Source organism: Pongo abelii, chromosome 3 (assembly GCF_028885655.2).
Source record: "Pongo abelii isolate AG06213 chromosome 3, NHGRI_mPonAbe1-v2.0_pri, whole genome shotgun sequence".
NCBI classification, from domain to species: Eukaryota; Metazoa; Chordata; class Mammalia; order Primates; family Hominidae; genus Pongo; species Pongo abelii.
In genome coordinates this window covers 101,428,752-102,582,184 of record NC_071988.2, presented here as the reverse complement: position 1 = coordinate 102,582,184, position 1,153,433 = coordinate 101,428,752, and the positions used below count along the sequence as shown (strand labels likewise).

The 1,153,433-nt window shown below is 36.6% G+C and overlaps 4 protein-coding genes, 2 long non-coding RNA genes and 2 pseudogenes across 17 annotated transcripts; 3 read left to right on the top strand and 5 right to left on the bottom strand.

Moving 5' to 3' along the window:
• Positions 1–123,204: 123,204 nt before the first annotated feature.
• PRKG2 (protein kinase cGMP-dependent 2) lies at positions 123,205–243,998 on the top strand. Of its 9 annotated transcripts, none has more exons than XM_009240143.4 (19): positions 123,205–123,265; positions 133,977–134,450; positions 162,893–163,059; positions 165,995–166,108; positions 168,039–168,144; positions 170,591–170,654; positions 177,671–177,748; positions 179,338–179,432; positions 182,447–182,515; positions 187,064–187,162; positions 188,454–188,607; positions 190,782–190,918; positions 193,985–194,074; positions 196,166–196,307; positions 220,766–220,929; positions 225,466–225,588; positions 226,984–227,046; positions 238,939–239,005; positions 241,570–243,998. In XM_009240143.4, the coding sequence occupies exons 2-19, from the start codon at positions 133,990–133,992 to the stop codon at positions 241,663–241,665; spliced, it is 2,289 nt and encodes a 762-aa protein (XP_009238418.2). In that variant the 5' UTR covers positions 123,205–123,265; positions 133,977–133,989; the 3' UTR covers positions 241,666–243,998. The 9 variants fall into 9 exon arrangements, with proteins under 9 accessions (XP_009238418.2, XP_063579557.1, XP_009238416.2 ...); XM_063723487.1 differs by lacking the exon at positions 123,205–123,265 and adding an exon at positions 123,269–123,359 and having other exon boundaries at positions 188,454–188,520; XM_009240141.3 differs by lacking the exon at positions 123,205–123,265 and adding an exon at positions 123,269–123,359.
• Positions 243,999–273,295: 29,297 nt separating this feature from the next.
• On the bottom strand, positions 273,296–300,439 carry BMP3 (bone morphogenetic protein 3). The gene is made up of 3 exons (XM_002814919.2): positions 299,472–300,439; positions 284,409–285,319; positions 273,296–277,706 (listed from the first exon to the last, which is right to left on the bottom strand). The coding sequence occupies exons 1-3, from the start codon at positions 299,785–299,787 to the stop codon at positions 277,515–277,517; spliced, it is 1,419 nt and encodes a 472-aa protein (XP_002814965.2). The 5' UTR covers positions 299,788–300,439; the 3' UTR covers positions 273,296–277,514.
• A 70,478-nt stretch (positions 300,440–370,917) lies between these two features.
• On the bottom strand, positions 370,918–1,028,775 carry CFAP299 (cilia and flagella associated protein 299). Its single transcript, XM_003776468.5, has 6 exons — positions 1,028,511–1,028,775; positions 1,001,850–1,001,980; positions 766,016–766,106; positions 461,859–462,001; positions 389,588–389,717; positions 370,918–371,155 (listed from the first exon to the last, which is right to left on the bottom strand). Exons 1-6 carry the CDS (start codon positions 1,028,619–1,028,621, stop codon positions 371,060–371,062), a joined length of 702 nt encoding a protein of 233 aa, XP_003776516.2. The 5' UTR covers positions 1,028,622–1,028,775; the 3' UTR covers positions 370,918–371,059.
• Positions 702,257–708,567, bottom strand: LOC134761290 (uncharacterized). Its single transcript, XR_010139737.1, has 2 exons — positions 706,658–708,567; positions 702,257–705,260 (listed from the first exon to the last, which is right to left on the bottom strand). It is a non-coding gene; the product is annotated as an uncharacterized LOC134761290 (long non-coding RNA).
• Positions 972,860–978,914, top strand: LOC103890454 (zinc finger protein 341-like; annotated as a pseudogene).
• On the top strand, positions 1,028,721–1,033,535 carry LOC129059018 (uncharacterized). Its single transcript, XR_008524596.2, has 3 exons — positions 1,028,721–1,028,903; positions 1,030,441–1,030,504; positions 1,031,190–1,033,535. It is a non-coding gene; the product is annotated as an uncharacterized LOC129059018 (long non-coding RNA).
• Positions 1,033,536–1,042,109: 8,574 nt separating this feature from the next.
• LOC100435376 (small ribosomal subunit protein mS25-like) lies at positions 1,042,110–1,046,486 on the bottom strand (annotated as a pseudogene).
• FGF5 (fibroblast growth factor 5) lies at positions 1,042,110–1,098,223 on the bottom strand. Of its 4 annotated transcripts, none has more exons than XM_002814918.6 (7): positions 1,097,092–1,098,223; positions 1,089,295–1,089,398; positions 1,068,684–1,078,003; positions 1,065,751–1,065,836; positions 1,063,051–1,063,097; positions 1,060,180–1,060,343; positions 1,042,110–1,042,971 (listed from the first exon to the last, which is right to left on the bottom strand). In XM_002814918.6, exons 1-3 carry the CDS (start codon positions 1,097,444–1,097,446, stop codon positions 1,077,656–1,077,658), a joined length of 807 nt encoding a protein of 268 aa, XP_002814964.3. In that variant the 5' UTR covers positions 1,097,447–1,098,223; the 3' UTR covers positions 1,042,110–1,042,971; positions 1,060,180–1,060,343; positions 1,063,051–1,063,097; positions 1,065,751–1,065,836; positions 1,068,684–1,077,655. The 4 variants fall into 4 exon arrangements, with proteins under 4 accessions (XP_002814964.3, XP_063579555.1, XP_063579554.1 ...); XM_063723485.1 differs by lacking the exon at positions 1,065,751–1,065,836 and adding an exon at positions 1,058,271–1,058,378; XM_063723484.1 differs by having other exon boundaries at positions 1,065,751–1,078,003.
• Positions 1,098,224–1,153,433: the final 55,210 nt, after the last annotated feature.

Here is a 1,153,433-nt window from a genome sequence, read left to right as displayed (position 1 = left end):
AGGCACCCACCACCATGTCCAGCCAATTTTTGTATTTTTAGTAGAGATGAGGTTTCACCATGTTGGTCAGGCTGGTCTCGAATGCCTGACCTCAGGTGATCCACCTGCCTCGGCGTCCCAAAGTACTGGGATTACAGGCGTGAGCCACCATGCCTGGCCATCCCTGTTTATTTTCAATTTTTCTATTTCAACTAATTCCAGCCTTTTTTTCTATGCACACTTTTTTACTAGAAAGTTCTTCTGTGGCTGATGCTGCTTGTCTAACATGAAATCCAAATCTTCCTAGGTTTTGGGCCAGTTTCCCAGAATGTGGGATATTTTTGTAACAAAGTGACTAGAAGTTTTTTTCCCTCTTACATCTAATTGATTTGTTTTTCCAAAATTTAACTCTTTCAGTTGCCAGAAACACACACAAACACACACACACACACACACACACACAGACGATTTGAGCTCTTATTTCTTCTGTTTAGTTTAGTTTCTTCCATTTCTTGTTTTTCAGCCATTTCATTTTGCTTCCGAAAAGCAAGAGCAAATGCTCATAACGCACAGGTGCTCATGCTCTCAAAAGAATCCTGTAGGCAAAGCAGGTGGCCTGAGGCAAGCAAGCCAGAGCTCTTTTAACTGAACTCTGCTTTGCTTACTTGCTCCAGTTTTTCAAAAAAAATAACCCATACAAATGTCCCTTGGATGTTGGACCATTACTGCCCTTGTGCCACTTTCTAGTTCACTCCCTCACTTTTGCCACCATTGAAGCATATACTCCCCAATAGTCTGCTGTTTGGAAACTTAGCCTGTTCATGCCAGTTGAACTCGTTATTAGAACTATGTAATTTAATAGAATACTGGGGAAACCAAAGAAGAAATGATTACACAAGAAAAGGGTATTGTTTTTATGAAAATAAAATTAAATGTTTTGGAAAGAGTTCAAATTTTGCTTAAAATTAGTATGGAAAATGAACTGATAAGCTTAGGGAAAAGACAACAAAAGTAGAGTTATTTAACTAAGTCTGAATTTAAAAATGGCCTAGTTGCATTTACTCATAAATGTGTATTATCTTATCCTACAAACATTTACTGAGCATTTACTATGTGTACTAAATAGCTGAGTAGGTAGGAATATAAAAACAAGTAAATCACAGATGTTAAGATAATAAAGTCTAGTGGGGAAAGAAGTTGTGTGAACATGCATATTGCAAGAAAATGTCATGGCTATATTAAAGGAGTGTTTTTTAAAGCCTGGAAATGTTTAAATAAACGTGTTATTCATTCCCAAGGGACATTTAAAAATAATGATTTGTCTCCTTTGATAATATGCAATGTTTTATAAATATAAAACATTTGAAAAACAGAAAAATGTAAAGAAGAAAATAAAAACCATCTCCAATTCGACTACCCAGATAATTACTATAATTTTTTTGGTGGATTTTCTCTCAATCTTCTTTTTCTCTTTCTTTAAACATTAGATATATGTGTGTGTGTGTGTGTGTGCGTGTGTGTAACATGCTATATAAATTATATCATTTTTATTGTATTATTTAACACTAAAATTATATAATAATATAATTATTTATAAGTACTCATACATAAAGCATTTTCTTTTTACAATATTGGGATAATTTTGCCTCCCTTTAACAGGTTTTAAAACATATTAATGACAACATAGTATTTAAACACAATTTTTAAAATTATTAAATATTTATATTGAGAACAATTACATAAATAAACAATATTAGACTTAAAGGTGTCAGCCCAGGATAAATTTCTTTTTAATTTTAATTTTAATTTTGAGTTCCAGGTACATGTACAGGATGTGCAGCTTTGTTACATATGTAAACATGTGCCATGGTGGTTTGCTGCACCTATCAACCCATTGCCTAAGCCCAGCATGCATTAGCTATCTTTCCTAATGCTCTTCCTCCCCCTACCCCACCCCCTGACAGGCCCCAGTGTGTATTGTTCCCCTTCCTGTGTCCATATGTTCTCATAGTTCAGCTTCCACTTGTAAGTGAGAATATGTGGGGTTTGGTTTTCTGTTCCTGCATGAGTTTGCTGAGGATAATGGCTTCCAGCACCCATCCACGTCCCTGCAAAAAATATGATCTTGTTCCTTTTTATGGCTGCATAGTATTCCATGGTGTATATGTATCACATTTTCTTCATTCAGTCTATCACTGATGGGCATTTGGGTTGATTCCATGTCTTTGCTATTGTGGACAGTGCTGCAATGAGCACACGTGTTTATGTATCTTTGTAATAGAATGATTTATATTCCTTTGGGTATATACTCAGTAATAGAATTGCTGACTCAAATGGTATTTCTGGTTCTAGATCTTTCAGGAATCACTACACTGTTTTCCACAATGGTTAAACTAGTTTACATTCCCACCAACAGTGTAAAAGCATTCCTATTTCTCCAGAACTTTGCCAGCATCTGTCATTTCTTGACTTTTTAATAAATGCCATTCTGAATGATGTGAGATGGTATCACATTGTGGTTTAGATTTGCATTTCTCTAATGATCAGTGATGTTGAGCTTTTTTTCAAATGTTTGTTGTCCACATGAATGTCTTCTTTTGAGAAGTGTCTATTCATGTCCTTTGCCCACTTTTTAATGGGGCCATTTGTTTTTTTCTTGTAAATTTGTTTAAGTTCCTTGTAGATTCTGGATGTTAGACCTTTGTCAGATGGATAGATTGCAAAAATTTTCTTGCTCTCTGTAGGTTACCTGTTTGCTCTGATGGTAGTTTCTTTTACTGTGCAGAAGCTCTTTAGTTTAATTAGATCCTAATTGTTAATTTTTGCTTTTGTTGCAATTGCTTTTGGCCATTTCATCATGAAATCTTTGCCAGTATCTATGTCCTGAATGGTATTGTCTATATTTTCTTCTAGAGTTTTTGTTTTTATCATTTTGGGTTTTAAATTTAAGTCTTAATCGATTTTGAGCTAATTTTTGTGTAAGGTGTAAGGAAGGGGTCCAGTTTTAATTTTCTGCATATGGCTAGCCGGTTTTCCCAGCACCATTTATTAAATAGGGAATCGTTTCCCCATTGCTTGTTTTTGTCAAGTTTGTCGAAGATCAGATGGTTGTAGATGTGTGGTCTTATTTATGAGTTCTCTATTCTGTTCCATTGGTCTGTGTGTCTGTATTTGTAACAGCACCATGCTGTTTTGGTTACTGTAGCCTTGTAGCATAGTTTGAAGTCCAGTAGCATGATGCCTCCAGCTTTGTTCTTTATGCTTATGTTCTTTATGCTTAGGATGGTCTTGGCAATACAAGTTCTTTATTGGTTCCATATGAATTTTAAATAGTTTCTTCTAATTCTGTGAAGAATGTCAATGGTAGTTTAATGGGAATATCATTGGATCTATAAATTACTTTGGGCAGTATGGCCATTTCCATGATATTGATTCTTCCTATCCATGAGCATGGAATGTATTTCCATTTGTTTGTGTCCTCTCTGATTTATTTGAGCAATGGTTTTCAGTTTTCCTTGAAGAGGTACTTTACTTCCCTTGTTAGCTGTATCCTAGGTATTTTATTCTATTTGTAGCAATTGTGAATGGGAGTTTATTCATGATTTGGCTCTCTGCTTGCCTGTTGTTGGTGTATAGGAATGCTTGTGACTTTTGCACATTGATTTTGTATCCTGAGACTTTGCTGAAGTTGCTTATCAGCTTAAGAAGCTTTTGGGCTGAGATGATGGGGTTTTCTAGATATAGGATCATGTCATCTGCAAACAAAGATAATTTGACTTCCTCTCTTCCTATTCAAATACCTTTATTTCTTTCTCTTGCCTGATTGCCCTGGCCAGAACTTACAATACTGTGTTGAATTGGAGTGGTGAGAGAGGGCATCCTTGTCATTTACTGGTTTTCAGTGGGAATGCTTTCAGCTTTTGCCCATTCAGTATAATATTGGCTGTGAGTTTGTCATAAATGGCTCTTATTATTTTGAGGTATGTACCTTCAATGCCTAGTTTATTGAGAGTTTTTAACTGAAGGGTTGTTGAATTTTATTGAAGACCTTTTTTTTTGCATCTATTGAGATAATCATGTGGTTTTTGTCTTTAGATTTGTTTATGTGATGGATTATGTTTATTGATTTGCATATGTTGAACCAGCCTTGCATCCCAGGGATGAAGCCAACTTGATTGTGGCGGATAAGCTTTTTGATGTGCCACTGTATTCAGTTTGCCAGTATTTTGTGGAGAATTTTTGCACTGATGTTGATCAGGGATATTGGCTTGAAGTTTTCTTTTTTTGTTGTAGCTCTGCCAGGTTTTGGTATCAGGATGATGCTGGCTTCATATAATGAGTTAGGGAAGAGTCCCTTCTTTTCAATTGTTTAGAGTAGTTTCAGAAGAAAGGATATCAGCTCCTCTTTGTACTTCTGGTAGAATTCAGCTATAAATTCATCTGGTCCTGGGCTTTTATTGGTTGGTAGGCTATTTGTTACTGCCTCAATTTTAGAACTTGCTATTGGTCTCTTCAGGGATTCAGCTTCTTCAAGGTTGTGTCTTGGGAGGGTGTATGTGTCCAGGAATTGATCAATTTCTTCAAGACTTTCTACTTTATTTGCATAGAGCTGTTTATAATATTCTCTGCTGGTTGTCTGTATTTCTGTGGGGTCAGTGGTGATATCCTTTTTATCATTTTTATTGTATCTATTTGATTCCTTTTTCTTTTCCTTTTTATTAGTCTAGCTCATAGTCTATTTTAATTTTTTCAAAAACCCTGCTCCTGGATTCATTGATTTTTTTGGAAGGGTTTTTCATGTCTCTGTCTCCTTCAGTTCTCCTCTGAGCTTGGTTATTTCTTATCTTCTGCTAGGTTTAGGGTTTGTTTGCTCTTGGTTCTCTAGTTCTTTTAGTTGAGTTGTTAGGTCGTTAGCTTGAGATTTTTCTAGCTTTTTGATGTGGGCATTTAGTGCTATAGATTTCCCTCTTAACACTGCTATAGCTGTGTCCCAGAGATGCTGGTACATGGTCTCTTTGCTCTCATTGGTTTCAAAGAACTTGATTTCTGCCAACATTTTTTTATTTACCCATGAGTCATTCAGGAGCAGATTGTTCAATTTTCATGTACTTGTGTGGTTTAGAGTGAGTTTCTTAACGTTGAGTTCTAATTTGTGCTGTGGTCTGAGAGATTGTTTGTTATGATTTCAGTTCTTTTGCATTTGGCGAGGAGTGATTTGCTTCCAATTAAGTGATCAATTATAGGGCAAGTACCATGTGGCCTTGAAAATAATGTATATTCTGTTGTTTTTGGGTGGAGAGTTCAGTGATGGTGGCCACCCCTCCCCCCGAACTCGGTCTTCTTAGGCAGTCTCCAGCCTGCTGCGCTGGCCAGAGGGGATTCCAAGCCAGTGGGTTTAGCTTTTGGGGTTCTTTGGGAGTGGGGCCCGCTCAGTGAGGCAACTTGGCTCCCTGGCTTCAGCCCCCTTCCCACAGGAGTGGACGGATCTCCTGCATCACCGGAGTTCCCAGAGCCTGAGTATGCAAAAACTCCTGTCTCAGTGCCTACTGAGCTGCTGCCCACCCAAGCAGCTGCTGTGAGTCTGCATAGCTCTGTGCTTGGGACCCAAGGCCCTGGTGGCGTGGACTCATGAGGGGACATCCTAATCTGTCGGCTGCTAGGATCCATGGGAGAGCATGGTTTTCAGGGAGAGGTAGCACAATCCCTCACCGCCTCCCTTGGCTGGGGGAGGGAGCTCCCTTTGCCCCATGCAGCTACTGGGTGGGCCCTTGCTCCATCCTTGCTTTTCCTCGCTCTCTGTGAATCATGCCATCTGCCTAATCAGTCCCAATGAGAGAAACTTCATACCACAATTGAAGATGCAGAATTCACTTGCCCTTTTCATCCTTCTTGGTGGGAGCCACAGAGTGGAGCTGTTTCTGTTTGGCCATTTTGGCTGCTCCCTAGGAGAAATTAAAAAAAAAAAAAAAAGAAAGGAGTTACAGGCCAGGTGCAGTGGCTCATGTCTGTAATCCCAGCACTTTGGGAGGCTGAGGCGGGTGAATAACTTGAGGTCAGGAGTTCGAGACCAGCCTGGCCAATGTGGTGAAACCCTGTCTCTACAAAAAATACAAAAAATTAGCCAGGTGTGGTGGTGCACACCTGTAATCCCAGCTACTCAGGAGGCTAAGGTGAGAGAATTGCTTGAAAATCCAGAAGGTGGAGGTTGCAGTGAGCTTAGATCGCACCACTGCACTCCAGCCTGGGTGACAGGGTAAGACTATCTTAAAAAAAAAAAAAAATTGTTATAAGTGACAAGTATTTGGATTACATTGTAGAGAGGCCACTGATTTTTTTTTTTCACATCAGTTGGCCATTTTGAAATAATCTTAGCCACAGTGACATGGCAGGACATTGCAGATCAAAACAACTCACATACAGCATTTTAGTATTTAGGCAGGCATTTTCACTTCTATGAAATAGCTGACATCTACTTTTGAGAGAAGGGTCTCACTAATCTTGCAGATTAATGTCCATCCCCACCCTTGCACTTTCTCTTCCTGGCTAAGAAATAGCATCAAGGAGAGGAAAACCAAGCTGTGGTGAAGCTGAAGGTCAGTGGTAAGACAACTGCCAGGTGCCTACAGGGCAGAGTGGGGCCCAGAGCTGATTCAAGGCTCAAGGAGGTTGTGGCAGCCAATGGCCAGTCTTCTCACATTTTGTCTCTCAGAAAGAGGGCTCTGATGCGCTCATCTACCAGATGTGTTTTCACTGAAACTCAGCCTTGTGATTCTATGGGCACAGATATTATGTCCATGAAACAATGGATGCAGACTTGCTTTGAAAGTCTGAAGTTCAATGCATTATGATCTGCTGACTATTCTTAAGGAGTTGGTACATCTGGGACCTTTCTTTCTGTACTGCTTCATCAGTCTTTCACCACTGAACATTGTCTTCTCCCACAAGAAAATTTGCTGGGGCTTTGATGAAGGACCCTGATCAGAGACCCTGTGCTCACAGGGAAATAGAGGCAGGGCTCCTGGGCCAGGTCTAGAGGAAGGCTGCCCCTCACTCTGTGCACTGGTAGCTTGCAGAGATTTGTGCAGGTGCCTCACCCAGGCACTCTGCACACTGGTGTAGATAACATCACAAGTTAGTGGCTTATGAACTAGCCAGTGTCATCAGGTCTTTTTCTGGGAATCCTTCAGCCTCTTCTTGAATCACTTACTTTTATTGTTGTAGCTCTGGACTTTGTTCTTAGTCTCCACTCCTGCCTGGAAACAGAACCCTAATTCTTCACTTGATTTCCTGTCACACATTCTCCTGGATTTGTTTAATGATTAGAGATGATTCTCTCTAACTATGGGTACAGTTCAGAGGCATGTGACCTGTCCGGAGCTTGGCTTAATGCTCTCCTGTCGCTGCCTTAAAATTCCTAATAATTTTTGAACAAGGATCCTGAATTTTCATTTTGCAAATGACTCCACAAATTATGTAGCCTGTCCTGTCTGTGACACCTAGCCACAACAAGCCACTCAGCCCATTGCCATGGCTACTCCCACATACCAGCCTGGCTAAGGCCCTGGGCAGAGGGGAGTCAGACTGATGAGGCTGAGGTCCCTACTCTTTCTCTCCTTTCCAAAATGGGTACAACAGTACCCATAGCTAGAAGGAATCAGTGATGCCTGCTGAGGCTGCCATGGGGAAGTCAGGAGTTGAGAGCTAATTTAATAACATTTGAATTGAGATGTTGGGAGCTAATGCTGGCTCAATCTTTCCTTCTTGCTGTCAGGCTTTAATGAAGAACAAAGAAAGGAAATAAAGCAGCAGCCAGCGGCCATTCTCCACCTCCACAGCTTGGAAACCTGAAGGAGACCTGAGCTGGTGTGAGGGAGATTTAAACGGAATAAGTTTAGACTTACGTGATTTTGGGATAACATTAGGTTTTTACTTATTTATTAGTGCCTTATTACTTAATAGTAATCATGTGAACTATGAGTTCTGTCCAATATTCACTCAGAGGTAGAGAAAGAACAAGTTGAGAGTGTAGGTTCGAAGAGACAGTGGCAAGAGGAAAAAAGTTGTTTTTTTGCTTGCACCCTATTGAATCCAGCTTATTTAATAAACTAGATTCAAGAGCCTTACTTCCTGAAGGCCAGTGGGAGGATGAGCAAGCGGATCATGAGGGCGTAACTCAAATTAGACCGCAAAGCCTACTCTTGTTATTCATGAGGCTAGCCCCAAAATAATGCAAGGATTTATCTAGTTCCTACTAAAATAACAACTACCATTTTAAGGTGTTTACTATGTTTTATGAATTATGTAATTGCCACCTCACAATGAGATATTTTAATAAATTGTGTGTGAGAAAGACTAAAGTCACTAAATCATAGAGTAGGTAAGTATAGAAGCCAGCACTGAAATCCAGGCTTGTCAAACTCTGGAGCTTATACCCTCAACCATTACCTTATTCTGTCTTTACGGGAGCTAGAAAACTGATTTCTTCAGATTTTTCAGCATGCCTTTTTCGGCAGTCTTTTTTGCAATACTCATATATAATAACCAGTAAAATAGCATCATTTTCAACCAAACAAAAGCAATGAAATATCTTTCTTACTTCCCTTCCCCTATTCTCTTGCTCTTTCATATTTATACATAAAAACCATAAAACAAACAACAAACAACTCACTCAAACTGATTACACTAAAGTTAAAATTTGAGCATATGTATAGTTTTTGAAAATCCCATTCAGCTGGAAAAACAAAAGAAAGAAAAAATGTTTTAACCTAGTCTGTTGTTTATATCAAGTTTCAGATGGTGAAGGAAACCATGAAGAGAATTACTGTTCTAGAGAAAATTTGATCAGCAAGGAAGAAGTTCTTGGTAAAGTAGGACAGGACTGTATTGTCCCTTGTCAGATGTAACCCCAGAGTTCTGGGAAATAGCATAAAGCTAAGAGAATAGAATTAGGATCTCAGAACTGCAAATGACCATGAGAATAAGAGGACTGTATCTGAGAAACAGATGTAGCTACCCAGAGCTCTCTCCATCGATCTTGGTTTACATAAGAACAGGCACATTACGTGAAAGAATAAATACTTGAACCAGGAATTACATGGACCTGGACGAATGGTATGAAATAGGCTGATATTTAGAATAAACACAGGTTTATACAGTCTCTCCCTAATCCCAGCTCAAGCACCTTACACACTCAACATTTTCAAAAATGAGGACACTCTTCTCAACCCTGGATGAAGCTTGGAGAAAGGCTATTGATTTTTGGGAATGGAAGAGGCCAGGCTCACATTCCCAGTCTCATGGATGATAGGAACAGTAGAAAGACCAGCTGACTCAATAACTGTCCCCTACTCAGGGAACCTTGATTTGGTTCTTTGGTGATTCTCCTACAAATTTTAGGTTGTCTGAACCAGAGAAAGGAAGCACATTCAGAACACAGAATAGGATTTTAATAATAATTCTTAATAGAGAAGAAGCCCATTTCCCTCCACCTCACTCCTATCCTTTATGATATGTGGTGGAAAAGAGTTGTAATGATCAAAATTATTTTCTTGCAGAAGAATGTGATTTTAAGGGGAAATCTTTAGCCCATTTGGAGAAGGTGAGACCCTAAGTAAGGAAGCTGCACGGTGAGAACCTCAGACATACCTACCTCAGAAGGCCATTGTGGGCGTGAAATGCTAAGATCTGTAAAGCACAGGGAACAATGCCTGGCATGCAGTAGACTATCACAATTTTCTATTGTTGTCTTCTATAGGATCTTGCTCAGAATGAATCTCAAGATAAGAAGTCTTTTGTCTGCTATAACTATATTCTCTCCTTTTTGAAAATGAAAACAACATTTGCCCATCTGTAGACTTTTCATATGTGTCCTCTTTGTCTATCTCTAAAAACCAGAAAACAAAAACCCAGCTCTCCTGTGGGTACTCCATGCTCTTTGCAAGCAGGAGAATATAATTCATGAGGACCAGGAGAGTTGCATAAAATTTACAATTCCCCTCTCTATTTTTGAACTTCAGTTGTTTTCCTCTCAAATTTGGACTTTGCACCATCAATATCACTTTCATTGATAGATAAACTTGAGTGGAATGGACATTTGGTAGTTTATTCTTTATATTATCCATTCCCCAAAACTAAGTATATGCTTTTCATGCTCTTGTTCCTTCTTCAGAGTTTAAATGACATTTTAATAGCTCTTAACATCTTATATAAAGGTGTCTAGGGATGCACTGCTCTGCCTGCCATGCCATTCCAACCTCTCACTCCTAGGGGGAGTGAGGACTTCTGAGAGGTGGCGTGGAGGGTGAGTTTGGGTAATAATAGCTCTTCATACTCATCCTGAAAGGCAGCACCATTTGCTAAAACAAGGAGGTGGAGAGAGAACACAGGAAGAGTTGAAGGAAGATCTTCCTCAGCTCAGATCCTAATGCCAGCCAGTTCCTTCCTCACACACCCCTCTGCCTCTTTAGAACCTGAGTCTTCTCCTCTAGTAGAAGGTTAGAGACATCATATGATGGCTTAAATCAGTCCAATCATGGATGAAACACTGAAATCCACCAAGGAAAGGCAATTTGTGAAAATCATATAGAATCTGTAAAAGTACAAGTTATATGAATGTTGAACACATAAAGTCAAAGCTTACTTGAATATGTGTGGAGAAAATTCCCCGAGAACATATCCTGTGATAGCACAAATCCAACTAACACAGAGTTGGCAACTGGTACTTGTTCTGGGCTAACATTTCTCATGTGCTGTCACAACTCGTTGCTGGGAGAATTGAGCCCATCCTATGTGGCTCCTCTGGAAGAAGACTCTTGAAAGCCTGCTCCTCGTTTCCTCCAGACTTTGCCACTTGAATCTTTTTCCCGGGTTGATTATGCTTAGTATCTTCTACCTGTAATAAGTCATGACTACGAGGATCACTATAGGTTGAGTCCTATGAGTCCTCATAGGGAATCATCAAACCTGAGGGTGATCTTGGGAACCCCCAACTCAGTATCCTTGAAATGTTTCCTATTCCCTGTGTCATTTCAGGGGCTAGTTCACTACAGAAATATTTCTAGTAGGGACAGAGAACTGTTTCCACACTATGTATCAATTTCTGGCCCTGCCTAGACTAAATGAGAGGGGTGGCCATGTTAATTCACCCAAGGTGTAAAATTAATGATTTTTTATCCAAGTCTTCTCCTGAACATAAATATTACAGAAGAATGACTTTTGAACTTAATTATTCAGCTATGGGCTCCTTTATGTGTAGAAAAACCTTATGGGAAGGCCAATGCATGAAATATTTCAAAGTAAGGCTGCTCTGGTTGGGGAGGCCCTCAGAACCTTACCTGTTCATGTTCCTTCCCCCTTTCTGACATCAAGCTGGAAAATTCAACTTGGAGCTCGCTTTAAAAAAAACTGTATACCATAAATGAGAGCATTATGCAAGTTTATGTCCTCACAGAGGGAAGTAGATGGTAAAGTAATTGCATTATTTACTAGTTAACTTATAAATGGAATACCAAAATTAGGTTATGACAACATCGTGTTCATTTCTTTAATCAGAAAGGAAACTCTGAACAACAGAAAGTCATAGATGGCATAGCTAAGGGCATAACTGAAGTCCCACTTCTATATCTGACTGTTTTCCCTTACCACATAAAAGAAGAAAGTAGAGAACTAATTGTTTTTAAAGTATCTATTATGAGCACACTATGTATTATTTCTTATAATGTTTAGATAGCCATGAGAGGTACTTTCTCTCCATTTTAATGACCAGGAGGCAAATCCTCACATTGTTGCAGAGTTGGGATTTGAATCTAGCTCTGACTCATTGCCACAACATACTGAACCTCTCAGTGTCAGTCTGTCGGATCATTCACTGTTTGACCCAACTATCTGGCTTACTAACCTCATGTGCTATCTTTCTGTCTCTTCTAGCTGCTGAAGCCTTCTTATCTGCATAAAGAATGGCTGGAAGGCCCTACTTCTGTATGCCCTGCAAAACAGATAGATTAGGGGAAAGACATCTGATCATCCCTCTTCAAATAGAAGGCATTGAAATCTGGATGAGCATGTAGCCAAAAATATCCTCAATGGTTCGGCAGTCCTTGCTAAACTGAGCACACAGGAAATGTGCTTTAATTACCACTGGCCACGTCTATCTGAAAGATATTTTGCTGTTTGTGACTGTTTCTTAGTTAGCCTGATGCTTTTGTTTAAAAAGTTGATTCCTGATAGCTGCTTGTCAGCCTGAGTTTCCTAATTGGCTCCAGTTTTTCTGTGTTTCTTGAAGTTGTGCTTCAGTGAATCCTGAAAGCATTTCCTCTTTCCTCCCAGCTCATGATTATCTCACTTCAGCTAGTCACACAACAGCTGTCTGGGATCCAGCTGTCACCCTCCAATGCACGTGAGCAGTCCAGCAGAACGACATTACTGTGTACCCTGGCTTCACTCCAAGACTGAGGGGGTGACATTACTCCCCTCGGATGATGGAGGATTGACAAATGAAGGAAGTTAGGACAAAGTTCATAGCTGTAAACACCCCATCCATCAGCAAGGTGTAGTTCCAACAGGTGACAGATATTTGAACAGCAGAGATAACATGTACTTTTATTTTTATTTATTCACTCCCTCAAGGCTTAAAGACAACAGTGAGATAGTATATACTTCTCAACATGGGCTATGAAACATGCTGGGAATAAGGAGATTCAACTCTAGACAGAAAAAAGGTGGGGCACCAGGAAACCAGCCAGTGTGGCATAAAGGTCAGAGTAGTCAACAGAAGGAAGTGCACCACTCATTAGCAAAGACCAAGACTAAGAGGAGAAGGAAAATAGATTCAGTTTGGGTCCACACTGGACTCAGGAGGTTTTTTTTTTTTTTTTTGTGAGATGGAGTTTCGCTCTCGTTGCCCGGGCTGGAGTGCAATGGCATGATCTCAGCTCACCGTAACCTCCACCTCCAGGTTCAAGCAATTCTCCTGCCTCAGCCTCCCGAGTAGCTAGGATTACAGGCATGCACCACCATGCCTGGATAATTTTTGTATTTTTAGTAGAGATGGTGTTTTTCCATGTTGGCCAGGCTGGTCTTGAACTCCCGACCTCAGGTGATCTGGCTGCCTCAGCCTCTGAAAGTGCTGGGATTATAGGCATGAGCCACCGCACCTGGCCAAGAGGTTATTTTAAAGGATTATTAAAAAGGTTATCAATTTAGCTAGTATTGTACATTTTAATCCTTGCAACCTAAGAAGTATGTATCATTAATTGTGTTTTATTCGTGAGAAAATCATGGCTCAGAATTTAAGAATTTTGCCCATGGTAATGTCATTAGTAAGTGGTAGAGCCAGGATATGAACCTGGTTCAGCTTAACTGAAAGCAAGTGCCAATCAACTATGCCACACTGTGATCAAAACCAAGGCAGCAGTATCAAGGTTTAATTATAAAACGGAACTCTTTATGGTCTCCCAGAAATGAGTCTTGCTTTGTTCTTTCTTTATCTTAGTTACTGGCACCAGGATTCATGCATGCCAAGTCTGAAAGCTGGGACGCATCTTGATGCCTGCTTCTCTCTCACTCTTCAAGATTCATCTCATACATTGCCTCCTTTACAAGTCTTCCTTTACCTCCAGGTTAAATACTTTCTCCGTTATAAGCCCATACAATCTATAGCATCCTGTTAACATATTATGTGCATATTTTCCTTTTCCACTTTAACTGGGCATCTCTAGAGGTTAGAGATGCATTCCACACATCTTTGTATCTCCATCACATAGCAAATGACTCTCGCATAGTTCATACTTTAAACGAATAATTGAAATAATAGAAAGGACGGATGAATGAATGAATGAGTGGATACCAGAATATAAAGAAAAGTGTGTTTCCTTTCCATTTTTTTTTCTTTTTAGCATTAACTAGAAGATAATTTTTCACCCAAGAATGTTGAATATTATAGTGGACTTTGTCTTTGGTGGCAGTTTTACAAGATGTGTGGGAGGGAAATAACAAGTACACAATATGTTTACAGTTTTAATAATCACTAATTAAGCACTTTGGATGGGCATAGGCCACCAGATATTTTTAAGGAAAACAATGGCTTCTCCAGGATACTTAATAAACATTCAATTACGGAAAGCTACTTTGGGCATTAAGGATGCCAAAATTTATATTGAAGATTCTTCAAGGGCTGCATTTTTTTTTTCCTGGCATAGACATTGGATACATGTGCTTTCTGGATCCTCTCCCTTCAATTGTACAAAGCTTATCAGAAGTCACTTGGCAAGTTTAGGACTAACTGTGGCTGATCACCTGCGCCTATTTGTCTCAATGTGATGCCTGAGCCCTGTGGAGTTGTTTCTACTTGCTTCATACACCTGGGGAATAACTATGGTTGCACTTCTTGCATTTTTCCAAATAATTGTTCGAGAGGACCACTTTTCTTATTAACAGAAAGTCCAGAATCACTCTCTTAATTCCTTTTCCACAACCCCAATTTTCCACAACCTTGAGGGTTTGATTAATTTGGGAAGAGGGGCTGGGGTTAGCACTGCTTCCAAATGCCAAGTACAAAGCAAACCAGAATAGTGGTTGAGTCCACCGCTGCCCTTGCTTCTTGCTGCTGCAGTCAGTTGTCAGATGGTTGGTGAATGGCCCACTCTCTGTCCAGGGCTCACTGGTGCCCTCTTAGAATCCTAGGCTGAAACTCTTCATTTCACACCCATGTGGCCAGAGGCTTTTCTAAAAGGACAGCCACTGAGGTAAGATACATGGTGATTCTGGCTTCAGTTACCCCCTGTGCTGGAACCAGCCCTCCCACCAATTCTTAAGACCTTGTATAGAATGAAAGTCATCAAAACTGACTCCCCTTGAACAATGTGGAGTTTTTGATGACCTTTCCTGCCAGTGAAGTCTTGTCAAAGCCACTTGGCCCACTGGATTCTCTATCTTACAGTCTCAGAGAAGTAGAGGTTAAGTCTGCCTTCTTGCCTCCAAATCCTTAGGTTCCTATACAAATAAGTCCTCTTTTCCTCAGAAATCACTGCTTTTCAGAATATTTTGAGGAAGAACTTGCCTCTCTCCCTTCATCTGGAGCAGGGAGTATTATACAATGAGAAGGTCCACTCCAGTGCTCTATGTTCCTCTCTGTCTTTGTCTTCATATCGCTATGTTTATCTGTATCTCTGTCTCACTCTATCTATCTCTTTCTATAGAGGTAACAACTGTTCATTACCCACAGGGAGAATCATCAGATTTTCATTAACACTTCTTTTTGTCACAGATTTTATCACCAGTATCATTGGCCACAAAATGAATGGTGATAGAGCCTAAGGGTAGACTAACTCATGCTCTTGTAATTACTAGAGAAGCCTATAAATGGATTGAACTGCAGATTGTCTTATGATGAGCTGAACGTCCATGAGAAGACTATCTCTCAAATATTTATATTTACTAAAAACTGTACTTTTTCTTTTTTTTATAAATTTATTTTTATTTTGGACCATAATATAATAGATTATGTAATCAATTTATAACTTGAAACAGGAAAGTGGCAGTTATTTTCAAAATGTCATGTAATACATACTTCAGCTCTCTGGGACATTACTTTAATATCACCTATATATTATTGTCAGAGTAAACTATTTCAACACCAAGACCAAACTCATCTTTCTTTTCAAATACAGCTTCCATAATTCTGTTAGGCATATTCTCTCCTGCAGTGTAACTTATATGTATAATAATATAATATATTTTAATATGATGATTAAAATCTAAATTGATTATATGTGTATATATATGTATAGGTGTATACATATATATGTGTATATGTATCCCTTTGCCTATAATTGCTTTCTATATGGCAAGAAAAAGATTATGTTGCATGACTGATGCATTGCACAAGTTCCTCAGGAAAGGACTCTTTTCTTTCAGTTGCTGTTATTTAATTATGATGATGATGATGATGATGATGATGATGATGATGATGATTATGATGACTGTTATTGCTGAGTGTCATATTTTTTATCCCTGGTCATAATGCAGTAGTATCTATTCTCTAAGCACTCATTGTGATTAGGTGAGTATATATATATACATATATACACACACACATATTGTATGAATTGTAAGGAGAAGCTTTTCAAACATTTGATGAAGATTAAAAAGTAAAGGAATTAATATGCACTAAGCACATTAAATGCAGGCCGGGTGCAGTGGCTCACACCTGTAATCCCAGCACTTTGGGAGGCTGAAGCGGGCGGATCACAAGATCAGGAGTTCAAGACCACCCTGGCCAACATGGTGAAACCCCGTCTCTACTAAAAAATACAAAAAATTAGCCAGACATGGTGGCACTCGCCTGTAATCCCAACTACTGGGGAGGCTGAGGCAGAAAAATGGCTTGAACCCAGGAGGCGGAGGTTGCAGTGAGCCAAGACTGTGCCACCGCACTCCAGCCTAGGTGACAGAGCGAGACTCTGTCTCAAAAAAAAAAAAAAGAAAAAAAAAAGTATGTTAAATGCAATAAAAATGATTATTCCAATGCTATATTTACATTTTTCATAAATTTCATTGTATTAATTGTATAAAAATATAAAAAATTTAGAAATTTGTTGGCAGTATTCTTGTAATATTTTGATGTCTTCCAGATTTCTGACATTACCTTGAGGTGAGTATAGATATGAGTCTATTAATGTGAAGAAATTAGAGTGTGAATTATTATTTTTATCTATTTAAAAAGTTATTTTATCAATAATCGGGTAGTTCAATATTAGTATTGTTAAGGGAAATTTTTTTTTTTTTTTTTTTTTATTTCTTTTTTTTTTTTTATTTCTTTTTTTTTTTCTTTTATTGTAATTATTATTATTATTATTATTATTATACTTTAGGTTTTATGGTACATGTGCCCAATGTGCAGTAAGTTACATATGTATACATGTGCCATGCTGGTGCACTGCACCCACCAACTCGTCATCTAGCATTAGGTATATCTCCCAATGTTATCCCTCCCCCCTCCCCCCAACCCACAACAGTCCCTGAAGTGTGATGTTCCCCTTCCTGTGTCCATGTGTTCTCATTGTTCAATTCCCACCTATGAGTGAGAATATGCGGTGTTTGGTTTTTTGTTCTTGCGATAGTTTACTGAGAATGATGATTTCCAATTTCATCCATGTCCCTACAAAGGACATGAACTCATCATTTCTTATGGCTGCATAGTATTCCATGGTGTAGATGTGCCACATTTTCTTAATCCAGTCTATCATTGTTGGACATTTGGGTTGGTTCCAAGTCTTTGCTATTGTGAATAATGCCGCAATAAACATACGTGTGCATGTGTCTTTATAGCAGCATGATTTATAGTCCTTTGGGTATATACCCAGTAATGGGATGGCTGGGTCGAATGGAATTTCTAGTTCTAGATCCCTGAGGAATCGCCACACTGACTTCCACAAGGGTTGAACTAGTTTACAGTCCCACCAACAGTGTAAAAGTGTTCCTATTTCTCCACATCCTCTCCAGCACCTGTTGTTTCCCGACTTTTTAATGATCGCCATTCTAACTGGTGTGAGATGGTATCTCATTGTGGTTTTGATTTGCATTTCTCTGATGGCCAGTGATGGTGAGCATTTTTTCATGTGTCTTTTGGCTGCATAAATGTCTTCTTTTGAGAAGTGTCTGTTCATGTCCTTCGCCCACTTTTTGATGGGGTTGTTTGTTTTTTTCTTGTAAATTTGTTGGAGTTCATTGTAGATTCTGGATATTAGCCCTTTGTCAGATGAGTAGGTTGCGAAAATTTTCTCCCATTTTGTAGGTTGCCTGTTCACTCTGATGGTAGTTTCCTTTGCTGTGCAGAAGCTCTTTAGTTTAATTAGATCCCATTTGTCAATTTTGGCTTTTGTTGCCATTGCTTTTGGTGTTTTAGACATGAAGTCCTTGCCCATGCCTATGTCCTGAATGGTATTGCCTAGGTTTTCTTCTAGGGTTTTTATGGTTTTAGGTCTAACATTTAAGTCTTTAATCCATCTTGAATTGATTTTTGTATAAGGTGTAAGGAAGGGATCCAGTTTCAGCTTTCTACATATGGCTAGCCAGTTTTCCCAGCACCATTTATTAAATAGGGAATCCTTTCCCCATTTCTTGTTTTTCTCAGGTTTGTCAAAGATCAGATGGTTGTAGATATGTGGCATTATTTCTGACGGCTCTGTTCTGTTCCATTGATCTATATCTCTGTTTTGGTACCAGTACCATGCTGTTTTGGTTACTGTAGCCTTGTAGTATAGTTTGAAGTCAGGTAGCGTGATGCCTCCAGCTTTGTTCTTTTGGCTTAGGATTGACTTGGCGATGCGGGCTCTTTTTTGGTTCCATATGAACTTTAAAGTAGTTTTTTCCAATTCTGTGAAGAAAGTCATTGGTAGCTTGATGGGGATGGCATTGAATCTGTAAATTACCTTGGGAAGGATGGCCATTTTCATGATATTGATTCTTCCTACCCATGAGCATGGAATGTTCTTCCATTTGTTTGTATCCTCTTTTATTTCCTTGAGCAGTGGTTTGTAGTTCTCCTTGAAGAGGTCTTTGACATCCCTTGTAAGTTGGATTCCTAGGTGTTAAGGGAAATTTTAATGTCACTAATATTGTGGCAGTATCATTTGAAAATCAAACATTTCAATTACTGGCTTTCTAAATACACTTGTTAGAATACTGCATAAATGTTAGCATATATAGAGACCCTATATTGAAAGTAGAATACAATAAATGGTCTCTAGTGATTTCCAATCTGGTTTCTATGCATCCTACTACAAGCAGTGCATATCAGCATAGATCATTAAAGTTATGCGTATCTGAAAACTAATATGTAGTTTAAAACACAAGCTTTACCTCCACATTCAAATTATAATATCATAAACCTAAGGCAATGGAAGAGAATGATTAAAGACAGCTAATTGGTCCAATCATTTATTTATTCTCTGACCAAAAATATCAATCATTATAGAAAGAAAACAAAATGTTATGAATCAGACAATGAGGAACATTAGAGTGGGTTTCATTGAGGCTACCCAAAATTGAAATTCAATTTCAATTAGAAATTTCAATTAGAAATTTGAATTCAATTTCAATTAGAAATTTCAATTAGAAATTGAAATGATTTCAAACTTTTGAAAATTTCACATACTGTTAATTCAGGTTTCCTAGAGTTTCACATGTAAATTTTCTTTTTTTATATTTTATTATTATTATACTTTAAGTTTTAGGGTACATGTGCACAATGTGCAGGTTAGTTACTTATGTATACATGTGCCATGCTGGTGTGCTGCAACCATTAACTCATCATTTAGCATTAGGTATATCCCCTAATGCTATCCCTCCCCCCTCCCCCCACCCCACAACAGTCCCCAGAGTGTGATGTTCCCCTTCCTGTGTCCATGTGTTCTCATTGTTCAATTCCCACCTATGAGTGAGAACATGCAGTGTTTGGTTTTTTGTCCTTGCGATAGTTTACTGAGAATGATGATTTCCAATTTCATCCATGTCCCTACAAAGGACATGAACTCATCATTTTTTGTGGCTGCATAGTATTCCATGGTGTATATGTGCCACATTTTCTTAATCCAGTCTATCATTGTTGGACATTTGGGTTGGTTCCAAGTCTTTGCTATTGTGAATAGTGCTGCAATAAACATACGTGTGCATGTGTCTTTATAGCAGCATGATTTATAATCCTTTGGGTATATACCCAGTAATGGGATGGCTGGGTCAAATGGTATTTCTAGTTCTAGATCCCTAAGGAATCGCCACACTGACTTCCTCAAGGGTTGAACTAGTTTACAGTCCCACCAACAGTGTAAAAGTGTTCCTATTTCTCCACATCCTCTCCAGCACCTGTTGTTTCCTGACTTTTTAATGATTGCCATTCTAACTGGTGTGAGATGGTATCTCATTGTGGTTTTGATTTGCATTTCTCTGATGGCCAGTGATGGTGAGCATTTTTTCATGTGTTTTTTGGCAGCATAAATATCTTCTTTTGAGAAGTGTCTGTTCATGTCCTTTGCCCACTTTTTGATGGGGTTGTTTGTTTTTTTCTTGTAAATTTGTTTGAGTTCATTGTAGATTCTGGATATTAGCCCTTTGTCAGATGAGTAGTTTGCGAAAATTTTCTCCCATTTTGTAGGTTGCCTGTTCACTCTGATGGTAGTTTCTTTTGCTGTGCAGAAGCTCTTTAGTTTAATTAGATCCCATTTGTCAATTTTGGCTTTTGTTGCCATTGCTTTTGGTGTTTTAGACATGAAGTCCTTGCCCATGCCTATGTCCTGAATGGTAATACCTAGGTTTTCTTCTAGGGTTTTTATGGTTTTGGGTCTAACATGTAAGTCTTTAATCCATCTTGAATTAATTTTTTTATAAGGTGTAAAGAAGGGATCCAGTTTCAGCTTTCTACATATGGCTAGCCAGAAAAACTGTACTTTTTCTTACCTGGGTATTGTTTATCTTAAAAACACTGTGAATGTAACATTTGATTGATTTCTTCTTGGCTAAAAAATTCAGAATTAAATGAACAGAACCTCACAGTAAGCATGTATTTATTCTAATATTTACCCTGATTTATCAAAAATTGTTTTTTAATTTTATTGAGTGGATACATTTTCTTAATATATCTTTAAGATGTTAAATTTTAAATATTTTTGGATAAAAATTATGTCACAAAAACCAGGAGGGGGGTTCTAGTATCTTCTTTGTATAAAAGCAACAATTTTTTTCTTTCCAACTTTTATTTTAGGTTCAAGGGGTACATGTGCAGGTTTGTTACATGGGTAAATTGCATGTCATGGGGGTTTGCTGTACAAATAATTTCATCACCCATCAGCATAATATCCAATATGTAGTTTTTCAATCTTACCTCCTTCACCCTCAAAAAAGCTCCATTGTCTATCATTCCCTTCTTTGTGTCCATGTGTACTCAATGCGTAGCTTAAAGGTAAAAACATGTTGTATTATGTTTTCTGTTCCTGAATTATTTTGCTTAGGCTAATGGCCTCCAGCTCCATCCATGTTTCTGCAAAGGAGATGATTTTATTCTTTTTTTATAGCTGCGTAGTATTCCATGGTGTATATGTACCACACATTCTTTATTCAGTCCATCATTGATGAGCATCTAGGTTGATTCCGTGTTTTGTGGTTGTTAATAGTGCTGCAGTGAACATATGTGTGCATGTGTCTTTATGACAGAAGGATTTATATCCCTTTTAGTATATACCCAGTAATGGGATTGCTAGGTTGAATGGTAGTTCTATTTTAGGTTTTTTGAGAAATCTCCAGACTGCTTTCTGCAATGGCTGAGCTAACATACATTGCCACCAGTAGTGTAAAAGCATTCCCTTTTCTCTGCAATCTAACTAGCATCTGTTATTTTTTGACTTTTTAATAATAGCCATTCTGACTGGTGTGAGATGGTATCTCATTGTAGTTTTCATTTTCATTTCCCTAATAATTAGTCATATTGAACATTTTTTTCATATGCTTGTTGGCTGCATGTATGACTTCTTTTGAGAAGTGTCTGTTCTTGTCCTTTGCCCATTTTTTAATGGGTTCATTTGTTTTTTGCTTGTTGATTTGTATAAATTCCTTATAGAGTCTGGATATTAGACCTTTGTCAGATGCCTAGTTTGCAAATATTTTATCTCATTCTGTAGATTGTCTGTTTACTCTGTTGGTAGTTTCTTTTGCTGTGCAAGAGCTCTTTAATTTAATTAGGTCTCACTTTTAATTTTTATTTTCATTATAATTGCTTTTGGAGTTTTCATCATGAAGTCTTTGCCAGGACTGATATCCAGAATGGTATTTCCTAGGTTTTCTTCCAGACTTTCTATAGTTATGGATTTTATATTAAAGTCTTTAATTCATCTTGAGTTGATTTTTGTATATGGCATAAAGAAGGGGTCCAGTTTCAATCTTCTGCATATGGCTAGCCAGCTATTCCAGCACCATGTATTTAATAGGGAATCCTTTCCCCATTGCTTATTATTGTCAACGTTGTCAAAGAACAGATGGTTGTAGGTGTGCGGCTTTTTTTCCAAGTTCTGTAACTTATTCTATTGGTCTATGTGTCTGTTTTTGTACTAGTTCAATGCTGCTTTAATTACTGTGGCCTTGTAGTATAGTTTCAAGTCGGGTAGTGTGATGCCTCCAATTTTGTTCTTTTTGCTTAGGATTGCTTTGACTATTCAAGCTTTTTATTTTATTTTTTTGTTCCAAACGGAGTTTAGAATAGTTATTTCTAGTTCTGTGAAAAATGTCATTGATATTTTGATAGGAATAACATTTAATCTGTAAACTGCTTTGGGCAATATGGAAGGAACAGTTGTTAGCATTATCTAGAGTAGGTGCATTTCAGAAAAAAAATCAGTGTGATTTACAGCCTATGCTGCTTTTAATTATATATGGTGTAATAATATACCTTTATAGGAAAAATTTCATTAATAAGACAAACTTTACATGTTTGAGGGAAGCAGATATTGTCAATGGATTTTAATATAAAAACTCTTTTGCACTCACTAAATAATGTATTTTTAGGATATTTAAAATGTATTAATGCATTCATCAGAAATGATACCTAGTATATAATGAAGTTATTTGCCGAAGCATTTTCTTGAAGTCGTCGTGAAGTCATCTTTATGGACAGTCAAAATTAAGAACAATTTTTCTTCTAGATGACATCTCTTACATGCTGTATTTGGATCCTGTCTTGTATCACTAAAGGAATGTTCACTAACTAGTGAAAGGGATGAAAGGGCCCTTGATATTCTCTCTGCTACTATTAAGTTAAGCAATGTTAAATAAAGAATCAAGAAATTTCCCCAATAATTCAATACAAATTTTCCTCCCAATCCAAATATTAAATTCTGGTTAGCTGATTTGGTTAGAATACGTTTCATTTAATATTAAAAATCAGGTTCATTCACTTCAATGGTCAGATAACCATCTGGAAAGAAATGTTTAGTGCCACAGCCACAGACTACATCCTGAAAGCCAACAAGCAATCTCATAAATAACTTCCCAGGATATGAAACAGATAACATGTGAGAAAGATAGGCTCCAAGCTCTTTGGCACAGGCCTGTGTTAACCAGATCATATTTGAAGGACAGAATGTTCCCTATGTTCATTGTTTAAGTGCACACCCAAGAATCAGGGTCTGCTTGTATCATGTCTAAACTTCACCTTGCTTTTGGGAGGAGCTCATCTTATCATCCCAAGTGGTCTTCTGTTCTTCTTTTGGTTGTGTTATTTTTCACTCCCAACTTTGTGCCATCCAAAAATGCGATAAGCAAATGTCTTTCATCTTCTCTTATGTCAGATGGCTAAGCAGCCTAGGGCCAAGTAGAAAGACATATGCCTGGCACTAGGGACCTCCATCTGGATTGACTGAGACCCTTTTTATCACAGATTCCTGGCACCTTTTCCCCTTAGTAATAAATCCTCCTTAATGTACTCTCCTTATGTTCACGTCTCTTCATCTGCTTCACAGACACATCTTGCCTGGAAAGAACCTATGAGGCCTTCTCACATTCCACATTGCCCCTATCCCAGCCTAAACTGCTAACATACATTACATTTGTGCTTTACTATAGTATTTGCCACTTTATTTTCATTTCATTTTTATTATATGATTTTGTGGTGTACAACATGATATTTTGATACACATATTCATAGTAAAATGATTACCATAATCAAGCAAATAAACATGTTCATCTCCTCACATAGTTGCCTTCATTTTGTAGTAAGAACACCTGAAATCTACTCTCTAAGCAAATTTTCAGAATGCAATACAATATTATTAACTGTAGTCACGTTGTACATTAGCTCTCTGGACTCGCTTTTTCTTCTTTCTTTCTTCTTCTTCTTCTTCTTCTTCTTCTTCTTCTTCTTCTCCTTCTCCTTCTCCTTCTCCTTCTCCTTCTCCTTCTCCTTCTCCTTCTCCTTCTCCTTCTCCTTCTCCTTCTCCTTCTCCTTCTCCTTCTCCTTCTCCTTCTCCTTCTCCTTCTCCTTCTTCTTCTTCTTCTTTCTTCTTCTTCTTCTTTCTTCTTCTTTCTTCTTCTTCCTCCTCTTCTTTCTTCGACAGGGTCTCACTCTCGACCAAGCTGCAGTGCAGTGGCACAATCTCAGCTCACTGCAGCCTCGAATTCCTGGGCTCAAGCAACCCTCCCACCTCAGCCTCCTGAGTAGCTGGGACTATAAATGCGCACCATCATACCTGGCTAATATTTTTGTATTTTTTGTAGAGACAGAGTTTCACCATGTTATCCAAGCAGGCTGGTCTCAAATTCCTGGGCTCAAGCGATCCTCCTGTCTCGGCCTTCCAAAGTGCTGGGATTATAGGTGTGAGCCGCCACTGTGCCTGGCCAGAACTCTAGACTTGTTCATCCTACATATCTGCTACTTTATACCCTTTAACCAACATCTCCCCATTTCTCCCTATCTGCACCCTTGTCAACACTCATTTCACTCTCTGTTTCCATGTATTTGGCTTTTTAAGATTTCACATATTAGGGACATTATGCATTATTTTTATTTCTGTGTCTGGCTTATTTGTGTAGCATAATATCCCTGAGATTCATCCATGTGTTTGCAAATGGCTGGATCCCCTTCTTTTTAAAGGATTAATAATATTCCATCATGTGTAGTATACATATACCACATCTTCTTTATCCTTTCAGCTGTCAGTGGACACTTAGATTGTTTCCATGTCTTAGCTATTGTGAATAGTGCTACAATAAACATGGGCATGCAGATATCTCTTTGCTATAATGATTTCATTTCCATTGTGTGTATTCCCAGCAGTGGGATTGCTGGGTTGTATGGTAGTTCTATTTTTAATGTTTTAAGAAACCTACATATTGTTTTCCATAATGGTTTGTACCAATTTATATTTTCTCCAGCATTGTACAAGTGTTCCCTTTCCTCCACATCCTTGCCAACACATGTTATCATTCATCTTCTTAATCATGGCTATCCTAACAAGTGTGAGAGCACATGTCATTGTGGCTTTGATTTGCATTACCCTTATGGTTTGTGATGTTGAGCACTTTTTCATGTACCCGTTGGCCATTTTTATGTCTTCTTTGGAAGAATATCTATTCGAGTCCTTTATCCATTTAAAAATCAGGTTATCACATGTTCTCACTCATAAGTGGGAACTGAACAATAAGAACACATGGTCACAGGGAGGGGAACATCACACACCAGGGCCTGTCGGGGGTTGGGGGCTAGGGGAGGGAGAACATCAGGACAAATACCTAATGTAGATGATGGGTTGATGGGTGCAGCAAACCACAATGGCATGCGTATATCTATGTAACAAACCTGCATGTTCTGCACATGTATCCCAGAACTTAAAGTATAATAAAAAAGACAAAAATAAAAGTCAGGTTATTTGTCTTATTGAGATTCAGTTGTATGAATTCCTTACATATTTTGACTATTAATCGCTTATTAAATATATAGTTTGCAAATATTTTCTCCCAACTCATAGGCTGACTTTTAAAAAATTATCTTCTTTGCTGTGCAGAAGCTTTTTAGTTTGATGTAGTCCCACTTGTTTATTTCTGCTTTGTTGCCTGAGTTTTTGGTGTGATATCCAAAAACATCATTTCCAAGACCAATGTCAAGCAGCTTTTCCCCTGTTTTCTTCTAGGAGTTTTAGTTTCAGGTCTTACTTAGTTTAAGCCTTTAATTCATTCTGAGTTGATTTTTTGGGTATGGTTTAAACTAAGGGTCCAATTTTATTCCTTTGCTTGTTGATATCCAGTTTTCTCAGAATGATTTCGACTTTATTTTCAACTATGTTTCTTGACAAGAAAATTCTGTGGAACAGTGTGTGTCTAGGAGGGGGCATCTTTATGGGGATCAGAGTCCCATTGCAAGACCAGGATCCAGTCTAAACATAGTTACGGACATTAAAAAAAGGAGGGCATCAGAAAATCAGGGTATATATCGTTCCACATTAATTGCATCTTCAGGCTTCCTTTATCTCACAGGGAATCTTCTGGGAGGACATCTATTCGCCTGAGGAAAGAGAGCTGATCAGGAGGACTGTTGTTTTCCAACCTCAGCCCAACAAAGGCCAAGGACCAGGTCCCAAAGATATTTCTGTTTATTAAAACTGTAATCATAATGACTGTTGAGTATCATCTTATGTGCCAAGCACTGTACTAGGAGCTTTAGGTACATTATCTTATTTATTCATGAACTCAGTGGAGAACTAGGAAAGAGACTTGAGGTCAGGATGATACAATGTAAACTACAGGAACCTTTGTAACTTCCTCATGTGCTTGTTTAATTCTTTTTACCTCTGTAATAGCTTCAATCTCCTTAAAATGATATAATCATCATTTTAAGAGTCACAAGGAAATGTAGGAAGCCCTCCTTTTACTCCAAATCCTGCTTTTAGGGAAAACAGAGTCACAGGCTGGAGAAGATTAGTGCCAGCAACAAGAAGAGTGAAACGCAGGAGAGTCCTTGAGTGATGTACTGGTAAATGCTTAAAAAATGGTCCTGGGGTGGGGGAAAGCTCTGATTTGTAGTGTTGCTGGTTTACTTAGTGTAAATATTCACACCACTGCCAGTTTCAGTATACCAACATAATGTCACTGAACACGGAATTGGGAAGAGATGACACAAGTGGCTTTTGTGAGCTGGTTGAAGGCCAGCTCCAGGACACCCCTTCGAAGAAAATTGACAGGATTTCCCTTGGGCCTAGAGACTGAAGCCAGCTGGGGTTTATTTAATGTCCCTGACTCAGCTTTGAGCTGTGTAAACCTAGAATTGTTTCTATCCATCTTGACATCCACAACTTCTAGCACAGGTTGCAATACAGAACATGCTTACAAATGGTTTGAGAGAAAAGAGCCCAGATTTCAAGTTTGCTCTTCATTACCATGTGACAGTTTCACCTTGAAGATGTCACTTAACCTCTCTGAGCCTCATGTTTTTCATTAGAATTACTGGAGTTTGAAGTAGTTCTTCTCCTATGTCATTTGTCTCTGAGATGCCATAAAAAGTGTATTATTTGGCCGGGCACGGTGGCTCACGTCTGTAAACCCAGCACTTTGGGAGGCAGAGGTGGGTGGATCACAAGATCAGGAGTTCAAGACCAGCCTGGCCAGGATGGTGAAACCCTGTTTCTACTAAAAATACAAAAATTAGCCAGGTGTGGTGGCAGGTGCCTGTAATCCTAGCTACTTGGGAAGCTGAGGCAGCAGAATCGCTTGAACCTGGGAGGCGGATGTTGCAATGAGCGGAGATTGTGCCACTGCACTTCAGCCTGGGTGATACAGTAAGACTCCATCTCAAAAAAAAAAAAAAAAATCATTATTTTTCTTCAGTCAAGATGCATGTTTATAGTTTTTCTTTGATTTCTCAGATTAAAAAAAAAGCATGAGAGGTTAGTTAATGAGTACAAAGTAACATACAGTTGGATAGAATAAGTAAGTTCTAATCTTAGATAGAAGAGTAAGATGGCTGTAGTTAACAATGATTGATACTTTTAAAATAGCTAGAAGAGAGGACTTGAAATGTACCCAACACAGAGAAATGATAAATACTCAGATGATAGATACCCTAAATACCCTTACTTGATCATTATTCTATGCACGTAACAAAATTTCACATGTACCCCATAAATATGTACAAATATAAGTACCCGAAAAAGCAGTGGTTAGTTTAGTGAGCCTTATTGTTTGCAAGCCCATGTGGGCTGTTAGTGACAAATGCCTCCTTTACTTAGTGCTTAAAAGACGGTGTTATATTGATCAGGTATGAATTTTATAGGCTACAAGCTTAGTTGTGCCAAAATAGGGCTTTTTTTTTAAACTAAGCTTCACTTTATTCTTGAACCTTCATTCTGCTCCCTAGTGGACAGTGTAATCTTCCAAAATCAAAGAAAACCATTGCATTCTGCTGTTTCTCAGGCAATTCAGGCCATTTGTACTCATGTTGGAACACTAACATTTGTGCCTTGCAATTTTCACCTCTGCATATGGCAGATCATTGCAAATTCATAGGAGCAGCATAAATCTGCTCTGAGGGCTGTTTACAAACACAAACTGAACTGAAGCAGGTTGTCTTGAAGCAATTGAGCTTGCAACTGATGTGGCCTCTTGGAAAAGAGCCTTTGGTTCACTTCAGGCTGAAGTTGATTTCCAAGACACCAGTGGCAGCCAACTCACTCCATGTAGACCCACGAGGCTGCTATTGGAGGGGGCTGTGTCCATTGTCCCCTAGAGGACCTTCTGTGGATGTGGAGCAAGAGGCTCACACAGGATATAGGCAGAAAGAGCAAACTCAAAATGAAATCAGCTCCCTCTGTACCAGGAGGAGAGACAATGTGGGCATTTCTTATAATATATGCCCCTCCTCTAGAGCTTAGAATCAACCTCATGGAGGAAAGGGAGAGGAAAAAACCCTCAGAGAGGGTTTTAACCCCTTTCTGAATTATAAACTTGAATAATTGAGACAATGATGGAGTTTAATAGAATTTAGATTTTTTTTTGTCAGATAAAATTGGGGCTGGGAGACAGAAATCAGATTTGACTATAATGAGTTGTTGATTGTGGAATTCCTAACTGAGAAAATCATAATATATTTTAACATTTTGTTAGAAATTGACTCCAAGATTTTTGGTCTTGTGTTTTTCAAATACATTTCTCTCCTCTTCTTTGGAATGGGCAACTATTCCATTTTGATATTCTCAACATCTCCTCTGTTTTCTGTAATTATGCAAAAGTTATGAAAGTGAGCAATGTTCACATTTGCAGATTCTTTCAGTACTTTGAGAGGGAAATCATCTCTGTCTGGAGATTTTAGTTTATTTAAAGTAACGAAGAGTTTTTTTCTCCCCAACTGCTTTCCACTTAATCCTGGGTTTCCGTTCCCTTGCCATCATGCTCATTCAAACCTTTCCAGCTTGAAGATTGCTCCTCTTTGTTTATTATGATGTACTTTTTATACTGAATAGAAAGATAAGGCTTATTTACCGGTAACATCAGTGATGGTTGATAAATAAGGGTTTGTGCTATAATTAAATGCAGCTTTTAAATTACATAATCCAAGTGAAGTGGAGAACTAATATAAACATGCAAATGAAGTTAGTCAAGAACATTTTTAATTGATCTAAATGAAGTGGTTTTGCATCTTAAATTATTTGGAAGCTCTAGGTGCCTCATTTTGCCCCTTTACAGCCCAGCAGTTTTCCTAGTATTTCTCTGGCAAATAAAAGACACTGTGGGAAAACCCTTAGACAATTAGAATTTGACTCTCGTTGGCTAATTAAAGAAAGTCAAAGTCAAAAAAGCAATGGAAGCTTTTGAGCTCCTAATAAATTTTAGATCTTTCTGCAAGACTCTTCTCTATCACTCTTTTACAGGAAGACAGAGATGGTTCCTGTGACACCAATGAAGCTTAAACTTCAAGGTCCCTCCCTGGGACAAGCCCCTTCCAGTGCCCTGGAGCATGGGTCAAGCAATGTTTTCCTATGGACATGGGTTTTTGTAAAATTTGCAACACTACAGTATCTAGCTGCAACCTCTTTGGGCCCTAGTTTTGTTACTCTTTGACTTCCTCTCAGTCATATTTACTCTCCAGTCAGGTGGCCTTTGAGGGGCTGTGAACATTTTTGGGAATCTTTTTCCCAAATAATTTATGTATTTATGGTTTATAGTCAGTTAAATTGTTGCCAATATTTTCTTTGTGAGAGTGGTTTTCAGGTGGCGGTGTGCCACAGAAGGTACAGGGCCAGTGGTGGCTGGTGATACACCAGTGCCCAGTACTGGAAGCATGTGGGTAGTGGAGGAGAAACAAGGCTTGAAGTGCAGAGACTCAAAAGCCAATTGGAGAAAAACTATTCCAGTTGTTGGATGCATACAATTGTAAGCACTGTAGAGGACTTGGTCCTTCTTGATTCCTAGTCAAAACGGACATTCTCTCATGTCGGGAATATAATCAACAATGCAACATATACAATTATCAACTCCCCATACACTGGACAGGAACTGGCAAAATAGAACATATCTGAGTTCCTGTGTTTGTAGGACATAAACTTGTAGCAACTGACAAACAGCAAGGTCTAAGTGTGAGGTCATGGGCTTAAGTCTTCACAACCGCCAATAATAAAAGACAAACTTTAATCATATTAGAAGAAAGAATGAATTCACTTTTTGATCTCTTTTCATAATATATTAAAAATCACTGTCATAGGAAGAGGTCATATGGGAGTATGCAACCAAAAATGTAGGGAAAAGCTATGGCCAAACCATGTTAGCAGTTATTTCATAAAACTCCTTTTGCTATTTTCAAGACTTATGCAGTATTAGAGATATTTTCAGCTTTTAAAAATTTGTAATTTATGATGACTCATTTTCTCAATCTGAACACATTTTGTAATTGTAATTTTGTATTCTTTTCCATAAACGGCCCACCAAAAAACCAAAATGTGTTTTTTCATGAGGTACCATATTTTTGATACATTCTTTGTCTTTCTCACAGATGAACACATTTCAAGTCTTATTTATTGAGAAGCTGTGATATACAAACGTGTTTCATACCTATGGTTTTCCTTGGGGAAATTTGCTCAGCCTCACAGAGCTGATAAGTCTTTATCTATAAAATAGAAAGAACAGGCTGGCTCACAGGGATACTTTCGGGGTTCAAAGAGGATAAAGGATGCATGTGGAAGTATGTTTTGAATTATTGGGTGCTATTTAGATAGTCACCTTGGCATATAGGCATTGAAAATAGGCTACCTCTGTTTTATTCCTGTTCTACCTTATGAGTAATATATCTCTGGGCCTATTCATTTCCTCACCTTTAAAAAGGGGAAAGATAACCAACTCATAATATTGCTGAAAGCATTAAATGGGTGATGTCTCTTATTATTACTGAATTATGACTGTTAGTAATTACTAAGACTGGTGTCAAATAATACCATTGAAGAACTACAGGGAGTTATGGGGACTTTTTAAAAATTAACTTATTGGCTGGGCACGGTGGCTCATGACTGTAATCCTAGCACTTTGGGAGTCTGAGGTGGGTGGATCACCTGGGGCCAGGAGTTCAAGAGCAGCCTGGCCAACATGGTGAATCCCTGTCTCTACTAAAATACAAAAATTAGCTGGGCATGATGGCAGGTGCCTGTAATCCCAGCTACTCAGGAGATGGGAGAATCGCTTGAACCCGGGAGACAGTGGTTGCAGTGAGCCAAGATCACTCCACTGCATCCCAGCCTGGGTGGCTGAGTGAGACTCCGTTTCCAAAAAAAAATTATTGCTTTTTATTAAAATATATTATTATTTTTGTACATTCATTTGTGTGAGATTCACTTATTTCACAGCCATGAAAATTATACTGTGTTTTAGTTTTGTAATTGATGGTATTTTGACATTTTAGCTTGAGGATTATGAAAAAGAAATACCTCATATAGCTAAGTCTTTATGATTTTGTCACATTTACAGGGTGAAGGCACATCAGGTCAAAGAAGCAATAGCAGGCACTAATAAATGTCCAGTACCTTGTAGACATCATAAAATTTTGAGCATCATTTGGTAAGATGAATTAATAAAGTATCTTTCTTTTCTACCAGGTTTTAAAAAAAGTCTATAGTATTTCTTATTATTTAATACCTTATTATTTATTCCCAAAGAACAGGGACAGATAATAACCTTTAGAAAAAGTCTTTCCCAAACTCGTCTCTTTTATTTTCCCATACTTCTTCCAGCAACCCTACAGTCTTAGAATAATACTAAACTTCATTGTATGTTTAGTAAATATTGTTTATTAGACATTCCACTGTGTACTTGCTATATAGAGACTGTCAGGAACCTAATTTATTTAATTTCCTCCAGTACATGGTGTTGTTAGATATTATAAAAATATTTACTGAATGAATCAATGGCAGGATTAGCTCATCCAGACAATAGCTTTAAAAAATAACTTATTGTTCCAAATTAATTTCTATTTGTGCAGTAGATGGTGGAAACACATTAGAAAACCCTTCCTCTTAGGCTGTAACATTATGATCTAGGAGAAAGGTAGTTGTAAGCACTTCTTTAGTTATATTTGTTTGAAAGGAGATGCTATTCTCACTTGCCACTGTACTGTTATTTTTCTCTGGGAATATTTCTCCAATTTATAATAGATGTCAGTGGGGGAAAATAGTATTTCCTTCATAGAAATTTATTTTATGATCAAAATCAATAGAGCCCATCTGTTCAATAAAAACAAGTTGCCTACAAAAAGACAATAACAAAAATATCTATTACACAATTTTCATTCTTCTTATTACATTTCTTTTAAACAAGAGATGGTTAAATAACACAGCTTAATTTAGTCCTATTTTGCTTTTTTTTTTCAGGCTCCCTTTAATTAGCCTGATGAAGTGAGTTTGAGATCATAAGTCTCATAGGAGTCTGAGCCAAGTTCCCAGCTCATCAATGTCTCAGTCTTTCCAAATTTCTCATAATGTTCTTTAAATGTAATACAGGTCTGTATGTCAAGCTTTTTAAAAAGAAGAGATCTAAGACAGTTCAGGTTTAGAATTTAGTGGCTCCAAAATAATGTGCTATGTAGAGTTTATTAAGGCTTTTTATGTGAAAGTGATTAGCACTTGTAACTAGGCAGATACTTGGCAAAGTTCTACACAATTATCTCCAGGATTGATCTAGAGAATTATTTCACTTGTCTATCTCTTATTTTCTTCTTTCACATCTCCTTCCTTCATGTTTAAATGAGAAGTGACAAATTAACCCCTAACTCAGTCGTTGACAAAGTTTCCATCACTTTTCCTGGTTTTCCTGAGACTGGGTGTAGTTTGACTGAATAATATGGCAAGATAGGGAAGTTGGAAAGGAGGTTAGAATAAGGTGAATGGGTTGTATGTATGCTGGTCCTCAGAAGAATCATCGATAGCCTGTGCCACGCCTGGCCTACTGTTTATTATGGATTTAAATGGACATTATCGTCTTGGGATTGCCATCTGGTTCTAACACTAGACTATAAGGGCTTTGAGAAGATCACATTGCCAATCACCCTGTCTGCTTTCCTTTCTTCCCTGCAAACATCACTGTGTACCAGACACCATTCTCGTGAACAAAACAGATAGGAGGATCCTGACAGAGACAACATACACATTAGATAATTTATATGTCTAATATCTTAGAAAGTAATAGGTACTGTGAAGGAAAGTAAAGCTGAGAAGGGCATAGAGAATCCTGGAAACAGGGAGTGAGACCACAGGTTTTATCCAAACCTACTGAATCGGAACATCCAAGGATGTGAGGAGCGGGTATCTAAATTACAAACGAGCTCCCCAAGGGATTATGATACCTTCCAAAGTTTGAGAATTACTGATCTAAATAAAATTCCTTGTGCTGCACTGCACCTCAGAAGTAAGAGCATCCTTCTCCAAAAGTTTCATACTTTTTTTTTTTGTTCACTGAGGCTGTTTTTTTCTATCTGAGTTTCCTTTGAAAATATATTGAAGGCTTCTCAGAATCCACATGCTCATTTCCATGGCTCCCATGCTGATAGCTAAAGGGTGCTTTTCAGAGGAGATGGGGAAGTCAAGAATACCAGAAATCTCAGTCTGTAGGAAAGACACACTGGTTGGTTTCAGTAAAATAAATCATAGAAGATACTTAAACAATGAGTTATAACAAAATAATTAACTGTCATATTACTTTATTGAATTACACAGGAGTGCTTTCGTTTGACATGAGGATGCAATTCAATTTCCTTTTGCTAAAAGACATACAGAGTTATAAATTTTTATTATCTTTATCTGTGGAAACAGACTACTCTGCATGCCTCTAACATCATACAACCAGTTGACTAAACTTTTGGACATGGCAATAAATCTTGATGAATTTTGTCCAGTGGTCTTACTAGTGAAAGATAAAAAACTAACATATAAAGCAAATGACTTAATAAGTAACCCCTGCTCTTCAGAGGCAGAATGACTGGGGCTTTAGGAAATAGCAATGGAAGCACAAATTTTTCCTTTTAGCTTCTCTTAGCAACCTTGGGTTTCTGTCTTAGTGGATTCTGTAGTCCTCCTACGAGCTAGATGTTTGTGTGGGGACATAAGAAAATGCTTTTTCTGCTGAACTCTATGTGAGCCATGGGAAACAGGATTGAAATGAAGGCAGGAAATAAATAAGACATTTACCTTTAGTTTTTATATAAGAGTAGGTTATTAATTTACTCTTTTAAAAAATTACTATAGTCCAACACTGTTTTTATATTTTAAGCATATGAGTTGAACACACTCCAATTTAACTTTGGCTCCAAGCAAAAGGGCATCCTGGGTTTTAAACTGATGAAGCAAATACATTCTCTTTTTGCTCTAGAGAGCCTGGTCCTTTTTGAATGATCTCTTAACTTTGAAATTGCTGGTATTTTGTTATAGATGTTGAGGAGCTAAATAAATAAGTGAGAAACATCTTGACATTACGAAAAAAAGTTCTTAAGTTGGGTTCCTGAGTTTGAATTATTAATTACTTGTATAGTCTTTTGGGATCTCCATTTTTCATCAGCAAAAACTGGAGTAATACATAAGTCCAAGGACTGTTGGAAGAATGAAATAAAACAACATGCAAAATCCTCTGGCACAGTATCTAGCACATATAGCATACTCAAGGGATGCTAGTTCATATAATATGGCATGACATGGTGTTATGCTTCATCCAAGGATCAGTGTACATTATTCCAGTTGGTGAAGAGTTCTACGCCTGTAGCAGGAGTTTCATATGAGAGAATTTATTATCAATGATTTTGGTAGAAATTTTACACTTACTGGGAACTTTGGATACTCTACTTGCTGCATATAATTATACCAACAAAATCCCAAGACCCCTGGAGCAATATACCTCAAGAGAGTATCAACACATTTTAATAATTTTCTTCAGAAAGTGAAGATCTGCTTTAAAAGATTACATCAAGACTGTATTTTTCATTCTGTTAGTTCCTAAGATAAAAGAAAATACTGATCAGTGTGTATGGGTAGGTAGCAGAAGAGGCTGATGTGTGTGTGTGGGAAGGGATGGAACATTTCTCAGGATTCTAGTTTTAAAGGTTTACTGACAATGTGAAGAACCAAAGTATAACAAATTTATACTTTGTAAGTATAAACTTACAAAGATCACAAGGCTGACTGTGAGAATACAATTGTTCTATTTGAACTTACTTTTTTAAGCCTGAGAGGCTGTTAGCAACTTGGGATCTGTCCTGGACAGCAGCAGGTTTACTGTTATGAGATCCTGTTGGTCTCTGGCTGCCAGAGTCTGTGTGATAGCAGACTGAAATTGATCTCCATCCTTGCAGACAAATAAGAGCCTTATTGGCTCGAGCCAGGACCTCTCAAGAACATGGGACGGGCCAGGCAAGGTGGCTCATGCCTGTAATCCTAGCACTTTGGGAGGCCAAGGCGGGCAGATTGCCTGAGCTCAGGAGTTTGAGACCAGCCTGGGCAACAACAGTGAAACCCTGTCTCTACTAAAATACAAAAAATTAGCCAGGCATGGTGGCGTGCGCCTGTAGTCCCAGCTACTCAGGAGGCTGAGGCAGGAGAATCACTTGAACCCAGGAGGCAGAGGTTGCAGTGTGCCGAGATCATGCCACTGCACTCCAGCCTGGACAACAGAGTGAGACTCCGTCTCAAAAAAAAAAAAAAAAAAAAAAAAAAGAACTTGGGATGGGACGGACATACTCTCTTGCTCCTTCTCATAATTGAGGAAATATACGTGTCCCTGGGGCAGAACATTGGCTTAATTGTGGGACAAGAATATGAAACATTCGCCTTCCAAACCAGCAGAACCTTCGTGTGATTGTGACTATCCAGCTACAACACTTGCCTTTCCATGCTACAAATCACTAAGCTTGGCACCCACATGTCAGACTAAGAAGACAAAGAGTTTATAATGTGAGGATAATTTACAAATTGTTCCTTTGACAAAAAGGTCTCAGAGGGTATTTCATAAAATATTGTATTATTCCCTTTTCTTACATGCTCTTTTTATATAGAATTCAGCCAGCAAAGCTCTTTTAAAATTAATCTTTATTTATTAAACATTTCATTAACCCTTTTTCACACTAAATGATTAGAAGTGGGAAATGAATTAGCACAATTCTAAAACAATACATTATTCCTGAATCTGCTAATTTCACAAGTGTCACTACTGTACTTACCACAGTCCATTAATAAGACAGTATTGTCCATTCAGATTTGGTTTTTAATCACTCCTTAGGAGAAATGTTTATTACTACAGTTGGGATCTTTGTTTTGAAAAACTTGCCTGTGGGGCTAAAATATAAACTTACAAAGAGTCACAGAACCAATTTGTCTTAAGGCATTTTTTTTCCTATAAAGGATGATAGTCCTATTCAGTAAAGCAATTTACTCAAAATGTATACAAGGTAGAGCACTATGGGAGGGGTGAAGGGAAGGAGAAGGAAAACCAGCAACATAAGCTGAGGTCTGACTTCACACTTAACAGGCCCTCAGACTCCCTGAGGAGGGTCACGCATGAATAGAACATAATTACATGATAAAGCAAGGCAGCGTTAGAGGATTTCCTTCCAGACAAATCGTGGAGGCAGAGAGAGTTCTAGGAATGGATGTCAGCCAGCTAGATCAGTCTCTTGGTGTTAGTGGGGTTAAAAATACCTCTTCTTGAGGCCTTTGGGCATGGCTGAAAACTAAAGGTGAATGGACTCAAACAGGTAGAAAATGATGTGAGTTTTACGGACTTGAACATGGCATAGCAACACTTCTAAGGACTTGTAGATCCTAAGTGCCACAGTAGAGGTTTTCCTCAAGCTGTGCTTAACAATGTTGAGTCTCTTAGGAGACTGACACAGTCCCTTCATATACCTAAGTGGGAATCTATTTCTCTGTAACTAAAGCCAAGTTTGTATCAATGATGAACTGAATAGTACAGTGACTTTGTTTCTCTGCTGTATACTACTAATAGGGTACAGTGAATAACTCTGAGTCTAACTCATGAAAGCAAGCATTCTGGGAGATACCAGAGTGAGATAACAGGACTGATTCTCATTTTCTTTCATCCTATGCCTAATGGCAAATGTGCAAATCCCTACATGGCAATAAAATGTGTGCTCTTTAAAAATAACCTGAATTACTCTGAAAGTCAAATTGAAACCTCACTGACTTCACCTCTTATTAAAAGAAGTTCCTAGACCAAATCTGGAAGAAATGCTTCATTTTCCTTGACTCTGGAGTCAGTAAAAGGAGACCTTTTCAGAGATTGTTAGAAGTTAAAAAAATCTATAGAGCACAATAATATCTCAATAAATTCAAGATTTGGTGGTTCTAACACCTGTGGGTCTTAGAAGATTGCTACTGAGCATACCCTTTAACAAGGCAAGACACAAAAACTTATTTTTTAAGTTATGGAAAGTTCATTCCTCTTGGCATGCCTGTCTATATCTCAGAGCTCAGTGATAAAAACCAATGAACAAAAACATATTTTCAGCTGGAGTCATATGTAGGGCTCCCTGACACCATGTGAGTCTATGTGTCTATTTATAACTAAAACTATGTGTCCTTCTTGTGTGACTTAGCAATGTCATGTAGAGGTTGATGTCATTTCAAGACACTATGGAAGCATGTCACACAGCCCAGCCTGAATGATGTAGAGAGGTACCATCAATGCCTTCTTGGCTCTTCCTTGTCACTAGCTCTCCGTGCAGAGCCTGGTGTTCCATTAGAGAGCTAGGCCACCTTGCCTGATGTTTTTGATTACAGTGTTTATTTATTATTTATATCCCATCACTTGAAAAAATTTTGAGATGGTTTTGAGACTCTTTAGGTCCTTATAAAGATGGGTTTTGCTTAAAGGAGGAGGCGGTAACCCTTTTCCTTTCAAACTTTGACACTGACTCTGAAAAAAGGCCAGAGATTTTTGTTAATATAAGGGAACATGCAGCAACATCATTCTGAAATAACAAAATAAGGTGATAATGCTCATAGTCATTAGCAACTAAAACTAACAGAGAATCCTTTCAGTAAGGTACCCCTTACATTAACATAAAACTTTTAACAGAGAATTTATTAATATACGCTTTGTTATTGTTTGGAATTTGGAAGTTTCTTTTAAGCTTTTTTTCTTAGACATGATTTCTACTATTAAGAAAATAGCCCTCTCCAATTTGCATTCATGTAGTACTTTCTACAGCATATAGTAAAAAATGTAGAACTTACCTGTATTTAAATAAAAATTTCTTCATTTCTCTAAATGAAGAAAACTAAAGGGAATTCACTGTTTTCTTATTGAAATGAAAATATATATTGAAGTTTAGAAAAAGTTTATCCTCAAGTAAATTTCATTGCAAAGTTCTAGACATTTTATTTTGCTCACAAAATTTTGTGTCACCATAAGAGGTTTAAAAAACATAAAAGCAAAGTAAAGAGGAGAGAGAGAAAATATATGCCAGTAAATTACTGAAGGAAAAATCCACATTTCACATCTGGTTATGTGAAGAAACACCTATTCTCCCCTGTGGACCATTGAAACAAATTGTTGAGAACAGAACCTTGTCTTGGTAAGACGAAAATATATATTCTACACTTTAGGTACAAGTTGAAAGTGTAAAACAATGTAACTGGAGAAGAAGTGGGAGAAATTGTGTTGCTTCCATATGAAGGAACTGCACGTCCATGCCATACAGATTGGGGGGCCTTGGGGGAGGCACAGAAGGAAAGAAATTCATCTAGTGTCAGAGGCATGACAGCACCCAGGGTCAGAGCCAAGGTCTTCCTCTAAAGACACACATGATGATAAATATGTTGACTTTATCAACTCTGCTTTTTGGGGAGCATGACAAATGTATTCAACCCTCAGTTTCTGGAAATTTTACTTCCAGAGATTAATGATCCATCACATAATTTATCAGGCCAATGGATTTATTTTTGAAAGACTTGCTAGATGATCCTGATTTAAGTCATCCACTTAAAAGTCCAATTCACAGCCTCAGTTTGATCATTAAGCTATAACCACTGCATCCCCAAATGGGTTTGCTGGTCATCTCCGTATTGAAGGCCAGTGAGATTCTTTCCCTTTTATTGCTTTCATGTCTAGCAATACCTATCCCCGTCCCAACCATGCCTACAAGAAGCCTACCTCTGGCAGTGATGCTCAGTCAACAAACTCAAAGGGATGTGTGTCTTCCATGGAACTCTGTGACACTTCAAATGCTTACCTGTCTATATTAGATTAGTACTATATTAGAAGATTAGATTTATAAGTAATTTTTAGTATATTAGGATTATTAGTAGTACATTAATTATTTTCATAGTATATTAGATTATTAATTCAGCAATATTTGAATACTTACTATTTGCCAGACATTCTTTTATCCTATGAACAATACCATTAACAAAACAGACACAAATCTTTGTGATTGTAGAAGGTTATATTCTACTGGGGGAAAACAAAATAAACCATAACCATAATAAATAAGTAAGTTAACTAGGTGCTAAGTGCTATGAGCAGAAAAAGGAGAACGGGACAAGTAAATCAGTAGTGTTGGAGAGGGTGGTGATAGGAGGTAGGTGACAGTTTAAAATAAGATAATTGACCAGGCGTGGTGGCTCATGCCTGTAATCCTAGCACTTTTGGGAGGCTGAGGCGGGTGGATCACGAAGTCAGGAGACCGAGACCATCCTGGCTAACATGGTGAAACCCCGTTTCTACTAAAAATACAAAAAAATGAGCCAGGTGTGGTGGCACGCACCTGTAGTCCCAGCTACTTGGGAGGCCTAGGCAGGAGAATCACTTGAACCCAGGAGGCTGAGGTTGCAGTTAGCCAAGATCACGCCACTGCACTCCAGCCTGAGTGACACAGCGAGACTCCATTTCAAAATAAATAAATAATATAAGGTAATCATCATTGAGAAGTTGAGTTTTGAGCAAAAGCTTGAAGAAGATAAGGGAGTCACCTGGGGGATGAAAGATCCAAGCAGAGGGAACAACCCGTACAAGGATATTAAGGCAAAGAGCTATTTGGCACGTTCAACAAACAGCCAGGATGCTCTGCGGCTGGAGCAGAGGGAGCTGGGGGAGACTGATGAAAGATAAGGTCAGCAACTAGAAGAGGCGCAAGATGCAGGGAGCTGATCATGAGTGCCTGGTAGGACATAGTAAGGATAGGGGCTCTTACTGTAAGTGAAATTGGGAGCTATGGTCGGGTTTTAATCAGGAGAATGACATGATTTGTGTTGTCATCTAAATGTGTGCCTCCAAAATTCATGTTGTAATTGAATCCCTATTTTGGTGGTATTAAGATGTGGAGTCTTTTAAGACGGGCTCCAGCCTTATGAGTAGAATTAGTATCCTTATAAAAGAAATTGAAGGGGGCTGCCTTCTCCTTCTGCCGTGTGAGGACACAGAGAAGGTGCCATTGGTGAGGAATAAGCCCTCACCAGACACCCAATCTGTTGGATCCTTAATCTTAGACTTCTCAGGCTTCAAAATTTCTATTGTTTTGATTATTTATAAATGCACCCAGTTTAAGATTTTTTTTTTAATAGCAGCCTGAACAGACTGAGGCAATCTCACAGTTTAAAAGAATCACTCTACCTATGTAAGAATAGAGCACAAAGTGGGAAGGGGAGAGGCTGAAAATAGTCAAGAGATGACTTCAGTAACCCAGCTACCAGATGATGTACCCTGGACCTGGCAGTAACAGTGGTGGTAGCAAGAGCTAGTCTAAAGTTTCTGCCCAAAGGATTTCCTAATGGATTTGATTACATAGACACTGCAGGGCTCCAAGCCACACCCTTTGGGCAGTAATGCTCTAATACTTTTTGCCTTTGGTTATGTCTGTTTGTAGTTCAGATTATATAAGCCTACAGTCCCATTCCTTCACTTTTTTGTTCATTTATTTCTAATTATGTATTTGTTGTACATTTTATTTCTTGTTAATGATCTTCTTATTTTGACACTTAGAGAAAAAAGAATGAAAAATACTATTTGTTACAATTATACAAACCAGTTCCTGTGCTGGGTATTTAAATGCATATAATGGATTAACTAATATTTATTAAATACTTACTACATGTCAGGTTCTGTGTTAAATACTTTTATACAAATCATCTTCTTTAATCTTCTCAACAATCATGTGAAGCTACTATTACCTCTTCTTACAGATGAAGATACTGAGGCTTAATAAAAGGTAAATCAGCTGCCTAAGATGATCTCATAAGCAGAAAAGCAGGGAATCAAACTCAAGTTTATCTGGAGCCCTTAAGTATTTTGCTTTTCATTTAATCTTCATTCCTGATGACCCAAAATGCTGTGAGGTTAAGAATTATTGTCTTCATGTAAGTTAAACAACTTTCTAGTAAATTATTGTTATTTTCTCTTGCAAATCATCTACTTGTATGTGTGTGCAGACTCTCTCCAATTGGATTATTGTCTCCTGAATCTAGAAAAATTGAATATACACCATAGCACCAAGTATGATGCTTTGAGCATAGTTAGGGTTGAGTAAATATGAGTTGATTGATTTTGTGCTGCGTTTTTTCATGGGATCACCTTACACCATATGCAGGGGTCAGATTCTACCTCTTTGAGTTCCCCAGAGTACACATTGCATAGGTTGTGTTCCAGAAATGTTATTCACAGCATACGTTTGTTACTTAATCTATCTCTGTTATTCTACAATGACTCTTTCAGCTCTCACCCAGCTATTTTGTCTGCTATGTCTCTTATGAAAAGAAACAAACACTATTTTTTAATAGAACATTTTTATTGTACTCCCACTTGGGAAGATAAAAATGAATCTGACATCAGACCTCAAACAACAGCAGTGTTCACATGGACTTACTTTTGCTATCTTTGCCAATCTCATGAGATTTGTAAATTTATAGTATTCTTAACCCCTTCAACAGGTTCCTTCAGGGGAGTCAGTGAGAACTAGATAGTAATTCTAGCCAGGTCAAGAAAACATGGACAGGTGTCATGGCTGATAGAAGAGGCATAAGCCTATCTGCTAAATCGGCAGTTGGAGGCTCAGGTTTGGTTCCTGAAGAGCATAGAAAGAACTTGTAAAGAATTATATGGCATTTACACACTAGCTTCTTGCCATTTTTTTTTGAATATTTTCTTTATTCATGGACCATAGTGGAAATCTCCACTTCTGCAAAACAAAGAAACAAGCAAATAATAACTGCAAGAAGACACTAAAAGGTACACTCATCTTTTACTTAATGGATTATTCTTCTTCCCTTTTCCTATCTTAATATTGATTTCCTTTGTATTGATTTCCATTTGTATTAGCCCACATGGCTGCCAAAACAAAATACCACAGGCTGTATGCTTTAAAGAACAAAATGTATTTCTTACAGTTCCAGAGGCTGAAGTCCAAGATCAAGGGGCCGGCCAATTCAGTTGCAGGTGAGGGCTCTCTTCCTGGCTTGCAGATAGCTGTCTTCTCGCTGTGTTCTCATGTGGTCATTCCTTGTTCTGTTGGAGTGGAGAGAGAAGGAGAAAGCTCTGGTCTCACTTTCTCTTCTTACAAGGACACAAAGCCTGTCTGATCAGGGCTTCACCCTATGACCTCATTTACCTCTAATTACTTCAGTAATTGTCCTCGGTCCAAATGAAGTCACACTGGAAGTCAGGGCTTCAATCTATGAATTTTGTGGTGGTGAGGGGTTAGGGAGAACAGGCAGAATTTAGTCTATGGCAGGGTCTATTTTTGTGGTTTATCTTGAAACTGGGATATGTCTATTTATTGAATTATTGAATATAAATTTTCTTTATCTGTAATATAATGCTCTGACTAGTAATTATTTAGGAGTGATAGATCTGTTTCTGGAAGAGCTGAGTGCTGTATTACTCCCATTTTAAGATGAAATAAACAATAACTTTAATGATGAAAGCAGATGTTTAAAATTAGCCTTGGGGGACTGACTGCTTCTGTTCAGGGTGTCATCAGCAAATCTTATTAACAGTTTAGGAGGTGCTTAAAATAATAAGTTAAATCTGTTCTATTATTAGCTCTAGAATAGAGACAATTGTTTTCAAGTATACTAATTTCCTTTATTGAACACATATTATATAATACTAATATTCCAAACTAGCTTATAATAACAATTTAATCAAATTGTCATATTCCTTGCTTTATAATGTAGTCAAAATAAAGTCATGTTACTAAGCCAGCAATGTTAGGAGGAAAAAGAGTATTGTTGATCCCTATTTAGACATTAACTTACTAAAACCATCTTCACCTCATCTAATCTATGTCTATATGACTTTCTAAACAACAGATTGGTTTTAGTCAATTTAAGGAAGTAGCTGGCTAGTACAATAAGAGGGAAAATAAGAGTAAATAGTTTTTTGACTAAATACATGTGGTAATGACTGTACAATTTGTTATTCTACTTGAGTCAGACACATAAATTGTAATTTTCAAGGCACATTTGGAATTTGAGCTGCCAAAATCAGAGGCTTTTGATAGAATCCTGGAAAAGGAAGGAACTATAGAATCTTCAGGCTCAACCCTTTCTTGGTGATTATGGCCATTACTCCAGAGGGACAGTAGGAATGTAGGAGCTCATGCCTGGCAGAATCTGGACTAGAATCTGAGTCTAGGTCTTTTCAAGTTATATCAAGCTTCTCACCTATATCACCACACTGTAGATTTGGATTATATCCAAAATATACTGCAATGTTCTCTACCTAATGAAACATTGCTAAACAAGGGTTACCTGAGATATTTCTTGACTAAAAGCGTCTAAATATGCATGGAAATATTCTTCAAAGAATGTGAGAACTAGCCGTCCTTTGTTGTCCTGAGAATTGTGTAGGCGCAATGCCTAAAAATTGCTATATTAATTTTTTTAGAAAATTATAATTACAAAAAGTTATAATTTTTAAGTGTAAAGAATTTTCTGGAAAGAGTATCTTATGTTTTATTTACTAGGTCAATTCCTACATCTTAACTATTTTGCTTTACATTTCCTTCTTGAATTTGTGAAATTTCCCTTCCTTCTCTCACTAGCCATAAAGTGTTTACTCTTGCTAACCAGGTACCATGATTAGTGCAGGTAAGAAAGCCATGTGTGCCTTTGCACATGTCTTCAGCAAGGAATTGGTGAATTGCCACCATTTTCTTTTGAAGTCTATGGAAATACTACAAGAATATACCTGCGTATTATATTTTTAAAATCATACTGCGACCATTTTCTACTTGTATGTAGCACGTGACGTGAAACAGCTGAAGTGTTTCAAAAATGGGTCAGATATATTAGAAAACACATGCACGTGAAATGCTTAAATTTTGTATTGAGTTTGATAAATAGCATGAGACCTTGGGAAAGTCAGAATGTTTCCTAACCTGTGGTACGTCAAGAGTGCTGTCGTATTTATGTGGTTGCACTGTCAAATTTGAGCAGGAGAAATGGCTTGGTTTTCTCATACAGAGTGGTAGAGTCAAAACATTGTGTTATTGAAGAATTAGAATTAAGACATGGTATATACTAAGTGTATGTGTATATACTAAATGTATGTTTATATACACACATATACATATATACATGCACACAACTGTACATATACATATAAACAAATCCACATACGCATATAAATATATATAACCTATTATGCGTAAACAAGAATACTAAATTCTGTGAGAGCTACAAAAAAGAATAAGGCTGTCCTGGGGAACGTAGGATGTAAATATTTAAATAACATTGGTTAGAAAATATTCAGGTCTTGGTCAAGTTTGTCGAAGATCAGATGGATGTAGATGTGTGGTGTTATTTCTGAGGCCAAAACAAGCAATGGGGAAAGGATTCCCTATTTAATAAATGGTGTTGGGAAAACTGGTTAGGCATATGCAGAAAACTGAAACTGAATCCCTTCCTTACACTTCCTACAAAAATTAACTCAAGATGGATTAAAGACTTAAATGTAAAAAGTAAAATCATAAAAATCCTAGAAGAAAACCTAGCCAATAACATTCAGGACATAGGCGTGGGCAAAGACTTCGTGACTAAAACACCAAAAGCAATTGCAACAAAAGCCAAAACTGACAAATGGAATCTAATTAAACCAAAGAGCTTCTGCACAGCAAAAGAAACTATCATCAGAGTGAACTGGCAACCTACAGAATGGAAGAAAATTTTTGCAATCTATCCATCTGACAAAGATTTAATATCCAGAATCTACAAGGAGCTTAAACAAATTTACAAGAAAAAAAAACCATCAAAAACTGGGCAAAGGATATGAATAGATACTTCTCAAAAGAAGACATTTACATGGCCAAACAAACATTTGAAAAAAAGCTCATCATCACTGGTCATTATAGAAATGCAAATCAAAACCACAATGAAATACCATCTCACACCAGTTAGAATGGTGATCGTTAAACAGTCAGGAAACAACAGATGCTGGAAAGGATGTGGAAAAATAGGAATGCTTTTACACTCTTGGTGGGAGTGTAAATTAATTCAACTATTATGGAAGACAGTGTGGCGGTTCCTCAAGGATTTACAACCAGAAATACCATTTGACCCAGCAATCTCGTTACTGGGTATATACCCAAAGGATTGTAAATCATTCTACTATAAAGACACGTGCACATGTATGTTTATTGCAGCACTATTCACAATAGCAAAGACTTGGAACCAACCCAAATGCCCATCAATGATAGACTGGAAAAAGAAAATGTGGCACATATACACCATGGAATACTATGCAGCCATAGAAAAGAATGAGTTCATGTCCTTTGCAGGGACATGGATGAAGATGGAAACCATCATTCTCGACAAACTAACACAGGAACAGAAAACCAAACACCGCATGTTCTCACTCATATGTGGGAGGTGAACAATGAGAACACATGGACACAGGGAGGGGAATATCACACACTGGGGCCTGTCAGGGGGTGGGGGGCAAAGGGAGGGAGAGCATTAGGACAAGTATCTAATGCATGTGGGGCTTAAAACCTAGATGTTGAGTGGGTGGGTGCAGCAGACCACCATGACACATGTATACCTATGTAATAAACCTACATGTTCTGCACATGTATCCCAGAACTTTAAGTAAAATTAAAAAAAAAAAAAAAAAAAGAAAATGTTCAGGCCTGTGATAAGAGGCCAGGAGACTTTAGATGATGGTAAGGAAGTTCTGGAAAGGGTAAGGAGACATAAAGATCAATGTTGTCAAACAACAAACAAATCCTTCAAACAAAACAAAGCAAACCCAAATCCACTGCGCCTCCTGGACAATTCCTAGGAGTCCTGATCACAAACTATAGAACAGGGCTGCCTGAAATCAAATTCCTGCTCTACTCTTACTACCTATGAGACCAGAAAAAAGTCCTTCACTTCACTCTGCTGGTTTCTTTATTTATACAATGAAGTTGATGGCAGTGCATACTTAACAGGATAGTCATGTGGACTAAGTGGATAAATATACGTAAAATACTCCAAAGCATGTAAGTGACACAACTCAGAAGTTCAGCCTAGACCTTAATACAGGGAAGGGGATAATTTGGTGTAAGCAGAGGGAAAGGAAGTGCTTTCTCTTGCTATCCCTAAGGACAGTATATTTTTCAGCTTTAAAGTTTGTAAAAAATAAAGTGAGAAATACTAAATTGGTTAAACATCAAGCTTGCAACTTCAAAATTTGAAAGTCCTAGGAAATTTGAGCTCAATGAATCTCGTAATAGTTGTTTCACAGAGGGTCCCTGTGTGCTTTATTGGAGTTAATAATAACAATTTAATCATTTTTCGAAATCAAATTATGAGGAATGGATGAGTTAACATTGTTTTGTGGACTTTTTCACTTCCCGATATTTGGGTCAGAAAAAAGAAAACACCCTGCCTTTATGTTGTGTTACTCGCCCCCCAATTGATCCCAGCCCCCGTCTGAGGACAGCAATGTTCCTTCTTAAGTTACTTGCAATCTCTGAGTGTACAAACTGTTTCCTGGGCTGCTGGGTACTTTCAGAAGCAGCATTTAGGTTATTATAGCAAAACACAATGAATTTTTTTTTTTAACTGATGTACTTTGTAAGTAACTGTCATAAGAATTATATAAAAATTCTATTCTTTTAAGTTGTAAATTAGACATCTGAGAGTGCTTTCCTTTCAAGATTTATCTACAGAGTGCTTTGAAAAAATTTAACAAAAACAACAACAAAATCCTTTCAATGATTTCCAGATAAATACTACCAGTAATGTTTGTGTTTAGGTCTTTGAGGCTGCGTCACTAAACTGGAAATTCTTTTCTCCTTCAAAGATGCTAGAGTTGTTTGTTGTTCGTTCGTGTTTTTTGTTTTTAATCCCTCTCTCTCCTTAACTTGTCAGACTGAAACAATAGATAGTTATGCCTTTATGATATTAAAAAAGACATAAATCATTTCTTTCCCCGGTGGACATATCTTGTTTTCATTGATTGATATTTCCCTGGGAAGTCCAATGGGAGTAGGAAAGGACTGTAGAGGGACTGGCCAGGCCTAAGGAATAGTGCAGGTAAGTTTACCTGAAAGATCCATTTGACTAATGAGCCTCACATAGGAATTAGGAGATGGGCCTTTGCATTTTTGAAAGAGTGAGTCACCTGAAAAGACAGAAATCAACTTTTGTAGTAAAGAAGTTACTCTCTTTCTTTTCTTTCTTCTTTTGAAACGGAGTCTCACTTTGTTGCCCAGGCTGGAATGCAATAGTGTGATCTCGGCTCACTGCAACCTCTGCCTCCCGGGTTCAAGCAATTCTCCTGCCTCAGCCTGCAGAGTAGCTGGGATTACAGGTGCCCAACACCATTCCTGGTTAATTTTTGTATTTTTAGTAGAGACAGGGTTTCACCATGCTGGCCAGGCTGGTCTTGAACTCCTGACCTCAGGTGATCCACACACCTCAGACTCCCAAAGTGCTGGGATTACGGGCGTGAGCCACTGAGCCCAGCCAACAAGTTACCGTTTCTATGCACCTAGGTCGACTGCAAACTTTTAGCACCTTTTTTTTTTTTTTTTTTTTTTTTTGTCTGAAGTATTTTTGACTGCTAGGGAAGCTGGAAGTAAAGGGAAATTACTACTCTCCAGAAAAGGAAAATTATTTTCCTCAAACAGTCACTGATGTGGATTGGTGAAAACATGCCCACCTAACTCAACTCTTGAGTAGTAACTCTGAGGTGAGTGGTCTACACCAATTCCTGGAGCTCCAATTGCCTATGGTGGAAACTGGCATGATCATGCCCTCTTAATTGGCTTCCTTCTCTTCCTTGCCTCTCTTCTCTACATCCCTACCAGGGTTTTCCTGTATCACCTCCCAAGTAAACTATTTGCACATGAATCTTGTCTCAGGGCTGGTTTCTGGAGGAACCCAGGTGAAGGCAGCTCGATCCACCAACATAGTTGGAGAAAAAGAAAGCATTTTATGTCAGAAGATAGAAAATGACAATGTTCCCAGGCTTCCTTCTTTCTCTCCAAAAAGACCACCAATGGGTACGGATGGAAGAAAATTGATAGCATAAAATTCTTCTATTTCTTTCCAGTGTTATTGAAGAATAATTGAAAAATTAAAATTGTATACATTTATGGTATACAATGTGATAATTTAATATACATGTGCATTGTGAAATCATCATCACAAGCTAATTCACATATCCATTAACTCATACAGTTGCCCCCCTTTTCGTGTTGATAACACTTAAGATCTACTTTCTTAGCAAATTTCAATTATACATTACTATTGACTATAGTCACCATGCTGTACATTAGATCTCTAGAACTTATTCATCTTATAACTAAAAGTTTGTACCCTTAGACCAACATTTCTCCATTTCCCACACTCCTAGTTTCTGATAACCATCATTCTAACCAGATGTAAGTGAGATCATGAAGTATATGTCTTTCTGCATCTGGCTGTTTCACTTAGCATAATGCCCTTCAGATTCATCCATGTTGTCTCAGCTGGCAAGATCTCCTTCTTTTTAAGGTGGAATAATATTCCATTTTATATATGTATATTTATATGTGTCTATATATGTGTATATATATGTGTGTGTGTGTGTGTATATATATATATGTATATATACACCACCCATTCATCTGTCAACAGACACTTAGGTTGATTCCATATCTTGATTATTGTGTATAATGCTGCAATGAACATGGGAGTACAGACATTTCTTCAACACACTGATTTCACTTCCTTTGGGCGTATACCCAATAGTGGAATGGCTGGATCCTATGATATTTCTATTTTTAGTTTTCTGAGAAACCTCCATACTGTTTTCTGCAATGGCTACACCAATTTACATTGCCACCGACAGTGTGGAAGTTTCCTTTTTCTCCATATCCTTCCCAACACTTGTCTTTTGACTTTTTGATAATAGCCAACTTAAAAGGTGTGAGGTAATATCTCATTGTGGTTTTGACTTGCATTTCTCTGATGATTAGTGATGTTAATCATTGTTTCATACGCCTTTTTGCCATTAGTATGTCTTCTTTGGGAATACGTCTATTCAGGTCCTTTGCCCACTTTTGAACTGGGTTGTTTTATTGGTATAGAGTTGCATGAATTCCTCATATATTTTGGATGTTAATTACTTATCAGATATATGATGTGCAAATATTTCTCTCATTCCATATGTCTTTTCATTTTGTTGGTTGTTTTCTTTGCTGTGCAGAAACTTTTTGGTTGGATGCAGTCCCACTTATTTTTGCTTTTGTTGCCTGTGATTTTGGTGTCATATCCAAAAAAGTCATTGCTGAGACAAATGTCAAGAGTTTTTCTCATGTTTTCTTCAAGGAGTTTTATGGTTTCAGGTCTTACACTTTTCTTTAATCCATTTTGAATTGGTTTTTATGTATGGTGTAGCATAAAGATCTAATTTCATTTCTTTGCATATGGATATCCAGTTGTCCCACCATTTATTGAAAAAACTATCCTTGCCCTATTGGATATTCTTGGTACCTTTGTCAAAAATTTGCTACTATAGGTGGGATTATTTCTGGGCTGTCTGTTTTGTTGTATTGGTCTATGTTTATGCTACTGCCACACTGTTTTGATTACTATAGCTTTGTAATATAATTTGAAATCAGGAAGTGTGATGCCTCCAGTTTTGTTCTTGATTTTCAATATTGTTTTAGCTATACAGGGTCTTTTGTGGTTTCATATGAATTTTAGAAATTTTAAAAAAATTTCAGTGAAAAATGCAATTAGAACTCTGATAGGGATTACATTGACTCTGTAGATCACTTTGGGTAGTAGGAACATTTTAATAATATTAATTCTTCCAATCCATGAACAGAGTATATCTTTCTTTTTTTTGTATCTCAGAATTTTTTTTACTGTTTAAAGCAAACCATTTATTGTTTTTGTTTTTGTTTGCTTATATTCAGGGCATACAGGTGCAGGTTTGTTACATAAATATATTGCATAATGTTGAGGTTTGGGCTTAGTATCCTGTCACACAAATAGTGAATATAGTACCCAATAGGTAGTTTTTCAACCCTTGATCCCCCGCCCTTAACCTTTTTGGAGTCCCAATTGTCTATTGTTTTCATGTTTAACTCCCATTTATAAGCGAGAACATGTGGTATTTGGTTTTCTGTTTCTGCATTAATTCACATAGGATAATGCCCTCCAACTTCACCCACATTGCTGTAAAGGTCATGATTTTGTCATGAACACAGTATATCTTTCCACTTGTCTTCTTCAATTTTTAAAAATTAATATTTTATAGTTTTCAGTGTACAGTCCTTTTAGTTACTTGGTTAAATATATTCACAATTGTAAATGGGATTTATTTTGAGCCGTAACCCTTCTAATTTTCTCCCTTTGGAAGAAAAGGCCTGATAGAGTCATTCAACTTTTTCCTCCTGTGTCTAGTTGGTTGAGGTGTGCTTTAGGCTGCCTGCCCTGCCATCATCTAGGAAACTCATTTTGTGGTCTCTGTCTGTCCCTGCTACTGTGTCTATTGCCTTGAATGACAGCTTGGCATTAGCATACCCTCAAGTGTTTGTGTGGCCGGGAGAACAGGTTGCTGCGTACGTCCACTTTAGGCAGATTATTGTGTGCTGTCACATGTGCATGAGGTTATGTGGCTCCCATTCTCTGTAGCCAGGCTCACCACTGCTCAGTAAATTGTTGCCGATGCTGTGGAAACTAGAGATGTCTTCCTCTGCTCCCAAGTCAAATAGTCAAGGGTCTCACAATCCTCTCCTTCTCTCACAAATCTGAGAAACCTGGTATATGTCAGGCAGAGTATCACCTGGGTGTTTTTAGGTTGAGGTTGGCTGTAGTATCATCACAGGCCTGTAAAAATTTCACTCATTCTCTCTCTCCCTGAGGTTCCTGCTCTTTGGCCTTAAGCATAGCATAAAAACATTGTTTGAAAGGCACTGATGGCTTCATGTGATGGTGGTTGGTCATATGGCTTCGCTAGTTATTGATACTGTTACAGCACAGAAAGAATTGTGACATTTCACTGTTATATACTTGATGTCATTTACTCTGACAATTTTGTCTTCTTTCAAGTAGATAGAGAAAAAAATATATCTTTCCTTTGGAACTATGGGTGGGTGGGAATCAGGAGGTGTATGCTCTTCTCTCCCCATTATAGTTAAGTTACAGCCACTCCTTGTTGTACTCTTTTACCTCACATCCCCCGGGAAACTTTATAGACTGCTCCACATCCATACAGACTTCCCCTTTTGGAGTTCTAGGCAAGGAAGCAATCTCCTAGCCCTGCCTAATACTCAGGATTTTGAGTGTTAGCAGGAGATGAGCAGATAGCCAAGGGCATGACGAAGCCACAGGGTTGTTTTAGGGTCCTATAGGGGATTGGAGGGTGGAGTAAAGTAGGCAGACCGAGCCCCTGCAGGGGCTGGGGAGATAAGGATATGGGTGCAGTAGGGCACCAAGTAAGGCAGGGCCCCAAGCTGGAAGACTCTTCAGGAATGAAAGGAAAGTTATTTTGAAGTATTGAGACTACAAGTCACCCTAGCCAATAGCAGCTCTATTTCCTGTCCGGGTCCTAAACAAGTTGAAAAATAGAACAAAGGAGAAAGGCCAACAATATCACTTTTGTTTCTGATAGAATTAGATGGCCACCTCCCCTGCCATATTAGAAGTCTGGCTACCCTGAAGACTCCATGCTGGAAAGCCCATATAGAGAGACCACACACGGATAGAGAGAGAGGCTGCAGGTGCCCCATTCAGACATGTGAGTGAGTGAGACTGCAGATGATTTCAGTCCTGGACACTATTTGACTGCATCCAGAACCACCTAGCCAAACTGTTTTCATAATTTTAACCTGCAGAGATTATATCATGTTAAATAATTGTTTTAAGCTATTGAATTTTGTTACACAGAAATGGGTAACTGAAATCCTATTTTCTCATTTTGAAAAAAATTGGTTATCATTTGTTGGACAAAACCTTATGCAATTACCATTAGGAAGCTCTATTTTTGTGTGTGTGTGCCTGTGTGTAGGCGTGTCTTTAAATATTTTTCAGTTTAATGCATCTTTATGAATTATTATTATTATATGTTTTATAGGCCAGCTAATAAATAACATTTACAAAAGGCTTGAAATCCTGCATTTCTAACAAGCTGCCAGGAGATGCTGATGCTGCCAGACCAGGGACGACACTTTGAGCAGTAGGACACTAAACTGTATTGTTTTGAATACCAGCTGGTAGGCTGGATGTCTCCTAGTAGATTGTAGGTTGTGGTACTTTTGGGATAATGAACTCTTGCTGCCTCACTATAATGCATCACAAGATTTAAAATTGGATCAGAACTTGCTGTAACAAAATGCCAGCCCAAATGCACTAGTGGGCTTTTCAGGCCCTTCTTCCTCCAGGTGTATCTGTTTTATTGTTGTCAACCCTTGTGCAAGGCCTTATTATAAAGAATGTCTTTCCAATGTAACATGACTTTGCATTGTGACCAATATGCTCTCCTGTTCTTGTAGGTGGGATAGATTTAAAATAAGTAGAAGGGTTCATGTTTATTGGAGTTTATTTTAAGGCCTTGTAGTAATTAATAGAAATTTCCACAGGATAAAAGATTTTAAGAAACTATAATTAAGTTTTCCATAATGCTTATTACTTGGGGAAGCAGTATGTTACCAATATTCAAGTAGTTAATAAGCACAATGTTAGGTTTACGTCCATTTTATTCCTGTTTTGATTTTTATTCCTGTTTGGATTTTGATTTTTTCTTTTTTTGAGATGGAATCTCACTGTATTGCCCAGGCTGGAGTGCCGTGGCTTGATCTCAGCCCACTGCAGCCTCCATCTCCTGAGTTCAAGCAATTCTCATGCCTCAGCCCCTCAACTAGCTGGGATTACAGGTGTGTGCCACCATGCCTGGCTAATTTTTGTATTTTTAGTAGAGATGGGGTTTCACCATGTTGCCTAGGCTGGTCTTGAGCTCCAGACCTCAGATGATCCACCCACCTTGGCCTGTAAAAGTGCTGGGATTACAGGCGTGAGCTACCTTGCCCGGCCTTTTTGTTTGTTTTCTTAAAGCTAACATCTAAATAGTCATGCATCCTGGATTTAGGTGTCAGCTGGATAGTAGAGAGAAGCTAGGCAAGGGTTAAAAAATATGGTAGCGTGGCAGACCAGGTCTCACTAATGCAGGCCTCCGTAACAACTGTTTCAGTACTGACTGAATTGTTAAGCTAAATATTGAAAGCTGAAAGAGCCAGGGTCCTTATACAAAGTCTGGAATGTTAACAAAAGCGCACCAAGAGTTTTGCCCAAGCATGAAAATATAACGAAGGAATTCTTAGCAGGGCCCATTTAGGATTAAACAAGTTTTACTGGGGGTCTGAAGAAACTCCCCAGGCCTCCACAGACAAGTTTACTGGGGGTCTGAAGGAACTCCCTAAACCTCCATGATTTAGCAGCAGACAAAATAAGGGTAATCACCCCAGCACCTGGACCCATTTAGATTAAGTAAATTTACTGAGGCTCCAGAGGAAGCTCTTCAACACTCAGACCTTAGTTATAGATTAAAATAAGTTAATCACTTATGTCTTTAGATGAATGCACCGTTACACATAAACATATAGTGTAGAAGGTATATAAGCTCTGGAAAACTTTGTAAATTTGAGTTAGTCTGGTGATAATTTCCAGGCCTTCTCCCTGTAACTGGTTATAAAAATAAAAACTCTCTTCCTCCCCAGTTCATCTGCATCTTGTTATTGGGCCATGAGAAATAGCAGCCCGACCCTCAGTTTCGTCTGGGAAAAGTAGCAATTTAATGCTTGAAAAATGACTCTCCTATACACTCATGTTTGGAAATGGATTATAATAAGAAAGCAGGCAGGGCAAACTTCTAAGACCCTAGGCTAGGCAGGGCTGTAGCTAATAACTTAAATTTACGAAAGAACCAATACTCTGTTAGTCCAACACAGATGATGTTGCAAACCTCACAATTTTAGCAGCTTTATTAATTGAAATTCTTGAAGTTTCCCATACTATGAGAATAGTTATTATTCAATAATGAATAAAAATTAAAAAGGAAATAAAAGGTAATTGACTAGGCCACTGAAGTGCACGCAGTTATTACTGATGCTGAATGCAGCTAAAGAAGTCTGGAAACAGAATCACCAATCAGCACACTAAAATCCAAATGTAGGTGAAAGTCATTCCCTATGAAAGCCACTTTAGAAAGTTTGGAAGAGGTGATTGTCTCACCAGATGCATAGACATCAATGCAGGGATATAAGAAATATGAAAAAGCAAGAGAATATGATGCCACCAAAGGAACATAATAACTCTTTAGTAACAGATCCCAAATGAAAAGAAAATCAATGCATTTCCAGAAAAGAAAAGCAAAATAATGATCTTAAGGAAACTCAATGAAATGGACGAAAATATTGACAACTCAACAAAATCAGGGAAACAAGTTATGAGCAAGAAATTTAACAAAGAGATAGAAATCAAAAGAAAGGAATCAAAAGGAAATCCTGCAGCTGAATAATTCAATGAATGAAATAAAAAATACAATGGAGAGTTTCAGTAGCAGCCTTGATTAAGCAGATGAAATGATCTTTGAACTTGAAGATAGGTCATTTGAAATTACCCAATAAGAGAAAAAAAAAAAAAAGAAATAAGAATGAAAAAGAGTAAAGAAATCCTGTAAAACTTATGGGACACAATTAAGCAAATAAATATTTGGGTATGGGAATTCCAGAAGAAGAAGAGAAGGGGAAAAGCATGGAAAAACCTATTACAAGAAATAATAACTGAAAACTTTCCAAGTCTGGAGAGAGATATGGACATCAAGATTCACAGAGCTCAAAGATTTCCAAATAGTTTCAACCCAAAATGTCCTTCATAAGGCACATTATAGTCAAATTGCCAAAAATAAAAGACAAAAAGAATTTTTAAAACAGCAGGGAAAAAGTGTCAAGTTACATATAAGGGAATTCCCATCAAATTAATAGCAGATTTCTCCACAGAAATCTTACAGGCCAGGAGAGAATGGGATGACATATTCAAAGTGCTGAAAGAAATTAATATGCAGCCAAGAATACAATACCCAGCAAAGCTATCCTCCACAAATGAGGGAGAAATAATTTTTTTTTCCAGATAAACAAAAACTGAGGGAATTTATCACCACTTAGACTGGCCTTACAAGACATGTTCAAGTAAGTCCTACATCTGGAAGTGAAAAGACAGAAATCACTATCATGGAAACATGCCAAAATATGAAACTCAGTGGTAGAGAAGACACACAAAGGAGAAAGAGAAAATATCAAGGCTTATTACTACAGAAAACCACCAAGTCTCAATGATAAACAGTAATAGAGGAAGAAAAGAACAAAGTATACACAAAAACTAAGAAAACAATTAACAAAATGGCAGAAGTCCTCACCTTTCAATAATAACCTTGAACGTGAACAGATTAAATTACTGACTTAAAAGATAAAGACTGGGGGAGGAGCCAAGATGGCCGAATAGGAACAGCTCCGGTCTACAGCTCCCAGTGCGAGCGACGCAGAAGACGGGTGATTTCTGCATTTCCATCTGAGGTACCGTGTTCATCTCACTAGGGAGTGCCAGACAGTGGGCGCAGGTCAGTGTGTGAGCGCACCGTGCGCCAGCCGAAGCAGGGGCGAGGCATTGCCTCACTCGGGAAGCGCAAGGGGTCAGGGAGTTCCCTTTCCAGGGGTGACAGACGGCACCTGGAAAATCGGGCCACTCCCACCCGAATACTGTGCTTTTCCGACGGGCTTAGGAAGCGGTGCCCCAGGAGAGTATAGCCCGCACCTGGCTCAGAGGGTCCTACGCCCACGGAGTCTCACTGATTGCTAGCACAGCAGTCTGAGATCAAACAGCAAGTCCGCAGCGAGGCTGGGGGAGGGGCGCCCGCCATTGCCCAGGCTCGCTTACGTAAACAAAGCAGCCTGGAAGCTTCAACTGGGTGGAGCCCACCACAGCTCAAGGAGACCTGCCTGCCTCTGTAGGCTCCACCTCTGGGGGCAGGGCACAGACAAACAAAAAGACAGCAGTAACCTCTGCAGACTTAAATGTCCCTGTCTGACAGCTGTGAGGAGAGCAGTGGTTCTCCCAGCACGCAGCTGGGGATCTGAGAACGGGCAGACTGCCTCTTCAAGTGGGTCCCTGACCCCTGACCCCCGAGCAGCCTAACTAGGAGGCACCCCCCAGCAGGGGCAGACTGACACCTCACACGGCCGGCCAGGTACTCCAACAGACCTGCAGCTAAGGGTTCTGTCTGTTAGAAGGAAAACTAACAGAAAGGACATCCACACCAAAAACCCATCTGTACATCACCATCATCAAAGACCAAAAGTAGATAAAACCACAAAGATGGGGAAAAAACAGAGCAGAAAAACTGGAAACTCTAAAAACCAGAGTACCTCTCCACCTCCAAAGGAACGCAGTTCCTCACCAGCAACGGAACAAAGCTGGATGGAGAATGACTTTGACGAGCTGAGAGAAGAAGGCTTCAGACGATCAAATTACTCCGAGCTACGGGAGGATATTCAAACCAAAGGCAAAGAAGTTGAAAACTTTGAAAAAAATTTAGAAGAATGTTTAACTAGAATAACCAATACAGAGAAGTGCTTAAAGGAGCTGATGGAGCTGAAAACCAAGGCTCGAGAACTACATGAAGAATGCAGAAGCCTCAGGAGCCGATGTGATCAAATGGAAGAAAGGGTATCAGCCCTGGAAGATGAAATGAATGAAATGAAGCGAGAAGGGAAGTTTAGAGAAAAAAGAATAAAAAGAAACGAGCAAAGCCTCCAAGAAATGTGGGACTATGTGAAAAGACCAAATCTACGTCTGATTGGTGTACCTGAAAGTGACGGGGAGAATGGAAACAAGTTGGAAAACACTCTGCAGGATATTATCCAGGAGAACTTCCCCAATCTAGCAAGGCAGGCCAACATTCAGATTCAGGAAATACAGAGAACGCCACAAAGATACTCCTTGAGAAGAGCAACTCCAAGACACATAATTGTCAGATTCACCAAAGTTGAAATGAAGGAAAAAATGTTAAGGGCAGCCAGAGAGAAAGGTCGGGTTACCATCAAAGGGAAGCCCATCAGACTAACAGCGGATCTCTCGGCAGAAACCCTACAAGCCAGAAGAGAGTGGGGGCCAATATTCAACATTCTTAAAGAAAAGAATTTTCAACCCAGAATTTCATATCCTGCCAAACTAAGCTTCATAAGTGAAGGAGAAATAAAATACTTTACAGACAAGCAAATGCTGAGAGATTTTGTCACCACCAGGCCTGCCCTAAAAGAGCTCCTGAAGGAAGTGCTAAACATGGAAAGGCACAACCGGTACCAGCCACTGCAAAATCATACCGAAATGTAAAGACCATCGAGACTAGGAAGAGACTGCATCAACTAACGAGCAAAATATCCAACTAACATCATAATGACAGGATCAAATTCACACATAACAATATTAACTTTAAATGTAAATGGACTAAATGCTCCAATTAAAAGACACAGACTGGCAAATTGGATAAAGACTCAAGACCCATCAGTGTGCTGTATTCAGGAAACCCATCTCACGTGCAGAGACACACATAGGCTCAAAATAAAAGGATGGAGGAAGATCTACCAAGCAAATGGAAAACAAAAAAAGGCAGGGGTTGCAATCCTAGTCTCTGATAAAACCGACTTTAAACCAACAAAGATCAAAAGAGACAAAGAAGGCCATTACATAATGGTAAAGGGATTAATTCAACAAGAAGAGCTAACTATCCTAAATATATATGCACCCAATACAGGAGCACCCAGATTCATAAAGCAAGTCCTGAGTGACCTACAAGGAGACTTAGACTCCCACACATTAATAATGGGAGACTTTAACACCCCACTGTCAACATTAGACAGATCAACGAGACAGAAAGTCAACAAGGATACCCAGGAATTGAACTCAGCTCTGCACCAAGCGGACCTAATAGACATCTACAGAACTCTCCACCCCAAATCAACAGAATATACATTTTTTTCGGCACCACACCACACCTATTCCAAAATTGACCACATACTTGGAAGTAAAGCTCTCCTCAATAAATGTAAAAGAACAGAAATTGTAACAAACTGTCTCTCAGATTACAGTGCAATCAAGCTAGAACTCAGGATTAAGAATCTCACTCAAAACCGCTCAACTACGTGGAAACTGAACAACCTGCTCCTGAATGACTACTGGGTACATAACGAAATGAAGGCAGAAATAAAGATGTTCTTTGAAACCAACGAGAACCAAGACACAACATACCAGAATCTCTGGGATGCATTCAAAGCAGTGTGTAGAGGGAAATTTATAGCACTAAATGCCCACAAGAGAAAGCAGGAAAGATCCAAAATTGACACCCTAACATCACAATTAAAAGAACTAGAAAAGCAAGAGCAAACACATTCAAAAGCTAGCAGAAGGCAAGAAATAACTAAAATCAGAGCAGAACTGAAGGAAATAGAGACACAAAAAACCCTTCAAAAAATCAATGAATCCAGGAGCTGGTTTTTTGAAAGGATCAACAAAATTGATAGACCGCTAGCAAGATTAATAAAGAAAAAAAGAGAGAAGAATCAAATAGATGCAATAAAAAATGATAAAGGGGATATCACCACCAATCCCACAGAAATACAAACTACCATCAGAGAATATTACAAACACCTCTATGCAAATAAACAAGAAAATCTAGAAGAAATGGATAAATTCCTCAACACATACACCCTCCCAAGACTAAACCAGGAAGAAGTTGAATCTCTGAATAGACCAATAACAGGAGCTGAAATTGTGGCAATAATCAATAGCTTACCAACCAAAAAAAGTCCAGGACCAGATGGGTTCACAGCCGAATTCTACCAGAGGTACAAGGATGAGCTGGTACCCTTCCTTCTGAAACTATTCCAATCAATAGAAAAAGACGGAATCCTCCCTAACTCATTTTATGAGGCCAGCATCATCCTGATACCAAAGCCTGGCAGAGACACAACAAAAAAAGAGAATTTTAGACCAATATCCTTGATGAACATTGATGCAAAAATCCTCAATAAAATACTGGCAAACAGAATCCAGCAGCACATCAAAAAGCTTATCCACCATGATCAAGTGGGCTTCATCCCTGGGATGCAAGGCTGGTTCAATATACGCAAATCAATAAATGTAATCCAGCATATAAACAGAACCAAAGACAAAAACCACATGATTATCTCAATAGATGCAGAAAAGGCCTTTGACAAAATTCAACAACCCTTCATGCTAAAAACTCTCAATAAATTAGGAATTGATGGGACGTATCTCAAAATAATAAGAGCTATTTATGACAAACCCACAGCCAATATCATACTGAATGGGCAAAAACTGCAAGCATTCCCTTTGAAAACTGGCACAAGACAGGGATGCCCTCTCTCACCACTTCTATTCAACATAGTGTTGGAAGTTCTGGCCAGGGCAATTAGGCAGAAGAAGGAAATCAAGGGTATTCAATTAGGAAAAGAGGAAGTCAAATTGTCCCTGTTTGCAGATGACATGATAGTATATCTAGAAAACCCCATTGTCTCAGCCCAAAATCTCCTTAAGCTGATAAGCAACTTCAGCAAAGTCTCAGGATACAAAATCAATGTGCAAAAATCACAAGCATTCTTATACATCAATAACAGACAGACAGAGAGCCAAATCATGAGTGAACTCCCATTCACAATTGCTTCAAAGAGAATAAAATACCTAGGAATCCAACTTACAAGGGATGTGAAAGACCTCTTCAAGGAGAACTACACACCACTGCTCAAGGAAATAAAAGAGGATACAAACAAATGGAAGAACATTCCATGCTCATGGGTAGGAAGAATCAATATCATGAAAATGGCCATCCTTCCCAAGGTAATTTACAGATTCAATGCCATCCCCATCAAGCTACCAATGACTTTCTTCACAGAATTGGAAAAAACTACTTTAAAGTTCATATGGAACCAAAAAAGAGCCCGCATCGCCAAGTCAATCCTAAGCCAAAAGAACAAAGCTGGAGGCATCACACTACCTGACTTCAAACTATACTACAAGGCTACAGTAACCAAAACAGCATGGTACTGGTACCAAAACAGAGATATAGATCAATGGAACAGAACAGAGCCGTCAGAAATAACGCCACATATCTACAAGTATCTGATCTTTGACAAACCTGACAAAAACAAGAAATGGGGAAAGGATTCCCTATTTAATAAATGGTGCTGGGAAAACTGGCTAGCCATATGTAGAAAGCTGAAACTGGATCCCTTCCTTACACCTTATACAAAAATCAATTCAAGATGGATTAAAGACTTAAATGTTAGACCTGAAACCATAAAAACCCTAGAAGAAAACCTAGGCATTACCATTCAGGACATAGGCATGGGCAAGGACTTCATGTCTAAAACACCAAAAGCAATGGCAACAAAAGCCAAAATTGACAAATGGGATCTAATTAAACTAAAGAGCTTCTGCACAGCAAAAGAAACTACCATCAGAGTGAACAGGCAACCTACAAAATGGGAGAAAATTTTCGCAACCTACTCATCTGACAAAGGGCTAATATCCAGAATCTACAATGAACTCCAACAAATTTACAAGAAAAAAACAAACAACCCCATCAAAAAGTGGGCGAAGGACATGAACAGACACTTCTCAAAAGAAGACATTTATGCAGCCAAAAAACACATGAAAAAATGCTCACCATCACTGGCCATCAGAGAAATGCAAATCAAAACCACAATGAGATACCATCTCACACCAGTTAGAATGGCAATCATTAAAAAGTCAGGAAACAACAGGTGCTGGAGAGGATGTGGAGAAATAGGAACACTTTTACACTGTTGGTGGGATTGTAAACTAGTTCAACCCTTGTGGAAGTCAGTGTGGCGATTCCTCAGGGATCTAGAACTAGAAATTCCATTCGACCCAGCCATCCCATTACTGGGTATATACCCAAAGGACTATAAATCATGCTGCTATAAAGACACATGCACACGTATGTTTATTGCGGCATTATTCACAATAGCAAAGACTTGGAACCAACCCAAATGTCCAACAATGATAGACTGGATTAAGAAAATGTGGCACATATACACCATGGAATACTATGCAGCCATAAAAAAGGATGAGTTCATGTCCTTTGTAGGGACATGGATGAAATTGGAAATCATCATTCTCAGTAAACTATCGCAAGAACAAAAAACCAAACACCGCATATTCTCACTCATAGGTGGGAATTGAACAATGAGAACACATGGACACAGGAAGGGGAACATCACACTTCGGGGACTGTTGTGGGGTGGGGGGAGGGGGGAGGGATAGCATTGAGAGATATACCTAATGCTAGATGACGAGTTGGTGGGTGCAGCGCACTAGCATGGCACATGTATACATATGTAACTTACCTGCACATTGCGCACATGTACCATAAAACCTAAAGTATAATAATAATAATAATAATAATAAAAAGATTAAAAAAAAAAAAAAAAGAAGTAAAAAAAAAAAAAAAAAAAAAAAAGAAAAAAAAAAAAAAGATAAAGACTGACTGAATGGATTAAAAAAATGACATATCTTGCCTACAAAAACTCACTTTATCTGTACAGACACATATAGACTGAAAGTGAAGGTATGGAAAAAGATATTCCATGCAAATGACTATCAAAAGTATGCAGGAGTAGCTAGACTTATATCAGATAAAATTGACTTTAAGTTGAAAATTTTAAAAAAAGAAGAAAAAGAAGGTCATTATATAATGAAAAAGGGATCAATTCAGAAAGCAGAAAAATAATTGTAAATATATATCCACTCAATACCAGAACATTCAGATCAACAAAGCAAATATTTTTAGATCTGAAAGGAGAGGTGGATCCAATACAATAATAGTTCAGCACCCCACACTCAACATTGAATAGCTCATCTGGGCAGAAAATCAACAAATAAACATAGGACTTAAACTGTACTTCAGATAAAATAAACCTAACAAATGTTTAGAGAACATTTTATACAATGCCTTCAGAAAACATTCTTTTCATCAGCTCATTGGAAATTCTCTAAGGTAGATCACATACTAGACCACAAAACAAGTCTTAACAAATTTAAAAGAATTGAAATCAAATCAACTATCTTATAGGATCACAATAAAATAAAACTAGAAGGGAGTAACAAGAAGAATTTTTGAAACTGTGTAAATACATAGAAATTTAAAAACATGCTCCTGAATGACTGCATCAGTGAAGAAATTGAGAAGAAAAAAATATAAAATTTCTTAAATTAAAATAGAACCACAACATAACAAAACCTATGAGATACAGCAAGAGCAGTACTAAAATGGACGATTATAGCAATAAACACCTATATCAAAAAAAGTAGAAAGATTTCAGATAAAAAACCTTATGATGCATCTCAAGGAACTACCAATGCAGGAACAAACCAAATGCAAAATTAGTAGAATAAAAGAAATAATAGTTTACCTATGTAACTACCTGCACATCCTGCACATATATCCCAGAACTTAAATTAATTTTTTAAAAAAGATCAAAGCAGAAGTAAAGGACATTGAGACTAAAAAAAGAGGGAAGATCAACAAACAAGTTGGATTTTTGAAAACATAAAAGATTGACAAACTTTTAAGTAGGCTGAGAAGAAAACAGAGAAAACCCAAATAAGTAAAATCAGAAATGAAAAAAGAGTCCTAACAATTGAGACAACAGAAATAGAATCGTTAGAGACTATTATGAAAAGCTATATACCAAGAAATTAGAAAACCTAGAAGAAATGAATAAATTCCTGGACACATAAAACCTACTAAAATGGAACCATGAAGAAACAGAAAATCTCAACAAACCAATAATGAGAAATGAGATCAACACCACAGTAAAAAGTATCCCATCATAGAAAGGTCCAGGACCTGATGGCTTCAATGCTGAATTCTACCAAATATTTAAAGAACTAATACTAATTCTGCTCAAACTCTTACAAAAAATTGAAGAAAAGGAAATTCTTCCAAACAGATTCTATGAGGCCAGCATTACCCTGATGCCAAAACCAGATAAGGACACAACAACAACAATAAAACTATAGACCAGTATCCCTGATGAACATAAAATGCAGAAATCCTCAACAAAATACTAGCCAACTGATTCTAGCAGCATATTAAAAGGTCATTTACCATAAACAAGTTGGGTTTATCCCAGGAATACAAGGATGTTTCCACATATGAAAACCAATAAACATTACATATCACATCAGCAGAAAGAAGGATTAAAAACATATTATCACCTTAATATACACATGTAAAAAATTGATATTTTAAACAATTCTTCATGAGAAAAACTCTCAACAAGTTAGGTGTAGAAGGAACGTACCTCAACATGATAAAGACTATATATGACGAACTCAAAATCAACATCATACTAAACAGGGAAAAGTTGAAAGCTTTTCTTCTAAGATCTTGAACAAGACAAAATGTCTACTTTCACCACTTTTATTTTACATAGTACTGAAAGTCCTAGCTAGAGCAATTGGCAAGAGAAAGAAGTAAAGAGCATCCAATCCAAATTAGAAAGAAGGAAGTCAAATCGGCTCTGCTTGCACACAACATAATCTTATTTATAGAAAACCCTAAAAGCCCTGCCAAAACCTCTTAGAACTGACAAACAAATTCAGTAAAGTTTCATGATACAAAATTAGCATACAAAAGAGTAATCAAGAAAGCAGTTTCATCTACAATATCTATTAAAAAAAACCTAGGAATAAATTTATTATTATTATTATTATTATTATTATTATTATTATACTTTAGGCTCTATGGTACATGTGCGCAATGTGCAGGTAAGTTACATATGTATACATGTGCCATGCTGGTGCGCTGCACCCACCAACTCGTCATCTAGCATTAGGTATATCTCCCAATGCTATCCCTCCCCACTCCCCCCACCCCACAACAGTCCCCGAAGTGTGATGTTCCCCTTCCTGTGTCCATGTGTTCTCATTGTTCAGTTCCCACCTATGAGTGAGAATATGCGGTGTCTGGTTTTTTGTTCTTGCGATAGTTTACTGAGAATGATGATTTCCAATTTCATCCATGTCCCTACAAAGGACATGAGCTCATCATTTTTTATGGCTGCATAGTATTCCATGGTGTATATGTGCCACATTTTCTTAATCCAGTCTATCATTGTTGGACATTTGGGTTGGTTCCAAGTCTTTGCTATTGTGAGTAATGCCGCAATAAACATACGTGTGCATGTGTCTTTATAGCAGCATGATTTATAGTCCTTTGGGTATATACCCAGTAATGGGATGGCTGGGTCGAATGGAATTTCTAGTTTTAGATCCCTGAGGAATCGCCACACTGACTTCCACAAGGGTTGAACTAGTTTACAGTCCCACCAACAGTGTAAAAGTGTTCCTATTTCTCCACATCCTCTCCAGCACCTGTTGTTTCCTGACTTTTTAATGATTGCCATTCTAACTGGTGTGAGATGGTATCTCATTGTGGTTTTGATTTGCATTTCTCTGATGGCCAGTGATGGTGAGCATTTTTTCATGTGTCTTTTGGCTGCATAAATGTCTTCTTTTGAGAAGTGTCTGTTCATGTCCTTCGCCCACTTTTTGATGGGGTTGTTTGTTTTTTTCTTGTAAATTTGTTGGAGTTCATTGTAGATTCTGAATATTAGCCCTTTGTCAGATGAGTAGGTTGTGAAAATTTTCTCCCATTTTGTAGGTTGCCTGTTCACTCTGATGGTAGTTTCTTTTGCTGTGCAGAAGCTCTTTAGTTTAATTAGATCCCATTTGTCAATTTTCGATTTTGTTGCCATTGCTTTTGGTGTTTTAGACATGAAGTCCTTGCCCATGCCTATGTCCTGAATGGTAATGCCTAGGTTTTCTTTTAGGGTTTTTATGGTTTTAGGTCTAACATTTAAGTCTTTAATCCATCTTGAATTGATTTTTGTATAAGGTGTAAGGAAGGGATCCAGTTTCAGCTTTCTACATATGGCTAGCCAGTTTTCCCAGCACCATTTATTAAATAGGGAATCCTTTCCCCATTTCTTGTTTTTGTCAGGTTCGTCAAAGATCAGATACTTGTAGACATGTGGCATTATTTCTGATGGCTCTGTTCTGTTCCATTGATCTATATCTCTGTTTTGGTACCAGTACCATGCTGTTTTGGTTACTGTAGCCTTGTAGTATAGTTTGAAGTCAGGTAGTGTGATGCCTCCAGCTTTGTTCTTTTGGCTTAGGATTGACTTGGCAATGCGGGCTCTTTTTTGGTTCCATATGAACTTTAAAGTAGTTTTTTCCAATTCTGTGAAGAAAGTCATTGGTAGCTTGATGGGGATGGCATTGAATCTGTAAATTACCTTGGGAAGGATGGCCATTTTCATGATATTGATTCTTCCTACCCATGAGCATGGAATGTTCTTCCATTTGTTTGTATCCTCTTTTATTTCCTTGAGCAGTGGTTTGTAGTTCTCCTTGAAGAGGTCTTTCACATCCCTTGTAAGTTGGATTCCTAGGTATTTTATTCTCTTTGAAGCAATTGTGAATGGGAGTTCACTCATGATATGGCTCTCTGTTTGTCTGTTATTGATGTATAAGAATGCTTGTGATTTTTGTACATTGATTTTGTATCCTGAGACTTTGCTGAAGTTGCTTATCAGCTTAAGGAGATTTTGGGCTGAGACAATGGGGTTTTCTAGATATACTATCATGTCATCTGCAAACAGGGACAATTTGACTTCCTCTTTTCCTAATTGAATACCCTTGATTTCCTTCTCCTGCCTAATTGCCCTGGCCAGAACTTCCAACACTATGTTGAATAGAAGTGGTGAGAGAGGGCATCCCTGTCTTGTGCCAGTTTTCAAAGAGAATGCTTCTAGTTTTTGCCCATTCAGTATGATATTGGCTGTGGGTTTGTCATAAATAGCTCTTATTATTTTGAGATACGTCCCATCAATTCCTAATTTATTGAGAGTTTTTAGCATGAAGGGTTGTTGAATTTTGTCAAAGGCCTTTTCTGCATCTATTGACATAATCATGTGGTTTTTGTCTTTGGTTCTGTTTATATGCTGGATTACATTTATTGATTTGCGTATATTGAACCAGCCTTGCATCCCAGGGATGAAGCCCACTTGATCATGGTGGATAAGCTTTTTGATGTGCTGCTGGATTCTGTTTGCCAGTATTTTATTGAGGATTTTTGCATCAATGTTCATCAAGGATATTGGTCTAAAATTCTCTTTTTTTGTTGTGTCTCTGCCAGGCTTTGGTATCAGTATGATGCTGGCCTCATAAAATGAGTTAGGGAGGATTCCCTCTTTTTCTATTGATTGGAATAGTTTCAGAAGGAATGGTACCAGCTCCTCCTTGTACCTCTGGTAGAATTCGGCTGTGAACCCATCTGGTCCTGGACTTTTTTTGGTTGGTAAGCTATTGATTATTGCCACAATTTCAGCTCCTGTTATTGGTCTATTCAGAGATTCAACTTCTTCCTGGTTTAGTCTTGGGAGGGTGTATGTGTTGAGGAATTTATCCATTTCTTCTAGATTTTCTAGTTTATTTGCATAGAGGTGTTTGTAATATTCTCTGATGGTAGTTTGTATTTCTGTGGGATTGGTGGTGATATCCCCTTTATCATTTTTTATTGCATCTATTTGATTCTTCTCTCTTTTTTTCTTTATTAATCTTGCTAGCAGTCTATCAATTTTGTTGATCCTTTCAAAAAACCAGCTCCTGGATTCATTTATTTTTTGAAGGGTTTTTTGTGTCTCTATTTCCTTCAGTTCTGCTCTGATTTTAGTTATTTCTTGCCTTCCGCTAGCTTTTGAATGTGTTTGCTCTTGCTTTTCTAGTTCTTTTAATTGTGATGTTAGGGTGTCAATTTTGGATCTTTCCTGCTTTCTCTTGTGGGCATTTAGTGCTATAAATTTCCCTCTACACACTGCTTTGAATGCATCCCAGAGATTCTGGTATGTTGTGTCTTGGTTCTCGTTGGTTTCAAAGAACATCTTTATTTCTGCCTTCATTTCGTTATGTACCCAGTAGTCATTCAGGAGCAGGTTGTTCAGTTTCCATGTAGTTGAGTGGTTTTGAGTGAGATTCTTAATCCTGAGTTCTAGCTTGATTGCACTGTGATCTGAGAGACAGTTTGTTACAATTTCTGTTCTTTTACATTTATTGAGGAGAGCTTTACTTCCAAGTATATGGTCAATTTTGGAATAGGTGTGGTGTGGTGCTGAAAAAAATGTATATTCTGTTGATTTGGGGTGGAGAGTTCTGTAGATGTCTATTAGGTCCGCTTGGTGCAGAGCTGAGTTCAATTCCTGGGTATCCTTGTTGACTTTCTGTCTCGTTGATCTGTCTAATGTTGACAGTGGGGTGTTAAAGTCTCCCATTATTAATGTGTGGGAGTCTAAGTCTCTTTGTAGGTCACTCAGGACTTGCTTTATGAATCTGGGTGCTCCTGTATTGGGTGCATATATATTTAGGATAGTTAGCTCTTCTTGTTGAATTAATCCCTTTACCATTATGTAATGGCCTTCTTTGTCTCTTTTGATCTTTGTTGGTTTAAAGTCGGTTTTATCAGAGACTAGGATTGAACCCCTGCCTTTTTTTGTTTTCCATTTGCTTGGTAGATCTTCCTCCATCCTTTTATTTTGAGCCTATGTGTGTCTCTGCACGTGAGATGGGTTTCCTGAATACAGCACACTGATGGGTCTTGAGTCTTTATCCAATTTGCCAGTCTGTGTCTTTTAATTGGAGCATTTAGTCCATTTACATTTAAAGTTAATATTGTTATGTGTGCATTTGATCCTGTCATTATGATGTTAGCTGGATATTTTGCTCGTTAGTTGATGCAGTCTCTTCCTAGCCTCGATGGTCTTTACAATTCGGTATGATTTTGCAGTGGCTGGTACCGGTTGTGCCTTTCCATGTTTAGCGCTTCCTTCAGGAGCTCTTTTAGGGCAGGCCTGGTGGTGACAAAATCTCTCAGCATTTGCTTGTCTGTAAAGGATTTTATTTCTCCTTCACTTATGAAGCTTAGTTTGGCAGGATATGAAATTCTGGGTTGAAAATTCTTTTCTTTAAGAATGTTGAATATTGGCCCCCACTCTCTTCTGGCTTGTAGGGTTTCTGCCGAGAGATCCGCTGTTAGTCTGATGGGCTTCCCTTTGATGGTAACCCGACCTTTCTCTCTGGCTGCCCTTAACATTTTTTCCTTCATTTCAACTTTGGTGAATCTGACAATTATGTGTCTTGGAGTTGCTCTTCTCGAGGAGTATCTTTGTGGCGTTCTCTGTATTTCCTGAATCTGAATGTTGGCCTGCCTTGCTAGATTGGGGAAGTTCTCCTGGATAATATCCTGCAGAGTGTTTTCCAACTTGTTTCCATTCTCCCCGTCACTTTCAGGTACACCAATCAGACGTAGATTTGGTCTTTTCACATAGTCCCACATTTCTTGGAGGCTTTGCTCGTTTCTTTTTATTCTTTTTTCTCTAAACTTCCCTTCTCGCTTCATTTCATTCATTTCATCTTCTAGGGCTGATACCCTTTCTTCCATTTGATCACATCGGCTCCTGAGGCTTCTGCATTCTTCACGTAGTTCTCGAGCCTTGGTTTTCAGCTCCATCAGCTCCTTTAAGCACTTCTCTGTATTGGTTATTCTAGTTATACATTCTTCTAAATTTTTTTCAAAGTTTTCAACTTCTTTGCCTTTGGTTTGAATATCCTCCCGTAGCTCAGAGTAATTTGATCGTCTGAAGCCTTCTTCTCTCAGCTCGTCAAAGTCATTCTCCATCCAGCTTTGTTCCGTTGCTGGTGAGGAACTGCGTTCCTTTGGAGGAGGAGAGGTACTCTGGTTTTTAGAGTTTCCAGTTTTTCTGCTCTGTTTTTTCCCCATCTTTGTGGTTTTATCTACTTTTGGTCTTTGATGATGGTGATGTACAGATGGGTTTTTGGTGTGGATGTCCTTTCTGTTAGTTTTCCTTCTAACAGACAGAACCCTCAGCTGCAGGTCTGTTGGAGTACCTGGCCGGCCGTGTGAGGTGTCAGTCTGCCCCTGCTGGGGGGTGCCTCCCAGTTAGGCTGCTCGGGGGTCAGGGTTCAGGGACCCACTTGAGGAGGCAGTCAGTCCGTTCTCAGGTCTCCAGCTGTGTGCTGGGAGAACCACTGCTCTCCTCACAGCTGTCAGACAGGGACATTTAAATCTGCAGAGGTTACTGCTGTCTTTTTGTTTGTCTGTGCCCTGCCCCCAGAGGTGGAGCCTACAGAGGCAGGCAGGCCTCCTTGAGCTGTGGTGGGCTCCACCCAGTTCAAGCTTCCAGGCTGCTTTGTTTACCTAAGCGAGCCTGGGCAATGGCGTGCGCCCTTCCCCCAGCCTCGCTGCCGACTTGCTGTTTGATCTCAGACTGCTGTGCTAGCGATCAGCGAGACTCCGTGGGCGTAGGACCCTCTGAGCCAGGTGCGGGCTATACTCTCCTGGGGCACTGTTTCCTAAGCCCGTCGGAAAAGCACAGTATTCGGGTGGGAGTGGCCCGATTTTCCAGGTGCCGTCTGTCACCCCTGGAAGGGGAACTCCCTGACCCCTTGTGCTTCCCGAGTGAGGCAATGCCTCGCCCCTGCTTCGGCTGGCGCACGGTGCGCTCACCCACTGACCTGCGCCCACTGTCTGGCACTCCCTAGTGAGATGAACACGGTACCTCAGATGGAAATGCAGAAATCACCCGTCTTCTGCGTCGCTCGCGCTGGGAGCTGTAGACTGGAGCTGTTCCTATTCAGCCATCTTGGCTCCTCCCTAGGAATAAATTTAACAAAGGAGGTGAAAGGTTTTTCAAGGACAACTTTAAAACATTAATAAAAAAAATTGAAGAGGGCACACAAAAAATGAAAAGACATCCCATGTCCATGGATTGGAAGAAGTAACATTGTGAAAATAACCACACTATCAGAAGTGATCTACAGATTCAATACAATTCTTATCAAAATACCAAGGACATTCTTCATAGAAATAGAAAGAAAATCCTAAAATTTGTGTGGAACCACAAATGACCCAGAATAGTTAAAGAAATTCTCAGCAAAAAGAATAAAGGTGAAGGCATCAAACTACCTTACCTCAAAATATATTACAAAGTGATATTAACCAAAGCAGCATGGCACTAGGATAAGAAGAGACACATATGACCAATGGAACAGAATAGAGAATCTATAAATAAATCCATGAATTTACAGTCCACTGATTTTCAGCAAAGATTCCAAGAACACTAATTGGGGAAGGGACAGTCTCTTTAATAAATAGTATTGGGAAAATTGAATATTCATACACAGAAAAATGAAACTAGATCTCTATCTTTCACCATACAAAAGCCACCTCAAAGTGGATTGAAGACTTAAGTGTAAGACCTGAAACTATGAAACTGCTAGAAGAAAACATATGAGAAACCCTTACGGACATTGGTCTGGGCAAAGATTTTATGAAGAAAATCTGAAAAGTGTAGGCAAAATATAGAGTGCAATTAACATCTTCACAATGTAAAAATAGACAAGTAGGATTATACCAAACTAAAAAGCTTCTGCACAGCAGGAGAAATAATCAACAGAATAAAGAGACAACCTGAAGAATGGGGGAAAATCTTTGCAAACTGCTCATTTGACAAGGGATTAATGTCCAGAATATACAAAGTACTCAAACAAGTCAACAACAAAGAAACAAGTAATGGGATCAAAAGACGGGCCAATGAGCTAAATAGACATTTCTAAAATAAGACATAAAAATGGCCAGCTGGTATAAAAAAAATTCTCAACATCACTAATCATCAGGGAAAAGCAAATTAAAACTACAAAGAGATATAATCTCATGCCATTTAAAATGGCTGTTATCAAGAAGACAAAAAAGAAATGCTGGTGAGGATGTGGAAAAAAAGGAAACTTTACATGCTGTTTGTGGGACTGTAAATTAGTACAACTGTTATGGAAAACAATATGAAGTTTCCTCAAAAAACTAAAAGTACAACTACCATATGATCCAGCAATCCCACTACTGGGTATACAGTCAAAGGAAAGGAAATCAGTGTATCAAAGAGATACCCGCATTCCCATGTTTAATGCAGCACTATTCATAATGGGCCAGACGTGGTATCAACCTAAGTGTACATCAACAGATGAATGGATAAAGAAAATGTGGTATACATACACAATAGAATACTATTTAGCCATAAAAGAACTAAATTCTGTCATTTGCAGCAACATGGATAATCTTGAAGAACATTGTGAAATAAGTCAAGCACAGAAAGATAAATACTGCAAGTTCCTACTCATATGTAGAAGCTAAACAATTTATTCATAGAAGTAGAGAGTAGAATAATGGTACTAGAGGCAAGAAAAGGTAGGGGGAGGGGGACTAGCCAAAGGCTAGTTAACACCTAGAAAAGTAGAGTTAGATAGGAGGGGGAAGTTCTAGTGTTTTACAGCACTATAGGGTGAATATAATTAACAATAAATTTTCTGTGTATTTTCAAAAGCTAGAAGAATGAGTTTCGAATGTTCTCAACACAAAGAAATGATACATGTTTGAGCTGATTTGATCATTACACATATATACATTTATCAGAATTTCACACTGTACCCCATAAATATATATAGTTATTATGTGTCAACTAAAAATAAAAATAAAGAGTGCAATTAGGCCGGGCGCGGTGGCTGACACCTGTAATCCCAGCACTTTTGCAAGCCGAGGTGGGAGGATCACGAGGTCAGGAGATCAAGACCATCCTCGCTAACACAGTGAAACCCCGTCTCTACTAAAAATACAAAACAATTAGCCGGGAGTGGTGGCTGGAGCCTCTAGTCCCAGCTACTCGGGAGGCTGAGGCAGGAGAATGGCGTGAACCTGGGAGGTGGAGCTTGCAATGAGCCGAGATCGCGCCACTGCACTCCAGCCTGAGCGACTGAGCGGAAAAAAAAAAAAAAAAAAAAAAAAAAGAGTGCAATTAAAGATCTTCCAAATGCAATAGTTTTAGACATATTATTTCCTTAACACATGTTTTTAGAGGTGAAATTGCTTTACACTGCCATCATGAATGAAATGCTATCTCCTCTGAAAGGCCTTCCCTAACATGTCCAAAATAGACTCCTCTTCTGTCACTGTTTATCCAATTACCTTATTTTACTTTTTGTAGGATTATCACTGTCTGAACTTAGTTTAATAATTTATTTATAACTATAGAATGTAAGGTCCACGAAGACAAAGATTTTGCTTGATTTAATCTTTACTATATTTCTAGCATCTGGAATAGTGCCTGGCATATGGTATATGCTCAATAAATATTAAATAAATAAATGTATATGAATCTCTGTTTTCCTACCATCTCCCTAGCACTGGCTATTATCATTTAAAAAGTCTTCAAATAGGTAAAAATTGATATCTTGTTAATGGTGTAATTTTATGTCTGTTCAATATTTAGATTGAACTTCCTTTTCATATATTTACTGACTACTGTAGATTTACTTTAAGAAAGCTATAACAGTTCTTTATATATTGACTCATTGCCTGCTATGTATATTACTGACAAATTATTCCAAATGAATTTCTCTATCTAGACCACATCACTTGCATGTAGACTTTTCAATCCCAAGAAGACAGTGACAGAAACGGATAGTTTGAATAAGCATGGCAGAAAGACTTCATTCTGTTCTTGGAAGTGTGGTTGCAGCTGCTATTTGCAGAATTGGAGCCTTTTGCTTGCTCTGAGTTTCCTGAGTCAGCCTAAGGTCTTTAAAAGCATAGCCTCATCATGCCAATGTGACAAAGCTGGGCCTCATCATTTGAAGTTGTGCTTCAGGGAATCCTTAAAATAGTCCTTCTGTCCCATCCTGCTTGTGGCTGCCCTACTTAGCTCACAATTATGAAAGTTCCTTGAGTGTTTGGTGGTCAACTGTTTTCCAAATGCGGCCACTTCTTTAAAGCCGTGCTAAGATGAATGTCACTTTACTGCTGGAGTCCCTGGCTGGCCATTTCCTGTTCAATAGGTTCATTGAGAATGCTGTTGGAAATGCTCAAGCAAGAAGTGACTTCTGAGGTAGGTATCACTCTCACCATGTTCAGATGGGCTTTAAGCTCTGAAATCATATTCTGCCTGCTGTCATCTCAAAGATGTTAGCCTTCTTGGTTAGGTGTTCTTCTTTGTCCATCTGTGCAATATTGGTTTGACAATTTTCTGACACATTGCAGGGATTGCTTCTCCCTCTGCATGACTGAAGAAACTCTTTACATATGGGAAGATTCCCCTGAAGCAGTATAGCACACTTTCATCTCTTTCTCTCTTTCTCTCTCTCTCTTTCTTTATTCTCTCTCTCTTTCTGTCATGAGAAAAAAGAGAAGGAATTATGACAAGTGAAAAATATGAGTACATATGGTACTGTAACTTTGGCCTATCCATTTGGTGATGAGGATCTATATTACATATACCTAGAATTGGTTTGAAATAAAACCATTATACCAACCTCCTCCTCTATTTAATATATTAGAGAAATAGAAAGACCTCTAAATTTCAGCTTTATATTAAGATTTTAGTTATTATAAAATTAGATGATTGGAGCTGGACAGGAATGGACCTGGGAGTGAAAGGTCTTCCTGCTGCCATTTAATTGGGTTGATTTCATGCTGCTCACCGAGCTTTATAAAGGCATAATTGGAGTGTGTAAATGTGGCACATCAAAATCAAAGTGAACCTTCTGTAATAGTTCTGTGTGATAATTCAGAAACTCTTTGCTATGCTTTTTTTTTTTTTTTTTTATGAACCTGGCCTTAGTTCAACATGTAATTGAATTGGGCCAGTGATAGAATCTTCTACTCACAGATGATTGCAAAATTGCTCTTCTTGAATTGTTAACGCGGATGTGAAATTGAGGCCATGCTGTTAAGTATTTTTTGTTTTTGTTTGAAAACAGTATAACTTTTTGGTGTTTTCCTCTAAGAAAGGGCAGTGCTAGTAGTCATAATCTTTTTATTTCATTTTCTGAGGGTGCACCTTAATGATCATTTTTATCTCCACTTGGCTACAGCTGAGGATCTGAATGTATGCAGAATAACTTCAGATGCCTGGGTGGAAGCCTTATTTCAGCAACTACCAGCTGTAAACAATCTCTAGGCTTCTTTGGCATGCCACTGGTATACCCTTTCATCGGGTTAGGACACCTTCTTCTTTAGAAAAAAAACCTCTACCAACTTTTTTACTCTGGTCTTCTCTCCTTTGCAGAGGTGTAAAGAATTGTGCTTCCTTGTGTGGCTGATAAGCTTACTTCCCATACAAAGGAAGAGCAAGTTCCATGAATACCCCATACTCTCTAGGTACTTTATAAGCCACAGTCAGCAAACCCACTCAAAAGCCCTATGCTTTAAGATATGCTACAGTAGGGGTCAATATGGCATGAATCTAAAACTGGGGGACTATTGTTTTGTCTTATTAAAAACATGATTTTTATCTACCAGGTTGTGAACAATTAGCTACTTCATCTATCAAGACCTCTCTGAAAAATGACATTTTTCATTTTATCTATTTTCTTTTGCTTCTTCTTGTTTATATTTGGTTTCCATATTTGTTCTTTCAGTGCCATTTGGAATTGTTTGAGGAAGGGCATATAGCACAAAATAAACAGTAATAGTTCAACAATGGTTTTACGTGAAGTGATGGTGAAGATGGAGTGGATCTTACGATTACACTTCAGGTCACTGGTGTGCTAGAGACGGTTTGCCCTGACTCTTGAGAGCGGATGTGCTCACCTCTTCCTAACTTCACATTTAGTGGGGTTACAGTGGTAGCTTGAAGTTAGCTGTGGTGGGAGTAATTTTACCACAGAAACTGGCAATTTTTACACATCTGGTGTGTTTTTTCTCACAAAAGACCCCGTTATTAAACGTTTCTCAACGTGTCACTGCCTGCGGTCAATGAACGGAGAGTAGGAGGGCAAAAGTTAATCAAGAGAATTCACCTTTGAAGCATTCCTGGTTGGCGAGAATGGCAGAGCTACTTCAGTTGTGTAACAATACATGTAAACTGAGACTATAAAGCACGGAGAAAAATTATTTTTAACAAATGCAAGAAAGTAGGTACATCTAAATGGATTTTCTTTCAAAATTACCACAATGAAAAATGATGCACCCATTCCACTTAGTTGTCTTTACTCAAATCCATTTTGAAGACTCTTCTTGAAAATAGTTTCAGAGAAATATTCATGAAGCACATAGATGTTTTACGACTTCAGTCTGATATGTAGTGATACATAAAAGCTAAAATATCTTCATTCTTACCACATTCTAATATGTAGCTGATGGCATTACCTAGTATTTCTCTAAGAAGTTATCTTTGCCGCCATGTTGCTGTGGTTCCCGGCAAGACTGCTTACCCTGTGCACCCTCTGCAGCTCCCACCTCTGGGATCTATCCCCTATGACATCTCAGGGGCAAGGCTCTGGTGGATGAGGACAGATACTAGGACTGGCTCCCTCCATTAGGCCTCCCCACCACACCACCTTCCCCAGTGTCTCATGTCTGGATTTGAGTAGCGTTGGGCAGACAAATTAGCCCAGGTCCTCCGCAGAACTGTAACCAGGGAATGAAACATCAGTCTCCACTTCCTGCCGTCACCCTAAATCCTACCAGAAATCTTGTGGGGCTACCCACAAGATTGAGGGAGGAAAAAATCCCCTTTTTCCAGTAGGGGGAGCTGCAGGGAGGAAATAGTTTCTTTTTATTTAAAAACCCACTGTACTCTCCTAAAAGCGAACTCTATCTGGCTCCCATTTCTCCTCTCATAGTGTTGCCGGATGGGAGGAGAGAAGTAGAAATGCCTTCTACTAACACCACAAGCCCTGGAAAGGTGTCTGGACTCCACTTCTCACGGTTCTTTCAGGAACTTAGCACTCTTTTCCCCCTTGGCTATCGCCATAGTTGTTTTACAAGACAGAGCCTGATCCGGCACCTAATATCAGAAATTCTATTGCAAAAATAGATTTTTTTAAAAAGCTTTTATGCTTAGGAATTCAGTGTGTGAAAAATGGAGGCAATGCAACACATGAGACTTTTAAATGCTGTGTGAGAAGAGTAAATGGTAAATTTGTGGGTGGGTTTGTGCGTGAAGAAGCTTGTACATAGGTAAATCACGACTCTTCTCTTTTTTCAGCAGCGCCCAGAGGTCTCTTCAGCGCTGCTTCATCACTATTCATTTTTATCTTTACTCCCGAATCTTTTGAGGAATACTCTATCATATTTTGAAACCTTATCTTTTAGTACTCCTCTTGCTACTTGGAAAGAAAATGTAGAAGGTCAGGAAGAGAAGAAAAGCTTTGAAAAATTGTGTGATAGGTAACATCTACTCATTTTTATCCTGTTGGAAAAGGAATCACATTCACTTAATACATGACACTGATTCAAAACAGGTGGACATAGTTTCAGAAAAGTGGTAGGAGTGTTTGAAATTTGATTCCTATCGTAATTTCTTCCTCTCTGTGAGGTCAGTACTGGTATCTGAGGGGACAGATGCATTTTACTTAGAGCTGGCTTAACACTGGGGCTGGGGTTCAAGCTTTACTGTAGAAAGATCGGAAAGAAAAGAATAGGAAAGCAGGGAGGTAGGACTGAAGTGTTTCTGAGGATGGCTGTGGTAAAAGGAAGGGCAGAGGAGATGGCATTTGAGAGTCACCTGGATTAAAAGGCAGGTTGAGTGGGAGAGAGGACATTGCTGAAAGGAAGGTACTGAATTAAGCTGAATTCTGCTGTAGCAAGTCCCTGAGAAGTGCTGACATAGACTGAAGGATGATTGGCTCTGGGACACAAACCACTGTATAAATTATATGAAATGAATAACACATGGGAAAGGTCTTAGACACATATGTAACATATAATGGAAATTCAATCAGTGTTGGTTTTTCTTCCCTTCCTGCTCTTGATGGTGCTACCAGGTGGCACATAAAAACAGATTGTGTGAGTTTGGGTCAAAGTGTCACTGTAACAATATTGTCTCAGTAGCACTTTCAATGCAGGTAAAAGTTCAATTCAATGTGTGAAATGGCTGAGTGAGAAAAATAGCAAAGTCACAGATCAGGATAGAAATAAAGCTATACCCTTACCTGGCATTGAGAATGAAATAATAGGGGTCTAGCTTCTCTTGGGAAAGTAGGAGTAAATGGAAGCCCAAACCTAGCATCTCCAGCGGCTAATCCCTGAGCTAGTGACCATGACTATGAGAGGAAAACTAAGCCCAGGGAAGTATGTTGGGAAGTCATAAAAAAAAGTCATATGATGTGGAAGTCCATGGATAATGAACCTTGACATTTGGAACACGTTCAGGTGTTAAATCCAATTTCTATCCAAGGAGGTCAGAATGCATAGGGCAATTAAAAGTGTAGCGATAGGCAGCTGCCTGCTTCTGTGTGTCCTCTGGGCATGGGCTCTCGGAATCTCTGGCTAGCTAACCTGAATCTACAGTGTCTTGACTGTTTACAATGCCTTTTTATGGTTCCTTCCTACTATGAAATGTACAACTACTAGTGAGAGAAATGCTCAAAATGAAACTTTCCTTTTTACTAATTAATCCACTCTTCAATCTTTATTTAGATACTCAACACACATGTGCGTGAGCATGTGTGCACACACACATACAGACACAGAGTGCCAATTAAGACATTAATTTTCCACTACCTAGAAAGACCTTCATATTTCTTTGATCCTTAAGACTGAGATCAGATGTCTCTTTCTGAAGCATTCCCCGACTCCTTCCCTTAGGGTAGTTAAGCTTTCATAATGTATTGTAATATTTCAGGACTTCAGAAAACTTTGCTTTGTGTAATGGGCCTACAAGACACCCTGAAAATGATGTTGATTAATTATCTTTGTATTTATTTACAGGATGGTTGGTTGTTATTTTCTGCCACTCACAATCAATTTTCCCTTTTTTTTTTTTTTCCCCTTTTTTTTTTTGATAAGAGCATCTTATTTTCTTCTGGGAAATTATCCCTCTTCTATTGTGTGTACTTGGTGGGGTTGCCAATCTTGGTGGGGCTGCCAATCAGCCCCACCAAGGGGTAGGCATATGAGCCATGATGGCCAATTGGACTAAAATGGAACTATTTACCTGCTTAAGCAGAAGGGGATTTATTACGGAGAATGGAGTATCCAGTAATTATTTGCAGAAAAAAATAATTGTTATATAACAAGTAACAGTCTGCAAAGAGAACTGTTAACATCAGGAAGCCAAGGAAGTGGGAACCACGAAGTCAGCTTCTGATTGTCGTTGTAATCATTGGTACCAGAAATATGCACGTTAGCTGTGACTGATAGATAAGAAACCATGGCCACAATTGTTGGCACCAGAGCCATGATATGCCTGCTGGGACTGCACCAACAAAATGGATGACCCACGCCATCCTCTCAATATCTAATAAATGGCTAGCTACTGGGATTTCAGCTAAAGCTGTTGCAGAAAAATCAACCACCTTGCCATCTATGTTCTGCACCAGAAATTGCAGAAGCAGCACAAATGCGGCCTCCACCTCACTTCTGCCTTTCTGATCTCACATGAACACATGGGACTAGATGAATATTATTTAGTACCTTCTGGAACACTGTCTGCAAACTAGACTATGGAATATAGTGTTTAGCTTTCTGGCCTTAACAATGACTGAAGGGACTCTAGATGAGGGCAGAATGGATATTGAATATCAATCCACCATATAAACAATGGACTTTCCCCCCAGGCTCTTGAGCCCAGTGGTTAAAGAGCAGAAGAAAAATGGTTGGAGCCAGTGGATCCTCTTGCAATATCCTGAAGACTAGCTACCTAGATCCTCCAAATGCCCTGATTCCTGTCCTTTTAGGTTTCTGCTTTTGTAGATTTCCCTTTGGGTCTGGGAACCCCCACCAGGACCTTATAATTATTTCCCTTTTACCTGTAGTTAGTCAGATTTGAGTTTTGACATTTGTAATCAAACCACCTCAATGGATACATTTAGGGACTTAATTGTCAGTGTTGGCATCCTCAATTCTTGCAGAATGAATTTGGTTGGCCTTAACTCTGCATCTAGAGAGCTGGCTGCTACTGATGTGAATAGCACCCTTGGAATTCTAGTTTCTAGAATCAAAAGTCAAAGAAGTCCTTGGATGTCATCCAATCCAAACTCTACTTTTTTTTTTTTTTTTTTTGGTTATCAGACACATTCCTTTATTATTAACATAGAAATTCTTAAGATAGTTCATGTAGATAAAAAGTACAATTATTTTAACAGCATAGAAATACCTTTAAAAGAAGAAAAGGTATATAAACAACTCTTGAAAAGAAATGGTAAAATAACATAGGTTTTAAATCGTTGCCGTTATTACCTAAGAGTTTTATTGTAGAATTCATAGCCAGACTTGTCAAAATATGTAAATATCTTATAGAAAGTTCTGTGACAAGGAAATTCATACTCAGTGGAAATGCTTTGGGGATTTTTAATGCAGTGATTGATCTCTTCTTAATTTTTCAAATTACAACAGGCTTATCTATCAAAGCTTAATGAAATACAAACTTTGCCAATGATCCAGCCACAATCTTACATGCTATGCAGATTTCCAAATGCATTCCATGTCCCTCCACAAAAACACTTCCTGATGAATAATGTTTAACTTGGTCTTTTATAGTAGTGGTCCGAAGACTTTGAAAAACATTCTTAAGAAGCTACCAAAGGAACTTCCAATTTAATGAATTTTAACAGCTGTTTCTGCCACTAGGCCTATAAGTGAAACTTGATTTCCCTTGAGTGAATTCCATTAATTTGTTTTTATTATTTTAGGATAGTGAATATGCTTCAGCTGGCTGCGTTCAGAAACTAGAATTGGTGGCACAGCAACTCTGGTTTCAATCAGTCTTCCTCTGAGGGCTTCCCCTGAAGACCACCCAGATGGATGGATGGTGCAAGAGCAAGCAGGGCCGCAGTTTGAGTGGGGGGCACATGGCTCCATTCTGCACTCAGGGGTGGGGCATTTCTGCTAAACACTTGGGAGAATTTCTCAGGAGATCAGGGCACTCAGCAGTTTTCCTAAGTGGTAGAGCAATATTATTTCCTCTCAGCTTGCAAAGTGCACAGACCATCCCTCGGGTGTTTAAGCCCACACCTGCTGGAATGCACTTGGAATACAAGGTCAAAAGGACAGTGCTCAAAATGCAGCTAGGCTTCAAGGGGATGGAACGTGGCTTCAGATTCTATCTTAGTAAATTAGGGATAATAATATCTGCCTTACCAATTTCTCAGGGCTATTATATGTATAATATATGGATATAAAGACAAATATATTTTAAAAATAAATATTGCTAAGCATTTCAAATAATTTTAGACAGAGGCTAATATTAAGCTTACCTAAAAATGTTGTGCCTTATAGACCATCCCTCTCTCCCTATGGTGAGGTTGAGGTGAGGTTTATTTTTTCTAATTATTTTATTGCCAAAGGTGAATTTCTAAAGGAGAAAAGTTAGGATATTTCCTTGAGAAATCTGAGCAATTGAGTCAGCACAGATTCTCCGAATTATTTATTTCTGATCATCAGTGCCTTTTGTCATCAGGTCATGGGCTTTATGAGAGTGCTAAGGAAAGAATCAAGTTGTACAATCATCTTGGCTCCACATGGTTTGTATTTGGTTACATCTTTATCATAACAGCTTAGTGCTTGGGTTTGCCTGACTCATAAGCTCAAGCTTTCAGAAGCTGATTACTCTGTAATGGATTGAATTGTAAATGGCATCTCAATGAGTAAAATAACTGTTATTTTCATTTTTATTTCCCCGTATCCAAACCTAATTTTTTTGTTTGATTACTGTTGCTGATTTTTGGTGTAGGCAGAGCTGGAAAATGTGGATGTGGCTAGAGGATTAAAAATATTGTTTTTTCGTGGTTTCAAATATTGTATATATTTACTGTAGAAAACATGGAAAAAGCTAACAAATTATGATGAAGTTAATAGAAACATCCAAAAATCTCACCACTCAGTCATTCATTTGTAAGATTCTTGTTTAATTTTTTTCTTTTATTTACTATATAACTATATACTTCTTTTTTATTTAAAAAAAGTACTATTCTGTGACCTGTTTTATTGCTTGTCTTTAAGCATATTTGTTCATCTGATAAGTATTTATTGAGTTCTTTCAACTATACATTTCTAAGACACTACAAGATATTCAACATGGTCCATGTTTTACTAACTTGTGATCAACAAAGGATGGGAGGGATATAGGTTTTTTGTTTCTTTTGTATGTGTGTCACTGATTCAGCTCAATAATACATCTGAGTTATCCCTAATTGGGTTTCTAAAGACTCTTAAATTTGAAGAACTCATAAAAATCAGCAGGTATGATCATTGTTTTTGTCAGTGAGTATGTGAGTCACTTTTATATTATTTTTTTTCAACTTAAAGAATGGCTAGCCATCACTACTGAGTATGTAAAGAATCTGTAGTATAATAGATAAATACCTCATAGCAACAAACTCTCTTTTCTACAACTTTAATACTTTTAAATCATACAATATTTTTATAAAAATTATCAGAAAAACCATTATGTCCACTTTTTCCTTTATAGTCAATACATTCAACAAATATTTTAAAGAACCTTTAACATACAAGACACTGAGCAGGAGAATACATGATACTTAATCATTGAGAGTTTACATTCTAGTTGGGGACTGCATTAGTCTGCCCAGGCTGCCATAACAGAACACCACAGACTGAGAGGCTTAAAGAACAGAACTTCATTTCTCACAATTCTAGAGGCTAGAAGTCCCAGATCAAGGTGTTGGCGGATTCAGTTTCTGGTGAGGCCTCTCTTTCTGGCTTGTAGATGGCCTCCTTCTTGCTGTGTCCTTATATGACCTTTTCTCTGGGTACACAGGGACAGGAAGGGAGAGGGAGGTGGGAGAGAGAGAGAGAGAGAGAGATCTCTGGTGTCTCTTCTTCTTTTAAGAACACTAGTCATATCAGATTAAGGCCCCATGCTTATGACCTCATTTAATCTTAAGTACTTCCCTAAAAGTCTTATATCCAAATACAATCATTGGGGGTTAGGACAACATATGAATTTTAGGGGGACACAGTTCACAGGGAACCAGTCATGAATGTAATTATCTAACTTTTAAATGGTGCCATATGAAGATATAAATGAAGTGCTATATTTAATTTTGACTGGGGACTGAGGTTCCCAATCAAAGCTTCACAGATGAATTAGCATTTTAGTTTGTCTTAGACACAGACCCTGATATGAAGATTCATGTGCAAGCAAAGAACTGCTCCCAGAAGAAACTAGTAAGGAAAAGGGTGAAGCAGAACAAGGGATGGAAAGAAGCCAAGCATAAGGGTGAGATTTCAGGCAAAGTCCTGGAGAGGCAGTTTTAGCCTGGTATTCCAGGAGGACCCTAGAGTTTGAGTTTTAACTTAGGGTTGGCCTGAGTCAAAGGGAAATGAGCTTGATTTTCATACTCCTGTACCAGTCAGTCAGGGGCTAAGGGCTGCCCAGGGTGAGGTTGGGGAGAGGGGGCAGGACATAAACTCCCAGGCCCTCTGAGCTCTGCTTCTATGAGCACAATGACTCCAGCAGTTTCAGGGCAGTCCTGTGAAGTGAGTTATAGGTACAAGCTATTAGAAGCACAAGCTGAGAGGCCAGGAGAAACACAAACAGCAGTGGTAAAAGAGATCTGAGAGGCTATGGATGAAACATTGACTGCGTTCTCTACAGTGATGGGCATTGAAAGGAAACAGTAGAATTTCAACAGATTTGAAAATAGGAAAGAAGATTCTAGACCTGTGCTGTCCAATATATTAGTCTCTAGTCATATATGACTAGTGGCTTCTGTACTGGACCATGTAGATATAGAACATGTCCATCAACAGAAAATGTTCTATTAGACAACACTCTATCTAGACTAAGGATAGTATGAATAAAATTACAGAAAGGTGAAAGAGAAAGTAGTTTACTAGGAATATATGACCAAGATAGGTGACCAAAATATATACTGTGATCAAATTACAAAAAACTTTAGAAGCATTGATCCATTAATTGTAGCATTTAAAAAATAGACATTGTTCAGTGGGAACTTACTATTCTAAGGACTCACCCTAAAATATATGTAAAAGTTGGAGTACCTTGTTTGCAATCCTGTATGGCCTCCATACCTGAGCTTATACTAGGTTTCTTTGTACCTTTAGTTGAAGACATTGTCTCTTATTTGGTCTTCTGACCACTCTTTTCCTTTACCTGGCCTCTTCTTCAGCCATTACTCCATCACTCGTTCCATTGCCTCCTCTCTTAGATCTAGGCTTGAATCCTTAATCCTGATTCCACAGAGTTTAGATTTCCTACCTAGCGTTTTGAATTTCCTACTCTTTCTTATCAACTTTCTCCCACTTAGTCCCAATTGCATATAAATCCCCAGTTGTATGTATAAAGGACTAGAAAATGTTAGGAGGTAGAATGAGGCAAAATCAGGTTAATGGATTCTGGAGTCCTGAGCATGTAGATAGACCAAGGGCAAACAGTCAGAGGAGATAGAGAAATGAATGAAACAAAATAGAGGGGAGATAATAAATGGAATGGAATAAGAAAATGTTAGAGAACAAGCTTTTCTGTATTCTTGAAAATAATCTCTGCCTTAATTTCTAGGGGAAATATTGTATTCCCCATCTACACTGTCTGCATTAAAAGGGAAACCAAGGCTACTGGATTATTACATCCTTGTTCCCATGCTTCTTGTAGAGCAAAATCTCAATAAACTTCATCCCTTTATCAATCTACATTTTTTTCTGTACAGAAATTTATGAGAAGGAAGTGACAGACTTGCAAGCTTAAATCATGGGGTTTTTAAATTAAAAAATAATATTACTTGAACAATCCTAAAATTTATATGGAACCAAAAATGAACCCAAGTAGCCAAAGCAATCCTAAGCAAAAAGAACAAAGCTGGAGGCATCACGTTACCTGACTTCAAATTATACTACAAGGCTATAGTAACAAAAACAGCATGGTATAAAAATACACACATAGTTCAATGGAAGAGAATAGAGAACTGAGAAATAAAGCCACATATCTATAGCCAATTGATCTTTGATAAAGTCAACAAGAGTATACACTGGAGAAAGGACACACTTTTCAATAAATGGTGCTGGGAAAAGTGGGTTGCTCTATGCAGCAGGATGAAACATGACCCGTATCTCTCACTATACATAAAAATCAAGGAGCTCAAACAACTAAATTGGACAAAAATCTGATATTCCAATTTAAAAATGGGCAAAAGACTTGAATAGATATTTCTAAAAAGAAGATATACAAATGGCAGAGTTATGTGAAAAGATGTTCAATATCATTGATCACCAAAGACATGCAAATCAAAACTATAATGAGATATAATCTCATCCCAGTTTAAATCACTTTCATTCAAAAGACAGGCAATAATGAATGCTGGTGAGGATGTGGAAAAAAGGGAAAGCTTGTACACTGTTTGTGGGAGTGTAAATTAGTACAATCATTATGGAGAACGTATGGAGGTTCCTCCCAAACTAAAAATAGAACTACCATATGATCCAGCAATTCCACAGCTAGGTATATATCCAAAAGAAATGAAATCAGTATATCAAAGAGATATCCACACTCCAATATATATGGCAGCACTACTCCCAACAGCCAAGATTTGGAAGCGACTTTAGTGTCCATCGACAGCCAAATGGATAAAGAAGATGTGGCACATATACACAATGTAGTACTATTCAGTCTTAAAAAACAATGAGATCCTGTCATTTGCAACAATGTGGGTGGAACTGAAGGACATTATGTTAAGTGAAATAAGCCAGGCCCAGAAACACAAACTTTGCATGTTTTAACTCATTTGTGGGAGCTAAAAATGAAAAAAAAAAATTGAACTGTTGGAGATAGAGAGTAGAATGGTGGTCACCAGAGGCTGGAAAGGATAGGGGGTTTGGGGGGAGAAGTGGTTAATAACTATAAAAAATAATTAGAAATAATAAATAAAATAATAAAATCTAGTATGTGATAGCACAAGGTGACTACAGCCAACAATAATTTATTGTACATTTAAAAATAACTAAAAGAATATAATTGGAATGTTTGTAACACAAAGAAATAATAAATGCTTGAGGTGATGGATACCCCATTTACCCTAATGGGATTATTACACATTGTATGCCTATATCAAAATATCTCAGCTATCCCATAAATATATACACCCATGTATCCATAAAAGTAAAAACATATTTAAAAATCAACTCAAGATGAATTAAAGCCTTACAATTAAGAGTTGAAACTATAAAAATACTAGAAGAAAACCTAGAAAAAACTCTTATAGACATCGGTGTAGGCAATGAATTCATGACTAAGAACTCAAAAGCACAAGCAATAAAAATGAAAATAGACAAATGGGACTTAATTAAACTAAAAATCTTCAGCACAGTCAAAGAAATAATCAGCAGACTGAACAGACCACCTGCAGAATGGGAGAAACTGTTTACAAACTATGCAAGGACTAATATCCAGAACATACAAGGAACTCAGCCCGACTACAACAATGACAAAAACACAAATAACCCCATTAAAAAGTGGGCAGGGTACATGAATAGATATTTTTGAAAAGAAGACATACAAATGGCCATTTAGTACATGCAAAAATGTTCAACCTCACTAATCATCAGGTAAATGCAAATTAAACCACAATGAGATATCATCTTACACCAATCAGAATGGCTATTATAAAAAAGATAAAAAATAACAGATGTTGGCAAGGATGTGGAGAAAAGCGAACTCTTATACACTGTTGGTGGGAATGTAAATTAGTACAGACTCTATGGAAAACAGTATAGAGAGTTTTGAAGAACTAAAAATAGATCTACCATTTGATCCAGCAATCCTACTACTGTATATCTATGCAAAGGAAAAGAAATTATCATATTTAAAAGATACCTGCACTTGCATGTTTATCGCAGCGCTGTTCACAATTGCAAAGATATGGAATCAATCTAAGTGTCTATGAACAGATGATTGGATAAAGAAAATGTAGCATATATACATAATGGAATACTATTCAGCCATTAAAAGAAAGAAATCATGTCTTTTGCAGCAAGATGGATGGAAATGGAAGCCATCATTGTAAGTGAAACAACTCAGAAACAGAAAGTCAAATAACACATGTTTTACCATAAGTGAGAGTGAAATTTTGTATACACATGGACATAGAGTATGGAATAATACGCATTGAAGACTTGGGAAAGTGGAGGGGTGGTGAAACGGGAAGATAATGAGAAATTTCTTAATGGGTATAATATAAATTATTCAGCTGATGAATATACTAAAAGCCCAGACTTTGCCACTGCTCAATATATCCATGTAACAAAATTACACTTGTACTCTTTAAATTTACACAAATTAAAAAAATTAATCATAGTAAAATATATATAACATCAAAACATCTTGACCATTTTTAGGTGTACATAAACTTTAGTGTTAAGAATGTTTACACTGTTGCACAACCAATCTCTGGAACCTTTTCATCTTGAAAAACTGAAACTCTATACCCATTAAACAATTTCGTATGCCCCCCAGCCCCTGGCAACCATTGGTCTATTTTCTCTTTCTATGAATTCAATTACTCTAAGTACCTCATATTTAGAATCATACAGTATTTCTTTTTTTGTGACTGGCTTATTTCACTTAACATAATCTCCTCATGATTCATCCATGTTGTAGTATAGGTCATAATTTCCTTCATTTTAAAGGCTGAATAATATTTCCTCATGTATATATACACATTTTGCTTATCCATTCGTTAATCAATGGACACCTGGGTTGGTTCCATCTTTTAGCTATTGTGAATAATGCTGCTATGAATACAAATCATGTAATTTTTACAGATAATCTTTGAGAATAGATCTTTAGTTGGTAAATTAACATGTTTTTTAACATCACTTAGGTTTAATAATCATAATGGCAACCTGAAAGCACACCAAGATATTTTAAGCCATTGAAAATATTTGTTTGAAGGCAGAATTTCTTGTTAAGATATTTCATTATTTGTGTTCTTTGTCCTGGGCCATAGAGTCATAGTGATCACAGTTCTGAAGACTATTTTTTTTTAATGTCACAAACCTGCACATTGTGCACATGTACCCTAGAACTTAAAGCATAATAATAAAAAAAACCAGAAGACTATTTTAAAGATATTTATTATCTTTCTGTGCTGTCAGGTTACCATTATTTAAGAAGTATTAAATTACATTCTGTGTACTATACTTTCTAAAGCAGAAAACTAGTCTAACACATAATAGCATGACTTTCAATAAACATTGAAAGAAAAATTGATTATGAATAACATTGAATCTAGCCAGAAAATTCTCTTCATCAGAACATAATAAGCCTTCCAATGCTTATTGACCATATTAAAACTATAAAGTATTGTGCTTCAAAGGATGCAAACCCTTGATTTAATCACATGTTGAAAGGCTAAAAATGGCATTTGCGTGTAGTTAATTTGGGGTAGTTTGTCCTCAACCAGATGCAAGAACAACATGATTTCAAATACGTCCTTTCAGAGCTGAACTTAACCCCAATACATGAAGCAAATCTTTTTAGAAAGATGATTTTCTCAGCCAATTCAGCCAACTTTCACCAACCATAATTTTTACTGTCATGAATGCCTTCTCTTAAGATTTTTGTTCCTTTTTTTGGAATCTGCTAAATTGCATGGTGAGGTCTTTTTTCACCACATACTCACTTGTGGTCCCAAGCCCACTGAAGACCTTGCAGCGTGTCTGTGCAGCTGATAAACAAGCTCACAACACAGTTACAGTGAACAACAAAAATCCCTGATTTTCTAAGTTCAGTGGTCTCTTCAGTGTGGGAGAAGGAATGTGTGATACTGGGCGAAATAGCAAATATTCAGGCTTTTAAATGCATCATTCTGGGAAAAAATGTTTAAAAAAAATACAGTCAAACCTGTTCGTTTTATTAACTCAAAGTGGATCTCAGTATAGCTTGATTCACAACTTTATTTCTTCAGTCCTTTTAGCCTTGTCAAGGTATTTATATTTGACCTGTAACTACTCCCCTTCAAGGAGTGATTATTAGAATATCCTGACCTTCTGCTTGTTTAAACTTCTCAATGTGAAAATCAGCAGGGCTAGCTTCCTGGATAAAAGTCCTTGCTTTTATATTTTCTATATCTCAGCAGCCTTGAAAAGGGACTGTGACAGATACAAGAGACTAAGATGCAAATATCTGAGCCTGCAGGCAGAGCTTGTGTCATGGCCATGGTTTCCTACATTAAATCCCATGCATGAGTGGGTAATATCTGTTCTCTCTCATTCCAGTTCCTTTCAGAGGGATATAATTTTGTCACATGGGCACTGTCCACTAAACCAGCCAGAACAGACAGTGAGTTGTATGATTGTGTACATGGGCAAGGGACTTGGGAGGAATTTGAGGCTGTGGTACACAGTGACCCCAAATGGGGAGAGATTTCCTGGAAACTGAACTTCAGCCGAAACCCAGAAGTTTAAAAAAGGTAAGAAAGTAAATGTCAGTTTATACCACTGGAATAAGTTATTGACAGTGGATTAGGGCAAAAAAAATTATAGTAATTATCTCCATATCCCTATCAACTATGTTTTTTTAATAACTTAATAATATCACTATTAGGTTTTAGAATAGTTTATCAATGTTTATATTTGAGAGTGCATGGAAATAGAGTATTTTAAAAAGTGAAAACATAAAATATAAACCATTTGGTTGTCTGCCTAGTTAGTTTATTGTCCTGCCTACCTTTTTTGGGTTCACTAATGTCAGTGGGAACTCTGTAAACTTGTCACATGACTTGAGAACTGCAAATGAAAAATATTTGCAGAAGATGAGGCTTATCATCTTGTTTCTTTTCTCTTTTTATCTACTTTAAAACTGGGTACTTGCTTTTTTTTTGCTTCACCTTGGCCACTGTAACATATGATAGGTGCATGTATGATTCCTTTCCTACATATCCTCAAGTATTTCTTTCTCCTGAGAACATTCAGAAGGTAGGAAAACATGAAAAACGATTATAGAAGTCTTAATTCAGAAGATCTGGATTAAGTTCTAACTCTATTACTTATCAACTTTGTGATTTTTGATAAATTTCTCCACCTTTCTCTGCAACCTAAGAGTAATGATACCTGTCTCAAAAATTACTTTATGGATTAAATGATATGATGGATGTGAAACACTGGGGAAGTTGTAACAAACCACACAAGTCTAAGACATTATCAAGGTTGGGCGTGGTGGCTCACATCTACAATCCCAGCACTTTGGGAGGCTGAAGCTAGAAGATGGCTTGAAGTCAGGAGTTCGAAACCAGCCTGGGTGACAAAGTGAGACCCCATGTCAAAAAAATAAATAAATAAAGTTGATACTATCAATATAAGATTTAGGGTTGGTAAACTCAAAAGACACTAAACAAATAATTTCCTATTCTGGGATTAAAATAATTAAAATTAAATAATTAATTTCCTATTCTGGGATTAAAATAATATGATAGGATTAAAATAATAATGATATGATGAATATATTAATAAATAATTGATCAAGAGTCTCTAGATACTCTTCAAGGCATCATTTTATTAATCTTAACTATAATTCTGTGAGTTAGTTACTATTCTTCTATTTTACAAATATGGAAAACACTAAGCAGGGCAACCCTGTTTATATTTCTAGTAGGAACAAATGGCTTGATGGTCTGCAGTTTTAACCACTATTCTATACTGGTTCTCTGCTACTAACAGATTATTATATATATAATACAGATTATGCGCCCAAGAACTCTGTGATATATCTTTGGAACTTCAAAGACAATATAATGATACTACCATTGGTTCTGATGGCTAATGTTTGTGACAGAGATTTATAATATTTTTGATATTTAGCACATAAGATAATGAGAGGAAGCATGTTTTAAGTGCTTACTGTAAGCCAGACAGACACTACTCTAAATAACATTTACATATTGCACATTGATTCCTTTTAGACCAGCAAGGTAAGCTATTCTTTAAAACCACACTCATTCAAAAGATGAGGAAACTATTGCACAAAGAGGCTAAGTAACTTGCTCAGAGTTATGCAGTCGATAAGAGGAAGAACAGGGACTTGACATGTCCAGCCTGGCTCTAGAGGCCCATGTTCTTTTTGTTACCTTTTATTTTTACTTGTCACATAATAATTGTACATATTTATGAGAGACAGAGTAATATTTCAATACATGTATACAATGTGTGATGATCAAATCAGGGTAATCAGTGTACCTGTTATCTCAAACATTAATCCTTCTTTGTGTTGGGAACATTCAAAATCCTCTCTTCTAGCTTTTTGAAAATATACAAGAAATTGTTGTTGTCTGTATTCCCTGAACAGTGGTACAGAACTCTAGAATTTATTGCTGCTCTCTAGCTGTAATTTTGTATCCATTAATCAAGCTCTCCCTATCCTGCCCTCCTCCTCTCCACCTCCAAAAGCCCATGTTTTAAACCATTACACTAAATCCCTGATCATCTGTGAATATGAAGACATATATCCATAGAGTACCTGATTCATTTTATTTGATCCTAAATAACAGACTTCAATGTTGATGTCAGTCTTTTCAGTCATCAGTTACATATGCAGAAAACATACATATTCATTATCTCCACATTCATGAGATGCTGTCTCACACAACATTTACATTATTTCCCTAAGCTTCTTGTATATGGGGAACATAAATCATTTAGAAAATGTGACTAAGATGAATAAATCCTATCACCTTGCCTTTTCTTTTTAATTCTACTTCTTAGGAAGCCATATGATTAGAGGGCAATAAGCTTAGTCTTTATAATCCTGGCTCTAGCCTACTAGCCAGAGAGGAGTGTGACCTCACACAGGATACTTAATATCTCCAAGTCTTAGTATCTTTTGTTCATAAAATAGAGATACAGTACTTAAAAGACTCTTGTGAAGAATATAGAGACCATTATGTCAAGTGTCTCCTTACAGTATAAACCTAATAAATATTGATTCCTACCTTTTTTTTGCTTCTACCGAAATTCACTTGTTGTCTAAGCACTTTAACATTCTGCTTTTAAGACTCCTAAAACCACCAATTCATCTGAATTTCTCAGAATATCTGATATCTAGAAAAGTTTTTAAGGACATTCAAAACATTAGTGATTTTCACATATCTAGCAATACAGAGTCGCAGGGGGTATCTGATGCCCTAAAGGGTGTCCTCATGATAAAATCTATCTGCAGAATATTCTAGCCATCTCAATGGCTGATTACTTTAGCTGATACGAATTACATTTATCATGAAAACCATCAAAATAATTTGTTTGGAATAATGTTATATGTCTTGGCCCTTACAGTCATGGTGATCACAAGTTCAGAGGCTATTTTTCAAATAGAGAAGCAGGGAATGTTAAGGAAAAATTCTGGCTGCTGTAACTGGCTGTATATTTAATTTGGTTTTGTTTGTTAGGAACTGATATTCCTGAACAGAGAAAGATTATCAAAAATTTGTTGAATAAGGAAGAGTACTTCCCAAACAGGAGAGGCTCCTGGAAACCTGAAGAAAGGGGATTCTAACGGTTATTTTCACAATAATATAGACATCAATGTGTCTTCAATTTTAAAAGGTTTTTGGGGAAAATTTTCTAATATGGTCTGACACACAGACTTTCTGCTCAAGAGAGACTGTAACAAAAAGTACTTCCTTGTTGGATCTGGCAAAATCAGAGAAATTAGATTATGGAAGGGACCCCTGAGGGAGCTAGAGCATCTCCAGAGAGAAGAGAAAAACAAAGAAAAATTGGAGAATGCTTTTCGACATTCGAAGATTAAAAAACAATTTAAAAAGAAAGAAAACTACAGCGATCTTATTGCATTACCAGAGAGGAAAGAAAGAAAAAGACCCCCAGCTAAGGAAGTGATGATTATATGCCAAACCAAATTTGTCCAGCTACAGACTACTAAAATAAAAGGTCAAAGCACAAAAGGCTTTCTGGACAACCTCATATGGAGGTTAAGGCTGTTATCTGAAAGGGACAATTTGCAAACATAGAAGAAGTTATCTACGAATCAATCTATTTCTATAAACAAGATAAACTTTACATATTAACAAACTGACTTAGAGCCAAGCCAAACCATCAGGCTTCCTGAAAGCATAGGAAATGGCAGAAACCCAGTTAAAGCCAATGCACAAAGGAAAGCAGTGTGAAAATCAAGCAGTGGAAAGCCCTGTCCAATCTCCAGACAACCACAAGGGAAAAATGTTGACACTTGGAAGCAAGACAGTAATAGGCCCTTAGTACAGTGAGAAACTGTGGTGGTGGTGGTGGTAGTGGATGGTATGGGTACAGTAACATTTTTGAGAGTAGAATTGTCCATGATTTTTGGTCGATTATTCCCAATAAACTAAATTTTTACAAAAATGTCTTTAAAAGAAAAATATAACTACATAAACCATTGACTTAACGTCTAAATATTGCTCTAAGGTATGAGTAGTCATCCTTTAAAAGCAAAAAATGTCTTAATTCACAGCATTTTAAATAGTTACTAAATTATTGATGAAGTTGGGTAATGCCATAGTTTGAAAATTTGTCCCCTCCAGATATCATGTTACAATGTGGTCCCCAGTGTTGAAGGTGGGCCTAGTGAGAGGTGTTTGGGTCATAGGGGATGGATCCCTCGTAAATGGGTTGGTGCTATCCTTGTGGTTATGAGTTCTTGCTCTATTAGTTTACACAATAGCTGGCTGTTTAAAAGAGTGTTACGCTTCCTCCCCTCTCTCTTGCTCCCTCTCTTGCCATGTGACATGCCTGCTCCCTCTTTGCCTTCCATCATGATTGAAAGCTTCCTGAGGTCTCACCAGAAGCAAATGCTGGTGCCATGCTTTCTGTATTATCTGAAGAACAATGAGCCAAATACACCTCTTTTCTTTACAAATTACCCAATCTCAGGTTTTCCTTTAGAGCAATACATAATGGACTAACATAGGTAATAAGATGTGTAATATGCAGGATAGGATTTTGAATGAGACTAATCCATTGTGAATGGATTGTGAATTATCAGTTTCCCAATAAGGGAACCGTAAGTCCACTTAACCAGGTAGGACTTTGCAATGCATCTGTTGGTCGCAAGCCTAACTGTGTTTAAGTATATAGGAAAAATTGAAAAGGGAAAATATAGGAATTGAAGTAAAGGTGAATTAACTAGAAAAACTTCCTGCCAGGTGAAGAAATTGCCCATCAAAGCAATGGTTGGCTGGGAGATTCATGAGAGCTTTGAGATTGCCAAAAATATTTGGATACTCTTTGGAATACTAAGTTAAATTTGATGACCAAACACATTGAACACTTTCTGTCAAAAAGTAGAACTGCTCCTCTCAATATTTACTCAGTTGAAATACTTCTGACATGCATGAAATTTAACTTCACAAGACTAAGTTTATTTTGGTGAAAATATTGGTATTTAGAGATGCAGCATTATACATAAAAATAAATAAACCGTGGTTTCTATCTGAGTGAGGGTGCTGTGAGGTGCACTTGATTTGATTTTTTTTAGAAAATAGGTCATGTTAAACTTGGACAAGAACACACTTTGACGAACATATTTTTGGCAGAGGTATTGAGTGAAATATATTAACTTTAAGTTTAAGGTGATAGTGTGATCAGTGCTATTGAACTTCCCAAGGGACAACCTGAAAGAAAAAATGAAATATTTATGTGAAATTATAGCTGGCTCATCCTTGGAGTGCTGGAGAGACTATACTGTCAGGGAATGTTGAGCTCAGCATTTCCCATGTAACCAGCACAGCTCTGGCAACTCATTTAGTAATATCCAGAAAGTCTTACAGTTTTAAAACCAAATAATAAATATACCAAAATTCAATAAATATGGCTGTAATCAGTTAACCTTTGCTGTGTAACAAACTACCTTAAAACTTAGCAACTTAAAATAACAGTCATTTACCGGGCTTTCTTCATGGGCGGCTATTTTGGGCTAGGCTCAGCTGGGCAGTTCTCGTCTTGCTGGTCTTTGCTAGTGTTATGGGCTGAATTACATCTCTTCCTTTTCAAAAATATATATATGCTGGAGTCCTAATCCCCAGTACCTCAGATTGATACAGTATTTGAGATAGGATCTCTACAGAAGAAATTAAGTGAAAATAAAGTCATTAGGGTGAACACTAATCCAATATGACTGATGTTCTAAAAAGAGGAAATTAGAGCACAGACTTGTACAGAGGAAGATAATATGAACAAATTGGGAAAATGCCATTTGAACCTGAAGACAGGTGTCTACAAGCCCAGGAGAGAGAACTGGAACAGATTCTTCTTTCATAGCCCTCAAAAAACAAACAAAAAAAAACCCAAAAAGACACACAAAACACAATACTGCCTAATCTTGATTTCAGACTTCTAACTTCCAGAACTGTGAGAAAGTAAGTTTACGTTGGTTGAGCTCCCCTGTGTGTGGTGTTACAGGCTTCGTTACAGCAGCCCTCTCAAACAAATACAGTGGGACTCTCTCATGCATCTGCAGGCGCGGGTGGGTTGGTCAGCCTGGCTGATTGTGATGGCATCAGCTGGGATATCTGAAAGAATTGGGGCCTCTCTCCATGTGGTCTCTAATCCTTCAGCAGGCTAGCCAAGCTCATTCATATAGCATTTTCAAATTTCTTTTTTTTTTATTTTATTATACTTTAAGTTCTGGGTTACATGTGGAGAACGTGCAGGTTTGTTACATAGGTATACATGTGCCATGGTGGTTTGCTGCACCCATCAACCCATCACCTACATTAGGTGTTTCTCCTAATGTTAGCCCTTCCCTAGCCCCCCCATCCCCCATAGGCCCCAGTGTATGATGTTCGCCTCCCTGTGTCCATGCATTCTCGTTGTTCAGCTCCCACTTATGAGTGAGAACATGTGGTGTTTGGTTTTCTGTTCTTGTGATAGTTTGCTGAGAATGATGGTTTCCAGCTTCATCCATGTCCCTGCAAAGGAGATGAATTCATCCTTTTTTATGTCCATGGTGTATATGTGCTACATTTTCTTAATCCAGTGTATCATTGATGGACATTTGTGTTGGTTCCAAGTTTTTGCTATTGCGAATAGTGCTTCAATAAACATACGTGTGCATGTGTCTTTATAGTAGAATGATTTATAATCCTTTGGGTATAGGCCCAGGAATGGGATTGCTGGGTCAAATGGTATTTCTGATTCCAGATCCTTGAGGAATTGCCATACTGTCTTCCACAATGGTTGAACCAATTTACACTCCCACCAACAGTGTAAAAGCGTTCATATTTTTCCACAACCTCCCCAGCATCTGTTGTTTCCTGACTTTTTAATGATCGCCATTCTAACTGGCATGAGATGGTATCTCATTGTGGTTTTGATTTGCATTTCTGTAATGTCCAGTGATGATGAGCATTTTTTCATATATCTGTTGGGTGTGTAAATGTCTTCTTTAGAGAAGTGTCTTTTCATATTCTTTGCCCACTTTTTGATGGGGTTGTTTGCTTTTTTCTTGTAAATTTGTTTAAGTTCTTTGTAGATTCTGGATATTAGCCCTTTGTCAGATGGATGGATTGCAAAAATTTTCTCCCATTCTGTAGGTTGCCTGTTCACTCTGATGATAGTTTCTTTTGCTGTGAAGAAGCTCTTTAGTTTAATTAGATCACATTTGTCAATTTTGGCTTTTGTTGCCATTGATTTTGGTGTTTTAGACATGAAGTCTTTGCCCATGCCTATGTCCTGAATGGTATTGCCTAGGTTTTCTTCTAGGATTTTTATGGTCCTAGGTCTTATATTTAAGTCTTTGATCCATCTTGAGCTGATTTTTGTATAAGGTGTATGGAAGGGGTCCAGTTTCAGTTTTCTGCATATGGCTAGCCTGTTTTCCCAACACCATTTATTAAATAGGGAATCTTTTCCCCATTGTGTGTGTCAAGTTTGTCAAAGATCAGATGGTGGTAGATGTGTGGTGTTATTTCTGAGGGCTCTGTTCTGTTCCATTGGTCTATATATCTGTTTGGTACCAGTACCATGCTGTTTTGGTTACTGTAGCCTTGTAGTAAAGTTTGAAGTCAGCTAGCGTGATGCTTCCAGCTTTGTTCTTCTTATCCGGGATTGTGTTGGCTATGCGGGCTCTTTTTTGGTTCCACATGAAGTTTAAAGTACTTTTTTCCAATTCTGTAAAGAAAGTCAGTGGTAGCTTGATGGGGATAGCATTGAATCTATAAATTACTTTGGGCAGTAAGGCCATTTTCATGATATTGATCCTTCCTATCCATGAGCGTGGAATGTTTTTCCATTTGTTTGTGTCCTCTCTTATTTCCTTGAACAGTAGTTTGTAGTTCTTCTTGAAGAGATCCTTCACATCCCTTGTAAGTTGTATTCCTAGGTATTTTATTCTTTTAGTAGCAATTGTGAATGGGAGTTCACTCATGATTTGGCTCTCTGTTTGTCTGTTATTCGTGTATAGGAATGCTTGTGATTTTTGCACATTGATTTTGTATCCTGAGACTTTGCTGAAGTTGCTTATCAGCTTAAGGAGATTTTGGACTGAGATGATGGGGTTTTCTAAATATACAATCATGTCATCTGCAAACAGAGAATTTGACTTCCTCTCTTCCCATTTGAATACCCTTTATTGCTTTCTCCTGCCTGATTGCCCTGGCCAGAACTTCCAGTGCTATGTTGAATAGGAGTGGTGAGAGAGGGCATCCTTGTCTTGTGCCTGTTTTCAAAGGGAATGCTTTCAGATTTTGCCCCTTCAGTATGATATTCACTGTGGGTTTGTCATAAATAACTCTTATTTTGAGATACGCTCCATGGATACCTAGTTTATTGAGAGTTTTTAGCATGAAATGTTGTTGAATTTTGTTGAAGGCCTTTTCTGCATCTATTGAGATAATCATGCATTTTTTGTCGTTGGTTCTGTTTATGTGATGGATTATGTTTATTGATTTGCATATGTTGAACCAGCCTTGCATCCCAGGGAAGAAGCCGACTTGATTGTGGTGGATAAGCTTTTTTATGTGCTGCTGGATTTGGTTTGGCATTTCCAAGTATCTGAGAAAGCAAGAGCAAAAGGTGTAGGGCCTCTTAAGTCTTACAACTGGCACAACATCACTCTTACCATAATTCATTGATCAAAGCAAGTCCCAGGGCACGTACAGCAATGGCTGGGAAAATAGACTCCACCTCTTGTTGGAAGACACAAGGTGTTGTGGAGATTTTTGCCAGTTACCATAATGCCCATTTAACATTATAGCACTGAACCTTTTCCAGAGATCAGAAATATGGGACTACATTATGCTCCAATATCAATTCTGGAAATCTCTTAAAGGGAACTTTCTGTCAAAATTATACTGAGGCTAAGCTGGGCATGGGGATGCATTCCTGTAGTTCCAGCTATTCTGGAGGCTGAGGAGGGAGGAGGCTCCCTCAAGCCCAAGAGTTTCAGGCCAGCTCAGACCACATAGTGAGACACCCCTTCTATAAAAAAAAAATAATTATACTGAAGCCAATATCTAAGTAACACAGACTGGGTTGTGGAACATCATAGGTGATTTTAAGTGTATTCCATTACCATAAACAGCTAGTATTTCAAGCATATACTAACATAAAAGGACTGAATCACTGTATTAAGAAAAGGCAAAATCTCTACTTGACAGGCTTATTAGATACAAGTTTTATGGACAGAATTAAGGGCATAGTAAATTATAATAATTATTTACTTAGTGGTAAGTAATTATTTACTATAATTATTATTATAATTTATTATGCCTTTAATTGTTTAATTCTGTCCATAAATTATTTATATTATTTATTCTGTCCATTAATTTATTTATAAATTAAACAAAGGCATAGTAAATTTATTATTATAAAAATAGTAAATTATTACTTGTTGAAACTGCCTTTCCCAAGTTCAGATCATTAAAAGTAGAGTTCAGCTACTTTGCTTGAACACAAAAGACTGTCTAGAATCACCAATATTACCTTTTAAAGTGTCTCCCTTTGATTGATAATTATTTAATTCACTTATTGGATAAATATTATGGTGAGGGACTTATTACTTGCAAGGTCCTAGTAACATGGTGAATAAAATGGACCTGATCCCTACTCTCATAGAACTTTAGCAAAGAAAATATTAAGTCAATAAGAGCACACATAAAAATATAATTAAAATTGTAAAAAGTTGTGACTATTACATAAAGTATGCAATGAAATCTCATTCATTCAATAAGCATATATTGAAGAGCTTATTACGAGGTAGTTAATGTGCTAGGCACTGGGAATGCCGAGGTGAATGAGTCAGACCCATCCCTTTATTTTAGAATGAGAGACAGATGAAAAACCAATTAGTTAACTAATTAAAAATAAACAAACACTTATCATTGTTATAACTTGTGGTAAGTGCTATGAGAAAACAAACAAGAAAAGGAAAAGTGGGGCTGTCTTTAGAGGCTGTGATCTGATGAGAACTGGCAGAGAAGGTGATATCTAAGCTGAAATCTACAGATGAAGAGCAGGCAATTCTTTCCTACAGGCAGAAGAAACAGGAAATGCAAAGCCCAGAGAGGTGAATGATTTTGATATGATGCAGCAGGAATCTTAACTGAAGACCAGTGATCACCGCGGTTGGAGGGTAGTGAGCCAGGTGGGGCAGGAGCCAGATCACATTTGGATTTTATTCAAATGAAGTGAGAAGGAACTGAAGGAATTTTGTTTTGTTTTGTTTTTGTGACGGAGTCTTTCTCTGTCGCCAGGCTGGAGTACAGTGGCAATCTCGGCTCACTGCAACCTCCGCCTCCCGGGTTCAAGTGATTCTCCTGCCTCAGACTCCCAAGTAGCAGGGACTACAGGCACGTGCCACCACGCCCAGCTAATTTTTGTATTTTTAGTAGAGACGGGCTTTCACCACATTGGCCAGGATGGTCTCGATCTCCTGACCTCGTGATCTGTCCGCCTCGGCCTCTCAAAGTGCTGAGATTACAGGCGTGAGCCACTGCGCAAGGCCAACTGAAGGATTTTAAGCAGAAAGTGACATGACCCATTGTAAGAACAATCTGCTGCTGTGTGGTTACTAGATTGAGAAAATTAGGAATAGCAGTAGTGAGACCACTTTTAAAGTTGCTGCAATAGTTGAAGTGAAGAAGGACGGTGGCCTAGCCTAGGGCCATGGGATGGAGGAATAGACAGACAAGTGCGGGCTTATAATGAGAAGGCATGATGTGGAGTAGAAAGGTAAGGGAAGGCCTCTCTAAATACATTTTATTTAAGGAGAGAACCGTCAGTGGAGGGATAAGAGAGAAGCCTTCATTCACATTGTAACAGCAGGACTGAATTAAGACAGAAAGAAGCCTTAAGTTCTGAAAAGATATTGCTCTTCCTTTTCCCCAGAAACATACACATCCTTAGGTAATTCAAAATTAAAACTGTGCTAAACCACAAAGTAGGTGTAAGCAGGTTCCACAAGATTCAGATTTTTCCCACCACAACCATGTTCATGCTTTCACTTTTAAAATGTCACATATCAAATTATCTCAAGATAGTGTTGTTATGAAATCCTCAGCATCTGCTGAGTCTGTTTGTTTAAATGTGGTGTTTTACAAAGTCCCTGAAAAGGGAAAGTGTTTGAAGTGTTTGAAGCTGAAAGCAATATAGGAGTGCTGGGAAGGGAAGAGTGTGGTCCCTTTATTATTATTATTATTTTCTTTTTATTATTATTAATATTATTATTATTATTATTATTATACTTTAGGCTCTATGGTACATGTGCGCAACGTGCAGGTAAGTTACATATGTATACATGAGCCATGCTGGTGCGCTGCACCCACCAACTCGTCATCCAGCATTAGGTATATCTCCCAATGCTATCCGTCCCCCCTACCCCCACCCCACAACAGTCCCCAAAGTGTGATGTTCCCCTTCCTGTGTCCATGTGTTCTCATTGTTCAGTTCCCACCTATGAGTGAGAATATGCGATGTTTGGTTTTTTGTCCTTGCGATAGTTTACTGAGAATGATGATTTCCAATTTCATCCATGTCCCTACAAAGGACGTGAACTCATCATTTTTTATGGCTGCATAGTATTCCATGGTGTATATGTGCCACATTTTCTTAATCCAGTCTATCATTGTTGGACATTTGGGTTGGTTCCAAGTCTTTGCTATTGTGCATAATGCCGCAATAAACATACGTGTGCATGTGTCTTTATAGCAGCATGATTTATAGTCCTTTGGGTACATACCCAGTAATGGGATGGCTGGGTCAAATGGAATTTCTAGTTCTAGATCCCTGAGGAATCGCCACACTGACTTCCACAAGGGTTGAACTAGTTTACAGTCCCACCAACAGTGTAAAAGTGTTCCTATTTCTCCACATCCTCTCCAGCACCTGTTGTTTCCTGACTTTTTAATGATTGCCATTCTAACTGGTGTGAGATGGTATCTCATTGTGGTTTTGATTTGCATTTCTCTGATGGCCAGTGATGGTGAGCATTTTTTCATGTGTTTTTTGGCTGCATAAATGTCTTCTTTTGAGAAGTGTCTGTTCATGTCCTTCGCCCACTTTTTGATGGGGTTGTTTGTTTTTTTCTTGTAAATTTGTTGGAGTTCATTGTAGATTCTGGATATTAGCCCTTTATCAGATGAGTAGGTTGTGAAAATTTTCTCCCATTTTGTAGGTTGCCTGTTCACTCTGATGGTAGCCCTTCATGCTAAAAACTCTCAATAAATTAGGTATTGATGGGTCGTATCTCAAAATAATAAGAGCTATTTATGACAAACCCACAGCCAATATCATACTGAATGGGCAAAAACTGGAAGCATTCCCTTTGAAAACTGGCACAAGACAGGGATGCCCTCTCTCACCACTTCTATTCAACATAGTGTTGGAAGTTCTGGCCAGGGCAATCAGGCAAGAGAAGGAAATCAAGGGTATTCAATTAGGAAAAGAGGAAGTCAAATTGTCCCTGTTTGCAGATGACATGATAGTATATGTAGAAAACCCCATTGTCTCAGCCCAAAATCTCCTTAAGCTGATAAGCAACTTCAGCAAAGTCTCGGGATACAAAATCAATGTACGAAAATCACAAGTATTCTTATACATCAATAACAGACAAACAGAGAGCCAAATCATGAGTGAACTCCCATTCACAATTGCTTCAAAGAGAATAAAATACCTAGGAATCCAACTTACAAGGGATGTGAAGAACCTCTTCAAGGAGAACTACAAACCACTGCTCAAGGAAATAAAAGAGGATACAAACAAATGGAAGAACATTCCATGCTCATGGGTAGGAAGAATCAATATCATGAAAATGGCTATCCTTCCCAAGGTAATTTACAGATTCAATGCCATCCCCATCAAGTTACCAATGACTTTCTTCACAGAATTGGAAAAAACTACTTTAAAGTTCATATGGAACCAAAAAAGAGCCTGCATCGCCAAGTCAATCCTAAGCCAAAAGAACAAAGCTGGAGGCATCACACTACCTGACTTCAAACTATCCTACAAGGCTACAGTAACCAAAACAGCATGGTACTGGTACCAAAACAGAGATATAGATCAATGGAACAGAACAGAGCTGTCAGAAATAATGCCACATATCTACAACTATCTGATCTTTGACGAACCTGACAAAAGCAAGAAATGGGGAAAGGATTCCCTATTTAATAAATGGTGCTGGGAAAACTGGCTAGCCGTATGTAGAAAGCTGAAACTGGATCCCTTCCTTACACCTTATACAAAAATCAATTCAAGATGGATTAAAGACTTAAATGTTAGACCTAAAACCATAAAAACCCTAGAAGAAAACCTAGGCAATACCATTCAGGACATAGGCATGGGCAAGGACTTCATGTCTAAAACACCAAAAGCAATGGCAACAAAAGCCAAAATTGACAAATGGGATCTCATTAAACTAAAGAGCTTCTGCACAGCAAAGGAAACTACCATCAGAGTGTGGTCTCTTTAAATGATATGGGAGTGTGGACGGGGAAGTGCTGGCTAGAGAAAGGCGCGTGGTCCCAGGCTAGGGCTCTACCCACACAGACCTAGGTGAGGACAGGCACTTCTGCCTTCGCTCGCAAATGTTGCATTTTCCAAGACCACCCTGGCCCACCACGCCCCCAGTTCTGGGCCTATAAAAACCCGAGACCCTAGCAAGGCAGAGACAGAAGCTGCTGGACAGCGAGAGGAATACATCCGTGGAAGAAGACAAGCGGCTGGACATCTAGCAGGTGTGGAGGGGAGCTCGTCGGCGAAACAGGAGCATACCAACAGATGCCAGCATGCTGGTAGGCCATTGACCCGCAGAACAAGGCGGAGTTTGGCCAGGGTAGTCTGAGGAGAGCCGGGCCATTGAGCCGTCTGACTCCAGGGGAAAGCCATCTCCCTTCTGGCTCCCCCATCTGCTGAGAGCTACTTCTACTCAATAAAACCTAGCACACGATCTCCATGCCCATGTGTGATCCAGTTCTTCTGGTACACTAAGGCAAGAAAGCCTGGGATACAGAAAGCCCTCTGTCCTTGTGATAAGGAAGGCGATCTAATTGAGCGAACACAAGCCTCCCACAGACGGCTAAACCAAAAGATTACACTGTAATACATGCCCATGGGTTCTTCAGGAGCTGTAAAGATTCACCCCTAGACACTGCCGTGGGGCCCGAGCCCCACAGCCTGCCCGTCTGTGTGCTCCCCTAGACGTTTGAGCAGCGGGGAACTGAAGGAGCAAGACACACCCCCCATCACACGCCCTGTGAGGGGGCAAGGGAACTTTTTCCATTTCAAAAGTAGGCTGCATCCCATACACAGGCATGGGCAGAATATGCAGGGATCTGCAAATTAAATAGGGGACTGGACCTTTAGAACAATGAAGGAGATATGATAGGATGTTCAAAAGCAAGAGAGATTAGGGAGGTTCAGGGAGGACATAACTGCAGTAACTCAGGTGGGAAAATGGTGTGGTTTCTAACACAGGTGTTGGTGGCCGTGGAGGAAAGTTTCCCTCAGAAGCCAGGTCAGATGTTTCTGGAGGTCAGTTCTCAGCAGAAAATGAAGAGCTTACCTACTCTGGTTTTTAGAAAATATATTTATTTTTATACCATGTCTACATTTTGAATGGAGAAAAGCAGAGTCGAGAGTTACTTCAATTGGTACAAAGAAAACGTCAAAGGCAATGTATTGGTCTACTGATTTCTTCCTTGAAAAAACTAAAAAACGTCATTTTATATTTGGAAATGAACTCTCACTTTGTTCTGTTTTGCTCGTATGGTTTGCTTTAAAGAATATACTGTAGCTACTCTGGTTTGTATGTCTTACAGTGGCTTTTAATATTCTGACCTTACCTATTATTCAGTTTTGACTGTACCAATGTATTTTTTTCTTTTAATGTTTTCATTTTCCTTGACTTTCCTATTAGGCTAAATTCATTTCTGATATTTGAATTATCTAATTTTTTAGTCAACAGGTTATATAAACTTGAGACAAGTAACACACTCATCTTCATATCTTGAGCAAAAACATAGTGCATGAAACAAAATAGCTGCTCAGTTTGCTGCAGAATGGAATTTAGACAATCCCTGCCCTCAAGGAGCTTGCAGATGACTTAGGGAGTCAGCTGTATTAAAAATGACACACAGTGTTATAAGTGTAACAGGGGAAGTATGTCAATACAGAATTAAAAGAGAAAATTAGAGGGTTAATTGTGCACAGCAGCATCAGGGAGAGCATTAAAGCAGAGGTCATTCCAGTGGAGCAGGTACGAAAGGACAACTCAGGTGGAGGAAACACCATGCAAAGAAGAAGCAAGGACCACAATCCTTAAATATGCTGGAGTGTACTGGGAAAGTAGTACTATAGAAGCAGACTAAGCTTAGAAACAAGCAGATGCAAAAACATATAGGGTTTGCAGGCCAGGTTATGCAGTTTGAACTTTTTTTGACAGGCAGCCAGGCAGGGGACAGTGAAAGGTTTTGGCGTGGAAGCAATATGATTAGACTTGCCTTCTGCAAAGAGCACTTTGGCTGCAATGTTGAAATGAGGGCAAGTGCAGTGGCAGATTGACTTGTTAAGGTGCTATGGCAATAGAGCAGGGAAGAGAAGACTATGACCTTAAATAAAGCAGGGGCAATGGAAACAGAGAGATAGGGTAGATTTAAGAGATTCATAAGATGAAATGGACAAGACTTAATGACTAGATATGAGGGTTTAATAATAGGGAAGCACTGAAGAAGTTTCCAGTTTTATAGCTTTAGAGATAAGTAAATGGTGGTGCTACCCACCAGGGTAGAAAATACAGGACTGGTTGTAGGGGAGTGGAGAAAGTTGACAGCAAAAAGGGAAAAGGAGCCCTTCGGAACATTTTGAGTATGGAGTGACTGCAGGCCTTTTTATTAGAGAACACTGCAGTGCAGTGTCCTTGTATGACTTCCCCAGGCAAAGGTAGTTTTTCATAAAACTCATGCCTTTGTGATCCCTGTTTAACATCTTGTGTATTATTATTCTCTCTATCCCATAGAAAATCTGCATTTTCTCCTGTGCTTTCTGTCCCAGTTAATGGTGACACGTCCCTTCCACTTACCCAAGCCCATCAATTCAGAGTCAATATCAATTCCTCTGCCTTTCTTAAAAGTCACATCTGATAGGTCACTCAGAATGTTCTCTAACCTTTCCCCTCCCCTTCTCTTTATGGTCACCGTTTGAACCAACATACCTGCCCACTGCTATATACACACATATCTCAGCCCTCCCCCACTAATTTATCTCTCCAAGACCTTGTAGAGGTTTCCTAATTGCTATTTCTGCCTCTACTCTTTTCCCTGAACTATGTGTTATTCACACTATTGCTGGAATAATTTTTCTATAACATGCTTGATCACATCGTTTTGGTACTTAGAAACATCAATAGCTCCTCAATGCCTAAATGATCATGAACTAAAACCTTGGTTTTTCGTCATGTGTACAAAACCTATTTTTTTGACACAGCAAATTACTCCTCACTTCATTAATGATAACTCAATTGACTTTAAATATTCAAAGGCACTCTGATAGGTTAGTTTTGTGACTCTCTATCATTTCAGGTAGGTTTTGGACAGGTGAAAAGAGCCATCTGTCTCACTCCCACCACCACCACCACCACATACTGTTAGATTCAGTTCCACAATTAATTAAGGATTGCTAAGGATTGATTTGTTTTCCCCTAAAAGGTGTGTTGGAGTCCTGATTGTCAGTGCTTGTGAATGTGACCTTATTTGGAAATGGATCTTTGCAGATGTAATCAAGGTGAGTCCATTAGGGTGGGCCCTAATCTAACATGGTTGGTGACCTTATGAAAAGCGGAAATTTGGACATTGTCACATATAGAATGCCATGTAATGACAATGGCAGAGATTGAGGTGCTATAGCTACAAGCAAAGGAATGCCAAGGATTGACAGCCACCACCAGAAGCTAGGAATAGGCAAAAGGATTCTTCCCTACAGGTTTTACAGGGAGCAGGGGACTGCTGACATCTTGATTTCAGACTTCTAGCTTCCAGAACTGTGAGACAGTATATTTCTGTTTTTTAAAGCAAAAGTACTGTGTTATAGCAGCCCTAGGAAACTAATACAGATACCATATTCCATGGGATGCAAAATAACCACATAGCCTATCTTCTCTCAGCCTCCAACCTTTCTAGCGGGGGGCAGCTGCTTGCAGCACTGTCACTACCTGGCAATGATGCTTCAAATTTAGAAAAAGTGCCATCATTGTACTTCTATGTGGAGCTTACATCACCATTCCCGAAGAATGTATAATCTGTGGGATTCTGTTCAACAGAATGTATACAAATGCACTTTTCTGATTCTTGATTCAAATTCAATGTTGGCAAAACCAAGCATGGAGAGAAACTACAGTGAGTGCTCAGGTGTCTCCAAATCATATCTGTCCCTCTAGCTCACTGGAAAGCCCATTTCCATGCAGATTCACTTTTGGATAAAAGCAGTACAGTGTTACCTAGAGTAATAGTCCATATTCACAATGCTATAATGATACTACCTGAGACTGGGTAATTTATAAAGGAAAGAGGTTTAATTGACTCACAGTTCACATGGCTGGGGGTACGGGGCACTCAGGAACTTACAATCATGGAGGAAGATGAAGAAGCCAGCACCTTCTTTACAAGGCGGCAGGAGAGAGAACGAACACAGGGGAAACTGCCACTTTTAAAAACATCAGATCTCATGAGAATACCCTCACTATCAGGAGAACACCCCCATGATCCAGTCACTTCCCACCAGGTCCCTCCCTCAACATTTGGGGATTACAATTCCAGATGAGATTTGGATGGGTACACAGAGCCAAACCATATCATTCTGCCCCAGGCTCCTCCTAAATCTCATGTCCTTTATACATATCAAAACCAATCACGCCTTCCCAACCATCCCCCAAAGTCTTAACTCATTTCAGCATTAACCCATGAGTCCAAGTCCAAAGTCTCATCTGAAGCAAGTAAGTCCCTTCCACCTATGAGCCTGTTAAATCAAAAGCAACTTACTTACTTCCACGATACAATGGGGTACAGGCATTGGGTAAATGTTCCTGTTCCAAATGGGAGAAATTGGCAAAAACAAAGTGGCCCTATCCAAGTCTTAAACCCAACTGGGCAGTCATTAAACCTTAATGCTCCAAAATCTCCTTTGACTCCATTTCTCACATCTAGGGTATGCTGATGCAAGGGGTGGGCTCCGATGACCTTAGGCAGCTCCACCCTTGTGGGTCTGTGGGGTACAGCTCCTGTGACTGCTTTTACAAGCTGGCATTGGGTGCCTGCAGCTTCTTCAGGTGCATGGCACAAGCTGTCAGTGGATCTACCTTTCTGAGGCCTGGAGGATGGTGGCCGTCTTCTTACAGCTCCACTAGGCAGTGCCCCAATGGGGACTTTTTGTGGGGTTCCAACCCCACATTTCCCTTCCACACCACCCTAGCAGAGGTTCTCTATGAGGGCTCTGCCCCTGAAGCAGACTTCTGCCTGGACATCCAGGCATTTCCATATGTGCTCTGAAATCTAGGTGGAGGTTCCTAAATCTCACGTCTTCTCTTCTGTGCACCCTTAGGGCTAACATCATGTGGATGCTGCCAAGGCTTGGGGCTTGCATTCTCCGAAGCAATGGCCCAACCTGTACCTCAGCCCCTTTTAGCCATTGCTGGAGCTTGCATGGGGGGGACACAAAGCACCAAGTCCTGAAGCTGCACAGAGCAGTGCAGCCCTGGGCCCAGCTCAAGAAGCCATTTTTCTCTCCTAGGCCTCTGGGCCTGTGATGGGAGGGGCTACCGTGAAGGTCTCTGACATGCACTGGAGACATTTTCCCAATTGTCTTGGCTATTAACATTCAGCTCCTTATTACTTATGCAAATTTCTGCAGCCAGCTTGAATTCCTCCTCAGAAAATGGGTTTTTCTTTTCTACCATATGGTCAGGCTGCAAAATTTCCAAACCTTCATGCTCTGCTTCCCTTTTAAACATAGCTTCCAATTTCAAACCATCTCTTTGTGAACGCATATAACTGAACACTTTCAGAATAAGACACGTCACATCTTGAATGCTTTACTGCTTAGAAATTTCTTCTACCCAATACCCTAAATCATCTCTCTCAAGTTCAAAGTTCCACAGATCTCTAGGGCAGGGACAAAATGCCACTAGTCTCTTTGCTAAAGCATAGCATGAGTGACCTTTACTCTAGTTCCCAATAAGTTCCTCATCTCCATCTGAGACCGCCTCAGCCTGGACTTCATTGTCCATATCACTATCAGAATTTTGGTTAAAATGATTCAACAAGTCTCTAGGAGGTTCCAAACTTTCCCACATCTTCCTTTCTTCTTCTGAGCTCTCCAAACTGTTCCAACCTCTGCCGGTTACCCAGTTCTAAAGTCATATGCACATTTTCAGGTTATCATTACAGCAGTGCCCCACCCCCAGTACAAATTATCTTTATTAGTCCATTTTCACACTGCTACAAAGATACTACCTGAGACTGGGTAATTTATAAAGGAAAGAGGTTTAATTGATTCACAGTCCCTCATGGCTGGGTAGGCCCCAGGAGACTTACAATCATGGCCAGAGGTGAAGGAGAAGCCAGCACCTTCTCCACAAGGCAGCGGGAGAGAGAGTACAGGGAAACTGCCACTTTTAAAACCATCAGATCTCATGAGAACTCCCTCATTATCAGGAGAACAGCATGGGGGAACGGCCCCCACGATCCAGTCACCTCCTACCAGGTCCCTCCCTCAACTCACGGGGATTACAATTCGAGATGAGATGTGGGTGGGGACACAGAGCCAAACCATATCACCTAGTTTTAAATGCAGAAACTCAGTCCTCTTTGTCTTTTTCCCCCAGCATTGTGATACACCCTATTAAAGGCTTTCTATCTTGGTTACTTTTTTCTCTGTAGGTGTTTCAGAGTGTGACATTTAAACAAAAGAAATGAAATTCTGATTTTACCTCAATAAGGATTTTGTGGTATTTTACTGTATATACTTTATCAAGTTTACTTTATTTCATTTGTTTCCTGGATATGCTATGCTCTTTCAAGTCTCTACTAGGTTAAGTTACACATGAAATGTTTCTTTTTTTGCATTTGCTTTAGTAACGGCACATAGTAGGTGCCTAATAAATATGTGTTGAAAGGATTAGTGTATGCTGAATAAATGCATGCATGGATTATAGAATGAAAATAGCATTTTATATTACATTGTGAACTTTTGGGAGACCTTGCCTTTTTCAATTTCTACTCCACAGTGTTGAATAAAAGTCTGCTGGTTGAATGAATAATTTGGTTAGTGAATGAATACTTAAATGAAGGATTACAGCAGACTAGAAGCCCTGCATGTGGCAGTTTTCCTTTTGTCTTTTACAAGGGTTGGGAGCAAGTGATAAAAACTCATACAAGGGCCCAAAAGTTTGTCTCATCTCTGTTAACTGAAGATTGAATGGAGCTAATCTAATTATAAGATCAAGGAAATGAAAATATTAAAATCTAGGAACAATTTTATTGTATCATTTATTTATTCATTCATTCACTTGCTCACTTACACTTATGAATTGAGAAAGCATCTGACAGCTGAGTAATGACTCCACTTTTTTTATTTTTTTAATTATTGGAGTCTGAAGTCTGATCTCGGGGAAGCTAATTGGGCCATTGGCTGAATCTCAGAGACAGCCAGTATAGTAATTGCCTTTGGGACCATCCATGACATAGGAAGTACTATGTGACTCATAAATTAGAGACGTGGTTCACAAAATGTGGTCCAGGGACACATAGAAGTCCCCAAAACCTTTTCAGAGAGTCTCAGTTCAGAATAATTATGATGACAGTTCCAAGACCTCATTCGCCTTTTTGGGTTTCATTAAGTAGAGTTTCCCAGACACTATGGATGTAACAACAGATTGAATGCAGACATCAGTATGCAAATCCAGCTATCGTCTATTAATCCAAATATTAAAGAAATTTGGAAAAAATATAAAACAATGCTTCTCTTCACTATTTTTTTTGGGAAACAGTTATTTTTATAAAATGATGTCATTTGTGCTAATATGTAATGGTTTTATAATAGCTATTTTAGAATGAATAAATGTTTATAAAAATTTCTCAGTTTTAATTTAGAAAATGATAAATATTGATAGATATAACCCACATAAACAAAAGTATGTTTAGGTCCTCAATAATTTTATGACTATAAAACTCTTCTGAGACCAAAAATGTGAGAACCACTAAATTAGACAAATATGGACTCATGAGAAGTTTCAAAACACACTGTCCTTTCAGAAAGTATCGCCTAGAGAATGTTTCGTTCTTGCTGGTGTGTAGGTTGGGCATAAAGGGAGAAGATGAATCATTTACATAGTTTAGGATGTCCACCTTTTTCTCTGCTTTATTGCTCTTAACCTACTCCCTGTATAAGAGTAACTGTAGTGTTTTCCCAGGAATCTGCAACTAGAATTGAATGTATACTTACTTATTTATTTTCGAGACAGGGGAGACCTGTCACTCTGTCACCCCGGCTGGAGTGCAGTGGCATGATCACGGCTCACTGCAGTCTCGACCTTCTGGGCTCAAGTGATCCTCCCACCTCAGCCTCCTGAGTAGCCAGGACTACAGGTGTGTGCCACCATGCCTGGCTAATTTTAAATTTTTTTGTAGGGACAGGTTCTTGCTATGTTGCTTAGGCTGGCCTCAAACTCCCGGGCTCAAGCAATCCTCCCATCTAAGCTTCCCAAAGTGCTGGGATTATAGGTGTGAGCCACTACGCCCAGCCTAGAATTGAATATTTAATCTATGGCCTGAGGCCAAACTCTAGGGTCCATTCTTCCTAATGCAAATCCCTCAAAGTGTTTTTCTCCCAGCACCATGAGGCCTCAGCTCCTTCACAAAATAGTTCAAGGGCAAGTCATTATAATCAGCTATTGGAAGGTGTGCTAATTATGTAGTTTCTGAAATGTTCTCTCAATAAAGTAGCCATTCAGTAATGGGGAAAAATAAAATAACTCAATCACAGCAACAGAGTTTTTAATAAGAATCCGTAATTTAAAAAATTGATCTACAAACATTTTCACTTTTATTAAATTGCCAAAAAAATTAAGATGTTTACCTCTGGTCTTATAGCTAAGTAGACTAGCACATGCCTACCTCCATTTAAGAAATGTTTATTGACCACCCACGATGTGTTAGGTACACTGAGAATACACGTAAATACCCAGCCTAGGAGCTGGTGTGTAGCCTGTGACTGGCCTCTGATAAATAGTCATTGAACCTTGCCTTTCATAAAATGAAATAATTAAAGACCCGGACAAACTATGCATACAATTTTTATTATACTTGATTAACACGGGAGCCTGTTTTAAATAACCACACTGGACAACTAAATTGGTAGTTTATCCCCATTTAGGGCCTCTTAAAGGAAGTGAGATGTGTAAATTGAGAAGTCAGTAACAAATAAAATAGAGGAGAGCCTCATGTAGCTCAGGCTAATCTGTAGTTATTCCCATTGGCAAGATCATAAAATGGAAATAAATAGTGGCATGTGACAATGTGCTAAGATAGAAGACTGTGTAGTTGTGTCAGAGGCCTCCTCATGCAACATGCTGGCTAAATACAGGTCCAGAGATGATTTATTATTTTCTGTCTTTGAGCAGTTGGTTCTGCTTGGTGTTATGGTATCAAATGATCTCACTTAGTGGTACACTGTTTATGCAAACCAAACAAAATCCGAAAAACAATTTGACCCAATGAAGAACTGAAACGAAACAGTATTCTCAATTACCTTTATTTCAGGGAAATATTATTGCTAACTGATTAAATGAAACCTTTGGTGTCTGGAGGACTTTCTGTGAGAAAGGATCAGCTATAGACAATCTGGGTTTGGGAAATTCGACTGTATCTCCAGTGAGGTCCTAATAGATTTAGCTCCTCTTGAGTGGTTATGTGAAAAGATAAATATAACATAGTTCAAGCCAGGTTTCTGCTATTTAAATGCCATGATGGGCAGATAATAGCCCATATCTTCATGGTATAATACTTGAATCTAAAAAAAGCCTAGTGAAAAAAGTAACACCTAAGTTATTTTCATTTATCTTCCATTACTTTGAAGGTAAAGGTGTCACTGTTGCTAATATAAACTGATATATAATAACAATGTGAACAACAAATAACACAAACCAAGGAGCGAAAATTAGCCACTAGTAAAGAAGCAGTTTATGCTACCCTAGTTGTTGCTAGCTAGGCATGGGTTTTTTAAAAAAGGGCTGCCATTTATAGACCTCTTGCTATGTGCTATTTCTATTTGTTGGGACACATGGCATCTGCATGCCAAAATGGCTAAACCATCTCTGGTTACTCGATGTGAGGTGGTGCTGTCAGATGGAATTATTTCCCAGCATTCCAGAGCTATATTGCATTCTGTCTGGAAGTTATACTTGAGTAGGCTTTTAACATCATTCTTTTACTCATTGATCTTCACTAAGTGATTACCATGAAGAAGACATTGTCTTGGCTGCACTGGAGATTACAGTTTAATTCTAAAATGGCACATGAACAAATAATTATAAAACTGCTTGATAAAAATGGTGATACCACCAAAGTCACCACCAGGTTCTGGCATTGGAGAAATAGTGTGTACACACACACACACACACACACACACATATAATCACACACACAGCGGAATTGCTAGTTGGCATAATACTGTTCTGTAGATAATTAAACATTTTATAATTTCAATTTTGTAATGTTCTTTTTTGTAGCATGGAAGCCCCATGCAATCCTACAGGTTCTCAATAACCTATTGCCCTAAGCACTGTGGCTATGTCTGCTAGATTAAGAGACTTGCAGCGGGAGAGTAACAAAGGCAGCTTTCAGTTCTAAAAAGATCACTTTGACAGCAGTGTTGGAGTGGGCATAGGAGTGGCTACAGGAAGATGGTGAAGAGACTTCTTCGGCATCCCAGCAAGAAATGCTGCTGATGTTGATATTGAAGAGATACCTAGAAATATTACAGATATATTTGGGGCAGAATTGCCCGGACTTTGTGATGGATTCTTTATGGAGGGTGAGGAAGAGAAGGAGACAAAGATAACTTTTCTAAATTTAAAAATAAAAAATCTAATTGGAGGATGGCTTATTTGTATAAGACACCAAAGGAAGAACTAGTTCTTAGGGAAAAGATGTTCCTTTACTTTTGGACTTGTTGACATGTTGAGGAGGTAAGCATTTTACTTCTAGAGTGGAAATATTGAAAAGGCAGCCAAATAATCTGTTCTTGATCACAGAAGTCAGAAATGGAAATACAGATTTGGGAATCATGAATATATAGATGATAATTAAAACAAGGATGTTTCTAGGCTTCTCTTTCTTTACAGCAACTGAAAAAGGGTACTACTTTGAAAAGGATGGCCACCCACAGAGAGGAAAGACAACCTTGCTCAACACTGCACGGATTTTTAATGTTTATGGCTCGAGGCAAAGTCATTTGCAAGGGAGCCCGAGAAGGAGCAGCCAGTGAAGAAAGAGAAAGTGGAGATTATGCAGTCACTGCAACTACTCCTATGAGAAGAAGTGAGGTAACTGCACTCAATGCTGCTGAGTGGCCAAGTAAGACAGCTATTTCTCATGAAACTAGAAAGATGGAGGACATTAGTCACCTTAGGAAAAGTGTTTTTGGTAGGATGGTGGGAAGCCAAATCATTGAGTCTAGTAGACAAAATAATAGCTCCCCTAAGATGCCCAGGTCCTAATCCTCAGAACCTATGAAGATATGACCTTACATGGCAGAGAACTCTGCAAATGTGATTAAGGATCTTGAAATGGGGAGATCATACTGGATTATCTGGGTGTGTCAAATGTAATCACACATACTGGATTATCTGGGTGTGTCAAGTGTAATCGCAGCAGTCCTTAGGTGTGAAAGAGGGAGGCAAGAGAGACAGAGTCAAAGAGCTTCCAAGATGCTAAGCTGTTGGCTTTGAAGATGGAGGAAGGGGAGGGGCCACAACCTAAGGAATGTGGATGGCATCTAGAAGTTGGAAAAAGCAAGGCAATGGATTCTTCTCTAGAGTCCCCAGAAGGAAAGCAGCCCTGACACAATTTTTTTTTTTTTTTTTTTGAGATAGTCTCACTCTGTCACCTAGGCTGGAGTGCAGTGGTGCGATTTGGGCTCACTGTAACCTCCGCCTCCTGGGTTCAAGCGATTCTCTCATCTCAGCCTCTGAATAGCTGGGATTACAGGTGCGCACCACCATGCCTGGCTCAGTTTTGTATTTTTAGTAGAGACGGGGTTTTAACATGTTGACCAGGCTGGTCTCAAACTCCTGACCTCAAGTGATCCACCCACCTCAGCGACCCAAAGTGCTGGGATTACAGGTGTGAGCCACCATGCCTGGTCTGTAATACCATGTTGATTTTAGCTCAGTGAGACCCATTTCAGAGTTCTGACTTTATGAACTGTAAGAAAATAAATTTGTGTTGCTTTAAGATACCAGATTTGTGATAATTTGTTATAGCAGCATTAGGAAACTGATATACCATAGGTCAAAGGAATGACAGAGGAAATGAAGACAGTGAGTGTGGATGTTGGGAAATTTGCAAAGGAGCAGTTATTACAAGATATAATGGAAGAAGCTCCTGCTTAATGTGGGAGAAACTTAAGGAACCAAAGTTCTTTAAGGACAGGCAGGTAATCAAGAGCACAGGTAGAAGGACTGAAGTTAGAAAGAATAATGGACGCATCATCCTAAGGGGAAATGAGGGAGAAAAGGGTATATCTTGTGCAGACAGGCTTCTAGATTTTATGTAGGGACACTGAGGTAGTTATTATTGATGAGTTGTACTTAATCTCCCTGTGCCTCAGTTTCCTTATTTAATAAATGGCTATAATAATAGTATCTCATAGGGTCTTCCTGAGGATTAACTGCATTAATGCATGTCAAGTGCAGTGCTCATATGCATTGTAAGGGCTCAGCACAAATTATTGTTATTGTATGAGTTTGCTAGGGCTGCTGTAACAAAGTTTCATAGACCAAGTGTTTTAATGACAAATTTTATTGTCTCACAGTTCTAGAGGCTAGATGTCCACAATCAAAGTGTTGACAGCATTGGTTCCTTCTAAGGACTGTGAGGAAAGAATTTGTTCCAAACCTTTCTCCTCAACTTGTAGGTGGTTGTCTTGACATTATCCTTCCCATACGACTGTCTGTCTCTGTGTCCAAATTTCTCCTTTTTAATAAAAACACCAATCATATCAGATTAATGTCCTCCCTAATGTCCTCACCTTAATTAATTAAATCTGTAATAATCCTATATCCAAATAAGATCACATTCTGAGGTTCAGGGAGTTGTGATTTTGACATATGAATTTTAGGAGGGACACAATTCAATCCATAACAATTATTTGCTGTGAAGAGTCAGTGAGACCAATGACCATGAGTAAGAATGGTTAGATGAAGGTTTGAAGAAAGAGGAAAAGGTTTACCACATTTATTGTGGTAGAGAGAAATATAGCTGACCAGGTAAATTCAGCAAGATTACCAGGGAGCATTCAGTGCCCAGAGGAGATTGATATCAAGAATTAAGAGTGGTGTAAAACCCAAACTCCTTACCATTGCCTACAGGGCCCTATGTAATCTGGCCTCACTGTACCCTCTCTGAACTACATGGTATCACATTCCTCCATGTTCTTATGTTCCAGCCCTGAAACTCACCAAGTTCTTTTGGCCTTGATATAGTTTGGCTGTGTCCCCACCCAAATCTCATCGTGAATTATAATCCCGGTAATCCCCACATGTCTAGGGAGAGACCTGGTTGGAGGTGATTGGATCATGAGGGCGTTTCCTCCATTCTATTCTCATGACAGTGAGTGAGTTCTCACGAGATCTGATGATTTTATGAGGGGCTCTTCCCACTTTGCTCCTCCCAATCTGTCTCCTGCCACCATGTGAAAATGTCCAAGTTTGCTTCCCCTTCACCTTCTGAAATGATTATAAGTTTCCTGAGGCCTCCCTAGCCATATGGAACTGTGAGTCAATTAAAACTCTTATTTATAAATTACCCAGTCTCAAGGAAGTTCCTTATAGCAGTGTGAGAACCAACTAATATAGGCCTGTTGGCCATTGCACATGCTTTTCCTTCTGCCTGGCATGTTCCTTCCTAGATCATCTTGTGGTAGGCTTTGTTTCATCATTTGGGCTTCACTCAAATGCTCCCTCTTAAGAGAGGTCTTCTGAAGACCACTTCTCGGAAGTAGCTCTCCATTTCCTTTTCTAGTTTTTCCTTTTCTCTTCTGTTATTTCTTTTATTAAAATACTCTACTCCCTAACATTCTAATGTTTTTTTGTATCTTTTTATTTTCTGTGTTTATGCAAAATGAATAATGTATTTTGTGCATATTATCTTTAATTTATGCAAAGAATATTGTGTTTTATATCTATATATATCTCATTGTACTTCTATTTTCTACTAGATACTCTTATTTTTAAGGTATATCATTTTGCTTTGTGAACATCTAACTTGTTCTAACTTGTTTCTAAGTATTGTTTAATATTCTATGGCATATAGCCATAGGAACTTACCTATTTACCCTCCCAGAGATGCATACCCAGGTGCCCTCTAGCCTCTAATCATAACAATAAAAAGGAAGTTGCAATAAACATCCTAGTACATGTTCCCTTATGGACTCATATGGGAATTCCTCTAGGATATATGATATACTCAGAAGTGGAATTGCCAATGGGCTGTATGTATACTTAATTTGAGTAAATCATGCCAGATGGTTCTCTAAAATGGCTTTACCGGTCGAATCTCCTACTATTGACCCAGAATTTAAGTTTATAAGAACAGGACCTATATCTACCTCGTTTCACTAGTTTTTATTGTTTAAGTACAAGAAGAAGAAGTGGAATTCCTTCCTAATGGGGGCTTCTCCTGGCTATTGTAAGACATAAGACTGGGGCAAGGTACCAGTAGCATGAGATAATGCATTCCATACCCAACTGTGTAAGGAGCATAGTAAAGACAGTGAGGAAGTAAATAGAGGATCAAGGAACTAGAGGTCACTATAGGGCCAGAAACACATGAAGAGAATGTAATTGAGCAATTAAGCTTGAAGGATGGAAAGTTGTTGTCATAGCGTATAATGTCTTATTTTAGTTTGGTTTCTCTAGAAAATAGAACCTAAGGTAAAGCTCACATGTGATACTCTATTTAGAATATTATCCTAGGGAAGCAAGAATGAGCAGAAAAACAGAAATGAAACAGAGAAGGAGAAAGAGCAGATTCAAAGTTGTGCATTACCGATTTGTCTACAGCTTCTCTAGAAAACAAAGCTGGTTGCTGAGTCATGCCAGAGTAGCCAGAAATACAGAACCATTGCATCTTTGAACAGCTCCTGGGTGGGCAGGAATGGTGAACAATTTATTTGTTGTCTGCATCCTGGCTCCTGTCTCTCAGTGGTCAAAGTCGGCTCCACAGGGCATTAATTCCACTATATTTCTGGGTTGTGTTTTGGGCCCCTCCAGGCAGCAGTGAGGGAAGCCAGAGCTTTTGTGGGTTCAGTCATGTCAGCCCAGGGGCCTGGAGCTGCTGATGCTCCCTCTACAGTGGGTGTTATGAAGGTCATGCTGGTCTGGCCCTGGATCCAAGGGAGGCCGAGGTCAGTGACAGCATTAGCCTGGGCTTTACAACCATGGGGACAACACCAGCCATTGCTTGGGTCATTCTGGCTGAGAAGCAAGGCAAAGGGCTGAAGCCCTGGAGGCAGGCAGGACTGTGCAGATCTGGGGTGCATATGCACTCACAGAATTGGTGATTTTAGAGGGATTTCCATGTGTGACTATGGGAGTGATGGCTGAAGCTGAGATGGAGCTATTAGATATGGGAAGACTAAGGAGTTGAGAGAGGTTAAGTGTTGGATGGGCAGTCCAGGTTGACTCTGAAATAGCACAGGATGGTGGGATGCTAAATACTGTGAACCTAGTGCATAGTTAGTGTACACTGGCTATATTATTTGATGACTACATATACCTAGAAAAAAAAAATCACTATTTAGGAAAGTCAGTGTACCCTGGGCTGAAACTTATTATGTATAGATAAAACCAGAAAACCAAATTTATTTATATTTTGTACTTTTAAAGTAAAATTTACTATTACCTGATTGTCAATTGGACAGACTATTAATTTCTAATTCATATCATTATTCTAAACAATTGTCTATTCCAGAAGGAAAATCAAGAACATTTTCCAAGTTCTTTCTACAGAACTTCAGAAACATAAGCAAAATTCTTCTGGATAACAAATCATGGCTTTCTATCAACTCCAGGATTAGACCTGCTGTGTGTGGTACTGGGAGAGATACAGCAAAGATAATCAAATGTGAACCATGCCCTCCAAGTGTTTACAGTTCTGTAGGAGAGATAAATGTAGTTAGGCACCAATAATACAAAGTAGAAAGTGATAAATACCACAAGAAGGGCTGAGACAAAGTACAGTGCTGGCAAGTTCTGGAAAAGGGGTGGGCACCTAGAAATAATCAGTGAAGTTATGAGATGAGAGAGAGAGAGAGAGAGAAAGAGAGAGAAAAGAAAGGGCTAAAGCCAGAATCCTGGGAAAATTTGGACTGGGTGAGAGTGGGAACAGATGAGGGGGGACATTCAGAGAGAGCATGGGCAAGAGACTGTTCAATTCTATACTGGGATCACATGAAGGCTTGGCTGCTGCTTGGAGGAGCTTGGAAATAGCCCAGATGTACCAGGAGTTAATGCCCATAACACTCTCATCCCCAACCGGGATCACTGGGAAGGCATTGGTAAATGACAGGCTAATGTCCCTTTGGAAAGAGGAGTAGAAAGAAGACTGATGCTTCCAATGCTAGGCCTGGAAGATTGTATGACATTATTGATGAGCTTCCACAGAGGAAGTAGAGGCACCACATATGGGGTTCACTTTCAAGTCTCTAGTATCTTAATAGACAGTTTTTTTTTAAAGAAGACAGTAGATTAAAGAGTGAAATTTTTAAATTATTTTTTAAATAATGAAGAGACTTGAGCTGAGTATGTTCTGGAGATATAAGCATTGATACAACAAAGTCCCTGCTCTGAAGTCTAATAAGGGAGATTGGCAAGTTAACAAGGATTTGTAACTTGGAGCACCTTGTTGCTGTGGGGTCATGGGAGAGAAGCACTATCCTTCATGGTCAGCAAGACTTCATGGAAGAGATAAATGGTATTGAGGTAAATAAAGGGATTGTGGGCTGCACGGAGCTTAGATAACATGAAAATTTGGGTGGATCCAATTGGCCCAGTTTTATAACCATATTGAGTGATGCTGGAACCTGGACAGCAAAAGCATCAAAGGCAAATGGGATTTTCTCTTGGTTAGGGTTTGGCAAAACCAATCAGAAAGAAGGGCACTATGACTTGAGGTTCTAGCCTTAGCAACTGAAATGGCTGCTCATGGAGTTAGTGTGGTAGGATAAGGAAGCCTGAAGATAAATGAAAGAATAAAAGAGGGAAGGAAACAAAACCAAAGACATGGTGAGAAAATGGAGTGTGAATCACCAGCATATGTCCCCAGGAGATTTTCTGCTGATACATAGAAGGGACCTCAGTTGGGCCTTGGAGGGCTCCAAGCTGGAATTAAAGATTATGAGCACAAGGCTGATCTGATGGGGTGCCCTGACAGGAGTCTGTGTGCAAAGGTAACTATAGAGCCTCCTGTGTGGAAATTTATCCCAAGAAAATAAGATTGGCATGGGATGATCCTGAACTCAAATTGAGTCATCCAGGGGCTTGGGAGTCTGAATTAAGTATGGAAACATTACTGGATCTCTTCCTAGCTCAGTCTCTTGGATGCAGGTCCCTGCAAGAAACAGAAAGTGGGCAAAACTGGGAGGTTTCTGTGAAACACTTGGGCTGCTTGGGGACTTTTCTGTGTATAAAACAAGGGAAGACAGGCCTTTTATCATCCCCGTCTCCATAGGCTACCTCTGAACTTTGACAGTGTGAGAACTCTAGTGCTCTGGTGACAGTGCTTAGCAGAGACCAGGAGACCTAGTGGAGCAGAGGCTTACCTCGTGGGAGGAGGATTAGTCATGAGCATGTCCCACATTGCCCATGTGCTTAGATTAACATTGCAGACGGGCCTCTGAAGGGGCTGTGTTCCTCAGTCAATGGCAGAGAAAGGCCAGTGGATTTTGATTTCTCGTTGTCTTTGTAGAGGTAGAAGAAGTCAAGATTTTAGGGTCTGGAATTATATAGATTGGCTCTGCAACTTATTAGCCCTGTGAATTTGATCAAAGTTACTTAACTCTCTGAGTTTCCTTCTGCAGGTGTGCTTACCTCCTCAGGTCAAAGGAGTAAATGAGAAATTACATGGAAGCCTTTAACTCATGACACAAAGTCCAACATCACAGGCCAGATTCCTTCAGCCTGAAGGTGCTTCCTCCTCACTCCCTGTCTCACTCTTACTCACCTTAAGTTTAAATGCCCTCCACATTTTTTTTTTTTTTTTTTCCGAGAGACATTATTCCTAAGCCCCTGTAGCAGACTCTAGATTGCCTACCCAGCATCCACTGCCATCCTCTCCTTTTTATTCCGGTATGCGCTTCTCAAAGAATGCAATCGGGAAGAGTTAGGAACCAGTCCTGCAGAGCCTAAGAGCCTGGGAATGGTGATTCCCCCCTCCACCTCCAGCATTTAGGTGTGAGCACATGCTCAGTTTGGATTAATGGCAGGTGAGAAGTCTCCTGGAAGCTTCCAAGAACGATTTCCCGACTCTGGAAAAGAGACTCTCTGCGACCTTTGGGCACTGTTGGGACTGCCCATAATAAACGGAGTTGTTCCAGTCATCCTGGGGCCATGGGTGGAGCAGCCCCAGGGACGAAGCTGCCGTACTGGGAATGGCAGGGGGAATAACGGGAACAGGTCAGGGCCTTCCCAGACACAACTGTGTTCCTGAATTCACCAAATAGAGCCTCCTGACCTTGGAACTTCTTGACTTGTGAAACAGTAAGTTTCCTTATAATTTAAGCCATTCTAAATTGGGTTAATTATTAATTGCAGCCTCCCACATCTAAATTATAACCCCACATTTTTTTCTTTCATTTTCCTTCACAGTATTTCTCCCATATATGCTTACTTTTGTGTTTACTTATTTAATGTCTGTTTCTCTCACTGGATTGTACACTCTAAGTTGGCAGAGATCACAAGTTAATTTTGTTCACCATTGAATTCTAAGTGTTTAGCACTGGGCCTGAGACGCAGGAGCTGCTGAAAGCACATTTGTTGAAAGACTAAATAAAAAGCTCAAAAAATGGTCACTTTCCTTCTCTTCCTCCGTTTCCTTGTTCAGCATGGTAGAGTTGTAGATTTGACAGAGCACAGGATTGCTGGGAGGGAACTTAGGTTCCCCCTCAAACTCTTCCTAGCTGGGTGACCCTGGGCAACAGCCTGCACTGCATCCACAGCTTTCAAGCTTTTACTTCAATGAACGGTAAGAAAGTACATACGACCCAGTTGACCCAGTGTGCGTGCATACTCTGCTATTTTTTATTCCATTTGGTATCATTTTAGAAATGCTGGCTTTGACCCAATACATCAATTTTATAATCCATTAATTAGCAACTCACTGTTTAAAAAAGCCCAGGACTCAATGAAATGTAAGGACTTTGCAGCACTATTCACAATAGCAAAGTCATGGAGTCAACCTACGTGTCCATTAAGGGGTGATTGGATTTACAAATGTGGTTTTATATTATATATATACACATATATATAAAATATATACACACACTATGGTGGTATACACATACACACATTGTGTACCTATAACCTGAAAAATTGGGAAAAATTTTTTTGATTCAAGGGTACTACACACACACACACACACACACACACACACACACACAATGGAATACTACCCAGCCACAAAAACAATGAAATCATATCTTTTGCAGCAACATGGATGGAACTAGAGGCCATTATCCTAAGTGAAATGACTCAGAAACAAAGTCAAAAACTGCATAATCTCTTATAAGTGGGAGCTAAACAATGGGCAGGCATGAACATCCAGAATGGAATAACAGACACTGGGGACTCCAATAGGTGGGAGGGTGGGAGGTGGGTGAGGTAGGAAATACAACTTATTGGGTACAGTGCACATTATTAGGGTAATAGGTGCGCTAAAAGCCCAGACCTCACCACTATGTGTTATGTCCGTGTAATGCGACTGCACTTGTACCCCTGAATCTAAAATTTTTTTTTAAAGTGAAGACTTTGAAAATCTGTTTTTCTCCTTTTTGTCATTAAATCGCTTATAAAAATTCAGCCCATCAACTTAAAAGTCCATTATTACAGTGACATACAATTACTTATTTTCTCTTTTCCTGTGGAATTCTTCCTCACTCCTTTCTCCTCTAATTTTTTTTGAGGTCTTTATAAAATGTACAGACTCTGGGATAGCTTCATGAAAAAGCACTTTGTGTACTTTCGCGATTTTCCTCCAGTTAGCACAAAAACAAACAGGACTATGTTCCTCCTCCTCTGAAACTTAATGGTCTCATTCAACATATTTTATATGGGCCTCATTTTTTATATAAGTTTATGTATGTAACAGTGTATACAAATGTTACATGAGCCCCACTGCCACCATGTGGTTTAAAAACCCAAGAGAGTTGGTTGTAACATTCTCTAGATGCACAGTGAGGAATAGACCCTCACTATGCTTTCCATCTCTCAACACAGAAACTGCCCTTGTACTCCGTGAATTTGCTGGTGAAATTCCTCTGGGGGCAGAAGGAAAGGGAAAAAGCCACATGGAGATCTCACAACTCCAGAGCACAGCAAATAATGCGGTGGGGTGTACATATATATTTAGAAAACCATATTGCACCCTTCAGGAAAAAAAAAATGTACTCAAAAGGCGATGAGAGACCATTATCTGCTTGGGTGATCAAGAAAGCTCCCTGCCCAAAGACCTGCAGATTCGGAAGGTATAATCTCTGTCCCTCGAAACTGGATTCAACCCCTGCCCCCAGCATCACGTGAACTGGCAAACTAGATGTAAGTTTTGGCCCCAGAGTCCGGGAGGGGCGCGTCGACAAGCTGCTTCGGGGTCACATGTCTTCGTAGAAAGGCATTGGTGTGACAGAGGAGGGCATGTCCAGGGTACGTGCGCCTGTTTGAGCTCTGGGAGGGAAGGCGAAGTGGAGAGAGCCTGCAGTGAAAACAGACTGGAAGGATGGAGGAAAGGGAGGGGAAGGTAAAAATGAACACCTCCCTGAACTTTCCTCTCCCCTCGTCCCACACACTTGAAATAGAAATAATAACATGAACAAAAATGCTTACAACCACGATGTTATCGCCCTACTTAAGTTGCCTCACTCTGGAGGGTATGGGGTATAAAGTGCAGACTGCGGCTGTGTCGGGAGTAAAGGTTCTGGCTAGTGTGGGTGCGGGCGCGGGTGACCCCACCTTTAGGGAAGCCGGCGCCCTACTCTCCAGGCAGTAGCCCCGGCTGACCCCCTCCCTCCTTCCCTCCTCTCTTCCCTCCCTCCCTGCGTGTCTCCTCTGCACCGGCCCCCGCCGCGGAGCCAGGCGGCAGCACCGACGCCGCCGCAGCTCCTGCCCGCATCGCGCTAACCCGCGCCCCCGGCTCACACGTAGCCGGAGCGACTGAGCCGGCAGCCCCGGGCCCACGTTGCGCACCGTGTGCACGGCGGGGCTGGCTGAGCTGACCTGCGCTGAGCTCCGGCGCCGCAGGCGGCTGGGGAGGGCGGCGTGGGAGAGGACGCTGAGACGCAGGGGCGGCCGCGCCGAGGTGACAAGCTGCGCACCTGGAAAGTTACCCGGCTGTCTGGTGAGGTTCGTGGGCCGGGGATCTTGGGCGCCGGGGTGCGAGGGCGCGAGGGGAGGGACGGGGTCGGGGTGCGCGCGTGTGCATGCTGTGAATGCGTTGCGCGATGTGCGCATCTATTCCACACCCAGCCGGTCTCTTGCTTGTGCTGTTCGAGTGTGGACGTGTGCACGCGTTGCATTCGCTCGGTGTGGCAGCGTTTCGTGAGCTCCTGGAGGCAGGGAAAGGCTACTTGTGTTTAGAGGTTCTGTTGAGGGCGGGAGGGGCTCAGCCCCAGTGGGGAGTCCTCAGGGTTCTCTACGTTTAGCGAGGAGCAGCGGTGGAGGCTGTTGCTCCGAGCTAGGGGCTTGGCGGTGCTGTCAGGGCTTGCGCTCCCGGCTTTGCTTCGTCGAGCTCTGGGTAGTTGCTAGGGGACAGTCCTCAGGCGAGGACTTTCAGGAGTCCTGGTAAACTTGTGTGGGTGTCCTTTTGTCACTCTTGGCACCGTGAGGCGCTTTCATATTTCTGTATTTCTCGGTGATGAAGAAACAAGAGCAAACAAAGCCCAGAAACCAGCCACTTTGGGGATGAGAGAAGAAATAGGTTCAGTTTTGAGAAGAACTACGGTGCAACTACAAAGCAGCTGAGGCCAGAGCTGACAATAAAAACGATGCATGCAAAATTAGTAGGTAGGAAGGGTGACGCTGGGACAAATGCCTTGATTTCCTTATCTTCATCTTGTTCCCCAAGTTCCCAGGGGCTTTTTCTTTCTTCTTCTTCTTTTTTTTTTTTAAGGAAGAGAGCAACATACACCTACCCCCCACCCCACCACACCCCCATACTTAGAGTTTCTTAGAAATTGTCTCTTTTCTTTGCAAGTTTCTATTTAACTCATGAAGAAGGCGATCATCCCACATAACACACACTAGCTGTTTTCAGTACTCCTGTTTAGTTTTGCACAGGAGGGTATGAGCTAATATGGTAGAGAATTCTCTATGGAGAATTAGAGCGCATCCTCTCCATTGGAACGCTGTGTGACTAAGAATAAACGACCTGAAAAGATGATGCCCAGCGATCTTTCTCTTTTACATGAAATCCTTAACTCCAGTTCTATGAAGTCATTACAAGTGAGGCTAATGAGAATTCACCTCACAGTGAGGGCATATGTTGCCTGGCTGTTGCCCAAGTCCTGTGATCCCTTATTGTCTTGCTTCTTCCAGGCTATTTTGCCTATGGATTATCTCTTCTTCTCCCATGTTTTCGTTTTTCCTGTCTCCGGTGCTTCATTATCCTGGAGCTACAGACATTTTCAAGTTTTCATTATTTTAAAAATCCCTCACAGGAACCGTGATATTGTCTTGCAGGCTCTACTCTTAGTGTCAGCTCTTTCCACGGTCCTTTGTAGTTGAGTGTCTATCCCCACTCTTCTTTGACAAATCAGATTCAGCACTTTTCTCTCTGATCTCATTTGCTGTGACAGGCCTGTGGGATGTGAGGTACAGCCTGCTCACCTCTTAAGGATCTTATCTGCATGGCCTTTCTGATGCTTCTCCTAAATCTCTTATTGGTACACGTGTTCCTTCTCCTTTGTGGTTTGCTTCTCCTCCTCTTCTCCCACAAATAATATCCACAGATATTACCTATATGTTCATAGGTAACAATAGAGACATTCCTTTCTTACCTCCGTTAGTGATCTCATCTACAAATGATACTTCAAGTCTTCTATGGAGCAATCTCTTCCCTTGACTTTTCTTTTTTGCTTCTACCTGCTAGACATTTGCATCATGATGACCCACAAGCATTTCAAACTCAATATATGTAAATCCAGACTCATTACTGTCTTTTCAAAGCATGCTAATTCTCCTGACTTCTGTCAGTGCTACAGTGTCTAGCCCATACACGGTGCCCTATGTGTTCTTTTTGAATGACTGAATGAATGAAGAGTAGATAGTACTACTTTCCTTCAAGCCTCCTAAGATCAAAACATTGAAATCATTTTGATTGCCCTCCCATGCACATCCATTTAATTACTACATTAGAGATGCTATCCTGCAGTGTTCCTCCTACTCATCCTCTTCTTTTAATATTAATCTCTTCACATCCTCTCTCACTTAAACCAAAGCAGTACCTTCTTACCATATCTTAAACAGTTTTCTTTCCAACCTCATATAGACCTAGACACTCTTCCTCTCCTCATCGCTAATATCCTGGGCACTTGCATCCAATTCATCAACTTCAGCCTCTATTTATGTATCAATAACTGCTTAATATTTTCAGCTTTCCTCTTTCTTTAGCTTTTCTTGTCCCTCATTTCTTACTGCTCACTAAACTTCTCTACCTTAAAGTTTCCACTGGTGCTTCAAACTGAGTATATCCAAAATTAAATTCACTGTCCTATCCCTCAAATCTGCTCCTCATTTTGGTCAATGACATTACCTTTTACCCAGTTGCCACAATATAAACTTTCAAATCCTCATCGTCTTTCTTCTTGCCACCACTCAAAAATTCTGTCAGCTATGATCTTGTGACCTAGACTTACAGACCTACATTTCTGTGTGTTTGCTTGTTTATCTGTTAATGTAGCCCCCAAAATAGCTGAATTTGGCAGTCAAATATAGGATATGTGGCATTCATAAAATTCACCGCGAACATTCTGCTGGGGGGGTGGGAGGGAGGCACTTTAAAGAGATAAGTAACCTCCAGAGTAGCTGCAACTTTGGTACAATAAGGTCATATGATTTCCTGAAAAGAGAAAGTTTTTCTCCAGCCAGGATGCCGTGGACAGAGAAAACAAGCAGTAGATTCCAAACTGAGCCCCGGGTCAACAGTCACAAAGTCGGATGGACAGATGCTTTTAATTGTGGCATTGATGTGAAAGTGAGCTGTTTCTCACAAGAACAACTCTGTGTGGTTTGCTTCAGGGAGAAGAATCAGGGATTTATATATTCAATTATTTTCTAAAGGAACTTTAGAGAGACAAGCTAATGGTAACACAAATGTATCGGTTTCCTATCCACCTAGAATATTATCTGTAGAAGACTGTATAATTCACTCTTCTGATTTCCAGCTCAACTGCCCATTATCATTAAAAAATCAATTCTGGTTTCCATGATTTATTGAAGGGAAGGACATTGCAGTATTACATATAGCTGTAACTTTTATTGAATCTCATATGGCAATGTTTTTCTCTCTGGCTACCACGGAGATGGTCAGTTTTTTTCTTGAGTTCAAGAAGTTCAAGTCATTAAATAGTGTTGGGACTCTGAGCTTTAATCCTGAAACTATCACCTCCTATTTGGATTGGTGCAATAGTGTCTTCCCTTGTCTTACTTCCTCTAAGCTCTTTTTACCCCATTCCTTATTTATGAGAATATTATTTTCCTAAAGGACAAATCTGACCACATAACTAGAAAATTTAGTGTATCTTAAGATTCAGATACCATAATGTGGCATAGGAAATTTTTCAGTATCTTACTTTTTCAGTTTCATTATTCATTACTCTCCTTCCATCCATCACACATTTCAGCCTGTCCCTTGGCTGTGCTATCAGCTTTCTTGCATTCATTTCTTAATACATAATTCTTTTCTTAAACTAATAGACTTTCTATTTTATAGAAATTGTACATTTATAGAAAAATTGAGTAAAAAGCACAGAGTTCCTATATACCCACCTCTCAGCACTTTCCCCTGCTCTTAACATCTTTCATCAGTATGGTACATGTGTTACAAGTGATGGAACAAATATTGATGCATTATTATTAAAGTCCATAGTTTACATTGGGGTTCATTCCTTTTGTATATTCCACGGGTTTTGACAAATATATAATGAAATGTGTATATCATTACAGTATCATATTGAATAGTTTTACTGCCCTATAAATGTTCTTTCCCACGTATTCCTTTCTGTCTTTCCCCAAGCTCCTGGCAACCACTGATCTTTTTATGGTCTCCAAGTTTTGTCATTTCCAGAATGCTATACAGTTGAAATCATACAATGTATAGGCTTTTCAGATTGGCTTCTTTCACCCAGCAATATGCATTTAAAGTTCCTTCATGTCTTCTCATTGGCTGATATTGCTTTTATTATTGAATAATATTCTATTATATGGATATGCCACAGTTTGTTTATCCATCTACCTACTGAAGGACTTCTTGGTTGCTTCCAGGTTTTGGGAATTATAAACAAAGCTGCCATAAACATTCATGTGCAGGTTTTAGTGAAAACATATGTTTCGTATCAGTTGGGTAGATACCAAGGAGCATGATTACTGGCTTGTAGAGTAAGAGTATATTTAGCTTTGTCAGAAGCTGCCAAATTGTCCCCTAATGTAACTATATCATTTTGTATTCCCACTAGCAATGAATGAGCATTCCCGTTGCTCCATATTCACACCAGCATTTGGTGTTGTCAGTGTCTTGGATTGTAGTCATTCTAATAGGTGTGTAGTGGTATCTCATTATTGTTTAAATTTGAGATTCCCTAATGACCTGTGATGTTGAGTATCTTTTTATATGCTTATTTACCAACTGTGTGCCTTGTTTGGTGAGGTGTCTGCTCAGATCTTTTGCCCATTTTTCAGTTGGGTTGTTTGTTTTCCTATTATTGAGTGTTCAGAATTAGACATATGTTTTAGAAGTACGTTCTCTCAGTCTATGGCTTGTTTTTTCATTCTCTTCTCTTTTTTTTCAGAGCAGAAGTTTTAAATTTTAGTCAAGTCAAAATTATCATTTTTTTTCTGTCTATGAATCAGGGTTTTTGGTCTTTTATCTAAAAAGTCATCACAAAACCCAAGGTCACCTAGAATTTCTCCTATGTTGTCTTTTGGGGGTTTTGTAATTTTGTTTCTTACATCTAGGTCTGTGATCCATTTTAAGCTAATTTTTGTGAAAGTTATAAGATCGGTATCTAGATTCTATTTTTTAAAAAATTAATGCCTAGTTGTTCCAGTACAATTTGTTAAAAAGACTATCCTTTCTCCATTGATTTGTCTTTGCTCTCTTTTGTATTCTATGATCTTTGGATCAGTTGACTGTACTGTTTAGGTCTACCTCTGGGATCTCTGTTCTGTTCCATTGATCTACTTGTCTATTTTTTCACCAATACAACACTATATTGATTACCATTACTTTATTAGTAAGCCTTAAAGTTGGATAGTATCAGTTCTCCTTCAATATTGTGTTGGTTTAGTACATGTTTTCTGTTCAATAAATTTTTCTTCTAAGATAAGTTGTCTTGTTGGGTAAATAATATTAACTATAATAATAATAGTAATATTTAATATTTCTTAAACAAATATGATATGCTAATACCTGTGCTAAATTTTCATCATGATTTATCTCATTTAATCCTCTAAAAGCTGTAAATGACAGGCAGCATTATTTTGTCTATCTCTCTATATTTCTATCTTTTTCTTCCATTATTGACACTCAAGTATCTTGCCTGAGGGCATATAGACCACTAAATGAAAGTGCTTCCACTGGGACTCTGGATCCATGACCTTAGCCAGCACCATACCATCTCCCATATTGACAGATATACATGTAGCTATACACACACATCTATATATGTGTGTGTGTGTTTGTCTGTGTATATTTATAACAGACTCCAGATGGGTAGAGAGAGAAATAGATATTATCTAGACCAGAGCCAAGATTCTGGTTTCAAACTGCTATAGGACTGGAGGAAAAACAGAAAACAAAGCTTAATTCCTCCCACATTGACTGCCAGGTGTTAATCCGCCTGCAAGCGCCTTCACAGTCACTTTTTCTTTTCTTTTCTTTTTTTTTTTTTAATTGAAAACTAGTTTATTGAACTCTTATTATGTGCCTGACACTGTTTTAAGTTCTTTGTGTACATCATCACCTTTGCTTTTCTTATGTCTCTTCTAATTACCTCTTGGTGGGCAGCAATTTCTAAATGGCGATTACATTAATATAATAATTTGTAGTCTTGTATAGTTTCCTCTCTTCTAGTGAAATGCCACTACTCATTCAATTGCTGTCTCCTATACCTAACTGCAGAAGAGTATTGCCTCCAGAGTGAACTACGGTTTTTGGTTGCCTTCAAACATAATTAGGTGGGCCTCTGTGTTTTAAGCATTTCATTGCAATGTGTGAAAATAAATAGGGGCTACATGAGGGAATTACAGAGCTTCAATTATTGAGTCCTTGTAGTTATGAACTGGCTCTGTGTCATTCGTAATTCTTTTTTTGTCTCCATCTTTTGGTGGGGAACTTGTTTTCCAGGCTGTTTGTTTCCAAATGACTTCTTTTCTCAATGGAAGATAGAATCCAGGCAAAGTAAGAGTCCCTTACTCCCGGCCACCCCCTCCCAAGCAATAATGTGCATCTTTAAAGAGTTTTGTCATTTGAGAGGCTGAGGCAGAAGGATGGTTTGAGCCCAGGATTTCGAGACCAGTTTGAGCAACATAGTGCGAGACCCCAACTCAACAAGAAAATAAAATCAGTCAAGCATGGTGGTGTGCCTCTGTAGTCCTAGCTACTCTGAAGGCTGAGGCAAGAGGGTCACTTGAGCCCAGGAGTTTCAGGTTATAGTGACTGCACCACTGGCCACTGCATCTCATGGCTGCAGAATGAGACCCTGTCACAAACAAACAAACAAAAACCCACAAAAGACTCTTGTTGGAAGACATTCAGTTTACTAGACTTCTGTCCTACCCAGAAATGATCCCCTCTGGGTTTTCTTCACACCAAGATATTAATTGCCTATTTGTAGTTACATACTATAATAAGAGCTGCTTACCTACTTCATGTCTGATACCTGCCAGGCATTGTATGGAGTACTTTACAAACGTAATAATCATAGTAACCCTATGAGATGGATATAAATATATTCCCTTTTGTAGATGAGAAAGTAAGACTCAAAGATTTTTAGGAATATATAGAAGATTGAGAAAGAGCAGATTGTTTTATAACCCTAATTGGCCTGACTCTATTGCTCATGTTAAATTCTGATCTTTATCTCCAGACTCATTTCTTATTGCATCATGTGCTGCCCTCTGACTGTAAGAATGATTTTAATAACCTGCATTGCCAGATTGATGGAGCAACATCCTATGGCTCATTTCTCCTTGTGGCTAGCAATACATATTTGAGAAATAGCTTATCTTAGTGACTGATACAGGAAACAGAGTGAATCTAATTAGCTTTTATGAAGCCAGAGACTTGAAACCTTGGCTTCAGGGACAGCAATATTTAAATGGATGAACTAAGTAAGAAATCAGACTAGTATTGAGCCATTTAGTAACTTACTTATGTATCTTTTTTTTTTATGTTTCTTTTTTTTTCTTTTATTATTATTATTATTATTATTACATTAGTGACTTGAAAGATGAGTTAGTTACTCTCATTTTACCCCTCTTTGAAATTCTAAATAGCTTGAAAGATTTACACAGCTTCCAACTAAACCAGAGGATAATTGGTGTTTTGGGAGAATTTAACATCCTCTACCTAACTGTGCTTCAAGTTTGTAAAATTTTTGGATTGGAACAGAATTTTTTGAATACCATCCATAGAGCAAAAATGATTCTAAGCCTTTTCATATTTGTAATGCTAAAACTGTTTTCTGTGTCAAATTTGACTGCAAATCCATGATGGGATATGCCCCTAATATGGTATATGATACTTTGGTCTTAGTAACAATTTTTCCATGAACAAAAATGAGTTAGTTGTTAGTTTAATATTAGATTGGAAAGTGTTTGTGCATGCTCTTTTATTTATAAGGCAAATCCTTTTCCTCCTACCATCACATCTCCCTTCTTTCTCTACTGACCTAAGAATACTTCTCCATGAACCAAGAAGGCTGTCTAGAAAATGGCTCACTGATGCATGTTAAAAACGTGTGTACACGTTAATTTCAGATTTTTTGGAGCACCTTTCTTATGCTTGTAATTCATAATCTCATTCAGGTTCATTCTCAGATTTCAATATAACATATTCTGAATTGCTTATTCAGGATACAAGTATGTCCAGGGCTACTTCTTTGAATTCTAGTCTCTTCATCCTTCTTATACGTTCATAATACATAAGATCAGTAAATGCTGCCAAGTCAACAGAAACTTAAAGGTTGAACCTGCCACATCTCTGCAACATATTAAGGCAATTCTCCAAAAGCTAATGTTTATTAATGACCACTTTGAACCTGAATTCTATGAGAAATATCTAGGTGTTTCAAGATTGCTTTTATAAATGCATTTGTTTTTTGCACCATCCGTTGTAGGCAGTCTGCATTGACTGTTTGGTCACATCTGTTTGAAATCTAGATGCTGTGTTACATCTTTGCATCTGTGCCTTTGCTGTTGTAGAGGTCACAATTATTCTGGTAGAACTAGTGAAAAAACTCTAAGTATTTCACTTCTATTTAAGTTTGAAGTTTGGAGGGAGAGAGGGGCAGATGTGTGGGTTATAAAACTGTGAAGTTTCATTTCTTCTGATTTGAGATAATCAGAAGTAATTCAAGCTTAGTTTACAAGTGTTATAATGCTTTTTGGGTTATGGCTGTTGTATTAGTCTGTTCTCATGTTGCTATTATAATAAAGACATACCCGAGACTGGGTAATTTATAAAGGAAAGAAGTTTAATGGACTCACAGTTCCACATGGCTGGGGAAGCTTCATAATCATGGCGGAAGGCGAAGGAAGAGCAAAGGCAAACTCCCCTTTATAAAACCATCAGATCACATGAGACCTATTCACTATCACGAGAACAGCATGGGAAAGACCCGCCCCCATGATTCAATTAGCTCCCATTGGGTCCCTCCCACGACATGGGGATTTATGGGAGCTACAATTCAAGATGAGATTTGGGTGGGGACACGGCCAAACGATATCAGCTGTCAAAAACTGTATGTGCAAAAATATGAAGTTTAAATAGTTAGTCTAAAAAGCCTTTAAACATTATAATAATTAATCAGAGCAGTATTTCCCAAAGTTCACACATTCAAGTCTACTTTTGTGATTCTGCCCATATGTGCTTATTATCTGCAGATGATTTGTTTTTATTTTCATTGAATTGACTCAGTAAACCTAAATACCTAGTTTAGTCTTCACTGAAGCAATAATAACAATGAGATCACAACTTTGTGGTGATAGTTATTTCTATTTCAAATACATATTGAAATAAATACATAGCTATTAGACTAAAACAAGTTCTGAATAAACTAAATCATCCCTCATAACCCCTGATCTGCATACCACATCTGGAGACTCACTAGATTCATGATTACTTTGGGGCCTGAACCGAAGATATTCATTTTTTTAATTTTTGAAATTTTCATAACTTCCCACACTACACCAGCGTAGGAGGACATTCTAAATAGGAAAAGAACAGAGCCTTGCAGCATGGGTCATGCATTTTGGAGATCCTCCACTTTGGACATAAAGTAGAGGATGCAGAACAATTTTAAAACTCTTCTTCTTGTTGGTGACCACAATTCAGAAGTGTTTTAGCAGTGAGTGTTATCAGAAATGCAAAACTTAATAGATACATACAGCAGGAGGAAAGTGCTAATCAACCATCACCAACTCTGCTTCCGTCTTCCGAGAAATGCAGATGTGTAATTTTCTAAATCTGGGGAAGGTTTCTTACTGTTGCCGCATGGGGAGCTGTGAAAGTTGTGACATTTCGATGCCTCTGTTGTTGTAGCTGCTCATTTGCATTTTATCTCTGCCATGCTGACATCCAAATCACAGTTTTGTTGTGATGCTTTTGGCAGCTGTTCAGAGAGACTGTCCAGAGAAAACAGCAGGTAACTCAGACCATTTGTGCAAAATGTTAGGTGTGATACTTATGCGTTCAAAGGGACAGGTAAGAATGAACCCAAATGCCAACTCCTCTTCATGGAGGGAAAAAAGAAATCAATAGATAGCTTTTTTTTTTTCTGGAAACATGGGGAAATTTATTGCTTTTCAAACAATGATGATTGCTGTGTTCCTATTTATGAAACAAGATAGGAATGAGAGGAATGGTGGGAACCGTTGGGAAGTGAAACTCCACTTGATACTTCCCAATTCTGTGCCCTCTCAGGTCCCTGAGCAAAATGGGAAATGGTTCAGTGAAACCTAAACATTCCAAGCACCCAGATGGACACTCTGGGAACCTCACCACTGATGCTCTGCGGAACAAGGTGACAGAGCTGGAGAGAGAGTTGAGGAGGAAGGATGCTGAGATCCAGGAACGGGAGTACCATTTGAAGGAGCTGCGGGAGCAGCTGTCGAAGCAGACTGTGGCCATTGCTGAACTCACAGAGGAGCTCCAGAACAAGTGCATCCAGCTGAACAAGCTGCAGGATGTGGTGCATATGCAGGGAGGAAGCCCGCTTCAGGCTTCTCCAGATAAAGTGCCTCTTGAGGTCCACCGGAAGACCTCTGGATTGGTCTCTCTCCATAGCAGGAGGGGAGCAAAGGCTGGTGTGTCTGCTGAGCCAACAACCCGGACCTATGACCTGAACAAACCCCCTGAATTTTCCTTTGAGAAAGCAAGAGTCAGAAAAGACTCCAGGTAAGAAATTTCCGCACCCTTTAAACTCAGATGGCCTTAGTATTGTGAAATATGAGAGTGATATTTATAAGCCTCCTTAATGATAAAGAACATATTAACCCTTTCAGATTTTGGGGTAGAGGGGTTTTTGAAATGATTTTGTTTTGCAAAAAAATCTCCCATTGGGCAGAAGTTTAAAGCAGAAATTGTACTATATATATCTCTCTGTGAGGAGCTCAGTTTACTGACAGTTATTTCTATTATCTTGAAAACCCTAGGGGTGTGAAATAGTATTAGAAAGTGTACACTTCTCTTTCCAGAGGAGTGAACTTAAAAATGTACACACATCACAGTGAATTGTGACTATGTTAGCCAAAAAAAAAAAAAAAAAAAGAAAGTCACATTTTAGTAGTCTTCAAGTGTCATGAAAAAGGAACATGCTGGAGCCTCAAAGAAAGATGAATTCATTCATTCATTCCAGTTTATGTTGGTCTCTACTCTCTGCCAGCCACTGTGTTAGATGCTAGGTATGCCTCAGTGAATAGAAACAGAGCCTTTCTAGCAGGGGCGGTAAACAGTATACACAGAAACAAGTCAGCGATGTGTAATTATTAATTGGAATCAATAATATGATAAAAGCCAATACTATAGCAGGTGGTATCTGGAATGAAGGGAAAGGAGGTCAGGGAGACAACAGGAGCAGGCTTGTCATGAAGGCCTGGCTGAGGAAGTGACCTTTAACAGACTTCAAGGAGCATGAACCAGGCAGGAAGAGGATTTCAGGCAGAGGCAACAATTAAAAGCTAGAATTACTTTTAAAAATTTAAGTTTTTAAAAGAGCATATAAATATTTGCCACTGCATTCATGTATAGGGATGTGTGTGTGTGTGTGTGTGCACGCACATGTGTGTGTATACATTTCTTTATGGGCAAAAGTTTGATTTTCTGGGTCAGGAAAGACTCATTAGAAACATCAAGAGTTAGGGTTCCCTTCCTTTACTATTTTTAACTGAGTATTTATTAATTGAAATTAAATCTTTTGCCTTGATAAGGCTTTGGTCGAGCCTGAATCTCTATTGCAAAATGCAAGATTTGTGAAATTAAAACAAATTTTAACTTATTCACGAATGTAAGTATTATAAATTAAGATACAACATCTGACCCAGACAAACAAATGATCAATTTTAACAACAGAATTATAAAGGGAGGTTTAATTAATCAGTTTGTTGACAGTACTGGAAGCACAGTGAATGATCAATAAATATTTGTGAAGGAAGTTAGTGATGCCAGATTATTAATTATAATATCCTGTGACTGAAAGAAATTTGATTAATATTGGATTTCAGCAGTTTTATTAAGTCAAAATTTTTATTAGTCTAAAAATTTCTCATCTATTTCCTTTCAAAAGTAATAATTATTTTTAATGGTATGAATTCTGAAATTATAGATGGCACAAACTTATATTTGTTTTAAAAAACTGAACATCATCCAGTGTTCTCTTCTGTTATATCAGAGATATATGAACTCTACATAGTATATGTATATATATACATATATAATAATATTACAGAATGTGCATTACATTACTATATATGTACACATAAGTATAATCTATTATTTACTCACAAAAATGTTACAAATAGCAATGTACTTTTTTATGCAGAATGACATGTAAGAAAATTTAGTAGCAATTCATCTTCTTTGAACTTCTTCCTATATATGATACCAGATGTATTCTCTTGAACCAAGATTATGTTCAATTACTTTGTTCAAAGACTTATGCTCATCTTGAGGCAAAACACCACTCTCCTGGTGCTGAAAAATCTGAGATAAGCATATTTCCTTGCTTTTATTTAAGGATAAATTATTAGCTCTGCTATAACCAGGCAAAAAAAAATCAGTAGTTATATACAATTTCTGTGCCAAACCAGACTTCTTTCTGTCTGTCTATAGTGAATGGGATGCAGGAAGGATATTGTTTCTCCTGAATAAGGATTATTGATTATTCTCCTCACCATAAAGGCAAGCCAAGTGGATACAAGTCTGTGTTGTGGTCAGGATAAAGAAATGGGCTAATTGATTTCTTAATGATTAAGTCCTAAAGAGACAAAAACTGTATCATTCATGCCCTAACAATCCTCATCTGCTTTCACAGAGACTTGTGGTTCTAAATTGAATAAATAAAAAATGGAAACATTCTTTTTTAGTTGACTGGTTTGTACCTCAGTTTCCCTTGCAAAAAGTACAGATGCCTCATTAAGTCTGAAATAGCTAGCTAAACACCAATAGTTAACTTTATCAATTGAGAAATTTAAAATTTTTCAATTTTTCAAAAATGCTCAATATTAAAATTCATTTTCCATTTCCAAATCGTTTCAGTATTGGCTAAAAGCCAAAAGTAAACTTTGAATATTTTTATATCCGTTTTATATTATACAGCCTATCAAAAATTTGTAAGAAACAATTTTCCAGAAGTTAGAGCATTAAAAGGATAGACGTGTCCCTCACTGATGAAAGGATGATGTACAGTATACATTAATTTGTCTACTTTTCTAAGCAGTTCCTGCTAGATATCAGAGATTTTAAGATCATCAGTCATAATGGCTCCTCTGTTTATTTTTTGGTTCTCCTAATTTATCTGTTGGACTTTTATAAAGTATCCTGCCTGAATTTATGGCTAAATCTGTTTCTATTAATATACATGTCAACTACATTTTGGATGAAGTTCACCCTTCCATACTGGATCAGAAAGCCACTGAATGGCTTTTCAGTTTTTTTGTCTAAGAGAGTATCTCTGATGAACACTTAACAGTGAGCAGGAAACTGAGGGGAGAGTCCTAGCTCTCCTTCAATCAACAATATTAGGGAGATATGAAGCACCCATAGAATCCAGAGAATAAAATTTGATGGAATGATAGATTCTGAATTTGTATATTCAGTTTCTATAATTCATGACACAGTATTCTATGATTTTGCTAAGGTACCTATGCTTAGTAATATCATAAGTGGTGAGTGAGCCTCTTCAATTGCTAGGCAGCTCCAGCTCATGCCAGCTTTATTGTCCTGTTTCCATCAAATATACTTTTATGGTCTGAAGATGTAACTTAAATTGTCTAATTGTACCTCCCTACTTTATATGGAGGAACTCATAATGACACTCTACTGACAATAGGAAATTCTGGAAATTTGTTTCTTTCTAATTTCAAGGATCTGCATTTTAATATGAGGTTCTAGATTAAGTGCTGTCCAGCAGAACTTTCTTCAGTGATGGAAATATTCTATAATCCATGCTTTACGATATGGTAGCCAATAGCCAAATATGGCTATTGAGCACTTGAAATGCAGCTAGTGCCACTAAGAAACTGGATTTTTAATTTATTTTCTTACAAAGAAGCTTGAATCTGATGATTTTTAATTTTAATTAATTTAAAAATTGAGTAGGCACATGTCTATTGCCTACTCTACTGAATACTGCAGTTCTAATGGTTTTGACTGTAACTGCTATTGCCTAAGATGGGAATTATGACTTAGTTTCGGAACCCTTTATAGACAAAGTGGGACCTATGTTCAGTTTTAGGACAATGCCACAGAAAATGAGTCTATGCCTGTGAGATTGAGGTGGGCACAATGTGGAATCACTGGTCAGCTGCACCCAACCTGCAGTATATCATAGCTCTTTGTAGGGACCTGGCTTTGTGCCTACTGACCATTTTAGATCCTCAAAAGCATGCAGCATGCAGTGGGCATGTATCCTGTTTCTATAACAGGCACTCAGCTTCATTGAAGTAGTATAAATTTCATGATGAATCAGGGTACTACAGTGTGTCAGATACTCTGATCTCTGATTTAAATTTAATATGTTGAACATCAGAAGACCTTAGAGCCATAGGAAGCATACAGATTGTTTGATGCTACCCCCCTTGCTAGAGAAGTAAGGACACAGGTACTGGGGAGTTACGGAATATACCATGGTTGGTGGCAGAGCTAAGATTAGAATCCAAGACTCTTGAAATCAGGATCAGTTCTTTTCCTCTTCAGTCCTACTCTAGTGTTCTAAGAACTACCCACATATGTGAAAGGCCTTGATTAGACCAGCCTGGGCACCAGTCTGCCTTATTATAATATGCCCCATTGATTGATATTAAGAGTGGTGGTGCTTCCGGGAGCTGTCTAGCTTCATCCATGTGGAGTTGAGCAGAGGTGGCCCATTGCATCGATGCCTACTAAGTTCTGGATCCTTAGAGCTGAGGTCTGTGAGAAAAGGACATTGAGAATGGGTTTGATCCACCTGATGGCAGCAACTGTGGCATATATGGAGGGTCACATATGGGTTCCTGAATAAGTACAGTGCTTCTCAAGGCTGAGAACTGAATATCGCCGGCAGAGAGGGCAGAGAAGAGCTCACATAGCGTTTCTGCCCGTGTCTGGTCTGCCTTGAGCACCAAGACAACCATGAATTCAGATGTCAGACCTTTTACTGAGATTAAGTTTTTCTTTTCTGTTTATGTAGATATTGTTTAGAAAACTTCATCAGAGCAAAATTAGGAGCTCATGCTGAATGTCTGGTGGAACACAGGCAAATTAATCAGAGACATCTGGCAAGTTGCTGGTATGACTGCATTTTGCTAGGGATGCTTAAACTATCATTTGAAACTATTCTTTCATGAAAAGGAAAGATAAAACAAAGACTTGCCATCTGACTTCAGATTTGACTCCAGTTTTAGGAAGGACAATTCGTTTTATCTGTCACTCCCACCGCAGGAGCAGAATAAGTAAAAGAAGAAAATGCTAGTGAGTCATACGTTTAAATAAGATGTGGAAAAGGACTGTGGAAGAATATGTTTGTTTTTATTTGCTTCCTTTCCAAAGCAGTACTGAGCATTTGAGGATGTGCACTACAGAACATGTTTTCTTTATTGAAGAGGAATGTTTCCATGGGAAAAAATATTTATATACCACTAATTATGTGCCAGTCACCACTCTGAATGCCTCGCAAATACTGAATCATTTAATCCTCACAATAAACCTATAAGATAGATATTATTCATCACTCCCATTTTATATATGAGAAAACTGAGGCATATAGAATTATATAACCTGCCAAAGGTTACGTAGAGTTTAATACAGGAAACAGAATTCAAAATCAGAAAACCCGCTGTCCAGATTCTGCTCTAATCATTCCTATAGATGATTTTTTCAAGATAACAATCAGAGGTGGACTCTTGCCCTTTTTATTGGAAAGCCTTATTTAAAAATTAAATATATAATCAGAAATAATTTTTTTTTAAATGCAATGATTAGAAAAATCTCCCTGCTATTGTTATTTTTCCGTGAAAATGATTCTTCCAGAAAGTGCTACTCTATTAGCAGTTTGCAGGAGTGGGAACTTTTGCTGGGGAGGAAACACCCCTTTTTTCCCTTCCATGAAATAGTGATTCACATGTTGCCATATGAGAGGCTCTATATCTAGATTTTACATAGATAATTAAAGATTTTTAAGAGTGTATATACAGGCTTTTACCAGTTGGGCAGTTACAAAATTGGTATATATTCTCATAAATACTATTGTCTTAACCCGGGTCTTCAGAAAAGCAAAAATTGAAGCTGTCTGTATAGGATAAGGCGTGGAAGAAGAAAAATAATCCAGTTTTGTGGTGATCTGATACCAAGAATCTATGGTGAAGGTAACTGGGTGATGTATCTGGTGAAAGTTGTCAGTATGCTTGAAAACAAAAGGTTATATTTCATAGTGATAGACAATGTGCATGTAGACACTCAGATCAAAACTAGCTACTCAGCGATGGGATAAAAAATCTAAGTTATTGGTTGGTTATTACATATCTGTCATTCTCCGTAATTAACTCGTGGAGACCTTAGACTTGCCTAATGAGGCATCAGTTTTTTGTTTTACTGAAGGTGAAATTAAAGCTCGGGGTCATTCGACTTGCTCCAGGTTGTAATGTTTGTATATTTTTGGAAACAGTTTTCCAATTGAGTCTGCCTGATGTCAAATGTGTATTCTCTACCGCAATGTGCACAACATTTATAGCCTGTGCAGCCTACAGTGTGAGTGGCTTCCCTTGGGGTTTTATAACCAGGCTGGGGGCTTTTTTGTGGGGGTGAGGTAGGGTGGGTGGTACCGTTAAGCTCCAAAAAAAGGAAGAGGTAAAAAAGCATGGAGGAATTTAGGAGCCTGACTGGAATTAAGTGGCAGCTGCCTTGACATCTAGATGAAGTTAAATAAGCTTTGGCAGCCGGTTTGAGTCCTGGCACCCAGCCAGTCTCCCTTTGTGCCTCTGTCTTTTCTTTTTTCTAGGAGCCAATGAGCTTTGGGCTCCGCTCACTCTGCTTCCCCACCTCAGCCCTCTCAGCCTCTCAAATGGTCTTCTGCTTAGTTGATATCTGCCCTTTAGTCCTTCTCACTTTATCCTTAAAACTTCTAGTCTTAGTTGCTAGGCATTAGGAAAAATATTTAATGAAGCCTTGGAAAACACTGAGGATTTGAAGGCTAATTGTTTTGAGTAGTCAAAGGTCTAAGAGCTCACTATTAGCACTGTGCTGATTCTGAAGAGCCTACCCGCGCCTTGTGGGCTACATTCCTAAGGGGATGCGCAATGCTATTTTTACACTACACAAAAACCATGGCACTTTTGGACCCAGTACCTAGCCTTGGCTTAGCAGCTTTAATGTCCAAGGTTCCCTTTACTCCTTCAGATTAATACATCCAATGCAACAAATATTTATTGAATACTGAATCAACGAATCCAATTCTTTAATATCTTCTTCCACATTTGCTTCCCTTTTCCTTATTTCTTCTTGTCTTCCCTCCTTCATTTTTTTTTTTCACTAATTCTTTAATTTGGTTTCTTCCTAATCTTCTCTCATTCTCAATATCTGACTAGTCAATGGCCAATACTACCAATTTTGAGTATCTATTATTTGGTACACTCTGCTATGACCTATCTATAGTTATCTCACTTATTTTCACAGTTAACCTATCGGTAAGTATTATTATATGAGGCTTATTAAGAGTAAGTAACTAGCCCATGGTTATCACTAGTGGTGGCTAAGGCTTCTATAAACTCACCTAGATGTTAAAACATCTGCCTCTTAATCACAACAACTCTGAAATCTATTCTCATTTTATTTCGCTTGCTATCGTTTTAATTTATGTAGGATATTTATAGCAGTTTCTGGATCTTCTTGGTTCCAAATAGGTTATTCCAGGTGTTTGAGCAGTGCTGGCTTTTAACAAGGGCCCTGGCTGCCTGGGCAGGAGCCTCCACCTCTTCTTTCTTACATTTTCTAAATATCCTCTGAAATGGATGGCTCTTTTTGACCCTTTTTTTTTTTTCCTTTCCTCAAAAACATTGTGGACACTGCCCATTACTTGCTAGATACCTAGGAAGGAATGTAGTAGAAATAGCATCATTGAGAAGACAGTGGTCTTTCTTTTCCTTGCTTGCTGGATAAGAGAGAAACATCACCACTGGCCTTTGCCTCCTAATGAGCAGCATTCAGTTTCCACAGAACCTCCCTTTTCTTTCCATAAGCCTGAGCAGCTCAGCTCCTGTTGCCTCTTTCTAGAGTTTAAATTGCAATACAATTCTCAAAAAGGGGAACAGATCTGAAGACAAGGATGAAACATTTCGATTTTCAGACTCTTTGGAAGTCCCTTCTTTGTGAAAGATACATTTCTTATATCTATCCTTTAACTAAACTGTTTATTTTCATTAAATTCTCACTTTAAAATGATTTGTCTTCTCTTTCTGCTGACTCTCCTTAGAGGTATTTGTTAGTTGTAGATTTTTCAGTGCAGTTATGTGTGACAGGTTTCTTTCTTTCTTTTTTTTTTTTTTTTTTTGGAGATCTATAGCCAGGAGCGGCCAGAGAATATTTTATATTTTATATATATTTTATAATAAGGTGTGAGTCATCAGGGTCCCCCAACATCTGTTTAATCCTTCTTGGGTTATTTGTGATGCCAAATCAATTTTATTTGGTAAATTTCAAGCAGGTGTTTAAATGGTCTTTTTGGGGCTTACATATGAAGCTCTGGGAAATGTGAGAGAAAGAAAGACCTAGAGCTTCCAGTTCCCTCTTTCCAGGTGAGATGAGGAAAGAGGAAGTACAAGTGAGAAGAACAAGATGCAACTTGAAATTTCTTGGCAACAGAAACTCAGGAAATGCAAGCATATTGATTTTCTATTGCTGTGTAATAAATTACCACAAACTTAGTAGCTTAAACAACACATGTTTGCTATCTCAGTTTGCAGTGGGCCAGGAGTCCAGGCGTGACTTATTTAAGTCATCTTCTCTGACGTCAGCCACAAGGCTGCAGTCAAAGGGTTAACTGGCCGTGTTCATTTCTAGAGCTTTCTACAGGAAGAGGTCCTCTTCCAAGCTTACGTGATTGTTGGCCAAATTCAATTCGTTGTGGTTGTAGGGCTGAGGTCCCCATTTTCTTGCTGGCTGTCAGCTGGGGCTGCTCTCAGCTCCTAGAGGCTGCCTAGAGTTCCTGCCTTGCGTCCCTCTCACAGCATGGCAGCTTACTTCTTCAGACTCAGCTGGATAAGCCCTTTACAGTTGACTAAGATGAAGTCTTATATAACCTACCCAGGAATGGCCTTCCGTCATCATTCCTGTATTTTGTTGATGAGGAGCAAGTTACAGGTCCTCCCTCCTCACTCACCAAGCCCTTTTGCTTCTCTGGTGTGAGATTCCTGTTTAGGAATATTGGCTGTGCCGGGTAGGTAAAGCCATGCGTAAAAAATCTTGTACAGCCATGCTTATAGCAGTGTTATTCATAGTAGCCAAAAAGTAGAAACAACCCCGTGTCCGTCAACAGATGAATGGAGAAACAAAATGTAGTATATACATGCAATGGGATATTATTCAGCCTTACAGAGTATGGAAGAGGACACATACTACAGCAGGAATGAAGCTTTCAGACATTAGCCAGACTTAAAAAGACAAATGCTGCAGGATTCCATTTATACGAGGTACCTCGAATCGTCAAATTCATCGAGACAGAAAGTAGAATGGAGACTGCCAGGAGCAGGAGGGGTGAGGAGACCCAGGGAATATACAATAGGTACAGAGTTCCAGTTTGGGAAGATTCTGGAAATAGATGGTGGTGATGGTTGTAAAACAATGGGAATGTACTTATTGTTACTAAACTGTACACTTATAAATGGTTAAAATGATACATTTTGTTATGTATATTTTACTAAAATTAAAAAAAGAGTTCACACACTGAGGCTAACTTGGCAGTATGTTTCTAGGTGCCAGGCCACGTTTCAGGTTCCAGACAGAATGCTGGGAGGAGGGAGAGGAGAGTAGGGATTTTCTCACTTGTGTATTATATTGCAGAAAAAGAACAAGCTGTGTCAAAGTCTTGTAACAAACACTAATTGATCATCGTTAATCAATACTTGTTAATTACCTAATTGATTGATTACTTGATGAGCCTTCAGTAGAGCATGTTCCCAGTGCTGTGGAAATACAGAGGGAAGGGACAACTTCAACTCCCTTCCATGTTCTTGTTTACAGCTGTAATCCTTAATCTTAAGTTTACATTGTAATCACCTGTAATAGGAAGTACTGATTCCTGGGTCTAACCCCCAGCTATTCTAACTAAATTGATTTGAGGCAAGAGCCCTGGGCATATGGATTATATATATATATATATATATATATATCTCCCCTGCTGATTCTCATATGAAGCCAGCATTGAGAAGCATTGTGTTATAGGAGCAGGTTTCCCTGCCGCTGACTCCTCAAATACTTGGTTTGAAGATTTAAGAGCAGTACTAATTAGAGACATTTAAAGGAACTGTTTGCCTTTTATACCTAATTACCATGCAACACAATGATGATTATGCCTGTCATTAAGTGTGTCAGATAAACTTCTTTGTAAGTTTTGATTGTTTTCAACATTTCATTGTTAAACCCTGTTCTTTGACGCTCATGGGAATAGAATCATCTACACAAACTTAAGGAAGAGAGAGAGAGAAATGTTTTGTTGTGAGCATGAAATAACAGCAAACAGAATTAAATTACAACTGTATTTAATTATATGGGCAATAAGTAAAAGAATTGAGAGAAGAAAGTCATGCTTATTTTATGACATCCGTGGGATGACCTCATTTTTGTCACGCTAGTTTCTCAAATTATAAACTTGTGCAATTGTTAGGTTTTTTTTTTTTTTTTTGGTTCATCACTCAAAAACAATTATCTGGGGATGGGGAAGAAAATAGAGATGCATATCCTGTTTATTAAATGTGCCTTGTTTATTAGGGTGACTGACGTTTTCCAATTCTGCTCTTGTCCCTGTACCCATAATTTTTAAATTGGGAGAAAGAATTTTAATGTCTTTTGGGTTTCTTAATTTTGTCAAGTTTCTAATATGTGCAAAATACAGTTCTAGGTATTAAGTAATAAGAAAAGCATAGTCATACCCTTGAAGATCAGTGTCTGTTTGGGGAAATTATAATTTATGGGATTAATATTCTAAGAGATAGGCATGCAAAGGAAGGCGGGCACATTCTTTACTTGGTAGGGTAGAAGAGAAAATCTCTAGCTGGGTTTTTAAGGAGGAATAGATTATAGGAGACAAAGAGGCCTGGCACTGTGTGGTTTGGTGGGTCTGGGGTACCCTAAGTATGGGGAACCTAGACAGGAGCATTACCATTTTGAAGTGGCCTCCTTCAATAAGTAAAGATAGGTCTTAAATATAGAGTTTTTGTTTGTTTGTTAATTTATTTTTGAGATGGAGTTTTGCTCTGTCTGTTGCCCAGGCTGGAGTGCAGTAGCGTGATCTCAGCTCACTGCAACCTCTGCCTTCTGGGCTCAAGCGATTCTCCCGCCTCTGCCTCCTGAGTAACTGGGATTACGGGTGCCCACCGCCACACCCTGCTAATTTTTGTATTTTTAGTAGAGACAGGTTTCACCATGTTAGCCAGGCTGGTCTAGAACTCCTGACCTCAGGTGATCTGCCCACCTTGGCCTCCCGAAGTGCTGGGATTACAGGCGTGAGCCACCGCACCCGGCCAGCATAGAGTTTTTAGATCTGTTCTAACTCAGCGTTTAAGGTGTTGGTAACTTGCCTACTTATTGTGGTGATAGCTAACCCTTATGCAGTATATTTTATGTACGAGGCACAGTTCTTAGTGCTTTATTTTGTTAACTAATTTAATTCTCATAGAAATCCTGTGACCTGTAGACTGTGTTTATTATTGTTTTACAGCTGAGGAAACTTAGAGGTTCAGTGACTTGCCTAAGGTTCCGCAGTTAGTAAGTGGCAGAAGTTGGAATCAAATCCTGGCATTCCAGCTCTACTAGATTTTGTGACCTTCACAAATATGCCTTACCATATGTTTTCTAATTGCATGTAGATATGATTAAGCTATGAAATGAAATACAAGTAAAGTTGCTGCCTCTTATGCTCACAAAAAATCCTTGATAGATAAGGATGAAGGAAGGTGAAGGCCACTGGCCCCAGCTTTGCACTGAGCCTTATTCAAAGAAGGTTGCAAGATACATGCTTTGACCTGGAAAAAAAAAAAAAAAAAAAAACAGTGAGAACACAGACCTCTAATATATGAGCCCAGAGAAGAAAGATCGAGAGCCTAATACAACTGTAGGTGAACGTTGCCAAGTTAAACTTCCTGAAGCAACTTAAAGGATGAAAATTTATTGCTTCAAGAAATGTTGACTGTGTAAGTTGGGGGTATAAAATGATTACAAAAGGATTGCTGCTGCCACCTCAAATGGGCATGAATTCAGCATCCGTCCCTATTGGAGGAACTTTGAAGTGAGCAGAGGGTCTTATCAGTGCCTCCTTGTTCTATGGTTTTCATAACTTTTCTCATTCCACTCTTTCCCCCAGAAAGACTTCTACCAGTTTCAGCTACTACGACTACCATTTATTAAGTTACTGGCACGTTATTTAAGTTAATGTGCATAATATTCCTATGAAGTAGGCATAATTACTATGCCTATTCATAGATGAGAGATCTGAGATTCAGAAAGGCTAAGTTACTTGTCCAAGATAAGGAAGCGAGGAAGGTGCTAGCAGCACGTATGCTAAAATTGAAGCTAGGAAGTGCCAGAGCTGATATTTCAACCTAAGATTTTCTGATTCCAAAGTCATACACATTTTTAAAAATGAATTTTTAATTGAAGTACACAAAAAGTAAAGTGAACATACCCACGTGACCACCAAAATGATCAGAAAATAAACATTACTAGTACTTTGGAAGCCCCTCATGCCCTCTTTCAATTTCTACCCATTATCTTCCCTTTTAAAGGGAGCTACTGTTTGCACTACTTTTATCAGAGATAATACTTTTTACCTGTTGTTGAAATTTATTTAAAGGAAGTATGGAGTGTGTACTCTAAAGACTCTGGCTTCTTTTGTTCCTACAGTGAGATTCATTTATGTTATTCTATGTAACAGAGGTTCACTAATTGTCATTGCTATATAGTATTTACTGTATGACTATATACAATTTAATCATCCTATGATTTATAGGCATTTGGTTAATTCTGGTATTTAGCAGTTATGAATAATGCTGCCATGAACATTTTTGTACATGTCTTGTAATGTATATGAATTATGATGGGTATAAACCTAGGAGTGAAGTTACTGGGTAATACATTATATCCAAGTTTAATATAGATGGCCAAATAATTTTCCAAAGTGATTAAACAAATATATACTCCCACCAACACATATATGTATTAAATGACTTCATATGTTCAACAGCATTCAGTCAGTCTTTTTCATTTTGGCCATTCTACTGGATATTTTCTGGTATCTCAGTGTCCTTTCGGTTTTCTTTTCCTTGATAATTAACAGTGGAGAGCACTTTTCGATGTGTATATTTTCTGTTGAGGTCTGTTTATCTCCCATAGCTCTGTAGTACAACTGTGGTCATAAATCAGGAATCTATGAATATGTAGGTCAATTTTTGAATTTTCTTTTCTGTCCTAGAAGTCTTTTTTTATTTTTATTATTAATATTATCCTTTAAGTTCTGGGATACACGTGCAGAAGGTGCAGGTTTGTTACATAAGTATACACGTGCCATACTGGTTTTGCTGCACCCATCAACCCATCATCTACATTAGGTATTTCTCCTAATGCTATCCCTTCCCCAGCCCCCGACCCCCTGACAGGCCCCAGTGTATGATGTTCCCCCTGCCGTGTCCATGTGTTCTCATTGTTCATCTCCCACTTATGAATGAGAACATGTGGTGTTTTGTTTTCTGTTCCTGTGTTAGTTTGCTGAGACTGATGGTTTCCAGCTTCATCCATGTCCCTCCAAGGGACATGAACTCATCCTTTTTTATGGCTGCATAGTATTCCATGGTATATATGTGCCATATTTTCTTTATCCAATTTATCACTGATGGGCATTTGGATTGGTTCCAAGTCTTTGCTATTGCTAACAGTGCTGCAATAAACATACGTGTGCATGTGTCTTTATAGTAGAACGATTTATAATCCTTTGGGTATATACCAAGTAATGGGATGGCAGGGTCAAATGGTATTTCTGGTTCTAGATCCTTGAGGAATTGCCACACTGTCTTCCACAATGGTTGAATTAATTCACACTCCCACCAACAGTGTAAAAGTTTTCCTATTTCTCCACATCCTCTCCAGCATCTGTTGTTTCCTGACTTTTTAATGATCGCCATTGTACCTGGCATGAGATGGCATCTCATTGTGGTTTTGATTTGCGTTTTTCTAATGACCAGTGATAATGAGCTTTTTTTCATGTCTGTTGGCTGCATAAATGTCTTCTTTTGAGAAGTGTCTATTCATATCCTTCACCCACTTTTTGATGGAGTAATTTTTTTTCTTGTAGATTTGTTTCAGTTATTTGGGGATTCTGGATATTAGCCCTTTGTCAAATAGAAAGATTGCAAACTTTTTCTCCCATTCTGTAGGTTGCCTGTTCATTCTGATGATATTTTCTTTTGCTGTGCAGAAGTTGTTTAGTTTAATTAGATCCCATTTGTCAATTTTGGCTTTTGTTACCATTGCTTTTGGCATTTTAGTCATGAAGTCTTTGCCCATGCCTATGTCCTGAATGGGGTATTGCCTAGGTTTTCTTCTAGGGTTTTTATGGTTTTAGGTCTTACATGTAAGTCTTTAATCCATCTTGAGTTAATTTTTGTATAAGTTGTAAGGAAGGGGTCCAGTTTTAGTTTTCTGCATATGGCTAGCCAGTTTTCCCAACACCATTTATTAAATAGGGAATCCTTTCTTGATTGCTTGTTTGTGTCAGGTTTGTCAAAAATCAGATGGTTGTAGATGTGTGGCATTATTTCTGAGGCCTCTGTTCTGTTCCATTGGTCTACGTATCTGTTTTGGTACCAGTACCATGCTGTTTTGGTTACTATAGCCGTGTAGAATAGTTTGAAGTCAGGTAGCATGAGGCCTCCAGTTTTGTTCTTTTTGCTTAGGATTGTCTTGCCTATACTGGCTCTTTTTTGGTTTCATATGAAATTTAAAGTAGGTTTTTCTAATTCTGTGATGGAAGTCAATGGTAGCTTGATGGGGATAGCATTGAATCTATAAATTACTTTGGGCAGTATGGCCATTTTCACAATACTGATTCTTCCTATCCATAAGCATGGAATGTTTTTCCATTTGTTTGTGTTCTCTCTTATTTCCTTGCAGAGTGGTTTGTAGTTCTCCATGAAGAGGTCCTTCACATCCCTTGTAAGTTGTATTCCTTGGCATTTTATTCTCTTTGTAGCAATTGTGAATGGGAGTTCACTCATGATTTGGCTCTCTGTTTGTCTGTTATTGGTGTATAGGAATGTTTGTGATTTTTGAACATTGATTTTGTATCCTGAGATTTGATGAAGTTGCTTTCAGCTTAAGGTGATTTTGGGCCGAGACAATAGGGTTTGCCAAATATACAATCATGTCATCTGCAAAGAGAGACAATTTGCCTTCCTCTTTTCCTATTTGAATACCCTTTATTTTTTTTCTCTTGCCTGATCGCCCTGGCCAGAACTTCCAATACTATGTTGAATAGGAGTGGTGAGAGGACAGCCTTGACTTGTGCCAGAGTTTAAAGGGAATGCTTCCAGATTTTGCCCATTCAGTATGATATAGGCTGTGGGTTTGTCATAAATAGCTCTTATTATTTTGAGATACGTTCAGTTTATTGAGAGTTTTTAGCACGTAGGGGTGTTGAATTTTGTTGAAGTCCTTTTCTGCATCTATTGAGATAATCATGTGGTTTTTGCCATTGGTTCTGTTTATGTGTTGGATTACGTTTTTTGATTTGCATATGTTGAACCAGCCTTGCATCCCAGGGATGAAGCCGACTTGATCCTAGTGGATAAGCTTCTTGATGTGCTGCTGGATTTGGTTTCCCAGTATTTTATTGAGGATTTTTGCATCGATGTTCATTAGGGATATTGGCCTGAAATTTTCTTTTTTGGTTGTGTCTCTGCCAGGTTTTGGTATCAGGATGATGCTGGCCTCATAAAATGAGTTAGGGAGGAGTCCCTCTTTTTCTATTGTTTGGAGTAGTTTCGGAAGGAATGGTATCAGCTCCTCTTTGTATATCTGGTAGAATTTGGCTGTGAATCTGTCTGGTTTTGGGCTTCTTTTGGTTGGTAGGCTATTAATTACTGCCTCAATTTCTGAACTTGTTATTGGTCTGTTCAGGCATTTGACTTGTTCCTGGTCTAATCTTGGGAGGGTTTATGTGTCCAGGTATTTATCCATTTCTTCTAGATTTTCTAGTTTATTTGAGTAGAGGTGTTTATAGTATTCTCTGATGGTAGTTTGTATTTATGTGGGATCAGTGGTGATATCCCCTTTTTCATTTTTTATTGTGTCTATTGGATTCTTCTCTCCTTTCTTCTTTATTAGTCTAGCTAGGGGTCTATTTTGTTAATCTTTTCCAAAAACCAGCTTCTGGATTCATTGATTTTTTTGAAGGGGTTTTCATGTCTCTATCTCCTTCAGTTCTGTTCTGATCTTAGTTATTTCTTGTCTTCTGCTAGCTTTTGAGTTTATTTGCTCTTGCTTCTCTTGATCTTTTAATTGTGATGTTAGGGTGTCAATTTTAGATCTTTCCCACTTTCTCCTGTGGGCATTTAGTGCTATAAATTTCCCTCTAAACACTGCTTTAGCTGTGTCCCAGAAATTCTGGTTGTGTCTTTGTTCTCATTGATTTCAAAGAACTTATTTATTTCTGCCTTAATTTCATTATTTACCCAGTAGTCATTCAGGAGCAGGTTGTTCAGTTTCCATATAGTCGTGCAGTTTTGAGTGAGTTTCTTAATCCTGAGTTCTAATTTTATTGCACTGTGGTCTGAGAGTTTGTTTTTTATGATTTCTGTTCTTTTGCATTTGCTGAGGAGTGTTTTATTTCCAATTATGTGGTCGATTTTAGAATAAGTGTGATGTGGTGCTGTTGATTTGGGATGGAGAGTTCTGTAGAGGTCTATTAGGACTGCTTGGTCCAGAGCTGAATCAAGTCCTGAATATCCTTGTTATTTTTCTGTCTCGTTGATCTGTCTAATATTGACAGTGGGGTGTTGAAGTCTCCCACTATTATTGTGTGGGAGGCTAAGTCTCTTTGTAGGTCTCTAATAACTTGCCTTATGGATCTGCGTGCTCCTGTATTGGGTGCATATGTATTTAGGATAATTAGCTCTTCTTGTTGGATTGATCCCTCTACCATTATGTAATGCCCTTCTTTGTCTTTTTTGATCTTTGTAGGTTTAAAGTCTGTTTTATCAGAGACTATGATTACAACTTTTGCTTTTTGTTGCTTTCCATTTGCTTGGTAAATATTCCACCATCCCTTTTTTTGAGCCTGTGTTTGTGTTTGCATGTGAGACGGGTCTCCTGAACACAGCACCAGGACGGGTCTTGACTCTTTATCCAGTTCGCCAGTGTGTGTCTTTTAAGTGGGGCATTTAGCCCATTTACATTTAAGGTTAATATTATTATGTATAAATTTGATCCTGTCATGATGCTAGCTGGTTATTTTGCCCATTAGTTGATGTGGTTTCTTCATAGTGTTGATGGTCTTTACAATTTGGTATGTTTTGGCAGTGGCTGGTACTGGTTTCTCCTTTCCATTTTTAGTGCTTCCTTCAGGAGCTCTCGTAGGGCAGGCCTGATGGTGACAAAATCTCTCGGCATTTGCTTGTTTGTAAAGGATTTTATTTCTCCTTTGCTTATAAAGCTTACTTTGGCTGGATATGAAAGTCTGGGTTGAAAATTCTTTTCTTTAAGAATGTTGAATATTAGCCCCCACTCTCTTCTGGCTTGTACGGTTTCTACACGGAGATGCACTGTTAGTCTGATGGGCTTCTCTTTGTGGGTAACCCGACTTTTATCTCTGGCTGCCCTTAACATTTTTTCTTCATTTCAACCTTGGTGAATCTGAAGATTATGTTTCTTGGGGTTGCTCTTCTTGAGGATTATCTTTGTGGTATTCTCTGTATTTCCTGAATTTGATTGTTGCCCTGTCTTGCTAGGTTGGGGAAGTTCTCCTGGATAATATCCGGGAGAGTGTTTTCCAACTTGGTTCCATTCTGCCCATCACTTTCAGGTATACTGCTCAAACGTAGGTTTGGTCTTTTCACATATTAGGCTGTGTTTGTTCCTTTTCATTCTTTTTTCTCTTATCTTGTCTTCACTCTTTATTTCATTAAGTTGATCTTCAATCTCTGATATCCTTTCTTCCGCTTGATTGATTCGACTATCGATACTTGTGTATGCTTCTCGAAGTTCTCTTGCTGTGTTTTTAAGCTCCATCAGGTCATTTATGTTCTTCTCTAAACTGGTTATTCTAGTTAGCAGTTCCTCTAACCTTTTTTCAACATTCCTAGTTTCCTTGCATTGGGTTAGAACATGCTCCTTTATCTCAGAGGATTTTGTTATTACTCTCCTTCTGAAGCCTACTTCGGTCAATTCATCAAACTCATTCTCTGTCAAGTTTTGTTCCCTTGCTGGCAAGGAGTTGTGATCCTTTGGAGAGGAGGCATTCTGGTTTTTGGAATTTTCAGCCTTTTTGTACTGGTTTTTCCTCATCTTCATGGATTTATCTGCTTTGGTCTTTGATGTTGGTGACCTTCAGATGGGGTTTCTGTGTGGACATCCTTTTTGTTGATGTTGATGCTATTTTCCTTTCTGTTTGTTAGTTTTCCTTCTAATAGTCAGGCCCCTCTGCTGCAGGTCTGCTAGAGTTTGCTGGAGGTCCACTCCAGACCCTGTTTGCATGGGTATCACCAGCAGAGGCTACAGAACAGCAAAGATTGCTGCCTGTTCTTCTTCTGGAAGCTTCATCCCAGAGGGGTACCTGCCAGATGCTAGCTGGAGCTCTCCTGTATGAGATGTCTGTCAACCCCTGCTGGGAGGTATCTCCCAGTCAGTACACATGGGAGTTCAGGGACCCACTTGAGGAGGCAGTCTATCCCTTAGCAGAGCTCGAGCTCTGTGCTGGGAGATATGCTGCTCTCTTCAGAGCCAGCAGGCAGGTCATTTAAGTCTGTTGAAGCTGCACTTACTGCTGCCCTTTCCCCCAGGTGCTCTGTTCCAGGGAGATGGGAGTTTTATCTATTAACCCCTTCCTGGGGCTGCTGCCTTTCTCTCAGAGATGCCCTGCTCAGAGAGGGGGAATCTAGAGAGGCAGTCGGGCCACAGCAACTTTGCAGAGCTATTGTGGGCTCCACCCAGTTTGAACTTCCCTGCCGCTTTTTTTTCTACTATGCGGGGTAAACCGCCTACTGAAACCTCAATAATGGCAGACACTCCTTCTCCCACTAAGCTCGAGTGTTCCAGGTTGACTTCAGACTGCTGTGCTGGCAGTGAGAATTTCAAGCTAGTGGATCTTAGCTTGCTGGGCTCCATGGGGATGGGATCCGCTGAGCTAGACTGCTTGGCTCCCTGGCTTCAGCCCCCTTTTCAGGGGAGTGAACAATTCTGTCTCTCTGGCATTCCAGGCACCATGGGGGTATGAAAAAAAAAAAAAACTCCTGCAGCTAGCTCAGTGTCTGTCCAAATGGCCACCCAGTTTTGTGCTTGAAACCCAGGGTCCTGGTGTCATAGGCACACAAGGGAATCTCCTGGTCTGCAGGTTGTGAAGACCGTGGGAAAAGCGTAGTATCTGGGCCTGAGTGCACCATTCCTCATGGTGCAGTCCCTCCTGGCTTCCCTTGGCTAGGGGAGGGAGTTCCTCAACCCCTTGTCCTTCCTGGGTGAGGCAAAGCCTCACCCTGCTCAGCTTGCCCTCCATGGGCTGTACCCACTCTCTAACCAGTCCCAGTGAGATGAGCTGGGTACCTCAGTTGGAAATGCAGAAATCACTCACCTTCCGCATTGATCTCACTGGAAACTGCAGATTGGAGCTGTTCCTATTTGGCCATCTTGCCAGCCACTCCCCAAAAGTCTTTTTATCCATTGTTGTGGCAGTAGTATATATTCTCTTAATTATTTTCATTCATAATAATTTTTGATATCCATTACTTTAAGTGTTGTAATTTTGTTATTCTTCAATGTTGTGAAGCTAGTCTTGGACCTTTTTATGACTATAAGAATTTTAGTATCAGCTTCTCAATTTTCATAAATTTTTAAATTTAGAGCATTGATTGGGATTTCATTGAACCTGATCAACCTGAATATAATTAACATAATTAAAAATATAGTCTTCTAATCTACAACCAGGTATATTCCTCCATTTAGTTAGATTTTCTCTCACTCTTCTAATAATATTTTGTATTCTTCTGTGTAGACATCTTACTTATCTTTGTTAGATATAATCTTTCATAGTAGGTACTATTTTAAATTATTTAAAATTTTTAATGTTAATTGTTTAATACTGGAATATAGAAATACAATTAAATTTGTATATTGACTTTGTATCAAGTGAGATTGTTGAAATCACCTATTGATGTTGGTGGTTTACCTGTACTTTCTTTTTGAATTTTTCACATACACAATCATATCTTTTGGAAAGAATACAGTTTAATTTTTTCTTTTCCTATGTTTACATATTTTATTTTCTTATTTTATTTTTCTTCTTTTTGTTTCTTTTCTTTCTCCCTTTATTAAATTTGCTCAGACTTCTGATTCAGGATTGAAGTGTCCCATTTCTGTTGTCTGTAGGAAAGCTTTCAATGTTTCATGACATAATATGATGTGTTTTTGTTTTTGTTTGTTTTATAGATGTATTTTATCAGGTTAAGGAGATTTTCCTGTATACTTAATTTGCCAAAAGTATTTCTTAATTCAAAAATTATTGCAGGTGTTTAATTTTACCAAATACTCTTTCTGCATCCCATTATATTTGCTACATTTTTCTCCCTTATTCTTTTCATGTTGATAATTATGTTAATTAATGTTCAATCTAATCTAGAATATTTATTTTTTATACTTTGCTTGTTTGTTTTGTTTTTTACTTTTGTCCCTCTATCCATTAGGCATATTAGACTTTATTTTTCTTTTTTGTAGTATAACTCCTTATCAGACTATTCTGGCACTATAAAATGAATTGGGAAAAATTCATCTTTCCTGTTTTCTGGAAAATATTATATAAATTTCATATTATTTTTCTTTAAATATCGATAAGGCTTAATAATAAGGTCATCTGGGTTTAGACTTTTTTGGGTGGGATAGTTTTTATATTTGATTTAGTTTCTTTATTGCTAATCAGATTTTCTATTTCTTCTTGTCTCAGGTTTGGTAGTTTATTTTTCTAGAATTTTTTTTCGTTTCATCACAATTTTCCATACTTGATGTTTTTGAAACTATTTTAAATGATGTCATTTAAAAAATTTTATTTTTAATTGTTTGATGCTGGACTACATAGTATGAACAACTATTTTGGCAAGAATGCAGTTTAGTTTTTAACTATAAAGTTGTTCATACTACTCATTTCTTTTTTTATATCTGTAACATCCATAGTGATGTCTTCTTCTTATTTCTAGTAATAGTAATTATACCTCCTCCCTCTCTTACTCCCCAAGTCCTGTCTTGTTGTGAATTATCATTTTATTATTTTTTTCAAAGAAATTATTTTGGGCTGTGTTGATTCTCTTCATTATACTTCTTTTTTCCTGTTTTATTATTTTCTGCTGTCATTGTGTTATTTTCTTCCTTCCTTTTTTGAGTTCAACTTACTTTTCTTTTTCTAGTCTTTTGAGATGGATGCTTAGGACGCTCATTTATAATATTTATTCTATGATATAATTTGACATCATAAATTTTCTATGCGTCATTTTAACTGCATCTTACAAGTTTTATGTCATATTTTATTATTTATTTCAAAATATGATTTGGCTTTTCTTATAACTTAATTTTTGACCAATGGATTGTTTAGAAATGTATTGCTCAATTCTCAAACATTTGAGGATTTTGTGATTTTTATGTTATTAATTTCTAGCTTTATTCTATTAATACTATATTTAAAGAATATACTTTGTATTACTTCAGTCTTATGAAATGTGTTGAAATGATTTGTGGTTTGCCATGTGGTCAGTTTTTATGATTGTTTAATGTGCACTAGAAATGAATGTGTATTCTGAATGTATTGAATAGAGACATTTAAAATATCAGTGAGGTCAAGAGATGAAATAAAGTTCAAAATCAAATATTCAGATCTATTTACTAACTAATTTTTGTTGGCTTATTCTATTAATTAGAGAGATGTGTTAAAATCTCCCAGAATCAATGTGGGACACTTGTCTATTTTTTCTTTTAATTTTGCCAATTTTGCTCCATATATTTTGATACTATCATATTAAGTAGATACATATTTAGAATATTTAGATATTCTTGATGATATAAATATGAAATATTCCTCTGTATTTCTAGAAATATGTTTTTTATTAAGGTCTACTTTCCTGTATCAGAGAAAAATTTATTTTAAATTGATGTTTACATAGTATATCTTTTTTCACTTTTTTATTTTCAGCCTTTCCATACATTATCTTTAAGGCATGTATCTTATTAGCAATATACACTTGGTATTTCCTTTTAAATTTTATTTTATTTGTCTGACAAGCTTGTCTTTTAATTGGGGTATTTGGTATATTTACCTCCAATGTAAATAAAAAATATTTGGGTTTAAATCTAATATCTAATATTATTCAATTTCTCTTTTTGTTTGCCATGTTTTGAGGATTAGTTAAGTATATATTTTAATTCTATTTTATCCTTGTTAGCTTTCATTTATTTATTTGTTTATTTAATTTTATTTTTTTGAGACGGAGTTTCACTCTTGTTGCCCAGGCTGGAGTGCAATGGCGCGATCTCAGCTCACTGCAACCTCCGACTCCCGGGTTCAAGCAATTCTCCTGCCTCAGCCTCCCGAGTAGCTGGGATTACAGGTGGCTGCTACCATGCCTGGCTAATTTTTGTGTTTTTAGTAGAGACGGGGTTGGCCAAGCTGGTCTCAAACTCCTGACTTCAGGTGATCCATCTGCCTTCGGCCTCCTAAAGTGCTGGGATTACAAGCATGAGGCACTGCGCCCGGCCTATCCTTGCTAGCTTTCTAGTTAAACATTCTTTGACTAATCTTGTAGGCCTCACTATAAATTATGGCATGCATCCTTAACTTACTAAACTTTTAACATAGATTAGTGCTTTTATCAATTGCTGGACCTTAAATTGTGTTAACTCCATTTATTGTTCCCTCCCCTGCAGTTTTGGCTGTTTTCGACATTTATTTATTATATATTTTACACTGCACATGGTATTATTATTGCTGTTTAATAAATACAAGCTTTCTTTAATCACCCATAGATTTATATTTTCCATTGCTCTTTCTTCCTTCTAACATCTGCCAGTTTCCATCTGAGATCATATTTCTTCTGTCTGGAGCTCTTCACTCTTGGAAGTCTGTTGCCAATGGAAAAACATTTTGAAAATATCTTCTTTTTGCCTTCATTTTTGAAGGTGATTTTCACTTCATTTTGAAAGTGATTTCAAGATATTGAAATAGGGTCTTTGAAGTGCTTTTAAGATATGCTACTGTGTTCTGGCTTCTGTTATTTCTGTTGAAGAGTACGTTAGTCATTTGAAAGTAATGCCTTTTTTTTCTAGCTGCTTTTTAGAGTTTTCTCATTGTATTTGGTTTTTCAGCAATTTGACTATGGTAGGCCTAGATATGGTTTTCTTTGTATTTATTTTATGCAGAGTTTATAATGCGTCTTGTCTGTGCTTGACATCTTTTAATTGTTTTAAGCTAACTCTTTTTTTTTTTCTTTTTTTTTTGAGACAGAGTCTCACTCTGTTGCCAGGCTGGAGTGCAAGTGGCACAATCTCGGCTCACTGCAACCTCTGCCTCCCGGGTTCAAGCAATTCTCCTGCCTCAGCCTCCAGAGTAGCTGGGACTACAGGCGCCCGCCACCACGCCCAGCTAATTTTTGTATTTTTAGTAGAGACAGGGTTTCACCATATTGGCCAGGATGGTCTCGATCTCTTGACCTCGTAATCTGCCCACTTCAACCTCCCAGAGTACTGAGATTACAGGCGTGAGCCACTGCATCCTGCCTGATTTAAGCTAACTCTTAAATATGATTCCTTCATATATTGTTTCAGCTCAATTATTTCTCTTTCTTCAGGGTCCCAGATTATACATATGTTCAACTTCTCTATTATGTCTCATATATCTCTTATGTTTTGATTTTTAGTTGTTTGTTTTGCATCCTAGATTCTCTCCAATCTTCTATAAATATATTCTAGCTGCCTATAATTAGTTTCTGATTATTTTCAGCTGCATTTTATCAGATTGCAAACTGATCTTTTGAGTGTCAAGCTTCAGATATTGTGTTTTTCAGTTTTAGGATTTCCATTTGATTTCTTTAAGTATTCACGTTTTCTACTGACATCTCCATTTGTCCTGAAAGCATATTGCTTATACTTAAAGTTGCACCTGATAGCTGCAATATATTGATCTACTATGGTTCTGTTTCTATTGTCTTTTTTTCTCTCTGTCCTTAGTCATCTGGGCTTTTCTCTTAGTATGCCTGGTAACTTCTGATGTCATGACAAACATTTCCTATTTAAAAAACTGTGGAGAAAATTTGAGTGTCTAGATTTTATGAACTGCCTATGGTGAATATTTACTTTTACTTCTGGCAGGCAGTTAAGCTAGTGGCTGATAGTTGTAACCAAAGTAGGGTTTTGTTTGTTTGGTAGCTGGTTTTCAGTGTTTTTGAGAGCTAGCCTATTTTGCTTTGTTCTTACTCCTAGGCTGCAGCCCTTCAGATGTCCCATCTGAAATCCTGGGTGTTTACCAGAACCCCAGGTAGACACCCAGGATTTCAGATGGGACATCTGAAGGGCTGCAGCCTAGGAGTAAGAACTAAGCATCCTATCATCCCACTTCATGGTGTGCTTTAAACACGAACTTTTGTCTTTGAGATAGCCAAGACTGTGTTCAGTAGCTGCCTGAAAAGCAGCAAATGCCTTGTAGGAAATGCAGAGGAGACTGTCAGCCTCATGTTCTCTTGCAGATCATGACTCTAAGTTGTTGCTATGTTGATAGATCTTCAATAGTTCCAATAGATTATCTATCTATCTAATCAGCTTTTATAGTTGTTTTGTGGGAGCAGGAAGAGTTATGCTGATAATAGCTGGTCTGTCATAGTTGTAGAAGGAGTTGCAAAGTTGATATTCTTTTTTTTTTTTTTTGAGATGGAATCTTGCTCTGTCACTCAGGCTGGAGTGCAGTGGTGCGAGCTCGGCTCACTACAACCTCCACCTCCTGGGTTCACGTCATTCTCCTGCCTCAGCCTCCACAGCTGGGACTACAGGCGCCCACCACCATGCCCGGCTAATTTTTTTGTATTTTTAGTAGAGACTGGGTTTTACTGTGTTAGCCAGGATGGTCTCGATCTCCTGACCTCGTGATCTGCCCGCCTCAGCCTCCCAAAGTGCTGGGATTACAGGCGTGAGCCACCGTGCCCGGCCAAAACTTACCAGATTTTTAAAATAAGTTGTTTTAAATTTATAATCTACTTTTGAGAAAAATTCAGAGATAATTTTACTAATTAGAGACTATTACAATATGTTTATACAATATGTTTATACACTAAGTTATAAAAGTTTGGAAACTTTTTGAGGCCATGGGTCATGTTTAATTAATTTTTATGTCCTAAGTAAGTGCTTAATGACATTTTAAAAGCAGAATAGATATGAATATAAGTACTCTAGGAATTCACAGGAGAAAGAAAGGATAGTGTAAACTACAGCATCCATTTAAAATCATCCAACTTAAAATCATGAGGGGTTTCTTGGTGGATGTATAAGGTTTGGAAAGGTTGAGGGGTAAAAAGTAAGTTAAGTCACAAAAGAAAACATGTTCCATCTCTTAAGGCAAAGATATAGGGGATGATAAGGATACCAGCTTATCTATGATAAAACATTTGATTTAGGGAGTAAGTACTAGATGGATAGATTGGAGCCATGTTGTAGAAAATGGTAAATACTGGGTTGTAGGATATTGATTTTTTTTTTATGGGCAAAAGAGTCTTTTTGAGTACTTCCATGGAATGTTGGATGTTGAATGAATGAAGTTAAACCAAAAAAGAAAGAAATAAAGAGGACATTGACGCTCCAGAAATACTGGTTTAAAGAGATTTGTTTACAGCAAGACTTCTTTGAATCTTTAAAGTGTGCATTGTAAATTTCCAAAGTTGCTTAAACTTAGCACACTTTTGCTTATAAATAAACAGTGTTCTTGGAACATACTTTGGAAAATTGGTATATGTGGGCATTGAGGAAACACTGACTGGAATATTATACTAACATATAAAGTCTGTGAAAGCTGGAGCTTCTTGATATTGTTCACAGTTCTACCAGTTGTACTAAGAGAATTACCTAGCAAAGATATGTTCTCAATATATATTAAGTGAGTTGGCTTTAGTGGATAAAAATGAATTGGATGAGCATGAAATCCATTTTTTAATTTTTTTTTAGCAAGAATAATCTGATGATATAATACAGATGAATTTTAGGGAAAATCGGCTAGAAGCTTAAGTCCAAGAAAATAAACTTTTAAAGTTGTCCAGACCTAAGATTTGTTCTTGGACTGTGGTGCCATCCTTGAAAATGGGAAATAAAATGGATAACAGTGATACTTTTTAAAACAAATTGATAAGATTTGGTAATAGATTAGATGGAACTTCTCAAGGCACTCAAAGAATTTGAATAGCTTTGAGTCACTGTAGGGAAGAAGAAATTTCTTTGTACAAGACTTCATTCTGTTTTCTTCATGTAGCCTAAAGATCTGATGGATAGAGTCATGAAAGAATTATTTAATTTCATGAAGTCTTACCTTTTGTTTGAAAACTTTTTGTGTAGAAAAAGATCACCAGTTTCCAAGCAGTAATTGGGAGAGAGTTTGAATGAAAGATAGAGGAAAAAGTATTTAAAAAATCATGCTGAGTTTTATGATTGAGAGTAAATATATTGTGCAGACCTGACTTAGCCCATAGAGCATCTTTTCCTTCAGCACAATAATTTTATGATATCTACATATGAATAATTTTCATTAAAACATTTTAAATTTATATTAATGAAGATTGGGTAACTATCTTGAGCTACATCTTTTCCAAAATAAAGCAGAGCATTATAGGATTATCAGCAAGTAGAACTTGGATTTGAGGAATGAATGGACTGTGAGACTGGAAATGTCAGTTCTGTCTAGTCCACACATATCTAGAGTAAAACCTAGTCAAACCTACGCTATCACTGTCACCACCTATGTCTGATCAAACTTACCAAGCCCCAAGGGCTTTCTCCCTTAGAAGCTTTCTCCCTCAGAAGAGACAATGGGATGGAATGGAAGCAGCCCAGACTTCAGATTCACCTATTTAGTTTTAAATCCCATGAAAAATTAGTTGCTTCTTACCTCTTAGTCTACTTCTTCCTAAAATAGTAATAGTAATTATCTCATAATATGATAATGAGGATTAAATAAAATATAAAATAACTACAACTGTAGGCACTATGCATACATGAATACATCAGTGAGTGAAGACTGTATTGTAATCCCTTAAATACAACTCCTTTATAGCCATGAGATTTGCTTTCCATCTAAAAAATCATGTGTCCATTAGTAGTGCATCTATGGATCTTGAGAAATGCTACATTTGTGGTGATGGCAATTAGGAACGATAGTATTGGTGTCATGATGACTATCAGAATAATATTCAAAAATACTTTCTTTTTTTATTTTATTATTATTATACTTTAAGTTTTAGGGTACATGTGCACAATGTGCAGGTTAGTTACATATGTATACATGTGCCGTGCTGGTGTGCTGCACCCATTAACTTGTCATTTAGCATTAGGTATATCTCCTAAAGCTATCCCTCCCCCCTCCCCCCACCCCACAGCAGGCCCCAGAGTGTGATGTTCCCTTTCCTGTGTCCAAGTGTTCTCATTGTTCAGTTCCCACCTATGAGTGAGAATATGCGGTGTTTGGTTTTTTGTCCTTGCGATAGTTTACTGAGAATGATGATTTCCAATTTCATCCATGTCCCTACAAAAGACATGAACTCATCCTTTTTTATGGCTGCATAGTATTCCGTGGTGTATATGTGCCACATTTTCTTAATCCAGTCTATCATTGTTGGACATTTGGGTTGGTTACAAGTCTTTGCTATTGTGCATAGTGCCACAATAAACATACGTGTGCATGTGTCTTTATAGCAGCATGATTTATAGTCCTTTGGGTATATACCCAGTAATGGGATGGCTGGGTCAAATGATATTTCTAGTTCTAGATCCCTGAGGAATCGCCACACTGACTTCCACAAGGGTTGAACTAGTTTACAGTCCCACCAACAGTGTAAAAGTGTTCCTATTTCTCCACATCCTCTCCAGCACCTGTTGTTTCCTGACTTTTTAATGATTGCCATTCTAACTGGTGTGAGATGGTATCTCATTGTGGTTTTGATTTGCATTTCTCTGATAGCCAGTGATGGTGAGCATTTTTTCATGTGTTTTTTGGCTGCATAAATGTCTTCTTTTGAGAAGCGTCTGTTCATGTCCTTCGCCCACTTTTTGATGGGGTTGTTTGTTTTTTTCTTGTAAATTTGTTGGAGTTCATTATAGATTCTGGATATTAGCCCTTTGTCAGATGAGTAGGTTGCAAAAATTTTCTCCCATTTTGTAGGTTGCCTGTTCACTCTGATGGTAGTTTCTTTTGCTGTGCAGAAGCTCTTGAGTTTAATTAGATCCCATTTAATTGAATGGGATCTAATCAAAAATATTTTCTTAGGTTTTTCATGTAAGCTATGGTAGTTATAAGGGTGAAATGTTTGGTGGGGTTAAAAAAAGATTGTTCTTGTTAGAAAGTTATAAGTTTGTAGGTAATATTAATTGAGAATCAGAATAAAGTGAATCTAAATAGTAAAACATGATTTTCATTAATTGTAACTAACATCTCTTTTCCATTATACCAGTGAGAAGAAGCTCATTACAGATGCCCTTAATAAAAATCAGTTTCTGAAAAGACTGGATCCTCAGCAGATCAAAGACATGGTGGAATGCATGTATGGGAGAAACTATCAGCAAGGGAGTTACATTATTAAGCAAGGAGAACCAGGAAACCATATCTTTGTGCTGGCAGGTGGGTTTCACAGATTTTTCCAGTTATTATATAATAAATATTTTACCTGTTATGATTTTCTGCAAACATTTGTAAAAACATAAAACTGGTTGCTCTATTTGTAGAAAACATAACATATTGAATCATGAAATAGCAAAGTTGTTGATCTAATCATGATGATGGTAATGTTTAATTGACGGTAATATTTAATATGTGCTGAATGATTTCTATATATCAGGCATCCTATTGAGCAGTTGATAGATCACATTTTATCTTCTCACCAACCCTGTAAGGCAAGTTCTATTTTCTCCATGTTACTAACATGGACTATGTCTCAGAGAGGGTAACGCCACACAGATCATAAGCGGTGGAGGTAAAATGCACACTTAGGCAATTTGACTTAAGAATCTGCACTTCTAATCACAATACCACGCGCTCAAAAAGGGTTTTTATTCAAATACTGCTGCTGAAGTTAACATTTTAAGAAATACACCAGGAAAAAAGAAAACAATTATTATTGTGGTTCTGGAAAATGTTTTGGTTTTATACCAATGATTTAAAAAGATAATTTAGGTACTTTCGACCAACACACAAATCAAATGACATGTCTTACAATTAAAACTGGTGTTTTTAGAATTATTTAATGGTTTCCTTCATCTGTGGTAATTTGAACATGCTTACAATTTGGGAAGATTATAATGGTTAGATAGGCAAATGATTTATTTTTGTAAGGTATGGATCTTATAATGACTATGACTCAATTTCTTTTTTGTATATAGAAGCAAAAAATTATCTAAACAGGGATTAAAGTTATAGAACATTTTATCACATTCTGGCACAACTTTTTGAGTTTTAGGGAAAAAAGTTAAAACTGGCTTACCCAGAAGGAGTGATGAATGGAGGAATGCTTTCTATTTGGCATTGTAGTTCCTGATAATCTAAGTAATGCTTTTATTCTTGTTCCTTTGGGGCCTTAAGTGTGATGCAGAAATTGTCTATCTAAACAAATTAATAAACATGTATTATTCTATTTATAGTATATAAAAGATTGTTTTATATACTTTGATTATTTGAACATGCCAATTTTATGATTATTATTTGCCGTATATATCTTTGTAGGCACCTTTAAAATTATACAGTCATTCCCAAGGAATCATTCTACTTAATTAATGAGTTATAGTCTTAATTTAGCCAGCCTTCAATTTTTTAGGGACAACTTTTCCCTCTTGCAACTGTTCTCTTAGCCATTTTAACTTCTGCTTTAGCAACACTAGAGTATTGCAGCAAGAGAAGATAGGTCATTAAGTCAACAAATATTTATGAAACCTCTTAGGAGAGGATGAGAAACTGATGTAAGCCTATCTCGTTCCTTCCCAAGTAGTTCTGATGAAAGGCTCAGGGAGAGAAGAGGTTGAACAGAAGTCAGTATCAAAACAGCTATTGAGATCAGAGTTATGGCACACATGGAAATGAAAATTGAATGGTTTCTTATTTGAATTAATTGCAGTGTCACCCAAGGACTGAATTGCCTGGTTTAATTATCTGGTTGAGCAAATTAATTTGATAATTAAAAATATTCCCTTTATGAAACATAGCATGAATAGCAAATAGTAAAAGCATATTTAGCTTTAACTTTTGATATTCCATATAATTCTTCAGCATTGCTCAGGTACAATGAGCCATAAGCAATTTCAAGATAAAAACTTGAAATGCATTAAGATTCATGATATCAACTGGACACTACCACTAAGTGGCTTTGATAGAATAGAATTTAGCTAATGAGAAATTTTAAATTGCATGTCTAACCTGTAGGATTTGGAGCCAAAACTGAGTGTTTTTTTTCTTGCTAATATAAATTCTATCAGACTAAGTATATTTTCTCTTTTGTTCCCTCTATGACTCTGGCACTTGGAACAGTTCCCAGCACAACATAGGTACTCAGATCAGTTTTGCTGAATGAAGGGGTGGACAGAGATGATACAGAGCTACTTAGCAGTGAATTAGGAAAAGGAAAGACTAATTCTTTAAGGAAAGGAGACATTGCCCCATCATTTTCTTTTCCTCTAAGAACTTAGATCTTTTTTGCTTATGCTTTTAGTTGGTTAAGGTTTTGTTTGTATTTGTTCAAAGCAAAAGAAGAGTAAAGCTGCTAAGGCAAAAAAAAAAAAAAAAATAGTGAAGGGGATGCAAAGTTCTGCCTCTCCCTTCCTCCAGTCTTTGCCCAGGTAATAAGTGCCAAACACTCTTCTTAGTGATTTTCACTTGTAACTAATATGTATTACATTTAAATAAATTAGAGGTTAGATAACAATTGAGGCACCATGAAGTAACTTGCCCAAGGTCACATAGGCAAAAATGAGTTGAATCAGGACATGGCCAGGCAGTCTGATTCCAGGGCTGATCTACTTACTGGTTATGACGGGTTGTCATTCCATCATTGTGAACAATTTCTCTGTGTTTGTAAGACATACAGTGATTGTTGAGCTCCTCATAAAAGAGAAATAGTTTCATGTATTACATTTCTCATAGGTTATAATGAATTTTAAACAAAACACTTGCCATCCACTGCTTCAGGAAAATAACATTGTAACAATAATAATATTAATAATAGCGAACACACAGCATTTACTATGCACTGGCCATTGTTCTAAATTCCTTACCTAGATTAACTTATTTCATTCTCGCCACTGTAAAATAATAGTAATAATTATGATTATCGTCATTGTTGATGAGGAACTTCAGACAGATAGAGTAAGTTTCTCAAGGCAACCCAGTTAATAGTAAGTGGCAGAGGTGATTTCAGTCTGCACTTTTAACCGGTATATTATAATGAGAATCATAAAATATCTTACCTGTATACTTTGTGTGCTTTATGATTGTTTTATTTTTCTAATTTATATTATCTACACGGATTTTGATTATTTGTGTGTGTGTTTTTTAAAATTCTACTTGATAGAGGGTCGACTAGAGGTGTTCCAAGGGGAGAAATTGCTGTCCTCCATCCCTATGTGGACCACATTTGGGGAGCTTGCCATTTTATACAACTGTACAAGGACTGCCTCTGTGAAAGGTAATAAAAGAGGAAATGCTCCATCTTTGAATTGTTGTGGCATGTTAGAGATAATCTAGTCCAGTCACATTTGCACCCTGATCCAAAGTCTTTTGTTTCCCATTTTACCTTATATGTTTTTATAATAGAAATGCTATGCCTATTAAGGGATTTATACTGAAGCACTTACCTATATAATTTAAGCTAAAAAGAACTTTTCTGGATACAAGTGTATAAAATGTAAAATGGCTTTTAACTATTCACAATGGTAAAGACATGGAATCAATCCAAATGACCATCAGTGATACACTGGGTAAAGAAAATGTGGTATGTATACATTATGGGATGCTACACAGCCATAAAAAGGAACAAGATTATGTCCTTTGCAGGGACATAGATGGAGCTGGAAGCCATTATCCTCAGCAAACTAACACAGGAACAGAAAACCAAACACTGCATGTTCTCACTTATAAGTGGGTGTTGGAGAATGAGAACACATGGACACAGGGAGGGGAACAACACACACTGGAGCCCGATGGGGAGAGTTTGGGGAGGGAGAGCATCAGGATAAATACCTAATGTATGCGGGGCTAAATACCTAGGTGTTAGGGTGACAGTTGCAGCAAAGCACCACGGTGCACGTTTATCTATGAAACAAACCTGCATGTCCTGCACATGTATCCTGGAAATTAAAATTAAATTAAATTAAAAATAAAAATAAAAATAAAAATAAAAAGGTTTGTTCTGCCAAAAACAATGGCTTTAAGCTGACTGATTCCAATATTTGCTTTAATTGCCACTTTACTTTTTACTACATAGACACATGCCTTTGGCTCATCCAGAATGTTTGCTTTCTAGCTAGTCTCAACGAGATTCTGACCATATTATAAGCCAGAGAAATTAATTAAACCAACGAAAATGTATCCATATCAAAAGGAATATGAATTAGAGTAATTGGAGTTTTCATGAATAACTCTTGGGATTACTTTATTTGCTTTTCTTTAGATTTATGTTTTATTGACTTTATGGCAATCTTGGGTTTCCTTCTGAATTACATAGATATGATGTTTTTCCGTGTTTGGGACTGGGTTATATGTGTTAGCCTTGCTGAGGTATTTGATTAAAATGCAGATTCTGGGTCTCTACTCCCAACCTGAATCAGAGTCTCTGGCAATGGAGCCCAGGGATCTTGTATTTCTAACGAGAATATGAAGATGATTCCAATGTAAAGTTTGGTAATCCAGAGCTTTGGGTTTTGATCAATTTTAGAGGCTTTGTTACTCTTTTTTAAAAAATTGTACAAGCACAATTCCATCTAGATTTTTTAGAGCCACCACTTCTGGCCCACTTTCTTTTTAAATTTTATACTTGCCCTTAAGTCTTTACTGTAAAAAATTATCTCAAAAACTTTCTTTCATAGTCTCTTTCAAATAATTTGTAGGCATTTTACACAAAAGTAACTGTAGAGATTCTTAAATAATATGTAGCTTCTTTAGCAACAGTGTCAGAACAACATAAAAAGACACAAAAAAAACACACATACACACAGATATCTCTAACTTTCAATTATCTGTTTGTGACTTCACTCTCCAGATTAGCTACAAATTGACTGCCTTTCTCTTGTATCACAGCAGAAATCTAGAGCACATCCTGATGACCTAGTGCATAATTGGGAATTGCAAACTAATTTGAATATCATCCTAACTATAACCTAATTAGAAAGGAAATTTTTTGCTAGTCATTTCCAAATAATAGTGTGTTTCAAAGCCAAAATGATTTATAAAATTGCTCACTATTTATTTTGCTGTCTCCTTCATTTGTATGTTTAAATAATGCATTTTCCAAGAAGTACCATTTCATAAGAACATATAACAAATCCATCGATTTATATTTTGGAATGTTTTCACAATGTTGTACTAAATGTTTTATTGTTTTCTTGATTTTTCTAAAGCTATTACCAATGTTAAAACGTGGGCACTAGATCGAGAGGTATTCCAGAATATAATGAGGAGAACAGCCCAAGCTAGAGATGAACAATACAGAAACTTCCTCAGAAGGTAAGAATAATACATTGGGAGACAGTGAAGACAGTGGAGTCTCCATATTGTGAATATATTGGTTTTATCAGAATAATTATTCAACTATAGCTACTCCCATTTAAGCATTTTCCATGTGACTAAACCAAAGGAACATAGCTTGCAGTAAATGCCAGTGCATACCAAAAACTATGTTTAATTTCTATTATCCCTGTATGCTCATTTACTTCTCCTGCTAGTTTTTGCCCTTGTATTGATGGAGTGATAGTGTACAGCATAGAAAAATGTGCAAAAAACCTAAACTATTAATTGGGTTGCTCAGTTGGCTTTGAAAGGCATTTGAAATTTGAAAGTGGTTAGCCAAAAGACAAGCTTTCTAAAAGTACTTAGCTTAGAATGGTATTAAAATTAATTAAATTTACTATGCTTATTTGCTTTACCTGAGACTTTCTTATTTGCATAGTCACAGCATCTTCCAAATTACTATTATTTGTAGCAAACTGACTTGCTAAAAATGTTACTATACTTGTCATGATGACAGGGACTTGGAACACACTCATTTTGTGAACTATTCTGTACCTCAACACCTGGGGTGAATCAATTTATAAGGAAATAAATGTCTGTGTAAGTGAAAAAAAACTAGTCCCACATTAAAACTTTATTTGGAAGTATAAGTTATTTATTTAAACAATTTCTGTGTCTTTAGTGGGAGTTTTGCAAGTTTCTGAAGCTGCAATACATTCTATAATGAAATGTTTTCTATGATATGTAATAATAATAATAATAATAATAATAATGTATCACATTATTTCCAAAAATAAATTATACATTCTTATGGTAATTTTTTCTAGCATGAGAATCCTTCAAAGCTAATGATTTTAGGGCCATATAGTGCTTAGCTTATAGTGTAGGCTCAGTAAACATTGAATAAGATTTCTCATCTAGAATCTTACTGATTTGTCCTCCCAGAGACAATAATGTCTCCTGGCAGAGAGCTGCAATAATGACAAGCAGGTTCTCTACCTATTTGCCAGCCAATGCATTAGCTATCATATTGTGGGGCCCACTTGAATCTAGGTGATCTCAATATCCACCAACTGAGCAACACAGGTTAGCATTTAAAGCTGATAAGCCACACTTAACGTAAGGGCCAAAAAGAGGTACCTAAAGAAACCATTGTGCCTGGGTTGTGTTTGAATGTCTGAGATAAAACGTGAACTAGGCATAGCAGTTAATTACCTTGGAGTCTAGTATGTTCTTAGTGGAAAAAGCTCAGATAATCTACTAGTGAATATTCATTCTTTCCTTCCCTCCTTTTGTTATTTCCTTCATTCAACTAATACTTATTAGCAGGCACTAAATATTGTTGATTTAGTGGTTAACAAGATAAACCTGATTCTTGCCTTCATAGCGGGGAGACAGAGAAAATATTTTTTCTCGTGTCTCTTTTGCCACCAACCTCCAAAGGTGCTAGGTTTATAACAGTTAATTTTCACTAATGTTATAGGTCCCTGTTTGGACCAGAAGTAAAACTTTCATGATAGCCTATGTTAATAACAAGTTCTGATGACTCTTTTACCATTTCATCTATAGTGAGATATATTAGGGGAATACATTTCTCTTTGTTTCATAATATACAGTATGTTTTTTATTTACATTTTTTATTATAAAGTATGTGATATTCTATGTGATATATAGTACATATGTAAGTTATAAGACATCATAACAAAATGAACACCCGTGAAGCTACTGCCCAACCTAAGGAAGAGAAAGCAGTTGTTGAAGTTCTTATGTACTTCCCCATGTTATTTCCAGCCTCTTCCTCCTCTTCTGCATGAGGGTATCTGCGTTCTGAAGTTTAGTGATCATTCCCTTGGTGTTGTTTATAATTTTGCCTGTAGCTTGATTTAGTTATTTTTGAAGTTCATCCGTGCCTCTGGCTATCATTAATTTTAAAAGACAGTACAGTATGACTAATAATCAGAGATCATTTCAATGTCAATTCCCATGTTCCCTCCCAACCCCGGATTCAGTCCTTACTTAATTATAAGGATTTAGACAAAAATCTGATTCTCCACTGGAAGCAGAGCTCCTTGCACAAACTAATAAAACAGATATTGAGAAGTGGAGAGGAACAAACTTCCAAATGCGATTCACTGTGAAAACCAAGAACAAATGTAAATTTATTTTTACCAAATAGACAAAATGTGATTTTTTTCCCGCTGTCTGGTATCTTACTATTTTCATTTATTTGCCTGTGGCACATGTCTGTGATTATATATCTATAATTTCCAGTGTATATGAAATTCAGTTATTGATGTGTTTTCAGTTATTTGGACATTTACTTTGGAAGAATCAAAGTGCATTATATTTTTTAAAATGTATGTAAAGATTTTAGAATCTGCATATGTGTATATTTATAGTCTAATTCAGGAAGGTAATTAAAGGTTTCTTTTTAATTTTGAAGTGTATCCTTGCTGAAGAATTTACCTGAAGATAAATTAACCAAGATCATTGACTGCTTGGAAGTGGTAAGATATTTTGAAGTAAAAAATAAATTTCATTAGAAGATATTAGAATGTACTTATATTATTAACACCATAAATAAATAAGAAAAAGATGTCAGAGCACCAGTCTACAGAGACCAAGAGCCTTTTTCTATGGTGAAAAATCTTAAGCCAACTCATGCTGCGTTAAGGGGTGGAGAAAGGTTTAAAGTCTTTAGATGTATAAAAGGAAATTGAATTTGCATGTGTAAAGGGAAATTTGATTTACATATTTTAATCTTTTTAGTATATCTTATAAAATAAACCTGCCTTACTCAAGAAGCATTTGATTTTCTACAATTAACATGACAATCCCTTACAGAGTTTTCATAGTATAAAGGAGTCACTGATGCATAATTAAGAAATGGAGCAGAGAAAGGGTATGTTGGTCCTTTTGGTGGCAAGCCTCTGAGTCAGGCTGTGAAACACTTTCTACTTGAACACTCTAGGCCACAAAAACACATTTTAAAAACTGTACTTAAGAAGCACTTTATCTATTTTAACATCTAGGGGGAAACGGCATATTGGAATGTGTTCAAAAACTCATTTTAGGCATCACCCAGATGGTTGGTTCTAGTCCAAGACGAGTCAAGTCTTTTCATGAATAATGCTTTTACGACATGTACCTTGGATTCTAACGATATTCATTTTGTGAAAACGTCTTCAGATTTCAGAGATTAAAATTCAAAGCAAATACGTTCTTTAACTTTTTGGGGGGTCAATTTCATTGAAACCCAGATGGCTTTTATGGAATTTAAAGGAGGTAAGGAATAGTAAAGGAGTCACATATAGAATTTAAGCTTTTATAAAGCTGTTCTCAGTGGGAGGAAAAAAACCCCCAAAAACCCTGCAAGGCTGATTGTTGACAGATTCATGCCTCTGTCAATCACAATATACAATGTAACTAATATCTGTCAAGCAGGGAGTAGGGACCATTTTATCCTTAAGTGTAAGTGACACCAGCAGTGTTTCCATTTACAATTTGTGGAACCCATCCAGCAGTTTATCAAGGACAGACCATGATGACACAGTGCCTGGCCTTGTGGCCCCAGAGGGTTCAGATATGAAGTCATTTTCAAGAAGATTGCTTAGCCTGCATCTCTGGAGAGTCTCCCATTGTAACATAACCCAGTCACAGATGGTACAAATTAATAATTCATCCTAATTTCTAAGGGTGTTTTTTTTTTTTATTTAAAGCTGGAGAGGCCCTAGTTTTTTTTGTTAACCAAGGAAATCTGTTTTTAATATAATACTAATAGAGTAGATTCACCAGAGGGGATTTCTATGTTGACAGCAAATATGAAAATTTAGTATCATTAAAAATAAATGGTAAATTAGACATGTTTATAGCAGCCACAGGCAATTGCTACAGAATATTTAGATGGGGGCTCAAATCCAGTAATAATTAACACACAATTCAAATTTGAAAAACTCATCTTTTCAAACACCCTGGAAAGGATTTGCTGTATCTCAGCATTTGCAGACAGCAGCACAGTTTATAAAGGGCTCTTTATTCATACCTGGCAAACAAATGTGTCTCTGTGATGTGTGAAAATTCTCAAACGTGACAGTGATTAACAAGGGAGTAATGGGATCTATTTAGCGCTAAGAAATGCATGTGATTTACCGGCGTAGCTTGGACTAATGACCCATCAACTTGGTCCTGAGAACAGCCAATCACTACTGCATCAGTTTCGACAGTGTCCAGAGTTCTAGGACCAGTTGTCCCACAAACTGTCCCCATAATCTTTGAAAAAAACAAGCTAAATCTGTCATGCAGTTTAGGAGTTGATTTGGAAGTTTTGCATGTAGCAGGGGGTAGGGAAGGGAGAATCAGAATTTCCCATAACCAAGTAGTTGATCTGATGTATTTGTTGAAACTTAGACGGTTGAACTCCTAGAACAAATGGCCCTGATTGTGCAATGTTCCAGTGGCATTTCTTGCTTTAGCTTAAATCAGTCAGAACATTTATAGAGGCAGCCAATGCCTTTAAGCCTCTTCTTGTGTTCTGATAAGAAAACGAGGGTGGGAATAACACCAACATACTAGAGTTCATTAAGAGTTAACTAATGAGAACTGTAAAGCATGATATAGATTCAGAACGGAGTGTACAGATTAACGACAATGAAAATAATAATGTGACTTATGCACCTGGCAATTATGCAGTATGGAAGATAAGAGTGGAAGTAGTTTCTGCCCCCACACATGGTGATGAATCCACTAAGCATGAGATTTGACTGTGACATCCTCCTGAACTACAAACATTGTGATTCATCATAAAGTCACCTGTTAGTCACAGTGCTTTGGTATTTGATCCAGTGGCCTTTTGCACTGTGACTCTAACCTGCCATCTTTCACAAAGCTGAGGTGTATGAGGCTGGGATGAGGGTGTAGCGTGGAGCACCTTTGCCCTTAGTCAGATTGCCTGTCGTGCTGACGAGAAGGCATATTCCCAGGCACCACCCCACACTTACTGAAACAGAAACTCAAGTTGAGGCCCCCAAATCCACACCTAACACTCTAATGGTGGGATTTTTGTGCTTATTAATGTCTAAGAGGCACTGGTTTAATTATGAATGTTTAGAGTTTGCAACCGTCTGCCTCTATCTTTGGGAATTTTCCATTTTAATCACTTAAAGTCTAGTCTTTCTTGTAGTCCTTACCAACACTTACATAAACCAGGATTTTTTTTTCCTGTCATCTTAATGGTTAAATCCAGAGCCATAAGAAAGTTGAAATAATTGTAGATTTTGCTACAGTTTATGAACCATTGAGCTAAAGGTGGGGCAGCCAGGTGTTGTAGAAAGTTCACTAGTCCAAAGTCTGGAGATTAGGGCTTGTGGTTCTTCCTCTGTCACTCTACCAGCTGTCAATGAATTGTGGTAGGCTTTAGCATATCAGCTCTTCATCTACAAAATAATGGAGTGGTGGGCCATATCTCTATGAGCTCTTTCAACATTTAAGTCATAGAATTCTATATGATTGGCTCACCCAAGTAGGAATAACTTCTGTTGTTTTTCATTTTGCAGTATCTGGTTCTTTGAAAATAACCAATCAGGTGCTACATGCCCGAATGGCTGACTGGGCCCACCTGATCCAGGTGTGCTTGCCTTAAAATTTCTGAGGTGTTCTAAACTCTTGTACTTGGAAAACAAAGATTAACTAGTAACAACATAAATAACTAACTGTAAACAATTTTTTAACCAACACACTTGAGTACATAGTCACATAATGCACAGAGGTGTGTGTATGTGTGTGTGTACTATACATCTGGTTGTATATCATCAGTACTTCCAATACTTTTTTTAATGAAGATTTCATTTGCTTTTTGCAAGATACTTGTAAATAAGATTTCTAGCTGCAAATTAAAGGCTCTAAGGAAGTCATTGCCTTCCTTCTTTGTCTTTGTCCTCTGTCACTTTGGAATTTCCTTCTGGTTTTATATATTGTATTTCAGGTACTCAGGCTCTAGCATTTTGCTAGATTATCACAGAATGAACATTTTGTTTACAGTAAAAATGGGTTACAACTCATTACCAGGTTATGAAACCAATTTAGAGGAACATTTAAAAAATCAGAATAGTAAGTATAAGTATTATTTTGAAAAATGTTTCAATTTTGTATAAATATGTGTACCTGTTCTTGTGTGTGTATTGGGAGTACATGCAGAATGTATTTCTTACTGTTGGTCAGAGTTAAAACATGCTTGAAAACCATTGCTCTGCAGGATAGGGTCTATGGCTTCTTGGTCTTCTAAGGGACACCTTTGCAATGTAACCACAAGGACAATAACCACACTATTTGCATTTCTCTTTTTGGTCTCAGTGACCACCCTGGCTTGACTGGTTGCACTCCCCAGTTGACAAACACTGGGCAGTCTAGCATCACAGTCAGTACTTACCACTATATATTTTTGGTCTGACCTATTTCCACAGCCTTTTCTGATCTATGAAGTTACTGTCAACACACTGGGAGGTATTATTTATCTTCCTCCCATGGTTTTGGGTGACAAAGAATCATCCGTGGAGAAAAATACCACTAGGAAGGTTGTCCCTTAAAAAATGACAAAGGTCTTCCTCAGTGTCCCCTTTCAAGCTTTTCCCCCTTTGAAGTTATTCGGTTGTCAGGAATTAAAGCCACACCTCTGCACACATCAAAGGCTTTATAATAACTGAAGAATAGCCTAATAGCACTTCAGAAATTCTCCGTGTTTCTTCTGCTCCATGTGGGTAATGAGGACTAAAATTGTGATGGGAACAGGAGAGCTTGAAGAGCAGACTGTCTGAAATAGGAACTTCGAACACAATCCCAGCAGCTATAGCAAAGAACATTGAATGTTAGCTACATGGTGAAGACAGCTGGACTGTGTGAGGGATCAGGATCATCCTATAAGGGTCATAGTCATCTCCAGTGCAAAATCACACTGCATATAGTCAAGGTTTGTGATAAAGCTAAAATTGGGAAGGGATGAAGGCTTTGAGTAAGCAAACTTTGAGGCAAAGAAACGCCAAATATCATTGCTTAAATAAAACAGAAGTTTGTCACTCATTAACGTAACTGTCCAGGGAAGATAGTCCCAATTGGCTCCACACAGTCATTCGGGAATCCAAGCTGATGTCTACTCTGCCATTTTCAACATGTGGTTTTCCAGATTTGTGTGGGCCATGCCATTATAATTGGGGAAAAAGTATAAAGACACATGCATGAAAGCATGAATGGGCTTGGTGTGGAATTGTCACAGATCACTTCCACTCAGATTCTTTTAGATAAAAGTTCATCACATGGCCATAGCTAACAGCAGGAAGGCTGGCAAGTGTAACTTACCTGGACAGTTGTATATTCCTCTGGAAGACTTTCGTGACCAGCTCACAGCCTCTTTCACAAGATTAACAGTCACCAGGTACCTGGTGTGCACTAAACATTCCATCAGGTACTTTAGATACACTGTCTTAATTAGTCCTCAAACAACATTAGGTGTAGTAGTAAATATAATCTTAATTTTACAGAAAAGGAAACAGAGGTCCAGAAGATGTAGGAAACAGCTGAGCAAGTCATTATCATCCTCCTTCTTAGCATGGCAACAATTAATTGTGCATTTACTATATTTTAGATGCTCCTACTATTTCAGGCAACATTGCCTTTCATTGGCTTATTGTGGTAGGCAGAATGGTCCCCTGCCCCACCCCCCTTCCAGATATCCAGATTCTAATCCCTGGAATGCATGAATATGTTATATTACATGGAAAAAGGGACTTTAGTGGTATGCTTAAAGTTTGGGACTTTAAAATAGATTATCATGAATTGGCTAGGTGAATGAACTATTGAATATAGTTGCATGAGCATAGAATTATTTCTGGTTGGGGTCAGAGAGATGCAGCAGAAGTGGAATCCAGAGAGACTCTGAGGGTAAGAAATGAACATGCCATCACTGGTTCTGAGATGGAGGGGGCTCTCTGCAGGGATGGGAGAGACCTTATGGGCGGTTCTAACTGTCAGTAAGGAAATAGGATCTTATCCTGCAGATGAATCCTTCCAGTAACCTGAATGACCTTGAAAATGAATTTTCCCCTGAGCTTTCAGAATGACATAAGCCCTATTGATAACCTTGAGCTCCGTCCTGAGAGACCCTAACTGAGAAACCTAATTGAGCAACACTGTGCCTAGGCTTTATGACTCACAGAAACTGTAAATAATAAAAGGATGTGGCTCTAAGCCACCAAGTTTGTGGTTGTTACAGCAGCAATAGAAAACTAATGTGCTTTCCTAAATCTTTGAAGATAAGGGTTGTTACTTTAATTTTATGGGTTGAGGAAAGTAAATTTATTGTAAACTGGGATTTGAATATAGACCTGTTTGGCTTCAAAGTACTTTTTAACTCCAGAAATATTATACTTCCTTCCATGAGATATTGACATATCTTATAAAATGTATATAGTGTTACGAAAATAAAAGGCATGTTTATTAGTATTAGGAGTAACATTTATTCCAGGAATGTTAAATAGGTTTTAAGAATAAATGATCAAGAAAGTATTGAAAAACAACAGATACAAAAGTAGTTTAGTTTGGAATTTATTTTCAAGTCTAAAAGAAAAACAAGAGAGAGCAATTATGTGGTTAGTTATGCCTTTTTAAAAATTAAAGAAGCCACTTTTGTTTGTATAAATAATTAAGAAATCCATCTTAGTTCTGTGACTTTAAGACAAGATCAAATTAAAGCAAAGTAGAGGTGGACAGTTTAATCTATCCTTTGTTTTCTGAGATATTTAGTCGCTCTTTTGGTCTGACAGGTGGATAGATTACTTTTCCCTCCTCAAGAATTTTCTAATCACATAAACATTTACAAGAGAAACAGATGTTAATAAATAAAAAGAAATATGCAATAATTTGAGATTTCATGAGGATAAATCTAAATTAAATAATAGAATTTACACGTGAAAATTTCCGATGTCAATGTTTTATGATGACAAATCTTTGGATATAGCATTATGACAGCACTACCTACTGTGAATGTAGAACCTTCCAAGAGGTTGCTTTTCAAGAAATTAGAAATTAAGGGTAATTTTCCTAGTATCTATTGGGGATATTATATAATCACTTGTTCTTTTTCTAGAGCCCAGACTCAATTTTTAGAATGTTGCTGATCACCAAACAGTTTATATTTAGATTATGCAGGTGAAAGCTGGTGATTGTTGCCTGGCTCTCATTTTTCTTTATATCTTTGGACCCTAGGCCTGAAATTCAGTATTCCAGGTGAATTTACTCTGTGAAAGAAGAAAAGATAAGTGCAGATAATAAAGCAAACGTCTCCTTACTTTTCTACAGTTTATGACTGCAATGTAAGAAAAGCTTACAGTTTCAATAGGCAAAAACAACAACCAAACAAACCCTAAAACAGGTGTGGAATACCCATTTCAAAGAAAAAAGGAGTTCTGCTTCCTTTATGTCTTCAATTATGAGTCTCCACTTGATCTTACATTTTCTTTCTCTCTCATCCCAACAGGAATACTATGACAAAGGAGATTACATCATTAGAGAGGGCGAGGAAGGAAGTACCTTTTTCATTTTGGCAAAAGGAAAGGTAACTACTAATTAAAGCTTTCTAAATAAAAAAGATTATTTTAAATCAGTTTGCCATAAACTCAACTATGCTTTGCATTGCGACATAGGTCCTCCACTTTGGACAGATAAAGGAGCTTCTGCCAGTAAAGTCCCATGCAATTCTGTTTCAACACTGGGTTTGGAGTGGAGGCCACAGGACCCCCTAAGAAATAATAACTTCTTAGTGATGTTACGTAGGTCACTTGATTTTTTGCGGGGAGACCTAGCTTAATTGTATATGAGATGGCTGGATTATTTATAAGGTCCCTTCTGGCTATGAATATGTGATTCTCAATAATCCCCAGATTCCCAGATCAGTACTAGAATATTTTCTCATCCAACAGATATGACAAGTAGCAGGTAGAGAATGAATTCAGCAATTGAAGACAGTGATGATTAGGTATCAAGCTTAGAGAACCAATATGGCACAGAATTACAATTGAGACAAAACAGCTCAAGTGAATTTAGATGCTGATGCAAAATTTACACGAACATGTACAATAAGTCTTTTTCTTTACCTAGATATTGAATGGATAACATGTTGCCAGTTGTTCCAATGTTGACTCAACAGTATTACTCAGAGATGAAAAGCATTTGTGAGATATTGAAGGGAAGGGTCAATTCTTGAGCACCTATGTGTGTAAACTGTCAGATTTTTACATATGTTGTATGGAAGAGTTTACCATCAGGGAGTCAGGCACTGCCGTTTGTAAACTGGATTGTGGTTGAACTTTGAATTTGGCCCCAAGTGAAGGAAAAACATGAACAAAATAGTTTCAAACCTCTGAAACTCTTCAATACTCAGAACTGCTTCTTGTCATTTTTTCCCAACCTAGACCCCATACTTTGAAGTAATTCTTGCTGATAAAAAATTGCATTTTTTATTTTTAAAATTTTAATTCATCGTGACATACATAAATGCCAAACAGAATTTCTATTCAGCCTGAAGCAGCACTTGTCACCATGTTGAATTGGAATAACTCTAGCCCCAAACAGGGCTTTTGCTGTTTGGCCCTGCTGGGTGGGGAGTTCTTAAGCCTTTCTGGGCAACAGATTGCTTTGAGATGCCCATGAAAGTTGTAGACCCTTCTTCAATCAACATTTTGCATTCAGTTTTAGGAGGTGCACAGGATTTGGCCAGTCAATCTATTGATACCAGACTCAGAACTACTGATACTCAACCTTATTTTTGATTAATTTGTCAACTCTATTAGGCTTTTTAAAATAGAAAAAGTTCCCACAAGACTATTATTATTTGCTTTGTGGATCTCTCAGAAGAAATCACTGGATTCACATTTGAAATTTAACTTTAGGAGGTGGAGTTTAGATGGTGAATTTTCCTCTTACAGTGGGTAGTTATTTGGTAATATTAGACCATAGGATTTCCCACATCCATCAAAATGGGCTGAATGTAGGTAATTGTCCTAATTACTGTAAAATTAAAACAAAGTATTGTCTTTTTCCTTGTCCAAGTTTATATAGGTCTGGAGGGTTCGGTTGAATGAATGTGTGTTCAGATTCTCCTTTTTCTTCAGTCTCTTTCTCTTTGTATTGTTTAACATTGTTTAGGTAAAAGTAACACAGAGCACAGAAGGCCATGATCAACCACAGCTGATAAAAACACTGCAGAAAGGAGAATACTTTGGAGAAAAAGCTCTTATCAGGTGAATTCATGAATTATATGCCATACTTTGGATAAATGCTTCGACTATTTTTTATATAAAATCATTTAGAGTTGTTAAATTGAGCTACCAAGTTAATGGCAACAAATATCCTAATATTAAATATTTTGAAGTGATTTCTTAAAAAATTTTTATGCGAGAAATGAGTATGCTAATTTGCAGAGGAAATAATTGGAAAATCTTAAGTTTGCTAGTGAAAATGAAATTGATGTTCTATTAAACTTTTTAGTTTCAAAAAAGGGTCTGAGAAAAGATTAAAAATGGAAAAATTACCTTTGTATACAGATTTTTATATTTCCAAGATTTGAAATATTGCCTACTTTAGAGTTTTCACCTTTTTAAAAATTACGAAATAATTTTATATATTTTGTGTGCTTTTAAATCATCAGGTCAAAAGTAGTATTTTTCTTAAGAATTTTTATCAGCTCGTTTTGCAAGTTTTAAAAACAACTCAAAATAGTATATTTGCAATTTTTACCACAACCTTCAGTCTTGAGGTATGAGTTTATTTATTGTTGATCTAATTTATGGAAGAAATATTTTTAAAAGTTAATTAAATGGCTCGAGGGACACTTTGCATTTCCTGGAACTCATAAAACCTCAAGTCTGATCAAATGCATTTTCCTAAATATAAATAACGTTATAAAATATTAAGTTAAAGTTAGAGCAACACACTTTATTGGAATTATCTATGTTTTCAAATTAATACTTGGAATTACTTAAGAAATCAGTTAAAATTTACATATGACTAAATGCATTTGTTTCAACTGTATGCTTTTGGAAAAGGAATAGTATTCCTGTTCATTTATCTTCTTAACCTTTGCCTCCGAAACCCCAATTCTGCTGATTTGTAGATCAGGTTTACATAAGTACAGAGCAAAGAAAAACTGTTCAGATATTATCTGAAGACAAATTTGAGTCTTTAAAAATCACAAATCTCTTAGTTTTTAAAGAAAACCAAGTACTAAAAATAAAGTTTTAGCTATTATGTAAGCAATTTAAAAGTGGGATTTAAAGATAAGCTGAATTCTTCTTTATCACTTTGTAGCTGGTAATGAACTTCTTTCAATATTAGGAAAATTCTTCTTCTTTTTGTTTATTTGTAACAGAATATAAATACATTCATGCAATATAATAATGTAATATCATTATCCAGGGCTTCAGTGTGTTTGTTCTTAACACTTACAGGTTTTCTCATACTTTCAAATAAAACAACTGAAGCTTGAAATTGCACAGAACTTTATAAATGCAGTATAGAGTCAAAATAGCTCTTGAAAGAAAATATGTTATTCAGTTTTGCTGGGCCTGAAATAATTTATGCTATATGTTGTGGCTAGCCAATTATAATGTTTTCCCATAAAAAAAGCATGGGAATTTATGTTTAAGATAGACACTCAACTCCTAAAGGTGTTTGAAAGCATTAAGCTAAAATCAGTGAGAAGGAAAGTTGGAGACAAATATTTTTATATTTTTGTGCCTTTTAATGCTATCACATTTTAGGGCCACTGACCGTGATTCAGTAATCCTTATATTCTGTATATTTCCATGACTTGACATTAAATAGTCCCTGGAGTTCTTTCAGAATTTTATGTGCAAAAATAAATCTATGGCACTTACACAGTTACTATGAAAGAAACATAAGTGTATTTACATACATCTAATACTTGTAAAATGTTTGCAGAGAATATTCTCAGTCAGAATCATGATACTGACATGCAAAAGGAATACCATATGCCTTTCCTTTCTCTAAGCTCACAGATCAAATGGTTGGCCCATAGTCAAGATCATGTCTGTGTCTATGTCTATGTCTATGTTTATGTCTATTTCTAGATCTGTCTGGCTCTACATCCACCATCTCTATCTCTATCTCTACCTTTACATATACAAGTACAAATTTTCCTGCTGCTGTCTCAAAGGTCCATGAAACTGAAGTGTTTTCACTGATATCTTCTAACAAGGACCCTGTAAATGTGGGAGGGATAGTGAGTTATGTCAGAAGGTCTCAGAATGTGAGCTAGGTAGATAGGGGTCTTTGAAATAGTAGAGATGGGCTGCCAGTGTTTTTCCTGTCCCATTAGTAAGAGAAGGCAAAGGAAATACACTTTGTGTGATAACATTTTTGATGAAGTTACCTAGAAGAGTCCCAAAGCATACTCCAGGGTATGCTTGGTACTCCCAAGTCACCTTAAATGAATCTCAGAGCACTGGGTGCCTTGTGGATGTACCTTTTTTGTGTGTGTCTTTTAGTTTATAATAGAGAGAGGAAGCTAATATAAGTAAAGGTCTCTAAAGAAGTGCTTTACCTGATACCCACTGGCATTCATTAGGTAATTAAATTTGCTACCATTAGATTATATACAATTGCAAGATGTCAATTATAAGATGCACCGCTATATTGTATACACCTAAAAAAAAGAAAATGCTGCAATTACACTACAATTTATCAATTGTAAGACATGCTCTAATTTCAGAGATTTTAATGGAAAAATATATACTTACACTTTGAAATGGAAGTATTTTAGTATTTAATTAATTGGGTGATATGGCACTGAAACTATTTTAATTTTATTAATGATTGATTTAACTTATGCTAATTACTTGACTGTTTTTCCAGTACATTTCTCTGATAAGTTAATTTCAGTTTTGCCTTCTTGTTAGTGAATAGTTTTCCTTTGATCAGAGGAGAGCTATTTTATTTTGACTTTCACAAAGCTCAGAATGAGATTTCATAAACATTTGTAGTCACTTATTCTTCTCTGTTCCCAGTGCAATTATCTTCTTCTCCTCTGAATTCCTTGTGTACATAACTTCTACTGGGGCACGTTTCAAATCTTTTTTTGGGGGGATATAAATTATGATGTTTATTTAAAAGAAGCAGTTTGTGGGAGGTTTAAGTGATGGTTGTGTTTTCATATAAAGTTAGTACATTCCCTAATAAAAGTGGATGTTTAATTTCTAATTATAGTGAAAATTGACTTTCCTATTTTTGTTTGCAGTGATGATGTGAGGTCAGCTAACATTATTGCTGAAGAAAATGATGTTGCATGCCTGGTTATAGATCGAGAGTGAGTATACTGATGTTGGAGGAGGCAGGCCACTGCCACCTTTGAAGACTTGGCCTTCTGTTACTTCAAGGCCGATCTGTTTTCTCATTCATCACCAGTTGGAAATACTGGCCGATCTCAGCTGCAAGTACATTCTATTAAAATTCATGGGAAGGAACAGGGCCTTCTGATCTGAATCGGTCTGGGGCAGGGGCAGATGCTGGAAGGCTAAATATTTTGTGTGCAGAGTTTGTATATAAATATCAGCAATAGACTGATTTAAATTCTGCATCTTCTAGGGAAGTAAGTTGATTAGTTCATTTACGGATTTCTTCCATGTAATATAGTGAACAATTACATAATTTATTTCTAAAATGCCTTTAGTAGTGAAAAAATTTTTGAACAAAACCTCCCTCAAAGCATAAAATATATATTAGCTACATATTTTTCCAGAGTGGATTTAATTGAACATTTGTTGTAATTTATAAGTGATGTGTGTCAATATTAATCTCTAAATGTCTTAGGTTATTCTTCAAAATAAGTCTCATTTTATATCCATCACTCATTTTAAATCATGTTTGAATCTGCCCCCCTGGGTTTCTCATTAATCAATTCAATATTTTTGGTTATCTACTTGACAAAATGAAGGAAATTCAGTGATACCGAAGGCAGGCCATTGTCAGAAAAGTCATAGTGTAGTCAAAGAAATAGAGCATACGCATATGAAATATTAACAAAAATTATAAAATGACAACAGATATCACAAGGTAGTATATAGTTGACTGTTAAATACAACATTAATTGAAAATAGAGTCTAGAGATATAGAGCTGGAAAAAAACTTTAGAGCATTTAAAAATATATTTTTATTATGGAAAATTTTAAACATATCAAAAAATAGAATGGTATCATGAACCCATAATGCAAGTTAAACAATGATCAATTTATGCCTTATTTATACCCCTTTACCACTTCCTGCTATCTCCACACTATTTTTAAGCAAATTCCCAACATAAAATTATTTTATCTATACATTTTAGTTGCATTTCTAAAAGCTAAGTATTACATGTAATGCATGACCACAATAAGGCTAACATGCCTGAAATGTTAACAATAATTCTTAATATCACTTAGAGTTATTTTAATTCTCTCCTCTACAGATACAAAATGAGTCCCAGGTAGGTTACATAATTTTCCCAGCAGTGCTCCCTGTGTTGGAGCTGTCCCTGTCCAGGCTTTCTAACTCCTTTCCCCATGCTTCCCACCATGCCAGTTGGTTCCCAAGCATATGTTCAAAAAGAGGAGCAATCACTATGCAGTAAAGTGGTCAAGGTTTTATTTTAATTTTTAGGTGTGGAAAAGGGATTTAAAGTATTAACAGGACTTTTCTAGGCAAAGAGGAAATGTCGAAGTCACCCTAGGTGAAATAAAACCCTCAAGCAAAAGCATAGGACTAGAAAAGTGTGAAGTGTGTTCAGATAAAGGTACTCTTTGGATGCCAACTCTCAAATGGAAAATATATTGGTACAGTATTGTATCAATAATGCATTGTTTTGTATATATGTTCCTTAAAATATGTGCAAGCACTGAGTGGCATTAGCTGTGTGGTAAAATATTATAAATGGATGCAAAATGCTAGGACTAAAAATAGGACAGAAAGGAGGAACTCATTTCCTTTTTCTTCACTGTAATCACATACACCACATATTTATACAATATCTCATGTATTCATAATCCATAAAGAGGATGCAATAATTTTGTATGGCTTACAAGTTACTTGCCAGTTTATAATTTTAAAATGTTTAGTTCACATGTGTATAATTTAGAGTCTGCAATATACAAAGTATTGCATTAGACACAATGAGACATAAAAATTACGTGAATATTTTCTGTGGATAAGACAAACTGATTATCAGACATACCTAGGTTTACTTACATCTTGAATTTACTGAGACAGTTCAGATTACACCAGCATATTTAATATTGACACATCATTTCACTCAGAAATATATTCCAGCTTGGATGATAAATTATATGATCATCCTAGCTATGACTTATAGACTAGAATAAGATCCCACAATAATGCTCTCATAGCAGCCTTTATACCCTTGTCATATTATTATAACACCTTGATTGCTTTATTTAACATCTGTCTCTCCATGCTTCTGTAAGCTTCATAAATACAGAAACATGTAACTTGTTCACTGCGGTTGCAGTGCCAGCCTTTGACATAGTCCTTGGCATATGGGAAGTGCTCTCCAGATGGTGGCTGAATACAGGGCACCATCCTTGCAATGAAATATAGTGACTGAAAGCCAATGACTTTTTATTTCTTCTTTCTTAATTCATGATTTTAACAAAGGCTTAGATTGCTTACAGTGCAAGAAGGAGAGTTTGAGTTATATTTCCTATTTTTAAATGTGATAAAATATGAAATAACCCTTTTGTATGGTGAGAGCTCCAAACAAATGGGAAATGCTATTTGTCACATCTCTATCATTGACTGTTGGGACAAATTTCAAAAAAAAAGTTCATTAGTTGTTGCTAAGGCTATATAGCATCTGAATTAATGTAGGCTATTTGAATATCACAGCAACAATTTTGTAGCTGTTTAAACTTGACTTTAGGATTAGTTAGTGGAGAACTTCTAGAGACCTATAGCACCCGTCTCACCTCTATTTAGAAAATAAGATTTGTTTACAGTAATACTGCAGTTAGTTTAATAGCCAGCAAAATAACGGTGAAGTATAGAATAAATAAAAGTAAAACAAAGTAAGAGTGTTTCCTTTTTAACAGAAAATTTCAACTATTGGAGATTAGAAAATTCATAGCCATCCTGTTTTATGTCCCAGTACTCTTCAGTCGACAAAGGTCAGTCCATAGAACAGGCTAGAAAAGAGTAGAGAATAGATCTGGAGGGGAAAGGAAAAATACCCTGCACAGTACGTAATATGTGCTTAATAAAGTAAATATAGATTGGTTGTCAAGTAAATGGGTAGAGGCAGTAAGTTGAGACAGCACAATATTGAGGTGGCCCTGGCTTATTAATTTTAGGTATTTTGAGGTAAACTCACTCTTTTCATTCTACTATGTACTAGGTACTTAAAATGTTACAAAGATGATTAAAGCATGGTCTTTACTTTTAAGAAGGATACTATTTTGTAGTAGGGAAAAGAAGTACCCTAATAATTACAAGTCAGGATAGATTGTTGGAGTTAGAAGCAGGGAAGCATTGGAAGTAATCAAGAAAGTTGGCCTTTCACTGGTGAAGAAAAGGATTATTTTTTCTCAAGGGCATAGGATTATGTTAGAATTCCCAATGATCATGAACAGGAGACAGAGTGATTAGATCAGGCCTATGAGAAACCTGTGATCCAGGAAGGGTGAGAAAGGTAATGAGATGTTGGCTGATCCTCAGAGAACTACTAAAGTAAGGTAAAATGTTTTGGATTTAATTATGAAGGAATGTGAAACAGAGAGAGTTATCTTGAGACAAGAGATAAATTTTATTCTTGATTTAAAATATATATAGCTTAACTTAATTAAGCAAAGTTAAAAGAATCTGTAACCCCTGTAACCTGTTGATTCAGCAAACACATCATGTAAGGCTGTTCCCTTCCCACTATCTTCTTAAAAAAATTGTTGTTAGACCTTGTGGAGAAATAGGAACACTTCTACACTGTTGGTGGGACTGTAAACTAGTTCAGCCATTGTGGAAGACAGTGTGGCGATTCCTCAGGGATCTAGAACTAGAAATTCCATTTGACCCAGCCATCCCATTACTGGGTATATACCCAAAGGAATATAAATCATGCTGCTATAAAGACACATTCACATGTATGTTTATTGCGGCACTACTCACAATAGCAAAGACTTGGAACCAACCCAGATGTCCAACAATGATAGACTGGATTAAGAAAATGTGGCACATATACACCATGGAATACTATGCAGCCATAAAAAATGATGAGTTCACGTCCTTTGTAGGGACATGGATGAAGCTAGAAACCATCATTCTCAGCAAACTATCACAAGGACAAAAAACCAAACACCGCATGTTCTCACTCATAGGTGGGAATTGAACAATGAGAACACTTGGACACAGGAAGGGGAACATCACACACCAGGGCCTGTCATGGAGTGAGGGGAGTGGGGAGGGATAGCATTAGGAGATATACTTAATGTAAATGACAAGTTAATGGGTGCAGCACACCAACATGCACATGTATACATATGTAACAAACCTGCACGTTGTGCACATGTACCCTAGAACTTAAAGTACAATAAAAAATATATATATATAAAAAACCTTAAATACAAGGCAGAAAACTATAAAAAAGTTTTCTGTTCTCCTTAATAGCCCCTTTGCTTTTATAAACCCAAAGGATCAATTATATATAGCTTTTAATAACCATTGTACATATTACATCAACTTCAATATTTCATAAATTATTTAAAAAATGATTTATAAAGTCATGAATAACCAGCTAGTGTTTTATGAACTTAAAAGAATGTCAAGTTGCCTTGGTAACTATCAGCACGGAGCATTTTATTTTATTCTATCTATTTAGAACATTCAACCAAACTGTTGGTACATTTGAAGAGCTGCAAAAATACCTTGAAGGATATGTGGCAAACCTGAACCGTGATGATGAAAAAAGACATGCAAAGTAAGTGGAGGAATGTTTTCCTGAGCTGGAGCTGACTTCTGGCAGCCAATAAATAAAGAAGGGGACAGAGGGTGTGACTTGCTGTGTGGTAACTTTTAATGTGCCTTCACTAGAAAATTCTGAAGAGTTCTTTTGAATTGTTCTTCCACAAAGACAACACCACTTCCACTAGAATGGATATTATCTAAGTCTATTATAAATAGTCTGCTCCTTTGTTTTGGGTGATGAGTAGGAATGTTAGGGAGAAATGTTCTAATCCAGGGCCTTACAAAAGGGATATTTTATGTTGCCTGGTGACTTAGCTCAAAAAGACATTAATATTTGATTAGAGGTAAAGAGCAGGGTTATAGTTAGAATTTTTTCAAAATGTAAGGAATCTATTGCCCAGGGGTATGTGGAGGAGGGGTTTGAGTAGGTCTCTAAATGTAGCAATAGTGATTAATTTCTTCTGTGTACTAGAAAACTCTACTTTTGTTAAATGAAAATTATTTGAAAATTGTTTGCTGAAACATTTTTTTAGAGTGAATGCTTAAGCATATGTTCACTAAATAGTGCTATCAAAGCCATATAGTCAAAATTCTTAGAAAACTTAAATTTGAATTAAATTAGAATATTCCATCAGTACTTCGTATGTTTTTGCAATTTTTACGCTGAAGGCCTTTTGTGGTAATAATTTATGAATATGTAACCCAGAGCAGTAAACCTTAATTAAAAGAGAAAAAAAATGGGTATTACTTAGACATAAAGTAAGAAATGTACTTTTCATATTTCACAAAGCAGTTATTTTGGTTCAGCCATGCAAAGCTTCAAGATCTGATAAAACTAGCAAAACGTGGGAAAGATTGTAAGTGTGGCATTCTCCTGTACATGCAGCAAAGGAAGTGGCTCCCTTGTTTCATTCCCATTCATTGACTGCTTTTCATGGTTGTTTTTTAACAGCTTTTTTGAGGTATATATATTTTTAGTTAAAAAAAATTTCCACACTGAGAAGAAACCTAAGAGGTACATTTTAAATACCACAAACTATACCCATTTTACCTCTCATTGATTCAATTTGGCATTCGTCTGTTTCCTGGTATATGCATATGTGTGAGTTTTATGTTTGTATATTCTATTGTTTTCTCGCTGCGTGGGACTGAATCTGATCCATAAAAGTTGAGATAGCTTTTGTGGCAAGTATAAATCATTGTTACAGCAGAAATTAGACTGTCGTAGGAGTGAAATTTATGTATGGCATGACACCTTCTTGATTATGGGTGTGTGTGTGTAAAGTTTCACTTCTCTTGTACAGGCGATCCATGTCTAACTGGAAGCTGTCCAAAGCACTCTCTCTGGAAATGATTCAGCTGAAGGAGAAGGTGGCCAGATTTTCCTCATCATCCCCATTCCAGAACCTTGAGATTATTGCAACACTGGGCGTTGGTGGGTTCGGAAGAGTTGAGCTTGTAAGGGGTTTACGTTTCAAGCATCTGAGAGAAGCCTTTTGACTTTTTTTTGTTTTATATTCCAGCATATCTTGGAGGAATATATGAATTGTTACTGCTATCTTAAATGTTGCTTTGAACTGAAATTGAGGAAGTAAACTTTTCACTCTGTATGTTGTATAGTAGCAGGTCTGTGCTAGTAAGTAACTTGTAATAATCAACTGCTAGTTCAAGCTTACATCACGTCTTTTGTGAATTTTCTTCTCGATAATTATCAATATACCAAGTAAGCACTTCCAAAAGGAAACATAAAATAATGTATTTTCTAACAGCAAATGTGTGTCTGTATACATTCATGACACATTTAGTCTCTATACACTAAAGAAAAGAAGAATGTGTCAAGTGAAAATGCCATAGAGATGAAATATTGAATGTTATAGTTGTGTTCTTTAAACAAGTGCAGTACCGTGTCTGTATTTCACCTTCATTATTTTATTTTTGGGTTGCTCAAAATTTCATATTGTGAGAAAAGAAAAGAAGATGAAAGGGAATATTTCATATTGTGAGAAAAGAAAAGAAGATGAGTGAAAGAGAAGCCTTCTGTAGTGTTGATCAGGATATCTGGGAACTTACAGCCTGATTTCAGTTGTGCTTTCCACATCACCCTCTCTCTGAGCTATCAGCTTCCAAGGAGTAGCAAAAGTGGTACTGTCAGAACAAGTTTTCTAAGGAAAATGTGGAATAGAGATCTGTGACCTTACTGGGTACAGATGGCTCTGAGGCCTTGGCAATTACCAAGTCCTTCTTAGCCCATCAGATTTTTAAGGATTCACCATACCTTATCTTCTGGGAACTCTGCTGACCTGTTGGTCTGCTGGCTGGCTTTGGGCATGAGCAGATTTGAAATGCTGTCAGGAGAGTCTGGACAGTACACTTCAGACCCAGTCCTTACTTCATCTCTGATGGGGGCAGGGACAAATGGTTCCTTAGGATAAATAATGTGTGTAATGTCTCTTATACCTTATGGAGAGATAAAGATAATATCCGTCTGCAGTGGTATTTTTCGTCAAAGTTTGTGGCAAAAGGATTCAATTAACAAAGCTGAGATCTGTTTTCCAATAATAATTGAAGCAGTAAATCCACCATTGATTTAAAAGTCATGGGCAGCACTAATGGCAAACATGAGCAAAATACGGAGTGCAGCCATTTCTGCACAATGTAGTTACTTATCTAGCATAGTCTGCTTACGGAGTTTTAAATCTATCAAAAAATTATTTTAAAATGTTTATTTCCTTTTAAGGAAATTACTTGATCGTACATCTAGAGTAGTACTGTTTAATAGAACTGTGCTGAGGGAAATGTCCTATATCTGTGCTATTCAATAGGGTAGCCACTAACTAGATGTGACTGTTGAGCTTTTGAAATGTGGCTAGTATAACTCAGGAACTGAATTTTTAACTTTATTTAATTTAAATTTACATAACCTCATGTGATTTGCAGTCATCATATTGGATGGTACAGATATAGAGCTTGATTTCATATATGTTGCTTTAGGCTGGGCGCAGTGGCTCATGCTTATAATCCCAGCACTTTGGGAAGCCTAGGTGGGAGGATTGCTTGGGCTCAGGAGTTTGAGATTAGCCTGAGCAACATAGTGAGGCCCCACCTTTATAAAAAATACAAAAATTAGCTGGGTGTGGTGGTTTACACCTGTAGTCCCAGCTACTCAGGAGGCTGAGATGGGAGGATAGCTTGAGCCCAGGAGGTCAAGGCTGCAATGAGCCCTGATTGCACCACTGCATTCTGGGCGACAGAGTGAGACCCTGTCTTAAAATGATAATAATAATAATATATCTTGCTTTGAAAGCAAAGTGAATAATAAGAAAAAAATGGCAATTCTAGTCAAAGTTTTTTATGTCACCCAATTAAAAACAGAATAGCTATCTAAATATTAAGTCTAACAGAATTTTATTTTGCTTTAATACAAAAATTTTAGAGCCACATCCCAGATAGATGAACTATTCTAGAAATAGTGATGAAAGGGAAGTGTGTACACTTGAATGAAAGTTCTCAAAGGGATAAGTGGCTAAGGGCTTTCATACTAATTAAACATGAAATTGTTTTAACTCTCATCGATTAGCATGTTTTATATAGATATAAGTTAATTTTGAGGTATCTTTCCATTTCTTACATAGGTTAAAGTAAAAAATGAGAATGTCGCTTTTGCTATGAAGTGCATAAGGAAGAAGCACATAGTTGACACCAAGCAGCAGGAGCATGTCTACTCAGAGAAGAGGATCCTAGAGGAGCTGTGCTCTCCATTCATTGTGAAGTAAGTGAGCACTTGGCTTCCAAGGACTTAGGATTTTCAGTCTCTTTATTTATGTATTTACTTAAATTATTTTTATTTTTATTTTTAATTTTTGTGGGTACATAGTAGGCATATGTATTTATGGGGTACATGAAATGTTTTGATACAGGCATGCAATGCATAATTACAGCATGGAAAATGGGGTCTCCATCTCCTTGAGCATTTATCCTTTGTGTTACAAACAATCCACTTATACTATTTTAGTTATTTTACAATGTCCAATTAAATTGTTACTATGATCCCCCTGTTGTGCTATCAATTGCTAGATCTTATTCTTTCTTTCTATTTTATTTTGTACCCATTAACCATCTCCCCTTCCTGCATGTCTCCCCACTACCTTTCCCAGGCTCTGGTAGACACTTCTCTATTCTCTATCTCCATGAATTCAATTGCTTTGATTTCTACAAAATCACTTATTTGTGATCCCACAAATAAGTGAGAACATGTGATGTTTGTCTTTCTATGTCTGGCTTATTTCACTTAACATAATGACCTCCAGTTCCATCCATGTTGTTACAAATGACAGAATCTCATTTTTTTTGTATGGTTGAGTAGTACTCGGCTCTTGTTTTAAACTTTCCATGCAAGAGGACAGAAAGAAGAGGTGGAGGAAGCCCCACTCTGGATTCTCCAACCCAGTCACAGCAACAGTACTAAAAATGTTAGAAGTTTGAGATCTGGGGTCAGATGTTTTCCAGTTGTTTTGATTCTTTTTTTTTTTTTTCTTTTGAGACGGAATCTAGCTGTGTCGCCCAGGCTTCAGTGCAGTGGCGCGATCTTGGCTCACTGCAAGCTCTGCCTCCAGGGTTCATGCCATTCTCCTGCCTCAGCCTCCAGAGTAGCTGGGATTACAGGCACCCACCACCATGCCTGGCTAATTTTTTTTTTTTTTTTGTATTTTTAGTAGAAACGGGCTTTCACCGTGTTAGCCAGGACGGTCTCAATCTCCTGACCTCGTGATCTGCCCACCTTGGCCTCCCAAAGTGCTGGGATTACAGGCGTGAGCCACTGTGCCCCAGCCTGTTTTTATTCTTGAGTAAACATCACAAAAATGTGTGTGTGTATATATATGTGTTTGAGTATGTGTATATATATATATATATATATATGACTATAAAGTTATTGAGAAACAGTTTGAACTAGTTATTTTATTCAGACTTAATGCAGAATTGGGGACTAGGGAAGCAAGGATTTGTGTGAAACTCCTCAGAGAGCATCCTGATCTTGAATTTCTGCAGAAGGCAGCGTTTGGGCCCATGTGGGAAGCCAAGGGGGAATGTACCCTGGTTCTAGTAGTAGCTGGGTACCAAAACATCCATCTTCAAAACATCCATTCTTTCTGTAGCTGTCACAAGAGTTTGCAGAAGAAATATTAATTATTATAGACCACAGCTCTCTATCCTTGTGAATTCATGGGTAGTGGTGTAAACCAGTTTATGCTTTCATATATGTCGTAATGCCCCAGAGTGTAGTTTTAGTGATTTCTGGGTAATGTAAAGTGTCCCTGCAATGACTAGAATTTATGCTTTTTGATCAAATGCTTTAAAAGACTCTTTCTCCCTATCCGTCTTTCCAGACCCACTTTTTTCCCCAAGATCAACAAAGAAGTTTGAACCCAGGCAGTGCTGGCAATAGAGAGTCATCCAATTATCTTTATTTTATTTTCCTAGAATGGATGCCCTTTTAAAATTAATATTTTATTAACAAGCTATGATGAGCAGCTTCAGGGCATGGATTAGATTGCATTCATTGTCTTATTTTCAACTCTTTCCAAGGTGCCTGGCATGTAGTCAGGCAATAATATGAAGAATAAATATTAATGACAACATTTATTGAGAAATTAACATACACCAGGTGCTGTTCTAAGCTATATCTATATGTATAGATAATCAACACATTTATCTCACTGGTCAATTAGAATAAAATGGATATATATATTTTTCAATGAATATATATCAATAATATACATAATAATATGTAATCCGTATAGAGTAAAATGAATATATATGTTCGTTGGGAAACAATGAGAAAACAGAGGTTGCATAGCTAATAAATGTCTGATCTGGATTCAAGTCTTGGCAGCTTGATTCAGAGCCCACCCTTTGAACCACTTTACCTGATTGCTTCTTCTATCTGCATGTGATATGGCTGTTCTACTGTCTGCTTTGGTCTGGGTGTGGTGCTAGGGAGAAAAGGGGGTCTCTTGATTAAGGCCCCAAAACTGCTTTTACACAAGGTTGAAATATGATGCCCTGCCTAGGTCCCACTTCGGAACTGAGGCCCCCATTCCCCCAGCTTCAAGGAGTGTGTTTGTCAGCTGAGGACTCTATCTCAGTTCCTCTCTGGGCATTGGTTTTTGTTTTTATTTGGTGAAGAGAACCACCTTGCTCAAGATCATACTCTCTCTTCGGGGACATGCATCCAACAACTGCAGAGCCTCTTGAAGCTGAGGCTTTTGTCGAAACTAAAACATAGCCCAATTCTACTTCCTCCCTCCCCCACAGGTGTTGTTTCCAATTGCACTCCCTACTAATCTGACTGCTTGCAAATCTCAGTCTCAGAGTCTATTTCCAGGGGATCCAACATCAATTAACCAACTAGGGGATATAAGACATTGACATGAATAACTACTATGCAAGGCAAATCTTAAAGGTGACATATTCAGAGGTCTCTGAGGTTTTGGAAAAAGGAGAGGACATATTTGGTAGGTGGGATAATGAGATGTTTTGTTAAAAAGATGGCCTTGGAGGTTGGCCCTGAAGAATGGGTAACATTTACGGTAAAACTGAGATTAAGAAGTTCAGTCTGTGGTTAGAGAAAGGCCAATCTAAGTGAGATCCACAGGAGCAGAAGCAAGGCAGTAGGGACATCAAAGAGGATTTGGCGAGAAGCCCAGTGTAGTTGTGGGGTATTTATATGGAGATGAGGATCATTGTTCATAATGTTATGATGATAGTTCTAAGCAACTTTAAAAAGGTTTTTAAACTAGATTTCTAATAATAACCATGTTTTTATCTGTCTTCACAGATTATATCGTACTTTCAAGGACAATAAGTATGTATACATGCTTCTGGAGGCCTGCTTAGGTGGGGAGCTATGGAGTATATTAAGGGACAGGTAATGAAAAAGTTTATGTACTCACATCTGGTTTAAGGGATGCTATATTTATAATCATTAAAAGGCATAGAGGAAATCATTAGGAAATTATTATAACAAAATATCCCTTGATAAAATAAAGTAGTAATCGTGATATTTTCTTAGCTAACGCTACAATAGTGCCGTAACACCACACAAGGTAGTTGTTGTCATCTCTGTTTTAGGAAGTAAAGAATCCCAGACTAGAGAGGAGGTGAACTATCCCAGGTTACATGACTAGTATAAAGCAGAGTCAGGGTAAAAGTCCAGATGTTTCTGATTCCAAATCTCCTAGCAAAAGCAGTGTGATAAACAAAGGTGGGGGTGGGGAGTGGGTAAGCCCTCACTGAAAAGCAGAGCAAGATGCCTGCAAAGATTCAGTTTTACACAAGGGGGTAATTTTCACACAATTAAAATCATAGATATATACTAAGCACCACCTATGTAAAAGGCTTCATAGTGCACAGTGGGGGTCAGGAGGAGATGCTCTAGACAGTGTGGACTTTTCTAATCAAAAGAGTAAAAAGTAGAAACTTTACCTCTAACGAGTTTAGAGTTTCCTTGGGAGATTACCTATACAGTTTTAAAACATTTCATTGTTTAGTGAGAAAACTAAGTGATGACAAAGAAGTTGGAAATTTGTAGTTAAATGCCAAATAGTGTTGTAGATGGTGAGCTCCGAGGAGGGGAGAGAGAATATGATGATAGAGGAAGGATTCAAATTAAACTCTAAACATGACCCAAATTTGGAAAGGCAGAGAGGCAGGGAAACTGCTTTAAGACAAAGCAGGGAAGTTGAGGTAGTATCATGTCTCTTTGTGGATGGTGAACAGAAGAATTTGGGTAGAAGTTAAGGGCAACAGAAGACATGAGAACGTAGGTTGGCATTAGATTGTGGGGGTTGATGCAAGGCCACATATTTACAGTCAGACCTGTGCCAGTGTTTTTCAAAGTTGGCCACACATTGCATTCATGTGGAAAGCTTTTACAAAGTAAAAATGCTGGGGCTCTAATGCCAGAGGTTATGATTCATTTAATCTGGGATGGGGTCCAGTAAATGATTTTTTAAATGCTTCTCAGGCAATTTTAATGTGCATTTATGATTGAGAATCACTGACTTAGGCAAGGAAAGAACATTGAGCATCTGAGTAGAAGATGAATGTGTTGTATCAGGAACATTCCATTGGACAGATTTGAATGGGGAGAACCTGGAATGGTGAGGAGACTTTCATGATACCAGCAAATGCATTAGCCTCTTCTATCTTTGCTTCAATAGGCAAATTTGTTGAGAAAATCTAAATCATTTTAGAAAAGGGAGTTACTGCTACCTGTTAGGCGCTGTGCTTAATCCTGAAAATGTTTTTAAGTAAGTATCAAACCTTTTTTACTGATATGGATTCTGAGCCTCAGAACAGTTAAACAACTTTCTCAAAGATATAGTGAGTGAAAAAAACGGAAGTCAAACCCAGTTTCTGTCACTCCAAAGCCATGTTCCTCTGTGAGATCGTGTGGCAAATCACCACTGCATTAAAAAAAAATTCAGTCTGTAAAACTACACACAATGCTGACAGAGGGGACTCTAATAAAAGATCAAGGGGCCCCAAACAGAAAAGACTTATGATTCCATTTCTACCGGGGTTACTCTGATGTGCTATGCAAACAGGAAATGAAAATAATCACTTGAGTCATTTTTAAGTCAAGCAATAAATTGCAAAAGTCTGGTTCAAGCTCTCCACTATAGTTGCATTTTCTCCAGAGTTTGTGATGGGTGGCTGAAGAAAGTCTTTGTTTTTGGATTTTTCTCTTTTACATGTTCATGTGTGATTACCAACAACAGTTGTTGATATTTTAATTTTAGTGAAATAGTTCTTGTTTGTATCACATATCTCCCTGAATTGCCTTATGATCTGCAAACAGCTTAATTCATGAGTAGTATAAAATACATTTTATTGTTGATACCCTGCAAAATATTTATATTGCATAAACTTACCAATCCAATAATTGATTTGACACCTAGAACAGCACCAAAGACGTGTATCCAGAGTATTAAGAGGGAAAATGATTTCGTTGCAGAGGCAGCTTTGATGAACCCACCTCCAAATTCTGCGTTGCTTGTGTGACAGAAGCATTTGATTACCTGCATCGACTAGGTATTATCTACAGAGACTTGAAACCAGAAAACTTAATTCTAGATGCTGAGGGTTACCTTAAATTGGTAAGACAAGTTTACTCACTTACAGTCTCATATGAGATATTTCCCCTGGCAAAAGTCGTGTTATAGTTGCAATTTTCTTTTTAATTTTGGTGCAGCTGTTATTCTCTCTTTGGGGGTATGGCCTTTGACATTTCCAGACAATACAGGGAGCAATGTTATGAGTACATTATTTTTGACCTAAGGATTTAATGTTTAACCATATTTGTGACTCCTACTGAAGGGTCACATAATAGAATGCCTTTAAAATTGGATTTTATCAGTATTTTTGTTTAATTTTTAATAATTTTAACTATTTTTAAATTGGTTCTTGCTATACATAGGGAGTGGCTATAAGGAATAATAAAAGAAGATAATATGATTTCTACCCCAAGATATCCACTGTGTACATATAAAGAGAAGATAAACATAGAGATGTTAGTAGTTTTCTTGAAATCTTTTGAGGTGATTTTAATGGGGACCCAGGGTTTAACATCACAACCCTGGAGTACAGGCTTCTTGAGGACGCAGACTTTCCTAGCTGTCCATCTTTGTAATCTGCTGGTCCCTAATATGAACTCCTTTGCATGTTACACTAAGGAAAAAATTACTACTAGTCACATAAACTGCTTTCAGTGAGAAGCTATAATAGACTGGACAGTCATAACTGAGGAGAAAGCAAGGCACTTTGGACCTCGGGAAGGAACCCCATTAGAATGGGGAACCCAAGCTTTTACCTGAGTCCATTTTTACTTCAAGGACGTTAAACCATTTCTGAACAAAGATATTAAAAGTTTCTCACTTCAGAACTTTTATAAAAGGAAATAAAAATAGCTTGCATTTAATGGGCAGTTACTATTTTTAAAGCTACTATGCTAAATCTTTTACAATTAACCTATTTAACAATCTATAAGATAGGTTAGATATGTTTCATCACCCGCATGTTATAGTTGTACAATTCAGCCACATGAATTAAATTTATTATGTGTAAATGCTAAGATATTTTTCTCCGTGGTAAAAGAGTAAAATAAAAGCCCTTTCATGTGAAATCTGGTTAACTTCCAAGAAACACTTTTAATCATTCAAGCTTTATTTTATCCATGAAAGATAGCTTTGAGAACTGGTGAGGTACTAACACAAGACCCCAATCGCTTCTGTTCTTCACAATTCCTTCATTGGTTATGCCTCCTACATCTCTTTACAGAAACTCCAGTTTGGAGTATTGTGAAAGTAAAACCAACGTGAGGGATGCAGACAATTCAGTAGCTCCATCTCTTTTTTCTCATAACTGATTTTTCTTAAAAAGCTGTTTTTTTTAAAAAAACATATTTCACATGTATAGGCATAGAGGTCAATAAATAACTGCTGTTATCCATTCTGCTAATTCATTTACCAATCAGCTAAACAAGAAGTAAGAACTATAACCTTCAGTGATTAAAAAGTGAATATTAAATATTTCAATTTGTAGGTATGAATTAAACTATATACCTTGAAATCCTCTTACTACAAAATGTCTACTGGATGAAACATGAAAAGCAGTATTAGATATATGGCTGAGTTTATAAGACAACATGAGAATTCCTCTGGGGTTTGAAATCAAACTTGAGCAGCAGTATCTGGTGGAAATCACACATCGAAGCTGCCATCTTACGTGCACATAGCAATCCTAGGTGGTCTAGAGGTTTGATTTTAGTAGCTGTGCCTTCTGGGAACAGGAGACCAAGCGTTGGACCTGTGTAGTGTGGGTAGGTGAATCAGAGAACATTGCATGAAACCAGGAATCACATAGATTAAACTCTCGGGGAAATAGGAAACAAGAAAAAAATATCAAATTTGTAATGACAGATTATATGCAAAGAAACATGCTTTTCTCATTATTGGCTCTTGGTAGAGGAATAGAAACCTATCCCTAAGAATTCTTGGCTATAGGTTGATCTTAGTGGAGGTTGGGTGCCCAGTCTTCAAGGATGGAAAAATCTAAGCAAGAATTTAAATGAAATGAGTCTATGTTGGTGGCATGCCCAAGTTCCCAAGAATCAATGTATATTCTTTCTGGAAGAATATACTCTCAACTCAGGACACAAAGAACTACTGGATCTAAAGTTCTAGGGAACATAAGCCAACATTAAAAAACATAAATGTATGAGGAAAAAAGCTACTATAGGCTTTCATTTCCAGAAACAAAAAGAGCAGAAGCAGACACATAAGTGCCTCATTTATTGGAGTAATCAGATATAGACTATAAAATAAATATATCTAATATGTTTTAAAACTAAGAGAGGGATAAAAAATGAGCAAGGATCAGAAACTCAAAAAAGATCTAAAAGATATGGAAGGAAACTAACAAAGCATCTAATAAGAAATTAAGAGTATAATGATTGAAATTATATATGCAATGAAAGCTTTCATTAATGGTGGAGTAGCTTGCATTGGACTACCCTTTTGATAAGATTAATCATAATTGAAGGCATTGAAAAGAAATAAAGAGTAGATATTCAAGCTTTGTAAAAAGGAAATCATGCTGGGTGAGATCCACATTAAAACAGCTGTTATACAGCTGTTCACTTCAGGACAATCTTCAGTGTATAAGGAAAGGGGAATAAACCTCTAGTTAAAATTGTACCTCATAGTAAGGTAGTGAGCATTTTTTATCAGGTTGTGAACAGGATAAAAATATCTCTTCTTATCACTTGTATTTAACATTGTAATAGAGGTCTTAGCAAATTAAACTAAGAAAGATAAATGAAACCCCCAAAGATTATAAAGGAAGAAGTTACCTGTTTTTATTTGTAATGTGAATTTTTATTTAGAAAAGTCTGAAGACTCTACCAAAGAGGTACTTGAAACAAGAGGTAAGTTAAGTATGATTACGGGTACAAAGTAATATACAAATATAAATTCTGCATTTACTTACTAGCAATAAAAATTTGTAAGTGAAATAAAATAACCTTCATAACACTAAAAATTATAAAATAATTTTCAGTAAATTTAATATGTAAAAAGTATGAGACTTCTACATTAAAACCCACAAAATATCACTGAAAAGAAACCTAAATGGCAAGATATACTATATTCATGGATTAGATAATTCAATATTTGATAAGCTATTCTCCTCAAATTGATCTAAGATTCAATATTACTGCATTAAAAATTTGAGCAGCCATTTTTTTTAGAAATGGAGATGTTTATTCTAAAATTTACCTAGAGATGCAAAATGATTAGAAGGGTCAATAAACACTTTGAAAAAGAACAAAATTAAAGAATATATACTATTAATATCAAGACTATAAAGCTACAGTAATCAAGGCAGTATGATATGGGTATAGGAAAAGACAAATAACTCAGTCTAATAGAATAAAGTCCAGAAATAAACACGCACAGTCAGCAAAAGAATCTTTTCAAAAAACATTGCTGAAACAACTGGATATCCATATGTGGAAAAAAATTAACCTAAAGCCCACCACAAACCATATACAAAAATTAATTCTAGATGAATCCTAGACCTGTAAATCACCTAGACATAAACATAAGGTAATATTTTCACAATTTGAGGTAGGCCAGTATTTCTTAGAATACAAATATTTGCAATATATATTTACATTACAAAAGGCTTGTATCTAGAATATATTTAAAAACTCCTACAAATCACTAATAAAAAGACAAATCAATTTTTTAAAATGGTCAGCATCTTAAAAAACCACTTCATGGTGGCTGGCAAGATGGCCGAATAGGAACAGCTCTGGTCTGCATCTCACAGAGAGATCAATGCAGAAGGCAGGTGATTTCTGCATTTCTAACTGAGATACCCGGCTCCTCTCATTAGGACTGGTTAGACAGTGGGTGAGCTGAAGCAGGGTGGAACGTCACCTCACCTGGGAACCACAAGGGATTGGGGAACTCCCTCACCTAGCCACGGGAATCCATGAGGGACTGTGCTGTGAGGAATGGTAAATTCCAGCCCCAGATACTAAGCTTTTCCCATGGTCTTTGCAACCCGCAGACCAGGAGATTCCCTCGGGTGCCTACATCATCAGGGCCCTGGGTTTCAAGCACAAAACTGGGTGGCCATTTGGGCAGACACTGAGCTAGCTGCAGGAGTTTTATTCTCATACCCCAGTGGCACTTGGAATGCAAGTGAGACAGAACCATTCATTCCCCTGGAAAGGGGGCTGAAGCCAGGGAGCCAAGTGGTCTAGCTCAGCAGATCCCACCCCCATGGGGACAAGCAAGCTAAGATTCACTGGTTTGAAATTCTCCCTGCCAGCACAGCAGTCTGAAGTCGACCTGGGATGCTCGAGCTTGGTGGAGGGAGGGGCATCCACCATTACTGAGGCTTGAGTAGGCAGTCTTACCCTTACAGTATAAACAAAGCCACCGGGAAGTTGGTGGAGCCCGCTGCAGCTCAGCAAAACCACTGTAGCCAGACTGCCTCTCTAGATTCCTCCATTTTGGGCAGGACATCTGTGAAAGAAAGGCAGCAGTCCCAGTCAGGGGCTCATAGATAAAACTACTCTGTCCCTGGGACAGAGCACCTGGGGGAAGGCGTGGCTGTGGGTGCAGCTTCAGCAGACTTAAACATTCCTGCCTGCTGGCTCTGAAGAGAGGAGGGGATCTCCCAGAACAGAGCTCGAGCTCTGCTAAGGGACAGACTGCCTCCTCAAGTGGGTCCCTGACCCTTGTTCCTCCTGACGGGGAGACACCTCCCAGCAGGTGTCAACAGATACCTCATACAGGAGAGCTCCAGCTGGCATCTGGCAGGTGCTCCTCTGGGATGAAGCTTCCAGAGGAAGGAAAAGGCAGCAATCTTTGCTGTTCTGCAGCCTCACCTGGTAATACAAAGGCAAACAGGGTCTGGAGTGAACCTCCAGCAGACCTGCAACAGAGGGGCCTGACTGTTAGAAGGAAAACTAACAAACAGAAAGGAATAGTGTCAACATCAACAAAAAGGACTTCCACCCAAAAACCCCATCTGAAGGTCACCAACATCTAATACCAAAGGTAGATAAATCCATGTAAGTGAGGAAAAAACAGCACAAAAAGGCTGAAAATTCCAAAAACCAGGAAAAATAAAATCCTTTACAGAGAAGCAAATGCTGAAAGGTTTTGTCACTACGAGGCCTGCCTTACAAGAGCTTCTGAAGGAAGCACTAAATATGGGAAGGAAAAACTGGTACCAGCCACTGCAAAAACATTCCAAATTGTAAAGAACATCGACACTATGAAGAAATGGCATCAACTAATGGGCAAAATAAGCAGCTATCATCATAATGACAGGATCAAATTCACACATAACTATATTAACCTTAAATGTAAACAGGCTAAATGCCCCAATTAAAAGACACAGACTGGCAAATTGGATAGAGTCAAGATGCATCAGTGTGCTGTTTTCAGGAGAACCATCTCACATGCAAAGACACACATAGGCTCAAAATACAGGGATGGAGGAATGTTTACCAAGCAAATGGAAAGCAAAAGAATGCAGGGGTTGCAATCCTAGTCTCTGGTAAAACAGACTTTAAATCAACAAAGATTTAAAAAGACAAAGAAGGGCATTACATAGTGGTAAAGGGATCAATGCAACCAGAAGAGCTAACTATCCTAAATATATATGCACCCAATACAGGAGAACCCAGATTCATAAAGCAAGTTCTTACAGACCTACAAAAAGACTTAGATAATAATAGTGGGAGACTTTAACACTCCACTGTCAACATTAGACAGATCAATGAGACAGAAAATTAACAGGAATTTTAAATATTCCTGGAATATTTAATATTCAGGAATTGATGTCAGCTCTGGACCAAGCAGACCTAGTAGATGTCTACAGAACTCTCCACTGCAAATCAACAGAATATATATTCTTCTCAGCACCACATCACACTTATTCTAAAATTGACCACATAATTGGAAATAAAACACTCCTCAGCAAATGCAAAAGAATGGAAATCCTAAGTCTCTCAGACAACAGTGCAATCAAATTAGAACTCAGGATTAAGAAACTCACTCAAAACTGCACAACTACATGGAAACTGAACAACCTGCTCCTGAATGACTACTGGGTAAATAACAAAATTAAGGCAGAAATAAATAAGCTATTTGAAACCAATGAGAACAAATACACAACATACCAGAATTTCTGGGACACAGCTAAAGCAGTGTTTAGAGGGAAATTTATAGCACTAAATGCCCACAGGAGAAAGTGGGAAAGATCTAAAATCAACACCCTAACATCACAATTAAAAGAACTTGAGAAGCAAGAGCAAACAAATTCAAAAGCTAGCAGAAAACAAGAAATAACTAAGATCAGAGCAGAACTGAAGAAGATAGAGACATGAAAAACCCTTCAAAAAATCAATGAATCTAGGAGCTGGTTTCTTGAAAAGATTTACAAAATAGACCACTAGTCAGACTAATAAAGAAGAAAAGAGAGAAGAATCCAATAGACACAATAAAAAATGATAAAGGGGATATCACCACTGATCCCACAGAAATACAAACTACCATCAGAGAATAGTATAAATACTTCTATGCAAATAAACTAGAAAATCTAGCAGTGGATAAATTCTTGGACACATACACCCTCCCAAGGCTAAACCGGGAAGAAGTCGAATCCCTGAATAGACGAATAACAAGTTCTGAAATTGAGGCAGTAATTAATAGCCTACCAACAAAAAAAAAAGCCCAAGACCAGATGGATTCACAGCCGAATTCTAACAGAGGTACAAAGAGGGGCTGGTACCACTCCTGAAACTATTCCAAACAATAGAAAAAGAGGAACTCCTCCCTAACTCATTTTATGAGGCCTGCATCATCCTGATACCAAAATCTGGCAGAAACACAACAAAAAAAGAAAATTTCAGGCTAATATCCCTGATGAACATCAATGTGAAAATCTTCAATAAGGTACTGGCAAACCGAATCCAGCAGCACATACAAAACTTTGTCCACCACAATCAAGTCAGCTTCATCCCTGGGTGGGTTGCAAGGCTGGCTCAACATATGCAAATAAATAAATGTAATTCATTAGATAAAGAGGATGAATGACAAAAACCACATGATTATCTCAATAGATGCAGAAAAGGCTTTCGATAAAATTCAACACCACTTTATGCTAAAAACTCTCAATAAACGTATCTCAAAATAATAACAGCTATTTATGACAAACCCACAGCCTATATCATACTGAATGGACAAAAGCTGGAAGCATTCCCTTTGAAAATCAGCAGAAGACAAGGATACCCTCTCTCACCACTCCTATTCAACATAGTATTGGAAGTTCTGGCCAGGGCAATCAGGCAAGAGAAAGAAATAAAGCATATTCAAATAGGAAGAGAGGAAGTCAAATTGTCTCTGTATGCAGATGACATGATTGTATATTTAGAAAACCCCATCATCTCAGCCCAAAATCTCCTAAAGCTGATAAGCAAATTCAGCAAAGTCTCAGGATACAAAATCTATGTGTCAAAATTAGAAGCATTCTTATACACCAATAATACACAGAGAGCCGAATCATGAGTGAACTCCTTTTCACAATTGCTGCAAAGAGAATAAAATACCTAGGAATACAACTTACAAGGGATGTGAAGGACCTCTTCAAGGAGAACTACAAACCACTGCTCAAGGAAATAAGAGAGGACACAAACGAATAGAAAAATATTCCATGCTCATGGATAGGAAGAATCATTTATAGATTCAATGCTATCCCCATCAAGCTACCACTGACTTTCTTCACAGAATTGGAAAAAACTACTTTAAATTTCATATGCAACCAAAAAAGACCTGTATAGCCAAGACAATTCTAATCAAAAAGAACAAAGCTGGAGGCATCATGCTGCCTGACTTCAAACTATGCTACAAGATTACAGTAACCAAAACAGCATGGTACTAGTCCCAAAACAGATATGTAGACCAATGGAACAGAACAGAGGCCTCAGAAATAATACCACACGTCTACAACCATCTGATCTTTGACAAACCTGACAAAAACAAGCAATGGGGAAAGGATTCCCTAATCAATAAATGGTGTCGGGAAAAACTGGCTAGTCATATGCAGAAAACTGAAACTGGACCCCTTCCTTACACCTTATACAAAAATTAACTGAAGATAGATTAAAGACTTAAATGTAAGGCCTAAAACCATAAAAACCCTAGAAGGAAACCTAGGCAGTACCATTCAGGGCATAGGCATGGGCAAAGACTTTATGACTAAAACACCAAAAGCAATGGCAACTGAGCCGAAATTGACAAATGGGATGTAATTTAACTAAGGAGCTTCTGCACAGCAAAACAAACTGTCATCAGAGTGAACAGGCAACCTACAGAATGGGAGAAAATTTTTGCAATCTACCCATCTGACAAACGGCTAATATCCAGAATCTACAAGAAACTTAAAAAAATTTACAAGAAAAAAAAAAACATCAAAAAGTGGGCAAAAGAGACAAACAGATACTTCTCAAAAGAAGACATTTATGCGTCCAAAAAACATATGAAAGAAAGCTCATCATCACTGGTCATTAGAGAAATGCAAATCAAAACCACAATGAGATACCAGCTCACGCCAGTTAGAAGGGCAATCATTAAGAAGTCTGGAAATAACAGATGATGGAGAGAATGTGGAGAAACAGGGATGCTTTTACACTATTGATGGGAGTGTAAATTAGTTCAACCATTGTGGAAGACAGTATGGCGATTCCTCAAGGACCTAGAACCAGAAATACTATTTGACCCAGCAATCCCATTACTGGGTATGTACCCAAAGGATTATAAATCGTTCTACTATAAAGACACATGCACATGTATGTTTATTGCAGCACTACTCACAATAGCAAGTGTTGGAACCAATTCAAATGCCCATCAATGATAGACTAGATAAAGAAAATGTGGCATATATACACCATGGAATACTATGCAGCCATAAAAATGGATGAGTTCATGTCTTTTGCAGGGACATGGATGAAGCTGGAAACCATCATTCTCAGCAAATTAACACAGGAACAGAAAACCAAACATTGCATGTTCTCCCTCTAAGTGGGAGTAGAACGATGAGAACACATGGACCCAGGGAGGGGAACATCACACACCAGGGCCTGTCGGGGGCTGGGGTGTCTAGGGGAGGGATAGCATTAGGAGAAATACCTAATGTAGATGACGGGTTGATGGGTGCAGCAAACTACCATGGCATATGTATACCTATGTAACAAACTTGCACGTTCTGCACATGTATCCCAGAACTTAAAGTATATCTATTAAAAAAAACACTTCACAAAAGAAAATATAGAAATGGTCAGTAAGTCATGTCAGTAGTCATCAAGGAAATGCAAATTAAAACCACAGATTTGCCATTTCATACCTACTTAAAAAGGTTTATAATACCAAGTGTTGGTGAGGCTGTTCTCTTACATTTCTAGTAGGAAAAGAAAATTGTAAACCATTCAAAGAATAGCTAGTCAGTTTTTCACAGAGTCAAACATAACTATTCCGTGACAAGAAATTCCAGTTTTTTGGTATTTATCCAGGTAAACTGAAATCATGTCTTCAAATATCTTGGCCTCAAATTTTATAACAACTTTATTCCTAATAGCCCCCAAATTGGAAACAGCCAAAATACCCATCATCAACTGAATGTATAAACATATAGTAGTGTACTCAGCAGTGGAATGCTGCTCACCAATAAAAAGGAACAACATGAATGCATTTTTTAAACTGATGACCAAAGGAAGCCACACACAGAAGAGTACCTTCTGCATGATTCCATGTATCAAAGTTCTAGAACAAAAAAAAGTTCTAGAACAGGTGTCAGACATAAATACAATGGTTGTCTCTGGGAAAAACATTTGACTGGAAAGGAGCTTGAGGGAATTTTTTTAAATAACAGGAATGCCTATATCTTGACAGTATGGTGGTTGCAGCTACATCGGTATAATATGCATTAAAATTCAATGAACTGTACACTAAAAATCTATGGATTTTATTGCTTATAAATCAATTTAAAAAACTGTAACATAAAGGTTAAATAGCAGATGATTGACCCAACAAAGAAAAAAATCTGAACTGAAAGATAAATTTAAGTAATTTACATAGAATAGAGACATAAAAACATGGAACATAGGAAAGAGAAATGAAAAGAGTTGGAGAATAGAGTGGAGTCCTAGACAAAAATCATATAGAGTGAGGCAAAAGCAATATTTAAGAAATCGAAACTAAAAAATTTCCAGAAATTAAAAATGACACCAATCATCAAATAAAGAGACTCCAACAATTCTAAACTGGGATAAACAAGTTCCTATTTTACGTAACAAACCATTCCAAAATATAATGGCTTAAAACAACAATAATCATTTATGATCTCAGGTTTCTGTGGGTCAGGAATTTGGAAGTGATTTTGCTTGAGTTCTCTGAGGAAGTTACAGTCAGATGGTATCGGGGGCTGCAGTCACCTGGAGGCTCAGAGACCCATTAGAATAGAGGAACCGAATCCAAGGTGACTTCCTCATGTGCTGCAAGCTGATGCTGGCTGTTAGTTGGGTGCCTTAATTCTTCTCCAGGTGGGTCTCTTGCTGGGACCAATTGAATAACTCATGGCAGCTGGCTTCCCTCAGGGTGAATTATCCAAGAGACAATGAAAAAGCTACAAAGCTTTTGGAAGACCTGCTCTTGAAAGTCACACACTAGCACTTCCAGTGTATTCTGTTGGCTACACAGGGCCTGCTCTTGTTCATTGTGGGATGAGACGCTTCAGAATAGCAAAAAGATATCACAGATATTTGCTATTGTAGTAGTGAAAGTACAAAACAAAAACAAACATAAAGTCTTAAGAGTTATCCCATGGAGAAAAGATAGCTTATATATAAAGGAATAAAAATTAAGCTTTCAGTTGACATCTCAACAGCAACAATAGAAGCTAGAATGCAGTAGAATTTAAAGTTCTGAAAAAAAGTAAGTGAAAAACTCCATGTCCAGGGAAACTGTCTTTCAGAAAGGGTGAAAGACATTTTCAGACAAAGATAAAGGGTGTTTACTTCTACATACAAAGGATATGCTTAAGAGAGAAGAAAAATGATCCCTGATGAAGGATCTGATATGCCACAAGGAATGGTGACCATAAAGAAATGGTAAACATGTTACCTTGTTAAAAAATTATGGCATAAAGTAATAATTATTCCAATAGATAGTATTAAAATTTTAAAAATGTGAAATAACTGAACAACAGTAGCATGCAAACTGAGAGTGGGTATAATGGGAATTAAAATAGAAGGATCAAATTCTTTTTTTGAGAAAATGTTATTTTAAAAGAAGGCTGCAAAAAGGAAACAGAAAATCCAAAAATAATCAAAGAGAAAGCATAAATTAAGGAAATAGAAAAGAGATCCAGTATATGTAAATGGACTCAACTCTCCAGGCAAAAAACTATTGTCAAATACATTTAAAAAATAAAAATTGGCCAGGTGCGATGGCTCAAGCCTGTAATCCCAGCACTTCGGGAGGCCAAGGCGGGTGGATCACGAGGTCAGGAGATCAAGACCATCCTGTCTAACATGGTGAAACCCCGTCTTTACTAAAAATACAAAAAATTAGCCAGGCATGGTGGCAGGCGCCTGTAGTCCCAGCTCCTTGGGAGGGTGAGGCAGGAGAATGGCGTGAACCTGGAAGGCAGAGCTCACAATGAGCCGAGATCATGCCACTGCACTCCAGCCTGGGCGACAAAGCAAGACTCTGTCTCAAAAAAAAAAAAAAAAAAAAATCACCTATGTGATGTTTACGAGAGAGATGCTTAAAATACGAGGATACACAAAAGTTGGAATTAAAAGGGTGGAATTCCTAGAGATAAATGGGGTTACCACATGATCATGAAAGGCCAATTTCACCAAAGTGATATAAAAATCCTAATATTCTATTTACCTAATAAAATCCTTCAAAAATAAAAATAAAAGGAATTTGGCAGATAAGGATATATGAGCAATTGCAGAAATTTTAATATATATTCCTCAGAAATTGGTAGAACATTTAGATCCAAAATCACTAAAGCTTTAGAAGATGTACAAAACACAAATAATACACTTCATCTAATGGGCTTGTAGAATATTGTTCCCGATAGGTGGAGAATACACATTAACAAAATTTGATCATATACTGGGACATTAAGCAAGTTTCATCAAGTAGCAAAAATGGGAATTGACTGGGCTGGCAGCCCAGCCAGAGCTGTTTTAGCTGAGGCTCCTGAGCAGACTGCAGTGGGATAGAGTCTGGAAAGGGTGGCCAAGGGTGAGGTGTGCCCTGTGGCAGTACAACAGGACTTCCATCTGGGTGATGGACACTGTGGGCAGTCCAGTTTTGGATACAATGTCTTAGTGACTTTGGTCTCATTCTGCAAATTCCGATAAGTGGCATTTTCATCCTCCTTCATCAATTCTTGGCAATATCTATGAGGGGTCAGATACCTAAGGGAGGCAAGTAAGGGAAAGTTTGCTTGTCTGTTTGTTTTTTCAGCAGAGGAAAACCAGGGAAAGCCCAGAAAAAAAGGCCTAAATAAGAGGAGAAAAGTCTGGGTTTGGAAGTGTGTCTTTGGAGTCTGTAGTGGTGTGTCCTTTCTTAATAATTATAGATGATGAGTTTGTGGTGAGGGGTTAAGACCTCGTTCTACTCTTATTCCTTAGTCATGATTGAGATTTTCAGTCTGATTTTTTTCCGAAATGAATCTCACCTGGGTTCAAGGTGTTTTTCTCAGAAATCACACTGAGAGGAGATTAAAGAACTAAAGGATCATGAAAACTCTCACATCATTATATCTTACCTGCCCATCCCAGAGTTTCCTATATCTTACTCCACTTTTCAGGCCAAGAAGAGCTGATGAAGGTTAAGAACCTTTCTTCTGGTTGTAGTGAATGAATCGATAACAATATTAAGATTAGGACAATACTTAAAGAATTTAAAAGAAAGCCCACTTTGTTCTCAACCTATGCAGCAGCATTTATATAATAGCTAGCCTTTTTTTGCGATTCTTCAGGAGAAAACTTGGTTTTACTCTAACAAATAATAATCCAATAAATCTCAGCTGCTGCTCATCAATAAATGTCCTATATGAATGTATTGTTAACTCATGTGAGTAATGCACCTCAGCTAAAATTCAGAGCCTGCCCACATGCTTTTGCACAGGATGTGTTAACAGAGCAACTTAATCTTACTTATATTGAGTATAAGAAAATATAGTACAAGACATATTAAATGTTGATATTATTGCCTGATTATCATCTGTCTGCCTGTCTATACTGATAGCCCTATAATGGCAAACTATGCTAGGGTGTTTACTGCTGAAATTAGCATGTTGCTTAGCATATAAGAATGAATGAAACCAAAAGTTATTTGAAAAGATCAATGAAATCAATAAGTCTCTATCCAGATTAACTAAGAAAAAAAGAGTGAAAGAGTAAAGATATAAATTACTAATATCAGAAATTAAAAAGGGCACATGAATTCCATATATTTCATGGATATGGATTCTACATATTCCATGGATATTAAATTGATAATAAAAGAATACTGTAAAGAGCTCTGTGTCTACAAATTTGATAACCTAGATGAAATGGACTAATTCCTTGAAAGACACAGTCTGTCAAAAGTCACACAAGAGGAACAGGGAATCTGAATAGGCCTATATCTATTAAAGAAGTTGAATCAATAATTAATAACCTTCTAGAGCACAAAGAACCAGGCTTAGATGGGTTTACTGTTGAATTCCAGACAACATTTACATAAGAAATTATACTGATTCTCTACCATGTCTTTTAGAAGATGAAGCAGAAGGAATACTCCATAACTGATTTTATGAGGTCATTATTACTCTAATACCAAAAGCAGACATAGACATTCCAGGAAAAAAAAACTACAGACCAATATCTCCCATGAATATAGATGCAGAAGCTCCCAGCAAAATATTGGCAAATAGAATCCAACAATGTATACAAAGGATTATATACCACAGCCAAGTAAAATTTATTCCAGGTATTCAAGACTGGTTCAATATTTGAAAATCAATGAATACAATCCATTACACCAGCAGGCTGAAAAAAAAGCATTATATTATCATATCAATAAATGCTGAAAAGCCATTTGACAAAGTCAAATACTCATCCATGATAAAAACTCTCAGTAAACTAGGAACAGAGGAGAACTTTCTCAACATGATAAAGAATATCTGCAAAAAGCCTACAGCTCACATCATACTTAATGGAGAGAAACCAGAAACTTTTCCACTAAGATCAGGAATAAGGCACTTACTCTCTTACCACTCCTTTTCAATATCACACTGGAAGTCCTAGTTAATGCAGCAAGACAAGGAAATACAGGGTATATGGATTTGGAAGAAAGAAATAAAAGTCTTTGCTCACAGATGATATGATTATCTATGTAGAAAATCTTAAAGAATCAACAACAACAACAAATCTCATGGAATTAAAAAGCACTTACAGCAAGGTTGCAGGATACAAGGCTAACATGCAAAAATCAATCACTTTCCTGTACACTAGCAATGAACAAGTAGAATTTGAAGTTAAAAACACTATACCATTTACATTAGTACTCACAAAAATGAAATTGGTTTAAATATAACAAAATATATGTAAGATCTATGAGGAAAACTACAAAATTTTGATGAAAGAAATAAAAAAAAAACTAAAATAAATGGAGAGTATTATACATGTTCATGGATTGAAAGACTCAGTATTGTTAAAAGAAAAACTTCAGCCGAATTAAATGTAAAGGAATTTAATTGATCAATGAGTGATTCATGAATTGGGCAGCCCCAGAATCACAGCAGATTCAGGGAGACTCCAGGGGTGCCTCATGGTCAGAACAAATGTACAGACAAAAAAAGGGAAGTGACATACAGAAATCGGAAGATACAGAAACAGCTAGATTAGTTACATGTTGGTGTTTTCCTTATTTGAACACGGTTCAAACATTCAGCAGTGTATGAGTAGTTGAAGTATGGCTTCTGGGATTGGCTAAGACTCAGCTATTGTTACAGGTGCATACTCCTAAGTTAGGTTTTCAATCTCGTCTACCTACTAGGTTAGGTTGCAGTTAGTCCACAAGGACTCAAATATAGAAATATGGAGTCCTTCTCAGGCCATATTTAGTTCTCTTTGACAGTATCCTTAAGATGTCAGTTCTTCCCAACTTGATCTATAAATTCAATTCAATTTCTTTGGGAGGCCACGAGGTCAGGAGATCGAGACCATCCTGGCTAACACGGTGAAACCTTGTCTCTCCTAAAAATACAAAAAATTAGCCGGGCATGGCAGCAGGCATCTGTAGTCCCAGCTACTCGGGAGGCTGAGGCAGGAGAATGGCATGAACCCGGGAGGTGAAGCTTGCAGCGAGACGAGATCTCACCACTGCACTCCAGCCTGGGCGACAGAGCGAGACTCTGTCAAAAAAAAAAAAAAAAAAAAAATTCAATTCAATTTCAATCAAAATCTCAGCAGGTTATTTTGTGTACAGAGAGAAACTCATTCTAAAGTTTATATGTGGAGGCAAGAGTCCCAGAATAGCCAATGTAACATTGAAGGAAAACAAAGTTGGAGGACTGACACTTCCCAATGTTAAGACATACTATAAAGCTACCATACTGAAGACAGTGTGGAATTGACAAAAGGAAAGACAAATAGATCAATGGAACAAAATATAGAGCCCAGAAATAGATCCATGTAAACATAGTCGATTGATGTTTGACAAATAAGCAAAGCAATGCATGGAGCAAAGATAGTCTTTTCAACAAATACTGCTGGAACAATGAGACATCCAGATGCTAAAAAGTAAATCTAGATACAGGCCATGTACCCTTCATGAAAATTAACTCAAAATGGATCAAAGACTAAAATGTATAATGCAAAACAATAAAACTCCTAGAAGATAACATAGGAGGAAATCTAGAGGACTTTGAATATGGCAATGACTTTTTAGATACAACACCAAAGGCATGATCCATGAGAGAAATAATTGATAAACTGGACTTCATTAAAATTAAAAGCTTCTTGGCTGGGCCCAGTGGCACATACGTGTAATCCTAGCACTTTGAGAAGCCTAGGTGAGTGGATCACTTGAGCTCAGGAGTTCGAGAGCAGCCTGCGCAACATGGTGAAACCCCATCTCTACGAAAAACACAAAAATTAGCTGGGCGTGGTGGCTCACACCTGTAGCCCCAGCTACTTGGGAGGCTGAGGTAGGAGGATTGCCTGAGACCAGGAGGTTGCGGCTGAGTCGAGCAGAGATCATGCCACTGTACTCCAGCCTGGGTGACAGAGTGAGACCCTGTCTCAAAACAAACAAACAAACAAACAAAACAAACAAACAAAAACTTCTGCTATGTGAAAGGCTTTCAAGAGAATTAGAAGACAAGCCACTGATGGGGAGAAAATATTTGTAAAAAACATACTTCATTAAAGGATTGTTATAAAAATATATAAAGTGCTTTAAACCATAAGAGAACAAACAACTTGATTAAATAATGGGCAAAAGACCTGAAGACACCTCACCACAGAAGATATATAGATCTCAAATAAGCATATGAAAGATGTTCAAAATAATAAGTCTTTAGGGGATTGCAAATTAAAGTAATGAGATATCACTACACACCTATTAGAGTGGCACCTATTAAATTCTAGAACACTGGCAACACCAAACGCTGATGGGAATGCAAATGGTACAGCCACTTTGATAGGCAGTTTGGAGGTTTCTTGCATAACTACTCATACCTTTACCATATGATCCAAAAATCACGTTTCTTGATATTCATGGAAAGCAGTTGAAAACTTCTGTTTACACAAAAAACTATACAGAGAAGTTTATAGCAGCTTTAATCATAACTGCCAAAACTTGGAAGCAGCCACAGTATCCTTCAGTAGGTGAATGGGTAAACAGTGCTAAATACAGACAATGGAGTATTTTTCAGTGCTAAAAAGAAATGAGTTATCAAGCCATGAAAAGACATGAAAAAACAAAATGCATATCATTAAGTGAAAGAAGCCAGTCCACAAAGGTTACATACTTCATTATTCAAACTAAATGACATTTTGTAAAAGGCAAAACTATTGGAGACAGCAAAAAGATTAGTGGTTGGTGGGGTTTGGGGCAGGGGAGAAGAAATGAATAGGCAGGACACAGGATTTTTAGGGCAGTGAAAATACTCTGTGTGATACTGTAACGGTGGATACCTGTCATTATACATGTGTCCAAATCCATAAAATATGCAACACCAAGAGTGATTCTTTATGTAACAGGTGGACTTTGGGTGTTCATGATGTATCAATATAGGTTCATCAGTTGTAACAAGTGTTTCACTCTGGTGAGGGATGTTGATAATTGGGAAAGCTATTTATATATGGGAGCAGGAATTATGCAGGAAATCTCTGTGTCATTCCTTTCAGATTCACTGATTGCTCTAAAAAAGTGAAGTCTTAAAAATTTTACTATATCACCACTTTACCAGATTAAATGAGAAAAACATTATATAACTACCTTAATAGATGCTGAGAAAATTTTAACATATTATTACATTCAGTTATGCTAAAATATCTTAGCAAACTAAGATATTTTATCTTAGGTTATTAATAAGGATAATAATTTTATTAACCTAATGAATGATACCTTACAAAATTTAGGGCAAACACTGTACATAATTATGAAACATTAGAAGTATACCACTGACTCTCAAAAGTCAGTGGTATAAGCACTTCTCCTATTTGGTATTTTACAGGAGGTCCCAATGCAGCAAACTATGAATAAAATTAGAAGATGGATTGAAAAGTAAATGATAAAACTTTCCAGGTGATATGATTAAATCTATGGAAATCCAAATGTAACAAGAGGCCAGGCACAGTGCCTGTAATCCCAGTACTTTGGGACACCTGAGGAGGGAGGATTGCTTGAGTTCAGGAGTTTGAGACCAGCCTGGGCAACATGGTGAAACCTCATCTGTACAGAAAATATGAAAATTAGCTGGATGTAGTTGTGCACGCCTGTAGTTTTGCTTACTTGGGAGGCTGAGATGGGAGGATTGCTTGAGCCCAGGAGGTTGAGGCTGCAGTGAGCCAAGATCATGCCACTGCACTCCAGCCTGGGTGACTGAGTGAGACCCTGTCTCAAAAAAAAAAAAAAAAAAAAGTAACAACAGGGTAAATAGATAACCTATGGATGGGAGAAAATTTTTGCAAACTAAGCATCTGACACAAGTCTAACATCCAGGATCTATAAGAAACTTAAACAAATTAACAAGAAAAAAAACCAAACAATCCCATTTAAAAATTGGTAAGGGACATGAACAGAAACATCTCAAAAGAAGACATACATGTGGCAAACAAGCATATGAAAAAAATGTTCAACATCACTAATCATGGGAGAAGTGCAAATAAAAACCACAGTGAGATACTATCTCACACAAGTCAAAATGGCTAACATTACAAAATCAAAAAATAACAGATACTGGCAAGGTTGCAGAGAAAAGAGAACACTTATACCGCTGAGGGGATTGTAAATTAGTTCAGCTATTGTCGAAAGAAGGGTGGCAATTTCTCAAAGAACTTAAAATTACCATGCAACCCAACAGTCTCATTATTGGATATATACCCAAAGGTATATAAATCATTCTACCATAAAGACACATGCACACATATGTTCATTACAGCACTATTCACCATAGCAAAAACATGGAATCAACCTAAATCCCCATCAACAGTAAAGAAAATGTTGCACATATATAACATGGAATACTACACAGCCATAAAAAATAATGAAATCATGTGCTTTGCAGCAACATGGTTGGAGCTGGAGTCCATTATTCTAAAAGAACTAACACAGGAACAGAAAACCAAATACTGCATGTTCTCACTTATAAGTGGGAGCTAAACATTGAGTACATATGGACACAAAGAAGGGAATAATAGACACCAGGACCTACTTGAGGGTGGAGGATAACAGGAGGGAGAAGATCAAAAAACTACCTATCAGGTACTATGCTTATTACCTGGATGATGAGATAATCTGTACACCAAACCCCCGTGACACAAAATTTACTTATATAACAAACCCATGGACCTTTTTTTTACTTTTAATAAAAGTTAAAAAAAAAGAATCAACTAGAGAGTTTAGTATAGTTGTGGGTGTAAAATTAATAACACAATAACTTAGTGTATTTTTAAATACCAGAAACATAGTTGATACATAGGCATAAAAATATCATTTACAAAAAGCATGGAAATATGTATCTAGAGCTAATTGTAACAAAAGTGTATAAGAGCTTTATTGAGAAACAAAAATTTATGGAAAGATGTTTAAAAGACCTAAATTAATAGGTAGTATGGCTTTTTCTCTCTTCTGGGTACAGAGCTAGACAGTATATCTCAGACTTCTTTCTGATTAATTGTGACCTTGTGGCATAGTTCTAGATAGTGAAATGTGAGCAAAAGTGACGTTTACCACTATCAGACCTGAACTGTAAAAATTGTTTGCAGCTGATCTTTATGCACTCTTTCTGGCTTGTTAATGAACATAGCCAATTGGAAGTTGACAGAACCCTAAAATGGAAGAAACCTGCATTTCTGAATCACTCCTCAGCTATAGATTAAATACACTTCCAATGGAAATTCCAGAAGAACTTTTTGTGAAGCTTGGCAAACTGATTCTAAAACTTACGTAGAGTAACCAAGGGCCAAAAATAGCCAAGACATTTCTGAAGATAAACGAGGAGAACAGTGTGGAAATAAATTGCTCCCTCAGATATGAGAACTAATTATAATGCTATAGCTCAAACTAATTATTAGCGGAGGAAAGGCAAGTTAAGACCACAGTGATTTTATACTCACAGGTGGCAAAAAATAAAAAGTTTATATTACTAAATGATGGTGAAGATGTAGAGCAGTCAGAACTCTTATACAAAGGGGTGGCAATATCATACAATCCCTTTGGAAAATAATTTGAAAATATCTAGTAAAGTTGAAGAAACCATGTCTTTGACCCAGCATTTTTACTCTTGTATACATTTCTACTGCGTAACCTAGAAAATGATGTTAATAGAAGCATTTTTGCAATAATACACGATTGGAAATAACACATATGTCCGTCAACAGCAAAATGGACAAAAAATCGTGCTATGTTAATCCAATGGTGTTATAATACAGCAGTGAAAATAATGGACTATATAGGGTATAGATTAAATTGACAAATATAATTTTTCAGTAAAAAAGACCATTTGCCCAAGATCAAATATAAGATTTATCTAAAATAAAAAAAACTATAAAGTATTTAAGGATATTAGATATGTGGATAAATTAGAAATCAATGCAAGCAAATGATGAACACAAAAGTCAGGGTAGTGGGACTTTTGGGCAATGAGCAAGAGGCCACTGGGAGGAAGACAGAAGGCTTCTGTGTTGGTTCTGTTTAGTTACTAAACTTGGTAGGTGCAGGGGTGTTTTTATTCTCATGCTTTATAGCTTGTTTATATGTCACATTATTTTATATGTATCAATTATTTTTTAAATTGAAAATTAAAAATAATCACCAACTCGAACCATATTTTTATTGCCAGACCATTATTAGCCAGACCATTATTAGCTGTACTTGACAGTTAAGTTTCTCTCACCAATGTACTTAACACATGCTGTTGCTTCTCACTTAAACACCTTTCACTTCCTCATCAATTTATATAAGAAGAAGGTTCCCTGTGAACCTGGTTCAAATTTTACTATAGACAAGTATCCATGACCTTCCTAAACCTCATTATATCTTACTAAAACTGACATTAATGATTATCTCTTCATTCAATTCTTTTTTTTTTCACCAAACACAGGTTGAACATCTGTGTTGCAAATGCTATAGGGGTACAAAATGTATAGGATACATTGCCTTTTCAAAGGAGCTAGATTTATTCACAACAAGACACCACTGGCACCAGGGATGTAATTCTGGAATATAAAAAGTGTTACAGAACCTCATAGGAGAAAGGAATTGGTTCTGTAAATTCAAGTAAGACTTCAAATAAGTGGTGGCATATGAGATGAGCCTCAAAAAGTATTTCCTGTTTGTCCTGGGGTATGCAAGTCTTCCCTTCATCTCGTCCACCTTCTACTAAATACTCTTAGGTATTTCAGCTGAATCTGTACATCAAACATAGAGTGGGTCATTACTTGGAAAGACTCATTCATCTCGTATCTTTGCCTCTTTCACTTTCACTTCCACTCAATCGAAACCATCCATTGTTGCCTCTTTTAGTGGATGGACGTTAGTAGCAGAAAGACATTAAATCAACTTTGGTTGTTGGTGGACAGGATAAACAGATTCCATTTTACCCTTGTCTAGACTTGGGTAAAGGAAGTACACTAAAAATGCCACATAAATATTTTTTTGGAATGGCATGTCACCATGAATCATCTGGTTTAATTAGACTGGTCATTTTGTGTCCATTTATATGTGACCAAGAGAACCAATATCTGACAAATTTACTGACCCAGAGAGAAACTTCTGGGAAAGAGTTCATACTTACTGGATACCAGCTCCAGCAAGCCACAATGCAAATTTTTCTATTTCTGAATGATGCAATCATCAGTGCAGATTTAGAATCATTTTAAAACCTTCTAGTTTATTAAAATCTTTGGAGATGATGTTTTCAGCATGATGTACGCAATCGTTAATAATGAGAATTTAATAGAGACAAGGGCAAACCTGTGTACAACTTCCTCAGGTACCCATCTTGAAACCTCAGTTTTGCTAGTAGAATGTGAAAAAAAAAAAGGGGGGGGTGCTCTTCTTGAAACCTGAGTTTTGTTAGTAGAATTTGAAAAAAAAAAGGGGGGTGTCTATTTTCTTGTCTCCTAGATTGATCCCTTTAAAACATGTCAGGCCATTCCGTACCCCTTCTGTTAATCTTACTGTGATTTCTTAGAAAAGAAAAAAATCTGAAGTTATTTCTGTGGTTTACAAACCCACAATGCTCTCACTTCCTGCCTCTCTTCCCCTCATCCATTTTTGCCCAGCCACGCTGGCCTTCTTGCCAGTTCTTGATCCTGCCATGCACAATTCCATCTCAGGCCTTTTCACTGGCTCTTCCTTTTGGCGGCATGACTGCTGCTCGGTTACTTACAGAGCTCTCTTACTTATCCCACTGAGATTTCTACTCAAATCTGCTCAGATGCTACCTCCTCAGTGAGTCTTTTTGGTTTATAGTGGTACTCAATAAATATTCATTGAGTTATTTATTAACTTTCTGTTGTCTAGAAGAGCTGGGGTAAAAAAAGACTGAGACTTTCTGGTAGTATCCATGGTGGTACAAGACAGACATAGCATGATTATTATAGAAAATATACAAAACTTGATGTAGAAGATTTGGGGCCTTCTATATTAGGCACTTGTTTTAAATAGGTCTGAGTGTCCAGTTTCCGCTGACAAAATGGATTAGACCAAAGTTGATATGATCAAAGGAGATAAAGAAAGTGATACATTTATATAAATCTTGAAATTTTAATATAAGTATTGCCATCTCTTTAGGCCAATATGCAAATATTACAAAAGCTAAACCAGCAATTCAAATGGAAATATCCCACTTTCAGAGCTAGAGAAATTCTCCTAAGTAGCTAGTAAGCTTCCAGTGATCCTTATGAGGAAAACTTAAATGCAGTTAAAAAAGAAATGAGTCAAAAGTCTGTTATAAACCAACAAAACAGAATATTTTCATATATGTGTGCATACAAATGCAGTTATAAACATTACTTTCTTGCCTTTTAAATTTCGGTCTTTATAAAATTAGCTACGATTTTCATATTGGTTCTTTCTCTGAGGAATACGTTGATGTGCTAGTCTCAGCTGGTTACAAATTTTAATTTTGTAATATTCCCAACCACACAATAGGTATAATCACTGTGAGTCATTCTGTGTGGACGAAAAAAATCAGCAAAGCCCACTTCAAATTAGATTGTTTAAATTCCTTTTTTCCAATAGGAAAATCCTTGCTGTTGTGTGATAAATACTAAAAGCAATCAGTAAAATGGTAAATTTCTAAGGAGTTTATTTAAGGTAAATTAAGATTTTAAATACCAATATTTGAATAAAAAAATAGGGGCTGGATTTTACAGTTCAATGACATACTTTTTTTAGATGAGGGCTTATTTTGATATGTGAACCTTGTTTATTTATTTTTTTAGCCAAGATTGTTGCTGTATTATTGAGAAGGGCTATGTGAAATGTGAAATGCTGAAGCCCAGAAACAATTTGTGACTGTTTGTTTGAGGAAGGTGGAGGATAGTTTTATTAGAATAATATCTGTATATATTGGAGATGAAAAGTATTTGCTAAATACCCCTGTGAAAGAAAACCAACTGTGTGTTTTGCAGGGAAGGATTTCAATCATATACACTGCTTCTATTCAATGAGGCGCCCTTCTGTAGCTCCAGCTTTTTTTCTGTCTATTCTGTGCACGGAGTTCTTTGAATAGGGCCTCAGAGAAGAGGAAAGGTCTATTTTGTGAAAACAGAGGATGGTAGCACTGATTCATTACCCTGGGAGAGTTCCTAATCCTCAGTCAGGGCCAAGCTCAGATGTCACTTGCTAATAACATCTTCCCCAACCATCATCTCCCTAATATTCTCGACATATATGATTTTTGCCCTATGAGTTTATACTTTGTTCAATTATATCATGTATAACATGATACAATATTAATCATGTATGTGTACATTTTGCTAATGCACTGAACGTCTCAGAGTTAACTCTATCTATAGGCCTAGCACACAGCCTGACCTTGACTGGGTGCTGAATGTATGTTTTCCGAATAAATAAGTTAATGTAGATGCTACCCACCACTTGCCTTCCTGAGAGAGACAAAAAGTGTATAGAGCCCAGAAAGTTGGCATGATATTACCCTGACTTTGCTTTTGACTGCCAAAATGTGTACGGTGCAGACATTGTGTATAATGGTTTTCAAAGACTGTCCAGAGTTTTAAGCCCCCCTTCTCGGCATTAGTCCATTTCCCAAACTCTCAATTTTGTTATTATTTTCACATTCATGATGGAGCTTTACTTGCACAGGTGTCCATCATTTCTTCCTTGTCTCTTCTTCCCAAATAATACCACTTTTGAATTAAACATGTGTTTAGTCCTGCTTGCCCTGAGCTTCAAAGTTGTTGTTGTGGCTCCCCTTTGCTAAGCCATTCCTCCATATCCTCTAGGGTCGTGGGCAGAGAGGTATGTGCATGGAACTTTCCGTAGTGCAACTAGATACACACCTGACCCTGCAAAGGAATACACGAGGTGGTCTCTTTGTCTCTCTCTCTCTCTGTGTGTGTGTGTGTGTGTGTGTGTGTGTGTGTATGTGTGTGTGTGCATGGTATAAAAAGAAGGGTGGGGTGTAGAAAGCAGATTTCAGAGGTAAGAGGGAGGCTTAAAGAGGAGCATGAGTTTTATGGTTTCTGCACAATTTATTTGCTGTTCTTTACCAGGTTGACTTTGGATTTGCGAAGAAAATAGGGTCTGGACAGAAAACATGGACATTCTGTGGGACTCCAGAATATGTAGCTCCTGAAGTCATTCTCAACAAGGGACATGACTTCAGTGTGGATTTCTGGTCACTGGGAATTCTAGTGTATGAGCTCCTAACGGGCAAGTATGTACCTTCAAGTTTTATGCAGCCACCTCTTCAGAGAAATGCAAAAATAACCTAACTACTGATAAAGTGTATATACTTTAAGAGTGTAACATTTTGAAAATGTTTTCGATTAAGTATGATACCTTTTTCTCATGACATTGTTTCACATACAATGAACTTGCTGGTTTATAACATAAATAAAAGATTCAGGAAGGCAAAGGAAAGAAATATAGAATTGCTGTGGTTTACCTAATGTGGCAAGACCTATTACTGTAGACAACAAATTAAGTATGAAGGCTTTAATAATTCAGCATAATAATAAGAGAAGGAATGAAAGTTGTGGGCTGTGTTATTATTTCCTCTTTTTTGTGTAATGGAGAAAACAGCAATCTGAGTTCAGTTAAATCCATTGATCAATTAAACTGAAATTATCCATCTTCCCAACATATCATTAACCAGAAATGCTAGAACAAAGCCCCATTTCTGGATTTAAATTTTAATCCTCTTGTCAGCTGCTTTCTAGAGGTGCTAATGAACAGAGACAAGACACTGCAGGGGTTTTAGCAGTGAAAATTGAATTGTCATTCCCAAAGAGATTAAAGGACTGTATTAATGAATCTAGGATCTCAAATATTTAAATTCACATACACACATTACACACCTATGCAAACACACATACACAGGCTATATGTGATATTACCTCACATTTGTAAAGTACTTTACATTTTACAAAGCACTTACATGTGTATTATATAGTTTAGTTTTCACAAACTTGTGTGGAAGATAAGTCAGGAATTTTTATTATGATTATTTTATGATTGACATTTTCATTATGATTATTTTATGATTTACATTTTATAGATTAGAAAACCAGGTGAGAGAGCTACCTGTCCAAGATCAGTAACATAATACTAGATCTTCTGACTAAATGTGATGCACCTTCCTTCTATATGTGTTTATGATACAATGCATGGGCATACACACACAGAATTCAAATCAATTTTCTTTCTGGTTTTCTAGCTCCATTTCTGGTTAACTGATTTGATCATCCCTATAACCCTTTATAACCAAATATTCTCTGTCTTAATTTCAGAGAGGATTTGCATCTGGAATGATTTAAGAAATACTAGAACGAGTCTATTGGTGAAGATACAAGTCTTAACACATACTTTACGAAAAGAGTTTCATAGAATCTTCTTGAACTTTTTACACTACAAATTTCAGTGTTAGACTGTCTGTGGCTACATTTTACACCTTTGTCCGCATGCATTGAGAAAACAAATATGAAAGACCATTTTATATTGTCTGTAATTATTTTCAAATATTCATTGCTTAAGATTCTGAAGGAAGGAAAAGAAAATATTCAGTCATTCAGAGAAAAGTTGTTTAAGGGCTTGGGCACAACGAATTCTGTTTCAAACATTTGTTTCTCTGAGAAATTTGTCAGCTGCATTTGTAAGAGATACATGCTGGCTTCTGTAGGTAATCAGATAGGTATCTCAGTTTTCACCAGCTGGAATAACATATTAGAAGGAGTAGGTCATAAAGAAGTTGAGAAATTGTTTTGTTTTGTTTGTTGAGACACGGTGTCACTCTATCACCCAGGTTGCAATGAAGTGGTGTGATCACTGGTCACTGCAGCCTCCACCTTCTGGGCTCAAGCAATCCTCTTACTTCAGCCTCCAGAGTAGATGGGACTACAGGCACATGCCACCATGCCCAGCTAATTTTTAAAATTTTTTTGCAGAAATGGAATCTTACTGTGTTACCAAGGCTGGGCTCAAGCTCCTGGGATCAAGCAGTGCATTCATCTCAGCTTCCAAAAGTGCTGAGATTACAAGTGTGAGCCATCACACTAGGCCAAGAAATTGTTTTTGTAACAATTGTTTTGTTTGACCTGTAAATGATTTTCTGGGTAGGGCATGAGAAAGGTTAACTTTAAATGCCCTGAACTCCAGAGCATAGGAGGGAAATGAAAATTAAACAAAACAAAACAAAACAAAAAAACAAAACCAATAGTGTAAATATATAAATAAGTTGAATATATCATAACAATGTTTTTGGTTTCCTGCCTCATTTTCTTTACAAGTGAAATATAGTTTAGTAAAAAGTTGGTACACTGACTGTCTCACTTATTACCTAGAGAGGGAAAGCTCAGTAACACAAGGTCTCCAGTATGACTAATATATAGCAAAGTAGTTCATGAAAGTCATCTTTAATTTTCAAAAATTAAATGGCATAATAGAATAAATATGAAAGTGTTTTTATTATTTATTTATTTTTGAGATGGGGTCTTGCTCTGTTGCCCAGGCTGGACTGCAGTGAGGCAATCTCAGCTCACTGCAACCTCTGCCTCCCGAGTTCAAGCGATTCTCCTGCCTCAGCTTCCTAAGTAGCTGGGATTATAGGTGCCTGCCACTATGCCCAGCTAATTTTTGTATTTTTAGTAGAGACAGGGTTTTGTCATGTTGGCCAGGCTGGTCTTGAACTTCTAACCTCAGGTAATCTTCCTGCCTCGTCCTCTCAAAGTGCTAGGATTACAGGCATGAGCCACCATGCCCGGCCTCGAAAGTGTTTTTGAAAGCAAAGTATATGAGTTAAAATGTTATCCAAATTCAGTGGCCAATTCTCAGTCTTTGTTTACCGATCTTAGCAGTACTTTTTAAAAAATACTCTCGGGTGGGTGTTGTGACTCATGCCTGTAATCCCAGCACTTTGGGAGGCTGAGGCGGGCGGATCATGAGGTCAAGAAATTGAGGCCATCCTGGCCAACATGGTGAAACTCCGTCTCCACTAAAAATACAAAAATTAGCTGGGCTTAGTGGTGTGCACTTGTAGTCCCAGCTACTTGGGAGGCTGAGGCAGGAGAATCGCTTGAACCCGGGAGGTGGAGGTTGCAGTGAGCCAAGATTGCACCACTGTACTCCAGCCTGATGACAGAGTGAGACTCCCTCTAAAATAAATAAATAAATAAATAATAAAAAAATACTCTCTTCACTTGGCTTCTAGAATTTTCTTCTCTATTCTTTTCCCACATTGGTGGCTCCTTCTCAGTCTCCATTGCTAGATTCTTTTCCTCTTCCTACCTCTCAACATTGGACCGATTCAGTTCTTGACCTCTATTCTCTCTTTTCTACCCACTCACTCTCTTGATGATACCATCAATTCTCATGGCCATCAATACTGTCTGATCAATCCCCAAGTCACACTTTCAGCCTTAACCCCTTTCCTAAATGCCTATGTCATAAATCCACCTTCCTGCTTAGCATTTCCATTTGGATGTTTAAAACGTAACTCTTGATTCCCTTCCCCATAACCTGCTCTGCACACCACCCCAACTCCGTCTTTCTCCTCTTAGGAAATAACTGCAACAAGGCCAAAACACTTTAGCATAATTCTTGAATTCTTTGTTTCTCCCACATGCCTTATTCACCCCATTAGCAAACCTTGATGGCTTTACTATGTGTCTTAGTCAGCTTGGGCTGCTATAGCAAAATACTATAAACTGGGTGGCTTAAGCAGCAAACATTTATTTTTCACAGCTGCAGGTTGGAAGTCCCAGATCAGGTTACCAGGATGGTTGGGTTATGGTGAGCATCCTAATCTGAGTTACTGCTGACTTCTCCTTGTATCCTCACATGGCCGAAAGCCAGGCAACTAGCTCCCTAGCTTTTCCTTAGAGTGGCACCAGTCCCATTCATGAGGGCTTCACCCTTCTGATTTAATTACCTCCCACAGGCCTCACCTCCAAATACTATCACATTGGGATTAGGGTTTCAACAAATGAATTTGGAGGAACACAGACATTCAGCCTATTGCACAGTCTAAGTAGATCTATAATCCAGCCATATCTCACTACTTTCAGCATTACTATCCTAGGCAAGGTTACTGGGGCTCCTTGCCCCTGACTTTCTCACTATCACCATCATAGTTTATCTCCACACATTAGGAAAACCTTACTCTGGCTGCTGTAATTTAGATCATCCTGCTCAGAATGTATCCCCAGGTCCTTCCGATAGCCCACTTCATTTATGCGATGTTGTCCTCATCTATGTACTCCCCTCTTGCTTCCTCACTCCACACTGCCCACTTCACTATGCAAGACCACCCAGGCCCACTCCTGACTCATGGCCTTTGTGCTTCCTGTCTTAGAACCATCTGCCACAGGTAGTGGTGCGGTGCATTCACTTCCTTCCCTCGCTTTATTCATACGTCTGCTCAACTGTCAGCTTATGAGAGGCTTTTCTTATTTACTCTATCTCAAAAAATCACACCTTCTGTGTCCCTTTATTATTTTCAGTGACTATCGACACATGACCAATTACCTGTGTGTGTGTGTGTGTGTGTGTGTGTGTGTGTGTTTATTGTGTGCTAAGCAATATTAAATTAGTGAGATGATTTTCTAGGATATATCTAAATTTGTTGTAAAACAACCGAGACAGAGAGAGGAAGAAATGAAAGAAGGGAGGGAAGGAAAGAAGGAAGAAAGAAAATTCATTCCAAATGTGATCTCAGACCCTGTTATTAATGTGTCCTGTCCTGGATTTTCTCTAGCCCACCCTTTTCTGGGGTTGACCAAATGATGACCTACAATTTGATTCTCAAAGGAATTGAAAAAATGGATTTTCCCAGGAAGATAACACGACGACCTGAGGATTTGATTCGGAGGCTTTGCAGGTGAGAATGACAGTCAGTAACCCCTTGTCTTGAAGAAAGTCTAAAGGCTTCAGTTTCTGTTTCTACACATTTTAAAATTAGGTGCATATTTACCTTTTGTGCTGTTTTTATATAGGCAAATTATATTTAAAGAAAGTCATTTTCTGTTTTGCAGTGTAGGGAGTTTTAGTTGACCTCACATTACAGAATCACAGTACCTACTTATAAAGTAGTTTAAAAAAAGATCTAAATTTTTCAGACAACCTTTGGGTATCATCTTTATCTGTTATAGAGCAAAATAAACCACAAACCTTAGGCTAAAAAAGGAGTAATTTACTATTTCAGCAATTAAAAAGAATGAAGTCATATCATTTTCAGCAACATGGAAGGAACTGAAGATCATTATCTTAAGTGAAATAAGCCAGACACAAAAAGACAAATATTCAATGTTCTTGTTTCTATGTAAGAGCTAAAAAATTTGAACACATGGAGATAGAAAACGGAAATGTAGATATCAGGGACTCGGAAGGGAGAGGGGAGGCTGAAGGGAAGTGGGTTAAATATGTAATTATACAGTAAGATAAAAGGAATAAATTCAATGTTCAAAGAGGACAATCGAATACTTAACAAAAATGTATTGTACTCAGGCAACGGGCATCCTTAATACCCTGAGCTGATCACTAGGCTTTATGTATGCATTACGAATTTTCTCATGTGCCACATAAATTTTCACAAAATTAAAAAGGAGTAATTTATTTATAATAATCTTGTTATTTTGAAAGAAAATTAGTCGTTATAATGAAGTGTTATTATATGACCTTTTACCATTTTCATTTTTTAAAAAGTGCTCCTCTGTTCTTATTTTAAATTACCCCAATTTCTACTTACCATTAAAAATAATTTATCAGAGAATAGGAGACTTCTGGATTTTTTTTTTTGTTCAAAATTCATTTTGCTGTTTTTTTCCTATTTGAACTTTTTAAAAAGCATTAAAATTTAGTAAATTTAGAACTAAAAACCTAGCTATGGGTTGCCAGTATGAATTCCTGCATGCTTCTAAGATTTCAGCTTAGATGTAAATGATTCTCTAAAGCTTGCCCTGCTTTTCTCAGCACAGTTGGCAAGATAGTGCCTGCTTGTTCGTTAAAGTATTTATTCATACCTTATACACACACATATATATATATACACTCCAAAGTCTAATTTAACTGTGGCTCCTCCAGGGAGGAGGTCATGTCTTTTCACCTCCCTAAACTCAGATGTCTGGTCTACAGTAGCAACTTCATGCATGTTTTTAATGAATTAATTAATTAATTAATTAACAAATAGATGTTAAGTTTTAATTTAAAATTTTCTGAATTATAATTATTATAAATATAATTATTATAAATTGCCTTTTACAAATTATTATTTTAGGCAAAATCCAACAGAAAGGCTGGGAAATCTGAAGAATGGAATAAATGACATTAAGAAACACAGGTACATAATTATTTCTTTGCCCCGAAAAATATAGAAATTTAGAGAACAATGTGGTACTTGCAAAAGCTTCTCTCAGGAGGCCACAAAGGTCCCTTTCCAGACTTTCAATTTTTTCTTTATGGTGCTTTGCTTTTTATCTGTGTTTTAGTAGATGTAGTTATAATAATCAATCTCAAAGTGATTTGTCTCATGCTGGAAATTCATATCAAGAATGACCGAAGTTACAAAAGAAGTTACAAAATCACGTCTTCAAGTCATAGCAAATTAACTTTTTATCCACTTCTGTCTTTATTATTCTTTTTATTATTATTATTATTATTTTTGACAGAGTCTCACCCTGTTGCCCAGGCTGGAGTGCAATGCCACGATCTTGGCTCATTGCAACCTCCACCTCCTGGGTTCAAATGACTCTCCTGCCCCAGCCTCCCGAGGAGCTGGGATTACAGGCGCCTGCCACCACACCCAGCTGATTTTTGTATTTTTAGTAGAGACAGGGTTTCACCATGTTGGCCAGGCTGGTCTCAAACTCCTGACCTCGTGATCCATCTGCCTCAGCCTCCCAAAGTGCTGGGATTATAGGCATGAGCCACCATGCCTGATCCTAGTATATATTTTTATTGATCTATACTAGCTGTACATATTTATTATACTTTGAAATATCAACTTGGAATCTGTGAAGGAATTACATTCTAATTTGGGCATTTAACTTGTAAGTAAAAGAAGATACCATTGTTGTTGCCAGTATTCAAGAGGATGGGTCACCTAAATCAACTGTGAAAAAGTATTCTATTTCAGGTTTAATTAATAATATATATTTATTTTAAATATAATTTTCCTTTGAATATCCTCAAATTCTGAACCCTCATGTTGTATTTTACTTTTTGGGTAATGGACATTGATTTCACTGGTTTCCACAGAACCTCAAACCATGCTTTATCCTTTTGCAGTAATCTGACATGTACTTTTTCAGTTCTGTGAATTTTTAAAGCTGGCCTTCAGAACCGTTGATAACCTTCATAAGACGGCCTGTTGTGGGGTGGGGGGAGCGGGGAGGCATAGCATTAGGAGATATACCTAATGTAAACAATGAGTTAATGGGTGCAGCACACCAACGTGGCACATGTATACATATGTAACAAACCTGCACGTTGTGCACATGTACCCTAGAACTTAAAGTATAATAAAAAAAAAGACATCCTCTCTGATGTATTAAATATTCAAATGTGGCAGTTCAAACCTTCAGGTTTTGGCTTGTTAAATCAGTGCTTGGATAACTGCTGCCATCTTTAAGATGTTTTCATTTTGCTCATGATTCACAGATATAAAAAATTACCTTTAAGAATATGTAGATAGTGCAAAATACATTTGAGGCTTTTATTATTGAAATCCTTTGACTACACTGATATGTTCACTTTTAGAAATGAAAACACCGCATTCCTTTATAGATTTTTTCACTGAAGAATTAGGGGCACATCTACATGGTATGAAAATAAAGGGAGAAGGGCTGTTGCTGAATAGAAATGCTATTCATGTTTCTTAACAGTAGCAGTACAGCTTCAAAACAAAAACAAAAAATCAACCTGCCAATTCTACTGTATGTGTTAATGAACTTACTTGAAATAAAGCCATGTATTCAATACTGTAAATTCATATTGAGCTCTGCCTTAAGGATATTTTTAGGAAGAAAGGGAGGGAGGAAACATAGGAAGGAAAGAAAGATAAAGACACGTGTAGATTTTATAGAATCAAAATGCTTGTAGTATTCTAATATTCTGTGCTACCCTTTGGATTGCCTTCAGCTGTAAAGCTCATTATTTGTCTTAGATTCTAATTTATTTTCTTCCAGCACTCCATGCTGTTATCACAATTTCTCTTCTCATCATAAAATGACACAGAAACACACTATTCATATTGAGGAAACAAGTGCTCTGTCAATTAAAGCCATTCTTCCAATATACATTCTTCCTTTCTCTCATTATAGAAGGGTCTTCATGTTTTGCTTTGGCATAGCTGGGAAATAGAAGTGGTATATGTGTTAACAGGCTCCAGCTTAGCTTTTACTTCTTCTTTATCTGAGGCTCATTTAAATGTAGCTGTCAAATTGTCATTAGATGCACATGCAAATTGCTGCTAAAGGATTTTCTCACCTTACCATAGTAATAAAGAATTTTGAATTTCCTTCCCTGTAGGGACTAATTTGTCTATTCCTTCTTAATAGGCAACATTGTCTTTGCTATATGTAATACAGACTCTGAGTGCAGAGTATAGAGTTGATTAATAAGATATACCAAATTTACAGTGTCTTCGGTTGTGTAAATGCTCAGAAGCATTTTTTCATCTATTTTCATAGTGCTTTTTAAGCTATAAAGCTGAAGGTGGGGAACATCAGAAAACTTGATCTTTCTCTCCAAATGGGAGTGTTTAAAAACCTTCCACAAGTCTTTAAGCTGCGTAGCTTCTCTACTCAGTATATTCTTAGAATTAAAAACAAACAAACAAACGAAAAAGCTTCTTTCTAAAGTTTGGCATCAGATTTTTCTCAGTCTCTTCTAAAGTAAAACTTTTTTTTCTTAGAGAACCAGTCACTTTAATTTTGTATTTTTTTTTTTCTATTTGTCTCTCTTTTTTTTTATTATATTTTAAGTTTTAGGGTACATGTGCACAATGTGCAGGTTAGTTACATATGTATACCTGTGCCATGTTGGTGTGCTGCACCCAGTAACTCGTCATTTAACATTAGGTATATCTCCAAATGCCATACCTCCCCCCTCCCCCCCACCCCACAACAGGCCCCAGTGTGTGATGTTCCCATTCCTGTGTCCATATGTTCTCATTGTTCAGTTCCCACCTATGAGTGAGAACATGTGGTATTTGGTTTTTTGTCCTTGCAATAGTTTGCTGAGAATGATGGTTTCCAGGTTCATCCATGTCCCTACAAAGGACTTCAACTCATTATTTTTTAGGGCTGCATAGTATTCCATGGTGTATATGTGCCACATTTTCTTAATCCAGTCTATCATTGTTGGAAATTTGGGTTGGTTTCAAGTCTTTGCTATTGTGAATAGTGCCGCAATAAACATACGTGTGCATGTGTTTTTATAGCAGTATGATTTATAATCCTTTGGGTATATACCCAGTAATGGGATGGCTGGGTCAAATGGTATTTCTAGTTCTAGATCCCTGAGGAATCGCCACACTGACTTCCACAATGGTTGAACTAATTTACAGTCCCACCAACAGTGTAAAAGTGTTCCTATTTCTCCACATCCTTTCCAGCACCTGTTGTTTCCTGACTTTTTAATGATCGCCATTCTAACTGGGTGAAATGGTATCTCATTGTGGTTTTGATTTGCATTTCTCTGATGGCCAGTGATGATGAGCATTTTTTCATGTGTCTTTATGTGTCTTTTGGCTGCATGAATGTCCTCTTTTGAGAAGTGTCTGTTCATATCCTTTGCCCACTTTTTGATGGGGCTGTTTGTTTTTTTCTTGTAGATTTGTTTGAGTTCATTGTAGATTCTGGATATTAGCCCTTTGTCAGATGGGTAGATTGCAGAAATTTTCTCCCATTCTGTAGGTTGCCTGTTCACTCTGATGGTAGTTTCTTTTGCTGTGCAGAAGCTCTTGAGTTTAATTAGATCCCATTTGTCAATTTTGGCTTTTGTTGCCATTGCTTGTGGTGTTTTAGACATTAAGTCCTTGCCCATGCCTATGTCCTGAATGGTAATGCCTAGGTTTTCTTCTAGGGTTTTTATGGTTTTAGGTCTAATGTGTAAGTCTTTAATCCATCTTGAATTAATTTTTGTATAAGGTGTAAGGAAGGGATCCAGTTACAGCTTTCTACATATAGCTAGCCAGTTTTCCCAGCACCATTTATTAAATAGGGAATCCTTTCCCCATTTCTTGTTTTTGTCAAGTTTGTCAAAGATCAGATGGTTGTAGATGTGCAGCATTATTTCTGACGGCTCTGTTCTGTTCCATTGATCTATATCTCTGTTTTGGTACCAGTACCATGCTGTTTTGGTTACTCTAGGCTTGTAGTATAGTTTGAAGTCAGGTAGCATGATGCCTCCAGCTTCATTCTTTTGGCTTAGGATTGACTTGGCAATGCGGGCTGTTTTTTGGTTCCATATGAACTTTAAAGTAGTTTTTTCCAATTCTGTGAAGAAAGTCATTGGTAGCTTGATGGGGATGGCATTGAATCTATAAATTACCTTGGGCAGTATGGCCATTTTCAAGATATTGATTCTTCCTACCCATGAGCATGTAATGTTCTTCCATTTGTTTGTATCTTCTTTTATTTCATTGAGCAGTAGTTTGTAGTTCTCCTTGAAGAGGTCCTTCAAATCCCTTGTAAGTTGGATTCCTAGGTATTTTATTCTCTTTGAAGCAATTGTGAATGGGAGTTCACTCATGATTTGACTCTCTGTTTGTCTGTTATTGGTGTATAAGAATACTTGTGATTTTTGCACATTGATTTTGTATCCTGAGGCTTTGCTGAAGTTGCCTATCAGCTTAAGGAGATTTTGGGCTGAGACGATGGGGTTTTCTAGATATACAGTCATGTCATCTGCAAATAGGGACAATTTGACTTCCTCTTTTCCTAATTGAATACCCTTTATTTCCTTCTCCTGCCTGATTGCCCTGGCCAGAACTTCCAACACTATGTTGAATAGGAGTGGTGAGAGAGGGCATCCCTGTCTTGTGCCCATTTTCAAAGGGAATGCTTCCAGTTTTTGCCCATTCAGTATGATATTGGCTATGGGTTTGTCATAGTAGCTCTTATTATTTTGAGATACGTCCCATCAATACCTAATTTATTAAGAGTTTTTAGCATGAAGCATTGAATTTTGTCAAAGATCTTTTCTGCATCTATTGAGATAATCATATGGTTTTTGTCTTTGGTTCTGTTTATATGCTGGATTATGTTTATTGATTTGCATACGTTGAACCAGCCTTGCATCCCAGGGATGAAGCCCACTTGATCATGGTGGATAAGTTTTTTGATGTGCTGCTGGATTCGGTTTGCCAGTATTTTATTAAGGATTTTTGCATCTATGTTCATCAAGGATAATGGTCTAAAATTCTCTTTTTTTTGGTTGTGTCTCTGCCAGGCTTTGGTATTTTAAAACCATACAGTTGTATGTATCTGTCCATTCTATATTAAATAATCTTTCCCAGAAATAGCTACAGAGCTCTGCTATCTTGTGTCTAAGAGCTAATTTAAAACTAGACACCAGTCATGTCTCCCAACACCTATCTTAAAAGAAGGCTGATATACTTGTAAGGTACAACGATATCTTTCCTGACAGGAAGAGGAAACATTTGTTTCAGGTTCAGGCATACCTTGTTTTATCACACTTTGCTTTACTTACTCCACCTTGCAGATAGTTTATTTTTTACAAATTGAAGGTTTGTGATAACCCTGCATCAAGCAAGTCTATCAGGGCCATTTTTCCAACAACGTTTGCTCACTTTGTGTGTCTGTGTAACATTTTGGTAATTCTTACAATATTTTACACTTTTCATTATTTTTATATCTATTATAGTGATCTGTGATCAGTGATCTTTGATGTTAGTATTGTAATTTTGAGGGCATCACAAACTGCAGCCCTATAAGATGCCAAACTTCATCGATATATGTTGTGTGTTCTGATGACTTTATCGATGGCCCATTTTCCCATCTCTCCCTCTACTCAGACCTCCTTATTTCCTGAGACACAACAGTATTGAAATCAGGCCAATTAATAACCCTACAGTGGCCTCTAAGTATTCAAGTAAAAGAAACAGTCTCATGTCTCTCACTTTAAATAAAAAGCTGGAAATTATTAAGCTTAGTGAAGAAGGCATATCAAAAGCTGGGATAGACTGAAAGCTAGGCCTCCTGTGCCAATTAGTCAAGTTTTGAATCCAAAGGAAAATTTCTTGAAGGAAATTAAAGGTGTTACTCCAGTGAACACACATGTATTAGTCAGGGTTCTATAGAGGTATAGAACTAACGGAATAGATATATAAAAGGGAGTTTATTAAGTATTAACTCACGCAATCACAAGGTCCCACAAGAGGCTGTCTGCAGGCTGAGTAGCAAGGAGAGCAGTCTGAGTTCCAAAACTGAAGAACTTGGAGTCCGATATTCGAGGGCAAGAAGCATCCAGTAGAGGAGAAAGATGTAGACTGGGAGGCTAGGCCAGTCTCTCTTTCCACATTTTTCTGCCTGCTTATATTCTAGCCACACTGTCAGCTAATTAGATTGTGCCCACTGAGATTACGGGTGGGTCTGCCTTTCCCAGCCCACTAACACAAATGTTAATCTCTTTTGGCAACACCTTCACAAACACACCCAGGATCAATACTTCAATCCAATCAACTTGCCACTCATTATTAACCATCACAATGCACATGGTAAGAAAGCAAAACTGGCTTATTGCTGATATGGAACAAATTTTAGTAGTCTTTATAGAGATCAAACCAGACACAACATTTCTTTAACCCAAAGTCTAATCCAGAGCAAAATTCTAACCCTAGTCAACTCTATGAAGGCTGAGAGAGGTGAGGTAGCTGAAGAAGAAAAGTCAGAAGCTGTCAGAAATTGGTTTATGAAGTTTAAGAAAAAAAGCCATCTCCATAACTTAAAAGGGTAAGGTGAAGCAGCAAGTGCTGCTATAGAAGCTGCAGCAAGTTATCCAGAAGATTCAGCTAAGATCATTGATGAAACTGTCTACATAAACAACAGATTTTAAATGAAGAATAAATTGCCTTACATTGAAAGAAGATACTGTCTAGGATTTTCCTAGCTAGAGAGGAGAAGCTAATATCTAGCTTCAAAGCTTCAAAGAACCGATTAACTCTCTTATTAGGAATGCAGCTGGTGACTTGAAGTCAGTGCTCATTTGCCATTCTAAAAATCCTAAGGCCCTTAAGAATGATGCTAAATCTACTCTGCCTGTGCTTCATAAATTGAACAAAGCCTGAATGACACCATATCTGTTTACAGAATGATTTACTGAATATTTTAAGCCTACTCTTGAGACCTACTGCTCAGAATAAAATGTTTCTTTCAAATATTACTGTTCATTGACAATGCACCTAGTCACCAAAGAGCTCTGATGGAAATGTACAAGGAGATTAATATATTTTCATGGCTGTTAACATCCATTCTGCAGCCCATGAACCAAGGAGTATTTATTTTTAATTTTAATGTTTTTGAGGGTCTCATTCTGTTACCCAGGCTGGAGTGCAGTGGCACAAACATGGCTCACTGCAGCCTAAACCTCAAGGAATAATTCTGACGAATTTAAAGTCTTGTTATTGAGAAATACATTTTGTAAGGCTATAGCTGCCATAGTGATTCCTTTGATGGCTCTGGGCAAAGTGAGTTGAAAACCTTCTGTAAAGAATTCACCATTCTAAATGCCATTATAAACATTTGTGATTTATCAGAGGAGGCTAAAATAGCAACATCAATAGGAGTCTGGAAAAAGTTGATCCTAACCCTCATAAATGGCTTTGAGAAGTTGAAGACTTAATTGGAGAAAGTAAATGCAGATGTGCTAGAAATAGCAATAGAACTCGAAATTTGAATTGAAGCCTGAACATACAACTGAATGTTGCAATCTAATGATGAAACTTGAACAGATGAGGAGTTGCTTCTTATGGATGAGCAAAGAAAGTGGTTTCTTGAAATCCAGTCTACTTCTGGCAAAAATGCTGTGAACATTGTTGAAATGACAACAAATGATTTAAATATTACGTAAACTTACTTAGTTGATAATGTAGTAGCAGGGTTGGAAACAATTGACCTCAGTTTATTTATTTATTTGATTATTTATTTATTTTAGAATCTCACTGTCACCCAGGCTGGAGTGCAGTGGTGTGATCAGGGCTTACTGCAGCCTTGAATTCCTGGGCTCAAGTGATCTTGCTGCCTTAGCCTCCTGAGTAGCTGGAACTGTGGGTGCATGCCACCATGTCTGGATAATTTTTTAACAATTTTTTTGTAGAGATGGGTGTCTTGCCATGTTACCCAAACTCCTGGCCTCAAGAGGTCCTCCCACATTAGCCTCCCAAAGTACTAGGATTGTAGGCATGAGCCACTATGCCCAGCCTAACCTCAGTTTTAAAAGAAGTTCTACTCTGCATAAAATGCTATCAAACAGTATCACATATTGTAGAGAAAATTTATGAAATGAAAAGTTAATCAATGCAGCAAACTTTATCATTGTCTTATTTTAATAAATTACCACAGCCACTCCAACCTTCAGCGACCCCTACCCTTGTCAGTCAGCAGCCATCAACACCAAGGCATGACCTTCCACCTTTTTGACCATAGCAAAAAGAATATGATTCATTGAAGGCTCAGATGATTGTTAGCATTTTTAGCAATAAAGTATTTTAAAATTACGTACATTTTTAGACATAATGCTGTTGTACACTTAATACACTGCAGTTTAGTTTAAACATAACTTTTATATGCACTGGGAACTCCAAAATTTGTGTGACTTGCCTTATTACAGTGGTTTGGATCTGAACCTTCAATATCTCCAAGGTATGCCTGTATTTTAACATTGTTTTTGATATTTCTAGTCTTTGAAATTACTTTCAAGAATAGGCTCTATGAGTCTTCTGAAATGAAGAAGCAGTTTATATGCGGTTGCTGCTAATATTTCTCTGGTGAATATTTTTTACACACCAGTGCATGCTGGCACTTGCATTACTTAAAATGTGGTTAGTGTCAAAAGGCCATGTGTTAAGTGAATAGCCATGCATGTTAAGTAAATACTGTGATAAGTCAGATTGTAACAAGTACTCTGTAAGCAACACATGGGCTGTTTGATTCAGTAGAGTGATGGTAATGATTTTTATTAATATTTATGAAGCACCTCGGGGTAGAGAGCATTGTAAAATATGTTAAAAGGAATTGTTGCCATATTTGGTGACAAAAGAAAAGAATCCATAGAACTGTGTACCTAGAAATCCCTAAAAGTGGAGGCTCAGTCTATGCAAAAAAGCAATGGGTAGAACAAAGAGAGGACTTCTGTGGTTTTACAGCAAGGGCAGAGGAGGGATATAAAACAGCTGGGTTGCTCTCTGACTCTCACTTTTTGACTGGAGTTTCAGCAGCTTATGGCAAAATGATATTTTGGTTTAGAATAGCATCTGAAATGGAATGCACTAGAGTCTGCTCTCTCTGTTTTTCGTTCCTTTTCTATTGCTAAGCTTAGACTTGTAATAGGAAATCCAGTCAAGCACTAAACCAAACCCAAGTCTGGGGATGAGAAGAGAGTGAGAAAGGTGGAAGAGCCTAACTTCTGGTACGGCCAACAGACAGAGCAATGTGACAGCCTCCTGAAAGTCTCCCTGCCTTTAATCACAGGGACGCATCACCATTCCATTCTGGTCCCTGTGGTCTTTATCTCTAAAGCAGTCAGAAGTATCTTTTGAGAAGTAGCTTGTGTCATTTACTTAGAGCTTTCTGATTCTTTCACTACATGTAGAAATCTTGATTCCTTACTGTGCCTGCAAAGCTGTACGTGATCTAGCCTCTGGCTCTCTCTCAGACATCTTTTTTTTTTTTTTCTAGTTTCCTCTGCATTCACTATACTTCAGCTCATTCCTTCCATCTGGAAGGGCTTTGCCACAGATCTTCCCATGGTTCCCCCTTCTCTTCATTCTGGCTCTTTCAAATATCACTTTTTCAAATACTTCCCTAGCTATAAGCAGCCCCTCCCAACCTGTTCCTATTCCCATCATCACCTACCACTTTATTCTCTTTTATCTTCCTTGTACTTACTACTATATGAAATTAATTTAATAATTTATATTGTTTACTTGACTTCTTTCTATCACCTCCCAGCAAAATAAAAGCATCTTAAAACCTTCCACAAGTCTTTAAGGGGTGTAGCTTCTCTACTCAGTATATTCTTAGAATTAAAAAACAAACAAACAAACAAATTTCTTTCTAAAGTTTGGCATCAGATTTTCTCAGTCCCTTCTAAAGTAAAACTTTTTTTTTCTTAGAGAGCTAGTCACTTTAATTTTGTATTTAAAAACAATACAGTTGTATGTATCTGTCCATTCTATATTAAATAATCTTTCCCAAAAATAGCTACAGAGCTCTGCTATCTTGTATCTAAGAGCTAATTTAAAACTAGGCACCAGTCATGTCTCCCAACACCTACCTTAAAAGAAGGCTGATATACTTGTAGGGTACAACTAAATCTTTCCTGACAGGAAGAGGAAACATTTGTTTCAGTTACAGGCATACCTTATTTGATCGCACTTTGCTTTACTTACTGCACCTTGCAGATATTTTATCTTTTACAAATTGAAGGTTTGTGATAACCCTGCATCAAGCAAGTCTATCAGGGCCATTTTTTGTTGCCTGAGACCAAGTTGACTTTCCATAAATATTGGTTGGCTGGCTGAGCTGACCTCAGTGTGCCAGCAGAAAAGATCAGTGGCTATAGAACAGCATGATTTCATGTTCTTGTTATAAGATCCTGAGAAACAGAGTAGATTGTTTCTATTCAAGAGAAATGAGGCCTCCTGACTCCTGGTGTTATATTTCTAGACCATCAAGCTTGAAATATATGCTTGAAATATACGAAGATCAGATCAGCCCTTTTAGATTAACGATGTGTAAGCAATGATGAAAGAACTTCTGCTTAATCCCATATTTTCACAGATTACTGTAAAATACTTTTTCTGCTTAAGTGTGTTCCTTTGCAGAGTCATTCAATCACTCAACAAAAATTTATTGAGCCCCTGTCCCATATCAAGCACTACTTCAAGTGTTGGGGCACAGAGAAAAGGAAATAGATAAAAATCTCTGCCCTCATGGAGCTTGCTTTCTAGTGGGGAGATAGAAAGTAAACAGGATAACTAAGTCAAGTAGTATATTAGATAGCTATAGATGCTAAGGGGGTAAAATAAAGTAGGGAAGGAGGATAAGAAGCTTGTGTGTGTGTGTGTGTGTGTGTGTGTGTGTTTGTGTGTGTTGGTGGGGGAGAGTTTCAATTTTAGATTGGATGGCCAAAGAAGATCTCACTGAGATGAACGTTGAGAAGGGACATGAAGGTGTTGAGAGAATAAGACATGGAAATCTAGAGAAAGAACAATCCAGCCTTGAGTACAAAGGCCTTAAAGTGGAAACAACCCTAGTTGGTTAGGAGAATAGTGAGAAGATAAATGAGTTAAGGGAGAAAGAAAGAGAAAAGTAAAACAGTGGTAAGGTAATGGAAGGATGGTGGTAGAAACAATGATTTTATAAAGCCTTGTCGGTTACAGCAAAGACATGGAACAGACTTTGCCTTTTACACTGAGTAAGATGGAAAAGGTGGGGAAGTATTGAACCGAGGCATGTTGTGACCTGACTTATGCTATAAACGACCAATCTTGCTGCTAAGTTATCTCCAGCACAAAAGTAGGGCTGGTTCCTTGCTAGTAGAGTGAAGGTATTGAAGACTGGCCAGATACTGAATATAGATAGAATGTGAAGCTAGCACTGACAGGATTTGCTCATGGACTCGGGTAGGATATAAGACAAAGAACAACTACAAGAGCTTTGGTTTGAGCAACTGAAAGAATTGAGATGAGGTTGGTGGAGAAAATTTTAAGCTTCTGTTTGGATGTGATACATGCCAGATGCCTATTAGACATCTAATTGTGAGAAGATGAATAAGAATTGTAGACCTTAGACCCTGATGGAGGGGTCTTGGTTGGAAATAGAAATTTCGGAATAATTAGTGTATAAGTGCTATTTAAAGCCATGGCAGATAACTTGACATGCTAATAGTTTATCATCCAAGTAATATTCCTTTTTGTCCTCTCTTTCTCTCTTTCTCCATTCCTTCCTTCCTTCTTTCCTTCCTTCCTTTCTTTCTCATTTCTCAGGTGGTTAAATGGTTTTAATTGGGAGGGACTGAAAGCACGGAGCCTTCCATCACCTTTGCAAAGAGAGGTATTGTATTTATTGTATTAATTTTTTATTTTTTTCCCAGGGATTTGTTTTTGTACACAGATTTTAGATGTATGTGTATGTATATGCCCATAACAGATTTTGGGTGTTTTTTTAAAAGCAGTTTTTATTTTAAATTAAGTGAATTTGTCTTAGTAATTGTGATTATAGAGACTAAATAGTACTGCCTAGTTGACGGACATTAACTTACCTATCAAGAACCAAATACACGTCAGTGCCACTTAAGTCCCAAAGTAGTCAGTGTTGTTCAGGCTGACAAGTGACTGTAGAAATTTGATGTGAACAATGTATGTAACTTAAAATTTTCTAATAGCCATTTTGAAAAGGTGAAAATAATTTTAATTATCATACCTCCAAAATATTATTTCAATATGTAATCAATATAAAATATTAGTGAGATAGGTTATGTTTATTTTTCCATACTAAATTTTCTAAATCCCAAGTGAATTTTACTGTTACAGCACATCTCAGTTCAGATGAGCGACATTTCAAGTGCTCAGTCACTTCGTGTTACTAACGGTTTTGTTATTGGATAGCGCAGCTCTAGAGGCAGCAGAACTTCAGCTAACATGGGAGGAAGAATGACTCAGAAATGATCTAGGTCAGCATACTACTAAGTTTATGTTAGTGTTTTTTCCAAAAGATTGCGAAGATCTATATTTCCTCTTATACATTGGTAGATTGCTATCTGACTTTTTTTCATCAAAGTGTAGTTGTGGAGAATATGATTTCCAGTATGTTGTAAATGTTGATATTTTAAAATAAAACACTAGGCCAGGCATGGTGGCTCACGCCTGTAATCCTAGCACTTTGGGAGGCTGAGGCAGGCGGATCACGGGGTCAGGAGATCGAGACCATCTTGGCTAACATGGTGAAACCCTGTCTCTACTAAAAATACAAAAAAATTAGCCGGGCGTGGTGACGGGCGCCTGTAGTCCCAGCTACTCGGGAGGCTGAGGCAGGAGAATGATGTGAACTCAGGAGGTGGAGCTTGCAGTGAGCCAAGATCACACCACTGCACTCCAGCCTGGACGACAGAGCGAGACTCCGTCTCAAAAAAAATAATAATAAAAATAAAATAACACTACCGTTACTTCATTCCTTTAAATATATTTACTATAATCTAAATACATTGAGATTTAATACCTATCTGCCACTTATAAAGTTTGGGCAGAAATATTGTATCACTCCTTTTCATCATATCATCATATTTTCATTCTATGTTCCCTATAAGATTTCATCCTAACGTAAAATGCTTCTATGCTTGACAATCTTTCTTGATCATTCTTTAAATGCCTTTAAATTTTAGATTTAAAATTTGTGATAACACCAATATTCTGAATTCTATTGTAATTACATTTTTATGGCATGCAGTGTCAAATGGCATAAATATATTATGAATATCTAAAGGTAATTATTAAATAAACATTTTTTGAGAAGAAATTATTTCATGTACCTATGGATAGATATTATTTATTAGAAGAATGGGATCAGATTCAGCATCAATTCTATTCCTTTTTAAAATTATTGTTATGCAGATACAAGTTCTAAGAGTTGTGTTCTCACATATATAAGTGGGAATGGAGGGTTTTATTACAGCGATGTCACTTTGAGCTCCTTCTGAACGATCTCTAGCTCTGTTCCTCCACCACATTATGATCTATCATAAATAATATTTTTAATGATTTTTCAGCTGATTATTCAATTAGGCATTACTTACATTTGTTTGAAAGCAGAGTTAGAAATCATTTTATTTGTGAAATAATTTAATACCAGCATAATTTCACTCTCTCAACAGGGTCATTAATATTTTGAATTGTTCCTTTTTTGGCATTCTGAATACTTTATATGGATCAATTAACCATAAAAAATTTCAGGATTGGTGAGAAACTTATACAATGGAAGAAGAATGCTAGCAGATTTCGATTTTAAAAGAGTTTTCAATTAAAAAAATAAATAGACATTATTTCTGTCACTTTTTTTTTTTTTTCTGAGACAAACTCTCACTCTGTTACCCAGGCTGGAGTGCAGTGGTGTGATCTCAGCTCACTGCAACCTTCACCTCTCAGGTTCAAGTGATTCTCCTGCCTCAGCCTCCAAAGTAGATGGGATCACAGGTGTGTGCCACCATGCCAAACTGATTTTTGTATTTCTAGTAGAGATGGAGTTTCACCACATTGTCCAGGCTGGTCTCAAACTCCTGACTTCAGGTGATCTGCCTGTCTCGGCCTCCTAAAGTGCTGGGATTGCAGGCGTGAGCCACAGCGCCTGGCCTATTTCTGAACTTTTTCTTTAGGAAAACTCCTCATGCCAGGTAGTTACTATTCAATGTTATCTGATGACCAAATCTATTTGGTTGTAAAGAGAAGATCTCATGAGGCTGAGACTAGGACTCAAGAATGATAATTGGTCATTTTTTTCTTGTATGTAACTTCCAAGTGGTTGCTGTATGAAATCAGTGTTCTGAAATAAAAAACATTACCCATATGTGATAGCATGCTTGGTCAACATTATTCTTCCTTTTGTTTTAATTATTTCTATATTAGCTCAATGGACCCATAGATCACAGCTACTTTGACAAATATCCTCCTGAAAAGGGAATGCCTCCAGACGAGCTATCAGGCTGGGATAAAGACTTCTGACAGAAGAAAAGTTGATTACTGCCTGTACACTACAGAAGAGGACCTCAAGGATCAATAATCCAACACATTATTTTCTTTTCAGAGTATTATAATATCTTTGGAAGACCATTAGGGAAAAGAAATTCCTGCACAAGGGGAAGAGGAGAATGGTATGGATGTGGTTCTGAGTTATAGTGTCTCATTTAGATGCTGTGAATTATCGATGTATTACATTATTTGCTTTTCTCAACTGCTAGAGGCTATCCCATTTTCCTTTCCACAATCAGAGCCATTTTTGTTAAAGTGGCAGTTTTTTCTGCAATCTATTGTTCCATTCCAATCATATCCTTCTCGTTTGAGTACTACTAACGTTTAAAAAGGGTCTTGCCCTTGAATAACTAAGTCATACAAATAGAAGGAAAAACAATGGTGAATTTTGGAGAGCTCCCTAGCTCTCAGCAACTTCATATAAGCATGATGGTATCTTAAAATGGTGGTTTGCAGAAAGCATGGTAGCCAACAGAACCTCCTGACTTTCACCTGCTTTTAACCTGAAAATATATTAATATGCCTCTGACATGAGTCCAGGGAGAGGCAAGATTGAGCAATAGTCAGTGGCACCTTTTCCTAAAGTAACTGAATCAATCAATCCAATCAGGTAATTATTTTCTATTGGGGAACTTAGAAAAAAAAGTAAAGCAAGAAATATTTTCTCTCCTTTATGATCAGTGATACCTTAGAGACTTTTCAAAAGTCCTTGTTAAAGATAGTTACAATGTGTGGTTAAATGATGCTAAAATATTTTCACAACCAGAGTAGAAAATGTCCTGGAACAAAATTGTGAAGGCTTTTCCCTCCCAGTAAATAGAAAGGAAGATATATTCTAATAGGTAAGACTGCTAACTCTTTGAAAATCTGAGGTATTTTGAAAAATTCTGTGATTGTTGCTATTAATAAACCAAAATTGTATAGAATCATCGTTACTTTTTAATATAAATCCCATTGACAAATGTTGATGCACTGTAATCACTGCTGAGTTAATAGCTCTTTTTAAAGACATCTGAGTCATGGATGTGTTTATAAATTTAGATTGTTAAGACAGGCAAGCCACCGGAAAAGTGATAGGATTTCAGAAGTAAAAGGGACAACAGCATTCCTCCTATCCCTTCCTTGCAATCTCCCAAATAATAAATAGGATAGTTTCAATAGCATGGGACCTAGTACCTAAGAAGTTTGCTGATGAATGGTTGTATGTATTGACCACGAGCATTCCCTTACCCTCCTTCCAAAATGAATAAGAAGCAGAGACTTTTCTGTATTTTTTAAATCTAGCAGAGTAAAAATACTGTATAAGTTCTGGGATTATTCAAGCTTCTGGTTATATTTTCATATGATAATGTTCTATGTCAAGAGGAACCTTTACCCAGTCCCCACTCATAATTTCCTCATCCAGAAAAAAGCCAGCTATATGCTTCCTTAATGAGTTAAGCTAGACAAGTGAAGCCCAATCCAGAAAGGTGCATCCTTAACAAATTAGATTTCCACATTTATAATCCTTTTGCTGAACCAAAGAGTTTTTGTTTCCTGGAGCTGTATTTTTAAAGATTATGTATTGTACATAGAATAATCATTTTTAATAGGATTGACATAACCTGCTTAAAGAATTTCTAAGAGTTTTTAAAGATTTTTATTTGAATTTGGTTTGTTTGTACTGTATGTTTTTCCATGTATATATTTTTAAATTACCAACCTATAAAGATAGAAAATTTATGTATTGGGTGGATATTAGAACTGTACAGTTATAATAGGAATGATATTCTCAAAGCAGATTAATAGTTGTAATTTTTAAAACCCTACATATATAGAAATAACCAAGTTAGAGTACTACAGGTTTATTTTTCCTGTGATTGACCATGTCAATGTGTTATCCTCCCACGTGATTTTTTATTGTTTCCTTAGAGTACTTTAAAAGATGAAGAAATGAGAGACTGAACCATTGAATAATCCCAACTCCGCTATTTCCTGACTGAGTGACTTTGGGAAAGTGATTTAGCTTTTTTGAGTACTAGCTTTCTCATTCATAGAAAAAGGCAGAGTAAAGTAATATTTACTTTAGAGGCTTGTTTCAGGGATTAAGTTATGTAGAGAGTCTTTTGCCCGGTGTCTCTGAGATAACCATTGCTGCATAGACGGGAGCTACTGTTACTGTCTCTATTAAAATTAAAGGGGCCTTAATAACCATTTAGTCCATCTTATGTATCATTGGTATCTGTATGCAGAATTGTACTTATCAAATCCAGTATCTGTCATTTTTTTTTCTTTTAAATCATGAAGTAAAAATGATTGATCAAAAACTTCGGTGTATGAGATGAAGGGTTAACCCTCACTAAAGTGAAGTGCTTCATTAAGTTAACCTAAATTTTAATTTTTATGAATTAAAGATACACACATACAGGGAAATATGGAAAATTACCCTCATATATGCATACCCATCATTTTCCTAATCATTAAATCATTCCCAATCTCTCTTGTTAGGATGTAAACTTAATTTTTCATCCTTGAGCTTCTTCCAAGTGTGACCAACTTTTCATAATTATAAGTCCTTAATGCTTTCTTTAAATATAAACACATCTGAAGAAAAGACAGTGTAGTAGTGAAAAGTAAGAGATTTAGAGAAGAAGAAAAAAAAAAAAAAAACCTGGGCTTGAATTCCAGCTCTGCCCAGATTTGTGTAACCTTGAACATTAAACCTCAGCTTTACTCTTCTGGAACTTGGAGATATACATTTAAAGCTTTGAAATCTTGTGCCAGAATATTATTACTAGTAAGTCATTTGTAATAAACATTTGAAAATAAGTATATATGTATATTTCTTTGGGCACAATGACAAATCCTTGTTCTTTATTGCTAGGCATTGTACTAGGAGTATTTATATCTATTAAGTCATTCACACAAGATACTAAAATAATTATAAACACACAGATAGTTGACTTTATTCAAAAATTTTTTATTTATTGGCCTTAAATATGCATTTTTTTTACAAAGAGATGCTCATTTTATTTTATTTTTAAATTACCTGAGGGATCCAGTATGATGATGATGATAATGATGATGGTGATGATGATGATGATTTTATATCTTTCTCTTGTTTAAAAATTCTACATTCAGGGCGCACATGCATGTTTGTTACTTGGGTATATTGCATAATGGTGGTGATTTGGTTTTCAGTGTACCCATCACCCAAATTTAAATACACATTTTATTCACAATTTAGCTCTGATGGTTTTGCATGGCTTAGTCCCAGTTGTTATAACTGTGTAACAAATTACCCCAAAACTTAGTTGCTTAGAACAACCATTTTGTTACTCTCCTAGATTTCGTGGGTCAGGAATTCAGACAACACATGACAAGGATGGCTTGTCTCTGCACCACAATATCTGGGGAACCAGGTGGAAAGACTCAAAGACTAACGGTGACTCAGTGGCTAGGAGCTAGAATTACCTGAAGCCTTGTTCACTCACATATCTGCTACCTGGCTGGGACTTCTCAAAGACAGGACTTAGGACCAGGTTGCCTACACATACCTTTTCCATAGCTTGGATTCCTCACATAATGGCATCCTTAAACTAGTCAAACTTCTCTTGTGGCTCCTACAGTGATTATTCTAGCTAACAAAGCAGAAGCTATACTATCCTTTATGAATTAGCTTTGAAAGTCAAATAACATCACTTCTCCCACACTCTGCTGGTGGAAACAAAAACCCACCCAGATTTGAGGGGAGAGAACATAGACTTAACTTCCTAATGAAGAGAATTTTAAAGAATTTGTGAACAAATTTTAAAACTGCCGCAATTCACTTTCTGGCCACACATTACTTATATTACTCCCATATGAAAAACAAATTTATTCCCTCCCAAGAGCCTCCCTAAAAATATTATCAGGCTCTGGCTCATGGTCCTGGGTCATGTCGTCTAAATCCAATTTAAGTGTAGATGACACTCTTCAGGTGTAATTCCTTCCATACATTATTTTAAGTCTAAAATCCTGTGAAATAAGTAAATAAGTAATCTGCCTGGACAGTCACACATGGAGCGGTAAAAAGCAAAGGCCGACCACACCAGATACTTGGATTAGGAGGAGAGAATGGAAGGCACAAAGCAATAACTAGTCTATGGTAATCCTGAAATTTGGCCAGAAACATGTGAGCTTTTCTTGGCTTAGGACTCACTCCTACTCCCTGTGAGTCATTCTTTATAGCTCATGGCGCCACCATTTAGAATCTTGGTTCTGCCTTCTGAGCCATCCTTCCTCTTCCATAAGATATAGCTGATTTTTCAACTGAGTAGACATCTTAGCCCCTTTGATGCCTGTGAAAATTTGATGGTAGAAATGCCTCTTTTCAGCTTGTTTCTGCCTCTTTATTTCAAGCTGATATATTTCTTTTAAAAACTTCATGACTTTTTCATATACGAATTCATAATCCAGTCCACTAGACAATAGCCAATCACAAATCTTTCCTCTAAAGATGCTCTGAGAAAATGCACTTAAGATTCTTAGAAGTTTTACTTTTTATGAGAGGAGTTCTGTACAGCACATGCAAGATGCCTCAAAGGATTGTTTGAAGGGATTTGGTGGGCACCTTCAAAGATAGCCTCCAGCAATCCCTGCTTATGGTAATCATGGCCTTTTATAATCCCCTCCTTTCCAGTACTGGCTGAACCTAGTGACTTCCTTCTAACAGAATATAAACAAAGTGAAGGGATGTCACTTCTGAGATTGGGTTACAAGGGGACTCCACGTATATTCTCCTGAGCCTCTCTCCCTCTCATTTGCTTGCTCTGATGGAAGCCAGCTGCTGCAATTTGAGTAAACGTGGCAAATAACTGAGGGAGGCTCTGGCTAACAGTCAGTGAGAAAATGAGGCCCTCAGTCCAGCAACCTATGATGAGCCAACTCCTGTCAACAATCACATGCCTGAACTTAGAGCAGATCCTCCACTGAGTTGAGCCTTTAGATGGAACTGCTGCCCCAGCCAATACTTTGCAGCCTAGTGACAGCCCATGCACCAGAGGACTCAGACAAATGATTCTGGAGTTCCTGGTCCACAGAATGTGTGAGATAATAATTGTTCATTGTTTTAAACTACTAATTTGGGAAGGGAAGATTGACATAAAATGGAGGAAGAAGGATAAAATGGACAGAAGAGAAATAAGTTGAATCCTTGAGGAAAAAACAAATTTGTAGTGACAAACTGGAACACATGAGGACAAACTGGAACTTGCATCTGTCTTTCCTGGTTGCCAGCCTTGGTCATTTAGGTGACCTACAGGATAAGCTGGCATCTTTAAAATATTCCTGCTTTAGGATTTGAAGATGCTGAAGGAACAATCTAGCTGGAGCTGGAAAGACCATAAGCCTGGCTGTGCTCTATACCAACAAGGTGAGTCAACAGATGAGACAATGTGTATGAGCTGCAGCAGTACTTGGACTTATACTGTCCCCTGGAGTGCAAATATAGCTGCTTCTCATGTCTGCCTTTCAGATCTTATGTAAATTTCTCTTGTGAAAAGGCCTAACTCAGAACCATACTGAAAAGGGAATTCTGGGAAACATATTTCTGGCTTAGCTAAATTGACACAGTACAAAGTCACTCAGTTTTAAAACTAGTAAAACATATTATATATTATTATTATGTAATTTATTCAGTTTGATTTAGTAATGAGATTTGCTTTACCTCTTTCTACCCAATAATCTTTGAAATATATTTAGGGCATGGGACACATGACTCAATCAAAATCAGTGATAACAATTTGTCTCAAGTGATTTACAAGCAAGCTATAAACTGAATTAGAGCTGGAGCATTTTCAATTCTGAAAGACATAAAACCAGGATATTTTTGTTTATTTAATTGTTGGTTGCTAAATTAAAAGTGGTACAATGAAAAGTAACATGAAATTTGTTTTGATAAGTATAAACTTCCTCAGTAAGGGAAACACAAATAGACATGCATTTTGGGGGAAGAAGCAGAAGATGATGTGATAATAGAACAAATGGGGCTTACTCTTCAGGCAGATGAAAGCAAGCTAGGAGTCACACTGGAACACAAGCTGATATGAGCCAACCACCCAATCCTGCTGCTTAAAATTCAGGAGGATCCTCAGATTGCTAAGTGGATCATAACATGCAAAAGCTCTATGCGCTTCTGAATTCTGTTTGTTCAGCCTCTTTTCCTTTGATACAGGGTCTTGCTCTGTGTTCCAGGCTGGAGTGCAGTGGCACAATCACAGCTCACTGCAGCCTTGACCTCCCTGGCTCAAGCAATCCTCCCACCTCAGCCTCCCAATAGCTGGGACTACAAGTGCGCACCACAACCAAAAAAAAAAAAAAAAAAAAAAACCAAACCAAAACAACAACAACAACAACAACAAAAACCCAAAACACAATTTTATTTTGTATTTTTTGTAGAGATTGAGTTTCACCATGTTGTTCAGGCTGGTCTTGAACTCCTAGGCTCAAGCAACGCACCCACCTTGGCCTCCCAAAGTGTTGGGCCTACAGGCGTGAGCCACTGCACCTGGCCTTAGTCAGCCTCTCTTAAGGTCTTGTGCTCGGTTTTGCTTTTGGGAAAGATAGTCAAAATATTAAAGTGTGCCTTTTCTCTTTGAGGGCTCATAAGGATTAATGAGAGTAAGGGAGACCTCTTATTCAAATGGGTGGTGAATGCAAAGAAAATTATTACATACATGTCTTAACTGATTCACTCAACAATTATGAATTTGAGCACTTATGTTCCAGGCATTGTTCTAGGTGTTGAGGACACAGCAGGATAAAATTATAGTTCTAATAAATGCTTATATTTATTATATAACTATGTTAACAGTAATGATCTCCAGGTGGTATAATCATGTATACTTTTATCTATATTTTCTTTGTTCTATACATTGAAATTATATTTTATAATAAGAAAAAACTTCTTTAGAAAAAGAAATTTGAATCAGAAATGTAGGCTAGATATCAGAAAGATTATTTTTAAAAAAGGGGGGACTGTTGAACATTTATAAATTTTACTACATCACATCAGTTTTATTGGCAGCAGACTGGCATAGCCTTTCTCAGGCCTCAACAGTATTCAGCACCTTTATTCACTTGAATCTTTGAGTTAAACTTTTACAGACTTCCTGGTGATGCTCTGTATTAGCCCGTTTTCATGCTGCTGACAAAGACATACCCAAGACTGGGTAATTTATACAGGAAAAAGCATTTAATGGACCTATAGTTCCATGTGGCTGGGGAGGCCTCACAATCATGGCAGAAGGCAAGGAGGAGTAAGTCATGTCTTATACGGATGGCAGCAGGCAAAGAGAGAGCTTGTGCGGGGGAACTCCACCTTATAAAGCCATGAGATCTCATGAGACTTATTCACTATCATGAGAACATCACGGAAAAGGACCTGCCCCCATGATTCAACTGCCTCCCACCAGGACCTTACCACATGTGGGAGTCAAGATGAGATTTGGGTGGAGACAGAGCCAAACCATATGATTCCACCCCGGCCCCTCCCAAGTCTCATGTCCTCACATTTCAAAACCAATCATGCCTTCCCAACAGTCCCCCAAAATCTTAACTCATTTCAGCATTAACTCAATAATCCACACTCCAATGTCTTATCTGGGACAAGGCAAGTCCCTTCTGCCTGTGAGCTTGTAAAATTAAAAGCAAATTAGTTACTTTCCAGATACAATGGGAGTACAAGCATTGGGTAAATACAGCCATTTCAAATGGGAAAATTAACCAAAACAAAGGGGCTATAGGCCCCACGCAAGTCTGAAATCCAGCAGGGCAGTCAAATATTAAAGCTCCAAAATGATCTCCTTTGATTCCATGTTTCACATCCAAGTCACGCCAACGCAAGAAGTGGGTTCCCATGATCTTCAGTAGCTCTACCCCTGTGGCTTTGCAGGGTACAGCCTCCCTCCCAGCTGTCTTCATGGGCTGGTGTTGAGTGTCTGCAGCTTTTCCAGGCACATGGTGCAAGCTCTCAGTGGATCTACCATTCTGGGGTCTGGAGGATGGTGGCCCTCTTCTCATAGCTCCACTAGGTGGTGCCCCAGTAGGGACCCTGTGTGGAGGCTCCAACCCCACGTTTCCCTTCTGCACTGCCGTAGCAGAGGTTCTCCATGAGAGTCCCACCCCTGCAGCAAACTTCTACCTGGACACCCAGGTGTTCCTATATATCCTCAGAAATCTAGGTGGAGGTTCCCAAACCTCAATTCTTGACTTCTGTGCACTTGCAGGCTCAACACCATGTGGAAGCTGCCAAGGCTTGAGTCTTGCACCCTCTTAAGCCATGGCCTGAGCTGTACCTTGGCCCCTATTAGTCACTGCTGGAGTGGCTGGGATGCAAGGCATCAAGTCCCTAGACTGCACACAGGATGGGAACCCGGCACCAAGCCCATGAAACCATCTTTTCTTCCTAGGCCTCCAGGCCTGTGATGGGAGGGCCTGCCGTGAAGACCTCTGACATGCCCTGGAGACATTTTCCCCATTGTCTTGGGGATTAACATTCAGTTCCTCGTTACTTATGTAAATTTCTACAGCCACTTGGATTTTTTCTCAGAAAATAGAATTTTCTTTTCTATCACTTTTGTCAGGCTGCAAATTTTCCAAACTTTTATGCTCTGTTTCCCTTTTAAAACTGAATGCCTTTAACAGCACCCACATCTCCTCTTGAATTCTTTGCTGCTTTGAAATTTTTTTTCACAAGATACCCTAAATTATCTCTCTATAGTTCAAATTTCCACAAATCTCTAGAGCAGGGTCAAAATGCTGCCAGTCTCTTTGCTAAAACATAACAAGAGTCACCTTTGCTCCAGTTCCCAACAAGTTCCTTATGTCCATCTGAAACCACCTCAGCCAGGACTTTATTGTCCATATTGCTATTAGCATTTTGGGCAAAGCCATTCAACATGTCTCTAGGAAGTTCCATACTTTCCCACATTTTCCTGTCTTCTTCTGAGCCCTCCAAACTGTTCCAACCTCTGCCTGTTACCCAGTTCCAAAGTCACTTTTGGGTATTTTTCAGCAGTGCCACACTCTACTGTTACTGTTATCAATTTAATGTATTTAGTCTGTTTTCATGCTGCTGATAAAGACATACCCAAGACTGGGTAAGGTATACAGGAAAAAGCATTTAATGGACTTACAGTTCCATGTGGCTGGGGAGGTCTCACAATCATGGCAGAAGACAAGGAGGGGCAAGTCACATCTTATACGGATGGCAGCAAGAAAAGAGAAAGCTTGTGCAGGGAAACTCTGCCTTATAAAGACATCAGATCTGCTGAGCCTTATTCACTATCATGAGAACAGCATAGGAAAGACCTGCCCCCATGATTCAATTGCCTCCCACCAAGTCCCTCCGACAATGTGGGAATTCTCCAGTATTTGTTTTTCTGTTTCCACCTTAATTTACTCAGGATAATGGCCTCTGTTTCCATCCATGTTACTGCAAACACGAATGGACATGATCCCACTCTTTCTTATGGCTACATAGTATTCCATTATGTATAGGTACCACATTTCCTTTATCCAGTCCACCATTGCTGGGAATTTAGGGTGATTCCATGTTTTTGCTGTTGTAAATAATGCAGTGATTAACATACGCCTGCATGTGTCTTTATGGTAGAATGATCTGTATTCCTTTGGGTATATACCACATAATGAGACCGCTGGATCAAATAGTAACTCTGTTTTAAGTTCTTTGAGAAATCTCTAAACTGCTTTCCATAGTGGCTGAACTAATTTATGTTCCCACCAACAGTGTATAAGTGTTCCCTTTTCTCCTCAACCTCACCTGTATGTTATTTTTTTGCCTTTTTAATAATAGCTATTCTGGCTGGCGTGAGATGGTATCACACTGTGGTTTTGATTTGTAGTTCTCTAATGATTAGTGAAGTTGAACATTTTTTCATATGCTTTTTGGCTGTTTGTATGTCTTCTTTTGAGAAGTGTGTGTTCACGTTCTTTGCCCATTAAAAAAAAATCTTTTTTCTTCTGGACATAAGGTCTCACTCTGTCACCCAGGCTGGAGGGCAGTGATGCAATCTCAGCTCACTGCAACTTCGGCCTGCCAGGCTCAAATGATTCTCCTACCTTAGCCTCCTGAACATTTTTTTTGAAACAGCCAAAAATTTAACTAAAGAGCTTCTGCACAGCAAAATAAACTATCAAAAAAGTAAACAGCCTACACAATAGGAGAAGACATCTGGAAACTGACAAAGGTCTATATATCCAGAATCTATAAGGAACTTAAAACAGGGGACTACAGGCGTATGCCACCACGCCCGGCTTATTTTTGTATTTTGTATTTTGTATTTTCAGTAGAGATGGGGGTTTCACCATGTTGGCCAGGCTGGTCTTGAACTCCTGACCTCAAGTGATCCACCCTTCTTGGCCTCCCAAAGTGTTGGGCTTACAGGTGTGAACCACCGTGCCCAGCCTACCCATTTTTTAATGGGTTTGTTTGTTTTTCACTTCTTAATTTGTTTAAGTTCCTTATAGAGTCTGGATATTTGTAGACCTTTGTCAGTTGCATAGTTTCCAGATGTCTTCTCCTATTGTGTAGGCTGTTTACTTTTTTGATAGTTTATTTTGCTATGCAGAAGCTCTTTAGTTAAATTTTTGGCTGTTTCAGAAAAATGTTTAGTTCTACTTCTACCAGACTTCCTATGCCTTGTTCCCTCACCTTTTCCCTCACCACCAGGCAGAGTATCTCCTGACAATAAATTATCTGTGCCAAATGGACACATATTAATTAATTAATTACTTGACTGATAGATTCCCTCAACTAACATTAGTGCGACTACTCTGTGCCAGGCACAATTCCAGCACTGGTGTTCAGCAATAAACAATATACACTTTCATCATAAAACACATATTCTAATTGCATGACAATGACAGTAAATAATTAAAAACAGAAGGTATTACAAAATTTAACTCAACATACAACTTGTGCATAAAAAATTTAAAAGTAGTGCCTGTAGCTTATCTCATCTCTTTTGAGCTTTCACCTACTAGTTAGCGGGTAGGGAAAGTCTCATTTGGTTTAAAGTTGATCTAATCAAATACTTTTAGCAGTCCCTCTAGGGCAGTGGTTCTCAGATTTTGGTGTGGAAGTTGATACATGCATTAAGACTCAGGCCACACCCTTTAAGGAGCCTGGTTCTCTCTGAGCTTTCTTAACAACCCAGGTGGATCTGACAAACAGCAAAGTATCAGAATCTTTGCTTTATGAAAATTTCAGTCCCTCTTAAACAAAAATGCTCAGATTGTCATTTAGCATCTGTTCTAAATATGTTCCTTACCAAGATGGGGCCAATGTCAGTGCTCTAAGGCAGGATATCTACTTGGTTGCTGTTTGGCTGATACTCATGGTCAAAGTCTATGGCTAGGGAAGCCCATCATTTGTCTCTCTGGACTGGGACAGGGCCCAAAGCCCCTTCATTGACTCAGATTCTGATTGGTTATGCTAGCACTAGAGACCTTCAGGGTTTGACTATGGTCTCTTGCAATTCTAGGCAAGATTTGCTCTGGAGAATTCACTACAAACCTACCTGCTCACTACTAAGGGAATCCCCTCTGATCAGCTCTTAGCTGGACATTCAGGGTAATAGATTCTGTTTTCACAATGTAGAAGCCAAAAGGATTCACGATAATTATAGCTCAGGGCCTCCTGCTGCCCAGCTGTGCTGCACCCTCAATATTACTGTGCTACAGTCCGCCCCAGGGAAGCCTGTGAGGAGCCACAAACACAGGAAAGGGGGGATTTTTTTTCCTTTCTCTTTCCATAGATTCCCGAGGGTAGAAAAATGCAGGCTTTCTCCTCTTTCTGCTATGTCTGGACTTCCCTTACATACATAAAACTCTTGTCTCTTCCACAAAGCCTGATCCTATATAAGCTGAAGGAGGAGATACAGGAATTTAGATAATCCTTTCTGAGGGCCAAAGCTTGTCCTTTGAATTTTAAAAGCTAAATGTTTCCTAGGACTTTCTCAGTGCAATCCTACTGGAAGTAATCCTGTCGGCAGGTGGATGATTCCAGAAAATAGCCAAGATTTATTTTTGGTAAGCAAAGGCAAGATTACATTCATAATTTAAAAAGAGAATTATTTCCCCTTTGCAAAAATAAATAAAGCAGAAACTTTCATCACTGTGATAAATGCTATTAATACAATTAAACAGGATGGTGGGATAGAATGCTGCTGAGAAGAGGTGAGAACGGCTTTGAATAAGTGGTAAGGAAATGCCTTCCTGAGTCGGTGACATTTGAGCTGAAACCTGAATGATGAAAAAGAAACAGGCTTGAGACAGTCTAGGATAAAGTGTTCCAGGCGGAGAAATCAAATGCAAAAGCTGTGGGGTATTAATGAATTTGGCATGTTTCAGAAACAGAAAGCAGTCCTGTAAGTTTCCAGAATTGTGAGAGCTCAGAGAGGTAGACGGGCCCAGACTGTGAGTCTCATAGGCCACAGTAAAGAGTTTGGTTTTATCCCAAATGAAATATGAAGCCATTTGATCTTTTTTTTTTTTCTTTTGGAGCAGAGGAGGGATCTGATTTATGGTTTTGAATGATCACTCTGGTGGCTATGCTGGGATGAAACATAGATTGAAGAATAAAGGAAGCAGGCAGTTGAATTACTTAATTCAGGGGAAAACTGATAGGGGCTGGCTCAGACTAGAGTGTCAAGTGGGTCATGGACAAAGAATACTGGGTAGACTGGAATTGTGTTTCGAGAGAGAGGTGATGAGATTGGATGTGAGAGTGAGGAAGAGAGAGGAAATAAGCAAAGATGATCCTTGGGGTTTTCAAAGTTCTAATTTGGTAATCGAATGTACACAAGTATGTCTGCATGTATATATGTATGTGTGTGTGTGTGTCTGTGTATGTGTGTGTAAAATATCCTTTCTTCTAGTAATGTTTGCAGACTGTGGTCTCAGTTATTTTTCAAGTAAAGTTGCAGATATTGGTAATTACAACTGTATGAGGTAAAATGAAAGGAGAATCACATTTTAAGTACTTCTGTGACAGCAGTGTGCTAAGTACTTTATATATGTTATCTCACTTGAAATTTTTGCCTCCATTTTATGTAGTTATTATTATTACCATATATTAGGTTGGTGCAAAACTAATTGCGGTTTTTTGCCATTACTTTCAATGGCAAAAACTTAATGATATATGTGGAAGCTTGACCCAGGTTGGAAAATAAATTAGCACACTTCAAAGACTTATTCGACTAACATTTTTTAAGGACCTACTGTGTGCATTATATTTATTGTTGTTACTCAGAATGAGTAACATCATTTCCATCACTTTGACCATTTATGGGGAATAAAAGAGTTAAATTCTCATTTTTGTGTGGTATATTTTCGGAGTCAAAACTGCTTAAAACAAAAGACCTTGCATTTCATGCGCTAACTATAATATGTAATAGCTATGGTCAAAAATATTCTCAAGTATGCACCATACTGGGGTGTCAGTCAAAATATCTATATTATGTACAAACAGTGCTGTTAAGGTTTTAGATGATGGAATGTGATCAGAGTGGGAGAGTTTTGAACTTAGCTTTTTATCTCTCTTCATTCGAAGTTCAACTTCTGCTGCCTTTCAAGTTTAACAGAGTTGGGAATACTAGCTCTTTCTTTTTGTCCTTTAGCCTGTTCTTATTTAATTTTTTCTTACATTGAAATTCAACATTCACTCAATAAACATGTTTGAGCACCTAACATACAATAATCCATAGAGCAACTGAAATCAAATACCACAAAGAATTTCTTGGTTATGGTTGTGATTTCATATTACATATTAATGACTTGGCCTTGGTTCAGTACTCTTTTTATATTATAAGGGAATATTGGATATCATATAAAAAGAATCATTGTTTAATATTAAGGGGAATATAATAAAATTTAAACTTTATGGTTGCTACAAATGTTAAATATATTTGCATACAAAAAGAGAGAAAAGACCAAAAGAAAATAACAAAAGAAAAATGTTGACCTCTGAGTTGCAGAATAACAGATTATTTTCCATGCTTCCTACCTTCTCAATATTCCTCTAAATTATTGAAAACATATGCAATAAAAATTTTGGTTATGAACAAGATTTCTTTTTTGTGTGTGTGTGGTAAGAACACAACCTGAGTTCTACCCTCTCAAGTTGTTAAGTGCATAATACAGAAATGTTAACTATAGGCACCTTGTTGTACAGCAGATCTCCAGAAGGTATTCATCTTGCAAAACTGAGACTTTATATTTGTTGAATAGCAACTACTCATTTCCCCCTTGCCCCAGCCCATGTAACCACCATTCTACTGTTTCTTTGAGTTCAACTATTTTAGATACCTCCTATGAGTGGAACCATGCAGTTTTTGTCCATCTGTGACTGCCTTATTTAACTTACCATAGTGTTTTCCAGATTCATCAGTGTTGTCACATGTAGCAAACTTTTCTTGTTTTATAAGGCTGAATGATTTTCCATTATATGTACATACCACATTTTCTTTATCCATCCATTCCTCAATGGAAATTTAGGTTGTTTCCCTATCTTGGCTATTGTGAATAATGCTGCAAGGAACATGGAAATGGAGATATCTCTTTCAGATCCTGATTTTAATTCTTTTGGATACATATCTGGAAGAGGGATTGCTGGATCATATAGTAGTTATATTTTTTTTTGAGAAATCTCTATACTGTTTTTCATAGCAACAGCACCATTTTACATTCCCAACAATGGTATACAAAGGTTCAAATTTCTCCACATCCTCACCAACAATGGTTATTATTATTTTTTGATAATAGCCATCCTAACAGGTATGAGGTGATTTCTCATTGTGGTTTTGACTTGCATTTCTCTGATGATTAGTGATGCTGAGCATCTTTTCATATACCTGTTAGCCATTTGTACATCTTCCTTAGAGAAATATCTATTCCAGTCTTGCCCACTTTTCATTGGTTTATTTGATTTTTTTTTCCTATTGAGTTGTAGGATTCAAATAAATAAAATCAGAAATAAAAAAGTGGACATTACAATTCGTGACACAGAAATAAAAAGGACCACAAAAACTACTATAAACAATTATGCACCAACAAACTGGTAATCTAGAAGAAACAGATAAATTCCTAGACTCATACAGCTTACTGGGACTGAACCATGAAGAAACAGAAAATATGAACAGACTAATAAGCAAGGAGATTGAATCAGCAATCAAAACTTCCAAGCAAAGAAAAACACGGAACCACATGTCTTTGCTGGTGATTCTACCACACATTTAAAGAAGAGCAAACACCAGTCTTTTCCAACTACTCCAAAATGATTGAAGAAAAGTGAACATTTACAAACGTATTTTGAGTCCATCATTACTCTGATACCAAAGCCACACAAAAATCTCACTAGAAAAGATAATTACAGTCACAAATGTCCTTGATTAACAAAAATCCTCAACAGACTACTAGCAAATCAAATTCGACAGTCCTTTAAAAGGACCATACAGCATGATGAGGACCATACATCATGTACCACACATCATGGGATTCATCTTTGGGGTGCAAGGATTGTATGACATGCAAATCAATTAATGTGAAACACTATATTAACAGAATGAAGAATAAAAATCACATGATCATTTTAATGATGCAGAAAAAGCATTTGACAAAACATAATAGTCTTTCACTATAAAAACTCAAAAAACTAGATGTAAAAGGAATTTACCTCTACATAATAAAGGTCACATATGATAAACTCACAGCTCACATTATAGCAGATGATAAAAAAACTGAAAGTTTTCCTCTAAGATGACGAAAAAGATGAAGATTCTCACCCTCACCACTTCTATTCAATATAGTATTGGAAGTACTAGCCAGATCATTTAGGTAAGAAAAATAAATGAAAGCCACCTAAATTGAAATGGAATAAGTAAAATTGTCTCCGTACATGACTTGATCTCATATAGAATAGCTTAAAGACTCTACAAAACAAAACAAAAAATCAAAAAACCTGTTAGAAGTAATTTAAAAAGTAAGTATAATTGTAATATACAAAATCAAGATATAAAAATCAGTTATGTGTTTATACACTAATAAACTCTCTGAAAAGGCAATTAAGAAAACAATCTTACTTACAAAAGCATCGAAAAGATAAAAATATTTAGGAATACATTTCACCAATGAGATAAAAGATTTGTACACTGAAAAAATATAAAACATTGATGAAAGAAATGGAAGAAGCTATAAATAAATAGAAAGGCATTCGACATAAATGGATTAGAAGATTTAATAGTGTTAAAATGTCCATACTAGCCAAAACAATCTACAGATTTGATGTAGTCCCTATCAAAATCCAATGGCATTATTTGCAGAAATAGAAAAAAACAATTCTAAAATTTATATGGAACTACAAAAGATCTTGAATAGCCAAAGTAATCTTGAGAAAGAAAAACAAGCCTAGAGGCATCACACTTCCTGATTTCAAGATCTATTACAATGTTACAATGATTAAAACAGTACAATATTAACATAAAACAGACATATTGACCAATGGAACAGAACAAAGAGCCCACAAATAAAACCATACTTAAAAGATTAACTGATTTCTGACGTGCTGGACAAGGGTACCAAGCATGAACAATGGGGAAGAATAGTCTCAACAAATGATGTTGAGAAAACTGGATATCCACATTGAAAAGAATAAAACCGGATATATGGAAACAAATTAGATATCCATATAAGCCATTCTGAGAAATCAGACTACTAGGAAAATCCTATTAAATATAAGCCAGACAATCATATCCCTTCTCTCTACAAAATCCTGTGATGACTTCCCATCTCACTCAAGAGGAAAAGCCAAAATAATTAATAACCAATAGCCTAACCCATTCCATTTCCATCTCTGTTACCTGTCTGACTTGATGTCCTACTTTTCTCTCTCACTCACTCCATTCCAATCACATTGGCCCCCTTGCTCTTCCTCAAACATGGCAGTTATACTCTCAACTCAGGGTCTTTGCAAGCACTTCTTTCTCTTCCAGGAATTTAAGTATTTACCTGCATGTATTTACCTCTCTTTATGTTTTGACTCAAATCTAACCGTCTTAGTGTGTTTTTTCTTGATGACCTATTTAAAATTGCATCCCCTCTAGTACTCTTTATCCTTCTTCTCCTTGTTACTTTTTTGATAGCATGTTTGAATCTCTAATATAATATAATATACATTTTATATGTTTATCTACACATTTTTCTTATTTTCTGTCTCCCTCCAGTAGAGTATAGCTTTGATAAGGACAGGGTGCTGTCTCCCTGGTATGTAGAAAAATGCTTCACGTATCATGGGCAATTAACAAATATTCTTGGATGAATGAATGAATTTTAGGTGAGGTAACTGAACCTAGAAGAGTTAAACAACTTCACCCAGTGTTAGCAAACTTCATCATAGCCTCCATCTTCTGATTCTATTGTCCAATATATCTTTTCAGCATACTGCTTTACTCTTATAATATCTACATACTAAATTAAATTTGAAATTTTTTTGGTTGTCTGCTACTTATAAATGCTTATAAATGAATAGATTTGTTTTCTTATACAAAGACCACAGAATTCAGAGTATGGCTTTGACTTGTTGATTTCTCGAATAATCCCTTTGTAGGATTTGACTGTTTTCTTTTTTAAGATAAATCAATGCTAGAACCTAACATAGGCCCTAAAATTTTCAAATTAGCATGTTAAGCAGAAGAGCACATTAGAACAAGTTGTGCACAGATATACAAAACTTCACTTTCATGTTTTTAATGTAAATGTCCAATTTACAGCAAATTTAGGGCACGTTTGATAAAATTTTTCAATGAGACCATTAACATTATCTAACATTCTGACTTTCACTTCAAGCTGCAAGGTCCAACCTGTCCTTATACAATTTTGCCTGAGAATTTTAGTGTTGATCAGGGAATTAGAGAGAGAGAAAATACAGTATGAGACTATTTTCCTACCTGAACTGTGTATGTCAAGATGAAACCTCTAGGGGTAGGCAACGTTATATAATTTTACAAGTATCAAAAATATACAAGGTGATTTAACCTGCGAGCTTACTGTTTTGTAGGTCACACTTATGGGACCCTACTACTAATTGGTTAAGTGATGGGTTATTTCCCCAAATAACTCAATCATTCTCAAGTGAACTGATGAACCAATGTGAATATTGATTCAGGGGAGTCCTGTAACATTTGTTACAAACTTGAGCTGTTCAAAGGAGACAATATTTAGACATATTAGTATATATCTATGAGATATTTTCTCTGTTTCTAAATGAGAATTAGGGTTACTTGACTGACAGTGAGCATCCCGGTGAAGAGGTACTTAGGGTTACTTGACTGACAGTGACAGTGAGCATCCCGGCAATTCATTTTTTTGTGCAAGTGGTAAGGAATGAATTTAATTTGAAAAAGTGAGTGCTCAGCAATTTTAAAATTATAAAATGCTATTCCTTGTTGTTTCTTACTTTCAGCCACTTCTCACTCACGTTTATACTTGATGAATTTGCATGGGTTTGTCTTTCTCTTTGCTGTGAATGAATTATCTGTTTGTGAGGCTCTTCAGTGGAATTTTGAAGCTGCACTTAGATATTGATGGAATCTCTCTCTCTCTGTCTCTTTCTCCTTTATCTGTATTGCTTTTAAACAGAAAGAGTGTTCTAAACATTCCTGTCCTCAGTCAAATATTTCTGGATTCAAAGAGTTTGATGGGTTTGTTACAAGCTGTGTAAATTCAATAAGTATTCAAAGCGTAGATAGAAAAAGATGACAAATGCTAAATTTCCTATGTCCTCTGTGACTGAACAACAAATAATGTGACAAAAGGTACCCCTGAATCTATTTCCTGAAAAAGTTTTAATCGAACATAAGATCAAAAGAAACTCCATTCTAGAACCATTTGGCATTTAGTACTTGATTAGATTAAAAAGTAAAGCTATTTCTTGATGTTTCCTATTTCAGTGTAGCAACAGCCGTCACCAGACAAATGCAATCGTTCAGAATTCTTTTTGGGCAGGAATAAATGACGCTGAGAACAGGGATGTGCAGATTATTTTCTCTTAGAAAACAATAAAGAAGCAGGGGAGAGAGAAAGAGAGAGAGAGAGAGATTATATGAACATCTAAATGTAACTTCAAAATTCCACTGAAGAGCCTCATTAATGGATAATTAGTTCACAGTAAAGAGAAAGGCAAAACTCTATGATCTTCAACCTTGTCTGGAATCACTGGAAGAGAGGGCTGCCTAAAAACTATTTCTGCACAGTAGCAAGGTCACATTCTGGTTAACCTGGGAGGGGTCACTGGGTCCACGCAGAAGCTAGGATGCAATAAGCAAGCAGTCTTGCCTCTTCAGGCTAATAGCTGCGCTCCCTCTAGTGGTCACAATAATGAACTGAGATCTAGCGTCTTGAAGACTTTAAACCAAAGTAAATAGACTGACACTGTTCTCTGGATGTGGCTGCTGCTTCAGGCAGAGCATCTGGGAGTGGCTAAACTCCGTGATATAGAGTGGAGTTTATATCAGATCTCTATATCAGATGCTTTGATACCTCCCGTTTTGCCAAGCAGGAGTCTGTTGTGGCTGAGGCCTTTGTAGGCCAGGAGTGCTGTGGCTCATTTTAAGCCAGCCTCACACTGATGTCTGCTGTATGGTGCATTTTATTATTAATATTATTTGAAACAAGAGAAGATAGTGGAAAGTGTACTGAGTGGAGTGTCAGGAAAATTGCCTCTGCTCTGTGAGATCGGGCAGGTCCATGAGACTCAACCTCTATGTGACAGTTTTCTTCATGTCTAAGACCCCAGGGTGAAATGCAAAACTTTTCTCCATTCGTTTATTTAATACTAACCAGGTGCTAGGCTGGGCGCTTTGTGGGGCTCAAAGGGTGTCAAGCTCAAGAGAAAAGATAAAATTTTAATGTAAATATCTAAAATACATCATAGGAAGTACTAAATTTCACCAGAAGGCCACAAGAGAGTTACATATAGAATACTGAGGGTTAGATAAGTACCTAGAGGTGGTAGGCCTGAGGAGGTGTCATGAATATTGATCTGTATCAATGTGAGTATTGTCTCTCTGTCTATTCTCTGTTTGTGTATACATGTTTAAACACAATATATAAATATATTAATGTATGCATATATAATATACTCATGTATAGTCAATAAAATGAAACCCATAATCGATAAAAAGATAGATGACCACTTGGGGGAAGAGGTTTGCAACATGAACAGCACATAAAGCTTCTATATTGTGGGAGGCGGAGCTTGCAGTGAGCCGAGATTGCACCACTGCACTCCAGCCTGGGCAACAGAGCCAGACTCCATCTCAAAAAAAAAAAAAAAAAAAAATCCTATATTGTTAATGTATAAGGAACTCTTACAAATGAATAAAAAAATCAAATGGTTTAGTGACAAAATGGGAAACAGATATAAACATGCCCTTCTCAAAAAAAGAACATACAGATTTCCAAAAATATGTGACAAATACATCTAAGCATACTAGCAAATGGACAATTTAAATTAAATTTTAATTAGTTAAATTATTTTTAAATATTATTTATTATTCAATTGAATAAATTTAATTGTAACTAACAATACAATTAAAAATTCTGATTAAAGCAGTCATATTTGAAAAGTTTGAGGATCACTAGTATTGGCGAGGCCATGGAGTAAACAGGTTTTTAGACACTGATGAAGGGAGTATATATTACTACTCCATCTGGAGAAAAGGCTGGTGATGAGTCAAAATGTAAAAGATTTGATTTTTAGGGGTATATCTTAAAAAAAAACCTGGATGAACAACTACACAGAACTGTCTGTGTAATAATGTTCATTTTAGCATTTTGTGTAGTAGCAACAGAAACAAAAAACAACCAACCAACCAACCCTAAATAACTTGCTCTTTGGGAGTGGTTAAATAATTGGGGAAGAGCCACATGATAGAGCATTTCACCATAAAGAAAACTTCTTAGATCTACATTTATAACATAAAAATACTTATGTTATGGAGAAAATAGCTTATAAAAGATTATGTATAATATGCCACAATTTTATTACAATAGTAAACTGAGTGTACATGTGAATTAGCATGTAAAAACATCCAGAAAAATATAAATTAAAACATTATTATGGTGATCACTCAGTGCTGAGATTACAGGCAATTTTTATTTTCTTTTTACACCTTTCTCTCTTGTCTATATTATCTACAATTATGAAAAATTACTTTTATTACTAGGCAAACCAATTAAGCAAGTTTTACTGAGGATGAGAAAGCCTGAGCAACTGGGGCAAATTTCCATGAAAATCCCTAACTACATCTTCCACAGTATTTCCTAATCTGAAAGTACAATTTCCTGCTTCAGTTTATAGTACTGCAGAGGTAAATAAAGGGACTAACAAAAGAGATGCATCTTTTCACAGACCATAGAAGTTCCATTTCACTGGTGAAAAATTCTCTTTTCATGTCCCTTAGGCACTATATTAAGCTTCCATATGGATGAAGGTAAAAAGGACACTTGCAAAGACATAAAGACCCTCTCCGAAGGAAGTATAATGACAGAGAGCTTATGTGGTCAGGACACATTGCCCTCTGCAAATAGTCAGCCCCCTATGAGCCTGGTGTGTGTATTGTCATCAGCATCAGGTGTGAGAGCTGAAGAAATGGCCGTGAGAGTTAAGCCTAGGGGAAGTGGGTATGACTGATGACTGTGCAGGCCTTTCATGAGCTCAATGACGGTCATGACCGCTTATCTTAGAGCTCACGTCCTGATGTCTCCCCACTGGGCAGGTAGCACATTATCCACAGCCCCTTTAAGGATGCCCTTCTCTACTCTTGAATGTTGTTGTCAAACTTACTCTATATGCTGCCACAGTGGAGGAGCCAGATAGCCTTGTGCTTGAATCCTAGCATTACCATTCAGTGTTTATGTGATCCTTGGGCAAGAAACTGAACTCTCTAAAACCTCAGTTTCCTCATCTATAGAGCAGAGATAATCCCATTGCATTTACTTCTTGTGAAGATGAGGGGACACAAGTATAGTGCCTAGCACACAGTGTTCCAGAAATGAAAATTAAGCCATTTCCTGTATATTAAAGCAAAGTGGTTATTAACTTCCATTAGTCATAAGTTGGGTGAACAAATAATTTATTAAACAAATGAGATCACTTGTGACAGTGAAAAGGCGTGCTTTGGTTATGCCGAGGCAAAGTGTGTAATCTGAAGCTGGCTGGATGTAATCTGAAGAATGAGATGGATGGTCATTCTAGTTATAAGGTTCTTCATTTGATTTTCTGAAATTGTACAATGTTTACAGCAGTTGGTGCTTTATTATCAGCACTGAATCTATGTGACTTCTCTAGGGGACATAGGTTGTGAGAACGTGAGAATTCCCTGAGCACATATCCACAGTGTATTTTGTTGCTTTACTATTATTTGCAAGCACAGCAGTGTTTTCTTGGTATGTTATTTGACTTTATGTCTCCGGTGCCTAGCATACTGTACACACTAAATAAATGTTTAGTGAATTCATGACCAGATACCATGGAAATATTAGGCTCAGATGCCAGGAAATGGCCCCAGCACTTTCCGGGTGGTTCGTAGCAGTGAGCCCAGCTTTCTGGCGGCTGGATGATTGTACTCTTATGATCAGCCTGAGGCAACAGCAACCACCGCTGCTGTCTCTTGCGTGAAGAATAGTGGTTGCTAATTGCTGCTCTTCATAAGATGTTCTGGGGATTTCTGAAGGGACTGGGACACCACCTGGCTTCCTTGACATCCTGTGGTGTCACTCCACTTTGCTTGTTGAATCACGCTGTGTGTACTGGGCTGTCAGTTCTTTGAGAGCTAGCACCAAAATTGTTTTGTTTACGCTTGTGTTCACAGCCCAGATAGCATACCGAACACAGCGCTTAATAAATGTTTGTGGAAAAAAATAAATAAAAATGGTAATAATGAAATAATTATGAAATAAGAAATCAAAAAATAAATGGGAAGAGCATTGTAATTTTTCCTATGAATTCACTTATCTTTAGGCCTCATTTTCTTATCTATAAAATGGGAATAATAAGCTCACAGAATAACATAATGCATGCCCATCATCATGAGTCGTTAGCACTATTAATAGTGGCTATGCTATTAGCTTTGGATTCAGAAGATTGGAGTTTGAATATAACTTTTATTAACTGCTAGATCTTGAAAGTTACTTAGCTTTTCTAAGTCTCAGTTTCTGCTGCTGTAAATATTAAACTAGATGTTGTGAAAAAATTAGTATTATCTATTGCTCAATAAGTGGAAGATATCAATATTGTTATTCGTGTCGAAAGTTGTTTTAAGGTCTCATAATTTCATATTTTTGTTTCTATTATTTACATAACACCTGTAAAATAAAAGAGTATCATTAACATTCTTATTCACAATTAGAAAGCCAGGAAGATTTATTAAGTTTGGATCATTGGGAATTTAGAGTGAATTGATAGATATGATGTGTAGAAACGAACAGTAACTAAAAGTTGTATGGTATTTTATGGTGCACAAAATATTTTCACAACCACAAGATTCACAACACAGGAATAAACTATGCGGTGTTGGTATGTTTGTATGCATGACCGTGTATTGCATTTGTTCCGCATCACGTTGTTAGGGAGCGCCCATGAACACTAAAAGCCATGTGTAACTCATTTACCTGGCTGACTTAAGAGGAATTTGATAGCTTCCAAAAGTTTCCACTCTCTTCCCTAGCCACGAAATCAGAATGCAGGTGCATCAGAGAGACTGAAGAAAGTTTAATGTAGATTTGTCAGGTGTAGGGGGGAATATTTGGAGAGAAAATTTCTGTGTGTGTGTGTGTGTGTGTGTGTGTGCATGCATACACACAGGCATGTCTGTCTACACAACACACATGAGGAAGAGGTTATAGAATGAGAAATACTCTTTCTGCATTCAATGAGAGAGAGAGTGGAGAAAAAAAATTGTAATGACTCATTCTGAGCCATGGAAGAATTTCAAAGCAAGTGCTAGAACTCTTTACTCTCCCGTCTTTAGAAGTCTCTCATTTACTTATTTACTGGTTTCTCAAATAGAATTTCTGAACACTTGTCAACTCTAACACTTTGTGTATCATCTTCTTGATTACTTATTGCTCACAGTTTCCATTTCAAACATCTTATTTCAGTTATTAAGTTTCTACTTAAAACTAGGTTGGAAGCAAGAATGAATAATTCAGTACTCATTTTCTTTATCCATTTCTTTCTGTAGATAAGATATTGAGAAGAAAATTCTAAAGCATCCTACACATTTTGAAAAACATAACTAAGATATATTTCATGCATATGATCTGTGAGTTCCATTCTAAGTGCCAGAGACATTAACACTTCTGGTCAGTTGGCAGAAACTTCTGTACCTTGAAAAGCTAAAAAAAATTTTTTTTAAATGTTTTAGAGGAACACAAGTTCTTCAGAATACAGAAAGCAAGTATATTCTGTGAGCTATAGAGACTAAATATTTCCCCTTTAAAACTGAAGCTTTTCCAGACAAACATTCATCAAACAGAGAAGTAGCTGGAGAGGCTAAAACTGACTGTTTTTGTCCAGTTTATACCCACAACTTCCTATGTTAGCCTTGAAAATGGTGACTTTTCTGACATAATCATCTTTAAATGTTTATTACTTATTTTAATAACAATCTACTTATCTCAAAGAATGTTTACTTTGTGCTATGAACATTTATTATCTCAAAGGAAGGTAGACTGATAAGAAATTTGGGGGAAATTTTTACATTTTAGAATATATAAATATATGATACAATTTAAATCAAACCTCTATAAAGTAATTGTGATGTTTCTCTACAACATTGTACATGGCTGTAAATGATTTTGATTTGTGAAGTGATTTGCCTGTATAGAAGAATTATTAAACTGAGTTATTGTCAAACAGAAATTGTAATAGTTGATGAAAAGTTTAAAATAGTTTAATACTGTTTGACTTTATCTATCCATCCATCTATCAATCATCTATCTATCTATCTATCTATCTATCTATCTATCATCTACCTACCTACCTACCTATCTACCTAGATTCTAAATGTTCAGAAAGAGCAAAAGATCAGTTTCTTGCAAAAGTGGACCTGAATGACTGAATTAGAAATAACTGTGGGCAGATTTAATGCCATCAAAATAAGTTGTTTAGAATGAAAGGCAAGATGTGTTAGGAAAGCTTTCTTCAAAGTGTAATGCTGGCATAAGTAGCACAGCTGTGTTTGAATGGTAATTAACATCTGCAATGTAAATCTCAGTTGAGTAAATACTGGACCCAATACCAGAAGAAATGACCTGAGGGAACTTATATGTCAGGGAGTGATTAGTATATAATCTCAAAGAAATACGTGTTATAAATTTGTAATTATTTTTCAATTTTTAGTCAGTCATGAGGACACTGAGTCCTTTACTGCTTTTCTGACCAAGTATCTCCCTATTTGACAGTGTCTCTTATTCAGTTGAGGGAAACACAACAGGCAACATTTTTTTCTGAAAGGTCAAAATCTGTTTCCTATTTATCCCTTAGATCCACGCCATCCAAGAGAATTGTCTGTGGTAATGGAAATGTTTGACATCTAGCTGATCCAATAAAGATATCCAATAAAGGTAACCATTAGTCACACGTGGCTATTGAGCACTTAAAATGTGACTAGTTGGAGTGAGAAACTGAATTTTAAAATTTTATTCAGTTTTAATTAATTTAAAGTTAAATAGCCACCTATGGCTAATAGCTGTGGTTTAGCACAGCCTCAGATTCATGCTCTTCCAACTCTTTCGTCTACTAAGGGAATTTTTCTGAGTGGTTTAACATTATTTTTGCTAGACCTTTAAACCTTAGGCCAAAATGAAATTCCAGTCTGCCTATCATTCAAACTACTGAACAATTGCTTTTATTTAGAGTCTTTCCACTGTCAACCACTGCTACTTATGTCAATTAATAGATGAATTACTATTCAGGACCTCTTGTCTCTGATGATGGTTGTAGTAACACTCTTCAAATTCCCAGTGGTTCAAAACAAACATTATTTTTTGAGTAAGAGGTTTTGTAGTCCAAATAATTACTTTTCATCAATTATGAAAGTCTAGGATTTGGCTTTGTCATTTTTCCATAAATTCAGTAAACAAAAAAATTCAAAAAATACTTGATCAGTAAGTAGCTTTAATCATTCCATTTTTAAAATTACTTTCGTTTTACTTTGCCAATTCAGATTTGTAGGCCATCATCTATACATGCCTGACAACCATTCTAGAGGCTACTGAGACTTTCTCAAATTCGAATTTTATTCCAGAAAGCTGCAAAAGAAATAATACTAACAAAGTCCAAGATTCTTTAAGATTTTTTATGTAAGTAAAATATGACATTTTAATCTAAATCAATATACTCATGTTTAGATGATTTCTTCCTTGTTCTCAAAGCTTGAGGTTATTTTCTCATAGGCAGTCCAAAAAAATGTAGAGGAGTCTGCTTGCTACAAGACAGAAATCTCATTCATCTAATGTTAAATTATAGATCTCAGTTCTGTAACTAGTTAGAGTGGGATAGAATTTAAAGTCAACCCCATTACACTGTAAAAGAAGAAATGGGAACTGCTGATGACATTAGAAGCAAAGGAACTTTGAAATGCTCTCAGCCTATCCTATCACACCTGAAGCCTCTCTTTATAATATGCTGCTATTCCTTGGATGTGTTAGAAGGTGGCTGTCAAATCAAATGAAGCAGAAAGCAGAGCTCCAAGGGACCGGTTTTGATACACACATTCCCTAGCTATGCTTGTCGTCTACCTCTGCATTACAAAATCATCTGAAGATTACTAACAGTTCCAAGCTTCCATGTATTATCACCAGCCTATGGGCGCTGGCTTCCATTCAGTATTTGCCTATGTGACTGTTTCAGCTGCCAAATTTTTGATATTGTACCATTAATTTTTTTCATTTCTAATAAATGAGATAATTTAGTGAAATCATATATGCTAGGCCCATTTTTAAAAACCCACTTATGTTCATGTGTGTATATGTCAGTGTTTATAGTGATGGAAAATCTCCAGAAAACAGGGCTGAAGTCCTGTAAACACCAAATGTTTTCCTTAAGTGAGTTCATTTTGGGGAATGCTCTTTCACATGATTCTTGCACATAATTGCCTCACCTCTGGACTGCTGCATTCACATCTGGCCTGAGCCCCCATGAAGTGGGGGTTGGTTTTCATTGCAACTTGATGGTAGTTTGCCTATGTGCTGAATCTGAAAAGGTAGTTGACTAATATTTTGAGCAAAGGGTTGGATCATGACCATATTTCTCTCCCTGCTTCTGTGATGTTCTAGTAGAGCTAGGCATTTCTCTCTCTGTTTCTTTCCCTTTCTTCCTCCCTCCTTCCCCCATCCCCAGTTCCCAGTTGTGAACAAGTTGGAATGAAGGGAATATGAGGAAGAAACACCTGCTACCCGCTGATTTAACTTTTTCTAGGACATGTGTGTGTATGTGTGTGTGTGCGGTGTGTGTGTCTGAGTATAGGGCTGGGATCAAGGGAATAAGGGGAAGAAAACACCTGCTACTCTCTGATTTAACATTTTCTGGGATTGGATTTTTTATTGCCCTCAAGGCAGTATTTTGATGAAACAAAAAGAAATGAGGAATAAACTGAAATCAAGTTGTCACCAACTAAAATTGACAACACTGAGCAGGGAGGGTAAAAATAATGCTTCTCAGGTTTTCTGACCTTGTTAATTATCAACAGAGTAGCCTCCAACTGTCTTGCAAAATAGAGTTCTCTTTTTCTATGGGAGGTATCTCAAATACTCAGACAACTATGGCCTTGGACTTGAAGCAAACCAAAGATGGATTTTCTTTCCACATCCTCTGATGGACCTAGAGAAAGTAGGCATAGTACACAAGGCAGGGAAATTCATACCAAAAAAATGAAAATAAAATAAATCCCAACTACCTAAAATGATTAGTGTATATAGTGTTTGCTTAAATTTCATAATTTATGTTTATTTTAATTTAAAAAAGATAGAGACAGTTCATATCACAAGATATGTTAGGCAAGTCACTTTTACCCCATTTCTCATTTTCCTCTAAAGGGCGCTCAACTTCCACCACACTGGCTAAGAGAAAACAGTGCTGGGAGATACTTCTTGTTTTTTTCTTCCTCCTTTCATAGCTCTTCCCCACGGGAGAAGGAGCAATGATCCTACCGATGACAGGGTAAAAGCTGGTGATTTGACCATTGGTTCATATTTTTAGTGGGGCCATGTTAAGATTTCAAATTTCAGTCACCTGTGCTGTTGTTCTTTTGGGATGTAGGGGAGGCCACAATTTCCTATTTAGTGGCATTGTGGAGATGAAGGGGAGGCTCTTACTAATATACTACCTCTATTCTCCTTAGACAAGAACAGGAATTCCTTTGTACTCTCTGAGTGGAAACGGTGTTGAAGTAATATTTTCTGCTCTTGTCCCTATCCTTTCTCTTTAAGGGGAGAAACATATCTGATTGATGATGATAAGAAATGGGAACTGAGAGTACACAGTTCAGCCCCACTTTGACTTTCCCTTTTGCAGAATTATTTTACTCAAAATGCACATTTTTCCATTTTCCAAAAATTTAGCTCACTGAGACCGTCTCTGTACCACCCGGGTTGACCTGAAATTGGGCGGGGAAGTTCAACTCAGGGGAAAGTTCTCAGATCCCAACACTAATCAAACATTACCATTATTAAAACTTTTTCTTGCTTTCTTTATGATGTGATAGTCTATTTTCCTCAAATTTCTCAGGACTCCAAGGAAAGATGGGTGAAATTACTCTGGCAGCTTTCTTTAAGTAGAGGCAACTGAGGTGAAGCGCAAAAGAATAGGACAATTGGGATGAGATTATCACTGCTGGAATCCCAGCCCTGATGCTACCAGCATGGTTCTGACCTAAGGTGTGTCAGTTATTCTCCTGGGTCAGTAAGATGAGGACAATACGCACCACTGCTTCTCAGGGTCAAATGAGGACTCATTCATGGAAGTGTATAAAATGCATTTAAAAAAATCAAAAAGCGAATTTTGAAGAATATTTACTTTGTGCTATGAACATTTATAACTGTTTCATGTATAAGGGCTCAAGTAATTTTCACAGCCCTGTAAGGCAGGCTCTGTGTTTTGTTCTCATTTTACACATGAGGACATGGAAACAGAAAGAGGATTAATAACTTGTCTAAGGTTCCACAGTAAGTGACAGAGTTGAGATTCTAACGTAAATTGTTTGACTGTAAGCCTGTATATATAAAATTCAATATGCATAAAAATAAACTTTCATATTCCAGAAATAAACATATATAATATTTTAGTCTTTTTTCTACAATTCCTTTGGCTTTGTTTTTTGTTAAGGTATTAGATGCCTTAGTTATTTGTTAAAATATAGTAAGATAAATAATATCACCTACTTTTTATTATTAAAGTAAGAGGAAGAATGCTGTAAATAAAATGTAGGTATGAAAAGTAGAAGAGTCTCACAAACCCCACCACATGATAGAAGTGAGATACAATCAACAATCTCCTAAGTTGAGGGACAGATGATCTATTCCCCTGGTCCTTTCTTGTGTTCTCTCTTTCCCTTCCATCATGACTTTTGTTGTTGCTTTTTTTCCAAGACATGATCAGGAGAAAAATGTTTATAAGTTGTGATTTAATATGGATATTTGACTCATGGATTCTGGTATACTAGAGCAAAAAGGAATTTTAACCACCACCTGGAGAAAATTAGGACGTCTAAGAGGTGAAGGAACTTAGGAAAGTGCTCAAGCCCAGAGCTTAGCATTGCCATAGATTCTGATGTTGCTTCAAATGCAATTGAAAAAAACGAATATAACCCAAATTAAAATTTAAATATCATATTGTGAGAACATCCACTTTTTGTGAACAAAAGAGTATGAAGGGAAGGCTCACAGGTTCTCACATTTTGTGTGTTGTGGATATAAATACATACCTCTGTAACACTGTGCTTTTCCTATGTGAATATATTTTCATTTTACTGGTTGATATTCACTTGTTAATAGTTACATATAGCTAACTTCCAGTTCTGAGACTGCAGACAATGTAGGCATTAATGCTTTATATCATCAAGCACATCTCTACCCATTAAAATAGAGTTTTGTACGATGTGAACAATCCTTGGTAATACTAAGTGGTTGTGTGCTCAACGTTCTTATTCTTAACCTTAACCCCCACCATACCTTCTAATAGCTACAAAGATCAATTCTAAGTGGTATTTCAAGACAATCCTCTGGCATGAGAACTAAGGCAACTCTTTTGGAAGTATTCATTAGTCACAAAACTGGCTACCCTGAAAGTATGATGAGTCCATCAATATTCCTCAAAGGCATACATCACTGCTAGTAACTGATAGAACCAGAATTCAAACTCAAGGTGGTATTATCTCAAGGAAGATGCTCTCTCCATAATGTTACAAAGGATTCTAATACCAGTTTTTCCAGTAGCTAGTCTTATGCAATTGGGCATACTTAATTCAGTATATCATAGTCAATACTGTTTGGTTGCAAGTTACAGATATTGGCTTAAACCAGCATAAGTACAAGTGGGTAATTTGTTGAGTTATCAGGGATAGCCTATGCAATCCAAGGACAGAAAGTTCAATTTATGAGAAAAAGGTACAGGAACTAAAATATCATCAGGAAACAGAGCAGCCACTCTTTTTACTATGCAAGGCCCAATGCTCTCTCCATCCCTGGCCAATTCATTCTTCTCTCTCCACAACTAGCTTTTACAACGTTTCCACATGCCTGCTAAAAATCAGTGGCAGCCTCCATTGCCAGCCATGCTGCTAACTAACCTTTCAGCTTTACCAGCACTGGTCCAATTTTGTCATGTGTCAAGGAACCCATTCCTGTTGGTGGGGGCCAGCTCCAAAGGGAGGCACGATGGGTAGACATCCAAACCTACAGTATAGCATGTCTACATTTCCTCACTGGAAAATGGGAAGGCTAGATTAGATAATAGTAAAAATAATAACAATTGATATGTACTAAGTCTTTATTCTGTTTTAGACACTTGGCTAAGTCATTTACATATATTATCTCATTAAACCTTGTAACAACCCTATGAAGCAGAAAGTTTATTGTTCCATTTTATAAGTGAGATAAATGAGGCACCGAGAAGTTAAGGAACTTGTTCAAGATGATCTTTAAAATTTCCTTGTAGTTCCAAAATGCAAACATCACACACAGTGTTACAAAGATGGATTAAAATAATAACAATAATATAAAAACATATTTTATTTCTTAATTTCAGGTCTTTTTTTTTCCTTAAAGAAAAAACTATGGCCTAAACAAAAAATGGCTAGAATATATCTCAATGATAAGATTAATTAAATTTAGATAGTTATCATTCTAAAAGAACAGGACATGGTAAGAATGACAGATGAAATAAAATTGTCAAAATAGTGAGTCAGACATCCAGAAAGAAAAAAAAATCTCCAACTATAAAATGTGGAGTTTGGTTAAAAAAAGAAAAGAAAATATGAAACAATTTAAGTTGAGTTTCTCAAGCTTGAAAGATATATTTTTCCTGGTGGGTATATTTCAATATTGTTTTACAATGATAATCATGTTATGTTAAGAGTAAGTAACGATGCTCCATTTAGAATACCATTTGAAAATGTTCAACTCTATGCTTAAGCTTTATTACCTCTTTTCAAATGCAGTACACTTGAAAATGTCTGGAAATATAGTCTTTCCCAATAAGTAAAAATGAATAGTCAATGAAGCAATTTTTATTTCCATACTGTATAATGAATAGCTTTTCATTACTGAAAGAAAATGATACAAATTCAATAAAGCTTATACATTGGTAGTGAAGTATCCTTCACAGTTTCACTGCAATATACCCTCTAAGTGGATTTGACTAAAGAACCAAACTGCATTTTGCATCTAAAAACTGTAGTAAAAAGGAATTTTTCTTGCTAAAATTATTATCATAATTAAGGATGAAAATTATTATTATAGGAAGGCAATGGTCATTAAATAAATTAAAAGCATCTTTGAACTTTTTCCATATACATATATAATATATATATATTTAAAATTGCCATTGACTGTACAAGTATTAAACATTTACAGAAACTGTGGAAAGCTGAAGGGAAGGACTGGTTTTTAGAAAACAAGGAACATTTTATCACTTATAAACTACATTAAAATACAACTCAGGGGAAAAAAGAGCTATACAGAAAAGTCCAACTTACCCAAGATTTCTTATTTAATCTCTTCTTTAATCTTACACTTCAGGTGTGCATAGCTATTCCTCACCCAACTTTGATTCAATAAGAAGTCAATGCCTAGACATTAGTTACTTGTTAGCACAGGGAAAAGTGAAAGCAGAAAGACTAAACTGAAAGACTAAACTGAATGAATTATACAAACATTTTTAATAAATCAGACTCAGCAGTATTACTCACATTTGATTGCCTATGGAAATATTAAATGGGCAATAAGAGTTTTATTCAGAAATATTAAGGTAAAAAATCTTAACATAAATGATTATCACTTAACATACAGCAAAGGGAATGTAAAAATTTATCTGGAATGTTGTAGTCCTGAGATCTGAGGAACCCAGTCTTCCAGTTTAAGTTCTACAATCCCAAATCCTGTAAATTGTATTTTATTTACACACGTTACAACAAAGTATTTTTGAAATATTCTATTGACATTGGCAGTCCCTTAATTTGAATTCAAGAGAGCAGTTATTGAGAAAAAGAATTATTTTTATCAAATAAAAAAATTAGCTGGGTGTGGTGGCGGGCACCTGTAATCCCAGCTACTCGGGAGGCTGAGGCAGGAGAACTGCTTGAACCCGGAAGGCGGAGGTTGCAGTGGGCCGAGATCGCGCCACTGCACTCCAGCCTGGGCAACAAGAGCGAAACTCCATTTAAAAAAAAAAAAAGAAAGAGAATTATTTTTTTCAGTAACTGACTATGTGTTGGTGTGTGTGTGTGTGTGTGGTGTGCACGCTGCATGGGGTAGAGAGATTACTTGTGGGGGGAGAGAGAGAGAGTATTATGCATGATTTAGCAAAAGGAGTTTATAATTGTAGCTTCTCTTCTCATGGATGCCAATTTAATAATTTAATATCAGAAGATTTCTAAAACTTCTATGTAGGAATTATACAGAAACTAGTACCTAACAATTTGTAAAACAGGCACTTACTCAATTTTCTAACTACTCTTAGTAAATCTGTATTAATTAAAATACTAATACATTTACTTCAATCTCTACTACTGAAAGATAATCTTGCTTTATTCTTTGGGAATAAAACTCTTCCAATTTATACCATAATACATCCTCAATTCAGTAGTAAAATGATAGTTACAAAACACCCAGAAAAACTGCTGGTTAAAACCTATTTCCATTGCTAAGAGATTACCCAAGTTCTTTCATTGTGTTGTAATTTTATATCAATTGCTACTTAAAATATAATCTTAACTAGTTGGTACCTGTAAATTTTATTATGTAGTGGGTTTTTGGCCATTGTGGGGTGCAATCTGTAATAAGTAGGCATTGATTCAAATTAAGAAAGGTAACAAACAGGCATTTGGATATAAGAAGGCTAAGAAGTGATACTGGGAATTGCCAGAAGTTTTGGTTGATACATCTCTAGAAAAAAAACCTAAACTTAGAATTTCACCAAATCTACCAATGAAAAAGTTTTCTTTATTGAAAAACAGTATGATCAGGATGGTGGCCACACTCTGGCCCCCTTCTATCATATACTTTTATTTTCAAATGTTTGAGAACATGTATTAAAAAGTAATTTTATCCTCCATCTCACTTTGAATCTTTAATTTTATGCTACTGTAAGAACTAGAAGAAAGCATGGTAACTCAGGCACGAGAACTTCACTCATTTTTTTTTTAGAACTGGTGTGTCTCACTCACATAATTAACGCACACCCACACCAACATTTGTGTAGCCCAAGGTGTCAAAGAGCTTCTTTTCATGGGTTCTTCTTTTAGTAGGTTTTCAATAAAATACCACTTAAACCAAAGTGAATGCCATACTAATTTACAAACAGTGAAGTACAGGATGTTCTTGCATTTAGTTTATTAAAAGAGGGACTTACAGTGTTTTTATATCTATCACTGTCATTCCTTCAAGGAAGATGGGTATGAAATAGCTGGAATTATAAACTTAACCCTTCCAGCTCATGGCCAGCCTCTTCACTTTACCAGTGAGGACACTAAAGACACACAGGTAACACAGTGCCTTTCACGAAATAGATGCTCAAAACATATTTATTAAATGACTGAACCACCATAATTAGCTACAGGCAGAGACAGAACAAACTCCATGTCTTCTGATACTGCACAGCCTCCAAAATGGCTGAGATATTTCTAAGTATCAGATAAGACTGAACTAAAATGAGGATTAACCACAGATTAACACCAACAATGATCTACAGCCTGAAAGCATTTCCATCACACAAATAAATATAGTGAGAAGAAGGATTTCAAAATAATTTTGAAGAGTAAAGTTATAAGAGGACACATATATGTATGTGACACATAGAAATGGAAAACAAAAACAAACAAGTGTCTATATTTGATTCCCATACCTGGTGAATAATGTTTTGTAAGCTTTGCTAACTTGTAGATTTTATGACTCAGACAAAAGCCCTGATCGATGTGAAAAAGTGCCTGACTTAGATGTGACTGAAGAATGATATTCAATATTTGGTTATGGTTAAATTGGTCATTTAAGAAGATCTTCAATATTCTATCAGTTTTTGGGCCTCAACATCTACCAATAACTTCATAGGAAGTAAAGGCATATCAGGAGAATTAAAGAGTTAATGGCTTTAGGAAGGATTTTTAAATTCAATTTAGAATAAATAAAAGCATTTGTGAAAAAGAAGTACAAAAGAGGAATTATACTTGTGTTTTCAAAAACTAGGTTGCTGATTCCTTTTTCTGGTAGGAAATGAAATGAAAACAACTGTATTTGCAATTAAATAGCTGGGTCAAGTAGTAACTCTCTGTATATGCTCTTGAATTATTCTATCATATTTGGCAAAGTTCTTATAACTGAACGGTGTTTGCCAAAATATAAAATTAAAAAAATAAAGAATCCTGTGTAAACTGAATTATAAAACCATATTAAGCAAACCATCCTACAGAGGGCACAGGCACCTGGCGCATGTGCACACATACATACACACTAATGCTCAGCAGAAACTTTCCATTACACTTACACAATGACTTGTGGAGGAAAAACAAGGGTAAACAAGAGTCTCAAGAACTTAAGAAAAACATCAGAGTTGATTATTTAGCACTTTCTCAGGAATCTAAGGCAATAAGCCTAATTCAAAATGTGAAATTGTTCTCTATTTCCCATTAGTCATTAAATGAGAAAAATGACAAGCTATTGCTGCTTCTCCATTCTGTTTTCAAAGAACATTACAAAAATAAACCAGTTTGTTCTCTAACAGTTCTAAAAACAGTTTGATAAGTTGTTGTGTTTGATTACAAAAAGAGAAATAGATGTCCATATTTACTAAAAATCTCACTTTAAGTTACATTCAGAAACAAATACAGTCCTTTTCCTTGGTGGCAATCTTCAGTCTATTTGCTCATTCCCCTCTGACTATAGAAATAATCTTTTGAAACAAAATGCATTGGCAGTGCAAAAAAAAAAAAAAAAAAAAAAAAAAAACAGGAAGAAGTCCATAAAAATAAACTAATGATTGAATTAAGCATTCAAATGTATTCTTTGCCAGGTTATCTGCAAGCGCAAGACTCTACTGTCATGTTAGGATATACTTTAAGCACTACATTCTTATTTTCATCAAAGAATAAAATACTGAGCGAGGACATCTTTTCTGGTACACAGCAAGGCTCAGGAATCCCGGGAACGACCCCCACAGCTCTCACTATACTCTGGATGGTAGCATGATTTGATGGCTTCAAAGACTAGAAAAAGAAATGAAAGAAGAACACATATGTTAGGTGGAACTGCGTTTCCACTCCTCAGTCCTCATTACACAAAATGCTTATCTAATGAATTTGTTTCAACAATTTAATAAAACCTCTGGCATCATTATACACTAAGCCCAATCTCCTATCCCACCACTACCAAAATGGTTATTATTTATTAAGTGCCTGCTGCATTCCAGGCATGTTATATGTAGTGTCTCTAATTCTTACAACAAAGCTAACATTTCTTACATTTTACAAAGGCTCAAAAAGCTTAAACGACATATCTAAGGTCAAATAGCTTGTAAATGGTAGAGGATTTAAACCCAGTTATCTCAGCAAGAATCATTTAATTACAAACAACTTAGCCCCCAAACATGGAGTTAATATATTCCACGGTGTTTTCAATAACAGGATTGCAACAAAAAATGATTTGTTATTGACCCTACATTAATCAAAACCCTAACAAGCACTCTATTTAACAGAGACACATTATTGCCACTGCTATAGTGATATTTAGGCATTGTTGTTAAAATAAAACCAAGCAGGTCAGAGGGGTATTGATTTATTTAATTTAATAGTTGCCAAGATGGATTGGATAGTTACTATTCCACTATGTAATTATTCAACTCTCCTTAGAAGTACAAACTGGGGGGTAAGAAGACCACACCATTGGCCACTGGGGGTCACTGTTGCTCCACTGGTTTAGAATTAAGCATGGTGGCGTTGTGTCTAAGAGTGGGCCATGTCCTCTGGGAATTCCCTCTGGGAATTATGAGGGCCTGAAGTTATCCTATGGCTACCAGAACTTTCATCAAAGAAGCCTGAGTAAGAATCTTTTCCCTGAGAAAATGCCAGATGGGACCACTAGCATCCATGTGAAGCATGTGGTTTTATTTAGAGAACCCCATACAGCTCTGCTCTAGCTAAAAGTACTAAAGGAACAATCATTTTTGCAAGTCCAGAATGTTCGGTATTGCCAGAGTGGTAAGAACTTCCTAAGAGATGCCCCACTGTGCAACACCTGTTTTTCTCGATGCCTCTTTTAGGCAGGTGAAAGTAGTTTTGTTTTAAACACATTGAGAAACAGAAGTTTGGTAACTTGCCAGAGACGAATTCAGGAGTAGGACTTTGACCAAAACTTTCGCTTTTTAATTTCAGGACTTTGAGCCATGTTTCTCATGGCTCAGAGGAACCCCACCCCAGTGAATTGGTATTTTAATTTCAAACTCCTAAAACTTCCAGCATGGGAAACTGGAACAAGTTAAAACTTTAAGGGTATATACAAACCAAGGGAGAAGCAAATAATATAGAAAGCAGGCATAATCTTAAAAAAAAAAAAAAAAGAAAAGAAAAAAAGGATTATTTTTGGCAGAGAAAGGTTAAATCTCATCCCATCTTTTAATATCAATGAAATAAAATCCATACGTCAGACTTCAATTTTATTGTGATTAGGCATAAGTAACTAAATAATTAGACTTAATGATGGGCAACTGTTCTTACTTTTTTTTCCTAGCGATTTTCAGTATATGTTAAAAAGACTGGTTAACTTTGAATTAATTAGCTTTAATTCATTACAAAGCAAGTTATTCCTCCCTTGAGGAAAGGAAGTCCATGCTGTTTTATTTTGCACATTGTATGCCCTGCATCACCAATAATATCTGTGTAACTTACACAAACTACAATCAATATTGTACAACAAATGTCAGTAGCCATTGCTTGTTATTGCTATTGGTAATTTCTAAAGAAAGCTTTTGCAGCCATCCACTTTTCTCTACTGATTTAAAGTTATTTTCATGACTCAATCATCTAAACAGCTTGTCATAAAGCAAAAACAATTTTTAAACCAGATTTTCCAAAATTATTCTGTTATTTTAATGTTTAATGACTCCTATAATATTTGAATTTCATACAAAGTGGATCAACTTAATTAGATGAGACCTTGGGTGCTAAATTCTGCTGTGCATTGCTGTTCCTGAGCACCTAGTATAATCTAGGCATGGAATAAATGCTTGTTAAATGGATGAAATACTTTAAAGAAACAGCATACCCTCCATTTTATCCATTTCTGTGGAAATAATTCCTATCAACAAAAATACAAGTTTCTGTGCAAATGACCTGGTGTAGATATGGAAAATATTCATGGGTGTTTCCTAGGAAAATTCCTGTCCTTTTTTTTTAAAGCTTCAACTAACAAATGATAGATTCAGAAATGACGAGTATATGAGTAGTCTCTAGTGGGCTCTCTGGAATTCGGACAGAAGCCCCTGATTCTGCATTGGTGTATCTTATCAGGAACCTCTCAGATTACTAGGGAGTTTCCCCTGCTTTTTTTTCTCACTATGAAATTCTCTGATCAACCTGCCATTACCAGAAATAATTATGTCGTGCACAAAAGATCCATGTGGTAATTTGCTGGTGTAAAGCATATTGCCAGTCCGGAATTTCTGTTTGTTTCTGAGTTCAGGTCATGTTTCTCATGACTCTTTATTAAACAAGTTAAAAAATTAAGAAATATATCAATTACTAATGCATATCTGTGGTATTTGCCTTACCAGCTCTTTCTAATGAGGGTGAAGCACGACTTCAATAGTAGTTAGGTAATTTTTTGCTTAAGTAACTCAGCACATCAAGGTTTAATGTTTTTGGGGTTCATTTTTATGACCAGAGATTAAAATTGGAAGATTCAGGAAATTGATTGAGGTTGTATCATTTTGAACTCATTAAATGTGAATTTCTTCTTTGTATAGAATACTTGGTTCAAAGTGTTTAGATTCTTTGCTGCCTAATTCTATGTGTTTGCTATTTCTAGCTTTTGCAAAATTCCTTGAAAAAAAAAAAGCAAAACTAACTTCTCTTGGATCTTTGTCAGTGACAACAGCTCAATCACTTTCATTTGAAATTTCTGTTTTCCATCTCTTCTAAGGTGATGAGGAGAGGCAAAGGTATAGAACTTGGCATTAACTGTATGGGTATTTTTCATCTCATGGCAGAATTCCAAGAATCTCTCTCTGGGAGAACAGATTGGCTGTAAGGGCTAGAAATCAGAAAAATCCCAACTGCCGTGTCTGTGAATGAAATCTACAATGGTCAGGCCTGCACCTGCCAAGCTGTGTATGATGTCCTCGAGTTGAATTTGATTACAAATGCATTAGCAGGGGAGAGCATGTCATCAGCTAAGAGCCTTCATTCCTGACCTGGGCCATGGAGTTTTACTCCACAATTCTTCCAGTCCAGCCCACATGGGTGTGATAGCCCAGAAACTATCTAATTGGAATCAGTGAAAGGGCAAAGCCTGGAATTTGGGAAAGGCAGAAAGAACACAGCTGTTCTGAATTAGAGAACAGGTTGTCAACTTTTGCAGACAAAAAGCCCTGCCATATAGAACAGTCTTTGGCTCAGGAGGCCAAAAGAAAGGAGGGCCAACAAAGCAGTCTAGCCTGGGGGAACTTTCTCTGGGGCAAAAACTATATCTAAAGTCTGAAAGGTCTTTGGCACCTCAGTTATTCCACATGTTTTGTGCTGATCTGACCAGCGGCCTTGATTCTCCTCTGTTGCTTAGACTATATTTTTATTTACAAAGTTCACTCTGGTTGCAGTACTGGACACTGTGCAGATAACAGAGATGTTTATTAATTACCCCTAATGTAGCAGCCTCATTTGGCTGCATGTTTCCCATCTTTTTGGTCACTGTACCACTTGAAAGACACAGGCCTGGAAGGCTTGAAGGGAACCACTAGAAAGCTTTAAAAGTTAAACAGATCCACACAAGGTGATGAGAGATTGAGAACTCTATGTAACAGCCAAACTTCCACTCTCAACTTGGCAAAAGGAAATCTGAAGCTCAGAGAGAAAGCTCCACACTTATCCCTGTTATGTCTCCCTGGAGTTCTGATGCCATTCCAAGTTTTGACAAATATTATGATGAGTTCAGTTGCTGCAACTGATGCTCTCCTGATTCTTTTACTCTCCAAATAAACCTCCCTGGAAGAGCTCACGGGTGGTTGAACCCAAAGGGAGAAACCTATTTTCAGCTTTGTGATGTTTGAAAAGGGAAGAGAAACATTTAGAAAACATTTTCCTGCCTTACAACTTTTATTTGCTTGATCTCGTTTCCTGTGTAGTCTTTCTTCAGAGTCCTACGTTTGCTTTTCTTTCTCCTCAGTCTCAGAAAGGGCGGTGAATAATAATGTCAATAACAGGTATTTACTGATAACCTACTATGTGTAAGGTGCTCTACTGTCTCATTTTTCCACTGTTTTTGTTATATAGAACCTATTATTTTTACTATTTACTATTTGACCCATTTCAGACTGTAAAAATAACTTGTAGAGAGTCTGAATAACTTCTCCAAAGAGTCATAGCAGGTAAGTGGCAGAATCAAGATTCAAGTTAAAAGGATTTGACTCTCATGTTTGCTACTCAAAGTGCAATTTGTGGATCAGCAGCATCTGCATCACCTAGGAACTTGTTAGATATGCAGAATCTTAGGCTCTACTCCTATATCCACTGGATCAGAACCTACATATTAACTAAATCCAGGGCAATTTGCCAGGACATTAAGGTTTAAGACGCCCTGCTATGACCAAGCATGTACATTTAATTATTCTCCTGCACTAACATACTTCTTTCCTTAAATTTATTTCTGCTATTTTTACCTTATTCCTCGTCAGTTCTTAAATTATTATTCTTTAGATCACTGAGAAACATGATGGAGCTCTTCTGAAGTAACAGCAGGTTTCGGAACAGTAAAAGCAGGTAGAACCAATAAATGAGAGGGACAAATTGGAAGTAATTGTGGTGGGGTGGATACCAAATCAATTCTCTAGAGTTAGAGGTTCAAAAGCAAACTAACAGTATCTCTGCATTATCAATGGCTTCCTGAGTCCTGAAGATTGTAGTCAGGAGAAAAGGGAAAAACGACTTCCCCAGGCTACCCAGAATATATTACCCTTTATAAGTGAGAGGGATTATTTGGAAAACTTCGAGACCCAACTAAAGTCAGTCATCCTGGGTTTAAAGACAGATTTGGAAACCATTCTTGCCTCTCAATGCCAGAAGGCAAGCTACACTGTAAAATAAAGACTCATCACTGCTTGTTACATTTGTCATCTTTGTTGTGTGTGTGTGTTTTAATGTTATCTCAGTTGAACAATTTTGTTTGATCAGTAAAATATCCTTTATGAATATTTAGACAAGATAAGGCTCTTTATATAATTGCAAGTGTATAGAATTTGTACTTTGTGTTTGGGTTTATGAAACATAAAATGATCAAAAATCCTTGGGAAAGAAGGGGTCTTAGAGAAGTATTATAACAAGAAAATAAAATTTCAATCAAGTTTGTGGCCCTGAAAAGGCTAAACCAGCCTGTGCCGTCAGCCCTTTGCTTTTTTTTTTTTTCCTCTTCAGAGTCAGAGTCTCGCTGTCTCACTCTGTCACCCATGCTGGAGTGCAGTAGTGCAATCAGAGCTTACTCCAACTCTTGGACTCAAGTGATCCTCCTGCCTCAACCTCCAGAGTAGCTGGAACTACAGGGGCATGCCACTGTGCCAGACTAAAGCCCTTTGCATTTATGTTTGTTATGCTTGTCATCCCAATGATTATAGCTAAGTGTTACACTTGGCTAGAACATGAAAATGCTATTTTAGAGATGCATAAGCAGAAGTTGGTCATTTGTTGAGACAAAGGATTTTTTCTTCATTATCATACAATAGCAAAAATGGACTCATTTCAAATTTTGAAAAAAAAACTGTATTCTTCCTCTGAATTCTGTTCCTTCAGCGACTTATTTTTTTGGTATAACAGAGATATAAACTGCTACAAGCTGAGAATGGAAGTGTACCAATAAGCTTAACTGAAGGCTGAAGAGTGCCACTATATTTTACTATAGAGGGTACTACTTAAACTTTAAATTCAAAGAGAACAGTCACTTGAACTTGCCATGCAAGTTGGAGGTGGGGGTTGGAGAGACTTCTGCAAATATATTTGTCAGGAGACTGAGAACTGATATGATAAAGTTCAGACCTTATGGATTTTCGAAGAGATACAGGTAAGCTCTGAAAGGTTGAAATTAGTTTTGGCAAAAGTTTACAGAGTCATCATATTCTATTTAGCTTTCCTTTTCTGATGTTTAGCAGTGAAGCAAATGAAATAAGCATGTAGTGGATTTCATGAGGCCAGTTTACCTGAGTCAATCCTGATCCTGACCTCTGTGGGGACAACTTAGCTCACAAGAGGGTATTTATTAAAACATGTTCTGCATTAGGGCATCAATCCCATAAGCTCTTCTCTGTGCTCCCATGACATTCACTTATTCCTTGAATACTCTTCCAAGATCAGCCTTCTACCATTTGGGGCTTGCTTACATGGACAGGTGCAGGTTCACACATAACCATGTGGCTGAATATGCACCATGTTGAGAAGCAACACAACAAGTATGTTTCACACATATGTTTCTTCCTCATATCCTTCTTTATACCAATATTGACTTCATATTACTTTAACAACCATTAAAGAAAAACCAAGAATAACCATATTACCTATTATGGTTTAGAATGTAGTAAATAAGGGTCCCAATGGATTTTGCAAATGGAAACACAAACACTTACACAAACCCCCCTATATGCACACTAACTTAGTCAATGTGTCTTTCTACCAATGGAAATAGGAAGTAAGGACAGGACAGAGAACAATGGCTACCTTTGGCATGGGGAACTGGCACGCTCCAGAGCAATAATAGGCATCAAAGGACTTGGGAGAGATAATCCATTCACTCCAGCCAATATCTGCAAAGTCTACTTTGAGGTATCTCCTGGCACAATTCCGAGGTTCAATCCATTGCTTTCTCCTTGCCTTTTTCAGGGTCTGCTCATCAAATTGGAGTGTCTGGCTCTTCTGATGAGGTCCCTTTCTCTGTTTCTTTTTATTCTTACTCTTTTCAGGGGGCTGAGTCTGAAGGGTCTTGTAAGGCTTTCTCTCCTCCCACACTTCATCCTTTTTATACTGGTATTCTGCCCCAGGAAGCTCGTTGTTCTGTAGAGGCAGCAAGACCCCAGTAGAGCGCTTCTTCCTCCGTTCAATGGAGAGGGCAGCTCTGATGTGGCTATCCCATTTGGGAACAGTTCCAGTGGGAAAATTTTGGTGTCCCTGTAAGCTTGATACCACACTTTCTGGCTCAGAAATGGCAGCATCATTGGCATATACCAAGATATAAGGCTCTGGAAAAGGTAACCTCCTCTTTGGCAGCTGGTGTCCCTTGGAGGTAACGTTAAATCCTATGAGGAACGCTTCATTTCCTTTGGCCTTCCTCAAGAATTGAGTGATGTCTTTAGACAGCCAGGACATAATATCTCGATGAGATTTGGCCATATCCACTGACAGATGGCCAAGGAGTTGACTTGGGTTTCTGCTGAATTTGAGGGTCCATGCAGAAAGATCAATCTGAATGTGTTTCCTCTGAGCATGATGGGAGCATCCTCCAGACACTGGACAACTCAGGCTGATGTTTCCTAGCTCTCCAATATAGAAATATAGTGTGGCAGACAAAATGTTTTCAGACTTGGTTAGCGATGTCAGATTGAAGATATACAGTCCTTTTCTTTCAAGAGTTTCTAGGAAGGAAAAAGAAAGAGAGTAAATAGGAGTAAACAAGACCGTTACTTCACTATATGACAATTAACTCAAAATGAATCAGAAACCTAAATATAAGAACAAAATCCATGAAATTTTTGGAAAGAAATCTAGGGGTAAATCTTCATGACTTTGAATTTGGCAATGGCTTCTTAGATATGACACCAAAAGTGTAAGCAATCAAAGAAAAAGTAGATACATCACTAAAATTGGTAAATTTATAAAATAAACTGGACTTCATTAAAATTAAAAACTTTTGTGTATCAAAAGACATTATCAAGAAAGTGAAAAGACAACCTCCATAATAAGATAAAATAATTGCAAATCATACATTTGATAAATCTAGTATCCAGAACATATAAATAACAGTTACAACTCAGCAATAAACAGACCAAGAAACCAAATAAAAATGGGAAAATGCCTTGAATAGACATTTCTTCAAAGAAGATATACAAATAGCCAAGAAGCACATGAAAACATGCTCAACATCATTAGTCATCAGGGAAACACAATCAAAATCACAGTGAAGTACTACTTGATACACACTAGGATGACTATAACAAATAAACAAAAAAACCCAGAAGGTTACTGAGAAGGTGGAGAAATTGGAACACTCTCAAATTGCTGGTGGGAATACAAAATGGTTCACCTGCTGTGGAATACTCTTTGGCAGTTCCTCAAAAAGTCAAACATAGAATTATTATGATTCTGCAATTGCTTTCCTATGTATACACCCCAAAGAATCGAAACAGGCACTCAAACAATTACATGGTTATAGCAGCACTAGTCACAATAGCCAAAAGTTAGAACAGCTCAAATAACTACTAGTGGATGAATGGATAAAGAAATTGTGGTATATCCATACAATCAAATATTATTCTGCCATGAAAAAGAATGAAGTACTGACACATGCTACAATGTGGATGAACCTTGAAAAAATTATGCTAAATGAAAGCAAGACATGGAAGATCACATATTGTTTGATTCCATTTATATGGAATATCCAGAATGGTAAAATCCATAGAGACAGAATCAGATTGGTGTTTGCCAGAAGCTAAAGGGAGGGGCTAATGAAAAGAAACTCCTTAATGGTTACAGGGTTTTACTTTAAAATTGTGGAAATATTTTGGAACTATATAGACTTGGTGATAGCACAACATTGTGAGGGTATTAACTGTCATTATATTGTTTACTTAAAATTAGTTAAATTTATGCTATGTGAATTTCACCTCAATTAAAACAAAAAACAATTATGCAGTCTCTTGTTTTGGAGGGTTCCTGGAAGTGGAATAAAAAGAGAGTAATAAACAGGAATAATTTTAAAAGACAGAAAAAGGTTAGCAAGAATCAGCCATTTTAATTAATTTGCTCTTTCCTTTACTGAAGCACCATAAATGTGTGAAAATTTTAACACAGAAATAAACTTAAAGGGGTGAAAGCTCAGAGTTATGGAAGACTGCCAAGACTTATTCCTACAAATTTGACAACGTATTGTAATGGCTTTTTATCTGAGGCACGTATAGCCTACGGGCTACAAACACAGGGTTTGGAATTACACTCACCTTGATTCGAGTACTCACTCAGCCACTTGTCAACTTCACAACACTACACAAGCTAATATTCTTATTCACAAAATGAGACAATATCTACCTCCCATGTCATCAGAATTAAATGAGACATGTATAAAGCAGTCCATAAAGTGTCTGTGAAGTGTTTCTTAAATATCAATTATTATTGTTATTAGTTCTGGTATTAACAGTCTTACAGGGATTACATCTTCTTCTACCTACTTCAAAAAATGTAGGATGAGGCCAGGTGCAGTGGCTCATGACTGTTATGCCAGCACTTTGGGAGGCCAAGGCAGGTGGATCATTTGAGGTCAGGAGTTCAAGACCAGCCTGGCCAACATGGTGAAACCCTGTCTCTACTAAAAATACAAAAATTAGCAAGGCAGTAGTGGCACACACCTGTAATCCCAGTTACTTGGGAGGCTGAGGCAGGAGAATCGTTTGAGTCTGGGAGGTGGAGGTTGCAGTGAGCCGAGATCGCACCACTGCACACCAGCCTGGGCAACAGAGTGAGGCGCTGTCTCAAAAAAAAAAAAAAAAAAAATTGTAGTATGCTTGATAAGCATTGGGTAAGCAGGATCCAATGCATCTCAATATTCAAATAATACATCTGAAAAAAATAAGGCATACTGCAAAAATATCAAAAAAAAAAAAGAATGCTGTTGTGGAGCTTGTTTGAAGTTTATGACATTCCATAAATTTCAGAGGTAACTTTCTGTATAGTGCAACAAAAATGATTAAAATTGTTCACCAATACTTCCAATTCTTCAAATCCAGAAATGAGAGAGAAGAAGAGAAGGAGAGATTTATTAATAAGGGCAGAATTTGATTCCTCCCCTTTAGCTCATAAAAAGAGATCCACAAGACTGAGGTTAGAACTCTGGAATCTCCCATCCTGGGATCAGTCACCAGAGCCTAAGCCCTTCTCCATGCACTTGTTCCATATACATATTTGTTTCAGAAACACACATGCAATCGTGAAATTATGTTCTTGATCAAAAACATGTTTCAGTAAAAACAAAACATTTTTATAAAGATGTGGAAACTTAAAATGAGTTCATTGAGTCCCCAAGCACAAGGGAAGTGCAATGGGAAACATATTCTATTCATTTTTAACACTGTGTGAAGGAAAAGGAGGAAACTGCCATTGGTGCACATTTGTATAATCCATGACACCAGGATAATATTTTACAGACCTTTATAACAAAGCCATGGCATCAGGACTGTTAAGAGACTTGAGCCTTAATTCATACCAGTCACCGGAGCATATACTTTTACCCAAATTTCGTGTAGCAGATAGAAGTTTAAAGTGGAAGGAAGAGAAGCCACTCTGTTCTAGGTATGTGGCAATCCAATGGTTGCCAAACAAACATGCTGGTAGGGAATAAATGATTTCCGAGGAATATCGGTGGCAGTACCTTAATGGGTAAACCAATCCTGCCCTTTACCCCACATTTTGCTTCAAAATATTTTCTTCTTTCAAACATGTTTCCTTCTAGTCACCTTGTGACCTGCTGTTAATTAGCCTCTACCTCTGTGTCTAATCTACAACATCGTCTTGTAAAAGTCTCAGAATCTGTCATACTGCCTCTTCCAATGGCTCTCATTTTAAACCAGTGCTTTATTATGAAGTCAGAGCCATTGGCCCAGTTGCAATTTCACTACAACCAATAGCAGCCCTCAGACAAATAACCTAAGCTCTTTAAGTTTTGGTGTGCTCATCTATAAAGTGGGTCTAGTAGTAGCAACTATAGAGTTGTTGCAAGGATTAATTGACAGAAGGCACATAAAACACATAGAAAATATTCAATAAATGTTAGCTAACTAGAACTGTGGTTTCCAGTATGATAGTATGTAGCCACTTACGTTCAAATTGAGATGTGCTGTAAGTGTAAAATACACACTGAATTTTGAAGACTCGGTAAGAAAATGAATATAAGATATAGCAATACATTTTATATTAAGCCAGCGGGTGTTAAAGTGACTTTATTTAACTATATTGCATTAAATATATTATTAAAATTAATCTCACTTGTTGCTTTTCACACTTAGAAATGTGGCTTCTAAAATTTTTAAATTATATATGTGACTAACAGTTGTGGCTCCCATTAAATCTCTATTGGATGGTCGTGGTCTAGAATAATCACTAGTTTTGTAGTCAAAATGGAAAGGAGAAAAAAAAAAAAGACTATGCCATGATGATAATACAAGTAGCTACGCCATGATGATAATACAAGTAGCTATGCCGTGATGATAATACAAGCTGCCGAAGGTGTTAGCTATGCTTGGAGCAGAATTGGGAGCCATTAACTTTACCCAGGTAGAGGCAAAGAAACACACAGGTAGGAAGTAATCTTTGGACCAGACTTTTAAAGATGAAGGAAGAGGGAAATCTTGGCGAGGGGATGGAAGGAACACATTCTAGCAGTATGCAGTGCTGTATATCTGGAAGCTTTTGCAAAAGAAATGTTGCCAATGTTTTAAATAGAAAATATAAAAATACTTACAATTAATCTAGTTGTTGAAGTTCTAGTAGTTCTATAGAATTGAAGTTCTAGTGAATGTCTAAGCCATCCAAGTTGAGCAAGGAATGGCCAATTTGAAGCCTAACCAAAGGTATTATGTTACGCCCAACACTTGATGTGTTTGCTCTTGTTATTTCCACCTAGGCTAGGGATCTCTGCCTATTCTAGATCCTCTCCCTCCTGGGTTTAAAAAAAAATCAAGAAGCAAAACAATAAGCTAGAATTATCAGCCATTTCACAAAGCCTTCATTGACTTTGACTTTTTTACCCATACTTTATTTTTGCCTTCTCTGATTCTAAAACATTTTATTTTTGTGAAAGTTAATGATCTTCTCTCCAAAGCAACTTAACAAATAGTTACTGAGCATTTACAATGGACGAAAAAAATAGTAATAAGCGAGCAGCATGGAGTCAAGTGAATGTATATAGAGAAGTAAATAAGAATGAGGTAAATGCCTTCCTGCAAATAGCAGTGCATGATAATATCTACTCAATTAATTTCATGCTCTTTTACTTTTTAGATTTTATCTTAACTTGTAAGGTGAGTAACTTTCCATACTTATGAACAGAAGATTTGCATTGTCTCTTTCTTCCCCATGAGTTATAGCACAGCTTTATCTATGCACACAAATATCTAAGTTTGAATATCAGTAAATAAAAAATACCTTAATATTCACCTTTTCTATTCTTCTGAAATATTCAGATGCTTATCTATTGGGAATCATTGAATCAAAAACCTGAAGTGTACTTCCTGATTAATAAGAGCAAACTGATATAATAATAATTAAAAAATAAGGGTGGATTTTTTCAGGTTACAAAAAATACACGTTTTAAGGCTGTGGGTAGTATTCGGTACTAGAAAATATTAATTGTATGCTACACTGATCATCTAAATATATCTGGAATTGCATGCCTAATTTTGGGTGCTCTCATTCTAACCAGTTTATTAATACAGAAGAGAGCAACTTGGAAAGCAACCCAGATGTTGAGGGGTCTGGAAACTATCTCATAGATTTGAGTTGAATAAATAAGAAAACATTGCCTGGAGGGAGAAAAAAAGTTTAGCAATGACATGAGAATTATTTTCCAATATTTAAGGGACTGTGGAGAGATCAGGGTTTTTCTTTCCAGTGTCAAAGATGAGAATGCAGTCTAACGGTGATAGTTAAATGGAGGCCAAATCCAAGCCAATATAAGTCATGACTTTCAAACTGTTTTACTTAGTGAGTCCCTGGAAATAAGTGAAGACTATTACAGGAGGATGTTTTTATGATAGAGTAGAGTGTGAAAGGTGAACGAGAGAACCTCTCATCCCTTGCAAGTAACTACAACCGGCTTTGTTTTCTAGCTTTCCGCAAAGTAATATTTTGATGCCAAAATGTGACTACCAATAGGTGGTGCTATTTTCTTACTGTTTGCTGGCACTGGCACATGGGAATATATTTACTGCAGTCTAGTTAGGGTTTACCATTGGCATTATAATCTTATATTTTGAATTTTCTAGAGTTTTAACACCTGAGAATTGAAAAGGAGGTTGGAAGTCAGGTGAGTTTCTGAACAAGCCATACTCTCTTTTACACACTTGTTGGGACTTTGCACCTGTTGCTGCTTCTCTCTGCAATGTATCTACCCACCCTTTTTCTCCTTGATAATCCAGATTTGTTTTTTAAGGCAAGGCAGAGATACCATTCCTGGATGCAAGCTTGTCATGACAACTCATTTCCTTGGCTAGGATCCTGCCTCTATGACCATTGTCATTACACCTTTGCTCCTTCTTAAGGCCGTAAGTTCCTTAAAGACAAGGCTCTAAATTATATCAGACTCTTCAGCCTCCAACACAGGGCTTGACCCTAAAGCTTTTTTTATATGAATGAGCAAATTTAGTTCAACCTACTCATTAGAGAAATGCAAACATGAAGGACCCTAGGAGTTAGCAAACTAGTTAGCAATTGACTTTGGAGAGAAAGTCAGATAGGCGTTTTAAAAGGAGTTTGATTATTAAATAAAGGTAGAAGATTTATTTCTGTTTTTATCTAAAAACAAAGCACTTGCACCTGATGAAACCAAGGACTCATTTCAGGAAGTCAGGTTCTGACTTCGGGACTTAAGGCCAGCCATGCTATTGCAACACTTCAGTACCTCTCCAGGAGTAGCTGAGGCTGTGTCCAGGGAGTGGTAAGGGGAAGTTCACCTTTGCGCTGGCCCACACAGAACGTTTGCAAAGGGAATTAGAACATACAATGGAAAGCTTTCTATGTAAAGTCTGATTTTAAAACACATAGACTAAATGAAATCTTGATGATTAGCTAAATCCCCAGGAAGCAGGGAAAACATTTTAGTCGCACAGAAAGTATGTAACTAAGAACAACCACCTCCCCAACCTCCCCCTGCCCCAACTTCTTTCTTCAAACAAAGTACAGCTGCTAGAAATGCCAGGGGTGCCTAGGACAGGGGCACATCAACCCTCAGTCGCTGGCTGAATATTTGCTGCGGATTACTTAGTCAAGATTGCAGCATCCCTCTGCTGCCTTTAACTTTCAGGCACAGGCAAAAGGAAGAATTTCTATGGAGAACACAAAGTCATAGAATTGTGTTTCTCCTGCACAGTCCCAGTCAAATGACTGTGCTTTATAGGATCTCAAAACAACCATTCTCTATGTCCAAAGTAAAAACAGCCAAAGATGATATGATGTATGTTTTTCTAGAATAGTAAAATGTTCATTAATCAGTTTATCTACTCTTAGCCTCTGCCCAAAGGCATTCCTAGACTGTGAGCGCTCAGAGGGCAGACCTATGTTCTTAGATCTTTGAATTCCTAGTACTTCACACAGCCTGGAGCACTTAAGTCCCAAAAGGTATTTGTTAGGTGTGTTGAATGAACAACTCTGTAAACTTAACAGATTTAAAAGTGTTTCCTACTTAACACCAAAGCAAAAAAGCTTTCAAGTAATTTCAAGTTCCCAAAGTCAGCAAGAGCCCTTCTTGGGTATAAATACCTATGATGTTTCCTTTCAGTTCATTAGAAAAGAAGAATTATTATAATCATTGCGTATGAAGTAGAATAGTATTGCCATTTAATATATAAATGGTAAAATGCCCCATAAGAAATTCCTTCAAGGCAAGTTTATTTTTAAAGGATATTTGCCTGGCTGATAGCTTTTGAACTATCTCATCTTTTCTCCTGAATATGTAACTCAACTCATCTGAAGTATTTAGCGAGTGTCAACTACACGGCAAACTGTGCTAGGTCCTCAGAACACACAGATGAATTGAGATAGACTCCATGTCCTCCAGGGACTTGCTTTGTAGGCCCCTGCTCATACCATATTTTTCCTCCAGCAAATTTATTATATCATAAAGTCTCTGCAGCTATGAGTGAAGGCTAAGCAGTCTTGATTAACTTATTTCGAAGACTTCTTTATGGCAAAACCATCATAAAGGCAGTAATATACCTTCTAAGGTATATATTTTAAAAAGCTTACCATTATATAAGTCAATAAACCATTTGTCTATGGATAGGCCCACTAAAAGGGCCAGATGAGATCAGGAATAACATGATAATCAATTCTAGATTTTTAAGAGGCTGGTTTTGATATAAAATACTCAAAACTCTAGGGACAGAAGCTTAGAGCAGTGTTTCTCAAATATGGATCAGAATCTTGTGGATGGCTTTTTAAAACACATATTTCTGAGCTCCATCACCAGAGTTTGATTCGGTGGGTCTAGCATGGGCTGGAGAATTTCTAACAAGGTTCTAAGTAATACTGATGCAGCTGGTCCACGAACTATACTTTGAGAATAATTAACTTCAAGAAATCTCTCTAAAAAAGCATAACCCTACACCCCTCAGCCACCACGGTCAGGACAGAAAATAGTACATTTGTTGAATATAGGTTTGGGATATCATAGATTGCACAGATGATTACCAACTATTTTTACATCATCATCTGTGCTACAGACAAGTACATATTATCAACATTTGAGATATGTTTAATGCTTTGTGGAAAGCCAGAGGGAAATAATCTCAAAATATTAAGAATATTAGAATACCGAATTTATATAGGACTTCTAAACTTTTAAAGCATCTTTGCATTCAATTTGTCAATTGAGTTTCACCATCTTTCTGTGAGACAGGCACAGGAGGTATAATTTAACCCATTTGATAGATGAAGAAACTGAGAATAGCAATATTAGATGACTTTACTTATTAGCAGTTCAGCCAACAATGGAAGTTAGATCTCCTAACTCTTAGCTTTAGGTAATAGAAAAAACAAAACACTAATAATCTTTTCTCTACTTGAAAACCATTTCACTTAACACTAAGTACAGCAATTACCCTTAATTCAGTCTTTAGATTAATTTCATGCAATTAAAGAGAAAGGTTTTTGAAGGAAAAGCAAATAATAGTATGTTGGACAGTTGGTTTAATTATAAAATGGGTGGGCTGAACAAAGAACCATATATTTTTAAATTTATTGAATGTAATTATTTTATAAAAGAGATATTTAACAGTACCTTAGTAAAGTAAAAAGAACTAACTGAAGCTAGTAATAAAGTGAGATCATTTTGCACACACACTTATATTCATAGTATGCCCAAATACAGTCAAGGTACTGCATTTACCATGGTTCTATTGCCACGAAAAGATGGCTTTTAAAGAAATATAGATCATTGAAAAAGTCAATAAAACCACCATGGTCATTTGATTCTATGATCTACATGCTGATGTTTTAGATAAACAAAGAGAAATTCATGCCTTTAAAGTATTATCCCTTAAAATGTGTGTTATCCAGGAGCACTGCTGTATATGCCATTAAACTAAGACACAACCACCGCTAACGTGTAGACAGACTAGTAATTTTATTGGCTGTTACATATATTCCATATATGAAAGCTTTTTGGGTTATATTTCATCTTTTACTACTGTCAAAAGTAGATATGATCCAGGTATACTTGTATTACTTGATTAATACAAAGTCAATATTTCTATTACAAATTCTATTTTCATGGATTCATAACATAATCATAAAAATTTACTCAACTGAAACATGGCATAGAAAAGTCCAACTTAAGATTATTTGTGATGCCAAATGTCTTTCCACTACTACCCCCAAAATAAAGACATTAAGACACTAACTGATTATTAGTATATACAAATTTAGCATGTGGGAGAATCATCAAATTTGGGGAGAGATGTTCTGTTATTGAAGCACAAAATCCTGACTAGCCAAAAGAAAATATATAACAAGTTGCTCAAGCATTTTCATAAGGTTTTTTGATAGGTGCGATATTTTTATTATGCCTATTAAATATAACAAACACTGGGGATTTATAATATAAGGAATTTGATTGACATCTTAAGTAAATGTGTCTTTCATCAAGGTAGTAATGGTGATAAAACATTAATAAAGTGATATATATGATCATTAGTGAATTTTTCCACAAATAAACTAGCTTTTCTTTTTAAAGCATAATACCTGTGTGAAACAATGAATATTAATCTTATAGATGAAAATAATGAAGGAGAACTCATAAAGATATAGGAAAAAATAAAATTTAATGACAGAAGATATCTAAAATTACATTCAGAGACGTTTATGACATAAAAGCAGGAAGATGGGACAATGCCAATTGAACCCAAGTCCAAAAAGTGATAATATAAGTAAATATACTGAGATAGGTACTGCATGGGAGATGAAAAATGAGACAGTGTTCAGTTGAACCACTGTTTTCCCAACTAGACATCTTAGAAGGACATTTCTGTAAAATGCTTTCTCCAGGAGAAAGTATTCCCCTTTTATGGGGACTCATTAGCATTTAAAGGTCTTGAAAGGTCCCACAGCAGAGAAAATTGATCACATTTTCCAAGTTTGACCATGGGGCCCAATTTTATATAATACCTGTTAACATCTTGCAAAGACCTGTTTTTGTGACATTTTCTCCTAGAAAATTAGATTTGGCTATTAAAAATAATAGGTTTTGAGATGAGCTCAGTATGTTTGAAAAATTATCTGGCAAATACATCATAGCACTTGTTTCTGCTTCCATTAAAGGAAGGACTTGTTTTCTTGAATGCTTCTTCCAAATATAAAATTATATGATGCAAAAATGCTTAAAAGCAGATTTGATATTCATGTCCCTATTTAATTTTTAGAAAAATCTGAACTCATTCAATCAAATGTTTACGAGCTTCCACTACTTAGGTAAAATATATGTAACCTTCTAATTCATTCTGAATTATGTATCTATTTCTAGTGTACAAATATTCCTTGAGTGAATTATTTGCTTAGGAGATTTCTTTTCATTGACCCCCATGGTCTCTTGGTCTCTTCAAGTGTTTCTAGCTGAACAACAAAGTTAAACTTAAATTTTTTATATGTAATTCATTCCCTTTCTCCTTTCCGTTAGCATGAATAATGAAGAATTCATGGCATTATGATTTTTTAAATGTCAGAGATTATAAAGCTGTCTTGCTTGTTACAGTAAAAACTTCATTAAAGGCTATCATGTATTCAGAGTAGTGTGTAATTCAAAGCAGCTGCACTCCCATCTCCTCTTCCCCAGATGTACTATTGTCCTTTAAATGAAAACATCAGATTATCCAAGTACTTTTAAATTTTGAGCCTAGTTTCTAGGTGCCAGGCACTTCAAGGTAACTATGTTTTAATAGTTTTTATAGTCCCTTAGCATCAAACCTATCAAAAATGATGTTTTCCCACTGGTTCCATATATTTTGAAGGAATGGCTCCTATTGGAATGATCATTCAACACTTAGTTATATACTATCTTTGCCGAAGCCTTATATTTTAGCCTTATACTTCAGGAACATTTCAATATTATAATTACTTATCTTAAAAGGACTTTGGTCATAGGAGGAAAGAATCTCCTCTTCCTCATTGCAGGAAAATATTCACTTGTGAGGCTGGATTGCCTCAGTTATTTTTTTAAATCTATGAAGTATGTGAGATTTTTTTAAAGGTGACAAGTACTCACTAAAATGTGCTATTTTTGTAGGTGCATGTCATAAATAGTGATAGTTTCCTAATAACATGTGTGCTTTAATTGTTTTTCCTAAAGAGATTACATTTGTCATTAAGAAAAGGAAGATTAAGTGACCATGGGAGTCATAAGAAAGTGATGATCCTAAAGTATCTTAAAAGATCAAGACAGAAGAAAACTTCATGTAAAATATTCTTCTTTATCATGTAGTAGCCAGAGACAACTTAAACCGAAATCAAAATAAATGCTAATTTCATATCCTTCTGTCTTCCTTCACATGGTGTGTTTTTATGAAACTGACCTTCTCTGTCACTAATAGATTTTGTAAATTACCTTTTGCAAGGGGAAAGATAAAACCTATCTTTATGTAAACCCTTCCACATCACAAAAAACTTACAAGCACTCCAAACTTACGGTTTTGGCACACCAACTACATAGCATTCAGGGAGGAGAAAAGGGGTTAGCAGAAAGTGTATTTAGGATGAATGCCACCCACCATCAAGTAATGGTTTAAGTAGAAAGTAATCAGAGGGAGACCACAGCAGCTAAATTTCAACCAAAGATATTCTAGGTTTAGAACAATAAATAATTTTAATCAGGTATGTTCCAAGGAACAAATAGGACTCTAAAGCTATAACTCAGCCTGAATAAGCACTCAGAGGCTGCCGGATCAGCAGCTGCCCCATACACAGCACACCACCTGATCTTCCATTAAAATTTCTAACGTCTTCAGTACAGAGAAACCCATATGTTCTAAAACTTAAAAACTCTGGACTGGAAAACATATCTACTATATTAATTTAGACAGCATCTTTCACCTACAAGGGAACACACATCACAAGGTGAAAGGGTGTTATGGAAATGCTGATATGGATGAAGAGAGAGGGACACACATGAAAACCTTAGCACCTTCCTGGAGTCCTGCCTTATTAGAGCCAGAACTGCCTTATAATAGTCTTTTTAGTGTGTTAGTAACTAAACACTCTTGGAAGGGGCCCAACACGAACCACCTCACCAGGAGTCTCAATAAGGTAACATGACACTTAAGCTTCCACAAAAACCAGAGTCTACATTTGATGAATAAGTCATTAAGACAGTCTCTAGGATGCTAAAGGGATTAGTTTTCTTATCAGGGCACACAGCCTTGTATATATGCATCAAGCTGCAACTCATCATTTCAAGGGAATGTCTGGCCTCCATATCAGAGTTTATTATTTGATGCTATGAGACTACAGTAAGGCTGATAAGGCACACTCTGGAATTATATTGCAAGGAATGAGTTGATGCCAAAAAGAATATGGTGCCTGAGTTATTAAAATCTTTATCCATGGTTAACTTAGCCTAAAACAAATAAAAGCTGTACAATGCGTGAATGAAACAAATTCAAATTCTACCTCCAAACTATGTGGTTCATTCTATAAATGCAACTTGTTAATCCAAAAAATATTGTTGTTTATCTTAGGGGCCTCAGCTACTCCCCAGCAATATAACCAAGAAAACAAACATCAAGATAAGAGTGATTTGAGTACCTTCATTTTTGCCACCCGCCTAGCTCACCCAACTTCCTTTCAATCCTTGCAACTCCCACATGAGTTCTTCACTGAGTTATGCCCCTAGAGTTGCACTAAAGTAAACAGAGTATTCACTGGTGTAGTCAGCTGTCAGGACAGCCTCCTCCAATGGCTAGGATGCTGTGGATAACACAGAGCAGGTTTCTTTTTCCTTACTGGTGGCGCTCTCCTCACAGATCATGCTCATGGTTTTAAGAAGAAAGTAAAATCTGGTTCAGTTCAGTCTCTAGCTAAAGACTTCTGCATTAGGAAGCATAATTCACATCTATTGTAAATGTCATCATGCCTATAAGCTCTAGAATATATTTACACAGACAATGCACGGCTTTCCTTGATGAATGCCTTAGTTTTCCCTTTTTCCGGGAGTCTTGCATATCAAAACTTTGGGAGATTTCTTTCTAGTGATTCTGACAGTATTGATTGAGGCATGGCCTCATTTTCTTGAAAATTCTTGGCTATTGTTCAACTGTTCACTGAAGATAGGCTTTGCAGTTACATTTCCCCTTATCATGAATGTAGTGAACAAAAAAGCCTGGTGAATCCTCAAGCATAAAAACAGAGTTAGTGTCCAGGAAGCTTTCCCTCAAGCTGTTAACACAAGGGAGGGAGGCTGTTAGCATAAGTTATTCCCTTCACCACAGGGGCTAGGAGAAACCTTGTTAAGCCATGAATTTCAGTCCGAAGTGATCTGTGCTGAAAAATGGGATGAGCAGATTTTCTTGGGCAGATTCCAAGAGGTGTTTACATCCAGGGTTGCTCCCTCCCCTTGTCTCACAGCTCCTCCCAGGATGGATGGTACAACCCCTATTTACCCAGATGCGTTTTAAATAATCGAAACACCCAAGCACCTGTTTTTTTTGTTTTGTTTTGTTTTTGCCACTAAGGAACTATCAAGTAAAGTGTCAAATACAGTACAGTAACACAAAGGGCGCGAATTAGGAGCGGGTGCAATATCTGGAGAAGAGACTGGGGAAGGAGAAAAGGAGAGGGGAAGGCGACTTATTCAAGTATGATTTCTCTCGGGCCCGGGCATTGGCATAAAATGGCATCTGCCTCTTAGTAAACATGGCTAAAGCCCAGTCCAAAGGAATTTCCGCTGGCCGATTTAGGAATCAACAGAATAAGGTACCCTAGAGGTGCTCCAGTCACTCAGGGCAGGAGGCCTCACAGGCATGGGGTGTCGCCCCTTCCCTTTTTCCACGAAGTTCCTCCAGCCTACCCCTCCACTGCTCCGCGCTCTTCATTCTATTTCCCCCTCTCACTTTGGATTTGAAAACTGGGCTTACAGGAGATGCAGCTGGCGACACGCGGGGTGTGACTGGACGGAGGAATCCAGAGGGCAGCTGAGGAGGGCAGAGAAAGGTCCCTAGGCAGCGCCACCAAGCAAGGGGCAGACAAGGAAGGTGTGGGGGGTCCTGGGAGAAAGCTGGGGCGGGACCACGGGAAGGGAGTCTCACCTCGCGCACTCACCTGCTGCTGCCGCCCGAAAGCTGCGAACCGTGTTGCCTTCGCGCAGGGGCTGAGGGCGCCAGGGCTGCAAGCCTCCCTCCAGGGAGCCCGGTGTCCGCGCCGCCTGGACTGTGCTGTACCTGTCATAGAGCCGCAGCATGTGCTCAGAGACCTTGTCTTGCGGCTGCAGCTCGGTGTCCGGGCCACCACCTGCCGTGCGGTCACCTGGCACAGCTTTGCGGAGCTCCGAGAAAGGTGGCTTCGGTCTCTCTCCCTGCGCCAGGCTCACGCAGAAGCAGCCCAGCCACAGAAAGAGCAGCCTGCTCGCCCCAGCCATGGCTAGGTACCCGCGCGGCGCGTCGGCTCCCGGCGTCGCTGCGGGACACTCCGAAGGCGCAAGGAGCCGGCGGCGGAGCCGAGGGTTGAACTCCAAACCAAGTGGGGCGAGGGCGCACGGAGCCCGGGACACGGCCGGGTGCAGCGAGATAGCGGCCAGCGCAGCGTGACAGGTGGGTTCTTCCCCAGCAACTGCGCGGACCTCACCCGCGCAGGGCGCTGCGGTCGCCGTCTCCACTCCAACGCTGAGAAAGAGCTGTAGGTCGAGGCGTGTGTGGCCCGGGTGTTTTCAAGATCTGTCTGTACCTTCCCTCCTCGCTTTATTTTTGGGAACACCCGGCCAAACTGGCCGCGCGAGGGACTAGGACTAGCTCTGTTTGGGGCGCCAGGTCGGAGCCGGGGCTGTGCGCAGCGGTCCGGAGAGCGCTCGATTGCCTTTTCCAGGGATTGGAGCAGCTGCGGCGCGGCTGGTCCGAGTTTTTAGTGTACGTGTGTGTGTGTGTGTGTGTGCGCGCGCGCGCGCGCGCGCGTGTGTGTGTGTATGAGAGAGAGAGAGAGAAAGAGAGAGAGAGAGACTTAGTTCTTTCGCTCTCTAGCTGATCTGTAGAGTCCTCAGCCAATCTCTCCCACTCCCTTGTCCTCGCCCTCTTAGCTTGCACCAGGCTGGGATAGAAGCAAAGCGCGGGGCGGGGGGGAGTAACCAGAGAACTGGCAGCGGGAGGGAGAGAAGAGGAAGTAGGGGTGGGGATGGTTGGGGAGAGGAAGGGAAAAGGAGATTTAGGACTAAAGAAATGGTAGGAGGGACGATTTTTTGTTTGTTTGTTTGTTTTAATTCTCCAAGAACAGTGGCTGTGTGGTGGCTAGCAAGAGGGCAGAGGAAAACAGAACTTCTTCCTGGCTTTTCGCTCTTCTGATTCCAAACAAAGTCACAACGTGAACACCATTCTCGCTTACTTTCCTGAGCCTCTTCTGACGGACACTGCGGGCCCCTGCACCTGTAGCCCGTCATCATAGCTTCCTGTCTGAGAGCATACCCATCATAACGCCCTTCTCTCCCGCATCATCTTCTCTCGAGGTGAGAAATATGTGCGAGTCAATATCATGTTAAAAACAAAGAAGAAAACAAGCAAACACACCACAACCCAACCTACAGCTTCCCCCAAAGGTTTCCTTCCTACAGGTCCCCAAAATGTTTCCCAGCAGGATGGGGCAGTGGTGGCTAAAAACAAGGGTGTGTGGAAGATCCCGGAGTCCCGAACAGAATATAAGAGTTGCTAGCTTTGTCTTCCTAATTCTCTCTTGTCATGGCTGTACAATGGAGATTAAACTATGAGCAGCCTGGAGCAGTGGCTCAGGCCTGTAATCCCAGCACTTTGGAAGGCCGAGGCGGGTGCATCACAAAGTCAGGAGTTCGAGACCAGCCTGGCCAACATGGTGAAACCTCATCTCTACTAAAAATACAAAAATTAGCTGGGCGTGGTGGTGCGCACATGTAATCCCAGCTACTGGGGAGGCTGTGGCAAGAGAATGGCTTAAATCCAGGACATGAAGGTTGCAGTGAGCCGAGATTGTGCCACTGCACTCCAGACTGGGTGACAGAGCAAACTCTGTCTCAAAACAACAAACAAACAAAAAAACAAACAAAAAACAACTGTGAGCTAACATTTTTCTCTGCACTTATGCTCTAGACATGCCTTGTTATTTATATTTCAAGTATATTACCAAATAATTTTCACAACAAAGCCCATTTTACGGATGAGGAAACTGAGGCAAAAGGATACATAGTAAGTGACAGAATTGAGATCCAAATTCAGGGAGTCTGATCTCTGGCCTCAGGCCAGATCACCACCCTATTAATAGTGAAATTAGCATTTAAACTGAAGTTTCAGTGTGCAATCCATGTAAATGTTCTTAGTGCAGTTCTTGACCAGATGCAGTAAAATCCTCAGTCAATGTCTATTGCATTTATCCCTCTTCCCCTCTGTGGGGCAATGGAGTTGATTGAAAAGAAGATAGGCTCCTGGAGTCACACCATGTCTCCAAATCTGAGTTTCTTCTTTGATGGTGAATAACAACACATTCCTTTTAGAGTTTTGTTTGGATGACATTAGAAAGCAGTGCTAAAGTGACTGGCGCACTCACTAGCCTTTAATAGGGGCTCAATCCCTTTCTATCCTAAATTTATCCCAAATCCAGACTACATTCTCCCCACTCAGTCACTTCTTAACCCACTGCGGTTTGGATTTTGCCCTTAGCCACCCCGGGAACTGTTCTGCAGATAATAACACATACTGCAGGAGTAGTTGTGAGGATTAAATGAGATCATGTGTTTGATCTTTGCTTGGCATAAAGAACATAATAGCTTTTGTGATTAATAATGAAGATCTAATTGCAAAATTCAATAGGCCCTGGAAACTCTCTCTTTGATTTTTCCCTGTGAACGATTGGTTGTTTTTCCATTCCTTTCTGCTCTTTCTCAGTTCTGCGAGCTGCCTCCTTTTTCTAGGCCTGCCTCAAGCGTTCCTGAGTCTTTACTCTGCCCTGGGAAAATGCCAAATCCAGAAGAAAATTCTTTTTCAGTTCTTCTGCTTTGGTGGTCACCTCTGGCCTTTAAATATATAGTTCTGGGTCCCCCTCAGCTCCAGTCCTCATTGCCAAAAGTTCATCCTCTTCCCCTTTGAAACCATCTTTGAGACTTCCCTCCCTTTAGCTACAGTGCATATTTCTGTCACAACATTTGCCACTCTGTACTCCACATGATTCTTCATTCATAGATACTGAAGACTGACAGCATGTCTACAATGGCTACCTTCACTTTGCTGTACCTCCAATCTGTTATTCAAGCCATAAGCATAAAATAATAGTGCCATCTCACAGGGTTGTAGTAAAGAATAATTGGATAGTCCATTTCAAGAGATTAGCATAGTGCCTAGCACATAGCAAATGCTTAAAAAGAGTCGGCTGAGACCTAAGAGAATTGCTTGTCTGTTTTTGTCTAAGGCAGAGATCAAGGCATACCCATCTTTATATTTTAATGACCAGCCATTTCATTCAGAATAATCAAAGTAACAGGGGATGATGAGCAAGTAGAATAATCCCTAACAGAGATTTCCAGCTGTAAATCCAGACTAGAACAGAATATGGATATGGGAGCCAGCAAACCAGAGAACACTAGTAGCAACCAAATTTTGGACTTATAATAACTCATTTGCAACTAACATACATCCAGGAAGAGGGAGCAATGGATGAAATGGATGAAGCCAGCAGCAGCATGTCCAGCAATGACAAATAAATGGCACCCCTGCCAGACTCTTTGAATGACTTCTTGGGAAATTGAATTGAAAGCAAATTAAATGGGAAAGAAACAATTCCCTCATCAGCACACCTGGAGATGCCATCTTGTGATATTCAAGATAGTAGCACAGTGTTTCTTTTATCAAAGGCTACAAAATCCCAGCTCTGGATGGATTAAATTGTTTCAGAATGCTGGCACCTTGAGATGCCTCCACTCAAATGGTTTAAATCATAGGATTCATATTTCTGGCTGAGCATCTGGTTTCCTTGATGTATGGAGGGTTTGCAGCTTTTCAGGAGGAACTGAGTTGAACATATTGGTAGTATACGTGCCTTGTATTTGATTTCTCTGTTGTGTTGCATTAATTAAGAGTTGTTTTAATTTTTAAATAATAGATCTTTCCTGTTTTATGTGACTGTTATAGCCAACTACTGAATCAGAGGATACTTACCAATCTTTTTTCCTAAACATAAGGAGAGTTAAAAGAAGGCACTTCTAAAACAGAAAACAACAGCAGATTAGTGGATTAGTGGATTCTGTTCCATTAAACTCTACTTTTGACTATAAAAACCCTATGTGTGTATGTATGAATGCATGTGTATTATGCTTGTCTTTATTGATATTCTTTAGTAATATACATTTATTTTCTAAAAACTTCCCATCAACCATTATCTTTGAATACTTATGTAAGACTATGTTAGCAGTTGTGAAGTTTTGGTTCCTTCCTCTTTTTTATTACTCCCATCCTTGATTCATTCACTTAATACATATTTAGTATCTATTGTGTTCTTGACAATTTCGTGTTGAGAATACAAAGATAAAATGAAATGCTTCCTGTCCCCTGAAAACTTAGTCTACTTGGAAGATAGGAATAACCACTTGAAAAACCTGAAGGTATTTTTTTTTCCTGGCTGAGTAAGGCAGAGAGTGCTGCATGGAAGAGATGGTAGTTGAACTGAGATTTAAAAGCAAAGTAGGTGGTTTTCCAGGGGTATTTTAGATAGGCTATTTCAGACAGAGGAAGAATATCATCTACACTTAGGTGGGAGAAGTCTTTTTCTTCTGGGGTCCTCTTCCAAATTCATACCAATCTTTCTCTCCATTATTTCTTTAGTTAACTCACTTGAGTTATATGCTTGTATTTAGTTACCAATAACTCCACAAGTATTTCTAACCTTAAGTCTCTACAGTATTTCAGCTTCCCCCGCCCCAGTTTTTATAAACTGTGTTTATCCTGTTGATATCATAAATTCGGTGCATCTAAAATGAAATTGGTCATCCATCTTAATTATATTCTTGGTTTCCAAACTTTTATGTTGGCACTCTTATCCTTTTAGCCATCCACGTTCCAAGTCTTAGACTTCTAGTCACCTTCTCCTTCTCTCTGAGCATCATAAATTAATTGCTAAATCACATAGAGGCTATCTCTGTTATTTCTTTCATTTATTCTCTTTATTTCTATTGCAACCCCTTTCATTTAGTTATTAATTTATTTTAATCTAGGCTATGTTTTTAGTCTCCTAAATAGCTTCCAGTTCTTCCCCACTCCAGATGAATCTCATTTCTATTGCTGCGTAATAAATTACTACAAACTTAGAGGCTTAAAACAACACCCAATTATTATCTCACCATTCTGTAGGTTAGAAGTTCAGTGGGGCTCAGCCACATTCTCTGCTCAGGATGTCACATTCAATGTGTTGGCCAGGTGGTATTCTTATCGGAAGGCTCTGGGTAGAAATCCTCCACCAAGCTCATGCAGGTTTTTGGAGAATCAAATTCCTTATATGTAATTGTAGGACTGTGCTTCCATATTCTTACTGGCTTTTAGCCAGGGCTTGTTATCAGCTACTAGAAGCCACTTGCCATTTTTTCTGTGTGTTTCCCCTCCATATTAAAAGCAGTAACAAATAATTTTTTGCATGTTGAATACAGTACTTCTAATTTCTTTCTCCAGAAAGAAACCCCATCTTTGTAAAGAGCATGTCTGAAGTGAGGTCTGCCAAGGATAACATCCCATTCTTAAAGCCAACTTTGCCATTCAACATAAGTGAATCATATAATATGCCATCATATTCATAGTTTCCTCCAACATTCAAAATGGAGGGGATCATACAAGATCATGGGTCACTGGGAGTCAATTTAGAATCCTGCCAACCATAGTAACCATGTAAATACTGCCACTAGATTTATGTTCCTAAAACTTAGTCCACGAATGTTATAAACTTTCTCAAAAAACAATAAGTAACTGCTCATTACCAACTAAATTAAAAAAAAGAAAAACCACCAAACACCTCAGTTTGGTACTTGTAGCCTTGCCCAACTTGTCCTCAACCTAGTTTTCTGTATCTCTCTCCTTTCTCATGTATCTTCTATGCACCAACCATACTATGTGCTGCTTCTCCACTTTCCTTCACTTGGCATATTCCATTGCCTGGTTTGTCCTCATTAAGACGCATCTGAAAATGCTACCTTTCTCATGATGTGATTCCTAATTAGTCTGATGTGTTGTGAGCTCTTAATCCTTTATATTTTCATAGCATTTAGTACTTATAGCATTAAGAGATTCTGTGATATGCTTCTTTTGTTTACTTTTATAAAGAAATGACTGTTTCTCTAATAAAATAAAACCCAGCTCCTCCAGGCTTGGCAGTACTGGGAGACCATCCACCTGGAGAGGGAGTGGCTAGACCTCTTGTCTGACTCCTTCTCCAGAAATTTTCCATCAACCGATCCTTCTCTGGCTGATTCCTATTTCTACTGTACTGCACTGTGGGATTCTGCTACTCTCTTCTCACTTATTCTGCCCTAAGCTTGAATACACAGATCATCCTTAATTTTTGTCTCAGATTTGAGACAAGCCTGGAACTTGCTGACAATAATTGACTACAGGCTCATGGGAATAAACACACAGAGGTCAATGCACACCACCATATTAGGTTGGTGCAAAAGCAATTGCAGTTTTTGCCATAGCTTTTAATGCCAAAAACCGTAATTACTTTTGCACCAAACTAATATATCTGGCAAAAATTTTTGCTGTTGATTTTCTGCTATTTGGATCTTTTTCTTCCTGGCTCCTGTCCTACTATCCTTTTTGCTAACAATTTTTTACTGAATATCCACTATGAACCAGACGTTCTTCTAGGCGCTGGAGATGCAATTGAGAACGAAGTGAAAGTTTGTCTCTTTTTTTAAAGTCTAGAGTCAAGACAGTACAATCAAGAAAGGCAGAAACAGATGTTCCCCCTCTCATTTGTTCATACATATTCATCAAATGTACGTTATGAACCACACACTATTCTAGAAGCTGAGGATATAGCCATACAAAAGACTTGTGAAATCCCTACCCTCATGGGGTTTATATTCCAAAAGAAATAGACAATAATCTCAAACCAAAAAAAAAAAAGTATTTTCTAGAATACCATGAAAACAGTAAAACTAAGTAGTAGATCAAGAATGGTGTGTATGTGGGTGTGGTAAGTGGGTTGATTCTCTGGCTGAGAATGGGCGGAGTGGCGGTATTCTAGGGTGGTGAGGTGGTCAGGAAGGGCTTCTCTGAGGACATGGCATTTGAACTGAGACCTATATGATATGAAAAACAACCATAATAAAGTCTGGAGGAAACATGTCACAGACAACAGGAATAGCACTTGGAAAGGAGGGCTGCCTGCTGGGGACTGTCCAGTGACTAACGATCTCCCATTTTCTTAATGATTTACATTGAGAATAATCAGTCATTCAGGGGGCTTTACGCAAAGGTTTGGTCCTGTTCTCTGTCCTAAATAGGAACATCAGACAAGAATCCAAGGGATACAACTGGGGTTGGGAGGAAGTGGAAGTAGAATTACATTACTTTACTTCTTTTTAGATGCAGGGACCTCAAAGGTAGGATTGTTATTAAACTTTTACTCCTCCTGCTTTCCCCTGATTTCCTTATATACCATTACCTGCTTAGTAGATATTTGCTGAGCTGAATCAAATTGAATAATGACAAGCTAAAGAGATGTCACATCAAATATCTCCTGCCAAACACATTTGTTTTCCTATATAATACACAGAATAAAAAATATGTAGTCATATTCCTAAAGCCCAAAATAATTTGATTTTAGCCTTTACTTATTTCCTCCTTTTTGAACTTCATTTCAACTGCCCTAAACTAAGACATTCCTTAAAATTTTAATGATATGAAAAGTAAAGATGACTAAACAAATATAATAAAGAATAAGAATTAGTCAGCTCCTTAAGGGCAGAAACTGTGTTTTATGTATTTTTGCATCACCCATAGTCACAGGACCCAAACAAAGCCAAAATTAGCATTTTGAGATATATCTTCCCAGTGGCCTGTTTTCTATGCCAAGAGCATAGAATATTTCTGTGTGATTGTATCTTTATAATCATATAAAGCATTTTGATTTTTTCTATTTAATTAAAAATAAGGAAATTGTATTATGAGAGCAGAAATCCCTTTTTATGCCGCTTTATATCCTCGTTCATATTAATATATCAGAACAACAGGCACACTAAGTTTTTTTATTTTTTTATTTTTTTTGAGATAGAGTTTTCCTCTTGTTGCCCAGGCAGGAGTGCAATGGCATGATCTCAGCTCACTGCAACCTCTGCCTCCTGGGTTCAAGCAATTCTCCTGCCTCAGCCTCCCGAGTAGCTGGAATTAAAGGCATGCACCACCACACCCAGCTAATATTTTTGTATTTTTAGTAGAGACAGCGTTTCACCACATTGGTCAGGCTGGTCTCAAACTCCTGACCTCATGTGATCCACCTGTCTCGGCCTCCCAAAGTGCTGGGATTACAGGCATGAGCCACCATGTCCGGCCCACACTACGGTTTTATAAGTAATTAACATAGTCATATTTTCCTTTGTATTATTCAATTCCACTTTTACTCAAAATTTCTACTGATAATGATGCTATGAGAATTTATCACTATGCCTCCCCACACCAAAAAAAAAAAAAAAGAGGTAGACTATTTTGAGTCACAGCATGACAAATTTTGCAAGCCAACCTTGAAGGTTTTCCTTGCTCAGGCTCTTGATTTATTTCTTGTGATTTGATATTTGGGGAGTCTGCTCAGGTGCCCTTTGTACTGTTTCCCACGTGCAGCCTATAGGCTCTGCTCTATGGAACGCTACCCACTGTCCTAATCTATTTCTTTCTGCAGGCAGTTCAGCTGGCATCCCTCCTCTGTAATTTGTGTTTAAATTCTTATGGCTTCAGAAAGGCCTTCTTTTTACCAGCAGTTTTCTTTCTCTTGGTCTTATCAGCCATTTCTGTATACAATGCTTTACCAGTCTGATTTTTGTCTTTTGGGAAAAGTTGTTACTTTAAAAATTGTTTTCTTCTTAAAACTTATCTCGCTTTTTTCACTTAATTCCTTTGGTGATTGTTTTGTGAATTGAGTTTCTAAGAATGTAACAAATTTATTGCTTGCCCTGGCATTTGTGCCCTTCACAATGCATTGAATATTTCTGTTCATTTTTCTATAATCATTTTCTCCCAGGTGGTCATGTCTCCAAGCCCCCATAGGTAAGGATTAGCTGCCAATGCTGAAATACATGCAGCAACCTCTTTCCTTCTCCCCTGTCTGGCTCTAGGGTTCACTCTCCTCTCTTTATCGTCTTGTACTTTGTTAATTCTTTCTCCTCTCATCCCTCTTCTTTCCCACCAATCTTACCCTTAAATGCAGTCCAGGAGATCTTGGCAATGGGACTGTGGATTGAAGAGGTTACTGACCCTCCAGTATCTGGAGCTGAAAGGCACTTAAAAGAGGTGATCTCGTTTGTCACCTCAGCAACTCAGAGATTCATTCATTAGCATGGTTGCTGGCATCTGCCTTTTCACCCTACAAATTTCCAGGTGTAGCTGCTCAGATGACCCATGTAAAACCTTAACAGGATCAATTAAAGTTGCTTAGGTATGGTGATGAATGCTTTAAAAATGTGGACAGATGGGGGTGTAGAAATGATAAATATCACCACTGGGGACTAATTTTACTCTTTACACGTGCTTCGGGGTTTCCAGGTGTTTTTCTGGCGTTTCTTCCTTGAAGGAAGTAGTTTAAAACTGCCCCTGGATATCTGCCCACAAAAAAGCAAACAGCTTTCTTTGACCACAAATGATCACCTACCAACAACTCCTCCACCCTGTTTTTCAATTTTTGAACTCTGGAGTAAATTCTTGCCTTATAAAATTAAGATCGAGATGACTCTGGCTATGAGCCAAGCTCTGCAAACCAGTTCTTTTACTGGGCAATGAAAAGTGATTGCATAAATGCTATATAAATATTTCAAGTATCTATGTTGTCAATCCTGGTAACTATTGCTGAGCTGTAAACAGAGCAGGAGTGTCTGGGTAGTGCTGGGTGAACTGAGAAGGATTTGACTGGACAGGAATGAAAATAGAATGGAAACTGACAGATCCTAAGCAAGACCAAGGGCTGCTGCTTTTCTATTTTTGTAATACCACATCTATACTAAGTATGCAATACATTTTATTGAATTACATATTTTCAAGGAAATGCAAATAATCAAATAGAGATTTGTGATTATCTTTGTAGCTAGTTCATGATGTATTTTTGGGTTCCTAGGCACTGACAAGGAATACCCCCAAGGAATCTCTTGCTGTCTTGTGACAGTTGTTCTTGCTTTAAAACATTCTAGAGCACATTTCCTGGTAATATGACACACAACCAAAACCAAAATGTTAATCCTCTCCAGATCAGTGACTTTCAGATTTCATTCCTTATTATGATTTGATACATAAACATATGAGAAGTTAAATAACAATATTAAATGGGCATTTGAGTACGTTTGTATCTCTATTTAGAATGTAGCTTTTTAAAATTTTTATTTTTAGAGATGGGCTGTCTGTCACCCAGGCTGGAGTGCCGTCGCTCCATCATAGCCTCCTGTTGCCTCTAACTCCTGGGGTTCCTCCCACTTCAGCCTCCCAAGTAGCTGAGACTACCAGTGCTCACCACCATACCCAGCTAGAATGCAGTGTTCTAAGGACAAGAATCATGCATAGCACTTGGAGAGCTTTTTGCCTACACTAGGTATTCAGTAAATACCCTTGAGGAAAGTAGTTGAAAGAAGAATATTGAAGAACAATTAGTGATATCCTAATTCTGTCATCTAAGATGGCAGAAAAATGAAAAGAAAAGAGGCTTCCTTTTTTTTTTTTTTTAATTTTTAAGGTGGCCATACTCTAGACCTCAATAGCCTCAATAGGAGCTATACAGAGGAACTACGTGTTGATAGCAGAAATTTGCTTTCTTTTTAGAAGAAAGGCAGCACTATTTTTCTTTCAGTGATGATTGGTTAAAAAAGAAAAAAGAACAACATGTACAATTTTTTTCTCTCTACATTCAGCACTTGCTCATAATGTGTGACCACTTTCTCCAAATCATTTAAGTGATGGATGCCATAATAGATATGCAGGTAATCCTACAGCAAACCTCCGTCCCTGAGTTCCTAGTTCCCACTTTTCTCTTGAATCATAAGTAGTAGACTAGCTACTTAAAATTAATTCAGGAAGTCAGATACAAGTCCCAAGAAAGGGCAGTGGGCAACCAGGCCTTTTCCAGGTGGTTTCAGATTGTTCCATTTCCCTCCAACCCTCAGGTAGGAAGAGATTTCAAATGTTGATCTCCTTGGAAATGCCATGGTAAATGTCTCTCCTGTTAGGTGAAAGAAATCCCACCTGGTGGCAGTGTTTGTAGTCCCAGGAAATGCCAGGAAACAATTCACTGACTAACAATATTTAGGCACAAAGAATGGAACTACAAAATGTTTTCAGGGATCCTGCCCCCTCCTAATATAGAGATGGTTCGGACAGAACCAGACCCATCTTGATGTCAGGTAGTTCTGGGCATAAAGGTAATTCCTTTTGTTTCCACTTTAGCCCTTGAAACAAAGCAAAACCTCAGGGTACTGACTGATGTAGTAGGAGAGGAAGTTTCTTTCTGGGGATGGTGTCTATGGTGGCAGGGTACAGGAATTAATGGCCCCCAGGGCAGGTCCCTTTGTGAGTTATGAGAAGGGAGCAGTCTTTCCATCAGCAATTCAACAGGTCCTTTCTTTGGTTCTTGATATTCAGCCAGACTTCAAGAGTCCCCTAATAAAATGTAGATATCCCTGGGAAGGCTAACACCTTGAGCATTATCAACTGGTATCAGTTAACACCTTAAGAGAAACTTAGGACAACTGCCAAAATTTGGTAGAGAACAAAAAAAGGGAAGCAGAAACAGCATGCAATGTAAAGTATTGCCTTCCTCACCACTTTGCTGAGGAGCAGCCCTGCTAGAGCCTCCAGAACAAGTGGACTCTGTCTCATCTCAGTGGCCTTGGGCAAGTTCTTCCTCTATGCTAGTTTCTAGTTTACCTGTTAATTGGAGAGAGTAATTCTTTTTCTCATGAAGGGTGTTGGGAGAATTTATGGTCTATAAAACATTTGAGATTTTCAGTGTGAGGCAGTTCATAAGTACAAAGTGTTATTATTGGTTTTATTGCAGGATTGTAAATGGAATCTAAGTAGCATCATACTGGCGTTATTTTGTGGAAGTAGTTATCTCCAGTTGTGCAGAGAGGTGGACCTATCTGTATCTACTTACCTGGCCGTGATAGAAGTCCTGTAAGATATTGATAAATATAGATTAAGTCTTGATACAAAGGAAATGTTGTTGCCTTTTATTACCTAACACAGGTGTTTTATAGTATGTTTTATCTGAGAGTAATATCCGAATGAATAGCTAAGCCTGGCTCAAAGTCAGTCTGGGTAGGGATTTTTAAAAAATCCTGTGAAAAGGTGGGAAGGCCTTCTTTTCCACTTCCACAGATATCACTGTTATCCTACTCTTCATTGGCAGGACATACTCATATTCATTCTGGTTAAGGGATGGTACTTGTTTGTATCCCTTGTCTCTTTCCACATACAGAGATAGGACTAGAAGAGCCAAGGATGGCCTTTCACTTCATACTTTTTCAGGAATCTATGTTGACTCTCCAGGGCCTAATGCATTTAACATTTGAACTTCCCAGTCCAGAATTCAAGGGTTTCTGTGAATCCCCTCCATCAAATTTACTTCCATTTTCATTTTTTTCCCATAAATTCAATACATCTATTTTATTTGCTGCTAGTAACCTACCTACTCTGTAGGGTAAAGTCCATGACTCTGAGGACAGTTTTTGCCTCAGTACTATGAAAAGCATCTGGTACATGGTAGCTGTTCAAGAAATAGTTGTTGAATGCATGAATAAATTATTTAAACTCTGAAACCCTTTCCCTCATTCTCTCTCCTAATGTGTTCCTTGATTCTATAAAGTTTTGCCCAAACTCAATTCCTTCAGGCAAGCTTTTAATTCAATGTGCCACATCACTGGAAATACACTACATGCTTGACATGACATTATGATCTCCTTGACTGAGCCCACTTGATTGTACTCATCCTTCTATTAGACTTCATACTTAAATTTGAATTTCACTCCTCTGATTTGCTGCTTAATAAAATGAGTGTTAATGGTTTTGTACATGTCATACACATTACAGAATGGGCTTAGGTGTCAGATCAGAGCCCTAGCTTTGCCCGTAACTAAATTATGATTTTGGGTAATTTACCGATTTTCCCTAAGTTTCTCTATGTATCTCTCTCTCTCTCTCTCTCTCTTTCTCCTTCTCTGCCACCCCCCGCACCCCCAAACACACACCACAAGTGTTGTAGGTGATCAGAGACTATATGGGCCACTGTCACGGGTGGTAATGTGGTTTGGCTGTGTCCCCACCCAAATTTCATCAAGAACGGTAACTCCCACAGTTCCTACGTGTTGTGGGAGGGACCCAGTGAGGGGTATTTGAATCATGGGGGCGGGCCTTTTGCGTGCTGTTTTCACAATAGTGAATAAGTCTCATGAGATCTGATGATCTGAAAAAGAAGAGTTCTCCTGCAAAAACTCTCTCTGCCTGCTGTCATCCATGTAAGACATGACTTTCTCCTCTTTGCCCTCTGCCATGACTGTGAGGCCTCCCCAGCCATGTGGAACTGTAAGTCCATTAAACATCTTTTTCTTCCCAATCTCAGGTGTGTCTTTATTAGCAGCATGAAAACAGACTAATACAGTAAATTGGTACCAGTAGAGTGGGGTGCTGCTGAAAAGATACCCAAAAATGTGGAAGCGACTTTGGAACTGGGTAACAGGAAGAGGTTGAGACGGTTTGGAGGGCTCAGAAGAATACAGGAAAATGTGGGAAAGTTTGGAATTTCCTAGAGACTTGTTGAATGGCTTTGACCAAAATGCTGAAAGCGATATGGACAACAAAGTCCAGGCTGAGGTGGTCTCAGATAGAGATGAAGAACTTGTTGGGAACTGGAGTAGAGGTAACTCTTGTTATGTTTTAGCAAAGAGAGTGGTGGCATTTTGCCCCTGTCCTAGAGATTTGTGAAACTTTGAACTTGAGAGAGATGATTTAGGGTATCTGGTGGAAACATTCTAAGCAGCAAAGAATTCAAGAGGTGACTTGGGGGCTATTAAAGGCATTCAGTTTTATAAGGGAAGCAGAGCATAAAAGTTTGAAAAATTTGCAGCCTGACAATGTGATAGAAAATAAAATTCCATTTTCTAAGGAGAAATTCAAGCTGGCTGCAGAAATTTGCATACGTAACAAGGAGCTGAAAGTTAATCCCCAAGACAGTGGGGAAAATGTCTCCAGGACATGTCAAAGGTCTTCCTGGTAGCTCCTCCAATTACAGGCTGAGAGGTCAAGAAGAAAAAAAGTGGTTTTGTGGGCCGGGCCCAGGGCCCCTGTGCAGTCTAGGGACTTGGTGGTCTGTGTCTCAGCTGCTCCCCTTGTGACTAAAATGGGCCAAGATACAGCTCAGGCTGTGGCTTCAGAGGGTGCAAGCCCCGCACCTTGGCAATTTCCATGTGGTGTTGAGCCTGTGGCGGCACAGAAGTCAAGAATTGAGGTTTGGGACCCTCTGCCTAGATTTCAGAAGATGTATGGAAATGCTTGGATGTCCAGGCAGAAGTTTTCTGCAGGGGCAGGGCTTTCATGAAGAACCTATGCTAGGGCATTGCAGAAGAGAAATGTGGGGTCAGAGGCCCCACACAAAGTTCCTACTGGGCACTGCCTAGTGGAGCTGTGAGAAGAGGGCCACCATCGTCTAGATGCAGAATGGTAGATCTACAGCTTGCACCATGCACCTGGAACAGCCACAGACAATGCCAGACTGTGAAAGCAGCCAGGAGGGAGGCTGTACCCTGCAAAGCCACAGGGGCAGAGCTGCCCAAGACCATGGGAACCTACCTCTTGCATCAGCATGAACTGGATATGAGACATGGAATAAAAGGAGATCATTTTGGAGCTTTAAGATTTGACTGCTTCACTGGATTTTGAACTAGAGTGGGGCTTGTAGCCCCTTTGTTTTGGCCAATTTCTCCCATTTGGAATGGGTGTATTTACCCAGTGCCTGTACCACCATTGTATCTAGGAAGTAACTAACTTACTTTTGATTTTACAGGCTCATAGGCAAAAGAGACGCCTTGTCTCAGATGAGACGTTGGACTTGGACTTTTGAGTTAATGCTGAAATAAGTTAAGACTTTGGGAGACTGTTGGGAAAACATGCTTGGGTTTGAAATGTGAGTATGTGAGACTTGGGAGAGGCCAGGGGTGGAATGATATGGTTTGGCTGTGTCCCCACCCAAATCTCATCTTGAATTCCCATGTGTTGTGAGATGGACCTGGTGGGAGTTAATTGAATTATGGTGGCAGGTCTTTCTGCTGCTGTTCTCATGATAGTGAATAAGTCTCACAAGATCTGATGGTTTCATATGAGGGAGTTTTCCTGCAGAAGCTCTCTCTTTGCCTGCTTCCATCTATGTAAGATGTGACTTACTACTCCTTGCCTTCCACCTTAATTGTGAGGCCTCACCAGCCACATGGAACTGTGTCCATTAAATCTCTCTTTCTTTTGCAAATTGCCGAGACTCAGTTGTAGGTAAAGACAGGCAGATTTATTAGAGAAGGTGTGAAAATATGTTGCAAGGGTGCAATGGGCACATCAGCAAGAAAGGAGCTGACTGCCAGGAAACAAAGCCTTTCTGGGGATTTTATAGAATGGTGCTTGTGCTGTGTGCTGAAGAGGGTTTTGTGCAGCACTAATAATGCCAAGGTTGCAGTGAGCTAACTTGCATTTTTCTGTCAGCCTGGGGTCTGTCAATATCTGGGTGCAGGAAGATTGTGAATTATTTGCACAGCTGGGCTATTTGTCCTGAACCATAAAGGAAGGCAGAATTATAGCTTATCTGCTTTCTCTTTTGCTTTGCCTTGGTCCCGCCAACCTAACTTCTTTGTCCTAATTAAGACTCCACAACAAGTGTGCACACTTGTATATAATATTATTTGGATATTTGGAAGATAAAATTAATAAAGCCATTCTCCTAAATTTCTAAGCTTCCTTTGGAAGTGAAATAGGGTTCTTAAGTGGTTTCTAAAAAGATTAGTACATGGAGAGTAATGTTAATATAGGGAAACTTCATAGTTAGGAAAGAACTTAGGCAAAATTTACCATGTGGTCCAGAAGGAACTTTTTTTTAAAGTTTTTAAAAAAATTTTTTTTCTGTGTACTCCTTTGTAAAACCTTGTACATTTATTATGATGTTTTCAAGGTTCATTCATGTTGTAGCATGTATCAGCACTTATTCCTTTCATTGTCAAATATGATTCCTTGTATGGATATACCACGTTTTGTTTATCTCTTCATCAATACTCAAATGTTGATGGACATTTGGCATGTTTCCATGTGTTGGCTATTACAAATAAAGCTGCTATGAACATTTGTGTTTAGTTTTTCCTTGATCACAAAGGCCACATTTTAAAAAATTTAACTTATATGAAATAGTCAGAATAGGCAAATCCTGGAGTTGGAGAGAGTAATTATTTAATAGGGACAGTTTTTCCATTTTGCGGTGTTGTGAAGTTTCTGGAACTACCTTGCTTTCACATCTTTGGTACACATACACACACAAAACCTAGTGTGGTGCTAAGTTAATATCATTTGACTTGTGATTGGTTGGATCACTTGTTCCAGAAATAATTGGAATGATCCTGAAAACCTATGTACATAATGTTCCTTTACACCAGTCAGTTTGCTGCAGAAAATAACCACTTTAGTGTGAGCAACTTGTCCTGGTTTGATCATGACTATCCTGGTCTTATCACTGAAATGTTCCTGTCCCACACAACCCCTCTTTCCTGGGCAAACCAGGATGGTTGGTCACTGTATTTGTCAAGGTTTTCCAAAGAAACAGAACCAATAGGCCACATACACAAACACACAGATAGAGATATCTATTTCTCTTTAGATTGATCTATCTCTCTATCTATCTAACTATCTACCTATCTATCATCTATCAGTCATCTATCTAATCTACCTTCCTATCTAAAGAGATTTATTTTAATAATGTGGCTCATGCGGCTATGGGAACTAGCACATCTGAGATCTGTAGGGCAGGTTTGCAGGATGGAAACAGTAAACATTTATATGTTGCAGTCTTCAGACAGAATTTCTTCTTCCTCAGGAAGCCTCAGTCTTTGCTTTTAAGACCTTTAGCTGATTAGACAATGTCTATTCACATTATAGAGGATTCCTGGTGGAGTACAATTTTGTTGTGTATATACACTACATTTTCTTTATCCATTAGTTCATTGATGAACATTTAGGTAGATTCCATATTTTAGCTATTATGTGTGAATAGTGCTGATATAAATGTGGGAGTATAAGTGTCTCTTCAACATACTGACTTTTTTTCCCTTTGGATAAGCATCCAGGAGTAGGATTGCTGGATTGTATGGTAATTCTACTTTTTAGATTTTTGAGAATACTCCATGCTTTTCCATGTTTATACTAATTAATTTAAATTCTCACCAACAATGTATAAGAGTTCTCTTTTCTCTGTGTCCTCACCTGAATTTATTTTTTGTCTTTCTGATAGCAGCCTGTATTAGTTAATTTTCATGCTGCTGATAAAGAGATACTCAGGATTGGGCAATTTACAAAAGAAAGAGGTTTAATTGGACTTACAGTTCCACATGGCTGAGGAAGCCACACAATCATGGCAGAAGGCAAGGAGGAGCAAGTCTCATTTTACATGGATGGCAGTGGGCAAAGAGAGAATGAGGAAGACGCAAAGCAGAAACCCCTGATAAAATCATCAGGTATCATTAGACTTGTTCACTACCACAAACACAGTTTGGGGAAACTGCCCCCATGATTCAATTATTTCCCACCAGATCCCTCTCACAAACTTGGTAATTACGAGAGTATAATTCAAGATAAAATTTGGGTGGGGACACATGGCCAAACCATATTATTCAGCCCTTGGCCCCTGCCAAATCTCATGTCCTCATATTTCAAAACTAACCATGTCTTCCCAACGGTCACCTAAAGTCTTAGCTCATTTCAGCATTAACTCAAAAGTCCACAGTCCAAAGTCTCATCTGAGACAAGGCAAGTCCCTTCTGCCTATGAGCCTGTAAAATCAAAAGCAAGCTAGTTATGTCCTAGATACAATGGGGTACAGGCATTGGGTAAATACAACCATTCCAAATGGGAGAAATTGGCCAAAACAAAGGGGCTACAGGGGCCATGCAAGTCTGAAATCCAGCTCGGCAGTCAAATATTAAAGCTCCAAAATGATCTCCTTTTATTCCATGTCTCACATCCAGTTCATGCTGATGCAAGAGGTAGGTTCCCATGGTCTTGGGCAGCTCTGCCTCTGTGGCTTTACAGGGTACAGCCTCCTTCCTGGCTGCTTTCACAGTCTGGCATTGAGTGTCTGTGGCTGTTCCAGGTGCACGGTGCAATCTGTAGGTGGATCTATCATTCTGGGGTCTGGAGGATGGTGGCCCTCTTCTCACAGCTCCACTAGGCAGTGCTCCAGCAGGGACTCTGTGTGGAACTCCAACCCCATATTTCCCTTTTGCCTTGCCCTAGCAGAGGTTCACCATGAGAGTCCTGCCCTTGCAGCAAACTTCTGCCTGGACATCCAAGCATTTCCATACATCTTCTGAAATCTAGGCAGAGGGTCCCAAACCTCAATTCTTGACTTCTGTGCCCCCACAGGCTCAACACCACATGGAAGCTGCCAAGGCACGTGGCTTGCACCCTCTGAAGCCATGGCCTGATGTCTATGTTGGCCCCTTTCAGCCACAGCTGGAGCGGCTAGGATGCAGGGCACCAAGTCCTTAGGTTGCACATAGCTTGGGTCCCTGGGCCCAGTCCACAAAACCACTTTTTTCTCCTCGGTCTCCAGGCCTGTGATGGGAGGGGCTGCCACGAAGACCTCTGACATCCACTGGAGACACTTTCCCCATTGTCTTAGGGATTAACATTTGGCTCCTGGTTACTTTTGCAAATTTCTACAGCCAGCTTGAATTTCTCCTTAGAAAATGAGATTTTATTTTCTATCACATCATCAGGCTGCAAATTTTTCAAGCTTTTATGCTCAGTTTCCCTTATAAAACTGAGTGCTTTTAACAGCCTCCAAGTCACCTTTTGAATGCTTTGCTGCTTAGGAATTTCTTCCACCAGATACCCTAAATCATCTCTCTCAAGTTCAAAGTTCCACAAATCTCTAGGGTAGGGCATAATGCTGCCAGTCTCTTTGCTAAAACATAACAAGAGTCATCTTTGTTCCAGGTCCTAACAAGTTCCTCATGTCCATCTGCGAACACCTCAACCTGGGCCTTACTGTTCATATCACTAACAATACTTTGGGCAAAGCCGTTCAACAAGTCTCTAGGAAGTTCCAAACTTTCCCATATTTTCCTGTCTTCTACTGAGCCTTCCAAACTGTTTTAACCTCTGCCTGTTACTGAGTTCCAAAGTCACTTCCACATTTTTGGGTGTCTCTTCAGCAACGCTCCACTCTACTGGTACCAATTTACTGTATTATTCTGTTTTCATGCTGCTGATAAAGACATACCCAAGACTGGGCAATTTATAAAAGAAAGAAGTTTCACTGGACTTACAGTTCCACATGGCTGGGGAGGCTTCACAATCATGGTGGAAGGCAAGGAGGAACAAGTCATGTCTTACATGGATGGCATCAGGCAAGGAGAGAATGAGGAAGATGCAAAAGCAGAAACCCCTGATAAAACCATCACATCTTGTGAGACTTACTCACTATCATAAGAACAATATGGGGGAAACCACCCCCAGGATTGAATTATCTCCCACCAGGTCCCTCTCATAACATGTGGGAATTATGGGAGTACAATTCAAGATGAGATTTGAGTGGGGAAACATAGCCAAACCATATCACAGTCATTCTAACTGGAATGGGATTATCTCTTGTTGTGGTTTTGATTTATATTACCCTGATGATTAGCGATGTTGGGTTTTTTTTCATATACTTCCTGGCCATTTATATGTCTTCTTTAGATAAATATCTATTCAGAGTCTTGGCCCACTTTTTAATCTGACTTTTTTTTTCTTTTTTTTTTTTGCTGTTAAGTTCCTTGTTTATTTTGGACATAAATCCCTGGTTGGATGAATAGTTTGCAAACATTTCCTCCCATTCTACAGATTGTCTCTTTACTCTGTGGATTGCTTCCTTTGCTGTGCAGATGCTTGTAAGTTTAGTATAGTTCAATTTGTCTATTTTTGTTTTGGTTGCCTGCAGTTTTGAAGTCTTAGACATAAAATCTTTGCTTAGACCAATGTCCTAAAGCCTTCTTAACAATATTTAAGTAAACAATACCATATTGTTAATTGTATGCACTGTGCTATACAGTACATTGCTTGGATTTTTTCATCTTGCATAAGTGAAACTATGTAATCTTTGATTAACAACTCCCTGATTCCCCTTCTTCTCTATAAAATGTTTTTACCCTGGTCATAGGTTGTTGGGAAAGAGTATGTAAAATATCACTTTCCTGGTTCAGTGTGTGATTCAGTTGGTATTCAACATATAGTGGCTACAGACAGAATAATAGACAGTTTAGGTAGTTAACGTCCACTGGGCACTTTTGTATGCTAAGCCCTGTGCTAGTCACTTTACAGGCATCATTTATTTAATCCTCATAATCTTCCAATTATGTAGTGATTGTTACTGTCTCCATTTAACCTGTGAACATAAATAGGCTTGGAGGATATATTAGTTCATTCTCACACTGCTAAAAAGGACTGCCTGAGACTGGGTAATTTAAAAAGGAAATAGGTTTAATTGACTCACAGTTCCACAGGGCTGGGGAGGCCTCAGGAAACTTACAATCATGGCAGAAAAGGAAGCAAACATGTTCTTTTTCACATGGCAGCAGAAGAGAGAAATGAGTGCCCAGTGAAGAGGGAAACCCCTTATAAAACCATCAGATGTTGTGAGAACTAACTCACTATCATGAGAACAGGACAAGGGAAATTGCCTCATGATTGAGTTATCTCCATTTAGTCCCTCCCCTAACACATGGGGATTATGGGAATTACAATTTAAGATGAGATTTTGGGGGGGAAACAGTCAAATCATATCATTCCACCCATGAACCCTCCCTAAATCTCATGTCCTCAGAATTCAAAACACAATCATGCTCTTCCAACAGTTCCCCAAAGTCTGAACTCATTCCAGCATTAACCCAAAAGTCCAAGTCCAAAGTCTCATGTGAGACAAGGCAAGTTTCTTCTGCCTATTAGCCTGTAAAATCAAAAGCAAGTTAGTTACTTCCTAGATACAATGGAGGTACAGGTGTTAGGTAAATACACCCATTCCAAATGGGAGAAATTGGCCAAATCAAAGGGGCTACAGGCCCCATGCAAGGCTGAAATCCAAAAGCACAGTCATTAACCCATAAAGTTCCCAAATTATCTCTTTTGACTCCATGTCTCACATCCAGGTCACACTGATACAAGAGGTGGGATCCCATGACCTTTGGCAGTTCCGCCCTGTAGCTTTGCAGGGTACAGCCCCACTCCTGGCTGCTTTCATGGCTGGCATTAAGTGTCTGTGGCTTTTCCAGATACACAGTGCAAGTTGTAGGTGTATCTACCATTCTGGTGTCTGGAGGATGGTGGTCCTCATCTCACAGCTACACTTGGCAGTGCCCCAGTGGGAACTCTGTGTGGGGGCTCTCTCCCCATATTTCCCTCTGCACTGCCCTAGCAGAGGTTCTCCTTGAGCGCTCTGCCCCTGCAGCAGAATTCTGCCTGGACATCCAGGCATTTCCATACATCCTCTGAAACCTAAGCAGAAATTCCCAAAACTCAATTCTTGCCTTCTGTACACCTGCTGATTCAACACCATGTGGAAGCTGCCAAGGCTTGGGGCTTGCACTCTCTGAAACAACAACCTGAGCTGTACCTTGGCCACTTTTAGCCATGGATGGAGCAGCTGGGATGCAGGGTACCAAGTCCTCAAGGTCCACACGGCAGGGGGGCTTGAGAGGGGCTGCCGTCAAGGTCTCGGACATGCCCTGGAGACATTTTCCCATTGTCTTGCCTTTGTTACTTATGCAAATTTCTGCAGGGGGCTTGAATTTCTCCCCAGAAAAATGGTTGTTTTTTTCTGTCACATTGCCAAGCTGCAAATTTTCCAAACATTTTTGCTCTGCTTCCTTTTGAACACTTTGCTGCTTAGAAATTTCTTCCACCAGATACTCTAAATTATCTCTCTGAAGTTCAAAGTTCCACAGATCTCCAAAGCAAGGGCAAAATGCCACCAGTCTCTTTGCATAGCAAGAATGACCTTCACTCCAGTTCCCAATAAGTTTCTCATCTCCATCTGAGATCACCTCAACCCAGACTTTATTGTTCATATCAGTATCAGCAATTTGGTCAAAGCCTTTCAACAGGTTTCTAGGAAGTTCCAAACTTTTCCATATCTTCCTGTCTTCTGAGCCCTCCAAGTCGAGGAAGTTTCAACTTTCCCACATTTTCCTGTCTTCGTCTGAGCCCTCCAAACGATTCCAATCTCTTCCTGTTACCCAGTTCCAAAGTCACGTCCACATTTTTGTGTATCTTTACAGCAGTGCCCCAATACCTGGTACCAATTTACTTTATTAGTCTGGTCTCACTCTACTATAAAGAACTCCTGAGACTGGATAATTTATAAAGAAAAGAAGTTTAATTGACTCACAGTTCCACATGGCTGGGGAGGCCTCAGGAAACTTACAATCATGGAAGAAAGGGAAGCAAACACGTCCTTCTTCACATGGTAGCAGGAGAGAGAAATGAGTGCCCAGCTATGGGAGAAGTCCTTTACAAAACCATCAGATCTCATGAAAACTAACTCACTATCAGGAGAACAAGATGGGGGAAACCACCCCTGTGATTCAATTATCTCCATCTGGTCCTTCCCATGACATGTGGGGATTATGGGAACTAAATTCAAGATGAAATCTGGGTGGGGACACAGCCAAATCATATCAGAGGAGTTAACTTACATTTCAAGGTCAAACAGCTAATAAATGGTACCCTTAACACTGGAACCCAGACACTCAGGTTCCAGAACCTGTGTTCCTAATCCTTCTATCACACTATTTGGAAAAATGAGTTAAGGCTAATGTCCTTACATGAGGCTAGGTTCGAATAATTATTCAACTAGTCATTTCTTAGCTGGATATCTTTGTGTGAATTATGTATGCTTTCTGAGTCTCTGTTTCCTTACTAAATATTAGTAATAATAACTGTAGTCAAAATTTCCATTCTTTGAAGACTTCATGTTTGCAAATTCAACCTACTTGCTAAAATTTATTTGTATCCTCCAAATCAATACTGGGGCACTTTTGCAGTCATTCTTGAACATGCATGGAGTGAAAAAATGTGAGTCACCTAATCTGCGCATTCCCAGCTGAGGATAAACAAGGCAACACTGCCTTCTTATTTCAGCTCTCATACTAAAAAGAACTGTCCTTTCCACAGTCTACTGAGTGACATGTTTTTCACATTTTGTGTACTTTTGTTGGTAATTTCACTGTTTACTATGGTCCCCAGGCATGGTGCTGAAGTACTGTCTAGTGTTCTTAAGCACAAGAAGGCTGTGATGTGCCATATGGAGAAAGTAAATATGTCTTATAAGCTTCATTCAGCCATTACAGTAATGTGGGCCATTAGTTCAATGTAAATGAATCAACAATATAGATTAGGTAAGGTGTCTTTAAACAAAAACACACATAAAGCAAGGTTTTACATTGATTGGTTGATAAAATATTGTGGCCAGAGGCTCCCAGGAACCTATTCCTATTTTTCCCTCAGGAGCAATGATTTAGTATTTGTTAATTCAGTGTTCATGGTGACTTTATAGATGTAACTATTTTGAATAATAAGAATTGCCTCTATTTCATAAGAGCATTAAATGGATTAAAGAAGATCAGAAAATTGCAGTTTGATTGTTTTTTCTCTTTCAAGACTGTTGTATCATTCTAATTTAGAGATCATTTAGTGCAAATCTAACTATGTTGTTTCAATACATCATTTCTAAAAGATATCCTTAAAAATACATGGTATAACCTACATCTCAAAGAAATTATAGTATTTTAAGAATTTTATAGTTGAAGGACATGTAATAAAAACTATTTCTTATACATTTACTGTGAATTATGGTATAGAATCAAGTAATTACCGTTTCAAAAGACAAACTCTTACTGCTCCACTTCTAATAATTGATTGAAACAATGATAGATCAGTAAGCTTTTAAATATCCATACAATTGAACAGAATTCTTGAATTGTGCACTTAAAAAATTAAGATTATTAAGGGCTTTTCAGTAAAACAAACAAGAATTAAACATTGAAGAAACCTGTAAAAACTCATGTACATTGTAAAAATATTGAATTTATAGGCCGCTATCTAAACACGTCCTTTATTTGTCCACATTACTCAGATATCAATGTGGAAAATTTGATTCTTGCTCAACTCTTTTATGCTTTCATAAAATGTCTTATTAATTTATCCCAAAGACAGTAATTTCTACCATCCTCAACTCTCTTAATCTCTTCTTAAAATGTGTATTTTATTCTTTGGAAAGAAATACTTTTGCATTTAAGATTTACAAGATTGGTTTTAAAAGACAACATTTAAATGCCAACCCAATGGGATTTAGTGAGCTGATGGCGGCTCAGTTCTTCCTACTGGGAAAGTCATCCTTGGTGGATACATATGGCAAACTCCTGCTCAACCCTTGAGAAGGGGTTCAGATTTTACTCACTTCATGAAATTTCCATAGCCAAGAGTAGCTTTCCTGTGTTCCCCAGTAGCACTCTTAATATACTGTGTTGTCTCATTTTTCACTATTATCACCTGATGTTATTTTCTCTGTCTTCCCTACAGGGTCATGAATGGTTCCTAGCATGAAGAGGATGTTCAAGGAAGGCTTGTTGAATGAATGAATGAATGAATGTTACCTGAGTTCTCAGTTTTAGTGTGTGTTTAACCATAGCGTGTTGCCTTTCTTATCCAAGCCACATAACTAGTGTGTGGCATGTTGGCATTAGAGGAAAAAAAAATGAAGATTTTCTCTTCTGTGAAAGGAGGTGAGTTCATGTCCTTATTGATTAAAAAAGAGGTCATTCTCAAATGTGTTTTTTTCCTCCAACACTTATCTTTTTTTAGGAGTGATGAAGGGTATCTCCATCAATTGTAAAACAAACTGTTAGCTCTAATGCAGTGTGTGTTAACATTATGGATCTTACTGATGAATTTAAGATAAGTAACATTGAAGTCTAAGCCCCACTCTTGACCCCAGTGCCTGGAGAGCTGTGAGCATTCTGACATGTCTTATCAGTTACCACCAATTTAAGGAAAACTTAATGAACTTACTGATTTCTTTGTGTTATGTGATTCTTAGAATAATTTAGGTCACTTTTATTAGGAATTACACCTCTATCTATCATGTGGCCTTTCTTAACTAAATTTTTTGTGCTCGCTTCTTCCTCTTATTCTCTGCAATTGTTCCCAACTTTTGCCAGTTCTGACAAAGATCTGATCGCTTGTTTTATACTCTCATTGACACCACTCTAATTCATTTTTCTTTGTCCTCATAACTATGTTAATGCAGCAACCTCAAGAAATAGGTTTCCAACCTTTCAAATTCTCGATTCTTCCTCCCATCTATTTTGCACATAGCTAATGTTATTCGTCTTTCTGCAGTATAAATTGCTTCTGCCTTTCCTCTGAGAAAAACACGTTTAATGACTCCTCATTGTCCATCTCATTAAGAATAAAAGGCTTGGGCAACTCAGGGAATGATCTTCCAGGGAGACTCCCAAATACTCTTGCATTTCTATGATCTGGCCAAAAAGTTTATGCTCTCTGTCCATTTTTGCTCACTGCTTTATCCCCAGGACCCAAAATTGCATGTGGCACATTAGTAAGCACTTACACATAAGTTTTGGTTGAACAAATCAATTAAGAAAACTGATTTTAAATTCCCTTTGACTTGGATTTTATCTCTAAATGAAATACATAGTTCGATGATACTTCATACAAACATACATGTAGTCACATACAAAGGCACTATGTATCTGTGGGAGACACGAAGTTATTAATTTAGTTCTAGCTCTGTTTTCCATCCAATCTATACATATTTAACTTTCCTTAACACTTTGCCTTTATACATTAAGCTGCCCAGAAATAGCAATGGTTTGTTGATGACTGATTTTGTCTTAGTCTATAAGCATATCTAGATGTTGTTTTTATTCATATTTCAAGATGTCTTAAAGTGGGGAAGTGATGAAACAATGGGACATGTGATTATTTGGCTTTTCCTCATTTCCTCCAGGCCCATTGCTAGCAAATCTTCAGTTTTCTTCTCTACCATTATTCAGTGAGTAGGAAAGGTTAATGGGAAATCTCTTCAGTAAATATTACCTCAATTCAGTGATTTCTCTTTTCTATTGCATTTCTAGTGATACCACTTTTCTGCTCCATACTTGAGTTTTCTAAGCCTGCTTTATTTCTAACCCAACTTTTCACTACAAGGAGAGGGAATATCTGGTTCTTATCTCACCAGGTGCAGTGTTATTTTATATTGCTAAAGCAGCATAAACCAATTTTTATTATTTTTGCTTCTCTTGAGAAAACTTAAGGAAGCATAGATCAATTATTACCGTTTGCTGCCATTTACCATTATGCTGCCAATTGTTAAGGAGGCGTAGATCAATTTTTACCATTTTTACTTCAGTTGAGAAGAGTCTTTCAATTCTCACTAGTTGACCACTCTACCCATTAAATCCTGAGAATTCTTTCTTAGTTTGTGACAAAGGCTTGGCTCAGCTGTGACTTTTTAATCAACTCTCCCGGGATGTCCATGGTGGCCTTTTCTACTTCTTTCTGGTCCTTTTTTTTTTTTCCTTGTTCCTACTCCCTTCTTCCTGTCCTCCCTGCATGTTTGTGTTCTTACCCAACATCTGCCCTTGGCCTAGGGGGCAATTTCCAGCTCTGGGTATTGTCTATTTTTTTTTTTTCCTTTTACAACAACTCCCTCATGGCAATAAACACACATTTGCATTTCAATAGCAACTCCTGGGTATGTTTAAAAAAATACCACCCACATATAATTAATATTTAACATAGGAAATTCTGGTTCCCATTTCTGTTCTCTCTCCTCCCTCTCTCCTCCATCACCCATTGCTTTCAGAAGGGGGCTGTATTTCTCACACATTGCCAGCTGTGAGTGCAAGTGAAGCTTAAAATAGCCAGGCTTGACCGCTTGTGCTTTTCACACTTTGAACCTGTGATGACTGTTGTTCAACTTATGATTGTGGCTGCTATCTCTCGCCTTTTCCCTCAGAGACTCACCACACCTTGTTTCTTATAAACTATCCAGTACTTGACTTACAGAAAGAAATAATGATGACTCCTTTCTCTCACTTCACACCTCCAGGCAATCCCTCTGAACCATCACAGAAAAAGATGAAGACTAATTTGTCTACCAATGCTCATGTTTCTCTTTTCCACTCTGTCCTCAACCTCATCCCCACACCTCTAGGTTTGTACAAGTAGATTGAGAGTAAGAAAATCAGTGAAGACATACCAAAGATTTTTCACTTTTTTAAGGAAGTAAAATAAAAACAATTTAATTTTGTATATCATTTGTAAATTTCAGAGTATTCCAATTTGCAAGCCACAATAATACTTTGGAAGTAGAAAGGACTATTATATTACAATATTATTAATCCAATTTCTTAAGGAAGAAATCAAGGTTCAAGGAGGTTAACTGATTGTTTTTCCACCAACAAACTGAAAAACACACACCACACATCATAAATTATTTTGCATTTTCTATTCTCTTGTAGTCCAGGATTAAGCTCATTCATTTATTCATTCATCCTCTAATATTTCTTGAACTCCTACCATGAGTGAGGCTTAGTGTTAACTGCATGTCTGGGTTGTACTTATGTTAGAGGTATGGTTTAAAGTCATTCTACAGATGTCTTAACTAACCTTTCTTTTCCCAACCCCCTTAATGCATTGACTCTACTTTAGCACTGCATAGCTGATTCTCACATGTGATCTCATCTATCCTTCCTATAGTGGACCCATGAGAACAGATTTTCTGCAAGAATCAGCCAGGGACTTCATAACTACTTATAGTGACATTTACTTTTTCAAGAATTAATGGATTCTTATTTATTGGTCTCATATTTTCCTGCTTGTATACTCTTTCATGTTATTTTTTCTATTTAGGTTGTACAATGATGAAAAAATAAGTCATATATAAGTATTTTCCATCTCAAGTTGAGAAAAACCACATAAATATTCATTCTTCAACCTTTTATTAGACATCAACAATAACATATCTTATTTTTGATATAATGTATCAATGTTTAATAATAGACAAATCAGAAAAGAGCACAGCAACAAATATGTCTTTGATGTGATATCTGAAATAATTTGGTCCTGGTGTAATGGGCAGTTCCACTCATTTGAATATGCATGAGACAGATAACAAGGAAGGTATGATGTTGCCATCCTCAAGGTTTTTCTTGAGTGAATTATTAAGGCAATAAAATATAGGCTAACTAAGACACAGACAAAAATATTTTCTCACATTGTAAAGGTACTTATTATACAAAACAATAGTTGCATCATAAATTAAAAGGAAGGTAAAAAGGAAAACATTTTCCCACGAATGGTTTAAATTATATCAACAAGTCCATAATTTTGGTAAAAAGTAAATATTCTTTTTATTGTACAGAGCCATTTTTTGTGGTAAAGTGGCAATATCTCTGTATAGGCCTCATCTAGTCATTGGTTAAATTGATTAATAGTTTAGATAAAATAATGAGCTAACTTTTATTGAAAACTTAGTATGTGTTAAGGACTATTCCAAGAACTTTAAATTTATTATCATATTAATTTATCTTTACAACCCAGTGTAGTAGGCACTATTATTATTCATTTTGCAGATGGGGAAACTAAGGCTCAGTGGGGTTAAATAGTATTTCCTAGATCACACAGCTAATAAAATTGAAACAACCTGGTTTCAGAAACATGAACTCTTGAAATTAACTCCTTCAAGCCCATGTTCTATCAGATACATTTTGAAAGGCCATTCTCAGAAAGTTCATTGGTAGTGGAAGAATTAAAAGTCTATTCTGACCATATTTTTTAAAGGAAAACTTAGGACACATAGTTTGACCAACAGCAACGTGCTGTGTATGGCATATAGCAGTCACTGAATAATTTCACTGGGTCATCAGGGAAGGATGTTTGAAATCGGAGTTTTCCTCGAAAATCTTGGAAGGTCTGGTATTGTATACATGCCCTTCAAGGTGATAACCACAGAACTTATGCATAAGATGCATATTTGATAATCCTGCTTGCTATGGCCTGAGTGTTTGTGGCCCTCCAAAATTCATATGTTGAAACTTAATCCTCAAGGTGATAGTATTAAGAGGTGAGGCTTTTTGGGAAGGGACTAAGTCATACGACCTCCACCCTCATAAGTGGGATTAGTATTGTTATGAAAGAGGTTAAAGGGAGCTCCTTGGCCTCTTCTGCCGTGTAAGGACATGGCAATAGGGCATCATCTGTGGAGCAGAGAGAGAGAGAGTCTTCACCAGATGCAAAATCTACTGGTGCATTGATCTTGGACTTCCCAGCCTCCAGAGCCATGAGAAATAAATTTGTATTATTTATAAATTACCCAATATAAAATATTTTGCTATAGTGACCTGAACAAACTAAGACACTTCTCTAGAATGAAAGAAGTTTTTATATTCTTTTTCAAAGGGTATTGGCATTTAGCTAGTCATTCGTCTACAACTTAATGATTTAATCTTTTTTAGACTTGGTTGTAATATTTGATCTTCTGGTAATTCATGAACTGATTGAATGCTTAACTTTGTGGTAGAGGAGGAAGCATAAAATAGTCTTTGTATTATTTATAATTATCTTTAATCTAGGCTTGATGGAACAGTGTGGTATATTTTGACTGCTCAGTTGGGATAAGTTGCTGGAGTTTTTCTTTAAGTGAAATACTGTAGACTGGGTTGCTACTTAGCAACCAAACATATAATCAAAGCAATGGGAAGGTTGGGGGTAGAGAAATTCTTGCACTTTTAATTTGTTTATAAAAATAAGGCAAACATTTCAAGAAGAAACATTGTCCAGTTCTAAACTCCAACAGAGGTTACATCTTCCTAAATCACTTCTTTGGAAAATTCAAATAGTCCTGTCTCTATTTGAGAGAGGCCCAGCATCAATACTGGTGAGTTTGCGTGTGGAAATTTTAGGCTTTTGTAGAAGTCAGGGCTTCACACAAAAGAGGAGAAAAACAGTGGAAACAAAACTTGTGTCTGGCCTGTTATTCCTGCAGACCCTCACCTCCTGATGTCATGAATCTTGAGTGAGTATTTTAAAAACAAATTATAAAGTATAAATTAGCTTAGCATCATGTTGTACACCATAAATATATAAAGTTTTTATTTGTCAATTTCAAAATGAATAAAGACAGTGAAACAATACAAAATGTATAACATAGTTTAACTTACTTGGAAGTTATCTTCAGCAACAGCAGGAATACAGTAAGAGTAGTATTGTAAAATAGGAAGTCTCAAATAATTTATGTTGTGGTGTCTGAAATAATTTATGAGTAAAAATATCCATACAAACATTAGGATGGGTGAGGTAACCCAGAGGTGAGGAGTGATATATGTATATCCCACTGTTTTACCCAGTTGATTCAATATTCCCAGTGACATTTATGTTTAGAATTTGCATTATGTAATTTTAAAATAAATTCTGAATGAAGGTGAGTACTAGGATTATGGAGACATGACAAACGGGTAATGTAAAGATAATTTACTTTTTTCAGGTCACTCTCCTATGTGTGTGACAAATGTAATGCCAAGTCAGTTGTATATTTAATTGTTAGATTTACAATCTTTCTTTAAAATGCCACCTGAATGTGGAGATAAGTTTGTCACCATCAAAGACTAAAACTAGCAAAAACAAGCATATAAGATATTCTTAGAAGCAAAGTAGCCAGGGAGATAAGAGCATGGACTGGGTTCCGCTGCATATGTTCAGATTCAGGCTCTGCTGCTTACAGCTGTTTGGACCTCAGAAATGTACTTAACCGTTTTGTGCCTCAGTTTCTGTTTGTAAAATGAAGACAATGTACAGTATTTTCTTCATAGTCTGTGGTGAAGATTAATTAAGATAACACAAGTCAAGTTCTTAGAACACTATCTAGAACATGGTATATGTAAGTGCCAGCTATTTATATTTTCTACAAAACTGTTCCCTGTTGAGCAAATAGTTTGCAGGTATGCAATTAATGGAGGCAATCAGGAAAGGGTCCCACTCTAATTGAGGTATCTAAGCTGCTTCTTCAGAAGCTGAAAAAAGAACCATAATCTAGTTGATGTTATTGGACCCTGACTGATTACAAATGTGTCAATGCGAGACTGAGGTAGGCCAGGGGAGACAAAGAGTGAGACTTTATCAGGGCTGACTTAGAGGTGGCCTACATTGAGGGTGCTGGGCAAACTGGTTCCCTTGTCAGATTCAAGCCCATTGTGGAGTGGAGACAAACAGGATGACATGACTCTTGAACTAGTCCAAACCTTTTTGCACCTCCTTCACACTTGTTCTCCAGGCCTTATTCTGAGGGGAGTTTAGTTTCTCATGTGCTAGGGAGAGAACAGACTGGCCATCCAACCTGAGTATTACAATGTTCTTGGTCTCTATATTTCTTGTTGTAATTCTTTCCATCTGCATTTTGGGTTTATATCAGGTTCTTAAAGGTTTTATTTAGAAAGGCAATATAATAAATTGTGCAGAAGTTCTCAAATTTGAATTTGTAAAACAATTATGTGAGAAATTTTTTTTTTTTTTTTTTTTTGAGTTGGAGTCTTGCTCTGTCACCCAAGCTGGAGTGCAGTGGTGTGATCTCGGCTCACTGCAACCTCGGCCTCCCAGGTTCAAGCAATTCTTCTGCCTCAGACTCCCGAGTAGCTGGGACTACAGGTATGCATCACCACATCCGGCTAAGTTTTGTATTTCTGGTAGAGATGGGGTTTCACCATATTGACCAGGCTGGTCTCGAACTCCTGACCTTGTGATCCACCTGCCTTGGCCTCCCAAAGTGCCGGGAATACAGGCTTGAGCTACTGCGCCTGGTAGAATTTTTTTTTTTTAATGTAAATTCCTACTCCCAGTTCTCCCTACCACACATGCACACACAGGTGCTGATTTAGAAGGTCTGACCTAGGGTCCAGAAGCCAACATTATCCATAGGCACCTTAAGTGAGTCTGATGTAGGTAGTATTCGGATCACACTTTGCACTGAGATATTGAGGACAATTGGCTTTATAATTAGAGAGAACAGGATTTGAAACAGGTTTGGATCATAATCTCGGTAGACAATCCTGGGCTCCATAACACCGAATGTTGAAATCCCAAAATATCAAAATTCCTAAAGTCTAAGTCTTTAAAATATAAAATCTCTAACATCTAAAATCCTGAACATCACAATCACAGAATAGTTACATCATGTTAGGCAGAACAATTATTTCCTTATTGTCTTCATCTGAAAATTAAGTACGATTTAAGGAGATACGTATGGGTGCAAACTTAAAAAGGGGTGGAGTGTGAACTTAATTGTAGGTGTGAACTTGACTGGATAAAGGAGTAACTAGCGACCCAATAAAGCATTATTTTAGACGTGTCTGTGGGGATGTGTGTATTAGTCTGTTCTCATGCTTCTAATAAAGACATACTCAGGACTGGGTAATTTATTAAAAAAAAAAGGTTTAATTGACTCACAGTTTTGCATGGCTGGGGAGGCCTCAGGAAACTTACAATCATGGCAGAAGGTGAAGGGGAAGCAAACTTGGAATCTATCACATGGTGGCAGGAGAGAGAGTGTGAGGAGCAAATGGGGAAGAGCCCCTTATCAAACCATTGGATCTTAGGAGAACTCACTATCACGAGAACAGCATGGGGGAAACTGCCCCCATGCGTCAATCACCTCCAACCATTTCTCTCCCTACCTAGACATGTGGAGAATATGGGGATTAAAATTCAAGATGAGGTTTGGGTAGGGACACAGAGCCAGATTATATCAATGTGTCCAGAAGAGGTTAGTACATAAGTCTGAGTGGACTGGGTGGGAAAGATCTGCCCTCAATATTGGCACCATCCAATCAGTCAGGGGCCCAGAGAGAATGAATACAGAAGGGAAATTTGTCTTTCTCTGAGAGCTGGACCATATTTTCTTCTGCTGTCTTGAACACCACAACGCCAGGCTCACTGGCCTTTGGACTTCATGACCCCCCCGACCCTGGGGGATCTTCGGACTTTCAGCTTTGGACTAAGTTAAACCATTAGCTTCTCTGGTTCTCAGCGTTAAAAATGTTGCAACTTTCTCAATAAATGAAGAAATGTCCTTTTTGTACATCTGCATTTATGAAAGATAAAATTTATTGAGCTCTCAGCTCTTTGGGGAACTGCATATGCAGTGGTGATCCATTGTAGTTTTTGACCAATCTTGTCAAAAGACAAGTTGTCCATGGAGGTATTTCGGGTGACTGCAGTTATGAAGCTGGGGTCACACGATTATCAACCATAGTGGTATGCGTTTATATATTTAGCTTTGTGACTCATTATTTCATTATGAGTATGGCTCATCTGCTCATCATTGTTCTGCCCATGTGAGTGTCGTTAGTGTACTTGAGTGTTTATGCTTGCAAAATATGTATTGCATATTTTATTGTGTAAATTGGCCTATGAAATGTCCTGTTGTGTTTTTACATGTTTCTCAAATATATCCTCATTAAAAATGTAAATAATGTCTTTAAAATAATTTTTAAATTATTTTTTCTAGAGTTATATTTTCAGGATTTTAGACTTTAGACCAAAATTTTCATATTTGGGATTTCAGCATTCAGGTTTATAGCATTTGGGATTGTATATTTTGGGATTATAATCAGTTACCTTTGAAACTAAACTCTGCCTCTTTCTAAAGTCTGGATGATTTTGGGTGAATGACTCAACGTTTCTGAACTTCACTTTTCTCACCTTTTAAGATGGGAATATGATGCTCTGGTGAGTATCAAAAAAACATATTGTAAGAAAAGTGCTGAACACAGTTTTTGTGTGGCAGTTATTGTTATTATTTAATCAAAGTGTGGTAGGCTCTCTGAGCCTATTCATTTAAAAGAGAAATGAAACACTTACTAAAATGCTCACAACTATGAATACTCAGGACTGGACCATAGAAGATAATGACTCCTCCAGGAGACTGCAGGCTTCAGAAGCTTTTCTGGGAATTTCTTCAAAGCATTTAACCCACAGTGGGTGCTAAATAGACAGTAAGTCCCTTTTCTGCCGCATAAACTGGTAGCATTTTTTTTTGAGATCTTTTTCATATATTATTTGTTTCAGAAAATTTCTAAGGTGCCCAAGCAAAGTTCCAAAGCACATACTGGTACATCACACTTCTTTTCTGGCTGGGGTGAATTACCAAAAAGTTAAAATACTTCTCCTTATTGAATCCCTGAATCTTACGCAGCTTTTAAAAATGAAAACCACAGCCTTGTGATGCTTATTTATGTTACAGAGGTTTTGAGCTGAAAATGATCCTAAAAATCATCTGAACCAGATCTTGTCGAATGTAATGATGAAGAAACTGAGTCCTGGAGGTGCTCATGAAGTGGTCTCCATTTCTGTTTCTTCTCTCTTCTGTTACTCCTTTTATGCATTTTTGACATGGTGCTCTAGATAGAGGGGTCACAGCTGCTCAGAGTGCTCTATTGTAAGCATGGTTCAGGAGTGGCAGGTTTCATGTAAGTTGGATTCTGTTCATTGGTAGGAGATCAATGTGTGAGTGGCTTCAGACAGCTTTGCTTTGCTTTCCAGATGAAAACCTGACAGAGTCCAGGCACCTTGGATACCGCTGTGTACTGACAAATGACTTGAAAAATGGGGGATGAGAGAGGGTGCTGGTGGGTGGGAGAAGGGCCAATCTGCTCTTGGGAATACTTTAGACAAAAAAACTAAGGGCTACAAAGTGACTCTTGAGTATGTGACTTTTTAAAACCCTCATTTATTTTAACTGGAGCAGCTCTTTTTGTCATGAGTTGTTTTATGTTTTATTTGATATGCAGTGTCAACTACCATAGAATTGGTCTTGATCCTTCTTATTATAAAGGCTAAGTTAGAAATTAATTTCATTTTTAACAATGTATTGGGAAAGCTTATTATGGGAATAAGAGGAAGTGTACTTTGTCCACTCTTTATAGTACTTATTCTTCTTCCTCTGTATGATACTGGAATCTGAGTTATGTGCAGAAACATTTACACTTTAACCTTGGTTTGTACACACTGAGAAAACCAAAATTCAGCTTTTTATCCCAGAAGTTAATTTTGCATTCCAAATTTTTAATAGAAGTGTTTTATATTCCTCTGGGCAAATCTATTTGACCCTAACAATACATATTTATGTACTTAATTAATAGACCCTGATTCTGTGATCACTTTTTTTTTTTTTGTCAAGACAATGTCTTGTTACATTGCCCAGGCTGGTCTCAAACTCTCGGCCTCAAGCAATCTTCCTGTGTTGGTGTTGGGCTCCTAAAACACTGGGATTACAGGCATGAGCCACCATGCCTGACCTGTGACCACTTTTTAATATTCTATTGGAGCTAACTACCTTCCTGACAATTCCGGATGAGTTATGTTGGGTGTGTAACATTGGGAAATAGTATATGTATTTCTGACCCTTGATAATTAAAGAACAACAATAAAATGGTATCAGCAGAAAGAAACAAGAAAAAAGGAAAGGGAAGAAGGAAAAACCAATGTAGAAAAAAGGAAGGAAAGGAAATAGGGAGAGAGGGAGGAAAAATACTGACTATAAGGAGAAATTCATTGTGTGGCTACGTTAAGAGCCAACAGAAAGTAATGGGTTTCTATAAAAGTAAAAGGCTTAGGTAAATAGAGGAAGCTCATGAGAAAAGGCAAAAGCTCAATTTATGCTGATCTTTTGTTTTATGTTCCTGAGAATCAACACTCTGTGCTACTGGAGACTTCCTCCCCGTTGAAGTCTTTTATTGAGGCCCTGTCCACTATGTGATCATTCCTTGTTGTTCTGTTTCTCTACTCCTGGTAGAAGCAAGAGGGTATTGAGGGATGTCTACGTTCAATTTGCTTAATTCAGTAACTTGCTGATAGAGATCAGGCGTGTGCTCTAGCCAAAAAGAGTGGAATTTGTAATCTTACATAGCAGACTAAAATCACCTCTTTTCTGTATATCGACTGTGTGATCTTGTGCAAGTTATAAAATGTCTCTGTTTCTCACTTCCTTAATCTGCTTAATAGGGAAAATAATTGGTTTTTATAGAAGTGTGCTTGAGGGACGTTGTACCAGAGTGTGAGAGGCAGGTGTGAACATCTCTTCTAACTCCATGATCAGAGATGCCACATTCGTAGCTTTAAATAGAAATAGTAGTGAAAATATTTATACTACAGAAATTGGCAAAGACTTCAAATCAGGGTTTTTTTCTTTTCAGAGATTGTTATTAAACATTTATTATTACCACTTTGCTTATGTATGAAATGAGATAAGTAGGATTTTGCCAATTGTAGGGATGCAATATATATTTTCCTTACTTCAGCCATCCCTATAGAATATTTGCATCTGAAAACCTTTGATTTTTACGCTTTTAAATAAAACAAATGACAATAAAATTTTACTTAGAAACTCAATTTCATATTACAATCTCTGTACTTTATAATATTTTATCTGGCTCAGTTCTTTTTTTCTCTCTATCTTTTGACACTACTCTGAAGAAATCAGAAGTTCTGTCACTTTTCTTGAATTTTTCTTACATGATGTCTAGTACAGTGTCCCATGAAGATAATTATTATATTGCATTTTGATGATGATTTTCAATGTGAGCCTAGATTGTTCAATATTATCTTTAATGAACATTGTTAAGAGTTAAAAGTTTAATGCAAAAATTATAATAGTTTTCACACATATTAAAGGTGGAAGAAAGGTTTCGTGAGGAAGATGATCTATGTGCTGATCTGCGGAATATGCTAAGATATCCCTGTGAGAAGGGCAAGACTAAAGGGTAAGACAGATGGGTCAGAGAGGACCAAATTGCTAGAGAAAGGGCAGAAACCTGGGATATAGCTGAAAAGCTTTGTGTCAGTGAGAAGTTTGAGGCACAGTTGGAAGATCAGACAAAGACTACACCTTAAAAGGCCAACAGAGGAGTTTGTGCTTCCTTTACCAGACAAGAAAAGGATGCTAGAGTATGAAATAATCAGAGATACATTTTAGGAAGAATAATTAGGCAGTGTAAACTACGAATTGGGAGAGGAAGGATTGGAGAGTCCTATATAAAGAGAATCAGCCTCCCTTAGCCTCAGTTTCCATACCTGACAACTGTGAATAATAATGTTTTCTTCTAGGTTTATGATGATAATTAGATGAAGCCATATCTATGGATGGACATGCCTCTGGCATAGAGTAGATATCAAGAGGGCTTTTCTCTCTTTCCAAATCGCTCTTATATGGAGGGATTTTTAATTGAAGATTGCCTTGCCTAAAGAAAGGGAAATTTTAAATGATGTGACAAAAAATAAAGTATACAAGATCCTTTTATAAAATATAAAATATGGGAGCTGAGAACATATAACTGGATAGAAAAGATGCCAACAATCTATAGAGAAATTGATGTAAGCTGTTGTATATTTAAAAGATTTAAGAACAAGAGGAGAAAGATGTATAGGAGGTGGACAATCTATAGAAATACCATTGTAGGATGTAGGCTCTGATTCTCAGCATTCCAGTAATTAGCACATCTTGACAGGGTGAAAGCGGCCACCCAGTCTCTCTCTTTGAAGGGGCAGAGGTCATTGACAGCTGGTGCTTGGGCCTTTGGGGGAATATTCTGCTTGAGGCCAGCTGGGAGAAATGGATCCCCAGGAAGAGTGGTCACTCAATGATGAGAGCTCTGTTCCTCTTTCTTGTAAACAGTGAACACCCTTGAAGACCCATCTGCACTGTTGCAATACATTCTGCACCTGGGTTTTTGTTTTCTTTGCTGAAGAACAGTCGCCTGGTATGCATCAGGAGTTCCCCATCTGTCTCACAGATAGTCATGGAGTTCTTGACTGCATGCATTTTGTCTGAGAATAAGTGGTTCAGTTCATTCCTACTCTAAAACAAAATCTCACCCTGGTCCCAAATTTCAATATTATAAATATTTCAGTGGCAGAATTTGGTTGTAGCAGAAAATGAAAAAATCATATACCTACACAAGACTTAGACATGGTATCCTTCTTGCTTCATCATTTAATTAGAGTCTCCTACTCCTTCAGACTTCAGTTTCAGAATTTTTTGTAAACTGTAGTCAGTGTCTAGGAAAACAATATTCCTCTGAAAATTCTAAAACACTTTACATTTGTCACTTGGTGAGAAATGCTGAAATTTGCATTTTAAAATAAAAAAATAGAGTGCCAAGAAGTAAAATATTTTCCAATATCCCTTTTAAAAGCCAGAGAAACAAAAGGCAGAGAATTCATGACTCCACAAGCTTTCAAATTCTAATTCTGTCTACTTCTATTTACATTGTCTCTCTGAAGTTTGTACCTGCATGGTTTTGTTGCATACAGAGCATTATACCTTGCCCCAAAGGCAGCAACATTTGATTGAGACATGCACTTTTGCCCTTTCCTCAAGAGACAGCCAAAGACGTTTCTTGCCATCCCTAGAAACTCTGTCTAGTAAATTCTCATGAAAATCTGCCCTAATCATTAGAAGTAGCTGAGCAAAGCTGGGTCCCCTGTTTAGAGCTAAGAAAAATACAATCTAAGGAGAATTAAGTTGTCTTAACAAACAATAGACTCCAGAAAGTTTTGCTAAACTTGACCACTAGGTGGCAAACTGTCTGGACATAAAAAAGCTGATTACAGTTCTTTCTTCCTGGTTCTAACAGCATTGGCAGTCGTACAATGTAGAAATCTGATTGAGCATCCTCAGCTGTAACACAGTGACTCAAAGTACCTATCCACAGTGAAGGGGTGACATTGAAACATTGTTCTAATCAGGTTTGATATATATTGCCCAGTGTGCTTAGATGAACAAAGTAATTCCGCGAAGACATAAATGATAGACCCATATATGCTTTACATAGGATTTTACTTAGTTTGCCTTCTCTCCAAGTATTTTTACTCTAAAAATGGGGAATAATATGCACTTCACAGTATTGCCATGAGGGTAAAATAAAATAACCCTTGAAGGGTTACCTGGTACATATCAGTTCCTCAATAAATATTTGTTAAATATTTGTTCAAAGCATGACTGGATCAGTCAATAAACAAAATAGAAGCAGATATAGGCTTCCCTAAAATGCCTTTACTTGAAGATTACCTTGCCTAAAGTAAGGGAAATTTTAAATGTGCTGACCAGAAAATAAAGTATACAAGATCCTTTTATAAAATACAAAAATATTTATAGTTTAAAATACACTCTTAAAAAGTTTCTGCTAAAAGGCGACTCACTGTCTGGAAATACTACTAGAAAAGGGTAGGTTATCCCTCCAGGTCTTGGACAAAGGACTATTGTAAATGTAAGGGGCTGTGGTAATTTGCTCTTACATTTTTTTTTTTTTTTTTTGTCTTTGAGCTATTAGGTTTTTTTTTTTTTCCAGAACACTGTGGTTGCAGATTGTGAAAAATGAAGTGTAGAATGCTCAGTAGTGTTTAGCTGTTACATAAAAATAAAACTATGGATAATTGGAAGTAGTGTAAATCCATGTCTGAGTATTTTGAACTATTAAATAAGTATTTTCCATGCTTAAGATAGCTTCCCCAGGCCACATGTAAATGCCAGCCAACCAGCTTCCAGCATTCACATGGGAAGAGGCTTTCATTCTATCATAAGAAAAGCTATATAAATGGAAACAGTAGGACACATGCTGAACATACATTCTTTAAAAACACATTTTCCCAACTCAGTCATGTTCACATACTTATATTTCACTAAGAAAAGTCATTAAAAACAAAACAAACTTCTGCACAACATTGCCCCATATATCTTCACTGTGCAATTTCATTACGGAGATGGTGCCATTGCAGTATCACTTTTCATGTATTTCAAAGCAATCTCTTAAAATACCTCTCAAGTGAGTCCAAGTAGACATATTTTGATTTGTTTCTTTAATGACATTTTCCTTTGTTTACCTAACTGCATTTATATACCACCTTATCTACATTTCTCTATGCACCATCCTTGTAAAGTTGGTTCGTCATGAAGATGAAGATGTTGAGACTCTGAGAGGCCATTTTGTCTTCAGCCACGTAGCTATTTTTACTCAGCAATATCAGGATTTTGATATAAGTCTGCTGATGACAAGTTTAGCACTCACGCCACAAGATCTGTGTGGGTCTAGGAAACTGAATAGGGATATGAATTAGATGAGTTTTAGCTATAAAGAGAACTGTTGCTCAAGTCCTATACTGAATCTAACTGCAGATAATAAGAAAACAAAACAAACAAACCAAAAAAAAAAAAAACCAACAGATACTAGGCAGGTTGGGACAAGAAAAAAAAAAGATAGATATTTGGAATCAGATACAAAACAGGGAAAATAGAAGAAAAAATGGAAGGATGTAGGGAGAAGAAAGAGCCACATACGGATTTTCAGATCACTACTCTGGTATCCACCTCGCCCTCTTTCACATCCATAGATCGCATAATACATTTGTTGTTTCTGCCCTGCGTTTCCAGAGAATATTGTATCTCTCCAATTACTACACTTACCATGTTTTAATTACTATTTAGTCATTTTCCCTGTTATTTAGTAAGCCTCATGGAGGTTGTGTTATCTTTTCATACCTTTGAGCCTGTTACATAATATGTGCTCACTAGATATGTTTTGAACACATTAATTAATAAATAGGGAACAGTACGATACCTCAGACTGCTTGGTTACTACTAAGTTTTGCCCACACCTATTTTATGAGCAAGAAATCTTGAAGCTGGACAATTCACAACTGCAGAGACATGGACTCAATCTAAGTGCCTCTCAATCAATGAGTGGATAAAGAAAATGTGATATAAGTATACCATGGAGTACTACTCGACCATGAACAAGAATGAAATAATGTCTTTTGCAGCAACTTGGATGTAACTGGAAGCCATTATTCCTGAAGTAACTCAGGAATGGAAAACCAAATACTTCATGTTCTCACTTATAAGTGGGAGCTAAGTTATGAGGAAGCAGAGTGGTAAGACATTGGAGACTTAGAGACAAGAGAGTGGAAGAGGGGTAGGGGATGAAATATACTATCTACTGGGTACAATATACACTATTTGGGTGACAGGTACACTAAAACCTTGGACTTCACCACTATGCAATTCATCTATGTCACCAAAAGCCACTTGTATTGCTAAAGCTAGTGGAATAAAAATAAATAAGTAATATGGACAACACAACAAAAATGAAATCTTGAAGCTGGAAGGATGACTTGAAAGTGAATTTAAAATGTTTGGATCCTTAAAGAGCTGCTATTGGGACTGATTAAATATTTGCATCATTAAAATGTGATGTATATTAAACTCCTTTAATGAACAAACAGGATAAGTTCCTCATTATTGAATTTTTGAATTTTCTGAATAATCACTGATTGTACTCTGTTTCTTTATGGTAGAGTTTTAATTTTACATAATTGAACATGTCTCATGATGTACTCATATTAGAAAGTGAGTCTATTTCATAATACTGAATCTGTTTGGCAGCGGAAAGCTTATTTCTTCTTTATTAATTTGATTAGGAAGCCCCGACTATTCTCCTATAATAATAATGGCTCTAATGTTTTTGATCTGTGTCTGAGGTCATTTATACTGCTTTTATGCATATTTTCTAATTTTTCACTTCCTGAGTTTTAGGACCATATCTATTAAAATATTATGTAATTAAATAAAAAAAGGGAAGGAAAAAAGTGTCTCCCTGGGGAGAAAAATAATTTCCTTAATTGAGTTTTTAAAAATAAGTACTTGAACTTTATAGAACCCTAGAACAATTCTTTAAGGGCTTCTTCCTCTTCCTACTAGTTAAATCTTACTTAAGCTGGAAAACAGGTGCGTGTTTTTAGACCAAAGAAAAATCATAAAATGCAACTATTCAACTAATTCTATGTGCTAATATTTTTGACTAAACATATAATATGGATAATGTTATGAACATCAAACACAAACATGTAGCTGTTTTGTTTTTCTAAAGCTTAGGCCATCTTTAACATTCCTGAGTTTCTGAGACACTAATCATATTTATCTGCTGAATAGTCCCGAAGTGTTTCTAGCTAATGAATAAGTTTTTAAATTAGAAGAAGTTTGAATTGATAAAAGCTGGATGTATTTGTCCATGTGTGTTTATGTGTCTTACTGTTTGACAATACATTTTGAATGACAGAATGCTCTTCAATGGTCATTTTCTGATTGCGTATATTAACATGGCTCTCTCTACATGGAGGCAGGGTGATTGCTAGGCTAGGATAGAGTCTGGGACTTCTAAAGAGAAAGCAGCATTTTATAAATAAGATTATTTGGTTTAGTGTATTTTCTTTTATATGACGTATCAAATTTGGTCTTGTGTTATTTCTTTTCTTTTCTCTTCTCCTCCTCCACTTCCCACCCTTCTTTCTTCTTTTTGCTATCTCCAAGAATTTAGTAAAGTATTTTAATACTGCAATTTTACTGCTGTCTACATGTATTTAGTCAAGTCTGTTTAATGAGTTGGCTTATTCCCAACCAGGCTAAGAGCAACCAAGGGAAGTCATGAATGCACACTGAGTTGACATGGATAAGGAGAGAGCAGTATCCCTTGAGGCTGCTGAACTCAAGCAGCCATAATTGACAACCATTTTCCCATATGAAGGGTTAATCTCAGGAGAATAAAAATCAAGGCTACAATTCCTAGTCACTGCTTTCCCTGGGATGAGTCTTTTTGTATCTTCAGCCTTGAAAATTTTAGCTTATATTTAGGAAATAGAGACAGTAGTCCCACAGCTGGGTACTGAGCTAACAGTTGGAGCATATATAAAGAAGAACAAAGTATGGTACCCACATTTAAGGAATTTGAAATAAGAAAAAATATGAATATTTGTATTATGTTATAATTTACAGGCATTTTACCACATAATTTTGTATGGATTACATGATTACTATCTGAATTTTACAAATGAAGATATCTTTTGTCCTGGTAACAGCCTGGGTGATAGAGGTAGAAGAAATTTGTTGTTTCGTTCTGACTTCACAGAAAATGTTCTTTAAACTATTGTATCATGTAGTGTTTTATTTTTGTCTTTTCCTTAAAATTTCCAATTTATAAAATATTTAAATAGACACAAAGTTCAGAAAACTTTATATATACATATACATATATATATGCTACTACAAAGAAAAAGAAAATGTTAATTTTTCCCCTATATTTGTTTCAGCCTTTTTTTTTCAAAAACCCTTGTTTTTGAAAAAATACATTTACATTGTTCAAAAACCTAAATAATATAAACAAATATACACTCAAAAGCGTTGTTCTAACTTCCATCTACATCATACTCACACGCTATAGGTAAGCACTTCTATTGGCTCCTGTTTTCTTGGTTTCTTGTTCCAGCAAAGAACATCTACTAACATCTTAATGGCAGGGCTACACTGATTACAAATACAAACAGATCTTGGACATTACAGTGTGAGACAGATAATAAAGAGACATACAAATAATGAAATTATTACAAATTGCAATAACTTCCTTGAACAGAATAATGGATTCTGAGAGGTCAGTAGCTCCCAAATCTGAATCAGCACCAGCGCCATCACTTAAAAAAAAATATGATCATACACTCACACTACAATTATAAACTACATACTATGGAAAATTGTGAAGTACAAAGAACATATATCCCCCAAATGCTTTTCTCCTGAGGTTGCATGAATATGTATTGCTCGAGATATTGTATAAATAAATACAAATATATATATATATATATATAAAAATGTTAAATATGACTTTTTCTTGTTAGCTGAGAATTTCTGCCAAGGTACCAAAAACCTAGAACAATACAATAGGTGCAAACTATGCCCCACATCATAAAGCAAGGTATTCGATTTTCTATGCAGTGTGTACAAAAGCCATAAAGCTTTTTTGGCTCCATTGGCCCTTTACCCATCATGGGCTACAAAAAAGAAATTTAGGGAGAATAACATTTTTAGAGGGGTGTTTTTCTGCTTTATGGATTTCTTTCCCCATTGAGGGGAACTTGGGGGATTGTTCTTCTTCGTATTAGCCCAAGTGCGAAAGGATGTTTCAAGAGAATTGCTTTTCAAGAGAATTACAATTATATTGTCTGGAGTTTGGAAGACACAAGGATCAGTAGCTGACTCCTGTCTGCAAAATCAAGGGCAAGAGAATCTGGAGGGACAGAGCACGTAGAGGGCTGCAAGTGCCTATTTTCTGAGAACAAAGACTGCAGGGCGAGGGTGGCAAATGTGGGTGAGAGAGGAGGCAGCCTATCAGGGATCATTTTAAAAGGAATCTCACCTAAGAGGCAGTCAGGAGGTGCTTATAACCCCAACTGAAGCTTGGACCCTCTGAGTCCCATGACTGGAGGAATGACCTAAGCAGTCAGCCAGAGGAGTAGGAGAAAGAGCACAGCAAGGGTACATCCATCACAGTTGGGGAACCAACGCTAGGTTACAACTTCATCGGCCACCTGAGGCTATGTTCTTTCTCCCTAATCTCCTCTCCTTGTAGCCAAACCCTAGAAAGATAAGAAACAGCAACTATCAAGCATGAGAGGAGTACTATAAGAGCAAGAAGGAATATACAAGAAACTATATTCTCCCTTATTCTAGGCTTCCAAGCTTGAAGCTAGCCATGGTCTTGGGGCTAGGGGAAGTGGGAGTTATTAAAAGTTTTTCACCAACATCTTATTTATGTTATAGTCATACTTATAGTATGGTGTACAAATATTAGGGAGCGGTAGTTTTAAATTAAATTTTTTTATTATTACCCTTGACTAGTGTTGATAAACTGAATCTTTCCCTCCAAACTCAGATTTTTAGTGTTTGCCAATTTTCATGGTGTAAATACCCCCACCATAGTCCATATCAAGCTACCAAAGTTTTAACAACTACCTTGAGGAATCCCTGAATAGTAAACGAGTTTAAAATTTAATTGAGATGGTGTAAGCTAATTGAGTTTGTTTCTAACTAAGCAAAGAACAGAAAAGCTATGGGATGATTTTCTCCTCCTGAAGTCTTAGGTGGGAGTTGGTGCTGGGGAGAGAACACGCCCACTGCATCAGTTTAGCAGTGAGTGGTAAGAAAGGTTTACCTATTTGTATTATTGCACTCAGCTCACTGAGTTCGAATATTTATGGAACATGATGTTAAAAGGGACTTTTTCCCTAAATGTTGGTGAAAGCTGAAAGCTAAAAACAATAAGAGATAAGTATTACTGTGTTTTAAAGAGAATTACCCAATTTATCTCCTCATTCTACATGCGTGACCAAACTTGGTCAACCATGTGGTAACAGAAATGCGGTAATGAAAATCAGTGATTTCTTCCCACCTGGAAAATTCCGCAAAAGGGAAGTTAGCAGATTTAAGAAAGAAGGTTGCAGTTGGGTAAAGTGTCCTTCTCTTCATTGGCAGGAAAATAAAATATGTCATTTCCTGAAGGGTAAATGGTATTTAGAACAGGATGTTTGCCTGAGACATCTTGAAAGGAACCCACCACAGGGGGCTGCCTGCCAGGCTATGACACCTCAAATGGAAAGGGCTATCTCATTATTTCTTTTCTTTTTTTCTGGTTTGGTACTGTATTTATTTTATTTCAATAGGTTTTTGGGGAACAGGTGGTGTTTTGTTACATGTATAAGTTCTTTAGTGGTGATTTCTGAGATTTTGGTACATCCATCACTCGAGCGGTGTACACTGTACCCAAAGTGTGGTCTTTTATCCCTCACCCCACTCCCACCCTTTCCTGAGCCCCAAAGTGCATTGTATCTTTCTTATGCCTTTGCATCCTCATAGCTTAATTCCCACTTATGAGTGAGAACATGCAATGTTCAGTTTTCCATTCCTGTGTTACTTCACTTAGAAGAATCGTCTCCAATTCCATCCAGGTTGCTATGACTGCCATTATTTCATTCTTTTTTATGGATGAGTAGTATTCCATGGTATATATATAGCACAATTTCTTTATCCACTTGTTCATTGATGGACATTTGGGCTGGTTCCATACTTTTGCCATTGCAAATTGTGAAATTGTGCCGCTATAAACATGGGTGTGCAAATATCTTTTCCATATATTACTTCTTTTCCTCTGGGCAGCTACTCAGTAGTGGGATTGTTGGATCAAATGATAGTTCTACTTTTAGTTCTTTAAGGAATCTCCACATTGTTTTCCAGAGTGGTTGTACTAGTTTACATTTCCACCAGCAGTGTAGAAGTGTTCCCTTTTCACTGTAACCATGCTAACATGTATTATTTTTTGATTTTTTGATTATGGCCATTCTTGCAGGAGTAAGGTGGTATTGCATTGTGGTTTTTATTTGGATTTCCCTGATCTTAGTGATGTTGAGCATTTGTTTTTTCATGTTTCTTGGCCATTTGCATATCTTCCTTTGAGAATTGTCTATTCACATCCTTAGCCCACTTTTTGATGGGATTGTTTGTTTGTTTTTTTCTTGCTGATTTGTTTGAGTTTCTTGTAGACTCTGGATATTAGTCCTTTGTTGGCTATCTCATCATTTCTCACAGAAATGTATGAATGTGCCACTGTCTAGAGATTCTCATTACAGCTAGGTGAAGTTGAGTATGTGTATTTTTAAATGAATTTCCCAATTATGTGTAATATTACACCAAAAGTTTAGGATGCACTTGAATCTCAGATGACAATCTAAACATTTTTCCTCAATCACCTACCTGAGTATTCCCATTGCTGCCTCTCTACAAATATAACAAACAATTTGGAAATAGTAAACTATATACGCTTTCTGGAAACCGAATATAGAAAATGCAAATAGGAATATACTTGCAATTGTAGAAAAGATTTATTTCCCTTGCTGCTCAAAATGTGCATATTTTATTTCTTCCTTATTTCCACACATCATCTTCCCTTTCTGTCTTAATACCAAATTCTAGCCAGCTGACTCTGTTAAGCTCATCTATTTCCTCTCAAATGCTTAACCTGGTGTTAGGTTACCCCAAACAGATCTCTGCAATAAAGATTCCACAAATTTCCCAATCTGGGGGACAGTAAAACATATTCACACCCAGACCAAATTCAGTTCAGAATATGTTAATCAGATATAGCTGTTGCAGAAGTATTGCTATTCACACTTTCTAATGGAACAGAAATTATTTGAACGTGTTCAGATTTCAGTTTTACCATAAGAAAACTTAACTTAGCCCTTGATCTTCTGAAGTTAATTTACTACGTGTATTGTCTCTATCATTAAAGATAATATGATTGACCTGTTGCAAGTGTTTGGCTAGGTTGACTGGCAGGTTCAGCCAAGTTGCCTTTTCTATTTTCTATTGGCACAAACACCAAAAAGGCTTAGAAAGCCAGATACCAAATGGAATTTCAGAAATGAAGTTTTGTTTTGCAAACCCTATGTAAGAATCCCCCCTGACATAGGGAAGTAGACAATAGCCCATTTAGAATATTGCCATCAAGTGCCCAAATGATATATTTCAGGTCCACCTATCACACACCAAAAGACCAAATGGATTACCAGTTTACCAAAGATGTACAAATCTGAGTGCCCTCAAAACACAAAGTATTATTCTGTATTTGGTCTACCTTTGTGCTGAAAAACAAAGAACATTTGCTAGTCTGTGGCCTTGACCACTCAGAAGCAGTAATTTACAAAATTAAGATTTAGGTTATGGATGTAGTCAGAATTGACTCAACTTCTAAGTTATTTGAACTTTCCCAGGCATCATTTTTTTTTCTAATTTTATGAGTATTAGAGGATGGAATATGCAAACATACTCAAAAGAGTACCTTAATATAGTAGGTATTTAGCAAATATTACTGTCTTTTCCTTTTGTTCACTAAAAATATATAGAAGCTACTCCCAAAGGGGATACAAAAGCCGCTTTCATGAACCTTGTTGTGTATTAATTCCATGTTTGGACAAACGGAGAAAACATTTTTAGTGCAAAATCAAACTAAGTTATAAGTTTTTAGCTCTTGGATAAATTCAATGGATTCCATGAAGCTGCTAGATGCTGGGCTAATAGGTACAAGTCAACATAATAAAAACCAAGCTTTCCCCCTACTTTTTCCACAATTAACTGTTCTTCCACTGTTAATAGGTTCAATATTGTTTAATGCCATTATCACTTTCCTAGTTTCCCAGGCTAAAGATCACTAGGTCATTTGCTATTTCTTCTTTCCCCATAACAAATAGGTCTCTAAATCACATTAATTGTACTTCCAAGATATTCCTCACATTTGTTTCCTTCTTTTAGACCTCTGTCACTGCTTTGCAATTTTTTGCATGAATTATTGCATTGCCTCCTAAGTGACCCTCCCAGCCTCTCATCTCTTCAGTCCAATTTATCCATTACACTGAGCAATCTAATCATATCACTGAGCTGCTCAAAAACTCACCAAGCCTCTCTTGTTCTCTATGCCCTCATTTAATCTAATCTAAAACTAAAATCTAAAACTAAAAACTCTTTCTTCCATTTTGTCTGATCTAAATCCTATTGATACTTCAACAATTTTTGTTTTTCTAGGTTTGTCAAAACAAAATACAAATGCATGCGGAGAGTGCACAAGGCCTTTCATGATCTAGTCTTTGTGCACCTCTCCTTCTTGATGTCTCACCATTCACATCCTGCCAAAGACATCTTGCTCCAGCAGGTCTAATCTACTTAGAGTTCCTTAGCCATGTCCTGTTCTGTCCATGATTCTTCTTTTATTATACCTGTCCCATCTTTGCCTAGCTATTTCATTTTCCTTCTTCAGGACCCACCTCAGGGATTATCACCCAAAAAGCTTTCTGAATGCTTCTTCTTTAGGTTATCAAATAATCTTGTGAAAACTCTGTCTTATTATTTTCCCTACTTAATTAAAATAACAATTATCTATTCCTACCACCATATTCTCACTTCTCAGAAATTCATAGATGTTCTCAGAGACAGTTGAATTTACCAAAATTTAAATAACTGAAAACGAATCATTGAAATTTAGTTAAACCCTTTGTGAATTAACCAACTATGAACTGTCTTAGTGCTTAAGTTTCTTATTTTATTTTGACATCCCCAATTTTTAGTCTAGTGCCCAACCGAGTAGACATTCAATAAATAATCTCCTAAATAAAACTTAATTACTGCTCCTTTTTTGTCCTCAGATTTTGTTAGTCCTAGAAATAGTGATTTTCTTTTTCAAAAAAGTGCTATTTTTCAACAGTGCCATTTTAGAAGTGGTGTCAGTATTCTGTAGGAATAATGAAGATATTTTGCAAGTCATGAAGGAGATTCTCTTTTCTAAAAATATTGAGCCAGTTTCCTTATCTCTTTTCTTTGTAAATGACTCCCACTTTAGCCCATTTAGTTCACATTTTATTGGCTAAAATGTTCCCAAACCCAAGAGGACATTCTGAGAACTTTCATGTGGTTATCATTTCTGGAAAAATCATTCTCTTGTCATCCATATGTTTGACACATTTGTTTCACTCTGTCCTCTGCCTAGAGCTCTGAGATGACATTGTTGAGAGAAAACAGAATTGTCACTTTCAAAATATGAAAAAATAACCAAATCAGAGAATAAAGAAAGAAACAGTGGCATACCATTAAATCACCATATCAACATAGGGAAATGTTCAGACTACAAGAATGTTCATGGTCTAATTGACTACCTATAGTGTTTATTGCATTGTATGCTATAGAGTGACCCAGATGATATTGTTGTATCAGATGAGTTTATTATGACTACCTTCTAAGACCATAATATAATATTCAGTACCATTAAGGTAATTCAATAAAACTAATAACTAATAATCAAAAGTGTTTTATTTAAACCAGATCAGAGATACCAGGTCTTCTTTAAACTGGTCAACAGGAAATATCATAAATAAAATTTAAAAATTTCTTGAGTATTTACTCAGTGCCATGTCCTGAAGTCAGTGCTTTAGGAATTCAAAGATGAAAGTCAAGATTCTTGTTCTTGTAAAACTTTTGAATTTAATAAAGATAAAGCAATATTTCTGCAAAGAAGGTAGAAGGACATAAAACCAAATTAAGAGATATATACAATGGCCAAGAAAGCACCTAAGAGAAAAGTGACTGATATCCAGCTACAGAAATTAGAGAGGACCATGTGGAGGAGGTGATAATGAATTTTGAACTTGAAGGACAACTAGAATTCCAGCAAATGAAAATGAAGAGAAGCACATTTCAGACAAAAGGCATGAAAAGACACAGTGGTGAAAAAGTTAAGGACCAGTTTGGGGAATGACTTATAGATATTTCTTAGGTGTGTAGTGGTGAAGGAAAATAGTGGAAGATGTCTGCAGTAAAATTATAAAATCTTTTATATGTAAACTTGAGTCATTTGAACTATATTTGGTAGGCAAAGCATTGCTGTGAAGAATTTTGAGTTGGAGTAGGGTTGATCAGATATGTTCTTTAATTAATTAACCTAGCAGCACATGAGGGTTAATTTTCTATTGTTACTGTAACAAATTACCACAAACTTAAAACAACACAAGTTAATTAGCTTATAGTTCTGTAGGTCAGAAGTCTGATGCAGGTCTCATTGGACTAAAATCAAGGTGTCAGCCGGGCTGTATTCCTTTCTGCAGGCTGTAGAAGAAAATCTGTTTTTTTTGTCTTTTCCTTGCCAGAGTTGAGAGGCTGCCTCTATTCCTAATATTGATCTCTTTTTGGTTATGAGCCATTTTAAATTAAACAAAATTTTCTTCCTTAAAAATGGACTCTTGTGTTCTTTAAAAACAAATACTATTAAAATAAGAATCAACAGTAATAAAAACTGGGAGAGCCAAAGAAAAATGTAAAAGCTGGTAGTATGCATTGATCTATTTTCCATAGTGTAAGAATAGAGCAGGCTGGGGGTGGTGGCTCACGCCTGTAACCCCAGCGCTTTGGGAGGCCGAGGTGGATGGATCACGAGGTCAGGATTTCGAGACCAGCCTGGCCAATATGGTGGAACCCTGTCTCAACTAAAAATACAAAAATTAGCTGGGCGTAGTGGTGTGCGCCAGTAGTCCCAGCTACTTGGGAGGCTGAGGCAGAGGAATCGCTTAAACTGGGGAGGCGGAGGTTGCAGTGAGCCGAGATTGTGCCACTGCACTCCAGCCTGGGTGACACTCAAAAAAAAAAAAAAAAAAAAAAGGGAATAGAGCAAATGAAATGATAGAGAAATCACCTTCTCAGCTAAATATATTCCTAGGTATTTTTCTCTGGCAGCTATTGCAAATGGGATTGTGATTGCCTTCTTGATTTGCTTCCCCACTTGATCACTATTGGTGCATAGAAATGCTACTGATTTTTGTATATTGATTTTGTATCCTGAAACTTCACTATCAAATTTAAGAGGTTTTTGAAGGAATCTTGAGAGTTTTGTAAGTAGAAGATCATATTGTCAGTGAACAGAAGTTTGACCATGTAGGAATAAGTGAAAGTAAAGCATAGGCTAATTCAAGAGTAACATCAGTTACCAGGTGTCTATTTATGCAAGTTTTGATAGGCTGCTGGAGGCTGAAATCCACCAATGAGAAATTGCTCAATAATTTTATGTTCATTTCAATGAGAACACTTGGACACAGGAAGGGGAACATCACACACCCAGGCCTGTTGTGGGGTAGGGGGAGAGGGGAGGGATAGCATTAGGAGATATACCTAATGTAAATGATGACTTAATGGGTGCAGCACACCAACAGGGCACATGTATACATATGTAACAAACCTGCACGTTGTGCACATGTACCCTAGAAGTTAAGTATAATAAAAAAAGAAAAAATAATTTTATGTTCATTTGCTGGTTATCATTAATTAATAACTAAATCCCTTATTACTATTTATGTAACTTATAACTTAAAATCTTTAAGGAGGCTGTTAATAAATGCTATCACACTAGGGTGCCTTGATACAGCTTTTCTTAACCCTACAAGCACTAAAGAACTAGATCAAACTTGGGAGGAAACCTCTACTAACTAAGGACCAATTAAGTGGATTGAGAATCGTAATTTGTTTTGTTATCAAGAGCAAGCTTGCCAAACTGAAGAAAGAAATGAGGTGCTTCATGCATCCACTAAGATATCCTTTTGGCAATGGGTATAATAGTGGATACCCCAAAATAGTTTGCAGACATTTTTGGCTGTCACACTGTCACAGTTGTGATGTGGTTGCTACTAGCTAGAGGCTAGAGATGTTGCTGAACATCCTGCAATGTACAAGACATCCTCCCTCCCCCAGCTTACAACAAAGAATTACCAGCCCAAAATGTCAATAGTGCTCATTTGGGAAATGCTGATTTATACTAACAAGAGAGCTGAACAGGAATTTCTCTACTTCCTTGTCCTCTCTTCCCCTCACTTTTATTTTTAGAATAATGTTATCATTTGTCCAAATGAAGCATTTCTTGAAACATAAAGGAGAGCTGTTCCGGCTGAAATTGCTCAGGAGTCTTGAAGCTCATAGCTCTGCATCCCATCACCCTTTGAGAAGGCCCCTAAGGCTCTTAAACATGACCTCAGAGCTCTGAGGAATATAATTTAAAATGTACTGCTCTCTAACATGGGTACCGCTATTCTACCATTCCTCTTAAATTAACTGGACAGGAAGAGGAAGGGGTCCTTGAAGTGCTATGCACGTTCTGGGGGGTCCTAAACCCTTGGTCAGAGTGATCTTGATAAAGTGCATGGTAGAAATAAAAGTTTTCATCATATCCATTGGCATTTGGTATGACGAGCATAGAAGAGAGTTCCTACCTCAGCCCAAGAGAGCTGCACTATATAAATGATTTCTAAGGACAGTTGCATGCATTTTGCTGTAGTTGTGAAATAGATATGAGTAGAGAATTTAAGCAGCATCTGAGAGCAGATGAGTTGGGACAATAGAAATTTCACCATCTTCTCTGGTAGCGGGTGCAATACATGATGTCTAGATACATTTTACTTCATTTGGAAGCTGCTTTATTTCAAAAGCTAAAATTCATTGAATATTTACTATGTGGAAGGTGTTATTCTAAATGCTTACCTTGGTTGTCTATTTTATCCTTATATACTCTTTTGAAATTTAAAAAATAATATTAAAGATAATACAAAAATTATTGTGTGAACTATGAAAAAATTAATAAACATGAACTTGCTCTAAAAGATATTAAAATCTATTGAAAGAAAGAAGAAATTAAAACATTTGGTGATGACCCAGCAAGACACAATCTAGGGACACTAGAAATAAACTGAAAAAAAGAGGGAGAGGATTTACTAAGACAAATACGGGATTTTGAATAATGGAGTAAAAATGGATTCTTTTGAAAAATTATATTGGAATGAATTAATAGTTATTTGAGAAAAAATATTAAATTTTTGCATCTTTCCTTTCATCAAAAATAAATCACAAGTGAACAAAAATGTACATCTAAATATGACAAGAAAATTATTAGAAAACAATTTTAAAAGTTGAGTGGGGAAGTCTTTCTGCCATGAAATACAAAAGCTATAAATAAAACTATAATTGAACTTAACTACTTATAAATAAATTCTTTTGCACAATAGAAGTTACCATAGAACATTAAAAACCACTAAATCAACCAAGAAAAATATTTGGATTTTATGTTTCAGAAAAAAATATTTTCATGTGTCTCAAACTTTTACAAATCAATTAAAAAATGTCTAGAACACAAAATAAGAAATAGATAAAAATGCAAAAAAGTATAAAGACGTTCAATACACGTGAAAATATGCTCAAACTCACTTATAATTTAAGAAATACAACCGAAAACTACAATGGAATACAAATACTTATCTACTAGAGAAGCAAACAATGAGAAGATCACGGGGACCCATTATAATGAGGGGAAAGATACATTTAAATGTACTGTCTGTACTAAAATACAAAAATTAGCCAGGCATAGTGGCAGGTGCCTGTAATCCCAGCTACTAGGGAGGCTGAGGCAGAATTACTTGAACCCAGGAGGTGGAGGTTGCAGGGAGCCGAGATCGCACCACTGCACTCCAGCCTGGGTGACAGAGCAAGACTCCCTGGAAAAAATAAAATAAAATAAAATATGTGTGTGTGTATATATATATACACACACTGTAGAATTATGAATTGATGAAACTTTCGGGATGGCAATTTGATATTTGTCAACATTTAAACACACTTGCCTTTTGACCCAGTAATTTCCTCTTTACTAATTTCTCTCACACATATACTCAGTTCATTGCAGAAAACTACTTGAAAAAAGAATGTTAACAAAAGTATAGCTTTTAACAACAAATGCTTAAACATCATCAATACCCGACTGCTTAAAAACGTTATGGTAGTTTCTGGCCCGGTGCGGTGGCTCACGCCTGTAATCCCAGCACTTTGGGAGGCCGAGACGGCGAATCACGAGGTCAGGAAATGGCGACCATCCTGGCTAACATGGTGAAACCCCGTCTTTACTAAAAATACAAAAAAATTAGCCGGGCGTGGTGACGGGCGCCTGTAGTCCCAGCTACTCAGGAGGCTGAGGCAGGAGAATGGCGTGCACCTGGGTGGCGGAGATTGCAGTGAGCCGAGATCGTGCCACTGCTCTCCAGCTTGGGTGACAGAGCGAGACTCCGTCTCAAAAAAACAAAACAAAATAAAACAAAACAAAAAAACGTTATGGTAGTTTCATACATTGAAATGGAATGCAGTTCTTAGGAAGAGTGAAATATGTTCATGTTCACTGAGTCAAGACTCAATAAATATTTGCTAAGGTGAGCGCATCATCCTCATTCTAAGTGTGCAGCAATGAGAAACGGCAGTTAGCAATGATCTCAGGTATTTAAAACAGGAACATAAAATTACTACTCACACACATACACGTGCACTCACAGTTTTTTGGAAAGAGAGACAAGAAACTGTTAGGAGTGGTGTCTTACCTGGAGTGGAACGTGCATGAGGAATCAGGGCCAGATGTAGGGCGAGGTGAACAGGGCACCAAGGTACAAATTTGAGGAAGCGCTCTGAGATTGTCTCCTTAAATTTTGTGCCCTAAGCACCTCAGGTGCCTCACTCTACTCCCGGACTGTGAGGGAGAAGGCTTTACTTTCATTTTTATATTTTGCAATTCTATTTGAATTATTTGCCAAGAAAATGTGAAGGTTATTTTGGAATTAAAAACAGAAGAAATTACTTCATAAAATTAGAATTTAAGAATAGGGAATCAAGCAAAACTACCATAAATATCACTACAAAACTGATTTTAAATTCAATAAGTATTATTGAAAGAAGAAATGTATTAAAAATAAAAACAACCCCTCCAGATTATACGAATAAGATGGGCCTCATTTATCAGATGAATAAACACAGAAATAAAGCAGTTGTGGTATTTAAAGGTTCAGAAAAAACAGGATTCAAGTGAAAAACGGAAAATTTAAGGTTTTTTTAAAAAAGTAATGGTACAACTCATGCTGACAATGCCCATGAAGAATAGCAAAAGAAAGGGCTTCAAAATCAATTAAGCAAAGATTGTTGGATTTGAAAAGAGTAATAAATACTTTTTTCGATAGAAAACTTGGCCATGTCTCTAGTAAATTTTGATGAGCCAAAATAAATACATACATACATATGTACATATATACACATATATACATAAGAGACATAGTTATTTAGATGATATGTTAATGAAGTTTAGGTACATAATAAACCAGAAAATATGCACATTTTTTCAACCATCTGTGGAAGATTAATTTGAAAACCAAAACTAATCTTAAATTAAGGTACAAAGTAAATATCAATAAAATCATAAAAGTACAAAGTGTAAAGGCTAGATTCTTTCACCACAATACAATAAAACTAGAAATCATGTTCACAAGCTTAGATAAAAGCAATGGGAATTACTTTGAAATTAAAAGAAATCCAACAAAAATCTTGGATAAAAATCTGCAGGTATGGAGTATTTATAAAATGAGAAAAATGAGAACATTAATTATCAAAATTTGTGGATTTTGGCCAAAGCTGTACTCAGAAAGAAATATTTTGTGTTAAATGGTCTTATTATTTTTCAAAAGAGAGATAAAAATAAATCACTAATAACCACTTAAGAAGTTGGGACAAACAACAAAAATATATCTAAAAAAAGGCATAAAGGAAGTAATGAAAAGACTAGATAAACAGAATCAGAATCAATTAAAATAAAGTGGTAAGTTCTTTAAAATCAAATCTTATATAAACAAATTATAACAAAGGATACAATACAAGTTTTATTTTTTTTATTTATTAAGATTTTATTTCAGATTCGGGGTATATGTGCAGGTTTGTTATATGGTAAATTGAGTGTCACAGGAGTTTGGTGTACAGATTATTTCGTCACTTAGGTTATAAGCAGAGTACTCAATAAGTAGTTTTTTTATTCTCTCCCTCTTTCTACCTTCTATCCTCAAGTACACATGCGTCCATGTGTACTCAATGTTTAGCTCCTACTTATAAGTGAGAACATAAAGTATTTGGTTTTCTGTTCCTGCATTAATTTGCTCAGAGTAATGGCCTCCAGTTCCATCCATGTTCCTGCAAGGGACATGGTCTCATTTTTTTAATGGCTGCATGGTATTCCATGGTGTATATATACCACATTTTCTTTATCTTATCTATGGTTGAAGGGGAATTAAGGTTGATTCCACGTCTTTGCTATTGTGAATAGTGCTGAAATAAACATACATATGCATGTGTCTTTAAAGTAGAAAGACAGGTATATACCCAATAATGAGATTGCTTGGTTGAATGGTACTTCTATTTTAAGTTCTTTGAGAAATTACTTTTTGACAATGGCTGAACTAATTCACATTCCCACCAGCAGTGTGTAAGTGTCCTCTTTTCTCTGCAACCTCACCAGCATCTGTTATTTTTTGACTTTGTAGTAATAGCCATTCTGACTGGTGTGAGATGGTATCTCATTATGGTTTTGATTTGCATTTCTCTAATGGTTAGGGATGTTGAGCATTTTTTTTCATATGATTATTGGCTGCATGTATGTTTTCTTTTTAAAAGTTTCTGTTCATGTTCTTTGCCTACTTTTTAATGGGGTTGTTTTTTACTTATTAATTTAAATTCATTATAGAGTCTGGATATTAGACCTTTGTTGGATGCACAGGTTGCAAATATTTTCTTCCATTCTGTAGGTTATCTGTTTACTCTGTTGATAATCTTATTTGCAATTTTTGTTTTTATTACAATGGCTTTTGGCGCCTTCATCATGAAATCTTTCCCAAGGCCTATGTCCAGAATGGTATTTCTTAGAGATAAAATACATATTTTTAAAATAGGGATTAGAAATTTGATACCACAAAAAGTACAGAGGGAATATATTATAAAATATATTTTATACAATTCTATAAAAATACATTAGAAAATTTCAAATAAGTAGGTTATTTTTGAGAAAAATTAATATTCAAAATTGGCTCAAGAAATAGAAAATATAAATTTCTATCAAATAAAATTTTTTTTTTCTGAAAAGCTTTGAATCCATATGGCTTTACTTTTGAAGGTTATGTCAAACTTAAAACAGATAATGCAAATTCTGCATCAATACTTTTCTATAATATGGAAAAAGCCAATTTAATATTAATCTTTAAATAAATCCATTAACTATAGCATTAAAAAACTATATATGAAGAGACAAGCTACAGACTGGAAAAAACATTTGTAAAACACATTTGATGAAGGACTCATATCCAAAGCATGCAAAGAAACTCTTAAAACTTAACAATAACAAACAACCCAATTAAGAAGTGGGCAAAGACATGAAGAGATACCTCACCAAGGAAGACACAGAGATGGCAAATAAGTATATGAAAACATGCTCAACACCATATGTCTTCAGGAAATTGCAAATTAAAACAACAATAAGATGCTACTACACAACTATGAGAATGGCTAAAATTCAAAAACACTGACAACACTAAGTGCTGATCAGAATGTGGGGCAACAGGAACTCTCATTCATTAATGGTGGGAGTGCAAAATAGTATAGTTACTTTGTAAGACAATTTGTCAGCTTCTTACAAAGCTAACTCATATGATCCAGCAATCATGCTCCTAGATATTTACTTAAATGAATTGAAAACTTATGTCCATACAAACTCTGGACACAAATATTTATAGCAGTTTTACTGATAATTGTCAAAACCTGGGAAGAACCAAGATTTCCTTCCATTGGTGAATGAATAAACAGACTGTCATACATCCATACAAGGGAATATGATTCAGTGATTAAAAAAAGAAATGAGCTATCAAGCCATGAAAAGTTACAGAGGAAACTTAAATGCATATTCCTAAGTGAAAGATGCCACATACAATTCCATCTGTATGACATTCTAGAAAAGGCAAAACTAAAAAGGCAGTAAAAACATTAGAGGTTCCTAGAGGTTTAAGAGGGTAAGGAGGGAAGAATGAGTAGGTGGAGCAAAAGTGATTTTTAAGGCAGTGAAACTGTTTTGTATGATACTGTAATGGTGGATACAAAACAGCATGTATTTGTTAAAATCAACAGAACTGGGCCAGGTGTGCTGGCACATGCCTGTAGTCCTAGCTACTTGGGAGAATAAGGCAAGAGGATCACTTGAGCCCAAGAGTTCAAGGTTACAGTGAGCTATGATTGTGCCACTGCACTCCAGCCTGGGCAACAGAGTAAACCCTGTCTCGAAAAAAAGATAAAAAAGAAAAAAACGATAAAACTTATAGAACTGAACAACCCAAAGAGTGATCCCTAATGTAAATTATGGACTTTAGTTAACATTTTTCAATACTGGTTCATCAGTTATAACAAATATACCACACTCGTGCAAGTTGTTAACACTAGAGGAATCTGTGTGAATATGTAATGGAGAAAAGGCATATAGAAACTATCTGTACTTTGTGCTCAATTATTTTGTAAACCTAAAACTGATATAAAAAATAAAGTCTGTAAATTTTAAAAATTACATGAAATTCAATATTCAGTGTCCATAAATCAAGTGTTACTGGCCAGGAGGGAAAGAAAAATCTATACACATAGAAAGTGTTCCCATAAGTAGAGTTGCAAAACTTCCAAATAATATACAAGTACACCAATTTGAGAAATGTATTGAATAAATCATTCAAGATGCATTTTAACTGAAATACATGTTAAAATTTATATATGAAGCATATCACACAACTTAATTTTATTTATAAAAATAGTTTTAATTGATTAACAAAACTGCATTTGGAAGAAAACATTGACACTCCTTCCTGGTGAAATATCTAAAATAACTCAAAATAACTTAGGGAAGAAGTATCCTTCCCAGTAAAAATTTTAACATTAAATTGAGTCAACATCACACTTACTGAATTTTAGCAAAGTTTGTTTCAAAGTACAAGTTTCAAGCAATTTTACAGTAGATATTTCTCGCTATGTCTTTTCAACTCATGAAAATTTCCCTCTCTCTGGAAACAGCCGTTGACACACAGGGATGAACCTCTAGTTATTATGTTTAACCATCTAACCCTGACCATTGCTGATTTATCCAAGAAGGAAAACCAGATACTAGTGTGACCAATCAGGTTTCCTCTCCTGGAAATTCGAAATGTGGGATTTACATACATGGACTGGGGAGTAGTTGGAGCTCAGCTTTCTAACTGGCAGTGCTTGACAGAGAGGCTTCCTCAATTCCTCTGTATTCTTTCTTTCTCAAGTCTCAGTTTTCAATTCTGGATTCCTGTACCTTCTCTCTGTTTCAATGTGTGAGATTTTTTTTTTTTTTTTTTTTTTTTGTGGCTTGCAAGCAAACAAACAAAATCTCAAATAATGCAAAGCTGAGTCGAATTTTCCTTCTATGGGATTCTGGACTTGGGAAAAAGTGGTTGGGGTGGGGGGAAGGAGAGAAGAGGGAGGGATAGTGGCAGGGAGATAGGGAGAGGGAGAGGAAAAGAGTATGAGACTCTAGAATTGTTCAGAACATATTTTCCATGACAACAGAGGTCGAGAGAAACACGAGGCTGTTTTCCAGAAAGAGTAAATTACGCATAGAGAAGAACTCAGGACTAATGATATAGACAAGGAGTTCTGAGTGTTCAAGTCTTTGATTGTGATTATTCCTGAAATACAAACGTATTCTTTTCACACCTAACTTACTAGGCTAGTCTCTTCAGCTGGTGGAATCTATAGATATATTAAAGAAAAACAGCAAGGAGGAATCAGAGATGTTTTGAATATGAAGTGACCTTTAGGAGCCAAAGTATGGAGAGATAAGGTAATGTGGCCAATTACCAACTCAGCTTAACAAATAGTCTGGTTCTTAATGTGCTTTATTCTTTATTGCATTGTTCCGTTCTGTTGGCTAGCTCATTCTTAGGTCCTGTCTCTTTGGCCCACTGTTCTTTCTGCAGATTATCACGTACATTTCACGTGTCCCCTTTCCTGGGTTCTGCATTCAACCATTAGCTTCAGGTTAAAATTACTTTCTTAGTGTACCTGAACTCATTCATAACGGTTCCCTAATTGCTCTCTCTTCTTTATTGGGTGGAAATCTCCTCAATAAGTTTCCACAAAAGGACTTTCCAAGTTCCAATAGTTGCATTAATGTGACATTAGAACTGTGACAACAGGACAAGGTAAGACTTGAGAGATATGCTCCATACAATCAGATGCCATTGAAGCCTTTTATAGGAGTGTTGGCCTGGCCAATAGAAAGAATATGAAAACAATTTAGAAATGGAATGACACCATGCATAGACTCACTGACTATCAGTTAACCTCAGTGGGTGACAAAAACTCAAATCAGACAAGAGTATTAGATAATAAGAAATTTGAATCCAGGGCACTTAGACAACAAGACAACCTTAATTTGAAAGGCATGATGTTGGAATCCTCAGAGGTTTAGACTTGGCTTAGCATCGGCCATGAAAGTCTAATCACGGGGAAGTGTCCTGGGTGTTTGTAGTCCACATGCCATGCTATGGTCTGAATTGTCTGTCCAAAGTTCATATGTTGAAATATGTTCATCTGTTGGAGATACAGCTTCTAAAGAGGTAATTAAGTTAACATGAAGCTATCATGGTGGACCCTAATCCAATCTGGCTGGTGTCCTTATAAGAAGAGCAAATTTGGGTACACAGAAATATACTGGGGATGTGCTCAGAGAGGAAAGAGCATGTGAGGACATCCGGATGCTACGTTCCCCTGTTGCATCAGCCAGAGAAGGCTGCCATCACTGAGCCAAGAAGACAGGCTTTAGAAGAAACCAGGGGGGGAGGAGCCAAGATGGCCGAATAGGAACAGCTCCGGTCTACAGCTCCCAGCGTGAGCGACGCAGAAGACGGGTGATTTCTGCATTTCCATCTGAGGTACCGTGTTCATCTCACTAGGGAGTGCCAGACAGTGGGCGCAGGTCAGTGGGTGAGTGCACCATGCGCCAGCCGAAGCAGGGGCGAGGCATTGCCTCACTCGGGAAGTGCAAGGGGTCAGGGAGTTCCCTTTCCAGGGGTGACAGACGGCACCTGGAAAGTCGGGCCACTCCCACCCGAATACTGAGTTTTTCCGACGGGCTTAGGAAACGGTGCCCCAGGAGAGTATAGCCCACACCTGGCTCAGAGGGTCCTACGCCCACGGAGTCTCGCTGATTGCTAGCACAGAAGTCTGAGATAAACAGCAAGTCGGCAGCGAGGCTGCGGGAGGGGCGCCCGCCATTGCCCAGGCTCACTTAGGCAAACAAAGCAGCCTGGAAGCTTGAACTGGGTGGAGCCCACCACAGCCCAAGGAGGCCTGCCTGCCTCTGTAGGCTCCACCTCTGGGGGCAGGGCACAGACAAACAAAAAGACAGTAGTAACCTCTGCAGATTTAAATGTCCCTGTCTGACAGCTTTGAGGAGAGCAGTGGTTCTCCCAGCACGCAACTGGAGATCTGAGAATGGGCTGACTGCCTCCTCAAGTGGGTCCCTGACCCCTGACCCCCGAGCAGCCTAACTGGGAGGCACCCCCCAGCAGGGGCAGACTGACACCTCACACGGCCGGCCAGGTACTCCAACAGACCTGCAGCTGAGGGTCCTGTCTGTTAGAAGGAAAACTAACAGAAAGGACATCCACACCAAAAACCCATCTGTACATCACCATCATCAAAGACCAAAAGTAGATAAAACCACAAAGATGGGGAAAAAACAGAGCAGAAAAACTGGAAACTCTAAAAAGCAGAGTACCTCTCCTCCTCCAAAGGAATGCAGTTCCTCACCAGCAACGGAACAAAGCTGGATGGAGAATGACTTTGACGAGCTGAGAGAAGAAGGCTTCAGACGATCAAATTACTCCGAGCTACGGGAGGATATTCAAACCAAAGGCAAAGAAGTTGAAAACTTTGAAAAAAATTTAGAATGTATAACTAGAATAACCAATACAGAGAAGTGCTTAAAGGAGCTGATGGAGCTGGAAACCAAGGCTCGAGAACTACGTGAAGAATGCAGAAGCCTCAGGAGCCGATGCGATCAAATGGAAGAAAGGGTATCAGCCCTGGAAGATGAAATGAATGAAATGAAGCGAGAAGGGAAGTTTAGAGAAAAAAGAATAAAAAGACACGAGCAAAGCCTCCAAGAAATGTGGTACTATGTGAAAAGACCAAATCTACATCTGATTGGTGTACCTGAAAGTGACGGGGAGAATGGAACCAAGTTGGAAAACACTCTGCAGGATATTATCCAGGAGAACTTCCCCAATCTAGCAAGGCAGGCCAACATTCAGATTCAGGAAATACAGAGAACGCCACAAAGATACTCCTCGAGAAGAGCAACTCCAAGACACATAATTGTCAGATTCACCAAAGTTGAAATGAAGGAAAAAATGTTAAGGGCAGCCAGAGAGAAAGGTCGGGTTACCATCAAAGGGAAGCCCATCAGACTAACAGTGGATCTCTCGGCAGAAACCCTACAAGCCAGAAGAGAGTGGGGGCCAATATTCAACATTCTTAAAGAAAAGAATTTTCAACCCAGGATTTCATATCCTGCCAAACTAAGCTTCATAAGTGAAGGAGAAATAAAATACTTTACAGACAAGCAAATGCTGAGAGATTTTGTCACCACCAGACCTGCCCTAAAAGAGCTCCTGAAGGAAGCGCTAAACATGGAAAGGCACAACCGGTACCAGCCACTGCAAAATCATACCGAAATGTAAAGACCATCGAGACTAGGAAGAGACTGAATCAACTAACGAGCAAAATAACCAGCTAACATCATAATGACAGGATCAGATTCACACATAACAATATTAACTTTAAATGTAAATGGACTAAATGCTCCAATTAAAAGACACAGACTGGCAAATTGGATAAAGACTCAAGTCCCATCAGTGTGCTGTATTCAGGAAACCCATCTCACGTGCAAAGACACACATAGGCTCCAAATAAAAGGATGGAGGAAGATCTACCAAGCAAATGGAAAACAAAAAAAGGCAGGGGTTGCAATCCTAGTCTCTGATAAAACAGACTTGAAACCAACAAAGATCAAAAGAGACAAAGAAGGCCACTACATAATGCTAAAGGGATTAATTCAACAAGAAGAGCTAACTGTCCTAAATATATATGCACCCAATACAGGAGCACCCACATTCATAAAGCAAGTCTTGAGTGACCTACAAAGAGACTTAGACTCCCACACATTAATAATGGGAGACTTTAACACCCCACTGTCAACATTAACAGATCAACGAGACAGAAAGTCAACAAGGATACACAGGAATTGAACTCAGCTCTGCACCAAGCAGACCTAATAGACATCTACAGAACTCTCCACCCCAAATCAACAGAATATACATTTTTTTCAGCACCACACCACACCTATTCCAAAATTGACCATATACTTGGAAGTAAAGCTCTCCTCAATAAATGTAAAAGAACAGAAATTATAACAAACTATCTCTCAGATCACAGTGCAATCAAGCAGAACTCAGGATTAAGAATCTCACTCAAAACTGCTCAACTACGTGGAAACTGAACAACCTGCTTCTGAATGACTACTGGGTACATAATGAAATGAAGGCAGAAATAAAGATGTTCTTTGAAACCAACGAGAACCAAGACACAACATACCAGAATCTCTGGGATGCATTCAAAGCAGTGTGTAGAGGGAAATTTATAGCACTAAATGCCCACAAGAGAAAGCAGGAAAGATCCAAAATTGACACCCTAACATCACAATTAAAAGAACTAGAAAAGCAAGAGCAAACACATTCAAAAGCTAGCAGAAGGCAAGAAATAACTAAAATCAGAGCAGAACTGAAGGAAATAGAGACACAAAAAACCCTTGAAAAAATTAATGAATCCAGGAGCTGGTTTTTTGAAAGGTTCAACAAAATTGGTAGACCGCTAGTAAGATTAATAAAGAAAAAAAGAGAGAAGAATCAAATAGATGCAATAAAAAATGATAAAGGGGATATCACCACTGATCCCACAGAAATACAAACTACCATCAGAGAATATTACAAACACCTCTACGCAAATAAACTAGAAAATCTAGAAGAAATGGATAAATTCCTGAACACATACACCCTCCCAAGACTAAACCAGGAAGAAGTTGAATCTCTGAATAGACCAATAATAGGAGCTGAAATTGTGGCAATAATCAATAGCTTACCAACCAAAAAAAGTCCAGGACCAGATGGGTTCACAGCCGAATTCTACCAGAGGTACAAGGAGGAGCTGGTACCATTCCTTCTGAAACTATTCCAATCAATAGAAAAAGAGGGAATCCTCCCTAACTCATTTTATGAGGCCAGCATCATCCTGATACCAAAGCCTGGCAGAGACACAACAAAAAAAGAGAATTTTAGACCAATATCCTTGATGAACATTGATGTAAAAAACCTCAATAAAATACTGGCAAACAGAATCCAGCAGCACATCAAAAAGCTTATCCACCACGATCAAGTGGGCTTCATCCCTGGGATGCAAGGCTGGTTCAATATACGCAAATCAATAAATGTAATCCAGCATATAAACAGAACCAAAGACAAAAACCACATGATTATCTCAATAGATGCAGAAAAGGCCTTTGACAAAATTCAACAACCCTTCATGCTAAAAACTCTCAATAAATTAGGTATTGATGGGACGTATCTCAAAATAATAAGAGCTATTTATGACAAACCCACAGCCAATATCATACTGAATGGGCAAAAACTGGAAGCATTCCCTTTGAAAACTGGCACAAGACAGGGATGCCCTCTCTCACCACTTCTATTCAACATAGTGTTGGAAGTTCTGGCCAGGGCAATTAGGCAAGAGAAGGAAATCAAGGGTATTTAATTAGGAAAAGAGGAAGTCAAATTGTCCCTGTTTGCAGATGACATGATAGTATATGTAGAAAACCCCATTGTCTCAGCCCAAAATCTCCTTAAGCTGATAAGCAATTTCAGCAAAGTCTCAGGATACAAAATCAATGTACAAAAATCACAAGCATTCTTATATATCAATAACAGACAAACAGAGAGCCAAATCATGAGTGAACTCCCATTCACAATTGCTTCAAAGAGAATAAAATACCTAGGAATCCAACTTACAAGGGATGTCAAGGACCTCTTCAAGGAGAACTACAAACCACTGCTTAAGGAAATAAAAGAGGATACAAACAAATGGAAGAACATTCCATGCTCATGGGTAGGAAGAATCAATATCATGAAAATGGCCATCCTTCCCAAGGTAATTTACAGATTCAATGCCATCCCCATCAAGTTACCAATGACTTTCTTCACAGAATTGGAAAAAACTACTTTAAAGTTCATATGGAACCAAAAAAGAGCCCGCATCGCCAAGTCAATCCTAAGCCAAAAGAACAAAGCTGGAGGCATCACACTACCTGACTTCAAACTATACTACAAGGCTACAGTAACCAAAACAGCATGGTACTGGTACCAAAACTGAGATATAGATCAATGCAACAGAACACAGCCGTCAGAAATAATGCCACATATCTACAACTATCTGATCTTTGACAAACCTGACAAAAACAAGAAATGGGGAAAGGATTCCCTATTTAATAAATGGTGCTGGGAAAACTGGCTAGCCATATGCAGAAAGCTGAAACTGGATCCCTTCCTTACACCTTATACAAAAATCAATTCAAGATGGATTAAAGACTTAAATGTTAGACCTAAAACCATAAAAACCCTAGAAGAAAACCTAGGCATTACCATTCAGGACATAGGCATGGGCAAGGACTTCATGTCGAAAACACCACAAGCAATGGCAACAAAAGCCAAAATTGACAAATGGGATCTAACTAAACTAAAGAGCTTCTGCACAGCAAAGGAAACTACCATCAGAGTGAACAGGTAACCTACAAAATGGGAGAAAATTTTCGCAACCTACTCATCTGACAAAGGGCTAATATCCAGAATCTACAATGAACTCCAACAAATTTACAAGAAAAAAACAAACAACCCCATCAAAAAGTGGGCGAAGGACATGAACAGACACTTCTCAAAAGAAGACATTTATGCAGCCAAAAAACACATGAAAAAATGCTCACCATCACTGGCCATCAGAGAAATGCAAATCAAAACCACAATGAGATACCATCTCACACCAGTTAGAATGGCAATCATTAAAAAGTCAGGAAACAACAGGTGCTGGAGAGGATGTGGAGAAATAGGAACACTTTTACACTGTTGGTGGGACTGTAAACTAGTTCAACCCTTGTGGAAGTCAGTGTGGCGATTCCTCAGGGACCTAGAACTAGAAATTCCATTTGACCCAGCCATCCCATTACTGGGTATATACCCAAAGGACTATAAATCATGCTGCTATAAAGACACATGCACATGTATGTTTATTGCAGCATTATTCACAATAGCAAAGACTTGGAACCAACCCAAATGTCCAACAATGATAGACTGGATTAAGAAAATGTGGCACATATACACCATGGAATACTATGCAGCCATAAAAAATGATGAGTTCATGTCCTTTGCAGGGACATGGATGAAATTGGAAATCATCATTCTCAGTAAACTATCGCAAGAACAAAAAACCAAACACCGCATATTCTCACTCATAGGTGGGAATTGAACAATGAGAACACATGGACACAGGAAGTGGAACATCACACTTCAGGGACTGTTGCGGGTGGGGGGAGTGGGAAGGGATAGCATTGGGAGATATACCTAATGCTAGATGATGAGTTGGTGGGTGCAGCGCACCAGCATGGCACATGTATACATATGTAACTTACCTGCACGTTGCGCACATGTACCATAGAGCCTAAAGTATAATAATAATAATAATAATAATAAAAAGAAAAAAAAAAAAGAAGAAACCAGACCTACTGACAGTTGATTTGAGACTTCCAAACTCCAGAACTGTGAGAAAAGACATTTCTGTGTTTAAGTCACCCAGTCTGTGGGAGTTTGTTAGAGCAGAACTTGCAAACTAATACATCTCATAATCCAACTTAAATCTCCAGTTAGTATTTACTATCAGTAAATTCAATTCAGAGGCTAATATAAAATTTACTTGTGATAATATAATTGACTTTTTAGTGCTTTAAAACTTAGCATTAAATATAGGAATAAATTGTAAATATGTTTGATGTTTGAAAAATTTTAAATATCTCTATTTAAAAATAAGTAGTTACATTTTAGAGAAGCTGGCATATTAGAATGTAGAATATCTAACAGATAAGCCTTGCTATTCCCATTTAAAGTGTGATAACTGAATAATTTTTTAAGATATAATTTTAAGGTTAAATTTTATGCATTTATAAGCCATACTGGAATATTTTAGGCAAACATAAGGGTCATTATATTTATTTTATTAGATTTACAATAGTCATTTAAATGCATGGGAGGGCTTATTTTTAGGTAAAACTTTAAAATTCTTAGAAAATTAAATACAATAAAGTTTATAATTAAAATTTAAAATGTTCAAAGGAATTTAGTTAAACTATAGAAGGACCCCTAGAAGTGATTGTTAAAATTTGGTCAAATCTATTGATAGAATAATAAAATTTATACATTATAAAGTGTATGAAACTAGGGTTTTTAATTTATAAATTTAATAGGTCAACCATTTATTTGATCACAAAACATCTCGGACTAACAGAAAAGTTGTAAGCATATCACCAAGACCTTTTCCCATGAATTATTTATAAATAACCTACTGACATGATCCCCTTTGGACTCTCAAATGCTTCAGTGTAATTTCCTATATTTAAGAACATTCTGCTACATAACCACAATATAATAATCGAAATCAGGAAATAAATCTAACCACAATACAATCATCCAAATTGAGAAATAAATATTCTTATATTACTACCATTTAATCTTCAGAACCTTAAATTTTCACCAATTGGAAAAATTAAATTTTCACCAGTTGCCCCCAAATTCCCATTATAGAATAAGGATCTACTTCAGAATCATGTGTTGTATTTGGTTGTCATGTCTTCCTCTCTATCCTTCTTCAGACTGGGACAGTTCTTTCTTTTTACCTTCACTGTCACTTTTAAAGATTACAGGCTAGTTATTTTTAATAACATCTCTGGATTTGGGTTTGTCTGAGTTTTCTTTTGATTAGATTCAGGTTATGCAACTTTGGAAGTACTATTACAAAGGGGATGCTACGTTCCCCTGTTGCATCAGATGAGTCTTGCTCTTCCAATTTAAAATGTCTATTTGACAAATTGATTCAGAGATGAATCTTATTTGCTAGGGCACATATTCATTTTGCTTCATTACTGATGATATTTTCTTTGATCATTTGCTGAGAGTGGTGTCTGCCAGCTATCTCTACTGTTTTCTCTGTAATTAATAAATATTTTGTGGATACTATGTAAATATCCTCTTTCTTATCTAACATCCAATTTATTCATGTCTGTAGATCACTATGGACTCATTGTTTCCTATTTTATCTCTGTAATTATCATCATTTTGATGCCCTAATGGTCCCATATTTGGCCAGTGGGTACCCTTCACACAGTTCTGTGATCCTTTTGATAAATCCCATTTGTTTTTTGAGAACTTTTTTACTTTCTGGCACAACAAGGTACTCCAGACTCTTGTATTTTCCCTGCTTCAGCCCCCAAATTAGTTGTTTTCTCAAGGATCCCCATCCCTGCTTTTTTCTGGTGGAAAATGGTGTTAGGAATATGAGATCTGGGCATTAGGTATGCTCACTGATATTGGTGGGTGGCTGCTCCTGGGCTCTTTCAGTGAACAGAGTGAGGGACTATACATGCACAGATATATATTCCATATCTGTTCTATACATTGTATATACTGAAAATTATGAGATCACCCTGATATACCCAATTCCAATGTAATATCGCTCCACTCAACCTGCTTGGAATCTGGCATATCGTGCCAAGTCATCATCTTCCCCATGAATACACCCTTGCATTTGAACTGCAACTTCCTGCTTTGGGCTCTACCAACCCCACACCTGAGCAGATTTCCACCGGGTTGTCCCCACCTAATTGCCTCAGTACAAGGTTGTTTAAACGTATCTCAAAATAATAAGAGCTATTCGTGACAAACCCACTGCCAATATCATACTGAATGGGCAAAAACTGGAAGCATTCCCTTTGAAAACCAGCACAAGACAAGGATGCCCTCTCTCACCACTCCTATTCAACATAGTATTGGAAGTTCTGGCCAGGGCAATCAGGCAAGAGAAAGAAATAAAGGGTATTCAAACAGAAAGAGAGGAAGTTAAATTGTTTCTGTTTGCAGATGACATGATTGTATATTTATAAAATCCCATTGTCTCAGCCCAAAATCTCCTTAAGCTGATAAACAACTTCAGCAAAGTCTCAGCATACAAAATCAATGTGCAAAAATCACAAGCATTGCTATACACCAATAACAGACAAACAGAGAGCCAAATCATGAGTGAACTCCCATTCACAATTGCTACAAAGAGAATAAAATACCTAGGAATCCAACTTACAAGGGATGTGAAGGACCTCTTCAAAGACAACTACAAACCACTGCTCAAGAAAATAAGAGAGGACACAAATAAATGGAAAAACATTCCATGTTCATGGATAGGAAGAATCAATATCATGAAAATGGCCATACTGACTAAAGCAATTTATACATTCAATGCTATCCCCATCAAGCTCCTATTGACTTTCTTCACAGAATTGGAAAAAACTACTTTAAATTTCATATGGAACCAAAAAAGAGTACACATAGCCAAGACAATCCTAAGCAAAAAGAACAAAGCTGGAGGCATCACGATACCTGACTTCAAACTATACCTCATGTTCTCACTCATTAAGTGGCAGTTGAACAATGAGAACACATGGACACAGGGAGGGGAACATCACACACCAGGGCCTGTTGGGAGGTGGGGGGCTAGGGGAGGGATAGCATTAGGAGAAATACCTAATATAGATGATGGGTTGATGGGTGCAGCAAACTACCATGGCCCCTATACCTATGAAACAAAACTGCACGTTTTGCACATGTACCTTAGAACTTAAAGTATAATAATAATTTTTTAAAAATACATTAAAAATAATTAAAATATGAAATAAAAAATAAAAAATATTTTGAAACACTAAAAATAAAGGAATTAAATTGAATGAGAAAAAGAAGAGGAAGAACCAAATATTAATTTTTAATAAAAAGTGGCCTTCAAATAATATCTTTTCTGCACAAAAGCCACCTGCACGGCACATCAGGAAAAAGTGCTTATTTCTATCATCAAGTCTTGATTTTTCTAATATCTTCTAGTTTCCTTTAGATTTCATTTCCTCAGCTTCGCTGTTATAGGATTCATGTTATCCAAGCATATATGCATATTAAACACTTTCGTTCATTTTATACATCATTTCATGGGATAGTGCAGATTTTACTTACTTGTTTAGTACTATTGAAAACCTTGTATGCCAATTTGGGACCCCTTAACAGTCAATATTCAATGATTTTAGCAGCCAGCACTGCCATATGGCAAAAGCTTGGTCCATTCGATTTAGCAATAGTGGGACCTGGAACTGTTTTTTTTTGTTTTTTTTTTTTAATTCTGAGCTACATAATAGTCACCAATTCCTGTTACCTTTGAAGTAGTACCAAAATTCTCTCCCATGAAATGTTGCAATCAGCTTAGAGGCTATCTGTATAATAAAAAGACAGTCAATATTACAGTTTTCTTTCTAACTTCTTTATTAACTTTATTGTTCTAATTTGCCTTCCAGCTGCAGGGCTCATTTATTATTCTAATTTGCTCTGTCTACGGAATTTATTTACATTTAGCAAATTATTAGGAAATTAACATGTTGGTACTTAAGTCTTCCTTCTGGAAATGTGGTCAAAAATGACAGCTTGTATGTAGAGTTCTGTCGGGATAGGGATTCTAGTAGAGTTGTCACCTGGCTGCGCCTAAAATACATAAATTATATTGTTAGTCAAGTCTATACAAATACTTGGCCTTATTTTTTTTATTTTTTATTTTTTGCTTTATATTGTAGAAAACAAAACTAGCAAGTTTGTTTCCATGGAGATATATACATGTTTTCCCCCAGTCTTTTTCTCAGGAGTGATCATTATTCCAATTAGGAGCTTTGAGGCCCTGGGTTGTGATATTGAAAATGCCCAGGGTCAAAGCAGTGTCACAGGCTCATGCTTGTCTAGACTCTACTGAACCCCATGAGTCACTAACTTCAGAATTCCTAGCGAAGGGCTTTACAAAGACGTGTGACTTCAGGGTAATAATTCAAAAAGAATCCTATCTTGATTTCAAGTTTGTCAAATAAAATGTCTCAAGTTTGGGATTGGTTTAGACCAGTGGAAGTGCCTGTCTATGGTGGGTTTTACATAAAGCATCTTTCTTATCACTTTACAAACTATTTGATCTGCTTTTTTTTTTCTTCCTTCAAATTATAACCTTTTAAAAGGATTTCATCTTTTTTAAAAAAAATTAGAATAGTTTATCATACTGATAGGCTTCTAGAAAGCCTCTATGGAAATAAATATTTGCTAATGTGGTATTGATAAGGGAGAAGAAAGAAGTTTGTGTAAAGCTGATGCTCAGAGAAGAAAAAAATGATTCTAAAAGAGTTGCACAGTATGTACAATTAGAAAATTTTAGTTACTAGGCCTTTTGTATATTTGATGTAGAAAAGAATGATATTATTTGATCTCTCCTAAGAAGAGATAATTAGAAATTTAGAATTAAGGATAAAGAGAAGTTTGGTATTGCCTTTTCCATATGGTACTTAATTTCTTGTGCTAAACAAAAAAGTGGGTGTCCTGACTGTGCCCCCATCTAAGTTAGTTTTGCTTTTTATTGTTTTTGTGCTATTTTACAACTCTTTAAGTTGTATAAAATTGATAATAATGGAAAATATCTTGCCCACAAATATGCAAAATAATTGTGCCCAGTGGAATTCAATTAATCATTGCCCTGTATAGAGACCTATTTTGCAGCTATTTTTATTTCAATTTTCCTTATTCCCTATACAGATATGTTCTGCTCTTTGAATTCTCCTTTGAACTGGTTATAATATCTTACTGGTTCCTTCTACAATTAATGAATTAAATGAAATATTTTGAACATTTATGTTATAGCTGCATGAGAGTTATTTACACCCCTTTAAAAATTATCTTGTAAATATTTTGGAGGTTCTTCTGCCAATAGTCAGTGGATTCCTCTGATAGATGAATAAGCTACATGCTGGAGGAGGTTGTACCCCTGGGGGCTTAAACCCAGACTCCCAAAGGTAAATACCCAGTAACAATAGAAATTTAACTTTGCAGATCTTCTGTTTCTTTCTATATTTTCCTTTTTGGCCATTTTTGTGTTTTGTTTTTGTCTTTGGAGCTCTTACAATTGATATATTATTTCCTATTGGTGACAGCAGTGATTCAGAACATTGTGGGCTAGCCATTGTTATTTTTGTAAATGGATTAATGGATTAGAGAGATTTATTCCCCTTGTGTGACAGACAATAATCTTTTTTAAAGTATTTTATTTTTATTGGTTGTTATTTGTCTATTTTGAGCTCAAATTAAGACTCTTGTGCCCATCAGGAAAGAGTACAATGCTTTGATATATGAACTGGTGATTTTTCTGTGTTTACTTTTGATATGTGGCTAATACTTAGATCTGAAGTTATAAGCAATCTTGTGTCTGTGTGTCTAGATGCTGATAATTTAGAAAGACCTTTATCTCTTTTTGGATGAGTGCGTAATATTTTCCTCTCTCTGGAGGGTAATGAATTAGGTTAAAATGTCTCCTAAATTAAAGAATCTCTGTTCTGATTGGCCTATAGGGTTCTTATATAAATACATTCTTATATAAATCAAATATTCATAAAATTCCAAAACTTAGGAAATTTAAAGTTATAGTATTTTAAATTGTGCTATACTTAATAACTTATTTTTACGGAAACTCAGAAATGTTTTTAAAATTTAAGTTTACATAATTACAGTAAATCTTTGGTAAACAAGACTAGTGTAATAATTTTGGTTCAAAATAAGCAGCTATGGTCTATGATTTATCAGTGTTGGGTTTAATATAAATAACATTTTATTCTACTTGGGTTTGTTTTTCTTAAACTTACTTAGGTCTACTAACTAACAACATGCCTACACAATATTTTAGATAATGAAAAGTATAAATTTATATTCAACTAAATTGAATCATTATTGAGACAACTTTATTTCAACAGTAATCGTGGGGTTTTTTTTGTTTTTTTTTTTAAGTCAGCTTGAATATAGGTCCCAAGATCCTTAGGCAACACATAACCTTAGACTGATATTAAGTTGAATTATACAATGAATACTCGCTTGATATATAGATGATTTCTAACTGAGATAGGAGACTGTAAATTTGATGCTTAATTATTAGGCATAATTTTAAGTTTTTACACTTTTGCTTATATCCTATAGAATGTGTTTGTTTTGGGTCCTGTTAATGAATGTATTCATTTTGTCTCTTTAAAAAGGTATGTATGTGGCTATTGAAAGTTGCAATATAAACTTTGCTCATCTTTTAAAATGCTTGTGGAAGATACACAATTCTTAATTATCAGCCTCTAGTTTTCTTCTTGAAATAGAAGTTACTTTGGTAAAAGTCCTTTTAATATGAATAGTTAAGACTACACTGTGAGAATAGGGACAGACTGACACCACTGTCTATGTCCTTTCGTGTTTCAAAGAGAAAATAGTTTTGTCCTATTGTAGTGGTTTTGTAGTAGTATATAATAGTGGGGATATACAGAGTAGTGGTTTTCAGGCTTCCCTCCCATGATTTTCCCCATCTCAGGACCTCTGTACAATCTTGGGACTTACTAAGGACCCTAAAATCTTTCACTTATGTAGTTGATAACTGTTAATATTTTCCATATTGAAAGTTGAAATTGAGAACTTTAAAAATAGTTACTGCTTCATTTGATCACAACAATGACAAACATATTGAAGTTTTAACAGAAATAACATTTGAGGATTAATATAAAAGTGGTTTTGTGCTCATGGATCCCCTGAAAATTGCAGTGATATGAAAAAGCAAAATGAAGAGCAAATTTTGGAAATATATTTTACTTGCCTTAATTCATAATACCTGAGTCTGAACAAAAGCTATGAGATGTGCTACAATTTTAGTAAAATTTGCCCAATCTTGATGGGCTTGTTTTCTTAGCTTACTATTTGCCTGCTAGATGAAAGCCTTTTTTTTTTTTAACTTTCTATGTAATCTGCCTAGATAGATAGCAAAAATCATGTCTTATAAAAATAATTTTCTGTGCTTTATATTGAATTTGTTACATCCCTGATTAATTTAATAAAAAGAATGCAAAGAACAATTTCCTCACATATAAAGAGCTAAGGTTCTTTACAACCAAGTTAATGTATATATATTTTTTAATATTTTATTGTTTTAAGTATGTACTTAAACTGTTAACTCATTATTATTTCTCTGGTACCCTGATCTTATTTTAATCAAATGTCCAAATGTCCTCTATTATTTTTTCTGATTTTTGCCATTCATAATCGGATCTTAAGTATAGAAAAAATTAATAAAAAAGTCAGGATATCTTTTACACTTAAAACTATCTTTGAGATTTCCCAGATGGCCCTTCAAAAATATCACAAAGAGTTATTCCTTCACCTTTGCAAAGAGGTGCTAAAAATAATTAGTTTTGTTTGTGGAATTCCTTGGGAAGAATTTTCAAATCAGAAGAGATGCTCAGCCTTACTTATGTAAATTGAATAGGTATAATGTTATTAACAAAAATATTTCAGAAATTTTATATGCTTTATGGGAAGTTCCTGAATTTTTTTTCATTGCCCTTTCTGCTTTACTTGTTTTTAACCTAAGGGAAATAATGATTGTAACTCTTGGAAATATTTCCATCAGGTTTTTCCATATTTATCAGAGTTGTAGCAGTGTTTTGCCTAATGACATTAGACAACAATAGCATAATGTTTTCAGTCATAATTTCAGCTACTGTTTAAAAAATACAGATGTTTAGGCCTTATGTACACTTACTAAATTTCTTTACTTGGTTTCTTGTATTAGCAATTATGTTTTAGTATTATCTATGTGTTGTCTCTATCTCAAGACTTCTTCCTCTGTAAAATTATTTTCATCCATTTTTTGAATCAGACATATCATTCACAGACTTCTTTGAAAATAGATTTAATCACTATCCTTAGAGATGTTTGTCTAATTGTCTTTTGTAGTGGATTTATTATCATTGTTTTGCATACCACAGAAAGAACTAAATTTCCTTGTCTGTTGCATTATTCTTACTATAAACTCTCACCAGACTGCTCACATTTGAAAATTATTAGTAATAAGTCCACGACAGTCATTTTAGGTCCCTGTAGTTTATTGATAGTACTGTTTTACTCTGCTGCTTCCCTGAAGTCTCTCTTCCAGGTTATAATCCAGTATTTATGTCTTCAACAAAGAACAGTCTTAGAACCTCATGGAAGATAACTACCAGGTACTTTATTGACACTTCAAAGCTGAGCTGACATTGGTTAGACAGCTTTCAGACTACACCATGAGTGGACTGAGTCAGGATTTCCAGGACCCATTTTAGGCCAAAGCAGAGGGTGCATATGATGCACAAGATTCAGTGGCGTAGGAATTAAAATTGTAATAAGACTGAATGCAGTAATGAGAGAATTTTCTTATGGTTATTCATTTGGGATATTGTTGATGTTGTCTTAATGTTTCATTTTTCAGAAAAATAAGAACACCCTTTCTCCTTCTTCTTAAGAAATCTGTAACCCATAGAAATTTAGTAGAATCTACTTTATAAAATGAAATGAAACATTTGAAAATGACACGTGATTTTCATGTATTCCTCTAGGACTCAGAAATTCTTATTGAGTCTTTTTACTTTCCGTGGCCATTTAGTAATCTGCATCAGTTCAGTAAGAAGTTGTCATCCTTTTTACCAGGATGTAATTGTACAAATTATAAAACCAAAGCCTTCCCTGTAATGTCATGTTTGAAAACAATGTTCATTGAATCACACAGAAACAGCTATTTTTAAGGAATTAAGTTCGACTTGACTTATGGAGGTAGTATTTACAAAGACCTTCTGGACAAACTGGTCTACTCCTTGGCTTTAATGGTCAAGAATATTGTATACTACGTGTAAGTTATCTTAAGATATTTTGGGACTTTTAGAAGGGAATAATTTACCCAAAGTTATAGGTTTTATAGGTGAAATCTTGTGGACAGAGTTTCTTGGATTTAGTTTTCTAGCAGCAGGATGACAAATAATAGAGGGCCTTAAAAGTCCAATTTGAGATTCCTTATGAATACTTACAGACAGAATTTAATTTAGTATTTGTTCAAAATTGTATAGCCTTAGAATTTACAATGGAAACTTAAGGTGACCTATATGGTAAAATAACACTTTTGCGACACCTATATAAATAGTAAGGTAAACCTAATAAGACTAGCTGCATTTTATGATAAAGAATAATCTTTCTGAAATTATTATGATAAAAAGAGGAAAGGAGACAGACTGCCAGGGAAACTTGTGAGAAACTTTGAAATGGGCAAAAAATCAAACAGTGGGTATCTTGATTACTCACTCATTTAGGTTTTCTCATTTATGATCTGTATTACAATTTCGTAAATTTTAGAAATCGATAATAATTCAAACAATTCTTGTCTGTAGTAATGCAAAGTAGTTGTGTTCAGTAGAATACAATGGATTTTTGCATTGACGCTTTTTATTTATTTGCAAATTTATTTTAAAATCTGTTTATTCCCTTTTTATGTCTCTGCTCTTTGAATTCTCTGGAATCAGTTGTAATACCTTACTGGTCCCTCATTAATTAATGAGTTAAAAATCTTTGCCACATATTCACTCTATATCTGTATGATAATGATGATTTATCTTCTTTTAAAAATTGTTTCTTAATAATGTATAAAAAGAGTGCTAAAAACAGTCACACATACACAACAGCAACAGCAAACGATGTAACTGGCTGAGAAAATTCAGCACTTAGAAAGCTCTTCCTTCAAATTCATGGCACTGTAAGGAGCTGTGAAAAGATTACTGCCTGAAACCACTACTGGGTCCCAGGAGAGATGGGACTCCAAGCCAAGTATAAAATATGGGTAAAACAAGATATTGGAATAAGTCCTACAGTAAAAAGTTACTGAAAAATAATAATTGATGAAACAAGAAGATTCTAACCTTACTCTACAAAATCCCAGAAGAATTACAGATTTAAATGTATCAAAAGAACCATAAACAAATTTAGAAGAAAATATATGTAACTATTTTCCTGATTCTAGTATAGGGATCTTTTTAAATATAGAAGCAATGAAAGCTATTAGAAAGAGAAATCAGTAGTTAGGATCATAGAAAAATTTAAAAATTTTGCATGACAAAACAATTTTGGTTTGTCACTAAAAATATGATAGCCAAAAGTTTTCTACCCTCTACACATAGAATACTTTAAAAATTTATTTTAAAATTCCCAGTAAAACCCTAAAGGAAAGTACGTAGACGGAAATAACAATTGCAGAAAAAAGGAGATTGGGCATGGTGGCTCAAGCCTGTAATCCCATTAATTTGGGTGGCCAAGGCAGGAGGATTGCTTGAGGCCAGGAGTTGGAGACCAGCCCGGGCAACATACTGTCGCTATAAAAAAAAAACAAACCTTAGGCATGGTGATTAGTGCTTGTGGTCCCAGCTATGCCAGAGGCTAGGGAGGGGGAATGTGCCGGGGTTGAAGTGGGATCATGTGAGCCCAGGACTTCTAGGCTACAGTGAGTTATGATTGTGCCACTGGGCGCCAGACAGAGCAAGACACTGTCTCTAAAATAAATATATAAATAAGAATATTATATACTAGCATGCATATAAAAGAAATGTTCATTTCCAATAGTAATAAAAAATGCAAATCAAAATGACTACAAACAAATCTGGACTGTGAAATTAACAAAGTTAAAAAAGTATGCAAAATAAATAGGGCATGGGAAATGGGAAATTTTAAACAGCTCAGATATAATTGTAAATTGACATGGTCTAACTGCAAACCAATTTGACAATATCTATCTAAAGTTTTATAAAATACATATATTTTGACTAAGCAGTTTCCATTTTAGATATCTGTCCTAAGTCGGGGTAAAATCAGAAGCTTGGTTGTAGAGTTGTTAATTAAACTGGAGGGAAAGCAGAAACCAAACCAAATTTCCACAAGTGGGAAATTCTTATGCCAATTATGAGTAATTCAAAGGATAGAATATTATCTACATTCTTTTTTTGAGATGAAGTCTCATTCTTTCCCCCAGGCTGGAGTGTAGTGGCACGATCTATCTCAGCTCACTGCAATCTCTGCCTCCCAGGTTCAAGTGATTTTTCTGCCTCAGCCTCCCAAGTATCTGGGATTACAGGTGCATGCCACCATGCCCAGCTAATTTTTGTATTTTTTTTTAGTAGAGATGGGGTTTCATCATGTTGGCCAGGCTGGTCTCTAACTCTTGACATCAGGTGATCTGCCTGCCTCAGCCTCCCAAAGTGCTGAGATTACAGGCATGAGCTACCGTGCCTGGCCTATCTACATTATTTTCAATTTGCTTTTTTACTTAATAGTGTATCTTGAACATCTGCACTAATCCATCAACATCAGTAAATACGGCTTTAACTTTTTAAACTGCTACATACTATTTATTTGTATGCATGTATCATAATTTATTTAACCATTGCCTGGTCATGAACATGCAGATTATTTCCAGTTTTTAACTCTTGCAATGCAAAATGATTATTCTTTTAGAGTTTTCATGGTTTCTAAGGTAATACACTACTAGGAAGAAATTTTCATTCATTGAGCACCTACTCTGTGGCAGGCATTTTAAGCATATTCTCTCATTTCATCTTCACAACAACTCTTTGTAAAAGGCTATAAATTTTTAGATTTTTACAGATGAGAAGACAGAGGTGAAGTGCTCAAAGGGGTGAAGTAATTTTCCCTAATCACAAAGCTGATAAGATCTCTGTACCTTCAACTCATTCTAAGTATTGCTCCTCTTAAGAGCTTTGCCCTGCCTAAGCCCTGATGGCCATTTCTCATTCCCTTCCAACTTGTTCTGCAGTTCTAGCTGCTTTCAACTGCTCCAAAGTATTTTAGAGAATCCTCAGGTCTGGGAGAATTCTCAAGTGGGATTTATTAAGGTACTCAAGCAGGTCTTTGAATAACCTAAAATACGATTATACTACTCTGTATATGGCCATGTGTGCTTTTTTTTTTTTTTTTTTTTGATGGAGTCTTGCTCTGTCACCCAGGCTGGAGTGCAGCGGCGCAATCTTGGCTCACTGCAAGCTCTGCCTCCCGGGTTCACGCCATTCTCCTGCCTCAGCCTCCCAAGTAGCTGGGACTGCAGGTGCCTGCCACCACGCCTGGCTAATTTTTTGTATTTTTTAGTAGAGACAGGGTTCCCCCGTGTTAGCCAGGATGGTCTCGATCACCTGACCTCGTGGTCCGCCCACCTCGGCCTCCTAAACTGCTGGGATTACAGGCATGAGCCACTGTGCCCAGCCAAAAATTAACAGATTTTTAAAATAAGTTGTTCCCCCCCTCAAATTAAGAACTTATCCCCTTGGAGCAACCTCATATACTTATGAGGTAGTTTTCTGACCTGCCAAGTTGGGGCTGACATTTTTGTTCATTTAACTGTTTTTCTTTTTCACTCTTGCTTCAGCTATCTGAGAAAACGTATATATGTTCAGGGCCACCAATGTACATGCCAAAGATATCTCAGCCAGCAATAGCCACTTATAAGTTATCAACATGAGATTTTTCTTTCTTACTAACGGTCTTGGTCACTATTCATGCTATTGTATTCCATATTCTAAAAAAATTCAACTCTCACTCTGCTTTGGGATTTCAATTTTTGAGAAATTATGAGTATTTGCTGGGAGTCATGAACGGCTGAGAAAGAGTCATGGGAGTTAACTACTTGTTCAACTGTTGAGACCCAGGAAAAAAACATGCTCTTTCTTTGAACTAGAAATAATCCCTCAACTGTGGTCTTGCACCTGCAATGACACCATGCCTGACTCATGTGTTTTCTGATGCCTGCTTCTGTGTTATTAGTTATCAGGTTTTTAAGATCATAGAGGAAACAATTATTTTGTTCTTATTCAATCATTTCATCTTGCCAGGAAATTAACTTCTACTGTCTTCCATACTTCTTGATTTGAGGTAATACATTTTGTGAGAAAGTGAGTGTGAACTGTGTCTAAAGCTCTCTTCCTCAAATCTCTCCATCCTTATATCCCTAGGCCATATGGGTCCCTTTTACTTTTGGCATCATGTTTGATTAGGTTGCTCTTGGAATTAAAAGCTTAAAACAATAATTTTTCTTTGTCATGTATGCCTTATTGGGATATGTACCTTTCTTTTCATTGCATATATTCAGCTCAGATGATGGAGGCTTATCATTTATACTCTCTTATTACTAAACATTGACATACATATATTTATGTATATACATAATTCAAAATTCAAATAATATATATGTATTTTTTTCTTTCGTGTAGCTTACATTTCTTGTGTTACAGTTCATATATGAGTTCATGCACTGGACACTTATGAACAATGTGCTTATCTCTGGGGGTTGTTCCTTAAATACTGCATATAAAATTAAAATCAGTTTTTCAGGTCAAGTGGAGGACATGACATTTAAGTTTTAGGAGTTTTAATTCATAAAAGCCAAGCTCTGTTATATAATTTTAATGTATTCCTCAAGGCCATTGATTTTAGCAGTAGTTAGTTGAGTAAATACTTATTTTATATGTGGTGGGCTTTCAGTTCAGATATACCAGGTGATTACCCAGAGGAGAAAATGTTTAAAAGCTACTTAGTATGTGGGTGTTTTAGGGCTATAATCAACCAAACATTCAGTAATTTGGGTAGCAAAACCAGAAAGTTGGCAAGGCCTCAGCTTTACTTAATAACTGTGACTGTGCCACAGTTAAAAAGCAACATTTATAAGAGGCCTCCAAGGAAAATACAGGGGCCAAAAAAGTGGTGTTGGTGATTCAGTAGATATCCCCTGCCCCACTGGCCCAATATTAATTTAGTCTTGTAGTGCAGTTTGCAGAAACATTTCTGAGACGTTGAAACTTGTTTAAACTTTCAACGTTTAAAGCTTATTCTATTCAGCTTTTTGTTTGTTTGTTTTTCAAAAGGGATTATATATAGCTCTTCCTGTTAAAAGGCAGATTTTAAAACTGAGGACCTTCACTGAAGGGCGAGGTTCCAAGAGATTAAATTGGAACCATCTGCAGATAGGACATAGAAATGTTACGGGCCTCTGTTTTCAGAAGATCAATTTCAAGGCTATGACAGGTTAGGATTTTAGGATCTGGGAGGCAAGGGAAATGAAGAGCAGCCAACGACCTCAGAAGCAGAAGTGGCATTAAGCAGGTAATGAACACCTTTCCTACTAATAGTAGCAAGTGCTTGGGTGGGGGTTGCCTGAGAGGGCAGAACAGAGGAGAGAGGAGCTCTGAGAAGATGTTGCTGGAATCTTCCTCTAAATTTAAAAAAAAAAATGCAAAAACAAAAACGGGTGATTTTATTAGTCGAATTTATTTTTAATTTTAAACCTTATGTGTCTAGTCTTTTGCTCAGAGAAAAAGAAAGAATTTGACATATTTGTTTTTAGCACCTGTACAATAATAGACAACAGTGACTACACATTTATTTTTAAAAATAATAAAGTAATTGCTACTCTCATTTACCCATGCACCTAACACATTGCTATTACCCTGGACAAAGTACCCTTTACCCTCTAAATTTCCTCAAAGAACCCTGAGTGATAATTCATTTATCCACCTACCTAGGCAGAAAAGCACCAGAGGCAATTACTCTGGTAGTTTTTAGCTAAAAATAGCTTTAGCTCTACATGTGTCTTCAGTGCCTAAGACCCTAAAATATTTTAAGTTAACCTCAATTTTTTTTAAGAATTATTTTTGGCCCTACCATTCATTTCTTTAGCAAATATTTAATATTTCAATTTATTCATCCTACAGATGTTTACTGAACACCTACCATGTGCAGGCATGGTGCTAGCCCTGGTAATACAATGGCAAAATGTCCAGAAAGGGTTCCTGCCCTACATTTAACGTTTATGCTTTACAAGTTTCTGTCACGTGTGTTGTTTCATTTGAGCCTCTAGGCAAACTCACTTTACAAAACGAAGTTCCATGAGGCAGTAATAGCAGAGAATGTGTAAAACCTCCCAACCCCTCGCCCACTCTCTGGCCCCCATAATGATCCAAATAAGAAGAAAAAATAGCAGTGATGGTGATTTATTAGCAGAAACATTTAGTGCAGTTGTGTCTCATTACACAGCACTCTTTGGTATATGGTCTGTGCTTTCTAGTCTGTGCAGTCCTGGGAATGTGTAATTTCAATGACTTAAAGTTAACACTGTTGCATTACAACATATTTTAAATGAATGAAGTTTGATTGCTTTATGCACATACATTAAGGTGAAGCAACAGCTAAGACAATAGTACTGTGTAAAGCAGTGGATATAAAATCCAGCTAATCTTTAGGGTTACCTGAAGAGGCTTTAAAAATAGAATTTGCTGGGCCTCACCATAGATGGATTCAGTCTGATATCTAAGGGAAGAGCCTGGAGTTCTCTGACTGGTGAATTTGAGAAAGAGAGAGCAAGAGGAAATGCTTTCCTGAATTAATAGGAATTGCTCCTAATCCATTCAAGGCAGGGCAGGCTAGGTACTGATAAAGAACTCTTGTGATAATAGACTACATGCCAAAGTAGCTCATTGTTATGTTTGAACAATTGTGAACAATTTTCAAATAGAGGAGTCTAGGCTTAATAGTCAGGAGTATTGATACAAAAAGAACAAAGAAATAAATCCTGCTAAGTCCATGCACAGTCTACATTGCACATGCCTTCCAAACCTTGTGACACTCAGCATGGATCCAGAAAGTTTTATTCTATAATACTGTTTTTTGTTTCACTAATGTCCTACATCCAATAGAAACTATGGGTTTCTGAGATCTTTTCACATGTCTTTTAGTTTGCTTGTTATTAGTGATTTACCAAGCAACTATATTCAAGATGTACTCTACTAGACAGTAAATAAGATAACAAAAAAAGATCTTGCCCTATAAGTTTTCATATTTTTAATATAATTGATTTTCTTTTGAATTCTAAAAGCACAACAATGAAGTTTAGCCAACAGAGAAGTCACATCACCTCCTTTCAAAATGGATTATGCATTTTCATACTTAGAAATTTTGATTCTAAGTCTTTGTGACACAAATAGTACTGAATCTCCTTGAGGTCTATAGAATGGCAAAAGCTAATTAGATTTGGCTTCCACTTGTGATGTTTAGTTATTCTCTCAAGACTTTTCTGCCATGACTCTCCTTCCTAAACCTTTGTCTCAATGCTTGTGAACCACTAGAATCACCCAGGGTATTTTTGAAAAGTACTAATGCCTAAGCCTTCCACTCAGATCAGTTATCCAGCCTTCTTGGGATGAGGCCAGGCATCATATATTCTAAAGCTTCCTGGGTGATTCTGATATCTGATCTGTGCTGACAGCCTCTCGGTAGCCACAAGGAGGTCCTCTGCCTTCCTTCACAGCCTCATGTTTTGTGCTCCCATGCCTTTGTGCTCCCATGCCTTTGTGCATGATTTTCCTTCCTATCAGAACACCCTTCCTCTCCAGTCCTCATGTCCTCACCATACCCACCCTTCCAGACCCAGTTCAAATGCTATCTCTTTCATTAACTTGTTTTTGAACATCCTTGGTCCAAAGTACATTCTGCCTCCCCTGAATTCTTACAGAACTTTTTCTGTCCTCTCAGGTTACTGTCTAGCTTGCCATTTCTATGTGTATATTTTCCCACCCACTCACCAGTTAACCTGTAAGCTTTTTAGGACAAGAAATCTACCTTCCAGATTCACCTTTATACTTCATAGTTCTCAACAGTTGCCAAGGAAACATCAAATGAGGAAGAGGGGGATGGAGGGAAGAACAAAGAGGGGCAGACATCCATCCAGCTCACTTGTGTGCCCTATACTCATCCAGCAATATTGTCTTTCTCCTCTCTCACACACACATGTTCTTTCTCCCTCTCTTTCTTTTCTGAGTACTGGGGGAAAGTGAGGTCTCTCAAAAACTTTTCTAGATAGATATACATAATCTAAGTTCTATCTGTACCTGAATGATCTGGTAGTTGCAATATTGAAAGCATCAACTCAAAATTTGCCAACTACAGCAGGACCTCTACTTCCAGTCCTTTTTACTTTTCACCTGGGTTACTGTTATTCTGCTTGTCTTCTCCAGTTTTTCCTCCCTCGTCTGTACTGCTCTACACCTTCTAACATTAAAGCCTAACTTTCATTCTGTTATTTCTCTGCACAAGATGCTTGGCATATTTCCCCATTTCATATTGAGTCCAGTCCAAGATCTGCCTCAGTCCTGCAGTCAAAGCTTCTGATGACCTCTCCAGGCTTAATTCCCAATTCACTCCTTCAAGCCAATGCAGAAGCCAAGTTGAACTATTTGGGTTTTCCCTTGTCTGTTTTATACTTGTGAATCTTATCTTGTTCTTGGGTAATAGGTTTAATTCCTGATATTGACTGCCTTTCCCTCCTTATGTGTTCAATTCTCCCCCTCTCTAGTTCAATTTCTGTTTTTTTTTTTTTTTTTAATGATCCTGCTTTTTTGTTGTTGTTGTTGTTGTTGTTGGTTTTTAAAAATTTTATTATACTTTAAGTTTTAGGGAACATCTAGTTCAATTTCTAATCATCCTTTAAGTGCCCACTAAAAGTTTACTTCCTCCATTATCACTTAACATTATCTCCAATGCTCTCCCTTCACCATTCCTTTCCACTAGCTCCTGTCCCCAGATCAAAAATCATCTCTTCTTTCACTGAATTCCAAAAGTATTTCTTTCCTGTGCAATGTACCATTTTCTGCCTTATACTGCAGTTATGTTTTGACTTATTTCCCTAAAAACACTAAGAGCACTTAAAGGGCAAAGATTGAAGTCTTGCTCATCTTCACCTCCCCATGTGTCTCATAATATTTAAGCTTCATTGATGGTTTCTACTAATAATTAACTGTTGACTGTCAGTGAGTCATTTAATCTGTTGAAATCTGTTCATAAATCAAAATCATGTTCTAATTCAATAATCTTAATTTGAGATAGTTTAAATTATATATTTCTGGGACTGCGCAAGAAGGTATGAAAGCATAGACCGAAATAAAGATTTCTGTATAGTTCCTGCAAAATCTGATTTCAGCGATAAATTCTTGCATTTTTTGTGACTTATTTGGGTTAATATAGAGGAAAATGATTATACCCATTTCCGCTATCACTGCTATATCAAATGACTAACATAATTTACTCATTAACTTTTAACTAGTGTAGCACTGTTACTATTATTATTATTGTTATTATTGCTTTTGGAGGGAATGATGCATTCAATCATCAATTTAATGAACATTTATCAAATATTCATTAGCAAGGCATTTTTCAAGGTGATGGCCTCTCAGAAATGGGAAGTGAGAAAAGCTGGTGTAACTAAGAAATATATATATATTTTTTGTTGTAACTATTGTATACAATCTCTCTCTCTCTCTTTCTTGCCTTATTAGTGGTTCATGCCAGTTTTAGACCACTTATGCTATGGTAAGATTCAAAGCAAACTATCCCATGGTTAGTGTTTTTTAAAAGCAAAAAAAAAGTGTATTTAAAAAATTTGTCCGGATAATATATTGGACAGAGTGCAAAGTGCTTCCATTTAATTCTTCTAAAGATAATACACTGGAAACATTTTGGTGGGTGTGAATCACTCAAACAAGCATTCTTCACTCAAAAATAGAAACTTGGCTTATTTGTTCCAGATGTTATACAGCTGCAGGGAAGTTAAAGCCAGTGGTCCTGTTTTCAATGCAACCAAACTCTTATTGCATTTGGAATTTCTTAACCAATGAACTCATATTACTTGTTGTAAGACCTGCACAAGTTTCTTTTTCCACTGTTACCATTCCCAAACAACTGCCTTTCGTGGGAAACATACTTCAGAATTAATGAGTCCACATCTGTGTTGGACAAAGTAAACACATCCTGTTTATCACTGTTTCCACCTTTCATTTATCTTGACCTCTTTAATTTTAAGAATAAAGTATTTCAAAGAGGGTACATGAAGGAGAAGAAAAGGAGAGCTGAGTTGCTCTTACAGTATTTTACAGCTCTTTAACTACTGGAGTTATGAGATATTCACCTTAGGAAAGATTTCAATAAAAATTGCTAAGAAAAATATTGACTATAAAAATGTAATTTCTATCAATATGTATTAGTAGTTATTAAAGTAACTGCAGATATTTATTTTGCTTATTTATTGGTTCTTCCTTAGGTCTATAAGAAATTTTATGTTGGATGCATGAAATACAAAAGATCTTGCATCTTTGAAGAAAGAATAAGTTAAGAAATTTTGTAGCAATGTACAATACATCTTGTCCACAATAATTAAAATATATAAGTGTCTTTCTACTTATTTTTTGAGAACAGAATGTCAGATGTTTTTAGACTATTGACTTTTTATGGAGATTTTTTCTCAAATTGCAGTTCATGAACAACCTGTAGCAGAATCACACTGGCTGCTTATTAAAATACGTACTTCTGGTCCCAGTTGAGGCAGAATCTCTAAAAACTGGGCCAGGTATTTTAAAGGAACTCTAGAGATCAGAAAGAAACAAAACAAACAACAACAACAGCAACTACAACAACCCTCTGTCTTCTAGTTGTGACCACTAAAACCCAGGGAAGTTGAGTGAATTTATCAAGGTCATGCAGCCAATTAATAGTAAAGCCTAGGACTCTGTTTACTAATGCTGAGACCAACATTTCTTTTCATAAGTCTACTATTAATTTTTACTTTCCACAAGATAAAATGAAAATTTAAAGAAATATATGTATCCAAATGTTGTATGTCTCACCTAATAATTCTTACTCTTACCACTCATTCACCAAATGTTTGCTCTTTATTCGAGTTTGAAAAAAATTTCTTCAAATTTATCATAAAATCTAATCAAAATCTTTCAGAAAAAAGGAGACAAATGTTATATGTCATATTGAAATCTCATGGTTGACTATTTTGGAAGTTTGAGTTTGAGTTAAAATTATTTGAAGCATGTTTAAGCAACAGTTCGCATTCAATAATGATTCCCCAAAGACTGTAAAAACTACAATTCATGACATGCATTCTTGAAATATGCCATTAGTTAAAATACAGCCCTAAAATAGTTTAAATATGATGTCATTCAAAATTGATTCAAATATTTGTTTCACACATCTTAACAAGAGTGTTCATAATTTAAAATCTTTTCTTATTTATATAGTTTAGACTTCTAAGGAAATGACTCTGGAAATGTTATTTATTAAGTTTTCTGTACTTTGTCCTAACTGATCTCATTTTGACACCCGTAAGTAAAGAAAAACCACTAGAGAGAAGGTATGTTGATAAACTACTCTGGTATTCATAGATTCATAATAAATACAGCCCTAAAAACTCTCTGATCCAGTACTTCATTTCACTAATGAGAAACGTGAGACCAAAAAAGAGTACTGTTATTTTGAAGGAGATAGCATTGTGTTAGAACCTGACAGTTGCCTACTTAAACCTCTCTTCTCTCTGTCTCAGAATACCTGTTTTTAGCTGGGTGCATGCTCATTTGAATTAAGATTATATTTCCCAGCTTTGCATGTAGCTAATCATCTCCGTAAGACTAACTTCTTACAATGGAACATAAGTGATGGTTTGTGCAGTAGCTTTTTGGAAACTCCCTTTAAAGGCATCAGGGGAATGTTCTTTGTACCCTCTCAACCCCATCCAGGCATTATGTTTTGAATGTGGTTGTTTTGGCTGGAGACCTATTTTGGCCCAAGAAAATGAGGATCACCCTGGCCCAGATGACTGTGGAGCTGTCATTTAAACCTTGGACTGTCATTATCTACACTTACATGTGGAAGAGAAAGCAGCTTCTATCCTGTTTAAATTACTATGTTGGCATTTTTGATATTTGTAGCTGAATCTCATTTCAGGTAATCATCTATTTCTTGTTACAGAATTTTGGTCATTAATTCTTTAAACACATGGTTATTTAGCATTTTTTTTTTTTTTTGAGACGGAGTTCTGCCTCCCAGGTTCAAGCCATTCTCCTGCCTCAGCCTCCTGAATAGCTGGGATTACAGACATGTGCCACCACGCCTGGATAATTTTGTATTTTTAGTACAGATGGGGTTTCTCCATGTTTGCCAGGCTGGTCTCCAACTCCCGACCTCAGGTGATCTGCCCGCCTCTGCCTCCCAAAGTGCTGGGATTACAGGTGTGAGCCACTGTGCCTAGCCTATTTAGCATTTTTTATGTGCAAGGAACTGTACTAAGTGGATATGAAATACAGATTGGATTTTTGACTTTGGTTTTCTAAAAACTTTTGGAAAAGTTTTTATAACCTGATCCCCCTTTCCTTTGGCCCATCCTTGTCCATATTCCATGTGTATTACACAATTTTTATTTATTTTACTATAAAATAATCTTTTTCTTGCTTTTGGATTTTAGACTGATGCTTTCATGTGAATAATAGTTTTCAAAATTTAAAAACAACAACAAAATGAAACCCACCGATACAAGTCAAACACATAATGACTTCAAGCAAAGTTTCAACTTTCATCCCTAGACATACGACAAATCATAATAAAAAGTCATGATTCAAATGCGGTCTTTGAAAATATGCAAGATGTAAATATTTATCTTTGAACAAATTCAAAATATCACGAGACATGTCTTTAAAATACTTAAATAAAAGTGTTTTCCAAATTAACACTTAGAAATACGTTAAGAACCAGACCATTTTTAGTGTTAGTCACACACACAGAGGGGTATTAGAATTCTAGGTACTAATGTAAGGTGAGAGTTTCCCTTCTCTAAATGACCCTCCTCCCCACTAACAGCAACAAGTGCTGGACATCTCTGGGATCGGGGGAAGCATATGCGTGGCCTACTGGCTCCCTGGTGCAATTCTGTGCTAGGCATGAAGAAGAGTTTCCACTTGTGAGTTCTATTTAACTTCCCCCTAAACTCTTTCTTATTAATTTCTAATAATTTATGAAGCTATGGAGTGTTTTTAAAAAGGTAGTACATGCTCTAAGTTTCAAAATGTTATTTCCTTTCTAAATTTAACAACTTAAGAGTGTCGAATACTTAACAGATTTTTTGAATAGTGGCAGAAATACAATAACATGTGAAGAGATAACTAAGTGTAAAAGAAGAATTACCTTTGGGTCCACATTAAGAATTTTTCTGTCTCTTTTGTATCTGAAAAGTAAGCCTTCTGGATTATCGGCAATCACTTGATAGTTGGGACTTGAATTACAAACAGCAATATCAGCGTCCCAGTTGTAAAAGCTATAAAAATAAACATTTATTAGGAATTAAGATGTATAATGCATTAAATTGACAAATATAGTTTAAGAACTGTTTGGGGAAGTTCAGTCATAAGATAAGTGGATACAAACATGCCATACAACCATGTAGAACACATTTGAGATTAAAATTCTTGCACAAGAGATTAGATTGGGTTATTCTCAAATCATTTAGACACATATTTATGATGCTTTTGCATGATTTTCTGGACACTTCTAAGACCTAGGGCCTATTACAGTACTATTACATTCCCAGGAAGTCAAGATGAAAATTGATGCAATTTAAGGCTATTTGTTCTAGTTCAGTTTCTACAGGGTATTAACAGACTGTTTACAGGAAGGGAGGGCTCACTAAATCACCTCTTTTCATTCAAAACAATTCCAAATAAATTCACTTCTTTCAGGCTCCGCTTTTTTTCCTCAATAATATGTTTCTCAGGGAGTGAGGAAACTATTTATGTTTGAGTGGTTACCGTAAGCCTAACATGATGTGATCTATGCTATCACAACCCCCATATGAAGTTGCTCTCATTTTATGGACGAAGCAAAATGACTCGGGGAGGTCAACTAGCATCATTAAAGTCTTGAAACTAATATGCCACATGGCTAATATTTCAACCAAAATTTGTATATTTCAAAGCACACATATGCACTTTCTATTTTTCAATATTGCCTTCAAGTATTATTTATTTATTTATTTATTGAGATGGAGTCTTGCTCTGTCTCCAGGCTGGAGTGCAGTGGCGTGATCTCAGTTCACTGCAACCTCTGCCTCCCGGGTTCAAGCGATTCTCCTGCCTCAGCCTCCCAAGTAGCTGGGACTACAGGTGTGCACCACCACGTTCAGCTAATATTTGTATTTTTAGTAGAGATGTGTTTCACCATGTTGGCCAGGATGGTCTCGATCTTTTGACCTCGTGATCTGCCCACCTTGGCCTTCCAAAGTTTTGGGATTACAGGCGTGAGCCACCATGCCCAGCCCATTTTATTTTTATATTTTGTATGGAAACTTCCTATTTTTTCTACATTCTGTTTTGTACTTACTTGTCAGAAATGAATGTAATACTGTCATATGAATTGAAAGAATCCTCAATATATTTATACTTATTTTTATATATCTTATAAAATATAAAATAAAAATCTACTTATTTTTATGTATCTTATTCCTACTAATGCATTTCTAATACTATATTTGCTTTTAAAATGATGGTCACAGAAATAACATAAACCAGGGTGCCTCTCAAATGTTTGTAATATTTATTTTTAATGATATTCTTCTGATCCCGTTTCTAGGTTGTTTTGCCCTCTATTACTCCTTTTCTTTCTTGAAAAGAGAAAATTTCATTGTTTAAACTCACTGAATTATATTGTTTTCTGAGGCATCATTATTACCACTTTCATATTATTACCTAAAAGGGCAATGTTTACTCTCAAATTTTTCAATATTTAGAAACGATTGATTGTATAGATCATATATTTATGTCACTGGGAGGGGGGACTTATCAGTGAGAACAATTTTCTTTCCCTACTACCTTTCCTATGGCCAGGACATAGAATGTCTGCCCTAATGAGGCACAGAGTAAGAAAAAGTAATTTTCTAAACATCTTTGTCTGTTTAGTCAATTCTCCCTAAGAAAACAGGAATGACTATGTGATTAGTGAATTGAGAATTGTGCATTCACGGCCTTTTAGGCCCTCAACTTAATAAGCCTTCACAAGTGAAGTTTAAGATGGCAGGCTCAGCCCCCCAGTGGAGTGATGGCAGCAGATGATTCTGTAGCATTGGCAGTCAATTCAATGGTGAAGGCATTAGAAGCCAATTTGACTATCCATGCAAGCTGGATTTTCCAATTCAGTTTAATTCATAATAAAAAATATACTTTGATATCCATACTACTTACTATTCAGTTAGGATATTGCCAAATTGGAGTGGAGAACATAGGTGTGATTTTCAACTTTACATATATTTCTCCCTCAATAATTATTTATTAAATATATAGATATAGATAATTCTACCAAAATACTTGAGTCAGAGATGTGCTTAGAGTGACATGGTTTATATTACACATTCCTACTTTGTTGTTTAGACCCCAAATTAAAAGTCTTATTGAAGTCCAGGAAGATTTTATATAAATGTTTTCTACATTAAAAAAAAGTACATTTGTATAGCACATGATTCTTTTGATGAAGACATTTTGGTTGTTTCATCAATACTTTTGTTCTCCTAAGCAGAGATGGAAAATAGGCTTTATTTCACATGCCAATTATAGTAGTTGATAATTATTAGTATTTAATAAAAATAAATCATAATTATCTAATAATGGTCATGTGCTAGGTACTGTTATAAGTATAATGAATCTATTATCTCATTTAATCTTATCACCAAATCCATGGAGTAGGTATAAAATATCCATTGTATTCATGTAGAACTGACAGGAAAATTACCACTTGGATTCCAACATTAAAGACTGACTCTGGAGCCTGCACTGACTAATACATGTACTCTTTGTCCCACACACTACTGGTTGTGACTACACTACTTGAAGCTCTGTAGCATATATGACTGCTGATCAAAATACAAATTTTCAAATTTTTCTTGGTAGACCTCCAGACTACAACCATGGTCTGTTTTGCAGTGTAGCCATGTAATAGCAATTTAGTCAATGGAAAAAGGGCAAAAGTCCTATTTTCCACTACTAGCATGGGCCCATCAAAAACCTTCCATGTTCTTTTTCCCATCCAGCTAGCTGGAATGAAGATGATAAATTTGGAAAGCCATTGATATGGTTTGGATCTGTGTCCCTCCCCAAATTTCATGTTGAATTGTAATCCCCAGTGTTGGAGGTGGGGCCTGGCAGGAGATGATTAGATCATGGAGGCACATTTCCTTCTTGGTACTGTCCTCACGATAGTGACTGAATTCTTGTGAGATCTGGTTGTTTAAAAGTGTGTACACCTCCCTTGTCTCTTTCTTCTTCCTGCTCCAGCCGTGTAAAGTGCCTGTTCCCACTTTGCCTTCCACCATGATTGAAAGCTCCCTGAGACCTCCCCAAAAGCATGTGCTGCCATGCTTCCTGTACAGTTTGCAGAACCATGAGCCAATTAAACCTGTTTTTTTTTTTTTTTTTTTAATAAACGACCCAGTCTCAGATGCTTCTTTATAGCAGTGCGAGAACAGACAAATACAGCTGTATGTGAAAGATATTTGGACTTTGGAGAAACGTAAGGACAAATAGTTGAGCTAGTTGAGAAAAATCTCTATTTAATGGTTTCCTATGACATCTATGTTGCTTTAAATCCATGAAATTTTCAATTAAACAAGCATTTAACTAGTACCCAGTATATTCCAGTTAGGTCCTGTAATTACGGTTTCTACAAAATAAAATATGTTCTTGGGAAACAGTGGTCTGGCACAATGTTTCTTAAACTGAGATCCATGGCAAATTTCTGGCAGTGTGAATTATCTCTGAGCAGTTTAATATATGTAAACTATAAATATAGTCAGCTCTTTGTATTCCACAGCTATGAAATAAAAACCCTGGATTAAAAATATTTGGGAAAAAATGTGTCTTTATTGAACATGTACAGACTTTTTTTGTCATTATTTCCTAAACAATACAGTATAACAACTATTTATATAACATTTACATTGTATTAGGGTTATAAGCGATCCAGAGATGACTAAAAATATAGAGGAGGATGTTCATAGGTTATATGTAAATATTACACAATTTTATATCAGGGACTTGGGTATTCATGGATTTTGCTACCTATGGGAGGCCCTGGAACGAATCCCCCACAGAAACAAAGGGAAAACTGTATATTCTGAATTATCTAGATGATCATTTTATTACTCATTACAGAACAATATCATCTCAATACCTATCTGTGTGCTTATATTTACCAGTGTCTTCATGTCAAATTAAAATAATTGAATTAGGCCTTCAACTGATTAGGGCACAGTAGTATGTGGCTGAGTAATTTGTATATATATTTACAGGGTATAATTTTTTAGGTCAGAGAGATATAAGTACTTAAAGGGAATTTGTACAAACGAAAATAAACTAAAAAAACTCACGAAGGTAACTTTTTGTGAAATGAAAATATTTTATTGAAAAGTAAAAAGGCCAGAGGGACATCAGCAAGATAATGGAATAAGAGACTCCAGCCCTCACACCCCCACAGCAACAGCAATTTTAACAATGATCTCGGAATTGTATGCATCTGTGGGAAACTGGAAGTCCAGTGGAGAGATTCTGGAACCCTGTTCATGGAAAAAAATTTTGAGGATAAACACATTGAAGTGGGTAAGAACAGTTACACTTTACCCACATCACTCTGTTCTAAGGCAGCATAGCCTAGGGCCAAAGGAGATCCCTCAGGCCCATGATTTCTCCAATAGGGGAAAGTGATAGCTGAGTGAGGGCCTAGCTTCCCCAGTCTTATGGAATGGTACCCAAGAGGCTTACACTGGTCTTCCCACTCCCAGATTACTGAGGTGACTGGCATGACTAAATAGTCTTGGGGGGAACTAGGAGCAGGTAAGAAGGGATGAGGCTTCAAAGCAACCACTGTGAAGATCTCAAAATATGGCCATATATCCTACTAAGTGGCTTATGGACTCCACCAAGAGGCCCACCTGTGAGCTCTATGGAAAACCTCATCTGCAGTGTCCCCTACTGGCTAATATGCACCCTCTTCATTCTATGTGCACTGCTGAGATGGTGCAAGCAAATACTCACAGAGAGTGCATGTAAATCAGCAGCCAGCTCAACTCTGTAGGACTGGGAAAAGGTATACAAGATTAAATACTTCAGGGCATTGCCATGTGAAAAATAAAGAGGAGGCTCTCAACACCTGGCCTGACTTAACAGGATCAAGAGAAGACACACAATCCCAGGACTTCCTCATAGGAGGAAAAAAGAGCAGTGGGGTGGGCAAACCCATAAAAAAGGCCTGAGAGACCCTCAAAATCTCTAGTTAAGCTGACTTGTGAAGGTCTTCTTTGAAGACAGATAGTAAAGACTTGAAAATGTGACTGCTTCTTTCAAAACAAAACTTTAAAAATATGAAGAATCAAGGAAACATGAGACCACCAAAGAAACAAAATAAAGTTCATGTGGCTGACCTAAAAGAAATGAAGATTTATAAGTTGTGTGACAAATTATTTAAAATAGTCATAAGAGCTCAATGAGCTACAAAAGAACACAGATGTACAACTAAATTAAATCAGAAAAGCAGTACATAAACAAAATGAGAAATTCAACAAAGAACTAGAAATCATAAAGATGAAGACCACAATGATTGAAAAAAAAATCAACAGAGAGCTCACTTGATCAAACAGAAGAAAGAATCAGCAAACTCAAAGACAGATCATTTGAAATTATCCAGTCAGAGGACTAAAAAGACAAAGAATGAAAAAGAGTGAAGAAAGCCTGCATTGCTTATAGGATGCCATCAAATGAGACAGTATATGTAGTATAAGAGCTCCAGAAGGAACAGAAAAAGAAAAGAAAATAGTTTACTTAAAGGAATAATGAGACAAAACTTTGTAAATCTTGGGAACCAATGAACATCCAAATCCATGATGCACAAAGATTCCCAAATAGGCTAAACATCAATTAATCTTCACTGAGACACATTCTAATCAAATTGCCAAAAGTCAAGGACAGAGGGAATTTTGTAAGCAGCAAGAGAAATGACTCATCATCTACAAAGGGAACATTCCCCTCTCCCCAAATAATAAAACCATTAGCAGAAATCTGAGTAAAATGTTTATGGGCCAGGAGAGAGTAAAACAATATATTTAAAGTGCTGAAAGAAAAAACAATAACAACAAAAACCTGACAACAAAGAATAATTTACTTGGCAAAGCTATCCATAAAAAATGTAGGGGAGATAAAGACTTTCTCTGATGAACAAAAATCAAGCAAGTTTATTACCACTATACCTGCCTTACAAGAAATGCTACAGGATGTTCTTCAAGATAAAACAAAAGGACACTCAGTAAAAGCATGAAAACATGAAAGTATAAAACTTACTGGTAAAGATAAGTACATACTCTAATTCAGATTTGCTAAGACCAGCTCAGTCGGGGAGACCCTAACCCAGCAGCACTAGAGGAATTAAAGACACACACACAGAAATATAAGGTGTGGAGTGGGAAAACAGGGGTCTCACAGCCTCCAGAGCTGAGAGTCTCTAACAAAAATTACCCATGTATTTATTGACAGCAAGCCAGTGATAAGCATTGTTTCCATAGGTTATAGATTAACTAAAAGTATTCCTAATGGGAAAGGAAGGGATGGCCAAAATAAAGGGATGGGTTTGGCTAGTTATCTGCAGCAGGATCATGTCCTTAAGGCACAGATGGCTCATGCTATTGTTTGTGGTTTAAGAACGCCTTTAAGCGGTTTTCCGCCCTGGGTTGGCCAGGTGTTCCTTGCCCTTATTCTGATAAACCCACAACCTTCCAGTGTGGGTGTCATGGCCATCACAAACATGTTAACAGTGCTGCCCAGATTTTGTTTATGGCCAGTTTTGGGGCCAGTATATGGCCAGATTTTGGGGGGCCTGTTCCCAACACAGAATCCCCTAATACTATAATGATTATGTAAGGGTCGTTTTTAGTGCTAATGTATAATCTAAAGAAAAAAAGTATTAAAAATAACTATAGCTAGAATAACTTGTTAATGGGTATATATTATAAACAAGTGTAAATAGGGACATGATATCAATTACATAAAATGGAGGGAGAAGTAAAAGTGTAGAATTTGTTCGTGACCAAAGTTAAGTTTTTATAAGTTTAAAATAGCCTGTCATAACTATAAGATGTTCTTTGTAAGCCTCATTGTAGTCATACAAAAAACAAAACACCAGTAGCAGATTAAACAAAGATTAAAAAATGCACAATCAAAATATAACACCACAAAAAATTAACAAATCTCAAAGGAAAATAGCAAAAGATAACAAAGAGAACAAGAACTACAAAATATTTTGAAAACAATGAAATGGCAATAAAAAGTCCTCACCTATCAATAAATACTGCAAATTTAAATGAATTAAATTTTCCAGTCAAAATAGAGAGTGACTAAATCAATTTTTTAATAAAAAAGATCCAACTATATGCTGCCTGCAAGAGATTCACTTTAGGTTTGAGGACACATATAAGACAAAATTAAGGAATAGAAAATATTCCTGAGGCCAAGGTGGGCAGATCATTTGAGCCTAGGTATTTGAGACACCACCCTGGGCAACATGGTAAAACCATGCCTCTACCAAAAATACAAAAACGTTAGCCAGGCATGGTGGTGTACAACTGTAGCCCCAGAAAGTCAGGAGATTAAGGTGGGAGGATCGATTGAGCCTGGGATATTGATGCTAGAGTGAGCTGTGATCACACAACTGCACTCCAGCTTGGGAAACAGAGTGAGACCCTGTCTCAAAAAAAAAAAAAAAAAAAGAAAGAAAGAAGAAAAAAGAAAAATGATATTCTATGCAATGATAACCAAAAAAAAAATAGTTATTCTTAGACAAAATAGACTTTAAACAACTGTCAAATGAAATAGAAGGTCATTGTATAATGATAACAAGATTAATTCATCAAGATGAATTAACAAAGATGTATCACTCAATTCTGGAGCACCTAAATGTATAAAGCAAATATTAATAGAACTGAAGGAAGAAACAGACGGCAATATAATAACAGTAGAAAACATCTACACCCCACTTATAGCATTGGATAGATCACCCAGACAGAAAATCAATAAAATACAGAGGATTTGAAGAACACTATAGTACAAAGGGACCTAACAGATAAAGGACATTATAGATGTAGAACATTTCATCCAACAGCAGCAGAATATACATTCATCTCAAGGACACATAGAACATTCCCCAGAATAGAGCATATCTTAGGTCATATAACAAGTTTTATTTTTTTCATCTTATCATGTTTTATTTTTTATTTTTATTTTTATTTTAAGTACAGGAGTACATGTGCAGATTTGTTATATAGGTAAACTCACGTTATGGGTGTTTGTTGTATAAATGATTTAGTCAGGCATGTACTAAGCCCAGCACCCAATAGTTATTTTTTCTGATCTTCTCCCTCTTCCCACCCTCCACCCTCAGGTCCGTTGTTCCCCTCTTTTTGTCCATGAGTTCTCATCACTTGGCTCCAAATTATAAGTGAAAACATATGTTACTTGGTTTTCTGTTCCTGCATTAGTGTGCTAGAGTAATGGCCTCCAGCTCTATATGTTCCCACAAAAGACATAATCTTGTTCTCTTTTATGGCTGCATAGTGTTCCATGGTGTGTTGTATATATACTACGTTTTCTTTATCTTGTTTACCATTGATGGGCATTTAGGTAATTGCATGTCTTTGCTATTGTGAATAATGCTGCAATGAACATACACATGCATTTATATCATAAAATGATTTGTATTCCTTTAGGTATATACCCAGTCATGTGATTCCTGGGTCAAATGGCATTTCTGTTTTTAGGTCATTGAGGAATCACCACACTGTTTTCCACAATGGCTGAACTAATTTACACTCCCACCAACAGTGTTTATGCATTCCCATTTCTCCACAAGCTCATCATCATCTTTTATAGGTTGGTGCAAAAGTAATTACATTTTTGCCATTAAAAGTAATGGTAAAAGCTACAATTTTGCACCAACATAATTTTGTTTTGATTTTTTTAATAATAGACATTCTGACTGGTTTGAGATGGCATCTCATTGTGGTTTTGATTTGCATTTCTCTAATGATCAGGGATGTTGAGTTTTTCTTCATATGCTTGTTGGCTGCATGTATGTCTACTTTTGTAAAGTGTCTCTGTTCATGTACTTTACCCACTTTTTAAGGGGGTTGCTTGTTTTTCTCTTGTAAATTTAAGTTCCTTTTAGATAATGGATAGACTCTTTGTCAGATGCATACTTTGCAAATATTTTCTGTCATTCTGTAGGTTGTCTGTTTACTCTGTTGATAGTTTATTATGCCATGCAGAAGTTCTTAAGTTTAATTAGATCCCGTTTGTCAATTTTTTCTTTTGTTACAATTGCTTTCGGCATCTTTGTCATGAAATCTGTGCCTGTTTCTATATCCAGAAGGGTATTGCCTAGCTTGTCTTCCAGGATTTTTAAAAGTTTTAAGCATTACATTTTAGTTGTTAATCAATTAGAGTTGATTTTAGTATATAAGGAAGGGGTTCAATTTCAACCTTCTGCTTATCGCTAACCAGTTATCCCAGCACCATTTATTGAATAGGGAATACTTTCCCCATTGCTTGCTTTTTTTTAAAAAAAAATTGTATTTGTCAAAGATAAGATAGTCATAGTGTGTGGCCCTTCTTCTGAGCTCTCTATTCTGTTCCATTGGTCTATGTGTCTGTTTTTGTACCAGTAGCATGTAGTTTTGGTTACTGTAGCCTTGTAGTGTAGTTTGAAGTTAGGTAATATGATACCTCCAGCTTTGTTCTTTTTGCTTAGGAATTTAAGCAGATGCAATTATACCGACTAGAGTTTCTGACACAATGATATAAGACTAGAAATAAATAATGTGAGGAAAGTTGGAAAATTCAAAACTTTGTGGAAATCAAACACCACATTCCTAACCAACCAACAGGTCAAGGAAGAAACCAAAAGCTAAATAAAAAAATACATTGAGATACATTAAAATGGAAACATGATATACCAAAACTGATGAGATTCAGAAAAAGCACTTTTAAGAAGGGACTTCATAGTGATAAACACCTATATTCAGAAAAAAATCTCAAATAAATAATCTAAATTTATATTCAAGGAGCTATAAAAACAAAAAGCTAAGCTCAGAGTTAGCAGAAGGAAGGAAACACTAATGATCAAAGAAGAAATAAACGAAATAGATACTAGACAAGCATTAGAAAAGATAGATGAAACTAAAAGCTGGCTGTTAGAAAAGATAAAGTTTACATACCTTAAGTAGACTAATTTAAAAAAGAGAGAATGCCCAAATAAAGTTAGAAATGAAAGAGAAGACATTTTGTTTGATACCACAGAAATACAAAGGATCTTAAAAGACTATTGTGAACACTTACCAACAAATTGGATAACCCAGAAGAAATGGATACATTCCTGGAACCATCCAACCTAACAAAACTGAATCTTGAAAAAAGAGAAAATCTAAACAGACAGATAATGAGTAACAAAGCTGACTCAGCAATGAAAAAAAAAAAAAAGCTTAGAAAAAGATATCCTCACTTGTGAATGATTCCAAACATTTAAAGAAAAATTAACTACAAGGCTACAGTAACCAAAACAGCATGGTACTGGTACCAAAACAGAGATATAGATCAATGAAACAGAACAGAGCCCTCAGAAATAATGCCGCATATCTACAACTATCTGATCTTTGACAAACCTGAGAAAAACAAGCAATGGGGAAAGGATTCCCTATTTAATAAATGGTGCTGGGAAAACTGGCTAGCCATATGGAGAAAGCTGAAACTGGATCCCTTCCTTACACCTTATACAAAAATTAATTCAAGATAGATTAAAGACTTAAACGTTAGACCTAAAACCATAAAAACCCTAGAAGAAAATCTAGGCATTACCATTCAGGACATAGGCATGGGCAAGGACTTCATGTCTAAAACACCAAAAGCAATGGCAACAAAAGCCAAAATTGACAAATGGGATCTAATTCAACTAAAGAGCTTCTGCACAGCAAAAGCAACTACCATCAGAGTGAACAGGCAACCTACAAAATGGGAGAAAATTTTCGCAACCTACACATCTGACAAAGGGCTAATATCCAGAATCTACAATGAACTCCAACAAATTTACAAGAAAGCAACAAACAACCCCATCAAAGAGTGGGCGAAGGATATGAACAGACACTTCTCAAAAGACGACATTTATGCAGCCAAAAGACACATGAAAAAATGCTCATCATCACTGGCCATCAGAGAAATGCAAATTAAAACCACAATGAGATACCATCTCACACCAGTTAGAATGGTGATCATTAAAAAGTCAGGAAACAACAGGTGCTGGAGAGGATGTGGAGAAATAGGAACACTTTTACACTGTTGGTGGGACTGTAAACTAGTTCAACCCTTGTGGAAGTCAGTGTGGCGATTCCTCAGGGATCTAGAACTAGAAATACCATTTGACCCAGCCATCCCATTACTGGGTATATACCCAAAGGATTATAAATCATGGTGCTATAAAGACACATGCATATGTGTGTTTATTGCGGCACTATTCACAATAGCAAAGACTTGGAACTAACCCAAATGTCCAACAACGATAGACTGGATTAAGAAAATGTGGCACATATACACCACGGAATACTATGCAGCCATAAAAAATGATGAGTTCATATCCTTTGTAGGGATATGGATGAAACTGGAAATCATCATTCTCAGTAAACTATCACAAGGACAAAAAACCAAACACCGCATGTTCTCACCGAGAACACATGGACACAGGAAGGGGAACATCACACTCTGGGGACTGTTGTGGGGTGGGGGGAGGGGGGAGGGATAGCATTAGGAGATATACCTAATGCTAAATGGCAAGTTAATGGGCGCAGCACACCAGCATGGCACATGTATACATATGTAACTAACCTGCACATTGTGCACATGTACCCTAAAACTTAAAGTATAATAATCATAAAAAATAAATAAAAAATTAAATGTGAAAAAAAAGAAAAATTAATACCAATCCTCTTAAACTCTTAGGAAAGATTGAATAGGAGGGAATATTTCAAAATTCATCTTATGGGGCCTAGTTTATCCTGATACAAAAGCCAAAGAATCCACCTGCAGACAATTATAGACCAATAACCCTGATAAACATAGATAAAAATTCTTCAACAAAATAATAGCAAACTAAATTGAATGGTATATCTAAAGATTATACACTATTTGCAAGTAGGATTTATCCCTTGGATACAAGGATGGCTCAACATATGCAAATAAATAAATTTGATAGATCACCATATGATGAAAATCACATAATCTCCATAGATGAAAAAAAAGCATTTGACAAAAGTTGACAGCCTTTCATGGTAAAAACTCTCAATAAATTAATACAGAAGGAATGCACTTCAACACAATAAAGGCCATACATAGCAAATCTACAGCTAGCATCATATTAAATGGTGAAAAGCTGAAAGCTTTTTCTCCAAGATTAGGAACAAGACAAGGATGCCTACTCTCACCATTTATATTCAATATATTGCTGTAAGACCTAGCCAGAGCAAATAAGAAACAAAAAGAAATAGAAGACCTTCAAATTTGAAAGAAAAAAGTAAAATTGCCTCTGTTTGCAAATGATATGATCTTATATACAGAAACCCTTACTGACTTGACCAAAATATTGTTATAATTGATAAAGGAATTCAGTAAGGTTACAGGATAAAATCAATAATAAAAGTTCAGTTGTATTTATATACATTAACAATAAACTCTCTAAAAATGAAATTAAGAAAATAGTAACATTTATAGTAGCCTCAAAAACAAACTTAAAATTAACCAAGGAGGTGAAAGATATATACACTAAAAACTAGAAAACAATGATGAAATAAATTGATGTCATAAAAAATAGAAATATATCTTATGTTTATGTATTTGAATAATTAATATTTAAAAATGTCTATGTTACATCAAGCCATCTACAGATTCAATGCAAATATAATTTTGCCTTAAAAGAGAAGGAAATCCTGCCATTTGTGTCATCATGCACAGACCTGTTGGGCACTATGCTAAGTGAAAAAAGCCAGACAGAAAGGCAAATACTGTTTGATCTCACTTATATGTAGAACCTAAAATAGCCAAACTCATAGATGCAGAGAGTAGATTGATGGTTGCTAGGGGGTGCCAGGAGGGTGAAATGAGGAGATGTTGGTCAAAGGGATGAATACATGATTGGTGATCTAATGTGTAATATGATGGCTTATGATTAATATTATAGTACCGTAGGTCCTAAGTTTTCTCAAAAGAAAAGAAAGAGAAAGAAAAGAAAGAAAGAAAGGAAAGGAAAGAAAGAAAAGGAAAGAAAGAAAGAAAAGGAAAGAAGGAAGGAAAGAAAATGGTAACAGTGTGAGGTGATGGATATGTTAGCTAGCTTGATTGTGGTGATTATTCACAATGTATACATATATTTCACAGTTGTATACCTTAAATATATGTAATTTTTTAATAAAATGGAATATAGAAGATTTTATATTAATCATGGTGACATTTAAGTATTAAACACTATTGTCTTTTTTTAAAAAATCTTTGTGTAGCCAGCCTGTAAAAAAGATGACTCTATAATTTTATTTTCCAAACTAGGATGCTATTGTGAAAGACAGGGCCTGTTACTAATAATTGTGCCAAGACAAGAGTAAGCTTGGACTATCCTGGGCAATCAGATGTGTGGTCTCCACACCTACAAATCATTTAAACACTGCTGAATTAGAGTTGATATATTCAAGGTTTCTGTAAAATGCTTCCAAAGTTTTGCCATAGATTTGCCAAAAATATGATAGAGATGTTTAAACAATGCTAAAATGTGTTTTTTTTACGGTTGATCCTTTTTATTTTATTTTATTGCTGTGGAAAAATTATATTACATGGAATTGCATTTATGGTACAGAGACATGAAATTTAATCTAGAATAATAAATATTCGTGTTCTTTTTTCTATTTTCAAATAATATCAAGTAATAATACATTCTGTAATAGACTAATTTTTTGAAATGTTATATTCCATGTAAAAATATATGTTTGATCAGTTATTTGGGTTGATAGGAATATGAAATCTAAAGTTCAGTGTTGTTATAAGTCAGTTAACTTGGCTCCTATTTATGACTATATATTGTATCTCTAATTTCAATCTGAAATTTAATATATGGATATGCCATTTAGGAAAATACAGATAATGGTTGAAAAACCTACTATAATCTTTATAAAAATAATTAAGAAAATTAAGAATTATGGCAACAGACAGTCAGAAGGTTCATTTAGTTCATTAGGTCATTTAGTTATGTATTATTATTATTATTTTACAGGAGAGAAAATTGAAGCTACAGAATGTTCTAGGTATTATATAGCAGAATGGGCATTCAGTCTATATTTTAAGATGATTTTTCTCATGGCTGGACTTTGCTAATTACTACCATATGTCAGACTTCTCAGGCTAGGCCAAAAGTCCTGCTAGCCTATGGAATCAGTAAAGATTCCCCGCTAAGAGCAAACCACAGGGAGAGGGAAGGCAAGGAATAAACCCCCAAGTGGGACTTTTGAAGCCAATTGTCTCCTTACAGTTGAAAAAGCAGCCACAAAGAAACAGTTGTTTCCTCTCAGGGAAGGTACAGGGTGACTCCTGTTGAAAACTTGGCTTATTTCACTATGTGTGTTAGAGTAGGATTGAAAACCTTTGAGCTTGGCTTGGGTTCACTAGGTCAGGTGTGTGTGTGTGTGTGTGTGTGTGTGTGCATGTTAAAATTAGCTAAACCAGCTAGCTAAACCAGGATGGTGATTGAAATAAAGCCTCCCTGTGCAGTCTTTTTGGGTTCCTGAGCCCCCTCTTGCCTTGCACTGAGCATTGGCATGCTATGGCTATGGAATGAGTAGATTCTTGTAGGAGTAATTGCTTGTGCAAGTACCAGGGTTAACACCTGAGTGAGACATGGACTGCTTCAAGTTTGACAGAACTGGTGATCTGGTCCAGAACATCTCTAAATACTTGACATTGTTCATGTCAATTTTGCCAATTGTCTTGTTTGAATGGGGTGCTCCCCGTCTCAGAAACCATCATCCATTACGCCTCCCACTCAACTGGTCCGTCTTAGAAATTCTAAGGGGAACATTTAGGTAAATAAGGATCTTTGGAGGTTTTCTGGCTTCAAAGTAGTTCTGTTCAATTTTTCCTGCAGGCCTACAGGAAAATTGTTGCTTAGAGGTCACACAGCGTAGGGTGAGGCAAGGAGCCAAGCAAAGTGCCCATGAAGCCACGCTAATTCACTCACTCACTCACTCACTCATTATTATGTCTTTTCTCATTTAAAATCAATGGAGAGGATATTCTATGGGATGGGCACACTTTTAGGTATTTGGGACAGAATGAGAAAAAAGATACAGTCCCTGCCTTATGATTCCACTGCTTAATAGGGAAAACCTAGATAATTCTAACAATACAAGTGTACCTGGAATGCTATGAAAAGACAGAGGAGAGAAACCTTGTCCAGACTGAGGGAAAAAAAAGGACAGAATAATAGCTTTCTGGAGGGAGTAATGCTGCAGTTGAACCCTAAATTAGCAACAGGACTTAGTCCAGGAAAAGGGGTGGGATTTGGGATGGAAAAATGGCCTTCCAACTAAGAAAGAGGGCATGGGGAATGCCTGCTGTTGAAAAACTGAATGAAGAATCCTAGAAAAGGAGTGGCCAGCAAGTCAATATCAGTGGAACAGAAAGTGTAAGCAGGTGTGTCTGAGTGAGAAAACACAATTTTTTTTCCCTCCACTCTCACCCACAACAATCAACATAGAAGATTTCTGTGACCAAATGTGCACGAGGTTTTCCCCAAACACCAGCAAGCAAGCAATTTTGCAGCTGGGTGTCTTATTTCAGTTTAATTCTGACACTATCTACCTGGAGATAGTGTGAGATCCCACAGGTTGAAGGTTCAGTCCTCAAGATTGCTCCGCCCACAACATCCACTTCAGATGTCAATCACAAGATTTAAGTGGCTTTATCTGTGCTTCCAACTGATTAGCTATTAATTAGAAATCCCATGACTCCCTCCTTGGCTTCTACTAACTTGCTACGGCAGCTCACAGAACTCAGAGAAATACTTACATTCACTGGTTTATTATAAGGATATTACAAAGGATACAGATGAAGAGATGCATAGGGAGAGGTATGGGAAGGGCTTCCAAGCCCTTACTGGGGACTTCTACATGTTCAGCTATCCAGAAGCCCTTTGAACCCTGTCCCTTTGGGTTTTTATAGAGGCCTAATTAAATAAAGCCAATGGCCATTGGTGATGAACTTAACCTTCAGCCCCTCTCCCTTTTCTAGAGGTTGTTGTAAGGGGCGGGGATGGGACTGAAAATCCCAACAAATCAAGCTTTGTTCTTTCTGGTGATGCACCCATCCTGCAGTTACCTAGGGCACCCAAACACCAGTCATCTCATTAGCATACAGAAAGACATCACTTTGAAGAGTCCAAGAATTTTAGGAGTTATATGCCAGGAGATGGGAAAGAAGACCAAATATGTATTTCATAATAATACAGTGTATAAGAAATGAGACTGGAGACATACCCACAGAACAGATCTCAGAAGGCCTTGTTTACCACATCAAACAATATGAACTTTATTCTGCAGGTAATAAGGGCATCTGAGAGTGTAAGCAGAAAAGAGATATGCCCAGATATGCAGTTCCTGGTCCATCCTGGCAATGGGTGATGAATTGATTGAAGGGGCGGGAGGCAGAGAGAGTTGGAAGTCAGGGGACCAGTTTAGAATCTGTCTCATTAACCCAGGCTAGAATGGAAAAATGATTGTACAATATGGAGTTGGAGAAAATGAGATAATTTTAGGAAATATATAGAAGACAGCAATTATAGAAGTCATTATTGAGCAGTGTTACAGATGACCCTTAGGTTCCTAGCTTCAGAGACTGGATGGGTAGTGGTACCATAGAGACTGGATAGATAGTGATGCCGTAGAGACTGGATGGATAGTGGTGCCACAGAGACTGGATGGATAGTGGTGCCACAGAGACTGGAGGGATAGTGGTGCCACAGAGACTGGAGGGATAGTGGTGCCACAGAGACTGGAGGGATAGTGGTGCCACAGAGACTGGAGGGATAGTGGTGCTACAGAGACTGGAGGGATAGTGGTGTCATAGAGACTGGATCGGTAGTAGAGACCAGAGGGATAATGGTGCCATAGAGACTGGATGGGTAGTGGTGCCATAGAGACTGGATGGATAGTGCTGCTATAGAGACTGGATGGGAACTGATACTACCACTTAGGAATGTTAGAAAGAAACACCTTGTCAATGCCTGCAGTTTCTATGAACGGAAATTTTTCTCAAGCATGTCTGACCTTTTGCTCTACTGATTTGATGGGAATTAGAAAAATAGTGCACCGTGAAGAGACTTTATGGAACATCAACATTTAAGAAATGTGTAAGGTCCTGAGAAGAAGACAGAGATTTGCACACAAACATACAAGGAGAGTTATGATAGAATAATACTATGAGAACAGAACAGAATATGAGGTATGAAAAAATAATGGGAAGATATCCATTGTCAAATGCAGGAAAGGAATGGTAAAATGAACACCAAAATTTGGTAGCTGTTATTGGTAACTGTCCTTTTAGGGACTAGTGTATCTTTATCTTAGACTAAAGAGATTTTATGAATAAGTAATCTTTGCTGTTAATACTGGAATTATAAGATTAAAATTCAGTTCTTAAAAAAAAACAAACATTATTTGGCTTAATATATTCTCTCCTTCCTGCAAGGTCTTGGCAACTCAAATTTTATGACTATGAAAATATTTTGAGCCATTGCAACCTCATCCCTCACTTTTACATTATGAATATTGAGATGCTCTTTAGCTTTACTGATTTTTCTGTGAGTAGTCAGAAATTCTGCGTTATAATCACCATACTTTTCCTTCATATCTGTGGATAAATTTCTAGGCTCTGCTAGAATAGTAATTTTCCAGTCATGACTGGACATGACAAAATAAGAATTTTCATTAAAAGAAATCAATATAATGGGAGAGAAAACCATAGTTGGGCTTGGGTCCTAGGTATCAGCTAGAAAATTCAGGAGTATAGGTTTGTTGTGAGAGATACTGGCCACTCGTTCAGGCTCAGACACTATGGCTGTGCCTGTGGTGAAATGGCTCTGAATGTGTGAAAACTAAAAAGAGATGTGCAGTTAAATAGCATAATATTATAAATGAGTACTGTGAACCTAGGTTTAAGCAGCTTGGAACTATGATGAAGAAACAGAACAGAACGCTGGGGGAGAGAAACTTCCTTCTCTGTTGCTGTATCTGGAGAGATATCATCAAGTCAGCAGTGGAGCAACAGGTCATTAAAGTAACTTTCTTAAGTGGACAGGAATTTACTTTGGTGGATACATTATCAAGTTTAAGTGGTAGTGCTGATAGATGTGGTAGGTAGAATTGAAAATATCACCTGTGATCTATCCCTTCTGTCATTGCATTCACAAGTATGTTATGTGCTTTGGTAAAAAGGACTTTGCCAACTTTGTCAATTTACTAGTGATTTGACCTTAAAATGGGAAGATTATTCTGGATTATTCAGGTGGGCACAATGTAATGACTTGAACTCTTAAAAGCCACAGAGGAAGGCAGAAGTAGGAGAAATTCAAAGCATGAGAAGGATTTAGCACACTGTTGCTGGCTTTCAGATACAGAGGCCATGGGACTCAGTCCAGTAGCCAGGAGGAACTAGATTTTGCCAAGAATCTAAATGAATTTAGGAGCAGATTCCTCCCCAGAGCATCCGGAAAGAAATGCAGCTCTGCCAACACCTTGATTTCAGCCTTGTGAGACCCTGAACTGAGAATCCAGCCGCATTGTTCTGGACTTCTGACACACAGAACTGTGACGTGATAAATGGGTGTCATTTTAAGCCACTAAATTTGTGGTAATTTGTGACTTAGCAGTAGAAAACCAATATATTAGACCTTGGAGGGGTCTTGGTGTTACCTTAAGGGAGCATGTTGAAGAGGAAATAAACATTTTAGGATACTTGGGATGTTGGGATGGACCAGAGGCTCAGAATTTATTTTGAATATTGAAAGGAATTTGACCTCATTTTGTACTTAAGGTTGGGGAATCAGGAATATAAGTTATAATTATAATGTAATCAGGGAGAAATAACAAAAATAACACTGAAACAACACAAACTAAATTAGTGTTGAATCCACATAGAAAATCAGCCTTAGGCAAAAAGAGAAACTAAAAGCTTCATAGCCTTTGACTTTTCACTAAGCAATTTTGTATTTCTGTACATGATATGGAAAATATGTATGTCTATCTGAACTGTAAAGAGCTAAACCAAGGAAATATGTGCTGGTTTATCCTGGGCCAGAACTGAAATGAGAGCAGTTATTTGTTGCAGCCCATTATGGTAATGGTAGTAAGAATCAAGAAGAGGAAACATTCAGGTGAAATAATTACAGCTGTTCGACCAGCTAGTCTTTGCCATCTGACATATCTCCTTTTGAAGGTCTTCTTAATTCAAATAATAAAATGTTCAACGTTTTATATTTGCAAGTGAGACCATTGCTTTATCAGAACTCTTTCCATTGTACTCTCAAACTTTTCTTTTGCAACTGATTATTTTCCTCCCTCTATTGACATTTTTTATAGTGAAACAGAAAGAAGCAATGTCTTATTATGCTTGTGAGTCATAATTTGATGAATATGAGTCATCAGTAAGTAACACTGCCATCTGCCCCAGGCACCCAAGCTAGAAATGTGGATTATCCTAGGTTGTTCCCTCTCCTTCACCATGCATCTTGTCTTTCATCAAGTCTTACAGATTCTATCTCTTTAATCTCTCTCATGTCTATCTACTTCTCCCCAAATATTTCATTGTACATCAATTCTTGCCTGAATTAATACAATAGCTTCACAATCAGTCTCTCCCACCCCTGTCACCTTTGGTCTGCATCCCTTCTCATCCATCATCCCCTTGCAATCACAATTATCTCAAAACATATCACATAAGATATTATATCCCTGCTTACAATACTTTCCTAACATCGATGGCTTTCCTGACACACTCTGTAGCTTAGCACACAAACTCCCCCAAACCTGGAAGCCATCTCTCTAGTCACATCATGCACTCCAAACTTCATATTTTTCTTGAGCTTTTTCTACTATGTGCATTTCTCTAAACATGCCATTTCAAGCTCTGCTAGTGCCTCCTACCTGGGAGCATACTGTTTTCTTGCCTGGACTACTATCTCCACATTGCATTGTTTTTCATCTAGCTAAGTTCTGCACATCCTTCAAATATCATGTCATGCAATACTTCCCATGGAAACCTACAACCAGGCTAATTTATATTCCAAGTTCTGGAACAAATGGATAATCTACTGCAGAAACTAAAGTTCTGTTCTGTAATAACTGATTAACATTCTGTCATTTCAACTAGGCTGTGAGCCCCATAAGAGTAGGAACAACACCTTATTAGACTATTTCTAGAACTTACTGCAGCACCTTGGCACTTGGCAAGTTCCAATAAATGTTCACCACAATTATTCTAATTATAATAAACTATTCCTTCACTACCATGAGACTGGCATGAGTCTTGTGACTTGACATTCATCTTCAGCATCAGCTTCTCTTTTGCTCTTTTGTCTACTTTACCTTCTTTCATCTTTAGTCTTTTTTTTCACTAAGAGATTGAGGTCAGGACATTTTTAGACACTTATACACTTGTACCAAATAATCCATCTCCTCTTTCATTTGTCAGTATCATATATCTCTATAATTGCAGGTGTATGGGTTGTCACTTTTAAGAGGAAATATTAATATTTTGAGTGGGAAGTGAAAAAGTTTCCTGGCAGTCTTTCAACCACATCATGTACTCAGCAATCTTTTTTTGCTCCTACAAAGCATAACTCTCTTGGTCAGTGTGACAGAAGCATCAGACACCCCACTGGAGATTGAATAGCAGAGAACATTGTAGTAGGGTAAATCGTGTCGCATTTAAGAATCCATTGTTTCACTCTTAAGAAGCAGGTAAGATATGGTTTTGACACACATTGGAAATTAATAATGATGATCAACCCTAGAAAGATACAGCAAGAATATCTTGTTCAGGAAAGACAAAAGAAGAAGATTAAGAGTGAAAGCATTATGAAAATTAGAAAGCCTCAACAAGCAATGAAAGGGAGAATAGGTAGGTTACTGGCATATATTGAGGGACATAGTAAGCTTAAGAGCAATGGGAGAAACCCTAAAGGAAACAAGATCAGTTTACCTTCATAACAATTAAAAAATAAAACTTTATGTCAAGAGAAGTCATAAATAAAAATAAAGTCAAACAACAAATAGGGAAAATGTGTGCCATAAATGTCCTTGAAATATAAAGCTCTTCTATAAAGTAATTTAAAACATTTCAATGACCCCAACTTGAAACACTGGGGGAAGACAAGATTAGATAGATCACAGAAAACAAAATAATAGCCAAAAAAGAATTGTAATAAGCATAAGCATTGCTAATAATAAAAGAAATGTGAGTAAAATAAAATGATTTTTTCTTTTAAAATTGATAATAATAATAATAAAATTGATAATAATAAGCTGATAGAGCTAGAGTGCAGTGAGATAAGCATTCTCATCTATAGCTTGTGAAAATACTAGTTATACACGTTGGAAAGCAATTTGGCAATGTGCATAACAAGCTTTATAAGTACTCATAAATATTATACATTATTATAATTCTAACTCATAAATGATTGAGCAATTCCACTTCTAGAAATTACAGACACAGATATATATCTATACATATATAGATATAGATATAGATATATATACACACACACACACACACACAATGAATTGTCACACGATTATGTATTATAGCAATGGTTTGGAATTAGCCTAAAGTGGTCCAAATTCCCATTGTAAATAATCAGGAGGCCAAATTCTGACTTCAACTTGGTCTGCCACAAGTAACAGCAATGAAGGTGAACAAGAGGTAGAACCTGGAGAGAACAGTAATTTTAAAAAAGCAGATACTGTGGTCTTTTTTTGAACTGTAAGATCAATTTAGTGGGCCATAGCCAAAAGTAAAATATGAAATAGAAAAGAATAGCAAACAGTAAAGGGGACTTCTCTGGATAAATGTGAACAAAAGTTTCACAAAATGTTTACCTAGTGTATTTATTTAGAGATTCAGGTCACCCACCCTTTCTTCTCCTTTAAAAAATGTTTCATGGAACATTTCAAACATTCAAAAGTAGAGAGCAAAATGATACCCCATGTCACCATCTTCCAGAATCAACTGTTATTCACAAATGCCCATCAGTTTCATCTCTCCCTTCCTGCAAACTCACTCTCATCAATGAGATCATTTCAAAGCTTACAAATCTCAGATATCAAATCATTTCATCTGAAAAGGCTTCATAATGGATCTCTAAATGATGGCTCTTTAAAAAATGTATAACTATAGTTTTAATATAATACCTTAAAATTACAATAATTCCTCAGTAGCCTCAAATACCCAGTTAGTGTTCAGATTTCCCCAATTGTCTCATGATTTTTAAAATGGATGCTTTTCACAACTCAGAATTCAAATGAGGTCCATGATTTCTAGGAGTCCTGATACTTCAACCAAGGAAAGACAAAGAGCCCTAGAGGGCAACAAAATGATTTTGAAATGATGTTCAATTAATGAAAATTTGTTCATTAAATACTAGCACTATAGTGGCAGCTATTGTAACTGAAATTCATGAAGATTTTTAAGAGAGAAGATAATGTGCTCATAATATAATAGGATGTAGAGTTATGGATATACAGTAGGACAGCAAATAAACATATTCATGCACACACACATACAGTTGGCTACTAGTCACTTTCATGTTTGAGAATACTTTTCCTTGTAGTAACATCACAGTGAAAATGGACAAATAAGTTCTTCATCTTGGCCTACTGGCATATATGTGCTCAAAATGCCTTTTTATATATACACTGAGAGATGACAATGAAAGGCAAAGGTGAAAGGATGCAGTGGAAGGAATAATGGAAAGTGTAGTGAGAGGTTCACAGGGTGTTTATGTGAATTGTACAAAATTTTTGGAACTCAGATGGATTCAACTCTAACTCCACAAACTGGAGTGAGGTCTCAGAGTATTAGTAACCTCCTCCTCTTCCTGGCTGTGGGTGAACTATTGTGTTAGCAGAAGCCCTTTGAAGGCAAAGCCCATAACAACCATGAAGGAATCCCTCCTTGAGCTAGCAAATGTTCCCCCTTGGAGCAGATTATCTAAATGTAAACATTTTGCAGTTCTTGCCTTTGTTTAGCAAATAGCCAGCATGTAGAGATGATTACATAGCACATATTGACCTACAGTGAACACAATTTTGCCCAATAGCTGATCGCTTACCATTCTCTCCTTCAAATATATGTAAAATGTATATATTATAGGTACAGTATTAGTAGATACTATATATGTATGCATAGATTATAGTTATAATATTTTAAAATATTTATACTAATATTTTATACGTATATTTTATATTTATAACATTTTAACATTTATATCACTTTAAGATTTTTAGTTGGGAGCATTCAAAGTGATTTCAGTTTTCTCGTTTATACCTTATATTCTTCATAGTCAACATATTTTCCACAATGAGTATGCATTACTTTTAAATCCAAAAAGAGAAAGAGTGCTTCTTTTTAATTAGGGGAAATAGAAAACCCTTTATTGTAACATGTATATCATGTAGATAAAATAAATATTTAGTTTTATTTTGGGTCTAAGTATCTGTCTGAACATGATATGCTTTGTAAGGTTACATGAAAATGTTGGAGTATAAACTAGAAATTATTTTGAAAAACAGACTGTCCTTGAGGTTTTTATCTGGGACAGCAAGAATTGACATAGAATGAGTCTGCAAACTGTAAGCTATTGTTTTACTTTGAAGAACAATATTTAAAATTATCCTTCAAGTTTTTAGTCATAAAACCATGAAAAGATTTTACCTGTTTTCTTACCTTTGAATGTTTTGGTTTGCAAGTAAAAGCTTATCTCCCAACCATATATCTAAACAAGTGTGCAATCCACATACATACAAAATAATAATATTAATAGCAATTTCTCAAAAACAGTGAACAGAGTCACCACTCCTATAAAAAGAACAATATATTAGGGCTAATGGTAGAAAGAACAACCTCCTTGGATAACTTCAACTTCTGTCATTGTTTTAGTTATTATTTATATTCAAATAATTTCCATGTCCTTTTTCCCTGTCCAGACATCTCATAGATTCAGACGTATACATCTATCTACTGTAGCCTAGATGTTCCACAGGCACTTTAAACTCAATATATACAGAACTGAGTCCTTGATCTTCCCCCTGAACCCTGAATTTTATATCTTACATTTTTTGGTACTTCTGTTTTTTGAGACATCCATGTTTTAGACTCAGAATTGTGCTTGACTCTTTCTTCTCATCATATCCCATTTCCATTCATTCACCACCAGATTCCCTCCATAAATATTTCTCATATATTGGCCCCTTATCGTCTTGCTTCCACCACTGCTCTAGTTCAGGCCCTCAGCAGCAGCTTGTTTGTCTCCTTGTCTCCATCTCGTATCTACTCAATCTGACTTCTGCACAGCCTCCAGGGGTGTTTTGCACACACAGATTTAACCATGTTATCTCCCAGAGCAAATTTCTTTGAATGAGTCACAATCACCTATAGCATAAAAAAATTCTAAACTTCTTGTCTTATTGCTTTTACATGGCCTTTCATGTCTTACTACTCCTACTCAGATCTATGCTAAAGCAACCCGGAACTACTGATAGTTTCCCTTTCATATACCTGCTGTTTTTCAGTTTTATGCTCTTGTTCATGCTCTCCTCTCTGCCTAAATGCCATTCCCCTGTCTTTCAAGGCTGGAAATGTCTATACATTCTTTAAAAATTAGCTCTCTCAGCACTTCCTCTAGGAACTCTTGCCTCTCTCCCCACACTAATTCCTTCTATGTTCTCCTCTGTACTTGAAAAACACACTGAACATATCTATCTCATTGCATTTCCAAATCATTTTATAATTGTCTAAGTCTGGCTTTCTCCAAAACAATGAGTTCCTTGGGGGAAGGAATTGTGTCTTATTTATCTTTATCAAATCACTTAATACTATGCCCAAGACACAGTAGGATCATGATATCAATTTTGAAAATAAAGCAATAAATGATGTGTCAGAGAGTACACTGAACTGTTTTCCCCAAGCCTACTGGGGATTAAGAATATGAGAATTGGGCTTGGTGCTTGGCTTTGGCAATGAATGGGTGGGTAACGCTACAAAAACTTAGACTAGAAAGCAGCAAACATGCATTTAGCAAATAAGAAAATGATTCTTCGTTTACAAAGACTAGAATAAAAGGCAGGTTAAAAGAAGGAATGTGTGCTTTTCACAAGTACTGTGTTGAGTAACCCTGAATAAGAGAATAATATTTTTAGTGGCAAATTTGGCTTAATTTTTGTTGCTTTTAGAAAATAAGACATAGTCCAGAATAAAAATCCTCACCCTTACTTTATCTACATCTGAACTCTCCCTTTCTAAATACTCCATATGCACCCCAGAAGGTAGAAATAGAGACCAGAGCTTACCCCTTCCAGTTGCAGGAAGTAGTCACTGAGATTCAGAGAAATTCTGGACATTACATGTAAGCAACTAAAATAAACTGGAGGTTGAGACATTAATATAGTAAAAGGCAGCATGTCTTACAATAGGCTGGCTCAGGGATAGCACATGTAAAAGAGCTAAAAGCAATATACATGAAGAGAAGGAAAGTAGGAGAAGGAGCTAGAATTAGAAGATGAAAGAGCATCCATGTGCCTTATCCTCTGAAGACCTAAGGAGAATCAGAGGTGGACATCTTATAAAGACTTCAGTCATGAGCTTCTGCCCCTTGTACAGTGAAATATAATGAAGCAGGTCAAGTATGCTGACACTACAATCTAGCCCTACCTGACCCCATCCCCATTGCTTTGCTTAACTTTGGTTCAATGTTCCATTTGGTTCAGTGAGGAAATGTTTCTATCTTGAATAGGATATAGCATGTATTCAATGAAGGGGAGATAGGTGAGTCACATTCAAAGTGAGGAGCTGGTGGTCTAGTTCCATATTAGTCTAACGGATACTGACTAATCCTCAATATGACTGTCAGGAAAGTGTTCTCATCAGGATTATTTGTCTTTCCCTGTACCTTTGAAAAGGGGCATACAAGGGTAGACAAAACTTCAATGGGAGATCCTTTATTGGAGGTGGGAGGAATGTACCATACAGGAGTAGTACTTTGCATAGAGGAGGTTGCAACTCTAGATTTTCACTAAGAATTTTTAAAACAGGTCAGATAGTTCTTAGAGAATTATAAGAACTAATGTTTGTAGTCTACATTATGGAGCTGGGTAGGGTATCCAAGCAAACCCATATATACTGGGGGCAAAGCCTTGCTTCTGCAAATGATGTGAGGTATGTATCTGACTTTTGACACATGAGGGACTTGGATCTATGTAAAAAAAATTAGTGCTCTCTTTGATTCTATCTGGATGGTGATCTATACACAGTAGTATCAAACATGGCCTGTAATAATTTACACTTAATGTATTTCATTTTAATAAATTTGATATCCTGATTCTATGTGTACCAGATAAATCTGAATTAAAATGATAGAAAATAGTGTTCACTTCATAATAAAATGATCCAAACATATTGAATTTGTGAGTCATGGACTCAAAAGAAAAACAGTTGCTCATGCAGTTTGGAAAATAAAATAACTGTATAAGTAATGGATAATTCAACTTTACCTGAGGATCTCATACTAAGAGTTCCAAATGAAAAACATTGCAATAGCCTGAAACTATAATAGAAAATTCTATACACTTGAATTATAATGTGCAGATGACTGCATTTCTGCCTTAGACATGATTATGACCAGAGGCTAAATCCTTGAACTTCTTGTACCACATTTGGTCAATGAGTTGAATTAGAGGGCTGTGTGGTAATTCAAGGTGCTTCTCAAAGCATATGGAGGCTGAAATACTGATACAATACATTGTATTATAACCTGAATTGTGGGATCTGGAAATCTTTCTAATTAGGAATATTCTGTTTGGTAATTTGCTCAACTTGCAGCATGCTTTAGAACTAATATTTAGAACTAAATGGGCGTTTATTAAAATAGTAAGAAGAAAAGAAATTCAGGTCCATAGGGTTGTGGGTTCAGTGCCAAATTGTGGAAACTACAGACACTTCCTGGATTTTGTCCATATAACTTACAAACCCAGCAAGTTATACTTGCTGTTCTGGGGGGCTTTCCTTTCACCCTTCTCATTGACAAAGGGGCTCTTGCTTCTGCTGCACATCTCAGCCACCATCACAGTCTACAGATCTTTCAATGCCACTTAACATCCTCAGAGATGAACCTTATAAATAGAACCTATGCCCTCAACACCCACTTCCTTGAACCCAGAACTTCTGATGCAGCAGCTGCCATTGAAGCAGCCCAAACACTGCTGTCACATTTCATCAGCCTCTCTTCCCTCCCTCCCATGCCTTCCCCTATTGGAGCCACTACTGTGCAACCTGTGCCTGGACAGGGGCAGCAAAGTCTCCCTCTCACCATTAGAGTTGGGGAAGAGATATGATCGGCAACAAATATTAGAATTTATAAATTTTTTTTTACATAAAACCAGTACTATAAATATATTTTAGTTATCAGTTTGCCCTTAAAATTAACACACACATACACAAACATGTGTATGTTCTCTCCTCTCTCCTTTCTCTTTCTCTCTCCGTAGAAATAATAGTATTATAAAATCTACCTAACTGCCACATGAACATTGTTGGGAAAACACAATAAACATTTCTGTAGCCAGCTTGCAAAATTTTGGAATAAATGTCATTTGTAGGTTGGGATCAACAAGGATAAGCTAAATATGATTAGTCACAAATCAGATTGTTAACTTTTCCCACCAATTTACAGTGGAGGAAAATTCACTTTGTTATTATTCATAGCTATGTGAACTAGAAGTTTATCTCATAATCAGATTCAAGGCATGTAGTAACAAAGAGATATAGGCAAAATGCTTATTTCAGATGTGTTGTGAAATCCACTGAATCATTGTAGGCTGGCTGGAGATGAGTGTAATAGGAAACCAGGACAACATAAGATACTGACATTTAAGGTGAATAAATCAAAGAAATCATGCTTGATTGGCATCTTCCTATCTTAAAAGGATTTTAGAAATGTTTTCAAAAGAGCAGAGCTAATGGTACAGCAAGTAGCACTGAGTTGAACAAGAAATTTAATTTTTGTTCTAAATATGCCACTAATCTGGACAGGTAACTATATCATTTCATACAAATGATTTCTATATCTACATATAAAGCATTTGGAGTAGGGGATTTCTAACATCCCCTAGAATACTATAATTTATGTCTTCGCTTAATAATTAGAGTAGCAACATTGAATTGTTTGCTACCCTAGGAAATTGTTTATGGAGAATAGACAGTTGTGAGATGTATCCTGATAATTGTCTTTTTCATGAAATGAACAAAAAAATAATTTGTTGTGTTTTTAGAGCCTATTTCTGCTGCATGAAATCTTTCCTCAAAACACAAAAGGCTCATATTTTTTGGGAAATGTGCCATGGAAAGCAAATGAATGCATTAACCTGGCAACTGCTGGTGGTGACTATTGAACTATTTGGAGGCTTGTTTATCTAAAGGTTAGCCAAAATTCTGGTAAAGAATATGGCCTGGAGTTCCCTCAAACACAACATTTTATGTGAGGCTTCCAATACTTGTGTAAGTAATTATGCAGAAGACCAGCTTCCTGTGCCATTGTTACAATATTAGTAATTCCTTTTCAAATCTAGAAACCAAAAGGCATTCAAAATCTAAAATAAGTGTAATTATTAGTTTTCCTTTTAGTAATGTAAGAGTGACATGATAATAGAATTTTGAACAGTAATACATTTGTAAAACAGCTGAACTCATCCATATTGACAGTATCTTTTCTTTCAGACTTATGTTCCTTGCCCAGATTGGTTATCTGTGAAATAGTATATTATATCTCAATGGCCTCCAAGATATTGTTGTTTGGATGTGCTGCCTTCATCATAAAAAAAAAAGTCCCAAACTTACTCATCTCTCCCATTTGAAGCTGTTTTTCTTTGCTCCTTGCTTTTAGTATCACCCTGTTAGAAATTTTGGAGCAATCTCTGACTCCTACCTTCCTTTTCCTAACATCATTCTATCCAGCTTGCCACCACACTTTTTCTTCCAAATAATTTCTTCCTTCCAAATGTTGCTGACATTGACCCTTTTTTGCTCTTCCTACTGCTCTGTGCTTACCCTCTATTGAGCAACTCCTAGATTACTTAATCAAATACCTTGTTGAACTCCCTATTTCTAGATTTTCTTTTTTTGAAGACATGGAACATATTACTTCACCTCAAAATTTATTCCCTGTATATATCACCATTTCAAAATGAATAATTCTATTTTTACTCTTAAATCAAATTGTAATTGGCAGTTTGGCTTGACTTTCAATGTCTTTTATAATTCATGTTCTCTTACTTACATAATCCCTGCAATAATTGTTCTCTTTTCATTTACAATGTTATGGAACCTGCTGTGGCTAAATGGGAGAAATAGGAGATTTATTTGAAGCACCAAAGGAAGAATTACCAGAACTCACACAAGATTGGAAATAGTTCAAGTTTCCTATCAGCCAGAGTACAGAAACCTTATAATATACAGGTTATTGGGCAAAGTTGTAGGGGCAACTTAGACCTATGCTTGAGGCTGCTCTAGACATCCCCAAACATAGCTTTAAAACAAGCGTCAGAAATTTATAACTGATTCCCAATAACTTGTGTATATTTCAAGACAAAGGGCCCAATTCTTCAAAGGAATACAGAAGTACCTAGCACCAAATAATGTAAAATCCACAATGCCCAGCATGCAGTTAATATACTGTACATACAAAGATGGAGGACAGATGATCTGTAAGTGAAATATATATATATATTTCACTCTAGTTGCCCAGGCCAGAGTGCCATGGTACAATCTCGGCTCACTGCAACCTCTGCCTCCTGGGTTTCAGTGATTCTCCTGCTTCAGCCTCTTGAGTAGCTGGGATTACAGGCGCCCACCAACACGCCCAGCTAATTTTTGTATTTTTATTAGAGATGGGATTTCACCACGTTGGCCAGGCTGGTCTTGAACTCCTGACCTCATGTGATCCACCTGCCTTAGCCTCCCAAAGTGCTGGGATTACAGGTGTGAGCCACCGCACCCAGCCCTGAAATAAAATATTAATTAATGGAAATATACTCACAAATGACAAAGTAGAAATGACTGGTCGCCAAATGTAAAACACCTAATATATATTTGATAAATATGCTAAAAAATTATATGGTAAGAAGAGAATATGGAAGACATGAAAATAACCCAAATTAAGTTTTAGAGAGAAAATATATAATACCTGAAATAAATAATACATTTGATGGAATTAACAGCAGATTAGAGACACTGCTGAAGGAAAAAAAATCAGTGAACTCTCAAAGCTGTAATGATAGAAACAATAAAAAATCAGTGGCTCAGTAGGATAACATGTGTAATTGGAGTTCTAGAAGGAGAGGAGATGGATAACAGGAGGATCTGGGAGAGTGGTAGAGAGGGAGCTTAGAAAAAAAATGCTTGAAGAAATAAAGTCTTAAAAGTTTTCAAATTTAATAAAAACTATAAACTCACAGCTGTTAGAAGCTCAATAAAAACCAAGCAGAACAAACGTTTAAAAAATAAAATTACACCAAGGAACCAGTACATCAAAAATGGTGAAAAATACATGAAAGTATGAAAAATCCATGACAAAAAGAAAAATCTTAAAAAACAAAGAAAAAGACATTCACATGCAGAGAAAAAAGGGTAAGAATTACAAAAGGTATCCATCAGAAACTATGTAAGCTAGAGAAAATTCAGTGACATCTTTAAAATGCTTTAAAAAAAAACCCTGTCAAACTGGAATTTTATACCCACTGAAAGTATCTTTCAAAACCAAACTGAAATAAAAATTTTACGAATAAAAATAATTTGAGAAAAAAATATAAAAACTTTTATATAACCCATGGGTCAAAGCAAAAATCATGAGCATTTAGAAAATATTTGAAATAAATTCAAATAAAAACAAATATATAATAAATTTTAGAATGAACCAAAGCAGTGCTTAGGGGAAAACTGTAGCAAAAATATGCTCATATTAGAAAAAATGGCCACAATTCAATAATCTGAGATAAGAAAAAAAGAAAATAATAAACATAAAAGAAGAAATAAAATTAAGCACAGAAAAACAATGAACATCTGCGAAACAAAAAGCTTGTTCTTTGAACACATCAGTTAAACTGATAAACCTCCAGCTAGGTTGATCAAGGAAAAGAAAGAAATAAATTATTCATATCAGGCATCAAAAGGGGACACATCGCTACATAGCCTACAGATAGTAAAGGCATAATAAGGGAATATTATGAACAACTTTATGTTAATAAATTTGACAGCTCAGATAAAAAGGATGATTTTCTTGAAAGATACAAACTGTCTAAGCTCCACTGAGGAAATAAATAACCTGCAGGGTCCTATATATAAGCTCATGCAAAGATGTTCACTCTCATTCATCATTAGAGAAATGTAAATTAAATCCATAGTGATGTAGCACTACATTAGTGGTTCTCAATATGGGGAGGCGTTTTCCTCCAGGAGCCTTTTTTCAATGTCTGAATACAGTTTGGGTTGTTATAACTGGAGGGATGCTAACTGACATCTAGAGGGTGGAGGATAGGGATATTGCTAAATATCCTACAATGCACAGGCCAAAAATTATCTGGCCCCAAATGTCTATAGTGCTGAGGTTAAGAAATCTGATACTACATACACACCAGAATAGCTAAAATTAAAGCGACCTATAATACCAACGTTGACTAGGATGTGGAATAAAACGAACTCATATATTACTAGTAAGAATGAAAAGTGTTAACAAAATCTTTGGCAGTTTCTAATAACATTAAACATGTGCTTATCATATCCAATAATCCTACTAATAGATATTTAACCAAGAAAAATAAAAACCTTTGTCTACACAGACTTGTGTGTTCATACCCACTTTATTAATATTAGACACAGACTATGAAGAATTCAAATGTCCATAAACTGGTGAATGAATGAACAAATTGTGGCATATCTTTATAGTGGAATAGTACTCAGCAAGCAAAAGGAATAAACTACTGATAAATAGAACTGCATGGATGACTCTCAAAAGCATTAGTCTATGGGAAAGAAGCCATAGCCAAAAGACTGTACAGGCTGTTCAGTTCCAGTTAAGTGAAATTCAAGAAAAAGTCACTCTATAGTACTAAAAAAGTAGATCAATGGGGCCAGTGTGGGGGTTGAGGATCAAATACAAAGGGCCAAAAGGCATACTTTAGGGGGTGATGAGAACATTCTATATCTTAATTGTGGCGGTACGTAGATTACTGTACACATTTGCCAAAGCTCATGAATTGTACACTTTAAAATATAGAAATTTCATTGTATGTAGATTATACTTCAAAATGTACTGACTAAAGAAAAAAGAAGCTGCATGCCAAATTAGGGAAATCCCTTCTGTAACTGTAGTTTCAAAACCACTCAGTCTCTGTCAAAATCGGGAAGCCTCTTGCCTAACTAGGAAGCTGCCTCTACAATGCCATAGTTCACACCACCAAACTGGATGCTTAGCACCTGCCTCTCTCTCCTTAAACACTCTTCCAGACTAAAGCAGGGAAACCCATGTCTCAGCCAGAATCCTAGCTGCAATGAAGTGTGAGCAATGTGTTCCTTAGCTATTCAGGTTTCATAGTATTGTATGTTAAGGTATATTAAACAGAAGTTGGAACCAAAAATGCATAAGCCATTCCAGAATATTCACAATTCCTCAGCCCACCTTCATGTAGTGACTTGAAGTGCTAGTATTTTTCCTCCTTCTCCCATATAATATATTTATTTTCTTCTTTGTCAGTTGGGATAGCTCCCTTGCTGCCTCCTAACTTTTCTCTCTCACTCACTGTCAAATAATATTTTCTTTTTATCTGGAACCTTACTATCTTTTAAATTATTGCTCCAGTTTCTTCTTTCTGACAGTAATGTCCTTAGATCCAGGGAGGAAAAATTTATATTTCAGGGGCCCCATGTTTTGGAGGTGACTTTATAAAAAATTTCTCATTATTCTTACAGTGGTATATAGTGGTGGAGGGGACTAGGGTAGGCAGTGCTGTTTGGGTGGGGAATCAGAGTGGACCAAGACCTCTGTTATGGCTGGTCCCTCTTTCTTCTGTTTAGAGTGTTGGCTTCCCATCTATTCCACACTCCTGTTTGTGGGGTCCGCAACAAGACTCTAGGAGCTCCAGACTCAGGCCTTCAGGTTCTTCCTGGTCCTTGGGAGTGTGCCCACATTTCAGGAGGGTAGCCTGGCCAGTGGATCACTCCTATTGACTAGTACAGTATGTCTTTTATGGGATCATGTGAGTGAGTGCTGCCAGAATGGGGCTGAAAGTTGATTTGGGGTGATTCTGACATATCAGACACAGAACTCTGGGTTCAGGGCTCTGGGTTAACCACTGACCCTTGGGCTTGGGCCATACGTGTGAGCCAGTGTGTCACCTCTCCCTTGTCTGTGGTCCGACTGCAGCTCTGCTCTGTCTGTTAACACCCTACCCCTTTTGCAGTCCTCACACAATGAGGGAGACAGTAGCCCAGAGGTGGCCAAGCCTATGTCCTCCAAGGGCACTGTTGCCCAGCTGCACCAAGTGGCTCTTTCAACGGATGACTCATTGATATGGTAAGGTGTTCTCCAAGGTCTCTCTTAGGCCATGCGGAATAGGGACGAACCTTTCTCGCTCATTCTACCCCTGGACTCCTTGTCTATTCTCCTGCTGTAATGTGTGGAAGGCAGGGGTGTAATAATAAGTTGATGGCTAGCTATTCGGTAACTGCAGCCGAAATGTTAATTTTCCCAGTGGAGGTAATTTAAGATCTTGAAGAGGCACTATATCTTACATTTCTTTTTCATTTTTAATTGCACCTAACTTTCTATTAGGCACTAGCATGTGATTATCATTTTGTTCATTTTCCTCTGATAGGTTGCCTGAAAGGCCCACAAAACAGTCAACTTTCTCAATAAGTAGAACGTTTTATTTAGAGGATCAAATGCTTAATATTTTGTCTCTAAAAGAAAGAAGGTATTAAATAATAGTGGTTTAGTGCCCAGAGGTCAGCTTTCCTCAAATAAAGAAAAGTAGAATACAGTACATATATTTGTTTTTATTTTGAGGCAATTTCAGACAAATTTTGCTTTTGAAACTCCGTTCTAAGTCTGTTACAGTGTCAAAGACTAAATCATTTTTTGCATGGTATGAAAAAATATTAAGTAAATGAACACAGATTTCTTGAATGTAAAACAAGTGCCTTTTCCTTTTTTTATAAATTATTTTCCCTTCAAGAAGTGCTTTTTATGGCATTGTGCTGATCCTGACAGAAGTGATTCTGATTTCCTTTCTCTGATGTGTGGTATGGCTTTTGAGGTCGATGTGATGTACTTTAGTGTGACATGAAAGTCATAATGAGATTTATGGAATTGACTAGAATCTTATTCCAGCCAGATTTTTTCTTAACACTCTAAGCCTGACATCAATTTGAATGATGAATGCACTCAGTTTGAATTTTCTTTTGGCATACAGACAAATAATGGCATAAAAATATCTCATTTGGAGTGGATACCTGGTTCCAAGTCTATCAAAATTCTATGTTAATAATAAAGTTGAAGCAGAAAAGATTTTGATGCTTGTTCTTTTTAAAATAAACACATTTACTTGTATATTTGATGTGAAAATTCTTGTAAGCTGATTTATATTTATGTCAGAATAACATCTTCAAATGTGAGTTTGGTTGAATAGAATGGGAGGAAGGCATGAGTGAAAAAAGGTAAAAATGGGTAGAAAAAATAATGATTACAACATAGAAAAGAAGATAAAATGGTTCAAGAAAAAAAAAAAAAACTAAGCAAAAAAAAGTAAAACTTTGAAACAAAGGAACAGCCCAGGGACATAGGAACATAGAAAGGAAAAAACAACTTATGTTTTATTTTATTTAAATACTTTGAAGTGCACAATTGCAAAGGCTCTGCATACATTAAAATATAAGTACTTATTTTAAGAATAAAATGGTAAGTTTGCGATGAGTTGAGAGACTGAGAGCCAAAGATTAGAAAAAAATTAGTAAGATAACATGTTATTGAATGTTTATTAAATTATCCAAGTTGCTGTTTTTATTTGGAAGCATTTCCAATAGTGTATACGGAGAACTGGAGAGGAAAGCAAAAATCTTGTAGAGAACCCTGAGTTCATACCTCCAGGACTATTCTGTTTTTAGAGTAGTCAATGATGACAATAACTTTTTTTTTTTAACTTTTATTTTAAGTTCAGGGTACATGTGCAGGTTTGGTATATAGGTAAATGTCATGGGAGTTTGTTGTACAGATTGTCACTCAGGTACAAAGCTTAGTACTAAATAGTCATTTTTTCTGCTCCCACCCTCTACCCTCAGGTAGCCCCTAGTGCCTATTGTTGTCCTCTTTGTGTCCATGTGTTCTCATCATTTAGCTCCCATTTATAAGTTAGAACAAACAGTATTTGCTTTTCTGTTCCTGCATTAGTTTGCTAGGAATGACGGTTTCCAGCTCTATCCATGTTCCTGCAAAGGACAAGATCTTTTTCTTTTTTATGGCTACATAGTATTCCATGGTATATATGTACCACAATTTCTTTATTCAGTCTGTGGTTGATAGGCATTTAGGTCAATTCCATGTCTTTGCTATTGTGAACAATGAACACATGCATGCATGTGTCTTTATGACAGAACGATTTATATTCCTTTACATATATACCCAGTAATGAGGCTGCTGGGTCAAATGGTAGTTCTGTTTTGAGCATTTTGAGGGATCACCACACTCCTTTCCACAATGGTTGAACTAATTTAAACTCCCGCCAACAGTGTATAAATATTCCCTTTTCTCTGCAACCTCACCAGCTCTGTTGACAATAACTAGTTTTCATAAAGTTAATCATTTATATCAAATAAACTGTCAATTCTGGGGTAAAGTTTAGATGTGAACTTTGGTGAGATAACTTGCTAGGCTAAGAGGACTTTTTGGAATCAGACATATATTCAGCTGTTCTAAACCTTTTCCTTGCATATTGAATTTAGATATAAATTTCAGTGTGTGGATTTTTAAAGCATGAGTTAATTCAAGCAATAGTTATTAAAAACACCATCAGTTAATTATAAGTTGTTTGAATTCCATTTGTAGTTTTCAAAAAAGTTAGTTATTTGGCTAAATTTAACCATTAAAAATGTTTTTGTTGCAAGCTTGTTTCAGAAAAATACTGAAATTTGATAGTCTAAAGCATGCTGCTTTCTGTATTTTACATTAACTATTTGTTCTTTTTAAAATCACATATTTTATTTATAATTTTGAAATATTAAAATACCTCCGTTTGTAAAGGAGAAGAGTTTAAACATTTCCATAAATTCTCATCCCATTTAAAGTTTATAAAAGGAAGTCATTATGAAGAAAACTTCCTTGGAATGAAAAAATGTAGAAGAAAACTTTCTTAGAGAAAAGTTTAGAAAATATTAGAAAGATTCACAGTAAAAACAATGTCAGGAAATTTCTTTTGATCACTTAACTATAAGGCATTCATTGCATATCATATTTATAGTTTAAAAATTGTTGGGACTCAAATTATATGTTATTTATATGTATTTTTATAATCATAAGCTAATAGATTTATTTCTCATATCTGCTTAGAATAATTATGAGTTTATTATTTACATTGTCATTATAATTAAATTACAAATTTTAATTTAGGGCCAAAGCCAGAAACTAAGTCTTGTAAAAGATCTCTGAATAAACTCTTCTGGAAAACACTAAACTCCCTTTTACTACAATAATGCACCACCCCAGACAGTCATTGAAGTTCGGCGACCATTGAACCAAATTTAGTTAATTGTTAGTAGTTAAGTAATAGAAAAAAAAAAGGCAATTGGTAACACAGATCTGAATTCAAATTCACAACCACAACTATAGATGGTTAAGTAAGTGATTACAGGTTTTGCTTTTATAAACTTGGGGAGAATTGTAAGAATTTACAAAACTGTGTATGTATAGCATGAAGCTCTACCTATGCTAGAGACTTTCCAGAGGTTTGGAGGCAGAATCTTAGCATTTAAAGTAAACACGTGTCTCTCATTATCTGAGAGTTCAAAACAGGTAGAACTAAGGCAGAATGTGTGTGTGTGTGTGTGTGTGCTTGCGTGTATGTGTGTGTGTTTAACATGTATTTTCAAACATTTGGATTAAATCCAGAGTTGTGTTTTAGGTATAGATCAAGCACAACAGTAAGGTGGTGATGAGAGAAATGAGCATTTGCACTCACTTTAACATTAACAATATTGTAATCTGCTTTAGCAAATATTTATATCTATTAACAATTGAATGAACTTAGCAGTATTACCTGAGGTGTGGTTCACCAATACCAATAAGGCAATTTGGTTTGCACACTTATGTCTAAAGAACATTTTGATCTGGAGATATAATGAGAAACAGAGTGAAGGAAATGTTTTCTGGTGACACTAATGTGTACGGGCAGGTACATCACCAAATCAGAGTATGTAAGAGTAAAATTCTGGCATGTGAGCAACTCTATTTTGGAACACTTCTCCACTAATTTTTTCCAAACTTTGTTACTTAAGGAGGTAGGAATGTCATGCTAAATCAATATTCTCAAACTGTTAAACAAAGAATGGGGGAGAACAAAACAAAGTAAGAAAAAAATATGTTTAAAGTTTAAACTCTATGGGACATCCAATCAGCAAAATAAATTAAGTGTTACAGACTTTGTATTCTGTGGCTATTTTTACAGCTCTGATAAATGTAACCCACAGGATTTATGCACTACCTGAAGTCAAGTTGTTATCGTATACAGATGCAGTGTCAACTCCAACACCACAGTGCATTACATATGCTCTAACTTACTAAATGTCTTGGACCATTGGGATATCAGTAGAAGAATTTATGAGAGTTGAAAAATTCAGACGCCTATGAACAAGACACTTTAGGTTCCCTGAGCAAAGTCTGAAATCACTTTGCACTTGCTTGTTAATCTCAGGTTGAAAAGAATGATGAAAAATGTTATGGATGAGCCCTTTGCCACAGTAAAACTCTGCATGCAAAGCCAATGTGAAACTAACAGAACTGTTCTTCCATCCAAAGAAGGGAATGTGATGGAGGCCCTTAAGCTTTCTGGCAGGTTGCTCTTGGTGAACTCAATGTTTTTTTCCATACCATTCTGGGTAAGGGAGATTCATAATAAAAACACTGTCAGGAAATTTCTTTAGAGAACTGACACAGTTTGGCTGTATCCCAACCCAAATCTCACCTTGAATTGTAGTTCCCATAATCCCCACGTGTTGTGAGAGGGACCCGATGGGAGGTAATTGCATCATGGGGCAGTTACCTCCATGCTGTTCTTGTGATAGTAAGTGAGATCTCACAAGACTTAATGGTTTTATAAAGGGCTTTTCCGCCTTCACTCTGCAATTCTCCTTCCTGCTGCCATGTGAAGAAGGATGTGCGTGCTTCCCCTTCTGCCATGACTGTAAGTTTCCTGAGGCCTCCTCAGCCCTGCAGAACTGTCAATCAACTAAACCCTTATCCTTTATAAATCACCCAGTCTCAGGAAGTTCTTTATAGCAGTGTGAGAATGGACTAATACAGTAAATTGGTATGGGGAGTGGGGTGCTGCTATAAAGATATCCAAAAATGTGGAAGTGACTTTGGAACTATGTGACATGCAGAGGTTGGAACAGTTTGGAGGGCTCAGAAGAAGACAGGAAAATGTGGAAAGTTTGGAACTTCCTAGAGACTTGTTGAATGGTTTTGACCAAAATGCTGATAGTGATATGGACAATGAAGTCTAGGCTGAGTTGGTCTCAGATGCAGATGAAGATGAGAAACTTGTTGGGAACTGAAGCAAAGGTGACTCTTATTATGCTTTAGCAAAGAGACTGGTGGCATTTTTATCCTGCCCTAGAGGTCTGTGGGACTTTGAACTTGAGAGAAATGATTTAGGGTATCTGGCGGAAGAAATTTCTAAGTGGCAAAGTGTTCAAGAGGAAGCAGAGCATGACAGTTTGAAAAATTTGTAGCCTGACAATGTGATAGTAAAGAAAAACCCATTTTTTGGAGAGAAATTCAAGCCAGCTACAGAAATTTGCATAAGTAATGAAGAACCAAATGTTAATTACCAAGACAAAGGGGAAAATGTCTCCAGGGCATGTCAGAGACCTTCACTGCAGCCCCTCCTATCACACTTCTGGAGGACTAGGAGGGAAAAATGATTTTGTGGATAAGGTCCAGGGTCCCCTGCTCTACGGAACCTTGAGACATGGTGCTCTGTGTCCCAGCTGATTCAGTTCCAGCCATGGCTAAAAGGGGTCAAGGTACAGCCTGGGCCATTGCCGCAGAAGGTGCAAGCCCCAACCCTTGGTGGCTTCCACATGGTGATGGTCCTGCAGATGTACAAAAGACAAGAATTGAGGTTTGGGAATGTCCACCCAGATTTTAGAGGACATATTGAAATACCTGGATGTCCAGGCAGAAGACTGCTGCAGGGCACAGCCTTCAAGGGGAACAACTGCTAGGACAATGTGGAAGACACATGTGGAGTTGGAGTTCCCACACATAGGGGCACTGCCTAGTGGAGCTGTGAGAAGAGGGCCACCACCCTCCAGGCCCCAGAATGGTAGATTCACTGGCAGCTTGCACCATGCACCTGGAAAAACTGCAGACACTCAATGCTAACCCATGAAAGCAGCCAGGAACAGGGCTGTACCCTGCAAAGCCACAGGGGTGGATCTGCCTAAGGCTGTGGGAGCCTACCTCTTTCATCAGCATGACATGGGTGTGAGACATGGAGTTAAAGGAGATCATTTTGGAACTTTAAATTTTAATGACTGCCCTATTGGATTTTGGGCTTGCATGGAGCCTATAGCCCCTTCATTTTGGCTAATTTCTTCCATATGGAACAGGTATATTTAACCAATGCCTGTATCCCTATTGTATCTAGGAAGTAACTAACTTGCTTTTGATTTTACAAGCTCATAGGTGGAAGGGCCTTGCCTTATCTCAGATGAGACTTTGGACTTGGACATTTGGTTTATGCTAGAATGTGCTAAGACTTTCAGGGACTATTGGAAAGGCATGATTGTGTTTTGAAATGTGAGGACATGAGATTTGGAAGGGGCCAAGGGTGGAATGATGTGATTTGGCTGTGCCCCCACCCAAATATCATCTTGAATTGTACTTCCCATAATCCCCACATGTCATGGGAGGAGCCCAGTGGGAGGTAATTAAATCATGGGGGCAGTTATCCCCATGCTGTTCTTGTGATAATGAGTTCTCAGGAGATCTGATGATTTTATAAGTGGCTTTTTCCCCTTTGCTCTGCACTTCTTCTTACTGCTGCCATGTGAAGAAGGACATGTTTGCTTCCCCTTCCACCAAGTTTGTAAGTTTCCTGAGGCCTCCCCAACCCTGTGGAACTGTGAGTCAATTAAACATCCTTCCTTTATAAATTACCCTGTCTTGGGCAGTTCTTTATATCAGTGTGAAAACTGACTAATACAAGCACTAAGAATATTACTGCTGTGCATATGCAAGTCTTGAGAATTCTAGTCTTTTTTAAAAAAAATATCTATTTACTGATTACAATATATTTTAATGATTAGATGGCACAGTGGAAATCAGCCCTGTAGTCTCAGTTGAGGAAAAAGAATTAGAAGACAGTCCATGTTTATGGTCAAACTCACTAGTAAGTAGAGTCTAACAGCTGGATGTGTTTCTGGTCTTCTATCACTGAGTGGACCAGATTCAAACATACTGACCATTAACTTGATGGACTGGAGTGGCCAAATGGTTGAAATGATAATATTTGACTGTAAAGTAAAGCATAGATTTTTAATTGCAACAGAAGATATTCATTTTATTAATTTAACTAAGCTTTTCCAGTTTTTTCCAAATTCAATAAATGAGACCCTTCAACCTAAAAAGGATAGGGAGTAGAAGTGTTACATCTTAAAAGTTGTTCTATTTTAACTTAAAAGAATTTGAATAATGTTTTTATTACAAAATTTTCTCACACAAAATTTCATGTGGTTAGCAAACCAACTATCCCTTCTTTACCAAAGATTGATGATATACTACAGCCCCAACTAGGGAGTCACCAAAGTGTGTGTGTATATATATAACATGTATATGGATAAAATAATAATCCAGGTACATATGGATAAAATATATATTTGTATCCATACATATGGATATATATCCATATATATACTTAAATATTATATATTTTATATATTTATATAAAATATATTTCATATATTTATAAAATATATAATATATACTTTTATCCATATATATCCATATATATGGATATATATGGATAAAATAATAATCCATATATATGGATAAAATAATGATATAAAGAAACAGGAGCCATTCTTTGCCACAAATTTGCTGTTAACATATAGATGTTCAGGATAGACCTTATTTTCATCCTGGACCCAGAGAAGGAAAGGGCTCTTAATTATACATTCTGCCACTTCTACTTTAGGAAAAATGTTCAGATTTTTCTCACAGAAGAAATGTAACTTCAGAACATCCTTCAGTGAGAAAGAGGAAGGCACCTGACCCAGCTGGAAAATATCACAGTTTTGTTATTTGAAAGTGCCAGTCTTGAAGGCTGAACTGTTTTTCACAATCCCATATAAATATATACATACAAAAGTATATAATTTTAGAAATGGCAAGATCAGAGCACAGAGAGAGAAACAAACTTTAGCCTAAGTCAAGAGTTAGTTGGCTGAGTTAGGAGGATGGGGAAAAACTCAGCTGGTAATCCTTGAGAAGGAAAAATGAAAACTATTCTAAAACTTTAAGAGATTTAATTTAGAGTTCTGTTTGGAAATTTTAGGCTTAATAAGTCTCTAGTCATATTCAAAACTAAAGTAGGTATCCATATATGAAAGAAATGAAGGGATTGAATCAATTGCTGGCAGTGATTGGGGCCAAAGGATAAAGCATCAATAATGATTAAATATGTAGTCTGGAAATCTGTTATTCTAGACAGTGGAAGAAGAAACATTGGCATGGAGACCCAATTGTGGCTAGTTTTAAAATTACAAGTAAATAAAACAGGCTCTTATATACCTGTGGCAATTCCTAAGGGTCACGAAGCATCTTGAAAGTGGCAAAGTAACAGCAAATATATTTTTAAAATAATGTTTGTTACTTTGGATGACATGAGAGAAAATAACTTATGCTCAGTTTTACCCACAGAAGGAGCCAGAATGTTTCAAAAGACACCCATTGCATAACTACACTGCTTCTTGGATGATCTGCCCAAAGAAGATGTTTCTAGCAGATCCTGGGAGCTGCTAGAAAAACAAACCTGTTGATACAGTAATGGATTTTGAAAATTAAAATAGCTTAATATGTAATAAGTGTATGTGCACATGCATGTTCTAGTCATATGCTACAGGAATAGATCCTGCTACTAAAATTATGTTTTAGATTGTGATGAGTATATATTTTTTGCCCTCCATAACCCCTGTGCACCTTGCTTCATGCACTTAGGGAGAGTCCAGCCTCAACAGGCAACATTGCTCTCATTGCTCTCTGTATACCATTGTTTACTATGGTGATGAGTTATGCTGTAAAATTTCCTTTTTTACTTATCTTCCTAGTTTTTTTATTGCACACCCTTTTTAATTGACTTCATGACTAAATGATAGTCACTTAGTAAAATGATTAGCAGTGCTTTAAAATACTAAGCATCTACTGTGGGTTGGTTTTTATGCAATACAATATTGATCCTCACAATAACAAACTAAGGTATATATTATTATTTATTTTTATAAAATGCAGAAACAAAAGGACATAGAGGTCAACAAACTTGTCTAATTAGAAAAAAATTTTGATTGATGTCAAATCCCAGCCTTGTTTATTATTATTATTATTTGAAAGAACTATTTATTGAATTCTACTAAATTGTATTTTCTTCCAGAGAATACTGCCGTATAAATTTGAATTATCAAACTTTGCTTCTTATTACTTTTAGCCTTTTCTTCTAGGGCTTTTCCACTCTTTTATTTGAAAGAAGCAACCCCTTCTTAATTTTCTTATTGAACATATTTTACCTACAACAGATTAAAATATAGTCATCCTAGCAACAGATTTATTTAGATGATATGTATTAATCCAGTTACTGAGAAACTAAACTGATAAATTAGATCTTAGTCTTGACAAATTATTTGCTTTAACACATGCTGGCATGTCTGATATTTTCCCCAGGTTCTTTAAACATGAGATATACAATCAGACAAGAATATTGCTATGTTAATATTATTTCTGTTATATTCTTTGTATAATTACAAAACATATAAAATAATAAGAGAGAAACATAAAAGAGTTGATTTAGAATGCTATTGGATACAATTATGTAAATGCCTTTCACTTTCCTTGTGCTCCTATACATCCTATCCTATAAACCTTTCTTAGTTCTCATATCACACTTCCGTTATAGACTACTGTTCCCTTCCACTCTCTCAGACACACACACACACACACACACACACACACTTTCTTCCACTTTTATGTCATTTATTTTCTTGTCAAACTTTTAGTTATCTACTCATGCTATTTTTCTTCCACCTCCAAGTCACCTTTCAACCCACTACAATAGGGTTTTTCTCTGACCTGTTACCACCACCACTTGACTGAAACTGTTCTTATAAAATCACCAATGTTTTACCTATTTCCAGACACAATGGGCATTTCTTAATGTTCGTCTCTTCTCAAACATTTCCAATGAATTTGCATTTATGAGCTCATTCTGTTCTCACAACAACCCTTTGAGGCAGGTATTATTAACTCCATTTTACTGGTGGGACAAATGAGGCAGAGAGAGTAAGCCAGGTAACTTGCCCAATGTAGCTGAAGCAGAGCCAGGATTTGAACCCAGGCTGACAGATGCCAGAGTTTGCATTTTTTACCACCATGTGTTTCTGTACAATCTGTGGCTGCTCTTGTCAAACTTCTACATTCTCTTTTATTCCCTAGCAGGACTGAAATCTCTGACATGCCTAGTTTAAAAGCACCTCTCTCAAGTTCACTTGGCCTGTCCTTGCCTTTCATGCTCATTTTAGTCAACAGGTGGCCACTTCTTTGTTATTGAAAGACTTTTCTCTCTCGAGTCCCATGATATGATTGTGCTCTGCGTTTCCTTTTATGCTGCTGTACCTTCCTTCTCAGATTAGTTTTCTGGGTTCTTTTCCTCCTCCCAACATATGAAATTGGCTGTTTCCACATTACATCTCATCTCTTCTCTACTCTAGTTGGTTGCATTCTTTCCCAGGGATGTAAGCCTAACTTTATGTTGAATACTTTCAGGTTTGTATCTACAGACCTCTCATATCTAGCTATATCTCATAGATAACTCAAATTTAAGAGTCGGAAATGTTCATGATAATAGAAGAATTTTTAATTGCATATGCTATGTGCCAGTGACTGTTATAAGTGTTCTACATATATTATCTCATAAAATCTTCACAGTAGCCTTCCATATAGGTGTTATTATAAAGCTCATGTTATACACAAGTGTGAGAGAGTTTGAGTAACTTGCCCAAGATCATCAAGCAAGGGGCAGAGACTGTTAAATCCAGTTTGGCTCCAGATATCTTGCTGTTTAGCTGTATGATAGAGATCTTTACCTAAAATTATCTTTTCCTTATTCTTTGCATTGGAAGTTAGCAAGCCCTTATATTTTGGGAATCAGCCTAAATTTTACCTCTTTAGAGAAGCTGTTCTTGATTATCTTGTCTAAAGTAGCTCCTGCCTGCTTACTCTCAGTATTGGCTTCCTTTTATTTCCTGGAAATTACCTAAAAAATTGTTTAAGTCATTTAATTTACTCATCAGTATTGTCATAGTCCATGGATTGTTTTGCTCCATACCCACTCAAATTCCTTTATGGTATGCCTTCCCGGATTACAGAGGTAGAAGGTTAAAATCTAATTTTCTCAGATTATCTTACAGCTGGGTTTTCCCATGTAATTTTGATAGCAACAGGAGACAGGAAAATTCTGGGAAGAAGAGGGTGGGTCCCCAGCTAGGGCCCCATCCTCAAGCCGAAAAGCCTGATATCATGGCCCAAAATGAGAAATTGCATCCCTGTTTTCCTACTCAAATGTTGCCTTTTCCAAAACCACCCATAGCCCATCCCACCCCCCACATCCTGTGCCCATAAAAACCCCAGGTTCAGCTGGCAGAGGAAGGAGAAGCAGCTGGATATTAGAGACTAAGTTTGGATGTTACAGCGAAGCAGCTTGAGTTCAGAGAAACAGCTTAAAGGTGTAGCTTTGGAGAGGAGTCTGGCTGAGGATAGCCAGACTTTGGGGGAAGGTTGCCATCCTGCCCCATCCCCTTTTCAACTCCCCATCTTGCTGGACCAACTTTCATTGGTAATAAAATCCCCCACATTTACCACCTTTAATTTGTTCATGTGACCTCATTTTCCTTGGTCACTGGTCAAGAGCTCAAGCAATGAATATGAATATAAGAGGCCCCACTGAGCTGTTAACACTTAAATCATACACAGACGGCAGAGCTAAAAGAGCCCTTACTGTAACACTCCCTCTGGGGCTTCAGGGGTTCTGGGCACCCCACTAGATACTGTCATGGGGCCCCACATGGAGTTTGCTCCTGCCGGTGCCCAAAAGCACTTGCCCTGGCTTCTGCACCGACTCACCTGCATGCTCCTTCCTGCAAGGGGTTGAGTGCTGCAGGCTGAGTAACTGAGGCACCCCTGTTGTGAGGCCCATGAAGAGGTCAGGGAAATACCCTGTTTCAATTTAGCTTTCTCTAATCAGAAGCTCTCACAGGGGAAATCAATGTGAAACTAAGTTATGTGGGGAAAGACACAGGACATAAGGAAACAACTGTGCTCAAATAGATTATGGTAGAAAAGGCATAGCTCTAGAGATGTCAGGTGCGGCAGAAGATTCTTGATATTGTGGTTCCTGACTTGCAGAAACATGATTCTAGAGATGTCAGGTGTGGCAGAAGATTCTTGATATTGTGGTTCCTGACTTGCAGAAACATGATTCTGGAGCTGTCCACAGTGGTAGGAGCTTCCTGATTATGCAGTTTTCTGATTGTGGTAGAGGCTGCAGCTTTTTTGCCACCTCAGTTCTTCAGCATGGCTTTAAGAGTTATTATGAAAGCTAAACCTAGAGTCTGTTTCTTCGGTCCTCCCAGTGATATTGTGAGCTACTTATATGCTTATTAAATTCCTCCATGCTTAAACCAGCTTCAATAGACTCTGTTGTCTGCAATTAAAGGATCCAGACCAGTACATCTAATAATTTGTGTGTTTATTTTGTCTATCAGAATATAAGCATTCCAAGAGAAGCTAACCATTCCTGTCAATTGCTGAATTCCCAATGCCAGGCACAGCTTAGCTCATAGTAGATGCCTAATATATAATTCCTGAATTTCATAACATAAAGTTTTAGAAATGTTTAACCTCTTGTACAATGATGAAAACTGCTCTGGAATACCCTATAAAGAACTTCCAGTAGTACACCTTCCTGTTTTTCTATGTGTCTTATATTCCATTTCAGCCTGGTTCTAGAATGCTTCCAGAAGGTTAGGATTACTGAATAGGTACCAGCTTCTCACTGTTCCTAAAATTTGCCATGCCTTTTTCATTTTTCTGCTGATATTTGTAATGCCGTGCCCTTCACTTTTCTCTTGGGTGAATTCCTACTCATTTTTCAAAGATAAGCTGAATTATTTTCTTACAGCAGTCTTTCCTGTACTTCCCTCAAATGATTGATTAATCACACCTTAATCAGATACATTAATATAGCACTTATAATACATTATTATAGCAGCAAGGTATGATTGATTAATCACACCTTAATGCAGATACATTATTATAGCACTTCCAGAATAACAGATAATATTTTGAGTCATTGTGTTATAATCACTAGGTGAAATCTGTCAGTGAAGGAATATATTAAATTGACATAATTCTTGCTTGTGTAAATGTGTTGTAAACCACAAAATGTAAGTTATTACCTTTATTATTACATATGGAAGCAGAGAAAAATTATCACTCAATTTCACCTATTTCTCCTTACAGGTAATTAGATTTCCAATTTACTCCATTTATCTTCTTTTTGTGGATTTACTTGTGTTACATATGATTTGACTTTTTCAAGCCTTGAAAAGAAGGGCCAGTAAGCCCACAGAAGCCACATGTTAATTTGTGTGTCTGCAGGAAGGGGAACATCATACTTTGGGGACTGTTGTGGGGTGGGGGGAGGGGGGAGGGATAGCACTGGGAGATATACCTAATGCTAGATGACGAGTTAGTGGGTGCAGCGCACCAGCATGGCACACGTATACATATGTAACTAACCTGCACATTGCGCACATGTGCCATAAAACCTAAAGTATAATAATAATAAATAAATAAATTAATTAATTAATTTAAAAAAATTTGTGTGTCTGATCTGAAGAGTAGAAAGCTCTTTCAGAGTAGTTCCTCAGAAAATAGAGGACTAATTCACTTTGAAACTAGTTCATTCCTGCCTATAAAACATTACAATACTGCCCTCAAACAAATGTAAACAAATTCATTTACTCATTTTTTTCCTTTTACTTTCCTTTTTAATAAATCGTATCCACTTTGAAAATTATGTGTATTACATGTGTATTACAAAATAACCATTCTGGTTACTTTGGGATTTTTAAAATATTATTTCATATATTAGGTGATTCAAATTCAAACAGTATAAATATCTAATATTTCTAATGTTTTCAGTTTTCATTAGAGACTGTGGTAAGCACATGTAAGAGAGCATGTACTATTTGGAATTCTGAATATTTTATTTGAAATATTTAATATTTGTAACATTAAATACAATGTCTCTCCTCTGTTTTTTATTTTACTTTTGTTCATAAACTAAAATTCACATCAAAAGTAAAATCAAAAATGAAAGAAGTTATATTTATAATATTAAACATAAGCCAGATGTGGAAGCATGCTTTTCCAGATTAAACATTCACTGAGTTGGCGGGAAAAAACCTTCTTCCTCATTCATCCGTGTGAGTTTTGTTTGAATGAATTCTAATTTCTTATTCCTTTACACTTTTCACCATCTTTCTGTTGCTTTGTTTACCTAATAGTGGTTTTTCCTTACCACTGCCTTCCACAGTTCTGCACAGCTGCTTCCCAGATGAGCTAAATAGCTCATTTTAATCTTTAGATGAATGGGCTGATCCTATATAGCTTTGACAGAAGGAGGGATTGAAATCTCTTTGGGACAGTTATCATTGGTACACATTTTTATTGAGGGAGTAGTCAAGGGAATTTGATTATAGAAAAACATCAAACATTATCTAGCTCTGCATCCTTCAAATTACATATATATTTTTGCAAACTAATGAAGACAAAACATATATTTGTGAAAAAAACGTAAAGGCATATATTCAGAAAACAAATAACCTGACTTTTCAAGCCTATTGACAACATTTCTAATCTTGTGCTTATTTACTAAAGCTTGATGAACCAAATTCTACAGAGTATTTCACCCAAACGCCTTTAAAGTGATTCAAATTAATATGAGTTGAAGAAACAAAGCAATAACTCATTTTAGTTTTTGAGGCATAAATGACAAATAAAAATTGCATATATTTAAGATTTACAGAGTGATGTTTTGATATATGTATACACGTGAAATGATTGCCACAATCAGGCTAATTAACATAGCCATCATTTCACATAGTTACTAGTGTGTGTGTGTGTGTGTGTGTGTGTGTGGTGAGAACATTTAAGGGCTATTGTCTTAGCAAATTTCAAGTATATAATAGGGTATTGTTAACTATTCACTTTGCTGTTCATTTAATCTCCAGAATTTATTCAGCCTACGTAACTGAAACTTCGTACAATTTGACCAGTATTTCCCCATTTCCATTGCCCCTGAACTCCCTGAATGTCAACCACTCTTCTACTTTCTGGTTCTGTGAGTGAGATTTTTTTAGATTCCACATATGAAGTGGGACCATACAGTATTTTTCTTCCTGTGTCTAGCTTATTTCACTTAGCATTATGTCCTCCACGTCATCCACAAAAATAATAGTATTTTCTTCTTTTTCAAGGCTGAATAATATTCCATTATATATCTCTCTCTCACACACACACACACACATATCTGTACCTTGGAAACTGTGAATAATTCTGCAATGAACATAGGAGTTCAAATATTTGAGATAGTGGTTACATTTTTTTAAATATATACCCAGAAGTCGAATTGTTGGATCGCATAGTAGTTAGATTTTTTAAATTTTTTAAGGAATCTCCACAATATTTTTCATAATGGCTGTACCAATTCACATTCCCACTAATATTGCACAAAAGAGTAAACCTGTTTAAAACTTTATGTTATGATATTCAATAACTGTATATTAGCATCTACCTACTCTGGGCTAAGCTGTGCCTCACACTGGGTCTTCAACAATTGACAGTAATGGTTAACTTCTCTTGGAAAGCTTATATTCTGGTACATAAAATAAACACAAATTCTTAGATGTACTGGTTAGGATCCTTAATTGCAGACAACTTGGACTACCGAAGTTGGTTTAAGCACAGAGGTATTTAATAAGCATATAAATAGTTCACAACATCTCTGGGAGGAACAAAGAAACTGACTCTAGGTTTAGCCTTCATAATGTACAAAGATTCTCCTTTTTTTTTACATCGCTGTAAAGAAAAATCTTTCGTCTTTTTAATAATAGCCATTCTAACAAGGGTGAGGTGATATTTTATTGTGATTTTGATTTGCATATTTTTGATGATTAGTGAGATTGGGCACCTTTTCATATATCTGTAGGCCATATGTATGTCTTCTTTTGAGAAATGTTTGGTTAGGTCTTTCCACCATTTTTTAATTGGGTTATTTGTTTTCTTACTGCTGAGTTGCTTGTGTTTCTTATATATTTTGGATATTAATCCCTTATCAGATGTGTGGTTTGCAAATATTTTCTCCCATTTCATAGATTGTGTCTTTATTCTGTTGTTTCCTTTGCTATGCAGAAGCTTTTGTTAGATGCAATTCCATTTGTCGTTTTTGCTTTTGTTGCCTGTGCCTGTTGGTTCATATCTAAAAAATCATTGCTCAGACCGATGTACAGAAGCTTTTTCCCTATGTCATCTCCTAGTGGTTCTACATTTTCAGGTTTTATGTCTACATCTTTAATCTATTTTATTTTAATATACATTGCAAGATAAAGGTCCAATTTCTTTTTTTTTTTTTTTGCATGTATTCTTTTAGTTTTTCTAGTATCATTTATTGAAGCGACCATCATTTCCACATTGTGTTCTTGATACATTTGTTGAAGATCAATTGATCAAAAATATGTATATATTTCTGTGTTCTCTATTCGGTTCCATTGGTCTATATGTCTGTTTTTATGCCAACATCATACTGTTCTGATTACTACAGCTTTATATTTTGAAATCCTTCAGTGTAATGCCTACAATTTTGCTCCTCTTGCTCAAGGTTGCTTTGGGTATTTGAGGTTTTTCATAGTTCTGTATGAATTGTAGGATTTTGTTTACAAAATATTATTGGAATTAGGATATTGCAATGATTCTGTAGATTATTTAGGAAGTATAAACATTTTAATAAGATTATCTTTTTCAATCCATAAACATGGGATGCCTTCATCTGCTTGTGACTTAAATTTCTTTCATCAATGTTTCATAATTTTCAGTATACACATTTTTCACATCTTTGGTTAAATTTATTCCTAAGCATTTTACTTTACTTTTGATGCTACTATAAATAGAACTTTTTCTTGAATTTCTTCTTTAGATAGTTTGTTGTTAGTGGATATAATGCATCTGTTTTTTATATGTTGATTTTTGATCCTACAATTTTACTGAATTGATTTCATTTATTTGCTCTAACATTAATTTTCTCGATGGAATCTTTAGAATTTTCTACATATAAGATTATGTCATCTGCAAATAGAGATAGTCATACTTCTTCCTTTTTGACTTGGAAGCCTTTAATTTCTTCATCTTGTCCAAAAGCCCTGGCATGGATTTTCAGTACTATATTGAATAGAAGCGGTGTGAGTGAGCATCCTTGTCTTAATACTTATCTTGGAGGAAAAACTTTCGGTTTTTCACCATTGAATATATTAGCTATGGGCTTGTCATATCATGCCTTTATTATGTTGAGATATATTCCTCCTATACTTAATCTGTTCAGAGTTTTTATATCATTGAAATATATTGATTTTTATTAAATGCCTTTTTTATTCACTGAGACAATCATACAATTTTTATTCTTCATTGTATGAAAATGGTGCATCACATTTACTAATTTGCATATGTTGACTCATACTTCACTTTGTTGATTGTTTACTTTGTTGTGCAGAAACTTTATAACTTAATGTGATCCCACTTGTCCATTTTTGTTTTGGTTGCCTGTACTTGTGGGGTATTATTCAAGAAATTTTTGCCCAGACCAATGTCCTGGAGAGATTCCCCAGTGTTTTCTCATAGTAGTTTCATAGTTTGAGGTCTTAGATTTAAGTTTTTAATCAATTTTGATTTGGTTTTTGTATATGGTGAGAGACAAGAATCTAGTCTCTTTTTTGGATATGGATATCTACTTTTCCCAGCACCATTTATTGAACAGACTGCCTTTTCCCTGGTGTAGGTTTTTGGCACCACAGTGGAAAATGAATTCCCTGTAGGTGTGGGGATTTGTTTCCGGGTTCTCTATTCTGTCTCATTGGTCTGTATGTTTGTTTTTATGCCAGTACCATGTTCTTTCAGTTATTACAGCTCTGTGGCATAATTTGAAGTCAGGTAATGTGATTTCTTTAGTTTAGTTCTTTTGACTCAGGATAGCTTTGGCTATTCTGGGTCTTTTGTCATTCCATATAAACTTTAGGATTATTTTTCTATTCCTGTGAAGAATGGCATTGGTATTTTGAAAAGGATTGCATTGATTCTGTAGATTGCTGTGGGTAGTATGGATATTTTAATAATATTGATCTTCCAATCATGAACATAAAATATTTTTCCATTTTTTTTGTGATCTCTTCAATTTCTTTCATCAGTCTTTTATAGGTTTTCATTGTATAGATGTTTCATTGATTTGGTTAAATTAATTCCTAGGTATTTACTTTTATTTGTGGCTATTGTAAATGGGATTACTTTTTTATTTCTTTTTTCAATTATTCACTGTTGGTATATAAAAATGCTCCTAATTTTTATATGTTGATTTTGTATCATGCAACTTTATTGAATTTGTTTATTGGTTCTAATAGCTTTTTGTGGAGTCATTAGGTTTTTCCAAGTATGAGATCATATCAACTACCAACAAAGATAATTTGACTTCTTCCATTCCAATTTGGATGCCCTTTCTTTCTTCCTCCTGTCTAATTATTATGGCTAGGACTTCCAGTACTATTTTGAATAGCAGTGGGGAAAATAACATCATTATCAGGTTCCTGATATAAGAGGGAAGGGAAGGATTTCAGTTTTACCCCATTCAGTATGATATTAGCTGTGGATCTGACATATATGGTTTTTATTACGTTGAGGTATGTTCATTCTATTCCTAGTTCTTTGAGGGTTCTCATCATTAAGAGGTGTTGACGTTTATCAAATGCTTTCTCATCATCAATTGAAATGATCATATGTTTTTTGTCCTTCATTCTGTTGATATGAGGTATTACATTGACTGATTTGCATATGTTGAACCATCCTTGCATTCCTGGGATGAGTCCTACTTGGTCATGGTGAACGATCTTTTTAATGTATTTTTGAATTTGGTTTGCGAGTATTTTGTTGAGAATTTTTGCATTTATATTCATCAGAGATATTGGCCTGCAGTTTTCCATTTTAGATATGTTTTTGTCTGGTTTTGGTATCAGGGTAATACTGGCTTTGCAGAATAAGTTTGGAAGTATTCTCTCTTCCTCTATTTTTCACAATAGTTTGAACAGGATTGGTAGTAGTTCTCTATTAAATTTCTGGTAAAATTAATCAGTAAAGCCATTGGGTCCCAGGCGTTTCTTTGGGAAATTTTTATTTCACCTTCAATCTTGTTACTTATTATTGGTCTATTGAGGTTTTGGATTTCTTCCTGATTCAATCTTGGTAGGTCATATATGTCTAGAAATGTATTCATTTCTTGTAGGTTTTTCAATGTATTGGCATATATTTGCTCATAGTAGCCACTAATGTTCCTTTGAATTTCTGCAGTATCAGTTGAAATGTCTTCTTTTTCATCTACGATTTTATTTGTTTGAGTCTTCTCTCTTTTTTTCTTAGTCTGGCTAAAGGTTTGTCAATTTTGTTAATCCTTAAAAAAACAACTTTTATTTTGTTGATCTCTTGTATTGTTTTGTTCATTTGAAATTCATTTATTCTTGCTTTGATGTTTGTTATTTCTTCCCCTACTAATTTATGGTTTTGTTTGCTCTTGATTTTCTTATTCTTTAAGATGCATTGTTAGGTTGTTTATTTGAAGTTTTCCCTGTTTTTTTTTTTTTTTGCTTAGGCACTTATAGGTATAAACTTCCCTCTGAATACTGCTTTTGCTGTATCCCACAGGTTTTGGCATGTCATGTTTCCATTATTATTTGTTTCAAGAAAATTTTCAACTTCCTTCTTAATTTTTTCACTGATCCATTGGTCATTCAGAAACATATTGTTAATGTTCAATGTGTTCATACAATTTCCAAAAATTCTTCTTGTTATTGATTTCTAGTTTTATTCCATTGTGGTTTGAAAACATGCTTGATATTGTTTCAATTTTTTTGAAAATTTAAATACTTGTATTGTGACCTAACATATGGTCTATTGTTGAGAATGATCCATGAGAGGAGGAGAAGAATGTGTATTCTGCAGCCATTGAATGAAATATTTTGTAAATATCTATTAGGCACATTTGTTTAATAGTAGAGGTTAAGTCCAATGTTTCCTTGTTGATTTTCTGTCTGGGAGATCTGTCCAATGCTGAAAGTGGGATGTTGAAGTCTCCAGCTATTATTGTATTGGGATCTATCTCATTGCCTCTAATAATATTTGCTTTATATATCTGGTGATGGGTGCACATATATTTCCAATCATTAAATTATCTTGCTGAATTGATCCCTTTATCATTAAATAATGATCTTCTTTGTCTCACAGTTTTTTCTTGAAATCTATTTTGTTCAACTTAAGTATAACTACTCCTGATCATTTTTTGGTTTCCATTAGCATGGAATCTCTTTTTTCATCCCTTTATTTTCAGTCTATCTGTATCTTTGTATGTGAAGTGTGTTTCTTGTAGGCAGCGGATCATTGACCCTTGTTTTTTCACCCATGCAGCCACTCTATGCCTTTTGATGGCAGAATTTAGTCCATTTATATTCAATGATATTATTGATACATAAGGACTTACTCTTGTCATTTTGTTATTTGTTTTCTGGTTGCTTTATGGTCTTCTCTTTCTTCTTTCCTTGCTTCCTTCTTGTCTACCTTTTGGTGAAGGTGATTTTTCTTTGGTGATATGCTTTACTTTCCTATTTTTTTATTTTTTATATGCCCATTGTGTGATTTTTGGTTGCGGTTACCATGAGGCTAGCATATACTGTCTCATAACCCATTATTTTAAGCTGATTACAACTTAATACTGATTACATACAGAAACAAACAGGCAAAAAGAAAACTAATGAGAACTCTACACCTTAACTTCATCCTCCCACTTTTTAACTTTTTCTATTTCTCTTTATGTCTTATTGTACTATGTCTTGAAAAGTTGTTGTAGTTTTTATGGTTAATTAGTTCATAATTTAGTCTTTCTACTTATGAGTAATTTATACCACAATTACAGTGTTACACTATTCTGTATTTTTCTATGTGCTCACTATTATCAGTGAGTTATTAACCTTCAGGTGATTTCTTCTTGTTCATTCACATCCTTTTCTTTCAGATTGAAGAACTCCCTTTAGCACTTCTTCTAGGACAGGTCTTGTGTTGATGTAATCCCTCAGCTTTTGTTTTTTCTGGGAAGGTATTTATTTCTCCTTCATGCTTAAAGGATATTTTCACCAGGTATACTATTCAAGGGTATTTTTTTTTTCTTTCAGCACTTTAAATATGTCATACCACTCTATCCTGGCCCCTAACATTTCCACTGAGAAGTCTGCCTCCAGAGGTATTACAGATCCATTGTATGTTGTTTGTTTCTTTTCTCTTGCTGCTTTTAGGATTCTTTCTTCATCCTTGACCTTTGGGAGTTTGATTATTAAATGTCTTTAGGTAGTCTTCTTTGGGTTAAATCTGCATAATGTTCTATAACCTGCTTGTACTTGAATGTTGATACTTCTCTAGGTTTGGGATGTTCTCTGATATTATCCATTTGAATAAATTTTCTACTCCTATCTCTTTGTCTACCTCCTCTTTAAGGCCAATAATTCTTAGATTTACCCTTTTGGGGCTATTTTCTAGATTCCATGGGTATGCTTCATTGTTTTTTTTTTTTTTCTTTTCTTTTGTCTCCTCTGACTGTGTATTTTCAAATTGGCTATTTTCAAGCTCACTAATACTTTCTTCTGCTTGATCAATTCTGGTATTAACAGACTGATGCATTTTTCACTATGTCAGTTCCATTTTTAAACTCTAGAATTTCTGCTTGATTCTTTGCAATTATTTCAATCTCCTTGTTAAATTTATCTGATATGATTCTAAACTTCTCTGGGTTATCTTGAATTTCTTCGAGTTTTCTCCAAACAGCCATTTTGAACTATCTGTCTGAAAGGTCATATATCTCTGTTTCTCCAGGATTGGTCCCTGATGCCTTATTTATACTGGTGAAGTTATGTGTTCCTGGATGGTTTGATGCTTGTAGATGCTCATCAGTGCCTGGGCATTGATGAGTTAATTATTTATTGTTGTCTTCATAGTCTGGGCTTGTTTGTGCTTGTCCTCTTTGGGAAGGCTTTCCAGATATTTAAAGGGACTTGGGCCCCAAGCCCAATCGTGCTGTGAGTTTTACAGGCTCATCCAGGTACTGTGTTGGTGGTCTTGGATAAAATCTGGAAACATTCTCTGGATTACCAGGCAGAGACTCTTGTGTTTTTCCGTAACTTTCTTTCAAACAAATGAAGTCTCTCTCTGTGTTGCATTATGTGGAACTGTGGGTGTGGTGATGCAAGCACCTCTGTGGCCACAATCATTGGAACTGTGCTGGGTTAGATCTGAAGCAAGAACAGCACTGGGCTTTGCCCGAAGCCCTTCACTTGAAAGTAAAGAGTTCCCCCAGGCCCTGGGCACATTCAGAGATGCTGTCTGAGAGCCAGGAATTGGAGTCAAAACCCTTAGCAATTTACCCAATATTCTATTCTACTGTGGCTAAGCTAGCACTCAAACCACAATAAAAAGTGCTTCCTGCTCTTCCTTCCCATTTCCACAGGCAGAGGAGCCACTCCCTGTGCCCATTACCACCACTAGTCCTTGGGGTGTTCTGCCAGGCCACCACTGATGTTCACTTAAAATCCAAGGGCTCTTTTATCAGCTTGTGGTGAATGTTACCAGGCCTGGGACTCACCCTTCAAGGCAGTGGGCTCCCCTCTGGTCCAGAGCAGGTCCAGAAATGCTGTCCAAGAGGCTAGGCCTGGACTTAGGGAGACCAAGGGCCTGCTTGTTGCTTTACCTCACTGTGGCTGAGCTGGTGCCTAAAGTGCATGGCAAAATCCCCTTTACTTTTCCCTCTGAAGGAGTCTTTCACAGTAGCCACCACAGCTGGGAATGTGTTGGGTCAGCCCTGAAGTCAGAACTTCTCAGCACGCAAGCCCCATAGCATACTCCCTGAGTATCACTTTTGGTTATTCCCAGCCCAAGGACTGTTGAGTCAGCAGGTGACGAATCCTTCAAGGACTGGGTCCTTCTCTTCAAGGTACTCAGTTCCCTTTTGGCCCAGGGTGTGTCTTGAAATGTTATCTAGGAGGTAGAACCTGGAATGGAGGCCTCGGGACTCTGCCTGTTTCCCTATCTCACTGTGACTGAGCTGGTATCCAAGTTGCAAAACAAAGTCCTCTTTTCTCTCTCCTGTCCTTGGGCAGGAGGAAGGAGTCACTTTTGTTGCTGTGAGCTGCACTGCCCAGGATTAGGATAGGGATGGTGCAAGCACTCCCATAGCTGCACCATCTTGCGTCTCCCTAGGTCACATTCCACCCAAGTTCACTGGCTCTAAGCCTAATCTAGCACTAGGAATTGCCTAGGAATTGCAGTCCTTGTGTCCTAGACTGCCTTTCAAGTTTATCTAAAATCCCAGAGCACTTCAGCTTGTAGTAGTGGAGCCTGATGAGAAAGTCAGGTTCCAATTGCTGGGATGGGCAATTGCCATCTGGCTAGGACTGGTCCAAATACTACCTCCACGTGTGGGCACTGGCTGAGCCCAGCAAGTCCTTATTATCTGCTGTGTGTGATAGGGCAGCACTGAGTTCAATGTAAAGTCACCCAGTTACTAAACTCTCCCTCTTCAAAACTCACAGATTCTCTGAGTGGTATTACTGTTGCTGGGGTATGGGGGAGGGATGCTGGTGGCGATTAAGACTGTCTCTCTGAGCCTCTTCCATGCTTCTTTTAGTGATAAGAAGTTAAAACCACATACTGCAATTGCTTAGCGGAGTTTTGGTTGTTGTGACAATTGTTAACACTTGTGATTGTGCTTTTATGTGTGAAGATACTTGTTAAAATTTGGTGTTCCAGTGAATGGGGGTGATGAATGATGCAGGGTTCTATTCTGCCATCTTGCTCCACCCTCTCTCCTTTTTTTCTTAGTCTAGCTAAAGGAATGTCAGTTTTGTTTATTTTTTATTTTTATTTTTTATAAAAAATTAGCTCTTAGTTTCATTGCTCTTTTCTATTTTTTTGGTATTCACTGTATAATTTATTATTTTTATTATTTTGTAATTTTCTTTATTATTTTCTTCCTCTGCTAGGTGTAAAGTTAGGTTGTTTATTTGAAATATTTTCTTTTTTCTGAATGTAGGTGTTTATTGCTACACACTTCTCTCAGAACTGCTTTTGCTGCATCCCATAAATTTGAGTATGGTGTATTACCATTTAAATGTGTCTAAAGACATTTTTAAATTTCCCTTTTGGTTTATTCTTTCACCTGTTGGTTTTCAGGAGTGTGTTGTTAATATTCCACATATTTGTGGGTTTTCCAGAGTTCTTCCTATTTATATCTAGTTTCATAATATTGTGCATGAAAAAGAAACTTGATCCAATTTTTAAAAATTTATTGGACACTTCTGTGGCCTGACATGATCTATCCTGAAGAATATTTCTTGTGCATTTGAGAAGAATGTGTATTCTGCTGCTCTTGGAAAGTTGACCTACAGTGTTGTTCAAGTCTGCTGTTTTCTTACTGACTTTTTGTTTTATTTACATTGTTGAAAGTGGAGAATTGCCTCATGTTCTTACTTATATGTGGGAGCTAAATGATGAGATCACATGGACACATAGAAGGGAACACCACACACCAGTGCATACCGAGGGTGAAGGGTGGGAAAAGGGAGAGGATCAGAAAAAATAACTATTGAGTACCAGGCCTAATACCTGCGTGATGAAATAATTGGTACAACAAACCTCCATGACGCATGTAACAACCCTGCACATCTTGCACATGTACCCCTGAACTTAAAATAAAAGTAAAAACAAACAAACAAGTGGACTATTGAAGTTCTCTATTATTATTGTATTGCTATCTCTCCCTTCAAATCTGTTGATATTTGGTTCATACATTTAAAAGCTCTGAGTGCATATTTTAAAAAATTATATCCTCTTAATTGGCTTCTGCATCATTCTATTATGAACTTCTTTATCCCTTGTGAAAATTTTATATATAAAGTCTATTTTGTCTAATATAAGATTAGGCACTCCTGCTTTTAATTATTATTTTATGTAACTTTTTTTCATGAAAATGTATTCATTTTCAGCCTGTTTGTGTCCTTAAAGGTAAACTGAGTCTTTGGTAGGCAGCACATGGTTGGATAATGTTTTCTTATCCTTTCATCCACTTTTTTGATTGGGAAATTTAACTATTTACATATATAGTAATTATTGATAGGGAGGATTTTTAATTGTCATTTTGTTGTTTTCTGAACATTTTGTAGTTTCTTTGTTCCTTTCTTCTTCTCTTGCTGTTTTTCTTTATGATTTCATGATTTTTATAGTGGTATGCTTTGATTCATTCTCTTTATATTTTCTGTATCTTGCACAGGTTTTAATCTGTGTTTACCGTGAGGCTAATATACACCATCTTTAGTTATAACAGTCCATTTTCACATGATAAGAATTTAAGTTCAATCACATACAAAAACTCTCAACTTTTCTTCTTCATTCCTCTCATATACTTAATGTTATTAGAGTCAAAATGTATAACTTTTAATATTGTATATTTATTAGCAAATTATTGTAGTTATAGATATGGTTATGCATTTATCTTTTAACTTTTGTATGAATTGAACGTGATTTATGCATCACCATTATTATATTTTATCTATCTCCTTATTTTAAGCAATGAGATTTATAATTTTATGTATTTTCAGGCTTCTAATTAGCATCTATTTGTGTCCTCTTCATCTTGAAGAATTCCCTTTAGCATTTCTAATAAGGCAGGTCTTGTAATGAGCTCTCTCAATTTTTGTTTTAGAGTTTTTCTCTCTCCTTCATTTCTGAAGGATAGCTTTGCTGGTATATTATTTTTGGTTGGCAGTTTTTTCTCTTTTAATATTTGAATGTATTATCTCATTTTCTTCTGTGAAACAAAGTTTCTGCTGAGAGGTATACTTATAGTCTTATGGTGATTATCTTGTATGTAATGAGACACTTTTTACTTACCACTTTATTTTATTTTATTTTATTTTTTGAGACGGAGTCTGGCTCTTTTGCCCAGGCCTGAGTGCAGCGGCGCTATCTCGGCTCACTGCAAGCTCCGCCTCCCGGGTTCACGCCATTCTCCTGCCTCAGCCTCCGGAGTAGCTGGGACTACAGGCGCCTGCCACCGCGCCCGGCTATTTTTTCGTATTTTTAGTAGAGACGGGGTTTCACCGTGTTAGCCAGGATGGTCTCGATCTCCTGACCTCGTAATCCGCCCGCCTCGGCCTCCCAAAGTGCTGGGATTACAGGCCTGAGCCACTGCGCCCGGCCTTACTTACCACTTTGAACTTTCCTTTTCCTTTGACTTTTATAATTTGATTACAATGTATCTTCATGTAGACTTCTTTAAATTCAACCTGTTTGGTTTCCTTTGGGCTTCATGAATCTAGCTTTCCATTTCCTTTTTGAGACTGAGGATGTTTTCCATCATTACTGCTTTAAATCACTTTCTACCAATTTTTATCTCTATGATCCTTCTATAACTTCCGTAACACCTATATTGATTCTCTTGGCAGAGCTGCATAAATTTCTTAGGCTTTCTTCGTCTTTTTCATTCTTTTTTCTTGCTCCTCTGATGGAACAATTTGAAATAACCTGTCTTTAAACCTACTGATTTTTTATTCTGCCTGATAAAATCTGCTGTTGAGGCCTCTAGTAAATTTTTCATTTTGGTTATGGTGTTCCTCTGCCTCAAAATTTCTGTTTAATTCTTTTTCATCATTTCTATCTCCTTATTGAATTTCTCATACATTTCATCTATTGTTTTCCAGATTATGTTCAGCTGTCTATCCACGTTCTCTTGTAACTCACTGAGCACCTTTAAGATGATTATTTTGAATTCTTTTGCAATTCACAGATCTCCATTTATTTTGGGTTAGTTACTAAAATTGTTTTCTTACTTAAATTTTGTTATGTTTTCTTAATTCTTCATATTCCTTGTAGGTTTACTTTGTTGTCTGTACATTTAAAGAAGCAGATAACTCTTCCAAACTTTATGTACTAGTCCAGACTCAGAGAGGCATACACTGATCAATAGTTCTTAATATGAGGCAAGATAGAAGCCAACTCAACAAGGAGCACACTGTAAGGCTGGAAACTTACTGGAAACTTTCCACCCCCTAAAGGAAAAGCCTCAGTTCTGTGCTTTTTCCAATTTTATACAGCATTGCCAGCTATAAGACGATGTTTGTCTCCTTTCTTTGTTGCGTACCTTTCCAGGAGATTGAGCTCTGCTGGTTATTCAGTGCTTGTTATGATGCAAGATAGAAACTGGCTCCATGGAAGGCACTCTGAGTTGCAGGAGATAAGGCCCCTTCACTTCCTTCTGTCTTTTCTGGAGGAAGAACCTCTGTTATGCACCTTATTTCCAATCTCACAGAGTTGTTAGGGGCTGCCCTCCCCTTTACTTGGAACTGGGCTCTGCCAGTCCTTCAGCACTCAGTATGAGATGAGAAAGAACCTCACTCCATAGAGGGTTCTGAAATGCCTGCAATAGAATTCCCTTCGCTTTCTTCCTTTCCTCCTAGAGATACAACCTCAGTTCTGTGCCTTTTCCTTATCTTGAATAGCAGTGCTGGCTGTGAGGGAATTCTATTCTCTTTTCTTTATTTCTAGTTGTTTAGAGGACTGAGATCTACAGGTTGTTCAGCTCAGTATGAGGCCAAAAAGAATCCAGCTCCAAGAAGGGCACCCTGCCAAGGCAGGAGGCTAGGTGGCCAGGCACACACTGCAATCTCACTTTCCCCACTAAAGGAGAAATCATGTACTAAGGCAAGCTTCTCAGTGCTAAACTAAGGTTGTTTTGGGGAAGAACCCACATAGATAAAGTAAAATTTCATCTTTTAAAAATTTTAATTTAATTTAATTTAATTTTTTTTTTTTTTGAGATGGAGTCTCACTCTGTCACCCAGCGTGGAGTGCAGTGGTGCAATCTTGGCCCACTGCAACCTCCGCCTCCTGGGTTCAAGTGATTCTCCTGCCTCAGCCTCCCAAGTAGCTGGGACTACAGGCACCCCCCACCACATCCGGCTAATTTTTTATTTTTAGTAGAGACGGAATTTTACCATATTGGCCAGGCTGGTCTCAAATTCTTGACCTTGTGATCTGCTCACCTCGGCCTCCCAAAGTGCTGGGATTACAGGCGTGAGCCACTACACTCAGACGATTCTATTTCTTAACTGCATTCTGAATTTCTCCTCAAAATATTTTGGTACTAATACTGTTGTTATATTGACTTTTTTTTTTCTGGAAAAATAAGAGCTATGGCTTTCTACTTTCCCATCTTGCTGACATTCCCCCGCCTTCTCCCAAAGCAATAATTCTTATTTAAATGAACTCATTTCATGTATTTATACAAAAGGCATTCAAGAAGACGTCCTAATTTGGAGGTGTTTTCATGAACTTCAAGCCATTTCCATCCTCTCTTCCCTCCTTCCTTTTTTGTTTGAATAGATTCTCTCCCCCCTTTCACTCCACTTCCCTCCTTCTGTTTCTCCTTTCTTTCCTCATTTCTTTTTCCCATTCTTCATTTTTTTATGTTCATTTTCTGAACTTTCTTGACAGTGCATCACAGTCAAAGGGCTTTGGTACTCAGTTTATCCTGGAATTTAAATAGAATCCCAAAGGTCTGACTTTGTAGATTTCCAAATGCATGAATGATAGTAAAGAGAGATTATAGGAACTAATAAGAAGGTATGTAGGCATTCTGAATGACTTGACTTTTCATGCTTGGACTCATTTATCACTTTATTTATTTGAATATAAGAAATGGAGGAAAAGGTTGAATTCTGTGTTATGACTAGAGAAGCTGAACAACTTTAATAAGTGCCATTAACCCAATTCATTAAATTTTGGCACAGTGGTGCATACACATGTTACCAGATTGTAAAGTATGTTCATTAATTAAAATTACACATCTTGAGGGCTTATCTGCTTCACTCACACTCTTTAAAAATAATATGTAAAAAATAAATAAAAATTAAACATAAATTTTGATTGAAAGTAAAAATGCTGAGTGTTAAAAACAAATGAAAATACTGAGATGAGATTTTTAGATCCAAGTAACCAACAAGTTAACATTATACTGCCACTTCTACAGCTAAATTCACATGTAATTCTTCTAATGTGTAATGGTCAGGCAATCAAAGAATAGATAAATATACAGCATGCTGGAATGTTAAAAAAAAATTGGACTAGGGATTAGGAGACCTAAGATCTAGTCCCATTTTTGTTACATCTACCCTTTTGTCCATAAGCAAGCTAATTATTTCTCTCTTCATTTGTGGGGTTTATACTTAAGCATCTCTAGATTTTAGATTTCCAATTATCACTAGACTTCTAGGGCTACCGAAGTTGCTAATGTTGGACCACTGCACAAATTCTTCCTGAAATATACTGATTTACACGTACTCCAAGAATAGGAACTGATATTTCCTGATACCCCAGAGAGCAAAATGTGTCCCCTGAAGCATCATTTACCTTAGTGATTTTATTGTGTGGTGCCCATGGAAATGTTATCTAAAGAATAATGATCATGGTGCATCCTTATTTCTTTTATTAACCCAAATGATACAGTCATCATAAGAGCTGAGACATGGAAGCTATAGGACAGTAGAGATATTTATTTAATGTCCTCAAGTTTCTTTTTGCCACATAAAATAAAATTAAGTTTTCTATGGAAAAATGGGTTTGAAAATTTGTGACATGACCTGACAAACTATCTCTGATAAGACAGTATCTCAAGGAAAATGATTCTGAGTTCTAAACAATAAACCATTTAAGTTTGGTGCATAGCTTATTTCTACATTGAAAGTTGTGTACAATTCCTGCAAGCTCCACTTACAGCTTTAACTCTACTTAAATTCTGTTTTCACAAGTATTATCCTTTCTTCTAATTTAGAAAATTAAATGAAAATAACTCTGGAAAGCAAGGTTAATTTGCTACTAATACACTTTCTTGTAAAATGTAAATTTTAAAGAAAAAAATAGAAAAACAAGTAGGCTTATATACACAAAAGTTAGTTCATACTAGTTTAGGTACCATACAATTTTGTTAAAAAAGGAAAATATATATTTTTAGAGGAATGATATAGCAAGTCTTCTTTAACCAACAGGTCAAACTGAGCATCACTGATAATGGGACAACTTGACATTAGGTGCTTCCTGATATGATGCAATATGTAATGGAGAAGTTCTTGTCTAAAAGAAATATTTATACTGAACAAAATGAAGCCTTTAGAGTTATCTCCCAGTATAAAGAAAATACAGAGATAAGAGAAATGAGTCAGATATTACCACAAGGAAACAATCAGACAAGTTCAGAATGTGGAACGATCTAAAAGACAAGGGTCCTGTGTTTTTAAAAAGTCAATGTCATCACAAAGAAGAGAATATTTGGCTGGGAAGTATGGAGAGAGGTGCTCTTTTAAAGAAAAGGACAGTAAAGAGACACAAGCAATGTAATTTTTATACAGTGAAGGACGATTCACACAAGTAGCTATAATACATTTTGGACATACTTAAGAAAATTAAATATGAGCTAAACATTAGATGACAGTAGAAAATAATTATGAATTTTTTTATCTAGAATAATGGTGATGTTATGTAGGAGGATGTCCTTATACTCAGGAGACGCAAGATGAAATATTTTAAGGTGAAATCTGTAAGCTACTTTCAAATAGTACAAACATAGACACAAATAAACACACACCAAAATACCAAAAGAGAATTGAAGCAAGTTTGGAAAAATGTTAACAATTGTTTTGTCTAGGTTGTGAGTATATTAGCCTTCATTGTACTATTCTTTGAACTTTTCCAAAACTTAAAAAAATTAATAATACAAAGTTGGAAAAGTTGCACAAAAATTTGAATGTATTTAATGTCACTGAACTGTACACTTAAAATGGTTGAACTGTGAAATTTTATGTTATGTATTTTTGACCAAAAATTTTAAAAAGTTGGAAAATATCTTATGTAAAGAGTAATCCTGTCTTAACCACAGTCAGTGTCAATAAACTAGAGGTTTTGTGAGATCTCTAATTATTCACTTAAGTTTTATCCAGAGACACAATCTTCAAGGAAACACATTCTAGACAACTAAAGAAACTACCAAGTGATTGCTCTGGGATTCTGACTTTTTCTTTTAAAGCAATGGACCAAACTGCGCATGAATAATTTCTATCATTAGATGACACAGACAGATACTTTAGTAAGGATTCAGTAGGAACTGTTAGTCCTAGTTTATGGGTTATATGCACAGTATATGGCTTTTGAGATCTCTGCTCCATTTCTGAATTTTCCATGAGAGAGAGTACTTAATATTTAGCTTGGAATAAAGAGAAGCTAAAATGAGTTAAGCATTGGAAAATTAAATTTATCTGTAAAAGAATTCCAAGTAGATATTACAAAAAATTTCTGAACCACAGTTCAGAGGATATGAATAGATTCTAAAAGTATCCTGGGACATAACTGAGGTTCAACAAGTCAGGGCCAATGTTTCCCTAAAGACTTTTAGGCTGAAACCACAATTACAGGTCACTTTTAATTCTGTTCAGAGCTCTTCCACACACAAAGCTGTGGGGACACTATAATTCTTACTCACAGTGACTGAAAATGAAAGCCTGGTTAAGTACAAAGAGGTGTTTTCTGCCAAGCTCAATGAAAGAAGGAAGTGGCAAGGGTGGGTACAGGATGGCCAAAATTTCCTAGTCTTAACTGTGGACAGCAGGATCGCTTAAAGTTCTGAAAAACATTCCTAAATTAGGTCTTGTCACATGAGACACACTTCTGCCAAAAAAATATATGACCTCGGAAGGATTGGGATATGGATATGAGGTCAAAAGTGACATCTTTACATGTCAAGGTCTTAAGTGGAATAATGTACTGAATAAAAAAAATAATGGCAGTGATTTCTGTTTGGTCCTGGATTTCTGGTTGGACATATGTATGTATCTGTATATAACTTTGGTTAAGCCAGCTAACAATTTTATGATACAGGTTTTTTAAGTGTTAAAATGTGAAAAAGGTCTTGTATTAGTCCATTATTATATATTGCTATAAGGAAACACCCAAGACTGGGAAGTTTATAAAGAAAAGAGGTTTAATTGACTTACAGTTCCACATGGCTGGGGAGGCCTCAGGAAACTTACAATCATGGCAAAAGGCACCTCCTCTTCCCAGGAAAGCAGGAGAGAGAATGAGTGCCAGCAGGGGAAATGCCAGATGCTTATAAAACCATCAGATCTTGTGAGAACTCACTCACTATCCTGAGAACAGTATGGAGAAAACTGTCCCCATGGTTCAATTACCTTCCATTGGTCCCTCCCATGACATGTGGGGATTATATGGATTACTATTCAAGATGAGATTTGGGTGGGTGACACAGCCAAACTATATCAGGTCCCTAACCTATAAGGTTGTTGTAAAGAGAAAATGAAATATTATATATAATATAATATTTGTAAATGTAATATATGTTTATATATAATATGTAATATATAAATTATTTAGTACAGTGCTTTAGTTATTAATTAGGACTATGCACAGTAAGTGCTCAGTTAACATCATCATTGTTTTTAAAGCATCATCGTAATCATCTCAGACTCTGACGCAGTTCAACCTTGTAACCACAGTGGTATGGAAAAACCTGAAGGAGACCAAGGGCTGAAATTAACTCACTCATGGTGGGTGAGCAAAGAATATCATGACTAGGCTAACAGAAAATATGACCTCTAGAATCTAAGATAGCAGTTTAAACCAGAAGTCACAAACTCAAATGCCTAAAAGAAGCTAGCAGGTACTATGCATGTGTAACTCAAGGGTGATGGTGATACCAATATATGTGATTAGTGAAGTCTGTGTTAATCTAGGAAAAATATGCCCCATCTGAGGAAGCAGCTGCAGTTTAATTCTAGATGATGGCTGAGATGAGAGATCTTACAAGTTTAAAGAAAATTTCAAGTCCAAGATATTTTGTGGGAAATTTTTTGTTTCTGAAACATTGACACAATTTTATATACAATTGTGCAGGCCAAATAAAAAATTCTGCAGGCAGATCTGGTCCAATGACTAATTGGTGATCTCTGGTTTCTGGCGTTTTACATCATACCTATCTAAGATTAGTACTGGTTCTAAAGATTGGGGTGAGATTGAGCCTCTGGGTTGGGGACAAGCAGACCAGAATAGTGTTGCTTAATGGAGATATAATATGATATGAGCCAGCAATGTGAACCACAGATGTATTTTTGAATTTTCTAGTAGTCACATTAAAAACAAATAAAAAGAAATAGGTAAAATTATTTTAATAATGTATTTTATTTAACTCAACATATCTATCACATTATTATTTTAACATTAAATAATAATTACTAATAAGACATTTTGTATTTTTATGAGAAGTCTTCAGAATCAACTGTGCATTTTACACTCACAGTACATCTTAATTCAAGGTTAACCATATATCAAGTACTCGGTGGCCATATGCGGGTAGTAGCTACCCTACTAGAGAGCACCAGTCTAGGGCATACTTCTCGAAATTTAATATTGCTATGGTTTGAATGTGTTGCCTCCAAAATTTATGTTAAAACTGGTGTATTAAGTGGTAGGGCTTTTGGAAAGTGATTAAGTCGTGATAGTTCTGCCTCAGAAATGGATTAGTGCCTGATAAAGAAACTGGAGGGAACTAGTTTAAGTCCTTTTCTGGCACCATCTTGGAAACAGAAAGGAGGCCTCACCAAATGGCAGTTCTGCCAGCACTTCGGTCTTGGACTTTCCAGCCTCCAAAACCATGAAAAATAAATTCCTATTGTTTATAAATCACACAGTCTGTGGTATTTTGTTATAGCAGCACAAACTAAGACAAATAAGCATGTGGAAATATTGAGGATCATGTTAATATACTGATTCTAACTCAGTGGTTGGAAGAGAGCCTGAGATGCTTCACTAAGGGTTCATGGACTATACTTTGCGTATCAAGGAGCTAGGTAGTTGCGGCAAGTCTCCTTTAGTTAGTAGGTTTTCGCTCAAAGTATTTCCTCCTCTTTCAAATTCAGCAAATATCTGCTGAAAAGATTAAACTAATATTCTAATGAACAATCACCATATTTGAACTTGGAAAAGCATTAATAACTTTAAAAATAGGCAATATTTTAACACTATTTGTAGAAACCCTGGGTTCATTTACTGCTTTATTTTTTCCTTTTAAAATTGAGAATCAGCCAATATGTTACCGGAATGCTTTCATAAGAACGCACTTAAGCACAGGATAAGTGCATATAATTCTAACTTCAGGGGCTTGGAACGTTAAACATTTTAATAAAACAGACAACGGGACTTCAAGGGAAATTTGACAATAATACCTTTCAAAGCTTTAGTATTTAAGGTCATTTTCTGGTCAAGGGTATGAATATTTCATGGAAGCTCTAAAAAGAAACACAAAGAAAAATTTTTCATTTCCTCTTGATTATCCTATCTGAGGGATGGGTAGAGCTCTATAGGCAAGCCTTAGATCTTTGTTCAACAAATGCATAAACATGGAAATGTATGCAACTATATGTGGAGCTGAATATAAGTGATTCTACATGGTACAGTTGTCCTTGGGATATAAAAGCTTAAACCAGGAATAGTTTTCTAGAGGTGAACAGTGAATTAGAATGCTGAAGAACTTGTCCTCTCTCATCACTGTTTCACTTATGAACTTTAGTAAGTGGTTTACTCTTTATCTTATCCTCTCTCTGATGGTAAGAATAATGCTCGTCATGCCCATATCAATAGGGAAGTGTGAAGGAACTTGAAACTGTAACCTGCTATCCACTTATAATTACTCACAAGTGTGTCAAAAAGAAAGTACTGAATCTTAAAGACATAGTTAAGATGGAAGCTGAATTGAAAAGATTGCCAGTTGGTCAGGGCCCTTTCTACTGCTGCATTTCATAATAGTAGCAGCTGTCTATTGACATTTATATTTTCCACAGTAAAAATGCAAGACTAGATTCTAATCATAGACACAAAATGTTTGTCTCTGCATAGAATAAAAGGTAAGGATCCATGCCAAAAGGTAAGGATATAGAGACTTTATGAAATATTTAATTTTAAATTTTGGCTTTAGTTCTGAATCAAACTAAGTATGGAACTTCATATACCAAAGGGACTTTTTCCCCTAATAACAACTGCCTAACTACCGTATTCTATATTAATACTGGGTAGTTAAAGATATAAAATCAAAAGCAAAACTATAATATTCTATTAGACAGTATATTTATGACTTCCAAAAAGGATGGGATTTATTAAACAAAATACGAAAGCGCAAACTGCAGAGGTAAAGTTTAAAATGCATTAAGTTGACTATCAGAACTTCTGATTCTGACCATCAAAATCAATGAAAAAAAAAAAGAAGAACTACACACAGAGAGATGATATTTTGAAATACACATAAGAGGCAAAGGATTCATCAATATCCAAAAATAAATAAAACGAATCTTATAATTTGCAAGAAAAAGAATAGCTCACTTGAAATAACAGGGAAAAATCTTAATAGGTACTTCACAGAAAGAAAATCTGAACAGCCATTAAAAGATGCCCAATCTAATAAATAATCAAGTAAATAAAAATTAAAACCACATTGAGAGATCATTTATAACTCACTACAGTGGGAAAGAACAGTTTGTTAATATCTTGTGTTGGTGAGGATGAGATCACTTATACAGTATTTCTCATGGATACAAAATGATACAACTACTCTGAAAAATAATTTGGCATAATCTCTACACTCTTTTGTGTTTCGGGCTTCAAATTTTCTATCAATTAAAAAAATATTTATTTTGTATTTCTGCATGAATTTCTTTCAAGGTAACTAAATAAGTGATAAGGAAAAGTTTTTCTCTATAGAAGAATTCAAGCTAAAAAATTCAGGATAAATAATAGGATTATAGATTCACCATTATTCAACCCTTAGTAAAAATATTTAGGTAGCTTTCAATAATAGATGCTAACACCATTGGGTGAAAGTTTATGGAAAATCTTGTAATGAAGTAATTAGACTGACACCACCTGAACCTACTGATCGAGCTCAGATCTAAAATTGGGGCAACAGTCAGTATAGAGCATCACATATTAAAATTTCTTAGTTAGAAAAAAATTATACTGCATTTAATCAAATCAGTTTATAGGGAATAGAGGAATATAGATAGTAGAATAAACAGCACGATTTTACTGGATCAGCAAAATCCAGAATGTAAGACATTTGAGGACAATGTTTTTCAGGACCTGGTTTCTCCAACAAATCAATAGCATAGAAGATAAAAAGAATGAGGGGGACCATTGTAAAAAAAAAAAAAAAAGGATGCAAGAGGTCAAGATATAGTAAGACAAAACACAATATCACTTGAATTTTGATTGGTCAAACAAACTATAAAAAATAAATTAGACAGTCAATTAAATGTTATTAAGGGTGAAAATGAAATGTGAACTAGGTATTAGATGGCATTAAGGAAAGTATTTTGTTAGGTATGATAATGCCAAGATGTTTTCCTTAAAAATGTTATCAGATAAAGATCCATGCTGAAGTGTTTGCAGGTGAAATGAGATATCGTACATTTGCTTTAACAAAACAAAGCTGCTAAGATAATACAATTCAGTGTTTTAAATAAATTATTAGTTATAAAGGTGGTGATGAAAAACAAGAGGTCTAGGATAACAACTGGATTTTGCCTTTGGTTTCAAGGGTGGTGCCATTTGCCAAGACAGGTGATATGGAAGCAACAGCAGGCTTCAGAAATTAAAATGACTTTAATTTTGAACATAAGTTTTAAGAGTCATAAAGGACTCCATTGAGTTTGGAAACCATAAGTTATTAGTAGCAGAAATCCACAGTTTTGTGAAATTTCCTAAAATTTCCTTCAGCAGTACCCAGGTGGGTAGCTACAAGTGCAGTGAAAAAAATGTCTAGATCGATCGACTTTGGAATGTTAGTAGGTCAGATACAACCAAAAATCAAAAAGACATGGGCATTGGGCATTACTGCAAGAGGGAAGTTAAATGAAAGGTTATCCTAGGTAGGATAGGAAACAGCTAAGTCCATTACAGTGGTGATGGGAGTCAGGCTCAGTGGCTGACGCCTGTAATCCCAGCACTTTGGAAGGCTGAGGCTGGTGGATCACCTGAGGTCAGGAGTTTGAGACCAGCATGACCAATATGGTGGAACCCTGTCTCTACTAAAAATACAAAAAGTATCCAGACATGGTGGTGTGTGCCTGTAGTCCCAGCTACATGGAAGGCTGAGACAAGAGAATTGCTTGAACCCGGGAGGTGGAAGTTGCAGTGATCCAAGATTGCACCATTGCACTCCAGCCTGGGTGACAGAGCGAGACTCCATCTCAAAAACAAACAAACCAAAAAAAGGTGATGGATAAGGAAGTCTTCAGATAATATCAATAAGCGTGGATAGAGGATAACAGGCATCTCAGAGGAGGTAGGTATTATTATAATCATCAAATAATGATCTGAATACAGCAGTGGAGAGTTAAAGCATAATGCTGCTATTTAATTTTGGGGTTCTATAGTTAAGTAAGAGGGAATAAAAAGTTTTGGCTTGCATGCTATTTAGAAGGGAGTAGAAGAACCCATCTGTGAATAGATTGGCAGTGTAGAGTAGATGCTAGGTGATAGATAAGGGTTCTAGAATAAAAGGCAAGGGTTGGTAGTAAAAAGAATGAGGGGTGTGAAGGAATGGGTGTCCCAGAATAGGAGAGAGATGAGAGAAATGAGGGTGAGCTGATCAGGGGCCAGCACTTTGGCTGGTGACCAAAGAAAAGTGGAGGAAAACATGTTAGATGAGCAGCCCTTGAGGCTTCTGGACAGCCCAAGTCCCAAGTGCTGCAAAAGCCTCATGAGGTTAACAAATTTTAGGCGCTACTTATCATTGAAAAGGAATGTCACTGGGAATTTACTTATCTTGTGTCTGAAGAATCCTTTTTCTCAGGCTGTTAAAGGAAAAACAATGCATCTATGCTTATTCCTTATTTTAAGATTTAGTTATTTGCATAGTAATAATCAGTTGTATCACATTCCTGTTATATATACATTAGCATTTTAGGCACAATGTAGACCATAAAATAAAAACTCTTTGTCCCTGCCTCTAAGGGTGAAAGAATTGTATATAATTTACCTTATATCTGTAGGCCTTGGAAGAAGTCTTTTTTTTCCGGTAAAGTAGACTTCAAAATCTTCCGTCTTTAGCCTGTGGGCATAGTCGATGTATCCTGATATCTCTTGCCCACGAGAATTTCTGTCACGAATAAAGATCACGGACTGGTGGCACAGAATAGAGAATAAGACAAAAATATGAAAGAGCTGATTTATTGTGGAATGCCATAGGATAGAATGATGTAAAACACTAATATGAGTGACCATAGGAAGCAGGGCTTCTGAAAGAGTGGTTATAACATTGAACAGATTCTTTTTCCCCACTGCACCTAAAAACACACGTTACTCGCCCAGCACGGTGGCTCACGCCTATAATCCCAGCACTTTGGGAGGCGGAGGCGGGCAGATCACGAGGTGAGGAGATCGAGACCATCCTGGCCAACATGGTGAAACCCCATCTCTACTAAAATACAAAAAATTAGCCGGGCGTGGTGGCGGGCGCCTATAATCCCAGCTACTTGGGAGGCTGAGGCAGGGGAATCGCTTGAACCCAGGAGGCGGAGGTTGCAGCGAGCCAAGAACGCACCACTGCACTCCAGCCTGGGTGACAGAGCAAGACTCCGTCTCAAAAGAAAAAAAAAGTACTAACAATATTACAATATTCCAGTTGAAAAATGAAAAGAACAACAGAGATACAATTAACAATTAGTTGTTATTATGCTGATAGCTTTATCTTGATTACCTTCTCTGATTGTTTAACATTGAATGCTGAGAATACTGTGCTGAAAAGGATTCTCAAGCACGTTCTTGGTTAAGGGGAGAAAGTATTGTAATGGATTAGTTATATATCCTACAGATATGGCAGGAGGAACTAGCATTCTTTGTTATTCCTGGGTGCATTCTTATACAGACTTCAATCCTTAGCCCTTTTCATTTTGCCCACATAACTCCATGTAAATTAGTATCAATTTCTTCATGCTTTTAAGCCACTTATTTCTTAATTTATGCAGCACAAACTATAAACAAACAGTAACTCAGAGACTTCTTCAGACTCACACTACAGACCAATGTCTAGCAAGGCTGCACCTCCTTAAACAAGGACATGAGCTATAATTCTCAATATTTCATAATTTCATATTCATTCCTAAAGGTGCTGGACATCTTTTCACCATCAAGATTGCTCCCAATGTCAGTTATGTCATATTGGGACACACACACATGCACACGCACACACACACACACACAGAGAAGCCCCCACCCATGGAATTATATTAACAGAAAAAGAAAAATATCCCAAATATCCTCCCCACTGTCTTTAAACGAGAGATGAACCAAACTTATTTCTCCAGCAGAATGACAGACTAGATATTGTGACTGACCTTCCTACTAAAAACAAATAAAAATTCTGAATAAAATCTAAAACAATAACTTGTAAAATGCATTGATGCCCTGGCAAGGAAAAGAAATATTCTGAGTCCAAAAACTAAGTGAAAGCAGGAACCCAGAGAGGAGAGCAGGGCCTTAAAATAATCTTTGTTCTGAAAGCATTTGCCCAACCTCAGGGACTTCGAGCAAGGTTTCCATGACCTTGTGGGGTGAGGATGCAGGAAACAAATTCTACCCGTTCAGAGACAGAGGCTCATAGAACTTATTGCCTCAACAGAAAGCTGAGAAATCAAAAATGCATGAAGTACGACTATCTTCAGTGAATCCAGAAAATATAAGAATTATCCAAGAACAGTACGCCAGGGAAAATTATTTCCAGTGAGCAAAATATAAACATCTTCAGACCAAAACAATAATAAGGGATTTGACTAACATCAGATCATTGCTCGAAGAAATTCTGCAGGATATATTTCAGGCAAAAGGAAGTGATTCTAGCTGTCAAGTCAAAGATAAAGAAAAAATAATAATCAAAGAAAGTTGCAAATATAGAAGTACATAGAAACAAATATTGACTGTATAAAACAACAATAATCACTTCTTAAATAAAAAGAATGATATGTTTAAAATGTTTGAAATAAACTTGTATATTTGGAGGGAGTGATTAAAGTGTTGTGATGTTCTGGAATTTTCCAGAATGAGGGCAGATGTATTGATCAATTTTAGAATTTGATAAATATGTGTGTATAAATCTAGGATGATTATTAAGAAATAAGAAATAGTATATATGACCTTTAAATTATAGTGGGATATATAAAGTTAATCAACCAATTAAATAGAAGGCAATAATGAAAAGGAAAATTATAGAAGAGTCAGGAAAAATAAAATACACAAAATGTAAAGATAATGCCATGGGTTCAGTTGTGTCCTCCCCAAATTCATATGTTGACACCCTGAACTCCAGTACCACAGAGGTGACTGTATTTGAAGACAGAGCCTTTTGAAATGTGAATACATTACAATGAGCTTTTTAGGGTGGGCTCTAAACCAAGCTGATTGTGTAAATGTGGACACACAGAGAGATGCCAGAGTGCATGTGCACAGAGTCAAGACTATGTGAGGACACGGCAAGAAGATGGCCATCTGCAAGGAAAGGGAAAAGAGCCCTCCTAAGAAACCAAATCTGCCAACCCCTTCAATTATCTTGGACTTCCAACTTCCAGAACTGTGAGAAAATAAAATTGTGTTGCTTAAGGCATTGTCTGGGGTATTTTGTAGTGGCAGCCTTAGCAAACTCACACAGATTATAAGAAGTTAAAATAATTAAGTATTTGTAATAAGTATAAATGACTAAATGTTTAAGTTAAAAACAAGCTTATTAGAATGTATATATATATGTATCATATATCATGAAACATAATAACACTTAAAGGTTGAAAGTTAGGTGATCAAAAAACATACATATGGGAGAGTTTTCATCCAAAAAGAGCAGTTATCAGTATACTAATATTAGACAAAATGGATTTTCACATAAAAACCATTACTAGGGATGGAGCTTCACTACATAATGATACAAGGTTAATGTCATAGAAAAATATACAATTCAAAACTTGAGTGAACCTTTAAAAACAGTTTCAAGATATTTAAAGCACAAATTGATAGAACTAGAAGAACATATAGACAATTCATGATCACTTTGATGAATTCACTGCCATTATTTCTAGATTAAGCAGAAAATGAATACATAAAAATTATAAAATTGATGTCGATTTAAAGAACTCGAAAACAACATGAAGTCTTGGTGTTTATCATAAGCTAATACCAAAATTTCTTTATGCTTCATTGTTCTTGTAAGTAAAATGACTGATAATCTAAAATTATATACATTTGGCCATAATTTCACTATTTTATGTTACTATATATAGCCTTCTTGGGTCAGTTAAATCCCCTTTTCCCTGAAACCTGATTAAATTTATTTCAAATCTCACTTCTCCAGCTCTGTGAGAGTTAAATGTCTGCTCTGTGATTTTTGTTCTGCTCTGTGATTTTTGTGAATTCTTGGTTTTCTGATGATGGAGGACTTTAAGTGAGGTCAAACGGAGTATAAGTGCGGGTCCCTCTAGAATCATCGTATATAGCCCTGGGCAAGTCACTCAAACTACTCTCAATGTCTCACTTAGATTCATTAGTTCTGTGCTCTTAAGCACCTTCCTGAAAAATCCAGCAAGTTTCTACCAAAAACAAAACAAAACAAAACAAAAAACAAAACAACAGAATCCTGCTTAGACCTGAGCATTTAGCTAGTTTGGCCATTAAGCAGCCTCTTTCTTCATGATTTTCCTTTAAGTCTGTAGAGCAACAGAGACTCCCTGCCTGCCTGGAACTGCTCAGCTTACGTTCATGTGCTGTTGGGGTCATCTGCCCTGAGCCCCCAATTCGTAAACATCATGCAAACACTGTTGTTTATTTTCTCAATTAGAATTCTGGTTATTAATCATTGTATCTATGATTTTTTAAAATTTTCAACCAAAAAATGCCCAATTAAATTTTTTAAACCTAAACTTCTAAACGCAAAAACGATAATCACCTGTGGCTGTTCTCACACAAACCTGCATAGAACAAATGTAAATTCCCTCATTGTGTCTTTCCAAGCATGGTTACATATGTGTAAAAGTATAAGAAGACTTGGGAAGATTTATATATACTTTAAGTTCTAGGGTGCACAATGTGCAGGTTTGTTACATATGTATACATGTACCATATTGGTGTGCTGCACCCATTAACTGGTCATTTATATTAGGTATATCTCCTAATGCTATCCCTCCCCCCTGCCCCCACCCCACAACAGGCCCCAGTGTATGATGTTCCCCACCCTGTGTCCAAGTATTCTCATTGTTCAATTCCCACCTGTGAGTGAGAACATGGGGTGTTTGGTTTTTTGTCCTTGCGATAGTTTGCTGAGAATGATGGTTTCCAACTTCATCCATGTCCCTACAAAGGACATGAACTCATCATTTTTTATGGCTGCATAGTATTCCATGGTGTATATGTGCCACAGAATCTACAAAGACTTGGGAAGATTTTTAAGAAGACTTTTTTGTGAAATTTTTAAAAAGTTTGCTAAAATAAAATATTTTTCTAATGAACACAATGCTTTATTAAATTATTTTTAAAATCTGACTGGAACTATTAGTATGTAGTAATTGCTGACAAATTGTCAGGAAATTACAACTAAACATTTAATTTTAGAAATACATCTTTTAAATGGCACGGTTGAGGGTTATAGAGGCAGAAGAGGTGATAACACTGATAATCAGACAGATGTGGTGGCAGATACTAATAGCTGTCAAGAACTTGAGGGTTGGTTGAAATTTCACTGCCTTATTTATATTTTGTGGATTGCCTAAGAATTTTTAATTGTGTATTCATTTCAAAATGTATATTTTTCTCCAGTTAATAGTAATTATTTCTTCTATGAATATTTGTTATCATTTATTAAGAAGCCACTATATTCTCAGCGAAGTTTTAAAAGCTTCACATTCATTATCTCATTTAATTGTTTCAAACATTTTATAATGGCTAGATAGCATTATTACCCTCATTTTATAAATGTGGGAGATGAAAGCATTGAGAGTTTTGGTAACTCCCAAGGATATGTAGCTAGAGAGGGGAGCACCCAAACTCACACCCAGCTTGGCTTCCCATGATACTCAGGTTCTTATCTACTGCATGATGGATAGACTTGGATTCAAATGCTGGCTCTGTCACCTACTTACTGTGTGACACGGTAAGTTAGTAATACGTTTTAAGATTTAGTTTCCTCTCTAATAAAATGGGCATAATAATACCTAAATTGGTGTGTGAATTAAATAACACTATTTTGCTAAGCCCTTGGTAATGCCTGATACATGCTAAGCACTCAATAAATAATACCTATTGCTCTTGAAAACTTTTGTCATTAATGTTGCTATTGTATTTGTAGCATGTTAAGAGTTTTATAAATTCCTTAGGGGATATGGCAATGGAATAATCATATCAGAATTCCATTGCCTGGTGTATATAGTTATGTTAGGGTTGGTGTACATGGTTCAGTTTCTTTCTTAAGTTTAGTTATTCACAGTTAAAACTTTTTATATAATTTGAAGCTAAAATTGAAACAAACTTTTTAGTTATTATATATATATACGTGTATATATATAGTGTATATATATACACTATATATATATACATACACATACATACACATATATACAAGACACACCCAATTGACAATAAAACCACTATTCTGGCATCCAGAATGGGACAAATAGGTCAAAAGAGCCCCTTGAAGAATTAGGTTTATTTCAGCCTGAGTGTGATGTATTTCAGTAACTGAAAGCTTTGTTATTCAGAGCCCTATAGACTTAAGAATAATTTTAAAATGTTATAAATAATTGCTTAGGTTTAACTAATAACATTTTAAAATAATAGCTTTATTTAAGTATAGTTTACTTAACATAAAAATTCACCCTGAATTTTAAGTGATTTCAACGATTTTTGGTAAATTTATGGAGTTGCACAACACAACTCAAATTTAGAATATTCTCATCACTCCCAAGAGATCCCTTATGACATTTGTAGCCATCCCTATCTCCACCCCCAGCCCCAGGCAATCACTAATCTACTTTCTATCTCTATAGAGTCTCTTTTTTGGATTTTTCATAAAAGTGGAATCATACAATATATGATCTTTTTAATTCTAATAACATTTTTAATCACAGTTAATTTCCCAAAAGACACATGAAAATGATACTTTATATATTAAAAGGCTTTTAAAAATGATGATGCTATGCTTATAAAGGAAAAACTTCCAAAATTCATATTTTCCTTAGATAAAACCCTTTAATCCTATCTAGAACAAGTCAAGGTACAACCAACAAAAGCATTAAAAAACTCACATGCTATTCATTTGAAGCCATGAATACTGATCTATTTATTAGCAACCTAAGCAGAAAATACTAGTTTTTGGTTAACCATGTAAAAATTCCCCACAAGAACAAGCAATAAAGAAATATCAAGACACATTGCTTCTGATATTGAAGTGGGGAATAAGATACCAAGGGGCATGTAGAATCTGAGATTTTACTGAGGGGGCCTGTGACCTCAAAAGTGAACCAATGTTAGTTGAAAAGACTAATGCAATACTTAGTTAGGTCCTCATTACCTCTCATATATTGGAAAAAGATGAATTAGAGTAAAATTTGGACCATTAATATGTCATTTGGATCTTTGGCTGCTTGTCTTTTCCCAGAAGTGGATTAAAATACAAATTCATAAACTTTTTATAAGCTGACTACATGTGTTGCCTGATTTTTCTTGCCAAATACTGAGGGGACATAAACCTGATATATCAAAATGGGACTTCATTGACAGTGAGGCCAAAGTCACCTAAAAAAAAAAAAGCATGCTAAGCAGTATGTTGCTGTACTAAAACTGAAACACCCTTTTCCAGGGAATGAGAGCTGTCAAACAAAGCTAAGTTCTTGTGTTACCCAGAGAGCAGACTGTCAGTGTGCTCTCTGATAGAGACAAATGAAGGAATCGTTATGTGCTAGAATTTTAAATCTCTGGAATGTGCTAATGAATCATTAGTTTTAGGGACCCTTCTTTTTGTTTCAGAACGTAAGTGATTTTGCAAACGTAGCCTAAGTTCTCTAGGAATCAACTATCGTTTTCTAACATTTAGAAATGCCCATCATTATAAATCTCTCTGCAACAAGTTATTTTCTGAATGTTTTGTGCTATTTTTAAATTCTATATTATCTCAGTCAATCGCAGTTTTACATATATATAAAAAATATGTAATTTTCACTATTCATACAATTCACAGGGTTATGTTTAGCACAGTTCTTTGTCTTTCCTGTTGGAGGCTTGGGCTCAGAACAAGCACACTTTTATTTTCCACATCCTGTTGGCCAAAGCAGGTTGCAGGCCAGTCCAGATTCAAGAGGCAGGGCAGAGTGACTTCTTCTCTTGATGAGAGGAGCTTCCAAGTTCATTGCAAAAGGTCATGGATAAAGGACAAAGTGGATAATTGCAGCCACTTTGCAATCTGTAGTTATTTAACATAAGAAACTAAGAATTTTGCATATAGCTGGCTTGTTCATTTTGCAATGGTTGGGGATTGATTTCTCAGGGGGAATCATTGTTTTTTTCTCTCCTAGTTTATAAGACATATCTATATTTTAAATGGCTTTAATTAATTAATTAATTAATTAATTATTGTATTTTTCGAGATGGAGTCTGGCTCTGCTGCCCAGACTGGAGTGCAGTGGCACGATTTCGGCTCACTGCAACCTCTGCTTCCCAGTTTCAAGTGATTCTCCTGCCTCGGCCTACCGAGTAGCTGGGATCACAGGCACACGCCACCGCTCCAAGCTAATTTTTGTATTTTTAGTAGAGATGGGGTTTCACCATGTTGACTAGGCTGGTCTCGAACTCCTGACCTCAAATGATCCACCCACCGTGGCCTTCCAAAGTGCAGGGATTACAGGCATGAACCACTGCGCCTGACTAAATGGCTTTATTTTGAATTACCAGTGAAATTAGGAATAATTTAAGAATATCTTTTCTCAACATTAGTATCCAAAATGTTCTACAATGTCCAGGGATTGAAAATTTTTAAAAATTGAGCTTTAAGTACTTGGAAGAAGAAAATAAAATTATTATATTTATATATGAACTGGTAATTTACTTAGAAAATCCAGAAGAGTGAATTAAAAAACTTCTAAGACAGTTCAATAAGTTGATCCAATACAAAATATTTATACAAAAACGATGGGTTTTATGCTAGTGATAACCCATTAGTTACTGTGCAGGCAATCTTTACTTGCATTATTTTTTATTAGCATTATAACATTTTGCAAAACATTTTTTGTAAAACGAAATGAAAAGACTCCATTGTTGAGCAAAAGTTATGAAATAACTGTGCTGAAATTCTAAGCAAAACACAAGTGGGTATCTTTCATTACTTAAAATTTTAGCTTGAAGAACAAATGGTTAAGAATAAGATGATTTATAAAGGAGAAATAAACAGTAGAACTTGCACTATTAGACAAAATAGCTACAATAATTACATCATATATCATTGGTACAGTGATGAATATAGATCAATGAAAAATATTAACTTCAGAAACACACCCATGTACACAAATGTGTATGCATATAATATATATGCTTTCCATAAGTTGATTTTGTTTATATTTTCTAAATTTCTAAAACAAATATCTACTCTTTCTTTGACTGCACAATTCCAAAATCTTGTCTTTATCCACTGTTTTCTGACCTCCATCACTTGTCTTTCTAGCTAACATATTCAATCCAATAATCCTTTCCACTCTTCGGAGCCACTAATCCATTAAACCATCACATATTAGTATGCTTAGTATGCTTGTCTTCTTTATTTGCTCATTTTTTCTCTTTATTAAATTTAGATTCCACAATGCAGCATCAGAATTGTTCAGTTGTGTAGCACTTCAGATTTCTTGCACACATCCTTCTATCTAGTTTAGAAAATTCTGATACCGTTTCAACCCAATGTTCCTTTTCTGGTTTTTTTTTTTTTTTTTTTAAGCAACAGCTGAGTTTGGCTAGAAAAAGAAACTATGATGACTGGTCTCAGTAAAAATTAATGACCATAAACTCCCACGCTCCCAATTTTTTTACATATCTTCTCTCTCATCAAACTTTCACAAACACCCTTTCTCACATTCAATTATTTTCTCTCTGGAAATACAAACAATCAGAACAGAGCCACTGTGTCTTCTGCCCATCAGATGTGCAGATCCATCTGCACCTAGATCTGTGTGCTTCCTTTCATCCTGTTATAAGGGCTTGGATATCCATGCTTCTATCCGAGGCCAGTCTCTCTTTCTGTGCATTTGACCTCATTTCATCTCATGTTACTTTCAAATAATTGATTTATTTACTTTGTGTAAGTTCATTAGTATTAACATTTAAACATTCTGTACTATCTACTATTTGAAAAAGAAAGAGGCTAATTACAGTCCCGCATGTCTGCTTCTCCTTATAGCAGAATCCTCAATATTCCTTTAGCTATTACAGTCACTTTCCTGCAGCACTCTGCTGAAATAGCTTTGTTTCTCACACCAACTATTTTATCTTTCCAAATCCAAAGGTCAATTTGATTTTTAAAAAATTTTACTTGAACTCCAAGTGGCATTTGACATAATTGTTCACCACCTTTTTTTGTGAAATGTTTTCTTCATCTGCATCAGTGACACTGTGTATTCTCAAGATTTTATTCTGCTTCATCAATCTCTTCTTAATTGGCTCCTTCTCTTCTTCCTGACCTCTAAATTTTGGAGTTCTCCCAGGCTTAGTCCTCATCTTTTCTCTGTCTGCATTCACACACCAGTTGATCTTATCCAGTTCCATGAATTTATTTAATTATCACTTTTTACTCTTTCATGAATTTCAGACTAGTGTATATATTCTTTTCTCTCTTCTCTAAGGTCTCATAGACAACTGAAACTGAACATGTCTATCACACAACTTCTTTTAATATCCTGTCTCACCACCTCAACCAAATCTTCTTTCCATGTAATATGCAACATTATTTACCTAATTGCTCAGGCCAAAAACCTCAGGGTTCTTCTTGATGCCTACTTTTCATGACACTTCACATTCATTTCAATCCATTCACAAGTCTTGTTGCCTCTACCTTCAACATATATAGTATGTTTCTTGCATATTTTTCCAACCTAATTCCCACTATTTTCCCTATAACTTATTCTACTCCAGCCATATGGGTCTTCCGATAAAAATGTTTCTGCCTAGGGCCCTTTTGTATGATATGTTTTCTGCCAAAAATGGCCTTTCCTCAGCTATCTAAAAATCTTGGTCTCTCACTTCATATAGATTTCTGCTAAAATTTCACCCCTCTGGAAATCTTCCTTGGTCTCTCTAACAAAAGTAGCATATACATTCCAGGTGCTATGGCTTTGCCTTGTTTTATTTTTGTTCATAGCAGCTACATCTATCTTGGTACTTATTTCTTTATGTTTTACTTCATTTTAAAATTGCCTTTTGGCTGGGCATTGTGGCTCATGCCTGTAATCCCAGCACTTTGGGAGGTCGAGGCTGGTGAATCACCTGAGGTCAGGAGTTCGAGACCAGCCTGACCAATATGGGAAAACCCCGTCTCTACTAAAAATACAAAAATTAGCTGGGTGTGGTGGCAGGTACCTGTAATCCCAGCTACCTGGGAGGCTGAGACAGGAGAATTAATTGAATCCAGGAGGCGGAGGTTGCAGTGAGCCAAGATCATGCTACTGCACTCCAGCCTGGGCAATAGAATGAGACTCCGTCTCAAAAATAAATAAATAAATAAAAAGAAAATAAACTGCCTTTCTTTCTTCTTAGTTTGCAGGGGCCATAAAGGTAGAGACTTCATTTTGTTCTACATGCTATCAACAATGTCCTGCACAGTGCCTGATACATACTGGCCGCTCAATAACTATTTGCTGAGTGAATGAATTGATGATATTCCTAATGTGCATCTATCAAAAGGAATAGAATAGAATAACTAGTTGGGTTTCATGTTGCTGAATATTAGAAAGAGAACTTTACACTGGTGATGTCATCAAGAGCATTTTCAATAGATGATGAGGCCAACTATGATGAATTAAAGAGTGAATAGAGAAATAAGAAATAAACATATCTTACTTAGATAACCCTTCAGAAATCTTTCTGCTATGAGCAACAGAGAAAGGAAGTTGGTTCTTTCTTGAATAGAATGCAGTGTCAAAGGAATCACATAAATTAATAATGCTTCCTTCTTTGCTTTTATCTGTTTGGAAAGCATAGAATCAAACTTTTTGTTTGCCATAAAAACAATTCTATGTTCAAACTTCTCTTTTTGATTTATCTTATTATTTTATTATTCTCTCCCTCTGTCTCTCTCTTTCTGTGTGTGTGTGTGTGTGTGTGTGTGTGTGTGTGTGTGTGTGTGTCCAATTTCTTCATTTTATTGGGTGTTTCTCTAAGTTTATCACACATAAGAATCACCTGAAAGGCTTGCAAAGCACAGATTGCTGAGTCCCATCCCCAGAGTTTCAGATTCAGTAGGTCTGGGATGATGTCCAAGAATTTGCATTTTTAACAAGCTCTCAGATGATGTTGATTCTGCTGATCAAGGGAATTACACTTTGAGAACTGCGGTTTTATTTTAATGTGTTTGTGCTTTAGTGCTGACTTGGAACAGGGCAAGAAAGAATAAAGCGAAGAAACAGAAAAGAGAAGAGAAGGCGGGAAGGAAGTATAAAGGTACAATACAAAAATGTTTAGTAATTAAATATTCAGTTATATAGGTAGGTCTGAATATAAAAATATCCAGCTCCCTTCTTATATTCTCCTCTTATATTCCTTTAATTGCCAAAAGAAGCCCAGATCTGTCCTTGTAGAAGCTGACATACATTTAGTAGTACAATTGCAGGTCTATAATAAACACTAGCTGAACCTTCCTGACAAATCATATCGCCGGGGTTTTAATGATAGAAATTCAACTGTAGTTCCACACTGAGGCTACTGTAACCAACATAACAATGTGCCAGAGAGCCAAGATCCATGATGTCATTCCAATACCAAATAATAGATCAGCTTAATAGAAGATGAAGGCTGAATTGAATATCCCTGAAAATGGTCCCATCCCATCCCATATTTTCATACTCAAATTACTATTTCTACATGACCCTATAGCTTACTTGATTTTTCCAATTGTTTTGATGCTTTGATTGGGTCTTTCTCAAGTCATTTTTCTTCTACTTTATGGATCAGTTCATGGGTCAGGGTTGCCCAAATACCCAGACCTTCTTCTATACCTTTCAGTTCCTACATAGGCAATCATTCCTTCTTTTTCTTCTCCTTTCATTCCAACTATGTATTTTCCCTACATTTTTATAAGTATAAAATGACACAATTGTGAAGTAATGAAATGCATAGTGTCTTTCTTATTTTCATCTATTTTCACAAAATGTTAAGAGGTTTAAAAGAAAGAATTTACTTAGAACTACAGGAAAACATTGATGGAGGTTTTACGAAGAACTGGTCAGTGCCTAGCTCATAGTAGATGCTTAAAAATATTTGTTGAAAGAATGATTAAATTAATAAGGAATTAATACATTTCTTAGGCTTCACTACTGGATCCTCTTTAAATATAGATGCTCCTTAGCTTGACCAGACATTATTTTCTTGGACAGTGACTTCAACTACCACTTACACACCAGAAGCTTTTAAATCGTTATCTCCAGTTTTGAGGTTTTTCCTTAATTTTTAAAATTGTGTGTGTTACTGTCTACTACATCATTCTAACTGGATATAATCCAGGCATCTAGATTTTTAGAAACATGTCATTCCATACATTTGCTTTTATGTTTGTTATAAGAACAAATATCTACACCATCAACCAAAAAGTAGAAATTAACTTTGATTTCTTTTACTTCCCACATCTAATTAATCACCAAATTCTGCTGATTTTAGCTTCAAGAAATATCTCAAACAATGTCTTTGCTTTGTGTGATGATTGCCAATATCTTATTTCAAACCTCATTGTTTCCCTGTTGAACTATCATAACTACTTTCCTGGATACCGTTCATTCCTCACTCTATCCATTTTCAAAATTAGCTAAGAAATTCTTCTCTAAAATGGAAATCTGCATATGATTCTCCTGTTTTTATTAGCTACTTGGAGTTCTAAAGTGTAACCTTTTTACTATTGCAAATTGCTCATAATGTCCTACCAAACTATTATTCTAGGACCACTCTCACCTCTCCCTTACATATAATTCCTTTTGTGTAAGGTATTTAATTTCATATTTATATTTATTTTATTCAGTAATGCATTCATATGCTTTCTAAAACTCAAGTTTTAGAAATGCATTCATATACTTTCTAAAACTAACCTCAAAGTTTTCCAAGAAATATAGTATTACCCTTTTCTTCCCTCTCATCTTCATATCTGTTCCTCAAATGAACCTTCTTTAACTCTTAGTTGTTTCTAAATAACATATTAATACGGATATTTCTTAATGTTTTTCTTTTTGTTTCTACTTGTAATTATATGGAAGATGATGATTTCTAATATGTATCTTTTCCACTCAAACCATTCCTAAACTTTTTCTCCTTTTATCCTCCCCCCGCCCATAAAGCTATGCTATAATTTTAGGTTAAAAAATTAGTCAGTGTTTTCAATTTTTGTACCTTATAAACATTAGCCAGAGCTGAGCTATAGAATCAGAAAGTTGAAATATCTATTCCCTAGCTATGATTAAATTTTCTTTCTTCAGACTTTTTATTTTCTATTGGGTTGTTTTGACTTTTTTACCTCCTCAGTTTATTTAAGCTTTAAAATGTTTAATTGACACATAATAATTATACATATTTATGGTGTACAGTGTGATATTTCAATATATGTACACATTGTGTAATGATCAAATCAGGGTAATTAGCATATCCATCACCTCAAACATTTCTCATTTCTTTGTGGTGAGATTATTCAGAATCTTCTAGCTATTTTTAAATATACAATACATTGTTTTAACAATAGTCCCCCTACTGTGCAATAGAACTTCAGAATTCATTCCATCCATCTAATTGCAACTTTATATCTACTGACCAACCTCTCACCATTTCTCCCTCCCTCTACCTTCCCTAGCCTCTGGTGACCACAATTCTCCTCTCTACTTTTATGAGATCAACTTTTTAGATTCCACATATAGGTGAGATCATGCTTACTGTCTTGATTTTCTATGTACCTATCACTAATCCCCTCAAAATTTTCAGCAAAACTATAACTATCTTCTCAATGCATTCATAGTCTGTCTGTTTTTATTTTCCTGGGAATGTGCCCTCAGAAACTCACTGCTTTCTTTTACCTGTACTTGATTTTTTCCTAGGTTTCAAACAGAATTAACCATCATTTCGGGGAATTCTTTTTACCATCGTCTTGGGAATTTCCTCTGCTTCCCATCTGAGCTCTCATAACAGTTTTAAAAATACATCCATGTACCCCGTAACAACATTTTGGTTAACAACAAACCTCATGCACCATGGGGGTCCCATACTACTATAATGGAGCTGAAAATTTCATATCGCCTAGTGACATCTTGATGATCCTGACCCAGTGTAGGCTAGTTTTGTGTTAGTTTTTAACAACAAAGTTTAAAAAGTAAAGAAAAAAAAATTAAAAATTTTAAAATAGAAAATTTTGTAGAATGATATAAAGACAAATATTTTGTGTAGCTGTACAATGTGTTTGTGTTTTATATTGTGTTATTAAAAGAGAGTCAAAAAATTTTAAAAATTTGAAATTTGATAAAGTGAAAATGTTATAGTAAGTTAAGGTGAATTTATTATAGAAGAAAGAAAAATGTTGTTTTATAAATTTAGTGTCACTTAAGTGTACAGTGTTTATAAATTCTACCATAGTGTACAGTAATGTCCTAGGCCTTCACATTCACTCACTACTCACTGACTTACCCAGAACAACTTCCAGTGGTACAAGCTCCATTCATGGTAAGTGCCTTATACAGGGGTAACATTTTTTATCTTTTATACTGTTTTTGTTTTTTTGAGACAGGGTATTGCTCTGTCACCTAGGCTGGAGTGAATTAGTGTGATCATGGCTCACAGCAGCCTTGACCTCCTGGGCTCAAGTGATCCTCCGTCTCAGCCTCTCATGTAGCTAGGATTATAGACAAGTGCCACCACCCTCAGCTAATTTATTTTTAGGTTTAGTGTTTGGAGAGTGAGGGTCTCACTATACTGCCCAAGCTAGTATCAAACTCCTGGGCTCAAGCAATCCCTCCCACCACAGTTGCCCAATATACTATATTTTTATTGTGTCTTTTCTATGTTTAGATACACAAATACTTACCACTGTGTTAAATTGCCTACAATATTCAGGCAGTAACATTGCACAAGTTTGTAGCCTAGAAGCAATAGGCATCTAGGTTTGTGTGAGTAAACTCTATGTTTACAAAAAGATGAAATTGCCTAACATCACATTTCTCAGAACATATCCCTGAGGCATAACTATGTTTCTATTTTAGTATTCATCACTTTATATTGTGTTTTTTGAGGTCCTTGTAGTCTGGAGAGTATATGTTTATCAAACTTTGTATCACATTTTTTTTTTTTTGAGACAGGGTCTCACTCTATTGCCCAGACTGGAGTGCAGTGGCATGATCTCGGTTCACTGCAGCCTTGACCTCCCAGGTGCAAGCCATCCTTCTACCTCAGCCTCCCAAGTAGCTGGCACTATAGGCACACACCACCACACCCAGCTAATTTTTGTATTTTTTGTAGAGACAGGGTTCTGCCATGTTGCCCAGCCTGGTCTTGAACTCCTGAATTCAAGTGATCCACTCGCCTCAGCCTCCCAAAGTGCTGGGATTGCAGGCATGAGCCACCACGCTCAGTCTTAACTTTGTATCCTTAATATGTTTCCTGTCCTGATTCACAGTAGGTGTGTAACTGGCAGGGATTTGGGATTGAGATAATTAAGCAAAGGCCAACAAAATAATCTTCAGGGAACTATTTATCTAATTATGCTTCACAGAATGTGTCACCATGCAACAAATAGTAGCCCTAAAAGCTATTGTTTATTGAGTGTTTACTATATGCCAGATATTTTCTCATTTAATCTTAACCCAAGCCCCATAATGTAGGTACCATTGTTAATTCTGTTTCACAGATGAGAAAACTGAAGCACGAGAAGGTTAAGTACCTGGCCTAGGGTCACGTAGTTAGTGCATCAGTCAGATCTCTAACAGGAAACAATGGCAACATTTGTTTGTTTACACAGGGACCAATGGATGGCATGTAGGATCACCACAAGGGATATTGCATGAAACTGGAGCTTTTAGTAATAAAACTGACACCATCTCTGCCACTAGACTTCCCCCAACACTACTCCCAAGAGGGATAGTTTATCAGAACCCAATAAGGAGACGGAGGAAGAGTTGTATGTGAGTATCCTACAGAATTGCAGAGAGATTGTGTCAAGGAACATAGACAGCTGTATGTCTATGAAGGGTCAAGGGAATAAGTACCTTCATGCTAGAGTTTCATACTGGCCATATCTCACTGGGGCCAGAGCCTGATATCATGCATGTACTTTAATGGAAGCAACCTTCCTGGGTAGAGTAGGGTGGAGAAGGAAGAAATGAATCTAAAGTAGCTGGATTTGTCAGTCATGATGCTGGAATCTGTACCCAAGCATCTGGACATGAAGACTATGATCTTACTACTATACTATGCTTGTGGGGTGGCAGGCAGGAAACTAGGTTCTGTTTTCAGTTCAGACTCCAAGAACAAAATGACTCTTCTGACCAAAGGGATTTTTGTTACCTCTTCACTATCATCACTAAAGGGCATTGTTCTTGCAGAAGAATGCAGTTGCTAAGGAGGATAGGGGACAATCTTGGAACCTTACAGAAAATGACAGCAACATTACAGAGGCATTCTCAGTAGCAGGCACATAGGCACTCAGCACTTTGCAGTGTGCTGGTTGGTATTAAAGGACTTCAGGAGAAAGCAAAGACTAAAAAATCAGAGATAAAGGAGTGGAAAAGAATGTGGTCATACCAATGGGATAAGAGCACCCTGGGACAAACAACAGAAGACTTGAACAAGCCTGAGCAGAATCTCATGAATTAACAATACTAATTATGGGTTAAAACCACTTCCTCAGTAAGGAGAAACTATAAATCAATATCTGAAACCACTAGATAGGCTTTATAATTCACTGAATATGAATGTGCAATAAATTATTTATAGTTCTCATTATAATTGTCAACCTCAAAAATGTCATTTTCTCTGTCAAATTCTGAGTTTAAAAACCCATCTGTATCTTGTATAGGCACCAGAGTAAATCATACTATGCCTTAGAGGGACTCATTCAAGGATACCTAATGAGAGACTGCTGTGTACCAAGTGCTGTCCTAGGTGCTGGAGATACAATATTGAACAAAGTAAGACCCTGACCTCATGGAGTTCACAGTCTAGCGAAAAACACAAAGAATTTATCACCTGAAAATATGGAATGAGCTTTCTCTCCTTTACCATCTGACCATCTTCTCTTATCCCTTTGAAACTCATCTCATTGGGGGATTTTGTGGACCAATTCCTCCATCCCTATGCAGTGTCCCCACAGAACTCATTTCTTACCTCATTCCTATCACACTGCCTCAGGAGATGAATGAGATGCAGTGTGCCTCTAATAAAGTCTCCCTATTAGAGCTCGAGCTGCTTGTGATTAGGGATGCTATCATTTATCTTGGTATCTCCACAATCAAGCATCACACCCAGCATAGAGAAAACATGCAATAACATTTACTGACAAAATGCATAAGTGAACAATAGAAAAGAGAAGATAAAAATATATTTCTTCTACCACTTTTCATATTTAACCTCAAAATGAGCATGAGTCATTTGCAAGAAAGAAAAAATAATTTCTCAATAATAAATAAGTCACAATTTATTAGTAATCCTTTATTTGATAGGAACTTTATTTGCATTTCTGACGTATTAGATATTTCTATTTCTATTTTATAATCACATAAAAATTAAATATTTTGCCCAAAACCAACATTACAGGCAGAGATATTGTGCTGTGAAAACAATAAAGTTGAGATTAATTGGAAGAAATCTAGCAGATAGGGTAGCTGAATAGGGTCTTCCTGAGAAGAAATTGTTTTACTTGAAACTTGAATAATAAAAAAATCCAGGGGAAGATGTGAGTGAAGAACATTCCAGACAAACGGAATAGCAAGTACTCTGGCCCCAAGGCAGGAAATAGTGTTGCCTTTTCAAGAAATAGAAAGTCAATGTGGCTGAGCAGTAGTGAGAGCAGAGAAGAGGGTGGAGAAGGCATGATGTGAAATAAAATTTGAGATTAGGCAGGAATCAATTTCTGTAGGCCATGTGGGTTCTAATAATGGCTTTCAATTTAACTTAAATGCAATAAAAGTCATTGAACAATTTTATGCAACAGAATGTAAATGATCAGATTTTTAAAAACATCACTGAAAAAATTGAAAGGTCTTTTGAAAAAAAAAAAAAGGAAAATCAGTGTGGGACTTGAGCAGATGGTGCTATGAATAAGGATGGATGATAAAACAGAAGAGATTGTTGAGACATAGCAAATAGTGAAAAGATGTTGCCCCAATCCTTCATGATTAGAATTGTTGCAACCAAAATGAGCAAGATAAACATAAATTCTATTTGTTCTTGTTTCAGGCAGTACATTGGCATTTAACCTATTTTATGGTTAAAGGGATGGTAGTAAGATTGGAGTTAGCAAGAATACCCCTTCAAACTTTATCCACTGCCATCCACTATGCACTCTTGCAAAGAGTCTGAAGGAAATGAACATTTCAGGCTAGTAAATATTCCTTACTCTGATGCTTTGTTGGCAATATCTGGTGTCATAGCCTAACCACATGAAGGGGCAGCTGTTACTTAGGTGCCAAAGGTAATCCTGAGTCTAAGATTTCAGCTGGCTGAAAAGTGTGTTTCCATATCCCACTTTAGCTCACAAGCCTCGGCTATTGTTATTGGAATATAATATTTACTAGTGATCAAACTGGGTCATGCACTGTGCTAAACACTTTCTGCGCATTATTACACTTAACATTCACAATAAAACTTAGTAAGAAAGCACACTTATCCCTATTTTATTGATCACAGAAAACTGTGATTTAAGAGGCATTAAGTAATTTTCTCAAGTTATAGATGACAGAGCTGGAATTAGAAGCCAACTGTGCCGAATTCCTAAGTCTGTTTTCTTCACTATTGTTCTCTAGTGCCATTCTCCTGCTCTGATAATAAGAAAAAACTGGAGGGATCAGCTACGGACACGAAGAAAGAAAGAGGTATCAACCATGACCCAATGTCTGTGCTAAAACTATTAGATGACATGGCTGAGTTCACCTGTGTAGAAGATGGTAAAAAGTCAGGGTTAGAACTCGGGAACCCATGAATATTGCTCAACAACATACAGTAGACTCTTCTCATCTGCATGTAATTTGCTTTTTATATCTAAGGGAAGACCCAGCCAAAGTCCCCCATCTCTCCCATCCTCACCAGCCACCCCATTCATTCTATACTCAAGGAAGAGAAGCAGTGAGTAAGGTTTCACAATATGTACTGAGCAGACATGCAAGGGACATTCAGTCTCTTTTCCTTGCTCACACACTGAGAAATACTGGGGTGAGTGGATTAGGTTGTTTCCTCTTGGTCTTACAAAGACATCCTGGGTTGTTTTCTTGCCAAGACCTTTTTGTTAGACTAGTAAACAAAAATTTAGAAAAGGGCTTGGGTTAAAAAGAGGTAAGAAGGCCTCTCAATCTACTTTGAGTGTCTTTGGTCACATAAGACAATATTTAACACAGGCAAAATCTTTCATGTGGTTTAGCTTAGCTCTGCCATGGGCCTACTTGGGTTTTAGGACAAAAGCTTCATTTGAAAAGAGAGTACCCACTTGCCTGGCTTACTGTCTTAGGAACCTGTTGGGGAAGGTTGTTATCACAGAGGTTTTAGTTATCTGGGGATCCTAGTTTGGGATCGTATATAATCTTAATACCACCTTTTTATACAACTCACATTATTAATAGTAATTTTGTAATTTTTAACTTATTTATTTGGTTTCTAAAAATATTATTACAAGATCTCATTGTGATAGAAATTGCTTAACCTGTGTAGACTTAACTGCTCATCTGGGCAGTATAACAATACAGTCAGGGATTATGTTGGAACATGACAGTGAAGAGTTATAGAATGGTATTTGTACAGGAACTTTTGTATGGTCATTTTGAAATTAGGATTTTCAAGACTGGTGCTCTACAGGTTGTTATTCTCTCCTAGATAGGTGGAGTTTAGTGGCCTTATTACCAGTGAGACCATAGAGTCAAGGCTAAATGAATAGCTAGGTCTTCAATTAAGATGCTTACCTCAGTGAAAGATGATGCACTGATTCCTTATGCCATGTGATATAGTGAAATGAGTGCTGGTTAACATTTCAGTTATTCAACACATATTTATAAAGTGCTTATTGTTACTGTGTGTTGGGCACATGGATGAATAAGATTATTTCTACCTTTAATGTTCCTACATTCTAGTATGTAATTATACATCTTTCTTTATTGGAAATATTTAGTTGTCCTGAGTGGCAGTTTGGTATAGTGGAGGGACTCTCAACTGGATGAGAGTGAAAACATCTACTTCCAGTTTTGTCATGAGCCGGCTCTCTGATTTGAGATAACTAACTTAAGCTCTTTGTGACTAAATTTCCTCATACGTAAAAGAAAGGAGGTGGGACCAAAGAGACATTTGAATGGTTCTTCTAAAAATCTAAGAGGCAAACCAATTATTTGGGGGCTATTTTAGTTTGGTATTTTCTAAAAATCCTGGAATAACTTATGTGCTTAATAAATATGAAACAAAAATAAGATCATCTTAATCCTCTCCTTCCTTTGCTCATAAATCCAGAAGGACCTTTAAACAATTTAAAACTCTTATGTATCATGCTAGGGAAAAAAAAATCAAAACAAACCATGAGAATAAGCAGATAAAAGAACTGCCCTTAATCTTAAAGTCTCTGAAATCCAAAACATGCAGGATGTGGTTTAAGGGCAATGTGCACATACAAAATTGTGATCTGAAGATAAAAAAATAATAAATGTGTGTTTATCTTTATTATCTGCCCATGTAAAATAATTTTGTTCTTAACCATGATAACTAAGCCAAAATAACCTGGTAACATTTACCTTTAAGACAAAACTCCAACTTGTCTACTTTCATTGATGTCAGTTTAAATGTCATGTCATCTAAGTTCTTTCTGCCTTTTGTTTACCATTTGAGTCACACCTATCATTATGGTAAACACTTTTGATAGATGTACCCTTAGAAGTAGCTGATGCTGTACTTAATTATTGAAGATTAGAACACAACAAATATCATCTAGTTCAAGTTACATATTCCGAATATGGGTAACTTAATTTGAATGTGGATCACTCAAATCTAAAGTGTAAAATTCATACATTTTTCATAAAAAATTACTTCTTATTAACAACAACAAAGCAAATTTCTGACATGAACTGTTTCAGATTTTTCTGCGTTAAGCTGCTAAACACAATGTCTTTGCATATGGGTTTTCACAAGAATTATCTCATTTGCAACTCACAACAAAATCCTATAAAGCAGTTTCATTATCTGTAGAGTGGAGACAAAAATAAATTAAGACATATTAGGCTTCAGAATGGGCCTCTTTTTCCTTGCTAGAATCCTGGTCATTTCTTGGATGTTTCCTAAGGACTTCAAGGTCTCAGACACAAGAAAGGCATATAGGCTATGTAAAGCCAATCAGCGGCTTTTATTACCATAAAAGACATTTAGGGGGATTTTTAAAATAGGAATTCCACAAAGAGTATCTTTTTTTTTTTTTTTTTTTTTTTTTTCAAAGAAGTTTGTCCCCTGGCAAATTCTCATCAGTGAATGTGGCTTTGAGATAACCATGAATAATAATTTGATTTTTATGAGGAATTTACCTTTTTAAAGTGAATTATCTTCTATCTGCTTATTCTAGCAATAGGGTATGCAGGAAAGAAATTGCTGTAGTGGTCGTTTTACAGATGAGAAAACAGTTATGGCCAGAGATGACATGGCCTGCCTCGAGTTAGGCTGCCAGTAAAGTCTTGAGGGAGAGGGAAGCAAACTTGCCAAATCTTTCAGTCTCTTGAAATTTCCATTTGTTCACACAGCCTTTTTGTTCTTCAAATTGGTCCGTGAATTCACCAGAACAAGAGACAGTATTTCCTTCGCCATGCAGGACAGGAGAATAATATATAGTAAGCATTTTTAAGGACATTCTAGACAATGTTCTAGACAACTTGTCATTTTCTCAGGACATGCTTTGCAATGATGCTGAAAATAATGATGAGGATGTGATACTGCTCATCAGTTAACAAATACACCATAAATACCTACAATGGGAAGAACAGTATAATAAGTAAGAAAGGAATATGAAAAAGCATAATGTATATCATTTGCCACCAAGCAGTTCACAATTCTTTTGGAAGGAAGTCTTTAATTCACATAAAAGGCAATAAACAATTCAAGGCATTCTAACTGGTGTGAGATGGTATCTCATTGTGGTTTTGATTTGCATTTCTCTGATGGCCAGTGATGGTGAGCATTTTTTCATGTGTTTTTTGGCTGCATAAATGTCTTCCTTTGAGAAGTGTCTGTTCATCTCCTTCACCCACTTTTTGATGGGGTTGTTTGTTTTTTTCTTGTAAATTTGTTGGAGTTCATTGTAGATTCTGGATATTAGCCCTTTGTCAGATGAGTAGGTTGCGAAAATTTTCTCCCATTTTGTAGGTTGCCTGTTCACTCTGATGGTGGTTTCTTTTGCTGTGCAGAAGCTCTTGAGTTGAATTAGATCCCATTTGTCAATTTTGGCTTTTGTTGCCATTGCTTTTGGTGTTTTAGACATGAAGTCCTTGCCCATGCCTATGTCCTGAATGGTAATGCCTAGGTTTTCTTCTAGGGTTTTTATGGTTTTAGGTCTAACATTTAAGTCTTTAATCCATCTTGAATTGATTTTTGTATAAGGTGTAAGGAAGGGATCCAGTTTCAGCTTTCTACATATGGCTAGCCAGTTTTCCCAGCACCATTTATTAAATAGGGAATCCTTTCCCCATTTCTTGTTTTTGTCAGGTTTGTCGAAGATCAGATACTTGTAGATATGTGGCATTATTTCTGACGGCTCTGTTCTGTTCCATTGATCTATATCTCTGTTTTGGTACCAGTACCATGCTGTTTTGGTTACTGTAGCCTTGTAGTATAGTTTGAAGTCAGGTAGTGTGATGCCTCCAGCTTTGTTCTTTTGGCTTAGGATTGACTTGGCGATGCGGGCTCTTTTTTGGTTCCATATGAACTTTAAAGTAGTTTTTTCCAATTCTGAGAAGAAAGTCATTGGTAGCTTGATGGGGATGGCATTGAATCTGTAAATTACCTTGGGAAGGATGGCCATTTTCATGATATTGATTCTTCCCACCCACACCAGTTAGAATGGCAATCATTAAAAAGTCAGGAAACAACAGGTGCTGGAGAGGATGTGGAGAAATAGGAACACTTTTACACTGTTGGTGGGACTGTAAACTAGTTCAACCCTTGTGGAAGTCAGTGTGGCAATTCCTCAGGGATCTAGAACTAGAAATTCCATTCGACCCAGCCATCCCATTACAGGGTATATACCCAAAGGACTATAAATCATGCTGCTATAAAGACACATGCACACGTATGTTTATTGCGGCATTATTCACAATAGCAAAGACTTGGAACCAACCCAAATGTCCAACAATGATAGACTGGATTAAGAAAATGTGGCACATATACACCATGGAATACTATGCAGCCATAAAAAATGATGAGTTCACGTCCTTTGTAGGGACATGGATGAAATTGGAAATCATCATTCTCAGTAAACTATCGCAAGAACAAAAAACCAAACACCGCATATTCTCACTCATAGGTGGGAATTGAACAATGAGAACACATGGACACAGGAAGGGGAACATCACACTCTGGGGACTGTTGTGGGGTGGGGGGAGGGGGGAGGGATAGCATTGGGAGATATACCTAATGCTAGATGACGAGTTGGTGGGTGCAGCGCACCAGCATGGCACATGTATACATATGTAACTTACCTGCACATTGCACACATGTACCATAAAACCTAAAGTATAATAATAATAATAATAATAAAAAAAAAAAAAAATTACTGAAAAAAAAAAAAAAACAAAAAAAAAACAATTCAAGGCAGCTGAGGAACAGTAGTGCAGCTGGTATGCACTAAAAGAACGATAAACTAAATAAGCAGTGTGTCTTTGGGAGAAGAAATGTGTCACTGTTGTCTAGGACGATCAGTCCAGGCTCATTGTAAAAGTATAATGTAAATGGATTTTGATGAATTCAAGGGTTTGAAACAGACAGAAGTATCCACATATCAACAAAATCAGCAGATAAGAGTTCCTGCTTTTTTCTAAAGTTTAGGCAACATATCCACTCAATAGGTTAAAAAATACATTGACTTTCTTCACATAATTAGAAAAAACTACTTAAAATTTCATATGGAGCCAAAAAGGGCCCATATAGCCAAAACAATCCTAAGCAAAAAGAACAAGGCTGGAGGCATCACACTACCTGACTTCAAACTATACTATAAGGCTACATTAACCAAAACAGCATGGTACTGGTACCAAAACAGATATATAGACCAAAGGAACAGAACAGAGGCCTCTGAAATAAGACCACAAATCTACAACCATCTAATCTTTGACAAACCGGACAAAAAGCAAGCAATGGGGGAAAGGAGTCCCTATTTCATAAATGGTGTTGGAAAATGGGCAAGCCATATGCAGAAAACTTAAAGTGGACCCCTATCTTATACATTATAGAAAAATTAACTCAAGATGGATTAAAGACTTAAACATAATACCTAAAACCATAAAACCCTAGAAGAAAACCTAGGCAATACCATTAAGGACATAGGCATGAGCAAAGACTACATGACTAAAACACCAAAAGCAATGGCAATGAAAGCCAAAATTGACAAATGGGATCTAATTAAACTAAAGAGCTTCTGCACAGCAAAAGAAACTATCATCAGAGTGAACAGGCAACCTATAGAATGGGAGAAAAATTTTGCAATCTATCCATCTGACAAAGGGTTAATATCCAGAATCTACAAGGAACTTAAATTTACAAGAAAAAACAAACAACCCCATCAAAAAGTGGTGGAAGGACACTTCTCAAGAGAAGACATTTATGCAGCCAGCAAACATGAAAAAAAAGCTCATCATCACTGGCCATTAGATAAATGAAAATTAAAACCACAATGAGATACCATTTCATGCCAGTTAGAATGGCGATCATTAAAAAGTCAGGAAACAACAGGTGCTGGAGATGATGTGGAGAAATAGGAAAGCTTTTACACTGTTGGTGGGAGTGTAAATTAGTGTAACCATTGTGGAAGACAGGATGGTGATTCCTCAAGGTTTTAGAACCAGAAATACCATTTGACCCAGCAATCCCATTACTGGGTATTTACCCATTCTACTATAAAGATGCATGCACACGTATGCTTATCGCAGCACTATTCACAATAGCAAAGACTTGGAACCAACCCAAATGTGCATCAACGATAGACTGGATAAAGAAAATGTGGCACATATACACCATGGAACACTATGCAGCCATAAAAAAGAATGAGTTCATGTCCTTTGCAGGGACATAGATGAAGCTGGAAAACATTATTCTCAGCAAACTAACAAAGGAACAGAAAACCAAACACCGCATGTTCTCACCGGTAAGTGGGAGTTGAACAATGGGAACACATGGACACAGGGAGGAGAACATCATACATTAGGGCCTGTCGGGGGTTGGGGGGCTAGGGGAAGGATAGCATTAGGAGAAATAACTAATGTAGATGACAGGCTGATGGGTGCAGCAAACCACCATGGCACATGTATACCTATGTAACAAACCTGCATGTTCTGTACATGTATCCCAGAACTTAAAGTATAATTTAAAAAGAGAGACATTAAAAACAGATACAATGAATCAATAACTTGGTGACAGTGGAATTTAATGAACTACAAGAAGAATTATACGTACAATATCTGTGACCTCTAATTTTGGCTTTTCTTTTCTCTTAATATGCACTGATAAAAACCAATCTTTTCATCTCAGTTTTCTAATTTATAAAAATAAGGGCAATTTTATCATTTGCTTCAAAAGACATCATCTCAGAAGCTACTAAGCAATATATTTGTTAATAATATTATTAAAAATTTTTATGTATCCCTAGTTTAGGGAAAACAACAATTTCATTACGAAAACTACTAGTCAAAAGCCTAGAATTATATTTAGTAGCATTTCAGAAAAATAAAATGCTTGGAGGAGTAATGCTTTCAGTGAAAACTGTTTTTAATTGAGTGACTACAAAATAAAGGTAGTTAATATAAAAATAATCAAAAAGTCTTTGTTTTCTAAGAATAATATGAAACCTTAAAACTTCCTAGATCATCAAAATTAGGTGATATAACTAGAAACTATGTAGCAGGCAGAATCATGCCCCCTCAAAGATGTGTGCATCCTAATCTCCAGAACCTCTAAATATGTCACTTTCCTTGACATAAGGAATTTTGAAAATGTGCTTAAAGTTAAGGATCTTGAGATGGAGAGATTATACTGAATTATCCGGGTCAGCCCAATATAATCACAAGGGTCCTTATAAGAGGAACAACCTTTCCCAGTTGTGATTAGAGAGGGCAATGTGATTACCGAAGAAGGTCACGTAAAATTCAACATGCTGGCTTTGAATGTAGAGGAAAGGGGCCATGAACCAAGGAATGTGGGCAACCTCTAGAAGCTAGATAAGGCAAAAAAATGATTCCTTCCAGAAGCCTGTAGAAAGGAACTCAGCTATGCTGACAGTTTGGTTTTAGCTTGCCAAGACCCATGCCAGATATCTGACCTACAAAACTGTAAGATAATAAATGGTGTTTTTTTAAGCTGCTAACTTTGTGGTAATTTTTTATAAGCAGCATAGAAAGCAATACAGCATGAAATTTCAATAACTTACTTTACATGTGTATTAGAAAGTGTTATTCAAATATTAGTTACGGCCAGGGATTATTTAGAAGAATCAAATCCTATAATTAATGATACATAGGCTTAGTGCAAAAGTGCTGAACCAATTTAATAATTGCAATAGTTAATGAATTAAGCAAGTAGACCCAGTAACTGAGATACAGAAATAGAGAAATTTCTCAATGCTCAATATGTAAGGGTATCTTCAACGGAAAAGTAAGAGGAGAAAATGAGCAAGAGAGATCACGTAGTAATATAAAGGTATCATAGAAAGGACTTTGCACTCATCTCTTTCAGACTTCCTAAAAAGTTTTATCAGAAAAGAATGTAAGTCTTAATCACATGAAAGGATGAGAGGTAGTTTATTTTGAAAGGAATTAAGGCTAGTGCACTTGTTCCCTAATGCTGTTATAAAAATTTGCCAGACTTGGTGACTTAAAGCAGTCCTTCTCTCACAGTTCTGGAGGATGGAAGTCCACTATGAAGGTGTTGGCAGGTCCACACGTGTTTAATTTCCCTCTGCTGCTCTTATAAGGACACTTGTGATGGTATTTGGGGCCCACCTGGATAATCCAGGACAATTTCTTCATTTCCAGATTCTTTGTATAATTATACATACAAAAACTTTACAATATAAGAGGACACTCATAGGTTTCCAGGAATTAGAACCTGATATCGTTGGGAACCACCATTCAGCCAATTACAGCTGACTTCTGGAGTGCTCATAATAATCTTTTTTTTTTTTTTTTAATGTGGGTGCTATACTCAATTGTGTTTACTTTACAAAATGTGTCTGACTCCAGATCCACTGAACCAAAATCTGCATTTTAACAAGATCCCCAGGTGATGTACGTGCAGATTAAAATTCAAGAAGCAGGCCGAGGCGGGCGGATCACGAGGTCAGGAGATTGAGACCATCCTGGCTAACATGGTGAAACCCCATCTCTACTAAAATACAAAAAATTAGCCAGGAGTGGTGGCAGGCGCCTGTAGTCCCAGCTACTTGGGAGGCTGAGGCAGGAGAATGGCGTGAACCTGGGAGCTGAGATCGAGCCACTGCACTCCAGCCTGGGCGACAGAGCGAGACTCTGTCTCAAAAAACAAAACAAAACAAACAAAAAAAATTCAAGAAGCACTATTCAAGAAATATTTGAAAGTGACATTCTCAGAACTTGGTGAGTGACTGGATGGGGTGACTGGTAGTGAAGGAAAGTAAAGAGTAAGTGGGAAGGCAGAATATTAGACTTTAATACAACTTTCTACTTTAAGGAATAAAGATTTTAAGTGAAAGGAACAAATACTTTCAGTTCTAATTTAAAAAACATGCAGAACAAGAGAACAACAGAGATATTTGGAGTTAGTATGCTGTTGATTTTCTATAGGTGGCCGGCCATTGTCCAGCAGTGCAAGTCTCTCCCTCATCCAAGTACCGATGACAAGCACCCAACTCAACCAAAGTGTCCATGAGGTTTGGATCCTGCTATATGTGAAATGTGGTAAGAACTGCCCCGTCTGCCGACTACCAGGATTAGTGATAATTTATTAGTCCAATATGATGGGCATGAAATTACACTTACATTTTAAATCTGTGTACCCTTTTTCCATCATAGCAGTTCTAAGTAGAAACTAATCTCAGGGAGCCACTGAATTGGTTGGTGGGAAAGTGTCAGAAACAGACTGGACATTTTCAGTGAAAATTCCTTTAGTCACAGAATTGAGGGCTTTTAGACCTAAAATTCAGAGCTTTCATAACACTATGACCACACATTAAGTAATAGATGTTGTAACGTTGATAGTAGCCTAATTATACCAGGAATTATCAAGAGTTTATTATGTTCCAGCCACTTTCTCAAGAGCTTTATGGATTCAAGCTATCCTCACAAGGACCCAAGAAGTAGCGAGCCACTTAGCAGATGAGGAGACTACTGCCTTGGGGACCATGTCACTGCTTCCTAAAGACTCCTCTGTCTCACTTGGAATCTTTCAGACAGTCCCTTTAATCACAAGTGAGTCTTAGAAATACTGACCGGTTCATCTACTCAGTACGTATTTATTGAGTATTACCCAATGTGAGTGAACTGGGAATACGCATCCACTTTGAAAAAAAGCAAACACAAAACAAAAACACATCCCCTCCTCCACTGAACACTCTGCTTCTTCATATGTGCATACAATTAGCAAACTGCAAGTATTTTCCGTCTGAAATGATTTAAGGAACTTCACCTTTTTACTCCTCTCTCCTTGTAAACCTCACCAGTGAACGCTTCCATCTACTGTAATATGCCAGTGATTTGGAATGGTCTCTTTAGCTTACATTTCTTAGTTTACTCTGGGCCAAAAATTCCCTCCTGGATTTAACTGAGAAGGTTGAGATGAAGTTGTCTTGTGTATCACAGTAGGAGTAATGTCAGGGCTAAAGAGATCCACCACTATTTCACATCTACAGAGGAAGCTTTTTCTTTTGATAGAATAGGCATACTTTGGTAGACAGCTTTCTGTGCAGAGGTAGATTCCACTGTTTACTTGCAGTTGAAATTCTGTTTTATTTAAAATATGTCCAATAATCAAGCATACCTATTGTGGGTAGAATCACAATGAATGCATGAAATGGAGAGAAAATCCCCAGTTATAATTTTAATCAGTAATGTCATGTATTTCCTTATTAAGCTTTTTAGAGCTACTAAGCAGTAGAAAATTTTCTCATTTATGCTTTGCCTCCTCTTCTTCCCTCCTCATTTCCTTTAAAAGTACTTGTCTCACCTATTGTGTGCACATAGTGGGCCCAGTACATGTTATTTTTCCCCACCCCTCATAGAATTATTGATAGCTCTATAAAGTATCAATGAGACAGGGAAATGGAAAGGAAAAGATGAATGTGAGTGGGCCTCACGAGCTCTCGGTTCCCAAATAAACAACTGTTCATTTGAACTATCAGTATTTAATATATTCCTGGGCTCAGAAACATTAATATAATTGTCTTCATTCTGAAATTAAAATTATAGTATTACATAAAACAAGTTTATGGGTTTGTAAATTGTGTCTTTAAGTATTTGCAATATTTGATCCACTTTTAGTTACTATGTTCAGCAAATACTGCAAAATCTTTTATATAATCACATGCTGAGTAATATAAAATATTGTTAAAATATATATTTAAGAAAATGTAATTACTATAAAATCATAAAATGTAATACTTTCAGTTATTAATATTTCACATTTAGACTCTTTAGACTCTTTTTTAAGTATGTGGACTTAGAAAAGCAAAACAAGTCAAAAATGAAATAGAAGCAGGTGACTTAAAAAATAACTAGGAATTTTAAAATTTGGATATCTTTGGTAAGAATTATTGCAAATTTCTTGAAACATTTTAGAAACACTACCTTCTTGCTTCCAGTGTAAATGTAAAGTGGCAATTTATATTGAAATTCTATTTGATAAAAACTTGTACTTAACCAATGATTCCATGATGACAACTTATATGTATGTAATAGAAAACCCATTTCCTAAGTGGGACCTCAGCTTTTGTGATAATAAACTCTATAACTCTGAAAATGAAATAAAAATCATCTACTTAACATCCACTTAAACAGTCAAAACTAAAATAACCAACCTTAAATATTTACATTTTAAATTAAAGCCAAGTTAAGGAAAAACCAGAACTTCTATGTTTATATGAAAATTTAATATTTAAAAAATTATATAAGCTTTTTTTGAAACCAGCTGCTCCAGTCTTTATCACATTTTTCGTGAACTAAATTAATGGTATTATCTATGGCTAATACATGTCTTGCTTTTCTTTTATTTACTAATATACTTTTAGGTCATTTTAGTCAACAAATTTACATGTAGCATTTCAAGTAGTAGACATATTTTCCAATTTGATGAGAAAGAAATAGTTAAAGACAAGCTTAATTTAGAGTTTAAAAACTCCCTTGGGTTATAATTAATACCTCTGATCAATGGCACCGTGATGCACATCGCAGGCTACAGTATGGATGTTACCCCCTGGAGTTATGTAGTGCATATCCTGTATTGCTGAAAATAACAGACAGACCTAACCAACAGACACTTGAGAGGTTAGCCCCAGGGGAGACAAAGTTCCTGAGCATTACACAAGAAATAGTTTGGAGCATCAAAGGAGTAAAAATCTATTCATATTGTGCTCGTTGTTCTGACACAGGAAAACAAATCTGACACGTATTTTCTATGGAAGCCTTATTTGGAAAGAACTCCTGTAAACACGCTATGGCCTAGATTTATTATGAATGGCATAGTATAGTTCTGACATGCAAAATTGTTTGGAACATCATTAACAAGTACTAGTTTCTGATGATTCAAGGATTCATGTTCTCTCTGTCCCACAATAGTGACTAACTCAGGAATGATGAGCAATGAAGTATTACATTTTTAAACATTTAACAAGAAGAAACAGGAAATTATTAGATGCTAAAATGGTATGTCCCCAATGGGTAGTGTCAGTTGTATACATTTGGAATACTAATGGCATAGATTTCACTAAAATATCCTTTAATATGAATGCAGATAAATACCATATACTAATAGTTGTCCAAATTCATTGTATGTAACTCACTTGAGAGTTAAAATGCAGTTTCTGGACATCACTCCTAGAGATTCTGATTTAGAAGAATGGGAATAGGTCTGGAAGATGTATTTTAATAAGCCCTCCCACATTCCTCATACCAGCAGTTAGTTCTACCCTCCCATTGTGAGAAACACTGCCATAAACTGAATATAATGGTTGCTCATAGGATTGGCCCTGTTGGGAAGTTTAAGAAAAATATAGATACTTCTCCTCATATCCACTACATGGGGGTGAAGTATGGACATGCACAGGTTTTAAAAATGCTACAGGTGATTCTGATTTGCAGCTAGGCTGAGAAACACTGATAATAGAATTAACTTCCTTTTGCTGCATATTATTACATGCTTTAATTCACTGATCTATTTAACTTGAGAGACAGTAAAATTTTTAATATTTAGGTCTTAAAACTGATAACTTATATATAATATCCATTTCCAGTAAAATGTTTGAAAACTATTTTAATTACAGTCAGCTTGTTTCCCAACACATCCTCTCCTATTTTCTTCAGTCAGTGGTGTTACTATCCACCCAATTTGAGAAGAGACTGTCTAGGTAGTATAACCACTGAGTATGGGCTTGGGAGTGAACAGTCTTTTATTGCCTTACTTCTGCCATTTTTCGTTTGTGCAACACTGAACATGTTAGCCAACATTTCTAAAATAGTAAATATCTTGTTGAGTATTGGGAAAATTAAATGAGATGATGTATGTAAAATGCTTAATGAAACCTCTGGACCTTGATCAGCCTTTTTACAAGTCAGCTATTATTATCATTCTTAATTCCTTGCTCTTCTCACAGGTAGTCATCATTTTTTGACCCTGCCACTTGTTAATTATCTCGAGTTTTGTCCATTTGTATCCATTCTTGTGGCCACTGACCTAGCCAATATCAACTCTTGCCTATCTGGATTAACACAATTAGTCAAGTTACTCATTTGCTGGCTCACTTGTTCTACCTGCTGCCAGAGTGATCTAACATTCCAAGTTGAGTCCTGCTCAACTTCTTTAATGTCCAACTCCTGCCCTTGAGATAGTTTGACCTTCCTAACATGGCTTACAAGATCATCCTCATTTTGGTCCCTTCCGAATCTTTTCTCTTTCTACACTTCTGTTCATACTTTAAGCTCCAGCCATTCATTTAGAATGTGCCAGACTCTATCTTGGACCAGGTTTATGTATATGATTTCCTTCTGCCTAAACCTACCTCTCCTCAGAGAGTATAACTAAAATATACTCATTCTGTACTTCCTCTGGAAGATTATTCTTCCCCTTGAATAGCCTTAAATATTTTTCTGTGGACTTATAAAGGGACCTGTTCCCTATCATAATACATATATTTTATTGTAATTTAATTATTTATCCATTTTAGTGCATTTCATGCTGGGGTATGGGGATCTGGATGATTTTCACACTCATTATTTGACAACTGGGCATTCTATAACATTTTTTAGTTTTGTGACAATCTATGAAAAGAAAAACATACTCTGGAATAGCTAGATGACTTTGCATTTTAGTGCCTGCATTTTGTTTTCACTGTAAAATACACGTAACCTAAAATTTACCATCTTAACCATTTTTAAGTGCACGGGTATTGGACACATTCATGTTGTACAATCATTACCACCATCTATCTCTACAGTTATTTTCATCTTACAAAACTGCAATTCTATACCCTTTAAGCAATAAGCTCCCATTCCCTGCCTTCCCCTAGCCTCTGGTAGCCACCACTCTACTTTCTGTCTGAGTTTTACTACTCAAGCTACCTCATATAAGTGGAATCATACAGTATATTTGTCTTTTTGTCACTAGCTTATTTCACTTAGCATAATGTCCGTAAAGATCATCTATGTTGTAGCATTTGTCAGGATTTGCTTATTGTTAATGCTAAATAATATTCTGTTGTATGTATATACCGTATTTTGTTTATCCATTTATTTGCCAATGAATGAACACTTGGATTGTTTTCATGTTTTAGCTATTATGATTAATGCTGCTATGAACATGGGCATATAATATCCCTTCAATATGTTGACTTCAATTATATTACTTACATACTTAGAAATCAAATTGCTGGATCATATAGTAATTCTATTTTCAATATTTTTGAGGAAATGCCATACTGGTTTCCACAACCTCTATACTAGTTTACATTTGCACTAACAATGCACAAGAGTTCCGATTTCTCCACATCCTCACCAATATTTATTTTCTGTTTTGCTTGATGGTATCCATCCTAATGGGTGAAAATTATTATCTCATTTTGGTTTTTATTTGCATTTCTCTAATGATTAGTGATATTGAGAGTCTTTTCATGTGTTCATTATCCATTCCTGTATCTTCTTTGGAGAAATTTCTAATCAAGTCCTTTTATACTTTTGAATTGGGTTATTTTTGTTTTTTTGTTGTTGAGTTTTAGAAATTCACTATATATTCTGGATATTAATTCCTTATCAGATATACGATTTGCAATTATTTTCTCCTATTCTGTAGGTTGCCTCTTTACTCTTGATAGTGTCCTTTAATGTACACAAGTTTTTAATGTTCATGGCCCAATTTGTCAATTTTTTCCTTTTTTTACCTGTGCCTTTGGTGTCATATTTTCTCCACTGCAAATTCAATGTTATGAAGATTTGGCCCCATGTTTTCTTCCAGGAATTTTATAATTTTAGCTCTTACATTTAGGTCTTTGATCAATTTTGTTAATTTTTTTATGTGATGTTAGTTAAGAGTCCAACTTCATTTTTTTGCATGCTGATACTGAGTTTTCCCAACACCATTCACTAAAAACATTGTTTATTCCCCATTGAATGGTTGTGTTAGATCATTCTTGCAGTGCTATAAAGAAATATCTGAGACTGGGTAATTTATAAAGAAAAGATGTTTAATTGGCTCATGGTTTTTCAGGTTTTGGAGGAACTTGCTGCCATCTGCTCAATTTCTAGGGAGGCCTCAGGAAGCTTACAATCATGGTTGAAGGTGAAGGGGGAGCAGGCAGGAGCAAATGAGAGAGAATCAGGGTAGGGGGAGGGGCTACACACTTTTAAATGACCGGATGTCATGAGAACTCACTATCATGAAGACAGCAATAAGCCATGAGGGAACCAGTTTCATGATCCAAACACCTCCTACCAAGCCCTGTCTCCAGCATTGGGGATTACAATTCAATGTAAGATTTAGGTGGGGATGAATATCCAAACTATATCTATGGTTTTGGTACTCTTGTGAAAAAACATTTGACCGCCAGGCGAAGGTTTATTTTTCGACTTTTCTATTCCATTGATCTATATGTATGCTTCTGTGCCAGTATCACAGTGTTTTGATTTCCATAGCTTTTTAGTAAGTTTTGAAATCACAAAGTCCTCTAAATTTGTTCTTATTTTTTCAAAATTATTTTGGCTCTTCTAGGTCCTGAGATTCCATATGAATTTCAGAAAGGACTCTTCTATTTTTGCAAAAAAAAAGTCATTGTAATTATGATAAGGATTGCATTGAATCTGTACATTGTCTTACATAATATGAACATTTTATCAATATTGTCTTTTGCTCCATGAACGCGGGATACCTTCTTATTTGTTTATATATTCTTTAATTTCTTTCAGAAATGCTTTGTAGTTTTCACTGTATAGGTTGTTAACCGCTGTGGTTAATTCCTAAGTATTTTATTCTATTTCATATTATTATAAACAAAACTATTGTCTTAATTTCCTTTGCAGATTGCTCAGTGTTCATGTACAGAAATGCAATGGACATTTGTCTGTTGACTTTGTATCTTGCTACTTTGCTGAGTTTATTTATTAGTTTTAAGACATATTAGTGGAACCTGTAGGGTTTTCTACATATAACATCACATCACCTATAAGCAGAGATAATTTTACTTCCTCCTTTCCAAGTTGGATGCTTTTTATTTATTTGTTTTGTTTAATTGCTTTGACCAGGACTTCTAGTAGTATGTTAAATAGAAGTGGTGAATGTTGGCATCTATAATTTATTCCTGATCTTAGAGAAAAAACTTTCAGTCTTTCATGATATTTGCTGTGGGTTTTTATATATGGTTTTTAGTTGTTGGTGGTTTACTTTTATTCCTAGTTTGCTGAGTATTTTTATTATGAAAGAGAGTCAAGTTTTGTTCAATGCTTTTTCTTCATCAATTGAGATGGCCATATGATTTTTTTTCTTCATTCTGTTAATGTGATATATTACACTGATCAATTTTTGTGTTGATCATGCTTAAGCCATCCTTTTATTCAAAGAATAAATCCCACTTGGTCATGATGTATAATCATTGTAATGTGCTGTTAAAATCAGTTTGCTAGCATTTTGTTAAGGATATTTGTATCAATGTTTATAAGAGAAAGTGGTCTACAGTTTTCTTGCAGTGTCTTTGACTTTGGTATCAGATTAATAATAGACTCCTAAAATGAGGGCATTTAAAGAAGTTCCTTCCTATTAAATATATATTTTTAAGTTTCAGATAGATTTATATGAACTCTTCTTTAGTTTGTTTTCTTTTTCTAATTCAGCAACTTATAATGTTGGGTTGTTAATTTGAGATCTTTGTTTTAATGTAAGCATTTGTCACTGTATCACATAAATTTTGGTATGCTGTTTTCATTTTCATTTGTCTCCAGGTATTTTCTGATTTCCCTTGTTATTTGTTTTTTGATCCATTGGTGGTTTAAGAATGTGTTGTTTCATTTCCACAGATTTGCAGGATATTTTCCAGTCTTCCTTCAATTATTCATGTCTAACTTCATCCAACGAATGTTGGAGAAAATATTTTGTATGATATCTATCTTTTAAAATCTATTGAGATTTAATTTGTGGCCTAATATATAAACTATCATGGACAATGTCCCACATGCACTTAGGAAAATTGTGTATTATGTTGGTAGTGGCTATAATGTTCTTGCACATGTCTATTAGATTTAGCTATTTTATTGTGTCAAGTGCTCTATTATCTTACTTATCTTCTTTCTGGATGTCCTATTCATTACTGAGTGTGGGGCATTGAACTATTACTGTGGAACTGTCTATATCTGCCTTCAATCCTGTCAATTTTTGCTTCATACATTTTTGATGTTCTATTATTAGGTATGTAAATATTTATAACTATTATATATTCTTGCTATATTAAATCTTTTATTAATAAATAATGTTCTTCCTGTTCCTCATAACCTTTTTTTGATTGTTTTAATCTCTTTTTTCGTTGTTTTAATTTCTTGATTGGAATGTTTAGTCTATTTACATTTAAAATAATTACTGATAAGAAGAAACTTCTGTCCTTTTGATAATTGTTGCCTATAAGCCTTTTAAGATTTTTTGTCCCTCATTTTGTACATTACTGTCTTCTTTTCTGTTTTCTTTTTTGTAGTGAAATATTTTAACTATCATTTCATGTTCTCTTGTGTATATTCCATAACTACTTGGTTTGTGCTTATGATGGGGATTGATTACATTTGATATATTACAGTTTTTATGCTCTAATTTGAATTTATATCAGCTGAACTTCAATGACATGCAAAAACTCTGCTTTTATAGAGTTTCATCCTCACTCCTTTCATCATCGATATCACAACATTACACCTTTATACGTCTGCTCAAAAACATAAACTAATAATTGTTTTCGTATAATGCATTTTTCTCTTAAATTAAGTAGAAAACAAAATGTAAAATTACAACCAAAGTTACAATAATACTAGTTTTTGGACTAATAATTATTTTTAAAACAATTTATTAGTGTCTTTAATGTAGACAAAAAGTGGAGCTACAAACCATTTTTATAACAATACTAGCCTTTATAAATGTTCATATGTTTACCTGTCCTGAGATATTTATTTCTTCATATGGCTTCAAGTTACTATCTATTGTCCTTTCATTTTACTCTCCAGGACTCCCTTAATAATTTCTTGCACAACAGGTCTAGTAGTAATAAGCTTCCTCTGCTTTTGCTTATCTGGGAATGTCCTAATTTCTTCCGTACTTTTGAAGACTATTTTGCTGGATATAGGATTCTTGGTTGACTTTTTTTTTTAATTTGAGCACCTTTAAAATTAGTTCACTGCCTTCTGACCTCAAAAGTTTCTGATGAAAAATATGTTGATACTTTTGCTGAAAATCTCTTGTTTGTGAATTGTTGCTTCTCTCTTGTTGTTTTAAGAATTTTATAATTGTCTTTGGCTGGCAACAGTTTGATTACAATGTGTCTCAGGAAGAGTCTATATATTTCCTAAGTTACTCATATGTTTATATGCATGTCTTTTATCAAACTTGAGACGCTTTTGGCTATTGTTTTTTCAAATAATCTGTTTCTCTTTCTAGTGTCCTTCTGATCCTTTCATAACGCATTTGTTGGTTTGCTTGAAGATATCCCACCAGTCTCTTAGGTGCTGTTTACTTTTTTTCAATCATTTTTTTTCTTTTCCTCAGACGTAATAATTTCCAGTGTCTTATCTTCAAGTTCAGTGATTCACTCTTCTGCTTGTTGAAATTTGCCTTTTAGGCTCTCTAGTAAATTTTTTATTTCAGTTATTGTATTTTTTAGCTGCAGAACATCTTGTTGGTTTCTTTTTAGGTTTATATCTCTTTGTTGATATATACATTTTATATACATTCTTTTCTTGACATTATCCATGTCTTTATTTAGTTCTTTGAGTATCTTTAAGAGAGCAAAGACTTTTAGGAAAGTCTTTGTCTAGTAGGTCTGACATCTGGTCATTCTTTCTGGAGAATTTTTTGTTCCTTTGAATGGGCTATACTTTGTTTCTTTGTATGCCCTGTGAATCTTTTGTTAAAAACTGGATATTTGAAACTAATGATGTGTTAAAACTAGAGATAAAACTTTCTCTCTTTCCCAGGGGTTTTGTTTTTGTTTGTTTTTTGTCTTTATTATGTTTCATTTTTTATTGGCTTCAACATGTCTTCATCTTCATGTCATGCCTGACATGAAAACTTAAGGTCCTCTCACATCTTTTCTGATTCTACACATTTCCCTGACCATGTGCAGTGACTTTCTAATTTCCCTCATACATCTCCAGGATATCATAAATATCCTGGTCTCCAATGTCTGGCTCTAAAAAGGGGAAAAATAAAAATGAAGGGAGAGTACAAGGCACTGGCCATTTAGATCCCTTAGTTATTTTAGTCAGAGGGGGAGGAGCTTACAATCATGCAGAAGGAGTGTGTGTGCAACAATAGCTGCCTACCTATGTGTCTGTACTTCTGTGATCAGAGCACAAATTCCCAATACCTGAAGAACAAGGTTCTTTTTGCCCACTCTAGCTCCTGAAATGGTGTATAAACTGCTCCATAAACATGCACAGCTACCTGCAATTTGGTTGGAGGTAGAGGATGGGTAGCCACTGCTGAACTAAAAACTAAAATTTACTAAAATTAACTGCAATTTATTGGCGAGACACCTCCTGAAAGCTTAAAGCCTTCAATAGACTTAAAAGTTCCAAAGTATTCATACAAAACCAATCTGCCAATGTGATTGTGGTCTAGGTGGGAAGACAGATTCCTGGTGCTTCCTACTCCATCAACCTATTAGAATCTTCTTAGTACCTATATTTTGCATTGATGCTTATAATGTCATTCCAAATAAATATCAAATGAGGCACAACACATTGTATCAATAAAAGTTTTATGGGAATGAAAATAAAAGTGGTTTGCCTTCTGACATTTTATTATAAAAATTTATACATTTGAAACATTAAAAAAATTATAGCAAACCCTTACACAGCAGGTTCATAGAATCTATCATTAACGTTTTTACAAAAGGCTCTACTCAAATACTAATTCTATAAATTAGTGCTAGGTAAACTTGTGCTAGTAACTTAACCTCCCTGAACCTTAGTACCCTTATCTAGAAAAGGGGGATAAGGATAGTACTTACTTCATGCATTGCTATAACAGTTACATGATATCTATGCAGAGTACTTAACCTAGTACCAGGCATAAGGTAGATATTCAGTCAGCATAAGCTATAGTAATTAGCATTTGTTGAATTAATGTATGAAAACGTAATGAGGTTCCTGAAGATGCTCCTTAAAGAATTTTAATAACTTTAATATCATTTCAGCTACTGGATGAAAGACAGTAGCGTCTTTATTTAAGGGCAAGTATAAAGATGAATATGAAAATGAAAATTTTTCCTTAATTAGCTGAGCCAATGTATCTACATAAGAATTGCAGCCCAGTTATTTACTGTCCTGTTTACATGCAATAAAACAAGGTCTCTGGGTCTCCTTGGATTTTTTAATAAAAACAATTTTAAAAATGGGGGAAATGCTCTACTTTCTGATTTATCAATATATAGTGTAATTACTGGCCCTGAGTTTTAGTTGTCTGTTGGAGCAAAGAGGGAGGCAGGTGAAGGCCTAAACTAGGGTGAGACAGGAAATAGAAAAGCCCTGGAACAATCTTGCCAACACAAACTGAGTCCTAAGCTTCTTTCTCTCCCCAGGTTCCATTCCTGTCCCTGAGGAGACCAAGGGCATGTGTTTAGGTTAGGGCAAGATAGGAGGTGCTAAGTAGGTCCAGGTGGAATTCTTTAAGACAAACTGGCTTTTTTCCAGCTTCAGGTCATGCTCACATACTTTACACAGCTGCATTGCTGCTTAAACTGCAGCTGGTGTGTTCTCCCTTGTCCAAGAATGGTTTGGACTATTCCTAAAACTTTATGTAAGTGGTTTTAAAAACCATCAGAAAGATGCACTTTGGTAACAAGAAAAAAAAAGAGACAAAACCAAAATATTTCAATATACTAGAATCACTCAACCATAATTTTAGAGATAGTGTGCAGTGTGGGCCAATTCCTCATTTTTCTTACAGAAAATTACTGCATCATTGATAAATCAGGCTACACAATTTCCTAGAATGAGCACATTGTATTAGAATATTGGAATCCAGTTTTTATGGTAACTCTGTTCCTCTTATGGGGTCCTTGGTTACATCATGTTACAACTTTGGATTCAATAATTTTTCTGTGCTTATGCTGTCATAGATCTTATCCAGTTCAAAAATATTATGATAAGTGAACTGAATCTTAGGTCTTTGAAGCTGCACAGTTATAAAATCAGCTTTTCTTTATTTCTCCTATGATGAATAAACATTAGTGAAAAACACTGAATGTACTGAATATTTTAAATACTGAGCAGGCTCCTTAAAGATGTTAATTATTATATTTAAATAGATTTGAAACAAACTACTCATCATATGGTGAATGTTATTGTATATGTTCCCCTTGATCTATCACTAACTTAAATCATATTTTCTGAATTATTTATAAAAATATTTCAAATGTGAATTCATGGAATTTAAAAAAAGGCTTTTCTTGTCAATTCCAAGAAATCCAGTTCTGAAAAGTTTTCAAATGTTAGTGAAGGCTTTTCAGGCTACTTGAATGCACCTGCTTGATCAGACCTTCAACAAAGTATTTTCATTGGCAGATATGTAATTTATGAATAAATAAGAAGTTGGATCCCGAGAAACTGGAATAATAAGCTCAGTGCATTAAAGTCTTTGTGCAAAGGCTTGCATGAAGTTTCTACCAAACTTCTGAAAAATTAATTTCACCAAGTCCAAGTGCTTGGGATACAAGGGGATGACTACCTACAGAAGCCTTTTCACACATTGCTACCATCGTCAGCAGTTCTTTTTTATTAGCTCTCTTGGCAGCTCAGCAGGCCCTCAGGAGAGTCCATGGTAGACTTCTTTCAGGCATGTGTGTGAGTGTGTGTTTGTGTGTGTGTTGTGTACTAAGCCAGGGGATGGCTATGCATCCACCCCCACCATCAAAATGTTTCCCCTTGGATGAACAATCCTGCACTGTGAGTACTCTGCAGGTGTCTCTGGGTGTCAGCTGGCCTCTGTTTATTATTCATGTGCTGTGTACAGGGAGGCCCAGCCGGCCATCAGTAACAAGTCTCTGCAAATGGGTCAAGGAAATGAAAATAAAGCCTGTACAGCAGGAACTTTTAGGGTCTAGAGTTTTGCTGGCAAATCCTGCCCAAGTGCCTCTTTAGGTGCTACTTTAAAATTGCTACTTGTTTGACTTGGACAAGACTTCACATGGAGAGGCCGTGTGAGATTTGCAAAGGGGGGCCCAGCTGGAAGCAGGTGTGCCGCTTTTCATTTTCTCTTTTTACCAGGAGAACACATCTTCTGCTCAGTTCTGAAGCATTTCTTTTCTTTAGAAGCTTGTTTGTATAATTTGTTTTCCAAAAATGAGGGAGGTGGGGGTTACTATTAAAGGAGTTAAAAATCCTTGTTTTTCAAACCTATAGTTGAATAAGAAGAAATAAACACCTTTTAAAATTTAAAACCTTTTTCTCTTCAACTTTTTCAGTGACCCAAGAACAAGAATGAAGCTTTCTTATCAAGAGTGTTCTGTGATGAATTTCTAAATTATAATGCACGGGAAAGATGGTGGTTTATTTAGTAGGATTACTCATGGTAAAGTGTGTATCAAGTTTAATATCTTAATTACAGTAGTCAAGAACAATTTCTACTGAAGGGATCACTACTTTATTCAAGTCACTTAGTGCAATTGTTTTATGATCAATCAGGTCTGTGATCATCTTTGACACTTTTCCTGATAACTACTCTAATAATATTCTGGGCCCAGTTCACTACACTTAAAAGGATCTGGTAAAGTTAACAGTGGTTCAGGATTATTAGTCTGGGAATCCTTTAACTGGTGCTCAGTACTTACACAATTTCTCAATAATGATCTGTGTTATCCAAAATCACAGCTTATATTATTTAAGAAGTTTCTATGTATTATATTCTTAAAGCTTATCATCAGCCATATAACATTCATTCATTTATTCACTCACTCAATGAGCATTAATTGCAACACTAATGTGTGCTGGGCAATATGGCAGGCAAAGAAATGCGGACACAAAGAGAATGATTCTGTCCTTTTAGCCCCTGTCTGCCCACCCACCACACTGACCCACAGCAACCATAGGGATCCTTTTAAAACACAAGTCAGACCACATGGCTCTTCTGCTTAAAACTACTACAATCCCCTCTGAGGCCTTAATGACCCATCTGGCTCCTCCGTCCCTCCCCACCCTTGGGTCCTACCCCTCCCCTGCCCCACTATGCTCCAGCAACACCGGCCTTCTTGCTGTTCCTTAAACACACTGAGCATTCTCCCCACTCGCCAGCTCTACAAATTGTAGCTGCATATTTCTCTATTACATCCATCTCTCCTTTACTCCTGATCTGATTCTGTTTTTAGTAACCTCTAGCTTTTGTCTCATCTCTTAAATTTCCTAAGGAAAGAGTTTTTGTTATTTCATTTTCTCTCTTGTATCCTTGTGCCTGGAACAGGCTTCATATAGTAGAAATTCAATAAATATTTATTAAATGAATGAATGAATGCACAAAGACCTGGCCTTTGATCTAATTAGGAGATATGTGACTAATCATAACATCATCATGAAAAATTATAGTGTTATAGGATGTTGAAATACTTATATACCTGTCTATATTTCTTAAATGTATATCAATATACAAATCTCATGGTATTAAAGGTGTGTTCAGAAGTGAAGGAAAGCAATATTTGTTTCAAGCTTTCTTACTATTTATTTTGGCTGCTGTGATATAATTCTCTTATCACTTTTCAGACTCTCTGGAGATTAAAAACAAAAACAACAACAACAACATAAGAAGGGGAAACAGGTCTTAGTTTTCCAAGGATATGTAGCTGGTTCTCAAGAACTTTGGTTGGGCATTTAGAATTAATCTTATGAAAATTGCTCCTGAGGCTTTGACTAGTTGCAAGAATGGAGCCCTTTGTAGAGTCTAAACTTAATATAAGGCTCTAAGCTTAATATAAGACTGTTTTTTCAGTCTTATATTAAGGATCTCATAGTACTTACTGAAGCAAAAAGCTTTTATGGATTTTATGAATTGGGCTGTTCCCCCATTGATCTTTTCAGTTTAGGAAACTAGAAAAAAATTATTAAAATCAGTTTACATAGAGATCATTATTTTAGCCTAAGTGAATAAATCTATTGCTTCCCTACTTACTCTTTTCATGAGTTATGCAATTTATTCCTCCACATCAGTTAGCATTTCCCCTCTTTTTACTTGTCTAGAAATCAAGTTAATTTTGACCACTTACCTGGCTTATTTGACTTGAAAACTTACTTATGTCTTGTGGATATGGCTAGCTCATTAGTATCACTTTTATCTGATTCCATTCTCTCAACAGTTTCCAAAACCTACCAGTTGATATAATTCCTCTTTCAGTCAACATTCTTAAGACTCTTAACCAGAAGCCCTAGGTCATCTGCATTCACCAAACTAGGCTTGGCCTTTAGTTCCAAATACTTTTTTACAAATGTTCTAAAACTCTCCGGTCACTCTCTTGAAGCCCCCAGATACCACTCTTTTTACTCTCCAAATTTGTTGTTGCTCTGACAGAGTATATTGTCTCTGCTTGAAGCTTTCATAAATCCTACATAGCTTCTTCTGAGGATTCGTCACTTAAATGTTATCACTTCCAGTGTTCTCTTGTTTCACATTAAATCTATTTCATATACAATGACTTCCTAATTTACTTAAATCAAAGAAAATCACATCTCTCCAGTTCTCGTTACATTGCATGTGTCCATCAATCCTTTTAAGTGATCATCTGTCTCATTCTGAGTTACATGCACACACTATTCAAACCCTGCTTATAACACTGAGAAGTTATTTTCTTTTCCAAGATACTCTCAGCTTATCTCCCTTCAATGTGCTTCAGTAAATTAGGTGTTTCTGATTCTATTCATGCTTAAGTACTCTGTTTAGAAGACTCTAAAATTATTTTGAGATAAATAGTACATTTGCATGGCCCTAGATGACATTTTCATGTGACAACTCACTATTTTTAGTGTCTTATGCAAACTGTTATAAATTCCAAATCTGTTTTGGTAGCTCTCTTTGATCTACTTTTTTTCAATTTCAGAAAATTATTATACATTCAAATTTCTTTTGGTTAGAGAGGTGAAGGGGGTTTGATGACTTTTTGTATGTCCTTGAAAGAATGTAATACTATCTAATGATGCATTAAAAAAGAAGAATGAATCAGTGGCTAATATAAAGAAGACTGTAAAACTTCAATAACTTCACTATTCAAGTAATAGCAAAGGCATTGTCAGATAGAGCAGCAGAGCCAAATACAATATAAGAGACCCAAGTACATATAAAATAATTTAGTATACAAAGAAGTAGTATTTCAAAGAAAGGGTGAAAAGACAGTTTATTTAATGAAAGCTCTTGGAAAAAAAGATGGCAAACTATTTGGGACCAAGCAAAACAAAATTTAAACAAAATAATTACTTTGTAAATTGAAATAAAGATGGCTAAAATATGAATCAACCTAAACGTCTATCAGCTATAGACTGGATAAAAACCTGTGGAATCTATACACCACGGAATACTATGCAGTCATAAAATAGAATGAGATCATGTCCTTTGCAGGGACATGGATGGAGTTGGAAGCCCTTATCCTCTGCAAACTAAGGCAGGAACAGAAAACCAAATACTACATGGTCTCACTTATAAGTGGGAGCTGAATGATAAGAACACATGGACACATGGGGAGGAACGACCACACTCACACTGGGGCTTGTCGGAGGCAGGGGGTTGGGGAAGAGAGAGCAGCAGGAAAAATAGCTAATGGATACTGGGCTTAATACCTAGGCATTGGGATGATCTGTGCAGCAAACCACCATGGCACACGTTAACCTATGTAACAAACTAGTACATCCTGCACATGTACCTCTGAACTTAAAATAAAAGTTGAAGAAAAAAAAAGAAAACTATAAGAGCATTAGAAGAAGATAATGCCACAAGAAGAAAGTTAAAAAGAAACAGAGATACAATTAAGAGGTAAAGAGAAATTTGGAAAAAAAAAGTTGTTTGTACTTACATACAAAAATGCTTTTGAACAGGAAATAATTCTAATTGCATGCTATGTGCCAAATTTGTCCTAAATGTGAATCATTGATGATGGTGCCTACTCTCATGAAGCTTCCAGTCTAATGGAATTAAACAAATTTTTATTAAATATGTATTAAATATTTTATTTAATATGTTATGTATCCACATAAGTGAATATCTAGTTAGCATCTGTGAAGAAAGACTGCATGATGACATAAGGGACCAAGGGAATCTAATGTGTATTTTGGGGTCTAGAAGACCACATTAGGGTACTTACATTTGTAATGTAACTTTAATGTATTCATATTGATCTTGTAAAATCTATTAATTTTAATTTATTCATATGTCAATATTAATAAAACATAAAATACAGACTTTTAATAGCAAATCTAATATTATTTATTTATCGGTTTTCATATTAATAATATACTATGTAATATATTCTTAATATATAGAGGCAGAGGGAGAAGTTGATCTATAATGAAGTTGCAATAAATGACTCAACTAAACCTCTAGGGGCCTGCGGAGTTGGGATGGCCTTCAGAGATGTCCTAATTGAGGCAAAGGGGATAGGCCTTTTAAATGCTTTCTCCCAACCTCACCATCACTGCATATAGGTTACCTCCAGGGACAGTGCCTAACCTGGGACAAAGCAGCTTATTGTGGCAGAAAGTAATTCTTGGAAGGTATTCAACTTCCTGTAGCAGAGAGTGGCTCTGAGCTAAAGGGCAATCTTGGGAACTACAATAGCATGCACTATACCAAGCTTGTCAACCTGTGGCCCATGGGCTGCATGTGGCTCCCGACAGCTTTGAATGCAGCCCAACACAAATTCATAAACTTTCTTGAAACCTCATAAGGTTTTTTTGCATTTTTTTTAAAGCTCATCTGTTATCGTTCGTGGTAGCGTATTTTATGTGTGGCCCAAGACAATTCTTCTTCCAGTGTGGCCCAGGGAAGCCAAAAGATTGGACACCCCTGCACTATACTGACAGTTTCCAGTTGAGAACTACATGCTTTATGTGAATGGGTCATCAAGGGTCCAGAGTCTGAATCTCTTCTTGAATTTATCAATTTTTCCCTTAATGCTGAGAAAATGGGATACACTCACAATAACACAATTTATAAAATAGTGATATGCGAACCAAACTCCAATATATTTATTTTCACTGAGAAATATAGCTGGCATAAGGACTAAAATGTGTTTTCACTGACCACTACATTCTCTGCTAAATTGGAATCAAAATTGACGTCCAGAAGGTTTCTTGGTTTGTTTGACATCAGGAGAAAAGTCATTTTCAAATTGAGGGAGTACCACTATATCATTTTCTATATTAAAGGGATTTATTTTCCTTTACTGCTGAAGAAATATTAATAAATCCTTTTTTCTCAAAGTTTTCCAGACTTAACATAGATTTTACATTTTATTTTATCTTTGCTACAGTTCACATATTGGTTCTAGATTTGGAAAAATCTCATCCATAACCATTTACAAATTATCTGCCAGAGTAAGTTGCTTTTGTGAAATATTTGCACATATTTTATATGAATTTTTATTCCAAAGAGTGTATCTGTTTTTTAAATCTTATCCTCATATTTTGATGTACTCTATGAATTTATTGACTTTTCAAGTTTCTTTGTAGAAATCGTTTCTCAAATAGTAGTTTTATGGAATACATATATAATAGTTTTCTTTTTCTAGGTTCAAAATATTTTTATCAATGGAATCATAAATCTTTGGAAAGTAGCAAAACCTGTCTTGTTTTTAATATTACAAGTATTGTAAAAATATTTTATTTCAAAAAATTATTTTACAGTTTTCTATACCAACCCTAGTTCAATTCCTATCCTAGAGAGAAACATCATTAAAAATGTGGGGTATACATTTCTAGCCCTTTACTTACACATTCAATTTTATACATATGTACATATACATATCATTTAAACGTAATTGTGATCATAATTTATATATCATTCTGCTGCTTGCCTTAATTCGTTTTTATGTTTGATTTGGAGATTATTTCAGGGCTCCACAATATGCTTATAACAAATTGATGAATACAGTACGTATTTTACAGATACATTTAATTAATTCATATTTTTTGTGATTGGTAATATGTTTACTACCTTATATTTCCTGTCATTTTATTAACTTTTAAACTAATACCTCATTATTCTGTGCCGCTTTATTATAAGCACAAGTACTTCCTATTTTCAACACTGTTTACTGTGTTCAATGTCATATTCTGTCTTAAATTTATTTCCTATTGATGGTATACAATTTTTTATTTTAGTAAATGTAAGTAATTATAATAGAAAGGGACTTAGTAACTTTCTGAGACTTTACTCTGAAAATTGTCTCTTGTTTCACACTTCATTGCACACACACACACACGCATATACAAGCTGAATATATATATATATATATCTCAGCTTTTAATTTGGAAATTTATTTTCTTCTTTTTTTTTTGCTTATTTCTTTCACTGAATTTTTCTCAGTCCTGTCATCTAGAACTCCTATTGGACAAACAGTAGTACTTGTAAATTCATCTTTTATATTCTGACTTTTCTTTCATATTTTCCATCTCCATGTCTTTTTTGTGCTACATTTTAGGGATTAGTTTGTTCTTCCAGCTCTGTTTGTTGAGTTTGGGACTTTTCTTTGGCTATCACTTTTCACCAAATGTTTGACAGGTTTGGTTTATTTGTTCTTATTTGTACTTGATAAATGCCTTTGGTGAATGTAGGAGCTGACTGCATTGGTCAATTTCTTGTGATGGCTGTGTGTGTATGTGTTTTGGGGTTTATATCCCTTTAGGCACTTCCCTAATATCTGGGTCAGAATTTTCAATGCAGACTTCACCTGGGGAGCAAATTTTGTTTCTTAATTCTTTTTTTCCCTTGTTTGTCCTTACGGAGATAAGAGGTTACCTCAGGCTTTACTGTGTTTTTTTTTTTCTAGTGCCAATATTCACTCGTGAGTTTTTCTCAGCCAAACTTGTTTTTTTAAGACATAAAGATTTTTATACCTTTATTTTAAATTAATAGCTGAAAGCAAGTAAAAATAACTAATTTTGCTAAATACTCCAATGAAGTATTTTGAATCACATACTCAGAGTACAAATTAGTCAGAGACATTAAAATTATTCCCAAATTATGGAGTCTTAGAAAAAAAGAATCATACGAACACAAAACCCACTAGGGAGTTGTTTTCTTGCATATTTTTCTATGGAATGTGTGCTCTGGCTCAAGTATCCTCCTTTCACTGAAACTATCTAATGGCCTTCAAAACCCACTATAAACATGGAAAAATGCCTTTAAATGGCTTTACTAATGACATTATGATACTCACGTCCATCTGTGTTTGATACCAAATGCCAGCATCAAGTACATTTTCAGAGCATGAAAACAGGCACGTGCTTTAAACAAGTTCGTGGGGTTGCTGAGTAACATGTGTGAACGTCTCAATAAACATTTTGAAGGAAAGAACATAATTAGCTCATTTGTTTTAGGGAAGTGATGAAGTGTAATAGAGTTCAACCTGTTCAAACACACTTGCCAAAATTTTAAGAAGTAGTCTTCTACTTAGAGCTTTGGGAAAGAGCAATGATGGAGGACATAAGAAGAAAAATTATTGCACTAAATAAAACTTTCCAGTACTTTTGAGAATTAGCTAACATATAAGCAATCATAGCAGGTTGGAAGATGTAGAATAATATACATTAACCTTTTAAACCATAATTTATTAGCTAGAAAAGAAAAAACTCAGATGTTCTTTATTTACCAATAATAATAAATACAGAAAATTGATGAAACAAATTTCACAATAATATAAGGACTTTTCAAGTATTCATTCAAAATACTGTCTTTTTTTTTCCTTTTCTGGATAATAAATTATATCAAAGTTTTTACTGCATCAGGATTTGCCCTTAAATCCATACTTATACATTTGGCAATGATTTGATGGTGTTATTTTTGTTTGTTTTATAATTCTTGTTACAGCTAGTCACATATATAATTTCCTCACCCAAAATTTATGTTTAAATGAACTTTGGTTTCTTAAACTTCTGAATTCTGTGTGAATTGAATCAGTCTTCATGTTCTGTCTCATTTGGTACAAATATAGTCAAGGAGCCATTGTTTTTATTCACAAGCCCTCTTCAGGGCTTACTATTTGGACAAGATACCTGCTTTCAATAATGATATTAGGATCAACAGAAAAGGATGTCCTTTCTGTAAATACATATGAAGAATTACTTTGCCCCATAGTTTAATATACAACTTCCTGATTTTTACAAAAAATATTTGAACAATCTAATATAGTTTTAAGAATTCACTTCTAAACTCCAGAAAAATTCCTTTTTTCTTTGTTTGTGAAAATTTTCCTTTCAAAAATGTAGTTGTTGAGTGCTAGAATATTGCTTCTAAATTTACTGTGCCAAAGGCTCGAGATAATTTTTCTTATACATTTAATGACATTCTAAACTTTGATAATATAAACTATTTTCTCTGTGCAAATATGTGTATTTTCATTAAGTATATAGATGTTTACGTGCCTATCAACATTTGTGCATATAGGCAGAAAAAGCATTTTATATGTCTACTGGACATTATATCTTAATATGTGAAAATAGTTTCAAATTGTTCTATTACAAAGTGTTCAGCTAAAATATTTTCAAGTTTTAAAGCAATGCGCTTTTTCTCTTCTGACTTAACATTTTTTGAAAGTTGATTAATAGAATGCTGTAATGAAAAAATAACACTTCATGTGAAATTTCAATAATCTCTTACAGAAATGTCCATAGATGTCAATGAATGTGCCTATAAATCCTATTAGTGATGTCATTAGATCCAAATGTAAAATATAACATGCCTTGTAGTAAGTAATATAGAAATCTCAATCATATTTTAGCCAAGCTTTGAGATAAAGTAATATGAAAACTATTTACATAAATCGATCAACTAAAGTATTTCCTCTGTAGACTTTCCATTTTTAATATGAATGCTCTGTGTTTCCTAAGTGACAGTTTTTATCAGTTTGAAACCAATGTAACTCTATTGATGCTAATTTGACCACCTTGGTTGTCTGCACTAGACTGCAAGTTCTACATTAGTTCATAAAGCTTAAAAGGTTTTCAAGCCATATGTAGTACCTTGGAAATAGTAAGTGGTTCAATTATTACTTAGTAAGTAAATAAATGAAATAAATGAAAGCAGCTTTTCATAACACAGTTTAGTACTTCTAGCACTTTTTAGAGCCTCCTTCTTAATCTTAAGTGTCATCTCATTTGATAAATTTTCTTTATTCAATCCTAGGATAAGGGAGGGGACTCTCTTATGTGTAATGTTAGCCCTTGGCATACAAACCTCTATCAAAACACTTGCCACCCTGTAGTTTCACAGTGTCAGTGTGTGCACCCACACCTGTAGTCTCATGGGAGGCAGGGACTGTGTCTGCCAGAGAAGCTATGGCACATAAGAGTTGATCAAAATTCAAGAAGATTGGGAGGCAGTTAATTCTAGCTGTGATTCATTGGTCAACCTATCCTCCTGGGTATAGATCACAGACACATACTATTCACCATTTTTATAAACTTACTTTTTGGAATTTTAGAATATATGAATACATCACTGGTTGTATTCATATATTCTAAAATGTACTTCATTTCCCACTGTTGAAGCTACGTGTCCGCTATTGTAGTCCTGTTTCACGTGACCATTTTGGCTTTTAGCTTCTTTTTCTCTAAAATCTTTCCTCAAGCTTATATCTCTTTATATATTGCATTTTATGTATTTATTACTTCTCATATTCTTGTTTTATTCCAGACTTGTTTAGTTCCTTGTCTCTCTAAATATTTCCCTCTGTGTGTTTCATTGTGCTTTTCTATCTTTTCTCTTTTTTGTCCAGTTATGTCTCTGGGCCTTCAGTTTTACACCAAGATTAACCTCCTCACGTCTCAAGTGTCAGATGCCTTATCTTCAATCTTTGAAGTCCTTTACAACTGACTCTCCAGCAATGCAGCTTCTCAACTCACTGCCCTTTGAACACAAAGCAGACACAACTGACCAGGTAGTGGTAGGATACTTCCCTGAGTGGCCACAAATTTGTGAGTCAGCCAGCTGTGGTAAAAGGGACAGTCTGTAGCTGAAAAACAGAGAGAAACTAACCAGGCCATAAAGGAGATCAAACCCGTGGCCTTGGCCATGGTTGTTAAAGCACTAATTATTAACAGCTCAATGAGACAGTCACCAATATGCCCATCATATTAACTAGATGGCAAATTCAGGATACATTTTTTAGTTATATAAACACTTTCATCTAATGAATTAATGTGAGAAGCAAATTATTACCATAGCTAATCACAATTTATAGAACTAAACCATGTTTAAATGAATACCTACACTATGATGACCACAGAGTAAATAGATCAGGTATATTTCTTTTAGAAATATATTTTTGCAATGAATATTGGGTACATATGCTTCTTGGTATCAATGTTACATATCACTGAAAAGTTGTTATTATTTTAAATATACAAATTGAATATTAGACATATCTTGGTAAAAGGTTGTTGCGATTTAAATTAATTATTCATAATGTTTAAGGGTGGTTTGGATAAACCAATTGGCATTTATAATAACCTACACTACTGAAGTTACTGTAAAGGGTATAAACTGTGTAGGATCAAGTCTTCATTCTCACAAAGTTTATATTCTTGCTGTGGAGACAGACATATGCAGGTACAAAGACAATAAGACAAGAAGGTAAGAACCACATGAGTGGGGCAGCTGGCATGTTTTGCTGAAGGTTCAGAACAGGGGATGTTGTATCAGGGTGGAGTGATTTAATCAGTGAAGTTTTCACCATATATGTTGGATCTGAACTGAGTTTAAATAAGATGCATGGGATGATGCTCACATATTCATTTCCTGAGGCTGCTATAACAAATTACCACAAACTGTGTGGTTTAGAACAACAGAAATTTATCATCTCACAGTTCCTGAGGCCAGTAGTCTGAAAAAATATGTGGGCATGATTTGTTCCTTCTGGAGGATCTAAGTGAAAAACTGTTCCCTGCTTTTATCCTAGCTTGCTTGCTGGCAATCCTTGGTGTTCCTTGGTTTATAGATGCATCCCTCCAGTCTCTGCCTTCATCTTCACGTTGCCTTCTTCTCTGTGTCTCTCTGCATCTTCTCCTCTTCTTAGAAGTGAATTGATGTAGGGCTACTGTAAATCCAGGATAATTTCATCTCAAGATTCTTAACTAATTATATATGCAAAGACCCTGTTTTCAAATAAGGTCACATTCTGAGGTTCAGCATAGACATGAGGGGTGTGTGTGTGTGTGTGTGTGTGTGTGTGTGTCAGGGGTTGGGGGGCACATTATTCAACCCATTGCAGATAGGTATGTTAATGCACACCTAAGCAGAGAATCTGATTAAGTTCCTTCAAGGGCTGGGTAGGGAATGTTAACAAATATGAATAGCATGTTGTTAGCAAGGTCATTCTAAAAAATACAGAAATTCAAAAAATAATTAAAACATAGCTTGTCAGACAATACACTTTTGTAAGAAAAACTCATCTGGAAGATTCTCAGTGTATTTCTTCCAATAAACAACAAGAACACTAAAAATAGCTATTCAATTTTTAGTGTTTACTCATGTTCCAGGCACTGTTGTAAGTGTTTTACATATATTATTAATATGTTAAAATTTCACCGAAACCCAAAAACGAGGACATTATCACATTCACTTTATGGGTAAAGATATTGAGCCTCAGAGTTGTGAAACCACTTATTTCTACTGATGTATCTGGTGAGTGATGTGGCTGGACTTCAAACCCCAAAAAATTGTTTTGAGGAGGTCACGGGCGATTTCAAACCATATTGATGTCACACTTTTAGGAAGGGATACAGCTAGAAGAGAAAGTGTGGAAACCCTTGGAGGTTTGGGACAGCCAGGTAAGGAAACCTGGTCTCTGTCCTGTAAGAGATGGGAGTCACTGAAGTTTTTGGAGAAGATGTGTAACATCGTGAAAACAGAGAATTTGTAAAATTGCACCAATAACTAGTGTTAAGAATATATTGAAGAATGTGGATTTGAGGCTTCTGCAGTAAAAAGCCTTTGCAACAAATAGTCAAGGGGTGATAAGGGCCTGCACTAGGATGGTGGCAATTATGACTCATTTTCAACATGTGCTGGAGGGATTAATCCTGGCTATGTAGACACCTTTCTCTCCCTCTCTCTGCCTTTCATAGAATGCAAAGGGTCTCTTTAAGCAGTTAAGAAAAAGTATAAAACATCATCACCAAACACTTACATGGTTTATTCTGTGGAAAATTTTACTTCCTTAAAAGTTTCACCTTTTGTCCCCTAGATTGAAACAATGCAATTCTCCTGTTCCCACCCAAAGGATTTAGCTATAATACGCTATCAACAAAATCATGAGTGATCCCTTCCCATATAATTACAGGGTGTGCCATAGTGCAGATGTCTCCATGTAAAGTAGGAGTAGCCTGCAATTAGCCAGAAGAATTCTGCAGCAAATGTGGTTAGAGGCAAAAGGTTTACTCTTTTGACAGCCCCAGCTATAAATAGTTTGTTGGCTTTTTTATTTTTTGCCTTTATCAAGGACATCTTTGCTTCATCTGAGCACTTTCTGCAAAATAACCTTGCAGCTATGGATGCCATATGCAAAAGCTGTTTTTGCTTTGGATTGGTTTCTCTCTACTTAAGATGGTCTGAATAATCCATTACGAAAATCTCTCTGCATTTTCTCTGCATCTGGAAGATATGCATATAAATTTATAATGCTTATGTGAGGCATAAGTCAGTGGTTAATCCATCTGATCGTAAATCATGGGACTATGTACCATGACCACATTAAAACTGAACCACAAATAAAAAGGGAGAATGGGCTCTAACCTAAAATTGTGGCTCTCAGAATCGAGACCCTCAAAAGAATGCAGCCCTGAATGTGTCACATGTAAGAGATGCTTGAAAAATCATATTAGTTAATGCCTAACATGTGCAGCACATGGAATAGCAGGTTAGTAGTTTTTGAAATGCTTATTTTATGAAAAGATAAAAAAGATTACTATATACTCAGTACAAAGGCACTATGACTCACCATGTAACATATACTGAAATCAAAGACCTCCACTTCACAAAATTCAATAAATTCCCCTTAGGTCAGAATTAAGAATGTATTTTAGGGCATTTTGGAAGCTATATTTGAATTAAAATTAAGTTGAACATTTCTTTGTGAAATTATGGTGCTAATTGGTAGAGAAATAATATACAGATCAACATCACAGTGCTATGTTTAGTATTTCATGCTAAACTAATATTTTTACCATTTTGCATGTAAATCTCAAAAAGTTTGTGTAGGGTAGCAGCATGTTATGAAGGCACATTCTTTCTTCAAATGGAATTCTGATTAGTAACCAAAATAACTCTGAATAAACATGGTTTTGTCAAAATGGTCAACACATTCATTTTAGAAATTAGCAGTCAAATTAACTGGTTTAACTTGATATTTCACTATTTCAGTATCAAAATGAAAAATTGAAATGTAACTATATGAACTTTTGAATATTTACAAATACAATTTTTAACTATGTTTAACTTTTTAAGGTTCTGTATCATAAAATAAAATGCTTAATTTCCCCCCTTTTTTTTTTTTAACTCTTCACTAATAGTGTTTAAATTGCTCACATGATAAGGATAGTTTATTTTCTTGGCTTTCTCTGTTTGTAGCAACTGCATGTAGAATTACTTTAAGAATTTTAGAAATAAAACAGTGCAACCAATGATGTCCCCTTACCTCCTCCCTGCCCTTTAATTATGACACACCTTGAAATGGGTTATGTTGTTTTTACTTTACATCACACATTATTAATAAACAGAAATACTTTAGCATGTAAATTTTGAAATGTCTGAAAAATGTCATCAGTTGGAGGAATATAGTAAACCACTACCAGATTTTTTATATAAATGCATTTTATTATATTTATTCAATGTGAAAGCACTTTTGAAACCAGTTAGAGCAAAACAGCATCTTTTCAGGATAGTGTGCCATGACCTAGGGTTGAAAGGTACCAGAGACCTTTTTAAGAATATATTTTTCTACCTGAATATATTTATTAAAAGTTGATACATTTTATATACTTGCATTTGAGTCCTTGAGTTTTCTAAAGCATCAAAAAAATGTCTCTGAATAGTTTCTGACCTTTCTCTGGTACTTCTTTTTGATAATCTAAAATGTGTTTGGTATGGCGTAGTGAAATATCTGTTAATTCCTTCACTGCTGGCAGTGGAGTAGATTAATTTTTATCACAATGTATTCTGACATTGTGATTCATGAAATGGTTGTACATTTACAACATATATCATATGTTTCATTTTAAAAATATTTTTATTTAAAATATTTGGCTTTATCTGTAGGCAAAATTATGTGCCAAAGTGTACTGTATTTATCACCCTTATTATACATTTCCTAAATAAGTTTTTATATTTGAACTTCTTTCCTTAATAAGTTTATATATCAAAGAAAAAAATCATTTCTTTAACCTGCAGATTTCTGTTGATTCAGGTAGGTAATTTGATTTCAAGAAAAGCAGTGCTTAGTGCAACTTTATATCTGTAAACCACCATGCTTCAGCTGACATTCTTGACACTTCGTGAATAAGTCCAAAGGTAATTCTTTCTCATTTTCAAAGCATACTTAATATAATCAGGTCTATACTTTTTCAATTATTAACAGAAAAACTAACATCTTTAAATGGTTAAAAATTAGCAAGATACATACTAGAGATGTCCTGGGATTTTCTAATACCTAACAGGATTTAGATTTTCTTAATTTATTGCCATCTAAGAAAAAAGGGGTGTTGTGAGTAAACAGATACTGTGGCACCTCCATCTACTTCAACGCCTTTAAGAAGACTGCCACTTTCACCAGCAATGCCTAGCACCTCTTTGCTGACCCAGCAAATTCCAGTTCATTTTTCAAGTCCCACCCTAATTGTTCCACTTTCTGTTGTTTGTGTTGACATTTTGCAATAACAGGAATGAATTGTCTTTTCATTGAAATTGCAATGACACTGCAAATTGAATTCGATAGGGCAGGGATGTTTGCTGGTTTGTTTGTAATGTACCTCTAGTGATTTATCTCTAGAACAATAACTGGCTCATGGTAGAAGGCCAATAAATATTTGCTGAATGAATCTCTCATTACAGATTTCTTAATTATAGAGTGTTTCACATTATATTTTGGTTCTGTATTTGACTGTCAAGCTCTCCAAGTACACCTTCACAACTCCAGATCCTAGCTCAGAGCCTGTCACACAGCAGGTTTTCATTAATTATCTAATGGCTCGATGTTTGGTAACGAATTTAAAAAGCAAGCAAAGTATCTTTGTCTGAAATTGTAAACAGAGGTAAAATATGGAGAATTATGGATTAATCCCTTTAATAGGACTTCATGTCAAATGATAACATAGGCTGCTCATCCATAAGTAGCACATAATTCTCCATTTTCAATCATGAAATTAATTGGCATGAATATTTATTTACCTTATTTTTAAGAATACATAAAAAGAAGTGAGTTCACAATCTCTCTTAGTTGCTATTGAGTACATTATTGTTCCATCATTTAAGATAGCTTTCTTATAGCTAAGTCATTATTATTTTACATATTATTAATTACTATAATCCTGCCATAGTATATTATGAAATCCTTGAGTGCAGAGATATTCTTTCTTCATTGTTTTAAGACAGCGTCTTTTTTATTTTAATTTTTTAACTACTTTTTTGAGACAAGGTCTCTCACTCTCTCAGCCAGGCTGGAGTGCAGTGGCACGATGTTGGCTCACTGCAGCCTCAACTTCCCAGGCTCAAACGAGCCTCCTGCCTCATCCTCCTGAGCTGCTGGAGCTACAGGTATGTACCACCAAGCCGAGTTATTTATTTTTATTATTTTATTTTATTTTTTACTTTTTGTAGAGATGAGGGTCTCCCTATGTTGCCCACGCTAGTCTTGAACTCCTGGGCTCAAGCGATCCTCCTGCCTTGGCTTCCCAAAGTACTGGGATTACAAGCATGAGCCACTGCACCCAGCCCAAGATTATTATATTTATTTGTACTCCAAGAGTTTTAGTGTACTACTATGTTCTGAGTAGGTGCTCAAATTAATTGCTACTTCATTTGTTAAATGTATTGGCTTCAATTTAAAATTATTTATTTTATGAATGAAAGTGATATAGTTCCTGCTTTGATAAAGCATTTAATTCAGTGGAAAAAATACCTATTTATTTCACTTTTCTCTGAAGTTTTGTGGTTCCTTTCTTTTAAAATATGTGTGATGACAAAAATTTTACTCTGATAAGAGAGTTACAAAGAATATAGTGAAAATTTGTAGAAGTGACTTTTATCTCTCTCAATATTATTTATAATAGATTTCATTCTCAAATTTTCTTTTAAATATAAAACCTAAATATTTCTTCCTGATTTATGCTTGTGTTCTCAAAATAAAAATTTCAATAAAGATAATGAACAGTGTAGCTTCTTTTGCAGCAATTTTATATTTATAAAATGGAAATGATAATAATGCATTTAATGCCCATGATAACCACAAAGAAAATAGCTATAGAATGTACACAAAAGGAAATCCCAAAGGAAATTAAATGATTCACTCCAAAAAATCAACTACACAAAAAAGACAGTAATGCAAAAAATGAGGAACATAAAAGCTATAAGGCATACAAAACACATAACAAAATGACACCAGTCTCTCCTTATCAGTAATTACTTTAAATGTAAATTGATTAAACTCTCCAGTCAAAAAGACAGAAATTAGCTGAACAGATAAAAACTCATGATGTAATTAATCCTAACTGTAAAACTCATTTTAGATCCAAAGACACAAATAGATTAAAAGTGACAAGATGGAAAGAGACATTTAATTCAAATTATAACCAAAAGAGAGGAGGGTAGCTATACAAATATCACACAAAACAGATTTTAAATAAAAAAGTTTATAAGAGATAAAGTTATTACATATCGAAAACAGGATCTCAAAGAAATATTTGTATACCCATATTTATAGCAGCATTATTCACAATAGATACAATGTAGAAGAAACTCAAGTGTCCATTGAAGGATGGATGGATAAGCAAAATGTGGTATAAACATGCAATGGAATATTATTCAACCTTAAAAAGAAAGGAAATTCTGAGACATGTTACAACATTAATGCACCTTGAGGATATCACACTACGTGAAACAAGCCAGTCACAAAATGACAAATATATCAGATGATTCCACTTATATAAGGTACTTAGAATAGTGAAATAATAGAGACAGAAAGTAGAATGGTGGTTTCCAGGGGATAAGGGGAATGGGGAAATGTTGTTTAATGGGTATAAAATTTCAATTTTACAAAATTAAATGAGTTATGAAGATGGATGGTGATGGTTGTACAACATTATGGCTATATTTAATACCACTTGCTATGTTCCGAATGTGTCCCCCAAAATTCACCTTGAAACAATCTCTAATGCAATAGTATTAAGAGACAGAGCCTTGAGGAGGTGCTTAGGTCATGACAGCGCCTCCACCTCCTTCTTGAATGGGATTACAACTTTTATAAAAGAGGCTTTACACAAAGTCAGCCCTTTTGCTCTTCTTTCTTCCACCGTGTGAGGACACAAGAAGATCCTCACCAGACACTGAGTGATCTTGGATGTCCCCCAGAACCTTAAGGTATAAATTTCTGTTCTTTATAAATTACTAGTCTTGGTATTTTGTTATAACAGCACAAACAGACTAAGACACCACTGAACTATACTCTGAAAAATAATTAAGACGGCAAATTGTATGTTATGTGTACCTTACCACAATAAAAAAATTGCAGAAAATATAATATTTTATAGCTATTTAGTTAAATAAAATATATGTTATACATTATATTAAAATATAATGTAGTATATTCTGTATATTAAATAATAAAATTAATTTTACTAGCTTTTAGTCTTCTTTTTGAATATGGTTACTAGAAAGTTTAACATTGCATAGGTAACTGGTGTCATGTTTCTATTGGAGGAAGCTGGTCTATAAGATAAATGTAAACTTCCCTTGCTCTAACTTTCACTTTCCTCTTCAACCTGTTAGCTGGGCTATAGATGTGCCTTTGATCTAGCTTATGATCCAGTTTGGTATACACCCTATGATCCAGGCTGTGAAGCTTTTGTACACAGATTTTGAAATACCTTAATAAATATTTTGATAATAATTCTTTCAATTATTAATTTCCTCAACAAAATCCTAATAATGTTTCAAAATACGTTTCAATAGTTTCTTTGTGAGATCTTCTCTGATTTATCCAGGCAGCATCAGCCACTTTCTTGATGATGTTTCCGTATCTGTATGTATGTTAATAATTACCCTTATTGCACTGTATTGTAATTATTGGTACACATCTAATTCCTAAAAGAGGCTTTGGATTCTCCCACAAGCCTAGATCCACTTAAATGTTTGTGGAATAAGAAAAAACATAAATGGAATTTGGAATCAAACAAATTTGGTTTGAATTATCTTCCCATCACTGAGACACGTGAATTGGAAAAATTTATTTAAACTCTAATATACAGTTGATGAAAAAGGTTGAGCTGAATCCCTATTTATTCTATTGCATGATGTTTAACCCTACTTTTGAAAGTACATCATTTATATCAGCTTCCTTGACTTTTAACTTTTTGTCAATAAAGTGCAGCTGTTTCCAGGTTCTAATTTAATGTTAATGACAGATTTCACTATAAAGGAGTTACTAAAATTTATACGAGTTAGTAATGCAAGTGTCACAATATGGAATGCAATTTCTTACATATTGTATTATTGATGGTGCAATTTTTAAAATGTATGAAATTTACCAAAATTAAATGGGCACTACTTGTTTATTAAAAATCAAGAGAAACACAAATACTCTTTTTCAAATTATACTTAGTAAAGGAGATAGAAAGCAATGAAAAAGAGGCATGATGAGACCTATTTCAAATATTGATAAGTTTTCCAGAATTTCTTCTATATACTGTAGGTTTCAAATATCAAAGACTTTTTGATGGCAGAAAGAATGGAGTGTATTTGGGAGCTTCTAAGTTGGTGGAGGGAATGTCTGAAGTGCTCGTAGATGACAACTTATGAACTGACATCATAGCAGCTAATAATGAAAGCATGTTAAAGGCATGTACTAGAGAACCCATAATTCTATGGTTCTTTTAACATGAAATGTGATAGAATGAGAATATGAAGTGAAAAGCAATAAGATAAATACCACAACTCAAAGCACCCACACACTGCTAAAACAATGTATTTTGAGTAAAGCCAGGCCTCAAAATGGGTAAGACTTAAGTATTATAAACCTCTGTCCCATTGCATTCAAAATATATTTTAAAATGGTTGTTTACTCTCTCTATCCATCCTTGCAATCCCTGCAAATAGTCTTTCCTTTGTAAAATACACCAGGTGTTTGAGATAAGAACGTTTTCAAATGTTTTAATTAAAATGATAGGCAAAACAATCATATTTAGACAATTTTAAACTAATTCATTTTGAAGGTTTAAATCATGTTTTGAAAAGTAGAGTGTTTTGTTCTTTATGCCAATTAGTGACTTCCTGCTTCAACAGAAAATGGCTTTTTAGAGACAAAACAACATGTTTCTCTGACATCAAAAAGTGCTTGCAAAACACTGTTGTGCTGAATTAGTTGAAAATAAATAAAAAACATAAGGATTGCATTTCTACTGAACTTTACAGGAGCTTGAATGTGAGAAAGCAGAGTGCGTTGGGCAAAATGGGTTTTAAATTTTACTTAATCCTTCCTTGTGAAAGCTAAAGGTGCCTCTTTTTGCATGGAGATTTGCCTTTTTCAAAGTGATCAACAGCTTATTTTGTTTTTCTTTATCTTTCTTCCCAATTGATGCCCTTAGCTGTACAGAATTTGAGGAGAATCTGCAAACACCGTACATAATAAGTGGAATATGATTGACTCACCTGTCATGATTTCTTCTACTAACCAACAGTCAGAAGCAGCAGAATATTCTGATTTAAGAATTCATAAAACTGATTTGATCAAATACTTTAAGATGCAGCCTTTATTCTCTCTTATATATGTGAATTTAAGAAATAGCTTATCAACAATCAACAATTTTCCTAGTAATGATTGGCAATGCATTTTTCCCTTTATTTGAAGTTGTTCCTCCTAGGGTATTTCACTAAAATTTTTAGAGTAAGATGATAGCAAATGATACCCATTTTATTGATAAAAATTAATACATTATTATATTTGTGTCACTCATAAATTCCATTCCATAATGCTTTCTTGGGATGTGGATAACCCCTTGCAGGTAGAAAGTTATCAAAACCATGAATATTTGAGAAACTGTGTGTTCTTAAATTGTTAAATATAAAAATCTATATGTTCAAAAGGTAAAAAAAAAACAAAAAAAAAACCATAGTGTGATGGTTAGTACTGAGTGTCAACTTGATTTGACTGAAGGATGCAAAGTATTGATTATGGGTGTGTCTGTGAGAGTGTTGCCAAAGGAGATTAACATTTGAGTCAGTGGGCTGGGAAAGGCAGACTCACCCTTAATCTGGGTGGGCACCATCTAATCAGCTGTCAGGGCAGCCAGTATATAAAGCAGGCAGAAAAACATGAAAAGGCTAGACTGACCTACATCTTTCTCCCGTGACAGATGCTTCCTGCCCTCGAACATCAGACTCCAAGTTCTTCAGTTTTGGGACTCAGACTGGTTCTCCTTGCTCCTCAGCTCTCAGCTTGCTGATGGCCTACTGTGGGACCTTGTGATCATGTGAGTTAATACTTACTACACTCATATATATATACACACACACTCATTATATATATATACATATATATATACACACACTATATATAATACACATGTGGACTCATATACATAAAAACTCATATATAAAAATATTATATAAATATTATATTTAATATATTATATAATATATAAATATTATATATAATACATTTATATAATAATATAATATATAAATATTATATATAATACATTTATATAATAATATAATATATAAATATTATATAAATATATAAATATTATATATAATATATAAATATTATATATAATATAAATTATATATAAATATTTACATATATAAATATATTTATATAAATATATATAAACTCACACACACTATTAGTTCTGTTCCTTTACAGAACCCTGACTAATACAGATTTTGGTACCAGGAGTGGTTCTAGAGAAACAGAATATTAAGGATGAATTCTTTTATTGTTTTGGGGGTTCCTGGAATTGGCTGCTTAATATGATTAGACCCAAAAATGCTAAGAACTCTACTTCCAATAGTATGGAGAACACTGATAATCCTTGCTGTTAACGGTTTAGAGAGTTATTCAAAATAAATGCATTTGACATTTCTGATTCACTGCTTGTAGAGGCAAGTAGTTTAGTGACTCTATACATAAAACCTCTGATTATGTGTTAAGAATCAAGGAACACAATAAAGCTGATTGGTTGCTCCTAAGTTCAGTGGACAAGAAAATGATGAACTCAGGGATTCTAACTCCTGGCTTTAGAAGCAGATACTGAGCCTCAAATCTGCTAAGATTGTCCTGAGTGAGAATCTTATCTCCTGTAGAGAAAGAGCTGAAATTGTGGAAAAAAAGACACAAGCTCTAATCATGCAAGTGGCTGACCTGCAATGAAAGGTGCATGCACAGCTTCACCAGGTGTCTACTGTTAAAGTGAGGGCATTGATTGGAAAAGAATGATCCTGCAACATGGAATGGGGATGTGTGGGAGGACACTGATGAATCTGGGGGCACTGAGTTTGTAAACTCTGGTGAACTTTTTTTGCCAGAAGAAACAGCTTCCCTATCCCTAGTAGTGGCAACATCCGCTTCCTGACTCATGCTGCCATCAGCCTTTCCATTTTTGTCTGAGGAGATAAACCCTGTGCTACCTGAGGCCAAAACAGTGATGGCCTCCCCTGAGGCAGTTGCCAGGCAAGATAATGTTGATTCTCATCAGGAGCCAACCCCAACACCCCTGTTTGCTTCTAGACCTATAACTAGACTAAAGTCTAGGTGGGCCCCAGAGGCCCCATGAGGAGGTGTGCTACATTTGATAAGAACTGCTTGAGTTTTCTAATTTATATAAGCAGAAATCGGGAGAACAGGCATGGGAATGGATATTAAGGGTGTGGGATAATGGTGGAAGGAATGTAGAGTTGAATCAGGCTGAATTTACTGATTTGGGCCCACTAAGTAGGGACTCTGCATTTAATGTTGCAGCTCAAGCAGTTAAAAAAGGTTCTAATAGTTTACTTGCTTGGTTAGCTGAAATATGGATTAAAAGATTGCCCCCACTGTGAGCGAGCTAGAAATGCCTGATCTCCCTTGGCTTAATTTAGAGGAAAGGATCCAGAGGCTTGGGGAGATTGGAATGGTGGAGTGGATTAGTCACTTTAGACCTGCTCATCCCAGCTGGGAGGGTCCAGAAGATACACCCTTGACCAATGCCTTCTGAAATAGATTTGTGAGGGCAGAACCTGCATCTTTGAAGAGCCCTGTAATTGCTCTTCTCTGTATGTCAGACCTAACAATGGGAACCACAGTCACTCAACTACAAAATTTAAATACAATGGGAATAATTGGATCTCAAGGTGGCAAGGCCAAGTGGTGGCACTCAACCATCAAAGGCAAGGTGAGCATAGCTACTGTAATGGACAGCAGAGGTAAAGCAGCAATCAGAATAGTCTGACTTGTGTAGAGCTCTGGCATTGGCTAATTGATCACAGTATTCCTAGAAGTGAAATTGATAGGAAGCCTATTCCATTTCTATTTAATTTGTATAGGCAGAAAACTTCTAGGTCAAATGAACAAAAGACTAATTTGAATTATAAAAACAGAATCATGGCCCCTCAGTCAATTTCCAGACTTAAGCCAGTTTACAGACCCAGAACCCCTTGAATGAAGCGGAAGCCGGGTCCCCTTGAGGAAGGACCAAACTACACTAGCAACAACTTATGCTGTTAATCTTTCTCCCATCCTTCCCCAAGGGGACCTTCAGACTTTTGCCAGGGTAACTGTGCATTGGTGAAAGGGAAATGATCAGACATTTTGAGGACTACTGGACACTGACTCTGAGCTGACATTGATCCCAGGGGACCCAAAATGTCATTGTGGTTCTCTAGTTAAAATAGGGGCTTAGGGAGGTCAGGTAATTAATGGAGTTTTAGCTCAGGTCCAACTTACAGTGGGTCCAGTGGGTCCCTGGACTCATCCTGTGGTCATTTCCCCAGTGCCAGAATGCATAATTGGCATAGACATACTTAGCAGATGACAGAATGCCCACATTGGTTCCCTAACTGGTAGGGTGAGAGCTATTGTGGTGGGAAAGGGCAAATGGAAGTGATTAGAGTTAACTTTACCTAGAAAAATAGTAAATCAAAAACAATATCACATCCCTGGAGGGATTACAGAGATTGGTGCCACCATCAAGGACTTGAAAGATGCAGGGGTGTTGATTCCCACCACATCCCCATTCACTTTCCCATTTGGCCTGTACAGAAGACAGATGGATCTTGGAGAGTGACAGTGGATTATCATAAGCTTAACCAAGTGGTGACTCCAATTGCAGCTGCTGGACCAATTATGGTTTCATTGCCTTTTCTCCATTCCTGTCCATAAGGCCCACCAGAAGCAATTCGCCTTTAGTTGGGCAAGGCCAGCAATATACATTTTCCGTCCTACCTCAGTGGTATATCAACGTTCCAGCTTCCTGTCATAATCTTATTCAGAGACAGCTTGATCACTTTTCACTTCCGCAAGATATCACACTGGTCCATTACATTGATGAAATTATGCTGATTGGATCCAGTGAGCAAGAAGTAGCAAACACATTTGACTTATTGGTGAGACGTTTGCATGCCAGAGGATGGGAAATAAATCCAACTAAACTTCAGAGATCTCTACCTCAGTAAAATTTCTAGGAGTCCAGTGGTGTGGGGCCTGTTGAGATATTCCTTCTAAGGTGAAGAATAAATTGCTGCATTTGGCCCTTCCTACAAGCAAGAAAGAAGCACGATGCCTAGTGGACCTATTTGGATTTTGGAGGCAACACATTCCTCATTTGGGTGTGTTACTCTGGCTCATTTATCAAGTGACCTGAAAGGCTGCCAGTTTTGAGTCCAGAACAGGAGAAGGCTCTGCAATAGGTCCAGGCTACTGTGCAAGCTGCTCTCTCACTTTGTCTATATGACCCAGCAAATCCAATGGTGCTTGAGGTGTCAGTGGCAGATAGGAATGCTATTTGGAGCCACTGGCAGGTCCCCATACATGAATCACAGGAGAAGCCTCTAGAATTTTGGAGCAAGGCCCTGCTATCTTCTGCAGATAACTACTCTTATTTGAGTGACAGATCTTGGTCTGTTACTGGGCTTTGGTGGAAACTGAACGTTTGACTATGGGTCGTCAAGTCACCGTGCGACCTGAACTGTCTATCATGAACTAGGTGCTTTCTGACTCAACTAGCCATAAAGTGGGTCATGCACAGCAGCATTCCATCGTCAAATAGAAGTGGTATATATGTGATCGGGCTCGAGCAGGTCCTAAAGGCACAGGTAACTTACACGAGTAAGTGGCTCAAATGCCCACGGTCTCCACTCCTTCCACTCTGCCTTCTCTCCCCCAGCCTGCACCAGTGGCCTCATGGGGCGTTCCCTATGACCAGTTGACAGAGGAAGAGAAGACTAGGGCCTGGTTCACAGATGGTTCTGCACGATATGCAGGAACCACCTGAAAGTGGACAGCTGCAGCACTATAGCCCCTTTCTAGGACATTCCTGAAGGACAGCAGTGAAAGGAAATATTCCCAGTGGGCAGAACTTCAAGCCAGCGCACCTGGTTGTGCACTTTGCATGAAAGGAGAAATGGCCAATTGTGCAATTATATACTGATTCATGGGCTGTGGTCAATGGCTTGGCTGGATGGTCAGGGACTTGGAAGAAGCATGATTGGAAAATTGATGACAAAGAAATTTGGGGAATAGGTATGTGGATGGAGTTCTCTGAGTGGTCACCAACAGGTCACCCATGTGAGTGCTCACCAACAGGTGACCTCAGCAGAGGAGGATTTTAATAATCAAGTGAATAGCATGCCCCGTTCTGTGGACACCACTCAGCTTCTTTCCCCAGCCATCCCTGTCATCTCCCAATGGGCCCATGAACAAAGTGGCCATAGTGGCAGGGATGGATGTTATGTCTGGCTTAGCAACATGGGCTTCCACTCACCAAGGCTGACCTGGCTATGGCCACTGTTGAGTGCCCCATTTGCCAGCAGCAGATACCAACACTGAGCCCTTAATATGGCACCATTCCTTGGGGTGATCAGCCAACTACCTGGTGGCAGGTTGATTATACTGGACCTCTTCCATTATGGAAAAGGTATTGTCCTCACTGGAATATACACTTACTTTAGATATAGGTTTGCCTAACTTGCACAGAATGCTTCTGCCAAGACTACCATACGTGGACTTATGAAATGCCTTATCCACCATCATGGTATTTCACACAGCATTGCCTCTGACCAAAGCACTCACTTTACAGCTAAAGAAGTGTGGCAGTGGGCTCATGCTTATGGAATTCACTGGTCTTACTATGTTCCCCATCATCCTGAAGCAGCTGGATTGATAGAACAGTAGAATGGTCTTTTGAAGTCACAATTACAATGCCAACTAGGTGACAGTGCTTTGCAGGGCTGGGGTAAAGTTCTCCAGAAAACCCGTGAATCAGAGTCCAATATATGATACTGTTCCTCCCATAGCCAGGATTCACAGGTCCAGGAATCAAGGGGTGGAAGTGGAAGTGGCAACACTTGCTATCACCCCTAATGATCCACTGGCAAAATTTTTGCTTCCTTTTCCCACAACATTACATTCAGCTGGCCTAGAGGTCTTAGTTCCAGAAGGAGGCATGCTGCCACCAGGAGACACAACAATGATTCCAGTAAACTGGGACTTAAGATTGCCATCTGGACATTTTGGGCTCCTCCTACCTTTAAGTCAACAGGCTAAGAAGCAAGTTACAGTTTGGCTGGGGTGATTGACCCAGACTATCAAGATGAAATCAGTATACTTCTCCAGAATGGAGGTAAGGAAGAGTATGCATGGATCCATTAGGGCATCTCTTAGTATTACTATGCCCTGTGATTCATGTCAATGGGAAACTACAACAGCCCAATCCAGACAAGACTACAAATGGCCCAGAACCTTCAGGAATGAAGGTTTGGGTCATTCCACCAGGAAAAATAACACAACTTTCTGAGGTGCTTGCTGAGGGCAAAGGGAATACAGAATGGGTAGTAGATGAGGTAGTCATTAATACCAGCTACAACCACGTGACCAGTTGCAGAAATGAGTCATGAGTATTTCCTCTATCTTTTGTTAAAAACATGTTTGTGCATGTATACACTTGTACTAAGAAAATATCTTCATTTTATTTCCCTTTTCCCTTATCCTGTGACATAAGATTTATTGACTTCATATCAGCATTTAAGTGATGTTAACTTTATGTAATAGCATTTGGATTGGGAATTGGTGTGTTTCTGGTTGTATGAAGGATAGTTGTACTATGTTAGATGAAATTATGACCTTATTATTGTCTTTATTTGAAGATTATGTATGATCTCAGGCAATGTGTATGGGGCAAATTGACAAGGGGTGGACTTGTGATGGTTAATACTGAGTGTCAACTTGATTGGATTGAAGGATACAAATTATTGATCCTGGGTGTGTCTGTGAGAGTGTTGCCAAAGGAGATTAACATTTTAATCAGTGGGCTGGGAAAGGCAGATACACCCTTAATCTGGGTGGGCACCATCTAATCAGGGGCCAGCAAAGCCAGGATATAAAGCAGGCAGAAAAATGTGAAAAGGCTAGACTGGCCTAGCCTCCCAGCCTACATCTTTGTCTCATTCTGGATGCTTCCTGCCCTTGAACATCAGACTCCAAGTTCTTCAATTTTGGAACTCAGACTGGCTCTCCTTGCTCCTCAGCTTGCAGACAGCCTATTGTGGGACCTTGTGATCAAGTGAGTTAATACTTAATAAACTACCGTATATACACACACACACACATAACTAATAGGATATAAATATCCTATTAGTTCTGTCCACTAGGAACCCTAACACATGTACTTTAAAATTTCATTTATTTAGCATATGAAAATGGGTTTTTGAAGCTCAAAATTCATTGTTTCTATTGTTGCACAAGAAATAGATGTCCCTCAATTACATAGTCAGAATATAAACAAACTGGATATTATTAGATTTCTACATTTACATAAACATTACGGAAAGACCAAGCTAAAAGTCTTCCTTTGTCCTACAGCTAAAAATATACACAAAACTTTAGATAACCAAGTTTTTATTTAGATTTAAGAGCTTTATGCGAATATGTGTTGATTCTGCAAAATTTAAATTTGCCTACACAAACTGGGCTGTGAAAGGGATAAATGCAGAAAACCTATCTGAACAAATATTTCTCAGCACAGACTTTGTTGTTGCAAGAATATAAAGAAAATAAATTCCAGGTATGATTTACTTAACAACTTTGACTATTTGCCTTATTAATACAATCTCAAACCCACAACCACTATAAAAAATAACATCTAAATCTAAATGAAGCAAGCTTAAAATATACAATTACTGTAATGACAGCTTCAAATATCAACACTATGATTTCATTCAGTGTTTTGAGTTCTAATGTATTTCTTCCTTCTCTAAAGGTTAATTTAATGTTTTTCACTATCTCTGGGAGGGATGTTTTTGTACTCATTTGTCTAGTCTATTACTTAGAGTTTAGGAGTTTAATCCAAAAGTATAATAAATCCTAATGCAACTCAGAAAGTTCAAAATACTTACGAGACCAAATCAACCCAGACATAATTTACTTCAAAAGTCTGCCTGACCCCTGCAAATACTTCACTAGCCAATAATGTGAAGTAGAGATTATTGTCTTTATCAAAGATTATTAAAGGCACACCTCAGTGCTACCAAGGAACTAAATTTTTAATTAAATTTTATTTTAGTTAAATTTTTATTTTAATATTTACACACAGTGGCTATTATGTATAGAAATTTATCTGACAATTTCAAGCTCCAGACACAAAGTCATATATAGGGTGTGATAACATTATATAAATGTTCAGATAATTTTATTATAACATTGAATTATTCATTTCAGTTATATTTTATTTAGTAGCCATTTGCTGAAGTTGTTTATATTTTTGATAACCCTGCTCCCTGCTCCTCAGTGTCATTCTCCATGCTTCTGAGAACACATGTGAATAGCTAAGATTTTATTCATTTCAAACATACATACATACATATATATATATATATGTCAATATGTCATTCTGTGAGGGAATATGGTCTCAACTTCCCTTTTCAATGAGATTCTACATTATATATTGATCATTTCTTCAGGTAAAAATACAGGTTAACTCTCTGAAATCTTCACTCATTGGTCTTTGTTCCTAGACCTGTGTTCTTTTCTAACTCAGCTTGCACATATTTAGGGGTTTGCAAAGGCATGTTAAAGCAGTATGAATTTTACTCCCTCTGCATCAATGAGATGCTCATTCTCAGATTTCAGTGTTAAGTCTTCAATACGCATGGAAAGTTTATTTCTATCTTATTGAAATAATTAATTTCTTGAAATGTGCTATATCTCAACAATTGCTATAATTGCTAATATATCTTATTAAGGGCCTCCTATGTATAAGAATGGTATTAAATATGTTATACATATTATCTCATTTAATCTTCACTACAACTCTTAAGAATAGGCACCATTATCTCCAATGATACCTCTTGATTGAGAGTCAAGGAGGTTAAATATTTGCCCAAGTTTACCCAGCTAAGAAATAAAAGAGCTAGAATTCGTATCCACTCTATATGACTTTAAAGACCACAGATTTATATATTTTTCCTGAACTTCCTATCCATAATAGGGATTTTTTTTTTATTTTCATGGAACAAAAGGAGACTTGTTAAGTAAGATTTTATTTCTCTAGAATAATAATAAAATCTGCAATCCGAGCATTCACCCTAATACTGTGTTCATGTTTCTTTGAAGATGGTTAAGAGCTAGTCATTGAAAACTTATAAGGTTATTTTGCTTTGTTTTGTTTTTGGTGGGGATGTTAGGGGAAGAAAATATATGATTGGCATTATATAATTGGAAATTTTCAAAGCCTCAGTTATGTAGTCTAGAGTTTAACATATATTCAAAAATAAATTGATAAATGTCCCCATTAGAATTCTAATATGGTAATCATTTTTGCTATTTAGGATTTGGGGTAAAATATTGTATTCTAATTATTAAATGAATGTTCTTTGTTCACATGTAACAGTCATGGTAAATTTAGCAAATAATTCTCCCCAGTACCTTCTGAATATCCTGCTGATTGTGGTTTGTATTAGTTTGGGCTGCTGTAACAGAGCACTATAGATTGGATGGGTTATAAACAACACATTTATTTTTTGTGTTCTAGGGGCTGGAATTCCAAGATCAGGACGCCAGCAGAGTAGGAACCCGGTGATGGCCCTTTTCTGGGTTACAAACTGCAGACTTACTGTATCCTTACCTGATGAAAAGAGAGAGAGAGTAAGCTAGCTCTCTGGGCTCTTCTTATAAAGGCACTAATCTCATTCATGGGGGTTCCACCGACATGATGTAATTGCCCTTCAAAGGCTCTCACCTCCTAATACTATCACTTAGGGAGTGAAGATTTCAACGTATGAATTCAGGTGGGGAGGTCACAGACTTGCAGTCCATAGCATGATTCAAGATGGGTTCCAGTATCTGTTAAAAAGAAAATTGCTCTGACCACTAAGACAGGGACTTTCAGACCTTTGAGGGTTTGTGAAATTTGTGTGTGTTATCTTTTGACTATGAAACTTCAAAGTGCTGCTGTGAGCTAGGATACATGGAGAAACTGCACATAATTTTGCCACAGGTCAATCCATATTTCAAAGAAATTATGCATTTAAAGTAGACCTGGTGGTTTTCAAACCCTTAAATAGCAAATTTTGGGGATGCTTCAATAATGATAATAGTGCTAAATCTTAGTTTACACACAAAAGAACTGTAAGAGAAATTATCATGGAAAGGCAAAAATTGTTTTGATTTTGGGGGTGAAAGTATGGTGAAATAAACTCTGACTTATTTGTTAGATATTCTTGAGCAAGTCCCCTACTGATTCCTATTAAGGTAAGAAAATACTAGTAGATATATTAACACTTATATTTGTCTGCCTACCAGTGGTTGAATATAAAGACATATTTCATTTATTTAAGGTGAGTGGTCTATGACAGCAAAATAATTAGACTGCTAACCTAAGGAAAGAGCACAGCTTTAAAATACCTGAGCAGATTAATACATTTTTATGCTTGATGAGAAGGCGTTAAATGTTGTCAATACTGGAATTGCGTTCAAGGGTTGGTCCTCAAAACAGTTTCCTAAGACTTATTTTCTGGGCAAATCTGTTATTCTGTACTTCTGTTTGCTCATCTCTAAAGTAGTAATAAAAATAAGCCATGTGAAGAATAAATATGTGTCAAAATACTTAAACATAGTCCATGCTAATAAAGTTTGCTTATTCACTCATAGATGTCAAAGTAATTGAACACTTATCTATATAAATCTTTAGAACAGAATAATTTATCAACATATTAACAAAATCATTCAGTAATTTGATATCAGGTAACTTTGTATCAGTATTAACTTTTGCCCAAATTCATTAGGCTATCTAATGTAGGTAGAATGGGTTCTAATTGAAATTAACAGTCCTTTCTAAATTTCATGCTGCTCTCTTCCTAAACCTTGACCCAAATATACTAATAAGTCAGTTTCTTCTTGGTGCTTAAGTCACTACAACATAAGAGTAAGTTGTTTACAAAGGCATGCCCAGTTTTCAGGACTGCAGTGGTTAGAATAGCTTCAATAACATCTTACACACCAGGCAGGCTGAAGCAACACTGGTCAGAACAGAGCTGCTTGGATATTTTTATAGAGATAACAGCTATTCACCTCTATTTCCTAGAATTGAAGACTTTTCATAACCAAAACCTCTTAGTATTTTAGTTTGCACATATGTATAATCTGTGTATGGAAAAATAACTTCAGCCTTTTATGTTAACATTATTCAAGAACTGTATTTCAGCAACCCTCAAGTGACTTGGCAATGTGCCAAAGAGAGCAGATACGCGAGATGAAGAAAGTATTAGATGTTTATGTTAAGTCAACCACACTTCATTTAAAGGCTTACTCATTCCAATGACAACCAAAGCTTTGAAAACCCAAGAACATATTGTCTAACCCTAAACCACTTTTAATAAACAAGGACTTTCTAGTTACCACAGAAAATTATGTTTCAGAGGCTGATTATGTGTCCTCTTGCCCTTTATGGATAATGGCTTTTCTCTTCCTCTCACTTCCCTTCCCCTCACCCCCAGAGAAGCTGGCCAGTATAAACTGTGCACCTAGAATGGTTAGCAAACAGAAGAAAAGATCTTTTCAAACAAATTTATTCATAGCTCTAGTAAGATACCATTTACAAAATACTTAGGATGTTCTAGCTAATGAGCTTATCACTATGCACACACACCCCATAGAGAGGATTATCACACACACACATACTGTATGTATATATATATATATATATACACACATACATATATACATATATGTCTATACACATATATACATATATATGTCAATATATTTAATTAAATCTCAAAATAACAAGATGTGATGGGTACACTACATTTTAATCCTCAAATGAACATGACAAAACTGAAAGCATGACAGGTAAAATTAGTTACCCAAGTTATCCAACAGTTAGTTCAGTTAGATATCGGTAAAATAACGCTATAGGTCTACTTCTGCTTAACTCCCAAGCTTATGAACTTTTATTTTTCAGCATTGATGGCTTACTCAGAGTCAGACACTGTGCTCAGGGACTAAAAGTACAAATAAAGACAGGTAAGACCAGTGTCTTTGCCTTCAGTGAGTTCACATTTGAGTTGGGGAAAGTCTATATAGTCCTACTTTCTACATTTAATTAAAATGTAATAAAAATGATTCTCAAAGTGTAATCCCCAGATTAGCAGCACTGACATCCCCTAGGGACTTGCTAGAAATGCAAAATCTCAAGTCCCATTGTAGACCTACTGAATCAGAAACCCAGAGAGTGAGTCGCAGGAATCTGTATTTTAGTAATTTTGGTGCACACTGAAGTTTGAGAACCGGTAGCTTAGAAAGACATGGATTAGACGGGAACACACAACTTATCTCACAGATATGAAAGAGGGATTTCTGGAGAAACTGACACTTCAGCTGTGTCAGGGAGGATTTATAATTTTTTTTTTTCAGGCAGAATGGATAGCATGACCAAAAATAGATAGGGAAAAACTCCATATGTTTGATATTCCTAGAAAGTGAAAGTCATGGAGTGGCAATAGATAAACTAGAATTAGGTGGGCTGTAGTCTACCCGTATGCCTTAAATATTTTAGGCCTTCTTTCATGTAGTGCTGGCATAGGGGCTCTAGTAACTGAAAGGACCTACTATGAAAAGGGCTTAGAATTGATGTTTCTGCAAAACTTGGGTTTCCTGTTGGTCACATAACTGTTACTAACCGTGGTTACCTTGAGCTTCCTCAGGATGCTCTTAGGTAGTGTGAGGAAGATACTTTGCTGTCCAAGAAGGAAGTACTACAAGGAAATCAAGAAGGAATTGACTCAGTTGCTTCTTAGAAACTCTGAAGCTTTCTGGGCTGTGACACATTTAAAGAAAGGTGACTGAATTAGAGTGAAAGGAGGGAAGAAAAGGGGTAGAAGGACAGGAAAGGGTGATTTTTACTAAGATTCAGATTAACTTAATTCTAAGTAAAACATACACAACATTAACAACAAGGACAACAAAAGGGAAACTGAGATTAACCACAGGGATATATGTGGATATTGCATATTTACTATATATATATCTCTCTATATATAGAGATATATATATATATTCCATGCACAGTCCAGGAGATAAGACATTATCACATTATCTAAGCTACTTTTGAGAGTACCAAGGTCAAGGATCAGCACTGCACACTTTCATTTATTCCCTCCTGTATCTTGAGAGCATTCTGTTGTTAACAAGTTTGTTGAGAGCATTATTTTCTAATCATTCAACCCATTTTATTGGGACAAATCTCTGAATATCATCTTTCTCTATCTTATTGATCAAGTGTATTAGAAGGATATATTTGTTTGCACAAATGGTATATGTATTTTGAACAGGGAATGATTACATTTAAAGTAATTATTTTGCATTAATTACTGGAGAATCTGAGTTACATAAATTGTCACCCAGATTTAAGCATTGGTAGCAATATAGCAACCCTTCAAGCATTGGTAGGTAGCACTGTAACAACCAAGAGACACTTTCCAACTCTGAGGCCTCCAGTGGCTGAAGCAGTTACAAATTTAGCATTCTCTCATTTTAAGCATTCCAAAATATTTAGTGATTGTCTTGATAGGATTCCAGTAAAAAACAGCTGTCAAAATGTATCATATATTTGCAAATCTGCTACACAGCACAGTTACTATAATTGGTTGAGGTTTGTTTTGTTTTCATTTGACTTTAAAAAGGTTATGGAAAGCATAATTTAGGTTTGGCCAAACTTTTATTAATGTTCACAGAAAGACTATAGTCCATAATTAGACTTCAGTTTTTAAAGTATTTCATATTTGAAAAGTGGAGAAGCACGTAGGTAGCAATTTATCTTTACAGCTTCATTAATCTGAATGTCAAACCCTCTTGGACTGTAAAGTGTATAGTGTTGTAAATCATCACTTTTTAATTTGTTGTCTGCTACATCAAATAGCCAGAGTAATTTGGTCAGCTGTGTTTTCATTGGTTTTAATGTCTCCCTTCTACCTCCTCTCCACCCCAAACTATGACTTAATTACACTAAGGTTATCTTCTTAAACCAAGGCAAGAAAATACCCTGGAATACTAGTTCTTTCTGCAAAAACTATAGCCCTCAAAACAGAGGGTATACTTCACAAGCCACATGTCTATCACAAGTATCTTAGAATTCAGGGTAACTAGTTTACTGGTTAAATCAGAGCCAAAGATAATAGCAATTTCAAATTGCAAGATTTCTAGAAAATATGTGGAGGTCCTTTTGAACACTAAAAGAAAAATAATCTTACAAGGATTTTTTAAAATTATTCTGTTCTGCTTTGCCCTGAACATTAAATTTTATTACTAGATTTCAGAAGTGTATCTCAAAAAATATTAATTATTTTACTGCACTGAGTTACATTAACTGTGTTTTAAGCAAGGCACTTTCCTAAATTGATGAAACCACTTATAGACTCTTTCAATTAAAAATGTCACATTCTGTTGAAAATATTAAGCTCAGTAACCATTGGGAAAAAAATATTCATTCAGATGGCTTCAATAAACAGCTTTATAATTATGTCTCATAGATGAGAACATCTATACTAACCTCTTGCTCTCCATGTAGCCTAATGATTTTTACTAACTAAAACACATTGCAACTTCATTGTTGAACCTGATCTTAGCCAAAAGGCCAAGAAGTGATTATTTAATTGTTAACAAAAATTGTCTATGCAAGATCCCATAATTCCAAATTTTCACAATTTCTACTAAATAAATCTTTGCGGCATTTAATGCAAGCATCCAGCAGAAAATTGCCAAAGGTTATTAGAGTGTCTATTGAAATTCTGGCAATGAAAATAGAAAGGAAATGGTAAACCCTACAGATACTCTGGAAGAAGAATTATAGACTTGATGGTTAAGAGAACATTTTAGCTCAAGGACAGTGGTGAATGAAATACCATTGGTAAGGGCGGGAAAATAGGATACCACATATAGTTATCCATGAAAGTATAATCATAGTCTCTTCAATATATGATGCTGAGAAAACTGGATTTCCACATGCAAAATAATGAAATTGAACTGTCTTATACCATATACAAAAATAAACTCAGATGGATAAAATGCCTAAATGTAAAACCTAAAACCATACAACTCCTAAAAAAAAAAAAAAATAGAGGAAGAGCTCCTTGACATTGACCTTGGCAATGATTTTTTTGAATATCACACAATAAAAGCTCAGGTTATAAAAGAAAACAAAAATAAATGAGACTACATTCTGCACAGCAAAGAAAACAATCAACAAAATGAAAAGGCAACCTATGGACTGGGAAAAATATTTGCAAACCATATGTCTGATAATGGATTAATATCCAAAATTTGTAAAGAAACCATACAACTCATTAGGAAAAAAACAAATAACCTGATTAAGTAATGGGCAATGGACATGAGTAGATGTTTCTCTAAATAAGAAATAAAAATGGCCAACAAGACCAGGAGTGGTGGCTCATGCCTGCAATCCCAGCACTTTGGGAGGCTGAGGTGCACGGATCACCTGAGGTTGGGAGTTGGAGACCAGACTGACCAACATGGAGAAACCCCGTCTCTGCTAGAAATACAAAATTAGCTGGGCGTGGTGGCACATGCCTGTAATCCCAGCTACTCAGGAGGCTGAGGCAGCAGAATCACTTGATCCTGGGAGGCCAAGGTTGCGGTGAGCCGAGATGGCACCATTGCACTCCAGTCTGGGCAACAAGAGCGAAACTCCGTCTCAAAAAAAGAAAGAAAGAAATTAAAAGGCCAACAAGTACATGAAAAGGCATTCATATCATTAGTCATCTGGGAAATGCAAATTAAAACCACTATGAGATATCACCTCACATGTGTTAGGATGGGCATCCTCAAAAGACAGATCACAAGTCTTGGTGAGGATGTGAAGAAAAAGGAACCTTCATACACTGTTAGTGGGAATGTAGATTGAGTTCTAAGGAAATTAAAAATGGAACTACTGTATGACCCAGCAATCCTTCCTCTGGGTATATATACAAAGGACTACATTTTTACACTAAAGGAGTGTATCTACACCACTTTGTAAGAATACTTGCATTTCCATGTTCATTGCAGCAGTATTCACAACAATGAAGATACAGAAACAACTATATATAATACACACAAATGGAATATTATTTAGCCTCTAAAAAAGAGATCCTGCCATTTGCCCCAACATGGACGAACCTGAAGGACTTTATGCAAAGTGAAATAAGCCAGACACAGACAAAAATATTGCTTTATCTCATTTATATGTAGAATCATAAAAAAGTTGAATATACAGAGATAGAGAGTAAAACAGTTGTTACCAGGGGTGGGGGTGGAGAGGAGAAGAAAGTTTATGAACTGGGTTAAGACTTCTAACTATACTGTTCATCAAAATAAATTAATATGAAAGGATTAAAATGGAGACTTAAAGCAAAATGTAAGAAGGAGCAACATTGCAATATTACAATTTAGGATATTTTGTTGAACTAAAACAAATTTTGAAAGATTCCTAAAAACAAAAAATGGGTTCTATTTTAGAACCCAGTGATGTTGTTCAAAATGCCATAATATATGTATAAGCACTTTGAAAAAGTCTTTTGCAATGATATATTGCTTTTTGCCTAATTAATATTTGTTATAGTTTTAAAACAAAGACCTATTTCAGAATTCAAGTGATAGAAACATTAAAGAAGTTTTACATTCTATAATTTTACATCCATTTATGAAGGAAAATGAGTTGCTGAATACATTATAATTATGTAATAATGGCACCACTTAATAGCTATGCTACCTTGGATGAATTGCTGAAATATTCTAAGCCTTAATTTTCTCACCTATAAAATGGAGGTACCTCGTATGGTAGCCAGCCTCCAAAATGGCCTCCAATGGTCCCTGCCTGCTAGTATTCAGGTTGTGATCTAGTTCCCTCCTACACTGAATAGACTGACTTGAGTAACCAACAGAATATTGTGTAAGTGACATAGTGTTTCTGAGCATAAAAGAGATTGAAGCTTCTGTCTTACTTTATTTTTCAACCACTTTTTCATCTTAGAAGTGGATACTAGAGTCTCAGTCAAGCCTTCAGAGATTTGCTGCCTTAAATAACATTTTGGCTGAAATGAAGCATGAGAGATCATGAGCCAGAATTACTCAAATAAGCTGCTTACCCGAATTTCTCACTTACAGAATTATGAAATAATAAATACAAGTTTTGGTGTAATTTTTTATGCAGCAATAGATAACTAATATACTCTGCCTGATAAGGTCATAAGAATTACATGCTTGTCTAAAGCCATTTGAAAAGTATCTAGAATGTAATGAATACATACGAAGTGTTCATTATATTCCTGAGCACCAGTAGATTTTAGGAACTGGGATATGGATACATTGATATATGCAGATCTCTACATGGAATATATATGTAATTACACACTCATGTGCACCCGCACATATAACATGTATGTATATTATAAATATATTATATATTCATATATGTATATTATATAATATGTTATATATTAATATATATTGTGTATATATACATGTAATTTAAAGCCCATATAGTCAGCACTCTATTTCAGGTGTCAGAAGACCCAACTCAAGCTGTCTTAAGCTGAAGAAAAAGAAAAATTTGTTGTTTAAAAATAACTAAAAGTATGATAGGGCTTGTTTCACAAACTGCTAAATTCAGGAGCTAAAACAATATCCTATCTCTTTCTATCCATGGGCTTTGCTCTCCTCCATTTTTGTTCTCATATTGTTTCCAGCAAGAGGGATGTGGAAGCTTCACTGCTACATCTTTTAGGTTCCAATCTGGTGGAAAAGAAGATGTCTCACTTTTGCATTGACTGAAGAATGTCAATGTCCCTGAACCAATCACACAGCCAAAAAAAATGAAATTCCATAATTGTCCAGATAAAATCACATACTTCTTATGAACACATAGGCTAAAAGGGAAAGCAGGGATGCCTATAATAGGCTGAATGATTCTGGGCAAAAATAGTAGATGTCTCATAACAATTATATGAAGTAGACATATTATTATCACATTTCACAAAGGACAATAAAGCACAAGGCTTGAGTAGTGTGCCTGGAATTGCACAGCTGTAAGTAGAAGAGCCAGTCAGATTCCACAGCCCATGTGCTGGACCACATTATTATATTTCCTCTCTAAGGGACCTTTTTTTTTTTTTATTCTATTGTGGCTTAGCAATTTGAGTTATTCAGATGCTACATTTGTTCCACTTCCTTTATCCTAAATTATACCCCTGTCCTATGTAATCTGGTCATTTTCTCCAATTATCCAATCTACTTAAACTAGGAAACTTACTAAACCTTGAGTCATATCAAATACCTCAAGTAGGCCTGACCATAGAAAATCAGTGCACAACCTTGTTAGTGAAACCTTCCCTTATATTTATTGCATGAACAATGACATTTAATCATTTACCACCCAGCCTTTCCAAATAGTCTTGGTCTAATTCCTAGACTAGAAAAAGGCTGTGACAGGCAAGTTTTGTTGGCTATCCCTTCTGCTTTTTATGAAATCCATTCCTTTAAGATAAAGTCACAAAAATAATTTACTCTTCTAGAATATTATACAAAATATAGGTGTTTACCTATCATCCTCATCTAATATATCAATATCACATACACCTCTCTTATTTGAAATCCACTCTTACCTCAGGCTTTTTTGAAGTGTCACTTTAAAATTGTGACTGATTATTATAACTACACCTTTAACTATACCTTTAAGGTCTTAAAGATCAACAATATTAATAAAACACTTCTGATAATAAAGACAAAATTTTCCACGAAGTTACTTTTTCCGAAGAAAAATGGTGTGAATTTGTACCTCAAAACAGGATTTTAAAAATTATTCATCAACAATAGAAGATATTTGAATAGAAGGCAACTGAATTTTTCTTTCTTTACCTAATATACTAGGGTCTCTTGACCCTGATTACATATAAAAAATGAGGTGTAGTAATGTTATCTAAATATGGAAAGCATATAATTGTGTATATAATAATTACGTAATACATATTTTCCTATAGATTTCTTATGGAAGAAGGTTGTCACAAAGGATCAGCATAAGCATAAACATTCATGAGTTTTGGGTCTAATTTATAGGCATAAAATACTTAGAAAAAATCAACTTATCCATCCTTCTATGGATTTTTGTTTACCACCTATTCTAGTTCTACTATAAATATAGACTCTGTCTACTCAGTCAATATATAGTGTCTCACAGGATTACATATCTTGTATATATTTTTTCCAAATTTAGTTGTGTATATATATATATACACACATATATATATAGGCTCATCTAGTTAATTTCTATTTGCATGTCATTAGCAATAGTCCTATGTATATAGTCAAAGGCAAAATTTTTTATTAACTAAAGTTCTCATTTAAAGCAGTAGATATAAATAGGTTTATTGATGCTAAAAGAACTATGAGACTGATAAGAATAATTTGCTTTCTTCTAAGGCAACCCAAAAGTTGTTCTTCTTAAATACTGAGGACATCACATAATTTCTATACCTTATTCTGTGATGTTGTACATATTTTAGTAATTCATTCAGCAAAACATCTGGGTAGACTTTAATATGCTGTGCTAATTGCTATGGGAATACAAAGAAGTACCTTGCCTAAGATTTCTTAGTGGTGAAGATGGGACTCTGAGAAAGTGGCAATGCCTTTCAAAAGCTTACAATGGCACAGAGAGAACATCAGCAGCAATAAATTCCAATAAAGTAACATACCATTATTAAATCCCAAATAAGTGGTGAGGCAATAGCAGCTAAAGACATGCTGGTGAGGAGAATAAGGGGTGTTGATGGAGTGAAGAATGGAAGCAGTTTCTTAGAAAACCTCGTAGAGTTTGTTTAAAGAAGAAGTAGGATTTGCAGATGTGGAGACAGGGAAGGAGACCATTCCAGACAAGGAATAAAAGTATGAATCAAAGCACAAAATGAACAATTGTGGCAATAAGAGTAGGAATATGAAAAAAAGATGACAGAGTCTAAAGCAGTAGAACAAGCTGTAGAAAATCATGCTGGAAAAGTACAGTAAATACAAGCAGAGGTGTTTCCAAGCTCTGCTCCACAGTATGGAGGCTTTGAGTCAATGAGATTCCGGAGAACATATATTTTTTCCAGTCTCTCTTACATACTGAATTTTGCCTATGTTTTTTTCAAAGAAAGGTTCTATCATTTTATGTACAAATAAGTGAGTAAAGAAATAAAGGTACATAGTCAAAGATTGAGAAGACACTACAGTGCCAATTAGGGGGGTGGTAAAGTGCAGATTTAGGAAATAGTATGCCAGTGCATGAGGAGAATGCCTGCCAATGGGGACTGACAGTGGAGACAGGGTTGGAAGAGGCTGAAGGAAGGTTAAGAAGACCACAGCCTGTTGCAGTATATATATGAACAGTGTCTAATGTCTGAATTTAATATCTAGTAGGAGTTCAGGCATATGGTGACATGGGCAGAACCTACCTGTGGTGAAATGAAGAAAAAATAATAGATGCAAGGGGAAAAGAAGACAAATAACTCATTATCTCTAGCACTGTGCTAGACAGGTGACTTGCCTGGTCGCATTTAATTTTCATGCCACAGTTGCAAAGTAGGATACGTTGCTAGGTAGGGGCTGGACAGGTTATGACCTGAACTCAGAGACAGCAAAAAATAGCTTTTCTGTGGTAGAATTAGATAATATACTGAGTAGAGGTGTTGACTCAAAAAATGCTCACTTAGTGCCCATTTTGAAGACATGGAAGAGCTGAAAACGAACTTATTTGTCAGAGAATGCAGCGTAGAGATTAAGAGCACAGACACTGGATCAGACTGCTTAATGCAGGCTTTAGCTTTGCCCATAGTTTGCTACGTGATACAGGGGTGAGCTACTTAACTCTGTACATCAGGTATTTTTATCTATAAAATGGAGATAATGGTGTCTGCCTTCTAAGCTTGTTCTGAGTGTTGAGTTAGGTAATATATATGAAATGCTTAGAAAACTGTTGGGTATATAATAAATAGTAAATACATGTTAGCTATTATTTTACAGTAGTTTAAGACACAGTATCTACAACATCATACAGATGAAAATTTGTGGGTTAATTTACATGTGATAAAATTGCATAGAACTAAATACACATACACAAATGAGTACAAGTAAAACTGGGGCAATCTCAGTAAGATTGGTGGATTGTGTCAATGACAATATACTGCTTGTAATATCGTGCTATAGTTTTGTAAGATGTTGGCATTGGGAAAAACTGTGTAAGTGAAATTATTTCAAAATAAAAAGTTTAGTTTTTAAAAGATGTAGATTGTTCTCTATCCCTTTATAAATCTGTGGAAGGAATGGCTATGTTGCAGGGCATTGGTTTACGTGAAGAGGAAGACTGCATGTGATATGGATAGAAGAGTCATCTAGTAAGAGCTTAAAAGTAATTTGTACCAGCAGTATCTGTGTAGAAGGAGGGGGTAGTAAACCAGTAATTTTCTACAAAACAAAACAAAACAAAACCAACTCAGTTTAACTGCCAGTAGAATTTGGAAAATAAAGGAAAGATTCTACAATTCCAAGGCTATCACAAAAACCTAATTTGTTCACTGCACAATAACATCTAGTTGAGGGATCAACAAAGGGTGCAGCCTAAACAAATTGCCTCCATCAGAGGCAGGACCACTTTTTTCCAATTTGTACAAGGGGGCTCTAAGGGTTGATACAGGTATAAAATAAGAATTGCTCTTCTCCAAGTTGGTATAACAAGCATATTCTGCATAGGCAGTATCTAAATATCTGTTGTACTTCAGCTAGAAAGTCTTGAACCAGTCTATAGCACAAATTGAAAGAAAGAAGATACTTTTAAAAAAATCCTGAGACCCAATAAGGAAATTGAAACTTTAGAAGCTGGAATTGTTTTTCTGACTTTTCATGTCTCTGAGGAAATACCAGGGATTTAGGAATAATAAAGTAATTCTGGTGACTTTTTTTTATTGAAGTGTAAGCTAATTTTGTTCAACTCAAAGAGCTAAAAGTAAATTTCTTCTCTTTTTAAAAATTGGGCTTTTCTATCGTAGAAATGTCTTAAAATACAAATGTGGATAAAATAGTAAATGAATTTCCTGTACCTATTGACCAGCTTCAAAACGTATCAACATGGTAAATCTTGTCTCATCTATTCATGTAGCCATAGTTCCACTGAATTATATTAAAGGAAATCATAAATGTTGTATTATCATTTGCATGTAGTTTAGTATACATCTCTAAGAGTTAAGGGTCCTTTAAAAATATCCAAAATAGGATTGTCACACCTAAAATTTCCCAATTGTTTTATAAATGTCTTCTTTGAATTAGTTTATTGAAATCAGGACACAAGCAAGGTTGCAAAATTGCATTTGATTAATGCACATTTCAGGATAATTCCTCCTCCTCCTTTAAGATCTTGACTAAACTGTCCAAGAGCATAGAAGAAGTGATAGAACTAAGATTTGAACATCAGTGTTTTACATCCATATGACTTATATTTCTCTGTATGCCAGGCTGAGAAATTTGGGAGAGTTAGTAATATCAGCACTGAAGTAATTAAACAGGGAACCTAGCCTAGCCTGAATGAAAAGTCAAAAGCAAGCATAGGACTACTTCAACAGAGGGTGAGTGTCAAACAATCCAATGTCTCAGCCATAGAAATGAGTAGATTCAGGAGGTGTGGGATGCAGGGGTAGGAATGGGGGATGCAAAATTTTAGTATACTTTATGGAATGTAGCAAATATTGTATTTGTACACATGCAAAAATCATTTGACTTTCAAAGAGGATAAACATTTGTTATGGCTCCCTCCAAAACACAAATGCTTCTCTATAAGAGTAATGTGCAGAATGGGGGAAATTTACTCCTTTTTGGTGTGCATGGTTTAGATCACACCTGAAAACTGCAATGTGGGGAGCCATCCTTCAGGAAGCAATAAATAATCAAATTTGAGTGTGTATAAAAAGAGTAGACATGATAGTAGAGCAACCAGTCATCAAAAAAGGAAACAATTAAGAAAATGGGGGTGTTTAGAGTGGAAGAGATTTCAAGAGTATATAACCTATTTTATTTATAGGGTTATAATCAGGTTGAATAATAAGACTGTGTTGTCCCAGAGGGTTTTTTTTTTTTTTGGATAGAGAGGTAGAAATTGTTATTGTAATAACATTTTATCTGATTGTTCAATTATTTGAGCTGTTTGAAAATGTAATTGGCTATCTCTGTAATGATTCTTTTTTGTTTTATTTATTTTTTATTTTACTTTAAGTTCCGGGATACATGTGCAGAACATGCAGGTTTGTTACATAGGTATACATGTACCATGGTGGTTTGCTGCCCCTATCAACCAGTCATCTAGGTTTTAAGCCCTGTATGTATTAGGTATTTGTCCTAATGCTCTTCCTCCCCTTGTCCTCATCCCCCGACAGGCCCCGGTGTGTGATGTTCCCCTCCCTGTGTCCACGTGTTCTCATTGTTCAACTCCCACTTATGAGTGAGAACATCGTAATTCTTTTGAAGTCACAGACACTTCTGAGAATCTGATTAAGACATGGACCGTAATCTTCATATAAATATATTTGCACATAGTTTCACAGTGTTAATTCCTGACATGCCTTTATGTACTACTATGGAGTTCGTGACCACAAGTTAAGAACCACCACGAGTTTGAAAGTTCTCTGGTGCTAGAAACGCCCAAGAAGTGGAGCAACCACTATGGCCTGACACTGTAGTGAAATGGGAGTGCAGGTTGATGAGCTTCTGGCAAAGTTCTAAAATAATTGTGAAAATTGCCAAATTAGCATGATATACTTGTATGTTCCTGCTCTTAATCACCTGTACAAGCATTTCCTTGTGTCCTAAACAGTTTTGAAAGCCTCTATTACCTTGCAGCATTTCATTAATTCCACCTTTTAATTATTGCCATGGTGTTAGAGTTGGCAAGAGTGATTTGAACCTAACAGCAACAATCTACATCCAGGGTGAGAAAAAGAAGAAAAAGAGATGCAACCTGAGCCAGAACCATCATCTGCTCTACAAGACAATTTCTTTTATAAAATGCCAATATCCTCAAATGGCATCAAATTGTCATATTTATTTTGTTGATTCAATTGGTTCCTAAATTGCAATTCAAATCACTTACTGGAATATTTCAATGTGTTAAAAATAATATAAAAGAAAACAAAGACTCATGTCTTTCTCACTTCTTACAACCATTTTGTTTATGAATTTGCATCCCAGACAAACATGTTTTATTTGGATGGTCAGTTTTTCAAAAATATTCTCCAAAATTCTCACAAGTCCAAGATTTTAAGCCTTTTTACAAACATATTTGGGCTGATTTTTTTTTTTTTCGTACTTTTAGTGTTCTGGTGCTTTTTTTAGTAAACTTTCAAATTATTTCTTATTTTGCAGTGTAGTCTAGTGCAAAGACTACTTTGTTGAAACCTGAGGAGTGTGTTCTCATTTTACTCCCCAAACTGATTAACTATATAATTTAAAAATACATCAACCAAACAGCAAGAAAATACATATGGTGCATTACAGATAAAAGAGACCTAGTCATAAATTACTAATGCAATGTATAAATAAATAAATTAGATATCCATTATGTGAAAGTAATTCATGCTCACTGAAGATGAGATATATCTCTTAGAGATAAGAGAAGCATAAGAAAAAATAATATTTGCCAGTAATTCCACCATGCTGAGATATTGCAATTATGTTATAATACTTTCTTGTCTTCTTTTATACCTTACAAATACATCCCTATGTTAGACATTTAATTAGAAGCATATTTATTTAGGTTTATATATGGGTTACCTATATAGAGATTGACATATAGGTTTATGTCTTAGTTTTGCAATAAGCATATCCCTACGCCATTACTCTTTGAAAATAGTTTTTAATAGCAATATTCACCAAATGTAAGCACTATTTTTTAATGAGTACTTTCTTTGACATTGAATTCATCCTAATTTTTTATTTATTTATTTATTTTTTTTCTTTTCATTATTATTATTATTATTATTATTATTATACTTTAGGCTCTATGGTACATGTGTGCAACGTGCAGGTAAGTTACAAATGTATACATGTGCCATGCTGGTGTGCTGCACCCACCAACTCGTCATCTAGCATTAGGTATATCTCCCAATGCTATCCCTCCCCCCTCCCCCCACCCCACAACAGTCCCCGAAGTGTGATGTTCCCCTTCCTGTGTCCATGTGTTCCCATTGTTCAATTCCCACCTATGAGTGAGAATATGCAGTGTTTGGTTTTTTGTTTTTGTGATAGTTTACTGAGAATGATGATTTCCAATTTCATCCATGTCCCTACAAAGGACGTGAACTCATCATTTTTTATGGCTGCATAGTATTCCATGGTGTATATGTGCCACATTTTCTTAATCCAGTCTATCATTGTTGTACATTTGGGTTGGTTCCAAGTCTTTGCTATTGTGAATAATGCCACAATAAACATACGTGTGCATGTGTCTTTATAGCAGCATGATTTATATTCCTTTGGGTATATACCCAGTAATGGGATGGCTGGGTCAAATGGAATTTCTAGTTCTAGATCCCTGAGGAATTGACACACTGACTTCCACAAGGGTTGAACTAGTTTACAGTCCCACCAACAGTGTAAAAGTGTTCCTATTTCTCCACATCCTCTCCAGCACCTGTTGTTTCCTGACTTTTTAATGATTGCCATTCTAACTGGTGTGAGATGGTATCTCATTGTGGTTTTGATTTGCATTTCTCTGATGGCCAGTGATGGTGAGCATTTTTTCATGTGTTTTTTGGCTGCATAAATGTCTTCTTTCGAGAAGTGTCTGTTCATGTCCTTTGCCCACTTTTTGATGGGGTTGTTTGTTTTTTTCTTGTAAATTTGTTGGAGTTCATTGTAGATTCTGGATATTAGCCCTTTGTCAGATGAGTAGGTTGCAAAAATTTTCTCCCATTTTGTAGGTTGCCTGTTCACTCTGATGGTAGTTTTCTTTGCTGTGCAGAAGCTCTTGAGTTTAATTAGATCCCATTTGTCAATTTTGGCTTTTGTTGCCATTGCTTTTGGTGTTTTAGACATGAAGTCCTTGCCCATGCCTATGTCCTGAATGGTATTGCCTAGGTTTTCTTCTAGGGTTTTTATGGTTTTAGGTCTAACATTTAAGTCTTTAATCCATCTTGAATTGATTTTTGTATAAGGTGTAAGGAAGGGATCCAGTTTCAGCTTTCTACATATGGTTAGCCAGTTTTCCCAGCACCATTTATTAAATAGGGAATCCTTTCCCCATTTCTTGTTTTTGTCAGGTTTGTCAAAGATCAGATAGTTGTAGATATGTGGCATTATTTCTGATGGCTCTGTTCTGTTCCATTGATCTATATCTCTGTTTTGGTACCAGTACCATGCTGTTTTGGTTACTGTAGCCTTGTAGTATAGTTTGAAGTCAGGTAGCGTGATGCCTCCAGCTTTGTTCTTTTGGCTTAGGATTGACTTGGCGATGCGGGCTCTTTTTTGGTTCCATATGAACTTTAAAGTAGTTTTTTCCAATTCTGTGAAGAAAGTCATTGGTAACTTGATGGGGATGGCATTGAATCTGTAAATTACCTTGGGAAGGATGGCCATTTTCATGATATTGATTCTTCCTACCCATGAGCATGGAATGTTCTTCCATTTGTTTGTATCCTCTTTTATTTCCTTGAGCAGTGGTTTGTAGTTCTCCTTGAAGAGGTCCTTCACATCCCTTGTAAGTTGGATTCCTAGGTATTTTATTCTCCTTGAAGCAATTGTGAATGGGAGTTCACTCGTGATTTGGCTCTCTGTTTGTCTGTTATTGATATATAAGAATGTTTGTGATTTTTGTACATTGATTTGTATCCTGAGACTTTGCTGAAGTTGCTTATCAGCTTAAGGAGATTTTGGGCTGAGACAATGGGGTTTTCTACATATACAATCATGTCATCTGCAAACAGGGAAAATTTGACTTCCTCTTTTCCTAATTGAATACCCTTGATTTCCTTCTCTTGCCTAATTGCCCTGGCCAGAACTTCCAACACTATGTTGAATAGAAGTGGTGAGAGAGGGCATCCCTGTCTTGTGCCAGTTTTCAAAGGGAATGCTTCCAGTTTTTGCCCATTCAGTATGATATTGGCTGTGGGTTTGTCATAAATAGCTCTTATTATTTTGAGATACGACCCATCAATACCTAATTTATTGAGAGTTTTTAGCATGAAGGGTTGTTGAATTTTGTCAAAGGCCTTTTCTGCATCTATTGAGATAATCATGTGGTTTTTGACTTTGGTTCTGTTTATATGCTGGATTACATTTATTGATTTGCATATATTGAACCAGCCTTGCATCCCAGGGATGAAGCCCACTTGATCATGGTGGATAAACTTTTTTGATGTGCTGCTGGATTCTGTTTGCCAGTATTTTATGGAGGATTTTTGCATCAATGTTCATCAAGGATATTGGTCTAAAATTCTCTTTTTTTGTTGTGTCTCTGCCAGGCTTTGGTATCAGGATGATGCTGACCTCATAAAATGAGTTAGGGAGGATTCCCTCTTTTTCTATTGATTGGAATAGTTTCAGAAGGAATGGTACCAGCTCCTCCTTGTACCTCTGGTAGAATTCGGCTGTGAACCCATCTGGTCCTGGACTCTTTTTGGTTGGTAAGCTATTGATTATTGCCACAATTTCAGCTCCTGTTATTGGTCTATTCAGAGATTCAACTTCTTCCTGGTTTAGTCTTGGGAGGGTGTATGTGTTGAGGAATTTATCCATTTCTTCTAGATTTTCTAGTTTATTTGCGTAGAGGTGTTTGTAATATTCTCTGATGGTAGTTTGTATTTCTGTGGGATCGGTGGTGATATCCCCTTTATCATTTTTTATTGCATCTATTTGATTCTTCTCTCTTTTTTTCTTTATTAATCTTGCTAGCAGTCTATCAATTTTGTTGATCCTTTCAAAAAACCAGCTCCTGGATTCATTGATTTTTTGAAGGATTTTTTGTGTCTCTATTTCCTTCAGTTCTGCTCTGATTTTAGTTATTTCTTGCCTTCTGCTAGCTTTTGAATATGTTTGCTCTTGCTTTTCTAGTTCTTTTAATTGTGATGTTAGGGTGTCAATTTTGGATCTTTCCTGCTTTCTCTTGTGGGCATTTAGTGCTATAAATTTCCCTCTACACACTGCTTTGAATGCATCCCAGAGATTCTGGTATGTTGTGTCTTGGTTCTCGTTGGTTTCAAAGAACATCTTTATTTCTGCCTTCATTTCGTTATGTACCCAGTAGTCATTCAGGAGCAGGTTGTTCAGTTTCCACGTAGTTGAGCGGTTTTGAGTGAGATTCTTAATCCTGAGTTCTAGCTTGATTGCACTGTGATCTGAGAGATAGTTGGTTATAATTTCTGTTCTTTTACATTTATTAAGGAGAGCTTTACTTCCAAGTATATGGTCAATTTTGGAATAGGTGTGGTGTGGTGCTGAAAAAAATGTATATTCTGTTGACTTGGGGTGGAGAGTTCTGTAGATGTCTATTAGGTCTGCGTGGTGCAGAGCTGAGTTCAATTCCTGGGTATCCTTGTTGATTTTCTGTTTCGTTGATCTGTCTAATGTTGACAGTGGGGTGTTAAAGTCTCCCATTATTAATGTGTGGGAGTCTAAGTCTCTTTGTAGGTCACTCAGGACTTGCTTTATGAATCTGGGTGCTCCTGTATTGGGTGCATATATATTTAGGATAGTTAGCTCTTCTTGTTGAATTAATCCCTTTACCATTATGTAATGGCCTTCTTTGTCTCTTTTGATCTTTGTTGGTTTAAAGTCTGTTTTATCAGAGACTCGGATTGCAACCCCTGCCTTTTTTTGTTTTCCATTTGCTTGGTAGATCTTCCTCCATCCTTTTATTTTGAGCCTATGTGTGTCTCTGCACATGAGGTGGGTTTCCTGAATACAGCACACTGATGGGTCTTGAGTCTTTATCCAATTTGCCAGTCTGTGTCTTTTAATTGGAGCATTTAGTCCATTTACATTTAAAGTTAATATTGTTATGTGTGAATTTGATCCTGTCATTATGATGTTAGCTGGTTATTTTGCTCGTTAGTTGATGCAGTCTCTTCCTAGTCTCGATGGTCTTTACATTTCGGTATGATTTTGCAGTGGCTGGTACCGGTTGTGCCTTTCCATGTTTAGCGCTTCCTTCAGGAGCTCTTTTAGGGCAGGCCTGGTGGTGACAAAATCTCTCAGCATTTGCTTGTCTGTAAAGTATTTTATTTCTCCTTCACTTATGAAGCTTAGTTTGGCAGGATATGAAATTCTGGGTTGAAAATTCTTTTCTTTAAGAATGTTGAATATTGGCCCCCACTCTCTTCTGGCTTGTAGGGTTTCTGCCGAGAGATCCGCTGTTAGTCTGATGGGCTTCCCTTTGATGGTAACCCGTCCTTTCTCTCTGGCTGCCCTTAACATTTTTTCCTTCATTTCAACTTTGGTGAATCTGACAATTATGTGTCTTGGAGTTGCTCTTCTCCAGGAGTATCTTTGTGGCGTTCTCTGTATTTCCTGAATCTGAATGTTGGCCTGCCTTGCTAGATTGGGGAAGTTCTCCTGGATAATATCCTGCAGAGTGTTTTCCAACTTGTTTCCATTCTCCCCGTCACTTTCAGGTACACCAATCAGACGTAGATTTGGTCTTTTCACATAGTCCCACATTTCTTGGAGGCTTTGCTCGTTTCTTTTTATTCTTTTTTCTCTAAACTTCCCTTCTTGCTTCATTTCATTCATTTCATCTTCCAGGGCTGATACCCTTTCTTCCATTTGATCGCATCGGCTCCTGAGGCTTCTGCATTCTTCACGTAGTTCTCGAGCCTTGGTTTTCAGCTCCATCAGCTCCTTTAAGCACTTCTCTGTATTGGTTATTCTAGTTATACATTCTTCTAAATTTTTTTCAAAGTTTTCAACTTCTTTGCCTTTGGTTTGAATATCCTCCCGTAGCTCGGAGTAATTTGATCGTCTGAAGCCTTCTTCTCTCAGCTCATCAAAGTCATTCTCCGTCCAGCTTTGTTCCGTTGCTGGTGAGGAACTGCGTTCCTTTGGAGGAGGAGAGGTACTCTGGTTTTTAGAGTTTCCAGTTTTTCTGCTCTGTTTTTTCCCCATCTTTGTGGTTTTATCTACTTTTGGTCTTTGATGATGGTGATGTACAGATGGGTTTTTGGTGTGGATGTCCTTTCTGTTAGTTTTCCTTCTAACAGACAGGACCCTCAGCTGCAGGTCTGTTGGAGTACCTGGCCGGCAGGCCGTGTGAGGTGTCAGTCTGCCCCTGCTAGGGGGTGCCTCCCAGTTAGGCTGCTCGGGGGTCAGGGGTCAGGGACCCACTTGAGGAGGCAGTCAGCCAGTTCTCAGATCTCCAGTTGCGTGCTGGGAGAACCACTGCTCTCCTCAAAGCTGTCAGACAGGGACATTTAAGTCTGCAGAGGTTACTGCTGTCTTTTTGTTTGTCTGTGCCCTGCCCCCAGAGGTGGAGCCTACAGAGGCAGGCAGGCCTCCTTGAGCTGTGGTGGGCTCCACCCAGTTCAAGCTTCCAGGCTGCTTTGTTTACCTAAGCGAGCCTGGGCAATGGCGGGCGCCCCTCCCCCAGCCTCGCTGCCGACTTGCTGTTTGATCTCAGACTGCTATGCTAGCAATCAGCGAGACTCCGTGGGCGTAGGACCCTCTGAGACAGGTGCGGGCTATAATCTCCTGGGGCACCGTTTCCTAAGCCTGTCGGAAAAGCACAGTATTCAGGTGGGAGTGGCACCCCTGGAAAGGGAACTCCCTGACCCCCTGCGCTTCCCGAGTGAGGCAATGCCTCGCCCCTGCTTCGGCTGGCGCACGGTGCACTTACCCACTGACCTGCGCCCACTGTCTGGCACTCTCTAGTGAGATGAACACGGTACCTCAGATGGAAATGCAGAAATCACCCGTCTTCTGCGTCGCTCGCGCTGGGAGCTGTAGACTGGAGCTGTTCCTATTCGGCCATCTTGGCTCCTCCCTCCTCATCCTAATTTTTTAATTTCATAAGTGTGACTGTGATGAATATCTGTGCCCATATATATTTAGAAGCAGAATAACTAGATCAAAGATTGTGGATATTATGAGCTATTAAAGACATATTGCCAAACTATCTGCATGATAGTTTTCTGCAATGGCATCATCCATGTAGGTGAATGCTGATTTCACATTACTAATTTTGCCAACAGTGTATACTAAATGATTGCCAAATCGACATATGAAAATTATGTAGTTATCACAATATATATTTGTATTATTTTGTGGTTATCTCAATGTACATATTAATTAAAGGTGAATTTGAGCATTTTTACATATTTATTGACCACTTCTAATTCTTCTGTGAATTGTTTAAGGTCTTTGTCCAAAGAAATGTGGTTTAAAGGAAAAGAGAAAATAAATTTTAACTATAGATACATAAATATGCATTTTTTATATTAACGGAAAAAAATATAAATTGATACACACCACTGGAAGAGGGAGTTTGAAAGTGCAGATTATTTAGTTTTTATATGTGACTTTGTTTTAAGTTAATATTATTAGTATTTGTTAAAATAAAGTATCAGCATGTTTCCCTTAAAAAGTGTTTGTTTATGCAAAGTTTTGGTGACTTCAGGGTAACTTATGTGCCTGGAAAAAATTACTTATAGCTATTTGAAGTCTTCAAATTAATACTGATTTAACAACTTCACAAATTCACAGGCCTATTTCGCTTAAGGTTTTAAGTTCAAATTTTAAGTTATCTGACATTTTCTTCATTATTTCTTTTCATACATTGGGAAAATCTTAAAAATCTCTCACAAGGAAGCTTTTGATTAATATGTGATCAGCTGAACATAAACTAAAATTTTGTAACAAGTCCTACCATTTTAAACTTAATTAAATTATTTCAAACATTTTCAAGTACATCTGATGTATAAACCCAGTAACTTTATTCTGAAGTATTTCAATTACTCCAGTTAGCAATTTGCTAGAGTACTTAAGTAACTTTAGTAACTCTAATATTAAACTCCAAAATATAATGCAACTTAAGACTCTTTAATATTATTAAAAAATTTATAACTTTTGACCTAAGAAATTACAATTTCTAAAAGATTACTCAAATGTACATTTAATTGCAATCAAGCACTACCTGGCCAAATACTCTAAAACCAAACATCAAGTGAAATGGATTGACCAAATTATTACAAAAAAATTTTCGTTTCTAGATTTAACAAAAACATAATAAGGCTCTGATAATATATGATACTCTATCACTTATATTTAACATTCTAATACTGCCAGGACTTAAAGGAAAATTACCCACTATGGAAAAAAGAAAAGTGGGGTTATCATCTCTGCAGAATTAATAATTAAAAATGGACTGCAGACATCAGATGGGTTTTTCCCTTGTCACTAAGTAAAAAAAGCTGGTCCACTTGTTTTAGTTACTATGTCAACCGTGTATTCAAATCCATACCCTCCAAATAGGATAGGCTAATAGGACTAGTCTGCTCAGGAAACTTTAGTAGAGATCATTTTTTGGCATTTTCAGTCAATAGCCTCACACCCTATATACTTTACCACCTACTAGGACTCAACTAATCTAGTCCCTGTTTTATACTATTCTGAATTGTTTCATATTCTTACAGTGTGATCAGTCCACTATTCTTATGGATATTTAAATGATATCTGATTACATTCCTTATATCTCCCAGAATTTTACCAATTCTGTGGTTACATCATTAAAGTCATACTAATAACATCAATAGATAAAATAGCACCTATTTCTGTTCCTGTGTTAGTTTGCTGAGAATGATGGCTTCCAGATTTATCCATGTCCCTGCAAAGGACATGATCTCATTCTTTCTTATGGCTGCATAGTATTCCTTGGTGTTTATGTATCACATTTTCTTTATCCAGTTTATCTTTGATGGGAACTTGGGTTGGTTCCATGTCTTTGCTATTGTAAATAGTGCTACAATAAACATATGTGTGCATGTGTCTTTATAGCAGAATGATTTATAATCCTTTGGGTATATACCCAATAATGGGATTGCTTGGTCAAATGGTATTCTTGGTTCCCAAACACTGCATGTTCTCACTCATAAGTGAGAGTTGCACAATGAGAACACATGGACACAGGCAGGGGAATAACACACTCTGGGGCCTTTCGGGAGGTGGGGGGCAAGAGGAGGGAGAGCATTAAGACAAATACCTAATGCATGTGGGGCTTAAGACCTAGATGACGGGTTGATAGGTGCAGCAAACCACCATGGCACATGTTTACCTATGTAACAAATCTGCACATGATGCACATGTACCCCAGAACTTAAAGTAAAATAAAAAAAATAGTGCCTATTGGGAAAGTATGCTTTCTCAAGTGATTATAGATATATAATCTAATTACATATGAGATTCCATTCAACTTAGCAGATTAGAGTGAGTTCCCGGAAATGAAACTACCACCTGAATCAAACCTAAATGAAATTAATACTACTCAGTACCCATGCAGTTATGTTCCTGTGTCCTCTATGGTCAGTCACATCTCCTTTCCTTCGCAGCCCATAAAGTGGTAAGAGACCTGCACCACACTTTTGTCTGGCAACTCTTGACATATTTTTGTCAATTTTCTCCAGGCTACATTGATGTTTATCACGTTTTGTAAAGCAAAGGATATTCACTAATCTCTTATTGACCAGTAATCTTTACCATCTGTTTACTTGGCTGATACCTTAAAGGTATTTTCCTGCCACAAGCCAATAACAATTTAGATTTTTGAATCCTGTATTATTATTCCCCTGCCTCTACTCAGCCAGAAATAACAGGTCAGAGCTGTTCATAATAACCTGAAGTACTGGCCAACAAAGCTTGGGACTGCAATTAGAAAACACGTGGCAGTCATGGCTAGTGGTCCTTTGATGTCCATTTTTCCTCTTCTCTATAACAATAAAAATTCTAAGCTGGGTCTCTCATCGTTCAGCAAAGAATAACATTCACAGACTGCTTTGCAGCTAGGAATAGACATTTGACCAGGCTCTATAAAAATGGGATGTAAGAGGAAATCAATGCTTGCAACTTCTAGTCATTCATCTTAATTTAAATGACCATGCCTTCTCTGTCCTTCCACTTGTCCATATTACCTGGAATTATGAAGGGGGCTGGAGGGGCCACCTTAAAGCACATGATGGAAGACACGTATTTAAGATGCCTGAGCAATAACATAGAAGGAGCATGGGTCCCCACTACCTAGGGGCCATCATATCAGCCCTAGATGCTTATAGTCAGCCTGTTACTTAAAAGGGACAGAAAAGCCTATCTTCTTTAAACCAGTGGAACTTTACCGTTTATTAAGAGTTGAATAGACCTCCAAATAACAATAAATCTGAGAAGATACTCAGTAATATGCATAACTAGTTTTCATTATTTGAGAACATGTTATGATTTTATTCAACAGACTTGATTATGAGAAAAAATTTAGCTACATTAACTTTACCATCGAGCATTGTAATTAATATCTATATATGTAAATTTGCCTGTACCAAATATCTATATTTCTGAGCAAATATGGATTTATCTCTGCACTGGTGGGAGGTAAATAAATTTGGTCTGTGCCTGACATTTTGAAAAAGCATAAACATCTATGCTGGTTTTAGAATATTAAATTAAGAAATATGCTTCTCAATAACCCTAGGAAGTGGGGTATAGAGTAATATTAGTGGAAGAGGCTTTGGAGTAAAGGAGATCTGGATTGGATTGTGGCTGTGCTACTGTGGCAGGCAGAATTCTCAAACGGCCTGCATGACTCCCACTCCCTGCTATGCATGCCTAGGATAACCCTCCCCTTGAGTGTGGACAGATCCTGAGAATACAATGGGATATGATTCCCATAATTGGTTATTAATCAGTTAACTTTGAGTTCAGTAAGAAAAAGAAAATATCTAGGTGGGCCTGACCTAATTAGCTGAACCCTTAAGAAATCATGGGAATGCTTGCAGTCAGAAAGATTGAAAATGCTGGAGAATCTATGGAGGGAGCCATCTGGCAAGGACTTGAAAGCAGCCCCCCGAAGCTGAGAGTTGCCCCATCTGACAAATAACAAGACAACAGGGACTTACTCCCAAAACCAAAAGAACTGAGTTGGGCAAACTACCTGAGGGAGGCTGGGAACAAATATTTCCTTAGTTATGATTCCAAATGAGGAGGCAGCTGGCTGACACCTTGATTTCAAAGAAACAGGTTTTTAAAGGAAAGACAAAGTAAAATTGAAATATGTATAAATTTTTTATAAATTTATATTTTTTATAATTTTTTAATAAATTTATATTAGCAGATTTTAAAAACTGTGAAAGGACACACATCTCTGGAGGGGATGTTTGGAAGAGCAGAAATATTAGTTGGCTTTTAATATGTACCTTGTTTGTACTTAAAAATAGGAAGGATGACCTCTGTTATGTAATGGCAGAATGCTTCGCAAAATTGTTTCCTGCAGTTATGTAGAAAACACAGCTTTCAATCCATAAACTTGTATATATAGTTGAGGAGATTGTCAAGCAAAGTGCTAAAGGTGCCAGCAGCCTATAGTAAACTGCCAGAGTATTTAGGCTATTTCAAGAGATTGGGAGTTACTCCGTATATCCTCTCATTCAAGCCAGAGGGCCTCTAGGAAGAGGAACAAAAAATAAAGAAGAGGTTATGATAAAAAGATTTATGGATATGACTTTTGTCTAATTGAGCAAAAATCTATAGATGGAAATCTATACATAAGGCCCACAAAGTCCTTGAGAACATTATATTAGCTGAAATGCTGCACGCTTGACTTGAAAGGGACCAAGAAAGTACAAAGAAAGAAGTTTGTTGGACCCCCAAAATTCTTCTGACAGGAAACAAGTTAATAAACTACTCAGCTCTGAAAGTTTGCTACTTTTCCTAAAAAGAAAGGATGACTCAGAGGGTAGAACTAAGAAACTAGAAGGTAGAACAGAGAGCCACAGAGATTAATTCCCAGGCCTAACAAACTAATCAATAACTGATAATGAGCAAGAAGACAGGGGCCTTAGTGATAGCTACAAGAAAATGAATTATGCCAATAGTAAATAAGCTTGAAAGAGGACCCCAATCCTCAGATAAGAATCGCAGTCTTGGTCAACACCTTGATTTCGGCTTGTTGAGGCCCCTGAGGAGGGGACTGAGCTAGCCCATTCATCGACTTCTGACATATAGAACTGTGAGATAATACATGGGAATTGACTGGACATGGTGGCTCATGCCTATAATCCCAGCACTTTGGCAGGCCAAGATGGGAGGACTGCTTGCGTGCAGAGGTTCCATACCAGCTAGACAACATAGTGAGACCTCATTTCTAGAAAAAATTTAAAAATTAGCTGCACATGGTGGCTTATGCCTTGTAGTCCCAGCTACTCAGGAGGCTGAGGTAGGAGGATCCCCTGAGCCAGGAGGTGGAGGCTGCAGTGAGTCGAGATCACACCACCACACTCTAGCCTGGGAAATAGAGTGAGACCCTGTTTCAAAAAATAAATAAATAGGAAATATATAAGCCATTAAGTTTATAGTATTTTATTGTATAGTAACATGAAATGAATATACCCAATGAGCCATGTCACCTTTAGTAAAAGTTTTATAATAGACTTGCTAAGCCTCAACTTCTGCATCAGTAAAATAGGGTAATACTCATGTCATACCATAGTGTATTGAATTAAATAATTCTTACTAGGCTCAAAGCAAAATGTCAGGCACCTACTAAGCACTAAACGAAATGTATTTATCATTATTTCCAAGAAAATTATAAAGCCCCTTTTTTTTCTTTCAAATGACAGTATTGGCATCTCTCAAATATTTAACCTAAGTACATTTAACCTAAAGTAATCTAATCTGCTCTGCTCCCCTGATTTGTCTCCACTTTTGGAAAGCACTGCTGCACATCACATGGTTTCTTTTTACATAAAGCTTTACTTGAATCATCTCAGACAGCATCAGTCAGTCCATCCTCTGAGCTATCATAGCATATGCTATTAATTATCGTTAAGGTACACTTCATTCTACCTCGTATCTGGTTGTTTGTATGTGTATATTGTCTTGAAATCGAACACTGTCTTAACTCAGTTGTACTCATTTTTGTATCATGCCTTGGACTCTCGACACTCAAATTTGCCAATTGCCTATTACAGAGTAGAAACTTAACCAATATATATTGAATTGAAATAGATCATCAAAAGGGAATTCTATATAATGTATTCAGTTCATGCAACACTTTCAATTTTCCATGGCAAGAAAATAATTTTCTGTATTTTTGAGATGGTTATATACTAGACCTTCTTCGGCAAATCAACGAGAATAGGCATGGTTAGTAATACATTTATTTTCATGCTTTAAATATGAATCTGTTTTTAACATTGCTGCCAATTTGACTCTACTGTGTATAAACTTAACAGTAGGGAGCAACCAGTTAGTTTATAAAGTTTAGTTAAAAATAAAATGTTTTGTAAAGTGTCTAAAAATATGTTATGTGTTTGATGGATTAGATTTTCCATATTCCCACTGATTTTTTTTCCTGGTGTTGTGGAACAATCTATCTCTCTTTGACTTTAGGGTAACCAATTTAAACTCAAATTAACAAACAGATACATTCTACTATTAGTTGTCACCATCCTAATTCTGAGGTGTAACATGCGACTTCTTGGGAACACCTGTGAAATCCTATGTGCTTTGCAAAAGCTGTTTTTAGAATCTTAGGTGTTATTACTGATGTTTGGTTACTGATGATTCATCCTCCCTGAAGGGAAGCAAATGGATGCCAATAATGTTGACGGTACTCTGGACTGCACTTGTTAAAATGTTCTCACTTGCAAAATTGAAGCACAAATATATTTTTATATCCAAGGCAAACAAATTGTGTACAACCAGGCATATTGTGTTTTACTAGGAATTCCAGCTTTGGTTTTTAAAATATCAACACTAATATTAATTTTCTTAAAAAAGATGTATATTGGGCAACTAAAAGGATATAACTAGTGAAACAAAAAATAGAGAGTCTATTTTGATAAAGGACAGTTGTGTTTGATAAATAAGTGAACAAGTCAACCTAAATTAAACAAAAGAATGAAAGTCATCCAATAATAGACAAATAAGTAAGGTGATGAAAGTTAGAAGAAAGGTAGAGTTGAATACTGAAAACACTGCTAAATCAGCCACAATAGTCTCCCACTATCTGTGATTTCCTTTCAGCAATTTCTGTTACCCATGGTCAACTGAGGTCTGAAAATCGGTGAGTATAGTACAAGGTTTTTTTTTTTTTTTTTTTTTTTTTGAGACAGAGTCTCGCTCTGTTGCCCAGGCTGGAGTGTAGTGGCACGATCTCAGCTCACTGCAAGCTCCGCCTCCTGGGTTCACGCCATCCTCCTGCCTCAGCCTTCTCAGTAGCTGGGAATACAGGCGTCCACCACCACGCCCGGCTAATTTTTTGTATTTTTAGTAGAGACGCAGTTTCACCATGTTAGCCAGGATGGTCTTGATCTCCTGACCTCGTGATCTGCCTGCCTCGGCCTCCCAAAGTGCTGGGATTACAGGTGTGAGCCACTGCACCCTGCCCTAGTACAAGGTATTTTGAGAAGAAAGAGAGATCGTATTCATATAACTTTTAATACAGCATATTGTTATACTTGTTCTATTTATTAATAGTCACCATTATCAACCTCTTTGTCTAATTTATAAATTAAACTTTATTATATATATAGGAATACACATGTGTATATTGTATATTGTACATAGAGGAAAATACATACAATGTATGTATTTTGTATGTATTTATATATGTACGTATAGGAAAAACATAGTACATATAGGGTTCAGTACTATTCTCTGCTTCAGGCACTCACCGAGGGTCTTGGAATATATCCTTCAGACAAGGGGGGACTGCTGCCTTGACCTTATTATATTACCGTGGGCTTACAGAAATGAAATATAATTCATATCTCCTTAGAACTGAAATTTACTCTTTCGATACATACACATACACATAAACACACAACTATTTTAACAAATTGACTGTCTATACTTAAGATTCTTAAATCTAGGAGTTAAATAAGAATGAGACAATGGCTTCATTAGCAATTTGCAAGGCCAAATTTGATGAGATCCGGCAAAATTTTAGTCAAATAGTGTTTTCTGGCACTCACAAAATCCTAACATTCATGCTAATTTGTTTTGTTTTGTTTATTTGTTTTGGTTGGTTGGTTATTTTGAACTAGTATGGTATAGTAAAGGGAACAAAGGAAGTGGAGTCAAAAGGCCTGAAGAAGAGCCATAAAGTTTTTCAGAACCTCAATGTCATTCTCTGTAAAAGAGGAATAATATTCCTCTCCAGTCTGTGTGTCTGTATGTGTGTCTGAACGCTATATAAAAATGTTGTTAAAGTGTTGTATTATATGCGGTTATCTCATAAATGAAACAAAACTAGTCTTTGGCCATCGTCAATGATTTCTTATTGTATCTGTGTAAAGGAGATAAAATTTAATTATCTTAAACACAAGATAATTGTTTAAAAACAGCAAATTATTTTCGTCTGTATACGTACAATCTTAGTCCTGAACAACAGTTTAGCTTACTCCAGTATTCTATTGTAAAATGTATTGTCTGTATGAAATTTAGAGCCATTTTCTCACAGTATTTGATCTCTATTGTTTACATTTTATACTGCTGCAGACATTTTAACTTTATAGGTGATTGGAGTTTTTTCCTCCAGTTGTTTTAAAGATTTTCTTTTTGTCTTTGGTGTTATACATTTCCACTAAGATGTGTCTAGGTGACGGCTTATTTTCATTTATCCTGCAGTTAACTTATTGTGCTTCTCAAGTCTTAAGATTCATGAGTTTCATCTATTCAGAAACTGTTTAGCTATCATTTTTTTCAAGTATTGACTCACTGCCATTCTCTATCTGCTATTCTTCTGTGAAATTATAGTAGATGCGTGTTGTAATTTTGGTTTTATTGTCTGTATGTCAAAACCTCTTTCCTGATTTACAAGTTTTATCTGTGTATTGCATTCTAGGTAATTTATTGAATTCTATGGTCTCAATTCGTAATTTATCTTTTTAGTTTGTTTAATGTTATTTACTTTGTGCACTGAGATAGGATAAATAACATAAATAATATTAAATCCTCTTTAATTATTACACAATATTTTAATTTCATTTTAGAAATTCATTTAGTTTTTGTCTAAATTTATTTTTATATTGGTGTGCTAACAAACCTGCATGTTGTGCACATGTACCCTAAAACTTAAAGTATAATAAAAAATTAAAAAAAATTATTTTTATAGCATCCTATTATTTCTAAGGGTCCAATTCTTTTTATTTTTACACCTATTCATTTAAAAATACCCAGCCATCCCATTACTGGGTATATGCCCAAAGGACTATAAATCATGCTGCTATAAAGACACATGCACACGTATGTTTATTGCGGCATTATTCACAATAGCAAAGACTTGGAACCAACCCAAATGTCCAACAATGATAGACTGGATTAAGAAAATGTGGCACATATACACCATGGAATACTATGCAGCCATAAAAAATGATGAGTTCATGTCCTTTGTAGGGACATGGATGAAATTGGAAATGATCATTCTCAGTAAACCATCGCAAGAACAAAAAACCAAACACCGCATATTCTCACTCATAGGTGGGAATTGAACAATGGGAACACATGGACACAGGAAGGGGAACATCACACTTCGGGGACTGTTGTGGGGTAGGGGGAGTGGGGAGGGATAGCATTGGGAGATATACCTAATGCTAGATGACGAGTTAGTGGGTACAGTGCACCAGCATGGCACATGTATTCATATGTAACTTACCTGCACATTGTGCACATGTACCATAAAACCTAAAGTATAATAATAATAATAATAATAAAATAAATAAATAAATAAAAATATTATTTTTAGATTCTCAATCAAATTTTGTTAAATTTTTGAAACTATGATACTTTAGTATTTCTTGGTGTGTTTTGTAAATTTTTATTGTGAGGTCATCCTTAGTAGCATTGTTTCTGTTTTTTTCTATGGGAATCACATTCAGCCTGGATGTGGAATTACTTTTTGAAAGAGGCTTAGTATAACTTTTATGCCAGCAAAGTCGGATATCATCTCTGAATAAAGACCAACTTCATGAGAATGTTTCAGCATGAGGCTTCCTGGACCACATGACTACAGTACGTTTTAGATCCCAACATGGGCAAGGCCCATGCCCAGAGTTTTGATTTTTCAGATAGTCTTTTTATTTTCCCTCATATGCAGGACCTTGGAAAAGACAGATGACCAGTTTTTCTTAATTTGATCCTGTGCCATGAGGCAGAAGATTTCTTTTCTTTACTATTATTATTATTATTATATTATACTTTAAGTTCTGGGATATGTGTGCAGAATGTGCACATTTGTTACCATAGTGGTTTGCTGCACCCATCAACCCGTCATCTAGGTTTTAAGCCCCAAATGCATTAGGTATTTGTCCTTATGCTATCCCTCCCTTTGCCCCCCACCCCTCCACAGGCCCTAGTGTGTGTTGTTCCCCTTCCTGTGTCCATGTGTTCTCATTGTTCAACTCCCACTTATGAGTGTAACATGCAGTGTTTGGTTTTCTGTTCCTATGTTACTTTGCCGAGAATGATGATTTCCAGCTTAATCCATGTCCCTGCAAAGGACATGAAATCATCCTTTTTTATGGCTGCATAGTATTCCATGGTGTATATGTGCCACATTTTCTTTATCCAGTCTATCATTGATGGACATTTGGGTTGGTTCTAAGTCTTTGCTATTGTGAACAGTGCTGCAATAAACATACATGTGCATGTGTCTTTATAGTAGCATGATTTATAATATTCTGGGTATATACCCAGTAATGAGATCGCTGGGTCAAATAGTATTTCTGGTTCTAGATCCTTGAGGAATCACCATACTGTCTTCCACAATGGTTAAACTAATTTACACTCCCACCAACTGTGTAAAAGCATTCCTATTTCTCTGCATCCTCGCCAGCTTCTGTTGTTTCCAGACTTTTTAATGATCGCCATTCTAACTGGTGTGAGATGGTATCTCGTTGTGGTTTTGATTTGCATTTCTCTAATGACCAGTGATGATGAGCTTTTTTCATGTTTGTTGGCCACATAAATGTCTTCTTTTGAGAAGTGTCTGTTCATATCCTTTGCCCACTTTTTGATGGAGTTGTTTTTTTCTTGTAAATTTGTTTAAGTTCCTTGTAGACTCTGGATATTAGCCCTTTGTCAGATGGATAGATTATAAAATTTTTCTCCCATTCTGCAGGTTGCCTGTTCACTCTGATGATAGTTTCTTTTTCTGTGTAGAAGCTCTTTACTTTAATTAGATCCAATTTGTCAATTTTGCTTTGTTGCAACTACTTTTGGTGTTTTAGTCATGAAGTCTTTATCCATGCCTATGTCCTGAATGGCATTGCCTAGGTTTTCTTCTAGGGTTTTTATGGTTTTAGGTATTACATTTAAGTCTTTAATCCATCTTGACTTAATTTTTGTATAAGGTGTAAGGAAGAGGTCCAGTTTCAGTTTTCTGCATATGACTAGCTAGTTTTCCCAGCACCATTTACTAAATAGGGAATCCTTTCCCCATTGCTTGTTTTTGTCAGGTTTGTTGAAGATTTGATGGTTGCAGATGTGTGTTGTTATTTCTGAGGCCTCTGTTCTGTTTCATTGGTCTATGTATCTGTTTTGGTACCAGTACCATGCTGTTTTGGTTACTACAGCCTTATAGTATAGTTTGAAGTCAGGTAGTGTGATGCCTCCAGATTTGTTCTTTTTGCTTAGGATTGTCTTGACTATATGAGCTCTTTTTTGGTTCCATATGAAATTTAAAGTTGTTTTTCTAGTTCTGTGAAGAAAGTCAATGGTATTCTTGATGGGAATAGCATTGAATCTATAAATTACTTTGAGTAGTATGATCATTTTCACCATATTGATTCTTCCTATACATGAGTATGGAATGTTTTTCCATTTGTTTATATCCTCTCTTATTTCCTTGGGCAGTGGTTTGTAGTTGTCCTTGAAGAGGTCCTTCACGTCCCTTTTAAGTTGTGTTTCTAGGTATTTTATTCTCTTTGTAGCTATTGTGAATGGGAGTTCACTCAAGATTTGGCTGTCTGATTGTCTATTATTGGTGTATAGGAATGCTTGTGATTTTTGAACATTAATTTTGTATCCTTAGACTTTGCTGAAGTTGCTTATCAGCTTAAGGAGATTTTGGGCTGAGACAATCAGGTTTTCTAAATATACAATCATGTCATCTGCAAACAGAGACAATTTGACTTTCTCTCTTCCTATTTGAATACACTTTACTTCTTTCTCTTGCCTGATTGCTAGAGGCAGATTATTTCTAGCTCACTCTTTTACAGAGGGTACATATCATAGACTGAGTTTGCTGGAAAACAGATAGAGAAAAAGCTTAGTGTTCAAGCCATTTGTTAGGGAATATTCTTGGGATTAACACCTGCGGAAGGAAAAGAAAGAAAATAAGATTTGAAAGAGAAAGAAGTTGAGCTGTGATCCAGTTATATCAGCTGCCTCAGCTGACCCTAAGTAGAGCTTTGGAGTTGGTATGGGATCTATAGCTGTTTCCCATTGTGGAAAAGTCAGGACTTTTTTACCCCTGTGTCAGTCCATCGTTGGATGCTGGCTGCCCTGGGAAAATAGCGTGGCTTTGGTAACACAACACTCCTTGGCTGAGACAGTTCCCACAGGGAGCTGACAGCAAAAGATTGTTCACCAGTCATATCCCCAATAACTGAAGTGAGTCTTTTATTCCTGGAAGGGGATATAGCAGTATATCAATCCTACAGAATGGACCCAGTACAAGGATCTCAATTCCTCTGCTTAGATTGGCTCTAGAACTCATCTGTTCCCAGATGAGAATTAAAGTTATGTTCTAATTTACTGAAATTAAAATTACTAACTTTATTTCCATCACACTTCACCCCCTATACCAGGATCAGGTGCATTGATAGTTCATGGGCTTCTAGTTCCACTTTACAATTATTGGAATCATCCAAACCAAGATGTTTTTGGAAGTATGACACTCAGACAACAGGACTGTCTGAGGCAAAATGTGAAATATACTATTTATTTATGGTATCTTTCTTTCTTGCAATTTTATCCACAAGGTCAAATTTTTGGTTGTTATATTTCCTCCTGTCAGAATTTCTATGGAAATACGAAAGTTTTTCATGTTATTTTAGTCCATCAACGTGCAGAAAAGGAAAGGTATGTTTTCAGTTTTTTAAACATAACCTGAGGTTATCAGTATTGTATAAAATGTAATATATATATATGCATTTCTCATTTATTTTATACCAAAATAAAATTTAGCACCATGAGTAAATACTTCACCAATAAAAGAATCCGTTACCTGTTGATTTAAAGTTATGCTTTTATTATATTTGAATCCCAAACACATATTAAACATGTACACAAATACTTAAACGCTTAAATCTGTTTTTGTATTTTTTATCCTTCTCCATTAACTGCTTGTCTATTTCTGTACTAAAATTATATTGATTTGGTGTTTGTAGATTCATAATTTATTTTACTATAAAAGGTGCTTATATGCTCTCCTAGTATTTTCTTAGGATAACAAGTTATTACTTAAAACAAATATTAAAATCCCATTTTAATTGTACAAAGCTCCCATGAGAAATTTCATTGGAGTTTATTACATTATTTAAAGCCTGCATATTCTTGTTGACTTTGTCTGGTTATTATTCACTTGTCTAATTATTTATTCTTATTAATGCAATAATAAAAGTTTTTTAACAAAGTTAATTATAGTTGTAGATGAAAGCTTTTGCTTTTTTCCTATGTATATTTTGCAGCCATATACTTTATTGAACATACATTCTAGTTTTTATAGCTTGTGTATTTTAATCTAAAGTGAAGTATTTCCTCCTTCCATACAAATATATTAATATTTTAGCTTCAAAAATACAGTATATCATTGTAGCTAAAGATCAACCATGCTATTAATAACTATAGGAAGTAATGCATAATTGTGGTTTCTTTGGCATTGTAATTTGAAGCAAAATTCCATTGTCTCTTAGTTTATAAGTGAGTCTTCCTATATTTCTCTTTGCATGAAAACAAATACCATAATGGTGACCACCCAGAAGTAAAGAACTTGTTACTAGGAGGAAAGAAAGTTTTGGTAAACACATGTTCTTGTTTATGTTATACTTCTAGACAAATTTACAATAAAATGAAGTTTTCATCAGATTTAATTATTTCTAAAACATCTGTTTTGAGGCAATAATACCAATTAAAGCACACTTTAGGGTCAGGGAAATTTTAAAATGGCATGCCTTTTTGAATGACTGAATTGCTATTAAAATGAGTATTGGAGCAGGAAAAATTTAAATACATTTACAGCCCAATTTACAAAATAAAGAGTAATTTGTTCATCAATGATTATCTATTACTCCTGGGACTCGGCATTCCAGGTACACTGAAACTTTTCACTTGTCCCAACACATGCTGTCTCTCACTCTGTGCCATTTCACATGTGACTCCTTCCCTGGTTTCCCTCCCCATTCGTCACCTGCACCCATCCATCAGGTATCAGTTTAAGTGTCCCATTGCTCAGGAAGACTTCCCTAGTGACTCTATTGCAAAGGCTTCGTCTACTCTCTTAATTTTACCTTTAATTCTCTGTGAATTTTACTTTACGTGTTTCTTATATTTGTGTTCTTGAAAAAATTTGAACTTTGAGGAAAAGAGACGGTCTTGTTTAGAATTATTTCTTCAACAACTAGCAAAGAGCTTGCAAGTAGTAACTTCTTCTTTAATAATTGCAGGATAAATGAATCAATATACATATGATCTTTAAAAATAGCAGTGTGGTAGTTCTGTACTATGTCATCTTAGCCAAGCTGAAACTATGTTTCTCAGGATCTCATTCCCTGTATAGCTCTTGGTTAAAGTTAGGTGTGAGAAAAATTTGCACAAGCCCATTACACTTTCAACGTCATTGTGGTTACATATGGTGGGAAAGATGCAGAGGTGGTGGCAGCTCCAGTTTGTCTTTATTCTCTCTTGCTCTGTGCCCAGCTCTTCTTCCTTCCAGGCACCAATACCTCAGCTTCTTCTACAGTTATGTCTAATTCCTATAATGAATCCATTATTCCATTATTTTCATAGTAGTTCTGCTTTTCTGATCAAATCCTGTCTGACACAAATAATCACTAATGTATTTCTTTCTCTTTCATATTATTTCATACATTAATTTTTAAATGAAGTTAAAAATGCAAATATATCAAAATTAAGGTTAGTGATTTCCTATTTGATTTTACTGCAGGAAAAAATTGAATGAATGCAGCAATTTAAAAAGATAGATAAAGAGTTAATGAGAAGCATAAAATTGACTAAATCAAAGTAAGCTAAATAAAATTTTTTCTCTGGTCCTGGATACATTTCCAAGGCCAGAGAAAAAAGACTTGCAAAGAGGCTGCCTGCAGCTGTGGACAAACATCTGTATAACACAATCCCAAATACAAAATTGCTATGAAAAGATCCACAGGTTTACAAAAAAACATGCTTAAGGAGACATAGGTTATTATTAGGTGAATAAAGTTAAGGAAAATTTGTCTTGGAATTAATTAGATTATTAAATAAATTCAGTGTAAAAGTTACATAAAGTCATAATTATTTCTATTTTTATTAAGTCTCTGTAAAACTGGCATCAAGTAATTCCAGTTTGCTCTGTTTACTAGAAAGCCTGGTCTATACTCTAACAACAACAAAATAATTTTATAAAGAAATAAAATAATGGTGGTGTCAAACTTGCCATGGATATACAATAGTCAATATTACTAATTTGATCTTTTCCCCATTTCTTAACATAGGTGAGAATGGTAATTAGAAGGAGAAAAATACAACAATAAAACAAAACAAATAAAAACTTGCTCACATTTTTCTTTCATAGTTTTTAAGCACAACCATGATGACAGTTGCCCGCCACTCAAAAGTTTGTAATGAGTAGAGAATGAAGTTCAAACTACAACCAGGGCATTTAAGGCTTTCCCTTTAATCAGACCTTAAACTACCACTTTCAGTCTTCTTTCCTATAACCTTACCTAATATACATTTTGCCATGTAGTTATTGTACACATTCTGTACCCCCTGGTGTACCATGATTGCCTTGAAGACCAGGTCTGTATATTGGTCAGCTTTGTATCCTCTTCAGAGCCTATACACAGTGTCAGTACATAAGAGATATTTATCATATAAATAAATAAATAATAGATGTGAAATAAGTGATTTGAACCATGCTGGAAAAAAATAGGAAGTTTTAGGCATGAGTATTACACAAATCAAGTTTTATGTCTTTTTGTGGCCATCACTTATTTTTTAAGTGCATATATTGTAATGTTTTAAATATGTGTATATTTTTTGAAATAATTTGAACTTCACTATTTCTTTTCCAAGATTAATCTTAAGAATAAGCATCTATGATAGTATAAAAACATCAATAATATTTTTGTGCCATTTTAATATTTAGAGGATTTATTTTGACCAATAGAATTTGTCCTGATTTTACCGATATTTAAGAAAATTTACCTCTGCTTTATGGTTATCTTTGATATATAATATTCTGTTTGGCTAGCCTTAGAAAACATACCTTTACATGACAGATGTGCATTTTTTGCCATCAAATGAACAAACATTTTAGGAAGGGAAATGCTGATATATCTGTATTAGTATCATTTAAGACCAAAATGCTGTCATTTAGACATTCCTTATTATCCTCTGTGGTTCTTATTATAAATATGTTATGGAACATAGATCTATGAGGAAGTGATACAAACAGGAGGCAGAGAAATTCTGGGCAGAAGAGAGTGGGTCTCTGGCGAGAGCCCACTCTCAAGCTTGGAACCATGGCCCAAAGTGACAACGTACATCCCTGTTTTCCCACTCAAACATTGCCTTTTCCAAAACTACCTATGGCCCTCCCTTCCCCTCATCCTATGCCCATAAAAACCCAGACTCGGCTGGCAGAGAGAGGAGAAGCAGCTGTATGTCAGAGCCTGTGGCTGGTCATTGGAGAGAAGCAGCTTGACTTGAGAGAGACAGCTTGAAGGCATAGCTTTGGAGAGGCGTCTGGCCTGGGACAGCCAGACTCCAGGAGAAGATTACCTTCCCTCTCTGTCTCCTTTTCAGCTCCCCTGCCCACTGAAAGCCACTTTCATCAGCAATAAAATTCCCCACATTTACCATCTTCGATTCATTCGTAGACCTCATTCCTCCTGGATGCTGGACAAGAACTCAGGTCCAGGTGCAAAAGGCTGTCACACTGACACTCCACTGAGCTGTTAACACTTAAGCCATCCTTAGACGGCAATGGTAAAGGGGCACTGAACATTCCTTCTGGGGCTTCAGGGGTCACGGGCATGCCTGCCCCAGTCACTGCCACAGGGCCTGCATGAAGTTATGCTCCTACCAGGTTCCATAGGTGCTTGCTCCAGCTCCTTCACCTGCTCACCCGTGCTCCCCCGCCGCGAGGGGTAGAACACAGCGGGTTCCAGTGAGTGGAGTTTTTCCCTACTGGCTCCGAGGCACCCGGCTAGGTCCAGAGTCCATGCATTCAGTTCCCACCCACAAAGGGGTCAGGGAAATATCCTGCTTCAGAAGTACCCATTTAGTTCAAATAAGACTGCTTAAATGAAAAAAACCAAACCAAACAAGCAAACAAACAAAAAAAAAAAAACAAAAAACCTGACTTTGTGAAAAAGAGTAATGTTTCACAATGAAATAATGTCAACATTAACTTGCTGATATCTAATACCACCAGATTAACTGACCGAATAATGGAATCATAGCTCTGGTAAGAAACTATAGAAGGCTTCAGGATAGAAAGATTGTCTTGACATTAGTAAGACTATAAAAGAATATAAGTTTGGTATAAACATGTTAGCTATCAGAAAATGTTTTGGATAAATAAATATAAGTAAAAATAATAGAAATTCCCTACTATAACCTCTTTGAAACATTTGTCCTCTAATTTCTTATAAATTTAATTGCTCATAATCATGAGAAAAACAATTTTAAAATTACTTTTTATAGAACTTTGAATATTAAACAATCTTTTGGTTAATAAGACATTTTAAACAATTGAACTTTCAGTAGTTATCAAATATCTTACATTTTATTTCCAATTACAATTTTGTTTTTTTAAAAAAAGAAATCTAATTTCTCTTATGTGAATTAATGAAGAGAGCCTAAAAGCTGACTTACCGGAACGAGAGAAAAATCAAACTTTGATAGGTTGTGATTATATAAAAATAGTATTAACTAATGTGAAGCTCGAGTGAACTTATTTATTATTCTAAACATTTATTTATTTATTGTTCTAAAACTTTTCTTCACATGAAATGGTTAAAATCCAAACCATGGTGTTCACATTCTTGGGGAGGTATCAATGTTAGCTTAATGTAATCATGAATGTCAAATAAATTATTTTGTAAATATCCAATATATTTTAGGAGGCCATTAATTCTATGACAATGATTACAACATTTACCTCTTTGCATCATGTATTCTTTAGTACAATATTTTATCTTTAAAATATTTCTAATCTTCATCTAGCTAGATACTTTATATATGACAGAGGTCAGCACATTTTTTTCTGTAAATGGATAGATAATAAATATTTCAGGCTTTGTGGGCCATATAGCTCTGTGGCAACCAACTACTCAACTCAGTCATTATAGCATGAAAGCATCCATCAATAACTCATAAACAAATGAGTGTGTGGCTTTGTTCTACTTTATGTATGGACATTGAAATTTAAATGTCATTTTGTATGTGTCATAAAATATTATTATTCTTTTGTTTTTGTTTTTTTTTTTAACTAAAAAATGTAAGAAACATTGTTAGCTTGTAGTCTATACAAAAACCTAATAATGTAAACAACATTCTTAGCTTGCAGACTGCATTTGGCTTGTGGGCCATAGTTTGCCAACCCCTGATGTGGGGTATTGAAGAGTCTGTCAACTGATTTCATTTGTTGAATGACAGCTTCAAGTTCATTGATGGTGGCTAGTCATAGAAAAATAATTTGCCTAAATATATTTTCATGCTTAGGGAAAGAAAAACCACAATAAGTTTTTATAAAGATAAATTAATCCAATGACACTGTGCAAAGGTAACCAGTCAAACATCTAAACCATACATCCTTCGCAAAAACTAACAATTGAAAAGACTTAGGGTGCAGAAAATTAAAAATAAAATCAGCAAAAAAGAGAGTAAAGTATTATACTAATTAGTTTTTCTGATGGAGAATTGTGTGACTCAAGATGGGCACCACTATTTTCCATATTAAAACTACCTAAAAGGTAAAGCAAAGGAATATTGATGGACATTGAAAAGATTACATTTTGATGGAAAATGAGGGCTTCAACAGGGTATATACACTATTCCCTTCATGTCCAAAGAACTGGGTAACTGATGTTTTCTTGACTGTGGAAAAAGCAGAGTCCACGTATTATAGCTCTCAAATATTTCTTATGATCAAAACTCAGGGCAGGATAGTAGGATGGCGCTAACTGAGACCAGCATTTTGTTCCCAAAAGCACCATAGGAAAGGAACAGTGCTGTTTATGCCAGAATCACTTTTATTTATTCATGAGAAGTGTAAAAATACTTGCTAGTAAAATGAATTAGGTAGATGTTTCTGCTGGCCACAGAACCCTAATGAAACTGCACTGCTCCTTGCACAGGAAATACAACTTAGAAAAGGGAACATTTGAGTTTCTTAAGCAGTGATGAAGATTTATCTAGGATTTACCATTAATTGGATTATGTTGAATTTCTACTCCCTCTCAAGTTCAATGGCCACTTTTATTATCCACTTATTACCCCGAAGGGTAAGGGGTGAATTTAATAGTCAAATGGTAGAATCCTCTAAGAAGTCTTCCATGCATTTGTTCTACATGACTTATGGTTCTCTAATTTCATTCCCAAATTACTTGGTCATAATTTATAATTGAAAGCACATTAAGAAGAGTTCCCAAGTCAATCAAATAAAATGAGAGGAAGTACTAAATTTTAATATCTTACAAAGAGCTTAACATTTCTCACTCATAATTTTTTATTTGTCTTTATTTTGTTGCTGTTGTTAGAACTGACTCTATAGGAGCCAATTTTACATGCAGCCTAATGTGTCTTGGCTCTACTCATGTCTCTAAAGCAGCAGGCCAAATACTGTTCCTTTCAGATTATTTCTATTACATAATCAGACAAAAATAATAGGGAAATAACACCATTGCCTTATATCCACCACTTCCCTCTTTGTAGTATTATAGATTTTATCTCATTTGATTAATATTCACCTAGAAAAACCTCAGACTGAACTTTTATTAAACTACAGATCTCTGAGACAAGATCTCTTGTTGTGTCTTGATGATTAATGACTTAAAAATTAATATCTATTCTCACATAGGAAGTAGGAAAGAACATTGTTTCCTCCCTTACAACAACAAAACCTTGAACAATATGCAAACACAACACTTTCCCTGAACTCACTGGAGAGTTAAAATCACAAACCAAGTAACTAACATGAAATCTTTTTTTTAATTTAATTTAATTTTATTATTATTATACTTTAAGTTTTAGGGTACATGTGCACAATGTGCAGGTTTGTTACATATGTATACATGTGCCATGCTGGTGTGCTGCACCCATTAACTCGTCATTTAGCATTAGGTGTATCTCCTAATGCTATCCCTCCCCCCTCCCCCCACCCCACAACAGTCCCCGGAGTGTGATGTTCCCCTTCCTGTGTCCACGGGTTCTCACTGTTCAATTCCCACCTATGAGTGAAAACATGTGGTGTTTGGTTTTTTGTCCTTGTGATAGTTTGCTGAGAATGATGGTTTCCAGTTTCATCCATGTCCCTACAAAGGACATGAGCTCTTCATTTTTTACGGCTGCATAGTATTCCATGGTGTGTATGTGCCACATTTTCTTAATCCTGTCTATCATTGTTGGACATTTGGGTTGGTTCCAACTCTTTGCTATTGTGAATAGTGCCACTATAAACATACGTGTGCATGTGTCTTTATAGCAGCATGATTTATAATCCTTTGGGTATATACCCAGTAATGGGATGGCTGGGTCAAATGGAATTTCTAGTTCTAGATCCCTGAGGAATCGCCACACTGTCTTCCACAATGGTTGAACTAGTTTACAGTCCCACCAACAGTGTAAAAGTGTTCCTATTTCTCCACATCCTCTCCAGCACCTGTTGTTTCCTGACTTTTTAATGATCGCCATTCTAACTGGTGTGAGATGGTACCTCATTGTGGTTTTGATTTGCATTTCTCTGATGGCCAGGGATGATGAGCATTTTTTCATGTGTTTTTTGGCTGCATAAATGTCTTCTTTTGAGAAGAGTCTGTTTATATCTTTCACCCACTTTTTGACGGGGTTGTTTTTTTCTTGTAAATTTGTTTGAGTTCATTGTAGATTCTGGATATTAGCCCTTTGTCAGAAGAGTAGGTTGGGAAAATTTTCTCCCATTTTGTAGATTGCCTGTTCACTCTGATGGTAGTTTCTTTTGCTGTGCAGAAGCTCTTTAGTTGAATTAGATCCCATTTGTCAATTTTGGCTTTTGTTGCCATTGCTTTTGGTGTTTTAGACATGAAGTCCTTGCCCATGCCTATGTCCTGAATGGTATTGCCTAGGTTTTCTTCTAGGGTTTTTATGGTTTTAGGTCTAACATTAAGTCTTTAATCCCTCTCGAATTAATTTTTATGTAAGGTGTAAGGAAAGGATCCAGTTTCAGCTTTCTACATATGGCTAGCCAGTTTTCCCAGCACCATTTATTAAATAGTGAATCATTTCCCCATTTCTTGTTTTTGTCAGGTTTGTCAAAGATCAGATGGTTGTACATATGCGGCATTATTTCTGAGGACTCTGTTCTGTTCCATTGATCTATATCTCTGTTTTGGTACCAGTACCATGCTGTTTTGGTTACTGTAGCCTTGTAGTATAGTTTGAAGTCAGGTAGTGTGATGCCTCTGGCTTTGTTCTTTTGGCTTAGGATTGACTTGGCTATGCGGGCTCTTTTTTGGTTCCATATGAACTTTAAAGTAGCTTTTTCCAATTCTGTGAAGAAAGTCATTGGTAGCTTGATGGGGATGGCATTGAATCTATAAATTACCTTGGGCAGTATGGGCATTTTCACGATATTGATTCTTCCTACCCATGAGCATGGAATGTTCTTCCATTTGTTTGTATCCTCTTTTATTTCCTTGAGCAGTGGTTTGTAGTTCTCCTTGAAGAGGTCCTTCACATCCCTTGTAAGTTGGATTCCTAGGTATTTTATTCTCTTTGAAGCAATTGTGAATGGGAGTTCACTCATGATTTGGGTCTCTGTCTGTTATTGGTGTATAAGAATGCTTGTGATTTTTGTACATTGATTTTGTATCCTGAGATTTTGCTGAAATTGCTTATCAGCTTAAGGAGATTTTGGGCTGAGACAATGGGGTTTTCTAGATATACAATCATGTCATCTGCAAACAAGGACAATTTGACTTCCTCTTTTCCTAATTGAATACCCTTGATTTCCTTCTCCTGCCTAATTGCCCTGGCCAGAACTTCCAACACTATGTTGAATAGGAGTGGTGAGAGAGGGCATCCCTGTCTTGTGCCAGTTTTCAAAGGGAATGCTTCCAGTTTTTGCCCATTCAGTATGATATTGGCTGTGGGTTTGTCATAGATAGCTCTTATTATTTTGAGATACGTCCCATCAATACCTAATTTATTGAGAGTTTTTAGCATGAAGGGTTGTTGAATTTTGTCAAAGGCCTTTTCTGCATCTATTGAGATAATCATGTGGTTTTTGGCTTTGGTTCTGTTTATATGCTGGATTACATTTATTGATTTGCGTATGTTGATCCAGCCTTGCATCCCAGGGATGAAGCCCACTTGATCATGGTGGATAAGCTTTTTGATGTGTTGCTGGATTCGGTTTGCCAGTATTTTATGGAGGATTTTTGCATCAATGTTCATCAAGGATATTGGTCTAAAATTCTCTTTTTTGTTTGTGTTCTGCCAGGCTTTGGTATCAGGATGATGCTGGCCTCATAAAATGAGTTAGGGAGGATTCCCTCTTTTTCTATTGATTGGAATAGTTTCAGAAGGAATGGTTCCAGCTCCTCCTTGTACCTCTGGTAGAATTCGGCTGTGAATCCATCTGGTCCTGGACTCTTTTTGGTTGGTAAGCTATTGATTATTGCCACAATTTCAGCTCCTGTTATTGGTCTATTCAGAGATTCAACTTCTTCCTGGTTTAGTCTTGGGAGGGTGTATGTGTGGAGGAATTTATCCATTTCTTCTAGATTTTCTAGTTTATTTGCATAGAGGTGTTTGTAGTATTCTCTGATGGTAGTTTGTCTTTCTGTGGGATTGGTGGTGATATCATCTTTATCATTTTTTATTGCATCTATTTGATTCTTCTCCCTTTTCTTCTTTATTAGTCTTGCCAGTGGTCTATCGATTTTGTTGATCTTTTCAAAAAACCAGCTCCTGGATTCATTAATTTTTTGAAGGGTTTTTTGTGTCTCTATTTCCTTCAGTTCTGCTCTGATTTTAGCTATTTCTTGCCTTCTGCTAGCTTTTGAATGTGTTTACTCTTGCTTTTCTAGTTCTTTTAATTGTGATGTTAGGGTGTCAATTTTGGAGGTTTCCTGCTTTCTCTTGTGGGCATTTAGTGCTATAAATTTTCCTTGACACACTGCTTTGAATGTGTCCCAGAGATTCTGGTATGTTGTGTCTTTGTTCTCGTTGGTTTCAAAGAACATCTTTATTTACTGATATCTAAGAGAAGAGAGGCATCTCTAAAGACAGAGTGCAAGTGCTTGCATACCTGGAGCAGATACCAATGAACCCTTGGAAGAAGAGCATTTTTGTCAAATTGCTGAAGACCAGGTGTGAGATAGCAAGAGAATGTAGAACACTTGGAAACCACAGACACAAGAAAAAAATCATAATTTATACTCATTCTCAAGCTCTTCTTGCAAAAAAGCCCAATGAGAGTCATGAGAAAGCCTCTAAAAATGTGCAGACCTATTGGAGTTTAAGAGCAACCACTGTAAAAAAGGCACAAAACCCTGTGCAGATCCATCCTCTCATTTTCCCCTTGAAAACCTACTACAATGGGAAGACCAGAAGTACAAATCACTGAGATGGCTCTTCTTCAATACTCGTTGACAAAATGCTGCCTAAGACCAAGGATTAATCAGTACAATCAAGAATGCTTCTATCTCCTACCCACAGCAAGATAGCAAGCATTAAGGAACAGTGGTCTTACTCTCGGTAGAGGAACAAGAGCTTGTTGGAAAACACTCTAAGACATAGTACAAAGGAAAGACCTAAATGTGAGGGTGGAGCAGATATTGAAACAAACCTTTTAGGAAATGAGCTCCTACCCTAAATACAAGGTAATACTACAAAAATTTGAAGCCCATGGTGCACTAATAATAACTCTTCACACTAATGGGCTAGCAGAAGGAAAGGCATGCCCATTTCTAGGCATAAAATCTATTTACTCTTGTCTCTATCGTCCCACACAGTATGTTCAGTTCTCAACAACAAAAACCACAAGATTGCAAGGCATACAAAAAACCAAGGAAAAAAACTCATGGACTGGAGACAAAGCAATCAACAGAAACAGACTCAGATATAACAGTATTGTTTGAACTGTCTAACAGTGGATTTAAAATTTCTATGATTAATGTGTTAAAGATTCTAGTGGAAAAGGTAGAGAGCATGAAGATTTAGGGGGGTAATTTTAGCAGGAAGAAGGAAACCATAAGAAATATTCAAATGGAAATGCTAAAACTAAAACGAACAAACAAATACACATGGAAAAGGAGATGAGAAGTGCCTTCAAATGGTTCCTTGTTAGACTTGACATAGCAGAAAAAAGAATCAGTGAACTTGAAGAAAATTCAATTGAAATGTCCCAAACTGAAGAGCAAAGAGGAGGGAAAAAATAAACAACAAAACATAGCATCCAAAACATGCAAGTCATTATCAAAGAGTCCAACATATGTGTAACAGGAATTGCAAAAGGAGAAGAGAAAGAAAACAAATCAGTAGAAATATTTGAAGAAATAAATGGCTGAAAATTTTCCAAAATTAATGTCAGATACTAAATCACAAAGAAACTCAGAGCACACCAATCATGACAGATTAAAACAAAACAAACAAAATACCAATATCATATACAAACTACTAAAGCCAAAGACAGAGACAGTCTTGATGACAACCAGAGAAAAAAGGCACATTACATACAGAGGAACATAAATAATAATTACAGAAGAATTATATAAGACAAATTATATAAACCATAAGATGATGAAGTAATATCACTAAAATGCTCATAGAAAAAAAATTCTGTCAATCTAGAATTATAAAATCACTGAAAATATTTATAAAAATTAAGGAGAAATAAATACTTTTGTAGACAAAAATAAACAAAGACATTTCATTGCCAGCAGACTTTTACTAAACAAAATGTTTTTAAAAGTTCTTAAAGCATAAAGAATATTTTTCAAGACAAAAACTTAGACCTACACAAATTAACAAAGAAAACAGAAAATGGAATAAGGGAAGGCATTTATAAAATTAATGGGTTTTTTTTAATATTTGCATTTGCTTTACAATACAAATGTGCTAAAGGAGAGTATCAGTGTATTATGTGTTATTGCATATGTAAAATCAAAATGTATGACAATAATAGCACAAGGATGAGGATGAATTTGAAATAATCTGTTGTAAGGTTTTACACTATAGACAAAGCGGCATATTATTTAAAAATAGGCATTAACTTAATGATATATATTATATTTTAAAACCTAGTGTAATCAATAGAATAGATTTAAAGGGGCCATATAAATAAAAAGCCAATAGTGGAGATAAAATAAAATTATAAAAAATACTTAATTCATACAAAAGGAGGCAGAGAAGAGGTACAAAGAAACAACAAAAAGCAATTAGTAAGGTCACAGATTTTGCCACATTTAAATGAGTAATAATATTAGCGTAAGTTATACAATCCCACTATAAGATTGAGATTTTCAAACAGATAAAAAAAGCAAAACCCAACTATATGCCATCTACAAAAAAGCACACCTTAAGTATAAAGACATGAATATATTAAAAGGAAAAGGAAGAAAAAATATATATCATGAAAACTTAATGAAATATATATATTGTATTTTATATATATAGTATATTATATATATGTATATTTTACATATATATATATATATATATATATATAGTACAATGAAACACAATAAAAGAAAACTGGGAGGATGCACGACGGCTGATTAGAAGCAACTGTGCTCCGTGGCACTCAGGAAGAGGAATGAAAAGGGGCAAGTGAATTCAGCACCTTCAACTGAAATACCTAGATTCTCACATTGGGACTGATTAGCCAAACAACTCGACCCATGGAGAAGGAAGAAAAGTGAGGGGGGTGGAGGAGATGGCCTACCAGGGAGTGGCACAGAGCCAAAGTAGCCCCACCCCGAAAGCCAAGGGAAGCAGTGAGTGATTGAAACCACGCTTCTCTTAAAGATTTTTACAACCTGTAGATCAGGAGATCCCCTTGTGGGCCCATGCCACCAGGGCCTTGGGTCTGATACACAGAGCTGTGTGGAGTCTCGCCAGAGCAGCAGTTCAGGCACCCACGGAAACTGAGGAGTTTTACATACTCTGGCCCCAGGATCCCTGGCAAGGCAGGAAATACATCCATCCATATCCCTAGGAAAGGGGTTGAATCCAGAGAGCCAAGCAGCATCATTCTGTGGGCCCCGCTCCTAATGCACCTCACCAGTTAAAAACCACTGGCTCAGAATTCCAGCCAGACAATGGCAACAGGCTGGAATCTGCCTGAGGCAGGGTTCAAGTTCCAGGGGCTGTGGGTGGGGGAGGGGGCCACAGTCTCTGCAGTTCAGTAGACTCAATTATTCCAGCCTGCTGGCTTTGGCAAATACAAATAGTCCTAATGAGAAAGAGTCCCCCACAACAGCACAGCTGCCTTGCTGGATTTCTTTAAGTGGGATCTGATCCATTCCTCCTCACTGAGTGGGACCTTGATATAGGGGCTTCAGCCACTCCAGCTATGGTTCTATGGCTAGGGCTCTAAGATTAGAGCCCTGGCCTGGGATGGAACTCCCAGGGGGAGGGGCAGCTGCCACCTCTGCAGTTGGGTTGACTCAGCCATTCCAGCCTGCCAGCTTTGGAGAATACAAAAGATCTGCATGAGGAAAGGTCCCTCCCAACATAGCACACCCGCTCTACCAAAATCAGCCAGACTGCTTCTTTAAGCAGGTCTCTGATCCCATTCCTCCTGACTGAGACCTCCCAATAAGGGTCCCCAGCCACCTCCTACAGGTGTGTTCAGGCTGGCAACAGGTCAGTAGACCCTGGGAGAGAGGCTCCAGAAGAAGGAGCTGTCTGTTATCTTTGCTGTTTCACAGCCTTCACTGGTGATACCTCCAGGTACGGGAAAAAAAACAAGACAATTGGGTCTGGAGTAAACTCCCAGCGGCAGCCCTGTGGTAGGGTGGCCTGACTGTTAAAAGGAAAGCAAACAAACAGAAAACAAGAACAATAACAACAACAAAAAAGGCCTCCAGAAAACCTCATTCTCAAAGGTCAGCAACCTCAAAGATCAAAGCTAGATAAGCCCACAAAGATAAGAATCAATGCAAAAATGCTGGAAACTTAAAAAGTCAGAGTGTGTTTCCTCCAGATGACCACAACACCTCTTCAACAAGGGCACAGAACTAGGCTGAGGCTGAGATGGCTGAATTGACAGAAGTAGGTTTCAGAAGGTGGGTAATAACGAAATTCACTGAGCTAAAGGAGCATGTTATAACCCAATACCAAGAAGCTAAGAATCATGATAAAATGATACAGAAGCTGATGGACAAAACAGCCAGTTTAGGGAGAAACATAACTTGATGGAACTAAAATACATAACACAAGAACTCTACAATGCAATCATAAGTATCAATAGCAGAATAGATGAAGAGGAGGAAAGAATCTCAGAGCTTGAAAACTGACTTTCTGAAATAAGACAGCCAGACAAGAATAGAGAAAAAAGAATAAAAAGAAATGGACAAACTTCTGAGAAACATGGGATTGTGTAGAGACCAAACCTATGACTAGTTGGGGTACCTCAAAGACATGGAGAGAACGGAACCAAGTTGGAAAACATGCTTTAGGATATCATCCAGGAGAACATCCCCAATCTAGCAAGACAGGCCAACATTCAAATTCAGGACATGCAGAAAACCCCAGTAAGACACTCCATGAGAAAATCCACCCCAAGATATATAATCACCAGATTTTCCAAGGTCAAAATAAAAATAAAAATGTTAAGGGCAGTCGGAGAGAAAGGCCAGGTCATCTACAAGGGGAAACTCATTGGACTAACAGCAGACCCCTCAGTGGAAATCCAGAAGAGATTGGGGGCCAATATTCAACATTCTTAAAAGAATTTCCAACCCAGAATTTTATATCTGGCTAAACCAAGCTTCATAAGCAAAGGAGAAATAAGATCATTTTCAGATAAGCAAATATTTAGGGAATTCATCACCACCAGGCCCACCTTGCAAGAGCTCTTGAAGGGAGCACTAAATAGGGAAAGGAAAAATTATTACCAGCCACTACAAAAACACCTTGAAGTACAGAGACCAGTGACACTATGAATCAACCACATAAACAAGTCTGCAAAATGACCAGCTAGCATCATGATGACAGGATCAAATTCACACATAACATACTAGCCTTAAATATAATGGGCTAAATGCCCCAATTAAAAGATACAGAATGGCAAGCTGGATAAAGAGCCAAGACTCGTCGGTATACTCTCTTCAAGTGACTCATCTCATGTGCAAAGACACACATAGGCTCAAAATAAAGGGATGGAAGAAAATTTACTAAGCAAATGGAAAACAGAAAAAAGCAGGGGTTGCAATCCTAGTTTCTGACAAAACAGATTTTAAACCAACAAAAATCAAAAAAGACAAAGAAGGGCATTACATAATAGTAAAGGGTTGAATTCAACAAGAAGACTTAACTATCCTAACTATATATTCACCCAATACAGTAGCAAATGTTTCATCAAGCAAGTTCTCAGAGACCTACGAAGAGACTTAGACTCTTCTCTCACAATAATAGTGGGAGAATTTAACACCCCACTGACAATATTAGACAGATCGTCAAGACAGAAAATTAGCAAAGATATTCAGGACCTGAACTCAGCTCTGGATGAAGTAGACCTAATAGATATCTAGATATCTCTTTACCACCAAACGATAGAATACACATTCTTCTTGCCACCACATGGCACTTGCTCTAAAATTGATCACATAATTGGAAGTAAATCACTCCTTAGCAAATTCAAAAGAACTGAAATCATGAGAAATAGTCTCTCAAACCACAGCACAATCAAATTAGAACTCAAGATTAAGAAATTCACTCAAAACCACACAACTGAAAATTGAACAACCTTCTCCTGAAATGACTCATGGGTAAAAAATTAAATTAAGACAGAAATCAAGAAGTTCTTTGAAACTAATGAGAACAAGGAGAAAACATACCATAATCTCTCAGATGCAGCTAAAGCACTGTTAAGAGGGAAATTCATAGAACTAAATGCTCACATCAAAAAGCTAGAAAGAGCTCAAATTAACAAACTAATATCTCAACTAGAAGAACTATACAACCAAGAGCAAACAAACCCCAAAGCTAGCAGAAAACAAGAAATAAGATTGGAGCTGAACTGGAGATACAGACATGAAAACCCTTCAAAAAATCGACAAATCCAGGAGCTGGTTTTTTGAAAACATTAATGAAATAGATAGACTGTTAGCTAGACTAATAAAGAAGAAAAGAGGGAAAATCAAACACAATCAAAAGTGATGGGGGAATAGCACCACTGACCCCACAGAAATACAAACAACCATCAGAGAACACTACAAACACCTTCATGAACATAAACTAGAAAATCTATAAGAAATGGATAAATTTCTGGACATATACACTACCCCAAGACTGAACCAGGATGAAATTGAATCCCTGAGCAGAAAAATAACAAGTTCTGAAACTGAAGAAATAATAAATAGCCTACCAACCAAAAAAGAAAGCCCAGGACCATACGAAATCACAGCTGAATTCTACCAGAGATACAAAGAAGACCTGGTACCATTTCTACTAAAACTATTACAAAAAGTTGAAAAGGAGAGACTCCTCCCTAACTAATTTTATGAGGCCAGCATCATCCTGACATCAAAACCTGGGAGAGAGACAACAAAAAAGAAAACTTCAGGCCAATATCCTTCATGAACATCAATGCAAAAATCCTTAATAAAATACTGGTAAACTGAATCCAGTAGCACATCAAAAGGCTTAACTGCCACAATCAAGTTTGTTTCATCCCCAGGATGCAAGGTTGGTTAAACATATGCAAATCAATAAATATGATTAATCACATAAACAGAACTAAAGACAGAAGCCACATGATCATCTCAATAGATGAAGAAAAGGCCTTTGATAAAATTCAACATTGCTTCATGTTAAAAACTCTCAATAAACTAGGTATTCATGGAACATGTCTCAAAATAATAAGAGGTATTTATGACAAATCCAAAGCCAATATCATATTAAATGGGCAAAAGCCAGAAGCATTCCCTTTGGAAACAGGCACATGACAAGGATGCCCTCTCTCACTGCTCCTATTCAATATAGTATTGGAAGTTCTGGCCAGGGCAATCAGGAAAGAGAAAGAAATAAAGTGTATTTAAACAGGAAGAGAACAAGTCAAATTGTCTCTGTTTGTAGATGACATGATTTTATATTTAGAAAAACCCCATCATCTCAGCCCAAAAACTCCTTGAACTGATAATCAACTTCAGCAAAGTCTCAGGATACAAAATGAATGTGCGAAAATCACAAGCATTCATATACACCAACAATAAGAAAGCAGAAAGCCAAATCATGAATGAACTCCCATTCACAATTGCTACAAAGAGAATAAAAGAATACAGCTAACAAGGAATATGGAGGACCTCTTCAAGGAGAACTACAAACCACTGCTCAAGGAAATCAGAGAGGACACAAACAAATGAAAAAACATGCTCATGGATAGGAAGAATCAATATCATGAAAATGGCCATACTACCCAAAGTAATTTATAGATTCAATGCTATTTCCATCAAACAACCATTGACACTTTTCACAGAAGTAGAAAAAAACTACTTTAAATTTCATATGGAATCAAAGACAACCCCGTATAGCCAAGATAATCCTAAGCATAAAGAACAAAGCTGGAGGCAACATGCTATCTGACTTGAAACTGTACTACAAAGCTACAGTAACCAAAACAGCATGATCCTGGCACCAAAACAGACATGTAGACCAATGGAGCAGAAGAGAGACCTCAGAAATAACACCACACATCTACAACCATCTGATTTTGACAAACCTGACAAAAACAAACAATGGGGAAAGGATCTCCTACTCAGTAAATGGTGCTGGGAAACTGGCTAGTCATATGCAGAAAACTGAAACTGGACCCGTCTTACACCTTCTACAAAAATTAACTCAGGATGAATTAAAGACTTAAATGTAAAACCCCAAACTATAAAACCCTAAAGAAAACCTAGGCAATACCATTCAGGACATAGGCATGGGGCAAACACTTCATGACAAAAATGCCAAAGCAATTGAAACAAAAGCCAAAATTGACAAATGGGATCTAATTAAACTAAAGAGCTCTGTTTTAAACAAAGATTAAAAAAATTACCAGCTACATATTTACCCATCATAAAAGCTATAGCATAGTCAAAGTCATCCATGGATTATCTATTTTATAATCTGTATTACAACAGACATAATATTTCAAATTATATATATATATAAAATCTTTAAATTATATATATAAATCTTCAAATTATATAATCTTCAAATTACATATATGCAAATATATATTTTGAAATCTTATGTCTGTTGTAATACAGATTATATAAATATATTCATTCTAAAATGATTTATAATCATCTATTAGATGACCTAGTAGTTGGATCATACTTCAATCATAAGTAATTCTTTAAATCAAAATAATAAGCTTGATGTATATATAAACTGTGTGAGATAAAAGACCAATTTTAGTTAATGGTGTGATTCACACATACACCTTGTTAGCCTTCCATTTTGTCTAAAATTAACATTAGTATCACTCTTAGAAATTTCTTCTTCATACGTCAATTTCAATTGGGCTATGAATTCTTATTGTGGAGTGTAACAGAAGTAAGAGAGAGAGAGAACACATTTGAAGGTAAAAGAAAATACGAAGTTTTGAGAGCCAGGTACTAGAGATAACTAAGTTTTTACGAATTCTTAGAGCTGCCTAGTTCCTCTGGACCAGAATGGATAAAGAGGCACTAAAGACAATTTTCAACTACTTGTTTTGACTAATGAAATTAACAACTTTTTAATTATTATTATCATTCTTGTCCCAATCTTGAACTTTGTCATTATCAATATAAACCAATAAATTCATCATATCTTTAATGAAATGCTCTATATGAAATTTCAGTCTTGTGTTATTTTAAAAGCACATTAGATTTTATCTCTCAATATTTTTTCAATTTATAATGTTTGAAATGGCATTTATTCCCTCCTGGTTACAAATTTATTTTTTGAAATTGTTCTTGTTATCCAACTTTACATGTTAAAATAATATGCAGAAAATTGAAACAGTTTGGATATGTGTCCCCATCCAAATCTCATGTTGAATTAAAATCCCCAAGGTTGGAGGTGGGGCTGGGTAGGAGGTGATTGGCCCATGAGGGCAAATTTCACACAAATGCTTTAGTACCATGCCCTTGGTGCTGTCTTCGTGATAGTGAGTGACTTCTCAGGAGATCTGGTCATTTTAAAGTGTCTAGCACCTCCCTCTCCCTCTGTCTTCCTCCTGCTTTCACCATGTGATGTGCCTGCTTCCCCTTCCCCTTCCCCTTCTGCCATGATTATAAGTTTCCTGAGGCCTCCCCAGAAGCAGATACCACTATGTTTCCTGTACCACCTGGAAAACCATGAGCCAATTAGACCTCTTTCTTAATAAATTACCCAGTCTCAAGTATTTCTTTATAGCAATGCAAGAATTGATTGATACAGAAAATTGGTAACAGGACTGGGGTATTGCTATAAAGATACCTGGAAATACAGAAGCAGCTTTGGAATTGAGTAACAGGCACAGACTGGAAGAGTGTAGTGGGCTCAGAAGACAGGAAGATAAGGGAAAGTTTCGAACTTCTCAGAAACTGGTTAAATGATTATGACCAAAATGCTGATAGTGACATACAGTGAAATCTAGGCTGACAAGGTTTCAGATGGCAATCAAGAACTTACTGGTAACTGGAAAAAAAGTCACATACGTTATGCCTTATCAAAAAACTTGGCTGGATTGTGTCCCTGTCCTAGGAATATGTGAAAGTTTGAGATTGAGAGTGATGGTTTAGGGTATCTGGTGGAAGAAATTTCTAAGCAGCAAAGTGTTCGAGTTTTGGCATGGCTGCTTCTAACAACCTATGCTCAGATGCAGGAGCTAAGAAATAAGTTGGATCTTATATTTAAAAGGGAAGCAGACTGTAAAAATTTGAAAAATGTACAGCCTAGCCATGTGACAAAAAAGAAAGACTATTTTTGGGAAAGGAATTATAGCAGGGTGTGGAGATACCACTTATTGGAGAGATATTTGCATAACAAAGCAGCAGCCAAGAGCTGATAGGCCAGACAATGGGAAAAAAGCTTGAAGGTATTTCAGAGATCTAAGAGGCAGCTCCTGCCATTGCAGGCTCAGAGGCCTAGAAGGACAGAATGACTTCTTGGACCATGCTCAGGGCCCTGCTGCCCTGTGCAGTCATGGGACACTGTTTCCTGTATCCCAGCTACTCTAGCCATGGCTCAAAGGGGCCCCCCAGGTATAGATCCTGGGGTGCAAGCTATAAGTCTTGGTGGCTTCCACAAGGTGTTAAGCCTGTGGGTGCACAGAATGCAAGAGTTGAGGCTTCAGAGCCTCTGCCTATATTTCAGAGGACATATGAAAAAGCCTGGATGTCCAGGCAGAAAGAAGCAAGCTGCAGGGAGAACCTCTACTAGGGCAGTACAGAGGGAAAATGTGTAGCCCCCACACAGAGTCCCCACTGGGGCGCTGCCTACTGGAGCTGTGAGAAAGGAGCCATCATCCTCTAGACATCAGAATGGTAGATCCACCAACAGTTTGTATGCTGCATCTGGAAAAGCCACAGGCACTCAATGCCAGCCTATGAGAGCAGATATCGAGGCTGAAAACTTCAAAGCCACAGGGGCAGAGTTGCCCACCATCTTGGGAGCCCACCATCTTGGGAGCCCACCTCTTGCACCATACTACCCTGGATGTGGGACATGGAGTCAAAGGAGATTATTTTGGAGTTTTAAGATTTAATGACTGCTCTTCTGGGTTTCATATATGCATGGAGCCTTTAGCCCCTTGTTCTTTTGGCTGATTTCCCTCTTTTGAAATGAGAATGTTTACCAAATTCCTATAACCCCATTGTATCTTGGAAGTAACTAACTTGTTTTATTTATTTTACAGGCTCACAGGTGGCAGAAACTTGCCTTGTCTTAGATGAGGCTTTGGACTTTAAACTTTTGAGTAAATGCCGGAATGAGTTAAGACTTTGGGGGTACTATTGGGAAGGGATGATTATATTTTGAAATGTGAGGACGTAAGATTTGGGAGGGGCTGGGGCAAAATGATATAGTTTGGATATGTGTCCCTGCCCAAATTTCATGTTGAACTGTAATCCCCAAGTTTGAAGGTGGGGCCTGGTAGGGGGTGATTGAATCATGAGGGCAGATTTCTCATGAATGGCTTAGTACCATCCACTTGGTGCTGTCCTTGCAATAGTGAGTGCCTTCTTATGAGATCTGGTTGTTAAAAAGTGTGTAACACCTCCCTACCCTCTGTCTTTCTCCTGCTTTCATCATGTGACATGTCTGCTTCCCCTTCTCTTTTCACCATGATTGTAAGCTTCCTAAGGCCTCCCCAGAAGCAAATGTCACTATGTTTTCTGTACAGCCCACAGAACCTTGAGCCAATTAAACCTCTTTCTTTATAAATTACCCAGTCTCAAGTATTTCTTTATAGCAATGTAAGGACAGAGTAATGCAAAAATATAACAGTAATTATATTGCAAATAAAATGCTTTATTTGCCCATAAAGAAATAGTTGCAGGCAATGGAAATGTAGGCTGAACTTAAACCTGTGTGATTATACTTTATAAGAATATAACAGCATTCGCTTATTAAAAAAAAAGTTTTAATAGTTAACAAAAATGAGAAAATTTAAATCAGAATACCTGCATATCTTTATACTTTTTCATGTCCCAGTTTGTAATTTAATTTTTAAAACTGAATACAATAAAATATTAGTTTTGTTTTAAATTAAACCTATATAATTCTTTTGTATTTCAAGTTCTTATTCCAGAATGATAACAAATAAGTAAAACCACAGGAAAATATATTAGGGCACATACATTTGGAAACAATCTTATGAAACAGCTTATATATATGCTTATAAGTAAAACAATCTTTAATATAAAATATTTTTAATTGAATGTCAATGCAGAGAGCTTGGCATGTTTTAATGTTACTCCTACATAAATAGCGGCTAAGACATTATACTTAGCTTACTTCCTGAAAAGTTAATTCTACTCATACTTATAATCAGTAATTTAAATTGTCCAGAGCCCTAAAATGCAGCCTATCATCATGTGATAACACAATAAACTTAAGAGTATATACTCCCCCTACCATGAATCTCTCTCAAATTTCTCTGGCTGGAATCCACTCTTTTTGTATTCTGATTTGCTCAAATTTCTACCAGTGTACATGTATGTGCTGAATTGTGTCCTCACCACTCAAATTCTTACGCTGAAGTCCTAACTCTCACAACGACATAATGTAACAGTATATGGAGATGAGGCCTTTAAAGAGGTAATAAAGAGCAGAATATAACACAAACTTGCACAGAAGAAAGATGTGAAGATGCCAGAGGAAGACAGTCATATACAAGATACAGAGAGAGGCCTTAGAAGAAACAAATGCTGCTGATGTCTTAATCTCAGATTGTAACCTCCAGAATTGTGAGAAAATAAATTTCTGTGTTTAAAGCCACACAGTCTGTGATACTTTGTTATAGCAGACTTTGTAAACTAACAGTACATAGCATACTGTCTTGAGCTAGACATAGTTGGACTTGAGAATATTATGGATATTGGAGGTACTGGAGGGCAGAGGTCACTTCTTCCTCTTGTTCTACCTCTTCCTCTTTCTTTTTGTCTAGCCCATCCTCCTCTTCCTCTTCTTCTTGGTATTTCATAGTTCCTCTTTCACACTCAGTAAAGTTTAATAAACAAAAATAATAGTGAATAAAAATATTTAAATGAGAAGTCTGATATTTAAAGAAAGCAGGATGGAAGAATAATGGACATACTTTGGCCGGGCGCGGTGGCTCACGCCTGTAATCCCAGCACTTTGGGAGGCCGAGGCGGGCAGATCACGAGGTCAGGAGATCGAGACCATGATGAAACCCCGTCTCTACTAAAAATACGATGGCGGGCACCTGTAGTCCCAGCTGCTCAGGAGGCGGAGGCAGGAGAGTGGTGTGAACCCGGGAGGCGGAGTTTGCAGTGAGCCGAGATCGCGCCACTGCACTCCAGCCTGGGCAACAGAGCGAGACTCTGTCTCAAAAAAAAATAAAATAAAATAATAATAATAATAATAATAATAATGGACATACTTTAAGAAAAGTGAAAGTAAAAGTTCAGTGAAAGCTGATTTTTTTAAGGAATAAATTTTAAAAGAGAAAATTGGAATGACATTTCTCTCTATTTTGAACAAAGTCCCTCACTTCAAAAGGAATAAATTTTAAAAGAGAAAATTGGAATGACATTTCTGTTTTGAACAAAGTCCCTCACTTCAACTTTTAAAACTGAAGCATGCTTCTTAATAGACTGCATGTTTGAAAATATATCATATTGCCTAGAAATCCTCATGTTCCTTTTCCTCTCTCATTTCTCAGGTCTCTGTTACAAGTTGACAAAAAATTCACAACTCCTGAAACTCTAAACATGATATTAACTTGCAACGTGCTTTATGATTTTGTCTTTCTTGAAGAATAATTTAAGTAAAGTCTCACAAAATCCAAAGCTGATTTCTTTTTATCTGATATCTTCACCACATGATCAAACTAGGATATTAACAGGATAGTTCAAACCTGGGCTGCAGCATTCAACATGATTTAAATCAAACCCAAAGCCTGTCCTGTAAATAAAATGATTGGTTTCAAGCCAAGTTGATAATGAAAGACATTATATAATTAACGACCACTATGTTTTCTTAACTGATAGACAGGTGCACTTTTAATGGTGTTGAAACTTTATGGCTAGATTCCAAGACTGTAAAGCCACAGGTTTTACAGGCTAGATTCCAAGACTGTAAAGCCACAAGAATAAGATTCTTGTTCATATATTTCAGTGTTACCATGCATGTCATGAGCTCAATAATGGCATTATTTCATCTGTAAACCCAGTAATTATATATAATAAGATATATCAGAATGTTACAAGGTCTAACAATGACACAAATATTAAAAGTAGAAGTTTCTTATTTAAGTATAGAAAGCACTTAGCAATTTATAATCTAGATATATCAAATTAGTTAAAATTTTCTTAAATGCTTTTTTTATTTTTTCACATTTTTTCAAAGATAATTCTACAGGTGTGGTCTTTTCATTATAATATCATTTTATAAAGTTTGAATGATTTATCATACATTTGTATAAACTGTACTACATTTAAAATCGTACATTAAGAAAAATAAATTATTGGCCTGTGTCATAGTTTGGAATATATTTAAAATAGAAGTAATAATTTCAAATGAAAGATTTATTTTCCCAAGCTTTACTTTAATAATTGCTAAGATTTATAATTCACTTACCAAGTATCAGATACTATGATAAATACTGTTATGGTTAATATTGTCAACTTAACTGGACTGAAGGATGCAAAATATTGTTCTTGGGTGTGTCTGTGAGGGTGTTGCCAAAGGAGATTAACATTTGAGTCAGTGGACTGGGAGAGGCAGACTCACTCTCAATCTGCGTAGGCACCACCTAATCAGCTGCCAGTGTGGCTAGAATAAAGCAGGCAGAAGAAGATGGAGAGAGTAGACTCATTGAGGCTTCCAGTCTTCATCTTTCTCCCATGCTGGATGCTTCCTGCCCTCAAACATCAGACTCTAAGTTCTTCGGCTTTTGGACTCTTGGACTTACGTTAGTGGTTTGCCAGTGGCTCTTGGCACTTTGGCCACAGACTGAAGGCTGCACTGTCAGCTTCCTTAGTTTTGAGGTTTTGGGACTTGGATTGATCCACTACTGGCTTCCTTGCTCCTCGACTTGCAGATGGCCTATTGTGGGACTTCACCTTGTGATATGTAAGTCAATTCTCCTTAATAAACTTCCTTTCATATGTACATATATTCTGTGAGTTCTGTCCCTCTAGAGAACCCAGACTAATAGAAGTATTTTCTTTTTTAATCCTCATAACAGTCCTATAAGATGAATTTTTTTAATTCTTATGTTATACACAGGAAACCAAGACAAAAATAAGTCAAGGAGCTGAAACAGCTATTAGGTGGTATAATGAAGATTCAAATCCAGGCTGTCGATTTCAAAGCTTTATGCCTAATACTCAGTACTGCCTCCCAGATGTTAAACAACATGCAGCATTACTATTCATGATTCTCAAACTCTTCAATAAAAGTTTAAAAATATATAGGTGAATATTCTCTTTCTCTTTAACGATGCATACAGTAGATCTCAGGATATGCTGATATACTAGAAATGCTGCCTATATAATAGTGAAGGTGAAATAGGTAAAGAGAAAAAACCTATCACACTGTACAGAGAAAAAATGATGTTCAGAGAGTAAATAGAGAGCACTATGGTATTCATAATGTTGTCTTATGTGTGGGCAGATGATTACTTTTAATATTGAACTCCAAACTTTTTGCCAAGAAAATATAAACCCTGTCAATTGTCACAGTGTGGCAAATAATACACAGGCTGAACACGTGGGCAAATGATCAGAACAAATAATCTTTATGTCAGGGCAAAGCCAGTCCTAGACCTATAAGCAAATAGTGGCAGAATTTTAGAGATAATATTGATGAGGAGAAATCTCCTTAGAGAAACAATAAATAAAGACTGGACTTTATGAATGTGAGTGAGTTCCTAAACAATAGAGGAGATATTCATCTAACTAAAAAGGTGATATTCCAGTGTAAATGGAGAAGTGAAAAAGAATACCATGATACATTATATCAATTCAATAAAATGTTTGAACCAGTATTATGTGTCAAAAACATAAAAATAGCATGTTCTCATGATGTTTGCAATCTAGTAGGGAACATAGATGTTTATCTAGAAAAGTGATGAGAATTAAGCTAGAGAAAACTGCAAGGACTAAGTAATGTTTGATTATTTAAGCCACTTTAAGAGATTATGAATTTTTTATTACCCTAAAGACATGAGAAATTATTTCAGGGTTTAAGCAAGGGAATGATAAGTTAATATTTCCATTCTCAATAGATAACACTTAAATGTGAATTAAAGCTGAAGAATAAAAGTAAGAGGACTAATTAAAGGGCTATTTATGCAATCTGTCGATAACTTAGAGTCTTGAACAAGACAAATATAGTCATGTGTTACTTAATGACAGGGATAAATTCTGAGAAATTTGAAAATAAATAAGGGATACTAAAGAAAAGGTGGGAATAAAGGATGATTACCTCTAACTCAAACTAGAAGCTATATGGTGGTGTGATTTACCTGGCTAGAGAACATTGGAGAGTTGTTCATGAGTTCATTTTTGGACATGTTTGATTTCAGGTACCTGTACGACATCTAAATAGAGATATTAACTTAGCCAATTGGGTTTGTAAATCAGGAATTCAGAAAGACGTTTGATCGGAAAGTACAAACAGTAAACCAGTAATTCAGAAAGATGTTTGATCTGAAAGTACAAATAGGTAAGTCATCAGCATATAAATGACAGGTAAAGCCATGAATATTGATAAGAACACCTGAGCGGAAGTAACAGTGAGAAAAGAAAGTCTAGGGGAGACAGCTCTATAAAATTTGCCATTTCAAGTCAGATATCATAGCATTTGGCAAAAGTGCCTGAGAAATATCAAGAAAATCAGGTAAATAGTAGCTATGTCAGGGAAGACCAGGGCAATACTAATGAACTACTATGTAGTCAAGTGTGTGGAGTACTACCAAGACATTATGGAGAATCACAATGTAAACAATGCAAATAATAATAATAAGGAAACCAGGACCTTTATTCTCATCAATGTCTGTTGCTGACCACAAGGTCTTCAGGGAAGGGAAAGTCAAAATTGTTTTCAGAATCCTACTATATAACTCTCTTATACATTCATGCACCACATAACAATATTTCAATCAATGTTGCACTGCATACACAATGTTGGTCTTGCAAGATTATAATGAAGCTGAAATACTCCTATTTAGTGATAGCGTGTCCATAATAGTGCACTGTATTGCTCACATGTTTGTGGTGATACTGGTGTAAACAAACCTACTGTGCTGCCAGTCATATAAAAGTATAGTACATACAATTATGTACAGTACATAATACTTCATAATGATAATAAAGTACTATGCCACTGGTTTATGTATTCATTATACCACCATGTGTCACATAATGACATTTTAGTCAACAACAGACCAAATACACAATAAATTTTAAAATGTCTCATAAATGGAGACTTCTTACAAAACCAAATTAAATAGAAAGCAGAAGGGAGAACAGAGAACACTGCATTTCCTTTAGGCTCCTTGCCTAATTCTTCTTGGGTTCAGAGCCCAATTTCCATTGAACCTATTCTGGTTACTTTAAGTTATGGATACAAAGGCCAATCCTTAGTATCACGATTGCCCAATCTTATCTAGCTTGTCATATTATGAAGACCATTTTCTAGTTTCTAGTTAGTTATTCTAATGGACAAGTCTGTGCACACAAGCTTTGAATGAGCTTGACTAGGTTGCTCTTCATAAATTAACTGAAAAACACATTATAAATAAGATTATATAATATCTTTTACTATTTTCACTATCCTTTTAAATAGAAATACATGGAAACAGCTGTCTGCTCCAGTATGAGAGTATTTTCACTACAGAATTAACTATTGATTGACTGTGAATGCCATTTTTATCATAAGTTGCTCAAGGGTGCAACTAGGACACTAGGGAGCACACCCATCTCTACTCTTGAAAAAAGTTATGTCAACCTGATTGATACCAACCTTTAAATCTGATGAACAAACTAGGAGAGACTGCTCTAAAAACAGAATAGATTGTTTACTCAGAGAAAGAGCCATAATGTCATTCTAGTGAAACCATATGCAAAATGTTACTTCCCTTAGGATAATACATACGCCAAAATTAAATATTCCACAATCTAAGTAGGCTTACTTCTCAAATCACTGTTTTTTAATAATAGATTTTTATTAAGGTCTACTTTGTGCCCAATTCTTTATATATAGTATCTAATAATAGTTTTAAGAAGCTACTACTTATTAATAGCTTACTATGTCAAGGAAAGGTATCAGGAACATAGCATGCTCCATTTCTTTAAATCCTTTCAACACCCTCTAAAGCAGAAGGCGGCCCTTGGCTTATGAGTAAACTGGGTCTAGGTGGTTAATTTATTTGCCCATGTCCAAAAATTTAATAAGTGGTTGAAACAAGACTCAAATATAGGTCTCTTTTGCCTCTCATGATATTCCCAATTCTCTATCTACAGAAAAGCCCTAGGTCCTAAATTGTTTGTACCTTGGAGACTTTACACCCGATCACCTGAACCCAGAAGGGATTGATAGCCAGAAGACCACAGGAAACAAATGAATTAGAAATTGAATTTCTTGGAATTTCTTATCTCAAGAAACACGTCAGACAAATGAAAACATCAAATCCCAACTAGGTGATGTTCTGACCAGCTTTCCTCACTAGCACCCCTTAAAGCTGTCTAAGTTTTCAAAAGCAAGGAAAGTCTGAGAAACTATGATAGCCAAGAGGAGTGTCTAAGGCAACATGATGACTAAATTTAATGATGTATCCTGGATGGGATCCGGGAAGAGAAAAACAGCCTTAGGTAAAAATTTCAGAACTCTAAATAAAGTATGTACTTTAGTTAATGAGTCCATATTGGTTCAATTATTCTGACAAATGTATCATACTAAGATATTAATAATAATATAAACTGAATTTGTGGTATATGGAAACTGTACTATCTTCACACATTTTCTGCAAATCTATACCTTTTCTAAAATAAAAAGTTTATTTAAATATAAAAAAATACTACTCTGAAATTTGTTTTTACTAAGACCTTTAAACATAATTATCAAACTAAATACAATATTTTTGGTGAAGACTTAGCTGAAATGCATGCAATTTTATTTGGAGCATCATATCCATGTGCAATATTCCAAGCTGCAACTTCAATTAATTAAGTTTGGTTCATATGCCATTTGGTCTGCTGGTCATTTTAGTAACATTATTTTTATACAGTCTAAGGCATTAGTTTCATACTTTCATCAAGACATAGCTTTTCACAAGTTCCCTAACTAGTTTCAGTTGGTTTCCTCATGTGTAAAGTGGAGACAACAATATGTAACTCACAAGACTGAGATTAGGATGAAATGAGATAATGGTATTAAGCCTAATGAAGAAAGATCTTCACATATGCAAGCTCTCATAATATGTTGCTTTCTCGTTCAAACATCATCATTTTTTGCGTGTGAAACATCAATTTTCTTTTCTTTACTCTGTGTGTAACAAATCTGAAGGCTTTCAGAGGGTGTACAGAGTAGATTGGAAATTTTTTTTTGGAGATTTCACTGCAACATGGGCTAAGGCACATAGTATCTGGATGGATCACAGAACATGAGTATGGACCTTGTACAACAAAGTGATGTGCAGCCACCATGTGTGAAGATTTGCTGTCATATATACAAGGTGGCCAACTCTCCCTCTTCACCCAGTTAAATATCATTTTGCATAACATTTTAAAAATAAAGTGAAGTACATCTAGGTAATTTGGGTTCTTTTAAGTCATAGAACTCTTTTTCTCAAGCTGAGGAAAAATTGAGGCTTGACATTATTATAATAGGTGGTCAAATTCTTAACAAACCAATGTACTTCCTATCAACTGCTTAAATGATTCCTAAATAATAATTTGTACACTGGGTAGAGCTTGTGTATTAGTAGGGATTAACATGGTGATCAACCTTTAAAAAAACAAAGATGAAAATCATAAAAGGTAAGGAAGAGGAGGTGTTCACCTGCAGAGAATAAGTCACCCCTTCACATGCAAATTTTGGGGCTGACCCACATTAATAAAAAATGTACATGAATTTTTCAAAAGTGAAGATGAGTGTCTATCCATCTGTTTTCCATAATTCCCCTCCTCCCACCCCCAGGTCTTTTTGTGAGTCATAAAAACACTTCTGGGCTGGCAGATCAGGTTTGGAGGAGAGCTGCAAATGAAGGTATAGAGCACAGCAGGTCTCTTGATCAGGATTTGAGATGAAGGCACACTGTCCTTGGAGTCTTTCTAAGACATCCAGGAAATGGAAAGGCAGTGGCAGCACATCTGTTAAGTTCATTATATTGCTTTCTTGAAAATGAGACAAGTTTCTATTATGAAGAACTGCCATAGCATTTTCATACCCTTTTCTCTTTTATCTTTTTAAAAATAGAAAATCATGAACATTCAATCCATTGAACATGAATTACATAAGTAATGTTATATACTTTTAAAAGATAAATGAGATAATCTAATCTATAGTTTACAGCAAAGTACACAGATATTATCTTTGTGGAAAACTCACATCTGTAAAAAGTTGCAAACACATTAAAGTAAATCTCTCAAGGAACAGCCTGGGTCCATATTTAAAATCTGGCAACAATCATATTTACTATAAATGATGAAAAAGATCACTTTATATGTGTAGGCAGAAAAGACCTTTAGATGCATTTTCTTTCTTTTTTTAAATTTTACTTTAAGTACAGGATACATGTGCAGAATGTGCAGGTTTGTTACATAGGTATACATGTGCCATGGTGGTTTACTGCACCTATCAACCCGTCATCTAGGTTTTAAGCCCCACATGCATTAGGTATTTGTCCTAATAAACGCATTTTCTTTTATGGCTTCTGACATGTGGCAAATGAAGTCATATTTTATGGATTTCAATTCTACTCATTCTCAAATACCACTGAACAGCTGAATGGTAGTCTCTTTTCAAGAGCCCTACTGAGAAAGCAAGAAACTAGTGTGTGAAAACCAAGTCATTCTATATTGTGCATTTAAGATTAAATGCCATATTTTTATATTTATAGTCATTTGTCCACATATATTAATCACCACCATCAAATATATTTCCTATTTTATCAGATGTCAAAAGCTAACCACAAATCATATGACCTGTTTGATGTACGTATGTATGTATATATATGTATCTACGGAAAATAATATATACAAATGTAAATTTATCTAGTATGATGCTTAAAATTTTTCTTCCTCCTACATTTTTGTTATTGTCTAGCAATAACAAATACTTTTTTTTTTTTGTATTTTTAGTAGAGACGGGGTTTCACCATGTTGGCCAGGCTGGTCACAAACTCCTGACCTCAGGTGGTCCACCCGCCTTGGCCTCCCAAAGTGCTGAGATTACAGGCATGAGCCACTGAGCCCGGTCTACTTGTACAACTTTTGAACAATTAGCTGCACAATCAGGTTAACTACAAAAGCAGTTAGGGCAACCAAGTTAACGGATACAATACTTTCTAGGAGAAATTTTTTTACATACACAGTCCTGTCCACATATATATCTGAATCACCTTTTCTCAACATGAAGTATCGAGACAAATGGATTGCTGAAGTGAGTTGCATTTACTGTAAGATCTAACATTGTCTCTACTTCTGAGATAAATTTGTGTTTTTTTGAGCTTTCAAAAATAGGACACTGGGGGTGTCTACATGTCAATTGAATTACGATCAACTTTCCACTTTTGAGCTTTTCTGGCTTTCCTGGACATCCAAAGCTGATCTTTTACATCTCACTCTCATCTAAAATATCTTTAAAATTATCTCATTTTTATTTTAAAAATGTCAGCTTTTGATTATCATCATTCTCATAAAGAGTTCTCCACTTATAACCTAGCAAAATAGCCCATCCATTATCTGACCCCTCAGCTTTCTTCATAGCACTTATTAAAGGTTAACATTATTCTGTCTCTCTGTCTTGCTATCATCAATCTCTCCAACCCTTAAATCAATCTGTGACAGATTTTTATGGCTTATTTTCACTACTGGAATATAACCTCTGTGAGGGCAAGGAATTTATTTTATATTCTGCTATAGCTAATACTAGCATGGTACCTGGCACTTACTAGAAACTAAAAAATTATTTGTGCAATAAATAAGCAAATCAATAAATAAATGTAAAGCCTTTTATTAGGTAATGTCTTGTTTTTTCTATAAGAATGCTATTTAGTAAGGGGTGGGAGACAGGGGCATAAACCAAATGGTAGAATAGAAGGCTATACTGTTTATATTCCCTGCTGGAATATCAAATTTTAACAAGTATCTGCACACAGAAAAGCACCATCACTAGAATACAAAATCACATGAGCAATAACAGTACCTGATTTTAACTGCATATCACTGAAAGAGTCATTGAGGAGGGCAGGAGAGAGAGTCTTGAATCCTTGAAGTGACCCTTCCCCCATCTCTCCCACAGCAGTCATGCAGGGCAGAGAGATAATCAGTGTACTTTTGGGATGGAGAGCACAGCAAATGGGGGTCTTTACACTGAACTCAGTGCTGCCCTATCATACTAGAGAATAAAGCTGTTCTGGGCTCAGGCAGTGCCCGTACAAGGAGGGAGCATTTGGATCAGCCCTAGCCAGACAGGAATCATCCATCCCAGTGGTTGGAACTTGAGTTTCCAGCAAGCCTCACTGCCACAGGCTGAATTGCTCTGGTCTCTTAGGTAAACTTGAAAGGCAGTCAAGGACACAAGGACTACAATTTCTAGGCAATTCCTTGTGCTACACTGGCTTAGAACAAGTGGACTAGGGTAGCACGTGACCCAGGGAGACACTAGCTGACATGGCTAAGGGAATACTTGCACCATCCCTCCCCCCAATCCCAGGCAGTGTATCTCACGCAATTAAAGTGACTCCTTCCTTCTGATTAGGAAGAGGAGAGCAAAGAATAAAGAGGACTTTGTCTTGCATCTTGGATACCAGTTCAGCCACAGTAGGATACAGCACCAGGCAGAGTCATGAGGCCCCCATTCCAGGCCTTAGCTCCTAGACAGCATTTGAAGACACACTGTGGGCCAAACGAGAACCCACTACCTTAGAGGGAGGGACTCAGTCCTTGCAGGATTCATCACCCGCTGACTAAAGAACCCTTGTCTGCGAGGCTGAGGCGGTAGAATCGCTTGAACCCAGGAGGTGGAGGTTGCAGTGAGCTGAGATCATGCCACTGCACTCCAGCCTGGGCGACAGAGCAAGACTCCATCTCAAAAACAAAACAAAACAAAACAAAAAACAAAACCCTTGTCCCTGAATAACCAACAGTGATGCCCAGGGAGTATGCTGTGGACCATAGGCCCTGAGACATGCTCTGTTCAGGAGTGAAACAGCACATTCAAAACCGTGGTGGCTGCAGTGAGAGACTCCTTCTGTTTGAAAAAAGCAGAGGGAAAAGTAAAGGGGATTTTGTCTTGCACCTTGGAAATCACCCAGGCCATAGTCAGGTAGAGCAACAAGCAAGCTCTTGGGGTCACCAAATCCAGGTCTAGGCTCTTGGAGAGCATTTTTGGACCTGTACTAGGCCAGAGGGGACCTGACAGCCCTGAAGGGTGGGTCCCAGGCCTGGCAGCATTCACCACAAGCTGATGGAAGAGCTCTTGGCTTTAAGTAAACATCGGTGGTGGCCTGGTGGGACCCTCCATGGACTGGTGGTGGTAATGGCCACCAGGAGAGGCTTATACCAGGAAAGGCCACCCTTTGGAAAGGGGAGGGAAGAGCAGGAAAGACTTTGCACTGTCGTTTGTATGCCAGCCTAGCCACAACAGAATAGAACAACAGGTAAGTGACTAAGATTTTTAACTCCAATTCCTGGCTCCTAAAGAGCATCTCTGGACATGTCCAGGGCCTGTGGGAACTCACTACCCTGAAGTGCAGGGTCTTGGCAAGGCCCAGTACTCATCTGACTTCATGTCTGACCCAGTGCAGTCCCAGCGGTGATGGCCACAGGGTACTTGCATCATCACATGCCCAGTTCCAGGTGAATCAGCACACACAGAGAGATTATGTTCCTTTGGGAGAAAGTAAGGGAAAAGAACCAGAGTCTCTGCCTGGTAATACAGAGAATTCTTCCAGATCTTATCCAAGACCACCAAAGCAGTATCGCTGCGAGTCGGCAAAACTCATAGTGTTATTGGGTTTGGAGCCCAAGTAGCTTCAAATACCTGGAAAGCCTGCCTAAGAAGCACAGAAACAAACAAGCTCAGACAGTAAAGACTAAAACAAATACCTAACTTTTCAATTTCCAGACACCAACAAACATTTACAAGTGTCAACACCATACAGAAAAACATGGCCTCACCAAATGAACTAAATAAGCTATCAGAGAACAATCTTGGAGAAATGGAGTTATATGACCTTTCAGACAGAAAATTCAAAATAGCTGTCTTGAGGAAGCTTAAAGAAATTCAAGATAACACAGAGAAGGAATTCAGAATGCTATTAGATAAATTTAACAAAGAAATTAAATAAACAGAATAAAGCAGAAATGTTAGAGTTTAAAAATGCAATTGACATGATGAAGAATGCATCAGTATTTTAATAGCAGAATCGAATAAGCAGAAGAGAGAAATAGCTTGAATAAAGGATATTTTAAAATACACAGTCAGAGGAGACAAAAGAAAAAAGAATAAAAACAATGAAGCACACCTACAAGATCTAAAGGTACAAATCTAAGAGTTCTTGGCCTTAATGAGGAGAGAAAGAGATAGGGGTAGAAAGTTTTTTTTTAAAGGATAACAGAGAACTTCTCTAACCTAGAGAAATATATCAACATTTAAGGACAAGAAGATTATAGAAACACCACACAGATTTAACCCAAAGAAGACCACGTCAGGGAACTTAATCAAACTTCAAAGATCTAGGATGAATAAAGGATCCTAAAATTAGCAAGAGAAAAGAAACAAATAATATATAATGGAACTTTAATATGTCTGGCAGGACACTTTTCAGTGGAAACCTTACAGGCCAAGAGACAGTGGCATGACATATTTAAAATGCTGAACAAAACAAACAAACAAACAGAAACAAACAAAAAATAAAAACCACTTTTACCCTGGAATAGTATATCCAGTGAAAATATCCATCAAACATCAACAAATAATCCAAGATAAACAACAGCTGAGGGATTTCATCAATACCAGACCTGATGTGCAAGAAAGGCTAAAGAGAGTTCATAAATCAGAAAGAAAATAACGCTAATGAGCGAGAATTAATTATCTAAAGATTCAAAATGCACTGGTAATAGTAAGCACATAGGAAAACACAGAATAGTATAACACTGTAATTGTGGTGTGTAAACTACTCTTGACTTAAGTAAAAATATTAAAGGATACACCAATGAAAACCAATTAACTAAAACAACTTTTCAAGACATGGACAGTACAATAATACATAAAGAGAAAGAACAACAAGTTAAAAAGCAGGGGGATGAAACTAAAGTATAGAGTTTTATCAGCTTTCTTTTTGAATGTTTGTTTGTTTGTTTATGCAATTTGTGTTAAGTTGCCATCAGTTCAAAATAATGGGTTATAAGATAGTACCTGCAAGCCTCATGGTAACCTCAAACCAAAAATATACACACAAAAAAATTAAAAAACTAAGAAATTAAAGTATAACACCCGGGAAAATTACCTTCACTAAAAGGAATACCAGGAAGAGAGGAAAGAAGGAAGAGAAGACTCCAAAACAACCAGAGAACAGATAACAAAATGGCAAGAATAAGTTCCTACTTATTAAAAATAACATTGAATTTACGTAAATGTACTAAACTCTCCCAGCAAAGACACAGAGTGGTTCAAAAAAAAGACCCAATGATTTGCTGCCTACAAGAAACATAATTCACCTATAAAGGTTCACAGAATGAAAACAAGGGATCTAAAAAAATATTCCATGTCAGAGGAAACCAGAAAAGAGCAGGAGCAGCTATCCTTATACCAGACAAAACAGATTTCAAGAAAAAAACTGTAAGAGGAGACAAAGAAGGTCATTATAGAATGTTAAAGGGTTCAGTTCATCCAGAGGATATAGTGATCCTAAATTCATAAACACCCAACACTGGTCCAAGCCGATATATAAAGGAAACATTATTAGAGCTAAAGAGAGAGACAGACCCAAATAAATAGTATCTGAAGACTTCAACACCCCACTTTCAGCATTGGACAGATCTCCTAGACAGAAAATCAACAAAGAAACATTGGACATTACTATCTTTACTATAGAACAAATGTACCTATTAGATATTTACAGAACATTTCAGCCAATGGCTGCAGAATACACATTATTCTTCTCCTTAGCACATGGCGTATTCTCATGGATACTCCATATGTTAGGTCATAAAATAAGTCTTAAAACATTCAAAAAATTGAAATAATAGCAACCATCCTCTCTAACCACAATGGAATAAAACTAGAAATGAATAACAAGTGGAATTTTGAAAACTATACAAACACATCAGAATTAAACAATATGCTCCTGAATGACTAAAGAGTCAATAAAGAAATTAAAATGGACATCAACAAATTTTTGGAAACAAGTGATAATTAAAACTCCACATACCAAAATCTATGGGATACAGTGAAAGCAGTACTAAGAGGATCATTTATAGCTATAAGTGTCTACTTTTAAAAAGAAGAAACCTTCAACAACCTGAAGTTATTGACCTCTGAAGTAAAAAACCGGGTTTTAAAATGTATTTTTATTTTTTTCTCCTTTTTAATTTTTTCTTTTTTTGTTTGTTTAAAAAGTGGTTTTCTGAAAAGATAAATAAGGTTGATAAACCTTCATCCAGACTAAGAAAAAAAGACAGAGGATACTAATAAGATTAGAAATGAAAAAGGAGACATTACAACTGATATCACAGAAATTCAAATTATCATTAATGGCTACTATGAGCAACTAAATGCCAATAAATTGGAAAATCTAGAAGAAATGTATAAATTCCTAGACAAATAAACCTACAAAGAATGAACCATGAAGAAAGCTAAAACCTGAACTGACCAACAACAAAACCATAATAAAATGTCTCCCAGGAAAGAAAAGCCTGAGACCTGATGGATTCACTGCTGAATTCTACCATACATTTAAAGAAGAAATAATACCATTCTTACTCAAACTTCTGAAAAATAGAGAAGGGAATACTCCCAAGGTAATTCTGAGAGGCCAGTATTACCCTGATACCAAAAAAAGAAAAAGACACATCAAAAAAAGAAAACCAGAGACCATTATCTCTGATGGACATTCATGTAAAAAACCTCAACAAAATACTAGCAAACTGCATTCAATAATACATTAAAAAGATTATTCATTATGACCAAGTGAGATTTATCCCAGGAATGCAACAATACTTCAACATATGCAAATCAATCAATGTGATATATCTTATCAACAGAATGAAGGACAAAAACCATATGATCATTTCAATTGGTGCTGAAAAAGCATTTGATAAAGTTCAACATCCCTTCATGAAAGAAACCTTTAAAAAACTGGATATAAAAGGAACATATTATAATATAATAAAAGCCACATATGATAGACCCACAGCTAGTATCTTATTGAATGGACAAAAATTAAGAGCTTTTCCTTTTATATCTGGAAGAACATAAGGATGCTCACTTTCACCACTGTTATTCAACATAGTACTGGAAGTTCTAGCTAGAGCAATCAGATGAAAGAAAGGAATAAAGAGCATCCAAGTTGGAAAAGAAGAAGTCAAATTATCCTTGTTTACTCATGATATGATCTCATATTTGGAAAATCCTAAAGACTCCACCAAAAAAAACTATTAGAACTAATAAACTCAGTAATGTTGCAGTATACAAATTCAACAGAAAAATTCAGTAGCATTTCTATATGCTGACAGTGAACAATCTGAAAAAGAAATAAAGTGATCTCATTTACGATAGCCACAAATAAAATTAAATACTTAGGAATTAACCAAATAAGTTAAGCATCTATACAATGAAAATTATAAAACACTGGTGAAAGAAATTGAAGAAGACACACAAAAAAGGAAAGATATTCCAGTTCATGGATTAGAAGGATGAATATTGTTAAAATGTTCATACTACCTAAAGCAATCTACAGATTCAATGCAATTTGTATCAAAATACCAATGACATTTTTCACAGAAATAGAAAAAGCAATCATAAACTTTCTATGGAATCACAAACAACCCAGAATATCCAAAGCTATCCTGAGCATAAAGAACAAAGTCACATTATCTGGCTTAAAATTATACTACAGTGCTACAGTAACAAAAGCAGCATGGTACTGGCACACAGACACATAGACCAATGGACAGAATAGAGAACCCAGAAAGGAATCCACACACTACAGTGAATTCCTTTTCACCAATAGTGACAAAAACATACAATGGGGGAACGACAGTCTCTTCAAAGAACAGTGCTGGGAAAATTGGATATCCATATGCAGAATAATAAAACTTGACCCCTACCTATTGTCATATACAAAAATCAAATCAACATTGATTAAAGACTTAAATCTAAGACCTCAAACTATGAAACTACTACATAAAACACTGAGGAAACTCTCCAGGACATTAGTCTGGGCAAAAATTTCTTGAATAATATTCCACAAGCACAGGCAACCAAAGCAAAAATGGGCAAATGGGACCACATCAAGTTAAAAAGCTTCTGCATAGCAAAGGAAATAATCAACAAAGTGAAGAGACAACCCACAGAATGAGAGAACCCATTTGCAAAATACCCATCTGACAAGTGATTAATAACAGAAGATAGAAGGAGCTCAAACAACTCTATAGGAAAAAATCTAATAATATAATTAAGAAATGAGCAAAAAATTTGAATAGACATTTCTCAAAAGAAGTCATACAAATGGCAAGCAGGCATATGAAAAGGTGTTCAACATCACTGATCATCAGAGAAATGCAAATCAAAACTACAGTGAGATATTATCTTAGCCCAGTTAAAATGATTTTATCCAAAAGTCAGGCAATAGCAAATGCTGGTGAGGATGTGGAGAAAAGGAAACCCTCATCCACTGTTGGTGGGAATATAAATTAGTACAACCACTATGGAGAACAGTATGGAGGTTCCTTAAAAAACTAAAAATAGAGCTATCGCACAATCTACCAATCCCACTGTTTGGTATATATCCAAAAGAAAGGACATTGGTACTTCAAAGAGATATCTGTACTGCCATGTTTGTTACAGCACTATTCACAATAGCTAAGATTTGGAAGCAAACTAAGTGTCCATCAACAGATGAACGGATAAGGAAAATGTAGTACTTATACACAATGAAGTACTATTCAGTCATAAAAAACAGTAAGAGTCTATCATTTGCAACAACATAAATGGAACTGGAGGTCATTATATTAAGTAAAATAAGCAAGCCACGGAAAGGCAAACATCACTCAGTGTCACATATTCATGGGATCCAAAAATCAAAAGAATTGAAGTCCTGGAGATTGAGATTAGAGGAATGGTTACAGAGGCTGGAAGAGTAGTGGGAGGCAGGGAATGGGGTACATTAGGGAAGCTTAATGGATACAAAAAAAGTTAGAAATAATGAATAAGACCTAGTATTTGACAGCACAAGAGGTGACTATAGTCAATAATAATTTAATTGCACATTTTAAAACTAAAAGAGTGGAATTGGATTGTTTGTAAGACAAATGATAAATGCTTGAGGGGATGGGTATCCAATTTTCCATGATGTGATTATTACGCATTGCATACCTGTACCAAAATATCTCATATACCCCATAAATATATACACCAAATATTAATGCATGAAAATTAAAAATTGCAAAGAATGCTACTTAGATACCTCTTACTTTATTCCCTGTTTAATGTCCTGCGTTAAGCTGAGACAATATTAGGTTTTCATTAAAATTGGCATACATTAAAAGAGTAACTTAGTAGTTCATTAAAAGTTTATTTGCATGCTTTTACCAGTTTTAAGCCACACCCAATATCCATTCATAGGCTTTCAGTTTTAGTTCAAGCTGGTAGATATATGTAGACCTCAAAATTATTATCAGTAAAATTTATTATATTATTATCTCAAAATTATAGCCACATACAGATGATAAGCAACAGTAGTTACAATATCAGTGTGAGCACAATTTATACTGATTTAGTAATAACACATGTATATTACTGATAGTTGTGATGATAATCTATGCCAAGCACATTAATAAGGCTTATATCATCAAGAGTTAGAAAACACTGCTAAATTTATTTTCACTACTCTCAGCAGATAATGAAAATGTATATTGAAGTTCTTCCTTTTTGCTTCCTTTCCTAAATGACATCGTTGAGGATCTATTATATAAGAGAATCTTTTCTAGTACGAGGAACATATAGGGGAATGAGCCCAACATTTAGAGAAATACAGAAAAGAATGTAGAAAATAACAATGCCATGTGACAAATACTTAGTGTGGAGGACGCAGGAAAGAGTGTCAAGCAAGACTTTCCTGGAAGAAATAACTGATCTTGAAGAGAGAAGAGTTTGTGAGGGAAAGAAGAGAAAGATAAGGACCATTAGAGACAATTGCTTTTCAGCTTCTAAAAGCCAAATTGGGAAAAATTAGAATTAAAGAATATACTATTCAAAAGAATTTCTCTCCAGTTGCTGCTTTTTTCTAAGTAGATGGAAACTCAGATACATTTTCTACCTAACCCTTGTATGTGACAGCACTATCTTTTGTGTTTGCAGTCAAAAATTAATTTCTTAATTATTAAAAATGAAAGAAATCAAAGTTAATGTGTAATGGAAGAATAGTCACGCTATGCATCTGGAAAAAGTAAGCAGAAACTCATAGTTTAAGGTGTGTGATTCTTAAAACAAACTTCCAGAGTATCTATGGTTTTTCTCCAAATAAACAGCAAGATTTATGAGGGAAAACCATGAAACTGAATCATTTCCTTCAAATACTCTATGATTTCTGGAACATTTCCAATCAGATTGGTCTTTTTTCCTGCTTAGATTGTCTACACTCAAAACACACAACACTGTGTGTGTGTGTGTGTCTGTGTGTGTGTGTGTCTGTGTGTCTGTGTATGAATGCAGGGAAATCTTTGCATTGCACTTCTAAGGAGAAATAGTCTACAATAAGGACAAAATTCTATGGATGCTTTTAGTAACAGGGCAATTAAGGGTTGTATCTTATAACAAAAACATGACAAACTGATAAACTTAAAATTATGGATTATAAAAACAAATCAGGAAAGGGCCATGTTGAAGGTTGGTGAGATTTTTTTAAATCACGGATTTTCTAGAATTCTGTACCTAGAAAATGAACAGGTAATAATCATAACATTATGAGAAAAACCATGAATAGCTGATAAAAATCAACTCAGCCAAAGACTTCCATAGTTTTAGGCCAATGAACTTAAAAATGTAAGGTCACATACTATTTGATTGTGGTGAAATCCAGGAAATTTTTTTCTTGCCATTGGCAAATTGAGCTTGTCATGGCATGCTGAATGAGAGAGAGAAGAGGGGAAGAGGTGAGCAGATGGAGTTGCACTGGTAACAGCCAGTGATAAGGGGATTAAGTGAAAACAAAAACATGTTAAGAAACAACTGCACCTGCACCCATTAAAGCTTGAAATGGCCAGTGGGCCCATGGAAACCAGAATGCTTGACTCCTTCTAATTTGAAAGTTATTTTACAAGCCATTATTGGGCATTTCCGCATGCATGCCTCCGTTTTTATTGTCAGTGGAGGTTTCAAGGAAAAATTGCCAAGGGGCATTTTTTAAATGCAGAAGATTTGGTGATTTTACTGTTCCTGTTTTTGTTTACTCACATATTCTAAGTTAACATTTATTTTAGCAACATGGGACCCCCTCGTACCAGCTTCAGTATGTGAGTTGATACGGCATTTTAAAATTTTCATCAGAAGTTAAAATAAAATAAAATAAATAAAATAGGCACCCACTGCTCTCAAAAGATTTTTCTTTATATTTTCCGAAACAGAAAGTAGGTTTCATCTTTAAAAATATACTCAGGGAAAACAGGCACATAGAATTAGATATCATGTTTGTGAGTCAGTGTGTCTCTCAAATAACATGTATAATAATAGGATATTGCAAAAATAGTAGATAGTACATTAACACCAAGGAGCTGCTAGTTGCCACCTCAGGAAGTCTTCTCAGAGGACGGACTAAATAGGAAGAAGAAAGGCATGTGCAAAGGCAGGATAAAATGAAATAACGGTGTCTGTGGGAATTTCCAAATAGTTCAATATTTTAGCAGTATAATTAAACTAATGGCAGCCAATGCATTGCAAAGAGGCACAGTGGTTGTGAAGAACAACATATTAGTTATTTATTGCCCCAAATTACCTCAAAATTTAGCAGTTTAAAAGAGCAAACATCTATTATCTGACAGTTTCTGTGAGTCAAGACTCTGGACCCTACTTAGGTTACCTTTGTCTCAAGGTCTCTAATGAGATTGTAGTCAAGCCATTGGCCAAGGCATCAGGCATCTTAAGGCTTGACTGGGAGTGAAGAATCCACTTCACAGCTCACTGAAGTGGGACTTTGTTTTGAATGAAACTTTTTTTTTTTTTTAAATCAACTTAGCTGGTAGCCACTGTGCCCAGCAGCCACCAGAGGCCCTAACCAAAGAGCTCCAGCAAGGGATTCACCTGCATAGGTCTCTCTGGGGGAGCCTTGCCTTCATGGGTAGGGTTTCAGGCATGGCCTCAATGACACAACCACAATGTGGAAGTGTAAGCGTGTTCTGTGCTTATAGACCCTGGGGGATACACTGCCTGCCCAGAGGTCAGGGTCAGGTCATACACACACACACACATACACACACACACACACAAACACACACAGAGAGAGAGAGAGACAGAGAGAGAGAGAGAGAGAGAGAGACCTTCAGAGTACACAGGCAGGGAAAAAAAGAGAAGGAAGCTGTGGAGCAATGCCTCCATTGGGTCCAGGGAATTATGGGTTTAAAGCAAGCAGGCACTCATTCCAGGAGGTCATGATGTGACTGACAGTTGGTCCATGTAAGTTCTCAGGCAAATGTCTGAATGGTCTATTTGAAAGAAGCAGCAAAAAAGCAGAGAGCCCAGCCTGCTTAGAGAGACACCTCTAAGTTTTTATCTCTGGCCACCAGCTGGAGACATCCAGGTGGGGTATAGTTTTGGAAACTGTGTCAAGGTAAACTTAATTTTAAAAATAGATGCTAGGCAGGGTGCTGTGGCTCATGCCTGTAATCCCAGCACTTTGGGAGGCCAAGGCGGGCAGATCACGAGGTCAGGAGATCGAAACCATCCTGGCTAACATGGTGAAATGCCGTCTCTACTAAAAAATACAAAAAAAATTAGCCAGGCGTGGTGACAGGCGCCTGTAGTCCCAGCTACTCGGGAGGCTGAGGCAGGAGAATGGCATGAACCCGGGAGGCAGAGCTTGTAGTGAGCCAGGATCGTGCCACTGCACTCCAGCCTGAGTGACAGAGAGAGACTCTGTCTCAAAAAAAAAACCAAAAAAAAAAAAAAGATGCTGAAGCATCATAAAATTATAAGCACTCACCACAACCTGTTCCAAACGCTGCTTATAACATGGCAGCATACTTCCCTCAGGGTGAGTGACCTAAGAGTGCCCAAGAAGGAAGCCACGGTCTTTTTATAATACAATCTCAAGAGTGACATAACATTATTTCTCCCATAATCTATACGTTAGAAGTGAATCACAAAGTCCAGCCTGCTCAAGGGAACAGGATGACCTAAGTGCATGAATAGTAGGAGGTGTGGATCATTGAGAGCCATCTTAGAGGCTGCCTATCACAAACACCTGTGAATTTATTTTCGGGCATGGGTTAAGGTAGCACTGTTGAGGTTGTGGAATTAGCAACCAAAAGAGTGTGGAGCTGGCAATTGTGTAAGTCAAAGCTTGCACACAGAACCTTAACTACTGCTCTGCCTAAGAGAGCAAACTGGTGGCCTCAATTGCATGGATGACTAGAAAATCTATGAAGCCTTCTTGAACAGACCCAGAGCGAAGATACATACTTAGGGTAGAAATGCAAGATGCATCTGCATTTTATTTTTTTGTAAACTCTACTTCACAGGGGAAAAGGAGAAAAAGAAAAAAGAAAGAAGTGGATCTCTTTTTGTTGTTTGCAGGTTGTGGGGAGCTTTTAGGTATTGCATCTTTTAAAAACTGATGATATCATTGGTGCAAAGGGCAAAGCAAGATATTAGAAAGGTAGACACAAACCAGTGAAGATAAGATTCCTCTCTCACACTAAGGAGCTCTGAAGAGGTCACGACATAGAGACCATATTGACAGCAATGGAGACAGAGACTAGGTTGGGTAGCATGCAGTTAGGATAACTGTCTTATCAAGTCCTCAATTTGGGGACTAATGCAGGAACTAAGATAGAGGCAGGAAAGACAGTGAGAAAATGTAACTCAAAGATTTTTTAAAAGCAAAATGCATGGGATATGGTGATTGATTACACATAAAGCGTGTGGAAGGAAAGATGGGTGAGGTTAGTTTCCAGGCTTCTGGATTGGTTAATAAGATTATTTTGGGAATATAGAGGAAAATATAAGCTCCAAATAAAGGATATTAGAAATAAATAAATAGAAATTGTGTTCCTGAATAGGTTCATACAGTCAAAAAAATGGAAAAAGAATTAAAAGTAAATTGTGCTACAGGAAAAAGTATTGTTTTTTAAAAAAAGAAAACATAATTCACAATAACATTCTCCAGTCTACTGTTTTTTTGTTGTTGTTCCACAGTACTTTTTAGTGTATTATTTCTTTGTCTTTAGAAAATATGAGAAGTGTTAAACCAAAGTTTTGTGGATATGGAAGTTAAGAAAACAGCTCGAAAATTATTTTTTAAAAAAGAATATTCTATAAGTTTTGAAACATAAGGGAATAGAAAAAGGATATTGTGCAACAAATCATATGAGTTGATAAATAACTTACTGAGCTTTGACAATGGAAATACTGAGGATTATTTCTTTTCCAACCCAGTTGGAAAACATTTTGTTATTAATTTTGAAATTGCAATGTTTCAGAGGAAAAACCCTGACATCTATAGAAATTATGTTTTTGTTATTCATTTAATGCATAGTTGAAATGAGATATTCTTTCACTGCAAAACAAATAATTTGAATCTCAATTTTAATTTATATTAATATATTTATAAACATCCTACTTTAAAATATTGATATTATTTTTACTTCATAATAGTATGAAGAATTTCCTAATATATATTACCAAATAGTTCATATTTGTTCTCTAGACTCTTTCCTGGAAAATATTTTGCTTGTCAATGGACAGAAATCTCTGTCCCAAATGTAATGACAGAATATATTTGAGCAAGATCATGAAATGAGCACCTTAATAATAATAACAATAATAATAATTAGCTATGAAAACAAAAATTAATAGATATCATTTATTTAATTCTTACAAGTAAATGACAGTATTTTATGCTTTAAATGTGCATTACTTTACTTCTTAACATTCCTATGTAATATAATTATAAGCCCTCTTTTAAAAATAAGGAACCCAAGGGCCATGGCTCCACAAGACAGTGGTGGAATCATGATTTGAATTCAGCTAGTCTGGCTCAAGAGTTAATTTCTCTTGACCACCTTTACATGGTTTTCATATATTTGCTGCCTTAAAGCCAATAAAACATGATTATAGCATGTAAATCAATACATTTGATTTATATTCTATACTCTTCACACTTTTGAAAGAGTAAAGTGAGTACAAACTAGTTAAATAACTTTATGAAGGTATTCTAGCTTTTTAAAAATATTATAATGGTAATATTGTAATATTACCATTATATAAATAGTAAAGTAAAGTAGTAAGTAAAATATTCCAGAAGGAAAAGAGGAACATACAGATACCTTCACTAAATGACCTGGAATTCTGGGCTATGTCATATTTTACTAGTAAGCTGAAATAAAATATTTTTTCTAGAAAAGATACATAGACGTTCTTTCATATTGAAAGGAAGTATTTTTCCTAAAACATTTAAATGTTATCTTGGAACACATATGACATTGCCCTGACTCCCGCTGATCTGTTTTCTTTTATTTATTTTTCACTTTATTTTTGCTGGAATGATGGGGGTGGAGTGGGGTGTGGAAAGAGGAAATCTTAAGGAGATTTTTTTCTGAACTAAATTAGTGAACTAAAAGAAAAACATTAATCATGGAAAGTATTCCTAGATGAGAAAATACCAATTGATAAACACATACCTGTATCCAGCTGATTATATAATATCTCATGGGTGTTGTGGTAATACTGTAAAAACATGATTTGTATCTTTGAAATATCAGATTTAATTTAAATCAATTGCAAGCCAACTACTTTATTCCACCACTGGTGAGTAAAACAGTCAGTCCCCACAATGTTTAAGTTAGTGAAGAAATGGAAAATCAGGGAAAGAACATATGTTAGTGTTGATTTGCTCTGCATGTGAAATGCCAAAAGCATTACAAAGACAGATAGCTCATAACACATTTCAGCACCAGTGAAGTATGGAAAAAAAAAGTTCATCTCTTCTTGATACAGTTTGTTTTCTTTTCCTGTCCATTATTAACCATTATTTGATGGTTATTCATTCAAATTTGAACACAGGTTGTAAAACTATATTTGTTTTACTTTTAATTTAAGTAAATTTAAATAAGTATAAAATGAATTTACTTGGAGGCTTTAAAAAAGATATCTTTTTCTTTCTTTTAACAGGTTAAATTTAACAAATATCAATGACCACTTAATAGGGCAATTTTTAAAAAAAGGCAAAAACCACAAAACTCAAATACTTGAAGATTATAGGCATCTTTAATATATGAATTGTAATGTTATCCTTCTAATTGTGTCATAGAGAAAAAGTTTAAGCTTCTGGTCAAATATGACAGCTTGAACACACTCATTTACCTTTACACTTTCTGGAAAGTCTAACAAAATACCAGTAAAGGAATAAAGATGGTATAAACTCATAAGGGCAATGAGAACAAGGGAAGAAGTGAGTGAAGGTGAAAGAAATCCACAAAACTGTAGAAGATATAAAACAGATTGTTGACCATGACCACTAATTAATAGAGCAGGAAAAAAAATAATTGAAGCCCAAATGTCCTCTACAGAGGTGAAAGAAAATTAGAAGCACCAGGTGCATGTAGTTGCCAGTGAGTGGGGGCTGACATCAGAATTATATGAGAATCTGTATGAGGAACAGTTAGAACTGGCTTTCATCCCCTCCTCAGCTTTGGCACACAGAAAAGTGTCCTCTACCACTACAAAAGTATAATGAAGTTGAAGCACACAGAGTCTCTGGAACTCAGATATCAGTCAAGCATGACGATCAGATGCCATATTAAAAACAGGACCACAAAGGGAAAACCTACAAACAGGAAGGTCTGAATTAGAAGACCCCAGCACCTTTTTCTACTAGCTACCAGGCTAGCAATGAGATTTGTACCTGCACCCTTTTTATACCTAATATGGATAGATTAGAGTAGTCTTTGTTGGAGAAACTGACCTGTGAAGAGAAAGAATCTGACTTTTCCAGGGGTAGTTGCCTAACTAATTACATGCTTCTCCGCACAATACCCCCATGGTGAGATCCACCTTTGGAAAAAGCCACAGGGTTAGAGACCTCCAATTAGCTTTTCAGAACTTTCTCTTAAAAACAATCAAGTATCTCCAGACATTTGAAGGAAGTATTTAACATGAAACAAAGATGATAAAAAAGCCAAGAAGAGAAAGTGATTCACAGGAAATGTAATCAATGAAGAAAAAAATAGAAATTTTACATATCTCTCCATAGATACGTAAAATTAATATCCTCAAAGTATTAAGAGAAAGTCATTCATCTAGAATATAAGAAAGCAGGCCAGGTGTGGTGGCTCTTGCCTGTAATCCCAGCAGTTTGGGAGGCCGAGGTGGGTGGATTACCTGAGTTCAGAAGTTTGAGACCAGCCTGGCCAACATGGTGAAACCCCATCTCTACTAAAAAAAAAAAAAAAAATTGGCCAGGCGTGGTGGTGCATGCCTGTAGTCCCAGCTACTCAGGAGGCTGAGGCAGGACAATCGCTTGAACCTGGGAGGCAGAGGTTGCAGTGAGCTGAGATCACGCCACTCTCCAGCCTGGGCAACAAAGCAAGACTGTCTCAAAAAAACAGAAAGAAAGAAGGAAGGAAGGAAGGAAGGAAAGGAAGGAAGGAAGGAAATAAAAAAAGAAAAAGAAAAAAAGAAGGAAGAAAGCAATATCCAGAGAACAAGGAGAAACTTATTAAAAAATAATAGAAGAAATATTCATTAGGAAATATTCAGAAAGTTATTGGAGGTGGTAGTGTATCAAGGGTGGGCAATGGAAGTGACTTTCCGAGGGTGCAGGAAATAAGGGGATATAATGTGTAGAGAATTAAACAATTATAAAATCAACTAAAAGGCCTGCTTTTTATTGTTATTGTGAGCCATCAATTCCAAAAAAAGTCAGTGATGAAATAGTCTTACCTATAAAAAGCTTTAGTTCATCTAACTCCAAACAGAGGCTATAGTTGTTTTGAGTTTTAATAATGTATACACAAGCTCCAAATTAGTGCATTTAAAAAATTACTCATTTCTTAAATGCACTAATTTGGAGCTTGTGTATACATTATTAACTTTAATAAACATTGAATTTTATATGGAAGTTAATTGGAAGAAATCCCAATTGCCCAGTTTGCTTCTGACACACGCCACTCTGCTACATTCATTCATTTTAAGTATAAACTCAAGCTCTGCTTTTTCTTTTAACATTATTTCCCCCACCCCAAATTTATTATTAAATCCAGAAATATTTTGAAAGTTTTACCAAATACAATACAAATTTATAGTCAAATTTGTAATGAATATATTTTAGTGACATTTCTAACTGTCATATTCAAAATAGAAACAGTAGAAAGCTACAGAGTTGGATCCAAGGAAACAAAGACAAGGACAGTATAATATTTTCTGGAATTTGTTGTGAAGTACAATTTTCATGTTTTAATTGTTATTTCCTTTATTGTTTCTTATCTTGCATAATTTTTCTTCCTGTCTCCATTTTTCTTGGTGAAACTGTTTATTTGATTAAATTTTTCATAACAAAATGATTTTGAATTATTAATTAGGTGGACTATGTTTCTATTGTCTACCTCATTAATATTTACTTTTACATTTTATACTTCTTCCCTTTTTATCTAGGTTTCTTTGGTACAGATATTTAATTCATTTATTCATTTTATTTTTATAATTTAGCAGGTATAATTGACATACAAGAAAATACACACATATTTAAATTGTGTAGCTTAAATTCTACCCATGAAATTGTCGCAACAATAAAGATAATAATTATATCAATTATCCTAAGAGTTATCTTGTTCCCATTTCTCTCTGTGTAATGTATCTTCTTCCCACCTCTTCACAGCCCCTTATCCTGAGACAACCATAGATGTAGTTTCTTTAACTATAGATTAGTTTGCATTTTTTTAGAATTTTATATTATTGAAATAATCTGTGAATTCATTTATCTGGTTTCTTTTACTCAGCATAATCGTTTTGTGATTTCATCCATGTTGTAACATGTATCAGTTAATTTATTATTTGCTACATGGTATTTTACTGCTTTTTTATCCTTTAGCCTATTGATGTATGTTTGTATTGTTTCCAGTTTGGGGCTATTGCAAATAATGCTCCAATAACCATTTATGTACAAATCATTGTATGAGCATATATTTTTATTTCTGTTGGGTAACTAGGGATAGAGTGTCTAGGTAATATGGTAGGTGTATGTTTAACCTGTTTAAAAACTACCAAAAAGTTTGCCTAAGTGATGGCACCATTTTACATTCCCATTAGCAGTATATGAGAGTTCCAGGGCTTCCACATCCTTGCCAACAGTTGGTATGGTCAGGTTTGTTTATTTTAGACATTTTAATAGAAATGTAGTAGTATCGCATTGTGGTTTTAAATTGTATTTCTCTAATGACTAGTCATGTTGAGTATCTTTTCAAGTGGTTATTTGCCATCCATCTATCTTCTTTGGTAAAGTGTCTGTTCAAATCTGTTCTACTTTTATTATTGAATTTTTTGTTTTCTAATCATTAAGTTTTGAGATTTGTAAAAGTCTTTTAAAAGATATATGCTTTGAAAGTATTTTTTTCCTAGAGCTGTGGCTTCCCTTTTCATTCTACTAAGAGTGTCTTTTGAAGAATAGACATCCTTAGTTTTAATAAAGTCCAATTTATCAGGTTTTCTTTTACTGGTATTTTCTCATTTTCTTTCTTTCTTTTTTTTTTTTTCCTTGAGATGGAGTTTCACTCTTGTTGCCCAGGCTGGAGTGCATGTCACCATCTCGGCTCACTGCAACCTCCGCCTCCCAAGTTCAAGCGATTCTCCTGCCTCAGCCTTCTGAGTAGCTGGGATTACAGCCATGCACCACCACGTCTGACTAGTTTTGTATTTTTAGTAGAGATGGGGTTTCACTATGTTGGTCAGGCTGGTCTTGAACTCCTGACCTCAGGTGATCCGCCCACCTGAACCTCCCAAATTGCTGAGATTACAGGCATGAGGCACTGAGTCTGGCTGGATTATTTTCTATATATGGTAAAATTATTTTTGCTTTAAACAGGACATTATATGTTACAGATATTTCAATAATTTTAAAAAGTCTTTCTGTTTACCAATGTAGTTACCATTTGTGATGCTCTTTGTTCCTTTGTTTAGATTTGGATTCTATCCGGTATAATTTACCTTTTGCTTGAGTGACATCTTTAACAGGTTTTATCGTGCAGGTATGCTGAACTATTTTAACTTTCGTAGGTTTGACAAAATCTTTGTCTTTTTCCTTGAAAGACAATTTTATTGGGTAAAGAATTCGAGGTTGACAGTTTTTTTCTTTTTGGTTTTTAAAGATGTTGCTCCACAGTTTTCTAACTTGCATAATTTCCTACCAAAATTTGCCTTAATCTTGCTTCTCTATACATAATGTATTTTCCCTTCCAACTCCTATTTCTCTTAAAATTTTCTATTTATCACTAGTTTTAAGTAATTTGATGTTGATGTGAGTTATGGGCTGAATTGAGTTCCCCCCAAAATTCATATGTTGAAGTCCTAACCCTTGGTACCTCAAAAATATGATTGTATTTAGAAATAGAGTACTTAAAGAGGTAATTAGATTAAAATGAAGTCATTAGGATGGGCCCTGATCTAACATAACTGGTGCCCTTATAAGATGAGGAAATGAGGACACACAGAGCTACAGAGGGAAGATGATGTTAAGACATGGGATACAAGCCAAAGAGAGAAGCCTCAAAATCAACCAGCTACCAGCTGAATCTCAGACATGTAGCTTTCCAAAATTGTGAGAAAATAAATTTCTTTTGTTTAAGCCATGCAGTATGTGGTATTTTGTTGTGACACCACTAGAAAATGAATACAATATTCCTTGATGTAATTTTCTTTGTGTTTCTAACATTTGGGATTCATTGAGCTTCTTGGATTTCCATCAAATTTGAAAATTTTCAGCCATTATTTCTTCTTTTATTCTGTCTCCTGCCTTTCCTTTCTGGATTCAAATGATACATATATTAGGTTTCTTGAAGTTATCTCCTAGCTTACTGAAACTGTATACGTTTTCTTTATTCTCTTCTCTCTGTGTTTAATTTTTGAAGATTTGACTGTTAATTCTTGAATAACCATTTTTCTTTAATGTTTACCCTACTATTGGCTATATCCAGTGGATTTTTCATTTCTAACATTGTAGTTTCTATCTCTAGAATTTCAGTTTGGGTCATTTAAAAAATATCTTCAAATTCTTTACTTGCCACATTTAGACTTTCATCTAATTTTTTGAATATGGAATATAGGTATAAAAACTATTTTAATATCATGAACCATTAATTCTACCATCTTTATCAATTTTCTGTTGGTTTCATTTGGTTGATTTTTTTCCTTATTAAATAGAATTTATTATGGGTAGCATTTTCCTGTTTCTCTGTATTCCCAACAATTTCTAAAAGTTGTGAATTTTATATTTTTAGGCACTTAATTTTTTATTCCTTTAAATATCCTTCAGAGCTTTATTCTTGGACATGGTAAGATTAATTATAATTAATCCTACCTTAAAAGGTAGGTTTAAAATTGCTTTTAGTAGAGCTTAAAAGAGCTTTATTCTTGGACATGGTAAGATTACTTATAACTAATCCTACCTTAAAATGACATGGTAAGATTACTTATAATTAATCCTACCTTAAAAGTAAGAGTAGTTAGACCATTCAGGTCTTACTTTTAAGGTTTGTTAGGTGGGGCTAGAGCAACATATAGTCTAGGATTAATTTTCTCCACTGCTGAGGCAAAACCCCTCTGAGTACTGTAATGTTCTGTGAACTATGAGATTTTTCACTCTAGTTGGTGACCCTGTGTTGACTTTAACAATTATTCTGTCTCATTCTTTCAGATAATTCATTCTCCCCTGCTCCAGGTTAAGTTATTCTCATGTATCACTGATACTCAGCTCAATTCTTGAGTGTGTGTGGGGGGGTCCTCTTTAGATCTCTGCTCCTTTTTCTCTGTGATGTTCACTCTTTTCAAGTGTACTTCTCAGTGACCATAGATGCCTTGACTTTCCTCTACTGAAAGTTCCACCTCCTCAACTCAAGGAGACTTCAGGGCCCTCCCTGGTTTCCTCCATCCTCACTGCATCCTAGAGATGTCATCCAGGCAATAATCTGGGACAATCGCAGGGCTTATTTTATTTGTTTCCCATCTCTCAGAGACCAGTGTCTTTTGTTTTCTGACACTGAATGTCAAAACAGTTATTCAGTTCATTTTTTTTTATCAAGACATGGAGCTTTATTAGGGGCTTACATACAGAGGAGACAGTCCAGTGGCTGTGGGCTGGGCAGGAGAAGTGCCTTACATAGAGAAATGGTACAGTGATGGTAGGCTGGACAAGATGGTTAGCTGGACAAGACATCTCACAAACAGTCCAGTGATGGCAAAGTGGACAACATACTGGCCTTACCTACACTGCAGTGGCGGTGTGCTGGACAAAACCACATGGCCGAGTGATGGCAGCCTAGGCAGGAAAACTGCAACTGCTTACAAAGAGCATGCAGTTTATATAGCATTTTCTTTCTTTTTCAAAAATGGAAAATGTTTTTAATTTAATAAAATTAAAACACAACATATCAGAATTTATGGGATGTAGCTAATGTAGAAATGACAAGGATGTGGAACTCACATACATTGCAAATGGGAATACAAATGGTATAGTCATTTGGGAAACAGTTTGGTAGTTTTCTATAAAGTTAAGCATAGAATTACCCTAAGACCCAAGAGAAACAAAAATGTCAACATAGAATAATGCACTTGAGTTTATCTTGAAAACTGTTGTCACTGAGATTATTTATTTTATTTTTTTAGGTTTATTTTAACTATTATTTTAGGTTCAGGGATACATTTACAAGTTTGTTATGTAGGTTAACTCATGTCATGGGGTTTTTTTGTACAGATTATTTCATCACCCAGGTACTAAACTTAGTATCTGATAGTATTTTTTCTGATCCTTTCCCTTCCACCCTCCACCCTCAAGTGGGTCCCAATGTCTGTTGTTTCCTTCTATTTGTCCACATGTTCTCATCATTTAGCTCCCACTTATAAGTATGAAAATGTGATATTTGGTTTTCTGTTCCTGCATTAGTTTACTAAGAACAATGGCCCCCAAACTCCATCCATGTTCCTGCAAAGGACAGGATCTTGTTCTTTTTTATGGCTGCATAGTATTCCATGGTGTATATGTACCACATTTTCTTTATCCAATCTGTCATCAATGGACATTCAAAGCACATTAGTGCTTTGAACTTTCCTCTAATTACTGTTTAAATATATGTCATTGGTCCTAAAATGTAGTATTTTTATTATCATTTGTTTTTTAATCCTCTAATTTTAGTTTGTTTTTCCTTTTTCACCTGAGAGTTAACAATTTTTTTAAATTTTTAATTTACAGGTGAAAGGACTTTTTAAAAATTTGATCAGTAATTTCTAATTGTACTGTTTTGTGATTGGAGAGTTGTCGTAATACTTTATGAAACTTATTGATGCTTTATTTGTGACCTAATGTATTATCAACCTTTTAAATAGTAATATATTTTTAGGTTTTATTTTTATATTTGTCTTCACTTCCAATGTTTTTCAAATCTTCTACTTTTATTAAACTCTCTAAACTTCCACTACTGTTATCTACTCTTGACAATTGTTCCAAAATACTACACAGAAACACAATTCCCATATGTTTGCATTGATGAAAATAATAGTGATAGGGACATTGCTTATCAAAGAGATCCTTTCCCCTACTTCTGTAGTCTCTTCAATTCACCAAAAATATATTGAATATAATTAGATACCAAAGATACCAGGTCAAAGACCTGGTTGTTGACTCAGAAGAAACACGATACTCTCCCATGCTTTTCCTTCCCTGAGTTTTGCTAGAATCTCCTATGATTTTGTATCCATATTTTTAAGTACAGTGTTCTAAAGACTTACTATTGTCATATTGTATTACTCAAAATTTCTGTACAGCCTACTCAGAAAAACTATACTGATGATCCCTAATAACAAGAATGTGTGTCATCTTTATCTTTCCCTGTTCTTTCTTACCTTTCTCTGAGCTATAAACACTCTGGTTTCAAACAGTTAGTAGGACATTACTATTACTAATTATAAAACTATAGGAGAAGTGAGAGAAAAATAATAGATACCAGAAAGTTAATATACATTATAATTGTAAAACTAAAAATGATTGTAAAATTACAGTCACCAATAATGAAAACATCTTTGTGAAATGAGGAAAGTCAAATGTTTCAACTAGCACACATCTGTACATTTAATATTTTATAAAAGTGTAACTTTACAATTAAGAGGATAAAATGAGAATTATTAGACTATTTTTCCTGCATTGTTTACTTATACAAAATGGTGACAAAAATGTCAACCTAGTTGGGTTGTTGATAAAATTAGAACTAATGAATGTAAAACATTCTTGACACATAGCAGGTATTGGATATACAGTTGTTCTTGTTTTCATAATTATTAATTCATTCTCCTATAAAGAGACATTTGTAATTTTTTGAAACAATGATCCTGAGACATAAATAACTTAAAGGCCTGTCTGGAATACATTTTGGGGGAATTCAGGACTTTAGATGATTTTTCTACCAGTAGTTGGAAAAAGACTAGTAGTCATATGTGATTTCTGCTGACCTGAGTTTATTTCCAGTAACAGCGGTCACAACAAAGCATTCAAATATGACTTTGTATATCTCAAATGTCATGGGAGAAGCTGGAACTGTACAAGAGAAAATCATTGCCAGACGTTCTGGTTCTCTTCTCTTATTTAAAAGCAGCCAAACTCAACTCATCCTTCAGTTTTCTGCTTACACATGCTCACTTACAAAGGGAGACCATCCATTTTAGGGTAGGTCAGATACTCCTCTAAGTGGTCCTATGCCACCACTCCACCTTAGTTTACCCTATCATAGTATTCATCACATTTTTTTCATAGTTATTGTGTGGTTATATTTCTTCCTGACATACTGAAAACTTAATAAAAAAGGAAAAACATATCTGTCGTATTCATTGGTGTAGCCCCAGCACTGAGCAGATTGTTTTACACAACATTGGTTACTCAATAAATATTAAATAAATGAATGGGTAAATGAATACATTTCCCAATAGTTGTGCAGGTTTAAATTTAGGGCCAGAGACATCTCTAGAACTTGTGTCTGAAGTAGACACCAGAAAATTAGAAAACACATTCCTTCAAAGGTTTTCAATAGGTTGCAATTCCTGGGCAACTTCTCTATCACTGACAATCACCACAGAAGATCAGAGATCATCCGAATTGGCAGTGCTTTGGAACCAGCTAGGACTTCCTAATCCACAGCTATACATTATGTGTGTACATATTCAGATTCAACTAAACTGGTTTGTAAAGAAGTACCTATGTACCATGATAAAAGCCAGGTGCTTTATCATGTAATTTCACTCAGTGGTACAAACTTCAATGGGGCAGGATGCTCATTTGCATTATAAATAAAGAAGTAAGCTACAAAATATATCACAGCTACAGCCAAATCATCTAGCTTGTTAGTGGAAGAACAAGGATGCATACAAATGTAATGTAAGCTTGCACATTGGGAGTGAATATTTTGAAGCAAGGCACAATTTGATTGTGTATTTTTCCTTGGGTGTATCATGTGTCATCAGTGAACTCAACTGAAGCCCAAATTGATCTGTCTTATAGAATATATTAGGATATATCTTATAGAATATATTATGATATATAGAGAATATATCAATACTATCCTTATTGACATTCACTTGCTGTCAGGCAATAGATTATGTACATTTTCTACATCTCATTTTTCTCATCCGCAAAGTGGAAATACTACATGCCTTGTTTCTCTCATGAGGTCATGGGAAGAGCAAGCAAGATATCCACATGGAAGTCACATTGCAATAATATAACACTTCAAAATTTTAAAAAGATTGTTAACACAGTTATCCTTATTTTCTTACCCCATTCTTATTTTACTGAGCGAGCTTTGTTTTCTTCTTTATTTGTATTTGTGGGTTTATAGCTTTTAGGTAACTACTCCTGAATTCTTTCAATTCTATCAACATTATCCTAGTAAGTTTGAAGGATTTTTTTCAGATATAGACATATTAAAAATCAAATTGGATTCCCAGAAAAATAACAATTGCTTACACTGAAAGTTTGCTTTTCCATGGTTATCAATAAAATGAAGGTGAATTCAAGAAGGTTTGATGAAGACAATATTGGACTTGACTTTTGAATGCTGCTCTACATTTATCAGCATTACAGCCCTTAATTTGAAAATTCCATCAATAAAATGGTGGTGATAATTGCGAGCTGTCTTAAAAATCATCAAATTCCATCAAATGGCCAATAGCACAAAAGACTTTGTGCTTTACTCATATAGTCAATATTTAAGAGAAAATGCATTTAAAAGAAAAACATACATTTTATATATTTTAAACCAGTTTTTATTTGTTTTTTGAATGTAATTTTTATTTCTAAAAAGCATATGCCATAATGTTAACTAAATCGATGAGAAATTGAATATATTTCTTTGATAACACAAAGTGTAGCCCCATTTTGGTCTTTCAGAAGTGTAATATTTATGACAACCCTCAGGAAATTAAAAGGTTTGCTATTACCACATCAGAAACAAGAAAAAAATTTCTGCCATCACAAAACAAAACAAACCTTTTTGTGGAAAATATTGCTTGATCTGTTATTATCAGCAGCAAAACAAAACAAACTTTTTGTGGAAAGTATTGCTTGATCTGTTATTATCAGCAGCAAACAGACCTAAGCATTGCCAGAATTTATAGGGAAATCAACATATCTGAGGTAAGCCGACTTGTCCTTTTTCCCCCTCTCTTAAACGAGGTTGGGTTATATGGAGGCAGCAAAATGCTTTGTATTTCTTTACTATGTTCCAACCAAATCACATAGCCAAGTCTCAGAATCGTTGTGTTTATATAGTGAACTTCAAACACCTATTTCCTAATTTGGATTGATCAGAACATCTTCAAAACATCTGCCCAACTTGGTACTCTGCCCAGGAAGTCTAATAACTTTTGAGAAGAGAAACTAAGATTTATTGGGTAAGACAGGGAACTACCTGGAAAATTATGAGGTTTTAGTAAGACTATTGGTACTCCTAAACTTGCCAAGAGTCAGCCCTGTGGAATTCAGTAAGAACTCTAGGTAGCTTTAACATAAACTCTTTGATTAAATGCAATTATAAGAAATTGTCATGTGTCAGAATTGATTTTTTTTTTCCTGGAATAACATACAAAATAGTCAATGTCGGAAGTATGATTAGTAGATTTCCAAAACTGGCTCAATTTTCCTACATGGTATGGTCTGGAAGTAATGAGAAATTCTGCTTTCTGCTTTCTCAAAACTCCATCTCTTTTCCAAGTTCTGGGATGCTTACAATTTTGCTTTCTGAACAACTTTTGTAGTTTGCAAAGGGAAAGAGCACGTAGCAAGGTATGGGTATGATGAAAAAAACAAAAAACTAAAAAACTAAATTACTGCCAATGTTAAAGGAGAGCATTTTCTTGATGGATTCAACATGACTCCAGGTCTATTCTCAAAGTTTCAGAGTTAGAAATTTGATTTGTTGGCATTCTGGAAGTGGATTTCTGTCTCAAGAACTGACTCACATTAACCAAAGTTCATGGAGCTATAATGGATAAAACCAGATAATATTTTAAGGATTAGCACTAAGAACTGTAACTGTTCATGTATTTGGGTACTTTGTCCTTTACCCAGAGCATTTTCTCCAGGCAATCTAACCACAATGCAAGTCAAAGTATAATCAGAAGTTGAATAGGACTATTTACTGTATGATTTCAATGTTTGAATTCATCATCTCATATGACTGTTTACAAATTAGAGTTAGTCTTTTCACAAAGCAGCCCTTCCCAGGTATTATGGAAGCTTCTCTCTCTTTTCCTCTGTACTCTTTATAGCCCACACTTCATATAAAAATATCCTCTAGGAGTAGTATCTATAGAGTCACTAACAAACATTGCTTTCCAAATCAGTTTCTCAAATAACTCTTCCCTCAAGGAGCGAGACAGCATTAAATCACAGATAGGCAGAAGGATAAAATTCAACAAGGAATAAAGGTGAAGAAGCAAGAAGTGCTGAAGCTATACATATATATATATTCCACTATCTCATAAGTTTAATACAGGCTGCTCTGTGGCCTACTTCTACTTGGGCATCAGCAGTCTTCTTCCTGGAGTTTGAATGTTCATTAAAATGACTATAAACTGGAAGTTAAATGTCTTTATGGACCAAATGCAAAAGCAGCCACAAAGTGCACTTACTTCGATTCTTTTAGAAGGGACTTTTTTCAATTATTATTATGAAGGCCATTACTTTATTATTTTATGTAAATTTAAAGTTACAAATTAAATAAGCTTGGTTGCACAGCATAGTGAATAAGGCCATAGCTCTAAAGAAGATCTGGCTTTGAGTCTTACCTCACCCACTGCTTAGTTGTGTGACTTTCTCTAAACATGGGGATGATAAAAGCACCTAACTCACAATGTTGTAGTAAGGGTTGCACTGGAGCATGTAAAGTGCTTGGCAGAATGCCTGGCCTATAATAAGTGCTCCATAAATTCTGATGGCTACTGATGTTGCCACTGATATTACTGTTGTTGCCATTGGTGATGCCTTTGTGGGATTCTTCTAATAGCCTCCCACATTACAGAAAGCAATTTATTTTCTATGGAATATGATGGAATAAGAACAGTTTAGGTCAGACCATTGTTGTCTATTGCCTGGCATCTTACTGTAAAGTTTGATAGTTCTCAAAACTGCACACAGCAGTATGTTGCACAGCTGGATGTGCAATTCTCTGGACTGCAGCTCTTCAATGGCCTCCTACACAGGTTCAATTGGGTTAATAGTGTCCAACTTTGGCCAACTCTACAGCTTCGTCTCTTTCCCCTTCCTCTTTTTACTTTATGATCCATTAACACTAACCTCCTGAGAGGGTTTCCTGTGCTATCTCTCACCTACATACTTTTGCTTCTGCTTCTCTACTCTGTTGGAATGCCCTCTCATCTCCAGTCTATTAGGTTAACTCCTACATACCCTTGAACGGTTAGTTCTTACATCATCTCTTGGCCTCTTAACTCAATGATTGGCTCACCACTGTTCCCAGTACCCAGCACACTGCTTGACATACTAAATGCTCTCAAAAAATGAATGAATGAAAGGATAGCCCTTTAACAGGTTTCTAATAGGGCACTCCACTAAGAGAGATGAAGAAATGGAGACACAAAGAAGTCTCCATTTGCAGGTTTGAAACAAAATATTGGTCAGATTATGAAAAACAGTCTTCAGATATATAAATACGGGCACTTACAGTACAATTTTTGTAAAATCTAAAAGTCAACAGATCATTTTGTGGCACACCATTCACTGATTAGTTGAATTAATCCAGCTATTATGGAAGGGAAAAACATACTAATTCATTTCTGTATGTGATTTTTTTTTAAAGTCTTTAGACACATTATAATATATTGAGTTGATGATTTGAAAGTTAAGAGTTTACTCATCTTAGTAAACAAAATAATTAAAAATTCTTAATTTTGGATTATACAATTAGTCACCATTGTTGACTTACACATTTAATTCACTCAAGTCAAAACAAGATTTTTCATTCAGCCAGCACTACAAGCTCAAGCTAGTAGCTAAGAAATTAAGCCAATTTGCCATCGTTAGTCTTTGTCATGCTTTATGTTATCACATACAACCTGGATTCTGAAATTAGTACTTATCTGAAGTTTGTGTTGAAACTTGAGGTAAAATGAAGCTAACCTGCTTTATCTCAGCTGTATTGGCTTTGTAATATTAATAGTAACACTTCTTTTTCTCAGTATGCTAACCAATTGTAATTCAGATGGTATTTCAGGAGCAGATGCTGAGAAGGAATGGTTCTGAGGAGAGTATGGCTGTTGGACAGTAACCAAATGCCTTAAATACATAACGCAGCATGTTGTTAGTGACTTGCACCATTAGCCTTCAAGAAGTTTACCTCATAACCATGGCCTCAGCATGTGTAAACCCACCAGATGCTTAGCTTAATTACACTTTTGAGATACATGCACTTGGCAGTACATCGTGAGCTAGGTAAGTATTGCCTCCTAGCAGCTAACATTAGAAAGTAACCAGGAAGGAGACTCCATTTTAGAAATGCAAGCAAAAGATGCAATTTTAAACACTGAGATAACTCCAGCTGCACATTTTGATCTGTTGTAAAAGAGCAGAATCAATTCATAGAACTTGTATTCCACAATGTTTGGGTGAAATGTCTCTTAAGCATACTTGGAGGGCCTAATCTTGAAGTTGCCTCATTTAATGAATGGAAGCAGCTCATTTCTCCAGCATAATTCGAAAATAGGGCACTCTGGATCAGAGCATCTCCCAGGTAGCTAAATACTTTTTTTAAATAGCAGTAGTAATCAATAGCATAACAAAGCATGGTGTAACAGAAAGAATGTCAGTCTTGGTTCCAGTTAGTTGGGAGTTAGGACCCTGGCCCTGCTACTCACAAGCTATGTGCCCTAAGACAAGTCACTCAACATCCCTCAGCCCCAGTTTCCTCATCCATAAAATAAATATAATGTTATCTACCTGTTGGGTCTACGACTACACCAGTTGTCACGCCTAGGTCCAGGTTCCAGCCCATACTGAGGTCCGAGGGGAGGGGTGGATAAGCAGATAGCTGAATGAACACTCAGTGGGGCTGTAGGCAGGTGAAAGATGAGTTTATTCAGCAGCAGCTCTCATCAGCAGCTTACTTACACTAGCTCTCTCACACTGTCCACCTTGTCTCAGCTGTCTGCTCCAGCTCTGTGGGTCCTCTAAGCAGCTCACCCACACTAGCTCTCTCACACTGTTCACCTTGTCTTGGCTACTTAGTCCAGCAGCTCCCACACACAGCTGAACAGCCGGCTTTCCCATGCTTTCAGGGTCAGCAGCTTAACTCTTTCTCTCTCTGGGCATGAGCTGAGCAGTGCTGTGTCCTGCCTCCCCACTCTCCAGTTTTGCTGACTGTTCTTTCTCTTTCTGGGCACAAGTGTGCCTGTATAGTGTCAGCAGGGCAATTATACCTTTTACAGACAACAGAGGCTTAGTGCCAAATGATGAGCCTTCCCATGTTATGGCTACATGGGTGTGATAACAAGTGGAGTTATACGCCTGTGCTCTAAACTCGCTGAGTCACTCTGGATGTTTACCTGGGCCTATCCTTGACCAAAGCACAGCCATATTCCTTAGACTACTCTTTAAGGTTGTTTTGACGGTTAGAGATTTGTTTGTGAAGTCCCAGGCACATAAAAGGAGCCCAATAATCAGCCAGTATTACTGTTCATTGTATCATTATGTGTACAGTCTGATAGAATTTTACAGTGAGTAAAAAAAAGTAGAATGAGAGGTAGAGAAGTTTCAAGCTCAAATGCTGTCAAGGCTGAAGTAAGTGAGTGAGTAAAGGGGATGAAGGATGATGTAGTTGGAATGCTGGTGGAATCAGGGAATGTGTGCTTCCTCTTAAGGATTTTGAACTCAAAATCTTTTAAACACCATGGACTGAGAAAAAAAAAAATTCTTATTTCTGGTACGTGAATTTGTCCCAGACCATCAATCTGTAATGTTGATATTCCAACTTACCTTTTTTTTAAAAAAAAAAGAAAGAAAGAAAGAAAAAGAAAAAGAAAGCCCACGTTATGAGAGACTTGTTACTTGTCCTAATTTAGTGGCAGAGTTGAAATCAAATCTCCCTCTTAGTGTGTTTATTTGAGCTTTCTTCTTTCAGTCACAAACTTGTATTTTTCTGGCATCCTTTCTGGAATTCTTAGGGAAGAAATCTAATTTCCTTTTCTGGTTTCTGCATGTTGCTTTCCTTGGACCAAGTTGATCCTATTATCCTCTGCCATCCTGGCCAATGAGAAAACAAATGCGTTCACCTGCTTTCACTCTGGGTCTTTAAATACTAAGGCTCAGAAGAAATCCTCTCCTAGTTCACATTTCTGATTTTTCAAGCCTGGAGACAACTGGTTACAGAACTTTCTTCCCCCTTTGAACCTCAATTTCTAATTCTACATATTTTCTTCCAGCTGCATTTGCTAGTATTATTCCCACTTTATGGATGAATAAATTGAGGCATACAGATATTAAGCAGCTTGCCCTAGATCACACAGCTTTAAGACTTAGAACTTACTCTAGAGCCAATGCTCTTAGCTATTACATTCTCCTGTCTCTTGAAATTCATATTACTTTTTAAAAAGTATTATGTTAAAAGAATTTTAAAGAAAATGAGAGTTCCCATTATTCATTGGCCGAAATGCCCTTACCATCTCCCTTCTTTCCTCAGATATGCTTTGTGCTCCCACAATGATGAAGTAACGTCCCCAGGTTTTTGCACATTGCAGCCAACATCAGCGAAATCAAAATTACTATGCAAGGTGTTGACTTTTTTTTTGTTTTTTGTTTTTTTAATTATTATTATTATTATTATACTTTAGGTTTTATGGTACATGTGCACAATGTGCAGGTAAGTTACATATGTATACATGTGCCATGCTGGTGCGCTGCACCCACCAACTCGTCATCTAGCATTAGGTATATCAAGGTGTTGACTTAACAAAACAAACTTCTGGTTCAACCAGTCTGTTCCACACTGTGCCTAGTGACCTCAAGGACCTGATCAGTGTTTGTGTTACATTTTGTCTAGTTTATGGATGACAGAACAGCGTGAGCCTTTGCTGAATCAGATTGTCCAGCATCTGAACTACTAGGGCATAGGTGAAGCATTGGCTCATTCAGGTTGATACAGCAGCTCAAACTTAGGAAGAAACGTGCTCAATAAAGGTTCTTAAACACAGCAGTAATGACTTATATCAAGCAGGGAGCAGCAATTTGTAACTGTGCTTCTGACAACCCTGATATTTAATCCAGATTATTTATATGTATTACAGGCTTATACTTGTTTGCAACCTTGGCAATTTTTTTTGTCTTTATACTTTACAACAGCATGATTTGCTTTCATTTATTCATACAACAGCAAGGATGTAAGCCAAAATGTCTTTCAAAGAAGCCACATCCTTTACAAATGTAAAACATGTGGATGAATAAAACAGCTAAACTCTGAAAAGAAAAATGAGTTTCTCTAGTTACTGACTAATACCTTATTGTAAAAGGGTTTTCACTACAGAAATGTATTTGTCTTAGTTTTAACATTTATTGGGCTCATTTTGATTTAGCATGCTTTTTCCAACTATTGAGAAAAGTTAAAGTGTTAATAGCCACAGTATTTGTGATAGTAAAAACTCAGCTGATATTTATTTTGTGTGACTTTTGCAGTTTTTAAGATGATATTCTACAGATTAGATGACAAACTAAACATAATCTGGTTCCCTATATTGATCTTTAAATATGTTCTTCTTTACATTTGTAAACAATGCTTATAGTTATCAATTTTAATATTTCATGTTGTACTTTTGCTTATTGGTAACTAAAAGTTTGCATTTGAGAGCATTTTTTCATAATGCATCAGCTTTAAATTTTATTTGCTCTTAACTACATTATTATTTGCATTGTTTTTGTGTGTGAGTGATCATAAGCAGAGAGCTCATAGTATAACAACTCTGAAAATTGTCCAAGTGACTCTTTCCATTGAAAGCTGTTTGAACAGATGCATATGTACTCACTTTCAGTATGTTAAAAATATCAACACGAAAGGCACTTTTTCATAAATATTTTAACACTAGCTTAAAATATAATCTTAGCATACCTTCTAAGAAAAATACCAACCAAGAGCCTTTTCCAATTAAACTTGTATATGAAGAGTATAATTCAACTGGAAATCATACATTGAAGCAAAGAAAGAAAATGCCAGGCATCACATGGAATGTTGGACTCAGTTTTACTTACATTCAGTAAAGCAGAATGAATCTGGAATATATTTACATAAAGAGCAAAAGGACAAAGAATGCCTCTGTGTCTTACTAGGATTAAACTCTTATCTAGGTGGTCTGCAAAGAAACAAAAATGTAAGAATGTAAAGCATAAATTGATCAGTCCTTTACTAGCCATCCCAAAAGGAAGAATTGATTGAAATCTATCAGGGAAACATTATGTATCCATCTACTGGTCAAACTATAAAAATCAAAACAAATGAAGGAACTTAACTTGAAAACATGCCAAGAGTTGCGCTTGCTGTTGAACAGATGCACCCTGGATATTCTAGTGAAGTTACTAGATTCCTGATTTCTATTGATACTGGCTCCTGATTTTCTGATTTAGAACTATCAAGCTTACACTAATTGTTCCTCATGGTTGAGAATGGAAAGTTCCTGATTTGTGTTGCTTGCACCTTCAGAAACTCCATCATCAGATTCCTGAATTTTCCTGCCTCCAAAGAATTACTGATTCATCACAGCTAGAGCTGATTGGACAAATGGGTACATATGCAAATCTATTTTCTTGAACTACAATGGAATGCTCATTTACCCCAATTTTGTGTTTGCTACACAGATAATTATAATGTAGCCACATGTATAAATCAGTCATTGAAGTTGAATGAAACATTTGGTACGCTAGAATTGATTTTATATACCTGAGACCAGAAGAATGAGAAGTAAGAAGCATTATGAAATAACAAAATACTTGGCAAGGTGAGGTATTGGGCTACAGTAATAAAGAATTTGTGCATTTCCTAAAGATAAACAATGACTATAATGTCTCTGCATAATAAATATGTTTTGCTTATGTTGTGTCTATGTTTGGCACTTTAAACACTGTGGAATTAGAATTGTGTCACTTGATAGGTAGTGCACTTAGCAGTATTGAGAAGTAATGAGAGCACCAGATACGGTCTCTGTGGTTGTTTCTTAACTTTGTCATCATAGTGCATAAACAGCCATAGATGATACATAAACAGATGAGCATGGCTGCATTTTAATACAACTTTATTTATGGACACTGAAATTTGAATATAATTTTCATGTGTCATAAAATATTGTTCTTCTTTTGATTATTTCTTAACCATTTCAACATTTAAAAACCAGTCTCATCTCATGGGCCCTACAAAAATAGGTAGCAGAAGAAAGAGATCTGGCCCACAGGCTGTCATAATATTCCAGCCCCTGTTCTAAAATTTAGATGTTTTGCACTTAAAGGCAAAACAGGTCTGGGTTACTGGTCAGGGTCACCATGTGTTACTATAGAATTCAGATTAAACATAAATATGGAAAGGTACAAAATTTTATTTTCAGAAAAAGCACTTTGCTTAAGTCTTGACATAAGAGGATATAAGAGTCCAACAGTCCTACAAAGCCTTTATTGGCAACTTGAGGCATGTTCCCTATTGTGTGATTCATGAATCAAGCACTTTGTGGGGAGAGGGGCGGTACTTATAAATGTATATTCATGCCTACCTCCAATTTTATTTCATTAGGAACCTAAACTTTTAATAAATGACCCAGTTAATTCTTATGTATACTAAAGCTCAAGAGCAGCTTTCTTAAGAGCCCATATGTATATCTAATCAGATATAGAAATGTCAAAACTGACGGCCATAAACCCACTCAATAAATATCACTCTAACAAATTGGTGCCAGGACAAAGGGAAACTAGAAAACTCAGTTTTAAGTGTATGCTAAAACATGCATCACACATATACAAATATATACATATATATTCACACACACATATAACTTTTTGTCTCTCAGTAGGAAGCAGTTTAATGTATCTACAAAATTTTAATAATTTTCTCTTTATAATTCCTCTGGCTATAATTTCATGTATCAATGTCTATGATTATCAGGAGTTTGCATGTGTTTATGTTGGGAAAGTATTAGGAGAAAAGAGGATAATAATTTTAAATCTGATTTAAATTCATATTTTACCCCCAAAGAAAACCATTCCTTTGGTTTCTTTGAAACTTTGAAGTTTATTCTAGCTGGATAGGCCAAGATTTAATATAAGTGGGATTTTTTTTTCATTTAATACTTAGACAATACAGGGGGTTTCTGGAACATCCTCATTTGTTTTAATTAAAACTTTCGATGTTTAGGGTATGTTTGCATAAACCCAACTCTCAAATATCAGAAAATATTTAGCAAATATAAGAAAATATAAGCAAGTAGGTATACTTGCTTATAAGAGCCTACATTTCAAGTCAAATTGTCGTTATAAAGGAAGTATAATCTGAATTTAGAACATTCCATAGCAGCTAGTTAATGATATATTAACATATGCACTTCAACACATTTGAGAAGCTTGTACGCATTTAAAAAGCAAGATTTATTGCATAATCAATATTGCAGCAGTAGAAGAAATCTTTTACGATTCAAAAAAATTAAAGATTTCACTAAATTAAATATTCGTATGCTCCCTAGTTAAAACACACTCATTATTTTTTACTGTTAACAATCATAGTGGAGATAAAACTTTGTGTCTTGTGTTAATCACAACAATGTTCCATGTCACCTCTTTATCATCATAAAGGTCATTTATAGTAATACCGTTGAGTAGGTAAATTCTAATTATATTCATCAGTCTCCAATTGTTAGATAATTAGGTTAATTGCTGATTTTTTAAATTTAAAAATTGCATTCAAGCAACAGCTAAATAGAAGGAAAGCAGTCCAGTGTTCCCAACCATTAGGTGGAGATTGGGGTTAGATAGAAGATGGCTTTCCCTGTTAGATCAATAGACCAGTTCTGTTCCCACACATCTTACTCAGCAGCTAATCTGGCACTGATAATGGAACAGAGTTGTTCCAAACTCCTCTTCCTCTTTTCTTGGAGACACGACAAGATTAAAGTTTCTCTTACAATCAGATTTGGCCACGTGACAGGGTTCTGGATAATGGAATGTTAGTTTAAGCAGGATGCAACATTTTTAGGCTAGCTTATACGTCTATTTAATCATATCCATCCACCAACATCCACGATCTTTCTCATTCTTTCATTGGAAGGAAACAACTACACCACCTTGGCAGCCATGTGATAAAGTTGGCAGAGATTCCATTAACCTGGGTCCCTGAATGACTAAGTGAAACAGTATCGCCTACTTTTCAATAATCTGGAATTGCTCAGGGGCATTTTGCGAGCAATAAATTTCTAGTTGTTTAAGCAATTAGAAATGTTGGGGGTGAATTTATTTCAGCAGTTACTAGTATATTATTTAATGTAATTGGAGATATAGGCAAAGAGAAGGTCATGTTTTTCTCTCTTCTTTCCAAGACAAAACTGCTAGCACTTTTATCCCTCCAATGCCTGCACTAGTCCTGACTTTATTGTTATCAGCAGTTTCTACTTTAGCCTATAGTAAAGGCCTAAGGGTAATAGCTCTATGCTATCCCTTCCATATAAAATGTGGCTGAGCCTTACCCAATTTCTATTATCATATCTGAAATGGTAAAAATGACCATTTAACACTGGAGGCCCAGTTCTAAATTCACAATTTACATAATACAAAAATCATATATATCAACATTTATGAAACAGAAAACATTAGAATTGTCTGAAACCTCCAAAAGTGCTTGCTACATTTGCAGACACAGTTCTATCTAGAACAGTCAGAGCTGGTATTATATTAGATTGTTTTGGCAACCAATATTTATTCATTTTATTATAATTAAATGTCAAGAAAGGAATGTTGCTTCTGCAAATTTCAGGAATGTTTGATCTTTTGCCAATGATAACACTGACATATAATTATGCCCATTATCCGCTATATCTTTTATAAACTTAACCATAAAGTAACTGTAAAATGTATCAAATAGTATCCTTAAGCATGAACAAAATATGAGATTTCTTAAATGCAACTTGCATCATCTCTATATGTATCTAATCTTAAGTAGGTCTTCAATTTAACTCTGCATTCCTTAAATTCAGCTGACAACCTATCTTATTTCCTATGATAGCTCTTCCAGGCCTTTTCTACTCTTCTTAAGTGACCACCTCCAACCCTGCATTTCTCATTCTCAGCAGTTGATATTATTAAGATGATGCAGGCCATCATACATGAGTTTGCTCAAATTATTCGACTTTTCCCCATCTTTATCTTCATTTATATATGTATTCCTCATACTTCCAATAGCATATGAATAACTTTCCATCATATCTTTCCAGCCTTGTCATATGCCACCTGGATTCTAAATACCCATTCTTACTCTTGATTCCATGTATTGCTGCCTCCTCCAGGTTTTTTCTATCAAAACTCCTCTTTTTCCCAGAACATAACAATCTTCTCTTCTCTACTATTAATTTATTTTTCTTAGTCTAAAGCAAAATTCTACATATCCATAAAGGCAAAAAAACAAAGAAAATCATCCCTAAGGCTTCTCAATGTCATCTCATCTTCCTCCTCCTTTTCACAAACATTTAAAAGGAAAATCTACACTTTCTACTTCCTTCCCTTCCCCAGACGCTGGTTTCTTAACTATTCTTAATCTGAATAAGAAGTAGACTGGAAATTGTCAGCTGAAGATGAGCTAAGACATAGAAATAGAAGAGCAAAGGCAGGATCGTGTAAAAGGATAACATGCTTGGAGGAAAATATTTATGTTGGATGGTAAAATTGTGTACTTTCAGGGGAAGAATGAGAGAAAGGGCTGGAAAAGTAGAATATTATATTGTATAGAGGGCTCTGAATATCAAGAACTACACAGCATATTCAGTGCTTTCATTGCAGTTATTTTTAAGCAAAAAAAATAAAAATACTTCACAATCTTTAAAAGCACCAAAATACAAGCAGAAACAATTTAAATTCAGGAAAATGGGTAAGAAAGAGACCACAGCTACTCTTCTCAGTCGCACCTCCTAGTCTTTGGCTCTATCTTGTCTCTTCTTGTTACTGTACACTTCTGCCTTTAAAGCAAATCCAGTGATCAATGTCCTTATTACACTATGATATTATTCACTGCTTTATTTGCCACAATCAGAATGAAGATTTACATGTACTGTATTTGATATAACATATGACAGAGAGTAAAGACAAATCTGAATATGTGAATAAGTCATTAATAAAGGAAATTCTGGTTAAAAGCATGACAGATAACTGCTCATCATCACTTCTAAGATTTCCTGTGGGATTTTTGAGATATTATTCTTTCTCAGGATTGCTGTGATTATAATAGGGAGCTTCCTGAGATGCTAATTCACCCTCACAAACAGATGTGCTCTTTTAGGAGGTAAATGTATATTATTGTCACTGACCCTTTCAAGTTTTTGATATATAATGGTATTTATGGAGTTATGATGTGTACTGGCATTTCAGGTGCCTGCTAAAGCAAGGTAATGGCTGACCTAGTATGTACATGACTTCGTGCAGGAAATGAAAAGCTGACCCATTGATTGTTTACTGTGTTCCAGACATTATTATATAGGCTTTATATTTATTAACCTTTTAAATTTGTAAAACAAAAAAAGTTGGCCTAGAGAAGTCAAGAGTTTGCACAAAGGCCATATAAGTAATAAGTGTAAAATGTAGGTCCATTCTCTTCCCATGGCATCATTTGGGCCATTCCTAAGGCACCAAAAGCATACACACACACACACACACACACACACACACACACACACACTGTTTTAAATTTTAAATCCAGTAAAAATATTTCATGCAGACAGGAAAGGCAAAGAGTACTTTCACAAAAATGCCACCATTTAAGGGAAAGTGACCAGAGAAAAGAGATATTACACTTTTCCACAATAATGAACGTTCTTGGGTTAGTTTACCTGGTGTCAGATTAGAAATCAGATGACATTGCTCTGTAATAACTAAACAGACACTAGATTTTTTTTTTCTGTATGGTAGGGAAGGGCCAAGATTAGTTATGGACTGGGGACTCCAGAGGGACAAATGGGGTGTAGAAGGAAACTAAAATTTCCCCCACAAATGTCAGAGACCGGCCAGGTATGGTGGCTTGCCCCTGTAATCCCAGGACTTTGGGAGGCCGAGGTGGGCGGATCACCTGAGGTCAGGAGTTTGAGACCTGCACGGCCAATGTGGTGAAACCCTGTCTCTACTGAAAATGCAAAAGAATTAGCGGGGCTTGGTGGTGGGTGCCTGTAATCCCAGCTACTTGGGAGGTTGAGGCAGGGGAATCGCTTGAGCCTGGGAGGCAAGGGTTGCAGTGAGCCAAGATTGCTCCATTGCACTCCTGTCTGGGCAACAACAGCGAGACTGTCTCAAAAATGAAAAAACAAACAAAAAAACAACAAGTGTCAGAGACCTGAGGTGGAAGAAAGGAGAGCAAAGAGAGAGGCAGAAGTAAAAAATAATTTCATAGACATCGACATGGATATTTCTAAAAGTTTCTATAGATATTTCAATGTTATATACAGGTCTTGCCTTCCCAGAGTTTAATTTAAGGCCAGCCTTATTTCTTAATATTTTCATTATTGGTCACAGGAAATATGCTAGTATTCTGTACAAAATGACTAAAGACATGTTTATTATCAGTGTCATTTCAATAATCTAGGGGCCATATTAGCACATCATTGTCTTTAACAAGATATATAAAGCAAGCTAGATTATTCTTTTCGTCAGCCTTTCAGACACCAACATTTCAGCTGAGGTAACAGATTCTTAGTTACACAGACTAGTTGGGTCAGCAGATCCAGGTTCAAATGAAGAGAGATTTCAGTTTAGTGAACAAGAAAACTATAGATGTTACCTGAGGTTAAAATTTAGCAAGCAAGATGCCACTAACTTCTTTATTAAATAGACATATGCTATGTATACGTTAAGGAGCAAGTCAAGATTCCCCTCCAGTCTCACTAAGTCAAGACAGGGTCATGGAAGTTGAAATAGACTCAAGTAAGAAAGAGACAGCTGCATATATGAAGAGCTGGAGGTTGATCTCTATGAAGGATGGCATTAGCACAGTTTATTTCCATGATATCTTTCCAGAAAGTTAAGCATTTTTTCTTCCACTATGTCACCTTTTCCAAGTACTACAGAGATACACCATGAATCAGAACACAGATTCGATTGGAATTGTTTTGAGTTTTTCTGACATTTGTTACATAATACAAGGTTTTAAACCTTGCTAGCAATTAACTAGAATGAAATGCTTAATATAAGCTAACTTTATTGAGAACCCATATGCTTACTTTTAAAAATACAAAATGTGAAATATTTGCAGAGACACATTCTTATACTTAGCAGACACTGTGAGGCTAGAAGGCCAGGAAAAAGTATTCAGTAAAATTTCGGAATTTACCAAAATAGTAATAATTTTAAAAGGGATAAATATAAATAGTTGTATGGTCTTATCTGAGCCCAGTGTTCTAGATGACCTAATCTTCACCACAGACATGCAGATTAATCTGCACTGATGTCAACATTTCAGACATTTGGTAAGGTATTTGTCTCCATTCCACTTAAGAAACAGCTCAGTGTCATGTGTAAAAGCAGAGAGAGAATTTATTTCTTTGCATTTCTAAGATAAATTTTCTGTGCCATAGGTTTCTTTAAAGGATAAATGTCTTTTTAACAGAGGCAAAACAAAATGAATAAACTGTGTATAGATTCATGAAATGCATGTCAAAAGTTTATAAAAATTGATATTTATAAATATTGAACTATGTCCTCTCTATTGTGTTAGAGTAGGTAATGAGAACTTCTTAACCTTGGTATCTAGTTGAGTAATTACAAAAAAGCTGAGATTTTTGAAAGGATATTATAAAAAATAAATATATTTATGCATCTCTTCTGCATCACTGTAGAGTTCTTTCCACCTCACCTCATTTTCCCACCTGTTTGGAAAGATATGTTCTGGCAGAGTGTCTAGGATTTAATATTATTCCAAACACGTACAAATTGAATTCCAGCCTCATAGCATCAAATCTCTGGGGAATAAAACCTGGCCACATACAAAGAACATAAACTGTTCCTTCACAAGATGGCAGGTATCTGGCACATGATTTGGGTTTTATTTCAACAAACTGATTAGCAGTATCACATTGGCAAGTTCATTGTTTATAATCATTCTATTTCATTTGCCTGTAAAAAGTAGACGCACACATTCCGTTTTATAAGCCTGGTATGAATCAATAGGGATTTTTTTCCATCAAGAAAATACTGCAGAGCTAAAAGCAAGAAGGAAAAAAGATAAGTGCAAGAGATTTTAAAGCCCACCAACATTGCTGTAAGAAGAAAGTTTCTGCTAACAATTACACCATTAACCACACTCAAACTTTTGTGGGAAAAATAATAGAGACACCAGTAAATCTCACTGGATTTCCTGCCTAAAACCAGTGTAGATAAATGGACTCACATCTGAGTAGGCTCCGAATAAGAAAAAAAGGATTATTACTTTTAAATATCACTTTCAAAGGATTATTACTTTTAAATATCACTCCTTGCCAAAAGAGTCTTAGCACTTTCTCAAGAAAACCAACACATTTAGCTATTTTTGAAAAAGTAAGTAATTAAACTTGTTTGATGATTGGTGTTTGACAATTGAATGTTTGAATTCAGATATTTTTAATACCAATAATGTCATTTTTATTTCCACAAGGGAAGAGCTACGAGAAATCTGTTTTCTATATCCTCTTACTCAATATCTTCCTTTCTAACCCAGTCCCATGATTCTTAAACCATATCCTCAACTATTTTATGTTCTTGATTTTTCCATTTGTGTTCTCAATTCTAACCCCTACTAATGTTTTAAAGATCCGTATCCATTAACCTTTTTATTCAAAGTATGGAAGGCAAAATAGCACAGTGCTTAAGAGTATGAACTTGGGTACCAGACAGTACTTGGTTCAAGGCTACCCCCTCCAGCTTAGCCTCTTACACCTCATGCTTTTTCTTCTAGTACCAATCTTGCTTGGTTTTGAGGATCTATAAAGATAATGCATGTAAGTGCTTAGAACAGTGGCTGGCACAAAATAAACATGTTTTTCTATTAGTAAATCATTAGCATTTATTAGTTTTCATTGTGATTTTTGTTTATGCTTCTCCTACCTCTCTTCTGGCTTTGTATAAACTCAGTCTGTAGATATTACATCTATCCCATTTTATTTAAATTTTTAAAAATTATTTTTAAGTAATCTCCTTTTATCTGGCTATTGTCATACCTATTTGCCATCTCATTCTACAATTTCTTGTTAGAATAGGCTAAACATCCTATCCCCATAGTCTCATTTCATGTATTCCTGAATGCACTGGTTTCTACTTAGTACTCCCAGCCTTTTAGAAGGCTGTCTTACATTCTCACTTTCTTCTAGCCAGTGTTGCACTAGAGCTCCAGTTACAGCTTGCTGTATACTGCTACTTAGATACATGAGTGGCCCTCAGACTCAGTAAATCTAAAATTAAAGTACTACTACCTTAGCTTTCCAACTTTCTTTTCCTCTTCAATTACCTATTCTAGTTAGTGGTACCACCACCATCCCACTGATAATACTGAAACAATAAGTATTATGATATTAATTACAAAGTACAACCAGCAGTAACTAAAACTTACTAAATGTTTATTAAGTGCCATTCATTGTTCTAAGTAGTTACAAATATTAACTCAATGTTCACAAAAATCCTATGAAGTAATTACTATTAATATTATTTGATAAAGAACAAGGGTAAGTAACTTACCCAAGGTCATACATCTAGTAAGTAGTAAAGGCAAGTATTCTACCTTTGGAAACTACACATTTAACTACCTTACTACACTGACTTCAGCATGGTGATCAGAAAGATGGCAGTCACCTTTAACTTCTCATTTTTCTTCACTTCCTTTATTGGGTTAGTACCAAATTCTGTTCTTTTTAAGTACTATTTACCTACCAAATAGATCTCTTCACACTATAATTTTTCTCACTTATATGATGGTTATACTCTTTGCTTCTAGTTATTGCCAATCTCTTTCATAACCCTTCCAAAAGGAGGTATCTAATGTTAAATTCTGATGAGTTACTTCCCTGCTTCAATGATATTTACAATAGAAACTTAAGCTGAATGACATAGCCATTGCTTACTTCTTCAAAGACAACTCTTGTCACTTTTCTTACCATATATAATGTTGCAGGAAAACAGCAATTCCAAATTAAGTCTAGGTTGTGTCCAGGGCAGAAGTTCAGGCATGTGTGATAACTTAGCAAGGACTCTTGAGCAGAAGACTTAGAGGGCCAGTGAGCTCACAAATGACTTGATCTAGTAAAAATGCCCTAGTTATAGGAGCTGAGAAGTTATTTCAAATATAAAACATTGACCATCTCTTCAACTGTTCTCTTGAACTTGAAGAAACTGTAAAACATTAGCTAACAATATTTCTTGATCAGAGGAGAGAAAATCCCTTTATTGCCCATTTTGCCACAGAATGTGTCCCACCTGGAACACTATGAGGATTCAGGGTGTTTCTGGTACTGCCTGGTGCAATAGTAATTGTGCTTTCTGCAGCTGGAAGAAATGTGACAGCTGATCGGGAGTTACGGAGTTTGAAGAAGCAGCAATAGATAACATGGTATTTGTTGAAGCAGCAATGGCATAGCATCCAGTGAGATGTTGACAAGCCACCTACAGCCTATCAGAGGAGTCTGCTATGCCCATAAAGCAAGTGCAGAACCTTTGAAACAGAGTTTCTTATAAAAACATCTGAGACAATGCTTGATTGATCTCAGACATACCTAGGTTGCCAAGGGCCATATCAGTTAGAGAGTCTGGGAGTCTAAGGTACTTACCGTAAGGTAGGAAGAAGCATCAGAATTAGAATATTAATTTTAAGTAACTTCTTCAGTACCAACAAGCTTATAGGAACTAAAGAAATTTAAATTATGCCAGAAATATTAAACACTTGGTAATTTTCCAAATTTACGTGACATTCTTGCTGTTTTTCTAACCCTTGTGATATGGTTTTGCTGTGTCCACACCCAAATCTCATCTTGAATTGTAATCCCCATAATCCCCATGTGTTGAAGGGGGACCTGGTGGGAGGTGATTAGATCATGGGGGTGGTTTCCCCCATGCTCTTCTCATGATAGTGAGTGAGTTCTCACAGAATCTGATGGTTTTATAAGGGGCTCTTCCTGCTTCGCTTCCTTCACATGCTCTCTTGGCCTGCTGCCGTGTAAGATGTACCTGCCTTCCCTTCCACCATGATTTTAAGTTTCCTGAGGCTTCTCCAGCCATGTGGAACTGTGAGTCAATTAAACTTCTTTCCTTTATAAATTACCCAGTTTGGGGTATTTCTTTATTGTGGTGCAAGAATAGACTAATATACTTTGCCTGCGTTGGAAATATTTTGCAGGATATATTGTGAAGCCTTTGAAGGCAACAATCATCAACCTAAAACAGTCCTTAGTAAATAGTAGGCACCTAAAATATTTACTACACTAAACTAATAAAAATGGAGAAAAAGTCAACTTAACTTGACATATTAATAAGTTCAAATAGAGTATTCTCATTCATATATTCATCCAGTCTTTTATTCATTCAAAAACATTCACTGACTGCTAGACACTGGGCTAGATTCTGGGAATGTAGTGGTACAAAACACAATTCTTGGCCGTAAGGAGTCCACTGTGATAGAAAATAGTGATAACAACTACTAATTTGGGGGTACTTACCTATGGGACAGGAACTCTGTTAATGTCTTTAAACGAATGATTTCATTTATATCATTTACCTCATTTTATAAAAAGTGGCCCCTCAGAGATTAAAGTGATTTTCCAGAGTCATACATCTAGGAAGTTACAAGCCAGAATTTCAATTTGATGTCTGTGTTAGGTCAATGCTATCATTTCTCAATTTTCCATCATTCAGCTACGACACTGACAATTTTTTGTCATATTTGATATTACTTCAGTTTAAACACATTGGCTTGGGCTTTTCACAAACATGAATGTCTATCCTTGGTTTGATTGATTAATCTAATTCTTGGTTTGATTGATTAATAACTTATTTTCTTCATAATATGCATTAAAATTAATATATGTACCTAAAATTAAAAGGTTTTCCTCATGCCACCCCAAATTATCTTCGGTGTCACTTTGTTTAGACACATCTTAGGATATACTATCCTATGCCATGTTAGCTCACACAAAATTAGAGGACCACATTGAAAGCTGGATGGCAGGAGCCACAAATCTTACCCTTGACTGTTAGATTATGCTAAATCTAATTGTTATGATCGCTCTTACATTTCACCGTGGTCCAAAGCCACTACTCAAAAAAACTAAGAGATGGCCATGATCCATCCCAGGGAGTAGCCCCCACTACCATCACCTGCTAAGGCTTAGCCTAAAGCTTATAGGTCCAGAACACCAAGTCCAAAAGATTAGGAATAATTGATTCTCACTTAATTCTGTCTTTTGCTATTGTTGCTTTGTTTAGTTTGTTGCTTTGTTTAGTTTGTTTCTTTGTTTAGGAATCAGGATATTAGTGGCTCCACTATCTGACTAGAAAAGGTGAGGCAATAGGGTTATAAAAGTAGCAGGGATTTAGAAAACACCCAAAACAATGATTGTACAAACATATTTGCTTCTAAAGTTATCTTTAAACTTCACATTATCCTATAAAAATATTCAACCCCTTTAGGGCCTTATTTAACAGGGATCTCTAATTCTGTTATTTCACACAGATTGTTTTTCTGATAAGTATAATTTTTTTTTTCAAACTTTTGTAGAGACAGTGTCTCACTATGTTTCCCAGGCTGGTCTTGTACTCCTAGGTTCAAACAATCCTCCTGCCTTGGCCTCCCAAAGTGCTGGGATTACAGGCATGAGCCACTGCTCCCAGCAGAAATAACTCTTAAGAAATGACTATTTTTTTAAAGATTTAACTGCTTTGATTAAAATCTTTACAAAAATATTAGACCTTTATATGTCTCAAGTGCACTGAGCATCTTTTTCATTGACAAGAGAATATGATCCTAATTGCTTGTCTATGCGTAAAGATCACATATGATTTGCTTCTGGCTACTTCCCCAACTTCATTTCATCCTATTCTTCCCAGCATGCATAACTGTCCAAGCACATTGGACTTAGTATTCTTTACACACCTTAAGTTCATTTATGCCTCCAGGTCTTCGTACTTTCCATTGTTCTTCTAGCCATTCAGACTTCACCTCAATGTCACTGTCTCAGAGGAGCCTTCCATAATAATCCTTTGAATGTTGCCCCTCACTCTTTATTACACACCCTGTTTTTATTCCCTTTTACATTTATCACATGAAATTATTAACTTTTTAAAAGATTTATGTGTTTACTGTCTGTCTCCTTGAGTGGAATATACATTATGTAAAAAGAGTATTTTTGCTATTGTGCTACTTTATTTATTTTTGTTTTATTTATTTATTTATTATTTTTATTTGTTTTTCTGTCTTTTATTGGTATTTGATTGCCATCTATCACTTTTAAAAGGATGTTTACCTCTCCCATGCCGCAGAAAGACTATAATTATTCTTCATCAACATAACTTATTTTCCTGTCTATTTTCTGAACAAATGACTCATTTAAAATTAGTACAGTTGAGGCATGGTGGATTAAATTCTACTTCTTTTTTTTTTTTTTTTTTTTTGAGACGGAGTCTTGCTCTGTTGTCCAGGCTGGAGTGCAGTGGTGTGACTGGCTCACTGCAACCTCCTCCTCCCAAGTTCAAGCAATTCTCCTGCCTCAGCCTCCCGAGTAGCTGGAATTACAGGTGCGTGCCACCATGCCAGACTAATTTTTTGTATTTTTAGTAGAGATGGGGTTTCACCATGCTAGCCAGGCTGGTCTCAAACTCCTGACCTCATGATCCACCTGCCTCGGCCTCCCAAAGTGCTGGGATTACAGGTGTGAGTCACCACACCTGGCCTCTACTTCTCTTTTAAAAATTCTATATATGAGAGGCTTTATCCCCAAGATTGTATAGTACTTAAAAAAATAACTGGGTGCTGTGGCTCATGCTTGTAATCCTAGCACTTTGGGAGGCCAAGGTAAGCAGATTGATTGAGCCCAGGAGTTTGAGACAAGCCTGGGCAACATAGTGAAACCTTATCTCTATTAAAAAAATACAAGTTATCCTGGTGTCTTGGTGTGTGCCAGTAGGCTGAGGTGGGATGATCATCTGAGCCCAGAAGGTTGAGTCTGCAGTGAGCCATGATTATGCCACTGCACTCCAACGTGGGCAACAGAGCAAGACCCTGTATCAAAAAAAAAAAAAATAAAATAAAATAAAAAAGATGATAAGGATAACATCATAAGATCCTCAGTATTTTGTACTGTAGTAGAGCATATGTGGTCTACACTGGTTGATTTCTGATACAGTCAATTATAGCTATACAAAAAGAGAGGCTTATTTAATGATGTGATGGTGGGAAACAATACAAACAATATTTACACAAATGCCCACATCCATTCGGGTCTCATTCTCCATGTAGATGAATAGGACACAGCTTTGTCCCATCTGGCTAGTGAAGGTATCTACTGAGAATGGCAATCAGACTTCACACTGAACTATATGTGAGAAAGTTATTTCTGGAATAAGATTAGTAGAAAGAAGCTAGGTGGTCAAAAACAAAATTAAGCAATAAGGCTTTAGCAGTCCATAAATAATCACCAGGCTTTACTTGGAAGATATGATAATGATAATGGAATTGATTTTCTAATATATCTAGAAGTATCCAAAATAGTCCGTGCTAGCTATTATTTAACAAAGTATCAAATCTTTATCCAAATGAAGGATGAGATGTGGACTTAATATAGAAATACTATAAATACTATCCTGTCCCCAAATATGGAAACCATCCATATATTTGTATTATCTTGGCTTTCGTATCTACTTCATTTTTTAAAATGATGCTACTATGAGGCATACCAAAATACCAGAGTGTAAAGGGTTTGTTAGAAAACCCTAATGATTTGGTCACTGCTACACAACTTTACCCCAAAAAATCTGGCTCCTGCATCTAACAAAAATTCAGGTTATGGAGAATCATCTAAGCCATGTAAATGAGGCTTTTATTTCTGCTTTGAACTCTCAAATTTATAATGCATTCATTCTGCATAATTCAATCACAGTGATTTTTTCAAAGCGTAAAATTCAATACACATCCAAAACAAACTAGCAATTTCACCTTAATTCATTGTGTAAATAATTTGAAACATCCCAAGAATTGAAAATATGCTTCTAACCCACAATTGACATTTAAAGATAATTAAATACAATTATTCCTATTGAAAGCTGAAACATTTGAAAGAGAGCTATTACCAAGTTAGAATTCAAGATATCAATTAAATACCATTTTATTCTAGCAAATAACAACTGAATTCATAAACACTACACAGACATTGGCAACTCTTCTGCATACCTGTTACTGCATATTATCATGAAGCTTCAATATTCAGAGTATTTGTTAAGTCATCTTCTTTGAAACTATGTTAGTCATCAAAGTTGAGAGCATAATATAGGTATACATTGTTCTTTCTTACTGAGAAAACATTACCATATATAAACTAGTGGTGACCAGCATTTGGCCTTGCAAAATAAGAACATAAAACATAGACTCCACTCTCAGTCAGGTGGCATGGGTGTTGAGCTTTTGCTTTTCTTTAGAATTGGCAGGAAAAGAGCTGATGAACGCCTGTCTTGTGAGACGTATGTACTGACCTCAAAGGGTGAAATGCAGGGTACTATTTATTCAGGTGAAAAAATACAAAGCTTCATGTGTTGTTCAATGGTGATCAAACAAAGAAGATTCCAAAGAATGCACTGCACGTGTGACTTTCAGAAATCAACTGTTGTATTTCCAATATTAAATTGTAAGCCAGAAACACCAAAGGTTTTAGGGTAGTGGCAATTTTACACATAATAATTTTTCAAAGAGAAGATTTTTCACAATCTTTGTATATAAACAATAGGGAAATCATAGGAATGATTTCCTCAATGACTAAATTTGGCTTTTTATGAAAGTCATAAGGGCAATAATCTACTGAGTTAAATGAATAAATTTTACAAATTTTTATTGCAACATTTCTAATGATGGAAGCTAATGCTCTATGTTTTAGACAGCCTTCAGATGAATAAAAATGGTCACTAAATTCTGTCATGTCAATCTGATCAGGACGTAATCAACAAATTATTTACAAAGCATGTACATGCTTTTTCAGTGTTGGATATAAGACTCAAACCCCGATCTCAAAGAATTTACAACTGCAATGGCTCACCTCAGTTGAAATTCTCCTTCAGTTTATCTTTAAAACTTTCTACAATTGCAATTTTAGCTAGTAATTTTATCTGCCATAGGTCTCAGTTTTCTTATTTATAAAATGAGGACATTAAGATGGATCATTTACAAAGCTCCTATTAGGTATGAAATTCTGAGATACTATAAAAAAAAAAACTTCAAGAGTTCTGAGGCTGAGGAGATCATGAGTGGTAGAGCTGGGGTTTGACACAGGAGTGTGAAATATGGGGATTTAATAAACAGAAAGAAGGGAGAAGCACATTCCAGGGAAGTTGAATTGAGTGAGCTCAGGTTAGAGGCAAGAAGTCTTGTGATGGGATGGACTGGCTTGAGTAGAGATTCACGTTGGAGATCAGTAGAAGAGAAAGTTGGCTGGTAAGTTGGGCCGGATGGTGGAATGACTTGAACGTCTAGTTGAGGTTCAGGTTTTGTTTAAGAGGTAAAAGTGTTTTCTAAGGAAGAATAGTAACATTTGCAAAGTATTTGCTGTTGGAATTTATAAGACTGGCATATATGGGTATATTAGAGGGAATACATCTAATTCGAAAGCTATAGGAATGTAGGAACAGGTATATAAGACACATCAGTCAGGAGGTTTCAGCTGGAAGTGTAAAGGAAGGAACAGAAATGTTATACCACGCACGTGCCACCAAATCACTGTGCTGTAGTTTTCATATGCGTCTTTGGCAGGAATTTGTCCATATTTTCATTCTGCAAGACAGCTGCTTCACATCACAAGAGAAATCTATGCTCAAGAAAGGCCATCCTCCTGGTTAAGCACCAAAGAAAGATTAATAATTATCTTCTACCAAAATCTTCTGGCTCCTTGGAATTTGGTGCTGCATTCATGTCCTGCCACTATACTATGAATCCCACAGTTGATTAATAGCGGTAAAAGCATGAAATTATGAGAACTCGGGCAGCATTTCTATATTCAGTAGGATTTGTATAAATATAATAAATGGAAGATTTGTTTAGTTCTCCTGATGTTTTGAAGAAGTCAGAGAGCAACACTTGCGACACATATGAAAGCATTTTTATAACATAGCCTCAAAAAAGAGGCAAAAGAAAGCACAGAAATCTAGAGAAGATCCACGAAGGGGCCTGACACTCTCTGAGCCAAAGGCTCCTCCCTTCTTCTGCTCTCTAAGCTCTCTTTTCATCATAGACATAAGTCAAGAAATAATAGCACCTCGTTGGTGTGGGAATGGCCAGACAGAATTCATGAGCAATTGCCACTCATGAGTAGAAGGTTATGCAATGTATATTTCACTATTAGGGTAACAATCTAAGGCGTTCTTTTAGGGTTTGATTCCAATAGCATTAATTTTTTTTTCATTAAAGTTCCCATGGATTTATTTAATCTTCAACATGTATGCTATACTTGGTTGGTCAGTGTAAATTTTCAATTAAACTGTGAAAATCATTCTTAGCATCTTACATCTGGGGCTCTTTTTCTAACTTAGTTCCCACAAGAAGATGAAATATATTAAGAACCTGAATCATTCTGTATTACTTGTGCCAGATACACTATGTAGACCCCATGGCAGGCATATTTAATGAGGGAATCAATTTCTGCCTCAGCCCTAATTTGGCCTTTCCCAGTGTCCAATATGTTTCTCTCAAATGAACTGGTCCATGGGGACCTTCAAAAAGTCAGGGTGTGTGAAGAGAAGGAACAGGAAAAAAAATTCAGCATTATGACAGTTTTCTGCAAGCTTATTTTTTACAAAGTTATGTCAATTGAACTCCCTGGTTTAAACTAGCCAGAGCACAGGCACCTTAATTAATCAAAAAATTCCGCTTAATACCAATTTGCTCTCTCTCTCACCCACCCCTCACCCCACACACAACCATTCCACTGCAGAGTAACATATTTCTGCATTGTCCTGCATATGGTCTAAATTAGCACCTGCATAGTTCAGTTATTAAATGAAAAACAGCTCTTTACTTGACCTATAGAGTTTTTGTATACAAGAACCTATCCAACAGCATTATGTCTCCCCTTATCAGATGTGTGTGGTATGACATAATGAATGTAACACTTCAGTGCAATTGGCAAGGTTTCAATTCCCAAGCACAGGGTCACATTTCCCCGTGCATTGTTTTGAAACCAGACATTCTGCATTGGGTAGCTAATGTTGAAGCCCTGGATTTTTCCCTCAGAGATCTCAAAGCAAATCTGAGAAACTAGTAACCCAAATTTAATAACAGCCAAAAAATATATTCACTGAACAAGAGCTTCTTAGAATAAGCAATGAAAACTCCAGAGAAGTGTTAGGTGAATGGGTGGGGCCAGCCCAAGAGTCTCTTTTATCTGAAAATTGTTAAAGAATGATAGCATTGCACAGAGTATTTAATTCTGATTTTAAGGATGTTTCCTGTCTGTTGTCTTGATAAAGAAGCATCCAGATCCAAATTTTCAATGATTTTCTAATATATTTAAATTATATGTAATTACAGAAAATAATACACACATTATTGTACTGTTTATATGAAGTTCACTATTTTTCCATTCTTAAGTTTTAAAAATTTGTTAGCCTTTAAATTGGGGACAAACATAATATACACATATGTCTGAAGTGCCTGGGATTAACAAACAGAGATACATCATTTTGAGACTGTGTAAGTAAGCTTGAGAATATACAGAAAGATGTACATTAATTTACTCTGAAAAAAAAAAGTATGACAGTGACTGTAATGTGAGTTTTTAATGATGTAAATGATTAGTATTGCTGGCAAATAGTGGTTAAACTGTATCCATTCACTAAAGAACAACAAAAAAAAATAGACTTTAGAACAGATGAGGTCTAGTTTAGATACTTTGATTCTAATGCATTAAACCAGTATTTAATAGGTAGAAATATTTCTTAAAATAGTCATCTCAGGCCGGGCGCAGTGGCTCACACCTGTAATCCCAGCACTTTGGGAGGCCAAGGCAGGCGGGTCACGAGGTCAGGAGATCGAGACCATCCTGGTTAACACGGAAACCCCATCTCTAATAAAAAAAATACAAAAAATGAGTTGGGCGTGGTAGCGGGCGCCTGTAATCCCAGCTACTCGGGAGGCTGAGGCAGAAGAATGGTGTGAACCCAGCAGGCGGAGCTTGCAGTGAGCCAAGATCGCATCACTGCACTCAGCCTGGGCGGCAGACAGAGACTCCATCTCAAAAAAAAAAAAAAAAAAGAAAAAGTCATCTTAGAATCAATAACAGAAATAAAAACAAACACAAAAAGTCTTAAGATGTTCTTAAACAAAGAGCAATGGTCACATACACCTGAAAGCTTACATCCCAATTAATTATTGTAGAACAGAAAGAACATAATTGCTTTGGCAAAAATTTAGATATGGACAACTGTAATAGGCAAGAATAGGTTTATCTCTCATGTAAAACTATACTTGAGTCAGTAGGAACTTCAGTTTAGAAAGTACAATTTTAAATATACAGAATTGAAGTCTATAAGATCCTGAAAGCTTTAGAAATGGAATTATCTGCCAAATAATAAGATATTAGAAGAAATGTACACTCAAACTCAACAAAGGTTCATAATATAGAAAATGAAATGCACTAGATTGCTTTGATAACACATAAGCATTTTTAAATGAATATTTTTAAAGCATCTGCTGTGGATAAGGTACTGTGTAAATAGTACATGCTTGATAAATATTTCATAAATGTTGTTATATCTCAAATCCAATTACATCTCCAGAAACACAAAAACCATACACCATTAAAACATGTATAAGTTTACATTAAAACATGTATAAGTTTACTTATTTCCAAGGTATGTGCTATTCCTATTTTCAAAAACTAGCATTATCAAAGGGTTACAAGGGACTTACTTTGAGCAGTTAAGTAGTAAACATATGGAACACATTAACTTAAATAGTTAAACTAAAAATATAAATATGTGCAAGAGATATTTTATTAAATTTGGCATCAATGGATCCATAATAGGTTAGTGAAAGAAGATAGAGATTTTCCAGGTATACTTGTAAGTTTTATGTTATAAAATAAATATCAGACTCCCCTGTTAAACACCCCTTGGAAATGACAGAACAAGAAAATATTAGATTAAATAACCAAAAGGAACTTATGCAGAACTTTTGACATTATGAAAATTCACATATCTCACACTAGATTTTGTTAACAAGAAGCATAAGAACCTTTAGAGATTTAAGAACTGAATAAATTAATTAACCCACCAGTACAGAAGAGAACGTATCGGGATGCCTTCTGAGATGTTTTAAAGTGTTGTGAATCAATAATCATTTATAGAGAATTCACATTTACATTGTATTCTGCAGAATTTTCCCCTTCCCACCACCATCACCACATCAGTCCATGGAATAGTAAATTCATTCTTATCTTGGAGATAGAGGTGTTATAGAAGAAAAGCAGAAAGAACTTAACAAAATCTGTGGACTAGGTGAAGAAAATGACCAATTAATTAATGTCCCTTACAGAATGTTGAATGATGAATTGATATAGCAAATTGGAAGCTTCCTGGAGAAAGACCTCAGGGTTCCGTGCTTGGTACCAATCTGTTCATCATTTTATCTATAATCAGGATGATGCCACTGGAGGTATTATCGAATGGCAGGTCTCAAGAGCTGGGAAGAAGTTTTAATAGGTGGGATGACAGAAACAAGATTGGAAGGAGGCCAATGGGTGAGAATGATAGAATGAAACTTGAAAAGTGAAATCTAAGAGGAATAGGCATTAGATGCAGTCTTTGGTCTTATAATAAAGGGTGTAAGATCTAGCCTACTAAAGCAGTAAAAATGTGACTTTGGGGAAAGAGACTTAACCTTTTAAGTATCTGTTCCCTTATTTATGAGATGGAAGTAAGAGTCAGGTTGTTACAAAAAAAAAAATGTGGTATGCATGTAGAATGTACACTGCTTAGCATTTAGTAGGGGCTGGAAAAATTTTAACTGCTGTTATTAGTAATATATCTTGTAGAGGATAATTGGAATCTACCAAATATCATTGTAACTACATGACAAACTATCAAAGTAAAACACAATGACAAGTACCATGTGCTGTTCAATAGGACACACTGTTTCTCTTCTAATCATTAAAATTGTATTGCTATTAAGAATATAGAATGTTGGTAATATTTTGGATCCTTTCAGAAAAAAACACAATTTTGAGAGTGGAAACATGAACTCAGCATTAAGTCTGGGTTTTAACCCCCCCAAAAGAAGAAATAGATGAGAGAACATGTATTTATAAAGCAATTTAATAAAGTTAAATTTTCATTATCTGTAAGATAGGAAATTGGAATGACTTATTTCAATGCCTCAAGCTCATATTAACATTTTATTGACAAGAGATTGAAGTATTTCCACATTTTGATGATCTTGATGTTAATAAAACCCACTATTAATTAAGAAATTATTTTATGCAAAATCTTGTACTTGAAGCCTTCATTAGAAATTCATTAAATGCTAACTTCAAGTCAAAGTTAGTCTTGGGTAAACTGGAAAGAAAATGTCAGTTATCCATAATTAAGCTTTTTCTGATACTTCATTTTCTGCTAAACCCTTCTATACCCCAATGTTCTCCCTTGTCTTCTCATTTTTATTTGAAATAAAAAGTTGCACCTGTTAAATTGTTAATATAAGGCTTATTCTTTGATTGTCTCAAGCATATTTGCTTTTACCAACAACTAAAGTTTCAGAAAAACAAAACCTGAAAACACAAAGCAGAAAGCTGAACCTATCAAACCTGTGTTATTTGTCCAGTTCTCCAAAAATAATTCCACCATGCAGTCATTGCAATTCTATCTACGCGGTTTATCCATCAAACACATGAAAAGGTGTTACTATACGGGAGTCAAAACCACTACATTATGAACGACAAGTTGCGATATTCACTAATTAAGTTCATAAATCAAGGTAAAATAAAATAAAGTAAAAGTGTAGCCGAGAAATTTGAGAAATCTGATCAATAGATGGGACATATTTAATATCCCAAAGTATCCATCATATGTTTGGAGTAAAGAAAAACATATTAACAATGTTTAAAATAACATTTTTCAAACAGACAACTTGCTTCCACTTTTAAAGTACTATTTTATAAATTAAAATTGAATCTATGAGTCTCTGAATCTTTCATAACAGTGTATTTAAAACCCACTTCTAAATGGTTAGAGCATCTTTTAAAAATTTATCTGATGGCTGTTTAAATGTTGCAGGAAAATGTCTAAGAAACAAGCTTTGTTTTCTTACTTCCCTGCCTTACTACAGGGCCCCCAAACCAAACAAATTCAAGGAAAAGATTACAAGAAAAAAATACACATGTTCTCTTTATTTTCTTTATTTTATTTTTATTAATTTTTCTTTTTTGTAGAGATGGGGGTTTTATTATGTTGCCCAGGCTGGTCTTGAACTCCTGGCCTCAAGCATTCCTCCTACCTTGGCCTCCCAAAGTGCTGAAATTACAGTATTGATTCACCATGCACAGCCAAAAAAATTAGCATTTTTCTAAGCCCACTAATGAGATCTACAACTTTAGGATGAAAAATAAAACATTCAAGAATCAACCCAATGCATGTAATAAAACAGAAGGACCAGTTAGGTAGTTGTTACCACCCAATGCTTGAAAGGGCTTCCTCCTTTTTTTATAATCTCCATTCTAGAAGTTTTGTCCCTAAATAGGTTACTAAACAAAATTTTATATCTGTGGCTTCAGAATTTAGCTAAACATTTGACACTGAAGACAACAGTTGAACAGTATTCCCATATTCTCTTTTTTTTTTTAGACCGAGTCTTGACCTCTTGCCCAGGCTGGAGTGCAGTGGTGAGATCTTCACTCAATGCAACCTCCGCCTCCTGGGTTCAAGCAATTATCTTGCCACAGCTTCCTGAATAGCTGGGTTTATAGGTACCCGCCACCACGCCTGGTTAGTTTTTGTATTTTTAGTAAAGACAGGGTTTCACCATGTTGGCCCAGCTGGTCTCAAACTCCTTACCTCAAGTGATCCACCCACCTGGGTCTCCCAAAATGCTGGGATTACAAGTGTGAGCCACCGCACCTGGCCCCCATATTCTAAAGGGAGGTGCTAGACAGAATTAACTGAGTAGGTGAACAAATCCTTCTTCTGTCAAACTCTCTCTCTTTTCAAGTGTGCTAAGACATGGCTACAGAGTTATTATGAAGACACATTAGGGGAAATTTGTCAGTAAAGAGAGCTTTGTCTTTTCTCTATTCCCTTTGGATACATAGCTAGCTGGAGAGGTACATGAAGGTATAGCTAGTAGACAGTGGTCAGCAGTAGGGTAAACTTCACTTTTCCATTTAGCAAGATAAGGATGCATCAATTCTGGTAGGTCCAGCCTTCTCCTCCTCTTTGCTATGCTTACTGGCATGGGGGAATCCAACTCCAATAATAATAGATAATATAACACACTATGTGCCAGGCACTGCTCTGAGTACTTTATACAGCTTAAATTATTATATCTAAGTGGAAGATACAGTTTCAAGTTTACAAATGTGAGGTTTAGATGTTTAGTAACTTGCCCAGTGTCACACAGTCAGTTAATGGTCCACGATTTTTACCTTTATGTCTGGTAGCTTTTGTAGATAGACAATGAAGCTAAACTTCAGTAGCAAATAGGTTAACCAGACTGCATCAACCCCTTTCAGGACACTATAAGGTGGGTCCCTGTGGCTGGGGTGAAGGAGTTCCTCCAAAGAGTCCAATATATATTCCACAAAGGAGGCCATTCTTTGGACACCATTTATAATCAAAGGGGTTGGTTGAAATTGATGGAATATTAGGCATGATTAATCACATACGACTGTTGTTTCCTCTTCCTTTAATATTTTCTCCCTTTCCCCCAATGAGAAAACAGATAGAGGAGAAGGTAGGTTCAAAAGAGTAAAAAGTAAACAAAACAGATCACAGCTCCCTTTCCCAAAGGTAAAGTGAGGCCTTATCTAATAATAATAGTTGCACATTAAAACGAAGATTAGATTTAGAATGCACTGGGCTTTTAAGTACTGAACATGAATTTGAATTACCATAAAACTATTGTTATGGATGAAGACATTAGAAAACTATGTCTATGATATTGTCCAGAGAAAGGGCAGATCCCACAGAATAAATCTGAAAACACTTTTGGTGAAAAATAAAATGAATCTTTTCTGTATATCCCACTGAATCCAGCCCATTCAATAAGCCTATTGCTCCTCTTTCTTCTTCACATATATCCCAATAACACTTTGTATCCTCATTCTCCACCAGCTCCTGAAGTGGTAAATTTCCAAGGCTTGCTCCAATGTTCTAGAAATTTCTGGTGGGTTACAGTGCTCTAGATCTTGAATTCTCAAGGGCTACCTTTGCTTTATGCTACATGAATGTAGACATAAAAATAGCCCTTCTCCAGTTTCCACACATCAAAATGTTTCCCCACAAAGAATTCATGGGCTTAGAAGACTTTACAGAATATTTGATAGTCACTGGTCAGGATCACTTATGCATCTTATACATTTTGCCATCTGTTAAATTACTTTTGGCTAAGCCTATGCCACATTACATTCTTTTCTAATTTGATTCTGTTTTTATGCTTCTCCTTTTTTCTTTTAACACTTTAGAAATATTTCTGTCTTTCTGCTGCTTCATCTCTAGGTTCCCAGGCAACTAAAGAAGTGGGTAGCTAATTCTGGTTCGGATGCCTAAGTAGAAATGTCCTCTCATGCCCGTTTCCAGCATTTTAGTCCCAAACTTTGCAGTTCTACAGGCTTTCCAACTTCTTTTCTTCACTGACTTCTCAGTTTTTTTGCCTCTGGCACTAACTCCTAGTGATTTCTCTTGTTTACCTGACTCACTCCTCTCTGCACACCTGGGTACAGCTTGTCTTTCATCCTTTGTTAAACTTCCACGTCATCAGTCTCCTGATGGATGGAACATTAACAGACATATGCATATGCAGAATTCACAATGAGATTTCCTCTGTCACAGGAAGGGATACATATAATACATATTCAATAGAAAGAGGGGCTACTTTTCAAAATTATAACAGTTACAAGGATTAGTGGGGGGATCAGATTAAAACACTATCATGCTGAGTTGACAAATATTACATTTCTTACAAAATTTTAGAGTTGAATTGGTGCAGACATAACCCGAGAACAATGTTCTTCAAGAGAAGAGTAAAAGCCTTCTCCCCTTGCCATTCCTCCACTAGGCTCTTAGATACTTCCAAGGCTACCATACAACCTCCTTAGGATTGGCCCAGGAGAAGAGAGGAGACTTGAAAACATGATCGTTGATACTGAGCTCTCCATTCCTTTCTGCAGTCTGCAACCCATTTCAATAATCTCCTAGATCCAAAAGGGGCAGGCTTCTCTTTTACATCCTACAATTAATAACCTTGTTCTTGAATTTCACTTCATGGCTGAGAGTATACAGTAGACTGGTGGACTATGGGAGAGATTTCACAATTAGGTTTTCCTTGCCTGGGCCTTAATAATGCTAAATGAAGGTTAAAGGAATTTAGAAAATTATTTCTTCTCAAACTTTACGTTTCAAGTTTTTACCATAAAAATCCCACATAGAACATCAGAATGTTGCTCTTTCTCTCTTCAATCCTTCCTCATCCTCTGTGAAACCATCTTTGTCCAATAGGCAGATGAGCTTCTCTTCTACTTAGAAGGCAGGAAAAAAAGCTTATTGTTATTACCAAGATACTGTCCTTGTTACAAAATAATTTAATCTGATGTGTCATTGGGCTATTTTAGAGAAGGTATTGAGATGAAAATATGAAAACAAAGTTCTAAGGAGATATCCAGATGAAAATATATATAAAAAACCTTGGAAAAGATATCCAAATGAAAATACGAAAATAAAGTTCTGAAATTTAGGCTAGAAGTATAAACTGAGGAATTATTTAAGTGGAAATTAAGATTTCATCCAGAGGTTGACTGTTACTGTCAAGAAACTGTAGACAATGAAAGGGAGGGAGTTAAGAAGCACTAGAAGAGGTCTTGGAAAGACGTATAAATTAAAGATTTGATAGAAAGAGAACAGACAGTGAAAATCACTCGTAGTCCTAGGTATTAGAAGAATGTTGCTAAAATAAAATGTCTCAGAAACTGTGATTGGCAATTTTTTTAAATCAGAGTCGACTTCTGGTTCCAGAGAAGAGGCAGTAGACCTATTCCTCCCTATATCACCACTTTACAATTGAAATACATTGGAAATAATATAACTAATATAGGCTATCTCTGGAAGTCAAAAAGAAGACAGAACGGATAAGGACTACAATCAGGAGTTGAGAAATGACATGGTGGGGTGTTCCCATAAACTGGATCTCATCAAAATTGAAAACTTTTCCTCGATGAAACATATGTTAAGAGAATGAAAAAGTAAGTTACAGTCTGGGAGAAAATGTTTGCAAATCACAAATCTGACAATGTATGACAATGTATGAAAACTCTTGAAACTCAACAGTGAAGTGGCAAAAATCCAACTTGAAAATAGAAAACAAAAAACAAAACAAAACAAAAAAAACCCACACACAGATTATTCACTAAAATGAGAATGCAGATAGCAAACAAACACTTGAAAAATTTTTTTACATAATTTACTATTAGGGAAATGAAAATTAAAACCACCTTAAGATATCACTATACACTTATTAGTAGCCTTTTTTTTAAAAAAAAAAGTGATAATATTAAATACTGGGAAGAATATGGACTAACTGTATCTAATACATTGTTGGTAGTAATGTGAAATGGTATAAGCACTCTGTAAAATAGTTTGGCCGCTTTTTATAAAATGAAATGTGCACTTGCCATACTACATAGGATTCACATTCCTGGACATTCATGCTAAGAAATTAAACTTATGTTCATACAAACAAATAAACACATATAATTATAGCATTTTTATTTGTAATAGCAGAAAACACAACAAAACAAAACAAAATCTGGTAACAACATAAATGTCCTTCATTGGGTGAAGGGCAAACAAAATTTGAAACCACCACACAATGGAATATTACTCATCAATGTAAAGGAATAAAGTGTTCCTACATGAAACAATCCAGATGAATCTCAAGGTCATTTTGTGTACTGAAAAAAGTCCATTTCAAAATATTATACACTGTATAATCCTATTTGTATATAATTCTCAAAATGACAAAATTATAGAGATGAAGAGCAGTCTAGAGGTTAACAGGGGACGGGAAGAGAAGTGGGTGAGGGGGTGTCAAATATAAAGCACAAGGAAGTTCTTTTATGGTTACGGATTACAGTGGTGGCTACACAAATTTACATGTGGGAGAAAATTAATATAAACACAGAAAAACAAATGGATGCATGTAGCAACTAGTGAAAACTGAGCAAGGTTTGTAGTCTAGTTACCAGTAGATTACCAATTTCAATATCCCAGTTTTAATATTGGAGTATATTTATAGAAGATGTTGTCAATGGAGGAAACTGAGTGAAAGGTACATAGGACTTTACATATTAATACTATTTTTGCAACTTTCTCTAGTCCATACTTATTTCAAATTCAAAAGAAAAAAAAATTAAGAATGAAGGATTGCTTAACTCTATCAGAATTAGCAGAGAGATTAAAGAGGATGATACTAATAATTGTATTAGATTGAACACTGCCAGGAAATAGGCATTATGCAGAGTGGTTATGGCAGCAGGATTTTAATTCTGACTCAGCCACTCACTAGGTGTGTGAAAATGGATGAGTTATTTAACTTCTCTGTGACTCAGTCATTTCAAAGACAAAATAGCGTTAATAATAGCATATAATTATAAGATTATTGTAAGGATCTAAAGAAGATAATTTATATAAAAATCATCATTTTGGACACATAATAAGCATTCAATAAATGTAAATTCTTACTTTATTAGGTAATTAGGAAGCTAGTTTGTGATGGAAAAAACATCTCCTGCACAATGCTCAGAGTAGAAGCCACATTTTGGCAAGAAAGAAGAGTAAGAAGAAAATGAAAGCAAATTTAAACGGGTATTTCTTTGCCATAAAAGAAAAAGAACAGAGTAGTAGCTTGAAGGTTGAGGGGAGGGTAACATGTTTGTTTAGGACAAAGAAGAGCAGACAGGATTTTGAAGAAGAGGAGACAATTAAAACCTAAGTTAAAAGAAGAAAATGATATTTCATAGAAGAGATATCCCAAGGGTTAAATACCCAAAATAGACCATCTACTAATGCATTACAACTAGATTGATGATAAATTTAAAAAAGGAAATATAAGAGAATCCTTAAATAGTAACTATTTACTGAAATGGGGATTTCCCGAGTAGAAAAGACAGAAAGAAAAAGGAAGAATCCCCTGAAGACTGGCTTCCAGCAGCACACTGCAGTCAAATACCCTGAAAACAATTTTGACTTGAAATGCAGTTTTTATAAATGGAATTTATCTTTTTAAATGTAGACTTTGGACTAAACTAATGCCACACAGGAAGAATTTCAGACAAAAGTTAACTCTTGTGTCTGCTATAAAATAAACTTTACAACCACTAGCAAGGCATTACATTGTGAGATAACAGTGAAAAAAGTGGGAGGGGGACGAGCCAAGATGGCCGAATAGGAACAGCTCCAGTCTACAGATCCGAGCATGAGCAACGCAGAAGACGGGTGATTTCTGCATTTCCATCTGAGCTTTGAAGAAAGCAGTGGTTCTCCCAGCACGCAGCTGGAGATCTGAGAACGGGCAGACTGCCTCCTCAAGTGGGTCCCTGACCCCTGACCCCCGAGCAGCCTAACTGGGAGGCACCCCCCAGCAGGGGCAGACTGACACCTCACACGGCTGGGTATTCCAACAGACCTGCAGCTGAGGGTCCTGTCTGTTAGAAGGAAAACTAACAAACAGAAAGGACATCCACACCAAAAACCCATCTGTACATCACCATCATCAAAGACCAAAAGTAGATAAAACCACAAAGATGGGGAAAAAACAGAGCAGAGAAACTGGAAACACTAAAAAGCAGAGCGCCTCTCCTCCTCCAAAGGAACACAGTTCCTCACCAGCAACGGAACAAAGCTGGACGGAGAATGACTTCGACGAGCTGGGAGAAGAAGGCTTCAGATGATCAAATTACTCCGAGCTACAGGAGGATATTCAAACCAAAGGCAAAGAAGTTGAAAACTTTGAAAAAAATTTAGAAGAATGTATAACTAGAATAACCAATACAGAGAAGTGCTTAAAGGAGCTGATGGAGCTGAAAAGCAAGGCTTGAGAACTACGTGAAGAATGCAGAAGCCTCAGGAGCCGATGCGATCAACTGGAAGAAAGGGTATCGGCGTTGGAAGATGAAATGAATGAAATGAAGCGAGAAGGGAAGTTTAGAGAAAAAAGAATAAAAAGAAATGAGCAAAGCCTCCAAGAAATATGGGACTATGTGAAAAGACCAAATCTACGTCTGATTGGTGTACCTGAAAGTGATGGGGAGAATGGAACCAAGTTGGAAAACACTCTGCAGGACATTATCCAGGAGAACTTCCCCAATCTAACAAGGCAAGCCAACATTCAGATTCAGGAAACACAGAGAATGCCACAAGGATACTCCTCGAGAAGAGCAACTCCAAGACACATAATTGTCAGATTCACCAAAGTTGAAATGAAGGAAAAAATGTTAAGGGCAGCCAGAGAGAAAGGCCGGATTACCCTCAAAGGGAAGCCCATCAGACTAACAGCGGATCTCTTGACAGAAACTCTACAAGCCAGAAGAGAGTGGGGGCCAATATTCAACATTCTTAAAGAAAAGAATTTTCAACCCAGAATTTCATATCCAGCCAAACTAAGCTTCATAAGTGAAGGAGAAATAAAATACTTTACAGACAAGCAAATGCTGAGAGATTTTGTCACCACCAGGCCTGCCCTAAAAGAGCTCCTGAAGGAAGCGCTAAACTTCGAAAGGCACAACTGGTACCAGCCACTGCAAAATCATGCCAAAATGTAAAGACCATCGAGACTAGGAAGAAACTACATTAACTAACGAGTAAAATAACCAGCTAACATCATAATGACAGGATCAAATTCACACATAACAATATTAAATTTAAATGTAAATGGACTAAATGCTCCAATTAAAAGACACAGACTGGCAAATTGGATAAAGACTCAAGACCCATCAGTGTGCTGTATTCAGGAAACCGATCTCATGCGCAGAGACACACATAGGCTCAAAATAAAAGGATGGAGGAAGATCTACCAAGCAAATGGAAAACAAAAAAAGGCAGGGGTTGCAATCCTAGTCTCTGATAAAACAGACTTTAAATCAATAAAGATCAAAAGAGACAAAGAAGGCCATTATATAATGGTAAAGGGATCAATTCAACAAGAAGAGCTAACTATCCTAAATATATATGCACCCAATACAGGAGCACCCAGATTCATAAAGCAAGTCCTGAGTGACCTACAAAGAGACTTAGACTCCCACACATTAATAATGGGAGACTTTAACACCCCACTGTCAACATTAGACAGATCAACAAGACAGAAAGTTAACAAGGATACCCAGGAATTGAACTCATCTCTGCACCAAGCGGACCTAATAGACATCTACAGAACTCTCCACCCCAAACCAACAGAATATACATTTTTTTCAGCACCACACCACACCTATTCCAAAATTGACCAAATACTTGGCAGTAAAGCTCTCCTCTGGAAATGTAAAAGAACAGAAATTATAACCAACTATCTCTCAGATCACAGTGCAATCAAGCTAGAACTCAGGATTAAGAATCTCACTCAAAACCGCTCAACTACAAGGAAACTGAACAACCTGCTCCTGAATGACTACTGGGTACATAACGAAATGAAGACAGAAATAAAGATGTTCTTTGAAACCAACGAGAACCAAGACACAACATACCAGAATCTCTGGGATGCATTCAAAGCAGTGTGTAGAGGGAAATTTATAGCACTAAATGCCCACAAGAGAAAGCAGGAAAGATCCAAAATTGACACCCTAACATCACAATTAAAAGAACTAGAAAAGCAAGAGCAAACACATTCAAAAGCTAGCAGAAGGCAAGAAATAACTAAAATCAGAGCAGAACTGAAGGAAATAGAGACACAAAAAACCCTTCAAAAAATTAATGAATCCAGGAGCTGGTTTTTTGAAAGGATCAACAAAATTGATAGACTGCTGGCAAGATTAATAAAGAAAAAAAGAGAGAAGAATCAAATAGATGCAATAAAAAATGATAAAGGGGATATCACCACCGATCCCACAGAAATACAAACTACCATCAGAGAATACTACAAACACCTCTACACAAATAAACTAGAAAATCTAGAAGAAATGGATAAATTCCTCGACACATACAATCTCCCAAGACTAAACCAAGAAGAAGTTGAATCTCTGAATAGACCAATAACAGGAGCTGAAATTGTGGCAATAATCAATAGCTTACCAACCAAAAAGAGTCCAGGACCAGATGGATTCACAGCTGAATTCTACCAGAGGTACCAGGAGGAACTGGTACCATTCCTTCTGAAACTATTCCAATCAATAGAGAAAGAGGGAATCCTCCCTAACACATTTTATGAGGTCAGCATCATCCTGATACCAAAGCCGGGCAGAGACACAACTAAAAAAGAGAATTATTGACCAATATCCTTGATGAACATTGATGCAAAAATCCTCAATAAAATACTGGCAAACCAAATCCAGCAGCACATCAAAAAGGTTATCCACCATGATCAAGTGGGCTTCATCCCTGGGATGCAAGGCTGGTTCAATATATGCAAATCAATAAATGTAATCCAGCATATAAACAGAACCAAAGTCAAAAACCACATGACTATCTCAATAGATGCAGAAAAGGCTTTTGACAAAATTCAACACCCTTCATGCTAAAAACTCTCAATAAATTAGGTATTGATGGGACGTATCTCAAAATCATAAGAGCTATCTATGACAAACCCACAGCCAATATCATACTGAATGGGCAAAAACTGGAAGCATTCCCTTTGAAAACTGGCACAAGACAGGGATGCCCTCTCTCACCACTCCTATTCAACATAGTGTTGGAAGTTCTGTCCAGGGCAATTAGGCAAGAGAAGGAAATAAAAGGTATTCAATTAGGAAAAGAGGAAGTCAAATTGTCCCTGTTTGCAGACGACATGATAGTATATGTAGAAAACCCCATTGTCTCAGCCCAAAATCTCCTTAAGCTGATAAGCAACTTCTGATAAGTTGCAACTTCTGATAAGTTATTCTGATAAGTCTCAGGATACAAAATCAATGTACAAAAATCACAAGCATTCTTATACATCAATAACAGACAAACAGAGAGCCAAATCATGAGTGAACTCCCATTCACAATTGCTTCAAAGAGAATAAAATATCTAGGAATCCAACTTACAAGGGATGTCAAGGACCTCTTCAAGGAGAACTACAAACCACTGCTCAAGGAAATAAAAGAGGATACAAACAAATGGAAGAACATTCCATGCTCTTGGGTAGGAAGAATCAATATCGTGAAAATGGCTATACTGCCCAAGGTAATTTACAGATTCAATGCCATCCCGATCAAGCTACCAATGACTGTCTTCACAGAATTGGAAAAAGCTACTTTAAAGTTCATATGGAACCAAAAAACAGCCCGCATCACCAAGTCAATCCTAAGCCAAAAGAACAAAGCTGGAGGCATCAAACTACCTGACTTCAAACTATACTAAAAGGCTACAGTAACCAAAACAGCATGGTACTGGTACCAAAACAGAGATATAGATCAATGGAACAGAACAGAGCCCTCAGAAATAACACCGCATATCTACAACTATCTGATCTTTGACAAACCTGAGAAAAACAAGCAATGGGGAAAGGATTCCCTGTTTAATAAATGGTGCTGGGAAAACTGGCTAGCCATATGTAGAAAGCTGAAACTGGATCCCTTCCTTACACCTTATACAAAAATCAATTCAAGATGGATTAAAGACTTAAACGTTAGACCTAAAACCATAAAAACTCTAGAAGAAAACCTAGGCATTACCATTCAGGACATAGGCATGGGCAAGAACTTCATGTCTAAAACACCAAAAGCAATGGCAACAAAAGCCAAAACTGACAAATGGGTTCTAATTAAACCAAAGAGCTTCTGCACAGCAAAAGCAACTACCATCAGAGTGAACAGGCAACCTACAAAATGGGAGAAAATTTTTGCAACCTACTCATCTGACAAAGGGCTAATATCCAGAATCTACAATGAACTCCAACAAATTTACAAGAAAAAAACAAACAACCCCATCAAAAAGTGGGCGAAGGACATGAACAGACACTTCTCAAAAGAAGACATTTATGCAGCCAAAAAACACATGAAAAAATGCTCACCATCACTGGCCATCAGAGAAATGCAAATCAAAACCACAATGAGATACCATCTCACACCAGTTAGAATGGCAATCATTAAAAAGTCAGGAAACAACAGGTGCTGGAGAGGATGTGGAGAAATAGGAACACTTTTACACTGTTGGTGGGACTGTAAACTAGTTCAACCATTGTGGAAGTCAGTGTGGCAATTCCTCAGGGATCTAGAACTAGAAATACCATTTGACCCAGCGATCCCATTACTGGGTATATACCCAAAGGATTATAAATCATGCTGCTATAAAGACACATGCACACGTATGTTTATTGCGGCATTATTCACAATAGCAAAGACTTGGAACCAACCCAAATGTCCAACAATGATAGACTGGATTAAGAAAATGTGGCACATATACAGCATGGAATACTATGCAGCCATAAAAAATGATGAGTTCATGTCCTTTGTAGGGACATGGATGAAATTGGAAATCATCATTCTCAGTAAACTATCGTGATAACAAAAAACCAAACACTGCATATTCTCATTCATAGGTGGGAATTGAACAATGAGAACACATGGACCCAGGAAGGGGAACATCGCACTCTGGGGACTGTTGTGGGGTGGGGGGAGGGGGGAGGGATAGCATTGGGAGATATACCTAATGCTAGATGACGAGTTAGTGGGTGCAGCGCACCAGCATGGCACGTGTATACATATGTAACTAACCTGCACATTGTGCATACGTACCCTAAAACCTAAAGTATAATAATAATAAATAAATAAATAAATAAATAAAAATAAAAGTTAATTTACATTGAAAAAAAAGAAAAAAGTGGGAAAATTAAAGTAAAAAAATAGTGAATATCTTTCCTCGTAAGTTTGCACTAGATATTTATGAAAAAATATAGATTTGTTTTATTTTTTCATTCAATGACAATTATTGAAGTTTTTATGATATTATTGTATCATAATGATATGATTTGAGAGGAGGAGAACAAACTGGGGACTGATACATTTTTTTCTTTCATCCTTGAGAAAAGTAAAATCTCAAGCTTTAGCTATGGAAAGATGACATAATTTTTATGTAAACACACACATACCTATTAATTATCCCTGCAAAAATAGATAGCAATCACAATTAAATGTTGTTGCATACAACTTAGTAAATATGAAAAACTTCCCCACATCCGAGTATGAAAGTAGGAGAAACAACAGAAAATAATGCAGTCAAAAGCATAAATCATATCAAGTATGTTTTCAGATCACAATATAATAAAACAAGAAATCAATATCAAGAGGAGCTTTGGAAAATACACAAACACATGGAAATCAAACAACATGCTCTTGAATGACCAATGGGTGAATAAATAAATAAAGAAGAAAATTTTAAAATATTCTTGAAACAAATGAAAAATAGAAATACAACATACCAAATCTATGGGATACAGTAAGAGCAGTGCTATGAGGGAAGTTTATAGCAATAAACACCTACATCAAAAAAGCAGAAAAACTTCAAATAAACAACTTAATGATGAACCTCAAAGAATTTAGAAAAGCAAGAACAAGCCAAACCCCAAATTAGTAGAAGGAAAAAAGTAATAAAGTTCAGAGCAGAAATAAAGAAAATTGACACTAAAAAAATACAGAATATCAACAAAATGAAAAGTTGGTTTTTTGAAAAGATAAATAAAATTAAGAAACTAACTATACTAACATAAGAAGAGAGAGGACCCCAATAAATAAAACCAGAAATAAAAGAGGAGACATAACAACTTAGACCACAGAAATACAAATAATCACTATAGACTATTATGAACAACTGCATGCCAACACATCGGAAAACCTAGCAGAAATGAGTAAGTTCCTGGACACATAAAACCTACCAAGATTGAATCATGAAGAAGTAGAAAACATCAACAAGCCAATAATGAGTAATAAAATTGAAGCTATAATAAAAAGTCTTTCCTCAGAGAAAAGCCCAGAATCTGATAGCTTTATACCTGAGTTTGTCAAAAATTTAAAGAACTAACACCAATCCTACCAAACTTTGCAAAAAAATTGAAAAGGAGGAAATACTTCTAAACTTATTCTACCAGGCCAGCATTACCCTGATATCAAAACCAGACAAGGATATAAGAAAAATAAACCTATAGGCCATTGTGATTGATAAATATAGATGTAAAATCCTCAACAAAATAATAGCAGACTGAATTCAAAAATACAACACGTTAAAAAGATCATTCACTATGATTTAGTGCAATTCCTCCTAGAAATGCAAGGATGGTTCAAAATATGAAAATTGAAATGTGATACATCACATTAACAGAACTAAGAACAAAAACATTATGATAATTTCATTAGATGCTATAAAAATCCCATAAAAGATTCCATTCCAAGATGGCCGAATAGGAACAGCTCTGGTCTGCAGCTCCCAGCATGATTGACGCAGAAGACAGTGATTTCTGCATTTCCAATTCAGGTATTGTTCATCTCATTGAGACTGGTGAGACAGTGGGTGCAGCCCATGGAGGGTGAGCTGAAGCAGGGCAGGGCATCGCTTCACCCAGGAAGCACAAGGGATTGGGGGATTTCCCTTTCCTAGCAAAGGGAAGTCATGACAGACTGTACCTGGAAAATAGGGATACTCCCACCCAAATACTGCGCTTTTCCAATGATCTTAGCAAACAACACATGAAGAGATTATATCCCGTGCCTGCCTCGGCGGGTCCCACACCCATGGAGCCTTGCTCACTGCTAGTGCAGCAGTCTGAGATTGACCTGCAAGGCAGCAGCCTGGCAGTGGGAGGGCTGTCTGCCATTGCTGAGACTTGAGTGGGTAAACATAGTGGATGGGGAAGCTCAAACTGGGTGGAGCCCACTGCAGCTCTGCAAGACCTGCTGCTTCTGTAGACCCCACCTCTGGGGGCAGGGCATAGCTGAACAAAAGGCAGCAGAAACTTCTGCAGACTTAAATGTCCCTGTCTGACGGCTCTGAAGAGAGCAGTGGTTCTCCCAGCACAGCATTTGAGCTCTGAGAATGGACAGACTGCCTCCTCAAGTGGGTCACTGATCCCCGTGTAGCCTAACTAGAAGACACCTTCCAGTAGGGGCCAACCCATACAAGTGGGTGCCCCTCTGGGAGGAAGCTTCCAGAGGAAGGATCAGGCAGCAATATTTGCTGCTCCGCAATATTTGCTGTTCTGCAGCCTCCACTGGTGATACCCAGGCAAACAGGATCTGGAGTGAACCTCCAGCAAAGTCCAACAGACCTGCAGTTGAGGGACCTGATACTTAGAAGGAAAACTAACAAACAGAAAGGAATAGCAGCAACATCAACAAAAAGGACATCCACACCAAAACCCCATCTGTAGGCATCAGCATCAAAGACCAAAGGTAGATAAAACCACAAAGATGGGGAGAAATCAGAGGAGAAAAGCTGAAAATTCTAAAAACCAGAGCACCTCTTCTGGTCCAAAGGATCGCAGCTCCTCGCCAGCAATGGAACAAAGCTGGATGGAGAATGACTTTGATGAGCTGATAGAAGTAGGCTTCAGAAGGTCGGTAATAACAAACTTCTCCAAGCTAAAGGAGGATGTTCAAACACATTGCAAGGAAGCTAAAAACCTTGAAAAAAGATTAGATGAATGGCTAACTAGAATGAACAGTGTAGAGATCTTAAATGACATGATGGAGCTGAAAAACATGGCAAGAGAACTACGTGACGCATGCATAAGCTTCAATAGCCGATTCGATCAAGTGGAAGAATGTGTATCAATGATTGAATATCAAATTAATAAAATACAGCAAGAGGAGAAGTTTAGAGAAAAAAAGAGTAAAAAGAAATGAAAAAAGCCTCCAAGAAATATGGGACAATGTGAAAAGACCAAAGCTACGTTTGATCAGCGGTACCTGAAAGTGACGGGGAGAATGGAACCAAGTTGGAAAACACTCTGCAGGATATTATCCAGGAGAACTTCTGCAACCTAGCAAGGCAGGCCGACATTCAAATTCAGGAAATACAGAGAACACCACAAAGATACTCCTCGAGAAGAGCAACCCCAAGACACATAATTGTCAGATTCATCAAGGTTGAAATGAAGGAAAAAATGTTAAGGGCAGCCAGAGAGAAAGGTCGGGTTACCCACAAAGGGAAGCCCATCAGACTAACAGCAGATCACTCGGGAGAAACTCTATAAGCCAGAAGAGAGTGGGGGCCAATATTCAACATTCTTAAAGAAAATAATTTTCAACCCAGAATTTCATATCCAGCCAAACCATGCTTCATAAGTGAAGGGGAAATAAAATCCTTTACAGACAAGCAAGTGCTGAGAGATTTTGTCACTACCAGGCCTGCCTTACAAGAGCTCCTGAAGGAAGGACTAAACATGAAAAGGAAACACCGGTACCAGCCACTGCAAAAACATGCCAAATTGTAAAGACCCTTGATGCTAGGAAGAAACTGCATCAACTAATGGGCAAAATAACCAGCTAACATCATAATGACAAGATCAAATTCACACATAACAATATTAACCTTAAAGGTAAATGGGCTAAATGCCCCAATTAAAAGACACAGACTGGCAAATTGGATAAACAGTCAAGACACATCAGTGTGCTATATTCAGGAGACCCATCGTATGTGCAAAGACACACATAAGCTCAAAATAAAGGGATGGAGGAAGATCTACCAAGGAAATGAAAGGCAAAAAAAGAGCAGAGGTTGCAATCCTAGTCTCTGATAAAACATACTTTAAATCAACAAAGATCAAAAGAGACAGAAGGCCATTACATGATGGTAAAGGGATCAATTCAACAAGAAGAGCTAACTATCCTAAACATATATGCACCCAATACAGGAGCATCAACATTCATAAAGCAAGTCCTTAGAGACCTACAAAGAGGCTTAGACTCCCACACAGTAATGGCAGACTTTAACACCCCACTGTCAATATGAGACAGATCAACAAGACAGAAGGTTAATAAGGATATCCAGGACTTGAACTCAGCTCTGTACCAAGCTGACCTAATAGACATCTACAGAACTTTCCACCCCAAATCAACAGAATATACATTCTTCTCAGCACCACATCACACTTATTCCCAAACTGACCACATAGTCGGAAGTAAAGCATTCCTCACCAAATGAAAAAGAACAGAAATTATAACAAACTGTCTTTCAGACCACATTGCAATCAAACTAGAACTCAGGATTAAGAAACTCACTCAAAACCACTCAACTACATGGAAACTGAACAACCTGCTCCTGAATGACTACTGGGTAAATAACGAAATGAAGGCAGAAATAAAGACGTTTGAAACCAATGAGAACAAAGACACAAAGTACCAGAATCTCTGGGACACATTTAAAACAGTGTGTAGAGGGAAATTTATAGCACTAAATGCCCACAAGAGAAAGCAGGAAAGATCTAAAATCGACACCCTAACATCACAATTAAAAGAAGCAAGAGAAGCAAGAGCAAACACATTCAAAAGCTAGCAGAAGGCAAGAAATAACTAAGATCAGAGCAGAACTGAAGGAGATAGAGACACAAAAAAACCCTTCAAAAAATCAATGAATCCAGGAGCTGTTTTTTTTTTAAAGATCAACAAAATTGAAAGACTGCTAGTAAGACTAATAAAGAAGAAAAGAGAGAAGAATCAAATAGATGCAATAAAAAATGACAAAAGGGATATCACCACTGATCCCACAGAAATACAAACTACCATCAGAGAATACTATAAACACCTCTACACAAATAAACTAGAAAATCTAGAAGAAATGGATAAATTCCTGGATACATACACCCTCCCAAGACTAAACCAGGAAGAAGTTGAATCTCTGAATAGACCAATAGCAGGCTCTGAAATTGAGGCAATAATTAATAGCCTACCAACCAAAAAAATTCCAGGACCAGATGGATTCACAGCTGAATTCTACCAGAGGTACAAAGAAGAGCTGGTACCTTTCCTTCTGAAACTATTCCCATCAATAGAAAAAGAGAGAATCCTCCCTAACTCATTTTATGAGGCCAGTATCATCCTGATATGAAAGTCTGACAGAGACACAACAATAAAAGAGAATTTTAGACCAATATCCCTGATGAACATCGATGCAAAAATCCTCCATAAAATACTGGCAAACCAAATCCAGCAGCACATCAAAAAGCTTATTCACCATGATCAAGTGGGCTTCATCCCTGGGATGCAAGGCTGCTTCAACATACGCAAATCGATAAACTTAATCCATCACATAAACAGAACCAATGACAAAAACCATATGATTATCTCAATAGATGCAGAAAAGACCTTGGATAAACTTCAACACCCCTTCATGCTAAAAACTCTTAATAAACTAGGTATTGATGGAACATATCTCAAAATCATAAGAGCTATTTATGACAAACCCACAGCCAATATTATACTGAATGGGCAAAAACTGGAAGCATTCCCTTTGAAAACTGGCACAAGACAGGGATGCCCTCTCTCATCACTCCTATTCAACCTAATGGTGGAAGTTCTGGCCAGGGCAATCAGGCAAGAGAAAGAAATAAAGAGTATTCAATTAGGAAATGAGGAAATCAAATTGTCCCTGTTTGCAGATGACATGATGACATGATTGTATATTTAGAAAACCCCATCATCTCAGCCCAAAATCTCCATAAACTGATAAGCAACTTCAGCAAAGTCTCAGGATGCAAAATCAATGTGCAAAAATCACAAGCATTCTTATACACCAATAACAGACAGAGACCCAAATCATGAGTGAACTCCCATTCACAATTGCTTCAGAGAGAATAAAATACCTAGGAATCCAACTTACAAGGGATGTGAAGGACCTCTTCAAGGAGAACTACAAACCACTGCTCAATGAAATAAAAGAGGATACAAACAAATGGAAGAACATTCCATGCTCATGGGTGGGAAGAATCAATATCGTGAAAATGCCCATACTGCCCAAGGTAATTTATAGATTCAATGCCATCCCCATCAAGCTACCAATGACTTTCTTCACAGAATTGGAAAAAGCTACTTTAAAGTTCATATGGAACCAAAAAAGAGCCCGCATCACCAAGTCAATCCTAAGCCAAAAGAACAAAGCTGGAGGCATCACACTACCTGACTTCAAACTATACTACAAGGCTACAGTAACCAAAACAGCATGGTACTGGTACCAAAACAGAGATATAGATCAATGGAACAGAACAGAGCCCTCATAAATAATGCCACACATCTACAACTATCTGATCTTTGACAAACCTGACAAAAACAAGAAATGGGGAAAGGATTCCCTACTTAATAAATGGTGCTGGGAAAACTGGCTAGCCATATGTAGAAAGATGAAACTGGATCCTTTCCTTACACCTTATACAAAAATTAATTCAAGATGGATTAAATATTTAAAGGTGAGACCTAAAACCATAAAAACCCTAGAAGAAAACCTAGGCAATACCATTCAGCACATAGGCATGGGCAAGGACTTCATGACTAAAACACCAAAAGCAATGGCAACAAAAGCCAAAATAGACAAATGGGATCTAATTAAACTAAAGAGCTTCTGCACAGCAAAAGAAACTACCATCAGCATGAACAGGCAACCTACAGAATGGGAGAAAATTTTTGCAATCTACCCATCTGACAAAGGGCTAATATCAAGAATCCACAAAGAACTTAAACAAATTTATAAGAAGAAAACAAACAACCCCATCAAAAAGTGGGCAAAGGATATGAACAGACACTTCTCAAAAGAAGACATTTATGCAGCCAACAGACACATGAAAAAATGCTCATCATCACTGGTCATCAGAGAAATGCAAATAAAAACCACAATGAGATACCATCTCACACCAGTTAGAATGGCGATCATTAAAAATTCAGGAAACAACAGATGCTGGAGAGGATGTGGAGAAATAGGACCATCTTTACATTATTGGTAGGAGTATAAACTAGTTCAACCATTGCGGAAGACAGCATGGCTATTCCTCAAGGATCTAGAACTAGAAATACCATTTGACCCAACCCTCCCATTACTGGGTATATACCCAAAGGATTATAAATCATGCTACTATAAAGACACATGCACACTTATGTTTACTGTGGCACTATTCACAATAGCAAAAACTTGGAAGCAACCCAAATGTCCATCAATGATAGGCTAGATTAAGAAAATGTGGCACATACACACCATAGAATACTACGCAGCCATAGAAAAGGATGAGTTCAAGTCCTTTGCAGGGACATGATGAACCTGGAAATCATCATTCTGAGCATACTATCACAAAGATAGAAAACCAAACACTGCATGTTCTCACACATAGGTGGGAACTGAACAATGAGAACACTTGGACATAGGGCGGGGAACATCACACATGGGGGTCTGTCGTGGGGACGTGGGCAAGAGGAGGGATAGCATTAGGAGAAATACCTAATGTAAATGATGAGTTAATGGGTTTGGAAAACCAACATGGCACGTGTATACCTATGTAACAAATCTGCACATTGTGCACAAGTACCCTAGAACTTAAAGTATAATTTAAAAAAAGGAAAAAAATCCCATAAAATTCATGACACATTAAGGGTTTTTTTAATAATAAAATTTTATGGGACTCAATTGTAAGTCTAAGATCTCAAATATTTTTATAATAAAAAACCCTTAATGAGTTGGGAATGGAGGAAATGAACCTCAAAATAATAAAGGCAATAAACCCACAGCTATCATTGTACTGAAGAGGGGAAAATGGAAAGCCTTTCCTCTAAGATCAGCAACAAGACAAGGTTGCCCACTTTCACCACTTATATTCAGCATAATACTAGAAGTTCTCACCAGAGCAGTGAGGCAAGACAAATAAATGAAGGACATTCTAATTGAAAAGGAAAAAATCAAATTAGCCCTGTTTGCAAATGACATAATCTTATACTTAGAAAAACCTAAAGACTCTACCAAAAAAAAAAAAACAAAAAAGAAAAACTGTTAGAACTGATAAATGAATTCAGTAAATTTGCAAGACACAAAATCAATATATGAAAATCAGCGGCATTTATATATGCCAATAGCAAACAATCTGAAAAAGAAATCAAGGAAGTGGCCAGGCACGGTGGCTCACACCTGTAATCCTAGCACTTTGGGAGATCTACGCAGGTGGATCACTTGAGGTCAGGAGTTCGAGACCGGCCTAGCCAACAGGGTGAAACCCCATCTCTACTAAAATTACAAAAGATTAGCCAGGCATGGCACATGACAGCTACTTGGAAGGCTGAGACAGGACAATCACTTGAACCTGGGAGGTGGGGGTTGCATTGAATTGAGATCATGCCATTGCACTCCAGCCTGGCCAACAGAGAAAGACTTAGTCTCAAAGAAAAAAAAAAAAAGAAAGAAAAGAAAAGAAAAAAGAAATTAAGTAATTTTATTTACAAGAGCTACAAAGAATATAAAATACCTAGGAACTGATTTAGTCAAAGAATTGGAAGATCCATACAAGAAGAACTACAAAACACTGATGAAAGGAATTGAAGAAGACACAAAAAAATTGGAAAGATATCCCATGTTTGTGGATTTAAGGAATTAATATTGTTAAAATGACAATTCTACCCAAAGCACTTTATAGATTCAATACAATCCCTATCAAAAAAACAATGTCATGCTTCACAGAAGTAGAAAAAAATCCTAAAATTTATATGGAACCCCAGAAGACTTCGAGTAGTCAAAGTAATCCTGAGCAAAAAGAACAAAGCTGGAGGCATCACATGATTTGAATTCGAAATAGTCTACAAAGCTATAATAACCAAGTAAGCATAATACTGGCATTAAAAACAGACATATATACTAAAGGAGTAGAACAGAGAACCCAGAAATAAATCCACATATTTACAGCCAACTCATTTTTCAACTAAGTTTCCAATAACAAACAATGGGGAATGGACAGTCTCTTTAATAAATGGAGCTGGAGAAACTGGATAATCAACACAGAAGAATAAAACTAGATTTTCACCTTTCACACAAAAATTAAATCAAAATAGATTACAGACTGAAGTCTAAGGTCTCAAATTGTAAAACTACTAACAAAAAACTTTGGGGAAATGCTCCAGGATATTGGTCTGGGAAGTGAATTTTTGTGCAAAACATTAAAAGCACAGGCAAAGCAGGCAATAATAGACAAATAGGATTATATCAAACTGAAAAGCTTCTGCACAGTGGGAAAACATGGACAAAGTGAAGAGACAATCCACAGAATGGGAGAAAATATTTGCAACCTATCCATCTGCCAAGAAATTAATAACCAGACTATATAAGGAGCTTAAACAACTAGCAAAAAAAAATTGATTTAAAAACAAACAAAAGAACTGAATAGACATTTCTCAAAAGATGACATACAGATGGCCAACAGATAAAAAAGCTAAACATCACTAATAATCAGAGCAATGAGAATGAAAACCACAATGAGATATCATTTCACCCCAGTTAAAATGGCTTTTATCAAAAAGACAGGAACAATGAATGCTGACAAGAATGTAGAAAAAGAGAAATCCTTATACATTGTTGGTGGGAGTGTAAATTAATGCAGCCAGTATGGAAAACTATATGGACTTTCCTCAAAAAATTAAAAAAAGAATTTCCATATGATTCAGCAATTACACTACTGAGTATGTATCAAAAATAAAGGAAATCAATATATCAAACAATATATCAAAGAGATATCTACACTCCTATGTTTATTGCAGTACTATTCACAACAGCCAAAATATAGAATCAACCTAAGTGCCCATCAATGAATCAGTGGATAAAGAAAATGTATATATACAAATAGAATATTATTCAGCCATAAAAAAGAATGAATCCTGTCATTTGTAGCAGCATGGATAGAACTGGAAGTCATGATATAAGCCAAGTACAAAAAGACAAATATTGCATGTTCATATATGGGAGCTAAAAAAATGGGTCTCATGAAGGAAGACAGTAGATTGGTGGTGACCAGAGGACAGGAAAGGTTGAGGGGCAAGCGAGGGGAATAAAGAGAGGTTGATTAATGGATACAAACGCACAGCTGGATAGAAGAAATAAGACCTAGTATTTCATAGATCAGTACTGTGACTATAGTTCATAATAATCTGTTGTATATTTCAAAATAGCTGGCAGAAAATAATTCAAAAGTTTCTAGCATAAAGAAAAGATAAAGATTTAAGATGATGAATATCACAATTACACTGATTTGATCTTTACAAATTATGTGACCATATTAAATTATCACAAATACCCTAGAATATGTACATCTTTATAGATCAATAAAAGATAAAATTGAAAAGAGAACATAAAAAACAAATAATTCAGACACTATGACTTTTCTTATGCGGATAAAGAAGGGCTGAACAAAGGTAGTGACTTATGTGATGGGAAAAATTAAATAAATTTGAGACATATTGTATTCATCAGGATTCTCAGTTAAAAACAGCAAAACCTATTCTAGTGAGTTTAAGCTGAAAGGTAGAGAAGATGTTCACAGGATCCTTAGGTGAACAAAAGCATCAAGTTTGGATGCTATGTAGCCTGAAGAAAATCGAGGTAGACAAAACTCAGTCATGAGAAATGTTTAATCGTTCTTTATCCTTATGAACCTATACTAGAAACTTTGCATTAGCAGTCCACAAAAAGTTATACAGCTCCACCATTAAGTTTTGGCAGGAGCTATGATATTCAGTGAGTGTGACTACTGCTTTTTTCCCTATTTGGTGGCATGTAGGTCACATGAAGAGACTTAGTTACAAGAAAGTCTGGAAATATATAGTTTTATCATTTTCCAGTTTCTGACATACAAGAAGGCAAGATCAAAGGGGGCTGGAAACGATGTTGAATGAGTCAATCTGCTATAGGTATTGAAAAGCTAAATTTGATGAACTAGATGAGTATTGTGAGATATAAGATGAGAAGGAAGACATAAGATGAGAAGGAAGGCATGGGCATCCAAATGATGATATCCTTGGCTCTGTTTTTCAAATAGTGGTGGGGATATATGGGCTGGGATCAGGTTGGGATGGACAAGCTAATGTTATGGTATCTGAACCCAGTGGAGATCTCCAGTAGAATCTGATTATATGGTTCTGGAGTTGAGGGGAGAGAGCAGAAATGATAGAGATTTGTGAGCCTTCACCATGAGGTGAAAACATGGAAAAAAGCAAGAGGTAGAGCAGGCGTAGTGAGAAAGGAATATAGGCAAATCTGAATAAGACTCTGAGACATAGTTAAGGGACTAGCAGAGAAACAGAAAGCTTCTACGGAGAAGTAGTACGCCTAAGGTAGGAGGGAGAGTTCGAAAAAGGCAAAAACACGCATGACAAATACTGTCAAATGCTATAGAAATAATCCAATTAAGGTAAATTTTGGAAAAGAACAATGGATTTAGCCACAGCAGACAATTCTAACCTCACATATCTCATATGAGACTGGAAATTTTATAAAGAAAAGACATTTAATTGTCTTACAGTTTTGCAGGCTGTACAGAAAGCATAGTGGTTTCTGCTTCTGCGGAGGCTTCAGGAAACTTCCAATCATGGCAGGAAGCAAAGAGGGAGCAGGCGTCTCACATGGCAGGAGCAGGACCAAGGGAGAGAGAGAAGAGGTGCCATACACTTTTAAACCACCAGATCTCGCAAGGACTCACTCACTATTCTGAGAACAGTACCAAGGGGATGGTACTAAACCATTCATGAGAAATCTACTCCCACAATCTAATCACTTCATCCTAGGCCCTGCCTCCAACACTGGGGATTACATTTTAATATGTAATTTGGGTGGGTACACAGATCCAAACCATATTACCTTAAATGCAAATGACAACCAATATTTTTTCCTTTTGTTTGAAGATATTATATGAAAAAATCTCAAGTTAGCCTAAAAGCAATAAAGTAGAATTTAGGAGGAAATTTAAGACAATAATAAGACACATCTAGAGAATGAATAATTCAGAAAAATTAAAATATTTTGAAAACATTAAAGGATACAACAAATGTACAGCTGGACCCACAGAAGAACTGAGTAAAAAAAGTGAAAACTAATGAAAAGTTACAAAGTTTTAGTACTGTCCTAACAATAGAGAAGAAAATGTGGAAAGGAATACATTATTTGACAAGAGCAAATGACTATCATCAACAGCCCAAAATAGCATTAATTATGTGAGGAGTAATCATAAAAGAGACTAAATAAAATGTTTTTGGAACTGTGAAAAGGAAAATTTTCTCTAGCTTTTGCCAAAGGTTGCTAGGAATTTCCAAAATATACAGAAAATAAATTAAAACATATCTCAGTGGCTGGCAAGATGGTCAAATAGAAACAGCTCTGGTCTGCAGTTCCCAGCAAGATAAATCCAGAAGGTAGGTGATTTCTGCATTTCTAACTGAGGTACCTGGCTCATCTCATTGAGACTGGTTAGACAGTGTGTGCAGCCCACAGAGGGGTGAGCTGAAGCAGGATGAGGCATTGCCTCACCTGGGTAGTGCAAGGAGTCGGAGAGCTCCCTCCTCTAGCCAAGGGAAGCTGTGAGGGACCATGCCATGAGGAACGATGCATTCTGGCCCAGAAACTACGCTTTTCCCAAGGTCTTCACAATCCATAGAACAGGAGATTCCCTTGGGTGCCTACACCGCCAGGGCCCTGGGTTTCAAGCACAAAACCGGGCAGCCATTTGGGCAGACACAGAGCTAGCTGCAGGAGTTTTTTTTCATACCCCAGTGGTGCCTAGAACACCAGCGAGGCAGAACCATTCACTCCCCTGGAAAGGTGGCTGAAACCAGGTAACCAAGTGGTCTAGTTCAGCGGATCCATCCCCAGGGAGCCCAGCAAGCTAAGATCCACTGGCTTGAAACTCTTGCTGCCAGCACAGCAGTCTAAAGTTGACCTGGGATGCTTGAGCTTGGTGGGGAGAGGGGCATCCACCATTATTGAGGCTTGAGTAGGCAGTTTTCCACTCACAGTGTAAGCAAAGCTGCCAGGAAGCTTGAACTGGGTGGAACCCACTGCAGCTTGGCAAAGCCAATGCCTCTCTAGATTCCTCCTCTCTGGGCAGGACATCTCTGAAAGAAAGGCAGCAACCCCAGTCATGGGCTTATAGATAAAGATCCTGTCTCCCTGGGAGAGAGCACCTGGGAGAAGGGGTATCTGTGGGTGCAGCTTCAGCAGACTCAAACGTTCCTGCCTGCTGGCTCTGAAGAGAGCAGCAGATCTCCCAGCATAGTGCTCGAGCTCTGCTAAGGGATAGACTGCCTCTTCAACTGGGTATGAAAAAAAAACTCCTGCAGCTAGTTCAGTGTCTGCCCAAACGGCCACCCAGTTTTGTGCTTGAAACCCAGGGCCCTGGTGTTGGGATCTAATTAAACTAAAGAGCTTCTGCACAGTAAAAGAAACCGTCATCAGCATGAACAGGCAACCTACAGATGGGAGAAAAATTTTGCAATCTATCCATCTGACAAAGGGCTAATATCCAGAATCTACAAGGAACTTAAACAAATTTATGAGAACAAAACAAACAACTTATCAAAAAGTGGGCAAAGGATATGAACAGACACTTCTCAAAAGAAGACATTTATGTGGCCAACAAACATATGAAAAAAAAACTCATAATTACAGGTCCTTAGGGAAATGCAAATCAAAACCACAATGAGATACCATCTCATGACAGATAGAATCGCTATCATTAAAACGTCAGGAAACAACAGATGCTGGAGAGAATGTGGAGAAATAGGAAAGGTTTTACACTGTTGGTGGGAGTGTACATTAGTTCAACCATTGTGGAAGACAGTGTGGCGATTCCTCAAGGATCTAGAACCAGGAATACTATTTGGCCCAGCAATCCCACTACTGGGTATATACCCAAAGGATTATAAATCATTCTACTATAAAGACACATGCACACATATGTCTATTGCAGCACTGTTCACAATAGCAAAGACTTGGAACCAACCCAAATGTCCATCAATGATAGACTGGATAAAGAAAATGTGGCACATATACACCATAGAATACTATGCAGCCATAAAAAAAGGATGAGTTGGTGTCCTTTGCAGGGACATGGATGAAGCTGGAAATCATCATTCTCAGCAAACTAACATAGGAACAGAAAACCAAACACCGCATGTTCTCACTCATAAATGGGGTTTAAACAGTGAGAACACATGGACACAGGGAGGGGAACATCAAACACTGTGCTGTCAGGGGGTGGGTGACTAGGAAGGAGGGATAGCATTAGGAGAATTACCTAATGTAGATGAGGGGTTGATGGGTGCATCAAACAACCATGGCACGTGTATACCTATGTAACAAAACTGCACATTTTGCACATGTATCCCGGAACTTAAACTATAATTAAGAAATAGTAATTAAAAAATTTTTTAAATGGCAAAGTATATATAATAGGAATGTGATACAACTGATTATTAATATAAAAATAACTAAATCGTAAAATAAGGAATAAGCGTAGATGTGTTGTTTTTTTTTTCCTTTAACAGCCTGAGAAAAAGGATTCTTCGGAGACAAGATAAGTAAATTCCCAGTGACATTCCTTTTCAATGATAAGTAGCGCCTAAAATTTGCTAATCTCATGAGGCTTTTGCAGCACTTGGGACTTGGTCTGCCCATAAGGCTCAAGAGCAGCTCATCTAACATGTTTTCCTCCACTCTTCTTTGGTCACCAGCCAAAGTGCTGGCCCCTGACCAGCTTACTCTCATTTCTCTCAACTCTGTCCTATTGCAGGACACCCATTCTTTCACACTTAGCATTCTTTTTGCTACTGACCCTTGCCTTTTATTCTAGAACCCTTATCTATCATCTAGCATCTACTCTACACTGCCAATCTAAAATAGCATCTACTCTACACTGCCAATCTATTCACAGATGGGTTCTTCTACTCCCTTCTAAATAGCATGCAAGCTAAAACTTTTTATTCCCTCTTGCTTAACTACAGAACCCCCAAATCAACTAGCAGCATTTTGCTTTAACCCTCCACTGCTGTATTCAAATCATTATTTGATGATTATAACAATACTTACCTTCCCTGAGATGTCTATTATCCTCTATCCACCCTTACTGATATTATCTGAAGACTTCCTAACCCATCAATACTTTCTTTTTTTAATCCAGGGAAATTCACCCCCGATATCTCACGTAGGTTCTTTTCTATTTTCTCTAAGTGTCACCCAGTCTGAGAAATAAATGGACAGAGTACAAAAGAGAGAAATTTTAAAGCTGGGTGTCCGGGGGAGACATCACATGTCGGCAGGTTCTGTGATGCCCCCTGAGCCGTAAAACCAGCAAATTTTTATTAGTGATTTTCAAAACGGGAGGGAGTGTACGAATAGGGTGCAGGTCACAGAGATCACATGCTTCACTAAGTGATAAAATATCACAAGGCAAATGGAGGCAGGGCGAGATCACAGGACCACAGGACTGGGGCAAAATTAAAATTGCTAATGAAGTTTCAGGCACACATTGTCATTGATAACATCTTATCAGGAGACAGTGTTTGAGAGCAGACAATTGTCTGACCAAAATTTTTTAAGTGGGAATTTCCTTGTCCTAATAAGCCTGGGAGCGCTATCGGAGACTGAGGCTTATTTCATCCCTTATCCACAACTGTAAAAGACGGCTGTCACCAAAGTGGCCATTTCAGAGGCCTCCCCTTAGGGACGCATTCTCTTTCTCAGGGATGTTCCTTGCTGAGAAAAAGAATTCAGCAGTATTTCTCCTATTTGCTTTTGAAAGGAGAGAAATATGGCTCTGTTCTGCCTGGCTCACAAGCAGCCAGAGTTTAAGGTTATCTCCCTTGTTCCCTGAACATTGCTGTTATCCTGTTCTTTTTTCAAGGTGCCCAGATTTCATATTGCTTAAACAATTTGTGCAGTTAATGCAATTATCACAGGGTCCTGAGGCAACATTCATCCTCAGCTTACAAAGATGATGGGATTAAGAGATTAAAGTAAAGACAGGCATAGGAAATCACAAGGGTATTGATTGGGGAAGTGATAAGTGTCCATTAAATCTTCACAATTTATGTTCAGAGATTGCAGTAAAGACAGGTGTAAGAAATTTTATAAAAGTATTAATTTGGAAAACTAATAAATGTCCATGAAATCTTCACAATTTATGTTCTTCTGACATGGCTTCAGCTGGTCCCTCCATTTGGGGTCCCTGACTTCCCACAACATTTTTTTTTTTTTTTTGAGATGGAGTTGCGCTCTGTCACCCAGGCTAGAGTGCAATGGAGCAATCTGGGCTCACTGCAACCTCCGTCTCCTGGGTTCAAGCAATTCTCCTGTTGCAGCCTCCTGAGTAGCTGGGACTACAGAAGCACGCAATCACATCTGATTAATTTTTGTATTTTCAGTAGAGGCGGGATTTCGCCATATTGGTCAGGCTGGTTTCAAACTCCTGACCTCAGGTGATCCACCTGCCTCAGTCTCCCAAAGTGCTGGGATTACAGGTGTGAGCCACCATGCTCGGCTCCTATCACCACTTTAACGGACTTAGCACTTTCCTATCCAACCTAGGATAATATATCATTTAACTTCTCTCTTGCAACAATACCCATTTCCCATGTCTTTTTGATCTTTTGTCTGACCTACTAACATTCCAAGGTAGGTTGATCCAGACATTTTTTTCACTGCACTTGTAGCTACACCCCTGGGTACTGCTGAAGGAACTTTTAGGAAATTACACAAAGCTGTGGATGGCTGCTACAATAATTTGTAGTTTCCAAACTCAATTGAGCCCTTTGTGACTCTTAAAACTTATGTTCAAAATTAAAGTCATTTTAATTTCTAAAGCCTGCTGTTGCTTCTGTATCACCTGTCTTGGCAAATGGCACCGCCCTTGAAACCAAAGGTAAAATCCAGATGTTATCCTAGACCTCTTGTTTTTCATTGCCACCCTTATAACTAATAATTTATTAAAACACTTAATTATATTATCTTAACAGCTTTGTTTTGTTAAAGTAAATGTAAGATATCTCATTTCTCCTGCAAACACTTCAGCATAGATCTTTATCTTGTAACATTTTTAAAGAAAACATCATGACATTATTATGCCTAACAAAATACTTTCCTTAATGTCATCTAATACCTACTTCACATTTTATTTTCACCTTCATTAACATTTAATTGACTGTCTATTTTTTATAGTTGGTTTGACCAATCAAATTTCAAGTGATATTATGTTTTGTCATACTGTATCTTGACCTCTTGCATCTTTCTTCCTTTACAACAGTCCCCGCCATTCTTTTTATCTTCTATGCTACTGATTTGTTGGAGAAACCAGGTCCTTAAAAACACTATCCTGAAATGTCTCACATTCTGGATTTTACTGATCCAGTAAAATCATGCTGTCTGTTCTACTATCCATATTCCTCTATTCCCTGTAAACTGATTTGATTAAATGTAGTATAATTTTTTCTGAATAAGAAATTTTAATATGTGATGCTCTATACTGCCTATTGCCCCAATTTTAGATCTCCTGAGCTCAATCAGTAGGTTCAGATAGTGTCAGTCTAATTACTGCATAAAGATTTCTCATAAAATTTCACCCAATGTTATTAGCATCTATTATTGAAAGCTACCTAAATATTTTTACTAAGGGTTGAATAATGGTGACTCTATAATTCTATTATTTATCCTGAATTTGTTAGCTTGAGTTCTTCTATACAGCAAAACTTTTCCTTATCACTTATTTGGTTACCTTGAAACAAATTCATGCAGAAATACAAAATAAATATTTTTCTTAATTTATAGAAAATAAAAACACAGAAACACAAAAGAGTGTATAGATTATGCCAATTTATTTTTCAGAGTAGTTACATTATTTTGTATCCATGAGAAGTCTTGTATAAGTGATCTGGTTAACCCTCATCCTCAACAACATAAGATATTAACAAACTGTTTTTTTCCCACTATAGTCAGTTATAAATGATCTCTCAATGTGGTTTTAATTTTTATTTACTTGATTATTTATTAGATTGAGCATCTTTTATTGGCTGTTCAGATTTTCTTTCTGTGAAGTACCTATTAAGATTTTTCCCTATTATTTCAAGTGAGTGATTCTTTCTCTTGCAAATTATAAGATTCTTTTTATTTATTTTTGGATGTTGATTAATCCTTTGCTGCTTATGTGTATTACAAAATATCATCTCTCAGTGTGTTAGTTCTTTTGTTTTTTTTTTCATTGATTTTGATGGTTAGAAATCAGAATTTCTGATAGTCATCTTAACGCATTTTAAACTTTACCTCTGCAGTTTGCACTTCTGTATTTTGTTGAATAATTTCATCTTTTTTGGAAGTCGTAAGTATACTGTCTTATAGGATATTATAGTTTTGCTTTTGATTTTATATTTTTAACTGCCCAGTATTAATATAGCATATGGTAGTTAAGCAGTTGTTGTTAGGGGAAAAAGTCCCTTTGGTATATGAAGTTCCATACTTAGTTTGATTCAGAACTAAAGCCAAAATTTAAAATTAAATATTTCATAAAGTCTCTATATCTTTAACTTTTGGCATGGTCTTTTATTCTGTGTAGAGAAAAACACTATTTCTATGATTAGAGTCTTGTCTTTCATTTTTATTGTGGAAAATATAAATGTCAATAGACAGCTGCTACTATTATGAAATGCAGCAGTAGAAGGGGCCCTGACCAACTGGCAATCTTTTCAATTCAGCTTCCATCTTGTCTATGTCTTTAAGATTCAGTACTTTCTTTTCAACACACTTGTCAGTAATTATAAGTGGATAGTATGCTACAGTTTCAAGGTCCTTCACACTTCCCTATTGAAATGGTTATGATAAGCATTATTCTTACCATCTGAGAGAGGATGAATAGAGAGGAAACCACTTACTAAAGTTCACAAGTGAAACAGTGATGAGAAAGGACAAGTTCTTCAGCGTTCTAATTCACTGCTCACCCCCAGAACACTTTTCCTGGTTTAAGCTTTTATATCCCAATGATGCAAGGCTGGTAAAACATACACAAATCAATAAACGTAATCCATAACATAAACAGAACCAATGACAAAAACCAGATGATTATCTCAATACATGCAGAAAAGACCTTCGATAAAATTCAACACGCTTCATGCTAAAAACTCTCAATAAATTAGGTATTGATGGAATGTACCTCAAAATAATAAGAGCTATTTATGACAAACCCACAGCCAATATCACAGTGAATTGGTAAAAGCTGGAAGCATTCCCTTTGAAAACCAGCAAAAGACAAGGATGTCCTCTCTCACCACCCCTATTCAACATAGTATTGGGTGTTCTGGCCAGGGCAATCAGGAAAGATAAAGAAATAAAGAGTATTCAAATAGGAAGAGAAGAAGTCAAATTGTCCCTGTTTACAGATGACATGATTGTATATCTAGAAAACCCCATCGTCTCAGCCCAAAATCTCCTTAAGCTGATAAGCAACTTCAGCAGTCTCAGGATACAAAATCAATGTGCAAAAATCACAAGCATTCCTATACACCAATAATAGACAATCAGAGAGCCAAATCATGAGTGATCTCCCATTCACAATTGCTACAAAGAGAATAAAATACCTAGGCATACATCTTACAAAGGATGTGAAGGACCTCTTCAAGGAGAAGTACAAACCAGAGCTCAAGCAAATTATTTGAGAGGACACAAACCAATGGAAAACATTCTATGCTCATGGATAGGAAGAATCAATATCATGAAAATGGCCATCCTGCCCAATGTAATTTATAGATTCAATGATATCCTCATCAAGCTACTATCGACTTTTTTCACAGAGTTAGAAAAAACTACTATAAATTTTATATGGAACCAAAAAATAGCCCATCCAGCAAAGACAATCCTAAGCAAAAAGGACAAAGCTGGAGGCATTATGCTACCTGACTTCAAACTATATTACAAGGCTACGGTAACCAAAACAGCATGGTACTGGTACCAAAACAGAGATATAGAACAATAGAACAGAAAAGAGGCCTCAGAAATAATGCCACACATCTACAACCATCTGATCTTTGACAAACCTGACAAAAAAAAAAAAAGCAATGGGGAAAGGATTCCCTATTTAACAAATGGTGTTGAGAAAACTGGCTAGCGATATGCAGAAAACTGAAACTGGATCCCTTCCTTACACCTTATACAAAAATTAACTCAAGGTGGATTGAAGACTTAAACATAAGACGTAGAACCATAAAAACCCTAGAAGAAAACCTAGGCAATACCATTCAGGACATAGGCATGGGCAAAGACTTCATGACTAAAACACCAAAAGCAATAGCAACAAAAGCTGAAACTGACAAATGGGATCTAATTAAACTAAAGAACTTCCGCACAGCAAAAGAAACTATCAGCAGTGTGAACAGGCAACCTATAGAATGGGAGTAAATTGTTGCATCTATCCATCTGGCAATGGGCTAATATCCAGAATCTACAGGGAACTTAAACAAATTTACAAGAAAAAAAAACAAATAACTTATCAAAAAGTATGCAAAGGATATGAACAGACACTTCTCAAAAGAAGACATTTATGTGGCCAACAAACATGAAAAAAAGCTCATCATCACAGGTCATCAGAGAAATGCAAGTCAAAACCACAATGAGATACCATCTCACACTAGTTAGAATGGTGATCATTAAAAAGTCAGGAAACTGGATTAAGAAAATGTGGCACATATACACCATGGAATACTATGCAGCCATAAAAATGATGAGTTCATGTCTTTTGTAGGGACATGGATGAAATTGGAAATCATCATTCTCAGTAAACTATCACAAGGACAAAAAACCAAACACTGCATGTTCTCACTCATAGATGGGAATTGAACAATGAGAACACATGGACACAGGAGGGGGAACATCACACTCTGGGGACTGTTGTGGGGTGGGGGGCAGGGGGATGAGATAGCATTAGGAGATATACCTAATGCTAAATGGCGAGTTAATGGGTGCAGCACACCAGCATGGCACATGTATACATATTTAACTAACCTGCACCTTGTGCACATGTACCCTAAAACTTACAGTATAATAATAATGAAAAAAAAAACAAAAAAAAAAGTCAGGAAACAACTGATGCTGGAAAGGATGTGGAGTAATAGGAACAGTTTTACACTGTTAGTAGGAGTGTACATTAGTTCAACCACTGTGGAAGATAGTGCGGCGATTCCTCAAGGATCTAGAACCAGAAGTACCATTTGACCCAGCAACCCCATTATTGGGTATACACCCAAAGGATTATAAATCATTCTACTATAAAGACACATGCACATGTATGTTTATTGCAGCACTGTTCATAATAGCAAAGACTTGGAACCAACCCAAATGTCCATCAATGATAGACCGGATAAAGAAAACGTGGCACATATACACCATGGAATACTATGCAGCCATAAAAAAGGATGAGTCCATGTCCTTTGCAGGGACATGGATCAAGCTGGAAACCATCATTCTCAGCAAACTAACACAGGAACAGAAAACCAAACACCGCATGTTCTCACTCATAAGTGGGAGTTGAACAATGAGAACCCATGGACACAAGGAGGGGAACATCACACACAGGGGTCTGTCAGGGGCTGGGGGACTAGGGGAGGGATAGCATTAGGAGAAATACCTAGTGTAGATGATGGGTTGATGTGTGCATCAAACCACCATGGCACGTGTATACCTATGTCAAAAACCTGCATGTTCTGCACATGTACCCCAGAACTTAAAGTATAATAATAATTTTTTAAAAAGATATCTCAATGGTCCTGTAATAATAATAGTCTTTTTTTAGTATAAAACTGCAACAATAATTTGATTTGTATCAATTTTTAAATGCCTTAAAAATGAACAATGCAAACACCGGAATAGCCAAGAATACAAAGTTACATTAAAAAATCTGAGCTGTTCATTGGTTTATGCATATTCAAAATGATGTTGAGCAATTTACTGCAGCTGTTCATTATGGGCAGATGAGAGGAAATCATTTAAGCACTTCCAGCCACCTGACTTCCACCTTTGCCTAGAAGAAGCAAGAGAAGCAAGAACAGCTCTTCAAACAGAGAGCAAGGAGATGGTTTGCATGCCAATAAGCGGAGCAGGGTGAAAAGTGTAAGTTTCTTTGTGATATATGTGAATAGTTTCAGAAAATGAAGTTGGCAGTTTCCCAGTTTTCCTCCTGGGGCCCCATGTTTATAATTCCAGTAGCTAACATTCACATAATTACAATTGCAATTTCACTTTGAGAATATTGTTGGGCTTCTTTTGTGCCTGATCGTCTGAACAGCTGTGTCTTCAAGTTGAAGTGTCTACTCACTGTTTCAAATATTTTAAGAAAATAGAATGGGAATCATATCTGGTACCATTATTAAAATGAAAAAAAGAAACATATTCCCATGCCCTTGAAAAATGAGGGGGTTTCTCTTTTATTTGCTCTTCAAGAACAACACATGCAAAGCATTTGTGGAGCCAACACAGCTGCAGAACCCACTTACCATACCAATTCTGTCTACCCATTCTAGCTTTTATAGACTTGAGTTTAAGATATATAAAATACATTTCCTGTCACGATTCCAGAATATTTCTTTTAAAATCAGTATTTCATCATATTGTATCTGGCACCAATAGACGATAGCTTTTCTTTGTATTTTTCAGTGTCACCTTTACTTCATCTTAAATATTTTCTTTTCATAGTATTAGAGAGATTGCTTAGCCAGAAATTAGATTACTGGAAATAGTAGATGCACAACTGATATGTTATGGATAATTAAATAGATAATACCTATTGCAGTCAATCAGTCTCACTGAAAGTTTTGACTGTCTGTCATTTATTCTGTATAGTACACAAATTCCTAGGGAATTATTTTTAAATAAAGGTAATAGATTAAGTATTATTAATTAACTGGAATCACCCTAGAATTCACTCTTAATGTCTTTTATTAAAATATTATATTTTGTGGGTCTGACTAAATGGACTAGGAAATAAAAGTGTGTGGATGTTTGTTACCTCAACAGATGAAAATACCTATTTTAATTTTTTGAAAACAGTAAGTTAGAATAGCTAGGTATGCTGGTTCCTAACTATAATTCCAGCACTTCGAGTGGCCAAGGCAAGAGGATCGCTTGAGGCTAGTAGTGCCTGAGCGATATAAAGAGACCTTGTCTCTACAAAAAAAAAAAAAAAAAAAAAAGTTAAAAATTAGCTGGGCATGGTGGCATGCATGCCTATAGTCCCAACTACTCGGGAGGTTGAAATGGAAGGACTCCTTAAGCCCAGGAGATTGCAGTAAGCTATGATCTATGATCATGCCTGTGCATTCCAGCCTAAGTAACTGAGTCAGACCCATTCCCTCATCTCAAAAAGCTTAGAATAATGAATATTGAATTGCACAAATTATTAACTCAGTGCAATATAGAAGGTGGATCTGTGGATACGCTTACAGATATGTGTTTATTTTAACTTCTGATGGCATTTTGCCTTCAAATAATCATTCATTTAGAATAGAAAATGTTACAATAGATTAATGAAACCTAAAACACAGAGTCACCCTAAAGGCTGAAGAAAGGAAGAAAGCCCAAGAACTATAAACATACTATCCAAACATTGCAGCAACAGACTTTACAGAAAATTCCATAAGAAATCTTCATAGACCAATTAATACCACCAAAATATCTGCTCTAACTGAGTAAAACTCCCAGGTGCCTTTATCCTGAGGGCATAAAAAATAACTGAATGCACTTTATCTATCTTGAACACAGGCAATTAAAAAGACACAAAGATTTTTAAAACATGAATTCAATAATGTATTGCTACTATTGATCATATTAATCTTTAAGCTTTAAGAAACTGCCCATCATTCCCCTGTACTGCAATGTCATGGAGCTTTTTAACAGGTTAGCCATAATTTGAGCAAATTGTATAACCCAAATGTCTTAACTGCAGAGCAAGCATCTTAAATAAAATCAGCTCAATGCATTAGTTCTTTCCCACCACATTACATTAGCATGATATGCATACCCACATATATATAAACACATATTACAGATGTATGAACAAATAGGACACAAACTTGATGGCAGTAAATCATTGTATAAAACACTCATATGAAATGCCCAGCAAGAAAAGACTACTACACTATTGTTTAATAAGAATAACATCTTAAGACTATGAAATTTTTTTCAATATTAGAATTTAGTATTTCAAGTGATAGACAATGGTTTTGGTGAAAATATTTTTAAAAGGTATTGTATGCTTCAAACACATTTTAATGTAAAATGAAGTTTTTCTTGATAACTATCCTTTTATTATATAAAGCATTATGTCCTTGTGTTACATTCAAAACAAATATAAATGGAAGTGCTAATATGTTTTTTTCATACACTTTTCTTGCTCATCTTTCCATCCCTCTGAGGTATGTGTTTGGGGACCACTGATATGGACAATGAGAAGACATTGTAATTTTTGAACAGGAGAATGGCATTGACAGAAGAATATGCTATAGAGTTCACCTTGGGTAGAAAGTAAATTTGAGTAGATGACATTATAGATCAGTAGGGAGGCCATTTGTAATTTTTAAAATTTTTTTACTGTATACATAATCCAGCTGAGTAAAAATGAAGCCCTGAACTACAACAGACGGATGGAGAAAAGGAGACAGATGGTAAAGGAAACATCACTAAAAATGGAGAGGTGAGGAGGAGATGGCTTTAGGATAGCTCCTGTGTGCCTTTCCTGAACCACCAGACAGTAGCTCTGCCGTTTGTCAAAATGTGGGACAGAAAGAGGAGGTTTTGGATAAGTATGAAAAACTATGCATTCAATTTTATGTATATCTGATATACAAGTGTGCATACAGCTGAATACAGAGGTTTAGACCTGAGAAAAGAGATGTAGGATGGAAACTATCACTTCACAGTTTTAAGCAGACAACAAAGGCAGAGTACATTGTCTCTAAATTCACATGAGAAATACAAGAGGAGAGGACTCTACTTCTTTTATTAAGAACTTTCATAGATTAACTTACTATACTTCCTGACTCCCCATGTGGAAAACATGGAGCATGAGTATCCAATTCCAGGGCAATAAGGCATAGGCAAGTCAATTTTGCATTGAGGGCGAGTCAGATTTGAGAACTCAAGTTTATTTGTATGCTGCTGGGGAGAACTTCCCTAGGATATTTCTTCAGAGAAAACTCTGGACACCAAAACAAGGAGGGCCAAGCACCAGAGAGGAATGAGGGAGCACTAGAGGCAGCACAGAGACATGAGAAGTGTAGTTGGTCAACACAGTGTGAGAAAATGACCAGGAAGGGAACCAGGACTTGAGGGTTCATATGATGCATTCAATATGTTTTGACCATTCTTGTATTCATTGTAAATATTTTTGTGGCTGTTAAAGTTAATTATTAAAATATTTCAATATCCTATTCAAACAAAGCCTATTCACAATGCATATACAAGATATAAGGAATACTGTAAAACAACCCTGTGTAACCAGCACCGATTTTGACATTCCCAGTCCAGTTGTTGCCCCCTATTTACACTCCCTGAGTATACCCGCTTCTCTCTTTCCCAGAGGTAACTGAAATTTACGTTTTACCCGGAAATTTATGTTTTTAATTTCTTACTTTTCTCTATAATTTTGCCAAATATATAAATATGTATTTTATAAAATATTGTTCATAAGAATTTTTAACTTGGTGAAATTTTACCTCATGCAGTGACTCCACTTGATGAAATTTTACCACATGCAGAGACTCTACTTGATGAAATATTCTGGCAACATCATAGTTCTACAACCACTAACAATAGTATTTCATCATTTATTGTCTAATGCAAAACATTTATTGTCACCCCTGTGGTCAGCTTCAAGATCAGATCAAAGTTTTGTTGTGACAATTGCATCCTAAATTTTCATCTTCTTGAGAATTGTTTCTTCTGTATTTTCAAAATCAACCAAATTCGCCATTTTGAGTAGAGTATGTCCTGGATCCTGCCTGTCAAAGTAATATCCTCATCTGGAAAAAAAATAATTAACTGCAAGACATTTTCAACTCACCCTTGCAACTCAAATGATTCCCCTAATTCATAAACACATGAACTCTTTAAGCTCTTTGACTTTGCTCCAGATTATCAGAATGATATATGGTCAACTGACATTTCAAAGTTTACCTGTGTGATTTTGTCTCTTCTGTGCCTATTTACTATAGTCCACCACAGACACACAAACATACACACACACACACACACACACAAGTGCATACCTAATAGCTTAGAAAAAAGAAAGTGAGATTTGCCTGGGCATAGTGGCTCATTCCTGTAATTCCAGCACTTTGGGAGGCCCAGACAGGAGGATCATTTGTGCTCAGGAATTCAAGGCCAGCCTGGGCAACAGAGCAAGACCCTGTCTCTACAAAATTCAAAAAATTAGCTAGGTGTGGTGGCGCACAACTCTAGTCCCAGCTACTTGAGGGGCTGAGGTGGGAGGATCACTTAAACCCAGGAGGTCGAGGCTTCAGTGAGCTGAGATCGTGCCACCACAGTCCAGCCTGGGTGACACAGAGAGACTCTGTCTCAAAAAAAAAAAAAAGAGAAGAAGAAGAAGAAAGAAGGAAGAAGGAAGAAGGAGAAGAAGAAGGAGAAGAAGAAGAGAGAAAGAAAGAAGAAAGAAAGAGGGAGAGAAAGAGAGAGTAAGAGAGAAAGAGAAAGTAAGGAAGGAAGGAAGGAAGGAAGATTCTTAGATTTGGGTCACTGAAGTATACATATCTGCATTTCAAAATCCCATAAACAAAATATCAAAGCAAGTAACAAGGAGAAAAATATTTGCAACCTAAATGGCAAAAGGCACCTGTATAAATTAACAGAAAATTACATTAATATAAAATTTACAAAAATATACAAATCACTAATAATTGTAAACAATGTTAAATCTTAAAAAATATATTTTTAAATTTTTTTAATTTCCATAGGTTATTGGAGAACAGCTGGTATTTGGTTACTTGAGTAAGTTCTTTAGTAGTGATTTGTGAAATTTTGGTGCACCCATCACCCAAGCAGGATACACTGTACCCAGTTTGTAGTCTTATATCCCGCACCCCCTTCCCATCCTTTCCCCTGAGTCCCAAAGTCCATTGTGTCATTCTTATCCATTTTCATCCTCATAGTTTAGCTCCAAATAATTTTAAAATAACAAAAAAGAAAACAAAGATACTACTCAGGATGGGGAAGTTTAGAGAAAGCAGCGTACAAATTGGAAAGCTAATTCATACCATGAATCAAAAGCTTTAAGATGCATAAGGCTTACTTACCTAACCCTAGCCCTGTACTGTACCTTTTAAGAGATGGGTAGAGACATTTAGGTCTCAGGTAGTTCATCCCCATGGTTACATTAAAGACTCTTTAAAAAGTTTAAATGCCAGTCATCTGTGGTCAAATAAAATCTGACACATCAAATAGGATAGCATTTGTGTAAGTCATTAAGATCATGTTCTGGAAAAATAATTTTGGATATTAAAAGATGCTAAAGAGATATGCTAAATAAAGAACTGAAGAAAAATGATGTATCAATATAATTTTATGAGAATGTGATTTTTAAAAGGTAGTTTACATAGTTTTTTGTACATATAAATGTTATATCCTACAAAGTACCTTCTGGATAGTAGGATAAAAAATATTTTTAATTGATGTTTTTCAATTTATTAATTTAAAATTATCATTTTAAAAATTGTGTTTCTTAATGCACAAAAAGTATAATTTCCAATATATAGATGTTTGAATTCTGCAAATTCTTACAAATATTGACTTTCCTAACATATTTTAGATAATTCTACATATAAACAGTACTCATATTTTCTTATGCTATATGCATTTTACAAAGCACTTCTGTATGATTATTTTGTCACTATTTTGCATATTTACAAAGTAGGCTAACCTCCCAACTGAAAGCCAGTAGAGCACTGAAAAAAAATAAAATAAAACGGTACTCCTTCCTATTAATCATGTACAAAAATGAATGTCCACTTTGAGAAGAACATTTTCTTCAATGATTTATGAAGAAAACTCCCTAACACCTAAAGAGGACGTTTCACTTAAAGGTACATAAAACTGAAACATGACAATTTGGAATCCTTTGAAAATACTTAAAATCCAATTTTAGTGTCTTTTTAATAACAAATAATTTGAGCAAACATTTTCTTTTATACACAAAAAAGTTACATTTTAATTTTGCCTTTTTATTTAGGAATGACACAGTTTTTGATCTAAAAGTTTATTAATTTTTTACTTTAGGCAAGTTCTTTCAAGATACCAATTTAATGATGCAATTTCTAAAAATAAATACAACTAATGAAATAAAAGGAAATAAAGATTTCTTAATTTAAATTTTACTAATTTAGAGTTTATTTTTAAAAATCAACAAGAACTGCCAGAAAATGAAATAAAATTGTTTCATTAAGTTCACGAGTTATTTTGCATTGCATCCTTTCAGTATTGCTGTCTCTGCTTCTAGTCTCTTCTCACTTCAAACAAAGCCCTCTAAATAGCCCCAAAATGTGTATACTTCAAATAGAAATGAAGTGTCATCTCTTCTATGAAGAAGCTTCCCAATAGGCAGAACCAGTCATTATTTTACGGGGTCTCCCATAACACTTTATACCCATCTTAACGGATGTTCCATAAATTGTCATTTCTAGACTCAAGCACCATCAGTACCTAAAATAACCAACTTACTTAAAAGTTCCAACACTTTGGCCTTCAGGTAGCTCCCTTCTTCTCCTGACCCATAGTTTCTTCCCTCTGTAATACTTTCTGCTCTCCTCCTATCACCCTTTGTTAGGCCGGTTTCCTCCCTCTGAAATGACCTTTCCCTCTAGCTGTATACCAGAAAACTGCTTATTTTAAGTTGCAGTTTAAACCACACTTTCTAAGTGAAGTCTCCCTTATCTTCTTAGTGAGAAGTAAACTCACCATCCATCTATCTCCTTTGTGTCAATTTGATGTTGTCCACTGTTGTTTCTTGAAAGCTTGGACACAGTTTTAACCATTTTTGTACACTCTAAAATAGAGAATTTGAAACATCTTCTGATAAAGAAACACATTTCAGATGAAAACTTTTATAGATCCCCAATATATTAAAATATGCTTTAGAATTTTTTGGTTGGGCTTGCATTCATAATTTTAACTTAAATTATTGTTAATCAGTAAAACAATGAGGCTGTTGTGAAAGATATTCAAAATGAGAAAATCTGAGTAACTTTTGCTATCCCATCTACCAGCTGCATATTTTTACTTATTTCTCAATTTTCTTTGGGTAGTATAATATTAAGAAAATCGTATTTCATACAATGAAATTGCAAATAGTAATTGATTTTAACACCTTGTCTTTATTTCAAGATTTTTCAATTACATTATCCCAGAACTATGAAAGAGGAGTGAAATGAACTCTCAGAGTTGAACTACAGTGGAAATCCTCTTAAGCTGACAGCTGGACTGTCATTAGTGAGTTTGTTATAGGAACAGTTAAGGAGAGGATCATACAAAGCACACAAAGCGTAATTTTTAACGTAAAACACACAAATGTCCAAGTAGTTACCATTTTAAAACCATAAATAAGGCCTTTTCTGGGCAAGTGACTGCTCCTCAGAGTTTCTTATAATCTTATACAAATTACCTCCAATGCATCATTTATAAATTCTAGTATCAGTTTCTGGAAAGCATAGCAGGAACCTAAAGGTACTTTTTAAGTGACTTGCTCATGAAAATCATCTAGATGTTTATGATTCTCTCTCTAATAATGTGCAATTATTTTTCCACACCTAATTTAACCATAATTTTAGCCAAAACTTTCCAAAACATTAACTAACTTTTCTTAAAAACATTTTTTCTTTTTTTGGAGACAGAGTCTCAGTTTGTCACCCAGGTTGGAGTGCAGTTGCATGATCTCAGCTTACTGCAACCTCCACCTCCTGGGTTCAAGTGATTCTCTTGCCTCAGCCTCCCAGGTAGCTGAAACTGCAGTTGTGTGCTGCCACGCCCAGCTAGTTTTTAGTAGAGATGGGGTTTCACCATGTTGGGGTTTCACTCCTTACCTCAGGTGATCCACCCACCTTGGGCTCCGAAAGTGCTGGGATTACAGGCATGAGCCACTGTGTCCAGCCTAGAAACATTTCTTTTTGCTCTCACATTTCATCAGCTTTTATAACATCTGATTCAATTACATGAACAATTAAATATTACATTTAACAGTAAATAAAAAGAACAACTAGCATAAACATGTGTGAAAACAAATGTGAATGGCTCTTGATTAGCATACACCACAACTAAAAATGGCAGAGTGCATAGACAGCAAGCAGTATCCCACTAAGTGTGAGCATTTATTCAAGTGTGGGCATCAGTCAGTGGGTTTCAGAGAAAATGGGTCATTTCGTTGTCTAGTGAGTCACTAGGCACAGATTCAGAGACTTTCTATTATACTAATTATTTAGCAATATTTGGACTCCACATCTTAAATAAAAAATGCAGAGAAAACAAATGCCTATGAAATCTATTTAGGATATCACCTTACTACTTGCCATTAAAACATTACTTGATATTGTTCAAATGACTACGATGACAAGAGCATGCACCAAACAGATATGTCTGAGACTTGACTGATGTTTGATTCAGCTCCATGAAGTATGCTGAAATCTTCCATTAATTAATTTAATAAATATTTATTTAATAAATATTTATTAATTAATTAAATATTTAATAAATATTTATTTAATAAATATTTATACATCCCAAAACATGTAACCAACAGTGCTAGGTTCTGTGAGTATAATGATAAAAAGATTCATTCCTTTTTAGAACTTATGTTTTGGAGTGGCAGTCTCCAAACTATTTGTTAACATATTGCTACCAGTAAAAATACTTGAGGATTATCTATATCTAAATCTTATCTGTATCTATCTACATCTATATGCACATCTATGTCTATTTATCTATTTAAAACACACACACACACACACACACACACACACACACACACACACACACACTCGAAGAATTGGAAAACCTAGTCCAAACCTAGTTTCAAACATATTTTTCTAACTTATATATTTTAAAACTATACTGCCAGATTGCAGAATACGTTCTAAAACTGAATTAATTATTAACCCATTTGGCATTTATATCACTTCATTAGCACAACTAAATATGGTTTATCTTTTGGGAGGAGAAGTAAAAAGAGTACAGAGAAAGAGAAGCAACAGGAGAAGGGAGATAAGGGAAGGTAGAAAGAACAAACTATCAAGATTTCTTATGTTTTCTGGCATCTAGGGTTGAGAGAAGACAATGGATTCTATCAATAAGAATCATTGTGCACTTTTTAGGAATGAATGTGACACACGACCTTGTTTTCTGATAAAATTTTAAAAATGTTTGGATTGCTTTTATTCTAAACTTTTAAAGAAACTTAAAAATTAAACTGTCTTATACAAGAGAATTAATACAGAATTTATAAACATGAAACAGAATAAAGCTTCTATTGGAATTAATTGTAGTACTCTTGTTCTGCACAGTAGATCCATTGTAATTAGCTGATTCGAAATTAGGGTAATATGTCTCTAGCAATCATCAATTTAAATTGGATACAGGAGGCCAGCACTGGTGGATACTGTTCAGTGACAGTAAAGCAATAGCAAAAGAATTTCCAGGCTGACTAAATATCACATCTGGGTAAAGCATGCCTGCTCCTTTCTTTTTCTTTTATTTAACAAATATTGCATGGGACGAAGGAATATCAAGGCTAAACTCTCTAATACAGATGTAGAACACATGCATTTGCACCAGCTCAAAGCAAGATGACAGACACTGGAGGCACTGCTGTGGCTTGGTAGTTAAAATTGTTCATTTCCATTAACTTGTGGTTCAAAGATACTACCACATTTAGGGAAGGATACTGCCTTTTTGGTGACTGCTGTGTTAAAAGCTAAGTCTTAAAAACTAACAGTGGAAAGAACCACATATTTCAAGATTATGCTAAATGTCAAATTTTTCAAACTGAGAGAAATTCAGTCACAGCAAAACACAAGTTCTAAACAAAAATTATTTGCAGATACTTCTACCAAGCACTTTTCCCAATTTTACCTGATATTGTTGTGAGAAGAGGTGCAATAAGCCCTTGACCTTATAAGTCATAAAGACCTTGGAAAATATGCTATGTAAGAGAAAGAACAACACATGATAGGGGCCAAACATCTCTTCCCAACCTCAAAAATACTCCAAGAGACAGGAAGCTATTTAAACTACCTGAAGTTCTATCAGTTCTTCCTTTTTTCCTAGTTATTTTGCATTATAAGTTAGATGGCATGTAACATAAACATCTTAAATTCTAAATACAGCTAACTTTTCTTGAGCACTGAATGTGCTAGTCACTGTCCTAGGGTAAATATGTGTGTGTTTATGTGTATTTGCATGTGTGTGTGTGGATAACTTGACATAGACACAAACAGATACACATATATATGTGTGTATTTATGTATCAAATCTGTGAATATAGATATTTTATTGTAGAGTATTAACAGATACTTTTTTATCCTCCCAACATCCTCAAGAGGTAGATTAGGTTAATATTTTCCATTTAAAAAAGAAAAAACTAAGGCTAAAAGAAGGTAGGTAGAGCTTGGTGCTGTATACCTCTAAAATCTATGATTCTCAACTGCAACTCTATGCTCCATGCAAGTTTTGACTTAAATACAGATATACACACAGAATCAAGATAATCTGTCAAATGACCTGCTGGTATGTCACCTGACTTTTATTCCTGTTTATTATATATAGAGTTTATTATACCATTCCAGTGCCTAAAGTCACCAAAAATGGCTTCTAATTAATATCAATTCCTCCAGCCTTCACTGTATCCCAATATCAGACCCTGATAAAAAGGAAAAAATAAAAAAGAGGATCCCAAATATTTAACAATAACATTCTTTGATGCTTCACAGTATTTGGTTTGTCTAGATAATAGAAAACATGACTAGGAAGTAGGAGGAAGTTGGCAAGTATATATACAAATAAATAACCAATTTTTTCATCTTAAATGTAAAGGTCAAAATATCCACTCACCTTTACACTAATTCCTTAACAGATCTCAATGTTTGTGTATTTCTCTTATGCTTATAATATCAATGCTAAAAATGACAAATTTTAAGAAATATTGATAAACTTTTGAATGTTTATGAAAGTTCATCCATTTACTTATTGAACAAATATTTATTAAGTATCAATATACTTGGCTTTAAATACTAGACATACAATGCTGAAAAAACAGTTGAAAATTCTGCTAGAATGCAGAGATGTTAATCAAATCATACAAACAAGTGTCAACTTTTATTATGACAGTAATTAAGAAGGAGAGGTATATGGTGCAGTGGGAACTGAAACAATGAAAATTTGCTTAGCCTAAAAAATCCAGGTAAGCTCTTCTGAGAAAGTAATGCTTGAACTGGTATCTTAAGGTTGAATAGGAGGTAACCAGGTAAAAAATATGGGAATGAAACATCCCCCCTACCCCCCTACCCCCGCAATAGAAACTGTATGTGGTAAAGCTCAGGGATAAGAGAGAGCTTTGCCAAAACATGAACTAAATGAAGGTCAATGTAGCTAGAACACTGTAGCTAGAGAGCAAGGACTGTAGAGATATAGCCTAGAGCCTCATATTGGACATATTATCCTAAGAGCATTGAGAAATCATTCACAAATTCAAAGCAGCGTCAAAACTTATTTAACTACACTCCAAAGAATGTGAGCGGAATGGATGGGTATAGAATAAATGATTGGTAGACTAGTTGGGAGGATATGGGAGTGGCATAGAAATGGAAGTAAAATCAACAGGACCTGATGGTAAACTGAGCATAGGGGATGAGAAAGAGGGAATTACTAAGAGTAGATTTTGGATGTCCACACCTGGATGAATGATAGTACTATTCATTAAGTGGGTAAACATTGGAAAATACTGGTGGGAAAGACCAGGAGTTTAGCCTGAGAAACTTTGGGTTTGAAATGTTTGATCTAGCAAAGAGGACCCGTAAAGTAAGGTACTCTGAAACTCAGGGAGGAAGTCTGGACTGAAAAATAAGGATTGGGTAAGATTTCTGAGGGGCGCTGTTGCATCATAGAAGCTAGGTTAATAAAATCTTACCAGAAGGCAGGTATGATTAATGCTGCTGAAAGATAAGTAAGAGTAGAGGTGAAAAATAACTTGCATCTAATATTCTTTTTTCTTCTCATATTTTTGCTATGAATTGGGCATTTTTAAAAATTAATTCATTTCACATTGAAGCCTAAGGAATATTGCCTTGTAAGGGCAGGCAGTGGGCTTGGTGTCACACATGGGACCATTCCAGAGGCAGCAGCTTCCCTGGAATAAAATTCTTCTAAAGGGTACACAAAAATCTACTCAAGGAACAGGAGTTGGAATTCTCTAAACCTTCTGCTCATCTGAATCAGACTTCATAGAATACTTAGACAAATACTTATATTGTCTCCACCCAAATTACTAATTGATCTGTAATGCCACAGGGACACAGAAGGAGGCAAATAGGAGAGTAGTATAAAAAGTCCAAGATGTGCAAAGTGTCAACAAAGATTATTTTAATGGAAAGAATGACTGAATGAAATTGTTAGGTCTAGGTTCTAATATTGGGTGTGTTACCCAAATATATATTGAGTGTTTCACAGAGTCTCTAGATGTTTTTGATTTTTAGTCTTGAATTTAAAAAAGCGCACTCATTAACCTGAGTGAAAATGAAACAATAAAACAATGAAAAGATCTATAAAAATAAACCAGCTAATCCCTCCATAACCCTTCTGTACTCCACCCCTTCCAATAATCGATGCTAATAGCTTGTATCCTTTTATATTGTTTTTCATAGTAATAACACGACATACAAAAACACACACAAAGCACATGTTTTGTTTGTTTTTAAAAAACCGTGGATCACAATAAGCACATTACTCTGTAAATGGCTTTTCTGATTTTACAAAAGCATATTGAATATCCCTCAAGTATAACATATATAGATCAAACTTAAATGTCTTTTCTAATAACTACACAGTATTCCCCAGGGTGGAAACACTATGATGCATTCAACTACTTTGCTATTGATAGACATTAGAGGTATTGAAACTTGCATCTTAGAATTCACATAATGTAGAAATCAATATCTCATATAAATACTAAAGCATCCTGTACTGCCTCATGTTGTAAATATCTGTGAAAAGAGCATATTACATTATAATATGGATTTATTCTAAAGATTTTTCCCTTTTAAGCTCATTATAAAATAACATATTTCTGATTATTGATGGAAGTTATACAAAAAACTCATTCTCAGCTAATATCCTTGATTCTTACTTCCCTGGAGTGAAGGGGTACCTAAGCAGTAAAAACAGACTCCATATGTTCCCATGATCAAATCTACCAATCCCTGCATCTGGGCCCATAAATACTGTTTCCCCTTATCATACAGGATGAATCACCCATCTTCGTATCCAAGGCCAAGCTCTCCAACTAGTGTGCTAGATACCATTGCCCCTCACCTACTCAAAGATATTACTCTAGAAATTCTCCCGTCTACTTCATCATCATTCTTTCTTCTCTAGTTGATTTTCCATCAATATACAACTATCCTGCAATTTAATCCACTTCAAAACAAAATCCCATTTCCTCTTGATCCACTGGCCCATTTATCCACAATCCTTTATAGCAAACTCCTCTAATAAGTAGCACAGTTGTCCATATTCATTCCTTCTTCTCTTTTGGCAGTTCTTCTCTTCTTCTCTTATTTCTTGATCCCACTCCAATCAGATTTCTGTCATTATCACCACCCCTCTCTCAAAAGAGTTCTTTAGAAAGTAACCAAGGACTTCCATCTAGCCAAATGTAATGACCCTTTGCTTGTCTTCCTTTTAATCTGCCAGCAGGATTTGGCCTAGTCAATCACTCCTTTCTTAACATTTCTTTTACTTCTCTCATGTATCTATTTATTTATTTAGAGACAGGGTCTTGTTATGTTGCCCAAGCTGGCACGAACTCCTGGGCTCAACGATCCTCCTTTCTCGGCCTCCCAAAGTGCTGGGATTACAGGTGCAAGTCACCACACCTGGCCCTACATCTCTTTTAATTTAACGTCTCTCAGGATTTTCCTCCTATTTCACTGGCTACTTCTCAGTGTCCTTTACTGTCCCCACCCTACTCTCAACTAAAATGTAAACTTTATGAAGAGAAGATTTCTGTTTGTTTGTTTTTGTCTGTTTTGTGAACTGCTGAATACCCCAGCACTTAGAGTAGGGTCTGGCGTATAGAAGACCATAAACAAATCTACAGTATGCTGAAAAAAACTTTTTACTATTTTTTTTTTTCTTTTTGAGACGGAATCTGGCTCTGTCACCAGGCTGGAGTGCAGTGGTATGATCTCGGTTCACTGCAACCTTTGCCTCCCGGGTTTAAGTGATTCTCCTGCCTCAGCCACTTGAGTAGCTGGGACTACAGGCACATGCCACCACACCCAGCTAATTTTTGTATTTTTAGTAGAGTTGGGGTTTCAACATGTTGGCCAGTATGGTCTCTATCTCTTGACTTCCTGATCCACCCGCCTCGGCCTCCCAAAGTGCTAGGATTAAGGGCGTGAGCCACCACGCCTGGCCAACTATTTAGTTTTAACTAAATTGTCAAGGCAGGTACTAGTAATTTTAGCACTGTGGTTCCCAAAAGTTCTTATTAATTTGTGAAATGCCTAAATGGAATTAATTATATTCTCTCACAAACCATTTTCCCTGACTTTCCTAGTGTAATTAATAAGACACCATTCATTTCCATAAACAACTAGGATATTCAGAAGCACACTTAAATCCAAATTTAATCAGTTGCCAATGCCTATGAGGTTTTATGTCCACCATATCCCCTCCAACCAGATGCATTTGCCTGTACCCTTCCATAGCTTTACACTGTTAACAGATTAATCTCCCTGAACTAGAAGATTGAGTGTGGTATTTTGCAATTGATAAATGTTATTAACTCCCCAAAAGCAACAGATGAAATACAAACTCCTCAGACTGGCCTTTAAGGCCAGACTAAATGCAGAAACTTTCTGCCCCATTACCTTCATATGGTGACTCCTAAATATCTGTGAAACAGAAACATTCCTTTTTCCTGAAGTAGGTACATGCATTCATGCAGCAGTGTCACTGATTTTACAGATTTATCTTTACCCAGAATGACTCATTCATTAAGTACTTATCAAATTGTACTTCATGTGATTTTACCTTAACCAGATTTTCCATATCCCATATGTTTATCTCATATGCCACTTTTTTTTTTGAAAGCATCCCTGTTTAGCTGAATGATATCTAAATGACCCCACTTTGTGGCCAAATAATGCTCACTTACATCACGTCCATGTGATGTCCTGTGTAGTCTTTCTAATTATCATTTGTACTCTTGTATGAAATATAAGCTGTATGTCAATTCCTTATTGATGATTAAATTCTGTATAGCACCTAACATAATATTTTGTGCATAATATAGGCTTAACTGTAAAAGTTGTTAACCTAAGTTGATAAATAGGGCAAAATGTAGGGCAATCTTCAGCTAAATACCATTTTGAACTCGGATTTAAAAGAAAAATAGGATTGGGCATGGTGGCTCATGCCTGTAATCCCAGCACTTTGGGAGGCTGAGGCAGGCGGATCACCAAGTCAGGAGTTCAAGACCAGCCTGGCCAACATAGTGAAACCCCGTCTCTACTAAAAATACAAAACTTAGCTGGGTGTGGTGGTGCGTGCCTTTAGTCCCAGCTACTTGGGAGGCTGAGTCAGGAGAATCACTTGAACCCAGGAGTCAGAGGTTGTAGTGAGCCGAGATCACGCCACTATACTCCAGCTTGGGTGACACAGCAAGACTCTGTCTCGAAAAAGAAAAAGAAAAATAGTTTATATAGCTAAATATGTTATGATGAATATATTAATTTTAAATAAGTGACTTTTAAAATATAGATATATAATATTGTATTTGCATATACATATTCAGTTAAAATATACTTTGATGATCCAACAAAATAAGTATTGCAATATGCTACCCCATAAGATAAAGTTATTCAAATTCATGTAATTCATCTAATGTCATATTTAACAGATACTAAAACTTTATATCTATAGTGATACAATTACCCAATTTTAATTAATTCATATAGCATATTTGTTTGCATATTACTTTAACACATACACTGAAATGTAAAATATTTTCATCTGGATTTTTGTAGAGCAAAGTAATTGATAATGTGCTCCAACGATAAACTGCAAAAGTCATCACTTTCTATACCCAGGGGAACACTAATTAATCTTGAATAACCCTCTGAGACACAGAATATAAGCAATGTGCACATGGGAGGGAAATAATAATTCACCAGAAAATAAACACAGAGAAAAAACAGACTACATGTAAGCAAATACAATGAATATGATAGGTAATACCTAGTGTCACTTCTGGAGTTCACTTTGGGGGAATTATGAAATTCCCAGGCCTAATTCTGAAACAAAATTATATGCATTTCTCAGCATTATATGGAGAAAACCTATGAAGAGGAATTTGGGGCTGGTACTAACTAATCACTGTCAAGGAGAATACTCTGGTTATGGCACTATTTTCATAGGCTAAGCAGCATTAATCTCAGAGCTTGAGATTGGATTACTTTGCCTGAGGGATATATACCTAAACAAAACAGGCGGCTTATTAAGAGGAAAGAGGGGTAAGCCTGGTTGGGCAGGCAAGCAATGCTATCTGCTAAAACAACCTGGTCTCAGTCTACTATTCCAGGTTTCACCTCTTGCCAGCTCTGATACACCCACATACATGCCTCTAGTATTCTAGCCAGGCCTAACGACTTACCATTTCCCCAGCATGTTGTAAATCAGAACCAGCTTCATAGTCATAACTCCTGGGCAGTCACACAGCAACATGAACTCAGAAGAGCCCCACACTTAGTTTATTTATTTTTTATTGTGGTAAAATACATATAACATACAGTTTACCATTTGAACCATTTTTAAGAGTAAAATTCAGTGGCATTAAGTGAATTCACATTGCAACTATCAACACCACCCATCTCCAGAACTTTTTCACCATCATAAACTGAAACTCCATGCCCATTAAAACATAATTCCCCGGCTGGGCACGGTGGCTCACGCCTGTAATCCCAACCCTTTGGGAGGCTGAGGCGGGTGGATCATCTGAGGTCAAGACTTTGAAACCAGCCTGGCCAACATGGTTAAACCCCGTCTCTACTAAAAATACAAAATTACCCGGGTGTGGTGGCGCATGCCTGTAATCCCAGCTACTCAGGAGGCTGAAGCAGGAAAATTCCTTGAACTCAGGAGGCAGAGGTTGCAGTGAGCAGAGATGGTGCCATTGCACTCCAGCCTGGGCAACAAGAGCAAAACTCCATCTCAAAAAATAAATAAATAAATAAATAAATACATACATACATACATACATACATACATACATACATACATAACTCCACATTCTTCTCTCCCCTAGTCCTCGGTAACCACCTTTCCACTTTCTGTCTCCATGAATTTAACTACTCTAGGTACCTTATATAAGTGGAATCACACAACACTTGTCCTTTTTTCTCAAATATGGTTTAATGATTTTCTGTCACTGTCTTAAAACTGTCAATAATTTTAGAGCAAGGGCCTTTCCATTTTCATTTTGCATGGGATTCCTCACAAATTAAACAGCTAGTCCTGCTGTGAATTTTTATAACCCCTTACCTATATCTTCTCCACACCAAAAAACATCTCCATGTTCTTCTGGCCTCACCTAAATTTCATTTCCTCTGTGAGGTGAAGAGCAGACACTGCAGTCCCCTAAGCTCCTTAGAGTATTTGTATTTTACTCATTAAGGGCCCACTTCTCATTGCATTGTGACTCTTTGTTTTTACATACGTCTTTCTTGCTGGGGGAATTATTTGTGTCTTACTTATGCCTGGTGCAGCACCTGGGTTATGGAATAAATTCAAAATCCATGTGTTGCAGCCCTAACTCCTGATGTATGGTATTTGGAGATGAGGCCTTTGGGAGGTAATTAGGTTTAGGTGAGGTCATGAGAGCAGGGCCCTCATAATAGGAGTAGTGGCCTTATAAGAAGAGACACCAAAGAGCTTGATCTTGCTCTCTCTTTCTGCTCCATTAGGGCACAGGAAGAAGGTGGCAGTCTGAAAGCTAGGACGAGAACTCTCAGTAGAAATCTACCACACTCGCTCATCTCAAACGTTCAGCCTCTGGAAATGTGAGAAAATAAATTTCTGTGGTTTAAGCTGCCCATCCATGGTATTTTGTTATAGCAGCATGAGCAGACAACCTAATACATATTGAGTGCCCTAAAATATTCGCTGAATGTAAGAGTGGCTGTATGCACCCATGATGGATCACACTTGGCATTGTTGTTGGACTTCGAATTTAACAGGAACTAAAAGAGAATAATAGAACTTACCATCAGAAAATATGATCATTGTGATAATCTGGAAACTCTAGTCAGGGACACAATCCAGGCAGTTAAACTGTGACCTGTAGCTGCGTCCTTATATTCTCAGGGAAGCATGACTCAAGTGTTGGACTCTGTGTTTTAAGTCATTGAATAGGCCTGCTCTAGTGTTTCTGATTTGGGAGATCTCTAGTTCCTTTTCTTTGAAATAAGGCTACGTTACTTCTGTGTATTTTTCATGTCAACCTTGCATTCTCATCAAGGGAGACCTATCACTTAGACCCAAGAAACATGGCTAAATAGGCTTCATAGCTTACATGATCACAAATTCATATATCGATAAAGTGCATCATAATCCTCAAATGTTGAAGAAAATGTTCTCAAATTGGAGCCCATTGGCATAAATTAGCTCCCTTCCACACCCCATTACTAAAACTGAATAAAAGTTCTCCAAGTAGGGGGATCAGATGGCACTGTGCAAAGGGCCTGCAGCAGGAAGTTGAAGTTATTTGTTTCTGGTCTACCAGCCATGTTCCTACTCTCTGTGTGACTCTGGCAATGAGGCTTTCTGAGCCTCAGTTTCTCATCTGTCAATAAAAAAGGATTTGATGAGCTGGATCTCCCTGAACTCTGAACACTTGAAGATTTCCTGTAGCCACCAAATTTTCTCTCACATAAAATGCTAATTACACGTAGAAAGTTAATAAAAATATTTTCTTTATTGCTAGAAATCAACCAGGATATTTTAAATTAAATATTTTAGGATAGTCAACTTTGTGTGACAAAAGAAATACAGAGATTGTACTGACTTTAAATGAGGCTTCTCTAGTGAAGAGTTGGAAGCAAGGCAACGTGACCTCAAGTTGAACTACTGTTTGCACGTTAGTTTTTGAAGGACATGATAGAGGTTATATGCTTTTGTTAATTACTCTTTTTATTATTCTTTTAAGTCATCTAATAGGTTTGTTTTAGTGTTTCTGTTAGGTCCTTTTCTATGGAATGAGACTACCTTACATGTTTGCATCTTTCATGTCAACCTTGTATTCTCATTTGGGTAGCTATGACAAGTAAACGAGTTTGGCTGGTGGAGAGCCTTACATAAAATGAAATGCTATAGTGCTGGGAATTCCTCTTTAATTTTAACTTTAAACTCGATCTTTGGGTTGCATGACTGACCACCTTGTTATTACCTGTACAGAAAAAGGTTCCACTGATAGTGACTGTCTTAGGTCCACAGACCAAAGACAAATGCTGCCATTGTGCAGCCTGGTATAATCTGTCAAGGAAATGCACAGGCATTGACAACCATTTCTTTCCAAAGTAAGGGCATTTCACAGGAAAAAAAATTGCATGTCTATCACTTCTCCTTTTACTGTACTTTATATTATATCTATTATACCTTGCTGACAATGGCATATTTTTCTCATTTTCCCTCTATTTTGTTGGCATACAATTTAGGGGATATTAACCATACCTCTTTTATAGACCTTCTAAACCAACACTTTATCTTTATTAAACATTATATAGTGGAACTTAGGTCCTTGATCTTTACAAAAAATGAACAAAAGTAATTTATGATACAACTATTCTTTGTAGCATCCATAGATGACCATAGTCTTTTTTGTTTCATAGTCTTTGTTTTATTTATTGATTCAGAGTGGAGTTTCAAACAATTATTTGATACATACATTGAACAAAACTTTTTTCTTTAATTCTTCTTATTATTTTTGTGCACAATACTTTTTTAAAAACTTCAATTTTTTATTTTCTAATATATACCTATACCTTAATTTTCTGTACTCGGGGTGGACAAACTTTCTCTACAAGGAACAAGTAAATATTTTAGGTTTTGTTGGCCATACAGTTTCTGTTACAATTAGTCAACTTTGCCATTTGGTGCAAAAGCAGCCATAGAAAATATGTAAATGAATGAGTACAGCTGAGTACCGATAAAACATTAGGTAGGCTGGGTTTGACCCATGAGCAATTGTTTGCCAGCTCCTGCTCTATCTCAGTCTATAAGAGGTACTATACAAGTCATAAATATAGGATACCAAGATATGTTGATTTAGAACACTTTTCTACCAGCTATGTCATTTTAGGCATGTCTTAACGTATCTGAGCATCGTCATTTATAATTTGAAAGAGTTTAGGCAGATGTTATCAATCTCTAATATTTTTATAGTCACTTGAGCAGTCCTTTGACTATTTATGAACAAATGCAAAGAAGCATAATGCTAACACAAGATTTTTTTAATCTTAAAAATTCTCGTTTGTAAACTTTATTGCTTTTCTTTGAAAAATAAACTTTTATAATTACTCAATAACACTTCTGAGTGGTTACAAATGAAATGCTCCATTTACTCATAGATGACCTTTTAATATTGAAAAGGAAGGGTCTGAGGATACAATAAATAGTCACATGAAGTTTAAGGCCACCTGAAAGTTAAGGCTGCTGATCTGCCCAGCTAGGCAGGTGTCACTTTCTTCCTCTCTAATCCCTGTCTGTACTTCTAAAGAAGGGAGGAAGATTTCAGAGAAAGCTTTATTTTTCAATCCTTCTGAGATATATTAGTGACCATGAATATGTGATAATTGTACTAAAAAGATTTGCTATTTTTATAATTTGAGGCTTCTATTAACTGAGGAGAAATCCTAAAATTTGCTTTTCAATGTACATTTCCTTTTAGTATCAGTGAACTTACATGAAGTTTCTTGCAGAAAATATATATATTTTTACCAGAACGTGAAACTACCCAATTGTCAGTGGGCCATCTTTAACAAAAGACCTGAGATCTCCAAATTCTGTGCAGTCGCCTAAGGTAGTAAAATTTTATATGTGAGGGCCCATGATTTTTAGAATACTAACTGAAAAATCAATGCCAGCTACCACTTTCGGTACTTACGTGGGTCATAAAAATCTGCTTTCTACCAAATTACTGGTGTAACACCTGGGAGGAATCTAAGGACTGCTGTGAAAAGGTAAGTGAGCATGTAAAATAGTAAAATAAATCCATTCACTTTATCTTTATGTTTCTCTTATTAATTTTAATTCCAAGGATAAAACACAGAGAATAAAGAGAACATACCAGTCACTAACATATATTAAAACTGTGACCCATTTTGTTTTGGAGAAGTTATCTTAAATTTTAATAAAATGTTATATTTGAACAAAAATTAAAATTTAAGTCTATTCTCTTGTTTATTTTGGTTAGGAGTAAAGGAAGTAATGTGGGAGAGTCTGTTAGTTATAAGACAGCTATAGCAAGAAGGAAAAGAGAAGGCAAAAGTAGATTCTAAATCTAACTTGTGATAGGAAGGTTTTGTTACAGATTCAGTATTCTGTGGGGTATATCTCTCTCTCATGAGACACTTTCTATAGGAAAAGTTGCCTATGACAATTGCAATTTCTGCTATCTTCAGTTTAGTTGTACCTGTATTAAATTCCAGATAAGCTGGAATTATATCTGAAATGTCATAAATGAAAATTTTCTGTAAACTGCACTAAATTCATTTCTACGTTATAATTTTAAGAATTATATAACTTAATAAAACTATATTACTTACAAAGCTTGATTACTTTACAAAGCTAGAATGAGTGCCTGTATTAAGAAAACTGCAATTATTTGATAAGTAATCATATTACATTATATTTCTCTGGGAGATAGCATAATAAGAGATGATTTATAATGATCTCAGTGAAATACATAATATTAATTTTATTTTACTATTCATATTTTGTTTATTTCAGGTTAGAGAAAGGGTATTCCACATGTTTTACATGTTAGCAAATTCTAGTTTGGTTGGCATTCACTAAATGGTACTCTGTCAACCAAAAAGTTAATACGACTTCAATTAAATGATAGTAGATGTTCATAAAGATGTCTTCAAAGAACTAAAAATTCCTAAATGCTTTTGGAAGCTTATTAAATACAAATTAGGAGATACAATGTGGTTGTACTTTTGAGTATGTTTTTTTAGTCATCCAATTATAACAGCCAATCAAAAAAATGTGTGTTATGCCACATATCTATTCCCCCATATGCTGTAAGGTAATACCACTTTGTAATAATTGCAGCCAAGGTAGAAAGTTTTAAATAGCTAAGTGGAAATTGTTTGAAATAATAGCTAAACATTAGTATAGTATTTATAAAATAGCAGGCACAATTTTAAGTATGCTATTATGTATACATATATATATATATATATAAAAAATGAAATGACATATGATGAAATGACACTCTGAGGTAAATACTATCTTCTCCATTTTACACATGAGGGAATTGAGGACCAAAAAGATTAAGTAAATTGCCGAAGAAGTTAGCAACGGAATTGATTTGAATTGAATTTGTTGTGGCTCCAGCACATACATTCTTAGCCACCATGCTGTGCTACCTCAAGAGTTTTCTCGGCCGGGTGCGGTGGCTCACGCCAGTAATCCCAGCACTTTGGGAGGCCGAGGCAGGCAGATCATGAGGTCAGGAGTTCAAGACCAGGCTGGTCAACATGGTGAAATCCCATCTCTACTAAAAATACAAAAAATTAGCTAGGCGCGGTGGTGCACGCTGTAGTCCCTGCTACTCTGGAGGCTGAGGCAGGAGAATCACTTGAACCCGGGAGGTGGAGGATGCAGTGAGCTGAGAGTATGCCACTCACTACAGCCTGGGCGACAGAGCTAGATTTCGTAAAAAAAAAAAAAAAAAAAAAAAAGAGTTTTCTCCTCAGTAAGCGAGAATTTACTTTCAGTTTTTTATTGCAATAACTCCATGGCTTTTCAGTCTGTTCTCTATATTATTAAAAATGCTTAAAGAGGGAAAATATCAACCATGTAAAGAAAAGGTTCTAATTAAGACTATTTTCAGGAAAAACTGCTACTTATATAAGACAATTAGTATTATACAAATTTGGTTTCTGAGCAAAGTAATAAATTATTTTCCCATGAAATTCAATCAGTCAAAGGAGTAAGATTTTATTTTTTAATGGCTTGTTGAGTTGTAGTCTTAATTAGATGCAAATAAAATTTAGGAAGAAAATTTAGTATCAATATTCCTGGCAGTATCTTGCCATATCTAAACCCCTAAAGCCATGTTATAATTATGCTACATCTTTCCTCTAGAAAATTGTCTCTTAAGATGGCAAATTATAGCAAGACGTAAGGTCTAATAAAATTGCCATGGTGATTTTAAGTTGTAATTTATAAAGTTTAGTAGCCATTTTCACTTTTATTTATTATTTATTTATTTATTGAGACAGAGTCTCACTCTGTCACCCAGGCTGGAGTGCAGTGGCATGATCTCGGCTCACTGCAACCTCCTCCTCCCAGCTTCAAGGGATTCTCCTGCCTCAGCCTCCCAAGTACTACAGGCGCGTGCCACCATGCCCGGCTACTTTTGTATTTTTAGTAGAGACAGGGTTTAACCATGCTTGACAGGCTGGTCTCAAACTCCTGACCTCATGATCCGCCCACCTCGGCCTCCCAAAGTGTTGGGATTACAGGCGTGAGCCACCACACCTGGCCCATTTTCACATTTTAAGAGTAAAAGAGGAGGGTACTAATTTATATGATGTATATGTTTCTCACTTGTAAGAAGAAATTATGGTGATAAGACAGAAACTTAATTTTTAAAAGGCATTTTAAAGAGAAGAAAAGTAAACATGTTTAATATATGTTCTTTTAGTGAGATTTTGTGTCTTGATTGTGCTATCAAATAAAAATCACATAATATTGACCATTCATTATATTATGCATTTTCAGGATAAGATTGTGCTTTTTAAGAATACATTATTCATATAGAAGCTAATTTTCAAGGTCTTTACTTCATTTTTTTACAAATCAGATAAATGGGTTAAAAATTTTCATTGATGTTCTCTTGGAAAATATTTAAATTTGCATTTATTTGACAATACATTTTCTCTTAGTTCTATGATCTTTAAGTGTTGAATGCATGCAAAAAAAAAAAAAAGGTTGAAAATAGGCACCTCATCATGGAAAGATTTCCCTTCTCATTATATGTAGAAGTAACAAGTGTATGTTTTCTCATACGTATATATATGTAAGTTAATCTGCCTCTGCATGCAATTATTAAATATCTTCATTTCCATCATAGTATTGCAGTCCACTTCTCCCACTCACTAGTAATTTCCATGATGGCAAGTGACTTGTCAATATTGTCCAGAGTTTTATTACCTGTAGCTAGCACTTGCCCGGCATATAATAGATGCTGAATAAATGTAGATTCATTGAATGAATGATCAAATTAACTAATATGAAGAAAAAACGAAATTACTATTTTTAATAAATGCTGAATAAATGTATATTTATTGAATGAATGAGCTAATTAAGTGATATGAAGAAGAGGGGAAATTATATTTTTTAATAATAACAAAGCATATTTGTTTTTTATTAAAGGAAAACCAAATTGTTTTTAAAATAATTTTGACACAAGAAAATTATTTTTATCAGAAAATGTTAAGTCATGTTGAAAAAAATGTTGCCCTAATCCATTTGGGTTGCTATTAAAAATACCATAAACTAGATGACTTATAACCAACAGAAATTTCCTTCTCACAATTTTGGAGGTTGAGAAATCTAAGATCAGGGTGCCAGCATTGTCAGGTTCTAGAGAGGCTCTTCTTCTTCAGGGTCGGAAGAGGCAAAGCAGCTCTCTGGAGCCTCTTTTATAAGGGCACAAATTTGTTCATGAGGGATCTGCCTCATGAATGACCCACTTACCTCCCAAAATGCCTCACTGCCTAATACCAGCACACTGGATGTCAGAATGTCAACATATGAATTTGATTGGGGGGGCACAAATATTCAGACTGTAGCCTAAACCTATAAAATGAACTACAACATGAAACTATAGAGAGAATAATCAGATTTTCCAAAATGCTTTTATTATTGTTCACGTGGCTAAAGCAATCACAAACCATGATGACACAGATTAAAAAGAAAAAGTATTTGAAAGAAAAATGAAGTAAATTGACTAACTTGAAAGTAATATGTTCATACAAATGGATTTATGACAGTAGTTGAATATTGTAAGAGACAAAATGAAGTACCTTCTCTTTTTCAAAATGTAAGATACAGCCTTAAATATTAGAGCTGCTAAAATTATAATCTATCAAGAAGCATAAAGAAAAAATGCTAGATTAATGGCAAATTATTAAAAAAGAAGAAATGCAAACAACCAGGAATCTCAAAATATATTTTTTCTTTTAATATTTAGTTTGAATATTTACCAATTTCTAGACTTACTCTTTACTTTATAATTTGTACTTGATGTTTATGTAGGTACCTGTTCAAAGTATTTGCACTGAATCTCATACAATTTATACAATTTATCAGCCAAATACATATTTAAATAAACTAATAAGACGTGAATTATATAATGCTATACCAACAAATGTTTCTTATAAAAATAAATTATAAAATAATGATAAAGGTTACTTATTTACCACCCTGGCAACTTTTATAAATACTGAATAATGGCAACTTTCATAAATAATAACTGTAAAATCACCTAGTGACTATGACAGCTTAATATACTAAAGACTGGGCCAGTTGATGTGAACATAATGTTATTTTATAATTAATTTAAACAACACTACTCTAATAAAGGAAACAACTATATTTTATGTATAGCCCTGCAATTGATTGTACCTCTTTTATGCTTTCTAATTTTAATATTTTAACAGTCTAAATAGCATCTTCCTGTCATTAATGGAAATTGGTGAGGGTCTATTTTCATTTAAAGCCTAATTAATTTCTAAAACATCTTGTCCTGAAGTAATATGTTAATGTAATTCTTAAGTATGTATGTGTAAGAAAAAAATAATTTACAAGTCTGTCTATTCTTGGCATTTGTTTCATGGAAAATCTGCTATTAATGAAATAATTTCATTTAAGTGCTTATAAATATATTATGCTTCTATTGTCAATATATTACTCAATAATATGTGGATCATTAATTTCATGAATAAAATACTTTAATCCCTTGTATTAAATAATTAAACATATATACTGCACACTTCATTATATCTTTGTCTTTCTTTGAAATGATTCCTATGTTCACAGAAAATTAGCATTAGTTGCCACTAAAGTATTTTCTAAGATATTATAAAAACATAATGTTTCATAAAATCAACATTTTATAATTTATTTAAAAAACACTATTCTTAATGTAGTCATCACTCTAATAACCCAGAACTTTTAAAATATATGCTATTCACCAAATTGTTAAGTAGAAAACAAATTTAAAGCATGATGTGAATTTTCCTTTTAAGACATCTTCAAAGGCAAGACTTTTCTGATAAGAGAAAAGTTATCAGAATATGCATATGCAACTTTCACAGATATAGAATGATGAGGTTCACTTTGGAATGATTTTACTTTACTGTTAATTTACTATGTACGGCTTTTCTACACCCTACCACAAGAAAAGAAAAAAGTATACACAAAAATACTGCTTTTGTATCATTACTTCCATTCACTTCTGGAAGGGCAGTTCAAAGTACGTTGGAGCCTTTCAATCTCATTCTCCCGTGGCTGATTCTTTTTTTCTCCAAAATTCCTATCTCTTTGCCTTTCTTTGCTGCATTCTGGGTAAAATCCTCAGTCCTATGATCAGTTCACGAATTTTCTCTTAAACTATTTTCACTTTAGAATTTATTCCACCCAAACATTTAAAAAATTCAACGAAAAATAGCTGTATTCAGAAAAGTTTCAGTTGGTTCTATCCTTTATAATTTTTACATAAATTTTTCTGGTTTTTTTTTTTTTTCAGCCACAGAGTCTCCAGGCTAAAGCACAATGGCATAATCATGACTCACTGCAACCCCTGTCTCCCTGGCTCCAGCGATTCTCCTGCCTCAGCCTTCCAAGTAGCTGGGACTACAGGTGCACACCATCATACCTGGCTAATTTTTGTATTTCTAGTAGAGACCAGGTTTCACTATGTTGGCCAAGCTGGTCTTGAACTCCTGACCTCAAGTGATCCGCCCGTCTCAGCCTCCCAAAGTGTTGGGGTTACAGGTGTGAGCCACTGCACTTGGCCAATTTTTTATAAATTGACAGATAAAAGTGCATATATTATTGTGTAGAGAACAGTATTGGAAATATATATACAGACATACTGACTAGCATATGTATTCCTTCATATAGCTATCATTTTTGTAGTGAGAACGGTTAACATCTACTCTCTCAGCATTTCTCAAGAATACAATATATTATAAACTACAGTCACCAAGTTGTACAATAGAGCTCTTGAACTTTTTTCTCTTATCTAACTGAAATTTTATATTCTTTGACCAACATCTCCCCACCCTGACTCTCAAATACCCCAGCCCCTGGTAACACTATTCTCTACTTTCTACTTCCGTGAGTTTAACTTTTTAAGATGCCACATATGAGCAAGATCATGTAGTATTTGTCTTTTTGTGCCCCGCCTATTTCACTCAACATAATGTCCTACAGGTTAATACATGTTGTTGCAAATGACAGGATTTTCTTTTTTATGGCTTAATAGTATTCCACTGTGTCCACATTTTTTAATCCACTCATTCAGTAATGGAAACTTAGGTTGATTCCATATCTTGGCTTTTGAGAATAATTCTGCAATAAACACAAAAGCAAAGAAATCTTTTCAACATACTGATTTCATTTCTTTAGATATATATTCAGTAGTGGGATTGCTGGATTATATGGCAGTTTTATTTTTAATTTTTTGAGGAATATCCATACTGTTTTCCATAATGGCTGCATCAATTTACATTCTCCCCAACAGCATGCAAGGGTTCCCTTTACCGCACATTTTGCCAACACTTATCTTTTATCTTGAAGATACGCATTCTAGCTGGTCTAAGGTAATATCTCATTGTGTTTTTAATTTATGTTTCCCTGATTAGTAATATTGAGCTTTTGTTTCACATACCTTTTAACCATTTGTATGCCTTAAGAAATGTCTGTTCAGTTTCCTGGCTCATAATTTTATTGAATTATTTGCCTTCTTGCTATTGAATTGTTTTAATTTCTTATGTATTTTAGAAATTAACCCCATAACAGATATATAGTTTGCAAACACTTTCTTCCATTCTGCATGTTGTCTCTTTGCTCTGTTGGTCGTTTTCTTTGCTGCACAGAAGCTTTTGAGTTTGATACAATCTTATTTGTCTATTTTTACTTTTGTTGCCTGTGCTTTGGGGTCATTTCCAAAAAAGTCATTGCCCAGATAAATGTCATAGTTTTTCTCCTAAGTTTTATTCTAGTAGTTTCACAGTTTTGGGTCTTACATGTAAGTCTTTAATCCATTTTAAGTTGATTTTTATATATGGTGTGAGATAAGATTCTAAATTTATTTTTCTGCCTGTGAATATCCTGTTTTCCCAAAAGCATTTATTGAAAGGGCTGTCCTTTTCCTATTGTGTGCTCTTGACACTGCTGTCAAAACTCAGCCAGCTGTAAATGCATGGATTTACTTCTGTGCTCTCTATTGTTTAATTGGTCTGTGTGTCTATTTTTATGCCAGTACCATGCTGTTTTGGTCACTATAGCTTTGTAATATATTTTGAAGTCAGGTAGTGTAATGTCTTTAGCTTTCTTCTTCTTCTTCAAAATGCTTTGGCTTTTCAGGATTTTTTTGTTATTCCATATGAATTTTAGAATTGTTTTTTCTATTTCTGTGAAAAATGTTATTGGTATTTTGATAGGAATTCTGTTGAATCTGTAGCTTGCTTTGGGTAGTATGGACATATTAACAATATTAAATCTTCCAATCTATGAACAAAGAATATATTTCCATTTATGTGTGCCTTCTTTAATTTCTTTCATCATTGTTTTATGGCTTTTAGGGTAGAGATCATTCACCTCCTTGGTTAAATTTATTCCTAAATATTTCTTGTAACTATTGTAAATGATATGGTTCTCTTGTTCTTTTTCAGATAGTTTGCTATTAGTGAATAGAAACACTACTGAGTGTTGTATGTTGATTTTGTATCCTGCAACTTTACTCAATTTACCAGATAATTCTCACAGGTTTCTTCTGGTAAAGTCTTTAGAATTTTCTGTATATAGGGTCATACCTTCTGCAATCAGGGACAATTTAATTTCTTCCTTTCCAATTTGTATGTCTTCTATTTCTTTCTTTTGCCTAATTGCTCTGGCTAGCACATCTGATACTATATTGAATAGAAGTGGTTAACATGGGCATCCTTATCTTACTCTGTGTCTTCGAGGAAAAGCTGTCAACTTCTCCCCATTGAGTTAGCTATCGGGTTTATCATATATAGCTTTAATTGTGTTGAAGTACATTCCTTCTATACCTAATTTATTGAGAGTTTTTTTTTATCATGAAAGGAAGTCGAATTTTTCCAAATTTTTTTGCACCTATGAAAATGATTATATGCTTATTGTCCTTCATTCTGTTCATGTGATGTATTACATTTACCGATTTGCATACATAGGACCACCCTTGCATCATTGGAATAAATACCACTTGATCATGATGAATAATCTTTTCAATGTACCATTGAATTCGGTGTGCTAATATTTTGTTGAGGAATTTTGCATTTATATTAATCAGAGATATTGGTCTGTAGGGTTTTTTGTAGTTTTTTTTGTTTGTTTGTTTGTTTGTTTGTTTTTGGTATCAAGGTAATGCTGGCCTGATAAAATAAGTTTGAAAGTTTTGCCTCTTCAATTTTTTGGAAGAGTTAAGCAAAATTTTTATTAGTTCTTCTTTAAATATTTGATAGAATTCAGCAGTGATGTCACCATGTCCCAGACTCTTCTTTGATAGGAGACTTTATTACTGATTCAATCTTTTTACTGGTTATTGGTCTGTAAAGATTTTTTATTTCTTCATAATCTTTGTAGGTTTTAAGCATCAAATAATTTATCTATTTCTTCTAGGTTATTGAAATGGTTGGTATATAAATATTCATAATAATCTCTATGGCCCTTCGAATTTCTGTTGTGTCAATCGTAATATCTCCTTTTCCTTTTCTTCATTTTACTTACTTGACTCCTATTTCATTCTCAGTTAGTGTAGCTAAAGTTTTGTTGATTTTGTTTATCTTTTCAAAAATATATATTTTTCTATTATTTTTCCAGGCTCCATTATTTTATTTCTACCATGATTTTCATTATTTCCTTCCTTTTACTAACTTTGGGCTTAGTTTATTCCTGTTTTGTGCCATTCCTTGAAGTACAATGTTTGGTTGTTTATTTGAGATCTTTTACCTTTTGTAACGTCACTGTTTGCAGCTACATGCTTCCTTCTTAGAACTGCTTTTGCTGTATCTGGTGAGTTTGGGTATGTTGTGGTTCAATTTTCATTTGTCTTAAGACATTTTTAAATTTTCTTCCCAATTTCTTCATTGACCTATTGGTTGTTCAGGAGCATTTCCATGTATTTGTCAAATTTTCCAAAGTGTCTCCTCTAATTAATTTATGTTAATTCTTATTAATTGAGGTCAGAATAGCTACTTCATATGATTTCAATCTTCATAAATTTGCTAAGACTTGCTTTGTGGCCTAACATATAATCTATCCTGGAGAATGTTGCATGTGGAGTTGCAAATAAAATAATATATATTCTGCAGCTTTGGGGTGAAATGTTGGGCATATATTTGTTATGTCCTCTTGATCTGGATTATGGTTTTAGTTTAATGTTTCCTTATTGATTTTCTGCGTGGATGATCTGTGCATTTCCAGAAGTGGGGTGTTTAACTCCCCTAAATTTATTATATGGTGATCTATTGCTTCCCTCAAATTTATTTATATTTACTTTATATCTTCATCAGCTTGGATGTTGGGTACGTATGTATTTGTAATTGTTATATCTTCTTGCTGAATTGACCCATTTATAATTATATAATTATGTTACTTTTTCTTTTTACACTTTTACTTAAAGTCTATATAATCTGATATAAGAATGGCCACTCCAGTTTGTGTTTGGCTACCATTTACATGCAGTATTTTTCTCCAGTCTTTCATTTAAGTCTATGTGTGTCCTTACAAGTGAAGTCAGTCTCTTTTAGGTAGCATACATTTGGATCTTGTTTTTTTGCTTTTTAAATTCATCCAGCTATCTTATGCCTTTTGATGGGAGAGTATAATCCATTTACATTCAAAGTAATTATTGACAGGTAAGGATTTACTACTGCCATCTTGTTAACTGTTTTCTAGTTTTTTCATAGATCTTCTGTCTCTTTCTCTTTTTCTGTCTTCCTTTGTAGCTAAATGATTTCCTTCAGTGTTATGTTTTGATTGTTTGCTTTTTATTTTCCCATACCTACGACAGGTTTTGCTTTGTGGTTTCCATACGACTTACAAAAAGTATCTTATAACAGGTTTTAAGCTGAAAACAACTTAACTTTGATAACACACACACACATACACACACAGACACATAATCTACTTTTACTCCACTCCCCAAACCACATTTTGAATTTTTGATGCTGCAATTTACATCTTTTAATATTGCAAATCCCTCAATAAGTTATATTGGCTATTTTTTAATAGTTTTGTCTTAAGCTTTATAATATAGATTTAAGTGATTTACACACCACCATTTCAGTATCAGAGTGTTTTGTATTGAACTATGTATTTACTTTTACCAGTGTGTTTTATACTTTCAGGTGTTTTCACGTGACTTATTAGTGTTTTTTTCTTTCACCTTGAAGAGCCCCCTTTAGCATTTCTTGTAAGGCAGGTCTGGTGGTGATGAACTCCCTCAGCTTTTGTTTATTTGGGAAAGTCTTTATTCCTCCTTCATTTCTGAAGAATAGTTTTGCTGAGCACAGTATTCTTGATTGACAGTATTTGTTGTTCTCAGCACTTTAAATTTATCAACCTCTTCTCTCCTGGACTATAGAGTTTCTGTGGAGGAGTCTTCTGTTAGCCATATTAAAACATTTTTATACATAATTTTCTTCTTTTCTCTTGCTGTTTTTTAAAAATCCTCTCCTTATTGATTTTTGATAGTTTGGTTATAATATTTTTAAAGTAGTCTTATTTGCATTGAATTTGATCAGAGATATTTGACCTTGTTGTACCTGGAAATTGATGTCTTTCTCCAGATTTGAAAATTGTTCTGCTAGCATTTCTCTGAACAAGTTTCTTACCCCTTTATCTTTTTTTAATTGTATTCCATGACTCAAATGTTTTGCTCTTTTGTTGCTGTCCCATAAATCCCATAAGCTTTTTTATTTATTTATATTTCTTTTTTTCTCCTCTGTATATTTTTAAATAATCTCTCTTCAGTTTCACAGGTCCTTTCTTCTTGATCATTTCTGCTGTTGATGCCATCTGTTGAATTTTTCATTTTATTCCTTGTATTTTTAAGCTCCAAGATTTGTTTGCTTTTCACTTTTTTCTTTTCAGTCTCTCTATTATCATTCTGGTCAAATATTGTTTTCTTCATTTTGTTGAATTGTTTCTTTGTATTTTTTTGAAGTTTGCTGAGCTTCCTTAAAACAGTTATTTTGTCATATATATCATATATCTCTATTTTTAGGATCAGTCAATGGCACCTTTATTTTGTCCATTTGGTGATGTCATGTTTTCCTGATTGTTCTTGATGTTTGTAGTCATGCATCAACGTCTGCATATTTGAAGAAGTAGGTACTTATTCCAATCTTAGCAGACTGGCTTTTTTCTGAGAAAATATGCAATAGGCACAGCATTGGGTTATGTTCAGTGCAGTTGCTGCTGGCATGGCACTGGGTTGCTCCCTGAAGCCTGGGGTACACTGAGAACTACCTGCCACAAGGGATGTCTAGAGCTGCCAGAAATCAAGTCTTCCACACAAGCCTGAGACCTGGGGCTGTGTGGTCCTGTCTTGCACTAGGATGACTCTAGAGACTCTGTCTGCAGATTCTGATCTGGAGTATGGGGCTGTGGGGGTCTGCCTTATGCTGGGTTACATGGTGTTGGTGTCAGCATTGGGGTACAAGTCAAATTATATACTCACTTTCTTCTCTTTTCCCTGAGGAAATGGTATCTCTAGATGCACTGTGTTGCCTGGGTTTGGTGGAGGAATGACAAGGGTAATGCAAAACTGTCCTTTCCAGCTTATCAATACCTCTTTTCTTAGCATTGTGCTACAGCCAGATACTGTGAAATCTTAATCTTGTTTCCTTAGCTCTTGCAAGAATATTTTCGTGTATGAATAGTTGTTAAAATCAATATTCCTGTGGAGTGATGACTGCCAAAGAGTTCTACTTTGCCATCTTGTTCCACTCATCTCTTCGTTTGGTCCTATTCATGTCTAATTATTTTTGTTTCATTTCTGCCTTTTTTTGTCTCATAATTTTTGTTTGTTGCCATGAGTATTAATATTAGACTACTTCCTAATATTAATTTTATCTTGGACATATTCTTGTGCATTTTGCCTGGTATGTTGGTTGTCTTTCTTAACATTGATTAGTTTACTTATATATTTTAGAATCTTGATTTGCAAACTCATTTGAGTGAAAGGAATACCCCTTTCCCCTCCTTTCTCTCTCCTGCCAATATTAGCCTTCCTTATTTCTTGTTGAGTTGTTTCTACTTACCCTCCTAATAAATTGAGTGTAGAACAGAACCATAAAATATTCCCTTCTTCTTGATGAGATCGGTCAGTCACCAACCCAGAGGGCAACTTAGAAACTAACTTAATTTCCACTTTTTAAAAAAAGTGACATGTTGATCCTCTCACTTACTTTTGTCTACAGTGTCCTACAAAGCCATAGCCCCAAGCTCACAGTTACAAATATAATGCTAACCTCCTTTCTTGAGAGCAAATTGATTGAGTGAGAGTCATTCTCATCCCAGACATAAAGCAGTAAGCCCATTATCTCTAGTTTCAAGTATTGCATGGAGTTTTTTAGACGATGTGAGTTAGCAGTTGCATCCTAGTGGACTGCAGCTGTAGACCCACTCACAACTTGGCATTTCTGGCCTATAAAATATTGATCTTGCTTTTGAGCCCAGATAAATCTTATAGGTTTTCTTAATTTTTTTTATCTTTCACTGGTATTATTTGATGTAGACATGGTACTTTAAATATAAACTCATTTTGCTATCTGAGTGAGAAATGCAAAGTTATTATTAGAAACATATTGACAATAAAAAATTATAAAGGTCAGTCAAGTTATTATATTATGAAACAAGATGGTTTTAGAAAAGATGCCTATAAAAATATATTTAGTCAAGAAAGAACATTTTGCTGTACTGAGTTTTGAAACAGAATGCTGATCAATATTCTGTGGATCTAACTCAGCTGGGGATGACCCAGTCCAGATAGTAGTGTTATAGTGCAGTTAAAATCACTCTGTGTTGATTTAAACAATAAAATAAAATGTCTCCGCATTGGTCAGATCAACTCTAGACTGTTGTATTCATGTTCAGTGCAATCGCCCTTCACTTTGTTCATCTCACATCCTCTTACCTGGACTATTGCAAGCTCTCCCAATTAGTCTCCTATTATGTTTTTCCTCTCTCATGATCAGAAAAATTATTATTCAAAAATAAAATAATGGCTTATTTTTGCATTAAAGAGTCCAATATTTCCCTGTGCTTATAGGAAAGAGCCTGACTTCCTATGTATGGGATTGACAGTCTTTATGATCTGACCCCAACTATAATCTCAACTTGTCTAACTGACACTTAAGTGCCTTCTCTGTCAGCCAAAACTTTCCCAATGCAGTGCATCACTCTATCACTACTTGTTTTTCTTCTATCTGGCTCCTCTACCTACAATAGTTTGTTTTCTCCTCCATATGCTCCCCTTAGCAGTCCTCACCCCACCATCCCACAAATTCTTACTTCTTTTAAGACCTGGAAAATTCTTACTGCTTTTAAGACCCAGGACAAATATCTTTCTTTCTGAATGCCACAGCATTTGACTCACAGCTCATTTGAAGCATTTAATCATGCTTTAATAATTACTTGTTGAAGCATTTACTATATCATATTACTTTTTATAATTATTTTTATAAACAAATAATTAATATAACTATAAGACCTTGTAGAGTCTTTGTCTCATTCATCCCAGGATTTTCAGTGTCTGGAATAGTGCTTGGCATACAGAAATACTCACTCCATATTTGTGATAATCCAGCTTCAAATCCAGTACAATATCCCTCTTCCAAACTAGCTGTAAGAATTCATTTATTAAATCAACAAGTGATCTTGTGTCAGAAGAGTGTGCAAAGAATGGGATGAGAGATTAGAAACTGTCACATGAAAAAGAGTGAAAAATAACAAAATATTTATTTTAGGTAGGAAAATATTTGAGGGAGACAATAAATTTGTCTGTAACTATTGGTAGAGAGTTTTACTTGGTATATCCAAAAACAATTTCTTTAAATCTGATACTTAATCTTTCATAAACTATCCTAATAGAACTACTTGACATGTTCAGCAGTCCAAGCCTACCCACTGGGAAAAGGAAAGAAGTTATCTTCAGGTGCCAACATTCAAATCATCTTAAAGTTGAATGTGGCCCCTTGCCTATAACTGAATCCCCCCAAAATTCTATTTTTTGTTATACACTAAATATTTAAGGCAATAATTAAAGGAAGGAAGTATTCTACTGAAAATATCCACTGGGAATCTATTAATGATAGAGTGTCAGTGCTTTAATAAAGGTTACTTGGTTGATGACAAAAAAAAAAAAAAGATAGGCTGTTAGGTAAGTGCAGAACCTGGAAGTGGCAACCACAGAAATAACAGCTTTAATTGTTTTAATAATCACTGTCTGTGAGGCACTCTATATACTTATGTTATTTAGTTTTCATCATAAACCAACTTCAAAAGGCACACATTATTTCTCTCGTTGTATAGAACAGTCTTAGAGAGGTTAAATTGCCAAAAATATCATGGCTAGACAGAGATTATGCCAGAATTTGAACCCAGATCTGCTTTATTCAAAAGCCAGTGTTCTGTTGACTTTCTGTAGGGAACAGATTTAAGCAGACAAAAGAGGCAGGAGAGAGAGTCAGTAATGTAAAGTTGATTGAAGATGGCTTCAAAGAACTAATTAAATCAAGGGATGAGAATGATGAAAAGAATACAGAGACTGATCTGGATTTATCAGTATGGCATCAGGAATCAAGCCATCATCCTAAAGCAACTGAAACATAGTTTAAGGTCACCCAATTGTAAAGCAAACAGAAAATACAAAATATAAATGTAAGATATGTTAAATTCTTTTCAAATCTGTTATATGAACATGTCTGCTATCCCTAAAAGTAGAGCAACATCTTCTTCATCACTATGCCATCTCTGGCAACTCCATGGTCATTCCCTTGTCAACAAATTGCTCTTTTTATTCTTCTCTGGAGTGATTCACTCACTGATTTGCCACCCATAAAAAGTTATACATGGTATAATGGTATTACTTCTCTTAATATACCAACAAGCAAGGGTAGTGACATACATGTAACCCTGAAACCCTGAAGATTGTTGTGTCTATAAATCCACTGCACAGCCTTGACCACTGTGCTCTGCATGCAGGTATTGAATCAAGTGTGTGCTGATGGATGGATTATTTTTACATCACTTTCCATACATATAACTCATGAAAATATTTAGCATTCAGTCTAAGAACAAGAACAATTACAAAATAATGCCTTGTGTTTTGCATCATATATTTAAAAATTGTTTCCACAATTCTACACCATTTTATTCTCTCAATGCTTATGATTATTGATGGTATTTTTCATTAATATAACAATATGTTTCTATAGAAATTGGAAAATGATAATTTTGAAGATTATTTCATCATTTTCACAGGGGAAAATAAACAGTCAAAATCCACTATGACAAATTCTCTCAATCCCAGTTTATCTCAATACAATTAAGAGATAATACATAATCACGTTATTAGACACAATATATTATATGTCTATTAATAAAATATATGTGTGAAAGCATATTTTAAATAGGTAAATGAAATAAGCTGTCACAGCCAGTATAGGTGCCTGGAAATCACAAGAAAGTTGTAACTGCTTAGTAAATACCTAGTCATTGACTGCACTGTGTTTGGAGATGACAGCAAACACTGTATTCTGTATTCAGCCCTTCAATAGTATTGAATATCTAAAGAATATTTAACTATGTTCTAGATATGTAAGCCATCTCGTTACGTGGCTGAACACAACGTATAATAAATTTATGTTTTCTGCTCTTATTGGTTTCTTCTTTCCTTCTTTTAGTAGTGAAGAGAATAATAAAGGTTGTGGAAATGGGTCACTAATGTTTTTCAACACTAAGTATATTCAGAAAATTTCATGTGGCACAATCAGAATGATTAATTATTTTAAAAAGCATAAGAAGGAAATAGAATGTCAACGCTGAAGAGAAGGTCCTTCAGTGCTCTATGATTGCACCTTGGACAGGCCACTGCCACCTTGTGGCATTTTGGTTCAATAGTTTTGATACATGACATTCCAAATAAATCAGAATAAAGTTTGAATTTAAAAGTGGTAATCTTTCCTGAATATTTATTTTGGGAGTAAACTGTTTCTAGCTGTATTTTAATGCTGTGAGAAGTAATTATTTTTATATTTTGTTTGCATTTTCACATGTTCAGACAGAATAATTACCATCTAACAAAATAAAATATTCAACTACTTAAAATTGTCTCTAATTTCCGAATGACTTCAAAAAGTAATGGAAAGCCAAAGATCCCTTAAATAATAAATATTATACATACAGGTGTCATACTCCTCTATTTTTTAATGAATAATTTTAGCACGGTTTTCATATGTACTTTAAACAAAGTTTTTATTTTATTTCTATTATTGGAAAGCATTTCTTTTCAGCTCCCACAACTAGTAGTTTATTTTATTTATGATATTATTATATTATACTTACCCTTATTACACTAAGTAAAAATCCACTTGTTATTAGTCAATTTATCCTCAATTGGATTGGGAAGGAATTAATGTATCTTTTAGTTTAGTAACGATAAAAGTCATGGAAATAATTGGAGTTCATGTGGCTAATTAGGCTGAAAGATCCTTCAGAGAGAATTCCCTTCCCTCTTCCTCAACTACTTTTACATAACTTTTATATGATTTTTACTTATGTTTCCATGTTGTCTTCTAAGAATCCATTGATGTTTACTTCATATCACACTACCTCTAAATTATTTCTATATATCCCTTCATTTTTTTCCTAATACAGCAGAGATCATCAAAATTTTGGATCTATGATACACTTTTGACTATAAGAATACCTGATAACAAACTTGAAAGGAGTATATTGCATTATTATCAAAGTACATACTTGGCTGGTTGTCCTTCAGTAGTATTCACTGTTTGAGAAAAACTGCTCACTCTCCTTACTCACACACTCATGAGAGAAAATTTTTACACATTGTAGATAACAACTTTTTTTCTATAAAACAGCTTGCCTTTATACTGTACCTCTTACCTCTTAATTCTAAGAAGTATGCTTTGCTCTACCTTTAATTTTCTTCTTTGAACACGTGAAGGAAAGTTTATTCCTTCCAGACTTGACTTTCAACCATGACCATGAGATACTTCATATGCTATCAGGGTTTCATTATTACCCCTTCCTCCCGATCTTTCCTCTTTGCAACATGCATAGGACAACCTATGCAGTATGCAAATGACCATACATCACAAATTTTTCTTTTATTCCTCCAATTTTGATGGTTAGTTTCTTTTCCTTCTTAATTTAAGTTAATGACTATATATTCCATTCTGAAAGTAAGAAAACATGACCCTATGTATTTTTAATTTCTTTGGGGAGATCTTTAAATTGCAATTACTCAGGTGGGCCAGGAAATGCACTGAGACAATTTCAAAGGACTCCTTCCTCTGTTAATGTTTTGACCACACACACACAAAAAAATATCAAAATGCTTACCCTCTAGTTTCAATATGTTTTAAGGCATATTTGTTATCCCTTAGTTCTTTCATCTATGCCCTTCCCTATTAAATGGATTCATTTCCATAGTTTTGGTTATCATTATGATGGGCACTTTTATGTAGGAATGCCTTTTAACATTAAGCGGAAATTTATGTCTGCCACCCTTAATGGAAGTAATTTGAAGTAATTTTTTTTCTATTGTAAAGTGTCAATAATAGGATTTGAGAAGAACATTCCCCTGTAGACTACAGACCTCTTGATCCGTGATCATTTGGTGAGTTCATAGCAAGTCACTCATTCTCTTGCTCTGCAAAGAACAAAAAGCTAAGTTGATGGCAGGGTATAGGGGCATCTCACAGTCAGGAAGCTGGGGCTGGTGGTCAAGCTCAAGGAAAACCAGCCTCTTTTTCAATTAATGATAACATCTAACGCAATTTTGAGCAACTCCAGGTAAATATGACATGTTTCTTAGCAACAACATGGCCACTAAAATAGAAACACTCCCAAATTTTCCCATTCAGAACTAATCTCCTGTTACATCTCCAAGGGCCTAATTAATATTCACAATTTCATTACTTTTTAAAATTACCATTCCTTTAATGATGAACCACCTGTCTTTTCTTCATTTTCTTTTTCTTTTTTCACACTATAAATAGTGGTCTAGTACTCTCATTCATATATCTTTAAAATCCTATTTCCATAGATAGTTTAAAGAGTTGAAATTGCTGGATCTATAGTTATATAGTTATATTCATTTTAGTTGTATAGAGATAGATAACTTCTCAAAAATGTTATGTTGAGGTATTCTTCCATTAGCAATTCATCTCAGCATCTTTGCTAGCATTGTTAATTTATCAAACATTCAATATTTGGAATTCTTAAAATAAATATGTATAAAATGTACATATGTATGTGTACATATGTATGTCTAATTATACCCCTATATGGATGTTGTATTTTGTGCTCAATTTCTCATTAGAATTGTGTATACTTGTTCAATAAAATATTTGCATTTTTTATCTGGCTAGTATGTTGGGACCATCAGTACAGCATACAACTCTGAGAAGTATAATGAGGGTTAACCTAAGTACACCTTCTTAGGGGCCCCCAGGAAAGCATGTGATGAAGTGAGATGAGCATTGTCTGAGTGTCAGGAGTCCTGGCTGCCCCACCTTAGCTACTAACTTGCATTGGGAACTTGGGAAAGTCACTTTTTGTCATTCAGTTTGTTTTTTTTCATCTGTAAAAAAAAGTTGGGACTAGATGATCTCTATAGCCCTTTCAGCTTAGGGGTATTATTTATGTATATATGCATATTTATAATACATAATATATACTTATATGTATAAAAATTACACATATAAAAGTACACATATGTATATAAAAGTTTATATGTATATATAAAACTTCATAGTTCTTTTGAAGTCTTTTATATGAAGTATTAGCATACACAGCCAATAAGTTCAGCTTCAAAAATTATCTATTTTGCATGTTTTGGAGCAAACAGAAGGCCAGGGGTCACCAAGAAGAGTCACATGGGCCTGCTTCCGGTCCTAGGCACCATAGACACACAGGTGAAACTTCACAGTTTAGTTGGGAAGACACAGAAGCAAAAACTGACATGGAAACAGCCTATGACACAACTAAATGTAATATTTGTTAAATTTTTAGGTGAAGTTAATGCTCAGCCATCTGAGGTTATATTGACCAGTGAGAGGAAATAGTTCTGTTTTCCTAGAGTGAGTTAGTAACTGAGTATTAATAGTAGGAAAGTAGGGGCAATTACCAATTCCTAAAAGCTAAAGGAATGAATGGAGATAAGAGTGACTGCCCCTGCAAGGTACAATACTTTGAAGGAGGTATTGAGGGCCAGAAGCCCACTTCACTCTTGGGCCACAATCAATAATGTGGTTACTTTTAAAAGAAATGCCTCAATTGCTCTGAAAGGGCTTGCAGAGGTTGCTGAATGAAATAGGGAAGGTTCCTATATAGAAGTAATTTAGAAATTACTTCTTAACTATCTTGCTAAAAGTATCAAGATGAATGCCTAAGTGGGGCATGGTGGTTCACACCTGTGATCCCAGCTACTTGGAAGGCTGAGTCAAGGAGGATCACTTGAACCCAGGAGGAGTTTGAGGCTGCAGTGAGCTATGATCATGCTACTGAACTCCAGCCTGGGTGACAAAGCAAGACCTTGCTTCTTAAAAAAAAGAAAGAAAGATGCCTGCAAGCCTACCTTAGAGTGAATCGATGATGTAAGCTTTCTAATCCAAAGTAGATACACTACAATAAAGTATTAAAATATTTTTAAAGCTTTACTTTGTAAATAAGTATGACTTCCAACAACCCATTTCTTATACATAGACACAAATATTAGAAAAAGTAAACACATTGTTATTTACTTTGCACTTGTACAAGTTAGCTTCCATATCACTGTTTACCTAGCCAATGAACAATATTTGACCAGTAGATAGCCGGCGATTTCTAAATTCTGCACTCTGATTGTTTGCAGTTCCCTAAGCTCAAATCAGAGTTCCTAAAGTCTACTAAACCAATTTGCTCAGATTAGTAAATATTAGCAGCTGTAGTTCTCAATATTAGTTAAAAGTTAGTGGCTGCATAGAGGGCCATAAAGAGTTAATGTAATAAAATATAGAAATTTTCAAATAAAGTGTATCATTAAAATATGAATGAAGTTTTAAAACATTTTACCACTGAAGAAATCCATAATATCACATGGTATTTAACATATAATTAGCTGATAAACATTTAAATGTATCTGTGAAAAAATGGGAAACCGGGAGCTATAATTAAATATACTAATTTACAATGTTTTCGTGTAAATGCAACCAAAGGTGTCTCTTGCATGTTGACATTAAAATTGTGTTTTTCTCTGTTGTTCAGATACCATTTCAAAACATTTCAACTTCAAACATTTAAACAACATGTGTAAGCATTGTTTTTACAAAATGTTTAATAAATGAGATTAATTCATTGAAATTCAAGACTTGTAACCACATTCAGAAAGAGCCATACTGCAAGCAATTGTTAGTACTTAATCTGTCATCTTAAAAAACAAAAGAAAGAAAGGAATGAAAAAGCATTGTCCCACGTCTTCTAATTTCTCTGTCAACCAAACTACATTAACTTTGCTCCCAACCTTGTAAGAGGCAGGCAGGCCTCAGACTACACCCACCGCACATGCTGCCCCCACAGAGTGCCTGCTCTTGGTGCTTTCCCGCCTTGCAAATCAAATCCAAGCCATCTTCTCTAACGACAGTATTTGTGATGCCTATTAGATCAAGAGCTCCTTTTCAATAGAAGTGCCTTAGTTTTAAGTTAGTGCCTCACCACTAGTATGGACTGTTTGTCATCTCCATTAAATATACAGCTATGGGGATCAAGGTCATTGTTAGTCACACAAATTCACCTCTTAGGACACTTTCTCTCAGGAACATATTTTCTATTTGTTTTGAATCACTCCTTGAAGACTTAAAATATTCTAAGTAGCTGTTAATTTTAATCAAAACTGTTTCCATTAGGATAGAAAAAAATAGCATTATTTCAGTGCAAACTGACAACATTCTGTTGGAGTAAATTTCATTTGAAAATAGATGATTTGTTATATACACAGAAATGAAAAGGGGAATACAAAATTGGAAGTGTCCTTAACAGACAAAGCAGGTGCTCACAAACTACAGTTCCAAATAACAAAACCCAACTTTATACTAATTGGAAAACAATAATAATACATTAAATAAACTGGAGAAAATGAATCAAATATGTGTCTGCCTGCCTTTCTGTAGCAAAGGTATAAGGAATAGCCAAGAGTTATCAGAGTTATAAACTGAAGAGAGATGTATGTTTTCCCCATCATTTTTGTCTCAGCTAACAGTGTTTTGGTCAAGCATTAGTCTTTGCAAGTACAAATGAATTGTGAAATGCAGTCAGTTATAGAGCAGGGCCATCTTAAAGTGCACAGGGAAATGATGTTAAACTGAAAGGCAGTGGGTTTCAAACTTTAATGAGCCTAAGCCTGAATACCAGATGACCTAATTCAGTGGTCAGCTTTCTACAAAATCAACATAGGTGATTCTGATGCAAGTGACAGATGGACTGCATTTTGTAAAACACTGCTATGTGGTATGCATGCATAGCAATAAAACATAAAAGTCAGCTGAAATTTTGGTGAAGGAGATAGGTTCAGGGAGGAAAAAGTGTTTCTATTTGTCTTAATTGACATTATGCATGTAACCTAGATCTGAAGAGATAATGAAAGAAATAACATAATGTTTGTTTATAATAAATTGAGTTGAATTATTTAAATCTATTTGAATTAACATATGTGCTACATCAGTTTTAGAGTTAAATCATTCAGTAAAATAATGTATTAATTATCCTTAGAAAATGAGAGGTTCCACAAAAGATGTGACACCAAAAACTTCAAGTGTCAAAGCTCTGTATATTTTAGCATTTCTATGGACTCTTTCTAAAATGAACTTTCTACTTCCTGCACAAACCGAATATACTAGAAAACATTTAAACTGGTATAGGTGACTTATGACATTTACCACTGAGTTAAGATAAAATATCTTGAGTTAATATCACAAATCTGTCACTTACCAGCCTTGGGGAATCCGCATAGCTCCCCATGCCTTGCTTACTTATTTGTGAAATAAGTTGCATATCTCATGTAGGATTGTGGGGAATCAAATGTATAAATGCATATGAAAGAGCCTCATAACATGTCCAGCACTTCATCGTTACTTTTCCTTTCTGTCCTAGGCTGTTAGTCTTGCAATTCTCACTGCTATACTTAGTCCTTTCAGTTTAATGTTTTTTATCTTTAGAAGGTGACTAAAACAGACAATCAAACCTGTTAAGAACCACATGCTAAATGAAAGTGAGTGCCCAAGGCCACAATATTAGGGTTTGAACTACTTAATTAATTTAAAACTATGTACCTAATTCAGAGTTCAAAGGCATTCTGAGCTACTTAATTAATTTAAAACTATGTACTTAATTCAGAGTTGAGGGTGTTAAGTTCAATCTCTATTTAAGGTGGGAGTATTATTGAAATAGTTTAAATTAAACCACAGAAAATTATTTAATATAAGGACAGTTTGGGTACACAAATAGGGATAATTCACCTTTTCAAATCATTTTATACAGTTACAGAGATTTCACAAAACATAATGTTAAATAATAGTAATTCATTTTCAGCCCTATATATGGATGGGATGTTTCTGCAAATGACGTTACTAGTTGATTAGGCTTGAAACAGATACTACAGGTTTTGTCTCAAACTCTAATAATATGTCAGAACCCATTTGATAGAAAAAAACTCTAATGATAAATGTGTAATCATTTCCAGAGAAATTAAATCAGCATTGTGCTTTGAGATAATTTTTTTTAGTTTAGTGATAAATTGAGTCAATCTATCCCTCTCACTGAGTTTTAGGGTCTGTTTTTCAGTGTAATATTTTATTTTTCTCCTGAAGAGGAAGGAGATAAGAAAAGACAGAATGTAAGAAATGGGGTATAAAAACAGAGAAATTATATACTTCCTTTGTGTTCTGGAAAAAATAAAACACGATGGTTTGCTAATAATTGTGGGAGGTTATGTGTTTGCATGGATTCTTTGCAGTATCACTAATCTACAAAAAAAAATTGGCACATACTGTCCCTATGAGGGATAAAATAAAACAAAACAGCCATCATTGACGATTTGTGAATTTCACACAGCATTTATTCATTAATCTGGTTCAGCATTAGAAAATTTACAAAAATATTTGCCCTCATAATCAGGTATATCAAGCCAAATACACTTGTACTTGAAGAATTCTCTGCCTGGGACAGTGTATGGTGTAGGCTGTAATGACACAATTCAGTTATTCTTGAGTCAAGACCTACCACAGTGAGTGACAGGGTTTTCATGTAATATATTCAATCTTCCAGCTCCCATTTCATCCTTCAGTTAACAGAGAGTTAAGAGACCGAATCCTCAAAACGTCCAAGAGAACTCAAAAGAGTTTGCTCAGTAGAGTTCAAATATCAGGCTAAAAGCAAGTTGCAATTTTGATTTGAACCCTGCTTCCTACAAGTGTCCCAACACAGGTGTGGTCTGGATTTGATAAAACATTAACTTTGTTCTCTATGTAAATAAAATGGTGGCTACACAGGTGCACCTGCTGTATGGTATTATGGGCAACCACAAAGTTATCAGAGTGTAACTTAGAAAAAATAAACAGAACAAGTGTGCTAAAGGGCACATTTAGATTGCCGTTGTAGATTGTGTATACAGTTAAACCATTCTGTCAAATAAGTTTAATGTAGTTATTGAATATAATGTATAGTTCACATGGAAGCTAATTTGCCCAGCATTCCCACATGTCCCCTGATTTAGTGAATATTCTAAAACTTTGCTCAACAATTACATAACAGGAAGGTATCTAAAAGTAGAGAAAGAAAAAAACGTGGTGTTAACTGAATGTGGAATAAGCTATGCTTCCTTTTAATATCTTTTGTGAAAAGACAGAATGATAGCACTGAGAACATTTATTACTGACAGGTGTAATTTCACCCCTACTTGAAAGGCCATGACTTTAAAAGGAGATGAAAGCTTCCAGCTGATGAATGAGGGAAGAAAAGTCTGACAGGAATAACATGACTGTCTCAAGGGAATTGAGTCATGTGATCCTGCGGTTTACCATTTGGCCATGAAGTTACAAAGATTTACAGTGTGCTCTAAAGGGGTTTGGAACCCGTTTATTTGCATTTACTTTTGGAGGGCTGATAGAACAACTTAAGGAGACTTACAGGGTGACCAGCTCATCACCCAACTAATAATAGCATAACGGTTATCAGCCACCCAGAGCAATATAACCATGACTGAAGAAACCCTCCTACAACTAAGTTGGAGGGCTGAAAACAAGATTTGAGATAGCCACCTGGGTATAAAAAAGCCTTTATTATTATCATTGAATAGAATCGATGGGTTTGCATCTAGAAAGGAACTTTGTAGATTTTATGGTATCAGAAATAATGTCTCAAAGGACTTTTTAGCTTTAGGTCCATTTTGATTACAACTTTTTTTAAAAAGTTCTTTAAATGGCACTAACTAAACTAATATACATTCTGTACTATTATTTTTAAGGTGCTGAGCTAAGAAACTGAATTTCAGAAAATTAAGGTTGTAAAAGAGAGAAGATAAAGTGTGAATTACTATGACCTGAGAAAGAATGTGACAGTGACCTAGGAAAGACAGAAGATAGAATGGGAGACAAAAATGAGAAGTGGCTATCTCTCTGTAGGTACTAAATTTGCATACCGTTTTGTTAGATTTTGCTCTTGCTTTCTTAAATGTGAATATTTTCACCACTTCAGTACTAAGTCCAGGTTAGGGGCTGGGGGACACTGGGAGTGCTGCTGGGTTCAGTAATATTCACTCCAGTGAAATCAGTGTGCTGTCTTCTAAGAACAGAGAGCAGACTCTCATTTCTGTCCACACCTCACTAGTGTCATTTTTTTTAGAGCCATCTATCAAATTAAACGGATTGTTAAAGTGAACAGAAAGAAGAGACACAAGGAGAAACCAGAATCTCTTCAATTAATAAATTACTTAGAACTACCTTATAAAGCATAAAAATAAAATAAGTAAGCAAATTCTCTGCAAATCTATAGACACTAATAAGCATTATTCAGCCTTTTTAAAAGTCTTTAAAAACATCCTGTGGGTAAAATAATGCCCAGAGATAATCTGGATAAGGACAGGCCTACTAAAATGCATTTGGTTTGTTCAAACATAGTCTAGAATATTTAGCTTCTTTTCACTATATCACTCTGAGGGTCATTTATAGACTATTCAAACACAATTATTATTTTCCTGGACAAAATTCATTAGTAGTCACAGGAATATGGGCACAAAAACTTACAGAATATAGCATATAAACATGCAAATATAGACAAACTATGTATTACTAGAGAACTACCAAAACACAGTTACACATAAAATAGCAATTATAAGAAATTCCACAAATGTTAAATAAACAAAAAATAGGAAAAGTGGTACACATTAATTGTGCCATGAAAAAAATCATATGTTCCATTATTACTCTGGTCTTTTATAAATATAAACAAGAAATAAAAAATAACATTAACATTGATTACTCTGGACTACTTAAAATTATATGATATTAAATAAATATTCTGTTGATAAAAATCCAACATAAAGAGACATATCTAAATAACCTTTACACTTTAATAAATAAACCCTATAAACCAACCTTGAAACATTTCAAAAAATATATCCTTCTTCTACCAAATAGCTTCCTTCTCTCACTGCATAGTTTCCTACCTTGGAAATATTTGTAGGAACAGCATGACATAGTTATCAAGATTCTTTAGCATAACTAAATAATATCACAGAAAGAAGCTCCTAATAACTGGGAATATTATTTTGAGTTAACTGGAAGTTTTGCTAGTGTAATTACACACAAGGCAATATTGCTATTTACAAAGTCACATTATTTAACCCAACATATTCTTATTCTTTTAAAGCATTTTACATTTCTGAACACAGGAAAGTACTCAAGTAGCAAATATATGTATACTAAAGCCCTTGGAAACTTTTCCAAAAAATTCATCCATACATTCCTTTATACTGAGTTATAACCTTGACTTAACAGTCTCAAACACTATGTGAATATAAAATACCCAATAAAATAAAGTTAAATGTAGGCAATCTCAAGTTATTTTTAGAATTGTACCTTATCATGAAATGTTTTCATCTAACATTTTCTTTATTCTTCTCCTTTTAATCATCCCCTCTCTTTCTCTGTGCACACACACACACACACACACACACACACACACACACACATGCATCGTGTAAGCTTTACCCGGTTTTACACAAGAATTCTAACCCGTTTCTGACCCTTAGCATGATTATTCTGTTTCTAACTCTATTATTACTCATTAAACCTCCTGGCTTCATCCCATTGGGAACATCTGCTTTCTGTCAATGCCAAAGACAACAGGTTCTTTAAACAAACTTTCTTTAAAAAATAAGATTTTAAAATATAAGAGTTGTATGGATTTTTTTAAGTGAAAATCTAAGTTCCTTCATTACAATGAGTTTTTTTCAAAATGAAAGCCTTCCATTTACCCTAAGAAAATTCTGGAAAACATCAACATCTGTACATTGCAATGAAAGCACTACTTGTGACTGTCATTCATCAAGCTGGTGAGTAATTCGGAAAACAGTAGCAATAGACCTTGGAGTGGAGTATATACGTAGGATGAAGCCAAAATGTTTTTCTAACTTGTAAAGGAAACTTTTCCATAAGCAGTACTTACTGCCAGTTGCTTCTTCAAGGTATGAGCAGCATCAGTCTCCTGTTGATTTAGCTTAAAGAAATTGAGGGGAAATCCAACGGAGGTGTATTCCACATGTTAACAAATCTCCTATCTAAAGTATAGCTTGAACCCCACCCTCTGGTACTGTTGGAATCAGTTATCTATTTCCTAATTACTTAGTCTCGACAACACGTGTGAATGGTATAAAAAAATAAGATAGCACATATCTTTAACATGAATATCCCCATATATTATAACTGTACAGATAAGTATGTGTGTATATATATACACACACATATATTTGTATATAAAATTGTAATGTAGCAAAATTGAAAAGAAACTTTGGCTACGAAATGCTTTCTAAATGTCTCCACTATACTACATTCTAATCTAAAATAAAATTAAGCAAAACTACTTCATGTAACCTTCACATTGTTACAATACATAGGCTCCTAGTTCAATGTAATTTCCAAGTTGGCCCCACTATGAAAGATTCATGACCATAATTACATTTCTATTCCCACAGCATTAAGAAATGGAAAGCAAGTATTTCACCTTTGCAGTGACACATTTCCCAGTTCTCCTTGCACAACTTAAATTATAATACAAGCCCTCGAAACAATCTTTTTTATTCTGAATCATGCCCTTCCAACACACATAGCTTTCAGTCTGCAGCCAGAAGCTGAGCGATCATTGTCGACTTCTTTGACTTTATGGAAAATAACACAATGTTTCTCTGGTTTCTGAAGTAGGAAAATGTTGAATTCTTACATCTTGGTGTTTTCTCTTTTTTTTTCTGTCTTACAATTCATTTTTTCCCTAATTCTCTGATGTTTGCAGCTCTAACCCCTGGCATCATCACCTTCTTGCCTCCCTCATTTCCTCCCTTCTCCATTCCTTGTTCTTTTTCTTACTTTCTCTCCCTCATGGACTCTCTCTGTCTCACTGATGTCTCTTCCACTTTCTCTCTGTTTCTCCACCCTCTACTTTTTGCTGTTAAGAAAGGCAGAGCATCTAGATATCCTTATGAAGTAGAGAATACATGAATCAACAAGACTCTGTAGTACTTCTTGTTTTTTGTCTATCTAAGGAGATAGATACCGAGAAAAATTTCAGGTGCGATGAAGAAGTTTAGGGTACCACAGGACCATACAATAAAAATATTATTTAATATTCTATTTGCTATACTCTTCCTGAGAAAGTAATACTCCAGCTGCCCTCTGAAAGACATAAACTGTTAACAATAGAAAATTGATAAGAAAATTTGATCATAATCTTGACTAGGAGGTCCCTGTCCTCTTTCACTCATGTAAGGAACCACTGTTCCCTAAAAACTAGCCTACCTGACTTTCTTTTCTTCTTCCTTCCTCTCTCCCTTCCTTCCTTCTGCAAACATTACTGAATGCACCAAAGACAAGATTACTGAATGCACCAAAGACAAGAAAAGTCAAATGATGATTATATGAAAGTTATTATCCCAATTTAAATGCAAAGGTAGCCTGCTGGAAATTTATTTTACAGGAAATCGCTCACAAAAGAAAAATAAAAATCTGTTTTTTATCAGTGAAATTTTTTTTTAAAAAAGCATATAATTTAGAGTGTAGATTTAAAAATTATGGCATACCCATACAATGAAATATTATTCAACCTTTAAAAAGACTGAAGCACATTTGTATGAACTTATATCACAAACTAATTCAGTTATATTGTTATATGAAAAGAGCAAGCCATGGAAGAGCATGTGTAGAGTCTAATACCATTATTTCTAATATAGAAAAGGAGTTACGTGTTTATATCTTTAAGAAACAAATGTACATCTGTTTCTATCTATATACCTATTACTGTAGCTATGGCTATATATCTTTTTTTTTTTTTTAAACAGAGTCTCGCTCTGTTGCCCAGGCTGGAGTGCAATGGCAGGGTCTTGGCACACTGCAACCTCTGCTTCCCAGGTTCAAGTGATTCTCTTGCCTCAGCCTCCCGAGTAGCTGGGATTACAGGCGCTTGCCACCATGCCCAGCCAATTTTTTGTATTTTTAGTAAAGACAGGGTTTCACCATGTTGTCTAAGCTGGTTTTGAACTCCTGACCTTGTGATCCACCCGCCTTGGCCTCCCAAAGCACTGGGATTACGAGAGTGAGCCACCGCGCCCAGCCTAGCTATGGCTATATATATCTTTGTACATACTATACTCAGAGTATTTCTGAAAACACTTAGAAGATACTCTTAGTTGGAGAAAGGGACATATGATTGGAGAATGAGGTTTTCTCTTCTACAATACATACCACCACTGACTTATTTGTTTGCCCACACCTTTATTAATTTTAAAAATGTATTCATCAGTTACAATAGTTAAGAGCTTCATTGACTCTTCAGACAGCAAGTGATGTGGCCTCTCATAGGAATGCAAAAGAAAGGCAAGTTGGCCCCTATTGCCCTAAGAGGACTTCCATGGTCAGGCAGAAGCTATCCTACCCCAAAAGCTGTAGGAGACAGATATGCTGCCTCTAAACCAACAGAAAACAATGCAGAATGACTAACTTTTGTTAAAAAACTCAGAATGTTAAAAAAAAAAAAATTTAAGTGTTGATAAAAATAATAGGCAATACCAGGTAAATCTGACTAAAGCATATACAGGTATTCTTTGTATTATTCTTTTGTCTTTCCTATAGTTTGAAATTATTTCCAAATAGGAAAATTTAAAGAAAAATAAAGAACAAAAGCTACCATGATGACGTTATTAAATAGGAGACACACAAATATTTTATTCTTATAAAAACAAATAAATGTCTTCTTTTCATTTTATTTGCAGGTTATTTAGAGCCAGAATGAAATACCACAAGCAAAATCTCATTCTTGAAAACACATTCCTGACATTTGCTTCTATTTCTTTTATTTAAAAGGTGATGTAGTAAAGTCAGTAAGAGCATTTTGTAATGCCATTTCCTCTTGGCTATATAATCTAGTTTTCAGTTTTCCAGTCTGTATTTAGAGTAAAATGTATTAGTGTCTTTTCATGTTTAAGAAAAAGTGATTATTATCAAAACACTTCAGAAAAATCATTTTGGTATTTTCCTTCCCCTCCCATCAGGCCACTTTTTGCCTTTGGAAAATAAAGTCATAGATAAGTTCATTGAGCATTTGGCTGAAAACTAAATGTTCAAAAGAAAATTTATCTGCACCAGAAGTATTTCTTCAATGAAAATCATCTACCTCTCACTTTCTAAAATATGAATAAATTCAAGTAGAATTACAAATAACCATTTCTCTTTTGAGGTATGCATTTTATGACTCAGGCATGAAAAATGTAGCTTTGAAAATTTTTCTCTGTAACTGAACTTACCTTGTGAGCCCCCATTTTCACTGGTAGCAAAATATATCATCTTGCCCATGTAAAATAAACTGTTACTTTTTTTCCACCTCAAACTCAAAAACTCTGAGGAAAATATTTGGGCAGTTCAGAATTCTCTTCTCCATTATCCTTTCCTAGGATTACATGTTTTTTTTTTTTTTCTGGTATTATATTGTCCTCTGGGGACAAGTGTCTGACACAAAGTCATTGATATCTATCCATCCTGCCTTTCTGATGTGATGTGCAATTCATACTTTTGTAAAATTCATACTTCGTTTTTTGATTGTTGTCCCTGCATTCACCTTGAAATGTAAGCATCTCACTTTGCTTTCCAGTTGCCAGTCCTATTCAGTTCATTGTGTCCTCGAAGTAATAAACTGTAAACCTTTTCATGTTTGCCTAAATGAACTTGACTTTAAGGGTCTGCTGTCAGGCCACCTGCCAAGGCACCTCATGTATTCACTGCCAATATCCAGGCACCATTCTGGACACAAAGCATTTCACTGGGGCTTGCAATCCAGGTAACACTTTGAAAGCTAGGTGAAGATCCCTCTTGAGTTTCAATTGTCAGCTTGTGTCAAGACATCAATTCTCTGATGGTAGTTTCCTTTGCTGTGCAGAAGCTCTTGAGTTTAATTAGATCCCATTTGTCAATTTTGGCTTTTGTTGCCATTGCTTTTGGTGTTTTAGACATGAAGTCCTTGCCCATGCCTATGTCCTGAATGGTATTGCCTAGGTTTTCTTCTAGGGTTTTTATGGTTTTAGGTCTAACATTTAAGTCTTTAATCCATCTTGAATTGATTTTTGTATAAGGTGTAAGGAAGGCATCCAGTTTCAGCTTTCTACATATGGCTAGCCAGTTTTCCCAGCACCATTTATTAAATAGGGAATCCTTTCCCCATTTCTTGTTTTTCTCAGGTTTGTCAAAGATCAGATAGTTGTAGACATGTGGCATTATTTCTGATGGCTCTGTTCTGTTCCATTGATCTATATCTCTGTTTTGGTACCAGTACCATGCTGTTTTGGTTACTGTAGCCTTTTAGTATAGTTTGAAGTCAGGTAGCGTGATGCCTCCGGCTTTGTTCTTTTGGCTTAGGATTGACTTGGCGATGCGGGCTCTTTTTTGGTTCCATATGAACTTTAAAGTAGTTTTTTCCAATTCTGTGAAGAAAGTCATTGGTAACTTGATGGGGATGGCATTGAATCTGTAAATTACCTTGGGAAGGATGGCCATTTTCATGATATTGATTCTTCCTACCCATGAGCATGGAATGTTCTTCCATTTGTTTGTATCCTCTTTTATTTCCTTTAGCAGTGGTTTGTAGTTCTCCTTGAAGAGGTCCTTCACATCCCTTGTAAGTTGGATTCCTAGGTATTTTATTCTCCTTGAAGCAATTGTGAATGGGAATTCACTCATGATTTGGCTCTCTGTTTGTCTATTATTGATGTATAAGAATGCTTGTGATTTTTGTACATTGATTTTGTATCCTGAGACTTTGCTGAAGTTGCTTATCAGCTTAAGGAGATTTGCGGCTGAGACAATGGGGTTTTCTAGATATACTATCATGTCATCTGCAAACAGGGACAATTTGACTTCCTCTTTTCCTAATTGAATACCCTTGATTTCCTTCTCTTGCCTAATTGCCCTGGCCAGAACTTCCAACACTATGTTGAATAGAAGTGGTGAGAGAGGGCATCCCTGTCTTGTGCCAGTTTTCAAAGGGAATGCTTCCAGTTTTTGCCCATTCAGTATGATATTGGCTGTGGGTTTGTCATAAATAGCTCTTATTATTTTGAGATACGTCCCATCAATACCTAATTTATTGAGAGTTTTTAGCATGAAGGGTTGTTGAATTTTGTCAAAGGCCTTTTCTGCATCTATTGAGATAATCATGTGGTTTTTGACTTTGGTTCTGTTTATATGCTGGATTACATTTATTGATTTGCGTATATTGAACCAGCCTTGCATCCCAGGGATGAAGCCCACTTGATCATGGTGGATAAGCTTTTTGATGTGCTGCTGGATTCTGTTTGCCAGTATTTTATTGAGGATTTTTGCATTAATGTTCATCAAGGATATTGGTCTAAAATTCTCTTTTTTTGTTGTGTCTCTGCCAGGCTTTGGTATCAGGATGATGCTGGCCTCATCAAATGAGTTAGGGAGGATTCCCTCTTTTTCTATTGATTGGAATAGTTTCAGAAGGAATGGTACCAGCTCCTCCTTGTACCTCTGGTAGAATTCGGCTGTGAACCCATCTGGTCCTGGACTTTTTTTGGTTGGTAAGCTATACAGGCAACCTACAAAATGGGAGAAAATTTTCGCAACCTACTCATCTGACAAAGGGCTAATATCCAGAATCTACAATGAACTCCAACAAATTTACAAGAAAAAAACAAACAACCCCATCAAAAAGTGGGCGAAGGACATGAACAGACACTTCTCAAAAGAAGACATTTATGCAGCCAAAAAACACATGAAAAAATGCTCACCATCCCTGGCCATCAGAGAAATGCAAATCAAAACCACAATGAGATACCATCTCACACCAGTTAGAATGGCAATCATTAAAAAGTCAGGAAACAACAGGTGCTGGAGAGGATGTGAAGAAATAGGAACACTTTGACACTGTTGGTGGGACTGTAAACTAGTTCAACCCTTGTGGAAGTCAGTGTGGCGATTCCTCAGGGATCTAGAACTAGAAATTCCATTTGACCCAGCCATCCCATTACTGGGTATATACCCAAAGGACTATAAATCATGCTGCTATAAAGACACATGCACACGTATGTTTATTGCCGCATTATTCACAATAGCAAAGACTTGGAACCAACCCAAATGTCCAACAATGATAGACTGGATTAAGAAAATGTGGCACATATACACCATGGAATACTATGGAGCCATAAAAAATGATGAGTTCACGTCCTTTGTAGGGACATGGATGAAATTGGAAATCATCATTCTCAGTAAACTATCGCAAGAACAAAAAACCAAACACCGCATATTCTCACTCATAGGTGGGAATTGAACAATGAGAACACATGGACACAGGAAGGGGAACATCACACTTCGGGGACTGTTGTGGGGTGGGGGGAGGGGGGAGGGATAGCATTGGGAGATATACCTAATGCTAGATGACGAGTTGGTGGGTGCAGTGCACCAGCATGGCACATGTATACATATGTAACTTACCTGCACGTTGCGCACATGTACCATAGAGCCTAAAGTATAATAATAATAATAATAATAAAAAGAAAAAAAAATAAAACAACTTGTTTGAAGTAAAAAAAAAAAAAAAAAAAAAGACATCAATTCTGTCAAGACATCAAGATGTAGCTAGAGGGTGGAGCACTGGACTGATGCTCAGGGACCCAGCAGTGCCTAACTTTTAGTCACATACACTTCCAGTTATCTTGCTGACAGCTAGCCAAACTTTTTTTTATCATTAGGCAGAAAAAAAAGTGCATCAGCTTGCATTTTCTTTGCTTTTTCTATATATGCCCTGAGTCCCTTAAGCATTTAGCTTTTGACAGTCAAAAGATATTTCCTCTCCCCAAAATTCAGCTTTTGAAATGTGAGTTCTTTTAAGACAGTGTTTCTGTTATCAGGCTTTAAAGTTTTCTTTTGATTTGGGTCCTCCCTTCTCTAGGCCAAGCTCAGCTTCTGAATGAATGAAGTCTCCTAAAGGTGAGGATAATGGTTTCAACAAGTAAAAATTCTGGGTTTAAAATCTCTTAATTTTAGTCTAATATGTAATTTTATATTCAAGTATTTTTTAAGTGAACACTTTGTCTTTGTTACCACATGAGGTAACATGTACTATTTTTTTTTTAAAGAGCGAGAATGCAGGAAAACAAATAAGGCCCCATTATTCTACCACTCAGAAATAATTCTAGAGATTGTTTTTCCTGCTTTCCTAAATGGAGATATCAAGAGAGATAGAGTTTTTTATTCTTGAATTACATGTTGACAATATGTTAAAGCCATTATATATTTTCAACCTTATTAATAGTTGTACAGTATTCTATCACATAGATGAATAATGCATTACTTGAGCATCTGATTCCTGTTAGAATTGAGGTCACTATCAATTTTTTCTAAATTAAAAAACAATGTGCTGAACAAATATTTTCATACATAAGTCCTTAAACACATTCATAAATATTTTATTTGAAACAACTTTTATAAGTGGCTAAAGGATATACATATTATTCTACCTATTGTCACATATTGCTAAAATGCTCCTACTAATAGTACAATGTGATCATGGGATCACCTCTGACTCTCAGCACTCAACGATAGCTATTATAATGTACACATGTTTGTGCGTGTGTGTACATATATATGTGGAGGCATATATGTACATATATGTATGTATATATATTATATTGAGAAGCAAAAATTGTACCTAATTATTGTTTTAATTTAGTTTAGATATTTTGCACCATGTATTTATAAAGTGATTGCTGGACATTTGGGCATTTTCATGTCCATTCATCCTTCTGCTTATTTTTCTGTTAAGAAATATGTTATAGTATGTCTTTTTAAAATTAATATGTAAAATATGCTAACATAGTTTTCACATTTGGCCTTTCATATTCTCATTTTGCTTACAGGGACTTTTAACATGCCAAAGTCTTCTTTAGTCAAATCCATAATTCCTTGCTTTTGACATTTGGGGGTTTGGTGTCATGCTTAGAGATCTTCTTTATCCTAAAAGCATATAAATATTTGCTTATACTTTTGGGAGTATGGGGTCATGGGCACACGCCGCCAGCACCTCATAGTGCAAATACAGCATGGGGGGCATCAAGAGAAAAGTGAGAAGCAGAGAAACAATAGAGCACACTCTATCCCCATTCTTCATCTCCATCACCCAGTGCCCAGGTCTGTGTGCACATGGCCAGTGTTCCAGCAGAGAAGGGCCTTGAGTCAGTAATGCCTCATATATTTATAAGGCCAAAGGGCAGGAGAAGCTTTGTGATCTGCAACAGGAGCAGACTTTTTCTCACAGGATGGCCTTGTTTGAAAGTGGGAGCCTCTGGGCCCCAGAGGCTGTCCTTCTGTTAAACGAATAGACTTGTTGAGCCAGCTCTCTCCTAAGCAACCAAGGAAGGAAAGAAAGATTAGCCACCAGGACCAACCAGACTTGTTTCTCATCAACCTACATTAATGGTTGGTTAATTTCTATATTTAATTTCTATGCTAGAATTCTTCTCTGGTATAAGGCAGAGATCTATTATTTGGTCTCTTTTCAGAACTTTCTTAGTAGTGTTAATGATTTTTCAATTAGTTCTCTTGAATTTTGGAAAAAATTACATCATTTTCCATTATACATATTTTGGACTCTTCCTTTCCATGTTTATACTTTTTTTATTAATTTTATTATCTTATTTCTTATGTTAGAGCTACGAGGATAAGCCTGTACAACTGAAGTGATTGCAAGCATTCTTGACAAGTAGCCTGGCATTAAAAAGCTCATATCTAGCGTTTCTTAACTGCCTTTCTGCATTTACATTTATTTGGAACCTGTTGAATTTTTTTTTAACTTTTATTTTAAGTTCAGGGGTACATGTCCAGGTTTATTACATAGGTAAATTTGTGTCATGGGCATTTGTTATACAGATTATTTCATCACTCAGGTATTTAGCCTAGTACCCATTAGTTAATTTTTCCTGATCCTCTCACTCTTCTTACCCTCCACTCTGTGATAGACCCCAGTATGTGTTGTTCCCCTCTAAGCATCCATATGTTCTCATCATTTAGCTCCCACTTATAAGTGAGAGCATGCAGTATTTGGTTTTCTGTTCCTGCATTAGTTTTCTAACAATAATGGCCTTCAACAAAGGACATGATTTCATTCTTTTTGTGGATGCATAGTATTCAATGGTGTATATATACCACATTTTCTTTATCCAGTCTATCATTGACCAACATTTAGGATGATTACATGTCTTTGCTATTGTGAATAGTGCTGCAATTTTTAATCACATTGTTCTGTCCCTTACTCTTCCCTGTGGAAATGAATGAGAAAGTGATCCATGCTTATCTCACCTGGGTGGAGATAATCAAGCAATAGCCATGAGTGTGAGGTGGCGTGGTGACCCTAGGTATTGTCCACTATACACAACAAACTTTCTTTTAGTCTGACTGTTCCAAAGTCTAGAAAAGGGGAAAAAATACAACAATGGCAAGCCCATTTGCTTTCACTCTAAGCCATCATTCCAGTATAGATTTATCTGTTTAAGAGTTAATATTATTTTTTCATTCTATCTGATTTTAGAATTTTCTCTCAACTAATTGCAAAGGTAGGTGGGGCATAATGAAGTCATAGTAAATAATGCCCTCAAACTCTAACAGCATTTATTTATTCATATGACTTACATCTCAAAATGCACAAAATATGATATGTGTAGTCAAGGAAAATTCATCACATGAAAAATTTTAAGAAGTATCTAAGTCAGATTCACTCAAAATTTAGGCAAAGCTAAGTTATAGGAGCACAAATTTTCTACTTTAAATAATGTCACATGATAAAATAGTGAGATTAAAAACTAAACCTCCAATTAATCTTAGATAATGAAGATGTATATAATAAGTTATCACCTCTTTGAGTCTCAATTTCATTTTCTGCTAACTAAAAGCTATAAAACTTTTAAAGTTTTTTCCTATTGATTCTTCTCTCTAACCATCTGGGAAGGTTGCAGCTTTATATAACACTCTCATATATGAGTCTTAATAACAACTAATATTTGTTAAGCATTCAGTAAATACAGACACCATATGAAGCACATTACTTATTCTATCTCATTTAAATCATTCTATAATCCATCAGGTGGATACAATAGTTACCCTCTTTCTACAACTGATGAAACTAAGGCACAGAAAGGGCAAAGCCTTTTTCCAAAGTGGTTCAACTAGTAAGTATCAGAATTCAACTATGAATTTAAAATTCTAACTCTATAGCCTACTATCTTTACCACAGAATAAGTTTAAATCCATGTCCCAGAAACTTGCCTTGTATTTTGGATACACAGAACCTTTCCTCAGGAGTTGTTTATTCCCATGAAACAACAACAAAAAAAAACTGACCTTTTCAATAGTGAGAAGAAAGCAAATAACCACAGTACGCAATAATTGTCATGATAGCTACAGTACAAACTGATGAAACATTCTTAATTTTGCCACTTTTTGCAATTATTAAAGACTGTAAGACAAAGCTTGTTTTTAATTTAAAAGCCCACAGCAGCACAGGGAGTCCAATCTGTATTATATTTGTATTTGGAAAATAAACGTACACTGTCAAAAGAGAAAACAGACCTAAACAGAAGCTGATTAAATGCTTGAAAGTAATTGAAGGCACTATACCATTGAAGTGATTCCAAAAAGTGACATGGATGTAATATAAGATCCTGAACTACATCAGAACTCCAGGATTTAGCAAAAGGGTAAAAGGGGAGTTCATTCACGTAGAGGAAGAGAAAATTTTCTTTGGACTAGTTATATCAGATAATATGTTTGTTTAAGGAAAAGTCAACAGGTGGGAAAAAGTTCTGCATGCCTAACATGGAAAGAAAGCATATTTGCGCCTAATATATTGCAGAAACTGTTTCAGTCTAACTCATTCTTTCAAAAATATCACCCTCATACAGTGGCCAAGGTGAGCTTGGATTTTCGTAATCTGCTATTTATAAGTGTAGATCACATATGTTAAACTGATCTCAGAAGCACTCAGACACCCTGACTTTAAAAAATATTTTCCTTGTTTATTATGCATGAATTACTAATTTTTCCCTTTGAGATCGGATAAATTTCAGCTTTTTCTTTGTTTTTGTATCCCAATTTCAAGTATACAACATCTAAGTTTCCCATTGATAATCAACAACCTTCTTTGCATCATTGCTAAAGGCCGATATTATGGTTTGGTCACATGCTTTACAAAAGCATTACTGTAAATATTTCAAAAATAAATGATCCCTTACAACTTAAACACAAGTTTCAGACCTTAAAGATTCCCTGTGGGTGTAACAGTAGTATCCTACAAGATCAGGAGAAGCAGGCCCTCATTTTATGTGAAATTTGTAACAATGCAATCATGAGGTAACCTAAGAGAGTTTTGAATTTGTACTCATTATTAATATGGGTCTTTAAATTCAATACCTCTGCAATTTTGAAGTTACATTGTGTGGACTAGTAAAAAAGAATAATAGGACAGAAGATTTTTAAAAACTATTTTCTAGACCCACTGGGTCACTAACTACATGTATTTACCTGTATAAGACTGAGGATTCTTATCTGTCATTGCCAAACCTAAATAAAACAGTAGAGAATTAAAGATGGTTCACAGGATATGAATGTTAGGCACATAACTGTAAAGACCAACTAGCATCACTGCCAATAAGGAGTTAGAAAAGCACCTTGCAACAACGTATGCAGATGTCTTAAGAAAGAGTGCTATCACAGGATGTAATTTCATAAACAAATTATGCAGAAAATTAAGACAATTATAGAGCTGTGGATTCAACAGCAGTGTAAAGGACAGACGTAGAGATTAGATATAAGGTGGGAGGACAGACATCCATAATTCATTGTTTGCCTTAATGATATATAGAATAGTGCACTGCATAAAACAGGCACTTTGTAAATGTTGCAACTGAAATAAATGCATACTTAAAGACTTTCTCCTTGGATTTGGCCAAATAAAAGCTATTTTGCATAATGCTTTTACTTTCACATAGTTGGAGGTGGCTAGAGGCCAAAGTATGACATTTAGGCATGCAGCATACCATCCTGTGGGTATTCCTTTTCACAGAGGTGAAATAACTCTATACTGGAAGTGATTTACTCCAAGAATGTGGTCAAGTTTCTAGCGTTAGCTGCCCTACCTAGAAATCACAGGAAGTGGGGATTCAGAGAAAGGTGTGTTCTCTTATGATTTCTTTGCTTGAAAATCTGAGGAAACAGTATGTTAGGTACAACTGAATAGCTTTGCTTAAACACGATTTGCAGTTAGGAGCAATGTCAGCTAGAGGAGGAAGGCCTCTAGCATACCAGTCAGAGATTTTAGGATATAATCCTATAGTATCTGGTATTTGCTATTAGTCACTTTCTTATCATATCTGCCAATGTTGAATGCCTGAATAAAGGAAAAAGAGCTAACATTTTGGATTAATTATTTAGGATTCCAAAATACCCCAATAGGCTTGAACAAATAATCTGAATAACATGAAAACACCATAAAATCCTCAAGAAAACATGTTAATTGCTGTTTTGATATTCAAGCTAATCAATTCTAGTGGTTAATGAAGGGCATGGCTTAATAACAATTCATATTTAAATATCTCACATTTTGGTTTGCTGTAACATTGAAGTTTATATTGTGACATGACTGGCACAAGCCAACGTAATAAATCAATACAATTGTAGGTACATTTCTAAAAGTAGTATCCAGGTAATAGGAATCTATAGCACACTGTGTTCCATACTAGTACACTGTTTTGTACGTTAGCCTGTAGCACAGTACTAAGTCTATTTGGGGATGATAGGTTGGCGTGTCCTAGGCTCTGTCCTCAGGCTTCTTGTTTATCTATGCTAAACTCTTTAGCATAACATCTAATCTCATAGTGGCATTTGTATACTGAAAACTTCTAAACTTTTAACTTCAACCCAGACCTGCACTTTGAAATCCAGATTTTTATATTTATGCCTGCTTGACATCTTTGCTAGGATGTGCAATAGGTATCTCAATGTAACTTCACACTATATGCAAAATAGTAATTGCAGGACGGGTACGGTGGCTCATGCCTATAATCCCAGCACTTTGGGAGGCCGAGGCAGGCAGATCACTTGAGGCCAGGAGTTCAAGATAAGCATGGCCAACATGGCGAAACCCAGTATCTACTAAAAATACAAAAATTAGCCAGGAGTGGTGGCACATGCCTGTAATCTCAGATACTCAAGAGGCTGAGGCAGGAGAATTGCTTGAACCTGAGAGTGGGAGGTTGTAGTGAGCCAAGATTGCACACTGCACTCCAGCCTGGGTGACAAAGCAATACTCCATCTTTAAAAAAAAAAAAAAAAAAAAAAAAGTAATTGTAGGTAAAATATACATCTAAATGTAAACATAAAAACAATAAAACTTCTAGACTATAACGTATGAATATATAATTGTAACTTTGAGATAGCAAAGATAGCTTAAACAGTGTAGAAACATCTCTAGCCATAAAGGAAAAGATTAATAAATTGGACCACATTAAAATTTGGAACTTTCATTAAGAAAGCAAAAAGGTAAGCTACAGACAGGGAGAATATATTCACAGCACATATAAACAACAAATAATTTTTATCTAGAATATGTACAAATTGCCTACATAAGAAAAAGAAAAAAAGATACAGGAGAAAAATAGATAAGAAATGTGAATAGACACTTCTCAGAAAAGGATATTAAAATGACCAATAAACATATGGATGACCTCATTAACAATCATATAAATGAAAATTTAAACTACAATGTTATAATGCTATACACTTACTAAAATATTAAAAATCAGAAATTAAAATACTAAATGTTAGTAAGACCGTGAAGCAATAGGGACTCTCATACACAGTTGCTCCGAATTTATACTGGCCCAATCACTTTGGAAAATATTTGGCATTATCTAGTAAACAAAACTGAACATACATAGGTCCTATGACCTAGCAATTTTACTTGTAGGTATATAACCAGTAGAAACCAATATACATATATGCACACAAAGATATGTATAAGCATAACCCCATTATTTATAGCAGTCAAAAATTGTAGACAATCCATAAAAAGTAAAACAAAGATAATTGTGTAACATAAAATGGAAAACCACAGAAATAAAATAGTATATACCACAACTACACACAACAACATGGATGGTTCTCATAAACAAAATATTTAGTTTAAAAAGTCAGAAAATATGGTTCTATTTATATAACACTAAAAAATGACAAAATTGTTCTATGGTATTAGAAATCAGAATAAGGATTATCATTGAGAATAGGAGAGTTGTGACTAAATGGGCATACGTAAGGCTTATTTGGTATTAGTAATGTTCTTTTTCTTATTCTGGGTAGTGATCAAATGGTTTGTTCATTTTGTAGTAATTTATGGACCTGCACACTTAACAGTGGCATGCTTTTATATGTTTGCTAAACCTCAATTTTAAAAAGAAGTTTCTAAAGAGACACTGTATAGGAAGTATCCAGAAAAAAAAAATCAGAATGCCAAGTGCTTAAATAGTGATTAAAGAAATTTTAAATTTTAACCTTAAAAGGCTTTAAATATTTAAAAGAAAATGTGAAACCTATCTTAAAAACTCACAGTGGGGCAGCAGTATTATTCTATATTGCTCCAAAAGACCAATAACTAAAAGAAGGCAGGTTTTGCCCATTGCAGTCTAATTATTAGAACTTGCTGAAATGCAAATAACAACCTACAAAGGAATGAGCTGCCTATCAATGAAAATATTTAAACTATTTAAGCAAAGACTGCATAGCCATCTGTCAGAGAAGCTCAAAGGAGGATTCCCGTAATGAGACAGAGGCTGAACAAGATAAACTCTGCTCCTTTCATTTCTAAGATGCTATGCTTCATAATGAAATTGGCGTCAAACACGTATCTGTCCCTCTCTGCTTTCCTCCTTCCCTTCCTTCCTCTCTCCCTCCTTCTACAATCCCTCTTTCCCTCTTCTGACTCCAAAAAGATAATTATAGAAAATAAGATCTTTCATTTGGTCAATTCTGTTTCATTCAAGACAGTCTCACAAAGACTAACGGGTATGATGGGAACCCTCACCAGGGGTCAGATATAAGAGTGCTATGTATTGCATGCACTGCCAAATCCACTCTCCCCGAAGGAGAAAGTATTTTGGAACTGGATGTTCCTCCTCCTCAAATATTTTTCCAAGTATTTTGGAGAACTTCACCACCTTAGAAAACACACCAGAAAATATGTCCATAATTTCCTTAGCTTGATAACTTCATAAATATTTCATACTGGATTGCAGATGTCAAAGTGGTATGCAGCATTCTTTCAAAGACACTTTCATTTCTTAGGTACACAGAAAACCTTCAAACAACAGCAACCTGTTAAATTGCATATTCATTCCAGCATATTAATTCTCAACTAAATGAGATGTCATTTTATCTTATTACTCTTTACTTAAATCCAATAAGATGCAGAGCATTTATATCAACAAGTCACTGTAGAACTGGCCTATCAAAGAGCATCTATTGCAAAGCAACAGATACATACAAATTTTGGACAAGCCAGTGTTGAACATCATTAATAAAAGGGAAGCAGGCATAACTGGGCTTACTTTGTGGAAGAACAAAAGGAGGAAGAATGGTAATTGCAGGTGAAATATACATCTAAATGTAAACACTAAAACAATAAAACTTTTAGAAGATAACATAAGTATGTAATTGTGAATTTGAAATAGAAATGTATCTGTGCTATCTTTGGGAAGGGGAAAGAGGGAAGAGGCTGCATACGAGAAGGAAACCAATCTTGGCAGAGCCCTGGAGGGGTTCAGGACTCAGGAATTCCAGAGATATGGAAGGTAAGAAGGGTGAAGTGGGGCTAAAACAAGGAGTTCAGTTGAAAATGCCCTCTACCCATATGAAAAGAATTATCCATAGCCAGATAGTCATTCCCCTCAAACACCCAGGCAAAGTATTGGTGACTAATAACTAAAGAAATGGAACTAAGTCCCTGGGGAGAATTAGAGCACATAACTTGGGACTTGGTGCCAAAAAGCAAGGCCTTCCATATTTGAGAGGGCCTCTGACTAACGGAAAGCTCTCTCTCCAGTCATAGATTAATGCAAAACCTATCAGTGATTACTAACTAGTTGACCCTAACTAGATTCACAGAGGTAACAGTCAGCTTTTGTGTTGTGTTATTCTTAAATAAATGTTAATGAACAACCAAGAATCACTAGATATTTGAGAAAAATCTTGTGATGTGATAGACACAAATACATACAGAAAGAAAAATTCATCCTGGTAGACATAGAAATAATTCAGGGAATAGAATAAAATTTTAAAACAAGCAAAGCAAAGCAAAACAAAACAAAACAACAATTCTAGTTTTCTCAGGGATCACATAAGAATGCGATACTAACAAACACCACATGTTCTCACTCATAGATGGGAATTGAACAATGAGAACACATGGACACAGGAAGGGGAACATGACACTCTGGGGACTGTTGTGGGGTGGGGGGGAGGGGGGAGGGATAGCATTAGGAGATATACCTAATGCTAAATGGCGAGTTAATGGGTGCAGCACACCAGCATGGCACATGTATACATATGTAACAAACCTGCACATTGTGCACATGAACCCTAAAACTTAAAGTATAATAATAACAAAAAAATAAAAATAAAAAAAGGTATATGATATTTTAAAATGAAAATGACATATAAAGCAAGATTATTCATGCTTTTAACATGAGGTATGTTCTAGAAAGGGCAAGGAGGCAAGAAAAATAAATAACTAATGATATGCCTATTCAGCCCAATCCTAGTGATATGGTTTGGCTTTGTGTCCCCACCCAAATCTCATCTTGAATTGTAATCCCCAGGTGTTAAGGAAGGACCCTGGCATGAGGTAACTGAATCATGGGGGCAGTTTCCTCCATTCTGTTCTCATAATAGTGTGTGAGTTCTCATGAGATCTGATGGTTTTATAAGTGTTTGAAAAGTTCCACCTTCAATCTCTCTGTCTTTCCTGCCACCTTGTAAAGAAGGTGACTGCTGCCACTTCTGTCATGGTTGTGAGTTTCCTGGGGCCTACCTGAGCCATGTGGAACTGTGAGTCAATTAAGCTTATTTCCTTTATAAATTACCCAGTCTTGGATATTTCTTTATAGCAGTGTGAAAATGGACTAATACACCTAGCATGTGTAAATAATAAGATCTTAACAGGAAAGGAAGAAAAGGAATGAGCATTTAAAATTAATAGACTGAACAATCTCAGAAAGCTAGGAAAATTTAAGAAGCTAGAAAATCCCAAACATTTGGCAACTAAAAATCAACTTTTGGATAACTCATGATTAAAAATAAACTAAAAGGGAGATCAGAAAATTTGGACTGCATGAAAATGAAAACATGACGTATCAAAATATCTGATGGTGCAAAAGTGGTGCTTAGAGGGAAATGTATAGCACTGAAACACCTATGTTAGAAAAGAAGAAAAGTCTCAAATCGATGACCTAAATTTTCATCTAAAAAAACTAGAAAAAGAAAAGCAAAAATCAAAGTAAGCACAATAAAAGAAATAACAAACATCAGACATCAACAAAATGAACAACACAAAATCAATAGACAAAAATCAATGAAGCCAATAGCTGGCTCTTTGAGAAGATGGATAAAATCTCTAGCCAGCCTGCTCAGGAAAAAAGAGAAGACCAATATCTGGAGAGTGTGGATATCACCATAGATCCCACAGACACTAAAATGATAAGGGGATACTATAAATAACTTTATGCCAATAGATTTGACAAGTTACAAATGCCAACACGAAGCCAGCATTCAATAAAAGACAACTACCTTAATTATCATTGCAACAGTTAACACTGCAAAAGCTGTATACTGGTCAGATATGAAGAGGAGTAGCAATCCCTAGAGAAAGAATGTCAGTTAAATTAATTCTTCTGAGACTTTCCTCCCATATCTCAAAACCTGAAGCAGAGTATATATTTATAAAAAGTCACCCACCATGCCAATTCAAACAGGTATTCTTGCTATCTTAACTGCAATGAAGACAGTTGGTTCAGATTTAGATCTTCCCCTCTGCTAAGAATGAGTAAACGGAGATCAACAATGTAGTCAGACACCTACAGTTGGTCCAAAGAATAGCACCTGCCAATATATGCACGGCCACAACCCTGCAAAGACCCAGCTGTAAAATATATTCTTCTCCTGGACAAAATAGTGGGAAAAAGGAATGGGAAGGCTCAATTGTGTTCCCTTTTTAGCTATAGCATCTAAATAAACATAATATTGTTTCAAAAGTTAGGTTGTAAAGAGCATTGAATCATTTCACCACATCTTAGAGTTAAGGAGAAAAAGAGAAGTCAATATGATTGCTAAATGTCCGTTTCAGATCCAAACTGTGCTACAGACACCAAACTCTTAAAGTATTAAATTATATTCAACTGGAAAATCAGAAGAAAAAATGTTTTAAATATTATGCAACATAATTTTCTCCTAATAGCAAAAACACTAAATTACAACTGTTACATATTACTTCAGTGTTTTCTGCCAAATTCACCATCATGCTTGGCAAAATAGATTTAGCCATAATTTTCACAAATTTTAAAGAGCAATCGTGGTTATATCCCTTTTAATGCTCTGAAGATCAGCTCTGTTATTTATTATAGCACATTCAACATCTTTCCTGACAACTGATTTTTATTAAAAGCTCGCTTATGAGGCCCTCTTTTAACTTTGAGAAGTAAAACTGTTTGACAGAATAGCCATTTAATTTATTCATTTCTAATAATATGTTTCACATAGCAAATTATTTTTTCCTTTGCTTGTTTTGTATAATTTGTAATATGAAAGCCATTGTACTTGTTAAGGTTAGGCAGCCAGAAGTTTTTTCTTACAATTTATAGATCTGAAGAAAGAAATATTACTATCATTTTGCATCAAGGGTCAAATAGTCTCATGGATGTATTTGTCCTTTATTGCACATATACAAATCCAAAACAATCTGTAAATGCTTCCTCAGTTATGTACAATAGCATGTTTTATAATTTCAGTAACACAAATGTTTTAAAAGGTAAAAACCCTTATGTACATCACTGCAATCAGCAAATTCACTAATTTTACATTTTATTGCACCCACCCCATTTTGCATTCTATTTCTCCAAAATTTGTAGCAATTTTAATAACTCTGAATCAATATTTTAATATGTGAAAAAGGTACATAAAATTGAGTTTAAAAGAAATAATAGCTTTCTTAGTTGCACATAGAGTGTGAATCCATAGACTCCAGTTTACCAATGTTTTTGAAAGTTTCTTCTGGATGGAATTAGTAAAAATCTGTTCCCACAAAAGGATTCTACTAATTGATTATTCTCTCTTTGTTAAAAATAAACCATACTAATTTTAAGGTTGTAGTTAATGTTCTCTTTGCTGTAAACCACAAATTGAACTCTAAGCAAAATGGAGGATTTATTGAAATGGTCCTGCAGTATCTCCCAAATTCAAAGACCCTGTTGAAGGCCCTTCCAAACAAAGGGACAGATACATGGGTAGATTAGGGACCTCAGTAGCAGGAGATTATGATCACATATTTTTAAAGATTAGCCTCAGTGACTCCTTGGCTCTGTGCCTCTCCATTTCTAAAGTCCCTTTCCAACAAAGGGAACCCTATTGGCTCAACAGTAATTGATCATCTAAGTGGAGAGGGTTAGGGATTAGCAAGGACATCCATGGCCTCTAGGGCACCTGTCCTGGATTTACATTCCGTTTCCAGAGAAGAAAGAATCGTGAGGTGCCACGCCAAAGTTTGACCTCTTCGCTGCATGATATTTGTTTGTTTGTTTGTTTCTTTGTAAACAAGTTACTAGATATAATAAATTCACCAATAATTGTTCATTTTAAAATTTTCCTAAAGTATTATAACCTGTTTCTTGCTTCCATGTATGACTATAAAATATTTCAAACATAAAGTAAATTAAGAAAGATTAATATAACAAATATTTATTAACATAACTATTATACCTAATACTCAGGTAGCCAACATCCTGCTAAGCAACTTGCTCAAATCTTAACATTCTCCCATATTGGCATCATAAATTTTAAAGAAACAAAGCATTATGTAAAAGCCTATTCTTCAATCCTACTCTTCTCCCTCCTTTCTTTTCCAACTTCCTCCTACCTAGCACAATGTAACCATTTTCTTTAAGTTAAGGTATATTATTCCTCAGTGTGTACTATACAGTTTTTATATGATTAAAACATGAGTATGTCCATAAAAATGATTAATTATTGTGTCAGTTTTTGAACTTTATATAAACATTTTAAATAATAAGTTACTAAGGATGCTGTGTGCATGGTTTTGTTTTGTTTTCTGAGACAGAGTCTCAACTCTGTCACCCAGGCTGAAGTGCAGTGGCTTGATCTCGGCTCACTGCAACCTCCGCCTCCCGGGTTCAAACAATTCTCCTGCCTCAGCCTCCCAAGTAGCTGAGTTACAGGCACCCGCCACCACACCTGGCCATTTTTTTGTATTTTTAGTAGACAGTGTTTCACCATGTTGGTCACAGGCTGGTCTCGAACTCCTGATCTTGTGATCTGCCCATCTCGGCCTTCCAAAGTGCTGGGATTACAGGCATGAGCCACTGTGCCCAGCTCATTCTGTGCCCTAAATAGTGTTTTAAATACTTTTACCTGTATAAATTCATTTAATCCTCACACACTTTCTATTAAATACAGTTAGTAATCCAATTTACAGATAAGGAAACTGAGACACAAGAAGGAAGGGATTCATCAGTGACTGAGTGTCATTCTGTACACATCATTCCAAAACATCACTTTTTTCCTTTTAACTAAACACGATGTCTTTGAGATGATCCTATGTTGATATAAAGAATGCCTATATTTTTTGCATTAATTCCTGTATAATATCCCATTATAAGAATGGACAACAACCTGTTCTTATGTTTATGAACATTTACGTTATGCTGCTATTATGAGCAATGCTACAATTACAATTACATGATAATTACAGACTTGTAATTATCTCCTTGCTTATATGATTGAGAGTTTCTCTCAATCATTTATATACTGGTATAAAGATTATACACATCTTTCTCTTTACTAGATATTGTCAAACTGCTCTCTAAAGTTGCCTAACAATGTACTCTACTGCCATCACCAACCATGGTTTCTTACTTCACATCTCACCTGCATTTGAAGTAACTGGTCTCTTTAAATTTTTGTCGACCTAGTGGGTATGAAATATAGCTCATTTTAATTCTCTTGTCTCTGTTTAGCAATCAGATTAATACAGTTGAGTGTCTTTTCCTATTGATTGAACTATTTGGCTTCCTCATCCCTGAATTGCCTGTTTATAATCTGTTCAGTTGTTGATTGGATTTTTTTTAACTAGTAAAAATTCTTTTTAAGTTATTGATACAAATGCTTTGTCAGCTTTATGTATTACATATATATGTGGCTTGTCTTTAAACATTGCTAATTATCTTTTGTCAATAAAGGATTTTAGTTTTAATGAAATCAGATTTACTAAATTTTAATGGTTGTGATTTTAGCATTTTGTTAAATAAATTCTTCCCAGAAGGTATAAAGATATTTTCCCATATTTTCATATTTAATTAATCACATGGAAGTAATATTCATGTTTTCCATGGATGAGTGTCTCTCTTTGGGGACTCAATGGTTAATGAGCCCAGAATCTGGACGCAGATTGCTTGAGTTTAAACATGAGTTTTACCATGAACATTGGGCAAAATATGTAACCTCTCTGTGGCTCATTTTGTCACCTAGAAATAAAGATATAAATCAGGAGTAATTGAATTAACATACAAAGTGCTTAGAGCAGTGACGGTCATGCAATACAAGCTACTAATGTATCTACTGTTGTTATTAACATCAGTTTTATCTGCTACTTCTGAGCTAACACCCCACTGTCATAACTAATATGCTCTCTGAAGGGCAATTTTGTTGATTTGCATACTGGTTAAGAATCAGACTCTGGAGCCAGACTGCCTAGATTTGAATTTAAGTCACTCACTAACCAGTTATATAAACCTGGATAAGACGTTCAACCTCTTTGTGCCTCAAAATTCTCATCTATAAAGTGCATATAAAAATAATGCCTATTTCATATATGTAGTAAATATTAAGAGTTCAAGGATATAAAGCACTTATGAAAAATGCCCTGTACTTGGTAAGCTTTTAATGTATGTTAGCTATTGCTGAAATTGTAATCATTATTATTATCATTTTTTAATTGTCTTAATGAAGTATAATTGGCTGTCTTGATTCTGTCAGTTCAAAAAACACAGCATGAATTATATACGGGACATGTACTAGTAGACATAAGATTTAACTGGGAAAGCTTCTTACATATGTAAAATGTTTGGACACCAAATCATATTTGGGCTTTTGGTCATTTGTAAATGACCAAATACATTTTATTTTAATTCAAATGGCTATGTCTCATGTCAGGTATGTAACACTAAAGATGTCATTAAATTTTCATATAAAATGATTGATTAAATACCTAAATAAAATTATGTTTTGCTTACATAAGATTACATTATTGAAACAATGACATACTTTTTTTTTTTCCTAAAATGGCTAGAACTAAGCTTTAGCATCTGTAGTTCTAGAGCACTGCAGTGGATGTTGGTAGTGTCCCTCTTAGATCTCATTTCCTAGGCAGATGTACCCAGCTCCAGACCTGCAGGTGTTAAAAGCTAATGGCTCCCACCTGTACCCTCCTCAAAAGGACTGTCCTTAGCTGACTGGAGCCACTTCTCCATCTCCCACCTCTGTGGCAGCTGATGATTAATTGATGGAGAGAGGAATGGGGAAGGAAATATATACAAGCAAATTCCCCTTGCCACAGGCAGAACAATCTCTCTTACTCCAGAGCTCTCTGTGAGATCAGACTAAGACTAGATTTCAACTGAAACCACATCTCTGCCTAGCTTCCTCCTCTATAGTATCATGCTTCCATCATGCCATAACAGGTTTTAGATGAGAGAACTTTCTCAATAAATCGCTTGCACTAAAATTGGCATCCTAGGCTCTGCTTTTAGGGAACCTGACCTAACATAACATATGGAATTTATGCTTTATTAAACATCTATAATGCAGTAGCTCACACTTTGGGAGGCCCAGGCAAGAGGATAACTTGAGACCAGGTGTTCAAGACTAGCCCGGGCAAAATAGGGAAACCCTGTCTCTACAAATAATAAAAAAAATTAGCTGGGTGTGGTGACACATGCTGGTAGTTTCAGCTTTTCAGGAGGCTGAGGTGGGAGGATACTTGAGCCCAGGAGATCTTGGCTGCAGTGAGCCATGATGGTACCACTGAGCTCCAACCTGGGCAACAGAGCAAGGCACTGTGGCAGAAAAGAAAAGAAAAAAGACCACCTACCAAGTTTTAGGCTTAGATGTGCTTTACACATTATATAATTTTATTCTATAAATATCTCAGCAGTGTGAAAATTACTATCCCCATACTTTGGGTGGGGAAACTCGGGCTGTGTTGAGTTGAGAAATGTGTCTTCAGCTTGTGATAAGTAGAAAATCCAAGATTCAAACTCAGATAAGATGACTCCATAACCTTCACTCTTTCCTGCACTTCTCACTGCCTCTGTATCAAATTTCTATCCAGGAAATAAGGAAATTAAAGATCTATCCAGCTATAGTTTTTCTGGTGAAATAAATGTTGATATACATTTTCCCCCAAACGTTGATGTAATTTATTTAAAATGAGGGTAAGATTGTGTGAGTCATATAACTTCCATAAGGGTTTATTAGTGGACAAGCATGAATTCTATCAAAAAAAAATAAACATCTGTATAATACCTTCATTTTCTTGAAAGGGAACATTTTATAAAAGTTGGAAAATAGCAAGGAGGGAAAAGATCATGTCAGCACAATGTTATTGGTCATATACAACGCAATCTTATGTTTCATAGAGATTTCAACACAGGAAATGGGTATATTAGGAACCACCTAATGCATAGGTTTTCCTGACCCAGGTACAGTGGTTTCTTTGAATGACTCTGAAGGAAAAGCTGTAGGCAATGTTTTTTTACTAGCTTCAATAATGCATATTTCAAAGCCAAAACTAGTCATCCATGTGACTGTTTACATAGTCAACATTCAGTGGAAAAATAAGTGTCAATGGGTCTCACTTTTCCCACCCAGAACAGCATGTGACCTCTCATTATAATCTTCATGAGTCTTTGATTAGAAAGGAAATGTTTTAATTTTTTTCACTCAACAAATCAGGGATTCTTAGTTTACTACCATTTGAAAAATAATTATCTCCTCCCCCAGCTGCTTGTTCACTAGAAAGAGTTACATAATCCTATTATATTAAAAGCACTATAGGGAGGACCCATGTTCTATACATCTTTGTTTTTGGCAAATAGTAAAGTGGTTTGCACAGAGTATAAGTTAAAATGGACAGTGGTTTCTACAACACAAAAAAAAAACTATAGTGTTTCTTTAAAAAATATTCTGATAGCTATAATATCTTACATTGATCAACAATCTTTACATCTCTAATAAAATCTATAAGCAACTGATTGTCTCAAAGAACTGTTTCAACTATCTTTTCTAAAGAGAAATTCAAATCCAATCAATGTTTTCCTTAAAGACTAGCAGCAAAAGTACTGCATATTTTCTATATCTATTTTATTCACAATTATAGCTTTAGCAGTTATAACACTCCTTTATTATAAAATTTATTATATATTAAATAGTTGTCATGTATCATACAGTGTGACAAATGTTTAATCTACATTTTCAATAATAAATATTAAGATGAGGGTGCTCTTTTAATTCCCACCTTACAGAAAAGGAAATTGTGACTTAGAAAATACAGTAATGTCCTTTTGCAATCCATAATACTTGGTAGGCAGTGAGTCTGGAACTTCAGTCTAGTTACTGTCTACCTCAAAAATCTGTTTTTTAATCACTGAACTATACTAAATCCTCTAAAGCCAGGATTATACGTCTTTCCATTATTAAAATTATTATCAGCTGCTCACTCTCCACTGAATCCTACAAATCACTATTTCTTACATAAAAACAAGCACATGGTTTCCAGATTTTATCTCCTAAGTAATCACTCAATCTATCCTTCTCTTCCCATTCATTCTGTCATCTATTTATCCCAGGCTTCTATTATACATCCATTATGTATTGCCTGAACTGTTACAATGGCCTCTCAGTTGACCTCCCTGTCTTATATCTCATTCCCCATCTCTATGGAGACACACTTATCCCCATATACTGCTGCCAATGTACTCTTAAGTTGCATGTCTGATCACATTAACCATTTGTATACACTATTTTAAGGACATTCATCACCTTCATCTCAGTAGCACTGTCCACGCTACTGAGCACAGCAACAGAGCCCTGAGACCTGGCTGTTGCCCATCTCTTTGGCTTCATTGCCTCCTCTCCCACATTTATTTGAGAATTATTTACCAAGTAATATTGACCAGAGTTGGTGACCAAATGTATGGGAGATCTGATAAGTGGAAAAGGAAAAAAAATAACTTAGTAATAGAGCAAATGTTGAGCATTGGAGGGATAGCAATATGGAAGTAAACTTTGGAGTAGAGTTCAGATCTTTTTCTCCAGCTTCTTAACAACTGAACATATTCTTTTGTCAAAAACAAATCAAGTTCAGTATGTTCAAAATCAAACACATGATCTCTGTGCCCTACTTCTGATCTTTTAGAACACTACATTTCAGAGTGGCAGTACCATCTATCTATCTCCAAAGACTACCCTCTTTCTTTCTATCCCTTCCTTAACTATATCCTATCACAGCATCCTGCTAAGTTTGCCTTCTAAATAGCTCTCAAATAATTTGTCTTCTTTTCATCTGATTTTGCAGTGCATCTGCTGGCATCCACTTTATCCTTTCTATAATTTATTCCCTATACTAAAGGCACACTGATGTTTTCTGTCTGAAAATCTGATTATATCATCCTCTACCCACTTACACACAATCAGAGCTTTTTATGTTTTTCCTCCACAGCACCTGTCACATTGCATTTTGGCTTTTATTTCTATACAAATAATGATTATTTGATTATTCATTTTCTGCCCCAAACAACTGTAAGCTCCATAAGCACTTGCCATCCATTGTATCCCAAGCAGTTAGTACGATGCCTCATATACAGCCACTTATTACTATTTGTTTAATGACTAAGTGAAAAAACATAATAGATTAAAAAAAAGATCTAGGTTTCTGTTTTTGTAGCAGGAAACAGAATCAGTAAGCTCATGGGTTTTGATGATTCACTAAGGGAAAATGTGTATAGTAGAAGAGATACAGGTCAACTGGAGGTATAAGATGATCAGCCCAAGAAAGAGATTGAGTTAAAAAGTCAGAAGAAAGTAGAAAACTATAAGATAACTATATCATAAACACCAAGGAAGGAAATAAAACAGATTGATCTGCTCTGTGAATGCCTCAGAGTAGTCTGGAAAGAAATTGGAAATTGTTGTCTCAAAATAATCCATTTTACCTCTCTAATTTTTAACTAGTTTTTTCTTCAATTACCACATCTTGACCTCTAAGATTTTCCTTAGTCTCTATCACATACATGAAATGCTCTTAAGATGCACATCTTCATTAAAGCATCCTCTGCAATTCTACCATTCCTATTGCAACATTTCTGGAGATTAAATTATGTCCTAGTCTTAGCCTCATTTAAATATTTAATTTCTATAAGTTTTCCACTCATATTTCTGAGAAAATGCATTTGTAATAGCTCATATATTCATTCAGACTTTTCTGTTGTGATTACTAAAGCTGTCCAAAGTCTAGTCTCTGCCCGTATTTCCATCCCCACCCTTTTAAAACCTCTGTCAGCCTACTTCCTACAAGAAATTTTCCCTTATTTTAAGTCGGGGTTGATTCTATTCTATTAACTAAACATGTTATGATTTTTTTCTCTCTCTGAACTACATTGAGGGTTTTGCCTGCATGCGATATTTTCAGTGGACCTGATAGTGAGAAAAACTCCAACATTTTTATTGAGAAAATATTGGTAGAATAGATCTCCTTATACACATATTTTTCTGTTGCTCTAAATTTTTTATCATACTATTTCTGATTATTTTTCTTTAAGTCAGTCACTTACTACAGTTTTAGCATGAATATTTGCCTTTTCTATTAAATTTGATTTGGAACATGTTAAGACTTACAAAGACTGTTATCACAAATATCATATTAACAAAGTGTGAAAGTAAATCTTTATTCCAAATAATATTCGCATTCTCTACATATTTGACATAGCACACATTTTAACAAAGTAAAAGTATATTCTCCTTGGATCATTCAAAAATAATAATGATAACACAGTTCTTCTATTACATGATTTTTATCGTATCTTCCAAGGTAGGACTAAAAGGCAGACTATGGTACTATATTCTAGGAGTCACATAAAATCAGGGGACAAAACTTGGGGTCAGTGGGTGACGCAACTTGGGAGAATGTAAGAAGAGGTTAAGTTTAAAAGAAGCAGGAGGCTTTACCCAGGTTAAAGAACAATTCTGCCATGCATAGGCATTTTCTTTGCAATGAATGTTTAGAATCCTTTTTCTTTTTAACTATTTGGCTACTTCTAAAGATGTAAATGAGAATTTTTAACTTTCTATATATATTCCTATAATAGATAATTAATAAAGAGGAATCATATTTTATATCTTGTAAATTACATTAAGAAAGATATTTAATGTTACATTTTTTAATATTAATTGTGCCTTTAGTGTATACATTTTAAGCTGTTGGGTGAAATGTACTTACACTCAGTTTTCCACTGCGATTGTCTTCTTCTCTGGTTGCCAGGGCCATCAGAAAATTATCTTGTAGGTCTTTACCAGCACTTGTTAGGGTCCTGTAAAAAGCAGATCTTCAGTTATAATATATTAGATAACAAATATGTTTCCAACATTCTGGAGCCAACAACAATGCTTCTTTATTCCAAGTGACAATTTCCTTGCAACATGAAAACCATATAAATAAAATCATTATGATCTACTAGATTCCTCAATTTAATTGTATATAGTAATAGAGTCTTTATTTATAAATAGTTGGAATCAAGCCTTTAAATAATATACCCATATCAAGACTCATGGCAGATACAATTTCATTTACATGCCCATTTCGTTCTTTTTTAAAGTATCATGAAAAGTCAACATGTTCGTACGGCTCACTTCTCAGAAAAATTTTAAATTGCCTATAACTTTAGTACAGTTTATTAATTTAAGGAAATAAAAATACTAGACACCTATGCTAATACAGTTACTGGAGTAGAGCATTAATTTTAGCTCTACGAGTAGAAACTAGGTTGACCTATCTTTGTCAGATGAAAGGAAGCATCAAGAATTCAAAAAATAACATTCTCTGGAAATATATTTTAAAAGAAATGTATCACAAAGATCTCAATCCAGCAAAACTGAACCACACAATAGTGAGTTCAAGAGTGATTTGTGAAATAATAATATTTTCTTTATTTAGCAATTTCTTACATATTCCACAGACTTTTTCATTATGTGTCTGCTATGAACCAGTAACTGTATCAGGGCTCAATGATGCACAAGACATAGTTCCTGCTCTCAAGTTGCCTATGGTCTCATAGAGGTAAACAGATATATAAACCAGATATATAAACATAATGTCATACCATGTGATAACTGGAATAATAGAGATATAGACCGAGTATCAGAGGAGATCATAAAAGAAGTATCTTATTCAACGAAAAGTCACTTAATCTCAAATTTAAAACCAATTATTCTTGAACTTAATGTTAAAACTTGAGACAGTATTAACCAGTTTGTGGGGTGGAAGGAGAGAGTTATCAGTAAATACAAAGGAATAAAGAAATTCAAATGTAAAATTGCAAGGCAATCGGGTAATGGCAAAACAGAGAGTACACACAAGAATTGAGAGAGAAACCAGGTAATATTAATAGAAGTTAACATTATAATAAACATATTGTTATAAATATTTAGTAAGTCCAGATAGTAGAGTCTGGTCTTAGAACTCATTCTTAACAGTCCCTTTCAGGGAAGGCTTGTGTGCTCGTTCTACCAGAAAGTGTTGAACCAAAAGGGTCTAATGCAAGGAATTAAGATAATCAAATCCGTGTTTCAGAAACAGTATTCAGCAACTTTGAAAAAGGCAGCCTGGAGGAGAGCAACACTGCAGGGATTAATTAAGGGACTACCACAAACCTTTAGAAAGAGATGATGAATATCTGATTTAAAGAAGTGATGGTAAGGATAGGAAGGAAAGGATAGATTTGGGAAATATTTAAGAGAGAAAATACACCTAGTGATTGCTTTTTGCGAAGAGTGAAGGAGCAATTACTACTAGGCTAAATCATTGCAACATACTGTTTATGTTATTGATCTAGAAGTGTAGCTCTTTAAATTGATCATAACTTGTCTGCTTTTGCTTTTCTAGTTTTATCTCCTCAGCTTGTCATATATATATATATATCACTTAATATCTATATATATCACTTAATAATAAAAAACCTAAATATACATGGAAAATAACTACTAATTAGTACCAAAGGAGAGAATCAGATATTTGACAATTTCTTTAATTCACTGTTCTGTCCAAAAGTGAGTGTTCCATGTTACGATATGTACTATGTACTATTTTAATATTAAGTGTCTAAAACAGAAAACTAATTTTGTCAGTTGCTTGTTTAGAAAAACCTACATGTTTTCTACTGCTCATAGGATAAGCTTCTAATCACTCATCCAGCTTCTACCTAATTTCCTGCTTATGGTCTGTTTTAAAAACCACAGTCTGTTGGAAATTCTCTGTGAAATTTGGACAGAGAATTCATTTTACCAGTACATAAATCAACAGTGGTTAGGTTATACTATAGTAACCAATGGCCCAAATCTCAGTGGTTTACAATTGCAAGAGATTACTTCTCAATAATAATATGCATAAACAGCAGGTTTACTGCGGCTCTTCATCTTGGGGGACTGAGACACTGATGAAACATCTTCTATCTGAACTATCTTTTGTTATTGTGCAGAGGGAAAAGAGAACATAGCCACACCTTTTCTCTTAGAGCTTCTGCTTAAAAGTAACACATATAACTTCTACTCATATTTTCTTGGCCAAAGCAAGTGCTATGGCTAACCTTGAAATCAACGGGGTGAGAAAATACAATCCTGTCTAGGAATTTTTAGTAAATATTTGTGAACAGTAGCTCAGACACTCATAGCTTCCTATAGCATAACCAACAAAGTTTGAGACTAGATTGCTCAGAAAACAAGAGCAGTAAAGAAAAGAATTTCTGAGCAAATTCTGATAGTACAGAAAATTTGTTAACTTGGTTCACTGTAGTGTAACCAAGTAAAGGCTCTTTTGAGAATTAAAATCACTAATCCTAGCTTCAAAACCAAACCTTCCCCTACATATCCACAGAGCATCCTAAAACTTACAGTTGAAGGAAGGAAGTGTCAATAGATTTAGTCTTTTGTGACAGTTGTAGACATCTATTGCTTTTGCCTCCTAATATTGTTTCTCCCTTTTTATTGGCAACACAACCCTAACTTTTACTTGGGCAACAGTCTTTTCCACGCTCTTTGCCTTAGTAGAATCAAGGTACCCAATTACTTAGAAGTCCTACCTCCCAAACCTCAGCTAATGAATACACCTCAAGCTTTGCCAATGTCATTTCACCTCATGAGAATGTAAATCTTTAACAGAGACACAAGAATGAAAGGTAGCTGAGTTATAGTGGCTACCCTTACTTCCTACTACAGTCTTATTCAACTTTGTCTTTGAATCTATGATAATCAGTGCTCTTCCAATTCCCTTTTTGATTTTGTTCATTAGAATTGGTTTCTATTGCTCACAATAAAAACCTGTAATTGATACAATGACTATACAGTTAGGGTACTACAGAATTCCTAAGAGTTTCCACAAAATATTTCTACTTCCTACTCCTACTACCTTCCCAAGCATACCTTATTTTGCTGTAAATTTTTAGAGCTTTACAGATAAAGTCCAATTTGATCATCAACCCTGATCCCACAGCACAAAAGGTAATGAACACATCAGTTTTGCCTGTAGCCTTCAAGGTTTTTAAAATTATATATAGATATATGTCTATAATGTATCTATATATTTGTGTACTCATTAAAATATATATATATATAGTATCATGTGGTCAGTTTTTCATTTTATTATATATTTTGCAACTTACTGTTTTATTGCTGTTGTTATAACTATTCCTGGAAGTGGATGTTTATGAAAGTTCCAAGGAAAACAAAAATTATCCCTGATATATCAGATATAAAATGCCAGAAAAATCGATTTTTAGGCATCATTCACTAGTAAGGATGGGACTCCTAATATTTTGCTAAGCATGACTCTCTTGCTAATGGCCAAGGTTTTCAGCAGATTTCTGGGCTGGACAAGAAAATAAGGTAACAGGCAATGGAATTCTTACTGTCCCTGGACACTTACTATGGCAGACACTGTTCCCCCTTCTTCCGTAACAATGAAAGCCCCTGTTTTCACTTGGGCATGTAGCAGCCTGGAATAAAGACCACATTTCTTAGTCTTTTTGCAGCTAGTTATGTTCATGTCACTAACTTTTGCACATTAAGAGCCAAGTGAAAATGATTTGCGCCTTCTAAGAAGTGTATTTAAAGTAGGGAAGGCTACTATTTTTCTCGTAGCTAGAATGCAATATAATGACTGAAACTCCAACTGCCATCTTGGCCATAAGTTGGAGGCCACTATTATGGAGAAACAAAGAGAGGAGCAGGATCCCTGATATTTCAGAACACCAACACAGCCTTGAGTGACACCAGCTGGACTTCTTGAATATGAGACTGAAAAGAATTTATATTTGGTTTCAGCCACTGTCATTTTGGGGTTTTCTGTTACTTTTTTACCCACCTAATCCAAAAAGATACTTGACCATTTGAAATTTGTTCACTTTTCTGGAAAAAGATACTCTTGTGCGATTGGCTTGGTGATCAAATTGGAATTTAACCTTAGGTGAAATATTCTAGGAATTTCCCAGGAGACTGTATTACTTACATAACTAAAATGAATTTTCTAAGACAGTCATAGGTTAAGTCTATTAAATAATAGCACAAGATAATAAAAATTAAACTAAAATATAAGATGGAATATCAGTCTTTAATTCCTACTCATTTATCAACTGTTTAGTCCAAACAACCACATTTTTCTGAACCTTGATGTCATGCTGTGCTAAATAATATCTAGGCCCAATAGTAGACATAAAACTTGTGGTCTAAAGCAATCATACTGTATCATTAACCAGCAAACATCATTAATATATAATTAGTCCAAGAAAATGACTATTATCCTGAAAATATCCTAAGTTCATACTGTTCTTCTTTTATTATTATGCAAGTCTCACATACATAGATTTACATCATTTCTTATAAACTCCATGAGGAAGATAGAAGTATTATATAAATTTGGGACAGAGAGGATAAGGATCTTTGGCTCCAAAGCTATCTGAAGCAGAGAAAAAAATGTTACATAATAATCATTCTTATATTATGCTACAGCTGAGAACCTGAAACTTCTTAGCAAGAGGAAATATTGGAAAAGAATGAAAGTTAATGCAGAGTGTGAGGTAAGGAATTCTTAAATCTTTAACATGCATTACTCTTATTTAACTAGGTTTATTTAACAGTCAGTGACCTAAGAAACCTTGCTTAAATAAATATTACAAAAGCAGTTACTTCCTCAAGAAGTGAAGTAGGTCTGTTTCAAAATCTTAGTGTTATAAGTTCTACAAAGGCAAATACTCCATCTTTATTGTCCACACTCCACTGCACTTTCAAAATGTGGTAAAAGTTACATGGATGAGTTAAATTTTACCAACCATGATTAATCAATAGCTAAAGCTATTTATATAATCCTACTTGAATGATTATAAACATATTATTAATCTTCAACAATTAGGTTACTGGTTTTATGATTTAAGTATGTTGTTTGTATATCATTATCTCATAAACTGACATTATTAGCTAACACTCAAAACGAATGAATAACAAAAGGAAAATAATTGGAAAACTGTTAGAAACTTATTTTCAAGAGTTACTTTTTAAGAGTTTATTTTTTAAATAAATTCTTTCACTACAAATTTGTGATATCAATTATTTTTTGGATTTTTAATGTATAACTGGACGTGTTCTAACAAACAAAGTTTGATTAATCATTAAGATGTTTTCTAGGTCGGGCGTGATGGCTCATGCCTGTAATCCCAGTATTTTGCGAGGCCGAGATGTGCAGATCACAAGATCAAGAGATGGAGACCATCCTGGCCAACATGCTGAAACCCTGTCTCTACTAAAAAATACAAAAATTAGCTGGCAGTGGTGGCATGCACCTATAGTCCCAGGTACTCTGGAGGCTGAGGCAGGAGAATCGCTTGAACCTGGGAGGCAGAGGTTGCAGTGAACCAAGATCATGCCACTGCACTCCAGCCTGGCAACAGAGCGAGACTCCGTCTCAAAAAAAGAAAAAAAAATGATGTTTTCTAATAAGAAGTTTCTTAATAATCCCTAATTCAAATCTGGGATTAAATGTATTCTAACAGCAATACTTTTTAGCTATTGGGCACTGATTTTGTACTAGTCCCTATGCTAGACATTTTGCAAACAATTTTAATTATTTTCAAATAAACTCTAATGGGAAGTATATTTATAACTTCATTATAATCAGCTGGTATTCAGTTTTATTCTAGATTCACTAATTTTCAGGCTTTATTTCACTATAATGAAGGCTCACAATATATCAAAGTAGCATATCATAAACACTACATCATAATATTTTTACATTGTGAAAACAATGAGAATTCACTGGGGAGAAGGAACATAAATCAGTAGGGGTGTAGGAGAGTAGGAGGAGTGAGGTATGCAGAATTTATCTGGCGGTTCCCCTGGGAGTAATCAGAGTCGGCTGGTCTTGCAGTCTCTAAGGAAAGCTAATCAGCTATTATTATCATTCCAGTCTAGACTGAAGTTCTCATCAACTGTTCTGTTCAAAGGTAGATTTAATTTTTTTAAGCCAGAGAACTCCAATCTAGCCTATATTTCACATTTAGAGAATTTACATTCAACTCTTTCACACTTGTTTGAATATATAATGCAACCTCTCTGTGCCTTAGTTCCTTAAAATGTGTTGTATACTTAGTTTGGAAAAAATTAATGAAGAGCAAAGTGAAAAACAGTAGTTGCGTAAAAGTATATTATACAACATCTATGTTATCTTCTTAAAAAACAAACACATCTATGAAAACACAGTTTACAGAAACAGTTCTATTTCCCATGGATAAATTTACTGACAGAACTATTTGTATACATTTATATTTGTATGGTCCCAAATAATTTAAATTCTATTTTTTAGAGGCCAAAATGGAAAATTATTTGCAAATTGATGAGAAAATATAATTTAATTTACCATAATATATAAACTCATTTGAGAGTTAAATATGGAAGATACTTTTTACTGTATTTTGATATGAGGCACCTATTGCTCTATTAGACAGAGATAATATTTTTGTACATTTCCCAGAAAACATGACATTTTTCTGTTTTATCCTTTATATAAATTAGGAGAAAATAATTCTACCTTTCCACAGATAAAATTATTTATAATTCTTGAATGACCAGTGGGTCAATGAAGAAACTAAGAAAGAGATTTTATATATATATATAGATTTTTTTTAATTATACTCTAAGTTCTAGGGTACCTGTGCACAACGTGCAAGTTTGTTACATATGTATACATGTGCCATGTTGGTGTGCTTCACCCATTAACTCATCATTTACATTAGGCATATCTCCTAATGCTATCCCTCCCCCATCCCCCTACACCACAACAGGCCCCAGTTTGTGATATTCCCCTTCCTGTGTCCAAGTGTTCTCATTGTTCAGTTCCCACCTATGAGTGAGAACATGCGGTGTTTGGTTTTTTGTCCTTGCGATAGTTTGCTGAGAATGATGATTTCCAGCTTCGTCCATGTCCCTACAAAGGACATGAACTCATCATTTAAAAATGTCTTGAAGCAAATGACAAGGGAAACACAACATACCAAAACCTATGGGATTCAGCAAAAACAGTACTAAAAAGGTTTATAGCTATAAGCACCTACATCAAAAGAACAGAAAAATTTAAAACAAACAACTTAATGATGCATCTTTAAAAACTATAAAAGCAAGAGCAAAACAAACCTAAAATTGGTATAAGAAATTAATAAAGATCAGAAATAAATTAAATTGAAAAGAAGAAAACAATATAAATGTTCAACAAAAGGGAAAATTGGTTTTTTTGAAAAGATACAATCAGCAAACCTCTAGCCAGACTAAAAAAAAAAAAAAGAAGACCCAAATAAATAAAATCAGAGTGAGAAAGAAGACATTAGCTGGGCATGGTGGCTCCTGTCTGTAGTCCCAGCTACCTGGGAGGATGAGGTGGGAAGATCACACGAGCCTGGGAAGTTGAGGCTGCAGTGAGGTGTGATTGTGCCACTGCATCCCAGCCTGGCAGACAGAGTGAGATCTGTTCTCAAAAAAAAAAAATTTTAATAAAAGTGAAAAAGGAGACATTATAACTGATACTGCAGAAATTCAAAGGATTATTAGAGGCTACTATGAGTAACTTTATGCCAATAAATTGGAAAACCCACAAGAAATGAATAAATGTATAGATATGTATAACTTACCAAAATTGAACCATGAAGAAAACCAAAACATAAACAGACCAATCATAAGTAACAAAATTAAAGCTGAAATTAAAAGTCTCCCAACAAATCAAAGTCTGGGACCCAATGACTTTACTGCTAAGTTTTACCACACATTTAAAGGACAACTAATACCAATCCTACTCAAACTATTCTGAAAAATAGAAAAGGATAGAGTAATTCCAAACTCATTCTACAAGGCCAGTATTACTTTGATACCAAAACTACACAAAGATACACCAAAAAAAGAAAACTACAGGCCAATATCCCTGATGAACATTCATGCAAAAATCTCCAGCAAAATACTAGCAAACTGAATTCAACAACATATTAAAAAGATTATATATCATGACCAAGTGGAACTTATCCCAGGGATTCAAGGAGGATTTAGCATATGAAAATCAATTAATGTGACACATCACATCAACATAACAAAGGACCAAAACTATATGATCATTGCAATTGATGCTGACAAATTATTTAGTAAAATTTAACATCCTTTCATGATAAAAACCCTCAAAAACTGTGGAAAGAAGGAACATATCCCCAAAACAATAAAAGCCAAATATGACAAACCCACGGCTAGTATCATACTTAATGGGGAAAAATTGAAAGTCTTTTCCCTAAGATTTGCAATAAGACAAGGATGCCCACTTTCTCCACTGTACTCAACATAGTACTGGAAGTCCTAGCTAGAGCAACCAGAAAAGAAAAAGAAATAAGGGTCATCCAATTAGAAACGTGCAAAGGAAGAAGTCAAATTATCCTTGTTTGCAGATGAGATGATCTTACATTTGGAAAGACCTAAAGACTCCACTGAAAAACTATTAGAACTGATAAACAAATTCAGTAATGTTGTAGGATACAAAATTAATATAGATAAATCAGTAGCATTTCCATATATCAGAAGTGAATAATCTGAAAAAGATATCAAAAATTCATCCCATTTACTCTAGCTACAAACAAAATTAAATACTTAGGAATTAACCAAATAAATGAAGGATCTCTACAATAAAAACTATAAAATATTGATAAAAGAAATGGAAGGGTACACCAAAAAATGGGACAATATACCATGTTCATGGATTGGAAGAAACAATATTGTTAAAATGTTCACATTACCCAAAGAAATCTATGGATTCAATGCAATCTCTATAAAAATACCAATGACATTCTTCTCAGAAATAGAAAAAACAATCCTAAAATTTATATGGAACCACAAAAGACCCAGAATAGCCAAAGCTATCCTAAGTAAAAGGAACACAACTAGATGAATCACTTTACCTGACTTCAAATTATACTATGGAGCTGTAGTAACTGAAACGGCATGGTACTTGCATAAAAACAGATACATAAAGGAACAGAATAGAGAACTGAGAAACAAATTCATACACCACCAGTGCACTCATTTTTTATAAAGGTACAAAGAATATATATTAGGGAAATGAGTTTTCAATAAATGGTGCCAGAAATACTGAATATCCATATGCAGAAGAATGAAACTAGATCCCTATCTCTCACCACATACAAAAATCAAATCAAGATGAATTAAAGACTTAAATCTAAGACCTCAAACTGTGAAACTACTACAAGAAAACACTGGAGAAAATCTCTGGGACATTGATCTGGGCAAAGATTTCTTGAACAATACCCCATAAGCACAGACAACCAAAGCAAAAATAGAAAAATGGGATCACATCAAGTCAAAAAGCTTCTGCACAACAAAGGAAACAACAAAGTGAAGAGACAACCCACAGAATGGAAGAAAACTACCCTTCTGACAAGGGATTAATAACCAGAATATACAAAGAGTTCAAACAATTGTATAGGCTGAAATCTAATAATCCAATCAAAAAATAGGCCAAAGATTTGAATTGACATGTCTCAAAAGAAGACATACAAATGACAAATAGTCATATAAAAAGGTGCTCAACATCATTAATCACTACAAAAATGCAAATCAAAACTATAATGAGATATCATCTCATTCCAGTTAAAATGGCTTTTATCCAAAAGATAGGCAATAACAAATACTGGTGACGATGTGGAGAAAAGAGAACCCTGATACACTGTTGACAGCATTGTAAATTACTATAGCCACTATGGAGAACAGTTTGTATGTTCCTCAGAAAACTAAAAATAGAGGTATCATGTGAACCAGCAATCCCACTGCTAAGCCTATACCCAAAACAAAGTACATCAGTATATCATGTCTGCACGCCCATGTTTGTTGCAGCATTTTTCACAATAGCCAAGATTTGTAAGCAACTTAAGTGTCCTTCAACAGATGAATAGTTAAAGAAAATGTAGTACATATACATATGGAATAAAAAGGCTGAGATCAAGCCAGGCGTGATGGCTCACGCCTGTAATTCCAGCACTTTGGGAGGCCCAGATGGGCAGATAATGAGGTCAGGAGTTTGAGACCAGCCTGGTCAACATGGTGAAACCCCATCTCTGCTAAACATAAAAAAAATTAGCCAAGCGTGGTGACGCATGTCTGTAATCCCAGCTACTTGGGAGGATGAGGCAGGATAATCACTTGAACCTGGGAGGCGGAGGTTGCAGTGAGCCCAGATAGCACCATTACATTCCAGCCTGGGAAACAGGGCAAGACTCCCTCTCAAAAAAAAAAAAAAAAAAAAAAACTGGGATCCAGTCATGTGCAACAACATACATGAAACTTGAGGTAATTTTGTTAAGTAAAATCAGCCAGGCACAGAAAGACAAACTTTGCTTGTTCTCACTTATTTGTGGAAGCTAGAAGCTAAAACAATTGAATTCATGATGATTGATAGAGAGTAGAATGATGGTTACCAGAGGCTGGGAAGGATAGCTGGGCTGGGGAAATGAGAATGGCTAACAGGTTCAAAAAAAAAAACAGAATGAATAAGATGTAGTATTTGATAGCACAACAGGGTGGCTACAGTCAACAGTACTTTATTGTACATTTAAAAGAACCAAAATAGTTTAATAGGAATGTTCATTACACAAAGAAAGGATAAATGCTTGAGGTGATGAATAATGTTGATACCCCATTTACTCTGCATGTATCAAAATATCTCATGTATTTCCATAAATATATATACCTACCCTATGTACCCACAAACATTAAAAAGAAAAAAGAATAAAAGAACATTAAAAATGTTTCATATGTATCTGTAATGCTATTGAATCTTTACATTCCTTCTCTCAATGTATCATTGTGTATTTGCTCTGTATTAGGCAGTTTGGGCTGCCATGGCAAAATGGCATACACCGAGTGGTGTAAACAACAGAAATTTATTTTATCACAGTTTTGTAGGCTGGAAGTGAGGGATCAGGGTGCCAGCATGGTTGTGTTCTGGTACAGGCCCTCTTTCTGGCTTTCAGATTGCTACTCTACTGTATCAACATGGCAGAGAGAGCAAGAACAAACTCTGATGTTTCTTCTAATACGACAACATGGCAGAGAGAGCAAGAACAAACTCTGATGTTTCTTCTAACACGAGCGCTAATCCCATCATGAAGGCCCAACCCTCATGATGTCATCTAAACCTAGTGACCTCCCAAAGCCTCAGTCTCCAAATATCATGATATTTGGGGTTAGGATTTCAACATATGAATTCTGAGGATGGATACAGTTTAGTCCATAACATGCTGTTTCTCGTCTTGGAACAAGATGTAATAATTTTCTACAATATATTTATTTTTCTATGTACACTTTCTTGCTTATCACTTCTTTTGTACAACTTGAAACTACTTCAAGTTTTTTTCATCATGTGAACTAAATTAGAGCATTTTCACCTCCTGAAATATGCAGAATTTAGTTACCAAAGTCAGTTATTTGTTTCTCTCCAGTTCTCTTTAGCAAAGTGGAAACAATTTCAAGCCAGATAACCACAAAATGGCCCAAAGGAAAAGCACCATGGAAACTTGCCGCAAAGAGCATGGAAAAACTTCCTTATCTTGAATACGAATTTATATTAAAATAATATACTCATAAGATTATTTTGAAATAAGAACAATAACAACAATACTTTAGATAGAAGCCACTGATCACTCCGTCCTGCTCACAACTCCATTTTCCCACCTCCTATAGCATGGCTAACTACCTTCTCACTTTTATGATATTTACTCCCACATTTTCTTTATCTCAGTCTCCAAATTTTAGAATCATCACCTCTTTGTATCACCTAAGTATGTACCCCTAAACGATATGGTGTAATTTTGCTTGTTTTTGAACTTTCTATAAATGAAACCACAAAGTATATATTTGTAATATATTGTTTCTTTAGCATTTTCCACATATATTTCTTTAGTATGTTCCACATATGTTGGTGCATGTAGCTGCACCTCATTTTCACTGTATTCTCGTGTATGAATATACAGCCATTTATTTATCCTTTCTCCTTTGGGTCTATTATAAATATGCTGCTAGAATTTCCTGTACATGTGTACATTTCTGAGTAAACATTTCTCAAAGATCTATGGCTAGCAATACAAGAGCTGTGTAATAGCACATTTGTTAATTTCAGATTTACAAAATAAAGCCACTTGTTTCCAAAATTGTTGATCCAATTTACACTCCACTATGAGTGTGAAAGTTCATTTTGCTTCACACCATTCCCAACATGTAGTAATTTAGAACTTTTTAATATAAGCAATCCAGTGTGAGGTTAAGCAACCTCAGAGTGCTTTTAATTTGCATTTTCCTATATTTATTGATGTTTTGTCATATTAATTTCCTTTCATGCAAAATGCTCATTCCAGTTTTTTGTCCAGTTTATTATTGAGTTATTTATATTGTATTGTTTTGTAGGAGTGTTTCATATATTCTAGATTTTAGATTTTTATTTATTATATGCTCTGCAAATATATTATTCCATACGTAGTTTGTATTTTTGCTCTTACTGGAGTTTCTATAATTAGATCTAATTTGAATGTATACCAATATATAAAAATTATTCATGTTATAGACTTTTTTCTACTTTAAATAAATCTTTCTCCACCCTGAAGTAATCACTATATTGCCTATGCAATGTTTAAAACTTTAATGAAAAGAACCTTCAATGCCTCTTTTGTCATGTATCAAATATTTATATATACATAGATCTGTTTCTAGCTTCTCTATTTTATTTTTTTATGTATCTGTCTTCTGCCAATATCACACTATCAATGACTGAGCATTTATGATAAATTTTGATGTCAAGAAAAGGACTCTTATCCTTTCTTTTTCAAAATGTCTTTGATTTTCTTTGTATCACTACCAAATTTTTAAAACATATTTGTCAACTTCCACTTTTAAAAAGCTCTTGGAATTTTTATTTGAATTTCCAATTTGTAATGAATAAACATCTTTATGATACTGTAGCTTCCAATCATGAAGCTAAAAATAGTGTGTCTCACTACTTATTTATGATTTTTAAAGTTTTTTCGATAAAGTTTTATTGTATTTGTTCTTAATAAGTCTTGTACATCTTTTGTTAGATTTATGTCTAACAACAGGATATTAATATTAATGTGGAAAGCTTTTTCTTTCATTTTCTGCTTGTTGATTGTATGCAAAATAAAATGTAATTTGTATATTACTTTGCATCATGTAATTTTGCTAAACTCTCTCATTATTATTCCCTACTAATTTTAATTCCCACCCATCAGTTCTCTTTAATTTGACATGCAGATTTTAATTTCCTCATTAGTCATTTTATCTTTGTTGTGAATTACAAACCTAACCTCACACTAAGTTAAAATTTCTCATAACTTTTTCTTCTTTTGTCTTATGTTATAATAGTAAAAGAAAAAAAGCTAGTTAAAATTATCTAGAATATTTTTAAACAACTTTACATTATAGCATATTTCTAAAGAAATATAGTAATATACTTTTTCAATATAAATGGTCAATTATACACCATTTGCCTGAACACCCAAGCCAAACTATGTGGAATCCTCTGAGATTTTATTCCTCACTGTTCACATCCAAAATTCACTGTCAGTCAGAGTCCCAACAGAAAACAAACGAAACACTGAAAGAGCTTAAGGGAAGAGAGTGTAATAGAGATATCAGCAGGGTTCAGAATGTTCACAAAGGGTGATGGAAACACACAAGATTTAGCCACAATGACGGAGTAGGAAGATCTTCTCACCCTCAAGCCTGAGGAGACAAAGAGGGAGTGTTGCTAACAGAGCCTTAGCTGGCTGGCTACCTGATAGGCAGTGTGGTCATGTGTAGAGAACATGGCCACCAATAAACCTGTGGTCCAGTCTCTGTCTCCTCCTGCTTTACAATTTACTTACTGAGGATATAGTACACAGAGATTATCCTCTGGGGCCAGAAACTTATCTTTTGATTTGCCATCAACCTAATTGCATGGTACACTACAGCCATTGCACAGTTCCCTGTGCCTTTGATAGCTCTCAACCCTCAGTCTAGAAGGTCCTTCTTCCCCCTCTTCTCTAAAAACCTCTATACAAGACTCAAAAATCATGTGCTCCATAAATCATCTCCTTCATGCCATCCTTTCTTCTTGCTCCTCTCCATGCAGGAAGCCAGGAAAACTGAGTACCTTATATTTCAACTTAGTCTGCAGTAAAGACTCAATAAATTTTATTTTAATTGTTACTACAATATATAATGTAAATTAAGGCAATCCACTATATTCACTATTTTAAGAGAAAAATAATGTGATCACCACAACATAGGCTTGGAAAAGCCTTGACTATCATCTCTCTTTCAACAATTTTTATTTTTGATATTGTCGTCGTTTTTCTTTTAGTTTTCTTGAAAGTAAAGAGAAAATTGATTAAATTTACAAAACTGTGGTTGTGATTTTTCTAGGATTAATTTTATACCATTCTAGTATTCACATATTTCAGAGAATAACAAAGGAAACATGATACATAGTTTTGCAATTTTCTAAATCATCAAATTCTAATCACAACTTATTCAATTCTAAGTTTAAATTTTTATGTAGAAGCTTCAATGTAACTGACTGAAGTATAAAAAATGTAGACCAATTAGAAGTATACACATATATAAAATAGGTTCAGTATGTTTGTATAATATTAATTGATCAGAATAACACACACTCATTTTTTCCTAAAAGTTTTTCTAACTCATTTTTTCTAACATTTTAGAAACAAACTTTTATTACTGTTTTTTAAAAATTTTACACCAGTCATCTTTTCCTCAAAATTTTTGAAGTTATTTGTTGAATTAGCAGAAAATGAATCTATAATTAAAATAAAAATAATTATTTTTTAAAAGTGAGGCTTTCATTGATTTAATAATGTATATTACATTTTAATTGACTCGAATATACATTGTAATAGGATATAATAAAAACTTTTAAAATAATATATATTGCATACATCTCAAAGTTGCAAAAATAAATGAAAATTTCAAGCATCATTCTAATTATGTTTTGGTTTCCTAGACTTTAAACAACTTTTTGTTTTTATTTAAACAACAAAATCATATGTACTCATATATATATAAATACATTAGAATAGCATTTTTAAGTTAAAACTGCATAGAAGGAAAATGGCAACCAGTGAACAATTTCAGCTCCTTTCCTTTGAGCATCAACTCAAGGGACAACCCACCTTTAATCTCTGATAGATTATTATTTAAACACAAAGGGAGAGAACAGTAGAGCTAAATCTGATATGTGCTTTTTTAGTCTCCTCCCCTTTTTTTCGTAAACTATTCTTAATTGCCTTTTCACTTACTTTTAATTTAATTGAAGTAATATTCTTTAGGAGCCAGGTCAGTCAGGATTACATTCGGAGAGATTTGTGGTTTAAGAATTTTTACAGATAAGAGGAGCCAAGATGGCCAAATAGGAACAGCTCCAGAATACAGCTCCCAGCGTGAGCGACGCAGAAGATGGGTGATTTCTGCATTTCCATCTGAGGTACCGTGTTCATCTCACTAGGGAGTGCCAGACAGTGGGCGCAGGTCAGTGGGTGAGTGCACCGTGCACCAGCCGAAGCAGGGGCGAGGCATTGCCTCACTCGGGAACTCGGGAAGCGCAAGGGGTCAGGGAGTTCCCTTTCCAGGGGTGACAGACGGCACCTGGAAAATCAGGCCACTCCCACCCGAATACTGTGCTTTTGCGACGGGCTTAGGAAACGGTGTACCCGGAGATTATAGCCCGCACCTGGCTCAGAGGGTCCTACGCCCACGGAGTCTCGCTGATTGCTACCACAGCAGTCTGAGATCAAACAGCAAGTCGGCAGCGAGGCTGGGGGAGGGGCGCCCGCCATTGCCCAGGCTCGCTTAGGTAAACAAAGCAGCCTGGAAGCTTGAACTGGGTGGAGCCCACCACAGCTCAAGGAGGCCTGCCTGCCTCTGCAGGCTCCATCTCTGGGGGCAGGGCACAGACAAAGAAAAAGACAGCAATAACCTCTGCAGACTTAATGTCCCTGTCTGACAGCTTTGAGGAGAGCAGTGGTTCTCCCAGCACGCAGCTGGAGATCTGAGAACGGGCAGACTGCCTCCTCAACTGGGTCCCTGACCCCTGACCCCCGAGCAGCCTAACTGGGAGGCACCCCCCAGCAGGGGCAGACTGACACCTCACACAGCCAGCCGGCCAGGTACTCCAACAGACCTGCAGCTGAGGGTCCTGTCTGTTAGAAGGAAAACTAACAGAAAGGACATCCACACCAAAAACCCATCTGTACATCACCATCATCAAAGACCAAAAGTAGATAAAACCACAAAGATGGGGAAAAAACAGAGCAGAAAAACTGGAAACTCTTAAAAGCAGAGTGCCTCTCCTCCTCCAAAGGAACGCAGTTCCTCACCAGCAACGGAACAAAGCTGGACGGAGAATGACTTTGACGAGCTGAGAGAAGAAGGCTTCAGACGATCAAATTACTCCAAGCTACGGGAGGATATTCAAACCAAAGGCAAAGAAGTTGAAAACTTTGAAAAAAATTTAGAAGAATGCATAACTAGAATAATCAATACAGACAAGTGCTTAAAGGAGCTGATGGAGCTGAAAACCAAGGCTCGAGAACTACGTGAAGAATGCAGAAGCCTCAGGAGCCGATGCGATCAAATGGAAGAAAGCATATCAGCCCTGGAAGATGAAATGAATGAAATGAAGCGAGAAGGGAAGTTGAGAGAAAAAAGAATAAGAAGAAACGAGCAAAGCCTCCAAGAAATGTGGGACTATGTGAAAAGACCAAATGTACGTCTGATTGGTGTACCTGAAAGTGACGGGGAGAATGGAACCAAGTTGGAAAACACTCTGCAGGATATTATCCAGGAGAACTTCCCCAATCTAGCACGGCAGGCCAACATTCAGATTCAGGAAATACAGAGAACGCCACAAAGATACTCCTCAAGAAGAGCAACTCCAAGACACATAATTGTCAGATTCACCAAAGTTGAAACGAAGGAAAAAATGTTAAGGGCAGCCAGAGAGAAAGGTCGGGTTACCCTCAAAGGGAAGCCCCTCAGACTAACAGCAGATCTCTCGGCAGAAACCGTACAAGCCAGAAGAGAGTGGGGGCCAATATTCAACATTCTTAAAGAAAAGAATTTCCAACCCAGAATTTCATATCCAGCCAAACTAAGCTTCATAAGTGAAGGAGAAATAAAATCCTTTACAGACAAGCAAATACTGAGAGATTTTGTCACCACCAGGCCTGCCCTAAAAGAGCTCCTGAAGGAAGCACTAAACATGGAAAGGCACAACCGGTACCAGCCACTGCAAAATCATGCCAAAATGTAAAGACCATCGAGACTAGGAAGAGACTGCATCAATTAACAAGCAAAATAACCAGCTAACATCATAATGACAGGATCAAATTCACACATAACAATATTAACTTTAAATGTAAATGGACTAAATGCTCCAATTAAAAGACACAGACTGGCAAATTGGATAAAGAGTCAAGACCCATCAGTGTGCTGTATTCAGGAAACCCATCTCACGTGCAGAGACACACATAGGCTCAAAATAAAAGGATGGAGGAAGATCTACCAAGCAAATGGAAAACAAAAAAACGCAGGGGTTGCAATCCTAGTCTCTGATAAAACAGACTTTAAACCAACAAAGATCAAAAGAGACAAAGAAGGCCATTACATAATGGTAAAGGGATCAATTCAACAAGAAGAGCTAACTATCCTAAATATATATGCACCCAATACAGGAGCACCCAGATTCATAAAGCAAGTCCTGAGTGACCTACAAAGAGACTTAGACTCCCACACATTAATAATGGGAGACTTTAACACCCCACTGTCAACATTAGACAGATCAACAAGACAGAAAGTCAACAAGGATACCCAGGAATTGAACTCAGCTCTGCACCAAGTGGACCTAATAGACATCTACAGAACTCTCCACCCCAAATCAACAGAATATACATTTTTTTCAGCACCACACCACACCTATTCCAAAATTGACCATATACTTGGAAGTAAAGCTCTCCTCAGTAAATGTAAAAGAACAGAAATTATAACAAACTATCTCTCAGATCACAGTGCAATCAAGCTAGAACTCAGGATTAAGAATCTCACTCAAAACCGCTCAACTACATGGAAACTGAACCACCTGCTCCTGAATGACTACTGGGTACGTAACGAAATGAAGGCAGAAATAAAGATGTTCTTTGAAACCAACGAGAACCAAGACACAACATACCAGAATCTTGGGATGCATTCAAAGCAGTGTGTAGAGGGAAATTTATAGCACTAAATGCCCACAAGAGAAAGCAGGAAAGATCCAAAATTGACACCCTAACATCACAATTAAAAGAACTAGAAAAGCAAGAGCAAACACATTCAAAAGCTAGCAGAAGGCAAGAAATAACTAAAATCAGAGCAGAACTGAAGGAAATAGAGACACAAAAAACCCTTCAAAAAACTAATGAATCCAGGAGCTGGTTTTTTGAAAGGATCAACAAAATTGATAGACTGCTAGCAAGATTAATAAAGAAAAAAGAGAGTGGAATCAAATAGATGCAACAAAAAATGATAAAGGGGATATCACCACCGATCTCACAGAAATACAAACTACCATCAGAGAATACTACAAACACCTCTACGCAAATAAACTAGAAAATCTAGAAGAAATGGATAAATTCCTCGACATATACACCCTCCCAAGACTAAACCAGGAAGAAGTTGAATCTCTGAATAGACCAATAACAGGAGCTGAAATTGTGGCAATAATCAGTAGCTTACCAACCAAAAAAAGTCCAGGACCAGATGGGTTCACAGCCGAATTCTACCAGAGGTACAAGGAGGAACTGGTACCATTCCTTCTGAAACTATTCCAATCAATAGAAAAAGAGGGAATCCTCCCTAACTCATTTGATGAGGCCAGCATCATCCTGATACCAAAGCCAGGCAGAGACACAACCAAAAAAGAGAATTTTAGACCAATACCCTTGATGAACATTGATGCAAAAATCCTCAATAAAATACTGGCAAACAGAATCCAGCAGCACATCAAAAAGCTCATCCACCATGATCAAGTGGGCTTCATCCCTGGGATGCAAGGCTGGTTCAATATAGGCAAATCAATAAATGTAATCCAGCATATAAACAGAACCAAAGACAAAAACCACATGATTATCTCAATAGATGCAGAAAAGGCCTTTGACAAAATTCAACAACCCTTCATGCTAAAAACTCTCAATAAATTAGGTATTGATGGGACGTATCTCAAAATCATAAGAGCTATCTATGACAAACCCACAGCCAATATCATACTGAATGGGCAAAAACTGGAAGCATTCCCTTTGAAAACTGGCACAAGACAGGGATGCCCTGTCTCACCACTTCTATTCAACATAGTGTTGGAAGTTCTGGCCAGGGCAATTAGGCAGGAGAAGGAAATCAAGGGTATTCAATTAGGAAAAGAGGAAGTCAAATTGTCCCTCTTTGCAGATGACATGATAGTATATCTAGAAAACCCCATTGTCTCAGCCCAAAATCTCCTTAAGCTGATAAGCAACTTCAGCAAAGTCTCAGGATGAAAAATCAATGTACAAAAATCACAAGCATTCTTATACACCAATAACAGACAAACAGAGAGCCAAATCATGAGTGAACTCCCATTCACAATTGCTTCAAAGAGAATAAAATACCTAGGAATCCAACTTACAAGGGATGTGAAGGACCTCTTCAAGGAGAACTACAAACCACTGCTCAAGGAAATAAAAGAGGATACAAACAAATGGAAGAACATTCCATGCTCATGGGTAGGAAGAATCATCATCAAGAAAATGGCCATACTGCCCAAGGTAATTTACAGATTCAATGCCATCCCCATCAAGCTACCAATGACTTTCTTCACAGAATTGGAAAAAACTGCTTTAAAGTTCATATGGAACCAAAAAAGAGCCCACATTGCCAAGTCAATCTTAAGCCAAAACAACAAAGCTGGAGGCATCACACTACCTGATTTCAAACTATACTACAAGGCTACAGTAACCAAAACAGCATGGTACTGGTACCAAAACAGAGAGATAGATCAATGGAACAGAACAGAGCCGTCAGAAATAATGCCACATATCTACAACTATCTGATCTTTGACAAACTTGAGAAAAACAAGAAATGGGGAAAGGATTCCCTATTTAATAAATGGTGCTGGGAAAACTGGCTAGCCATATGGAGAAAGCTGAAACTGGATCCCTTCCTTACACCTTATACAAAAATTAATTCAAGATGGATTAAAGACTTAAACGTTAGACGTAAAACCATCAAAACCCTAGAAGAAAACCTAGGCATTACCATTCAGAACATAGGCATGGGCAAGGACTTCATGTCTAAAACACCGAAAGCAATGGCAACAAAAGCCAAAATTGACAAATGGGATCTAATTAAACTAAAGAGCTTCTGCACAGCAAAAGAAACTACCATCAGAGTGAACAGGCAACCTACAAAATGGGAGAAAATTTTCGCAACCTACTCATCTGACAAAGGGCTAATATCCAGAATCTATAATGAACTCAAACAAATTTACAAGAAAAAAACAAACCACCCCATCAAAAAGTGGGCGAAGGATATGAACAGACACTTCTCAAAAGAAGACATTTATGCAGCCAAAAAACACATGAAAAAATGCTCACCATCACTGGCCATCAGAGAAATGCAAATCAAAACCACAGTGAGATACCATCTCACACCAGTTAGAATGGCAATCATTAAAAAGTCAGGAAACAACAGGTGCTGGAGAGGATGTGGAGAAATAGGAACACTTTGACACTGTTGGTGGGACTGTAAACTAGTTCAACCCTTGTGGAAGTCAGTGTGGCGATTCCTCAGGGATCTAGAACTAGAAATTCCATTTGACCCAGCCATCCCATTACTGGGTATATACCCAAAGGACTATAAATCATGCTGCTATAAAGACACATGCACACGTATGTTTATTGCGGCATTATTCACAATAGCAAAGACTTGGAACCAACCCATATGTCCAACAATGATAGACTGGATTAAGCAAATGTGGCACATATACACCATGGAATACTATGGAGCCATAAAAAATGATGAGTTCACGTCCTTTGTAGGGACATGGATGAAATTGGAAATCATCATTCTCAGTAAACTATCGCAAGAACAAAAAACCAAACACCGCATATTCTCACTCATAGGTGGGAATTGAACAATGAGAACACATGGACACAGGAAGGGGAACATCACACTTCGGGGACTGTTGTGGGGTGGGGGGAGGGGGGAGGGATAGCATTGGGAGATATACCTAATGCTGGATGACGAGTTGGTGGGTGCAGCACACCAGCATGGCACATGAATACATATGTAACTAACCTGCACATTGTGCACATGTACCATAAAACCTAAAGTATAATAATAAAAAAAAGTAAATAAAAAAAAGAGAAATATATATCTCAGGATTTAAAAAAAAAAAAAGAATTTTTACAATACAGTCTTCTCCATGGAAATTCCAAGAGGTCATCAATTTATATTTTAATAACTTTCAGAAAAGGAGAAAATTACTTGAGAAATGAAATACATTTATTGGTGTGAAGAAATGAGGGTCAAATTTCCACTGAGCAGGAAAATGACATCACTTTCCCCATCTTTTTTTATGTGAGAGAGTTTTTAAATTATCAAATGTACAGTAAAGCTATCAGCATCTCTGGGAAAGATTTCAATTTTTAGAGGCACACAGAAGAAAGTCAAGAAATGTTAACATGCACACTAGACAGCGGTTTCTTCTCATTTTCTTTCTATTTTGAGGAATATCCAAGTCGGAGTCTTCAGATCTGCAGTGTCTTACATCGGTCAGACTTTACTTTCTTCAATGAAAACTTTTTTTTTTTTTTTTTTTTTTTTTTTTTTTTTAAGGAGACAAAATATGTTGACTTCTGTGTAAGAAATTGCCTCTGAACTCCTCATTTTTGTACATCTGGCAAGTTTCTCTAGTTAATACTTAAATATGGTAGGTCAAGATAGTCTCACACTTTCAGGGGATAAAGGTGCTTAGAGAGGAAATAGATGTTCTTTGTGTCTGAATCTGTTTGATTTCATTCTGAAAACACATTAAAACTTTACTTTCATTTCTCCTGGGACGCATCTACATCTTTTATCCTGATTTGGAATGTACTTCCTGACCTGCTGGTTATATTTCCACAGGGAAAGCCAATTAAAAAAATGAAAGCAAAGAAAGAAACCTCTTGTTTGGTACACCTGCCTCCAGGTCCCTCTCCATCTGTGGGAAGCAGTTATTACTCTGCAGAACGCTGAGACTGATCATGAGCAAGTGAGGCTTTAGAAAGCTGAAGGTCCTTATGCTACATATGTCTAGTCTCTGAGTTTTTCTAATTTTTGAAAGATTCTAAATAAATACCTGGAAACTGTGGTAAAATGGGGGCAACGCTTTACCAGAGGAAAGCAGTCAGAGCCCATACTGCATTTCTCAGTAACTGTACACAGTGGTAGAGACTGTCATTCTTCAAGAATTGCAGGCTCTTCAAGTGTTCAGAGCAGCGGAGTGTACAAATAGGGTAGGGACTGTAAGGAAAAAAGAGGGTTTAGATAGGGGAGTTTGGGAAGAAAGATACTTAAAAAAATACTATTAGAAAGGCTTATTGCATGATACCCTCTGTATATGCCTTTTATTACTCCTTTAATAAAACTTGAAATACTGGGATATAAGTTTGACTCCAGGTGATAGAGAGAAAGAATGAGAAAGTGAGAGTTGGATGGAAGCATCCTAGACTTCTATGGAAGGTTTAACAAAGCCATACAGGAGTTCTTGAGCCAAAGTCAGCCAATAAAGGGCTATGGCTCCCTGCAATGGGTTCACCTTAATACCCTGGCCACACTTAGTCACTGGGGGAAAGCAGCCCATGGTAGACGTCATGAGGGTGCAAATGCATCACGGATTTCAAAGAGTGATGAGACCCTAAGTCAATTACACTCCCTGTATGAGATACACTCACATCTCTATCCCAGTCTCCTTTCATCCAAATAAAAAATCCCAAGGTTCAAAAACCCCAACATAACTCATTTGCTTTATCACAAATATAGTTTCAAAATAAAATTGCCAATATTATTATCAGTAACATGTTTATTCAAAACAGTTTAAGGCTTTTGCAGACCTTTTTTTTCCTTAGAGTATATCTCATTATGGATGTATGGTAAAATTACTATGTTTGAAAGTAACTTCAGTTGCAAAATGTCACTTTTAAATAGGTATGATACCAGCTAGATACACATTTAGGTTCATTTATTTTTCAATGTTTAAGATATTTTAAATTCTTCTTTTTAATTATATAAAATATTCACAGAATTCTACAATGAAATCTACAACTTAAGATTTACAGAAGTTTAGCTTGCATCTCCCCCAGTCCTTTCTATCCTTTTATTCCCTTCCTTCTACATAGATCATCATTTTTTTAAAAAAGAATTAGTCATATTGCTTTTCAACTGTTCATATTGTTTTTAATAAAAGCAAACATTCTATACATGTTTGCCTTGACCTTGCCTTTTTACTTAACATTATATTCAGGGGATTATGCCATAGTAGTAACAGACATTTCACTCATTTTTTATGTACATAGTACTTGATTGTAGGAATATACAATAGGTTAGTCACTCAGCTGCTGATAGTCATTTGGGTTGTTTTCCCTTTTTGCTATGAAAAATACTGCTTGAGCATATTGCTTTGTGTATAGGTCATTCCATGTTTTTGCCAGTATATGTTTGGAATAAATTCCAGAAGGAAGATTTCTAGTCAAAGAGTACATAAACATTTTATTTTTTTCAATATTATAAAATTCCTCTTTAATGGGATTGTGCCATTTTGTAGTCCCGCGTACAATTTTAAGAGTACAAGTTTTTACATCCTGATCAACAATCAGTGTTTTATAGTTTTCGTTATTGACATTTTTCACTTCTTTGGTAAAGTAAATTCCTAGGTATTTAATTTTATATGTGGTTATTGTAGATGAGATTACTTTTTAAATATTTTTTCAGATTGTTCATTGTTTGCATATAGGAAGGTTGCTGACTTTTGTATGTTGATTTTGCTTACTGCAACTTCACTGAATTGTTTGCTTTTTTTTTTTTTGGTGGAGTCTTGAGTTATTTTCCAATATAAGATTATATCATCTACAAACAAGTATAATTTGACTTCCTTTCCAATTGGGATGCCGTTTATTTCTTTTTCTTTTCTGATTGCTCTAGCTAGGACTTCCAGTACTATGTTGAATAACAGTGGTGACAGTGTGCATTCTTGTCACATTCCAGATCTTAGAGGAAAGGCTTTCAGTTTCTCTCCATTTAGTATGATCCTAACTGTGAATCTTCATACGTGGCTTTTATTATGTTGAGTTATGTTCCTTGTATCCCCAGATTTTTGAGAGTTTTTATCATAAAGGGATGTTGAATTATATCAAATACTCTTTCAGCATAAATTGAAATGATTATATGGTTTTTATCCTTCATTCTGTTTATAGGCTGCATCACACTGATTGACTTGCATATGTTGAAACATCTTTGCATCCCAGGGATAAATGCCACTTGATCATGATGAATGATCTTTCTAATGTATTGTTGAATTTGGTTTGCTTATATTTTGTTGAGGATTTTTACATCAATATTCATGAGAGATATTTGTCTATAGTTTCCTTTTTTGATGTGTCTTGTCTCATTTTGGTATCAGGATAATATTAGCCTTGTAGAATGAGTTTGGAAGCATTCCCTCCTCCCCCTCCTCCCCTATTTTTTATAATAGGTTGAGTAGGATTGATATTAACTCTTCTTAAATGTTTGTGAGAATTTAACAGTGAAGCCATCAGGTCCCAGGCTTTTCTTTACTAGGATATTTTTTATTACAGCTTTGATCTCATTACTTATTGATCTGTTCAGGTTTTGGACTTCTTCATTATTCAAACTTGGCTGGTTGTAGGTATCTAAGAATTTGTCCACTTCTAGATTTTCCAGCTCATAGTTGCTCATGGTAGCCACTAATGATCTTTTGAATTTCTGCAGTATCAGTTGTAATGTGTTTTTTACATTTCTGATTTTATTTATTCTGATAGTCTTTCTTTTTTTCTTTGTTAGCTGGTTAGAGGTTTGTCAATTTTGTTTAACTTTTCAAAAACCAACTCTTTGTTTCATTGATATTTTGTGTTGTTTTATTCATTTCAATTTCCTTTATTTCTGCTCTGATCTTTATTATTCCTTTCCTTCTACTAATTTTGGATTTGGTTTGCTCTTGCTTTTCCAGATCTTTATGATGCATCACTAGATTGTTCATTTGAAGTTTTTCCTCTTTTATTATGTAAGCACTTATAGTGATAAACTTACCTCTGAGTACTGCTTTTGCTGTATCCCATAGATTTTGATATGTTGTGTTTCCATAATCATTTCTTTCAAGAAATTTTTCAATTTCCTTCTTAATTTCTTCATTGACCAACTGGTCACTCAGGAGCATATTGTTTAATTTGTATGTATTTGTATAGTTTCCAAAATTATTCTTTTTATTAATTTCTAGTTGTATTCCGTTGTGGTCAGAGAAGATGCTTGATATTATTTTAATTTTTTGAATGTTTTAAGACTTGTTTTGTGACCTAACATATGGTTTATCCTTGGAAATGATCCATGTGCTAAGGAAAAAAATGTGTATTCTGCAGCTCTTCGATGAAATGTTCTATATATATCCATTAAATTCAGTTGGGCTATCCTGCAGATTAAGTCTGATTTTTTGTTGTTGTTGATTTTCTATCTGGATGATCTATCCAATGCTGAAAGTGTGGTGTTGAAATCTCCAGCTATTATTGTATTGGGACCTCTCTCTTTAGCTCTAATATTATTTCCTTTACATATCTAGGTGCTCCAGTGTTGGGTACATGTATATATATTTAAAATTGTTGTATCCTCTTGCTGAATTGACCTCTTTATCATTATACAGTGACCTTCTTTGTATCTTCTTATAATTTTTGTCTGAAACCTTTTTTTGTCTGATATAAGTATAGTGACTCCTGCTCTTTTTTGGTATCCATTGACATAGAATCTTATTTTCCATGCCTTTATTTTCAGTCTATGAGTTCTTTATAGGTAAAGTATGTTTCTTGTAGGCAACAGATCAATAGGTCTGGATTTTTTAATCCATTCACCCATTCTATGTCTTTTTATTGGAGAGTTTAGTCTTTATACATTCAATTTTGTTGTTGTTGTTATTATTATTATTGTTATTGAGATTGAGTCTCGCTCTATTGCCCAGGCTGGAGTGTAGTGGCTTGATCTCGGCTCACTGCAACCTCCACCTCCCAGGTTCAAATGATTCTCATGCCTCAGCCTCACGAGGATAGTCTTTCTTTTTTTCTTTGTTAAGCTGGTTAGAGCCTAACAAAGGCTCTAATCTTTGTAGCTGGGATTACGGGCACCCGCCACTACACCCAGCTAATTTTTGTATTTTTGGTAGAGACAGGGCTTCACCATGTTGGCCAGGCTAGTCTCGAACTCTTGACCTCAAGTGATCTGCCCTCCTCGGCCTCCCAAAGTGCTGGGATTACAAGCTTGAGCCACGGTGCCCAGCCTCAATGTTATTATTGATAAGTAAGGACTTATTCCTGCCATGTTGTTATTTGTTTTATGGTTATTTTGTGGTATTCTTTTCCTTGTTTCCTTCCTTCCTGCCTTTCTTTTAGTGAAGGTGATTTTCTCTGGTGGTGTGATTTAATTTCTTGCTTTTTAGTTCTGTGTATCTGTTGTAGGTTTTTTTACTTGAGGTTACTATGAGGCTTGCAAATATTATCTTATAGTCCATTATTTGAAGCTGAAAATAACACTGATTGCATTAGCAAGCAAAGAGAAAACAAAAACTCTACACTTTAGCCTCATTCCCTCACTTTTTAGTATTCTGTTGTTTTTATTTATATCTTACCACATTGTCCATGTCTTAAAAAGTTGTTGTAGTTATTATTTCTGATTGGCTCATTGTTTAGTCTTTCTATTTAAGATAAGCAGTTTACACAACACAGTTACAGTGTTATAGTCCGTGTTTTTCTGTAATTTGCCCTTTTGAGGCTACTTTCTAGATCTTGTAGGTGTGCTTCATGGTTTTTCATTCTTTTTTTCTTTTGTCTCCTCTGACTGTGTATTTTCAAATAGGCTTTCTTCAAAGCTCTCTATTTCTCTCTTCTGCTTGATCTGTTCTGCTATTAAAGGACTCCAATGCATTCTTCAGTATGCCAGTCACATTTTTCACCTCCAGAATTTCTGCTTGATTCTTTTTATTTCAATCTCTTTGTTAAATTTATCTGATAGAAGCCTGATTTCCTTCTTTGTGGCAGCAGATTCCTTTGAGTTTCCTCAGTACAACTATTTTGAATTCTCTGTCTGAAAGGTCACGCATTTTCTCCAGGTTCATCCAATAACTTATTTAGTTCATTTGATGAGGTCATGTTTTCCTGGATAGCACTGATGCTAATAAATGTTCTTTGGTATCTGGGCATTGAAGAGTTAGGTATTTATTGCAGCCTTCACTATCTGGGCTTATTTGTAGTTATCATTCTTGGGAAGTCTTTTCAGATATCTAAAAGGACTTGAGTGTTGTGATCTAAGGTGTATCTGCTTTAGGGGGCACCCCAAGCCCAGTAATGCTGTGGTTCTTTCAGGCTCATAGAGGTACCACTTTGATGGTCTTGAACAAGTTCCAGGAGAATTCACTGGATTACCAGGCAGAGTCTGTTGTTCTCTTCTCTTACTTTCTCCCAAACATATAGACTCTCTGTCTCTGTTCTGAGCCACCTAAAGCTGGGGGTGGAGTGACAGAAACACCCCTGTGACCACCACCACTATGACTGCACTGCATCAGACCTGAAGCCAGCAAAGCACTGAGTCTCATCAAGGCATGATGTAACCACTCTCTGGCTAAGCCTATGTTCACTCAAGACTCCAGAGCTCTACAATCAGCCAGTGGCAAAGCCAGACAGGTCTGTGTCCTTCCCTTTAGGGTGGTGAGGTCCCACAGGACCCACATGGGTCCAGAAACACCATCCAGGAGTCAAGGGCTAGAGTCAAAAAGCCTAGAATTCTACCTGGTGTTCTATTGTATTGCAGCTGAGCTGGCACTCAGACCACAAAACATAGTCCTTCCCACTCTTCCTTCTCTTTTCCAAAGGCAGAGGAGACGACTTACCCCAAAGCCACCAACACCCCAGGCCCTGTGGAGTACTGCCAGACCACCATTGATATTCTCTTAAGGGTCACAGTCTCTTTAGTCAGCTTGTCATGAATGCTGCTTGGCTTGAGACTCACCTTTCAGGGCAGTGGGTATCCCTCTGGCCTAGGGCAGGTTCAGAAATGCGACCCAAGAGTCAAGTCCTGGAATTGGGGACCCCAAAAGCCCACTTAGTGCACTACCCACCTGTGGCTATGCTGGTACCTAAAGTGCAAGACAAAGTCCCCTTTACTTTTCCCTCTGCTTTTCCCAAGCCAAAGGAGTTTTGCCCTGTAGCCACCATAGCTGGTAATGTGCTGAGTCTCACCTGAAGCCAGCAAGTCTAGAGGCTCACCAAGGCCCTTGACATAGTACCTGGGTATCACTGCTGGTATTCAGAGCCCAGGGGCTCTTCAGTTAACAGGTGATAAATGCTCCCAGGACTGGGTATTTTCCTTCCAGGCAGAGGGTTCTCTTCTGACCCAGGGTGTGTCTAGAAGTTAGGACCTGGAACAGGGGTCTCACAGCTCTGACCAGTGCTCTGTCCTGTGGCTGAGCTGGTATCATAGATGCAAGACGAAGTCCTCCCCACTCTTACGTCTGCTCTCCTCAAGCAGAAGGAAGGGGTCTTTTTTGGAGTCATGGGCTATGCAGCTTGGGGTTAGGGGAGGGATGTTGCCAGCACTCCCTTGGCTGTCCTAGCTGGTGTCTCAGTATGTTGTGTGATCCCTTAGTCCACTGTCTCTAGGCCTAGTTCAACACTAGGATTCGCCTAAGCATTGCAGTCCTTATGGCCTAGACTGCATTTCAAGTTTACTTGGAGACACAGAGTGCAGTAGCCCTCAGTAGTGAGGTGTGGGGGAACTCAAGAACCAACTACTAGTTTCGTCAATTCTGTTCTGGCTAGGGCTGGTTTAAATGCTCCTTCCATGGGCAGGCGTCTGCTGAATTTGGTCTGGTTTCCTTTTTACTCTAGCAGGATAGCAATGAGTTCAATGTCTCACAATTGCAGTGTTCTCTCTCCCCCACTGCCCAGAGATGCTCTCCACACAATGCAGCTTCTGCCAGGGGTGAGGGAGGAGACTGGCATCTGCCACTCAGGACTGTGTTTTCTATCTCTTCAATGTCTCTTTTAGTGATATAAAGTTAAAGACAGCTACTGAGGGCTCACATGATTTTTGGTTCTTACAAAGGCACTTTGTTTCTTTGTAGGTAGCTGTTAACTTGGTGTCTTTTGGCAAAGAGACTATGGGTGAAGCCTTATATTCCCCCATCTCACTCCACCTCTTCCCTTATAGTCTCTCATAATGAGCTTTGCACTCCTGCATCAAGAAGTACAATCTACTTCCCCTTTCTTTGATCTATATATTATGGCGGAAGTAATATTAAAAAGTCCTCAAAGCTTCCACTTTTGCAGTTGGGAGAAGCCAGTCACCATGGAAGAAGTCCAACTACCATGAACCTGTCATGTTACATGAAAACCGAAACTAGCTACATGGAAAGTCCACATGAAAAGAGAAAAATGTTTGACCAACCCCTAGCTGTTCCAGCCATTCCCAGCTGAGGAGACATGTAACTAAAGAAGCCATTTTGAACATTCCAGCCCTAACAGATACCACATGGAGTAGAAACAAGCTACCCCAGCCAAGACCCGCACAATTTGTGGAATCATGACCAAATAATTAAATATTTTTATCAACCACTGAGTTTTGAGGTGGTTTTATTGTAGCAATAAATAACCAAAATAGAAATAATTACGATTTTTCTCCTTAGTGCTATTTATATGATGTATTATACCGTTTCCTGTCTTATACTGAATCACTCTTGTACTCTTAGAGTGAACCTCACTTACTCATGAGATATTATTTTTAAATGCAGTGTTCTATTTTACTTATTTCTCTATTACCTTCATAAGTGAGGCCAGTCTGCAGATACCTTTTTAGATATAATCTTTATAAGGTTTTTTAATCTATGTTCTACACACTTCAAAAAATGAATTTAGAAGTTTTCCTTCTTTTTTTCCAATGCTCTGAAATAGTGTAAGTCGCATCTGGGATTATACAATATTTAAAATTTGTTCAATTCTTGTGAAATCATCTGTGCCTGAGGCTCGTATTTGGTGGAGTTCTTTTAACTATTCTGAGTCAAGAGTTAACCTCAAGTTTGTGTCGATCTGTGCCTTCTTAGGAGAATGACCTCTGGTATTCCTAAGCTACCTTTGTCAGGCCTGCAGGAATTGATTTGCATACCAGCCATTTAGAATTTGGTTGGTTTTGCTTGCCGCTAATAATCTAGAGAGCTATGAGAACTTTAAGGTTCCTGGCCAAAAAAAAACAAAAAACAAACAAACAAAAAAAACATAAAAGTCTTCACTAAGTTCTGAACAGAAATTGTACATTATTTATTATTTGAAAAAGTAGGTGAGAATAAAATTGTTTAAATGATGTTTATTTCCAAGGTAATTCAATTTAATTAGTAATTTTAGTAGGTTTTACATCTTCTTTAGGAAACAGAGACAAACTGTGACATGGGTTCAAAGTTTTAATGTGCAGAAAAGATTGGTCTTGTCATTAAGAAAATTATATTAATTGGGATTTCTCTCATACTAATTCAGTTGTGTTGACCATTATTAAAATTAAGTGACATTCACTTGGAGTAAGTAGTAATAAAAAATGTGAGACTTTCTAGTGATTTTTGATCCCAAGTTATTTATCACTGATGGGTCTTCAAGTGCGTACTTGAAAACAAAATATGTGCAAGTGTCATACTGATTTGAAGATTTTGGTGGCGAAAGTTAGCTCATCACTTGTCAGTACTGTAACTGGAAACCAATCTTGGAAATATGTGATGATGCTCTTTTAAAGTAGCTGAAAAGAAATTATTTTGTGTTTGTTCTTGCTTTGTCCTTTTTTTTGTTGTATAGTATTTAAGTAAAAGGAGATTATTTATCTCGATATTGAAATTCCAAAACTGGTATTTGCATTAACTATTTTTTAATGATGGAGAGTAAAGTTAGTTGTCTTACTTTGATACTTTTGGCATGGGACCTATGACATTTTTGATGGTTTTGGTCACAGTTCTGTCACTAGAACACTAGCAATCAGATATATGCAATGAGTAACCTAACTACTTTAATACATTGCTTTGAAGTACTGACGGCAGTAACTCCTAAATCACAGTGTTTTAATTTGTACATGTTAGAGAGAATGATAGGACCTTCTGTAGTATAAGTATCTTATTAACTAATGCTTGTACTGTTAAGTTACAGGTCTTTGACTCTTGGATCTGAAAAAGGCACTGACTCCTGCTAAATTCTGAGCATTGACACCAGTTGAAACATCAACACCACACTCGGGAGAAGGTGATTATCAAAAATGAACTGCTTCTGTGAGACACAAGACCAGAAATTAAACTATTCAGTTCTTCTAGGCCCAGGGACTGTCATGGAAGAGGTGGGTACATAAGATTGTAGTAGCCAATTTTGAGTTACAAGATTAGTTCAGATATTTTCTATAAATTAAACATTAATATAGAAAAGACACTGATGCAAGGCCAGTATCTGGGGCCATGAGTTGGAATAACAGGGCTTTCTTGAAGCATTGATCTGTGGTTTAATAGAAAATTTTAAAAGGTTATGAAAACCTTACCTTATGGTCAAACTGATTAAAATTAGACAGATTTGTTTATAAGGTTTTATTAAAATTAGCTTTAGTAATACACCACACAAAAGGTGAAATTTTGGTTTTCTCTTTTGAGCAAAATGTTTATGTAATATTAAGAGATAAAAGATTTTGTTTACCTTTTGGGTGAACTGCAGGGAGAAAATGGAGGGGGAAGAGACAGACATAGTTGGCCTCATGCTGTCTTAAGTCTTATTGATTGGGAAAATATGTTTCCTCTCTATGAGGAGTAAACATAATTTTGGCTACTTGAATGACAATTTTATAGTAACTTGTGATCCCATTTTGTGATATCTAGTGCCTTAAACCTTTGAAATCTGACAGACTTTCCAACAGCAAAATTTCAAGTTAAATTCAATCTTTTGACCTCAAACTAAACTTTTTGGATATTAAGTTCCCTGAAGTCCAAGAGAGACATATTGGGCTTCTTAGGCTTATTTGTAAAGTTAGAATTATACAGGAAGTATTGTCAAACCTGAGATGGTGTTTAGCTTCCTTTGGGTTATATTTATAGATGTGTTGTTCATATGTGTTCCAGGATTGTACGAGATTCCTAAAGTTCTTACACATCTTAATATATATTATCAGTAATATATAATTATTGTGTTAAATATATTTGTATGCCACAAAAATAAACAAATTTCCTTGTCAACCGTGTCTTCATAGCTGTCTTAAAACTTTTGTCATAGAAAATTTGTTTTTCTTTGATCCTTCTTAAGAAAGAGACTTATAATCAGCTACAGTTCAATCTTGCTGCTTTGGAGGAGTTCACGAAAAGGACTCTTAAACACAAGTTTTCTGATAACTTTGGAGATTGTGCCATTGGATTAGAGACAAAACTTCCAGGGCTCCAATTTAAAGGCTTATGTGTTCATAAAGATTGCTAACCCAATATGAAGTAGAACAGGAGTTGATTGCATACACTGAACTAATGGAAGACAAAAACAATTTTTATGGCTTTTGTTGTTTGAAATGTTGTTGATTGTTTTCATTTTGTTTTTTCAGAGTCTAAAGAATCTTTTTCTTTCGAACTATTTATAGCCTTGAAATATACTTTGAGTATATTGGGTATACTTTTGTAAAAAGAATTTGAGTCATATTTCTGTCTGCCTAGTTTCTCCACAATTTGTAAAGATAAAAGATCCAAATAAACAGAATTAGAAATGATGATAGGAATGTTACCACTGGCCCCACAGAAATAAAAATAACCATCAGAAACTACAATGAGCACCTCTGAGCCCACAAACTACAAAACCTAGAAGAGATGTATAAATTCTTGGACACATACATCCTTCCAAGACTGAACAAGGAAGAAATGAAATCCCTAAACAGACCAGTAATAAACTCTGAGATTGAATGAGTAATAAATAGCCTATCAACCAAAAAAAGCCCAGGAACTGATGGACTCACAGCCAAATTCTACCAGATGTATAAATAAGTTCTGGTATTATCCCTACTGAAACTATTCCAAAGAATTGAGAAGGAGAAACTCCTCCCCAACTTATTCTATGAGGCCAGCATCATCCCAATACCAAAACCTTGCAGAGACACAACAAAAAGGAAGACTTTATGCCAATATCTTTGATGAACATCAATGTAAAACTCCTTAACAAAATATTGGCAAACCAAATCTAGCAGCACATCAAAAAGCTAATCTACCATGATCAAGTAGGCTTCATTCCTGGAATGCAAGTTTGGTTCAACATAAGCAAATCAATAAATGTGATTCATCACATAAATAGAACTAAAGACAAAAACTACATAACTATTTTAATAGACACAGACAAGGCATTCAATAAAATTCAACACCCCTTCATATTAACTCTCAATAAACTAGGTATTGAAGAAACATACCTCAAAATAACAAGAGCCGTCTATGACAGACCCACAGCCAACATCATATGGAACGGGCAAATGCTGGAAGCATTTCTCTTGAGAACTGGAACAAGACAAAGATGCCCTCTCTCACCACTCCCATTCTATATATTATTGGAAATCCTAGCCAGAGCAATCAGGCAAGTGAAAGAAATAAAGGGCATCCAAATAGGAAGAGAGGAAGTCAAACTATCCCTGTTTGCAGATGACATGATTCTGTATCTAGAAAACCCCACAGTCTTGGCCCAAAAGTTCCTTCAGCTGATAAACTACTTCAGCAATGTTTTGGGATACAAAATCAATGTACAAAAATCACTAGCATCCCTTTACACCAACAACAGCCAAGCTGAGAGCAAGATTAGGAAGGCAATCCCATTCACAACTGTCACACAAAAAATAAAATATCTAGGAATACAGCTAACCAGGGAGATGAAAGATCTCTATAATGAGAATGGCAAAACACTGCTCAAAGAAACCAGAGAAGACACAAACAAATGGAAAAACGTCTGCTTATGGATAAAAAGAATCAATAACATTAAAATGGCCATACTGCCCAAAGCAATTCATAGATTCAATGCTATTTCTACCAAACTACCAATGACATTCTTCACGTGACTAAAAAAAAAAACAAAAAAATACTAGTTGAAAACTTATATAGACTCAAAAAGAGCCCAAATAGCCACGGCAATGCAAAGTAAAGAGAATAAAGCTGGAGGCATCACGATACCCAACTTCAAACTATACTACAGGGCCATAGTCACCAAAACAACATGGCATTGGTAGAAAAAACAGGCACATAAACTAATGGAACGCAATAGATAACACAGAAATAAGACCACACACCTATGACAATCTGATCTTCGGAAAACCTGACAAAAATAAGCAATGGGGAAAAGACTTGATATTCAATAAATTATGCTGGGATAACTTAGCCCTATGCAGAAGATTGAAGCTGGACCCCTTCCTTACACCGTATACAAAAATCAACTCAAGATGGATTAAAGACTTAAATGTAAAACTCAAAATTATAAAAGCACTGGAAGACAACCTAGGAAATACCATCCTGGACATAAGAATGAGCACAGATTTCATGACAAAGATGCCAAAAGCAATTGCAACCCAAGCAAAAATTGACAAATAGGATGAAATTAAACATAAGATCTTCTACACAGCAAAAGAAACTATCAACAGAGTAAACAGACAAGCTACAGAAAGGGAGAAAATATTTGCAAGCTATGCATCTGACAAAGATCTAATATTCAGCAACTATAAGGAACTTAAATTTACAAGAGAAAACCCAATTAAAAGGTGGGCAAATGACATGAAGACACTTTTCAAAAGAAGACATACATGCAGCCAACAAGCATATGAAAAAAACCTCAATATCACTGACCGTTGAGAAATGCAAATCAAAATCAAAATAAGATACCACCTTACACCAGTCAAAAAGGCTATGATTAAAAAGTCAAAAAAATAACATACACTGGCAAGGCAAAAAAGAACAGTTACACACTGTTGGTGGCAGTGCAAATTAGTTCAAACACTGTGGAAAGCAGTATGGTGATTCCTCAAAAAGCTGAAGGCAGAACTACCATTCAACTCAGCAATCCCATTACCGGGTATATACTCAGAGGAATATAAATCATTCTACCATAGAGACACACACACGACAGTGTTTATTGCAGCACTATTCACAATAGCAAAGACATAAAATCAACCTAAATGCCTATCAATGACAGATTGGATAGATAAAATTTGGTACATATTTGGTACCTATACACCCAGGAATATTATGCTTCCATAAAACAGAATGGGATCCTGTCTTTTGTGGGAACATGGATGGAGCTAGAGGCTATTATCCTTAGCCAACTACTGCAGCAACAGAAAACCAAATACTGCATGTTCTTATTTATTAGTGGGTATGAGAACTCATGAACACAAAAAAAGGAACAATAGACACTGGGGTCTACTTGAGGGTGGAGGGTGGGAGGAAGAAGAGAAGCAGAATAGATAACTATTGGGCACTCAGCTTAATACCTGGGTAATAAAACAATCTGTACAACAAACCTCCATGACACAAGTTTACCTGTGTAACAAACCTTCACGTGTACTCCCAAATCTAAAATAAAAGTTAAAAAAAAAAATAAACCTATTGGCTATGTGCAGTGGCTCATGTCTATAATTTCAGCACTTAAGGAGGTCAAGGTAGGAGAACCACTTGGGGCCAGGAGTTCAAGACAAGCCTGGGAAACACAGTGAGCCCCCCCATCTCTAAAAACTTTAAAAATTAGCTGGACATGGTGGCACGCGCCTGTTGTCTTAGCTACTTGAGAGGCTGAGGTGGAAGGACTGCTTGAGTGAAGGAGTATGAGGCTGCAGTAAGCTATACTCATGCCATTGCACTCTAGCCTGAGTGACAGAGCAAGACTATCTCTTAAAAGAAACCCCAAACTACTGGATGTAGTAATAACCTCTTATTCAAAATATATTTAAGTCTTTGTAAAGTCATCTTTCATGTTACAAAAACATTTTTCTTTTTCCATAATCATTTTCCTCTCTACAGTTTTCTTTGTAATTTTTTGAACCATACAAAAACTTATAAGATATATTAGGAGACTTTAAAGTCTAGATAATAAAATAAACCACTCATTTCCAATAAAAGCATGATGGCACATGCAATTCCGGTTGAGAATTTCACCTGGCTGGCTCAGGGTTACTGGCACAGTTACAACTGTTCTATGAAAACATTTAACAGGTCGAGGCCACGGAAAAGACATTTTTCTTTTTCATTTCCACTTGAAGACACTCTCTAATTTAGCAAAAAATATGATCTACTTACAATTTCCTAATCACATAAGAAATCATGTATGGTAACTTCAGTTGATTAGTACTATGTTTCCCATTTAAACCAGTGATATATTAATATTCTCTATTAGTAGATGTCACCAGGCAGTACTTATCAGTTATATTGTCCCAATAAAGAAAACAAACTACCTTCTATTCTTTGACCATTTGTATTTAAATACATAATTCAAAGGCATAGAATGCTTTTATCTTAAATAAATTAATAGTTTCACCTCTTTTAAAAGCTTTCGGGCCGGGCATGGCGGCTCACGCCTGTAATCCTAGCACTTTGGTAGGCCAAGGCGGGCAGATATCAGGAAGTCAGGAGATCGAGACCATCCTGGCCAACATGGTGAAACCCTGTCTCTACTGAAAATACAAAAATTAGCTGGGCATGGTGGCACGTGCCTGTAGTCCCAGCTATTTGGGAGGCTGAGGCAGGAAAAATCACTCGAACCTGGGAGGCGGAAGTTGCAGTGAGCCCAGATTGCACCACTGCATTCCAGCCTGGCGACAGACCGAGACTCCATTAAAAAAAAAAAAAAAAAAAAAAATCATAGATATATCACTTACATGGAAAGCTTTTATACACAAAAATTAAAGTATTAGTCATATGAAGAAATCTCAGCTCCAATATTAGACAAATTATACATATACATTTCCATGTATATAACTAAAACTAATTTCAAGGAAAAAAATGTTTTGTTTTCTAGAACCATGGTACTATTATATATCTTACTATTTATAGTAGACTTAGTTGATATCTGGACTTTGAATATAGTATATGAATTAGAAATAAGAATGTACATGTTATCATAATAAATATATTTCATTTATGTCTAAATATCTTTCTCTCATGCATTTTTACCTCTATCTTTCTATAATGTATTTTATCTCTAAAAGAACTTTAAAAATGTCCTATCCTTTACAAGAAACAATTGCATTAGGAAGTTATTTTCTAAAGTATAGGCTGTTATTCGTTTTGACATTGTTGTCAGCTGAAACACTGACTATAAAAATATGATTGTTACCTACATGATCTAATGTACCACAAATACCATTGCAAGAACCCCAATATGGCATATTTTAATGTTTAATAAAATTAACATTAAATTAACATTAATGTTTAATAAAATTAACATTAAAGCTACACTTACTATATGATATTTGAAACTCCACAGACTAAATGATTTTTAAAAATATTATTGTTGCTTATATACTTTAGCTGAACAGTTTTCATGGTTATCAGAGTTTTGGCTTACACTGAAAGTCCACACCTGACCAAATATTGGCATGAATGTTTCAAACAGTTAACTGAGCTACCAGCAGCATGGCCCATGTCAATTATCTATCTTTAACAATATATTTTTTTAAGTTTCTTTATCAGCTTTCTGCTAAGTTTGTAAAACCCATCACTTTCAGGAAAGGAAGACAATGTAACTGAAAGGCTCTCCTTAAGTAGTTATAGCATAGTTTGGTATATATGAAGAGGCAATTTTTGTTTTTCAGATTTCATATTTAGGACTATGCGTGTGTGTGCATGTGTATGTGTGTGTTTTGAGTTAATACCTTTAAGTACTTAGAAAATATTGTAAGTTATATATATATAGCTACTCCCTGAATCACATAGAAAGTTAAATTAGAAACATTGTTAACATCAGGATTAAAATGGTGGTGAATGAAGAAGAATCAGTGCCAAACTCTAACATCATTTTCAATATAACTAATTCTTAACAGTAAATAAGAAACCAAAACGCACTTATAATCACTTAAACAAGAAGATGATATTACCCAACCAAATATCTAAAGACATTTGAGAATGAAGTTGAGACTTGGCTATAAAATGCATAATTTGTCTATATCAGATCAGTCAAACATATGTAGATAAAGGTGTATTTAAATGTAGGGAAGAGAGGTTGAAGAGTTGCATATAGTGACCCAGGACTCAGTTGATTCAATCACAATAAAACGAGATAACCTGCACTTCATATCAATCAACAAATACTAGTATTAACTAAATATTTACTAGATATAACATAATTCACATGTCTTATTCATGATTTTATATGCCAACATGCCTAGTACACATTTGAGCTCAATAATTGATTGTGGAATTGATAAATAAAATCTATAGTAATGGACAGATTAGAGGTGTATTATATGAAAATTTAGGTGGCTGCATTTTTTAATCCCTATAATCATATACAATAATTATAAAATATTAAAATATTAAAAGTATAAAGATATTTTGGGGATAGTTTAATACTTTAATTTATAACATAACAATATAAAAGTTAATATGTTATTTCATAAACTGATAACATTTAAGAAGTTTGAGTGAACAGAGAAAAAATTTGACAAAGTAATTTGTGTAGAAAAATTTTCATATTTTCCTTTTACCTTGCAACAATGAGAAAGTGAATTTTATAAAATATTAATAAACTGTGTTTAATGTATGTATCAAAAATTATATTTTGCATTGGATTTTTAAAAAAATCTCTTCTTAATTTATAAAACACATGAGTATGCTCAATCAAATAAAAAAAGAATTCATTCAAATACAGTATTTAATATGAACAATTAAACACTTTTCTATTAGAGATCATTTACTCCTTTAAGCAGCAACTCACAAAGTATGTTCAGTAGAAGTCTGGGCCTACAAGAACTTCATCAAAAACGTGTCCATTACCCTGTTGAAAATCCACAATGCACAGCAGCATATTTAAGGCACTGAAACGTTTTATAGTGAAGATTCTCTTTAACTGTCTTAACCCAGTGTTTCTAAAATTTACTTAACCATAGAATCACTCTTGTCTTTTCAGAGAACATCTGTTAACATGTATAACAAGTAAACTGTAGAATATATCTTTTTAAAAGCTGTGGTAAACATTCCAATAGTTTGATTGATACCGCCTTCTTTTTCACTCTTCACCAAGTCCTACTAAGTCTCCATCTATAATATATCTACACTCCATTCGATTTCCTCTATCATTTCTCCCACTATTCTAAACCCAAACTATCATCATCATTTATGTTTATTATAATAGTATCTTAGCGAGTGTCTCCAAATTTACTCTCCAATCAATTTTCCTTACTGAAGCCAGAATAGTTTAAAAATTGTGTGTGTGTGTGTTACTTTCTTGATTAAACCATTTTGATCAATTATTTCTCATAGTGCTTAGAAAAAAATACAAAAATCACAAACCTGTCTTAATAGATTTTGCTAGACATTTCTTGCCACTCTCTTCCTCTCACTACTCCCCTCCCACACTGACTATGCATATAGTTCTTGAAACATGTGATGATTTTTCCCACCTTAGGTCTTCCTATAAGTTATTTTCTTTGCTGAAAAAGCTACTTGGATTTTTTTTGTCTCCCTAACTCCTGCTTTTCTGTAATTTCTCTTTTAATGTCATGTCCTCATAGAGCCCTTACTGACCAACATTCTAAATCAGGCTGCACTGTATAACATTATACAATTTCCATGAAAGACAATTATAGAACCTGACAATACAGCATATAAAAACTAAATTTTATTATAGAAGATAGCAATGTTAGAGGGTAAATGAGTTAAGCAAATCATCATACCCTGATCAGAGCCCTAACACATGCAAACACATACAGGGAGACAGGAGGATGGAGGAGCCTCAGTAACCTCACTGGAATAAGACCAAAATATACTGCATTCATCGAACCTGAGCTTCTTATATCTGTTATGTAGGCAGATATTTTAAAACCCTAGCTCTCATGTTTTACAATGGGTTCTCTTTTATTTTAGGTTCAGGTGGTACATGTGCAATTACCTGGGTAAACTGCATGTCACTAAGGCTTGACATACGAATAATCCCATCGCCCAAGGTAGTGAGGATAGTACCTGATATGTACACTTCCAATTTATGACCGCCTCATATCCTCCTACCTCAAGCTGTCCCTACCTAGTGCCTATTGTTTCCATCTTTGGGTCCGTGTCTGTAAAATGTTTAGCTCCCACTTATACTTGAGAACATAAGGTATTTGAATTTCTGTTCCTGCATTAGTTCACTTAGGATAATGGCCTCCAGTTATTAATACATCCATGTTGCTGCAAAGGACATGATCTCATTCTTTTTCACGGCTGCTAAGTATTCCACAGTGTATATTTACCATATTTTCTTTATCCGGTTCACCACTGATAGGCATCTTGGTTGATTCCATGTCTTTGCTATTGTGAGCAGTGCTGCAATGAACACACAAGGGAGTGTGCCTTTTTGATAGAATAATTTATTTTCCTTTGGGTATATACCCAATACTGGGATTGCTGGGTCAAATGGTAGTTCTGTTTTAAGTTCTTGGTGAAATCACTAAATTGTATTCCACAGCTAAACTAATGTACATTCTTACCAGCAGAGTATAGGTGTTCCCTTTTCTTCACAACCTTGACAAAATCTTGTTTTTTGACTTTTTAACAATAGGTATTCTGACTGGTGTGAAATGGTATCTCATGTGGTTTTAATTTGCATTTCTCTAATGATTAATGATGACAGACATTTTTTCATGTATTTGTTAGCTGTTTGTACATCTTTTTTTTGGAGATATGTCTGTTCATGTCCTTTGCCCATTTTTTGATGGGGTTATTTGTTTTTTGCTTACTGATTTGTTTAAGTTCCTTACAGATTCTGGCTACTAGACTTTTGTTGGATGCTTAGTTTGCAAATATTTTCTCTCATTCTGTAGGCTTTTTACTCTGTTGATGTTTCTTTTGCTGTGCGGGAGCTATTTAATTTAATTAAGTCACACTTGTCAATTTTTGTTTTTACTGCAATTGCTTTTGAGGACTTAGTCATAAACTCTTTGCTGATGTCCAGAATGGTATTTCCTAGGTATTCTTCTAGGGATTTTTTTAATTGTTTTAGGTCTTACATTTACATTTTTAATTCATCTTGAGTTGAATTTTATATATGGTGAAAGGAAGGGGTCCAGTTTCAATCTTCTGCATATGGCTACCATTTATTGAATAACACCTGAATTGAATTAGAAGTCCTTTCCTCATTGTTTGTTATTGTTGACTCTGTCAAATATCAGCTGGTTGCAGATGTGTGGCTTTATTCCTTGGCTCTCTATCCTTTTCCATTGGTCTGTGTGTCTGTTTTTATACAAGTACCATTCTATTTTGGTTGTTAGCCTTATACTATAGTTTGAAGTCAGGTAGTGTTATGCCTCTGGCTTTGTTCTTTTTGCTTAGAATTGCTTTTGATTTGAGCTCTTTTTGCTTCCATATGAATTCTGGAATAGTTTTTTTTTTTTTAATTCTGTGAAAAATGAAGTTTTAAGTTTGACTGGAATAGCATTGAATCTATAAATTGCTCCAGACAATATGGCCATTTTAACAATATTGATTCTTCCTATCTACGTTAGACCATTCTTGCATTACTATAAAGAAACACATGAGGCCGAGTAATTTACAAAGAAAAGAGGTATAATTGACTTACATTCTGCAGGCTGTACAAGCATGGTGCTGTCATCTTCTCAGCTTCTGAGAGAGCCTCAGGGAACTTTTACTCATGGTGTAAGGCAAAGTGGGAGCAAGCACTTCATGCGGCAAAAGCAGGAGCAAGAGAGAGTAGGAGTGAAGTGCCACACATTACAACAACCAGATCTCACAAGAACTCACTATCATGAAGACAGCACTGAGCCATGATGGATTTGCCCCATGACTGAAATACCTCCCACCAGGTCCTACCTTCAACATTGGGGATTATATTTCAACATGAGATTTGGATGTGGAAAATATTCAAACTATATCACTATCCATGAACATGGAATGCTTTTCTATTCATTTGTGTCATCTCTTCCTTCTTTCAACGGTGTTTTGTAATTCTGCTTGTAGAGAGTTTTCACCTCCTTGGTAAGCAGCATTACTAGGTATCTTATTCTTTTTTGTGGCTATTGTAAATGAGATTGCATTGCTGATGTGGCTCTGAGGTTGAATAGTATTGGTGTATAGCAATGCTACTGAATTTTGTACACTGATTTTGTACCCTGAAACTTCACTGAAGTTGTTTTTCAGTCCTAAAAGCCTTCTGGTAGGGTCTATGTGGGGTTGAATAGGAGTGGTGAGAGTGGGCATCCTTGTCATGCTCCAGTTCTCAAAGTTAATGTTTCCAGCTTTTGCCCATTTAGTGTGACACCGGCTGTGGGCTTATCAGAGATGGTTGTCACTATTTTGAGGTATGTTCCTTCAATGACTAATTGTTAAGGGTTTCTCACTGAGGGATGAATTTTACCAACGCTCTTTTCTGTGTCTATTGATATAATCATGTAGTCTATGTTATTAATTTTGTTTATGTGGTGAATCACATTTATTGATTTGTGTATGCTGAACCAATCTTTCATCCAAGGAGTAAAGCCTGCTTGATTGTGGTAGATTAGCTTTATGATGTGCTGCTGGATTCAGTTTACTATTAATCGTATTTTGTTGAGTATTTTTGCATCTATGTTTATCAGAGATTTTGACCAGAAGTTTTCTCTTTTTCACTGTGTCTCTGTCAGGCTTTGGTATCAGAATGATGCTTGCTTCAGAGGATGAGTTAGGGAGGAGTCCCTCCTCCTTGATTTTTTGCAATGCTTTTAGTAGAAATGGTACTATCTCTTCTTTGTAAATCTGGGAGAATTTGCCTGAATCCATCTGGTCCAGGACTTTTTTTGGTTGATAAGGTTTTCATTACTGATTCAATTTCAGAACAAATTATTGGTCTGTTCAGGATTTTAATTTCATTCTGGTTCAATGTTGAGAAGCTTTGTGTTTCCAGGACTTCAATTTCTTCTAGGTTTTCTAATTTGTAAGCACAGAGATGTTTGTAATAGTCTGAGGGTTTTTTTTCTTCTGTAGGGTGGTTTGTAATAAACCAACTTTTAGTTTCATTGATCTTCTGTATAAATTTTCCCATCTCAATTTCATTCAGTTCAGCTCTGATTTTGGTTATTTATTTTCTTCTGTTAGCCTTAGAGTTGTTTTGCTCTTGTTTCTCTAGTTCCTCTCTGTGCAACTTTTGGTTGTTACTTTGAGATCTTTCCAACTTTTTAACATAGGTGTTTAGTGCTGTAAACTTTCCTCTTAACACTGCTTTAGCTGTGTCCCAAAGATTCTTTTATGTTGCATCTGTTTTTTTAGTTTCAAATAATTTCTTGATTTCTGTGTTAATTTTGTTTCTTACCCAAAAGCCATTTAGAAGCAGATTTTTTAACTTTATTGTACAGTTTTGGTAGATCTTCTTGGTATTGACTTTTACTTTTATCGCACTGTGGTCTAAGAATGTTGTTGATATGAGTTCATTTGTTTTTAATTTGTTGAGACTTGCTTTATGGCCAAGCATATGACTGATCTTAGAGTACGTGCCATGTGCACATAAGAAAAATGCATATTCTGTTGTTATTGGGTGGGTGTTGTATAGATGTTTAGGAGGTCCAATTGGTCAAATATTGAGTTTAAGTCCAGAATATCTTTGTTACTTTTCTGCCTCAATAATATCTAACACTGTCATTGGGTGTTGAAGTCCTCCAACATTATTGTGTGGTTACCTACATTTCTTCATAGTCCTTTTAAGAACTTGTTTTATGAATCTGGTTGCTCCAATGTTGGGTGAATATATATTTAGGATAGTTACATCTTCCTGTTGGATTGAGCCTTTTATTATTATGTAATGCTCTTTGTCCTTTTTGATCATTGTTGGTTTAAATTCTGTTTTATCTGACATAAGAATAACAATCTCTGTTCTTTTTTGTTTTCCATTTGCCTGACAGAACTTTCTCCATCTCTTTACTTTCAGCCTAAGGATGTCATATTTGTGAGATGAGTTATCTTGAAGACAGCAGGCAATTGGGTATTGTTTCTCTATCCAACTTGTCACTCTATGTCTTTTAAGTGGGGCATTTGGCCTGTTTGTGTTCCAAATGTAAAGAGCTATATGACATTGATATGTGAGGATTTGATTCTGTTATCATGCTGTTAGCCAGTTGTTATGTAGACTTGATTGTACAGTTGCTTTATGGTACCAATGAGGTATTCCCTTAAGTATGTTTTTGTGGTTGCAGGTATTTTTCTTTCATTTTTATGTTTAGTATTCCCTTTATGACCTCTTGTAAAGCAGGTCTAGTGGTAACAAATGCCCTTGGCATTTGCTTGTCTGAAAGGGATTTTATTTCTCCTTTGCTTATGAAGCTTGGTTTGGCAGAATATGAAATTCTTGGTAGGAATTTCTTTGCTTTAAGGATGTTGAAAATAGGCCCCCAATCGTTTCTAGCTTGTAATGTTTCTACTGAAACATCTTCTGTTAGTTAGCCTGATGGGGTTCCCTTTGTATGTAACCTGCCCCTTCTCTCTAGCTGTCTTAAGACCTTTTAGATTTTTTTTCTTTTCCACTGACCATGGAAAACTGATGACTATGTGTCTTGGGGATGGTTGTTTTGCATAGTATTTCACATGGGTTCTCTGAATTTCTTGAATTTGCATGTCAATCTCTCTAGTGAGATTGGGAAAATTTTCATGGACTTTATTCTCAAATATAGTTTCCAAGTTACTTGCTCTCTCCTTTTCTCTTTCAGGAATGTGGAATAATAAGATTCTTCTCTTTACATAACCCCAATGTTCTTAGAAGTTTTGTTCATTTTAAAAAATTATTGTTGTCTCCCTCTGTTGCTTTGAAGGAGTGATCTTCAGAGTCTGAGATTCTTTCCTCGGTTTGGTCTATTGGGTTGTTGATGCTTCCTATTGTATTTTGAAATTCCTGTGTCAAATTTCTCATTTCCCTAACTTCAGTTTGGTTCTTTCTTAAAATGGTTATGTCATCTTTTGACTTTTAGGTTATTTTACTGTTTTCCCTGGATTGGGTTTCAACCTCCTCTTGTATCTTAATGGACTTCCTTGCTGTCCAGATTCTGAATTCTATGTCTGACGTTTTAGCCATTTCAATCTGGTTAGAATCATTGCTGGGGAGCTGATATAATCATTAGGAGGTAAGAAAACATTCTGGCTTTTAGAGTTGCCAGAGTTCTTGCACTAGTTCTTTCTCACCTATGAGGACTGATGTTCCATTACACTTTGAAGTTGCTGTCCTTTGGATAGGGCTTTTGTTTTTGTGATCATTGTTGCCTTGAGCATTTGACTGTGGTGACAGTTGCATGTAGTTAAATGACTGTTTCTAGATACTTTCAGAGATTCCAGGCAAAGCTCTGCACTGGTGAACTGTGTGCTCTAACCCTAGGTGGATGGGACCAGGTCTGTAACTTTGTGCTCTGGTACCTTAAGGTTGAGCCCTGGCTGGGCTGGAGGGTTCGAGGTGCTCCCAGGCCACTGGCAACAGTACTCTGTAAGGGATGGTGGGGGATGCTTGGTTGTGGGCGTAAGTGCTCCAGCAGGGGCAGCAGGGGCATGCAGGTGAGAAGCACTCTGGTGGGGCATCAGGGGCACCATAGGCAAATATGCTCCAAAGGGGCAGCAGCAGGGTCACAGGCAAACATTCTGGCAGGAGGCTATCAGTAAAAGCACTCCAGTGGTATGGTAGTGGCCTCTGGCAAAAAAAAAAAAAAAAACTGTGGCAATGGCCACTGGTAAAAGTGCTCTGGCAGGGTAGGTGAGGCTACACTGTGTGAATGCACAGCCAGGCAGAGACTCTGGAAGGAACTGGCAGAGAGCAGGGAATGCAGATCAGACTTGCCCTGGTCCCGTGAGAAAGACAGCACTGTTCTCTCCAGGTTTGGCAGCTAACACAGGTCAGAGCCACCTGTTCCACAGGAGTTGTTCAGGGCCTGGAATGCATTCTGGTACTCTGCAACCCTGTGCAGGGTTCCTGGTTTCCTCCTCCTTCAGTACCAACATCTGGATCATTTATCTAACCTCTCTCAGGGTGTTCTCTCAGATGGTCTGTTAAGAGTATGCCAATTTACTTGATATTCTGGTCTGTCTCAGTGGGAGAAGTTCTTCCTGGCTCATTTAAATGGCCATATTTTCTCAAGCCTGATGATTACAAGGCGATGTCCCATGGTAGGCTGTATGCAAACTAAGTAAAGAAAAAATCTGGCAGCAGGGTTCAGTCCAAATCCAAAAATCTCAAAACCAGGAAAGCCAACAGTACAGCCCTCAGTCAGAGATTGAAGGCCCGAGAGCCGCTGGGAGGCTGCTGGTGCAAGTCCCAGAGTCCAAAGGCTGAAGAACCTGAAGTCTGATGTCCAAGGGCAAAAGAAAAAGCCAAGCATACACCAAGGCACTGGAGAGACTGAGCAGACTCAACAAGCAAACTACTTTGGATTTTCTTATTTTTCTTATGAATATGGCTTCTGTCCTTGATACCTTTGTTTTTTGTTTTTTGTTTTTTTATTATACTTTAGGTTTTATGGTACATGTGCGCAACGTGCAGGTAAGTTACATATGTATACATGTGCCATGCTGGTGCGCTGCACCCACTAACTCGTCATCTAGCATTAGGTATATCTCCCAATGCTATCCCTCCCCCCTCCCCCCACCCCACAACAGTCCCCGAAGTGTGATGTTCCCTTTCCTGTATCCATGTGTTCTCATTGTTCAATTCCCACCTATGAGTGAGAATATGCGGTGTTTGGTTTTTTGTTCTTGTGATAGTTTACTGAGAATGATGATTTCCAATTTCATCCATGTCCCTACAAAGGACATGAACTCATCATTTTTTATGGCTGCATAGTATTCCATGGTGTATATGTGCCACATTTTCTTAATCCAGTCTATCATTGTTGGACATTTGGGTTGGTTCCAAGTCTTTGCTATTGTGAATAATGCCGCAATAAACGTATGTGTGCATGTGTCTTTATAGCAGCATGATTTATAGTCCTTTGGGTACATACCCAGTAATGGGATGGCTGGGTCAAATGGAATTTCTAGTTCTAGATCCCTGAGGAATCGCCACACTGACTTCCACAAGGGTTGAACTAGTTTACAGTCCCACCAACAGTGTCAAAGTGTTCCTATTTCTCCACATCCTCTCCAGCACCTGTTGTTTCCTGACTTTTTAATGATTGCCATTCTAACTGGTGTGAGATGGTATCTCACTGTGGTTTTGATTTGCATTTCTCTGATGGCCAGTGATGGTGAGCATTTTTTCATGTGTTTTTTGGCTGCATAAATGTCTTCTTTTGAGAAGTGTCTGTTCATGTCCTTTGCCCACTTTTTGATGGGGTTGTTTGTTTTTGTCTTGTAAATTTGTTGGAGTTCATTGTAGATTCTGGATATTAGCCCTTTGTCAGATGAGTAGGTTGCAAAAATTTTCTCCCATTTTGTAGGTTGCCTGTTCACTCTGATGGTAGTTTCCTTTGCTGTGCAGAAGCTCTTGAGTTTAATGAGATCCCATTTGTCAGTTTTGGCTTTTGTTGCCATTGCTTTTGGTGTTTTAGACATGAAGTCCTTGCCCATGCCTATGTCCTGAATGGTAATGCCTAGGTTTTCTTCTAGGGTTTTGATGGTTTTAGGTTTAACATTTAAGTCTTTAATCCATCTTGAATTGATTTTTGTATAAGGTGTAAGGAAGGGATCCAGTTTCAGCTTTCTGCATATGGCTAGCCAGTTTTCCCAGCACCATTTATTAAATAGGGAATCCTTTCCCCATTGCTTGTTTTTCTCAGGTTTGTCAAAGATCAGATAGTTGTAGATATGTGGCATTATTTCTGACGGCTCTGTTCTGTTCCATTGATCTATATCTCTGTTTTGGTACCAGTACCATGCTGTTTTGGTTACTGTAGCCTTGTAGTATAGTTTGAAGTCAGGTAGTGTGATGCCTCCAGCTTTGTTCTTTTGGCTTAAGATTGACTTGGCCATGCGGGCTCTTTTTTGGTTCCATATGAACTTTAAAGTAGTTTTTTCCAATTCTGTGAAGAAAGTCATTGGTAGCTTGATGGGGATGGCATTGAATCTGTAAATTACCTTGGCAAGGATGGCCATTTTCACAATATTGATTCTTCCTACCCATGAGCATGGAATGTTCTTCCATTTGTTTGTATCCTCTTTTATTTCCTTGAGCAGTGGTTTGTAGTTCTCCTTGAAGAGGTCCTTCACATTCCTTGTAAGTTGGATTCCTAGGTATTTTATTCTCTTTGAAGCAATTGTGAATGGGAATTCACTCATGATTTGGCTCTCTGTTTGTCTGTTATTGGTGTATAAGAATGCTTGTGATTTTTGTACATTGATTTTGTATCCTGAGACTTTGCTGAAGTTGCTTATCAGCTTAAGGAGATTTTGGGCTGAGACGATGGGGTTTTCTAGATATACAATCATGTCATCTGCAAACAGGGACAATTTGACTTCCTCTTTTCCTAATTGAATACCCTTGATTTCCTTCTCCTGCCTAATTGACCTGGCCAGAACTTCCAACACTATGTTGAATAGAAGTGGTGAGAGAGGGCATCCCTGTCTTGTGCCAGTTTTCAATGGGAATGCTTCCAGTTTGTGCCCATTCAGTATGATATTGGCTGTGGGTTTGTCATAGATAGCTCTTATGATTTTGAGATACGTCCCATCAATACCTAATTTATTGAGAGTTTTTAGCATGAAGGGTTGTTGAATTTTGTCAAAGGCCTTTTCTGCATCTATTGAGATAATCATGTGGTTTTTGTCTTTGGTTCTGTTTATATGCTGGATTACATTTATTGATTTGCCTATATTGAACCAGCCTTGCATCCCAGGGATGAAGCCCACTTGATCATGGTGGATGAGCTTTTTGATGTGCTGCTGGATTCTGTTTGCCAGTATTTTATTGAGGATTTTTGCATCAATGTTCATCAAGGATATTGGTCTAAAATTCTCTTTTTTGGTTGTGTCTCTGCCTGGCTTTGGTATCAGGATGATGCTGGCCTCATCAAATGAGTTAGGGAGGATTCCCTCTTTTTCTATTGATTGGAATAGTTTCAGAAGGAATGGTACCAGCTCCTCCTTGTACCTCTGGTAGAATTCGGCTGTGAACCCATCTGGTCCTGGACTTTTTTTGGTTGGTAAGCTATTGATTATTGCCATAATTTCAGCTCCTGTTATTGGTCTATTCAGAGATTCAGCTTCTTCCTGGTTTAGTCTTGGGAGGGTGTATGGGTTGAGGAATTTTTCCATTTCTTCTAGATTTTCTAGTTTATTTGCGTAGAGGTGTTTGTAATATTCTCTGATGGTAGTTTGTATTTCTGTGGGATCGGTGGTGATATCCCCTTTATCAATTTTTATTGCATCTATTTGATTCTTCTCTCTTTTTTTCTTTATTAATCTTGCTAGCGGTCTATCAATTTTGTTGATCCTTTCAAAAAACCAGCTCCTGGATTCATTAATTTTTTGAAGGGTTTTTTGTGTCTCTATTTCCTTCAGTTCTGCTCTGATTTTAGTTATTTCTTGCCTTCTGCTAGCTTTTGAATGTGTTTGCTCTTGCTTTTCTAGTTCTTTTAATTGTGATGTTAGGGTGTCAATTTTGGATCTTTCCTGTTTTCTCTTGTGGGCATTTAGTGCTATAATTTCCCTCTACACACTGCTTTGAATGCATCTCAGAGATTCTGGTATGTTGTGTCTTGGTTCTCGTTGGTTTCAAAGAACATCTTTATTTCTGCCTTCATTTCGTTATGTACCCAGCAGTCATTCAGGAGCAGGTGGTTCAGTTTCCATGTAATTGAGTGGTTTTGAGTGAGATTCTTAATCCTGAGTTCTAGCTTGATTGCACTGTGATCTGAGAGAGAGTTTGTTATAATTTCTGTTCTTTTACATTTATTGAGGAGAGCTTTACTTCCAAGTATGTGGTCAATTTTGGAATAGGTGTGGTGTGGTGCTGAAAAAAATGTATATTCTGTTGATTTGGGGTGGAGAGTTCTGTAGATGTCTTTTAGGTCCACTTGGTGCAGCGCTGAGTTCAATTCCTGGGTATCCTTGTTGACTTTCTGTCTTGTTGATCTGTCTAATGTTGACAGTGGGGTGTTAAAGTCTCCCATTATTAATGTGTGGGAGTCTAAGTCTCTTTGTAGGTCACTCAGGACTTGCTTTATGAATCTAGGTGCTCCTGTATTGGGTGCATATATATTTAGGATAGTTAGCTCTTCTTGTTGAATTAATCCCTTAACCATTATGTAATGGCCTTCTTTGTCTCTTTTGATCTTTGTTGGTTTAAAGTCTGTTTTATCAGAGACTAGGATTGCAACCCCTGCCTTTTTTTGTTTTCCATTTGCTTGGTAGATCTTCCTCCATCCTTTTATTTTGAGCCTGTGTGTGTCTCTGCACATGAGATGGGTTTCCTGAATACAGCACACTGATGGGTCTTGAGTCTTTATCCAATTTGCCAGTCTGTGTCTTTTAATTGGAGCATTTAGTCCATTTACATTTAAAGTTAATATTGTTATGTGTGAATTTGATCCTGTCATTATGATGTTAGCTGGTTATTTTGCTCGTTAGTTGATGCAGTCTCTTCCTAGTCTCGATGGTCTTTACATTTCAGTATGATTTTGCAGTGGCTGGTACCGGTTGTGCCTTTCCATGTTTAGAGCTTCCTTCAGGAGCTCTTTTAGGGCAGGCCTGGTGGTGACAAAATCTCTCAGCATTTGCTTGTCTGTAAAGTATTTTATTTCTCCTTCACTTATGAAGCTTAGTTTGGCTGGATATGAAATTCTGGGTTGAAAATTCTTTTCTTTAAGAATGTTGAATATTGGCCCCCACTCTCTTCTGGCTTGTACGGTTTCTGCCGAGAGATCCGCTGTTAGTCTGATGGGCTTCCCTTTGATGGTAACCCGACCTTTCTCTCTGGCTGCCCTTAACATTTTTTCCTTCATTTCAACTTTGGTGAATCTGACAATTATGTGTCTTGGAGTTGCTCTTCTCGAGGAATATCTTTGTGGCGTTCTCTGTATTTCCTGAATCTGAATGTTGGCCTGACTTGCTAGATTGGGGAAGTTCTCCTGGATAATATCCTGCAGAGTGTTTTCCAACTTATTTCCATTGTCCCCTTCACTTTCAGGTACAACAATCAGACGTAGATTTGGTCTTTTCACATAGTCCCACATTTCTTGGAGGCTTTGCTCATTTCTTTTTATTCTTTTTTCTCTAAACTTCCCTTCTCGCTTCATTTCATTCATTTCATCTTCCAGGGCTGATACCCTTTCTTCCATTTGATCGCATCGGCTCCTGAGGCTTCTGCATTCTTCACATAGTTCTCGAGCCTTGGTTTTCAGCTCCATCAGCTCCTTTAAGCACTTGTCTGTATTGGTTATTCTAGTTATACAATCTTCTAAATTTTTTTCAAAGTTTTCAACTTCTTTGCCTTTGGTTTGAATATCCTCCCGTAGCTCGGAGTAATTTGATCGTCTGAAGCCTTCTTCTCTCAGCTCGTCAAAGTCATTCTCCGTCCAGCTTTGTTCTGTTGCTGGTGAGGAACTGCGTTCCTTTGGAGGAGGAGAGGTACTCTGCTTTTTAGAGTTTCCAGTTTTTCTCCTCTGTTTCTTACCCATCTTTGTGGTTTTATCTACTTTTGGTCTTTGATGATGGTGATGTACAGATGGATTTTTGGTGTGGATGTCCTTTCTGTTAGTTTTCCTTCTAACAGACAGGACCTTCAGCTGCAAGTCTGTTGGAGTACCTGGCCGGCCGTGTGAGGTGTCAGTCTGCCCCTGCTGGGGGTTGCCTCCCAGTTAGGCTGCTTGGGGGTCAGGGGTCAGGGACCCACTTGAGGAGGCAGTCAGCCCGTTCTCAGATCTCCAGCTGCGTGCTGGGAGAACCACTGCTCTCCTCACAGCTGTCAGACAGGGACATTTAAGTCTGCAGAGGTTACTGCTGTCTTTTTGTTTGTCTGTGCCCTGCCCCCAGAGGTGGAGCCTACAGAGGCAGGCAGGCCTCCTTGAGCTGTGGTGGGCTCCACCCAGTTCAAGCTTCCAGGCTGCTTTGTTTACGTAAGCGAGCCTGGGCAATGGCGGGCGCCCCTCCCCCAGCCTCGCTGCCGACTTGCTGTTTGATCTCAGACTGCTGTGCTAGCAATCAGCGAGACTCCGTGGGCATAGGACCCTCTGAGCCAGGTGCGGGCTGTAATCTCCTGGGGCACCGTTTCCTAAGCCTGTTGGAAAAGCACAGTATTCGGGTGGGAGTGGCCCGATTTTCCAGGTGCCGTCTGTCACCCCTGGAAGGGGAACTCCCTGACCGTTTGCGCTTCCCGAGTGAGGCAATGCCTCGCCCCTGCTTCGGCTGGCGCACGGTGCACTCACCCACTGACCTGCGCCCACTGTCTGGTACTCCCTAGTGAGATGAACACGGTACCTCAGATGGAAATGCAGAAATCACCCGTCTTCTGCGTCGCTCGCGCTGGGAGCTGTAGACCGGAGCTGTTCCTATTCGGCCATCTTGGCTCCTCCCCCGCCTTGATACCTTTGTTCATGCTCCGTAATGGCTCAGTAACGGCCTAGTACTATGGTAACAGGTAGACAACTTGAAACTCCTACAACATTATTTTACATTTCCCATAAATTCATAGGATCTTTTCTTTTTCTTTATAGCACTTATAACATTTATCTTTGTGTTTAATTATTAAATGTCTATTCTCCTCACTAAGCTGAATCTAGTGAGAGCAAGAATATTTTGCTGAACTCTGTATACCCAATGAGTAGCAAAGTGAATGTTTGTGAACAGAATAAATTAATTTATGAAGTACCTACTGCATCAGTTACTCTGATAGGACTAAAGATAGAAATATAAGACTATGTAGGTCTCATCCTTAAAGAGCTACAAATGCAATGGGGGAAGATAAAACATCAAACAGATAATTAAAGGAATTTGGTAAAATCTGTGATATACACTGAGCACCAAATAATCCTATATAAAATGATATATAATACTGCATCAAAAATATTCTAAGGTTCTTTTACATATATGCATATATAGGTCTTTAACACATTTACAACTTTGATTGAAGTAACCCATCTGTTTCTTTGAAGAAATGCTTAATTCATACAATGATCAGAATTACTAACCACAACGAAGCAACATGGAAACAAAGAGTTCAAATAAACTAAACCATGTTTATATGGAGTTCACATAAACAGAGAAATTATACTTCTGCAATGTCTAAGGAAAGTCGGAAAAATCTTTACGTATGATATTTCTCACAGTTATCTTCACCGTCATATGAAACACTTATTTTCTGTTCATATTATGTCTAAATCACATAAAATAGTATCTCCATTATATTTCTTGTAAAATGAAAAATATATTACTAAATGTCTTAGGGGAAGCAAATTTCTCTTTTTGTAGCAAGGTTTTAATTTGAATAAGACACAGAGATCGGGGTAAGAATTGAGTCATCTGCTTCTCTGATCCTTCTTTGTGGTTAGAGGCTCTGGTAATTATCAAGAATAAAAAATCCCCATCAAAGGAACAGATGAGAGTTTCACAAAAGTTGAAAGGGTTTGTTAGATAGTTCCTGCTAATCATTACAAAGGTTTGTCATAAGATATAAGAAATAAATACTTGGTGCCATTTGTGACATACTAAGAGCTCTTCATTATTTCTACATCTTAAAATATACAATATTTACTTTAGATCATGAAAATAAAACCTACATATGGAAAATATATACACTTCATCCTTCTGGTTGGAATGAGAGGTTTTTTAACTTGCTATCCATGTGTAGAAACACCCTGGATATCCTGACATATGATCACCAACTCTGACTTTCCTCTCTTTATGTGCAAACAGACTTTGTTTTGGTTTCTAGCTAAAGGGGCTCATTATAAAGAATCATTTTCCTGTAAATCTCTCTGTGTCATCAGAATAGTCATAAAACTCTACATTTATCATTGTAGTTTACAAGCTAATTTGCCTACTGTTGTTTTCTACCCTTGTTTGGGGTATTGAATTTATGTAGTCTTGTAACATTATTTACTTAACCTGCTTACAATTTCTTTACTTCATCAAACAATAGAATAGCTACTGATTTCTCAAACTAGGAACATTTCATTAATCCTAAAATGGTTAAAGAATATTTTCATCTATTGTGTGTCCTCTGTTTATTAAAATGAAATTCAGGAAAAATTAGACTCCAGAAATTCACTGCATACCTCAATGTTCTTAGTTGCAAACAACAGAATCTACTCTGAATAGTTTAAGCATAAAGGAAACTTATTGAAACATCTTAAGGAGTTCACAAAACTTCCAAGAAGGCCAGAAAGCCAGACTCAGAAGCGACAGCATTTAGAAAATGCTCAGCTATACTGAATTAATTCCTTTGGCAAAAACACAATTGCCTGGGCACTTGGCTAAGACATCGCAGCTTTTACAGACTCAACAGTTTTTACACAAAATACTAAAACTAGATTTCAGATTCTCTCCTGCTAGCCCCAGGAAGCATTCTCAGTCGGCTTGCTTCCCTCATCTTAGACACCTCTAAATCCAAATCTCCTGCAAATGCATTGATTATTCACACTACAGTCATATATTTATGTCCTGGCAGCAAGACAGGCTAGGAGAATAACCTTTATTTTCTACTTTAGGGAGGTATTCAAAATGTGTTTTCTTGGATTCTATATTTTTCTACTTGGCATCCATTAATCACAGGGCCAAGCTAACTGCTAAGGTTGTTTACATCTCTTCTATTATCCAGCTTTAGCAGTAGTATGAAAATCATATTACAAATTCTTCAACAAATTCCAACTCCATACCCACCACCTGCTTCCTGTATTTAACTCTCACACACTAAGCCAATATCACCTCTACCCACAATCAGCCTAAATCACCCGGAGCCAAGTACCAGACAACTAAAGGCCCTACAGCCCAGAGCCCATTGGCATTATTCAAACTAGCCAGTCCTAAGCTATTTCTCCTCCCCTGCCTTGACTTTCCCATGAAAAACACAACAAATGCTCCAGGCCATCCCTTCACTCCTGCTCCTGCCTCCTGACGAACCTGGTGCTTCCTCATGTGGTTCTGTGTGGCATGACATGTCCCCTTCTCCTGGGAAATGTACGTAATTAATTCTTCTTTCAAAAGGCAGTTGTCTCCATGTTTGACACTGTTTTACACTTGATTAAAACAAAATACAGGGTATAAATTTTAGAACAGGAAGGCAAGATGTATAACCTGAGGAACTCTCCAGATATAAGGTGGGTATTCCAAATGTTGTATAGCTACAAACATGAAAAATGACCAATATATCTACTAGGTAAATGAGGTACTTTTACTAGTGTAAATTGTTTCAATTAATTTAATTTAGTGGAACAAATTGCATACTTCCCTGAGGAAACCATTATTAATCTTTAAAATTAACTCCTGAGTGTGAAGATGTCTTTGGAGCTGGAAAGCCAACTAAAAACCTATTAAGGAATTCACAAGAAATGTTAACTTTCTTGTTCATAAAACAAGTTTTAAAGTAGCTTAATCTGAGAGTTGGGGAAGATGTAGCACTCTTTTACTAATTTTGGTTAATGAAATACAGTCTTGCAACACTTTACGGGTATATATTCTGAGAAATGCATCGTTAGGCAAGTTCATCATGCAAACATCATAGAATGCACTTACACAAACCTAGATGGTATAGCCTACTACACACCTAGGCTACAGGGTATAGCCTGTTTTCTCCTAGGCGACAAACCTCTACAGCATGTTACTGTACTGAAATACTGGAGGCAATTTTAACACAAAGGTAAGTATCTATGTATTTAAACATATCTAAACTTATAAAAGGTACAGTAAAAACACAGTATAAAAGATGAAAAATGGTACACCTGCATAGGGCACTCACCATTAATGAAGTTTATAGAACTGGAAGTTGCTCTCAGTGAGTCAGTGAGTGAGTGAGTGGTGAATGAATGTGAAGGCCTAGAAACATTCTTGTATAATACTATAGACTTACATACACTGTACAGTTAAGCTATACTAGATTTATTTTTAAATTTTTATTTCTTCAATAATAAATTAACCTTATCTTGCTATAACTTTTTAACTTATAGACTATTTTTTAAAACTTTTTAACTCTTCTTAAATAACACTGAGCTTAAAAGACAAACATTGTACAAAAATATAAAAATATTTTTCTTTCTATAAGACTTTATGTATTTTTTAAGATTAAATTTTTATTTTTACTTTCGAAATAACTAGCAATGCAGGTTTGTTACACCTGCAAACTTACTTACAGACACCTGAGTAATGCTGCAATGTTACAATAGCTATGTTACAATAGCTACGATGTCACTAGGAGACAAATTTTTCAGCTCCATTATGATCTTATGGGCCATGGTTTATGCAGTCCATCATTGACTGAAAGATGATTATGTGGCACATAACTGCAGTCTTCATATGACAGATTTCAGTGTAGTTAAAATATTTTATTTTTGACAAAAATTTTATACATTTTCAGCATACAACATGATGTTCTGATATATGTACATTTTAGGAAATGGTTAAATCAAGCTAATTAATATATTCATCACATCACCTTTTTTTTTTTTTGGAGAGAACATTTAAGATCTAATCTCTTAGCAACGTCCTTGTCTACAATACATTATTAACTATAATCACCATGCTAAACAATGGATCTCCACAATTTATTCATCCTAACTGAAACTTTATACCTTTTAACTAACATCTCCCTATCCCCCCCACCTCAGTGTCCGGCAACCACCATTCAACTCTCTGTTCTACAAGCTCAACTCTTTTAGATTCCACATATGACTGAGATCACAGACTATTTGCCATTCTGTGTCTGGCTTATTTCACTTAACATAATGCCCTTCTGGTTCATCCATGTTGTTGCAAATGATAGGATTTTCTTTTTTTAAGGCTGAATGGTAATCTGTTGTATATACACACCACATTTTCTTTATTTATTCATGCACTGGTGGACATTCCACAGCTTGGCTATTATGAATAATGCTACAGTAGACATAGGGATGGAGACATAGGGATGGAGACATAGGGATGGAGACATTTCTTTGACATTGATAACATTTCCTTTGGATATACACCCAGAAATGAATTGTTGGATCATGTGGTAGTTCTATCTTTAATTTTTTGATATACTATTTTTGATAATAATGGCTGTACCCATTTATATTCTCACCAACAGTGAATGAGGGTTCCCTTTTCTCTACATCCTCATCAATACTTATTATCTTGTCTTTTCAAAAACAGCCATTCTACAGTTGTGAAGCAATACTGCACTGACCTTTTAATTTGCATTTCCCTGATGATTAATGATGTTGAGCATTTTTATTCCTGTTGGCTTTTGTATATCTTCCTTTGAAAAATATTTAGTTCCATTGCTCATTTTTTAACCAGGTTATATGTTTCCTTTCCTTGCAATTGAAGTGTTTGAGTTCCTTATATATTAATCCTTTGTCAGATGTATGGTTTGCAACCATTTTCTCCCATTCTCCCATTCAGTAGGTTGTCTCTTTACTATGTTGATTTTCTTTGCTGTGCTGAAGCTGCAATCCCACTTGTTTATTTTGCTGTTGCTGCCTGTGTTTTAGGGGTCATATCCAAAAAATTCATTGCCCAGACCAATGTAAAGAAGCCTGTTATCTATGTTTCATTTGAACCATTTTATAGTTACGTGTCTCAAATTTAAGTCTTATTTCATTTTGAGTTGATTTTTTTTACATGATGTGAGATGACAGTCCATTTTCATTCTTCTGTGGATATTCAGTTTTCTCGCCAACATTCTTTGAAGGGACCACCCTTTCCTCCCTGTATGTTCTTGGCACCTTTGTTGAAAATCAATTGACTGTAAATGTGGGGATTTATTTCTGGGCTCTCCATTTTGTTCCATTGATTTTTATATCTGTTGTTATGGTAGCATCATGCTGCTTTCATGGCTATTAGTTTTGCAGTAGATTTTGAAGTCAGGTAATGTGACGCCTCCAGCTTTGTTCCTTTTGCTCAAGATTGCTTTCAAACGATACGTATATACTATGATTTAGAGTTACTGATGGAGTAATTATGCAGATGTAGAGACTAACCACAGATTTATTAAATCAGAGCATATAAGGGTTCCTATCCACTACTGGAATCCACTTAGTGACTTTCTTGAAAGGCAGTAATTCAGATCCTACTGAAATATTTTCAATGGTAGGGGATTTTTAAAGGCACTTTATCCCATTACTGAGCAGTTCTAATTATTATAAAATGATTCCTTCACTGAGGCGAAATATCCACTGTATAACTACCACCCACTGCTTCTTCTATTTTCTTAAGCCTCAAAATTATGTTAACCATCAGACAGATCTTCAACTATTTGTGGATAGCTATTATGTGACCTCCTTAGTCTTCACCTCTTTATGCTAAATATTATCAGTTCTTTAACATCTTCAACACACACAGTGGTTCTAGATCTCTCCCTAGTTTGATGACCCTCCTTTGAATACACTACAATTAGTTTGTACTTTCTACAAAATATAGTTTTCACATTCTCGCACTATACTCTAGAGGTGGCCAACTGAGGATACAAGGATAATTTGTGCTTTATACTTCTGAATAATTACACCATGCTATTGACACATACTGATCTTAACAAACCCTAAAGCTATTTTTACTTAATTGCCTAAGGCATGAGCAAGGTTCAGTCATACCCAGTTAAAGCACAAAGCAAATGGGTGACTGCCAAGCTAGTAAATTTATCAAAAACAGGAAGAGAGTTTTTTGAGATTTCTGTACCTGAGAATCTAGGTTCTCTTTTAATGTTAACGTCTTCTCTCCACTAAATGTTCACCAATCAGCTGTTTATTTATCCATCCAGAAACATGGCTAGAGACTGACATGAAGCTCTTCAATCTAGTGTGAAATTAAATATTTTTCCCATTGGGAAAATGAGGGAAGGGTCTCCTTTCAGGTATCATGGTATTTTTCCCATTCTTAAAGAACTCTGAAAACAAAATGATCATTCTGTGTAACTTCCTATCAGGTAAGTTGCTAGGTCTGAGAAGTGGGAACTAGTTTCCCACTTATTTTATTATGTTTTTATGATGGGTGCTTTGTCCTACCCAGATTGAAGATGATTCTTCTTAATGGAACAGGCACACACACACAAATTGCTAAACTCCGAGTCTCTCCTCTCTGTCATACAGGGCTGAAATGACAGTTCTCTTTTAATCTTTATTACTTTTATTATTCAGAAATCAAGTAAATATAGAATTTAGAAGCTTGAGATTCTTTCATATTATATAAATTCATCTTCAAGTATTCCTATTGCCCAATCATTTCAATTATTCTTACATTTTACAAAAAGGGAAAAATGTATGTACAATTAAAAATGCTGACAAGAAAATTCATTTACTTTATTTTATTATTCAGAAATCAAGTAAATATAGAATTTAGAAGCTTGAGATTCTTTCATATTATATAAATTCATCTTCAAGTATTCCTATTGCCCAATCATTTCAATTATTCTTACATTTTACAAAAAGGGAAAAATGTATGTACAATTAAAAATGCTGACAAGAAAATTCATTTACACTCTGTAAATTGGCTGATACCATTATAATATCTCACTGTGACTCATAAAATATCTTTGTCCTATACAAGTGTTAGTAAATGAAAATCAATTTTAGTGATATTTCTAGTGTCATATGGGCCTATCATTTACTTTCTAAAATAAGAAAATATCTTTATACTTTAAACATATGTCTTTATACTTTAAACATATAGTAGAAAATTCAAAATCTTATTTTTATATCCAATTGACTGCTACACTAAGTTTTCTCATTTCTGTAGATAAATGAAACAAAAGTAAATTTGTTCAGCTCTAAAAAAGTTATCAAAATGTTGAGGGAATTTTGTTTCTAATTATCAAGATTAATTGTGCATTATATCTAAGTACATATAATTAAGAATAAATTGCCAAAAGCTAGATAAGATGGAATATCTCTGTATAGAACTATGTGGTAAAAGTTATCTGAACTTTCCAAACCTTAAAAATATAATAGGAAAATTTTGGTTGTTTTTTTTTTCACAAAATGAGTTCTGTCTATTACATTTGTAGATAAGTTTTTAAGGAAAGATTCTTTAAAAATATTTTGTTGCTCTTTTTCAATGCTATAAAAATAAGAAATTGATTTTATCAAAGATAGAAATAAAGATAAACAAAAAATAAGAAAAATAAAATCCCCTTTAGTTCCACCTCCCAGAAATAATCACTTTTTCAGTTTTTTTACAAGAATTTTAAGTATGTAGCATCGTAGATGTTAGTTACTTTACAGAGGTAGATATCATTAATTAATCATGGTATTCTATTCTAATGATCAGAGTAGTTCCCTGATAACTCTGAGCATGGTACTGGATCCAATTAATGCTTATGTATATTCCCACTATTTGTACATAATATTATGAACCTATCATACTTGTTGTCTTTATTTCTTACTTAAGAGATTCAGAACATATACCCATGAAACAGTTTTTTTTTACAACACTACTTTAAAGGACAGTTTACTATGTAACTATATGTGGGCTTCTATATTTCACTGTAGAAGGTTTCCCAGGTATTTTTTGTTATGAATAACTCTGATGAGCATCCTTGGAACATGTATACTAAGTGATGTAAAATTAATTTGTATTAAAAGGCTTTTGATATGTATTGATAAATTATTGTTATAGGGCTTTGTAATTTTTTTTCAAACATTAAATGTCTTTGAAAAATAACTGGATCTTAGATATTCAGCGCATACAATTTTGTGCAATCCTTTTTTAAACTTTCCCTGAGGCAGGAAACCAAATAGCTTTGTTTTGCCAACAGTTAAGGCTCTTCTATAATTAAAATTGCAAAAGGTACCCACCCTGAAAAGAAAAAGGGATTTAGTGGCAAAAATTTTTTTCTAGCTAGAGGAGTCAAAAATAAGGTTTAAAGAAGAGATTGGAACATTCCAGTAAAAGAACTTATAAAAAGGAATCCTAGAATTCCACACCTGTGTTTACTAGTAAATGTTAACAACATTCATTCAACTTTTTAGAGAAACATGCTTGAATACAGTGTTCTTACCCTTTGTGTTTAGCCAGGTAACTACTGACAGCTTCAATTACCCAGCTACTATTATGCAAATGAAATTGAAGCCAGAAGTCCTGCACCTGTGCTTTCCTCTGGATTTAATATTTCTAACGAGTTCTTAAATCCTGCTCTGCAGACATGCATGTGAGATTGCTCAACTCAGATTACAGTAGAGCAGGGGAAAATCTTTTCAAATGTAGACAATACTTAGAAGGAATTCAATAAAGCTTAGTATACATAAGGTTGAGATATTGTTAGATGGGAAATAGACACACAAAAAAACAATAAATTATCAAGATGTTTTTAGTATTGAGATGTATGGCCTAGTGACATTAAAGTAATGAGAAAAAAAGGTCAGAAAAAGTTCTTAGCCACAAGCTTTCCCTTTGTGGGAGGTCCTTTGTACCTTCTTGGCAGCCACCCCCAGTGATCTACCGTCACCGCTAGCTTTGCAGTTTTCTTCCTGCTTTTATGAACAATGTCTGCAACCCAAATTTAATTTCAAAAACATTTCACTGCTCTAATAAATAACACATAGATTTATAAATATCAACAGAAATAATAACAACCACAATAACAGTAGTTAACATGTAACTGAATCTTACCATGTGCCAGGCACAGACTCTAGGATTTAATGGGATTTATATAATTTACCTATAGTATGTCATTTACTCCTCACTAATTAATGAGAAAATAACTACTAATCTTATTTTGCAAATGAGGAAACTGAGGCTTAGCTTCATTAGTCAACTGGATCAAGGCCACATAATGATTAAAAAATAGCAGAAGGCAATCCTAACTCTACTTGACACTACAGAAAAGTGAACAATGCAAGATACTTGTGGCTTTCCAGTTATACATGCTAGAATGGTGCAAAGAAATTTTTTTAAAAAGTCAAAAAGATTATAATGGACTACTTCCCACTTTTTAATATCACATTCCCTTCTGACAGTTTTTTTCCCAACATTTAGTAAAGAACCTAGAAAAATGCTGCACCCTTCTACATGCTAATTTGTCTTATTTAAAAAATAGAAAAAATATTAAGCTGTAACAAGCTATTTCCAAAAGAGCCAAAATCTACAATACACAAAATACTTGAGATTTTAAGATGGATTTTGCTTCTCTATGGCTCAAATCTAAGTAGCAAGAAGAGGCAAAGGGAATAGGGAGAAGCATCATGTCATCCGTGACTCTTAAAAAACCTTTCCTAGAGCCCCATTAACAAATTCTGTCTTAGGCGGGGCGCAGTGGCTCACGCCTGTAATCCCAGCACTTTGGGAGGCCGAGGCGGGCGGATCACCTGAGGTCGGGAGTTCGGGACTAGCCTGACCGACATGGAGAAACCCCGTCTCTACTTAAAAAATACAAAATTAGCTGGGCATGGTGGTGCATGACTGTAATCCCAGCTACTTGGGAGGCTGAGACAGGAGAATCGCTTGAACCCAGGAGACGGAGGTTGCAGTGAGCCGAGATCGCGCCATTGCACTCCAGCCTGGGCAACAAGAGCGAAACTCCATCTCAAAAAAAAAAAAAAAAAATCTATCTTATCAGTCAGAAATGGGTCACATAGCCACACCTAGATGCAAGGGAGGCTGGGAAAATTAGTATTTTTAGCTGGGAACATTGCCACCTTGACCAAATCAGAAATCTATTTTCAATAAAGGGCATAATGGATATTGAATAGGTGACTATCAGTTGCTACAGTCTAGGATAATCTTTGGGGTTTTTCTCTGCAGATTTTAAAAGATAATAAAAGATGGAAATTTAGAAGTATAATTGCAAATTGAAAATTATATCAACTGTAGGTGGTGCCTAGTGCCCTGGAGTGAAATTGAAAAACAAATTTTTGAACCACAAGCTAAAATATTGAAAATTGGCAAAGTTAACAAGTACTTTGTTTCACACTTTAAGAAACACTTAAAATTATGCACTATACACTAACACAAAATGTATAAAGAAATTTATCTATAAATATATAAATGCCAGAAGTATAAAGGCAAAAATTTTAAAGCATGCCTGATTTATTTCTTTTACTAGCATTTAAAATCCAATACACTAGGAAATTTCATGCTATTTTCAAAATATGTCTGGAATATGGCCACTTCTTGCTATTTCTACCCTCCTGTCACTCATGGTCCAAGCCATCCTCATCTGGACTAGATTATAAAACTAGTCTTTTAATTGATCTTCCTACTTCTTCCTCCGCTTCTCAACACAGTAGCCACAGCCATACTGTTAAAATATAAATTATTTTTTTCTCTGTTTAAACCATCTAAAAATTCCAGTCTTATACTAAATAAAACCCAAAGTTTGTATATTGACATACGAGGCCCTACATAGTCTGTACCATCATTGACTTCCACACTCAGGTCTTGAATCTCATTTCCTACCAGCTCTCTTGCTTATCCACGCTAGGACTCCTTGAAGCACATCAACCTCAAGGTCTTTGCACATGTTTTCACTCTGCCTGGAGTGTGTTCTCTGCCAGATCAGCTCTGCTTTCTTCTTCACTTCGCTTTCATCTCTTTCTAACTGTCATCATATCAATTAGCTTTGCCTGATGGCATTATGAAATAATGATAGCATACTCCCCTCTTCTCCATTGCATTTACAATTTAGCACAAAATGCATTGACTGATTCCTTCTTGTTGTCTCCTTCCCCTCTACAGAGTAACCTCCACAAAAGCAAAGACTTTATTTTGTTAGTGGGTAAATCTTTCTGCTTGGACCATTGTCTGTTACATAGGAGATACTCAATATTTATTGAATGACTTAATAGACATTACTATTTAGATGAAAAGATGAAAAGCCTTATAGTTAAGAAAAAAGTAAAAAATAAAATGGCTTGTGGCATAACTACATAACTTTTTTGATACTGTCCAGAAAATATCATCATAGCAGGAGAGTACCTATATTATTTTAAAGTAACTTAAAATTGTTTTCACTTGACAATTTCAGGAAGTATCTGTATCTTACATATAAAATGTATAATATTTTTGAAAGAAATATCAAATATCAACATAATGCGATATATTTGCTGCACTTGACATTTCAAATTTTGAAACATTACGATCATAGTTCCAGATATATTGTCAATATTTTTGTGCTGTTAGTGTAATCCCATTCCAAAGCAAACATATGGAAGTACAAATCCCTTGTGGACTTAATAGAAATATTTTCAATGAATGTGTGACTAGCTTTGCTAACTCACATGCATTTTCAAAATTAGTAATTATAGTCTGAAAAAAAAATTCAATTTGTTAATTTATACAATTTCTTCTCTTGTGTTACATTTATTTTTCTCATACTATCTTTAAATACTGTTTTTAAAACAAAAGATTAATATTTCAAAATTGTGTACCATATTACAAAATGGAAAATCTTCTCTCTTTTAATTAAGTTTGCTTGTGTGTAATTCAGTTTCCTTCCTTAAGCTTGCAGATTTGATGTGCTACCTACTAGGTATGGAGAGAACATGCTGTATTCTTCTTTCTGACTACCTTTTCCTTGCACCTGACTTGTTTGCCAAGAAAAAAAAAAAAGGATTGTATCTAAAAAGTGAGTTAGCAAGTGGAGCTGAGCAAGGAATCTTCAGCTTCTTCCTATGTACATAGAAAATAAAATAGAAATTAAAACATGAGTTTCAAGACAGCTTTTTGAAATAACTCTTGCTAAATTTCAGGATTAAAAATATATATTATGGTAGCCACTCAGAGGACATTATTTCAGCAATGATTAAACCACAGTACCAGGATCTAAAAAGCCAACTAACTTTACCATAAATGAGCTAAACTATCAGTACAGATTGAGAGAAAATAAACAATCCAATACATATGTACAATAGCATTCAGTACTTTCTTTGGAAATCCATACTATGCTAGTCAACGTTTAAAACATAAGAACATAGTCTGTTGTATATGATACAGTATATTCTAAAAATAAACCAAGGAAGGCATTTCAAGCTGTTTACATGACTAAGCTGACACCAAAAAGATAAGTCATATTTATTGCCAGGAAAGGATTGGAAGAGCGCCTATGAGACAGAGAAAAAAAAAAAACCATGGAAAGGACTGGATGTAAGAGAACATGATGCTGGCAGAGATACAAGTGATTATCTGGAGCTTGAAGGATCTAGCAAGAGAGAAGACAGGAAAGCTGCTACCATATCATAGAAGGTCTAGTAGTCACTGCACTGCTTCATTGAGTTTTGGGAAGATTGCTTCAGATAATGGACTGACATGGAGAAATTTTGAAGGCAAGTAAAGAAGCTATAGAAATAATCCAGGCAAGATAGTTCAATGGCCTGAAATAAAATAGTGGATGAATAGAACTGAATACATTTGGGATCATCAAGGTGGCAAAGGTAGCAGGACTTAAGAAGTGTTTAGTTAGTCCCAGAAAGAGAAATAAATCGGTAAGAGATAAAATACGAAGGTAGAGATATTGGCCTCTTTCTTGAGCTACTAGGCAGCAGACGGTGATGCCATACACTGAAATTTAAATATTGGAGGGAGAGTGAAATCTGGAGAGAATAACATGATTTTAATTTAGGACATAATGACCTCAAGGTTACTGTAGGATATTCAGGACCAAAACCCAGAAATGATCCTTGTCTCTTCTCACCCAATCTATGAGCAAATCATATTGGCTCTAACTGCAAAATATACCCATGCGCTGACCTGACCACACTGCTCAGCATTTCCTCTGCTTTTCTCTTAATCCAAACCACCACCACCTCTCTTCAGGATTATTGCAACAGTCTCTTAATTGGCCTCCTTGCTTTCTCCCTTGTCCCTTTACAATTGATTTTCAATGTTGCAGCCAGAGTGATCTTTTTAACTTAATTCAGATTGTGTCACTGATTGGCTGAAAACTCTTCAATAACCATCTGTCTCACACAGAATAAAATCCAATGTCTTCTGCATTGCCTCCAAGATTCTGTTCTCCACTTCCACTCCAAACTCTGATCACATCTCTAACTATGCCCCCCTCATTGTCCTCCTTGTCATTCCTCAAATGAGCCAAGCACATTCCCATCTCAGGGCTATGTACATGCTCCTCCTTCTGCCTGGAACATCCTGCCACCAGACACTCTTACCTGTAGGGCCTGCTCTCATACTCAGTGTCATTTTATTAGGGACATCTTCCCTGATGAACCTATCTAGTTTACAACTCTGTCTTTTTACAACCACTCAAACGCCCTTATAGTCTTCAAAATACTTATCACTACTTAACATTATATTATGCATATGTTTATTTGTTGATTGCCTAAATTCCTAATGGAATGTAAAATTCATGAAAATATTGTCTGCTTTGATCACAAAGAAAAGTCCTTGGCACATGATAGGTACTCAATAAATATATTTTTTAATGAGTTCAAGTGGAGATATCCAATAGACTTTTTTATTATTACAGATCTTAGCTGTAATAATTAAAGCCATGAAGCAAGTATTTTCCAGCTAAGCATTTAAGTGCCAGACAATCACAGGAAAGGGGCACTAATACATCGAAGTCTCCTAAATCTGAGTGTTTGGGTTCCACCTTTCCTCTACAAGTTTTAGTCTCATATTTCTGGGATTCTTCTAAACATTTCTACCTAACTGTCACACAAGTGCTCCTGCTGGATAGTTCCTCTCTCTCCCTCACACTCCCACAGTTATGAAGCTTTACCAAATCTAATACCTAAATATCTCCTGATTCTATCCCCTTCTCACAGGCTCTTCTACCTCTACATTCATCCATTTACACATTCAGTGAACATTCATTTGATATCTGTTACATGCCAGATACTATTCTAAAAGCTGAGAATACCAAGATAAATAAATTACAGCCCTCAGGATCAACAAACACACAGTCTAGTGAAGAAGGCAAGAATGCAAATCGATAATTATAATGTACTATAGCGCATGGTGATTTTATTTCAAAAAGAAAAACACTATGTTGTACAAGAGACGGTATGAATTCACATACTTGGAATTAGAAATTGGTAGCAATTTGAAGGTATTGAAAGTAATCAGCATTTCAATATAATGTGGGCAGATGTGGTATTTCAGATAAGAGAAGAAGAGCCAGTTCAGGGACAGGGAGTGGGACGATAGCAGCCAATATCATCCTGGCAGCTGGAGAATTAGTGCCTCAAACTAAAGGAGAATCTAGCCATCTTTCCATGATGCCTACCACATTATGAAACACTAAGAAAGTACACAGAGAATGCTACATGAACCATAAATATGATCAGTAAGAGCTAGAGGAAGACACAGGAAAAAACTTTGCCTTTTTAATTTTCAAAAAAAAAAGAGGCATGAGCATGTGTAGGAAATATCCAGTAAATAGAATGAGGTTGCAAATATAGGAAGGAGGGTCTCATGGGCTCAAAAAAAGAGTTAGAAGAATTCTAAGGATTAGAATTAAATGTAAAGATGGAAAAGCCTTCACTGTTTGTTAGATGAAAATGATCTCACTAGTATCTTCTGATCTACTCTATTCCATTAATTTATAAGATACAACAAAATGGAAAATTACAACTGTACTGGAAATCAATAATCTTAATCAATGATCTGCCAGATCCCAAGAATTGTTCATCCAAAGTGCATTCATCCAAATTGTGGATGGGGCTCTGAGTCAGGAAACAGGACCAAACAGGAAAAAGTTGGGGTGATATCTACCTACTGCCACCTGTAAGCCTAATGTGAAGATCATGCCATTTTTCAACCGGAAAATATCAGTCATTCCCTTCTTCAAGGTCTGAGGAGACTAGACCCATTTAACTACCCTTTCCCAATCAATTCTTTTCTTTATGTAACAACATTATAGAATATCCCTTGTTTTCAATCATACAATGTTGAAAAAAAAGCAATTATAAGAAGCTATAAAGACCTGATAAATTCCAAAACAGAGGGGTCACGCCAGGCAAAGAGAAAGACATAAATAGAAGTATAAAGGTGAGAAGGGTCATGCAGTTTCGGTGAAATGGAGAACAGACCAGTCCTGCTGGGGCAGTGTGTGTGAGGGGAATAGACATTATTTAGTTGAAAGGAATGGAAGAAGCCTGATTATGGATAGGCTTTCGCTTTCTAATTCTGCCTTTGCTCACTATCCTCTAAACAACAGAAAGTTATTAGGAGCTTTTGGAAAAGGGGAGTTACATGATGAAAGCGATATTCTAGAAAGATTAATAAGGTCCCATCCTCTTCTTTTGCTTCTTCATTGCCAATACCTACATAAACTAACCTTGTGATGAAAAATGCAGTTATCAGAAAGAAGTCACAGATAAATTCTTACAATGTTCTCCTGTTCCTTCATAACCTAATTTATTATTTTTAAAAAAACCTCCAATATGGTTTTTTTTTTCACAAGAACAAATATTTCTGTTAAGATTTAAAAACAAGCCAGTAAGTCCCCAGCAATTTCAGAACAAGCAAGCATGTTTTGGTACTGAGGAGCACATTTCAGAACAATGATGATGAGTTTCTATAAAGAGTAAAGAGCAATTGTTAACATTTCTTGAATATGCTTAGCACGAAGGAGGCATTCTGTTAAGCACTTGTGTGCATGATCTAATTTTATCCTCTCAATAATGGCTTACATAGGTATTAGATGAGAAAAATAGCTTGAAAAGTTTAACTGGCCCAAGGTCTCACAGTTGGTGTCTTGCTCTCATTCACTACACCCTAGAAAGAGATTTTTCTTTTTAAGTTCAAAATATATTTGTTGCATAATTTGTTGTAACACCCTAAAATAAAACCTTACATATGTATTTGTTCAAGAACTAGATATTAGGCTCTTACGATGTGTATAATGTTAGAACAGGATCTAAAAGGCATGTAAGATAAAATGTAATATGAGAGCTAAAGTGAATCTGTTCTGCTATGCATATAGGTCAATTTATGTTTATTTATTAATTTTAATTAGAATCAAAGTATATGCCTTACAAAGAGTAACCTTACACACTGAAATAACACAGTAACAAAAGTGCCAATTAAATAATGGAGATACCTTATTTGATTTTAATGCTATAAATTTGAAAATGTAGGGTTGTACAGATATTAAAAAATCTATACTCATTAAAAATCATTAGGATATTTAAAAGGTTTTACTTCTTAATTGTTAAGAAAAAAATAATATTGAAGATGACTTATTTAGTTATTTTAATTTAATTTGCTCTTTAACTCTGTCTCTAGTCTCTAGAGGTTTATAATTTTGATTTAGTATGTATTAGTAAAATTTGCATGAAAGATTCTTTTAACTGGGTAGTGGAAAGATCTGAGGCCCTGAGGAAGAGAATTAATTTTCACTTTGAAGTGTTCTTTCTTACATAATGAATTTTCTGCTTTCCATGCCAAAATGTAGCTTTTCAAGCTACTTTCCAAATGAATGTATTTTCTTAACTTCTTGATCAAAAGGGAGATCCCTCTCAATTGAAGTTTTCTGAGTATTTCATTGCAGCCTTGAGAGACCAGAGGAAGAACCTAGCTAAGCTATGACCAGACTTCCGGCCAAAAGGAATTGTGAGGTACATAACAGCTAAATCGTGCATGTATGTACTGTTTTCACTTTAGATACAGTTGATATTTAAAACCCAACTGAAAGGAGCCATGTCTCCTATATGAGTACAATTTTGTGAATTAACTCTCTGGTAAAACATTCCTTCGCTAAGATTTTTAAAAAATTAAAAGCCCTTAATTTAAATTGTTTCATGCTAATTCTAAACCAGATCTCCATGTCCCTTTGTTCATACAGGTTATTGTCTAGTGGAGGATAGAGAGATTGGAACTACTGTAAATTCTAAGAGGAAGAATTTGGCATAATGAGAGATTATATTCAGAGATATCAAAACAGTTATCTGAAGAAGTGAGCTGGAAGAAGTTGAGAGGTAACAAAGGAAAAGCATTAATAAAGAGACCCTGTGGCAAGAGGAAGCCAAGGATCTGAAAAAAGCCAAGATGGCTGGTGCTGAGATAGTCAGGGGTCGAGACCGGGGAGGAAATGGCCAGATTATGCAAGGCTTTGTAAGCTTTGCTAAAGAGTTTTATCCCACTCCAAAGAGCTCTTGAAAGACTCAGAAAAGTTTAAACAAGAGTGGGAAATGAACATATTTTTCATTTCAAAGAAATAACTCTGGCTGAAGGGTGGAGAATGGCCAGAGTAGATACAGACAAACTCATTAAAGAAGATTCTTCAATTGTTGAAGTAAGAAATAATGGTAGGTTGGGATAAGTTCATAATAAAGGTTGAGGAGGTAATGGACAGAAGCTGATGGATACGGATAAATATGATAAGATAAAATTCACAGGCGTTGCATGATGGAATAATTTTCCACTGTGGCAGACGCATCCTGAAATGACAACCAGTGATTCATGTCTTTGTATAATCCTCTTCCCTTGAGTGCAGGTAAGGCCTTTATCTTGCTTCTAACCAATACAATATGGCAAAGGTAATGGGATGTCACGCCCTTCATGACATTATGTGATATGAGATTCTGTCTTAGGAAAACAGAAAAAGAGGTACTTTTGCTGGCCTTAAAGAAGCAAATGTCATGTGGTAAACTGCTTATGGAGAGATCTGTATGGCAGGGAACTGTGGACAGCCTCTAGGATCTGAGGACGACCTCTATCTAACAGCCAGCAAAAAGCCAGGTCCTTGTCATACAGACACATGGTAACAAACATTACTAACAACCAAAGCTTAAAGTAGATTCTTCCCCACTCAATCCCTTAGATGAGAATACAGCTCTGCCAACACCTGAATGCAGCTTTGTGAGAACCAGCAGGAGAACCAGCTAAGTTGTGCCCAGAATCCTGACAACAGAAACCATGACATAATAAATGAGAGTTATTTTAAGATGCTAAATTTGGTGACTTGTTACATATCAATAGATGATGAATACATCTAGAGTAATGGAGATGATCCCTAAGTTTCTGGTGCATCTCAGTGAGGGAACAAGCAATGGTAATGACCCAGGTTTGGGGGTAGGAGCTCCATCATGAGTTTTGCTTTGAGTATATTGAATTTGAAATTCCTTAAGACACCCAAGAGGAGATGTCAATTAGGCAGTCCTGCATATGGGCCTAAAGCTCAACAGAAGCCATAGGCTAGATTAGTGGTGATTTTACCCCTCAAGAATCATTTGAAAACACCTACAGACATTTTTAGTTGTTATAACCAGAAGTTACTACTGGCACCTAGTAGGGAGAAATCAAGGATTCTGCTAAACATCCTGTAATACGCAGCACAGATCCCTATGCTTCCCTCTAGAAACAAACTGTCAATAGTGCTGAGGTTGAGAAACTCTGGGCTAGTTACGTAAACCCCTTAATTTGTATGTAGGTGATGTATGAGCCCATGGGCACTGGTTAGACTATCCAGGAAAAAGCATAAAATAAAAACACAAGATGACTTAAAATTGATCCTTCAGGAAGGTCAACATTTTGTGGCTGGATAAAGATTTAACCTGCAAAGAAAACACAGATGAGGTTGAAAGAAAGGTAGAAGAGAAAATTCTGTATTATATAGTTTGAGTACTTCAAGAGTTTGTCCTAAGTATTTCCCCTTCCGGCTATATTCTCCTTGATGATCTCATTTACTAATTTGTTTCAAGAGAAGTGACTGTTCCAGTGTTAACCCAAAGGCCTGGCTATTGTAAAACTCAATGTTGCATGATTTGATTCTTGTTAACATGTTCTCTTATAATCTGGATTATTATGAAAAAAAATCAAGTTGATGTCAATCTATAACTAGCATGCCTGGTGTTAGAGTCAGGGTTCTCCAGAAACAGGACGCATAGAATATATAGAAAAAATTTTATTATGAGGGAGTGGTTCACACAATCATGGAGGCTGAAATGTCCCACAATCTGCCATCTGCAAGCTGTAGGCCCAGGAAAGCCAGTGATGTAGTCATAGTCTAAATGCTAAGTCCTGAGAATACGGATGTTAATATTTGAAGGCAGGATAAGATGGGTGTTCTAGCTTATATACAAAGAGCAAGTTCACCCTTCCTTCATATTTTTTTCTATTTGAACACAATGGGTTGAATGACGCTTCACCCACATTGGTGAGGACAATCTTCCTTACTCAGTCTACTGATTTAAATGCTAATATCTTCTGGAAACATCCTCACAGACACACCCAGTTACCTAGGCATCCCTTAGCCCAATCAAGTTGATATATAAAATTAAGCATCACAACTGGGCAATTAAATCATTCATCCAATAAAACATTATATTATTTTATAATTAGTAAAAAAAGTTTATGATCAATTTACAATACTGTCCATGGTTTTCAGGATACAAAATCAGCATGCAAAAATCAGATGTGTTTCCATACAGCAGCAACAAACAATCCAAAAGGGAAACTAAGAAAACAGTCCCATTTACAATAGCATCAGAAATAATAAAATACTTGGGAATAAACTTAACCAAGGAGGCAAATGATCTGTATAATGAAAACTACAGATATTGCTGAAAGAAATCAAAGAAGACCTAAAGATACTCTGTGTTCATGATTGGAAGACTTAATATTGTTAAAATGTTCATTTTATCCAAAGTGATGTACAAATTAAACGCAATTCCTATCAAAATCCCAATGATATTTTTTGTGGAAATAAAAATACAATCCTAAAATTCATGTGGAACCACAAAGAACCCCAAATAGTTCAAACAACCTTGAGAAAGAAGAACAAATCTAGAGGTATCATACTTCATGACTTTAAAAATATTACATAGCAATAGTAATCAAAATAGTATGGTACTAGAATAAAGACAGACATATAAACCAATGGAAAAAATAGAGAGCTGAGAAATAAACCCATACATATATGGCCAAATGATCTTTCACAAGATTGCCAAGGCTACACAATTGGGAAAGAATAACTTCCTCAACAAATGGTGTGGGAAAACTGGACATTCACATGCAAAAGAATGAAATTAGACCCTATTTTACATCATACACAAAAAATATATCAAGATAGATTAAAGACAAACATAAGACCTAAAACTATAAATCTCCTAGAAGAAAACATATGAGAAATACTTCAAAATATTGATCTTGGCAATTATTTCTTGTATGACACCAAAACACAGGCAATGAAATAAAAAGTAGACAAGTGAGAATACATCAAATTAAAAAGCTTCTGTGCAGCCAAGGGAACCATCAACAGAGTCAAAGGGCAACCTACAGAAATGGAAGAAAATATTTCCAAACCTTTAACTGATAAGGGTTTGTATCCAAAATATATAAGGCACTCTTATAACTCAATAGCATAAAAACAAATAACCTGGTTTAAAAATGGGCAAAGGGGTAAAGAAACATTTCTCTAAAGAAGACATATAAATGATTAACAAGTATATAAAAATATGTTCAACTTCACTAATCATTAGGTAAATGAAAATCAAAACCACAATTAAATAAAATCTCACATCTGTTAGAATGGCCCTTATATTTAAAATAAATAAAGAAAAATAAATAAAATAAAAACCAAAACAGAAAGTAACAAGTGTTAGTGAAGACGTAGAATACTTGGAACCCTTATGCATTTTTGATGGGAATTATATAAAATGGTACAGCCACTATGGAAAACAGTATGGAGGTTTCTCAAAAAATTTAAAAAAGAACTATCATATGATGCAACACTCTCACTTGGTATTTTTCAAAAAACAATTGAGAACAGGGTCTGGAAAAGATATTTGCACCCTCACGTTTGTATCAGCATCATCACAATAGCCAAGAGGTGAAAACAATCTAAGTGTCCACTGGATACTTAGATTGAATGGATAAAGAAAAGTGATATATTCCTACAATGGAATATTATTTGAACTTACAAAAAAAAAGGGAATCCTGTCATGTGCTACAATATGGATGAACCTTGTGGATATTTTGCTAAGTAAAATATGCCAGTCACAGAAGGGCAATATTGTATGATTTCACTCTCTGAAGTCTCTAAAGTAGTCAAACTCATCAAAGCAGAACGCAGAATGGTGGTTGTCAGGGGCTAGGGGAAAGGGGAAGTGGTGAGCTGTTATCAATGGGAATGGTTTCAGTCATACAAGATGATAAAGTTTTAGGATCTGCTGTACAACAACGTACATGTAGTTAACAATATTGTGCTGTACACATTAAAATTTGTTAAGCAGACAGATTTCATGTATATAGTTTTTTCCACGATTAAAACAAAATAATCGTTTACCTATTTCTGTCACAGCCAAAGACTATGTCATAAAATTAAAGTATAAAAACACTAGTTTCATATACCAGAAACAGATACCACTGACATTTAAATCAAATATTCAAGTGAACATCAGTATTATGATAGCCATATAAGAATGAGAATAAAATTACCTGTTTATTGTGCCTAGGGAAATACTGTGCCTAATTTGACCTCATTTGGGGAAATGTCTTACTTAGAACAATATATATATATGATTTTTTGTGTCGGTTTAATTCCTCAGGAAAATGACCTATAATCTCCGTCATTCCAATTTCTAATACTTACTTTTGTTATGCTAATGGTAGGTTTTCAGGTGATCCCAGAATTTTCTTTTGTCTACATATTTGATGTCATTGTTTTAATGGCAAAAGTTTCCTCTATTTCTTTTCTCTACTTACATAATTTCCTATTTGCATTCACTGCAAAAAACAAATTTGCGCCCCCACCATGTACTCTGTAAATGTGCATTTCATGGGAGTCACGTTCCTAGCCCCATTTGATCTCTATTTTTTATCCCTTGTATTTCTCACATCTAATTTATATTTGCTTGTCATAAATTGTCTTAAATTATTTGTGGAATAAGATAGAATATAACAACTTATAATTTTAAAAGGCCACCAGAAAGTCTTGTTTAATGTGCATAAATATAGCTATAGTTTCAATTTTTTAAAACTTGTCCTCAATTCTATCTTTTAAGCAACATTTTTAAGTATGTATAATTCTGGGAGTTTATTCTTGCCTCCCCACTATGCATGAATAGAGAGAGACAGTCAAGGTTTCATCTCACAGGCAAGACTTGCCTCAGTACCTTGGGAACTTGCGTGCTATTAGGACTTGATTTGGTGAAGCTGTGTTGCAGCTAAGATACTGCCTCTGGCAAGTGTTTAATGATGGCACCTTAGAAATGCTTTGACATTTCCATGTTGAAGGTGAGAGAAAGTACTTTAAGGAAAAAAGAATCTTAAACAAGTGGGTTGTTCTGAGAATGAAGATAAAGCATAATTCTCCCTATTTTGTCAGAGGAGGTTATCACAGAAAGCATGCTGATAGAGAACAAGACCCAATGAACTCTAAGATATTGCTACCGGGTATACCCCACCTAGCTGGTACAGTCAATATTTTGATGCTTAGAGGAGATAAAATGAATTCATAAATGCCCCTCCCAGAACACTGTTTTAAAGCCAGGCTTATTTCCGTTTGGTTGTGCTACATATTATAGTAAAATAAGTTAGCCCATTAGGTATTGAAAACAGAGTTTTTTAAATAAATAAAGAACAAATGGAAAATTAAATAAATAGCTTTAAAAGTCATCACTTGCTTTTTTCACTCTGTCTCCAAGTGAAACTCCAAATTAATGTTAGCCTAGAATGGAGATAGGGGAGGCAAGGAAGGTGTAGAAAGCCTCTCTTGTACAGCTCTCTTTGTCCTAGCCCATCCTGACCTTCACTAACTGCAGTTCTGATGCCACTCGAATCATAAAATTATGTGTTCAGAGCTCCAAATGAGACTGCAGCTATAGACTGACTATATAGGTTACAGAAATCTTGCTCATTTTGCTTTTGTTATTTGTGGTATGCAACATACATTTATGTACCCAAGGTTTAAGGGCAGTTACATGATAGTGTTGACATATTTAGCCATGGTCTACTTAAATTTCTACATTCTTTAGCCTTGAATGCCTCTTAGGCCTGGCTCACCATCAGACTACCACCTCCTTTCTGCACTTAGGTGGCTGACTTATTGAACATGGATCTAAGATTTTATATTGGTCCCTATATTAAACTGTATCTCATTGTTTAATTTCATCCTAGTCTGTTGTTATATTTTTGAGTTTTAATTCAAACACATTAATTATTCTTCAAAGCTTTAAGTCACTGCAATTGTATTTGTTCAACAAATACTAACTGAGGCCAGGCATGGTAGCTCATGCCTCTAATCCCAGCATTTTGGGAGGCTGAGGCAGGCGGATCACTTGAGATCAGGAGTTAGAGACCAACCTGGGCAACATGGTGAGACCCCGTCTATACTAATAACACAAAAATTAGCCACATGTGGTGGCACATGCTTGTAATCCCAGATACTTGGGAGGCTGAGGTGAGAGGATCACTTGAACTCAGGAGGCAGAGATCGCAGTGAGCCAAGATCATGCCACTGCACTCCAGCCTGGGTGACAGAGCGAGACTCCATCTCAAAACACATGCACGCACACACACACACACACACACACACATATTAACAGAGTACACACACAAACACATATTAACAGAGTGCTTTCTATGTACTAGTAACTACGCTAGGCAGTAGAGGTTGAATTGCAAAGATGAAGCAGACAAAACTAATTATTGTTTAATCACCAATGTTAATGAAATTTTTGACTCTTCTACAGTCAAGCCTTATGGTCTACTACTCCAGCCCACATATCTTGTTGTTCTATCCACACTTAACTTTCCAGCATTCACTTCACTTGCCAGTACTTTTGTATTTGTATGTCTTCAGCGTTTGTATTTCCTTCTGCCTGTTATACCAACCCATACTTCCTCTCTAAGCAAAGTTCCACTTACTTCTTCAAGTGCTAGCTCAAATGCCAACCCAGGTAAGCCATAATTGCTAATTCTAAGCAACTTGAGGGCCCCATACTCCCATTTGCCAGGCAGGGATACCTGATGGCCAAGCAAAGCCAGCACATGACATGATCCTGTTATCTTTCTCTGCTCACCACCCAACATAGAAGCTTGTTCAATCATATTTTCTCCCTTAAATATGTATTTCCATACTCTTCTGTAATTCCGTGCATCTCAAGCATTTTAGAGCTTTCTGCCCTCCTAAAACTATGTGCTAAAAAAACAAAACATCCATTTTTCATGAAAAGTAATCTGACCTGCATTCTGAGCATCTTTACTGTATATTTTCTTTATGTTCTTGCCTTAATTCAAGCTTGGCTCTCCTGTATGGAACTCGCAAGTATAATCCACTCACTTTCTCATATTCTGTTTATGTTAGAGTCAGGACAAGTTACTGTCATTGTCCTAAATCCTTAATGATGCCCCCAGATCTTTTTGCCTATAGAATTTTTTGAGAACCCTTGATCTTTAATGGCTTATGTAGTGCTCTGGCTATCCACTCTATTCCTCTTTGTTGTTTATCTATGAGTCTCTTGGTCATTTCACCACATTAATTGAAGGCTTTTGTTCTCAGCATCATTTCCTGTACACCAATTGCTAATATTATCTTGTATGTCTTCAAAGTCCATATGATTAATCTTAATCTCTCAGATTAATCTCTGCCTTCTCATCCTCAGTGAACCTTACTTCTACTCTTCTTTACCAACCAACTCACATGTCCATACCCCCAACCTTGTCATCACCTAAAACTGATCCACTCTAAAACTCTTAAATTCAAAGAAACACAGCTGCCCATTATTCTGGCTTTATCACTCAGATTTTAGATCTGTTCTTAGATCTCAGCAAGGCACCCAGTTTCTTAATGCTTCTACTTTCTTCCTATCAAAGAGCCTACCTGTGTCTCCACTTTATGTCCTTTTGTATTCGTAGTGCAGTTCATCAATCACTGTCTCACCATGCCCTCAATTCTCTCATCTCTCTACTACACCCTCACTGATTTCAACTGAATGCTTGCCTTCTATACCTTGGCCACTGAACCTTGGTAGAGAAATAAGTAGTGTGTGTCAGTGCCTAACTATAGACCTGTGGCTTGCAACATCACCAGCTCACTCATGGCTGTGTAGGAATACTTCCAGGTCTCACTAGTGAAATCTCTTTCCATTCCTCACAGCAGCCACTTCAAAATGTGTATAATTATCTCAAATCTCTGGCTACATCGTTTCTCAAGATAAAACAATAACCTTAACATTACACAACAAAAATTAAGCCAATAGAATTCCCTCAGTTTTCCACAGCTTGATCTACAAACTAAGCTGCATCTACCTGGATGCCTTCAGTCTTCTCTCCAGTTACAACAGGAAAGGGTCTAGTGTCCCAGGTAAGGGTAATTTCTCTTCCCATGGTTTGGAACATACTTATGAACTTCTCATGGACCTACCTCTATTTCTTTCTTTAGGAGGCTTCTGACCAGCATTTCAACATGCTCAGTTCTTTCTGACCTAAAACAACAGAAATTCTTACTCAAACAAGTGTCCATTTGTTCTAAACAATTTCCTCTTTCTTTCCTTCCTACCCCACAATTTAGAAAGTGCTGCTGAACATTGGCTTATATTTAGACATCTCCTATTAACTCCTCAACAAACCGTGAAACTAGACATTTCACTGAAAAATCAGATCCCACCAAGATTATTAATGAACTCCTTACTGCTAAACCCAATGGAAGCTCAACTGTCCTTAGCTTAATCCACTCATTCATTCAATACATATTTACTAAGCCTTTATTATACCAAAGCCCTGAATTAGGCACTGAAGATAGAGCTGTGAATAAAAAATAAAAAGACTGCTGCCCTTGGGGATATGATTTCTAAAGGGTTACAGTGATAATAAACTGAGTATGCACTGAGAGGTGTGCTTCTGAAATAAGTAGCCTACACTTAAGGAAATAATTATACTTCATTCCCAATTGGCCTTTAAATCTTGTAGCCAGGGCTCCTCACAAGATTTAAGATGGCAACTACTTTCTTGAGGGTCAGATATAACCAAATTTCCTATCTCCCTATGACATGGTTTAGATGCTTGTCCTCTCCAAATCTCATGTTGAAATGTGATCCCCAATGCTGCAAGTGGGGCCTGGTGGAAGGTGATTGGATCATGGGGTCAGATTCCTCATGAATGGTTTAGCACCATCTTCTTGGTGATAAGTGAGTTCTCATTCAATTAGTCCACCTGAGATATGTTGTTTGAAAGAGTCTGAAACCTCCCCAATTTCCCTCTTACTCCCTCTCTCACCATGTGACATCACCTGCCCTCCCTTCACCTTCCATCATGATTGTAAGCTTCCTGAGGCTGTCACCAGAAGCAGATGCTTGAGCTATCCTTGTATATAGCCCACAGAACCATAAGCAAATTAAACATCTTTTCTTTATAAATTACCTAGCCTAAGGTATTCCTTTATAGACATGCAAAAACAGGGCCAGGCACAGTGGCTCATACCTGTAATCTCAGCACTTTGGGAGGCTGAGGTGGGAGGATTACCCAAGGTCAGGAGTTCGAGACCAACCTGACCAACATGGTGAAACCCTGTCTCTACTAAAAATACAAACATTAGCTGGGCATGATAGCAGGCACCTGTAATCCCAGCTACTTGGGAGGCTGAGGCAAGAGAATCACTTGAACCTGGGAGGCAGAGGTTGCAGTGAGCCAAGATCGCACCACTGCACTCCATCCTGGGCGACAAGAGTAAGACTCTGTCTCAAAAAAAAAAAAGAAATGCAGAAACAGACTAACACATCCCACTAGATATTGTATTTTGTTCCGCTAAATTAATGCATATGTAATGTACTTTCTATCTTCTTTCTTGTATTATTAACATGTAAATTATTTGTTATTTACACAACCGTCAGCTCCTTCAGCAAAGGCTTTGTATGAAATTCTCCATTTGTCGTCCAGCTATATCCCAGAGCCTTACATATAAGAGATTTCTAAAATATTGTTAAATGAACAGATGAATAAATGCATGTGAAGTAAGTGGTTTACATTAAGTCTATGGCTACCCTCCAAAACACAAAGGCAGTTTTATTGGGTTCTATAATTCCATGATGCATTGGAATCAACTATTAATTGTTATCACAGCTTGTTACCCTAACTCCCTGGGACATCGTATTTTTTTTTAACTCTAGAAGGAAAGTTCACTGGAGATAAATGTAAAATTCTGTGTTTTAATTGTTGGCATGTAAACTAAATATAAATGTTCTGATCAGAAAAGTAATATAGAAATATACAAACATTTCAAAGACTTAGGATATTCTGAATGCTGCTAAATTTTTGCCAATTTTTTTAAAGAAAGATTGTGCCACAGAGACAAAATGAAATGGAGAGCATAGCAATTAGCATGAGAACTAGATCAATTAAGACAGCCAGCTTGGATAATAATGTTGATATTTTCTGTAACAACATAGTGGGGTGGAACATTTATTTCAACAACAACCCGAACCATTAGTGTAATTTCATATTTTAATAGCCTCTATGTGCAAATATATTTCTAGATGTCTTCCTCAAGCAGTTGCTTGCATAATTCCAGAAATCTTGTTCAATGGAAAATCACTTGGTGGGAACATGGAAATAATTGATGCTTGGTTTAAAAATGTTTCTTTGGATGTTAAAATTAAACAAATGTAGAGAAATTTAAGATGCTAAAATTTCTGCATGCAGTTTTTTTATATTTGTGCATTACATGAAAAGACATTTAAGCAAAGGAGTTTGCATTGCCAGGAATTTGTTTCTTTCTATTAGAATAGACACCATTCTGGGTGGGTTGAGGTGACTTATTAATATTTTGTACTCTTTGTATTAAGAAAACTGTTTTCTTCAAATTTAGAAATAAGACAGATTAGTCTTTTATAAAATAATTTGAGATTACTAAATTACTATTTTTTTTACTTATTCCAGAAATTTCAACACATACTTACTGAACATTGAAGTGGCCATGCTTTTCTCTCCATTAGATATTTATTTTATAAAAAAGACATTAAATTATACTCTTTCTTATCAACTAGGATCTATTCAAAGAGCAGGTAAAACCAAGAGAAAAGAGGGAGAACAGCAGAGAAAGAATCACCAGGTAAACAAAGATGTGTTAGTAATGACAAAGAGGCTATGAAGTTTTGGTCTTTGATGTCATACAAATGCAGCATCAAGGGACTAGTGGGCTTTAAATAATCATTTTTATTTGGTAAGAGCTTGCCAGTCATCTGTTCATAATTAACCGAATTAGCTCATTTTTATGCTCATAATTTTCCAGTTGAATTGGAAGAGTTCAAAAACTTTTAAAACTATTTTAAGATCTACACGTTTGTTGGCCTTCTCTTTTCCCATCATGCTATTATGGACATTTAAAGTTCACTGTAATTATTGGCTACCTCCTAGTTAAATAATAAAATCACCTTAAGTGTTATTAAAATCTTGAAAGATTAATAACATGATCAAAGAGCAGTGTCCATCCCTTAAGATGCTGTGCTCAAACTTTGGTATCATATTACCATCTGAAAAGTTCATTACTAATTGTTCCAATCTCTTCTCCTCAATAATATGGTCTATTTTTTGAATTGATGTTACTCTAAAATTATAAAAAACCTCTTTGACCATGAAAGGAATTTCTAACATGACATTAAAAAAAAAAAACCACATTTTTGAGGGACTGCAGAATGATCACTGATAGGCTTTCAACAGTAAATTCTATAGTTGAAGTTCATTGGAACATCATTTACCATGACAAAAAGTTCAATTATCTCTTGGTTCTCTCCCCTCCATATTCTCTGTTTTCCTCCTTCATATTTAAACATATGGGTTAAGGTCTCTCACTTAATATTTTAATGGTATGATTTAATTAATTCTTCCATAGTGTATATGCACATTATATTTTACCTAATAAATATGAAAAGTAGTTGTGAGAGATTCCTTGAGTGAAAATTTTATTATTCTCATGGTAGTTGGGATGATTGGAAAAAAAGTACTATTAACTTACAAAATTTAAATTCATTTTTTTATGTTAAAACCATTTACCATCATTACACATTCACTCATTTAACACATATCTATTAGATGCCTACTGAACAGCAGACATTGTGCTACATTCAGGGGACGCTTTTGGAAGCCCAGAGTTTACTTGACGATGAAATTATCTAACAAATGTATAGCTTCCAAACGTTCATTTCCCTACTGAATAGTAACCAAAACTCTGGCATATTGCACAGATTCAAATGTTGACAGGAAGGAAATATATTAGAAAAAATGTGGGCTTGCATTTTAGACTGTCGTTTGTATAAAATATGCTAGTATGAAGTAATATTCCTTTTGCTTTAAGGAATATGGGCTGCAAAATATTTGGACTGTGTTATACAGCAAACAAGTAAGAATGACCAGCCAGAAGTCTGCTGATGCTTGCTCTGACTGCACACAATTTTTACCACTACTTGTGGCTCACAGCTGCTGCCTAAAATGTTTCAGAATTGTTTAGGTATAACACTCAATATGTAAATTACCTATATTAAGTAGGATATGCATATGCTTTATCAATCAAAGCACAATATTTCTGAGAGTAAAAGAGTGTTATGAGTTATTATACTGGGATAACTGACAAACTGGGACTACCTAAGCCACAGGCACATGGTCTTGTTAAGATCAGGGGACCTGAGCATATATAATTCTTCCATAAATTTTTCTTTTAATGGAAATTCTGCAAAGTTAAAATGTGAATTCAATTTGGGTTACAGTTAGAAATATTATTGATCTGCATTTTATTCTATCCTTTTAACTAAATTACTTTAAAAACATGTTATTATATAATTTATTTTAATCATTATCATTAATCATTTATGTGAAGAAAAAGAGGGAAAGGGAAATATAGAGAAAGAGAGATATTATAAAAATGCCAAATATGGGACTACATATAATATATATAATTGAAGTTAATCTTGCAGAGGGAAGTACAAAGCATTGTTTTCCTCAATATTATTATCACTTAATCATCTCTTTTTTGACATCCAAAGATGCTTTTTGCATCACAGCTCTAACATAATTTCTCTGCAGCTAGATAAGTCCCCACAGCTGGTAAATAGAGCTGCGATTTGAACCCAGGCAGTGTGAGTTCCTGAGGTTCATATGTAACTCCTTTCCTCATTGCCTCACTATGAAGTGGCTCTAGTTGTCCTATTAGGCAGCTCACACCTATTATATAGCTTATTCACCAAAAGCCTGAAGACCACATCCTCAGTTGAATCCAAAATATAAGTCCTTATGCTGAGTACTACCATTTAGAGTGGTTTTCCATATGTGCTTCATAAGCATGTTGCGGCATGAGTTATTTTGTAAAAGTTAGGTGCAATTTTTCTTTTACAAGACACTCTTAGCATCGGATGCTTTGTCACCTTCTCCCACTTGCTTCAGCTTAGTGGGAATTTAGGTAATCAATCAAGGAGATGGTTAATGGGAAAAGATTTGACTATTTCTTCTATACACACACATGCACACACACACACACACACACAATGTAATATGTGTGCCTGCCATCACTACCAACCTAAGTGAAATTGATTTTTTTACTATTTCCTCTTCCAAGACTGAATTTAATATGCATTTTAATCTGATTTTGCACAAATAAAAGTGTTAAAAAGTGTTGAAAGAGTTGAACAACTTGATTTAATTTTTCCTAGTCACTGAAAGCACTTAAGGCAGGGGCCAGGAGACCCTTGTTTAAAAAAACTTATAAAAGTTGATTAATAATTTCCAAAACTCAATAATTTTTAAAAGTTAATTTTTGGGTCTCTATGAATCTCTCAGTATTTCATATGAAATCTTACTCCTAGTGTAGTAATTTCTGCAATGATCCAAAGATAATTTACCATTAACTTAATATAACTTTAAAGAGAAGAGGGCCTGTTATTTTATGCTTGGTTTGACTATAGTAATTGGCTATATCATTAAGAGATATAAAGATTCACTCTAGTCAACCTTTAGGTCATATGATGGCCCTGGGGTCAGTAGCTTTATAAAATGCCACTATATGGTTTGTTTGAAGATTCTGGCCTTTAATAACATTCAAGGAAAAGAAGCACATCTTAAGTGGGTATAATGGTCAACTTCATTATCACATTCATGGCCATTACCTTTATCGTTAGTAACTACTGACTTACAAAAAATAAATATTAAAGTGTCAGTCATATTCACTTGTGAAAAAATATGAAAAACTCATTTTGAATACTTCAATATGTCATAGTTATGTTAAACTGTGATTATACTTCCTAATATAAAAGATTACCCAAATTAAAGTATGTAGTCATTTTCTGTATTTCAGTAAATTTCATTTATAAATCATTAAATATAGCTGGATTGTACTAAAAAATAAATTGTTAGATGCTATGTGCATCTCCTGTATTTAATGTCAATAATAACAGTTACCAACATCTATATAAAGCTGTCTGTGTGTCCCCATTCTCATCTTTTCGTATATACCTAGTTCATCTTTATAATTACTGCATGAATTAGGTAGGTACTTTTAATATAGATAAGGGGAGGCATAAAGAAATTAAACAGATTGTTCAAGATCATATACACATAGGGAAGCAGCAGGACTTGAACCCAGGTAGTACAACTTGAGGATTCATGCTCTTAATCACCACATTAGATTGCTTCTTCAGTAAATAGGAACATTAAAATCAGACCAAAGTATTAATAAAAACTCCTATTGGATCTGAGTAAGTTTCTTCTCAGAGAAATACCAAATTCATTCTCACTAGATGGCTAAAAGAAGCCAGAGGTTGGACAGTCATCAGTTATCCATCAGAATAAAGTACTGAATACCCATTTTTCTAAGTCAGTGCCAACTATGTCAGGAGGCTGGGGGCCAATGACAGGTCATTCAGAGTTTTGGATCTAACACTGTTCATACTACAAAGGATAAATAGCTGGGGTGATGTTCACTTGCAAGTCTTGAATATGGCTTTTGTTTCCACAGGTTTATTATCAAATCATATTTACAGATTCTTGAATAACCTTCTTACTCGGAAAGGGCATATATTGGTGTTATTTTAAGATCCCTGTACTAACTCATGACTGGCTTACACAGGAGTACCTGGAAGCAGAGGCTGGGTCAGGGATTCAGGTACTTGTGTACTGTTGCGGGAATGCTCAGAGGGGGAAAAGCGGTGATGGGGGCAGGGTAGGTCAGAGAACGACGCAAGAAAAGATGTGAGCTCAGCTATAGTCTATTTCAGTCTGATCTCAAGGGAGACTATGAGGCGTTTTGGAACATGTACGGCTCCACAGAGGTGTCCCATCTTGAGGCAAGGAATCCACTTTTTACCTCTGTAACACCACAATTCTCTGGAGAAGAGCACTTGTAGGACAGGAGCAGCCAGCACTCACAGCACCTAGAAGATGGGTGAACTGACTGATAAAAGAAATCTGGATGAGTACCAACAGCATCCACTAAATCCTTCTTGTAAAGAAGATAGACAGATGACAACTTGTAGTGTAATTTGGTATCATCATTCAGATAAGGGAAACATATTTTTTAAAAAAGCATAATAACAAAGAGGAGGAAAGAACAAATCCTATCTGAGGCAACTGGAAAAGGCTTCCCATATCATTTTGAGGATTCAGTGCAAAATGGAAATGTCAGGTGCCATGTTCCAATTATTAAGAATTTCAAGATGGTGACAGAGCATTAAACCAAGCATGGAGCCCTCTTCCAAGGGTAGGACTCTGCCATGACACAGGTTGCTTGTCCATGAAGCTGACACAGATGGTGAAGAATCTGAACAGTGAAGAACCCACAGGATCTTGGAGGAGAAAAACTAAAAACTGCAATCTGCAATCTGCCAGAAAAAAAAAATCTGGCAGCAGTGCAGAAGATGGCCAGGCAATCAGTTTTATGACAAACTCATGGTGTTTTCTAGGCAAGTTAGATGTCTCATCACTCATGTCGATGAAGCAAAATGTTCAGTCTTCAAAAAGTATGGCCACTTTCTGTTGTAGATTAGTTAAAATCTGTAATAGTCAATTCTGTGTGAAGAAATAATAATTATATTTCCCTAATGAATAGTTTTCTTCAAATTATTTATGATCTGATAAATCCTGTTTCTAGTTAAACTATGTTTCAGAAATAAGCAATTTTATAAGAGCACAATATAGAGTTCCAATATTCACACTCAGAGGTCAAGATTCAAGAACTGAGTAAAGAAAACTAAAATGAATGGATATGACAACATATTCTTGACTACATGCCACATTCACACAAGAAGATAACAAAAGATTCTGGTATTTACTTAGCTTTCACTTTGGGCCCACATCACTTAATAGCAAAATACATGTTAAAATTTTGTTTCCTCTGTAAGCAGAGAACAGCTTAATTCCACCTTCTCTACTCAAGCTTGCTCTAAAATATTTCCTCATGAATCAAAGATTTAATAATACATTTTAGCATGCTGTAAGCTAATAAAAGACTGCCATGCTATTATTTTTATAAGGTGTTTAAAACTAAAATTAAGTAACTTTGCATATTAACAGTATATATTCAAATTCTGTATTTAACTTATAATAGCTATAGTTAGGCATCTGTGTTCAAGCACACTATATCCTGTGGTTTAAACTTCTGTCTGCCCCTTCATTAGTAACCAAGACCAGCATGGAAACATCTGGGGTCAGGAAGTTATCTCTAGGATTTACATTTAGGAAAGGCTAAACTTCTAAAGCTGATCTTCAACTCTAGAAGTCTACAGTGCTGAGCCAAAAAAGTGCTCTCCATCTTATCTCATATTGCTCTGTTGGCAGCCTGTCATTTGGCCCGTTCTGGTGTCTGGAGAGCTGTGTTCCACAATAAACCTAAAAACATTGATCGGGCTGGGTGGTATGGCTCACGCCTGCAATCCCAGCACTTTGAGAAGCCAAGTCAGGAGGATTGCTTGAGCCTAGGATTTCATGACCAGTCTGGACATTATGGTGGGACCTGGTCTCTGCAAGAAATTTTAAAACAGCCAGGAGTGGTGGTGCACCCCTGGAGTCCCAGCTACTGGGGAGGCCAAGTTGAGAGAATCACTTAAGCCTGGAAGGTCAAGGCCTCAGTGAGCCATGATCACACCACTGCACTCCAGCCTGGGCAACAGATCAAGACTCTGTCTCAGTTTACCTTAGATGATCGGTTTGTCTGATTACAGTTGAAAAAGTGAGGAGAATCTGGAAATAATAACAATTTAAAAGAGAGATAAGGCCATTAGGAGGATAATACAACTCAATGCTTCTTATAGCAAGTTTCTTTCTTATTTTAATACATTGGAGAGAAAACAAACCAAAACACAAAAACTATTTATATGGGAGCAATCCATCCCACACAGTTGGTTGTAAATTAGGAAAAAAAAGAGAAAACTATCTGTTTCCACCACATTATAGAAAATAATTCTGTATAACACAATTTTATCATTGAACAGTATCATTTCACAACCCCTCTCCGTGAAGCAATTTATTGCACAGTGGTCAGTTTATTTAGACATTAAAATTTAAAAATCAAAAACATAGCAGATTCAAAAGATAAGGAAATGAGTGAAAAAGAATTAAGTCCATACTAACTGCTTCCTCCTAGAGAAATAACATCTTTTCAGTAAAATCTAAATATAGGTTTTTCTTTTATTTTGCTTTTCTCCTAGGGTACAGTAGACATGAAATACCTTTTAAGGTCTCAGTTATGGATTATTCCTGTATAACAGCTGAGACCAATTTTAAAAATATATCAAGCTAGTATAATTAAAGTTATTTTGGGTCTGACTAATTACAGTATATAGTATGAAGATAAAACTGTTATTGTGTCATCTGTCTTTACATAGGAATCAGTTATAATTTATTATTTTTAAGTAAAAGAAACAACATAAATCCCCAATGAGTGGAGCTTCTAGGACCCAAGCGTCTCTCCCCAAGGTTCCTGAGCCTTGCCACTTGGCAGCTGTAGTGTATTCAGGCTGTAAGAGCATCAAACTGGGGGCTTGTGGAAAAGGAAAGCAGAAGTGAGATCGCTCAGATCCGCCTGTTCTCGGTAGGAGATGTAATTAGACCACAGCAGTGGCTGTGAAAACAGGGAGCTGTCAATGGAGTTGGCATCTCTTTTTGAGGTGGAGGCAGCATGATTTGATGATAGATTAGATTTCAATTAAAATTGAATCTTCCAAAGACTTATAAAAGATCCAAGAAAGCAATGCTTCTAAACCTAGTCTTACAAAATTAATGTGACACTCCAAATGTACTACTTTGAAAAGTTGCCTCAATTCTTTTATACTATATTCTCTTATATCTTTATAAAGGCACCCAAATACACTAACAATAGTTTAAAATAAGTGTTATCAGGACCCACCCTAGGAACAGATGGAGTACTAAGACCATGTGATGCCCCCATAGAATGTTCCTCTCATCACTACTGTCCAGGGCTTGTCACACTGAAATGTCACTGCTACCAGTGCCTTCAGGCATCTATGGCAATATGATGACTTGAGATTATATGGACAGCTCCCTTTCCCAACTACCCACCTGCAAACTCTTACATGCTTATTATAAGAAATAAGCCTCCATGAGAGTATGAGCTGCCATAAGAAACAGGAGAATCAGCATTTCTAGGGCTGTAAATAATAGAACAACTTGAAATTGGGTTTAAAATGATTAAGAAACTGCTTCCTTTAAACTTGAAGTAAATTCACTTCTCTATTAAAATGCAAACAACCCTGGAAAGTATAATACTTTATATCTAAAAATTTAAAATATTGTTAGATAGACTTTAGTTCATAGAGCTGAATTAATGACCATGGACCATGCATGATCAGCTTTTTTGTTTGTTTTCTTTATTCATATTATATTGAATCTCCATAAACTTAACTAACCTTACAACTAGAACACTGACAATAATTCACACCTATCTCTCTGTTATTCTCTTATCCCATTGCCATCAATTTGCTTTTCAGATAATTGAGAGTTGACGTTTATGAGAGTGGGATAAATAATTAGCTATCTGAGATTAGGAGTTGAGATGTTTTGAAGGGTAACAAAGGAAAAATAGGAGAACAAAGACAAATTTTTTCTACCTCAGAATTCAGTTAAGGGCTTCCTGGATACTTTACATCAACATATCAGACAATATATGGACAACTAAATAAATGACAGAAAAATTAAAGTTTATTCACCAAATTTTCTTTTTCTGAAAAATCATGAGTAGAAATTAAAGCAAGGTTAGTAGCACAAATTTCACTCAAAACATTTCTTAGAAATAATAAGCCACAGACTTTCATGTAGCTAGTCTAACTTCAATTAGATTCCCCCGACAAATGCACTATCTCAACTAATTATAATCTTTGCATGCACGCAACTCCTACTGCTTCCAATAATAATAACCATATGAATATAAAATATAAGATTTCCCACATCCAGCCATCTTTTTATGTAGATATCTGTTTCAAATAGTCTCTGGATTTACTATAACTAAAACTTCTTAAAATAAGAACCGATGCTAAAATATACCTAACCAACATAACTCAGTCTGGAGATTTATGAGTGACCATGTTTTACATTTAAAGTTGGAAGTCATTAAAATATCATTTTTATCACTTACATCAAAATGTCATCTCCCACACTAATCCAGAAAAAAAGGACAAAATAAGCACATTCAAATTAATCTGGGAACATGAATTGCCAGTTATTGTTTATATATATGTTTATATATATTTACACACACACGTATGTATGTACACATTAGAAACAGAGTCTGTGTTGCCCAGACTACAGTGCAATTGCTATTTATAGCCATAATCATAGAGCACTTCAGCCTCCAGCTCCTGGCCTCAAGAAATCCTCCTGCCTCGGCCACCCAAGTAGATGGGTCTACAGGTGCGCACCACTCCACTCTGTTTAGCTAAGCATTTTTTATTAAGAACACAAAGGGAGGGCTCATGAGATTTCTTTATGAGGCAATTAAAAATATATTCATTATATACTATATACATCAACCCTTTGGATAAAGTCTCTTCCAACATTTCCTATTAGAGAGGAGCTATTTTAAGTTCACACATACAACTATACAGGCTAGTTCTTTGGTGGGTACCTTTCTAGTATTGCTTAGTATTCAAGTGTCTTGCCTGAAAAAATACAGGGTTGTTGAACCTATTTTGATTGCTATTCATAACAATGTTTACATTTTATAGAATAGCATCTATAATTTTCTACAATAGTCCTTTTTTTCAGTTGTTACTTTTAAGAATTTTACTGTATCATTCTTAGTCTCTGTCAAAACAAATACAACTGGACATGAGAGAAGGGGATAAAATTTTATGTGATTGCCTTGTAATAATAAGACACCATTTCCTATATCAATTAGCACCTATACAAGTAAATTAATGGAGAAAAAGAACAGTACTTTAAAATGTACCAAGTTAGTTTCTTTTTCAGAAAAGAACTGGATTTAATTTTGGTCACTACACAAACAATTTAGTGTACAGTTCAATATTCCTTAAGGAGTATTAAGTAAATCAGTACCTAATCTATTGCTGCCCCAGAAAATTTGCAACACAGGTAAAGTGTATGTTCATCCCCCTACTTTATATGTATCATTTATATATATACCGATATATAAGATTTCCCACATCCAGCCATCTTTTTATATAGATATCTGCTATATCTGTCATAGATATATACCGATATATATAAATGATATATAAATGATTTATTGACATATAAATGATATATAAAATGATTTTATATATCGATATATAAATGATTTTATATATCGATATATAAATGATATATATAAAATAGGGGGATGAACATATACTCTACCTGTTTTACAATTTATATCATTTATCAATTAATATATATATCATATATATGATACATATAAAATAGGGGGATGAACATATACTCTACCTTTTATTAAATACATAAAATATATGTAATATATTTTCCTTCCTCATCTTCCACTTCACTCTCACTCCTCTTAGGCCTTGGTAACCACATGCTACCCTCTTCTCAACCCATATACCCTTAACCTCACTACAAATGCCACATAATCGCTCACTTCTACAGTGTTTTCTTTAATCCCCCATTCTTGAAACCTGAGAAAACCCCAAATCCTAGAACCAAGATCTTAATAAACAAACTAAAATAGTATAATGTGTTGCCTCTCCAGTACTGCTAACATTTTAAAAGGGAAGCTTCATTTTTTTTCTCCCGAGGAAGTTTTTAAAAAGAATTCACTGCATTCTTTCAAAGGAAAAAATATATATATAACGGTGAGATTTTAAGCAAAATTTCAGTAAAAATTAAAAGTAAGTAAAGTACAGAAGTTAAAAAGAAGTAAACAATAAAATTGAAGAAAAATCCCAGGCAAGAAAGCCTCTTCACCACATGCCAGCTGTCTTCTTTGTGTACTTTTAAGGCTTTCCATGGGTATGAGCTCCAGCAAGCACCTATCAGCCTTTCATGGAGCCAGAATATACCCACACTGGCATCTTTCCCTCATGCTTACCAGGTTCTCTCTACCACCAACTTCATATCCACTTAGACATCTCTGCTCAGAACACTGGTCACTCCCTCAGGAAAGCCATTCATAACCTCCCAAACCAAGCCAATCTCCTCCCCATAATAAGCATGAGACATGCCATATACCACCCTTTTGAGCACTAGACACAGTTTGGATTATACATCTATTTGCTTGATTATTTGATTAAAGTACCATCCTATAAAATTCACAAAGGAATGAATCATGTTTCTTTGCTCATAAATTCATCTCTACCTCCTACAATTGTGTCTGGCACAGAATAGATGCTCAATAAATTACATGCTGGATAAATGAATGGTTTTGATGCATAACAGGAAATGCCACCCCATCAACTAACTAAAGACTGAACATTAATGTTTTGGCATCCCTTTTAACTCAATCTTACAAATATAAATTATTTCATTTACTTGGCGGCAAGCACACAGGTGAGTAAGGTAACCTCTGCTCTCAAGGGGCTGATAGCCTGAAAATGGTGGCAGATATATAATTTAAAATGTGACTGCAACAACTGTTAATACACCTGACTGCTTAATATATGTTAGCCACTATTCTAGGCCTTTTGACCCTTACAACAACCCTATGACAGAGGTACTAGCATTAACTTGTACAGGATCACACAGGTTATATATGGAGGAATCAGGATTCTGATTCCAGTCGATCTGTGTCCGCAGCCACTATTCTTCGCATCAATACAACACTGCCTCTCCTGAGAATAAGAACATTATACAGCCTCATAAAAAGTTCTATGAAAATTCGCTATGTGGGAAACTTGCAAAAGCAAAACAATATTTCATTTGGCTTTGTATATTGGGTAAGAGATGCTCACCAGTAAAAAAATAGAGAAGGAGGAAGACAATCCAGGCAAAGAGAATAGAAGACAACAAATCAGAGTCTTGAATATGCACTTATAATATATGTACCAAAATAGGTACCAACCACCAGATCAGAGGGAGTGCTAAAAATCAGATAAAAATTAAATTAAGGCCAGGTAAAGACTTTGAATCCTAGGTGAAAGTGTTTTAAGTTTATTTTTAGATGATGAGATAGTGCTGAAAGATTTTAATCAAGTATTGGTTTTATTAGAATGATGTTTGACAAGTTCAGTTTAGGCAGACTGCAAGAACCTTGCTTGCTCTTCTGCCTTTCCATGGCATTATTTCCACCACTGCCTTCAATTTCCACCTCAAGTATCAGCTCCTTAGGGAATTCTTTTCTAACCATGTCTCACCAGCTTACTCAGACTCACCCTTTTAGTTTCTTAAATTATTTTCATAGTTCTCCTGGAGTTTTATTCTAACAGCTATCACAGCTTGCAATTATGTTCATGGGTAAACCAGAGTCCTGAGATAAGAAAGAGTTTGATTTCACATAAAATGAGAAGTTACCAATAGTTGAAGCCATAGTAATAAATGAAATAAACCAAGAATAACTTGTCAAGTAAAAGACAAAGAAGTAGACGAGAAATACCAGTAGAATACCATCACAGTGAGTTTAGGCAGAAGCAGATCCAGGGGAAATAGCCAAAAAAAGAATCCACGGAAGCAGACAGAAAACCAAGAGAGAGGTGTTCACATGGTAGGCAGGAGCTGTGATAACATCAAGGAGATATTGGTCTTAAGTGACAAATGCTATACAGAAATCAGATAAGAGGAAGAAAAAAACAGCAATAGATTTGTTTTTTTCCAGAATAACTCTTTCTTACCATTTCTTATTTGCCTGTTTCTATCTAGAAAAAAGAACCACCTGAGTAAAGGAAATCTGCAACTTGAACTCACTGAATAAGTTGGTATGTGGTACAAAACTCAAGTCAATAACTTTAAAATTGACTTGCTCTTCATGGCATTAATGTAAACTGATGGGCAAGGTGGCCCTGCCTACAGCTTTGATTTTCAATACAAGATAAAAATCATTGCCATTGGTGATTTTTATCTCATATCATCAAAGGACAAAGCATAATACTTGATTTTCCCCTCTATTTAAGAAATCATCTGCTAAACTGATACCTGCAAAATCTCAAAACAATTTTTAAATTCTGATAAAATTAGATTCTGATCCACAGTGGTCTTGAATATAATTGTAGTTTGCCAACACTGCACAAATTTGACTCATTTATCCAGCACTAAGCATTTCATAATATAAAAATAGTAGGAGGGGAATTACATTACAACATTTTATAAAAGCAATCATCCGTAACTAAGAATAATTAATAATAGACAACCCAAAACAAGAAAGAATTTCAAATTATTTACCATAAGCTAAAATATTGGGCAGTTGGGCAGAATTGAGCAGAAACAAGAAACGTAAATATAGCCTCAGCAAAATGATCAGACTAATTAAAATACATCCTGAAGAATAAAAAAAAGAGACTTTTCAAAAGTACTATACTTTGTATGCTTTGTTTTCCCTATTATAATGTTTACAAGAAAAAGTAAAGGTGACAAATTTTCCATCAAAAATGGTGACATCTTTGAATACTGTAGAAACTTTTTTCTGTGTTTACAAATGTTGAGACAAATTCAAACTGTTCAGAAAATTCTTAGAAGCTTATCCAAAATTACATGAATAAATATCTTCTAATTTTTAACTGATTTTAATAAATTCATTGCAATTTATAGATATTTCTATATAAATTATATATTTATATTTAACATATTTACAAATGAAAATTTATATATTTATATGTACATATATTTATATAAACATAAATAAAAATGTATAATTATAAATCTTTTCATTATAAATATGAATATTTATAATTTATATAATTATATGAAATTACATATTTATATGTTTATATAGAATTATATGTATTTATATAAATTTCAGTTAATAGAAAATATACTTTAATTACAGAAGTAAACAACTACTGAGAAAAATTAAGTCTACCATTAAGCATAATATACCAATTCCATTTTTGATATTTTTGTTTCCAATCATTTAAAATAATTTCAAACTCAGTAAGTAATCTCATATTATAAAGACAAAGGACGAAAAGCAGGGATAAGGTAAGCTAGAGTTATGAGTACTCAAGTTACCTTGTAAATTACTAGAAATGCTGATCATTAATGCCTTGATCTGTATTATCTACGACCACACATTTTATAAACTTTAGTAGGCCTTATTAAAACCCCACTTTCAATTAAACAATCAGAACAATTTTAGACAGACTTAGATAGCTATGATTTTAGCAGTTACTTATCCACGTTTTGTTTAAGTAAATAAGATCACCTTCCAGCAGGTTATTCCAGTAATTTTTAACACTTTCAAGATCCAGGAAATCTAAAGTGCCACACCGAGCACGTAGGCAGCTGATGAAGGGAAAAGGGGTTTTATAAAAAGAACTAAAATCACTTCCTGTGGTTAACATTTTAGAACCTAGCCCAGAACAGTCTGTACCAATATTGTGGGTTTGTTGGTATCTTATTTATGAGCATCGGAAACAGACTTGCTCTGGTGCCATGCTTTGAGTAGGATGCACGTGTGAGACAGATGGAACTTGTATTTCTAACAGATACAATTAAGACTTACTGAATATACTGCCAAATACCACAAATATTAAACCGTTTTAGAATAAGTTTACTATTGCTTTGACAGCAGTTTCAACAAAATAGTAGGTTATTCCAACAAATGAAAAGATTATGTTGAACCAGTAGAATTATTGCAATTTAAAATTTGATAGTTTGGTATAGCCTAATTTTATTAACAGAGTACAGCCTACACAGATTTAAACTTAAGGATTTGACTTTAATAAAATGCATCAAGCTCTTGTATGTGAAAAATTGGGAAACAACTTTTAAAGGAGCTATCCCAAGGAGAAATTAGTAAGTCAGAAGAGAACAGAGCCAAAGACTGAACACTGAATGAAGCTGCTTTCCATGGCATGGCAGATGCCACCAAGGAAGAAGGCCCATGAGAATGCCTTTCTCTGATGGTATCCCACCATCTTCTGAGAATTTCTTCTTACGGTTGCCAAGTGCATCAGAGAGGCTAGGTAGAATAGCAGGATAAAATAATCAATGGATCGATCAACTAGAAGTCACTTTTCATGCCAGTCAAGGCAATTTTACTTGAGATGGGAGTTCAATCCAGACTGTGGTGGGTTGTGGACTGAATAGAATTTTAGCTAAGAGTCCCTCCACCAAAAAATAAAATTTGAACTTATTTCAAAACAAAAATGCTAAAGTCCGTCATTCAAACAAGCCCCCCCCCCAAAAAAATGAAGTTAATAAAATAAGTAGGTTTCTAAATTCCTTAGAGCTAGGCTAGCTATTAATGGCTAATTCATATAAATAAAATATGAAATGTAAATGGCAAGGTTTAGTGAGGACATATAAGATATATTTTGCTACCATACTTTAGAGTATTTCAACCAAAAAATGTTGTTTTGAATGCTCAGTGCTTATCCTAGGAGACAAATATCAAGAGGAAATTGAACTAAAATGGCAGAAGTAGCTCATGTACCTAAATCTCCATGTGCACGCACCCACCCATCTAAAATTAATAGAAACAAAAAATACTGAAAATGAATTAAATTTTTCCTCTTAACTATCAGAGATTTTCCACTTAGGTGAGTAGGAAAAAATCTAAGTAGATCCTGTTAAAAAGAGACATGCCTAAATCAAAATACAAAAAGGTAAAAAATAAAGGAATGAAAAAGATATGTAAGGCAAATGTTAGTAATATGTACAGTAATGTTGAAACATTAGAAACATTATATTTAAAGATAAATCATTATATGGAAAAAAAATCTATCAGTGTTATAAAAAGTAAAGTCATTTTGAAGCATATTATACTGTATTAGAATAAAGTACCCAATAAAAAACTACAACTAAACACGATGCATCCAAATTATTATAGCACCATTAAGAATTATGCTCAAGAAAAAGATCAAATGACATTTTTCCCTCAAACAAATATTTATTTTTTCTTTTTTTCCAACTTCGATTTTGGATTCAGAGGGAAAATGCACAGATGTGTTATATGGGTAAATCTCATGTTGTAGGGGTTTGATATTCAGATTATTTCACCACCCAGGTAAAAAGCATGGTACCCAATAGGTAAGTTTTCTGTTCTCACCCTCCTCCCAACCTCAAGTAGGCCCTGGAATCTATTGTTCTGTTCTTTGTGTCCATGTGTACTCAGGGTTTAGTTCCCACTTATAAGTGAGAACACGCAGTGTTTTGTTTTCTGTTCCTGCATTAGTTTGCTTAGGATAATGGCCTCCAGCTCCATACATGTTGCTGCAAAGAACATGATCTCACTCTTGTTTATGGCTGTATAATATTCCATGTTGAATAGGTACCACATTTGCCTTATTCTGTCCACTATTGATGATGATTTAGATTGATTCCATGTGTTTACTATTGTGAACAGTGCTGTGATGAACACATATGTGCGTGTGTCTTTAATGGTAGAATTATTTATATTCCTTTGGGTATATCCCCTGTAATCGGATCGCTGAGTCAAACGGTAGTTCTATTTTAAGTTTTCCAAGGAATCTCCAAACTTCTTTCCACAGTGGCTGAACTAATTCATATTACCACCAGTGGTATGTAAATGTTCCCTGTTCTCCACAACCTCACCATCATCTGAATTTTTTTGACTTTTTAATAATAGCCATTCTGACTGGTATGAGATGGTATCTCATTATGATTTTTATTTGTATTTCTGTAATGATTAATGTTGAGCATTTTTTCATATGCTTGTTAGGCCACGTGTATGTCTTCTTTTGAGAGGTGTCTGTTTATGTCCTTTGCCCAATTTTTAATAAGATTCTTTTTTGCTTGTTAATTTGTTTAAGTTCCTTATAGATTCTGGATATTAGACCTCTGTTGAATGCTAGTTTGCAGATATTTTCTTACCTCCTGCAGGTTGTCTGTTTACTCTGCTGATAGTTTCATTTGCTATGCAGAAGCTCTTTAGTTCAATTAGGTTCCATTTGCCAATTTTCATTTTTGTTACCATTGCTTTTGGGGACTTAGTCATAATTTATTTGCCAAGTCTAATGTCCAGAATGGTAATTCCTCTGTTTCTTTCCAGTGTTTTTTTATAGTTTTAGATTTCACAGCTAAGTCATTAATCCATCTTGAGTTGATTTTTGTATATGGTGAAGGGAAGGGGTCCAGTTTTAGTCTTCTGCATATAGCTAGCACCACTTACTGAATGGGAGTCTTTTCCTCACTGCTTGTTTTTGTCAACTTTATCAAAGATCAGATGGTTATAGGTGTGTGGCTTTGTATCTGGGATCTCTAACCTGTTCCATTGGTCTATGTGTCTGTTTTTCTACCAGTACCATACTGTTTTGGTTACTGCAGCCTTGTAATATACTTCCAAGTTGGGTAGTATGATGCTTCTGGCTTTCTTCTTTTTGCTTAGGATTGCTTATGCTATTCAGTGTCTTTTTCAGTTCCATGTGACTTTTAGTATAGTTTTTTCTAATATTCAATTACTTTGAATGTAGTTCATAATATGCAGTTAGGCTAAAAAATAAGTTTCAAAGTGGAATGTATGGTATGATCTGAGTTTTAAATAGTATATAAAATATAAATTCATATATAAGGGGCAAAAAATGAATGGTAAAAAAAGATATGAAAATACCCAAATGGTAACAAAATCACAGGCAATCTTTACTATGCCTGCTCATTTTTCTATAATATGTGTGTGTGTATGTATATATATCACTTTCATAAAAAGTTTTTTAATAAAAAGTTACCTTTAGAATAGTGAGAACTTACTTTACCTTATTTTGTAACCTACTTTAAAATTAGCCTATTTTAATTTTATTGGAAGTGTCTCATTTATCCACACCAAGCAAGGAAATCTACATCAAGGAAATAACAAAAGTCATTTGCTAGTTACCAAAAATTACACTATTACTTTGAGAAACTTTTATTTATTTGTTTGTTTTTAGAGACAATGTCTTAGTCTGTCTCTCAGGCTGCAGTGCAGTGGTGTGATCATAGCTCACTGCAGCCTTGAACTCCTGGGCTGAAGCAATCCTCCAGCCTCTGCCACCCCAGTAGTTAGGATTACAGGTGTGTGCCACCATGCCTGTTTATATAGTTTGCATGTGTGTCCCTACCCAAATCTCATGTTGAAATATAATAGCCAATGTTGAAGGTGGGGCCTGGTGGGAGGTGACTGGATTATGGGAGCAGATACCTCATGTATGGTTTAGCACCATAGCCTTTGGTGCTGTCTTTGTGATAGTAAGTTTCATGAGACATGATCATTTAAAACTGTGGCACCTACCCCCATCTCTCTTGCACGTACATTCACCATGTGATATGCCTACTCCCCTTCTGTCTTTTGCCATGATTCTAAGTTTCCTGAGGCCTCCCCAGAAGCCAAGCAGATGCCAGCATTATGCTTCCTGTACAGCCTGTGGAACGGTGTGCCAATTAAACCTCTTTTCTTTATGAATTACCCAGTCTCTGGTATTTCTTCATAGGAATGTGAGAATGGCCTAATGCATTACCATGAAGATATTGGAAAATGTGAAAGCAGCTTTGGAACTGTGGAACAGGCAGAGGTTGGAAGAGTGCAAAGAGCTCAGAAGAAGATAGGAAGATCAGGGAAAGTTTGGAACTTTTTAGAGACTGCTTAAATGGTTGTGACCAAAATGCTGATAGTGATATAGATAATGTAGGCCAGGCTGACGAGATCTCACATGGAAATGAGGAACTTATTGGGAACTGGAGCAAAGGTCACATGTGTTATGCCTTAGCAAAGACCTTGGCTGCATTGTGTTCATGCCCCAGGGATCTGTGGAAGTTTGAACCTAAGAACAATGAACTAGGGTATCTGGTAGAAGAAATTTCTAAGCAGCAAAGTGTTTAAGATGTGGCGTGGGTGTTTCTAACAGACTCTACTCATCTGTAGGAGTAAAGAAATGAGTTAAAGTTGGAACTTATATTTAAAAGAGAAGCAGAGTGTAGACGTTTAAAAAATTTGCAGCCTGGCCATGTGGTAGAGAAAGAAACAGCTTTCTAGGGAGAGGAATTCAAGCAGGATATGCAGCCACCACTTGCTGGAGAAATTTGCATAACAAAAAAGGCAACTGCTAACAGGCAAGACAATGGGAAAAAGGACTTGAAGGCATTTCAGAGATCTAAGAGGCAGCCCCTCATCATAGGCCTTGAGGCCTAAGAGGACAGCATGGTTTCCTGGGTCAGGCCCAGGGCCCACTGCTCTGCACATCCTTGGGACACTGTTCCATTCATGCTGCTGTTCCAGCACCAGTCCTGGCTCAAAAGGGCAGAGGTACACCTCTGGTCACTGCTTATTTGGGTTGCCAGAGGGTCATGAGCAATGGTAGGTAGTATGTTTCCTGAGGCCTCCTTAGAAGCTGAGCAGATGCTAGTATCATGCTTCCTGTACAGCCTGCAGAACCATAAACCAATTAAGCCTCTTCTCTGTATAAATTGCCCGGTCTTGGGTATTTCTTTATAGCAATGTGAGAATAGCCTAATACACCTGGCTAATTTTTTTAAACAAATTTTTTATAGAGATGGGGTCTATGTTGTCCAGGCTGATCTCAAACTCCTGGCCTCAAGCTGTTTTCCTGCCTCAGTGTCCCAACATGGTGAGATCATAGGTGTGAGCCACTGCACCTGCCAATAAACTTATCAAAATAAAAATTTGATATGAATTGTAAAATTAATTAAGTAGAAAATTTAAAAAAACCTTTTTCTAAATGAAAAGAAAATGGGCACATATAATTCTTTTTTTACTCCCATTAATAATTTTACAGTAACCAAGAATTGGCTGCTAAATGTCTGAATGTTTCTTTATATGATTTCCTAAAATGTTATTTTAAATATATAGGCAAAATTTGTTCTTGCTACACATCCTTTTTTGCTATATAGGTATACATTTCAGGAAGGAAATTAGAGTTTCAACCAAATTCAATAGTTTTTCTCCTTCTCTTTCTTCTTGCTAACTTCATTATAAAACATAAGTTAATACTACATTTTAGCATTGTGGAGAAACCCCAAATCCACAAAATTTAGCCTGTCTATATATGCCTTAACAAAATGAAATAAAACTTAACATATGAACTGTGATTTATTTTAAAACATATGTAGTGAAATGGTTATACATCTTTCTTAGGCTATGTTGGAAAAAGTGTGGAATTAAATTCAGATACTGGAATTAAGACTCTTCAAGACCCTTCATTACCATAATCACTTTGACTTTGGAGATTTAAGATGTAATGACTGACCCGCTAGAATATGAAATTGTGTGGGGCCTGTAGCCCTCTCTTTTGGCTGATTTCTCCCTTTTGGAATGGGAATGTTTACACCCCCATTGTATCTTGGAAATAAGTAACTTGTATCAGAATAAATATTCAATATTTATAAAATAAATGGATACATATTAATGTATCCAACATAATTGACATTTACTACTCAACATAAAATGATATTTAAGCTGAGATGGGGAGGATGAGGAGCCATACCTGTAGAACGTGTCACAGAACAATCTAAGCAGAGGGAAAAGAAATCATAGTTAAAATCGGAACACACTCCGGGTATGAAGAACTGAAAGGAGGCTAGGGTGGCCAGAGGGTTGTGAGCAAGAACCGAATGCTGTGAGACAGATGGAAAGTTAGGCAACTGTCAGATCATCTAGAGTGTAATATAACTGGTGAAAAGAGTTTAGATATTTACATATAACAGGAAGCCAAGAAAATGTTTTAAGCAAGGAAGTTAACTTGTCAGATATATGTTGTTTAAAGAAGTGTATACTGTCTATTATGTGAAATAATCTAGGAGAGCTCAAAATGGGAATAGTTAACATACTTTGACAGTGAGTTGGTCTAGGATAGTGGGAAGAGCTGGTGGGAAGACAGGATAATGGGAAGAGCTTGAGATACATTTTGAAGGTAGAACCAATAGGACTTGCTGATATGTTAAATGTGAGGTATGTGACAAAGAAAGGAATCTAGGGTCTCTTTTGGACGGGAACCAGCTGATTCAGAAATGCTGAGATGGGAAGAACAGGAAGAAGAGCATGGAGGTGGGACTCACTCTGCTAACTTCAAGAATATGAGATAGAAAAGAGACAGATATGCCAGAAGAGCTGGATATAAATTTAAGTCACTAGCGTATGAGTAGTCTGGAGCTATGGTATTGAATATGAATTCATATTAAAGACATATCAAAGAATTAATATGTCAGTATGATCAATTCTTTGCCTTCTACTTTTAAACTTAACTTCCTCATAAAGCAACATTTTTCGATTACCTACTCCACCCTGACTCATTCGGATCACCTGCTCTACCCTCATTCTGATCATCTGCTCCACCCTAACTCACTCTGATCACCTGCTCCACCCTAACTCATTCCGATTATCTGCTATCTGCTCTGCCCTGACTCCCACCAAAGCAATCATCCCATCATCTTTAAATTAGCCAATCAGAATTAGTTTAGCCTGTGAAGTCTAACCCTAGCCAATAGGGGAATGACACAGCAGCAGGGGCCACGTGCATCAGGGATAAGAACCCCTTCCTCTCCCTTGTCCAAATGTGCACCCACCATCGGTGAGTGTGCACCCTTCTATAGAAGTACCTTGCCTTGCTGATAATTAAAAGAAAATTTTATATTCGAGTGCTATTTCTTTTGCAGTGCTGAAACTCTATTTATAACAATGGGAATGCATAATATGTGCAGTTAAAGAGGATAACTATAACTATTATATCCACCGTAATGATTGGCAAAAGACTGTGTCAAGCATGTCTTTTTGTTCTGATGCTTCGGTGTCTGGAGTCTTGTTGACTCTACAGAGGCTGCCCCTCCTAAGGCTAACCACTTCCTGGAGATAGGAGATAACTCACCTGACTGTGTACTTCGTATATGCAAACCAAGCCACTAAAAGGCCAGAACCCTCCTAACAGCCTCCTTTATCGGGCTCTCACTGAGCTCTCACACTCCAGGCCACCATCCCACAGTCTCCATCACCCCAGGGCCTGCTGAAATCATTCAAACTAGTCAATCCTAAGCCTGCTTACTCAGTCTTGCTTTGCCTTTCCTGTAGAAACCATGATAAAGGCCTTTGCCCAGGAGAAAACCCTTCCTCCTAGGAACTGTAAGCAACAAGTCACCTTTTCAATGGTGATTGTCTCATGATCTGTTGGCCTCACCATACCTTAATAATACTAAAACCTGTATTTTAAACAGACTTTTTAGATGCATGAAAATGTGTCTTGAAAATTCTAGTGTTATTAAATAATTAGGTATCATACTATACCAAGTTGCATTTCTCTGACTCCATACACTTCCCAAGGCCCTATATTTTCTCTTACATAAAAACTCTGCTTTTAAACTCCTATTAGTCCCATCTATTTTACCTGGATCCTCGAAACTGCTAGCTTATCACGATGAGCCATCATATGTTTATTTACTCTCACAAACATTCCTATCATTAATTCTGACAGTGCATTGACAAAGACATTGTTGATGAAAAGAGTCAATATCTGTAAAATATCTGAAGAGATTTATTCTGAGCCAAATATAAGTGACCATGGCCCACGACATAGCCCTCAGGAAATCCATCCTGAGAACATGTGCCCAAGGTGGTCGGGGCACAGCTTGGTTTTACACATGTTAGAGAGGCATGAGACATCACTGAAATACATTTAAGAAATGCATTGGTTTGGCCCAGAAAGGTAGAACAACTCAAAGTTGGGAGGCTTCCAGGCTATAGGTGAATTTAAATATTTTCTGGTTGACAATTGGTTGAGTTTGTCTAAAGATCTGGGATAGACAGAAAGGGTTAAGATAAAGATTAAGGTAAAATAAAACAAAGATTGTGGAGACCAAAGTTCTTTTGAAGTCTTATAGTGGCTGCCCTTAGAGACAGTAGGTGACAAAAGTTTCCTATTCAGATCTTAGTTAATCTCTTTAGGATTGGGAGGGTCTGGAAGAAGAAGATTTAGCTATGTTAATAGAGATTCTTTACAGACGCAGATTTTCTCTCAGAAAGAACAGCTTTGCAGGGCCATTTCAAAATATGGCAAAGAAGCACGTTTTGGGGTAAATTATTTTGATTTTCCTTTTTGTCTCGTAATGTTATTGCCAGAGTCAGGTTGGAAAGTAAATCATGATATATATGGTTAAATAAAACCCATCTGATGAGAATTTATGATTTATAGGGCATGACTCCCCAGACCCCTTAGATAGGAATTTGGGCAAGAAAAAAAAAAAAAATCAGAGTTTAGTCCTCAACATTAACCTATACCATTTGGTGAGAACAGAAAGTGAAAGTTTCCCAAAGTTACTAGAGCTGGGTAATAATGTGTTTATCTGAATACAACAAAAAATTCCTTTAAACAGAGAAAGAAAATGGCTATATTATCCTTAAATCCTATTTATGAATGTGGACAATTGTATTTGGATATATATGTATATATGTTGCTCTTACATAACATGTTTCCCAGAAAATAATTTTTTTAAAAGCCTGAACAAAACACTATTGCAGAAATGTTTTTATCAACTGGCATTCAGAATTCTAAGTTTAATTTACTACCTTTATTTTATGAACATTTAAAACTTATAGAAAATCTGGTGTTTAATCTATATTAATTCAATTTTTAAACCATAAAACTATCCTTACAATGTTTTAAATGTCTTGCTTAGTACAATAATCATTACATAAAATGTGGGTCTTTTCTGAAAAGCATATTACAGTTATTTTTATTACAGTTAAATAATTTTGATTCAAGCTGAATGATATCTATATTGTAAACATATTAAAGCATTTTGTGTTAGAATATTTTTACTTTTGGCAAATGTAAAATGTTCATTCTTTTTCAAGGAGAATGACAAACTACTTGAGCACTGTTGAAACTAATTTTTTGTCTTTCCTAAAATGGAGAGGTAAATAAGATGGATTAATCACACACACACACACACACACACACACACACACACAATCCTGTTCCAAGAAATACTATAGAAATCAAAATTTATATAATAAAAAAGTAATGGGTGAATTATGTCTTTGAAAAGACAGTAATCCCTTCTGCAGAAAAATTTTACTGAGTTATTGAATTGTTATAATAGCTTAAGTCTCATACTTATTCACTACTTAATGCATTGAATTTCAAACTGTGGGATTTTTAGAAAGTCAAATACATGTGTTTTGTAAAGTGATTTAAAATTTATGTGAAAAAAATATATCCATAAAAGCTTGTTAAATGTTAAGAATGTAAGTTATACTATTTCTATAAGAATATGTAAGTTATACTATTTCTACAAGAATAATAATAGGATGTAAACCCTATTGGTCCAGCATTTATTCACTGACAGATTATAATGTGGGACCTCTTCTGGTATGAGAGATTCACAGTGAACAAGACAGAGGAGCTTTCTGTACTCACAGATCTCATATTCTATGGGATGGATGTTGAAAACATCAAGTCAAAAGTGTGTGCTAATTTGTGGAAGTCAAGAGGATCAATAAGAGAGACAAGTATAGGCAGGTATTATTTAAAGAATAGCTCGAAATTACTAAATTGATTATTTTGCATTTTTTGGTGACATACATTTTTTTCAAAGTATTCCACATAATTGAAAAATCACTGCACTAAAGCAGCACCTAGAAATGGAGAAGAGAGGTCAAGCTATGTGAAGTGTCTAAAAACCACTTGAGAATTGGTATCTAAAAAGGAAGTTTTGCTTACTAGAGTTTTATAGCATATAAGAGGTAACATGGATTGTGATAAATAAAGTCAAGTTACAATTAGGAGGACAATTAATGTCTGAAGCAGCTGGCTGGTCACTTAAGCGGATTGTCACAGGTAATCAGGCTCAGGAGATACTAATTTCTGCTAACCAACCCCCAAGAGACCAATGTAAGCCAGATACCTAATTTGACACGAGAGTTATAACTGTCAAGTAAACTAGTAAATTTGCATCAGCTAATAATCACCTTGTTTCTTCAAAACAGGAAATTCTATGAAGGAAGCAAATTTAAAATCAGAAAGTTACTTCAATGGCCATGGTTCTAACAGAAGTAGATGACCAATCTTAATGGTCAACAAAAACAAAATTATAATTAGTAGTCTGATAGATCATAATGATATGCATGTGTCAAGTAGACTGGTAAGTTTAAGTGCTATGGTACAACAGTCAGAGAAACTGAATTTCAAAATTTATTACACAAAAGCACTAACCTATCACAGGTAGGTATCAGAGGCAGAGAAATGAACTCTGATTTTTGCAGGAGCGATGGGGAGGTCAGCTGTCTGAATTAAAGTGGTTCATTATACGTAAACTTGGCTCATCATACTTCTTTCCCTAGGCACTCTTTGATGTAGCCCAGATAGAAGAAGAGCTATTTTTGTTTTCTGAATTTGCATTTGTTGTTTTCCGTATTATCTCTTGTCTTCTGCGATCCTAACCAAAGTTGAAACTTCATTCAGTAATAGACTCTCTGAATTTCCATGCTGCCATAAGTGGAATTTCTGATACATTCACCACCACCTCCTTCCCCGGTTGGCAATGAAAGAAAATTGCCAACTTTAGGGTTTACCAAGATCAGGTAATGAGTGAGAAGCTGCAGCCATTTCAGTGGCAGCTCCCAATTCAAAACCACAAGATGAAATTGTTTTAAAAATAGTAAAAATACCTTCAGAGACATCTTGTTGGAAAATTAAGGTCCACATTGTCCAACTAGCAAAGACTTAGTCATTGCTAGACACATCTCCAGGAAGAACATACAAAAAGTAGAAAAAAAAATTCAGAGAGGACACAACAACCTTGGCTCCAGCTGACCCTTTCTATTAAGTCTAAATAAATCTCATTTCTCTTTAAGGACAAGGAATATGGAGTAATATCTTTTATTTCAGACAACCCTAAAGGTGAATCAGTACAAAGGATCCAGGCAGAAGATCTTGTGTACAGAAGCATCTAGGAAGGCCACCAGAGAGAGCATGTGTTATAGTACCCACTCTGAATACTGCTGGGAGACACAAACTTTTTTTGCCATCCAACTTCAGATTCCATGCTGAACCATCATTCTTTCAACAGAGTTCTTCCTTTGGATAAGATATAACATACTCAGTTAGGAGTGGTTACCGGCCGGGTGCGGTGGCTCATGCCTGTAATCCCAGCACTTTGGGAGGCCAAGGCGGGCGGATCACAAGGTCAGGAGATCGAGACCATCCTGGCTAATACGGTGAAACCCCATCTCTACTAAGAATACAAAAAAAAAATTAGCCAGGTGTGGTGGCGGGTGCCTTTAGTCCCAGCTACTAGGGAGGCTGGGGCAGCAGAATGGCATGATCCCGGGAGGAGAAACTTGCAGTGAGCCAAGATCATGCCACTGCACTCCAGCCTAGGCAACAGAGCAAGACTCCATCTCAAAAAAAAAGTGGTTACCACGCTATTTTGTTTGTTGTTTTCTTCTTTACCTATCACAGAGGGTGGCACATAGTAAGAAATATTCAATAATCACTAATGAATAAATTAAGTCGATGATGCCTAAAATTTCTCAGTTGCAATCACGGTTCAGTCTCACCTTTCTGAGACAATATTTCAGTACTCTTAATTGGAATCTTTGTGTATTTCCAAAACCTCTGGGGATTCCTCCACACCCCATCCTCTTGCATTACTTCTGCGGGGGGGAGTGGGGGGGCTGTTGTGTTTGTGTCCATTTTACTACTTAAAACATGAAAGCTTAATGTATTTTAACATTCCTAGAGATCTTATCACAGATTAATTTGTATACCAATAGGCAACAGTACTTTGTCCAAATCATTATTTTACATTTTATTTATATTAGTATTTTGTCCAAGATTATTATTAACTTTTGGTATCAAGCCTATTTGTGGTCATGATGTTTTAAAAACTAGCATGCGTTAGAATTTGGAGGTGCTATACGTTATACCATTTTCTATTAGAAATACAGAAAACAGGGTACTGAACCATCATTACTTTTCCATCTATCACATATTCCTATGGATGACTAATTAGCAGAACAATGTGAGAGAAGTATTGAATCATGAACCTATGGCTCTTTGCTGGCCATCTCCCTTCTGTTAATGTAAGTTATTTTAGGCCTAAGTATGTAATAACTTAGAGTCTTGATAGTTGCAATGCAGGAAAAACATGAGAGTATTGATTATGAACAAAACAGAGAAATTCAGATTCGATGCACTGAGCTTCCATACTTATCCCTCTTTTTTCATCCCTGTGGTGCACACACAGCTTGATCTCCCTAAACCTCTTGAATAATCCTTGCTGATGTTAATAACAAAAATACTTAGCTAAAAAGGGCTAAATCAGACCCCTCTCTGCCTTCTAGACTCTAAGGAAGTAACTTAAGGAGAATATGGTGAATGCGCAGCCATCCCTTTCCTCTTTCTCCCCAAGTTGCCTTTGTGGAGAGTCTAACAAAAATTATGGCACAAGATACTAGAAAGAGATTGATGATCTGCTCCTTAGTCTTGTCTAACAGTCAAAACTGGTAGCCTCTGTAAATTCAAATCCCACAGATAACATTATTTTTAAGAATTAAAATACCTGCTGAGAAGTGATATAGTGCTACATACTTGGAGAGTAAGACCATTTTGCATGTTATATTCACCAGTAAATTAAGAAAAGCAATTTCAAAGACTTAACGGGAGTTCTCATTAGAAACGGTGTATATAAAATTCTCCCATAAAAATTCTTGTTAAAGGGAGTTATTTTATGCTAGTTTCTGGAAAGGTTAAAGGAGTTGAATCAAATTTACTTCATTGTTCAGGTATTTTAAATATAATATATAGGCCTTGATTCTAACTAAATTCACAGTGGTCTCCAGGAGTTGAAGAGGTTGTGAACCCACATACTGTGAACTCAAGCACTACTCTCAGAGAAGCTGGCTGGCTCCTAGCACAAAAAGTCTTCTCCCACTTTGAGCCACACTACTGTGCATTACTGACATTTAATCTCCTGGCTACCCTGGGACATTGTGTAGAAACCCAAACACAACTAACGAGGGCCCCAGCCAATGCTGGCCAGTAGACTAAATGCAGGTGGGTTTTTTAATGGATCTGTGAATCAAAGCTTCCCCCTACAGAGACTATAGAAACTGAGACTCAAAAAACTTTTAGAGCTACCCAGGCAGAGGCATTGGTCATATGTATGCCTCGGGGCAGCCAAGATGTAGTCAACCTTCAGGTAGGGTGTGAGGACAGAGATACACAGTGCTGAGGCCTAGGATATTTGTCTTTAGAAAGCACAAGAACCCTAAAGGAGTGAGAGAAGGCACATTTTGTTTTCTTATTGCATTGCATCCTCAGAGATCAATCAAATTAATGTCTTTTTCCGCAAGAGAATAATGTTTGGGCTATTTTTCTGGCAACCAAAATAGAGATCCTAAAAGTCCTAAAACTCAATATTAGGGCTAGGACTTTTTCCTTTAGCAGCCACACCTGAACAAGAACTTCTCTGTATCCTGGGTTTGGTGAGCAAGGGCTAAGTAGAACCCCCACATTTTGGAATCTGCATGTCAGAAGCATGTTTCAGAAAATACAGCTACAATTTGACCCCTAGGCAGGCAGCCGTGGGTGTAGAAACCACTGGCTTTTGAAGGCTTCCTCTAGAAAACAAGGGTAGTGAGAGGCATTTAGTGCCTTTCCAGAAATGCAGCTTCACACATTGTCTCCATTTCCACTAATAACTTGTGGACACCAAGTAACCAAATATTATTTAAGACCAAGCAAGCAGAACTTAATAGTCATTCATGTGACTAGGTTAGAATTTCAGCTGGGTGTGGTGGCATGTTCCTGTACACCCAGCTACTTGGGAGGCTGAGGCGAGAGAATCACTTGAGGCCAGGAGTTTGAGTCCAGCCTGAGCAACACAGCCAAACCACATCTCTAAAAAAATAAATATATAATAAAAAGTAAAACAGAATTTAGTGACTATGTTTAAATTACATGGACTGTAATGCTTCATAATGAAAATTAAATCTAGATTATTAGTGTCTAAGGCATTGTAGCAGAGAGCAAAAAATTCATTATGAAGAATGAAATTAAAAGGGCCTTTACTACATATGTGAAAATGCATAATTTTGATGCATTAAAATATATTCGGATAAAGACAATGTTTTTAGTTAACATTGACATATCTGCTTCATCTATCCTTTTTTCTTTCTTTTTTCTCTTTAGCTCTCTATTATCTTAAAGCAAATCCTTCAAATAATGCCATTTTTCCTTTAAACATTTATATAGTATGACAAAAATACATTTTGTTACATAATTACAATTAACACACCAAAATTAGTAAGATTCCATTAGCATTATTTAATATCAAATATTATTCAAATTTCTCCCAATTATCTTCAGGAACGGTTTTTATGGTTGATGTATTAAAATTGTGATCATAACAAAGTCCACACATGTATTTTGGTTTCTGGAATTCTTTTTTAGTCAAGAACAACCCCCTTCCCAACCACCCAATCACTTACGCAAACCATTGACTTAGAGAAATTGGATTGGTTATCCTGAGAATACCTCACATTCTGAATTTTTCTGATTGCTTCTTCTTTTATAGTTCAATTTGTTTTATATATATATAAAACATTTCATATATATTTTATTATATTTATAAATATATGTATATATACATATATAGAATGAAAACTGTAGTTAGAGCTAAAGGCTCTGTTAGAGTCAGATTCAACTTCTTAGTAAAAATACGTCATTGGTGGTGCTGTGAAATACATAAAGCATCATATCAGGAGAAACATAAGGCCTAGCTGTCTCCACGTAGTGATGCTAAGCCTAGCTGAGGAAAGCCTGGTCCTTCCATTATAAAGTTTCTTTCTCTTAATGGCCTTAACATTCATTGATGCTAATGACTTATTCAATTGTTCAATAGAATTTCAAAATGCAATTTGCTAATGCTGTCATTCCTTCCATACTTTATAGCTGAGGTTTTTCTATAAGGAATGTTCTCTCATCATCTGGGGCATTTCTACCCTGAAACAGATAGTTCACATAGGACACACAGGAAAAATATTTATTTTCCTCTATCACAACTATATAAAAATTAAAAAGTGGCTGTGTTAGTAGATGCCGACATCTGTACTAAGTTCTTATTATTTAAAATTTTCTATAATGAAACAATTTCTGCCGTCAATATTCATTTATGCCTAATAAGATGAATGTACTAGTCTTAGCTTACATTTATAAAATATATTTTCAATACAATAATACATCTGAACAGTTAACTTTACTGAATATGATTTAGATGTCTTTAGTACAGAGAAATCAATGATTATATATGATCTATTCAATTATTCATTGTATTATGACATTACAGTCACAGAGAAACTAAAGTTAACAATATTCAGTAGACAAAGTTTGTTAAGGAGTAAGGAATAATCTCAGCAAAGGATGGATAAGATATAGCAACAGGTCATTAAACATTTCATTTTCTTTGATAGAAGTTAATTAGGGAATGTAAAGTCGGCACTTCTAAATTGCTAACCGCCAGGTTATACGGGTATATGGGGAAAATATATTTTTTTATGTCATCAGGAAAATGTTCTGAACAACTTCCAGAAGTTCTTTATTCATGAAATAAAATAATTTTTAAAAGTTATATGCTAAGTCAGAGGCCATAAAAATAATATTAAAAGTACTCACAATATATTATTGGTTAATCAAGTATCATTCCATACTAACTTCCTATAAATATTTCCAATAGGTATAATTGCCTCACTCGTTATTTCACCAACTCTTTAGGGGAAAAAAGGAAAATAATAAGGTAAATAAACACAAGCTAAAAGCAAATCACCTATTATTTTTAAAATCACTATGCTATATTAATACTTCTTCGGTATTTAAATGAAACTATCTTTTTTTCATTAAGAATTCATTCAAGTGTGCCTTGTACCTATAAACTTCTGAGACAGTTATAAAAATTAATGCTTTCAATACTACTGCTAAAAAGTCAAATGTTACAATTGGCACTGAACAAAATAGCAATTTGAAAGTTTAAGTGTTCTAAGTATTTAAGTGTAAAAGAAAATGTTTTCACAAGAAATTCAAAGTTTCCTTTAATAATTAACAACAACAAAAATCGAAAGGTCTGAGTCTCTGATTTTCAAGGGTGTGCATTTGGAACAAAAAGGAGAAGGCATGGAAAAAGTTGTAAGAATATTACTTTTAAAATATTTTCAACATTTGATGCATACCCTTTAGAACTGGCTGTTACAATCAAGTCCTGAAATTTTCTTAAACATTTTCATTCAGATTAAAAAAAAAAGACCTCATACTTCCTCTGGTTATAACCTATATTTTAGTCTTGCTTTAAACCCACATTATACAAGATTATGGATATATTGGTTATAAAGAAAACAAAATTGAGAATGATGACAAGATGATTTATATTTTAATAATAATCCAATGATAAGAATGAAAAATAAGAAATCATCAATGCAATTCATGTAAAATTTAATTAGAAAGAAAGAGAATGATAAAATTACATCTGGTGTTAATAGTTTTCTCCTGCTTTTATAATAAATTACCACAAACTTAGTGGTGTAAGGCAACATAAATTTCTTATCTTACAGTTCTACAGGTTAAGATTCTGCGAGAAAATCAATTGTCTTTCCCACCTTCTAGAGGTCACCAGCGTTCCGTGGCAGGTGGCTCCCTTCAGCCCTCAAAGCCAGCAATGGCAGGTCAAATCCTTCTCACATCAAACAACCCTGACCTCTTCTTCTGCCTCCGTCCTCCACCTTTAAGAACCTTTGTGATTACATTGAATGCACTTGTATAATCCAAAATATTATCCCTACTTTAAGACCAGCTGCCTAGTAACCTTATTTCCATCTACAACCTTAGTTCCGCTTTGCTATGTAAGGTAACATAATCACAGGTTCCAGGGATTAGGATATGAACATCTTGGGGGAGGGAAGGTATTGTTCTGTCTACCACATCTCAGTTCTGTTTAAAGCACCTGCTTTGGAATTTACATATACACTACTAAATATATTGAAAAGACAAACGTTGAGGTAACATTATAATTCACTGAGACCTAGCATTCAGCAAGAGATCTGATTCAAATTTTAGCTTCGGTATTTAATGTTTACTGGATGGAGCATATTTTTGAAATTATCTAAGAAATGGGGACAATAATGCTTTGCAGAATTGTTGTGAGTATAAAGGTAAATTAGGTAAGAGCATGAGCATAGTGCCTGACTTAGTACAGTAAGTCCTCCAATACCAGCTAATATTATTCGATCACTGAAAACAATATAGTAATGCTACCTCTTCTAATTTCTGCCCAGAGAAGACTGTTTTCCTTCATCTATTCTCTACTGCTTTGTTTTTTTATTGCTGTAACTTGAACAATTTCTAAAATGCATAAGTTATTATAGCCTGCATGCCAAGATATTTTATCAAGTCTATGTGCTAAAATGTTCTCATTTCTTGTATAACTTAAGAGCTTTCTTAGGAGAATTATAATCTTGAATGGTATTTTAATCTTTCCAAAAAGAATACTTTATGGGTGATGTTATTAAATAAATGATAGACAAAAGTGACAATATTTCACTTTGAATTTTTCACATCCTCTAATACCTGTTCGTGGTCAGAGAAAAGAGAAAAGTTAGAGCCAGTACTGATTTTAACGCAAAGAGTTTAATGTGCACTTTCTTATTGATCTAGTATACATTTCTGGTAAAAGAATTTCAACCATAATAAAATCTTTCCTTATATTCTATATTCCCAGATAGAATTGCCACCTGTGCAGTTATAGAGCCACTTTACAAGATTTTCTGACTCTTCCAGTTTTTGTATTACTATCCAGTTTTAGATAGTAATCCTTCCTCATATAATTACTCAAATCATGTGCATTTCCATATTTTCTATATATACAAAAATACAAAAATATTCTCTCTTCACTTGATAAAAGCTCTTAATTATATATTTGATATTGAATATTAGCCATGTACCAGGTCCTAAATTTAAACCAGGCTCACACTGGAAAATTCTTGGATAGATAGAATAAATGGGAAAAAAAAATACATGGTAGCACTACTATCATCATATATTAACTGGTAATAATTAATACATATAATAGCTCCAATATATGTTCTGTTTTCAGGATTAGAAGTGGGGATAGCTGACTTTTAGCCTCAGCTCTGCCTCTAATTAGTAGGTAATTTTTAAACTAGTCAATTTTAGCCCTCAGGGTCATGTGGGGTTTCCTCAATCTGTAAAATAAGGAAATAAAGACTAGGTCTCTAAGCTCCCTTCCAGTTTTAAAATTTTATCAGCATTTGGTGGCTACAGTGAGTAATCCAAATTCTCGCAAGAAAAAAATTTCACATTATCAAAATTACTTCATATGTGCTTTAAAAAGCCAGTAAAATAGATGAATTTACTCTTTCAACAGAGTTTAAAAATATGCCTTTGGCTAAGCTGAGTATAACATCTGGCAATGAGTTTCAATTCTGTTCATTTTAAAAATCAATAGCTCACTAATATAAATAGATTTTAAAATATTGTGTTATTTGCTATGCATTTAGGGAGATTTTATTGGTAGTGGTTGATAATTTTAGCACATTATTTTGTTTTTGTGGGATATGAAAAATTTCCAGAAACAACCAACTATGAACTTCACCTCACAATAGCATTCTCATTGTCAATAGAGTATCGGTACTCTTGTCTGAACTATTGGCTTTTACTGCTCAGACCTAAAATCCATAAAGTCTGTTGGCTGCCTCTACTAAGTTTTTTTCAACACAGTATTGTCTCTTCTTAGAAGTGTCTATGACTATGCTTGCCCAGTTGCCACATGTGATGTGATTTCTGCTTAAATGGCTTACAGCGATAAATGGTATACAATATTATATGAATATAAAATAATATATAGCTTTGATAGTTTTTCAGGAATAATGAACACCTTTTTGGATATTAGTTACACTTTAAGGGTAGCACTTAATTATTTAGCTAATATATGAGCTAAATTAATACAGAATAATTTTTAAAATATTTTATGGGCAAATAGGTTTTTGCATTGCAAACTGTTTGTAGACTGGGTTGAATTGCAAATGACCAGAAAAAATCAAGTACCAGAACTTCAGGAATTTTTCAACACATACTAACATTGAAAATTCATTCTGATAGAAATGTAGTATCCTGGGTATATAATCTTTTGAAACAGTTTATACAGTTGTTATGAGTAAATTAAAATGGAGACTAGGCCTAAAAAATCTCTGAGCAGACAAAACTAATTAGGCCTTGAAAATAAGCTTAATCCTGCTTAAATTGCAAACCTAAGTGGAACTTAACTTGGACCATTTCTTGTAAATGCTTGAATTAGAGAAAAACAGAATTTGAACTCAACCAATCAGAAGCAGTCAACTAACATAGTTACATAACTAGGGACTTTCCAACAGGATAGACCAAATAAGACAACTGTATAACTGTAACCAAACAAATATTTTATTTGCTTTGCTTCCTTGTTCATCCTATAAAAGCCCCCTCTTTGTGTACCCTCCGCAGAGCTCCTAAACCACTTCTGGTTTGGAGCTACCTGATTCATGAATCACTATTTGCTCAAATAAACTCTTTAACATTTTTATTATGCCTCAGTTTACCTTTTAACACCATAAACAATAACGAGCAGTATCTTCACATTTTCCACCTAACATTTTTATGTAAAAATCTTTGGAGTACTATGTAACCCATGAGAAGGTATCCATAAGGAGCATTTTTGATGAAAGGATACAATAAAAGGTTTTAAATCAACTTAAAAAAAATGCACTGGTACATAAGGAAAAGAATATATTAAATAGGTATTGCCCAGGCCCACATTAAATTGCTACAGCTGCATATAACTATTTAAGAAAAAAAAAAAAAAAAACCTGAATACAACCATTAGCAGATACTTGGCTTGTGTAAATCAGAACATATGTTTTAGCTTTATGGTAATAGGCTGTGAGCTTTTTGTCACTTGGTCTCTTTAGACTTCCCAAAATGTGTTAATGTTCCAGGTGTCCACTTAATTCAGGACCAATATAAAGATTTTTTTCTATCTAAAATTCCAAGATTTAGGCTAACTTTATTAAACGAAACAAGTTTCTTGGACAAAAGTAATGTAGCTCTGCATAATGTTACAATAAGCATTCTACATAATTACTTAAAATTTAACTATCTAGTGTGAATCTAATTGATGGATTTTTCACAATGTTCTCTATTATTTGAATAGATCAGTTTTCATTACAAATAATTCATTATCAGTCTGTTGCAAATGTTTGCACTTTTGACCAGAAATATGTCCTCATTTTACCTAACAATTGAAATTAATGATAGAAACATTTGGTGTTTTTCCCCAGTGTATTCACATAATACAAAAAGTATTTTACCTGCTTTTTGTATGCATGTTGGCATATTTCAGTTTGATTGTCTTTAACCATCATTTCCCAAAGCTATTTGACTATTGGAATCCTTATATGCCATAAAAGCTATAAACCTCAAGGAGAAAATACCTTAAAAGCCTTGGGATGAAAGAGATACCTCCAAATTTTCTTTGTAAACTTAATTTCTAATTCTTATTTTCAAAATGTTCATATTTTTGCATTTTAAGTCCTTATGTCTCATTATTATTTTCTTTTTTAACATAAGATATGGTAAACTAACAACCTTAACTTCAAATTTTATATAATCCAACTGCAATGCAGTAAATATTCACTAAGATACTGTGCTTGGCAGTGTAAAATTGTTATATCATTTCTTAGGTTTCACTTTGCTAGAATAAATAGACCAAAGCCCTACTATTATTTTTATATAAATCACAATTTATACCTATTTGATAATTCTTACGGAACTAATCTTTTAAAAAATAACTATAAACATCTTGAATTGTGATACTCAACACTAGCCCTATCAGTCTAATCAATGTAGTATACCCCATGTGTCAGGAGTTCCTTTAAACATTTAGACTTGTCTGAGATTGCTTCACATTCCTTTGTTAAGATAAAATGATTTAAAATGTATGCAAACCCATCATATGAACACCACCTCCCTCCCCACTCCAAATATGACTTTAAAAAAAAAAAAAAAACAGGGCACTCCACTATAACAATGTCTTTCAAAGCAAAGTATTTTAAATTTTATTTTTTATTAAGACAAAGAGTCAAACTTTCCTGTAAGAAACATATAAGGAAATAGAATCAACTCATACCCAACTACCATTTATGTGCAGAAACAAAATGGTTTCACTGGGTATACATTTTATTAGAACTGAAAAATTATGTCAGGCCCTTTTTGATTTTGAATTTTCTGTAATTTTTTCTTTAATTTAGGCTTAATATTGTTTTTCAAAATGTGTAACATTTATTTGACAAATTGCTAATTAAAAATAATTATAATGATAGTTAATTAACTGCTTTAACTGCTAGAGGCCTGTGCTCACAAAACAAAAAAGAATTTTTAAATTTCAATTTATATGCCTTCTGTTATATATAAGTATGATAAAAGGCTATCAAACAAAAAAATTATAAAATAAAAGTCTGTGGCGTAAGTGGAATGGAAATAGAGTCAAGAAGAAACATGTATGATGAACAGCTTCAGCAGTTACAGAGAAGCTTTCCTGTGTTTCTAAATGGAAAATAGTGGATGTCATCTGTGGTATTTTAGCCTCCACTGGATACATTTTAAAAGTTGGCATACAATACACCAGGTACAACATCCTTTATCACAATTTAAATTATGGCAAAAATATTATATGTAAGCTTAAATAATGTATGAGGAAGGAGATAGTTTTTGAAAATTTTTGGGGGGAGTAAATGAGCAATAATGTTTGAGTTTAGGACAGTGGGAGAGTAAATAACTGCTCCAGGGAAATGAAATAGTATTGCAGGATCACTAAGGTCCATACTGGTTAGTGATCATGAATTCAAAGTGAGACCAGTTCCATTTTCAGGTTTTTCTCTAGCCATTTGCAGCTCTGTAAGCACAGGTGTGGAGGGAGAAAAGAGCTGGGGTTTTCCAGGTAACAATAATAAAGCAAAATGTAGGAGCAACTGAGTTGATAATGGCTGCCAGGGAGCAATTATAATGATGGACCATAGAATCTAAACTAAGTAGGGGAGACAAATGGGAGAATGGAGACTATGAGAGAGTTTTAAAAGGTGGTAGGAACAGTAGGTGCTAGGTCTCATGGAGTCAACAAATAAATCTAGAGAACTAAGGGGAGAATTATGGAAAGTTTAGTATTAGTGGTGACAAAGTAGAATGCTTGAAGTTGAGATTGTGGAAGGATTACAGATATTAGTAATTCAAGATCTAAGGTGTGATCATGGGATGAGATGGATGTGCATGGCAGTGAACAAGCTCAATGAAGGAAAGGAGGGCCAAAGCCTGAGTGGCCAAAATGGAAAGCTTATCTCCATGAATATTGAATCACCAAGAGTTGCGACAGGCATAGGGATAAAGAGAGTGACAGAAAGCAAAGGAGCCTACAGATAACATCTAGAAGCAGAGGTGGGGTTGCATGTGGTGGCTCATGCCTGTAATCCCAACACTAGGGAGGCTGAGGTAGGCAAATTGCTTGAGCTCAGGAGTTCAAGACCAGCGTAGGCAACATACAGAAACCCTGTCTCTACAAAAAATACAAAAATTAGCTGGGCACTGTGGCATGTGCCTGTAGTCCCAACTACTTGGGGACTGAGGTGGGAGAATCGCTTGAGCTTGGGAGGTTGAGGCTGCAAGGCTGCAGTGAGCTATGATTGCACCTCCACACTCTAACTTGCTAGGCAACAGAATGAGACCCTGTCTCAAAAAAAAGAAGCAGAGATGGTAGAAGATATAGAAGATATAGTCTAAAGACATGATTTTCAAAGCTGGGAGGAAAGTTGGGGAAGACACACACACACACACACACACACACACACACACACACACACACACACACAATGCCTGAAAAAAGCAGGCTCCAGGGATATGAAAGTGTAAAATCCACCATCATACTGGGGAGACAGTATCTTTAAGGAAGAGCCATCTGACAGTGAAGGGGTGACCAGAAAAGAGCTCCAGAGACCACAGTGGAGGGGATCCAGAAATTGGATTGGAGATCCAGTCAGAAAAGGAGATGCACAAGTGGAATGAAATTCCAGGGGATAAAAAACGCTGGAAATGCTGAGTTTCTGTACAACTGACACAAATAATGATGAAGAACACAATGAGATTAATCATGGGGACCCATTTAGACTCCCAGAGTTGGTATAAAAATTATTATAAAGTGTAAACGTCTGAGCCAAAGAAGATGCAGAAAGAAATCTTATCTGAACCTTCCCAAAACAGCCCTCCGGAAAATGCAGCACCATTAACTCCTCTCCCAGGAAGCTTCCTGGGAATTCTGCTGCCATGGAGATGGACTGCCTGTTTCTATTAGTATCAAAAAGTCCAAATGAACCTTCCATACCTTCCCACTGAAGCCTCTCCCCACTGCAGCCACTATTGAATTTGGCATATAATCTCTGGCCATCCAGTGAGTTACTCATCACTAAGTATTCCTGTGTGTACCCTGTGCACACACAAATTAACCTTGTCTTTTCTCCTATTAATCTGTCTAGAGTCAGTTAATTTGTAGGCCCCAAACACTGGACCCAAGTTGGAAGAGAACAAGTTTCCCTCCCAACACTGTCAAGGCAGGGAGTGATGGTGAAGCTGTGAGTGCTAAGAAGGGTAAAGAGAATAGAGCAAGGGGTGAGGGAGATCTTTCCTCGAATTTGGAGAATTCAAGAACTCCTTTTTTTACTCTTACCAATGATGCTGTAGAGTTGCAGGAGAGACAGCATTATTACAGCACCATGTGAATCATGTTTTATACAACTTATTAAAAGGATAGACTACTTGGCCTCACTGGAAACTACTAAGAGTTGAGCAACATTGTTGTTTACTGGAGTCTGGGTCATCACATTCTCCTGGCTTTCACTCAGCCTCATTGAATCTTTTTCTCAGTCCTTTTCCTACATCATCCTCTTCAACTGATCTCTAAATTTAGGAATATTCTAGGACTCTGTTCTTCACTCTGTAATTCAGCCTCTCTCCTTAGGGGTTCTTAATGAGTTTCATAGTTTTAAACACCACATATTTGTTTGCGATGCTTATCTATTTCTGAACGTACAACTCTAACCCTGACTTTATCTTGAGTTTCAAACTCAGATATCAACAGTGGACTACCATCTTCACTTAGATGACATAAGCTATCTCGGTTTTAACATATCGAAAAGATATTCTTATTCCTCTCTTTCCAAGCCCCCAGAAGAGCCCATTCCTCTCTCAGTTGTCCTCATCTTCCAGTGTCAGTTAATGACACTACAATTTACCCAGTTGCTCAGGCCAAAAATAACTCGGATGTCTCAGTTAATCTTTCTCTTTCTTTCACTCTGCACAACTAATCCATCAGTATGTCCTGCCACTCTATTTCCAAAGAAATCATTCCTCATTCTGTCACAAACCACTTCCTCTACCACCTCCCTGGACAAAGCCACTACCATTTCTTGCCTGGGCACTACAGTATCCATTAACTGGTCTGCCTGCTTCTATTTCTACCCATAATCTGCACTTTGCACTACAGCCAGAGGGATCTTTTCAAACGCAAATGTGTTCATATCTACTGCCCTGTTTTAAACATTCTAAGCTAAATCTTTACACGGCCTTCAACTTCCATACCACACTGGCACCTGCCTACTGTTCTGGCTTCCACTCCTGTCTCCCTCTGCCCCAGCCACATGGCCTTCTCACTACCCCCCAACAGGCCACACTTACTCCCCTTCAAAGTCATTATTTCCTCTGTCTGGATACTCCTGAATCTCTGCAGGGCTCACTCTCTCAGCTGGCAAACCTCTGCTGGGGCTTTCCCTAAATACACTGTATAAAATAATGTCCTTCACCTCAAGTCACCCAGTCACCTTTTTCGGCATTATTTTCTTCATAGTATCAATTATTACTTGAGATTACATTTTGAATTGATCTCATTACTTGTTTATGATCTGTCTTCCTCACTAGAATATAAGCCCCATGAACACAGGTACCATGTCTTTCTCACCACCATATTCCTAGAACCTAGAATACTTCCATCAACAAATAATATTGTTGAATAAATTGATAGTCAATTTATAAATATATTCTTTACATTTTCATTATTTGTATTACTGTAAAATACTGAATTTCAACTTCGGATTTATACAACTCAATTTTCTTCTTCTTTGCAGAGTGCAAAATATTTCTAACCTTACCCATCTTCCACATTCTATCATATGATATAAAACCATAGTTAAATTGTTTATCAAAGTATCAGAATGGGGAGATGTGGAAAATCATCTTAAAGTCCCAGCTGGGGTGGGATGGGGAATTCATGTTCAAATGAATTTTTGGACATTTTAAAAGTTTCAAATAAAAAATGAATTTATCTCAGATGGTTTCTTTTTGATAGATGAACATGGCAGTCATTTAATACATTATTTACCTTTAAATGTTCAGGAAACTGTCTTTAAATATATTGTCCCACGCAGAAAAATTTCAGGCAGAAAAGCCAGATTCCAATTATAAATTACTTTATTTCCATTTTTAAAAAAGAAATATTATTTGTTATGTTAGTAATCCAACTTCTTAGTCCTTTAAAAAGATTCATAATTAAATAGGTTAAAAGTATATATAAAATCACATTTATTAGATAAAATTTTGTTCAAATATTAGTGTCCAAATAAAAACATTTTTCTTATTCTCATTACTCAACATTTTCCTCTGCATAACGAAGATGCTAATAAAATATTGGAGGACCTTGAGACATAAACCTAACATGAAATAATTAAATTGCTTTAAACTTCAATTTTAAAATCGTAATTTTTAAGTAGTCAAAATATATTTTAAATACCAAAAAGAATTATGTGACAGTAAAAGTTTTTAATACTACAAATTTTTAGGTAGCCAAAGATATTTGTTTTAATGTAGTTATAATCAATGGTGGCTCATGCCTGTAATCCCAACACTTTGGGAGGCCAAGGTGGGAGGACTGCTTGAGCCCAGGAGTTTCAAACCAGCCTAGAAAACATAGTGAGACCCTGTGTCTACAAAAAAAAAAAAAAATAAATAAATAAACAATTAGCCAGGTGTGGTGTTGCACGCCTGTAGCTGCAGCTAATCAGGAAGCTGAGGCGGGAGGAAGGCTTGAGCTTGGGAGGTTGAGGTTGCAATGAGCCGTGATCGCACCACTGTACTCTAGCTTGGGCAACAAGGTGAGATCCTGTCTCAAAAAAAATCTATTTTTTTAAATAAGGCTGGGCTCTTCCTATTTTACACAGAAAGGGCACAAAATCTATAAATAAAAGACATACTTCATAAGGGAGAGCTTGTCTCCCTAAAAAATTTACACATTAGTTTTTTTTTAAGCAGGAGACCATTTAAATAGATAAAAAGCTATAAAAGTTAAAATTAAACTTCAGAACCACTTGGGAAGGAATAATGATACTGGCCCTTGAACTTATTTTACTTAGTTTGTCTTGAAGAAATAAGTTATTGGCTTTGGGAATTCACACATACTCTTGTGCCTAGGATCTTCTTTTCCCTGATCCTCGCCTGGCTGATCCCTACTCATCTGTAAGGTCTCAGTTTGGCTGTATCCCCCTCTATGCAGGCTTTCCTGGCCCCACAACACCTGAGTTAGGGGTGCCTCCTCTGAGTTCCCAGGGCACTCTGAATTTCCCTTCTTGTGTTTATCTAATATTGTATTGTAATGATCTACTTGCTTGTCTATGACCCCTAAGAAATCTTAAGCCCCTTGCGGGAAGGAGCTGATTATCTTCTTCACCAATGCTTCTGTCACAAAGCCCCTACTAAATAGCCTGTAATCATTTTTGTCATGATTCAATGAATTGAGTACCAATTAATCACCTGTATGGCAGATCCACCTGTAGGCTATAACTTAAGAAGAAGAATGTGTGTTCAGAGTTCTGCGCTGAGGAATCCAGGAGTAGCCAACCTGGAGATTCATTATTATCTGTGAGGATCATCTGAATTACCCCCATCCTGTGGAACATGGGCCATACAGGCAATTGAGGCTCTCCTTTGTTTTGGGTTAAATGCAGGTTGCCAGGTGGAGGTTGCTAGGGGGAGGGTGCTAAGTGAAAATGCTACATAAACTGCATGCTTTTAATAAGTGGTTATGGTTCTCCTGTCCAGCCTGCTGCCACTGGACTGTCCTACGTGTAAGTTCCCTCAATAAATCCTATGTCTCATTCACTGGCTCTGGGTCACTTCTTGGTCCTCACAAACATGGTGTTATCCCTATTGAAGTCAATAGGGACCCAGCATGGCATCACCTCATTCACACTCACTATACCAGAATATAGAAATCAAAAGGCCAATACACTCCCCTCTTTCATCCATTGGGTTCTGATGGCAATAGCATAGTTTTGGGGGGGAAAATGATTAATTATGCATCAAAGCTTTTATTAAAAAGGTAGCATCCCAAAACATTAACTGCCATTGCAACTGTGTCATATTATAGAGTTCTTTCACTCTAATATATGTACCTGAAACCTAAGAAGCCTCAAAATACCATTACTCTCCTCCCCGCTTACTATCTACTTTACTAAATAACTTACTCATTTTAAGTCTGTAATCCCTACTTTCCAAGAGACACAAATGGGGGGAAATATCTTGTCTGTATAAAAGCAAAAGTTACATGAAAACAACTCCCTCTCCTGCCCCCTTTCTAAAAGTTCAACAGTATTTACAAGACATAATCAATTCTAGTTTAGGACTTAAGGAAATATCTGTGTAACTTTCTAAAATAAGTGAGATCCAACAAACCAATTTCTATTAAATTCCAAGCTTAGGACTCCTAAGTCAACATTCTAACAGTGCTAGCCAGTGAAAGTGCAGGGGCAGTGTGGCTTGCCATGGCTGAAAGCAAACCGAAAGCTGCGAGTGAAGCATGGCCACGGGTCAGTGCTGCCAAGGCCTCAATGTAAACACAGGTGTGTGGGAAGGAGTGCAAGCGCTCTCCCATCTCGCAGTTACAGAAACACTGGCAGTCACACTGTGGAGTCTGAATGCTAAATTTCAAAAATATATCATTTTTGTAAAATTGATACACCTTACTTCACATGTTAATACATCCTCAATTTAAATGGTTCACAAGGCACACCTGAACCTTATATCATTGTTTTCAATTGCAAAATTAACAGATTTGAAAGCAGATCTTCACCCACCCCCCAACTCTGCTCCCCCCCCACCCCCGCCCCCGCCCCGCTGAGTCTCTCCCTGCTGAGCAAAGTAGTCTGAAGTTATTACCACCTCATTTGCTGGCATTTAGCAAAGATTCTTTTTATGGTTGCATGAAATTAATGCCACCAGATTTTTCCTGCCAAAGACTTTTAAATGGTGTAGCAGTACTATTTTAAGGCATAATATATAATGAATATGATAAACATTACCAATAAATATACCAATAACAATAATGTTTGTTAATTGGTTGGGTTTGGAGAACATTTTTCATTTTTAGGATGTTGATTTTTTGGTAGTTGTTATTTGTTTGAGGGGAGTTAATTTCATTTTCTGATACATCTGTTGTTATCAAACTAGTTAAAATAGTATACAATAACCTTGAGGGTAGTCAATAGTTATGAACACAGGTGCTGAAGGCAGAGTCTGGGTTCATAATTTAGCTGACAATCTACCACTATGAGGCTTGAGCAATTTATGTAACTCCTCAAGTCTCAGATTTTCCTTTGTAAAATAGGGATAACAGTAATAACTCCCTGTACGAGGTTATTCTGTGGATAATTACATGACTCAATACACAAAAGCATTTAGTACAGTGCCTGGTAATAGTGCAAAATAAGTATTACTGTCCTTATCTCTTTATAATTAGGTTCAGCTTATTTCATTTAAACTTTATTTGGTATGGTTTCCAAACTGCTTGATTGTGTAATTGACAATAAAATGCAAAAACAAACATATTTGTAATTAATTTTTCTGCTGATACATATCTCACCCCTACCCTATCCTATTTTCTCAGTTTTGAAGATCTCTCTTGAGGTAACGTTCTGCCGGATGAAAGATGGCATTTGGGTAAAACAAAACAAAACAAAACCTTTCTGAAATGCGCCCTCGAATTTCATGAATAATATGTCATGCTATTAATCCTGATTCAAAAATTAAGTGACAAATTTTAAGTCAACACAATCTCATAAAATTGACAAAATCATCATATCCCCAATTGAAGTCAAAGAAAATAAAAACAAGTGTGGACCATTAAGTCACATCTAGTGACTCAGTAATGGATACATAAAACAGTTACATTTGCATAAGGTGTTTAAAAGTAACACATTTCCAGGTAAATTGATACTTACATAAAATGATACCATGTTTGTAATGACAACATGAATTTGATTTATTAAAATATTGCCCTAGACTGTATTTTGAAACCCACTAGAGTCATATACAACATAAGAAAGAAAATGAGAAGGTAGACTGAGAATTCATTCATACATTTTTTCAACAAATAATATCTAGGCAACCAAAATTTTGCATACCTCAGCTTAAGCTTGCCTAGTGCTTTGAGTTTACCAAGCATTTTTACGTACATTTTCACAATCCATTGTGAGGGATCTGAACATAAGACATTTAGTAACATGTCCAAGGTGGCAGAGGCTGATTCTTGGTTTTCCTGAATACTGTCTAGTGCTTTTCTTCACTACTCTGTGGTACTACAGAACCATTTTTCATTAGGCAAAAGAGAAGTAGAGAATGAGATAGCTGATGACCACAGAGAGGACACAAAGACATTCCTTCAGTGCAGATGGAGACTTTTCTAGTATTCTTAAGCAGGGTTCTTTTACTCAGTCAAATAATACGCCTAGATTTTTTCTGGCTCAATTTTATGTTTTTACTAAGACAAAAAAAGTATGAGGAGCTTGTTTCTAAGGACTCATAAGGTAATTTTTTTTAAGAAAAAGGATGAAAAGAACCAGGGAAAGGAGCAGGTAAATATACAAGAAGACTTACAAAATTAATAGGACTGAGTGTCAAATTCGGCCCCGAGAATCTCAGCAGCCAAAGCAAAAATAACAGCATGATAAATTATTATTCTCATTAATAAAAATGAACAAGGATACCTTTTTCTTGAGCTAAAAGACATTTATTCTGGCATTACACTCTTAAAGAAATTTCTCACCTGGTCTTTTCAATTGGAGACCCACAGGTAATATTAAACGATGCCCTTTCCTAGTATCCCAACCTGGCATCCTTCTACATATTGTTAGTTTTTGTCAATGCTATAATAATTAATATTATATTCATACTAATTTATAATTTTATGTTTTCACACAAAATATCATTTGAATTACATACTGTTAATATCCCCGCTAAACAGATGAGAAAACTTAAGACAAATATGAAAATTTAGTAGCTTGCCCAGGGTCACATAAATGGTAAATACTAAATAACTATGTATCCTTTGTTACTCCTAAATCCACTTTCACTTTCAGATAAATACATTGCACCACACTGGCAGTCAACTCCATGGCCAAAGCCCAGAACAATGGTTGTTGAATGTAAGCAGACATCAGTCACCTGGAGGACCTCTGAAAACATATCACAGGGATCCTCCATCAGAGTTTCTGTTTCAGTAAATCTAAGGTGTAGCCCAAGAATTTAAATTTTTAACAAATTCCCAGGTGATGCTGATGCTGCTGATTAAGGACCACATATTAAGAACCACTGGCCTGGAACTGTAAAGCTTCTAAATATATAGCACATTTAGTAGAGTATTTTTGCTGATTACTTTTTTTTTCTCAGATTTATTTGGCAATGTAGGTCTCAGTGTAGGTCCAGTTACTAAGAAAAAGAATAATGAAAGAGGAGGAGCCAGGAGACCCCTACAAATATTCTCTCTTCTAAAATCACATTTGCCAATGAGTTTTCTAAAACTAATAAGTAATTCTCACTTTGGTCCTTACTGCATTTTTTTTTTTTTTTTTGAGACAGAGTCTCGCTCTGTCACCCAGGCTGGAGTGCAATGTGTGATCTTGGCTCACTGCAACCTCTGCCTCCTGGGTTCAAGCGATTCTTCTGCCTCAGCCTCTCTAGTAGCTGGGATTACAGGCACGGGCCAGCATGCCTGGCTAATTTTTGTATTTTTAGTAGAGACGGGGTTTCACCATTTTGGCCAGGCTGGTCTTGAACTCCTGACTTCAAGTGATCCACCCACCTCAGCCTCCTAAAATGCTGGGATTACAGGCATGAGTCGCCATGCCCAGCCTCACTGCCTTTTATTGAAACAACATTATAGGCCAGGCGAAGTGGTCCACGCCTATAATCCCAGCACTTCGGGAGGCCAAGGTGGGTGGAACACTTTGAGCTCAGGAGTTGAGACCAGCCTGGGCAACATGGGAAAACCCCGTCTCTACTAAAAATACAAAATTACCCATGTGTGGTGGCGGGCACCTGTCATTCCAGCTACTCGGGAGGTTGAGGCTGGAGAATCACTTGAACCCAGGAGGCAGAGGTTGCAGTGAGCTGAGGTCAGGCCAGCCAGTGCACTCCAGCCTGGATGACAGAGCAAGACTCTGTCTCAAAAAAAAAAGAAATTATAACTTTGATATATTTTAATATTTTCTTTGCTTAATCTTACTTTATAAGTAAAAAATCTGGATTACTTTTAAGGGCTAAAACAAAACAAGCAAGATTATACCTATGTAGGTATCAATACTTACTTTCTATAAATTTACTTTCATCCACTGATATGGATGGTTTGGCTCTGTGTTCCCACCCAAATCTCATCTTCAATTGTAATCCCCATAATCCCCACAGGTCAAGAGAAGGACTTGATGAGAGGTGATTGGATTATGGGGATAGTTTTCTCTATGATGTTCTCGTGATGAGTGAGTTCTCATGAGATCTGATGGTTTTATAAGGGCCTCTTCCCTCTTTGCTCTCTCTTCTTTCTCCTGTCACCAAGAATGTCCTTGTTTCCCCTTTGCCTTCCACCATAATTGTAAGTTTCCTGAGGTCTCCTCAGCCATGTGGAACTGAGTCAATTAAACCTCTTTCCTTTATAAATTACCCAGCCTCAGGTATTTCTTTATAGCAGTGTGAAAATGGACTAACACATCCACACCTGTATCATAGCACGTAGCATGAATATCTACATTATTTAATTTATATTACATATTCCAGACTTGAAGAGCACATGAAAATATTCTTCTTCATATTGAACAAGAGGGACCCAGGTGAAGCTGTGACCTTAGAAGCCTGCCAGGTTGGGGCAAGGCAAGGAATTAGGGAACTCTTCCTTTGAAAAGATTGAGGAGGCGGGTGAGTTTACAATAAAGGTAGAGTGGGGAATGTTGGAAAGAGGAAGGGAGTATCCATCTGTAGAGGAAATCTAGAGCAAAATGAAGATGAGTGAAAAAGGGAAATAATGATTGACAAGCTTTGCATTTTAGGAAGTTGTAAGAATGGTACATCAAGGTATAGACTTAGAACAGCTTTGGCTGCTCTGCTTCAATCACCATCAATAGGCCCAAACCTCGAGAGGGGTGGAATGGGAGAGTCACGATTGATAGCATTTGCCAGTATCAGTGGTGTAAATACTTTCACCTTGGCCAATTTCAAGCTGCTAGCAGATGACAAATATGAGAAGTGTCGTGCTCAATTGACTTGCAGGCTTGTGAATGCTGGCTCCAACATACTACTGCTCCAAACCCACCTTAAATGAAAACACAACCTAAGACAAAAAACAACAGGCTTTCTATTTAAACACAGGTTCAAGACCATAGCTCCATAGCCTTCAGCTAAACTACTGAATTTTAAATTCTACTATGTAAAATTGAGAGTCATCTCTCCCCTGTAATTGACAGAGAGGCATGAGATTACCATTCATCAAGTTTCGCAACAAAACTTTGGCACACAGTTTTCTACCTTTTGGTACTGGCATACATCTCTGCTTGCTCTGACACTATCTATGGCAGTGCAAGGGCCTGACATGATGCAAGATTGCAAAAGCATGGGGCGAGAGGGCATCGATACGGTGGAAAAGATTACTTGAAGTCAGGGGCAGTGCCTATGCCCTGGGCAGATTAAGGAAAACAGGATTCAGGGACTGAGGGATGAATAATACTGCTTTTGCTGACTCTGTGGTTTGGAGTAGGCTAAAGTTGGCTTCGATGAGACTAGAAGCAAAACAATTTGTCCAAGTGTGGAAGGCTTCCATGGCCATTTTTACCATCGTTTTAGTGCTGGTAAACAGTCCAGAAAAGGACTGTACCTCAAAACTAAGCCCTCAGGTTAAATGTTTTGAAATATGGCTCAAGATACTTTGCACTTATTTTAGATAGCCATGGATATTTGTTTTAAAAAAAGTTTTGAGGGAAACCTTCATAACTCTTCCTTTCTTCAAACATTTATAAGCAATTCCAATAGAATTTTTAGAACCTTGAAATAATCAGTTCTTTTGGTTAAAATAAAGTAACAATGAATACTTATAGTGTTATTTCCATGACTTATATTTCCTTTTTATAAAAAGGTTCTAGAAAGATCTGGACTCAAAAAGGGCATTTAACTTGTACTTTATGCCATTTTTTACATTTAAGTAGATGCCATTCAGGTTGAAGGTGACATTACATCAAAGCTATTTTGTCCTTGATTATTAACTCATATGCAAAATCAGAAAATAATTTTGTTTTCTAAGGTTACCTGAATTATTTTCAGATTTAAATTTAAAAATTTCAACCAGGAGCCTGAAAACCTAGAAATTGCTGCACTTCTCTGGACCTCTGTGAAGATCTCTTTCTTCCCAGAAGTTATGGCTACCGAATGAAAGAAGAGTTCACATTTCTCTGAGTGTGAAATACAGCTTGGGGTTGTCCAGCTGCAATCCTCAGGGTTGTGAATGTTAATCACATGTAGTGTTTATTCCTTCGGCATTCCTTTTCTTGTTGTTTTTTTGGGACCGTCTGCTTTAGAAACCCAGCTCATGTAGGTTCAATGAAAGAACAGCTTAAAGAGTGTTAAAATGTTGAGGACAAGCTCCAAAATGTGTTGGAAGTTTGTTATTCCTTATGTTTGTGTGTTTGGTCTGTTTGGTTTAGTTTTTTATTATATGTCATTCTATTTCTCTTCTGGTTTTTTTCTCTTTCACTCTTCCAGGGCATGGGGTACATAGGGGTTTGGGAGGCCAAGGACCTATTTTAATTTCTCATAATATAGCAAGAGTTTTTAGAATGTGCACAAGATGGAGGGCTAGTGAAGAATATAGGAAGTTGTAGCACATGCATGGGTCCCTGACCGCTCCCCACAGTACATAATTGCAGGTTGCTCCTGGGATCTGTGGGGCATTGTGGAATCTACCTCTGCAACCCTCTGCAACCTTCTCCCTCTTGTCTGAGGTAACAAACCCTGCCCTTCTTTTCTCTGGCATCCCAGGGCACTGAGACTCCTGAACAAAAGGAACCTCACTTACATCACCCTCCTCTCCTGCCAGCTTAGTCTGTAGTTCTGTTTAGAAGTTTTTATTTGATTTGTTTACTTATGAGTTTTCTAGCATTTTTAATTGAGTTATCTAAATTACAGTATCATATAAAGTAGAAATGTCAAATTCTATTTTTCTGTTTTCTTGACTTGCATCTGCTGGGAGGCAGGTTGAATACATACAATGAAAAGGGTAGTAATTTAAAAAAAACAATTGGGATTATTTAGGTTCCACACAGAAGAATTATATTCTACACATGCCCAAGAATTATAACATTTATCCTTATATAAATTATAACTAAAATTTGATTAATTCCTTAAAACAAGTAAGCCATGGAAAGTTAATTTTAACTGGAATTATAAAATAATTTATAACTTTAATACCATTCATAAAGCATTATTCTTATAGAAGAGGAGAAAAATCCTGTCAGAGTAGAATATTAAATAACTTAAAAATAAAAGACATAAAAATATTCACTGAAATTCACAGGATCCTTGTTTTTCTATTAATTAATAATATTCCACATACTTTTTTAATATGAAGCTCACTAGATGTCAAAATATTATGACAAGGTACAAGAAGCTATAAAATTTCTGGAGTTTACAGGTTGTATGTCATTTGGTCCAACTCACAGAAAGCTGAACACATTTAGAATTTATTAAAATGAATTATTTTAATACTACTAACTTTATCTACAAATGGCAAGTGCAAGAAAGAGCGTGTTTAAAAGGAAAGGTTAGAAAAATAACAGAAGTAAAACAAAAATGAGAAGTTTGCTAGTTTGCAGTTTATTTTTTAAGCCTTTGAAGTTTGGAATCCTGGATGAGATACTCCATCTGTAAAGCTCTGAAATGTTAGAAGCAAAGTCTTAAAAACTGGAAAATTAAAAGACACTCACGGCTATACCAGTTAGCATTTCAATGTTTTGAATGGCCAGTGAATGTCATCTTTTCTTACTTCCCAGTAAAAACATCCATTTTCTTAGTAGAAGCACAAAAGAGTAAAATCCATAGAAAATATAGCATATAGTTTAATATGTCTTGAATTATGCAACTGAGTTCCATTTCCTTTAGCTTCAGTCCTAGTAATGTAAGTAAATATTGCAGCAAGCAATTGGCGGTATGGTGATGTTAAGGATCTAGCAAACTTCCACATTTTTAGGGAGTTATAATTTGGTCTTAACATTTGTTTCAAGCTTAAACTTGGCATAGAAGTTCTTGATTGGAGAGTGCATTTAAAAAAAAAAATGTACAAAATAAAGTCAAAATGAGTTTTCTTGTTATTTAGTCAAAGACAGCCAAAAATAACATGATTTTGGCTGAATATGGATACTTTTATGCATTTCTATTTAAAATCAGTTTTAACTTTAAAAATGAAATGTTGCAGACTTTTGTGGATAATGAAGAGCGTGTCCAATTGGCAGAGCTTGAATGTTTGTGCATGTGAGGTTATACATGGAGTAATAATATTTCTTACTTATAGGAAAACATGACTTCAGTGAACTTCCCCTCTGTCTAGTATAATGTTATGGACTGAATGGTGGGCCCCAAAATTCATAGGTTGAAGCTCTAACCACCAATGTGACTTTATTTAGAGATAGGGCCTTTGGGGAGGAAATTATGGTTAAATAAGGTCATAAGGTTGGGACCCGAATCTGATAGGACTGGTACCAACTTTAGAAGAGACCATGTGAGGTCATAGCAAGAAGGCAGCCTTCTACAAGCCAGGAAGAATGTGTCACCAAAAACGAACCCTAATTGCACCATGAACTTGGACATCTATGCACCAGAACTGTACAAAAATAAGTCTGTTACTTAAGTTACCCAGATTGTGTAGTATTTTGTTACGGCAGCCCAAACAGACTAACACACATAATATATGAAGAACTAGAAGGACCTAGGATCATTTCAACTAAATATTTATATGTAATCACATTAATATCAGTTTTTGTTCATAAAATTCTTCACAGAGGATCCTTTGGTGATATGTTCTTTCTTCATATAATTTTGCAGCATTCATTCTTAATTGACTCATTCTCATGTAGGGTTTTTCAAAATAGCCATTTGCTGTAGGTGATTTTTAAAGTATTTCTTTTCTTGAGTGTTTAGGCTGATGTTTCCTTTGTTTTATAAAAGTTTTAATAAGTCTTGTGTTAAAAAGACATTAAAATTTTTTTTAAAAAATCATTTTATTCGATTGAATGCCCAGAAACAGGTTTTAGAGTTTTCTTCTGCCCCACTCACTGTTTTGGGGGAGCAGGCAATTTCTTTTCAAATATTTGCAACTACAAAACAAGATGATGTTCATAGTTCTCATTCTACTTCCAGTTTCATTTGGGTATTCATCTAGTCCTGGTTCTGTTGTCTTGAGGGGTCAACTTCTCCTGTCCTGCCCTTACTATCTCATTTTCCAATATTCTAGACTGAAGTAATATGATTTTTTTTTTAAATCCCCTAAAATTTCCTATATGTGCTGTTATTAGGACCTTGTCATTCATTGAGAAAAAAAATTAGAAAGAGGAAGAAGTTTTGCTGGGTAATAGACTGATGAGGGCCCTTTGGGACATGTTGAATTTGAAGCATCTCCAGATCACCCATCTCTGGATCATGTGGTTTGGTAAACAGATCTGAAGCTGGGCAGAGGTTTGAGCTGTTGTAAATTGGAAAAGCAAGGGTGGGATGAGATCACTTAGAATCTATGAAGACAGAAGAAAGCAAATGAGTATGAGTAGCAATTAACAGGTAAATAGATGGGGGTGGGAAGGGATAGGGAGATAAAACCCAAACTATATGTCAGAGAAACATATTGGGGTGGAGGTGGGGAGTGACAACAAAATTGTATTTGTCAGAGAAAGACCTGAGGAGTGCTGGTTTAGCTTTTTATTAACTACAAAGTCTTTGTTGACATTAGCAAGAACAGCTTAGTGGGGCAACGGGGACATAAGTCTAGCTGTTTTGGGTAGAGGAGTAGATTACTATAGTCTGCTCCACCAGAATGGTTGCTCATGAAAGGAAGATAAATACAGCAGGAGCTAGAGGAGTATAAAAGTAGAGGGAGGTTTATTTACTTCATTTATTTTTTAATAAGAAGATAACTGACTGACTATATACTAAGGGGAAAGTATCAGTGAAAAGGAAGATGTTGAAAATACAAGAGAGAAAATGCATTTATCTTCTCATTGGAGACAATGGTTTTGAATGCCCATTTGTCTTGTACTGCACTATGTGTTGGGGATCCAAGTTGGATTAAATTAGCATGGTTACTGCCCTTTGGGAATCCCAGGATGGCCAAAGGTTTTAGATTGGTAAATGAGATTAGAATCCAAGTGGAGTCATAAGCCTCAAGAAGAAGGAGAATCAGTTCCTCCATGGAACTGGGGTAAAGTGGTCATGATGAACACAGAAATGTTTGTAGATGGAGGGAAGTGGGCAGGAGTTTGAGGAAGTTCATACTTCAAGGTCTTTTCTAATTCTGTGATATAGGATGCGAATCCATATGTCCAAGTGAGGAAGTTCATAGTGAAGTGTAAAATAATAATTGAAGAAAATGAGAAAAGGAAGCATTATGAAACACAGGATGATCCCTAAATATAACTGGTAAACCAGCTAAAGTTTGTAAACCAAAAATAAAATTCTAAGCACCTCAACCAATTGAATGGACCACTCCCTTAGCCAAGGGCATTCTAAAGTAAACCTGAAAAACTAGTTCAGGCCATAATGGGAATGGGTGCTCAGACATGCCTCATTATACATTCCTCCTTTGGGAATTCAGGCGCAGATGACCAGCAATTAACACTAAAACAGAGACCTTAAGGCTGACCAAACACTCCTTAGCAATAAGATACCAACATGACAGACAGCAGGCCCTGAAAGAAATCTAAGTATTTTACCCCAATATATTTTGCCCAAAATATATTTCTTTGACATATCCAGACAGCAGACCCTGAAAGAAATCTAAGTATTTTACCCCAAAATATATTTCTTTGACATATTTTGAAATGGCCCTGTAAAGCTGTCTCTTGTGGGGAAAATCTACATTCTGTGGAGAACCTCCTTTCTTTTTCCAGGTCTCTTCTTTGATCCAAGAGAGAATTAACTAAGAGTCTGGTTATCTTTTTAGTTCTGCTAAGAGCTCTAAAGCCTGCTACCCGGAGGCTTCATCTGCATGAAAAGACCAAAATCTCAGTCTCCACAGCCCCTTATATTAACCCAGACATTCCTTTCTATTGATTCCAGATCTTTAGATAATAACTCTTTCAACCAATTGTCAATCAGAAAATCTTTGAATCTACCTATGACCTGGTAGCCCTTCCCACCTTTCTGGACCAAACCAATGTGCATCTTACATGCATTAATTGATGCCATATGTCTCCCTAAAATGTATAAAATCAAGCTGTAGCCTGACCACCTTGGGCACATATTGTCAGGATTTCTGGGGGCTGTGTTATGAGCCATTGGTCATTCATATTTGGCTCAGAATAAGTCTCTTCAAATATTTTAAAGAGTTTGACTTTTTTCTTTGGCAAGTTGAAGGTGGTAGATTTTGGAACAAATCCACATAATCGTGTGAATTTCTCCTTATATTCAATGGCAAACCAAGTACGAAAGAGAAAAGGCAAAGAATTGGATTTATCTTTGGTTACAATAACACTAGCTACACTAACAAACTTAGAAATATCAGCGGTTAAACACAACAGAATATTATTTCTTACTCATAAAAAAATCATCAACTAGGAATGGGATTGATTCCATGAAGGCAGTTAGGAAGCCATTAGTGAAGTTTTGGCCATCTTCAACACGCAACTTTCATGAACATTTTGGGTGCTGTCATTCAGCAGATGAGGGGAGAAGGTGGAGGGTCAGGCCAGAGGTTGATAGCAGGTATCACTTTAAAAAAAATTCACCCCAAAATATATAATATTTGTTTGACATACTTCAAGATAGCTATTCAGAATCTAAAAACACAAGAATAGCTAAAAGGTTGCCTTTTGTGAAGATTTGCATCTGTAGAGAAAAATCTGCATTGGTGAAATAAGCAGCCAAGCTTTCCCTGGCACACCGGCTCCCCCTACCCCTCCAACCCCAAACTCCAGTGTCCGATATAGGAAAGATTGGCTTGTGGAAGAGAATGAGATTCTGACACTTTCAGGAGTCTGACAGAAACTTATTTCTGAGCACTGCTACCTGTGAGGTTTCATCTGCATAACAAAACTGCCTTTGCCAGCTAAGGCCTCTCCTCTTCTCTCTCTCCCATCACTTGTCTTGCCATGCTTCAAGCCCCTATTCTTTCTGTAACCTCAAGATGGTATAAAAACGTCAACCATCTGGTTCTTTAAATTTTCATATTTTGTATAACTTCCGTACGCACCCATGCATATTAATAATTTTTTTATGGCTTTTTCTATTAACCTGCCTTTTGTCAGCTGATTTTCAGTGAACCTTCAGAGGGCAAAAGGGAAGTTTTTCCTTGGCCTCTACAGTTTTGGCGCTGTGAGCAACACAATCACAACCACCCTGCTCTTCTGGAAGCTACAGTCAAGGGAACTCTGGACCTGACAAGCTGGAAGAAGGGTAAGAATTTCATACCAGTTAGATTTCCAGATGTCTGGTTGTGGAATCTGTTTGAGCTGATGGTAAAAATCAGTTTGTCTGTTTTTTTCCTTCATGAAGTTTAATATTGTTAGTGGCAGTGAATTTGTACAGGTCTACAGCAACCCGAATTCTCACCTCGTCAGAAGAAAGAATTTGACTGAGGGGCATAAGGCAGAAGAAGAGACCAAGGCAAATTTTAGAGCAGGAGAGAAAGTTTATTTAAAAGCTTTAGAGCAGGAATGAAAGGAAGTAAAGTACACTTGGAAGAGGCCAAGTGGGTGACTTGAGACATCAAGTGCACTGTTTGACCTCTGATGTGAGGTTTTACATGTTGGCAAACTTCCAGAGTCTTGCATCCCTTCTCCCCTGATTCTTCCCTTGGGGTGGGCTGTCTGCATGTGCAGAGGCCTGCTAGCACTTGGGAGAGTTTGTCTTCATAAGAAGCCTGGCTGGATGCAGTGACTCATGCCTGTAATTCCAGCACTTTGGGAGGCCTAAGTGGGAGGATTGCTTGAGGCCAGGAGTTCAAGATCAGCCTGGGCAACATAGGGAGACCCTATCTCTACAAAAAACTAAAATTGTTTTAATTAGCCAGGGCACGGTGATAATGCACCTGTAGTCCTAACTATTAGGGAGGCTGAGGTGGGAGGAGCTATTAAGCCCAGGAGTTTGAGGTTACAGTGAGCTGTGAGTGCACCACTGCACTCCAGCCGGAGTGATAGAGCAAGACCCTGTCTCTAAAAGATATTCATTAAAAAATTAAAAATTAAAAAAAAAAGAAGTCCCATCCACAAGGAGCTTTAATTGTCTCAACCAGGCTTACTGCCTGGTTTTAGTCCTGGGAAAGTTCAATCCCAGGAGGGCCTATTCAGTGCCATGGATGAACAGATCTGTTATTGGGATACTGAAGACCCTGAACAAACAAACTGCATCCTTAATGGTCTGGGGCATTCGAAACCTTGCTATTTTAGCCTATTTCTGGGATTGAATTTTTGGGGAGATCGTGGAGGAGAAGGCTGCATCTCCCGTGCCCATTTTTAAAATGTCACATCCATAGTATTCTAAACCTGTAAAGTTACTTTTGGGACTTTCCATGCAGAAGTCTTATTTGGCTTGAATCGCTAATAAAATAAATAAATTGGCTATATTTAAAAGAAAATGTTTTAGAGAGCTCTTGTCTTAAACAACTATCTTATACCTATAAAAAATACACAAAGAATACGGCCTTAGAAGCTCCCTTGGTGAGATTTTTTTAAAAAGGCAGAAAAAATATTTTTTAAGAAATAAGATTTTTTTTAAAGTTAAAAACCTATGTACACTCAAACTGCCTGCCTTGGATCCCCTGTGGGGTTTGCAAAAAGGCACTCCAGCCTGTAGTCCAGTAGCTGGGATTTGGCATGCGCCGCAGCTTGGGTTCGATTCCCAGACACAGAACTAGATTCTTCGAGCTATAAATCCTTTAACTCAGGAAGAAAAAGAAACGTTTGTAAAAATTAGTTTGAATTATTTGTTTTAAATGTATATTCATGTGACTCTTGAATTTTGGGGGCACCCATTTGTTATTGATCCTTTTCCTTTCCATGAAGAGCTATTGTTTTTCCATTTTTCTCTGAGTCTCTCTTTTTTTCTTTTTCTGGAGTATAAAAGGGCTAAAAACTGAACATTCAGAGCTGTGAGAATCAAAAAAATGGTGAAGGATGACAGCACTGAGAGTGATAAGTAAAACTGAGATCCAGGTGCCAAAGTTCTTGACAAAAACAAGAGATGGATTAATATGCCACAGGATAGAAATGGATGTTGGGAGTTAAGTCTCAAAGTAGAAGGCACGTTTTTACTGGAAAATGCAGAAGTAACATTTCAGAAAATCAACAGTGAGCTACAAGCCCGGCAAAACATGGGTAAATAAGTAGTCTCTATTGTAGATGGTTCCTAGAAAAATTATATCCTTGGCAGAGGGGGTTGGGGGACAGCTAGTTTCAGTTACGGCAAAGGAACTGCATGGAGCATCCCATGAAAAATAAGTGCTACAGTAGCATGTGGTTATAGAAGTCCTGAAAAGCATCTTAAAATGATCCAAGGTCAAGAAGAAACAGGCAAAATAGTGTTGGTTCAGGAGAGAAAGTCTGACTACCAACCTTGGATTTTATAGCAGTAGATTAAGAATCAATGGGAAGAATGAGAGAGATGAAAGTATCAAATAGATCTTTTACACATAAATTTGTTCCAGTGTCTCCTAAAAGTCACAGATGAATGGCATTTGTTGCCTCCATTCACATGGGCCATGGAAGCTGAGGGCTGCTCCTGTGACACACCCAAAGCACAGAATCTGTGGCGCAGAATCTGTGGCGCATGGCCTCACCCTTCATTCTTAGGTACAGGCTCCCTAGGCCCACTCCACAGAATATTGCTCTGGGGTAGAGAGGGATCTCTTGCTACTCAGAAGATCTGACAACGTTCATTCCGATTCAGGAAGAAAATCTGTTCTAGATTTCTCCTTATTTTCTCTAAAAGATGAGGTTAATAATGTATACTTGGCAGCATTTTGAAAGGATTAGTTTAGATAACAAATGCCAGTCATGCCAGAGATTATGCATTCATTTTATTCATTCTCTTCCTCCCACTTTGGAAATACTTTCTGGAGATTCAGTTTAATTGGTATCCTTAGAACACCTCTCTTTACTTTCAAAGGTTGAACTGTCCCCTACAGGACTCCAAGCAGAATTCCTGGGAAAATAAATGAGGGAAGCAAAGGAAAAGAACCTAAATACCTGCTTGAGACATTGAGGTACAGAGGAATATAGAGGAAACACCGACAGATACTATCTCAACAAATTAACTTACCACATATTGATATATTTATAGTAAATGAAGTATTAATAGCACTCTAGTTACACAAAAACTATATTAAAAAAAGAATATTTCTGATACTTCACCAATCCATTCAAGTAAAAGGATTTAGTGGGTAAAACATCTGTCACCCCATTTAATTTTACATAAGTGTGAAAACTCAAAAGTACATGTATTTTACTATCATAACATGATAACCTATTTGACTCTTTCCCCACTTAAGGAAATTACCAAAAACAACTTTCCAACATGACTCAATAATAATTTCAGGTTGATGCTATTAGGACGTAGGCTAATAACAAAGATACTTTTTTAACTTCCCATATGATTTTTTTTTGTTGTGGAACACGCTACCTGTGGATCATCAATTATTATAATTCTTGTCCTTCAATTTAGTGGTTAATGGAATAGTTTATTTATACCCTACTTCAAAGTTGTATTTGAAGTGGCTACATTTTGGCATAATGCAAACTACTTGTGCTGTAAAAGTCTTCCATTTTTACATGTTCTCATGGTCTCTTTAATAATATAAACGTTACCACTACCTATTTGCAGACAAAAACATCTGCATTAAAAAAAAAGAAAGCATTTGGAATGACTGATCTCCTCCTCCTCAAAATACTTTCCTCTGTTGGTATCCACAACACCGTAGCCTTTGGTCTTCCTGGCTACACCGTCTCTGGCTCTGCCAGTTAGCTCTTCCTCTTCCATCAAACTTCTATGCATTGGTGTGTTGCAGGACTCACTCCCTGGAATTCTTTTCTATTTTATTCATTCACATGATTACATGCGTGACTCACAGATTAATGTCTCCAACCCAGACCTCTCCACTGAACTCCAACATGGTTATCCAACTGCCCTCTGCATCTCCACTTGGATTTCTTCATGGTATCTCAAACTTGCTACATCTAAAATACAAACTCCAGATTCCAATCGCTATGTATCCTTCTCTTATGGTCTATTTCATCCTCTATGTACTCAGGTAAAAACAAAGTCATCCTTGAGTCATCTTCTTCCTCATATCTCATATTCAAACAATCAGAAAATTCTTCCTGTTCTGTCTTCAAAATATACCCAGAACCAAGACATCCCTCAGCACCTCCACTGTTATCCTAGTTCAAGCAGAACTGCCCCTTGCTTGGCTTATTACAAAGCCTCTCGCTGCTCTCCCTGCTTGCCTTCTTGTTCTCACTACAAACTACTCTTATTACAGCCAGAGGGAGATCCCTTTATATCAGATATCTGGCCACCCCTCCGAGCAAAGCCCTCCAATGTCTTCACATCTCAGAATTGAAAGGTACATTATGTCTTGCATGAAGCTGCTCCACTCCCTTTATTTGTCTGGCCTCATTTTCTTTAAATCATCCCACTCCAGCCACACTCACCTCCTTGCTGTGTCCAAGCATGGGATTTGGCTTTTCCTAACTATTCTCATGGCTTGCTACCTCAGTTCATTAAGCTTTTTGCTCAAATGTCATCTTCTAAATAAAGCCTTTCTTGATCATCCTCTTTAAAACTACAACCCCACCCTAGCATCACCTTATCTCCTTTTCCTGCTTTATTTTTCTTCAAAGAATTTATGACCATCTATCACAGCATATCTTTTTGTTATTTCTTTATTGTCTACCTTCCCCAAGTAAAACATAAGCTCTGTGGATAGAGGGATTTTTTGTATGTTTTGATCACTGCTGTATTCCTTGGTGCTTAATGACATATATAGTAGGTGCTCAATCAATACTAGATAATGAATGGGAAGAGCATAATTTATTAACATGTGAGTCATCGAATATTATAAACTGGTGACTGCCAAAATTCTTATCGGAAAATATTAACTTGAAAACCTTAAAGTTATTTTAAGAACATACATGGTGTCTTGAGCTACATGCTACAAAATGAAATAGGTCACTCAATATCTTTTATTTTCACTCTCTACAAATTATCTTCAACTTCACTGTTCTTACTTTTGAATCTGTTCATTACATCTATCTTTTTATAAGTCCTTGTGTGCTCATTCTTGCTCTCAAAGTATTGCTTTGGCATAGTATTCTATCCTAGTTTTTAAGAATATCAAATAAAATGTAAAAGTAAGGAGTGGAGTGGAGGGAGTTTATTAAAATCCCTAAATAATTTGAATATATATTCCAAAATCCCCATATAATTTGAATAAGTATCTGTTTCATTTGTGCCTGTGAAACTGCCTTGACTAACATTATAACAGTGAGAAAATTATGACAGTGAAAGAGACCTGACCTAACTGAATCCATCTTGCTTCTAACCTCCAAGCTATCCTTGTTCATTCCTGGGTGTAGGTAGAACTAATTTTGGGAGGAACTTAGTTTATAGTTTAACTTTGAAACAAAAATGGTAACAGCCCTTTCCTGAAACAAACCCCCTTCTTGCCTGGGAACCAGACTGCCTTTGAAAGCCTAAGAAATTACACAAGATTAGAAATTATGGCTTAGGAGTTGCACAGCTAGAGGCCTCAAGATTTGAAAACTCGCTATTTGCTCCTAGGGGTAATATCATATTGTGAAACCTAAATTTGGTGCTTAAGATATTTTTCAGACCCTGCACTCAGATCAGCTAGTGTCACCCAGATCAATAAACTGGCTCATCTGGTCTTGTGGCCCCCACACAGGAACTGACTTAGTGCAAGAGGCACTCTCTACACATTCCCTATGATTTCATCTCCAACCAGACCAGTCAAAACTCCCCACTTCCCAACCCCCTACCCAACATGTTATCTTTAAAAACCCCAGTCTCCCAATTTTCAGAAAGACTAATTTGAGTAACAATAAAACTCTGGTCTCCTATACAAGCGGCTCTGTGTGACTTAAACTCTCTCTTTCAATTCCCCTGTCTTGATAAACTGGCTCTGTCTGGGCAGCAGGCAAGAAAAACCTGGTGAGTGGTTACACCTGTGTGTACATTTATGGGCATTTTTAATGTCTATATTAGGTTTTCTTATGTTTCAATTTCCTCAAATCTCTGCCAAGTCTTAGTTATCTTTACATATTTAGGAACAAGGCAAAGAGAACCTAATTATATGGGCATGTGTGCCCGAGTGCTGGTGGGATTTTTTGGTGGTGAGCTGGTCTTCATGCCCTAGGACTACTATATTCCAGAATGGGAGGTCTGTGCTCTGGGCACCAACTTCAATACCAGCTGTCCATGTTCAATCCAGGCAGTCACTTTATCTGAAGACATGAACCCTCCAATATTTTGCCTAAATAATGTTCGCTGGTAGATATCTTGTTCACCATGCGAATCATAGGATTGTTGCGACCTCTGTCTATAGATTTCTAATGTCCTTGTTTTTCAACTCATGATTCACTTATGCTTTTCATCATACCTGGCATTCCTGAGTCTTGAACCTCTCCAGGCAGCAAAGAAGATCACCTCCTCCCAGACTCTGGCCACTCTATCCTGCACCTTCCAATACCTCTCTCAAAACTGCTTTCTGCCTGCCAGAAAATTGCAAAAATTGTCAACCACTAACGGTCACCTCACATTATCTTCATTATGAAGTGTTTATATATTTTTTAAACCTTGAAACTCAGGGGTCTGAGATGGTAAAGGACATAACAACATGTGATCAGTATGCTATCTTGAACCAATAATCTTCTCAGACCTTTAAAGCAACTATAAAGCTAAAATGCTAATAAATTACTAAATGGAAATGTGAAAATCACGCTTGCAAGATGATGATGATGATGATGATGATGATGATTATTATTATTATTATTATTTGAGACAGGGTCTCATTCTGTCACCCAGGCTGGAGTGTAGTGGTGAGATCTCGGCTCACCACTACCTCCACCTCCCAGGCTCAAGAGATTCTCCTGCCTCGGCCTTCTGAGTAGCTGAGATTACAGGCACGCGCCAACAAGCCTGGCTAATTTTTGTATTTTTAGTAGAGATGGGGTTTCACCATGTTGGCCAGGCTGGTCTCGAACTCCTGACCTCAAATGATCCACCCACCTCAGCCTCCCAAAGTGCTGGGATTACAGGCATGAGCCACCATGCCAGGCCACAAGATTATTTTTAAGAGATAATTTGAAGAATGGGTATATGAAAAAAATTAAATTATTTAAAGCATTTGAGAAGCTTGTTAAAATTTACATTACCATGCCACACTACTAATTAAATTAGGGGTTATAAGACAGGATACATACACACTAAAATTTAAGAAGAAATAAAAGAATGATAAATGAGAACTCATGTCTTAGTTTGAATATTCATAAAGGGATTTTAAATATCTCTACCTGAATACTCAGAGAAAACTCTGTTGCTTATTAAAAACCAAAATGTTTGTGATACGCAAGTCTCAGTAAACAAAAGCATGATCTTTTCCAATATGTTTTATGATTCTAAAAGCTTTCCTTAAATATAAAAAAAAGGGATTGAGTTCTCACTGCTTATTTGACAGCTCTGCAGAATAATAGGAGAGTGCACATTATGTCAATCATACGAAATGTGATGATGTTGCAGTTTCTATGAGACTTACTCAAGGTTTTGGTTGACTCTCCAAGTCAGGCATGTTAATAATCTGTGACAATTTTAGCTTCTACTCTGCTCTCAATCCCTATGCAAACATCAGGGGCTGCTTTAAACATTCAAAGTACAAATGCATCATCATGGCCATCTGTTTTTACTCCCATTTCTCATGATGTCTCTGACTTAACTAATGCAAACACCATTTTAAAAGTAATCATCATCAGAGTAGTGTGAATTGTTTTAAGTTAAATTCACATCTCTGAAGATGACTAATGGAAAACATCAATGCGGACGGATGTTTTCATTTGGGGAAATGTATTATATCCCTTCAAACAAATCCCATAATCTACCCCCACAATTTCTACTGCTTAACAAAGTAATCAAGTAAAATATAATAATTTAATTGTATTATTTTTTCAACTTACTGTACCACATTGTTCTCATTCAGCTTGGTTTGACATCCCATTTAATGTTAACTCTATTAACAATAGTAGCTTTAGCTCCAAAAGGCATTGAATTTCTATCATCTAAAATAAACCAACCGTCAGACTATTTTCTAAGTCTTTACCCAAATAGCAGTATGTTAACCTAACTTAGCTAGTTCTATACAGGACACCCATGGCCTTTGCAAACCTAAGAGAGCAATAAATTATCTGAAGAAATTCTAAAAGTAATACTCTTCTCTTGCTCAGAAATGGCAGTAGCCAGAAAAAACTAATTTGGATTCACATGTCCAATAATTTATGGGTTGGGTGGATATCAAGATGAACAAATAGGGAATGAAATGAATACCTGAGGGCCTGTTGGTCCTAACAGAATGATGTAATTGATTGAAAGATACCAAGAGAGGCAGGCAAAGGCTACATGTTCCTTTAATGTAAGTAAAGGATTCAGGTTGCAACATTTTACTACATAAACCAAATATGACCTGGCAGCACTCTGAGGCAGAGGTCAGGCTTCCCTGCCTCTAGGCCCCATAAAACATTCACTACCAGGATAATGTCTCTTTGGGGTGAAGATCTACTGTAGCCTTCAGGAAATTATCTTTATATTTCTACTGGTGGATTTATACTTTCATTCCCATCAACTGTTCCAAACTCAAGTAATGTGCCTACCTGCCAGTAGCTACAAGTTACAAGGTAACAATCTTAGCACATACCCTAGTGTTTATTATAGGACCTAGTGAAAGTCAGCTTCCCAGGAACAATTTTCTACAAACCAGACTCAGGCTTTAGATTTAATGGAATCTAATCTTTCACTGAATAATTATCGGCTCAGTGTTGTCAATCTTAAATTGAGCTCCATCTTGCCAATAGCATAGTTTGTTTAGAGTAATGTGTGAAGGTAAGGAGAAGACTGAATTAATCTAACTCATCTATCATTGTAACTTCCATTTAATTGTGTAAAACAGCCAAAAGAGGAAAGGAAATGAATCTATTATGTTGTCAAAAGATTCAAAGGAAACTTTAAATCAAGCATTAAGAAACTTAAGTGAATGTAGTTATTTTCAGTAGATAATACCATACTGTATACTAGACAAAACTGTTTCACTTATCAGTACTGAATAATATAAAAATCTTTCCTACATTGAGAAAATAAGCTCAATTAATTTTTAATAAGCTCTTATAATGTACTCAATTGCACTGATAGACCCCTATATTTTGAGCTGAATTCTGTCCTCTCAAAATTCATGTGTTTGTTGATGTCCTAACCCCAAAATGTGACTGTACTTGGAGACAGGACATTCAAAGAAGTAATTAAGATTAAATAAAGTCGTAAGGGTTGGCCCTAATCCACTCTGACTGGTAGTCTCATAACAAGAGAAAATTTAGACACACAAAGAGATATCAGGTATGTGCTTGCACAGAGGAAAGACCACCTGAGGACACAGCAAGGAAGGAGGCAGCCATCCATCTGCGAGCCAGTGAGAGAGGCCTCGAAAGGACCAACCCTGCTCATACCTTGATCTTGGACTTCCAGCCTCCAAAACAGTAAGAAAATACATTTCTGTTGTTTAAGCCACCCAATCTGTGAGATTTTGTTGGCAGCCCTAGCAAGCTAATACCACCCTTATTCACTCAACCGATATTATCTGAATGTGATCATAGGCTGGATGGCTGCTACCTGCTGGGCTGGGTACAAAATTGTTGAGAGGCCGCTCCTCTCACACACTCAAATGCTATGTCTCTCTCTCTCTCTCACACACACACACACACACACACGATATTAATCCATTATTTTTAAAATTCTTGCCTAACTCTGCTTCAGCAATGATGTACTTCAGTATAAAGTAGTGTTCTGATTATATTTATTTCATTAAGTTGAAAATAATATTTTAACAACTAGGATTTTATTATACTCATCAGTTTTTAAAATCTCTTTTAATGTGAAATATAGATCTATGGACAAACTTTGACATATATGAACATCTCAAATATTCAGAAATATTGTATTTCTGAATTCCAGAGTTTAAAAAGAACTCTTCATGTAAATCTTGTATGCTTTCCTGCAACCTAACCTAACCTAACCATCAGTGCACAAAGATATTTAGTATTTTTAATATTTCCCTAGTATTTCATTTGTTTCAGGTATTCCTTTACCACTTTAAATATTACTAGTACTTTGATTTAGAGCTTCTTTGGAACAAATAATATTCTTCCAAGCATTTCTCTTCAGGGATTCTAAGCAATGTGATATTAAGTGAGCACAGTTATTACTTCTGTGCAGTCATCCATCTGCAATGAAAACTTTTTGATGTATTAATCTTCTGAATTCATGGTGCCTCGATTATATTTGGCACATATGTCAATGCATTTATTAATAGCACTTTTTGAAAAGGAAAACTTTTCAATTCTCTTTCCTTCTTTGGTATCAAAGACATATATAGGCTGGTAAAATTAACAGTTCGCAGTTATATGAGGTATCTTGTTTTGTTTTGTTTACCCCTGGCTTTAGTCATTAATCCTCCACTGAGTTTTTTCAGTCAATTTAACACTGTTATAAGCAATCTCAAAATAATGCTTGGAAAAACACTGTGCCAATATAGATTACTTTGCTCCACTGCCTTACTGCATAGCTTTTCCAAGAAGACAGGACACTTAGGCAGAGGAAGAGAGAAATTAGTGGAGTACAAAATAAGTAATTTGAGCTATTTCCCATTAGGTAGCTCAATTAGTGACAATGAATTTCATCTTGTGAATTAGATAACTTTCTAGCTTTGAGAAAGAAGTTGTACATTTTGGTGAGAAAATAATATTTATAAATATTAAATAAAATTAAACATAAAGTACTTAAGGAGATTATGGACCTTTCTGGCTTCAGAAAATTAATTTCTTAAAGTGTTCTTTTTATGTTTTGGCATTCTTAGAAATTATACAAAACAGTCATGAAAAATTCAGGAATTAATTTATATGGATAGTAAAATGGAAAATATTAATAAATTATTCATTATAATTCTAGAAAACTGAGAAAATATAAATATAACATAATCATAATTTAAAATGTTTTTTAAGAAGGAAATTCTTGAATGTATTAAGCATATAATTCCCTTTGACAAAATTGTTAAGTGATGTCCAGCTATTATGTGTTTTAGAAATAAACCCTCTAAGCCTTGAAGTCAAAAAAAAAATGAAATTCCATCAAGAATCAGACTTGACTAATTGTTAATATCAGTAGTTAATAAAGAAATAAGAAAAGATAGACTGAAGGTTGAGATAATTAAGAAAATAGTTCTGTTATTTATAAATAACTAATAAGTGATTAACAATAAAATTTAAAATGAAATGATATCAATGTGAAAATTTAGAGCAAAATAATTTCTAAGAAAAGCAAGATTTTTAGTTGTACTTACACATATAATATTTCATCTCTATCCACAAAACAAAGAACTTCTTTGGTGAACATGGTGATTCAAATAATAGTCACATTGAAGCACAAAAGTGAGCGAAAACTCTCCATGCCATTATTGAAACTTTGCCTAAAAATCAAAACGAAATACAGAAATGCATGTAGTACATGCATTTGGCTTGTTGGGATACAAGACCATCCGCAAAAGGATTTGGTATAATTTGTAAAGTGTGGCAGAAGAAGATGTAGAACACCTGTCTTGACCTTAATCTCCAAGAAGTACATTAACTACTTTGCCTGACGCTTTTAATTAGGTTCTGCCCATGAGGAGGTAGGAGATTAGATGGCCACTTGGGATATTTCTGTCCCAAGATCTATAACTACCTCATCATCTGGAGCACCAAGCACTTTCATTTAGAAAAATGTTTGGTAAGTTTCTATATTGCATATGTCATAATTTCATTAGGATATTCTTTTTCTAAAACCCTGCAATTTGAATCCTAAGAATTATTTGAAGCTGAAAATAAAGTATTATACCTGTTGAAATTGAGTTCAGAGATGTGTTTTTTTTTTTTATTATGTTCAATGTCACTAACACCTAAACACAGCAGAAAACTCTGTGCTCTCAGCCTTAAGTACTGGTGATTGTACCAATTTTCAGAGAGGATCTAGATCTCTTAGTAAGAAAAGAAAAAAGAACTTTTCTAAGCATTTATGTTAAAAGAAAATTTAAGGTTTAATAGAGTTAGTGGCATAACAGAGTTGGTGGCATTTTCAATGTCATATGTATAAGAAAATACAAATGGATATTTACCACTAAATAGTATTATATTAAATAGCATCCCAAAGATAGACTCAAATAACCATATAATTAATTTTAACACCTTCAGAAAACTTCTCAAACTTACTATTGTATAAATAGGATGATGATTATAGTTTGTGATCAGATGAATACTAGCAGGAACTAGGCATTCTTAAATGCTAAGTAATACTGAATCAGCAGTCAACCATATAGCTCCTAAGATTTTCTGACACTTTCACCACCAGACACAACCCAGCTGCTGTCATGTACCATGGAGTGCACTAAAGGTGAATAAAGAGGTTGCCCAGAAGAAAACTCACTTTATTTGACTGGGGAGAAATAAAGTCTGCAATATTGCCACAAAGTGGGGTAATCTGAGCAGAGAGAATGCATTGACAATGTACAACATACAGATCTGTTCTACAGACTGCTGATTGCTGGTGCCTAAAACATGGTGGTGGGAGTGCCAGTGAGTGAGGCTGCACAGATCCACAAATGCTAGATCATATAAAGCCTTGTGTGCCATGCTAAGGAGCTTGAATTTATCTCTAAAAGCCAGTGGTATAATTGCATTAGAGAAATGTCTTGGTACAATTTGCACTATTAAAAGATTAAACTGGCCAGAGTATAGAAAACTGACTAGGAAAGCGGGGAAGGGGATGGGGTGGGAGGATTATGTTAAAATTTAAAGCAAGAAGACTGTTAGTAAAACTGCAATTGTTGGCCGGGCATGGTGGCTCACACCCATAATCTTAGCACTTTGGGAGGCTGAGGCAGGCAGATCACCTTAGGTCAGGAGTTTCAGACCAGCCTGGCCAAAATGGTGAAACCCCATCTCTACTAAACATACAAAAATTAGCAGGGCATGGTGGCGCATGCCTGTAGTCCCAGCTACACAGGAGGCTGAGGCAGGGGAACCGCTTGAATCCAGGAGGCGGAGGTTGCAGTGAGCTGAGATCACGCCACTGCACTCCATCCTGGGTGACAGAGCAAGACTCTGTCTTAAAAAAACAAACAAACAAAAAGCAAAAACAAAAACAAAGAAACACTACAATTGTTAATCACATAAGAGAGGGTAAGTGCCTACTTATAAAAGGAGTAGGTAAAAAATATTACAAGTAGAATCAACAGACCTTGGTGAATAGTTTCGTTGATTGAGGTTATGTAAAAAAAAATTCCTGAACCATGATGCTTACTTAATCTTTTATTGAATTGCAAAACCCTTTGCAAATCTGAAAAGCCACGATCCATAAAAATGCACACATAAAATACCACATTTTGATGAGCTGACTGATCTCCTGAGAAACTATTATTAAATTTCTGGGTTAAGAGTCATTTGAAAGTTTTCTTTCAAATTTCTATCTTGAGTGACTAAATAGATTGTAATGCTACCAGGTGAGAAATGTAATAGAGTTGGTGGCAGAAATTTGGGAAGGAGAAAATCAGTTCAGTCTTACAATGTGATGTTTGAGGTTCCTAATGCAGAAAGTAATGGAGAGAAGACAGCTGTATTTCTGGATCTAGAACTCAAAAGAAGGGTCTAAGCTGGAAAAAAAAATGGCTTAAAGGCCCAAATAGTATAATAAATGACAGTGAAAAGGATAAGATTTCTTAAGTAGAGGACAGAATTATAGAAGCCGTCAATTAGATGTGGTGGATGCTGTCATGTGCCAACCAGATCTTGCTTACAGAAATGGAAGACTTATTTCAAACATTTCTGAAATTGCTTTTGGCAGATAGTCCTCAACTGTCAGCCTATTGGGAATTTCCTCTGGTTGAAGAGCATTATCTTGTACAAGTTCTTGCCCCCTTCCTGCATTAAATGGATATATCCAATGATTGCTTGATGCAGGAATAAAAAGTGCTGCCACTTTCCCCTGAACCTCCCCTATACATCCTCTACACACACAAATATGCACAACTGCAGAGTTCCACAGGTGGTTGGCTGAAGCCTTCACTGATTGACACAACACCTATGCATTTTCCTCTTCCCAGTCCTGCATCCTTCCTCTCTCTTATTCCTCATTGCTCTCAAATGAAGCACTCCCTAATACATGTCAAGCATGCTAATCTCCATCTCAAAATCTTCCTCCTGGCCACTCCAGCATGCAACATAAACATCAAAGGGAGAGACACCATTTCAAACTTTCAGGCAGAGTGAAAGAATAAAAGACCTGAAAGTTTTTAAAGATGCCAACTCAACACCACATACACACATCTTTAGCATACAATGCCAACTCAGTTATTTATTACTATAATAAACCATATGAACTACATCAAAGAAAATCATATGATTTCAATAGATGCCAACAAATTATGTATAACAAAATTCATCTTCTATTCTTGAATTTTGAAACTTTTAGTAGCACAGAAGTACATATTTGCTTAATCTGATAAAAATATATGACTCAAAACAAATAAGCATACTATGCTTAATGATGATACTTTAAATGTTTTTTTTAAATATACTTTAAGGGTGGAGCCAAGATGGCCAAATAGGAACAGCTCTGGTCTACAGCTCCCAGCATGAGCGACGCAGAAGACGGGTGATTTCTGCATTTCCATCTGAGATACTGGGTTCATCTCACTAGGGAGTGCCAGACAGTGGGTGCAGGACAGTGGGTGCAGCTCACCATGCACGAGCCGAAGCAGGGTAAGGCATTGCCTCACTTGGGAAGTGCAAGGGGTCAGGGAGTTCCCTTTCCTAGTCAAAGAAAGGAGTGACAGATGGCACCTGGAAAATCGGGTCACTCCCACCCTAATACTGCGCTTTTCCAACGGGCTTAAAAAACGGCACACCAGGAGATTATATCCTGCACCTGGCTTGGAGGGTCCTACACCCACGGAGTCTCGCTGATTGCTAGCACAGCAGTCTGAGATCAAACTGCAAGGTGGCAGCCAGGCTGGGGGAGGGGCGCCTGCCATTGCCCAGGTTTGATTAGGTAAACAAAGCAGCCAGGAAGCTTGAACTGGGTGGAGCCCACCACAGCTCAAGGAGGCCTGCCTGCCTCTGTAGGCTCCACCTCTGGGGGCAGGGCACAGACAAACAAAAAGACAGCAGTAACCTCTGCAGGCTTAAATGTCCCTGTCTGACAGCTTTGAAGAGAGCAGTGATTCTCCCAGCATGCAGCTGGAGATCTGAGAACGGGCAGACTGCCTCCTCAAGTGGGTCCCTGACCCCTGACCCCCGAGCAGCCTAACTGGGAGGCACCCCCCTGTAGGGGAAGACTGACACCTCACAAGGCTGGGTACTCCTCTGAAACAAAACTTCCAGAGGAACGATCAGGCAGCAGCATTTGCGGTACACCAAGATCCACTGTCCTACAGCCACCACTGTTCTGCAGCCACTGCTGCTGATACCCAGGCAAATAGGGTCTGGAGTGTATCTCTAGCAAACTCCAACAGACCTGCAGTTGAGGGTCCTGTCTGTTAGAAGGAAAACTAACAAACAGAAAGGACATCCACACCAAAAACCCTTCTGTACGTCACCATCATCAAAGACCAAAAGTAGATAAAATCACACAGATGGGGAAAAAACAGAGCAGAAAAACTGGAAACTCTGAAAAGCAGAGCGCCTCTCCTCCTCCAAAGGAACGCAGCTCCTCACCAGCAACAGAACAAAGCTGGATGGAGAATGACTTTGACGAGTTGAGAGAAGAAGGCTTCAGACGATCAAACTACTCCAAGCTACAGGAGGAAATTCAAACCAATGGCAAAGAAGTTAAAAACTGTGAAACAAAATTAGACGAATGGATAACCACAATAACCAATGCAGAGAAGTCCTTAAAGGAGCTGATGGAGCTGAAAGCCAAGGCTCGAGAACTACGTGAAGAATGCAGAAGCCTCAGGAGCCGATGCCATCAACTGGAAGAAAGGGTATCAGTGATGGAAGACGAAATGAATGAAATGAAGCAAGAAGGGAAGTTTAGAGAAAAAAGAATAAAAAGAAATGAACAAAGCCTCCAAGAAATATGGGACTATGCGAAAAGACCAAATCTACATCTGATTGGGGTACCTGAAAATGACAGGGAGAATGGAACCAAGTTGGAAAACACTCTGCAGGATATTATCCAGGAGAACTTCCCCAATCTTGCAAGGCAGGCCAACATTCAGATTCAGGAAATACAGAGAACGCCACAAAGATACTCCTCGAGAAGAGCAACTCCAAGACACATAATTGTCAGATTCACCAAAGTTGAAATGAAGGAAAAAATGTTAAGGGCAGCCAGAGAGAAAGGTCGGGTTACCCAAAAAGGGAAGCCCATCAGACTAACGGCAGATCTCTCGGCAGAAACTCTACAAGCCAGAAGAGAGAGGGGGCGAATATTCAACATTCTTAAAGAAAAGAATTTTCAACCCAGAATTTCATATCCAGCCAAAGTGAGTTCTTAGAGACCAACAAAGAGACTTAGACTCCCACACAATAATAGTGGGAGACTTTACTACCCCACTGTCAATATTAGACAGATATTTACAAGACAGAAAATTAACAAGGATATTCAGGACTTGAACTCGGCTCTGGACCAAGCAGACCTAATAGATGTCTACAAAATTATCCACCCAAATCAACAGAATATACATTCTTCTTAGAACCACATAACACTTATACTAAAATTGACCACATAATTGGAAGTAAAACACTCCTCAGCAAATGCAAAAGAATGGAAATCATGACAAACAGTCTCTCAGACCACAGTGCAATTAAATTAGAACTCAGGATTAAGAAACTCACTCAAAACCACACAACTACATGGAAACTGCACAACCTACTCCTGAATGACTACTGGGTAAATAATGAAATTAAGGCAGAAATAAATAAGTTCTTTGAAACCAATGAGAAAAAAGACACAACATACCAGAATCTCTGGGACACAGCTAAAGCAGTGTTTAGAGGGAAATTTACAGTACTAAATGCCCACATGAGAAAATCAACACCCTAACATCACAATTAAAAGTCAACTGGAGGAACAAGAGCAAATTCAAAGACTAGCAGAAGACAAGAAATAACTAAGATCAGAGCAGAACTGAAGGAGATAGAGACTCGAAAAACCCTTCAAAAAATCAATGAATCCAGGAGGTGGTTTTTTGAAAAGGCTAACAAAATAGATAGACTAGTAGCCAGACAAACAAAGAAGAAAAGAGAGAAGAATCAAATAGACACAATAAAAAATGATCAAGGGGAGATCACCACCGATCCCACAGAAATAGAAACTACCATTGGAGAATACTATAAACACCTCTAAGCAAATAAACTAGAAAATCTAGAAGAAATGGATAAATTCCTGGACACATACACACTCTCAAGACTAAACCAGGAGAGGTCGAATCCCTGAATAGACCAATAACAAGTTCTGAAATTGAGACAGTAATTAATAGCCTACCAAACAAAAAAAGCCCAGGACCAGATGGATTCACAGCCGAATTCTCCCAGGGATACAAAGAGGAGCTGGTACCATTCCTTCTGAAACTATTCCAAACAATAGAAAGAGAGGGACTCCCACCTAACTCATTTTATGAGGCCAGCATCACCCTGATACTAAAACCTGGCAGAGACAACAACAAAAAAAATTTCAGGCCAGTATCCCTTGAACATTGATGTGAAAATCTTCAACAAAATACTGGGAAACTGAATCCAGCAGCACATCAAAAAGCCTATCCACCACGATCAAGTCACCTTCCTCCCTGGGATGCAAGGCTGGTTCAACATACGCAAGTCAATAAACGTAATCCATCACATAAACAGAACCAATGACAAAAACCACATGATTATCTCAATAGTTGCAGAAAAGGCCTTCGATAAAATTAAAAACCCCTTCATGCAAAAAGCACTCAATAAGCTAGGTATTGATGGAACATATCTCAAAATAATAAGAGCTATTTATGAAAAACCCACAGCCAATATCATACTGAATGGGCAAAAGCTGGAAGCATTTCATTTGAAAACCAGCACAAGACAAGGATGCCCTCTCTCACCACTCCTATTCAACATAGTATTGGAAGTTCTGGCCAGGGCAGTCAGGCAAGAGAAAGAAATAAAGGGTATTCAAATAGGAAGAGAGGAAGTCAAATTGTCTCTGTTTGCAGATGACATGATTGTATATTAGAAAACCCCATCGTCTCAGCCCAAAATTTCTTTAAGCTGATAAGCAACTGCAGCAAAGTCTCAGGATAGAAAGTCGATGTGCAAAAATCACAAGCATTCCTATACACCAGTAGGAGACAAACAGAGAGCCAAATCGTGAGTGAACTCCCATTCAGAATTGCTACAAAGAGAATGAAATACCTAGGAATCCAACTTACAAGAGAAGTGAAGGACCTCTTCAAGGAGAACGACAAACCACTGCTCAAGGAAACAAGAGAGGACACAAAGAAATGGAAAAACATTCCATGCTCATGGATAGGAAGAATCAATATTGTGAAAATGGCCACACTGTCCACAGTAGTTTATATATTCAATGCTATTTCCATCAAGCTACCGTTGAGTTTCTTCAGAGAATTAGAAAAAACTACTTTAAATTTTATATGAAACCAAAAAAGAGCCTGTATAGCCAAGACAATGCTAAGCAAAAAGAACAAAGCTGGAGGCATCAGGCTACCTGACTTCAAACTATACTACAAGGCTACAGTAACCAAAACAGCATGGTACTGGTACCAAAACAGAGATCTAGATCAATGGAACAGAACAGAGTCCTCAGAAATAATGCCACATATCTACAACCATCTGATCTTTGACAAACGTGACAAAAAGAACAAATGGGGAAAGGATTCCCTATTTAATAAATGTTGCTGGGAAAACTGGCTAGCCATATGTAGAAAGCTGAAACTGGATCCCTTCCTTACACCTTATACAAAAATTAATTCAAGATGGATTAAAGACTTACATGTTAGACCTAAAACCATAAAAACCCTAGAAGAAAGCCTTGGCAATACCATTCAGGACATAGGCATGGGCAAGAACTTCATGTCTAAAACACCAAAAGCAATGGCAACAAAAGCCAAAACTGACAAATGGGATCTAATTAAACTAAAGATCTTCTGCACAGCAAAAGAAACTACCATCAGAGTGAAGAGGCAACCTACAAAATGGGAGAAAATTTTTGCAACCTACTCATCTGACAAAGGGCTAATATCCAGAATCTACAATGAACTCAAACAAATTTACAAGAAAACAACAAACAACCCCATCAAAAAGTGGGCGAAGGATATGAACAGACACTTCTCAAAAGAAGACATTTATGCAGCCAAAAAACACATGACAAAATGCTCATCATCACTGGCCATCAGAGAAATGCAAATCAAAACCACAATGAGATACCATCTCACACCAGTTAGAATGGCCATCATTAAAAAGTCAGGAAACAACAGGTGCTGGACAGGATGTGGAGAAATAGGAACACTTTTACACTGTTGGTGGGACTGTAAACTAGTTCAACCATTGTGGAAGTCAGTGTGGCAATTCCTCAGGGATCTAGAACTAGAAATACCATTTGACCCAGCCATCCCATTACTGGGTATATACCCAAAGGATTATAAATCATGCTGCTATGAAGACACATGCACACGGATGTTTATTGTGGCACTATTCACAATAGCAAAGACTTGGAACCAACCCAAATGTCCAACAACGATAGACTGGATTAAGAAAATGTGGCAAATATACACCATGGAATACTATGCAGCCATAAAAAATGATGAGTTCATGTCCTTTGTAGGGACATGGATGAAACTGGAAACCATCATTCTCAGCAACTATCGCAAGGACAAAAAACCAAACACCACCATGTTCTCACTCATAGGTGGGAACTGAACAATGAGAACACATGGACACAGGAAGGGGAACATCACACACCAGGGACTGTTGTGGGGTGAGGGGAGGGGGGAGGGATAGCATTAGGAGATATACCTAATGCTAAATGACGAGTTAATGGGTGCAGCACACCAACATGGCACATGTATACATATGTAACAAACCTGCACATTGTGCACATGTACCCTAAAACTTAAAGTATAATAATAATAAAATTAAAAAAAATAAAATAAAATAAAATATACTCTAAGTTCTGAGATACATGTGCAGAATGTGCAGGTTTGTTACATAGGTATACATGTGCCATGGTGGTTTGCTCCACGCATCAACCCATCATCTACATTAGGTATTTTTCCTAACACTATCCCTCTCCTTTCCCCCAACCCCTGACAGGACTCGGTGTATGACATTCCCCTCCCTGTGTCCATGTGTTCTCACTGTTCAACTCCCACTTATGAGTGAGAATAGGTGGTGTTCAGTTTCTGTTACTGTGTTAGTTTGCTGAGAATGATAGTTTCCAGCTTCATCCATGTCCCTGCAAAGGGCATGAACTCATTCTTTTTTATGGCTGCATAGTATTCCATTGTGTATATGTGCCACATTTTCTTTATCAACTCTATCATTGTTGGGCATCTGGGTTGGTTCCAAGTCTATGCTATTGTAAATAGTGCTGCAATAAACATATGTGTGCATGTGTCTTTATAGTAGAATGATTTATAATCCTTTGGGTATATACCCAGTAATGGGATTGCTGGGTCAAATGGTATTTCTGGTTCTAGATCCTTGAGGAATTGCCACACTGTCTTCAACAATGGTTGAACTAATTTACACTCCCACTAACAATATAAAAGCGTTCCTATTTCTCCACATCCTCTCCAGCATCTGTTGTTTCCTGACTTCTTAATGGATCGCCATTCTAACTGGCATTAGATGTTATCTCATTGTGGTTTCGATTTGCATTTCTCTAATGACCAATGATAATGAGCTTTTTTTCATCTTTGTTGGCAGCATAAATGTCTTCTTTTGAGAAGTATCTGTTTATATCCTTCACCCACTTTTTGATGGGGTTGTTTTTCCTTGTAAATTTGTTTAAGTTCCTTGTAGATTCTGGATAATAACCCTTTGTCAGATGAGTAGATTGCTATAAATTTCCCTCTACACACTGCTTTGAATGTGTCCCTGAGATGCTGGTATGTTGTGTCTTTATTCTCATTGGTTTGAAAGAACATCTTTATTTCTGCCTTCATTTCGTTATGTACCCAGTAGTCATTCAGGAGCAGGTTGTTCAGTTTCTATGTAGTTGAGTGGTTTTGAGAGAGTTTCTTAATCCTGAGTTCTAGTTTGATTGCACTGTGGTCTGAGAGACAGTTTTTTGTAATTTCTGTTCTTTTACATTTGCTGAGGAGTGCTTTACTTCCAACTATGTGGTCAGTTTTGGAATAGGTGTGGTGTGGTGCTGAAAAAAATGTATATTCTGTTGATTTGGGGTGGAGAGTTCTGTAGGTGTCTGTTGGGTCCACTTGGTGCAGAGCTGAGTTCAATTCCTGGGTATCCGTGTTAACTTTCTGTCTTGTTGATCTGTCTAATGTTGACAGTGGGGTGTTAAAGTCTCCCATTATTATTTTGTGGGAGTCTAGGTCTCTTTGTAGGTCACTCAGGACTTGCTTTATGAATCTGGGTGCTCCTGTATTGGGTGCATATATATTTATGAGAGTTAGCTATTCTTGTTGCATTGATCCCTTTACCATTATGTAATGCCCTTCTTTGTCTTTGATGATCTTTGTTAGTCTAAAGTCTGTTTTATCAGAGAGTAGGATTGCAACTCCTGCATTGTTTTGCCTCCCATTTGCTTGGTAAATATTCCTCCATCCCTTTATTTTGAGCCTATGTGTGTCTTTGCACATGAGTAGGTTCTCCTGAATACAGCACACTGATGGGTCTTGACTCTTTATCCAATTTGCCAGTCTGTGTCTTTTAATTGGGTCATTTAGCCCATTTACATTTAAGGTTAATATTATTATGTGTGAATTTAACCCTGTCATTATGATGCTAGCTGGTTATTTTGCACATTAGCTGATATAGTTTCTTCAGAGCGTTGATGGTCTTTACATTTTTGTACGTTGTTGCAGTGGCTGGTAATGGTTTTTCCTTTCCATATTTAGTGCAGCCTCCAGGAGCTCTTGTAAGGCAGGCCTGGTGGTGACAAAATCTCTCAGCATTTGCTTGTCTCTAAAGGATTTTATTTCCCCTTCAATTATGAAGCTTAGTTTGGCTGGATATGCAATTCTGGGTTGAAAACTCTTTTCTTTAAGAATATTGAATGTTGGCCCCCACTCTCTTCTGGCTTGCAGGGTTTTCTGCAGAGAGATCCGCTGTTACTCCAATGGACTTCTTGTTGTGGGTAACCTGACCTTTCTCTCTGGCTGCCCTTAACATTTTTTCCTTCATTTCAACCATGGAGAATCTGACGATTGTGTGTCTTGGGGTTGTTCTTCTCAAGGAGTATCTTAGTGGTGTTCTCTGTATTTCCTAAATTTGAATGTTGCCCTGTCTTGCTAGGTTGGGGAAGTTATCCTGGATAATATCCTGAAGTGTTTTCCAACTTGGTTCCATTCTCCCTGTCACTTTCAGGTACATCAGTCAAACATTGGTTTGGTCTTTTCACATAGTCCCATATTTCGTGGAGACTTTGTTCATTCCTTTACATTTTTTTTTCTCTCATCTTGTCTTCACACTTTATTTTGATTAAGCTGATCTTCCATCTCTGATATCCTTTCTTCCACCTGATTGATTCAGCTATTGATACTTGTGGATGCTTCATGAAGTTGTCGTGCTGTGTTTTTCAGCTCCATCAGGTTATTTATGATCTTCTCTAAATTGGTTATTCTAGTTAGCCATTCCTGTAACCCTTTATCAAGGTTCTTAGCTTCCTTGCACTGGGTTAGAATATGCTCCTTTAGCTTGGAGGAGTTTGTTATTACCCACCTTCTGAAGACTACTTCTGTCTATTTGTCAAATTCATTCTTTGTCCAGTTTTGTTCCCTTGCTGGCAAGGAGTTGTGATTCTTTAGAGGAGAAGAGGCATTCTGGTTTTTGGAATTTTCAGCATTTTTGCTCTGTTTTTTTCCTCATCTTTGTTTTTTTTTTAATCTTCTGTTGATCTTTGATGCTGATGACCTTCAGATGGGGTTTTTGCGTGGGCGTCCTTTTTGTTGATGTTGATGTTATTGATTTCTGTTTGTTAGCTTTCCTTCTATCAGTCAGGCCCCTCTGCTGCAGGTGTGCTGGAGTTTGCTGAAGGTCCACCCCAGACCCTGTTTGCCTGAGTATCACCAGAGGAGGCTACAGAGCAGCAAAGATTGCTGCCTGCTCCTTCCTCTGGAAGCATTGTCCCAGAGGGGCACCCGCCAGATGCCAGCCGGAGCTCTCCTGTATGAGGTGTTTGTCGACCCCTGCTGGGAGGTGTCTCCCTGTCAGGAGGCACAGGGGTCAGGGACCCACTTGAGGAGGCAGTCTGTCCCTTAGCAGAGCTCGAGCACTGTGCTGGGAGATCTGCTGCTCTTTTCAGAGCTGGCAGGCAGGAAGGTTTAAGTCTGTTGAAGCTGTGCCCACAGCCTCCCCTTCTCCCAGGTGCTCTGTCCCAGGGAGATGGGAGTTTTATCTATAAGCCCCTGATGGGGGCTGCTGCCTTTCTTTCAGAGATGCCCTGCCCAGAGAGGAGGAATCTACAGAGACAGCTTAACTACAGCAGCTTTGCAGAGCTGTGGGAGGTTCTGCCCAGTTCGAACTTCCCGGCAGCTTTGTTTATACTGTGAGAAGAAAACCACTTACTCAAGCCTCAGTAATGGTGGATGCCCTTCCCCCCACCAAGCTCGAGTGTCCCAGGTCGACTTCAGACTACTGTGATGGCAGCAAGAACTTCCCGCCAGTGGATCTTAGCTTGCTGGGCAGCTGGGCTCTGTGGAAGTAGGACCTGCTGAGCAAGACCACGTGGCTCCCTGGCTTCAGCCCCCTTTCCAGGGGAGTGAATGGTTCTGTCTCACTGGCATTCCAGGCACCACTGGGGTACGAAAAAACTCCTGCAGCTAGCTTGGTGTCTGCCCAAACAGCCGCCCAGTTTTGTGCTTGAAACCCAGGGCCCTGGTATTATAGGCACCCGAGGGAATCTCCTGCTCTGCAGGCTGGGAAAACCGTGGGAAAAGCATAGTATCTGGGCCGTATAGCACCATCCCTCATGTCACAGTCCCTCAGCTTCCCTTGACAAGGGGAGGGAGTTCCCTGAGCCCTTGAGCTTCCCAGGTGAGGTGATGCCCTACCCTGCTTCTGCAAGCCCTCTGTGGGCTGCACCCACTGTCTAACCAGTCCCAGTGAGATGAGCGTGGTACCTCAGTTGGAAATGCAGAAATCACCTGCCTTCTGCGTTGGTCTCCCTGGGAGCTGCAGACTGGAGCTCTTCCTATTTGGCCATCTTGCCCTGAAACCCTAATTGCTTTTTTAGAGTAAGCAACAAACTAAAGATTCCCTCAGTCATGACTATAACTTAATATTGTTCTCAATTTACTAATCAAAACAAAAATAGTAATAGAAATAAGTGATAAATATAGGAAGGGAGAAGACAAATTTAAAATAATTGCAAACAGTATAGTGTCTTCACTAGACAACATGAAACATTGGACTGGAAAACTACCCAATATACTAGTAAATTACAAAATTTATATACAAAAATAGGTAGCTTTTTAGGACACTGTTGAATTATTTAAAAAAATGATTCTATTTGAAATAACCATTGCAAAAAAGACCTACATATAAATCCAATAATCAAAAAGACATACTATTGTGCTGTAAATATCGACTGAGGAGCATAAAATAATTAAGGAAATGAGTAGACAAATCACTTTCTTGTATGGAATGACTTAATACATTTACCAATTCTATTTCTCTCTCTTACTAGTACAATATAAGTTAAAATACCTAGAAGAGTTTCAAATTGTACATAAGGATTGTAAATTACAATTGAGAAAAAAGGAGAAAAGCCTAGACATTTCTAAGAATAAAAGTTGTAATAATTAAATCAGCTTGTTAAATGGATTTTAAAAACAGACAGATGAATAGAACAGGAGAGAGTCAAAAATGAAACCAAGTTCAGATGGGAATTTATTTTATGGCAAAGGTAACATTCAAACTAGTAGAGAAAGAAAAAGTTACTCAAATTGTCTTAGAAAAATCAGACAACCTTAATCCTCACAAATAGATGAAATATGTAAGCACATACATGTTGGTAGAAGAAAAATAAATGTATATTGTAAGAGTTGGGATGACATTTGGAAGCTGGACATGAAACAGATAAGCAAGAGTAGCCTCCCTGCCATTCCTCAGACACATTAGGCCCCCTGGAAACTCAAGGCCTTTGCATTTACCAAAGGGTTTTCCTAGACTTCTTTCATCAACCCTGCACCATACAGCCTCATGACTTGCTCACTTCCTTCACGTTTTTATTCAAATGTTATCTTAGTGAGGTCTGTGGTCTCAAATTGCAACCCACACTAATCTCACCCCTCTATTCTGTTTCCTTGCATTAATTTTTCTACTTTAGCACTTGCCACCATCTAACATATTCCATATTACTGTACTTATTTATCTTGTTTATCATCTAACTTCCCCAATGAGACTGCAAGCTTCATAAAAGCAAAGATGCTTTTTCTGTTTTGTTCACTTCTCAATGCCTACAGGACTGCCTAAGATATACTAAATGCTCAAAATATATTTTATGAGTAAGAAAAGAACAAAGGGTCAAAGAAATAAGAAAGAAACCTAAAGAAAATGGTGGAAGTGAAGCCCAAAAAAGGACAACAACAATAGTGCTATAAGCTGTAGAGAAGCCTAGTTAGACAAGTAGACAAAAGTGCCCATTAAAATAAAAATTGCAATATTATTAATCACTTTGGCAGGACCAGTTTGGGAAGCAATTCTCCATGGGTCTCTTGCATTTCTACACAGGATAGTAGCAGAGATACTGTCTTTTGGTCCAGACTATCTTTTCAAGGATGTCTGTATAGTGACCAGCCTTGGAATAAGAATTTTATAACTTTGGTAGATGGAGATAGTGTCTCCCCTCTGGAGCAAAGGACAGGCATGTTTGCTGCCCTTTATTAAAATTTTGGGCTTTCCATCTCTCAGGATCCCTCTCCTGCAATGTGACTCAGTAAGCATACAGGGTATCAGCTCACGCTCATTGTGTTCCCTTATGGAAATTGGGACTCAGAGAACAGGCACAAAACCTGTTGAGACTCTGGCTGCTGCTATTTCTGTGAATAGTAAATTGACCTTCATCTCTAACTCAGGAGTCTTGGTCTCCTGCCAGCATTCACTACACTATGGCAGGCTAGCTTATTAGTAGTGGGCAAGTAGGTAAAATCTCAGACTTTTTCCAGTTCTAGAGAGATAAATGGCAAAAAAACAGGACTTTGTATGTATACATCAGCACTAGCAATGATATAGTAATTCAATTCCACTCAATACAATATGAAATAACACCTTAGAAACATTGCCTCAAATTCCCTTTCATCTAGATGATATTTAGTTGTATAATATTTATGTAGGATAATTCACTATAGTCATTTATCTGGTTATCATCTAACTCTTAGCCACAAGCAATATCGATACTCTGGCTAGCCCTGTGTCCCATCAGAAAAATGAGGGATACATGCAGCAGAACTTACCAGACTACATGAATACAAAACAGCTGTTCAAGCAATTCCTTCAAATCGTGAGTAAAAAAAAATGCTTATTTTTTATGTCACTTTGATTTTAATATTATTGTTATTAAACAGAAGCAATAGCTGACTGTTACAAGACCCAAAATATCAACACCTTCAATGTGATAAAAGTTTATTTCTCCCTTATGACACATGCTAGAGGGAGGCAATGCAGGGGACAAAAGACAGCTCTGCTGCACAAAATTACCCAAGGACAAAAGGTCATATTATATTTTTCTCTATTTTCCCCCCAAAATCATCTTTATCTCTTGTTCCAAGATAGCTTAATACCTTACCTATGTTTCAAAAAATTTAGTATGGAGAAAGGGAGGCAGAAAGGGAGGCAATACACTTTACTTTTAAATCCCACATTTTGGCCAGGCACGGTGGCTCACACCTGTAATCCCAGCACTTTGGGAGGCCAAGGCGGGTGGATCATGAGGTCAGGAGATCGAGACCATCTGGCTAACACGGTGAAACCCCGTCTCTACTAAAAAATACAAAAAAAATTAGCCAGGCATGGTGATGAGTGCCTGTAGTCCCAGCTACTCAGGATGCTGAGGCAGGAGAATGGCGTGAACCTGTGAGGCAGAGCTTGCAGTGAGCCGAGATCACGCCACTACACTCCAGCCTGGGCAACACAGTGTGACTCCATCTCAAAAAAAAAAAAAAAAAAAAAAAGACATCCCACATTTTGTACCCATCAAGTTTCCTCACAGCCCATTTATCAGATATAAGTCAAATGGCCACACCTTGCTTTAAGGGAAGTAAGACAACTTACCATATTTTTGGAAATCCTAACTAAAAATCAGGAGCTACATCACTGTGAAAGCAGGAGAGAATGGAAATTTGCATGCAGTTAACATTCTTTGCCACAGTCTGTCCATGTTGCAACCCAAGTATCTATGCATAGTCTCTCTTACTTACATGGAACATATTTGTCACCTCCACAGAGAGGAAACTTCCAAATCCCATCAATTACTGCACCTAGCTGAAAGTCCCTCTCATCTGGTGATGTGTAGCTCTTTACATTAAAGATAGATATGAGGCCTCATGGTTTGACAACCTATAAACTAAAATAAAAGTTTATATTTCCCCAGCATACACAATACTCAAGGCTTGTAAAGAAATTGGATATGGCCATCTAAACTGCCCCTCATGAGCAAAAGGGGAATTGATAGACACGTGGTAGTCCCTGGACCGTGGCATTAATCACATCCCACTAGGTAGGAATTACAAATATTCCCTGATCAACCATGGAGTTAAGTCCCTTGGTTAGGCCCATCTGGAAGTCTCTGATTCAAAGCCCTCTTTGCTCAACCCTCTGCAAGGTGCTTTTCTATCTTGTGTCCTCCCTTGCCATGAATCAAGTAGACATTACTGAAATCATTCTTCTTGAGAGATTGCAATGTTTTTGTAGCCTGCTTTTTGCTGGTCCAAGTTTGGCAGCCCAGAGATTTCCTTAGAGGTTGAACAATTACAGGCTTTTTCAGGCCATGTTGTTGTTCTTTATCCATACAATTCCCTCAAAAACTTAGTAAGCTTGTAGGCAATTTGTTTTGGATTAGTTCCATATGTTAAGTAACTATAGCCAAAGATCTAATTTGAATGTAGTGTTCAAACCTAAAGATGCTTGTCTTTCCTTATTACCCTGTATGCTTGCTCACCCCCTCTCTGGATGGAAGATACATTCAGGCTATCTGAGCCATTCTGTTTGGGTGGGAAAGCAATACCCTTAATTTTATTTTGCCTCTGGTCTGGCTCCCAAATCTGGCAGGGCATTGAGCTTATCTCCTACTAAGGCAGTGGCTTTGAAGCCACCAATTATAATTCCTTTGGTTTGAAGTACAGGAAAAGTTGCCTTTTTCAACCCTTAAAGTCCTCAAATTATAGTACTCTCAGTGAAATTATTTTGCTAACCCAGCATAAAAAACCCTTCTTAACAGAACTGTATTCCTTTCCACCTCCACTTGCATACTAGCTAACTCTAGACTACCTTCATCTCTTTAAAAAGATTTCACTAAAAGAGCAAGAAGCAGTCAACACATTGAGATTCTGCTGCTTTCCTATGATTTTCCCTAATGTTTGGTCTCAGCTTGTGGAGTGCCTTCTAAGATATTACAACTGATAATTATACCAGTGCTTTGCCTCAGCATCCTTAAGGATCAATCAGCTTTTCTGACTCCAATATCTATGTCTCCTCCTCCCGCCTACCAAATACTAAATATAATACATCACATATCTAGGTTATACCTCTTTATGCACCCAAATTGTGGCACCAAGTTCTGTCTTAGGATGTAGGTTTGGCAGAGACTCAATTACAGTTCATAAAGAAAACAGAGGTTTAGTGCTTGTTCATTATATTCTGAAAATGGTAGTCCAGGGCTCTCACAGGGGATGCAGGCTCTTCATATATCACATAATTTTGTCATCTCTAAGGTATTGCTCTTATCTACGTGGTGGAATATGACTCATCACCACTTTTAAACACCACTGTTTAAAAGTGCTTAAAATACACTTTTTAAAGCAGCAGGATGAGGAAAGGGCAGCAAAAGACATAACATTTCCTCGTTTTGAAGATATGTTTGGAAGCTGCACAAATCACCTCCAAAGGAGCTTGGTAAATGTAGTCCTTACTCCATAGCCACAGGTCCTGCTACAAAACAAGAGTCCTTTCATTAAGGGAGAAGGGAAGAATGGGTATCAGACAGCAAAAAGTATTTTTTCTACAATTTTAAGAAAGAGACTTCTTATTTTAATCTAATATGCTGGGGTATTGTGAACCAATATTTGTAATAACAATAAGAATTAAGTTGAATAGAGCATTATTTTAACAACACCCGCTGCTCTAATGATGTTTATAGAATATTTTTAACATCCAAAATACAAATTTTAATATAAATAAATGTAAATTTACAGCTTATCTTTTGTATTAATGCCTGATATGTAACAGGCATTTGGTAAATAGTTGTTGAATGAAATAATGAACTGACCAGTTAAAAAAATTGTATCGAGCACTTGCTATGACACTATAAATGTGTCACACATTGAAGAGACTTTTTTTTTAAGTATGACATATGACCTCAAACAGAAGAGGTTGACAGCATTTTTACCTGATGATACTGGTTATAAAATTCCCAATGAGTGTAGAGAAAATAAAGCTTTTCCAAATTAAATTGTTGTCTTAATGTAATATTATAACTTCAAATAATTTTTAATTGGGTATCCTCTTTTTAACTTGCTTGAAAGAAAAAGTTACTCTGAGAGCAAATAAATTAATTACTACTTATTTATAAAATTTTATATTGTACAAAGTTGGTAGCCAAATACTCCATACTTAAGATTTTAGTAAAAAAATATTACATGTGACCTATAATTATTTGCTTAAAATTGGATTTTTTAAGTAATTTAAATCAGTGACAACCAAGTGAACTATTTATTTGCAAACATTAAAGCCATTTGTGCTTTTATTTGAAGAATAAAATATTCAATTTTAGTTTTGAGAAACTGAGAAAAGCAGAACTTGAAGTGTCACTTTTTTTAAGGTAAAGTATTCTTTCTATTTTCCCACAAATGTTTCTCTTTCTTGTTTTTTCATTCTTAGGAGCAGAATTTAGCTATCACCACAGATCATGTTCAGGAATACACAGCTGTACATACTGAGATATTTAGAAGGTGGTTTATGAATTAAGAGAAATGTATCATCTATACACATAAAGTGCTTGTTTTAATTACTCAAGTACAGGGTACCTCCACGGTTTCCAAAATATAACACCTTAGGATAAATCATGTAACTTCAGCCTTTTATGAATCTTTTTTTTTCCTCTGTGGTTTTTCATAGGTAGGAACAGATAAGTTCAGAAAAATAACTTTTCAGTATCTGCCATGCCACACCAAGAACAGGTATCTTTTAAAGTCTTCTTGATGAGAGTAAATCTTTGTTCTCTGAGAGTGAACAAAGTCAATCAGTGCTCTATCAGGAATATAAGATGAGTAAAGAAGGTGAGAGGTATTTTTAATTAAAAATAAACATTGATGAAAATATTCTGGAAAAGATGGGAAGCTAAGAATACTTATTCCCCTCCCTCCAACTCTAGATTCCTATTACCATGCACAGAAAGTATATAAAAAATAGAGTGTAGGCCGGGCGCAGTGGCTCATGCCTGTAATCCCAGCACTTTGGGAGGCCGAGGCAGGCGGATCACGAGGTTAGGAGATCGAGACCGTCCTGGCTAACACAAAAAACCCCGTCTCTACTAAAAATACAAAAAATTAGCCAGGTGTGGTGGTGGGCGCCTGTAGTCCCAGCTACTCTGGAGGCTGAGGCAGGAGAATGGTGTGAACCTGGGAGGCGGAGCTTGCAGTGAGCCGAGATTGCGCCACTGCACTCCAGCCTGGGCGACAGAGTGAGACTCCGTCTCAAAAAAAAATACAGTGTAAATTGCATGTGAACTTCTGCTAAAAAGACTGTCTTTTAGAAATAGCATAAATAAAACAAATGAAAGGGCCGGGCATGGTTGCTCACGCCTGTAATCCCAGCACTTTGGGAGGCCAAGACAGGTGTATCACAAGATCAGGAGTTCGAGACCAGCCTGATCAACATGGTGAAACCCCGTCTCTACTAAAAAATACAAAAATTAGCCAGGCATGGTGGCGCGTGCCTGTAATCCCAGCTACTCAGGAGGCTGAGGCAGGAGAATCACTTGAACCCTGGAGGGGGAGGTTGCAGTGAGCTGAGATGGCACCATTTCACTCCAGCCTGGGTGACACAGCAAGACTCCCTTTCAAAAAAAAAACAAAAAATGAAAGAACTAAGTGTTGACTCCTAATATTTTGCAATCATAAAATAGTTTCCATTTTGATTTTCTTTCAGATTTTCCTATCTATAAGTGAGACTATTACATTAACTTATTCAAAAAATACTTACTGTGTTATTTTTGTGAACCAGGTGGGCCTTGTTCTTCAGAAAATGTCCCTATCCTTGTAGAGCTTACAATGAATTGGCATAGAGAACAACAAACTCTTCTGTGAAAGTAGCACAGTATCACAGGAAGTAGAGGAAAGCCATCCAGGACCATGTTGGCATCCTGCAGCCCCAACACTCACTATCAGAACAAGCCACTCCCAAAACAGAATAATTTTTATAGCCACATATCAATGGCATTCAATGGCTACTGAGCTGCCAGCTGCAGAGTTTGAACAATAGGGTTAATGGGCAGTGACCCCGAAGGTGAAGAGGCTTCTCTGTGATCTCCTAGTTTGACAATGCCTCAGGAAGACTAGACACAGCTTTTCCCTATAACCAAGTGGCTGCCAATCCAGAGGGCTAGATATAGAAAATTGGCCTTAACTCAGTGGCTTCTCCAAGTCTCTTAAGAAAAATAAAAGGAGAAGAAGGAGAAGGGGAAGGGAAAGAAGAGAAGGAGGAGGGAGAAGAGAAGAAACAGGAGGAGGAGGAGGAGGAAACGGGAAGAAGGGAAGGAGTGAGGGAGGCAAAAAGGGAGGCAAAGAAAGGAAGGGAGGAAGGGAAAAAAGGAGGGAGGAAGGAAGAAAGGAAGAGAGGGAGGAAGAAGGGAAGGAAGGGGAGAGAGAGGGAGGGAAAAAAAGAAGGAAAGAAAGAAGGAAAAGAACAGAGAGAGGGAAGGAGGAAGAAAAGCCTTGCAAAGATTTGGTTTCTCTGCTACTAGAGGCCCACATTGCATTGAGTACTGGAATGCCAGATACCGTTCCAGTTACTGAACAAAACAGATAAAACATCCTGCCCAAGGAGCTCACATTCTAGTAGGGGAAGGAGCTAGCAATAACCACAAAGTAAGTACAATATGTACTATGTTAGACAGGGTAAATGCAACCAAGAAAACCTTAACAGGGAATATAGATAAGGAAGAGACAGCTGCTGTGAAGAAAGAGGGGAGTAATTTTTAAATGGATTGGTCAGAGAGGTCTCACGAAGGTGAATGTGGGAAACAAACCTGAAGGATGTTGTGAGGGACTAAGCCATTAGGATATCTGGAAGAAAAGTTTCCCACAAAAAAAGGCCCTGATGTTGGACAACATCTGGAGGGCCAAAGGAACAGCAAAGAAGCTAGAATGGCTGAAGCGGAGAAACCTAGAGCTAATGAGGTAAAAAAGATGATAGATTAGATAGAGATGTGCTGAGAGAGAAAGAGAGAAGCAAATGATAATTCCTAGATGTTTGGCTGGGGATGCCATGTACTGAATGGAAACGTGCAGGATGAGCAGGTTTGGAAGGGATGCTCAGGAGTCTCTATGTACTAGATAGTCAAGAGAAGGAGTGGAGTAAACTGATAATGAGAATGGAGTTTAGGGGAGAGATCTGATTGAAGACTATGAAGTAGGAAGTTGTTAGAGAGTGTATTTGAAGCCCTGCTAATGAATACATAATCAAACACCCCTGTGACCTAAGTCAAATATGCAATGAAGGCAAGCTAGAGAAGTTCAAGGACTGATCCCCAGAGCACCTCAACATTAAGAAATTCAGAGGATAAAGAGGAACCAGCAAAGGAAATTGAGAACGAACAGTCAAAGATGAAAACTTGGGAAAATCCCAAAGCCAAGTGAAGAAAGTATTGCAAGGCAGAGAAATAAATCAGCAGTGTCAAATACTGCCGACAAGTCAAGTAAGATGAGGACTGAGAACTGGCCAATGGATTTGTTTGTTTTGTTTATTGTCCTCAATCTCACTGTGATGAAAACTTCATTATGCCGAGAATTTTTTCTGTCTTTGTCATTAATAAATTCTCAGGGACTAGAACAGTACCTGGTACATAATTCATGTTTAGTAAAAAATATATTATGAAATAAACGAATCTCATTTATGAATAAAAATATGAAAACCCAAAATAAAATATAATGGAAAATACTGTATAGTCATAAAATGCTTACTAGATTTAAAAATGTAGAAGATTGCTATAAAACTTCATGTTCTAGATACCACCAATTGGAAATACAAAATTCAGAGTGAGTGATGGTATATATAAAAAAAAAACTTGGAAATAAACATAAAATTGTTTACTCCTAATGCCCTCTTTAGCATCCAGATTATTTATTTTACCTAAGCCTTGTGCCTTTACAAATATGGTCATTTTTCTTTTTTTTTTTTTTAACAATGACATGTTACAAATTACAATACTTAACCCCAAATCAACTTCTTTCAAAAAGCAACATTTCACTCTGTTAAAAGACATTAAAGAACTCCACTAGAATCATATAGAATCATAGTTATGATTACAAATCTGTTGAATAACTATTATACAGTTATTATGATTGACTATGATATAGTTATTCAACATTTCATAGCATGCTCATGTTCTTAATATCAAATTTCAGAGTAATGCTATAATAACCAAGCTCAGTCCACATTATCCAAAGATGTATAAAATTTCCATAAAATTGAGCTCACAGTTAAAAATGACATAAAATTTCAGCACCACAGCCACCAAAATAAATTAACAAGTGTGGAATGTTGATGGCACAGTAGAAATGCAACAGAAATGTGTCATTAAATGAAGTTAAAGGAGAAACATTTCTGGAAAGTTCCTAATTAGATTTTATACTAAGATATATAAGGTATATCTTACCAATTTTATAATTGTTTAAAATATTTCTGTTCTCAATGATACAAGTATAATATGTATTTTCTCTCCAATTTATAGGCAAAAGACTACATGATTCTTTCAATTAAATGTGCCCTTATTGTTTCATTATTGTTTCAACAAGGCTAATAAAAAGTTAATATTATTCAGATAAATAACTCCAGAGCAATTAGTCCCAGCTGATGAGTGATTTTATAATATTCATTGAATACTGGGTGGGACGTATGGAAACCTACCAGAATTTTCATAGGCAATTTGCCAGAGCAAGCTTGTCAAGAAAAACAGTACTGTAATTTCAACTTTGAACTCTGAACTGTACATTGTGTGAACTTGTCAAATGCTCATCCCATAAATAACCTCATACTCTTTCTAAAAATCTTGCCAAATAGAATGAATCTGATTTACTGGAAAAAAATGTTTAAGGCCAAGAAAAACACACACATTGTGTATAGAGTGTCAATAATTCTGGAAATATTAGTTTACCTCTATTCATGATTTCATTTTAAAAGAATGCAATATTGGCCTGGTGTGGTGGCTCACACCTGTAATCCCAGCACTTTGGGAGGCCAAGGCAGGCAAATCATGAAGTCAGGAGTTTGAGATCAGCCTGACCAACATGGTAAAACCCCCATCTCTACTAAAAATACAAAACAAACAAACAAACAAAAATTAGCTAGGCATAGTGGCGCGCACCTGTAATCCCAGCTACTCATGAGGCTGGGGCAGGAGAATCACTTGAACCTGGGAGGCAGAGGTTGCAATGAGCCAAGATAGCACCACTGCACTCCAGCCCAGGTGACAGAGTGAGACTGTCGCAAAAAAAAAAAAAAAAAGCAATGTTATTCCTGCTGAAATACTTTTAACATAGTTAGTTCATTTTTCTCCCGAGGAAACATTTTCTTCATATGTTACTATGTTCATGCATTATTTTCCCAGAGTAATTCAGCTGGTTAAAACATGTTGCTACTAAGGTGGAGGTGCAGATTACTACAGATAAAGAATACTCCCTGCCTGTTTCCAATTTAGAATAGGCTTTTTATAAAAAGACATTGAATGAATAGGGATAGTAGCAGAATGAATGTAGGAACTTGGCTCAAATTAAGAATTAAACTAGAAACAAAAGGACAGTCATTTATTAGAGGAGATATAATATGTAGCCAAGGAATAATAGCATCAGAATAGATACCAAAAGAGGTAACAAAAACAGGGGTAAGGTATAGAACCACTCTACAAACTCTGCCAAAAACTCACTTCTTTGAGTTCTGTTTTTATTGAGCCACTAGTTTCTGCAGTGGCTTGCTGTCTAGCATATTAACTTTATTGTCTCCTGAGAAATAAAAAGGTTGAAATTGAGATCTGTTCCTTACAATCACCCAATGGTTCTTTGTTTTTCACTGTATGTAATATGTGGCAAATGGTAGTTATTTAATGACCATTTGTGAATTAATAGATAAAAATTAATAAACATCAAAAATCTGAAGCAATAAAGTTTAAATCACTATTAAATATCTAAAAATAAAGAAATTCTAAGCATTATAGGCAGTTGAAACAAAAATAAAATGTCCTGAATGCCTTCACCAATGTATTCTAATGTATTTTTCTATCTTGTTTCAATACTTAAATTGCTGTTTAATGCAGCTCCTTGATTTAGGAAGGGAAAAACAACCTAACAGTGGCAATTACCTCCTATATAGGAGTGAGTATTAATCTTTCATGGGCCACATAACTCTTTGAGGATCTAATTTTAAAACAATGAGCCCTTTCTACAGAAATGTGCATATCACACACAAAATGCCACACACAATTTTGGGACTATTCATGTCATTTATTGAAATCTGAAAAGGTCCGTGAGATTCAGGTTAAGACGACTTCACATAGGAAAGAACAGCAGAGTTAAAGATTTGTTATTACTTTTAAAAGGTAAGAAAAGATTAGTTATATAATTGCATAGTAATAATAATATTTCACACATATAGGCACTAAATAAATTAAATTTATACTTCCAAACCTAAAATTGATCTTAAAAGATAACAGTAGGCAAAAAAAGTTAATCAGTGATATACAAAGTAAAATAAAATAAAATAAAATATGTTGGTGGAAAGGAATTATATGGTTAAATAAGCTGGAGAAATGCTGGATTAAACAAAATTAAGCAGGTGTTTTCTTACTATACAGCTTTTCAGAGTTGTCGTTATATGAATACAGAAAAATGAGAGATTACTGTAGCATTTCCTCAAATTCTTTTGCTCGTGATATCCCGTTTTCCTCAAAGCATCTGTTGTTGGAAATTATTTTACTGATGACAAGTTTGATAAGAAGGACTGATTTAATTAATACTCATTTTGAATGGGCATAAGCCTATAGATCTACATTTTATTACTCTTGAAAGAAACCTAGATATCAACATAAAAGACGAATAATATATCTGGACAGATTGCTCAAAAACTATTTAGAAAAAAATTGTTTTATACTCACACACAAAAAGTTTTTTCTTTGAATTAACTACAAGGATTAAGAGTGTCAGGACAGAGTCACAAGTAACAGGAAGAAAACCGAGGCTTAAAGCTGTTGATACTTTCCCCACAGTACCTTGTTAAGAAGTGGCGAAACCAAGAATCAAACTCAGGCATTCTAATCCAAAACACTTGCTCTTAACCACTATCCAATGTTTGTTAAATTTGTTTGAGCATAAGAATCACCTGAAGTGCTTGCTAAACACATAGAGTCCTAGGCCCCTCTCCCTGGAGATTCTGGTTTGGTAGGGCTGGATGACCCAAGAATCAATTTTAGTAAGAAACCTGTGCAGAAGATTCTTATGAAAAGGCAAGTTTGGAAAACCTGAAACCATGCAATGCTGAATCTCTGAAATTCTAATGTATGTATAACCTAAATTCACTGTATTCTAGCTAGTAGATTTACTTTTTTCTTGAGGATGAAGAACAATAGATAGTTTCATTTCCATTCCTTTTAGAAATTCTTAGAAAACTCCATATTCCAATATAAAAACTATATCAAAACCCTTCCAGAAAACATAGCAAAACATAATGTAACGATCCTATTAGCACATATAGTAAATATAAATGGCTATTAAATATAACATCTTTTTTCCTTTCATAGTTCCCTTCAAAAAACAACTCAGAATATGTCCATTAAATAAGCATGAATATGTTCAGATAAATATAGAAATAGTCAACATGTTAAATGTCACACTGTCTTTTAAAGTCAAACTAAAAAAAAAAACAAGAAAACTAAAAGCTCTGGGAACTCTATTAGGCTGTCTTTTGTGGTCAATTTTATTAAACATACTAATGTGCTCAAAATTTCTATATACATAGCTGTTGACTACACGATCCCTTTCTTTTGTGTACTTGGACAAAAACCCAACTTCATCCACAAATTTAAACACATACATATGCATATTTGAAGCATTTCTGGTGAGATGGGCTTTCATCAAGCTTGTTTACTAGACATTTTCACTTTAACCAAAGAGTCTGCTATTTTTACACAAGACTATAATCATTCCCCAGTGTAAAATCACTCCCTAAGCTGTTCGGTGGCTTAATTGGCAACAGCACCCTTTTATTAACAACTCCACAAAAAGGAAATGTTTTTAAACAGTGAATATGTAACAAGGCAACGTGATTAAAATTCAGTACATTATCTCTCTCGAATTCTATTACTACAGGTGCAGAGCACAACTGTTCGGAGGCTTGCTAAAGGCAAGTTTCCCTTTCATGGGAAACAATGCTATTTATACACCTGCAAAAGATTCTAAGTGAAAAGACCTAGGGATGGATAATGGAATGAGAAAATAACACTGAACATTATCCTCACAGAAGCCTGAACTAGTCCTTCCCCAAGGAAAAGGAAGGGGTGAGGATGATCCTTGATCTAACAAAGGTATCCCCAAAGCTACTTGCATTCTCAGAAATTTATGAGTAGTAATAAATGTCTTAGATAAGGGGAAAATAATTTGTATCCTTCCCCAATGGAGAAATCATTACCAGGAGCAAGAGCTAAGAATTTGTTCCATGTGGCTTGTTAGGCAGTTACTCACATGTAAGGCATCGGACTGGGTATACAGTGCAGAAAAAAATACCATGTGAAAAAGTATGAGGTAGGCCTTGCAAGAGGTTAAAAAATTATTAACAAATAGAAATACTAAGTTCATCTATTTCCTCTGCCTTCATGGCCTAATCACCTCTCATTAGGTCCCACCTTCCAACACTGTTGCATTGGGGATTAAATTTATAACACATGCCTTTTGGGGGACACCTTCAAACCACAGCAACAGACATACTGTATGTCTTAGAGGGCTTGAAAATTCTCGGACCATTAAAAGGGATAATGTCCTCCCACAAGTAGATGGGCACCGAAGAGTCTCCTGGAAGTAATGGACACCGTTCCTTCTACACTCTCTGTGGACTATGTGCTGGTTCTGGCTGGGCTCTCCAAGAGCATGCAGGGCCTCTTCCATATAAACAATTTGATTAAATCCATTAAGAAATCACAAACCTATGCAATGTTTAGTGATTGATAACAGTTTAATATAATGGGTAGAGAAGAGGTTCTTAAATATATTTTTTTGTATCGTCCAGTCAGTGAATGTGAAGATTCCTCCTGATGTCTAGGTAATGATCATCTCTTCCTCAGTAGGTCCAGAAACTGTCTCTTCATGTTCTTTATTGTCATATGCTGTTCTTGGTTAATTTCCTATCACTCTCAGCAAGAAAAAGGTAGCGACACAATTATCACTCATAATGCCATGCTTCTTTGGAACTTGTGTGTATTGAAACAATATAGATCTTGTCTCCACAGTTCCCTAATTTCAGTTCTTTCATATTGATTACATCATCTTTGAGAAGCTGCCTCATCCTCAGTGCCTCCCATAAATGCTGATTGCCAGTGACCCTCAAAAGAGGACACTGTGTTTTATTGATGATGACCACAAAAGCAAGTTTTACCCAGACAGTGCAGAAAAATGTAAACAATAATTCCTTTTCTGGTCATATTATACTGACCCTGCCTCTTCTTGAACTCTTTAGGTCACAGTCACTGCATTCCTAGAATGTGGTCCCTTTTAATGTTGAAACTGCAACCTTGCCTTCCACATACCACCACATGGGAAGGTTAAGGGAAGAGCCATAGTCAGAGAAGGAAGAGTGCCACTGAAGCAAAGAATTTCCCTTCCTCTTTCAAAATGGCTTAAGACTGATCAGGAGGACACACATCCACGTAGAAAAGAAACAAGAGAGGATATCCATCAGGAGGGCCCATTGAGAGTTACAGAGCAATGGTCTCTAAAGTTCTTGGAGAGTCTGGGGCATGGCCACCCTGAAGGACCACCTGCAGAAAGGTGAGTGACTGCCTTGGGAGCCAGCAGTGAAAGATCCTCTGTCCGTCAGGTGCAGTAGACTGAAGGTGGCCTTCTCCCTTGGAACACAGACAGCTCATAGGCCCCCACATGCGGTTCCAGCTCAAAGCTCAGCCAGTCTCCCAGAGCCTTGCATTTGTCCATTTTTATACAGTGGGTGAGTCACTCATAATGAACATTTCAGCACCATTCTGGCAGCCCAATCTTGTACACAGTGAAAGAAAGAAACACTGACCAAGTCAGAGGAGAGATCTGCTCACCAGACTACCTCCTGGAACTCCGGCCCAGCCGCTGGCTGAGGAAACCCCATAGGATCCAGTAACTAAGCAGATATCTCCGAGGACATCTGTTTAGCTTCGTGCATGGAATAGGGGGTCAGGAGCTCTGCCAGCAGGAGTCACTGGGTCTGCAGCCCACACAGTTGAGACCTTGGCCCAGCGTTGCCCCAGAAAGCAATACCAGCCTCAGTTGGTTTCAGTTCAGGAACAAAATGAGGACTTAGAAAATTTAGAGAAAAGGGCTTTTGGCAACAAATTTAGCTGGACATCTTATTATTTTTGCTTGCTAAATCTGGCAACCCTAGATATATTATACTTTACTTATTTCGGGGATCCCCAATAATCCAAATGGACTATTATTAATTGTTTAATTTTTGTTGTCTAAAATACATCTTAAAATAATACTTTCTAAACTTTGGCATACATGCATACTTCCATTGTTATTTACATATAGATGGCAGTTTGGGTTTGTAGAAACGACTATGAGGCCTAACTTACGCAGTCATACAGACCACATAACAAGGTTCTTGTCAACCACAGACACATATACGAGGGTAGTCCCATAAGATTGTAATGGAGCTGCCTTGTGCAAATGTACCTATTTAATCTTTTATATCTATGTTTACTGCGACTTTTGTAAGTTTAGATATGTTTAGATACACAAATATCATTGTTACATAACTGCCTACAATATTCAGTACAGTAATATGCTGTGTAGGTTTGTAGGGGCAATCGGCTGTACCATATAGCCTAGGTGTGCCTAATACTCCATGCCATCTAGGTTTACATAAGTATACTCTGTGATGTTTGCACAAGGACAAAAAAAACCCACGATTTTCTCAGAATGTATCCCTATCATTAAGCAAGACATGACTATAGGTTTTAATGTAAAGAAACTTTTTCTGCCTAAATAATCCTTGAGAAGCTGCCTCATCCCCAGTGCCACCCATAAATTCTTGTATTGTACCTTCATGCCAAACAAACATATTGATCATCTACTAATAGTTTATTTAAGTATACTCAATTTAAGCACGTAAGTATACTCACTATGAGTATATACTTACTAGTGCTTGGTCCTGGCCCAAGATACTTAATAACAACTGATTGAATGAATAATAAAATTCAATAATTCCACGTAAAACAGAAAGAACAGGATGAGAAAAAGCAGAAACTTGAAAAAGTACAAGATCTTGCAAGTAATCTCATCTGTCAGGAACTTAGGGTTGGCCTATGGGTGTAGTAGCAGATGTAGTTAGTAAAGTAATTCACTTGTGGAGGGCTAAACTAAAGAATTTTATTTTATTTTAGCAGCACTGAAAAACCAATGCTGTGAGATTAGTGAGGGGAAAAGCTACTTATTTTATGAACTACAGAGGTCTGCTTCCCATCTGGTTTGTTATGCCAGCAACTTTATAGGACACTGAACTATGGTGTATAGTTGTAAGTAGAGACTTAGTGGAATGAGAGCATCATGTCTGCAGACATTAAACAAGATAGTATTTTTTTAAAATCTCTTTTAGTACTTAAGGAACAAATCACACTGTCTTTCATAATTATCCATCAGCCCTTAGGTCTGTTGACTTCATATTCACGTACTTTATCCCATGAAGATGGTGGGAAAATAAAAAACAAAACTACTCTTGACATTCACTTGTCTTACTAATTAGTAGTTTCTATGTCATGGAGTTTTGCTGACAACATATTAATCTCTAAAATTGATTTACATATAGAACTTAGTTTTTAAAAATCCTTTCATATACAGTGGCATTTTTGAAATGCCAGAAGAAAGTAAATGAATAAAGAAAATGAATTATAACACTGGAGTTTTATTTAGTTTTGGTTTTGTGTAAAAGATCTCTTTGAGAATTAGATGACAACTACTGACTCACCCTGAAGATTCGCATCTAACTTCATGGAGTTCCAAGACCTCCTCAAGTTCATTCATGAAGTCCTGCTTCTAAGGGGTCTGAGAAACCCAGCTTCAAAAACTAACTTAGTGTACGTTAAGTTATTTCATCTTGTTTTTGATCCTCCTCCTTCTTCTTATGTAAACATTTTAAATAAGTAAGAGCCAGAGGGAAATAAAAATTCATTTGACTGTAAGTAATAAGTAAGTGCTAATTATTCTAAATAATTCTAAATAATAATTTTGTACCAAGACCAGATAACATTGTAAAGTAAATCTATTGGTTTTCTAAATTTTCCATGTAGAAATCAGTGTGTATTTAACTGGTTTAAAATCTAGTCTTAGTTCTTTGTTCCACAAATGCTTCAGAGAAGTTGCAAAATCCCATGCTAGAGATGATAGGGGAAGAAGAAGGACTAACTAAACAAAGTCCGTGTCTTCAAGGAGACTTTAATCTAATAGAGGCACTTACATAAGTAATGAGAATGCAAAACAGAATGTGACATATTAGAAAAATACAGATCATATAATAAAAGGTCATGAGATCCCAAAATTGGAGAGTAAGGCTATTAGTATATATCAAGGAAGGCTGCGTGAAGTGTTTCAGCTGGGCTATGAATAATGGATAGGATTATATACGAGGAGATAAGGAAAGAGGTCATTTTCTTCTTGGTGGAAAGAACAAACCAGACCCTGGCACCAAACAGGCCCCAATATATAGTTATGCCACAAATGAACAAGCAAAGGAGCATGGAAAGACCAAGAAGGGGGCAGTCCAAGGCCTTTTGTGCAGCACAGTGAGCAATTTTGGTGAAAGTAAATATGAAAGGAGCTGCAGCAAAATTGATGTGTGAAGTGGGCTGAAGCAACAGGTGAGGGAAACCTGTTAAAAGTTAAAGAGGTTGGAGCTAGAGAGTAGCAAAACCAGTGCTCTGTTTTACTGAGAACAGAACAAGATATAAGAATCAAAGGACACACATCAAAGGAAACAATTAATAAAGTGAACAGAAACCTCCAGACTGGGAGAAAATATTGACAAGCCATACATCTGATAAGGGATAAATATTCAAAACATGTAAGGAACTCAACTCCATAAAAAGAAAACAAATAATCTGATTAAGAAACGAGCAAAGGACCTGAATAGACATTTCTTAAAAGAAGATATACAAATGGGTAACAGATACATGAAAATAAACTCAACATCACTAATCAGTATGTAGGAAGATGCAAATTAAAACCACAAAGAAATATCACTTCACATTTGTTAGAATGGCTGTTATCAAAAAGACAAAAGACAACAAGTGTTGGTGATGAAAAAAATAAAAATATCTCACCCAAAATATACTTCCTTGACATATTTTGAGATGACTGTTCAGAGGGCCTGCAAACAGAAGCACCCCTGCAAACTTGCCTTTTGTGGGAGAGATTTGCATCTGTAGAGAATCTGCATTGATGGAAACAGGTTTTCTTTGAGGCTTTTCTTTGTCCAGATCTAGGAAAGATTGAGAGTCTGACACCTGTAAAAGTCTGAAAGAAACATTTACCATCTATTCCCTCTGACAGCTGCTACCTGTGAGGTTTCATTTACATCACAAGACAACATTTGCTAGACAGGCCTGCTCTTCTGCCCCTCCCATGACCTATTCTGCCACCGTAACCTGCTTGGCTATGATCAGGCCCCTACTCTTTCTGCAACCTCAAAATGGTACATAAGCTTCTGAACCCCATGGGGAGGTGATAATCACTTTGTGCTTCTCCCCTATGTGCATGCGAATAAATTTGTATGCCATTTATCCAACTAATCTGCCTTTTGTCAGTTAATTTCCCAGCAAACTTTCAGAGGGCATAGGTAAAGTTTTCTCTTGCCTCCTAAGAAAAGGTTGTGGAAAAAACGAAACCCTTATACAGCGTTGCTAGGAGTGTAAGTTAGTACATGGTATAGAAAACAGTATAGAGGTTACTCAAAAAGCTAAAACAGTACTGACATATGATCCAATAATCCCACTACTAGGTATGTTATAGTAGGTAGGTAGTCACGCATGAGCAGGGCAGGAGAGGCACCCCGCACCGGGAATCTCAGGAGACCATCAGGTGATGATCAGGTGATTGTTAACAGTCTCTGTAAAATAATAATTGGTCACAGCTTGCACCAGGGAAAGGCAGGCTTCCAATAGATAGAAAAAACCTGATCACAAGCTTCCTGGTAAGATCTCAGGAGTTAGGCAAGTGGACTCAAGCACGTGCATTAAAAGGCAAAATGGCAGAGTTTCACTGCTAAATGACCTTCTTCTAGGAATGCTAAACTGGTAAGGAAAGAACACCTCAAGTGAGCATGTGGACGATTCCAGTAAACACAATGCTTATGCATTCCTCCCTTCCCAAGCACTAGCAGGCCACTGCGCATGTGAACAGCCCACCCCAAGGGAAGAATCAGGGGAGAAGGAACCCAAGACCCCAGAAGTATGCCAACATACAAAATCCCAAGTCAAAGTTCAAACAGCACACTTAAACTCTTAAGTTGCCCCCTTGGCCCTCTTCCAAGTGTACTTTACATCTTTTCATTTCTGCTCTAAAGCTTTTTAGCAAACTTTCGCTCTTGCTCTAAAACATGCCTAGGTCTCTCCTTCTGCCTTATGGTCCTCAGTCAAATTCTTTCTTCTGAGGAGGCAAGAACTGAAGTTGCTGCAGACCTGTACGGATATAGATTTGCTGCTGGTAACAGGTATACACCCAAAAGAAGGGAAATCAGTATATCAAAGAGATATCTGCACTCCCATACTTATCACAGTGCCATTAACAATGGCCAAGTTATAGAATCAACCTAGGTGTCCATGAAGGGATGAATGAATGAAGAAAATGTGGTATATATGCACAATGGAATACTATTCAGCCTTAAAAAGAGAAGGAACTCTGTCATTTCTGACAACACTGATGTAAACGGAGAGCATTATGTTAAATAAAATAAGCCAAATACATAAGGACAAATACTCCATGCTTTCTCTTCTGTGGGATATCTAAAACAATTGAACCCAAAGTAGCAGAGAGTAGAATGGTGCTTACAAGAGGCTCTTCCACCATGGAATGGGGGGAATGGAAAAATGATAGTCAAAGGATACAAAGCCTCAGATAGGAGGAATAAGTTTGATTGTTTTTAGATCAATTGCACAGTGTGATGAATAGAACTAATAATCGAGTTCTGTACATTTCAATAACACTAAAAGTACATTTCTAACATTCTCATCACACAAATGTTAAATGTTTGAGGTGATGAATATGTTAATTAGCTTAATTTAATCTTTTCATGTTGTACTCAAAATTCATAACACTATCTTGTATCCTATAAATATATACAACTGTCATTTGTCAATGTATAATACATTTTTTTTAAAAAAAGAAAGGAAATTATTTAGGTGAAATAGCAAACATATATATATACACATGCACATATACATATACATGTATATATACACAGAAGAGCAGAGACAGGTGTGGAAGCCATAGAACGGTAGGGCTTGTTGCACATCTTCCAGAATCACAAAATTTACAGTGATTCAAGAGTTAGTTATTTCCATGTATATTGTCCCAGACTGTCCAGTGACTCAGAATCTCTTTCTAATTGGCTTTCTAAATTAGTCCTGGCAAACGTGTATGTACATATCTGGCTTGGTCCACTTATGCTGCTATAACAAAATACCACAGGCTGTGTGATTTACAAATAATATAAATGTATTTGCTCAGTTCTGGAGGCTGGGATGTTCAAGATCAAGGTGCCAGCAGATCTAGTGTCTGCTGAAGGCTGTGTCTGCTTCTAGGATGGTACCTTGTTGCTGTTTCCTCTGGAAGGGAGAAATGCTGTGTCTTCACATGGTGGAAGAGACAGAAGGGCAAAAAGGGCCTGGGATGGTGAAATAGCAAACATATATATACACATGTACATATACATATACATGTATATATACAGAAGAGCAGAGACAGTTGGGGAAGCCATAGAATAGTGGGGCATTACAATCACTCCTTGTCAAACCTACCCAAATCACAATGCATCATCCTTCATCTGAAGTGGGATGCAGCGTAAAGTGTAATAGAACAGGAAATATGATTGTATTTCTAATTGACACCCAATTGTGAAACAAAGGGCTAATCCATCTGTTATAGGAAAAGTGGCTTATTATCATCAAAATGGAAACCAAAGAGTAACCATTTCAAGGAAAGAGCTACCAATACCACGCTAAGGACTCCTATTTAACCTCACATCCAGGGATAGTGTAAGAGGTGTTTGAATCAGGGCAACTCCATCTTGAATAGGGGCTGGGTAAAATAAGGCTGAGACCTCCCAGGCTGCATTCCCGGGAGCTTAGGCATTCTAAGCCACACAATGAGATAGGAGGTTAGCAAAAGATACAGGTCTTAAAGGCCTTCTGATAAAACAGGTTGTGGTAAGGAAGTCCCCTAAAACCCACCAAAACCAAGATGGTGATAAGAGTGACCTCTGGTTGTCCTCACTGCTCATTAAAATGAATTAGCATGCCAGAAATCACCCCCACCAGCGCCATGACAGTTTACAAATGCCATGGCAACATCAGGAAGTTACCTTACGGTCTAAAAAGAGGAGAAACTCTCAGTTCTGGGAATTGCCCACCCCTTTTCCAGAAACCTCATGAATAATCCACCCCTTGTTTAGCATATAATCAAGAAACAACCATTAACATGGCAAACCAGCAGCTCAAGCTGCTGCTCTGCCTATGGAGTAGCCATTCCTTGTTCCTTTACTTTCTTAATAAACTTGCTTTCACTTTACTCTATGGACTCACCCTGAATTATTTCTTGCATGAGATCCAAGAACCCCCTCTTGGAGTCTGGATAGGAACTCTTTTCCAGTAACAATAAGACCACTTTACTGTTGGTGAGCTGCTATGGTAGACTCCTGCCCCATACCTCCTTTTTCAGAATGTCAGTGTTACAAACCTTACCAAATCCCCAAGCTGCTACATCTATATGCAAGATTATCATAAATGAGTCTTTAAGTAAATAGTTATAATACAATGATGCAATGTATAAATTATCTTTTATCTAATTAGCTTATTATGGCATCTTTTTGAGAGTTACTCTCATTTTACTCAAATCAATAATTGATAAGATAAATATATAAAAATATCTTGAAATGTCATAGAGAAACTTGCTGTATTTCTTTTATTTCTGATGGGCAGAAATATATAGATTTACAATATCAGACAAGTAGCCCTACTATTTACACTTATGGTAAAACTGTGTATTAGCTATACCTGCTTTTAATGCATTTTCAGCTACATGTTCTAAATTATAAACCTTTGAGGAAAGGACAGTAGGTCTTTTGTGAAAACCTAACAAAATTAAATAACGTAAAAATAAAAATAATATAAAATATGTATAAGGTAAATTATGATCAGGACATAAATTCGTAACATGTTTGTTACATAACAAAAGCACAATTTTAAATTTCAACGTCAAGTTGGCCAGCACAAACACACCCTACAGTCAAGATATTTTCCATATAAGCCTACATTTTAACAACCCCAGTGCCAGATTTTCAACAGGATGGGTGTCACCTGGTCTTCTAGCAATGTATACTAATAATTTGTGCTTGCTTTCAACAGCTTTTCAGGAAAGGATGCTCTTCAAAAAGGCTTTAGAGTAATTTCTCCTATTTGCTTTCTTACTGTTTATTTCAGCAGAAATTATGCCCGCTTTAATCCTGTCCATAGAATACTCAACCTGCTCTAATGCTCAGTTCTGTATAGCTCTGTATAGCTCTGTAGCTTTGTGAAAATCAAACAAAACAAATCAATTTCAGCCTATAGTAATCACCCCATGTTTGTATGTATGTCAGACTTTTCAACATAGCTTTTCAATATTTTTCTGAGATTTAAGGAGCAACTTCAACTGCTACAAATCCTTTCAGCAGAGAGATATTCCCCATAATATAACACATCCTCAGAAATGTCTAAAATTGGACAGTGGGATTTTAGTTTGTTTTTACTAAAAATTAATTTATAAATATCTATTTCTGAGGTTTGAATTTATATCTATTGATGAAATTATAATAATTGGAACAAATGTCTATAGCATAAATATATACATTAACTTTTTTTACAATGTATATATTTCAAAGTAAACCAGTATTTCCCATGTATATATTAACTATTTTTATATGAAAATTATACAAACTACCAGTTAAACTATTTTAGCAACCAGATTAAAAATGTAGATGAAAAACAAAATCAAAAATTTATTTCATTCAGATTCAACATGTTGCCATAGATTGATACACAAATTAGTACTTGACTACACTGTACAAGAGGCAATGATTTTTATGTAAATAGTAAATGTTTTCAAGAGTATTTTTTATTTGATCTCCTTTGCAATATAGACTTATTTGGGGGAATACTCAAAACAGAAAATTAGTAGCAACTTCTAACTTTGTAAGTCATTTCTTAGGCCTGACCACACATTAGCTCACCCAGAAAGCCTGCCAAAATTTTGTTAGCTATGTTGTCACTGCCACAATTGTAACATTACCAAGTTAATATAAATGATAGAGGTTATATTTTCATTTTTTAAGTTGATTTAATTTAGCAAATATGTATTGCAAAACCACTAGACTTTTGTTAGGAGACTCTTTTTAAAAGGATGAGGTTGTCCTCATCTATGTAATTTTGTTAATTTATATATATATTCACTCAGTACAACTATTGCTTCAGCGCCTCTATGTTTCAAGCAGTGGTTTGGATAGGTAGGGTCACAATGGTGAACCAAAAGGGAATAGTCCCACCCTTAGTGGTATTTAACACAAATGTGTATGAATCTTTTCACATAAAATACATGTATCAAAATGAAGAGTACATGTATGTAAATAAATATGCCAAGAAAGATGAAATTTCCCAAAGGTAACTCAAGAGTACTTCCATGTGGATGTTGTGGGTACAGAGGGTGTTAGTAATAGAAGTATAAAATGGAGTCTGTTAGAATATAATATATGTCCTTCAGGGGATGGGCAGGGAGGATTCCATGACCCTTGACAATACTTCAGCTGTAGCATCCCCTTTGAATCTCTTTTATCTTGAGGAGGTGCACATGAGATTTCATTTGCAAAAATATTCTGCTGAAGGAACAACAACAACAAAACGCTTTGAAAATCATTGACCTAATTATTGTGCTTCATTTTACTCCTTAAACTTGATGAAAAACTACTTTAAAACTAGTACAAATCCTTTGATGTTCTAAGTGAGCAAAAGTTTTAAACTGGCTTCTACTTAAAAATTGGATTGGGAATGATACTCTTCTCTAGCTGCGTTTTCCAGACATGTTTCACTACATTAGAAATGCCCATTTGTTTCTTGCATGCCTTTCAGAGCTGGCTCCAAGAAGACAACTGAGTCTTCTTTTCAGAGATGATACTCATGCTTATAAAGATGAACATGGGCCAGATGATTCTGCCCTCTTAACCAGAAGTGACTGAAACTGGGTCAATCACATTTTTTTCTCCTGGAAATTTGCAATTATGACTCACGACTTTTATCAATTTCTAAGTGCTTGGACAGAAAGACAAAACACTGCAACAGTCATTTTATGGCATAAACACAGAGAAATAGAGAAGCAGATTTGCAGTTAAAAGCAAAAAAAAAAATGACACAAACATACAGACAAATGAAGAAATGAGTGGCCATGAGGCTCTGGAGAAGAAGATTCATCTTTATTTTCCGACTTTGAGGTCCTGTACTCTCGTGCCTCGTGAGACACAGACGAAAAGTGAATTTCTGTTTCTTTCATCTGGAATTGCTAACACATCCACTCTCTATAGTTCCTCTAGTTTCTTGTTCCCTTCACTGTCCCAGATTTTCTTTCCTTTTTGTTTTTACTCAAGTAGAGTAAGTCTAAGCTCTAAAGTCTGTACGTACAAATAGGGCTACATTAAAGGTAATAAGCTAAATTTGCAGGTGTTAGTTTCCATCTACCTAGCTGTAAACATCTCCAGCTCCTGGGTCCCACCCTGAAAGGTGTCACAGGTGAGCTCACATACAGTCTTGTTATCTTCCCCCACTCTGATCCCTCTCTGGGATGCCCGCTGCTTTCACAATCACCTGAGGGTAAGGCTTCAAAGCCACAGCCAGCACCATAGTCAATGCTCAAGGAATGACAGCAACATCCGGCTCTATACTTGGATCTGTACTTGCTGTGCAATTTCATTCTTTCCATTCTCTGTTAAACCCACTCCAGTTAAGCTTTCACCCATACTTTTGATGTTATTGTACAGGTGGCTTTGGGATACAAACAAGGTCCACTCTCTTCTCACACAAGTTGAGAACACTTTCTCAATTGCACATTTTAACTTAATGTTATGAGGCTACCATTCAAAAAGACTGAAATCTCTTACTTATTTTATGCATACATAATAAATTCTAAACCTTAGCAGAGTCTTCCATAACACACAAATATCAATGCTAAAATTCTGAGTCTTAAACACCTTTACACTACATTCTAAATCTTCTTGAGGCTGAAGGATGCATACCCATTAAGGAAGATAATTGCCATCCCTATAACTGAGATTACTTCATCCAGGGATCTGGTGAAAAAATGAAAAGATAGGTGAATGAATAGGTATGTGTGTGTGTGTGTCAAGGCGTCATTTCTTGATATTAACAATCCAACAATAATTGAGACACATATCTACATGTTGCTGCACTTCTTCAGCATCCTCAGTGAGCAAAGATGCTGGAAAAATGTCCTCATTTTCTATATTACACATTTTCTATGCCCATGTCTCTCAGTTATCTTACTTAATTCAAATCCTTCAGCTTTCTCTCTCTGAGGCAAGGTCCACAGCACCATACTCACCAAATAAGAATGAATCACTTGCTCCTCTGTGCTACTGGAACATGTTGTTTATGTCAGCACATTCCACTTTGAGCAATATATTTAGTTGAGTTCATGCGTTATTCCTCTCTGAACCATAAGCTTCTTAATTAAAGGGGCTTTTTCTTCCTTATCTTTTTATCCCAGAACGTGTCATGAAAACACATTCATTTAGGAGTAGCTTATAATATGCACATATATATTTGAATTATAATGCTTTTATGCTTAGTGTTTAATAAGCAAAAAAAAATAAAAAAGGACTATATGTGGATTCAGACTATCGATCAGAAATGAAGCGCAGAAGCTTGGAATAGTTAAAATGATGACCGTGAAATCTTGCATAGGCAAGTGGTCTCCAACAGAAGGGAAGCACAGTACAGGATTAAAAGCATGGTCACTAGATTGCTTGGTTATGAATCCTAACTCCTCTATTTACTAGCTGAGGGACCTACGTAAGGTACTTAACCTCTCTGTGAGTCACTTTCTTATTCCATAAAAGGGACCTAATACAAGCCCCTAGGTTCATGGGTGACTTGAGGATTTGAAGAGCCAACACATGCAAAGCTTTCAGAGTAGTAGTTAGAGAAGGCAAGCCACTGCGCAGAATACACCGTAGATGATGCCCTCTGTGGGCACTGAGAGTGAATGTTCAATAAATGTTATTTATTATTACTGTTATATTAATACATATCTGTTCTCTCATCCTCTTTATTATGAAGTAAAATAAGTCTAAATTATTGAATGCAAAAGAGAATATGGGCAAAGAGAAATCTTATCCTAGAAAATAACATTCAAGGGCTCTTGACACCTATTTGTCTCATAAGCTTCCAAGGATCAGAAAATATCATAACAACAAAACAGTAACAAAAAAATGGTGAAAGAATTCATATTTTTACTAACAAATCAATAGTGCGTAATATATAGCTTCAGGTCCTCAAAAGTTGTTTATTACATAAATAAATAAATAAGGTACAATTTTTCTAAAGACAATAAATACTATAGCATGTAAATGTCTAATCTTTCTATAAAAAAATTAGGTTTACATTCCTTTCATCCTTCTAGATTTTTCCCAGAAGTACTATATATTTTACTTGAAATACAAACACTCAGAATAAGTTAACTCTAAGCAAACCTTAGGCAGTGATAAAACTTAATGAAGTAATGATTGAGGATGATTGAGGACAACTAAGAATTAATGAATTAAGTGCCAATTTATACATATGAACTGCTGTTTCTTCAAATTTCCTCTAAAATTTAAGTTCACTGTGGAAATTTTCAATATCCTATGTCACTCATGGCTTTTGAAAATCTAGATGCTCAAACTCCATGGCTTATTTGAAATGTAAACCTTTTATGATTCAAGAGGCCAGCATTCAATTATCCCAATAATGGGTCGAATAGCCAAAGGAAATAAATATCTCTGGTTACATACAATGCTGCTTTAGTGGAGAAGAGCAACTTAATTATGACACATATAATACATTACCGAATTTTACCCAAAACCTAAGTCTTGGTCCTCACTCATTTAACACACATTTCTTTATGTTCTCCTAATGCAGATGATTACTTTTTGGAGCCAACCTAATTCTTATTAATAAAAGCTGCCAGTATTAAGGAAGGATGTTTCTAAATATGTACAACTTCTTCCTAGAATAGAAAAAAAACAGACAAGCAGGCCAAGGTTTGAATTCTGCACTCACCTGTTGAAGGACCTTAAGCTAATGATTAAATTTCTCTTAGTCTATTTCTTTATCTGTGAAAGGAGAAACATACCACCACCCAGTGATAAGTGAGATAATTAATGCAATGCTTCATCTTCAATATAACATTTAGCTGTTATAATTTCTTGAATGGTCATTGCTGATTCAGAAAGTTTAGAGAAAAAGGCCACATGAAATATAGTTCTATACATGGACAGGTAAGAAACATTTTCTCTTCCCTGATCCAGTCACCAATACCTGTTTAGTTAGGAGGAAATCAGAATACCCATGGAAATACCCTCTGATCTCTGCTTCTGCTGAATTCTAGCTTCTATCCTTGGATACATGGTCCCAATTGACTATCTTCTAGGTAACTCCCACCAGGGTGAAAAACACGTGCATAGAATCTCAGAGTTGGAAGAGTTTCAGAAGGAGATATAGGGTAGTTCCCTGCACTGAGGTGGGAGGACACATAAATTATCCAAGGCGATGGCTATCTATTCCTACCTTTGAAAATCTCTAAGGATTAAACTTCCCCATATTCCTTGGTTACCTGTTTCAGTGTTTAATCCCTTCTTTATACTTATGGCTATCTTTATGACCAACTGAACTTTTTCTTTTGCTACAATTTAAAAGTATTTCCTTTTATTTGGTCTCCTGTGGAAGTAAAGAACATCTGTTCTGCATCTTCCCTATAATAACCTTTCAAATACTTGAAGACAGTTAAATCACCCCTTCGTCTTCCCTTCTCCAAGTTAAACACTCCTGATCCCACTGAGCCCTCTCTTAGGAGCTAGTCCCCATTCCTGACATCACTTCTGCTGATCTTTGCTGGACCTTCTCCAGAGTCTCCATACTCTTGCCAAACTCAAAGACCAAAATCGAACACAGAAACAATGCCAAATAAAGCACAGAGATTACTTTTCACTTCTGTATCCCTCTCTTGATAAAACATTCCAAGTGAAGTGGTGTGCTTGCCCTTTTTTTCCAAAAATATAGTGCTCTTTCTAAGTCTTGCTTTGTACTCATGTATGTTATCATCTGTGATACTTTTGTCCAAGGCTCATATCAGATTTCAGGTGCTTCAAATAATTCCTGTCAATAAGAATAAAATTTGGAAGCCACTGCTTCAGAGCATTTTTCTAACTTCTGTAAAAGTTAAAATAGTAAAGCTGTGAAAACAAAATAAAAATCCATGAAATCCATGAAATAACCATCAATACATCTTGATGACATTTTAAAAACATGTTTTCTTCATGATACCTATGTAGAAATTCATTTTTTTCTAAATTGAGAACGATATAATCTAACAAACTTTGTAGGAGTGTTTTATGAGCAAACAATAGCAACAACAAAACAAATAAAAGGCTAAAATGTATGGGAAACTTTATCAATACATTTATAAAAATGGTGAGTCCCAGTACATTTTAAATCTAATTTGAATTCTATAATTTTAATTTGTACTTTATAATACTACACATTACAAACACATTTTCTGACACCTGCATTAGTTTTAATACTTGAATGTTTTTATCTAGCGATACATTTCTGAGGGTTTTAGGGTTGCCAATAACTCAAATAATTTAATTCGACCTATTATAAATAATAATATTTGGAATCAGCAAAAATGTCTCATTTTTTTTCTTTTTCTGTTTACCTTCATGAAAATACCTAACAATGTACAAATTCTCAGTTCACAAACAGGTTAAGTCAGAATTATATAGTTTCCTAACAAATATATTTATCAGTTGTTTATATTTTTCTCTTCTTCTTTTTTTTTTTTTTTTTTGAAAGAGTCTCTTTACAACCCTACTGCCTCCTGGGCTTAAGCGATTCTCCCACTCCAGCCTCCCAAGTAGCTAGGACTACAAGCACACACCACCAATGCCTGGCTAATTTTTGAAGATACCACTTAACCATTTTATTCCTTAGGAATGCAGAAACTCAAAGATATAAAAATAAAAATGTTACAATGATTTGGAAAAAAACAGCAAAAGTTATGTTTTTGTTCTAAAAATTCAATTTTTAAAAAAGTAAGTAATTTTCTTGCCCATTTCTCCCATTTACACCAGAGCCCTTCTTGGTGTCCACCATTCTTATGCATTGTCTCAAATGGCAGTACATAACCTAGGGCATGTGTGGAGAAGAGGCCAGTATGCACATGTCTAACTTACTCTGTGACTCCCAATAATCTCATGCCCAAGTTAATTTCACATTCTGACTGTCAAAGGCACCTTAAATAAAACAAAAAGACAAATTACCAACTGGGAGAAACTACTTGAAATATAGTTAACAAAAAGTATAAATAAAATGTTCCTCCAAATAAAAAGGAAAAGCACAAATAATAGATTTTTAAAAAGGGCAAAAGACATGAACAGGCTTTTCACAAAAGAGAAACACAAATGACCAATAATCCAAGAAATGACCAAATGACTGAGAAATCTTCAATTCAACATATTTAGTGATTCAGAACATAAATCAAGAGCACAATGAGAAAGTACTTTTAAAATAGTTGAATGGCAAAAATAAACCAAATTAGGACAAGTACTGGGATGTAGAGTCAAAAGATATTTTATTAATTGATGTTAGGTGGGGAAATTGGTTTAGCTACTCTGGAAGTAAGGTTAAATATTCACATAATACTCTACAACTGATATATTCCACTGTAGAGCATGCGCCCAGTAGAAACTATTGCCTATGTGCATTAGGGGACATGTACATGGCAGTACTGTTCACCATGGAAAAACCTATAAGAAATCCAAATATCCATCAACAAGAAAATGTGAGACTCCATGGTAATACATTCAATAGAATGTTATACAGATAGCCAAACAAATAAACAATAGCAGCACACAATAATATGAATGATTCTTAGTAATTAAACGTTACATGAAAAAGTAAGACCCAAAAGATGACATCTAGTACTATCATATCTTTGTAAAGTCAAAACAACTAAAATTTAAAATATACTTTTTAGGAACACTTACAAACACAATAAATTATATAAAAAGGAAAGTAAGAGGATAATGAACACAGAATTCACAATGTTGGTTAATTTGTGGAGGTAAAAATGGCCCCAATTATTTTTAAAATGTGCTCAATTTTTCATACATCTTTCCCTGTATCTACACCTTTTGCAATATAAATTTTCAAGTTCTCTTATAAAGAAGTGGAATCTATTTCTTCACTCTTTGCATCAGGGCTAGCCATGTGACTCACTTTGGTGAACAGACTCGTACAGAAAGAACGGGGTTCCAGTTCTAAGCCCAGGCCGTTCTCCATTAGATCCCTGCCTCTGCCAGAAGAACATGTCAGGCTAGCCAGCAAGAAGTTAGGAGGTCATATGGAGCAGATTTGAGTCATCCCAGCCAAAGCTATTCCAGACCAGGCAGCCCCAGCCAACTCACAAATTGACCACAGAGTGAGGAATAAGTCCAGCCAAGATCATCTGAGCCAGTTCTACAGCAGCAGGACTGAGCCCAGACAACCCATACACTTGTGAGCTGAATAAATGGTGGTTGTTTTAAGCCACAGAGTTTTGGGGTAGGTTTTAATGCAGCATTTTCATGACCGTAGATAACTGATATGCCTTGGGTTGAAGTAGTCAGGGCTATACTCTGTTTGCTTTTATTATTGTGTGTTCTACTGGTTTTTTTTTTAAACCTATACTTTCATTCATTGACATTACTTGACAATGTTCATTTATTTTGTTTTATTCCATCTCAGTGATAACACCAGTTAATTTAACCTCATTGACTACTATTAGGCAGCATAGCAAAGTTGCTCATATCTTGAGAATATTAACCTAGAGTAATATAAAATTTTGCTATTGTGGTTTAAAAAAAAAACCATGTAGATAGGGTATTGCCCAGATTTTGGAAACATACAGAGCCCTACCACTAACTGACTGATTTTAGGTAAGTTGTTGCTTACCTTGTCTGTGCCTCATTACTATCACCTATGTGATGGAGATGAGCACACTTGCCTTTCAAGGTTGTTGTGGGAGCCAAATGAGATGCTTATCAATAGCTTTAACACAATAGATAATCAACAAGTTGCATATTAATATTGTGAAGGGTTTCACTAGTATTGGACTTTGAAATTTTTTTTTTACCTGATAGATGTAAATGATATATAACATTAAGTTTGTACTAGGGGCTGGTCACAGTGGTTCATACCTGTAATCCCAGCACTTTGGGAGACTAACTAAGGTGGGAGAATCTCTTGAGCCCAGATGTTTGAGACCAGCCTGGGAAATATGGTGAGACCTCATCTCTACAAAAAGTAAACAAAATGAGCTGGGTGTGGTGGCATGAGCCTATGGTTCCAGCTACTTTGGTGGCTGAGGTGAGAGGATTCCTTAGGGCTGAAGATCGAGGCTGCAGTGAACCATGATTATATCACTGTGCTCTAGCCTGGGTGACAGAGTGAGCCTTGTCTCAAAAAATAAAAATTAAACTTAAAAAAGGTTTGTATTAGGAATGGATAGAGTATGAATCTGACACCCACTAAGAAATGCAAAACTTCAACCAACACCACATATCCCTACCTGAGATTTAAGGCTCTGTTGAACTAGGCCTTTGACATTTTGAAGCAAATGTATAAAGTCCATCACATACTAGTTTGATACTTTGGAAACAAATGTACAAGGTTTATTAAATAATCTTCCTACTGACCATACCCTAAATCAATATACTAACATTTTTATTTGTATCAAAAATCATTCCTCTTTGGTCTTGTGTGGGACATTAGGTTTTCTGTTGTTGTTTTGTTTTGGAGTTTTATTCAGTCATGACATGATCTATCCTTAGGAGTAAATACAGTAAAAATATAACCCATAATGCTATCATTTTCTATGAGCTAATAATAAGAATGTGTGAGTTGATATCATTAATAACTACTGTCAGGGCTTTATCTAATAACTATATCAGAAACAGCTAATAATTTTTCAGGAGCTGAAAGGGGACTCTAAAATGAAGAAAAATAATGTACTCTTCAGAAAATTATACAATCTATTTCATCTAGTGAATTTTAGAATCAGTTCCAGTTTTATATTCATATTCCTTGTATAAACTGTATGCCTGTTGGCATATTTGAAGCACTGCTACTAATTTAGATATTTGCAGAAGGATGTGCTTAAATACTAAATACTAATAATACCAAACAATATATTAGTATATATACTAATATAAAAACCATAAGAAGTACCCCATTCTAAATGTGCAAATATGTACTTAATGTGTTTTTGCTCTTTTCCTTATTTTTTAAAATTACAAATTGAGAGAACATAAGCATTATACACACAAAATACATTCTGAGATAAAGTCAATTATATATTTGAGTGATCTCAAAAGTTATTAATGAATATTTAAAGATTTAATGGGAAATGTATTATTATTACCATTTCATAAAGAGAAAATCAAAAGCATAAAACATTCCTGCAAATTATATTTAAAATGTCAAGAGAAAACAAAGCATTTAGTCATGATCTAACACCATACAGTATTAGAGTTTTGTAATCCCCATCAGGAGTCTTCTTAGGCTCATCTAAACACTGATTCTTGAGACTACCACAGGCAAGACATGGCATCAGTCTACATAGAAGAACAGAAGCCACACTGCTAACAGGCCAGCGTCTGGTATGTTTTTCCTGCAGAAGTTCTTGCACCTCAGGTGCAAAGAAATGAGATCCATATTGGGCAGGTATGGAAACTGGCCATGTTCAAAGTTTCATGTCCCACAATTGTCCATACCTCCTATAACAACTCTAGTATAATTTCCAGGTTCTACTAAGAGACATTTGTTTGACAATATATGTCAGTATGTAACTGCTACTCTTCACACCCATCAGAATGGTTACTATTAAAATATCAGAAAATAAGAAGTGTTGACTTGGATGCAGAGAAATTGGAACACTTGTGCACTGTTGGTGGAAATGTCAAATGCTGCAGCTACTATGGAAAAAGTATGATGGTTCCTAAAAAAACTAAAACTAAAAATACTATAATACAGCAATCCCACTAACAGGCATATATCCAAAAGACTGAAAGCATGCTCTCAAAGAAATATTTGTACATCTATGTCCATAGTAGCATCATTCACAAAGGCCAAAAGATAGAAGCAACCCAAGTGTCTATTAATAAATGAATGGATAAACAAAATGTAGTATATACAAAGAATGGCATACTATTCAGCCTCAAAAATGAAGGAAATTTTGGTAGATGCTACAACATGGACAATCCTTGAGGACATTAAGTAAAATAAGCCAGTCACAAAACAAGGCAATACTGTGTGATTCCACTTAGATGAGGTATCTAGAGTAGTCAGATTCATAGAAACAGAAAGTAGAATAAAGTTGCTAGGAGCTGGAGAATAAGCAAATGAAGAGTTGTTGTATGAACAACAACTCCTGTGAAGGTAAGAAGTTTTAGCTTTACAAAGTGAAAAGCTCCGGAGACAGGGTGCACAACAAGGTGAATATAATTAACACCACTGAACTCTGCACTAAAAATGGTTAAGATGGTAAATTTAATGTTACATGTGTACTTTATCACAAATAAAAAATAGGAATTACATTGTGTATGTGTGTGTGTGTATATATATATATATATGATAATATTATATACTTAGGTTGCTACCATTGCTATATCACCATTGACCCAGCAATTTCACTTAGAAGCAATTTTCCTAAGCACATAATTATACATTGAAATAAATTTTTAAAAGATATATGTAGGTGTAGGTTTTTGTAATGTGATTTTTTAAATCACGTATGTTCAAACTGCAAAATTTAAATCATTTACTTCTTAGGCTAGGCCACGGGATCATACGTAGCACCCCATTGTCAATTCTGACAAACCATTAGTGTTGCAAAATGAATGACTAATAATCTTACTGCTACCTTGTTCATAATACATACAAAAACTGGCACTCTCAAGTCTTAAATCAAAAAATGATTTATCTACTAGTAGTTGACAACCTAATATTTAACAGGTGCTATGACTGATTCTGATAAGACAGAGGTGAGCAAAGAGAAAAGATATTTGCTCATATGGAGCTTAAATGCAGTTAAGGAGAAAAACATTGCATATATTAATCAATCAACGCAAACAAAAATATATAAAGTAATGAGACCTCAGAGAAAAATGAAATAGAGCAATGTTGTACTATGTGACTGGGTGGCTGGTTTAGATGAACAGTTGGGAGAACTGACTGAAAGATGACATATGAACTAAAATCAGAATGACAAGAAGGAGACAGCCATACACTGATGGATCAGACAGAAGAGCTTTTCAAGCAGAAAGAATAGCAAATGCAAAGGGCCTGTGTTAGGAACAGTCTTCATGCTCACAAACGAATTAAAATCAGAGCTAACAGTTTGTATTGGAAGAAAAAGGATGAACAAGATTCAAAACAGCAGAATCATTTTAAACTTAGGGATAACAGCCTTAGAATCCACAAATAAGTTATTTCCTATACTGTATCTTCTTTGCTTGAAGATTATTTGCTTATTGCAAAGAGCAACTATTTCTATTAAAAGGAAATTTTTTTCAGCACTTATGTAAACAAATTTATTTATTGTTGTGAGCTTCTCCAAGGCTACTTAGAGTTAAAACATTTTGAAATCACACAGAAAAATTTTAAGTCAGAGTTCCGGTTTTTTCTTAAGCTGAGAAAGTTTGTTATCGCTATCCAAATCCAAGTGCAAAAACATTTTTGCTAATGTTGCAAATTCACTACTTAGAGAGAAAAGCTACCCAAACACACCAGCACCTTTTCAAAACTGATTTAATATTGTGTTAAATAAACATATTAAGGACATGAATGTTCAGTCACCCAAAGCTCCATTGCCTAATCTCCTATTTAGAGTGAATTAAACAGGCTACTTAGATTCTAATAAAGACAAACCTGCATTTCATGACATCCTTTTCAAACCCAATATTGTCAGGTGGTACTCAGTGCTTATAATTTTACCTTAATATTGTTTGGTCATATGACTTCTATGATTGAGAATACATGGAATAATGTCTAAGCAAGAGGCTACAATCTGTAGATTATATATTGTCTAATTTTATTATATGAGGCAAGAGAATATTGTTAGAAATCCAGAGCAGTTTGCTCTGATATCAGAAAGCTACAGTCTTCATCCTACTTCTGCCTTTTATTGGTTGTACAAACTTGGATATAAACTCTGTGTACTCATGTATTAGTTTGTTTTCATGCTGCTGATAAAGACATACCCAAGACTGGAAAGAAAAGGAGTTTTAATTAGACTTACAGTTCCACATGGCTGGGAAGGCCTCAGAATCACGGTGGGAGACGAAAGGCATCCTTACATGGTGGTGGCAACAGAAAATGAGAGAGGCAAAAGCGGAAATCCCTGATACACCCATCAGGTCTCGTGATACTTATTCACTATCATGAGAATAGCATGGGAAAGACCAGCCCCCACGATTGAATTACCTCCCCTCTGGGTTCTTCCCACAACACGTGGGAATTCTGGGAAATGCAATTCAAGTTGAGATTTGGGTAGGGACACAGCCAAACCATATCATTCCACCCCTGGCCCCTCCAAATCTCATGTCCTCACATTTCAAAACAAATTATGCCTTCCTAACAGTCCCCCAAAGTCTTAACTCAGTTCAGCATTAATCCAAAAGTCCACAGCCTAAAGTCTCATCTGAGACAAGGCAAGTCTCTTCTGCCTATGAGCCTGTAAAATCAAAAGCAAGCTAGTTACTTCCTGGACACAATAGGGGTAGAGGTATTGGGTAAATATTGCCATTCCAAATCGGATAAATTGGCCAAAACAAGGGGTTACAGGGCCCATGCAAATCCAAAATCCAGTGGGGCAGTCAAATTTTAAAGGTCCAAAATGATCTCCTTTGACTCCAATTCTCACATCCAGGTCACAATGATTCAAGACGTGGGTTCCCATGGTCTTGGCAGCTCCGTCCCTGTGGCTTTGCAGGGTACAACCTCCTTCCAGACTGCTTTCATGGGCTGGCATTGAGTGTCTATGGCTTTTTCAAGTGCACAGTGCAAGCTGTCTGTGGATCTACGATTCTGGGATCTGGAGGATGGTTGCCCTCTTTTCACAGCTCCACTAGGCAGTGACCCAGTAGGGACTCTGTGTTGGGGGGGCTCTGACCCCACATTTCCCTTCCACACTGCCCTAGCAGAGGTTCTCCATGAAGGCCCTGCCCCTGCAGCAAACTTTTGCCTGAACATTCAGGCGTTTTCATACATCTTCTGAAATCCAGGTGGAGGTTCCCAAACCTCAATTCTTGACTTCTGTATACCCACAGGCTCAACACCATGTGGAAGCTGCCAAGACTTGGGGCTTCCCCCCTCTGAAGCCAAAGCCCAAGCTGTACATTGGCCCCTTTCAGCCATGGCTGGAGCAGCTGAGACACAGGGCACCAAGTCCCTAGTCTGCACACAGCACGAGAACCCTGGGCCCAGTCCACTAAACCATTTTTACCTCCTGAACCTCTGGGCCTGTGATGGGAGGGGCTGCTGTGAGGGTCCCCGGCATGGCCTGGAGACATTTTCCCCATGGTGTTGGGGATTAACATTAGGCTTCTTGCTACTTATGCAAATTTCTGCAGCCAGCTTGAATTTCTCCCCAGAAAATGGGCTTTTATTTTCTACTGCATAGTCAGGCTGCAAATGTTCCAAACTTTTATGCTCTGCTTCCTTTATAAAACTGAATGCCTTAAATAGTACCCAAGTAACCTCTTGAATGCTTTGATGTTTAGAAATTTCTTCCACCAGATACCCTAAATCATCTCTCTCAAGTTCAGTGTTCCACAAATCTCTAGGGCAGGGGCAAAATGCCACCAGTCTCTTTGATGAAACGTAACAAGAGTCACTTTACTCCAGATCCCAACAAGTTGCTCATCTCCATCTAAGACCATTTCAGCCTGGACCTTATTGTCTATATCACTGTCAGCATTTTGGGCAAAGCCATTCAGCAAGTCTCCAGGGAGTTCAACTTTCCCACATTTTCCTGGCTTTTTCTGAGCCCTCCAAACTGTTCCAACATCTGCCTGTTATCCAGTTCAAAAGTCACTTATATATTTTCAGATATCTATTCAGCAACACCCAACTTTACTGGTACCAATTTACTATATTACTTTATTTTCATGCTGTTAATAAAGACATACCTGAGACTGGGAAGAAAAAAGAGGTTTAATTGGACTGACAATTCCACTGGGGAGGCCTCAGAATCATGATGGGAGGTGAAAGGCACTTCTTACATGACGGCAGCAAGAGAAAATGAGGAAGAGGCAAAAACAGAAACCCCTGATAAACCCATCAGATCTCATGAGACTTATTCACTATCACAAGAATAGCAAGGAAAAACAAGCCCCCATAATTCAATTACCTCCCCTTCGGTCCCCCCCACAACAAGTGGGAATTCTGGGAGATACAATTCAAGCTGAGATTTGGGTGGGGGCACAACCAAGCCATATCAACTCAGTTTCCCCATTTGTGAAATGGAGAAAATTTCATGTCTATCAAGATGGTTGTGAGCATGAAACAAGTTAAAACACGTAAACTCCTCCCCAGTGCCTGACACACATCAGCAAAGGATAGTTAAAATACTACTACTATTATATCATATAGAAAATACACTTGGATCAGTCAACTGTCAAATTATTCACTTCCATGAAACTTTATATATCTAATTGCATCTATATAGACATAAAGAGACAGACAATATATAAAGTAAGTAAAGCACACATTTAAAAAGTTATAACATTGCAAGTTGGCAAAAATCCAACAAATAGAGGAATTAAATTTTTATTTTAAAAGTCTAGTATTTCTATAATGTTAATTACTTTCAAGAATGTAATATATATTCTTTTAACCTCTTAAACCAAAAAACGCCTCTGGTTTAGAATGTATAAGTCATGCCAAATCAAGTAATAAGTACACATTTGAAAACGGTCACAACATTTAAATTTTTTTTATTATACTTTAAGTTCTAGGGTACATGTGCACAACGTGCAGGTTTGTTACATATGTATACATATGCCATGTTGGTGTGCTGCACCCATTAACTCATCATTTACATTAGGTATATCTCCTAATGCTATCCCTCTCCCCTCCCCCACCCCACAACAGACCCTGGTGTGTGATGTTCCCCTTCCTGTGTCTGAGTGTTCTCGTTGTTCAACTCCCACCTATGAGTGAGAACATGAGGTGTTTGGTTTTTTGTCCTTGCGATAGTTTGCTGAGAATGATGGTTTCCAGCTTCATCCATGTCCCTACAAAGGACATGAACTCATCCTGTTTTATGGCTGTATAGTATTCCATGGTATATATGTGCCACATTTTCCTAATCCAGTCTATCGTTGATGGACATTTGGGTTGGTTCCAAGTCTTTGCTATTGTGAGTAGTGCCACAATAAACATATGTGTGCATGTGTCTTTATAGCAGCATGATATATAATCCTTTGGGTAGATGCCCAGTAATGGGATGGCTGGGTCAAATGGTATTTCTATTTCTAGATCCTCGAGGAATCGCCACACTGCCTTCCACAATGGTTGAACTAGTTTACAGTCCCACCAGCAGTGTAAAAGTGTTCCTATTTCTCCGCATCCTCTCCAGCACCTGTTGTTTCCTGACTTTTTAATGATGGCCATTCTAACTGGTGTGAGATGGTATCTCATTGTGGTTTTGATTTGCATTTCTCTGATGGCCAGTGATGATGAGCATTTTTTCATGTGTCTGCTGGCTGCATAAATGTCTTCTTTTGAGAAGTGTCTGCTCATATCCTTCACCCACTTTTTGATGGGGTTGTTTGTTGTTTTCTTGTAAATTTGTTGGAGTTCATTGTAGATTCTGGATATTAGCCCATTGTCAGATGAGTAGATTGCAAAACTTTTCTCCCATTCTGTAGGTTGCCTGCTCACTCTGATGGTAGTTTCTTTTGCTGTGCAGAAGCTCTTTAGTTGAATTAGATCCCATTTGTCAATTTTGGCTTTTGTTGCCATTGCTTTCAGTGTTTTAGACATGAAGTCCTTGCCCATGCCTATGTCCTGAATGGTATTGCCTAGGTTTTCTTCTAGGGTTTTTATGGTTTTAGGTCTAACATGTAAGTCTTTAATCCATCTTGAATGAATTTTTGTATAAGGTGTAAGGAAGGGATCCAGTTTCAGCTTTCTACATATGGCCAGCCAGTTTTCCCAGCACCATTTATTAAATAGGGAATCCTTTCCCCATTGCTTGTTTTTGTCAAGTTTGTCAAAGATCAGATGGCTGTAGATGTGTGGTATTATTTCTGAGGGCTCTGTTCTGTTCCATTGGTCTATATATCTGTTTTGGTACCAGTACCATGCTGTTGTGGTTATTGTATAGCCTTGTAGCATAGTTTGAAGTCAGGTAGCCTGATGCCTCCAGCTTTGTTCTTTTGGCTTAGGATTGACTTGGCCATGCGGGCTCTTTTTTGGTTCCATATGAACTTTAAAGTAGTTTGTTCCAATTCTGTGAAGAAAGTCATCGGTGGCTTGATGGGGATGGCATTGAATCTATAAATTACCTTGGGTAGTATGGCCATTTTCACGATATTGATTCTTCCTATCCATGAGCATGGAATGATCTTCCATTTGTTTGTATCCTCTTTTATTTTGTTGAGCAGTGGTTTGTAGTTCTCCTTGAAGAGGTCCTTCACATCCCTTGTAAGTTGGATTCCTAGGTGTTTTATTCTCTTTGAAGCAATTGTGAATGGGAGTTCACTCATGATTTGGCTCTCTGTTTGTCTGTTTTTGGTGTATAAGAATGCTTGTGATTTTTGGACATTGATTTTGTATCCTGAGACTTCGCTGAAGTTGCTTATCAGCTTAAGGAGATTTTGGGCTGAGACGATGGGTTTTCTAAATATACAATCATGTCATCTGCAAACAGGGACAATTTGGCTTTCTCTTTTCCTAATTGAATACCTTTTATTTCTTTCTCCTGCCTGATTGCCCTGGCCAGAACTTCCAACACTATGTTGAATAGGAGTGGTGAGAGGGGGCATCCCTGTCTTGTGCCAGTTTTCAAAGGGAATGCTTCTAGTTTGTGCCCATTCAGTATGATATTGGCTGTGGGTTTGTCATAAACAGCTCTTATTATTTTGAGATACGTCCCATCAATACCTAATTTATTGAGAGTTTTTAGCATGAACAGTGTGGAATTTTGTCAAAAGCCTTTTCTGCATCTATTGAGATAATGAGAACAAAGACACAACATACCAGAATCTCTGGGACACATTCAAAGCAGTGTGTAGAGGGAAATTTATAGCACTAAATGCCCACAAGAGAAAGCAGGAAAGATCAAAAGTTGACACCCTAACATCACAATTAAAAGAACTAGAGAAGCAAGAGCAAACACATTCAAAAGCTAGCAGAAGGCAAGAAATAACTAAGATCAGAGCAGAAGTGAAGGAGATAGAGACACAAAAAAACCTTCAAAAAATCAATGAATCCAGGAGCTGGTTTTTTGAAAAGATCAACAAAATTGATAGACCGCTAGCAAGACTAATAAAGAAGAAAAGAGAGAAGAATCAAATAGATGCAATAAAAAATGATAAAAGGGATATCACCACCGATCCCACAGAAATACAAACTACCATCAGAGAATACTACAAACACCTCTACGCAAATAAACTAGAAAATCTAGAAGAAATGGATAAATTCCTGGACACATACTCCCTCCCAAGACTAAACCAGGAAGAAGTTGAATCGCCAAATAGACCAATAACAGGCTCTGAAATTGAGGCAATAATTAATAGCCTACCAACCAACAAAAGTCCAGGACCAGAGGGATTCACAGCCGAATTCTACCAGAGGTACAAGGAGGAGCTGGTACCATTCCTTCTGAAACTATTCCAATCAATAGAAAAAGAGGGAATCCTCCCTAACTCATTTGATGAGGCCAGCATCATCCTGATACCAAAGCCTGGCAGAGACACAACAAAAAAAGAGAATTTTAGACCAATATCTCTGATGAACATCAATGCAAAAATCCTCCATAAAATACTGGCAACCCAAATCCAGCAGCACATCAAAAAGCTTATCCACCATGATCAAGTGGGCTTCATCCCTGGGATGCAAGGCTGGTTCAACATACACAAATCAATAAACGTAATCCAGCATAGAAACAGAACCAAAGACAAAAAACCACATGATTATCTCAAAATTTAAATTTAAAAAAAAATCAAACTAGGCAGCTCACTTATAATCACCTTGATTAGAATAAATCTACTAGCAGGCTAATGTACACTAAAAAGAATTCATTGTATATTCCCCATCCTTAATAGTAATACCAATGTTAATAAAATGCACTGTACAAATGTTTAGAACTCAATAACTGAATATTGTAAATATAAAATGTATGTATTACACATATTACCTCAGTGATTATTTACAAAAATATGATTGAGGCAAACATGGGTGTTTGCTGTTATGGTATACTGAGCCGGCTCATAAAAAACTGGAAGAAATTCTGTTTACGCATCTCCTGACACCTCTCCCTATTATTTATTGAGTGCTGGAAATGAACATCTCTAACTCTAAAAGGGGCAAAGGACCATTGTAGTGGGTTTTTATCGCCCTTCCCTTAGACCAAATACACGGTTATATTTTAAAGAATTTTCCCATTACATAGAAATAAAAACAAACACGAAAAATAATTTATCAACTAAGCAAATTGAGAATGCTGACAAACTTGGCAGTGATACATAGTGCAATGGAAGACATCTATTGCTCTATTTACTTGTTTTCTGTCAGTGGTGGCTCTAAACCTATAAAAGGCAGAGAAGAGTAAAAGAAAGGAGAGAAAGACATTGTGTATGTGTTTGTGCGTATGTGCAGAAAATAAGCCTTTTTTTAGGTTTTCTAGGCTTAGTCAATTATTTTCTGTTAAATTATAATTAATGCAGTCACCAGTAACTGAAGGAATAATTACATTTTGAAGAATGTTTACTACTATAGTTGTAAATGATTGATTCAATGAATTTATTAAAAATGAGCAGTTTCATGGGCTTGAATTTAGTTTTAATACTTCAGTCCAAATTGTTAAAAATAGCAAGAAGCTAACTGCCAGAGGTTTACTTACATCATCCCATTTTTAAATCAGATCTTTTATCTAATAACTTGTAATAATCAAGTTAGGACTCATTAAGCATAATCTTTATGCTTCTTCCTTAAACTTTGATCTTTAAACAATGTTTTAAAATACTTTTATGATAAAAACTCTCAACAAGTTTGGTATAGAAGAAATGTACCTCAAATACAGCTACATCACATCTACTGGTGAAAAGCTTTCCTCTAATATCAGGAATGTACCTCAAACATAGCTACATCACATCCACTGGTGAAAAGCTTCCCTCTAATATCAGGAATAAGAAAAGGATGACCTCTCTTGCCACTTCTATTCAACATACTTCTGGAAGCTTTAGCCACAGCAATTAGGCAAGAACAAATAATAACAAAAATTTAAAAAGACATTCAATCAGAAAATAAAAAGTAGAGCTGTCTCTCCTTGCATGTGACATTTTCTTAAAAACTCTACCAAAAATTATTAGAACTAATAAATTTAGTACATTTTCAATATACAAAATCAACATAGAAAAATCAATTATGTTTTTACACACTGACAACAAACTATCCAAAAAATGAAATTAAGGAAAGATCCCATTTACAATAGCATGAAAATAAAATACATAGAAATAACCAATGAGATAAAATATTAGTATCTATATATTAAAAACTATAGAACTGATGAAAACATTCGAGGACACAAATAACAAGATATCACATATTTATGAATTCGAATAATTAATATTGTCAAAAATGTGCATATTTTCCAACTTAATCCACAAATTCAATACAAACTTTCTCAAAATTCCAATGGAATTTTCACAGAAATAGAAAAAAAATGTTGTAAAGTTTCTATGGTATCACAAAAGACCCCGAATAGCCAAAGAAATATTGAGCAAAAAGAGCAAAGCTGGAGGTATCACATCACCTGATTTCAAAATATGCTACAAAACAATAGCCATCAAAAAGCATGGTACCAGCATAAAAACAGACATACAAGCCAATGAACCAGAACAGAAAGCCCAGAAATAAATGCACATATTTATGGTCAATTGATCCTTGCAGAAAGTGCCAAGAACACACATTGGGGAAAGGACACTGGAAAACTGATTCTCTGCATGTGGAAGAATGAAATTAGATCCTTATATCACCCTATATATAAAAACCAACTCAAAATGGATTAATGACTTATACGTAAGAAACTGAAACTGCAAAAATACTAGAGAAAAACATAGGTTAAAAGCTTCTTGATATTGGAGGAAGCAATAAATTCTTAGATATGTCCCCAAAAGCACAGACAACAAAAACAAAAATAGACAAATGGGACTGCATCTAATTTAAAAAAAAAAAAAAAACAAAACTCCGTACAGCCAAGGAACAACCTACAGAATGAGAGAAAAAATATACAAACCATACATCTGAAAAACAGTTAATATTCAAAATGTATAAGGAATTCACTCAATCACAAGAAAACAAACAACCCTATTAGAAAATAGTCAAAGGATCTGAATGGATATTTTTCAAAAGAAGACATATGTATTAGTCCCTTCTCACACGGCTATAAAGAAGTACCAGAGACTGGGTAATATATAAAGGGCAGAGGTTTTAGACTCACATTTCCACATGCCTGGAGATGCCTCAGGAAACTTACAATCATGGAGGAAGGTGAATAAGAAGCAAGTACCTTCTTCACAAGGCAACAGGAAAGAGAGCGTGTGAAGGACGAACTGTCAAACACTTATGAAACCATCAGATCTCATGAGAACTCACTCACTATCTTGAGAACAGAAGGGGGGAAGCCGCCCCCATGATTCAATCACCTCCCACCAGGTCTCTCTCTCAACACATGGGGATTATGGGGATTACAATTTGAGATGAGATTTGGATGGGGACACAGAGCCAAACCATATCAACATACACATGGTCAACAGGTACAGTCATGCATTACTTAATAACAGGAATACATTCTGAGAAATGTGTCATTAGGTGATTTTGTAGCTGTCTGAACATCATAGAGTGTACTGACACAAACCTAGATGGTATAGCTACCACACACCTAAACTATATGGTATAGCCTATTGCCCCTAGGCTAAAAACATGTACAACATGTTACTGTACTGAATACTGCAGGCAATTGGAACACAATAAGTATTTGTGTATCTAAACATGGAAAAGGTACTGTAAAAATATAGCATAAAAATATAGCATAATAAATGAAAAATTATATACATGTATAGGGCACTTATCATGAATGGGGCTTGCAGGACTGGAAGTTGCTTTCAGTAAGTCTGTGAGTCAGTGGTGAGTGAATGTGAAAGCCTAAGGCATCACTGTACTGTAGGCTTTATAAACACTGCACTAGGCTACACTAAATTTACATAAAATTGTTATTCTTAAATAATAAATTAATCTTAGCTTACTGTAACTTTTTACTTTATAAACTTTTAAAATTTTTTACTTTTCTGTCTCTTTTGTAATACATTTAGCTTAAAACAGAGAATCACTGTACAATTGCATAAAATATTTTCTTTTTTTAATATCCTGATTCTATAAGCATTTTTCTATTTTTAAAATTTGTATTTTATTTTTTGCTTTTAAAACTTTTTTGTTAAAAAACTAAGACATAAACATTATGCTTAGACATTAGCCTAAGCCTACACAGGGTCAGGATCATCAGTATCACTGTCTTCCCTCTCCATGTCTCGTCCCACTGGAAAGTCTTCAGGGGTAATAACAGCCATAGAGCTGTCATCTCCTATGATAACAATACCTTCTTCTGGAATATTTCCTGAAGGACCTGCCTGAGGCTGTTTTACAGTTAACTTTTTTTTAAATAAGTAGAAGGAGTGCACTCTAAAATAATGATAAATAGTATATTAAATATGTAAACCAGTAAAATAATCATTTGTTAATATTATCAAGTAGTATGTACGATACACAATTATATATGCTACACTTTTTTTTTTCATTTTTGAGATAGGGTCTGTATTAGTCCATTCTCATGCTGCTAATAAAGACATACCCAAGACTGAGTAATTTATAAAAGGAAGAAGTTTAATTGACTCACAGTTCAGCATGGCTGGGAAGGCCTCAGGAATCTTACAATCATGGCAGAAGGGGAAGCAAACACATCTTTCTTCACATGACGGCAGCAAGGAGAAGTGTCAAGTGAAGGCAGGGAAAAGCCCCTTAATAAAGTCATCAAATCTTGTGAGAACTCACTCACTATCATGAGAACAGTATGGAGGAATCACTCTCTTGATCTAATCGCCTTGCACAAGATCCCACCCCCAACACATGGGGATTACAATTCAAGATGAGGTTTGGGTGGGGACACAGCCGAACTATATTATTCTGCCCCTGGCCCCTCCCAAATCTCATGTCCTCACATTTCAAAACACAATCATGCCCTTCCAACAGTCCCCCAAAGTCTTAACTCATTCTAGTATTAACCCAAAAGTCCAAGCCCAAAGTCTTATCTGAGACAAGGCAAGTCCCTTCCACCTATGAGCCTGTAAAATCAATAGCAAGTTAGTTACTTCTTAGATACAATGGAGGTAAAGGCATCTGGTAAATACACCCCCATTCCAAATGGAAGAAATCGGCCAAAATGAAAGGGCTACAGGACAAAGAAAGGCCTAAGGCCCAAAAGGGCTAAGTCAGAAATCCAATAGGGAAGTCATATCTTAAAGTTCCAAAATGACCTCCTTTGACTCCATGTCTCAAATCCAGGTCACAAGGTCCAAAATGATCTCCTCTGACTCCATGTCACACTGATGCAAGAGATGGGCTCCCATGGCCTTGGGCAGCTACACCCCTGTGGCTTTGTGGGGTACACACCACCTCCTAGCTTTCTTCACTGGCTAACATTGAGTGTCTGTGGCATGTCCCACCATGCCTGGCTAATTTTGTAATTTTTGTAGAGATAGGGGACTCACTATATTGCCCAGGCTGGTCTCAAACTCCTGGGATCAAGCAATACTCCCATCTTAGCCTACCGAAGTGCTAGGATTAAAGGCATGAGCCACCACACCCAGCATCTGTGCCATAATTTTATATGACTGGCAGCACAGCAGTTTCTTCACACCAGCATCACCACAAACATATGAATAATGCATTGCACTATGACATCACTAAGAAATAAGAATTTTTTAGGTTCATTATAATCATATGGGACCACCTTGCATACGCAGTCTGTCATTGACCAAAATGTTGTTATACAGCGTGTGACTGTTATGAAAAAGTGCTCAACATCACTAGTCATCAGGGAAAGCAAATCAGAACCACAATGAGATAACACGTCACACCTGTTAGAATGGCTATTGTCAAAAAGACAAAAGATAACAAGTTTTGGCAAGTATGTGGAGAAAAGGGAATCCTTGCATACTATTGGTAGGAATACAACTTGGTATAGCCATTATGCAAAATACTATGAAGAGTCTCAAAAAATTAAAAATAGAACTACCACATAATCCAGCAATCCAAGTTCTTAGTATACAAGGAAATGAAATTAGCATGTTGAAAAGATATCTGCACTCCCATATTCACTGCAGCATTATTCACAAGAACCAAGATATAGAATCAACCTAAGTATCCATCAATAGATGAATGCATAAAGAAAATGCAGGATATATGTGTGTGTGTATATATGTGTACATGTATATATACACACACACACATACATATATATATATATATAGAGAGAGAGAGAGAGAGAGAGAGGAGGGAATTGCTCAGCCTTCAAAATAAAGAAAATCCTATCATCTGCAACATTACTATGAACCTGGAGGACATTATGTTAAGTGAAATAAGCCAGGCACAGAAAGACAAATACTGTTTGATCTCACTTATATGTGGAATATAAAAAGTAAAACTCATAAAAGCAGAGAACAGATGGTTGCCAGGGTGTTGGGGGGTAGGGTAAATCGGGAGATGTCAGTCAAAGGCTATACAGTTTCAATAATCTAGAATGAGTAAGTTCTGGAGATACAATGTACAGAATAGCAACTATAGTTAATAACACCATATTGTATACTTGAAATCTGCTACGAAAGTAGACCTTAAATATTCTCACCATAAAATAAAGGTATTGTGATGGAAATGTTAATAAGCTTGATTATAATAATCATTTCATAATGTATATGTACTTCAAAACATCACATTGCATACTATAAATATGTATAATTTGTGTCAATTATACCTCAATAAATCTATGTTAATAAATCTGGAAAAATCACTCTGGTTGTCAATTATTAAACTGGAAACCACCAGGGACTCTGGAGACACTATGCTTCAATTTCAGTTCCAGCTCTACCATGTGCTAATTGAAAGACTTTAGGCACTTTCTTAACCTTCTGTGCCTCAATTTCAACATCCATAAAATGTGTTTAAAGAATTAAATAGTAAATGCTTATAAAAGGATTTTAGTACTGTCTGAATATTTGAATGTGTTCAATAAGGTTAGCTATTTTTATTATCAGTTAAGCAATAAAAGCACAAAGTAATGAACTCAGTTAGCCAATGTGGTATCAGAATATGAGTCATTCAGTCTATTTTGTTTTCTCAATGACAGAATCAAGGCTTTCTCCTCAAATAAACATTTCGGCTAAAGTATTATCACTCTACTTATCCCTGTTGACCTGATGCAACTAAAACAAAATGTATTCAATTTTTTAATTCACTCCTCAAATACCATTCAATTTCTGATCTGGTCTTTGGCCGCTCTAAGCACAGGTCTCTTGCTTGGACTACAATGTTCCACAGCTGCAAATTGCCTTAATTTTTAGTTTCCCAGGTGTGGGATCAGAACTATGATAACGGAGTGTGCTTTAATAAATCCTCAGACTCTTAAAATGGGACTTCGGAAAGACTAACTCAAACCCAAAGATGGAGTAAGTTGGAGTTCAGGGTGATTAGAAAGTGAAGCTCTAAAGAGAAGAACTGTTCATTATTGTAATACTAGGTAGTAATGATTAGCAGATAATACTGGGTAGAAAATCCAAAAGACAATCCAGATAAATTATTATCTAACCCAATCCAGCAGTGAATAATAAAGATAATAAATGACCCAGTTGAGCTTATCCCAGGCATAAAAGGAGGATTTCGTATTAGAAATTCCTTAAATGTCTTTCAACACTTAATAAAGAAGAAGAAAATGGTATGATCATCTGACTTACTAAAGAGCATATAAAAGGGAACTTTCCATGTTAAACACACACAAACACATGTACACACACACATATTACTGTAAAAAGGGAAATAGTACACATTATCCCTTTAAAATAAAAAACAACACAAGGAAGGTACACTATTAATATTTACATTTATTCATGTACTACAATGTCTTACAAGAATAATTTAAAAAGAAAGAAAAATAAATTAAGGAAATACGATTGGAAGAAATAGAAACATCATTGTTTGCAAATGGTATGACTAACAGCATAGAAACCCTACCTCCCCAAAAAATCTATTGATTAATTATAAGAAATATAGGGGCTCCAAGATGGTGCAGGTGATCTTTAAGGCCCTGGAGGGAATGGACAACCAGACCGTTCTAGCTGTCCCATCATTACTGGATGACCAAGGAGCAGTCCCTGATCCCAGAGGCCAGAGTGTCAACGCACCCCCTGCTATCCAGCCATTGGATGATGAGGATGTCTTTCTCTGTGGGAAGTGTAAGAAGCAATTCAACTCGCTGCCAGTGTTTATGACCCACATGTGGGAACAGTGCCAAGGAAATGCCCCCGACCTGGCCACAGTCTCGCTGGTCACCAACAGTATCTACACAATCTACACACCTTCGGCAGCACCCACAGCGGTCCAGCAGGCCTCACCTCCTGCCAATTGCCAGATCTCCACATACATCACAGCGCCCCCGTCCCCACTGATCCAGGGGAACATCTTGGTAAGCAATGATGTGCTCATGTCTGCCATTTCAGGCTTCACATCACTGGACCAGCCCATGCCCTAGGACCCCAACCTGTGCAGAGCAGCCTGAACATGCATTCTGTGCCCAGCCACCTCACCCAGCCTTCATCCCCTCCTCCACCACTGCCCTCACCACCTCCACCCCAGAGCCTGGGCCCCCTGGACATCCCAATCCTGGTGGGAATGGTGTGGTGAAGGTGTACAGTGCTGCTGCACTCCTGGCTGGGAGTGGAACGGTGGAGATCCAGGCACTGGGGATGCAGCCCTACCCACCCCTGGAGGTGCCAAACCAGTGTGTGGAGGCTCCAGTACACCCCACCCCTGCAGTGTACAGCCCTGGCAAACAGGGATTCAAACCCAAAGGACCAAACCCTGCTGCCACATGACCAGTGCCACCGGGGGCACCATGGCCACCTTTGACTCTCCACCAATGCTGAAGACCCCACGGGCTAAAGGTGCCAGGGGACTCCCGGAAACTACAGGGAAGCCAAAGCCTCAGAAACTCAAGTGCCCATACTGTGACAAGTCATTCACCAAAAACTGCAGCAGCACATCTGAAGCCACACAGGTGAGAAGCCCTTCCAATGTATTGCATGTGGCCGTACCTTTGCCCAGAAGTCTAATGTTAAGAAACACATGCAGACCCACAAGGTATGGCCTCCAGGACACGGTGGTGGCACTGTGTCTCAAAACTCTGTGACTGTACAGGTCTTGGCCCTGAAACCCAGTAGGCAGGAGAACGAGGAAAACACAGGGTTGGGCCAGCCCCTGCCGAGCACACCACAGCCCCAGGCCTTGCCCACAGCCGGCGAGGGCAAGAGGCAAGCCGGAACCCAAGCAGGTAGTCCTCATCTACTGCTCCTACTTGTTCCAGTTCTGACCCAGCAAGTTCAGCACCTATTTCCAGCTCAAGTCACATATGACCCAGCATAAGAACGAGCAGGTGTACAAGTGTGTGGTCAAAAGCTGTGCCCAGACGTTCCCAAAGCTCGACACATTTCTGGAGCACATCAAGAGCCACCAGGAGGAGCTGAGCTACCCCAGACACCTCTGCAACAAGGACTTCCCCCCGCTGTACGACCTGGGCGTGCACCCATACTCCCACAGCCTCCTACCACAGCACAGCCCCAAGAAGGACAGTGCCGTCTACAAGTGTGTCAAACGTGTCAACAAATATCCACCCGGGAGGCCCTGGAGCATCACCTGCAGACCGCCACTCACAACTTCCCCTGCCCACACTGCTAGAAGGTGTTTCCTTGTGAATGCTACCTGCAGCGTCATCTGCCAACCCACCGCAGCGGGGGCAGGTTCAAGGGCCAGGTGTGCAAGAAGTCCTCCCGGCGGGTGCATTACCTCAAACTGCACGCTCACAACCACTCAGGCGAGAAGCCCTACAAATGCTCAGTGTGTGAGTCTGCATTCAACCGCAAGGACAAACTGAAGAGACACATGTTGATCCACCAGCCCTTCAAGAAATATAAATGCCCTTTATCGACGCACACAGGCTGCGGTAAGGAGTCCAACCGGCCGGACAAGCTGAAGGCCCATGTCCTCTCCCACTCCGGCATGAAGCTCCACAAATGCGCCCTGTGCAGCAAGTCCTTCAGCCGCCGTGCCCACCTCGCCGAGCACCAGCGCGCCCACACGGGCTACTACAAGTTCCGCTGTGCTGGCTGCGCCAAGGGCTTTTTCTGCCACAAATACCTCAAAGATCACCGCTGTCGTGTCGGCCCCCAGAAGGACAAGGAGCTGCAAACCCGGCGGCAACCCCCACCACTGCCCTCGAGAAGAGGGCAGCCCCGCGCCGTGGCGGCAGTGGTGGGCGCAAGGTGGTGACCCCCTTGCCTGACCTGCTGGGGCTGGAAGAGCTGAAGGACGCAGGAGCTGGGCTGGTGCCCGAGGCCGTCCCGGGCAAGCCGCCCTTCGCCCAGCCGAACGCAGTGCTTTCCATTGTCGTGGGTGGTGCGGTGGGCACGGAACCTGAGCTGGTGGTACCTGGACAGCTGAGGGGCTGGGCTCCAACCTGGCTCTGGCGGGACTGCAGGCCGGGGCCGAGGGCCCGTGTGCCATGCTCGCTGGGCCCGTCTACATCCAGGCCTCAGAGTGACGGACCCGGGGTGTCCGTTTCCTGGGCAGGCCTGATGCTCATGTTTGGGTCCAGGCTCCCTGGGGGCAGACTGGAGATCCTTCCCAGTGGAAGCAAGCCATCGAGCCATTGGCAGAAATCCTTCTGAATGTCATTCATAAACCTTGGCCCATGGCCGCCTTCCGGTGTCCCCTCTCCTGCTGGAAAGCCCTGCAACATTCTGGGGTCAGAGGCAGGGCCACCCACGGTTTCTGGGCAGAGCCACAGCAAGAGAGACATGGCTGGAGCCTGAGTAGCCCAGCGTCCCGCTGGTCTAGGCTGGTAGTTGCCTCCCCTGGGAGAGAAGACAGGGCAGTCCCACCACTCTGCCTCCAGGCTGCCTCCGGGTGGGCTCTAGTCCGCTGCTCTTCAGGAGGCCTGCCATAAGCTCTTTGGAGTTTATCTGTTGTACCTTTCCACAGACGGTTCCCCACAGCATCCTCAGACAGCTCTGTGATGTAGGCTTTTAGGAGGCACTCAAGTGTCATGGCTGGACTGCAGCTGTGAGACAGATCTGGCTTCAATTCCAAGAGTTGCCATGCACTTGCCTTGTGACCTCGGGCAAGTCACTTCACCTCTCTGAGCCCCGTGTTCCTCATCTGTACAATGGGGCTTACGATACAACTACCTCATAGGGTTGTCCTGGGGATCCAGGGGCTTGCTCAATAAATGTTGCTGTCATTAAAAAAAAAAGAAAGAAATATAGCATATGTAGTGTAATTCATATTTCTGTATAAATGTAATCGCGATTTTTTTCTAGAAAACCATATGTTTAAATAAATGTATGAAAACAATAAAACAAAAGAAAATAAATATTCTGGAGTAGTTGTATGTGGATGAAGAGAAATGTAATTGGAAATGGAGATGAAAATGGTTGCCAGAGACTGGAGAGGGATGGGGAATGAGATATTGGTGAAGGATACAAAGTTTCAGTCACACAGAAGGAATAAGTTCTCAAGATGTATGGCACGGCATGGTGGCTTCGTTAATAATAAAGTGTAGTATACTCAAAAATTGCTGAAAGAGTGGATATTAATTGTTCTCATCATAAACAATAACAGGGATGTGAGATGATGGGTATGTAATAGCTTGATTTAATCATTCCACAATGTATACATATATCAAAACATCACTTTTTATACCCTAAATATATATATTTTTCAATTAAATGTAAGCAAATTAAATACATACAAATATATATAATTTTTCATGTGTTGATTTAAATAAATAAATGGGGTATAAAGAGGGAAAACATTTTAAAATAAAATTTAATTTAAAAAGCACCTAGCAGGGACTCATGGTGATAATGCTATAGAATGAGGAGCACATTGACTTAACTCTATGTTCCTGACGTGCTTAAATTAGAAAGGTGGTGGGAATGGGGAGCTGATATCAACTTTGCTTCCTGAAACAAATACAATGAATCCTTCAAAATTCTTGGTTCATGTACTAATTTTTCGGAACAATTACCTTCCTTCCTTCAATTTACTTCTCTTCTCCTAAGCCATGCATGAAACTCTTTGTCCTACTTGATCATTAGTTAGGTGTTTTTCCTCTCATCTCCTGAAATAGATACTACAGCAAGCCTATTTCTTTCTAGCTTACCCCAGCTCCCAGGAGATCACAAGTAGCTAACAATGTAGACAAAATAAGTTCATTGTGTCAATGGTATAACTTGACAGTTTCATTCAAAAATTACAAGTAAAACATTACTAACTGAATGCCAGACTGTTCATAAACTCAAGATTGGCTTCCTAATAGCAACATTATTCAAAATATTTATGAATAATATAGAAACTACTAAATAATTTTGTTTTTAATTCTCAGCATAGTCCTCACCAGAAAAAATAAAAACATATGTCCCTATGCCTACCAATCATCCTTTACATTATATGAATTAAAAGTTCTGATCCTCTGGTTAGTAGAAAATATGAGTAATTAGGTAGTAGAACAGATTCACATCTTTGATGTATTTGTGTGTGTTTGTAGGGGCAGGAGGAGATTGTAAGGAATGGCTAAAGGAAGATGTAAAAAATGAAAACAATCCTGGGAGGAAAAATGAGCCTTATCTAAGTAAAACATTTTGAGTGAAAGTAAAAGCCAAGCAGATTCAATGGTGTCTTGAGCCTTGTAACTAACTATATTATAGAAACCTTGCTAAGATCTTCTACCATGTTATATTGAATGTCTCATCAGAGCCCAATCAAGTGGACATCGAAAATAGCACAAGAACAATATTAATTATTGAAAATCAGCATCTTCTTAAATTCTAATGAGGGAAAGATAACAACAAAAAAAACAGATAGATAAAACTATTTGAATGAACAAAAGCACAAACAGCAGTGTCTCTGATGGCTAATGTCAATTTACGACAATTGCTCAATATAGTTGCTTAACAAATAATAATGAAAGATAAATTTTGATAAATTAGAAAACTTGATACGGTCTTTAAGTGGAAAGTTGCTTTTTTCTTAAACAACAAGGAAGGCAATCCAAGACTATTGTGATAATGTCAAGACTATCACAATCAAACATTACAAAATGTATTATTGATCCTACAGGTCAAAACAGAGTTGCTCTTTTTCTGTAAAACTTGATATCTTAATATCTATTAAAATGTTGATGGAAATTATGGTTCACTCTGTCATGCTAGGTTCTCACTATATGATTCCTTGAAAGAAAAATTAATCTTAGATATTACAATCAGAAATATCTATGCTTCACCTGCTCAATGGTTTTGTCGTTCTGGGTGGACACTGAATTATGTGACGTCAATATTTTTCTTTCTTTTTTTATTTTTAAACTTTTATTTTATATTCTGGGGTACATGTGCAGGTTTGTTCCATAAGTAAACTTACGTCACAGGGGTTTGATATACAGATTATTCTGTCACCCAGGTACTAAGCCTAGTGCCCAACAGCTATTTTGTTGTTGTTGTTCCTCTCCCTCCTCCCACCCTCCACCCTCAAGTAGGCCCTAGTGTCTGTCATTCCCCTCTTTGTGTCCATGTGTTCTGATCATTTAGTTCCCACTTATAAGTAAGAACATACAATACTTGGTTTTCTGTTGCTGCATTAGTTTGCTAGGGATAATGTCCTCCATATCCAATTATGTCCCTGCAGAGGACATAATCCAATTATTTTTTATGGCTGCATAGTATTCTGTGGTGTATATGTACCACCTTTTCTTTATCCAGTCTGTCATTGATGGGCATTTAAGTTGATTCTATATTTCTGCAATTGTGAATAGTGCTGCAGTGAACATACATGTGCAAGTGTTTTTATGATAAAATGATTTATATTCCTTTGGGAATATAAATATAAACCCATAATGGGATTGCTGGGTCAGATGGTAGTTCTGTTTTTAGCTTGTTGAGGAACTGCCACGAGGCTTTCCACAATGGTTGAACTAATTCGCAGTACCCCCCAACGGTGTATGAGTGTTCCCTTTTCTCCACACCCTGTTATTTTTTGACTTTTTTAGTAATAGCCATTCTGACTTGTGTGAGATATTCTCATTTGTGGTTTTGATTTGCATTTCTCTAAGGATTAGTGATACGAGCCTTTTTTTCATATCCCTGTTGGCTGCATGTATGTCTTCTTTTGAAAAGTGTCTGTTCATGTCCTTTGCCTACTTTTTAATGGGCTTGTTTGTTTTGTTCTTGTAAATTTGTTTAAGTTCCTTATAGATACTGGGTAGTAGACCTTTGTCAGATGCATAGTTTTCAAAAATTTTCTCCAATTCTGTAGGTTGTCTGCTTACTCTGTTGATAGTTTCTTTTGTTATGCAGAAACACTGTAGTTAATTAGGTCTCATTTGTCAGTTTTTGCTTTCATTGCAATTGCTGTTGACTGACAAGCAGTTTTGCTTTCATTGCAATTGCTTTCTCCATCATGAAATATTTGCCCATTTTATGTCCAGAATGGTATTGCCTAGGTTGTCTTCCAGAGTTTTTATAGTTTTCGGTTTTACATTTAAGACTTTAATCCATCTTGAGGTGATTTTTGAATATGGTGTGAGGAAGGGGTCCAGTTTCAATCTTTTGCCTATGGCTAGCTTATTTTTCTCTTTTAAATCTGGCACACATTTTGAACACTAACCTCAACCTCAGCTTCGCTCCATTTCTTCAACCTTTTCTTTCTCTCCATCTTTTAAAATCTTCTTGTCATAAGATACACACATTTCCCTTGTTAATTGCCTCAAATTATTTTGTAGGAATGCAGATTATAGACAGCTGATAGGCAGAAGGAAGACAGTAGAAGGAAAAAGGAACAGGAGGAAGGAAATGTTTTGAAACTATTTCCCAGAAGCATAATCGGGCAGCAGGTCATAAAGAACTATGAAGGATGTTGAGACTGAACAACCAGGTAAGGCATTGCAACAAACTGAGTCAATTGGTTTGACTGGATTAGCAATTTAGAAGAAGAATTTTAAAAATGTATATGTTAAGAGTAATTATAAATAAAAGAATCAGCAAGAGTCCATTTTTCATTACCAATTAGAATTTTTCATCAAGGAGATTTTGAAGATACTCTAACATATAAACTCTATAGGGCCAAAAAGACGGTATTATCATAATAAAAATGGCATTTTGGCATGGGAAATAGAATTCAGTGAAAGAAAAATAATGAGCTATTTTTAAAGGCATTTTGTTATTGGTTTGACAAAAAATAACTATAAGAAGTAGATATGGAGCTGAAAGCCCAAAAGAACGGACATCCTTGAACATCTGATCAAAGTTAATAGAAGACATAAAAGTGTGTGACATATTGAAGTAGTGGAATATAAAAGAGGTGTAAATGAGAGAAATGTCATTTGGGAGAGATCCAAATTAGTGAGAGAAAAGGAAATGGTAAAACAATTATACTAGATATTAGAATATCTAGAAGACAAATAAGAGGCACAAAGTAATAAAGGCCAAAGAAAGGGAACATTTTAAGAAATGCATAAACTCTCATTAAAAGCAGTAGCAGAGGTCAGGTAAAGTGGAACAAAATCTTAGAAGAGATCTTTTTGCTTACAAAGAGATTGTAGATGATTACTGAATGAATAAATAAAATTTAGGCAGACAGCTAAAATAAGAACAAAAATGAGGCCAGGCATGGTGGCTCATACCTGTAATCCCAGCACTTTGGGAGGCAAAAGTGGGTGGATCACCTGAGGTCAGGAGTTTGAGACCAGCCTGGCCAACATGGCAAATCCTTGTCTCTATTAAAAATACAAAAAATTAGCCAGGTTGGTGGTGTGCACCTCTAACCCCAGCTATTAGGGATGCTGAGGCAGGAGAATCATTGGAACCCAGGAGGTGGAGGTTGCAGTGAGCCAAGATCATGCCACTGCATTCCAGCCTGTGCAACACAGCGAGATTCTATCTAAAAAAAAAAAAAAAAAAAAAAAAAAAGTGAGACAGAATCTAAATAATATTCTGAAGAAAATTGTCATAATTTTTTAAATGTAATTTTATTTTCTCTTTAATTAATCACTAGCGAGCTGTCACCAATATTGGATTTTGTCTATATAGTTTTCTCTGTAAATTTATTTTAGGCTCAAAGAGGTTAGGATGGAAAAAAATATTATGCAAATACTGTTTGAAAGAAAGCTTGAGTGTCTATATAAATATCAGAAAAATCTTGCCAAGAGTGAAGATGATATTGAACAATGATATAGCTCAATTTTATTTCAAGAAGAAATAAAAAATCATGAAGCATATGTATCTAGCATCAGAATATCAAAATACATAAATCAAAAAGATAATATTTTGAAAGATACAGATGAACCTATAATTATAGTTGGACATAATGACATTCATCTCTAAGTAATAGCTAGAATAAGTAGACAGGAAATCAGTAAGGATACAGAAGGCCTGAACAACACAATCAAGCAACTTGGCTTAATTGCTATTTTTAGAATAGTAATCCTAAAAATACACCTACAAGAAGGAATACACATGCAAATGAACCTGTAACATCAACTAAGATAGACCATATACTGGGAAATAAAGCAAATGTCAATAAATGTAAAAAAATTAAATCAGAAAGAATATAAAATACTCTCCTTCCATAATAGAATTTAACTAGAAATTAATATCAAAATGACACTTTGAAAAATTTTCTAACATTTAGACGTTAAACAACATACTTCAAGAGTTATAAAGGAAATTATAAAGCCTTTCGAGTTGAGTGAAAATTAAAATAAACATAGAAATGAAAATAAAAACAAACATCAAACATCAAAATTTGTGAAATCCAACTAAATCAGTGCATAAAGGAAAACATATGGAATTTCAAGTTTATATAGCAGAAGAATACTTTAAAATCAATAAGCTAATATTCTACATTAAAGCACTAGAAAACTAAAACAAATTCATCACAATGCAGCTAGGAAGAAATAATAAAAATAAGAGCAGAAATCAATAAAATAGAAAACAACAAAATAGTAGAAAAAACAATTCATGTTAAAAAGCTGGTTCTTTAAAAAGATCATTAAAACTGATAGATTAAAAATGACCTACCAATATCAGAGATAAAAAATGAATATCCATACACATTCTACTACATATATTAAAATGATAACAAGATATTAAGCATGACTTTATGCCTATAGATTGGTTAAGTGAAATGAACAAATACCTTGAATGATACAAACTACAAACATATTTAGAAAGAAAGAAAGAACCTGATTTTCCCTATTATCTATTTTAAAAATAGAGTTTGTAGTTATAAGCCTTCTCTCAAAGAAAACTCCAATGGTAGAAGGCTTCACTGGTGAACTCTACCAATCAATTAAGGAAGAAATAACATCAACTCTACAAATTTCCAAAAAGTAGAAGAGCAGTAAAACATCCTAAATTATTTCTGAAGCCAGAATTACACTGATACAAAATCAGAAAAGGCCTTACAAAAAGACTAAAGACAAATACATAAAATGAATTAAAAAATACACACAACATCAAAATTAATTAATTACTTAATTAAGTGGATGTAAAAATTCTCAACAAAATATTAGCAAACTTAATCCAATATTATATACACAACATGAGCAAACTGGGTTTCTCCCAGGAATGCAAGTTGGTTAAACCTGTGAAAAATCAATCAATGTAAATCACTTAATCAACAAACTAAAAGTAAAGAATCTGAAAAACCATAAGATTTTTTCAATAAACAGAAAAATATCATCTGACAAAATTTAATATCCATTCATGTCAAATACTCTTGGTAAACTAGGATTAGTAGGAGACTTCCTCAAACTGATAAAGAGTATCTACAAAAAAACCCACTAAAGCTAACATATTTAATAATGAGAGAATGCTTTCTTCTTAAAACTGAAAAAAAAAATCCCCTTCTCTACTTCTATTACACATTATCTTGGAGGTTTTATGCAGCGCATTAAAGAACGAAAAATAAATAATAATAATAAAAGCACACAAATTAGATATAGAGAAATAAAACGTTTAATTTATGATCTTCTGCATACAAAACCACACAGAAAATAGCCAGTAGAACTGATAAGTTTAAGAAAGTTGCATGATGAAAGGTTAACACAGAAAAATCAATTTTATTTCTATATACTATCAATAATCAATTAGAAAGTGACTTTTAAAAATTCTATTTACAAGAGCATTAAAAAATGAAATTTCTAGGGACAGATCTAACAAAATATTTACAAGATACTGAAAGCTACTGATATGGTTTGGCTGTGCCCCCACCCAAATCTCAACTTTAATTGTATCTCCCAGAATTCCCAGGTGTTGTGGGAGGGACCCCAGGGGATGTAATTGAATCATGGGGGCCAGTCTTTCCCATGCTATTCTTGTGATAGTGAATAAGTCTCATGAGATCTGTTGGGTTTATCAGGGGTTTCCACCTTTGCTTCTTCCTCATTATTGTCTTGCCACTGCCATGTGAGAAGTGCCTTTCACCTCCCACCATAATTCTGAGGCCTACCCAGTCATGTGAAACTGTAAGTCCAATTAAACCTCTTTTTCTTCCCAGTCTCAAGTATGTCTTTATTAGGATCAATACAGCTATAAAACATTGATGACAGAAATAAATAAAACCCAAATCAATGAAGAGACTTACAGCATTCATAGATCAGAAGACTCAATATGTTAAGATGTAATTCTCTCCAAATTGATACCTATTTTAGCAAAATCCCAGCAGGCTTATTTGTAGGAATCAACAAGATGATTTCTACAAATTTAGGTGATTCTAAACTTTATATGGAAAAGCAAGGGAACCAGAATTTTAAGCATTTAAAAAAAAAAAAAGTTTAAGGACTCATATTATCTGATTTTAAAACTTAGAGGCAATGTGATGTTGGCATAAAGATAGACATATAAATCCATGGACTAGAATAGAAATCCACAAAAAATAGACAGGTACATATACAGTCAAAGAATTTTCAACAAAAGTACCTACAAAATTCAATAGAAAAAGAATAGTCTTTTCAACGAATAGTGCTGAAACAATTGGATATTTAAATTAGAAAATAAAAAGCCTCTTACCTAACAAAATTTACAAAATTAGTTTAAAATAAATTATTAATACAAGCTTAAATGTGAAACCTAGAACTCTAAAGTTTTAAAAGAAAATATAGGAAAGATACTTGTAACTAGGAATTCAAATAATTCTTACATAGGACACGCAGAAATACACACATACATGAACCATAAAGAAAAACTGATAAACTGGAGTTTATCAAAATTTAAATCTACTCTTCAAAAGACACTATTAAGGAAACAAAAAGACAAGGTACAGATGTTGAAAAAATATTTCCAAGACTCATATCTGATGAAAAAGTTGTAATTGGAATATATAAAGAACACTTAAAATCAATAAAACATTTCACCAAAGAAGAGATATGGATGGAAAATAAGCACATAAAAAGATGCTCACTTTGGGAGGCCGAGGCAGGTGGATCACCTGAGGTCAGGAGTTCAAGAGCAGCCTGGCCAATGTGGTTAAACACCATCTCAACTAAACATACAAAAATTAGCCAGGTGTGGTGGCAGGTGCCTGTAATTCCAGCTACTCAGGAGGCTGAGATAGGAGGATCATTTGAACCTGGGAAGCAGAGGTTGCAGTGAGCCAAAATCATGCCATTGCATTGTCACCTGGGTGACAATAGTCTCAACAAAAAAGAAGAAGACGAAGAAGAAAAAAGATGTTTGGCATCATTAGTCATTAGGGAAATACACCTGCTATACTGGCTAAATGTTTTTAACTGTCAGTACCATGTGTTCTTAAAGAAGTAGACCACTGGGACTCTAATACCTTACTAAGGAGAGTAAAATGATACAGACACTTTGCAAACAATATAACAGTATCTTATCAAATTAAACATACAGCTGCCACATGAATCAGTAATCACATTCCTGGGTATATACTTAAGATATATGAAAATATATTTCCTTAAAAAGACCTTTTTAAAATATTTACAGAAAGTTTATTTGGAAAAGCCAAAAACTAGAAACAACCCAATTATCCATTGACTGGAAAACAGATACGTACACAAACTGTTATCCACCAGAAAATGCAATATCACTCAACAATAAAAAAGCAAACTTCTCATTCATGCAACCATACAGAAAAGCCTCAAAAGCTTTATGATTAGTGAAAAAAAGACAACATAATTTATGATTCCATTCATATAACATTCTAAAAAAAGGCAAAACTATAGAGACAGAAATCACATGGCTGGTTTGTCAGGGGCTACAAAGAATACAGTGAGGCAAGAGGAAACTTTTTGCGGTAATGAAAATGTTATCCTGATTGTGGTGAGAGTGACACTACTGTATACATTTGTCAGAACTCATTGAATTAAGCACTTTAAAAACATCAATACATCTAACTTTCAAAAATGAATTATAAAAAATAATGGATGTGCTACCTAGCTGGGAGTAGTAGTCAGCTGACGGCTTCTGGTTCTTAACTCTTTCTTTGTCAGCCTCAGCAATTGAGCTCATGACATATTGTTTTCTGGGTGGCCCACACAAAGCACTGAGTAAACTGGTGGCTCAAGAACCTAACCATTTCCACCAAATGTGGAGCCCCTCTAGCAGGCAATCTTTGCTTTGCATTCCCTTCACTAGTTTGGAAGAGACTTTGCCCATGAGCATTAAGGTCTGAAAGCTGCCCTTGTTCAACCTTGCCTCCACACTTTTCCTTTTATGTTTAATACTTCTCAATTAACGTTTTGAATTCTTGACTTTATTTCAGAGAGGCTAGTCTGTGACAGATTGCATGTGGATCAGCCTGAAGCAGCAAGATGAGGCTTGAGGATTGGATCACTTACCATGAGTTCTCTGGTAATGAGGTCCATATTCCCAGCCACATCCCTGGAGCGAAGTTATGTGCAGACAGGCCCAACACAAGGTATGGTCCAGTTGTTAAAAGATTCACATGTTGTAAGCTGGGATGCCATGCCATTGAAGGGGAATGTCCTAGCCAATAGGATGTTTCAGGCATTCAGAATGTATGTGAGAATAACGAATATAAGAACAATGGAATTAGTTGTTAAATTGCATTGATGCCCTACAGGTAATAATGCAAAAGTTAATGGCCTTAATTACTGGGTATCCTTTGTGCTCTTCTATGGACCATGATCTTCTGGTGAGACTTCTGGTTTCACACAATATGTCCCTTCCAGCATTGCTGTTCTCCTGAGCCTTTAATCTCTTCCTCAAAAGTCTCTCTCTGCAATTTAGGCCTTTGAACTGCACTTGGTGCAGGCCACTTCTTGTTCCAGGTTTCTTGGAGCCACTCTAGCACTGAATTTGCCAGTCTCTTTACTAGCTTACAAGGAAGCCCTCATTTCATGAAGTGGGCAAGTCGAATAAGATGTAATGAGGTCCACATCCCTGGCCACATCCCCACAGTTAAGTCATATGCAAACAGGCCAAGGACAAAGTCATATGCAAACATATAAAAAGATTCATATGTTTTAAGCTGGGATGCCATGCCACTGAAGGGGAATTCCCTAGCCAATAGGATATTTCAGGCATTCAAAGTCTCAAGAGGCACAGAGTCCATTGGCTAGCTTATAAAGAAGCCCTCATTTCATGCAGTGGACAAGCAGAATAAGATGAAGATCAAGCCAGGATTTGACAGTCACAGTGAATGAGTTCCAAAGGCAGTCAAATGTTCAGCAGGCGCAAGTATGTTACACCAAAACCAGAGCTCTGATTAGGAAAATCTCAGCTCCTGACACATGGGATTGGGACAAATGAGTAGATGTTTTTGAAAATTTTGATCTTTCCAGATCTCTAAATCTTCTGAGCCTGAAGAAGTAGCTCACTGCTCTTCAATAGGAGCTAGCAAACCCCCACAACTAGCAGCAGCAATGTAAGAAGTAAATAGAGGCCTTTCTCCCACATAAAAGCAGGTGTGTGCCTCAGGAGATATCCCCAGTTCCCTTATCAGAGTTACACTTCTGGCCACCAGGCTGATAATATGGTCAAGTCACAGATAGGGACATGGTAAGTCTGATAAGAAAAAAAGGAATATTATCCCACATATACTGCAAGACCTAGGACTTGTGCCAACAAGACTAGAGGGACTCATTGGACTAGATTCTGGGGATTCTAGATCAGAGAAAGCAGAAATAAGACTAAATAAGTCAGAGTTTATTGACAAGACACTTTCTCAGAACACAGGGCATTGCATTCTGGTACGGACCCCAGAAGATGGGGCAAACTCTGCTAGCGTGACTCCAAGAAACCTGGAACAAGCAATGGCCTACATTGAGTGCAGTTCAAAGGCCTAAATTTCAGAGAGAGACTTTTGAGGAAGAGATGAAAAGGCTCGGGAAAACGGCAATCCTAGAATAAATACATTGTGTGAGACCAGAAAACCCACCAGAAGATCATGGTCTATAGAAGAACCCAGAAGATAGCCAGTCATTAATAGCATAAAAAATGTGCTAGTTACTGAAGCATCAGAATCACTAAGAAGTTCAGTGGTGGCTCTCCAATGCATTCCAGGGCTGAATGCAGAAAAGCCCTGTTGCATACCTAGGCTACCTAAGCACAGTGGGCATAATAGTACCTTGATGTAAGAGAAGCTAAGTGATGGAACTTAACCATAAGACACCAGGGACTTGTAATTATCATAAGGACCAACGATGTAACATGCCCAATGACCACCAAGGGCACTGCAGAAAGTTATGAAGATGGTTTATAGAACATGGTAATCCTTGAACAAAACAGATGGGCAGTCAATAAAGGAATAACTCAATTTTTATCATAGTTAGAAATTAAAGATGGTTACTTGAGGTTGAAGGCAGCCATTCCAGTAAAAAAGCATGATGCATTGCCTGGTATCCATACATCATTCAGTTTTTAGACCAAGAACTTGTTGACTAAATATGTGACCACATCCAGTATTCACCATAGCAAGTATACATTGCAGTGATTCTCTTCTCCCCCAAAGAGACCTATAGGCATTTACTCAAATGAGTATACACAAAGGAAAATGTAATACCCACACAGTTAAGGGGCTACTGAATTCAGCATTCAAGCTGAGACTGGTATCTAGAGATCCAAAGAATCACTGTGGCCCCACTCTTAGAGTGGAAGCTTATGGGGGTCAGATGAGAAATGAAGTCCTGGCCAAGGGTTAGTTTATCCTAGGTCCACTGTGTCTATGCAGCCACTCAGGGATCACTGACTGAAATGTCTAATTCAGATTGTCATACATGGCAGCTGGCACAACCCCCAAGTTGAATCCTGGAGAATAACTGTAGACTACCACAAGCTCCTCCAAGTAGTAGCCCTAATTGCAGTTGCAGTGCTACTTGCTGGAACAGACTAATGTGTCTTCAGATAGATAATATGTAGCTATTGATTTCATGAATAAGTTCTTTTCTGCCTTAATTAGGAAATAAAGTCAAAATCAGTTTGAATTCTCATTAAACAGACAATAACATGTATTTACAATTTTGTCTCGGGGTTATGTTTATTCTCCTGTCCTCTGTCATAATGGAATCTGGGCTGGTTGGGCATCCCACAGAACTTCACATTGATTGATTCCATCAGTGACATCACGCTGATTGGAAAGGATGAACAAGAAATGGGTAGTACCTGGCTTTCAAAAGGCATGGTCACTCCAGAGGAGGGCAGATAAACCCTACAAAGCTCTGGGGGCCTGCCACTTCATACATTTTCCCTGATATACTACAGCCTCACTCAACATGTTAGTTCTCTAGGACTGCTATAATAAAGTATCACAGAGAGGATGGCTTAAAACAGAAATATATTTTCTCGCAACTCCGGAGTTTGGCTTTTCTCCTCTTTGGCCTTAGCCAGCACTACTATCTGGGGACTCACTGAATGCCTGCTACACAAGCATCAAATCCAATACAAAGTTGCATCCCAACCAGGGAACCCATTCATATGGTTTGAATCTGCATTCCCACCAAGTCTCATGCCAAACTGTAATCTCCAGTGTTGGAGGTGAGGCCTGTTGGGAGGTGATTGGATCATGGGGGCAGATTTCCCCATAGTACTGTCTTTGTGACAGTGAGTTCTTGTGAGATCTGGTTGCTTAAAAATGTGTGACACCTCCTCCATCTCTCTCTTCCTCCTGCTAGGGCTATGTGAAATGCTGGCTTCTCCTTCACCTTTCAGCATGATTGTAAGTTTCCTGAGGTCTCTCCAGAAACTGAGCAAATGTTGCCCTGTTTCCTATATAGTCTGAAGAATCATAAGCCAATTAGACCTCTTTTCTTTATAAATTACTCACTCTTAGATATTTCTTTATAGCAATGCAAGAACGGACTGATAAAGAAAATTGGTACTAGGTGTTGGGTATTGCTATAAAGATAATAGAAAATGTGGAAGCGGCTTTGGAACTGGGTAATGGGCAGAGGTTTGAAACTGGATAATGGGAAAAATGTGGAAGACCCAGATGAAGACAGGAAAATGAGTGGAATCTTAAAGTTTCCTAGATACTTGTTGAATGATTGTAACCAAAATGCTGGTAGTGATATGAACAGTGAAGGTAGGCTGAAGTGGTCTCAGATTGAAAGAGGCAACTTATTAGAAACTGGAGCAAAGATCACTTTGTTATGTCGGAGCAAAGATCACTTTGTTATGTCCTAGCAAAGAACTTGGCTGCATTGTGCCCTGGCTCTAAGGATCTGTGGAACTTTTAATTTGAGAGTGATGATGTAGGGTATTTGGCAGAAGAAATTTCTAAGCACAAAGCATTCCAGATATGTCCTGGCTGCTTGTAAAAACCTGTGTTCATATGTGTGAGCAAAGACATAATCTAAAACTGGAACTTATATATAAAAGAGAAACAGAGTATAAAAGTTTGGAAAATTTGCAGCCTAGCCATGTGATAGAAAAGAAAAACTCATTTTGGGGGGAGAAATTCAAGCAGGCTGCAGAAATTTGCATAACAAAAAAGGAGCCAGGTGCTAATAGCCAAGATAATGGGGAAAAGGCCTCAAAAGGCATTTCAGAGACCTTCGTGGCAGCCCCTCCCATCACAGGCCTGGAGGCCTAGGAGGACTGAATAATTTTATGGGTTAAGCCCAGTGCCCCGCTACCCTGTGCAGCTTCAGGACACCAGTCCCTGCATCCCAAACCCCAGCCACCCCAGCTCCAGCTGTGGCTCAAAGGGGCTCAGGTATAACTCAGGCCATTCTTCCAGAGGATGCAAGCTATAGCCTTGATGGCTTCAATGTGGTGTTAGGACTGCAAGTGTGCAGAATGGAGGAGTTGAGGCTTGGGAACCTCTACTCAGATTTCAGAGGATATATGATAAAGCCTGGATGTCCAGGCAAAAACCTGCAGCAGGGGCAGAACCCTCATGGAGAACCTCTTCTAGGGCAGTGAGGAAGGGAAATGTGGAGTTAGAGCTCTCACACAGAGGCCCCACTGGGGTGGTGCCTAGTGGAGATGTAAGAAGAGGGCTACCATCCTCCAGACCTCAGAGTGGTAGAGCCACCAAAAGTTGCACCCTGTGCCTGGAAAAGCCACAGGCACTCAATGCCAGCACATGACAGCAGCTGTGGGGGTGAATCCACAAAGCCACAGGGGTGGAGCTGCTCAAGGCCTTGGGAGCCCCCCTTGCATCAGCATGCCGTGGATGTAAGACATGGAGTCAGGGGAGATTATGTTGGAGCTTTAGGGTTTAATGACTGCCCTGCTGGGTTTCAGACTTGCATGGGGCCTGCAGCGCCTTTCTTCTGGCCAATTTCTCCCTTTTGGAACAAGCGTACTTACCTAATGCCTATCCCCCATTGTATCCTGGAAGTAACTAATTTGTTTTTGATTTTACAGGCTCATAGGCAAAAGGGACTAGCCTTGTTTCACATGACTTTGGACTGTGGACTTTTGGGCTAATGGTGGAATGAGTTAAGACTTTGGGGGACTGTTGGGAAGGCATGACTGTGTTTTGCAACATGAGAGGGACATGAGATTTGGGGAGCCCAGGGACAGAATAATATGGTTTGAATCTGTGTCCTCATCAAATCTCATGTCAAATTGTAATCCCCAGTGTTGAAGGTGGGGCCTGGTGGGAGGTGATTGGATAATGGGGTCAGATTTCCCCCTTAGTACTCTGTGAATAGTGAATTCTCATGAGATCTGGTTGTTTAAAAGTGTGTGGCACCTCCCCACCTTTCTATTCCTCCTGCTCTGGTCATGTAAAATGCCAGCTTCCCCTTCACCCTCTGCCATAATTGTAAGTTTCCTGAGGACTCCCAAGAAGCTGAGTAGATGCCGCCATGCTTCCTGTACAGCCTGCAGAATCATGAACCAATTAAACCTCTTTTCTTTAAAAACTACCCAGTCTCAGATATTTCTTTACAGCAGTGTAAGAATGAACTGATATACCCATTGTGTAGAAAATAGGTACAGGAGAGTGTTCATGAATATGGGGTCCTCTGGTCATATTATGCATGCACTATCCAGAAGCTGTCAGCTAAAAGCGCTGGAATGTTCACTGAAGGCACCAATGAATCTCCAGCTCAGCAGCAATACTATTCAAAACTGATGTGCATGCACTAGGATACTCACCAAGGAAAACAGCAAGTGTCTCACTGAACTACAAGCTATGGCTGCCACTTAGGCACCTTGGGCATCTTGTGCCCAGGAAGCAGCAGGCAAGAAGAGGAGACATGATCTTGTAGAGTAACTGATGCTGATCAGCAAAAAGAAGGACTGCAGTTATAGAATTGGGATAGGGAAGAATACATGGCAAACTCAGGTGAACCACCTAGGCATCTGTTCATACACTCTTCCTAAATTTTAAATGAGAATGACACATGTATCAACATGGGCCTGAGTAGAGTAGGATGATAAGGGCCTCAGGCCATTTATGAATAAGGATTTTGGGTCACATCACAAAATCCTGGAAAGATGATAGACAAAGGCAGGAGATTTAGAATGGACAGTGGAAGAGGAAGATTATGAAATGACAGGGGCAGTAGCTCACCCCATTGACTTTACTGTGAGTTTCCTCTCATGAAGAGAGGCCTCTGTGCTCTGGAGGAGCTGCTCCATGTGCACATGAAGTAGATCTGTATGTTACAAGATGCATCACTCAGATATACCTCGTATAAATGAATTTCTGCCAGCTGTGAGGAGCTTGGTGAGCTGACAGCCTCCGGCTTTTAACCCTTTCAAGATTGGCCTCAACTTTTCTTAGTGGTCCCCAGCCAATGAGTACAGTGGAGATACTAACGCCTGGCTATTTCATCCCATGTGGGATAACTTGTACTGTGGAGCTCTCCACTGTGCTGAGAGATTCTCTGAATGTTTGAGGTTAGGGCTCTGACCCTGCTCAGTCCTGTTCCTCACTTTTCCTTTCACAGGTGTTGCTTTCTCAACAAACCTTGTGCACTCCTAATTCTCATTGTCTGCTTCCTGGAGATGCTAATCTGCAACAAATCACAATTGTATTGTTTTGGTTTGAAAGCAACAAACCATGAGAATAGCTATTTAAAAATATGATACTAAGCAAAAAGTTAAAGTTATTTCACCAAACACTTAAAATACATAAATTTTCTCATTTAATTCTCAAGTATATGATATTCAGTTTTTATCATAAAATGATGTACAAAAATAAAATAAGGTTGACAGGATAAAGCCATTCTTATATAAAACAAACTCTGGAATTGTATCCAACTTCATCACCATAATTTTTTTTTAAGATTTGGGGTCTCACTATGTTGCCCAGGCTGGTCTTGAACTCTTGGGCTCAAGCAATTCTCCCATCTCAGCCTCCCAAAGTGCTCATCTCCATAAAATTAAAAGTATTTTATAAGTTAACAGACATTTCTACCTTCTATAGTTAAAAACAAATTGAAGGAGATAACTATACATTATACCAGAAAATAGAATTTAACAGATGCTAAATTAACTAGATTGAATGGCATAAGAAAGGCTGGAGATTTATCCAGCTTTTATATTTTATTCCAGATATACTTGAGAATAAAGGGTACAAGAACCTTACTCTAAATCACCACAGAAATCCTCTTTATCAAGTACAAAAAGATCATAGGGATCCATGTATATACAGCATCTGAGTCTCCTATCAAGTGAATCCTCACAGTAATTCCCAAAGACTCATCTAATAGTCTTCCAAGAAGATGGCAATAGCTAACCAGCACAATTATAGAATCCATCAGGGCTACCACTTATTCCGATCATCTGCATTTCAGATACTGTGCTCTAGCAAAATAAGGTCATTATCTCAGAACCAGTTTTAAGAGGGGTGAATTCATTTCCCAATAAGATAAGGTGACCCAAAGTGAAGAACTGATTATCTTACAAGCTAATCCAGGAAAGTATCCAGCCTGAGGGATGACTCAGTTATAACCACTGACTAGGCTCTAGGAACACAGCAGTCAATGTGTGTCACGAACATTGAAGTTCCATCTCTCCACCACATGGCAATCAGCTGAACTTCTCACTATAAATAGAAATTATCTGGCACTTATGCAAGAAAACCATGGCCAGTCCCTGGGGGAGAGAATTCCCTGTCCTGACAAATGGGTATCAGCTAAATTACTCCCATCCCTTCTTCCAACGTCTATAGCTTCTGTCTTATGGCTACTATAACCAGTGGCATGAATCTCGTAGAGAAGAAATCAGAGATGTTTATATAATAGTGGAGCAGAGATGATTTTGAAACAAAGGATGAGAAAGCTAGGAGAATGAAGAATCTACTCTATCCCCCCGACCCTGCTCCACATCATCAACTTGGATATCAACCCAGTAAATGTTGAAATGGGTGCCTCTAGTTGGTATAGTTTTTGGAGAAAAAAAGGCCTTAGTGAAGGAACAGGTACAAATTAAGACAAAGAAGTAAAGAAAATAATTTGTGAATAAGGGGAGTTTATCATAAGATTGAGGCAAAATGGATGTGTTCACTCACACCCCTCTTTGCCTGATTAACTCTAATTGAGCCTTTAAGAATCAATTTACTGGTCAAACATTAAGAAGAATTTTTCTTATTCTTCACGTCCCCTCACAAATCTTGACTTCGTATTACTTCAAAATGTTGCCACAGTACTTACGATTGCAATTATCATCTTCCATTGCAATTGTCTTTTTGAACTGAAATTTAAATCACATACTATAAATTCACACTTTTAAGGTGCACAACTCAATAGATTTTAGTATATTTACAAAGTTATGCAATTATCACCAATGTCTAATTACACATTTTATCACACCAAGAAGAAACCTCATATTCATTAGCAGTCATTGTCCAATCTCCCTTCCATCCAGCCCTTGGAAACCATGAATCTACTTGTCTCTATAGATTTACTGATCCTGGACATTTTATATAAATGGTATCATGCAATAAGTAGTCTTTTTTTTTCTAGCCTCCTTTGCTTAGCCTAATGTGTTCAAGGTTTTTCATGTTGTTGCATGTAACACTACTTTATACCTTTTGATGACTGAATAGTATTTTATTACACTTAGGTACGAAACTTTTTATCCATTCATCAGTTGATGGGTTGGACAATTTCTACCTTTTAACTACTATGAATAATACTGCTACTGACATTTGTATATGAGTTTTTAAGTGGACTTAGTTTTTTAATTCCCTTGAATATGTGTTTGGTAGAATTGCTGGGTCATATAGTAACTCTACGTTGAACTTTTTGAAGACCTGCCAAATTGTTTTCCATTTTCCATTCCCACCAACAATGTAATGCCTTTCATTTCTCTAGTCTTCAAGCTTCTTGAGGGTGAGAACTAAGTCTTGTTTTCTATTGTATTCCCAGAGCCTACAGCACAGAGCCTAATGCACTATGGTTGTCTAATTTGTAAAAGACTGAATAGAAGCCCAAAATAATTTTTTAACATTTTTGCCTTCTTCTTGAACGTCCCTAATCAAAATATACCTTCCTGATATCTTTAACTTTCATCTCTCCAGACTTTTTCCCCTATGAAGCTATTGTGAGTAATTAACTTACTCCTAGACACTAGCACTTCTCGAAATAGGTGCTCTATGATTGCTAGACCAAATAATTGTGATCTACTTGGAGTTGCTCACCTGCATATTAAATAAGTTAATGTAAGATGATCTGATAGTGGAACCAAGTGTTTCCAGGTTGCCAGCTGGCAGGCAGTCAGATGTTCATGCATATTTTCAAAGTGATCCTCCAACAAATAGAGGCACAGGACATATTTGGCTCTAGGACACCATCTTCTGGCCCTGCTGTCAACAACACTAAATGAACCTGGAAGGGAATGGACTACCACATGGGGCAAAAGGCAACATATGGTACCCATCCCATTACAAAGGCAACCAGAGAAGATCTGCAGATGAAAGGGCCTTCAAATTCTAGCAGCTCTGAATGGGGATTAGTCTCCCAAAACTGGCTCATAAGTAGCCTGATGACTTCCAGCTCTGCCCAGTTAAAGAGACTATTGCATAGAGGAAATACCTACTTTGATCCTCCAACACAAAATGGACATGTGATGTCGATAGAACTTAGACTTTAAACGTGAATAACTCCTCTGGATATGAAATAGCTTACATCACTCATAAAATCGCATGTGAATTGACATGAATTCCTTGTAAAATCTCACAAAAATATTTCCACTTCTGCTCCTGACTGATAGACATTTACTGATTCTCACAAAAAGAAAAGACTCTCCCTGATGTTTTACATAAGGTGCATTTCAAACAGTACATTTTACACAGAAAACTAGCCTCATTTCAATTTTCCAAGAATAGAAGTTGATAGTGAATAACTATGTTCGGTAAATTCCTGAGATTTTACATAAATTACCTGTGATAAGCAGAATGCCCCTTTCTTACATTAATGGGATTAAGGATATCCATTCTCTAATCCCAAGAACTGTGAGTATGTTGCATTACATACCAAAAGGTCCTTTGCTTCATGAACAGACACTTTTCAAAAGAAGACATACATGCGGCCAACAAACATATAAGAAAAAGCTCAACATCACTGATCATTAGAGAAAGGCAAATCAAAACCACAATGAGATACCATCTCATGCCAGTCAGAATGGTGATTATTAAAAAGTCAAAAAACAACAGATGTTGGCAAAGTTGTGGAGAAAAAGGAACACTTTTACACTGTTGGTGGGAGTGTAAATTATTCAACCATTGTTTGCCAATTCTTCAAAGACCTAGAGACAGAAATAGCATTTGACCCAGTAATTCCAATACTGAGTATATACCCAAAGGAATATAAATCATTCTATTATAAAGATACATGCATGTATATGTTCATTGCAGCACTGTTCACAATAACACAGACATGAATCAACCCAAATGCTCATCAATGATAGACTGAATAAAGAAAATACGGTACATATACACCATGGAATACTATGCAGCCGTAAAAATAATGAGATGATGTCCTTTGCAGGGACATGGATGGAGCTGGAAGCAGTTTTCCTCAGCAAACTTACACAGGAGTAGAAAACCAAACACTGCATGTTCTCACCTCTAAGTGGGAGCTGAATGATGAGAACACATGGACAGGACACATGGAGGGGAATGACACACAGTGAGCCTGTCAGAGTGGGGCTTGGTTGAAGCAAGAGCATCAGAAAGAATAGCTAATAGATGCTGGGCTTAATACCTAGGTGATGGGATGAGCTGTGCAACAAACCAACATGGCACATGTTTACCTATAACAAACCTGCACATCCTGCACACGTACCCCTGAACTTAAAATAAAAGGTGAAGAAATAACAAACAAAGGGCCTTTGCTGATGATATAATAAATATTATTGACTTTAAAACAGGGAGATTATCCTGGATCATTAGATGGCCACAGTGTAATCACATAAGTCCTTAAAAGGAGAGATATTTCTTGGACCAGAGTCAGGAAAGAAGTTTCTGAAGAGGAAGTTGGAGAAATCTGAAGGGTAAAAGGGTCTTGACCCACTGTTGCTGGAGGGAGTGGGAAAGCTTAAAAAGAAACATGAGCAGCTTCTAGAAGCAAAGACCAGCCCCCAAATGACAGTGAAGGAAGTGGAGAACTCAGCCATATAATCATAAGGAATTGAATTTGGCCAACAACCTAACTGAACATGGAGGCAGTTGCATCCTCAGAACCTCCAGACAAGAATGCCATGCAGCCAACACCAGGATTTCAACCTTGTGATATACTATGCAGAGGGCCTGGCCGAGCCACACTGTATGGACAGAACAATGAAAAAAGAAATGTGTGTGTATGTGTGTGTGTGTGTGTGTTTTTTTTTTTTTTTTTGAGACGGAGTCTCGCTCTGTCGCCCAGGCTGGAGTGCAGTGGCACGATCTCGGCTCACTGCAAGCTCCACCTCCCGGGTTCACGCCATTCTCCTGCCTCAGCCTCCCAAGTAACTGGGACTAAAGGCACCCGCCACCACACCCAGCTAATTTTTTGTATTTTTAGTAGAGACAGGGTTTCGCTGTGTTAGCCAGGATGGTCTCGATCTCCTGACCTCGTGATCTGCCCGCCTCGGCCTCCCAAAGTACTGGGATTACAGGTGTGAGCCACCACGCCCGGCCAGAAATGTGTTAAGTCATCAAATTTGTAATAATGTGTTATGGCAGCAATAGAAAACTAATATATTCCCAAATATCAGTATGTTAAACTTCAGTATACTATGGTTCTGAAACACAATTACCATTAGAATGGCCACTTCTAATTGCATATTCCCAGGACCAAAGCACATTCCACTACCAAATGTTATTGTTTGTAATGTGTACATGGAAAATTTATGTTCATAATTACTGGGTAATTTTATAGATGTTATCCAATGATAGTATATTGATTTCTAAGTAATTATCCTCCCCAACATTTATACTTTAATGATCCACTTTTAAAAATGAAATAGATTATTACTTTGTCAACTAGTTAGGTCTTTATAAAATTGCCTTACAAGTTTGATGCAGTTCACTTTAGGAATATATCTCTTTCATTATATGTTTTAACATATTTCATTAGATTTATGTTTAATATAACCACATACTATATACTAGCATATAAATGAGGCATATAAACAAAAGTTAGTGATTATTAAAAAGTTGAATGAATTAATGCTTAGAAAAATGTGAGAACATAAATGATACTAAAGATTTACCGACCTCAAAGTACAAAGAATTCTAAGGCAAAAGTCGTTCATATTTTTAGTATATAAATGTATAAAACCAATAATATCAAGTTACTTTTTAACAAAACTTTATTGGTATGATGATCATATTTTGGTATTTATATTTCAAATTAGTAGCTTGAAGTTTCATGTGGCTTTAGTGCAAGCATATTAATTACAGTTGCTTCAGTTCCTCATCTGCAGAACAAATGCTTAGGATATTCCAAGTTTTATCTGCTCCAGCCAGTGCTTCCAAATTAAACAATGCAAACGAAATTGAATTACTCCAGAGGTCTAGAATATAACATAAAATCTGGATTTGGAACATGGACACTTACTTTTGCTGAGCTCTTTCAGCCAGTCTTGCAATCTCTATAGCTGCTTTCCTTGCTTCAAAATCTTCCCTTTTCACTCTCTCTCCAGTCCCTCGGTAGCCTAGCTCCACCAACTGGCGGGCCAGGGTTTCATCCTAGAGAGAAAATCAGTTATTAGGTGAGTGGGCAAATGAGACATACTACTTTTACTTACTTACTTACATCTTACATCTGCAGTGTATACCAAGCAATTGCTTTAAATGAAAAATTAAATGTATTTAAAAACTAGACATGATCTATTAGATATAAAAAACTAGAATTTTTCTAATAATACATTTATACACAACTGATTTGGTCTTCCCTTTCCCATATATTTAAGAGGAAAAAAAGAAAATGTCAATTGCTAATTTTTCTCTAAGGGATTAGAGGACAAAAGTCTGTTGTGTTTTTAATCAATTTATGAGAACATCTGTAGGTAATTAATAGAGTATCTTTAAAACAATAAAAATAGAGACAATGGTACTCATACACAAAAGACGTTTTAAAAACCAATGGCAAAAAAAAAAAAAAAAAAAAAAGAACCAGGCTGCTTTGAGAGAGCTCAATGTTTTAGAGCCTTACTTCCTTGAAGTCAATTAACCGATGGCACAGAACATTATAACTTCAAATACAAAATAAAGAGGAGCAGATGAATTTCTTACTTAACTATGAAGATTGTTTCCATATAATGTTGGTACCAATAAAAACAGAAAAGTAGAAACTCAAGATCACCACAAAAAAAATTCAAATTGAAAAAAAAAAAAAACTTCCCAGTATTTTAGGCCTTACACTTTTCTTACTTTAAGAATTATCGCATACATCTTTATCAGTTGCATGGTATACTTAAAAAAATTGTTTCCCCATGATTTGACAAGGTACCATTTTTCATAAAGTTATTAGTATAAAGATTAAAGTATTAAACAACAGTATTTAAATAGTGGCCATTATCATTTTAATTAAATATAAAATATCTAAAACATAGTGAAAACAGAATCTATTTTTTTATTATGAAGACTTAATTACTATATCGCTGTTGAATGCAAGAACTGTCTAACAGTTAAAGGAGAAAACTTAAGATGTCTAGTTAACAGTCTATTCAAACCATAGTGGTTAAAGTTATAAGTATTCAAACAAAATAAAAAATTATATACTGTAAGGCTAGAAACCTGCCACTTTTCTTTTATAATCATTAAAAGCAAATACTAAACTCCACGAAGCAATGTGTATACATTTGCCAAATGATTACAAGGCAAAGCAACAGGTCTTGGAAGGCCCAAGGCTATTATTCTTGTTTCTGAGACACTCCCTTGCTTCATAGATTTCTCTATTCCTGTATCCTTTAGTGTGAACCACAAAACTGAACAAATATCTCCACCTAGTGGAATTAATCTTTAATAGAAATACCAATGCAGATTTGGGGGTTAATTTACAAAAGTGAGATCATTTGAGTAAGAATTTTCTTAAATACATTACTAAAAGTGAATTTGTAGAAAGGACTTTCAGCTCAGTGAGGTTGTGGGACTCTTCTCTAGGAATATAAATTCCTTGTGGTCAAACATAGAATTTTGTATAATAAAGATTACCTACAATTTGCTATATTTATTTTGTATACTGAGTGAATTTTACACAAAATCATTTGGACAATTCTGGACTCACCAATGCTAAACTATATTGTAAGAAATGGCATGATCTATTGAGAAAATAAGCTGAAAGTCGATATTGATTGCCTCACTTACCATTATCATACCCTAAACTGGTGGAATCATGAGTCATCTGTCCATTATGACAACGTATTTCTTGCATGTCTCGAAATATCCTAGTTAAGAGCAAAGCTACTAGCCCAAAGGAAGAACAATGCCCAAGGTTATCTGAGGAATCTGAGCCTTGCTTGGGGATTTGGCTTAAAATGGAATCTTGACTTGCATATTCAAACACAACATTTTCCCAACCCCCAAAATAACGTATTTAAGGGACACAAAGAAAGACAAAGCCTCAGTGACAAACTCTAAGGCTTGGCAGGTCTCATATTGCCAAAATCCAGAAGAATTTTCCACCAAATATAAGGTAGATAGACTTGAATTGGAAAATAAAATCTATAGGTCCACTGGAAAGTTTGTTTTTTAAAAATTGCATATCCTCTTTACATTATCTGCCCTAGGATTCAGAAATGTGAAATCTATAACAATCAGAAGGCTAGTGGCTGGCCACTTACCTATCAACTAAATGAGTGTTACTAAATTCATTTCATCTATTTTTACTTACAATAGTAATACATTATTGTTGTGGAAAACCTAAAGATATAGGACAAACATATCACCCACATCATATACCACCATGATCTTATCACTCACAGATAATCACTGACATCTTGGGGTACAGCCTGTCAATCCTTGCTCCTGACATGTGTGTGGGTGTGTTGGATTTCTTTAAACAAAAGTAGTATCATGACTCCTGCTTGCAGGGCAGAGAGAAGGCACCTAGACCTGTACCCACCAGCACACCTTCCTCAAGCCAACACTGCCTCCAGCACAGTCTCCAGTAGGGGCTCACTCCCCCTCCAGTTGCATTGCCTCTGTCACTGTGGTGAGTGCCTGCAAGGAGGCAGGCCCCTCAGCACCTGCTACTACTCTGCTGTGGTTGCCACACCTCACCCTCCTCCCCCAGTTCAGTGGATTCCAAACCTCAAGGAGCAAGAGAATAAAGTCAGGGCCCAATACAAGTCCCCCAGACTTAGGGCACACAGTCCAGGAGTTGGCAGTTAAGCACTGGCCCCCTAAAATCTCCCAGAAATGAAGCCAGTCAGCTGGATCCACTTTATACCATAGCCAAACCCTCAAAGTCATCAAATAGGACAAAAGAAAAATAAAACCCATCCCAAAGTCAGAAACCTCAAAAATTGAAAGTACATAAGCCCACAAGGGTGAGAAAGAATCAGCACAAGAATGATGAAAACTTAAAAAGCCAGAGTGCCTTCTTTCCTCTTAATGACCACATCACTTCTCCAGGAAGGGTTCTGAACAGGACTGAGATGGCAGAAATGACAGAAATAGAATTCAGAATATGGATAGGAACAAAGATCATTGAAGTTACAGGAGTATATTGAAACCCAATGCACAGAAGCTAAAAATCATGATAAAACAATGCAGGTGCTGACAGACAAAGTAGACAGTAGAGAAAAGAATGTAACTAACCTGATCGAGCTGAAAAACACAATATGAGAATTTCATTATGTAATCACAAGTATTAATAGTAGAATAGACCAAGTGGAGGGAAGAATCTCAGAGCTTGAAGACTGGCTTTCTGAAATAAGACAGTCAGACAAGAATAGAGAAAAAAGAATGAAAAGGAATTAACAAAACCTCTGAGAAATATAGGATTAGGTAAAGAGATGGAATCTATGCCTCATTGGTGTCCCTGAAAGAGATGGGGAGAATGGAAGCAACTGGGAAAATGTATTTCAGGATATCATCAAAAGAACTTCTCCAATCTAGCTAGAGGGGGCAATTTTAAAATTCAGAAAATGCAGAGAACCCCAGTAACGTACTTCACAAGAAGATCATCTCCAAGATACATAATCATCAGATTCTCCAAGATTAAAATGAAAGAAAAACTGTTAAGGGCAGCTAGAGAGAAGCGTCAGATCACCTACAAAGGTAAATCTATCAGACTAACAGCAGACCTTTCAGCAGAAACTCTACAAGCTAGAAAAGACTGGAGGCCAATATTCAACATTCTTAAAGAAAAGAAAATCCAAACCAGAATTTCATATTTGGCCAAACCAAGCTTCAAAAACAAAGGAGAAACAAGATCCTTTTCAGACAAGCAGATGCTGATGGAATTTGTTGCAACCAGACCTGACTTATAAAAGTTCCTAAAGGAAGCACTAAATATGGAAAGGAAAGACCATTACCAGCCACTACAAAAACACACTGAAGTACATAGACCAGTGACACTATGAAGCAACAACATAAACAAGTCTGCAAAATAACTAGCTAAAACTGTGGTGACAGGATCAAATCCACACATATCAATACTAACCTTGAATGTAAATGGGTTAAAAGTCCCGATTAGAAGACATAGAGTAGCAAGCCAGATAAAGAACCAAAACCCATTGCTGTCTTCAAGAGATCAGTCTCATAAGCAATTACACACATAGGCTCAAAATAAAGGAATGGAGAAAAATCTACCAGCAAATGGAAAATAGAAAAAAGCAGGGGTTGCAATCATAGTTTCTGACAAAACAGACTCTAAACCAACAAAGATAAAAAAAAGACAAAGAAGGGCATTACATAATGGGAAAGAGTTCAATTCAACAAGATTTAACTATGCAAAATATATGTGCATGCAAGACAGGCGCACCCAGATTCACAAAGCAAGTTCTTAGAGACCTTCAAAGAGACTTAGACTCCCACACAATAATAGTGGGAGATTTTAACACCCTACTAACAATATTAGACAGATCATCGAGACAGAAAATTATCAAAGATATTCAGGACCTAAACTCAGCATTAAATCAAATGGAACTGATAAATATCTACTCTCTACCCCCAAAATAACAGAATGTATGTTCTTCTCATTACCACCTGTCACATATTCTGAAATCGACCACATAATGAGAAGTAAAACACTCCTCAGCGTATGCAAAATAATTGAAATCATAACAAACAATATCTTGGACCAAATCACAATCAAATTAGAAATCAAAACTTAAAAATTCCATCAAAACCATAAATTACAGAAAAACTGAATAATCTGCTCCTGAATGACTTTTCAGTAAATAATGAAATTAAGGCAGACATCAAGAAGCTCTTTAAAACTAAAAAGAACAAAGGTACAATATGCTAGAATCTCTGGGACACAACTAAGACAGTGTCAAGAGGGAAATTTATAGCACTAAATGCCCACATCAAAAAGTTGGAAAAATCTAAAGTTAACAACCTAATATTACAATTAAAAGAACAAGAGGATCAAGAGAAAACAAATCCCAAAGCAAGCTAGCAGAAGACAAGAAATAACCAAAATTAGAATGGAATTGAAGGAGATTGAGACACACAAAAAAAAATTCAAAAGATCAACAAATACAGAAGCTGGGTTTCTTGAAAAAATTAATAAAATAGGCCACTAGCTAGACTAATGAAGAAGAAAAGAGAGAAGGTTCAAATAAACACAATCAAAAACAACGGGGGATAAAACCACTAACCCCAGAGAAATATAAACAACCATCAGAGAATATTATGAACACCTCTATGCACATAAACTAGAAAATCTAGATGAAATGGGTAAATTACTGGACAAATAAACCCTCCCCAGACTGAACCAGGAAGAACTTGAATCCTTGAACAGACCAATAATGAGTTCTGAAATTGAGTCAGTAATAAATAGCATACCAACCAAAAAAGCCCAGGATCAGATTACTTCACAGCTGAATTCTACCAGATGTACAAGGAAGAGCTGGTACCATTCATGCTGAAACTATTCCAAAAAATTGAAGAGGGTAGAGTTCTCCCTAACTCATCCTGCAAGGCCAGCATCATCCTGATACCAAAACCTGGCAGAGATACCACAATAAAAGAAAACTTCAGGCAAATATCACTGATGAACATTGATGCAAAAATCCTCAATAAAATACTGACAAACCGAATCCAGCAGCACATCAAAAGCTTATCCACCACAATCAAGTTGGCTTCATCCTTGGGATGCAAGGTTGGTTCAACATATGTAAATCAATAAACATAATTCATTGCATAAACAGAACTAAAGACAAAAACCACATGATTATTTCAACAGTATGCAGAAAAGAACTTGGATAAAGTTCAACATCCCTTCATGTTAAAAATTCTCAATAAACCAGGTATTGAAGGAACATACCTTGAAACAATAAAATCCATTTATGACAAACCCACACCCAATATCATACTGAATGGGCAAAAGATGGAAACATTCCCCTTGAAAACTGGCACAAGACAAGGATGTCCTCTCTCACCACTCCTATTTTAACATAGCATTGGAAGTTCTGGCCAGGGCAACCAAGCAAGAGAAAGCAATAAAACGTATTGAAATAGGAAGACAGGAAGTCATATTGTCTTTGTTTGCAGATTATATGATCTTATATCTAGAAAATCCTATCAACTCAGCCCAAAAGCTTCTTAAGCTGATAAGCAACTCCAGCAAAGTCTCAGGATACAGAATCAATGTGCAGAAATCACAAGCATTCCTAAACACCAATAACAGACAAGCAGAGAGACAAATTAGGAATGTACTTCCATGCACTATTGCCACAAAAAGAATAAAATACCTAGGAATACAGCTAACAAGGGAGGTGAAGGAACTCTTCAAGGAGAACTACAAACCACTGCTCAAGGAAATTAGACAGGACACAAGCAGACAGAAAAACATTTCATGCTCATGGACAGGAAGAATCAATGTCGTGAAAATGGTCATACTGCCCAAAGCAATTTATAGATTCAATGCTATTCCCATTAAACTATCACTGAAATTTTTCACAGAATTAAAAGAAACTATTTTAAAATACATATGGAACCAAAAGAAGGGCTCATATAGTCAGGATAATCCTAAGCAAAAAGAACAAAGCTGGAGGCATCACGGTACCTGACTTCAAACTACAAGGCTACAGTAACCAAAACAGCATGGTACTGGTACAAAAACAGACACATAGACCAATGGAACAGAACAGAGAACTCAGAAATGAAGCCACATGTCTACAACCATCCAATCTTTGACAAACCTGACAAAAAAAAAGCAATGGGGAAAGGATTCCCTATTTAACAAATGGTGCTGGAAGAACAGGCTAGCCATATGCAGAAAATTGAAACTGGACCCGTTCCTTACACCATACACAAAAATTAACTCAAGATGGATTAAAGACTTAAATGTAAAACCCAAAACTATGACAACCCTAGAAGAAAATCTAGGCAATACCATTCAGGACATAGGCATAAGCAAAGGTTTTATGATGAAATCACAAAAGCAATTGCAACAAAAGCAAAAATTGACAAATGAGATTTAATTAAACTAAAGAGCTTCTGCATAGCAAAAAAAAAAACTATCATCAGAGCAAACAGACAACCTATAGAATGAGAGAAAAAACTATCGTCAGAGTGAACAGACAGCCTAAGCAGAATAGGAGAAAATTTTTGCAAATTATGTATCCAACAGAGGTATAATAACCAGCATCTATAAGGAACGTAAACTTACAAGAAGAAAACAATCAACCTCATTAAAAAGCAAAGGACATTGGGAGGCCGAGGCAGATGGATCACGAGGTCAGGAGTTCGAGACCAGCCTGTCCAAATGGTGAAACCCAGTCTCTACTAAAAATACAAAACATTAGTCAGGTGTAGTGGCGTGCGCCTATATCCCAGCTACTCAGGAGGCTGAGGCAGAAGAATTGCTTGAACTCGGGAGGCAGAGGTTGCAGTGAGCCAAGATTGTGCCACTGCATTCCAGCGTGAGTGACAGAGCAAGACTCCATCTCAAAAAAAAAAAAAAAAAAAAAAAAAAAAGCAAAGGACATGAACACTTTTCAAAAGAAGACATACATGTGGCCAACAATCACATTTTAAAAAGCTCAACATCACTGATTATTACAGAAAGGCAAATCAAATCAAAACCAAAATGAGATACCATCTCATGCCAATCAGAATGGCTACTACAAAAAGTCAAAAAATAACAGATCCCGGCAAACTTGCGGAGAAAAAGGAACACTTATACATTGTTGGTGGGAGTGTAAATTAGTTCAATCATTGTAGAAGATAGTGCAGCAATTCCTCAAAGACCTAAAAACAGAAATACCATTCGTCCCAGAAATATCATCGCTGGGCATATACCCGAAGGAATATAAATCATTCTATTATAAAGATACATGCACATGTATGTTCATCACAGCACTATTCACCATAGTGAATCAATCTAGATTCAATCTAAATGCCCATCAATTACCAACTGGATAAAGAAAATGTGGTACATATATACCATAGAACACTATGCAGCTATAAAATGAATAAGATCATGTCCTTTGCAGGGAAATGGATGGAGCTGGAGACTATTATTCTTAGCAAACTAACACAGGAACAGAAAATCAAATACCACATGTTATTACTTACAAGTAGGAGCTAAACAGTGAGAACACATGGACATATAGAGGGAAACAACACACACTGGCAGCGATCAGAGGGAGGAGGATGGGAGAAGGAAGAAGATTAGGAAAAATTACTATGGGTACTAGGTTTAATACCTGGGTGAAGAAATAATCTGTACAACAAATCCCCATGACACTTTTAGCTATGTAGCAAACCTGTACATGTAACCCTGAACTTAAAATAAAAGTGAAAAAAAAGTCATATATATGCTTTAAAAATTAAAATATGTTGTCATTAATAAAGTTCAAATAAAGGTCACTGAAAAGTTTGCAGATTTAATCATTTAAACATTTTACCAAAAAAAGTGAATCATGCTACGTAAAATGTCTCATGACCCACTTCTTCAACATTTAACAGTACATCTTGAACACCTTTCCGTTACGGATATATACAATAAAACGTTAGTGATTACATATTCCAAACAATTTGTAAGGACAGATATTGTACATATTAATAATTTATTATTGTGCCTTCAGGTCACTGCCTTCCTCTGAAATGAAAATCATATGAAATCCTAATTTGATTTGTATTGCTTTGATTACTACTGAGATTCACCATCTGTTCACACATTTATCAGTCGTGCATTTCTTCCTTTTGAATTGTTTTGAATTATGAAATGAACCCTTTGCTCATTTATTACTAACTAGTAACAACTTTGTGTGTATAATAAATATATTAAGTGTCTGCAAAATATCTACAAACAGTCTTCCTAGGTCATTGTTTTCCTGAAACTCTTAATGGTTCTTACTCCAAAATGTTCAAAGCATTTAGGATATATTTTGGTGCCTGGTGTTGAAAGAGAAATACTTTTACTTATTCAAAAAGTTTTTTTATTCCAAAAGACACCGCTGAAACATTGTTAAGTATTGCTTCTTTTCTCCACTGATTTGAAATTTTACAGTTCTGTATACTCGATTCTTAAGTATATTAGAGGTGATTTCTCTATTTCTATTCTGTACTATTAATTAGTTTCTCTGCCCTTTCAACCATATCACAGATAGTGTAGATACTGCCCTCTCAACCTGCCCAGGGAGAAAGCCCCACCACAATTTGTTTGACCTCCACAGATTTCAAGCTTCACTTGTATCAAGCTAACTGCTTCCAGGAACAGCTACTTGACTCAAGATAGAAAGGTTAGAGTTGGGAGTGTCAGAAAGCATGGCATATTCAAATGCCATCTTTTACTAATTTTTGGCAATCTGGATACTTTATAATGCCAGATTTCTTAATGTTAAAAAAATACGACATTTTTGGAATAAGCTTATTGCAGGAGGCGTCTCCCCAGAACAGACTTTGGGATGTAGATTTGTGTGCAGAAAATTTACTGGAGAGCACTCTTAGAATTTGCACTTCCAAAGAAAGCAGGATTGGGCAGTGAGATCATTTATAACAAAGGGCCTCAGCAGCTCTGGAGTGGGATGGTCCTTTCGAGTTGACCCAAATTGATTAAAGTGGCCACATCTTTTTGTCCACAATAAGCAGTAATTTAAAGAGAACTGCCCCAAGAAGGGAGTATGACTTTGGAAGAGGTGTTTAGGGTACCTACAATCAGCCTAGTAAGGGGTTTGTCAATTTTATTGATATTTTATAAAAGTAACTTTTGATAGCATTGATCTCTATTATTTTTCAATTTTCTACTTCACTGATTTCTGCTCTTTGTTATTCCTTCTGTCTACTTGCTTGGACTCAATTTGTATTATTTTAAAGCTTCTTAAGGTAGAAGCTACTATCATTAATTTCTAGACCTTTCCCCATATAAACTTTTAAATCTGTAAATTTCCCTCTATAGATTCCTTTACATATATCCAACAAACATTTATATATTTTGTTTTCTTTTTTACTCAAATCAAATTTTTTTCTAATTTTTCTTTTAATTTCTTTTTTGACATTGAGTTATTTAGAATTATGTTGTTTATTATCCAAATATTTGGGAATTTGAGGGGTATATTCCTATAGTTGATTTCTAGTTTTAATTCTGTTGTGATCACAGAATATACTTTTGTATGATTTCAGTATTTTAAATGTATTGAGACTTGTTTTATGACCCTGCATATGGTCCCTCTTCATAAATGTCCCACGTGCATTTGAAAAGAATAGGTATTCTATTGTTGTGTGAACTGCTCTTTTATTTATTTATTTATTTTTTTGAGACAGAGTCTCACTCTGTCGCCCAAGCTGGAGTGCATTGGCACAATCTTGGCTCACAGCAACCTCCGCCTCTTGGGTTCAAGGGATTCTCCTGCCTCAGTCTCCCAAGTAGCTGGGATTACAGGTGTGCACCACTGTCCCCACATAATTTTTGTATTTTAGTAGAGACAGGGTTTCACCATGTGGGCCAGGCTGGTCTCGAACTCCTGACCTCAAATGATTCACCTACATCAGCCTCCCAAAGTGCTGGGATTACAGGCGTGAGTCACTGCACCTGGCCTTTGACTGCTCTTTAAATCTTCTACAAACTTACATTTATTCTAACTTCTGGTTCTATCAGTTACTGAAAACGGAATGTTTATGTCTCTAGAAATAATTGTGAATTTGTCTACTCTTTCAATCCTTATCAATTTTGCATAATGCATTTTGAGGATCTGGTAGGAGGCATGTAAGCTAAATGTTTATTAAAATGTATTGATTGACTCATTTATCTATATTTAAAAGTCCTTCTTTTTCCCTGAAATACTTCTAGTTCTGAGGTCTTCTTTGCCTGATATTAATATAGACATTATAACTCTCCTTTTCTTTATGCTTGTATAATACATATTTCCCATCCTTTTAATCTATTTAAAATTATTAATGTTAATATAAAATTAACATATTAACATTTATAAATCATAATTAATGATCAATAAATCATTAATTATAAAACAATTTAATGTATTAACATTAATAGATTGTTAATTTAATGTTATTAATATAGTACTATAAATACAACATTAATATTAGTCTTAATGTTTTATTATTAATCTATTAATGTTAATACATTTACATTAAATTGTTGCATTTATATTTAAGGTGGGACAGCATATATGGCTCTTGAACTTTTATCTATTCTGACCATCTCTGCCTTTAAATTGAAATGTTTAGATCACTTTCATTTAATGTAATTTTCAGTATGGTTGGGTTTTAATATACTACCTTGTTATTTCTTATTAGTCCCATTTGCTTTGATATTTGATTATTTTTGCTTTCTATTTTCTGTTTCTTATTTCCATTTTATCTGCACTATTACGTTTTTAGTTATATGCCTACTTTATTTTTCAGCAGGTACTCTGTGATTTACAAGAATTATTAGCTTATTACATTCTACTTTCAAATAATATTACACCATTTCAAGTATAAGAACCCATTGCAACATTATCCTCTGCTATCTTTTGTGCTATTGTTGTTTCATATTGTATTTCTATGCATGTTATAAACCACAAAATGCAATGTCATTATTTTTCTTTAAATAATCAATAATCTTTAAAGAAATATAAAACATAAAAAATTTGTATTCACATATTTAGCATTTCTGGTGCTCTTCATTCATTTTCATTTTGATCCAAGTTTCCTGCTGACATATAATTTTCCTTCAACCTGAAGAACTTCATTAAACATTTCTAGTAATATATATCTGCTAACAACAAATTATCCTGGATGGAAAAATAAATTATCTCACCTTACTCTTTTCTTCTGATACAGTGTTCTAGGTTGACTTTTTTCAAATCTTTCAGCATTTTAAAGATGCCGTTCATTTTTCTATGGATTGCATTGTTTCTTTTTTTTATTTACTTATTTTTTACTTTAAGTTCTGGGATACATGTGCAGAAAGTGCAGCTTTGTTACACAGGTATACATGCGCCATGGTGGTTTGCTGCATCTATCAACCCATCATCTAGGTTTTCAGCCTCGCAAGCATTAGCCATTTGTCCTAATGCTCTCCCTCCCCTTTCCCTCCACCCCCGACAGGCCCCGGTGTGTGATATTCCCCGTGTGTCCATGTGTTCTCATTGTCCAATTCACACTTATTAGTGAGAACATGCAGTGTTTGGTTTTCTGTTCCTGCGTTAGCTTGCCGAGAATGACAGCTTCCAGCTTCATCCATTTCCCTGCAAAGGACATGAACTCATTCTTTTTTATGGCTGCATAGTATTCCATGGTGTATATGTGCTACATTTTCTTTATCCAGTATATCATTGATGGCATTTGGGTTTGTTCCAAGTCTTTGCTATTATAAATAGTGCTGCAATAAACATATGTGCATGTGTCTTTATAGTAGAATGATTTATAATCCTTTGGGTATATACCCAGTAATGGGATTGCTGGGTAATATTCAGTCATTCCTGTCTTTGGTTTACTTTATAATGTGTTCTTTTACTTTTGTTTTTAAGATTTTCTCTTTATCACTAGTTTTCAGTGATTTTATTAAAATATTCCTTCATGTAGTTTTCTTTGCATTTATTCTGCTTGGAATTCATTGAACTTCTTGGCTCCATGTGTTTGCACTTTTCATAAAATTTGGAAACTGTTTAGCCATTAACGTTTAAAATGTATTTTATTCCTTCCTTCCCTTTGTTCATTTTGGACTCCATTTAAATGTATGTTAGACTGTTTGACATTGCCCCAAAGGTTACTGAGGCTGTGTTCATTTTTGTTTATGTCTTTTGTTATTGTCTTACTCATTGCTGGTGAACAGAGTTGTTTTCACTCAATTTTCAATTTCCTTTCTAAACTCACTTATTTGTTATAATAGTATTTCAGCATTTTTTTCTTGTATTTTCATTGTAGATAAGCATATTGCCTATATGTAATTATATTCTGACTCTTTTCAAATATTTATGACACTTTCCTTAAATTGCAGCACTGCACTGCTAGACTGCCAATAAAACATTACTAGTAGCAGCAACCATTTTTATCATGTTTCTAATTCTAATGCTAACCATTCAAGTGTTTAAACACTGAGTATGACGTTTCTATAAGTGTTTGAAAATACTCCTTATCAAGTTATAGTAAGAATGGCTTTAGAATTTTATCTATGCTTTTTCTTCATCTATAGAAATAATCTTTTTTTCTTTTTACATTTCATATCATGAGTTCATCCTTGCAGTCCTATAACAAATCAGACTATTTTCACTCTGACATTATTATTTCTTAATATATTCTTGGATTCATTTTAAATTTCTTTCATCCAGTTCATAAGTAAAATTAGTCTTCAGCTTTCTACTTTGTTTTGCTTTTTAAAAATTGATGTCAGGGCTATGCATGTCCTGTAACATTTGAGAAACTCTCATCCTTTATTTGTGCTAATTTTTATTTATACAAGTCAGACATAAATATATTCTCCATGTGAAATATTAAAACTTGGCATATGTAGTGAATTTGTATTGCATCAAATTATCTAAGCTGAAACTTCATTTCCCATAATTTTACTTCCTTGGATAGTTACACGTCAGGGTGAACCACAAGAGACATTTGTAATACATTTAGAAAGGAGAAGTGAAGGAGCAGCAATATTGTTTTAGCTTTTGGAGGCTCTCTTCCTTAAGCTTCTCTAACTTCTGTGTCAAGTGCATGGTTAGCTCTGTGACTAAAGGTGCCAGCTTCTCCTGCAGAATGCCCCTACCATCAAAATTGTATGGCAGGCAGGGTCATGAGCACCTGACAGATGTTTCAGTCTGTCCTTATGGATTCTAGGTTATCCTTGCAGGTCTCAGTGTGACTTCAGGCTCCAGGACCAGACACCAAAGAAACAGTCTTTCGTCAACCGTGTAAACAGCTCTCATGTTGTGTGAGGTCAAAACTCTATAAAATAAATTATGTGTGCTCATGTCTGTCTGTGTGTGTAGTCCATGGAATGTAGAAGCAAAAGTTATTTAGTTTATCACCTTTAGACACCTGAAATAAAGACGAGATTTTAGGTAAACATGTGTTTGCTGCTATATTAGTTTGGGATTCCTAGGTATTTCATATATATGGGAGCCAGGGCTCCCATAAGAAAACACCACAAACTGGGTAGCTCAAATCACAGAAATTTATTTTCTTACAGTTCTGAAGGTCGAACAGCATGGTGTTGGCAGGTTGGGTTTTTTCTGAGAACTTTCTTCTTGAATTGCAGATGGCCAATTCTCACTCATGCCACTCTGACTGGCATGAGATGGTATCTCATTGTGGTTTGATTTGCATTTCCCTAATGGTCAGTGATGTTGAGCTTTTTTTATATGTTTGTTGGCTGCATGAATGTCTACTATTGAGAAGTGTCTGTTCATGTCCTTTGCCCAGTTTTTAATGGGATTGATTGTTTTATTCTTGTAAATTTGCTTAAGTTTCTTGTAGATTCTGGATATTAGACCTTTGTCAGATGGATAGATTGCAAAAATTTTCTACAATTCTGTATGTTGTCTGTTCACTCTAATTTTCTTTTGCTATGTAAAAGCTCTTTAATGAGATCCCATTTGTCAATTTTTGCTTTTGCTGCCATTGCTTTTGGTGTTTTCATCATGAAATCTTTGCCCATGCTGATGTCCTGAGTGTTATTGCCTAGATTTTCTTTTAGGGTTGTTATCGTTTTGGGTTTTACATTTAAGTCTTTAATCAATCTTGAGCTAATTTTTGTATATGGTGTACAGAGCGGATCCAGTTTCAATTTTCTGCATATAACTAACCAGTTCTCCCAACACCGTTTATTAAATAGGGAATCCTTTCTCCATTGCTATTGTCAGGTTTGTCGAAGATGAGATGGTTGTAGGTGGGTGGTCTTATTCTATCTTCTCTATTCAGATCTATTGTTCAGTTCTCTGTTCTGTTCTGTTGCTCTATGTGTCTGGTTTTGTACCATTATCATGCTGTTTTGGTTACTGTAGCCTTATAGTTTGAAGTCAGGTACGATAATGCCTCCAGCTTTGATCTTTATGCTTAGGATTGTCTTGGCTATGTGAGCTCTTTTTGGTTCTATAGATTTTTTAAAATAGTTTTTTTTAATTCTGTGAAGAATGTCAATGGTAGCTTAATGGGAATAGCTTTGTATCTATAAATTACTTTGGGCAGCATGGCCATTTTTACAATATTAATTCTTCCTATCCATGAGCATGGAATGTTTTTCCATTTCTTTGTTTCCTCTCTGATTTCCTTGAGCAGAGGTTGGTAGTTCTCCTTGAAGAGGTCCCTCACTTTCCTTGTTAGCTCAATTCTTAGGTACTTCATTCTTTTTGTAGCATTGTAAATGGGAGTTCATTCATGATTCTGCTCTTTGCTTGCCTGTTGTTGGTGTATAGGAATGTTAGCAATTTTGCACATTGATTTTGTATCCTGAGACTTTGCTGAAGTCGCATATCAGCTTAAGAAACTGTTGGGCTGTACTGAATGGGAAAACACTGGAAGCATTCCCTTTAAAAATCAGCACAAGACAGGGATGCCCTCTCTCACCACTCCTATTCAACATAGTGTTAGAAGTTCTGGCCAGGGCAATCAAGCAAGAGAAAGAAATAAAGGGTATTCAATTAGGAAAAGAGGAAGTCAAATTGTCCCTGTTTGCAGATGACATGATTGTATATTTAGAAAACCCCATCATCTCAGCCCAAAATCTCCTTAAGCTGATAAGCAATTTGAGCAAAGTCTCAGGATACAAAATCAATGTGCAAAATTCACAAGCATTCTTATACACCAATAACAGACAAACAGAGAGCCAAATCATGAGTGAACTCCCATTCACAATGGCTACAAAGAGAATAAAATACCTAGGAATGCAACTTAAAAGGGATGTGAAGGATCTCTTCAAGGAGAACTACAAACCACTGCTCAAGGAAATAAAACAGGACACAAACAAATGGAAGAACATTTCATGATCACGGATAGGAAGAATCAATATTGTGAAAATGGCCATACTGCCCAAGGTAATTTATAGATTAAATGTCATCCCCATCAAGCTACCAATGACTTTCTTCACAGAATTGGAAAAAACTACTTTAAAGTTCATATGGAACCAAAAAAGAGCCCGCATTGCCAAGTCAATCCTAAGCCAAAACAACAAAGCTGGAGGCATCATGCTACCTGACTTCAAACTACTACAAGGCTACAGTAACCAAAACAGCATGGTACTGGTACCAAAACAGAGATATAGACCAATGGAACAGAACAGAGCTCTCAGAAATAATGCCGCATATCTACAACTATCTGATCTTTGACAAATCCGACAAAAACAAGAAATGGGGAAAGGATTCCCTATTTAATAAATGGTGCTGGGAAAACTGGGTGGCCATATGTAGAAAGCTGAAACTGGATCCCTTCCTTACACCTTATATAAAAATTAATTCAAAATGGACTTAAATGTTAGAACTGAAACCAGAAAAACCCTAGAAGAAAACCTAGGCAATACCATTCAAGACACAGGCATGAGCAAGGACTTCACAACGAAAACACCAAAAGCAATGGCAACAAAAGCCAAAATAGACAAATGGGATCTAATTAAACTAAAGAGCTCCTGCACAGCAAAAGAAACTACCATCAGGGTGAACAGGCAACCTACAGAATGGAAGAAAATGTTTGCAATCTATCCATCTGACAAAGGGCTAATATCCAGAATCTGGAAAGAACTTAAACAAATTTTCAAGAAAAAATCAAACAACCCTATCAAAAAGTGGGCAAAGGATATGAGCAGACATTTCTCTAAAGAAGACATTTATGCAGCCAACAGACACATGAAAAATGCTCATCATCACTGGTCATCAGAGAAACGCAAATCAAAACCATAACGAGATACCATCTCACACCAGTTGGAATGGCCATCATTAAAAAGTCAGGAAAAAACAGATGCTGGAGAGGATGTGGAGAAATAGGAAGGCTTTTACACTGTTGGTGGGAGTGTAAACTAGTTCAACCATTGTGGAACACAGTGTGGTGATTCCTCAAGGATCTAGAAATAGAAATACCATTTGGCCCCGTGATCCCATTACTGGGTACACACCCAAAGGATTATAAATCATGCTACTATAAAGACACATGCACACATATGTTTATTGTGGCGCTATTCACAAAAGCAAAGACTTGAAACCGACACAAATGTCCATCAATGATAGACTGGATTAAGAAAATGTGGCACATATATACCATGGAATACTATGCAGCCATAAAAAAGGATGCATTCATGTCCTTTGTAGGGACATGGATGAAGCTGGAAACCATCATTCTCAGCAAACTATCACAAGGACAGAAAACCAATCACTGCATGTTCTCACTCATAGGAGGGAATTGAACAATGAGAACACTTGGACACAGGGAGGGGAACATCACACACCGGGGCCTGTCATGGGTTGGGGGGAGGGGGGAGGGATAGCATTAGGAGAAATACCCACTGTAAATGACTAGTTAATGGGTGCAGCACACCAACACGGCACATGTATACATATGTAACAAACCTGCACATTACGCACATGTACCCTAGAACTTAAAGTATAATAATAATAATAACAAAAAGAAACTGTTGGGCTAGGACAATGGGATTTTCTAGATACAGGATCATGTCATCTGCAAACAAACATAATTTGACTTCCTCTCTCACTATTTGAAAACCCTTCATTTCTTTCTCTTGCCTGATTGCCCTGGTCAGAACTTTCAATACTATGTTGAATAGGAGTAACGAGAGAGGACATCCTTGTCTTCTGCCAGTTTTCATGGGGAATACTTCCAGCTTTCGCCCATTCAGTATGATATTGTCTGTGAGTTTGACATATATTGCTCTTATTATTTTGACGTATGTTTCTTCAGTATCTAGTTTACTGAGAGTTTTTAACATAAAGGGATGTTGAATTTTATTGAAGGTCTTTTCTGCATCTATTGAGATAATCATGTTTATTTTAGCTATGTTTATGTGAGGAATTACATCTATTAATTTGCCTATGTTGAACCAACCTTGCATCTCAAGGATGAAGCCAACTTGACTGTGATGGATAAGGTTTCTTATGTGCTGCTGGATTCAGTTTGCCAGTATTTTATTGAAGATTTTGGATTGATATTCATCAGGGATACTGGACTGAAGTTTTCTTTTTTTGTTGTATATCTGCCAAGTTATGGTATCAGGATAATACTGGCCTTATAAACTGAGTTAGGGAGGAGTTCCCCTTTTTTCAATTTTTTGAAATAGTTTCATTAGAAATGATATCAGCTCTTCTTTATACCTCTGGTAGAATTCAGGTGTAAATTAATCTGGTCCTGGGCTTTTTTTGATTGTTAGGCTGTTTATTGTTGCTTCAATTTCAGAACTTGTTATTGTTCTACTCGGGGATTCAATTTCTTCCTGGTTCAGTCTTGGGAGGGTGTATTTGTCCAGAAATTTATCCATTTCTTCTAGATTTTCTATTTTCTGTGCAAAGAGGTGTTCATAATATTATCTGATGGTTATATTTTTGCGGGGTCAGTGGTGATATCTTCCTTATCATTTCTGATTGTGTCCATTTGATTCTTCTCTCTGTCTCTTTTTTTTTACTAGTCTAGGTAGCAGTCTATCTATTTTATTAATTTAAAAAAAAACTAGCTCCTCGATTTGTTGATTTTTTTTGAAGAGTTGTTCATGTTTCTATCTCCTTCAGTTCAGCTCTGATCTTTGTTATTTCCTGTCTTCTGCTAGCTTTGGGGTTTGTTTGCTCTTGGTACTCTGGTTCTTTTAGTTGTGTTGTCAGGTTGTTAACTTGAGATCTTTTTAGTCTTTTGATGCAGGCATTTAGTGCTATAAATTTCTCTCTTCACACTGCTTTGGCAGGATCCCAGAGATTCTGGTACATTGTCTCCTTGTTCTCATTAGTTACAAATAGCTTCTTGATTTCTGCCTTAATTTTATTATTCACCCAGGAGTCATTCAAAAGCAGGTTATTCAGTTTCCATTTAGTTGTGTGGTGTTGAGTGAATTTCGTAGTCTTGAGTTCTAATTTGATTGCACTGTGGTCTGATAGACTGTTATTATTTCAGTTCTTTTGCATTTGCTGAGGAGTGTTTTACTTCCAAATATGTGATCAATTTTAGGGTACGTGCCATGTGACAATGAGAAGAATGTATATTCTGTTGTTTGGGTGGTGGAGAGTTCTGTAGATGTCTATGAGGTCCACTAGTTCCAGAGCTGAGTTCAGGTCCTGAATATCTTTGTTAATTTTCTGTCTCAATGATCTGTCTAATATTGTCAGTAGAGTGTTAATGTCTCTCACTATTATTGTGTGGGTGTATAAGTCTCTTTGCAGGTCTCTAAGAACTTGCTTTATGAATCTGGGTGCTCCTGTATTAGGTGCATATATATTTAAGATAGTTAGCTCTTCTTACTGAGTTGAACCCTTTCTCATTATGTACATCCCTTCTTTGTCTTTTTAAATCTTTGTTGTTTTAAAGTCTGTTTTGTCAGAAACTAGAATTGCAACCCCTGCTTTTTTCTGTTTTCCATTTTCTTGGTAAATTTTTCTCCATCCCTTTATTTTGAGCCTATGTGTGTCACTGCACATGAGATGGGGCTCTTGAATACAGCATAGCAATGGGTCATGACTCTTTATCCACATTGCCATTCTGTGTTTTTTAATTGGAGCATTTAGCCCACTTACATTTAAGTTTAATATTGTTATGTGAGAATTTGATCCTATCATCATGATGCTAGCTGGTTATTTCGCAGACTTGTTTATGTGGTTGCTTCATAGTGTTATTAGTTGGTGTACTGTGTACTTCAGTGTGTTTTTGTAGTGGCTGGTAATGGATTTTCCTTTCCATATTTAGTGCTTCTTTTAGGAGCTCTTGCAAAGCCGGCCTGGTGGTGATGAATTTCCTCAGCATTTGCTTGTCTGAAAAGGATCTTATTTCTCCTGTGCTTATGAAGCTTAGCTTGGCTGGAAATGAAATTCTGGGTTGGAAATTCTTTTCTTGAAGAATGTTGAACATTGGTCTGCAATCTCTTCTGGCTTGTAGGGTTTCCACTGAGAGGTCCACTGTCAGTCTAATGGGTTTCCCTTTGTAGGTGACCTGGCCTTTCTCTCTGGCTGCCTTTAACATTTTTTCTTTCATTTCAACCTTGGAGAATCTGATGATTATGTGTCTTGAGGTTGATCTTCTTGTGGAGTATCTTACTAGAGTGGTCTGTATTTCCTGAACCTGAATGTTGGCCTATCTTCCTAGGCTCAGGAAGTTCTCCTGGATGATATCCTGAAGTATGTTTTCAAACTTGGTTCTGCTCTTCCAGTTTCTTTCAGGTACCCCAATCAGTCGTAGGTTCAGTCTTTTTACACAGTCTCATATTTCTCACAGGTTTTGTTTGCTCCTTTTCATTCTTTTTTCTCTATTCTTGTCTGCCTGTCTTCTTTCAGAAAGATAGTCTTCAATCTCTGAGAGTCTTTCCTCTGGTTGGTCTATTCTGCTATTGATACTTGTGATTGCATTGTGAATTTCTTGTGTTGTGTTTTTCATCTCCGTCAGGTCAGTTATGCTCCTCTCTAACCCAGCTATTCTTGTTATCAGCTCCTGTATTGTTTTATCATGATTCTAGCTTCTTTTCATTGGGTTACAACATGCCCCTTTAGCTCAGCAAAGCTCATTATTACCCAACTTCTGAAGCCTACCTCTGCCAATTCAGGCAGCTCACCCTCAGCCCAATTCTGTGTGAGACCTGTTGCAGTTATTTGGAGGAAAAGAAGGCACTCTGGCTTTTCGAGTTTCAGCATTTTTGCAATGACTGTTTCTCACATTTTGTGGCTTATCTAACTTTAATTTTTGAAGATGCTGAACTTTAAATGGAGTTTTTATGGGGTCTTTGTTGTTGTTTCTTTCTATTTTTCTTTTAACTCTCAGGCCATTCTTCCATACAGCTGCTTGTTGGGGAATCACTGCAGACCCTAGGTGCCTTGGTTTTTCCCTTACCTGAAGGTATCACCAGTGAAGGCTGTGAAACAGCAAAGATGGCAGCCTTCTCCTTCCTCTGGGAGCTCCATCCCAGTGGAGTACTAACCTGTTGCTGGCCCAGACCCTCCTGTAGGAGGTGTCTGGAGACCCCTGTTGAGAGACCTCAGTCAGGAAGGTTGGGATCTAGAGCCCGCTGAAAGAAGCAGTCTGGTTGCCTTTTGGTAGAGCAGGTGTGCTGCGTTGGGGGACCCTTCCTCATCCACACTGCCTGGACTCTCCAGAGCCAGCAGGCTAGAAAGGCTGAGTCAACTGAACCGCAGAGACATTGGCTGCTTCTCCCCTCAGAGGCTCTTTCTCAGGGAGAAATCAGAGTTCTGTCTGTATAACCCTGGCTGGAGTTGCTGAAATTCCTGCAGGGAGGCCCCTGCCCAGTGGGAAGGAATGGATTGGAATCTAACTCAAAGAAGCAGTCTGAGCCAGGCATGGTGGCTCACACCTGTAATCCCAGCACTTTGGGAGGCTGAGGCGGGTGGATCACCTGAGGTCAGGAGTTCAAGACCAGCCTGACCAACACGGTGAAACCCTGTCTCTACTAAAAATACAAAAATTAGCTGGGCGTAGCAGTGCATACCTGTAATCCCAGCTACTTGGGAGGCTGGGGCAGTAAAATTGCTTGAACCTGAGAGGCGGAGGTTGCTGTGAGCTGAGATTGCACCACTGCACTCCAGCCTGGGCAACAAGAGTGAAACTCCGGAAAAAAAAAAAATACAATAAAATAAAGGAGCAGTATGGCCACATTCTGGAACAGCAGTTGTGCTGCATTGTGAGGGGTGAGGGACTCCTCCTGTCAGGGCCACCTAGACTCCCCAGAGCCAGAAGGCTAGAACTGAGTTGCCCAATCTGCAAAAATGTCAGCCACCTGTCCCCCTGGGAATTTGTCCATCTTAGGTAGTCTCCAGTCTACTGCACTAGCCAACTGGAATTCTAGCGAGTGGGTCTTAGCTTGTGAGGTGCAAGGGAAGTGGGGCCTGCAGAATGACACTGCTTGACTCCCTGAATCTCCTAGAGGAATGTAAGGATGAAACTCCCACCTTGTCAGGATTCCCAGGGCTGGAGACTGAAAAACTCCTCGGTCTCCATGTGAGCCTCTGTGTGAGCCTCTGTGTGAGCCTGAGTGACTACTCTGCTGAGACTTTGCACAGCTCTGTGTATTGGATGGAAGGCCCTGGTAGAGTGGCCTCCTGAGGGGATCTCCTGATCTGTGGGTTGCAATGATCTGAGAAGTGTGGTTTCCAAGGCAGGGTTGCACAATCACTCACAGCTTCCTTTGGCTGGGAATGAGGGATCCTTTGGCTCTGTCCCACCCTGCTTTTCTTCATTATCCATGGGTCGAGGTGATTGCCTAGTAAGTCCCAAAGTGAAAACCTGGATATTTCAGTTGAAGGTGCCAAATTCACTCTCCATTTTCATTCTTCTCCATGACAGCCATGGACTACAGTTGCTTCTACTCAGCCATCTTGGCCCCTCCCCATTTCTATTTTATAAATAATGGGAAGACAATGCCCTAAGTGAAACTCCATGTTGTTTATCTCTGTAAATAGTTTAGCCATTACTGCTATCCATTAGTCAGAGACATTTTAAATAATTCTAGCACTCTTTGATCCTTTACCTAAGAAAAGCAGGTTAATTAGGACTTTTATTTTTCCAGTGGTCATAGGCACCTTTATTAAAATAAACGGCCTGTGTTTATTTAAATAGAAGAATTACTAAGAAAGAACCTGGAAAATTACATAATCATAATTTTGCCGAAACTTTTTAATGATTTCTATATTGATTTAGGGAATTAAGTTAATTAGGTTAGATAATACTAACTCCCAGAACAAATATTGTTCTTTGGGTTAGCAGAGGAAAATCTAATTGCTGATAATGTGATGCATTTCTTTTGATGCTTTGAAGCTATTCAGTAAAATAAGCAAAGCACAGTGTACATAGCATAAAGTGCTTCTTTTATTCTTCTGAGCCACCTTACTCCTCTCTAGCTTATCAAATAATTAACTGGGGTTAGTTTCCCTTTTTTCCATATTTCTCTTTCTTCCTAAGCAAGCATTATGTAAAAAGTTGTGTGGTTATTAGATTCATACACTATTTGTGTACTTACTGTGATCTGAGATGTTAAATAATTATATAGTGGTCAGGGTGATGGGAGCAAATTGTTGGTAAACTCATGACCAAAAAGAATAAAAGCACTATTTACAAAGATATGGGCAAAATTAATGGAAACCAACATGGGATGGTGACGCATCCTTGGGTTAGCAAGAGCAGGAAGCCATTAACACCATTTGGCATAAAAGAAGATAAGGGAGGAAGCAATTCCTAGAGCAGGGAGTGCTGCCAGACCCTGGAGAGAGTGCTATAGCTAATGGAATGAGAAGATGGCCAAACCTAAGGAAGGTAGCTGCTTCTAAACCACAGACATAGGAAGATGACAGGGAATAAATCCTCTAACCACTTCCTTCCAGCCCCCTGAACTCCAGTTGGTACCTCCTATTGGCTGAAACCAACCCAAAGCCAAAAGCTCCTGATTAATGACTGTGAAGGTCATTGTCCAGGGGCACAGAGTGGATCTGGCAAAGATTATATGATTATTTGTATGTCAATCATTGGTACTAACTTTTTATGCAGATTAATTGAAAACTTTTGGAAGCAGAATATACTACACACAATACAAGAGTACCTGGAAGATAGTCAGTGTTTGTAAAATGCTTGCTGAATAAATAAAACTTAGACTGGACTATAAGCATTATATACTTAGGTTTCTGAGGTCAAGTCTAGAATAGATTCTTACTTAAACTCTTAGCAGTGTAGGCAATATCCACTACATCAGGCGGTTGGTGAAGGATTATCAACTAAAAAGGTGGTTGGATAAATACATGGGTGTACAGATAATCAGATGAAAGTATAGATAACTCATAACATTTTATATACTTTAGGAAACTTGAATAATCTAGTCCAACTGTTTCATTTTGTAGGTAAAAAATGGAATTTCAAGTTGATTAAAAACACAATATTGCAGAGTTAGAACCAAAAAAAAATCTTATGACTCTAGCCTCTTCTACTAAATATGCTACCTCTAATTTAGAGTTTACAATTTGTTTCATTCAAATAAATTCAAGAGATCTCTTGTATAACATTATGACTACAGTTAATATATTATGTTCTTTTAAAATGTCAAGAAAATAGATTTTAAGTGTTCTCACCACAAAAAATGATAATTATGTGAGGTAATACATATGTTAACTTGATTTAGCCATTCCACAATATATATATAATTTAAAACATCATGTTGTATATGATAAATATCGACAATTTTGTTAGTTAAAATAAAATGTTTTAAAAGTTGTTCCATTCAAATCAAAGTCAGTTACTGATGATGATGATGTGAGAGAGAGGAAAAGCACAAGTATCAGCTCACTTAGCATGGTCCATGATTTGTGAAACATGCTTGCCATACTACTGAAAGAATGCTGAGGAGACTACTTGTTTCTGTGTGACCTAAGTGCACAATGAACTTACATCCACAGAAAGTATTTGAGAATGTAGGTCTCTAGAAATAATAGCACTTTAAAAGTTGTCACTAATCAATCCAAATATATACATATATAAACATATATATATACCTGTCTAATTATCATTATTCAACTAAATCTTCATCTTACCTTTTATGAAACTACAACAAAAATAAGCTTAATCAATGCCAAATATAAAAGTAAATTTCTTTGTCATTTCCCCAAATATAATTACCACCTTCCATTTTGGAAACCTTTAATGAATTCTGACTGATGAGCTGGGTGTGGTGGCTCACACCTGTAATTCCAGCACTTTGGGAGGCTGAGGCCGGTGGATCACTTGAGGTCAGGAGTTCGAGACCAGCCTGGCCAACGTGGTGAAACCCTGTCTCTGCTAAAAATACAAAAATTAGCTGGGTATGGTGGTGCAGACCTGTAATCCCAGCTACTTGGGAGGCTGAGGCAAGAGAATCGCTTGAACCTGGGGAGCAGAGGTTGCAGTGAGCTGAGATGGGGCCACTGCACTCCAGCCTGGGCCACAGAGTGAAACTCTATCTCAAAAAAAAAAAATTCTGATTGATGAAACACAAATTATTAATTTCACATCTGTAATTAATATTAATGTTTTAGGTCCATACATGAAGAACTGTGCCTTAAAAAATATTAAAACCTTTCTTAATAATACTAGGTTTAAATTTGCCAATCTTCCACATACGCTACAAAGATGATTTTAGTCTATCAAGATGTTTATTGTGTATATTTCATTTTTTGTTTATTTAAACATTCAAAAATTTAGATGTAAACATTGTTTAGCAGCATTACTTTTTCAGTGTCTTGGATGCAAGGCATAAACTGACTTTTATGACTTTAAATATATTATCTGTGTAATATTTTAAAATTTTGCTTTTGAAGCCAGGAGCTATATTGGAAATACCACCTACATTTATTTTTTGAATGTACTGAAGAATAACACTTTTGAAACCCGTAATCCATATTTAATTGAAATGCCTCTGTAACCAATCTTTGAAGTCCAAAAGTGTCAATCCACTAAAACGCAGTTACTTTGTTGCAGTTCAGCAGTGTGGGGAGCTGGTGGCAGGATGCAAATCCTTCCCAGACTGATGTGGCTTTTCACCACATAGTGGCGCCTGTTCTCTCTGGCCTAAATAGGGATAAGGCATTTCTGGGTCCTGTGGAGAGCACAGCCGACTCTCCAGGTGAGTGTCCATTTAGTAGGCCTATCCGGGAAGTTTGGCTAGGAATATACCGGGACTTTGGGAGCCATCGTCCGCCTCCCAGCTTCCCAGCACTGGTGACTTGTTAATTCCTGCGCGTCCGGGTTCTCCCCTGGCACAGGACTAGAACTCCATTCTGTCCCCCACTACCCTGCAGCGGGGATAGCTGGGGAGGGGATTGGCTGTTGGGCAGAGGAAAGCAACCCATTAGGTCCAATTTCGCTCCTTTTTTGTGTGTAGATTTTTACTATCAAAGTTAGTTGTGATCATCAATTCGATAAACTTGAATCAGGAATATGTCTGCACAACTACCTGTAATGCGCCTCTGTAATTAAAGTACTTTCAGAATCAATTAGTGTGAGGTGGAAGTTCATGAACCCAAATGCCCAATATAACACCAAATACACTAGGTTGGTGTAAAGATGCCATCTTCTGTTCTTTAATATACCAATTGGCAAAGCAGAGAGAAACAGGTGTCCGTCCTAGATCACAGCCGGAGACTTCTCAGCAGACCTCCTTCCTCGCAGAGAGCGGCTTTGGAATGGGAGTGGGCTGGGAGGAGGCAGGATAGGCCAAGAAGCACAAATTCATGGCTCCCCAGCGTGAGTGTGCCCGCGCGTGTTTCTGCGCTGGGTGACTCTAGGGGCCCAAGGTCTGTCCGGACCGGGGAGCGCGGGGCGGTAAGGACGCGGCAATTCACCTAGCCAGCCGCTTTAGTGTCGCGGCCCCGAAACCGCGGAGCCTGACAGCTGAGCGGTCCAGCGCCAGGGGGCGACCAGCCCACGAAGCGGGGACTCGAGGAGGGACCGAGGGACACGCGCGCGCGGCGGCTACTCTGCCGCGCTCCGCCCTTACCTCCAGGTAGTACAAGTCCACAGTAGTGATCTGCGAGTCCAGGAAATCTTCATAGGTGTTGAATTGAGTGACAATATTGTCCAAGGCCTTCAGCCCCTCTTCCTGATCCATTGCGGTATCCTCGGCCGAAGCGTCCCTAGCAACGGAAGCAGGCGGGCAGGGTCAGGAGGCTCCACCCATTGTGTTCCTGCCAATCAGTTGAAGCCGGTGTGAGCTTTGGACGTTAATCCCACCCCCGGACGGTTGGTTGCAGTTTCTGGCTTCTGCCTCACTCCTGTGAAAACTTTCTGGAATGACCCACCCGAGTTCAGGTCGGATACCCATCCACCGACTCAGGCTTCGCTGAACTGTTGAGCAACCAGAGAGGTGCAAACTGCAATCCAAAGTTAAAAAGTATGACACTGCCTAGATACTTAGACAAAACATTAGGAATCAGCTCCCAGTTGCATTCTAAAACAATGTTATGCAAGACAAAAATACCGAGACATTTTGCAAAAAGAGTATCTCAAAAACAAGTATATCAAAATTGTGTTGCGACAAGGACAATAACAAAATAATGATTTTGTTAAATTATTTTTAAAGTTATGACAAAGGTAAATTATTGCTAATGTTTGTGTACAAGAAGCAATTTATGAAATTCCCAAAGGAAAGAAACTCAATCAAAAAAACGTCTTTGCAGACCTTTTTTGGCACCAAGTTCTTGCACTTATTTTACTATTTTAGCACAGTGAAAAATTTTGCTGTGTTGAAGCTGTCCTTTTTAAAGAATAAAATATCTGTGAAATCTTATTAAATAAAGTCTTTTACTAAAGATTTTTTGTTTTCTTCAGAACAGTATTGTGTTTTTAAAATATGAATTTAAAGTAATCCAACATAGCAGCTGGCAAAATATGTTCAGAACCAATCTTTGGATTTTAATATTTTACAAACAATCCTTGGGAATTAGCATATAATACAATGCTAAGCCTTTAATTGTTGCTCTCTAAGTACGTTTCTAATTCATCTTGAAGATTTTCACAGATTTGCTAACAAAATTTTAATGAAAACATCTGGTAAGATACTTCATTTCAGTTAGCTTTCCTAATTTAAAAAGTTCATCTTAAAAATTAGGATGTCATGAATTGCAAATTTTAAGTGATAGAGACACAATATTTAGGATGCTACTAACTTTTTTGTTTGTTTGTTTAATGAATGTATTCTAACATGTTTTTAAATATATTTTGGGCCTTATTTTTGAATGCAATTTAATTATTGAATTTGGGAAAACAAAAAGGAGATAAAACCTTGGACACTGGTAACCCATCAAAAGTAATAATAGGCCAGGTACAGTGACTCCCAGCACTTTGGGAGGCCGAGGTGGGTGGATCACGAGGTCAGGAGTTCAAGACCAGACTGGCCAACATGGTGAAATTCCGTCTGTACTAAAATTACAAAAATTAGCTGGGCATGATGGTGGGCGCCTGTAATCCCAGCTACTCAGGAAACTGAGGCAGAAGAATCCTCCTATATCAAGATTTCATCACTTTTAAGAAACAGTAAAGCATCTAGAGAACGTTTGGGTTTATTAAACTAGAGCACTTCAATGAAAAGGACCTATATGTTAGTAAAATGTGAGGTCATGGTTTGGCTATATATTGTTCTATTATATCAATTGTGACTGTGCATTTTTTAGAGAAACCTATTAAATCTGCCATTTGGTCAACATCTCTTTGATGAAGTAATCTCTACAGTATCTAAATTTAAACAATCATGAAATTGTTTTCAGTCAATGAGTTTAGAAATGTCTTCTAACTCAAAACACTAAGGCTGATTTTCAGCAAATCAGCTTCTCTATTAATATCCAGAAAATGCATAAACTTATCCTTGTTCCTCGCAGTAAGGCTAGAATTAATAGTGAGTATAACTCAATTGTCCTTTTCTAAACTTTCAGTTTAACTTCAGAACCACTTTCAGACCTGTGCCTGAGAAACGAAAGGGTGGCAACAAAGAAATTAGTAAGTTTCAGCAAGCTTCTCTTTTCTTTGCCAGGCTTTTGTTATGATCAAGAAATACTTTATTTTGGATAACGTGCATTCCTACTTCAAGTCCAAGATTTTTAAAGACTGAAACATGGAATTTAGCACCAATCCCAGAAATTCCATTCTTTGCAAAAGGACAAAGAAGGATTATGTATATTCATAATAAAACTCCAAGATGTAAGAAAGAGGAAACATATGTTATGTAAGAATAACAAAATATATGCCAGATTTAAGGTACTTACTTGGTGGAAGTATATAAAACAGTTTCAAATTAAGCTCTACACTTTGATATTCCAAAATATTTGGCAATATACTATGATAGCTGAGACAGTGAAAGGAAAACATACTTTGGTTTGTTGACATGAAAGGAAGGGAATGTTTTGCTTATTATGTTAATAAGAACTTGAGGCTCTATTAAGACGTTCTATTAATATGTTATCATATTGTAGGAAAAAAAACATATACTTACTCTAATAGGACAAGAGATTTGTGTCTGGTGTTGCCCAACTGCTTGTTAACTATGACTGCAGATGAGGGCTATTGCTTAATCATCAGCCAAGGAGAGCTTTTTTGCACTTAGTAACAATGGTGACGCTAAATCTACTTGAGCTATTTCTTGTGATGAGATCACTGGACTTCCTCACAGTCTCATTTATTCTAGGATGCTGGAGTTCTGGTTCCACTGCTTCTCTGTCCTGGAGACACAATGTGTGCATGTGTCATAATCCAGGAGTTTGCTCCTGCCTTGTCACTGACAGCGTGAAAGGAAAATTTCAGAAGAGAGAAATACAAGTATAAGATGGAATTCCTCCCAGGACTGGGGTTGACAGATGTCTGCAGCTAATAAAGATTGAAAACTACTACTGTGCTATGGGATAGATGATGGGTATGATCACCACAACCACCACTTTGGAACAGAAAAAAACTTGGGCTCTCTGTGGCTCTATAAGGCATTACCAAAAACCCCACTGAAAATTCCCTCAAGCTTTTTGGCTACAAGGAAATCAGCCTCTACTCTAAAACTCCACTCCCCCTGAGTGGGCAATCAGAATATAGCACATGTGAATAGACGGCCACCACAAAAAATGTGGAGCTGCCAGTTGCAAGCAGGTGCCCAGCATTGCCCTACAATCTATGTTATCTTTTTCTTCAATTCACTCTTACCTTCTACTATGGCTTTTTCCACTTTCTCCTCTCTCCTTAATCTTATATCATCCAGAAGCAGATAAACTTAACTCTTACACCCAAAAGAAGTAAGTTATCACAATAGATTTCCCGCAGTCAAATGCTGTATACAAGCTTATTCACATTCATATCAACGTTTTACTTCTTCCATTGTGTAAAGGGAGAGATTTACCTCCTCCCATACCTTCACTACACAGGTTCAATCTCCTTCTGTCTTCTCAGAGTTTCTCATTTTAATTATTCCCTCTCTTTTTTGTTGTTAATTTATCTCTCCTCTCCCTCCCCACCCCAGCTCCTTTCCCATTTTAAAAATAAGCAAATGATCCCCAAAACCACTCTCACCTCCATAGACAATGTTAGCTATAGGCTTTCCTGCCCTTTACAGCAAAGCTTTTGGAAAGAGCTGTCTACAATCACTGTCTCCATTTCCTTACCTTCCACTTTCTGCCCAACATATTCCAGTCTGTTTTTACGCACTGCTCCACGATTTTCACCAAAGTCAATTATGACATCTTTGCCATTTTTTCTGTCCTCATACTGCTTGACATTTAGCAGCATTTGACCCTGTGACCACTCCCTTCTCTTCGAAATTCTCTCTCTTAGCTTCTGTCACATTACTTTGCACTGAGGTTGGTTAGTTGGTTGTTTGGTTGGTTGGTTGGTTTTCCATTAGCTGTTTCTTCTCAGTTCTCTTTGCTAGCTCCTTTTCTCCTTACCTAGCTTTTAAAAGTTGGAGAGTCTCAGGGTTCTCTCCTAGACCCTTTGCTGACTCTACACTTTTGTTACTTGGAGCTCTCACCCACACTCATTGCTTTACTTACTGCCTTACATGCATATGGTTCCTCTATCTATATAATTAACCAGGTCACTCTTCCAATCATATCTAACTGCCTAGCAGATGCCATTTGGATGTATAACATGTATAAATGAAAATTTTTCTCTTTTTGTGCCTCCTAATCTTGTTCCTCCTCCAGTGTTCCCTCTTTCAACACACAGGTTCCTCTCCTCTCAGTTGTTCATGTGAGAAACATGGAAGACAGTCTTGAACCTTACCTCTCCCATCACCCCTGAAATGTAAGGCCTGTTATTTCCATCTCTCAAGTACGTCTCTTGAAGGCTTAAATTTCTCTGCAACCTAATTGACATTGCTTCCTTGCCTAAGCCAAAGTCTGGCACCTAAACTCCAAGAATATAATCTTTTCTGGTTTCCCTATACTCTTCTGGCCCCTTTCCATTCCACTCTTCAAAATGTAGTTAGTGTTTGTTTAAAAACACGGATCTCACCAGGCCTCTTTTAAAAACCTTCATTGGCTCCCCATTACCCTTAGGATAAAGTACAATTTTGTTTTGTCTTTTTGACATGGCTTACAAGACATTCCACATCCTGACCTTCATCTGATACCCTCTACTGCACACGTTACATGTTCCAGCCACACCAGACTTTTTTCAGTTTTGAAAGGAGCCTCTACTTCTTTTGCTGCTGGGTCTCAAACATGCTGTTCCCTCTGCCTAGGACATTCTTTCATAGTACACACTTTTTCCATTTACCTATTAGCTCCCTATTATAGATCTCGGTATAGAGATCGAGATATAGTAGTCTTCTATGTTCCCAGAGCACTTTCTAATGCATTTATCATTTGTTGGAATATCTTGATTATTATAAAGTATTTGACAAATGTCTATACTGCTTATTAGAATCTATGAACATAAAGGCAAAGACTATGTCAACCCTCTTCACCACTGTATCCTCAGCATCTAACGTAGTACCTGGAACATAATGATCCCTCAAAAGCATTTGCTGAATAAAATGCTTTTTCTATAGATTTCAGTCATTCATTTTGGAAACAAGGTGAAAGGCATTACAATCCGCATGAGGAATAGCCAGAAAAACAACCTAAATTTTAGCACCTACATTTTAGAAAGGCATTTAGCAAAACCAATGTAATAACAGCACAAGTCAGAATTCTTTTTGATAAAGAGATATTTTGAAGCACTATGCAAATTCAGATGAGTGAAAAATTACTTCCAACTGGAAGTTGTCATGAAAAGGTGATGACATAGCCTTTGTGCTGAATATGAAGTACTGAGATGGGGAGCTGGGACTCTGAATAAACGTCCATGTGACTGAGTCTTATGTGCTAAAGTTTCAAGGTGAGAAAATGAGAGGTATGTTCAGGGAAGGGTGATAAGACAAATTTATTTAAAGTGCAGGATATATGCAAGAGGGCAGAAAAATGGAAGGGCAAGTTAGAAGTAGACCATGCTGTGGTCTGTCTATTTAAGAAGCTTTAACCATACTCTCCAAGCAAAAGAGAGCTAAAAGAAGTGTTTGCAAAGACATGATCATCACAACTATAGTTTTAAAGATTATTCTGACAGCAGTAAATGACTGGAGGGGAGGTAGGAAGACATCTTAGGTCAGGAGACAGAAGAAAAGGGGAGGTTGAAATTAGGAGTAGCTGCAGGGGAGATGTACTTAAGGAACCTCTGGGGAAAGAATTTTACAGCCAGAGACTGATTTCAAGCTTTTTGCAGACTTCTTACCCTGAAGCAAAAGTCAGAAGATTTTCATTTTAGACCAAACTTTCACCTGCTCAAAATAAGAAATACAATGACATGGTTGGTTTCTAATGAAACCTTCCTGGTACATAATAAACTCAAATAATGAGGCACTGACTTGAGGGTAAAAAAGAAATTCAGATAAAACCTTAGGAGAAAATAAAAGGAGACATCGTTAAAACCCCAGAGATGAGGTGGAAATAGGCTGCCTCTCTGAGAAATATATTTATTTCTTCTAAAATACGTGATAATCTCTATAGAATTCCTAAGAGCTTGATCTATTTTAAAACAACATCTTCTTTCTAGCTTCTGAGTACAACATCAAAGCTCATCAGGTACTCAACATTTCTGCAGCCATGGTAATAATACAACTCCAGTCACAACTAAGCAGATACAGAAAGGGAAAAAAAATCACTAGACTTTCTAAGAGAAGCATTAAAGGAAGTGGTGCCAATTCCATTAAGAGCTAATTCAACTCATGCTCAGCTCTACTTCTCTAGGATATCAAATATTCTTTGGCTACAGACTCATTAATCACAATAAAAATGTTTTGATCCATCGTTCCTATTCACTCTCACTTACTGAAGCAAAAGTAAGACTTATTTACCTCAGTAATCAGTAATGTAAATTACCTCAGTAAGGTAAAGTCACCAAAGAGTCAGGAACTGTGCTAGGCTTTGAGAGTGCAACCAAAAAATAACACCTTATTCTTTAAATCTTCAAGGATATTATCATTTAGGGAAGACAGAAAGAGGACCTGAACTGGTAGTTGGCTGAATGAAGGAAAGGAAGAAGATGAACTAAGCAAACTGGAGATATAAATGTGTAAACAAGTGAGAAAAATAAAAATTTACAGGAGCTATGATAACATATATGTATGTATAGAGTGCACAGCTGGGGTATCCAATCTTTTGGCTTCCCTGGGCCACACTGGAGGAAGAATTATCTTGGGCCGCACATAAAATAAACTAACACTAACAATGGCTGATGAGCTAAAAAATCGCAAAAAAAAAAATCTTACATTGTTTTAAGAAAGCTTATGAATGTGTATCGGACTGCATTTAAAGCCGTCCTGGGCTGCACGTGGCACACGGGCTGCGAGTTTGACAAGCTTGGTGTACAGAGTGGAAAATATATGAGAAAAAAATTGATTCTATAGCATAAAATGCAAGAATGATGTGTTTTAAGAAATCAATAGGAAATAATTTTCTATTCTGGAAAACAATGAGTTAGGACTGTATGGCCTCTGAGGGCACATCTAGCTTCAAAATTCTGTGATAATATTCTAACTTAAACTTTCAACAAGTGTTCAGATTTAGCCTACAGGAAATCACTCAGAAGAGAGGAAAACAGTGGAATTTTGTCATATTGTGCACTTTGCTGGAAGAAAGCACAGGATTTTACTAAATTAATTCATGACCACAAGTCTCAACATACTTGGCAATACCAACATACTGTCTTAGTGGTTTATTTTCTTTTTTTTAAGTCTATTTCGCATCTTTTTTCCTATTCAAAATTGTCATCTTCCTTCTGTCTTACTCCTCATTCCCTTCAGCATCACCCCGCCCCCACCCCTACCTACCCACCCAATACAACCCTATCTACACTTGTTCTTAGGTATTAGTCTTGCCCTTTGTTATGATGAATATAATATTCCTATCATATACAACCTATGTCCTCCAGTTCTCTGGATATCATCCTCTCTCACCTTCTCAAGGATTTCATTCTGCTGTCAGTCACATTCTCCCTAGCTTTATCCATTCCTCCCACTCTGGGTCACCCCAACAGCATACAAGCACATTCTAGAATCTCATGTCTTTAAAAGAAGTGAACTCCTTTGACCCCATGTTTTGTTTCAATTACTGTCATTTTTATTTTCACCTTATTAAAAAACCTTATTGAAAGAGTAATCTATATTTATCATCACCCCTTCCTCATCTCCCTGTTCTCTTCTAAGCTTTCTCCAACCAAAATTTTCCCCCACCACTTGACAAAGATTGTTTTTTTCTAGGTCACCAATTACTTTCTTGTTTTCAAATCATAGGGATGTGGCTCTACCTCTAATGTACTTGACCTTTCAGTGGCATTAAGCACAGCTTGCTGGTCATTCATAAAATACCTTCTTCTCTTAGCTTCCATAATACCACACTCATACTGCACTCATACTACCTATTCTTATTAGCGTAACTTGTGAATTCCACCACCTTGGCTAAACTTCTACATGTTTGGATGTTCCAGAGCTTAATCCTGGGCCCACACCTCTCCTAATTTATAACCTCTCCCTCTTTGCCTCACACTGCACAACTAATCCACCAGCTAGTTTAGCTTTCTCAACTTCTATATATATATATATATATATATATATATATAACTTCTCTCTCTATATATATATAAAATCCATTCACTGCTTCCCGTTTTTACAATGCACCCAGCCATCATTTTTTGCCTGGACAACTATAATAGCCTCCTAAATGGCTTCTTTACTTTCCCTTTTGATGCCTTCCTTAATCCAGACTCCACACAGTAGCCAGAGAATTTCATTTAAAAATGCATATCAGATCTTGTCACTCTCCTGTTTAAATCCTCATTGACTTCCACTGCAGTTAGAATAAAATCCAAAATCATTCCCTTGGCTTATGAAGCCCTACATTTCTTCTCACCCTGGCTGTTTTTCTGGTCTTATCTCTTACTTCATGCTACCTCAATTCCACTCTACCTGATGGCCATGCTGTTTTCTTTCTCTTCCCAAAATCTATTATGCTTGGTCATGTTCTCTTGGCCTAGAATCTCTCCTTCCCTGCCCCAGTGTTTGAATAGCTGGCTCCTTTTTGTCCTTCTGATATCCGGATGTCAAAGATACCTTAGGGCATATGGTAAACTCCCAGGCCAAAGTAACCAAGTCAATCTTCATTACAGCTTATTGTATGATCTGCTGCATCATATTAGTCACATATTGGTCAAGTTCATTTGTTGGAATGCAGACTCTATGTAGCAAAGATAACGTCTGCCTAGTGATCACTACTATATGCTCAGAATCAATAACAGCACCTGGAACCTACCAGGTTCCACTCAGTAAAGATTTAATGATGAAAAAGTGCAAGTTTTATAATACAAATATACAAAATTATGAAAACAATTTTATAACAATCATTTGATAGTCTAAAAGACTACACAAAGTTTAAAATATAATTTTGTAATTATAGATACACTTATAAACAATGAAGTTTTATAAAATTAATCATTTGATATTTTTATAAAGGCTACCCAAAGGAATTTAAAATCAGAGAATGTTGTTTAAACTGAACACCAACTGTACCTACATTTATTTCTAATAGGCTTCTCTGAGTCCACTGATACCCATAAGAAAGCACTTAGTACCTCAAGGAAACTATAGAAAGTAGTCAGAAGAAACCACAGGCCAGCTATAGTCTGAAAGTGTTTTCTATTGTGATTGGCCATTCTGACATAAAAATCTTGGTGAGTGGCTCATTATCATCATTTCTACTCCCAACCACTCTCCCAGAATCACATCACTACAGTGTGACGGGGCGACTATGCCCCATCTCCTCAGTATGCAACACATTGGCATAATGAATATAAAGTCTCAAGTAATCTATGAATTCATAGCTGAAATATACTGAATATGTATATACTTCCCAGCTCTTACCTATTACACTAGCTTTTATTCCCACCTGTCTTCTTCATTTTCTTTTTCCAAACTTTTCAAGGATTTGACATGAACAGACCACAGGTTGCTGTATTATAGGATACAGACATACACACACACGCAATGCACACACACACCACAATCCCATAGAGATGCAAATAAAAATGCAAGGATATGGTTCAAAGCCATCATTCGAACACAACATATACACCTTACAGATGGAAGATATGGACAACTAGATTATGGAATTAATTACCTTCCAGGATCTAATATCGACAGTTTCAAAAAGAACTGCTTTACATGCAGCTAACTGAAATCAACAGGAAATGGAAATACTAGTCACAAATAGGAAAATAATTTTTGAATAAAACTATCTTATATATTTGGCTTGGATAGATTTCAGCCTGTGGGTAGGAGCTTCTGGACAGTTATTACACCAATCTGTATCTGCACTCAGTTCAGCTAGTAGGGCTGCAGCTGACTTTATCTTCTTCTAAAGACTCAATTTCAGGTATAGGGCCCTAGAACATAATACAAGAAGATACTCTTTCCTTCATCTATAGATACCTAGAAAATAGGACTATTTTCTACATTTTTGCTGTTAAGAATGGCTTTATTTTAAAAGTCTTCCTCCAGAATATATGCCCGGATGGCCAGCCAGTCACATAAGTGAAATTAAATTTTCCAAAAACATGGTATGATTTCTAAGAAACAATGTGGCAGTGGAATTAAAATGGCTAATTTGGAACCAAGGATTTTACTTATTGAGATAGAAAAGGTCCTTCATATATTAACTTAGAAGGACATTAACTGTTGTCTTTGTAGAAAATAAATTTATGTACCACCAGCAGTTTAATTTTCAAATGCAAAAATGGATAAGATGGGTATTATTTTTAGGAAAGTTCAGACACAACTAAGGGTAATTCTAGCCAAATAATCTGAACAGTAAATATACTGATATCTCAGAATGTATTTATTAATAAAAATGAAAAGTTGTTATAAAGATACTATTATCACTTGCCAAAATGATGTGGTTGACACACAAATACATTGATTTCAATAACCAAGAGTAGATAATTCCAGCTACCTACTGTGTTTCAACAGAAGGACTTTAAAAGTAAACTTATTTAATAGACATAACACAAATATGTACTGTGTGACCATATTAAAGGGTGCCCAGTTGTTGCCTTTTTTGCTAGGATTTCATTCATGTTTTTATTTTTCTGATTGTTTGTTTGTTTGTTTGGAGACGGAGTCTCTCTCTGTCACCTAGGCTACAGTGCAGTGCCATGATCTTGGCTCACTGCAACCTCTGCCTCCTGGGTTCAAGTGATTCTCCTGCCTCAGCCTACTGAGTAGCTGAGACTACAGGCACGTGTCACCATGCCCAACTAATTTTTGTATTTTTAGTAGAGACGGGGTTTTGCCATGTTGACCAGGCTGGTCTCAAACTCCTGACCTCAGGTGATCCATCCCCCTCGGCCTCCCAAAGTGCTGGGATTACAGGCATGAGCCACCACTCCCAGCCTCTGATTCTTTTTTTACCTCGCCCTCCTAAAACTTCCCCTGTTCCACATCCACTCAGAACATCTACTATCATGTAAATATTCCAATATATAACTGCCAGCACTTTTGTTAAAAAAGACTGTTGATTATTCTCAGAATTTCAAATTTCTTTGTAAATGGTTTCCTCTCAGAGTTACTCAGTGTTAGTATCCCTGATTTCCATGATAGAATATCGAGACAGAGGAGACGATGGCAGCAACACCACTGTCATGGCTGCCAGTGAGTCTGTGACAGTATTAGGACCAAAGCTTTAAAATGTGACTCTAGACGCATGCCTATCAATAACTAACTGCATTAATAGTGATAGATTAGGTCTCCACTTATGATATCGTGTATAATGCACCATGCTTAATTTTCCCCTTTTCTTTTACTATGTAGTTTTACGAGCCAATTAGTGGACTTTGAGGATTTTTGTAAAAGGCTGACAATAAAAATTGATTGCAGAGTACTTTTAGAGCCTTTGATAATAACTGCCCTGAAGAGCAAAACAGTTATACTCCCACGTTCTTTCATAATGTTTCCCAGTGGAATACACATTCCAGGAAAAGTATACATGTAGCATAAAACCGATTCCTGAGTTTTTAATGTAGTTCAAGAATATTGTTTCTTCACGTGGACACAGGGAGGGGAACATCACATACTGGGGCCAGTCGGGGGATTGGGGGCAAGGGGAGTGAGAGCATTAGGACAAATGCCTAATGCATGTGGGGCTTAAAACCTAGATGACGGGTTGATAGGAGCAGCAAACCACCATGGCACATGTATACCTATGTAACAAACCTGCACGTTCTGCACATGTATCCCAGAACTTAAAGTAAAATTTAAAAAAAGGAATATTGTTTCTTACACAAGTTAAAGAACCAGTAATCACCTTGAAGCATTATTACAATGGAAGCTATCAAAAACAATATGACTATTGGCAATCATTCTAATTAACGTAAAACTTGTGTATCTAATTATTGATACACAAAGGGAAATCTAACGGTTAATTTAAAACGGACTAAAAATATAAGTAATTAGAAATAAAAGTAAAACTCCCACTGATTTCTGGAAGATTGACCTGCATAATTATTCAAGAGTGAAGAATAATTTTATGTTTATAAAATATTCGCATACTATATAGGTTTATATAATTTATTGACCATTATAATATACATGATTACATAACTAATTTGTTCCTCCATATGTTAATCAATTCTAATTAGTAGCTTTTTAGGGCTAATGTACTTTTTATGTAGGTTTTCGGATGCTAACAGAAATAAAAATTCACTAAATCCTTTAATTTGATTAAGAAAAAAGTAAGACAATCTTTTTGAAAAGCTAATATTCAACAAATACCCAGTGCAGGTCTAGTTTTTAGAAGATCAAGTTTCAATTCTAATTCTTCCATTTGTTTGTTTGTCTTACTTTCTCTATTGAAGAACAGTGATAATACATTACAGCTTTCTACAAGTCATAGTTAAACAGTAAAGTTAACTGTGAGAAATGAACTGCATAAAACAAAGACCAGGTTATCTGCTTTTTTTTCTAAGTAATGTTGGTCTCTTCAATCCATGAGGTCTGCACCCAAGACATCAGAGAACTGCCAGCTTCCAATCACTGTTCAGGAGTTTGGTCCAGAACCAACTGATCTGATCTATAGGCTTCATCCCAACCAGCTTCTGACATTTGTGTTACTGGTGAAATTTGTCATTCTTCCATTTACAGTCTAACATTGCTATTCTGTCCCATATTCTACCCTACTTTCTTAGCTACGTTGTTGACTGTTGCTTCTGGCTTGAGGATGTATTTTTCTTCTGTTTATATTGTTTTTCTCTGAGTAATGCATTTAGCTCAACCTCCTGTGGGTGGCACTCCTGCCTGAGTCTCCCCAGACAGAGAACAAGATCCAGTCACTGCTTCTCTTCTGTCTGCCAAAGGTGCCCTGCAGGATCAACTTCACCCACAGGTGAAGGCTGTAATGTGGTGTGATTTGAAGGGCATCAGGCCTGCCAGCCAAAACTCCCCTGGCAGTCTACCTGAAATTCCAGCCAAAGATCATTAGTGTTGCTTCTTAAAATAACTCTGTTATTTTGAATCTGAATACTTTCAGCCCCTATTCCTACCTTTTCCTACTGAAATGATTGTTTATTTGTACATGATTACTGAAAACTCAAAGTTTCTTAAGATTTCAATAATAGTGACAGCAGAACAGACAGTGCTTGGTAAGCAGGATTTTTGTGTTTCTTGTAATCTGTTTATATCCCCTTGATTCTACTTTAGTATTTAAGAGAAAAAAAAAAGTATTTTAAGAAGTTGGCCTTCTCACTAAGGGCAAGGGATTGTACAAGCACAGAGGGATGGTAATAGAAGTGATGGCAACTGTAACCAAAATGAGAAAAATCCAAGCAGACACATAAAGGAAAGTATCAAGACGGATTCCCACCAGATGATTCTGCTGCCTAAAACCTGGGATGTTGTGAATTGTTGTGGTTGCTGTTGTTGCTGTTGTTGCTGTTTTGTTGCAGTGATTGGGAAGCCTTTTATTTACCCAAGGAGCAAGGATATTCATTTAGCAGCTCGGCTGCAGATGTTCGTCTCCCCAAGCCCTTTTACACAGGTGTGTAAATGGGAAACTTTTATTGCAAAAGGATTTCCAGAATTTTCAAGGACAGAACCGAGGGCTTACCTGGGGCCAAGGTAACCCCATACCAGTCTCCGTATTGGTTAGTCACAATCGTCCCAGCCCACAATGACCTTGGGTGTTAGTCCTGGGTACTGACTTTCACAGTGGCTCTGCACTTCCCCATCATCTCCTTGGGTATCAGGCCCAGGCAAGGCACCTGTCCTTCCACTTTGCAGATACAATCCTTCAGGCAGTACTTTCCAGGGCCAAAGGGGTCTGGGTGAGAGAGCTGCTTTTTCTCCTTCTCCTCTTTCTTGGGGGTTTCCTCATTCTTCCCCAACATTTTTTGATGGACTCAATGACCTCCTTATTGTTCTTGGTCTCCACATCCAACAGGACTTGCTCCCCAGAATCTAAGTATTGGTGGGTGTGGAGACAGGAAGGATGATGGCATCCTGTCCTTAAACATCATGATCTGCACTCATGGGATTTTGTATTGAATCTAAGATATGTTGAAAGTGCAAATTTCCTGGTGCCCTCACCCAGCTCCCCATGTGTTTTGTAATTCACTGTCATGACCTTCGCCAAGTCTTTGAACACCACCTCCCCCTGGCTCAGGTACTGCAGGGTGTGGCGATGGGGGAGTGGCCCTTCATGGGCATGGTGGCAGTGGCGGTGGTGGGCGGGGGGACATGTGGCCACAGGCCCAGCAGAGGAGAGAAGCCGAAGAGCACCCACCACGGCCTGGAGCGGACCTCACACCGCATCTGCCCTGAATTTTTGTTTCATTGTGGAGGTTGTTTTCTTTATAAATGCCTTCTGAGCAAGGGTGAGTTTTAACAAAATTCAGTCCTTTGCTGTCTAGAAGAAAAAACATATGAATTAATAAATGGATCATCAAAGATACATTTGATTAATTAAGCTAATTACAACAGCAGAGCACTTCTTAGAACAAATGGAGACCTATCCATGTTGATTTGGGGTAGGGAGAAATGAGAAGAATAGAAGGATGGCCGGGTGTGGTGGCTCACACTTGTAATGCAGCACTTTGGGAGGCTGAGGTTGGAGGATTGGTTGAGCCCAGGAGTTCAAGACCAGCCTGGGCAACATAGTGAGACCACCCCCACAATCTCCACTCTAAAGAAAATTTTTTAAATTAGCCAGGAGTCACTATTCACAATAGCAAAGACTTGGAACCAAGCCAAATGTCCAACAATGATAGACTGGATTAATAAAATGTGGCACATATACACCATGGAATACTATGCAGCCATAAAAAAGGATGAGTTCATGTCCTTTGGAGGGACATGGATGAAGCTGGAAACCATCATTCTGAGCAAACTATCGCAAGGACAGAAAACCAAACACTGCATGTTCTCACTCATAGGTGGGAATTGAACAATGAGAACACCTGGACACAGGGTGGGGAACATCACACATCCGGGCCTGTCGTGGGGTGAGGGGAGGGGGGAGAGGGGAGGGATAGCATTAGGAGATACACCTAATGTAAATGACAAGTTAATGGGTGCAGCACACCAACATGGCACATGTATACACATGTAACAAGCCTGCACGTTGTGCACATGTACCCTAGAACGTAAAGTATAATAAAAAAATTAAAATAGAAAATTAGCCCGGAGTAGTGGCACAGGCTGTAGTCTCAGCTACTTGGGAGGCTGAGGTGGGAGGATCACTTGAGCCTGGAGAGTTGAGGCTGTAATGAACGGTGATTATGCCACTGCACTCTAGCCTGAGTGACAGAGTGAGACCTGTCTCAAAAAAAAAAAAAAAAAAAAGTGGTGGGGCAGGGGGACAGGACTACTTCTCTCCAACTCCCACTGTGAGGAAGCATATTGACCCTGAGCAGGGCTGAAGCATCCACAACCAGGGCTAAAGGACAGTTTCTAAAATGGCTTAGTTTTGTCTCCAAAACTAAGAACTTTAGCCAACAACTACTGGGCTACAACCACATTATTTTCTATGTGCATTTGGTCATTTTTTTTCTTGAAAGAGAGAAGAAAAATAGAAGAGCTAATGGAATAAAATCTAACAGTCTTTCAAGAATAGGAAAGAATCTTATATCCCTTATAGTCAGATTGTAAGAAATTTCCAGCCATTTTAGAATTGTGACACTCTATCATAAGCTGCTCAGTTTCACAACTCAACTGGTGACCTTGCTATAAGGCTGTATATACAAACACAATTGTCATTTAAAATGACTTTCAATTTAGTTTAGCACATTTACTAGAATTTATTAGTGCCACTTAAGGATATAGGGGACATCTCAGTGAGTATGGATTGTACTATGGAATTTGCAAATATGAGTAAAAATTCTGATGGCGGGGCGGGGACGGTACTCTAACAGTCAAATGTGTTAACCTCTGCTCTCTGAATCGTCGCAGAATAATCAATCAGGTTTACAGCTTAAATTTCATGTTTTATTTTACAGATGAGAAAACTGAGATTCAATGAGGCTAGACATATAGACAGTACCCTGCACATGGTATGTGTTTTAAAATATCAGTTGAGTGAGGGCAATTTTATCTAAGGCCAGAGAGTGTGGCAGAGCCAGTGATGGAAGCCAGAAGGAGTCCTGATTTCTGGTAAGTTGTTCTTTCAGTACTCATTCTCACATTTTCTCTAGCCCTATTCAGCAACACAGTAAGACATAATCTGTGTCATGTAGGTCCACAACACAATACAAGAAGAGAAGAGGGAAAACAAAAATAAAGGCAATAAAGAATATACTGCCAATCACAAAAATATGACTCTGTGCACTTCTGGTTAAGGGATCTGTAGTGCCAGTTCTTTTAAGAAGCATAACAGAATGTCCTTGCCTGATGCTCCATGGGCACAAGATCCTTGCAAACAGAAAGTCGTTTTTACCTTCTGCCAAATGGGGTCAGAAGAAGTGTTTTAGCCACTTTAGTCCAAATACACACACACACACACACACACACACACACACACACACAAAGATATTCAAGTATATCCAAGTGTACCCAAAACCCCTCTCCTCTAAATAATTATTAAGCAAAAATCTAGTCTACTTTAACTGTCCAGGTATCTCAGCAAATAGCCTGCACTGCTTTTATTTTACAGCATCAAGTATTTTATCTGAATACAGTAGTTAATTGAGACAAAGGATTGGATTCAGTGAATCTTTTATTAACAGTCCCTTGTTTTTTTTTAAAAAAAAATAATGAAACTACAGATCTGCTGGAAGCATGGAGTCATTTCCTACCAAACCTATGTTCCAAATGTAATTTCATCTGCTTGATACTTTGACATTTTAGGTCTGGAAAAGTACAGGGTGAAAGATGGCAAAGAACAGGGAAATTTTAGTTTAGAAGTGCAACACCTCACTTAGAACAGAGCTTTAGGAAAGCAGAATCCAAAACCACTGTGACTAATACACTTTTCAGATTTATTAAGTAGAAAGATGCACAGACAAAAGAGAGACAAGAGGCAAACAGAATTGGCTCTTACAGCAGCAATTCAGGATTCTGGTGCAGTATCCTAAGATCATTTTCATAGCTGGGTAAGAATGATAGGTTGTAAATGTATAACTCATAGGCAAAACAATACTTTCTGAAAATAGTATTTTCTGCTGAGATGTCAACAACAACAAAAATGGATATAGGGGTTACACCAACTGTTTCTCAGGATAGGGTGCACCTGTTTTAAAAGGAAAAAAGTCTAAAGAATTTGTTCTCCTATTTCATATCTCTTGACCTTTTCAACCATTAACTTCACAATGCTAATAAGTCACAAACCAAGTTTAAATGAATCTGTTTTGGAAGTGCACTGGACATTTGCTCATCCAGACCAAATAAAGTCCTTTTCAAAAAAAAAAAAAAAAAACCAGCCTAAATTTAAGGTTATTTTGCACACATGCAACTGAAAAACCCATGTGGAGAGGGCTGAATACTTAATACCAAAATTGGGTAACTGTTGCCTCAGAAGTAATACTGTTTTTGGCAAAAGCTTATTGAAATATAACTCACAATACCACACAATTCACAAATTTACAGTCTATAATTCAATAGTTTTTAGTACATTCACAGAGTTGTGCACCCAATTAACATAATCAGTTTTAGAACATTTTAGCATCCCCCAAAGAAACCCTGTACTCCAGTTTTCACCTCCCAAAACACCCAAACTCCCACCCCCAGCCCCAGGCAACCACAAATCTACATTCCATCTCTACAGATTTTCCTATTTTGAACATTTTACATAAATAGAATCATGTAACATGTGTTTTTTTTGGACTGAATTATTTCTCTTAATATAATATTTTATCCAACTTGTAGCAAGTATCAGTACTTCATACCTATTACTGGTTGAAAATGTCCCATTATACAGATATACCACATTATGTTTATCCATTCATCAGCTGATAATCATCTGGGTTGATTCCATCTCCTGGCTATTATGAATAATGCTGCTATAAGTATCGATGTACACATTTTTGCATGGACATACGTTTTCATTTTTCTTGGGTATATACCTAGGAGTGTAACTGATGAGTCAAACAATAGCTCCATGTATACATTTTTGAGGAACCACCACACTGCTTTCCAAACTAGTTGCACTATTTTATATTCCTACCAGCAGTTTAGAAGGGTTCCAACGTTTTCACATCTTGTTAACACTTGTTATTCTCCGACTTTTGATTATAACCAACCAAGTGAATGTGAAGTGGCATCTCATTGTGGTTTTGATTTGCATTTTCCTGATGACTAAAAATATTAAATATCTCTTCGTGTGCCTTTTGGCCATTTGTGTATCTTTGTTGAAAAAATGTCCTTTCATATTCTTTAACCATTTTTCAACTGGGTTATTTTCTTTTTATTATTGAATTGTACAAATTATTTCCATATTCTTGATATGATCTCCCTATCAGATATGTTTTGCAAATAATTTCTGTCATTCTGACGGTTGTCTTCTCACTTTTTCGATAATATCATTTGAAGCACAAAGGGTTTTAATTTTGATAGTCCAATTAATGCATCTTTTTTCTTCTGATGTTCATACTTTTGTAATGCATCTAGAAAACCATTGCCAGATCCAAGGTCATGAAAATTTATCCTTATGTTTTCTTCTAAGAGTTTTATAGTTTTAGCATTCATATTTAATTATTTGATGCACTTCAAGTTGATTTTCATATGGGGTATGAGGTAGTAGTCCAACTTTGTTCTTTTTCCCGTGACTTTCCAGTTGTCTCAGCACCATTTATTGAACAAACTCTTCTTTCCTCATTGAATGGTCTTAGCACCCTCAGTGAAAATCAATTGACCACAGACATATGAGTGTATTTCTGGACTCTCAATGCTATTCTATGGATCTATATGCATATTCTTATGCCAATATTGTCTTGATTACTATTGCTTCATAGCAAATTTTGAAATTGGGAAGTGCAACTCCTCCCATTTTGTTCTTCTTCTTTAAAATTACTTTGGCTATTCCAGGTCCTTTGAGTTTCCATATGCATTGTAGGATCTACAAAGAAGCCAGCTGGGATTACGATAGGGATTGTGTTGAATCTATAAATCAATTTCGGGAATAGTGCCATCTTAACAATATTAAGTCTTCCAATCCATGAATACAGGATATATTTCTATGTACTTAGATTTTTAATTGCTTTCAATAATGTTCATAGTTTTCAGAGTATTAGTATCACACTTCTTTCGTTAAATTTATTCCTCAGAATTTTATTCCTTCTGAGGTTATTGTAAATGAAATTGTTTACTAATAATTTTATTCCTTTTGAGGTTATTGTAAATGAAATTGTTCACTCTATTTAATTTTTGGACTGTTTATTGCAAATGTGGAAATGTTATTGATTTTTACATATTGATTTGTATGTCACGATCTAGCTGAGGTTGCTAGTCATAGATTTTTACTGGATTATTTAGAATTTTCTCTCTCTCTCTCTCTATATATATATAACTATATTATCTCAAATAGAGATAGTTTGATTTCTTAATAATGCTTTTTTAAAATAATTATTTAAAATGTTTTGGCCTTAAATGAAACAGTTGCAGGTACTATATTCAGATGTAAGAACTTAGTTATCTGGATTTGTCATCTGGTGAAAATCTAGTTTTCACTAATACAGTCATATGTTGCTTAATGACACAGACAGATTTTGAGAAATGCATTGTTAAGTGATTTTGTCATTGAGCAAACATCACAGAGTGTACTTACACAAACCTAGATAGTATAGCCCCCTACACACATAGACTCTATGGTATAGCCTATTGCTCCTAGGCTACAAACCTGTATATGTTACTGTACTGAATACTGCAGGCAATTGTAACACAATGGTAAGTATTTTTGTATGTAAACATATCTAAACATTAAAAAAGTTTAGTGAAAATATGGTATTATAATCTTATGGGGCCACCATTGTATATGTGATCCATCATTGTCTGAAATGTTGCTATAAAGTGCATGATGTATAAGATTATCTCTAATAAAACCTTTTTTTCTTCTTTTTGTTTTCTGTTCTTTAATATAAATTGTTTGGACAATTGCTTCCTTTGGCTACTATACTTCTATATAGTAAAACTCTTACTTTCCTGCTAAAATAAAGATGTTGTTACTATTTATTCTGAGAAGATTATATTATCTAACCAATCACAGGACCAGTAGTCTTTGATTCCATAAAATTAGACAAGTTTCTCCATAACATGATTTTGCACAGCAATCAAAAGTATAGAAAACCGTTAGTCTCATCACTGAGAGTAAGTGGCAATAAGTTTGTAGCAATATAAATAATACAACAGAACATCTGTCTGCAAAAGGCAAATTAAATTCTTAATGTAGGTATCCCCCACATCATAAAATGTAAATACTTACTGTGTATGGCTACTTTTTCCCTTCTACATAGAAATCTGCTTCTGCAATCACTTTGCTACAGATTGGGTTAAAAAATAAAAACTGCCCACATTTGGCACAAAGCTGATACCAAAGTAATAAAAATTAGTCAATAATTATATAACTGGTTCTGGAAACAATATGAAGCTTTTAGCATGTCTCTCTGTTTCTGTCCAAAATCCATGTATCATCCACATATGGTTGTATTCGTTAGAATTATGTTTCTGAGGCACTAATTCAATAGCTCAGCTGACAGGTTAGTGTTCTACCACAGAGGGGACTGAGTTTGGGGACAACTTCTTGATCCCAGGCTGTGACCGCCAGAACTCAGGACATGTTACAAGGAGTATGACCATGAAGTTTTTCCACAAAAATATTGTCTCTTTTAAGAGGTTTAATATATCAGGAGACAGAAACACTGACAAAGAAAGAGACTAAAAGATAAAAAGAGACAAAGATGCTACACTTAGAGTATTGTTAAACTCTTTCACCAGAAGGAGAAGATTAATCTGTAATACACCGTCAGCTCTGTTCTTAGATATTTTGCATTATGTGCTTCTATAAAGGAAATATATGTACTCACAAGGAAGCTTGAAGCAATTAGTCTCCTAGCCTGGCAAGTTGTATTTCATATTTTTAGCAATTACCTACTCATACATTTTTTTTCAAGTCAAGCTTTAACTGTTATAAAAACAGTTATCAAATGTATATTAAAATTTGGCAGAGTTGATAGCCTAAGTTATTACTAATTCATAATAAAGCAAACCACAAGAATGTTTATTTACAAGTGACTTATCTGAACATGCCCCTATAAATGGTATTTAAATCCTGTTGATTTTAATTTCAATGAAGCACTGAAGCAACCATATTAGTAAAGAGGAAGGAAAATCAATCTAGAATTGATCCCAGAGCCTTAGCTATTCACCAGGATGATGTAGATTTAAATCTTGTATCTGCCCTTCTGTGGCTATATCATACTGAGAAAATTACAAAATCTCTCCTAAGCCTGTTCTCTTATTTATAAACTGGGAGTAATAGATGTACCTAGCTTATCAGGTGTTTTAGAGAGTTAAATGAGAAAGTGCACATAGAAAAATTTATCACAGTACTTGGAACATAGTAAGTTCTCAAATGGACTTTGAATTTTGCTCCTGTCCTTAGCCTACTTACCTAAAAATATACACTAATAATTTACATGTATTATACACATTAATTTTAATTATAATTGAGACCTAATAGGAATATACTATAAATTCCTCATTTATAACATTCATTTATAATGCTTACTATTGATATTAATGAAATACTTCAGATTTAGTGTATAAAATATACACACACATTTGTGTATATATGATTTTTAAACTTCTCTACCTTAGCATTCAGTTTATTACCTCCTTTACTTCTAAGAAGGCAGTACTCTCTGGATGGAAGATAAAAAGATGACAACCATAGTCCGCATTGAACCATATATCCACATTAATAGCTGCTATTATGTGTAGGCTGCGTCCTTTTCAGAGGTACTAAGCACACAGTAGATGAGATATGACAATTCCTATGACAATCACCTAGACAGCTTAACACAGTACTTAGAACATAGTAGGATCTCAAAAAGTGTCAGTGAACAAGAATTACATCTCTTGATGAAAGATAGAAGATAAAGTAGATTAAAATGTTGACTATTGCAAGAAAAATGTCCCATTAGATATGCTATAAACCAGTATTTTACACTTTTTTGTATGTATTGCTGATAATTATGTATTGATACAGTGGTATTTATATATAACTTTTAAATACATATAAAGAATTCAGGTTGTGGGCTCAAACAATTTTTTACTAATAAAGTTGATTTAAAAGGATACAGAGACTTGGGACTAGAGTTGTATGTGCTAAAATAGTCCTCATCCATCTACCTACCCATCTATCTCACTATTAATCCGTCCATCTTTTTTTAGCTTGAAACTTCTCTCACCCCAACTTTTTGTTGTTTACATCCAGATATGATAGAATACAGGAGATATGACTAAATATAATAAAATATTTAGTGAACATAAAACAGATTGTGAGAAATCTCTTAGGCATCCAATTCCCCAAGCCTCTTAGCTGCCACACAAATTATGTCACCAAAGTAACTCTACTTGACAAACTTTTATGTATTTGAAATACTCCACAACTCATAGTTGGAGAACATGTCTTGATATATAGTTTGTATCTCTCTTGCGGAATTAAAGCAATATCCTTCTTACTAAGCCCTCAACAGGAGTTTTTGTTCCTTAGTTTTTGGTTTGGTTGTTTAGTTTTCATAAAAGGACTGCAGCTGCCTCTGTTTGTGAATAGTTCCACTACCTTCATTCATCTACTTAGGATCTTTCTTCATTACCAATTTTCTGTCATAGATTGTCCTCTAGAAAAGTGGTCCTCCTATATGAATATAAAATGTCCATATATTATATATGTAATACATGTTATATATAGCATGTGTGTAATAAATACACATGAGATGGAAACTGAAAAAGATGGGGTAAAATGCAATTTGCCATATTTTAAATAATTGCTACTTATCAATAGTTGATATAATTTTGCTCTCTAATGTTATTAATATTTTATTGAGACCAATAAGATTGAATGTTTTATTTTTTTAAAAGATTTGGTCTAACAATTTGTAGTATAACTATTGAAAGCTGTTTCTAAATTCAGTATGTTTCAATACATTGTTTTAAATGGCTGTTATAACCAAAAATCATTCCTTACAAACTACATATATCCAAATAAAAGAGGTATAATGTAGGCTCCACTTACTGAATTAAAATACCATTTTAAGTTCCATTTGCTAATTACATAAAGAATTTTTGTTGAAATTAAATGAAATTAAATAAATTTCCATATTCCCTGGTAACAATCAGTTGTCATGCTAATTAGAAGGCATTGTGCATCTTTATCTGGCAGAAGTCTTATTTCCGCTGGTCCAATAATTCCTGGTTCATCCTCTAGTACTGGGTCATGTGACTACCTCCAAGGCCATGTTTTGGTTAAAGGGAAGATGGTTTTGCTAATGAGGAAGCCAATACGTGTGTGTGTGTGTGTGTGTGTATGTATATACACATGTGAATCAAAGTTTGTCAAAATCATGTAAATAAAAATTGGCATTTATTGATTTACCTGTGCCTCAACAAAAATAAGTTTACATGAAACTTTCAAATGAGATCTTCTGGCTTAATAGTTGAAGATACATTAGAGTAAGAGAGAAAGAAGAAAGAAATGAAGGAGAGGGAGAGATGATAAAAGAAAAATATCTTTTATGGTAGAGCAGAAGGAATATTTACAACATTAAGTGTAAGAGGGATAAAGTACAAGGTAATAAAGACAGAAGCCGTATCTGTCTCCTTCCTAAGTACTCCATTTAGAATCCAATCCTTGCATGATTTCCAAACCCCAGCAACCATGATGGATGGAGCATAATAATTGTGTGATACGCTTCATATGGTACCTTTCAGAATCACATACTGTCTCAACCATCATTTATGAGAGGAAAGGAATGTGCTGCATCCAATCCCTTCTCAGTCTTAGTTTATAAATTGGCTTCATAATAAGAAAGAATTACAAAATCAAATGGAAGCACATCTAGCAGTAGTGTAAAAAAAAATGCAGCCTGAGACGCTTCTTACTTTCTATGGGCAATTCTGTTTCTTTCATGAAAACTTGATTTTACAGGTAACTTAATGGGTTGCTCCTGGTGGCTTTTGTGACTTTACAGTTGGATGAGATAACATGGAGTCTCTCAGTTCGCAGTATGAACATAATTCTGCCAATTTCTGCATTTCCCTTAGACCATCTGTCTTATTTACCAAAAGGCAAAAGTTTAACTTTAATAAATGAAAAAGCCAAAGGACTAAGACTTGGAGATTGAGAGCTATGATGCAATGGACTATGTGGTCTCTTAATAATACATAAATGTACAAATAGCCACTTTCCATGAACCGAAACTATGAGCAAAGCTGTGATTTCTGAGCTGGAAGGAAACTTACTGAGCAAGACAGATAAGGAAACAGGTGCAGAACATTTATGTTATTTGACTTATTGTGAAGTTGTTTTTTTTGTTTTGTTTTGTTTTGTTGTTTTCTGGTTTTTTTTTTTTTTTTTTTTGAGGCAGGGTCTTGCTCCATCATGTAGGCTGTAGTGCAGTGGCACAAACATGGCTCACTGTAGTCTCAACCTTCTGGGCTCATGCGATCCTCCCACCTCAGCCTCTTGAGTAGCTGGGACTACAGGCGTGCATCACCATACCCGGCTAATTTTTTTCTTTTATTTTGTAGAGAGATGGAGTCTTGCCATGTTACCCAGGCTAGTCTTGAATTCCTAGCTCAAGCAATCCTCCCTCCTCAGCCTCCCAAAGTGCTGGGATTATGGGTGTAAGCCACCATGTCCGGCCATTATGGAGCTTGTTAACAGCAAGGCAGGTACCACAGTGCAGATTGTCACACTCTGAAACCAAAGTTCTTTCCATGAACTTTCTTATTTTCCCCTCAGAAAATAGGTGCAAAGGGGGTGGTGGGCTTGATTTAAAGGTAGACATTTCTAATTCCCAGGAGCCCTGGAAAGGCTGCATAACAGCCTTTCATATTAGGAACAGCCTGTTCATACTAGGAACAATGACACTGGTTTGCATTCTGTAGAGTCTCCTCATTGGGACATGAGCTTTAATAACTCAGCTAAATGGTACGTGTTATTATCCAGTATGTAATTAAATCATGCTTTAACGAAATATTACTAACTTTCTCTCACAATATTAAGTTTTGCCATGTTCCCATCCTCAAGTCTCTAGCACAGTAACTCACAACTCAGACCTTCACATTACAGTCAGCTGAAGAATTCAAAAATACGGAAACAAGGGGCACCACCTTACGACAATGGAATAAGAATTGCTAGGAGGTAGCCTGGAACAGTATTTTATTGTTATTGCTATTATTGTAAAAAACAGAAAAATATTTCCTTTTAAGTGCCCCCAATGATTTTAATGTACGATCAGGGCTGAGAATCCCCACACTCCAGAGGAGAGCTATGGGACCTTTCTTCTTGAGCATCTGCTAGTTTTAATTGTCCTTATGAAAGACTCTGCTAGAGATGGTAGACCAGACTCATAGCTCAAATCTTAGGTCAATGCACTTTCTAATCATTTTGTTACTTTATTTAGAAAACTCACTCTAAGACCATGTTCTCAAACTTTCCTGCTCATCAGAATCAACTGGAGAAATTGCTGAAACAGATTTCTGGGCCGCACACCCGAAGTTCAGAAGATGTGGGGTGAGACCAGAGAATTCGCATTTCTAAGACCCCAAGTAATGCTGTTGCTGCTGGTCCTGGGATCACACTTTGAGAACCCTTAGCAGTTGATAAAACCCTACTGGATTCCTTCCTCTGTAAAGATTTTTTTCTGTGGAAGGCAAAATTCTTTGATAACTCATTCTACCAAGTCCCTGACTACTTCCCTTCTCATCAGTGACTCACGGCTAGCAAATGTACTGGCCTCTCAATAGCATGAATAACCTAGCAGATTTTGCCAGCAAGACTCTGCCATTTGCTTTTAGTTCTTACAGAATAACCCTCTTTTCCTCAGAACATTTCAAATAATGTTTGAAAGGAATAATCTTCTAAAGATATAAATGTAGCTCCACTGTGGTGACATTACAATTTCTCTTGTCCATGCCATGCAGACATGGGTAGCAAGTATGTTACATTTTGCTTCTTCACACAGTATAAATAAATGGGTAAAATATTCCCCTAATTTTCCTCCCTCTAAATTCATTAATCCAAGGAAACTCCTGCTGGTAAATAAGAACTGAAACCTAAAGTCTGGGGAGTGCCAGGATAAACTTAAATCAAGAAAATATATGAATCAGGCCAGGTGCGGTGGCTCACGCCTGTAATCCCAGCACTTTGGGAGGCTGAGGCAAGCGAATCCCTTGAGGCCAGGAATTCAAGACCAGCCTGGCCAAAATGGTGAAACTCCTTCTCTATTAAAAACATAAAAATTGTCCAGGCATGGTGGCACGTGCCTGTGTAGTCCCAGCTACTCGGGAGGCTAAGGCAGGAGAAATGATTGAACCCAGGAGGCAGAGGTTGCAATGAGTCGGGATTGTGGCACTGCACTGCAGCCTGGGTGACAGAGTGAGACTGTCTCAAAAAAAAAAAGAAAAATGAAAATACGTGGATCATTAAAAATTTAGAACTGAAAAATGAACTAACATTTACTGAATGCCTACTATGAACCAAAGCATTAGATTGTGAATTTTTCATTCACAAGACAGCAATCTGTGGTTTTAACAAGCCTTTCAGGTGATTCTTATGCAGATGAAAGTTGGAGAACCACTGCTCTAGGGACATACATATGTGAATGTTGGTATTTTGGAAGAAAGAAACAAACACTTTTGGGTTTTAACAGACCTGGCAAGGTTTCCCCTGAAAGAGAAAGACATACTAAGGGAAATAAGGTGCCTGGGAACTTGGGAAGAAGAACCCTAGCGGGTAGGAGCAATGTTGAAGAAGAAATTGAGCCGTCACCTCTGTCGGCTGCATGTATGCCTATTGCCCTATCATGAGCGTATTCAGGCAGAATAAACTAGGAGAGCCTTTCTGGAGGGTAAAGAGGGGATGTTTCAGATATAGCCCAACTAGGTGATTTTATAATCCCTTTTCACCCCAGGGATACCATCATTCTGAATGTTCATAGGACTATCTTAAAAATATGTCACAGATGTAAGTGAATTTATAGACTGAGTTAAGAAAGAAATCGGGTTGGAAGAGAGGGCAAAGCAGGCGATGGAGAGAGAGAACTGCATGAGTCAGACAGATTCAGACTTAATCCTTATAGTCACTTCCTAGCTGGTGATCTCAGGCAAATTACTTAATCTAGCTCAGGTTTTGTCCTTATCTATAAAAGGGGATAATCATACCTACCTCAGAGAATTGTTGGGAGGATTAAAAGAGATAATGACATGCTTGGCACCCATGGAACGCAACTGTCCGGAGGCAGCTGCCAGCCCCAGTTCTCCCTCTGGCTAAAGGAAGTCATCCTACCTTTTTTTTGTAAGTAGGAGTTTTTCAATGGATTTTTCATCTTCATTATCTGTCTTGTCTTGTCTTGTGTGATTAGAAATGACCAGAGAGAAACGAGTGTCGCCTTTCCTGAACTGGTTATATATCGGCCCTGTTCTCTCATCCTGCTCCCGACCTCTCCAGTCTCTCCCTCAGCTCTTGCGTGGGTGGCGGTGGCGCCTCCGGCATGTTTGTATATTCCTCTAACACTCAGCCAGCTCTGCTCCAGAATCAGCCTTAATTAGTCATTTACCTAGCATAACTCAGCAAATCTGTGTTTGAAGTAGAATTATCCCATGTAGAATTTAATTTCCCTGTTTCCCATTTCACCTCAATAAGGTGAAATGGACTATTCAGCATGCAGAAGGCTTAGATCTCATTTTTCTTCAGTCTGCCTGTTTTGGATTTCTGAATTTAAAAGTAAATACCTCTTAGACACAGATGAATTCTTGCACGCCAGCTACCTGTCAAGTGTAGCAAATACTCAGCCAGCTACTGCATTAGGTTTTGGTTTAAAGCCACTCTAAATGATTTATTGTTTTTAAATTATTTACATGGCATTATTCCTTTCTTGTAAAATGCAAAAGTGCTGTCAGGAGCAGCACGGAAGCAAGGTTATGAATGGTACTACAAGTAAATCAAGGTAATTAGAGGCTTCAAGATGCAAATACTGACAAGTTCTCCACCAGCCGCCACTTCACTGATGATAATAAAATTTGCATGATTTCCTGACATCATATTCACCACATATTTTCACTGCATGCTCACAGTAATTACTTAGGGCATGATCTCACACTTCTAGCAAGCAGAACTCTCACTGAACCCAGCCGTGACTATTACAGATGCTTAGAAATGAAGTGGATGGAATTAAGGGGAGAGTTCCCTACATAGCTTTAGGGATCTGTGATGTATCAACTGAATCTTGACAGGTAGGAAAAAGGGAAATATTCTCAACCACTCCTAAACTACTATCACCTCAAATTATAATGACACTAAGGTATCTCGAAGACAGAATTTGGATCCTGGGTTTACTGACAACTGATTTCTGCAATTTGTTTTCTGAATCTCTGATGTCAAGAAAGAAAAAGATCACCAAAGTTGATTTTAATCCCTAATATGGAAGTACATTAGACATAACTCTATGTGTAACTATGGGAAAAAATTATGTGTTATTTTTCAAAGATCAGAATGGACAGGTAAGAAGGATTAAAAATACCAAAGATCAGCAGGCACCTCTAGAAGTATAGGGTGACTAAAGCAGGCCAACTCAATGGCTGAATTCCGTAACCAACCTCTGATTTGGTCAAGTAATTCCTCAGTGCTTGGTGCAACATTAATTTATACCAGCACATAAATTCATACACTTTTCTTGTTTTGGCTCAGTGAACCAAACTTATATCTGACCATTTGCTCTTCTTTTCTAAACCTAGAGCACCCTCATATCTGTCTCAATAGAGGAGGAAAAATTTAGGTTTTGAACCATATAATATACTATCAATGTACATATCAAAGATGAACATACTGTATAAACTAAAACTTAGTAATTAATAACCGTTCTTCTAACATTGAACTAAAAGACAGGAGAGAATAATTGATTCTGAGCTTTGCCTTATGAACCATGGGAATTTAAATAATTATTCGACCTCAGTCTCTTCAACCTAAAACAGAGGAAATTACTCATACACATGTCATTGTCATGAGAATTGAAAAGAGAAGATGAAAGCACTCAGTACAGTACCTGGCATTGAATATGAATGCAAAGATAGAACAAATTATCCAGAAATGCCCTATCCTTTCATAGGTCTTCTATTTCGGTCACATAGCATGGAAAGTCTTATACAGAAAGTTAGTGTCTGAGTTAAGAGCAACTTAGGAGACAGCAAGAAAAGGAGCCTTATTTTTAAGAATTCAGTAACACTCTGTCAGACCTGAAATGAAAGACAATTTGGGGAAGGAACTATCTCTTCCCTCACCATGGAGAGCAGCTGGTAACACTGCAATTTTTAAAAACACCCTAGTTGAGGCAATCAGATTTTAAGTATTGGAAGTTATTGCTCCAAATCACAGTACTTCTAAACCCAGAGGTATCTACTGGTAAACCTTTACAACAATGAAATTCATTAAAGATTCCCAGATCTTAGGCTGGCTCTGGTTAAAGTTTACAACCACAGTTACTAGATCTACCTTACCTAGACTGGTTACAATGCAGATATCTCCTTTCTCTGTATGAATATGTTGGGGAGGTGGTCACTTCTGTGATGGGAAGGTCTATGAACTTGTAGTAACATATAAGCAATCTTTAAAAAAGTGGAATAAAAGTCTGTTGTAAATAGTTTGTGTTAATTAGCCTAAAGATTACATCAAGCTCTGCGGTAGGTTTACTCATATTTAATTATATCCATTTTTAAACCAGTAGTAACTTATGAGATTTCTGGAATGTGTTTAGTAATCCACTGAGAAGACTGACTCAGAGTCATAGAAGAAAGATATCCGGTGTGTCCAATTGCCATGACTGTTGACTTCCGTCATTTGTTACCCACACTTTAAGATGAATAGGGAATGCATCAAAAGTACATAGTTCAATTAGCACAATAGCAAGTATGAAGCTATTATGTAGATGTGACATATTTTCTGTTAAATCATATGAGTGGTCATAACTTCTGCTAAAAATATGCGTGTCATTTTTCAAGTGCCCTTTCTTTTGCCCTCAATTGTAGTTTGAAGACAAAACAAACCATCTTTTGTGGCATTCAGCAGTCTGCTCATTTTGTTGCTGTTGACAATAGTGTTCTCATTTCTTCTACTCAAGATACGTGGAAAATAGTATTAACAAACCTGATAGACACAAGATCATATGCTTTTTGAATGAGTGCCTTACTACTGAATGTGTGGCTTATTGTGGAAATATTTAAGCACACCTTAAGGTCAGTTATTATAAGGGCCATTACCATCGTTTCCCAATTTAGTGAGCTTTTAATCAAATGACTTAATTTATAACTAATGTAGCAGCTGGTCAGCCAACATGGTTACAACTAATGAGTAAGTGTATGTATTTTATAAAACCTTGTATTTGGATACTGCCTTAGCAGCAATTTATTCCAACTTCTTATGTCTTTGTGTATATATTTCTATCTTTGCCTTGGTTTGTTGTCAAGTTTGTGTTTACAACTGTTTGGTTTTTTTCCTTCTCTTTCTCTCTTCATTTGAAAAGAATTTATTCTGAGAAAGAATAAAAGAGTCTTAGGAAAGAAGTGAGCTTCTGTATCAGAGATTGGTGGGAGTATGCTCTATCTTGGGAGAGTCAAGCTGAAGGTAAGATTTAAATCTCATAGGAGAGTTTAATGTTTTTGATTACTTATAAGGTAAAATCATCTCATTTATTCCTTCTACCCCGGAGTGGAATGATGTTAAAAGACCTTACACCAGCATGTTTGACTGTGTGTTCTAAGAGAAGACTTTCTCTTATTCATATCTATACACCTTTCTTTCTAAAAGTAGTTTACAGAGGCCTGGGGAATTATGGTGAAAGAACAGAGTTCTACATGATAACATTTACAGTCTGAACAGACAGTTCAGTCCGAAACATATCCAATTCGGAAACCAAGTTAGAGGGGAAGCAGCTGAAAACCCAGACCTCACTGCTGGGAAACTTTACAATTTATCAGGTCAAACCCCAATAAGATGTCCAACCTCTTCCAGTTAATTTGTGGCAGAGCTAAGTTCAAGAATAAATTTCTATTGCCAGTCTCAGTTCTTTCCTTTATAGAGCACTAAACACAAATGGCTCCCAGCTTTAGAGAACTTATACAACCAATAAGATAAAACACATGGAACAACCAGAGGAAGAGTAAGACTTCTCTAGTCATTTTTGTATACCTGCAAATAGTATGATAAATACTAGCTGTTAACAAAATGCATGGCTTCTTAAAATTATATTTAAAATGGTTATTTATGTTAATATAATTAATTTTTAATTGCTGCTGAGTCTGTTTAATTTGAAACTGATATTAATAATGTATATGTGACCTACAAGATAAAATGAAGCATGCATCAAGCAATTGTCAACTCAGTTAATTGAGCATAGTAAGAAGTACATACTGTGTTTGGAATTGGCGGGTTCTTGGTCTCACTGACTTCAAGAATGAAGCCGCAGACCCTCGCGGTGAGTGTTACAGTTCCTAAAAGCGGCGTGTCCAGAGTTTGTTCCTTCTGACGTTCGGATGTGCTCAGAGTTTCTTTCTTTTGGTGGGTTCGTGGTCTCACTGGATCAGGAGTGAAAAAGCAGACCTTCATGGTGAGTGTTACAGCTCATAAAGGCAGTGTGGACCCAAAGACTGAGCAGCAGCAAGACTGATTGCAAAGACCCAAAGAACAAAGCTTCCACACTGTGGAAGGGGACCCCAGCGGGTTGTCACTGCTGACTCCGCAACCTGCTTTTATTCACTTATCTGGTCCCACCCACATCCTGCTGATTGGTCCATTTTACAGAGAGCCGATTGGTCTGTTTTACAGAGAGCTGATTGGTCCGTTTGACAGGGCGCTGATTGGTGCGTTTACAATCCCTGAGCTAGACACAAAAGTTCTCCACCTCACCACTAGATTAGCTAGATACAGAGTGTCCACAGAAAAGTTCTCCATGTCCCCACTACAGTAGCTAGATACAGAGTGTCGATTGGTGCATTCACAAACCCTGAGCTAGACACGGGGTGCTGATTGGTGTGTTTACAAACCTTGAGCTAGATACAGAGGGCCGATTGGTGTATTTACAATCCCTTAGCTAGACATAAAGTTTCTCCAAGTCCCCACCACCAAGTCCCCACTCTGAGCTAGATACAGAGTGCCGATTGGTGTATTTACAATCCCTTAGCTAGACATAAAGTTTCTCCAACTCCCTCACCATCTAGCTAGATACAGAGTGTCCATTGGTGCATTCACAAACCCTGAGCTAGACACAGGGTGCTGATTGGTGTGTTTACAATCCCTTAGCTAGACATAAAGGTTCTCCAAGTCTCCACCAGACTGAAGAGCCCAGCTGGCTTCACCCAGTGGAGCCCCCACCGGGGCAGCAGGTGGAGCTGCCTGCAAGTCCCGCCCCTGTGCCTGCACTTCTCAGTCCTTGGGTGGTCGATGGGATTGTGCACCATGGAACAGGGGGCGGCACTCCTCGGGGAGGCTCGGGCGGCACAGGAGCCCATGGCGTGGGGAGGCTCACACCTGGCAGGCTGCAGGTCCCGAGCCCTGCCCGGTGGGGAGGCAGCTAAGGCCCAGCAAAAAGTCAAGCACAGCAACTGCTGGCCCAGGTGCTAAGCCCCTCACTGCCCAGGGCCCGCGGGGCTGGCGGGCGGCTCCGAGTGCGGGGCCCGCCGAGCCCACGCCCACCCAGAACTCACGCTGGCCCACAAGCACCGAGCGCAGCCCCGGTTCCTGCGCGTGCCTCTCCCTCCACACCTCCCTGCCAGCTGAGGGAGCCGGCTCCAGCCTTGGCCAGCCCAGAAAGGGGCTGCCACAGTGCAGCGGCAGGCTGAAGGGCTCCTCAAGCACGGCCAGAGTGGGCGCCAAGGCCGAAGAGGTGCCGAGAGTGAGCGAGGGCTGTGAGGGCTGCCAGCACACTGTCACCTCTCAATACTGTTTAAAATTTTAATCTAGATTATATGGTTAATGGTTGACTTTGGACCTAAATTATCTAGGTCATGTCCTCATTTCCTTGTGCCAAGATAAATATACTACAAAATACGATTTTTTAGAAGTTGATCAGATTAAAGCTGGTTACTAACATTAAAAAATAAAAGCTAGTATCAGAAGATTCAAGACAAAAGTATATTTGGTACAGTAAAGAACACATTGTGACTTATACCAATGCTTCGATCTTCTGCTTCATCTGTAAAATAAGGATACATTTTTCTAACTTGCTAAGTTTTTGTGAGGGTAAAAACCAGTCATTTCTCTTATAGCTCAACAGGTATTTCTAAAAAAAAATCACTGCAATATGCAAAATTGTGGAATAAAAACCACAGGACTCATAAGAAAACAGGGTTAAGGGATTAATACTCAAAAACTTCATGAGGCAGCACTATTTACAATAGCAAAAACAGAACCAACCCAAATGCCCGTCAATACTATACTAGATAAAGAAAATGTGGTATAGATACACCATGGAATACTATGCAGCCATTAAAAGGGATGGGATCATGTCCTTTGCGTGGACATGGATGAAGCTGAAAGTCATCATTCTCAGCAAACTAACGCAGGAGCAGAAAACCAAACACTGCATTTTCTCACTCATAAGTGGGCATTAAACAATGGGAACACATGGACATAGGGAGGGGAAGGACACACACTGGGGCTAGCTGGGGGTTAGGGGGCGAGGGGAGGGAGAGCAATAGGACAAATAGCTAATGCGTGCGGGACTTAAAACCCAGATGATGGGTTGACAGGTGCAGTGAACCACCATGGCACATATATACCTATGTAGCAAGCCTGTGTAAACAAACAAACATGTTCTGCACATGTATCCCAGAACTTAAAATAAAAATAAATAAATAAAATTAAAAAACAAACCTGGCCGGGTGCAGTGGCTCACGCCTGTAATTCCAGCACTTTGGGAGGCCAAGGCGGGTGGATCACGAGGTCAGGAGATCAAGACCATCCTGGCTAACACAGTGAAACCCCGTCTCTACTAAAAATACAAAAAATTAGCCGGGCATGGTGGCGGGTGCCTGTAGTCCCAGCTACTCGGGAGGCTGAGGCAGGAGAATGGTGTGAACCCGGGAGGTGGAGCTTGCAGTGAGCCAAGATCGTGCCACTGCACTCCAGCCTGGGCAACAGAGTCAGACTCCGTTTCAAAAAACAAACAGACCTTCTTCAGAGACACGGAAAAAAGGATAAGAGCCCAATAAAAAGTACACATAGTTTTAAACATGTTAAAAGTTTAAGAAATATACAAATACTATAATAAATAGGGCATCTTACCTTTAAAACGGTCTGAAGTTTGCTTGTACTTAAGTTTCTAGTGTGTTCTGTGTAAAAGAAGAAGAGAAGAAATAAACTGAGAAAAAAAGCTTCTATCATAAAAGAAAGATAAAGAGAAAAAGAAAAGAGAACAGACAGGAAAAAATCAAAAAAGCTTAAAGAGAGGGACAAAAATAGGAGGATGCATGCTGGGCTGCATGACTAGGGTAGCAATAGAAAGGGTTGTGGCTTGTGAGGTATCGTCAAGTGGTTTGTATTAGCCTTCCCAGGCTGCCATAACAAAATACCACAGACTAGGTGAATTAAACAACCAATTTATTTTTTCAGTTCTGGAAGCTGGAAGTCCCAGATCAAAGTGCCAGCAGATTCAGTTCCTGTTGAGGGCTCTTTTGCCGGCTTACAGAGGGTTGCCTTGTTGCTTTGTCCTCGCTTACTGTTTTTCTGTGCATGAGGGGAAAGAGAGCTCCAGTGTCTCTTCCTTTGTTTTTGAGGACCAGTCCTAATGGATTAGGGACTCATCCTTCTGACTTCATTTAACCTTAATTATCTCCTTAAAGCCCACATCTCCAAATACAGTTATATTAGGGGTGAGGACTTCAACATATGAATTTTAGGGGGAAACAATTTAGTCCACAACATGTTTGAAGGAGGGGTATCTGATGGAAAATTGTAATGCCAGATATGAATAGGTATGGCTCATTGATGTCATGAGGTATGTGTATGTATATATTGCGTATTCCCACATAGCTCAGTTCAGCTGAAATATCTAGTGTTTCTCACAGATGAAATTGCATAAGAGTCAACACAAAATTTACATTATGCTCAAATTGTTTCCTAATCTATCAATGGAGTTGGAACAAATTAGGGTTTTCGAAACAACTGTTGTAGCAAAACTGACTGTACTCATTCATTCAATCAATAAATATTACCTGAAACTATGAAACTACTGGAAGAAATGCCTCACAGCTCTAATTTTTATAGGAGAAACACTTCACGACATTGGGCTGGGCGAAAATTTTTTAAGTAAGACCTCAAAAGCACAGGCAACAAAAGCAAAAATAGACAAATGGGATTACATCAAATGAAAAAGCTTTCATACAGCGAATTAAACAAGAGTGAAAATAAAACCTACAGGATAGGAGAAAATATTTGTAAACTATACATGTGACAAGTGGTTAATATCCGGTATATAAAGGGAACTCAAACAATGCAAAAAAAATAATAATGATAATAATAATAATAATCCAATTTAAAAGTGGGCAGAAGACCTTAGCAGACTTTGAAGACAAACAAATGGCCAACAGGTATATGAAAAAAATGCTGAATGTCATTAATCATTTATGCTAAATACAAATGAAAACAACAACAAAATACCACCTCACTCTAGTTAGAATGTCTATTATCAAAAAAGACAAAAGAAAACTATTGGCAAGGATATGGAGAAAAGGGAACACTTACACATGGTTTTTTGGGATTGTAAATTAGTACAGCAATTATGAAACACAGTAGGAAATTTCCTCAAAATATTAAAAACAAAACTATCCTATTATCCAGCAATCCCCCTACTAGGGATATATCCAACAGAAATATACGTGTTGAAAATGTATCTGCACTCCCATGTTTATTGCAGCACTATTTACAATAGCTAAGATATGGAATCAAATCAGTGTCCAACAATGGATAAACACATAAAGAAAATGTGGTAAATATGCACAATAAAATACTTTTCAGCCATAAAAGAAAATGAAACCCTGTCATTTGGACAACATGGATGAAACTGGATGATATAGTTTTATGTGAAATGAGTCAAACACAGAAAAACAAATACGAAAGTTGATATTATAGAAGCCGGTAGTGGAACAGTAATTACCAGAGACTGAGTGGGGAGGGGTGGGAGGAAGGAAAGATGGGAAGAGGTGGGTCAACAGGTACAAAGTTACAATTAGATAGAAGGAATAAGTTCTAGTGTTCTGTTGCACAATAGGGTGACTATGCTTAACAATAATGTATTGTATAATACAAAATATCTAGAAGAGAGGCTTGTGAATGTTCTCACTACAAAAAAATGATAAATACATGAGATGATGGAAATGCTAGCTGCCCTAATTTGATCATTATATAACATACATGTGTATTGAAACATCAAATTGTATCCCATAAATATGTACAATTATATGTCAATTAAAAATGTTTTCATATTGGAAAAAAAGAAAGTATAATATTCACATTACTTTTGATGGATTATCCTAAAATTAATCAAAGAGTAGTTATGTATTTGTATATTTGTTGGTGAATGTCTCAGTTTTAGGCCATACAGATATTTATTAATATTAATATGCTATTTTGTGTTGATCATAAGGCAGATCCTTAGAATCTTGACCACATTCAGCAAGGGCATAGATAAATTGTCTAGGGGAGCTTGCAAACATGGTGATACCACATTAGGGTTTAGGGCTTTCCTAATCCTTCTACAAAATTTACCTTACTGAAAAATTGGTAAATCGTTGTGAGGTTTTTCATGTTTGGCCAGATAATTAATTGCACTTTCAGACAAACTTAGCATTCCAGTTGGAGAGCTTATTAGAATTAAAGCTTGACTAATCATTCTGGCTAATTGTATAGTTCACTTACTTTCAACCCTCTAGCCTTTTCTAGAATAGGGAATATTGTCATTCCAATAAATAAATAAATATCGAGTACCTCCTTTGTGGCAGGTCCACAGCAGGCACCAGAAATCCTGCAGTGAAGAAGCCAAGCAAAGTGTCTTTACACAAGGTGTTTACATCCTATTGGGAGGAAACAGACTTACTTATATAACCCTGAGGAAATCAATAAACACCCAAGTATACAAGATAATTAAGGAGCATGAAAAATGCACTAACAAAAATAACTGGGGGAAAGGCATTCCAGGCATTGGGTTAAAGCAGAGTTAGTGAGGTGGAAGAGACTAGGGGATGGAACAAGAGAGTGAGGAAAGGACTAGCTCCATCTTAGTGGGCTGGGAAGCCACTGAAGAGTTCTGAGCAGGAAAAAGACATGATTTCTGTTTTTAAAATTTCACTTTGACTTCTCTGTAAAATCCGCTATAGTGAGAAGAAGAGAGACTGGTAGAGAGGATACTGTGACAGATCAAGCCAAAGATGAGATATGGAGTAGAGACAGAGAAAGGTGACAGAACTCAGAATTTGTTTAAAGGTTTAGCCAAAAGGAGTTGCTGGTGTACTGGATGAGGGTTATGAGAGAAAGGAAAGGCACAAGAATGATTCCTAGATTTTTGGCTCAAGTCACTGAATAAATCATCATGCTGTTTATTAAACTGTAGAAGTCTGGAAGCTTAACTGGTTTGGGAACAAGAGTTGAGTTTTGCACATATCAGGCTTCAGATGCCTGTTAGATATCCTGTAGCAACACAGAATTGCTACAACAGGCAGTTGGCTACATGAACGTGGAATTCTGGGAGAGGTTGAGGCTGGAGATTTAAATGTGGAAGTCATCAGCATACATCTGGTATGTAAGGCAGAGGTGAAATCACATAGGAAGTGAGTTTACAGAGAGAACACAAAAGAGGCAAAAACTGAGCTGAGCCCTGAGGTCCTGCAAGGTTTACAGGTCAGGTAAAAGAGGAGCTAGCCAAAGAGACAGGAAGAAATAGCTGCTGAGGTAGCAGAAAGGCCAGGTGCATGTGGCACTTTGTAAAACATGTAAAAAATCTGTTTTATGAAGAAAGGGTGATCAACTTTTTGAGAGACTTTAAGAAATATCAGTAATAAGTCCCAAATTGATCACATGTCTCACATAATTTAGGAAAAGACAGTCCATGTGCCTTAGTATTGTAGGTACAAACACATACAGCTAATGTTTTGGGAGGCTGGAGCAAAGAATTAAGGCCTCAAGATCACGCTTTGGATAAAGAATATTTTAGGCTTTGTATGGCCACTGAAACTTTTGAATTTTGCCTTGCTTATGAGTATAAACTTCTTTATGCCCATGAGAATGTTGAAATATGCCCTCATCTCTGATTGTAGAAAGAGGATCCTCTTCTTATTCCCCTCACACTTTTCTTTGGCAGTCCAGGCCCCTCCCTTGTGCTTCCTGACCACAATACCTTTTCCCAGAGAATGGATTCCCCAGCAACACTCCGAGGCTGAGAGTAGCACATAGCAGGTTCACAGGGAATGATCTTCAGAGTTACAATTGTACATAGTAGTGCCAGACCTAGTAAATAAAACTACAGGATACCTATGCAATATTTGGAACATACTTATACAAAAAATTATTAATTGTTTATCTAGAATTCAAATGTAACCGAGAGTATTGTCTTGTATCTGTGTCCCTACCTGTAAGGAAATGAAAAAGGCAGGGTGGAGGGAGAAAATTATTTTTTCTGTGTCGGCAACTGGGGCCTCAGCTGATCCTAGGGGTGACTTGAAGCTGCTATGGCCCTTCATATTGATTAAAAATCATGGCAAGGGGGTCAGGGCATTGTATTTCTGAATCAGCTAGTTATTGGCCTCAGGGTACCCTGGGAATGAATGTAACCTTGGCAGTTGCCTAAGGGTAAGAGGCACAGCCTTGAGCAGCTGCATATTCAGCAGCTGAGTTATGAGCACTGAAGAGGGAATCTGGACCAAGCATCAAGGTGTCTTAGGTTTAAATGCTAACTTCTTAGAAGCCATTCATTTCCTTTTAGGTGGTTTACTTCTATATCTAATTAGATGAGGCAGCTAAATATATTCTTAATGTTTTAAGTGCTACATTTAAACTAAAAAGTGCTGTTCAAAAGTAAGGTGACAGTACTTATTACAGTAGTCCAGCTCTGCCCCATGGGATATATAGAGCATATTTTTTTAATTGTTCATCTTCTCATCTAGACTACAAGCTTCTTGAGGGAAGAAACCAGGTCTTATTTATCTCTACACCCATCACTTGTGGCATATTTGGCATATAGTAGGTACTCGAACAATGTCTATGGAAAACAGACAAGGAATAACTAAGCAAACCATCCAAATGATAACTAACAAGAGTTAGACCTACTCTGCGAGGGTGGAGGGAAAGTGATATTAGGCCCCAAAATCAACATGCGACATCGTTTTTATTTTTCCTCTTATTTTCTTGAGCAAAGCAAAACTGGATCTACTCTCCCTGGCCTTTGAGTCTCTTTTCTAGGCAATTAATAAATCTTGACCAATCTCTGAATCATTCGGTTCACTAGATGTTCACTCAGTCACTGAGTGCATTATTGTTTGGATGCATGATTCATGACATGTTTTAAAGATCTAAGGAGACATGGATCCTTTCCCACTTGGGTCCCTTTAGGAACCTTTGGAACCTTCTGGAAACTTTGAGGGTCTCCTTCCTAAAGGGAAGAAGGTATTCCGCACTCTGGTGAGAAGAACAAGGGCTTCAATTTCTCTCTTAACCTGAAACCTCACCTCTTATGAATGTTTCCTTCTATTAACCCTTGAGTGAATCACACTGATGCTTAATGATAATCCTCTGACGGACATGCTTTCTCTCTTAGAGTTAGTGTTAACATGAAATAGTCTCCAGATTCCCTAAAGCCAGACTAGTGATCCCAAATTTTAATCACATTGGATCTTGCCTGCACATCCTGCCTCTGGCTGCACACCCACCTTTACGCCCACGGCATGAAGCTGTGACCACAGAAGCAGAAACTTGCAGGGTGGTCTTCTGAGCACACCCTAGGGGAAAGAGACATGAAATATTTATTGACTGCAGGCCAATGTTACAGGAACGCTGGCTGAAACCACTGCAAGGGTGCCTCTATAACAACCAAAGTAGACACAGCAACATTTGCCAACCCCCTTAAATGTCCTGGGGGAGGTTTGTTTGCACTAATCCTAGCAGTCCAAAAAGCAGCAGCTGTTCTCAAAGGAAGTCTGAAATATATATATAATCCTTTATTTAAGACCAACAGTGGGAGGTGGTGTTTAATAAAAAAGGTGCTAAATTGTTAACAATGTTCTTGCTTCCAGCAAACAGGTAGAAAAAGAACCGAAATATTAAGCAATACTCAGGACCATGTTTAATAATACATCTTGATTTTTTAATTCATGCAGTTGTTTCTGTGCTATAGACATCTTTGTCTTGCGAAACAAATTTGGGAAGCACAGGTCAGTTTTTTTTCCAATTTCTGAGCAATCCCGGAATCAGATCGTATTGCTTTTCCAATCCCAGCTGTAAGGTAAACGTTTGTTACAGCAGATGGAATTAGAAAAGCCTACACACAATTTTCTTACGTTCCATCGGATCCCTAATTATCTTAAAACAAGCATAGAAATATCTTGCATCTTTGATAACATCCTGTAGGTTAATATTCAATAAAAAATGCTATAAATTCCCAAAAGGAGCATCAAAGAAACTTGTGAGTTACTTCTAAAATGTGTAATGTAGACTACAGCTTAAGGTTTTGGGTCTATCCTGGTAAACAGTGACCCAACATACTAAATTCCTTTGGCAAGAATAAGTGTCATTTTTAACCTACCAAGAACTGGATATCATATTCTAAAGCTATGGTTCACTTCCCTAATATTTTCAGCAAGAACGTAAATTTCCCTCAAACCAATGTGTTTAATTCTATTCCCAGAACCCCAGCATAATGCCAGGTATAAGGGGTTAAATGAACACTGAATGCTTTTATTAGAAACTTACTAGTGGTTTCTGCCATAAATTATTAGCAATCAAGAAATCATTATTCTTTTAGTTTGCTTGGCTCCTTTGGACCTTGGAGTTTTGCTAGACTGAGTTGATTTTGTGTCATTAAACATTAAACTCCCTTGACTAGTGGAGAAATCTTGTGGTTTGTGCTCTGCACCAGCAAGGTGGGATGCGTGTGTATTTTTCTCATTTGTTCACTTGCTCACTAAATGGTAAAGGCTGAGAATCTTAGGCAACATGATATCTAAAGTGAAAACAAACTCTCTGTCAGAGCTGATCTGTTGTTTTACACAGTGATACAACTAATGTGGCAACATAAATAAATGGGCATGACTTTTCCTTCTAATCATAATTTACAGGAACTCCAGATCTCAGATAAAACTTATGGTAGTTATTGCCATAATTGTTATTCTTTCATTACTTAAACAGAAAACATATTTTTCTCCCCTTTGAAATTCATCTTTTATGCAAAAAAAAAAAACAAGAATTGACTGAGAACATATGCTTTTACACTACTTTCTGTTTCCAGATTTGAAACTCATTCTCTCACATGCTCCATTAAGATGGTGACTGTTAGAGAAATCTTTGTATATTCTCCTTGTACAATTAATATTTTAGCATACAGGTATGCTCAATCTCAGACATTCTGTGTTAAGGCGAATGTAGGACAACTAGCTAACTTTAAAAAGTGTAAATATATAACCAGTGTCAGAGTATAGAAACAAGTTATAGAATGCACACATCCTACAATGACAACCCTATCATAAAATGGAGTACTGTCGGGGAAGCTCAGCCATAATTGCACTCAGGAAAGTAAAAGACATTGGTGTTGCCTCCTCAGCAGAAATTCACCTCCCTGTATGAAAATCTGATAAATTGTCCAGTTTCCTGCAGAGGGAATGACAGAGAATTTAATGAGAAACACATTGGAGCTGGACCTGTCACTGTGTGATTATGCATTCACTAATCTCTCTGTAGGATACAGAAAAATGTCAGTCTTCTCTGAGAGAGTTTATCTAGGGAAAGGGACAAACACATCTAGAAATAAATTACGAAAAAGAAACGTCTTTACTCTCCCACTGATACCTACTGGCATCCTACTAGACTGCTTGTTTGGCCTACAAATAGCAAAAGCACTGGGATTTGCATAGTAACCTATTTTTATGATTGCTAGTGAAATTGAAGTGTCATATGATGACATGTATTGATACTTAAATGCAGCTGCAAGTGCCTGATATTTTTAGTTGGATCTAAAAATTTATGTTTGAGAACTTCAAGTACAGTAGGAGGGGCAGTGGATGTTCTTACTCTTATTGTAGGAGACATTTCATATTTAACATGAAATTCTCTTACCTGTCATCATCATTTTTGTCTAATAAATCTTATTCAGCACATGTATACATCCTAAAGGCATTTCTGAGCGACTAACATATGCCAGGAACCTATAATTAATTATACACTAAGTTTTGTGAATAACTAGAATATCCAATAGCCTCTACAAAGAGTTTAAGCCAGAGGAACACATCATTCAAGTTTGCTTTTCACTAAGAGCATTTATTGAGTTATTTTTATTAGCCTAGTTTTAGGGAGGGAAATGTGCAATGAGGGCAGATATAGTTTCTCCAGAAGTTCAAAATATGAGAGTACATTGATGTAAATATACACAAAGAACTACTAAACAAGCACTGAGCAAGTCCAAGAATGTCTTGCTAGCTGAGTGCCTTGTGCAAGGAGGGATCTCTGAAAACATTTCCTGAATTTTTCGGAAAGTAAGGGAATGGTGACAGAAAATTGTGTCCTGAGCTATCCTTATTTGGAGGCACGATGTCAAGAAGAAATTACTCATATTTCTTCAAGAATTTCTAGAAGACTTCATGGAGAATGGGGAACTTTAATCACAAAAGAGCTGTTTTTAAAATTGCATGTTTAATTAAGTAGGGCTATTTATTATCAACAATGATACCACTCTGACCATTCTTCCTCCAGGTTAATTCAAATTTTTTACACCCTTCATAAAATGCTAAGCCCAAAATCGATTCCAGCTTGGTAAATGTCTTGATCAAATCTCACACACTTACTCAGTGGATATTTTTTAAACTAAGAGAAGATCTTTTAAAAAGATCTATGTTTATAACTTCATTGACAGCTTTTTTTTTTTCACTTGGTTTTCCAGTTTCATCTGGATGTAAATTTAGTTTCATTAGAGAAGGAACCATGTCCCTTTTTATGATCTCATAGAACTTTCAACATTGTAAGAATCCCACAATCACTGGTAATAAATCTAGAAATCATGTCAGAGATCAAATGGTGAAGGGCAAAACGGGTGCTAGAGAGTGACTTGTGATATTTATGTCTGAATAAAGACAAAAACAATTTAATAAACTAAAACATAAATGAGAGTTCTTGGTTTATAATCTAATATTATTTTTATTGCATTAAATTGCTGAAATACTGATTGATGATGTGTAGCCCAGCTGATTGATTCAATATCATAAAAATTCTTAGATGTCTACTAATGACTTTCTTCACAGAATTGGAAAAAACTACTTTAAAGTTCATATGGAACCAAAAAAGAGCCCGCATGGCCAAGTCAATCCTAAGCCAAAAGAACAAAGCTGGAGGCATCACGCTACCTGACTTCAAACTATACTACAAGGCTACAGTAACCAAAACAGCATGGTACTGGTACCAAAACAGAGATATAGATCAATGGAACAGAACAGAGCCCTCAGAAATAATGCTGCATATCTACAACCATCTGATCTTTGACAAACCTGACAAAAATAAGCAATGGGGAAAGGATTCCCTATTTAATAAATGGTGCTGGGAAAACTGGTTAGCCATATGTAGAAAGCTGAAACTAGATCCCTTTCTTACACCTTATACAAAAATTAATTCAAGATGGATTAAAGATTTACATGTTAGACCTAAAACCATAAAAACCCTAGAAGAAAACCTAGGCAATACCATTCAGGACATAGGCATGGGCAAAGACTTCATGTCTAAAACACTGAAAGCAATGGCAACAAAAGCCAAAATTGACAAATGGGATCTAATTAAACTAAAGAGCTTCTGCACAGGAAAAGAAACTACCATCAGAGTGAGCAGGCAACCTACAGAATGGGAGAAAAGTTTTGCAATCTACTCATCTGACAAAGGGCGAATATCCAGAATCTACAAAGAACTCAAACAAATTTACAAGAAAGCAACAAACAACCCCATCAAAAAGTGGGTGAAGGATATGAGCAGACACTTCTCAAAAGAAGACATTTATGCAGCCAAAAAACACATGAAAAAATGCTCATCATCACTGGCCATCAGAGAAATGCAAATCAAAACCACAATGAGATACCATCTCACACCAGTTAGAATGGCCATCATTAAAAAGTCAGGAAACAACAGGTGCTGGAGAGGATGTGGAGAAATAGGAACACTTTTACACTGTTGGTGGGACAGTAAACTAGTTCAACCCTTGTGGAAGTCAGTGTGGCGATTCCTCAGGGATTTAGAACTAGAAATACCATTTGACCCAGCCATCCCATTACTGGGTATATACCCAAAGGATTATAAATCATGTTGCTATAAAGACACATGCACACGTATGTTTATTGAGGCACTATTCACAATAGCAAAGACTTGGAACCAAGCCAAATGTCCAACAATGATAGACTGGATTAAGAAAATGTGGCACATATACACCATGGAATACTATGCAGCCATAAAAAATGATGAGTTCATGTCCTTTGTAGGGACATGGATGAAGCTGGAAACCATCATTCTCAGCAAACTATTGCAAGGACCAAAAACCAAACACTGCATATTCTCACTCATAGGTGGGAATTGAACAATAAGAACACATGGACACAGGAAGGGGAACATCACACTCTGGGGACTGTTGTGGGGTGGGGGGAGGGGGGAGGGATAGCGTTAGGAGATATACCTAATGCTGGATGACAGGTTGTTGGGTGCAGCGCACCAGCATGGCACATGTGTGCATGTGTGACAGACCTGAGCATTGTGCACATGTACCCTAGAACTTGAAGTATAATAATAATAAAGTTTTTAAAAAAATTCTTAGATGTAAAGATGCCTCACCTGACTCCACTCAGGTTGGATCAGCATCTTGTTCCCTTCTCTCCCCTGAGACTTTCTAATAGGGCAGAGAAAGATGGAGGAGGTAACTCTTTGTCTCTGCTAATACCTAATCATATAATCTTATTTCAAAAATTGGCCAGTACAGTTGGATTGACTACAAAAAAAAACAGGCCTTGTCCATTTATCCAGAGGTTTCCTTCAAAACTTTAAAAAAATTTTATCACCTAAAATGGATTTTAAATTATCAGAATTTAGATGTAGCAATTAAGCAAATCTTAAAGGAAGTGTAGAATTCCTTTAAGAAGTTATTGTTTGCTTCCTATTGCAGCAATGTCTGCAATACTACTTTTTTTTTTAATGAGCCCAGAAACAATTCTCTGCAACTGTAAAAATTACGCCAGAATGCAAGTTTTTGGTTAGTGCCATGGTTTCGTTTTGTTATTGAAGATGGGATAAGTCATGATTTATTCCCTCCCTTCTATGGAAGGGTAAAAAATGTTAATGGTAAGAAAATTATTACATTTTCTATTTCAAGATCGATTTAATAAGAAATTTACCTACCAGATTTATGATGTTTTATTTTTAGCCACAAGAAATAAAAGCTTAAAAATAACAGAAATAAAAGTCTTGGTTTTATGTATGTAATTTTTATAATATATACACAAACTTGGAAATAACTTCTGTCAGTATCTCTTATTATTGTCTTATGATTTTGAACTTCTGGACCAATATAATTCAGCTGAAAGAACCAAGAAAATTAATATACACCTGTACTCTCAAATTAGTCTCTTTAGAAGGAGGTGAAGAGAGACTCTTGAAAGATAAATCACAGTGTTACTACATCTTATTGAAAACTTCTATTCATCTCTATAGATGTTCCATATAAAGAAATCTTAAATAATTAAACATAATATAATTGATAAAACTGACATGTTAGTCTGGAGATGTTTGTCAACTATAGACAAAATAGACTCCTAAATATTAATATAAAAGTTATTGTTGTGTTTAGATGAACATAACCATAACCAAATAATTTTATTTGATATTTGGTGGTTCTAGTTACTTAAAACAATAAAAAGCTACGTAAGCAAGAACCCTCTTAGAAAGTTGTAAGCATTAGTATAGACTTATATTTATACATGTTTTCTGTACATAAGTTCATTTAATTAATTGATATAGGTAACTTTATGCTTCACCAAGCATTAATTAAACATCATTGTACCTGTAATCCCAGCACTTTGAGGAGGCCGAGGTGGGCAGATTGTGAGGTCAGGACTATCAAGAGGCCAGGATTGAGACCATCCTGACCAACATGGTGAAACCCCATCTCTACTAAAAATGCAAAAATTAGCTGGCATGGTGGTATGTGCCTGTAATCCCAGCTACTTGGGAGGCTGAGGCAGGAGAATCACTTAAACCAGGGAGTCAGAGGTTGCAGTGAGCTGAGATCATGCCACTGCGCTCTAGCCTGGTGACAGAGCAAGACTCTGTCTCAAAACAAAACATTGTGTATGGCCAGTAAAGAGAAGTGTAATTGTGTAATTTAATATTTTCTTTTTAATTTTAGCATGGCTTTAAATTTTGAAATTAATGATTCCTGACTTGCATAATATATATTTAGTAGCTATCCTACTTTCACGTTCATATGCTAATCAAATCAAACCAGGAGTATAAGATAAACTATTACATTTGAGTTTAATGTAGCCTACAAGCAACATTTAGCCTATACAACTTATGCATTGACATGGCTTATTGTTGACCATCATTATTATCTTTCCCTTCACTTATTAGGAACATATGTTTACTAGTTTCTGTTTGGCAACTAAAGTTTTTCATGTGCCGTAAGAACTTGGTATAGAGTGCACAATACTTAACAATAGATTAGAATAAACTAGAGTAATATTTTTAGCTTTAGGCTGTGTAAACAAGGTCATATGCCATTTGGATGAGAGTTGGACATATTAAAAAATTTCATTGTTTTGTTTAACCGAGAAATACTTTAAAGTATAAATCCGTTCAATTTTTTGTAGCATTTCATTTTATGCTATTTAAAAATTATGCTTTCAGTGGAAAGAATGCTTAATCAGATAATTGGCTTTATAATAAAACACTGTACTGACATATACATATAATGTTTTAGTTGATGGATGGGTTTTTTAATATATTATTTGTTATATATATGTGTGTACTGTTTTCCCATCAAATTAAAGCAATCTGCTTATATGGTAGCTAGTTCAATTTTGATAAGTTTCCACTTTGTATTGGTGCACCAAAATAAATCGTAGTTTGCTTTAAGAAAAAAATAGTTTATAAGTATACTTTAAACATGTTTAAATGCAAACCATGAAATTTCTATGAATGCTTTTGTTACTACTAAAGCCATATGTTTAACCTTTAGCTATACCTTTTCTGCCACATTTCTGAATGTAAGATAAACATTTGTATTTTGCAGAACTTTATTAAAATGATTACCTGAGAATAAATTTTGTAAATTTTCTTAAGTTAAATTTTCGGTGATTTATGTCCAGCAGTCAGTATTTAGGTTGAAATTAAATGCCATTTTCAACACATCAAATTCCCAAATTAAGTTACCTCTATCAAAAGGCCAGTTTTTTTAATAAACATCAGAAGTTTCCTTATAAAAGGGCACATCTATTCACTGGAATGGTTACCTTTAGGAAGGGAAGCTCAAAGAGTGTTTGACTGAGTAATAAGAATATTTCTGACAATGGGACTTGGCATGGATAACTGTTAAACCATTGATCTCCTTCAGTTCTCTATCATTTCTCTCTAAGTGTTTGCTCCCTGTGGATCTATACAGTGGGATAGCAGAGAGTCATAGAAGTATTTTTAAGCACTCGAATTTCATAGTGTATGCTTCACAGACAGAATAAAATGTATTCCTCCAGCTGTTCAAGAATGAGGGCAAGGGGCAGATAAAAAGAGAAATGAAGGCAAGACAGACTTAGATCTCAATAAATGTTGCAAACTTAGTGTACTTTTACCTCTAAATCCTTTTCCTTACCTCCCACATTTAATTCCATCAAAAAGTCCTTATATTTTCTCCTTGCTTCTAACCCATCATATCCCAGCCACCAAAGGTGCAGGATTCCACATAATGTCATGAATTTACATACACATACACACAAATCCAAGCTGAGCCTTTGGTGCTGTGAAAGAGAATTTAAACATTTTAAAATATAAAACTAAACATATTATCTGAGGTATGGCTAGAAATAAAAACTATAAAAAAGTGCAGTGAATAGGAAAAATGTAAAAGATTTCCACATTACAAATGAGCTATAAACACATTTATAATTCATAAACAGCATAAAATGATTGCTTATGTCATATTAATTAAAATAATAAAAGTAAGAAAATATGCTCAATGCAGAGGTACTTTTAAAAACACAAACAAAAAAACAAAAGTTAACAAAATATTTTATCTGCATCAAAATATTCTTTGGAAACCAAAAATAAAAATGTATCATGTGTGTTCTTTCAGGTTGATCTGTAAAAGTCAGAAAAATACATAGTCCATGTTATTTAACTTTCCGAAAATACAAAGTTCTAAATATCCCTCAAGCATAAAGCAAAAGGCTTTATGTCTTGCTAAACTGAAGCGGTGTGCTCCCTGTATTAGTACAAAGAATTCCAGTTTCCTTCCTATCAAAAAACATTTTGTTTCAGTTACACTGAAACAAATGACGTGACTTCAATACAGTGTAAGTATAGCTGAAGCTGTGTCCAGAAATTTTTCTTCAGAACTCTGAAGACACCTATAGAAACTCCTGAGGGGAAAGAATGGTTTCTCACAAGGCCAAGAGGAATATTATCCAAAGCGAAACTTGAGTCTGTATTTCACTGAGTTGGTATTTTTCCGAGGTGCAGAAAGGGGAACCTTTGGCTTGATAGGGCTAGGTGGCTTTTTCTTTTCAGGAACAGTAACCGTGAAAGAAAGTTCTGGCTGCTCCGACTGCTTGAATCTTGGCAGAAAATGCGTAGAGACGTGCTGGGGTTTAACCCGGGGGCTGCACCCTCGTTTGGCTTTTCCTCTTTTATTCAGGGCCACATACCACTCCCGCCCTGTTTTTTCAGTTCTATGTATTGCTGAGGCATAGGTATTATAGCTGTTTTCTTGAAAACGCTCCCTGAACTTGCAGTCATCTGTGAACTTGGCCTAAGGAAGAGAAAAAAAGAGGAAATTAAAGTTGTGGCAATCTTTTCAGCATGTAATAAAATATAAGGTATTGTAGGAAAAAAACCAATAATTTTGTTGATCTCTGTTCCTCCTACTCCATTCCTTTTTATAAAGACATGTTTGCTTATTTTAAAGTTGCTTTAAAATTACTATTTTTCTTTCTATATTTCTACTTCATTTATCTTTGTAACACATTTCTGTTCCCTACTTACTAGGTGACATAATATGGATGAATATAAAAGTAACCAGAACTCTTGATACATTTAAACCCTGTTACTATTGTTTAAATACTTTGAAATGTATAGTTACAAATCTTTTAACATACTGTTTTTCCTCCTAACTCACCAAGAAAATAAATAGAACTATATTACTAAGAAACAATTGCCTGGTAAAATATAAATTCCTGTTCACAGAAATGGGGTCAAAATTATTCCTTCGAAACAAGCTTGCATTTTTTCAATGTTATCAGTGTGATTGAGGCTGCTGAGAGAGAAGTAGCATATGGCCCCCATTAATATTGCACGTGTGAGAGTTCTTTAGAAAAAAATAATGTATCTTTACTCAGGCATTACAGGAAAGTATATTTGACTCCAAGAAGAAAAAAAGTCACTCGAGTTACTAACTATACTTTGGCCAGATCTTACACACGCAAAAAAATCTGCCCTCGAAATACTTACAGAATAGTGGAAAAGCAGACAAGTAGACATCCATCATGGTGCAGCTTGATAAATGGAATTATGACAGCGGTATGCAGAGGGTACAATGACAGCATAGAGGAAGGGCATCTAAGAGGGTGGAAGTGGCCAAGAAGAGGGCAGAAAAGTCTTCCTATAAAAGGTGACATTTGAGCTGAGTCTTCAAGTACAACTAGGAATGTACTCTAACTAGCATTAGAGAGGCAGACAAAATAAGAAAGGATTTTCAGGGAGAAGGAACTGAGTGTTGAAAGGTCAACATGACACTTTCAAATACCTGTAAGTAGTTCAGGGTGACCTCTACCTAGGATGCATGTGGGAAGTAAGTAGATGAGCCTGACAATGCAGGTCAGCACTAGCTCTGAAAGGGCTTAGTTTGCCATGTGGGGAAATTTGAAGGAATATGTGGAAGAATGGGGTAAGAGTGTGAACTTGGAGTCAGACATGCAATCAAAAACCAGTTCTGCCAATTAAGCTCTTAGCCTTAGCCTCCTTATCCATAACACTTACAACAAAAGGGCTGTTATGAGAATCCAAAGGAGGATTCTGTAGCTTTCATCGAACTTGAAAGAGCCCATAACCCCCAAAGAATTAAGAATTCCTGTACTAGTTCAGACTACGAGGCTTCATAATTTCAAGGAGTACTATTTACACAGAATTCCTGTGTTTGAGAATACCAAATATTTTGTCCCCTATATATAAAAACACTAAAAGCTACATACTTCTATATCAAACCAAGAAGTTTTATATGGGAATAAAATGGCCTTTTTTTCTTTGTTTTTTCTAATAATGCCAAACTTTTCTTTGAAATACTGATCATAACACTGAAATCTAAAAATCTGAATATTGCAAGGCAACCTACATAGATCCACTGTTGAAGTCCACATGGAATTTTTGAGCAGTGCAAAGTACTGACAGTATTAGAAGCCAACAAATATCAGAGCATTTCCAACAGCACATTAACTTTATGTACAATAGTTTACTGGACTTACTTATATTTAAGTGTAGTTCGATCAACAAAGTTCTATTGGCGGGTTATGAAGCCATATACGTAGATCTTTCACAAGTCTACTGGTGAATCTCTCGATACGATCTCGAGGAGGCTGAAGGCAAGTATTTTTTGTTTCTTTGTTTGTTTGTTGTTGTTGTTGTTGTTTTTGAGACAGGTTCTTGCTCTGTTGGCCAGGCTGGAGTGCAGTGGCATGATCTCAGCTCACTGCAGCCTCCATCTCCCAGGCTCAAGCAATTCTCCTGCTTCAGCCTCCTGAGTAGCTGGGATTACAGGTGTGTGCCACCACGCCCAGCTAATTTTTGTATTTTTAGTAGAGACGGGGTTTTACCGTATTGACCAGGCTTGTCTCGAACTCCTGACCTCAGGTAATCTGCCTGCCTCGGCCTCCCAAAGTGCTGGGATTACAGGTGTGAGCCACCGCGCCCGGCGAAGGCAGGTATTTTAAACAATCACCACCTATGTATGGCATCCCTTTCACCCTGTCTACGATACACCTTGCCAGCCTACGTTTAGGCCAGGACTGCTATGCTGACATCACTTTCGAAGATCACACATTTACTATTCCTATTTTTTATTAGAAAGACTTGCTTACAAATTCATTGTAGATTTGTCTACAGCTGCTTAGCTCTTAAAATGGCTTTCCCATTTAATTAGATAATTCCAATATTTCATTTCAAAATAAAAGCTATAGACATCTAGAATGTTTCTGGCTCTATAAACGGATAACAAGAATTTTAGAAAGGTGTGAAACATTTCATTAAAAAGAGTATCAGGTATATTTACCTTGTCTCGGGTTTTTTTTTTTCTTAAAATGCAGATGAATGACATTTTTGAAAATGTGTAATACATTATGCCTTGACCTGACTTCCAGCTCTGTTTCACAAAAACAGTGATGATTGCTTTACTCAATTTTGACAGAGTTAGGGTTTTAACATGTACTACATTATCTAATATTTTCCCCCAACAGTGCCCAAGAAAATAAAGAAAGAACATGTCATTTTAATTGATGTAGATGACAGGCACGCACACACGCATGCACAGGTGCATGTACAGACACATCTCAGGGCATTTCTTTTTTTAAAATAGAAATCTATATCATTTCCATTTTAGGGTCTTTCATATGAGTGAAACCCACCTGCCCCACCCCCTGCAATTATTTCATCTAAAATCTCTCTCTTTTCCTCCTTTTTTCCTCGAGATTCATATTCTAAAGTTCTTTCTTAAGAGGAGTCCTTTATGGAGACGGTTATTTGGACTTCAGATTTTTCAAAGGTCACCTAACTGTTACCCAGGGTAGAAGTGTGTAGAATTCTAAGGACCCACACACTACACACAGCCCCTCAACCGTCCGAATCCTACATTCTACATTAATACGGGAGTAAACGCAGTTAGACTGTTTTGACTTTCTTAATTGACTTTTAATTTAATGTTTTGTCTGAAAAATTCTTCCAGCTGTGACAGAACACAGAATCATTTGAAACAAACATTTCAGTGAATGTATTCATCTTGAAGGATCGACTATTCCTGTTAGTATTCCCGGTCTGGCTCAGAGAAGATGGTGACCCTAAACCTTATATCTCTGTACATAATGTTGTGCATGGACCATCTTTATAGCAAAGAGTCATAGGTCTCAGCTAGAGGTACTAAAATACATACATTTGCCATTAGAAAATTTTGGACAATAAATTTTCCAGGCTGATTTTTATTTTTTAAATCTTTTTTTAAAAATTATAAGAAGTCGTCTAATAAAGTATACACTTTTAAAATGATAGAACTCCATTATTTTTCTAGAAAAAACCCCTGAAATTAACAAACAGACTTTTTCTATAGTTAAAGAGTATGAAGTAGAGAGGTGAATCAAATTTCAGATAAGTTGCTGAAATCAAGACTCCATCATCTAATTGCCTTACCACCATCAGCCACTATAATGAAAGCAATTGTTTAAATATTTGTTTAAAAACTTTCATATTCATTTATCACTAATTTGTTCCACAGATATCACATGCTAGGCACTGTGCTAGGTGCCACTTTTACAGTGGAAAACAGTATTAACATGGTCCTGCCCATGTTTTTGTTGACTTAAATTACATTAAAATCTCTTTAATTTCTCCTTGATCTGGCAAGAATAATAACAGGTTACATTCAACAAACCATAATTGCAAAATTAAAATGAAATGTTTAAAATCAGCATTTTTTGTAGTTTAGTATATACTCCTAATTGACAAAAAAAAAGAACTTTAAACAAATCGAACTATTTTTTCTTCAATATCCAAATTATTACAAGGAGAGGAAACACACTACTATTAAGAGAAATAAGAACTTTCTGCTGGGCATGGTGGCTCACATCTGTAATCACAGCACTTTGGGAGGCCAAGGCGGGTGGATCATTTGAGGTCAGGAGTTCGAGACCAGCCTGACCAACATGGTGAAACCCTGTCTGTACTAAAAATACAAAATCAGCCAGGTGTGGTGGTGTGCGCCTGTAATCCCAACTACTCAGGAGACTGAGGCAGGAGAATCGCTTGAACCCAGGAAGCGGAGGTTGCAGTGAGCTGGGATCCTACCATTGCACTCTAGCCTGGGCAACAAGAGCAAAACTCTGTCTCAAAAAAAAAAAAAAAGAACTTTTTCACTAGAAGTAAACTGTGGCTCTCCTCATCCCTTCTCACAGTGAAGGATCCATTTTAAACAACAGATATTTTTTGAAAGGTCAAATTGAATTCAAAGAAAGCACAACTCCAATTAACTACAATATTCCAGAAATGACTAATTCTGCCAAGTGGAAATTAAACAGGTCAATTAAACCAAATAAATTATTTCCAAAATGATATTGTTTAAAAAAATTCTCTAAAATCTCTTCTTGTGGTTTTGTTCCTTAGTAAATATCACGATCTATGATGATTGAGTACCTTGTATAGTATGAATTAAAGGTGTTCAAATACCAACTCTCGTGTGCAACTATAGAAGTAAATATGTAGGATATGAGATATGGAAATAGGAGTGAATTTGAACAGACACCAGTATAAACCTTGGAATTTGTGTGTATTTAATCAATTTTAGTGATTTATTTCAGCTTGTTTTCTTGGATTTGCCCCTTTCTCCTGAGAAACCTTATAAAGTTAAGGAAAAAAAAACCCAAATATAAATAATTAAAATGTTGTTATAGACTAATATTATTAAATAACAAAAAGGTTATCATAGACTGTAATAAAAACAACTATAGACCAAATTTTGCTCTAAACTAAGTTTCCTTGCCACATGTATCACTTCTAGTTCCTCTCCCTCCTTTTAGACCTGCTTGGTTCCCATCCCTTCCCTCCACCAATGGAGCTGCCTGGGACAGGTGCCCTAAACTCAGTTCATTTTTTATACTTGTGCCCTGGTACAGGATAGCAGGCACCCAGAGAGCTACTTCTTACTCTTTACTATATAAGCTGTGTATGGGTCAGTTGTAGCCTTGCCATGCTATCTCCCAGGCATGGCCATATCTCCTGCTTGGTACTGGACATTTGTTCCTTCTATATCTCAGTTCTTCATACTGAGCAACCAACAAAATACACAAGTTGGCTTTAATATCACCCAACCTGAGATAATGTAGTAAAGAATATCAACTACAGGATCTCTTTTCTTCACTTACATAATTTGTCTTCAAATTACTCAGAGAGCAGGCTCAAATGCAGCTCCTCAAGCCCTCTCTCCAGGGACTGTGTTTTTCTAAGTCTGAGGTGAGACCCTGGACTTGATGTATCATTAACCAGCATCCCATGTGGTTTTGATACCCTTGAAGTAAGGACCACACCAGGCAAAACATGGCATAGCATGACTTTCTTTCTGAAGCCCTTAATAACTCCATATAGCTGGACTGTTGGAGACTACTGTGTGTCAGGTGATATAATTTAACTCACAGTAATTCCACGGCTGCTATTAGGATAGTATTATCTGATTTTTTTCAGCCCGAGAAGTAAAGAAAATGATCCATCTATCACCCTGCATTTATTAAGTGCCAGAATAGACCTGTGATTTAATTTGCATCTTCTGATTCCTAGACTAAGGGTCTTTCCATAACACTATACAAACCAAAGCTACCTCCTAGTCTTTGCTTATACAGTCTTACTTGCTCTGAAGTTGTTTCCTATTAAAATATTGATGAATGACAAGTGTCACTCTTCAAATCATCAAAGAAATATATTGCCATCTCTCACTTTCTGCTAAAATGGATTTCTGAATCTACAAGGAAATCACGTCCAGATTTCCTCAATAAAATAGGTCTTTTAACTAGACCTCCACAGTACAAAATTGAGGGGAAACTGGCATTTATTGCAAAGGCAGAGTTTAAACCCATTTTTGTGCCTGAATAGCTAGACATTCAATTTTACTGTATATTGAAAGCCCTTAGAGGGCAAAAAAAATTCTTTTCAAATGCCTTGATCTAGCTCATGCATGGTCTTGACTGGCAGAGTGGAGTGCTTAGTAAGTTATTTTTTGATGAGGATGGTAAGTATTGCTCAAGCCTCCATTTCCCCTTTCAGTAAATATGTTCAGCTTTAGGGGCTGCTGACTCCTTTTCACTCTGCCTGCAGTGCAGGAAGTCCAGTCCAGAGTCTCATCCCAGGCAAGCCAGCTGGCACCCTCTGAAACCAGGAAAGGAGGATGTTCTAGTCCTTGCTTAGGACTGATCAAGCACACATTCCATGCCTGTTTCGTAAACTCTGCAATTAGCTTTCCTTTCAAACATGATCCCCTAAAACCCTGAGAAACAAAAATAATTCTACCACATGCTTCTCTCTGGGTCTTTAAAATAAGGTAACATGTTTTTCCCCAATTAGCAATGAGCTTTCTGCATACTTTATGAAAAGACTGAAGAATACGTGATAACCACCTTTTCCAAGATTTATATATTTAGGGAAAAATCAAGATGGACAACAGAGCTATGAAAAAAGTCACAAGATTATAAACACAGGAAATCCATGCCTCTTTAAGAGGTTGAGCTTGGAAATTTTGCTTTGAAATTAGGTTCCTTGGTGAAAGGAAAACTTAGTAGATAAGGGAAACCTATAAACACACAAAGTTTGGACGTGAGGAAGAAAAGATCAGTGATAAATAGGAGTTGGGGCTGGCCTGAATAATTTAAGGGTCACAGCTGCCTGACCCCAAAATCAGAAAGAAAAAGATTAAGCATTGTCAAACAGGTGCCTGAGAGCAAGTTCAGGAAAATCTGTTTAAACATTAAGTGTGGAACACTTTTCAGGCAGTACTCTAAGTGTTTTATATGTATTATCTTGTTTAAAACACTTAACTATCCCAATAGACTGTGACTTTAATTTTCCTTCTTTTGTAGTTGATAAAACCAAGGAATAGAAGGGTGAAGTAAAATGACACAGTTAGGAAGTGGTAGAGTAGGATTCAGCCTGCGGCAATCTAACTGTGTCTTTACCATCACACTCAAGGCCTTTCACTCCTAGTCTGGACCCACCTCAGATAAATCCAGAAAGGCTCTCTAGGAGACTTTCAGTAAGGATGCCAACCTGAGGAGGGAGCAGGGACAGAGAGACAGATAAAGGCAGAAAGAGTGCTCAGTCTCAGAAGGTACCTTAGCATGGGAATGTGTTGAGAAAGAGGGTACAGGCCACAGCTGTGGCTTGGAGTAGCCCTCATGGCTCTTTGGAAAGTAATTATCTCCTCCTGCTCTTGATGATTCTTGATACATTTGGACAAAGAGAAGACCATACATCCTCATCCTCGTAAAGAATGCTGAAAAACCTGCACGATAAGCATTTGGTTGCACTGCATATTTAGAGTATACCAATAAAGGTTTGAAGGAGAGCTGCCTGTAGATCAGGGGCTTGAATGAGTCCAGGGAGCCCACATTTAGATGGCTGAAGCTCAAATAAAACTTCTCTGATGGGATTCACAAATTTAGCACAAAAATGGAATCAGCATCAATGCTGCCTGAATCTGCTCTGGCCTACCCTTTCAGTTTGCCATATTTGTGTCTATGGCAGTAAAATATTTACTAAATGAAGATTTCTGTGAGCGAAACAGATTTCTTTTCTGTTTTGAAAGTTTATCTTGGGAGGCAGGAGTTCCCTATGCAACTCATCATTGACAATGAATAACCAACATTTGTAAAATTCTGTGGCAGACACATCCCCTCTTCTCTAGATTCTAAAGTGAAGTACTGGAGACACAGGAGTAGATGGGGGGAACACCAGTTCAAAAAAGATGATTCATATCATCTCTTTGATATGAATCAAAGAGAAAAAGAGGTACCTAGAATGGGGAAATTTGCAATTTTAACTATAAGTCTCAAATTGCCTGTTTACCTATTAAATAGAGTGCTATAAATATTCTAATGATGTGCCACAGTATTCATTTTTACATGTAATACGAAAATATTTTCATGCACATATTAATTTCTATACACTAAGAGGTGAAAACAATGTAATTGGTTCAAACAAAATTTAATGTCTTCTTTGAAGCTAACTTTTATCTACCAAGTACTATAGCATTTAAAGAGAAAGAGAAAATTCTAGGAGGATATAGGTCTGGTTCAATCACTTGTTAACTGTGTAACCTTGGGAAAATAATTTAACATCTATGAGACTCTTTCGTCACCTCATTATGTAATGAGATAACGTGAGCAAAAGGGCTTTTAAAGAACTATGACAGTACATTATCTCTGCCTAGTAGCTAATTTTCAGTACTCTGATTATTATTACAAAAACTGAGTTGAATATTTACAAGTATCCATGAATATTTCTCAGTACAGTGGGGGATTACTTTTCCCAGAATTCTATTAATATTTTATATTTTTAGTTTACATTTGCTTTGTAGATAGAACCCTAAAAGTACCCCTTAAATGCCTCTGCAAAATTTTTAATTTAAAGCAACTCACAAATTACAAGTTTAATCCTAAAACTCTATGAGTTTTTAACCTTTTTTGAGGATGATGTAAAGTTGTAAAATCAAAACTATTAACTAAATCAAATAGTCATATTTAGAGTTACAAAAACAATTTCCCAGCATGTTTAACTAGAATGTGAAAACAGGAAAGAAACCAACTGGGCATAAAACTGGTAATTGCTAGCGTTAATACTATTTCTAAATTCAACATCTTTAGAAAATAAATCACTTTATAATTTAATTAGGTTTTCACCTAGAGGAAAAGTGCTAATAAACACTCAGATAAGAGAAAGTGGGCTTGGATAATTGGTTTAAAAAGAATCCACATAATCATAGGGCTTAATATTTTTATCTACAATTTAGCTCAAAGTCATCAGAATGACTTTTATATCAAAGAGCTTCAGTGAGTGACAAGAGCGAGACTTGCTTTGTACTGTTTGAAAGTCATTATTCTATGAAATAACTTTAGCCTGCCAAGATGAGAAAGAATAACAGATGCTGTTTTTGCATTATCTGCATTATTTCAACCAGCCATCCTTAGACATTTGGGTCAAATTTCCAGAAATTTGTTACTTGCATTTGACAGAGGAATCATGTATCTTAACCTCTCAGTTTGACCTTTCTAATTGGCTTCCATTTGTAATATGTTACTTTCTGTGGCAATTATCCTTAAGCTGTTCCAAGTTTAGTTTATTTTTTTGCATGTACTATGGCATAAATCAGAATATTTTGAAAGTTAAGATTTTCACTCAAAACAAACCAGTAAGAGAAAGTTTCTTTGCATGCACTGTGTATTATTATGAGGTTAGATTTTGAAAGTGTTTTAATCTTTTATAAACTTAAAGTAGACTGAGGAAAAGTTATTCCGTTCAGATATGCTTAATCATTGTTTTCTATTCTGTATGTGGATTTTTTTTTTTTTACTTTTTTTTTCCAGCCCTCGTGAGAACTCATCTGTATGTGGATTTTAAATAATATTTTAAAATAAAATTAAATGCCCTGAGAATGATACATTGGACTTTGGGAACTCAGGGGGAAAGGGGAGGAGGCTGGGGGTAAAAGACAACACATTGGGTACAGTGTACACTACTGGGGTGATGGGTGCACCTAAATCTCAGAAATCACCACTAAAGAACTTTTTCATGTAACCAAATACCACCTGCTCCCTAAAAACCTATTGAAATAAAAAATAAATTTAAAAAAGTAATACCCTACTTTTTTCACAGTGATGCAGAATGTTGCCCCTTAAATAAATGAAAAAATTAGAAAAATATATTTCTATGAATATTATACTACAGCTTGCTATAGTAACCAGCTCAAAAAATGAAATGGTAAATTGTTTAATAGTTCTTGCAATGAGCAATTTAAGAGTTTAACAAAGGATTTCCATTTATGTTACTAAACTGAGATTTTAGTAATTTATTATATTTAGATTATATTTAGATTGTTACCCTATAATAATAGGCAATATTTATTGAGCACTTATAATACACCAAATAGTATTCTTAGCACACTGCATGTATTATCTCATCGAATCCTCAAATAACTATAGAAATTGTTCAAATTCTGTCTCTTCCAAAAGATATTAACAAATCATTTTAGATGTTAAGAAAAGTAAAATTATAAAAGTCTTACACATTAAACCAAGTGGCGTTCTCACTGAATTTTTTAAAGATCTATAAAATCAAATTATATATAGTAAGTTTCAGTTGATTGCTATCAATTGAAACTTTCTATAACTTTGAAAATTGAAAAGTGATATTCCAATTATTTAATAAAGACTATAAAAAATCAGGATTAAAGGACTAACTTTAAAGAATAATTGCTTTCAAAATGTTTTAATGTGAAGAAAATAAGTATGCCACAGAAAAAGCATAAAGCACCTTTAAGTGCAGTGTGTATATACTAATGCAAATAAATAGACTCTGAGTGGGAAAACTAAGCTGAACATATTTTATTATCTTTAAAATGTTTTAATACTTCCCAGGTAATGGGAACTTTCATAACAAAGCAAATAAATAGTTTGTGAATTGATTACAATATATAAAACTGGTCTGAATAAATTTTTGAGAATGCAAAATTAGTTTTCATAGTATTAAGAAGTCATTTTTGATGTGACAAAAATACAAGATAAAAATTCTTCAAATTAATTAAATAAAATTTGTCTATGAAAGTCAGTCTTCTAATTATTGTTTTTTTCCCTTCCTACTTGTTAATATGAAAATATTTTACATTACTGAGACCCAATTTGGTATTATGAGTAGCCTGTAAAATTAAATAAGAACCTCATCTACTTAGCACAAATACAATCATTATAAACTTATAAGTTTAAAATGTGATGAAATATATTATTGCCATGTTTCTTCTTACGTGGGCCACTTCTAAGAAATAAGTGGATGGCTACCCCTTTGAGAACGCTATTTTCAAATACACTTATGCTTAAACTTTTTGTAGACTCTATAATATCTTTTAAGTAAATTAAATATTTAAATTATTACTTCTAGAAGCACACAAAATTATCTTGGTTAAATGTAAAAGTACTTTTTAAAAGTTAAGTTCTTTGGGCACATTTTCTTACCTACGAATTTGGAAAATTATTCTGTTTTACAAATGTAAAATCTTTATAGCACCTTTAACAAATATAAAGTGGTTCTACTTACACTTGCATGGAGTTTTCCTTTTTTTGACATCGCTAAAAATTTGTTGCTGAAAACTCCTCGTATTCCTACAATCCCCTGAGACACAGCAAATATTTCCAAAATACCTAGGATGACAGAAATCCCAAAATAAAACACAGGCTCTTCTTCATATCATTGTAAAGAATTAAATTTCTACATAGATTCTTTCCATTCTTTATTATTGTGATTTAAAAAAAGAACTTAGTATTTAACATCCTTATTGTTCATGACATTCACTATGTTAAAAACAAAGAAGGCTAGGATTCAAGTGTTCATTTAAAATAATTTCAAGATTCAAAAATTTGATTCTACTTCATCAGTAATTATTTGGACAAATAAGTTGTTTTTAGTAAACAATGAGCATGAAGTTTTCTCAGGTTTTAAAGAAATTAAAAAGACATTAAAAAAGTTTTTCAAAATAATTCTCCTCCATTGTTTCTTTATCAAAGATAATACACTACTTTGAACATTAAAGCACAAATCTGTGCTCAAGACTAGTGTAACTATTTGAAAGTCTGGAAAATAATACTTATTTACATTAAATAAATTCCTCTACTCTAATTATCAAGGTTATAATGGTAGTTACAAATAAACATATACCATACTCAGTCTTTTAGTGACTGCATTTAAAGACTACATGTAAGATACTGAAAGCATTATAAATAACTTGAAATTATTAGTTCAATGAAATGTTTAATGGATTATGCTTTGAGACATCTTGCATTTTGAATCATTTCCTAGAAAAAAATGAATGAGATAATTTATTACATTGTTGTTTATATTTTGTATTTTATAGTTAGCATTATGAAGTCAATGTCCCTCTGTCTCCTACAGTAATTTCAAAGTTCAACTGGATCAAGAGAATTACACACCACAGTTCATAGAGTAGTTTAATAAGATAAAACGCATAGTCTGCACTTAATTAGAAAGCCTGTTTATTTAACATAAATTTATGTATTTTATATGAACTTGAAAAGAGCATAATGTTTTTTATTACTTGTCTATTTCAAAACTTTTAAAAAGAGACTTTTAGCTCAATAGAGCTAAAAAGGGACCTGTCTTAGAAAGGAAAAAGGGAAGCCAGTGCAGTAGCTCACACCTGTAATTCCAGCACTTTGGGAGGCTGAGGCTGAAGGACTGCCTGATACCAGGAGTTCAAGACCATCCTGGTCAAAATAGTGACACTGCATCTCTACTTTAAAAAAGGAAAAGAAGGAAGGAAGGAAGAAAAGAAGGAAATAAAGAAGGGAGAGGAAGGAAAAAAGAACATCTCAATATTTCCATCTATAATATTCTGAGCATATATACTAATTAGGATATCTCAATAGGACTCTGCCAAATAGAGAAATTCATCAGATTTTCTTGAAATAGCAAACTCTCCCTGCAGTATTTGAGGCATATATAAAATTATTCTGTTTACCAAAAACAAGAAATATTTTATAAATATATGTGAGTAACTTTATTAAGCATTTATATTGTGCAATGTGAGCTAACATCTATAATTCTAGCAAGCACTGCTGTTTATTTATTCAACTTGGTTTCTTAAAAATCTTGATTAGAAACTTTATGTGAAAAACGGGATAACTGAATAACTTATTTAAAAAATAGATGTTTTTAGCCCAAAGTAAATAAAACACACTTTAGGGAAACTGCAGGTACCAGTTCATTAATAGGTGTTTCTTTAAATTGAAAAACAAAAATCAAAAACTATTGGAAACTACTTTTGCTTTTAGAAGGAAACTGAAAAAAAAAAAACCACTGGTGCTGTATAAATCCTTTCCTTCAAAATGTTTTTTAAATGCTATTTATAATAGAATTTATTATAAACATTATTTGAGTGTGCTTCTAAACGTTTTAGAAGCATTATCATTTTATCAAATATTAACAAAACACACCAAATGCTTTGTAAAGTTACTCTACACAGATGTAATATGTTATAATAATATTATTACTAAAGCATGACTATAACAGTGATATAAAGTTAAATTTCTATCAGAAATACGGAATGATATTGAGAATAGCATTAACGATTTTAGATATTTGGGAGATGGAGGATGTGATTGTGAATATTTATGTCAACATGTGCATTCAAAAATGAGAAAGAAAGAAAGAAAGTGAGAAATTGTATATGTGTGGAATGATAGATACAAAAGGGACAACATGGAGTTGATAGAGGAGAGATTTGGTTGTGTATGTCCTCCAATTTACTCATGGTGCTAAATTGTTAGAGGCTTTTAATTCCATTCTCTGGAAAATTATCTGGTTTTGAACATGCAGATATATTGTATATTAATGAAAAAATACATGGTAGAATAAAAGATTAAAGTCTCATAAGTGTGTGTGTTTGCATGCTAACTTTTAAGATGTTGAGATAAAAAGGCTTTATAAATATTTGTTTTAATGAAATACTACTGCTTTGCTTAAATAGTTTCTGATAATTAGCTTATTCTCTTTATAAACAAAGACCCATTTAGATGCATTTAACATGTATTTCAATGCAGTGTACACTCTGTGTGTATATATTATGTACAATTTACATGTAATGTATTTTAAATATGGGGAAGATGAAATAATATATGTGGAAGTGTTATTATTGTATTACATATTGCAGAGTTTCTTCTTAAAAGTTCCAGGATAAAACTGATATATTGCCTGAGAATTAAAAGATTTTATAACTTTAAGAAAATTATCTTTAACTGAAGCTTAAAAATACACTTTACATATATCATTCTATTTAATATTATAAAGAATGCAGGAGATGTAAGAGATGAGATTAGATGAATGAATTATTTTTCACATGAGTAACTTTGGTATTGATCTTCTAAATCTTACTATAATTATGACCTAATATTAAGAACACTGTTATGATCAAAATTGCCAAAGTAATGTCAGCAGTGATTTCACAATGCCTTGTTTTCTGGAGCAGATTCAATGAGTCTCACAGTTCAGTTTCCTGCCCTCCTCCCCAAAACATCACAGGCCTATTGATTTTACTATGACAAATCTCCGTAACTCATTCAGGAATTCTACGTAATGTTTTAGACCCATGTGCCTTAAATCACAAATATATAAATTTCAGAAAACATTTCTCTGACACTGATTTTTTTTAATTTCAGTAATTTTCTGACCTTTATCATCGGGAGCCACATATATTAAATTTGATGGAAACTTACAATTCTCCTTATGGATGCCAAGGCAGTATTTCTAAGCAAAATTGTGGAAGGCCGAGCTTGTCTCATAGATGGTATATAGTCAATGACTGTTTGCTAAATTTGACCGCCTTCTTTGCTCCTCTCACTACCTCTCTTTTCTCTCGTCGGGACACCCCAGGCATACACAAATATGGACAGGTGTCTTAGTACTCTCCTCCTACTGTGGCCTTCTCCTGCTTGAGAAGGCACAGGGTGGAGGGGTGGCTCAGTGTAAGTAAATTCACATTAAAGTTCTACTGACAGTGTGTTATTTTTCTTAAGGTGTTCCCATTTAAGAGGGTCAAAAGAAGAGGAGAATGCTTAATAGAAGGAATTATTCTCTCTTTGTGGAATTTCAGAATTGACACCTAGGTTGAAGAAGGCAAGAATGTCTTCGTGTCTCTCAGCTTATACACACAGTCTATTCCACTTATGCATTATGATATAAGTTTACTTCCATTAAAAAAACATGTTTCTAGATTTTTGACTTAGTCCTTTGCAGATTTCTTAATATAATAGGGCTCTATTGATAGTGGTTGATACAACTATAAAAATTTTTCCTTTTTCTCTCTTTTGTTAATGAATAAAATATAGAAAAGCACAGATATTCCATGTATTCAGAAGCTTTCAACAACCCATCTGAAAATCCCCAGAAAAAAATATTTTAAAACTGAAGTTTCGCTACTTGCATCCACAAAGTAACAGATATGCTGTGCCAAGTTATCAAATCTGAATCTTGAAATATTCAATTTAGCAGTCTTCACTGATTAAATTAGCAACAGAAATTTTCCACTTGATTTTTCTGCATAGTAGATATAGATTCTGATTTATCTAGGCTTGAGGGACTGTCTGATGACTCCACATGACCCCAAAGTTGGTAGTGAATTTAGATTTTTTTAAAAAGCAGTAACATTGACGATGCTATTAGCCAAAATATGTGCTTGGAATTTTCATATTTTATGTAAACGCTTTGAGTTTCTGTAGCCAAAGCCTTAAACTTTTCTTCCCTAAACTGACAACTGCTTGATTGCCTATTCTTCAATGGCCCAAGGTAAGTCAACAGAAGCACTGTATTGACATTAAACTCGAAGGCATATAAATTAAAGCAAACCCTTTGTTTCCAAGCAATAGTTGGGTCATCTATCTTGCCTTGTTCATATTTCTTCATTTTTCCACAGTATTTCCTCATAATAAGGATTTATATACAATGAGCTTGATTTCATTTTCTGTGTTCAAAACTTGGGATAACTATTGTGTAAGAGAAACTAAGAATATATTAATTGGTCCATGTAAACTAAACAAATTATGTTTGAAAGTCCATGGCCATGGTGTACTTCTCACAGTGAAACCAGAAAACATTTGCAATTGGCAAAAAAAAAAAAAGTTTACTGTCAAATAATACTTGTGAAACACATATGATTATCTGTTCTATCAGACAAATACTACAGAATATTATTAGGTTTAAAATAACTTGTTAGAATGCAGTTTCATGGCAAAGCTTTGACTTTTCTGAAGTATCAGGGTTGTAACAAAAAGAATAGGTTTCCTATCATCGCTAACTCACAGACAGTAGAAATAGAGGATGAGATCAAACTGAGGTATCCTCTGTGGCCCTTGATCCAGCCCTCTCAGCCTCTCTTAGGAGATTTAAACACATTTCCTCACATACTCTAAGAAAGGTCATGGCCAACACCTTAGTTTACATGAATGTCAGGAAACATCAAATGCTGCCTTCAATGAGGTAAATGACCAATTGTAATTAGCAAGTTTCTGTTTCTCTTTTACAGCTAGATAATGGCAGAGATCCATGTTAAATTCCCAAATTACATGCAAATTCTGCATTGATCAATGGTGGTAAAAATTTTATGAAGTAGTATTAGACACTCCAGACATCACAAAGCAGAAAATCACTATGATTTGAATATTTGCTATGGTTTCTTCTGGGAAAAAAAAAAAAAAACTCTATGGAAGACAAACAACACAAAAGTAACCAAAATATCATTCTTAGTGAGATAGGTATCTTATATTGGGTACATGATTTATGGCATGAATGAAAGCAAGTCATGTGAAAGACACAGAAACTAAACTCTGAAAGGTTATTGTAAACAGGAATAAATTAGGAAAAAGTTTAAATTAAGTTTTTTGTTGGCACTGTTTTACGAAACATCCCTATTCTCTTGTAGATATCTTTCAACATGGATTTAAAAAAAATGTACATTTTACATACTGGGTAGTGGTCAATGTCTTGTTTGTCTGGGTGCATTCTTTTTGATCTGCTCTTATTTTCCCCCCTTTGCTTTTCTACAACATCCCCTCTAGCAAGGCCTAAGATGTAAAACTATCTTCGTCTCATATAGTGTCTTCATAGAGAAGATGGTGAATATCCTGGAAATGAGCCTTGCTTTCTGAGATCTCTAGCACACCTAAACCCTCCCCAGAAGCATTCTCTGAGCTCCCTGGGCTCCAACCTGCTGCTTGCTGCCTGCTAGTTTGGGGTCCTCCCTTGAGCTCACGGAAGTTATCCTCTGTTGGTGCTCTGTCATGTACCCAGGGAGAGCGGAAATGTAGCCAGGGGACAGCAGCGCGCACAGTCACCTGTCTTTCAGTGTCAGCCTGGTTGCTCCTAGATGTTCCTAACTTGCTCCATCTCAGACCAGTGACTCTACGGGTCGTTACAAGAACACAAGAAAGAAAGTTTTCTTGTAAGAGAGAAGGAAAGGTTGCCGAAAGTGGGAATATGCTGTGATGGCTAATGAAGTCAAGAGACCGTTGAGACAAAATGAGAAGGACGAATGGAAATAAATAGATGTTACTGATTATTCCTCAAATCTCAGAAAATTCCCCTTCACCCCAACAGATCTTGCCCTTTATCCCCCAAATGAGCAGTTATTCGATGAGTGAAATAAACTCTAAAATATGGAAATAGGTTCCTCTCGGGAGTGTGAGGGAGGCCATGGGACTCGCTGGTGCGTGCGCGGAGAGCCCTCTCTCCAGCTGGGCGCTCCAGGCGCCCTCACCACGTGCGCCGCAGGCTGCTGAATCAGCACGACTAGATAGACTAGACAGGCGCAGAGGGGCGGGCATAGACCTGCTTTTCTCTCAGCATGAACCATCAGGTCTTCCACATTAGGCTCCCTTAACCCACCGGAGGCGGCTAGCCAGCCTACCGCCTTACCCACTTGCGCGCCTCCGACCCCGCTCTGGAGACTGCTGGCTGCCAAATTTTCAGCCAGCCGGTGGTGTCCACGCTCCTCTGGAGCCTGTGTAAGCAGAAGCCCAATGGCCCGTGGAGTCGTTGGTCTGAGATGGAGCAAGTTAGGAACATCTAGGAGCAAGCAGGCTGACACTGAAAGACAGGTGACTGTGCGCGCTGCTGTCTCCTGGCTGCATTTCCGCTCTCCCTAGGTACCTGACAGGCCCTGGCTGGGGCTCTGCCTGGTGGACCAACCCGCGCTGGAAGAGCGATCTGGCCCTACTGAGCAAAAGTACCACAGAGATCTCCCCACTCCTACACACAGCCCCAAACCGTCCCTGCCCCTAGCTGCCTAGAGGCAGCGAAGGGAAACCAGAGGAGTGGCTTCGATGGTCTGGAAACATAGATGGGGTGAAAGGGAAGAGGAGATGAGAAAGGAAAAAAGAGAGCGTGCTGAAAGAAAAAACTCGGAGGGAAAATTTAAAACTTTGTTTATAAAAAGTCCTACAAAATTTGCACCCCTACCAAATTTAACCTCTGCGTTTCTTCTAAAATAAGGAACTTTGCCCTAACTGTTCTTGGGGACCTAAGGCTGGCCACTCTCCTAACACGGTGTAGTCATGGTCTCAAGATACTAAACGTTGTTAAATCCAACTCTGGAGTTAGTAATTTCAATGTTTGTCACGTCTCCCTCTCTAAACGCGTCCAGTTTTCCAGAGCACGATCTTCTTCCAAGCAGGAATGTCTGTCTGGTGTCCCCTAGTTATCTATCTGTCTATCTGTCTATCTATCTATCTATCTATCTATCTATCTATCTATCTATCCATCTGTCTCTCTATATACCTATGTGTATACATTGTATACATAGACATACACATATATGCATATACATATACAATATTAATTTGAGGTTTATGGTAGCGGTTGGAAGAGGGAAGTATTTGGGATTTGATTCTTCTTTTCAAAAAATAACTTCAGTTATGGATAGGGAGAAGGGCTGCTCTTTGATGCCTAATGAAAAATGCCAGGCTAGTTCATAAGCAGAAGGTAAACAAACTGAACGAAAAGAAATGAGTTTTTTGTTCTCTCCTGTCATGGCTGGGGACTCGTCTTTGAGGCTAGAGCAAACTGGAAACAAGGTACCCGTCTGGGCACCAGCCTCTAGGTAACATACACCTCAGAAATCGCAATTTCTCATGCCCAGGAGAGGGGTGCGTGTGCGCACGCCATATACATGCATCTCCACCCAACCCGCCCGGCTGTTTCTGAGTATCAGCTTGGTCCCGGTGGCCTGGGCTCAGGAAGGTGAGCCTGTGGCCCGGGGAATACCTGCTGTCCCTCCCGAATCTTCCGCGGCCGCCTAGGACGGGTTTTGTAGGAGAGCGAGTAACTTACTTAACATATTGGCTTCGTGGGAGCCATTGACTTTGCCATCCGGGTAGATCTGCAGATGGAAACCAATGCCCACTCTGCAGTAGAGGCTGCCGGTCCGGCGCCCCGAGGGGCTCCACTGGAAACTGCTCTGCTCCAAGCCACTTCCTTGGCTGCCCAGAGAAGCTGCGGGGTAGGAGGAGGCAGAAGAGGAAGACATAGCGCTACTGCTGCTCTGTCTGCTGCTGGAGCCTCTAGGGTTCCTATCAGTGGCAGCGGGTCCGGGTTGCCGTTTGGGGGCGAGACACTTCTCCCCGTGAGCCCAGGCGCTGAGGATCAGGTGGGTGAAGAAGAGGAGGAGGAGGAAGGACAAGCTCATTCTTCCAGCCGCGGGGGTCCTAAGTGCATCTTGTAGGGCTGATTCTGGGCTCTGTAGCCCCTGTGCGGCTGCGTGCTTCTGGCGCTGCCCGCCTCGCCGCACCGGGTGGACATAGCCTCGCGGAAGAGAAGGGGAGAGGGGAAGAGAGAGGCCACCCGAGCGGATCTCCGCGCTGGCACCGGGATATTTATAACGCCAGTGATCTCACTGCTCCGTGCACGCCTGCGAAGCTTCCCCTCACCCGCGGCTTTGTGTACTCACTGGCCGGTGCGGGGAGGGAGCCTCGCGGTCCCGGGGGCGGGGGATGTGAAGGAGGGAGGAGATCCGAGCGAGTGAGTGGGAGGAGAAGCTGGGCTGAGAGAACCTGCGCCCCAGACGCTGGGTGCGCCCATACCAGGGCCACGCATCCCAGCAGTTCTCTCGCGTCGCGCGGCCACCCGGCTTCCCCGACTAGGGCCAGAGCCGCGTGGAAACGAGCTCGGCGTTAGCAGCTGAGTCCTCCAGGGGCAGCGACAGAAACGGGGGATTGAAATGTGGAAATGGGTCCTCGTCCTCTCCCACCTCTACGGCACACTTGTGATTGGGCAACGCACTCTTGCCCCCCAGGACACGATTTCCAGGTTCTCCTCTCTTTGCCCTGTAAACCCTGCTATCTCGTCCTCTCTCCGGGAGCCCTTGGAGAACCGCGTCCCACCAGGAGATCCTACTGCTTCTACGGCTTTCGGCGCTGAAAAACCAAACGGGGATTCGCAGCTCAACTTGGGAAGCCTTTGGTGTGGCGGGGTTGGGGGAGAAGGATGTTTTTGTTGTTGTTACCGACTTATTAAAGAGCTAAGGAATGGGTTTATTCAGCGTTTAAACGCCACCCTGAGTCATCACGCCACGACTGGAGCTGCTTTCTTGTTGGAAACTCTTGGCTGCGCTGAACATTGTGACGAATTTGTTTTTCCTTCTGGGAAGCTCTCGGTCTGTATTCGTGAGAGTGAGGGCACATGCACCCCCCGCGCCCCGACCGGGTAAAGAGAGGCAGGGGCTGGCCACCAGCACATGTGACTGACCGCCCAGTTGTCCTCTTTCGCCCCAGGATCCCCATGGCAGGAAGGGTTAGCTAACTGCTCGCTTTAGCTTACCCAGACCTGCCATTGACGGAGGGACCGACCCCAATGAATGATTAATGACTTGCGCGCTGGATTTCAACCTCAGGAAACCCGAGAACGGAAAATTTCTTTGAGAACAGAGAATTTCCCTGTACGCAACGTCCCCAGACTGTTATTTATCTGGGAAAATACACCTGACTTGCATTCTTGGAATGTTTCTGTCTAAAAACATATTTGAAACTTTAAACTAAGCTATGATACATTATTCATTGGTTATTTTAATGAAACGGTCCGTGTTATTGACTGATAAGGTCAATTCAGATGAACCAAGGTTGATGCTAAGAAACGGCCTTATCCATTATTGAGTACCTACTTAAGGTTTTCCATCTCAATAATGAAAAGCATATAAAACGAATGCAGATTTTTCAGGTTTGGAATCTTCCACCGCCAGAGTAACATCAAAGTACTTGTAAAACAGAAGGTTACCTGGAGAGTGTAGCAAAACCACTGTGAGAAAGAAAGAGGACATCACACATAGATATGCATAACATCGGCACACTACATGAGATACTGTCCAGAGCTGAACACACCACCTGTCCACTGTTCTAGGCTCAAGTTATATACTTCTCCCTTAACTAGGGTGGGTAGGCAGATCCTTACAAGGCAACCCTAAAAGTAGACATTGAGAACAGTCACAGCATCCCTCAGAATGGTCTACTTGACTGAAATCACCTTCTTCTGGGGTGGATGATTGTAGGATGGTTCTGAACCTGGGTGCTGTTCCTTCTTCAGGCGATGTCTTGAGGTCCGTGGCAAAGCTGTCAGGGTTTAAGCCACATTGATGCTGCTGAATGCCATTTGTAAGTTTCCCCATGCCACGCAAATACACAGCCCATTCCTCGAGTGACGAAGATTCTCCAAAGCAAATCCAGTTGCTCGTTTCTCCCTTTCCTTTTCCCAAGGAGTCTGCTGAAAGAGGAGGAGAGTGGTTTCTGCCCCAGCTGCACTATCAGCCCCCTGTCTAAACCCAGGAGGTCAAGAGGACTCTGGGGCCCAGCTTCTGGAGCTGACATCAGCCTCTTGTCTTTGCTCCCTTCTCTCAGTTTCTGCAGCCCCGCCTGCACTGAAATAACCATCCTTGTTTCCCTCTCGACTCCCGTGAGAGCCAAACTGGGGATCAAATCCTTGCCTAGGGATGACCCAGGAAGGCAAAGACACCTGCTCAGGCTTTAGTCTACCTCAAACTGGAGGATGGCAAGATACACTCTTTTGGATTCCAAGGGCTTAGAAAGAGCCAGGGGCTCACTAAAAGGAGACAAGTGACCAGCTGTTGTGGACAGTGATTGAACTTGGCAAACCAGTCCTCAACGCCCGACTGTCTTCCATACCGGGGTGGGAGGACTGGGGGTTGGGCGGGCAGCCGAATGTGCCCACATACGCGGGGCTTAAAAGGAAATCTCCATTGGTGATCAGAAGTGTGTAGGGTGGATGCTATTAAACTTTTTTTTTTAACAAAAGGGTTATGTATTGGGGCCATTAAAAAAGCTGCAAAAGCTGAACAGTGAAACATGAAAGACAGCACTGCGCTTGTTCCGTGAGCTGAGTTGCCAAGCCCCCTTCCTCCGTAGCTCAGCTGAGAGAGGAAAGGGTCGCGCTATGCGCCAGGGCTGCGCCCGCCCTGGTCTACATCCTGCCTGCCACTCTGAGCAGCCGGTCTTCGAGAGCCTCTGTCCACAGCAAATCTGCAGTAGGGAACGTGGGGCGGGGAGGAATCTCAATTCACTGTTTTGGCTACCTCGAGCCCTACTCCTGTGAACTCCACCCAAAAGAGCGCAAGCCTGCACCACACTTTCTCTGGCGATTTTCCGAAAAGTTAATCGCCCAAAGCCCCCTGCTGGGGACATCTCAGCTTTCCCCATTAAGCCTCGGAGCTTGGTCCAGATCTCCAGGACATGCGCGGATTCGAGCCCACAGCTCAGTTCTCCAATTCCTGCGTTCTCTCAGCCAGGAAAGCAAGGTTGGGAGAAGGTGCATGCGCCTTGCTTCCTGCAGAGGTAAAACAAACGGCCCTGAAGATTAGTTTCCACTCATCGCCACCTGACAGACGACAGAAAAACTACCCAACAGATTAAAAGATTCCACCAGTCACCTAGGCGCCAGGCTGTGAGTGTGCGGGCTTCGGCTTAGGTCCCCACTCCCTCTTCTTGGGCTCACTTTCAGCAGCGTCTCACCCCACTAGGCCTCACATTTCCTAGACCAACCCCCTCAGGCTCACTTTTCCTGGACCCCAGCATCTGAACTTTCTTTCCAAGCCTCCCCTATTTCTGTGTGGAAAACTGGTGGTGAATTTCCCCTATCCCTTTTGTAACTACAAGTGTGATCTGGTTACTAGAGACAAAAATCAATGCAAAAGAAGATAAAGTTACTGGCAACCTCTGGTTGGAACCCAGAAGCCTAGAAAAGAGAAGTCAGGGTGTATAAGTCAAGTCAGAGCCCAATATTTCCTTCACTCTAGAGACCATCTCAATATTTACAACATTCCCCTGGGTTTAAACTGAAGCCAGGCCTCACTGAGGCAAGGGTCCTGAAGGCAAGACTGTTCATCCTACAATGTCTCATGCTGGGGTGGAAGGACGGACGAGAAATAGATGATGGAATAGAATGAACAACCCTGGCAATGCAAGCCACTGTCCTGGGAGGCTGTCTGACCCAGGAACCAGGCTGCCACTGTGCCAGGCCAATCTTACACAGACTTCTGCTCCAAGAGCCTCAGTCACCCAGAATCTCCACTCCTGGAGGTGCAGGTGCTATGGGAAATTTGCCTGTTCTGAGCTTTAAGATGCCTGTACAGTTTGAAGGCAAGGCCAAATTTTCTTTGTTTGATCCAAAGCAAGCCCAAGGATTTTTAGAATGCTTTCCTGAGAGAGCTGTTTCAAACGTGGCCCTAAAAGCCTCTGAACCCCACCCGTACCCAACTCTCTATTCCTATCACCCTTTCATACTCTCAGGCTATACCCAGATAGTACTATCTTTTGTTAATCAGGTCCTGGGAGCCCCACAGTGGCCTCTAATTGCATACACTTTTTAGTGGAGACTGCTATGGACTGAATGTTTGGGTACCCAAAATTCATGTTAAAACTCTGTTCTTTTATGTGATAGTATTTGGATATGGGGCTTTGGAAGGTAATTAGATCATGAGGTGGGATTAGTGCATGCCCTCTGCCTCCCCTTATAAAAAGAGGAGAGAGCTTTCTCCCTCTCACAACCCCAATCCCTCAAATGAGGAAACAAGGAAGGAGTCCCTCCATGCTGGCACCCTGATCGCAGACTTCCCAACCTCCAGAACCGTGAGAAATATGTTTGTTGTTTAAACCATTCAGTCCATGGTTGTCTTGTTACAGCAGCCCAAGCCAACTAAGACAGAAGCACAGTGCATTGCAGGACTCGGAAGTTAACCTGGTGGGGGGCCCTCAGCCCATATTCTTGCCAGGACCCTCTATTTCCTCCAGGCCTGGCTTCTCACCAGCCAAGTTGGCAGCAACTACAGCAGCAAATAGCCTGTGGCTAAAGGAGCACTGAGCTGGGAAGGGCCGGCTGTGTGAGGAAGAACCAAAGACCAAGAGGGACAGAAGAATGTGTGCAGTGTCTACTTTTGGGGTGATGAAGGTATAGTTACAAATTGTGCAAGTCCTGAGGTTAGACTTCTTTCTCCAGGGTCCAGTCCTTCCCTCTGAGGAGAGGCCTGTTTGAAAATGGCCATTGGCCACTGGGCATTATATCTGTGAAGTCAGAAAGTAAAACAGCATTTGCTACTAAAGAAAGGTGTTTTGTGACATAAGTGAACTCAAGGCAATCAGTTTTTCTTATAATGCCTAACTCCTGTGCTTTCCAATTATCCCAGTGACTATTTTCTTTTAGCTTCTGGTACATCCATGCACTAAGTCCCAAAGCACTATAGACCCCCAGTTATCCTAGCCTGCATTATCCAATTGTAGGGAAATACTTGCTCTTAAGAACTGGAAGCCTTTTATCCTGTCTATGGCCAGCCATATAAGATAAAGGATACAATTCCCTGTACTCCTTACACATGCATATGAAAATCATGATTTAAAAATCATACCACCATTCCCTGCCCCCCAAATAAAGTCCTCTCTGCTCTTTGTAATGGGTTTTCTTACTGGTACAGTCTGTATCTAATAATGTCAAAGGGGACATTCTAAACATATGTGAAGGGGTGCAGTACTTCCAGTCTTTTTTTTTTTTTTTTTTTTTAATGAAACAGCGTCTAACTCTGTCTCCCAGGCTAGAGTGCAGTGGCACAATCAGGGTTCACTGCAGCTTCCATCTCCTATGCTCAAGTGATCTTTGCACCTTAGCCTGCTGAGTAGCTGTAACTACAGGCATACACCACCACACCTGGCTAGTTTTTGTATTTTTCATAGAGATGGGGGTTGGGGGGTCTCGCTATGTTGCCCAGGCTGGTCTTGAACTCCTGGACTCAAATTATTTGCCTGCCTTGGCCTCCCAAAGTGCTGGGATTACTGGTATGAGCCACCAAGCCCGGCCTATACTTCTGGTCTTAATTCCTCAAAAGGAGTGCATTAGGTGGCAATTAGACTTTTCTTATCTATGAGAAAAGAAAAAAAAAAGATATATTAGCATAGCTGCTATTTGAATAGCTCTAGCATTTGGTTTGTATCCACAGAGACAGGCCATAAGCAAATGGGTACCCATTCAAGAAAAGTGGGAGTAGAGGATAGGGGGAAAATGTGTATCCTCTTCTAGAACATCTTTCCTATGCCAAATGGGAAGGGCAGGAAGAGAACAGAAGTGAGACCAAGCCTGGTACCAGCAAGAAAACAGGTAGGAAGCTGCTGGAACTATGATGCACGTGCTATCCATTCACCAACCCGTTCAAAGGCTGTTTGTTCAGAAAATAATTTGATCAAAGGTGACTTTTCAGGCTAAGTCTGAGAGCCAGAACACACAGACTATGTTTTATTTATTTATTTTTCAAAATAAAGTGCTTAGGTTTCTTCAGAGGGACAATAATTGGAGATGCAACTCCAATTACTGAGGTGGGAGTGCACCGAATCTGAAAGACGTCCTCAACAATAGCAAGGGGATAATTTGCTTCAGTTTAGTTTTTGGCGTGTTTTGTTGTTGTTTTCTTTCAGGAAAAGTTTAGGCATCACATTCTAGAGAAATATTCCTTGCATACTTTTTCTGAAACCAGACACTTTGTGTGAAGTCAAAAAAATGATTTTGACTTAAACAAAAGCTGTTAACAAAAAAAAAAAGAAAGAAAAAGAGAGAAGAGAAAGAAAGAAAAGAATTCCTTTTCCTGCATCCTCTAAAAAGGGAATTATTTGTAAACTGCACTTTTGTCACCTTTAATCATTTTTTTTCAAATTGCAAATTAGCTAGCCCAACAATCTTGGACCATTTATTCAATAAGCACATTATAGGAGCATTTGATAATCACGGTATATAACAACCAAAATCGAACTTACTACAGGTCCCCACTTTAGCTCCCATGCAGTCATACACAAAATGAGATTTAAAATGGAGTAGAAAGACATGACACATACAACTTAGTTTTAATGCTGTGATCATTTGCTCATATTATGACCATCATGCTGATAAATTCTGTGACTTCTCATATCTACTGTGTCCACACCGTTCGTCCCTTTGCTTTTCATTTCAGTAGCTGGCCCAGGTCAGAGCAATGAGAAGGTCCTAGATTAGCTCCTAAAAAAAGAAAAAAAAAAGTGACTAATCTTACATTCACAGATTTTTTTTAAAAAAAGAATTTACTTCATGCAAATCACCCTGCTGTCTTCCCTATCTTTGAAGCTCCTGTGTAAACCTTAAGGGAGGGTTTTAGGAGCATACAGCATATTACAATATGACTTTTCTTGGTTGTAAATGAGCCAATTTTCTGCTGGGAGCTAGAGGAGCACACAGTGGAACTCTGTGTTGGAACCAGGGTCACCATCAAACATATTGTGATTTGATTATTGCTTAGCTGTTTCACTTTTCTTATGATATATATGGTCTCAAGTAAATCATAAGTTCCTCAAAGGAAATCTGTCAGTATACACTGCCTTGTAATCCCCCGAATGCACAATAACTGAAATCCTAAATGAAGATCCTTATAAGGAATGGCTTCAAAAGATGGCTTAATAATTATTTAAATTTTCTCCCCCAAAGAAGTGAGACTCTACAGCATTTAAAAGTATATTGTAATGGTGAATGATTTTTTTTTTTTTTTTTTTTTTTTTTTTTTTTTTTTTTTTTTGCCTGCTGTTTCCTTTTTCTAGGGGAATGAGGATTTGAAAGAGTGTGAGTGTGTGTGTTGGGGGGGAGAGTGTACGTATGAGTGTTTTCATCGTTTGCATCACCATGGCTCTTAATTACAGTAATCATTTTTGCAAATAGGCTTTGTTTTCTACTCTGAATCCCTGGCTTTTGGCAGGCTGCATTGGGCAAACACCTGTTGTCTGGTAAAACAGAGAAACACCTGTCAGTGAAGCCACTAAGTACTAACTTAGGATCTGTCATGGGGGTCTAGGGAAACTTTGCAATTGTCAGAAGAAAGGAAGGAGCACCTGCTTAGGGCCCAGGAGGGTCAAATGACAGCTTATTGACTTCTGACAGAAGATGTCGATGAATACATTCCCCTTCCTCTGCCTGCTTCTGAGAAATGCAGCCTGTGGCCACACATCTGTTAATGAATGATTGAATGTGGCCAAATTTGAGGAAAAATCGCCTTTTAAAGGAAATAGTTTAAGGAATATGAGGGCCTTGAGGCATCAAAAATTAAATGGCTTTTATAGGAGAATAGCCAGCTGATAAGAGTGAAAGAGGGAAGTAATAAGAAATGGAAGAGGAAACAAAGAAATATTGACATGAAAAAAGGGACAAAGATGATTTTTTTCTATGTGATCATTTCTTTCAGAAAGTGACCATTTTGAGTGCATTAGTGGTTCTGGGCTAGTTCTATGTATAGATATAGATCCAGTATAATAGACATCCCTGGAAAAGTCCTTATCAATTCCCTTGACAGTTTAGATACTTAAATGTGGCTTATGCCTACACATGGAAATGGAGGAACACAAAATAAAAAAAAAAAAAAGGAAACCTTTGGGAAGGAAAGAGAAAGAGAAAATAAAAAAGCTCACATTTTTTCAAAGATAAATTTTAGTACCAGTATTTATCTTTAGAAATCCTAGTCTTTTGTTGCTCATGCTTAAGATACATAGAAATCCATATTGGCTCAGGAAATTTTCCCTTTTTAAAATTTATTTTTATTTTCAATTTTTGTGGGTGCATAGTAGGTGCATCTATTTATGGGGTGTGGCTCAGGGAAATTTCTTGAAACTCCCTGATCCTGTGAAAGATTACCCACAGAGCTGGATGCTACAAGGATCGGGCACTTGAGCTTTTCCATCTGTATCTCTTTCCAGTTGGAATTACTCTCCACAATATTCTGTGGGAGGAGCTGCCAGCCTGAATTCTTCCTCCAGATGGAGATTGCTTTTCTCTTCTGCCCCATTGTCTCTCATAAAGCCACTCTCCTTTCCTTATATTATTATTTTCCTAGTCTTGGGGGTTCTCTTAGCAATAAATACAAAGGGAAATTGGGGGTGGATGAAAAAAACTGTAGGCAGGAAAGAAGACAGGCAGGAGAAATCATTAAGAGAAATTTTAATCTTGAATTCATCCTTAATTTTTCTTTTTCCTGCACTCTCTGTATGCAACCCATTAGAAACTCCTTTTGGCTTTACCTTCCAAATATATCCAGAATCCAAATACTTTCCACCATCCCCACTGCAACCCTCATCACCTCTCACATGGATGACTGCAATAATTGGTCTCCTTGCTTTTGGCCTTGGGCCCTTAAAATTTATTCTTAATGCAGCAACCAAAATAATCCTTTAAAAAAATAAAAGTCAGTTTATGTCACTCCTCTTTCTTTTTCTTTTCTTTTTTGTTTTTTGTTTTTTTTTTTTTTTTTTAGACACGGTGTCCCTCCATCACCCAGGCTAGAGTGCAGTGATGGAATCACAGATCAATACAGCCTCAACTTCCCAAGTTCAAGTGATTCTTGCACCTCAGCCTCCTGTGTAGTTGGAACTATATGCTCCCACCACCATTCCCAGATATATGTTTTTATTTTTTTTGTAGAGATGGGATCTTGCTATGTTGCCCAGTTGTGGTTCCAACGCCTGGGCTCAAACAATCCTTCCACCTCGGCCTCCCAAAATGCTGGAGTTACAGGCATGAGCTACTGAACCCAGCCCGCTCCTCTTCTTTAAACCATCAATCAATTCTTATTTACTTATTTGTTTATTGAGATGGAGTTTCGTTCTTGTTGCCTAGGTTGGAGTGTAGTGGCGAGATCTCAACCCACTGCAACCTCCACCTCCTGGGTTCAAGCGATTCTCCTTCCTCAGCCTCCCGAGTAGCTTGGATTACAGGCATGCACCACCACGCCCAGCTAATTTTTATATTTTTAGTAGAGATGGGGTTTCTTCTTGTTGTTCAGGCTGATCTCAAACTCCAGACCTCAGGTGATCCACCCGCCTCGGCCTTCCAAAGTGCTGGGATTACAGGCGTGAGCAACCACTCCTAGCCAATCAATTCTTACTTTACTCAAAAGCTAAAGTCTTTCAGCGATTGTGAAGCCCCTACCTGCTCCCCTGGCTCACTCTTTTCAAACCATGCTTGCTTCCTTGCATTCTTCCAACTCAGCAGCTAGGCTTTCATCTTCCCACATTCACAAAGGCCATGTCCTCTGTTGGGACTGCTCATCCCCCATATATTTGTCTGGCTAACTCCTTCTCCTCCTTAAGTCTTTGCTAACGTGTTTTCCCCTCAAATGATACCTACACCCTCTATACAGTCCCTCACATCCATACTGCTTATCTTTTAAATTTTTCCACAGTAATTATTTTTGAATAAGCAGTTACAGAGTTCTTACTATAAGCCAGATATTCCAGCACTATTGCCTTGTCTATTTTACAGGTCATAAGAAAATGAGGTACAGAGAGGGTAAATAACTTACCCAAGTCACACAGTTGGGAAGTGGTGGGGCTAAGGTTTGAATTCAGACAGTCTGGCTCTAGGAGTAATGCTTTTATAACTTTGTTTTGCTGCACTCATCACCTTCTAACCCACAAGGGAACATTCTTCCGTATTACATTTATTGCTTATTGTCTGTTTCTCCCTGCTAGCTTGTAAGCTTCAGAGGGTAGAAATCTTTCTTTTGTTCACAAGTATTTACCAAACACCGAGAATGATACTTGATATATTGTTGGCACCCAATAATTATTCTTTGAATAAAGAATACATTTGAAGATTGAGCGTCTGCTCTCCAGCTTGAGATACGTTATTTCAGGTTCATTATCAAGAACTTTCACTTCTCAGGAACCTCAGCTTTACTCCATGTGGCTTCAGGCAGAGTAAAATGAGGAGAAACAAAATTCTAATCCAGACATTTTATTCCAGCCTATAATTTTTGAATGCAGGAAATTTCCTCAGAGGTGCTGCTCTTATTTCCCTCTGCTTTTATTATGTATGTTTTACAACTCCACCCATCCCTCTCTACCCCATAAATGAAGTAGGTAAATGTGAGAGGAATCCAGGAAAAAAAAGAGAAGTAGTAGGGTGTTCACCCTTATTCTTACACACACCAAAACCACTTAACATTTTAACGTCTTTTTCTATATGAATTTCGTAGTAACAACATCAAATAGATAGAGAGATTTTGAATCAGAAAATTGGAACGTGTGCCAGAAATGCCACTGGTTCTTTGCAGTACCCACAATTGAAAGCAAAACAAAGAAAACCTTGTCATCCAGATCTCCTGAAAATGCCAGCAGGGCCAAGTAGAAGCCTGCGGTGCTTTGAAACTTAGTTCATTTTGTAAAGACAGCACGGGGAATATAGAAAGTGCGAGTATAAACCAATATACATGAAGTCTAATTCTATAGCCCACTCCCACATATAAACATACACATACACTCAGAGTAGCTGCATAGCCATGGTCAAACTCCAAAGCCTTATTTTTGTCCTCTGTAAAAATGGGAGTTATAACTTTTGCTGTGGTATTCTTTGTTGTGAGAAGAAAATAACACACGTGTGACTATGAATGTGAAATCATTACACAAATATAATTATGTGATAAGTATGTCAAATAATGCACCTTAATATACAAAAAAGCTTAATGAATGAGTATAAAAGTATTTTAATCACTTCATTGTGTCTTAGGGAAATGCAAACAATAAAGCAAATAAAATTAATCATCTTCTTTGTTTTTTGCAGCAGAAGAGCTTGGTCCAATAGCTTTTTACAAGGTTGATATGATTCTCTATTGGTATTTCAGCAGCTGAACTACAGTTACAGTGAATATTTGTGGATTATAGAATGAATGAAATTTATCTACCTTATTTTGAAGGACAACACTAAAGGAAAGGAAGATAATTAAAGAAGTCCATCTGCATTTTCAACCATCTTCTTCAAATAGTAGTATTTTTGTTGTTGTTGCCAGAATTATATAAAGGTGGCGAGTGTCACCAAACTGTCATCTCTTTTGACTCTGATCCATAATGATAACCTGTCTACTCTCTAAAAGAAAGGGAGTTCACTTCAGGTTTCCATATCAGAATACCTTTATAGCAGATACCCTCATTCCATGGTAGTTAAAGCTATGTGTCTTGAAACAACCTCACATTGATTGAGTTAAACTTTGCAGTGGCTAAGCTGCAACAAACTTTAACCCATTTTCACCTCAGTTTCTCCATTAGTAAAACCAAGATACAACCTTCTCAACTTTGTTTTCCTCATATATGATTACTTTTTAAAGTTTTAAAAAGTACTTTTGGGCCTCTTTACTTACTATGTACTTTGATTTGTTGGAGAAAGATAAGCAACAGGACTGTATGTTTACTATAGCAAGTCATATTAGTAAAAGTTTTGAGCATGGCTAAGATTAAAAATTAAAAAGATTAAATGTTTTAAGAAACAGAAGAATCACAGAGTCTATTATCAGGCCGGGCACAGAGGCTTGTGCCTATAATCGCAGCACATTGGGAGGCCAAGGCAGGTGGATCACCTGAGGTCAGGAGTTCAAGACCAGCCTGGCCAACATGGCAAAACCCTGTCTCTACTAAAAATACAAAAATTAGCCGGGCGTGGTGGCACGTACCTGTAATCCCAGCTACTGCAGAGGTTGCAGTGAGCCGAGATCACGCCACTGCACTCCAGCCTGGGCAACAGAGTCAGACTCTGTCTCAAAAGAAAAAAAAAGATTCTATATCAATGTGAAAGATCACCATTGGTTTGTTATTAACCTTTGAAATTGCTATTAAGAATTTGTGGCTGGATGTGGTGTCTCATGCCTATAATCCTAGCACTTTGGGAGGCAGAGGCAAGAGGATCATGTGAATCCAGGAGTTAGAGACCAGACTGGGCAACATAGTGAGACCCCCTATCGCTACCAAAGTTGTTTTTTTTTTTTTTTTAATTATCTGGGCTTGGTGGCATGAGCCTGCGGTCCCAGCTACCCAGGAAGCTGAGGTGGGAGGATCATTTGAGCCCAAGGGTTCAAGGCTGCAGTAAGCTGTGACTGCACCTACTCCAGCCTAGGCAACAAAGCAACACCCTTTCTCAAAAAAAAAGAAAAAAAAGAAAAAAGATTTGTATTATCTTTTTATTTATTAATAAGGCAGAGGGAAACTCTTGCACTATTCCTTTGCAATTGTTTCATAGTTAATATACTGCCACTGAAAGCAGGATTGTTAACTAAGCAAAACTCTGAGGGACTCTTCGGTTGGAGCTCCTTAAAGGGAATCACAAGAAGCTTATTACAGGAAATGTTAATGCTGAGAAGCAGGAAATACTAAGGTCCTAATATGAATTGACACAAGATTCAAGCATCTGACAGGAAGAAATCAGCACACATCTAAGCATCAGCACTGGCAGCTGCTTGGGTGAGCTATGCAGCATTATCCCTCTCCAGCAGCACATCTGACCCTAGAAGATAAAGCATGCGAGCCTCTGTGACATGCACAACTCTCAAAGCACTTCCTGGCTCTGCCACATGGAGCAAGTTTCTTGACCTCTCTGGACCTTAATTTCCTCTTTTGCAAAATTGAAACACTAATAACCTCTGCCTGAGAGTACGGTTTCAATTATTGCTGTGAAAATTAAGGAGCTAATGCCTATAAACAAATCAGTACTGTCAGTTTCCGGGACCTTGTAAGCCTCACGACCGTTAACTATCAAAACAGAATCCCTCTTTCTCCTCCTTGGAGATTCTGGAGGATATCATTTTGGAGGAGAGAGGAACTCACATTTCAATGCAAGTCAACAAATGTATCTAAATCGGCTTTCGTTTCCTAAGTCAGATTTATTCAATCCAGTGAAAGATTAAAAAATGCTATTTAATTTGAGTGGTAAAAATCACAAGGTGCTTCCTTTGTCATAAATATCAGAGATAATGTCATCAGATGACATACAGCAAAATGACAGGCCTCCAATTTAACAACAATGGTACACAAGGTTTTCAGGCTAGGAAATAATGATCTCTGGTGTCTTGTCATTACTGGAGTGATGACTTTCTGGTACCTGCATTATGTGTTCTACCAGCAAGTGTAGCCATATCTCTTCTAGATAACAAAGGTGCCTGTCAGGTAGTGCCGGAATAAAGCCTTAGAATGGCACTCCGTTTGTCAAATCAGTATGTTACAAAACACATTTTTCTTTTGGGGATTTCCCTACCCTGTCTACATGTTAAAGCCATATTAAGGAGTCCCTCTTGTGTTTGAAATGGAAAAAATCAGACAAGAGCAAACATTTTAATAGCAAGGGGGAGATTAGAGTTTCCACGAAACACACATAATCCTGTGCACACTTATATTTTACTTGTTGCTTTTCAGTATGAAGGTGAAAGAGCAACTGGACAACAGTAGTCAATGGTGTAAACTTAATTTGTATTTTCTTTTGTTTTGGTTTTATTTCTTTTTAAAATTTATATATATATAGTAAAAGTCATTCTTTTTGGCATGTGGATCTGAGTTGGGACAAATGCTCAGTCATGTAGCTGTCACCACAATCAAGATCTTAATTTGGTTTCATTTGGCACTAAGAAATATGTAATATAATTTGAATGATAAAGTGTGCCTGGCTCAGTCCTTCAAATGGAAAACATGAAGAATGGGGAAAAATATCAGAGGAAAGTTCTGTCTTCCAAGATGTACTTCTGTCTTCTGCAATGAAGCATCCACTTCTCACAATTTTTTTGATTGATTTCTTCTCTTTTATTTACTTTTCTAATATCTGAGCTTAAAAGCCATTTTCTCACGAGAGCCTTCCATGACTCATCCCCTACCCCAAATCTAGATGAATCTACACGTAAGTTCTTCCGTGATGTGTTTCTAAGTATTCTCTTCTTTTTAAAGTATCCCTGATTACCATAATTATATCTATATACATTTTTATATATATATAAATAATATATATATAAACTTATAGCTTTTATTGGACTATTTGTCTAATGTCTGTCTCCCACACTGACTCAGCTAAAAAAAGAGTTGAATGTTGATTGGTCCTCTATTCTCTCTAAAGAGCACCATTTGTTTTAAAAATTCTTTTAAGGAACTAGGTTAAAAGAAGCCTAATTCTTTTCATTAAATTTTAAATTAACCACCCACCCACTTCTCTGGTAATTAGATAAAAGCTGTGAGAAGTAAGAGTCAGAGTAAATAACTACAAATCAACAGTGTGATTTATAAAGCATGTAAATGAAGTTAAATGTGGAACCTTCTTTGTATGAACTTATTGCCCAACTAACAAATGACGCAACATCTGCCTCTAGTCTCACTCCCTCTAGAGTTAGATTCTACAGTCTGCTGCACTTTTTAGTAGCTTTTACTGAACAATATGCTCTAAGCTAGGCTGGCCCACGAAATTTGGCCTGGGTTCGAAAACTGGCAAAAGAGGCAACTCAAGACAATAGCAAAGGTTTCTTTCATTTTGCTTTACTACAGAACCTGCAAATAAGTAAAGGGCATGCATCACATGAATTTATGAAGGACTGTATGTGACCGCTTGTTTCTTCCTAAGTTCTTCATATTGGTTGGTGTGTACAAAGTATGTTGATTTAGTCAGTCCTTTAAAGTACTAATGGGGTAAGAGGAGCCAAAAAATAAAAATAAAAAACTGAAAAAACAAAAACATAACACTACCACCGTGTATGCTTTTTAGAGGGAAAAGGCTACACCAGCACTGAAGGTTCTATCAACTAGGAATTCTTGCTGCTCCATGATGAAATGCTCTTGAATTCTCTTGTTTCCATCATCATTGATATGTAGCAGCCCAGTCATGGCCTACTATGAACTTTATGCCATTGGTGACTCTATTTTGTTTATTATTTAATTGAATCCCCATTACCTAGCATAATGCCTGCAACAGAGAATGCACTCAAAATATTTATTGCATGAATAAGCAACTGCACATATAAGTCAGTGCTAGTTCTGGCTCTGCCATTGATTAACCACATGGTTGGGCAAGTTACCCTCTCCATGTGTCAATCTCATCTATAAAATGCAAAATATGTAAAAGCTATTATTATTATTATTGTTATCGAAACAAAGTTTCCCTCTGTTGCCCAGTCTGGAGTGCAGTGGAGCCATCATGGTGCCCTGCAACCTTCACCTGCTGGGCTCAAGCTACTCTCCCACCTCAGCCTTTAGAGTAGCAGGGACTACCAGTTCACACCACCATGCCCAGCTAATTTTTGTATTTTTTGTAGAAATGGGTTTTCACCTGTTGTCCAGGCTGGTCTCAAACTCCTGAACTCGAGGGTTTCTCCCACCTCAGACTCCTAAAGTGCTGGGATTACAGGCATGAGCCACCACACTCAGCTGAAACCTTTTAAAAACTAGATAGAGGCCAGGCACGGTGATTCATGCCTATAATCCCAGTGCTTTGGGAGGCCTACGCAGGCAGATCACATGAGGCCAGGAGTTTGAGACCAGCCTGGTCAACGTGGTAAAACCCTGTCTCTATTGAAAATACAAAAATTAGCCGGGTATGGTGGCCCACACCTGTGATCCCAGCTACTCAGGAGGCTGAGGCACGAAAATCACTTGAACCAGGCGGCGGAGGTTGCAGTGAACCAAACTAGCACCACTGCACTCCAGCCTGGGCAACAGAGTGAGAGTCCATCTTAAAAAAAAGAAAAAAAAAAAAGTCATAACATAAACAGGATCAACAAGAAAAAGTCACTTGTGCCTCCTCTTAATCTCAGGGTTTACTGATCATATTAAATTGATTCAATTAAATTAAACAATATTAAATGACAGAAGGAGTATGTTTTAGTTCTAGTAATGCTGATTATTGATATATGGCTTTGGATATATTATGTAAATTGCATGAACCTTCATTTTCTTATGTATAAACTTAGGAGAATAATGAAGATATTTCTGATATTTTTCAACATCAACATCAGATTATTCTAGTTTCTTCTACAGGTTTTATTTAAAATTATGAAAATTCTTTGATTAGGCCAGGCATGGTGTTTGTAGTCCCAGCGCTTTGGGAAGCCAATGCAGATGGATCACTTGAGGTCAGGAGTTTGATACCAGCCTGCAACGTGGCAAAACCCTGTCTCTACTAAAAATACAAAAATTAGCCGAGTGTGGTGGTGCAAGCTTGTAATACCAGCTACTTGGAAGGCTGAGGTGTGAGGATTGCTTGAACCTGAGAGGCAGAGGTTGCAGTGAGCTGAGATCACTGCACTCCAGCCTGGGCAAGAGTCAGACGCTGTCTAAAAAAAAAAAAAGAAAAAAGAAAATTCTTGAATTAATGTCTTTTAACTGTCCAATTTCTAATGATCCTCTTTAAACTTAAGTGAAATTAATAAGTCCTCTAAACTTTATGATGAAGATACAATTCACAGAAAAAAAATTTCTGAAAAATACAATAGAGGTAGGTATAAAACTGGGAGAAACAAAGCATAGGGGGAAAATGATATTCCAGGAGATGGGGATCTTTATGCTTGCAGGAGGATTAGTATAAAGAAACATGATCACAGCATCTACTAAATCAAAAAGAATAAGAGTACTCTAACTTACAAGAGTGGATTAGTCATCATTTTATCTTCCAAACTTTTCATTTTTGTTCTCTTTGAAACAACAATTTGGATTTAAGCAGAACAATTTTACTCCTCCCTGGACACAAATGACAGCTTTCAGTTCTGCAAAGATTTCTTTTAGCCTTTGAAAAAGTGCCAAAGATCCAGGATTTTTTCCAGATTTCAACAACATTTCTGACATCGTGCATCAAATAAGATATGACACATGGACAGAATGGGTTCCTAGAGGTATTTTTTTTTAAAAAAAGAAAAGAAAACCTACCTCTTTGTTATAAGAGTAAACCTCTCTTAGACTGACAAGACCAGGCTGAGCCAAAATATGTTTAAGTTTTTTCACATTCTATTTAAAGGTTACTGTTTTTTTTTATTTGATGAAATAAAGTTGCAGAGAAGGTAGAGAACATACCATTATTCAGAGCAATTATATTGAGAAGCAAATTAGGTATGGCCCTCTGGCCAGAAACTCATGAAGGACAGAAGAGTCACTGAAAAAAAACTAGAGCTTTATATAGTCACAGATGATCCATTTGAGGAAGAGAAAGTTGAGGCATTTTAGACAAACTTTCTATTCAGTGAACATTCTTAAGATCTCTGACTTTAAAAAAAAAAATACTAGTAAAATAGGAGAAAAAGCACAGAAACAATGGCAAATGTAAATGAGTGGCAGAAAGCAGTTTCTGGAAGATGAAGAGCAGAATGGATCAAGAAACGGAAAAGACAGCTACTTTTGAGGTGACATTAATTAATTTCTCTTTCATTTATTTATTTATTTATTTATTTATTTTATTTTATTTTATTTTTTTTGAGACAGGGCCTTGCTCCGCCACCCAGGCTGGAGTGTTGTAGCTTGTTTATAGGTCCTGCAGGCCTTGAACTCCTGGGCTCAAGTCATCCTCCTGCCTCAGCCTCTCAAGTAGCTGGAACTACAAATGTGAGACACCACACCAGCTAATTAATTTTTTTAATATATAGAAACAGGGTCTCATTATGTTGTTGGGGCTGGTCTAGAGCTCCTGGGCTCAAGAGATTCTCCTGCCTTGGCCTCCCAAAGTGCTGGGATTTCAGGCATGAGCCACCATGCCCAGTCAATTTCTAACTTTCTAATGAACATCTTCAACAAAATTTCCCAAAGATTCCTAAAACTTTGCATGTCCTAAATATTCCATATATTTTCCTTTTTTTAACTTTTATTTTAAATTCAGGGGTATATGTGCAGGTTTGTTACATAGGTTTATGTCATGGGGGTTTGTTGTACAGATTATTTCATCACCCAGGTATTCAGCCTAGTACTCAATAGTTATTTTTCCTAATCCTCTCCTTCTTCCCACCCTCTACTCTCCAATAGGCCCCAGTGTGTGTTGTTTCCCTATGTGTCCATGTGTTCTCATCGTTTAGCTCCCACTCATAAGTGAGAACATGGGGGTATTTGGCTTTCTGTTCCTGCATTAGTTTTCTAAGCATAATGGCCTCCAGCTTCATCCATGTCCCTGCAAAGGACTTGACCTCATTCTTTTTCATGGCTGCATAGTGTTCTATGGAATATATGTACCACATTTTCTTTATCCAGTCTATCATTGATGGGCATTTGGGTTGGCAATCCTGTCTTTACTATTGTGTATAGTGCTGCAATGAACAAATAAATATGTACATGTGTCTTTATATTATAACGATTTATATCCCTTTGGGTATATATCCAGTAATAGGATTGCTTGACTGAATGGTAGTTCTGTCTTTGGGTTTTTGAGGAATTGCCACACTGTCTTTCACAATAGTTGAACTAATTTACACTCCCACCAACAGTGTATAAGCATTCCTTTTTCTCCACAACTTTGCCAGCATCTGTTATTTTTCAACATTGTAGTAATAGCCATTCTGACTGCTGTGAGATGGTATCTCATTGTGGTTTTGATTTGCATTTCTCTAATGATAAGTGATGTTGAGCTTTTTCTTCATATGATTGTTGGCCACATGTATGTCTTCTTTTGAAAACTGTCTGTAGTTTTGAAGAAAACCTGAGACAAAGATTGGGTATATTAATATATATTTTATTTGGAAGATTAAGAATCGGGACAAAAAAAAGAGAGCTTTCAGAGAATGAAAGCAGAAATGGAAAAAAAAAAAGACAAAAAAGGCAAGAGTGGGGTACATTATTAAACTGGTTACCAGCAACAGCAACTGGGGCTCAGATCCACTGGGACATATTGGGCACCCTGTAGAAACTGCCTGAAAACAGTATCTGAGTAGGATGGGGAAGTAGGAGCAATGATCCATTGATTCCTCTTCCTCCCACTTCCAGGGTGCATCTGTGTGTTGGTTTGGAATACATGTGCCTTAGAAGAAAGCCCTGAAGTAGGAAAGCAATGATGCACATCTTCTCATTAAGATGGGACCCTAGCAATGTGCATGGAACTGCTCACCAGAGCAGTGCTGAAATCACTTGGGCAAAGAAGAGAAGGTGCAAAGCACCACAGTGTCTATTATAATCTTTACTTCAGATTGCTCCTCCCCATATATATTCACATTTTGTTTTCTGTGTGTTTGTTGTTGTTGGGATAGAGTTTTGTACTCTGTCACTCAGGCTAGAGTGCAGTGGTGCTCACTGCAACTTCTGCCTCCTGGGTTCAAGTGATTCTCCTGCCTCAGCCTCCCGAGTAGCTGGGATTACAGGGGCGTGCCACCACACCCGGCTAATTTTTGTATTTTTAGACATGGTTTCACCATGTAGGCCAAGCTGGTCTCAAACTCCTGGCCTCAAATGATCTTCCCACCTCAGCCTCCCAAAATACAAGGATTACAGACGTGAGCCACCATGCCCAGCCTCACTTTTCTATTAATGCAATCACCATCACCAAGTTGCCCAAGGCAGAATGCTTTGAGTTATTGTGTACATCCACATCCCTCAATCCCTCACATCTATATCAATACATTTTGCTCTTTCTGCTTTTTAAATTGTAGTAAATAACACTTAACATAAAATTTCTCATATTATCTACTTTTAAGTGTATTGCTCAGTAGTGTTAAGTACATTCAGAGTGTTGTGAAATGGATATCCAGAGCTTTTTGATCTTGCAAAACTGAAAATTTATACTTGTTAAACAACTCCTATTCTCCCCTTTCCTCAGTTTCTGGTAACCACCATTCTACTTTCTGTTTTTATGAATTTGACTATTTTAGATCTCGTACACAAATAGAATCATATTTGTCTTTTTGTGAGTAGCTTATTGCATTTAGCATAATGTCCTCAAGGTTTATCCATGCTGTGGCATAAGACAGATTTCCTTTCTATTTGAAGTCCAGTAATATTCTACTGTATGTTCATTTTGTGTATCTATTCACCCATTGATAGACATTTGGATTGCTTCTACCTCTGCTATTATGAATAGCACCACTGTGAGCATGATTTATTTTAACAGGTAGGTATATTTTTCATGTAGTGGTAACTATACCGTATGTACAATATAGTTCCTTTCTCATTTTAACATAGTGAACATCATCAAATTGAAAATGGAAAATGGTAAAGTCCTGCATTTAGGCTAAAAAAACACAAGTTGCTCAAACACAAAATAGATAACAGAAGACTCAACAAAGCTGTGTTAAAACATTCAAAATTACAATACAACACACATTTGCTACACTATCAGTGTGAATCTCCATTGAGATAAGTCTTCTAAAAATCAGTTGCAATATTGTGATACTTTAAGAAAGATATAGATAAATGTCTCCAAAGCAGAATAATATATCTTAAACTGGAACCAGAGAATGACAATCAACATGATGTAAAGGATCTGAGAATGTTTTCTTTGTTCAAAAGATGTTTAGCCTAGAAAATAAAATATTTGGGGGGACCATACCTTTTCCTGCAGATATAACTTTTTGACATTTACTTAGATGTATTCTCAGTTTAGATCCAAATATAAAAGTGTGTACTTCTAAAATAACAGAGGTCTTATTGCCATAACTTTATTAAAGTTGAATAACTACTAAAGTTGAATAACTATTAACAAGATCCTTAGTGATTAATGTATGAAAACCAAGGGTTTCTTGGGTATAAGTTTGTCTGTGACTAGAAAATGAGCATACAATTTTCAAACCACAACAAATTTTAGAAGCAAATATATTTTCGTGTAGTTATGAAACAGCATAGATTGAGCTTTATTTTTTTAAATGATTTACATTTTTAAGTATTAGATAATTTAATTTTAAAAGAAATGAAAACTTATTCAAACAAAAGAGATGTATATTTTTAAAAGCATAATGAACAGTTAGCAGTGTGTACTATCCTCTTTCATGTCTTTTCTATGCTATTATCCCCAAATATATATTTGGATTGTTAGTTTTAAAAAATTGCATTTTATAATATACATAGTTATGCTTTCCTCACATAAAAATATACCAAGGGCAAACTAGATCAATACATATGGATATAGTTCTCTTTCTTAAATACTTGCTTTATGTTCAATAGAGTTACATAGAATAAATATATATACATTTTATAATTATTCAAGTTGTTTCCAATAATTTTTTACCATTTGTTTACAATGCACTAATATACATTGGTATATTCAAATGTACCAATGATTGTATTTCTGTAACATAGATTCCTAAAACTGGGAGAGCTGGGTCAAAGTTTATGTGTATTCTATATTACAATATGTATTGCCAGATTACTTCTCAAAAAGCTCTCCACAAACCCCTTGAGCAATGCATGAAACTCTTGACTCCTCACTTCTAAAGCAACATGGCTCTTCTAGATTTTATAATTTCATAAAAGTGTCTTCAATTATTTAACAAGCTTTGCAAATGAGATTAGGCTATTTTGTGTCACTCAGAATGTAGAACTAGTATAAAGGAAAGTAGCTTTTGGCTTAGTATAATTTTTCTAGCATTAGAGCTACTCATTAATGACATAGACTGCCTTATTAATAAGTTATTTTACTATTTTGGAGGCTGTGCATTGGAAATAACCTTTCTATTAATCATCTTCATATTTACACTATAATTTATTGTTTCTATAGAACATTAATATATTTTGATTTCCATTTATCTATGGATCTCCACTAATCTGTTATTTTATAGATACACATTTTAAAAACAATTTTGTTTTAATTTATATTGATATAAATAGAAAATTTACATTAATCCCAAAATATTCTCCCATTTTCTCTTTCTCTCTTTCACACACACATCTCCAGTCTTCTCCTTCGCACTTTGGAAAAATGGAATATTATGGGACACATTATTTACCTAGAAGTGTGTAATACAGTTACCAATATCCTAATTAGTTATCTTTTACAGATTATTTACCAACTTAATATTCATTTTAACATGTAAATGTTTAATTCAGGCATACCTGTAAACATAATAAAGAGCTCTTTGTTTTGATATATTTCTATTATCTTAGATAATGCCAGTGATGCTGGAACCAAACTTTTAACCACTACATATTCCTCCCTCCCTCCCCCATAACTAAATTTTGGTATGACAATCAAAGGAGAAGACTTTGAAAACAAGACAATGGAATAGTTTAAACTAAAGGTTAGAATTTATTTTAATAGAGGCTGCAGGTCTTAGCCAGGAAAAGAAGGTATCAGAATAGTAAACACCACAGACCCCAGAATTTGATGGTAAAATATCTTGGCAAAAATAAGAGTATACACCATCTCAAGGACAGATGACTTGATATTTCCCAGATGTCACTGTTTAGTGTGTCACTGTCCAGCAGCAGCCACTGATTAGAAAAAGTCCTTTCTCCTCCTGAAGGAGCATGGCCGGCATTGACAGCAGTAGGGGAGATGTTGGCAAGGTACCGGAGCAGGTGGCAGCAGCAGGTGTGATAGGCTAGAGATGACAAGGGCACAGAGTGTGCTGTTGGCAAGCTGTCGGTAACCAGAGTTCAGGAACTAGTGATAGCAGAGAAATTGCAGAGATGGTGGCAAGGGGATAAAGAAGCAGGACAGAACAGACTGTCATAGCAGGATGATAGGTACCCCCCCAAACAAGCACAAACAGGGAACGTGATGAGAGTGGAAGTGGTGGCCTGCCGCCCCAAATTGGCTTGGGAGGATCATACCATGATGACAGGGAAGCCTGCAGTACTCCAGCAGACACGAGAGTCACCCAGAGCTTATATGCCAGAAGGCAGGTGATACACTGCAGCCACCACGGAGAGTGGAAAACAAAGAGAAATGAACCTTAATGATATTTTATTTTTCATTTATTGTTGATGTTTTGCTCTTTTTCCACTCAGGGGACAATAATCCAAAAGGAGCCCCTGGGCATCCACAAATACTCTAAAAACCCAGAGTTCTTAGCCTAGAAATCAGAGATTGAACATGTCGTTAGAGCTCCAATTCTATAGCCATGTTAAGACCATATATCAAGATGGTTAATTACAAATGATTGTAAAGTAATTCTGTCATATGATTCAACTGAGTAAATATTTACTGATGCCAGATTGCTGCATTAAACGTCTAAAAAAATAGCAAGTCACTAAGGACTCCTGCAATGCAGGGTTTGGGTTCTGCCCTGACACTATGTAACATTAAAATGTGCAGATATTTTAATTCAATGTGATGGAATTCCATCAATATTTTATTATGTTTGCCTTAACAAATTGTCTCACACAAGAAGGTAGTCCTCAAGGATAGTATTCCAAAAGTGTCAGTCCTGCTCAGGGGAGGGTTGAGCCACAAAGCAGAATTTAATTTCAATACCTTACAGTATGTTTTCTGAGACAATAATAATTTTAAAGGTGATGCTTTTAAAATGTCAACTTGTAATGACAAAATTTTTAAAATGTATTAAAACTGTTTACTAAAAGAATAGTACCCAGGTATGATTCTGGGTGCTGGAGATATGATAATAAATAACAATAACAACAAAACAACCATGACCTTTATGAACTAAATTCCAATAGAGCAAGGCAAATGATAAATGAACCACTTTAAAAAAATTTGGCCTGGCATAGTGGCTCACGTCTGTAATCCCAGCCCTTTGTGAGGCCCAGGCAGGAGGACTGCTTGTATGCAGGAGTTCAAGACCAGTTGGGCAACATAGCATGGCCCCGTCTCTATAAAAAATTAAAAAAATAGCCAGGCATGATGGCACATGACTGTAGTCTCAGCTACTTGAGAGGCTGAAGTGGGAGGGTTGTTTGAACCCAGAAGGTTGAGGCTGCAGTGAGCTATGACCGTGTCTCTGAACTCAGCCTAGGTGACATAGCAAGACCCTGTCTTAATAGAATAGAATAGAATAGAATAGAATAGAATAGAATAGAATAGAATAGAATAGAATAGAATATTTTTCATAGTAAGCAGGGTGGAGATATCAGGTTGGAGGAGGAAGTGTTGTTAAATAACAACTGGTGGTCAAGGGAGGCATTTTTAACAAATGCCATTGAACAGAAACATGGAAAGTGAGGAAGCAAGTTGCACAGCTATGGAGAGAGAAAATGTTCTGGGAAAAAAAAATAAAACATGCTTGATGTAGTCCAGGAAGAACAAGGAAGCCAATGTGACTGACAAAGAGTGAGAGATAACAAGACTGGTAAAAGAAGAGGTCAAAGGAAACAGTGATCATTATCATGTGTGATCTTATAGATAATGGCAAGGATTGCAAATTTTATTCTGAAAGATAAGGGAAGCCAATGAAGGGTTCTGAGTAAAATTACATGGTCTGAATCAATTTTCAAAATGATCTCTCTGGAGTTGGGTAAAGGATAGACTGTACAGGACACAAAGGTGAAAGCCAGAAGTTCTATTAGGAGACTATTGAAATTGATCCAGTCCTAAGAGAATGCAGCTTTGACTGATGTATTTGCATTGGAGGGGACTGAAAGGTTGGATGTTGGATATATTTTGAAGATAGAGCAGCAGGAGTGGCTGATAGATAGAAAGTGTACAGTACAAAAGAAACAGAGGAAGATAGGAATGACACCAAGTGTTTTGAATTAAGCTACTTTGCAGAATGGGTTCATTAACTTAGAAAGGACAGATTGCTGGAAGAATAGGTCTGGGGGATAAAATTAGGAGTTCTGTTTTGGCTACCTATTAGGTAAACACGTGACAATGTTAAATAGGTGTTGATTATAAAAGTCTGAAGTTAGAGAGAAATTGATCCTAGAAATATAAATTCAGAAGCCATCAGCATATAGATGAAATTTAAAGCCATGAAACTAGATGAGGTCATCCAGGAAACTAGTATAGTTAGAAAAGAGATCAAAATATTTTAAAGTTAAGCCATGAATAAAATGAAAGCAAGACACTGAAAATCCCCAGCCAGTGAGGTAAGAGACAAACTGAGAGAGGTGGCCAGCAACCAAGAGAAGAAATTATTTCAAGAAGCAGGAAGTGATCAATCATGCTAAATGTTAATAGTTGTTAGATGAGAAGAACCGACCATTAAATTCGACAACATGACATACTATTATTGTGAATGATGAGAAAGTTTGGTTGAACTCTCTGAGCTCAGGAGAGAGCAGAAAGAAAAGATTTGGTGATTTCTAGAGCAGAAGATTCTCTCACTCATTCATGAATTTTGTTGTTTATGGGGATCAGAGAAAGGGGGGAGGTAGCTAGAAGGAAATATGGCAATGAGAAAAATCTTTTTAAAATAGGAAATATCAACAGTACAATTGTATGAAGGTAGAAATGATTCCATAAGAAGAAAACTTGGGGATGTAAAGGAGGAAGGGGAGAGGTGCTGGGGAGGGGCAGGTTTCAGTACAGGGTTTCTTTGCCTTGGCACTACTGACTTCCTGGACCCTCGACCAGACAATTCTTTGTTGTGGCGGCTCTTCTATATATTGTAGGATGTTTAGCAGCATCTCTGCCCTCTACCTACTAAATGCCATAATCACTTGCTCCCTCTCATTGAGTTGTAACAACCAAAAATGCATCTAGACATTTGCCCTTTGAGGGACAAAATCACTCCTGGTTGAGAAACATTTGTGTATGACTTGCTCTTAGGTAAAGGTACAGAGAGAGTCCATCTATCATATCAGGAGGAAAAGCAGGGAAATGGTCATGGATACTGGTAACCTTGAAGATGGAGTAGTGGGAATATATGAAATTACTTCTGATTGTTTCTGTTTCATTTGAGAATGAGAATGGAAAAAATGCATTGGAGATTGGAGAGGAGAAGAGCAGCATCTAGGAGAGTGGGAGGGTGAATAGTCTAGGGAGATACAGTTGGATTGCCAGAGAGCTAAAGGTAATGGTAATGAATTTAAAGTAAAAACCAGTCAGCATGCTTAAGTCATTGTATCTATGATTGTGGGTGGAGGACAAGATCATCAGAGGAAAGCAGATTGAAAAAACTGAGAGGCAATCATACTGAAGGATATACAATATGGATATGGAAATAATTACGAAGAGAAAGAACAGAAATAATGAGAGAGAGAGAGAAACAGGAAATAATAATTGTAAGAAATAAGGAGATCTGAGCATCTGTATTGTCCCCAAGAAGGAGGGTAGCAAGTGGTATAATCTGATGGCAAGAGGTCTGAAGTTGGAGGTTTTAGGAAGAAGTGAGGGACAGTAGTCTGGAAGAATACTTACCCCACTTCTGGCCTAAATTGCATAAGGAGCATGAGAGAAACAGTTGTGACTTGAGAGGTCTGTAGGGGAAGCATGATCATTGAAGGAGAGCAAGGATTAAGTTAGGACAAGACGATAAAGGGGCATTTTTAAATGCCATTGAAGATATAATGGATTTTTCTCATGAGGAAGTGAGTTCCAGAAGGCACAGTGGAAAATGAGAGGGAAGAAAGGGAAAATAAGGGTTAGATGAGAAAATGCTCAGGATTATATGGAGATGAGAGACTTCTTATGATGATGTAGTAAATTGGAATGTAGGGCATGATGGGATGAGTCCTAGTGGTTTCCCGAAACACTGTCTTTAAAACAGTTTGCTTTAAGCAGTACATTGTATGTGGCTTCCAGTACACACTTTCACCAAGTAATACTTAAGTTAGGCGTGTGTCATACATTTGATATATTCTGTTTTCTTTTTTCGTCTGAACTATTCTCTGTAAAATGTTTTAAGTTACTGATTTGATTTCACAACCCACTAACAGACCATGCTTCGCAGGTTGAAAAATATAATTTTAAACAGATTGTGTGCATGTGAAATTGTGAATGGTTGGGGAAATATGCTTTTTCCTTAAACACTTTTCACTAGTGGGGAACTAAGTACAACTCTGTTGTAAGAAATAAGAATTTCCAAATCTACAGGTGTGAGCAATGTAATTTTTTAAATTTTACAATTGAGTAAACCTGGAGGGAGGGATGGAAAACCCAAGAGTGACTCATTCACATAATTTTTGCTAATCCAACATAATGAAGAAGCAGAGACGTAAACTCAAAGTTCATTGTTCTCTAATTCTTTATTATGTCAGATTGACCAAATATCAATGAATCTCTCTTGGATTTTCCATCCCTCCCTCCAGGTTTGGAGCAAGCTTAAGGTAATTTAGGGGACCCTGATTATTAGCCGTTTGTTAATATTGATTGCCTCTGGAATGATTATTGTTGTCCTAAACTATTCCTTAACAATTATTAAAACTCTGCTGTGTGTGTGCTGTATCTGCAGTAGGAATCTGCCAGACACTGTTCTCTAAGTCTTTTTCGTCTCTGACAAAGCTACCAGAGTTTTACAGCACCAAGATATTTCTTTCTTCATATATTTGCCTCCTGACCGAACGCTCCTACAATGTCAGAGGTTGTTCTTTTAGTTCGCGGGTGGAAGTTAGTTTGTGTGTTTTGTTTTTTTAGTTTCTGCTGTTGAGTCTTTAAGATACCCTGCTGATATCTGTGACTCCCCTTGTCCCTTTGTCTTCATCCACAAACCCTCTAACTTCTTCTAAGTGTTAGGGTTTTAACTACAAATCCCAAAAATATTGTATGCTGCTCTTGTTTCTACACAACCGTATAGTTTCTCTAACTCAATAAAGTGAAGATCAGCCACTTGCTTGGATGCAGATCACGGAAAGAGGAAATATAGGGCTAAAGGAATCTAAATTAATAGCTCAAGCTCTTATTCAGCCATATTAACAACCCATTTGTCACTATTTCTAATGGTGAGACATTTCTAGCAAGGACCATATTTGGAAAATTGTAAATACACTTTTCTCATTTATTTCTGTGAGCCGTTCATCAAGCTTGCCCAAAATATCCAACTGCCTGGGTATGGGAAGCAATGGTAAGGATTTAGAGAAAGGATGAGAGAAAGAATGAAGTAATACAGCAGTCCCCCCACCTCGTCCATGGTTTTGCTTTCCCCAGTTTCAGTTACTCATGGTCAGTCCTGGTCCAAAAATAGTAAATGGAAAATTCCAGAATAAGTAATTCATAAGTTTTCAATTGTATGCCATTCCAAGTAGTGTGATGAATCCCATGCCATCCTGCTCCATCCTGCCCAGGACGTGAATCATCATTTTGTCCAGCATGCACTCTGTACATGCTACCTGCCCTTAGTCACTTAGTGCTTGTGTTTGAGTAACTCTTATTTTATTTAATAATGGTGCCAAAGCACGAGAGTAGTGATGCTGGCAATTCAAATATGTCAAAGAGAAGCCAAGTATATGCCAAACAGTGGTTGTTAATCTCTTACTGTGCTTAATTTATAAATTAAACTTTATCATAGGTATATTTGTATAGGAAAAAACAATGTAGCATATACAAGGTTAAGTATTATCAGCAGTGTCAGGCATCCACTGGGGATCTTGGAACATATCGCCCATGGATAAACAGAGATCACTGTATTTGGTTTCTAACATGCAAAATGGGATTAGGCAGCAGGACAAATTAACCAGGACGTTGTCTTGATAAACCAGGGTATCTCATCCTCAGCACTGTTGACACTTAGAAATGAATATTTTTTTTGTTGTGGGGTACCATCCTGTGCCTTGCAGGATGTTTAGCAGCATCTCTGGCTTCTGCCTAGTAGCACTGCACCCCAAATTGTGACTACCAAAAATGTCTCCAGAAACTGCCAAATGTCTTCTGTGAACAAAATTACCCCCAGTTAAAAACTACTGTGATAGAAGGTTTAATAAATTTCTTTAAGTTCTATTTAAGCTATCAGGCCAGATCTGAAGGATTTTATGATAGGATCTCCCCTAGAACAGAGAAAAGACTCCTTTCCCCTAGAGTAGCTAAGCCATAGAAAAAAAGGATATAACCTAAAGATAGGGAAACATGTACAACTAGGCAAAATTCTCCCCCATTTTCCTTATAGCAGTAAAAATATTCTTTTACTTTTGGTCCTATTACTATAGTCTGGAAATAAGTTTAATTATTTATTTAATTGCTACTCCATTTAATAACACTTCAGCTACTTGAAGACATGTCCTTCAAGTTCTTCTTCTTTTTGAATTAATCATTTTTAATGACATACTAGTGAATTTTTCTTGTGAATAATTTTCATGGGAGGCCAGGAGAATAAAGTATAAGATGTCTTTATTTCTGTGTGAATTAAAGCAAGATATACATCCTCAAGGCATCTTTAGGCTTGCAACAGACATGCTTCTTAAGACATTAACAATTTCCACAAATATTGGATAGAACAGAAGAACTGTTTCTTCCATGAATGCATAGTTTTTTGTTTGTTTGTTTGTTTGTTTTTTGGGATGGAGTCTTGTTCTGTCATCCAGGCTGGAGTGCAGTGGCACCATCTTGGCTCACTGCAACTTTTGCCTCCTGGGTTCAAGTGATTCTCCTGCCTCAGCCTCCCTAGTAGCTGGGATTATAGGTGTGCACCACCACACCCGGCTAATTTTTTTATATTTTTGGTAGAGACAGGGTTTCACTATGTTGGCCAAGCTGGTCTCAAGCTCCTGACCTCATGGTCTGCCCACCTCGGCCTCCCAAAGTGCTGGGATTTCAGGGGTGAGCCACCACGCCCGGCCAATGCATAGTTATCTTACACACTATTGGCGTCACACCAAAAGCAGAGCACTTCCTTCCAGTGTGCATTTTGGCAGTAGAAAGCCAGAATCCACCATCATGACTCTTAATATTCAAGAAGTATAAAAGTTTTGGAACTGCCTGGGGCTGAGGTTGCCAGTCTTCTGCCTAAGCCCCAGTATTAATGGTCAGTGTGACCTTTACTCAGTGAGTTTAATATCTGATGTTTCTTCTTTTTAACAATAATTGTATCTTTTAGCCTGTATTCTTAAGCTGTAACATTAAGAGTACCACATGGAAAAATAACTCGATAATGATTTAAAAAATTCCAGTAGCAGTTATGAGAAATTAATAATGGGGGCTATAATAGAGAGAATGTGCTGGAAAAGGAGTTAACAGTCACAGACAGGAAGGTAGGGGGTTTGGAGGTGGAAAAAAGTTGGGGTTGACAGGGTGGAGAGAAGTAGAAAAGGAGCAACAACAGGAAAGTAGCCAAAAAGTATAGGGTATGAATGTGCTTTCTCCCTCTTCTTTTTGGGAACTGATGACTCCCAGTCAGCTATACCAACTGGAAGGAAGGAGCAGGGAGGGAGAGGGTATGGAAGGACCTGAGAGTAGAGAAATTGAACACCTGAGAGAGGAAAAGGAAGGAAAGTGAAACCGCAGAGAGAGGAAGATGGGTGTTAAAAAGTATTCCAGCTATTAGTATGTCCCAGCTAAAGTTATGGAAAGTTAGCAGGAGGAAAATAAATCTGAATTTAAAATAGAAATTGGTCATCAGAATAAAATTTAAAGAAGGCAGCAAGCAGTGAAGTCTTTGTTAAAATTTACCTAAGAATAGATAGCTGAGACTCTAACAAATTATTTAAGTATAAAGACATATTTATATATTATGTATCATGTAATTATAGATATGATATGTTATATGAAAATAATTTCCAAGAAAGGTCAACAGGTGACACAGTCAGAACACAACTATGTTTAGAATTCTGTGAGCTATTCTACTATGTAAACAGGGAATGTTGATTCACTTGACTAGAAGTTAAGTTTGAACCGTTCTCCAAATTCTCCTTGGATTTTGCCGTAGTAAGAAAAAAACATTTCACAGTAATTCTGATTTCAAGAATGAGTATATGTAATTTAAATTTTGAAGGAAGGTAGTATATAAAATATTTTCAAGAAAATTGGGGCTGACTGTACGTCTGGAAATACATCTCTAATTCCAGCACTTTGGGATGCTGAGGCAGGATGATTGCTTGAGTCCAGGAGTTTGACACCAGCCTGGGCAACATAGAGAGACCCTGTTTCTACAAAAAATAAAAAAAAATAGTTAGCCGGACATGGTGGTATGTGCGTGTAGTCCCAGCTATTTGGAAGGCTGAGGCAGGAGGATTGCTTGAGCCCGGGATGTCAAAGCTGCAGTGAGCCATGATCATGCCACTGCACACCAGCCTGTCTCAAAAAAAAAAAAAAAAGGAAAGAAAAAAAGTGGGTCTTGGGTTTGGTTTGGTGATATTTTTGGGGTCAGCCTCCTTTTTTCCTATGCTCTACATTAACCTAGTATATAACACAGGGCACATTAAAAATATATAGTAATAAAGAATCATTTATTTTAAAGTTATTTGTGATTACAGATTGTGACTAGCTGCAGTCAGCTACCAACTCAACTGGCTGTAATGTCTCCGAAATGACTATTTTATTTCTTTACCATGAAGGTTTGATATTCCCCTTTAGAGACTTTTAGAGGGGAAACTAATGTATAATTTCCAAAGAAGTTCTAATAAAAGTTTAAACCTTAAGATGGAAGAAATGAACGAGTTAATACGCTATTTAATGTATTATTTATTCATTTTAAGACTAAAAAATATTTGTAGATCAGTCCCAGGGCTGCCATGAAGATCAAATTTTAAAATATATGTGAAATGTTTTGGTAACTATAAAACACTAAAGAAATTTAAACTCTACTATTATTCATATTTCTCCTGAAATGAGTCATTGTAGATGCTCATTACTGATAATTCAACTAAACATGAATGTTAAATGATAAAATACAACTGAAGAAAGAAAATTCAGTTCCTGCATATTCAGGAAAAAAAATGAAGTTTAGTAAGCACTGTGAAAGTGCTATAAAAGGGAAACCAAAGAAATGTTTATCAAAGTTTCAAGAGGCAAAACATTTACTACTGTTACTTTTATAAGGAGACAATTACCCACCCAACATGAAAATGTATTAGACTTATTCTGGATTAAAAACTTGTGCAGAAATAACTTGTATTTGTAGGACATATTTCAGAAAGAATAATAAAAAACAGACAAGCAATCGTTTTGTTGTAAGGTACAATGTTAATAAATACTTTTGAAACGATTGGAAAGTGTGATAGACTGCTTCATACAGTTCATATGACTGGTGAATAATAATGCTAAAGAGAAATTAAGTAAAATTAAAACACGGCAATATAAAATAAAAGGTCAGTAAGCAGTGGAAACTAGCAGTAGAAAGTTAGGGTCATGTGTGAAGGAAGACTTTCTGGATAAAAGCTTCTTGAAAGAATAAGGGAAGAAGAGAAGAGGTAACACAAAGCAGAACAGGTTTGTCTCACTGCATAGGCAAGCCAAGTATTGGCCTGATTCTTTGATTTCAAGAACCTTTGAAGTAGGGTCAATTTCATGAGCATGCTATCTGTGCAGTGTCACAGGGTCCTAGGCTCAGAAAGACCTCATGTTAGGTTTAAAGCTCTGCCATTGCTATCTTGAAATTTTAAATAAATTTATCTATAACTTATGTTTTGGAAATGAAATCTAATGGGACAATGGAGCCGAGGAGTGTGTACAGGAGATACTTCAATATGAGTATCCACCACTATTCCTTGCTGCCACATTTATATATAGCATTTGTAACGCCCCATGAGCACAGAATTCCAGTGGACTCACAATGCGTAGTAAGTAGTTCAGTGAGACATAAAGGTAGTATGAGGTCAGTTTGTTAAATCTAAGGTTGACTAAGGGTGGGGTGGGGATGTAGGGGGGACTTGCTGAGGTCCCTGGGATGTCACGCTTTCAGTTTCAACTAGAACTTGTTTGGAATGCAGAAAGAAGGCAATGGTGTTGGGCTGCTTTCTTCGTATTAGCCAACCACTTATGTTGAAAATAAGATCAGAAGAAAAGGGAAAGATAGGACAGTCCCCAATTCCTTTTGCTTTCCTTCCTTACTTACCAGTAAACCAAAAGTAGAATGTATTGGTAGAATGTGTATCCTTCAAGAAAGGAAAGAAAAAACATGTTAGCTTTGTGCAGATTTCTACTGTTCTGGTAACAACAGAATACATACAAAATACAAAATAGAATTGTATAATTTTGGTGATTCTGCATACAGGTTAAATGCTCTTATATTTACATCTAAAACTGGCATTGCGCAATATGAAGATACGCTGTAAAATTTGTGCTAATGATTTTAAATTTAAAAAATTTTCTACTTAGAACAAAACTAAATGCTAATGAAAAACAGTGTAAGTTGAAAAAGAAGCAGAAATAGAAGAAAAACCTTTGTATTTGAATACCTTTAATGGTACTTTTTTTCCTTTTTTTTTTTTCTTTTGAAAAAGAGATCTCACACTTTTATTTTGCACTGGGCCCTGAAAATTACGTAGCCAGACCCGTCTGAGAAGTCTGCACCATTTCTCAGCTGTAACCTAAAATACCCTTTCACTTACAGAGACCTCAAATTCTGTTAAGATAACACAAAGCTTATCATTCAACAATTACCAAGAAGCTTAAAATGCTAAAAGAGATGTAATACAAATAGTAGTGGAGTTGATATTTAAAAGAGTGATTAAGTTCTAGCACTGTCACCATGTGTATTTGGGAAAATTATTTACATTTCCTAGCCCTTCACTGCCTCAACCGTAAAATGGGCCAAATTATCTATCTGTAAGTCCCCCTCAAGCTCAATGGAATCTGAAACTAAATCTGTATTAAGCACATAAAAATGGCTAGATTTTAGAACTCTTTACAGATTTTGAGATTATTAGAGAAAAAGACTCTTGATATCTGAAAGGGAAAAGAATTGGGGCTGGAGGAGATGAATTGTTTCACTTTTTCACAGGACCAGTTCTACAATTAAAATCCTCAAGTAAAAGTTTAAGGAAGAAGTAAATGGAGGATAGAAAGCACTACTGTGTATTAAACACCTGCTGAGTACTGGACACTGTTCATGTTATTGCTCTAATTTCTCACAACCAGCTCATAAGGTATATGTAATAATTGTCATTTTAAGAACAAGAAAAATGAAGCTAACTGATTAAATAAATTTCCTGAAGTCACATTGTTAGTAAAGTGGCAGGATTTTGAATCTCAGTTCAGGTACCAGCAAAGATTATATTCTTTCCACTACAATAGAGAAAAAAATGTTTTTTAGAGAGACTGAATGAAAATATAAGAAATAAAAAGTTCAAAAGTTAAGTGCACAAGTAACATGGAGAAGGAAACTCATATGCTCATTCTGTTTTAGCTTTCTTAGGTGATAAATTAGGAGTCACAAAACTACAGGATATTAACTGCATTATTGAAGGTATAATTATATAATTTTAAATGTTTTGAATAACAATTGAAATGAAAATATATAAAAATCAAAGTCAAAAGAAAATGTAAAACTTGTATATACTTTCTGGTATTTTACAATACTCATTTTACAACACTCATTTTGGGTGCATATTCATGTTACCTCAGAAATGTTTTAAAACTTAGGGTTAATTAGAATAATAGCTATAGTCATTTTGAATTCATTGAATAATATTAAAATAGCCTGATCGTGTTGTTACTTTTTTTAAAATTGAAGTAACTATCTCATCCTACAATGTTTTCATTTATATTTCTAAAATCTGTTGTTTGTAAACCAGCCAAAACCAATTACGTTAATTTCCTAAGAACATTGGTTAATTGGGTTTCCTTCTAGCCTTTCAATCCTATAATCAATTCAAAATATAACTGGAAAAGTTAAAACATCTATAATTTTTAAAAACATCCATAATTTCTTCATTTATGGTCCAGTGGGAAAATAAGGCAGAGGGAACTGCTTGCCTAAATTCTCTAACGGAGTCAGGAACAGACTTCTAAGTCTGGTGCTTCCTGTGTTACACTGATAATTGTTTCTGCTTGCTCATTCACATCCCAGCTATATATCCTGTGGCCCAATCCTGTCTGGTTGACATTCAGAATATTCAGGTAAGCCAAATTAACCATGATCGAGAGATGTCGCACATACTTATCCTTTGACTTATCCATTCCTTTTGTCCTCAGCAACATGGCTGTGAACACTGGCAACACAATAGTTATTTATGGCTAAGTTATGCAGTCTTAGTTTGCTGCTATAATACTTCATGAAAATTAACTTTTTTAAAACTTTGAAATAAAAAAAAATATTTTAGGCTTCCTTATTTGTAATATACAGCAATGTTACTTAACCAAACTAACTCACTGTGTTGTTCTGAGGTTTGAAGGAGATAATATGTGAGGAAGGCATTTGTAAACTCTAAAAGAAGCATTTTAACACAAAGCAATGTCATGGAAAGCCAACAAAATTACACAGCTTACAGCTATATTTAAAATTATAAGCTTTCTAGAAACTGTAAAGTTTATGTATTTCATTGGTTTACAGGGATGAAGTGAAAATTGATATTTTCTGACAGTTTGAAGAAAAATAAGCTTAGATAAACATCCTATTGTACTATTTCCTGTGGTCAACAAATAGTCTCTATTGGTCTTCTATGTTCTTTCTCTGTGTATTTAAGCTAAAATCTCTCAATCTAGAAACAAAAATTTTATTTTGAAATCTTCTATTGACTATTGAATCTCATCAGGCTAACATCTATTTCTCTCCTCTCTTTCATCTTCTAAGCCCACTGTCTCCACTTCCCTCCTACCCATTCACTTCTCTCCTTGCAACTCTTCTCGCAAAACTCAGTGATGACTTCCTAATTGCCAAATCTGAACATTTTAAATCCAGCCCTGATATAATCAAGTTTTACTGACTATTCAATCTTTCTGGAAATGTTCTTCATCCTTGTTTGCCAAGGCACTCTCTCATAACACTCCTTGAAGAATTGACTCCTCTGCTTCTTCCCACCTCCAAGTGCAATTTTTCTCTGAAGCCCTACCTTAGTCCTCTTCTCTCCTCCATTAATCTTGGTATAATATAGTGAGAAGAACTGGCTTCTGTATAACACTAAATTTTCCTCTCTATAAGGATGATATATTTCTTTATTTGTTTAGGCTTTCTCTTTTATTTCTTGATAATGTTTTATAATTTTCCTATTAGAGATCTTGCATAAATACTTTTTTCCAGATATTTGATATTCCTTGTTGTTCACTTTTATTCTTATAAAAGTGTCTTTTTGTTCATTACATTTTCTAGCTTTTGTTGCTTGTATGTAGGAATACAATTGACTTTCTATATATTGCTCTGAAATCCAGTCATTTTGCTAAACTCTTCTATTCATTCTAGTCAATTATTTGTGGACTCTTTTGGATTTTCTATGTACACGTCTATAGCTGACTAATAGACTAAGAATAGTTAAGATACTTCTGAAGAGTAAGAAAGAGGAATTTGCTCTACTAGATAGTGGGATTTACTCTTAAGTCATAGTAATTAAGACTGTGCAGTAATGGCCCAGGCAGAGATAAATGAATCAGTGAAACAGAATAGAGAGACCAGCAGTACGTATGCAAATATAGCTTATGCTCAACCCAATTCTACTTTCATTTCTAAAATACCACTGAAACTTCTTGTAAGATCCCTAATTACGTCAACTTGCTAAATATAATGAACAATTCTCAGTCCTGGTTTTTCTTCCCTTTTCAGCAGCACTGACACAATTGATCATGACCTACACATGGAAGCACCTTCTTCACTTGGCTTCCAGGATACCACATTGGTTTGCTTTCTAAGTCACTAGACACTCCTTTCCAGTTATCTTTTCTGATACTGACTTATTTCACCAACTTCTTACTTTTGTCATAAGGACTATCTGAAGGCTTAATCATTGGTCCTCATCTTATCTCTAATTAAATATTCTTTGTTGATGAATTCAACAACTCTCATGGTTCCCAACATTTACCTATATGCCCATGAATCCAATCCATGCTCCTATATCCAATTGCATATCCATACTTGAATTTTTAATAGAATTATAAACTCACCATGTACAAATTTTACCTTCAGTTTCACTTCCCAAACCCGCTTGACTGAAAACTGCCCCTTCTCACTCGATGGCAGCTCTATTCTTCCAGTTGAACAAATTAGAAACTTTGGAGCCATCTTGTATTACACTTATTTTTGCTCATGCTCCATGTCCAATCAGGAAATCCTTTTGCATCTACTTTTAAAGTATATCCATCTTTAGTGTCCAGAAAGTAATCTCTAAATACCATTCCTTATTAATAGAACCAGAGCTCCTTAGAGACATGGCTGATTGAAGGTATGGAGCAGAAATTCTGCTATGTTGTTAAACCAGGGTGCAAGGAAGCTTCAAAGACCATTAAAGACTTAGGAGCCAACTTGAAGGCATAGCTATTGAGAACACTTACAGTAATTTCTCATCAATAAGAATTATATACACAGTGGACGTAAACCTACCAAATACGTTTATATTACCAGTTTATTATGGTACCTCAAAGAAGCACACACACACGGTAACACACCTTGGCCAGTCATCTGTAGAGGATGCTAGCAAACCAACTCATTATTTTGAAAACTGGTAAAAATAAGAATGTGAGATCAAGTTTTATTTTCCTGTACCTCAAAATGATCAAATAGTTAATTGGGGAAATTTTCTTCTCATGCAAGTTTTTTGTACTGACTCATAAACTCTTGCTTTACTTTCTGTTCTGGCCATTACTTAGGACTGTTTCAGGTAGCTGTAACCTAAAAACACATTGCCTCAGCTGTACCACTAGTGTCTTTCTGTTTGCTCTGGGGAGACTCAGTCACTTCAGAGTGCAACACTTGCTGAAATCTTCCTGGCACTCAGTACATATACAACCCAGAAGAAAAAAAGTTAATATCCCATAAATTGGCCACTGGCTAATGGAGGACCAGAGCCAGAGGATAAATTTGCCTCTTCTGTCCTTAAAAAGAAATGTGTGAAGTACATTCTACACAAGTACTCAGGAAATCCAGTAAGATTGTATCTCAGCTGCCCACAATGGTGGCCAACTCAACAGCATACCATTCTGTTGGCTTTCTCTCCTTCCCTCTTTCATTCTTCCTAATCTTGTTTCCTGGAGTCACTTTTATAATAAATTATCAGCATCCAAGTCTTTGTCTCAGGCTCTACTTTCTGGAGTAAATGAGGAAAAAATAAAAATATTCCAGCTAATAATCGAAGAAAAAATGTTAGAAGAAGAAAATCCCCATTTTTAAAATATCTAATGAAATACTAGGTCAAGGCAGTGACCAGAAATGGTCATTACCATTCCTAAAAGAGATAACCGAACATGTGGCTGCTGATAGGTGTTCATAAAAACCATCTATGAAGAATTCTGGTCAAGTCTCCAGATATTTAACAGCCAATTAACAGGAACTAAAGTTAGCAGAGGAACATGATTTAATGACACTATAATAATGTAATCAGAAGAAATCCAGGATATAAGAAATTTCATAGGACAAATAGCCCAGTTTCTTTATAAAATAAATTGCAAGTAAAAAACTAAAAAGAGATTTGTAGATTTTTGAAGATTTAAGAGACTTACAAATCAATTATAATTTAGTTATTAATTCAATCTAATTAAAAAGTTAGTACAGTATAAGGCAATAAAGGAAATTTGAGCACTGATTTAATACTTGATGTTAAGAATTTAATCTTACTTGAAACATGTGATAGTCTATTTTTGTTTTAAAAATGTTCTTTATCTTCTAAGATTACATACTGAAATATTTGTGAATAAAATGATTTGCTGTCCGGAACTTGCTTCAAAATAATCTTGTAAAGCAAGGAGTGGGAAGTCGTAGATTAAAAAAAAGAATTGGTCATAAGTAGATCATTATTGAAGTTGGAAGGTGGGTGCATGTGGATTTATTATTCTATTCTTTGTACTTTTGTATAAGTTTGAAACTTCCCATTGTAAAAAGTATCCAGAATTTAATCATCTACTGACACTACTTTCACTATCACTAGCCCAGGTGGAGCTACAATTATCTCTCACCTGAATTTTGCAATTGGTCACACTGATTTCATCCTTGCCCACTTCTATAGCCTATTCTTGGCACAGCTGCCAGAGTAACTATTTTAAATTTAAATCGTATCAAGTCACTGAAGGCAGAATATGGTGGCAGCAGGGAGAAACATTGGAAGTTTACTATAATAATGAAAGCTTGAGATCATCATGGCTTGGACCAGACAGGTTGGTAATGGCAAAGATGGTGAGATGTGAATCATATTCTGATATATTTTGAAGCAGAATCAATAGAATTTATTGATGGATTATACGTGGAGTAGGAAAGAAATAGAGGAATCCAGAGTAATTTCAAGGTTTTGACATAAGAAATTGTGAAAACAGAATTTATGTTTATTGTGATGAGAACTACTGGCAGAGTGTGTTTGATAGAGAAAGCTGCAATTTAAGAATTATGTTTGCATCATGTTAAATTTAGTTGTCTATTAAACAACCGAGAGAGATGTCAAATAAGAGTTGGATACACATGTGTCTGGACTTTGGGGAAGAGATCCAAACTGGATTTGTCCATCTGTGGACATGTTTTTTAAAAATGGGGCTAGATGAGTAAATGGAGATACAGGAGAAATGTGATGCAGGATGGAACCCTGGAACACTTAAGAATTCAGGGACATAAAAATATTAGTAAAACAACACAGGAAACGGAAAAATGTTGAGTGAAGTTAGAGGAGTATTCAGGGAGGGGCGTTCCAGAAGGGAAAAGAAGAATATGTTTCATGAGGGAATCTTTGTTTAATAGAAACAGAAACACAACTCATATGTGGGAAATGACCTTCCAAGTGCCACTTGTGATAGGCACCCATACACAGCTAGGAATTTAACCTAAGGAAATAACGAGCAGGTTTGAATGCCTTGTGGATTTGTTCATTTATGTCACAAAAACACAAGGAAGAAAAACCCATTACTTGTCAACCAAAAAAAAAAAAGAAAAAGAAAAAGAAAATGTTTCATGAAGAAAGAGTATATAGCACTGTCAGTAGCTTAGGTTAATTAAAGGCTGAGAAATACGCACTGGATTTTGCGATGTGGTATTCAATAGTGTCCTTGCCAAGAGCTGTGTCGGAGAAGTGGTGTGGAAGAAAGCATTATGAAATGGAGTCAAGAAAACATGCGGGAAGACAAAGTAAGTAAAAACTAGTATTTCAATGAGTTTTGTTGTAAAAGAAAGCAGGGATATGGGACAGTACTTAAAAGGGGATACGGGCCAAAGGAATATTTTTTAAAATTTTTACATTTGAAGGGAGATATTGCCACATTTTTGTTTGCTGATGGAAATAATCTAGGAGTGAGAGAAAATGTGATGATTAAAGCAATAGAATAATTTCAGTGGCAAGTCCTTGTGTCAATAAAAGGGAATGAGAGGAGGACACATCTAGAGAGCTTGTTCTCAGAGAGATGCAGAGATAATTAATCAAAAGGAACAGCTACAAAGCAGGATATATGACCACAGATGCAGGTGGTTTATCTGAGACAATGTGCATATGAATCAAACACAGAAACGTAACAGGATTGCCGGGCAGTACTGAAGCCACAGGAGATTAATAGTCCTGAAGTTACAGTGAGACCAGTCATCATGGTTGCATATTTTTTTCCAAACATGTTTGGTTGTGCTTGTGCTGGCATGTAATATGTGGGGAACTGGATTTAACCTGGGTTAAGATTTTGCCTGGTAAGTAAAACAAATGCCTATTTCAACTTCTAGAACATGGAAATGACTGTTGAACCAACACCTCAGCTTTTCAGAAGCATAATTTTCCTCTGACATTCAATACAGTCATGCCCTACATAACAACGCTTAGATCAACAATGGACTGTGTATATGATGGTGGTCCCATAAGATTATAATACAGCTGAAAAATTCCTATCATCTAGTGATGACATAGCCATTGTAATGTCATACAACATTACATTAGTTTTTCTATATTTAGAACGTACACATTAGCTTTTCTATGTTTAGACACACAAGACACACAAACACCATTGTGTTACAAATGCTTGCAGTATTCAGTACAGTCACATGCTGTACAGGTTTATAGCCTAGGAACAACAGGCTATACCACATAGCCTAGGTGCGTAGTGCAATGTAGGCTGATGTAAGTATACCCTGGAATGCTCCAACAATGACAAAATGGCCTAATAATGCATTTCTCAGAATTATTCTCCATCACTAAGCAACTCGTGACTATTTATTTTCTATCCCTGGCACAAAATGAGCATTCTATAAATGTTTGATTAATAAATTATAGAGTCCCTATATTGTCACTGGTTAGAAGTATTCATTACAGCAATGTCAAGATCAATATTGGACTATCTATTTTAGTTAGTAAATCTTAAGCATTAGTCTTCTCAGGAAAAATTAGACAAAGTATTATGTAGTTTAAAAGTGCATTTTATTTGATATTTTAATCAACACACCAGTGGTATATTCTTTACATCTGTTGCGATATATTTCATTAACAAGCAATCTTAGAAAAATGAATTTCAATTAAGAGAGAATCTAAAGGTTAGCTGTTTCAGCTGCATCTGAATATTTTTTTAGGATTAGTCCCAGCTTTACTCACACTAGATATCTAATAGAATAATTCATACTGTATGTAATTTATTTGGAGTACCAGGAAACAAAATAACCCATTATAGCTGGACACTTTCAAAATAGTAATTATCCTGTTTGACAAGAATAATATTTTATTGTTATATGCAAATTTAAAATTAATACAGTGCTCTCTAAATTAATAAATAGTGGTTGTCATGACAGTTCAGCAAAATCTTAATGATAAGATATTAATATTTTCCCATTAAAATCAATAAAAGACACAGATGCCCAATACTTCTTCTATTCAACATTTTTAAGGTCCTACCTAATGCAATAAATCAGAAAATTTAAATAAGAGGCTTATATTTGAAGAATAAATAAACAAAACTATCATTATTTGATGATATGATCACTGACATTAAAGAAATATCTAAGAGGATCACCCATCAAGCTATTAGAATTAACAATTAGAATTAATCCATTCAGGTAGACAGATGAAATATCAGTCTTTAAAAATCTGTAGCTTGCCTTTATGCAAGCAACCATAAGAAATGGAAAAAGAATAAAAGGTTCTATTTATTTAAAAAAAATCAACAACAACAAAACTATAGCATGACTGGGAATAAACCTCACCAGGCCTGACTGAGAAAAATGTGTTAACTGAAGAACATATATAAGTTCAGAGATACATTATATTTGTTTATAAGAAGACTCAGTATGCAATTTCTCCCTAAGATTAATATGTGAATACAGTGTAATTCTCACTTTCAATATAATTTTTTCAGTAACTTAACAAGCTGATTCTAAAATTTCATGAAAGAGTACATGAGAAAGAGTAGCAAAGATAATTTGGATAAAAATGAAAAAGAAAGGGTTTGATCTGCTAGTTACCAAAACAGGTATTACTTTTTTAATACAGGGTTACACAGAAATACAAAAACTACAGTAATAATAGTATATCTACATTAATAGAACAATAATAATTAATAGTAAAATGCCCAGGAATGATTCTATGCACATAAGGAAATTTACATGATGATAAAAGTAGAATTTTAAATCAGTAATAAAATGTGGACTATTCATCAAATGGTGTCAGGAGTATCTGATATTCATTTGGAAAAAAGAATAAAGTTACATTCACACCTCACACATGAAAATACATCTCAGAAAATCTGAAGATCTAAACAACAATAACAATACAACTATAAAATAATTAGAGGAAAATATCAGAGGTACATCTGTTTTGAAGATAGGGATAGCCTTCTTTAGCAAGATGTCAAAACTGAAATTACAGGAGAAAGAACTTATATGTCTGGCATTATCAAAATAAAAACTTCTTTAGGGCAGAGAAGTCATAAACAAAATTAAAGCTCAAGAGATGGATTGGAAAAATATTTGCATGAATATAACAAATGTTTTCGATATTCAAAATCTTTTAAAATTAGGGATTAGTAAGAAAAAGCAAATGTTGCAATAGAAAAAAATGTGCAAAAGTATGAATAAGCAATTCACAGAAGAAATACATATATCCAATAAACATACAAAAAGAAGATAAACTTAACTAGTACTAATAACTAGGAAAATGCAATTTCAAATGTGAGATAGCATGAAAATAAAAAATTTAAAACTTTATACTGAATGCTGGTAAGGGTGTAGGTTGTCTAGTATTCTACAAGCACTGTTAGGTGCAGCCACTTAAGAGAGCTATTTGACAGAATCAACAAAATAAATGCCTCTTCTTTGTAATCTAGCAATTATATCACAATATGTACTGTAGAGAAATGCTTGATCATGTATACAAGGATATACACAGCCACATTGTTTGTAAGAGGGAAAAAGTAGAAACAAACTAAATGTTCGTCACTAGAAAAATGGGTTAACTATGGGTACATCCATTCTCAAGGAAAGTATGTATAGTTCAAAAAAAATGGGAGAGATTTATAGGAAACAACATGTGGTTATCTCCAACATCTATTATCGAATAAAACCAAACACATAGGAGAAGTTGTTCCAAGTTACATAACATTTATTTAAAATACCTGTGTACACAAAACAACAAAATACTATGATATGTATTCTAAATGAACACATATTTGAATGTAAATGTGAATGTAAAAGTTTATCACAAGGTCTGAACACTGTTAAAATTAGTTATTATTTGTAAGACAATTTAAAGCCCATCTGATGTTTTAACTCTTTTTTCAGATAATAAATATATTCTTCAATAAGGTATTTCCAAAAGTGGCACAAATTATGTTAAAGTAGCCCCTGTTATAGGGCATTTAGATAGGCGAGTGATAGATGAATGACATAAAGCGATAGATATTCCTTGGAAGGTAAGAATAAGCCTCTGTATGTGATTTTCCTACTAATGTCCCTATTCTATAGATAAATGAGATATCATACTATTTCTGAGTTTTAAAATGGCAATTTTGTTAAATTTTTTAAATTACTGAGAAAATACTTTAGAATCAATGTGGTTATGAATACAAGAAATATATGTGGGCGTTTAGGAAGCCAGGACACCATAACCTTATTCCAGATGGCCTAATAGTTGATACGCAAGACTGTATTTGAAATGCTACTTTTTATGCAAGAGTAGTGAAACTAAGAATGTAATAGCAGCTTGTGAACATTTTCATGCTAGTCAAAACCTCAAATGTAAGGAAAAAATGATAAAATGTCCTTTATTTATGTAAAGTACATAAGGCATTCACACTTTAGAACTATTGCTTTTTAAAAGGTGGTTCAAAACAGCTCTAATGGATCACCAGGGAAAAGATTATGAAAATAGAGATTCAATTCAACAGGTGTTAATGCTGTGCATTTTTCAGCAGTACTGGTGTTTGCAGCAAGAAGTAGAAATTAAATGGATACATCTGTCTTAAGAAGGCTGCACATCCTCTGGTTCTTTCATACTAGTACAACATTGTAAAGTCCATTAAAACTTTAGGAAATAGACGTTGCTAGTATGCAAATAATAACATTTAAGTAAGCAAAAATAATATAGATTTCATTAGGTACTTAAGAAGGTCATTTAAAATGTCACAATAGAAATTATACTTAAAAAATAAGAATATGTGACCTCAGGAAGCTAGGTGAGGTGGTGTGCACCTGTAACCCCAGCTACTCCAGAGGCTGAAGCAGGAGGATCTCGAGCCCGCGTTCAAGCCTATAGTGTGCTATGATCATACCTATATGCATTCTAGCCTGGACAACATAGTGAGATCCCCGTCTTGAAAAAAAGAGGAAAAAAAATAAATTGTGACCTCAGGAAAAAAGAAAGAGTTCTTAAGAGTAGTATTAGAAGGATTTTAGAAAAGAAAAGTTTGAGAAATAGCAGAATTTTTTTTTTCTGGAAGGAAATAAAAATTCTAACTCTGGGAACAAGGACATATAAGAAAGACTCAGTGATGAGAATCAAGGTTGAATTTTTCAGTTATTAAGGAAAATAAGTTGAAAAAGTGACCTCTAGTGGGCTCTTAGCTTCACTGATAAAGTAGGCTCTTTTCATGTTTGAATAAATATGTTTTTATTATAAATATAAATGGCTAAGGGCATAGAATCTGGATAACATATTTTAAAAACACTCTTAGTAACATAATGTATTTATTTGGATTGCTTTCCAAATTTAAAAATCATTGCTTCAAAAGAATTTCACAAATTATCTTAATATGATCTAATATGTTTAAAATAAGATAAACTGTAAAAACTACTTTTCACACATGGCATGATATTTATTGGTCAAAAATGCATTTCCAATCGGCCTATGACAGATACAAATTAGATTCCTGAGAAATGAGTGATTGAATCTCATCACCACATGCATTTCTGGGACTGATGTTTCATTTCTTTTGCCTTTCATATAGCTGGTCTGTGGCACATCTCTCCAAGACTGACCAGACAGCACATGCTGGTTTCCCAACTTCTAAAATAAGATTAATCCTCTGCAGCAGTCCAGATCCTCTGCTGCTGAACAAGTGCCGTAAACCAGCCCCAGCTGCTTCCTCACTTCAGGATCTTAAAGGAAATCTATTTACAAAGCTCACGTTGAAAACAAGATGTTGATTTATGGTAGTGTAATGAAATAGTAAAAATAGAAGAGATCTTCATTAAGATAAAGATGCAATTTCTCTTAAAAGGCATCATAAATTATGTTTTTCTGTTTTTTTTAAAAAAAGATAGCTGTCTTTTCCAAAGAGTAAAAAAAAATAAGATGATATTTATTACAGAAAAAGAGAAATATATTCACAAACTATGTTTTCATTTAAACATAAAAATCCCATGCAAGTTCTAAAGAGCATTTGGAAATATGCTGAAACATCCTGAACTATCATTTTATTCTCCACCTAACATAGGAAAATTGTCGTAAGGTTAGGGAATTTTTTAGAAGCTGAACTTTATAGATCTTCCCCAACTAAATATTGTCATTTTATAGTATTAGTGAGGTTTCAGTAACTGTTGAAAACTTCTGCTAGTTCAGCTCCATTCTTATTTGGAGAAATATGAATATAAAATGGGGGTGTGTAAGCTTAGTATTACTTTGATTTACTTTTCATACATACTTCAAACTTCATTCAGACAGAAATTGAATCAAACAAGGATTAAAATTTACCCTATTCTCCATGATTTTTTTACTTCACTCTGTTGTAAGAAACTACAAAACCATGAGTTTTTTTTTTTGTCATTATTAATAGCTACTTAGATTTTGATTATTCTAGGTCCTTTAGAAAAGAAGAGATCTGAAAGATTATTTTAAGGGATTAGCTGGTTATTTTCCAAAGTCATACAGGTATTTGAAAATATTTTACATAGAATCATTTTTAGGGCTTTCATAGGATAATATGCCCTTATTCTTTTAGAATACAGATTCCTTAGTGACCATTTGACGACTTGTCTCACTAGTGGATACAACCGCTCAGAATGCATCTTGCATCCTTTAGTAGCCAGCTTATCAGGACCTCCCATGCTGCTCACTCCAAGCATGAGTGAGCAAACAGGTCTGGCTGTGTGCCCTAAAGGCCAACATTCCTGGGCTCCACCAGACCACCAGGGAAGGGAGCTCCTGAGTGCTGAGATTCCAAACGAGTCTGGGGGAATGGGTTTTTACTCAAGATGTTTGGGGAAAATAAGGACTCTATTCTGAGGAGTAGAGGAGTCCATGGTTCACAACCCAAGTTTATTTGTCTTAGTTAATTTTCCACCTACCATTTTCATGAAAATGAACAAGCTGTATCCCAGGACACCTCCTTTCATAGTTTCCCAACAACATCTTCTTTACTGCACAAAAAGAACACAGGAAACACCTCTCTTTTTATTCACAAAAGAAACAAAAGGGTTTATAGCCCTAACGTTTAGAAACTGCAAGGCAATGGAAAATTCACAAAGACCTACAGAGGAGGATTATGAAAATAATATATTTAATATATCTAGTGCCTATCATGTGACTTGGACTTCCATATTTTATCTCTAATCTTTACCACAACCATATATAGTTGTCAATATTCCAGTTTACTGGGAAGAAAACTGAGATTCAGATAAGTAAGGTGACTTGTCAACAGCACTCATTCCAACAGAGCACAACCACTGAATGGTACAGGGAGTGCCATGGTCTTTCTGACTCCACTGTACCTGTTTTTGCTCTACTTCCCAAGACAGTCTAGAGGGGCAAAGAAGGGCAGTGGTCACTCCTTAAGCCATCAGGACTCTCAATATCTGAATAATCATTTTTATTAGCTGCCTAACCAATAATTCTGAACTCTGACTTAACAAGTTCTGTCCCACCAATGTATTATACTAAAAAGAAAACAAAACAAAACAAAACAAAAACTGCCACTTGTGACTTTTCTCAGTCTACCTAGAAGTCAAATACATCCACTCAAATACAAAAAGATATTAAAGATATCAAATATAATTCCCAAATGAAGACTCTGCTTTTAACGTAGATATAGAAAGCTTTCAGGTGGCTTGTGTAGGTTGTCAATTAATATACTTTTAGAATGCAGCAAAAAGAAGACAAAGAATTGTTATGCTTTGGGATATTGAAAAAGAAACAAAAGGCTTTGAATCTCTGAGGCATTTTTTTGACTTTAGAACACTAGAATATCCTCGGCTGCTTGCCAAATAAATGTTTGGTTGAATATAAATAAGCTTATTATCATGCATGTTTATAAGTGCATACAATACAATTGAGGGTTAATAAAACATTTTATACCTAAGCAGACTGATATTTTACCAGGAAAAAAAAAAAGCATTTTAGTAAGCCTATGTTTCTTAGACATTTTTCATCTTAACACTTTCCAAATTCTGAGTACCAGCAGCATTTCCAAAGTACTTCATTACACTACAGCTTCTTACTATTATAAGCCACAGAAAATACATGAAATTTAATATGTATAACTTCAGAAATCTCTTCTCATTTACCGTGGCAAAGATCCTTTAACTTTCTAAATTCACCTTCCCTGAAATGTGTATCAAATGAATGTGCATTTAAGTAATAAAATGAAAATAATAATAATAATAAAGTCAGAACAATGTTACCTTTTAAAGTATCCATTCCACAGGTCTCCACTTAGAATGCCTTCTTTAACTGAAATGGAATATTTTAATTATAGGTTATGCTATGGTTTGAATGTTCCCTTCAAAACTCATGTTGAGACTCAATCTTCAATGTGGCAGTACTGAGAGGCAGTGACTGACTCATGAAGGTTCTGCCTTCATGAATTGATTTATCTATTCATGGATTAATGGATTAGCGGGTTATCATGATAGGGAAACTGGTGGCTTATAAGAAAAGAAAGAGAGACCCGAGCAAGGACATCAACATGCTCAGTCCCCTCATCATGTGACGCCCCACCAAAGAGAGTCTCCACCAGCAAGAAGGCTCTCACCAGATGTGCCTCATCCACCTCGGATTTCCCGGCCTCCACAACTGTAAGAAATAAGTTCCTTTTCTTTACCAATTACCTAGTTTCAGGTACTGTGGTATAAGCAACAGTAAATAGACCAACACAGATTACTAGGTAGGGCATCATCTCATCATTACGCTTGTTATTTGGTACTGCTACCAATACATTTTAAGGAAATAGTGCTATCTTAAAGAGAATAATAATGGTAATCAGTTGACATATGTATCTGTTCATGGAACAGATAAATTATGTTGAAATTTAAGACATAGGTCAATCTAAGAGGTTTTTCAAACCTATAGAAATTGTTTCTCTAATGACATGTGTGATTCCTTTCAATCTGTTCTTGTCACATCCAACTGTTGTTTCAAATTATATATATATTAAATATATACAAATATATATTTAAAAGAGGTACTGCATTTTTTATATATATTTAAAAGAGGTACTACATATTTATATATATTACATATACATATATAATATATATAAATTGCTGAAGCTACCCACCTGAGTAATTTGAAGACAATATATAAAAGGCTGGTGCCACGGATAATGAAAGTGATGTGAGGCAGCTATACAAGCTGACAGGAGAAAGAGTATTTCACATTATAAACGGAAACTTTTACTTCTGAAACTAGTTGAATCTGATGACCCTATAATTTGTATAGAAAATGCAGTTGAGAGAAGCAGTTAAATATTCTAACAAGGCGGGTAGTTTCCAGCTTCACATTTGGGACTTTATTTCCAAACTTTATTTTTCCAAACTTTATTCAGAATAAATGTAAACTGAAAAATTAACATTTTTTTTCTCTTTTTCGTTTTCTTTTCTTTTTTTGTGTGTGTGTGGTGATGGGATAGAAGGAAAAAGTGAGAAAAGTTACTAGAAATATTATAATGAGCCTCCCTGTGTGCCTTATCTCTGGACAAAGCCTCAAACAGAAGTTTGATATCAATTTTTTCTAAGTACTCTATTTTATTAATGATCATGTATTATAATATGCAGTTTCTCACAACTAATTATTTAAAAGTTGAGTGCTGATAGCAAACTTCCTCTCGGTAGTATTTCAAGACACCTACTAATTTACCATACTTCCTTATTTTTATTAGATTTATTGACATTTTCACATTAAGTTCATTCTGTTTGAAAGGGAAGTCTTTTGGTGACACTTCTATCTTAATACTGTACAGAAGGAAATTGTATCCAACAATTGGAGCAAGAACAATTTGATAACTTAAGCTCCTTGTGTTACACCATCTGAAATAAAATCTTTTCAGAGGGCATGCACATCATATGGTTAACTAATTAAGGATTGTGACATTCTTGGGACATACCAAGGGCAACTAAAAGGGAAGTATCTTTAAACTCCCCTTTCCTTTCCTGGCCTATAGTAAGAAAGGCTCTTACAGAATTACCAGTAGTTAATATCATCCTCTATATTTGTTAAAGGTCAACAAGAGTAAATCAGTTAATAACAACTTCCTAAAAGTTTAGGACAGGAAACAATAAAGGATGTTATACCCAAATAAACGTTGCAAGGATAACTTAGCTGGATAGAGTGTAATTGCTGAAGTTAAAATTAGCCAGGTCACCTTACTCTCATGGAAAAAAAAAAACTCTGGAAACCTGGCAACCAAATAAATAGATAGGAAGTTCCTTCCCATTAATAAACATCTTTTAGTTCTATGCTGAAATGTTATTTCAAGGACATACACCAAATAATTCACCAATACTACTTTCTAAACCAAGTTTAGTCACTCACCTAACTATTACAGAGACCTAAAACATAATAAATATAAGTGTATATTATAACTACTTAATCTAATTATATTAGAATTGAAAATATTTTATAAATTACATAGTGTAACCCCATTGTTTTAGATGAGGAAACAGGTCCAGAGAAGTGACTTGCCAATGTTTGGTCAGCTACGTTTACATTGGCTATTTACCATACTACTGACATTCTGTGGGTGGTAAATATTTTTCAGATTTACCTGTAAGTGCTTTTAGCATTCTAGCTCAATGTTTTTGAGAAAGACTATGTTCAACTTTCTTGCTCAATATATATAGCAGCAGCATATACCTTTAAGTGATTGCTAAATATATAACTCAAAAGCTAAAAATGATTTAGCAGCTAAACAGGAAAGACATCTTTTAAATAACAAAGCATAATTACACACTATCAAAAACCATTTTAAAACATTGCTTGTACTAACCATTCTGTGGTTTAAAACTTGAATTACAAGCAGATGATTCTGCCTGTCTTCCACTAGGTGGCAATATATCTTTTTCTTTAATAGTCTTTTCTTTCCCGGGGTCTGATTTTAAATGTATCTCTAGTATTTTTACTTTGAATAGATACGATGAAAGTTAAGATTGAGGAAACCTTGAGGAAGACACCTAAGAAATTGGTATATATGAGGAGAATAGACAGGGTGGTTTTACAAAAACCTGTCATTAAAACTAAAATGATAGATTCCACTTCATATATGCTCATAATTAAAATTTACATTATATCTTACCAGATAACATTAAACTTTTGGTAGTTGTTTGTTGATTTAATTGAAATTGGGTTTGCTATTCATTATTGGTAGTGAAAAGCACTGAAATTATTTCTAGTCCTGCTCCTTCTTAATCCTTTTATTTAAAACATCATCCTCAAGATTAGGTCATGGTATTTTAAAAGGCATTACTTATTTCCATAACCTGTTTTCAATCATGACTTTGGGGGAAAAACTACAAAATCACTTATTTTTGTATAGTTAAGCCTTTATTTTAGTGTATTTATGTCCATACTTAGAGATATGTTGTTTCTGAACTAATTAGACGAACATTATTTTCTTCAAAGTAAGATAGGTTTCAGTAAACTATTTGACTAGTGTATTAGTTTCTCAGGGCTGCCATAACAAAATACCACATATTGGGTGACTTAAAGAACAGAAATTCATTTCCTCACAATTCTGGAGGCTAGAAGGCCAAGAACAATGTGTTGACAGGTTTGGTTTCTTCTGGGGTCTCTCTCCTTGGCTTGCAAACGGTCACCTTCTTACTGTATCCTCACATAGTCGCCCCTCTGTCTGTGTTATCTGTGTCCTAATCTACTCTTCTTAGAAGGACATCAGCCCTATTGGATTAGGACCCAACCAATAACTTAATTTTAAAGGCCCTAAATCCAAATACAGTCACATTCCAAGGTATTGGGGGTTAAGACCTCAACATATGAACTTGGGTGAGGGGAAGGGCATAATTCAGCTCATAATAACTAGCAAGTCTGCATACACAGCATACTCCACATTTATAACCGAGGTATTGTGATATAGAACCAAGAACACTAGGTTGAAGTTGTAATTCAAAAGCTGAGAAAAGTTCTTATAGATTATTTAATCCACTGATTCTTGACCCTTGATGCACAAAGATTTTTTTGAGGCACTAGCAATGACCTGACAAAATACCCAGATATTATGATGAATTAATTTGGAGAGGGACTAGTCACTAGTATATTTTTAATACTTTCTAAATGTTTCTAATAGGACCACAATGAATAATCATTGATTTAAACAAATATTTCCCAGACGTGGTTAGAGAATCACCCAGGGGGTTTATTAAAATGCAAATCTCAGGCCAGGTGCAGTGTGGCTCTTTCCTGTAATTCCCAGAACTTCTGGAGGCCAAGGCTGGAAGATTGCTTGAAACCAGGAGTTCAAGACCAGCCTAGGTAACAAAGCAAGACCCCATCTCTACAAATTTAAAATAAAATTATACAGGCACAGTGACATGCACTTGTAGTCCCAGCTACTCGGGAGGCTGAGACAGAGGACTGCCTGAGCCCAGGAGTTGGAGGCTGCAGTGAGCTATGATCACACCACTGCCCTCTAGCCCAGGTGACAGAGTGAGACCCTATTAAAAAAAAAATTCCGTATCCTAGCCACTGCTGCCCTCATTCTGAATCTCCAGAAATTAGAGCCAAGCCTATTTACCGCTCTCCCTAGCAATTATTAGAAATTCTGAAGCCTGAGAATCTCCGATCTCATCTAACCCTCTCATTTACAGATGAGAAGATGAGAGTTTAGAGAAGTTAGTTCATTCAAGGTTACACAGCTAGAGAATTGTGGACGCAGAATGAGAATAAATGTTCAATCTGACATCTAATCTAATTTCTTAGCAGGATTCTCTGTGCTTATAAGCAACTGTGTGGACTTTAGACTTTATTTAGCAACTGTGTAGCTGTGGCCCCAGAATTAGAGAGCACCTACTCTTTCTTTCAGGCATGTGCTGACACATCTAGGACGCAGGATCATCACAGCTATGTTTATATAAGGGTTGCATTCCAAGAGCCCTTATTGTGTTTAGAAATAATAAGCAACATCAGAACTGATGGGTGATTGTGAATACTGCATTATACCTGGTGCTCCTTTGGCCCCACCTCCTCAGACTCAGGCCTGAGTCCTAGGTGAATGGACACTGCAGTAGAAAGTTAAGTGACATGAAGTGAATGGAAGAGTCTGTTTCCCTAGTACCAGAAGTTTCTGCAGCAAGAGTCAGTGGCGTCTGAATCACTTGAGGCCTAGAGTCACTCACCATCAGAAAGTGGCAGCCTCTGTGCAGTCATCAGCTGGCAGAGAAGCAACCGTAGTTGACTAGCAGGCTGGAGTTGAGAGCAAAATGTTAGCTCAAGAGTTTTCAGTTCCGCTGTTATTATTCATTTGAAAAACATAGCTTCAGACAGCTCTTGGGAGCTTGATGTCAGAGCCTGAATTGGTGAAGTTCGTGAACACATACATACAAATAAGTTGTGAAACAATTTCAGAAAATGAATGTGTAAAACTCCAAAAAATTCCCAGCACTTTGGGAGGCTAAGGCAAGTGGATAACTTGAGGTCAGGAGTTCAAGACCAGCCTGGCCAACACGGTGAAATTCCGTCTCTACTAAAAATACAAAAAATTAGCCCAGCGTTTTGGCGGGCGCCTGTAATTCCAGCTACTTGGGAGGCTGAGGCAGGAGAATCGCTGGAACCCCGGAGGTGGAGGTTGCAGTGAGCTGAGATTGCGCCATTGCACTCCAGCCTGGGCAACAAGAGTGAACCTCCATCTCAAAAAAAAAAAAAAAAGAAAATCCAAAAAATAAAAAGCAAATTCCTTAGAGGATGATGATAGATGCACACTCTAAATTTTCCATAAAGATTTAGCTTAAACGTTTTCTTAAATAGGTACTTGCTCATGCAATTACATTTTTCTGGTTCTTACTAATGACCCTAACTTGAGTGAGCAAGGAGGAGTAAAATGTGAAAATCAATCTGAAACAAAGATAGAACATAAATGAAGTTTTTTTAAAAGTCTGTATTTACAACAACATAATTCAATTTACTCTCCATATTTCTGGAACATAGCTATTTTCTAGACTGATGTACTCCTACATTTTAATTTAAGTCATCACAGGGCTAGTTCTAACCTCTTTTCAGTGTTTCAAAAGTGAGGATCGAGAACCACCTACTCTAAAATCATCTGGTGCTGGTTGCTGAAAATGCAAGATTCTAGGTCCCACATAAGATTCATCAAATCTCTGAGGGTGACTATGGGAAACTGCATTTTTAACAGCTACCTTGGTGATTTAGAAAGGTCTCTCCCTGTGTGATCTATCTCTACAGTGTCCTATGGATAGTATTTTCTTTCCTTTGTGAGCTCTTATTATCTATGGTTTATAATAAAATTTTCTGAGGATGGAAGTATTGGGGGAAATTATCTTCTTTTTCAGTCTTTTCTTTATGGAGTCAAAAACATGGTGAAGTCATTGCCAGAGGTCCCCTCTTTTAGCATCCTTATCTGATTTTCTATTTGGCCAAGCGCCTGGGTCTTCGAGCAGGCTGCTATAAAGAGCCAGTATGACAGGCACTCAGAAATTGTACATTAAACTTTAAATTTCTTCTCCTGAAGTGTATTCAAAGGAAAGCCCCCATCCCAGAGAAGAGAGTAACTTGTGAATATATATATTTCATATCTGAAATATATATATGAAAAATATATATATCTAAAATTCCAAGTTTCTATTTCTGAGTTGTTATAAATAAATGTATTTTGAATATTTAAAGGATTTAAGAAATTCAAATGTGAGCTGCTGGCAATCATATAACTTGATGAGACTTGTTTTTACCATGCTATTAGCTTTACTATGCTTGGAATTAGATTTTTGAGTGTTAGGTTTCCTAAATATCTCCCTGGTTTTAAGTTTAGGCATGTTTGGAGGTTTAATAAATACTTTCAGATGCAGCCTCAAAGTCAAATACCTCTGATTTGGAAGGAGTTTTAGGCATTATTACCCTGGTGGAGAAGTACCTCTGCATATCGATGTTTCATTTTTACTTAGACTGCTCCAAAATTAGAAATTAAGCTTTAAAAAGCAAATGGAGAAGAAGATACCTTCATGTAAATTCAGACTTTTTTTTTTTTTTTTTTTTTTTTTGCTGTTTATTCACACAGGTGGCAATTTTGGATACTACCTCTTTGTTGGAGGGGATAGAACTCAGGGAAATCTAAGAGAGCCTAAAGGTAAGAGACCATTGAAAATGGGAGGTTCTGAGATGGAATTTAGGGAGCAGATCGAATGTCCCTGAAAATATCCCTGAAAATAAGCTTCATGGCATTCACCATTTATCCACCTAGCCCTGCTAAAGCAAATAGTTAAACTAGCACTGTCTACAAAAGCATTTTACTGAAAAAGTCAATTTACTCCTCCCTGAAGGTTGACTTTTATCTTTCTAGGAAGGACCTTGCAGGAATATTTCCTTTATTTTATTTCCTCCACCTTCGCTTAGCCCTGACGCTGGACCTCTTTGCCTAAAGAAGAACTGAACACTATGGATACTAAAATTTTTCTAATTACATGATTTGCATCCATTTGGGGGCTGGGTGTCACTGTTTGGCTCTATTTGTCTTTCTCAAGGACCCAGTGAAATTTTGCCAGAGTGTAAAATAGGACTTTATTCATTTGTTTGAGAGAGAAAAAAGTCATCAATTGCTTAAAAAAAAAAAAAGTTTCGCACTTCACAAAAAAATAACAAAACACAGAAAAAGTGGCACAGGCAATAGTATAACACCAACACACCCACCCAGAGATGAATCCTCAGAGAAAAGTTCAATCATGGTATGCCTGTCCAGATTTT

Excerpts from the sequence above, each read along its gene's own strand:
- PRKG2 (XM_009240143.4), top strand. The coding sequence starts at position 133,990 with ATGGGAAATGGTTCAGTGAAACCTAAACATTCCAAGCACCCAGATGGA. Across the intron at positions 187,163-188,453 it reads GATGAAAAAAGACATGCAAA|GCGATCCATGTCTAACTGGA; the intron begins GTAAGTGGAGGA and ends TCTCTTGTACAG. Across the intron at positions 194,075-196,165 it reads TGGAGTATATTAAGGGACAG|AGGCAGCTTTGATGAACCCA; the intron begins GTAATGAAAAAG and ends ATTTCGTTGCAG.
- BMP3 (XM_002814919.2), bottom strand. The coding sequence starts at position 299,787 with ATGGCTGGGGCGAGCAGGCTGCTCTTTCTGTGGCTGGGCTGCTTCTGC. Across the intron at positions 285,320-299,471 it reads CTTTCGGGCGGCAGCAGCAG|AAACTCTTGAAAGAAAAGGA; the intron begins GTGAGTGCGCGA and ends TTTCCTTCCTAG. Across the intron at positions 277,707-284,408 it reads GCCAGTTCCCCATGCCAAAG|TCTTTGAAGCCATCAAATCA; the intron begins GTAGCCATTGTT and ends TTCTTTTTCTAG.
- CFAP299 (XM_003776468.5), bottom strand. The coding sequence starts at position 1,028,621 with ATGGATCAGGAAGAGGGGCTGAAGGCCTTGGACAATATTGTCACTCAA. Across the intron at positions 1,001,981-1,028,510 it reads TGGACTTGTACTACCTGGAG|GATGAAACCCTGGCCCGCCA; the intron begins GTAAGGGCGGAG and ends TTTTCTCTCTAG. Across the intron at positions 389,718-461,858 it reads CCAAGGCCTACAGATATAAG|CTTTTACAACTGGGACGCTG; the intron begins GTAAATTATATA and ends TTATTTTTATAG.
- FGF5 (XM_063723484.1), bottom strand. The coding sequence starts at position 1,097,446 with ATGAGCTTGTCCTTCCTCCTCCTCCTCTTCTTCACCCACCTGATCCTC. Across the intron at positions 1,089,399-1,097,091 it reads CCACGAAGCCAATATGTTAA|GTATTTTGGAAATATTTGCT; the intron begins GTAAGTTACTCG and ends CTGTCATCCTAG. Across the intron at positions 1,078,004-1,089,294 it reads AAGGAAAACTCCATGCAAGT|GCCAAGTTCACAGATGACTG; the intron begins GTAAGTAGAACC and ends TCTCTTCCTTAG.